The sequence below is a fragment of the Mobula birostris genome, chromosome 1, assembly GCF_030028105.1.
Source record: "Mobula birostris isolate sMobBir1 chromosome 1, sMobBir1.hap1, whole genome shotgun sequence".
NCBI lineage: Eukaryota > Metazoa > Chordata > Chondrichthyes > Myliobatiformes > Myliobatidae > Mobula > Mobula birostris.
In genome coordinates, this window is record NC_092370.1 from 112,514,283 (window position 1) to 113,584,884 (window position 1,070,602).

Here is a 1,070,602-nt window from a genome sequence, read left to right on the forward strand (position 1 = left end):
ATAGGCTACTCTTTTTACAATTTTTTTTACCATGCTTAGAGGTACAGCACGGTAACTGTCCCATTAACACCTATGTCACTGATTAACCTACTAGCGTGTACATCTTTGGAATGTGGGAGAACACCAGTACAGGATGTTTCTTTGTTTAAAAAAGGATATATTTGCCAAGAGACTCATTAGCCTAATTACTGGAATGAAAGGATGTTTCTATCACGAGCTGATTCACGTTATTTTGGACATTGGGAAAAGTGAGGGGTGATCTTATTGTAAGATCTTAGCATAGATGTTGAGATATTTCCACTAGTGGAAGAATCTCAAACTCATACTTGCAAGATTAGGTGGTGGTCATTTGGAACACAGTGTCAAATCCCCGGAATTCTTTGTTCAGAGGGTTGTGAAGGCAAGGTCATTGAAGAGAAAGTAGATAATTTTTTGAGGGCTTTGTAGTACTGGCACAGAAGGTCTGGGACTGATCAGCCATGAAAGGGAGAGCAGACTTGAGGGGGCCAAGTGCTCCTATGCTCTTATGTAACATCTTCACAGCATTCTTCTAATGAGATGTGACGCCTCTGTACTGACATATTAATTGTTTTCCTTTAAAAATCTGTGTGATACATTTACTACGTTCAAAGATAAACTGGTCAGAAGGTTGAAGCTTTGGAAAACAATCAGTACCTTCTTGGTGAAATAAAATGAAGAGGGGAATTCTGAGATATTCATTCACTCAGGTCTCTCGTACGCTTTCACCCTTCGAAACCTGTCAATATAAATATACTAGACAACGGGGTGATCCGTTGGGGCACCCTTTGAGAGAAGGGTAGTGCAGTCTGATGTGACCAGAATAAACATTAAATTTTCCTGAATGCTATTAGTATTGCTTTGCTTTGGAAACTGAAGTAGAAAACCAAAGTTTATTAAAGAAGATGCATAGCAAAGCAAATATAGCTGTTCCTCATTTAACGAAGGACACTTTTAATGGCATCATTGCTGGTTTATCTGCCACCCTTGTTGCTCTTGTTATCATTCTGGAGACATGCGGTCCTTTCATCCCCCATCACTTCATCTCTTCTGCTGTTTGTTCTTTGTCTCTGATCCTGGAGTCGTGCATTTCTCAGCTCCTTTGTCTCTTCCTCTCTCCTCCTCCTGTGCCTGTTTTTGTCATTCTGGAGACATGCAGTCCTTTCATCCCCCATCACTTTATCTCTTCTGCTGTTTGTCTCTGATCCTGGAGATATGAATGCCTCTCCTCCTCTGTCTCTTTTCTCTCATCTTTTTTTGTCCTGACTCTTTGATTCTGGAGTCATGCAGCCCTGACCTCATCTGATTCTTGTCCTTTCCCTCTCCTTGCCACTTCCTGATGACATTTGGTGTCATCTCTTGACCATAATGTCCCCCTTCCCTTTCCAGGCGGCATAATTAGGCTGACCTTTTTTTTATCCTAATGCTGGATAGAAGATACGAAGCAGTAACACCAAAGGATGCTGATTATTCTTGATGATGTGGTTGGCGCTTTCCTAAATGGGCGTGATATAGTCACCGCTGTCCTTTGACTGCAGCAAAGGGTTTTATGGGTGTCACGACGTACGTCATTACCATAAGATTTGATTATCTCTTATTGATGGGTGGCAGTTTGATCTGTCCCAATCCTGCACATGCTGATGATGATTAGCAGAATGTGACCCCTCGAAATAGAGCTGCCCTGCCCTTTTGCTGCGGTAGGTGTCACTGCTGAGGCTGGCCATGCGCATGCATCGGGCTGTCTCGTCCCGCTTTCCACGATGGCAGATCGGCTCTTGGGTTAAAAGGGAGCCTGCTGATTTTTGCGAATGGACAATTTTATACACATATATAACCCTGAACTTTGCCTGCATTTTGTAAGCTAGCACATTTTAATTTGATGTAGCCAAAAAAAGTGCTGCTGTAATGCACTGTTTGCACTAACTGGAGGTGACAAACAGACAAACAGAGCATGAGAGTTTTAGTAGTATATAGATTCCATACACAGCAACTATCAATGCCAGTCGTGTGGGTGCAGTCTTTCACCTTTGACCTCTGCAAATCTGAACTAGTTGAAGTTCTTTTTACCCTGAGTATCACATTCTCCTTCAATCACTTTGATCGCAATTAAAAACATCTTTCCTTCTCTGCTAATGCTGAATGGGGACAAGCAGAGCAGCAGCACTTGCAGGAAACCTCAGCAGGAAAGAACTAAATTAAGGGGCTACTTTACATTCATTACAGACACCAGCAACCCAGTTGTCCTACTTGAGACCAACAGATTCTGATACTCCTTAATGAATGAATTATCATGGACAGAAGGCCACAGTCCATCCATACTTGAACTGGCTTTATGAAAACTCATCAACTCCAATGAGTCTGGCAACTGGGAAGAGGAATGTTTGTGTTTGCAGAATAAGGAAATAATTGGAACATCACATTACTGAACATCTTAGGGTACCACAAGACAATGACGAGAGAAGATGGGATATGATTTTTTTTTCAAATGTTTATTTGCCATAATGTAAAATTGATTATTTAGGATATGAATTTATTCATAAGACACTGACAGTTACAGTACAATATCAAATTGAGACGATTTGAAACAAGAGCCAAAAAGCCCACTGTTCATTTCTTTATTGTACAAGTTCCATTAAAAAAGTGAGTTAAAAGCTTCCTTCTCCAAGGCTGTGCTTTTTCTACCTATGTCCAGTATTTAATATTAAAAATATAAACAATACAAATAATGCTAACAAATTGCCTCAAAAAATGACAAATAATTAGTAAATACTTCATTATTGGGCATTAGCTGCCATTTTATTCAATACAACAACTGTTTTAATTAATAAGGGATCATTTTGATAGATCTGACTTTATTTGGATTGATTGAACAGTGTATGAATCTAGGTGAAGGTTTCAATACTCAGCACGCTGTAGTTTGTGAAAGGACAAAAGGGACAGCATTAGCAATGATTAGGCTGAGCAAAGTTACAATCCCCTCTGAAATTATCTTTAGTGCAGGCATGCCTCCCCATAATCTCCAATGGGCTGAGCATTAACCACAGATCCACCATTGATCAAGCTACATTTGGGGTTTCACACACAGTTGTCTTTGGGAATCAGGCAACATTTACCAGATTCTCTTGGAAACTTCTGCATTTGTGTGTTCTGTTTTACACGTCATCCCAATTGATTAAATCTACGTTCCTTCCATTGGGAACTAGATTCCGAGATAGATTTGAACTCATTTCACATGGACTCTGAAAACTTGCATCTGTTTACAATATGAGATTTCATTTTGAACTCTGAAGTGAACTCTATGCAAAGGTGGGTTTCGGCCAAATAAGTTGGATTTTTAAGAATAACACATTAATCCATTTCTCATGATACTGCTGCCTGTTTTCTCTAGGAACATTTTCTCACACAGAGCAACTCTCCCCACTCCTCCACTTCTCTCTCAAACTGCCTTTCATGACTTAGAGCATCTTATGGGATTACAATGTAGGGGTGACAACTAGTAATACCCTCTCTCAAATTACTCAGGCTTTAGATTGACTCACATGACTGAAAAATAAAAAACTACTGTGCTGCAGAAAACTAGGTTGGCATTTTCTGGGTGCCTTGGTCCACATCAAGAAATTCATCTCATTTCTCATTGAAGTTTTGATTCTTCTCCCTAGCATTTCTTAGCTGGCTAAAACTCCACCAAATGACAAAAATGGTAGGGCAGCACATTCATCTGCAGTGTGATTTCCAACCTAGCATGTCTAATCTATCCACAGATCAGCCAGATTTTGTTTTACTAGAGGAGGGGTCTTAACCAGAAACATGAGCTGTCCATTTCTATTCAGCTGCCTACTCACCAGTTCCGCAGCGGTTTGTGTTTTGCTTTGTTTTTCTAATCCCATTTCCACTAAAATGATATTTAAAAGGGGTAAAGACTGCAAGATATTTGACCTTATACAACCCCATGCCCATGATATTTAGAGTCACAGTCATTCTCAGCTTCCCAGGATCATTCCTAGCTTCTATTCGTGAAGATATCTGCCACATCGCTGCTCATTACTAAATTAGAACACTCAAATTCCAAACTGAGTAAGACTTGATCTACATTTCCTGTAGCTCACCAGAGCAGACAGACTGGGCACAGGCTCCCCTCAGAAGTTCCAGCATTCAGAGACTGCAAAAAATTGCACATGCTGGCTACTTGCAACAACTGCAAGAACTTTTTGCACGTTAACAGAGAATGTTGTGCTGATACTATCATTTTTAGTGCAGCTTTATACATCTAGCAAAAAACTTGTGGAACCTCATATCTGAAGTCTGCACTATGTAACTTCCACAAACAGTGCTCGGTTAAACCCCTCCCTCCTCCCCCACCCAAAAATCCCCGGGTCAAGAAAATGCTACAAAACAGTTTCTAAGCCTCTCTACCCAATTAATGCATACTCTAATAGTTCACCAGACAGTCCACAGTGAAGATCATCTCCAACTCCATTTTCCCCTTCCTTAACCTTAGTGGGTTAATGCACCGGTGTTGACTTCCATTTGAAGGAAACCATTTTGTGGGGAGTCACAGAAGGTTGTTGTCATTTTGAGTGTCTAACTCTTGTTCCATACAATGTGATTTATGAATATGGAATACCACCATCAAGGAGAATGGTCCTAAACTCATCCTTTGACAAGTTGGGTATTACCTGCAGAATCCAGAGAACCATATTAACTTGTTAGATTTAATTTAATGTGGAGGAATCCCAAACCTGAATAGTGTACTGTGATTCAGCTTCTTCCTCCCTTTCCCTCAGCTGACAGGAAGTCTGTCCCACCTTGTCAGATCAGGAGCAGAGAAGACTGGCTTGGCCATGTTGCCTCTCCAAAAAGTTCCCAAAACTTGCTGCTCCAGACAAGTGAAGGCACTTTCATGAGGCTTTGGAGGGTGAGAGTTCAAGGAATCTACAAATGGGAATTGGTACAAGAGGAGGAATTGAGCAGATATTTAAAAAACTCCAAATGAGGCTGAGCAGGGCACACAGCCTGAGGAACAGAGTGCAGGATGCATGATGCTCAAAATCAACAGAAATGAAATTTCCCCACAAATTTCATGCTAAGTTGTCAGGTATAAGCAAATGGCTACTGATAAGATTTCCAGTTTATACAATTAATGGATTGCCTCACGTCCAAGCTACAACCAGGGGGTTTACTTTTAAATAAATTTGCAAGAACAAGGTGGACTTTTGAATTAGGGTGACCCACTCAGTCTCTAACAATGGGTAGTGGCTTCTCCTTCACACTACAGAAGTCACAGCTGGCTCTGATTTTAGGCGTTCTATGATGTCGTTCCTGTCCATCCTTCCCAGAGCCTTACAAAGCACATCCAAGTTGGCATCAGCCCTCATTGACCAATCAGACAGCAGCGTGTGAGCCGGATCCTCCCCTCGGCCAATAGTGGACACACGTTCCTCATCGTAGCCTAGGAGATGTGCCAGGTTGCGCCAGTCAGCTCGGTTGGCTCCCGGGCCATCAAGTAGTTGCTCAATCTCCTCCCGTTTCTGCGGTGGAAGCTTACTGTAAAGGGCTGGGTCTGCATGAACAACTGAAGAAAAGAGAGAGCTGTCAACACCGGAACAAATGGCAGAAATTATCAAGAGAATGGATACCCTGGAATGAGCCAGAGGATCAAGGGGCTCAGGTGCTGACCGGTGAGAACAACCTATATTGCACAATGTATAATGGATGAAGGGCTTGCAGACCTGAGGTATCATGAGGATTTAACCATGGATCTGAAGTGTGATATGCCAAAGGTAGGAAGGAGATTACGTCACCAGTAAATGAAGATAATCTTCCCCAACAACTTAAAGTTTAGTTAGCAACATTATCGTGCCTGCTAGTAGTGTCTCCACCACTGAATGGCATTCAGACTAATCAAGTCAATACCCAATGCATTCCCATGCACCTATTGTTGGAACCCGTGAAACAACTGCTGGTTCCTGCCAATGCCGGCATACCTTTGCTGAGTTGTGGTTCATAGAGACTGTGTGTGTCAACAAACACTCCACTGTCACTGTGCAGCTTCTCACCTTCACCTCCTCCATCGAGCTCACCAGCCCGTGCCTTGGCCAGCTGCTGCTTCTGCTTGCACGTGTTCCAGCTGCAGGGAGCAAGGAGGAAAAATATTAAATGCAAGGACAACGAGGGAGGGGTAACAAGAGTGCAGTACATTTTCCAAATGTGGAGTAGCCTATTATTGTGGAGAGAGGGGATGTAGTTAATGACGGGAGGGCATCTGGGGCAGCAGGGAACAAGGTGAACACCAACAATTAGACTAATCAGTCTGCCAAAACAAATCCAAGGTCATCAAACAGCATTCAGTTAAAAACTTTTCCTCCATCATCCCCTTCTGCTTCCTGCCTCCCCCACCTTTGTTCTTCCCCTTATTACTTTTTCTTTTCTCATTCTTCACACTCCTTTATTTTCTTTTCCTTTCCACTTTTCCCTTAATTACTTTTCTCCCATGCCATCCCTCTCCACCCCTCCCCTTTTCCTCTCTCTCACTCCTTACCCCTTCTCATTCCTGTTTTCCCCCCTCCCACCCAAAGGGGTGAAACTAGACAACCCCAGGTCCCAGCAGTCAAACCTGCTGTACTTCACCTTTCTGCTATTTTCACGCTGGTGTCTTTATATTAACAGGTAAACTGTTTAAGCTTCATGCAAACAGGTATACACGACAATCTCATGGTATACATGGTCTAATCTCATCTAACTTGGGGCTTTCTGACTATTTGACATTTGTACATTTTGCCTCTTGCTGGGAGAAGGCAGAAATAAAACAATAGCCAAATGCAAAGAGCACAGTTTTTTTGAAAATTCTTCACTTGAAGTTCCTGGGAATGTGATATTCACCATTTCACGGTAACATAGATGACAAGTCCCACAATAACCGCTGCAAGAATGGAGCAGTAAACTGGTATGATGTCCCTCCCTGTGTCATAGGCAGTGAAGTTGACAGGCCCCATTATGGTGGTGGGCATTGGCTCAGCAGTTATCAGGAACTTGAGATCATCCTTCACGAGTCCAATCCTTGGTTTCCTCAACAGCGTCGAGTTTTTGTCTATAGTAGGCAAGAGGAAATGAAAGCAACAATTTAGTTCCATTGACTAATCCAATAAAAATCGGTAGAACAGAAGGAGAAAGTTTTCATTTACCTAATGAGGCTAATAGTGTGGCGCGATGCCAAGTGGTTAGGGCGTTGGGCTCACAATCTGAAGGTCGTGGGTTTGAGTCTCAGTCAAGGCAGCATGTTGTGTCTTTGAGCAAGACAGTTAACCACACACTACTCCAGTCCACCCAGCTAAAAATGGGTACCAGCAACTGCTGGAGGTTAACCTCGCGATAGACTGGCAACCTATCCGGGGGGGGGGGGGGGGGGGGGGTGGTCTCGTACTCTCAGTCACTTCACACCACAGAAACCGGCATAAGCACCAGCCTGATGGGCTACAAGGCTCGGGACAGACTTTAACTTTAAAAAATGAGGCTAATAAGACAGAAAATGTTGTTTTATAGGGAACTGAACACAAGCTAAGAGTGTAGGAATAAGACTAAACTAGATTATTTCCAGTTTAGCCAAATTACCATCAGGGAACAGAATGGTATCTGGATTGAGGATTAAATGAGGACAAGCTGAAGAAATGCATGTTTTATTTTCTTCAGCAGAGAAGGCTGAATGAGGTGTTTAACATTCTATATATTAAAAAAAATCAAGACTATAGAGGCAGAGGAAGTATTGTTCTAATCCAGAACAAGCAGGACATTAGAAGTGGGTCACTGGAGAGAGCAGTAGATGGGGAATATAATTATGAAAAGTAAAATTGTGATCTCCTTGGCTTAAAAATATCCCAGAAAAACAATACTCCTCATGACATGGGGTGGGGTGGCTGGTGTGAAAGAGAAAGTAGTTGTGGTAAGGGAGAGGATCACAGGGATAAATAATATTCAAAGCAACTGCCTCCAGGAGTTCTTCAGTGTTACATGTCCTGAATCAGGGCAAGTTCATCTTCCCAAAGCTGGAGAAGAACTCAAGAGTGGGAAGGAAAGAATCGAGCTGTTGAAAAGAAGCAATGATCGTAGCAAGAAGTTGCAATGAAGTTTGCCAAGACAATGTAGACAATTGACTGAATGCTGGTAAATGGGGTTAGTATTAAAAAAAGGGTACTTAATGGTTTTCATAGAGATGGTAGAGCAAAAGGTTTTAATTTACCACAGTCTAAATTAAAATGTAAATTTACATTAATGTGGAGACTGGCAGACAAAATTTTTCTGTCGTTGAAAGAGAATGCAGTATGTACAGTGAAAGCTGGTTTTCTCGCTTTAGCTAGATAGCACTGTAGGCCAGAGCATAATGCAAAGAGACCTTCGGCGATATGGACACACCAAGTAATTAAATACAAAGTGGACAAACAAGAGATTATTCATTTTGCAGAATAAATACAAAGGTGAGAGAATGAAAAGCTATGCTATTGAAAGGATCTGGATGTCATTCTACACAATCAAAGTAAACATGTGAACACTGTAGCAATAAAAAGGCAAACAGTATGTTGGCTTTATTGCAGGAGGATTGAAGAGTAAATAGCCTTTTACAGTAATCATGTAGGACATTGGTGTGACATCTGGAATAATGTGTTCATCCCATTTAAAGAACATCGCAATAGAGCAGGGTTTCCCAACCTTTTTCATGCTATGGACCCCTACCATTAACCTAGGTCCATGGACCCCAGGTTGGGTACACCTGCAATAGAGGAAGTGTATTAAAGATGCAACAATTACCAGAGAGATTGATCTATGAAGACAGATTAAGCAGACTACTGTTGTTAACATTAAATTTAGCAGAATACTCTCATTGAAGGATACAAATTTCTTCCAGAGTGAAGACAGGGGTGATACTAAACCAGGAGTCAGTCTCAAAGTTAAGAGCTAGATTTAGTAGATTGGGATGAGAAAGAATATCTTCAATAAGAAAGTGAAAATGCTTGTAATACTCGTAAGAGGGCCACCCAATAGTCAACGAGACTTGGAAGAGCAAATCTGCAGAGAGATAGCAGGCAACTGCAGGAAACATAAAGTTGTGGTGGTAGGGGATTTTAATTTTCCATACATTGATTGGGACTCCCATACTGTTAGGGGTCTAGATGGTTTAGAGTTTGTAAAATGTGTTCAGGAAAGTTTTCTAAATCAATATATAGAGGGACCAACTAGAGGGGATGCAATATTGGATCTCCTGTTAGGAAACGAATTAGGGCAAGTGACAGAAGTCTGTGTAGGGGAGCACTTTGGTTCCAGTGATCATAACACCATTAGTTTCAATTTGATCATGGACAAGGATAGATCTGGTCCTAGGATTGAGGTTCTTAACTGGAAGAAGCCCAAATTTGAAGAAATGAGAAAGAATCTAAAAAGCGTGGATTGGGACAGGTTGTTCTCTGGCAAAGATGTGATTGGTAGGTGGGAAGCCTTCAAAGGGGAAATTTTGAGAGTGCAGAGTTTGTATGTTCCTGTCAGGATTAAAGGCAAATTGAATAGGAATAAGGAACCTTGGTTCTCAAGGGATAATGCAACTCTGATAAAGAAGAAGAGGGAGTTGTATGAAATGTATAGGAAACAGGGGGTAAATCAGGTGCTTGAGGAGTATAAGAAGTGCAAGAAAATACTTAAGAAAGAAATCAGGAGGGCTAAAAGAAGACATGAGGTTGCCTTGGCCGTCAAAGTGAAGGATAATCCAAAGAGCTTTTACAAGTATATTAAGAGCAAAAGGATTGTAAGGGATAAAATTGGTCCTCTTGAAGATCAGAGTGGTCGGCTTTGTGCGGAACCAAAGGAAATGGGGGAGATCTTAAATAGGTTTTTTGCGTCTGTATTTACTAAGGAAGCTGGCATGAAATCTATGGAATTGAGGGAATCAAGTAGTGAGACCATGGAAACTGTACAGATCGAAAAGGAAGAGGTGCTTGCTGTCTTGAGGAAAATTAAAGTGGATAAATCCCCGGGACCTGACAGGATGTTCCCTTGGACCTTGAAGGAGACTAGTGTTGAAATTGCGGGGGCCCTGGCAGAAATACTTAAAATGTCGCTGTCTACAGGTGAAGTGCCAGAGGATTGGAGAGTGGCTCACGTTGTTCCGTTGTTTAAAAAAGGATCGAAAAGTAATCCGGGAAATTATAGGCCGGTGAGTTTAACGTCAGTAGTAGGTAAATTATTGGAGAGAGTACTAAGAGACAGAATCTACAAGCATTTGGATAGACAGGGGCTTATTAGGGAGAGTCAACATGGCTTTGTGCGTGGTAGGTATGTTTGACCATCTGTTGGAGTTTTTCGAGGAGGTTACCAGGAAAGTGGATGAAGGGAAGGCAGTGGATATTGTCTACATGGACTTCAGTAAGGCATTTGACAAGGTTCCGCATGGGAGGTTAGTTAGGAAAATTCAGTCGCTAGGTATACATGGAGAGGTGGTAAATTGGATTAGACATTGGCTCGATGGAAGAAGCCAGAGAGTGGTGGTAGAGAATTGCTTCTCTGAGTGGAGGCCTGTGACTAGTGGTGTGCCACAGGGATCAGTGCTGGGTCCATTGTTATTTGTCATCTATATCAATGATCTGGATGATAATGTGGTAAATTGGATCAGCAAGTTTGCTGATGATACAAAGATTGGAGGTGTAGTAGACAGTGAGGAAGGTTTTCAGAGCCTGCAGAGGGACTTGGACCAGCTGGAAAAATGGCAGATGGAGTTTAATACTGACAAGTGTGAGGTATTGCACGTTGGAAGGACAAACCAACGTAGAACATACAGGGTTAATGATAAGGCACTGAGGAGTGCAGTGGAACAGAGGGATCTGGGAATACAGATATAAAATTCCCTAAAAGTGTCATCACAGGTAGATAGGGTCATAAAGAGAGCTTTTGGTACATTGGCCTTTATTAATCGAAGTATTGAGTATAAGAGCTGGAATGTTATGATGAGGTTGTATAAGGCATTGGTGAGGCCGATTCTGGAGTATTGTGTTCAGTTTTGGTCACCAAATTACAGGAAGAATATAAATAAGGTTGAAAGAGTGCAGAGAAGGTTTACAAGGATGTTGCCGGGACTTGAGAAACTCAGTTACAGAGAAGGGTTGAATAGGTTAGGACTTTATTCCCTGGAGCGTAGAAGAATGAGGGGAGATTTGATAGAGGTATATAAAATTATGATGGGTATAGATACAGTGAATGCAAGCAGGCTTTTTCCACTGAGGCAAGGGGAGAAAAAAACCAGAGGACATGGGTTAAGGGTGAGGGGGGAAAAGTTTAAAGGGAACATTAGGGGGGGGGCTTCTTCACACAGAGAGTGGTGGGAGTATGGAATGAGCTGCCAGACGAGGTGGTAAATGGGGGTTCTTTTTTAACATTTAAGAATAAATTGGACAGATACATGGATGGGAGGTGTATGGAGGGATATGGTCCGTGTGCAGGTCAGTGGGACTAGGCAGAAAATGGTTCGGCACAGCCAAGAAGGGCCAAAGGGCCTGTTTCTGTGCTGTAGTTTCTATGGTTCTATGGTTAAGTCCTGGTTTTTGATTATATTCACTGCATTGTTGGATATTAAGTAAAGCAAGGGATATGATATTGATAGAGGAAAGTAGAACTAAGGGAAGAAATCAGACATTGTCAACAAAGGGACAAAGCACTGAATGCCCTACAGCAGCTTCTGTTGCTTGTTTTTTAAAAAAACCAATAGCTATGGACTGGTTTCTTCTAAACAGTAAAATTCTGCACTAACTCCAGGTACTGATATGGTTTGATTAAGTGGCTACCATTATCTTCTAAAGAGTGAAAGTGATGGATAAAAATGGCAGCCATTGCAGTAACACACACATCCATGTACAAAACAAAATTCCTTTGTTCATTCTAACATGTCTAGGACACTGTGGGTATGCAACTCATGTGAAGCTGCCTCAGATCCTTAGTGCTATTTACAGCCTTAAATTCCATGTGTCAATATCCTTACTCTGAAAAACCCACAGTGAACACAATGGGAAGAAGGAATTTAACAGCTGCTGGGGCCCATTCTGTCTGATCTTCATTTCCAACACTGAGAATTATATTGAGGTTTCTGATCCTGAAAGTTTTCCCCCCAGGGTCCCTCTGCCTGCCACTTCACAATTTAACCATACTTCACAAGACAAAAGGGGAAGATATAGCATTATATGTGGTGTACTTCATTAAGTGGTACATCTTAATAATTCATTGTTTAGTAATTCTGTGGCAGGAACCATTACAGCACAGCTTCACACACAAAATACTGCAGGAACTCAGCAAGTCAGGCTACATCTAAGGAGGCAAATACACAGTCGACAGCTCTGAAACTTGTAGACAGCCGAGCTTCATCTTCTGATTGAGGGTAGTAGCACTTGGCTCAAAATACCTGACCTCCATCCTTTCTCAATTCACGAATTGAGTTAACAGATTCAGATCCATAGAACATAGAATAGTACAGCACAGTACAGGCCCTTCGGCCCACAACGTTGTGCCGACCCTCAAACCCTGCCTCCCATATAAGCCCCCACCTTAGATTCCTCCATATACCTGTCTAGTAGTCTCTTAAACTGATCCTAGTAGTCTAGTCTGTCTAGTAGTCTCTTAAACTAATCCTTCGACTGATCTTCACTTTTCCAGAGGCACTAAGACCCAATACACCAAACCAAACATCATTATGATCCCTCACTTATATGACAGGGAGACATTGCTCAGTCTATCACAGGGAAAGATTAATGAAGAGTTGGATTTCAGTGCTATTCTACAGTCTACAGCATTTTACATTGGGCTGAATGACTTAATCTGTTCCTATGCCTCATGATCTTCCACCCTTCCTATGTCACTCTGGACCTGTGAATGTGGCCTTATGTGCAGTCTTTATCAGCTTACTGCTCCCCCTTTCTTTCTCACTGGGACAGTGCATTTTCCCTTGAACCAAGGCCAACACAAAATAATGGGAAAACAAATGACGGCAACGGGCGTGCTCCTCAGCAAAGCTTTTGGAAGGAGAGAACATATGTACAAGTCCTTGGCCAAAGCCACACACAAACAAAATGAATCAAAGTCCACAAAGAGAAAGGGTAGTGAAGCTTCACTGTAAATAGTTAAGATTCCTTAATCCCACACAATAGGAGTGAAGAGGCAATTAAGGAGGAAATGAGTTCAGATAAAATCTTTGCAGATGATGCATCTGTGGCAGAGCCTGGAGATTAATGTGTGCCTGACAGAAAATGACAAACATCCTCTCTCCATGATTAAGCAGGATCTTTTTTTCTTAAGAGGAAAATTAAACTCAACTTGAGGTCCTGAATGCAGACAACCAGTGCATTCCACAATGAGCTCCTGCAGACTTTCTTTCAAAAACAGTTCTCCTTCTTTCTGCCCCTCTCTCCCCCACTGCCTCTAAAATGAGGTGGGCTGCAAAGTTAAAAGCAGATTGGCTTGATAATCAAGCCTCAAGTAGTTTTGCACGAAGCATGCATGGCATCTTGCCTGTAAACTACAATTGCTTGAAGAACAAGAGTACTGTGTAGTCTCAACACTGGATTATTTGCCTATTCTAGTGACAATAACAACTTTATTAAACCAGTATATCACTGGAGACAATGGACCAAATAACCTCTTTCTGTCCCAATGGTTACTTGAAAACCATTGGGACAGAACCAACCTGTATTACGGTTGGTTTCCCTTGGTATTCACACTGAGATAGTAGTATCTTAAACTGACATTTTTTAAGGTGCTGGTCTTCATTGAAATACAGCAGCCACACACCAAATATCTATCTAAATTTACCGTGCTTCCTGCCACCAATTTACACTGTTGCTGATAGTGATGAATCGGTGTTCCAACTCCTTTTTCTCTAGCATCATAAACTTTCTTAATTTTGGGGTCAAGGCTGTGCTCTGGCAACAAGGGATAGAAAGGAGAGAGGCAATGAAAGTCAGCATATTTATAGCAACGCCAGACCACCAGGCAAAGCTGGCTCCCCAGCACAGCAATCCAACAGGCAGGCCCGTGCTTGTTTATTTGTACCCATTTAACAATTCCTCCTCTCATGTGACAATTTGATTCTTTTTAACATTACCCTTGGAGTAGGTTAATTTACAGTAGCAAATTCAGTTACTAGCAAGTCACTAGGTTGTGGGGGGAGAACCAGAGCAAGCCGATTTGTTCAGAGACAACATGCAGTGACAGCATTGGAGGTCAGGACTGAGCCAGGCCCCTGGAGCTGCAAGCAAGCAGCACTAACTGCTGCTCCAGTGTGCCACTGTATCTGGGTGCAACCAAATAGCAGCAGTACAGGAAAGAATTTGCAGAAGACCCAAATCAAGTTTTCTGCCATGTCTTTCCATTAGTGCTGCAATTTACTTGCAACCATGTGGGAAATCTGTTTTCCTGCATCATCTCACTCCTACAGTCATAGAATATACAGAGCAGTGCAGATAACAACTAATTTGCAGTTCTTCACCCGTCAGTCCCCTTCCAGTTAATTTAAACATCCAAACATTATCCAAGTCTTCTCCAACAAAATCTGGCCATTACTGGCCATCAACATCCAACTGTAAAATACGAAAAATTACAGTAGAAAATTCAACCACTCAAGCCTATCATGCCATTTAATCTGATTCCCATCGCTGTTTGTAGGGAGTTTGTACGCTCGTCCCACATTCCAAAGACTGTGGTTAGGATTAATAAATTGTGGACATGCTGTTTGCACGAGAAGCGTGGATCTTAGCATAATCATTGTTGATTTAATCTGACACAAATGACACATTTCACTGATGTTCATGTGACAAATAAAACCTATCTTTTTGTGGCTCAGCACTAACCTTACTCTGGTAAAACTTGGGACACTTGTGCGCGTTGAAGTAATGAAATAAATGAATGAAAGTAACCATTGAAGTGTGATTTCCAGCCTTGAGAATTGATACAGCAATTGATGGAGGGTGATAGGTGGTAATCAGCTGGATGATTCCTTGGCTCTGCTTGGCCTGATGGGATGAGATTACTTGGGGTATGGAAGTAATATTGAAGGCAGGCCACAGCTCTCAACTACGGTAAGACTTGCCCCAGTGGGCTCATCTTGTTGGTGTGATAGAGTATACCCAGGGAACTTGGAGAAGGCTGGGACATTAGATGACAGCTTTAATTCAATGAGTGGGGTCATTGCTTATCAAGTATGCAGGTCAGCTCTCCCAGTTTAAGCACAACATAATCATGACTTGCAACCAACCAAAAACAGTACTGAGAGTGAAGCTTACTTGCCTGTTGAGTTTTACTATACAAAGTTGTAATGCAGATAATTGTTACAATTGAATGTGTCGTGTTAAATTATTGAGCCTTTACAGAAGACCATTAAAAGATGACAGGCTAAATTCTGTAGTCTGTCATCACAAATAGCCCGGGCAAGGCAAGGATGTCCAATTTCTTTTGGCTTTAGCTGAATCAAACTGGTAGTTCTGGTCATTGTTACTGATTGGACTTTTTTTGTAAATTCTAAAACTAATCTAAGTAACCAAATTTACCCTGCTGCCCTGTTGTGGTAGCAGTGGAGAACTGATTTCTCCAGAGCCCCATATTTATTGCTCATGAATTTTGAGATTACGCTCTTCAGATTGATTTTTGTATCAGTAGGAATAATTTAGCTGTATCCAAGACTGTCATTTTAATTCTCTTAATTAGATCACATTTCAGATATTTAAACAAGTTTATGCCCTCTACCTTCATTGTACATGACCAAGGGTAATGGCAACTGAATAATCACTTGCTTACTTTCCTATCCCTACCCTCTGAAGCGATGAGCTACCTTTTAGAAACATAGAAAACCTACAGCACAATACAGGCCCTTCGGCCCACAAAGCTGTGCTAAACATGTACTTACTTTAGAAATTACTTAGGGTTACCCATAGCCCTCCATTTTTCTATGCTCCATGTTCCTATCCAAGAGTCTCTTAAAAGACCCTATCATATCCGCCTTCACCACCATCGTCGGCAGCCCATTCCACGCACTCACCACTCTCTGCATTTTTAAAAAAACTTACCTGTAACATCTCCTCTGTACCTACTTCCAAGCTCCTTAAACCTGTGCCCTCTCATGTTAGTCATTTCAGCCCTGGGAAAAAGCCTCCGAATATCCACATGATCAATGCCTCTCATCACCTTATACACCTCTGTCAGGTCACCTCTCATCCTCCACCGCTCCAAGGAGAAAAGGCCAAGTTCACTCAACCTATTCTCATAAAGCATGCTCCCCAATCCAGGCAACGTCCTCATAAATCTCCTCTGCACCCTTTCTATAGATTCCACATCCTTCCTGTAGTGAGGTGACCAGAACTGAGCACAGTACTCCAAGTGGGGTCTGACCAGGGTCCTATATAGCAGTAACATTACCTCTCAGCTCTTGAACTCAATTCCATGGTTGATGAAAGTCAATAAACCGTACGCCTTCTTAACCACAGAGTCAGCATGCGCAGCTGCTTTGTGCATCCTATGGACTTGGACCCCAAGATCCCTCTGATCCTCCACACTGCCAAGAGTCTTACCATTATTACTATATTCTGCCATCATACTTGACCTACCACTTCACACTTATCTGGGTTGAACTCCATCTGCCACTTCTCAGCCCAGTTCTGCATCCTATTGATTATCTCGCTGTAACCTCTGACAGCCCTCCACACTATCCACAACACCCCCAACCTTTGTGTCATCAGCAAATTTACTAACCTATCCACTTCCTCATCCAGGTCACTTATAAAAATCACGAAAAGGGGTGCCAGAACAGATCCCTGAGGCACACCACTGGTCACCGAGCTCCATGCTGAATTATGGAGCATCTACAACTGCTCTCTGCCTTCTGTGGGCAAGCCAGTTCTGGATCCACAAAGCAAGGTCCCCTTGGATCCCATGCCTCCTTACTTTCTCAATAAGCCATGCAAGGAATACCTTATCAAATGCCTTGCTGAAATCCATGTACACTACATTTACTGCTCTACCCTCAATGTATTTAGTCACATCCTTAAAAAAAATTCAATCAGGCTCATAAGGCACGACCTGCCTTTGACAAAGCCATGCTGACTATTCCTAATCATGTTATGCCTCTCCAAATGTTTGTAAATCCTGCCTCTCAGGATCTTCACCATCAACTTACCAACCACTGAAGTAAGACTCACTGGTCTATAATTTCCTGGACTATCTCTACTCCCTTTCTTGAATACTTTATTGTTGCCAAACAATTGGTACTAGAACGTACAATCATCACAGCGATATTTGATTCTGCGCTTCACACTCCCTGGATTATAAATATTAAAGATATTAAAAATAGTTAAAATTAGTAAATATTAAAATTTTAAATCATAAATAGAAAATAGAAAAATGGGAAGTAAAGTAGTGCAAAAAAACCAAGAGGCAGGTCCGGATATTTGGAGGGTACGGCCCAGATCCGGGTCAGGATCCATTTAGCAGTCTTATCACAGTTGGAAAGAAGCTGTTCCCAAATCTGGCCATACGAGTCTTCAAGCTCCTGAACCTTCTCCCGGAGGGAAGAGGGACGAAAAGTCTGTTGGCTGGGTGGGTCGTGTCCTTGATTATCCTCTCAGCACTGCTCCAACAGCGTGCGGTGTAAAGTGAGTCCACGGACGGAAGATTGGTTTGTGTGATGTGCTGCACTGTGTTCACGATCTTCTGCAGCTTCTTTCGGTCTTGGACAGGACAACTTCCATACCAGGTTGTGATGCACCCTAGAAGAATGCTTTCTGCGGTGCATCTATAAAAATTAGTGAGGGTTTTAGGGGACAGGCCAAATTTCTTTAGTTTTCTCAGGAAGTAAAGGTGCTGGTGGGCCTTCTTGGCAGTGAACTCTGCTTGGTTGGACCAAGTCAGGTCATTTGTGATATTGACCCCGAGGAAGTTAAAGCTTTTGACCTGTTCCACTTGCGCACCACCGATGTAAATTGGGTCCTGTGGTCCGCTACTCCTTCTGAAGTCAACAACCAATTCCTTTGTCTTGCTGACGTTGAGGGATAGGTTACTGTCTTCGCACCATACCACCAGGTTCTTAATTTTCTCTCTGTACTCAAACTCATCATTACCCGAGAAGCGGCCTACAATTGTTGTGTCATCAGCAAACTTATATATTGAGTTTGATGGAAACTTGGCTACACAATCATGGGTGTACAGTGAGTACAGCAGGGGGCTGAGTACACAGCCTTGTGGGGCACCGGTGCTCAGAGTGATTGTAGAGGAGAGCTTGACCCCTATTTTTACAGCCTGGGTCCTGCCTCTGAGGAAATTGAAGATCCAGCTGCAGATCTGAGTGCTAAGGCCCAGGTTGGAATGTAGGAATAAGGGAACAATATCTGCAACCCTCCAATCCTCCGGAACCTCTCCCGTTCCCATTGATGATGCAAAGATCATCGCCACAGGCTCGACAATCTCCTCCCTCGCCTCCCACAGTAGCCTGGGGTACATCTCATCCAGTACCAGAGACTTACCCAACTTGATGCTTTCCAAAAGCTTCAGCACATCCTTGTTCTTGATGTCTATATACTCAAGCTTTTCAATCTGCTGTAAGTCATCCCTACAATCACCAAGATGCTCTTCCATAGTGAATACTGAAGTAACGTGTTCATTAAGTACCTCCGCTTCCTCCTCCGGTTCCATACAAACTTTTCCACTGTCACAGTTGATTGGTCCTATTCTCTCACATCTTATCCTCTTGCTCTTCATGTACTTGTAGAATGCCTTGGGGTTTTCCTTAATCCTGTTCACCAAGGCCTTCTCATGGCCCCTTCTGGCTCTCCCAATTTCATTCTTAAGCTCCATCCTGCTAGCCTTATAATCTTCTAGATCTCTACCATTAACTAGTTTTTTGAACCTTTAGTAAACTTTTCTTCTTGCCTAGATTTTCAACAGCCTTTGTACACACCATGGTTCCTGTACCCTACCATCCTCTCCCTGTCTCATTGGAACGTACCTATGCAGAACGCCACACAAATATCCCCTGAACATTTGCCACATTTCTAACGTACATTTCCCTGAGAACATCTGTTCCCAATTAATGCTTCCAAGCTCCTGCCCGATAGCCTCCTATTTCCCCTTACTCCAATTAAACACTTTCCTAACTTGTCTGTTCCTATCCCTCTCCAATGCTATGGTAAAGGAGATAGAATTGTGATCACTATCTCCAAAATGTTCTCCCACTGGGAGACCTGACACCTGACCAGGTTCATTTCCCAATACCAGATCAAGTACAGCCTCTCCTCTTGTAGGCTTATCCACATATTGTGTCAGGAAACCTTCCTGAACACACTTAATGAATCACATACATGAAGACCCAAATTCCTGAGCTCCTAATTCCCTAGGATTGCTGAGATCACTAAAATAAGCCCACAAACCCATCATAAAATGGGGAAATCAGCGTAGCAATTAGCATGACGTTATCACAGCTCAGGGCTTTCCGAAATTCAGAGTTCAATTCCGGTACCATTCTGTAAGGAGTCTCTGTACATTCTCCCTGTGGAATTCTTGGGTTTTCCCTGGGTGCTCTGGTTTCCTCTCAGTCCAAAGACATACCAGGTAGGTTAACGGGCCATTGTAAATTGTCCCGTGAATAGGCTGGATTTGACAAGGGATGCAGGGACAGCATAACTTGAAGAGACAGAAAGGCTATGCCAGGCTGTATCGCTAAAATAAATTGTTACAAAAATTAAAAACCATCTGATCTGGCAGGGTGACTTTACTGGGGTCAACTGTCACCTGCATGTCAAGGTATATTTAGATATGCCACACCATAGGAAGCATCACTTGATTACTTCTCCTAACAAGGAGGTAGTTGCCACCTTACTGTTAAGTCATTAATTAGCATAACATTGACTGTAGTCTTTCTCTTACCCGTGGGAAATGTTTTCTGCACCACGGTGGTTCAATGTTATGAAACCAGCCCTCTCAAACGTGATGTGTGTTTCCAGTGTGACTTTGAGATTGATGTTGGATGAGAAAACAATTGGTATTCTGTAGTCAGTCGTGTGTATTCAGTATGTGGTCACCCACATAATGAGGGAAGTACCCGAGAGGATGCAGCGCCTGCAAAGTTCCAGTAGCGAAAGTCAACATGCCAGCTGGAGGCAAGGAAAGAAAATTAAATTGTATAATTTGAGATGATAGAAACAGAAACAAAAGTACTCTTGAAGCTAAATGCTTGGAAAGGAAAAAAAATTCCTGGACTAAAATTTATAATGTTAGAGCAGAGGAGAGGGGCTATTTGGACAAACTCTTTCAAACAGATGTTACAAGCACCAAGGCCTAAATGGCCTCATTTATACTGCAGATTTCGCCGAATACACAGGAAGCTAAACTTCAGACATGGGTCCGAAGTTTAAATGAAGTTAACAATGAAACTATGAAGTGGTTTGAATTTGATTTAATCGTGAAATAACAGTCACTTGAACAGCAACAAAGCTCTTGTCAGAGGTTTTTCAGCTAAAAAGAGCACAAGCAATCATCTCAGAGGGCTATAAATAATAATAATGGGTCAGGGGGATCCAGAATTCTATTTCCAATTATACTGTGGAAGTAGAACAAATGGAAAATTGAAATGAATAATAGTTAAGAACACAAGCAGGAATAAGCCCCTGGATCCGACTGCCACCACCCACCCCACCAAGCTTGCTCTGCTGTTCAATTCAACCAAGGTTGATCTTCCCCACTACTTCCCCACAGTACTTCTTCCTTGAAGATTCAAAAATTTAAAAGCTAAAAAATGTTATGACAAGTATTATTTCATTGTTTGGAATAAACTTGTAAAGCAATAGAAAAAACCCAATTCATTTGATAATCTATTGTATACTATGAGAGAGAGCGCAAGATCTCTTCAAATGATGGGTTAACTTTTGAAGGAGATACAGACGCACACTACACAAGTTCAAACACTTCGAGCCAAATGGAAGACAGTCGGAGTCTCAGCAGCGTAGTTTCACAGACATTGACATGCAGCTGACAGCTGACCCTGGTCAAGTCAACTTGGCTAGATCTAAAGTCAATGAGCATCAAGGTCGAGCATTCCAATGTCTTGCACAAATAAAAGGTGGTTACTGATGGTTGCAAGTTGATTACCTCAACCCCAAGAAAAAAATTCAGAGAGCACTTGGTCAGTGACAAGTAACATTTGCACCACAAAGGGCCAGATAATGACAAGTTCCAAACAGAGGCAAGTAATGAACAATGCAACTCCAGATGCTCTAAATACTTCCAAGAATCTACAAGGCAGAAGTCAGGATGATGAAATGTGCTTCAATTGTTTGGATGAGTCTAACAATACTCATAGCTCAACAGTGTCCAGAACAAAACAGCTGATTGGCTGACACTCCATCCCTATTTTAGATATTTATTCTGTGTACCGTGGCTGCACTGCACTTACTCACCTACGCTAATCCAGCTGTAAATCTACCACCAAGAACAAGGGCAGCGGAGATCAACAGCATCTGCAGAGTTCTTCCAAGACGTTTACCATCTTAACACGACCTGGCTATTTTATTAATTCAAATATCTAATCAGCCAATCACATGACAGCAACTCAATGCACAAAAGCATGCAGATATGGTCAAGTTGTTCAGACCAGAAAACATAATGGGGAAGACATGTGATCCAAGTGACTTTGACTGTGGAATGATTGTTGGTGCCAGATGGGATGAACTGAGTATCTTAGAAACTGCTTATTTCCTGGGATTTTCATGCACAGCAGTCTCAAGAGTTTACAGAGAATGCTGCAGAAACCCAAAAAAAGTGAGCTGCAGTTCTCTTAGCGAAGATGCCTTGCCAATGAGAAAGGTCAGAGGGGTGTGGCCAGACTGATTCAAGCTGACAAGGATGAGACAGTAACTCAAATAACCACACGTCCCAACAGTATTGTGCAGAAAAGCATCCCCGAGTACCTAATAAAGTGGCCACTGAGTGTACACTGCTAGTGCTTCAGTGTGTTTAAATACTGGAGCTCCACTACCCGTGGCATTGTCAGAGACCTTCACCAGAAACACTGCTGCAGTTCAAGCTGGTGATTCACCTGTACCTTCTTAAGGTCAACTGCAATTCAAAGCTGGCTATGTTAATGATGCTACAAACTACAAAAAATATGTTTTTAATTGCTTAATCAAAATTGCAAATCCAGAGAATAGTTCCAGACTAGCTGGCGCATTAATAAGAGTGATTAAAGGGCTACATTCCAACTACTAATTAGAAGCAAGCTCGGATTGGCTGGGAAATTAAAAGGCCAACATTCTAAAGCTCAGTCCTAGACTGGTTCTAACCCACTTTGTTTGAACGGTGGCAAAGAGATTGAGAAGCTCAAGTAGATAACAGATCTACTCCCAGGACCTGGGTTGGCAGCTTACATATTAAAATGTTATTTGAGGACATTTGGCTTGTCACCTAAAACACTCAAACTTCTATGGATGTACTGCGGCGAGCATCCTGACAAACTGCATCACTGTCTGGTGATGCTGCACAGGACCATAAGAAGCTTCAGAAAGTTGTAAAAACGAGTCAGTTCCATCACGGGTTCTAGCTTCCATAGTATCCAAGATATCTTCAAGGAATGGTGCCTCAGAAAGGTGGCATCCAAAGTTTAGGGCCCCCCATCACCTGGAACATACCCTCTTCTCCTTGTTACTGTCAGGAAGGAGGTACAAAGCCTAAGAGGCATTGATTGTGTGGATAGTCAAGAGACTTCTTCTCAGGGCTGAAATGGCTAGCACAAGACAGCACAGGTTTAAGGTGCTTGGAAGTATGTACAGAGGCGATTTCAGGGGTAAGTTGTTTTTTAAATGCATTGAGTGGTGAGTGCGTGGAATGGGGTGACAGTGGTGGAGGTGGATACGTTAGGGTCCTTTAAGAGACTCCTGGACAGGTACATGGAGCTCAGACAAATAGAGGGCTATGGGTAACCCTAGGTAATTCCTAAGGTAAGGACATGTTCAGTACAGCATTGTGGGCCAAAGGGCCTGTATCGTGCTGTAGGTTTTCTATGTTTCAACGATTCAGAAACAGCTTCTTCCCCTCTGCCATACAATTCCTAAATGGACACTGAACCCATGAACACTACCTCTCTTTCTTTTCTGTTTTTGCACTATTTTTAATTTAACTAATATATACACACACACACTTACTGTTAATGTATTGCATTGTACTGCTGTCACTAAGTTAACAAATTTCACAACCTACGTTGGTGATATTAAACCTGATTCTGATTTTGTGCATCTGATAATTAATCATCATGTCACTAACACAGCCACTCAAGTTTTCTGGGTATTGAAAAATCTAACTGCTAAAGAATAGAGAGCAGTGCTGGAATTATAAGTAAAGGATTTTCAAATGACCCGCTGAATTCTGCTTACCTGCTTCAACACCTCCACATACAGCCGAGACGACTTGACTGGTCTAACAATAAGCACAACTGCAATAGAGCTACTAGGACTTGATGTTTCAATCCCTATGGTAAGTCGGCACTCTCGATGTTGGCAGTGGGCTTGGAGTGGTGACAAGGAGGGAGGGTAGGTACGTCATCAGGGTCATCAGCTGGGCACCCTCCTTCTTTGACGGTTTGTTGATAAGCTCACGACGTCTCCAGAGGGCTCAACGGTGCTACCTGGCATCCCAGATACACCCCCCTCAGTTCCATACCCTCCATCTTGCAACCCAGTGGTTGTCTTTCCTTTTAATCCAAATCCAGTCACTGCTTTCTTCTGCTGCATTTGACAAGGCCTTGATTGTTTGTTGGAGGGAGTGACCCCTCACCTCCATCTTCTTCAATAGACTGGTCGTAGATGCAGCAACGAATCCCCTGCATCCCACTTCTACATGGGAAATCTTGGTCTTCCAGCCATTCTGGGCAGCTTCAGTTGCCAGTTCAGAGTACTTGGTCTTTTTCCTCTCATAGAAATCAGTTGTTCAACAGAAAGACCCACCATAACTTCCTTAAGGGCAACTGTGAAGGGGCATTGAATGCAGGCCTTTTTATTGAAAGCCATGTCCTGGGATTAATTATCTCACCAGGAGGGGAGTTCCAATTGTTTATACAGAAACTGATGTAACTCTTTACTGGCTCTCTGCTTTGAAATACAAAGCAAAAAAACTTGTTGGCATTAAAGTTCTGGGTCTAAAGTTGGCTTCAGGTGTGTCGCTGAGGAAAAATGACGCCCATTTCTTTTCTCAGCATGTCGGGCGTTAAAACTGCTTTTTAATTCAGACTTGTCTAATAGGCAACTGTTCCATCTGATATGGTACTGAGCCAAGCCAAGCAAAAAAAAACTCCAAGGTTTGACATTGCAATCTGATTTTAGTTAGCTGAACACAGGCAGGACATCAATGAAATTGCAACTGCTGGTGTCTGCGCCCTCAGGCTCGTAGGGGGATGGGAAAGAGCCGAAAGGTCAGGCAAGGCCTGCACATGTTCTGTATCCAGCAAATTCATCGGAAAAATGTAACTAAGCCCCAGAACACAGAAACGGGTTGGAATCCAAATTAGAAAAGGAACACGTTGCATTTTGTTCATATACATTTGTACTGAAGTGGGAATTTAATAATTGGTTTTCTTTTTTTGTTTCTACTTAGGGTGTGGATGCTTTTGATAGCTTTTAAATCACCATCCTCAATTTGCCCGAGAGGCAACAGTGAAGTCGCTTGTTAAACCGCGACAGTCACAGTGAAAGTGCTCCAACAATGATTTTGGGTTGGGACTTCAACAATTTTGACAATGAAGTAACAAAGATAATCTTGAAGCCAACATGGAGCACAGCTTGGAGGGAAACTTGCAGCTGCTGCTGATCTCGAATTGTTTACTGTCATTGCCAGACTTCAAGGATAAAGGAGAACAAGATAATTCTTACCCTGGATCCACTACAGCACAAAGAAAACATAATAAGATAGAGAGATACAAATATAAATACACAAGATAGCTTATAGGCTTAGACTGATTGTACGTACATAAAGTGGTGCTAGGCACAGGAGTGTCCGTACACAAGGTGATTTTGACAGGACATGATGAGTGGTGGTGTGGGGTGATCGTGGAGAGCTGGGTTAATTGGATGGAGGTGTTGGTCAGCCTCTTTGCTTGGGGAAACTAACTGTTTTAGAGTCTAGTGGTCCTGTTGTGGATCCTACGTAGCCTCCTTCCTGATGTGAGCGGGACAAACAATCCACAAACAGGGCGAGTGGGATCCTTCATGTTACTGGCCCTTTTCTGGCACCTTTCTACATAATGGCAGGTAGGCTGATGCTGGTGACATGTTGGGCAGTTTTGACTACCCGTTGTAGAGACTTGCAGTGCAGTTTTTGTACCATGCAGTGATACGGCAGGTTATGATACTCTCTGCTATGCATCTGTTGAAGGACACGAGTATAAATGCACATAGGCCTGCCCTCTTCAGCTTCCTCAGAAAGTACAGGCATTTGGTGAGCTTTCCTGATTGTGTAGGATGTGTTCTGGGGCCAGGAGAGATTGTGCAAGATGTGCACTCCTAGGAGTTTGGAAATGCTCGGAGTTTCCACTGCTGTGCCATTGATGTAAAGTGGGTTGTGAGTTGTCCTGAAATCGATAACCATCTTGTTTGTCTTGTTAACACTGAGGAAGGGGTTATTTGCCTGGCACCAGACCTCAAGTTCTTCCACCTCCTCTGTATCGGCCATCTCATTGTTATTGGTGACGAGCCCCATCACCGCCGTGTCATTGGCAAACTTAACGAAGTGATTACTCAAGTGTCTGGCCGTGCACTCGTGTGTGAGCAGAGTGTACAGCAATGGGCTCAGCACACATACCTGGGGAGACACGAACTGAGGACAGTGAGAAGGGAGGATCAGTTGTGCATCCCGAGTACCTGAGATCTGTTGGTTAGGAAGTCCAACCCCCAGTTGCACAGTGGAGTATTGAGACCGAGGAGTAAGAGTTTGATCACCAACATTTGTGGGACAACAGTGTTGAATGCCGAACTGAAATCCAGAAACAGCATTTTGACATCAGTGTCCTTGTTTTCTAGGTGTGTCAGAGTCAAGTGCACAACAGATATTATGGCATCTGTCATAGAGTGGTTCTGTTGGTAAGCATATTGGTGAGTGTCCAATGTGGCCGGAATGGAGTCTTTAATATGCACAAGGTACTTCATAATGATTGGTGTCATTGCCACCACACAGAGGTCGTTTAGCTCTGAGGAGGTTGAGTTCTTTGGTACCGGGATGACGGTTGCTGATGTGAAGCATGTGGGGACAGGAACCTGAATGAGGGAAGTGTTGAAGAAGATGTCTGTGAAGACATCAGTGGGCTGGTGTGCACAAACCCCGAGTACTCAGCATAGGGTGGGGTGTTGTCTGGCCCAGCTGCCTTACAGGGGTTGACTCTCTGCAGAGTCCTTCTAACATCTGCTACTGTTACAGAGAATGGCTACTCACCGGGGTGGGGAGAGTTGTGCTGCATGCCTTAAAGCATGCACAAAAGTTGTTAGAACATCAGGGAAGTAGGCATCACTAATACAGTTGACCATTTTTCCTTGCATAGTCAGTAATGCCCTTGATGCCTAGCCACATATGCTTTGGTTTGTTGGACAGGTGTTCCTGGCTGTTTTGTGTGCAGAGGTCTTTGCCATTTCTCCTGACTGCTCGAAGAACTCTTTGTCACCTTGTTGTCCAAAAGGTACAAAACTTCCTCAGATGCACTCTGGAAGAAGGTTGACTAGAAGGTCTTTTCTAGCAACTTCGACAGTCCACCCCACCCCAAGTGATGAGGAATGAGGCAAACCGGATGAATGACTGATTTTCATGGAGCAAAGTGACAAGAATTTAACAATCATATCATAAATCATACCAAGAATAAACTACAAAAGCCTCTCAAACCCCTCCATTCAATAAGATCATGACAAATTTGACTTTGCCCTCCACTTTCCTGCATGGTCCTCATAATTCTTCAATTCCCCATTTGCTCCAAATATCCATTCAGACATTTAATTAATTGAACTTAAATTCCCCAATTGCTATTCGAACTTATGCCCCGTATTATTAATCAGAATTTTGAAGATTAGTAATCTGCCCTTTTAACCAAAATACCACCATTCCTCCAGTAACGAGTGGCCTCTGATAGAGCATAAATTATTTGCAATTCAGCAGACAGCCGTCATCTTAAACACTCTTACCACCTCACACAGAGCTTATTTCACAGAACTAAAGAAACCAATTTCACAATGTTCCTTAATCCAGTTCATTGCACTTAAAATGTTTCTTTCTCCAGAGTTGCTCTGATTTAGGATTTTCACAATAATTGGTTTTATATAGACAAAATACCATAATCACCCAACACAACCTTAGGGCACCCATACAGTATCTGAATGTGTGGTTACTCCTGAGGAAAGGTAGCAACTGAATTGCACACAGTAAGATTCCACAACCTGACATAAATGGCTACCTAATCTATTCTACTAACGTTGATCTAATCTTAGGAAAGTAATTGCTACCTTTTATTGAACAGTCGCATGCAATCTTTTACATCATAGTTTTAATGCCTCTGCTGAAAAATTAACAACTCCAAAAGTGCTGCCTTCCTTCAACTTTGCACTGAACTGTCAGCCTAACCATGGCACTGAACCTCTAAAATAGGGACCGAACTCTCAGATTTAGCTATACACTGAGATCTCATAAGACCGAAAAGCAGAATTAGGCTATTCAGCCTATTGGCTCTGCTCTGCCATTTCATTATGGCTGATTTATTATCCATCTCAACCCCATTCTCCTGCCTTCTCCCCGTAACCTTTGACACCCTGACTAATCAAGAATTAGCTCTGCTTTAAATATATCCAATGACTTTGCCTCCACATCCGTCTGTGGCAATGAATTCCACACATTCAGTACCCTCTGGTTACAGAAATTCCTCTTCATCTGTTCTAAATGGACATTCCTCTATTCTGTGCCTTGGTCCTAGACTACCCCACTATCAGAAATATCTTCTCCACATCCACTCTGTCTAGGCCTTTCAATATTTAACTCCCCCCCCCCCCCCCCCCCCCCATTCTTGCAAACTCCAGCAAGTACAGGTCCACAGCCATCAAACGTTCCTCATACATTAATCCTTTCATTCTTGGAAAGATTCTCATGACATCCAATAGACCCTCTCCACCTTTTCTTAGTTTGGGCCCCTTATCTGCTCATAATATTCCAAATGCGGTCTGACCAATGTCTTATACAGCCTCAACATTTCATCCTTATTTTCATATTCTAGTCCTTGTGAAATGAATGCTAACATTGCATGATTCAACCTGCAACAGAAGTCATACTTTGATCTAGGTTTGCACATCAAAGAATTAGGCTGAGCTCTAGCTGGCTTCAATGATTAAATACTTGAGATGGGAGACTCCCATCTTTAATCATGATCAGGGGCCTCTGCTCTAGAGTCGGATGTAAGTGTTCAGTAAGAATTAGTACTGTACAAAGACTCCATGATACATGCTGTTGAATTGGCTGTTTGGACTCTACAAGAGGACTGCTACGACCTGGTATCAAGCAACTTTCATTTTATAATATGTTCATGACATCTGAAAGCAAGTTTCAGCCAAAGTAATTTTGAAGTTTGGACATTATAGTAAAGCAAAAAATGACAAGATAATTTATTTCTGTGGAACTGTTTGCAAAGCAGCTATTGGACAGGACACTAAGGGTAACTCCCTTGCTTCTTACATCCTACTGCTAGAGCAGGGGGGACCTTGGTTTAAAACCTAATTCCTGGCCACCACCTCCAACTGTCCACCACTCCTTCAGCACCACAGAACAGCAACAGATTTGGAGCAGGTCTTGAACTCATTGCTTAGTAACTCAGGTAACTTGTGCTCCTAGCAAAGCCACGTCTGATTATAAAAGTTAACTTAATTAATAATAGGTCCTGTAGAAGATCTGTGGGGTTAGGGACTTGGCATTGGTTTATTATTTGTACATAAAGCAAAATACCGTGAAAAGCTTTAGTGTGCCTTGCAGACAGATCATTACAGTGAGGTAGTGAAAAGCAAACGGTGCAGAATATAGTGTTGCAGTGCAGGTAGACAAATAAAGTCCAAGGCTCATGACGAGATCAAATGGGAGATCAATAATTCATCTTTATCATGAGGGTCCACTCAGTACTCTGATAAGAGTGTGATAGAAGCTACTCTCGAGTCTGGTCATTTGTGCTCTCAGAATTTTACATCTTCTGCCAGACAGAAGAGAGAATGACTGGGTGTGAGGGGTCACTGATTATGTTAGTGGCTTTTATAAGGCAGCAGGAAGTAGACAGAGTCAGTGGAGGTTGATTTGTGTAATGGACCAGGCTGCATTCATAACTCACAGCAAGTTCTTGTGGACTTGGGCAGAGCTGTTGTCATATTAAGGCTGTAATGCATCCAGACATGATGTTTTCTATGGTTCATCTATAAAATAAATGCATTGTAGTGTTGAGAATATTACACTCTTGCTCTGCAGAATTTAACAGTATCATCCAAAGAAGTCAAATTGGAATGATTATAACTTTATAAATAACCAGTGCAAAATGAATCGCAGATTTCAAACAAGCTCAAGCAAACCACAAAAGGAGTCATGACCTGAAGGACTTCTCAATATGCCTTCCTACCTCCCAACAACTGTTAAATTTGTCCACTGACACTGTTAACATTTGTTGAGTTACATTCCCACAAACTCTCCTTTTACCCTTCCTAAATGTGACCTGTCAATGCCACCCGAGACATTGTCACAGAACAGACTGACCCTGAACACAGACTTGCACACAGGGAATGAGTCGTGAGCAGAGAATAGCAACCAACGGTTCGAATGTACCCAAACTAAATGCAGTATTTAGACAAATATTCCAGTCACAGAACTCGGAGAATTCAAACTAGTTCCACATGAATGAGCTCAACTCATGATTCACCTCCAAAGTAACAGACCTAAAACTCAGCTGTATCTAAATGTCTTGAGAAGTGGATCAAAAAGTTCACTTTCTCAGGAGAACAAGTTATAGAGAGAATGAATTGAAAGCCATTATTGCTACCAACAAAACCAGGAAAATTTGGGATCTTGCTGGTAATTGGAACTCAAACTGAGTACCAGCATTCATTCAAATTTGTCCAATATGGTGGAGGGTATCTGGTGAAAGACCCCAGGAAGAGGACTCAGTTCTTTGTACTCTACAGCTCCGTGATCAGTTTTCTACAATTCACTCTCTGCAATGTGGCCCAGCGTCATTATTTTCATGCTTACAGTGGGATTTTGCTGGACAAGCAATTGTCTGCCAAACTGACCCCACAAAGACTATACTTCATTAACCCAAAGCAACTGCAACTCTGGAGTTGGTAAAAGACACCAAACATGTAGTTCTTTAAAAATTATTTTTGGACATACTGACTTTGAAATCTTATAAGAGATATTATAACAAGACAGGTGGCCTCTGCTGACCAGAGTGCTCCACTTACCAGGGAAAAAAGGGGTTGCATTCTGCCCCTGATCAGCCTCCAGCTCTGAATCAATTAAATTCATGTTCCGGTGCTCTGCGCAGATTGGTTCAGCTCAGTATGCAGGTTTGGTTAGCTGTGGCTTGGATTTCAGGTCTGGTTTAGTTTAGGGTGTCCTCCAGTTGTGGTTTGATTGAGGTCCTTTGTGGTACTGATGTCAGAGTTGTACTACTCTGAGGAGAGAGTCCAGGACATAACCCAAGTGTTGCAAAAGCAATGAAGAACTGGAAGGCAGAAGCAACAGGAAATCATGAAGAGTTTTATGAAGTTAGGTACCATGGTAATCTCTTTTTGTCCTGGTATCAGACGATTCTGCTCCTAGACCTGGAGCCAGTGTTAGCAGTATGGCAACTTCACAAGGTGGCAAATGAGGGTGCACACAATATATAAAGCAGGAACAAGCCCTTCCACGCACGATGTTTGTACCCACCCTGACGCCAATTTAAACTACACATATGCTTGTAATCTATATTCCTCAATTCTCTGCATGCTTATCTGCTGATTCAAATGCCTCTGCTTCCCACCTCCTCTCCTGGTAGTGGGTTCCAGTTACCTACCATTAACAGATAGACAAGAGAGAGCTATCTACCGAGCCCAAGAGAGACTAGAACTCACTCTTGAGACAGATAGAAGACACCACAAAGGAAACTCCAAACCTCGCACTGAACAGATCGTCAAACCGCCACCAGGCAAACCATAAATGCCAGCCAGGCGAACACCAAATCTCGCACAGGGAGACCATAAAGTCCACACCAGGGACAGATTAATCACGGTCCTAAATGCCAAACCAGACCAACAGAAATACCCGCGCCAGATAAACTCACCCCCTTGTCGGACAAACGTTATAGCTACAAGAAGGAAAAAAGAACCACCTCGCCCCACAGATATTATACCCCAGGTAAATTAACTCCGCACTGGAAAACATTATGCCGCTGACCAGGCAGACTGTCCCTACACTGAACAAACTCTACACTACACAGCAAACTAATGCACCCAAAACTAGACAAACATTCAATCTCACACAAGGGAAACATTACACGCGCACCGGATAAACTCTAAAAGCGCACAAGGAAAGATGAAACTGCACTGGAGAGTCAGAAACCTCCCCCAGCAGAAACCTCCAGTCTCACACTAGGCAAAAAAAAGTCTTCGGTCTCACAGTACATCAAGCGATCCTTCACTTCGCACAAGGCAAACCTTAATAACCCCTCCCCCCACTCCACACACAAGAGCAGACAGATCTTAAATCACAAACTGGACAAGTCCGAAACCTTAGAGTGAATAAACTTCTCTTACTCACGTGTGTACTGTTTCCCTCTGGTTTTCAGCCCCACTCTCTTATGATTCCCGTCTCTTTTTACCCCTCTCTCGTTCTCGTCTTTCAATGACTCAATCACTTCGTCACTTTTCAATATCTTCAACAAAAAAAAGGGAGGGAGTTAAACCTCCACCCCACGTGGTACTAATGTAGGGAGGGGAAAAGGTAGGGGGAACATACTTTCATGGTGATTGGCTGGGAGCTGCAGTATTATAACTCCCCGGGAGATAATAATCCCATTCCCGAGCGTGGTCTCTTAAAGCTGCACCACACACGCTTGCGATTTTAAGTTGTCTAACTATTAAACATCAAATTAAACTGATTTGTTGGATTGTTTTACTAAAGGAAAACCTCAAAGAGAATAAGAACTGATTTTTATAGAGAAACTCTCATAATTTGACAGCAAATTATTTTTATACTAACGTGGTAGTTACAATTATATAAAAGAAATCGATTTATGTTTGCCAATATCCCACACATATCGATGAAGATGAATGTTGTGTACTTGATATTGTTGAGAGAGGTGTAAATTCAGTTTGTCAGCAAACTATTGCAACATCTCAAGACTTAAACACAAAAGATTCTGCAGATGCTGGAAATCCGGAATAACGCACAAAATGCTGGAGGAAACAGTCAGCTGTTTATTTGCCTCCATAGACAGTACCTGAGCTGCTGAGTTCCTCCAGGATTGTGTATCTCAGTACAATGCTATGTGATCCTTTATACCCATTTACCAGTGCAGATGGAGTGCCAATGTAACATTTCATACATGACACAATCAGCCATGCAGCTCACACACAGTGAAGTTCTAAAGTGTTGCATTAGATGATGTGCTTATGACTGTGGAGTGAGGCTCAAGATTGCACCCTTTAACTCCATGACAAAGATTCTGACTGAGCTAAACACAATTTAACACAACAGAATACGCCCCCTTTCTCGTGAATAGAACAGTTTATACTTTTCCGATCTTATATTCATCTTACCAATTCTTTTCACTACTTCTGTCCAGAAATGTTACTTTCTGAAGGCAAAGTTCCACTGGTATTCAATTAGTTTCAAAGTGCCAGATATCGCAAGCAAGAATGGGATTTGGCAAGCATGCCATAGTTTCTGAAGGAGGAAGGAATTAAAGCAGAGGTTGATAGGTTCTTGATTAGTCAGGGTGTCAAAAGTAATGGGAGAAAGGCAGGAGAATGGCATTGAGAGAGATACTAAATCAGCTATGATGGAATGATGGAGCAGACTCGATGGGCTGAATAGCCTAATTCTGCTCCTAAATCTTATGGTATTATGATCTTCTTGAAACACGCAAGTCCCTGTAGCCATGGTGCTTACACAATAGTCTCAGGTGGGTTAGATACTCCTGTGTAAGATCAAGCATTTGGTTAGACTATACACAACAATCTTCTCCTCACTCAGTTTGGCCAAATGTTCCAAGTGGAGGTTGCAGAAAAGACAAAATCATCTCATTCAGGAACCAGCACAAGAGAGCATGTTCTTAAAATTAGCTCGATTATGAAGAATTAAGGTTAAAAAGCCACTTTCACACAAAAGGAACAGAAATCTTGAAATCCATCCTTCAAAAGGCTAAGTTCTTCAAGACTAGGGGAATGCCAGGCAATGGAACCAGGGTATCAGGAACAATGAGGCTTACATACAGCTGGAGTTCAGGTCAGCCCTGATGTGGTTGAATGGTGACACAGACAACAGGCTGAATTGCCTGCTAGTGCTCTATGACACAGGATAGCGATCAGAAGTGAGATCCTAGGTTAGCTAATTCACTCCTAACTCAGTCGTAAATTGTGCAGCACAAACACAAGACTGTCATTGTGCAGAATTTAATTTTATCAGTTAGTGTCCTCACTACTGTGTTAGGCAAAGGAAAGCTGATTATTACTTGGGTTGCCTAGAGCTATACATTCCCCAAATGTTAACCTGGCAGATTTGTTCAGTACTCTCAGTTTGAACTGTCAATCTTGTTTTTTTTCTATTGCTGTTTTTAGATTCAAACTATGACTTGGGTGAACTTAACTTAAAATAACACCAAACACATCACTTCCTTTGGAAATGTTTGAAGTCCAGAAGGCAAGGCAACAATTCAAAGCATGAGCTCTCCTCTCTTTTTAACCATACCCTCCCACACTTTCTCTAATTGTACTGTTACTCCTTCATTCATTTTGTTTATTGATTTATTTATTTGCTTAGCGATACTGCGCAGAGTAGACTCTTCTATTCCTTTGAGCCACTCTGCCCCAGCTACACCTGACAAACCTGATTAACCCTAACTTCATCGTGGGACAATTTACAATTACCAATTAACCTACCCGGTACATCTTTGGACTCTAGGAGAAAACTGGAGGGAGGATCTGGAGAAAATTCATGCATTCAACCAGAAGGATATACCGAGACTCCTTACAGAATGGTGCCAGAATTGAACTCCAGACTCCAGGACACCATGAGCCAGCAATAATAGTGTCGCACTAACCTCTTGCTGTACCTCACCGTACCTCACTCAAATCAAGAGTGGCTGCTTAGGGTCTGTACCTTGCTGGGGTAAAGACCCTAAGCAGCCACCCTTGATATGAGTGAGGTGAGACGGTGATTTACAGCAGATTATCTCGCCTGGATTTAGTTAGTAGCCCTGTGACTCAGAAGATGGTGAGCTCAAGTCCTACTCCAGAGCCTTCAGCACAAAAACCCTAGGCTGACACATCAATGCAGAGCCGAGGACAAGTCTCTGCTGTGGTGCTGTCATTCTTAATGGAGCCTGGTTAAGGAATGCCTTGATGTTAATTCTCTTGATTGCCTTGCCCCACACTATCTTTGTAATCTCCTTCTGGTCTTTATCCCTCCAAAATATCTACAGTCCTCGCCCCCCCCCAACCCCCACCCTGGCTCATCCCTGAATTTTATTACTCCAACACAGGCAGCTGTGCCTTCAGATCCTGAGGCATTAAACTCTGAAATTTCCCTAAAGCATTCCATTACCTCCCTTCCTCTTTTATGAGATCCCATAAAGACAAACTCCATAGAACTAACATTTGTCCATCTTTATTTATATATCCTTATGTGGCTAGGCTTTCAATGTTGCTTGATAATTTTAATGCATTTTAGGGTATTTTTGCAATACTGAAGAGGCTATATACATATGTAGTAAGTTGGTGTCATTTTGGGAGAGATGTCTGATTACATTCTTTAGTGAACTTACAAGGTCTCACAGCACTATTTTGGAAAAAAATAGGCAAACTATCTGCAGTGTTTTAGTTCATATTCATCCTTTAATCAAAACCATAAGTGAAAAGATTAGTGTTTGTGAGAACTTACCGTTCATGAATTAGCTGCCGCATTTCCAACAGAAAAGTACTTCCTTGCCTGCAAACTGCTTTAGGGTGAATCCGGAGTAAAAGAAGGCTATATAAACAGAAGCATTTATTTTTTCTTTGGCCACACCAGATACATCACAACATGCTCTTGCCTGCTATCATGTAGACAGACAGTCCAGTTAGGCTCGTTTGCCATCAGTCTGGAATGTGAATCTCTGATTTGCAAGGGATTCTGAGCTAAAGATAGAACCTATTTCTTTATCTATCATACTACCCAACTCAATAAAGACAATTAACTGAAAACCTCACCTACCTTGTCTCATATGACTTTGCTTTCTTAGCTTCAGTGAACTGCATGACTGGAAGTTCTCTACAACGATCAAGAATATTTCAGTGTTATTGAACTGAACTGAGGAGTGACCCAACTTGTAGCTTTTTGACTTTGGTCACACTTGACTCAGTTGATAATACATTAGTCTTCGGGCTAGAAATTCGAGGTTCCACCCAAGACAGTTGAGCAATGAATTAGTGTTAATAGTGTTGTACTTAGCCAAGACGGTACTACACTACTGAGTTTTGGTCGCCTTTAGTGGGTTACCTGATGATTATCATCTGCTGGTTGTGCATTTTGGCATATGCAAATTATTTCACTGGGTTGAATAGTGATGATGTTGTAGAAGATCTTTACTAGTGGTAAAGCTCTTTGGGGTGTCCTGATGTTGCAAAGGTATATAAATGGACATATCCTTTGTTTGACTTTTCAACACACATAGAATTTTGAAAGAGACATAACTTTTATAAGTAGAAACATCTCAGGCATGAATTCAAATGTGGATATCCTTAGTTTCTTGTGTTCTTGCATTATATTCAACATACTAGGCATCTGACACTGCAACATACACTGTATTTAATATGCGGGAATGCCAATCTAAATTATGTTGAAGAGACTTGACAGAAGACTACTCAATTTTCAAATGATTGAGCAATTTCATGCACTATGGGGAGGGGGGAAGGGGGGAATAGGTATTCTATGCCAGATTCTACCCTCTACTCCTATTCTAGTAGGGATTACATAGCGATAGGCAGCCCCTGTAACTTCTCCTCGTTGTAATTTTTTTACAGGTGCCGAAGACTTTTGGATCTTGGAATCATCCATCCAGATCTGCTCTTCTACATATCTGACTTTGGCATAAAATATAAATTCTCACCCAGCTATGAGACTACACTGAGAACAATGTGTTCATCTCCCAGCACAGCAATTTAAAAAATTGAGTTCAGTTAAAAAAATTGAAACTCAAAAGTTGGAATGATTTAAAAACAAAGGCTTTAACCACCTTGACTTCTAGTCCCACATGAACATGTTATCTGGGCTGTGAAGTGATCTGGTAAGGGGAGTGTACTCCCTCTCAGTGGTGGCCAAGAACTTGGCCATCAGGTGCAAAGTGCTCTCAGTGCTGCTGTTGATGATGCAGGTATGGCACATATCCTACACTCCTCCAGCATGACAGGCACCTGAGCTGCCATCTTCTCTTTCATTTGAGGATCCAATATGGAGCACGATGCACAAGTGTCCAGAGAAATGGGTGGGAGAGCACGCTCATCATTGCCCTTGCCCTGATGGGCACATTTGTGGGTGATTACTTCAAACTGTATGTTGAACTGAAGTACACTAGAACCAAGTGTCACTCTGAGCTGAGGTTCCACTGTCTCTGGTGTCGTGAAGGATGAGCCTGACCTTTCTGCCATGCCATGTTCTTTTGAGTTGAACATTGCTGCGCTGCCTGTCCTTTGTCGAAACGTTCTCTCGGGAAAAAACATTTTCATCCGCAAGTCCATCAGGCAGTGGTCAGCATGGGAGAAGAACATGATGGATCCTGTGGGATGGTTGCCTGAGAAGACTACCAGTACTATTTGGCGGAACACCTCATCAGCAGAATTTGCCATTGGGCAACGAAGACCTCACATGGCTGGCAGTGAAAATGACCCCTTCCCCTTCAGATCTCTCGTACACAGTTAACATCTCACCATAATAATGGTGCTTTTAAAATTGCTGTGATGAAGTTGAGATCACCCCTTTGGGACTGTGAATAATGCAAAGAAGGTCAATAAAAGGATGCAAGGGTGTTAGTCAAAGTTCATCCCAAACAACTGTGTTCCATTATGATATAAGGGCTGTTCCTAAGGACACATACTGAGACAAGCATCAAGTGTGCTGGAAAATCATCAACTCTGAAAAGTTCACTTTGGTCTGCATGAAATGGGTTGCGCTTCCAGTACAAGATGTCTATAGGGGATTGCTGGGGCTTGGCACTTTCCAGGTGCAGGAATACATATTAACGAACACACTGAAGCATAGTGCAGCCAACACAAAGGCTTTGTGGGGAAAGACTGCAGGCTAAGGTTCTGTCACCACTGAATGGAGTGATTGGCTGGCTTCTGTGGAAAAGCTTCTCAATCTACCAATGTGTGTATTCTTCAAAATGCCTCATGGAGTGTAATGCAGCGTGGACATAGAATATACCAGTGCTATAAATGTATGACATAGCATTATGTGAGTATATAAACTATACAATGCTATGAAAGTAAAGAAATCCATACAACACATACAAATTGCTCCATGAACTCAGCAGGCCAGGCAGTTTCTATGGAAAACTGTGAACAGTCGACGTTTCAGGCTGAAACCCTTCCACAGGACTGGTCCCGAAATGTCGACTATACTTTTTTCTATAGACGCTGCCTGGCCTGCTGAGTTCCTCCAGCACTTTGTGTGTGTTCCTCAGATTTCCAGCATCTGCAGATATTCTCTTGTTTGTGAAAGAAATCCATGCACTGCTTTTTGTACTTCTTGTTCATGTATTTCATGAAAGAAGTCTATTTTGGAAACTTTATAAGTCCCTCAGTTGTATCAAATTTGGGTAACTAGAAATAGCCAGTAAGAGCAGCTGTGTATTAATGCTTACAGCTATACCTCAAGAATAATTATAACATAAAAGACTCCAGTTTTATATTATATTATTCAATAAATCAAATCTACTCTAATATTTTACATAAAAATGATCAAATGTATGAGGAGTACATTTTTTTAAAGTCTCTCACATGATTTGTTTTACTAGAGCTGCTTCATATTAAATTTATGGAGAGAAGTGTTGCTTTAAAGGGGTGGGTTTTGTTTAGAGGCCTGGAGGCTAGGTTTCCTGTACTTAAGCCTGGTTTGGTTTTCGGTGCCTTTGAAGCATTCTGAGTTCCAGCACAGGAAATACAGAGTAAGCTTTATAAAAACATGCTGGATGGAAAAGGGTAGACTATACAACTCGTCTATCAAACCCAGCGTTGGCCCTGCCCCTCGCCAACCCTCTTTACATATTCACACGTGAACCTTCTCCTTGTCTGCTCCAGCCATATAAACTGTGGCCAATTAAGAGGTAATTTTACAGCACTGCAATGCAAGCAGGGGAAGGGACTAACACAACATTAACAACTTGTGTTTATATAGCGTTTCTAGTGCAGCAAAACATTCGGAGAGACTTCATCAGAGCATTGTCAAACTAAGAGAGACCCAGAAGAGTGTAAGAGGGAGATTCCAGCCGTTCGAGCCTAGGCAGCTGACAGCTCAGTGGCTAATGACAACGATTAAATCTAGTTATGAACAAGGGAGGACTGGAAGGATGCTGAGATAACCAAGGGTGTAAAACTGAAGGAGATTACTTAAACGTGAAAAAAGTTTCCATTTAGTTTCAGATAGTTGCTGGGGGGGGGGGGGGGGGGAGGAAACAGTAACCAGGTAACAATACAGTGGGAACTGAAAACCATAGCTACATTCTTCCAAGTACTCTGTACTTCATTAAAATAAACTAGTGCACATCAAGGACTTAATGGCAATTTAGAGGGGTAGATCATAGGAGTGCTGATGAGGTAGAACTGGTTCCTCAGATTAAATGTGGAAAATACTGTATCTTTGTTATCCGCAGGCCACAGGCCTGTCCACCTCGATCAAAATCACACAAAAATAGCAACAACAAAAAAGTTCAGTTATTATCCTATTGTTGTATCATAATAATCATACATTCATCCCACTTTATGTTCTCTCTACGTTCTCAACACATCCCCCAGACTCCATCACTCATCTACACACCCAACCAACGTGGTGCTGGGAAGTTCTCACAGTCATATCGGAGCTCATTTGTGTCTTTAATGAGGGTCATTTTGCTACTATGGTACAGCAAAAATTCTGATTGGAGGCACTCGAACAAGAAGTCCTTGGAAAGATGGGCATGAATGTGATGACTACAACATTGTACAAAAGCAAAACTTCCGCAGGAACTCAGCAGACCAAACAGCATCTGTGGAGGAAGGGGGGAGAAATGTAAATGTCAACAGCAATTTCCCATGTTCCCCCCCCCGCCCCCATAGAGACTGCTCATTCCTCCAGAAGTCTGTTCTTGGCTCCAGATTCCAGCATATGTTTGTGCAAACATGTACAGGTTTTGGAGTGGAAGCAATGGTTGGATGTTGGATTTGTTTCTGAGGACTGAGGTAAAAACAGCAGAAAAGATAGGAAAGAAGATAAATATGTTAATTCATGCAATCTCCATGCATGACTGACCTGGAATTACCTGTGATGAATCATGATACTGTTAAAGAAACACAAAACAGATTCATTTGAAGCCTCAAGCCATCTCAAAGTATCTTACTGCCAATTTTGAAGTCCTGATGAAGGGCCTCGGACTGTTTACTTCCCTTCCATAGACACTGCCTAACCTGTTGAGTTCCTCCAGCATCTTGTGTGTGTTGCTAAGAAACCTCATGGAAAGAGTTCGAATAGCCATTACCTCTTTTTCCTTTGTGGGATCCTACCATTTGCAAGTTGTCTGCTACATCTTTACATTATGAAGTATAAAGTATAAAAGATCATTTCTAATTCCTCCATGTTGTGTGTACGTATGTTATCTTGTCATGATCTCTTGGATGAATAATCTAGAACAATACCTTTCCTCATTTACTGTTTGGCTCATTCCTGTTGATCAACTGAATGTCAACTCAGACAAGGAGGCGGCCTGGGATCTTGCTGATCTATGCATCTGCACACCAGGTCTGGTGGTTCATTAACTAACTGAACCGTCAGAGTTGTCGAAGTAAATTTATTATCAAAGTACATCTATGTCACTGTATACTATCTTGGGATTCATTTTCTTGCAGGGGTTTACAGGAAGATAAAGAAATAGAATAGAATTTATGAAAACTATACATAAGCAAAGACTGACAAGCAACCAATGTGCAAAAGAGGACAAATTATGCAAATTAACAAATGAATAATACTGAGAACATGAGATGTACAGTCGTTGAAAGCTGATGTGTAGATTAAGGAATTGAGTTGAGTTGGGTGAAGTTATCCATGCTGGTTCAGGAGCCTGATGAATCTAAATGAAGAAGGTTCCAATCTGTAAATGAGTTGGTTCTGGATCTTCTTATCATTCGTCTATACTCTTTTTTAAACTCCAAATGATCATGTACTAGTCTTAAAATCTGCTTTTCCTTCCGTGCCCATCCCCTAACACTTTCCTCTCCTGGTCATTCAACAAACAGTGGTTTACTGCAGCTGCTTGTAATCTATTGAAGTTCCCCTCACCCCCTGGAGGGAGCTCTTGTCTGAAGTGACAGATGGAAGCTTCCTGCCCCAACATCAAAGCAGTGTACTGATGTCCGGAGGTGTATGTGTGCACTACAGGACTAGACCCTCCTCCTGGGGCGGAGTGGGAAGATTTACAGCAGTAGAGAAACCAAAACTGGACAGTGATAAAAACATCTTGCTCAAAAGTTTTCCTGCCTCAGTTTAGCCTAAGTAATTGCTTTGTAATACAGTTTTTATTTTAGTCAGAATTCAGTGAGTAACACGTAAGGTAAAGCAATGTATAAAACCTAAAGCCATTTTGTTTAAAAATTCTGTTGATTGTCAAGATTAGGGGCTGACAGGGATGTGGGAGGGGGACATGACTGTTGTTATAGAGGCATTGGTAAGGCGAATTCAGGGAGGATTTTGCAAGGTAGGCAATGGGAATTAATATTTTGCAGTACGCGTATGTATAAACTGTTGAGAAAAAGGCACCAAGAAGTATTTCCACTTATAAGCTTATTTCAAGGTTTAAAGATATCGTATAGTATATACATTCAATGAGAAGCTTTGAAGTCTAGTTGTTGTGGTAATCTTCTTAACCAGTTCAGAGAAAGTTACCAGAAACAATACAATAATGAGAAGATTAATTTCAGTAATGTTGGTTGCAGCATAATAATAGGATCATGAGTACCAGCCAGTGCCCACTAACCTTCCACTCCTCACCATGGGATCTTTTACAGGCACGTGAGAAGGAAAACTATACCTCAGTTTAACATCTTGTCCAAATGAGCACACATTTGAAAGTGCAGCAGTACTACACTGGATCAGTGTACCCACGTCTCTGGAATGGTGCTTAAATCCACAATTTTCTTTTATAGAGGCCGAAGTGCTACTACTGAGGTATGGCCAATATTCAAAATGAATGGAGTGGAAATCTACAGAGAGACTTAGACAGATTAGGAGAATGGGCAAAGAAGTGGCAGATGGAATATAGCATAGGGAAGGGTACGATCATGCACTTTGGTAGAAGGAATAAAGGCATAGACAATTTTCTAAATAGGGAGAAAATTCAGTAATTAGAAAAGCAAAGGGACTTGGGAGTCCTCGTGCAGGATTCCCTAAAAGTTAACTTGCAGGTTGAGTCAGTGGCAAGGAAGGCAAATCCAATGTTTGCATTCATTTTTAGAGGACTAGAGTATTAAAGCAAATATGTAATGCTGAGTCTTTATAAGACTTTGGTCAGACCACACTTGGAGTATTATGAGCAGTTTTGGGCCCCTTCTCTAAGAAAAGTTGTGCTGGCACTGGAGAGGGTCCAGAGGGGGTTCAGGAGAATGATCCTGGGAATGAAAAGTTTAACGTATGAGGAAGGTTTGATGGCTCTGGATCTGTACTCGCTGGAGTTTAGAAGAATGGAGGGGGGAATGTTCTCATTGAACCCATCAAATAGTGAAATGCCTAGAAAGAGTCAGGTTCATTAAGGTTGTCAGAGCTGAGGGGTGGGCTGGTGGGGATAAGCTCCTACTAATGCTCCCAATGTGGCCAAGTGGTTAAGGCGTTCGTATAGTGATTTGAAGGTCGCTAGTTCGAGCCTTGGCTGAGGCAGCGTGTTGTGTCCTTGAGTAAGGCACTTAACCACACATTGCTCTGTGATGACACTGGTGTGAAGCTGTATGGGTCCTAATGCCCTTCCCTTGGACAACATCAGTGGTGTGGAGAGGGGAGACTTGCAGCATGGGCAACTGCTGGTCTTCCATACAACCTTGCCCAGACCTGCACCCCGGAAACCTTCCAAGGCACAAATCCATGGTCTCATGAGACTAACGGATGCCTATATAAAAAATGCTCCCAATGGCATGCGTCTCAAATAGTCTCTTACAACGATGTCTAGCTACCGACCTTCATATGTAGATTAGCTACTAAGCCCAGCAGAACTGTTTTCACTGACAGGAGAAGGGGCAAAGGCAGATTACTGGCACCTTAAAACCAGCCGCTTCAGGCAGATGGGCCTCGTTAGCTGTAGTTGGCAGCTCATCCAAGAGAAGGAAAACTCTGATTTCTAACCTCCGCTGCCTTGCAGCTATACCCACTCATAGGGAAGGCTTTGGGAGTAAACCCAGAGGGGAAAATCCGAAGCTGGAGTCACAAAGGCTGTCCTACATTGAGGTCAACGCTGGCTGGCAACTCCTGCAATGCTGCTGGTGCCAAATAGTAGTGGTCTCTGTTGTATGGGCAACAGCATGCTCCCCATACTGTACAGCCCTGGCTTGCGTACCAACAGCTATGATAGAACATCCACGGTTGACCTTGACCAATGGAGGGCCTTAGAAAGAGTGCACATGGTTTCTATAGTGGGGGAGTCTAGAACCAGAGGGCACAGCCTCAGAAGAGAAGAATGGCCCTTTAGAACAGAGATGAGGAGGAATTTCTTCAGCCAGTGCATAGTGAATCAGTGGAATTCATTGCCATAAGCAGCTGTGAAGGCCAAGTCACTGGGTATATTTAAAGCAGAGGCTGATATTTCTTGATTAGACAGGATGGCAAAAATTAAGGGGAGAAGGCAGGTGAATGGGATTGAGAGGGATAATAAATTAGCCATGATGGAATTGGGGAGTAGACACTGGGCCAAATAGCCTAATTCTGCTCCTATATCATATGGGCTTATGGGCTTATGGAATAACATCAAGGTGAGCAGGAGGATGAGAATTGTAAATTTTGCAGTCAGAATAAAAAATCAGAGTATCAATCATCACAGGACCAACACATAAAACTAAAACTCTGTGAGGGGTATACCAGAAAAAGATGGCAAGTTTCCTTGTGTGCCATTCAGAGTCTGAGAGGCAGAAAATATATACCCAGCTATGGAAATATAAAGTGCCTATAAAAAGTATTCACCCCGTATGGAAGTTATCATGATTTATTGTTTTACAACATTGAATCACAGTGGATTTAATTCGGCTTTTTTGACACTGATCGTGTCAAAAGACTGTTTTGTGTCAAAGTGAACAGTCCTTTTCAAGTTCAGCCACAAATTCTCAATTGGATTGAGGTCTGTACTCTAACTTGGCCAATCCAGGACATTAAATTTGTTGTTTTTAAACCATTCCTATGTAGCTTTGGCTTTATGCTTGGGGTCATTGCCTTGCTGGAAAACAACTCTTCTCCCAAGCCACAGTTCTCTTGCAGACTGCATCAAGTTTTCCTCCAGGATTTCCCTGAACTTTGCTACATTCATTTTACCCTCTACCTTCACAAGCCTTCCAGGGCCTGCTGCAGTGAAGCATCCCCACAGCATGATGCAGCCACCACCATGCTTCACGGCGCGTGTTTTTGATGATGGGCTTGCACTAAATATAGTGTTTTGTCTGATGGCCAAAGAGCTCAATTTTGGTTTCATCAGACCTTATAACCTTCTTCCAGCTGACTTCAGAGTCTCCCACATGCTTTTGGCAAACTCTAGCTGAGATTTCATGTGAGTTTTTTTCAACAGTGGCTTTTTCTTTTTAACTCTCCCACAAAACTGCGACCAGTAAAGTACCTGGACAACAGTTGTTGTATGCACAGTCTCTCCCAGCTCAGCCACTGAAGCTTGTAACTCCTCCACAGTTGTCATAGGTCTCTTGGTGGCCTCCCTCAGTAGTCCCCTTCTTGTGCAGTTTCTGAGGATCGCTCGCTCTAGGCAGATTTCCAACTGTGCTATATTCTTTCCATTTCTTGATGATTGACTTAACTGTACTCCAAGGGATAGTCAGCGACTTGGAAATTTTCTTGTATCCATCTCCTGACTTGTGCTTTTCAATAACCTTTTTCTGGAGTTGCTTAGTGTTCTTTCATCTTCATGCTGTAGTCTTTGCCAAGATAGTGACACACCAGAAGTTGGATACAAGTATATTTTTACTACAATTGAAACACCTTGACTCTGCACAGGTGTGCAAAAAACAGATCTCCATTTAAACTAATTATGTGTCTTTTAAAACCCACTGGCTGCATTAGTGATGATTTGGTGTGTGATACTAAAGGGGGGGGGGGTGAATATTTATGCAATCAATTGTTTTGTGTTTTATATTTGTAATTAATTTAGATCACTTTGTAGAGATCTGTTTTCACTTTGACATGGAAGAATCTTTTTCTGCTGATCAGTGTGAAAAAAAGCCAAATTAAATCCACTGTGATTCAATGTTGTAAAACAATAAAACATGAACTTCTGGGGGGGGGGCAAGTGAATACTTTTTATAGGGACTGTAATTTGTCTTGAAAAGGTTTGAACTGACTGGCTGAGGAAAAAGGAAGATTTTGAGAAAGAAATCTCAACATTTGACTTAAATCGTTATTTTAATTCATTCTCAGGAGGTCACTGGCACGACTGTCATTTATCATTCTGAGAAGATAGTGATACAACTGAGTGCATCACAGTGCAATTTAATGAATAGTTAGAATCAACCATGTGTTTGTAAAACTGGCATTGAAAATGATCCAAACTGGTTCAGGGCATTTATGTTTCCTTTTCTAAAGAACTTAAGGGAACCTGTAAGGGTATTAAAGAAAATCTAACAGCTAGCATCACTTATGCAGATTATTACTGTTACATAGAGATCATGAATTAATATCTTCTACATCAGTGGTTCTCAACCTTTTCCTGCTTGTGGCCCACATGACTTTCATTTACCTCAGTGGCCCTCATCTTCTATAGTATCCATTAGTTGCTATATTTTTTTTGGTCAACTGTACTAATTATTCTAATATACAGTCAATAGTTATGCTTTCACAGGTTTAGATATTATATGTTAATAGAATGTTTTATATATGGGTGTAGATGAAAAATAAAACTATTTCAAAGCTCTGAATAGGATACTTTATTGAGCCTACCCATTCATGTTTGATTTATTATTCCTCTCAACCCCATTCCCCTGCCTTTTCCCCAAAACCTTTGACAACATGTCTAATCAAGACCCTATCAACCTCCACTTTAAATATACACAATGAGGTGACCTCTACAGCCATTTGTGGCAATGAATTCCACAGATTCACTACCCTCTGGGTAAGTAAATTCCTTGTCACCTCTGTTCTAAAGGGAGGCCCTTCTATTCTGAGGCTGGTTCTAGACGCACCCACTGTACGAAACATCCTCTCCACATCTACTCTATCTAGGTCTTTCAATATTCGATAGGTTTCAACGAGATCCCACCTCATTCTTCTGAACTCCAACGAGAACAGGCCCAAAGCCGTCAAACAGTTCTCATATGTTAACCCTTTCATTCCCAGAAATCATTCTCATCAACCTCTTCTGGGCGCTCTCCAATGTCAGCACATCTTTCCCTAGATAAGAGTCTCAAAACTGCTCACAGTACTCTAAGTGCCTCATACTTCGTATTTAAGCTTGCCAATGACACCACAGCCATTGGCCAAATCAAGAGTGGTGACGAATCAGCATATAGGAGGAAGATTGAAAACTCTAGCTGACTGGTGTCACTCATTGCAGCAAGACAAGGAGATGATTATTGGCTTCAGGAGGAGGATATCAGAGGTATATAAGTTAGTCCTCATTGGGGGATTGGAGGTGGAGAGTGTCAACAAATTTAAATTCCTTGGTGTTATCAATTCAGAGGATCTGTCCTGGGTGCAGCACATAAGTGCCTCTATTTTTCTTAGAAGTTTGCAAAGAGTCAGCATGTCATCTAAAACTATGACAAACTTCTATGGATGTGTGGTGGAGAGTATATTGACTGGTTGCATCATGGCCAGGTATGGAAATATCAATGGTATGGAAAAGCCAATAAAAAGTAGTGGATATAGCCCAGCCTATATGCTTATAGTCATAGTCATACTTTATTGATCCCGGGGGAAATTGGTTTTCATTGCAGTTGCACCATAAATAGTTAAATAGTAATATGTAAATTATGCCAGGAACTAAGTCCAGGACCAGCCTATTGGCTCAGGGTGTCTGACCCTCCAAGGGAGGAGTTGTAAAGTTTGATGGCCACAGGCAGGAATGACTTCCTATGATGCTCTGTGTTGCATCTCATTGGAATGAGTCTCTGGCTGAATGTACTCCTGTGCCCAACCAGTACATTATGTAGTGGATGGGAGACATTGTCCAAGATGGCATGCAACTTGGACAGCAACCTCTTTTCAGACACCACCATCAGAGAGTCCAGTTCCATCCCCACAACATCACTGGCCTTACGAATGAGTTTGTTGATTCTGTTGATATCTGCTACCCTCAGCCTGCTGCCCCAGCACACAACAGCAAACATGATCGCACTGGCCACCACAGACTCGTAGAACATCCTCAGCATCGTCCGGCAGATGTTAAAGGACCTCAGTCTCCTCAGGAAATAGAGACGGCTCTGACCCTTCTTGTAGACAGCCTCAGTGTTCTTTGACCAGTCCAGTTTATTGTCAACTCGTATCCCCAGGTATTTATAATCCTCCACCATGTCCACACTGACCCCCTGGATGGAAACAGGGGTCACCAGTACCTTAGCTCTCCTCAGGTCTACCACCAGCTCCTTAGTCTTTTTCACATTAAGTTGCAGATAATTCTGTTCACACCATGTGACAAAGTTTCCTACCGTAGCTCTGTACTCAGCCTCATCTCCCTTGCTGATGCATCCAACTATGGCAGAGTCATCAGAAAACTTCTGAAGATGACAAGACTGTGCTGTAGTTGAAGTCTGAGGTGTAAATGGTGAAGAGAAAGGGAGACAAGACAGTCCCCTGTGGCGCCTCAGTGCTGCTGATCACTCTGTTGGACACACAGTGTTGCAAGCACATGTACTGTGGTCTGCCAGTCAGGGAATAAAGAATCCATGACACCAGGGAAGCATCCACCTGCATCGCTGTCAGCTTCTCCCCCAGCAGAGCAGGGCGGATGGTGTTGAACGCACTGGAGAAGTCAAAAAACATGACCCTCACAGTGCTCACTGGCTTGTCCAGGTGGGCATAGACACGGTTCAGCAGGTAGACGATGGCATTCTCAACTCCTAGTCGGGGCTGGTAGACGAACTGGAGGGGATCTAAGTGTGGCCTGACCATAGGCCAGAGCAGCCCCAGAACAAGTCTCTCCAGGGTCTTCATGATGTGGGAGGTCAATGCCACCAGTCTGTAGTCATTGAGGCCGCTGGGGCGCGGCGTCTTCGGCACAGGGATGAGGCAGGACGTCTTCCATGGTACAGGAACCCTCCAGAGCCTCAGGCTCAGGTTGAATACATGGCGAAGTACTCCACATAGCTGAGGGGCACAGGCTTTGAGCACCCTGGTACTGACATCATCATTTGTCACCACCCTTGATTTGCCTCTCCACACCATCAGGCACATCTACACAGAGCACTGTCGCAGGAAAGCAGTATCCATCATCAAAGACCCGCACCATCCAGGTCATGTTCTCTCCTCGCTGCTGCCATCAGGAAGAAGGTCTGGACCGACATCACCATTACCCCTCAACCATCAAGTTCTTGAGTCAGAGGAGATAACTTCATTTGCCCAATCACTGTACTATTCCCACAGAACTGGACTCACTTTCAAGACTCTTCATCTCAAATTCTCGATATTTATTTATTATTATTCCTTTTTTTTTTGCTTTCTTTTTGTATTTGCACAATTTGTTTTATTTTTTATTTTACACTTACCAGGGCCCATTCAGAAACTCCTGTGTTCCCCTGTTTCTTGTTTTTACTTGTGGCCCTCTGGAGAGCCATATGGACCACATTGAGAACCACTGCTCTAATTTACCAGTCCAGTAACACAGCCACAATGGTAAATTGTACCTAACTTGCTACTAAAATAAAACAAGTTAAAATGGTTCCAAATCACCATCCAGAACTGACAACTCTCCTCTGCAATCTATAACAACCCACAAAAAGCGTCTAAGAAAGTAAAACCGAATGTTTCAAATGTATTTTTATTTGATTTTCTTTTCACGGAACATGTTTCTGTACAACTGATGAGTGTTCCTGTTCTAGTGGGGAGGAACCATCTTGATTCACTAGAGCATTTTCACCTGCTCACACTCATAGGTGATACAATACAGCAGTCAAGAATAATCAATAACTAACATGAATTGAATATACCTAATGAAACAAATACAATGCTTTTGTGTTCCCTCAAAACTGCAATCGTTCTCAGAGGTTCTTTTGCTTGAACAAGACTCCTCCAGTATGTCACTCAATTATTCCAGGATGGGCAAACTCTCCAAATGTGCTAGGCATGGCACTGCAGGTGGAATTGATTTATGCTTCATCTGCCTTTCATGTTTCCAGAAGGCACCATCTTCTATGAACCACGCATAGGAAAGTTGGTTGATACTCATCCAAGTTATTTGTAATTTAACTTCTCCCAGATTTGGTGGATGCCGAAACATGCACCCCGTGTGCAAGTACATCAGCACAACCTGCGGATTGAACAAGGAATTTCTCCCATCTGTAATAACTATTTTCCTTTTGGGTACTGTCACCGAGTAACGATTTTTGAGATTTTTTAAGACAGTTTCTCTGTGATAATGTTGGAGTTCAGGTGAAGTATCAGAGAAACGTAGGAACTGTCAGATGAAAGTCTATCTAATACATCTTCCATGTGGCATTCACATAGCAAAATTATCTTTTCCCTCAGCACCAATTTCCTGCACTAAGCCATCTTCCCTGCTTTCCTTAATATCCAAAAATCTATCAACATCTTGACTTTGCCTCCACAGCCATTTACGAAGAGAATTCAATTATATACTCCTTTCTTGATGAGGAGTTTTTCCGACCCATTACATTGACACAGTTATCCCTAGTTCTAGATGACCTAACCATGAGGAACATCATCTCTGCATTCACTCTGTTAAGACCCATAAGAATTTTATACATTTTATTGAGGTCACTTCTCATTTCTTGCAAATTCTAGAGAGTACATTCAATAACCTCTTGCATGGTGCCTTATCAGAGACTTCCAAAAGTCCAAATACACATGGACACTAGTTCTCCCTCATTTGTTTTGCTAGTTACTAGTTACAAATCATTTTTAAACCTTAAAGTATATTGAAAAAGGGATCTCTGGAGGTATGGTTAACATGAGGGTGAATGGAAAAAGAATAAGAAAAGTGTAAACAGAGCAAAACACAATCTTCAACAAAGTAAAATTCCATGAAATGAAAAGGAAATTTACCCAGAGGTCGTAGGCTGTTGACACGGTAAGCTTTATTTCAGTATTTCATCTTAGGGGTCCAGAGCTTATCATCTTTTTTAGCAGTCAAGATTTAACTGATGTGTATCTGTAAGACTTCAGACCTAAAATGTCCCTACACTTGGCCCAAGAAACAGACATAAACTGTATCAATGTACCATTGACCAAATTTACATCTTTTCATTTGATTCCACGCTAATCGTCAATAAGGATATTAAACATGAGCTCCTAGCATTGTTCCTCTCTCAATAAAGTCACACAAATGATACTAACACAGGTTGAGTACCCCTTATCCAAAATGCTTGGGGCTGGAAGTATTTCAGATTCCAGATTTTTTAAGATTTTGGAATATATGATGAGAAAGCTCGGGATTGCTATCATTTCTGACTGAATTTATGTGCAACTGTTAAGCAGTGTTTGTCTTTCACTTGTTCATCATACATACGTACTAATGCAGCCGATCAACATGTTAGATTTTCATCGGCAACAATCATGGTAAACTAATTAATGAATTTCTCTGCAGCTTCGTGATCAGCAGACACGTCATCACCACAAATCTTTAAAAATTTAATGCCATGCCTCTTCTTAGAATTTCTGCAACCACCTTGCTAAATATTTACAAGTACCTTCAAATTTTATGTTGTCATGATAGATTTTTGCTTGTTTTATGATCAGTATATCGTTAAGTGGCATATGTCCACTCCGACACTGATGAATCCACTCTTACAATATATAATTAAGATCTTCATTCGCCATTTTAAGCAATGTTTTTTTTCTATTTTTCATTAAACTCTGTTCGTCATATATGTGAGGTCACTTCTCAGAACTGTCTGTGGTGCTCAATGACCTGCATGTCACCTGGGAACCTTCCAGCACCTTGTAGAATTTTCCATTTCTGACATCACATCAGTGCTCAAAAAAAGTTTGGATTTCAGAATTTTTCAGATTTTGTTATTTCAGATAAGAGGTACTCAACTGCAATAGTACAACATCCAAAATTCGATTCAGGTGAGATTTTCAACTACATTTGTGAGAATCACAACCAGCGATGTTCTCTCATAAAGGCATGGCATTTTAATAATACTGATGGTTAAGTTTCAATGTTATTTAAGGGTCAGGCACTTCTATAGACAGTGAGCTACAAAACTCTGCAAACTCACCTCAAGGTGTCTGGAAAGGCATGAAGATATATAAATATCTATACTTTTTATTTCTTTGCAGTGCAGCCAAATGGTCCTTCCAGGTATCAGTCTAATAATGGTGTTTATCAAAACTGAAGTTTCCTCACTTTGTCAGTAGAGCTTTCCATTGAACACAGAGAACACAAAATAGAACCCCTGCACCACCTTGGAAATAATACCTATGAGAGTTTTTGAAAACAGCAATAGGGACATTGTAACTGTTTGACCTAAAAAAAAACAATGATGAACTTCTAAGCCTAAATTTGTATGCTTTCTCTCCTGTTTGCCAAGCAATCGGTAAAATGTTCTTCAACATCTCTACCAGCCTCGTGTTGGTCTCCATTCAGCTATAATTTTCTCTTCCGAATGCACGTAGTAGACGGGATGCATTGCTGCAGTTGTACAGGCCTGTCAGGAGGGAAAAAAAAAGAAACAGGAAGATAGAAGGAGAGATTGTAAGAGAAAATGAGGAAGGGGGGGAGAGAGAGAGAGAGATGAATCAAATAGACAGAAAGTGTATGAAAGAAAGTCATCACAAATGGGGAAAAACATAAAGAAACAGAGAGAATTCAGATAGAACAGAAAGGAGAGCAACGAATTTAAGAGGGAAATACAGTACAGCAGGAAAGATTAAAAGGTTATGGAGGGAGGAGAACAGATGTTGGAACAATGGGATGAAAATGAAGAGATTGTATAAAGGAGTCAGAGAAGAGACAAAAGGGGAAGGGGAAACAAATGGACAAATGTGAGATTACTTCATGATTTGTACAAAACACAACAAGCATTTATTCAGAAATACTCATCCATTTCTACATTCTCAGAATCTGCAGGAGAATGGAAGGTGAGGCAGAAAATGTCAAATTTAGTGTATGAAGGGAATTTAAAGGGAGAGGAAGAGTTCAAGGACATGGGCAGAGCAAACAAGTGGTGTGGGTGAGACAAGCAAATGGTGTAGTGCCATGAAATGGTAACGGTGAGGTACCAAAGTCACCAGATTTACTCAGCTGCTGATGAGGCCTCAGACATGAGAAGACTATAAGATCATAAGGGATTGGAGCAGAATTAGGCCATTTGGCCCATCTAGTCTGTTCTGCCATTCCATCATGGCTGATTTATTATCCCCCTCAACCTCATTCTTCTTCCTTCTTCCTGTAACCATTGATGCCCTGATTAATCAAGAGCCTATCAACCTCCACCAATGACACCCTACACAGCCATAGTGGTAATGAATTCCACAGATTCCACCACCTACTGGTTAAAGAATTTTTTCCTTATCTCTGTTCTAAATGGACATCCTTCTATTCTGAGACTATGCCCTCTGATCTTAGACTCCTCCACTAAAGGAAACATCCTCTCCACATCCACTCTACCTTGGCCTTTCAATAGTCAATAGGTTTCAATGAGATTCCCCCTCCGCCTTCATTCTTTTAAACTCCAGCAAGTATAGGCCAGAGCCATCAAGTGCTCCATATATTTTATTCCTTTCATTTTTGGGATCATTTTCGTGAACCTCCTCAGGACCCTCTCTAAGGCCAGTACATCTTTTCTTAGATAAGGAGCCCAAAACTGCTCACAATATTTCACATGTGATCTAATGAATGTCTTATAAAGCCACAGTATTACATCCTTGTGTTTGTATTCCAGTCCTCTCAAAATAAATGGCAAAATTACATCTGCTTTCCTTACCACCGACTCAACCTGCAAGTTAACCTTTAGGGAATCCTGCATGAGGACTCCCAAGTCCTTTGCACCTCTCACTTTTGAATTTTCTCCCCATTTAGAAAATAGCTCACATTTTATTCCTTCTACCAAAGTGCATGAACATGCACTTCCCTACACTAAATTTCTTCTGCTGCTTTTTTGTCCATTCTCCCAATCTGTCAGAGTCCTTCTACAGATACCCTGCCTCCTCAACACTACGTGCCCCTCCATCTACCTTCATATCGTCCGCAAACTTGGCACAAAGCCAGCAATTCCTTCATCCAAATCATGTACATATAATGGGAAAAGAAACAGGCCCAACACGGACCCTTGGCATACCGCTAGACACCGCCAGCCAACCAGAGAAGGCCCCCTGTATTCTCACTCTTTGCCTCTTGCTGGTCTGCCAATCTTCTATCCATGCTAGTATCTTCCCTGTAATACCACATGTTCTTACCTTGTTAAGCAGCTTCATGTGTGGAACCTTGTCAAAACCCTTCTGAAAATTCAAGTACACAACATCCAGTGACTCTCCTCTCTCTATCCTGCCTGCTATTTCCTCAAAGAATTCTAATAGATTTGTCAGGCAAGATTCCCCCTGAAGGAAACCATGCTGACTCTGGCCTAGTTTGTCATGCGCCTCCAAGTACTCTGAAGCCTCATCCTTATTAATAGACCAACACCTTTTCAACCACTGAAATCGGCCTATGATTTCCTTTATTCTGCCTCCCTCCTTTCTTAAAGAGTGGAGTGACATTTGCAATATTCCAGTCCTCTGGAACCATTCCAGAATCTAATGATTCTTAAAAGATCATTATTAATGCCTCCACAATCTCTGCCACCATCTTTTTCACAACCCTGGGGTGAGGTCCATCCGGTACGGGTGACTTATCTACCTTCAGACCTTTCAGCTTCCCAAACACCTTCTGCTTAGGAATAGCAACTGCACTCACTTCTGCATCCTGACACTCCTGCATTTCTGGCATCCTATTAGTGTCTTCCTCAGTGAAAGCTGACACAAAATACCTATTAAGTTCGAAAGCCATGATGACTAATCTCATGCAACACACATCAAAGTTGCTGGTGAATGCAGCAGGCCAGGCACCATCTCTAGGAAGAGGTACAGTCGACGTTTCAGGCCGAGATCCTTCGTCAGGACTAACTGAAGGAAGAGTTAGTAAGAGATTTGAAAGTGGGAGGGGGAGATTTGAAAGTGGGAGGGGGAGGCAGAACGCTCTGTCCTCAGTAAGGGCCTCACCTTTGTCCCCATTCGCCCACCCATCAGCGAGTTCCGTGTTTGCCATGATGCGGAACTCTTCTTCCGCTGCCTCCGTCTCCGAGCCTACTTCTTTGGCAAGGGCTCTTCCACCCCCACCGATGACCCCTTCTCCCGTCTTCAACCCTCCTCTTCTTCATGGGCACCCCGCTCTGGTCTTCTGCCTGCTCTGGATCTCTTTATTGCTAACTGCCGACGGGACATCAACCGTCTCGACTTCACTGCACCTTGTTCCCATTCCAACCTCACTCCTTTGGAACGCTCTGCTCTCCACTCCCTCCGCACTAATCCTAACCTTACTATTAAACCCGCCAATAAGGGGGGTGCTGTTGTAGTCTGGCGTACTGACCTCTACCTTGCCGAGGCACAGCGACAACTCGCGGATACCTCCTCTTATTTACCCTTCGATTGTGACCCCACTAAGGAGCACCAGGCCATTGTCTCCCACACCATCACCAAATTTAACCGCTCAGGGGATCTCCCATCCACTGCTACCAACCTTATAGTTCCCACACCTCGCACTTCCCGTTTCTACCTCCTACCCAAGATCCACAAATCTGCCTGTCCTGGCAGACCTATTGTCTCAGCTTGCTCCTGCCCCACCGAACTTGTTTCTGCATACCTTGACACGGTTTTATCCCCCCCTTGTTCAATCCTTTCCTACCTATGTTCATGACACTTCTCACGCTCTTAAGCTTTTCGATGATTTTAAGTTCCCTGGCCCCCACCACTTTATTTTCACTATGGATGTCCAGTCCCTATATACTTCCATCCCCCATCAGGAAGGTCTCAAAGCTCTCCGCTTCTTTTTGGATTCCAGACCTAATTAGTTCCCCTCTACCACTCTGCTCCGTCTAGCAGAATTAGTCCTTACTCTTAATAATTTCTCCTTTGGCTCCTCCCACTTCCTCCAAACTAAAGGTGTAGCTATGGGCACCCATATGGGTCCTAGCTATGCCTACCTTTTTGTTGGCTTTGTGGAACAATCTATGTTCCGTGCCTATTCTGGTATCTGTCCCCCACTTTTCCTTTGCTACATCAACGACTGCATTGGCGCTGCTTCCTGCATGCATGCTGAGCTCGTTTACTTTAACTTTGCCTCCAACTTTCACCCTGCCCTCAAGTTTACCTGGTTCATTTCCGACACCTCCCTTCCCTTTCTAGATCTTTCTGTCTCTGTCTCTCGAGACAGCTTATCCACTGATGTCTACTATAAGCCTACTGACTCTCACAGCTATCTGGACTATTCCTCTTCTCACCCTGTCTCTTGCAAAAACGCCATCCCCTTCTCGCAATTCCTCCGTCTCCGCTGCATCTGCTCTCAGGATGAGGCTTTTCATTCTAGGACGAGGGAGATGTCCTCCTTTTTTAAAGAAAGGGGCTTCTCTTCTTCCACTATCAACTCTGCTCTCAAACATATCTCCCCCATTTCACGCACATCTGCTCTCACTTCATCCTCCCACCACCCCACTAGGAATAGGGTTCCCCTGGTCCTCACCTACCACCCCACCAGCTTCCGGATCCAACACATTATTCTCCGTAACTTCCGCCACCTCCAACAGGATCCCACCACTAAGCCATCTTTCCCTTCCCCCCCCCCCCCCGCTTTCCGCAGGGATCACTCCCTACGCGACTCCCTTGTCCATTCGTTCCCCCCATCCCTCTCCACTGATCTCCCTCCTGGCACTTATCCTTGTAAGCCGAACAAGTGCTACACATGCCCTTACACTTCCTCCCTTACCACCATTCAGGGCCCCAGACAGTCCTTCCAGGTGAGGCGACACTTCACCTGTGAGTCGGCTGGGGTGATATACTGCATCCGGTGCTCCCGATGTGGCCTTCTATATATTGGCGAGACCCGACGCTGACTGGGAGACCGCTTTACTGAACACCTACGCTCTGTCCGCCAGAGAAAGCAGGATCTCCCAGTGGCCACACATTTTAATTCCACATCCCATTCCCATTCTGACATGTCTATCCACGGCCTCCTCTACTGTAAAGATGAAGCCACACTCAGGTTGGAGGAACAACACCTTATATTCCATCTGGGTAGCCTCCAACCTGATGGCATGAACTTGGACTTCTCTAACTTCCGCTAATGCCCCGCCCCCCCCTCGTACCCCATCCGTTATTTATTTTTATACACACATTCTTTCTCTCACTCTCCTTTTTCTCCCTCTGTCCCTCTGACTATAGCCCTTGCCCAACCTCTGGGTTCCCCCCCCCTTGTCTTTCTCCCCGGACCTCCTGTCCCATGATCCTCTCATATCCCTTTTGCCAATCACCTGTCCGGCTCTTGGCTCTATCCCTCCCCCTCCTGTCTTCTCCTATCATTTTGGATCTCCCCTTCCCCCTCCCAATTTCAAATCCCTTACTCACTCTTCCTTCAGTTAGTCCTGACGAAGAGTCTCGGCCTGAAACGTCGACTGTACCTCTTCCTAGAGATGCTGCCTGGCCTGCTGCGTTCACCAGCAACTTTGATGTGTGTTGCTTGAATTTCCAGCATCTGCAGAACTCCTGTTGTTTATGACTAATCTCATGCACAACATGGTTCTCTGCCAGGCACCAACTAATGAGCTTCTTGTGTTAATTTGTGGTTTCCAGCAAGTCTTTCAATTCAGTACTCACCTCTTCTAATTGTTACACTTTGGTTAGTCTGAATGAGACTAATTTAGATTATTCACTTTAACTATGTTATTTCTTGATTCCAACCCCAATGATTGATTGAAGACACTGTCTTTCTCTGGTGTACACATGCATCAAAATGCAGTATCTTGTGTTAAGATGTCGGCATTGTTGCCAAGGCCAGCATTACTCTAAACCTTTTTTTTGAGGAAGTGGTGAGGAGCAGTCTCCTGGAACCAGTGCAGTCTTTGTGGAGGTACTCCCACAAAACTGTTCGAAAAAAACGGATTTAGACCCAGTGAGAATGGAGGACAGGTGATATAACTTCAGTTTATGATGGCGTGTGGTTTGCTGCCCTGATAGAGTCATAGAACACTACAGCACAGAAACATGTCCTTCAGCCCATCTTTGTCATACTGAACTCTGAATATATCCCATCAACCAGCACCCAGTCCATAGCTCTCCATACCCCTCCCATCCAAAATTTCCCTTAAACTTTGAAGTCAAACCAGAATCTACCCCTTCCACTGACAGCTCATTTCATACTCTCACCACCCTCTGAGTAGAGACGTTCATCCTCATGTTCCCCTTAAACATATCACCTTTCAACCTTAACACATGACCTTTAGTTCTAGGCTCATCCAATCTCAGTGGAAAAAGCATGCTTGCATTGACGCTATCTATACCCCTCATAATTTTGCATCCCTCCATCAAATCTCTCCTCATTATCCTACACTCTCGGAAACAAAGTCCTACCCTATTCAACCTTTCCCTATAATTCAAATCCTGAAGTCCCGGCAACATCCTTGTAAATTTTTCTGCACTCTTTCAATCTTATTGACATCTTTCCTGCAGGTAGGTGACCAGAACTGCACACAGTACTCCAAATTAGACCTCGCCAACATTTTAAACAACTTCAACATAACATCCCAACTCTCTCCCTTACATGTCTCTCTGTCAATCTGTGCATAATTTTTCCCTGCAGCACTAAGTGAACGTAATGCAAAAGCTACAGGGCATTCACTTCCATCGTGCGACATTGACCGTACCTATAACCATAAGACAAGGCATCACAGGCAAGCTTGACTGGATAATGGGGATCATAGCATGTGAGTTAAGTGTCTGATGCCACCATTTCCTTTGTCTTTTGGAAAGTTACCTCACACTGCTTTCAAGCAACACACATCAAAGTTGCTGGTGAACGCAGCAGGCCAGGCAGCATCTCTAGGAAGAGGTACAGTCGACGTTTCCGGCCGAGACTCTTCATCAGGACTAACTGAAAGAAGAGCTAGTAAGAGATTTGAAAGTGTGAGGGGGAGGGAGAGATCTGAAATGATAGGAGAAGACAGGAGGGGGAGGGATGGAGCCAAGAGCTGGACAGTTGATTGGCAAAAAGGATATGAGAGGATCATGGGACAGGAGGCCTAGGGAGAAAGAAAAGCGGGAGGGGGGAAACCCAGAGGATGGGCAAGGGGTATAGTGAGAGGGACTGAGGGAGAAAAAGGAGAGAGAGAAAAAGAATGTGTGTATATAAATAAATAACAGATGGGGTACCAGGGGGAGGTGGGGCATTAGGGGAAGTTTAAGAAGTCAATGTTCATGCCATTAGGTTGGAGGCTACCCAGCCGGAATATAAGGTGTTGTTCCTCCAACCTGAGTGTGGCTTCATCTTTACAGTAGAGGAAGCCGTGGACAGACATATCAGAATGGGAATGGGACGTGGAATTAAAATGTGTGGCCACTGGGAGATCCTGCTTTCTCTGGCAGACAGAGCGTAGTTGTTCAGCGAAATGATCTCCTAGTCTGCGTCGGGTCTCGCCAATATATAGAAGTCCACATCGGGAGCACTGGACACAGTATATCACCCCAGCCGACTCACAGGTGAAGTGTCGCCTCACCTGGAAGGACTGTCTGGGGCCCTGAGTGGTGGTAAGGGAGGAAGTGTAAGAGCATGTGTAGCACTTGTTCCGCTTACAAGGATAAGTGCCAGGAGGGAGATCAGTGGGGAGGGATGGGGGGACGAATGGACAAGGGAGTTGTGTACGGAGCGATCCCTGCGGAATGCAGAGAGAGGGGGGGAGGGAAAAATGTGCTTAGTGGTGGGATCCCGTTGGAGGTGGCGGAAGTTACGGAGAATTACATGTTGGACCCGGAGGCTGGTGGGGTGGTAGGTAGGGACAAGGGGAACCCTATTCCTAGTGGGGTGGCGGGAGGATGGAGTGAGAGCAGATGTGCGTGAAATGGGGGAGATGCATTTGAGAGCAGAGTTGATGGTGGACACTGCTTTGTCCATTGCCATTCTTAGTGATCTGTAGTAATGAGTTCAAGAGGTGGAGCACAGTAGCCAGGTTTGGCAGGAACCTGTTATATTAGTTGACAAAACCTAAAAAGGACTGCAACTATGACACATCCTTTGGCCTCGGTGCATCCACTATTGCTTGAATTTTCTCAGTACACTTGTGTAAGTCTTGTGCATCAATGATGTGACCACAGTAAAGTGATGCTTGATTTAACAAATTAACATCTGTTATGTCATAATCTTCTAATCTTCTGTCCTGAGATTTTGGAAATGTTTCTTGTCATCCACACTGTTAACAATGATATCATCCATGTGACACAGGGCCTGGGCAGCCTTGCAGCTTCTGGTCCATAACTTTCTGCCAGAATGCGAGTGCAGGCGTCACTCCAACAATTAGCCTATTATAGCAATAAAGCCCTTTGTGAGTGTTTATGGTGAAAAAAACTTTGGACTCTTCTTTCATCTCCATCTACAGGTGGGCCTCAGCTATGTTCACTTTGCTGAAGTGTTTCCCTCCAGAAAGGTTTGCAAAGATATCCTTGATCCTGGGTAGAGGGCTTTGACCTACTTTCAATACTGGTTTGATGGTGACTTTAAAATCACCACAGATCCTGACAGACCCATCTTTTTTTGCTACTGGGACCACTGATGTTCCCTTGGGCTCCTCTCAACCTTGGAAAGAATTCCTTCTGCCTCCATGCAATGTAGCTCACTGGCTACTTTATCATGGATGGTATAAGAAACTGGGCTGGCTTTGTAAAACATGGGTGTGGCATTTTTATGTAGCACTATTTTACCCTTAATATGTTTGAGCTTTCCAATGCCATCCTCGAACACTGCTGTGGCATCATCCAGTACCGTTCTTAATTCACTTTCAGGTGATTCTGTTGCAGGGGATGTGGCATACAGATGGTGGATGGATCCCCAGTCAGGCTGTAGTTGTCTCAGCCAATCACATCCCCACAATGCTGGCCCTCCTGTTTTTACCACATACACACCCAATGTGGCTTGCTGGTTTTTGTCTTTCACTGTTATGAATGTCAGTCCCACAGGAGTTCTCTTTTCTCCAGTATATGTTCTTAGTTGGGTATTTTTTAGGCTTCAGTTCATTACCTTTGAAATGCTGTTCAGACTCAATTTGTGGAATGACTGACACAGCCGAACCAGTGTCTATTTCCATTTTAATTAATTTGCCGTTCACTTCTGGTGTGAGCCATATTGCTTGTCTCTTGTTAGTTTCCACATTGAAAATCTCAAAGCTATGCAGTCCTGTGTCACTGTCATCATTATCAGATTTTTCATCAACCGCATGCAGATTAGTGCTTATTTTGAAACGGTAACTTGATTTTTAAAAATCCTGTTCCCTTCCCTGTGCAATCCATTTATTTTAGTTTGCCCAACATACTCTTTGTATGTGAACTACTTCACTGCATTTTCCATGTTTCGCCCTTAAACCTGCATTGATCTGGTGTATGTGAGCCCCGCCACAATGGTAACACAACTGGAATGTTATGTTGAAGTTGTATATGACATTGGTGAGGCCTAATTTGGTGTGCAGTTTGGTCACCTACCTACAGGAAAGATGTAGATAACGTTGAAAGAGTACAGAGAAAGTTTATAAAGATGTTGCCTGGACTGGAGGGTGTTAGTTATACGGAAAGATTGAATAGGTTAGGATTTTATTCCTTGGAACCTAGAAGACTGACAGGAGATTTGATAGAGGTATACAAAATTATGAGGGGTATAAATCGGGTAAATGCAAGCAGGCTTTTTCCACTGAGGTTGAGTGGGACTATAATAGAGGTCATGGGTTAAGGGTGATAGGTGAAGAATTTAAGAGGAACATGAGGAGAAACTTCTTCACTCAAATGGTTGTTAGGTTGTGGAATGAGCTGCCAGCACAAGTGGTGCATGTGAACTCAATTTCTACATTTAAGAGAAGTTTGGATAGGTACATGGATATGAAGTGCTATGAAGGGCAAGTCGATGGCAGTAGGCGGTTTAAATGGTTCGGCATGGAATAAATGGGCCAAAGGGCCTGCTACTGTGCTGTACTTTTCTTTGATTCTAGGGTTCTAATTTGCTTGGCCAGGCAAGTTTCTGTTTAGGTTGCAATTTTGTTCATCTTTTACTTTCATTCCTGACTGGAGCTCAATTGTTGTCTCTGGCTGCTGTTTCCATTGATACAGTAATTTCAACTGCTCTTTTGCTTCAGTTAGAAGCCACTTATGATGCTTTCTTGTAAGATTCCACAAACTAAACAATCTCTCAGTGCATTATTAAGCCTACCAATGTGCTGACAATTGTAAACACAAAATAATCTGCAGATGCTGGGGTCAAAGCAACACTCACAACATGCTGGTGGAACTCAGCAGGTTGGGCAGCATCCATGGAAATGATCAGTCAACGTTTCGGGCCAGAACCCTTCATCAGGACTGAAGGGGGAAGGGGCAGAGGCCCTATAAAGAAGGTGGGGGGAGGGTGGGAAGGAGAAGGCTGGTAGGTTCCAGGTGAAAAACCAGTAAGGGGAAAGATAAAGGGGTGGGGGAGGGGAAGTAGGGAGGTGATAGGCAGGAAAGGTGAAGAAGGAATAGGGGAAAACACATTGGGTAGTAGAAGGAGGCTGAACCATGACTGAGGTGATAGGCAGCTGGGGGAGGGGGCAGAGATCCTCTACTGCCACGATGAGGCTAAACTCAGGTTGGAGGAGCAACACCTCATATACCGTCTAGGTAGTCTCCAGCCCCTTGGTATAAACATTGAATTATCCAACTTCCGCTAATTCCCTCCCTCTCCCTTCCTCTATCCCTATTTCACTCTGCCCCCTCCCCCAGCTGCCTATCACCTCCCTCATGGTTCTGCCTCCTTCTACTATCCATTGTGTTTTTCCCTATTCCTTCTTCACCTTTCCTGCCTATCACCTCCCTGCTTCCCCTCCCCCACACCTTTATCTTTCCCCTTACTGGTTTTTCTCCTGGAACCTACCGGCCTTCTCCTACCCACCCTCCCCCCACCTTCTTTATAGTGCCTCTGCCCCTTCCTTCTTCAGTCCCGATGAAGGGTTCTGGCCCGAAACGTTGACTGATCGTTTCCACGGATGCTGCCCGACCTGCTGAGTTCCTCCAGTGTGTTGCTAATGTGCTGACAATGCCTAAGGAATTACTTCTATTCAGCCACATAAGGTGAAATAGACTCCCCTTCTTTTAGATTCCACTTATGAAACCTAAGCGTTCTGCAGTCAACAATGGTTTTGATTCCAAATGTTCCTGCATTACATTCACGATATCAGCAAAGCCCATTTCTTCTGGTTTGGTTAGAGTACTTAAACTTCTAAGCAAACTGTATGCCTTTCCACCCATGGCACTCAGCTGCACTGCAGTTTTTATCAGCTATTTCATTTGCTTCAAAATATTGCTCAATTCATGCAGTATACATCATCCAGTTATCTTTTGTGCAATCAAACATGTCTATTTTTCCTATGCAGCCAGCCATGTCTGCTTTTGATTGATTTATTTCTTATGTTCCGGTATACACTGTTTATGAACCCATGCCTGTACTTGTTGCTTGCTAATTTCATTCGTCTTTTGGTCTTCTGCCTTTTTTCAAAACTTGAACATTGCTCTCCCCTTCTGAAGGAAAACATGCTGTGCTTCAACTGGTAGGTAGCAGTCTTGGGTTTATTTCAAAACTTCCTCATCACCTCTGTTATGTTTTTTAACTCCAGAAATGAATCAAAAGAAAAACTAAGTAGACCAGTACCTTGGCTCCTATGGTTTTCTTTCAATTAACTTCTGAAGTTACAAAACATAATAGAGTAGATTATTCCTGCTTCTATTTCATATACACTAGGGATAACTTCAAAAGATGTGTGAGAAGCAAAGGCCAAGTAAGATTAAAGAAGCATTTGGTTTAAGCAAAAAATCTGGGAATTCTATAAGTCCCCTCAGGATGAGTAAGACAGCAAGTAATCTAACAGCAGAATCAGAATTATCACTGACATAAGACATGAAGTGTTCATGGGTTTAGGGACCATTCAGAAGTCAGATGCTGGATGGAGGAAAAACTGTTCCTAAGCCATTGAGTATGGATGTTCAGACTCCTGTACCTCTTCCCTGATGGTAGTAACAAGAAGAGGGCATGTGCCAGATGGTGATGATCCCTAATGATCGATACAGTCTTCTTGGGAGATGGTAGATAACAATAGTACATTACTGCTTTAAGAACATTCTTTCTGTTATTGGGTTAAATTAATATATTGAGGCATAGCAGGGCAACTCACTCCTCTGGAATGCATATCCTGTGCCATGTGGGAACTCCAAATCATTTCCATGTCCTGAACATCAACAAATGTGGGAATTGTTGTCAGCTGGAGGAGCTCAAACTCTGGGCTTTGGCGTATGATATCACTGCACCCGTACATGGGAATGCATGTATTGTGATTAGAACAATTCAGGAGGAGGTTACCCTGCAGCTCAAAAGAGTGGGAAAGGATCATAGCTAACTTTTGCTTAAAATGTTTCCTGACTTTCACTCCCAAAACACCCATCTCACTAAGTTTATATTGCGCCCTTTTTTCTGGATGCCCCTTCGAAGGAAATAGTTTTAGCTGTACACTCCATTAATCCCTCATTCATCCCTCATTCATCAGATAACTCACAAGGAAACCCAAATCATGATTTACCATACTGTCTTCATGCTTTAATGCATTTTGGTCTGGTTATAATTTTGATAAATCTGCATTTCATCACCTTCCAAAATAAACACTTACCCTGAAATCTGAATGCAGTATCTTGATGTGATCTTAACAGGGGAGTTGATAGTGCATCATTTATGAATAAAACTAAAGGTGGTGGGTCACACATTGTCCATGAATGTCTGGTGCTTAGACAACTCTACTGCTTCCTGCAGCTTTCAATCACAGGTTGAAAATGAAATGAAATCTGCTGTCAGAGGCCGCCAAAATCGGGGGAAAAACATCTGTAATTTGTTTCTCCTATTATACTAGAAAGAATCTTTAAAGAATCTCCTATTATATTAGAAAGAACCTTTCTCAAGAGAGAAAGCATGTCAACACTAAAGAATTCAATAAAGAGGAGTGAGAGACACATTCATCAAGCTCTTTCCTCTCTTATTTTGATATGTGATGTGTCTTTGTGAGAGAGGATATCTATTAGTGACCAAAGACTTGATCATTCCTCGCACGGTCTACTTATAGGAATGGTCAATCAATTACCACAACTTAATTGGAAAAATTCAAGGTAATTGATAATGAAAACTGAATGTCACCTGAGACTGGTCTTCCTAGGAGAAGCCCTGGAACAAGCCAATAACTTTTTAACCCAAGGTGGCTAAAATGTTGCAGAGTATGTAGGAAGTGATACAGAAAGGAGTTAATGACAAAATATTCATCTATGGAGACTTACAGTTGTATTGGTTGAAACTGTACAATACAGGTCAGTAATGAATTGTACACTATTATTCCCTATGTAGCGTCTACAGCACAAGTACAGGAATAATTGAAGAAAATAAAAATGTTTTAGTGTAGATTGGTGGTTAGCATGGACTCAGTGGGCTGAATGGCCTGTTTCTATACAATATCTCTCTATGACTATAACTCCACAAGGAACTGCCCAGATATTATATTACCCAGAAGTAATTATTCCATTTTAATGCATGTCTGTATAAACTGACATGTTGAAGTTTGGACCTGTTTCTATGTTATACCTCTGTGACTATGACTTCATGGGGTAATAGAATAGTACAGCACAGTACAGGCCCTTCGGCCCACAATGTTGTGCCGACCCTCAAACCCTGCCTCCCATATAAGCCCCCACCTTAGATTCCTCCATATACCTGTCTAGTAGTCTTTTAAACTTCACTAGTGTATCTGCCTCCACCACTGACTCAGGCAGTGCATTCCACACACCAACCACTCTCTGAGTAAAAAACCTTCCTCTAATATCCCCCTTGAACTTCCCACCCCTTACCTTAAAGCCATGTCCTCTTGTATTGAGCAGTGGTGCCCTGGGGAAGAGGCACTGGCTATCCACTCTATCTATTCCTCTTATTATCTTGTACACCTCTATCATGTCTCCTCTCATCCTTCTTCTCTCCAAAGAGTAAAGCCCTAGCTTCCTTAATCTCTGATCATAATGCATACTTTCTAAACCAGGCAGCATCCTGGTAAATCTCCTCTGTACCCTTTCCAATGCTTCCACATCCTTCCTATAGTGAGGTGACCAGAACTGGACACAGTACTCCGAGTGTGGCCTAACCAGAGTTTTATAGAGCTGCATCATTACATCGCAACTCTTAAACTCTATCCCTCGACTTATGAAAGCTAACACCCCATAAGCTTTCTTAACTACCCTATCCACCTGTGAGGCAACTTTCAGGGATCTGTGGACATGTACCCGAGATCCCTCTGCTCCTCCACACTACCAAGTATCCTGCCATTTACTTCGCACTCTGCCTTGGAGTTTGTCCTTCCAAAGTGTACCACCTCACACTTCTCCGGGTTGAACTCCATCTGCCACTTCTCAGCCCACTTCTGCATCCTATCAATGTCTCTCTGCAATCTTTGACAATCCTCTACACTATCTACAACACCACCAAACTTTGTGTCGTCTGCAAACTTGCCAACCCACCCTTCTACCCCCACATCCAGGTCGGTAATAAAAATCACAAAAAGTAGAGGTCCCAGAACAGATCCTTGTGGGACACCACTAGTCACAATCCTCCAATCTGAATGTACTCCCTCCACCACCACCCTCTGCCTTCTGCAGGCAAGCCAATTCTGAATCCACCTGGCCAAACTTCCCTGGATCCCATGCCCTCTAACTTTCTGAATAAGCCTACCGTGTGGAACCTTGTCAAATGCCTTACTAAAATCCATATCGATCACATCCACTGCACTACCCTCATCTATATGCCTGGTCACCTCCTCAAAGAACTTTATCAGGCTTGTTAGACACGATCTGCCCTTCACAAAGCCATGCTGACTGTCCCTGATCAGACCATGATTCTCTAAATGCCTATAGATCCTATCTCTAAGAATCTTTTCCAACAGCTTTCCCACCACAGACGTAAGGCTCACTGGTCTATAATTACCCGGACTATCCCTACTACCTTTTTTGAACAAGGGAACAACATTCGCCTCCCTCCAATCCTCCGGTACCATTTCCGTGGACAACAAGGACATAAAGATCCTAGCCAGAGGCTCAGCAATCTCTTCTCTCGCCTCATGGAGCAGCCTGGGGAATATTCCGTCAGGCCCCGGGGACTTATCTGTCCTAATGTATTTTAACAACTCCATGCTGCGATATTACATCATCCAGAAGTAATTGTTCCACCTTACATAACTTGTACTGCATGTATGTATACACTGATGTATTGGCTCTACTGTATCAGGCATGACTGCTTAAAATCTTGACTCAGTTGCAGACTTGCACACGCTGTTAGCAACAAAGATACCTTCAAATGCATACAAACTTAACATGAAAGTTTGACAAGATGCTCACATTTCCTCTCCTGAGCCAGGATTAGCAATGTCTAATCACACTACCTCCTCAACCACAATCAGCCAATTAAGAGAAGATGGAAGGGCTATCTGTTTCTAATGGCTCAGTACTGAATTTATTGAGTCAATGTCCTATTGGATATTTCCAGATCCGCATTCAAAGAGCACTTCAACCAGTGATGAGACACAAGGGACAGTGGAAACTGGAATCTGGGGTAACAACAGTCCTGATGCAGGGCTCTGACCTGGAATGGCAACATTTCTTCCCCTTCCCCACCCACATCCCTGTCCCCCAGAAATGCTGCTCAACCCACAGAATTCTTCTAGCATAGGGGTTCCCAACCTGGGATTCACAGACCCCTCAGTTAATGGTAGGAATCCATGGCATAAAAAAGGTTGGAAACCCCTGCTCTAGCATATTGCTTGTTGCTACAGTGAGTACTGACAGCAATATAATTAGGACAGGATCTGGACAACAGGTTAATTGGATCAGTTGATATTTTCTCTGGTTTCTGAGGATGACCATATCATCTGTTTAGCAGTCAACACTTAATCATCGCCACTTATTCTCCCATCCGTTTATGACGAGTGCATAGCTGGAACTTAGGCAGAGATAGTGATGTCAGTGCTAAAGTAGACTCTTGGGAAAAATTGGGCAGATTATAATTACCAATTGGAAAGTGAAGAAGGAGCAGCTGATCTGCAAGCTGGTTAAGGGTTCAGAGCCTGTGGTACCGCAGGTCTAGGATTTGTTCGGTGGAGCACTTCCTCTTGACTTGTACTTTAGGGGATGGTGTTTATCAGTTACTCTCAACCTTCCTAGCCTTATGTGACAGGAGTCTGCAACTGTGATATGATTCTTACAATCAAGTAGTTTCTCACTGCATCCTTTCCCCAACAGCACTAGCACTAAACCGGAGGACTGGCAAGAAATGGGCTGTGCCATCTTAAATGTTCCCTGCTCATTTCCCAACAATCAAGAAGATTCCCTTTAAACATTCAAACCATACTGATCCAATTGTTGCTCTACTCCTCACTTGGTTTTCTTTCTATTAAGGTTGATAGAAAGTCAACTTGTTTGGAATTTTAAAGGTGTAACTGATCAGAGCCCTCCAGACTCCCACTGGGCAGGCTAGATTGAAACTATGCCCTCCTCTCACCAACATTACTTTGTAGAAGTGTTGCTCACTCTTACTTTAAGGTAAGAATGAAGTACTAGGTTTGTTCTTTGTGTAGCAGAAGCAACTCAACCAGTTTAAGCTATGAAGAACCTAAGTTCTCTCCAAGGCCTTGTGCTTCAACCCGCAGAAACACACAAAGATTTTGGAGGAATGCAGCAGGTCAGGCAGCATCTGTGGAGGGAAGTGGATAGTTAACATCTTGGGTCAAGACCCTTCAACTGGACTATTCATATGAAGTCCAGATGAACGGTCTTAACCCGAAACTCTGACTAGATTCCTCCAGTGCTTTGTGTGTTGCTCCATAGAAGCATACAAACATAGAAAACCTACAGCTCAATACAGGCCCTCCGGCCCACAGAGCTGTGCCAAACATGTCCTTACCTTAGAAGTTACTTAGGGTTACCCATAGCCATAGCTCCATATTATAGTGTCTGCGACCTTCTCTGTCTTTGTGCTTCTACCTGTTTCATTGAGTTAGTCAGAAATTATGTAGGGGAAATATTTTCACTCTGGGTTGTTTGGACTGAAATTGTAACACATTGCTTTTATACTTTTAAATTTCACTATAGTTTGTGTCTATATAGTTGATGCAGGTTCTAAGTGTGTACTACTGTAAGAACCGAGATGTACCGAGTGTCCATGGAGGGGTAGGGGTTTCGCGTGTCCATTCTGGGGCAACTCACTGATCTTCGATCCCTACCAGACACTCAGCTCTCACCAGCAGCTCCACACAGCTGTTTGCATGTGACAGTGGCCACGCCCCGGTTCACTGCTTCAACAGGCGAGGGCGGGGGTAGCCGGTGGCTTCATACTCCGCTGAGATAGGGACCATAAGACCATAAGACAAAGGAGCAGAAGTTGGCCATTTGGCCCATCGAGTCTGCTCCGCCATTTTATCATGAGCTGATCCATTCTCGTATTAAGTCCTACTCCCCGGCCTTCTCACTGTAACCTTTGATGTCCTGGCTACTCAGATACCTATCAATCTCTGCCTTAAATACACCCAATGACTTGGCCTCCACTGCCGCCTGTGGCAACAAATTCCATAGATTCACCACCCTCTGGCTAAAAAAATTTCTTCGCATCTCTGTTCTAAATGGGCGCCCTTCAATCCTTAAGTCATGCCCTCTCGTACTAGAAACAACTTTGCAACATCCACTCTGTCCATGCCTTTCAACATTCGAAATGTTTCTATGAGGTCTCCCCTCATTCTTCTAAACTCCAAGGAATACACACAAACCAATCTTCCATCCATGGACTCACTTTACACCACATGCTGTCGGAGCAGTGCTGCCAGGGTAATCAAGGACACGACCCACCCAGCCAACAGACTTTTCATCCCTCTTCCCTCTGGGAGAAGGTTCAGGAGCTTGAAGACTCGTACGGCCAGATTTGGGAACAGCTTCTTTCCAACTGTGATGAGACTGCTGAATGGATCTTGACCCAGATCTGGGCCGTACCCTCCAAATATCCAGACCTGCCTCTCAGCTTTTTTGCACTACCTTACTTTCCATTTTTCTATTTTCTATTTATGATTTATAATTTAAATTTTAAATATTTACTAATTTAAGCTATTTTTAATATCTTTAATATTTAATATTTGTAATCCAGGGAGTGTGAAGTGCAGAACCAAATATCGCTGTGATGATTGTACGTTCTAGTACCAATTGTTTGGCGATAATAAAGTATAAAGTATACAGTCCAAGAGCGGACAAATGTTCCTCATATGTTAACCCTATCATTCCCAGAATCATTCTAGTGAATCTTCTCTGTACCCTCTCCAATGTCAGGGACATGCCTGTCCTACCACGCGAAACCAGCTCCAGTGGATTGGGCGGATTAGATCTATGGTGAGATCCAATGGCCAGGAAGGTGACAGAGCATGGATAGTCCATGGAGCACAAAGAGCATGCCAAAGCACAGAAGACGTCATGGTCACCCACTGCAACCAAGGAAGACCCCAGTATGAGGTGCTTGCTCACACCACTGGATCCAGACTTCTGAGGTTGAGAGAGTGGAACCGTCCCTGTGCAATGGCTTTTGCACTTTAAAAACCTTCCCGCACAAGTTTCCCGTCATTGTCAGACATGACGGGCAACCACTACTGCAAGAACCTCTAAGATATTCTTAGCTTCACATACACAAGTCTGCACACCAGCAAACTAAGAAATTTATGATAGCAAAGCAGGATACGTACATGATAAGGGATGAGTGAGATGAGACTCCCAAGTGGGAACTTATCAAAATCCAGCTTTCCTGAGATTGATTCGATCCTCCCATGTTCTTGTGTCATTCCCACCAGCCTGTAATGAAAAATACAAATTAAAACTAAAGTAGTAAAAGGTGTCAGCCCTAGTAGACAAAACTGAAGATCCAGAAATGTGGGGGTTAAATCAATAGTTAAGTATCCATAGTATTTAGTTAAATGGGGCATTTATGAGACCACAATGGAATATGTTGTAGAGTAGCAATCTCCCTATTTATAGAAGAATGGTACTATATTGGAAACAGTTCAGAGAAGGTTTATTAGACTAGTGCCTGGAATGGGCGTTGACCTATGAGGACAGGTTAGACTGGTATCCATCTGAATTTTAAAAATTGAGCAAGGACTTCTGAGCATAGAATTTTGAGCAAGCTTGGCAGGGTGGATGAGGGCAGGATACTTCCTCATTTAGAATAATCTAGAACTAAAGGTCAATGTTTAAAAGTAAAGGTATGCCCATTTTAGACAATGATGAGATTTTCCCTTTGGACCTGAGTCCCTGGAATTCTTTTCCTCAAAGGGCAGAGGAGGAAAGCCTTTGAATGTTCTAAAGCGGAATACTGTAGAATTGCTGAGAGGTAAAGGGGTGAAAGGTTACCAGAGTAGACAGAAATCAAGAGTTATGGTTACAATCAGATCAGCCATGATCATTTTGAGTCAGAGAACAGGCTCAAGAGGTGGAATGACATAATCCTGTTCTTCATGTTTAAAGGTAATCCAAAGAGGGAGCAGTTGCTAGTTGAGGTCGTGCAAGAGTGCAAGGTACAATGTTTTACAGTGCCAGAGAGCACAGATTGGGGCTTGATTCCCTCCACTGTCTGTAAGGAGTTTGTACATTCTCCCTGTGATCACATGGTGTTCTGGTTTCCTCACACATTGCAAAGGCATACGTCCAGGATTAAGGTTAGTGAGTTGTGGGTATGCCCTGCTGATGCCAGATGCATGGTGACACTTATGTCCCAATCCAATCCTCGGATTGTGTTGGCTGTTTCAATATTTCAAAGTACATGTGACAAGTAAAGCTAATCTTTGATCTTTAAGTCCTATCCTCCAGCCTGTCTCTAGTGTGTATATTAAAGCTAGAGGGACAAAGAAAATATCTTTCTCTACCTTTGGCTTGAACCTCAATTATATTGCACCAGAAGTGATATACTATATTACCCGAACTGAGCAAAGACTTGGAATGAAACATTAATCCAATACTCTGTTTGCCCTCTCAGATGGCACAGATGATCCCACAACAACAGAATGAAGAAAAGCTTAGGAATTCTTCCTTATTATGAGGAATAATTATTCTTCATTTGCATCATTATCTCATTAAAGTACATATAATTTTATCCACAATTTGTCTGCTGTTACCGTCCTCCAAACTTTCTCATCAACAAACTTCCTGCAGGCATTGAACTAATAATTATAGCAAAAATTCTTAATAATTATATAGTAATTTTAGGTCTTTGCATTGTACAACTGCTGCTAAACATCAAATTTCACTTCATATGCAGCAGCAATAGTAAACTTGGTTCTGATCTAATGGGAAACTCTTCAAACCTTGATGGATACACTTCAGAACCAAAGTCACTCCAACCTCAGTAAGAAACTACTTGATTATAAAAATCATATCACAGTCTTATTTTGGGAGGCATCTCTCAGACATTGAGGATAAAATTTACTATTGCCTTCGGTGTGCCAGGACAGCTTTTGGTCAACTATGTTTGAAGATTCAGACCCCACAACAGGGACTAAGAGGCCTGGATGACCTACAGTAAGCACCTCAAGGCACTGGAATGGCACCATCAATGCTGTCATGTAAACTCTTCAAAAAAAAATGGAAGGACAAGCAAACTAATGTCAGGGTCTCCTCCCGGGACAGCATCCCCAGCATTGAGGCCTCAAGTAGCCTCAGTTGGGCAAATTTATTTAATGCCTGACAACAAACCCAAGAACAGACATTCTATGTCAAGGGGGTTGCTAGACAGATGAGGGAAAGATTCAAGGATGTGCTCAAAGCCTCCCTGAAAAAAATACAACATACCCAATAAACCTTATGAATTCCAAGTCCACAAACACTCAAAATGGACAAGGAGCATTCAGGATGGTATTGAGCACATTGACTTAACACGTCAGGAATACAAAGAGTCACCACCATATAATCTAATGATCCCCCCATTCTTTTGGGAATCTCCTGTCCCCTTTAAGGTTCCCAAAGTGGCCTCATCAATCACCTCAAAAACTCACAGAAGCAGAATGGAAGCAAGTCATTCTTATCTTGAAGGATTGCTTAAAAAGATCAAGCTGTGCTTTTCCATTTTCATAGTGACTGCAAAAGATGCTTCAATGAATTTTAAGTATATGGAATGTACTGAGTCCACTAGAAACATTTTATATATGTATATATATGTATGCAAAACATCCTTTTGTTGCCTGGGAAGAGTTTATCCTCCATCAAGTCTGGGAACTTGTGGTCAGGGAAATTCTGATCTGTTTGGATCCAACCAACCTATCCAGAGATATAATGTACTTAATCCAACCTTGTGAATGTCAGTAGGTAGAAAAGCCTGATCATCCTGGGTTTTGCATAGGACGTGCACTAGCAATCGTGGCCTTGCCGTTGAAATGAATTCTCTCTGCGGATAAAAAACACAAATACCACGGGCTACTTCAATCTGCTTCCTTGTGCTGATTGATGAGCATCCTGTTGAGTGATGAACTTGAAGCCAATAGCTGCCCAGGTAGAAGTAACTCAGCCAGAATTAAAACTATTAGGGAGAACACGGAGAGGACTCAGAAATCAATCTTGTTCATATTTTCTTACTTCAGCTCAGGGTGCCCCTCAATGATTGCATAACCAGTAGGCAGTTTTCCTAGACTATGCAGGCTCAATCCTGTCCAGCCACAGTTGACTAGTAGTTGGTTGCGATGAGGATAATGACCTATGACTCTTGTCAACACACGCACAGCGATATCATCCATCTGGCAGGAGCCAATCATTAGCTGCTGGACATCTGGGAGAAAATAAATTTGAAAAATGTTTGATTTTTACTAACATAATAGAAAATAGAACATAGAACATAGAAATCTACAGCACATGACAGGCCCTTCGGCCCACAATGTTGTGCCGACCATGTAACTTAGTCTAGAAACTGTCTAGAATCACCCTACCGCATAGCCCTCTATTTTTCTAAGCTCCATGTACCAAAGAGTCTCTTAAAAGACCCTGTTGCATCTGCCTCTACCATCATCGCTGGCAGTGTATTCCACACACCCAACAAACTTACCCCTGACATCCCCTCTGTATGTCACATAAAGATAGAGATCTCCTTTCCTTTCTTTTTGGCATGTGCCTGCGTGCAAGTCTGTGCGTGTGTGTACGTGCGTCCGTGATGATGTCTTTTTCATGGCTTCCACAAGGCGCAGAGCGAGAGAGAGACCGTGTGGCGCGCCACTCCTCACACAGACACCTTCGCAGTATTTTTCCCTTTATTTTATGAGGTCGAGTTGCGATCTTGACACTCAACCGGCCTTGGATGGAAAGCGTACTCGAGAGCAGACCCGACTGGTTTTGAACCCGGGAACCTCCACTTCTGGGTCCGGCGCCAATGTCGTTGCGCCACCAGACTGCCCAAAGATAGAGGTTTTCAATTGAGAGGTTCACCAAACTTTCAGGTTACCCTGTGCAATGCCATACTAAACTTAACACTGTTATTCCCACCATATGTTCTCTGTCATTTAAAGCATTTTTTATTCACTCAGATAGACATTATTGCCAATGCCAATATTATTGCCAATTCCTAATGTCCTAAAGAGTCAACAGCAGTGATGCATATGAGTCACCTATACTGTTGACAAGGCTAGTAAACAGCAGAACGTTTGTTTCTCCAGGACATTTGTTCACCAAATGTTTTATAAAAAATCCAATATTGTCACGGTTAATATCACTAACACTATTTTTTATTCCAAATTTAAATAATTACTTTAATTCTTCAGCAGCCATGGTGGGGTTTGATCCAACTCTCTATATCAACAGTACAAAATTCCTGCTACTAGCCCAGTAACTTTACTTCATTATACTGCTCTTCCCAGTCTGTTAACTGGGATCTCTACAGTGAGTTTTAAAAGGGACCTGCTGTACAACAATAAAAGTAATATTCCTCATGCTACAAGGGATTGTTGCTATCAAACAAATGAACACTGGAACTGTGTTCACAGGAACTTGGATAAGCTGGTGTAAAAGAGTGCCCACAGGAGCCAAACTTTTTGTTTATAGGGTTCCTAGAGATCTCCAAGGCCAGAGTCAGGCTCTACTGCAGGGAATTTTTAGGGAGGTGTAGTCAGTGAATGCCAATTTGGTGAAGCCAATTTTTAAATTTAGAAAGATAAACTTCATTCATAAAAATACTTACAATACAGTAAACATTGCAAGGTTTTCTTCATAGTGCCACTTACGTTAGTAGTGTTAGCACTTCATGTGTACAGAGCACGGTTGAGACTCCTAGCCTCCTTGGATCAAGTAATTGAGAAGGTTTTACACAGGGCTTAGCTCCTCAGTGTCTAGTGGCAGAAGGTCCTTAGACTGTAGTCCTTCCATACAAAGACACTGCACTGGCTGCACCAAGCTGTAGTGCATCGTCTAACACATACTCCTGCAGCTTGTAAGCGGTGTTCCCTTGTAGACATCTTGTCTGGAAGACCAATAGGTTTTGATCAGGGTGCAAAGTGCACCTTTCAGTGCCTTGATGTTTTCCTTAGTTGGGTGCCCCTGGGAACAGACTGTAGATCAGAGAGTCCTCTGTGTTTGCAGCTACTCAGCAAGAACCCCTGCAATCCTTTCCAGCCCTTCCATTGCCCAAGTCTGCCTCCTCTGCTTCTGTGGGCAGAAGGATAAGTACATGAAATTTCCTCTCCTTCTGTGTGGAGTTTTGAAGACACCCTTAATGGCCATAAGAAACAAACTGTGACATCAAAGTTCAAAGTTCAAAATACATTTGTTATCAAAGTACATACATGTCACCACATACAATGCTGAGATTCATTTTCTTAAGTAGCTCAGATCAGCAGCATGTGCTTGGAATGTTACTGAGGCTAGAAAGCTGAGGGACTGTAACCTTGACCTTCATGGACAATGCACTCCAGGTATGCAGGCGAGGCTGTATTTGAAGATGACAGAGATGACGGATCTCAGTGAGGACGAAGTGTTAGGAGCTGCAGAGGAGGCTTGATCCAAAAGCAGAATGACGGAGATGATTCAGCAATGGACAATAACTTTAATGAAAGACTATGAAAATAACAAGCCACAGGGGCCACTAAGCGACGGACAGCAGATACTAAGTACCACAGGAAATAGGGTAACTGAAGCTGAGAAGCATCTGATTGAGGCTGGCTGGTTCAATGGGTGGATAAGGACGGAGAATGAGAACTGGCTTAAATAGGCTACAGGTGATTAGTTGGAGACTCCTGCTAGTCGGGCAGATGTGGGGAGACTGACAGGACCCACCACCTATGGCTGGCACCTGATGGCCCAGGATGATCTCGATGAGTCAGGTGGAACTACTCGATGACCAATGCTTCCACAATGAAACTGGACAGCATCCATGACCTCTCTTCTGGCCATACCCTTCCTAGACAACCAGGTATTGCACGCCATGCCCACGACAACGTGAATCCATCAACTGGTGAACCGGGTACACTGGATCACCTAGGTTCTGGAGACGCAGGCTCAGGTGGGTTGAGCAGTCCATGGACAACAGGCTTGACGTACAACATGTGTAAGGTAGATGTGATCCTGAGGGTTGGTCGCACTTGGAGAAGGTAAGTGACTGGATTGAGGAAATGGGCAATCTTGAAGGAACCAATGAACTGGAGCGAGAGCTCATGAAGGGGCGAGTCTTGGGTGGACAGTCCCTCAGCCGGAGTAGTCTGGTAGGGCATGGATGGTGGTTAGCCAGGTGGCAGTAGGTGCGGTTGCCAGCTAGGATGGCTCTCCATGCCATCTTCCAAGCATTCCGGCAGTGGTGAACTGGGCCCTGGTAGGCAGGACCTCCACTGTTGGCTCCTCTGTGGGGGTTGGAAGCCATGAAGCAGCTCAAAAGGTGACGTACCTGTGGCAGAGGAGGTGATACTTCTGCCATGTGGAAGGGATAGAGATGGCAAAGCATCATAGAAGCTTCTCCACTTGCTGGTTAGCTCTTTTGGAGTGACCAGAATGGTCTGTGGATGATAGCCAGAGGACAAACCCATTGAGATGTGGAAGAGGGAGCATAAGGCTCACAAGAAGCAGGAGATGAATTGTGGGCCCCAGTCCAACACAATGTCCTGAGGGAAACCATGGAGGCGAACAATATGTTGGGGAACCTGGTCCACCGTCTCAGCAGCTGAAGGAATATCAGGGAGGGTAATGAAGTGAACCACCCTGGAGAAATAGTCCACTATTTTCATGATCACCGGAACCCTAAAAGAATGTTTCAAACCCATGGCGATCGGGAAACACAGGAATTAGGAGACCAGTAGGGGCCTCAGGAGCTCAGAGGACCACTGGCCGGAGGAATTAGACTGGGCAGATTGAAGGCAGGCAGCGTCGAACTTACGTACATTTGCGATTACAGTGGGTCACCAGAATCGGCACAGCAGAAAATCCAGAGTCCGTTGTGCCCCTGGATGACCGGAGAGGGGTGAGGAGTGGGGCCACTGGAATCCCTCAGAGGGCATGGCCACCAGCACGTACAGTCGGATGCCAAGCGTGTCACCCGCAGCAGTCTCGTGCCTTAGGGCTTGGCAGATCTGATTCTCAAGGTCCCAACCAATCGGGGCGAGGATGGAATGATGGGCAGAGAGTCACTCTCTGCTTCAGCTGCATCAAACTGTCATAACAGGGCATCAACGTTAGTTTTCTTGGAGCTGGATTGATAGGACATGGTGAGGTTAAAGCTTAAAGCAGATGGGTACCTCAGACTACTGAAGTGAGAGGTTAAAGATCTTAGTGGACACTCCAGTCAGTTTATCAGCAGAGGTTTTCTGTACTTGGCCATGTACCCCATCTACCAGATGCTTCCTGTGAGTTCACCCTCTGGAAGGGTGCTCACACATTGGCCTCAGAGACTGAAATCACAGGGTCATGGAGGACTGTGGGGGTTCATAATGTGAAGAGCTTCTCTCCATCTACACTGTAAGGATGTGTGTGTGTATTTGAATTTTACAAGCTTATGGAAAGGCAAGGATGCATGTCTTTGTTATGATGGACAAAGTTATGTACTCTTGCACACCATCCACCTAGCCCATATCCCTGATTCTCTGCATTGGCTCTGCAGTATTTTGACACTTCACTTCCTGACGTTCCATCATAAAATGTTGGACTCTTAACTATTATCCAAATGGCTTCAGGTGATCTCAACCAAATCCGGATAAGGTTCAGCAACAAAGTGATGTGAATCTCACCATAGAAGATGTAGTTTCCAGGGTGGAGTTCACTGAGACGTCCCATGTCTGTTACGAGGTGACTGCAGGAAGGTGTTGATCCAATGCTACTGCGAGGACACCTCACACCTGCCTTCTCCAACCTGCAAAGTTAACGATAATTTAAACACGTTCACAGGTTCCAGCACAGCAACTGATGGTAGGCAAATATTATCTTATTGGCCAATAAGACCAAAAAAACATGAAAATGGATCAATTGTTTGGATGGAGATCCTTTTCAAATTCCTTCTCTGTTTCAATAGATGTGCTCTGTACTCCCAGAATGCTCTCTGTTTAGTTAGAATTTCCAGTGGTTATATTTTCACCATCACTTTAAAATTTGGTAGATAGGAACATCACTGGTTGATGTTCTGGTCATTCCACGGTAGGAAGGTGATATGCAGAAAAGATTTACAAGGATGCTACTGAGACTGGAGGGATTGAGTTACGAGGAGAAGCTGGACAGGCTGGGACATTTTCCCTGGAGTGTAGGAAGCTGAGGGTTGACTTTAAAGAGGAGTATGAAATCGTAACCAAAATGAGATGAGAGTGTTGAGCAAACCACATCTCCAAGATGGCTTGGAGAGGAAGAGGAAGACCAGTAAGCTACACCCTTTCATCCAGCCAACCCCCAAACAGACCAGACAGCAGGTCACTGCCAATACAGTAAATTGAGGAAATTATAAGTAGTTGGTCATGGTAAGGACACCTAAAACTAGAGGACATAGATTTTAAGTGAGAGAAGAAAGACTTAAAAGTGATTTGAGGGGCATATTTTAATGAGGAGCACGTTTGCTGCCCATGCCACCACAGACTCTCAGATTAACATTGACTTACTTACCAACTCTGTCCTTGAGCACATCAACAAGTGTGTAGATAGAGTGACATCACAAAAACAAATAAAAGTTTTCCCCAATCAGAAATCATGGATGAACAGAGAAGTTCGCCTCCTGCTCAAAGCCAGAGATTCAGCTTTCGGATCTGGAGACCAGGAGGCTTACAGCTCAGTCAGGGCCAACCTGAGGAGGAGAATCTCTCAGGCTAAACACATATACAAACAGAGAATCGAGGAGCATTTCAACTCCTCGGACCCCCGGCACGTGGCATGGTATACAGGTCATTATAGACTTCAAACCACTAGTACTGTGCCCCCTTCCAGCTCTGCTTCCCTCCCTGATGAGCTCAATTACTTCTACGCTCGCTTTGACCGAGAGAACAAGGTCACCCTCAAAGCGGATCTCCCACCTGATGAACTGCCTCTCTCACTTTCCACCTCCGATGTTTGCACCACCCTGAGCGGGGTGAATGTACGGAAGGCAGCTGGTCCGGATGGAATTCCTGGCCATGTGCTCAGAGTCTGTGCAGAGCAGTTGGCCGGGGTCTCCACGGACATTTTCAATCTGTCCCTGGCCCAGGCAGTTGTCCCCACAAGCTTCAAGATTGTCACCATCGCGCCACTGCCGAAGCATTCCACTGCCATGGGCCTGAATGACTTCCGCCCAGTTGCACTCACCCCCTTCATTGCAAGGTGCTTTGAGAGACTGGTTCTATCACATCTGAAATCCTGTCTGCCCACTACCCTGGACCCCCATCAATTTGCCTATCGCATCAACGGGTCAACAGAGGACGCCATCTCCACGGCACTTCACTCTGCCCTGACCCACCTGGACAGCTTCAACTCTTACGTCAGAATGCTGTTCATCGACTTTAGTTCGGCATTCAATACTGTGATCCCCTCCAAGCTGATCGCCAAACTTCGCCAGCTTGGTATCAGCTCATCCCTCTGCAATTGGACCTTGGACTTTCTGACTAACAGACCCCAATCAGTTAAGTTAGACAACCTCTCCTCCTCCACTCTCACCTTGAACACCAGTGTGCCTCAAGGCTGTGTGCTGAGCCCTCTTCTGTACTCCCTTTTCACCTATGACTGTGTTCCTGTACACAGTTCTATCTCCATAATCAAGTTCGCAGACGACACCACAGTGGTTGGCCTGATCAGAGGGGATGATGAGACAGCCTACAGGGACAAGGTCCAGCACCTGGCTGAGTGGTGTGCCGACAACAACCTGGCCCTTAACACCCAGGAGACCAAGGAGATTATTGTGGACTTCAGGCATGCTAGTAGCCACACTCACGTCCCCATCTGCATCAACGAAGCTGCATTGAATATGTATCAAGCTCCATATTCCTTGGTGTTCACACTTCCGAGGATCTCACCTGGTCCCTGGACTCCACCATCCTGATCAAAAAGGTGCAACAGCGCCTTTATTTCCTGTGAAGCATCAAGAAAGCTCACCTCTGTCCCAGGATACTGACGGACTTTTACCACTGTACCACTGAGAGCATACTCACCAACTACACCTCAGTGTGGTATGGCAATTGTTCCGTATCGGGCCGCAAAGCACTCCAGCGAGTGGTGAAAACTGCCCAGAGGGTTATCGGCTCTCAATTGCCCACAATTGAGAACATCTACCATAAATGCTGCCTGGGCAGGGCGAGAAACATTATCAAGGATGCATCTCACCCTAACTATGGACTTTTTACTCTCCTCCCATCTGGTAGGCGCTACAGGAGCCTCCGCTCCCGCACCAGCAGGCTCAGGAAGTGCTTCTTCTCTTAGGCTGTGACCCTGCTGAACCTCACATCACAGTGCTAAGCAGTATTGTACCCATATTGTACTGTCCCAGTACTTTTATATTTGTGTGCTGTAGCACTTACTTTTTATTCGCAGTTATTTTGTAAGTAACACTATTCTTTGCATTTCTGGTCAGATGCTAACTGCATTTCATTGGCTTTGTGTCTGTACTCGGCACAATGACAATAAAGTTGAATCTAATCTAATCTAATATTTTACACACAGAGAATGGTGGATATATGGAGCAAGTTGGTAGAGGAACCTGTAAATATTGGTACAATTACAATGTTTAAACATTTGGACAGTTTCAGGGGCAGAAAGTGTTGAGAGGGATATGGGCCAAGCACAAGCAAATGGAACCAGCTCGGACAAATCTCCTGGTCAGTATGGATGAGTTGGGCCAAGGAGCCTGTCCCCATATTGTATAAGTCTATGACTCTCATACTTAAGAATATCCACCATTCCTAGGACAGGTGTAGACACTGTTAAATTGTGATAAGTTTAAATTTCTGCTGTTACCTGATGTCTAGTGGAAGTCAGCTACAATTGATTTCAACATCCTCTGGATTGAGATGGGAAAAATGATCCCTGGAACCCCTTCAAGGTCACTTATCATTTTCTGACTAGGAAATGCATGTATTTTTTGCAGGTTTTTAAGCGGGTCTGTCAACATACATAATTGTATGTGCAAGAATGTCTGTTTGAGCATGAGGTAAGTGTATGGAGGAAAGTGTCCATCTGTACATACTTAAGTGTACATGTGTGCATGCGTGTGGGTAAATACGCATATTTAAATGTGAATGTGCTTGTGAATGTGAATACTTCATTGACTGTATTTGATTGCATAGGTAAATGTCCACAAATACATGTGTTGGTCTATATGTTCATGAAGTCCTGTGTGTCAGTGTATATGTGAATTCCTGAGCAGAGGTGAATATTCAGTATGTGGGAGAAGAGTTAATAGTTCTGTGTATTCATGTTTAAAAAAATGGGAAGGATAACAACATTCTTGTTTATGGTGCCCTGACTATACAAAGTAGCCAAGATGAAATGTCAGTGTTAAGCAACTTGCTTCTCCAAGCCATTCTGGAGAGGAAGAGGACAAAGAAAACCACTAACCATTAACCATCTAGCTTAATGCAAGATGACGCTGGTGAACCACCGCGAAGTTTTGCAGGCTATGTACAATACTTCTGAATATACCTCATTTGAGTTATTCTCACTGCAGTCTGCAGCATGTAATTTCCCTTTAAGCAATGTACTTTTAAATTGACTTAATGATCTACAGATTTCACAGTCTTATGAAGGACTCAGCGGACTTAACTCTCAAGCAAGCAGGCCATGTCCTCTTCGTGCTGCTGCCATCAGGAAGAAGGTACAGGAGCATCAGGACTCGCACGTCGGCTTCAGGAACAGTTATTACCCCTCAACCATCAGGCTCTTCAACTAAAAGGTATAACTTCACTCAACTTCACTTGCCCCATCATTAAAATGTTCCCACAACCTAAGGGCTCACTTTCAAGGACTCTTCATCTCACATTCTCAATATTTATTGCTTGCTTGCTTATTTATCTATCTATTTCTACTATTTCTTTCTTTTTGTATTTGCACATTTTGCTGTCTTTTGCACACTGGTTGAATGCCCACATTGATACGGCCTTTCATTGATTCTATTATTGCTATTATTCTACTGGGGATTTATTGAGTATGCCCACAAGAAAATGAATCTTAGGGTTGTATATGGTGACATCTATGTACTTGGACAATGTACTTACTCTATTTCTAAGCAGTGATGTTGCAACCCTCTTTTATCTTCGTAGCTAACCCTCCCCCATTCTACTGAACAGACCAGACAGCATCTATAAAACAGATCACTGCCAACACAGCAAATTGAGGAAAAAAAGCATGTCTCATTCCTGGAACTAACAAAATGGAACTGTGCTATATGATTCCTAAAATAAGTGATAGACCTGGATGTGATGGCCAACATATTGTGGACAGGGGAAATTTCGTTGGAAGTATTTGTACAGTGACTCTTTTAATGAGTAAATTAACGACGACACCAGGGTGGGAGAAAAGTTCTTGACCTTAAATGTATTTTCAGTTTCTCACGCAGGATTGCGACATAGTCACCCACATTCTCATTGGTGAAATGACGGATGCTTGAAGGATTTATGTCTTTCCCCGCATTTCCTAGTGAACACTTACAGGCCTCAGTGCCAAACTGCAATTAAATTGAACCTGGGTAACACGTTGGTTGCAGCATAATATAAGAAATAGCTATTTGGTAGCTCAGTTTACATCCACCTGATTTCCCTTTCAAAAGAACTAAAGTACAAAAATAGGCAGTGTAAAAGTCTCCTATTTCACTGCTGCACAAGATAAGTTTACCTATCAATTGTGTTTCTTTAAATTTAGTGACAATGCAACCCTATGCATCTTTACAAATCCTTTGAGTAGAACCCAGGATGCTTCAGAACTAAGACGAAGGTTTACGGAATCTTTTTAAGGAAGGAAACATATGTTTTTTTAAATTCCAATTTTGGGATCATTGTGGTTATTGCTCATCACTAGTTATCCTTGAGAAGCCGGTGATGAGTCACTTTCTTGAACTGCTGTAGTCCAGTGTCATTAATGGGATAGTTTCAATTCAGCAACAAAGGAGGAAGAGTGATAGATTTCCAAGTCAGTGTAGTGTACAACTTGGAGGGAGGCCTGTGAGTGGTGATAGGTGAAAAGTTTAAGGTGAAAATGAGGGGAAATGTCTTCATTCAGAGGGTCGTGAGAGTGTGGAAAGAGCTGCCAGCACAAGGGGTGCATGTGAGCTTGATTTCAACACGTAAGAGAAGTTTGGATAGGTACATGGATGATAGGGGTATGGAGAGCTACGGTCCTGGTGCAGGTCAGTGGGAATAAGCAGTTTAAATGGCTTGGCACAAAGGTGGGCCAAAGGGCCTGTTTCTGTGCTGTACTTTTCAATGACTCTATGGTAGTGTTCCCCTGTGATGCAGCCTTTGTACTTTCTTGGAGATAGAATTTATGTAAGTGCTGTTGTGAAGACCTGTGAAGCATTGGGTAGGCCACTGTGCACCAGTGGGGGAGGGAATGAATGAATGGGGTGTCAATCAAGTGGACTAATTTGTTCTCAACAGTGTTGGGTTTCTTGATGCTTTTCAAGCTTTACTCTTCCAGGCAGTTCAGAGACATTCCATCATTCTTCTGACTTGCACTTTATGGATGGCAGCAAAGCCTTAAGGTGTGAGAAGGTGGGATATTCTTGGAGTCTCCTCCTCTCATCAGCTGTACAATTCTCCACAACATTCAGGAATAGATATGGTAGGGCATCAGAGCTTTGATCTTATCCATTAGTCTCTTACCTCTGTCTACTGCATTTTGTTTTTACTGCTTAATATCCATGTGGTCCTGTGTTGCAGCTTCATCATGTTGACAGTTTCAGATACATCTGTATTGGCTTCTGCTGTCCTAAATGAAGCAGGGTTCATTGCAAAGGTAGAGCAACGAATTGTACTGAAGCAGAATGCAAAGATTACCTAAATCTTTTAAGCTAAACTCTGGCCCAGAAGGATGCATGGGGTGCTGGAAAATATTACTATAAGGATAGTTAGTGATTATATTAAATATAAATATGTTTTCTTTTCATTTTAGCTTGAGAAGATCCACAGTAATACACACAAAATGCTGATGGAACTCAGCAGGTCAGGCAGCATTAACAGAGAGGAAGAAACACTCAACATTTCAGGCCGAGCCCCTTCATCAGGGCTGGAAAAGAAGGGGGAGAAATTATGGGATTGAGAAAGGAGGAGGGCAATATTCTGGTGTCAAGAGCACAGATGGAAGCAAGAAGCCTAAATAATGAAGAATAGGGCCATTATATTTCTTTATAATGAAGCTTACTTTGCAGTCAAAGAGAAATTTAAGCTCATGCTGCCCAATTCAACCTGATAATAGGAATGGCAGTGAATTGTTGAGGTTACAGAGTTTTTGACGAGAACTTTGGTCATTTCCATTCTTAACCATTTGAAATGGGTGTTGAATAATCAGTCTAAAAGCATAAAGGTAATAATGAAATTCAGCCAGATGTTAGAGAAGATGTTGATAACATACGTGACACACATCTGTCAATGAGTTCTTACTTGACACAAGGAGACCACTTGGCCACTCAGGCTCATGCTGCATCCAGCAGAGAAATCCCATCAGTCCCAATACTCTCTTCTTATTTCTCTGTCATCCTTTCTCGCAACTACCTACACCAAGGGGTAATATACAGCAGCCAATTAATCTATCTTTGATATGCGATAGGAAACAAGAGCACTCATTGGAAACACAAAATTAGATTAGATAAGATTAGATTCAATTTTATTGTCATTGTGCTGAGTACAGATACAAAGCCAAAGAAATGCAATTAGCATCTGACCAGAAGTGCAAAAAAAAGTATTATTTACAAAATAACTGTGAATAAAAAGTAAGTGCTACAGCACACAAATATAAAAGTACTGAGACAGTACAATATGGGTGCAATACTGCTTAGCGCTGTGATGTGAGGTTCAGCAGGGTCACAGCCTCAGGGAAGAACCTCTTCCTGTGCTTGCTGGTGCGGGAGCGGAGGCTCCTGTAGCACCTACCGGATGGCAGGAGAGTAAAAAGTCCATAGTTAGGGTGAGATGCATCCTTGATAATGCTTTTTGCCCTGCCCAGGCAGCACTTATGGTAGATGTTCTCAATTGTGGGCAATTGAGTGCCGATAATCCTCTGGGCAGTTTTCAACACCCACTGGAGTACTTTGCGGTCTGATACAGGACAATTGCCATACCACACTGAGATGCAGTTGGTGAGTATGCTCTCAATGGTACAGCAGTAAAAGTCCATTAGTATCCTGGGACGGAGGTGAGCTTTCTTGATGCTCTGCAATAAATAAAGGTGCTGTTGCACCTTTTTGATCAGGATGGAGGAGTTCAGGGACCAGGTGAGATCATCGGAAATGTGAACACCAAGGAATTTTAAGCTTGATACACGCTCCACTACAGCTCCATTGATGTAGATGGGGACATGAGTGTGGCTCCTAGCATGTCTGAAGTCCACAATAATCTCCTCGGTCTTCTGGGTGTTAAGGGCCAGGTTGTTGTCGGCACACCACATGGCCAGGTGCTGGACCTCGGCCTGCAGGCCATCTCGTCATCCCCTCTGATCAGGCCAACCACCGTGGTGTCGTCTGTGAACTTGATTATGGAGTTAGAACCATGTACAGGAACGCAGACATAGGTGAAAAAGGGAGTACAGGAGAGGGCTCAGCACACAGCCTTGGGACACGCCGGTGTTCAGGTTGAGAGTGGAGGAGGAGAGGTTGTCTAACTTAACTGATTAGGGTCTGTTAGTCAAAAAGTCCAAGGTCCAATTGCAGAGGGATGAGCTGATACCAAGCTGGCGAAGTTTGGCGATCAGCTTGGAGGGGATGACGGTATTGAATGCCGAACTAAAGTCAATGAACAGCATTCTGACGTAAGAGTTGGGGCTGTCCAGGTGGGTCAGGGCAGACTGAAGTGCCGTGGAGATGGCGTCCTCTGTTGACCTGTTGGTGCAATAGACAAATTGATGGGGGTCCAGGGTAGTGGGCAGACAGGATTTCAGATGAGATAGAACCAGTCTCTCAAAGCACTTTGCAATGATGGGGGTGAGTGCAACTAGACAGAAGTTATTCAGGAACAACAGGAATTCTGCAGATGCTGGAAATTCAAGCAACACACATCAAAGTTGCTGGTGAACGCAGCAGGCCAGGCAGCATCTCTAGGAAGAGGTACAGTCAATGTTTCAGGCCGAGACCTCTTCAGTACCTCTTCCTAGAGATGTTGCCTGGCCTGCTGTGTTCACTGAGAAGTTATTCAGGCCCGTGGCAGTGGAATGCTTCGGCACTGGCACGTTGGTGGCAATCTTGAAGCTTGTGGGGACAACTGCCTGGGCCAGGGACAGATTGAAAATGTCCGTGAAGACCCCGGCCAACTGCCCTGCACAGACTCTGAGCACATGGCCAGGTATTCCATCCGGACCAGCTGCCTTCCATACATTCACCCTGCTCAGGGTGGCGCAAACATCAGAGGTGGAAAATGACAGAGGCCGTTCACAAGGTCACAAAATCATGGGTGGGACACAGACAGTCCACAAGGTCAGGATCAATCCCTAGCGCTGTGAAGTAGCAACACTGACTGCTATGCCGGTGTGGTCAAGAAGGATTAAGAATAAAAGCTAAAAGTAAATCCACAGAAAATTCCCAAGAAGGCATTGCAAAATGGAATGAGATACAATCCCTGGAACAACTATAGGTATGTTGCATTTCTTTCAGGAAGCTTTGAGCACATTCTTGAATTTTTTTCTCTGACCACCTGATTATCTCCTCCAATTCAGGGCTTGGAATGGAGTGTCTATTTCAGGAGTCTCTTGTTGGGCATGCCAGCAGAATGTATTGAGGGCCTCAGCATTGGCAGTGTTATTCTGTGAGATTATACTGACTCTCTTATCCATCTAGAGAATTTGATGGATTTTACAGAGGCAGCATTGGAACAGTCCGCTTTTGATAACCCAGTATATGGGAGAACAGGATCACTGCTGCCTGGTAGACCACAGGTTTTGGAGCACATCAGGGTATTAATCATCAGATATATTTTGTATATTTTGCTTCCATCAACTAATGTCCTTGCTGGTTCTTTGAAGGCAGTGAATTTCATCATCAACTCTACCCAAAGGGTTCAAAGTTCAAACTAATTTTATTAGCAAAGTGCATATATATCACCATATGTTACCTTGAGGTTGATTTTCTTGCTGGAATTCAGAATAAAACAAAGAGATACAATAGAATACACAGACAAAGGCAGACAAATAACCATTGTGGTGGCTCCCAAACTTTGGGGAGTGGTTCGTGCTTTCCCTCATGAATCTTTCTTGACGGAGGACAGTATGGTACAACAGAGGAAGGTTGGTTTGTCACCTTGATTGCGCAGGTATTGAGCATAAGGCTTATCCTCTTGCGTGCTTTGATGAATGAGTCAACAATGTCTTGTTCAGGCTTTTGTATGATTGAAGTAATGAAGTATGCTAAATGTTGTTTATTTCACATGTTAGCAAGTTTTAGAAGGTTTTGAGGCAATACTTGGAATCATGTATGTTTTATCCGTGGCCCTGGAAAAAATTTATGATTAATGTTCTGGAAACAAAATGTCAGGGAGTTCATTTGAAAATGAGAAATACAGGAAATTAAGTGAATGGAAAACGTGTATGTAGAAAACGGTGAATGTATATCAATGCTGGAAACAACTGCATATTCATTAAATGCATTTTTAGGATAAGCAGTAAGAAATTCTTCTTTATGTAGAATAACAGAGATAAGATTGGGTTGTCCAAACGTACTGGAGGCAAGAATCCATCTAAGGGACATAATCCAATGGGAATGGGAACGAGAAGAATTTCTCTGTGAAACTGAATTATGTCCCCTCACAAGCAAAATTATTTCATGATCTTGTGATTTAAAATGATCTAAAATAGTCTTGCTGGCCTGTGCTCTTTGTTAAGGTGTTCTTTACAAAGGCATATTTTCTGATTTCCCCGAATCTTCTGCTGCCAATACAGAGTTAATAAAATTTCAAACAATGACAGCTCATAGCAGTGTTGAGTCATGACTGTGCCTCCTGCTTGAAGCCTGTAGTAACTGAATTTTCAACATCAAAAGCAGAATAATTAAAGGTTCTAGTATCTGCAAGCAATTATAAAAAAGATTACATGTCAGAGCCCTGAAGGCAGGGGTGGGAGAAGGGGCAAAAGGAAAGTGTCACAAAAAGCTGTTAAACACTTGACAATTCATGTTATGGAAGCAGCCATTATCTACCAGGGTTGCTACAAGCCTTTTTTACTCGTCTTCATCATCCCTTAATAACCTTTCCACTCCCCTACTTCCCTACTGTTTGATAGGGTTGAGTTCAAAGGATGTGTTATTACCAGAAGCTTTTCTTAAAATCTCTCAAATGTCTCCATGGCACAAAGCTGGAGCTCTAACCTTCAGGCTGGGTCAGTGAAGGGAGACGTTAACTAAATTGCATCTAAAGAGTTCCCACAGAAGAAAAGCCTCTAGCTCTTTATATCCCTTACCTTCAATTTCAACTCTTATCCTAATAGCAAAGTTCAAAAATCTGTGTTTGTGGACATTGAACAAGAACAAAACAAGAATTCAAGTTGTTATTATTTATGGTGCCAAATAGCCCTCCAGGCATCCACTGTCTAGATTTCCACACTAAAGAATGACCACTTAAACGAGGAGTTAAAAATCTGCCAGTGCCACGTGATGGCCCTAATTCCCACAGTTCTAAAAGGAGTACTGTAGAAAAAGCTGTCAATGCAAGACCATCTGAAGAACCAAGAGGAGATCTATAACCAAGATCCTTGAAAATCTGTCCTAATTTTGCATATTTCTGATTTTATAGTTTGTCCTACTCAAACTTAATATCCTTCCTTGGAGATTTGGAAACGACTTTTGTCACAATGGTAGATAGAGTCTTTTATCAGCACATCAAGACGAAAATCATGGCACAAGGCCTTTAACTGGCTCTGAACCTGATCCTTTGTGTGTGACATTGATAGGGATTCTTTCAAACTCCACAATGCCCCAAAACACTTTTCGTCCAATGATGTACTTCTGAAATGCAGTTACCGCTAGAAAGTAGCAAATATAGTATTTCTTTTGTGCAATGTGATGATGGGGAAATTAATTTATTATTGTTGTAGTTTATTGATAGATCAATATTCACCAGCACCCCAGGTTAATACTCCCTATCTTCTTCAAAATGGTGTCAAAGGATCATGTTAGTTCAGGGAGGAGCCTACCATTTCATACAACAATTCAGCATTCCCTCATTATATCATGAGTCTATCAGCCTAAATATCATGCTTGTCTCTGCAGTAATATTAAACCCACAATCGTTTGAATAGGAGGAGAGAATGCAGCCAATTAGCTATTGATAACCTCTTGGATAAATGGATGCATTCTCTTTTGCTTTTCTTCCTCCAAAATCACCAGAACGCAAGGCAAATTATTATATAAAGCAAATACTCATACTTTTCCACAAACTTCAGAGTGGCGCTTGTGGTTTCCTGTGCCACAGCCTGGATCTCCTCAACTCCAGTCGCTTCATAAGAATTCCCACAATGTGCGTACACACCAGCCAGCTCCATCCCCTCACTGTCTGCTATAGATTTCGCCAGTAACAACGCCTTTGAGTCCTCAGGCTGCACTCCAGCTGGGTAGGAAAAAAACATTAAGAACATAAGGAATAGAATGTGGAGTAGGCTATTGTCATGTGACTTTGTAAATATACAGTATTACTGATGTTAACATAAGTGCAGATATCAATAAAATAACAGGATTAAAATTACTTAACAGCTGGGCACTGTAAAGGCCTGAGCCATTTTAGAAGGCATATTGTTTTACCTCTCCTGTGGCTGTTTTCTATACTGGAGAGGGTGCGGGAGAGATTTATCAGATAATGGGCAGTACAGGAGGACTTCAAAGTTCAAGGTATATTTATTATCAAAGTACGTGTACATCATACAACCTTGAGATTCGTCTCCTTCCAGACAGCAACAAAACAAGACACCCAAAATAACCCACTTAAAAATAGACCATCAAACAACCAAAAAGAAACGAAAATACAAATCATACAAGCAATAAGAGCAAGCTACAGCATTAAGGATGAAGGTGAGTTGGTAGACATGAGGCCCGGAGCAGCCTCAGCCTTAGTTCATCACACAGTGGAGCCAAACATCCTGGAGCTTGCAGACACGAGGCCCGGAGGCCACCGCCTCAGTCTCGGTGTCACAAAGAGCCGAGCAAATATTGCAGAGCAGCAAGCGGAACCAACCTGAGCCTCGCCTCCAGGCCCAACACCCTGCCTTTTCAATCCAATCCATCTGGCCCAGCATTTAAATCGCACATACATTGGATCCTTCCTCGATCTAAGACCCAGGCCCTGTCGCATCGATATGCTCTGGGCCTGGACCCTGCCACCATGTTGCAGCCCGCACCCGACCTTTCCAGATCGGTCTGGCGCTAGATCAATCAAACCTCACTCTCAGTTAAGGTGGACAAGATCTGAAACTCCTCCGCTCCAACTCTTCTCTGCTTTTTCACCTCGACCATGTCTCAACCTCACTCCAACCACTTCTCCTCCAAACCACATGCCTTGACCCTCTAGTCAGCCTCACCTTTGCTCTCCTCTTCATTGTTTGCAGTGATCATCTACTATAATTTCATACAGAAAAAGTGTTATTAATAAAGTATTTAGTTGTATTTCCTGCTTTGGGAACTGCCCATGAGTTGTCACTGTTCTTCAGTAGTGCCACCTTAAACGGATTTAGTTATGAAGTAAAATGGACGACAGGCTAGGATGCTGAAAAAGGTAGCTGAAGTGCACTGTTCCCTATAAGCTGCATGGGTGTGCAGCCACACAGTACAGTAACAGAAATGTTCCTACACACATTGCCTTTGTTGCTGTGCAGCTGGAACTTTCTTTTCTATAATGTTTTATTACAGTGCCACACGGCTTTCAAGCTGCTCAGGGCAATGGTTGGTCTGCATAGCTGTAAAGAACTTAGAGAGAACATCACTAAATCCATTGTAAAGCATGAGTAATGCTCTTTCATGAATCACTAGAGTCAGGAACGGTTCCAGAGGTTCAACACCTCATATTCCGTCTGAGCAGCCTCTGACCGGATGGCATGAATATCGATTTCCCCTTCTGGTAAAATAATTTTTCCCTTGCCCTCCCCTCTTCTTCTATTCCTGACTCTGGCCCCTTAACTCTTCCACCTGCCTATCACATTTCCCTAGTGCCCCTCCTCCATCCCTTTCTCCACTTTCCTCTTCTATCAGATTCCTTCATCTCCAGCCTTTCTAATCTCTAACCTTTCCCACCCACCTGGTTTCTTCCCCTCCCCCCACCCTTTTATTCTGGTGTTTTTGCCCTTCCTTTCCCGTCCTAAGGAAGTGTCTCAACCCAAAACATCAACTGCTTGTTCACTTCCATCGATGTTGCCTGACCTGCCGAGTTCCTCCAGCATTTTGTGTGTGTTGCTATGGTTCCAGTGGTGTTGAATATCACAAAAGTGACTCTACTTTTTAAGAAGGAAAGGAGGCAAGAGACAGGAAATTATAAGCTAGCTAGCTGGACTTTAGTACTTGTTTATTAAGATTTCAGCAACAATTTTTATTAAGGATGTTTCGGGGTACTTGATGAAATAGGCAGAGGTCAGGGGTGTTTTCTTAACAGGCAGGATAGACAAAGGAGTGTCAGTGGATGTTGTTTAATTGGATTTTCAGAAGGCCTTTGACAAGTTGCCACACATGAGGCAAATAAGATAGGAGTTCATGGTATTGCAGGAAAGGTTGGCTGACTGGCAGAAAGCGAAGAGTGAGAACAAAAGGGTCTTTTCTAGATGGTTGCCGGTAACCAGTGGTGTTCCCACGGGTCAGTGTTGGCCTGTAAGGAGACGAACCTCAGTGCTGGATCAAGTTTCCTCATCGTGTATTAGTGATCTGGATGATGGATTGACAGCTTTGTGGCCAAGTTTGCAGACGATCAAAGTAGGTGGAGGGGCAAATAGGGCTGAAGAAGCAGGGAGTCGGCAGAACGACTTGGACTGGTTAGAAAAATTGGCAAAGTGGCAGATGGAATACAGCGTAGGGAAGTGTACGGCCACGCACTCTGGTAGAAGGAATAAAGGTGCAGACTTGTTTTCCAAATGGGGAGAGAATTCAGAATTTGGAGGTGAAAAGTTTTTGGAGTCCTGGTGCAGGATTCCCTAAAGGTTAACTTGCAAGCTGAGTTAGTAATAAGACAGGCAAATGCAATGTAATCATACATTTCAAGAAGGCTCAAATATAAAAACAAGGATATGGTGCTGAGATTTTATGTTGTGAGCAGTTTTGGGCCCCATATCTAAGGAAAGACGTGCTTCATTGGAGATTCCCGAGGAAGATTCCAAGGATGAAAGGGTTAACGTATGAGGAGCATTTCAGGGCCAATACTCAATGGAGTTCAGAGGATGAAGAGGAATCTCACTGGGTAGGAGATGAGTAGGAATTTCTGTAAATCTGTGGGTGGAATTAATTATCAGATAGCTGTGGAGGCCAAGTCATTGGGTATATTTAAAGAGGCTCTTGATTACTAAGCGTGTCAAAGACAGGAAAATGACGTTGAGGGAAAAATAAATCAGCCATGATGGAATGGCAGAGCAGACTCAATGGGCCAAATGGCTTGGTTCTGCTCCTGTCTTTTATGGTCTTATGGATAGAATGGCAATCTTTTTTTTGAAACAGATGAGGCTATGGCAAGACTAAATTGTGATGCCTTAAAAGGTAAAGATAGATTAAATAAGAAGGACTCTTGTTTCCCTTGGCAGAGGATTGAGAAACTAGGATGAATAAATTTAAACTAATTAGTAAAAAGATTGGAGGGAAGAAGAAGTAAAATTATTTTACCTGGAGGGTGGTGCAGGTCTGGAACTCCTTGCGTGAAAGGCAGGAAATATAGAAACCCTCACCAAATTTGAAACATGTCAGGATGTATACATCACAAACAAAAGAAAATCTGCAGATGCTGGAAATCAAAATAATACACTCAAAACGCTGGAAAACTCAGTAGGCCAGGCAGCACCTATGGAAAAGTGTAAACAATAGTAAGCATAATGTATACATGAAAAGTTGCAGAATTATAGGTCAAAAGCTGGAAAATGGGATTAAGCTGGGTAGCTCCTCGTGTGATAGGAGAAACACAATGGGAGAAATGGCCTCCTGCATTGCAAACTTTCTGTGAACCCGTGAGGTGGAAATCTGAATATGTATTCAGTGGTGTGGAAGTCTTATTTAATGCCGAATGATATTCAAACCACAGACTGTAGTGCCACCTGGTGGCCGTACGGTGGTAAAGATCCGGTGACATTATTTCACAGTGAAGATCATGGCTGCTTGTGCCTTGAGCCACAGGACAGAGGTGGATGAGGAGGGCTCCCCCACAGCCAGGGCCGGATTAAACTAGTGAGGGGCCTGTAGCATATGTTATAAAGGGGCCCTAAGTTTTTAAAATGCACATAAGTATTAAAACATAAATTTTTTACTTGCATAGTAAAGTAATTCAATTTTTTCATTTGCTATACAGCCAGATAATATGACAGATGTCTGACATTTCAGTAATAGTATTACTTACATGTAGGTATCAATTTCAAATGTAACAAAACTACAATTTAAAAGTTAGATTTTCTAGATTTAGCATGAGCAAATTTGTTGATGATACTGGAAATGTCTATTACATGCAGAAGTTCATGTTCAATGCTCATTAGAGTGAGATTGTTCAATCTGTTTTGACCCATGGTGCTCCTTGGTTCATTTTTAATCCTTTTCAGTTTTGAAAATGAGTGTTCTCCACTGCAGTTGGTAACCATGAGTGACAAATAGATGCACAAGGCATTTTCTACATTTGGAAAACATGACTGCAAAGAATTTATAGTTATCAAACGGTACAACTGTAACTCTACAAGGTCTTGTTTGGCGCCAATATGAGAAGCAAGATCAGTTTTCAACAGTTCAGTAAACTGCACAAATTCTTCATTAAGACTTTCTTCCAAATCTTCCGGATATGATTTACCAAGATTTGATGACCTCTTTACGATCTCTTCAGGTGTAAACGACTGTAACGGATGAAGGAATCCAAAAACACCATTCACCTTTAGATAAGCTTTCTGCCTTTTTACAGGGCAGAAAGCAAGCTGTCAATAGTGGCAAGAAGTGTTCGGCTTTCAAACTTCTGAGAAGGTGTCTGAGATTCAACAAGTGGATCAAGAGTGCTGGAATCACTGAAATCATCATACGTGCAATTTTGCTTGTGTTTTCTTCGAGTTTGCTGTTGATAATCTTCACACTTAGTCAGATCCTTGGCTTTTTGCTCAATGTCTGAAAAAGTAGCTTGAATATATCCATACAAGGGTTCATAGAGTGCACAAGCTGTGTTCAAGTCTTGGCCAGAAGGTTGCAAAGAAGCACTGATCATTTGAAAAGACTGTAATGCTTGATCTCACAATATGACCATTATTCCTGTTTCTAACTTCATCATGGTTGAAAGTAGTCCACGAGCCTGTTGTCAACACTCTGCCTTCTGATCATTGTTATTTGAAATGTCATCCAAGACTTGTTTTATTGCAGAAAACCTGTGTAAAAGTGCTTTAGTTGCATCTGCACAAGCTGACCACCTGGTAACTGGCGTTCTTTTCACAATGGGCAAATGAGCACCACCATCAGATAATGCAGCAGAAAGGAGATCCCACCGATAAGTAGAAGCAGAAAAAAATGTGTACAGGCTTTCTACAAATTGAAAGAAAATTAATGCTTCTTGACAACATTAAGCAGCACATTCTCCAACCAAATTTAGTGTAATGGAATGTAATCTGCAAACTCATTCAGCTCTTTAATTCGTGTTTATAAGCCACTATACTTGCCACTCGTGTTGCTGGCATTGTCATAACTTTGACCATGGCAGTCTTTTATATCAATGTCATTTTCCTTTAAAAAGTCAAGTAAACTTTGAGTGAGCTATTCAGCACTATGACCTTCCATATCCTAAAACATCACAAATCTTTCAACTGGTTCAGACGGCAAAATATAGCACACAGTCAAAATCAGCTGGTCCACATTAGATATATCTGGAGTAGAATCCAATGAAACAGAACAATACTTGTATTTCTTCACTTCACTGATAATGTGATCCACTATGCTGGATCCAATCAGATTGATGAATTCCTCACATGTTGTTTTAGATAGGTATGATTTATGTCCCCTTCCTTGGTTTGCATGAGCATTTATACCACGACACAGCAAGGAGCCAACACACGCCTGCACACACATACTGTACCATGCAGCATGCAGCTCCCCCAACATGAAAACAACAGCGTTGTCAGATCGTTGTTGTTGTGGCGTGGATGAAATCACAGGGCATTGTGTTAACCGGAGGTACAAGGTAGTTTCTTTATTTGACAAAACAAGGTTACAGCAGGCAGAGACCCCTGGCAGAACAGGTCTAACCGCCTTGTGCTTGAGGCTCAATATTTATTTGCTAAACACAAAGGACAGTTCATAGTTACAAGTATAGACAATTCTTTGAAGTTTTCATATCTTTTGATTAAATTCATTCTACCCGTGCCAGTATGCCTAAACTGGCATTCATGGCCTTTAGGAATGCAAGTTAAGGTCCATGATGCATTATTTGTTATGTTACATGCTAACACAGAGGACAATACATATTCAAAAAAGCATAGATATGGTGTCTTCGCAACTACCTGTAAACTTAGCATTCCTGTCTCAGAGGCACCAGAGATGCATTGTTACAAATGAAACTGGGTTCACAGCTTTTAGGAAATGCATTGTTATGCACTCAATCCACAGTACTTTGTCAAAGAACAGAAGACTGATGGCTGAAGTCATTTATTTAAGTGTAAATGAATCGTCTACCCAAAACTCACTCTAACAGACGTGAGAATACGGTGAGATGCTGATTTCATCAGACTGCAGTTTACAAGCATTTAGTGCGGGCGAGGTCCTCGAAAATGCAGGGCCTGTAGCATATCCTACTTTTGATACTAGGTTAATCCAGCCCTGCCCACAGCAGGCAGCAAGGAAGCCCCATTTTAGATTTGTCCATCTCTTGAAGATCATCACAATTGCAGCATCATTATGGTCTCCTGATGTATCCCCCACTTTCCAGCTATGAGTAATAAAGTCATGGATTTCTGGCTGATGTTCCCCAACATGGCAGCAAGAGAAATACAGCACCTGCCATAGATGGCCATTTTCAATCTTGCTAAAGAGACATAGAGTCACCGAGTTTTACAGCATGTAAACGTGCCTTTCTGCTCAACTCATCCAAGCTGACTGTATTGCCCTACAAGCTGGTCCATCTGTCTGCGTTTGGCCCATAGACCTCTAAACATCTCCTATCCATGTACTTATCTAAATGGCTTTTAAATATTGCTATTTCGGGCAGCTCAAATAACCATCACCCTTTAACATGAGGAAGCTGCCCTAATGTCCCTTTGAATCTCTCACTTCTGAATTTAAAGCTATGTCCTCTTGCTTTTAGCACCCATTTTCCACAAAAAGGTTAAATACGTTCACCCTGTCTATGCCCCTTGTGATTTCATATATCACGTCACCCCCTTTTCCCCTTCCCCTGCTTTCCAGGGAATACACTCCTGCTCTACACAACCCCTCCTTGTAACTCAGGCCCCCTAGTCCAGGCAACATCCTGGTTAATCTTTTCTGCACTCTTTCTACTGTGATAATGTCTTTCCTATAACAAGACAACCTAAACTGCACACAAAAGTCCATGTGCGGCCTCGCCAATGTCTTATATAACTGTAATGCATGGGTTCCAAATCTGGGGTCCGTGGACCCCTTGGTTAATGGTAGGGGTCCACGTTTGTGAACACCTGTTGTAATATAACTTCCTAACTAGCAGCACTCTCTTCATATCTGCTCCTCCGACTCCCACTGAATACTGGGGTGGGAGGGCTATAATAGATCAGAGTGACCATCCCCTTCTTGTTTCTAACTTCTACACATATGATCCCCCATGAATATCTTTCCTAAGGGCTGCTATGCCTTCTTTCATTCTCCTTTTCCTACCTACACCTTTATCATGGCTGTCACATCTGTACACTGGAACACTGAGCTGGCTGCCTCACCCTTCCTCAGCCAGGTTTCTGTTACAGCTCTAATATTTCTGTCCTCGGAGCTGTCCATGCAGAGCTCAAAATCCTTGACTGTCAAGCCTCCTGCATTGTACTAAATGCAGTTCAAACAAAGGGTCTTTACTCTTCCTTTATTGTGATCCTGTTTGTGCTGATGGCTAAATTCGGCCCTCATCAGCCACTCTATTGGACAGGCCCCCCCCAACCCCCACAACTCTGATTTAAAAGCTCCTGACTAGCACTGGCAAATTTCCCAAACAGGATATTTGTCCACCTCCATTGGGTGCAGCCCATCCCTTTCGTACACGTTGCCACAGTAGCGTAGCGGCTAGCATGACGCCATTACAGCTCGAGGCAGCTTCGATTTCCTCCCACAGTCCAAAGACATAGCAGGTAGACTAATAGGTCATTGTAAATTATCCTGAGATTAGGTTAGGTTTAATCAGGGTTGCTGGGACGTCATGGGCCAACTCCGCGGTATATTGCTAAATAAATAAAATATAAATAGGTCACCTCATTTCCAGACCTACCAATGCTCACCACTAAAATCAAGGCGAGGAGACTGCAACTAGTGGGGCACTGTCTACGCCACCCCGAGCTACCTGCCAGCCTAGTCATCATATGGGAGCCCAAGCACGGGAGGATGAACCCTGGGCGCCCTCCCAAGACTATGGCCAACACGTTCCTAGAAGACAGTGGCGCGGCTAATGTAGATGAACTGAACACACTGATGAGGGAGAGGGAGAAGTGGAGAGTCCGTCATCGTGCCCGACGCCGGCCCCCTACTCACTCACCAGGACGTGGCACGAGGAATAATCCAGAAATTGCTGCCCTGGAAGTCCTACTGTATAGGTTCTCTCCTAACTTGCTATATTCACTGCAGAGGATCTCTTCCCCTCTTTCACTCCCTCGCAGACCTAGTAACGATCCAGACAGAAGCAGGGAGCTCAGCCAAGCACACATGCACCATCGGCACAATGTATCAATGCTGAAGTGAATGAATAATACAGTGAAAGGTAAAGGTCGTTGAAATATTCTACCTCGCTCGCCCTGGATGGTTCGGGGATTTTTTAACTGTTGCTGAAGCTATAGGCAACCTTATTAACATATCCCATCAAGTTCCTGCCTTGAACCCTGGGTGCCAGGGGATGAGTCATACCAAAGACTTGCCACCTTTTGACCTTCCTCATCTTCTTCACTCCAATGAAAAGTGCAGTTAAAGCAGCTCTCAATCTCCCTTTTCCATTGAAAAATTTGCAAGTTACAAACAAAATTCAATAGAAAGACAATTACATTTTTTAAAAATGCAGCCGCTGCAAATCTGAAGTAAAATTTCATGGTAGCAATTTTTCATGGCTGCTTTGTTAGGTACCTCCTATACCTAATAAAGTGACCATTGAGTCTACGTTTATGGTCTTCTGCTGCTGTAGCCCATCCACTTCAAAGTTCGGTGTGTTGTGCTTTCAGAGATGTTCTCTGCACACACCACTGTTGTGGTTATTTGAGTTACTTTTTCAGCTTGAGCCAGTCTGGCCTCTCTCATTAACAAGGCATTTTCACCTACAGAACTGCCGCTCACTGGATTTTTTTTTGTTTTTCACACCATTCTCTGTGAACTCAAGAGACTGTTGGGCATGAAAATCCCAGGAGATCAACAGATTCTGAAATACTCAAACCACCCCATCTGACAATTATTCCATGGTCAAAGTCACTTAGGTCACATTTCTTCCCCGTTCTGATGTTTGGCCTGAACAACAACAGAACCTCTTGACCATATCTGCATGCTTTTACGCGTTGAGTTGCTGCCACATGATTAGCTGATTAGATATTTGCGTTAACGAGCGGGTTTACATGTGTACCTAATAAAGTCGCCACTAAGTGAGTATCATGCTCTCAGAGTAAGAAAGTGAGTTTAATAGAATAATTGAAAAAAAAATGTTCTCTAACTAATATTTCTCCTTTGACCTACATTACCGGAAACAAACAAACTTCATCATCTTTCTTACTGTGGTCTGTGGGAATTTTGCTACAGACAAATTGACTGCTGTGCTTATCTAATAAAAGGTAATGTGCTGAATCTGAATATGAACTCATAATTAATTTCTGCGTGACAGAAAGCCGAAGCATCATATAGACTTGGCTAAGAAATGGCAAGAAATGCTACAAGTGTACAACAATGAAAATTTCCAGCCAGAAATTGTTATTCAGCTCCAGCTGATAACTAATGGCATCAGCATCCTAGATCACTGCAATCAGAAAAGTAACTGGACCACCCCAGAAAAACTTGTAGCAGGCCAGGAGCTAGAATATTTTCGAGTGAATGATTATCCTCCCAGCTCCCCAAAGGCTTTGTACCATCTACAAAGCACAAGTCACAAAAGTGACGGAGTACTTGCAAACTGGTTGAAAAAGTGCTGCTCCAATACCTTCGAGGACCTCGACATTGTTTAAGATAAAGCAACACACCCGAATGCCACCCTATCCAGCACCAAAAACTCATTCCCCTCAGCACCAGCTCAGTCTGGCTGCAGTGCGTTCATCTGCATGATATATTGTAGCAAATTCTTAAGATTTCCTTGCCAGAGTCTCCCAAATCCGCAGCTTCTACCTGCAAAGGGATAAGGAAAGCAGATGCAATGGAAGGCCATTGATCGCAAGACAGGAAAAACATCCTGTCTCAGAAACGTATTAGCCATTCTGTCATCAGCACTGGATCATAATCGTGGAACTCTTTAGCCAAGGAGATTCACTTGATAGACTGCAGAGGCTAGAAACAGCAGTGTGCAAGCCTGAGGACAGGAAGGGTTTTACAACGACCACAGAATTGGCAACAAATGGAAAGATACAGTGACAGCAAGCTGGCAGGAAACAGGAAAATGGACTGTAAGAGCTTCTACAGGATTTCAGACAAATGTCAGTCCCTGCCAGACAGTGGCAGAAGAATTTGTAACGAGGAAGAAGCAAGTGGCAGAGAAATTAAACCCATACTTTAGTGGCTCCCTTCACAAAACAAAACCTGCCAGAGAACCAGGGATCAAACAAGCAGGAGGGACCTAATATTGATTAAAGAAACATACAAGGGACTGATGAGACTGAAAGGTGACAAATTCCAAAGGCTTGATGTTATACAATCCAGATTTTGTATTTATTTACTTAGAGACATAATAGACCCTTCCAGCCCAGCAACCCACAACGATATAAAGTGGAATAAATAAAGAAATAAAGTAGATGAGCTTGAGGCTCAGTTGGAAATTGGCAAGTACGATGTTGTGGGAATAACAGAGACATGGCTGCAAGAGGACCAGGGCTGGGAAATGAATATTATCCCATCGAAAGGACAACAGGTTGGCAGAGGGGGTGGGGTGGCTCTGATGGTGAGGAATGAAATTCAGTCACTTGCGAGGGGGGACATAGAATCAGGAGATGTAGCGTCAGTATGGATAGAACTGAGAAACCGTAAGGGCAAAAATACACTAATGGGAATTATCTACAGGCCCCCAAACAGTAGCCTGGATATAGGGTGCAAGTTAAATCAAGAGTTAAAATTGGCATGTCGCAAAGGTAACGCTACAGTTGTTATGGGGGATTTCAACATGCAGGTAGACTGGGAAAATCAGGCTGGTACAAGACCCCAAGAAAGGGAGTTTGTGGAATGCCTCAGGGATGGATTCTTAGAACAACTTGTATTAGAGCCTACCAGGGAGAAGGCAATTCTGGATTTAGTGTTGTGTAATGAGCCAGATTTGATAATGGAACTCGAAGTAAAGGAGCCATTAGGAGGTAGTGACCATAATATGGTAAGTTTTAATCTACAATTTGAGGGGGAGAAGGGAAAATCAGAAGTGTCAGTATTACAGTTGAACAAAGGGGACTATGGACCCATGAGGGAAGAGCTGGCCAAAGTTGACTGGAAAGATGCCCTAGCAGGGATGACAGTGGAACAACAATGGCAGGTATTTCTGGGAATAATACAGAAGGTGCAGGATCAGCTCATTCCAAAGAGGAAGAAAGATTCTAAGGGGAGTAAGGGGCGACCGTGGATGATATCATAAGTGAAGTCAAGGACAGTATAAAAATAAAAGAGAGGAAGTATAACATAGCAAGGATGAGCGGGAAGCCAAAGGATTGGGAGACTTTTCAGGAGCAACAGAAGATAACTAAAAAGGCAATACGGGGGGGGGGGGGGAAGATGAGGTACAAAGGTAAGCTAGCCAAGAATATAAAGGAGGATAGTAAAAGCTTCTTTAGGTATGTGAAGAGGAAAAAATTAGTTAAGACCAAAGTTGGGCACTTGAAGACAGAAACGGGTGTAATTATTATGGGGAACAAGGAAATAGCAGACAAGCTGAACAGATACTTTGGATCTGTCTTCACTAGGGAAGACACAAACAATCTTCCAGATGTAATAGTGAGCCAGAGGAGCTAGGGTAACAGAAGAACTGAAGGAAATTCGCAGTAGGCAGAAAATGGTGTTGGGTAAACTGATGGGACTGAAGGCTGATAAATCCCCAGGGCCTGATGGTCTGCATCCCAGGGTACTTAAGGAGGTGGCTCTAGAAATCGTGGACGCATTGGTAACTATTTTCCAACGTTTTATAGATTCAGGATCAGTTCCTGCTGATTGGAGGGTAGCTAATGTTATCCCACTTTTTAAGAAAGGAGGGAGAGAGAAAACAGGCAATTGTAGACCAGTTAGTCAGATATCAGTGGTGGGGAAGATGCTGGAATCAATTATAAAAGATAAATTAGCCGCATATTTGGATAGCAGTAGCAGGATAGGTCTGAGTCAGCATAGATTTACGAAAGGGAAATCATGCTTGACTAATCTTCTGGAATTTTTTGAGGATGTAACTATGAAAATGGACATGGGAAAGCCAGTGGATGTAGTGTACCTGGACTTTCAGAAAGCCTTTGATAAGGTCCCACATAGGAGGTTAGTGGGCAAAATTAGAGCACATGGTATTAGGGGTAGGGTACTGACATGGATTGAAAATTGGCTGGCAGACAGGAAACAAAGAGTAGGGATTAACGGGTCCTTTTCAGAATGGCAGGCAGTAACTAGTGGGATACCGCAAGGCTCCGTTCTGGGACCGCAGCTATTCACAATATACATTAATGATTTGGATGAAGGGATTAAAAGTAACATTAGCAAGTTTGCAGATGACACAAAGCTCGGTGACAGGGTGAAATGTGAGGAGGATGTTATGAGAATGCAGGGTGACTTGGACAGGTTAGGTGAGTGGGCAGATGCATGGCAGATGCAGTTTAATGTGGATAAATGTGAGGTTATCCACTTTGGTGGCAAGAACCAGAAGGCAGATTACTATCTGAATGGTGTCAGGTTAGAAAAAGGGGAAGTACAACGAGATCTAGGTGGCCTTGTTCATCAGTCACTGAAAGTAAGCATACAGGTACAGCAGGCAGTGAAGAAAGCTAATGGCATGTTGGCCTTCATAACAAGGGGAGTTGAGTATAGGAGCAAAGAGGTCCTTCTGTAGTTGTACAAGGCCCTGGTGAGACCCCCCTGGAGTATTGTGTGCAGTCTTGGTCTCCAAATTTGAGGAAGGACATTCTAGCTATTGAGGGAGTGCAGGGAAGGCTCATTGGGTTAATTCCAGGGATGGCAGGACTGTCATATGTTGAAAGATTGGAGCGACTGGGCTTGTATACACTGGAATTTAGAAGGATGAGAGGGGATCTGATTGAAACATATAAGATTATTAAGGGATTGGACATGCTGGAGGCAGGAAACATGTTCCTGATGTTGGGGGAGTCCAGAACCAGAGGCCGCAGTTTAAGAATAAGGGGTAGACCATTTAGAACGGAGTTGAGGAAAAACTTTTTCACACAGAGGGTTGTGGATCTGTGGAATACTCTGTCTCAGAAGGCAGTGGAGGCTAATTCTCTGGATTCTTTCAAGAAAGAGTTACATAGAGCTCTTAAAGATAGCGGAGTCAAGGGATATGGGGAGAAGGCAGAAACAGGGTACTGATTGTGGATGATCAGCCATGATCACAGTGAATGGCGGTGCTGGCACCAAGGGCCGAATGGCCTACTCCTGCACCTATTGTCTATTGACATCGATTTAACCTTAACCTAATCACGGGTCGATTTACAATGACCAATTAACCCACCCACTTCATCTTTAGACTGTGGGAGGAAACCAGGGGGCCTGGAGAAAACCCACGTATTCCAGCGGGAGAATGTACGGAGACTCCTGACAGAGGTGGGGGGGGGGGAACTGAACTCCAAACTACAATGCCCTGAGCTGCAATAGCGTTGCAATAAACACTCCACTACCTTGATACCCACTTCTGGAAAAAGTGGCTATTGAATAGTGAACACTCTGGTCACTTGAAATTCCATAGGTTCCGGATTTGAAGAGAGCAAAGTGTGACTCCACTATTTAAAAAGGCAGAAAATGAGAAAAGAGAGCTGTTAGCCTAACATCAGAGTAAGGAAATCTATAAAGAATATTGTAACAGAATACCTGCAAAAGGACTGAACACAGCCGGCATGGAACTATAAAAGGAAAATTAAGTTTGCCAGATCGATTTGGAGTTCTTTGAGATCAGTGGAATAGAGAAAGGGGAACAGAAAATACTCTATATCCAGTTGATATGGAGTATTTGTTTTTACATTTGGGTTTCAGTAAGGCTTCACACAGGTGGTTGGACAAGATTTGATCATATGGCATACACTAGCCTGGATTCAGAATTTGTTGATGGATAGAAAGCAAAGATTGGGAATAAACAGATCTTTTTCCAGGTTGCAGATTATGACTAGTGGGATACCAAAACAATCAGCTGTTCACTTTCTTTGTCAAAATTTGGCTAAGGGGACCAAATGTCATTTTACCAAAAGTAAGTGGGATGATGAAAAGGGAAATCTTCAAGGGAATACAGACAAATTAAGGGAGCGGGTGAAAAAAAAACAGAGTAAACTTTGTCTAGTTGGTAAATTCTGTCCTAAAGGACTTTGGTGTGTGTAATTCACTGAAAGGTAACATGCAGGTGCACCAAACAGTCAGGAAGATAAATCACAAGTTGGTCTTAATAACGGGAGGATTTGAGTGCAGGGATGAAGGTGTCTACATGCAATTATATAGGGCTCCAGTGAGACCCCACTATGGGTATTGTCTATGGTTTTGGTCTCCTTACTTTAAAAAGGATGTATTGGGCATAGTGAAATGCAATAAAGTTTTGCCATATGAGGAATGATTGAGCAGACTGAAACAGTATTCTCCTGTTTTGAAGAATGAGGAATCTCATAGAAACTTTCAAAATGCTTCCACGATGCATTAAGTGGATGCAGGGAAGGTGCTTCCCTGAATAAGGAATCAAAGACAGGGGCCACAACTTCAAAGGGTAGCGCAGGGAAAACGATGTCCATCTGCAATGATCCTGCAGAAAAGTGCAGCAGGTTCAAAGGTGCAAATGGCCTATGCCTGCTCCCATTTCTGAGTGATGGACCAAACTTAGCCTACTTCTGCTCATTGTTCATAAAGATTAAAGATTACCTTTATTTGTCACATGTATATTGAAACATTAAAACACACAGTGAAATGCATCGTTTTGCATCAACAACCAACACAGTCCGAGGATGTGCTGGGGGCAGCCATGATTGTCACCATGCTCTTAACCCCAATGCAGCATGCCTACAACTTAATGACCCTTGTTAACATGTATGGTTGGAAATATGGGAGGAGACTAGACAGGAGTACTTGAAAGAAACCTACATGGTCATGGGGAGAATGAACAATCTACTTACTAACCCACATTTCTTTGAAATGTGGGAGGAAACTAAAGCATCTGGCAGAAACTCACACAGTCAGGGAGAGAATGTATAAATTCCCTAGAGACAGTGGCATGAATTGAACCCCAACCACTGGCACTGTAAAGAGTTACCACCATGCCGCCTTAGGTTTATACACACCATAGTGTTCCTATCAAAATGAATTCATCTAGTAACTAATTGTCCCATCAAAGCACAATGTTTTAACAAAATAAAGAACTTGCATGTACATACAGAAAATCTCAGTTTTTCATAACCACTAGAAATATAAACATTGTGGGAATGTAAGGAAATGTCGGCCAGTATTATGTCCCACAAATAACATGATGTCGGTGGGATACTTGTAGAAATGCTGGTTGAGGGAAAATTGATTAATGCAACTTCCTTCCTCTTCTGTCAGTCATGTCATGGGATCTTACAGTCTCAAAATAGGGCAGAAATTGGCAATCTAAAGCAAAAGGGGAAAACTGTGGAAACTCTCAGCATCTATGGAGAGAGAATTGTTAATATTTCAAATTGATGTACTTACATCAGAACTAGGGAAGTACAGAAATAAATATGTTTTAGGGTAAATAAATGGGAAGAGTGAATAGAAAGCAAAAGTTCAGGTTTGAGATAGCTGGAAGACAGAAGAGATAACATGTGAAGACAAAAGATGTTACATGGTAATAGAATTTTACATCCATCCAAGTGGAATGACAGGATCTGACTTTAATGCCTCTACTGACTTAAGGGATTTTTCCTGGAGTGGCACTGAAGTATAAGGCTGAATTACAAATATAAGTCAATACACCAGTCAGTCGAGTTTATTGTCATATGCACAAGTACGGCATGCACAGCTACAATGAAAAACTTACCTGCAGCAGCATCACTGCCACACAGATAGACAACACTCACAAAAATAACATAAATTAACATTGTAAATAAGGAAGGACACAATTAGAATAAAAACAGGTCATTGTAGTGAACCTCAAATACAGGGTTTCAATACATTTCTTCTGACATCAAGATTAAGATAACACCAGTGATCTAAGACAGAGTATCACAATACTCTAACTTTCCCATTACCCTTTGTACCATGGACCCTCCCAAGTATTCTCCACTGTACCCCGGCCAACATTTAATCCTTCACCCATCATCAGATTTTACAGTCATCACTACATGGTGGATCCCTACTATGTCTCCTGCATTGAATGGTTTGATAATGAATAGACCTTTCATCTTTCTTTCCTTTCCTAGTCCATACATCACACCAAGCCACTTCACCTCTTCCATTGTTGCAGTCCAACTTTAACCACACCAGCCATGACTTCTCATCTCGCAGGCGTCTCCTCTCGAGCTCCAGCACTGCCAGCTGGTTGTCAACCAGCACGTGGAACATCTCCAGTCTTTCTGCTAGCTCTGCACAGGTTTCCACCTTGTCAATAGGAAGTGGGTAGGCATATAGGATATCATCAAAGCCATTGTCAGCATAGAAACGGGCTTCAGCCAACGTAGAAACTGCAATGCAGCGTCGAGAGCCTCCAGTCATTATATCTGCACACTCCCTGAAATTAGAAAAGCAGAAGCCACAAGCTTCATGTGGATATTTGAAACTAATCAGATCACCTTCCCGCTCTCATACATATCAAACAGTTTGTCACATGGTTATCTACAAGAGTGCAAACTTCAATATTGCTGATAACTTATTGTGTGAAACATTATCTGATGTCCTCTACAAACCTATATAGAAATAATTTTAAAATATTGTTCCATCCATGCCATTAATGAACTCAAAACATCCACCTAGGTTTGTCAAGAATTGCTTCATAATATCTGGAACAAATTTTAACAACAGCTCTAACTATTTACTGCAGCTTATTTTTCACTTGGTGCAGGCACTTTCATCTGAGTGGGATGAAAATCCACATGGCATGGTCACGCTGAAGCCTGAGCCATCTCCACCCCAAGCCAGAGGGAACACTGTTCTACAGTAAGACCTGAAGTGGGACAGATTCCCATGGAGATTTGAACCCAGTGCTTTCCAAGTACATGGGGTCAGTGGTTGGAATGTAATACTGAGTCAGGTTCTTTCTCTCTATTAGCACTGCGTAATCAATTGGACACTTCCTTTAGCACTGCATGTAACAGCTTTGGTTTGTGTTCCCCCTCTAAATACTCTCATTAATTTACAAACCAGTTGACTTCATCAGCAATTTATCACCATGGTAACTCTGGCGTCAGATATAGGCCCTTCCCCCGTTCCTTCTGCAATTTTCAACTTACTTGTTTTCTGCCTTTCATAGTTCTGACAAGAAGTGTTTGACCTTAAATATCAACTTTGTTTCCCCATCCATGGACACAGCACAATCTGCTAAGCCTCCCCATTACCACTATCAGGCATTCCTCTTGGATACTGCCTGATCTGCATGATCACTTGGATCACTGCCTGATCTACTTTGTCACACTGTGTGAGCAGAATTATCTGCAGCTTAATGTGAAAAAGACTAAGGAGCTGGTGGTGGACCTGAGGAGGGCTGAGGCACTGGTGACCCCTGTTTCCATCCAGGGGGTCAGTGTGGACATGGTGGAGGATTACAAATACCTGGGGATACGAATTGACAATAAACTGGACTGGTCAAAGAACACTGAGGCTGTCTACAAGAAGGGTCAGAGCCGTCTCTATTTCCTGAGAAGACTGAGGTCTGTCGGACGATGCTGAGGATGTTCTACGAGTCTGTGGTGGCCAGTGTGATCATGTTTGCTGTTGTGTGCTGGGGCAGCAGGCTGAGGGTAGCAGACACCAACAGAATCAACAAACTTATTCATAAGGCCAGTGATGTTGTGGGGATGGAACTGGACTCTCTGACAGTGGTGTCTGAAAAGAGAATGCTGTCCAAGTTGCATGCCACTACATAATGGACTGGTTGGGCACGGGAGTACATTCAGCCAGAGACTCATTCCACCGAGGTGCAACACAGAGCGTCATAGGAAGTCATTCCTGCCTGTGGCCATCAAACTTTACAACTCCTCCCTTGGAGGGTCAGACACCCTGAGCCAATAGGCTGGTCCTGGACTTATTTCCTGGCATAATTTACATATTACTATTTAATTATTTATGGTTTTATATTGCTATATTTATACTCTATTCTTGGTTGGGGCAACTGTAATGAAAATCAGTTTCCCTCGGGATCAATAAAGTATGACTATGACTATGACTGCGAAGACCCCTCCCCCACTACCATTCCCAGGTCAAAGCTAAATGCAGATTCGAGGAATAGCACCTATGCCTGGGCAGTCTCCAAGTTGGCAGCATAAACAATGAATTCTCAAACTAACCACTCCCTCTCTGTCCCTTCCTCTCTTTTTTTTTCTCCTCCCTCTCCACCTGATCTAACTGGCCACATCACCCTATATTTCCTTGCTCTTCCACACCCGCCCATCAGCCACACACACTCCTCCCACAGTCACGTTCCATGCTCTGCTGTCCCTTCCAATCAGATTCCATCTTCTTCAGCCCTTTGTCACTTCCACCTATCACCTCCAAGCTTCTGACATCATTCCCACTCTTTCCCCAAGCGCATCTGCTAATCAACTCCAGATTGTTAACTGAGCCAAGTGCAAATTGGCACTGAGTTAGTGAAATCAGAGAGCTAAATGTGTGGCTCAAAGATTGGTGTGGGGGGAAGTGGGTTTGAACTTGTGGGAGGGACACTGCAGTATTGGGGAAGGAGGGAGCTGTTCTGATGGGATTGGCTCAACCTGAAGCATGCTGGGACCAAAATCCTGGCAAATAACAAAACTAGGGCTATGAATAGGGCTTTAAGCTGAATATTAGGGGGCATTGTCAACAACTTGGAAAAGGGAAAGAGAGTGCCAAAGGTAAAAAAAAAGACAAAATATTTAAAAAGAGATAAGCATTTAACCTCAGGTAACATGGAGACAAAATTGAACAGGACGATGACTGCAAGTGTAAAATCTAAATGCACACAGTATATGTAACAAGATAGATGAATTTGTAGCGCAATTTGAAATTGGCATATATGACACTGTAGACATCACAGCGTTGTGGCTGAAAGAAGATCACAGCTGGGAGCTTAACATCCAAGGATGCACATCATTATCGAAAGGACAGACTGGTGGTTAGATGGTGTGGGGTGGTTTTGTTAGTAAAATCAAAACCTTAGAAAGAAGTGATATAGCACAAGAATATGTAAGATCCTTCTGGGTAGAGATAAGAAACGTCAAAGGTAAAAGACCCTTACAGGAGTTAGATACAGATGTCCAAAGAGTAGCTAGAATATAGGGTATAAATTACAATGGGAGATAGAAAAGGCATGTAAAAAGGGCAATGTTACAATGGTTACAGTGGATTTCAATATGCAGGTAGATTGGGATCCCAAGAGAGAGGATTTGTAGAATGCCTAGGGGATGGCTTTTTAGAGCAGCTTGTGTTCAAGCCCACTAGGGAAATGGCAATTCTGGATTGGGTGTTGTGTAATGAACCAGATTTGAACAGAGAGCTTAAGGTAAAGGAATCCTTAGGAGATGAGTGATCATAATATGATAGAATTCACCCTGTACCCTATATCAGTATTACAGGGAACTACAGAGACATGAGAGAGGAGCTGGCCAAAGTTAATTGGAAGGAGACACTAGCAGAGATGATGGTAGAGCTGCAATGGCTGGAGTTTCTGAGAGCAATTCGGAAGATGCAGGATGGATGCATCCCAAAGATGAAGAAACGTTCTAAAGGGAGCAGGCTGACAAGGGACGTCAAAGACAGCAAAAAAGCAAAAGAGAGGGCACACAATACAGCAAAAATTAGTGGAAAGCTAGAGGATGGGGAAACTTTTGAGAATCTGTAGAAGGCAGCTAAAAAAAAGCAATTGAGAGAGAAAAAGATGAAATATGAAGGTAAGTTAGTCAATAATATAAATGGAGATACCGGATTTTTTCTCAGACATACAAAGAAGAGTAAAAGAGAGACAAGAGTGGATACTGGACTGCTGGAAAGTGATGCTGGAGAGGTAGTAATTGGGGAAAAAGAAATGTTGGACGAACTAAAAATAAAGACAACATAAGTATTCCAGAAATTTGAGACTGTTAGAGAGCAGAAATGAGTATAGTTGCTATTGCAAGAAGGTGCTTGGGAAGCTGAAAAGGAGTCCTGCAGAAGGGCCTAGGCCTGAAACATTGACTGTACTCTTTTCCATAGATGCTTCCTGGCCTGCTGAGTTCCTCCAGTTGTTTGTGGGTGTTGCCTGGATTTCCAGCATCTGCAGATTTTCTCTTGTCTGTGATTTCATTTTGAAAGGACTGGAATATAAAAGTAAGGCTGAAGTTTTATAAGGCATTGGTCAGACTTCATTTGGAGTGTTATGAACAGCTTTGGGCCCAATATCTAAGAAAAATGTGCTGGCATTGGAGAGGATCCAGAGGAGATTCATGAGAACGATTCCAGCGATGTTCATGTATGGGGAGAATTTGATGGCCGTGGGCTTGTACTCACTGGAATTTAAAAAAACGAGGAGGGGAGATCTCATTGAAACCTACCAAATATTGAAAAGTCTCAATAGAGAGATGTGGAAAGGATGTTTTCAGTAGTGAGAAAGTCTAGGACCAGAGGGCACAGCCTCAGAATATAGGGACTTCTCTTTACAACAGAGATGAGGAGGAATTTCTTTAGCCATAGGGTAGTGAATCTGTGGAATTCATTGCCACAGATGGCTCTGGAGACTAAGTCATTGGGTATATTTAAGGTGGAGGCTGATAGGTTCTTGATTTGTAAGGGTGTCAAAGGTAGAAGGTGGAATAATGTGGTCTGAGAGGGAAAGCAAATGATGGAATGTCAGGCAGACTGAATGGCCTAATTCTATTCCCATGTCTTACGGATTTATGGTAATTCCCTGCACCTGCATCTACCTATCAACTGCCAGATTTTGCTTCACCTCTTTCCACCACCTTTTCATACTGGCTGTTCTCCCTCTTTCTTTCTAGTCCAGAGGATGGGTAAAAATCTCAACTGTCCTTTTCCATCCATAGATGCTGCAAGACCCACTGAATTCCTCTGCCGTTTGTGCACTGCTTCAGATTTCAGCATACGCAGTCTCCTGAGTCTCCAATACTGTGTACGAAAGTTATCCGGTTTCTTGGGACTTTGGAGTGAGCCCTGGCTGAAAAGCCCACACCCCCAGTGTCATGGTTTACATATTCAACATTTCCCAATCGGAGGTAACTAGATATTTGATAAGCAAGGGTATGCAGTATTACCATATTAAATAGGGAATGCAGATCTGAGATCACAGTCTTGATTATCTATCAGTATGTTTATTCTGGAAACTGTTGACACTGTCAACCTCTTACAGATTCCTCTTTGGTTAACTGTTCTAGTTCTCAGCCTGATAATTTCTTAACTGCGAAAGATTCTGTGCTTCTTCTGCCCTCCCGCACACTAACAAGTATCCCTTAATCTACTGATTCTCAGTGTTACAAGGTTTGGAGTAAACTATCCCAAAAATCCTTCTCCTCGATTGTCTTGGCACCTTAATAATAATGATTGGACACCTTAATAATAATGATATAAAGCCTCTATATCTGAAACTGCATTGTCCCAAACAAGGTTCTATTTGCACCAACATTTTCACGGGTGCCTAATCATCTGTAATTCATTCCTGAAGATCCACGGGTTAATCCTAACTCCTGTCCACCCTGACTCCCTTTGTGATCTTCCTCCGTTCTCCCTTCATATTCTTTATGCTTTAAACTCTACTTCTTCTGCCTTGATTTTGTGACTCTCTGTGTCCCTCCCTGATTGGGCTTGGACTCATTTCTCCCCTCCCCCTTGCCTCATCATTCAGAGTTCCATCCATTGCTTCTTACCTCAGAATCCCCCTCATTTACCTCATACCTTACTCTGCTGCCAATGCCCTGTGGCTCAGACCCTGCACAGTCTTTCCCAACAAAGAATTGAGGTTGATGTTGTAACGTCACAGAAGTTCGAAACATTTTTTTGATTAATGATTTCCACTGACCTTCTTCCCATATATTTAAAATGCTCTAAGATCTTTTCTGTACCAATGTTTCAGCTTTTGCAGAATACCGTGGAATAAAAATAATAATAATTTAACCACATGCAGTTCTAAAACAGATTTCACCATAACATGTTCTCTCCTCCAGGCCTAGGACCCTGAACTATTTCCCCACCAGCTTCCTGAATTTCCAGATTTTTCATGTTTGCTATTTCATCAGCCAGGTACTTACAGAGTCTTGTGAGTTTTCATATGTGGCCTGAGCTGAACTCCCAGAGTCTGACATCGCTCAGTCATTTTCCTGGCATTACTCTTAACCTTCTGGATGTCCACAGTGAACGCTGGGGTGAAAAGTTGCTGGATTGATGCAACAGAAAGCATGGCTTCTTTTGATCCCTAGAGTAAAAGCACAAACTCTGATCAATGACTTTGTCAGGTAGTGCATTTTCTTTAGGTCAATGACATTGATTTGTTATGAAAACCTGCCACTCTAGTTGCCTGACACATCCATCTACACAGCAACTACTCCATGGGAGGTAGAAAGATTTCTTGTTACCTGATTGGAGGATTCTTGACCATCATGAAACAGTCTTCCTCCTACCACTCTATTGCCCCATTATTTTTTCCCTCCTAAGTTGCTCACAATAGTGTCCTCAAGGTTAATATTTAACTTTAGGAAGCTGCAGAACATCCTATCCCCACCACAAAGCTAATACACCAACACTGAACAGCAATGATAAGTTTGGAAGTTTTATGGCATTAATTTCAAGCCCATGCACTGGGAGCACGCAAAGCGCATATGATATAAACAGCAAGAGGAGAACACCACCTCACAAATTACCACCCACTCTGTCAACCATTTATGGTTTTGTGGCAAAATCTGGTTTTCACCACCTTAGAAGTAACCCAGAACCCACAAAACCAGAGTGAAAGCAAATCATCCTAGATCTCGAGGATCTCCCTCAGAAGGAAAATGGTTTAATGTTAACAAAGTTAAAGGCATCTGGACATATTGATGAGGCCATCAATAAATGGTACTGGATCTAATAAACAGCGACATGGTGTACAAATCAAAGGAGGAGTCAATTTGCCAAGCTACATCAGGCTCCCCTGAACTTCCTCTGAGAGGTATACAAAAATATTGCTGCCCCTCCCAACAAATTAAAACTTCACATTCATCCCAAAGGCTTCTCCTGTATGTGGGTTTATTAAGATTAAAATTATGCAAGGCAAGTCAGCGTTTATAAATTGGATGAAGGCAGAATCTGGTACCTGTTATGCATTACAATTAGTGGTGAAAATAAAGTCTTACACATCCAAACTAAAAGCATAGCTACATTTAAATGCAAGGAATAGGCTTTACAATCATTCTGTTTCATACTGTTTTACCTTTTCACTGTCTGTCCCTTTCAGGATAATTCACTTCAAAGCTCATGTTAGACACAAAGATTTAATGTTGCAGTGAGTCAAGGGACTGTCCCTAAATTGATTTTCAAAAGAAACATACACAACTGAATTTAAGAAGACAAAGATAAAAAGCGCAAAGTATCGTCAATAGCAAATATATGGCCACATGATATGTTTTTCTGGTGTTGCAAGTGATTTAAGTTTTGATTCATCACCATCATCATCAGGTGTTGTGTCAAATGATGTCGTCTATCCATTACCATGATTGCTCTTCGAAAATTTTACTACTGAAGTGGTTTGGCATTGCCTTCTTCTGGGCAGCGTCTTTCAAGACGGGTAACCCCAGCCATTATCAATACCCTTCAGAGTTTTGATTAGGACATCAGAAAACTTGAAATACTACAGTACTTGTCAGGAATTACCCTGGGAATGCATCCACACTTTAGTCCTATGAAACAACTCACTATTCATGAGTGACACACAACATGGGCAAGGCATCACCTACAGAGAAAAGTGTTTCATGCAGGACCTGTTACCATATCAGCAGGAAGTCTGCACATACATGCCTCAAATCCAAGCTGTAGTGTATGTCCCACCACCTGTAGTTTGGGTGTGGAGATCAGAGTAATTCTGGCTTTATTCTTCTACAGCAACACACACAAAACGCTGGAGGAACCTAGCAGGTTGGGCAGCATGTATGGAAATGAATAAACTGTCGAAGCTTGGGCTGAGACTCTTCTTCAGGACTCAAAAGTAAATAAATTGACACAAACTTATGTTCAGAATCAGAATCAGGTTTTACTATCACCGGCATATTAGAGTCACAGAGTCACAGAGCCCAGCAGCACTGAAACAGGCCCTTCGACCCTTCTAGTCAATGCTGACCTGTTTATGTTTTTATTGCCTAGTTCCAACTACGTGCACCATAGCCTCCATACACCTCCCATCCATCTCATCACCCAAATTTCTGTTTAGTGTCTAAATCAAACCCACATCCACAACTTCCGCTGGCAGCTCATTCCACACTCCCACCAACCTCTGGGTGAAGAATTCCCCTTCAGACTCCCCTCAAAGAATTCACTTTCACCCTGAACTTATGTCCAATGTGGGGGTGAGAGGGAAGACGGGGTGGAGAGGGAAGACAGTAAGGGGACAGTAATGTTTCCTCCTTACAACAAAACTAACCCTCTCACTGTGTCAGAATCAATGATTAAATCTGGTACCAACCACTGTGTTTTCATCTCTGCACGTTGTAACCTGAACCATCTCACTGAGGGTCTGATGGAGACACAACCCCTGCCCTCTGCACATGTGATCACATCTCCCCTGCTTCTGACATTTCAAATACCCTCAGAATGGTTTTCTGATTCAGTCTGAAGGTTATGGTACATTCAGCTCGTCGTCAGACCTGACAAACCATGTCTTCCCACAGCTGATTCCACCTGTTGGTGTGTCCTCTTTCCTCCACCTCCAGGGAAGCTGCATCTCCACACAAACTCCTCACTTGAGACGACTGCCTGTATCTATGTTAACTTAGCAGCAGCAGTACAATGCAATGCATGATGAATCTAGAAAATAAATAAATCAATTACAGGAGATAGAGATATATATATATATATATATAATAGTTAATTTAAATATTGTGCAAAAGCTGAAATAATAAAAAAGTGAGGTAGTATTCATGGGTTCAAAGTCAATTTAGAAGTTGGATGGCAGAAGGGAAGAAGCTGTTCTCAACTTCCTTTTCTTGACTCATGAACAGATGACCCAGCTTTGCATTCTGGAAAATCATGCTATGATGTATATTCTAGGAACATAACACCCCTGCAATATAGCTGTCACCAAAGGGACAAAATTATTCTTCTACATGTTTATGTGGGGGGAAAAAAGTTGCGGGCCTGACACCAGAAAGCCAGCAATGAGCTGAGAGAAATGGCTGTGAACATAACAAGGAAAATCTCCGGTGTTGAACACTAACAACCACCCAGAGACATTTCAGTGAACACTTGGCCACTCAAACTTGGGTCTGACTGAGCACTCCTGAACTTATTTGTATTAGGCTGCAGGCTGTAATCAGAGCATCTGTACTGGTCACTGGAGAACTGTGTCGGCACTACCCATAGTCTGAAAGGCTCAGGATCAACTGGAAGCAGAATGGTGAGTTGCAGAATCATGGAAAGTCTGCAATATTAGAGAGGCTGTTTGGCCCATTTTATCTGTGCTGGTCAAACCAAAGCTGCACACCCTAAATCCATGACCAGGCACCAGATCCAAAATCCCTCATCTCTTCAGATACATACCTAGATACACTTTAAGTACAATGAGAGCTTCTGCAGTTTCTCCAGAATCTTAGTATCATCTGGTGAAAAACATTTTCCTCATTTCCCCTCTAAATCTTCTAACAGTTACTCTAAGCCTATATCCCTGGGTTTTGTCCCTTTGGTGACACCTATTTTGCAGGGGAGTTACATTCCTAGAATATACACCACAGCACAATTTTCCATAATGCAAAGCTGGGTCATCTGCTCATGTGTTGAGAAAAGCAAGTTGAAAATCAATTTGTGTCAATTTATTTACTTTTTTTCACTTTCATAAGGGCAAATCTTATTCCGTATATTGATTTTTGGGTAAACCATGCAAAGGTAAACAAGATTAGTGTTACATAGTGTCACCTGTAATTTCTTTCTATTTATCCCAGCCAAGCCCGTCAAGATTTTGTATATTTCATTTCAGTCTCCCCTACCAGCAGAAGCAATTTACTCTACCCTAGCTTTCCTCTCAACTCCACCTCCTTCAACCCTGTTTTCTCTGAGGACTCTATTTCATTCTCCCAGTTTCTTTTGTTACATAAACATGATTTCTGATGCCAACACATTCCACGTCAGTGCTTCCAACATGATTTTGTTTTTTTTTCCTTCACCGTGGCTTTCTCTCGACCATCGTTGACTGCATCTGATCCATTCTCCAGCCCTATTGCTCTCACCTAAGAAAGGCAGAATAAGCTTTTCCCTGTTGTCGTCTTTCATCCACCAATCACCACGTTCCTGCTCCATAATTTCTGCCCCCTGTAACACAATGCCACCACCAGGCAAGTCTTCCTTTTCTCTCGGCTTTCAGGGACCATTTTCCTCCATGACTCCATAGAACACGGTATGGTGCAGCGCAGCACAGGATGAGGCTTCGGCCCATGATGCCAGTCGAGCTAATCCCACCTGGCTGCACACATTTTACATTCTCTCTATTCTCTTGTCCAAGGTCCTCTCAAACAGCACCATTGCACTTGCTTACACTGCTTCCCTGGTAATGCGTTCCAGGTACCTATCACTCTCTGTGTAAAAGATCTGCCCAGGAGATCTCTTTTAAACATTTCCCTTCTCACCTTAAAGCTAAACTCTTGAATATTTTATATCTCTACCCTGCAAAAACGTCTATCTATGGCTGTCAGAATTTTATATACTTCTACTGTATTAGGTTGCCCCTCAGCCTCCGACACTCCAGAGAAAACAATTCAGTTTTGTCCACTCCAACAACAATCACGTGACACCTTCTCATGCTCCCGCCAAGAACTGCAAGGCTCGCCTTTTACCCTGTTTCCTTTCCAAGAAACCCAGAGGAAGCAGCAATTCATTTGCACTTCTTCCAGTTTAGATTCTGTATTCAATGCTCATAATATGCTCTCTGCAGAAACCAAGTATTCTTCCTGGATGTATAACAGCTTGGTATGGTAACTGGTCTGAACATGACTGCAGGAAACTGCAGAGAATTATGAACACAGCTCAGCACATCACAACCTCTTCTACGATAAGATGGACTCTTGGCCTCACAATCTACCATGTTATCATCTTGCACTTTATTGTTTACCTGCATTGCAATTTTTTAGTATCTTTTACACTTTATTCTGCATTGTTATTGTTTTATATTATTTTAGCTCAATGCACTGTGTAATGATTTTAACAGTATAAACAAGCTTTTCACAGTATCTTTGTACATGTGACAATAATAAACCAACATCAATACCGAAAAAGAGAGCATGATCACTCTGCAGAACATCCTCTTTCAGTCCTGTTGCAATTCCCCTATCACAGATCTTCTAGATGTTCGCTTCAGTATATGCCTTCTCAGCATTTTAAAATACGTTTGAGTTCTAATTTAACTTTTCCCAACTCTAATCCAGAACCGTTAGCACTGCTTTTCTCTTCACAGATACACGTGACTTACTGATTATTTTCAGCCTTTCCTATTTTTATTTCAGTTTTAATGCATTTGCATTTTTAACTTGACCAGTCCTTCCAGTGCAATCACATCCTTCCTATAACAATCATCATCCATCTTTGCATGATCTACGAAATCAAAGAATTAGGACAAGAAAATCAGGGAGAAAAATAGATTGCCTAAGGACTTTAGATGCAGTGATGAAAAAAAACGAGACACCATTGTTTGCAAAAGCAAACGATTGATTCTTGGGATGGCAGGACTTGCATACCAAGGGATTCGGACTATTGAGTTTACTAAGACATAGAGAGAGTTAGGTCACTCAGCCCATGAGCCTGTCCTGCTCTGCTCTGCCATTCCATCATGGCTGATTCATTATCTCTCTCAACCTTATTCTCCTGCCTTCTCCCTGTAACCTTCGACACCCTGAATAATTAAGAACCTGTCAACCTTCACTTTAAATATACTCAATGACTTGGCCTCCACAGCTGTCCATGGCAATGAATTCCACAGATTCACCACCCTCTGGCTAAAGAAACTCCAGCTCATCTAAATGAATATCCTTCTATTCTGAGCCTGTGCCCTCTGGTCCTAAGCTCACCCTCTATAGGAAACATCCTCTCCACGTCCACTCTGTCTAGGCCTTTCAACATTCAATAGGTTTCAATGAGACCCCCCTTATTCTTCAAAGCTCCAGCGAGTATGGGCCCGGAGCGTTCAAATGCTCCTCACACTTTACCCTTTCAATCCCAGAATCATTCCTGTGAACGTCCTCTGTACCCTCCCCAATGCCAGCACATCTTTTCTTCAATAAGGGGCCCAAAACTGATCATAATACTCAATTGCGGTCCGACCAATGCCTTTTAAAGCCTCAGAGTTACATCCTTGCTCTTATATTTTAGTTCTCTCAAAATGAATGCTAACATTGCATTTGCCTTCTTTACCACTGACTCAACCTGCAAATTAACACAAGTTCTTATCTTGTTAAGCCACCTCATATGCAGCACCTTGTCAAATGCCTTCTGAAAATCCAAGTGAACAACCTCTACTGACTCTCCTTTGTCCATCTTACCAGTTATTTTCTCAAAGAATTTTAACTGATTTGTCAGGCAATTTTTTCCCTTAAGGAACCATGCTGTCTTTGGCCTATTTTACCATGTGCCTCCAAGTAGCCCAAAACCTCACCCTTAGTAATGAACTCTTCCTAACCACTGGAGTCAGGCTAACTGGCCTATAATTTCCTTTCTTCTGCATCCCTCCCTTCTTAAAAAGTGAAGTAACATATGCAATTTTCCAGTGCTCCAGAACCATTCCAGAATCTAGTGATTCTTGAAAGATCATTACTACTACCTCCACAATCTCTTCAGCTACCTGTTTCAGAACCCTAGTGTGTAGTCCGTCTGGTCAAGGTCACTTACCTCCCTTCAGACTGTTCAGTTTCCCAAGTACCTTCTCCCTAGTAATAGCAAATTACACTCACCTCTCCCACATGCTCAAATTTCTGGCATACTGCTGGCTGGAGTCTTCCATGCTGAAGGCCAACTAGACGGTCAGAAAATACCTATTAAGTTTGTTTACCATTTCTTTGTCCCCCATTACCACCTCTCCAGCTTTATTTTCCACTGTTACCACCTCTCTGTTACTCTTTATATAACTGAAAAAAACTTTTGGTATCCTATTTTATATTTTTAGCTCAGCTTACCTTCATATTTCATCTTTTCTTTCATTTTCATTGTCTTCTGTTGGTTTATAAAAGCATCCTAATTCTTTAACTTCCTGCTAATTTTTGCTATATGCCAACAACAGGAATTCTGCAGATGCTGACGAAGGGTGTCGGCCTGGAATGTCGACTGCACCTCTTCCTATAGATGCTGCCTGGCCTGCTGCATTCACCAGCAACTTTGATGTGTGTTGTTTGTTATATGCCATCGCTTTTCCTTTAATGCAGTCTTTGACTTGTCTTGTCCGTCACATTTGCCTCATCCTAAAGTTTACAAGGAAGGGGGCCACATTGAGACATAGAAAATCCCAACGTTCTGAATAGACATCTGTGGGAAAACAAGTTCTTGATGATGGAAAAGTACAGAATTAGATACTATAGGAGAATCTAATTTTTTTTTTAATTTTATTTTTATTTGGATAAGGAATTCACAAATATCATGTACTTTTTTCACACATATAACCTTTTCCATTTTTTATATGTATAAAACTACAATTATTTATACATTCTTAAGTACACATTGAGATGATATAAAAGGAAAATAAACATTTAAATAGATAATTATGTACTGTGGTAAATCTAACCTATTAGGCTAAGTAATGGAATTAGTTGTTAAGAAAAATGGTAATAATAGTTTCCATATAAACCCTTCTGGACCATTTCCACTGGTCCAAAATGTTGTATATAAGCCTATGTATCAACCATTGTAGGTGTTTATATCCTAATTTGTTCATGCTTGCTCCTGCCCGCAGACATAATTATCCAATCCCTATGTACTTATTTACTTAATTTTTTCATTTTTTATCCCTTTCCCAAATCTTTCCCTTTACTTGTGTTAATTCTCTATTTTCCAAAAGAAAACAAAAAAAACACAAACATTTAGACTAGGGGTGCTTACATTAGCAATATTACTGTGTTGATGAGAAGAGCAGTATAAATCATTAGGAATCTAATTTAAACAAACATAGAAACATAGAAAACCTGCAGCACAATACAGGCTCTTCCGCCCACAAGGCTTACCCTTAGCCCTCTATTTTTCTAAGCTCCAGGTACCTACCCAGGAGACTCTAAAGACCCTATTGCTTCTGCCTCCACCACCACCACCGTCGGCAGCCCATTCAACGCACTCACCACTCTCTGCGTAAAAAAAACTTACCCCTGACAGAGTTGGCCAGGGCTAGAGTGGTTGGACTGGAAGCTGGTTGTGTTTTGCTTGATGCGTGAGTGTGTTTTGGAACCTGTTGAGGGAAAGAGAGTGGGGAAGGAACGGAAATTGCTGGGAGGGGGTCGTGTGGGTCCGGTAATGGCGGACAAGATAAGAGGCGGGGTTGAGGGAAAGAAAGTGGAGAAGGAGAGGGATAGAGACTTGGGACCAGAGGTAGGCAGCTGGGGAGAGGTGGATTATTGTGAAGGGAGAAATAAAGGGAATGAGGAGGTAGTGAGGGGTCGGATGAATAAAAACCAAGACAAAGGGAATAAAAGAATAAGAAATGATAGTGGAGAAAGCTCTGAAAGTGAGGAAGCTGAACAAGCTCAGAGAGGAGATAATTGTCATAATTAGGTTTAATGAGAAGGCTCAGGGACATATGAAGAAAATTAACCCGTTTGTGCTAACAACAACTCTGACAAATAAGGTAGGGGAAATAGTATTTGCAAAAGTCCTTAACGATGGCAACTTATTGGTAAGATGTGCGAATGAGGAACAACTTGAGAAAGCACTCAAGCTAAAAGAGATAGGAAAATGCAAGGTGGAATACACTGGGAGGGTGGGAGCACAAAACAGTGGTTGTAAAGGAGTGATCACGGGGATACCAATGAGTATAAATATGGAGGAGATAAAGAGGAATATCAAAGGAGGGAAAGTAATGAATGTTCAAAGACTGAAAACAACAAAGGAGGGAGCGAAAAAGGAAAGTGAATCAGTATTGATTGAATTTGAAGAAGAAAGAGTGCCAAGGAAGGTGTTCCTGGGTTTCATGAGTTACCCAGTAAGGGTGTATGTGCCAAAGCCACTGAGGTGCTATAATTGTCAAAGGTTTGGACACGTGGCTAAAAACTGTAAAAGGCAGAGGAGATGTGCTAGATGTGGGGGTGATCATGAATATGGAAAGTGCGGAACAGGAGTTCAACCAAAATGCTGCAATTGTGGAGGAGCTCATAATGTTGCATATAGTGGGTCTGCGGTTGTGAGACGGGAGACTAAAATTCAAGAAATAAGAGTGAAAAGAAAGATCACTTATGCAGAAGCTGTAAGAATGTCAAGAGAACAGAATAATGTTCCTAATGAACAGGGAGCAATAGGGATACGAGAGATGCAACAAACAACAAATGACAGGATTTATGTAGACAAAAAGGCTCTAGTAACATTCATTGCAGGAGTGATTAATAGTACTGCTGAGGTAAAGCCAAAAAGTGACAAAATTCAGCTGGTGGTAAAAGCAGCAGTAAACCATTTAGGGTTAGTAGGACTGACATGGGAGGAAGTGAGGGAGAACCTCAGTAATCAGTCAAGCCAGGAAGTGTCATGTGTTGGTTAATACTAATTATGGTGATTCTTTTACAATGGAATGCAAGGAGCTTACTGGCCAATAGGCAGGAATTCAAGCACTTTATTAAAGAAATGGTTGTAAAACCGGATGTAGTGTGTATTCAGGAAACTTGGTTGAAACCAACTTTAGACTTTGTGGTATATGGGTATACAATGATAAGGAAAGATAGAAATCTAGGGGGAGGAGGGGGTTGTGCTATGTTAATCAAGCAAGGTATACCATATAGGGTACTGGAAAAAGGAGATGATCAGGAATACATAGTGGTGGAAGTGTGGGAGAGAGGGGAGGGAGTGGTTATAATTAACTACTACAATCTATGTAAAAGGTTGGATTTGGACAGCCTATTAAAGATACAAGGACAAAACAGACATAAAGTAGTGTGGTGTGCAGATTTCAATGCTCATAGCACAATATGGGGGGATCAGATTACAGATCCAAATGGAAAGGTAATTGAAGATTTGATGGAAGAAAGGGATTTGGTGTGTATGACTGATAGTAGCGGCACAAGGAAAGATATAACAACAGGAACTGAGTCAGTGTTAGATATTACGTTAGTGTCTAATACCTTGGCTGGCATTAGTAACTGGGGAGTTTGGACTGCTTCAACAGTAGGCAGTGATCACTACCCAGTTTTATGTTCAGTGGGTGAAAGAGTTGAAGTAAGACCAGGTGGCGGAACCCCAAAGTGGGTGTTTGAAAAAGCTGATTGGGGTAAGTTCCAGAAGTTGAGTGAAGAAGGGTTGACAAAGATTGATATTTCTGGAAATGTAGATGAATTAAACAGTCAGGTGACTTCAGCAATTATCATGGCAGCAGAAGGATCTATACCTAGGAGTAAAAATAGGATGAATAGAAAACTGGTACCATGGTGGACAGAGGAATGTTGTCAGGCTGTAAAAAACAGAAATAGAGCATTCAGGCTAGTTAAAAGAACCCATAATATGCAGCATTTGGTTCAATATAAGAAAGCACAGGCAGTGGTGAGAAGAACTATACGTCAAGCTAAAAGGGCAAATTGGAGGAGTTTTTGCGACAAGGTAGGAAGAACAACACCTGTGGGAGAGATATGGGGAATGATTAAGAGGATGGGAGGAGATAGAAGGGAATGGGAATATCCAGTAATGATATCTGAGGAGGAAACTGCAGTCTCCAGTAGGGATAAGGCTGAGATCATGGCGAAGTCATTCGTACTGATACACAGTTCAGAAAATTTGTCTGAAGAAGGGAGAAGAAGAAGGGAAAGAATAATGAACCAACACCCAGGTGTGTTAAGCAGGAGGGAAGGAACAGATGATATAATTGATGATCCATTTACATTAGCAGAAATGGTGAGAGCAATAAAGAGATCAAGACCAACCTCCTCAGGGAAAGATCTGATATGCTCTGTGATGCTAAAAAATCTAGAAGGAGCGCTCTTGAAGTTGCTGCATTTTTATAACAGAGTGTGGGAGGAGGGAAGATTACCAAGTGCATGGAAAGAAGCAGTAGTAATTCCAATAAGGAAGCCTGGCAAGGATCTGTCAAAACCCACTAGCTACAGACCAATTGCATTAACATCAAGTATATGTAAGATAATGGAAAGGATGGTAACAGAAAGGTTATCATATGAACTTGAGAAAAGGGGAATGCTGGCAAGTTATCAGAGTGGTTTTAGAAAGGGAAGGAATTCCATGGACTCAGTGATTATGTTAGAGACTGAAATAAGGAAGGCCCAGGCAAATAGAGAGTCAGTAGTGGCAGTGTTCTTTGACATTGAAAAAGCCTATGATATGATGTGGAAGGAAGGATTATTAATTAAACTGCACAAGATGGGGGTTGGTGGGAGAGTTTTTAATTGGATTAAAGATTTTTTGTTTGGTAGAAAAATTCAAGTTCGGATTGGATCAGAATTATCAAAACAGTACATAGTGGAAAATGGCACACCTCAAGGTAGTGTGATTAGCCCATTACTTTTCATGATTATGATCAATGATGTCTTCACAAAGGTACCAGTGAATATAGGTAGGTCACTGTTTGCGGATGATGGGGCCTTGTGGAAAAGAGGCAGGAACATGGACCATATAATCAGGAAACTACAAGAAGCAATTGATGAAGTGGTGGAGTGGGGTTATGATTGGGGATGTAGATTTTCAGTAGACAAAACTCAATCTGTATTTTTTACCAGGAAAAGGGTTGAGGTAGGGAAGAAGTTAAGGATGTATGGGGTTGAATTAGAAAGGGTTGCATCATTTAAATTTCTGGGAGTTATATTTGATTCACGATTAACATGGGCAGACCATATCGGGAAAGTTGAGGAGAAATGTAAAAAAGTAATAAATGTGATGAGATGTTTGACTGGTAGGGAATGGGGAGCAAGTTGTTCAGCTTTGAAGAGAATGTATGTGGCTTTAGTAAGATCTGTATTGGATTATGGAAATATAGTATATGGATCAGCAGCTAGGTCTCTTATAAGGAAACTGGTTGTGATTCAGGCTCAGGCCTTGAGAGTGTGCACTGGGGCTTTTAAAACGTCACCAGTGTCAGCCCTACAGGTAGAAATGGGAATAATGCCTTTGGAACTAAGAAGGATGCAACTGATGGCAAACTACTGGGCTAACTTGCAGGGGCACAATGATTCTCACCCTACTAAAGGAGTGTTGCAGGAGTGCTGGGAAAATGGGAGGTTTCAGAGGGATACCTTTAGTCGGGTAGGGAATGATATCGCGAAAGAATGTGGAGTATTTGATCTGAGGATAAGTCCTTCAGTAGTTTATCCGGTTGTAGCTCCATGGAAGCTTGTATGGCCTGACATAGACTGGTATTTGTTAGAGGTAAAAAGGAAAGAAAGATATAAAACAGATTTGGTAAATGCATTTAACTGTCATGTGATGGAAAAGTATAGTGATTATACTCACATTTATACGGATGGTGCGAAGGAACCTGCAACAGGAGTGACAGGGTTTGGGGTGGTCATACCAGCAAAAGAAATTGGAATCAGCAGAAGAACATCTAATAAGTTAGGAGTGTTTACAGTGGAGATGCTGGCAGTGTTGGTTGCGTTGCAATGGGTGCAGAAAGCCAGACAAGTCAAAGCATTGATATGTTCAGATTCATTCTCCGTTCTAGCAAGTTTAAGGTCTTTTCACACAAACAGTCGGCAAGATGTACTTTATGAAGTCCTTCAGTTAGTTACAAGGATTGCAAATCAGGGAGGTCAGGTAAAATTTCTATGGGTTCCAGCACATGTAGGGGTGAAGGGGAATGAGAGGGTGGATGAGTTGGCAAAGAGGGCGTTAAAGAAAAAAAATGTGGAAATGCACATTAGTATCAGTAAAGCAGAGGTTAAGTGTGTAATCTGGGAAAAAGTCAACCGAATGTGCCAAGAAAGATGGGACAGGGAGGGGAAAGAGAGGCATTTATATCAAATACAAAAGAGTGTTGCAGTTACTAGGGTAGGTAATGGAAACAGAAGAGAGGAAATTGTGTGGACTAGGTTAAGGCTGGGGCATTGTGCATTAAACAAAACATTGAAAATGATAGGGAAACACCAGACAGGATTGTGTGAGGAATGTCAGGAAGAGGAGTCAGTAGAACATGTAGTTCTGAGTTGCAGGAAGTATGGGATAGAGAGAGAGATGATGAGAAATAAATTAAGGGAGTTGGGGATGCAGGAATTCACATTAAAAGGGTTGCTGGGCATGGGTGAGAGAGCACAAGTCCGGGTATTTTTAGCATTTTTAAGGGGTACAGGGGTTTTTTATAGAATATGACGAATAAACAGGAATAGGATACTAGGATGGTCAAAGATGGGAGGGTGAAGTGTAGGGGTGTGTGTGTGTGTGTGTGTGTGTGATTGGGTGAAGGGATTTAGAATGTATGTCTAGTGCACATTCTGGAGCAGAGGGTGGCGGTAATGCACCATTAAGCTGGATGCCAACCGCCGTAAAACAAGATACAGACAGACAGACAGACTTACCCCTGACGTCTCCTCTGTACCTACTTCCAAGCACCTTAAAACTATACCCTCTCATGCCAGCCATTTCAGCCCTGGGAAAAAGTCTCTGACTACCTGAGGTTTAGAGGAATACCTTCAATAAGGAAGATAAAAACAAATTATTATATTTATTTAAGGAGTCAGCTGAAACTTAAGGGTGAAAGAGATCAAAGGGTATCACAGGAATAGGGAAGTGGATTTGGATGATAAATCAGGATTGTAGCAGGTTTGAATCGTCGTATAGCCTATCCCTGCTCCTATTTTCGAAGGCGGAGGCTTGACCCTGGCAGATTTAGAAGTGTGGGGCAGTGTTGTGCATAAGAAATAACACTAGTGAATTTGGAAAGCTATTTGGGTTGTCAGCAGTCAGCACGTCTTCATCAATAACTTCATCTGCCTGCTCTTTCGGTTTTCTCCAAAGCAGAGGATTTGACGACGTTCCCTCCATGCTCAAAGAGCGGCGAAGCGAAATGGAAGCGAAGGCAAACCGGAAGTTAAACCACCTGTCGGCCGGCACAGGTCACGTGGTAGTTAATCTGTGCCGGACGTGACGTTTGGTTCAGGGAAGATGGCAGACGCGGACGAGGATCTGATGCTCTTCAGTGTCAGCGATTTGCCGGTGCGCGGTTACGGCTTGATGGAGGAGATCCGGCGGCAGGGAAAACTGTGCGACGTGACCCTGCGGGTAAGGGCCCGGTAGCGGGAGTTAGGGGCATCTCAACCGTCTGCTGATTGCTCCCCTTGATGGGGAAGCTGTCGGGACGTCTGGTTGGTGGCAAATGTATGGGGTGGTTGGGTTTGGGCTCTTCCTGCTTCACTAATATCTCGTGAATTAACGGCCTTTCTTTATAGATTGGTGATCACAAGTATAGTGCCCATCGCATTGTGCTGGCTGCATCCATTCCCTACTTTCATGCCATGTTCACTAACGATATGATCGAATGCAAGCAGGACGAGATCGTCATGCAAGGAATGGACCCTAGGTTAGTCATGGACTCTTTTTCTTATCTCTGTACTCCCATATCGTTAAAATTTGTTTGTTCCTCGCCATTATCTTGCTGCAGTGCAATGCTGTTTGCCAGCTGTTTTGACGAATGTAATATAACGTTAAGTGACCTTGGATAATTGGCAGGATAGATACAGAGCTGGTGTTTCCCTCGTCTGGTTGTCTAACACCAGAGATCACAGTTTCAAAATAAGGTTAGATAAGAAGAGGAAGAAGGGTCTCGGCTTGAAATGTCAACTGTTTATCCCTTTCCATAGCTGCTGCCTGACCTGCTGAGTTCCTTCAGCATTTTATGTGTTACCCTTCACTTTCAGGGTAATAGATCTTTGCAGTTCTCCAGTCAAGAGGGTTGTCTGTGAGGGTTTCTCACTGAGTATGTTCAAAGTGGAGATTGGTAGGAATTTAAGTATAAAGGAATGGCGGGGGGGGGGGTTAGGGCAGGAAAATGGTGCTGAGATTAAATAAGAGCTTTTATCTTAATTGACTGGCATAACAGGATCTATGATCAGGGGTACCTCCTCCTTTTACTTCTAATTATATTTACATAGTAGTGTGTATATGCCCTAACAGAGAAGGGGACAACACTAGACCTGTTGGGAGATCAGGCTGTGTATATGTCCTAACAGAGAAGGGGACAACACTAGACCTGTTGGGAGATCAGGCTGTGCAAGCAGCTGAAGCAGCTTGGGACCAGACACCATAATTTTAAACACAAGAGATCCTTCAGATGCTGGAAATCCAGAGCAACACACAAAATGCTGGAAGAACCCAGGAGATCAGGCAGCATCTATGAAAATGAATAAACAATCAAAGTTTCGGCCAAGACCCTGCTTCAGGACTGGAAAGAAAGGGGGCAGTTGCCAGAATAAAAAGGTGGGGAGAGGGGAAGGAGGACCAGCTAGAAGGGATAGGCGAAGCCAGGTGGGTGGAAAAGGTAAAGGGCTGGAGAAGAAGAAATCTGATGGGAAAGGAGAGTGGACCATGGGAGAAAGGGAAGAAGGAGGGGCACTAGGGCAGGTGAGGAGGAGATAAGAGGCCAGAGTGAGGAATAGAAGAGGAGAGCTCTTGTGCCTTGAAGAGGCCACTCTTAGGGTGGAGGAACAACATCTCTTATTCTGTCTAGGCATCCTCCAACCTGATGGCATGAACATTGATTTCTCCTTTTGGTTTTAAAAAAAACCTTCCTCTTCCCTTTCCTATTATGTTGGAAATCAAGACATTGTATGAGACCTGGTTCTGACTACACAAATTGGCTGATGTGAAGCTGCTTAAAATTTCTACTACCTGCCTAGTTGTTAACTGCAAACAATTGACTGAAAATACCCATGCAGCAGGAACTGAACATAGCTTTTGATCACTTGATAAGTAGTTGTTGTTATAATAATAATAATAATAATAATAGTGGTTAGCTCAACATGAACAGGTGTCTTCAGGGGAGATGGAGAGAGACTGGATTATAAAGTATATATGGAAAATGCCTTGGACATGAGTGATTGTTAATTTTTTTGACATTTGTATGATAGGATTATGACTGAAGTCTAAGGTGAATTTGTCTGTCTTGTAGTGCCCTGGAAGCACTTATTAACTTTGCCTACAATGGTCGACTGGCGATAGACCAACAGAATGTGCAGTCATTGTTGATCGGTGCCAGTTTCCTGCAACTACAGAACGTAAAAGATGCATGCTGTACCTTCCTCAGAGAAAGGTAAGTGTGGAGAGTAGGAGAGATTGCAGTCATGTATAAGCATTGTCGCCATTTTGCTTTGGGCTCAGCACGTCCGGGCTGACTTCACAGAAACGTACAGTTCTTGAGTTAGACAGAGGAATAATTAAATCAGAATTCTGGTTCTTGATTACTTTTTTTCAGATTTCTGCTTGAAAGTTTGCGTGAATGTTGGAGCAGGGCAAATTGTGTTCGGCTGCATTACCTCTCGTGTTCAAATGGCTAGCTGATGATTAAGTTGCTTGAAGCTGAAATGTGTATGGACTTGCTAATGCTTGGCTACTGGACAAGCTATTACAGGGATAAATGTAATCTATGGAGTTCCACCCCAGCCACGTAATTCAGTAAAAATCAGGAATGGGAGTATGAATGTGAATATGGGCAGGTTTACTAGAGCTGTTGAGAGTGGTTTAATCTAATATGGCAGGGAATGGGAACCAGTATGATAGAGCTGAGGATGAACCAGCAGGTTTACAAGTAGATGATGGGTGTAACATGAATGTAAGGAAGGACAAGCCAATGACTGGGTACAAAAGCAGACAGAGCAAAGAGTTAAATTGTACCACAGGGGAAGAACTCAAAAGGACAAAGAATGCTGAACTGAAGGTGTTGTATTTAAATGTACGCAGCATTCGGAATAAGGTGGATGAACTCGTGGCGCAATTAGAGATTGGGGGGTATGGCGTTGTAGGCATCACAGAGTTGTGGTTGAAAGAAGGCCATAGTAGGGAGCTTAACATCAAAGGATATACTTTGTATGAAAAGGACAGGCAGGAAGGCATATGTGGTGGTGTGGCTCTGTTGGTAAAAGATGGAATTACATCTTTAGAAAGAGGTGACATAGGGTCAGAAAATGTTGAATCCTTGTGGGTGGAGTTCAGAAACTGCAAGGGTAAAGAAACCATTAAGGGAATCATATATTGGCCTCCAAACAGTAGCCGAGATGAGGGGTTGAAATTGCAATGTGAGCTGGAAAAGGCAAGTAATAAGGGTAATGTCACAATTGTAGTGGGGGACTTCAATATGCAAGGGGTTTGGGAAAATCATGTTGGTGTCGGATCGCAAGAGAGAGAATTCGTTGATTGCCTACAAGATGGCTTTTTAGAGCAGCTTGTGCTTGAGCCTACTAGGGAAAAGGCTATCTTAGATTGGGTGTTACGTAATAGCCCAGATCTTATGAGGGAACTTAATGTAAAGGAACGCTTAGGAGGCAGTGATTATAATACAATTGTATTCATACTGCACTTTGAGAAGGAGAAGTATAACTCACATGTATCGATATCGCAATGGAATAAAGGGAATTAACAGAGGCATGAGAGAGGAGCTTGCCCAGGAGGATACTGATGAGGATGGTGGCAGAGCAGGAGTAGCTGAACTTCCTAGGAATAGTTCACAAGGGCTGGATAGGTGAGTCCCACAGAAGAAGAAATTCTCAGATGGCAGGGGTAGACAACCATGGCTGACGGGAAGGACTGCATAAAAGCCGAGGAAAGGGCATATAAGGTAGCAAAAGTGAGTGGGAAGTTGGATGCTTGGGAAGCTTTCAAAATCCAACAGAAGGCAACTAAAAAAGAAGGGAAAAGGTGAAATATGAGGGCAAACTAGATAATAATATAAAGCAGGATACTGAAAGTTTTTTTAGTTATATAAAGAGTTAAAAGGGAGGTGAGAGTTTATATTGGACAACTGGAAAATGATGCTGGTGAGGTAGTGGTGGGGGACAAAGCAGTGGCAGATGAACATAATGCTACTTTGCATCATAACTGTGGAAGACAGCAGTAGTGTGCCAGAGGTCTGTGAGTGTCAAAGAGAAGGAGTGAGTGCCATTGCTATTATAAAGGAAAAAGTGCTGGGTAAACTCAAAGGTCTTAAGGTGGATGAGTCACCTGGTCCAGAGGGACTACAGCCCAGAGTCCTGAGGGAGGTTGCTGAAGAGATAACAGATGCATTGGTTATAATCTTTCAAGAATCACTTGAATCTGGCATGGTCCTAGAGGACTAGATGATTGCAAATGTCACTCCACTTTTTAAGAAGGGAGTATGTCAATGATTTGGACTATGGAATTAATGGATTTGTGGCTAAATTTGCCGATGATACAAAGATAGGCAGAGGAGCGGGTAGTGTTGAGGAAACAGAGAACCTGCAGAGAAACTTAGATAGTTTAGGGGAATGGGCAAAGAAGTGGCAAATGAAATACAATGGTGGAAAGAGTATGGTCCTGCACTTCGGTGGAAGAAATAAATGGGCAGACTATTATTTAGATGGGGAGAGAATTCCAAATGCATTGGGAATCCTTGTGCAGGATACCCTAAAAGTTAACCTCCAGGTTGAGTCGGTGGTGAAGAAGGGGAATACAATGTTGGCATTCATTTCTAGAGGTATAGAATATAAGAGCAGGGGTGTGATGTTGAGGCTCTATACGGCACTCGTGAGACCACACTTGGAGTATTGTGTGCAGTTTTGGGCTCTTAATTTTAGAAAGGATTTACTGACATTGGAAAGGGTTCAGAGAAGATTCACGAGAATGATTCCAGGAATGAAAGGTTACCGTATGAGGAACATATGGCAGCTCTTCGGCTGTATTTCCTGGAGTTCAGGAGAATGAGGGGGCATCTCGTAGAAACATTCCGAATGTTAAAAGGCCTGAACAGATTAGATATGGCATAGTTATTTCCCATGGTAGGGGAGTCTAGGACAAGAAGACACGACTTCAGGATTGAAGGCCGTCCATTTAGAACAAAGATGTGGAAAAATTAATTTAGTCAGAGGGTGGTAAATTTGTGGAATTTGTTGCCATGAGCGGCCATAGAAGCCAAGTCATTGGGTGCATTTAAGGCAGAGATAGATAGGTTCTTGATTAGCCAGGGCATCAAAGGGTATGGGGAGAAGGCAGAGGAGTAGGGGTGACTGGAAGAATTGGATCAGCCCATGATTGAATGGTGGAGCAGACTTCTGCTCCTATATCTTATGGTCTTCTGGAAATTATAGGTCTTAGCCTAACCCTAGTGGTTGGGAAAGTGTTGGAGTCTATTATTAAGGATGAGGTTTTGAGGTACTTGGAGACTAATGATAAGTCAAAGTCAGCATGGTTTCTGAAAAGGGAAATTTTGCTTGACAAATCTGTTAAAGTTCTTTGGGGAAGTAACAAGCAGGGTGGACAAAGGAGAGGCAGTGGATGCCATTTACTTGGATTTTCAGAAGGCATTTGATAAGGTGCCACACGTGAGGCTGCTTAACAAGATAAAATCCCATGACGTTACAGGAAAGATACTGACGATGATAGTGGAATGGCTGACAGACAGGTGGCAGCAAGTAGGAATAAAGGGGGCCTTTTCTGGTTGGCTGCCAGTGACTAGTGGGTTCCTCAGGGGTCAGTACTGGGACCGCTACTTCTCACATTGTTTGTCAATAATTTGGACAATGGAATTGATGGCTTTGTGGCAAGATAGGTGGCCACATACCAACAGAAGATAGGTGGAGGGGTAGGTAGTGCTGAGGAAACAATGCGATTGCAGCAGGACTTAGACCAATTGGAAGAATGGGCAAAAAAATGACATGGAATACAGTGTTTGGAAATGCATTTCCATTTAATGCATCATAATGCATTTTGATAAAAGGAACAATAGTGCAGACTATTATCTAAATGGGGAGAAGGTTCAAACATCACATGTGCCGAGGGACTTGGGGGTTCTTGTGCAAAACTCCCGGAAGGTTAATTTACAGGCTGAGTCTGTGATAAAGAAGGCAAGTGCATTGTTGGTATTTATTTCAAGGGGAATAGAATATAAAAGCAAGAAGATAATGCTGAGCCTTTAACAGACACTAGTCAGGCTGCACTTAGAGTATTGTCAACAGCTTTGGGCCCCATAGCTCAGAAAGGATGTGATGTCATTGGACAGAGTCCAAAGGAGGTGCAGGAGGATGATTATGGGAATGAAGGGGTTAACATATGAGGACGATTTGGCAGCTTTGGGCCTGTACTCACTGGCATTTAGAAGAATGCGGGGTGATCTCATTGAAATCTACTGAATGTTGAAAGGACTAGGTAGGGTGGATGTGGAGAAGATGTTGCCAATTGTGGGGTATCCAGAACTAGAGGGCACTGCCTCAAATTGAGGGGCGACCTTTTAGAACAGAGGTAAGGAGGATTTTTTTTTTTAGCGAGAGTAGTGAATCTGTGGAATGCTCTGCCAGACTGTGGTGGAGGCCAAGTCCGTGGGTATATTTAAGTTGATAGTTTACTGATCAGTCAGGGTATCAAAGGATATGGCGAGAAGACAGGTATATGGGGTTGAGTGGGATCCTGAATCAGCCATGATGGAATGGCCTAATTCTGTTCCTATGTTTTATGGTGTTATCATGCAGCTTCTTCTCCACTTAATAAGATCTTAGCAGATCTAAGCCTGGTCTTTGCACCAGTTTCCTACTCCATGATTTTCCTCCTTTGTACATTAAAAATTAAACTCTGCCCTGAATAATCTCACCTCCTCAGTCCTCATTGGTAGAGAATTCTAAAGATTCATACTACCCCCAAAAAAGAATAAATTTATTCTCTTTTCTGTTTTAAATGAGCATGTTGTCTGCAAGTCTGCTGGCGGGCTGTCCTGTTTTTTAAATTTTAGAGCTGTAACTTGGAATGGGCCCATCCAGTCCTTCGAGCTGCACTGCACAGCGATCCCCGAATAACCCCCCGACTTAACTCTAGCCTGGCCTAGGGTTGGAGGACTGTCTGTGAGGGTGGCAGTGAGGAAAGGGTTTCGTCTTGCTGCTGTTCTGTTGCTTGCTGTGTTCTCTGTTGTTCTGCTGAACACTTTGGGCATTCTGTGTTGCAGCCAGAAGGTGTGGTGACATTTGCAGGCTGTCCCCACCACATCCTTAGGTTGTATTGTTGATGCAAACAACACATTTCATGATACTGTTTCAATTTACACATGATAAGTAAATTAATCTGAATCTAGGTGACCCTTATTCTGAAGCCATGTAGTTACTATGGAGTGTACATCTCTCAAATATATGAGTCCAGAGCTTATTGAGAGAGTCTTTATTGCTGATATACGGATGGTATTGCAACATTGAGAGTCCACTGGATATCTAGTTCCAAGGATGTGGGTGCTGAATTTCAGCTGATTAGATCTGGCACACGTTTATAATTCCATTTCATTTCACTTGGCAGGAACTCCAAAGGAGAAACAAATTCAGACAATTGAATTAATTTCAAGATATCTAGTCGATTACCTTCCATTTTTTAACATGCTATTCCTCGGTTGCCCTTGAGTCCTGCAGCAGCATTGCTGAATGCCAAAGTATATTTCAACACTGGTTTGAAGTACTGATTACATCATTTAGATTTGAATTTATAATTCACTCTAGTGCTAATGGGTTATGCTAATCCCTCTCAACACCAAAGGCTGGGTATCATTTTCCAGTAACAACTGTTGCCTTCATCTTTCAGACTGCATCCTAAAAACTGCCTGGGCGTGCGTCAGTTTGCAGAGACAATGATGTGCACTGTCCTTTATGACTCTGCCAACAGTTTCATTCATCAGCACTTTGTGGAGGTGTCCATGTCTGAGGAGTTCTTGGCATTATCCTTTGAGGAAGTATTGGAACTTGTTGCTCGAGATGAGCTCAATGTGAAATCCGAAGAACAGGTATGGGGATTTATAGTATTTGAGCAACTTGGTGGGAAAGCAGGTTTACGAAAAGAAAGCTAAGTGACGAGGGTGGATGATGATTGCAGGAAAAGCACAGGGAAAGGTGAAGGGTTTCATTTTAAATAATAAAATACCTTGGATTATTCCTGACTTCCTGAAAACCATGACTGCTGATTTATATCTCTTAAGTGATTAACACATATGTGGCCATTTAGAAATGTATATAATATCTCTTTTAAATCCTAAAAATGTCAACATAACTTCTATATGTTCATTCTATTAGCAAACAATCGATAACATGAGACTTGAGAGCACCAGGAATTTGGAGAAGAGTAGGCAGGGCTAGAGTAGTTTTGGTATTTTGTTTAATGATTTGCCATTCCTTCTGTCCTGCAGGTGTTTGAGGCAGTTCTTGCTTGGGTACGATTTAATCATGAAAATCGAGAGAGCTATCTGCCTCAGCTGCTAACCAAAGTACGCCTCCCCCTCTGCCGACCACAGTTCCTAACTGACAGAGTCCAACAGGATGACTTGGTTCGGTGCTGTCACAAGTGCAGGTAAGGTCACGTAGTAATTCCTCTAGCAATGCTCAGAAAAGAGGTATAAGTTACACTTTGTCAGAGACAACTTTCTTTTTCATTGTCATAATTACAGATGAGCTAGATTGACCTCTCTACCTGGGTAGATCAGCCATGATCACATTGAATGGTTGGACGAGCTTAGTCAGAGATCGAAGAATTCAGTCCATCAAATATTATTTGTAGTCCTAGCATTGCTTGGCAAGGAAAAGTATTTTGTTGGTGGAAGGAGTGGGTGAGTCTCTAATTGTCTTCTAGTGAAATCTCTTGGGGAGTGCTCTTAAATAATTATGGAGCAATACAGCACCGATATTTGCCTTTCAGCCCAATGTGTCCATACTGACCCCAGTGCCCACCCAGCTCCCAATTTCTTGTGTTCAGCCCATATCCCTCTTACCCCTGCCCCTTCACATGACGTTGGCAAGGACCTGAGTGGTTATATGTAAAAATTGCACTCTTTGGGATGTTTCAGTAGCTTGCTAGCACTTCCAGGACCACATGGGCAGATGAATTCTAGATTTTGGTTGTGTGGGATGATAGTTCATTTTATTGTAAATCTGTGTAGCTCAAGACTGACTTTTTGTTTTGCAGGGACCTTGTTGATGAGGCAAAGGATTACCATCTGATGCCGGAGCGCCGACCACACCTGCCATCTTTCAAAACACGGCCAAGATGCTGCACTTCTATTGCTGGCTTGATCTATGCCGTGGGAGGTCTCAATTCTGCTGGTTTGTATTAACTCAGGATGTTCAAAAATTCTGGCTCCTTTGAAGGACATTTTGTGTTTCTCATTGAGCAGCTTTTGTGTTTTATTCATCAACGAACAGCAGAGATGTTAGCAATTTTTTCTCTTGGCTGGAGGCTTGTAGTAAGTTAGCAATAAGCTGCATTGTCTGAAATTTGATAAAAATTATTAAAGATCCACCTGCAGCAAGTATCATTCAAGGAATTTGGAAAATCTGTGTCCGTTGCCATCACCCTAGGTTTCTGCTTCTGGATGACAGTCAAAGTCTTTGTATCTGTGTATATTTTTCATACAATTGTATCTCTGAATTGGACAAATTACAGAACACGTTACCCTAGTAATGGCATGCAGATTGTATGATTTATATTTACTTACTAAGATACAGCACAGGATAGGCCCTTCAAGCTGCGCCACCCAGCAATCTCCTGATTCAATCCCAGCCTAATCATGGGACAATTTACAATGACCTATTAACCTACCAACTGGTACACCTTTGGACTGTGGGAGGAACCCAGAACACCCAGAGGAAACCCATGCGGTAACGGGGAGAATGTAAAAAATTCCTTACAGGCAGCGGCAGGAATTGAACCCACTACGCCAACATGCCGCCCCAATATAAGAATATTGAAATTGGCTCAAAAATGGAGGCAGCAGGGTTGTAATTGCTGAGGTAGACCATGCATTGATATTTATATTCATTGATATAAATGTATTAGCCACTCACCCCCAGTTGGTGTGTTTGTATTTCTGGGAATGCTTTGGAAGAAGGGAAAGGATAACTGGCCAAATAGAATTTTTAAATGCATGCTATGGACTTGCGGAAAGTACTGATTGGATGCTGTTGTCGTGAAGCATTTCAAATGTGGAAAGGCTGTGCGCCCTTGTGTGGGACCATTGAAAGAAGTGGTCCATCTGTTGGCCCTCACAAGAGTACAATGCTAGCCAGCAATTTTGTTCACTTTTGTACATATTATTTAACTGTTGTAAGCAAAGTATTCTGTGGAACTAACTGGATAGCTAGATGCTAGATTGCCTTGGTATAATGGGAATGTATTGTAGATTCTACCCCTTGCTCATCTAACAGCTTCTCTGCTGCATGTTTGACTTTGCAGGTGACTCTTTGAACGTGGCAGAGGTGTTTGACCCCATTGCCAACCGATGGGAGCGGTGTCAGGAGATGATGACCTCCCGGAGCCGTGTGGGTGTGGCCATGGTAAACGGGCTCTTGTATGCAATAGGTGGGTTTGATGGGCAGTCGAGGTTGAGCACAGTGGAAGTTTACAATCCAGAGACGGACAAATGGACCAAAGTGGCCAGCATGAACAGTAAGCGCAGGTAGGAACAAATGGGCATGACCAGCCACACTGTGGACTATCCTGTGTATGCTGGACCTAGCAGCATCCCAAAGCAGCCCATGTGGGCGCAGCAAGTTACCACAAACAGTGATGTGATAATAACTAGATAGTGTGTGGTAATGATGTTTACTCCAGGCTAATGTTGGCCAGGACTGTATGATAAATCTGCTGTCCTTCAAAATTTTGTCACCTGTTCACTTTGTGTTTGCCTGAGAGCTGACACCAACTCATTTGAGTTGGAGCCTGGCGTGAATCCTTCCCCTTCATGTCACTGGAGGGCAGGAACCGGCCGAAGATTCAAACTCTGCTGACACTACTGCACAGTCATCGGCATCATTATGTGCAGTGTCGTATGACAGAGGTGATTATGGTCTTGTCCATGACCGTGATTGTACTTGGCAAATTTTTCTACAGAAGTGGTATGCCATTACCTTCTTCTGGCAGTGTCTTTACAAGACAGGTGACCCCAGCCATTATCTATACCTTTCAGAGATTGTCTGCCTGGTGTCAGTGCTCACATAACCAGGCCTTGTGTTATGCATAGGCCGCTCATGCAACCATCAGTCACCTGCTCCCATGGCCTCACATGACCCTGATCAGGGGTTGCAAGGTCAGAGCTCAGCAATCAAGCAGAGAGAGAGGGAGGAAGAGAGCAGCTTAGTCACATTTAACTGGAGGTGATGAGAGAGTTAGTGGGATTTGGACAATTACATGTGGAGCAGCTGCTGCCAGTCCACAGCAATGACTTGTGCTCACCAGGCCATTCAGGATACGATATCATGTAGCCACAGCCCTTGCAGGCATTTGTTGCATGTTGCCTTGGTGGTTCACTCGACACAGACCAGGCAATGATGAGATTACCATTTCATTGCCGTGGGATGATCTGTGAAGGACAGTGGTTTGTAGAAATTCCCAGCACAGCAGGAAGTATCCCAAATAGATGACCTTTTGAAAATACAAGAGTGGGCACATTTGGATTATATGATTATAAAATACTGCAACAAATCAGTGTTATGAGAGGTATTAATAAATGAGTTAGCAGTGTATCTGCTACTAAATGTGAGAGGTTTTGGGGAGAAGAGAGGAAAAATTGAAGAATGGGAAAAAGGTCACTAAATTTGGTGCTTTAATGACTTAACAAGGGATTGCCTGCATAAATTAATAGCTGACTGTATTGTGTTGTATTGGTCCACTTATATCGTGTTGATTCCAATGTCATGCTATTTTAACAATTGAAGTCTAGTTGCAAGAAGGAGATTGGTATCCTTGGATCAGAGCACAGCACGTGTCAGAAAGAAGGGGAGAAGGGGCCATCTTTTACAGCAGCAATCCCTTACCCATTTGATTATCTTAATTTTTCTCTGTTTTATAGGCACTAGAATTCATTCTATATTCGGGGTCCCCAACCTTTTTTGTACCACAGACCGGTTTAATATTGACAATATTCTTGCGGACTGGCCGAAGGCGGGGAGGGTGTTAATCACAACCGGAATATAGGTGATAAGTCAACTATAAGTCACTTGTAAGTGGCTAATACACTGAATTTTGTTTCTAAAAGGGTTTATCTAACAAATTTAATATTAAACACACAGCGCATATTTTCCTCGCATGAATATAATGTTAAGTCAATTATAAATCGCAGCAAAATGATGTTGGAAATGGAAGCAACATTTTCAGTGCTTTCTTGGCTATCTCAGGATATTCAGCCTTGATTTTGATCCAGAATGCCGGCAGAGATGTTATGTCAAACATACTTTTCAGCCCGCCGTCATTTGCAAGCTCGAGGAGTTGATCTTCCCGCACTGACGTGGATGATTCACCGGGGACATTCACGGACCCATTCCTTTGCACATCTTGGGTCATTTGCGGTTGGGAAGTAACGCTTGAATTCTGTCGACAGCGAAGATAGGTGATCGCCCACCAGCTATGAGAAGGACGGTGCAGCCTCAGTCTCTCCCAAAATCCCAGCTAATGTTGGGAACATGTCAAATATGCCCCTGTCCACTCGCAGTTCCAGTTCGGCTGTGAAAGCAGACACTTTATCTGCCAACTTGAAGACAGTTGTCATACTCCCCTGAGGTGACAAATTGAGTTCATTGAGCAGGTTGAAGATGTCACACAGATAAGTGAGTTTTGCTATCCACTCCTCGTCACTGAAGGGTGCTGCCAGTGGTGACTTCTTTCCTGAGAAATCTCTGTAGCTGCTCTCTTAACTCAAAAACCCTACCAGGGCTCTCTCCCTTGATAGCCACCTGACTTCAGTGTGTAAGAGAAGGCGTCTGCTCAAACAGATGTGTGTTAAGGGCTTTTGCTTTGATGTGATTGTGACTTCAACAACATCACTCAATATGCTGTTAAGATCAGGTGACATTTTTCAGCTAGCCAGCATTTCCCTGTGTATGATACAGTGTGTAGACTGGCATTCAGGAGCAACCTCTTTGACTCGGGTAGTGAAACCAGACAGCCACCCAGTCATAGCTGCAGCCCCATCTGTGCATGTTCCAACACAGAATGACCAGTCCAGTTTGCCTGACATGTAGTCATTCAAAGACTTGAATACTTCTGCCCCAGTTGTGTTAGTTGGCAGCGGCAGTGCACACAAAATATCCTCGTGCACATCGTCTTAAAATATATATCGCACATAAACCAGCAGTATTGCCTTGTTGACATCGGTAGACTCGTCGACCCGGATAGCATACCATGGTGACTCGTTAAGCCATTCCAACAGCTGTGCTTCGATGCCCTCCGCTATGTCATCGATTCTCCTTGAAACTGTGGTAGCTGAAAGAGGAACCTGTGCCGTCTTGTTAGCTGCAGCTTCTCCCAACAGTTCAGGGCACATGTCCTTGGCAGCAGGCAGAATCAATTCTTCACCAACAGTGAAAGGCTTCTTAGCCTTAGCAATACGGCTAACCACTAAGTACGACGCTCTCAGAGCAGCAGCATTTGTGGAGGTGGTGGCTCTCAGCACTTGCTTCTGTCCCGCTTGCTCACGTTTCTTCCGCTCCAAAAACTCAACGGGTTTGCCTTTAAGTGCAGGGTGCTTGGACTCAAGGTGCCGAAGCAGTTTTGAGGGCTTCATTGCCTCATTAGACAGCTTGTCTCCACATGTCACACACAGGGGGCTTGGAGCGTGCGAGTCACCGGTCGCAGTAAAGCCATATTTTATGTAAGACTCGTCATATTTTCTGTTGGAGGAAGCTTTCTTTTTTCTTTTTGCAGTCTCGGCCTCATCATCATTAGGCCTTTTATGTTCCCTACCACCTCTTCCAAAGAAACTCTCAAGCGACGTTTGTTTCTTACTCATCGAGTAGTTGTAGGTTAATGACCGACTGATGACTTCGCATGGGTAATGACCTCGCATGCGTTCAAGTTCGACAGTGGGTGTGACAGGGAATGAGGAAAGGTGCAGCTGACTCATATCGTTTCCTCGCGGCCCGGTAGCACATGCTTTGTGGCCCGGTGGTTGGGGACCACTGTTATACAGTGGCATGCAAAAGTTTGGGCATCCCTGGTCAAAATTTCTGTTACTGTGAATAGCTAAGCGAATAAAAGACGAACTGATTTCTAAAAGGCATAAAGTTAAAGATGACACATTTCTTTAATGTTTTAAGCAAGAAAACTTCTTTATTTCCATCTTTTACAGTTTCAAAATAACAAAAAAAGGCAAAGTGCCCGAAGCAAAAGTTTGGGCACCCTGCATGGCAGTACTTAGTAACACCCCCTTTGGCAAGTATCACAGCTTGTAAACGCTTTTTGTAGCCAGCTAAGAGTCTTTCAATTCTTGTTTGGGGGATTTCTGCCCATTCTTTCTTGCAAAATGCTTCTAGTTCTGTGAGATTCTTGGGCCGTCTTGCATGCACTGCGCTTTTGAGGTCTATCCACAGATTTTTGATGATGTTTAGGTCGGGGGCTGTGAGGGCCATGGCAAAACCTTCAGCTTGTGCCTCTTGAGGTAGTCCATTGAGGATTTTGTTTAGGATCATTATCCTGTTGTAGAAGCCATCCTCTTTCCATCTTCGGCTTTTTTACAGACAGTGTGATGTTTGCTTCCAGAATTTGCTGGTATTTAATCGAATTCATTCTACCCTCTACCAATGAAATGTTCCCCGTGCCGCTGGCTGCAACACAAGCCCAAAGCATGATCGATTCACCCCTGTGCTTAGCATTTGGAGAGGTGTTCTTTTCATGAAATTCTGCACCCTTTTTTCTCCAAACATACCTTTGCTTATTGCGGCCAAAAAGTTCTATTCTGAACACCTAAACAAGCCTGATGCATTTTGGAAACAAGTCCTGTGGACTGATGAAGTTAAATAGAACTTTTTGGTGTAATACATACACTTTGAACTTTGGGGAAAAAAATAAGTTGGGACCCACAGTGTCCAGAAATGAGTTCAATACTTGTGAGGGTACATGCCAAATTGAGCCTTAACTTGGGTATTTGTATGTAGAGAAAGTGCAGCAGAGAGCCACCAGATTTCCCTGGTGTCAGGTAATTGAATTATACGGAACAGTTGGGGATTCTGGACTTTTTGGCCTGGAAGTAAGTTGCCTGTAGGGTAATTGCTCAGAGGGATATAATCAATTAAATCAAATCAAATCAAGTTTAAATATCATTCAAACCTTACATAGATACAGCTGAACAAGACAGCATTCCTCTGGGGCCAAAGTGCAAATTCAAAATAGCAAGCAAGCATTTAAAAATAGCAAGAAACATAATTCAAAATATTGAGCAAAGAAGCATATTCACTCAAAAAAAAAATATAGTCCTAGACCCTGAGTGACAATATCCAACAATCGATGGTACAGTCTAACGGCAGTGTACAGATGCATGCATTCTAGCCTGTCATTCCACTGCTTGACCATGGGAGGGCAGCACCAGTGGGAGAGCTCAGGCCCAGCCGACCTCAATCACACTATAGCACTTCAGCGTCTCTCACCTGGTCTGCAGTAGCAGACAAGCCCAAGGCTTGAGGCCTAATTCTCGCTACAACTGAGGCTACACAGTTTTCATGTCAACTGTCCCTCCACCAGACAAGGGTAACAGGCCTGTGGCAATTTACATTATCATTGTGCAACAGAGTCTTGCGATCGGAAGTAAAATGTCTTGAGACAATCTCCCACGATTATGCTGCACCAACTTCAATGCTTCCGAGTGGCATTGAGTAAGGAAGTAACTGATAAGAAAAAGCTTGATTAGAATCATTACTTCAGTTGTGACAAGAACTTTGAGTCAAATCAAACTTGCGAAGAATGACACGCACATCATTTTGTACTTTTCTAAGTAGATAGATTTGACCTAATTCGTGCACACTCAGAAAAGTTATTTCTGTCTATGATATAATTGGATCCCTGGGTTTCGGGAGCAAATAACTAGTATCTCAGTGTATTTCTGTTCTTTGTTCTAGTGCAATGGGGACAGCTGTAATGGATGGACATATCTACGTTTGTGGTGGGTACGATGGGATCTCCTCCCTCAATTCAGTGGAATGTTATGCTCCAGAAACTGACAAGTAAGATATTTTCATGGTCCATTTTTAACCGTGAAAGATAAATGGTTAACTGAGAAAGATGTGTGAGATTCCGTGATGAATGAAGGAATTATGAAAATACAACGTTCAAAGTAAATTTATTATCCAAGTGCCTGTGTGTAGCCACATACTACCCTGAGATTGATTTTCTTGCTGACATTCATAAAGGAACATAAAAATACAATCAATGGAAAAACGACACACACTGACAAACAGTGTGCAAAAGAAGACAAACTGTGCAAATATAAAAAAAATAAACAAGCAAATAAATAATATTGAGAAACTGATTTGTAGAGTTCTTGAAATTAAGTCCACAGGTTGTGGAATCAGTTTAGAATTGATATGAGTGAAGTTATCCACACTGGTCAGGAGTCTGATAGTTAAGGGGTAATAACTGTTCCTGAACCTGGTGATATAAGGACCTTATGCTCCTGCACCTCCTTCCCAATAGCAATAGCGTGAAGAGAGCAATACACATAAAAGTTGCTGGTGAATGCAGCAGGCCAGGCAGCATCTCTAGGAAGAGGTACAGTCGATGTTTTGGGCCAAGACCCTTCGTCAGGACTAACTGAAGGAAGAGCTAGTAAGAGATTTGAAAGTGGGAGGGAGAGGGGGAGATCCAAAATGATAGGAGAAGACAGGATGGGGAGGGATGGAGCCAATCAACTGTCCAGCTCTTGGCTGCATCCCTCCCCCTGCTGTCTTCTATCATTTCGGGTCTCCCCCTCCCCCTCCCACTCCCACTTTCAAATCTCTTATTAGCTCTTCTTTCAGTTAGTCCTGATGAAGGGTCTCGGCCCAAAATGTCAACTGTACCTCTTCCTAGAGATGCCACCTGGTCCGCTGCATTCACCAGCAACTTTTATGTGTGTTGTTTGAAATTCCAGCAACTGCAGATTTCCTCGTGTTAGCGAAAAGAGAGCATGGTTTGATGATGGATGCTGCTTGTGTTTATGTTGAGGTTTGTGTTGGCAAACTAAATGCAGTTCAAATTATGTATGTAGACTTTTTAAAAGAAGTGCTCAGTAATATTTGATACTGTGTATGATATGGAAAATATAAAATGGAAGGGATGCTGGTTAAGGGTAAGAACATGGTATTTTTCATGAACATATTCACTTATGGTGAGATAGAAAGCACTGCTGCCTCTAATTTGGGATGTTGTATTCAAGGTCCACTACAAAGACTGGATAACCAACTTCAGGAATGACTAGTAAACCAGGGCTTCGTCTATGAACTTTGGAATCCAGTATGATAATTATAGTCAATATTTATTATTTAACTAACATTACTATATTCTCTGATCATTATCTATTTGTGGAAGCTTGCTGCGACAGTGTCCTTTATTATAACAGATAGCAATGCCTATATTTTGCAAGTACTCCATTTGATTCAAAACACTGAAATATCCAAAATGTAAAGGCTGCTGTGTAAATGCAAAGATTGTTATTAATGTAAATAGTATTGGCACCCATCTCTAAGGATATATACTATGACAATAAGATTATTTTGTGAAAATTGTAATGTAGCATTAAAAAGGAATACACAGGACTTTTGGTTAAACAGATTGTTTTATTTGCCATCTATGAGAAGAACTTTGAGATGATCAAATTTACAAGTCAGGGAAAAAAGTAGGATAGGTGGCAATCTGGAAAATAAACATAAAGGTTCACTTATTCCATTTATTAAATGGAATATCAAATACAGGATCAAAACCTGAGCAAATTAGCATTTGGGCCTCCTATCAACTTTCTTCGGACAAAAATATAGTAATTTATTAGTTTTTCATGACTCAGGAAGTAACCAAGTATTTTACAGCAAGTAAATTATTCTTTGAACATAGTGACTCTGGTGCTGTAGGAAATTAGTTAATTTGCTTACAAGCTCCACTATACAGAAACAGCAAAATATTCACCTTGGTACTTCCATTCAGAGATGCATGCTAGGGAAGCGTTTAGGAGTCATACTTTTTAATTGCAGTTAAAACATCTTTTATGCTCATCTGAAGGAAGAAAAGGTCTGGGAAGCTAGAGTCTCCTATAGTCCAGTGTATCTCCAGTAATGTAGTCATCAAGCTAGATCTTATATTCAGATCTTTAGCATGGCAAACCCACATCTTCTGACTTGGGCAAGATTTCTACTAATTGGGCCACAGCCGTCACCAATAAAGAATCAGTTAGCTGATACCAACAGCATTTTTTTATAACATTAATCTCACACTTTTTCTTAAGATTAACAGCCAAGCCACTCCTGTACAGTGTAAAGGGAGAATAGACTCCCAAACTAGAGATTAGAAGGAGTGATGAAAAAACTGATCTAGGAGGTGGAACACACATGAAATGCTGGAGGAACTCAGCAAACCAAGCAGCACCTAAAGAAAAGAGTACAGTCGACGTTTCAGGCTGAGACCCTTCATCAAGATTGGAGAAAAAAAGATGCGACAGAGTAAGAAGGTAGTGGGAGGGGAGGAAGAAACATAAGGTGATAGTTGAAACCAGGAGGAGGGTGGTGGAGGGGTGAATTAAGGAGTGGGAAGTTGATTACTGAAAGAGACCACCAATCAACTTCCCAGCTCTTTACTTCACCCCATTCCAGCCCACCCCCCCCCGGCCCCAGTTTCACCTATCACTTTTTGTCTTCCTCCCCTTCCCTCACCTTCTTACTCTGACTGCATCTTTTTTTATCCAGTCCTGATGAAGGGTCTCGGCCCAAAACATCGATTGTACTCTTTTCCATAGATGCTGCCTGGCCTGCAGAGTTCCTCCAGCATTTCGTGTGTGTTGCTTGGATTTCCAGCATCTGCAGATTTCCTCTTGTTTGTGATCTAGGAAGTGAGTTTTTAAGGTTATGAAAGTTCTTATAAAATAAAGAGGATAACATTAATTGTACTGATATGCCTAAATTTAGGTTTATCAGCAAAAGGTAATTGATCTTTGCTCTGGTTTCCAACAGATGGGTGGCAGTGACGGCGATGAATGCATGTCGCAGTGCAGCAGGAGTCACTGTGTTTGAAGGAAGGATCTATGTTTCAGGAGGCCATGATGGATTGCAGATATTTAACACGGTATGTTCTGACAGCCAAGTTCAAGTGAGGAAGAGAGGCAGTAATGGGGTACTTGAAGTGTGTAGTAGAAAATTTCAAATGGAACAAATGAGAAAACACTGGGTGAAAAACAGTTAACCAAAGTTCAAAGTAAATTTATTGTCAAAGGACATATATGTCATCATACACAACCTTGGAATTTCCTTTTCTTGTGAGCATGCATGGTAAATCCATAAAACAGTAGAGTCGATGAAAGACTGCATCCCATAGGAGAGACAACAGCTAATGTGCAAGAGTGCACAATGTGCCAGGCTACAAGGATAATAGAAATGGATCAAATATATGTACTCCCTCATAATTGCATCAAATATATGTACTCCCTCATAATTGCAACACAACTGGGCCAGTAATGCATTCCTCCTCTACAAATGCATCAGAGCAGTAGTGTGCACCACCTACATATAGTAGGAACTACAGCAATTTGCCAATTCAAGAGTTTCACTGTCTAGAAAATTAAGAATAGGCTGTCACGATTTGAATGTGCTCCCCAAGATTTTCAAGTTAAAATCTCGAACTTTCTACTCAATAGAGAAAGAGTATCTTCACGTAAAAGATTTTGGCTGGTTCATGTTATGGCCCGTAAACAGCACCACTTTTGGTGCAGAAGGGAAAAGGTGATCAATGTCACTTTGTCATTAATTCCAGGGGTAAATGTGAAAACCGTACCTTGAACTTCATTCATTTGAAGTCCTTTGCAGAGAGGGGCTTCTGGACAGTGATGAAAACAAAAGTTTTGAAAAGCTGAAAAATATATTAGTTAAGGTTTTGGGAGATTTCTAGGTTAATCTGAATGAGCAAGCTGAATTAAATTTCTTTTTCTAAGTCCTGTTTTAAATATTTTCTTTTTTTACATATATGTAAAACAGGTTGAATGTTACAATCATCACACCACTACCTGGTACCCTGCACCAAGTATGCTCAACAAACGCTGTCGCCATGGGGCAGCTACCCTGGGTAGCCAGATGTATGTCTGTGGCGGTTATGACGGCTCAGGCTTCCTGAGTATTGTGGAGGTTTACAACTCTTCTTCAGACCAGTGGTATCCTCTTGTTCCCATGAACACTCGTCGAAGTCGAGTGTCCCTTGTATCAAACTGTGGCCGCTTGTATGCCATTGGTGGTTATGATGGACAATATAATTTGAACTCTATGGAAATGTACGACGCTGAGATGAATAGCTGGACGTTCATGGCGCCCATGGTGTGCCACGAAGGTGGAGTTGGTGTAGGATGCATACCACTTCTCAGTGCATAGGGCAGTCAACGTTCTCTATATCGGGGAGTCTAGTACTTGGTACCTGTGTCAAAACAATGATACATTTGTGGGGTGAAAATTAGACACCATTTTTGATGGCTCATTGGTGGTGTCCAATGACTATTACAATCTCTTAACAAAGACTGGCAACGGTTGCTAGTACTTCCTAGTCATCAATGTTCAGTCTGCTGGTGTTTTAAAGGCATCCATTTAGTAAAATAATAAATCACTTATAAATGTCTATTAAAAAACCAAATTAACTTATTAATCATTTGTATCTGTAATTATGCAGAAAATTGTACAATTAAAGGAGTCCCTCAAACTAGTTTTGTCATGGATTAGGTGCTTTCTATCAGCATCAGGATCTGTGTGGGAAGTACTAAATTAGCATTCCAAAGGGAGTTCTTCTACAGTTTTGCTAGGGGTGCTCCATGTCTTCCTTGTGTCCGTGGCTAATGGGCAACCTACCATTTCAGAAAGGTTGATTGTTTGATGCATATATGTTTGTCTAGTTACTGATACAAGTTGTAAAGATAATAGAATTTTATGCCCTGTTAATATTGTTAGAAAACTCTAATTTTGTATGAATGTGTTAGTGTTCAAATGTGGAAGAGTCTGTTTTACATTTCTAGGATGATTTTTAATGCGGTCTGCTACTGTTCCTAAACCAGATGAAATTTGCACATATATGATAATTCAGTTTTCTGATTCTAACCTTTGTCTCACTCCTCTTCTAATTCAACCTTAATTCATGTGCTATTTGTCCTTTGGAAATTCCATCAAGATTTTCAATGTTTACAACAATCTTGATATTTAACATAGGTCTTCACTTTTCTTGTTTGTTAGAGTAATGTCAAGAATGAATAACTGATTAGAATTAATCATTGGTCATGAACTCCCTTTGAAGGGCGTGTGTATGATTTTATGTGTAAATGTTTGAGCCAGATAATTGTACAGTGGTGGCTGAATATAACACTACAATACATTCTTAATGTTTGTGGGTCAGCTATTGAAATGTCATGTGTTGATGACCGTAATCAAACATAGGAGAAGTTCTTATTTTCTGTTTGTGACATTTACCCACGTCTACTGTAGCTTGTGTGGGTGCAGTTCAAAAATGACCATAACCCATGCAGAAAATCAAAATTCTGCAACAGGTCTTTCACCAAGATGTTTGTTAGTGATCTCCATTTGGATTTCTAAGATCTCTCTGGTTGAAATTGCCATGTTGGATTAAGCAATGGAATATAAAAGCTTGACTTGCACAAGTTCAAAGATGTTGAGGGACACAGGTGAGATCCTGGTACAGAGGGAGATTGTTCCTCAGTTTGCTGAATTTTATGGAAAGTGGCAGCATAAAACATAGGAGAAGAATTAGGGTATTTGGCCCATCGAGTCTGCTCCGCAATTTAATCAGACTGATTCACTTCCCTCTCAATCCCATTTTCCTGCCTTCTCCCTGAAACCTTTGACGCCCTGACTAACCAAGTCCTAGCAACCTCTGTTTTAAATATACTCAATAACTTGGTCTCCACAGCCATCTGTGGCAATGAATTCCACAGATTCACCATCCTCTGGCTAAAGAAATTCCTTCTCTCTGTTCTAAATGGTTGTCCCTCTATTCTGAGGTGTGCCCTCTAATCCCAGACTCTCCCAAAAGAGAAAATATCCTCTCCACATCCACCCTTTCCAGGCCGTTCAATGTTCAATATGTTTCAGAGACATCCCCCCTCCTCATTCTTCTAAATTCCAGTGAGTACAGTGAAAGCCAACAAATGCTCCTCGTAAGTTAACCCTTTCAATCCTGGGACCATTCTTGGGACCCCAATCAATGCCAGCTCATCTTTTCTTAAATAAGAGGCCCAAAACTTCATACAATACTCCAAATGCCATCTGGCTAATGCCTTATAAAACCTCAGCATGACACTTTTTATATTCTAATTCTCATGGAATGAATGCTAACATTGCATTTGCTTTCCTTATCACCAACTCAGCCTGCTAGTTAACCTTTAGGGGACCCTTCACAAGGACTCCCAAGTCCCTTGCACCACTGATATTTGAATTTTCTCCCTATTTCTAAAATAGTTTACACCATTATTCCTTCTACCAAGGTGCATGACCGTACACTTCCCTACATTATATTCCATCTACCACTTTGCCCATTCTCCCAAGCTGTCCAAATTCTTCTGCAGACTCCCTGCTTCCTCAACCCTACCTGCTCTTCCACCTATGTCTGTATCGCCTGCAAACTTGTCCACAGAACTATCAGTTCCATCAGCCAAATCGTTGTCGTGCTGTATAGTATGAAAAGAAACGGTCCTAATACCGGCCCCTGCAGAACACCATTTGGCAGCCAACCAGAATAGGCCTCCTTTGTTCCGACTCTTTGCCTCCTGCCATTCAGCCAATCTTCTATCCATGCTAGTATCTTTCCTGTAATACCATGAGCCCTTATCTTGTTCAGGGGCCTGTATATAACTCCCATCAGGGCCTTTTTCACCCTTGCAACTTCTTAACTTTACCCAGAAGGATTCTACACCTTATGACCTTATGTCACCACTCTAAGGATTTGATTTCATTTTTTACCAACGGAGCCACCCCACCTGCTCTGCCTACCCACCAGTCCTTTCGATACAAGGTGCATCCTTGGATGTTAAGCTCCCAACTATGATCTTCTTTCAACCCCGTCTCAGCGATGCCCACACTATCATATGTGCTAATCTCTAAATGCACTACAATAACTACATTTCAATAGCTGGGTGGATGGGAGTGGGGTGTAGTTAAGTTTTCCAGATGTTAGAATGGATGTGATGTGTATATAAACCACCTGCAATATTTTGTTAAACAAAAAACCACTGGCTGTATGATTATAGATACTGTCTTTGCAAGTATGAGGGTATCTAAAGAAGTTGTTTTAAGCAGGAAGATAACATTTAGCTTAATTTTGCTGCTGTGGGATACTTTTCCTCCTGGAGGTATATTACATAATTAATTTTTTTGTCTTAATTGCATTCTATTCTTAATATTGTACTGTTAACTACTATGTACTAATGAAATATTTGGAGTAAAAATTTGAAGTGCTTGGATAGTTAATTTGTAGAACAGGTATTCAGTAGTGAATTCCACTCAAATCTAATTAAGGGGTTCTTCCAGCATTTTGTGTTGATTAAGGGATTGAATTCATTTATTTATTGAATGTAATTGATTGTCAGAGTGATGAGATTGCAATCGAGGTTCAGATAATATTACAGTCTCTAGATAATATTGTCACACCAAAATTACTTTCTAGCATTTTGTTTTGTTTTCATCTACTTCAGTAGATGTCAGTCCTCACTTTACACAGTTTAATGGTAAGTGTCTGTGTTTTGCTGCCACTATATAGTTATCCTTAATATATGCTAACAGTAAACCTTAGCTCATGAATAAAAATGGAAGTGATTTCTGTCATTCTCTTCCCTGCACATGGGGGGAGTTTTGGATATCTGTTACCCCTGTCTTTGTTCTGTTTGTAAATAACTTTCGGGTCTTGTTGATATCATGGTTGCATTCAACAGCTGGAAATGGTTAATTCACATCACAAAGTGTGCCTGTTGTTGCACATTGGTCTCTACCACAACTAGTTAGATCTGATAAAATACACCAGAGAAACTATATCTCATTGAAATACAGTTCATTTCAGATCAAAAAAAACTTCAGCTCAAAAAGTAAATGACTACTCTGCCCATCATGACTGTGCAGGTACTTAATTCATTTGATCCTATTCTCCTGCTTTTTCCCTACAATCCAGAATGTTTCCTTTTTAAATATATTCTCATATAAAGTGTTGGTATTACAAATTCTTCTCATTCATTCTGCATTTCATATGTTGCTTCAAATTTTTAATTATTAGACTTGAAAATGTGACTGGGAGAGACTTCTATCAAATGGATTGCAGTGTGGAATAACTATTAAAGTTTTTGTTACAAAAAAAACTTTATAATCTCCACGCAGTTATCTCTGGAACACATTTTTTTTTGCACTGCTTGGGACCTATGTTCAATGTAATTTCTTTTAAATGTAAGGTTCCCAGAATGATAGTTCAAATCTAATTAAGGGTACACAAGTACTTTTCTGTGTTTATGTTATAGAATGTTTAGTTCTATCAGACTTGAGAGTCTGTGTATGAGTTTTCTAGTCATTATTCTACTAACCTTACACTTGTATCTTTTTGTCATTTAATGTGGTTGATAAAGATTAACTGAACAATGCACTTTCCACAGGACACCTGAACTGAGTCCTTAGCTAGTGACCTTTACTGGACTGTAGTGGGAGCTTGTGGGAAGCAATGTTACTGAACAACTTGTTCATTCGTAATACACTCCTTTAATGACTTTTCTGATTTTTGACACTGCAGTTCAAGGTGTGATCTTTCTTGAGTCCATGGATATTTTACTACATTAAAGGTGCAATAGAAAGGTGAAATGTGAGGATAATTTGATCCCTGTGCTTCCATATTCCTCCTCATATCCAGCGTGAGGACATTTCTCTGACTTGGAAAGATTAAGATGGAAATATAAGTTTGTCACCATCAGAAAGTGGCTAATGGAGATCTCTTGCATGGAATGTGGACAACATGGAAACATATTTCTATTTGTAGTATGTTTATGACAACCCCCTAGCAAATGATAGGTCACACTTCAGTTCATGAATGAAATATATATCCTTTCTCGGAGGTGTAAACAGTATCTTGATTACCAGATTATTTTGAAATACATGAATGTTTTCAATGTAAAAACTAATAAATTATGTGCATCCGTACTGAGCCAAATCATATGAATCTGTGTTTTATTTATTATTAGCAGGATGTTACCAGTTCTTTGGACTAAAGCTCAAAGTTTGATTGCATAATCACCCATGGTGTGTAACCTTCTAGTATATCAAAGTTTGATTGCATAATCACCCATGGTGTGTAACCTTCTAGTATATACAAATTGGTGTCTAGTAAGCAGCATTCTTAGTTCAAATTGTTGGCCAACAGTGGGAAGTGTTGGAAAACCATGCAATTAGGAGTATTCTATTCCTTGTATGCACAGATCCTCATTGTCTTTGTCTCTTAATAAGATGGCTCAAGTAAACTACAGTCATCTATTACTTCTTCCTTCTAACCTGCTTCCAATCTATGGTGTCTGCTCTGTGGTAATTAGTATATTTATTTATGAAATAGTAGGAGCACTGTCTGCATTACCTAATTTTTACATGTTTTTCTTCACTTTTAAATCCAAATGCCATCTTGTCATTGGTCAGTTGATTTTTTTCAGACTGTAGAAGCACTGTTTCCCTTTTCATAAATCTCCTAGATTCAATCATTTAGTAAAGAGTTCCATAAAATCTATCACATACAAAGCAGCCACTGAGCTCAGCTGGTCTGTGCTGACAGTGCGCTCTTATGCTTCTAACCCCTTTTTCCACCTTTCCTTGGATGCAGAAATTCCATGTTTTACTAAGTTCCATGATCTTATACCTGTGCAAGCAAGATTAACACTTAATCCGCTGTTCAGTATTTTTATGTTAGATAATTTTGCCAATTCTTTCACTCTAACTCCATATCCTTCTATTTGCTTAATACCCAAAAATCTGCATGCCAACATTTTCATCTTTAAAATCCTGCTTAAATCCTGCAGGTTTACAATGCATTATGTCTACACCAGTAAGTTGTGGCTCAGCATCAATTTTTGATATTGCTCAACTGAAGTGTTTTGAAAAGTTTGTAAGTGGAAGTAGTTGTGCTATAGCTGGAACGAGTGACCAGATGGATCTCGGACTCAATGAAAACTTCCGTATGTGGCAATCTTTGTGCTTCCATGATAGTGCTGCAGGTTATTACTCTAGGGTTTAACCTAAGGAGGGCTGATATCACAGAGATGGTGGTGTTGGGCTTCATGAACGACATAAGTCACTAAGAGTTGATGGGATCAATCTCAGTTTTTATCAAAAATGTAGATGATACTGTAGGATGTACATCAGAATTTGAATTTAATTAGAATTTACTTATCGAAAAGCCTCTATCCATCCTACAATGCGAGGGAGTAAAAATCAGTTGGAAATACAGATGGAAAATGGAATTTAAGCCTACAAGTATGTAAGATGTTGCATTGTTGGGAGTCAAGTGTAAGAGCAAAGTATACAGTAAATGGCAGGACCCTATGAGCACTGGTGTACATTGTAATCTTGCGGTAGTAGTCCTTAGGCGCTGGAAATAGCAACACAAGTGTATAGGGTGGCAAAGGAGGGTCATGGTGCCCTAACCTTCAGTCAGGGAGTTGGGTGTAAATATACGGAAGTCATGTTGCAACTGTATAAAATTTTGGTTAGGCTGCATTTTGATTATTGTTTGCTGTTGGGTCATTTTACAAGAAGAATGTGGAGGGTTTGGAAAGGGTGCAGAAGGAACTGTCTGGGATGTTGCCTGGATTTGAAAGTATACCTATACGAAGAGGATGGACAAACTTGGGTTATTTTCTCTTAAGTATCAGAGGCTGAGGGGCCTCTTATAAAGTATACTAAATTATGAGAAGCATAGGTAGCCATTTTCGCAGGGTGGAAATGTCAAACACCAGAGGGTATAACTTTTAAGTTGAGAGGGGAAAACCTTAAAGGAGGTTTAGAAGGCAAGATTATTCCAGAGTTATATAGTCAAGAGTTGTACAGCTCAGAAACAAGACCTTTGGCCCAACTGCTCCATGCTGACCACAGCACTTTACTGGCTGGCTCCAGTTGTTCATGTTTGTTCCATAACCCTCCTAGCCTTTCCCCTCCATCAACCCATCCAAGTGCCTCTTTAGTGTTGTGATTGTACCTGCCCTGACCATTTCCTCTGGCAACTCATTTAAGGTACTCACTATCCTCTGTGTAAAGAAGTTACTTCTCAGGTTCCATAAGTCTCTCCCCTCTTATTTTGCATCTGTGCCATCTAGTTTTGGACTCCCCAGTCCTGGGGGAAAAGGCTATTGCTTTATCTACACCCCTCATGATATTATGAATCTATGAGCTCACCCCTTTTTCTCCTGCACTCCAGGGAATAAGGTCCAATATGACTACCCTCTCTCACCTATAACTTGGGCCCTGTAGTCTTTCTGCACCCTCTCCAGCTTGACAATGTCTTTTCTCTAATAGTGTCACCAAAACTGTACACAATACTTCAACTGCGGCCTCACCAGTATTTTGTATAACTGCAATAAATGTCCTTACTCATAAACTTGGTGCCATAACTGATGAAGACCAGCATGCTGAGCACTTTCTTCACCACTCTGCCGAAGGGTTTCGGCCTGAAACGTTGACTGTACTCTTCCTAGTTGCTGCCTGGCCTGCCGAGTTCCTCCAGCATTTTGTGTGTGTTGCTTCTTCACCACCCTGTCTATTTGTAAGGCTGCTTTCAGCAAACACTGCACATGCATGTGGGTCCCCCTGTCCGGAATACTCATCACTCATTCACTGTATGAGAGTGGTAAGTACCTGGAATGTACTGCCAGGGAAGGTAGTGGAAGCACATGCAACAGTAATGCTTAAGAGTCATTTAGACAGGCTCATGAATATGGAAGGCTTGGAAATGGCTTATCATCGTATGTACTGAGATATAGTGAAAAGTTTGTCTTCCATACTGTTCGCACAGATGAAATCATTACATAGTGGATTGAGGTAGAATAAGGTAAAATAATATCAGTTCAGTTTAAAGTCAAACAGCTACAGAGAATGTGCAATGCAGGTAGATAACAAAGTGCAAGATCGTTATAAGGTGAATCGCGCGGTCGAAAGCCCCTCACACCAGGGAGCCATTTAATAATCTTACACAGTTGTGCAGGATGTAGGCCCTGTGCAGGCAGCTGGGGTGAGTTTAATTTGGCATTGTGTTTGGCATAGACATCGTGGGCTGAAGAGCTGTAGCTGTGCTGCACTGTTTTATGTTTTAGGACCAGCACTAGTGTGGCTGGGATTGTGGCTTCCGTGCTTCTGAGTTTCATCACACTAACAGAAAAGGAGTTTAAGTAGCCTGCGGTATGTTTAGCAAATTTACTCTGCTACTTACTGAAAATTTGGTGCATTCTTGAAATTTTTCATTTTCATCCTCTCTGGTCTACATCATATATGGCAGGCTATCTAATAAGGTCGTGGCCAAGTGGTTAAGGCATTTGACTAGTGATCTGAAGGTCGCTAGTTTGAGCCCCAGCCAAGGCAGCGTGTTGTGTCCTTGAGCAAGGCACTTAACCACACAGTGCACTGCGACGACACTGGTGCCAAGCTGTATCGGCCCTTGCCCTTCCCTTGGACAACATTGGTGGCGTGGAGAGGGGAGACTTGCAGCATGGGCAACTGTCGGTCTTCCATACAACCTTGCCCAGGCCTGCGCCCTGGAGAGTGAAGACTTTCCAGGCACAGATCCATGGTCTCGCAAGACTAATGGATGCCTTTAAATTTAATCCAATAAGCAGATTAAATTAAAGCATTGGGTTACAGTGTCAACTGATTTTTCCAAGATACATCTGTCTGTTGGAAAAAATATGCTCACATTAATCCCATAATTTTAAAACTGAAGCAACAGTTCTGGGGGGGGGGGAATGAGGAAATCGAAGAGCAGCAGGTCCACTTAAAATGAAAGCTGAAATAAATTAGTGATACTAAAAGAATGGTATTGGAGAAATTAACAAGACTAAGAGTAACATCCAGTTAATCCTCCCCAGGTTACAGAAAGGTTCCATTCCTGAGAACTGTACCTAATCTGACCAGGTCACAAGTTAGAAATGTCGCAACAAACCAAGTTCTCACAGCAGAAGATGCCTACTGAGGTGGGTTGTCCCGTAGGAATAGGTAATCTGAAGAAGCATTTTAATTCTGGTTTTGCTCTTAATGGCAAAGCTGATATTAACAATTTATCCTAAGCCTGTCTCTGGCTAACTATGATATTCTTTTAAAAGATTTTTGTTGTAGACAGGGGCCTGAATGACACATCTCTTATAGGGTTTGCAAAACAGGTATCAACATGTCAATTAGAAAGTATTTTTCTTGGGTGCAATGTGGTGACTTCCAGCCAGTGTTAAGAACCATCACCTGCCAACTCCCCAGCAGCCAGCACTTTTAGCCAGCAGTGTTCCAAATGCTTGTTCAGATGTACAGGCTATGCATAAGGGAGGAGTTTATAAACTGGGAAGAATCTGTGTCCTGATTTCGAAGTATATTACCTTTCCTTTATGTTGCTGAAGCAAAATTCTGGAAATCCAAACCAACATCATCAGAAGCACTGCAATGGTTATCAAGGACAATTTGGGATGAACAAAAGTACTAACTTTATCAGTGATATCTATTTCACATAAACAAATGCTTAAAAATAACTCCTTATTTGCTTATTTAATGATTGGTGCCTGGCTGGGATAAGCCATCCTGTGACCTCAATAGATAATGAGGCTTTCATTTTTCCTTTGTACTTCATATATCTACAAGATGTAAGAAATGGTGATATATGGCATATCTGTGAGCCAATGTGATGGGATTTTTGACAGTGCAGTTTAACATTGGAAAGATAAACTTAGAGCTGTGAGTATACCAGGATCAGGGACTCTAAAGGTAAACTTTACTGATACATTTGGATGAACTAATTTCACATAATAATCATGGAAGAATGTAGGAACTTTGCTCTAAAGTCATTGAGTTCAGACGCAAAGTGATTCTGTACTAGATCTTCCTCAATATCTCTGATTTTTTTTCTTTAATTTTCCAGCTGGAAATTCAGTACATCATGTTCTGCATAACTGTTTCACAAAACATCTCACAGCATGTGTTAGATACAAGATACTAGTTAGTCCTGACGAAGGGTCTCGGCCTGAAACGTCGACTGCACCTCTTCCTGGAGATGCTGCCTGGCCTGCTGCGTTCACCAGCAACTTTTATGTGTGTTGCTTGAATTTCCAGCATCTGCAGAATTCCTGTTGTTTGCAAGAATAAAGTTTTGATGCTTCAGGCTGAGACCTGAAACGTTCCAAGCTGATGCCGATGAACCACGGTAATGTGTTGCGGACTACTTACAAAACTTTTAAATATACCTCTTTTGAATTATTCTCACTGCAACCTGTAGCCTATAATTTCCCCTCAAGCGCTACTGATTCAGAGAAGGCAAAAAGTGGTGGTGTCTGTGTTTCATAATAAGTTTTGTCGTGCTTAGATGGAGTGGTCTTGTTGCACTCTTGTTCCCTGACCTGGAACACCTAATGATTAAGTGCCAACCGTTCAACTTTCCAAGAGAGTTCTCCTCTGTAATCCTGACCGTAGTTTACATACCAGCAAAAGCCAACATTAATCAGGCACTCAAAATATCGAATGCTATCAAATGTTATCAGCAAACAAAAAAGAGCATACTCCAACACATTTCAAACCATATTTGGGGACTTCAATCAGGCTTGTTTGAAGAAATCTCTGCCCAGTTACCATCAACATATCTGCAGCACCAGCGGTCCCAACACACCTGACCACCGCTATACAACATATAGCAATGGGTAGACTGTACTTTGGGAAGTCTGATCATTTGGCAGATCTTCTACCTGCATACAAGGAGAGACTAAAGAGCAAAGCTCCAGAGATAAGGACATCAAAGAGGTGGTTGTGGGAGGCAGAGGAGTGGTTATGGGATTGCTTTGAATCAGTGGATTGGGCCGTGTTCAAGGAAGCTTCTGAAGATCTGAATGAGTACACCATGGTTGTCACGGACTTTATAAAAACGATTATAGATGAGTGTACCCCTACAAAATCATTCAGAGTCTTCCCCAGCCAAAAACCCTGAAGAATCATGATTTCAGCAATCTGTTGAGGGCTAGATCAATGGCATTCAGGTCTGGCAACCAAGTAAGATACAAGAAGTCCATGTACAATCCACAGAAGACCACCTCATGTGCGGTGGCAATTCCAGATCAAACCTGAATAACTGAAGGATGCTCGATAGCTATTCCAAGGCTTGAATGCTATCACCTCTGACAAAGTGAAATCAAATGACATGGGTGACAATAAGGCTTCACTGCCAGATGAGCTCAATGCCTTCTATGTTCACTTTAACCATCAAAACATGGAGGAACCTTCATGAAATCCCACAGCCCCCAATGACCCCATGATTTCAGAACCCGAGGTCAACATGAGAGCATCCTTCAGGAGGGTGAACCCATGGAAAGCATCTGGCTGACCACTAAAGACCTGTGCTGATCAACTAACTGGAATGTTCATTGATATCTTTGGCCTCTTGCATCACCAGTTGGAGGCACTCACCAGCTTCAGGCAGGCTTCAATTATACCAATGCCTAAGAAACACGTGGTAACCTGCCTCAACAATTGTCATCCACAATCTCCATCAGCACAGGTGCACCACAAGTTTGTATGTTTATCCCTCTGCTCTACCCACTTTATATTTATGACTGTGAGGCTTAGCACAGATCCAATGCCTCATTTATGTTTGCGCCTGACATCACTGTCGCTGGCTGAATCAAAGGTGGGGATGTTTCAGCATATACTGCAGGAGGGAGATTCAAAATTTGGCTGAGTGGTGCCACAACAGCAACCTCTCACTCAATGTCGGCAAGACCAAGGAGCTGATTATTGACTACAGGATGTGGAAACTGGAGGCCCATGAGCCAGTTCTTATCAGGAATCAGAGGTGGTGAGGGTCAGCCACTTTAAGTTCCTTGGTGTTATCATTTCAGAGGATCTGTCCTGGACCCAGTATGTACAGTAAGTGCTTTTATGAAGAAACGAAGGACAAAGCCTCTTCATCCTTAGAAGTTTGCGGAGATTCAGCATGACATCTAAAACTGTGGCCAACTTCTACAGATGTGTGGTGGAGTGTATATTAACCGGTAACATCACAGCCTAGTATGGAAACACCAATGCCCTTGAATTAAAATCCTACAAAAATTAGTGGATGCAGCCCAGTCCATCAAGGGTAAAACCCTCCCCACCATTGAGCACATCTACTCAGAGCACTGTTGCAGTAAAGCAGCATCCATTATCAGCGACCACCCACCACCCAGGCCATGCTCTCTTCTTGCTGCTGCAATCAGGAAGAAATACAGGAGCCTCAGGACCCACAGGACCCACACCACCAGCTTCAGGTTAAAGGTTATTACCCTTCAACCATCATGCTCTTGAACCAGAGGGGATAACTTCACTCACCCCATCACTGAGCTGTCACACAACCTATGGACTCACTTTTAAGGACTTTTCATCTCATGTTCTTGATACTTATTGCTTGCTTGCTTGTTTGTTTGTTTGTTTATTTATTTATGCATTTGCAGTTTGTTGTCTTTTGCACAGTGGTTGAATGCCCAAGTTGGCGCTGTCTTTCCCTTATTGTGTATTTATTGAGTATGCCCACAATAAAATGAATCTGAGGATAGTGACATATACTGTCTGTACTTCAATAATAAATTTACTTTGAACTTTTGAACTGTACCTCCCTCCTAATGGCAGCAGTGAGAAGAGGGCATGGCCTGGATGGTGGGGTCTTTGATGATGGATGCTGCTTTCGCGTGGCAGTGCTCCCTGCAGGTTTGCAAAATTTATTATTGTTACTGGTCGTTGCTTATTGGTTGTTCTGTTTAATGTGATGCTACTTTGTTGGCTCCCAAAATGAAGTTAACTCAAAGGGAAGGTGATACAAGGCACACACCAGCTTTTAGAACTTATCATCTGAATCTTGGGGAAAATAATAAAATTCCATTTGGTTTTAAAATCCTGCAAATGATACAATAAAATGAAAACTGAGGCAAGAGTTTCACAGCACAGATAATGGAAAAGAGTAAGTCATGTTCCTTACAGTGATTCCAGACAGTAAAATGTGTAGCTGTAAATTTCCATCTGGAGTTGCACTGAACGGAGGCATGGCTTGGAGAATGTTCTGGCCTGGACTCTCACCCATGTCACTATCATAATGACATTTTCCATTGGGTTCAATGTGAGATAGCAACAATAATCTGACTTTGCAGAATAACAAAAATTTGTGGAAAGTGAGGGCAATGTGATCAAGAAATATAAAAAATTGGGAAGAATGTCGGAATTTTGAATGCTTTGCTACCCTTTTATTCAGTACATTAGACAAAGCATAGAATCTGCCAGAAGCTTCCAGAATATTTTACTAAAAATAAAAGATCATTTGCTGTGGGGCCGGGTAGTAACTACTGTTGTCATCAATCTGGATGTCTTTGAGAGGACAAATGTCAGGTGCCTCCCAGGGGAAAGTCCAGAATTGGACTGAAGATGTGGAGCAGGCTATTTAAACAGCTTTCATCAGGCATGTCACAGGCTCCAAGGGAAGGGAAGGGGAGAGGAGGAGCATTTTGTGCCAGCATTTTGATAATTCCAGCAGCATTGGATGACTTTGGTGTGACATCATTTTGAGCCGAAAGAGACTTGACACAGTTTAGGTTTCCTGCTGTGAAACATTAACTGTTGTCGGAATGAAAGTTCAAACACTGAGGTATATTGTTCATCTACGTTTTCCCATTTTTTTAATATTAATATAGCATTTACTAAAAACTAGTCCTTCAGTAGACAAGTTTTAGAGGGTGGATGACACCTGGATTCAATTCTCTTTTCTAAAGTAATTATTTTGTCAGCTCTTGTGATCCTCAAAATATTTTCTTAATGATCATTCTCCCTGTGTGAACCTAGACAATGTTGTCTGGCTGTTCAGCCAATGGATGATATTAGAGCTGACATTCTCTCACCTTCTTGAGGTCAAGACACGAGAATGACTCACTCGTGATTAGGAATAAGAACTATATTGGGATTTTCACCATCTTTGGCCAGGCACATTGAGCTTAATGACAGAATTCTAATCACTGAAAGAGTTAACTTGCAAAGAGCAAAGAGCTCATGGACTGAACAGATTAGAATATTTGCGTATCACCTCTCTGGGGAGCCATTTACAAAAGGTTCTTTCTTATTTTCTCTTGCAAGACATCATTGATTTCCTGTCAAGCTGAATATTTAGTCAAAAATAACAATAAATCATTTGCAATAATCACATGAGAGAATTGCTCTACAATTTAAAGTCTGTACTTCTTTTCTTTACAGAGTACTTTGATCTTATATATATATGAAAATTGTTACTGGATTTAAACATATCTTTCAAAGGGTTAAATGTCATTAAACAGGAAGATGGAAAGTAACTATTAGATCTCAGATGGGAAATCTGATCCAGAAACCAATTTCCCCCGGGATCAATAAAGTATGACTATGACTAACTGGAGACAAGATTAGATAACTTTATCTTGCAGTAACTGTGCACATTCATTGTTGCTCCTGTTCCTATTCTTTTAATTTCAGTAGCAATCATTTCCAAGTTAAGGCCAATGGACGCTCCAGTGAAGGAGAGTAAAAGGTAGGTGGCAGAAGGGTAAAAGATAAATTTGATTAATAGGTAACATCAATTCCAGGCTTCTGGTAATACAGAGAAAAAAGACACAAGAAAACACACAATAACATTAAAAAAAATTAGAGTAGCAGGAGGTTAACTTGTCCCTCAAACCTGCCCTGGTGTTCAGCATGGTTTTTGTCTGATCTAATCCAGACCTCACCTCTTCCTTTCTGCCAGATCCCCATACTCTCAATTCTCCAATCTTTCAAAAGTGTATCTACCTCCACTTTAGACTATGAAATAGAGCAGAATTTGGCCATTCAGCCTGTCAAGTCTACACCGCCATTCGATCATGTCTGAGGAAAGTGGGAAGAGCCAAAAGAGAAGTTATTAAGTGTGAGAACCAGTTCCGTCAACTGGTTCTTCAGACTAAGGGTGTAGCTATGGGAACTCACATGGGCCCCAGCTATGCCTGCCTCTTCGTTGGTTATGTGGAACAGTCTGTGCTCCAAATCTATTCTGGCACTGCTCCCCAAATTTTCCTTTGGTACATTGACGACTACATTGGTGCTGCTTCCTGCACCCATGCTGAGCTCGTCAATTTCATCGACTTTACTTCAAACTTCCACTCAGCTCTCAATTTCACTTGGTCTATCTCAGACACTTCTCTCCCCTTTCTAGGTCGCTCAGTCTCCATCTCTGGAGACAGACTGTCCACTGACATCTTCTACAAGTGCACTGACTCTCATAACTACCTCGACTATACCTCTTCCCACCCTGCCACATGCAAAAATGCCATTCCCTATTCCCAGTTCCTCCGTCTCCACTGCATCTGCTCCCAGGATGAGGTTTTCCGTTCCAGGACATCTCAAATGTCCTCTTTCTTTAAGGATCATGATTTCCCTTCTACCGTCATCAATGATGCCCTCACCCGCATCTCCTCCATTTCCTGCACTTTGGCCCTCACCCCATCCTCCCGCCACCACAACAGGGACAGAGTTCCCCTTGCCCTCACCTACCACCCCACCAGCCTCCAGATCCAGCACATTATCCTCCGCAAATTCTGCCACCTTCAACAGGACCCCACCACTAAGCACATCTTTCCCTCTCCACCCCTCTCCACTTTACGCAGGGATGGGTCCCTCCGCGACTCCCTTATCCACACATCCCTCCCCACGGATCTCCCACCCGACACTTATCCCTGTAAGCGTAAGTGCTACACCTCCTCCCTTGCCACCATTCAGGGCCCCAAACAGTCCTTCCAAGTGAGGCAACACTTCACTTGTGAGTCTGTTGGGGTCATCTATCGCATCCGGTGCTCCCGGTGTGGCCTCCTCTACATCAGTGAAACCCGACGCAGATTGGGGGACCGCTTCATCGAGTACCTCCACTCTGTCTGCCACAACAGACAGGATCTCCCGGTAGCCACCCACTTCAACTCTGCTTCCCACTCCCATTCAGATATGTCCATACATGGCCTCCTCTACTGCCATGATGAGGCTAAACTCAGGTTGGAGGAGCAACACCTCATATACCGTCTAGGTAGTCTCCAGCCCCTTGGTATGAACATAGAATTCTCCAACTTCCGGTAATTCCCTCCCCCTCTGCCCCCTCCCCCAGCTGCCTATCATCTCCCTCATGGTTCTGCCTCCTTCTACTACCCATTGTGTTTTCCCCTATTCCTTCTTCACCTTTCCTGCCTATCCCCTCCCCCACCTCTTTATCTTTCCCCTTACTGGTTTTTCTCCTGGAACCTACCAGCCTTCTCCTTCCCACCCTCCCCCCACCTTCTTTATAGGGCCTCTGCCCCTTCCCCCTACAGTCCTGACGAAGGGTTCCGGCCCGAAATGTCAACTCATCGTTTCCACGGATGCTGCCCGACCTGCTGAGTTCCTCCAGCATGTTGTGAGTGTTGCTTTGATCCCAGCATCTGCAGAGTATTTTGTGTCTCCATTATTATTGTTTTCTAGTTATTTGCACGATGTGGACGCTGAAACAGATGCACCATGACCTTTTCCTTTTACTGTAAAACCAAGTAACTTTCAGTTCAAATCAAATTTTAACCGTATCTCCTTTTCCTTCAATCCACCATTAATTTTTGAATAAATACACTTGCAAAACCTTCAAATTTCCAAATAAAATAACAAGGAGGTATTTCTGCCACCCCCCCCGAAGCGTGCTTTTCACCAAGTATACAGTGCAAGTAGACTCCGACAACAATTGTGCTAAAGGAGCACCTAATGCCACAGAACTAGGGAAGGCATTTATAGAACTAAAGATGTAACAGTTTTGTGTAAAAGCAGCAGCAGTTCACACACGTGCAGAGCCTATAAATTAAAATAAATTGAACTGCAGTTTTTCCAGTATAATTTATAGAAGAAATATTGGTCAGTGCATTTGCGGAACTTCTCTAGTCTCCAAAACTGCCTTGGAACCTTCAGTCAGAAAGAAGTACGAGAATAAGAAACAAGTTTGAGTTGCACCGCTGAACTGAATGGTATGCTCCATTCTTGGACTGGGTCTTCAATCTTTTATTCAGAGGGTTTAAATAAATCATCACACTAACACTCACTCTCTAAACTCATTTGCAAAGAACATGAGGAGAGAATAGGACAACGTGGGGAAAATAAAACAGGAATGCAGGGAGGATAAAATGGAAAATGCATAGGATTAATGTAAATGGGTGCTTAATATTCAGTATGAACATGGTGGGCTGAATTACACCATGACACTAAAAACCAGAATAAAATAAACAATTCATATAAAACTACATTTTGTAGAAAACTGCTGATAAAAGTTTTGAAGTTGTTGCTGCTGTGACAGAGAATCTAGACAGTGACTTTGTCACCTTTGTGATTTGTCGACTCAGAATCTCTTCTACCTAAGACTGGTTGGTAACAATAGTAAGTTCAGCTGCTCTTAAATAGCAACAGATGCTTCTTCCATTTATAGTGAAGATTGTATTGCCAGGCCTGGAATGCAAGGGGAAATGGTGCTGTGGCATGTTTGAGAGAGCTGACAAGAGATAAAAGGCCTCTGTCCCAGACTTCGTGTCCCCATTCTCTGCTCAGCCTCTGTCCTTTCCCTTTGTTGTCCTGACGTTTCTTTCTGACACCTAAACATGGCACCCAAGAAACCCGAGCCCAAAAAAGAGGAGCCAAAGAAGGAAGTGAAGCGTCCTGAGCCAGAGGTTCCCAAGGAGCCTGAATTCGACCCCAAGTCAGTAACTGTGAGTACATCTCCCCCATCAGCAAGGGGCATCTAATCTCTTCCTTTCAGTGTGTGGTTCTAAATTAATTCTGAAAATAAAAGAAACTTTGGCATGGGAAATGCTCTACAAAATGGAAGAGTTCACCATGTTGAGCATCTGAAGTTATAAAAGTTTTACTTAGAGGTTGTTGAGGGGGAGAGTGAGCAGAGGCTTGTCAATGAGTACATAGGTTTCGATGTCAGAGTCAGGAGCAGTAAGTGAACAGAGCTTCGAGTAGAACAGGTTGTAGACAACAGAGATTTGGCATTTTGTAGTTTGTACCTTCTAGTGGTTATGGTGCACTTCAAGAAAACTGGAAGCTCAGATGCTGGCAAAGTGTGTAATTGTGTTCAATAAGCCTGGCAAGTTTGTGTCATATGGTTGCTAGGGTAGATAGTAAAAGGTGAATTGGAACTTGGACTCTCCTCATTTAGAAAAACATATATTGTTAAAGATTAGCTTTATTTGTCACATATACATTGAAGCATACAGTGAAATGAGTTGTTTGTGCCAAATAAAGTCAATGAGGATTGTGCTGGGCAGCCTATAAATGTCGCCATGCTACTTGCACCAGCATAGTGTGACCACAACTCACTAACTCTAACCGTACATCTCTTGAATGTGGGAGGAAACTGAAGCACTCAGAAAAATAATTATAAAAGCTCTTGGATTGCTGTGAAAGGAGAGTTACTTTATTAGTGTAAGGAAGATATTTTGCCACTTCAGCTCATTTTGGCCACTTTGAGAATATTTTGCTGAACCTTGGTTCTAACTGACCTCGATTCAGTCCTGCCGAAGTGTTTCAGCCCGATACGTCGACTGTACTTTTTTCCGTAGACGCTGCCTGGCCCTCCAGCATTTTGTGTGTGTTGCTCAGATTTCCAGCATCTGCAGATTTTCTCTCTTTTGTCTTCCAACTGACCTGCCCTTTTAGCCACCCATTTGCAAAAACTAATGCTACCATCTGAAAGGAAAGCCCAGTTTAACTTTCTCAAGGAATAAATATGACTTCATTGTGTTCACCTGATAACTAGGAAGAAACTTATGCAAATTATAATCAAGCTAGAAACAAAAATAGAGAATATTGGGTGCCTGTGCTTCATGATGGGAGGTATCAATATGTCATTCAGCTGCAAGATGGATAAAGAAATTGCTGATATGAAAATAGTGAATCTGATGGTTCAAATATGAGGTTTGAGTTGAGGCTAAGTTCATCTTGGAACAAGACATTCAAAAGAAATAATGCTGAAGCATCTTTACTTGGGTAGTTGGTGACGCTGAGGTAGCTTGCCTCACTCTTGGAGGTGATTAATGAGGTGGTTGGGTAATTTTGGAGGTGGTGCAGTCCTTTCACAATGTTTGCTGGGCTGTGCACTCCCTATAAATAGTCACAAGGTCTTGGTACCTTCCTGGATGTTCCTTCTCCATTTTGATCAATCACTGACCACAAAACTCCCCGTCAGTGAAGATGATCAAAGAGTGGGGGTCGGGTTAATTCTACACTTATTGCATGTTTTACTGTCTCTGGCACTTTGATGTTCGCACTATGTATCTGAAGTGGATAAATAACAAGTTCAGTCTTCTGCTTGCAAAGCATGGAATCACTAAAACTGAGAGATCTGGTTTTATTTTATCCATGAGGTTTAAACTTGTGTACAAGAATAACATCTCCAATTCCTGCAGAGAATGAAAGAGTCACATTTGTCCAATTCTTGTAAATAGCACCTTTTATGTAGCTGTACAGCCAAATTCACTTCCAAGGAACATTATCAAACAATCCTTTTTATTAAGCCACAATAAAAGATATTCGTGCAAGTCATAGAGTCATACAGACCAACTTGTCCATACTGACCAAGATTCCCATCTAAGCTTGTCTCATTTACCTGTGTTTGGATGCCATCTCTCTAAATCCTTTCCTATCCACCAATGTACCTGCCTCCACTAATTCCTCTGGCAGCTTATTCCATATACTGACCACCCTCCATGTGAAAATTTTGCTCCTCAAGTTACTATTAAATATCTCCCCCTCACCTTATCTCTATGCCTTCTAGCTTTTGATTTCCTGAACCACAGGGAAAAGACTGTGGATTGACTCTATCTATGCCCTTCATGATTCTATAAGCCTCTCATCCTCCTATGCTCCAATAAAAAAAGCTCCAAACTGCTCACCTTCTTTCCGTAACTCAGTCCCTCAAATCCTGGCAACACCTTGTAGGTTTCCTCTGCGCTCTTTCAAGCTTAATGGTATCTTTCCTAGAGAAGGGTGGCCAAAACAGAACACAATATCCCAAAAGCAGACTCGTCAACATCTTGTACACTGCAATAACATCCCAGCTTCCATACTCAGTGCCCAGACTAATGAAGACCAGCATGCTAAAAGCCTTCTTCATCAACCTGTCTACCTGTGGTGCAACTTTCAGGGAACCATGTACTTGTACTTCTACATCCCTCTGTTCTACAACGTTCCCCAGGGCTCTACCTTTCACTGTGAATATCCTATTCACATTTGCCTTTCCAAAATGCAGCTTCTCACAAGTATCTGAATGAAACTTCGTTTCTCATTCCTTAGCCCACTTACTCAGCTGTTTAAGATCCGTCTGTACATCCTGATATTAACAATGGCACCATCTATTTTACTGCCATCTGCAAGTGACAAAACATTTGGCAAAAGTACTTGTTTTATGGCTTTCTGAGAGGAAGGCAAAAGACAGAACACCAGAGAGGATTAAAGAGTTGATTGCAGATCTAAGGATCTGCTCAGCTGAATAACTTCCCTAATTACAAGTGCATCTGTTCTGCCAGAGCCACTTTCCATATCAATTGTTCTGATACATAATCTTTTCTCTACAACTACAAATTCCTTCTGCTGTAATTTACAAAGCTTCCTGCTAGCTCCAATAGATTTCCTTACTTGTACCTTCATGGCTCCCCTCTTTCTGAGAACCATGACAGGATTCCTCCTGTCTTCCACCCTACCAGCCTAAACACTCAAAACCCTTAAATCACAGTGCCTTCCCTTGCAACCGCAAGAAATGCAACACCTGAATCTTCTCTTTCCCTCCCCTACAGCAAGGGTATCGGACAGTTCCTCCAGTTCAATGTAATATACTGTTCTCACAGCTCACAATATAGGGCCTGAAAACACAAATTGACAATTTTTTGTAATGCTTAATTTCAACCAGTGCACTTGACCCAGTCATCTCTAACTATAGATTTTCACCCCCCCCCCCTTCTCCTCTTTCCCTCCACCCACCCCCACTCTGAGCTCTCTGTTCTGGATTACCAACATGACTCCAATAAGGCCTTTGTAAACTTTAGGAACAGTATCTCATCTGCTAGATACCTGATGTTTTCTGAACTAACTCAACAATTTCAGATAGTAATTCTAATATCCTCATTCACATCACATTTAAAGAATTTGAAAAGTTATTGATCTTACACATTAACGACATCAATGTCCAGAGGTAATCTGATCTGTTGAGTATTTCCAGTAATATATTTTTTTCTTCTGATTTCCAGTAATGTTTGTCCTGTTTTGTTCTTTTGCTTGTTTCATTTACATATGTTTTCATCTTGCACAGACATAGTTTTTTCTCATCTGATTTCTCCTCCTTTACCTTTGCATTTTCCTCCCTGCCCTCTTTTCATGCTTTTATATTTTTTAATCTGTTGAAAAATCACTGACCTGAAATGTTCCTGCATTTTTCTCTCTACACAGCTGCTGCCTGATCTATTAATATTACCTACATTTAATGTTTTATTTCAAATTTACAGCATCACGATATTTAAATTTTACAAAGCTGACAGAAAGGAATGACGTTGAAGTTATTATTAAAACTGATTTCACATCCTGATAGCGAAAGAACAACCAATCACTTCCCTCAATGAAGAACAGTCCTGCAGTTAAATACAAATGAAACAACCATTCTGCACACAGGAAAGAAACAGACACATTCTAGACACTGAGAATTCTTTCTGTGAAGAAGCATTTCTTGGTGCGTCCTGAATAACCTATTATAAATTTGAATTGATGACTCCTTTCTTACTCTCAGAATTTAAAATGGAAAAGCAACCAATTTGTTTGACTATTTCTCATACGTACTTCTATAGTAAAGCCTTCATTCCAGGCTGCAAAGGCAAGTTTGTACTGTTTTTCTTTGCTACTCTAACCCTGACACTAGGTGTCACCTTTGTAGGTTCTCTATGTGCTGTTTGATTGTGACTCTGTTTCTTGTTAAATCTGCATTCATAAAGCACAAAAGATCAATAAAGCATAGAGCAAAATAATACATAACAAATTGTGAAGAATGAGTCATATATACAGAGGATATTCACTATTTTCTTATTTTCTCTGTACACAGCTGGGAGGCCATTCGGCCCATCAAGTGTGTGCTAGTTTTCAGAGCAATCCTATCAATTCCATTCCCTCCTTCTCTCATGTGCCCATCAGTACCACCCCAATTCTCCTACCACCCATCCACTCTAGGGTGATTGAAAGTAGATAAATAACATATCAACCTGCACATCTTTGGGATGTGGAAGGAAATCGGAGCCCCAGGCAAAAATACGTGTATTCATAGAGCAAACTTGTAAATTCCACTATGATAGCACCAGAGGTCAGGACTGAACCACAGTTGCTGAAGCTGTGATGCAGCAGCATGATCGACTCTGCCATCGTGATGTCTGAGTGTCAGACTGCTAAAATGTAATCAGAAAGGCAAAAGGGGATTATGCCACAAATTTGGCAAAGAAGAAGGGGGCTTTTACCATGTACTAGTAAATGTCTATTCCTTAACCATCACCATAAATGGTTTGCTCAGTTAGTTACTGGTTCTTGGGAAGCTACACATAATGGTTACTGTACTTTCCAATCTTACAATATGAAACTTTTATAAGACTTTTGGCTGTATAGGAAATCTTGATGTTTCACAAGTTGTTTCTTAATAATTTTAGTCTTTCTAGTATCAGTGACTCTTGTCTTTTAGCTACCAAAGTCTGAACCTCTCCCTTCCTACATTTTCCTGTCTTTCCCCTTTTATGATGCTCCCCCCAAAAAGAAGCTATCTCTCTGAATAAACTTTTCATCTGTTCTTATCACCCTCTATATCACTGTACGACAAATATTGTTTGATGCTGCTCCTGTAATGTCCCTTGAGATACCTTATTTCATTTGAAGCACCATATAAATTAATTATTTCCAATAAGAGGCACAAATGATTCTGTACGATTGTGTATTTTTAATCATATTTAAAATAAATAATTCTTGTAACTTTTTTAAAAAGTTAAATCCTTTGCCTAACACAAGTATTCCTTCCTTTCCAGCTTGAATTCACTGCTGATCAGATTGAAGGTGAGTGCGCCAGCACCATGGACATTGTGTGAGCTCAGTATCGTTAGAGGAGGGAGGTTAATAAAAAGCTGTTCATGTCATCAGAGAATATTACAGCAAATATCGATCTCATTGACCCATCAAACCTGTGCCACCTATTTGAAAAAGTTTTCCAATTGTTTCCATTCACTTCCTCTTTATCAACACTCACCGTAGTCTCCACAACAATAACATATTGAAAATTACTATTGAATGTACGTCTCAGTACCCTCTCAGGTGGCGCATTCCAATCAAAACTACCATTCATACTTAAATATGCTTTGCAAAGTTATTTCTGAATGAATTGATAGTCACATATCTGTTGACAGATTTAGAGGCAATATAATAAAAGAAGTTTTAACATATAATATGAGTACAGCACAAACCCAGGCTCTTCATCCCAGCAAGTCTGGTGCTAATCTAAACTAATCTTAATTGCCTACACATGGCCTGTATCTTTCTGTTTCACACCTGGTCATGTATCAGTTTAAATGTCTCTTAAATGTTTCTATCGCATCTGCATCCACGATTTCTCCTGGCAGTGTGTTCCAGGCACTATCACTCACTGTGTTTAAAAAAAACCTTGTGCCTCATACATCTTTAAACTTTCTTCCTCTCACCTTAAAGACATGTCCTTTAATTTTTGAAATTTCCACCATGACAAAAAGTCTCTCACTATGAACCCTTTCTGTGCCTCTTATAATTTTGTATACTTCCATCAGGTCACCCCTTAGCCTTCAGCTCTCCAGAGAAAACAATCCAAGTTTGCCTGACTTCTTCAGTATCCTCTCCAAAGCCTCCTATTACTGTGGAAACAAGACTTCACACAATACTCTAAATGTGCCAAACTGAAGTCTTATACAGCAGCAAAATGACTTCCCAGCTTTTATAATCAATGTTCCAACAATGAGGGCAAGAACATCGATGCTTTCTTGCCACCCTATCCTATTGCTTTACCATTTTCAGGGAGCAATGAACTTTCACCCCAAGACCACTCTGTACATCAGAAGCCCAAAGGGTTCTGCTATTTTCTGCATATTTTCCTTTTGTATTTGATCTTCCAAAATGCAACACCTCACATTTATCCAGCTTAAATTCCCTCTGCCATGATCTCTAATTGATCTACATCCGGCTGTTCCTTTTGCATTTTTCCTTGCTGTCCACAGCTCCACCAATTTTTGTGTTTTTGCAAAGTTACTACTTCGAACACTTATATTTTCAACCAGATAACTTACACATATATCACACACAGTACAGGTCCCAGTGCTGATTCTTTAGAATGCTCCTGGGTCACGGACCTCAAGTCAGAGAAATATCCCTTCCACCACTACCTTCTCTGTCTTGTATGGCCAAGCCAATTTTGCATCCAATTTACCAAGACCTATGGACCAGCCTACCATGAGGAATTTTTATGGTGGGGTGTGTATGACTCCAGCTGCAACTTTCAGGTACAAATGCACATCTCCTTTCGGCGCTGGTAATCATCTGGAATTATGAAATTACAGCACGGAGGCCACATTACCTCTGGTCCCTTTACCAATGTTTCAAATTGTCCCACTGAGATTAATGATACAGTATGCAGACCCAGACACACAGCTGAGGTCTGTCTACTGATATATCTGCAGTGAGATTCACTCACTTTGTATTTAATACTTTTCCATATATTATTCCTGAAATTACACTCTGAAACAAGTAAATTCATAATTAAAATGGTTCACTAGAATGTGTCAGTCAACAAGAAGCTGATAATTGGGAAAGGGTACACTTTAGACACTGATATGTTATATAATCACTGTAAAGAGGGTAAAAAGAACCTGGAATCGGCAGTATTCCATATCAGCCTAATTATGGCATGGAAAAAACTCCAATTATTCTCTTTGCTCCTTCTCAGACTGTTTCCTTCTTTCAGATTTCAAGGAAGCATTCACTCTGTTTGACAGAACGCCCAACTTAGAGATGAAGATTACTTATGCCCAGTGTGGTGATGTCATGCGCGCCCTGGGTCAGAACCCCACCAATTCAGAGGTCATGAAGGTCTTAGGAAGACCAAAACAAGAAGGTAAGTGTTTGAAGATACAAAAAAAATGAAAAGATTAAATTAGTGAGGAGACCATCAGGCGCTGTTCCTCAGGCCCTTCTTAAATTAAAAAAAAACATTCCTATGTCTGTTACAAGGTTAGTATTTAATGTCTATCTCTTGTTGGAGATGTCAGTGGTGGATCTGTTTCTTGAATTAATGTATAATAAAAGGAGTTTCCACAAAGCTGTTCAGAGACCTGTTTTCAGAAAATGCTTTATCCCCCTCAAAGTTATAAAATCCTTTATTGCATTAAATCCCATGAACTCAATCCTAATTTAGAGATGAGTGAGCAAGTATGAGAAACCACAGACATGTCATAAAGGTATATTTATAGATATTCCTCTGGTGATTAAACGTCAGTGTTCTTAGCATGAGCCAGGTTCCTTAGTTCATGTTATAGTATGAGCATTTATAGAAACTCTTCTATATCAGTTAAATGTCAGTGATATAATCTAAGCAATTATAGATATCATGGTTGCTCAATTAAATACCAGTCATATAGAATGAGCATTTATAGACATACTTCTACATCAGTTAAATGTCAGTGATACAATCTGAGTATTTATAGACATCCTGTTTCTTCAGTTCAATGTCAATAGGATACTGCGAGTGTTTATAGATATCCTGCTTCCTCAGTTCAATGTCATTGATATACATAAGTGATGTTTTCCTTTATTAGCCAAGGAGGAGAATATAAAAGTGCAGAGGTTAATCTAGAACTATATACATTAGTTATTCCGCAGTCAGAGCAAGTACAATTCTGGTCACGGGAAGGATATGATTACACTGGAGACAGTCCAAAGGAGATCTGAAAAGGTGTGGTGAGGACAGGAAAATTGTGGACATGGAGACAGGTTTGATAGGCTGGTGTTGTTTTCTTTGTAACAGGAGATGCTGAAGGGAGAGGTGTACAAGATTGTGAGGGCCTAGATTGAGTAAAAGTAACAAAACCTTTTTTTTGGCAGAGGGGCTTAAAAGCAAGAAGCATCAGCATAAAGCAATTGGTAGGAAGGGTTAAAGGGGAGCCATAGGAATTTTTTTTCCATGGTGGATATAGGCAGAGACCGTGTTCACTTAATATGTACTTGGGGAGAGAGAGAGAGCGAGAGAGAGAGAGAGATAAAGGTGGCCAAATGACATAACTCCAGAGAATTCAGTAGGAAGGGAACTGTCTCAGTGAAGAACACATGGAAACATATGAGATTAAAAGATGGCAGGGGATGCACTTGGATAGATCCCAGAGGCAGGGAAATACTGTTAGGGATCAAAGAGGCAGAGACTGGAGGTGAAATGTCGTAGAGTGGCACAGATGATGGATGGGAAATCAGATTTGGGGCTGAATATGCAAGTTATTTTCTCTTCAGTTACCACATTTCCCTTGTGACATGATCATCTAAAATTTAAATACAATAATAACCAACCACCTTTTCAAAAATGAACCACTAAATCAACCACAAACTCACAAGGGTTAAAAATAAAGGTTCAAAGTACAAATATCAAAGTATGTATGCAGTATACAACCCTGAGATTCACCTTCCAACAGACAGCCATGAAATTAAGAAAACGAAGGAACCCGCTCAAAGAAAAACATCAAACCCCAACCCCCACGCACAAAAAAAAACAAATCACAAAAAAAGCGGCAAAAAACAAGTGAAAAACACAAAAATATAAAACACAAAATCGAAAGAGTCCAGGCATCATAAGGTGAACTGCAGAGTCCAATCCATAAACCATGTCGATTGAACCTTGCCGAGTTCCAGGACTCTCGCACAATCCTCCGGCAACATGGAGCTTGAGGGAGACCATCACACGTGGTTACCTTCCCCCAGCAGCAGTCAGCAAGAAGCTAGTAGACAGCGCTGAACACCCTCTCGCATTCTGTTCTCACGTCAATTATTTCAATCTTCCTCGACGTTCCAGTTGGCAGGAAACATAGTTGATCATGGACTCATGCCCATGCCCACCCCCACCCCCGTCTTCAGACTTCTTGGCACCAAGGCCGCACACTTCTTCATCAAACCCCCTCGAAGACAGCAAAGCGCCAGATCGCTCAATTGGCCCGAAAACACACCACAAGAAGAGTAGACAAATGTGAATTCCAATGTGCCACACATTAATTCAAGATTAATTTCAACCTCTAAATCTGTCACCTGCCTTGGGAGGTGGTGAGAAATTAATCACATGGAGTACCTGTGCCACAGAGAAATTATCACTACTTTCTCAAACAATTTCAGAATTTAAGGTGAGGATGTGAACCTCAATATAAAGAATGCATAAATTATCACTCAGAGCCAAAGGACAGCCTGTATTTAGCTTTCAGAAACTCCTCTACATTGGCTGTCAGCTGCCAGCATAATCAGGTCATTTCCCATGGAAACTGGAGCAGGTCCCAACAGAGGAAATTTATTTGATGACTATAAATATGATGAATAATCTTTTTGCTGAGATGCATGGTAATTAATATTTTTAATTTATAACATTTTACACAAGCCTATTGTATATTGATCAGAATTTTTTATTAAATCTAAAATGTAATTTAGTTTGATCTGAAGTTAGGATCTTAAATCCACACAGACAAGGCAATACATGAAGGTATGAGTTATGTGTTGGCCATGGTAGATTAAAAGGTTTCACGGTAGGCAAACAACATCAAACATCAAAAATTCATCAATAGTTTGAAAGTAATATTTAAGGCAAAAACTGCAATGGTAGCAGAGAACAGATTTAGAGAGAGAGTACCAGCTTAAAAAAATGGAGAAATTAATAGGCCTTAAAGCAATAAATCCACTGGATCAGCAAATTTGTAGATGACACCAAGATTGAGGGTGTAGTGAACAACAAGCAAGACTGTTGTGGCTTGCAGGGGGATCTGCATCAGCTGGAAAAATGGGCTGAAAAATCGCAGATGGAACTTAATGCAGACAAGTGTGAGGTTTTGTACTTCAGTAGGACCAACCAGGGTAGGTCTTACGCAGTGAACGGTAGGGCACTTGATTCCAGAGGACTGGAAGATTGCAGATGTCACTCCACTCTTTAAGAAGGGAGGAAGGCAAAAGAAAGGAAATTATAGGCTGGTTAGCCTAACCTCAGTGGTTGGGCAAATGTTGGAGTCCATTATTAAGAATGAGGTTTCGAGGTACTTGGAGACTAATGATAAAATAAGTCAAAGTCAGCATGGTTTCTGTGAAGGGAAGTCTTGCTGACAAATCTGTTAAGAGTTCTTCGAGGAAGTAACAAGCAGGGTGAACAAATGAGAGGCAGTGGATGTCATTTACTTGGATTTTCAGAAGGCTTTTAATAAAGAATGGGCAAAAAAGTGGCAGATAGAATACGGTGTTGGAAATTGTATGATAATGCATTTTGGTAAAAGGAACAATAGTGCAGACTATTATCTAAATGGGGAGAATGTTCAAACATCAGAGGTGCAGAGGGACATCGGAGTCCTCATGCAAGACTCCCAGAAGGTTAATTTACAGCTTGAGTCTGTGGTAAAGAAGGCAAATGCAATATTGGCATTTATTTCAAGGAGAATAGAATATAAAAGCAAAGGGATAAAAAAGACACTAGTCAGACCGCACTTAGAGTATTGTCAACAGTTTTGGGTCCCATATCTCAGAAAGGATGTATTGTCATTGAAGAGAGTCCAGTGGAGGTTCATGAGGATGATTCTGGCATTGAGGGAGTTATCATATGAGCAACGTTTGGCAGTTTTGGGCCTGTACTCACTGGGAATTTAGAAGAATGCGGGGAGATCTCATTGAAAGCTACCGAATGTTGAAAGGACTAGATATGGTTGATGTGGAGAGGATGTTTCCTATGGTGAGAGTATTCAGAACTAAAGGGCACAGCCTCAAAATTGAGGGATGACCTTTTAGAACAGAGGTAAAGAGGAATTTTTTTTAGCCAGAGAGTAGTCAATCTGTGGAATGCTTTGCCACAGACTGCAGTGGAGGCCAAATCCATGGGTATATTTAAGGTGGAAGTTGATTGTTTTCTGATCGGTCAGGGCATCAAAGGATATGGCAAGAAGGCAGGTTATGGGGTTGAGTGGAATCCGGGATCAGCCATGATGGAATGGTGGAGCAGACTCGATGGGCTGAATGGCCTAATTCTGTTCCTATTTCTTCTGGTCTTATGTAGTGTGGTAGAACAAAGGGATCTAGGAATACAGGTTCATAATTTGTTGAAAGTAGCGTCACAGATAGATAGGGTCATAAAGACAGCTTTTGGCACATTGGCCTTCATAAATCAAAGTACTGAGTACAGGAGCTGGGATGTTATGTTGTATGAGACGTTGGTTAGGCCTAATTTGGAGTATTGTGTACAGTTTTGGTCACCTACCTCCAGGAAAGATGTAAACAAGGTTGAAAGAGTATGGAGAAAATTTACAAGAATATTGCTGGGACTGGAGGAGCTGAGTTATAAGGAAAGATTGAAGAGATTAGGACTGTATTCTTTAGAACGTAGAAGACTGAGGGGAGATTGATAGAGGTACACACAATTGTAAGGGGTATAGATGGGGTAAATGCAAGCAGGCTTTTTCTCATTGTGGTTGGGTGGAACTACAAGCAGAGGTCATGGCTTAAGTGTGAAAGGTGAGAAGTTTAAGGTGAACATGAGGGGAAATTTCTTCACTCAGAGGGTCATGAGAATGTGGAATGAGCTGCCAGTACAAGTGGTCCATGCAAGCTCAATTCCAACACTTAAGAGAAGTTTGGATAGGTACGTGGATGGTAGGGCTATGAAGGGCTGTGGTCCCAGTGCAGGTTGTTGGGAGTAAGCGGTTTGAATGGTTTTAGCATGGGATAGATTGGCTGAAGGGCCTATTTCTGTCCTGTACTTCTCATCTCTGACTCTAGGATCTAATGACTATATCCCAAGATTTTGAAAGAGTTAAATACAGAGATGGTGGATACAAAATACCATTGATTTTTAAAAAATAGTTTCCACAGAGTGAAGGTTAACAAATATAATCCCATTCCATTTATAAAAGAGGGGAGAAGACTATAAAATGCAGAACATCCACAGTAGTAAAAAAGCGTAAGTAATTATTATGGTAACAGAATACTTAGAAAGTAATAACAGGGCTGGGCAGAGTCAATGTGGATTTACGAAAGGTTATTCATGTTTGATAAACGGATGGTGCAATCCGGGGTATATTACCATCGAGGAACGTGTTTGCAGACTGAGTATTGAACTTTTTACTATTGGACTTCGGCCACATTCCACCGTGATACAACACTTGGCGGCACGGGAGGTCGTTCCTGCCTGTGGCCATCGAACGTGCAGCTCCTCCCATGGAGGGTTAGACACCCTGAGCCAATAGACTGGTCCTGGACTTATTTTCCATCTGGCATAGTTTTGCATTTTGTTGTTTGATTGTTGGGGGTTTTTGTATTGCTATATTTACACTCTATTCTTGGTTGGTGCGGCTGTAACGAAACCAAATTTCCCTTGGGATTAATAAAGTATATCTACCTATCTATAAACAGCAACACACTAAATGCTGGAGGAACTCAGCAGGTTCGGCAGCATCTATGGAAATGACTAAACAGTAAACATTTTGGGCCGAGACTCTTCATCAGGACTAGAAAGAAAGGAGGAAGATGCCAGAATAAGAAGATGGGGGAGGGGGAAGACCAGCTAAAAGGTGGTTGGTGAAGCCATGTGGGTGGGGGAGTGGGGTGATGTAAGATGCTGTGGGGTGATAGGTGAAATGGTCAAACGGCTGTAGACGAAGAATCTGATCATGATTTGTCTCATCATGGCAGAAGAGCAGGCCATAAACCGACATGTCGGAACAGGAATGGGGATAGGAACTTAAACGGTTAGCTATCCGGAAATTCCATTTTTTGCAGTTGGAGCAGAGGTGCTCGACAAAAACCAATTTATGTCAGATATCATCAGAGTAGAGGAGGCTGTGTCGGGAGCACTGATACAGTAGATGAATCCAAGAAATTTGCAGGTGACTTGTTGCCTCAACTGGAAGGAACTGAATGGAAGTGAGGGAGGAGGTGAATGGGCAGGTGTAACATTTCTGCCGCTTGCTGGGATGCATGCCAGGAGGGAGATATGTGGGGAGGAATGAATGGACAAGGGAATCACAGAGGGAGCGATCCTTATGAAAGGTGGGGAGTGAGGGGGAGATAAAGATGTGCTTGGTGATAGGGTCCTGTTGAAGATGGTGGAAGTTGTGAAGAATGATGTGTTGGATGCGGAGGCTCATGGAGTGATAGGTGAGGACAGGAGTAACTCTATCCCTGTTAATGAAGATTAGTTGAGTGCAAACATCCAGGAAATGGAGGAGATACGAGTGAGGGCAGCTTCAATGGTGGAGGAAGGGAAACCTCAATCTTTGAAGAAGGAGGATATTTCTGATGTCCTGGAGAGGAAAGCCTCATCCTGGGAACAGGTGCAGTGGAAACAAAGGAACTGAGAAAAGGGAATAGTATTTTTGACAAAGGAACTGAGAAAGGACATCAGAAAGTGGAATTTCCTGGTGGACAACCATTTAAATTCCTATCCTCATTCCTGTTCCCATTTCAACATGTGGCCTCCTATTCCACCACGATGAGGCTACAGTCAGGTTGGAGGAGCAATACCTCATATTCTGTCTAGGTAGCCTCCAACCTGATGGCAAGAATATCAATTTCTCTAGTAATTTCTTTTCTTCCCTCCCCCATCCATCTTCTTCTGTTCCCCTCTCTGGCCTCTTACCTCTTCTCCTCACTTACCTATTGCTACCCCCGGTACCCCTCTTCATTCCCCTTCTCCTATGGTTCACTCGCCTCTCTTATCAGATTCCTTTTCTCCAGTCCTTTGCCATTTTCACCAATCACCTCACAGATTCCTACTTCATCCCCCCTCTCCCCCCAGTGGCTTAATCTATCACCGTCTAGCTGATCTTCCATCCCCTCACCTTCTGCCAGTCCAGTCCACGTCAATATTCCTAATCTGGCATCTTACCCTTCTTTTCCAGTCTTGATGAGGGATCTCAGCTAAAAGGTAGACTGTTTATTCTTTCCCATAGATGCTGCCTGACCTGCTGAGTTCCTCCAGTGTTTTGTGTGTATTGAAAAAAATTCATTCACTTTAGTAGAAACAAAAGCATAAAAACAGAGACATTTTTAAATGATAAAGAGATTGAAAGGTGTTAGTTTAAATAAAACTAGATGTCCGTGTTACTAAATTGCTGAAATTTAACATACAGGTATAGCAGTTAGGGAGGTAAAAGGTATTTTGGTCTTTATTGTAACAGGATGCAAGTACAAGACTGAAGTGTTCTTACTGCAAGCATGTAGCCCCTGAGAAATCACAGCTGAATATTGTGTGCAGTTTGGGTTTCCAGACCTAAGGACATATGCAATTGTAATGAATTCATTCTTGGAAGAGGGGATTGTCCATTGAGGAGGTATTACTAGAAAGGGCCTACATGTTCTAAATTGCAGAGAAGGAGAGGAATGGGGAAACCAAAGTGATAAATGTGGGAGGGTGAAGACCAAGAGAAAATGGATGACTTAGAATAGCATTGATTTAAAGGATGGTGGTGAGGATGTTCATGCTAATCTCTCTGAAGGAAATATAAATAGAGGGAGAATAGAGGAATGAGAAACAAAACAAACATCTGCTACAATAGGTAATTGACCTCATTCTGTATCTAGACATACTGTCTGACCTATTAAGTATTTCCAGTATCTTCTGTTTTAGTTACAGTGGAAGACATTGTCCACTGTGCAAGTATTGAAATCTAAAAATGCTTTATGCAATGTTGTGCATAATGTGGATGTCATTTGTAAGGTAATCTTGTCTTCATTTATTTTACAGAGATGAACAACAAGCTGTTGGACTTTGACACCTTTCTGCCAATGCATCAACATATCTGCAAAGTTAAGGATCAAGGAACATTTGAAGACTTTGTTGAAGGTCTGAGAGTATTTGATAAGGAAGGAAATGGCACAGTAATGGGAGCTGAACTTCGCCATGTCTTAGCTACATTGGGTATGTAATTTTAGGATTAAGTGATAAAAGATGCAAAATGCATAATTTCAAAGGTCAGTATGGTACAGAGAAGCATGGAATTGATTCCTCCTGACAGTTCATGCATGGACTACACTCCCCATATAGATCCCTTGACCAGGTCTTACCACTGGATATTTTGGAGTCTTAGCCTAAGCCTCTAGATCTCCTATTACCATATTAACATCCAGCCCTTCTGCCTACCATTGAGGCTCTGTATGCTATTAGAGATGTCACAGTGTGAACCTGTGGTTTCTTATCTCACTACAACCACGTAGCCACTTCCAACTCTGGTTCTGAGAAAAATGAGCTAACTTCCAATTTATCACTACTGCTGGATAAAGCTGAGAGAACGTTATAATGCTCTTCATCTCATTGGATTAATTCAACCTGAGAAAAACACTTACTTGTCCAGTTATGCCATAAAAATTAAGATCTTCATTTCTGACAGCATCTGTTAAGTCTTTAGCAACAATCCTGAAATGTGATGCTCAGAAATGAACACATTGCTGCGACTGAGGCCTAATTAATGTTCAATAGATTAGATTTATAGACTCATTTTGTGCTTGAAGTCTTTTAATGAAGCCAGTTGACATCCTTGTTCAAACATGGTCAAAGGTTTGTATTGATCTTTGTTCCTGCATTTCCTTTAAAATTGTACTGTGTAATGTATTTTGCTGCTCCTCATTCATTCTACCTCTGCACTAAATTTCATCTGCCATCTGTTGGCCCATGTCAATACTCTTTATATCTTCCTTAAGTTTCTTATTCTTCACAGAACATACTTTATTTTCAAGCTGTTTTCACGTGCAGACTTGAAATAATGCCACATATTAAAGCCCAGTTTATGAATGTATATAAGTATGAACAGCAGTCCTAATTGATGGGAACACCACTGCATATTTTCTTTAAGTTGGAAAATCAACTCCTTTTGTCCTTTATATCAGCGGTCCCCAACCACCGGGCCACAAAGCATATGCTACCGGGCCGCGAGGAAACGATATGATTTGGCAATATGAGTCAGCTGCACCTTTCCTCATTCCCTGTCACGCACTGTTGAGCCACTATGCATGCAAGGTCTTTACCCGCGCGTCATGCGTGTCAGCGCGGGAAGGAGATGAACTCCTCAAGTTTGCAAGTGATGGCGGGCTGAAAAGTATGTTTGACACAACATCTCTGCCGGCATTCCGGATCAAAGTCAAGGCTAAATATCCTGAGATAGCCACGAAAGCACTGAAAATGTTGCTTCCATTTTCAACATATCTTTGCGAAATGGAGTTTTCTGTAATGAATGCAACGAAAACTAAATTGCGGAATAGACTGGACATAAGGAACCCCCTTCGAGTATCGCTGTCTCCCATCACCCCTCGATAGGACCGTCTTGTTTCAGGAAAACAAGCCCAGGGCTCCCACTGATTCAGCGATATTGGTGTGTTTCAATGATTTTATATATTCATATGGGGAAAATATGTGCTGTGTGTTTAATATCCAAATGTTACTTAAAATGTTATGATGTTATTGACTTACTTATATAACCATATAACAATTACAGCATGGAAACAGGCCAACTCTGCCCTTCTAGTCCGTGCCGAACGCTACTCTCACCTAGTCCCACCGACCTGCACTCAGCCCATAACCCTCCATTCCTTTCCTGTCCATATAGCTATCTATTTTTTCTTTAAATGATAATATCGAAACTGCTTCTGCCACTTCTACTGGAAGTTCGTTCAACACTTACTTCAAGCTCCCCTGATAATTGACTTATCACTATATTCATGCAAGGAAAATATGCGCTGTGTATTTAATATTAAATTCGTTAGATGAACCCTTTTAGAAATGAAATTGAGTGTATTAGCCACTTATCACCTACATTCCGGTCGTGATTAACACTACCCCCCCCCCAACCCTGAACAGAATCTCCAAAAAGGAGTTGTGGGGGGGGGGGATCGGTACGTCACGATGCGCATGCGCACTGGTGCCCGCGCAAGGCTTCATAGTCATTGTAGTCTTAATGGGTAAACACAACGTATTTGACCGCTACTCTTGTCCGTTGGCAATCCTACCGCCCCCGCCACCCCCCCCCCCCCACCCCCGCGGATCGGCCGGTCCACAAGAATATTGTCAATATTAAACCTGTCTGCAGTGCAAAAAAGGTTGGGGACCCCTGCTTTATATCAACTGTACCATTGCCCTTATAATCCCATGGTCTTTATTTTTCTTAAAATTCTATCATGTGATACTTTTGGGAACTACATTTAAGTTCAAACTTCAAAAGACAAAACAAAGAAATACCATAGAACCCCGTTAAGGAAAAACCCCACACAACAAGACCATCAACAGTGCAAAAATAAAAAATGAACAAATAACTCGTGTTCCACACACTGCAGAATCCCGAAAAGTGCGTGCACAACCACGAGCCACCGAGGTGAGTGAAGCCGGTTCAGGAACTGGTGGCCGTGGCCACAGCCACAGCCACAGAGTCAGTCAGTTTGGCACTGTGTCAATGGCTGCAGGCCACAGCCGCAGATCCAGTTCCACGATGAAGTGCCTTGATCAAATCATGCAAATAGTAAAGTATATTCAGTGCTGAGGACATTAAACATCAATCCGCAGCCGAAAGTGAGTCCACATCCATGAGTTGCCGAGGTGATCAAATCTTGCAAATGGAACCCAAGACTCCTGTTGCTTCAGCTGGCAGCAGCGAGGGGAAGACTGGTCAAACGCAGGTGGATGGCACTGAACACCTGTTTGTTTTATGTTCTCATCCTCATTCATTTCAATCTTGCTCGACGCTTCGAATGACGCGGCGTAATGGAGCTGACCAAGGGATTGTGGTCCACCATTAGGAATCGACACAGCCACACCCAGGGACGACCATTCTTGTAATTCATGCCAAGTCCCTCAGGAGATAGCAGAAGCACCAGATTGCTCAGCTAGTCAAAAAAAAATACAGTCTTAAAAGGGAAACTGCAGGCTGCAATCAATCGCAGTTCAGAAGAAGAAGTGGCATCTGGAAGGTATTCAATAGTTTTGTAAGCTGTCTGCAAGACATCACAGTTGGTCAGAGATGCATCATGCTGACATTTAAAATTCCAATAACTGTATCTTCATCAATACCAGTCCTTTGCTTCAACAAAACCCTAGTGAAGATGGTCAGACTTAATCTGTCTTTAGCAAGTTCATGCCAACTTGCATCCATTTTCCCATAATTTTTCACAGGCAAACCCATTATTTTCTTAATTATTTGTTCCAAAACATTATCACTGCCCACCTTCGCATCTTTGGAAGGAGCTTACAATTTGCAAACCTAAAGAGCCACAAAAGTTACAGTAATCTAGTCAGCTCACTTCACTGGTGCCAGTACTGAATCCATTTTAGCTTTTCCCTACATCCTTTATTTTGCTCCTTTTAAAATCATTATTGAATTCCTTTCCAAATAAGCCAAGCACCTTGACTATTAGCTGTTAATTTCCACTTGAGAATTATTTAAGAAAGCTGGAAGAATTTGCAATCAATAAGAATGGTGTCCAGAAACAAAATTAAGTCTGTGAAAGTATGCTACGTACCTCCTTGCCTGTGTGGGTTAAAACTGGCCATGTTTGTCTATGTGCTATTCATTACTCTGAATGCCATTGTAAAAGAACACAGGTGGAATATAAATTTAGAACAGACACTGAAAGATTTCTGCATGGCAAGGCTGAACAAATGTTTTGAATATCTTGGCAAGAAAGGTAATGAAATGAACACTATACGGTACTCAAAGGAAGATAATTGACATGGTTGTAATGGACCTCAATATACTCAATTGCTTTTCTTATCCTTGGTCTTCCTTGTAAAAGAGATCCCACTGAGATTATAGTAAGGATTTAGCACAGTGGTAGAGCCAGGCTTTGCCATAATGAGAGATTAACCCAAACGGGGCTCTGTTCCAAGCTTACAAGGATATGTCCATTCCTCATTGATCCTGAGAATTTAACTCATTCAGAAAGTTCCCCAATATGGAAGAAGGACATTACTGAAACGACATGCCCTTGAATGGATTAGAAGGGCTGTCCTTTTACTTGCACCTGCTTGAGACATCTGCCAATTTAATGCTAGAGGGGGTGGGAGGGGGGGCAATAGCCGTTTCGGGTATTAAGTCAGAGTATCTAAAATGGAATTACGTCACAGCAGACATGAGGACAAGATGTCGTCCAACATTATTGACAGTGACCTAAAGCTATACAGTATTAATGACTGACTTAATCTTGGTAAATATATAATAAATAGCAAAAGCCTAGTTACCAGAAACAGTTACTATAATTATTATTCCTTTTCACATCTATCTTGCAATATTATTAGTTTATGAGAGTGTTAATACTTACAGTAATAAAGAAATGCCATTAGGTTCAATTGTTCACTCTCAATGAACAATGTAGAACATGATAGTCTGCTTTCTTCTTGAACTGCTACAGTCTATGTTGTGAGGGTGTCATAGTGCTGACAAACATGGAACTTCCCAGACTTGAACCCAGTGGAAATGCCTAAGTTTAAGTCAGGATAGCTGAGACTTGGAGGTGATGGTGTCTCCTTTCACTGAAAAAAAGTCAGAAGTAATGTCAAAGGATTGTCGCCTAATGCTTAGCAGGGAAATCCTCATGCATTTGAAGTTTTGTTTTTGCATTTGTGAGCCATTGCAACTAAAAAGGGAAGTAATAATTTAGTAGAAACACAAGGACATGCAAGTATCTCTTTCAAAGCGGCAATCACTTTTAACTTTAGATTTGCAGATCCTGAAATGTTAATAAATGACCATAGGATGAGACAACACACTATATAAAATAAAAATTGAAAGAGAATTTTAGCTTGGTCTGTCTTTCTACAATCAGTTCAGTGAAATGGCATATTTGGACCCTCTATGCATGTTTAAAGAAGGAACACTTAGCTTTAGGGAGATCTTCGTTTTGCCCGCTTAAGAAAGTAGGTTCCAAAAAAAAGGAGAAATTAGAATCATGAATAGCTGAGTCACCCAGTTTTAATTGTACAATTGCCCCTTGAGCTTCAGCTTCCAATTGCACCACAGAGGACATCAAAGTAGGATCTAGTCCTCTCATTAATTTGATACCCACAGGTACCTGCACATTCTTATTAGAGGGTAACCAGGACTGAGATATAAGCTAACATTTCTATCCCCATCAAAAAAGCTGCAGAAAGTTACAGCAACCAATCAACCATAGAGAAACTGCTGGCTCAGCAGACAGCATTCTCTGCAAACACTTGAAATGTTCAGAAGATTAATAGAGTATATTAACATCATGGGAGCAAATATATTGGCACTCCAGCCTCACTGTCAGTAATATTAATCTGCTGATGGGTCAGACGTCAGCTCATATAGCCAGTACAAATAAAATACAATAAACCCATTAAAACTGTAATACTACCAATAGCCTAGAAAAAAAAGTGAGCTGCTAAGTTGTGTTTAAATTATTTTTTTCATCTCTCATACCCTTCAGTCAGGTAATGAGATATAGTCACAGCTGTAACACAGCAATCAATTTGTGCACAGAAATGTCTCTCAAACAGAAAATGAAAGAATGACTTGTTAGTCTGTGTCATCTTATTTTGTAGTTGTGGGAAGAATATTAGTAAAGGCACAAGTGAACTCCCGGTTGTATTTTGAAGACTGCATACAGTATTTTTAATTTTAGCTGAAAAGGCAAATGGTACCGTCAAAATGACAGTATATTTGAATGTCCCTCCCTTTTGTACAATGTGTCATCCGAGAATGTGTATTCATTTCCATACAATCCTTTTAGTAAGTAACTTTAGCTTCAGTCTGCTTGCCAGAAGAAAATAAATAAACAAGTCTTTGGTTATATTTCAGCTGTAGCTGGCGGGACAGGAGGAATGCAATTAAATATTTGGACAAACATTCGCCACCAAACACCCTGAAACAGGAAGGGAGCTGAATGAACTGGGTTCTGTCAATTTTGAGTTATTTGGTATGCCACGAAAGGAGCTTGCCTTCTGCAAGATTAATGATATCAGGTGACACTCCCAGAATTCCGTACACTTAGAGTCAGTGGGTTCCCCATCAAGAATGGGGGGAGGGGCAGTTGGTGCTCTTTGGAAGAAGGTGACAGGTGATTAGTGTTAGTTGAAGGGGAAGGAGGGAGCTTATCTGGATTACATAAATTAATACCAAATATCAATAAATTCTACTGATGGAGTATTTTCTTATTGATTCCATAAATTTTGTAGAAATGCATCAATTAAGGTGCAATTCTTGTGATTGGGACTTGATGACTTTAGAGCTATTAAGTAGGAACCCTAGTAAAGATCCCACCTTCCTTTCTTTGCCTTATCTTGCTAACCGAATTCAACTCAATTCAAACATTTGTCACTCTGCTCTCAGATTCTCTCTGAAGAATAATGGGTTTTCTACCATTTTTAAAGACTAATTCTTGTGATGTGGATAAACTTTGAATTAATTTCCCATTTCAGATTGCCCAGAGTAATTTTGCTAACCCACCTTAAAGAGTGGCTGAGATTCAATCACTGGAATCACATGCAGCCGAACCAAATCCTTCAACCCTTGTTGCACCCTCCATGAGATACACCTGCATGATATTTGCCACTTTCTCTGCCACAGCATCTTCATCTTCAACATGGAGTAGGCATGTGTGAGGGGATAAAATGAGAGAAGAGTAAAAGTAATCATAATGGATTTGGACTCTGTGGTTATTACTCCCAGTGAGAGCCTATCCTTGTGCTGACATCTCCCTTCAAATTTCACCAACAGGTGAGAAGTTGACAGAGGATGAAGTGGAGCAACTGTTGGCTGGTCAAGAGGATGCAAATGGATGCATCAACTATGAAGGCAAGTCATTAACAACAGTGTCAAGAGCAGGGCTCTATAGGACAAAGAGAATGGGCTTTGTCGTACTAAGCTATAATGGTCTTGTAAATCCCCAGCAGACTCAAATGTGGTTTGTATTGGTTCTACTCCACATGGCCCCATCATTTCAAAATGAAGTGGCTTTTAGATAAGCACATAAATACACAGGGAATGGAGAATATATATATCGTGGGCAGGCAGAAGGGATTAGTTGAATTTGGCATCATGCTTGGCACAGACATTGTGGGCTAAAGGACCTGTTCTATTTCTGTGCCATTCTAAATACATGTTCTGTGATTAAGTGATAAATGTCTCCAGGTTTCCTGTCCTGTTTGGCATCCTGTTATTCCCTTTGGAAAGTATGTGTGTTCCTGTGGTCGTAAGATTTTGTTGTAATATCCTTTCACAGCTGAATATCTAGCTGACAGTGACACTGTTCCCTTCTCACCCCCACCCTGCTAACCTCTCCCACTGTGCTGGTTCACATTAGAAACAATAGCCCCTTGGTTGAGTATGTGGTCAGAGAAGGTTAGAGCACCAAATTAATTACAAGAGGAAAATTTTGTTAATAATTAGGTGGAAAATGTTATGTTGACAAAGGCAACACAGGATCAGGTTTCAATATACCATATCTCCTCTGACTTTGAAGTAGTGCCACTGCATGCCTTCTTTGTGATTGTATCTTACATGATGTGAGATGTGTGTTTTGTGGCAGCAGTACAGTGCAAAGACTATAAATTACAAAATAAATAGTGTAAAAAAAAGGAATAATGAGGTAATGTTGAGGACCATTCAGAAACCTGATGGCATAGGGGAAAAAGCTGTTCCTAAATTATTTAGTATGCATCTTTAGGGTCCTGTACTTCCTCCCTGATGGTAGTAACAAGAAGAGGCCATATTCTGAATGGTGAGGGTCCATAATGATGGATGACACTTCTTGAGACATCACCTCTTGAAAATGTTCTTGCTGGTGGGGAGAGTAATGCCCATGATGGAGTTTGTTGAGTCTGCAGCTCTTGCGGCCTCTTTCAGTCCTGTGCGTTGGAGGTTCCTTACCAGACTGTGATGCAACAGCTCAGAATGCCCTCCACCATACTTCTATTGAAATTCACAATAGTCTAGGTGATATACCAAATCTCCTCAAACTTCTGTTGAAATAGAGCCATGCATGTCTTTGTGATTGCATCAGTATGTTGGGCCCAGGAGCTTAAAGCTACTCACTCATTTCACTACTGATCCCTTAATGAGAACTCTCTCCCAACTTCCACTTCCTGAAGCTTATAATCAATTCCTTTGTCTCGTTGACATTGAGTGCAATATTGTTGTGGCACCACTCAACCAGCCAAGCTATCTCACTCCTGCCCGCCGCCTCATCGCCACCTGAGATTTTACCAACAATAGGGTTTCATATGTTAATTTATGTATGGCACTTGAGCCGTGCTTATTTATATAATCATGAGAGTAGAGCAGTGAGTTAAGCACAGTAACAGTTTGCTTCAATTGGCAGTATTAAACTAACTATAGTTACACACAAATCTTCGGAGACATGTTCCACTTTCATTTATGTTTGGAGTTTAGTTGACACAAAGCTGAGCCTGTGTTTTAATCCATCTGCATTTGATGAGAGGTAAGCCTTTTTTTGACAGCTGTCTATAATGCTGCTTTGTGAACTGAATGTTCTCAGATCCAGGTGAACGAGATACATCTCCAGGCAACAGTTATTATTCATTCCTGGTCGGAGATGAACTGTGTGAAAACGATCAGTCCTTTCAGATTGATTATGTCCTATTTCATAATGGTTGAGACAGAATTAATGGATACTACACTTATTCTGTGTTATTCTTGACCCAGAGCAATAGTTAATCACCAGTATTACACATTTTGGGCCAAATTGCATCAGCTGACTAATAAAACTAGAGTCCAGTTCAAAATAAACTTAGTAGCTTTAAAGCCTCCCTGATACAATGAACAGAAAGTTTGCTCAATGTGATAATCTGATAGTTACATTGTTTAAAAGGTCAACAGGACAACACTATGAATCTTTTGTATCCATGACCAGAGTACTGCAGAGTATTCCTTTGGTTTCAGTTCAATAGTATCCAACAATTACTTTAATTCCTTGGGTTTGTACAGAATTCAATGCCAGCTTTATTGGACATCAGGATTGTTCCAGAGACCAGTATATGACTAATAAATCCAATGCCTTGCCAGTGATTTAAAATCCACAGCTTAATTGCAACTCTTCATCAAAATGAATAACGGTGGGGATAAGTTAGATAATGACTAGTTAATGAATGCTGTTATCTGAACTCTTCCATATTTAACATTTTCAAATGAATCTTTCTCTGTGGTTTTCTTTTCATAGCCTTTGTAAAACACATCATGGCTGGCTGAAAACTAGGAGCTGCAAAAGAGCATTTTCTTTGGTGAGAAGACTGGCTTATTATAATCTGTTTTCCATTGACATTGTTTGTTAATCTAATTGGCATTCAGTATTGTTAAGGCCTGGTATCTTGATGGATTTCTCCATGACCTGATAGGAGTTGATTGCTTCTAACAACTCTAAAGAAGCCACTGCTGCAAGAAGTAGTTGGGCTGGGTGGATGGACCATATTGATTCCTCAAAAAAGCCAGTCTTCAGGAAATACATTATAGCAGGAGAATGGCAGAGAGAACTAAAAACAGTAAGAAAAATGGAACTAGAAAAGTCTTGGCTGTTAAGCTGAAGATGTACCATAACTAGTTAACTGCTCTAATCAAACAGTACCAACACAGGTACAAAATTGATATCTAACCAATAATGTGGTCAATATTTTTAGTATTTTTTTAAATGCAGTTAGATGAGATACAGGTGCTCTATTGATTAACTATCAACCAGTAGCAAAGTAATTGAAAATGCCCTTGACAAGGTACTTATCAAATGGCATATAACTCCCAAGATTTTGCCCAGCAGTATTCAGTTTGAGTTTAACCAGGATCACTCAGGTCCAGATCTTATTGAAACCTTGGTCTAAAAATGGGCAAAAGAGCTGAATTCCAGAGATAAGGTGAGTATTGCCTAACACATGATAGCAAGGCAACATTTGACTAAATGGCAATGTGCAACCTTAGCAAAATTAAAGTCTATGGGAATTAAAGGAAGCACTACCCACTGGTTGGACTCGTACCATGCACAAAGAAAGTTGATTATGGTTGTTAGAAGCCAATATTCTCTGGCCCAGTGTATGACTGCAAGATATAGTTCCCAATCCTCTACTACAAAATTAGGAGACAAGTAGTGCATTGGTTTGTTTTGAACAAGATAGGTTGTGAGAAGGGATTATTTTGTCTCACCAGTAGTCTTGATGAGATAAAGTAACCTAGAAGTACTCGTGTATGTTTTTCTTGCCTACTTACTTTATTGCTCTGTAACTCCAGCTTTTGTTTTTTTCTCCCCAAGACTTCTCCAGCCTTGCCCTCTCTTTCGACCGACAAGACATTCATCATTACAGCTCTTAATGATCTCAGCAACCCTAAAATTCCATTGAATATTTGTATCTGTGAAATGTCCTGTGAACTGAAGCCTTCATCCAAATAACACCAAGAATTTCCTTGTATTTCCCAAAAGTGTAATTGTTTTTCTGTAAAATAAATTTACCCTTTCAAATTATTAAAGGAATTACTGTGTTATACTGATTTATAGCTTCCCTAACATCTCTCCTGAGATCATAGAGGTAAGGGATGATTTGACCCTTCATAATTCTTTCAAATGGCATTCAATTTTTCCTTAAATTTTTCCTTAATCATTCTAGTGAGGGCAAGAATAGTAGGATCAGGCAGATGAATGCGTGGCTGAGAGACTGGAGCAGGGGGCAGGGCTTCAGATTCTTGGATTATTGGGATCTCTTCTGGGTATGACCTGTTCAAAATGGACAGGTTACACCTGAACCCGAAGGGGACCAATATCCTGGTGGAAGGCTTAATAGAGCTATGGGAGGATTTAAACTAATTTGGCAGGGGGATTGGAACCAGAATGATAGGGGGGAGGAAGGGGAAAACAGAAATAAATCTAAGATAGTGAGCAGTAAAGATGTAGGGAAAGACAGACAGGTGATGGGGCAAATTTGTAACCATTGGGATGAGTTGCAGTTCAATAAAGTTGCAGTGCAATCAAAGTGAAAAGTACCAAATACTGGTCTTAAGGTGTTATACTTAAATGCACGCAGCATAAGGAATAAGGTGGATGATCTTGTTGTACAGCTACAGATTGGCAGGTATGATATTGTGGCCATCACAGATATGGCTAAAGGATGCATATCTCTGGGAGCTGAACATCCAAGGATACACGGTGTATCGGAAGGATAGGAAGGTAGGCAGAGGGGGTGGCGTGGCTTTATTGGTAAGTGATATCAAATCATTAGAAAGAGGTGACATAGGATCAGAAGGTGCAGAATCTTTATGGGTGAGCTAAGAAATCACAGGGGTAAAAGGACCCTGATGGCAGTTATATACAGGCTTCCAAACAGCTGCAATGATGTGGACTACAAATTACAACAGGAAATGGAAAAGGCTTGTCAGAAGGGCAGTGTTATGATAATTGTGGGGGATTTTAACATGCGAGTGGATTGGGAAAATCGGGTCGGCACTGGATCTCGAGAGAGAATTTGTAGAATGTCTGCGAGATGGCTTTTTAGAACAGCTTGTTGTTGAGCCCACTAGGGGATCGGCTGTACTGGAGTGGGTATTGTATAATGAACTGGAGGTGATTAGAGAGATTGAGGTGAAGGAACCCTTAGGAGACAGTGATCATAACATGATTGAGTTCACTGTGAAATTTGAAAAAGAGAAGCCAAAATCCGATGTGTCGGTATTTCAGTGGAGTAAAGGAAATTACAGTGGCATGAGAGAGGAACTGGCCAAAGTTGACTGGAAAGGAACACTGGTAGGAAGGACAGCAGAGCAGCAGTGGCTGGAGTTTATGCGAGAAGTGAGGAAGGTGCAAGACAGGTATATTCCAAAAAAGAAGAAATTTTCGAATGGAAAAAGGATGCAACCATGGCTGACAAGAGAAGTGAAAGCCAAAGTTAAAGCAAAGGAGAGGGCATACAAGGAAGCAAAAATTAGTGGGAAGACAGAGGATTGGGAAGTTTTTAAAACCTTACAAAAGGAAACAGAAGGTCATTAAGAGGGAAAAGATTAACTATGAAAGGAAGCTAGCAAATAATATCAAAGAGGATACTAAAAGCTTTTTCAAGTATATGAAGAGTAAAGGACAGGTGAGAGTAGATATAGGACCGATAGAAAATGATGCTGGAGAAATTGTAATGGGAGTTAAGGAGATGGCAGAGGAACTGAATGAGTATTTTGCATCAGTCTTCACTGAGGAAGATATCAGCAGTATACCAGACACTCAAGGATGGTAGGTAAAAGAAGTGTGTGCAGTCACAATTACGACAGAGAAAGTACTCAGGAAGCTGAATAGTCTAAAGGTAGATAAATCTCCCAGACCAGATGGAATGCACCCTCGTGTTCTGAAGGAAGTAGCTGTGGAGATTGTGGAGGCATTAGCGATGATCTTTCAAAAGCTGATTGATTCTGGCATGGTTCTGGAGGACTGGAAGATTGGACTTTGCTATTTAAGGGGGCAAGGAAGCAAAAAGGAAATTATAGACCTGTTAGCTTGACATCGGTGGTTGGGAAGTTGTTGGAGTCGATTGTCAAGGATGAGGTTACGGAGTACCTGAAGGCATATGACAAGATAGGCAGAACTCAGCATGGTTTCCTTAAAGGAAAATCCTGCCTGACAAACCTATTACAATTTTTTGAGGAAACTACAAGTAGGCTAGACAAGGGAAATGCAGTGGATGTTGTATATTTGGATTTTCAGAAGGCCTTTGACAAGGTGCCACACATGAGGCTGCTTAACAAGATAAGAGCCTATGGAATTACGGGAAAGTTACATACGTGGATAGGGCGTTGACTGATTGGCGGGAAGCAGAGAGTGGGAATAAAGGGATCTTATTCTGGTTGGCTGCCGATTACCAGTGGTGTTCCACGGGTCCGTGTTGGGGCTGCTTCTTTTTACGTTATACATCAACGATTTGGATTATGGAATAGATGGCTTTGTGGTTAAGTTTGCTGATGATACGAAGATAAGTGGAGGGGCCAGTAGTGCCGAGGAAACAGAGTCTGCAGAGAGACTTGAATAGATTGGAAGAATGGGCAACGAAGTGGTAAATGAAATACAATGTTGGAAAGTGTATGGTTATGCACTTTGGTAGAAGAAAAAAATGGGCAGACTATTATATAAATAGGGAGAGAATTCAAAGTTCTGAGATGCAACAGGACTTGGGAGTCCTCATGCAGGATACCCTTAAGGTTAACCTCCAGGTTGAGTCAGTAGTGGAGAAGGCGAATGCAATGTTGGCATTCATTTCTAGAGGAATAGCGTATAGGAGCAGGGATGTGATGTTGAAGCTCTATAAGGCGCTGGTGAGACCTCACTTGGAGTACTGTCGGCAGTTTTGGTCTCCTTATTTAAGAAAGGATGTGCTGACGTTGGAGAGGGTACAGAGAAGATTCACTAGAATGATTCCAGGAATGAGAGGGTTAACATATGAGAAACGTTTGTCCACTCTTGGACTGTATTCCTTGGAGTTTAGAAGAATGAGGGGAGACCACATAGAAACATTTTGAATGTTGAAAGGCATGGCCAGCGTGGATGTGGCAAAGTTGTTTCCCATGATGGGGGAGTCTAGTACGAGAGGGCATGACTTAAGGATTGAAGGGTGCCCATTCAGAACAGAAATGTGAAGAAATTTTTTTAGTCAGAGGGTGGTGAATCTATGGAATTTGTTGCCACGGGCGGCAGTGGAGGACAAGTCATTGGGTGTATTTAAGGCAGAGATTGATAGGTATCTGAGTAGCCAGGGCATCAAAGGTTATGGTGAGAAGGCGAGGGGGTGGGACTAAATGGGAGAATGGATCAGCTCATGATACAATGGCGGAGCAGACTCAATGGGCCGAATGGCCGACTTCAGCTCCTTTGTCTTATGGTCTATATATATTTTTTGCACTCTCTGGAAAGGTTTATTTACACCATTACGGATTCACACACCGAAGATCTAAGCTTGCACCTACAGTCAGTTATTCATTGGCTTACTTTTAATGTGAATTTTACTCTTTGTTTTTCTAATGTACTCTCACAAATTCAATTCCATTTGGAGAGGAAATCATATTTCTTTTCCTGTTTGCTCTCTGGCTAGTCGGATAGATTCATTTTCTCATTGTCTGAAGCAAGCACAGGAAGGGACCATGAAGGGCATAGGCTCCACCAATAAACCACACAGAGGACATGCATGCCTATAACATGAAGCTTGTTTAATGTGCCACTCCAAATGCCCTTGTCACTGCCATTTTTGGAACTTTTAGAAGGTATAGGTACCCTAACTGCCAAGTATCCCCACGTTACAACATTCACTAAATTAAGGAGCACTTGATTGACTGTAAACTATTTTGATGTCATGCAGATGGGGAGGAAAAACTATAAATGCATTTCCTTCTTTAATCTAATGTATCTAACTGAATAAATAAGGAAAGTCTCAACATGTTTCCACAAAGCTTGCAAAAGATCACCAGCAGCATTGTAGTCATTTTATCTCGTGGTTGGGAAAGAAATTTACTGCTTTAGTGATCAAGACACTGGAAAAATATGTGGGCATCTAAATGACAGGGTCAAATTTTAATATGTTAAATACATCTTACTCAATAATCTAGGACAAAATATCCAGATAGCACTTTAAAATTATGCTGCTTTTTATGGAGATCAATGGTTGAAACTGGTAAATTAATACCAGTTGAACATCCTACAATTTGTTAAATCCTGTGCAGTAAAATCAATGCTACGTGATATCATTTAAAATTCAATAGAAATGCTGTAAACAGTAGCACTCTTGGCTCTGAAACAGAAGCATTTGTGGTCATAAGAACACAAGAAATAGAAACGGGAGTAAGTCGCAGTTTGCCAATATGGAAATAACCCACTTAAACCTTTCTCTCAGCTAATATATTGGTCTTAATACAACGAGCATTTATTGCGTTGAGTAAAATTTTAAGTGGCTATTCAAAGTCTTTTCAAAATCTAATTACACTTTGTTACTTGGAAGATCTGGATCTAGATAGCAGAGGAGAGAAGCACTTTGAAGTAAAAATGCACAAATCACTAAACATTGTACAAAAAGCAAAAAAAAACTTCAGATACTGGAAATGTGAAATAAAAGCCAAAAGTGTTAGTTCAACACGTCAGGCAGCATCTATGGAAAAACAGTTAATGAAGCAGATTGTTGACCATAGATTAGCAAAGCCTTTAAGGGAGTGAGCCAAGCACTGGTGTCTAAGCAGAGTCTTGACCCAGAATGTTAGGAATCCTTTTGCCTCCAAAAATGCTGCTTGACACACTGAGTTCCTACAGCAATTTATTTTTTGAGCCAAGCACTGGACAGAAGTAGAGAAGATGTGTTAAATGTATCTTGAATTTGCTTATCACATTAATCTTATTGTGCAGAGTTATGGTGTCATATTGTTAAAATGACATGGAAGCAATGGAGAGCATGTTGAGAAAGAATTAAAAGAATGGAAGCAAACAATGCAAGGATTTTAGGAAAGGTTCAATAGACCAGATCTCTTCAACTGAAGAAAAAGGTTCTAAGGATGACTTAATACAGGGCCTTCAAAATTGTAAAAGTTCTTGACAGACGGGCTACATAGAGAATATTTCCATATGGAAAGAAGAACATATCTAGAAAGTTAATATATGATATTTCCCAAGAGTAGTGAGCATGTAAAACTCACTGGCACAGTTGAGTTAATGGGGTTAATGCATTACTGGGATGCTGGATAAGCACATGAAGGAGAAAGGAGTAATGTGTTATGCCAATAGATTGAGTTGAAGAAAGATCAGTGGCGTAACAACCCTGACACAGACTGTTTGGGTTGGATGTCCAAACTCTGCCACATATGCAATGCAACTACAGGCAACCCTTGTATTATATAGTGGTTGCATCCCTAGAAAAACATTCTGAATCTAAGTCCTCTTTTACGTTAATTCCAATTTTATATGTGAGGATGCATGCCTACAGAATGTTTTTCTTTTGGCAGTAATGATAGTAATGCAGATGCTGGTTCATGGCAGGTGCCACTTAGGAGATTGCCTTGTTAGTTTTCTAAGCAAATCTCTTTAAGATATTTTTGGGGACAGAAATGGCAGCAGATGCTATAATTCCACTTGTCACCTTCCAACATCTGCAGCCTTTTGTGTCTCCACCTTTCAACTTCCAGTCTTCAGTTTGAATTTATAACTTGCACTTAAACTTGCTAACACTGTTTCAAATATCTTGTGAAAAACAGTATTGAAAATGCTTGGATAAAAAAAGCTGCTAGACAGCAAAATTAATTTTGTTTGTTATATGCTGTGTTATATGACGTGGGTGATCATGGTCTTTCCATGACCATGACCGTTCATGACAATTTTTTTCTACAGAAGTAGTTTGCCATTGCCTTCTTCTGGGCAGTGTCTTCGCCAGGAGGCTGGCCCCAGCCATTGTCAATACTCTTCAGAGATTGTTTGCCTAGCGTCAGTGGTCGCAAAACCAGGACTTGTGATATGCACCAGCTGCCTATACGACCACCCACCACCTGCTCCCATAGCTTCACGGTGGGGGGGGGGGGAGGCTAAACAAGGGTGACCTCAGGCTAGTGGAGGGAAGGAATGCCTTACACCTTGGCCATCTCCACCCTGCCATCCAAAATTAAAATGAATTCACCATGCTAAAAAAAAGAAATCTAAATTGAAAACCTGGACTAAATTTATTGTATTTTTCACAGTTTGTCTTCATTTATTTAATTTTCTCCCACAGAAAAGTATTAAGAATGAATTTTATTCTGGTTCTCTGAATATTGGGTGTTTATTTTTGACTTCCAAAAAGGCACATTTCTCTAATCCAAATGGCCATAACATGGAGATTAACTGTACATGTTAAATAACCATAGGTTCCTTTTATCCTCCCTAATAAACACTCTCAAAGAGTACAGATCAGATCAGATTAGTTCAGATTCATTTATTTGTCACATGTATATTGAAACATAGTGAAATGCATTGTTTACATTAACAACCAACACAATCTAAGGATGCATTCTGTAAGTGTCACAATGTTCAACAGAACAATACAAGTGATAACAACAGCGAACCAAGCCCCTTTTCCCCTCCCACACACTCATACTCACACTCACACAGATAGGTCTCTGGGCCCAGGATGGGCTGCCTCTGAGCCTCCATCCTCCAGTGGAATCATGGTCTTGCAGGACATCAGGCCTTTAATTGCTATAGAGCACTCTCAGACTTGCAGACTTCAGCCTTCAGTTTCCAGATATGCCAACCCAGGGCATCGACAATCAGGCTTGACTTCCAGACTCACCGACTTGGGGCTTTGATCTTCAGTATTGACTCTTGGACTCACGAATGACAGGTCCCTGAACTTCAGGCTCTGAGCTCAGACTCGCACAGACCTCTTACACAGGACTCGCTGAGCTGGGGCGTCAACTGGCCTCATGCCTCCTACCTGCATAGACCTCTGTGACCCTCTGCTACCTGGAAGGACTCAACAGTCTCGAGGGGCGTGTGCGGGTTAACCTTGTCCATGGGGCCCAACCGACCTTGGTCACTGACCATGGGGATGCTGGTCTTCATCCACAGTGCTTGCTAACCTTACATCTACAATGCCGATTTAAAAAATATTCACCCCGCCTTTGAATGTTTTCATGTTTTATTGTTTTACAGCATTGAATCATAGTAGATTCAATTTGGCTTTTTTGACACTGATCAAAGAAAAAGACTTTTTGGTGTCAAAGTGAAAACAGATCTCTACGAAGTGATCTAAATTAATTACAAACATAAAACACAATAATTGATTGCATAAGTATTCACTCTTCTCTCCCCCCCCCCCTTAATATGACACATCAAATCACATCTGGTGCACCCAATTGGTTTAGAAGTCACATAATTAGTTGAGTGGAGATCTGTTTTGGAGACCTGTGTGCAGTCAAGGTGTTTCAATTGATTGTAAACATACACCTGTATCTGAAAGGTCCAACTGCTGATGAGTCAGTATCCTGGTTAAAACTACACCATAAAGACAAAAGAACACTCCAAGCAACTCTGAAAAGGTTGTTGAAAAGCACAAGTCAGGAGATGGATACAAGAAAATTTGCAACTCACTGACTATCTCGTGGAGTACAGTTAAGTCAATCATCAAGAAATGGAAATATGGCACAGCTGTAAATCTGCCTAGAGCAGGATGTCCTCAAAAGCTGAGTGACCCTGCAAGAAGGTCATCAGTGAGGGAGGCCACCAAGAGAATTATGACAACTCTGGAGGAGTTAGAAGCTTCAGTGGCTGAGATGGGAGAGACTGCACATACAACAACTGTTGGCTGGGTGCTTCACCAGTCGCAGCTTTATGGGAGAGTGGCAAAGAGAAAGTCATGGCTGAATAAAACTCGCATGAAATCTCAGCTAAAGTTTGCCAGAAGGCATGTGGGAGACTCTGAAGTCAGCTGGAAGAAGGTTCTGTGGTCTGATGAAACCAAAATTCAGCTTTTTGGCCATCCGACTAAACACTATGTTTAGCAAAAGACAAACACCGCACATCATCAAAAACACACCATCTCTGATGGTGGCTGCATCATGCTGTGAGGAGCCTTCACTGCAGCAGGCCCTACAAGGCAATGTGAAGGTAGAGGGTAAACTGAATATAGCAAAATACTGGGAAATCCTGGAGGAAACCCTGATGCAGTGTACAAGAGAACTGTGAATTGGGAGAAGATTTGTTTTCTAGCAAAACAATGACCCCAAGCATAAAGCCAAAGCTACACAGGAATGGCTTAAAAACAACAAAGTTAATGTCCTGGAGTGGCCTAGTCAGAGTCCAGACCTCAATCCAATCGAGAATTTGTGGCTGGACTTGAAAATTGCTGTTCACTCACGATCCCCATACAATCTGACAGAGCTTGAGCAGTTTTGTAAAGAAGAATGGGGAAAAATTGCAGGGTCCAGATGCGCAAAGCTGATAGACCTATCCACACAGACTCAAGGCTATAATTGCTGCCAAACTTCATCTAAATATTGACTTGAAGGGGGTGAATACTTATGCAATCTATTGTTTTGTGTTTTATATTTGTAATTAATATTTTAATACTTTTCATAGGCACTGTATCACTGGGTTTGCTGGCCTTCAACTGCTGAGATGTTTCTAGAGTCTGGGAAACATTGAGTGAATTCAGGCTCTGTTCCAGAGACACGAGTACATTAACTACGCCAAGTTGTACAACTTTTTTGACTGAGATGTCAAAACCCTCTCACTTGGAAGTAATCAAACTATTTTGGGGGAAAAATGCATGGAATTCACATGAACTTATGAACAGTAATAACCATGCAATTTTTAACACCAGTAAAATATTCAGCTTATTGTATCTGTACAGTTGCTTGCTGTACTGGTAAATTAACATGGGAAACTAAAGATTAGGAAATGTTGAAGTGAGGACAACAGATGGAGGAGTGTACAGGTATACCAATTAATCTTACACATATATTTAATATGCTTAAATATTAATGGGGTTGGGAGGGTGGGGGAAGTTGATGCTTCCCACTCCTATATATGACTTTGGGTAAGTAAGTGGTTGAACAAAATAATAGTTAGAAATTATGGCAAAAGAATCTGAGATGTGGTCAATATGTGCAAGGCCTGGTGATCCAATAATACGCGTACTTTGTGTGGCTTTGAACAACTAATTGTAAATCATTATGCACCTAATTCCTTTGGTTCCTGCCTGTGATTCACCAACCGCTGACTGTATAATTTTTCTCCTGAAACATTCGTTCACTTATAACCAAGCCCCATAGCTTCAGAAGTTTCTAGTTTTGAATGAAATTTGCCCCTTATGTGGTGACTCTTCATGATGTGTGTTCTTTGAAATGTAATCACTATTTCAATGCAGGAACTAGGTGGCTAATTCTCACAGGAAACCCCACACCCAACAACAATGAGCTAATGGCTTTATAATCTACTTTAATGATGTTGGTTGGCCCCAAAAGTATAGTTTGATAACCAAGTGTTATGTTGCTTTGCTGGAGGGCTGAATTTCAGATGAGATTTTAAGCTGATACGCTACCTATTCCTTCAAGTGATCATAACTATGATTGGTGCTCTTTTGAAGCAGTTGAAATCCTTCCAGAGTCCTAACCAATTCAGGTGTACCTGTGTTATAGCCTCTCAGGTAATGGAAATTTGCCCTTACAACATTCTCTAATCACTACCCAAAATTTTGAGATGTACAATAAAATTTACTTTCTGAGAAGTTACATGAAAAGAAAAATATATAAATAAACATAATTTATTTTGTGTTCAGTGTTTCTTGAGGCAGATGCATGTGGTATGCTGCATAACAGAAAATCACAATACAGATCATTTTCTAGGAAAGCAACCTCCAACCCATAATGTGGGGGTTACCCACACTTATCCCTCAATCAATTTTGCCAAAAACTAAACATATTGGGTGATCATTATCATGTTGCAGTTTGGGGATTGCAAATAAATGTTCTGCTTCCCACACTAAAAGTGACTGTACTTGAATAAAAGTTATTTATTGGCTGTAAAGCATTTTAGGTGGTCTGAAAGGGAAGTCAACATGCCACACAGTATAAGTGCAATGCAGCATTGCTGTAACATTGCAAAGGGTCGTTGACTCAGCCAGCTCCATCATGGGCAGAAGCTTTCACACCATCAAGGACATCTTCAAAAGGCAGTGCCTCAAGAAGGTGGTATCCATTATTAAGGGCTCTCACCACCCATGACATGCCCTCTGCTCATTGCTATCATCACGGAGGAGGTACAGGACCCCAAAGACCCACACTCATTGTTTCAGGAAGAGCTTCTCCTGTCTGCCATCAGATTTTCTGAACAGTTCATGAACCCATGAAACACTACTGCACTGTTCCTCTTTTGCAGTATTTATTTATTATTGTAACTTCTAGCCATTTTTATTTTCTGCACTGTATTGCTACCACTAAACAGCAAATTTCATGATATAAACCTGATTCTGAAAAGAATAGAGCCATGGGATTCCCCCACCTGAGAGGATAAATGCTTTACAATACCAAATTCAGATAAATTATTTTAATGCATTCTTGCATATGTTAATGTATAAATACAATAAATTATGTTAATATTCTTGCAATGCTAGGATTTTAGAATAATGAATTTTCAGTGTAGACATCTCCAGTACTGAATTCATAATTTTCTGGCCTGAAGAGCTAGTAGCAGTTCTTTGAGGATATTTACAACTATCTCCAGATGCACAGTTGGTTTACAACATTTCTCCACAATCCTTCAATTTGTCTGTATCTTTACTCTCATTGATATCTTTATTTTCAAATCCCTTGTGGTCTTGTCCTTCTCTACCTCTGAAAATTCCTCTGGCCCTATAAATTTTATCTCCTGAATTTCTTAGTTCCTTCAACTCCACTTTCTTTCACTCTCCATCAGAGCCCTTCTCTCCTCATTAGTAACCATCATATAATTTGTTGTTCAATCCCTTATCAGCATACAAATAATTGTTGATAAATGCACTTAATTGGCTGAAGTCTGTGGGAACAGTACAAAGCCCATTTTAAAGTATAATGAATAGGCCCTGGATGCTAATCTCCACAAATAGGTGTTTTTAGCTAATTTGATGATGCTTGTGGGTATTGCAACTCAACACAATGTCTACTTGTGCACCAATAAAAGGATGAAATCCATTTTCTAGGCACAGCTGTCTTATATAATCTTTTTAACTGAATGGCATCTGTGACCTGTGGAAAAGCACTAATTAAAAGTTGTTTTTGCAGGATGTTTCTTACAGCTGTTATACCTCATGTAAACATTTCCCAATACACCACAATGTCATACAGTATTAGCTCTAAGCTTACATTTGGAAGTTTTAGTAACTAACAGAAAGGTGGATATTAGCAGTGGAAATTGCATGTTGTTCAAATTATGGCTCTATGAAAGTATACAAAAAGTTTTAAGAACACCAATTCAGAATGCACTGCCTCCCAGGACCTTTTATCAATTCTGAAAGGATGTTGAACAAGGAAGAGGCAGCTCTAAATTGAAGGGAAAGGTTTCAGATAACTCTTTCAGTTCTACATCAATGTTGTGGGTTAAAGACCTACTCCAAAGACTTGAGCACACAATCTAGACTGACCTCATCAGTGCTGACAGAATGCAGCACTACTTTACATCCTGCCTTTTGAAGATGTGAAGTCAATGACTCAGCTCCACTTGTTGTGAAAGAAAAATATTCCGTGACATTATTTCAACAAAGAACAGTGCCTGCCTTGTTTGTCATACCTCAGTCAAACTCATATTTGTCTGGCTATTTACTTCAATAGACCCTTGATTAATCAACATTACAATTAAAAAAATGTTCTTGTATTCAAATGCTTTCATGTCTTCCCTGCTTCTTCTTCCTGCAATTTTCCTTAGCTTTTTTTTCCCCACTCCTAAAACTCTGTGGAGTGTTATTGGTGGGTACACCTTTAAGGATTGAAGCATGTCAATAACATTGGTACAATTGTTTTAGTGGTGACTTGGTCTGCCATTGTGGAAGTCACAACAGGAACGCTGTCATTCACTGTAAGCTTTCTTTGTTTAACGGGGTGTCTTTGTATCATGACAACAGTATTCTGATCACGCAAACAAAGCAATAACAATAGCTACATTACAGCAGTTTTAGCACTTACTGCTGTAAGCAAAGGCATTTTCATTTCTGCTATCATGCAGTCGCTAGATGAACAATGACAAAGCAATTGTGATGTCTCTTAAAGGAACCTTTTCTTTTCAACTACTCCCACATTCCCTCCTAATGTGGATAAAGCAAGCATATAGTTTTTAAGTAAACTTAAATGCTACAAATTAGCATTTAACCAATATTGCTTTATTTATAAACAAACCATCACGTAATTTTTTCACTTGTTCTAACTAATACAATTCAGTTTGTGTTGAAACATTGTCAGAAGATTTCACATCTCTTTTCAAGCTGTGTCCACCTGCACTACATAAATTTCAGTGAAAGGTGAGGAAACGTGAGTTAGAAAATCCTCATTTATTTCAAAGTGATCACAAAGTCCTCAACCATACTGTCTTGCTTCATGGCAAAGTATGTGGGCCTGTGCTGTTGCAATAGCCAAGGTGAGTAACTGCCGTACAATTTGAAGATTCTATACTCTGTAGACATGGTGAGCCAGTGATAGAGGGAATGAATGCTGATCATGCTGGAGGAACCTTCATTGTTCTAGACGACGTTAGTTTTCTGTTTGTTGATGTAGTATAGGATGTTCCATCATGGTCTTGTCCAATATGCTGTTGATAGAGGAATGGCTCTGGGGTGACAGGAGGTAAGTCACTTGCCACAGGTGCCTACTGGCTACTTCTTGTAACAAAATATTTAGTATATCACTGGTCTTGTTGGGTTTTTGGACAATAATGGTTTATAGTGATAATGGAGGAATTAGCAATGGTAATAGCATTGACCCTTAAAGGGAGGTGATTAAAACTCACTCTTGTTGGCAATGTCTTTCAGGGCTCAGCCAATTTGATCAGTAGTGATGCTCTGCAATCTCTTGTACTATGCCTGACATGGTGTTCAGTGATGGTCAAAGTGCAGATGGAGAGACACTGAAGCGGATTGAACAGTTCTTTGAATTTTAATAAGAACTGTGTAGAAAAAAGGGAAAAATAATAAACACTAGGCCAACAGGGCCATTAACAAAAATTCTCAACTAAAGCTAATGCCAACACTGCAGTTTCAAAGCAGTAACTTAATGCTAAATAATTCTGCTCATTTACTCCATCAATTTAAACTGTAGTCTCCTTTCCCACATGCGGACTAACGTAAGCAGGGAGAATAGACGTTGCTGTGCTTTGGTCAAGACTCAATAAGACTGAAGTTAAAGGGAGTAACAATACAACCACCATTGAGACCATGTTCAACTGGCCACCCTGCTAGGGCGCCCAGACTCTGCGGCAGAGTCTGTGGTTGGGATAGGGTTCCCCTCCCTAGGTGCAGCTCCTGACATGCTAGAGACTTGTGCCTGCTGGAAGTCTGGGATGAAAGACGTGCCTAGAATGTCATGAGCCAGAACCCAAGAATGTTCCTCAGGGCCATATCTCTCCCAATCCACGAGGTACTGGACCCTGTCCTGCACTTGCAAAGGTGCCAGGTGGTACCACACTGAATAGACAAGGAAGCCATCTACCAAGCGGGGAGGAGGGGTAAGGGGGGTTGAATGGAGAAAGGGAAGGAGGAAGTCATCAGCTTGAGCTGAGAAACATTGAACACTGGTTGAATCTTCATTGATGATGGTAAGCACAGTCTATAGGACGCGTGGTCGATAGCCTCCTCCACTATGAATGGTCATGGCGTGGGGCCAATTTGCAGCTCTCAATTTTCAAAGGAAGGTCTCAAAGTGCGGGTCAGACTTTCTCCCCTGGCTTGAGAAGCCTCACCTGTCGGTGGAGCTGATTAGCCTGCTGGGCATATTGTTTCTGAGTGCACAGCAGAGAACCCCTGGCACTTCTCCTAGTGCACTTGCAACATTGTACCAACTGTTCAGCAGCAGGAACTCCCATGTCAATCACGGTCTGGGAAAAGTGGTGGCTGGAATCTCTTTTGGCATTCAAAGGGCGACATGCCAGTGAAGGATAACTGGAGGTCATTGTCAGCAATCTCTGCCCAAACGAGTTGGGAGCTCCAGGTCATGGGGTTGAATGAGACAAGGCAGTGCAGGGTTGTCTCCAGCTCTGGATTCACTCTCTCAGTCTGGCTGTTAGATTGGGGGTGGAAACCTGATGAGAGGCTGGCTGTGGCTCTCTAAAGAGAACAGAAAACCTTCTAAAAGTGGGACATGAACTGTGGTCCTCAGTCAGACACTGTCCTGAGGGAAATCATGCAGCCTGAACACAGGCTGAACCAAGAAAGTGGCAGTTTCATGAGCCGATGGGAGCTTGGGGAGAGCAATGAAATGAGCTGCTTTAGAGAACCAGGATGGTAGTGTTCCCATCTGACGGACACAGACCAGCGATGAAATCCACTGAGAGGTGGGAGCTGGGGCAGAGAGGCACAGGCAGTGGATGGAGCAAACCAGCAGGGAGCTGATGTGACGTCTTGTTCTGGGCACAAATGGGACAGGCACAGACAAAGTCGTGGACAGCTTGGGACATAGACAGCCACCAAAATCATCTCTTTGTAACTTCCAGGGTCTGTTGAATTCCCAGATGGCCAACCAGATGGGAAGAGTGACCTCTCTCCAATACTCTGGGGTGCACAGTGGCAGCCCACTTGGACCTGGATCCAACTGTTGGGCAGTTCTAACCTCTGCTTCTATGTCTCAAATCACTGGAGCAGCTATGCACAAGCAAGGAAGGATGGGATCTGGAGGGTGCTGTCCTCAGAGATGTCAAACTGGCGGGAGAGAGCATCAGCTTTAGTATTCCTGCTGCCAGGATGGCAGTGAGAGTGAAATTAAATCAGGTGAGGCAGGAGTTGTGTCTCTTGGTGTCAGGGATGGATGAGAGATTCTTGTGATCCATCTGCAGCAGAAAAGGATGTTCTGCCCCCTCCAGCCAGTGTCGCCAAGCCTCCACAGCCTCCTTGATAGCCAAAAGTTCTCAGTTCCCAGTTCCCAAAAACTTGTTACACTGTGTAGGAGTCAAGCAGCAGGAAAGAAAAGCACAGGGGCTGTAGCCGATTATCTACAGAAGAGCATTGAAAGAGTACAACTTCAATGCCGACACTTGATGCATTGAAGCTCGATGACAAATGGGTGGGATGGGTCTGAAGGTTGCAGCACTGGGGCAGTGGTGAAGTTCTGAGAATGCTTGGATAGGATGCAGGTGAGATCTTCTTGATGAGTGTATTTATGAGGGCTGCAATGGAACCAAAGTTTCTGATGAAACAGCAATAAAAGTGCAAACCCCATGAAACTCATCACCTATTTGACCCTCAATGATCTAAGCCATTCTGTGACTGCTTGAACTTTACATGGGTCCATGTGAACTCTGGATGCGGTGAGGACGTAGCCCGAGAATGACACCTGCTTTTGTGGAGCTTACACTTCCCTGTCTTGGCATGAAGACCGTTCTCCAGGAGTCATCTGAGAACCCTCTGGATCTGATGGATGTGTTCCTGGCAAGAGTGGGAATAGATGAGAATGCCATCCAATACACAAAAACAAACTGATCCAACATGTCCCGGAGCATATCATTGACCAGGGTCTGAACAACAGCTGTGGGCCTTGGCCTGACCAAATGGCATCACGAGGTATTCATAGTGGCCAGTGGAGGTGTTGAATGCTGTCTTCCACTCGTCCTCTTCTTGAATGCAAAAGAAGTTGTAAGTATTGTGCTGATCTATCTTGGAAATATGGTTGCTCCTTGGAGATGTTCAAATGAAGAGGAGAAAGGAAGTGGTTCTTCACCATGATGTTGTTGAGGGGCCAATAATCAATTCAGAGGTGGAGCTGCCATTCTTCTTGTTCACAAAAAAGAAGCCCACACCTACTGGCGAGGTTGATGGATGAATAAATCCTAAGGCCAATGCCTCCTTGATGTATTCTTCCATGGCCACTCTTATGATGAGAGGGGGGGAAAGACCCCATATTGGAAGATCAAACACTCTTGAACTCAACTACAAATCACTAGAAAGACTGGGCTGCAGAAGAACCCTGTTCCCATAGAGAACTGAACAGGCTGAGTGGAGGCCTAGCTAAGAGATTCACCATGTGAGCCAGTTTGCGTGCATCATCACCAAACTGACCTGGTTGAGCTTGGAAAGTCAGTTCACTCTGGGCAGTAAAGATTCCGTAGCCATTGGGGTCACTGGAGTATCTACCTGATGGAGGAATACTCAGTTCAGGTCCAGGAAAAGCCATGGAAACCAGGGCATTAGTGGGCGAGGGTTATGAGAATGCTACAGAAGAGGATATGGTAGGTCCTGGTGCTGGGATTGGGTCTCTCCTGGCAGAAGGCTGCTGAATAGCATCAGTGAGAGCAGTAATGGGTGCCATCTGATTCTGGCTGTCTGTTATGAGCAGCTGAGTGGCAGCAGTGAGAGCATTAAAAACTACCACCAGATTCTGGCAGCCTGTGTTGAGTTTCTGTACTGTTGCTACAAGTGCTGACACTTGTTCTTCCTTCTTGGATTGGGCTTGCCACTCTGAGAGTGGTTCTCGCATTGCATGGGCCACCTTTGCCAATCCAGTCTTCACTGACTTTAATTTCTCTCCCAGCTGACCAATGAATGTCAGAGCCAAGGTCAGCTATTCTCTCTCCTCTGGGTCCATTTTGGTGGTCAAGTCTTGCTGACATGATGTTTGGTGACGGCCCAGGTGCAGAGGGAGAGACACTGAAGCAGACTGAACAATTCACTGAATTTTGTGTGAAACGAAAGGAAAAATAATAAACACTAGGACAACAGGACAATTAAATAAAACTCTCAGAGCTAATGCCAATACTGCAGCTTGGAAGCAGTAATTTAATACTAAATGAATTCCCATCCTTACAGTGTCAATCTAAGTTGTAGCCTTCTTTCCCAGAATGAGGATTAAAGTAAGTGGGGAATGTGGGAATGTTACTGTGCTTTGGTCAAGATTAAAACAAAAGAAAGAGAGTTGAATACCACCACAATGAACACTAATTAGCTGGAACGTCCATATCACGAGCATGATGGCAACCTCATTCAGCAACTTGCCTGCGAGGTGGCCAGTCTCCATAGCAGAGTCTGTGGGTTGTGACAATGCCATTTGCTGTGCTTCCCAATATAGTTCACACCGCTTGATTTCTTGAGGTTGCTGTGTATTGCTTTACTTTCTTACAAACTGTGGACAAACATTACAGCAACAGACTGTGTGTATCTGCATTCACTCTTGTCAGCTCTCAGCATAATTATATCTGTCCTTCATTTAGCTCATCTCTTTTCTGAATATGCTATAAAGCCAGGCCCCAATTTGCTTCTCTCTCTCCAAATCCCCTTTCAGCTATTCTTTAAAACCACCAACTTTTGACTAATCTTTCTGTCATCTGAACTAATATCTCAAGTTCATGGCTATACACTTTTCTGAACCTTTCTGTGAAACAATTTAGCACATATGACTCTGATTCTTTTAGGTGTGTGACATAACTGCAAGTTCTGTTTCATCATCTTAAATAGCTAGTCTTTAGTTCTGCTCCATACTTTCAGACATCAATTTGCAAACCATAAAACAAAAGTACTGTATATATTTATCAAGCTAACAATATTGTAATGACATAACTATTGAGGGTTGAGAGAAGCACAATAATTAAAATGTTATTAATTTGCAAAGGTACATCTTAGTCTGAAAGAGATCCAGAACTGATCAATAAAATGGAAGCTTAAAAAAATGTATACAAACATGTAGTATATGAGTCTGCCTGGTTTGTTATCTATTATTGCAAAAGGTTCTATGAGGGAAAGGGGGCTGGGGTTGGCAGCGGCAATTTTAAAGTAATTTTAGCCATTTCTATAAGTTATTACCAGAACTAGTTATAAACTTAAATATCCTGTCAAAATCAAATAATAACCTTTGGCTTCACTGCTGCCTTTGTTTATAAGTCATGAGAGGTACCCTGCATCAATAAATTCAATTATTTTCTTTTATTTTCCAGAACAACTACAAAGGGGTGACTAGGTGGTATTAATTAGGTTGGAAATTGCCTTTTCAGCACAGGGTTCTGGCTGTGAATCTCAAGTCATTACAGAACAGAAGGCCAATTAAGTCCTTTGGTTCTTCGTCCTGATTAACACTATTTCATCTTCCTCTTAGATGAGTGAATTATTTGCTATTGTTGCTTAAAAAGAAATTTACTTTCCGCCTTTGCCAATCACAGTAAATCTATCATTTTTTGGTCCTTGAACCATATATCAATGGGAACAGGATCTCATTATTCACCCTCCTTTAATTTACCATATACTGTACACCTTGATCAAATCTTTTCTTAATCTTCTTCTATCCAGAGGAGCAACCAGCTTCTTTAAAAGTTACATGGTAGCTGAAATCCCTTTCTCTGGAATATTCTCATACATTTTATTCTTCCCCTCTTTTAGGACCTTCACATAATTCCTGAAGTACAGTGACCAAAATTGGATGCAATTCTCCAGATGCAGGCAAAACAATGCTTTATAAAGATCTGACATGACCTTCTATCAAACCTCTGTGAGGATAAGAAGCAAACATGGTACGATTAGGAAACCTTGGTTGATGAAGGGTAGTGGATCATAAGATATAGGAGCAGAATTAGGCCATTCGGCCCATCGAGTCCGCTCCACCATTTCATCATGGCTGTTCCATTCTCCCTCTCAGCCTCAATCTCCTGACTTCTCCTCATATCTCCCTTCATGCCCTGACCAATCAAGAACCTATCAATCTCTGCCTTAAATATACATAAGGACTTGGCCTCCACAGCTACCTATGGCAACAAATTCCACAGATTCACTACCCACTGGCTGAAGAAATTCCTCCTCATCTCTGTTTTAAAGAGACACCCCTCTATTCTGAAGCTGTGTCTTGGACTCTCCCACCACAGGAAACATCCTCTCCACATCAACTCTATCAAGGCCTTTCACCATTTGATAGGTTTCAATGAGGTCACCCCTCATTCTTCTGAATTCTAATGCTCTTCATATGACAAGCCATTCAATCCTGGAATCATTTTCATGAACCTCCCTTGAACCTTCTCCAGTTTCGGCACATCCTTTCCAAGATAAGGGGCCCAAAACTGCTCACAATACTCCAAGAGAGGCCTCACCAGTGCTTTATAAAGTATCAACATTGCATCCTTGCTTTTATAGTCCAGAAATGAATGCTAACATCACATTTGCCTTCCTCACCACAGACTCAACCTACACAAGGACTCCCAAGTCCCTTTGCATCTCAGTTTTTTGTATTTTCTCTCCACTTATAAAATAGTCTACCCATTCTTTTCTTCTACCAAAGTGCATGACCATACAATTTTCCAACACTATATTCCATCTGCCTCTTCTTTGCCCATTCTTCTAATCTGTCTAAGTTCTTCTGTAGCCTCTTTACTTGCTCAAAAATACCTGCCCCTACACCTATCTTCGTATTGTCTGCAAAATTTGCAACAAAGCCATCAATTCCATCATTCAAATTATTAACATATAACGTAAAAAGAAGTAATCCCAACACAGACCCCAGTGGAACATCACATATCACCAGCAGCCAAACAGAAAAGGCTCCCTTTATTCCCACTCTTTGTCTTCCGCCAATCAACCACTGCTTTATCCATGCTAAAATCTTTCATGTAATACCATGGGCTTGTAGTTTGATAAGCAGCCTCATGTGTAGCACTTGTCAAAGGCCTTCTGAAGATCCAAATACGCAACATTAACTAATTCTCCTTTGTCTATCCTGCTTGTTATTTCTTCAAATAATTCCAACAGATTTGTCAGGCAAGACTTTCCCTTGAGGAAACTTTGCTGACTATGTCCTATTTTATCATGTACCTCAAAGTATCCCAAAACTACATCCTTAACAATTGACTCCAACATCTTCCCAACCACTGGGTTAGATTAACTGGCCTATAATTTCCTTTCTTTTAACCCTCTCCCTTCTTGAAGACTGGAGTGCCGTTTGCAATTTTCCAGTCTTCTAGAATCCAGTGATTCTTGAAAGATCATTACTAATACCTCCACAATCTTTTCAGCCACCTCTTTCAGAACTCTGGGTGTACACCATCTGGTCCAGGTGACGTATCTACCTTCAGACCTTTCTGTTTCCCATGAACCTTCTCTCTACTTATACTAACTTTACACTCTTCATGACCCCTGATACCTGGAACTTCCAGCGCACTGATAGTGACTTCCAAGGTAAAGACTGATGCAAAATACTTATTCAGTTCATCCGCCATTTCCTTGCCCTCCATTACTACCTCCCAGCTTCATTTTCCAGCAGTCCAATATCCATTCTCACCTCTCTTTTACACTTTATACTGTATATATGAAGAAACTTCTGGTATCCTCTTCAATATTATCAGCTAGCTTACTTTTGTATTCCATCTTTACCTTCTTAACAACTTTTTGGTTGCCTTGTGTTTGTTTTTAGAAGCTTCCCAAACCTCTAACTTCCTACTAATTTTTGCTCCATTGTATCAGAATAAGAATCAGATTTATTATCACTGGCAGGTTTTGTGAAATTTGTTAATTTCGCAGAAGCCGTTCAATGCAATACATGATAATATAGAAAGAAAAAAGAAGTATGTATATGTATGTTGAATAGATTAAAATTAGTGCAAAAACTGAAATAATATATATTAAAGAAGTGAGGTAGTATTTATAGGTTCAATGAACATTTAGGAATCAGATGGCAGGGGGAAGAAGCTGTTCCTGAATTGCTGAGCATACACCTTTAGGGTTCTGTACCTTCTCCCTGATGGTAACAATGAGAAAAGCCTGGGTGATGAGGGTCCTTAATAATGGACGTCGCCTTTCTGAAGCACTGCTCCTTAAAGATGTCTCGGGTACTACAGACTAATTTTACAATTTTCTGTAGCTTCTTTTGGTCCTGTGTAGTAGCGCCTCCCACCCCCCATATCAGACAGTGATGCAGCCTGTCAGAATGCTCTCCACAGTACACCTATAGAAGTTTTTGAGTGATTTAGTTGACAAACCAAATGCCTTCAAACTCCTAATAGCTGCTGTCTTGCCTTCTTTATGCATCAATATGTTGAGACCAAGTTAGATCCTCAGAGATTTTGATTCCCAGGAACTTGGAATTGCTCAATCATTCCACTTCTGATTTCTCTGAGGATTGGTTCATGTTCCCTTGTCTTACCTTTCCTGAAGTTCATAATCAGCTCTTTTGACTCTTTGACTTTTATGTTGGCTTTGACTTCCCTTGTTAGGCATGGTTATATCATCTTGCCTTTAGAATACTTTTTCCTCCTTGGGATGTATATATCCTGTGCCTTCCAAATTGCTTCCTGAAATAACCAGCCATTGCTGCTTTGCTGTCATCCCTGCCAGCATTCTTTTCCAATCGGATTGGGCAACTACTCTCTCGTGCTTCTGTAATTCCCTTTACTCCACTGTAATACTGATACATATGATTTTAGCTCCTCCTCAAATTTCAGGGTGAATTTGATCATATCATGATCACTTGGCCCAAGGGTTCTTTTACCTTAAGCTCTCTAATCAATTCTGGTTCATTGTGCAACATCCAATCCAGAATAGCTGATCCCCTAGTGGGCTCAATCACGAGCTGCTCTAAAAAGTCATCTTGTAGGCATTCTAGAACATCCCTATCTACGAATACAGCAGCAACCTGATTTTCCCAATCTACCTGCATATTGAAATCCCCCATGACTATTGTAACATTGCCCTTTTGGCATGTTTTTTTTTATCTCTCGTTGTAATTTGTAGACCACATCCTTACTACTGTTTGGAGGTCTGTATACAACTCCCGTCAGTGTCTCTTTACCCTTGCAGTTCCTTAGCTCTATACAGAATGATTCAACACCTTCTGACCCTATGTCACCTCTTTCTAAGGATTTAATTTCATTTTTTACCAATAGCCATGCCACCCCCTCTGTCTTCCTGCCTGTTCTTTTGAAACAATGTATATCTTTGGGCATTGAGCTCCCAGCTATAATTTTCTTTCAGCCATGATTCGGTGATGCCTACATCATACATGCCAAACTGTAACTGCGCTATAACTTATTCCATATACTAGGCGCATTCAAATATAACACCTTCAGTCCTGTATTACATTGCAGCTGATTCTGTTGACTGTAATTTTGCGCTATCAGCAGCCTTTCCCTGCTCGGAGTCTCACTACACATCGCCTTTGTAAACCAACTACCCCATCCTCAGCACTATCACTCCAGTTCCCATCCCCCTGCCAAGTTAGTTTAAACCCACCCGAACAACTCTAGCCAACCACCTATTGAACCCCCTTGGATTCAGGTGTAACCCATCCCTTTTGTAGAGGTCATACCTTCCCCAGAAGAGACCTCAATGATCCATAAATCTGAACCCCTGCTTCCTGCACCAGTTCCTCATCAAAATATTGAAGGTTTGATCAGGGAAATTAAAGAAGCATATGTCAGGTATATGTAATTGATATCAAGTTAGTCCCCTGGTTTATAGGGGGTTTATGAAAATAGTTATGAAAGAAATTAGGATGGCATAAAGGTGATGTGAAATGATCTTGGCAAGGAGGATTAAGAAGAACCCTAATTTTTAAAATAAATATTAAAAGCCAGAAAGGTTTTAAGAAAGGTAGGTCTTCTTGGGGACTACAGAGGTAATGTTTGTGTGGAGGCAGGGGATATGAGTGAATTCCTGAATGAGTTTATCTCATTAATTGTCAACAGGAAAAAGAATGTAGAGGCTGGAAAGTGAAAAGAGTGGTGCACTGATGTTCTGGAGCAAAGCATATATTAGTAAAAAAGTCAAACAGTACATCAATAAAAAACAAAGCCATTAAATTGAATTTCTAAAAGGTAAAGTTTTGTGCAGATGCAGCAAAAACTTCAGAAGGTAAAATGGAAGGAACTGCTTGACATTGAGTCAGTTTAGGAACAATAGGGTAATTTAAAGAGGTAATACATGCAGTGCAGGAAATGTTCATACCCAAGGTCGGGAAAAGCAATAAAAACAATACATCAACTGCATGGATGAATAAAGATATACATTAACATTTTTGAAGAAAAGGCAGCTATATATGGAATACTGAAAAAACAGTAATGATGTTAACCGTAGGGCATATGAAAATATGAGAGCTATAGTCAAGAGGGAAATTCAGATTGCCTAAAGGCAGGCTGTGAAGGATATTGGTGATAATGCTAAGATTAACCCTGAGAGATTTTTTTCAATACTTTAGTAGTAAAAGAAAAGTCAAGGAAGAAGTGTATTAGGAATAATAGTGGGGTGTTAAATTATGCAGAGAAGGACATAACAGATACTCTTAACTCATATTTTGCTGAAGTATTCCCCTGTGAAGATGTTAGCAGTAAGTGTAGAGAAAAATAAAGTTGTCTTAAGTGACTTGGAGATCTTGGAAAGTGAAGTTCTGCTGAAAAGGCTGAAAGTTAATAAATCTCCAGGGCCAGACAACATATCCAATGGTACTTAAAGAGGACTGTGATTATATATACAGAACTCTAACATGAATTTTTCAAAAGTCATTGAAGACTGGTGAAATCCTTAAGGACTGTAAATGGGCTAACATTGGCCCAGTATATAAGAAGGGTGACTGCACTGACCTTGGTAACTATAGACCAGGAAGCTTAACATGCATCACAGGCAAGATTAGATTATGAAGACATGCAGTCCTCTTTTATTGTCATTTAGTAATGCATGCATTAAGAAATGATACAATATTTCCTCCGGTGTGATAGCATAAAACACAGGTCAGACCAAGACTGAAAAAAACTAACAAAACCACATAATTATAACATATAGTTACAACAGTGCAACAATACCATAACTCAATGAAGAAGTCCATGAGCACACTAAAAGTTCAAAGTCTCTCAAATGTCGCACATCTCACGCAGACCGGAGAAGGAAGAAAAACTCTCCCTGCCATACCCGACCAAGGTCCGACTCTGAGTCATCCGAAAACTTTGAGCTCTGATCAGCTCTCCGGCACCGAGTACTGAGCGCCATCTCTATCCGAGCGATCCTCTATCTCGGTCGCCAACAGCAGGCAAAGCCAGGGATTTTGAGGCCTTCCCTCCGAAAGATTCCTGACCACGCAGTAACGACAGCAGCGAACGAATGTTTCAGAAATTTTTCCAGATGTTCCTCTGTGCTTTCACGTCCATCTCCATCAAATCAGAATTGTCCACAGCCCCTATTTAACGGATACAATATCATTTTTCACCAGAGGGCTGCGCACACGCGGCACGCTGCTTTCTCTCCTCCCGCCGACTTTTAATAATAAAGAATGAGATGGAAAAGCAGCTGATAAGAACAGGCATGTTAGCAGAAAGCCAATATGGGTTTAGAAAGGGGAAATCGTGTTTTACTCATATGCTGGAGTTCTATGAAGAGACAATTAAAATTTAGGACAACAATAGAGCAGTCGATATAATTTATTCGAACTCTAGAAGACCTTTGGGAATGTACCCCATGAAAAATTAATAATAAAATTACAGGAGATAGGGATTCTGGGTAGGGTGTTCAAATGCATGAAAATTTGGCTCAAAAACAGAAAACGAGTTATGGTGAGAGGATTATTTTCACACCTAGAAGTTGTTAAAAGTGGAGTTCTGCAGGGATCAGTTTTGGGGCTGCTGTTTTTAATTGACATTAATGATTTGGATAAGAATATAACAAATAAACTAGTAAAGTTTTGCCAATGACACAAAATTAGGGGGATGAGCTGATAACATTCGGGCAGCAGAATCAATACAGTTTGGTCTAACCAAAATCCAGATGTGGGCAGATAAATGGCAGAGTTAATGTAGAGTATTACATATAGGAAGTAGAAATTTTAGGCGGGGGGGTGCGGTCTTGAGTTAGAAAGTACACTGTATGAGAAGGATTTGGGTTTCCTGGTAGACTCATCAGTGTCAACATAGAAACCATAGAAAAACTACAGCACAGAAACAGGTCTTTTGGCCCTTCTTGGCTGTGCTGAACCATTTTCTGCTTAGTCCCACTGACCTGCACACGGACCATATCCCTCCATACACCTCCCATCCATGTATCTGTCCAATTTATTCTTAAATGTTAAAAAAGAACCCACATTTACCACCTCGTCTGGCAGCTCATTCCATACTCCCACCACTCTCTGTGTGAAGAAGCCCCCCTAATGTTCCCTTTAAACTTTTCCCCCCTCACCCTTAACCCATGCCCTCTGGTTTTTTTCTCCCCTTGCCTCAGTGGAAAAAGCCTGCTTGCATTCACTCTATCTATACCCATCATAATTTTATATACCTCTATCAAATCTTCCCTCATTCTTCTACGCTCCAGGGAATAAAGTCCTAACCTATTCAACCTTTCTCTGTAACTGAGTTTCTCAAGTCCTGGCAACATCCTTGTAAACCTTCTCTGCACTCTTTCAACCTTATTAATATCCTTCCTGTAATTTGGTGACCAAAACTGAACACAATACTCCAGATTCGGCCTCACCAATGCCTTATACAACCTCATCATAACATTCCAGCTCTTATACTCAATACTTTGATTAATAAAGGCCAATGTACCAAAAGCTCTCTTTACAACCCTATCTACCTGTGACGCCACTTTTAAGGAATTTTGTATCTGTATTCCCAGATCCCTCTGTTCTACTGCACTCCTCAGTGCCTTACCATTAACCCTGTATGTTCTACCTGGGTTTGTCCTTCCAAAGTGTAATACCTCACACTTGTCTGTGTTAAACTCCATCTGCCATTTTTCAGCCCATTTTTCCAGCTGGTCCAAGTCCCTCTGCAGACTCTGAAAACCTTCCTCACTGTCTACTACACTTTGTATCTTTGTATAATCTTTGTATCATCAGCAAATTTGCTGATCCAATTTACCACATTATCATCCAGGTCATTGATATAGATGACAAATAACAATGCACACAGCACTGATCCCTGTGGCACACCACTAGTCACAGGCCTCCACTCTGAGAAGCAATTCTCTATTACCACTCTTTGGCTTCTTCCATTGAGCCAATGTCTAATCCAAACTACCACCTCTCCATGTATACCTAGTGACTGAATTTTCCTAACTAACCTCCCATGCGGGACCTTGCCAAAGGCCTTACTGAAGTCCATGTAGACAACATCCACTGCCTTCCCTTCATCCACTTTCCTGGTAACCTCCTTGAAAGACTCCAATAGATTGGTCAAACATGACCTACCACGCACAAAGCCATGTTGACTCTCCCTAATAAGTCCCTGTCTATCCAAATGCTTCTCGATTCTGTCTCTTAGTACTCCCTTCCATAACTTACTCACTACCGACATCAAACTTACCGGCCTATAATTTCCCGGATTACTTTTTGATCCTTTTTTAAACAACAGAACAACACGAGCCACTCTCCAATCCTCCGGCACCTCACCTGTAGACACCGACATTTTAAATATTTCTGCCAGGGCCCCTGCAATTTCAACACTAGTCTCCTTCAAGACCCGAGGGAACACCCTGTCAGGTCCTGGGGATTTATCCACTTTAATTTTCCTCAAGATAGCAAGCACCTCCTCCTTTTCAATCTGTACAGTTTCCATGATCTCACTACTTGTTTCCCTTAATTCCATAGACTTCATGCCAGTTTCCTTAGTAAATACAGACACAAAAAACCCATTTAAGATCTCCCCCATTTCTTTTGGTTCCGCACATAGCCGACCACTCTGATCTTCAAGAGGACCAATTTTATCCCTTACAATCCTTTTACTCTTAATATACCTGTAAAAGCTCTTTGGATTATCCTTCACCAACATCTAGACAATTCACAGAAATGATTAGGAAGACTAATAGAATGTTGGGCTATAGTGCACTCAGTGGAGTTCAAGTCAAGAGACATTCTCGTTAAATTGTTTCAGGCACTTGTGAGGCCACACTTTGAATACTGTCTCCATTTTGGTCTCCATATTGTGTGACGGATGTGAATGCTCTGCAGGCAAGGAAGGGCGACTAGACTCATTCCAAGTCTGCAGGGTATGATCTATGAAGAAAGATTGAAAGAATTAAACCTTTTCAGCCTATGCTGACATAGACTGAGAGGAGACATTATAGAAGTGTTCAAAACATTAAGGGTATAAGTGAAGTGAAGCCAGCTGCTACTTCAGAGTAATTCCATCATCAAGGACACAGGGCCATAGGTGGAGAATGGTTAAGGGGAGATTTCAGACTAAAAACAGGAAGCGTTTTTTACACAGCAAGCTGTGGGCACACGGAACAAACTACCAGGTTTGGTTGAGAGCAGTACCTTAGAGACTTTCAAATCTAAACTTGACAGTTATTTCAACACACTAAGTGAATAGGAATTTGGCAAGCTTTAATGAGCCAAATGGCCTGTTCTTGTCAAAAACTTTCCAATATTCTAATGTTCTAATCTATAGCTGAAAGAAGGAAGTGTTAGAAATGCTGGAGCACATTAGCACGGATAAATGTTCAGGGCCTGACCAGCATGCTAAAGGAAGTCAGGGAGATTAGTAGGGATCTGGCAGAGATTTCTGCATCTTTATTAGATGTGGGTGAGCTGCCAGAAGACTGGGTGGCAGCTAATGTAGATGCCAGTTAGAAAGGGCAGTAGGGATAATCCTGGAAACTTGAAGCTAATGAACCTTATGTCAGTAGCAGGGAAGTTATTGGAGAAAATTCAGAAAAAAACAGGATATTTATGTTTATTTGGAAAAGCAAGACTAGGAGGAGTCAGCATGCTTTCGTGCAGGGATGATCATAACTCACAAATCTGTTTTCTGTTTTTTGTGGTGGTAAAAAGAAAATTAATGAAGGTAGCATAGTGGTGAATGGTTATTTCTTTCTGTAACAAGTGGTGTACTGCACGGATTGGCATGGGGATCTTTGTTGTTTGGAGTAACAAACGGGTTCCATTTTTACAGATGTCCAAAAGTCAGCTTTGTTCATAAGTTGAAAAGTACACAAAAATAATCACAAGATATGGTAACCATACCCTCACAATATTGTAGTGAATGACATCATAAGCACTGAGAGCATTGGACTTTGGATTCAACTGGATCGCTAGATTTGTGAGGCAGCAATTCTATTGGCAATATCACTGTTACCTCATTAATCTAGAGGTATACATTTAAATCCCACCCTAGCAACCAGGGAATTTAAATTTAAGTAATTAAACAAATCTGGGATTTAAATTTAAAGGCTGGTCTCAATAATGGTAACTGTAAAACTAGTAAACCATGTTTTACAATACCTTTTAAGAAGTAAATCTACTATCCTTATCTGCTCTGGCCTATATGGTACTACTTGCCTCCAATATGGTTGATTCTTAATTGTCTCTTCAACCCTTGGGTAATTGGGAATGAATGTCTGCCAGCAACGTCAACATCTCATGAACAAATAAATAAATATATTGTTACAGCTTCCACCATCTTCTAAATTAAGGATTTCCATTAATTCACATTTTATGCACTGAAATAATACTTCTACATTCATTTAATAAACTTCTTTTACAGACTATCTCCTTCATCAGTTGAAAATGATGGAACCAAAGTACAGACCTTTTATTTGGACACTTCCTTTCTTCAAATAATGCCATTGGACTTTTGTTTAACATCATTTCAAGGTGACAGTGTTGTGTATTTAATATTTGAGTAATATAGTAAATATATTGTTTGTATTCTTTGTTGTTTACATAATCCATTACAGTTTATATGTAAAAGTATGTGAATGGCATATGTCATTATGCCACCATGTCATAAGTATGTGCCTCACTAAAGTAAAAACAAACGTAGACAAGTTATACTTGGCTTCATGCTTTCCTTTCAATTAATTTTTATGTTTTGGAGTTACAAATCATAACAGTGGTGACTAGTCAGTTCTAAAACAAATCCAAGAAGACTACCTAACCGTTCTTTCGAAGGAGAGAGAGAGTAGTTCAGTTTAAAAAAGAATAGTGGCAGATTATTTTTCTTCCAAAGTGGAGAAGACAGTTAAGTTTTAAGGAAAGGGGAGAAGACGGTCGAGTTAAAAAAAAAAGCGCAGCATGTGTCGTGTCAAAAAAGGAGAGATATAGTCGAGTTTAAAAAATAGGTAGAAAATTGACAAAATTTAGAGGTTCATGAACAGTGAGTATTGGGTGACCATAAAAATTTTTTAAAAAGGCAGAAATGCCTTACATTGGAAAGATAGACAGATTTGACTGTACAACAGATAACTAGAAATTGTATACTGAATGAATTGAGCAGAACTTTGAAGCAAATGAAATAGCCAATGCAAAACATGTGCCAGTTTTGCTGACTGCAATAGGTTAAAATGCTTAGAAATTTGACTGCTTCAACTAAACCCGATGAAATGAGCTTTGCAAATATCATAAAAGTAATGCAGGAACATTTAGAACCGAGACTATTGATGATTGCAGAACATTTTGTATTTCATAAGCAAATCAAAAGGAAGGGGGGTCCATTTCATCATTTGTGGCTGAATTGAAAAAATTGAGCATTATCAGTTCAGTGATGGGCTTGATGATGCACTGGGGAGGTCACTTCGTTTGCATTCAAAAATGGCTCCTAACTGAAGCACAACTCACATTTAAAAGTGCTGTTGAGATTGCTGTATCAATGGAAACCGCAGCCAGAAATGCAATCCAGTTGCAGTTAGGAAAGCAAGTGAGTGTGAACAGAATTGCAATGTCTAAACAGAAACCTGTCTGGCCGAGCAAATTAGACCACAAGACTATCAGACATAGGAGCAGAATTAGGCCATTCAGATCATCAAGTCTGCTCCACCATTTTATCATGGCTAATCCCAGATCTCACTCAACACCATACACTGCCGTCTCACCATATCCCTTGATGCCCTGACCAATCAGGAATCTATCAAATTCCGGTTTAAATATACCACGGACTTGGCCTCCACCGCAGTCTGTGGCAGACCATTCTGCAGATTCACAGCTCTTTGGCTAAAAAAACTCCTCTTTAGTTCTGTTCTAAAAAGTCACTCCTCAATTTTGAGGCTGTGTCATCTAGTTCTGGATACTCCTACCAGAGGGAACATCCTCTCTACATCCACCTTATCTAGTCCTTTCAACACTCAGTAGGTTTCAATGAGATCCCCATGCATTCTTCTAAATTCCAGTGAGCATAGACCCAAAGCTGCCAAATGCTCCTCATATGTTAACCCTTTCATGCCTGGAATTATCCTCCTGAGCTTCCTCTGGACTCTCTCCAATGACAATACATCTTTTCTGAGATAAGGGGCCCAAAACTGTTGACAATACTCCAAGTGTGGCCTGACTAGTGTCTTATACAGCATCAGCATTACTTCCTTGTTTTTATATTCTATTCCCCTTGAAATAAATGCCAACATTGCATTTGCCTTCTTTACCACACACTTGACCTGTAAATTAACCTTCTGGGAGTCTTGCATGAGGATTCCTAAGTCCCTTTGCACCTTTGATGTTTGAAATTTCTCCCCATTTAGATAATAGACTGCACTATTTTTCCTTTTACCAAAATGCATTATCATACATTTCCCAACACTATATTCCATCTGCCACTTCTTTGCCCATTTTTACGATTTGTCTAAGTCCTGCTGCAATTGCATTGCTTCCTCAGCACTTCCTACCCCTCCAGCTATCTTTGTATCATCGTCAAACTTTGCCACAAAGCCATCAATTCCACTATCTAAATCCTTGACAAACAATGTGAAAAGTAGCGGTCCCAATACTGACCCGAGGAACAGCACTAGTCATTGGCAGCCAACCAGAACAGGCCCACTCACTGCCTTCTGTCTGCCAGCAATTCCTCTATCTATGCCAGTATATTTCCTATAAAACCATAGGATTTTATCTTGTTAAGCAGCCTCATGTGGGGCACCTTATCAAATGCCTTCTGAAATTCTAAGTAAATGACATCCACTGCCTCTCCTTTGTCCATCCCACTTGTTACTTCCTCGAAGAACTCGAACAGATTTGTCAGGCAAGATTTCCCTTTACAGAAACAATGCTGACTTTGACATATTTCAGATATCCCACCCTGCAAAAACTCATTTCAGGGAGGTAGCACCATCACTTTGCGGGAGACTTCCAGGAGAGGTTGGATGTCTGCAATAGAGTAGCTCCTAGTTCAAATAATGTTAGCTATGCTAATGAATGAATGACACCTGTTAAACTCACCTCAACATGTCTTTTACAGTCCTAACCCACCATGGGCAATAGAAAAGTCACTGTTGCAAACAGTGCAGCGAGCAACACTGTCATTATTTTTGACCCCTATTAGGCAGGGGTACACCTTAGTGTAGTCTGGGGTGACGTACGTTTTATATTTTCTTTTTTTTTTGGAACACTCTCCCATGGCACGCACTCTTTCTCTCACTGAGGTTAGGCTAACTGGCCTATTATTTCCTTTCTTTTGTTTTCCTCCCTTCTTAAAGAATGGAGTGACATTTGCAGTTTTCCAATCCTCCACGACCATGCCAGAATCAAGTGATGCTTGAAAGATCATGACCTTTGTCGCAGGTGCTCAAATTCACCAGACCAATGCAGGTTTAAAAGCGAAACATGCAGAAAAATGCAACAAAGTAGGATACATACAAAAAGCATATTAGGCACACAAGAATAAATGGACTGCACAGGGAAAAGATGAAGTTTGATGTTATTGTTGCCTTTTCTCCTGTGTGGGCGATATGTCAGTTTTTGTGCAAGGAAAGGGGTTGGGGGTTTGGTTTTGTGAGTTTTTGTTTCTTCATCTTTTTTGTGGAGAGGGAGGTGATGTCTTTCAATGACTTCCATGATTTTACTGTTTCCTGGCTATCTGCAGAACACAACTCTGTATACATACTTTGATAATAAAATGAACCTCTGAATCTGCTGTTTCAAAAACAGCACTAATTTGTATGCTATTGATGAAAAATCTGATAATGATAAGAGTGACATGGGACTGCATAGCCTTGAGATCTACATTGTAAAAAGTAACAGGAGACACGCAATATAGCTTACACCAGAAGTGAATGGCAAATTAATTAAAATGGAATTGGACACTGGCTTGGCTGTTTCAGTCATTCCACAAAATGATTTTAAACTGCATTTCAAAGATACTGAACTGAACCCTGCAGATATTCAACTAAGAACTTATACAGTAGAAAATATAATTCCTGTAGGAATGACATTTGTAATAGTGAAATATAACAACCAACAAACTACATTGAGCTTGTACGTGGTAAAAACATAAGGGCCAACAGTGGCTGACAACTACAACGTGATTGGAAATCTATCCACCATTTACATGCCATATCCTCTGCAACAGAGTCAATTGAAATCAAATTAAGAAAGGTACTGGATGAGGCCTCAGCAGTATTCAAGGATGGCATTGGAAAACTCAAATTTATCAAGGGCAAAATAGTGTTAAATTAAAATGCCACACCTAAGTGTCACAAAACCTATCTGGTTCCTTTTACCATCTGTGATAAAGTAGCCAGTGAGCTAGATCACATGGAGGCTGAAGGCATTCTTTCCAAGGTTGAGTGGAGCCCATGGGCAACACCAGTGGCCTCAGTACCTGAGAAGAATGGGTCTGCCAGGACCTGTGGTGATTTTAATATCACCATCAACTCAGTAGAAAGCAGCTACCCGCTGCCCAGAATAGAGGATATTTATGCAAACCTTTCTGGAGAGAAACATTTCAGCAAGGTGGACTTAGCTGATGCCTACCTATGATGGAAATGGAAGAAGAATCTAAAGTGTTTCTCACCATAAATAGTCCAAGCTATAAAAGGCTTGTTTTTGGAGTAGCATCTGCAGCTGCACTCTGGCAGAAAGCCATGGACCAGGTGCTGCAAGGCTGGACAAGCACTCAGTGTTACCTAGATGACGTTATTGCTACTAGTAAGGACGACAAGAAACATCTCCTAAATCTCAAAACAGTGTTAAAAATGATTAGACGATTATGAGCTCAGAGTACGATGCAACATGTGTGAATTATTTAAACCAAACATCACTTATTGTTGTCACACCATTGATGCACAAGATTTACATAAGTGTGCTGAGAAAATTCAAGCAGTGGTGGGTGCCCCAAAGCCAAAGGATGTGTCACAGCTGAAGTCAGTTAGGATTTGTCAATTACTATAACAGGTTCCTACCAAACCTGTCTACTGTGCTCCACCTATTGAACTCATTACTACAGAGTGGGAAGAAATGGCAATGGACAAAGCAGTGTGAGGTAGCTTTCCAAAAGACATAGGAAATAGTGACGTCAGACACTGCACTCACACGTTATGATCCACACCATCCATTAAAGCTTGTCTGTGATACCTCTCCTTATGATTATAGGTGCAGTCATGTCGCATGTTATGAGTGATGGAAGTGAATGCCCCAGAGCTTTTGCGTCACATTCACTTACTGCTGCAGAGAAAAATTATGCACAGATGGACAGAGAGACCTTGAGTCTGATTTGGGGTGCAAAATATTTCAACCAGTACTTGTATGGGAGAGAGTTTACCCTCATTACTGATCATCAAACACTAGTGTCCATTTTCAATTCACAGAGGGGCGTCCCATGAACAGCAGCAGCACGAATGCAGAGATGGGCTCTGTTTCTTGGAGTATGCAACTACAAGATTGAACTCAAGAGGGTGACTAATCATGAAAACGCTGATTGATTGTTTCATTTACCCTTGGAAAAGGAAATACCTGAAAAATTTACAAGAGGACTTTTCCCTTATTGTATTCTCCCTAATACAAATCAAAAGACTCCCTATTATGGCAGAGATGATCTAAAGGGAAACCAGAAAATGCCCTGCAATGTCTCAGTTCTACATGGCTAACCAAGATGACAGGAATGTGCAGTAGTAATCCTAGCTCCCCAAGTTCTACTAGCACCAGGATGAACTTGGCTTTGATGGGGGTTGACGTGGTCAAAATAAAATTGTTGGCTCAAAGCTTTGTCTGGTGACTTGGGATAGGTCAGCAGAACGAGCAGCTTGCATTCCACTGTTCGGTTTGCTAACACATCCAGAATTGGTCTCTGCCATTCCTTTGGGTTCATCAGATGTGTGGAGAGGGGGAGCTGGCTCCACAGGTAACAGCTTGCTCACCATATTGTACTGCCCAGGCTGCGTATCTAGACAGCCAGGATGCAACATCCATGGTCAACACTGACCAATGGAGGCCTCAACTCAATATGTACATAGGTTGAGATACATTCTATATTGAGTTGGAGCTTATAGCTAAGCAGGGTAGAGTGTTGTGTATTTAATATTTCAGTAATATTTGAATACTATTATAAATATATGGTTTGATTTTTTTATTTAAATAATTCAGTATGGGTTCTATGTAAAAGTATGTGAATGGCATTAATCATTATGTCACCACATCATAAGTATGCGCCTTACTGAAGTAAAAACAAAATGTAGACAGGTTATCCTGACTCCATGTTTTTCTTTCAATTAGTTTTATGTTTTGGCATTACAAAACACAACAGGCAGGTTAGGCTCTTGTTTAATATCTTTATCTAATACAGCAACCTTCCCTCAGTACTTCACCTTTGTCAAACTGAATTGAATAGTACAATTTTAAACTGACCTTTTGACCTTTCTAATTTAAAGGCAAGAGAGCTCACTGAGACAAGCTGACGTTCTTAATGGTTGAGTGAAGATGAGAATCTAGCCAGTGCTTTGGTTTAATAAGTTAAACCCCTGCAGTGCTTTAGATCTATCTTTACTTATTTAAGTCATGTGTGACCTGAAGCAGCATTGTAGCCTGGAGACTAGTAAGGATATTTATCTCTTCCTTACACCCCAGACACCCAGCTGACTTACAAGAACCTCTTAAATTAATTGAATGAAGCTTTTGACATTACATTTTGGAAAGTACCAAAACAAATTAAAACTTGACCCCTGGGTGCATCAACAATTCTGTTATACTTACATTCTTATAATAAAAAATGATTATGTTTTCTTTACTATGCCAAGGAGAAGTACTTTCTACATGAAACAAGGAGGGATAATAATATAGGTGACAGGTAGATTGAATTTTTGCCATGGAGATAATAGCGATTATGCTGGATAAAAGCTGAAAATAATTAATCCATGCTTGGTAGTTACCAGTGCAACAGATTAAATTAATGCTTGCTGCTTACTTTCATGTCAGAGGTAGTCAATGTTACCTGATTTATTATCTATAAACAAAGGCCTGAAACATACACTGAAAGAAGTTGTCATCTCTAAAGTAGCAGTGTAAGGTTGCTACCAGAAGTTGATAGACATGATATTGTTTTGAAGTGGGTCAGCCTAAAAGAGAGTGTGCGCCAAGGTTTTCTTTATGGGCTTTGGTGTAGAGCATGTAGAAGAGAAATGGTCTGTTCTCTCAGAAGGCAAGAAGACAGGTAAGGTTAAAGAAAATCCCAAGAGGTTCTATAGCTATATTAGGAATATAAGGGTGGCCAGGGAGAGAGTAGGTTGCCGTAGAGATCAGCAGTGCCATCTATACCTTCAGCTGCAGGAGGTAGGTAGGATTTTTAACAAATAGTTCTTGGTGTTTACCAAAGGAAAAATCATCGCTGCTGAAGAGATTAGGAAAATAAATGGAGATGTTTTGAAGGGCATTCATATTAACAGGGTGGAGGTATTTGCAGCCTTACAGGCCAGACTGAGTACATCCTTGGAGTTTATAGGAGACTAGAGAAGAAATTGCAGAGATATTTGCTTCATTGTTAGCCACAGAGAGGTGGCTAACGTCATTCCATTGTTTAAAAAAGGTAGCAACAGTCAGAACTAAAAGCTTTGATTAAAGCCTGTAAGTTGGCTGAAGAAAGAGCAGCTAATATCTATACTGATTCTTGATATGCTTTTGGAGTCATTCATGACTTTGGAAACTTACTGAGACAGAGAAGGTTTCTTATGGCTGGAGGCCCTCCATCAAGTATGGATTTATACAACTAGGGTAATGAATGTAGAAACCACTCCAAAATAATTACAATGGAAAACCATGGAAATGTATTCATCAATGCCATTACTCAAAGGGCAGCACCGGAAGAAATGAAAGAAATAAAAGACGTAAAGGTGGTACCAAGAAGTGAACCTGATGACCAGAATTATGGAAATGAAGTTGAACTCTGTACCACAGATGAATATACAAAATTATCTGGCATTGCAGATTCACTCCATAGAACATATTGGAGTGCAAAAGATGATTGAAAGATTCTCCCAATGGTGGTGGAATTCAAAGTTTAAGGCATAAGCTCGACAAACGTTTGAAAGATACATGACATGCCAGGAAACGAATCCTGGAGCAGCAGAAAATCTATCACAATTACCTGCTACTGCTTCAGCTAGTCCATTTTTACACTTACAAGTGGACTACATTACTTTGCTAAAGTGTCAAGGATACTAAGATGTACTGGCAATTATGGATGTTTTCAAGATGGGTGGAAGCTATTCCACCAAGGAAAGTCACTGCCACACACACACAGCAAAAACTCTGATCAAAGACTATATTCCTACATGGAGATTGCAATGTCACATCGACTCTGACCAAGGAACACATTTCACTGGGAGTGTTTCTCAGGAATTATGTTGACTGATGAACATTAAATAGGTTTTTCATTGTCCACATCACCTAGAGTCATCAAGACAAGTTGAACGAATGAATGGAAAGTAGAAGGTAAATGTACAGTAAGTGGATACAAGCCAGCCACTGCAAGCGAGCGGCAGTGATACCCTGCTAGGACAACAAGTGCTGTGGTTAATGTGCCAGTGACCTCTGACCCAGTGCCTACACTGCTGGACTACCATGAGGAAGTCACTAACTGGTGAGAGGACTTTAAGCAGAGTCGACAATTATTGGATGTTATGAAGTTTATTCTAATATTGTTACATTTTTGTCAATTTTCTCTATTTATAATGAATATTATTATAATAATATGCTTTATTATAATTTGCATCTTTTTTACTTGCTCAAAGGTGATCATTAATATAATAGCTCAAATGTGTGGAAGTGTGCCTACTCATCTGCTAACCTATGAATACTTTTAAGAATATACAATATACCCTTTGATATTTCATAACATAAGCAATTTTTCGTTATTTCATACTTAACATAGATACCACAAGTTTTTCTGCCTCTGAATTTCAGACCTAATGATTCTAAAGGTGATTTCGAATCCGGGGGGGGCGGGGAATTGTTGGATTCGGCTGTTTAATTCTTAGATTAGATTATTTAATTGTTTTATTTTCTTTGATGCTTAAGAGTTAATTTCTGCTTGTATTTTATATCATTACTTATATACAAATACTATAACTGCTTACTATGTCTCCTGGTGGTCACAATATCTATAAGATAGCTCAATGTGTTCGCTATGGGTATAATTCTGGAAGCTTCTCTTGGTACTGCATTATTTGAATTATTTCTCATTGTTTGACTCCTATCTATGAATTTAATGGAATTTTCCTCATCTTTGGGTATGAAAATAGCAGGGTACCATCTTAGTTTTTTTGTTTCCTTCTTTGCTTAGCAGACCTCTATCACTGTCCATTTCAATTAAACTTTGTTCTATCAACACTTAATAAATTGTGAAGCAACAAGATTTGTGCCTTTTTCCTGACTTCTAAAAGAACCTTGGATCAAAATATCAAAATTCAACAGGCTAGGTACACAACATGGTCTGTGTCAATAATGTATTGCTCTATGACTAAACTTTTAAGACATGTTTTCACACAGTTGTAAGATATAATGGCAGAGGCCAGTACAGTATTGCAGTGGAGAAAAACAAAAATACAACACACATCAGGGGAGCAAGTTCTATTGTCAGGCGCATCTACTTCTACTAAATGCATCTCTGGTCTCATTTCACTGCTCAGTTCACTATACTCACATCAACGCCTTACTAACAGTTTCAATAATTAGAACTCAGCCCTTCAATATAAATTACATGCATTACATGTAGGATTGCGCAAGCCCTGCAGATGTAACTCCCAGCTTATGCACCAATCTTCAATAATAATAGCTATGTTACTCAAAAATCCCATGAGATACACACTGAGAAATTTTGATGACCCTTCTTGAAAGATTACGCAATGCACTATAGGAGGCGATAGCAAGGGTAACATCAGGGTGGCAAAGTGGGAGCAGGAATGTTGTTATCCTAAAGAAGGTAGTAAGAGGAAGTGTGGGCCATAGTGAAAAGTGGTATTGCTGAAACCATAGCCCATGGTTGTGTTGGAGAGAGCGATCATGAGGCTACATGATCTTCATTTTCCTTTTCTACTTTCCCCCATCTTCAAATTTCTTCTGATTTGCAAGATGAAATGAGTTCTTGTACCCGTTTTCCCAACACAACTCAAATTTTCCACTTCAAATACCCATAAAATGGAGCTATCCAGTTAGGGGTAGAAAGCAGTGAAGCTAATGAGGGAGTATCGATTAACCTGCTTCCTGTTACTGTGTGGATTTCTTCTATGTACTCCGGTTTCCTCCCACATCCTAAAGATGTGCAGGTTGGAAGGTTAAATAGCCATAAATGTGGATCTTAGTGTAGGCATCCAGAAGGATTGTGAGTAGAATAAATAATAAAGAAAATTAATGGTGGAATAGGATTGCTCTGTGAGCTGCCATAGATTAGATGGGCTGAGTGCCATCCTTCTATGCTTTTAGGAAATAGAGAAATATGATCCAGGGGTCTGGCAGCTATTCTGGTGAGTTAAATACTACTAGTTCATTAAAATGTAAATAGGAATACTTTTTTTGCAAATACTGTGCTTTTTTTCCCCTCCATAAAGTATTCAATAAATTGCAGCATGTTATGTAGCAAGTCAAGCGTGAGTGGATAAAGCAGGGTAATTTAGACATTGTTCCTGACTCTACCACTGGGTCACCTTTGTGTGCACGCGCCATGATCTAATTAATAGGCTTATTATTATTTTTGATCAATAACTATTATTGCTTTTAAAGTCAAACTGGATATTGTTCACAAGGGCATCGGGTAGTTCTTCAGCTGGGCATTGCATCAATAAGGTGAGAATGGAAAAACTCTGTCAGATATCCTGTTTTTGATTCCTATCTGGTGACTTTGTTGGAACACTGTCCTTTAAATTGGGCCACTGAATATTTATAGTTATAGAAGTGTCTCTGTTGAATGATCTCCCACTTGAAACATTGAAAATGTTTCTTTTTTTTTCTTCTATGTGATATATTGCATCGAACTGCTGCTACTAAGTTAACAAATTTCACAACACATGCTGGTGATAATAAACCTGATTCTGATTCTGACACTGTGTGTAAAGAAGTTGTGGGGAATAGTCCCAGTTCATTGATGATAACCTCATATGGACTTGTTCAGGAACGTAATAGATTCTCAGATGCTGGAAATTTTGACCATTCTACACAAAACCTATGAAGGGTCTCATTCTGAAACATTTTCTTCCATAGATACTGTCCAACCTGCTGAGTTCCTCCAGCATTGTGTGTGTGTTGAACTTACTCAGGCTTCCAGATGGCATTTTAGATGAGACAATGGAGTGCTATTGCAGTCTGTGGAAACATACTCTACCAAAAAAAAACACATAGAGGGGAGGCAAAGAAAAACATAGAGGAAATAAAAAATATTTTCAATGTTTCAAGTCAGAGATTATTCAACAGAGACACTTCTATAGCTATAAATATTCAGTGGCCTATTTTAAAGGACAGATGAATTAATTCTCTGGCCCCTCATTGATCGATCAAACAGATGATTTCATCAACAGCTTATCATCACATCAAGGATGGTCTTGCTATGGTTATAAGCTGTTGATGAAGCCATCTGATTGATAGGTTAACAAGGGTCCTACCAAGATATTTGCTACATTGATAGATCTCACCCTACAAAGGTATTTGCTTTGCCTTACCCTACCTTACCACACAACCCCTGTACAAATTACAATTAACTTCTGCTTCCCAGATCTTAACAATGAGCTTCTGGTTTGAAACATTAGCTCTGTTTCTTTTTTTTTATTTTATAGTTGCTGTGTCCAACATTTTCTGTTTTATTTCATATTTCCAGCATCTACAGTTTTTCTTATTTTCGTTAAAATATTTTGTATATTTTATAGAAAACCACCAGGAAAATTTCAAGAGGGCACTGCAAATTCTCCAGTCAGCAAAGAGTGAACTTGTTTATTCCCAGTAGTCACTTTCTTTTAGATTTAGTCATCTTGATGAGGATATTTTTAGTCTGAGCACAATATGCGACTGACATGTTTTCACATTGCAAACAATGGCTAATGTTAAAATGCGACAGAGGATTGTGTTTTAGCTGAGTTTAATCTGCTATCACTAGGAATCTATACAGTATCTTATAACTCGGTATTCTACCATAATAATAATAAAATAAAATTTTGAATATTTATTATTATTTGACAATTTTAATGTAAATATACCCAGTCACAAATAGGAAGATTGCCCTATTAAAGAAGGACCTTTCATTTGCTTCTGCACCACAAGCTTGATGCATGAACAATACTGCAGCAACCACAAACATGTATAAATGATAAATAAGCTTCTGTGATGCAACAGTGAGAAAAAATACGGCACATTTCCACCTATACAGAACAGGAAAAAATGATGTCTTCTCCACTACGTTAGCAGTTTAGGCTGGTGCATCATAGAAATCAGCGTCATCAAGTTAATAGGGAGCCTGACAAAATGGTGCATTCTAATTTCTATTCATGACACTTGGTTATGCTATTTTTAGAAAGTACTGTGTTGTGGGTGTATGAGAATATATTGTTGGGGTGGCATGAATAAGATTTCATTTTGATCTCCCATTGTTAAAATTATTTGCATTCGTTATCAAATCGTAAGGTTGTTACTTCAAATCCTAAAACAAAATTACCTTAAATTTAATTAACCTATCTTGCTTTTCACAGCCTATATTGTACTTACAGAGATGGAATCACTGTATTAATACAGTATAAGCTATAAAACAGCACATTTGCAACGAAGAGGTAATTGTTTTTTAGTGATGCTGGATGGCAGATATATAATTTTTGCCTGAGTTATCAGAACAGTAATTAAAAAAACAGTACTCAGATGCTGGAAATCTGAATAAAATAGAAAATGCTGAACATAAGTATATTAGAACCAGTAATGATGGATAGTCAGCAACTTAAAACTTTAATCCTGTTTCTCTGTTCGCATATATTGCCTGACCTGTTGAGGATTTCCAGCATTATAGTTCACTTTTCCACGATCAGAACTCATCTGCCCTTCTTCAGATTGAGCCATATGATACTTAAAGTCTCTTAAGACAGAGTCGGCTTTTAGTGTTCCATACAAAACTCCCTCAATTTGCATTGAAATCTCAACTTAGATTTTGTCAACTCCCAGTAATGGCATTTGAACACACATTTCTGACTCAGAATAAAGTTCTGTCAGTTAAGTCACATCTGACACCCAAACAAGCCTTGTCTAATAAATTGACACTAGACTACTATATTGAATGTTTCAGAAAAGGTATTCAGATGTGTTTTGATTCTGATTCTGATTGCTGTATCACCTTAAACTGAAGTGGAATCTTTAATGTCAACTTAAGGTCTGCAACACAACAGACTGCAGGTGCCAGAATCTGAAGTAAAGAATAAATTGATGGAAGAACTCATGGTCTCGGCCAAAAATGTCAATTATACCTTTGCCTGCGCAGATACTGCTTAACCTACTGAGTTGTTCTATTAGTTTCACACATCAAAGTTGCTGGTGAACGCAGCAGGCCAGGCAGCATCTCTAGGAAGAGGTACAGTCGATGTTTCAGAAGGGTCTCAGCCCGAAACGTCAAATGTACCTCTTCCTAGAGATGCTGCCTGGCCTGCTGCGTTCACCAGCAACTTTGATGTGTGTTGCTTGAATTTCCACCATCTGCAGAATTCCTCGAGTTTGTGTTCTATTAGTTCGTTCTTTTTGCTTTTCAGGTCAATAGTTGCAGTCATTATACCTAACACTGGGTGGCAGTACTAGGCAGAGTCAGGGATACATCTTAGTGGTACAGGCTGGTCACTGCAGTTTTAGCCCAGCTAACCCCTTTTTGTACATGACTGCAGATTATAATAGCACCGACCCAGGGACCGAGTTGTAATGTTTAACTAAATAAAATCCTTTGACCACCAGATGAGGCTGAAGCTGATAGATGCTGTAAAAGTCTCTGCTTTCTACTCTGAACTTAGGAAGAAGCAAGCTTCAATCTCAGCAACACACACAAAATGCTGGAGGAACTCAGCAGGCCAGGCAGCATCTTTGGAAAAGAGTAAAAGGTTTACTTGCCTGGCCTGCTGAGTTCTTCCAGAATTTTGTGTGTTTTGCTTGGACTTCCAGCATCTGCAGATTTTCTCTTGTTTGTGAAGCTTCAGTCTCAGCCCAATTACAATCTATGGGTATGCAGGATAAAACTGTAACATTATAATGTATTTTCATTGTTTGTCTTTATGAAGGCATGTTTGGTAATGACCATAATATGCAATAAATAAATCACAACAACAACAGCTAAATGATTCCTGTTGACTGCATCCAAGTCTTTCTCTATTGCTTAAAACAATCAAAGTTCGTGTTCAAAGTATGTTTATTATCTAAGTATGTATACTATATACAACTTTGAGATTCATCTCCTTATAGGCAGCCACAAAACAAAGAAACATAATAGAACCCATTGAAAAAGACCATCAAACACCTAATGTGCAGAGAAGCAAACGAATCATGCAAACAATAAGAGAAAGCAAAAAACATTCAGAAAGAAGTTCACGAAAGTAAGTCCACAGCCACAAAGCAAGTCATCACTGGAGCTGATCCAGGAGTCCTTTAGTTGCAAGCCACAGCTTCAACTAAGGGCAGAGATGAGTAAACCTTGCAGAGCAGTAAGCTGAACAACAGCTCATTCTCTTCTCCAGCCCCGACACCCTGACCTTTTCAATCTGGCCTGGCACTTAAACCGGCCAAACCTCGGGTCGTTCCTCACTCTTAGACCCAGACCCTAGCACTTTGATATGCTCTTGGGCCCAGGACCCGCCACCTCAATTTGGCCCGTACCCAACCTTTCCATATAGCCCAGATATTATATCAATCATACAGCAGGTCATTCCTTGCTCTCGGGCCCAGCCGCTGCCACCTTGATTCTGCCTTGCTTCATTTCTGCTGCATTGAATTCCCTCCAGATCTACTTCAGCAATGGCCAGAAAGTTGGCTCATTCCCCACTCTTGGGCCCATGTCCTGCCATCTCAATTCAGCCCGTACCTGCCAAGCTGCAACTATCCTGTACCTTTGAGACTTTAGTTCAACGGCAATAATGCCAGGTTGTCCAGGCAGTTCAAAAGCTCAACTCTGAAAAGGAAGTTACAGGCTATTGATTGCAGTGATTGTTTACTAGAAAAAGCGTGGTTCATGAAGTAGTTAACAGTTTTGTTTGCTACCAGCAAGTCATTGCTGTGCTTCACCAGCATCATCTTAAACCAGAATCTCGTTGGAATATAAATAGTTAGTAAAAAATATATCATCAAGGTTCCACATAAATTGCAGGATAAACTGTTGCACGTTGGACAAAGTACTAAAAATGTATTTGATTTTTCACGAACAATAACAATTTACAAAAGTCACAACACCTATTTATTTCCGAGGGTTGATCAACTTTAAGAAACATATTCCATCTGCTAATAATAGTGTTGTCTTCCGTTAAAATGCAGTTCATTCTCAAACTATAAGCTATCTTTCTGCAGTGAGGATAGAGACCGAGTTGAGTAGCCCATTGTAAGTGAGTAGCCTTGGTAACTGATGGACCAGAGATGAGGGTGGGAGAGCAATTTTCCTCCCTCTCATAGTTTTGTTTTATTCTCCAGAATTAATTTCAACTAACTCTAGAGACTTTGTGACTATATGAACTACTACTGGTATGAGTATTATCAGAAACTGTTCTTAAATTTTGAAGGCTCACCCTCTTGCATGTAAACGTAACTTTACTGGATCAAATAACGACAGCACAAAAAGATCGTTACTTATCTTTTCACCCATTTATTTCTTTGAGCTCAGCCGGCGAGTGAACTTAGACCCGACATCAGGGAGAGACCCTTTCTCATCTCCGTGGCGGTTCTACAAGTTTACTGCCTGATGTCAGAATTGTCAGAAGTCATAAGGCCACCGATACAAAAGAACAATCAGTTTGATAACCATTCTAGTCAAGTCAATGGACTATTGATACAGAGAGCAATCAGTTTTATAACTATTCCAGCCAAATCAATGGGCTATTGATACAAAAGTACAATCAATTTGTTAGACATTCCAGGCACCTTAATTAAAGAAAAGAATGTCCTACTTGGTTTGCTGGAGCCACAACTTAATTACAAAGATACTTTATATTTTATACTTTATACTTTATTGTCGCCAAACAATTGGTACTAGAAGGTACAATCATCACAACGATATTTGATGCTGCGCTTCACACTCCCTGGATTACAAATATTAAATATTAAAAATAGTTACAATTAGTAAATATTAAAAATTTAAATTATAAATAATAAATAGAAAATAGAAAAATGGGAAGTAAGGTGGTGCAAAAAAACCGAAAGGCAGGTTCAGATATTTGGAGGGTACGGCCCAGATCCGGGTCAAGATCCATTCAGCAATCTTATCACAGTTGGAAAGAAGCTGTTCCCAAATCTGGCCGTACGAGTCTTCAAGCTCCTGAACCTTCTCCCGGAGGGAAGAGGGCCGAGAAGTGTTTTGTCTGGGTGGGTCGTGTCCTTGATTATACTGGCAGCACTGCTCCAACAGTGTGCAGTGCAAATGAGTCCAAGGACAGAAGATTGGTTTGTGTGATGTGCTGCGCCGTGCTCACGATCTTCTGCAGCTTCTTTCGGTCTTGGACAGGACAACTTCCATACTAGGTTGTGATGCACCCTAGAAGAATGCTTTCTATGGTGCATCTATAAAAATTAGTGAGGGTTTTAGGGGACAGGCCAAACTTCTTTAATTTTCTCAGGACCTAAAGGTGCTGGTGGGCCTTCTTGGCAGTGAACTCTGCTTGGTTGGACCAAGTCAGGTCATTTGTGATATTGACCCCAAGGAACTTAAAGCTTTTGACCTGTTCCACTTGCGCACCACCGATGTAAATTGGGTCGTGCGGTCCGCTACTCCTTCTGAATTCAACAACAAATTCCATTGTCTTGCTGACGTTGAGGGATAGGTTATTGTCTTCGCACCATGCCACCAGGTTCTTAATTTCCTCTCTGTACTCAAACTCATCATTACCCGAGATATGGCCTACAATTGTTGTGTCATCAGCAAACTTATATATTGAGTTTGATGGAAACTTGGCTGCACAATCATGGGTGTACAGCGAGTATAGCGGGGGGCTGAGTACACAGCCTTGTGGGGCACTGGTGCTCAGGTGATTGTAGAGGAGAGCTTGTCCCCTATTTTTACAGCCTGGGTCATGTCTGTGAGGAAGTTGAAGATCATTTGTCAAATTTATGTTTTAATTAAGAAAGGAATGTTCTGTCTAATTTCCATCAGGTACTGCTTTTTGTCAAAATCAAAAGGTGTGAAAAGCCCAGAGGCATCTGACGTGGATCTGGGCAAACTTTAATTATCTTGCTCCAAAGAAGGCAGCTGTGAGGCATTATTCAAACACACTGCAGTCACAGACATAGTCAGTACTGAATCCATTGTTTACAGGAATTTTGAGAATCCCCCATTCCCTTAAACTTTATCAGCAGCATGGTCTCTGTTCCTCGTGCTATGTCATGTTCTCTCTTTGACTGTATAGCTTTGTCTTTCTTTGCTCATTTATCTTCAATGCCAATCTAATAGTCACTAGTGCTATTTTAGCCCCGGCCAGTATTAGCCTTGCTCCTTCTTTTGAAGATTGAGCTATTCTTTATCATCCTGAATTGTTCTCTTATTGACTGAGTTACACATTAAGTGGGACATTCACACTTCTTGTGCAGCATTTTATGATTTTCTTTGGTAATATGACCTTTTAACTGTTGCATTCTCTCTGTTCTCTCTACCTCTTAGTGTTCTGCCCCAGTTTATAGTTTTGAAATAGGTATTAACATGTTTCTGACAACTTCAATATATGTGTCTGTCTCAGGATATCTATTTCAATCATCAAAACAAAGTCTAATTTATTGCCCTGACTTCATTTTCTGCAAGATTCTGCAACCAAGCAGAGTCCACTGCCAAGAAGGCCCACTAGCGCCTTTACTTCCTGAGAAAGCTAAAGAAATTTGGCCTGGCCCCTAAAACCCTCACTAATTTTTATAGATGCACCGTAGAAAGCACTCTTCTAGGGTGCATCACAACCTGGTATGGAAGTTGTCCTGTCCAAGACTGGAAGAAGCTGCAGAAGATCATGAACACAGTGCAGCACATCACACAATCCAATCTTCCGTCCTTGGACTCACTTTGCATCGCATACTGTTGGAGTACTGCTGCCAGGATAATCAAGGACACGACCCACCCAGCCAACATACTTTTCGTCCCTCTTCCCTCCGGGAGAAGGCTCAGGAGCTTGAAGATTCATATGGCCAGATTTGGGAACAGCTTCTTTCCAACTGTGATAAGACTGCTGAACGGATCCTGACGCGGATCTGGGCTGTGCCCTCCAAATATCCGGACCTGCCTCTTGGTTTTTTTGCACTACCTTACTTTCCCTTTTCTATTTTCTATTTGTGATCTATAATGTAAATTTTTAATGTTTACTGTCGATTTGTACTCCAGGGAGCGTGAAGCGCAGAATCAAATATCACTGTGATGATTGTACGTTCTAGTATCAGTTGCTTGGCGACACTAAAGTATAAAGATTTAAACACAATTCAGTTTCTGTAATTGATCATCATGCTTTGATACAAAATTAATATAAGTATTTTGCTCTCTGCTTCTCCCTTGACAAAAGACTCACCCAGTTCCCCTCCACCACCATCCTCCCCCATCTGGTAGAACTGGTCCTCATCCTCACCAATTTCTACTTCAGCTCTTTCCACTTTCTCCAGACTCGAGTGGTAGCCATGGACACCCACATGGGCCCCAGCTATGCCTTCCTTTTTGCTGGCTATGTAGAACCGTCCATGTTCCAAGCCTCCCCAACTCATTCTGCGCTACATTGACAATTGCTTTGGTGCTGCTTCATGCCCCAAGCTGAATTTGTCAATTTCATCAACTTTGCCTCCAACTTCCACTCTGCCCTTAAATTTGTTTGGTCTGTTTCTGACACCTCTCTCACCTTTCTTGATCTCTCTACCTCCTTCTCTGGAGACAAGCTGTTTACCAACATCTTTTACAAACCTACTGATTCCCATTGTTTTCTTGACTATACCTCTTCCCACCCAGTCTCCTGTAAAAATGCTATTCCCTTTCTTAGTTCCTTTGTCTCCACCACATCTGTTCCCAGGATGAAGCTTTCCTTTCCCTAACATCAGAGATGTCCTCCTTCTTCAAAGGACAGTGTTTCCCTTCCTCCTCCATTGATGCTGCCCTTACCCATATCTCCTTCATTTCATTGACATCCGTGCTCACCTCATCTTCCCGCCACCTTAACAGGGATAGAGTTCCTCTTGTCCTTGCCTACCATTCCATGAGCCACTGCATCGAACACATCTCAATGGGATTCTACTACCAAATACATGTTTACTTTACTCCACCCCACCCCCACTCTCCGCAGGGTCTTGGCTCAAAATATCCACTGTTCATTCATTTTCATCAATGCCAACTGATCTGCTGAGTTCATCCAGCATTTTGTGTGTGTTGCTCTGGATTTCCAGCATCTGCAGAATCTCTTGTGTTTAATATAGTTTGCATTTGCTTAATAATCTATACATTGCTGTTCGATTATAGCAATAGTATTAAAATGCTGAGACTTTTAAGAAACCCATTAAAATGGATATATATTTAAAACATTGCACGATTTGCTTAAGCTTTCTCCTGTAACACCAAGACTGGGAAGGCATGGTTTCAACACTCAGCCCAGTCCAGCTTACTATAGGCAGGTCATACAGGCAGTCTATTACACCCACCAGTTTTCCTATTCTCTGTCAATTGCTGATCTCTGACAGAGCCACACACATCTCTTCCTGGCTATCCAGATCAGAGAAAACCTATGTGCAAGGAAGATGCAGAGCCAACAAAGGGTGAAGTATCTTCTACTGATAGCAAAGGTCAAATAAATTTCAATAGATGCCTAAAATTTCAGAACCTATGAGTTCCCACAAATCTCAATTTTGGTAGGACTTTAGTCACCATTAATAAGAGTGCAAATGGTATTGTCTTCCTGTTCCACTAGACTAGATGGGTGTGACAGATTCCACAGTTCAACATAGTATTAAAGATTCTAGAATGTCAATGTTATGTGTTCGGATAGCTGGAATGAGATTTGAAGTCTTCTGAGGCAAAAAGGGAGTTCGATCAGCTAACCCACAAATAATTGTGAAAGAGTTGAGTAAACAGAAGCAAATAAAGAAAGTGAGAGAAAGAAAGAGAAATAAATAAGAATCATAAAAAACTACAGTGCTGGATCAATCCTAGAAATAACAATAATTAAACCATAGATTTGAAAGAAATTACCTGAAAATGTCCATTGATGTGATCCAATCACATCTTTAGAGAAAAGGTAAAGCAATATATTTGAGTGTGTATGTATTTGCAGGTATATCCTAAACATTCACCTATATTTTGCTTTCCAGCTGCAGTTGTGTAATTCTAGTATTTCCCATCTTTAATCAGAGGCTTGGAATTTATTGTTGATCGTTTTATGAACTTGAAATTTAATGAAGATCTTTCAGCATGTATGTATCATGAATGTTGAATCAGACTCAAATCCTAATATTCAGTAATAGGTGTTACTACCCAATGTCAGCATTCAGCACTCTAAGGTCATATGTAGAAAAGGCAGCAACTCTCCAAGATTGTCATCTAAATGCCAAAACAATCATATGCTTTAGCCAAATGACAACTTCAGGCTCTCTAAGAAACAGGGATCCCCTTTTGAAGCAGATAGAGAAAATTTGATCATTATGCCCATAAGCAAACTACCAGTGCATCAATCCAATAAATGATCTTAATTGTTTCGAGAAGATATGCATCTTGGGTTTAGATTGCTGGGTTGGTCAAATACAAAGATGAGTTCCATCTGGAAATACATCAAGGATGTTGTCCCCTAGAAATCAGTCAGGGTCTATCCAAACCAGAAGCCCCGGATCAACAATTCCGTGTGAGCAGCACTTCTGCATGACACAGAGCTTACGCTCAGGACTTCCTTCATTATGTTAGTAGCTTCTTCTCAGTTTTCACTACTGTCAGTCATGCAAGACCTGGGTGGAGACTCAGGAATACTGTTGCACTCAGATGTAGAAGGATTCTTCATTGTGGTTTCCATAACAATTTTGTTTTACTAGTCAGGGTTGTTAGCCCTGAGCTGAATGCCCAAACCTAGAGGACCAGTGGAGCACTCTTAGTCTGTTCTCTACCCTTTGACCTGTTTGGCATGGTGACCCCACCAACAGCCAAAGCATAAAGCCCTGACTCCAGCCAACATGGCTCTCCAGGTCATTGAGGCACGCAAGCCTCCAACCCGCTACAAGGTTGTGGTCCTCTTGGAGGATTTATTTTTCTTACTGCTGGTAATTTCTCTCTCCTTCCCCACCTCACTTTCTCCATTCCCCATTCTGACTCCCCTCTTACCCCTTCTCTTCTCCTCACCTGCCTTTCACTTCCTTCTGTGCCCCTCATCCTTCCCTTTCTCCCATGGTCCACTCACCTCTATGAGATTCCTTTTTTTTGGTCCTTTACCTTTTCCACCTATCATCTCCCAGTTTCTTACTTCATTTCCCCCCCTCCTCACTTACCTGGTTTCACCTATCATCTTCTAGCTTGCACTCCTTCCCCTACCCCCATCTTCTTATAATCTGTCTTCTTCCCCCTCCCTTTCCAGTCCTTTTAAAGAGTCTCAGCCCGCAATGTCAGCTCTTAATTCCTCTCCACAGATACTACCTGACCTGCTGATCTCCTCCGGCATTTTGTGTACATTACTACCCACTTCCTCTGCCTCCAATTGATGGAATAGCAGAGCAGACTCGATGGGCTGAATAAGTTAATTCTGCTGCTATGTCTTATGGTCTCTGGTTACTGTTTTGGCCCTTAATAGGTCATTGGTTATCCTCTTGCTCTTTATATAGTTAGAATGCACCTTCCTTAATTTCCTCACTTGCAGACCCTGTCAGTTCAGATTGGCAACAACATTTCCTCCATGATCACCATCAGCTCAGGTGCATCAGCAGGCTTTGTCTTTATCCCCCTCTTCTACTCACTTCGTACTCATGACTGTGAGATTAAACACAGCTCCAATGCCATTTTTAAGTTAGTTGACGACACCAATGTCGGCCAAGTAAAAGATGGTGATGAATCAGCACATAGGAGGGAGATTGAGCTACAACAACCTCTCACTGAATGTCAGCAAAACTAAGGAGCAGATTATTGACTACGGGAGAAGGAAACCGGAGGTTCAGGAGACAGTCCTCATCAGGGGATCAGAGGTGGAGATGGTGAGTAATTTTAATTTCCTCTACATTATCATTTCAGAGGATCTGTCCTGGATCCAGCATGGAAGTGCCATTACAAAGAAGGCTCAGCAGTGCCTCTACTAACTTGCGAAGATTCAGCAATGTCATCTAAAATCCCATCATTACTATCTTTTTGCTTCTGCCAAAATTTGCCTAATTTGTTTCTTTCTCCTTTGGTATATGTGGAACTCCAAAGTACACTCCCAATGATGTGGCAATCCCATTTCCTTTCTTAGTTCAACCTGAATAGTCTCATTTGAAGACTTCGACGCTTCTCATAGCTTTGATTTGCTGTTTATAAATATTACTATTTAATACAATGTAGGTGGCCACATGGCCCATTGTCTCTGTGCTGGCTCACAACAGAACAATCCCACCAGTCCTATTTCAACTCTCCTATTTCTCTGTAATCATTCAAAGTATTTTCTCTACCAGGCTCATTAACATTCCTTTCAACACACTCAAAATGCTGGAAGAACTCAGCTGGTCAGGCAGCATCTCTGGAAACGGCTAATAGGTCGATATTTTGGGCTAAGGCCTTTCTACAGGACTGAGATGGAAGGGGGGAGATGTCTGAATAAAAAGGTAGGGGTTGGGGAAAGAGGCTAGCTGGGAGGTGATAGGTGAAGCCAGGTGGGAGGGAAAGGTCAAGGGCTGGAGAAGAAAGGATCTGGTAGGAGAGGAGAGTGGATAATAAGAGAAAGGGAAAGAAGGGACCCAGGGGAAAGTAATGGGCAGGTGAGAAGAAATAAAAGGCCAGAGTGGGGTATAGAGGAATGGGGGGGGGGACGATATTTGTTCACTGGAAAGAGAAATCGATATTCGTACCATCAGGTTGGAGAGTACCCAGATGGAATATAAAGTGTTGCTCCTGAGAGTGGCCTCATCTTGGCATAAGGTGGCAAGGAGGGTAACATCCCTTTGATTCTTTTAGCACTTCCCTGCACTAAAAGGGTGATCTGTAGTTGATCATTAACCAACTAATCTTTAAGATGTGGCAGGTGTGACAAAAGACCAAGTTATCAGAAGATTGATGCCGATAAGAGAGACAATGGGGAAACATTCAAAATGCTAATATGAGAGACAAGAGAGATTAACGAAAAGAGACACAGTTCCGAGTATTGTCAGACCGGTTGCTTTGAACCTGAACTGTTTGAAGTTTGATGGACAGGCGATACCCCAGCAGGGGGATAAAAGGAACAGGTTTGCTAAGGCAAGGGACACACCACGAGATAACGAGACCCTGGAAGTGCGTTGTGCCCCCCCCCCCCCACAAATTGGTGGGAGTTTTGGAGGTCTGGTCACGGGACCGACCATAGACACACAGGGTGGAAAGGTATGATCGGCAGGAACCTGGTGTGTGTGTCCGCCCTTGCCTGGGTGCCAGGTTCACCGCAGAAGAACGATCGTATCCGGAATGGAGGGGTCACAGTTGGTAACCTCAGAAGACATTACAAAGGGCTTGCCCGAAAGCTAACTGCGAGGAATATCAAAGGTCTGTTTGAAACCGATTTGAATATCATCATTCGCTCTTTCTCTCTCTCTCCCCAATGGCACAACAGTGATTACTGCGAACTGAACTAAGTTGAACTGAACTCTGCGTCACTTGGGACTGATCATTTTACCCCTAGACTGCGATAGAGCTTGATTGATCCTATTATCCTAGTTCTGTGTACATGTGTGTTTTATCATTGCTGACCTGTTGCATTTATATCCTTACTATTAGGGTACTGTGTTACTTATTTCTTTAATAAAACTTTCTTAGTTCCAGTAATCCAGACTCCAACTAAGTGGTCCATTTCTGCTGGTTTGGCAACCCAGTTACGGGGCACGTAACATAAGTGGGGGCTCATCCACGATTTTGAACGCTAAATTTGGGACGGGGTAAATTGATTGGGTTAAAATTCCCGAAAGAAAGAAAAGGCAAACATCAGAAATGGAGATTGAGGAATTTCTAAAGGCGCCGACCTTGGAGGCATTAGAAGATGCCAGGAAAGCAGAATTGACAGCTGTGGCCAAACGGTTGAATCTTTTGAAGGGGAAGTCGACCATGAGGAGAGAGGAGATGCGCAGGGCTATCATAGGCTATCATAGAGCATTATGTGTCTAAAGGTGTGTTTCCCCAAGGGGAGCTGGACGTGATATCTATTGGAAAACCTGGTGGAGAAGCAGTACAGGTGCAGATTGAAAAATTGAGACTCGAGCACGAGTTCCGGGTAAGGCAGCTAGAACACGAACAGAAACAGTTAGAACGGCAAGACAGAGAGAAACAGTTAGAATGGCAAGAGAGAGAGAAGCAGTTAGAACAGCAGGAGAGAGAGAGAGAGAGAGAGAGGCAGTTGGAGCGAGAAGAGAGGCAGTTGGAGAAACAGAGGGAAAGGGAATTTGAGCTGGAGAGGTTAAAGATAATGGCAGCGCAGGGGCCCATGCCGAACCAAGGTGGAGGGTTCAGGGCGACCCAGGAGGTTAGGCTGGTTTCCCCATTTGACGAGACCAATATTGATCGGTACTTTCTCCATTTTGAAAAAGTTGCTGCAAGTCAGGACTGGCCGAGGGATAAGTGGGCTGTTTTGCTTCAGAGTGTACTTAAAGGAAAAGCCCAACAAGCTTACTCGGCTTTGTCTGCAGAAGATGCCCAGAGATATGAGGTGGTGAAAGAGGCCATACTCAGGATTTATGAGTTGGTCCCAGAGGCATACCGGCAGAGGTTCCAGAATGCGAGGAAGCAGTGGGGCCGCACGTATTTAGAGTTTGCCCGTGAGCTGCAGACATATTGTGAGCGTTGGTGCGCCTCGAAAGGGGTCAATGGGGATTATGACAGACTGCTACAGCTCATCCTGATTGAGCAGTTTAAAGGTTGTGTCCCTGAAGGTATGAGACTCTACCTAGATGAGAAAGAGGCAGACACTTTAACCGCAACTGCTAAGTTAGCGGATGAGTATGCGTTGACACATAAAACGAAGTTTGCCCCAGTAAAGGCTACCAGAAGGGTAGTCAGGACGGCGGGGACAGTCCACCAGAAAAGTCAGTAAGTAAGCCGGGGACTAGTGAGAAGGATAAGGTAGACCAGGAGCAGTTTGGTAGGAAGTCCCCTGGGGTCGTATGCTATAATTGTGGGAAAATTGGACACTTTGTGTCCAGGTGCTTTGCCCCAAAGAAGGAGACGGGGAAAGGAAAAACGGTAGTTCCAACTGGCTGTATTGAGCTGGTAAGCAAACCGCAAGGAGAGAAGAGGTCTGATAAAGTTCAGGAAGGGTGCGAGAGGTTTATCTCGGCCAGATTGGTGTTGGTGAAGGAGGGGTTAAACCCAGTTCCAGTACGGATCTGGAGAGACACTGGAGCTTGTCAGTCATTGATATTAAAGAGTGTATTAGACTTTAGTTCAGAGACCCAGACTGGGGAGGTCAGGGTCATAAAAGGCATTAGGAAAGGGACTGAAGCGGTACCTTTGCACCAGATACACCTAAAAAGCGACTTGGTCTCTGGACCGGTCACGATCGGGGTGAGGCTTGAACTACCGATGAAAGACGTGGAGGTCTTACTCGGTAATGACCTCGCCAGCGGAGAGGTGTACCCAGCAGTAAGATTGACAAGCCAGCCTGCCAGGATTGAGGCCCCGCCCATGGACTCACAGGTTTATCCCGTTTGCGCAGTGACTCGGGGCATGTCTAGAAAGGCTGCCAAAGTAAATATAGAATTGGCTGAGACGTTTTTACCAGCCTTGTATCAGAAGGGGTTAGAAAGTGAAAAGAAGGAGCGTAGTGAAACAGGAGGAAGTGAGGGAGTTGAGGTAGACTTAGCATTAGCAAGGAAGGACCTTATACAGGCACAGGAGCGAGATGAGGAGCTGATGGTTTTGGCGGAGACAGCTCTCTCTGAAGCAGAATTAAAAAGGGAGCCAGTGGGCTATTGTGTGGAGGAGGGAGTGCTAAGGAAGAAATGGAGACCAAGTACCGTGCCCGCAGATGAGGAATGGGGGGTGGTGCCAAAAATTTATGGGGATGAGATTCTTAACCTGGCCCACAAGATACCCCTCGGTGGACATTTTGGGGGGAGGAAAACAGTCGGTAGAATCATGAAAGAGTTTTATGGGCCACACAGGAGGAAGGATGTTATTGACTATTGTAGACATGAGTTAACACAGTTAGAGGCTTTTGATATGCTAACAGCTTGCCACGATAGGCGAACAAACCTAGTCGGTGTTATCACGAAAATTAATGAGGCTAGTGTGCCACCTGATAAGGGGAAAACCCATTTCGAAAAGATAAGTATGGTGCTGACCAGAAGGGATAAGTCTATTGTTTTGGCCAGCTTTGCTGATAAAGTCTCTAACTTAATCCCTGAACAAAGCGACCCGCTAAGAGAGCTAATTAAACGGCACGCACACGTATCTCCGGATGTCCCGAGGCGATGCAAAGAGCCGGGACGTGGTGTTGTCGTCACATCAGGTCAGCCTAGTGAGCAACACACCTATAGGATGATTAATTCAGTGACAAAAGGGCTAAAGAATGCAGAAGCGTATATTGGCGATGTAGTGGTCTGGAGTGACACGTGGGAGGAGCACAGTGTGGCACTGTTTAAACGGCTGTTTGAAGCCAGCCTGACAGTGAACCTCGCAAAAAGTGAATTCGGCCACGCGAAGGTCACTTATATGGGATTTGTGGTAGGACAGGGCCAGCTGGCTCCGATGCAAGCTAAGGTGCGGGCTATCTCTGAAGTCCCCACCCCGACAGACAAGACAGCCCTGAGAAGGTTCTTGGAGATGGTGGGATACTATTGGAAGTTTTGCAAAAAAAAAACTTTGCGTATGTTACCCACCCTCTTACTAAGCCCTTGCCAAAGAATTCTAAATTGGTGTGGGATTACCCTTGTTATCTTTGTCCAGGACGAAAACCACTGAGAAGTTACACTGATCACAACTCATTAGTGTTTTTGGCCACTATGAAGTTTGCTAAATTGGAGCCTGGTCTTAGAGGATTATTAAAATAACACATATAAAAGGAATGGAAAATGTGATTGCTGACTGTCTGTCAAGGTGTTGACAACTTAAAATTCTCTGTATTAGCCAAATAGCTGATGAACATGTATATTTGTGTGTATCTAATAATGTATTCATGCCTATAATTTTTACCCCGGTAAAAATCCTTTGAAGGGTAGGGGTGTGACAAAAGACCAAGTTATCAGAAGATTGATGCCGATAAGAGAGACAATGGGGAAACATTCAAAATGCTAATATGAGGGACGAGAGAGATTAACGAAAAGAGATACAGTTCCACGTATTGTCAGACCGGTTGCTTTGAACCTGAACTGTTTGAAGTTTGATGGACAGGCGATACCCCAGCAGTGGGATAAAAAGAACAGGTTCGCTAAGGCAAGGGACACACCATGACACCACGAGATAACGAGACCCTGGAAGTGCGTTGTGCCTCCCCCCCCCCCCCCCACAAGTTGGTGGGAGTTTTGGAGGTCTGGTCACGGGACCGACCATAGACGCACAGGGTGGAAAGGTATGATCGGCAGGAACCTGGTGTGTGTGTCTGCCCTTGCCTGGATGCTGGGTTCACCGCAGAAGAACGATCGTATCCGGAATGGAGGGGTCACAGTCGGTGACCTCAGAAGACATTACAAAGGGCTCGGCCGAAAGCTAACTGCGAGGAATATCAAAGGTCTGTTTGAATCCGATTTGAATATCATCATTCGCTCTTTCTCTCTCTCTCCCCAACGGCACAACAGCGATTACTGCGAACTGAACTAAACTGAACTGAACTCTGCGTCACTTGAGACTGATCATTTTACCCCTAGACTGCGATAGAGCTTGATTGATCCTATTATCCTAGTTCTGTGTACATGTGTGTTTTATCATTGCTAACCTGTTGCATTTATATCCTTACTATTAGAGTACTGTTACTTATTTCTTTAATAAAACTTTCTTAGTTCCAGTAATCCAGACTCCAACTAAGTGGTCCATTTCTGCTGGTTTGGCAACCCAGTTATGGGGTACGTAACACAGGAAACTGGAGTATCTAGCATAAGTTCTCAGAGCAGAGGTCAGAATTGAAAATGAGTTCCTGGAGTTGTGATGCAATTATACTAATGGCTGCAGCATCAAGCCAACACTGATTAAATATAGGTTGCTAAAAATATTTGCCACTGCACCTTTTTATTCCTATTTCATCTGAAAATTTTCATTTATGTTGAACTTCTCATTCCATCATCATCCGCTGGCTGCTAGAATAATGGAGTGAATATATTTTCATGGAGCATAACAAAGGAGCTAGGTGATGCCATTCAGTTCGGAGGATGCATCAAGGCAAACATGCTTAGCAAACTATATTTTAATTGTTGCACATTCAACACACACTACGAATGTAAAGAAAGTGCACATATCATTATTGTGGCTATGTGACTGTATTGTTGAAGTACATTTGAAAATTATATTTAAGTAATTTGAGACCTGCTGGCATCATTAGCATGCAGCACTGCACTCTTTAAGGGGTAAACCTATGGGACACAGTGTGCAATTCGAGTTGGTGACAGACCAATGCTACAGGTTGCACAGGCCTTTTAGTTACGTGTGGTACTGAAATATCAGGTATGCATTTGAGGTGTATTGGGATAGTTGGGAGGTGCTATGAGAATTGGGACAATATTTGAAGCTAGTATGTGTTGAAGAACATATAATTCGCAGTGACATTGTTTACTTGTGACTCAGCAGCTTTTCTAGGAACCGATGCCAAAATAAAGCAATATATGGTCACCATTCAGTTAGTACTCTCATAATGTCTTTCATACAGTACAATGTCTCAGTGAATTTCTACCCTACGAAACCGAAGGCTTATTTTTTGGCACTGGCTGAAGCTTTCACTGAAAGGATCTGCAAGTGACTTACTAAAAGGTCAAACACGAGGAAATCTGCAGATGCTGGAATTTCAAGCAACATACATAAAAGTTGCTGGTGAATGCAGCAGGCCAGGCAGCATCTAGAGGAAGAGGTACAGTCAACATTTCGGGCCGAGACGCTTCGTCAGGACTAACTGAAAGAAGAGCTAGTAAGAGATTTGAAAGTGGGAGGGGGAGGGGAGATCCAAAATGATAGGAGAAGACAGGAGGGGGAGGGATGGAGCCAAGAGCTGGACAGTTGATTCACAAAAGGGATATGAGAGGATCATGGGACAGGAGGCCCAGGGAGAAAGAAAGGGGGAGGAGGGAAGCCCAGAGGATGGGCAAGGAGTATAGTGAGAGGGACAGAGGGAGAAAAAGAATATATATATATAAAAATAATAAAAAATAAATAAATAAGTAAATAATGGATGGGGTACGAGGGGGAGGTGGGGCATTAACGGAAGTTAGAGAAGTCAATGTTCATGCCATCAGGTTGGGGGCTACTCAGACGGAATATAAGGTGTTGTTCCTCCAACCTGAGTGTGGCTTCATCTTTACAGTAGAGGAGGCCGTGGATAGACATATCAGAATGGGAATGGGACGTGGAATTAACATGTGCGGGCACTGGGAGATCCTGCTTTCTCTGGTGGACAGAGCGTAGGTGTTCAGCGAAATGGTCTCCCAGTCTGCGTCCGGTCTTGCCAATATATAGAAGGCTGCATCGGGAGCACCGGTCGCCCCAGCTGACTCACAGGTACAGTATCACCTCACCTGTAAGGACTGTCTGGGGCCCTGAATGGTAGTGAGGGAGAAAGTGTAAGGGCGTGTGTAGCACTTGTTCCGCTTATAAGGATAAGTGCCAGGAGGGAGATTGGTGGGGAGGGATGGGGGGGACAAATGGACAAGGGAGTTGCGTAGGGAACAATCCCTGTGGAAAGTGGGGGTGGGGAGGGAAAGATGTGCTTAGTGGTGGGATCCTGTTGGAGGTGGTGGAAGTTACAGAGATTTATATGTTGGACCCGGAGGCTGGTGGGGTGGTAGGTGATGGCAAGGGGAACCTTATGCCTAGTGGGGTGGTGGGAGGATGGGGTGAGAGCAGATGTGCATGAAATGGGAGAGATGTGTTTGAGAGCAGAGTCGATGGTGGAGGAAGGGAAACCCCTTTCTTTAAAAAAGGAGGGCATCTCCTTCGTCCTGGAATGACAAGCCTCATCCTGAGAACAGATGCGGCAGAGACAGAGGAATTGCGAAAAGGGGATGACATTTTTGCAAGAGACGGGGTGAGAAGAGGAATAGTCCAGATAGCTGTGAGAGTCTGTAGGCTTATAGTAGACATCAGTAGATAAACTGTCTCCAGAGATCGAGACAGAAAGATCTAGAAAGGGGAGGGAGATGTCGGAAATAGACCAGGTAAACTTGAGGGCAGGGTGAAAATTGGAAGGAAAGTTAATAGAGTCAACGAGCTCAGCATGCGTGCAGGAAGCAGCGCCAATGCAATCGTCAATGTAGCGAAGGAAAAGTGGGGGACTGATACCAGTATAGGTTTGGAACATGGATTGTTCCACAAAGCCAACAGAAAGGCTGGCATAGCTGGGACTCATACGGGTGCCCATGGCTACACCTTTATTTTGGAGGAAGTGGAGCCAAAGGAGAAATTATTAAGAGTAAGGACTAATTCCGCTAGACGGAGCAGAGTGGTGGTAGAGGGGAACTGGTTAGGTCTGGAATCCAAAAAGAAGCGGAGAGCTTTGAGACCTCCCTGGTGGAGGACGGAAGTATATAGGGACTGGACATCCATGGCGAAAATAAAGCGGTGGGGGCCAGGGAACTTAAAATCATCAAAAAGTTTAAGAGCGTGAGAAGTGTCACAAACATAGGTAGGAAGGGATTGAACAAGGAGGGATAAAACAGTGTCGAGGTATGCAGAAATGAGTTCGGTGGGGCAGGAGCAAGCTGAGACAATAGGTCTACCTGGACAGGCAGGTTTGTGGATCTTGGGTAGGAGGTAGAAACAGGAAGTGCGGGGTGTGGGAACTATAACGTTGGTAGCAGTGGATGGGAGATCCCCTGAGCGGATAAAGCTGGTGAATACTATAAGGTCTGCCGCATCTGCTCTCAGGATGAGGCTTTTCGTTCCAGGACGAAGGAGATGTCCTCCTTTTTTAAAGAAAGGGGCTTCCCTTCCTCCACCATCAACTCTGCTCTCAAATGCATCTCTCCCATTTCACGCACATCTGCTCTCACCCCATCCTCCTGCCACCCCACTAGGAATAGGGTTCCCCTTATCCTCACCTACCAACCCACCAGCCTCTGGGTCCAATATATAATTCTCCATAACTTCCGCCACCTCCAACAGGATCCCACCACTAAGCACATCTTTCTCCCCCCCCCATCTCTGCTTTCCGCAGGGATCGCACCCTACGCGACTCCCTTGTCCATCTGTTCCCCCCCCATCCCTCCTGGCACTTATCCTTGTAAGCAGAACAAGTGCTACACATGCCCTTACACTTCCTCCCTTACCACCATTCAGGGCCCCAGACAGTCCTTCCAGGTGAGGCGACACTTCACCTGTGAGTCGGCTGGGGTGATATACTGCGTCTGGTGTTCCTGATGTGGCCTTCGATATTGGTGAGACCCGACGCAGACTGGGAGATTGTTTCACTGAACACCTACGCTCTGTCTGCCAGAGAAAGCAGGATCTCCCAGTGCCCGCACATGTTAATTCCACATCCCATTCCCATTCTGATATGTCTATCCACGGCCTCCTCTACTGTAAAGATGAAGCCACACTCAGGTTGGAGGAACAACACCTTATATTCCGTCTGGGTAGCCTCCAACCTGATGGCATGAACATTGACTTCTCTAACTTCTGTTAATGCCCCACCTCCCCCTCGTACCCCATCCATTATTTATTTATTATTATATATATTCTTTTTCTCCTTCTGTCCCTCTCACTATACTCTTTGCCCATCTCCTGGGCTTCCCCCCTCCCCCTTTCTTTCTCCCTGGGCCTCCTGTCCAATGATCCTCTCATATCCCTTTTGCCAATCAACTGTCCAGCTCTTGGCTCTATCCCTCCCCTTCCTGTCTTCTCCTGTCATTTTGGATCTCCCCCTCCCCCTCCAACTTTCAAATCTCTTACTAGCTCTTCCTTCAGTTAGTCCTGACAAAGGGTCTCCGCCCGAAATGTTGTCTGTACCGCTTCCTTTAGATGCTGCCTGGCCTGCTGCGTTCACCAGCAACTTTTATGTGTGTTAATAAAAGGTCAAGGGTTCTTTTCACAATTGGAGACCTATGAGGGGCAGGGATTGGTGCTGGGAACCTTGCTTTTTGTTATATACATTAATAATGAGGAATTTGATTGTAGCAGGTATGATTATTAAGCTTGAACATAACAGAAATTGGTAATGTTGATGACAATAGTCCTTGTCTACAGAAACATGTTGATGATCTGATAAAATGAACAGATTAATAGCCAATACATTTGGGAGGATTAATAAGGCGACAACATACACTTAGATATTTAAAGCAAGAGGTTGATAGGTTCTTGATTAGAAAAGGTGTGAAAGGTTACAGGGAGAAGGCAGTTGAAAGGGGTTGAGAGGTATAATAAATGAGCCACTCATAGATGAGGTAATTTAGGAAGGCATATGAGATACTTGCCTTCATTAGCAGGGAAATTTAATATAAAGCAGAGAAGTTATGGTGCAAGTAATAAAAACACATTATTTGGGCTGTAGCCAGAATATTGAGTGCGGCTCTGATTGTTTCATTGTGAGGACAATGTGATTAGAATGGGGAGTGTAGGAGAGACTGATTAGAATGTTGCCTGCGATGAAGCATTTCAAGCAACGAGGAGAAATCAGACAGGATTGATTTGTTTTCTTCGAAGATGAGATGGTTGAGGGAATACACGATTGAGATATAATATTAATTAAGATTGACGAGTATTTTTTTCTGCTTAGCAGTTATGTCCTTAACCAGAGGGTGTAAGTTTACGATAATAGGGGATTTGAGGAATAATTTTCGTACCTTGGAAAGCTATGCCTGAGGACCCCTCGGTGTTAATTAAGTATTATATCGGTAGTATTAAGAAGTATTTGCATGAGTATTTGAAATGTCATCAAGTCGAAAGATATGGGCCAAGTACTAGAAAATAAGATTCGCAAAAACAGGTACCTAGACTGAAGACGGTGAGCCGGAGAGCTTATTTCTGTGCCGTATAACTGCCTCTAGCAAACCAGTAGTTTCAGGACTATTGTTGCTGACGCCACTGTCTTTCTCAGCTTTAACTTAAATTTAATAACAAAAGCGTAGAATTTGGGCTCGCGTTTAGCTTACTGCTCAATAAAATAGGCACAATCGAAAATGAAACTGTGGAGATGAGGCACCGAAAAGAAATGTTCTTCGTTTTTTTAAGGGAGGGAAAACGTTAACCACCATGCCCGATTTCCCGCTAATGCAGGCTGCGTGTACAGTACTGGCGGAGGTTCGCGCACCAGTTCGACGGGCTCCAGCACTGATCCCGCCTATCCCCCCGAGCAGACACAAACCTCTCGAGGCAATTGGCTATGCCGCATCACAATACGGAGGCATGAAAGCCTGACGCAGCAGGCAATTGGTCAGCGACCGTGGCAATCACGTCTTGCGCGACCATATTAGGTTGAGGCAAGGATTTTTAGCGGTCGCCAGTCTGACTTCAAGCTTGGAAAGCCATTAATCAATCAGAAGTTGGGAAGCAAAAATTTAAAGTTAGTAGGATGAAAAATATAAAAATTACCGTAGAAAAATTTCCAATCGGGGAAAACGTAAGTTAGCTTTTATACTAATACCGATACTAAAATACACAGAAAAATTCCGCTACTTTAAGAAGAGCAGGGGGAGTTGGGATGGGGAAAAGAAAAATTCCCTAATCAGACATTCAGGGCGGCGTCTTTCATGTCAACGCAACTTGTTACCGGAAGTCCTGTCTGGAACATATTGGCGCAACATTTTGACGACGATTGGATGGGAAACTCGCGCCGGGCGCCGTTTCTAGTTTTGATTGGTTGCATTGCATGCCTATCAGACGTGGAGGCGATGGATGAACGCGTGAGCGTGCTGCGACGGTTTATCATGTTAGGTTGTGCCAGCCCCGCCCACTTCTAGGAGGCTGACTAACTTTGCAGCACTGACTTAACAGTTTTTACCCTTTTCTGTTTAAGGAGTGATCTTTGTAGCCCAATACACGAATAGAGGCCTCAACTTCTGAGGAGCGACTTAGCACAATAATACAGAAACTTGTATTACGTAAAGGTAAAATAACAAGTTAAAAATTGTTACTAGTTTAAAATTTATTGCCTGGGGCATTGCATTATGAGGGCGTGTTCTGTTGTGATGGAGTGAACCTGTCAAAATGTAGTTTATTTAATTTTTAATTTTATTTGTATTCAAATGAATGTATGTTGATAGTGTCTGGGGTAATGAAAATTTTTAAAAACATACTTAATATATAGTATTCGTACTTGGAGGTACTTGTTAATAGTTTTAATTCCATTGTGTTATATTGTTTATTCTGTTGTGTCTTTTGGAGGTGTGGGAATGCAGTTGTGTTAGAATGGGTGTGGCAATACATGAAGCAAAGGATTATGTCATCCTTTACAGATTGTCTAACTGAGTGCATAGATTTAATGGGTTGTATTAAATGTCGAGGAGAAAAAAATTCTAATTGACTGTAAAATAATTTTTTTAAAAGATCATGGCCTGTGAGTTAAGGGATCATGACAATGCAGAGGTTAAAATTCCATTTGTATATAATCATCTCTCGTATACTTTAGTTTTATCCAGTGGAAAATATCGTTAGTCTAATTCCACAGTTGTTTCCTGTTTTCTTTTTAGTTTGCAAGTTGAACAGATTTGCCTCTTAAACTAAAATCTGTGTTCATCTGTTGGGAAATGGGGCATTAGAAGGTGTGAATTTGCCCTTTGAGTTTTGGGTAACTTGTGTAATTTTCTGATTTCAGTGGAATGAATCCTAGATGAGTTGACTGGGCAGGCTAACCTGGCAGGCTGTGATTAGTCTGTGGGGTTATCTATAGCACCTGGGTCTGATGAATGGTTTGTATCATTTGGTTGAGCAGTAATGCAGGCCTCTTTTCATAAGGGTGCATTAAATGTACAGTGTAAGAAGAAGCAAGAGCCTTAATATTAATAGATTGTGAAGACTGGATAAATGTATAGTTCATATCCATTCATAACACATTACATTTTAATCCCATCATCTTAAATCAATAATATCTCCAGGGTTGCAGATCACACAAAAGCTGGAGGAAGGTGAGCTGTGAGGAGGATACAAGGAGCTTCCATTTGTGATTTGGATAAGTTGAATGCAGTACTATGTGGATAAGTGAGTTTATCCACTTGGATGTATCAGGAATTGGGGAGGGGTGCAAAAGGACTTTGATGTCTTTGTATGCCAGTTGATGAAAGTAAGCACGCACATGCCTCAAGTGGTTAAGGTGGTAAGTGGAACGTTGGCCGTCAGAGCAGATGGAATTGAGTCCAGAAGCAGGCATTGCTTCCTGAGGTTGTAACAGTGCATTGCTAAGGCCATACATTGAATATTATATGCAATTTTGGTCTCTTTTTCTGAAGAACGATTTCTTGCTATGGAGAGAATGTAATGAACTTTTCCCAGATTCATTCCTGGCAATGGTCTGATTGGGAAGTCCAGAAATAGGGAAGACAGTGTATGGATATGATGTAAACCTTTTTAGGAGTGAGATGAAAAAAATCTTCAATCAAAAGTGGAAAACTGAAGGCAGTTGAGACCAAGTTATTAAATACATTCAATAAAGAGTTAGGTATAACTGAGGTCTACAGTCATTGACACAGTGCTAAACTGAACTGACCTGGTGGCTGTCACTCAAAGATTTCAAAGTACATTTATTATCATAGAAAATACATATTATATAACCTTGAGATCTGTTTGCTTACAGACAACCACAAAGCAAGAAACCCAAAAGTACCCAATTAAAAATAAAATAGAGGCCAACACCTGATGAGCAGAGAAGTGGGTGGGGGGGGGGGGGGAGGAAGAAACACAGTCATGTAAACGATAGAATTGAGCATCAACATTCCAAACCAAAATGAGTTCTTGGATCCAAACCTGGAGCAGCTTGGAATAGGCCCAAGCCTCAGTATCAGTCCATCATATTGGTGGGCATGGAGTACAGCAGCCGAGGGCAGTCTTCATAGCGCCATAGAGAGAGGAGAGTGAACATTGCCAGAGAGCGAGCAAGCGAAATCAGTTCTCTATTCCAATCCTGACACCCTGTCTTTCCAGTATATCATTTATATTGTCCAAACAGCGTATGGTACCTTCCACTAGGACTCCTGAACCATTTCGGGGACGTTGTGGTTCAATGTTTAATGTTCTGTGTGTTATTTGCTCGCTTTTTGCCATATGTGCAGTTTGTTTTGTAGCGTGTTTGATGTTTTCTTTAAATGGTTCCATGGTGTTTTTTGTTTTGTGGCTGCCTGTGGGAGGAAGAATCTCAGGGTTATTTACTGTACGTTCTTTAATTTAAAAAAAGGTACTTTGAAACTTTGATAGTTCTAATGCTAAAAAGTTCAGGGGATATGTGGAGAAAGCAAAAAAAAAAGTGTTAAATTTGGATGATTAGGTGTTATGAAACGGGTTGGAACGACTGAAAGGCTTACTCTTAGTTTCAATGTTTGTATAATGTCTATGTAACTATTCAGCTTTTTTAAAAAAAAAGAATTAACTGGTAGTGCTACTAGTAGTAATTCAATCTGTAATGTAACTAAGCTGAGTTAAACTGGCACTTGTTAGTTGCATTGGTCAGGAAGGTATTCTTCTCAAAGATGTCTTTATCTTTGATTACAGAAGAGTAGTATCAACAATATAAATAACAGAAGTAGATCAAACTTTTATGGTGCCAGTGTTTTGTCCCAAGTTGGATTACCATATGTTGCAAAGATTTTCCTGACATTGAATGATCAATTTAAGTATTTATTTATAATTTGATTAATACTGGTAAACTGAATTTCTATAAAAGCGGCCAGTGTTTAGGGATTGGAGTGCACTGACATAAGCAATTGTGGAAGTGGATTAAGTGCATAGTTCAAAGGTGTTAGGTAAGTATTTGAAAAGAAAATGGAATGTGGGATTATGTGTAGAGGACAGGGGAGTTGGACCAGCTGGATTGCTCTTGTATAGGGTTAGTCTAGACTCAATACGATGAATGACCTCTCTTTGGCCCAATGACCTCTATGATTCTGTAAATGTATTTTATTTGTTTTAACCATCTACAGTAATGTGAAGAGGTTTATCCTGCAGCATTTTTTGGTCGGTTTAGCGAGCAGAGCGGCGGACGCCCCTGCTGAAATCTGGAGGAAAACACACAGAGGATGCAGAGGGGGATCACAAAGTCAAGGAAGGAGGACCGGGTCGAGACAACAGAGACTTATGGAGAAGAGGAGTTTGGGTAATAAAATGGACGAGTTCACGGCGCTAGCCAGGTGTCAGAGAACATTTCAGGAGTGCAGTGTTATGTGTTTCACTGGAACGGGGCTGCACGAGGACATACCCGATGAAAACTTCTCCATGGACGGCTTCCAGACTGTTCGGGCTGACCGGAAGTGCACTGAGAGCAGTAAGCGTAAAGGAGTTGGGTGCTTACTGTTCTGGTTAACAACAGATGGTGCAATCTGGGTCATATTACGATTGACGAATGTGTTTGCAGACTGGATATTGAACTTTTTACTGTTGGTCTTCGGCCATATTCCACTGAGATACAATACTGGGCGGCACGGGAGGTTGTTCCTGCCTGTGGCCATCGAACTTGCAGCTCCTCCCGTGGAGGGTCACCCTGAGCCAATAGACTGGTCCTGGACTTATTTTCCATCTGACATAGTTTGCATTTTGTTATTTGATTGTTTGTGGTTTTTGTGTTGCTATATTTATGCTCTATTCTTGGTTGGTGCGGCTGTAACGAAACCCAGTTTCCCTCGGGATCAATAAAGTATATCTGTCTGTCTTTTTGATTTATATTAGAGATGCAAAGATGTGCAATTCTCCTCTTATTCCCCCCCCCCCCCCACCACTGTAATTTGCATTAAGGTTCCACTGATATTAGTTACCTGTTGGATTCTGCCCAAGTGGTTACTGCTCACTGAAGTGTAAATGTGTAGAATCACATCTGAACCTTCACGTGTCTATAGTTCACAAGTGAATTTGATTGATAACAATCAAAGTCAGGAGACTTTTTAAAAAAATTGTCACCCTTGTGGAGGGCCTTGGCAATTTCCAATCTTTATTGATTACTTAGATAAGCAAAAAAAGGAATGAGTATATCAATATTTGCAACTAGAAAGGATTTTTGAATTGTGTAAACAGTCACATAACATTGTTAAGACTTTGGGCAGAATAGAAAATGATTTTGATGCAGCTAATTGTGGCATACGTGTTGGTTTTTGAGAATGACACTAGTTTTGAGGTGATTTAGGAGGCCAACGTTGGATCCACAGACTCTGCTGCAGATGGGTCAGGCAGTGCTAGGAAGGTGGGTGGGCAGTTTATTAGGTTTTGCAGTCCTTTTGCTATTTGTGTTGGCTCCTCTGCTCTGCCACTGAATGAACTTGACGTTCTTGATGCTATCCGAATACTGCAATGCATTTTGGATGTATAGAAGGGAGTGGAGATATTATACATTTTCTTGGGGGGTTTGAGAATGTCCTTGAATTATTTTCCATGTTTCCAGGAAATCTTTTGATGTTACTGTTCAGAATTTTGTTGAAGTAATTTGCTGTCAGGTAATGAATGATGTGGCCTTTACATCAGGATCAGTTGAATGCTGGGAATATTGCTTTGTGAGGGGTTACTGACATTGTTTCTCTTATTCTGCGGAGGAGTTTGTGTCTCTGTTGCCCTGGACCATAAAGGTTCCTAATAGGACACTGGGAAATGTGGACTATATTCCATGTCTTCTGGCAAAATTCATCGTTATCTTTACAGCACCAGCAAGGCTTTGGTTGTCTAAGGAAATATGCGTGAATGTCAAGATCTCAGATCCAGCAAAAAGCTTATGGCCTACAAGACAATACTTTCCTGTGCACTTCAGAGATCTAAGAATTAAATCCTGTAACTCCATTTCATTTCACCACCACCCCCAATCTAATGATTTTTGCCTGCTAAGCAGTTCTTTGTATTGGGTAGTATATTTGACGACTTAATCTTTGGCAATTTCTCAATCAAGGAAACAAAGATTCTGACAATGTATAAAATCATAAAAGTTTTCAGTATTCTGTTTTCTGTTCATCTTGTCACTTGTTACAAATCTCTGAAATACTTTGAGCCATCTATCATTGGTTTAAAGGCTTTTGGAGTTATTGATCATCTCTGGCATTGTGCTTTACTAAACAATTACCTACATGTATCCTTCAGATAATGCTATGTTTAAGAATATCTTGTTTTCTTTTTCAAGTCAGTGATGATGCTTTGCTAGTTTATCCCATGACTCCTTTCAAACTACTGTCCATCTATTCTGAGCCTTCTGTGTATGTTGTGTTGTCTTTACATCATGTTCTTAGTTATGCCAGATTAAATTTATTAATAATTATGATCTACACTGTATGTAAAAGTATAAAGAAATACTTTTCCATATGTTCATCCTAATTTCTCCTGCTTTAACTTGTTTTGTTTTCCCTTTCCTCAAAACTGTATTTGAGATTCCAGCTTGAAGCTACTCTAATCTGGTTTAATGGTTTACGTTGTGTCCTCGGCATTGAACCTTGGTGGTGTCTGAATTTTGACATTAGTTCATTTTTTTTTATTTCTCAATTCTTTTGAGTGAACCACTGAGCTTCCTTCAGTAGGTTCCTTGTTTTTCTTTTTGCTTTCTCTCTAGTAGGCAAGTGCTTTTGTCTCATATATCATGAGTTCTGACAATAAATGTCAGCCGGCATAGTAAATTGTAACATGTAAATATCTCTGATTTTCAGCAGGGAGATGATAGATCAGTTTATGACTAAGATCCCTTTTGTATAGTATTATAAATTATAAGTACCATTATAAATTTTAACACTGCTCTACCAAATTATTCTAATTCATTTGATTTTATTGTCAACCAAGTGATATCCATAAAAGCTATTTATAAATAGATACAGGATAAGTTATATAGGTGTGGCCCATATACTGTTTTGATCAGTAAGTGTGGTTCACATTTGCAAAATATTGCACGATTTGTACTTGTGTATTCTGGAATTGAGTGAAGAACCTTTATTGCCAAAGTAAGACTAGTTGTATGTCAGGAAGATCAGTTCAGTTTAGCTTGCTGATATTGTATGGCATTGTACAAACCAGCAACATGTTCAAGTTTGGTTTATTGTCATTCAACTGTACACTGCCAAACAAACAATGTTCTTCCAGATGAGGGTGCACAACAGGGACGTACAACTTGCACACAATACACGTACAGTAATATCACTGCTGGTAAATTAACAAATATTAAGATGCATTTATGACATAAGTTTAAAAAGTAAACAGTATAATGCTAGTCATGCTTAATACTTGAAAAAACCTGGGTGGTGACAGAGTGTTCAGTAGCCTTAAGGCCTGAGGGAAGAAGCTGTTTCCAAATCTAACAAATGAGAAAATCTGTAGATGCTGCAAATCCAAGCAACGCACACACAATGCTGGAGAAGCTCAACGAAACCAAGGGTTTCGGCTTGAAACATCGACTGTACTTTTTTTCCATAGATGCTGCCCAGCCTGCTGGGTTCCTCCAGCAATTAATGTGTGTTGCTCCTATTCTAACAGTTCTTGTCCTAATGCTATGGTACTTACTGCCTGATGGTAGGGTGTCAGCGATTGTTATATGAATGGGAGGGATCATTGACAATGCTAAGGGTCCTGCATATGTACTACTCCTGATAAATATCTCTACGTGCTGATCCTCTCAGCAGTCTTCTCAATCCTTTGAGGACTTGTGCTAGATGCTTTGCTATTCCCGTACCAGATGGTGATGCAGTTGGTGATCCTGTTTTTTAAATAAAAAGGTTAGAATGTCCGGGGGGGGGGGGGTTGTTGGGGGACCCTCACTCGCTTCAATCTCCTCAGGAAATGGAGACACTGCTGTGGTGTTGAGGGGTCAGGTGAGATTATCTGTTATGTGTTCTTCTAGAAACTTGGTGGTCATAATTCTCTCCATGAAGGAACCAAATAGGTGCAGTGAGAAGTGGGTCAACCGGGATCTTCCTAAAGTGCACAGTCATCTCTTTGCTTTTGAGACTCAAGTCGTACTTGCACCATTCTATCAGTCTCACTGTTGATGAGGCCAACCACTGGGGACATCAGTGAACTTGATGCTTTGGGTTTAATTGAATCTAGCAGTGTGAACAACAGTGGGCTGAGCATGCAGCCTTGAAGGGCACAGTGCTCAGTGTGATGAAGCTAGAGATGTTTCTGTCAACATGGACTGACTGTGACCTTTCTGTCAAGAAATTCAGGGTCCAGTTACAGGAAAAAAAAGGTGTTGAGACCCAACATGGGCAGTTTACCCACCAGCTTCTGAGGGATGATAGTATTAAGTGCCATTCTGGTCAGAAAACAGCATCCTGGCCTTTGAGGCACCATTTTCTAGTCGGGACAGGATGAAATGGAGTGCAGAGGCTCTGGTGTTATCAATGGACAAAGTTCAGCAATTAAGTGAACTGGAAAGGATCCATAACCAGCCACTGAAAGCATTTCATTATCATTGAGGCCAGTGCCATCTGGATAGTAGTCGTTGAGGCAGATTACTGTTATCTTCTGTGGCACTGGGATGATGGTGGCTACCTTGAAGCTTGAAGGGTGAGTGGACTGTTTTTAGATTATGAGGACACTCAGTCCTCGTTTATTGTCATTTAGAAATGCACGCATTAAGAAATGATATAATGTTCCTCCAGTATGATATCACAGAAACATAGGACAGACCAAGACTAAAACTGACCACATAATTATAACATATAGTTACAACAGTGTAAAGCAATACCGTAATTTGATAAAGAGCAGACCATGGGCATGGTAAACACAAAGTCTCAAAGTCCCAACAACCCATCATCTCACGCAGACGGTAGAAGAGAGAAACTCTCCCTGCCATGAACCTCCAGTGCCGCAAACTTGCCGATGCAGCACCCTGGAAGCACCAGACCACAGCCGACCTTGAGTCCGTCCGAAAACTTTGAGCCTCCGACACCGAGCACCATCTCTGCCGAGCGCTTTGACTCCGCCCCAGCCGCCGAGCAACAAGCAAAGCTGAGGACTCGGGGTCTTCCCCTCCCGAGATTCAGGACCACACAGTAGCGGCAGTGAAACAAGCATTTCAGAAGTTTCACCAGATGTTCCTCCGCACTCTCATGTCTGTCTCCATCGAATCAGGATTGTGCACAGCACCCTACTTGACAGATACCATCTTCTCCTCCTCAACTGTTCCAGAGAGTTGTTGAATATGTCTGTTAGAACCTTTGTTAACTGGGCTGCACAGTTCCTCCGTATCTGACCGGGAACATTATCATGCCCCACAGTGAAATGTGGGTTGAAGCTGCTGAGGGTCAGTGGTGACCGGACAGTGTGCCTGTTCCTTGAGGGGGAGGGGGCGAGAAAGGCCTTCCTCGCTGGCACATCATTCTGTGCATCAAACTGGGCACAAAAGGCATTCAGCCTGAGGAAGAGAAGTGTCACTGATGTACAGGATGGACTTGTAGTCCATTTTGGTCTGAATGCCCTGTCTCATGTGCTTCATGAATCTAGTGTCACAGAAATGGCTGTATATTCTCTGTGAATAATTCTGTTCTGCCTTTCTGATGGTGCAGAAATGCAGCTCTTGCTGACTCAAGAGCTGTCTTATCCTTTGATCTGAAGGAAGCATCCTAATCTCTCAGCTGTGCCTTGACCTTTGGTATCGGTGTGTTCTTGCCTCTAGTAGCAAAGGCAACGTGCTGATAGAATTTAGCCAGGGCTGTTTTTAAATTAACATGGTTGAATGATGGTAATGTAAAACAGCCTATTCAGTTCATATGTATAATTTGTTAAATATATGTACAGAAACTATTGCATGAATTTTCTGATTGGTAAATGTGGAATTTCCTCATGACCTCATACATAACCATTGTGTGCAAGGGTGGTGGTAGCTAGAACTTTATAGAAGATATTTGTCATTTTCTGGAAAAGGACCAGTTAGTGTTTTGGGTGGGATTCTTTGTTAGGTTCCTGAAAGGTCTCTGCTTGAAATGTTAACCTGGCACTTTCATATGTTGAGTACTTGAAGAATTTTCCTGTATTTTCGATTACCTCAAATTTTAATTTTACTCTACCTTTTTAATTCTCTATAGGAGTGTACATTATTTATTGGCAGTCATTATAATAATCATTCTCTGGACCATTTTATCTGACCAACCCTGCCAAAGTGTAAAAATACTTTCTTGAACAACTGTTGTTCATTATGAAACCAGAAAGAATTTGACTGCAAATGCCAAGCAAATTTTAATGTGCTTTCAAACACTACAGAAATAATCTGTTTTATTAACAGATATAATGTATATTAAGTTTATGTAGTCTTTTTTGCAATTTATAAAAGTGTTATCAAACTAATTATTTTGAAGTATATGGAATTAGTAAGCAATGAGTGCACAGGAGGTTGCACCATCAATAACCATCCAGTGAAATGTCGGTCTGTGGTATTTGAAGAAGGAATGTTGGACAACAGTTGGCACTAGGAGAATTCTTGATGTTTGAACTGGGCTGTAGATTAATTTGCTAAAGAGGCAGAATTGATGCCAGCCCCAGACTGGACATTAAACAGACACGTTTTTTTGATTCTTAAGGGATTGAGGGAGGAGATCCTAGAAGGCCCTCAAATGATACTGTAGGTAGAATTTGAACCTAAATGGGTGTCATCACTTTGCTGGGTATGAATTACAGATCTCAGTAGCCAACAGGAGATGAAGGGTAGATTTGAGAGATGTAATAGAATTAGGGTTATTCTTTACGGGAATTTCAATTTTCTAAACATTAGCTGGGATTGCCTCAGTATTAAAGCCTCGGGGAAGTGGATTTCTGAAGTGTGCCGGGGGAGCATTTTAATGTAGTGTCGTCACCATTATGTTGGATCATGTGGTGATCATGGTCTTTATGGCCATGATTGTTCTTGGCAAATGTTTCTACAGAAGTAGTTTGCTATTGCCGCCTTCTGGGCAGTGTCTTTACAAGACAGGTGACCCCAGCCATTATCAATACTCTTCAGAGATTGTCGGCTTGGCATCAGTAGTCACATAACCAGGACTTGTGATATGCACCAACTGCTCCATCACCTTAGCTTCATGTGACCCTGATCGGTGTGGGGGTGCTAAACAGGCACTACACCTTGCCCAAAAGTGACTTGAAGGCTAGTGGAGAAAAGGAGTGCCTTACCCCTCCTTTGGTAGAGACATATCTCCACCTCACCAGGCAAAGTACAGTAAGTAGATAGACCAATGTGGGGCAGAAAGCATTACTGGACCTTATTTAGGGGAATCTAGTTTGTTGAGAAGAGGGAATATCAGTGATGTATCGTTTGGGAGATGGGGGATCATTTTATGTATTTTATTGTAGTTATGGACAGGAGTGGATTAATAATGAAAGTGTTAAATTGAGGGAGGGCCACTTTATTAACATAGGGAAGGAACAGTGAAGGGTAGGTTGGGAGTATATACTTTCAGGCAAAAGTACACTGCCTGGTAGGAAGCATTTAAATGGGTTTAAATGGGAAATAGCTTGAGTTCCTGTTAGGGTAAAAGATAGGGGTAACAAGTATAAGGAACCCTGGATGTCAAGCAATATTAAAGACTAGATAAAAAGTAAGGAGGAAGCATGTGACTTCAAATGATCTAATGATAGTGAATGCCTGTCAAAAGTGTTTTAAAAAAAATTCTTGTGAGGCACTTAGAAAGAAAATTAAGAAGGTTCAGAGGGGTTATCAGGAATCACTGACAGGAAGGGCATGCCTGAAGATGTTTAATAAGTATATTGAAAATAAAAAGAAAAGTAAGTAGGTAAAGTAGGGCTAATCAAGGAGAATGGGCAATCTGGAGCTAAAAAATATAGGCAAGGTCCTAAATGAATACTTCCATTGATGTTCATAAAGAAAACATACTTTGTAGTTGGAGAATTCAGTTTGGGGTAGGTGAAAGTAAAGGTTAGACCTCCATAAAATAAAGAGGAAAACTTAAAGTGGATGAATTTCCAGGACCAGATTTATTGAGGGCTGATAATATAAGGTAAGGGTAGATTGTTGGCTGAGATTTGCAGATCTTTGCTGCATACCTGAAATACCAGATGATTTGGGAAAACCAGTTTCGTTCCCATTTTCAAGGAAGAGCCTGGTAAATGTAGACCTGTGAGCTTAACATCAGTGAGGGGGTAGATACTGAGAGAAAAAAAAATGAGGGAAAGGATCATTTGGAACAGCAGAGACTAATGAGGCACGGTCAATGTGATTTTGTCAAAGGAAGATCCTGTTTGACCAGTTTGATTGAATAGTGTATTGACGAGGGTAGCGCACTAAATGATTTGTATGGACTTGCCTTTCATAAGCTCTGTGGGAAGCTGAGTCAAGGGATCTGGGGCAAGTTGGCAGACTGGATCCAAAATTGGCTTGGCAAGAGGAAGCAGAAGATAGTTTCTGTGATTATATTTCTGATTATATGACTAGTGATGTCACACAGATTTCAGCTGGGACCCTTGTTGATAATATACATGAATGACTTGGTTGTGGATATGGGAGGCAAGGTTTGTGGATGACACAAAGATTGGCAGAGATGTTGATTGTGTGAATGGTAGTTCTGGCTAGTTCTGACAAAATGATATGTTGGTGAAGTGGGCTTGGAAATGGTAGATGAAGTTTAATCCAGTCGTATGTGAGTTATGCATTTTGGGAGTATTTAAAGAGGGTAGGGCGTACACCATGAATGCAGGTCCTAAGGCGTTAAAGACAAACGAGGATCTTGGAATAAAAGTCCACAGATCCTTGAAGGTGGGAATACAGGTAGATAATGTGGTTATGAAAACACGGGATTCATTAGTTGGGACATTGAAACAGAAGTAGGAAGATTGTGCTCCAATTTACTAAAACCTTGCCAGATGTCAACTGGAGTACTGTCTGCAGTTGTCACTAAGGTAGAGAATGGATTTGATAGTGTTGGAGAGGTTGCTAAGAGGATTGACCAGGATATTGCCTGGAATGGAGCAGCTCATTTATCAGGAGAGACTGGAGAAGCTTGGACTGTTCTCCTTGGAGTAGGGGAAATTAAGAGGAGAGATGATTGAGGTATATAAAATTGAGGGGTATGGATAGACTGTAGGAAACATTCCCCCCTGCCCCCCCATATCAGAAGTAGGCAAAACTAGAAGACATAAACTTGGTGTACTGGGGAAGAGATTTAGAGAGGATATAAAGGGGAACACTTTCACCTTGTTGTTCAGTTGTTTAGTTGAGTCCGACTCTTCAAGACCTCATGGACCATAGGGTTTTCATAGCAAGAGACAGAAGTAGATTGCCAGGCATTTCTTCCACGCAGATATTGCTGCTACCCAGGCTGGGACCTGGCTGGGTTTGAACTCGGGACCATCTGCCTTGAAGTCCAGTGCTGAAGCTGTTGCACCACCAGCTCTCTTTCATCTATAGAGAGCTAAAGGCCTGGAATTCACTACCTGCGAGAGTTGAAGCTGAATTGCTGTCAGCATTGGTGCCTAGCTGAGCACTGGAACTGCTTTGGCATAAAGAACTATGAACCAAGTAATGTTGAATTGGGAGTGGTATGGAAAGGTACCCACTAGTCAGCATGGATGAGTTGGGCCAAATAACCTCTTTCTGTGCTGTGTGATTCTGTGACCACTTGTGCCAGAAAACTCTGATATTCTCTTTCCCCCTTTGCACCATTGAATTTATTTTTCCTCTACAGTTTGCTGAAATGTGTGAGTCACTATGTCGTATAGGACTAGTATATGTGAAGGTTAGACCACATAGAGATGGAGTGTTCTCTGGAAAAGATTTAATGAACCAGATTGGGTTTTTAAAACCATCTGGCACCTTTGTGTTTTCTTGCTGATCCCTGCTTATATCTTATCAGAAATTACTCTTTGCAAACTTATATTTTGGTAATATTTATCTTGGCTATATGTTTAGTCTACAAGGTATAAAATGGCATCATGCCCTGAGCATCATTTCCAACTAATGAATAGTGAACATCTGCTCCTAATCTTGTAGTATAACTTGGATGTCTGTTACATTACTTGCATGAACTCTTATAAATTTTTTGTAATCAAGAGAAATGTTGCTTACTGAATTCCTCTGTGCTTTTGATGACTCATCCTTCACTACAAGCCCTAAATTGAAAACTGTTATGCTGGGAGTTGCATCTGTTTGCTACAGAGTTCGATAATGCAAATACCAGGTCTCATGATACCATGTTGTATTAAGATTATGTAGTTTGTGTATTTGTCCTGGAATTCAATTGTAAGTGAAAGAAAACTTCGATAGGATTTATAAAGCTGCTCAATTTTGAGGACTAAAGCCTATGGGACAAAATATTGTCCTTTATTTCAGTATTTATATTATAGTGATTTTTAAAATTGTAAAAACACCATAGTTGCAAAATGCTATTTGAATTTTTGCATTTGATTGAACCAGCAAGCTTCAAAGTATTTAAACACATGTAAAATCTAGTGCAACAAGTGAAATAATTTGACGTTCCTTCAACTGAAGTACTCACCTTCGCCCACATTTGGACCACACTGTTTTAACCAGTGTGGTCCTTAATGCAGTCTTTGTCTGGGAAGCCGGCATAGTGCAGGGCTTCTCTGTGTACAAGCCAGATGTGCTGTCATAATGGCTTTGACAGTTGATGCGGTTTACCCTGAGGCTCATCGGCTGTCAAAGCTTTGTTGATTAAATATTTATAACATTAAATATTGAAAAATTCTCAAAACATTTGAAGATATTAAAATACATTTAAACTAGTAAAATTAAATTAATTTATAAATTGATGTACTACTATTCTCACAGCCATTTCATACCATTCATTTAGAAGGCAGCCCACTTTTTTTTAAAAAGGTGAAATCTGAGGAAGTCTGCGCTATCTTGAAGTGTTTACGAGCAAAGTGCAGGTGTTCTGAGGTCAGCACTTAGGCTCTGCTCTGGAGTTTTGAGTTTCCATCCAATTAATAAAAATAATTGGCATCAATGAGTAGAAGAAAAATTGGATCAACAGAGGAAAAATAAGAGACAATACTTTATCTAAAAAACTCAAATACAAAAATGAGACTGCACACAGAAATCTAGAGAGCAACTGTTAGCAGTAGCATTGGACAGCAAATATTTTCAAAGGTTTTGCTTCCTCAGAATGTTTCTGTGGTTATGATAGAGCACTTGAAGCTGAACACAAATATAATTTCAGACTACTTGTATGACGTAGGAATTTGGAAAAACAAGAAATTAACTTTTATTGAATATATTGCATAATGGTGCTGAATGCCTACGTGCTATCTATGCCCTCACTTTGGGAAGTCTGATCACCTGGCTGAACTTCTACTGCCCAAGTATGGGCAGAGACTGAAGACTGCAGCACCTGTAGTGGGGACCAAGAAGGTATGGACACAGGATGCCTTTGAATCAGTGGACTGGACTGTATTCAGGGATTCATCTTTGAACCTGGATGAGTATGTTGCAGTTGTTACCAACTTCATTAAAATCTGTGTGGATGAGTGTGTGCCTACAAAGACTTACTGTACATTCCCAAACCAAAAGCCGTGGATGAACCAGGAGGTACGTCATCTGCTGAAGGCTAGATCTGTGGCATTCGAACCTGGTGACCCAGGCCTGTACCAGAAAACCGGGTATGATTTGCAGAGGGCTGCTTCAAGGGCAAAGAGACAAATTCAAATGAGGTTGGACGTGACATTGGATGTACGACAACTCTTGACAGGGTTTGCAAGACACTAGTTCCTACAAAGTGAAACCAAAGCATAAATTGCCCTGATACTTAACTACCAGATGAACTCAACACTTTCTATGCCTGCTTTGAAAGGGAGAATATAACTACAGCTGTGAAGAACCCTGCTGCACCTGATGACCCTGTGATCTCTGTCTCAGAGGCTGATGTTAGGCTGTCTTTAAAGAGAGTGAGCCCTCAAGGTGGAAGGTCCTGATGGAGTACCTGGTAAGGCTCTGAAAACCTGTGCCAGTGAACTGGCGGGAGTATTCAAGGACGTTTTCAACCTCTCAATGCTATGGGCGGAAGTTCCCACTTGCTTCAAAAAGGCAACAGTTATACCAGTGGCTAAGAAGAAGAAGAATGTGAGCTGCATTAATGACTATCACCTAGTAGCACTCACATCTACAGTGATGAAATGTTTTGAGAGGTTGGTTATGACTAGATTGAACTCCTGCCTCAGCAAGCACCTGGACCCATTGTAATTTGCCAATCGCCACAGTAGGTCAATGGTAGATGCAAACTGAATAGCTTTTCACATGGCTTTAGACCACCTGGACAACACACAGACCTGTAATCAGGATGCTGTTCATCGACATTAGCTCAGCATTTAATACCATCATTCCCACAATCCTGACCGAGAATTTGCAGAACCTGGGCCTCTGTACCTCCCTCTGCAATTGGATCCTCAACTTACTAACCAGAAGACCACAATCTGTATGGATTGGTGATAACATCTCCTCCTCGCTGATGATCAACACTGGCACACCTCAGGGGTGTGTGCTTAGCCCACTGCTCTACTTTCTATATACACATGACTGTGTGGTTAGGCGTAGCTGAAATACCATTTATAAAGTTGCTGATGATACAACCATTGTTGGTAGAACCTGAGGTGGTGATGAGAGGGCGTACAGGAGTGAGATATGCCAATTAGTGGAGTGGTGTCGCAGCACCAACCTGGCACTCAACATTAGTAAGACGAAAGAGCTGATTGTGGACTTCAGGAAGGGTAAGACAAAGGAACACATACCAATCCTCATAGAGGGATCAGAAGTGGAAAGAGCGAGCAGTTTCAAGTTCCTGGGTGTCAAGATCTCTGAGGATCTAATGTGGTCCCAACGTATCAATGCAGTTATAAAGAAGGCAAGACAGTGGCTATACTTCATTAGGAGTTTGAAGAGATTCAGTATGTCAACAAATACACTCAAACTTCTATAGATGTACCTTGGAGAGAGTATTCTGACAGGCTACATCACCGTCTGGTAGGGGGGGTGGGGGGCTACTGCACAGGACTGAAAGAAGCTGCAGCAGGTCGGCTCCATCTTGGGTACTAGCCCACAAAGTACCCAGGAGCAGTATCAGAAAGGCAGCGCCCATTATTAAGAATCTCTAGCACCCAGGGCATGCTCTTTTCTCACTGTTGCCATCGGGTAGGAGGTACAGAAGCCTGAAGGCACACACTCAGCAATTCAGGAACATCTTCTTCCCATATATTTCTGTTTTTTGCAAGATTTTTAATCTATTCAATATATACTGTAATTGATTATTATATTTTTTGTTCTATATTATGTATTGCATTGAACTGCTGCTGCTAAGTTAACAAATTTCAAGATGATGATAAACCTAATTCTGATTTCCCCATGACTGTAATGTCCTGGTGAAGCCTTTCACTGTGCTCGTCACTGACGGCATCATGATTCGCAGGAAAGATGTCAAATTGGAATGCAGAAAATGAATCTTTAGTGACATGTTGCACTTCATGGTTTTGTATGCCTGAAGCATGTTGTTAGCTATCTGCATGTAGTTTTGTGCTCTGTTGTTGTCAAAAGGAAATCTTCAGCATCATCGTTGAATGTATTCCATGTGACTTTTGCAGGTTCCACTAGAAGTTCTTTGAATTGCCTGTCATTAATGAGCTGTTTGATTTGTGGACCAACAAAAATGCCTGCCTTAATCTTGGTTACTCTGGGAAACCTCTGTCTCAAGTATTGAAATTCTTTACCTTCCTTGTTTATTGCTTTGAAAGAAATGTTTCCTAAGTCCCAGTTTTATATGAAGAGGAGGCAAAGATATCTTCATTGGGTCTACAAGTGGCTTGTGTGCCACATTTCACTGCTGTGGAACCAATTGCTTATGGGATGGCCAATCCTTATTATTGTAATGAGTTTCTTTAGCATGGCTGTCCCATTCGTAAACAAAACAACAGGATTTGGGGTATCAGAGCTGCATTCACTTTCAGATCACCACAGATGCTCATTTGTAGTTGCTACACTGCATGTGTTTCAACAAGACTTCCAAATTTTGGTAGTTTTGTTTCATGTGTACTGCATGGCTGATTGGTACTGAAGGGTGGACATTGCCATTGTGTAGCAGCACAGCTTTCAGGATTAACACTGAAGAATCAGTAAAAAGATGTTATTGTTGTGGGTCATGCTGGCAACCCATAACATGCCCAGGCATTCCTGGATAAGATGGAAAACTTTTCAACATGCATTGTGGCCAACATTTCAATTGACTTCAGTAATGAATTGAAGTAACTAATCTAGGCAATTCCAATACAAAGGTGCATGATGGGGAAATTTCATGGTGATTTTCATGATTGGCAGCCTAAAATCCATAAGATACACCCAAGAGTATTCAGGAAACAAAATCTTGGTTGTCCAGTGGAATTAACACACCATTAAAAATATTTATGGAATTATTGAAACACAACACAGAAAAGACCCATTCAGCTCATCTTATCTGGTCTACTGCTGCTCTTCACTTTTTCGTTCTTGTGCTGACTGGTGTCTGTCGAAGCTAATTCTATTTGCCTGCATTAGGTCTGTGTCTCTCTACACCTTCCTTATCCACATACCTGTTGGAATGTGCCCCTCCTCCATCTGTAGCAGCTCTCACTGGATATTCACCTATATTCATATATTCATCTCCCAATCTCCCACTGGATGGACAAACTACCCCCCCCCCCCCATCAGTCCTGACGAAGGGTCTTGGCCCAAAATGTCGACTGCACCTCTTCCTATAGATGCTGTCTGGTCTGCTGCATTCCACCAGCATTTTGTGTGTGTTGCTTGAAAGTTGTTTCAAGTCATTTTTTTTAAAAAAAAGCGCTATCTTCAAAATCAACAGACTTGACTGCAGGCCACCTGGGGGCTGAGTGAGTAGCAAGAAGCTTAGGAATGTCTCCATTGTCTCAGGAAACATGGTTGCTAAGCAGGGCTGCAGATACAACTGAAATGCAGGGCCCTAAGGCTCCTCCTCTGTACTATTGTCCTGGTTAATGCACAATCTTTGGAAAATAAATTTGAAGACCTCCAAGTAAGATTGCAATACCAGAGGGCACTGGAGACTACTGTGTATTCTGCTTCATAGAGATGAGGCTTGCCCCTAGCCCTCTGGACACAGCACTCCAGACTGAAGGCTTTAACTTCCACCACGTGTACTGGACATCAATATCGAGTGAAGGCAGAGGCAGCAGCGTTTGCTTCATGGTTGATTCAATGTAGTGCACAGATGTTTCAATTGTCTTAATCCTGCTCCCCCAACCTTGAATACCTTGCAATCAAGTGTGGTCCATTTTACCTGCCAAGGAAGTTCTCTGCTATCATCCTCACTGCAGTGTACTTGCCACCCCTGCAAACATGAAGCTGACAATAGAGGAGCTGAGCACTGTGATCGGCTGTCACACGACAGCACACCCTAATGCTTTCCTGATCATTGTGGGGGCTTAAACTATGCCAGTGTAAAGAAGTCTCAAAGCAACTACCACCAACATGATGCCCATGGTACCAGAGGAGCCAGTGCATGATCACTGTTACACCACCATCAAGAATCCTTACTGTGCCATTCCACACCTGCACTTTGGCAAGTCTGATCACCTGGCTGTACTTCTATTCCTAGTATATAGGTAGAGACTGACAACTGCAACAGCTGTGGTGGGGACCATAAAGGTATGGTCGATGGAAGCAGCAGAGCACTTGCAAGACTGCATAGAATTGGTGTGCTGGACTATATTCGGGCATTCAACCTCTGTTCTGAATGAATAAGTCACAGTAGTCACAGACTTTATCAAGACCTGCAAGGATAAATGTGTGCCTTCAAGAACATGCACAAACCAGAAGCTGTGGATGAGCCAGGAGATTCATAGCCTGCTGAGGGCCGTATGGCATTTAATACTGGTGATATAGAACCCTACACGAAGTCAGGTACGATCTACAGAAGGCATTGTGAGAGTGAAAAAACATTCCTAGTGAAGGTGGAGTCACAATCAGATGAAAAACAGCTGTGGCAGGGTTGCATGCCCTTACTTCCTATAAGGAAACACCAAATAGCATAAATGTCTGTGATGCTTTACTTTCTGAGCTCAATGCCTTTTATGCTCACTTTGAAAGGGAGAATAAAACTACACCTGGGTGAATCTGCAGAGCATCTGATGACTGTATGATCTGTCTTGTAGGCTGACATTACAGCATCCTTCAAAGGGTGAACCCTTGCAAGATATTGGGATCAAATTGTGTACCTGACAGGATACTGAAAAATTGTGTCAACCAACTGGCTGGAATGTTCGAGGACATCTTCAACCTCTTGAACCTGAAGTCGGAGGTTCCCACCTGCTCCAAAAGACCATCAATCATACCAATGCTAAAGAAGAGCAGGATGAGTTGCATCAATGACTGTAGCTCAGTAGTACTCAGATCTATTGTGATGAAGTGCTTTCAGACATTGGTCTTGGCTATAATTAACTCCTACCTGATCAGGGACCTGTACCTGCTGAAATGTGCAAGAATAACTCTACAGCAGATGCTATCTGGCTGACTCTCCACTTGGAAAATGACTCTCTTATTTCTTCCGTAATCAGTCGTCAATCCCTTGTATTATAAGACTACAAGACATTGCATCAGAATTAGACCATTCGGCCCATCAAGTCTATTCTGCCATTCATTCATTGTTGACTTATTATCTCTCTCAATACATTCTCCTGCCTTCTCTCTATAACCTTTGATGCCTTTACTAATCAAGAACCCATCAATCTCTGCTTGGTCTCCACAGCAGTCTATGGCAATGAATTTCACAGATTCACCCCCCCTCCCCCCCCAAAAGAAATTTTTCCTCGTCTCTGTTCTAAAGAGACATCCCTCTATTCTGAGGCTGTGCTGTCTGGTTCTAGACTCGCCCATTATAGGAAACATCCTCTCCACATTCATTCTATCTAGGTCTTTCAATATTTGTGAAGTTTCAATGAGATCCTCCCTCATTCTTCTAAATTCCAGCAAGGACAGGCCCAGAGCCATCAAATGCTCCTCATGTTATCCCTTTCATTCCTGGCATAATTTTTGTGAACATCCTCAGGACTCTCTCCAATGTCTTTCAAAGCACATCTATTCTTTGATAAGGGGCCCAATACTCTTAAGTGCTGTCTGATCAATGCCTTAAAAAGCCTCAGCATCATATCCTTGCTTTTATCTTGTAGGTCTTGGAAAATGAATGCTAGCATTGACTTAACCTGCAGGTTACATTTTAGGGAGCCCTTCATGGGGGCTCCCAAGTCTCTTTGCACCTTTTGATTTCTGAATTTTCTTCCCATTTAGAAAATAGTCTTTGCTTTTATTCCATCTACCAAAGTGCATGACCATATACTTCCCTATACTATATTCTATCTGCCTCTTCGTCCATTCTCTTAACTGAAAACTCCCTGCTTCCTCCATTTATCTTTGTTGTCCACAAAATTGACCATAACCCTTCAATTCTGTCAACCATATCAATGATGAATAACATGAAACCAAGTGGTCTTAACACCAATCCCTGCAGAATACCAGTTGTCACTTGGAAAGGTGTCCTTTATTCCGCCCTTTTGTGCATAGTATCTTTCCTGTAACACCATGGGTTCTTGTTTATCATCCTCATGTGCAGCCTTGTCAAAGGCCTTCTGAAAATCCAAGTGTACAATATTCACTGACTGCTTTACCTGTCTTACCTGTTATTTCCTCAATGAATTCCAACAGATTTGTCGGGCAAGATTTCCCCTTAAGGAAACCATGCTGACTTTAGCCTATTGTATCATGTGCTTTTAGGTACCCTGAAACTTCATCCTTAATAATGGACTCCAACATCTTCCCATCCACTGAAGTCAGGCTAACTGGCTTGTAATTTCCTGTTATTCTCAATGCTGTAAAATCTAGCTTGGTTTGATAAGTCCTCATGTGTTAAAGGCATTCTGAAAGTTGAATGTAACTTTATTAAATCAACTCTCATTTTTTAATCTGTTACAACCTTAAAGAACGGTAATAATTTTGTTAAGTGATTTTCCCATTCAATAGTCTATGTTGACTTTGCATAATCCTATTTTCATTTTCTGAGTGAGTCAGTCATTGCTATATCCAGAATATTTTTTCCTACTAAATGAGGAAATATTAGGGATGAAAACATTTGATTGCTAATTACTTTAAATCTTTTCCTAGTTTGGTTGGTTTTAAAAGTATAACCTGGAAGATGTTGAACAACCTGCTGAGTATTTCTAGCATTCTCTATTTTTTCCTGCCTTTAAGTTTTCATCTTTCTATACTTGGAAGTATTTATGTGTATATGTTTTTAAAAAGAATGACACTAAGCTACAGTGATGATTGCAGCAGCTGGTGTAGAATGTCACATTCCAAATACTTGGTGGTTCTGTATTTCACTCCGTTAAATGTCCTATTAACAGGCCCAGAGATGGGAAAAGAGCCTACAGTTTAATTGATGTATGTATGTCTGATGTGTGTTTGATTTGAATAATTAAACTGTTATATTCCATGGTAATTGAAATATTGTGCAATTTTAAGTCATTCTACACTGCATGTACTATAAACCAGCTCACTATGATTGAAGGCCAGTCAGAGCCAGGATGGTGAGACGTTAGTGTTTCTAACCAATGACTGATATCCTATATTTAGCTAAAAGGACAAATGTCAGTATTCAAGCTGATGGCTTGTACCAGAGTATGAAATGGCCACTGTGTCTTTATTGGAAGTGCTTCTAATTTAGCCTGATCACCACTACAGTTTGGCCTATGCCTTTGAAGCAGGAAACCAGGCACAGAGTTATAGTCCGTGAGCCAGGACCTCAAATTTGGGCCACTGGTACCATCTGGGGGGAATAATTCTTATAGTGATTTTTGGCAAGGTATACTCCCCAAGTGCTAGAAAATATGTGATAGCATTGCAGCAGTGGTAGCTTTCTGTGTTGAACTCTATCAAGAATAGTGAAAGATCTCTGCGGGGTGAAGAGACTGGTCAAGATTTGCAGGGTATCACAGGCACACAGCTGGTGAGGCAGTGGAGGAGCTTCCTGACCAAAGTCAGTAACAAAAATAGACTCATTAGCTTCATACTCCATGAATGGAGGAAGGCGGAGTATAGAGCAAAGCTACAGGAGAAGATTCTGTATGCGACTGTGAATGACAGATGTTACAGAATCACATCTCAAGACAGTGAGGAGGTGTCAGCTCTTCAGTGTCAACAAGAAGCAGATGGCTGCCTACTTCTCCATGCTGCCCATGCCACAAGAGAGGGGTACCGATCTGTAGTGATCTGCTCAGAAGACACAGATGCCTTTATCACATCTTTAGCATTTTGTGACAAGATTGAGGCTCCATTGTTCCAGAAGTGTGGCACTAGAACCCGTACAAGGCGTGTAGACACCAGAAAGCTTGCTGCCACTGTTGTCATAGAGGTTTGTAGGGCTCTCATTGGGTTGCACGCATATACAAGATGTGACACTGTAAGCGCTTTTGCAGGCAAAGGGAGGACAAGTGCCCTAAAACCTGTGACCAGCGACAGGAAAACTCAGGACACATTCATAGAGTTGGGTCAGGCATGGGACCTCTCCCCAGAACTCATGGACAAACTGGAGGCATTTAAACGTCTCCTGTATGTCCCAAAAGCATCGACCACCAAGGTCAGTGAGCTCAGGTATCACCTTTTCTGTGCTAAAAAAAGGTGAAATTGAAAGTCATCAACTCCCACCATGCAAGGACTGCTTAACAGAACATGCACAACAAGCCAACTACCAGGCTGGTGTTTGGAGAAGGACCCACAAGTGCCAAGCCCTGTTGCCAGAGGATGGAAGATGTGGAGAGAAGAGGAAGCTGAACAGTTGGTGGTGCACTGGATGGAAGGCCAGCCAGCACCTGATGCCGTCCTGGATCTACTGGCCTGTAACTGTCCAAAAAAATGTTCACTCCCAAGATGTATGTGTGTTGCAAATGGCTTCAGGTGTACTGACATGTGTAGACTGGCAGACTGTGAGAACCAGGCATCCACCTCAGAGTGTGTGGAAGGTTCAGATGAAGATGTGGAAGACTTTGAAAATTATTATGATTATTAATAATTTATGAAAGTATGGAAAACAGTCTTTGATTAAATCTATTCATTTCACTTCCAAATGGGGTCTAGGCTATGGCCGTGTGGAACCCCACATTTGAATTATTGTACTGTAATTCTGTATGCTATGACAAAAGCTTAAGATTGTTTTGATTTGATAAAATAATATGGGAAATAATCATGACATTGATAAAACTCCAGAAATCTCTCCAAATGAGGTTTCTTACCTTTTGGGGGGTGGGGTAACATTTTCTGCTGTACTGATGTTAATATGGAATATATACAAAAAGTGATTACTTATTTGAAGTAATAAAGCTACCACTGGTGCAATGCTATCACATTTTCTAACTCTAGAGACGCATACCTTGCCAAAAATCACTGAGCATTATTAGACTGCAGATGTTGGAGTATCCCGCAAGAAATGAGCTGCTGGAGCAGCATCTGAGGGTGGGTGGGAGAATTGTTGACATTGTGGGTCAAGGTGCTGCATCAGGACTTTTCACTACATCCCAATGCAGGATCTTGACCTGAAACATTAACAATTTCTTTTCCGGCCCACAAATTCAGATTGAGTTTAGAGACTGTATTGAATGTACGTCAGCTCTGGTAGAGTTTGAGGCCATTAATCCCTACAAAGCGAAACATAACATGAATGCCTAAGGTGCTTCACTCTGAAATGAGCTCAGTGCCTTTTTGTGCATGCTTTGAACAAAGCAATCCCTGCAACATCTGGTGACCCTATGATCTCTGTCTTGTATGCTGACATTAGTGCATCCTTGCAAGGCATCAGGTCCTGATGGTGGAGCTGGGTGTACCTCTGAAAACCTGTGCCAACCAACTGGCAGGAGGATATCTTCAATCTCTTACTGTTCAATTGAAGGTTACCACCTGCTTCAGAAGGCCAACAATCATGCCAGTGCCCAAGAAGATCAGGGTGAGTTGCCTCAATGAATATCACCCAGTGATACTCTCATCTACATTGATGAGGTGCTTTAAGAGGTTGGTCATAGCTAGAATCAACTCCTGCCTAAGCAAGGACCTGGACCTGCTGCAATTTGCCTGTCATTACAATAGGTTTACAATAGATGCAATCTCACAGGCTCTCTACTAGGCCTTGAATCACCTGGACAATAATAATACCTATGTTGCTGTGCTGTTTATTGACAACAGTTTGGCATTTAACACAATTATATCTTCACTTCTAATCAACAAGCTCCAAAACATGGGTCTCGGTACCTCCCTCTGCAACTGGATCCTTGACTTCCTCAGCTGGAAACTACAATCTGTGCAGATCGAAAATAACATTCCCTTCTTGCTGACAGCCAATACTGGTGCATTTCAAGGATGCATGCTTAGCCCACTGCTCTACTCTCTCCACACCCATGACTGTGTGGCTAGGCACAGCTCAAACACAGTCTATAAATTTGCAGGTGACACACCTATTTTTGGCAGGATTTCAGGTGGTGATGAGGAGGCATACAGGAGTGAGATAGATCAGCTGGTTGAGTGGTGTAGCAGCTACAACCTTGCACCAAACATCAATAAGACCAATGAATTGATTGTGGACTTCAGGAAAAGGAAGTCAGGGGAATACACCAGTCCTCATTGAGGGATCAGAAGGTGGAAAGGGTGAACATTTTCAAGTTTCTGGGTGTTATCATCTCTTAGGATCTATCCTAAGTTCAACATATTGATGCAATTACAGAGAGGGCTTGGCAGCAGCTATATTTCATCAGGAGTTTGAGGAGAATTTGCGTATCACTGAAGATGCTTGCAAATTTCTACAGATTTACAGTGGAGAGCATTCTAAGTGGTTGCACCACCTTCTGGCATGGAGGGGACCACTGAATAGGATTGGGGGAAAAAGCTGCAGAAACTTGTAGACTTAGCCAGCTCCACGGGCACTAGCCTCCCTAGCATCGAGGACACTGTCAAAAGGCTGTGCCTCAAAAAGATGGCATCCATCATTAAGGACCCAGCACATGTCCTTCTCTCATTGCTGCTATCAAGGAGGAGGTGCAGGAGCCAGAAGACACACACTCAACATTTTAGGAACAACTTCTTCCCCTCTGCTGTTAGATATTTGAATGGACAAAGAGCCCATGAGCACTACTTCAGGCAGTATTTTTCCATCTCCTTCCACCAATTATTTAATTATATATGTGTTTTAAATTAATATTTTGCAATGTCCTGCACTGCTGCTGCAAAACAACAAATTTCATGATGTGCTAAAGATATTAAATCTGATTCTGAGATGTTCAATCTGCTGAGTTTCTTCAGTTTGATTTGTGTCACTGGCTACTAATATAGCACAAAGGTATCTTCAATCTTTCCCTCTTTATTTCTCCTTGACCCCCCCCCCCCCCCAAAATCTTGGCCACCATGTCTTTTGTGTGAGAGTACATACTTGGGAGGGTAGAGTGAGCTAGATGGTGTAAGAGAACGGGAGCATTGAGTGCCATGATTCAGTTAGTAACAAGCATTTCAGATGTTAAGATATTAGAATTCCATTTTCTCCTTTGGTATATAGTTCATAACATAAATGGGTCGCAGTTTAGTACCTTTTATAAAATTTATTTTGTAATCAGTTACTCATTTGTACAAGATTTGAAAGATTGAAATGCACTAACCTAACCTAACCTAAGTTCTGAGTTTAATGATTAACCTGCTGTCTTTTCAAAATCCATTCCAACTGATGTAATATAAATGTTGCAATTCAAAATCAGAATCGGGTTTATTATCACTGGCATATGATGTGAAATTTGTTAACTTAGCAGCAGCAGTTCAATGCAATACATAATCTAGCAGAGAGAAAAAAATGATAAATAAAATAAAACAAATAAGTAAATCAATATATAATAGATTAGATTTTAAAAATGTGCAAAAACAGAAATATTGTATACTTTTTTTAAGAAAAAGTGAAGTAGTGTCCAAAGCTTCAATGTCCATTTAGGAATTGGATGACAGAGGGGAAGAAGCTGTTCCTGAATCACTCAGTGTGTGCCTTCAGGCTTCTGTACCTCCTACCTGATGGTAACAGTGAGAAAAGGGTATGCCCTGGGTGCTGGAGGTCCTTAATAATGGACGCTGCCTTTCTGAGACACTGCTCTCTGGGTACTTTGTAGGCTAGTGCCCAAGATGGAGTTGACTAGATTTATGACCTTCTGCAGCTTTTGGTCCTGTGCCGTAGCCGCTCCATATCAGACAGTGATGCAGCCTGTCAGAATGCTCTCCACTGTACAACTATAGAAGTTTTTGAATGTATTTGTTGACATGCCAAATCTCTTCAAACTCCTCATAAACTATAGCCGCTGTCTTACCTTCTTTATAACTACATCGATGTGTTGGGACCAGGTTAGATCCTCAGAGATCTTGACACCCAGGCACTTGAAGCTGCTCACTCTCTCCACTTCTGATCCCTCCGAGGATTGGTATGTGTTCCTTCGTCTTACCCTTCCTGAAGTCCACAATTAGCTCTTTCAACTTACTGACGTTGAGTGCCAGGTTGGTGCTGCGGCACCATTCCACTAGTTGGCACATCTCACTCCTGTACGCCCTCTCGACACCACCTGAGTTTCTACCAACAATGGTTGTATTGTCAGCAAATTTATAGAGGGTATTTGAGTTATGCCTAGCCACACAGTCATATGTATACAGAGAGTAGAGCAGTGGGCTAAGCACACACCCCTGAGGTGCACCAGTGTTGATTATTAGTGAGGAGAATATGTTATCACCAATCCGCATAGACTCTGGTCTTCCAGTTAGGAAGTCGAGGATCCAATTTCAGAGGGAAGTGCAGAGGCCCAGGTTCTGTAACTTTTCAATCAGGATTGTGGGAATGATGGTACTAAATACTGAGATATAGCTGATGAGCGGTATCCTGACGTAGGTGCTTGTATTGTCTAGGTGGCCTAAAGCAGTGTGGAGAGCCATTGAGATTGTGTCTGTAGTCGACCTATTGTGGCGATAGGCAAATTGCAATGGGTCCAGGTCCTTGCTGAGGCAGGAGTTCAGTTTACTCATGACCAACCTCTCAAAGCATTTAATCACTGTCGATATGAGTGCTACCGGTCTCTTGGTATATCAGTAAAACTGCAAAAAGAAAATCTGAAGTATTGCAACATCTATAGGAAAAAGTGACATATCAATCAGACCTTCGGACTAAGGTATACTTTTTTCCCTTCTATTCCAACTCAAGGTTATAGTTTCTTTTATAAAGCTTCCCTGTAAAGGTATATAAATTTCGATTTAATGTTTTTTTTCCATTTTTGATGTATTTACCACCTGATTTAATAAATACTAGACTTTGGGTGAAAAAACAAAAGATTGCTTGGGCTTGATGGTGTATCCACAAAGAAATTGTGAAACTGAGAGAGCTTTGTACTTTCTGTTCATATTTTTTTTTGCTGCAAAGAAATTAGCTGACACTGGAAACAATGGTTGCCAATATGATATAGCAATTACTGTTAAAATGTGCCTTTCTGTGTGGATTAGCTTATGTAATATCTGTCAGATTTATTACAATTACCACATTCTCCTTGAGCTTGAAATCATTGAGAAAACCTTCCTCCCATATTTTAGTGTTGAGCTTAACTGCTTGAGGGCTAGTGTTGAAGATGATGTCATGACTGTAGTGTCTAGTGCAAAGCTTGCTTCAGCATGAGTTGAATTTGAACTTGTGACCATCCTGATGGGATTCTACAAATGGTGTTGCAAAACAAAGAAGATGGATGTTGAGCAGTCAGTCTTGGCAGATCTCAAGCTAGGTGGTGTTTACTTGGGTTCCGATGGCTATTCTATGTTTTATTTATTGTATAAAGAGGAAACTTAAACTGAACAAACTTGTTGCTTTTTATTGAGCTAGCTTATTCCCAGCCACTCAGCAACAAAAACAAATCTATACATGAAGGCTGGTAAAATCAATTGGGATCCTTTTAATATCTGTTAGGAATAAGTCCACATGAGCATTGATAATGATGATGATCTTGACACAAAATGTTTGTATTGTAGATCTTAAAGGAATAAATGGTTGCTTTGGAAAATCAACATAGAAAAGTACAGGTCAGAGTAAATTTATTATCAAAGTCCATTAAATATATAATGTACTTGAGATTTATTTTCCTGCAGGCATTTATAGGAAAAAGAAATGCAATAGAATTTATGAAAAACTGTACATAAATGAATGACAAACAATCGATGTGCAAAAGAAGACAAATTCCGAGGTTCAGAGTTTCAAAGGTACATTTAATGTCAGAAATGCATACAATATACATTCTGAAATACTTTTTCTTCACAACCATCCAAGGAAACAGGAGTGCCCTGAAAGAATGAATGACAGTTAAATGTTAGAACCCCACAGCCCTCCCCAGCTCCCCCCCCCCAACACGTAAGCAACAGCAAAGCAATGATCTCCCCCACCAGCAAAAGAAAACATCGGCACCCACCATTGAGCACTCAAGCGTGCAGCAACAAAGACACAGACTTGCAATACCCCCCCCCCAAAGACTACACGTTCACCCAGTATTCGACATACTACAGGCTCGCTCTCCCTAATGTGAGAAAGAGGTGTTTGTGTTTCCGTTTCACAGCAAGAGAGGAGACCTAACAAACAACTCACTGATTATGCCGTTAAAAATCTGTTGTGTTGCTTTTTCCGAGCTCTGTGCCCAAAGATCTCGGATCTCTGGGCACACAGCCAGAGGTCTCCTGTCTCTCATGACAAACTGATTTCCTGCTGGGACACCTACCTTTGGTCTGCCCGTCTCCAGAGCCACGAGATCCCGGAACTCCGAAGGCGAGCTAATCTCTTAAATTGCATCCATGGCATAGTGAATAATTTCGCAATTAAATAATGTGTGACATGCAATATATAGAATCCTTGAAAATGAATTTGTAGGTTGTGGAATCAGCTGCTTTCTTGTGCTAGTGCTCTGTGTAAACTTACTCAATGGTGAGGAGGGTTTTGTCTGTGAGGGACTGGGCTGTATCCACCACTTTCTGTAGACTTTTCCATTCCTGGGCATTGGTATTTCCAGACCAGGCTGTGGTGCAACCAGTTAGGATGCTCTCCACTGTACATACTCCACTCCGCTGTGGAAGTTCGTCAAAGTTTCATGTGACATGCCACATCTACACAAACTTGTAAGAAAGTAGAGGCACTTTTGTGCTTTCTTTGTGATGGCTCTTGTGCGCTGTTTCCACGACAGATCATCTGATAAGCATACCAGAAATTTTTGCTTGTGGATTGAGTTATGTGTGTTTTTTTTTTAAATTGTATTTCCTATTGATTGAGTTAGCTCATCTCAGGAGTCCTCTGGGGGCACTTCATCAAGGAAATTATTCTTAAGGTTAAGGAGGAAGGAAGAGTTGAGGATTTCCCTTAATGATGCAGGATGACCCTTGCTAAAAATGTAGGAGGAATAGGTTATTGTAGAGCTACAAGTCTCCCATTCCCTAAACCACTTAACACAGAATTTTGAGCACACATCTGAAGGTGTTGCAGTTATGGCAGTTTTAAATTAGTATCTTGAGAAGAGGAAGGGAAAATAGAATAATGCTGTGCTTAGCTGCAGTTTCATTCATAACAACTAACTATGCCCCATAATTTAAATGCAGTTGACTAGTGATAATAGTTCTCAACTCTTCCCTCCTGCACCGCGACCCCCCCCATCCCAAACCAACATTAATAATGTTTGGCAAGATGTAGGTGATATGTTGCCATTGTTTAGAAACTAATTGTTCGGGGGGGGGGGCATGGCAGCATAGCAGTTAGTGTAACACCTTACAGCACCAGATATAAGATCAGGATTCAATTTGCACCGCTGTCTGTAAGGAGTTAGTAAGTTCTCCATGTGACTGTGTAAGTTTCCTCTCTCATTCCTAAGAACGGTTAGGGTTAGTAAGATGTGGGCGTGCCATGTTGGCACCAAAATCATGACGCTTGCCAGCACAGTTGCTGATTTGAACCAAATGACACATTTCACCGTACGTTTTGATGTAGCTGTGCACTAAATGTTTTAATTACATTAAGGCCATAAGAAATATGAGCAGAATTATGAGCAGAAATGTTTTAATTACATTAAGGCCATAAGAAATATGAGCAGAAATTTGGCCCATTGAGTCTGCTCCACCATTCCATCATGGCTGATTTATTATTCCTCTCGATCCATTCTCTTGCCTTCACCCTAAAACCTTTATCATCCTGACTAATCAAGGATCTGTCTATCTGTTTTAAATATACTCAATGACTTGGCTTCCATAGTCAACTATGGCAACAAATTCCACAGATTCACCAATCTCTGGCTAAAGAAATTGCTCTTCATCTCTCTTCTATTGAGGCTGTACCCTCTGGTCCTGGACTTCCCCAAAATACAAAACATCCTCTCTGCATCCACTTTATCTAGGCCTTTCAATATTTAATAAGTTTCAACGAGATTTCTCTCTTACTCCCCCCCCAATTCCTCTGAAGTCCAGTGAGTACAGGCCCAGAGATATCAAATGTTCCTCATATGTTAACCCTTTTATTCCCGTGATTATTTTTGTGAGCCTCTGCATTTTACAAAAAGAGCAAACTGTAGAGAAGCTTGAGTATTAATGATTCCCCCCTTTCCCCCCCCCCCCATACTTCTAGTTTTATAAATTGAAATACTCCTTTTGAATTTTCTGTTACTGCTCAATGGAGTATAAAACTTTGTAGGTATATTTTCAGTTTTTGCAGAAAGCAGATGCATAGAGTCAATTTTGATGCAGTTTGCATTGCATTATATTGTATTTAATCTATTACCGGTTTGTTCACTTGTATAAATTGGTAGGAAATGACAGACTGATTTAGATTTTGAATAGCCATGTGCTGGGAATATTAACAAACAAAATGAAGGGTGGGCATTGTGTATATGTGTATGCTGGAAAAAGTCACTAAACAATTATCATCAGCAAACCACTTGTGGTACCAGAGGAAACGACACACTGGATCACTGTTACACTAAGATCACGAGTGCTTGCTGTGCTATTCCACATGCATACTTGTGGAAAGTCTGATCACCTGGCTGTACTACTTCTCCCTGAGTATTGGCGGAGAACGAAGACTGCAGCACCAGTAGTGAGGACGAAGAAGTATAGGAGCACCTACAGGACTGCTTTGAATTGGTGGACTGGAATGTATTCAGGGATTCATCTTCAAACCTGGATGAGTATGCCACAGTTGTTATCGACTTCATTAAATCCTGTGTAGATGAGTGTGTGCATTCGAAAACTTCCTGCACATTCCCAAACCAAAAACCATGGGTGAACCAGGAGGTTTGTTGTTTGCTTGAGAATTAGATCTGTGGCATTTAAGTCTGGTGATCCAGGCCTGTACAAGAAAATCGGGCGTGACTTGCGGAGGGCTATTTCAAGAGCAAAGAAACAATACGAAGCAAGGTTGGAGGCAACGTTGGATGTGCATCAACCCAGCAGGGTTTGTAGGACATTACTTCCTACAAAGCAAAACCCAATAGCATGAATGGCAGTGATGCTTCACTACCAGACGAGCTCAACAACTTTTATGCCTGCTTTGAAAGGATGAATATGACTACAACTGTGAGGATCCTTGCTGCTGTAAACGTAACTTTGCTGGATCAAATAACGACACCACAAAAAGATCGTTACTTATCACCCGTTTATTTCTTCGCGCTCAGCCGGTGAGTGAACTTGGACCTGACATCAGGGAAGAGACCCTTTCTCATCTCCCTGGCGGTTCTACAAGTTCACTGCTTGACGTCAGAATTGTCAGAAGCTATAAGGCCACCGATACAAAAGAACAATCAACTTGATAGCCATTCCAGCTAAGTCAATGGACTATTGATACAAAGAACAATCAATTTGTTAGATACTCCAGCCACCTTAATTAAAGAAAGGAATGCCCTACCTGGTTTGCTGGAGCCACAACTTAATACAAAGATAAGAACATCTGTCAAATTTATGCTTTAATTAAGAAAGGAATGTTCTGTCTAATTTCCATCAGGTACTGCTTTTTGTCAAAATCAAAAGGTGTGAAAAGCCCAGAGACATCTATGTGGATCTGGGCGAACTTTAGTCATCTTGCTCCAAAGAAGGCAGCTGTGAGATATTATTCAAACACGCTGCAGTCACAGACATAGTCAGTACTTACTTCATTGTTTACAGGAATCTTGAGAATCCCCTCCCCATTCCTTTAAACTTTATCACTGCACCCAGTGACCCTGTAATCTCTGTCTTTGAGGCTGATGTTGGGCTGTTTTTCAGGAGGGTGAACCCTCGCATGGTGGCAGGCCCCAATGAAGTACATGGTCAGGTTCTGAAAACCTGTGCCAACCAACTGGCGGGTGTATTCAAGGACATTTTCAACCTCTCATTGCTATGGTTGGAAGATCCACCTGCTTCAAAAGGGCAATAATTATACTGGTGCCCAAGAAAAGCAGTATGAGCTGCTTTAACGACTATTATCCAGTAGCACTCACATCTATATGCTTTGAGAGGTTGTCATGGCCAGAATCAATTCCTGCCTCAGCAAGATCTCAACCCACTGTAATCTGCCTATCGCCATAATAAGTCTACAGCAGATACAATCTCGTGGTTTTTCACATGGCCTTGGATCAACTGGACAATACAAACACCTATGTCAGGATGCAGTTCATTGACTATAGCTCATTGTTTAACACCATCAATACTACAGTCTTGATTACTAAGCTATGGATCCTGGGCCTCTACCTCTCTGTGCAATTAGATCCTCAAATTCTTAACCAGAAGACCACCACCTCACTGATGATCAACACTGGTGCACTTCAAGGATGTGTGCCCACTGCACTACTCTCTATCCCCATGACTGTGTGGCTAGGCATAGCTCAAATGCCTTCTATAAATTTGCTGAAGTTACAACCGTTGTTGGCAGGATCTCAGATAGGGATAAGAAGGCATATAGGAGCGAGATATACTAGCTAGTGCAGCAACAGTCTTGCATTCAACGTTAGTAAGACTCATAGAGTTGATTGTGGACTTTAGGAAGGGTAGGATGAGAAAATATGAACAAATCCTCATAGAGGGATTAGAAATGGAGAGAGTGAGCAGTTTCAAGTTCCTGGGTGTCAAGATTTCTGAGGATCTAATCTGGTCTCAACATAGTGATGCAGTTATAAAGAAGGCAAGACAACAATTATATTTCATAAGAATTTGAGGAGATGTAGTTTGTCAACTAAGACGCTTAAACTTCTACAGGTGTACCGTGGAGAGCATTCTGACAGGCTGCAACACTGCCTGGTATGGGGAGGGGTGTGGTTGCTACCGCACAGGATCGATAGAAGCTACGAAACATTGAAAAATTTGTCAGCTCGTCTTGGGTACTAGCCTCTGTAGTATAAAGACATCTTCATGGAGCAGTGCCTCAGAAAGGTGGTGTCCATCACCCAGAATATGCCCACTTCTCGTTGTTGCTGTCAGGAAGCAGCTACAGAAGCTTGAAGGTACACACTCAGTGATTCAGGAACGGTTTCTTGCACGATGCCATCCGACAATGTTTATTGTTCCTATGAACACTACCTCACTTTTATTATTTCTGTTGCTGCACTATTTTTAATTTTAACTATTTAATATACTTATGTACTTATTATTTTCTATATTATCATGTATTGTGTTGTATTGCTGCAGCTAAGTTAACAAATTTCATGACATATGCCCGTGATAGTAAATCGGAATCTGGAGTATTCATTACTTTGATTATCTAGCACCGTATACAGCAGCTATATTTTTTCTGTTGCAATCCCAGACTGCTGTTCATTCATCGAGTTTCCAAAATCTCTTTTTTTTTTTTTTAAAAACTGGGTGAGGCTGTGGAGTCAACACAGTGAAGTTGGTTTTTAGCTTTCTGATTCTTAATTTCTAAACCACATTCTCCTGTTGTATACCTCTGATGTCAAAAAAGTGGCAATTGGTTAATTTTTTTTATAGCTCTCATATGATGGTCAAATTTTCAGTTGGCAAGAACAGTCACAGTTGATTCTCCTCAGTTGATTTGATTTGCCGCAGCACATGCAATCTTTAAGGTGTTAGACCATGCTCTCTTTTAAAACTCCTTTAAGTACAGTGGTCTTTTGGAATGCTTGGCCTGTACTACTTCACATAGGAAGCTGTACATTAACTGCAATCACTCATTGTGTTGATTGATTCTGCTTATTTCTCCTTATAGGATGTGCAAATGGCAGTTGCTTTACTTGACACATCATAAGCACTTGTAGGAATAGCACTATATTTTGATAAACTTAGGGGTACTGGGTTGTGGGTTTATCAGATGTGTAGTGAGGTGCCTTCCATTAATTTTCTTTGCTCTCCAGGAGTTTCTAACTGCTGCTGCAATGGGCACATGCCAATCTTTATACGTAGTATGAGTTCATCAACAAAACTTTTGATCTGAGAAAGTTCCATAGTGCTTAAGCTTTTGTGAGTGAAACTCTTGGATCTGCATTCTGCTGCAAATTAGCTAATAAACTAAAAATTTTGGCGGAAGACAGAGGAAATGCTGTTCGAGATGCACATTTTGAGATGAAAATTTAACACAAGGTCCTGTGTATCAATGAAAGTAGATGTAAAATGTCCCTTGGCACTATTTCAAAAGCCAGCTTCTGGAATTTTAATAAACATAAGTTGCATGTCCTTTTTGCTTTTGATTTTATTATGATTAACTTTAGTGAATTAAGTGACAATGAAATAATTTTGAAGATATATCTTTCCATTTATTCCATATTACCTTGCTGTTAGATGAGATAGATCTTAAAGGACCATTTCCTCACTTTTCTGACCACTACACTGTCACCTAAGAATGAAGTTGCTATATAGAGCAGGCAAGAAGTATGAAGTGATATATATTATTAGAAAAATGTGCTGTTAGTTGTTTTCTCTTGCACCTATTCTCAGAATTTCTGTCTGGTTGGAGTAAAATTAATCAAGACTTGGTTGTACACCACAAATAAATAGACCTGAACAGGAACTGCAAATAACACACTATATCACAAAAAACTAGTGAAGGTAATACATGTTCAACATATTTTGCTCCAATATAACTTCTGCACTCTAATAACATTGTAGTTTTTAAACCCCTGAATGTAATTTTAGTTTGTGTGTACTTAGCTCCGATTGTTATTCACTCTGAGGATCACTGGAGGCAGCCCCTGTCCACCTGTACAGGAAATCACCCTTGTCCCTGTTCCCTTGCACACTCCCTTCTAATATTATTCACACATTTTTAACTAGTGAAGATGTACATGGGATTTGAACATGTCTGAACCTCCTTGCTAGTTGTCAGTTTGTTCTGAACACTTATTCTATAATGCAGAAATTACAATTGTCTATTAATTGTAACATAATTTTTTAAGTACAGGTGCACATTCTTTTATCTGAAATTCTGAAGTCCAAAAAGCTCCGAAAGCCGATGTCTTTTCCGCCAACAGCTGATGCCACTCAGGTGTGACGTGGCAGCACTAGCAGAGGCCGCCAGAAGTCAGTTGTGGCTCAGCGCTCGTACTGGTTACACGTGCATTTGCTGTTTACTGATATGTTGTGTTCACTGTTGACTTTGTGTTTAATTTCACTGTGAAAATGTCAAAAAGAGCTGCAGATACCCCTACGGGTAAGAAAGAGAAAAAGAGAAAGGAGCATCTATCATTATCAATAACACAAAGTGAAGTTATTGCAGAAGCTTGATCGTGGTTTGTCTGTGCGGTGTCTGACTGAGGAAAATAGTGTCGGTACTACCACTGTATATGATTTAAATAAGCAGAAAGACAAGTTACTGAAGTTCTATAGTGACAGTGAGGTTCTGCATTTATTCCAATAAGTCATTTACCATGTGTTTGATTCGGTTTGTTTGAAGCTGTATATTTATGTTTTATTGAATGTTTTTGTTGGAAATAAAATTTCTTTTTGTCATTATTCCCTAAACAATACAGTATAACAATTATTTACATAGCATTTACATCGTATTAGGTATTATAAGTAATCTAGAGATGGTTTAAAGTATATGGGAGGATGTGTGTAGGTTTGGTGCGCTGCTGGGTCTTAAAATCCACCACACTGAGACAGTTTAAATAAGGGACTTGAGCATACGTGTTTTTTGGTATGGGGGGGGGGGTGTGAAATCCAAAAAATTCTGAATTCCGAAATGCAACTGGCCCCAAGGATTTCGGGTAAGGGATTGTGGACCTGTACATTAATTGACTTGATGAAAGTTTATTGTAGAGTATAAAAGCAGATGATAAGAGCTTGTATAGAAATCTGAATTTGTTAATAAAGTAGGTGGTGAGTCTTTTGCAATTTTCTGCCTTAGAGGACTATAGATAACACTTTCTGAATTTATGTATAATAGAGATCTGTTTTGATTCTGAAATATTACTGGAATTTGGGGATTATTTGGATAGTGCTGGAAATCAAAATAGGCTTGAAAGGCCTTAAGTGCTCCTACTTTCATATGTTCTGGTTGTACTTTAGAATTGTAAATTTCTGGCAAAAGGAGCATTACAGATGATGTAAAATTGTCCTGTTGGCAAGAACAATAAAGTATATTATCTAAATCGTGAGAGATGTGTAGAGTCAGAAGTTCTTGATTCCCAGAAGGTTAATTGGTAAGTTGGTTTAACCTAAGAAATAGGAGTAGGCCATCTGTCCCATCGAGCCTGCCCCGCCATTCAATAAGATCATGGCTGATCTGTCTGCGAACTCTGCTCCATCTACCTGCCTTTTCCCCATAACCCTTAATTCCCCTACTATGTAAAAATCTATCTAACTGTATCTTAAATATATTTAGTGAAGAAGCCTCAACTGCTTCCCTGGGCAGAGAATTCCACAGATTAACCACTCTCTGGGGAAAAATAGTTTCTCCTCATCTCCATCCTAAATCTTTCCCCCTGAATCTTGAGGCAATGTCTTCTAGTTCTGGTCTCACCTGCCAATGGAAACAACTTTCCTACTTCTATCTTATCTATCCCTTTCAAAATGTATATTTTTATAAGATCCCCTCTCATTCTTCTGAATTCCAGAGGGTATAGTCCCAGGCGACTCAATCTCTCCTCACAGGTTAACCCCTTCATCTCTGGAATCAACCTGGTGAATCTCCTCTGCACTGCCTCCAAAGCCAGTATACCCTTCCTCAAGTATGGAGACCAGAACTGCACACAGTACTCTAGGTGTGGCCTCACCAGTACCCTGTATAGTTGCAGCATGACTTCCCTGCTCTTGAATTCAATCCCTCTAGCAATGAAGGCCGACATTCTGTTTGCCGCCTTAATAACTGTTTTACCTGCAAGCCAACTTTTTATGATTCATGCACCGAGTCCCTCTGCACAACAGCATGCTGCAGTCTTTCACCAATTAAATAATAATCTGCTCTTCTATTATCCCTTCCAAAGTGGATGATCATTGTCACATGTACTGAGGTACAGTGGGAAAAACTTGTCTTGGACACTCCATACAGATCAATTCATCACAACAGTCCATTGAGCACAAGGTAAAATAGTACCAAATAAAGTGTTACAGTTAGAGAAAATGGAGGGAGGTCGAGAGTCCATCTTACATTAGTGTCTGCTTAGTTATCTGAGAACAGGAAGATAGAAGCTGTCCTTGAGCTAGTTGATGTGTGCTTTCGGATATTTTGTATTGTCTGCCTGATGAGAGAAGGGTGAAGAAAAAATGCCTGGGAAGGAAGAGGTCTTTGGTTATGCTGGCTGCAGTCAGAACTATAGGCAGAGTCCGTGGTGGGGAGGTTGGTTTTCAGTATTGCTGCTCTGTGTATATACAACTCTCTGCAGTTTCTGGCAGAGCTGTTGCCATAGCAAACTGTGATACAACCAGATGGTTGCACAATAGAAAGCATCCACTAAAAATTGGTGAGGTTCAATAGGGATGTGCTGAAATTCGATAACCTCCTGAGGAAGTAGAGATGCTAGTGCACTTTCATTTTGGCCATAGATTCTACATGGTTGAACCAGGACAGGCTTTTGGTAATGATTACTCATGGGAAGTTGAAATTCTCAACTTCAACAGTGTTCATGCAAACAGGAGCATGTGTACCACTTGTCTCATTCTTGAAGTTGATGACCAGTTCTTTTGTTTTGCTAACGATGAGGAAAAAGTTTTTGTTACAACATAATGCCTCTGGGTGCTCTTTCCTGTACCCCAACTCATTATTTGTCATACAGCCCACTGTGGTATCATCTGCAAATTTGTAAATGGAGTTGGTGCGAAATTTGGCCACAGCCATGAGTGTATGCAGTAGGGGGCTGACATTGTGCCCTTTTTAGAACATAGAATAGTACAGCACAGTACAGGCCCTTCGGCCCACATTGTTGTGCCAACCCTTAAATCCTGCCTCCCATATAACCCCCCCACCTTAAATTCCTCCATATACCTGCCTAGTAGCCTCTTAAACTTCACTAGTGTATCTGCCTCCACCACTGACTCAGGCAGTTCATTCCACGCGCCAACCACTCTCTGAGTAAAAAACCTTCCTCTAATATCCTCCTTGAACTTCCCACCCCTTACCTTAAAGCTATGTCCCCTTGTATTGAGCAGTGGTGCCCTGGGGAAGAGGTGCTGGCTATCCACTCTCTATTCCTCTTAATGTCTTGTATACCTCTATCATGTCTCCTCTCATCATCCTCTTTTCCAAAGAGTAAAGCCCTAGCTCCCTTAATCTCTGATCATAATCCATTCTCTCTAAATCAGGCAGCATCCTGGTAAATCTCCTCTGTACCTTTTCCAATGCTTCCACATCCTTCCTATAGTGAGGCGACCAGAACTGGACACAGTACTCCAAGTGTGGCCCAACCAGAGTTTTATAGAGCTGCATCATTACATCGCGACTCTGAAACTCTATCCCTCTACTTATGAAAGCTGACACCCCATAAGCTTTCTTAACTACCCTATCTACCTGTGAGGCAACTTTCGGTGATCTGTGGACATGTACCCCCGATCCCTCTGCTCCTTCTGAATTAATTAAAGGCATTCGTTAGTCTTGCGAGACCATGGATCTGCGCCTGGAAAGTCTTCACTCTCCAGGGTGCAGGCCTGGGCAAGGTTGTATGGAGTTGTATGGAAGACCAGCAGTTGCCCATGCTGTAAGTCTTCCCTCGCCACGACACCAATGTTGCCCAAGGGAAGGGCATTAGGACCCATACAGCTTGACACCAATGTTGTCGCAGAGCAATGTGTGATTACGTGCCTTGCTCAAGGACACAACACGTTCCCTCGGCTGGGGCTGGAACTCACGACCTTCAGGTCACTAGTCCAATGCCTTAACCACTTGGCCACGTGCCCACACTACCAAGTATCCTGCCATTTTGGGATGCTAGTGTTGAGTATTGTTTTGGAGGTGTTCTACCTGTCCTTACTGATTGAGTTTGTTGGTCAGGAGGTTGAGGATCCATTTGCAAGGGAAGGTGTTGAGTCCCAGGTTTAGGAGTGTGGAGGTGAGTTTCCTTGGAATTATAATATTAAAAAGTATACTGCAGTCAATAAACTATAGTGTAACATAGGTGTCTTGTACTGTCCAGATGCTTCAGAGATGAACATAGGGCCAGGGAGATATATCTGTTTCAGTAGTAGGCAAATTGCAGTGGGTCAAAGTTATCTGAGAGGCTGGAGTTGATGTGTGTCATGACCAGAGTCTTTAAGTACTTTGTGATGTTAGATGTAAGAGCTATTCGGCAGAGGTCTTTATGGTACGTTGCATGTTTTTCTTGGGTACAGGGATGATGGTGGTCATCCTAAAGTAAAAGCCTCAGACTGAAGGCAGGGAGTGATTTAAAAAAGAAAAAAAAAATGTCTGCAAATACCCCCAAGCAGATAATTTGCTCTGGATCTAAGGACATAGTCAGGGGCTCCATCTGGTCTAGACTTGATGAGCTGAATGGCCTCTTATAACGTATAAGTTTGTATGCTTAGCTGCTTCAGTTCATAATCTGCTTTTTAAATTATATAGACCTCTTGGTTCCTCAAGGCATGCTGGAATTGAAATCTTGGTCAATTTGCAGTTTTAAATTTTATTCGGTTAATTTTGCTCAGTGTGAATTGTTCATTTTGCTATATATTGGCTGTAGAGGGAAAAACTATACATTTAAGAGATTCTAAAAGATCTATGAGAAGAGTGGAACTTGGGTGTATATGGCATAAATTTTTGAAAAACATAGTAAATATAAGGGAATCTGAGCTTCAGAAACAGTTGTGCTGAACCTTGTCAAAATAGTTAATTGAGCCATAACTTGAAAATTGCATAGAGTTCTGATGATGGCATTCTGGTTGCCTCCTCTTTAGAAGGAAGTAAAAGTTCTAGAATAGAGAGGTACCAAAGCAAGAGATTTGTGGTAGAAAGTTAAATTGCAGAGGTTATAACGTTAGACAGCATGGAAAAAGGGCCTTCAACCCAATTCGTCCATGTGGACCAAGATATCTATCAGAGCTGGTCCCATTTCTCTGAGCTTGACCCATGTCTCTCCATAACAGGGGTTCCCAACCTGGGGTTCACAGATGCCTTACTTTAATGGTATTGGTCCATGGCATAGTAAAGATTGGGAACTCCTGCTCTATAGGCATTTTCTGTCCACATACCCATCCAAATGTCTTTTAAACATTATAATTGTACTTTCCACTATAGCTTCCAACAGAATCAGCTAATTGTACCTTCCACTATAGTTTCTAACAACTAATCACCCTCTGCACGAAAAAGTTGTACCTCTAGTATTTTTAATATCTGTCCACTCTCACCACTGCTCTTTATCCTGGGAAAGCAACTGTAATCATCCACCTTACCTACAGCTCTGATGATTTGATATACCTCTATGAGATCACCCACCCCTCAACCTCCTATGCTGCAGGGGGATTAAAGTCCCATCCTCACCTTTCAACTTGGTCATAACATCCTTATGAATCTTTTCCACACTCTTTCCAGTTTAATGACATCCTTCCTATATCTGGGTTACTAGAACTGATGTAATACATCAAGTGCAATCTCACTGATATTGCACCTCCTGTTCTCGAAGCACTGACTGATGAAAGCATGTATGCCATAACTGTGTCACTTTAGGGAGCTGCACCTGTTCCCTTGGGTGTTTTTCACAGCCCTCACCAGGGCTCTACCATTTACATGCAAGTCCTTTCCTGATTTAACTAACCAAAATTCAATACCTCGCGCTTCTCGGAGTTAAATTTCATCAGCTAAGCTATTCCTTGGCCCACTTCTATAGTTCATGTAATCTTGAATAACTTTCTTCACTGTCTACTACATTGTAAGTTTACATGCTGTGTTAAGGACTTGGTTGACAATGTTGTTAATATAGTTGATAAACAACAGTACCAATCTCTGCAGCATACCACAGGTCACAGGCCTCCAATCTGAAAAAGCAGACTTCCATTAATCACCCTCTGACTTTTTCTAAGCCAACTTTGTATACAGTTGGCTAGATCACTCTGTATTTCATGTGACCTAACTGTCTAGATCATAAGACCATAAAGCATAGGAGCAGAATTAGGCCATTCAGCCCATTGAGTCTACTTTGCCGTATTCCATCATGGCTGATTTATTATCTCTACCTTCTCCCAGAAACATTTAATGCTCTAACTAATCAAGAACCTATCAACCTCCACTTTAAATATACCCACTGATTTGGCCTCCACAGTGACTGTGGCAATGAATTCCACAGATTTACTACCCTTTGGCTAAAGAAATTCCTCACCAACTCTGTTCTAAATGTATATCCCTCTATTCTGAATCTGGGCTCTCTGGTTCTAGACTTTACGCTATAGGAAACATCTCCACCTCTACTCTATCTAGGCCTTTCAATATTCTATAGCTTTCAATGAGATCCCCCTTCATTCTTCTAATACTCCATAACACTCCAAGTGTGGTCTGACCAATGTCTTATAAAGCTTCAGCATTACATCCTTGCTTTTATATTCTTGTCCTTTCTGAACAATATCTGTGGTTCTTCTGATGCTTTCTGCCACCTAAGTTTCCTAACTTTCGTCCTATGCAATTTATTTGTTTTAAAACTATGGATCACTAAATCCCTCCACATCTGAAGTTTTGATCAGGACAGCCTTTGCTTCTTCTTTGAAGGGAGACCAATCCAGTCTCTATCCATTACCACCACTCTGTTCTGAAAAAGCAACTTCTTCCTGAATCCTTAAATGTTTCTTTTCCACAGGTGGGGTCTGAACCGATTAGACTACCATGCACGACCTCATCAAAGGCCTTGCTAAAGTTCATATAGACAATGTCTACTGCTCTGACTTCAGTCATAGTCACCTTTTCAAACTACTCAAATTTGTGAGACATGATTTACCATGCATAAAGCCATGCCTATTCCTAACCAGTCCTTGTCTTTCTAAATGCAGGTAGATCCTGTTCCTTAGAATCCCCTTCTGTAAATTTTCTACCACAGATGTTTGGCTCACTGGCCCTTGGTTCCCTGACTTGTTCTTGCAGCCTTCCTTAAATAAAGATACAACATTAGTATTACTTTATTCCAGTACCTTTCTCGTTTCTAAAGGTGATACGAACATCCTTGCCAGGACACCAATATTTTCTTAAGACCATAAGATACAGGAGCAGAAGTAGGCCATTCGGCCCATTGAGTCTGCTCTGCCATTCAATCATGGGTTGATCCAATTCTTCCAGTCATCCCCACTCCCTTGCCTTCACCCCTTACCCTTTGATGCCCTGGCTATCTTTCATAGCTTTCTACAGTGTCCCAGATTAGGGTTCACTGGTGGAATCAAAGAAGGCTTAGAAGAGATTGCATAGAGATTGGGCAAAAGATCTGGGAGGAAAGTTTTTATTTATATATATATATATATATATATATATATATATATATATATATATATATATATATACACACACACTAATTATTCAATGGTCCTTTCTCTGCTGTCCTTTACCAAAATAACTGGTTAGTACAGGCATTCATTTTTTTTGGCTGGACCTTGTAGACCCAGAATTGAGGTCTGTAATTTAAGTACTACCACCTAATATCTCACTTGAGTGCCCAATCTTTATGTGAGACGAGATGGGGGAGTATTATCCAATTTGAATGGCAGGTCAATCCAACTGAAATTGGTCGAAGTGGTTACTGGCTTGGGGAATAATTTGAGGAGATAAGACATCTTTAAGTTGCCTAGTGTTGCATTGGTCAGCATATTATTATAAATCAAGGAAGGTAGTGCACCTGTGGCTCACAAGGGAAATTGGAGATAGTATCAATTCCAAAGAAGAAGCATACAAATTAGCCAGAAAAAGTGGCTCACCTGAGGACTGGGAGAAATTCAGAATTCAGCAGAGGAGGACAAAGGGCTTAATTAGGAAGGGGGAAAAAGAGATTATGAGAGAAAACTGGCAGGGAACATAAAAACTGACTGTAAAAGCTTTTACAGATATGTGAAAAGAAAAAGATTGGTTAAGACAAATGTAGGTCCCCTACAGACAGAAACAGGTGAATTGATTATGGGGAGCAAGGACATGGCAGACCAATTGAATAACTACTTTGGTTCTGTCTTCACTAAGGAGGACATAAATAATCTTCCGAAAATAATAGGGGACAGAGGGTCCAGTGAGATGGAGGAACTGAGGGAAATACATGTTAGTAGGGAAGTGGTGTAGGTAAATCGAAGGGATTAAAGGCAGATAAATTCCCAGGGCCAGATGGTCTGCATCCCAGAGTGCTTAAGGAAGTAGCCCAAGAAATAGTGGATGCATTAGTGAAAATTTTTCCAAACTCTTTAGATTCTGGACTAGTTCCTGAGGATTGGAGGGTGGCTAATGTAACCCCACCTTTTAAAAAAGGAGGGAGAGAGAAACCAGGGAATTATAGACTGGTTAGCCTAACATCGGTGGTGGGGAAACTGCTAGAGTCAGTTATCAAAGATGTGATAACAGCACATTTGGAAAGCGGTGAAATCATCGGACAAAGTCAGCATGGATTTGTGAAAGGAAAATCATGTCTGACGAATCTCACAGAATTTTTTGAGGATGTAACTAGTAGAGTGAATAGGGGAGAACCAGTGGATGTGGTATATTTGGATTTTCAAAAGGCTTTTGACAAGGTCCCACACAGGAGATTAGTGTGCAAACTTAAAGCACATGGTATTGGGGGTATGGTATTGATGTGGATAGAGAATTGGTTAGCAGACAGGAAGCAAAGAGTGGGAATAAACAGGACCTTTTCAGAATGGCAGGCAGTGACTAGTGGGATACCGCAAGGCTCAGTGCTGGGACCCCAGTTGTTTACAATATATATTAATGACTTGGGTGAGGGAATTAAATGCAGCATCTCCAAGTTTACGGATGACACAAAGCTGGGCGGCAGTGTTAGCTGTGAGGAGGATGCTAAGAGGGTGCAGAGTGACTTGGATAGGTTAGGTGAGTGGGCAAATTCATGGCAGATGCAATTTAGTGTGGATAAATGTGAAGTTATCCACTTTGGCGGTAAAAACAGGAAAACAGATTATTACCTGAATGGTGGCCAATTAGGAAAAGGGGAGGTGCAACGAACCTGGGTGTCATTATACACCAGTCATTGAAAGTGGGCATGCAGGTACAGCAAGCGGTGAAAAAGGCGAATGGTATGCTGGCATTTATAGCAAGAGGATTCAAGTACAGGAGCAGGGAGATACTACTGGAGTTGTACAAGGCCTTGGTGAGACCACACCTGGAGTATTGTGTGCAGTTTTGGTCCCCTAATCTGAGGAAAGACATCCTTGCCATAGAGGGAGTACAAAGAAGGTTCACCAGATTGATTCCTGGGATGGCAGGACTTTCATATGATGAAAGACTGGATGAACTAGGCTTATACTCACTGGAATTTAGAAGATTGAGGGGGGATCTGATTGAAACGTATAAAATCCTAAAGGGATTGGACAGGCTAGATGCAGGAAGATTGTTCCCGATGTTGAGGAAGTCCAGAACAAGGAGTCACAGTTTGAGGATAAAGGGGAAGCCTTTTAGGACCGACATTAGGAAAAACTTCACACAGAGAGTGGTGAATCTGTGGAATTTTCTGCCACAGGAAACAGTTGAGGCCAGTTCATTGGCTATATTTAAGAGGGAGTTAGATATGGCCCTTGTGGCTAAAGAGATTGGGGCTATGGAGGGAAGGCTGGTGCAGGGTTCTGAGTTGGATGATCAGCCATGATCATACTGAATGGTGGTGCAGGCTCAAAGGGCCGAATGGCCTACTCCTGCACCTATTTTCTATGTTTCTATCAAATAGGTTTTGAGACTATTGACATGTATATAAGCTTGTCAATGCCATTGAATCTTTGCAGGGAGGAGGAGGAGGAGGGTTGGCCTGATGTGCTGACTTTTTGAGGGTCCCTTCTGCTTGGTTGTGTCTGCAGATGCCTCATCCTTTTTATGTGCTATTCTCCCTGCCTTTTCTTTTAAAGAACAAAACCATCCCCTTTTAAAAAAAAATTATAATCCATTACCTCAAAATTTAAAAAACTCTCCCAAAGTATATTTGTTTCTCCATATTGATCTAAATCTGCCACTTTAATAACCTTGGCATTGTTTTGTGATGTCTACACACCCTGTTGCTATTTACTGTCCTGCTAAGCTATGTATATGCCGCAAACTGTATAATGTTGCTACTATAAACTTTGTTCTTGCTAAACGCCAATTGGAGTACCTGCCATTTTAAAAAAAAAGTCTTCATCTGCAAATGCACCCCTCTCTGTCACTGCCTTTTGACTTCTATATTTGTGATGAGCCCTTCAGAATGCCCTCTGAAAGTCCACTTCTTGTTGCCCTGCCTTGGTCAAACTTAGAAACCAAAGAATTCAATAAAATGAGATTTTTGCTTTCACACAACTATGGTGCCAGTTCTTAAGTATTCTGTGCCTGATTGTGTTTTTTATTTGCTATTTTTAAAAAAATATGGAATAATGTTTGTTTACTTTTTTTTGGAAAATGGCTAATTGTTCATTTTTTTTTAAACATGAGACTGGTGCCATATCTCTGGCGCCTACAATTTTGTGTGGGAAGAGGTTTGCAATTTTAGAAATGCTTGGAGATGTTAGGCAATATTTCCCCACCAAATTTTGCCAATAATATTTTTGTATTTTTTTCCTGTAAAAATATTGGTTGGTGATATCTTTTGTTGAACAGAGTTTAATACTCTCTAGCAGAAGGATATTTGTTCCATTTTAAGTGTTCTTTTTCGTATGTGCTACACATTGGAGCAGATCATTTGGGTAACTGAGTTAATTTTTGAGATGGAAGTTGTGGTTTTGCAGTTTCAGTGTTCTGGGCATATACTTATGGGAAGAAAAGTTATCAGCATAAACAATGTTTCTCAAAATTATCAGAGCTTAGTTAAGACGGCTGTTTTCTGGAATCATGTGGCTGGTGGCCAGAATTTATTCTGAAGAATCCTCCCTTCTGTTAAGTTGCTTGTAAGCTCTTGAAGCTCAAACACCCCCAATTCTTTGAGTGGAAGTGGGTGGGACTTTCCTGAGGTTTTTCCCTAGATACCAATGGCAAGGTTTTTAGCTGGGACTCGGTAAAAGTAAGAGGTCAGCATTTATATATAGTAGTAAATGCTGGTCTCTTAAAAGGTCTGGTCCCACTTGAGGTGCATAAAGAGTGGCAATCAATATTTACAAATTAACTTAAGTAAAGCTTCAATAATGACAAGATGGTATCTTGTTTTTGCTGGTGGAAAGATGATAAATATTGCCTGGGGCTTTGGGCAAAACCCTCATTACACCTTGAACAGAGTCAAAAGATCTTTTATAACATTACTGGATCAATGTGCTCTTGGTTTATCATCTTATTATTGTACAACGTGTTGTACTACTTTGGTCAGTCTGGATCCAATACTCATGCAAAGAAAAGCAAGATTGATCCTTAATTGTTACGTGATTTAACTGCTGTACATACTTGATGGCTAATGATCCATCTAAATTCTTTTATAGTTTTCAAAATTTACTGGTGATTCTTGCATTCATTTGTAACTACACGATTTCAAACAGGGTAGGATTATGTTTGTCACAGTATTGAGGAAGATTAGAAGTCAGTGATTCTCTAGTAAACTGGAATTTAAAATTTCAAAAGTATGATAATTTTGCCCCCTCTTCCCTTTGTAATTACATCATAACATTATCTATCCCTCTCTGTCTGAGTGAATGCTGTGTCATTGTGATGTTACCCATCTCTTTTTCTGACCCATAGCATGAGCAACTCATTGTTCGCTGACGCCAAGATGACTAAGGGTGACGTTCTGCAGACAATACACAACACTACTTTTTTTACTACTTTCAAATATGATTCTTCTGAGCTGCATGTCATTGGAACCTATGAGTTACATTTTGATAGTGTGTTTTGGGCGATTGAGTGATCAGGTGCTTTGCTATCTCTGAGAGAGTTTGGTGAGGTATGGAGTGGTGTGTGTAGCCTGGAGATGGGATTGTCACATGCCTGTGATAATAAACCTGGTTCTGATTCTGAGTGACTCCATTGCTTCTCTCTGAGGTACCGAGCAAAGTTGAAGTCAACGAGGATGAGAGTGGAGGACAGCCGGGTGTATGGCATGTGTGCATTTGACCGGTCTTCCTCTCCCTCTCGCTAGCTGCTGTTGGAGGAACGTGCAGGAGCCTTCTGCTCCATGCTGCAAGGATTGATCAACAAGGCTGTGGAGTCATTTTGGGGGACTTTAAGGTTCATGATGCATGTATTTCTGGAGTCTTGTTACTCTTCACTATTTTTGAGCGATTTGATCGGGGCGATCAATGTGGACGTAGGGTGCTTCAGTGGAGAATGGCTCTGTGTGCAGCCTGCGGTGGGCTAGTGGCATGGCGCTGAACTGAACTGAATACTACTGGACTCCTGATTTGGTGTTTGATCCTTTGTATTTGCTTGCTTTTTGCCGTTTGCGCAATTTGTTCTTTTTTTGTGTATTGGATGGTTGACGTTTTCTTGAACAGGTTCTGTGGTGATTCTTTGTTTCGTGGCTGCTGGTGGGAGGACAAATCTCGGTTGTATTCTGTGTACATACTTTGATAATAAATGTACTTTGAATCTTCGAGCACAAATTGTCATTGTATTTTACTCATCTGAGCTTCTAGCTGTACTGAATTTGATGCACATTCTATAGCTTCTGAAAGCGCTGAAGCCCGAGAGTATTGCCATTAGGTTGTTAATCTTTTAATTTCATTGAGTACACTTTCCCATCTCACTTTATACAGTGGCTTAAAGAAGCTGAATGGATTTGGGCTGTCTGCCCTTCTGTTAGGGTCACAATCCTACTGCATGGAAATGGGCCCTTCTGCCCAGCCGGTCCATACCAACCAACTTTTCCTATCTAAGCTTGATTCAGTTGCCCTTGTTTGACCCATATCCCTCGAATCTTTTATATCCACATACCTGTCTAGATAGCTTTTGAAATGTTGATGTATTTTCCTCAACCAGTTCTGGTAGTCTATCCTATATACTAACCATACTCTGGTTGCAAAGTTGCCCCTCAGTTTCTATTAAATTTTTTCACTTTCACCTTAAACCAATGACATCCTAGTTCTTGATTCCCCAACCTTGTGAAAAAGGCTGCAAGTAAACTCATAAGATTTGGGAGCAGAATTAGACCATTCAGCTCATTGAGTCTGCTCCATCATTCTATCAAGGCTGATTTATTATCTCTCTCTACCTCATTCTGCTGCCTTCTTCCCATAACCTTTGATGCCCTGACTAATCAAGAACCTATCAAGCTCCACTTTAAATATACCTAATGACTTGGCCTTCACGGCCATCTGTAGCAATGCATTTAGCAGATTCCCTACCCTCTGGCTAAAGAAATGTATCCTAATCTCTGTTTCAAATGCCCTTCAATTCTGAGGCTGTGCCCTCTGGTTCTTGACTTACCCCATTCTAGGAAACATCCTCACCACATCCAGTCTATCTGGGCCTTTCAGTGTTCGATTGGTTTCAGTGAGATGTCTTTCTTCTCTCCCCCGCCCCCCCCCCCCGCCAATTCTTATAAACTCCAGTGAGTACAGGTCCAGAGACATCAAATGCTCCTCATATGCTAACTCCTTGATTCTATCTATATTCCATCTGCCACTTATTTACCCATTCTCCCAATGGGTATGTCTACCACCCTGCTCTCATTGACCCTGGTTACTCAAAGTCAGAAATATAGTACCCAATTGGGCCGTGTAGCTCACCAACAATCACCCATTACACATCAATCCAATACCAATCCCATTTTGTTCTACCCACATTCCTACCAACCCCCTCACCCCCCTCTGCAGACCTTTGGTACGTGAGAGAGGCTGTGCAGACTACGTGCACATCCCTATCAGCTGTACTGCCCCAAATTGTCACTGAAGTATATATGACTCTTGGTATAGGATCAATACTTTGTTAGTTTTAATCTGGATTTGTTCTTGGTCCCTGTCAATGTCGTGTATATAGTTTACATAGCTTTAATATTTTCCCACAAATGAACTGAAGGGAGTTGTTAATTGAATGCTGTAAATTATCCTCTAACATTCAAGTAAATTTATAATCAAAGTACATACTGTATGTTACCGTATATTACATTGAGATGTGTTTTCTTGCTGGCTTTTACAGGAACAAAAAAACAATTATTTCTTCTTCACCTTCAAGTTTCTCTTGGCCTGTATTTGAAAGCTGCATATTTTGATTTGGAGATGCTTTCTTCAGTGGCAGCTTTCAGATGTACCTAACGAGATGAACCAGATTTTCTATTGTGCATTAAAAGATGTGGAGATTAGAATCTTGTACCCTGGCAGAAGATTAAAGGTGCTATGTGGAATTGCTTGGCTTTTTAAAACAGGTGATACAGCAGTTGAGTTACCTGCTCTTAGAAAAGCTACAGATAAAGTGGCATGAGTGGAATTAACTCAAACCAAATTTTCAGATTGATTTTTTTTGTATCATTGGAGAAGGGGAACTACAAGTTTTGACATTATGATCCTACCCTACCAAATAAGGCCCAGCTTTGTTCACCCAATGAAGTAAGCCTCCAAAATTGGTTCTATTATTTTTTGATATCTTCCTGTTTTGAGTAATTGTGCTGGAATCTTAAAAGCAAAGTGAAATGCCTACTATTTTGAGGAAGTCTCAAAATGAAGTAGCTCTTTTGTTGCTAACTAGAGGAAAATCTTTCACCAGTTTTCTGATGGATTTGCTTTAATACAAGTCTGCTAATTTGATGTACTGTTTATTGATGAATGATAATTAAATAAGAATTAAAATAACTTGTAAATGACTTTACCAAAAAGCCATCTCATTTTGAGACTTTGCAAAATGGCAGATAGTTTATTGTCCTTTTGGGTTCCAACTTAATTATTCAAAACTGAAAGATATCCAGATGTAACAACTAATACTGGAGGCTGCCTTGATTATGTGAAAAGACTGGGGCCTTAATTGGTGAGCACGTTCATAACAAAAACTTGTAGCTTTCTTACTTTACTGCAGAATCACAATCAGAGAACTTGGTTTGAAAACACTTGGTGGACCCAAGGATATTGTTAACATTCATCCATTTCTTTGTTCCCAGGCTGGATTTATTGGTGAAATGCTCTGCTCAGTTGGAAGTGTGCCTGTACTAGAAGGCTGTTGACTCATTTGGAATTCTATACTCCAAAGGGCTCTGGATTCTCAGTTGTTGAGTTTATCCATTTCAAATGTATTGGTTTCTGCTCACTAAGGGAATTGATGGATATGGGAATAGTACTGGAAAATGGTACCAAAAAAGTAGGATTAGCCATGATCTTGATAAGTGACAGAACATGCTTTCAGAGTTGGATTACCTTCTCCAGCTCCCATATCTTGTGTCCATTGTAAGCAAGGAGAAATACTTGTTAGCAGAATATTTGGGAGCTGAGCCCAGATTTGAAAGACTTTATTTAAAAAAAATGCACTGTTTGAAATATTGATAGAGGTGCAATTAGCGATATTAAAAGGAAATTAGTTATAATCTTCCAAAAGTGAATATCAAATCAGAGCTGTAATGAAAGTTCTTTGTGATGTCATTTGGATTGCCCTTTTTAAACACTGGAGCAAGATTATGGAACGAGGTGAGGATGGTTTGGAATTTAAGGTCCTTAATTTAGGAAAGAATTCAATATTATGACAGGGTTGGCATATGTAGATTAGAGAAACTAATTTTATTGAGATACAAGAGACTACAGATGCTGAAGACTGGATCAACAAAATGCTGAAGAAACTTAGTTTGTTAGGCAGCATCTGTGGAGGGAAGTGGGCAGATAATACTTAAGGTTGAAATCTTTTATCTGAATTGGAATAATAGAGGAGACATGACCTGTATAATGATAAAGCGCTGGTAAGTGATAGATGGATCCAGGTGAGGAGGGGTGATAGATCTGTGGAGGAAGGAGAAGTAGAAATATTAATAGGCTGGAAGGTGATAGGTGGAAAATATAAAGGACTGCAGAAGGTGGGATATGATAGGAAACAAAGGTGGAGCAGTGAATGAAATAAGGGAGGTGGGTTGGGCAGATGTGAATAGTGTGAGAGACTCTTGGGGGGCTGCATATGGGAAATGGGCAGATGGAGTGAATGGAGGACGGGAAAGAAACAGTGATGGAGGATGTAGTGGAACTAGGATCACCAGGAAGAAAGTTAAAAGGGATAGAGGAGCTTACCTGAAACTGTAAAAATGAATATCTTGCCATCGGGCAGAATCTCCTTTCCCATCAGTTTCTGCAGGAATCACTAACTCCACGACTACCTGGTTCACTCAACCATACCCTGCCTGGCAGTTTCCTCTGCAATGGCTGAAGGTGTAACACCTTTTCTACTCTCGCCACCATTCAGGGCCCTAAACAGCCGTTCCAGCTGATGCTGAGATTTACATGCATCTCCTCCAATCTTATTGCATTTGGTGGCTCTTGATGGGGTTGCTTCTATATCAGTGAGGCTAAGCATGGACTAAGTAACCACTTTTCAGAGCACCTGCATTCCATCTGTCTGGGTCTTCTGCAGCTCTAGTTAGTAGACACTTCTATTCCCTCCCCATTCTTTCACCAACCTCTCTGTCTCTGCATTCTCCACTGTGAGGGCTAAACATAAACTAATGGAACAGCGTTCCTATTCTGCCTCAGTACTCCACAACCCAATGATATGAACAGTGAATTCTTCAGTTTCAGGTAAACTAATCTGTCTTTCTTTCTCCTCTTGAACTACCCGTTTCCTCATCCACCGACCCCTCTCACCCACTCCCATACTCAACAGCTTTCCCCTCCTCTATCCATTCAATCTGCCAGTCACGCATGGACTCTTCCCACTGGATCTCCTCCTCCTGCTGTTGCCATCTGCCCACTGTACTTCCCTTGATTCACTGTTACGCCTTTTCTATCTGATTCTGTTTTCTGCAGTCATTATCATCTTGCAGCTTCTCGCTATTTCCACTTTTTCCTCCATCTGCTTATCACCCTCCTCACTTGGATCTATGTATTGCTTGCCAAGTTTTGCTTCACCCTTAACCCCTTCACCACTTACTGGCCATCTCCTATCTGTCTTTCAGTCCAGATGAAGGGTCTTGACCTGAAACAATATTGATTGTCCATTTCTGTCCACAGCTATTGACTGATCTGCCAAGCTTGTGCAGTATTTTTTTTGTTGGAGCTGGATTTAGATAGGTCTAAATATGAGAGTCAATTAGAAATAAAAAGATGAGAGTCCAGATCCAAAGTGTTTCCATTAGGAGCAAATCCAAGGAATCCTGGGCATCAAGGGATGTTGATAGTTGAATTTAAAAAAAAAAGGCAAAGAGACATAGAAGGCCAGAAAAGATGAAGGCACTTCAGATGTAAAGAAAGTGGGGGTGGATGTACTTATACATATGTGTTCAATTTCCTTAATTTTGCTTGCCAGGTATTTTGTACCTGTATATTGAAGGTAAGTGAGTAACCAGGGGCAGAGTAGAATTCCCCCTCTCACTGTAAATGCACATACTCTTGTATTAACATTTCTAACCTGGGAAACAGATTTTGACTGTCTTCTGTATTTATGCCTTTTATTTTGTCCCTGGATGTTGTGGGTGGGCATTGTTGAGGCCCACCAAGGAATTAATAAGACTTAGGACTTGCAGTCTTTGTTAATTAAGGCATAGAGAATGGAACTATGGTTCAGGCCTTCTAAAACATTGGTTAGGCCACAATTGGAAACCTCAGGCAGTTATTAGTTGCTGCCACAATATAGGTAGGACATGATTGCACCGTTGAGGGGGCAGAGGAGATGATCAGAATGTTGTCCGGTATGGAGTGCTTCAACACTGAAGGGAGACAGACTAAGATGGCTTTTATAGCTGGTGAGATATTGACCACTGTTAATCATCTTTGATATTCACAAACATTCATAGAGCATATGAATTTACCCACTAAGGTAAAGGAACCCTTAGGGGACAGTGATCTTAATGTGATAGAATTCACCTTGCAATTTGAGAGGGAGAAGCTAAAGTCAAATGTATCAGTATTATAGTAGAGTAAAGGAAATTACAGAGGCATGAGAGAGTATCTGGTCAAAGTTGATTGGAAGGGGACAGTAACAGGGTTGACGGCAGAGCAGTAATGGCTGGAATTTCTGGGAGTAATTCGGAAGGTGCAGGATAGATGCATCCCAAAGAAGTAGTATTCTAAGGGCAGGATGATGCAAATGTGGCTGTCAAGGAAAGTCAAAGTCAACATAAAGGCAAAGAGGGAAAAATAGTAGAGTAAAAGTTAGTGGGAAGTTAGAGGATTAGGAAGCTTTAAAAACCAACAGAAGGCAACAAAAAAAACTTGGAGGGAAAGATGGAATATGAAGGTAAGATAACTAATAATATTAAGAGGACACAAAGTTTCTTCAGGTATATAAAGAATAAAAGAATCGAGAATAGATATGAGACCACTGGAGAGATAGTAATGGTGGACGAGCTGAATGCTGTTTTGCATCTGTCTTCATTGTGGAAGACACTAGCAGTATGTCAGAAGTTCAAGAGTGACAGGGACCAGAAATGAGTGAAGTTGCCATTGCTAGGGAGAAGGTGCTCGGGAAACTGGTAGTTCTGAAGGTGGATAAATCACCTGGACCAGATGGTCTACACCCCAGGCTTCTGAAGGAGGTAGCTGAAGAGATTGTAGAGGCATTAGTAATGATCTTTCATGAATCAGTAGATTCTGGCATGGTTTCAGAGGACTGGAAAACTGCAAATGTCACTCCATTCTTCATAGAAGGAGAGAGGCAGAAGTAAGGAACTTATAGGCCAGTTAGTCTGACCTCAGTGGTTGGGAAGATGTTGGAGTTGATTGTTAAGAATTTTTCGTGGTACTTGGAGTCACATGATAAAATAGGTTGAAGTCAGCGTGGTTTCCTTGTGGGAGCGTCTTATCTCACAAATCTGTTGGAATTCTTTGAAGAAATAACAAGGATGGACAAAGGAGAACTGGTGGATGTTGCCATACTTGGATTTTCAGAAGGCCTTTAGCAAGGTGCCACTTATGAGGCTGCCTAACAGGTTAAGAGCCCATGGTTTTACAGGATGTATTACTAGCATGAATAGAGCATTGGCTGATTGGCAAGAGGCGAAGAGTGGGAAATAAAGTGAGCCCTTCCTGGTTGGCTCCCTGTGATTAGTGGTGTTCCACTGTGTTGGGACTACTTTTTCTGTTATTTATCAACTATTTGTATGGTGGAATTTATAACTTTGTAGCCAAGTTTGTAGATGATATAAAGATGGGCAGAGGGGCTGGTAATGTTGAGGAAACAGGGAGGCTACAGAAGAACTGAGACCAATTAGGAGAATGGGCAAGGAAATGGCAGATAGAGTACAATGTTGGGAAGTGTATGGTTGTGCATTTTGGTAGAAGAAATAAAAGTGTAGGCTATTTTCTAAATGGAGAAAAAATTCAAAAATCTGAAGTACAAAAGGACTTGAGAGGCAGCTTGTAGCAGGGTTCCCAGAAGGTTAATTTGGTGGATGTGAGTGGGTGATAAGGAAGCCAAATGCAATGTTAGCATTCATTTTGAGAGGACTAGAATATAAAAGCAAAGATGTAACGTTGAGGCTTTATAAGGCACTAGTGAGCATGAGACAACGGAGCAGAATTAAACCATTTGGCCCACCATTCTGCTCCACCATTCAATCATGGCTGATTTATTATTCCTCTCAAACCCATTCTCTTGCAGGCCTCACTTGGAATATTGTCAACAGTTTTGGATCCCTTGTCTAAGAGGATGTGCCAACAATGGAGAGAGTTCAGAAGTTTGCAAGAATGATTCTGGGAATGAAAGGGTTACCATACAAGGACCAGTTGATAGCTCTGGCCTGTAATCAGTGGAATTGAGAAGAATCGGGGGAGGGGTGAAGAGAAATCTCATTGAAACCTATCAAATGTAGAAAGGCCTTGAAAGAGTGGATGTGGAGAGGATATTTCCTATAGTGAGGGAGTCTGAAACCAGGGAGCACAGGCTCACAATAAAGTGATGTCCATCTAGAATAGGGATGAGGAGGAATTTCTTTAGCCAGAGAGTGGTGAATCTGTGGAATTTGTTGCCACAGGTAGTAGTGTAGACCAAGTTATTGGGTATAATTTAGACAGAGGTTAATAGGTTCTTGATTAGTCAAGGCATGAAGGGTTATGGGGAGAAGGTAGGAGATTGGGGCTGGGAGGGAAATAGATCAGCCATGATATAATGGTGGAACAAACTCAATGGGCCAAATGGCCTAATTCTTTTTCTATAGCTTGTGGTTTTGTGGTCTAATATACAAATGACAGAGCAGGATTATGCCACCCAGCTTTGAGTCTGCTCCACCATTTAGTAAGTCATATATGATTTGCAATCTTAAGTCTGCATAACTAGACTACCCACATTAATGCTTCACCCACTTAGAGTAGATTAGATTCAACTTTATTGTCATTGTGCCGAGTACAGATACAAAGCAAATGGAATGTAGTTAGCATCTGACCAGAAATGCAAAGAATAGTTATTTTGTAAAAAACACTGCGAATAAAAAGGAAGTGCTACAGCACACAAATATAAAAGTACTGGGACAGTACAATATGGGTGCAATACTGCTTGGCGCTGTGATGTGAGGTTCAGCAGAGTCACAGCCTCAGGGAAGAACCTCTTCCTGTGCCTGCTGGTGTGGGAGCGGAGGCTCCTGTAGCGCCTACCAGATGGGAGGAGAGTAAAAAGTCCATAGTTAGGGTGAGATGCATCCTTGATAATGTTTCTCGCCCTGCCCAGGCAGCATTTATGGTAGATGTTCTGAATGGTGGGCCATTGGGTGCTGATAATCCGCTGGGCAGTTTTCAACACCCGCTGGAGTGCTTTGCGGTCCAATACGGGACAATTGCCATACCACACTGAGATGCAGTTGGTGAGTATACTCTCAATAGTACAGCGTAAAAGTCCATCAGTATCCTGGGACAGAGGTGAGCTTTCTTGATGTTCTGCAGGAAATAAAGGTGCTGTTGCGCCTTTTTGATCAGGATGGAGAAGTCCAGGGACCAGGTGAGATCCTTGGAAATGTGGACACCAAGGAATTTGAAGCTTGATACACGCTCCACTACAGCTCCATTGATGTAGATGTGGATGTGAGTGTGGCTCCTAGCATGCCTGAAGTCCACAATGATCTCCTTGGTCTTCTGGGTGTTAAGGGCTAAGTTGTCGACACACCGCACGGCCAGGAGCTGGACCTTGTCCCTGTAGGCCGTCTCGTCATCCCCTCTGATCTGGCCAATCACTGTGGTGTCGTCTGAGAACTTGATTATGGAGTTAGAACCATGTACAGGAATGCAGTCATAGATGAAAAGGGAGTACAGAAGAGGGCTCAGAACACAGCCTTGAGGCATGCTGATGTTCAGGGTGAGAGTGGAGGAGGAGAAGTTGTCTAACTTAACTGATTGGAGTCTGTTAGTCAGAAAGTCCAAGGTCCAATTGCATCACAAATCCATCTACCCCTGCCTTAAATATTCAAATCACTAATTTGCGATCCTCAAAAGAAATTTTGCCTATTATAATTGGGAAATCCCATATTTTAAATTTGTCTGCATAGTTATAAGTTCTACAATATAGAAAACTTTCTCAATCACATTGTGAAGACCACCAGAATCCTATATATAATTCAAGACCATCCCCCAACCTCATTCTCAATTCCAATAGATACAGACCTAGCCTGTCTGGCCTTTCTACATAAGATATTGCCCATTCTATTTACTCGTAAATTTTCTCAAAACTAACGAATTCATTAACTCCTTTGTTAAGGAGTATAATGCTAGGCACAATAGTCATCCCAACATTGCTTCAATTATATCTTAACCTCTTATTTAGTTGCTGTAGCAAAAAAAGTGATTACATTCCATTATCTTTCTTATATACTTATTGTACAATCCTTGTATACTCCAGGAAATTAAGTCTCTGCATCTGAAAGACTTGCAAACTGAATAAAGAAGTTGTATCTTTTTTTCCCCAATTTGATTGATTCTGAAGAGGATTCTAGAGAATTTTAGAAAATATAAAACCTACACCTCAATTATCTCACGAGTTACTATTTTTAACATTCTAGGATGATGTCCTTAAGGCCCTACGCTCCAACAATTTGTTCATTCCACTTCCCTCCTTTGCATTTATGAATTTGCGGCTAATTGTGGACTGATACAAAATCCCTGTTTAATTTACACGCACAAAAAGTGCTGGAGAACGCAACAGACCAGGCAGCATCTATAGGAAGACGTACTGCTGTGTTCACCAGCATTTTTGTGTGTGTGTTGCTTGAATTTCCAGCATCTGCAGATTTCTTCATTTGCACTGTTTAACTATTTTGTTTCCATTGTGTTAATTCCTTGGACCCCCTTACCTTGAGATCATTGCTCACTTAGTAATATATCTAATTTTTAAAAATATCTGCAAAAACTTGTACCATCCTCATTTTTGATTAACTTTATAATGCATACCTTTCAGCTGGACTGATGAAATTGGAGTCTCTACCAAAATGTCAACTGTCCATTTCTCTCTACTTTGGACTGTTTTGTTCCTTCAGTAGTTTGTATTTTGTTCCAATTGTCTCCAGTTTTTCTCTCTGGTCTCTTTCAAACACATTGTAATTGGTGCTGTCGTCACAATGAAATCAATATCTAATTCCACCTCATTACACAATATCAAGTCAAGTTTAACTTGCTCTCTGATTAGCTCAAGAAAACACAACTGCCTCTGATAATGCACTAAATTCTTCATCTAGTTTATCTTTGCCCATGTAATTTATTTTCATAAAACAAAGTGATTTCCCCAAGACTACAGGTGCACTATTCTGATAAGCTTCTGTTATTTTTTAAAAAAAATTCTTTTTATACTGTTTTACCATGTCAAGGATCAAGAATCATCTTTATTCACCGTATACATTTACATGTATTAGGAATTTGCTGTGGTGTTTTGGTCAGTGTATGCCATGCAACAGGAAACAACACAATTCAACAATTAGATAAAATAAAAATTATATAAGGAGAAATTTTATTAAAAACAGAATTATACATTATTAAGAAAGTGCGCGAGTACACCTCTCCAACAAGAGACTACATGCCTTTATTTTTTTTTAATCTTCACCCAAGCCATTTCTGTGTCCTTGGATTTTGTGAATTTTGATAATCTTACACCATTAATTACAAAACTATTCCATTTTTTTTTTTAGCTTTCTGTTCTTGCCTAATGGCATGTACTCTTTAGTATTTGTGTTCCAATCCATGTCATCCTGCAATCATATTTTTGTAGCTGTGGTTTCCTATTTATTTATCCTCTATTCATCTACTTGCATTCACATACAGGTTTCCCCCGCCACCTGAAGGTAGAGTGTTCCGATGAAACGATTCGTAAGCCGGAAGGTCGTAAAGTGAAGACGCAATTACCATTTATTCATATGGGAAAAATTTGTAAGCGTTCGCGGACCCAAAAATAACTTACCAAATCATGCCAAATAACACATAAAACCTAAAATAACAGTAACATATAGTAAAAGCAGGAATGATATGATAAATACACAGCATATATAAAGTAGAAATACTTTTCCGCAATCATTACTGCACTGTTCTCTGTAGCGAAAATCTCACGCAAGCACCGTCGGCAGAACATCTCACGCAAGTGCTGTTGGTAAAAACACGGCGCAAGCACTCTCCAGTAACCTTTAAGCTATGAAGCTGCCAAATCATACCAAATAACATGTAAAAATAGCCTATATAAAGTAGAAATAATGTATGTACAGTGTAGTATCACGGGAATCAGGAAGACATCAAGCACACTGATGATAGTGTGTTAGGCTGAGTCGTCGGAGGTTGGGGTGGTGCAGTGGCCCCCACCCTCTGGGCAGCGACCTGATACCGATCCGCGAAGCATGCAGGGGTCCAGTGGTGGCCGGATCGCACCCAGCATATCTTTAAGAAAAAAGCTGAAATAAACAAGCTAATTAATTAGGTGCCGCTCCGGCACGTAAATGTCAGCCCAGATCAGACGCGACGCAATCGGCTCTGTTCTGGGCCGACAATTGTGTGCCGGGCAGCACCTAATTAATTAGCTTGTTTATTTAGGCTTTTTCTTAAAGAGGTGTTGGGTGCCTCCCAGCTACCGTTGCATTCTTCGTGACCCGGCTACCGCTGTATTCTCCGTGAATTGGTATCTGTCCACGGCCCGGGGATTGGGGTCGTGGGACACTGGGGTGTCATCTCATCGTCGATCAGGGCAGGCAGGTCATCTTCTTCTATGTCTGCCTGCCTCGATGTCGAAGGTCGAGGTTCGTCGTCTGCTGTGGCTGATGTGGAAGGCTTGCTTGACTGCTAGCCTCGCGCATTTTTCTACCATACAGTTCTTTGTACACACTCAAATCATCTTGCAAATTTGCCCTAAACCGACGTATCCTTTCAAAATTAGTCGTACTTTATCACTGCAGCGAAAATCTCACACAGTTGCTTCAAGTTCAATTCCTGGACGACTTCACTTTCGGTCCGTTCGCTACTGCATTCGGTTTCAATTGTTATCCTTTCCTCTTCCAATTGCTTCAGCTCTTCATCTATCAGTTCTTGATCATGGGATGCCAAAACCTCTTCAACATCATCTTCGTCAGCTTCCACAAGCCAAACTCACTTTGTCCTTACTTCATTCACCATGATCGAAACGCTTAATTATATCTAGTTTTATGCTAAGTGTAACACCCTTATGAGCTCTTTCAGGCTTTCGATACCTTAGAACTTATCTTGCAAATGGCTGCTCACAGGCATGTGTTTAAGCAGTGCCGGCAAGAATGCAGTTCCGAATCCAGGGGAGAGCGGCTGCTCGGGACGCACGCTGCTTTTTCCGCGCACTGCCTTTTTTCATAACAGTGAAAACATCTTCTGTTAGCGAAAACGGAACTAATGTAGGTCTTTTGTAACAGTAAGGTTTCGTAAAGCAAACATTCGAAAAGTGGGGGACACCTGTACAGGCCTTCGATTATCTTTGTAACTTTCTAATCTAATCCACTGATTTGCTTTTTGTACTCTATTGTTGTATATCCCAGTCTGTTTATCATTTCCCTATTACTACCTTTCCTTCAGGTCTTTTTTCCCCTCTCTGCCATAAATGTTTGTACATTTGATCTCTTACTTCATTAGATAGCTTAAAGTTGTGTCTATCTCCTTGTCATTTGGTCATACAGCGTCTATGCCGGCACAGTTCAAGTGAAGGCTTAAAACAACACAGTTCCCAATTTTCCTGGTTTTGTACTAATATACTAGGAGGCAGAATCCACTGCTAAGATGGTCTTTATTTTGCCCTCTGCACTTATTTCTTTAATCATTATCCTTTGGATTTTCTGAATCATACACCAAGTACAAGGTAAATTTATTATCAAAGTACATATATGGCACCATATACAACCCTGACATTTGTTTTCTTTCAGGCATACACAATAAATCAAAGAAACACTATAACATCTATAGAAGACTGCCCCCAGTAGAATGGATTGGACAACAAACTGCAAATATGAAAGACAGAAAAAAGATAATAAATAAGCAATAAATAATGAGAACATGAGATAAGTATCCTTGAAAGTGAGTCCATAGGCAGTGGGAACATTTCTGTGATTGGGCAAGTGAAATTGAGTGAAGCTATCCCCTTTGGTTCAAGAGCATGATGGTTGAGAATAATAACTGTTCTGAACCCGGTGGTGTGGGCCCTGAGACTCCTGATGGCAGCAGTGAGAAGAGAGATGGCCAGGATGATTGGGATACTTGATGGATGCTGCGTTCCTGTGACAGCACTCTGTGTAGATGTGCTGAATGGCTTTACCCATGATGGACTTAACTATATCCACTTCTTTTTGTAGGATTTTCTATGCAAGGGCATGGATGTTTCCATACCAGGCCATGATGCAACCAAAGTACTCTCCTCCACACATCTATAGAAATTTGTCAGAGTTTTAGTTTGTGAAGCGTCAGCATGGTATCTTCTAAGTAAGTAGAGGTGCTGCCATATTTTCTTCATAATTGCGTTTACATGCTAACCCAGGACTGTTCCTCTGAAATGATAAAACTGAGGAATTTAAAGTTGCTGACTCTCTCCACCTCTGATTCCCCCAATGAGGGCTGTCTTACAAACCACTGGTTTTCTCCTCCTGAAGTCAATAATCAGCTCCTTGGTCTTTTGACATCGAGGGAGAGGTTGTTGTTGTTGTGGTACCACTCATTCAGATTTCCAATCTCCCTCCTATGCGCAGATTCATTATCACCTTTGATTCGGGCAATGATGGTGGTGTTGTCAGCAAACTTAAATATGGCATTGGGGCTGTGCGTAGTCTCACAGTCATAAGTATAAAGCGAGTACAACAGGAGGCTAAGCACACTGCCTTGTGGTGGAGAATGTGGAGGAGATGTTCTCAATCCGATCTGACTGGGGTCTAGAAGTGATGCAATCAAGGATCTAATTCCACAAGGAGGTATTGAGGCCAAGGCCTTGAAGGTTATTGATTAGTGTTGAGGGGATGATAGTGTTGAATGCTGAGCTGTAGTTGTTAAAGGTACTAATGTACGCACCTTTGCTGTCTAGATGTTTCAGGGTTGAGTGAAGAGCCAATGAAATGGCATCTGTTGTGGACCTGTTGTGCTTTAGGCAAATTGGAGTGAATCCAAGTCACTTCAGACAGGTGTTGATATGTTTCATCACCGCCTCTCAAAGCACTTATTCACAGTGGATGTAAATACCACTAGATGACGGTCCTTGAGGCAGGTTACCATGTTCTTCATTGGCACGGTATAATTGAAGCCTGCTTGATGCAGATGGGTACCTCAGACTGCTGATGCAGTCGGCCAGATGTATCAGTGAACATTCCAGTCAGTTGATCAGCACAGGGGTTCAGTACTCAGACAGGTACCCCATCTGGGCCAGATGCTTTCCTTGTGTTCACCCTCCTGAAGGATGCTCTCACCTTGGCCTCAGAAACTGAAATCATAGGGTCATCGGGGGCTGTGGGAATTTGTGAAGGTTTCTCCATGTTCTGATAGTTAAAGCAAACATAGAAAGCATAGAGTTCATCTGGGAGCGAAGCCTTGTTTGTCACCTGTTTCGCTTGGTTTCACTTTGTAAGAGGTAATAGCATTCAAGTCCTGCCAGTACAATTGTATCAGTGTGAATTAATCAGTCTGATGGCCTGGTGGAAGAAGCTGTCCTGGAACCTGTTGGTCCTGGCTTTAATGCTGTGGTTCTGTTTCCTGCATGGCAGCAGCTGGAACAGTTTGTAGTTGGGTTGACTTGGGTCCCTAATGATCCTTCGGGCCTTTCTCATGCACCTGTTTCTGTAAATGTCCTGAATAGTCTGAAGTTCACATCTACAGATTCACTGGGCTGTCCGCACCACTTGCTGCAGAGTCCTGCGATTGAGGGAAGTGAAGTTCCCATACCAGGCAGTGTTAAGCCAGTCGGGATGCTCTCAATTATGCCCTTATAGAAATTCCCAAGGATTTGAGGACTCAAGTCAAACTAATTCAATCGTCTGAGGTGAAAGAGGTGCTGTTGTGCTTTTTTTCACCACACAGCTGATATGTACAGACCATATGAGATCCTTGGTGATGTGTGTGCTGAGGAACTTAACCTGTTCACCCTCTCAAACCTAGATCCATTGATGTCAATAGGGGTTAGCCTGCCTTCATTCCTGCTGTAGTCTACATCCAGCTCCTTTGTTTTATGCAACATTGAGGGAGAATCAGAATCAGAATCCTTTATTATCGCCAAGTAAGTGGACACATACAGGGAATTTGATGCCGGTTTCCCTGAGCTCTCGTTGTACAGAATCAAAAAGCAAACAAAACAATAGGGCAAATAATCGTGAACTATATACAATGAGGTATGCCTATGTATTTACAAGTGGACTTGGTTCACAATAGACTAAAATTCAAGTGTTCATAAGACTGATGGCATATGGAAAGAAACTGTTCTTGTACCTATTTGTCCTGGCATGCAGTGATCTAAAGCGCCTACCAGAAGGAAGGAGTTGAAACAGGTGATGTCCAGGGTGTGATGGGCCTACAGTGATGCTGCTTGCTTGCTTCCTGACTCTAGGTGCATATAAGTCCTGGATCGAGGTTGTTTTCTTGACACTACTGTCTCAAGGTGATGACTTCTTCTCTGTAGGCTTCCTCGTTTTTATTTAAGATAAGGCCAATCAATGTAGTATTGTCAGCAAATTTAATTAGATTGGAGCTGTGGGTGGCAACACAGTCATAGAAAAACATAGAAAACATAGAAAGTAGGTGCAGGAGTAGGCCATTCGGCCCTTCGAGCCTGCACCGCCATTCAGTATGATCATGGCTGATCATCCAACTCAGAACCCTGTACCTGCCTTCCCCACCCCCCGCCATACCCTCTGATCTCTTTAGCCACAAGGGCCATATCTAACTCTCTCTTAAGTATAGCCAATGAACTGGCCTCAACTGTTTTCTGTGGCAGAGAATTCCACAGATTCACCACTGTCTGTGTGAAGAAGTTTTTCCTAATCTCGGTCCTAAAAGGCTTCCCCTTTATCCTCAAACTGTGACCCCTCGTTCTGGACTTCCTCAACATTGAGAACAATCTTCCTGCATCTAGCCTGTCCAATCTCTTTAGGATTTTATATGTTTCAATAAGATCCCCACTCAATCTTCTAAATTCCAACGAATATAAGCCTAGTCAATCCAGTCTTTCATCATATGAAAGTCCTGCCATCCCAGGAATCAATCTGGTGAACCTTCTTTGTACTCCCAGTCATGGGTATACAGAGAATAAAGGAGGGGGTGTCATTGTTCCAGTGACGTCATTGTTCAGAATGGCAGCTTAAATCAACAGCTCCTCTGGAAAAATGCATATTTTGCCCCGTTAATCTATTAAATATAAGATCTTTCGAAAATATCTGAATTGATAAGGGGGGGGGGCAAGAATGGGGAGAAAGATTGGAGATTAAAAAACGCACCACTGCGGAACCTATGGAAGAGAGAGATACAACGCGCAGCTCTCCTACACGTGCGCGTGGCGGCAAGGCTGACGCTGGGCCTCGTGCAGGCGAAGCGGCAAATATGATAAGAATGTTGGAAGAGATAAGGGATGTCCAAAAAGATATAAAGCAGCAGCTCAATGTTATAAAGTCAGAGCTCATCAACGTCAATCAGAAAATAGTGGTGGCAGAGACTCGAATTGAGAAGATTGGATGGGTTGCACCTGAACTCGAGGGGGAGCAATATCCTTGCAGGTAGGTTTGCTAGCATGGTTCGGTAGAGTTTAAACTAATTTGCAAGGGGGATGGGACCCAGAGCGATAGAACAGTGAAAGAAGTGCATGGAATAAACCCAGATCTAACATATAGAGAGGCTTTGAGGAAAGAGAAGCAGAATAAACCGTGTAAAGACAGTAAGGGTTGAAGTGGGTGTACCTCAATACAAGAAGCATCAGGAACAAAGCTGATAAACTGAGAGCTTGGATACATACATGGAATTATGATGTAGTGGCCATTACAGAGACTTGGCTGGCACCAGGGCAGGAATGGATTCTCAATATTCCTGGATTTCAGTGCTTTAAAAGGGATAGGGAGGGCGGAAAAAGGGGTGGAGGGGTGGCATTACTGGTCAGGGATACTATTACAGCTACAGAAAGGGTGGGTAATGTAGCAGGATCCTCTTTTCAGTCAATATGGGTGGAAGTCAGGAACAGGAAGGGAGCAGTTACTCTACTGGGGGTTTTCTATAGGCCCCCTGGTAGCAGCAGAGATACAGAGGAGCAGGTTGGGAGGCAGATTTTGGAAAGGTGCAAAAATAACAGGGTTGTTATCATGGGTGACTTTAACTTCCCTAATATTGATTGACACCTGATTAGTTCCAAGGGTTTAGATGGGGCAGAGTTTAAGTGTGTCCAGGACGGATTCCTGTCACAGTATGTGGACAGGCCGAACAGGGGGAATGCCATACTAGATCTAGTACTAGGTAATGAACCGGGTCAGGTCACAGATCTCTCAGTGAGTGAGCATCTGGGGGACAGTGACCACCACTCCCTGGCCTTTAGCATTATCATGGAAAAGGATAGAATCAGAGAGGACAGGAAAATTTTTAATTGGAGAAGGGCAAATTATGAGGCTATAAGGCTGGAACTTGCGGGTGTGAATTGGGATGATGTTTTTGCAGGGAAATGTACTATGGACATGTGGTCGATGTTTAGAGATCTCTTGCAGGATGTTAGGGATAAATTTGTCCCGGCGAGGAAGATAAAGAATGGTAGGGTGAAGGAACCATGGGTGACAAGTGAGGTGGAAAATCTAGTCAGATGGAAGAAGGCAGCATACATGAGTAAGGATCAGATGGGTCTATTGAGGAATATAGGGATGCAAGAAAGGAGCTTAAGAAGGGGCTGAGAAGAGCAAGAAGGGGGCATGAGAAGGCCTTGGCGAGTAGGGTAAAGGAAAACCCCAAGGCATTCTTCAATTATGTGAAGAAAAAAAGATGACAGGAGTGAAGGTAGGACCGATTAGAGATAAAGGTAGGAAGATGTGCCTGGAGGCTGTGGAAGTGAGTGAGGTCCTCAATGAATACTTCTCTTCGGTATTGACCAATGAGAGGGAACTTGATGGTGAGGATAATACGAGTGAGGTTGATGTTCTGGAGCATGTTGATATTAAGAGAGAGGAGGTGTTGGAGTTGTTAAAGTACAATAGGACGGATAAGTCCCCGGGGCCTGACGGAATATTCCCCAGGCTGCTCCACGAGGTGAGGGAAGAGATTGCTGAGCCTCTGGCTAGGATCTTTATGTCCTTGTCCACAGGAATGGTACCGGAGGATTGAGGGGAGGCGAATGTTGTCCCCTTGTTTAAAAAAGGTAGTAGGGATAGTCCGGGTAATTATAGACCAGTGAGCCTTACGTCTGTGGTGGGAAAGCTGTTGGAAAAGATTCTTAGAGATCGGATCTGTGGGCATTTAGAGAATCATGGTCTGATCAGGGACAGTCAGCATGGCTTTGTGAAGGGCAGATTGTGTCTAACAAGCCTGATAGAGTTCTTTGAGGAGGTGACCAGGCATATAGATGAGGGTAGTGCAGTGGATGTGATCTATATGGATTTTAGTAAGGCATTTGACAAGGTTCCACATGATAGGCTTATTCAGAAAGTCAGAAGGCGTGGGATCCAGGGAAGTTTGGCCAGGTGGATTCAAAATTGGCTTGTCTGCAGAAGGCAGCGGGTCGTGGTGGAGGGATTACATTCGGATTGGAGGATTGTGACTAGTGGTGTCCCACAAGGATCTGTTCTGGGACCTCTACTTTTCGTGATTTTTATTAACCACCTGGATGTGGCGGTAGAAGGGTGGGTTGGCGAGTTTGCAGATGATACAAAGGTTGGTGGTGTTATAGATAGTGTAGAGGATTGTCAAAAGATTACAGGGAGACATTGATAGGATGCAGAAGTGGGCTGAGAAGTGGCAGATGGAGTTCAACCCGGAGAAGTGTGAGGTGGTACACTTTGGAAGGACAAACTCCAAGGCAGAGTACAAAGTAAATGGCAGGATACTTGGTAGTGTGGAGGAGCAGAGGGATCTGGGGGTACATGTCCACAGATCCCTGAAAGTTGCCTCACAGGTGGATAGGGTAGTTAAGAAAGCTTATGGTGTGTTAACTTTCATAAGTCAAGGGATAGAGTTTAAGAGTCGCGATATAATGATGCAGCTCTATAAAACTCTGGTTAGACCACACTTGGAGTACTGTGTCCAGTTCTGGTCGCCTCACTATAGGAAGGATGTGGAAGCATTGGAAAGGGTACAGGGGAGATTTACCAGAATGCTGCCTGGTTTAGAGAGTATGGATTATGATCAGAGATTAAGGGAGCTAGGGCGTTCCTCTTTGGAGAGAAGGAGGATGAGAGGAGACATGATAGAGGTGTACAAGATAATAAAAGGAACAGAGTGGATAGCCAGCGCCTCTTCCCCAGGGCACCACTGCTCAATACAAGAGGACATGGCTTTAAGGTAAGGGGTGGGAAGTTCAAGGGGGATATTAGAGGAAGGTTTTTTATTCAGAGAGTGGTTGGTGCGTGGAATGCACTGCCTGAGTCAGTGGTAGAGCAGCAAGAGACTACTAGACAGGTATATGGAGGAATTTAAGGTGGGGGGGTTATATGGGAGGGAGGGTTTGAGGGTCGGCATAACATTGTGGGCGGAAGGGCCTGCACTGCGCCGTACTATTCTATGTTCTATGTAAAATCGCGTGCAAAACGTGGAACAGGTACTAAGTAAGACGATAAAAATATTAAATCAACAGGAAAGTAAATTGCTTGACCAGGAGGGAAGATCACGACGGAAAAATATCAGGATTTATAATGTTCCCGAAGGAGCGGAGGGATTGTCGATGATGGACTTTGTAGACAAGCTGCTGCGGAAGGCGCTGGAGATTCCTCAGACTACAGAGATTGGAATTGAAAGGGCGCACCGTTCGCTTGTCTATCGGCCTCCCGGAGACAGAGAAGATAAACTGCGCTCAATTGTGCTTAAATTCCTTCAATTCAAGAGCAAGGCGGAGATTCTACGAAGGGCCTGGGGTAAGAAGAGGGTGTTTTGGAATGGGAAGTTAATATACTTCGATCATGATTACCCCCCCTAGTGGTCCTACAGAAATGGAAGGAACATTCCGAAACGAATATTAAAGCAAGAAAAGATTAAATTCCAAACCCTGTACCCTGCTAAACTGAGGGTATTTTACCAAGAAGGGATGCGACTGTACCAGACAGTGGAGGAGGCCACTACAGACATGAGCAACAGAGGACTGCCCATTCGCGTGGCCAAACCAAGGGAAAGTCTGGCTGAGCAGTTGTCCCGAACTGCTTGGAAAATAGTAAGAGAACCTAGAAAACAGGGGATGGGAACAGGACGAGAGAAGGATTTTTAGGAAGAGACGGTCAGTTCTCCGAGGGCAGCCCTCACCTCCTCCAAAAGAGCCATAAGGTTTGGCTACCTTTAAAAGTGCTGATAAACTAAACGGAAGCAAAAATAGACGGTGATATACCTATCTCGAGAAATATGTGTTATAATGTGGATTTTATATTACTCAATTTTTAAATTCATTTATTCATTCCTTTTTCCCCATTTAAATGAGAATATATACATGGGAGGAATACACAGGGAAATTATTTCTGTGTAATGGACATAGTTTTTTTTTTAAACTTACTTTTATAGGCACTGCAGTGGGGGCCCTCCACCCACAGGTAGGAGGGGCTATCCCCCATGGTTAGACTTTTCTTCTAGCCCAACCCAGGGTCATCTAGAGACCCCAGCCTTGGAACCACACTTTCATTACCTTTTTTTTAATTATTCACTTTTCTTGGTTCTTATTTGTTTGGGGAGTAGATCGATTAAGTTATATTCTGCAAATTTCAATGATATACTAGCAGATAAATACACTTAGAGTAAGACCATATATTTTGGGTATATACCTTAAGAATGGTTGAAAAGAGATAAATATAAATATTTAATGAATGTACTGCTGGTGGCTGGTAAAAAGATCCTTAACAGGAAATGGTTATCTCAGGAGAGCCCAACTTTAAATGTATGGATGGAAATTACAATGGACATTTACAAAATGGAGAAGATAACAGCATCTGTAAGTTGGAACAATTTTATTCATACTGGAAAAAATGGTTTAACCACATAACACCTCATAGGCCTGATTTTATTCTCACAAGTCGTAAAAAAAATCACTCCCTACTCTGTACATAGTTTTCTTCTTTCGACTGTTCTGTCTTTCCTCTTCTTTCTATAAGTGTATACCTCAAATAAATATTATGTGATTTGTGACAAATATGATTATATGATATATATACAGTATCTGAAATACATCTTATGGAAATGTTTGATGATGAAACTCAATAAAAAATAAATTACAAAAAAAAAGGAGGGGGCTTGGGACACAGCCCTGAGGGGGCTCCTGTGATGAGGGTCAGGAGCAGAGGTGAGGGAGCCCACTCTTGCCACCTGCCAACGAACTGACAGGAAGTCCAGGATCCAGCCGCACATGGCAGGGTGAAGGCCAAGGTCTCTGAGCTTCTCAGCAGGCCAGGCAGTATCTACAAAAAAAAGTACAGTCGAAATTTTTGGTCGAGACCCTTCAGCAGCACTGGAGAAATTTAAAAAAAGCTGAGGAGTAGATTTAAAAGTTGGGGGGAGGGGAGAGAGAAACGGAAGGTGATAGGTGAAACCGAGAGGGAGAGGGATGAAGTAAAGAGCTAGCTGGGAAGTTGATTAGTGAAAGAGACAGAAGACCATGGAAGAAAGAATAGGGGGGAGAAGCACCAGAGGGAGTGATGGGCAGGCAAGGGCGTCAGGTGAGAGAAGGAAAGGGGGATGGGAAAGGTGAAGGGGGGGTGGGGGCTATTACCAGGAGTTTGGGAAGTTGATATTCATTCCAGATGGCATATAAAGTGGAGGCTGAGGAGGCCATGGATTGACATATCAGAATGGGAAGTAGAATTAAAATGGATGCCCACTGGGAGATCCCGCTTTTTCTGGCAGGCAGAGCGTAGGTGCTTGGGGAAGTAGTCTCCCAGTCTACATCAGGTCTCACTGATATATAGGAAGCTGCACCGGACACAGTGTATGAACCCAACAGACTCACAGGTGAAGTATCGCCGCACCTGGAAGGACTGTTTAGGGCCCTGAATGGTAGTAAGGGAAGAGGTGTAGAGGCAGGTGTAGCACTTGTTCTGCTTGCAATGGTAAGTGCCAGGAGGGATATCAGTGGGGAGGGATGAATAGACAAGGGAGTTGTGTAGGGAGTGATCCCTGTGGAAAGCAGAAAATGGTGGGGGGAGAAGAGGGAAAGGTGTGCTTGGTGGTGAGATCCTGTTGGAGATGGTGGAAGTTTCAGAGAATTATGTGCTGGAAACCAATTTTAACTCCACTTCCCATTCCCATTCTGATATGTCTGTCCATGGCCTTCTCTACTATCATGATGAGCCCCCCCCCCCCCCAACTTCCCATCCCTTTTTCCCTTTCTCACCCTATCTCCATGCTTTCCCATTGCCTCCTTCTGGTGCTCCTCCTTCCTTTTCTGTCTTCCATGGCCTTGTGTCTTTCACCAATCAACTTCCCAGCTCTTTACTTCATTCTTCTCCCTTCAGGTTTCACCCATCACCTTGTGTTTCTCTCTACCCCCTCCCCCCACCACCAGCTTTTAAACCTACCCAATTTTTCCTCCTTCATTCCTGCCGAAGGGTCTTGGCCTGAAACATCAACTGTACTCTTTTCCATAGATGCTACATTGCCTGCTGAGGTTCTCTAGCATTTTGCTTGGATTTCTAGCATCTGCAGGTTTTCTCTTGTTTTTGATTGTATAACCAATTACAAGCCCACCCTGTGTGTTAACGATAACACCTTCCTTCCTGATAAGCTGAATGCCTTCTGTACATGATTTGAATCATTGAAAGATGTGATATCAAGGAAAGCCCCCTCTCTCCTGGGGAACAGGCACCCTGTCTGGCCCCAACCGAGGTGTTGAGGATCCTAGCCAGGGTAAACCCATGCAAGGCCAGACAACATGCCTAGTCAGGTGCTGAGGGATTGACCATTACCCTAGTCGATCCAAATTGGCAGCAACGTCTCAAGCTCCATCACACTGAGCACTGGTGCCCTGGGTTGTGAGCACTGGGCTGTGCACTCAGCCAGCTGCTGACTCTCAACTGCACTGCCAGATCCAGTTAAAACTGCATCATCAAGTTCGCTGATGATGCTATAGTGGTTGGTCTCAGCAACAATGATGAGCCTGTATACAGGGAGCAGATAGAGAGGCTTGCCATATGATTCAAGAACAATCAAAGTCTCACTGTGGACAAGTCAGAAGAGATGATTATGAACTTCGGAAGGTGTAGGTTGACCACTTCCCTTGCACATCAATGGCTCTGCCATAGAGAGAGCGAGGAGCACAAAGTTCCTTGGTGTGTACATAATAGATAATATATCCTGGATCCACCACTTCATTAGTCAAGAAGGCATAGCAACTTATACACTTTGAGGAAATTGAGGCTTGTAAGGCTCCCCACCCCCATTTTTAACAACTTTCACAGGAACACCATCGAGAATATCCTGTCTGGTTGCATCACTGTGTGGTATGGAAGCTGTAAGGCATTGGACTGCAAGACCCTACAGGGGATATTAAAAACTGCTGAGAGGATCACTGGGATCTCCCTCTTCTGCCCGCCCCCCCCACTCCCCCATTTGTGACATCTACTGGGACTGTTATAGACAGAGTCCTTGGCATTGTTGGGAATCCCTACCTCCATTCTGCAATCTCTTTGACTGTTACCATCAGGAAGGAGGTACAGAAACATTAGGACTAGGACTGTCATTTTCTTCCCTCAGTCTGTGAGACCAGTGAATAAATACCCTGCCACCTCTGAGATCTTGTCACTAGGACAGCGAGCTGTTTGCCTGTGCTGTGCACTACAATTCAAAATGCATGTATTCACTTACTTTTATGTTGATAATTTGGATTGTGTGCTATGTGTAATATATTTTGTGGGTACACTGTGGTCTTGGAGGAGCATTGTTGTATCTATGTATAGTCAAATAACAATAAACTTGAGTGCCAAAGTCACTGACATTCCAGGAGCAAATATAAAGGTTATAAAAGTATTTTTGGAACATAAGCATGCATTTAGGAACATGTATATGGCAATGGCTGTTGCAAATCTGGAGCAAAATAGGAAAAGATAAATTGGGATGAGAATGGAGAGACCATTGGGGTGGGGGCTCTGCATTAGATATAATCTTTGGAAATAAGGTGATGAAGTGCCAAAGAAATGGGAAAATGTGTGGGAGAAAGTAAGGGCAGAAATGTGAGCTATACTTTGCTGATATTCTTTAGTTATTCATATTCTTGGGAAATTAATTTGAACTTGGAGAATTAAAAGAAATCCTATTTCCTGCTCTGAAAGGAGGAGCCAGTACTGATGAAATGTACCTTGATGTTTTTATTCTGTTCTTTAATTTCAAAATCAGCAAATTTGGGAAACAGATGCTTAAGAGGCGTATATCAAGTGAAGTAAAACAATATTCATGCCAAAATCATGCGAAGGGTGGCTGGTGAGCTTGCAACAATTTAATCAGATTGAAGTTCTGTCACCCTAAAACATTAACCCTGAATGGCACTGGATCATAGCTAGCTACTGGGAGAGCATGGTTTCAGGTATATCCCCATCACCAATGAGAGTGAGGTTTAGCATTGAAGAGAAAAAACAAGCACTACATGAATATTCTATTTCAAATTACTGCTAAGATCCCCCCATTACAGAAGACTGTCTTTAAGCCAATTCATTTCTTTACACGTTATACCAGGAAACACGCGAGAATATTGATAATATTGATGGCACCAGCGAACAACAGGACTAATGGTGAGATCTTGCAGACAGCTGATGAAACTATCTCTTCACTTTCTTTTAAATATACTTCTAATCCTAATCACTATGCGATTGGAGACTGTAATTTACATTTTGATGTGTTTTTGGGCCAGCTGAGCGATTTGGTGCTTTTGTTGTCTCAGAAGGGAAAGCGAGGATGGGAACGAAGTATGCGGCCTAATGGTGCAGTGCAAACCTATGATTGGCTCCAATTCTCAACCAACTTGCCGATTAAAGCATTGAGAAAGATTGAAATCAATGTGGACAAGAGGAAAAGGCAAATTGGTGTTTGGTGCTGTCTGCCTGCATTTGACCCGTCTCCCTCACCCTGTAGGAAGGTGTAGGTGTCTTAAGTCTTGGGCAAGGTTGATCAGAGTTTGTGGATTGATTTCTTTTATTAAGAGGTCTCTGCTGTTCATGTGTGTTTCTGGTTACTCCTTTCTAAAATTGCTATTCTGCGTGATTTTGATCGTTGCAGACTGGCTGTATGGTCTGCAGTTAATGAACGTTGCAGTGCTAAATTGATGAACTAAACAATGTTCCTAGACTGCTGCAAGGACAACACTGCGGTTGGGTGTTTAACATTCTGTATGTTATTCGCTTGTTTTTGCAGTTTGCATGATTTGTTTTTTTTTGCACGTTGTGTGTTTGATCTTTTTGAATAGATTCCATAGTGTTTTTTTTCATGGCTGCAGGAAAGTGAAACTCAGGGTTGTATAAAGCATACTTAATTTGATAAGAAATGTACTTTGAACTTTGAATCTTTGAACTCTATGCAGTAGTTGATATGCAACCCGATAGCATTCTTCATTACTTAAGGCTTGCTCTCAAGAACTAGATGTGCCTGTCTGACCAGGCATTTAATGTTTACAAGACCAGCATCAAAACAGCATAAAAGCATCCAAACTATGGCACAGAAAACAAAATTAATCTGATCTAATACAGCTAAATCTCAATCCATAATGGAACATTAAGTGATAGTGCAATCAAGTGGCATGCACTCGGCACTTACATTCACCAATACCCAATTTGCTGAGTGTGTGCTGCTTGAATGGTCTATTCTTAGCAGTAGTGGTAGCAGAGGACAGACATGTTGGTGTGGGAAGGGGGAGGAAGATGCACACTAGAGGATAGCATTCCACCTGGGTAGTGTTTAACGTGACCGTATGAACATTGAATTCTCCACGTTCAGGTCTCTTGCTCCCTTTGTGTTTGTTTCTGTCTTTTTCGGATCTGCCCAGTTCTTCTCACGTGGCCTCTTATTGCTCAGTTTCTTTCTCCTGCTGCAATTACTCCATCTGCCCATCATAAAAAATGCTGGCCACCAAGTCTCCCTCCCCTCCTCTGTTCCCATTTGCCCCATTACCTACCTTATTTGGTTCTAAGCTCCACCCTCCTTTGTTTTCATATTTTATCATCTTTGTTACCTCCACCTATCACCTGCCAGTCTGTTTCCACCCTTCCCTCTCTCCTTCATCTCATTCCCATCTGCCAATCAATCCATGTATAGATTGAGGTAGTTTTTTCCCCACCTCTCCCATCACCTTTTTATACTGGCTCTCTCTCCTCACTCTAAGTCCAGACGGAGGGTGTTGACTCAAAAATATAAATTATCCATTTCCTTGTATGAATGCTGCCTGCACTGTTGCGTTTGTCCAGCAGCTAATTTTTTTTCCACTCCAACTTCCAGCATTTGCTGTTCCTTCTGTTTCCAACAAGTCTAATGCTGTGCTGTTGGCCTTCAATATCAATACCATTACTAAGTCTGCTGTACATCTTGTTTAGAAATTTGACATGTACTGTGTCTATGAGAACAGGCCAGATACTGGATACTGTATGGCAAATTACTTGCCTCCTGATACAGAGCTTTTCTACTTACTACCTACCAGGCACAGATTAGGATTATGATACTCTTCACTTGCCTGGATGAACGCAGCTTCATCAATTGTCATCTAGGGCAAGGGCTCCCAACCTGGCATCCACGGACTTCTTGGTTAATGGCAGGGGTACATGGCATAAAAAAGATTAGGAATCCATAATCTAGGGAAGGAGCTTTCTCCTTTTACTCCACCCATCACCCTAAATGTTGTCTATCACTGGTTGATTCCAGCTGTGCCAAGTACCATCTATAAAATACGTGGCAGTTAATTGCTTAGGTTATTTTTTTTTTACCTTCCAGATATGAGGCATTTACCATTAAGTAGAAAATTTTGGGCATGGGAAACTTCACCGTCTGCACTTTGCCTCCTTTCTATGGCTTGGAAATATATTGCCATTCTGTCATTATTGCTGGGTCTAAATCCTGCATCTTGCTCCTGTAGTGCTACTGGGGAGGAACTTAATGTTAGTAACATGAAAAAAAATATAGGGACTTGCTTTATAGAGGAAGCAATTCAAAATTGAGGAAATAATCCAAGCTAGGACAAGTTTGTAAAATCCATGTCGTGAACAAGTTTATTAGAATCTCTTTAACATATGATGCTTTTCAATATTTTGACTTTTGGCTACTATATGTAGAAGTGGTGTTAAATGAGTTGAGACTTGGGGAAAAGTGTTAGGCAACATAGAAATTTATATTTTTAATAATGCTATGAGATTTGCTACATTTAAAAAAAAATCACACTTGGTTTCAATTTCACAGTTTCAATTTTAATTTCACGGTTTCAATTTCAATTTCAGGGGTGAAGCCTTTAATTAAAAAATGTGCTTTTCAGTTCATATAACATTTCAGTGTTTGGTTTGGAATCTATGGTGAGTTGATCATTGTATGTTAAATACCATTTCTTTCAAGAAATTGGTATTTGCCAGAAAAGATGCACATGTAAATAGTTAAAAATCACCAGGTTTGCCAATAGTGAAAATAAATACTGCCGTAGATGCAGCTTTGCTATAATGTATATTGAGTTGCTGCAATGCAGAGCTATCTGTGGTACCTATTTAAGGATTAGAGCTATGTTGGAATGAATCTTTTATCATGTTTTATCATGTTATTGGCATGGCATAATGGTAACTTCGTCTGATTATGACTAAAGGCAGTAAGGGTGAATTATCCTGTAATTAAAAGGCAGGATGTTCTGTAACATTATAACTTGGTGCTCAATGCTGTCAAGACAGTGGAAATGAGGATTGACTTCTGTTGACAATCCCCTATCTGCCCCTTCTTGGAAATTATTGGTCAGGCTGCATCTGTGGTCGCGTCATTGAAATTCCTGAGGGTCTACCATTGCCAGTACATTGACGTGGGACAAGCACGTTACACTCATCACTAGGAAAGCCCAGCAGAGATTTTTCTTCCTACACCAAGTTTAGGAAATTTAACATCTCAGGATGTATCCTGATGAATTTTTACTCTGCCATCATTGAGAGTGTTGTAACCACCTTTATCAGCATGTGGTTTCCCGCTGCCTCCTACCTCCCCCAAGTCCAGGTTGCAGTGAGTATTTCACTCAGCAGAGAAGGTCCAGTGTTGGCTCTAAGCTACTGATATTAAAAGACCTGTTCATCGTCAGAGTGAAGAAAAGAGCTGGAAAAATTACTGCTGACTCCACCCACCCTAGCAGTCATCTATTTACCAAATTGCCTTCGGGGAGACACTGCGAGTCTATCACCACCAGGACTACACATCATCACTAAAGCTTCTTCCCTGTAGATATCTAACTTCTCAATAAAACTTGGGTGTAATACTGTAACTGTCCCTGCACGGCATTCGTTAAATGGTCTTTCCTGCCCTTGTTCTGTGATAATTATTTATTCTGTTCACATGTTCACATTTAAGTTGGGCTGTTGATGTTTACGCTAGCTGTTGATTGCTCTTGCCTGTTTGCATCTATTGTTTTGTAAATTGTTGGTTGCTTTTGTGTTGTCTGTTGTGTTATTGTCCTGTGTTTTATCTTTGGCACTGAACCACACAAAATTCTGGTATGTTTTGCATACTGGCAATAAAGTGATTCTGTTTTGATTCTTACAGCTGAAGGTTATTTACGTTGTGATCCAATATTCCTTGTTCTTCTTGCATTGATGGTGGCTGGGGATCAATACATTTTTGGGCTCTGTAAGAAGTTAAAGCTGTGTATGGATATGTGTATGTAATATTTCATCTGGATGCAACTTATTAAAAATCTCAGGTTTTTTTTTAACCAAATGACATCTCGTTTTGGTGAATTTTGCTTGTGTTGTACACCAGGGTGCTCTCTTCAGTTACCTGATGAGATAACTGTTGCTTTTAGACAGGAGCAGATGTTGTTAGGTGGTGCCCAACCTTCCTAGGGTGTTTTGAGCCTTAACCACTACAGTCTCCAGTTGACAGGTCAGCAGTGGTGGCCAAGTCACTGCCTATCTGCTTCTGACTTCCAGCTCAATTCCTCTCGCCTGCTCCATATCCAGCAAGAGGCTCTTTCTGCTCGCTCCCCCATCCTGCGAGCTGTTTGGTTCATGCTCTTTTTATCAAGGCAGCAGCCTCCATACCGACCTTGCCAGGAACCCTCTACAGCCAATCTCCATGGGGAATAGTGCAAGAGTGCAGGGACAAAGGATGGCAGATGTGACTACAGACTGGTGCTTCAGGACCTTCCTCTTGTGAGCCTCCTCGCATCCTTTCTCCCATGGTACTGTGTGCTCCACCAGGGTGATTTTCTTGTCTTCAGTGGACCACAGTACAATATCTGATGAAAATATGGTTTGTAGCACCTCCGGGAACTGCAGCTTCCTCCCCACATAAACCCTTATCTCCCATGATTTAGCAGATTGGATTTGGGCTTCTTTGATATGACTGGTGTAGCCCTTTCCTTGATGAAAATTACTGCCCTGTTTGCCCTCTGGCAGCTGGAATCTTTTTACACCTCTTCTGCTCCAGTGTATTGGCGAGGGACAATAGAACCTTGTGGCACCACCTATACTTTCCTTGTGTTAAAACTGTTTTGCAACCTGAGAGTATGTGTTCCATTGAACCCATTGATCGCAAAAAGTAGTTAGCGTCCTCTCTCAGGCCCCATGTGTGCAACTGTGATGGTGTAGGAGAGTGTCGTACATGGACCGCAGGAGGAAAGAAATGCGAATGGGCTCCAGTCTGCAGAACTCTGTCCAAGTAATCTTGCGCTAGGGAAGATCCTATTTTGTCCTGGAGCCCTGTGACCCCAGCTCCACTACCTTCGACACCCGCCTTTTGTCCTTGTGGTTCTATACCTCTGCCTGGTCCATGTCATGCCTACCCCTTGCACTTGCACTTCCCTGTCGTTGGAAGTGTGCAGAGCTGCGGCCTTGCTGTCCCATGCATGGGTTGCCAATAATGTCTCTCAATTGCAGGGAACTCGCTGCCTGATCTGTGGCTGAATTGGCAGCCCTTTTTCGTCCCAATCTTGTTGTCACTCCTTGGTTTATTAGCTTGTCATCGGAACCTCTGAGTTAACACAGTTCTACACTTTGCCACCTTTAACTCCTCCACCACTGATGACAATGGCAGCTGTAGCTGGCCTGATCTTATCTAGAGCCCCACTGAAGAAAAACTTGAGGGGATCCCCAGCCACCTTCGCAGGTGCTTGTTGACTTTCCTCTGTCTTCTACAGTGGTCATGGGGAACTTGTACACTGTGAAAAGCCAGAGCAGCCTTGGTAGAACACCATGTTGGAACAGCCATGCCTTAAATTTACCAGGGAGTCCAGTTTTGTCATTCTTCTTCAGCCATTCTTCAGTATGCTTTACAGCGTCAGTGATGTTGGCACTGTCCATCACTGGACATTAAACTACTTTCCAAGACACTTTACTGAGTTGTCCTCTGTGGATGGAATGACTTCTCCCTGTATTTAGAGATTGAACTTGCTAGTAACCTTGACCTTTTTGATCACCATGCATCTGGATAACTTGATCTTGAAGGTTATCTGAGCCCAGGTATCTACATTGTCCAGGTTTTCCAATACCCATCTTGCTTGGACATGGATGACATCACAGTAACCACTGTAACCCATGAACACCAGTATTGCAGGTTGCTGGATGCTGGGTTCCAACACTGGGCCTCTGATTACGTCTGCTGCTGCTGATATGAGGAGGTTCATACCCATGACAAGCAAGATGGTACAGCCAGTTAGAATCCCTTTTTGGAGGCCTTGCCACCTGGTTGTAAAGTGGGCTGAAGTGAAGCATCGCTGGTGACCATGTCTTGCGATACTGGCAGGATATTGTAGTTGACCAGGCCAACCTGGATGAGGACATGTGGAACTGATCTGTAGGCATTGGCTAGGTCTAATCATACAACTGTTAGGTTGCCTTTCTTCTGCCTAGCCTCGTGGAACAATTGCTGATTATTGAGGTGTGTTCAAGACACTCAGAAAAATCTGATGCCACCTTTCTGGATGGATGTGTTGATGTAGTGATTCTTCATTAAGTAAGAACTCAGCCGTCTTGTAAGCACCAAGGAGAATATCTTGTACTCCATGCTAAGGAGAGAGATTGTCCTAAACTGGATGATTGTGGAGGAATCATCTTCCTTGGGAACAAATTATCCTTCAGCCATTTTCCAGCTTGGTGGGATGGAGCCTTTGGTCCAAATCTTCCTCGTTATCTTCCACATCTCAAGAGTATTGTGGAAAAGATGAGCAAATCCTGGCAGGTTTGTGGAAACACATATTCAGAAGGAGGAGATCCTTCATGTGGTAGATGATGTGCCAAATCATCTAAGCATCCACTAGAGAACTTCCGTGCTCGAGGTTGGGGTCAGAGACTTTCCAAACTGGGCAGTGGGAAAGATATACCATCACCTTTACATTCTTCTACAAATAATGATTTGTTGTGAGTTGCTGTGTCATCTTTTCACGAGATTATAAATCCCAAATCTTTGGTGTGCACAGGATTTATAGACCAAGTCAACAGGTGTTTTAAGATTATGACCAAAACTTTAGAAGCTTTGAATAATATTTTTAATAAAGGTGATGACATTTTCATCATATTATACCAGAGTAATTAAGTGTCTGAATCTCTAGAATGAGGTGTGTACCTGATGGTCTTCTGATTTGGGACTTTTGGGTGAGGTACAGAAGAATGGCCTGTGAAAGCGCACCAAAACAGTATTTTGCAACTTTGAAATAAAAGAATTAGTAACATAGAGGAAGAATTGGTGAAGTATAGAATTATGTGCAAGGCGTTGAGCTACGTATGGATGAATCCAAGTAAATACTGACTAGGTACAGACAGACGATGCAGAAAATTGGCTGCTGTTCACATTTTAAAGATGGTTAGGTTTATTATCACTGTATTGTGACAACAGACGAGTGCAAGATATATTAAAAATGTTGCAGTAATAAATAAATAGTACAAAAAAGAATAGTGATGTAGTGTTCATCGGTTGGTAGAGGGAAAGAAGCTGTTCTGTGTCTTCAGGCTCCTGTACCACCTCCATGATTGTAGTAATGAGAAGAGGGTGGGTCCTTGATGGTGATTGTTTCTAAATAATGGATGCAGCCTTCTTGAAACACTGCCTTTTGAAGATGCTTTCAGTGGTGGGGATGTTAGTGCCCATGATAGAGCCGGCAAGGTCCACAATGCTCTTTCAATCCAGTGCATTGGAGCCTTCATGTCAGGCAATGATGCAACCAGTCAGAATGCTCTCCACAGTATAACTGTAGAAATTTGTTAGTCTTTGGTGACATACCAAATATCCTCAAACTCCTAATGAAGTGTTGCTGCTGAAGCGCCTTCTTTGTGATTCAAATTTCACATGGCGAATTGGAGCCATTGTAGAATGGATAAACTTTGCTAGTTTTGAAACAAGCTGTCATACAGGACACTATATTTAGTCTACCATTAGTATTTTTTAATCTTTTATTTATATATTCTTGGACAGTTCAAATCAACAAACAAGAAACTTTCATTCCCATTCCGATACGTCAATCCATGGCCACCTCTATTGTTGCGATAAGGCCACACTTAGGGTGGAGGAACAACACCTTGTATTCCGTTTGAGTAGCCTCCAACCTGATGGCATGAACATTGATTTCTCGAACTTCTGATAATGCCCTCTCCTCTCTCTCTCTTCCCCCTCACCCCCCCAAAAAAATTCCCTGTCCCCTTTTTCCTCTGTCACTTTATCTCCTTGCCTGCCTATCACCTCCCTCTAGTGCTCCTCTTCCCCCCTTTCTTTCTTCCTTGAACTTCTGTCCTCTCCTATTAGATTCCCTATTCTCCAGCCCCATATCTTTTTCACCAATCAACTTCCCAGCTCTTTACTTCATCCCTTCCGCTCCAGGTTTTACCTATCATCTTGTGTTTTTCCCTCTCCTCTCCCCAACTTTTAAATCTACTGCTCATCTTTTTTTCAGTCCTGCTGAAGGGTCTCAGCCGAAACATTGATTTGCTAGCTGGCTTACTGAGTTCCTCTAGAATTTGGTGTGTGTTGCTTACAATTCAAATCAAATCAGGTTTTCCACTCTTTTTTTCCCTCTGACTTGAGAGAATGATAGAGAAAAGTGCAATCAGAAATGAGAGCAGCTTGTTCAGTATTATCTCTGCTTTGTAACTTGTTGAGGAAAGTCCAGTAAGAAAGAAACATAAATGTAAAAGGAAATATTTGACTAAAAGCTGCATATGGTAAGAGCAATGTCCAGCCAGAGTGGATCTGATTGATTAATTCTATTGTTAGTCAAGGTTTTGTGTATGTGATTCATATGTAACTGTCCACAGTTTTTTTTAAAAAAAGTTGTTTTCTTCAGTAAAGTGATTTGGTCTACAGTATAACAATCCTATTTCGTTGCAAGTCAAATACCCTGGCTCAATGCTAGCTCATTGGTTGATGCAGCACTGTCAATATCCATTATTTATGTATGGATAGGAGTACCACTGTTGGATTTGTAAAACCACATATATTGTTGCAACCCTTGCATGCTTGCTAAGTAGATACATTGCCAAATGTTTAAATAGTGATAATTTCTTTGAGAAAGCAATTTCCATAATATATCATTTGATAAAATATTAAGCTTTCTTTTTGTCTTCTTTCAGGACACAGTTGTACTTAAGATGGCTGACCTCGATCTGGTTGATGCACTACATGAAAGTACACCCAGTGTTGAATTGGAAGTTAAAAGAGATTTCATTTCTTCTCTGGAGGCAGAGAAATATGATGATGTTGTTGGAGAAAGCGTGACAAAAGAAAGTTATGTTCCATTGCTGGATGATGAGACAAAATTGTCCCCTTCAGAGGCTGAAGGGAAAGCAGTGGGAAATTTGTGTGACGACACTGTACCCGAACGAGAAGCTGGCGGACAATTGGCAGAACGTGAGTGTGAGGATGATATAAGCCTTGGGTTTGACTATGTATTGAAGCCTAACTGTAGCACTTGTTTATTGAATCTTGTAATTTGATTGCTTATGAACATCTTTATGCAGCAGGCTGTCTTGTAATAGACACTAAAAAGTAGTACAATTGCATGATTTCACTTGCGCTCCACATCTTGTACCTACACTGACACAGTCACTGTCCTATTTCCATATGCCCTGCTGCTACCTAGAAGATTTCCTCTTACCAAGAATCACTGTCACTTTATCATTTCCTGTCAGTACCTTATGTACAGATACTCCTGCATCTAGCGTCATTTTATGTACATACAATCAATATATATAAGCTAATCTTTGTATATATGGATATATTCAAACTTGTACATTGTTTTATGGGATAGCTTTTATATTTGTAAATATTGTGTTTTTATTTTTATTGAGCTCTTTATGCTTATTTTGTTATGCTGCATCAGATTTGCAGTAACAATCATTTCACTTTACACGTTTTGAAGAATGACAATAAACAAATTTGAATCTTGAATGATTATCTGAAGGCATAGATGGAAATGAAAAACGGCTGTTCAATGTACATCTGTTACTCTTGTCAATCATTTACAGTTCATTTAACTGTACAAGGTTCTGAATACAGATTTAAATTCCAAGTATGAAAATAAGAAAACAATACTCACTTTCATAGTTCTGATGAAGAGTCCCTGATCCCAAAATGTTGGCAGTTTCTCTTTCCACTGATGCTGCTTGACCTGCTGAGTGCTTCTAATATTACCTTTGTTTTGGATTTCCATCAGTTTTTTTCCAACCAGCTTAGCCCTTTGACATTCAGTTGAATCATGCTGTTTGTTTCACATCCCACAATATCATTATTTAATAAAAACCCTATTCGTCAAATGTCAGCTGTTACAGCATCAGCAGTATTTTGAGAGAGAATATTAATGGTTCTATGTGTTGTTGTCCTCATAAGTATTCACTTGGTTTGAAAATGATTTGTACCAACCACATTGTAGGTACTGAAATGACTCAAATCTTGGATCCACAGACTTGGCCAAAGAAAGTGTAGACATTTCTTTGCAGGTCAGCTGCCTGTTGGTAGTGGTTCTGTTATTTGCTTCATTCTCCCTTTTTAGCTTTGAGAGCTTCCCTTTGAAGTGACTCACTGGCTGTGGGTCATTTGGCACAAATGAGAGCAAATGAAGACTGGCTTTTCCTAGTTAATGATGCTTTCATTGGTTTTCATGAGAATAGCTCCTCACTGGGATCTCTGATCATGGGTGAGCTTGAGAACAGAGATTTGTGTAGAGAAATAATAACAAAATTTGACAGCAGCATGCAATACCTGTTATAGCAGTGTTAGTGCACAAGGATGATTGCATTCGTGCAGCATTCTTTCCATAGTTTATTCATGGTTTAATTGCAGAGCCATTGGACATTTTGCAGCTGTCTTCCCATCATTGACCATGAAATACTTTTAATGCACATTTGCCATTGCCTTGTCTTGGCTGAGATTATCTAAGCCAGATCCATTGCTTTGTTAGCAGGTCACTAGATATGATGGATCTAAACCTTGGAATTGTTTTGTCACTCCTTAGCTCAACTGCACAGAAGCCATTATAGCGCTTCAACTGAAATTATCTTAATACTGTTGTATATGTATTCCTAGCTTTGGTGATTTCAGCCTGACTGAATTTACTTTGCTGTTTGGGTTTAACTTGCTGAGCCCTCATCTAATGACCAATTTTTCTTGATAAAGTGATCTCTTGCACTTCAAGTGCACTCAGAAAGTCATTACCAGACTGAACCAAGCAACCCATTTGGAGAGGTGAGGTATGAATAGTATTGGTAGAGGGACGAGAAGAATATGTTTTGGAGAAGGAGCTGTGGCCCTCAAGATTTGATGTTGTCACTTCTAGTGGAGGATTATTTATTTAGAGATATTGCATGGTAACAGGCCCTTCCAGTTTAGTCTATGGCTGACTAATTACATCTATGTGACCAATTAATCTATGAACCTGTAAGACTTTGGAATGTAGGAAGGATTTGGAGCACCTGGAAGAAATTTGCAGAGTTATGGAGAGAACGTACATTTGCAAGAAAAAGTTTGTGAACCCTTTGCATTTATCTGATTTTCTGCATTAATTGTTGATAAAATGTGGTCTGATCTTCATCTAAGTCACAATAATAAACAAATATGATCTGCCTAAACTAATAACAGACAAACAATTGTACTATTTGTCAAGACTGAGCACACCATTTAAACAATCATCACAGTCTAGGTTCAAAAATTATGTGGACCCTCCTATTATCTGTGGAATTCTCTGCCACAGACAGCAGTGGAGGCCAAGTCCATGGGTATATTTAAGGCAGAAGTTGATATATTTAAGGCAAAAGTTGATAGTTTCCTATCAGTCAGGGCATCAAAGGATATGGCGGGAAGGCAGGCGTATGGGGTTGAGTGGGATCCAGGATCAGCCGTGATGGAATGGTGGAGCAGACTCAATGGGCCGAATGGCTTAATTCTGCTCCTATGTTTTATGGTATTTAATACCTGGTAGAGCCTTCACTATTTTAAGGACTATATTGAGCATGCGCTGTGCCATGCTATTCATGTTTTGCAGTAACTGATAATTGTATGTGAAATTTTACAGGTTCTGCAGCAAGTGAGCAAGGACCAGGTGAGCTGCCCAATGGGGAACATGGTGAAACAGGTAGCACAGGTATGTTTGAACGGGAAACTTCCATATCCACAGGAATCCATGTGGGAAATCCTCGCTAACAATCTTGGACCTGTTGTTCCTTGTCTTGGGAAAGAGATTTTGTGAAAAAGAAAACTATACTCTATCAGTTTTCTTCTGATTCTTATTAGAGTAAGATTCAAAACATGCCTTTAACCTCTTCTAGTTGATCATTATGAATGTGGAAACAATGAATGACCCAATTATTTTGCCCTCTGGGCCTTGAGGTAGGATGTTTGCCTGTCTTGGCCTGTGAGTGCATGGTTCAATTTCATTGAAGGACACTGAAAATCAGTAGATCCAAAAGCACTTAGCATATTTTCCCCTTTAAACCCAGGATCTTCTGAAGCTGCTGGCTATGCTCCTACAGCTGCATTAGTGAGTTCTTACAAAACGAGTTAGTTTGCTCTTCTAACTAATGAGTACTCTTTAATCAGTTGAGCCATTGACATGTATTCTGTTTTTTTTTGTGTTTTTGAAAGAGCAGTGTTACAGATTTTAAACATTTTCAAAGCTGAGCAATGCACTAATTTGAACTCCACAACAATATTTTTCTGTATAGTGCTTTAATTATATTAGAGATTTTTATATTTTAAAAAAGGGTGCTATTTAACAGGGATTACAGTGGTTATGGATGAATAAAATGGAAGACAGTGCCTTGAAAAAGCTATTTTCACATCTTACTGTCTTATTTTCTACATTTAAAATGTATTGAAGTAGGATTTTTTGAGCTAACCTACAAAACATTGTGCATCATGTCAAATCAAAAGAAAAATTCCACCAAAAATTTACTAAAAATTAAAAAAAAAAAACACAAAATTGTGAGGGTGAAAAAGTATTCATCCTTTTTGTGATTGCTGCGCTAACTTTTGGGTGGGTACCTTACCCACTTACCCAATTTGTTGATGTAGAAAATTGGAGTATCACTTGTTTTTCAATGAATTCATAAGGGGGGAAAAAACACTCCCTCTGTCTAAGGCCCAGTAGTATGGTGGAAGAGGTTTGAAGAGATTTGGTGTTTCATCTAAAACACTCAAGCTTCTATAAATGCACCATGGAGAGCATTCAGGCTGCGTCACTGTCTGGTACCGTTCGGGGTGGGGGGTGTCACTGCACAGGACTGAAAGAAGCTACAGAAAGTCGTTACATTAGTCAGCTCCATCTTGGGTACTAGTCTCTGTAGTACTCAAGACATCTTCAAGGAGCGGTGCCTCAGAAAGGCGACATCCATTATTCAGGACCCCCATCACCCAGGGCATGCCCTCTTCTCATTGCTACCATCAGGAGGGAGGTACACATGCAACAATTCATGAACAGCTTTTACCCCTTTGCTATACGATTCCTAAATGGATATTGAACCCATGAACGCTATCTCACTTTTTTAATAGACATTATTTCTTCAAGGTACGTTCAGTGCCGTTAAGATGAACTTGTACCCTTTCCCAGATTTGTGCTTCTCTATTATCGTTTCCCTGCCTTGTCATGAATGCTCTTTTGTCTTCATTTTGGTTTGCTTTGTTGAATATCGCAGAATCAAATTTATTAATGTTGACTTTTTTAATGTTGAATTGGCTTTATTTCTTACATCCTTCACATACATGAGTAAAAGTCTTTACGTCTCCATTTAAATGTGCAATCATAGTAATTTATAATAAATAGAACAATCAATGTAATATAGAGTACATTCAAATTAGCTTGAGTTCATCAGTCTGATGACCTGGTGCAAGAAGCTGCCCCGGAGCCTGTTGGTCCTGGCTTTTATGCTGCGGTACCGCTTCCTAGATGGTAGCAGCTGGATTAGATTGTGGTTGGGACAGTTTGGTTCCCCAATGATCCTACACACCTGTCCTTGTAAATGTTCTGAATCATGGGAAGTTCCCATCTAGAGATGCACTGGATTGTCCATACCACTCTCTGCAGAGTCCTGCGATGAAGGGAGGTACAATTCCCACACCAGGCCGTGATGCAGTCAGTCAGGATGCTCTCAATTGTGCCCCTGTAGAAAGTTCTTAGGATTTGGGAGCCTATACCAAACTTCCTCAACTGTCTGAGGTGAAAGAGGTGCTGTTGTGCCTTTTTCACCACACAGCTGGTGTGTACAGACTACGTGAGGTCCTGGGTGATGTGGATGCTGAGGAACTTGAAGCTGTTTACCCTCTCAACCCCAGATCCATTGGCGTCAGTAGGGGTTAGCCCGCCTCCATTCCTTCTGTAATCCACAACCAGCTCCTTTGTTTTCGCGACATTGAGGAAGAGGTTGTTATTATTACCAGCATGTGTAATGAAATTTGCTAACTTAGCAGTTCAGTGCAATACATGATATTATAGAAATAAAAAATAAATTTACATATAAAAATTTGTTTATTTCTATGTTACCATGTATTGAACTGCTGCTTAACAAATTACATGGCACATACTGGTGATAGTAAATCTAATTCTGCGATATTCAACAGACTAAACCAAAATGAAGTGAAAAGAGCATTCATGACAAGGCAGGGAAATAATAGAGAAGCACAAATTAAGGAAGGGTACACTTCAAAGGCACTGAACATACCTCGGAGCTCAGTATAGTCTATTATTAGGGGGAGGGGGGAATATGAAACCACAGCCACGAGGAAATCTGCAGGTGCTGGAAATTCAAGCAACACACATCAAAGTTGCTGGTGAACGCAGCAGGCCAGGCAACATCTATTGGAAGAGGAACAGTCGACGTTTTGGGTCGAGACCCTTCGTCAGGACTAACTGAAAGAAGAGCTAGTTAGAGATTTGAGAGGGGGAGGGGGAGATCTGAAATGATACGAGAAGTCAGGAGGGGGAGGGATGGAGCCAAGAGCTGGACAGTTGATTGGCAAGAGGGATATGAGAGGATCATGGGACAGGAGGCCTAGGGAGAAAGACAAGGGGAGGGGAACCCAATGGATGGGCAAGGGGTATAAGTGAGAGGGCCAGAGAGAGAAAAAGAATGTGTATATAAATGATTAACGGATGGGGTACGAGGGGGAGGTGGGGCATTAGCAGAAGTTTGAGAAGTCAGTGTTCATGCCATCAGGTTAGAGCCTACCCAGACAGAAAATATAAGGTGGTGTTCCTCCAACCTGAGTCTGGCTTCATCTTGACAGTAGAGGAGGCCGAGGATAGACATATCAGAATGGGAATGGGACGTGGAATTAAAATGTGTGGCCATTGGGAGATCCTGCTTTCTCTGGCAGATAGAGCGTAGGTGTTCAGCAAAACGATCTCCCAGTCTGTGTCGGGTCTTGCCCATTTCACGCACATTTGCTCTCACTCCAGCCTCCCACCACCCCATTAGGAATAGGGTTCCCCACGTCCTCACCTACCACCCCACCAGCCTTGGGTCCAACATATTATTCTCTGTAACTTCCGCCACCTCCAACGGGATCCCACCACTAAGCACATCTTTCCCTCCCCCCCCCCCCCCCCCCGCTTTCCATAGGGATCACTCCCTCTTCGACTCCCTTGTCGATTCGTCCCCCCCATCCCTCCCCACCGATCTCCCTCCTGGCATTTATCCTTGCAAGCGGAACAATTGCTACACATGCCCTTACACTTCCTCCCTTACCACCATTCAGGGCCCCAGACAGTCCTTCCAGGTGAGGCGAGGCTTCACCTGTGAGTTGGCTAGGGTGATATACTGCGTCCGGTGCTCCCGATGTGGCCTTCTATATATTGGCGAGACCCGACGCAGACTGGGAGATCGTTTTGCTGAACACCTACGCTCTGTCCATCAGAGAAAGCAGGATCTCCCAGTGGCCACACATTTTAATTCCACATCCCATTCACATTCTGACATGTCTATCCACGGCCTCCTCTACTGTAAAGATAAAGCCGCACTCAGGTTGGGGGAACAACATCTTATATTCCGTCTGGGTAGCCTCCAACCTGATGGCATGAACATTGACTTCTCTAACTTCCGCTAATGCCCTACCTCCCCCTCGTACCCCATCCATTATGCATTTATATACACACATTCTTTTTCTCTCTCTCCTTTTTCTCCCTCTGTCCCTCTCACTTATACCCCTTGCCCATCCTCTGGGTTTTCCCCCCCTCCCCCTTTCTCCCTAGGCCTCCTGTCCCATGATCCTCTCATATCCCTTTTGCTAATCAACTGTCCAGTTCTTGGCTCCATCCCTCCCCCTCCTGTCTTCTCCTATCATTTCGGATCTCCCCCTTCCCCTCCCACTTTCAAATCTCTTACTAGCTCTTCTTTCAATTAGTCCTGACGAAGGGTCTTGGCCCGAAACGTCGACTGTACCTCTTCCAATAGATGCTGCCTGGCCTGCTGGGTTCGCCAGCAACTTTGATGTGTGCCACAGCCACACCGCCTAGGTCAGGCCACCCCTCTAAAAAATAGCTGCTGGAGAAGAATGGCACTTGAAAGAGAGGCTACTGTGATGTCAACAGTCACTCTGAGCTGTAGAAGTCGGTGGTTGCAACTGGAGATGATGTTCATGGCTCCACCATCTTTACGGCCTTGTACAAAAAGTGTATTTATGGATGAATAGCAAAGAGGAAGCCCTGGCTTTAAAAAAAGAGGTATGTCCTTGCCTATAAAGACTTCGCAAAGTTTCACTTAGAAGTTACTGTAAAGATATGGAAGAAAGTCATGTCAGATGAGACTAAAGTGGAACTTTTTGGCCTCAAAATTAAGTGTTATTGTGTAAATCTAAACAGCATCTCTACTGTAAAATATGGTGGAGGTAGCAGCAGGGACTGGAAATCTGGTCAGGATTGATGGGAAGATGAATGCTGCTAAATACGGAAATCCTGGATAAAAACCTGCTAGCTTGTGCCAGAAAGCTTAAAATGGGAAGTAAGTTTGTCTTTCAGCTGGACAATGACCTAAAACACACTGCCAGATCAAACATGAACTGGTTTCAAATAAAGAAAATTTGTCCTTGAGTGGCCCAGTCAGAATCCTAACACCTTATCGACCTCAAGATTGCTGTCTACTGCTGCTCCCCAATGAACCTGGCATAGCTTGAGCAATTTTGGAGGGAGGAATTGGTAAAACTTGCCAAGCTAATAGAGACTTATCCATAAAGACTACCTGCAGTATTAGCTGTGAAAGAGGTGGTTCAACTAAGTGCTGAGCCAAGGGGGATGAATATTTTTGAACTGCTGACATTTCGGTTTTTGAATTTTTCGTTTTTCCTGCTTTTTGGGCTCTACAGTGAAAAAAGGAGCATATGATTCAAAATAAAATTTCTCAGTTAAATTGATCAAAATCACAAGTTGTTTTACTCATTTATGTGAACAAAGGGTTGGGTGTTGAATACTTTTACAAAGCACTGTAAGTTATTACTTGGGCACCTTTTGGGTGACAAATTTATAGAAAGTGAATTGTGAAAAACAGTCTAGGCGCATAGCCATAGTCAAATGATATAGTTATGCTTACAACCACAGTCAGTTTCATCCACTGCAGTGTTTTTTTTCCCCCCCCAAATTCCTTCTGACCTCAATTTCACTATGCTGCTTGTTGTCATTTAATGATTCCTTTTGCATCACATTTGCCATGCCTCTAGAATTCTAGATGGGGAAACAATTGATCAGATTAGATTTGCTGCTTTTTGTTTTGCTGACACAATCTACCTCACACTTTTCTACATGGTTAGATAAGATGCTGGTTCACCAACTTTAATGGAACAGTTTGATTAAAGAATCGGCTAATTTAAGGAGTGTATTTGCAGTGCTATAGTTGGAAATTCTTAGTGCCTTTTGGTGTATCCAATGCAGTCAGCTGTTTCTTGATGCCTAGGTGAATTTAATTTCACTACAATGCTGAAGAGAATGATGGGAGGAAACCAAGATGGGATCATCCTTTGACTACTGTTTATAGTGATGCATGGTGCCATTGAACATGGGAATATTAAGCCTCCGTCTTCTGTCACTCATTGGCTGGCCAGTACTATTCAAAACTAGTTGGGATTTCTGAATTTTTACTAGCAGTATTTAGTTGGCGTGTACTGTTTTACCTGCACTGTATCGATACCTCATTTTTGAGTATACCTAATGCTGATCTAGGAATTCTCTGCAATATTTTTCTTTGAATTAGGTTTGGTTCCCTGGCTTTATGGTATGATGAAAGTAAAATCAGACCATGAAGCAAACGTGCTGAGGTACTTCTGCTGGCTTTCAATATATTATGGATGTGTAGTTTTGAGCTGCCTGATCTTTTCTGAATTTGTCCCATTTTAACATAGTTATGATTCATCCAGCAAACAGGTGGATGATTGATGATTAATTGTTTCATTATTCATCCTCTTGCTGCTGGAGAATGATGTCCCCCATTTCAAGTACATTCCGTGACCTTTTAACTTGGATTGCTTCAAATGATTTTGAGCTGTTGGAATGTGTTTCCATGGATTTGCATTAAATAGCACTCAGCAAGAAGTTTATTTCCTATATTTGACCTGATGTCTTGAGACAGGTAGTCACCACTTTTTTTAAATGTGATGAATTCTCCTGGTAAGGTCTAAACATTACCAACCATTGTAATGAAGAAATCTAGGATGTAGACTGAACATGAGACGTAAAAGTCATAGAATCATGCTTAGTCTGGGACAGTTCTAATGTACAAGTTCCTAGATATTTGAGAATGTGTTTCTGGATTGCCAATTAAGACCTATGCTGCCGCCAGGTAGTCTCCTGTTTTTGTTTCCTCTAATATTTTGTTGTGATTAGTTGCAGCTGAATAAGTTGAACCATTTTTCCCAGGAGATTCCAGGATTGAATGGCTTGTCATATGAAGAGCATTTGATGGCTTTGGGCCTGTATTCATTAGAATTCAGAAGAATGAGGGGGTGACCTACTTGAAATCTATTGAATGGTGAAAGGCTTTCATAGAGTGCATATGGAGAGGATGTTTCTTATGGTGGGAGAGTCTAAGACCAGACACAGCCTCTGAATAGAGGGACATTCTTTTAGAATAGAGATGAGGAGGAATTTCTTTAGCTAGAGAGTAGTGAATCAGTGGAATTCTTTGCCACAGGCAGCTGTGGAGGCCAAGTCTTTGTACCTAAGGAAGAGATCAGGGCATGAAGGGATCTGGGTGGTGGGGGGAAGGCAGGGGATTGGGGCTGAAAGGAAAATTGTATCAGCAGTGATGAAATGGTGGAACAGACTTGATGGGCCAAATGGCCAAATTCTGCTTCTATATCTTATGGTTGTTTTCAGAGGGCGATTAAGAACTGATTGTAATACATTAAAACTGTCTTAATCCATCATCCCTATTTCCCCTCACCCATCCTCTCCCTGTCCTTTTGCCAATTACCCACATACTCCTCCCAGTGGTTACCCTCCCCACCTCTCTCCTTTTTATTTGAAACTCCACTGTCTTCTCTAGTCATATTACATCATCATCAGCCTTTCATCTCTTCCACCTCTCGGCTTCTGACATTTTTGCCATTATTTCATTTTTTGCCCCCCCCCCCCACCTGGCTGCCCCTAGCAATTGCTAACTCTAGGTCCACACCATGCTTTCCTTCCACTTTTCTTCTAATGGCTACATCCCCTTTCTTTCCATTCCAGCTGAAGAGTCTTGACCCAAAACATTGTCCATTTCCCAGACCCACTGAGTTTCTCCATGCTTCTCGCATTGCCTCAGATTCCAGCTTCTGCAGTCTGTAAATTCTGATGGTTTGTTATCTGGCTTACCTGGTTTTGTTTACTGTGTTCACTTTAAACTTATCTGAGCCCCATTCCCACACTTTTAAACTTATTGCAGTTTTCCCCCATGCTCTTTTGAAACTAATCTGGTTCACTGCAAAATATATTATACTGTGGTACATCTTTTAAAAAAAATATATGTTGGTGTCCTAATAGGAGTTCACTGGAAAATATACTAGTCCACCATCACATATCCTAGGGGTGCTGAATTATGGAGTTTTACTGTCCTGCAATTTGTGATGCTACATATTAGGTGGGTTGGATAAGAATGTTATTTCCTTCTGTAGAATTATCAGTGAACTGCATTGATTTTTAACATAATCCATTTGATTCATAATCACTGCTGCTGATGCTAGTTTTTAATTCTAGATTACTAAATTGAGTTTAAATTATCTACATTTAAGTACAATTTTATAATACAATTTTTCTAAATCACTGGATCATTAATTTGGCAATTTAACTGGGTTACATTTCCCTTTTTTTTTAACCTGAATTCATCTGTGTTCCACCTTCGCAACTTTTGTAAGTTAATAAACTTCACATGACGAAACAACAACTAGCACATATTTTAACCGAGCTCAAATCCTTCCTTATTTTATTCTTGGTTTTGGTATTCTACCGGACTTATAACTCTGAGTTACCCAAGCTTCTGATCTCTTACTCATTTCAAAGTTTATTTGATGCCCTTCATTGGCCCTGTATTTAGTTGCCACTTCTGAAGCCTTTCTACCCCTCTTTTCAATGTTTAAAATCTTTTTTAGAAACTACTTTGACTAAGCTTTAGTTATCTATTCTGATATTTTATGTGGCATGATATATTTGATAATGTCTTACAAAATTATTATGTAATTGCTTGTTTTTGTTTTAAAACCTCAATTTTACAACTGAAGGATTGGCTCAGATTTGGGGAAGAATTTCTGTGGTTTTGCTAATGAATATTCATATGCTGTATTCTTGTCATTTCCAAGTTAAGTGATTTGAAGTTGGTAGGAGGCTTGTTGCAATTGGGCTCTGTGTTTAACTTAGAGGGTGGTAGGAAATGTAGGGCAATTTGACACAAGGTCAGACTAGTAAAAAGTAATTAAGTTTTGTATCAGAAAATTCTTGCTTGCCGTGAATTAAATGTATTTGGCACTAACTTGGATGGTTTGTGGAAACCGTTTAATATTATGTCACCCTTTAAACCAGCAGTGGATGATGAGTCATAGCCAGTCTTTACACTTGTGTGTAATAACTTGTGTTAAACAAAGCTTCTACATGGTTATGTGGGCACCTGGCCAAATTAAGAGGAGTGGAATGACATGTTTAAAAAGGCAGCAACACACATCAAAGTTGCTGGTGAACGCAGCAGGCCAGGCAGCATCTGTAGGAAGAGGTACAGTCAACGTTCCAGGCCGAGACCCTTCGTCAGGACTAACTGAAGGAAGAGTGAGTAAGGGATTTGAAAGTTGGAGGGGCAGGGGAAGATCCAAAATGATAGGAGAAGACAGGAGGGGGAGCGATGGAGCCAAGAGCTGGACAGGTGATTGGCAAAAGGGGATACGAGAGGATCATGGGACAGGAGGTCCGGGAAGAAAGACAAGGGGGGGGGACCCAGAGGATGGGCAAGGGGTATATTCAGAGGGACAGAGGGAGAAAAAGGAGAGTGAGAGAAAGAATGTGTGCATAAAAATAAGTAACAGATGGGGTACGAGGGGGAGGTGGGGCCTAGCGGAAGTTAGAGAAGTCGATGTTCATGCCATCAGGTTGGAGGCTACCCAGACGGATTATAAGGTGTTGTTCCTCCAACCTGAGTGTGGCTTCATCTTTACAGTAGAGGAGGCCGTGGATAGACATGTCAGAATGGGAATGGGATGTGGAATTAAAATGTGTGGCCACTGGGAGATCTTGCTTTCTCTGGCGGACAGAGCGTAGATGTTCAGCAAAGCGGTCTCCCAGTCTGCGTTGGGTCTCGCCAATATATAAAAGGCCACATCGGGAGCACCGGACGCAGTATATCACCCCAGTCGACTCACAGGTGAAGTGTTGCCTCACCTGGAAGGACTGTTTGGGGCCCTGAAAAGGCAGCATTTTTTTTTCTTGGGATCAAGGAAGACAATATGTACATTGGTGAAATGTGAGTTGATTTTCTGCATTGATGTAATGTACTAGCACCAGAAATAAATATTTTAATCTTTATTTAGATAGCTAAGCTTATTCGGATATTTAACACTGGACAGGACTGTGTTGAGAATTGCATCATGCAGAAACATAATTAAGATCACAAGGATTTGTACCCAGTATATGTTGAGATAATGATGCAGAAGCCACTCTTGGCCATTGCCTTAACAGCTCAGAAAATGGAAAAAATGGGCTCGTTTCTTTGTTTATCATTAGCTGGAAATGTGTAAATGTTAGATTAAACTTGACTATGATCTCCATATTGAGTTGCCTTCTGATAAAGCTGAGGCTCATAACTGAAAAAGGGCAATTAGGTGAAATACCAAATGGCAGCTGCTGACTGTATAATTGAACTGAAGACTTCAGATGGATGGGAGAAGATTGGAGAGTACTTTGTGAGCTTCAGCTGGTTTGTGATCTAATGTTTCTGTGGATTTTTGTCTGTTTAAAATAATCTTTTGTCAATCTCTTTACACTAACTTCCTGTGCTCTTTTTTTGTTTCCTTTCTCCTTTCCCCATTTTTCTCTACCCTTATCTGATTATCTGTATCTGGCAGCTTAACTTGGAGCTTTTTATCACTCAGCCCACTTCTCAACACATGAGAGCAACTCCAGTGATTAAATGTTTGTACAACAAGCCTCTACAGCTCTGAAAGGGTCATCTTGAAAAGGTTTTTACCAATTATTTCCAGTTCCACTTTTGGTGAGCATTAAAGGATCAAAGAGCATCTTTTTTTTCACTTGACCACTGGACTTCTACTTTGTTTTTACAGTATTTTGGAATCTACTCTGCATTGAATTGTGGGTCTGGAATTTGTGAAGTTCAGCAAAACTAATAGTTGATTTAGTACAAAAATAATTCATTGGATTTATACCCAACTGTTCCAAGTCTGCTTAGATTTTCATTAATAGGGTTATATCTTTGTATCTAGAAAAAAGGAAGAATGGTTGGATGTTTGGGCAAGATTCTGATTGGTATAGAAAACAAATTTTTGATCTTCTAGACTGCATAACGATGCTGACTGCAATGGTGACTGAACAGTGGAGTTAGAGAAACAACAGTAGTGAAACTTCTAACCACATTTTAGTTGATTCATCAGAGCAGTCAAAGTGCCAAAAGTTTATCTTGTTAACAATACTCATTTGAAATACTGCCAGTATCGTGATTGCTGGATTTCACTATTCTTCAACACTATTATTACATGGGATTCCAAACTTTTTATTTTGGGGATAGTGTTTATAATTTATGCCTGAGTTTTACATTTCCTCACAGCTGGTTGTCCAGATTTTGTTCAGTAGCTACAGCAGTTTATTTATATTATTTACAGATTTAAATCTTGTATCATGAGCCAAGACATGGAAAGGGAAAGCATAACAATTTCTATTAACCAGTGTACATTCTGATGATTTGCCTTTTTTATTTGCACTTAAATTTTTTATGCAGTTGTCTTTCTGGACAGTAAACCATTGTGATTCATTTCCCAATGATATAAAATTGGTCTCTCCCTCTTCTAAATTGTCTTGGTGCACCAGGTTTGTGCTGGGAAAGTGCAGTGTACTTTTAATTTGTTCTGTGATGCATTGCTTGACTGTGTGTTACTATTGTGTCAGGGTATATGGAATGGCTTTTAAAAAAGTGTTTTATTTCATAAATGTGTGTGAAGTACCAGAGAGCTGCTGGTACCTAGGGAAAAGGGAAGATGCAGTATTTAGCAAAACGAAAACAGAATAACCCATCAAGCATATAAATCTACAGAATAATATATAATAATTTTTAATGTGTGCAGAGCAACTAACACTGACTTAAAGATGACATCCCCAGTCTAACCCAAGAAGTTTACATCAAAATCATACTTTACTATTGCAAATGGAAATCTTATCCTTATTTTTAATTTGGAATCTCATGTACTATTGAAGAGTTGTTTCTATTCTTGGGAATGAATTATTATTGGTGATTTAAAAAAATGATAAAAGCTGTTGTCTTGCTATCTGTACAATATTTTCTGGCATTTCAAAACTCCATTCCTCTTGTGTCAATCCACTATTAATCCTGTAAATCATCCTTGTATATTGATGCACAATGAAGGAAGAACAATGAGAGAAGGTAGCTTTCTTATGCCTCGTTAATTAATCAAGAAAGTAAGCGGTTTAGTTGTTTTTAAATTATTGGTCTTTTATCCATCTGTTGTGACATGTATACAAGAAACTATATGTAATAATATCATGTTAGTGAATGAACATCAATACCTGGCACTGTGTTAATGGTTAAAGATTTAATTGAAATACATAATTTCTGCCATGTTTGCTGTCTTTCCCCACATTCCATATTTTGAGTACTTTGACCAGAAATATGACTGTACTGTGAGCTTTTGTCCAAATCCCATGACAGCATTTAATTGGTGGTAGTAGAGTTTCAGATGTAATATAAGCATGCAACCATGATTGTGATTGCATTAAATTACAAATTACAGTAAAGCTCAATCTAGTGCCCTTCTGAGACAAGCACTCAGATCCTAGTTCCAGCCACACCCAGCCCACAACTTGGGCCCTAGTCCCACTTACACTCTTGATCTCCATATCATAGCCACACTTGCATTCTGGCCATCACTCCTGACTAATTGAAATCCCAAAAGAAACTACCTAGTATGTGTAGAGAAATGCCTTTAAACTTCGGGGAAGTGCAGATTATTAGAAACCATCCTTATTCATTTGTTAATAGTTTGTTCATTATTAGTTCCAAAGGATCTGAGCCAAATGTGAGGTACATGCATTTCCTGATGCCATTTTTATTTTTAAAGCACTTTTTAAAAATGTATCTTAAAGTGAAAATCTTGGCATGAACCTGCTTTTAACTTGATGTAGCATTCAGGCCTTTTTGTGTGTGAGTAATTTTAATTCTTGTCAAATATTTATTCATTAAAGTTTGCAAGATGTGCTTTTGTTGGTCCATAGTGTACTAACAACACTAATAAATATGATTTACTAACGAGTTGAACAACTGGCACCTGTCTTTCATTCCTTGTGTCTCTGTAATTGAACCATAAACTTAAATTAATATTATCCAATAGTGGTTGCTGAATATTCACATGTGACTACAGTGTCACCAACTTAGCCCATGCACTTATTTAAGAACTGATAATGCAGTTAAATGTACTTACAAATATCTACAATTCAGTAATCAAGGAAGAAGAGCACTTGTAACTGACTCCATTAATATAAAAAAAAATCACAACTACATTTTCTTGTGTTTTAACTGTTTGTTAGTATGACAAAATGAATTAATCTCCATGTGAAAATGAGAATTGAAATCACATACTTGTGAATATTACTACCTGTTTCTGGTTAAAAATTTGGATTCACATTTAGCTACATGTGATAATGTATTGCCCAATGCTCACTTCAATGCAGCATAGGAGGATGACATTCAAGCCATGCTGCAATAAGGTGTACTGTCATCATTGTTATTTATATATTCTATTGTGTTTTAGCAGAGAGAATTGTGACTAAGCATCAGAGAATGTATTTGAGAGAGTGAGATTCTAAAAATGAACATTTAATAAAGCTTTTGAATGCAAATGATGATATTGAGAGGAGTTCTGAAGGAAGTTCTACATGGATCTAGATAGCTTCACTTCATATGGTGGTGAAAGGTGAATGACAGGAAAACTGAATTGAAGGCCCAAAGATCATAGACTTGAACTTGAGTAGATGGAGGTGGTACAAGTAAGGATGGGGGAAATAATAAAAAATACATTGGTTAAAGAGTTAATGAAAGTTGAGAAAGCTACTGTTGAGTGAATGAATCACCAGAGCTGAGTGCTGGAGCTCAGACTTCACATGAAGGAACAGAATTTTATATACAAGCTGCATAGAAGGAAGAAGTTCCTTATGAGGGAATATATGTCAAATGAGACAAATCCTTACAAATTAAATTCAATGCGAGGCTATCCATGAAAAGCAGTTTTCCTAATTGTGAAAGATTGAATTGTGAAGAATCAAAATTATTTAGGCATCCTGGTGTATTTCAATAAAAGTTATTGCATATGCTTTACATTTAATCTTGAGCACTCAATTTGAGTAAGGGCATATTAGCCTTGATTTAAATATGTCATAGGTGATTTATTTTACTTAAGTGGTACATTCCTGCACTAACCCATGTCTCCTGAATTACTTAACTATCTAAAATTCTGTTAGTCTGTCTTGAATATACTTGATGACTGAGCCTTGAAACCTTTTAGATTAGTTCATTCCAATGCTTTCTTTGACTGAGAAAGATTTTTTTTGTCCTATCCTTATTGGCTACCCTTAAACGATTGTGACCCTTGGCTCTGGTTGCCAATAAGAAATCCAGGGGAAACATGAATTGTACATTTATCCTGCGTTTTCTTAAGGAGCTTGATGTTTTAAGTGAGATTACCTTTTATTCTATTAAATTTAAGACTACAAGGCAGCAAAGACTTATTCTAATAATCTGCTTTTACTGTTAATTAACCTTTGTATGGGAGAAGATGAGGGCTGTTGAATTTCTGGCAAGTTCACTTCAGGAAATTTATACCTTTTAAGATCCAGGTAAGTGGAAAGTATGTCATCAGTCTTGACTTCAGTGGATGGAGTTCTTTGGAGTGTCAGGTGGTAAATCTATTCCCATCGATATTCAGTTTTGACATCTTACGTAGCTGCTGGCTAGTCCAGTTGAGTTCAATGACTTCCAGGATGGTGATGGGGCACTTGGAAATGGAGATACCATTGCATATCAAGGGGAAGTGATTAGATGACTTGGGAATTGAGGAAAAATCAAGTAAAGAGATGATAAGTATGGATATATATTTCACTAGTAATGGATTGTAGAATTGTTTTGCTGGAATATTTTTTGCTCTGATGGTCCCACATTAGGAAGTTGTTTCCCTGCTCTATTGCTACCTTGCCCATAATCATCTGTCAATTCAAACCCATTCCTATACCTGCATCCAATTTTAATACATTTTGATCATCTTTCAATATGAATAGCACTCTTTGTCAGATTTTCTTTTAGTACAGTATCATTCATCTTTCATTGTCATTAAACCTAGCAAAACAAATTTTGAATCCTGGTATCCAAAGGTAGATCCAGTATCTCAACGGCTGCCTTTTAAATGGCTTGTATAAATTACATGCTGCCTATCTTTCTGCTTTGTGTTTTCCGCTGGTCACACTGCTTCTAAAAATTTGTATATTCTTTCTGCCATATATACTGTATATGATCCATCTATCCATTATACTAACTATTGTGTGTCAACTAGAAATTATCTTGTTGAATGACCTGTTAACTATTATGTGCTTTTTGGAAAATACATTTTTAAGATTGTCATTTTATAGAAATTTTTAGTTCAGTGTTACTGAAGGAACAGATTAAAAAAAAAAGTAGTGAAACTTTGACACTAGCTAGACAGTAAGGTTAATATTGTAATAGTTCTAGCAAATAAAGGATCTGAATGATCAGAGAATAAGAGGATATAAAATCACTTGATGCTTGGACAGACAGCTGGAAAAGTAATTAGTTAAATGCTGACAATTTTGATTGAGTATGAAGAGATTCCATTTGAGGGAGCAGTTCTATATATTATTTTCATGGATCAAAGTAGATTGAAATGTAAGATGCTTTTAGTACTGCAAAGAGTGCAATTTGTGGCTTTTAACATTAAAAGTGCTGTTTAACATTTATAAGGGAATTGACCTGAAGAGACTGGGGAAAAATGAATTGTTTGACATACGATCTTTCACAATCAAAACTGAGTTATTTTGGAGTCACTTGGAGACCATGACTGGGGGAAAAAAGTGTTTCTTGTATTCATGGCTGGCAAAGCTGTATAAACAGCTGTAGATCTTTTAATCTAACATCAATAAATAAAAAGTTAGCAATGCTTAAGAAAGTGGGAAGTAATCAGTGTAACTGATTTGCATTTTTTTAAAGGAGACATTTCAGAGTACACTGAAATGTCTTCTCTTTAAAAGATTTTAATAAAATATAACATTGAAGTCATTTATAAGAACATTTTTTGCATCATCAAGATGCAACATGCAGGTAAATGGAAGAAAATGAAAGCTAATCAAAGGCGGCTGAGTACTGCTGATTAAAGTTGTAAGGAATGTAGCAGTAAAAGGAAAATTATTCTTTCATTCTTGGAATCAATTTATGTAAGAATGGATCTTAAAATTTTCAATTCTAGTTTCTCCTATGTAGGAATGTTAACAGGAAAGTGAAACAGGATGAAATTTATTGAGGAGATGAGAATAGAACAAGATAAAGTAAAGCTGGAAGATGTGTGAAATATTTCTCCTGGTATCTTTTAAAAAAAATAGTGCTGGAAAAATTCATTCTGCTTTAAACCATTCACACTGACTTAATGATGGGGGATGAATGTTAAAATAAACTCACAATCTGAAGCTAAAGCATTAGCCAAATTCAAGTTAACTAGATGAAGCAGAGGATGATTAAGTAGAAGATGAAAAGTTTCTGAAAAAGTTTTTTTAAAAAAAAGACAAATATAAAAAATAATGTTGGCTATGATCTCTCAGATGTATGGATTGATGAGAATATGAAATGAAACGGCAGAGTGTTTTTACAATATTTCACATCTATCAGACATAGTGTTAGAGGTCAAAGAATATCAAGATCTCTTGGACTGATCATGAATAAATCAGCAGATTGAGAGTAAAATCCAGGTGATAACAGTCAAAAAGGGAGGTCAACTCATTCCTTAATGGTGGTCAGGGGGAAGATATAAAAATCATCAATCAAAATATTTAGAAACCAGAAGTAGAGCAATTAGAATTAAATTTCAAAGGAAATGTCTTGATTACTCTATTTCAAATGCTAAGCTATGTTGATAAGTAGTATAATGTACGTGGACATATCTTTTTGATAAGGTCCCACATAGTAGGCTGGAAATTTAGAAAACAAAAGTAAAACACTTTCACTGATAAGTGGGTCTGAAATACCATGGGTTCATTGCTGGGATTAGTGTTTGTAGTCAATAAATGATTTGGACATGGAATTGGAAATGCAGTGAAAAATGGTTGGTCTTAATATATTGGAGTATAGAGAGACATCTTTCTGTCTGCACAAGTGCACCACAAGGCTATGTTGCTTAGCTTCCTTCTCTACTCGCTTTACACTTATGACTGTGTGGCTGAGCACAGCTCGACTGCCATATTTAAGTTTGCTGAGGACACCACTGGTGTGAGCTGAATCAAAGCTGGTGATGAATCAGCATATAGGCGGGAGATTGAAAATCTGGCTGAGTGGTGCCTCAATATCAGCAAGACCAAGGAGCTGATTATTGACTGCAGGATGAGGAAATCAGAGGTCCATGAGCCAGTCCTCATTTGGGGAACAAAGGTGGAGAGGGTCAGCAACTTTAAATTCCTCAGCGTTATTACAGTGCACGTGTCCTGGGCCCAACATGCAAGTGCAATTATGAAGAAAGCATGGAAGCTCCTCTACTGCTTTAGGAGTTTGCAAAGATCTGGCATGGCAAACTTCTATAGATGTGTGGTGGAAAGTATATTGACTGGCTGCATCATGGACTGGTAGGGAAACGCTAATGCCCTTGAATGGCAAATCCTACAAAAAGTAGTGGATACCGTTCTGTCTTTCATGGGTAAAGCCCTTCCCACCGTTGAGCACCGCTACATGGAGTGCTGTTGCATGAAAGCAACATGATCATCAGCTGCCCCCACCACTCAGGTCATGCTCTCTTTTAGCTTCTGCCATCGGGAAGAAGGTATAGGAGCATCAGGACTCTCACCACTAGTTCAGGAACAGTTATTACTCCTCAACAATCAGGCTCTTGAACCAAAGGGGTAACTTCAGTCAACTTCACTTGCCCCATCACTGAAATGTTCCAGCAATGTATGGAGTTGCTTTCAAGGACTCTTCATCTCATGTTCTCTATATTTATTGATTATTATTACTATCATTTTTTTTTGTATTTGCACATTTTGCTTTTGGACATTGGTTGAATGCCTGGTTGGTGTTGTCTCTCACTGATTCCTTTATGGTTATTCTATTATGGCTTTATTGAGTATGCCTTTTAGAAAATAAATCTCAGGGTTGTATATGGTGACATATGTACTTTGATAGTTTACTTTGATCTTTATGATAAAGGCACTTAAATTACTGTATATTTGAATGGATGAAATTAGTTTTAAAAATAATATAGCTACATATGCATACACTTATGTTCAGCATAAAAGGCTGCAGAGTGCCCATATGAAAAATAATTGTTTCTGAAACTCATTTGAAGCAGTGTAGGGATATGTCTTTAACAATGTGTTAATGCAGGAGGTGGCCATTAATGCCTTTACTGATCTCAACCTAGTGGTTACAATGAAGCCAATTAATACGAGCATTTATTTGTCTGCCATTGCCTCATTACTATGGTACAAGAATCAAGATGTCCTATGCTCAGTAGCTGGCTTAAGTGGCCTTGAAGTATAAGTGGATGTTACATTGTTTAATACAGTATTATTGCACAAGTCTTGGTTATTAGTTGGCTAGTTTCAAATTCAAAGTTAATTTATTATTGAAGTATGTATACTCTCTACAGCCTTGAGATTTTCTTCTTACAAACCCTGACAAAACAAATAAACCCCACAGAACCCATTTACATAAAATATCCATCAAACATCCACTATGCGGGGGAAAAAACAAACCGTGCAAACAATAAAAGTAAACAAATAATATTCAGAAGTAAAGTTAATGAACGTGAGTCCACAGCCATAAAGCCAGTCATCACTGCAGCTGATTCAGGAGCCTATTAGTTGCAGGCCACAGCCTCAGTTCAGTGCAGAGTTGGGTAAACTTTGCGGAGCAGTGAGCTGTACTGGCCTGTTTCTTCCCTCTAGCCCCAACACCTTGACGGTTTCAATCTGACCCGGTGCTTAAATAGTCCAAACAAATGTGAGTCTGTTCATGTGCATAGGTGTCCATAAGTAAGACATTTGTAATAAAAGTAGTGGACACTACCCTGTCTATCACGGGTAAAGCCCTTCCCACCATTGAGCACATCTACATGGAGTGCTGTTGCAGGAAAGCAGTATGATCCATCAGATCAATGGATCCAGTACAGTTCTGAAATGCTGGACCTATTTTGAATCCACCCATTGAGCATGATATTAATACAACATTGCATGATGGGGTGAAGAGGAGAGTTTGGCTCTACAAGGATGATGATCTGTCAGCCCAACCAGTATTGTCTTGAGCAGGTGCATTAGTGTCAAGATAGCTGGTGAGAAAGTGATCAGAGTTTTTAAACCTTCCCCCTCCTGCACCCCCCCCCCCCAGTAGTTCTCTTACCACATACCATGGGTCCAACGTAGCAGGCACTGTGCCTTAAGGCAGACAGCTTTGCTGGCAGTGGTGCTGCTAAGTATTCCTGGATATTGAAATTCATTATTCAGAGTCTACTGTACATTGTGCTGTAGCTCAAGTTTACCTGACTGTACGTATTTACAACCAAATGAAACAATGTGCTCCCAGACCACGGTGCACCCATAATACATGTATCTTACACAAAACAAAATATTATTAGAAATACTTTAATAAAATAAAGTTCAAAATGCAAGTGAATGCGCAGGGCAGGTAAACAGTTAACAGCTCGCTGTCCTAGAGCCAAGACCTTGGTGGTGGCAGGGTATTCATTAATCTCACAGCCTGGGGGAAGAAGTTGTTACCCAGTCTGGTAGTCCTAGTCCTGATGCTCCTGTACCTCCTTCCTGATGGTAGTGGGTCAAATAGAAATTGTGGAATGGATGGTAGGGATCCTCAACAATACTTAGAGCCTTTCGTATACAGTGCTTTTGGTAAATGTCACAAATATGGTGGGGGGGGGTTCTGATGATTCCCTTGGCACTTTTACTATACTCTGTAGGGTGTTTTAGCTTTTGTACCACACAATAATGCAGCCAGACAAGATATTCTTGATGGTGCTCCTGTAGAAAGTTGTTAGAATGGAGACAGGGAGTCTTGCATGCCTCGTCCCTTCAGAAAGTGTAGATGCTGCTGTGTCATCTTGACTATTGAGGATATATTGTGGGTCCAAGTTAGGTTGCCCATTATGTGCACGTCTAGGAACCATTAATCTTTGCTCAAAGTGGTGTTAAATGTGACGAGGAATCGGGAGTTTACCATGGCCATGTTTGACCACAAGATCGTGTAGCTTGGAGTCAATTGTGAAGATCCCAGAGCTACTCCTCCCCTCTTTCACCAAATTGCCCACCCTTACTCATTTTATGTTAAATAGCGCTCAGTTTTGCAGATGATCTGAGGGGGACTTTGTAGAAATGACTGGACAATGAGTACTTTTATTGTATTGAACAATATATTGAGATGTGAGAACAAGTGTTGGGATGTCATGTTACAGCTGTATAAGGCATTAGTGTGACTGCACCTGGCAAATTGTGTGCAACTCTAGTTGCCCTGCCTTTAGAAAGGGTGTGATTTAGCTAGAGAGGGTGCAGAAAATATTCACAAGGATGTTGCTGGGATTGAAGGGTTGAAATAAAAAGAGAGACTAGGACTGAGAAGGAGAGGTAGTCTAAGACTGTTTCCCTGGAGCAAAGGAGCTTGATGGGTGCCCTTAGAGGTTAATAAAAGCATGAGGGGCATAGATAAGATGGACTTTCAATCTTTATCCCAGGGTAGTGGGGTCTAAAGCTAGAGATCATTAGTTTATGCTGAGAGGGAAAGTTTTTTTGTAATTTATTTTTTATTGAATTTCATCATCAAACAAACATTTCCATAAGATGTATTTCAGATACTGTACATATATATCATATAATTATATTTGTCACAAATCTCCACATAATATTTATCTGAGGTATACACTTCTAGAAAGAAGAGGAAAGAAAGAACAGTCGAAAGAAGAAAACTGTACAGAGTAGGGAGTGATTTTTTTTTACAACATATTCATTGACTCGTGAGAATAAAATCAGGCCTATGAGGTATTATGTAGTTAAACCATTTTTTCCAGTATGAATAAAATTGTTCTAACTTACAGATGCTGTTATCTTCTCCATTTTGTAAATGTCCATTGTAATTTCCATCCATACATTTAAAGTTGGGCTCTCCTGAGATAACCATTTCCTGGTAGGGGTCTTTTTACCAGCCACCAGCAGTACCTTCATTAAATATTTATCTCTTTTCAACCATTCTTGAGGTATATAACCAAAATATATGGTCTAAGTCTCTAAGGGTATTTCACATTTAAAGATGTCTTGTAGGGCATTATGTATCCCACTCCAATAGTCTTTGATAATGGGGCATTTTGCATGGTTTGCATTTTGATTTGAGAGAGCAAGATTTAAAGGAGGCCCAAAAGGCAAATTTTCACACTTTGGGTGGTGGGTATATGGAATATACTGCCTGAGAAAGTAGTACAGCCAGATAAAGTTGCAATGTGTAAAATATTTATGCATAGAAAAGATTTAGATGGACATTGTCAAATACAGGCAATGGGGCTAGCTTGAAAGATATCTTGGTGAGTTTGGAAGAACCATTTTCTGTGCTGTATAACTCCTGACATTGCTGTTGTAGACTGGGAACAGATATCTGGCAGCTACATATAGGGCATTTGTGAGACATGAATGAGCAGCAGCAGAGCAGTAGTCTGCCACAATCTCAACCCTAATGGCCTTGCGTTATCACTCATTTTACTTAAAATGAATGTGTAAAGCCTCTACGTAGGACTGCATATTTTGCTAAATAGTAAAGCAGCATGAAATGGAACAGTGCAATCCCACAAAAAAGGACCTGATCAAAGCTCTATAGGCTACACATTCAGGGATGAACAGTGGTGGATAATTAAATTCCAATAGGAGGACGTGGATTCAAGAATGTCTCCATTACATGAAAATGGAAAGCAAAACTTGAAGCGTGTGCGGCCATATTCAGAAGTGCCAAGTGGATGATCTATCTCAACTCCATTTCTCAGTAGGCCTCCTCATTGCTTTGATCTAAGAAATGGCCAAAGTGCTAAGTTCCAGAAATTTGGTAAGCGTGATATTAGAAAGTCCTGGTAAAATTGCACTCATTCAGGTCAAGGGAAATACATTCCACAGGTTGGAATTGCATCTTTCATGAAGGAAGATGTATATTGGTTGTTAGAGAAACACACACAAAAATGCTGGAGTGACTCAGCAAGTTAGACAGCATCCGTGGAATTCCTCCAGTATTTTACACGAGTTGCTCAAGATTTTTAGCATCTACAGTATTTTTTGTGTTTACGGTTTTTAGAGGCCATACCCCTCAGTTCTAGGAATTCTACAAGTCACTGTCCCAGGTCTAATCATCTGCAGCTGTTTTATCAATGAAAGTGGTGATGTTCAAACAGCGGACAGTGTCAAAAAACAATGTTCAATCCCATTCGCAAATCTCAATATAGAGATTTGCTATATTCTAAGAAGTGACTCATCTCCAGACTTCCCAAAGTTCCACCATTTGTAAGGTGTATCAAAAGTGTGGTAGAATGTTCTCAACTTGCCTGGATGAGGTCGTTTTTTTAGGCAGTTCCTCAGAACTGAGAAGGACTTGCTGCTACTGTTTGTGGATTCAGATGTGACTAATAAGGCCATTGTGGATCTATAGGCTAATTAAGGTGGATGTTTGGTAGTTCGTGAGATGATCAATTCCTAATGTTTTCGCAGGGTTTATTTGTATTTTGGATGCTTATCTCAGTTCACAGTAGCTTTAAGTGTATGTTATCATTTAGTTGCACTGCAGTTGCTCATCTAGGCTAGCCCATCAGCACATATCCAAATTCAAAACCTCTGTCAGTAATAGGAATAAGGAAAGCAGGCAATCACAAGGAGGTTCCCCTTTAACTTAGAATACATTAAGTTGAAAAGATTTTGTTGTTCATTTATTGCCACTGAATTCTAAGTTGTCAACTGATTCTCCTTTAACACTGAGCCTGCCTTGCCTTCACAAAAAGGCAGCTGGCCACCATAGAGCACTACAGCACAGAAACAGACCCTTCAGCTCATCTATTCCATGCCAAGCTATTATTCTGCCTAGTCCCATCAACCTGCACCTGGACCATAGCCCTCCATACTCCACCCATTATGTGCTTATCCAAATTTCTGTTAAATGCTGAAATCGAACCCACATTCACCACTTCTGCTGGCAGCTTGTTCCACACTCTCACTACCCTCTTAGTGAAGAAGTACCCCCTCATTTTCCCCTTAAACATTTCATCTTTCATCCTTAACCCATGACCTCTAAGTTCTAACCTCAACCAACCTGTGGAAGCCTGTTTTTATTTGCCCTATCTGTACCCCTCATAATTTTGCATTTATCTATCAAATGTCATTCTCCTGCACTCCAGGGAATAAAATCCTAACCTATTAAACCTTTCCCTATTTCTCAGGTCCTCAAGATCCAGTGACATAAATTTTCTGTCCACTTTTTCAATCTTATATCTTCCTGTATGTAAGTGACCAGAGCTGCACATAATACTCCAAATTAGGTCTCAACAATATCTTGTATAACTTCAACATAGCATCCCAACTCTTTAACTTAATACTTTGATTTATGAAGGCCGATGTGCCATTAGCTCTCTTTATGACCCTATCTACCCTTGATACCACTTTCAAGCAATTATGGATCTGTATTCCCAGATGCCTTTTCCTCTTGTACCCCTCTGGGGAAAATGTTGCCTCTCAATTCCTTTTAAATCTCTTCCCTCTCACCTTAAATCCATGACCTGTAGTTTTTTATTCCCCAGCTCTGTGCACATTTATCTTGTCCCTCTATCTATCTCGCCATCCTATAGGCTAAGAGAGAAGAATGAACTGAAGTAACTAAGATTTTGATGACCTTTCTATGATTGACAATGGTAGTGGAGAGTCAAATGTTAGCTTGGACCCCCCCTTACAGAATTGTATACATTAAGGAATATCACTGGTAACGGGCAGTTCCTCAGTATTTGAGAGCTCAGTGTGTGTCGTCGTCTTTCAAGGGAAAATCTTCATAATGTAGCCCCCAGACAGCAATTTATTCTTGGACAATTGTGAATTATGTGGAAGGATTCAGAATTCCTTTGCAGAAAAACAGTGCTGTTGCATAGAAGTATGAAGGCACAACATATAATAGTTTTTCATAGTGTAGCATTTTGCTGTACTTCCACTGATATAGCCGATGCAATGGGAAGAGAAAAGAGATTGTGTCCACAAGCTGAACTTCTACTTGGATGCCTGAATAATTCTAAAACTAGCCGTCAAATAAAGGCTCATTGCTTTGCATTTGGCTTTTTATTCCCACCTTTTATCTCCCCTCTAACCTGAATCACAGATCAATCAAAATAGATTGTAAGCTGGAAAGAGTTTGGGAAGTATTTACTAGGATGATATTGAGACTGGAGTCTTGAATTGTCAGAAGAGGCAGAGGTTCTAAGCAAATTTTTATTAATTCCTTTTTTCTTTCTTTGTCAGTTGGGTCCAGAGTTAGTGGTATGTTTGTGTGAGAAGTGGGATCTCATGGAGACCTCCAGTCTCTATGATAAATACATCTACATGAAGTGCATCAAGTTGCAACTCCTGATACGCTGAGTTAAGGAACTAGAGCAGCAGCTTGATGACCTTCGAGTCATACAGGAGAATGAGGTAATAGATTGGAACTACAGGGAGATAGTTACCCCTAAGTTGCAGGAGGCAAGTATCTGGGTGACTGTCAAAAGAAGGAAAGGGAATAGAAAGCCAGTGCAGAGTACCCCTGTGGCAATTCCCCTGGCTCTGTGGCTCAGGAGAGAAGTAGGGAGAAGAAGAGTGCAGTATTGATTGGGGATTCCATAGTTAGAGGAGCAGACAGGAGATTCTGTGGATGTGGAAAAAGAAACCCAGATAGCATTTTTGCCTCCCAGGTGCCAGGGTTAGGGATATCTTAGATCAAACCCATAGCATTCTAAAGGGGGAGGGTGAGAAGCTAGAAGTTGTGGTGCATATTGGTACCAACAACATGGGTAGAGAAAGAGAGAAGACCCTGAAGAGAGCTTCTGTTAGTAAAAAGTGAAATAAAATCCTTAGGAAGAGGTGACATGGTATTGGAATATGTAGAATTCTAGTGGGTAGAGTTAAGAAACTGCAAGCATAAGAAGACCCTAAAGGGAGTTATATACAGGCCTCTGAATAGCAACCGTAATGTGGGATGCAAATTACAATGCAAAATAGAAAAGGCTTTTCAAAAAGGCAATATTACGTTAGTTATGGGGAATTTCAATATGCAGGTAGATTGTGGAAAATCAAGTTGCTGCTGGATCCTAAGAGAAGGAATTTGTAGAATGCATTTTAGAGCAGCTAAAAAGCAGTTGAGCCCACTCGGAGAAAAAATATACCTATATCTGGAAGGCCCAACTGTTGGCAGTCAGTATCCTGGCAAAAACTACACCATGGAGACAAAAGAACACTCCAAGCAACTCAGCGTAAAGCTTATTGAAAAGCACAAGTCAGGAGATGGATACAAGAAAACTTGCAAGTCATTGAATATCCCTTGGAGTACAGTTCAGTCAGTCATCAAAAAATAGAAATAATATGGCAGAGCTGTAAATCTGCCTAGAGTGGGCTGTTCTCAAAAACTGAGTGACCATGCAAGAAGGGGACCAAGAGACAACACAGGAGGAGCTACAAGCTTCAGTGGCTGAAATGAGAGATGCTGTGCATACAACAACCATTGCCCAGGTGCTTCACCTGTCACAGCTTATGAGAAAGTGGCAAAGAGAGGCTAGAGTTTACTCGAAGGCATGTGGGCAACACTGAAGTCAGCTGGAAGGAATGTTCTATGGTATGATGAAACCAAAAGTGAGCTTCTTGGCAATCAGACTAAACACTATGCTTGGAGTAAGCCAAACACTGCACATCATCAAAAGCACACCACCCCTACCGTGAAACACAGTGGTGGCTGCATCATGCTGTGAGGATGCTTCATTGCAGTGGGCCCTGGAAGGCTTGTGAAGGTAGAGGGTAAAATTAATGCAGCAAAATACTGTTTTGTTTTCTAGCAAGATTTGTTCTTTAGCAAGACAATGACCCCAAGCATAAAGGAATGGCTTAAAAACAACACATTTCTTGGAGTCCTGGAGTGGCCAAGCCAGGGTCCAGCCCTCAATCCAATTGAGAATTTGTGTCTGGACTTGAAAAGGGCTGTTTACTCATGATCCCCATGCAATCTGACAGAGCTTGAGCAGATTTGTAAAGAAGAATGGGGAAAGATTGCAGTGTCTAAATGTGTAGAGCTGATAGAGACTTTTCCACACACTCAAGGCTTTAATTGCTGCCAAAGGTGCATCTGCTAAATACTGATTTGAAGGGGGTGAATACTTATGCTATCAATTATTTTGTATTTTATATTTGTAATTAATTGATATCACTTTGGAGAGATCTGTTTTCACTTTTGCATCAGTCTTTTTCTGTTGACCAGTGTCAAAAAAGCCAAATTAAACCCACTGTGATTCAATGTAATAAAATATGGACACCTCCTGGGGTTGGGGGGCGGAGGGTGGTTAGATACTTTTTCTAGGCACTGTCTAAAGAGTATCGAGCTGCTGGAAAATGATGCTGGGAAGGTAGTAATGGCAGACAAATTAACAAGTATTTAGTTTCAGTCTTCACTGTGGAAGGCACTATCAGTATGCCAAAAATTCAAGAGTACGTATCAGTGGCCAGAAGTAAGTATAATTGCTATTACTGTGGCGAAGGTGCTTGGGAAGCTGAAAAGTCTGTAGATAGGTAAGTAGGCTGAACCAGATGGTTTGCACCCCAGGGTTTTGAAAGGGTAGCTGAAGGGATTGTGGAGTAATTAGTAATGATCTTTCAAGAATCACTAGATTCTAGAATGGTTCCGGAGGACTGGAAAGTTGCAAATATCACTCCACTGTATCACAAGGTAGGAAGGCAGAAGAAAGGAAATTGTAGGCCAGTTAACCTGACTTCAGTGGTTAGGAGGATGTTGTTGGCACATGACAAAATAGGCCAAAGTCGGCATGGTTTCATTAAGGAGTAATTATGCCTGACAAATCTGCTGAAATTCTTTGAACTAGCAAGATAGCGTTCACAGACTCTCTTTTGTCTGTTTACAGAATGCCTTTGACAAGGTGCCGCACTTGATGCTGCTGAACAAGATAAGAGCCCGTGGTATTAGATGAAAGTTACTAGCATGGATAGAAGACTTATTGACTGGCAGGAGGCAAAGATTGGCAATAACTTGCGTTTGTTGCTGGTGTTTAGGGCAGCAATGAAGATCCTCCATCTGTCTGTCTGGCGGTGTTCATTGTAACTTCCTCTTAGTTTTCACTACTATTAGTCATGCAAGTCCCAGGTAGAGGTGCACGATTACTGTTGCACATAGATGTAGAAGGATTCTTCTTTTCTATGGCTGCTGCCTGATCTGAGTTCTTCCACCGTTTTGTAGGTGTTGCTTAGGATTCTTCATTGATGTTGGTGTAGCAGTTTTGTTTGACCAGTCAGAGTTGTTAGCCCTGAGATGAATTCCTGAATCTGTGGACCACTGTCCGTCTGGACTCTACCTTTGAATCTGTTTGGCATGGATGACCCTACCAAACGCCAAAGAATAAAGTATTGATTCCAGCCAACATAGCTCTCCAGGTCATTGAGACATGCAAGACTGTCTTTTGATCGCTGGTGGGATCACTCTGCTGCGGAGATAGGAGACTGCCTTTTGCTGGTAGGATTGCTCTACTGCCAGAGAGGAGAGAGGCTGCTGCTGTGCTTGGAGAATGTTACCCAGGATTTTTGCATTTTGGATATGGACTTGGACTATGGAGTTTTTTTAAAAAACAAAGTCTTATAGTTTTTTATATTCTATGTTTATTGCCCAATCTTTCTCAATTATTTTTGTGTGCGAGGGAGGGAAATTTGGGGGTTGATGTACCTGTTCTAGTTTAGTTGAGTTTTTGTGGCGAGGGGCGCGATTTAGGGGTTGATGATCGTGCTGCTATTCTTGGTTTTCTGGCTATCTGGAGAGAAGAATTTCAGAGTTGTATGAACCTTTGAAGGCTCCAAGCTACAGCAAGGTTATGGTCCTCCTGGAAGAATGGCAATAAAGGAGAGGTTTTCTGGTTGGCTGCCATTGACTAGTGGTGTTGTGCAGGGGTCACTATTGAGACTGCTTCTTTTCATGTTAATGATTTGAATGATGGAATTGATGGCTTTGTGGCCAGGTTTGCGGATGATACGAAGGTAAGCGGAGGGGTAGGTGGTGTTGAGGAAGCAGGATGTCTGCAGGGAGTTTATTTATTTATAGGATGCAGGTGCCACTGGGATTTTCATTCCAACTGCATTCAAAAATGAATGCAGGTTAAGTGATGCACCACATTGATGAGGGTCCGAGGTTATAAAGATGAGATGAGAATAGATAGTTTTGACAATTTTGTAGCTCCATGGTGGTCATTGCTGATAGCTGGTTTTCTTTTCATTCTTGTGAGTAGATAATACTACCATGATGGGATTCAAGCTTGCATTTCCAAATCAAAACTGGTCCAGTAGCTGGAAATGCAAAGTTGATGTTAGTCAGAATGGCCATGATCTTATTAGATCTTGCACAACAGTGCCTTTATTTCCTGCGGAGCACCAAGAAAGCTCACCTCTGTCCCAGGATACTGACAGACTTTTACTGCTGTACCATTGAGAGCATACTCACCAACTGCATCTCAGTGTGGTATGGCAATTATGCCGTATCGGACCGCAAAGCACTCCAACATTTGGTAAAAACTGCCCAGCGGATTATCGGCACCCAATTGCCCACCATTGAGAACATCTACCATAAACTTTGCCTGGGCAGAACGAAAAGCATTATCAAGGATGCATCTCACCCTAACCATGGACTTTTTTTACCTCCTCCCATCCGGTAGGCGCTACAGGAGCCTCCGCTCCCGCACCAGTAGGCACAGGAAGAGCTTCTTCCCTGAGGCTGTGACCCTGCTGAACCTCACATCACAGCGCTAAGCAGTATTGCAGCCATATTGTACCGTCTTAGTACTTTTATATTTGTGTGCTGTAGCACTTTTTATTTGGAGTTATTTTGTAAATAATACTATTCTTTGCATTTCTGGTCAGATGCTAACTGCATTTCTTTGGCTTTGTATCTGTACTCAGAACAATGACAATAAAGTTGAATCTAAAGATGACAGAAGGCTTAGGAAGTTGAGTGGACTACTACTCTTAATTTTTTATGCTTACATTTCCTACACCTGAATGTTAAGAAGCTGATGCTGGGAAGAACTTTTCCTAGATAAGGTAATCCAGGACAGTTCAGCTGTGATCTTGGGTAAGAACACTAAAGCTGTACATAGCATTGCTGATGTAGTCTCAGAAAAGCCCTATAAAATTGCAGAAAGACTTTCCTTACTTTCATAATTCACCTCTTACAATGTGTCAAATTAGCTTTTACCAACCTACTTAAGTCCCTTTTCAGCATCTATCTGGTTTTTTTACAAACTTACTTGTGCCACCTGGTTTTGCCCAACTGATAAATTTGGAGGCATTAAACCTAGACGCCTTAAAAGTCATGATTAAACAAAGCCAGTTTAAGAACTTGCCTTGTCAACGTCAAGGTAAAATTTATTATCGAAGTACATATACGTCATTGCATGCAACCCTGAGATTTTTTTTTCCTGCTGGCATACTCAGCAAATCTATAGAATAGTAACTAAACAGGATCAATGAAAGAGGAAGAGCACAGAAGACAACAAACTGTGCAAATGTAAATATAAATAAATTGCAATAAATACCAAGAAATAACAAGATGGAGTTCTTAAAGTGAGATCATTGGTTGTGGGAACTTTTTAATAGATGAGTGTAGTTATCCTGGTTTGCTCAAGAGCCTAATGGTTGAGGGGTAGTACTCTTGAATCTGATGGTGCGAGTCCTAAGGTACCTGTACCTTCTACCTGACAGCAGCAGTATGAAAAGTGGCTTGGGTGGTGAGGATCTTTGATGATGGATGCTGCTTTCCTTTGACAGCATTTCATGTAGGTGTGCTTAATGTTTGCGAGGGCTTTAGCCCGTGATGTACTGGGCTGATTCCACTACCTTTTGTAGGATTTTCTACTGAGAGGCATTGGTGTTCTGTACCAGGCTGTAATGTAGCCAGCCAATACACTTTCCACTACACATCTATAGAAGCTTTTTTAATATCATGCCAAATCTCTGCAGACTCCTAAGAAAGCAGAGACACTGTTGTGCTTTCTTTGCAATTACATTTATGTGATGGGTGCAGGACAGGTCCTCTGAGATGGTGACACCCAGGAATTTAAAGTTACTGACACTCTCCACCTCTGATCCTCCAAAGAGTACTTGGCTTATGGATCTCTGGTTTCCCTTTCCTGAAGTCTACCATCAGTTCCCTGGCCTTGCTGAGATTGAGTGAGAGATTGTTCTTATGACACCACTCAGCCAAATTTTCAATCTCCCTCCTGTATGCTGATTTATCACCACCTTTGATACAGCCCACAACAGTGGTGTCAGCAGCAAACATGAATCTGGTGTTAGAGCTGTACGTAGCCACACAGTCATAGGTGTAAACCACATAGAGCAGGGGCCTAAGCGCACATGTGCTGATGGAGATTGTGGAGGAGATGTTGTTGCCAATCTGAACTGACTGGTGTCTGCAAATGAGGAAATCCAGGATCCAATTGCACAAGGGGATAATGAGGCTCAGGTCTTGGAGTTCACTGATTAGTTTTTTGTTTTTTTTTCGGGGGGGATGATGGTATTAAATGGTGAGCTGTAATTGATAAAGAACATCCTGATATTTTTGCTGTCTAGATGTTCCAGGGTTGTGTGAAGAGCCAATGAGATGGCATCTGCTGTAGACCTGTTGCTCTAGTAGGCAAATTAGACTGGATCCAAGATGCCACTCAGATAGGAGCTGATATGTTTCAACACCAGTCTCTCAAAACACTAACACTGTGGATGTAAATACCACTGGGTGATAGTCATTGAGGCAGGGTACCATGCTTTCCTTGTATGATTGAAGCAGGGTGGGTACCACACACTGCCAAAGTGGGAGGTTGAACATATTTTTGAACACACCAGCCAGTTGGTTCCACAGGTCTTCAGTACTTGACCAGGTATTCCATCCAGACTTGGATGCTTTCCTAGGATTCATCCTCTTAAGTAAGCCTGTACATCATCTTCAGATGCTGAGACCAAAGGATCATTGGGGGGCGTGGGGGTTTGCGATGGTTCCTCCCTGTTCTGGTGGTAGAAGCGAGCTTAGGCGGCATTGAGCTCATTTGGAAGTGAAGCTCTGCTGATCCCATGTCACTAGATTTAACTTTGTCGGAGGTTATGACATTCAAATCCTGCCACAGCTATTGAGCATCCCTTGTTGATTTCAATCTAGTCCGGAATTTTCACTTCACCCATGAGATAACTTTCCGGAGATCATACCTGTACCTCCTTGTAGCATTCTTGATTTCCAGACTTGAATTTCCTCTGGTCTGGCCCCTCGGCAAATTCTGGATTTCATGGTTCATCCAGGGCTTCTAATTGGGCTAGCCCCTGATGCTTTTGTTGGGACACTCATCTATAGTTGTTTTAATAAAGTCTGTTACAACCATGGTGTAGTCATTCAGATCCTCAGATGAGTGCTTGAACACAGCCCAGTCCACTGACTCAAGGCAATCCTGTAACTGTTCTTCTGTCTGTTACGACAACCTCTTAATTGTCTTCATCTCTGGAGCCTTGCTTTTTAGGCTCTGTCTGTATGCAGGTAATAGGAGTAGAGCCAAATGGTCTGATTTGTTAAAATGTGGTCTAAAAAGGGAACAATAAGCATTCCTATCGTAGTGTAGCAGTAGTCTAGTGTTTTCAGACCTCTGGTACAACAGATTACTTACTGATGGTAATTGGGCAGGGCTTTCTTCAAGCAGGCCTGGTTGAAATCACCAGTGTGTTGGGATGGGCCTGCAGATGACATTGTGCAGTGTTGTGAGTGCTTTCTTGTAGTCGGCCACTGGTGGGATATAAACTGTAGCCAGGATATGTATGAGAACACTCGAGACAAATAGAACACTCTACTTTTGATTGTTGGGTGTTCTACGTCAGGGTACATGGTTGCCATAATCCCCATGTCCGAACACCAAAGAGCACCTGCTTCTACCTTTTTCCTGACCAGAGTTTGCGGTTCGATCTTTTCTGAGAATTGTAAAGCCTTCTGGTCTGACTGCTGCATTTGTTGTGTCTACTGATAGCCAAGTCTCAGTGTAGCAAACAATTAAGATCTGCCTCAACTGCTGCTCATACAGCAGCCTTGTTCTGAGACCATCAATCTTATTTTCCAGCGAATTGCCAACAAGATAGTGGGCAGAGCAGGCCTTGTCCCTCTGTGCTTCAGCCAGGTTTGAATTTTGCCCCTCCTGCCAAATTTCCAGCCATAGTGATGACCCTTAAAGGTGCCACTGGAACTCATGGCTTCTGCTCTGCATTTAATCATTGATTGTGAGATTTGAAGATCATTGATGTAATTTTGAAGTCCATTGTTAAGAGGAAGTTTACATGCTGCAGATTGCAGCCAAAATAATTCGAAAGAGGTGTATTTAAGAGGAAAACTGGAACAATTTTCTGTAGCCTCAGAGTTGCAAATGAACACTGTACAAGTTATCAAGTAATTTCCATTATTGTTCCTATTTCTGATATCAGGCCAACTAGCCTTCATTTTACCCCCACATTCGTTTGAAACTGTCAAATAAGATTGCTACATTCTAATTTACATTAAAAATTTTAAAAATTCTAATAGCAAAAACCAAAAAATTCACTACTTACACTGGAATTCAAGTTATTAGGCCCAGGAATTTGTCAGATTTTGGACCACTAATTGCTTCAATGCTTTTTTAAAATATTCATTGCATAGTTCTTCAAAAATGTTAGCTCATTGGAAATGTTGCTGCCCCATTATTTATCATGTTTATTTTAGTCCTGTAAGAAAACAAGCATGATAATTTATTTGGATTTAAATTTCCTTATTCCACGCGATGATTACCAAGATTTGACTGTGGTATTCAAGCAAAGCTTGATTGACCCTCTTTACCATCCAATTCCTATTTACAGTTGCTACAGGAACAATCTTCTGAAGGTATAAAATGGCATTGTTCACTGATTTCACTGTTTAGCTTCATTTTTCAAATAAGAAACATGATCCTATTTACAGTGAAGTCTGAGGCTTATTCAAGCTTTAGCACAGTGGTAGTTAACATTTGAGCCACATGTTCAAATGAATGATGATCACTAATAAGAATATCCCCATTTCAAGCAATGACGTAACCAGTGCCAAAATGAGAGCTCACCCATTTAACTGCAACAGAGACAAAGTGCTGAGGCTATTGTTCTGAGAAATGTTTGTTTCCAACTTGTGGAAAGCATTTCCACCATACTTGTTGATTCTCCCAGCAAGAATTAAGGAAAGGCAATGTCTTTCCAAGTCAGGAAGGTGTAATGTGCGGAACTGGAAGTGTGAAGTCACCACCTCCAATATATTGGTGATGCAGAGCACCTGCCCTATGTCATAAATATACTGATGCTACAATGTATATTTTTAGAGAACATGCCTTGCTGTCAGTTGCTTCAGAATATTATCCCAACATATCAGTTTTTCTTCACTGCTGGATCAAAATTTTGGAATTGCCTCATGGTATCCATTGCAATGAATTTTAACATACATTTCACGAAAAAAGAACCTATTGCACCAGCTCCATGACAGCAACAGATAAAGATGGTTCTGACTCACTTTCAGAACAATCAGGTTTTATTAACCATGTCATCTTCTTGCTCATTAATCAGTAAGGCAGATCAAAAGATAAAATGGAGAGAAAGTAAAAAAACAAAAAAGTCAATAGGTCTAAATCTAGTTCAGCTGCGGTTTGATTTAAGTCCTATTCACTAATCTAGTTGGAAAGCATTTGCGATTTTATCATACATTTTGTGAACTAAGCTCAAAAATGCCACAAGTTTTCTAAAAGAACACAATTATGTTCACAATTTGGTAGTATCCAACATAAATGCATTCATCATTCATGTTTTAAGTTGAGAAATCAACTTAATCTTAATTATCTGTACAAGGAGAGGATCATAAAACTTGGGAATTCTCTAGTCTAGTTTTTGAGATTAGGAAGATTGTTTTGGGAACTAAGTGGACTGAGGAATATGGAGAAAGAAAGGAACGGTGGAATTTTTAAGGAAGTTCTATTTGATAGGTGTATGTTCACAGCTTTTAAGACTCAGCAGTCAAATAATCTTCTGTCTTCATTGGAATTAGAAATTGTGATAGTTATTCCATTTTCTGAATATAGCTTTTTGCTGGAACTTTTTTTTGGAATAATGAATTAGATTTGTGTAGATAGGTGGAGATTATTTTGTTTAGGTCAGTGTAGTCTAAGAATCAATTGATAAAGTAATTAACCCTAATGATTTTATTTAGACAAGATAAATATCTTCAGCTAAAATCATTGGTTTTATTGGCGAAAGAAGCAATGGTGACAAGATGAAACTAATTATAATTTGGATTGTACTTTGGAAATTGTTACGTAACAGAAGCATTCAAAAGACAATTGATTAAGTACTTGAAGGGCAACACATACAATGCTGGAGCAACTCGGCACACCAGGCAGCATCTATAGAAAAGAGTAAACAGTCGACATTTCGGTCTGAATTTATTTTAATTTTCAGAGTGCTAGGCAGCTGCTTAGAAGAGCCCATGGCTGCTGATTGTTGGCACAAGGTTTGAGGAGTCAGGGTATTTATAAAGCTTTGAAATTTGCATCACCTGGCCTTCCTAATGATGGTTGTGAACAAGTCATAGCCTTAACAAGCTAATTAAGGTCTGAGACCTTGGTAAAAGTTATCTGAGAGCTCAAATCTCTTGGGGTGCCCAAACTTTTGCATGGTGCTCCTTTCCTTTTTCTCACTCTAAAATTGTACAAAACAAAAATAATACACTAATCTTGCTTAAAATGTTGAAAAGAATGTTTCATCTTTAACTTTACGACTTTTGGAGATCAGTTCATCTTCTACTCACTTAACTATTCACAGTAACAAAAAATTTTGACCAGGGGTGCCCAAACTTTTACATGCCACTGTACATTTATGTAATGCATTGAGATCTTCCAAATTGTCTTAAACACAAAATACTCTGAAGATGCTGGGGTCAAAGCAACACTCACAACATGCTGGAGGAACTCAACAGGTCAGGCAGCATCTGTGGAAAAGATCAGTCAATGTTTCGGGCTGGAACCCTTCATCAGGACTGAAGAGGGAAGGGGCAGAGGCCCTATAAAGAAGGTTGGGGGAGGGTGGGAAGGAGAATGCAACACAGAGCGTCATAGGAAGTCATTCCTGCCTGTGGCCATCAAACTTTTCAACTCCTCCCTTGGAGGGTCAGACACCCTGAGCCAATAGGCTGGTCCTGGACTTATTTCCTGGCATAATTTACATATTACTATTTAACTATTTATGGTTTTATTACTATTATTTATGGTGCAACTGTAACGAAAACCAATTTCCCCCGGGATCAAGAAAGTATGACTATGACTAGAAGGCTGGTAGGTTCCAGGTGGAAAAACCAGTAAGGAGAAAGATAAAGGGGTGGGGGAGGGGAAGCAGGGAGGTGATAGGCAGGAAAGGTGAAGAAGGAATAGGGGAAAACACAATGGGTAGTAGAAGGAGGCGGAACCATGAGGGAGGTGATAGGCAGCTGGGGGAGGGGGCAGAGTGAAATAGAGATAGGGGAAGGGAGGGGGAGGGAATTACCGGAAGTTGGAGAATTCTATGTTCATACCAAGGGGCTGGAGACTACCTGGACGGTATATGAGGTGTTGCTCCTCCAACCTGAGTTTAGCCTCATCATGGCAGTAGAGGAGGCCATGTATGGACATATCTGAATGGGAATGGGAAGCAGAGTTGAAGTGGGTGGCAACCGGGAGATCCTGTCTGTTCCAGATTGTCCTGATGCATGAATTCAGTTGACCTTTGCATCTTCTAAGGCAACTATGAATGAGTAATAAAATTGTCATTATTTTTGTTACTTAAATTTGAGAACAAACTGGGGGAGGGGCAGAATTGTTTTATATAAATTTCTTTCTGTAAAGTATTTGGTTTGTGTATTTTCTATTTATGCTTTCCTAAAGAGAGCCGAAGAGAAATTACCAAAGAACTGATATTTTGAAACTGAAAAATGATGCAGCACCTCAAGAGTTGAAGAATTTTAGCAAGCAACATTAGATTTTTCTGTGCAGTTTTTTTGATAATGGAAGTTTTCAGGTTGTGGCTGCACTGCAGTTGCTATTTTTGGAATGCAATTTTCTCACTGTCTGTCATGTTTCCCCACTGAGTACTTTGTACTAAGCCAAAGCTTCTCTGCTATCATTGAGCTTGCTTAACTGTTCGTGTGCTGAGAACCTGGAATGGCTGTCCATGTTTTTTTCCTCAACCTTAGACAGTGTTAAGGATTAACAATATTCAAAATAAGTATATTGTTTCAAGTGAATATATGAAATGTACTTTTTAAAAATTACAGATTTTCAGCCTTCAGATTTAAGTTGTCTGTAGAGAATATTTTGAATGTTATGTAGAGTTGGAATACCAGTGGTTACAGGACTTGTTGCCAGATTTGTTTGTCGCTGGTGTATACTGGGTGGGTGAATTTTGAGATCATCACCTAAGATTATGATGTATGGTATGTACCGATACATATTTAAATATGTATTTAAATATAAAGATAACTCCTAATATTAGTGAGAATTTGCTAAATATAGCCTCTGAGCTTCATGATTTTTTGATAAATTCATTTGTTTATATAAATGTGTATTAATAGGAGATCTGCAAATGAACTGGATTGTTCTATGTTGACATTCAGTATTGTGGGAATTCTCCCCAGAGTATTCAGGATTCTGCCGTGTGTTAGCTTATAACAAAGATATAGAATGCACTCAAACAAGAGAAAATCTGCAGATGCTGGAAATTCAAGCAACACACGCAAAATGCTGGGGGAACACAGCAGGCCAGGCAGCATCTATGGAAAAAAATACAGTCGATGTTTTGGGCCGGGACCCTTTGGCAGAAAAGGAAATTGCCTTTTAAACTCACAAGACAGCATAGGCCATCAACTTTTTGCTGTTGATGTTTCTGTAGCAGGCAACTTCTTTATTACAAGGTCGAGTTGCTAGCTCGACGCTCAACCCAGCATGGATGGAAAGCGTGCCTGGGGAGCTGGCTGGGTTCGAACTTGGGAGCCTTTGCTCTGAAGTCCGGCGCTGTTGCCACTACGCCACCAGCCGGCCACCCATCAGCAGAACTGGAGGGAAAAAAGATGAGTAGATTAAAAGGTGGGGAAGGGGAGAGAGAAACACAAGGTGATAAGTGAAACCGGGGGGAGGGGGGGGGCGATGATGTAAATAGCTGGGATGTTGATTGGTGAAAGAAATACAAGGCTGAAGAAGGGGGAGTTTGATAGGTGAGAGTAGAAGGCCATGGAGGAAGGAAAAGTGGGGAGGAGCACCAGAGGGAGATGATGGGCAGGCAAAGAGTTAAGGTGAGAGAGGGAAATGGGGATGGGGAATGGTGAGGGGGGGAAGGAGGGCATTACCAGAAGTTCGAGAAATCGATGTTCATGCCATGAGGTTGAAGACTACCCTGATGGAATATAAGGTGCTGTTATTCCAATCTAAGTGTGGCCTTATTGCGACAGTAGAGGAGGCCATGGATTGACATATTGCAGAGCACCTATGCTCCATCCCCAGAAGAAGCGGAATCTCCCAGTGGCCACCCATTTTAATTTCATTTCCCATTCCCATTCTGATATGTCAATTCATTTTCTTTCCCCTTTTTCTTCCACGACCTTCTACCCTCGCCTATCAGACTCCTCCTCCTCCAGTTCTGTATTTCTTTCACCAATCAACCTCCCAGCTATCTGCTTCATTCCTTACCCTTTAGGTTTCACCTATCACCTTGTGCTTCTCTCCCCCCTCCCCACCTTTTAATCAACTTCTCATCTTTTTTTCTCCGGTCTTGCCGAAGAGTCTCAGCCCAAAGCATCGACTACTTTTTTTCCATGGATGTTGCCTGGCCTGCTGAGTTCCTCCAGCATTTTGTGTGTGTGTGTGTGTGTGTGTGTGTGTGTGTGTGTGTTATATAAAATACACTCTCTGCTTTGTGATTTAATTTGACGATTTTCATTCGGATGATGTGGGCTTTTCATATTATCTGAATAATTTTCAAATCTTTTTTTTGTGTGCTGGTGTAGAATACAGTTTATGTATGCAAAATGTGGATCAGCTATGGTTGGGTGCCACTTTTTAAGTTTTTAGATTAAAAAAAATGCCATTTAAGATTTTTATCAATTTATACTTGATTTGACCTGTAAAGAAAAGGTTAATCTGGTTCTGGTTCTCTGATATACTGTTGATTTAAAGGCACAGTTTTAACATGTAAAATGATGTAATTTTAACCTTGTCAATTAAATAATGAATTACATCAAGTAAAACTGGTCTGTTGGGCGACTGACAACAACAAATCAATCATTGATAGTCATGTTCAAGAAAATAGAGACTTCATGTACTGGTATTTTTATTATTTATTTTTATTTTATTAAGATACAGTGTGGAATAGATCTTTTGGGCCCTTCGAGCCACGCCACCCAGCAATCCCCTGATTTAATCTTAGGCTAATCATGGGACAATTTACAATGAACATTAAACTTACCAACCTGTATGTCTTTGGACTCTGGGAGGAAATTAGAGTATCTGGAAGAAATCCATACAGTGACGAGAGCATGCAAACTCCTTACAGGCAGTGGCGGGAGTTGAACTAAGGTCATCTGTGCTGTAAAGTGTTGTGCTAACCAGTATGCTATTTTGCTTTTCCAGAGAGCCCAGAAAAATCTCTGGGTTTTTATTGTCCACTTTTTTAATATGTCAATGATAGTTTGTTTCACCTGGTAAAACAGTAATGTTGTAAGGTGGTCAGTAATTTAACAAAGTTTCTCATTAATATTAATAATTACTATCCTTGATGTTCATTTAGTATTTGTGTGCATTTGTAATACAAAAATGTGTGAATTGTCTTGTGTAAGTGAAATGGTAGAATGCGTGAGCATGACACATAGAACAATACAGCACAGTACAGGCCCTTTGGCCCATGATGTTGTAGAATGCCTACAATTCCTTCCCTTCGGATGAAGCACAAACCTGATTTTCCCACATCATTATCTTGTGGTCCTTGAACTTCTTCCCCTGATGAATGAAGACCAACACATCGTACACCACTTTAACCACCGTATCAACTTGTGCTTTAACTTTGAGAGCTCTATGGAGGTGAATCCCAAGATTTCTCTGTTCTTCCAAACTGTTATTAACCCTGTATTCTGCCTTCAAGTTTGACCTTCCAAAGTGATTCACTTCACACTTCTCTGGTTGTACTTTTCAGACCAGCTCATCATCCTATTAAAGTCCTATTGTAGCGTATGGCAACCTTCTACACTCTCCACAACACCTCCAACTTCGGTGTCATCTGCAAACTTTATACCCTTCCACTGTCTCATCCAAGTCATTTATAAAAATCACAAAGATCAGGGTCCCAGAACAGATCTCTGCAGAACACCTCTGGTCACTGATCTGCAGGCAGAATATGTTCAATTTACTATTGTCCTGTCTTCTGAGCGCAAGCCAATTCTGAATCCACTCAGCCAAGTTTCACAGGATCCCATGACTTCTGACTTTCTGAATGAGCTTACCATGGGGAAGCTGGTAGCTTTACTAAAATACACATGTACCACATCCACTGCTCTGCCTTCATTGATATGTTTGGCCAATTCCTCAAAGGATGCAATCAAGCCTATGAGGCATGACCTGACCCTCACAAAGCCACATTGACTATTCCTAATCAGACTGTGCTTTTCCAAATGCTCATAAATCCTAACCTATAGTCCTCTCAAATAGTTTGCCCACCACTGACATAAACTCAGTGGTCTATAATTTCCAGAGTTATCCCTATTATCTTTAACATTTGCCACCTCCAATATTTTTGTACCACAATGATCAGTAAGGAAGCAAGATCATCGCCAAAGGCACAGCAATCTCTTCCCTTGCTTTCTGTAGTAACCTGGGGTATATCCAGCCCAACTCTGGGGACTGATCCATTCTAATGTTTTCAAAAGTTCCAATACATCCTCTTTCTTAGTGTCAACATTGTTCCTGCATATCAGCTTGTTCAACGCTGACCTCTCATTTGTCAAAGTCTCTCTCATTGGTCCCTTGTTCCTGATTCTTCTCTGATTAAAATAATTATGTTTTAACCCATCCAACTGAATGCAATTATGCCCTTTCCACTGCCTATCCTTCCTCACAGATCTGTATAGGCTGCACCTACCTTTACACCAACTGTCCATCCTCTAACTTCTCGCTCTGGTTCCTATTCCCCAGCCAAACTAGTTAAAAAAAAAAACCTAGCAAACCTGCTCACAAGAATATTGATCCCCCTCAAGTTCAAGTATAACCCATACCTTTTGTACAAGTCCTACCTTCCCCAGAGGGCATTCCAATTGTCCACAATTCTGAATGTCTGTCCCCTAAACTAATTCTTCTGCAGTATCATTTTATTTTTGCCCTCACTTCTGTGTGGCACAGACAGTAATCCAGAAATTACCACCCTTGAGGTCCTGCTTTTCAACTTCCTGTCTAGCTTCCTATATTCTCTTTTGAGGACCTCATCCTTTTTACTAGCCAAGTCATTGGTACCAATATGTACCATTTCCCCTTAAGAATACTATGGACAAAATCTGAGACATTCCTGATCCTGGTACCTGATAGGCAACATACTGTCCATTGAAGTTAGTAAAAATCTTGTTGTTTGTAATGTATTTGCCTTTACAAAGACCTGAAATTTGGTTGAGGTTGTAGGTACTGCCTTTTTGAGTATTTCACTACTACTGCACATACTTTATGCTTAATAAACTTGTGACACCTGACTTGAGAAAGTTACTGAAAATCTTGTACTAAATATGAACTCTTAATCATTTTGCTTGTTATGGTAGTCTGTAGTATGCTAATTGACTATTGTGTTTCTTTTTGGATTACTATGTCCAAATATAGTCATTTAAGTATAAATTATTTTGACACATCTGAGGATATGAAGGGCAAAATATATTACCCTTCACTATCTATTGCGAGCTGTAAAGCATTTGGTGATATGCTGAATTAATGATGGAAGTTAATCTAGAAATATGCGCATGGTTTAATTTCTAAATGGACACAATGGAAGAGCAGAGAATTTATCTCAAAGCTCTATAAACCTGGATGGACTACCACATGCAGGTCAGGTCCCCATTTATAAAAATATTATCAAGATAATTTTCCGTTAATCAGGATTTCTAAAAACAGATGGTATAGCTACTGCTAGACATAAACAAGAGTTTTTGCAGATGCTGGAATTCTTGTATCATGTCAGCTTGGGTCAACCATTCTATCCAATGCTCCTAGTGTGGCCTCCTATACATTGGTAAGACCCAATGTAGAGCGGGGGACACCTTTGTCAATCAACTCTGCTCTGTCCTCTGCATCAGGCAGGATCTCCTAGTGACCACCCATTTTAATTCATCTTCTCATTCCCATTCTGATGTCTGTCCATGACTACCCCTACTGCCATGAAGAGGCCAAACTGAATTTGGAGGAGCAACATTTCATATTCTATCTGGATGGTATCCAATTTAATAGCATGAATATCAATTTCTCTAACTGCTGGAAATTTATCTCCCCTTCATCAGTCTTTTTCCAGACCCCAGTCTGTTTACCTTCCAACCTCTTCTCATCTTCAAATTCAAACCTCTTCAAATCTGTATTCCCTTGATAACCTTTCACCCCCTTGGCTTATCAAGAATCTCACTACTTCTGTCATAAAAATATTAAGAGACAGTTGCTTCTGCAAAGAGTTCTTAAGAGTTATGAACCTCAGAGGGGTAAAGGTTGTCTTGTCTTGGGCATTAATAGACGTCTCTTAGTTCTAGTTCTTTCATGAAGCGAATACAAGACGCCTTGGAATCTTGTTCCAATCAGTATCCCTCTTGCTCCTCTAAACTCTTAATAGATAAACGCCTGACCTGACCAACCTCTTGTCAACTATCTCTGAACTGTCTGTCTAGGTACCATATCCGATGCGGACTTTGGTGACCATGGTTTTCCAGATCGATCTATCCTTCGTTTTTTGGATGACTTCCATTTCCTCGATGTGTAGCCACCTGGCTATGCTTTTGATGTACATAAGCTGAGATCTTCCTCTAGGTTTACTTCCCTCAATCTTTCCAGAGAGTATGAGTTTTTCTAGATCATCTTTCCGCATGATGTGTCCTAGGAATCTGAGTTGTCTCTCTCTTATTGTTGGTATGAGCGATCAAACTGCTTGGGCTCTTCTGAGAACTTCTTCATTTGATGTGTGTGTGGTCCATGATATTTTTAACTTTCTCCTGTAGAACCATAATTCAGCTGCTTCTAATCTCTTTTCCATTGCTGGAGAAATGGTCCAGCGTTCACTGCCAAGATATTTGAATTTGTTGACTTGTTTAATGTTTGTATTTCCGATCTTGATCACACATTGTGGGATGTTTGTTTTTCTGGAGATGACCATGCTTTCTGTCTTCTTGGTGTTGATTGAGAGGCCTCTGTGATTACTTTCTGCTGCCACCATACTGAGTAGTTCTTGAAGTTTTGTTTCTGAGTCAGCTATTAGTACGATGTCATCAGTATATCTGATGTTATTTATATTATGGCCTCCAATTGTGAATCCTTTGATGTCTTTGATACTTCTCAAGATATTTTTACTATACAGGTTGAATAAGTATGGCGAAAAGACACAACTTTGCCTGACTCCTCTCATGATATTCACATACTCACTCACTTCTCCTTCTATTCTGCTGGATGCTGTCTGGTCCCAGTATAGGTTTCTTAAGGAACGTATATCTTTCCCATCTATGTCAAGATCTTGCAGCATTTCCAGAAGATCTTGCTTTCTGACAGTGTCAAAAGATTTTGTATAGTCAATGAAACATAGGTAGATGTCTTTTTGTACCTGGATGGCTCGTTCACAGATCATCTGTAGCATGAAAATTGCATTTCTGGTTCCAGTGTTTTCCACAAAACTGCATTGTTCTTTACTTATTTCTGGTTTTATACAGTGTCTTGCTCTCATCATGATTACTCTGAGAATAATTCTCTGAACTACTTCCAATAATTTTTTAGGCTTTCTTAAATAGGAAACCAATATTATATACTGTACTCTAGAAGTAGTCTCACCAGTACTTTGCATAAATAAAAAAAATAATTTTCCTATTTGGATCAAGAAACAGCAAATGATGAAATTCTTAGGCTCAGTGCATTCTGCTTCTGCTGTCAGACAACATTTGAAGGAAGAAATATATCTCACTGACCTACAATGTCAACTTTCATCAGAACTGGAGAATTGAGGAAATAAGCACATTTTATGGTGCAGAAAGAAGGAAGTCTGGAGAAAAAGAGATTACACGTGATAGAATATAGGCTATTTTTTAAAACTATGTATTTAAGTACCGGAAGTAGGTGACAGAAGAGAGAAGGAACAAGGTGAAACTGAAATATCCAGAAAATAAGATCAGTAACCTGGAACAGTCAAATTCAGTACAGAGGCTCCAAGTTAGTTGACTTACGGAAAATCTAATACATTCTCATATTTTTAAAAGTATTTTTCAAGGTATAATAAAATATTTTCATGGTATTCATTAATGACTGGATACAGTATGTATTCCATTAGCTGAATTAGGGTGATCATTCAATGAAATGGAAAAATAGTAACAAGTCTAATTAGATATTGGTTACTTTAGGAAAGGGAAGTTTGGATTTATGGAGAAATTGTCTTACAGATAGTTCTCAGGAAACGAACATTTGTATAACTTTGGAGACTACCTCTGATGTACCCTAAGGGTTGCAAGATGCCCAGGTGAAAAATATGCAGTTCCGTGAGTTTAGGTCTTGAGCTGTCCTCTGTTTTGCTCCACTCAGACCTCCATCTTTGACACTCTTCATCATTTCAAAGATGCTGAAGGAACAGCACCTTATGTCTGGGCACAATGCCGCCCTTGGAACGCTATACTGAATTCGGTAATTTCAGGTAACCAGTCTTCTATTGTGCAGCATATATTGGTTTCAATTTGCCTTAACAGCTCACTTTCCCCAATATAGGTTCAAGTGCCCAATGAATTGAAACCCGTCTCAGAACTTATTGACCCAATGCCAATTTGCACGAAGCACCAGTAATCAATAAGAGAGTTCTGGATTTTATAATTGGACCACAGTTACTCATGCTCCTTTAGCACCACCTCATCAGTTTTCCTTTCATTTTCAAAAGACAATGATAACTGGATCTCTCTTCCCACTCAACATTTCTTTGACTTAGCAGATCCCTTTAATTAGGCATTGGGCAAACAAAAAAGCTTGTTGAATTCATGCTTCTGGTTGCAGGGAGTAATATTTATCCTCCAATATTGCTGACTACCATTTCTACTACATTAGTTTTCATTTAATTAATTGAGCTTAAATTTTGAACTGACCCCTGACTTTGGCCTGTCCCACTCCTATTCCTGCCCTCTGTACCATATTACTATGGTCTCTTGCTCATCTTCCCTGCAAAACCTTTGCTCACATCCACACAAGCTGCAAGTATGTTGTATCTCTCAGACCACTGATGAGGGCTGTGGTTTTTGCAGCACTACCTCCTTGATTGTGGTTTTTTTTATCCCTGCCTCCACTTACTGTCCCTCTTTAATGAGTATTTGTATAGTACTTAATCCAAAGGCTCCTGTTGGAGCAACGTGTTCAAATAACATTACCTTCTCTGATGCATAGTGGCATCTGAATCTCTGACTCCAGCTCATCAGCTCTGAACCAAAGTTCCTTGAGCTGCAGACATTGTAGATGAGTTCACAATAGTTTCCATCACCTCCCTTGTATCACAGCAGCAATTCATCACCTGCCCTTCTATTCTTAAATAAATGAACTAATTATTATTTTGGAGCAAAGTTACAGAGTTTTAATTACTTCACTGAAGTTCATACTATAAATACTGTACTCTGGGCACTGTGAACTGTGCTAAAATAAATTTCTTTTGTATAAACCTACAGACAATTCCTGGAAGAAACCATATTTAAACTTAGAAGTGTTCAGTAATGCTTCTATTCTGTGACAATGAGTTGTGATACTGATAGCTCCCTATAAAGGAGTGGGTTGTGATTCCACTTCCACTTGGCTGGTGACAATGAATTCAGTAGATGCCACCAGAGGAATGTTTATAAAAGCTGCTAATTTGTTGTGAAGCCCTACTGATTTTCTAATGCCTTTCAAGAAAAAGAATCTGCCATTTTTATTCTGACCTATGTGATTTAAACCTACTGTAATTGGTAGCATCTTAATGCCCTCTTCTTTTGTGTCTTTCTTAAGGCAAGCTCTGTCTACAGAAAAATAAGCAGATATCTGCAAAATCCATTTTTTAAAAACTGGACTAAAATTAATTCCTGATCAATTTGGAGACACAAGCGACTTCAGATGCTAGAATTTGGTGTAACTTACAGTCTACTGGTCAAGCAGCGTTTCTTTGGGGGGAGGACAAGGATAGAAATTGTTGCTGTTTTGGGTTGAGACTCTGCATCAGAACTGTGAGTGAAGGGAACAGTGTGACAGTTTCAAGAGCGGGGGGATGAGACAGTTACTTGATTTGGTTTTCATTGTAATTAATGAAATTATCTCCATCACTGAAACTCTTTAAAATAGATGGCTTGGTCCCGGAAGCTTTAATGCAAACGTTTTATTAGACTCCAGTTATTCTCTTGTAAACTCCTTTTCGTGTAATATAACATGAGGAATGGGAAGGAAGATATTTTAAAAATTGAGTTACTACTTGCAAGAATAAGTTACAGACATCTTTGTAAAGAAATCAATTTGAAATAACTTTATTTTGTCTATTGAGAATTCCAGATCTGCTGAAATAATTCCAGTATTTTGTTACTAGTTCAGAATTCCAACATCTGGGGTACTTTGCTTTTGATAATTTATTTTAATGGTGTTGAAAAGTAAACTTCACTATTTAAGTCAGATTCTTTTACAAGGGAAAATTTGTGGATTGTCATTGATAACCCTTCTCTATTTCTCAAACTAGGAATAGAAATGCACTAGGAGAAGCTTTGGAGCAAGTTATTTGCTGATGGGCAGTGGAATTGCTTTACCCAACAGTGGATAAAATTGCAAGGTGTCTTTTTTTAGGGAAAAATATTTTAAAATAATGCTAGTGAAAAAAGTTATCTTTGTATTTCATTGTCATTTGGAATCTGAAAGCTGCAGAAATCGCAAATACTATTGACTTCTCCGTTATAGCCATTAGGTTATGGAAAATCACACTTGCAGAATTCATAAACTATTGTCTGAAATAAACACCACAACTCCCTCTTACTGAATTTATATAGGGAAAATTTTAATAAGAATTGAAGAAAAAGTTACATATTGCAAAAGAGTCAAATTTTGTTTTTTTTTCCAACTCTCATCCATGCACAGATAAGTGGCATTTATTTAGCATAGTACGTTCATTTTACTGTCTGCCAGCTTTTTTTTAAAATTGCTGTTTTTTCATATTACTTACCCTCAGTATATATGAAACAAACCCGACAAGATTAAATGCAAGTTGTAAATCTAAATGACTGCATAGAGGAATTCCACTAGGTGCAAAAGTTGATACTTTACAAAAGTTTAACACTAGAGAAAAACGCAAAAGCTAAAACTACCGCGTCTGCATTCACTTGGGTTTCCAAATGCATCTGCTGGCTATTTAAGAAATTTGCTTTTGAAACTGATAAGCCAATCTCTTAAATTCCTCTTCCACACCCTCCCCCCCACCTTCCCATGACTGTGAAGCAGCAGCTGCTATCAGTGCATCTCCAATTATAACATAGGATTCATTGGGAAATGGGATTTCACCATGTGAATAATTGTGTTATGGATACTTTTCTAGGAATGCAACCCCTCCATAACATGGGGTTTGCTTTTACTTGAATAAAGTGTGAGTTTAGTTCTCCTAACTTTTTGTCCCCCATGGACAGACTGACATTGACTTCAAGGGCCAACTAGCCACCCCATATGCATAATAATTCTCCGAGGCGAAAAGTTATTATAGCTTACATCTTCTTTGTAAAGCATTTGAAATTCTTACTAAGGGTAATAAATAGAGTTTAGGAGCTTTCTTTATGCATAGGTCTTTGAATCCTGGAATGCTTTGTTGTGTGTTCCAGTTGAAACAAAGATGATTGAATTTTTTAAAGAAAATATTAGATAAATATTTGAAACTAAGAAAAACATCAGGCCATAGGTTGAAAACACTGCAATTATTTTTTGATTGTAAGAGTAAGCATAAATATAATGTGCCAAATGGTAGCCTCCTTTAGTGGACAAAATAGCATTCTTATTCTGAAATGAACTGTTTTTAATATGTGCTATTGTATATTGAGTTGTAGCTATAACTGAAGCAGCACACACAAAATGCTGGAGGAACTCAACAGGCCAGGCAGTATCTATGGAAAGAAATATAGTCAACGTTTCAGGCCAAGACCCTTCGGCAGGACTTTTGCTTATATGAGTTCTACTGAAGGGTCCCGGCCTGAGACATCGACTGTACTTTTTTCCATAAGTGCTGCATTTTGTGTGTGTTGCTTTGATTTCCAGCATCTGCAGACTTTCTCTTGTTTGTGAGGCAATAACTAAATAGCTTTTTTTGTTCAGGCAAAATATAGGATGTTATTACTAACTGCAGAACATAACTACAAATATTGAGCACTTTTGAATTAAAGAGCAGTCTTCTGCAGTATTGCGCATCCTTTTGGGGAAAAAAAATTTTTACATGGCTTGGATGAATGAAAAGCACAAGGGAATTAAAGTTTGGGAAGAGTGACATTGACTTATTATTGCAGTTTCATTCCTGTTCTAGTTTGCAAAAGTAGGTCAAGACCACTTTTAAATTAATGCACCTTGCTGTCTTAAAAAGTTTTGAATTACACTGTTTTCTTTGAAACTAGCATTGGGCTTTTAATTAAATGGTTAGATGACCATGTTGTCTGCTTCCCTCCTACTGCTGGGGTTACTTTGCTAAAGGGTAAAAATGCATCCCTGCAGTTAAAGTTAGTATATGTATTAATTTACTTTAAGCACCATACACATCTAATCAGTAAATTCCAGTAGAAAATTTAGTGATAATATTGTGACCTACATCTCCATAGCATATATGCTGTGCTGGTAAAGTCTTGAATTTAGGAACTGGGTGTTTAATTAACAATGTATTCAGATTTCTGCATGTACTAATTTTTCAGATGAGGTGGTTAGATACTTGCAACCATTCAGTTCAGTTAAGCAAAACAACATGTTGACAAATGCAAACAAGTCCAATGAATAGATTTCATTTGGTATTGGGATCTGTGTTGGGATGGTCATGGCAGGAATAGTTTCAGAAGCTTGTCATTAAAAATGATTGTCATCCCTGAAAAATATACTATGAACTGTTTCCCAGTGTGGGTAGAGGGTACATCAGGAAATAATATGATTGGCAGTCCTCTTTGTGTAAGTTAGACTACCTTCTTATATTGACATTAACTTTCAATAGATTAAGTTAAAAGTTCTAATTAAATTTATTGTCAAAGTACATGTATGTCACCATATATACCTCTGAGATTCATGTTCTAGTGTGCATACTTAATAAATCCATAATAGAATAATTACCATAATAGAATCAACAGAAGACCAATAGCCAGTGGCTGTCTTACCGTGGTGAGATGGGGACACACCTGTCCTGGCATGCAAAGTCAGTTCCAGCAGACTGGGTGGGTAGAGATCTACAGTGAGATCCAATAGCCAGGAAAGTAGTTCAACAATGCTATGTGGAGAGCAAAGCATGTGATGAGGCACGGAAGAAGTAATGGTCATCCACTGCAACCAGGGAAGACCTCAGTTGTGATGTTCACTTGTCCCGCTGGACCCGGACTTCCAAGGTCAAGAGGGTGGAACTACCCCAAAGGAATGGCTTTTCCCACTTTAAAACTCTCCCGCACAGATTTCTTGTCAATATCGGATATGACGGACAACCGGCAGTGGTGTTGGTAGTGTTCTAATTGCTTCTGTATTTCACTTGAATACATAGTTTGTTATGCAGTGAAACATTTTTCTACCCTTTAAAATATATCCATCAAACTTCAACCAATTGGGCAGCCACTTAATTGGGCCAAAATGTACTTGTTCCAATGTGTCCCAATTAACTGGAATCCATCGTCTATCTATCTCACAAACATCAGAGGTCTCAACATTGATCCTTTCAGAGCACCACTGATCACAGGCATCTAGTCAGGGCAACGTACCTCCTTCACTATCCTCTATCTTCTATGACTACTTCAATTTTGTCTCTCTGAATCCATGCGACTTAATCTTCTGGACCATCCTACCATGAGAGCCCTTGTTAAATGCTTTGCTAAAGTCCATATAGACACCATCCATTGCCTTACTGCATCAGTCATCTTCGTCACTTTCTCAAAAAAACATCAATCAAGACCACTGCCATGCCAACTTTCCCTAATAAGTTCATGCTTTTCCACCACCAATGTATGCATTATTAGCCTATAACTTTTTGGTATGTACTTGTTACCCCCACCCCACCTTAAACAAAAGAACAATATTGGCTATTCTCTACTTTTCTAGCACCCAGTCTGCTGCTAAAGAAGATACAACAATCTCTTTAAGGGGCAAACATTTGCCTCCCTCATGTCCTTCAGTTTCCTGGAATAGATTCCATCAGGCTGTGGTGACTTGTCCACCTAAGTATTTTTTTTAGAGACCCAATACCACCTCAATATAAACATGACCTAAGCTATCAATGTACCCATCTCAGATCCTGAATTATCCCATTCCTTCTCCTTCGTGAAACATGCAAAGTCCTCATTTAGAGCCTCACCCTCTGGTGTCGAGGCACAGATTCCCTTCTTTGTCTTTGATTTGACCTACCCTTACCTACATTCTTACTGAATTGCCTGTATTACAACTCGAGATTCTCTTTAATCTTTCTTGCCAAGGACATTTAATTGTTCCTTTGTAGTTCTTTTATTTCCTTATTTGGGTTATTTTCTGCTCTCTGGATATACTTTGACCTATTTCAGCATCTTAAATCTTACATATGCAGGTTTATTTATTGTTTTGACTGAACTTACATTGTCCCTTGTCAGCCAAGGTTCCTGAACCTTGTTGTCCTTACTTTCATCCTCAGAAGAAATGTGATGTTTCTGAACTCTAATCAACTGGCCTTTGAAGTTCTTCCATAAGTCATATATGGATTTAACCTAAAGCAGCTCTTCTAATCTGTTCTTCCCAATTGCTGCCTGATACTGCTGTAATTAACCTTACCTTGGTATAGCATTTTCACCCAAAGATTAGCCATATCCTTTTCATAACTCGCTATCCATAACTAACTTAAAACTGATGGAATTGTGATTACTGCCCCCAAGATGCACCTCCACTGAAACTTGATTATCTGGCCTGGCTCATTTCCCAGTATTTGGTATATGGCTCTTTCCTAGTTGAACTACATTTGTATTGTTTCAAGAAACTTCCCTGGATACACCTAACAAATACTTCCTGTATTAGCCCTTGCCACTAAAGAAGTCCCAGTCTATCATGTGAAGTTACATCACCCACTACAATTACCCTGTTGCTTTGTTTTTACATTTTTGATACTTGATATGCCTGCATATCTGTTCCTCTAAGTCCCACTGACTGTTGAGAGGTCTTGTGCTGTAATTCCATCATAGTGATTGCTCCACTCTTATTCCTGAATTATATCTATATAGCCTTACTGGACGAGCAGTCTTAAGGTGTTCTCTATGTATGTGAACCTGTGACTTTCTCCCTGATTATTAGTGCAATTCCTTCAAATTATGCCTTGCTAGATTGAGTAAACAAAGTGAGCAAATAGATTTCAGTGCAGGGATGTGTGAAATCATCCAATTTGAAGGAAGGCAAAGGATATATCAAGATCATTTAAGTGATGAATAGCTAAAATTTTGGGAAGATTTAAGAGAGATCCTCTCCATTGGAGATGAGTAAAGCAAACCATGAAGCGTACTGCACAGTTAATAAATGTATTAAGAACAAGAGTGTATCAAGTCAGTAGATAGTTTAGATACAGCCAGGATGTATTTGAATAGACTGAAGGATTTTTTTTTTGATCCAACTGTGTTCATAGATTCCTAGGTTGTGTGCGATTCTTCAAAATTTGAGGTACACAGCAATAAATGCAAGTGTTTTCCTCAATGTTCAGTTTAATTTTCTTAACTCTGAATAGATGCTTTGCAGCTAGCATTAGTTATGCGCCAGATCGTCAGTACAATTGATATGCAGATTGAGCATTCCTTGTCCGAAATGCTTGGGGCTGGAGCATCTCTGATTTTAGATGTTTTTCCAGATTTTGGAATATTTGCATCTATATAATGAGGTGACTCTGTGAGGGGACCCAAGACTAACCACGAAATCCATTTACGTTACATGTACAGTTTATGTTCAGCTGCTGTGAAGCTCACAGAGTGAACAGTACACAGTTGGAGCACTGTCTGACGTGATGGAGCTGTGTCCTCCACAGACTGTCGGAGTTGAATGATCATCCCCAACCTCGTCTATTAATGGGTTCTATTATTGGCTTCATATCCCTCATCAATTTAAAACAGCTGTCTATTCCACAGCAACTATGGGGGGGGGGTAGTTTTATATATTTTTAATAATTTTGTGCATGAAACTTTTAATTTTCAGTTCATCATGATAGATCTTTGCTTGTTTCATGGTAAACATACTGTTAAGCATCATATGTTCACTCTGGTGATGAATCCACTCTTTCAATACATGATCGATCTTCATTTTTTGCTTTATACGGTGTTTTTCTGTTTTTCATTAACTTATTGTGTAAATGAGGTCATTTCTCAAATGTCTGTGGTGCGCAGAGATGTGCATTGTCGAATTTTCTATTTGTGACGTCATGTCAATCTTCAAAAAAACTTTTGGATTTGGAGGTTTCGGAATTTCAGATGAAGTGCATTTAACCTGTACTATACATAATGTGGCTGCAAGAGCAGTCTGAAAAATCTGATCAATATGTACTGTTGATTTGGCAGAAAATACTCAAATACATCTGTAAATCAGTTACTGGTCAATAGATAGTAGAGGAATTCATTGAAAGTATTGACACAGAATGCCGGCGGGTGATAGCTGGATTTTTTCTTGTTAGATATCATCATTGTCTAGCACTTATTTGACACAAATGTTACTTGCCAAAGCAGACCTGGATACTGGCCACGACTTGCTGTCTTTGAATCAAGTACTACAGGACTAGCCTTTCAGTGATTTGCTTGATAGTGATGGAGCCAGACCTAGTGTACTGTTGTTGCGTTGTCAGCTGGACTTGTGAACCTTTGGATGGTATGCAGTTCAAATAAAAAGTGCAAGTGATTACCTTGGACCTTTTTATTGTGATTGCAAGAAAGACCCTGTTGGACTTCTGTAACATACAACACTGCAAGATTGGTTCATTGGAGAGTTTGATGGTGGGGGAGCTGCATTGCCTTGGTTGTGGCAAGGCCTAAAGCTGCAAGGTCGCCGTTTGCAATTATCCAGAGGAGGAGACGCCGAGGCAGGGTAGGAGAGGCCCAGTGAGCGTGCTGAAATCCGTTCTGAGTTGGAGCTGCCCTGTCCTGTCGCTACTGTTGTAGTGGGTTTTTTTTTTTTGAGCACATGGTCGAAGGGTTAGAGGGCAGCAGAGATCACAGTGAAAGAGGGTTTCACTGAACTCCCATTGAAGGGAAGATTTGAACTTCTTCACGGGAGACATCCCTGGAAGAGACTTCACAGTGTAGTAGTAGCAGCACAGATACGAGAAACTTGGCTTACTGTTCCTCCAGCATTTTGTGTGTGTTGCTTGGATCTTCAGCATCTGCAGATTTTCTTGTCTTATAGGACGATGAGTCTGATGTCAGTAGTGGGTAAATTATTGGAAGGCATTCTAAGGGATACGGCAAACAACAAAGTTTGTTTAGTTATTTATTTGGATAAACAGGGCCTGATAAAGGATAGTCAATGTGGTTTTGTGCATGACAGGTCATGTGTAACCAATCTTGAAAAACCTCTTTTTCAAGGAGGTTACCAAAAATGTTGAAGTAATGGACGTTATCCACATGGACTTTAGTAAGGTCTTTGATAAAGTCCTGCATGGGAGGCTGGTCCAGAAGATCAAGTCTTTTGGCATTCAGGTTGAAGCAGTCAATTGGATTTGATATTGGCTTAGTCCTGTGGGATGTTTCCATGCAGCTGAGAGAACAGAGGGGATCATATATTACTTATCAAAAAAACTATTTGCTGTTGCTATGCTTTGGATGATAATGTGCACAAATGGGAATAAAGACTTTTCATTTGCAAGCTGTCAAACCCTATTTTTATGCAAAAAGTAGGTCATCTTCACCCTTCTGTTGCAAAACACAGACAATAGCTTACAATTTTTACTGCAGTGTTATTTTGTTGTAGGGATTTCATGATGTTTCTCGTGTATATTTCTGAGATGCCTGCAATATGTTTTGTTTGATTCAATTGTTTTATATAAGAGAAATTATAGTTGTGACACTGTTGCCTGGTTTCTCATTGATCTTCTGAAGCAAATGAATGCAGGTTCATTTACAGGCCAGTGAATTTGTCCTTTGTCATAGGGGTGATTTTTCAGAATAAAGATGGCCAGTTAAGGTTTAGATTTAAGCTTAGTAAAAATAGTTCTGATGATACTGGAGAAAATCTGGAGTAGTTCTGAAATAGTGTTTGTTTGGTAAATCTGTAACTCATTGCAGATTATGTTGCATGCCTCCTTTGAAAAGATGGTGATTCACAGGGGAATGGCAAGGCAGAAGTAAAGTGGGACAAAAACAAATGTAAGAAGAACTCAGCCAGTCAAGCAGCATCTGTGGAAATAGAAATCTGTCAACGTTTGAGGTCCGAGACCATTTGGTATGCGGCACAGATTTGAACCCCAAAGTATATTAATCCACATCCTTCATAATGTACTCATTAAATATCTCTGCTTTTTAAGTGGAGCTTTTCCTTGGTGCAACATAGAGTTTGATTTTGTTTTCTAGTATAATAAATTGTTTGCAGCATCCATACATGTGTTTCCATCTACTCCAAAGTTCAAAGTAAATTTATGTCACCATAAACAACCCTAAGATTCGTTTTCTTGTGGGCATATTGAATAATTCCATAGAATAATAACCATAACTGAATCAATGACAGACCACACGAACTTGGGCATTCAACCACTGTGCAACAGGCTACAAACTGTGCATATACAAAAAGAAATAAAGAATAATAATAAATAAGCCTGATGGTGAGGGGTAATAATAACTGTTACTGAACCTGGTGATGTGAGTCCTAAGGCTCCTGTACCACCTTCCTGATGGCAGCAATGAAGAGAGAGCATGGCCAGGCTTCTGGCAATCTCTCAAGATGGATGCTGCTTTCCTGCGACTCTGCTCTGTGTGGATGTGCTAAATGGTGGGGAGGACTTTATCCATGATGGACTGGACTGCACCCTCTGCTTTTTGTAAGATTTTCTGTTCAAGGGCAACGGTGTTTCCATACCAGGCTGTGATACAACCAGTCAATATACTCTCCACTACACATCTATAGAAGTTGGTCAAAGTTTTAGATATCATGCCAAATCTTTTTAAGCTTCTAAGGAAGCAGAGCTGTTGCTGTGCTTTCTTCCTAATTGCACTTATGTACTGGGCCCAGGACAGGTCCTCTGAAATAATAACATATAGTCGGCCCACCTTATCTGCGGGTTCCGCATGCGCAGATTCAACTGACCGCGGATTGGGAAAACCCAGAAGTTCTCTCTCCAGCATTCGTTGTTTGAGCATGTACAGACTTTTTTCTTGTCATTATTCCCTAAACACTAACAGTATAACGACTATTTACATAGCATTTACATTGTATTAGGTATTATCAGTAATCTAGAGATGATTTAAAAGTACAGGCAGTCCCCAGGTCATGAACGAGTTCCATTCCTGAGTCAGTCTTTAAGTCAGATTTGAAGTCAGAACAGGTACATCAGTATTATTTAGCGTCAGTTAGTCAAACTATTTTACTTTTCTATGCATATAAAACACTTAAGAAACATATGTATTTCAATAATTAAACCACTGCATTGCTTAGTAATAATTGTAGCTTTCTTCGGGGCAGGGCCTTTCACATGCTCCATTAAAGTTGTTCTGATTGTTGACTGACGGCAGCCTAACGCTTTTCCAGTGACTGATGGAGTTTCACCTCTTTCCGATCGCTTTATTACTTCCACTTTATTTTCAATCATGATTATTTCCATGAACAGAAACACTGCGGATTCAGAGGTGCACCGGGTCCTAAAGTCCACCGCACTGAGACAGGTTAAATAAGGTCCGGGGTTCAGTTGGGTCCTGAAGACCACCGCACTGGACAGGTTAAATAAGGGACTTGAGCGTCGGTGTTTTTTGGTATCCGCGGGGGGTCCTGGAACCAATCCCCCACGGATAAGGAGGGCTGACTGCACAGGACCCTAAAGTTGGTGACGCTTTCCACCTCTGATTCTCCGATGAGGACTGGTTCATGGACATGGTTTCCTTCTCCTGAAATCTATAATCAGCTCCTTGATCTTGCTGGCATAGAGTAAGAGGTGTTGTTGTGCACCAGTTTTTCTCCTATATGCTGATTCGTCGCCACCTGACTCAGCCTACGACAGTGGTATTGTCAGCAAACTTGAATATGGCATTGGACCTTTGCTTAGCCATACAGTTATTAGTGTAGAGCGAGTACAACAGAGGGCTAAGCACACAGCCTTGTGGTGTACGTGTGCTGATGGTGATTGTGGAGGAGATGTTGTTGCCAATCTGAACTGACTGGAGTCTGCAAGAGAAGAAGTTGAGGATCCAATTGCACGAGGGGGTATTGAGGCCAAGGTTCTGGAGCTTATTGATGTTGAGGTGCAGTCGATAATAAGCATCCTGATGTTTGCATATTGCTGTCCAGGTGTTCCATGGTTGAGTGAAGAGCCATGTTGACTCAACCATGGGATACCTGGACAGCAGTAGGCAAATTGGAGTGAATCCAAGTTGCCTCTCGACAGGAGCTGATATGTTTCATTGCCTATCTCTGAAAAACACTTCATCACTGTGGATGTAAATGCTTCTGGACAATAGTTATTAAGGCAGGTCACCACATTCCTCTTAGGCACTTGTATAATTGAAGCCTGCTTGAAGCAAGTGGGCACCTCAAAATGTTGAAGCAAGGGGTTAAATATCTCAGTGAGCACTTCTGACAGTTGATCTGCACAGGCCTTTAGTACTTGGCCAGATGATTATTGTGAGTTCATCCTCCTGAAAGCTGTTTGCACGTTGGCCTCAGAGACTGAAATCACAGGATCATCTGAGGCTGCAGGAGTTTGTGATGGTTCCTCCAAGTGAGTATAAAGGGCATTGAGCCCTTCTGGAAGTGAAGCCCTGCTATTGCCTATGTCGCTTGATTTAACTTTATAAGAGATAATGGTATTCAAGCCTTACCACAACTATCAAGCATCCTTCGTTGATTCAACTTTAGTCTAGAATTGCCACTTCGTCCGTGAGATGACTTTCCAAAGATCGTACTGGACCTCTTGCTATTCTTTTGATCACTAGATTTAGAATGCCTCTGATCTGGTCCTCAGAGGATTGTGGATCTCATAGTTCATCCAGGGATTCTGATTGGGGAATACCCTGAATGATTTTGTGGGGACACACTCATCTATAACTGTTTTAATAAAGTTGTGACAACCATGTTGTATTCATTCAGAACCACAGATGAGTCCTTGAACGTGACCTAGTCCAATGACTTGAAACAATCCTGCAGCACTCCTCTACCTCCTGCAACCTCCTCTATGTTGTCCCTATCTCTGGCGTTTTGCCCTCTGGCCTCTGCCTGTATGCAGGTAGAAGGGCAGCCAAGAGATTCAATTAACAAAATGTGGTCTGAGCATGAGATGATAGCCATTCCTTATCTTAGTATAACAGTGGTCTAGTGTATTGGGACCTCTGGTGCTACTGGCAATGTGGTAATGGTAATTGGGCAGGGTTTTCTTCAAGCCTTGGTCAAAGCCTGGTCAAAGTATACAACTATGATTTGAAATGCATCTGGATGTATTGTTTCTTGTTTGGTGACGTCATCATGTAGTATCTCAAGTGCTTGAATGTAGTCGGCTGCTGATGGTATGTAAACTACGGTTAGAATTATGGAGGAGAACTCCCTTGGTAAAAGGAATGGGCAGCATTTGATCGTCAGGGGTTCCAGGTCGGGGGAACAGAAGTTTGACAAAACCTCCACACTGAAGCACCACAAGGAATTTATCATGAAACACACGCCTCCACCTTTTGCCTTTTCCCAAATCAGCAGTTTGGTCCTTATGGAAAATTAAGAAGCCTTTCAGTTTGATAACTATATCTGGTGTACCAGAGATAGCCACGTCTTGTTCAGCAATCCCTCATTTCTCTCCGAATCAGCAATCTTCCCCTCAGGCCCCAAATTTTGTTCTCCAGCGACTACACAATTGCTAACAAGATGCTGGGTAGAGAGGTCTTCATCCCTCTGTGCTTCAGCCTGGGCTGGAGTTCCCCCTTCCTGCCTTGTTTCTGGCCATGGTAATGAGCCTTCGTCTGCTCAAAGGTGCCATTCCTGCTTGGTCCGCCGAGTCCTTCAGAACATTGTGAAATCTGTAGATCATTAAGTTGATTTAAAAGTACATTACTTAAAGGGAAGTTATATGATGTAGATTACAGTGAGAGTAATTTTAAAGAAATATATTTAGAAGTAACACACAAAGTGCTGGAGAGACTCAGCAGGGCAAGCAACATCTGTCGAAAAGAGTAAACAGTTGACGTTTTGGGACAAGACCATTTATCAGGACTGGAAAGAAGAGATAAGTCAAAGGAAGGGAGTCGGGGGAGGGGAGGAAGAAGTACAGGGTAGTGGATGATAGGTGAAACTGGGGGAGGGGTGAAGTAAAGAGCTAAGATGTTGATTGGTAAAAGAGATTAAAGGGCTGGAGAAGGGGGAATCTGATGGGGGAGGACAGAAGGCCATGGAAGAAAGGAAAGGGGGAGGAGCTCCAGAGGGAGGTGATGGGCAGGTAAGGAGATGAGGTGAGAGAGGGAAATGGGAGTGGTGAAGGGGGGAGGGCAATTATCAGAAGCATGAGAAATTGATGTTCACCCCGTCAGGTTGGAAGCTACCCAGATGGAATATAAGGTGCTGCTCCTCCAACCTGAGCATGGCCTCATTGTGTCAGTAGAGGAGGCCATGGACTGGCATGTTGGAATGGGAAATAGAATTAAAATGGGTGGCCGCCAGGAGATCCCACTTTTTCTGGCAGATGGAACATAGGTGCTTGGCGAAGTGGTCTCTCAATCTACTTCGGGTCTCATCAATATATGGGAGGCCACACCGGGAGCACTGGATACAGTAAATAACAGATTCAGAGGTAAAGTGTTGCCTCTCCTGGAGGGACTGTTTGGGGCCCTGAATGTTAGCGAGGGAGGAGGTGAAAGGGCAAATGTGGCCCATTCCACTTGCAAAGATAAGTACCAGGAGGGAGATCAGCAGGGAGGGATAAATGAACAAGGAAGTTGCATAGGAAGTGGAAAGTGGGGGGTGGGGGGGGGAAACGGGGAGAGGGAAAGATGTGCTTGGTGGTGGGATCCCATTGGAGATGGCAGAAATTATGCAGAACTGTGTGCTGGACACAGGTAGTTGAGGACAAGAGGTACCTTATCTTTGGCAGGTGGATGGGGTGAGGGCAGATGTGCGTGAAGTGGAAGAGGTGCAGGCGAAGGCAGCTTTGATGGTGGAGGAAGGAAAGTCCTTCTTTGAAGAAGGAGGGCATCTCATTAGTTCTGGAATGGAAAAACTTCATGCTGAGAGCAGATGTGGTAGAGGCAGAGGAATTGAGAGAAGAGGATGGCATTTTTACAAGTGATAGGGTGGGAACAGGTGTAGTCCAGGGAGCTGTGAGAGTCAGTGGGTTTATAAAAAATATCAGTGGATAAACTGTCTCGTGAGATAGAGACAGAGAGATCGAGAAAGAGGAGGGAGGTGTCAGAAATGGATCAGGTAAATTTGAGTGCAGGGTGAAAGTTGGAGGCAAAGTTGATGAAGTCAACAAGCTTGGCATGTGTGCAAGAAGCAACCTCCGCGTCCAGCACTTATTCTTTGTAATCTCTCCTCACCAACAGGATCCCACCACCAAGCACATCTTTTCTTTCCGCCCCACTTTCCGCAGGGATCGCTTCCTACGTGACTCCGTTGTCCATTCGTCCCTCTGCACCGATCTCTCTCCTGGTACTTTCGCTTGCAGTGGAACAAGTGCCACAACTGCCCCTACACCACCAACCTCACTAACATTCAGGGCCCCAGACAGTTCTTCCAGGTGAGGCAACATTTCATCTGCGAGTCTGTTGCGGTCATCTACTGTATCTGGTGCTCCTGGTGTGGCCTCCTGTATATTGGCGAGATCAGACGTAGATTGGGAGACAGCTTCACTAAGCATCTACACTCCATTTGCCAGAAAAAGTGGGATCTCCCAGTAGCCATCCATTTCAATTCTACTTCCTATTTCCATTCTGACATGTCAGTCCATGGCCTCCAACACAGCTGTGATAAGGACACACAGATTGGAGGAGCAACACCTTGCGGTAATTTCTCTATTCTCCTGTTCTCTCCTTTTTCATTCCCCATTCTAGCTCCTCTTTTACCTCTTCTTTTCTCGTCTCTGCCTATCACCTCCCTCTGGTGCTCTTCCCTTTTTCCCATGGTCCACTCTCCTCGTCGATTGGATTCGTACTTCTTCAGGCCTCCCAGCTTCTCACTTCAGTCTCACACTCTGCTCCCACCTACCTGACCCCACATGGCTTCACCTTTCATCTTCTAGCTTGTACTCTATTCCACACACCCCCCCCCCACTTTATTTCGACTTCTTCCCCATTTCCAGTCCTGATGAAGGGTCTCAGCCCAAACCATCAACTCTTAACTTGAAACTTTGACTGTTTCTCTCCCTGTGCTTCTTTCCCTTCTCCACATATATTGCCTGATCTTCTGGGTGTTTTTGAAAACATGTTCTTTCAGAATCCTGCCATCTGTGGTGTTTTACTTTTGCAGCGGGATAGGATTGGTAAACTTTGGATAAGTAGCAGAGATGGACCATCTGCAGCATTGACTTAGAAAAATAGGCTCCCCATGACAGTACTTTTAAATAAAGCTCCTTTTGGTACAAAGTGCTGAAATCTAGGAGAGATATTTATAAATGTAGAGCATGAGCTCAGCTCACTGGCTGGTATCTGTCACGAGCTCATTGTTCCAGCAAAATGCAAGTTGCATTTGCCTAGTCCTAAGCTGCATCTATTTTATATGCAATAATATAAAAGCAATACTTGATTAAAGTGTCCTGATCAACAGAATGAAGTCTGTTTACTTTGATATGAACAATTCTGAAGACCGGGGCAGAAAATAGTTATTTTATAAAATACTGCAATTGTTCTGCTTTTCAACTTCAGATAGTCTCTCTAAAGTTTTAATAATTAATAATTGTGATCTGCTTAATGTTAAAGATAACTTGCCAGCTTTGCCTTGTACCCATTAATGGAAAGATGTGACTGGTAGTTGTACGTAAGAAACCTATTTGTGACTATCTTTCTGTGTTAAATAAATGAACTGCAATATCTTGTTGCTAAACATAACCTGAAGTAGTAATGCGAGATGCTCATTGTTACAAAAGGTTTCATTTTTAGTATGAAAAATAATTTTTAAAAATGGGGAGTTCTCACTTCTCCAAAGCACTGGCCCAGAGTTTACCGGTACATGCCAAAGTTAATCCTGGGATTTACCCAGATTTGTTGGTGACCATTACTGTTTCCTCTGACCCTGACAGCAGAACCTCTCTGCTGCTTTTGGCTGTGACTGCTTCTACGCTGCATTGGTGGACTTCTCATTGGAGTTCAACATGGCAGGGAAGACTTCTACAGTCATCCCACCTCTCAGGCTTGAATGTCCATGCTGGGTTAAACTGTGCTTGAGCAGTACTTCCCAATCAAGTAACTGAAAGGGATTGGCCAAAGGGATGAAAAGGAAAGAAATTCAGAAGTTCAAATGGGATAATGAATGGAAATAAACATGGGAGCAGTGAGTTAATGAAGCCAAGAGTTGGGGTGTGTTAGTTAAGCCAAGCTAGAGTCAAATAATCATAATCGTAGAGCTAAACAGTATGGTAACAGGCCCTTTGATCCAACTTGTCTACCTGAGTTAGTCCTATTTGCCTGCATTTAGCCCATATCCACCTTCTCCTATCCATGTAATTATACAACTACCTTTTAATTATGACTGACAACATAATTGTACCCACCTTTACCACTTACTGTGGTTAGTGAGGTAATCTTGCTACTTTATAAAATCAGTGAAAACCTACTTTGAATACAGAGTACATATTTAATCAGAATATAAAAAGAATCTTGTGGCTTTGCAAAGAATATAGACTAAAGCTAAAATATTTGGAGTGAACAACAGGAATTCTACAGATGCTGGAAATTCAAGCAACACACATCAAAGTTGCTGGTGAACACAGCAGGCCAAGCAGCATCTGTAGGAAGAGGTGCAGTCGAAGACCTGACAAAGGGTCTCGGCCTGAAACGTCGACTGCATCTCTTCCTACAGATGCTGCTTGGCCTGCTGCGTTTACCAGCAACTTTGATATTTGGAGTGAATTGAATTACAAGGCATTATGTAAATTAGCAATGTTCTCTTGATAAAGAGAATATTGAAAACTTGTTTAGGATTTTAAAGGAAATGAATTATATGGACTATATTGAGTTATCCAAAGTAATTGAATCAGAGGACAACGGCCTGTGATTGAAGAAAATAAACATAAAAATCATTATTGGAACAATCTTCATGGGGCTCGTGATTATGGAATAGACTGACAAGGGCAATAGGAAAAGTGGTATTAATCCAGATGCAGTTTAGATTTCTTGAGAAAATAGCTCTGGGATCGGTTATGCAAGTAACTTGAGAAGTGGCTGCAAGTATGGTGTACTTGTGAGGCCCAAGGGACAATAGATCTAATTTCTTCATGATGGTTTCTTCAACTCCCACCTGGAGCTTTTGAGGAAGTAATGCAGTGATCTTTTTTTTGATTAGGCACAGCTGTTATTGTATCTTGTGACAAATAGATTAAATGGCCATTGTTTTCTCCTTTTAATAAAAAGAAAAATTCTGGTAATGCTCCATAGGTCAAGATGCAGCTATGGGAAGAGAAATAGAATTAATGTTTTGGGTTGAAGATTTTTTTAAAAAAAACCCATTAAGCTTTATTTCTCCTTCATGATTCTGCTAAAGCATCTTCAACCTGAAAAACAAACTCAATTTCTCATTTAATTGTCTGATTTGCTCAGTGTTTCTAGCACTTTTGTTTGAATTTTAAATTAAATGAGCTGTCTGATACTTGTTTGATACTTGGAAAAAAAAAGTATCAAAAAGAGATGTAAAGGCAACTCCAGTTCTCAGATTGCTACAACTGGCTTCCTGTGCATCAGAGGACTGACTTTAAAATATTACTCCCGGTTTATAAAGCACTGAATGGTCTTGGGCCAAAATACACCTCTGATCTCCTGCTGCATTATGAACCTTCTGGAGCTTTCAGGTTGTCTGGAGTGGGTCTGCTTACTGTCCCCAGGCTCAAAACTAAACATGGTGAAGCAGCTTTTAGTTACTGTGCTCCACATATCTGGAATAACCTTCCAGAGGATCTAAAGTTTGCCCAGACTTTAAGCTTCTTTAAATAGAGGCTTAAAACTTCTGCTGTAGCTTTTAATTAGGATCTCCTGCACTGTAACATGTTTATCGTATCTATTTTTGTGTGATTTTATTCTCTTATTGTTTGAAATTTAATGTTTGATTTTTGTATCCTGTTGTATGTAAAGCACTTTGAATTGCCTTGTGTTTGAAAAGTGCTATACAAATAAATTTGCTTACTTATTTCTAATGCAATTGTACTTAAATTCATCCGTTCTAGTTCACTTGCCATGAATACTATTCTATTTCTTAATACTTTAGTTTTCAGTCTTGGTAAAGACTTATGAAAAGTTTCAATATAATAGTGTGTATGCTCAAAGTAAGGTTGTTCTCCAAACCAGAAATAGTCCATCCCGACGCATTTCAAATCATAGTCAGGGATTTCATTATGGCTTGTTTGAAGAAAACCCTGCCCAATTAACATGCAGCACTAGAAGTCCTAACAAACAAGACCACTGTAAGATAAGGAATGCCTACCATTTCACGCCCAGACTGCATTTTGGAAAATCGGATCACTTGGCTGTCTTTCTACTGCATAAAGGCAGAGGCTAAAGAGCAAAACTCCTGAGATGAGGACAAAAAAGAGGTGGTTACAGGAAGCGAAGGAGTGGCTACAGATTTCTTCGAATCTGTAGACTGGGCTGTGTTCAAAGACTCATCTGTGGATCTGAATGAATACACACATCATGGTTGTCACGGACTTTATTAAAACAGGTGTAGATGAGTGTGTCCACACAATATCATTTGGAGTCTTCTCCACCCAGAAGCTCTGGATGAACCATAAGATCAGCAATCTGCTTAGGGTCAGATCATAAGATACAGGAGCAGAACTAGGCCATTTGACCTATTGAGCCTGCTCTGCCATTTCATCATAGCCGATCCAGTTTTCCTCTCAGCCCATCCCCCCATGCCCTGACCAATCAAGAATCTATCAACCTCTGCCTTAAATATACATAAAGACTTGGCCTGCAGAGCTGCCTGTAGCGAAGAATTCCATAGATTCACCACTCTCTGGCTAAAGAAATTACTCATCTCCATTCTAAAAGGAAGCCCCTCTATTTTGAGACTCTGTCCTCTGGTCTTGGACTCTCCCACCATAGAAAACATCCTCTCCATATCCACTTTATCAAGACCTTTCACCATTCGATAGGTTTCAATGAGGTCACCTCTCAATCTTCTGAATTCTAGTGAATACAGGACCAGAGCCATCAAAAGCTCTTCATATGTCAAGCCATTCAATCTGGAATTGTTTTCATGAGCTTCCTTTGAACCCTTTCCAGTTTCGGCACATCCTTTCTAAGATAAGTGGCCCAAAACTGCTCACAATACCCCAGCTGAGGCCTCACCAGTGCTTTATAAAGTCTAAGCACTACACAGACCTCTGTGGAACACCACTAGTCACGGGCAGCCAACCAGGAAAAGCTCCCTTTATTCCCATTCTTTGTCTCCTGCCAACCAGCCACTGCTTTATCCATGCTAGAATCTTCCCTGTAGTACCATGGGGTCGTAGCTTGTTAAGCAGCCTCATATACCTGATGATGGGAACTCATTGCAGCTAAAAGAACTAGGATGCAGATGTTACTGCTGCTACACAGCTGCTGGACCTCAATTTGATCCTGACCTTTGTGTGGAGTCTGCATGTTCTTTCAGTGACCGTGTTGATTTTCCCCAGATGTTCCAGGCTCTTGTTTCCTCCCACATGTGGTAGGTTTGTTGCATAAGGTGAATTATCCATTAGTGTAAGTTAATGACAAAAGAAATTAAAGGGAAGCTCAAGCATGTGTGACAGAGTAAGTTGCAAGGCTATAGGCAATAAGAAGAAAAGGACTGTGGATGAGGTTGCTTGCCTTCTGTGATATTGTAAATATAATGTGAGGAAATTGTGAAGGATAATCTGTTGAATGCAATTCTAGAGTTGTGGAAATTTAAGACTAAGGGATCTTTGTTCTTCCTTTGGCCAGAAGTGATCATGCAAATGTGCAGAAAAGAGTTGAAGGGTGAGAACAATCTGCTGGAGTATTAGAATTAGAAAGCTTTTGAAGTTAGTAATCTTTGACATTTCAAAAGAAGAAAAAGGGTCTTCTGATGCAGCACCAAAATGTGGCAGACATGAAAGTGGAACTGTGGTCCAGGACAGCTTAGAGTGAGTCTGAATTGCTCCATTGAGGGCTCAAAAGCAAGCATGACTTTAAATGTTGATATGTTTTCTCTGTTGAGGACTTATGACTTCAGTTTTATCAAGGCACCTTTTGCAATACTTTATTAAATACTGCTTTGATGTCATTCTTTTCTCACCTTTGTGTTCTTCAGCCAAAATTTGGACCAAAGTGCTGTAAAGCATGGAGTCAAGTGTCCTGAGGAAGCCCCATCTTGGCATTGTTGAGCAGGTTATTAGTAAGCAAATGGAATTTGATGGCTTCGCCAAACACCTGTGCTCTATCCACCAGAAAAAGCGGGATCTCCCAGTGGTCACCCATTTTAATTCCACTTTCTATTCCCATTCCAATATATTATCTGTGGTCTCCTCCACTGTCGCAATGAGGCCACACTCAGGTTGGAGGAACAACACTTTATATTCTGCTTGGGTAGCCTCCAACCTGATGGCATGAACATTGATTTCTCCAACTTCTGGTAATGCACCCCTTCACCATTTCCCATCCCCTTTTCCCTCTTTCACCTTATCCCCTTGCCTGCTCATTACCTCCTTCTTGTGCACTCCCCCCCTTTTTCTTTCTTCCACGGCCTTCTGTCCTCTCCTATTAGGTTCCCTCTTCTCCAGCCCTTTCACCAATGAACTTCCAAACACTTTACTACATCCCTCTCCCTCCTGGTTTCACCTATCACCTTATGTTTCTCCCTCCCCTCCCCCACCTTTTAACTCTACTCCTCATCTTTTTCTTTTCTCCAGTCCTGCTGAAGGATCTTGGCCTAAAACATCAACTGTAGATGCTGCCTGGCTTGCTGAGTTCCTCCAGCATTTTGTGTGTGTTGTTTGGATTTCCAGCATCTGCAGAGTTTCTCTTGTTTGTGCTGTTAATGATGTCTTCTATCAATTTTCTGGCAATTGAGTCAGGCCTAACTGGGTAGTTATTGGCCCATTTGCACTATATTTTTGTGATCAGGATATAGTTGGGCAATGTTCCACGTTGTTTGATAGGTGCCAGCATTATAACTGTACTGGAACATCTTGGCTCAAGTCACAACTAATTCTGAAGTTCAGGTCTTCAGCATTACGACTGCAGTATATGAGTCCAGACTCTTTATGGGATGCAGTGCTCTTGGCCTTGATGTCACTTCGAGTGAGTTGACTAACGATTGATTTCTGTAACAGTGAGGATCTCAGAATGAAACCAAAATGGAATATCTATTCATTGCTTCTGGCTGAACTTGTCTCTTAACATTTGTATGCTGGGCCCTACGTTATTAGGGATGAGGGGATATTCTGGGAATCTTCCTGTTGTTGTAAACGTAACTTTGCTAGATCAAATAACAACAGCACAAAAAGATCGTTACTTATCTTTTCACTCGTTTATTTCTTTGAGCTCAGCCGGCAAGTGAACTTGGACCCGACATCAGGGAGAGACCCTTTCTCATCTCCCTGGCGGTTCTACAAGTTCACTGCTTGACGTCAGAATTGTCAGAAGTTATAAGGCCACCGATACAAAAGAACGATCAGTTTGATAGCCATTCCGGCCAAGTCAATGGACTATTGATACAAAGAACAATCAATTTATTAGACACTCCAGCCACCTTAATTAAAGAAAAGAATGCTTTACCTGGTTTGCTGGAGCCACAACTTAATTACAAAGATAAGAACATCCGTCAAATTTGTGCTTTAATTAAGAAAGGAATGTTCTGTCTAATTTCCATCAGGTACTGCTTTTTGTCAAAATCAAAAGGTGTGAAAAGCCCAGAGACATCTTATGTGGATCAGGGCGAACTTTAACCTTTATCTTGCTCCAGAGAAAACAGCTGTGAGACATTATTCAAACACACTACAGTCACAGACATAGTCAGTACTGAATCCATTGTTTACAGGGATCTGAGAATCCCCCATTCCCTTAAACTTTATCACTGTTAGCTGTATGTTTGTCTGACATCACCACTAAATATGGTAGTTCACAAAGCTTTGATCTAATCCATTTATTGAGAGATCCTTGCATCCTGTTTATAGGTATGCCCGGAGCTGGTCCTGGCCAACACTTCTGAATATCTTGTTGAGCTAGGATTGATTGTCTAGCTTGATAGTAAAGATAGAGCAAGGGGTATGTTAGGCCAAGATATTACAAGTGCAAGATTGGAATTGTGTAGATTTCTGCTGGTGATGCACTTCTCATCAGAAAACACAAAACAGCAAATGATGGCAGTCAGTTCCAAACTATGGTGGAAGAAGTAGTTAACATTAACATTTAGAGATGACTGATTCAGCTAAGTTAAATTTTTTTTTCATTGGAGGACAGGTGTGGGCAGTAATTTAAAATATGGAATAAAGATACAAAGGATATCTGAAGATTTTATCTTGTTTTAAGGAACTAGGTCGCAAATAAATTTCGGCTTGCTTTCAAGAGGGAATTGGTTATGCACTTGAGGGTAAATAGTTTGTTAGGGTAAAAGAAATGATCGGGGAAGTTAGAATGAGTAGATTGTTTTACGGTGAGTTAACAACACAGTACCCCTGCCTCAGTACAGTTCCATATCATGTGTTTTTTTTTTCCCCCTTTACCTACTTCCATCCAAGAAAATTGAGATATTTAGATTTCAATTGAACTGTGAATGATTAACAGTTTTAGCTTCTCAAGTTGCTTTGTGCAGCACAGGGTAAAGTCTTTTCAAAATATCTCTTGTTACAGAGTAGTAGTTACAGACGAATGTTTTTCTATAATTATCTTGTCTCTTATTGACTTCTATGCAAGTACATTTTTCGAAATGACTTCTGCAGAGTTTTATAACATATTAGATGCGCGAAAGCCAACAAAGGCTTTCTATTTAAGTTCTGTTTGTTACTACTGATGTTTCTCTGCTTGTTTCTTGTTACTGACCAAAGGAATTTTACTCAATTCTGATCATTAAGCTTTGATTCTGGTGTGGTTTAATTATCAAACTTAACAAAATAACCTTGTCAGAGGTGGAATCTCGAGGTCTGGGTAAGTCCCATGAGCTTTGAAAAAGGTAATATAACTACTTTTGATCAAAATAAATTGATTATAAAGCATGAAATACAGGCTAGTTAGCATTTGCTAAATATTACATGCTTAGCCCATTGCTCTGTCCTCTGTATTCACATAATTGTGTAGCTAGGCACAGCTCAAAGGTCATCTATAAATTTGTCCACAATACAACTATTGTTAGCAGAGTTTCAGGTGTGTGGTGTGACGAGGAGGCGTGCAGGAGCAAGCTAGATCAGTTGATTGGAGTCTCAGCAACAACCTTGCATTCAACGTCAGTAAGACCAAGGACTTGATTGTTTTCTTCAGGAAAGGGAGTCAGTCCTCATTAAGGAATCAGAAGTGGAAAGAATGAACAGTTTCAAGTTCCTGGGTATCAATGTCTAAAGATCTATCCTGGGCTCAACAAATTGATGCAATTACAAAGAAGGGGTGACATTAGCTATATTTCATCAGGGATTTGAGGAGAATTGGTATGTCACCAAAGACACCAGAGGTTGTCCACTTGGCTTTGGAGTACCTTGATTACAGGAATACAAATATCAGTCTGCTGATTATTGCTGACAGCTCGGTGTTCATCAGCGTCATCCCTCAGTACTAATCCAAAGCTTCAAAACCTGGGCCTCTGTACCTCCCTCTGCAACTGGTTCATTGACTTTCCTAACAGGAGACCACAGTCAGTGCAGATCCGAATAACATCTCCTCCTCGCTGACAATCAACACAAGCTGCATGCTTAGCCTACTGCTCTACACTGTCCACACTCATGACTGTATGGCTAGGCATAAGCGCAAATGCCATCTATAAATTCACTGATGGCACTTCTGTTGTTGGAAGAATTTCAGATGGCAAGGAGTGGAATAGATTGGATGGTTGAGTGGTCAACAACCTCTCACTCTATGTCAGTAAGACCAAGGAATTGATTGTGGATTTCAGGAAGGGGAAATTGGAAGAGCACACTAGTCCTTATTGAGGGGTTAGTGGTGAAAAGGATGAGCAACTTCAAATTCCTGGGTGTTAATATCTCAAGAGAAATCTATCCTGGGCCCACCATATTGATGCAATCATAAAGACAGCATACCAGTGGCTATACTTCATTAGAACCTTGAGGAGAGTTGTTATGTCACCTGTTGCGTACCCCGTAACTGGGTTGCCAAACCAGCAGAAATGGACCACTTAGTTGGAGTCTGGATTACTGGAACTGAGAAAGGTTTATTAAAGAAATAAGTAACACAGTACTCTAATCGTAAGGATATGAATGCAACAGATTAGCAATGATAAAACACACATGTACACAGAACTAGGGTAATAGGAATCAGACAAGCTCTATCGCAGTCTAGGGGTAAAATGATCAGTCTCAAGTGACGCAGAGTTCAGTTCAGCTTAGTACAGTTTGCAGTAATCACTGTTGTGCCGTTGGAAAGAGAGAGAGAAGATGATATGCAAATCTGATTCAGACAGACCTTGATGTTCTTCGCAGTTAGCTTTCGGGTGAACCCTTTTATGTCTTCTGTGGTCACCGACTGTGACCCCTCCGTTCCGGATACGACTGTTCTTCCGCGGTGAACCCGGCACCCAGGCAAGGGCGGACACACCCACCAGGTTCCTGCCGATCGTACCTTTTCACCCTGTGCGTCTATGGTCGGTTCCCGTGACCAGACCTCCAAAACTCCCACCAACTTGTGGGGGCACACCGCTTTTCCAGGGTCTCATTATTTCGTGATCTCGTGGTGTGTGTCTTGCCTTAGCGAACCTATTCTTTTTATCCCCCTGCTGGGGTATCGCCTGTCCATCAAACTTCAAACAGTTCAGGTTCAAAGCAATCGGTCTGTCAATACTCGGACTGGTGTCTCTTTCCGTTATCTCTCTCTCCTCTCTCATTAACATTTTGAATGTTTCTCCATTGTCTCACTTATCTCTCTCATTAGTATCAATCTTCTGATAACTTGGTTTTTTGTCACACCCCTATCCTTCAAAGGATTTTTACTGGGGTAAAAATTATAGGCACGAATACATTATTAGATACACACTAATATACAGGGTCATCCGCTATTCGGCTAATACAGAGAACTTTAAGTTGTCAACACCTTGACAGACAGTAAGCAATCACCTTTCCGTTCCTTTTATATGTGTTATTTTAATAATCCTCTAAGACCAGGCTCCAACTTAGCAAACTTCATAATGGCCAAAAACACTAATGGATTGTGATCAGTGTAAATTCTCAGTGGTTTCCGTCCCGGACAAAGATAACAAGGGTTGTCCCACACAAACTTAGCATTCTTTGGCAAGAGCTTAGTAAGAGGGAGGGTAATATTTGCAAAGTTTTTGCAAAACTTCCGATAGTACCCCACCATCCCCAAGAACCTTCTCAGGGCTGTCTTGTCTGTCGGGGTGGGGACTTCAGAGATAGCCCGCACCTTAGCCTGCATCGGGGCAGTGCCAGCTGCCCCTGTCTTATCACAAATCCCAGATAAGTGATCTTTCCGTGGCCGAATTCACTTTTTGCGAGGTTCACTGTCAGGCTGGCTTCAAACAGCTTTTTAAACAGCTCCTCCCACGTGTCACTCCAGACCACTAAATCGCCAATATACGCTTCTGCGTTCTTTAGCCCTTTTGTCACTGAATTAATCATCCTATAGGTGTGTTGCTCACTAGGCTGACCTGATGTGACAACAACACCATGCCCCGGCTCTTTGCATTGCCTCGGGACATCCGGACATACGTGTGCGTGCCGGTTAATTAGCTTTCTTAGCGGCTCGCTCTGTTCGGGGGTTAAGTGAGAGAACTCATCAACAAAGTTGGCCAAAACAATAGAGTTCTGTCATCTGGTTGGCACCATACTTATCATTTCAAAATGGGTTTTCCCCTTATCAGGTGGCACACTAGCCTCATTAATTTTCGTGATAACGCCGACTAGGTCTGATCACCTATCGTGGCAAGCTGTTAGCATATCAATAGCCTGTAATTGTGTTAGCTCACGTCTACAATAGTCAATAGCATCCTTCCTCCTGTGTGGCCCGTAAAACTCTTTCATGATTCTATCGATTGTCTTCCTCACCCCAAAATGTCCACCGAGGGGTATCTTGTGGGCCAGGTTAAGAATCTCATCCCCATAAATTTTCGGCACCACCCCCCATTCCTCATCTGCGGGCACGGTACTTGGTCTCCATTTCCTCCTTAGTACTTCCTCCTTCACATAATAGCCCACTGGCTCCCTTGTTAATTCTGCTTCGGAGAGAGCTGTCTCCATCAAAACCATCAGCTCCTCCTCTCGCTCCTGTGCCTGTATAAATTCCTTCCTTGCTAATGATAAGTCTACCTCAACTCCCTTACTTCCTTCTGTTTTACTATGCTGCTTCTCACTTTCTAACCCCACCCCCGGTACAAGGCTGGTAAAAGCGTCTCAGCTAACTCTGTATTCACTTCGGCAGCCTTTCTGGGCATGCGCTGAGTCACTGCGCAAACGGGATAAATCTGTGAGTCCATAGGCGGGGCCTCAATCCTGGCAGGTTGGCTTGTCAATCTTACTGCTGGGTACACCTCTCCGCTGGCGAGGTCATTACCGAGTAAGACCTCCATGTCTTCCATCGGTAGTTCGGGCCTCACCCTGATCGTGACCGGTCCGGAGACCAAGTCGCTTTTTAGGTGTATCTGGTGCAAAGGTACTGCTTCAGTCCCTTTCCCAATGCCTTTTATCACCCTGACCTCCCCAGTCTGGGTCTCTGAACTAAAGTCTAGTACACTCTTTAATATCAATGACTGATAAGCTCCAGTGTCTGTCCAGATCCGTACTGAAACCGGGTGTGACCCCTCCTTCATCGACACCAATCCGGCCGAGATAAACCTCTCGTGCCCTTCCTGAACTTTATCAGACCTCTTCTCCCCTAGCGGTTTGTTTGCCAGCTCAATACAGCCAGTTGGAACCGTCGTTTTTCCTTTCCCCATCTCTTTCTTTGGGGCAAAGCACCTGGATGCAAAGTGACCGGCTTTCCCACAATTATAGCATACGACCTCAGGAGAATTCCTACCAAACTGCTCCCGGTCTTCCTTATCCTTCTCACTAGTCCCCGGCTTACTTTCTGACTTTTCTGGTGGACTCTCCCCGCCCTCTTGACTGCCCTTCTGGTAGCCTTTACTTGGGGTAAACTTCGCTTTGTGCATTAACGCGTATTCATCCGCTAACTTAGCAGTTGCGGCTAAGGTGTCTGCCTCTATCTCATCTAGGTAGGGTCTCATACCTTCAGGGACACAACTTTTAAAGTGCTCAATCAGTATTAGCTGTAGCAGTCTGTCATAATGCCCACTGACCCCTTTCGAGGTGCACCAATGCTCACAATACATCTGCATCTCACGGGCAAACTCTAAATACGTGGGGCCCCACTGCTTCCTCGCATTCCGGAACCTCTGCCGGTATGCCTCCGGGACCAACTCATAAATCCTGAGTATGGCCTCTTTCACCACATCATACCTCTGGGCATCTTCTGTGGACAAGGCCGTGTAAGCTTGTTGGACTTTCCCTTTTAGTACACTCTGAAGCAAAACAGCCCACTTATCCCTTGGCCAGTCCTGACTTGCAGCAACTTTTTCAAAATGGGGAAAGTACCGATCTACATCGGCCTCCTCAAATGGGGGAACCAGCCTAACCTCCTGCGTCGCCCTGAACCCTCCACCTTGGTTCGGCATGGGCCCCTGCGCTAGCGTCATCCTTAACTTCTCAAGCTCAAACTCCCTTTCCTTCTCTTTCTCTTCCCGTTCTAACTGCCTCTGCCTCTCTTCTTGTTCCAGCTGTTTTATTCTCTCTTTGCGTTCTAACTGCCTGTCCCTCTCTTCTTGCTCCAGCTGTGGAACTCGTGCTCAAGTCTCAATTTTTCCATCTGCAGCTGTACTGCTTCTCCATCAGGTTTGCCCATAGATACCACCTCCAGCTCCCCTTGGGGAAACACACCTTTAGATACATAGCGCTCTGTGATAGCTCTGTGCATCTCCGCTCTCCTCATTGTCGACTTCCCCTTAAAAAGATTCAACCATTTGGCAACAGTTGCCAACTCTGATTTCCTGGCATGCTGTAATGCCTCCAAGGTTGGCACCTTTAGAAATTCCTCAATCTCCATTTCTGCTATTTGCCCTTTCTTTCTTTCGGGAATTTTAACCCAATCAATTTACTCAGTCCCAAATTTGGTGTTCAAAATCGTGTACGGGATCCCCACTTATGTTACGTACCCCGTAACTGGGTTGCCAAACCAGCAGAAATGGACCACTTAGTTGGAGTCTGGATTACTGGAACTAAGAAAGTTTTATTAAAGAAATAAGTAACACAGTACTCCAATCGTAAGGATATAAATGCAACAGATTAGCAATGATAAAACACACATGTACACAGAACTAGGGTAATAGGAATCAAACAAGCTCTATCGCAGTCTAGGGGTAAAATGAGCAGTCTCAAGTGACGCAGAGTTCAGTTCAGCTTAGTACAGTTCGCAATAATCGCTGTTGTGCCGTTGGAGAGAGAGAGAGAGAGAGAGAGAATGATATGCAAATCTGATTCAGACAGACCTTGATGTTCTTCGTAGTTAGCTTTCGGGTGAACCCTCTTATGTCTTCTGTGGTCACCGACTGTGACCCCTCCGTTCTTGATATGACCGTTCTTCTGCGGTGAACCTGGCACCCAGGCAAGGGCGGACACACCCACCAGGTTCCCACCGATTGTACCTTTTCACCCTGTGCGTCTATGGTCAGTTCCCGTGACAGACCTCCAAAACTCCCACCAACTTGTGGGGGCACACCACTCTTCCAGGGTCTCGTTATCTCGTGGTGTGTGTCTTGCCTTAGCGAACCTATTCTTTTTATCCCCCTGCTGGGGTATCGCCTGTCCATCAAACTTCAAACAGTCCAGGTTCAAAGCAATCGGTCTGTCAATACTCAGACTGGTGTCTCTTTCCGTTATCTCTCTCTCCTCTCTCATTAACATTTTGAATGTTTCTCCATTGTCTCACTTATCTCTCTCATTAGCATCTATCTTCTGATAACTTGGTTTTTCGTCACACATCAAAGACTCTAGCAAATTTCTACAGATTCACCATGAGGAGCATTCTGATTGGATGCATTGCAATCTGGTATGCAGGCTCCAATGCATAAGATAGAAGGAGCCTGCAAAGAGTTGCAGGTGTAGCCAGTTCCATCATGGGCACAGCCCTTTCCTTAAACAACATCTTCAAAAAGGCAACATTTATCATTAAGGACCTCCATCACCCAAGGCATGCTCTTGTAAGGGAGTATTCTTGAGTTATATGAAAGTAGCCAGATATTAATTCAAGCATGAACCAGTCTTCAGTTTTTACTGTTTAAAAAAAAATTGCAGGCAGTAACTTGAAGTTAAAAGCACACAGACTAAGCGATTGCATATGCATCAGCTAAATATTAAGACATAGGGTTGTGTTAATTACCCTGCAGCAATCTAGGCAACTATGGTTTTTAAGTAATTTGCAACATTGTAAGTAAGTTCAGAGAAGTTTGCGATTAGCAGAGGTAGTTTGAACGTTCGGAAGTGTTTCCACTGTAGACAGCGATTTAAAGGAAGCATTGTTAACTTAAATATTGAAGTAAACAATGACATCGTAACGATTGAAATTGTGTTATATCAGCTACTGTACCTTTGAACTTAAGGGTATAAAAATGTGATGTATATTTGGGTTTGTGAGACTCTCCTCAGTGTCTCCTGAATGATGCCCACCTGTTGTGAGGAATAAAAACTTCTATATTGCAAGCTTCAGTGTCTCTCTGGTAACTTTGATCACAGTCACAACATTTGGCGGCTTGTTCAGGATGCATTCATGACCTACTATGTGACCAGTGGCTTAGGTGCTTTTAAGAGTAGCACCCATGTTTGGATCTGGTCAGGTCAACAGGCACAGGATCACGAAGTATCAAAGAACCTGGCAGAGAGCTGAACTGCTAGATATAAAAGTGAGTGTGTGCACGTGCAAGTGTGTTTGTGTAAGTGACAGTATTCGGTAGCACGGTGAGGCAGGGCCACCAGTTCAGAGGTGGCCACTGACCATTCAAGACACTAGAGGAGTGTGTGTATGCTCATTCAGGATACTCTATAGCAGTGTACTTATTTGTAGTGTGTTAGTGTTTTTAAGAATAAGTTTTAAACTTTACGGTATAGACTTTTATATGAAAGGGAATACTACCAGCATCATGAGTTCGGTGGCACAGAAGTGGAAGATTGCAGAATACGTACTCCGTGGTTTTAAGTATGTACTGTTTAATTTTTATCCATCCCTAATATTTTGCGTAGTGTGGGAATTAATGTAAAAATATGTAAGGAGAGGTTATACCCAGGTATATCTGCTGAGATGGCACCTGTTGAGGTCAGGCAATGGCAGGTTGAGAATCGCAGTGACTCCAGCCAGCCATAAACATCGATTCCCAATGTTCACATACCCTTCATTCCCCAATGAGAAGCAGAACATTCTTCAGAGCTGCCCTCACTTGAGATTGCTATGGGATTTCAAAATTCTGTCACGAGCTTGAAGAAATTATTGAAATTCACCAAATGCACCCAAAAGTTATACAAACGTTTGTACATGAGTTGGTAAAAGCGAAATGCCTGAGGAACATGTAGGATGGTATGGCCTAGGGAGTGCAGGATGGTACATGGGCAACCACTGGGAATGCCAATAATGATGAAAGATTTTGCTTCTTTAAGGGGAAAGTGAGTGTAACTTGGGAATGATAATGTCAGTGGTTCAGAGAGCTGATGAATCTGCCATGGATTATGCAGAGTGTAAATATCGAGCAGATGAAGAATACTCAGGGTTGGTCAATCCATGGAGGGCTGATCCTGTCTTCCTGAAAATGCTGAAGGAAGGCCTGAGCTCATCCGACTAGGAAGTTTTATATCTGGGAGTAACAGTGGGATTGACCTACCCGCAATAGTATCATGGGCTGGGGAGATAGATCAAAGGAGGAGGAAAAGAAGTCATAAAGTGGCTGTAGTGAATGTGGCTACTGTGAAGATGCAGAGTATGTGGTTTCTGAGCCAGCGACCAGGACACCTAATAAGGGAGTGCCGGAGTAGCCATTGAAGGGTAAATTAGATGATATGATAAAGCTGTGGCCCCTAGGCTATAGTTGGAGACTTTATCCTTAAAAGAGAGAAAGGTTTGAGAGTCACTCACCAAAACAGGCAGACACCAGAGCAGCACTCTCTCCATTCGATTTGACTGATGATCAGGTTATAGAGCTGGTGAGAACGGTATCCAGTTCAAACAAACAGCTGGCTGCAGCATTCATTGTCAGTACTGGTCACCCATGGATGTGCACAAAGGATTTATTAGGAGGCTGGCAAAGTGAAATGTTAGTGGACATAGGGTTGTCAGTATCGATAATTGATCTACCTTTGCCTATGACTGGAGAGCTGATTTAATTATCAGTGCAGGAGGTGGAACAATGAGGAGAAAGAAGAGTAAGCCTCAGGTACTTGAAATTAAGGGAGTGCATCTTCTTGCGGATTTTTGAGTGTGCCCAAACAATGAGGGTACTGTCCTAGGATTAGACACACAATGGCAGGTGATATCATAGATTTAGGAAAGGGAAAAATAACATGGAGAAGACGGGAACAACAAAACTGTATGACAACATGGCCCGCAAAGAGATGATAGCTCCAAGCAGATACAGGAGACAGGATGATGGTCATGAATCTGTAGTTCGGTCGCTGATCTTGTTGAAAAGCGTTGCAGACTTGAGCGACCAAATGGCCTAATTCTGTACTTAATGTAGAAATTTAAATTAATCATTGAATCTTACAGATCTTCAAGGTGTGCATTTTGTCAGTTGGACTTGTGCAAGAGCTTTAACAGAGCTGCTCAATTTATTCTAGCGCCTCTACATCTTTCTCAGAATTCTTCCAAATTTATCAAGTTAAGAGGAAAAATGACTTCAGAAATTCTTTTCAGTCGGTGTGTAATGCATTCTAACACCATTCTGCATGAAAGTAATTCTTTAGTTCTTCTGCCAATTATTTTAAATCAATGGCATCTGGTTGCTGAGTTCTTTTCTGGAGGAGATTATTTCTCACTAGTTAGTGTGTCAGAGCTCTTCATTATTTTGAACAAGCTTATTGAATTTCTCTTTAAATATTCTGAGGACTTCCGGTAGAGCTCATGGAGTGAAGTCGTGTTCTTGACTCGCTCCATTACCTCTGAGTTTTTCTTCTTATGATCAGCTATATTTTAATTAACCATTAAGGCATTGACTTTTACAATATCTTGAAATAATTTAGTCTCTTTGATAATCGGATGCTTTTAAGGTCTGCTATGTCTAAGAATGGAAAAAACGGGAAGGACGGCAAACCTCCGGTTAGACCGAAAGGTACCGATTTTCCTCCGACTGAACCACCGGTGACTTTGAAAGCTATATCGGGTCTAATTCAAAGGGAAATTTCAACCTCTATTACGGAGCTGATTCGTGTGGAAATTTCAATTAATTTCCAGAAAATTGCCGATTCAATCGATAAGATACAAATATCTATTACGGAACATCAGTTGGCTATATCTGATCTTCAAAAATCCACGCAACAAAATGAACTCAAGATGGAGAAAATCGAAGAAATGATTAATGTAATGAAGAAGAAACTTGACTTTCTGACCTTTAAAAACTCTGACTTAGAATCCAGAATGCGACGGCAGAATCTTCGAATGATCGGGGTGCGTGAAGCTGTTGAATCTGATAACCCTATGAAGTATTTTTCTCAACTTTTAAAAGATGCATTTTCTACTGTATTTCCTGACCAACCACTGTTACTGGACCGTGTTCACAGAGTTCCATCATACTCGTCTAAGTCAGATAAAGCTCGACATGTCATCTTACGTTTTCATTACTTTCAAGACAAGGAGAAACTGTTTCGTTTTGTTCGATCTAAAGGTTACATTGATTTTTTGGATCTTAAGTTCCGATTCGTGGAGGATTTCAGCAAACCAATTCACGATCAGTGGGTTCGTTACAGATCTGTGATGTTGGAACTCTACAAGATGGATTTAAAACCAGCGCTGCTTTACCCAGCATGTCTAAGGATTAGTACGTTGGATGGAGCCCTCCGTTTTTTTTGAATCTCCATTGGATGCCCAGAGTTATCTGGATCAACTTTCACCTTCAACATCTTAATCGTAATTTTTAACTATCTCCGTTTGATCGGAGGTTGTGAATTTGTCGGCCTTAATTTTTTTTGCCTTATATGGGCAGAAAAGTTTACTTTTGATTAATTAATATGGTTGCTAAACTTTCTATCTGCGTCATTCCTTTCTTTTTCCCAGGGGATTCTGGGTGGTTATTCCCTCAACGTCATTCTACGTATTTCCTTTGAGGCCTTAAATTTTGTAGTTTTTAAATCTTTTTTTTGTAGGTTTTCATAACTAGTTTATGTTAATAATTTCATTTCTTTTTTTGTTTATTCATAGGTTCTGGGGTTTGTTGCGGTTTTTATATTTTCTGGCTTTTTCTCTGTTATATTAAGTGTTTGTTTTAATTGATTTACTTTTTTTATTTTACTGTTTTATAACTAGCTGATCTTTTTTATATTTACACTTTTTAGGGAGCGTCTATCGGAAGTCATGGGGGTAGTTTTAGTGCTTGCTTCTTTCTGGCTGGTCTGTGTTAGATTTAGCCTTGGGGTCATGGGGTGGGGGGTGGTGGGAGGGGCTTCACGTTTTAGTTTTTTTCTTCTTGGGCTATGTATACTATTGAAGTATTGGTTGCGTTCTCCTTCCCGGTATCTCTTATTTGTTCTGTTCCCTTTCCGGGTTTGTGGGTCGAGCCTATCGTCAATCCTCCTTGTTGCGGGTTGACTTTAGGGTTTATGGAGTCTATTATTAATTTTGTCTCCTGGAATACTAATGGTCTTAACCATCCTATTAAAAGGAAAAAAGTTTTTAAAGTGTTCCGGAGACTTAAAGCACAAATTTTATTTTTACAAGAGACCCATGTGCGGAGGGGGGGACAGATTACGTTTTTTTAAATTCTGGAAGAAATAACAGTTTCATTCGAACTCTAACGCTAAGATTCGAGGTGTCTCTATTTTTATAGACTCCTCAGTTACTTTTATACAACATGATATTATCTCTGATCCGAATGATAGATTTCTACTGGTTAGTGGTCTACTATTTAATAAAAAGGTAGTTTTGGTTAATGTTTATGCTCCCAATATGGACTGTCCGGAATTTTATAAATCATTATTCAATCAGTTCCTGAATTTGAATGAGTTTTCATTGATCTGGGGCGGAGATCTTAATACCTGTTTATCTCCAGCTTTGGACTGTTCGGCTCCTCTACGGACCTTACCTAATAAATCTGCAACTTTGATTAATTTATTTCTCTCTGATTCTGGGTCGACGGACATTTGGCGTTTTTTGCATCCTCAGGAAAAAGATTTTTCTTTTTTTTTCACATGTTCATCATTCCTATTCAAGAATTGATTATTTCTTTATTGAGTCTCGTCTTATTTCTTCAGAGATTAAATGTGATAATGACTATAACCATTTTGGATCATGCTCCACTTAAGCTTTCTATTAAAATTCAGGCCAATACACAAAATAATAGACAATGGCGTTTTAATTCGCTGTTGCTTCAGGACTCGGACTTTGTTAACTTTATGAATGAACAGATTAATCTTTTTTTTACAATTAACTATACAGAGGATATTTCTGTGAGCGTTCTTTGGGATACTTTTAAAGCTTATATTCGTGGTCAGATTATTTCGTATTCTGCTGCTTTGAGGAAGAATCTGAAGCAGGAGGAGTTGGTAATTGTGGACAAGATTAAGGAAATTGATAAGAAATATGTTACAGCTCCCTCTGAGGAGTTATATAAACAGAGAACTGAACTTCAAATGGAACACAGTTTATTACTTTCGTCCTCGATTGTAAACCAATTAAAGGAGAAGTGAATTTTATGTACACAGTGACAAAATTGGCAAACTGTTGGCTAACCAATTGAAGTCTAGTTATGCTAAATCTCAAATTAATCAGATTTATAATCAAAATGACCGACTGATACTTGATCATGCGGGGATTAATCAAACTTCCTTTGATTTTTATTCTTCCTTATATCAATCAGAGTCTTCTCGAGACTCTAAATATATGAATGATTTTTTAGATAACCTAGACTTCCCTGAGATTTCACAGGATATGTCTTCTATGCTAGATACTCCCATTACCACTGATGAGATTAAGAATGTTATTTCCTGTATGAACTTGGGGAAACCTCCTGGCCCTGATGGGTTTACCATAGAATTTTATAAATGTTTTGCACCTTCATTAATCCCTTGGTTCTGTAGGGTTTTCGAGGCTTCATTAAAACTTGGTAAACTTCCCGAATCTTTCAATAGAGCGTCAATCTCTCTAATATTGAAGAAGGATAAAGATCCTGCTCAATGTGCATCTTATAGACCAATATCTTTATTAAATGTTGATTCTAAAATTTTTTCTAAGTTACCAGCAAACAGATTAGAAAAAGTACTTCCTTTTATTATTTCCGAAGACCAAACAGGTTTTATTAAAGGTCGTTACTCCTTTTATAACATTCGCACACTGTTAAATATTGTTTATACCCCCTCACAAAATGTTCCTGAGTGTGTTATCTCTTTAGATGCTGAGAAAGTTTTTGATAGAGTAGAATGGCCTTACTTATTTAAGGTGCTTGAAATGTTTAATTTTAGCTCGAAATTTATATCCTGGATCAAACTGTTATATCATTCTCCTGTGGCCTCGGTCCGTACTAACTCTCTAAGCGCACCTTTTTTTCCTCTTTTTCGAGGTACTCGACAAGGTTGTCCTCTTAGTCCTTTATTATTTGATATTGCATTAGAACCTCTTGCAATTGCCATTTGAGAATCTCCAAATATTATTGGGATAACTCGGGGCTTAAAGTCCCATAAAATATCAGTCTATGCTGATGACTTACTTTTATATATTTCTTTTTTTTAATTTTATTTTTATTTGGATAAGGAATTCACAAATATCATGTACTTTTTTCACACATATAACCTTTTCCATTTTTTTTATATGTATAAAACTACAATTATTTATACATTCTTAAGTACACATTGAGATGATATAAAAGGAAAATAAACACTTAAATAGATAATTATGTACTGTGGTAAATCTAACCTATCAGGCTAAGTAATGGAATTAGTTGTTAAGAAAAATGGTAATAATAGTTTCCATATAACCCTTCTGGACCATTTCCACTGGTCCAAAATGTTGTATATAAGCCTATGTACCAACCATTGTAGGTGTTTATATCCTAATTTGTTCATGCTTGCTCCTGCCCGCAGACATAATTATCCAATCCCTATGTACTTATTTACTTAATTTTTTCATTTTTTTTTATCCCTTTCCCAAATCTTTCCCTTTACTTGTGTTAATTCTCTATTTTCCAAAAGAAAACAAAAAAAAAAAACAGACATTTAGACTAGGGGTGCTTACGTTAGCAATATTACTGTGTTGATGAGAAGAGCAGTATAAATCATTAGGAGAGTCATCTAAAGTCTTCTCAGATTGGGGTTATATATTCAATCCATTTATTCCAGATTTGATAAAATTTTTCTTTTTGAATTCTCAGGGAGTAAGTCAACTTTTCCATTTTAAATATTTCCAAGATAATTTCATACCAATCTTCTAATGTAGATGGTATTGGATTTAGCCATTTTCTAGTGATTGATTTCTTATTTGCCGCTAAGGGGGCCTGCAGCAACTTTATATTTTCCTTCTGTTCAAGAAACAATACATGCCCCAAATAGAGCGTCTCAAAGTTCAGAGGTATCTGGGACCTAAGTACCTTAACTAATGTTCTATGAATACCTTCCCAAAATAGACTTAATTTAGGGCAATCCCAGAAAATATGAAAATGATTTGCCTCCTTGGAGCCGCACCTTCTCCAACACATCACATTTGTATCTTTATATTTTTCCTGATATGGGGTCTTGAAGTATCTTATAATGTTTTTCCAACAATGTTCTCTCCAAGTCAAAGAATTAGTCGAGGACCATTGAAAGCTGCAGATTTTCCCCCAAGCCTCCTCTGAAAGTACCAACCCTGCTTCTTTCTCCCACTTCTCTTTAATATACAGTGTATTTACATTTTTAGCATGGAAGAGTGCATTATATAATCGAGAAATTGATTTACTAGGTATTGAACTGCAAGCCGAATTCAGAATCTTGAAAAATTCTAATTCTACTGTTGATAGGTCTGTATATCTACAACTCTGGTTAACATAGTTTTGTACTTGAAGGTACCTAAAAAAGTCATTATGTTCTAGGCCATGTTTGTCCTGCAGGATTTGGAAACTTTGTAATACTCTTTTATCTATAAATGAGAGGTAAGTTGTAAGACCTTTCTTTATCCATAGCTCAAATCTTTTATCTCCTCTGTTGGGAAGGAATTCGGTATCATATGCACACCATCTAAAGAGTTTTAACATGTTATTAATTCCACATGAATTAACCACCTTCTGCCATACTTTTAATGTAAGATTTATCCAACCGTTTTTAAATTTTTCCAACTGGGCCATCAATCCTTTGTCAGCTATTGAGGCCTGTAGAGGAAAACTGTCAACTAATCCAAATTCTATTTCCTTCCATCTAGCCTTATATTCCCTATTACACCAATATAATAGAGGGGTTATCTGTGAGTCATAAAAATAATTTCTCAGGCAAGGAAGAACCATACCTCCTCCTTCCTTCCCTAACTGTAAGGTGTTATATCGAATTCTAGGTTTCTTTCCTTGCCAAATGAAGCGGGAAATCCATTTGTCCCATTCCCTGAATTGATTATCATCCACCTCCACCGGTAAAGTATGGAAAAGATACAATAACTGAGGAAGAATATTCATTTTTATAGTATTTATCCTTGAATTTAAATTTAAAAAGGGGATAAGATTCCATCTATGCATATCTGCTTTTATCTCTGAGATTAATGGCCCCTAATTTACCTGTGACAGTGTTGAAAGATCCTTCGGCAGGGTTATTCCTAAATATTTTAATGATTTAGCTTCCCACTTAAAATCGTATGTATCCTGCAATTTTTTTGGATGGTGTATAATTTAGGGACATAACCTGCGTTTTCTTTACATTTATTTTATAACCTGATATTTTCCCAAAGTCATCTAACAGTGTAAACAATCCTATAAATGATTTTTCTGGTTCACTCAGATAGACCAAAACATCATCTGCGAATAGCGCCACTTTCTGTTCAGTCCCTGCCACCTTGATACCTTTTACGATTTCGCTCTGTCTTATTAGTTGGGCAAGCAGTTCAATATATAGCGCAAAAAGGAGAGGAGAAATTGGGCATCCCTGTCTAGTGCCTCTCTCTAAGATGAAGGAGTCAGAGAGGTCCCCATTTATCTTAATTCGGGCTGTAGGGCTGTCATATAGAGTCTGAATTACTTTAATAAACTTTTCTTGAAAGCCGAATCTTCCTAACACTCTGTATAGGAATGCCCAACTAACCGAATCAAAAGCTTTCTCAGCGTCCAATCCTACTACCATTGTCTCTGTCTCGTTCTTATTAACCTGTTCTAATATGTGCAGAGTTCTCCGTATGTTGTCCTGTGTTTGTCTTTGTTGAATAAATCCAGTATGGTCTAAGTGGATTAGGCCAGGTAAAAGCTTTTCCAATCTGCGCGCTAATATAGATGTAAATAGTTTGTAATCTAAATTAAGAACACTAATTGGCCGATAATTGACACATTCTAGTTTATCTTTACATTCTTTAGGAATAACTGAAATAATCGCTTCTCTCCAGGAAGGTGGAGTTTCTCCTCTCTGCAAGATCCAATTAAAGGTGTTAAGTAGTAATGGGGCTAACTGTGTCTTCAGGGACTTGTACCACTCTGAGGTAAACCCATCAGAACCCGGGGACTTTCCAGCCTTTAACCTAGAGATGGCCACGTTCAGTTCTTTGACAGTTACTGGTTCTAATAAACTTTCATTTTGTAAATCTGTAAGTTTAGGTAGATCTAAAAAATTCAATACACTGTCTATATAGGGCTCATTGGGGGCCCGGGGTTGGGAGTACAGCTCTCAATAATATGTTTCAAAACTCTCTTGAATTTTCCCTATTGTACTCTCTACAAGCTTCGTCTTTGGATTCTTTATTTTATGAATTGTATTGTCTGCTTGTTGTTTTCGTAATTTATATGCTAATAATCTAGCTGATTTACCTACTACTTCATAATTCTTTTGTCTCAGGTAAGGAAAATTTCTTTGAGTTTCCAACGTATAAATATCGTCAATTTCACTTTGCAATTTCCTAATTTCCTGTTTTCGATTTGAATTACTTTTGTTGCTATCTACAACTTGAAGTTGTTTTAATTTTCCTTGAAGGTCTGCTAATTTTTGTGCATTGATTTTTTTCATGTGAGTGGTAATGGAAATAATTTTCCCTCTCAGTACAGCTTTCAATGTATCCCATAAGATCACTGGTGATGTTTCTCCCATGTCATTAAGGTCTAGATATTCTTTGATTTCTCCCCTTAATCTCTCCATTACTTTTGGGTTATTGAGTATATGTGAGTTTAGCCTCCATAGTGTTTTCCTCATTTTCCTTTCCAGGATTAGAGACATAGAAACTGGGCTATGATCCGACAGATCAATTGTTGCAATATTACAGTTTTTTATTCTGAGTCTATCTGTATTAAAGATAAAGAAATAGTCTATCCTTGAATAGGCTGAATGAGGGAAAGAGTAATATGTATAATCTTTACTAGTAGGGTGTAATTCCCTCCAGACATCTATAATTCCCAACTCCTCCATCAATGAATTCACTTTCCGAGTCAGAGGTTTATTCTGAGTAACTATTCTTGAAGAATCTAATATAGGATTTAATCTAATATTAAAATCCCCTCCACAAATTACTACCCCTTGAGAACTGACTATTAGGTCAAAAATGTATCTATAAAATGACCATTCACAACCTGGAGGAGCATAAACATTCAGCAATGTTATTTCTGTACCTTCTATTCTTCCTGTGATTTTTACGAACCGTCCTTCTTTGTCTCTAGTCTCTGAAATATGTTCATAATTAAGAGTACTTGATATTAAAGTAGCTACCCCTCTTTCGTGACTCAATTTATATGATGAATAAAATACATGCCTAAAGCCCATTCTTTTTAATTTTCCATGTTCAGATTGGCTCAGATGTGTTTCCTGAAGGAAAGCTATTTGTGCCCTCTCTTTTTTCAATTTAGACATAATCTTATTTCTTTTAATTGGATTCAAAACCCCATTAACATTATAGGAAATTGTTTTTACCAATTCAGTTTGCATTTTTCTCTAGTAGAAAAAAAACACTCTCCACTTTTATATATTTCTAATCCTCAAAAATCCATCCCTGCTGTTTTAGAGTTATTAGCACAATTTAGTCTCTTTTCAGGTTATAAATTAAATCTTAGTAAGAGTGAACTTTTCCCGATTAATAAACAACTTCCCTTATATCATAACTTTCCGTTTAAATTGATTAATAATTATTTTTCATATCTTGGGATTAAAATTACTTGTAAATACAAAGATTTATTTAAGATTATCTTTTTACCCTTAATTGACCATATTATTCAACTTTCATCTAAATGGTTTCCTTTATATTTAACTTTGATTGGTCATATTAATGCAGTTAAGATGTTTTTTTCTGCCAAAATTTCTATATATATTTCAGGCATTGGTATTTCAGGAGATGGTATTAAACAGGAAATTAGAAATGTGTGCAATAAAGGAACAGCAGTTATAATGGGTGACTTCAATCTACATGTAGATTGGGTGAACCAAATTGGTAAAGGTGCTGAGGAAGAGGATTTCTTGGAGGATGCGGGATGGTTTTTTGAACCAACATGTTGAGGAACCAACTAGAAAGCAGGCTATTCTGGACTGGGTTTTGAGCAATGAGGAAGGGTTAATTAGCAATCTTGTCGTGAGAGGCCCCTTGGGTAAGAGTGACCATAATATGGTGGAATTCTTCATTAAGATGGAGAGTGACATAGTTAATTCAGAAACAAAGGTTCTGAACTCAAAGAGGGGTAACTTTGAAGTTATGAGACGTGAATTAGCTAAGATAGACTGGCAAATGACACTTAAAGGATTGACGGTGGATATGCAATGGCAAGCATTTAAAGGTTGCATGGATGAACTGCAACAAATGTTCATCCCAGTTTGGCAAAAGAATAAATCAAGGAAGGTAGTGCACCCGTGGCTGACAAGAGAAATTAGAGATAGTATCAATTCCAAAGAAGAAGCATACAAATTAGCCAGAGAAAGTGGCTCACCTGAGGACTGGGAGAAATTCAGAGTTCAGCAGAGGAGGACAAAGGGCTTAATTAGGAAGGGGAAAAAAGATTATGAGAGAAAACTGGCAGGCAACATAAAAACGGACTGTAAAAGCTTTTATAGATATGTAAAAAGGAAAAGACTGGTAAAAACAAATGTAGGTCCCCTGCAGACAGAAACAGGTGAATTGATTATGGGGAGCAAGGACATGGCAAACCAATTGAATAATTACTTTGGTTCTGTCTTCACTAAGGAGGACATAAATAATCTTCCAGAAATAGTAGGGGACAGAGGGTCCAGTGAGATAGAGGAACTGAGCGAAATACATGTTAGTAGGGAAGTTGTGTTAGGTAAATTGAAGGGATTGAAGGCAGATAAATCCCCAGGGCCAGATGGTCTGCATCCCAGGGTGCTTAAGGAAGTAGCCCAAGAAATAGTGGATGCATTAGTGATAATTTTTCAAAGCTCGTTAGATTCTGGACTAGTTCCTGAGGATTGGAGGGTGGCTAATGTAACTCCACTTTTTAAAAAAGGAGGGAGAGAGAAACCGGGGAATTATAGATCGGTTAGCCTAACGTCGGTGGTGGGGAAACTGCTGGAGTCAGTTATCAAAGATGTGATAACAGCACATTTGGAAAGCGGTGAAATGATCGGACAAAGTCAGCATGGATTTGTGAAAGGAAAATCATGTCTGACGAATCTCATAGAATTTTTTGAGGATGTAACTAGTAGAGTGGATAGGGGAGAACCAGTGGATGTGGTATATTTGGATTTTCAGAAGGCTTTTGACAAGGTCCCACACAGGAGATTAGTGTGCAAACTTAAAGCACATGGTATTGGGGGTAAGGTATTGGTGTGGGTGGAGAGTTGGTTAGCAGACAGGAAGCAAAGAGTGGGAATAAACGGGACCTTTTCAGAATGGCAGGCGGTGACTAGTGGGGTACCGCAAGGCTCAGTGCTGGGACCCCAGTTGTTTACAATATATATTAATGACTTGGATGAGGGAATTAAATGCAGCATCTCCAAGTTTGCGGATGACACGAAGCTGGGTGGCAGTGTTAGCTGTGAGGAGGATGCTAAGAGGATGCAGGGTGACTTGGATAGGTTGGGTGAGTGGGCAAATTCATGGCAGATGCAATTTAATGTGGATAAATGTGAAGTTATCCACTTTGGTGGCAAAAATAGGAAAACAGATGATTATCTGAATGGTGGCCGATTAGGAAAAGGGGAGGTGCAACGAGACCTGGGTGTCATTATACACCAGTCATTGAAAGTGGGCATGCAGGTACAGCAGGCGGTGAAAAAGGCGAATGGTATGCTGGCATTTATAGCGAGAGGATTCGAGTACAGGAGCAGGGAGGTACTACTGCAGTTGTACAAGGCCTTGGTGAGACCACACCTGGAGTATTGTGTGCAGTTTTGGTCCCCTAATCTGAGGAAAGACATCCTTGCCATAGAGGGAGTACAGAGAAGGTTCACCAGATTGATTCCTGGGATGGCAGGACTTTCATATGAAGAAAGACTGGATGAACTGGGCTTGTACTCGTTGGAATTTAGAAGATTGAGGGGGGATCTGATTGAAACGTATAAAATCCTAAAGGGATTGGACAGGCTAGATGCAGGAAGATTGTTCCCGATGTTGGGGAAGTCCAGAACGAGGGGTCACAGTTTGAGGATAGAGGGGAAGCCTTTTAGGACCGAGATTAGGAAAAACTTCTTCACACAGAGAGTGGTGAATCTGTGGAATTCTCTGCCACAGGAAACAGTTGAGGCCAGTTCATTGGCTATATTTAAGAGGGAGTTAGATATGGCCCTTGTGGCTACGGGGGTCAGGGAGTATGGAGGGAAGGCTGGGGCGGAGTTCTGAGTTGGATGATCAGCCATGATCATAATAAATGGCGGTGCAGGCTCGAAGGGCCGAATGGCCTACTCCTGCACCTATTTTCTATGTTTCTATGTTTCTATTACCAATTTTTGTTCCAAAATCTTTTTTTGATAAAGTTGACTCAAAAATTTCTTCATTTATTTGGCAAAATAAAAACTCGAGACTGGGTAAAGTACATTTACAGAAAGCTAAGAGAGGTGGAGGTTTAGCATTACCTAACTTTAGATTCTATTATTGGGCAATTAATATTTGACATATGAAATTTTGGTTACTTGACCAGGATATACTATCCATTCCTAAATGGGTTGCATTGGAATTACAATCTGTTCAGGGCTATACACTTGGCTCTATTTTAGGTTCCTCTCTTCCTTTTGATTTGAAACGCCTCAAACAGGTATCTAACCCGATAGTTAAATATACCTTACGTATTTGGTTTCAATTCAGAAAATTTTTTGATCTTAACCAATTTGGGCTAGTGATTCCTATTTTAGGTAACATATTTTTTCCTCCCTCTTTTACGGATCATGCTTTTCAAATTTGGAAGACTAAGGGTATTTCACGGTTTTTGGATTTATTTTTAGATGGTTCCCTTATGTCTTTTGAACAATTATCTAATAAATATAATTTATCAAGAATACATTTTTTTAGATATCTACAAGTTAGAAATTTCCTAAGTACTATACTTTCTTCTTTTCCAATGCTTCCTCCTACATACATTTTAGATGCTATAATTAACCTTAATGCATGTCAGAAAGGTGCATTGGCTATGATTTATAATATTATTATGAAACTTAGGAAAGCTCCATTTGATAAGATTAGGGTAGATTGGGAACAGGAATTGGGGTCTATCATTTCTGTGGATGATTGGGGGCAGATTTTACAATTAGTCAATACTTCCTCTATCTGTGCTAAACATTCCCTAATTCAATTTAAAGTTGTTCATAGAGCACATATGTCCAAAGATAAATTAGCTCGCTTTTATTCTCATATTAATCCTTTTTGTGATAGATGTCCGGGGCAGATAGCCTCTTTAACTCATATGTTTTGGTCTTGTCCTACTCTGGAATCTGTTTGGAGAGACATTTTTAATATTATCTCAAAGGTATTGAATATAGATATCTCTCCTCATCCTATTACTGCTATCTTTGACTACCTAAAATTTCCTGTAATCTTTCTCCTTCAGCCTGTAGAATGATTGCATTTCTTACTTTAATGGCGAAAAGATGTATCTTACAACATTGGAAAGAGCTTTAATGCTCCAACCACCTTCTTTTGGTTTTCTCAGACGATATTATGCTCGAATTTGGAGAAAATTAGAAGCAATCTCTATGATTCCTCACTTAAATTTGAACAGACCTGGAGATCTTTTATTCAATATTTTCATTTAATGTAATTTTTTTTCTTCTCTTTTTTGCTCCATATTTATATACCCTTGTTTTTTTTTTACTGTTTTTAATGGAGGTCGGGTTTGAGGACGTGATTTTAAGTTCTTTAACTTTACTTGGTTCCAAGTTAGCCCATTGCTTTGCTTTGCTTTTAGTTAGTTGCACGGTGGGTTTTTTTTGGGTTTTTTTTTCTTTTTCTCTATTGAGATATATATATATTAGTATACTATTATGTTACCTTAGTATGTTATGTTTAAATTACATTGTATCACTTTTTTTTCTGTATTAATATTTCCTGTAATTTTATTGTATTCTAACAGTGTACTAGTGCCTATATGGCTTACCTTTTTGTATACTTATTCAATAAAAAGATTTAAAAAGAAAAAAAGTAAATATTCTGCAGGGAAATATGCTCCAGGAAAAAAACTCCAGCTCTTCAACATGTATATACATATCAAAATGCACTTTGTCCTGTTATCACACATGAGAGCTAAGATAGGGGTTCCAAGACAATTAAAAGAACGCTGAAAATAGCAAATTAGGGAAAATTGTTGGGGGGGAAAATTGCCTCTTTTAGATTGAAGATTTTTCATCAGAAGTACAAAGATTTAGAAATCAGATATGCTTATATATCTTAGAGAAGACAGCAGAAGAAATTTGTGTGAGAGGATGAGAGATTGAATGATAATAGTTGTGCCAGCTGGCAGGGATCTCTGGTTTGTTGATTGCAGCTGATGTCTCTGGAGGAGAAACTGTAAGTGGAAGGAGATGAATGAGGCCAGGAGTGAGAGGAAAAGCCAATGCTGGAAGTGTGAGATTACATTGCCTTGTCTAAAGTCTGAAAATAGAGAACATCGGGGAAAAACTCAGAAGATCACGGCAATAAGCACACGGTATTGGGGGTTTGTATTGATGTGGCTAGAGAATTGGTTGGCAGACAGGAAGCAAAAAGTGGGAATAAACGGGACCTTTTCAGAATGGCAGGCAGTGACTAGTGGGATACCGCAAGGCTCAGTGCTGGGACCCCAGTTGTTTAGATGAGGGAATTAAATGCAGCACCTCCAAGTTTGCGGATGACACGAAGCTAGGTGGCAGTGTTAGCTGTGAGGAGGATGCTAAGAGGATGCAGGGTGACTTGGATAGGTTAGGTGAGTGGGCAAATTCATGGCAGATGCAATTTAATGTGGATAAATGTGAGGTTATCCACTTTGGTGGCAAGAACAGGAAAACAGATTATTATCTGAATGGTGGCCAATTAGGAAAATGGGAGGTGCAACGAGACCTGGGTGTCATTATACACCAGTCATTGAAAGTGGGCATGCAGGTACAGCAGGCAGTGAAAAAGGCGTATGGTATGCTGGCATTCACAGCAAGAGGATTCGAGTACAGGAGCAGGGAGGTACTACAGCAGTTGTACAAGGCCTTGGTGAGACCACACCTGGAGTATTGTGTGCAGTTTTGGTCCCCTAATCTGAGGAAAGACATTCTTGCCATAGAGAGAGTACAAAGAAGGTTCGCCAGATTGATTCCAGGGATGACAGGACTTTCATATGATGAAAGACTGGATCGACTAGGCTCGCTGGAATTTAGAAGATTGAGGGGGGATCTTATTGAAACTTATAAAATTCTAAAGGGATTGGAGAGGCTAGATGCAGGAAGATTGTTCCCGATGTTGGGGAAGTCCAGAACGAGAGGTCACAGTTTAAGGATAAAGGGGAAGCCTTTTAGGACCAAGATGAGGAAAATCTTCTTCACACAGAGAGTGGTGAATCTGTGGAATTCTCTGCCACAGGAAACAGTTGAGGCCAGTTCATTGGCTATATTTAAGAGGGAATTAGATATGGCCCTTGTGGCTAAAGGGATCGGGGGGTATGGAGAGAAGGCAGCTACAGGGTTATGAGTTGGATGATCAACCATGATCGTACTGAATGGTGATGCAGGCTCGAAGGGCTGAATGGCCTACTCCTGCACCTATTTTCTATGTTTCTATGTCTGGCAGCATCCGTGAAGAGGATAAATGAAAAGTACATCACAGATGACTATGCACTTTTTGGCACTGTCTTTGAATTTTGTCCTCATTGCAGCTGAACTGTAAACTATACTATATTGTTTATATTCTCCTGAAAAAGAAGAAACAATTTGCATTTATATACATATTCAACTTCTTTAGAAACACTCCAAGCTTTAAACCCATTGATTTTTGAAGCACAGTTAGGACTTATCACAGCAATGTTCAAAGTTCAAAGTAAATTTATTATCAAGATACATATATGTCACCATACATAACCCTGAGGGCATACTCGGTAAAACAACAATAGAATAATAACCATAATAGACGGAAAGACCAACCAACCCGGGCATTCAACCAGTGTGCAAAAGACAAACTGTGTAAATACAAAAAATAAAGAAATAATAATCATTAATAAGTAAGCAATAAGTATCAAGGGCTTGTGATGACGAGTCCTTGAAATTGAGTGCATAGTGTTACGTACCCCGTAACTGGGTTGCCAAACCAGCAGAAATGGACCACTCAGTTGGAGTCTGGATTACTGGAACTAAGAAAGTTTTATTAAAGAAATAAGCAACACAGTACTCTAATAGTAAGGATATAAATGCAACAGGTTAGCAATGAATAAACACACGTACACAGAACTAGGATAATAGGGTCAATCAAGCTGTATCGCAGTCTAGGGGTAAAATGATCAATCACAAGTGACAGAGTTCAGTTTAATTTAGTTCGCAGTAGTCGCCGTCGTGTCATTGGAGAGAGAGAGAGAGCAAATGCTGATATTCAAATCGGATTCAACAGACCTTTGATATTCCTCGCAGTTAGCTTTCGGGCGAGCCCTTTGTAATGTCTTCTGAGGTCACCGACTGTGACCCCTCCGTTCCAGATACGATTGTTCTTCTGCGGTGAACCCAGCACCCAGGCAAGGGCAGACACACACACCAGGTTCCCGCCGATCCGTACCTTTCCACCCTGTGCGTCTATGGCTGGTCCCGCGACCAGACCTCCAACAACTCCCACCCACTGGGGGGGGGGGGGGCACACCGCTTTCAGGGTCTCGTTACCTCGTGGAGTCGTGTGTGTCGTGTCTTAGTGAACCTGCCCCTTTTTATCTCCCTGCTGGGGTATTGCCTGTCCATCACACTTCAAACAGTTCAGGTTCAAAAGGAGCCGGTCTTGACAATACTCAGACCGGTGTCTCCTTCCGTTTAACTCTCTCGTCTCTTCATTGACATTTCCAAATGCTACTCCATTGTCTTACTTATCTCTCTCTCTCCTGAAGACAGGTGGCAGATCAACTGATGATCCCACTGGTGCTAGCACAGGACAGTTAACATCTTAGTCTATGTGTACTTTTGTAACCCTTTTTCGTCACAATAGGTTGTGGTAAAATTTCAATGATCGGGGCAAGTGAAGTTATTCCCTTTGGTTCAAGAGTCTGATGGTTGAGGTACCCCTGTTCCTGAACCTGGTGGTGTGAGTCCTGAGGCTCCTGTACCACCTTCCTGACAGCAGCAGTGAGAAGAGAGTGTCAACTGCATGGTAGTATCCCTGATGATGGATGCTACATGCCTGCAACAATGCTTCGTGTAGATGTGCTTAATGATGGGATGGGTTTTTCTTGTGAGAACTTGGCTATATCCAGCACTTTTTGTAGGATTTTCCATTCAAGAGTAATGGTGTTTTCATACAGCATTGTGATGTATGTTGACTGTGATGCAGCCAGTCAATATACTTATCACTGCACATCTATGGAAGTTGGTCAGAGTTTCAGATGTCATGCCAAACCTTCACAAACTTTTAAGGAAATAGAGGTGCTGCTGTGCTCTTTCTATAATTGCACTTGTTTGCTGGGCCAACGACAGGTCCTCTGAAATGATAACACTGAAATGATAATACTGAAAAATTTAAAGTTGCTGACCCTCTCCACCTCTGATCCTCCGATGAGGACTGGCTGATTGACCTCTGGTTTCCTCTTCCTGAAATCAGTAATTAGCTCCTTGGTTTTGCTGACATTGTGTAAGAGATTGTTATGACACCACTCAGTCAGATTTTCAATCTCCCTCCTGTATACTGATTCATTACCATCTTTGATCTGGCCTGCGACAGTGTTGTTTTCAATAAACTTGAAAGCGGCATTAGCTGCACAGTTATAAGTGTAAAGCGAGTAGAGCGGGGGCTGAACATACAGCCTTGTGGTGCACTTATGCTGATGGAAATTGTGGAGGAGATGTTGTCATTCTGAGCTGACTGGTGTCTGCAAGTGAAGAAATTGAGGATCCAATTGAACAAGGTGGTATTGAGACTTAGGACTTGAAGCTTTCTGATTATTTTAGAGGCAATGATAGTATTGAATGCCAAGCTCTAGTCAATAAAGAACATTATGATGTATGCATATTTGCTGTTCAGATGTTCCAGGGTTGAGTGAAGAGCTATTGAGATGGCATCTGCTGTAGACCCGTGGTGCCAGTTGGCAAATTGGAGTGGATTCAAGTTACTTCTCAGGGAGACATTGATATGTTTCATCACCAGCCTCTGAAAGCACTTCATCACGATGGATGTAAGTGCTTCTGGATGATAGTCATTGAGGCAGGCTACCACGTTCTTCTTAGACATTGATATGTGAAGCCTTCTTAAATCTGGTGGGTATTTCACATTTCCGAACCAAGAGATTAAAGTTCTCAGTGGACACTCGAGCCAGTTGATCAGCACTGGACTTTAGTACTTGGCCAGTTATTCTGTCTGGGTTGGATACTTTTCGGCCTATATTCAGAAACAACTTCACACGTACGAATGGCAAGATCCTACAGATTGTATTGTAGTATGAAATAGTTAACTTTTAATTCTAGTGTAAATGTTGGCCTGATCTTTGAGATAGATTTCTGAGAAGTGTGGAAACAGACCAATCTGGTTCATATCTGGTCGGAGTTGTAATTTTAGATTTTTAAAAAATGTTAGGAAATTCTCAGTAGGTCATATAGCATCTTTAGACAAAGAAAGTTAGATTTGCATCTTGAAATATTTTCATTGAAATTTGCTTTGTATTGGAGTTGTTGCAAATCCATACCCAAGTGAAATTACATTAGTTACTTATTTACATGATGCACACCAGCTGTACTGGTATATGATAAATAAGAGCTTAGTTTAGTGATGCATCAATTAAACAAAAATCAATTTTGAGCCACATGTCTAGCTAACAGTGGGTTTGTGATGCTGCTTGCAGACTCTTGATCTGTGTTTTAAAAAAAAATCCACATCTTCATGGCTGAGTATTTTTAGTGACTGTTTTGTGGTCAGATGATTTTACATGGTTCCAGATGGTTATCATTATACATAGCATAGGCTGGGTAGAACCACTTCGTCTTTTGGATTTTATTCTGACTTAAAAATTGAGTAGGCCTTAATAAAGCATTTTGGGTTGTCCGGTTGAGTGTATTCTGTTTCTGATCATTGCCTGTGGTGGTGTGGGTGTCTGTGGTTATGAAAGAGCTCTCCCTATTTGATTAATGTGCATTCAGCAGAGATTAATAGCTGTAGACTTACAATGACATTTGCACATCTGGAATGGAGATTGTTTATGATCTGAGCATTTTCTGAACTATTGTAATTATAATCTGCTGGCGAGCTTCTCAGCCTGCTTAAAGCACATAAATGTGACTTTGATTGTAAAATATCTTGTTTTTCTTAAAATCTGAAGTAAATCAGAGGTTCCGACTTGTATTTCATGATTGATGAGAGGGATTGCATAATTGGGTTGTCTGTAAATGGAGGTATAACCAGGATCTAATCAACATTTTTTTTCTACATGGGTTGTAAATGGAACCTGTGAAAAAAAATATACAAACCATTTCCTCATTGATAAGTAAAGAAATATTTATTTAAAATAGCACAGAAATTGTAACACATTGACCTAATCAGTCTGGATTACATCCTGTTCTTCATCACAGATCGCAGGTGTTTCTATATCTTTCAAGCCAGTGACATGATATTAGCAGACTCTGTGGCTTTGTTTCATTGTCCTTCTGCCTTTGTGCCTCTTGAGAACTTGCAGTATGTTTGGAAGCTGGGGGAAGGGTGGAAGGATAATGTTTTTGTGAGCTGGATGATGCGAAAAGACTTAGTTCTAAACTACAGAAGGGAATAAATAGAACTTAGTACTATGAATTTATGAAGGGAAAAGTGTGTCTTAGTGGTAGAGTGGACCATTAAATTGGAAGTAAATCTACTGGACCTCATGCCTGAATAATAAGCATTTGAATAGTGTACAGCAGGCATACAGATCAAAAAGGAAAAAAAAGCATAAACATAAGCTCTGGCTATTGACATTGTTACTTGTGCATGTTGACTTTAATGCAGCTTTGGGTAAGAGAATATACAGGTTTCCCCCGCCATCCGAAGGTAGAGCGTTCCTGTAAAACGGTTCCTAAGCTGGAATGTCGTAAAGTGAAGAAGCAATTACCATTTATTTATATGGGAAAAATCTGTGAGCGTTCGCAGACCCAAAAAATAACCTGCCAAATAACACACAAAACCTAAAATAACAGTAACATATAGTAAAAGCAGGAATGATATGATAAATACACAGCCTATATAAAGTAGAAATACTTTTCTACAATCATTGCCGCACTGTTCTTGGTTGCGAAAATCTTGCGAAAGCGCTCTCCGCAGATACACTCTCTCCAGTAACCTTTAAGCTATGAAGCTGCACCAAATCATACCAAATAACACATAAAAATACACAACCTATATAAAGTAGAAATAATGTATCTACAGTGTAGTATCACTTATGGGAATCGGGAAGACAGCGCCGAGCACACTGATGATGGTGTGTTAGGCTGAGTCGTTGGAGGTTGGGGTGGTGCAGTGGTCCCCACCCTCTGGGCCACCGACTGATACCGATCCGTGAAGAATGCAGCGGTCCAGCGGTGGCCGGGACGCACCCAACATATCTTTAAGAAAAAGGCCGAAATAAACAAGCTAATTAATTAGGTGCTGCCTGGCACATAAACGTCGGCCCAGATCAGAGGCAACACAATCGGCAATTGCCTCTGATCTGGGCTGACATTTACGTGCCAGGCAGCACCTAATTAATTAGTTTATTTATTTTGTCTTTTTTCTTAATGATGTGTTGGGTGCGTCCCGGCTACTGCTGCATTCTCAGCAGCAGTGTATCGGTCCGCGGCCTGGGGGCTGGGGTCGTGGGACACTTGGGGTGTCATCAGGGCAGGCAGGTCACCTTCTTCTATGTCTGCCTGCCTCGATGTCGAAGGTCAGGGTTCGTCATCTGTTGTGGCTGATGTGGAAGGCTTGAAAAACGACAGTATGCTTATCTGCTAGCCTCGTGCATTTTTCTATCATCTCATGCATTTGCTTCACGTTCAATTCCTGGACGACTTCACTTTCAGTCCGTTCGCTACTGCATTCAGTTTTGATTGTTATCCTTTCCTCTTCCAGTTGCATCAGCTCTTCATCTATCAGTTCTTGGTCATGGGATGCCAAAACCTCTTCACATCATCTTCATCAGCTTCCACAAGCCAAACTCACTTTGTCCTTACTTTGTTCACTACGATCGAAATGCTTAAGTTATGTCTAGTTTTACGCTAAGTGTAACACCCTTAAGAGCTCCTTTAGGCTTTTCCAATACCTTAGAACTCATCTTGCAAACGGATGCTCAGAGGCATGTGTTTAAGCAGTGCCAGCTAGAATGCAGTTCCGGGGGAAGAGGTTGGCTGCTTTTCCCGTGCGCTGCCTTTTTTCATAACAGTGAAAACACCTTCTGTTAGCAAAAGCAGGTAACTAATGTAGGTCTTTTGTAACAGCGAGATGTCGTAAAGCAAACGTTCGAAAAGCGGGGGACACTTGTAATCAGGCAGCAGATACATCTCCTGTCTACTGTGACATTAGAGTTAGTCATCTTTAATTCTGAAAATTTATATAGAGATCATTTAGTTTGGAAATAGAAAAGTGTCCTCTATTAAAATATTTCTTTACCTTGATTTGGGTGAGTAGTTTGGTAACTTTAATTTATCCACTTTGGCTTTGAACAAGCTTAGTGCATCTCTACAATGGAGTTCAGGTCATTTTACAGAGGCATATGAGGAAAGCTGAAGAAAGTCTATAAAGCTTGACTATAAGTGGATATGTGCAATTGCAGAATAATACAGTATAGTACCTGGAGCTATATTTTGGACACTTGCATTAGCAGTAGAGTTGCTGGTGTTTTCTGTGGAGAATGTAAGAACATGAGAGCTTATAATTTTAATCATCTTTCATAAGGAGATTCTTTTTACACAGAGAAATACATTCAAAATGCAGTGTTGGTAATTCCTCGGTAGGAGTACCAATATATGTAAAAGTTCTTTGTTTTTGTGATGCTTGACGGAGAAATCCTTGTCAGATACCAAAACAAAACCTTGCTTTTAAGTTATAGACATGGCATACAAACACCTAAGGTGAAGTGCACCTTAGTTGCACCTTCAGATCCATGTTGCCCACCCCCTATTTATCTCCTCCCCCCCATTTACATCTTAAAAAGCAGCTTTCATAAGCAGATTAGTACTCTGATACCTGAATTTGACACATCTGTAATCTTAGTTTTATTTGTAATATTATGAATTAGAAGTTTGCAGGCTCACTAGAACATTAATTTTTCAGGTTAATGGGGGGGGGGGGACAGAAGTTGAGGAATGGTACAGTAGAAGGTGTAAAATAGGTTTTGCCTAGTTTGCTGCTTAGAGTTTAACTTACTCCATAACTAATCACTGAATAAAGAACATTTACTCAAAATGATGAAAACATTTTATTTAGTTGTAATAAAAGATGAAATTTTAGGAAAGGTGATGAATTTGGAAGGATTTGTAAAAGGAGTGAGAAGAGATGTGAATGAATTTTGGAGCATAAGTATAGGGAAAAAATTACTGAAGATGGGAGATGGAGACAAAGTAGTGATGTTAAGATAGGAAAATGTAGGTGAAGTTGATCCTTGCGAGAATGGTGATTAAACATCTGGATGTGATAATGCGTTTGAGGTTCTCAGCTGAATATGAGCTAAGTTGGGTGTTAAGAGTGCAATTTTACGGAGATGGAAGTAGTGATATTTTTGCTTGAAAGGGTATTGTCAAAATTCAGCTCTGCTAAAAAGGATATATGGGTTACAAATAGACTTACTAAGTCTGAGGTATTGACTAGAATGGAGGAATTGATGGTGAGGGTGAAATTCATGATAGTTACTGTAGACAAGTCCTCCCTATATTCAACAGAAGGAAGTTCATCACTAAACATACCCATCTAGAAACAGTGACACAAGGAAATCTGCAGATGCTGGAATTTCAAGGAACACACACAAAAAATGCTGGTGAACGCAGCAGGCCAGGCAGCATCTATAGGAAGAGGTACAGTTGATGTTTCGGGCTGGGACCCTTCGACAGGAGTAACTGAAAGAAGAGATTGTAAGAGATTTGAAAGTGGGAAGAGGAGGGGGAGATCTGAAATGATAAGAGAAGACAGGAGGGGAGGGGTGGATCTAAGAGCTGAAAAGTTGATACCAGGCTGGAGAAAGGAGAGGATCATGGGACGGGAAGTCTGGGGAGAAAGAGAATGGAGGAGGGTGGAGAGCAGGCAAGGAGTTATAGTGAGAGGGACAGAAGGAGAAAAAAACATGTAGAAACAGTGCTGTTTTTCAAGCATAACATTGGAATAATGTAGGAGCCCAAGCAAGAAAGTTCTAAACAACTTGACTATCTGTCATCATTTTGATTTCAATGAGGATAGTAGGGTTTCAGATGAAAAGGTTAAGTCAAAAGTAATATGTTTGCAATAATTTTGCTTTTGTTTAATATTTCTGATATTTAGAAACTTGTTCTATTATTTCACTGTTTCTTTTGTATTTTTCTAAATGTAATAGTTAACTGTCATTTAGAACTGTTTCAGAAGCAGGGCTGCTTCTTTACCTTGTACGAGCCCCTTTCCTGCCTAAACTATAGGCTGTAGGAATCTTGAATGTTTTGGGCCAGTGAGCTTCTCCATGAGCATCCAGATTGATGAAGCGTAGGTGTTAAGAGACAAAGGGAATGACACCAAGTATGAGATCCAGTTCAGTAAAATCTGGCCCCGTAGTTTTTGAGAACAATTCTGTGTTTCTGTTCCAGTACTCTCAATGAAACTTTTCTAATGATTTGTGTAAGGAAGGGGAAAGAAGCATAGAGTACATATTACTGACAACAAATTCATTTATATTGTACATTGGTGCATTTGCTTTGGTTGTATTTGTTCTTCATTACAGTATTGAATGTCTTTTACTTCACACTTCAGTTCTGTGCCATGTTTGTGAGATTGACCAACTTGTATTAAGTTTTTCACCAAAGCCGCATCATTAGAAAAGTGACAATGTTTTGCTCATCAAATCTACAGTGTTCAATAACCCTTTAGGGGTCAGAAGGCATTGACCAGTTCTTAGTCCATGGTGGTGTAGGAGACCATTTCAGCTGATGGTTAAGTTATTGAACTGATGTTTCAGGATTCCCACCATGATAGCTAGGGATTTAAATTCAATTGAAGAAATGAAGAGCTACAATAATATATAATGGATTATTGTAAAACCCCAGGTAATTCACTCATTTCTCCATTTGTGATTCCTGATCCAGAGCAATCTGATTGATTTTGAACTACCATTAGAAATGGAAAACTACCCAATCAAAAGGCCAATTAGGAAGAAATGCTAACTGCTCATTTTGGCTGTGATACCTCTATCTTGTGGATTCTTTTAAAATCATTGTCTTTTCCCAATTTTTATTTTTGTTCTAAGTTGACAAGCACTGTTAACTTGTTTCTTGTCATTTTTAATATGTGAGCTTGCTAATCAGTGAACTACTCAACTTTGGAAAGTTTGCCAGGTAAACTCAATTAGGCCATTACTGCAATGAAATTGCTAACAGATCATAGAGCAACATCATGACTCTTCTGGTGGGAGAAATAGTTGAAATTTATTATTAATTATTTTACTAACAATGGTTTTGAAAATCAGGATATTTGTAAACTTTGAACTCTTGTATACTTTTATAGAAATGCCCAATGTTCCAGTTGGTGACGAGCTGTTGCATTTTGGTAATAAATGTCATGACGAAGAGGAGGTGGCAATGAATTTGATGTCACAGTCAGCACAGATGAGCACAGAATCTCCCTTCAGACTTTCTGGTAAGGATGCATCTCAAATTTTAAGATCATAGATTTTTTTATTTGGCTGGTAGTGGATGCTTGAGAAGAAAAATATGAAAGAAACTATTTCAACTATTTCTTTCTCACTGCCTTGTAACGTCACATTCCTCAATTGACTGAGCTCCTGAAATGTAAATATATTAAATAATTCTCTGGTTCTCTTGCAGTTTGTTACTCTGCAGTCCTCGTTTTCCCCCTCACCTGTCCTAGACCCCTTCATTAAGACCTCCTATGTATTTTCTGTTGTGAGCTGAAGAAAGGGAAGAAAGAGCTGTCTTTTTTAAAAATACCAACTTTTTCTAAGACAAAAACTTGAATTTTTGCAGAGCATTCACCATCATATATATATCCTAAGGCATTATCAAATGAAAATGAAAACTGCAGATGCTGGAAATCTGAAATAAAAATAGACCATCCTGGAAACACACACTAGCAGAGGACATCTGTAGAAAGTTTCTGGTCAAAACAGTCTTCATTTGAATTGGGAAAGAGGAAAAAGACATTAGTTTTAAGTGAGAGAAGATGGGAGAAGGATGGCTAGGACGAAGGAAGTAACTGATGGGCGAAGTCACAGTTGCAATGGGGATAAGTTGCAGAGATCCTCTGGTCAGATAGAGTAATGGAGGCAGTTATATGATGAAACCAACAAAAGCATAATGTAAATTGTAAACATGAGAAAATCTATAGATGCTGGAAATCCAAAGCAACATGCACAAAATTCTGAAGGAACTCAACAGGTCAGGCAGTATCTATGGAGAGGAGTAAACAGTTGACGTTTTGGGTTGAGACCCTACTTCAGGACCAAGAGGGAAGGGAGGAGATGCCTGAATTTAAAGTTGGGCAAGGAGAAAGAGGCTAGCTGGCATTGAGGGGTCACAGTGACAGAGGGTTTCACTGAACTCTAGTCAAAGGGAAGATTTAAACTACTTCAGGGTAGACATCCCTGAAAGAGACTACCCAGTAGAGTAGTAAATCATAAACATGAGAAAATCTGCAGATGCTGGAAATCCAAAGCAACACACAATGTGTTGCAAAAGATAGGGTTATGGTATGTGCTGTGCAGGTAAGGCTATAGTAATACAGAAACAATGACTGAGTCAGTGTTACAGATGAATGACTTGTATTAGAAATGGGCAGTTCTCGTGCAGAAGAGACAGTGAGTTATCTGAAGTTGTGTAATTAGGTGGTCTATGAGGCTTCATTGTACCAAAACAGGGAATAGGTTATTCCTTAAGTGTACTTTGGGTCTCCTTTTCATCCTATAGTGCAATAGGCTAGTAAAGTAATTCTGTTTCTCTATCTACAGATGTTGCCTGAATCTTTTCAGCATTTTCTGTTTCCATTTCATTATCATTCGTGATTTAGTTAAAAACCACATGATAAATATTAAAGCAGATGATCTAATCTTGAATGAAAAGGCAAACCCTAAGGAACAATTTAAAGGAAGAAGGTGAGATAGAAATGTACAAACCTTGAACTATAATTTCAGTGTTTTAGGACTTCACTGCCAGTCTGGTGAAGTTAATAAAATCAGGTTATGCTGGAGTCCCAAGTTGGAGGACCATAATAACTGGGGTTATAGGACTAATGGTAACACTGAGAAAGGTAAAATCACTCAGAATTTCGAAGTTGAATTATTTCTTATTCAGGAGCTGGTGTAGGTGACTGAGCACAGGATGATGAAGAATGGGATTTGGTGCAATTGAGGATGCAAATAGCAGTTTATAAAGGATACAGAATGTTGGGTGTGTATGACCTATACACAATGGGAATCTATTCCCTCAATTGCAGTATTTGCGTCTTGGTGATGTTCAGTTTAAAAAAAAGGCTTTAATTTAAAATGCCTGATAACATTTCTGATAAACCTTCAGAGTACTTTGCATATGATTTACCATGTCAAATTGTAGTGCCATTTGCTCTTTGAAGATGATGGAAGTTTCAGTGTAATGTATGGTCTAGTGGGATGGAAGACGAATACATGCTTTAGGTGTGAGAATGGGACAGAGTTTAGCAATTACAGTGGAGGGAATGTCACGAGTTGAGGATTTGGATGAATGTAGTAAGGAGATGAGCATGCCTGCCTAATTGTTTATTAAGATCATGCTCATCTATATCACTGCCACTTTCCTGCACTCACCCCATATCCTTTGACTAATATTCAAAATCTTGATTTCTCACCTTCCAGGGAACCAAGAATAATGTAGTCAAGTTTACCAATAATACAAACCAGGGTGACGGTGAGCATTGTGAGGAGGATGCAGAGAGACATAAAAGAGATATAGACAAGATAAAGAAGTGGGTGAGGATGTGGCATTTAGAGTACAATGTGGAAAATCATGATGTCATCCACTTCAACAGAATAAATAAAGGTGCAGAGTTGTGGCTTAATTGGTGAGAATTGATGTCAGAACTGAAGTTGCAGAAAGCTATTCTGAAAGTAAGTCTCTGTTGTCCTTTATTGGAAGTGGATTTGATTGCAGAAGCAAATATTTTTTATTGTAGTGAAAGAGGGGCCTGGTGAGACTACACTTGAAACATTATACACAGGTGTGATTTCCCATCTAATAAAGGATACATTAACTGTATAAAATGAAGGTTTGCCAGATTGATTCTTGGTAGATTGTGCTACGATGACTAATTAAGCAGCTATGCTGACTTGATTATGCAAACTGATCCCATATTCTCTTGTTCTTTTTAAAGGAAAGCTGATCTTGCTAACAGCATAGGTGCAATGATGTCATTTTCCCTGATGGGGTTTTCTGAACAGGCTCAAAATTTTAAAATAAAAGGGTAACCAATTCAGGAAGGAGTTGAGAAAAAAAATACTTCACCCAGAGGACAAGGAATTTTTAGACATTCTATCTAGAGGGTATTAGAGGCTCAAAGTTTGAGTTTATTCAAGAGAGGAGATATTTTGGGCCTTATGAGAGTGAAAGGAAATGGAAACGGTATAGGAAAGTGGTGATGGTGCAGAAGATTAGAGTTAAGTTATTAACATAATAACAAAATGTTAATTATGCATGAACGTTTCAGTAAAAATTAGCTTGGGGCAGGTATAGTGCTGGCAGTGCTCTCAAGTTGGAATTAAGTAAATGATCCTCCTGAAGAAGATCAGACTTCAAGCAAGGTGAAATGGTATGTCCAGTTTACAGGATTCAGACTCTTTCAGAGCAGAATATGATGTGTGTTTTTATGAAGACCCAGTAGAGGCCAATTAACTTATTAACTTGCATATCATTGGAATATGGGAAGAAAGCAGAGCACGTGGAGAAAATTGAGGCAGTCACAGAAGAACATACAGACTCCACACAGGGAGGGGGATGGATTTTAAGATCAAAGCAAAGTTGGTGATTGAAGATATCTGCAAGAGAAGACAGATAAAATGTGAAAGTTTTGAGGAGATGGATGATTAAGGCTGATTTGAAGTGCAGAAGAATGGGGACAATGAAACGTTTGCAATAACTGTGTGCATATTAGCTGGTTACAGAAAACAATGAGAATCTTAATGGAAAATTGAAAAAGCATCAGTAAAGCATGTAGTGATTCTGCTTGATGTTAATGCCAGAAATTCATTAATATTTAAACTTAAGCCAATCAGTTTAAAGATATACTGACCTCTACCTTGGCAAGGCACAGCATACTGCCCTCTACCTTGCTGAGGCACAGCGACAACTCGCGGATACCTCCTCTTATTCACCCTTTGATCATGACCCCACTAAGAAGCACCAGGCCATTGTCTCCAACACCATCACCAACTTTATCAGCTCAGGGGATCTCCCATCCACTGCTACCAACCTTTATAGTTTCCACACTCTGCACTTCCTGTTTCTACCTCCTACCCAAGATCCACAAACCTGCCTGTTCAGATAGACCCATTGTCTCAGCTTGCTCCTGCCCCACCGAACTCATTTCTGCAAACCTCGACACTGTTTTATCCCCCCTTGTTCAATCCCTTCCCACCTATGTCCATGACACTTTTCACACTCTGAATTATTTCAATGATTTTAAGTTCCCTGGCCCCCACCGCTTTATTTTCATCATGGATGTCCAGTCCCTATATACCTCCATTCCCCACTCTCCGCTTCTTTTTGGATTCCAGGCCTAACCAGTTCCCTTCTACCACCACTCTCCTCCGTCTAGCAGAATTAGTCCTTACACTTAATAATTTCTCCTTTGGCTCCTCCCACTTCCACCAAACTAAAGGTGTAGCCATGGGCACCCGTATGGGTCCTAGCTATGCCTGCCTTATTTATTATTAATATATATTTTTTCTTTTCTCCTTTTTTCTATCTTTTCTCCCTGTCCCTCTCACTATAACCCCTTGCCATCCTCTGGTTTTCCCCCCTCCTCCCCCTTTCTTTCTCGCTAGGCCTCCCATCCCATGATCCTCTCCCTTCTCCAGCCTCGTATCCCTTTTGCCAATCAACTTTCCAGCTCTTGGCTCCATCCCTCCCCCTCCTGTCTTCTATCATTTTGGATCTCCCCCTCCCCCTCCCACTTTCAAATCTCTTACTATCTCTTCTTTCAGTTAGTCCTGACGAAGGGTCTCGGCCCAAAACGTCGACTGTACCTCTTCCTATAGATGCTGCCTGGCCTGCTGCGTTCGCCAGCATTTTTGATGTGTTTTACTCCAATCAGTTTAAAATCCTGATATTGTTATGCAGTATGAAACCAAAGGCACAGCCCAAATTGAGATTATTTGAAGACCACTTGTGTCTGAGAAAATAGAGTTGCTAAGTGTGTCTTTCTGGTGTGTGTAGTAAATTTTTGCTGAATCTTACAGGTACTATAGAAGAACATGGTGCAGAGGAGTTATTGAACTTTGAACCTATGCAGTCTCCTGCACACGAAATTAAAGGCTCAGCAACATCTTGTGCGGAGCTAATACTTCCAAACTCTCCGACTGAGGTTACAGGTATGTATTGTGACAAGAATGTAGATTCATCTTGAATTGCCTTGGTTCCTACCTGCATAAAGCCGAAGATTATTTTCAAATATCGATAGTGGTTTTCAGTCAATTCTAATATAGACCTATAGGAAGAAGATTGAAAATCTGACTGAATGGTGCCACAGAAACTCTCACTCAGTGTCAGCAAAACCAAAGAGCAGAATATTGACTACAGGAGGAGGAAATGGAGGTTCATGAGGCAGCGTTGATCAAGGACAGTAGCTTTATATTCCTTAGCATTATCATATCAGAGGATCTGCCCTGGGACCAGCATGTATGTAGGTGCTATTACAAAAAAGGCATGACAGGACCTCTACTTTCTTGGAAGTTTGCACAGATTCGGCATGTCATCTAAAACTTTGACAAACTTCTATTGATGCATAGTGGAGAGTATCCTGTCTGGTTGCATCATGGCCTGGTATGGAACCACCAATGGCCAAGAACAGAAGAGCCTACAAAAAGTAGCAATATAGCCTCGTCTATCACAGAAAAAGCCTTCCTCATCATTAAGCACAACTATTAGAAACAATGCCACATGAAAGCAGCATCCATCATCAGGATCCCCATATCCGTGCCATGATCTCTACTCAATGCTGCCATCGGGAAGGAATTGCTGGAGCCTTAAGTGCCGCTCCACGAGGTTCGGGAACAGTCATTACCCTTTAACCATCAGACTTCTGAACCAGCATAGATAACTTCACTTAACTCAACACTGAACTGATCCTACAACCAATGGGCCCACTTTCAAGAAATCTACAACTCGTGTTCTCCATGTTGTTTATTATTTATTTATATTGCACTGTTTGCAGCCTTTTACACGTTGGTTGTTTCTCTTTTTTTTCATTGATACAGTTCTGTTTCTTTGTACTGTGAATGTTCATAAGAAAATGAATCTCAGTAGTATACGGTAATATACTGCATACATACTTGATAATAAATTTACTTTGACTAATTGGGTAGTCAGAGATAACCTGCACTTCTGAAAATTACATAATATTTGCTATACACTATTTTAAGTGGGACAGGCCATTGAAGAAGCAGTGGTAACAACTTTGCTCAGAAAGCAAAGCAAATATTTGCCTTTATATCCAAGCTCAAAATATAGAGTTCTTTTAGAACGTTAGTCAGATATGACTGACACACAAAATTAATTGGAATTTGAACTGACATGTCATCAATGTGGAGGAATTGATTGATTTTACTGCATTTGTAAATCAACTAATTCCAGAACGCATTTATAAGTTGCTTCATCAGACAGTATTGCCAAATACAATACTGCTGGAACTTGCATGTTAGCGCAGATTGAAGATTAGCTGGTTAACGGCAAGTCGAAGAAACAGGAGCAAGGCCCATTTGGCCTTATGAACCTGCTCTGCAATTCAGAGATTTTTCAAGAGATTATCTTTATTTGCCACATGTACATCGAAACTTACAGTGAAATGTGTCATTTTGCATCAACAACCGAAACAATCTGAGGTTATGTTGGGATGGCCCATGAGTCTAACCATGTTTCCAATGTCAATATAGCATGTCCACAACTTACTAATCCTAACAGTATGTCTTTGGGATGTGGGAGGAAACTGGAGCACCTAAAGGAAACGTGTATGGTCATGGGAGAACTTGCAAACTCCATAAGGACAGTAGTGGGAATCCAACATCAATTAGTGGCATTGTAAAGCAATTGTGCTAACTGCTATGCCACCATGCTGCCTATGGTTTATCAAGGCTGTGCCAGATCTTCTTGTTCAGTGCCATTTTCCTGCATTATGGACATTTCCCTTGAATCCCTTAGTTTGTAATAATATATATTCACTGAGTGTATGTTCATGATTTTTTTGAGTTGGACAGTCCACATCAGGGGTGTGTAAAAAGGGCTACTTTTTAACCAAGATGGCAATCAAGATCTTTAAAGGCAGAGTTTCTCAGCAGTTACTTTGAGTTGAGAAGCGACCAATCAGCAAGAGCGATTCATTAGAAAGGATCAATAAAAGTAACTCAAATGCAAATGGAGCAGCCATTCTTGGAGTGGCCATTGTTTTGGAGAGTACCAGTCTTTTGTCTCATCAGGATTGGGTGAGGTAAAGTATCTTGTAAATTACTCTCTCACTCTGTTCTTATTTCTTTATTCTTTATCTGTTGAGGTTACAGTCATTTAGTGAGAATGGCTCCGGGGCAGTGTTTTGTACTGTGTGTGAGATGTGGGAAGTTTCCCAGATAAACACATTTGCACCAGTGCACCAAGTTGCAGCTCCTGAGAGAATATACTGTATTAAAGAGCTGGAACTGCAGCTAAATGACCTTCAACTCGAATGGGAGAATGATCATGGAGGTGATAGACAGGAGCTTACAGGGAGGTAGTTACCATGAGGTTGAAGGATTCAGGTAACTGGGAGACTGCTAGGAGAAGGAGGGAAAATGCACAGCCAGTGCGGAGTACACCTGTGATCATTCCTCTCAATAATAAGTAGACAACTTCAGTGTCATGGAGGGGAACGACCTACCGGGGGAAGCCACAATGACTAGGTCTCTGGCACTGAGTTGCAGTGTTGATAGGAAATCATTTAGTCAGTGGGACAGAGACAAAGTTCTTTGGATGCAATAGACACCCAGATGGTATGCTGCTTCCATGGTGCTAGGATCAAAGATGTTTCAGATCTGGTTCATGACATTCTCAAGGGTGAGGGTGCGCAGCCAGAAGTCTTGGTACCGATTGGCACCAGTGACATAGATAGACAAGGTGAGGAGGTCCTGAAGAGAGATTTTAGAGAGTTAGGTAGAAAGCTGAGAAACTCCAGGGTAGTAATCTCTAAATTGTTGCCTGTGCCTTGTGCCTTTGAGAGTAAGAGTAGGAATGTGTGGGTGAGGAACTAGGGCAGGGGGCAGGGGTTCAGATTTATGGATCATTAGGATCTCTTCTGGGGGAGGCATGACCTGTACAAAAGGGATGAATTACAGCTGAACCCGAGGGGGGAACCAGTATCCTTGTGGGCGGGTTTGCTAGAGTTGGTCAGATGGATCTAAATTAATTTGGCAAGGGGATGGGAACTGGAGTAATCGTGCTGAAGATGAGGTAGTTGGTTTACAGGGGCAAAATGTGGTGAGAGTCCTAGCAAGGAGAGGCTGATGATAGGGCAAAATTGCAATCAGTAGGATGAATTCCAGTGTAAAAGGTGGACAAAGTTGAAAAGTGTGAGTACAGGACTAAAGGTTTTATATTTGAATGCGCACAGCATATGGAATAAAGTTGATGAACTTGTAGCACAATTACAGATTGGCAATAATGATGAGGTAGGCATCACTGAATCATGGCTGAAAGAAGATTATAGATGGGCACTTAATGTCCAAGGATACACATTGTATCAAAATGTATCGGACATGGAAACCATAGAAAGAGTGCAGAGGAGATTTACAAGGATGTTGCCTGGATTGGGGAGCATGCCTTATGAGAATAGGTTGAGTGAACTTGGCCTTTTCTCCTTGGAGCGACAGAGGATGAGAGGTGACCTGATAGAGGTGTACAAGATGATGAGAGAGGCATTGATTGTATGGATAGTCAGAGGCTTTTCCCTAGGGCTGAATTGGCTAGTGTGAGAGGGCATAGTTTTAAGGTGCTTGGAAGTAGGTACAGAGGAGATGTTACGGGTGAGTTTTTTACGTAGAGAGTGGTGAGTGCGTGGAATGGGCTGCCGGCGGCAGAGGCGGAAATGATAGGGTCTTTTAAGGGACTCCTGGATAGCTACATGGAGCTTGGAAAAATAGAGGGCTATGGGTAAAGCCTAGGTCATTCTAAGGTAGGGACATGTTCGACACAGCTGTATCTTGTTGACCTGCACTATGCAAATAGTGCTTCTGTTTGAAGCTGAGCTCCCACATTTTGCCAAATCATTTACTGAAATATAAGAGGATGGGTCTTTTATTCAATGTCTGTAAGGCATAGGTTCTTTATCAACCTACTTTATCTAGCTGTGAGGCCTCAGGAAGCATTGACCATTTCCCGTATTGGTGACACAGTAATGCAACTGGAAAAGTTGACACCTCACAGCTCCAAGCCCATGTTTGATCCCATTCCCAGTGTTGACTGTATGGAGTTTGCACCTTCTTCCTTGTCACTGTCTGTGTTTCTTCTAGGTGTTCCAGTTCTTCACACATACCAAAGTATGGTGAATTGGTGAGTTAATTGAATATTATAAATTGCCCCTAGTGTGTATTTAAGTGCAGTAGTAGAATTTGGGAGAAATTTCTGTGCCATATGAGAGTATGATTCTGTCTTGGGAGCCAACTTTGGGGAAAGGCAAATATCGATGATGAGATTCCCCATCGCTTTCAGTGTATCATTGCAGCCTTGTTCAGTTGAGGAACAGATATTTGAAGGTCAAGACCTTTGGCCTGTCATAAAACTCATGGTCAACTAGGCAGCAGTTATCTCTGCTTCCCATTTACTTTGAACAGGTGTATCAATGCAGTGCCTCTCCCAGGCTACAGCCCCAGTATTGAGGTGCTGGTTCATTTCTGTTGACTGCTACATTCATGTACCTGATACTAGACTGCCAAAATAGACACTCTATTCCAAGCCTTGTCATGGTGGAGATTACCAAGCAGATCAAGGAAAAGAATCAGGGATATGTTCATAGCATCTTGGATGAGCAACACCTGAGATCTCTGGCTCCAACTATTTAAATTGCAAGAGCATAATTCAGCATGTTATCATGAACTTTGGGTCCATTCACAATGAACACAGAATCCCTGTATGAGTGATGAAAGAAGTGCTAAGCCATTCCAACATCTTTGCATGTTCTTCTGCTATTCCCAGCTAATGATAAACAAATAGATGCATAATAATGGCAACAGCACTGAATGGAATAATTTGACCATTCTGAGTTTGTCCTGATTCTCTGCAAAAGCAATACAGCAATAATGATGTTTCATTACCCTAGATGCTACTCGTTCTTGTACTTTTTTCAAATTGCTCAAATGTCATCTATAGGTTTGCAGATGACACTACTGTTGGCAGAATTTCAAATGGCGACAAGGGCGCATTCTGGAGAGAGATCAGCTGGTTGAGTGGTGTCACAACAGCAGCTTCTTCCTCAACGTCAGCAAGGCTAAGGAATTGATTGCGGACCAGGAAGAGGAAGTCAGGAGAACACACACCAGTCTACTTTGAGGGTCAGCAACAAAAATGGTGAACAGCTTCGAGTTCCTGGGCATCTACATCTAGCTGTATCTATTTTCGATCTAACACTGATGCAATCATGAAAAAGGCACGCCAACAGTTATACTCCATTAAGAGTTTAAGGAGATCTGATATGCCACTAAAGACTCTAGCATATTTCTGCAGATATATGATGGAGAGCATTCCAACTTTTTGCATCACTGCCTGGTATGGTGGCTCTAATGCAGAAGATTGAAAGAGGCTGCAGAGAGTTGTAGACTCAGCCGGCTCCATCGTAGGCACATCTTTAAAGGATGGTGTCTTAAAGAAGGTGGCATCCATCACTAAGGATCCTCACTATCCAGGAATGCCCCTCTCACAATCAGATTTCTGAAAGTCCATGAACACCATCTCCCTACTCCTCTTTTGCACTATCTACCTATTCATTTGTTCATTTTAACTTACAGTAATTTTTTTATCTTTTGCAATGTACTGCTACCACAAAACAACAAAGTGTATGACATACTATATGTCAGTAATAATAAATGTGAACACTTTCTGCTGTCTGATTGGTGTAGATCTCATATTATTTGGAGTTTCATTATTGTAGCTGTCCATGACTTTCTCTATTCTAAGGCAAATTATCTTTGCTTTTCCAGCCTTCTAATAGGAAATCTGTACAGTACTCCCTCCAAGACCTTTATGTTGGGTTGGAATTGCTTGATCCAACCCCTCCTGCTAACCTTACCACATAATTCCCATGGCAACACTAGCCTTTTGTGACCTTGCAAGTTAAATTGAGCTTGAGATTTCAGTGCTGTGATTGTCTCATGAAGCAGAATGATATATACCAAGTGGCACCTAAGCCTCTCATGGTGGATCCGGCTCTATTTCTGGATCATACTAATGACCTCTTGATAGATTATGCTGCAAAAGGCTTTTTTAACATTTTTAAATGGCTCTGGTATGTCAATTGTGCGTGCTTAAAAATAGGTGAAACACTTAAAAAAAAATAATTTAAAAATTGGAAAATTTTACTTAAAATGCATTCAGAAACAACTACCTGAAATTACTACTTCAGAAAAGGGTGATGATACCGTTCAAATTAATGAGGTCACTCTGTATATGTTAACCTTGTACCGGTCTAAAGACTATTATTCTTTGGCTCACCACAATTGAGCTCCCCGGACTTGGAAGTGAATCCAACAACAGAACAAGAAGTCAGTTGTCTTATGTCTTATATCTGACATCTGGCACAGTCCTAGTTTGTCTGTTGTAATGCATAGATACAGATGTTGGGTCTATACTGATCAGCTGTTGTGGCAAGTTGACAGTTCTGTGCAAATGATCAGCACAGTCTGATTCATACTTTCTAAGATGTGACTGAGCTAGCATTTTCTACAGTTCTCCAGCCCCTTGGTATGAACATAGAATGCTCCAACTTATGGTAATTCCCTCCCCCTCCCTTCCCCTATCCCTATTACACTCTGCCCCCTCCCCCAGCTGCGTATCACCTCCCTCATGGTTCTGTCTCCTGTGTTTTCCCCTATTCCTTCTTCACCTTTCCTGCCTATCACCTCCCTGCTTCCCTTCTCCCACCCCTTATCTTTCCCCTTACTGGTTTTTCACCTGGAACCTACCAGCCTTCTCCTTCCCACCCTCCCCCCACCTTCTTTATAGGGCCTCTGCCCCTTCCCTCTTCAGTCCTGATGAAGGGTTCCGGCCTGAAATGTTGACTGATCTTTTCCATGGATGCAGCTCGACCTGCTGAGTTCCTCCAGCATGTTGTGAAGTGTTGCTTCTACACAGTTCATTGTGTCTTCCTCACCTTGGTGTCCTACATCTGTGTTGAGTTAAAAAAATAAAATGCTAGGGCTGTATTATAAAAGTATCTCACTCTGAGGTGAAGATCAATTTTACATAAATAAGCTGTCTCACTTAAATAATAATACTGTGACCGAAGTTTTAATGAAGCATATTTCTTCCCCCTCAACATCTTGTAGAAGAACCAACATTTGAAGAAAAGGGAAACCAAGAATCAGTTCAACTTTCCATTGAGGAAATAGCTTCTCAGGAAGAAGAACTTCTTGATTCTACTCTTAAAACCAGAGGTATAAATAGGAAAAAGTTGAAATATACTCAACATTTGATGGCTTATGATAGAACTTTGTATACGGCTTACTTGGATGTTTCTCACCTTTCTACCTTGGATCAAGTTAGATTCTTCATTTCTCCCTCTCCAACAGTCTATCGCAACCTTGAACTGCTTCTCCTTGAATCTTTTTCCTGTCTTGATTTTTGTCGTCTGAGTACCTTGTCATGCTTTAAATGGAGCACACATCTCATTGTTATTTTAAGCCACCTCTGTTCTCTTTTTCCTGCTGCAAGTTTTTATTATTGAGTTTTTCTGTAAACCCAAGCCTTTTAACCTTAATTGCCACTGTATCTGACATTTTCTTTTAACAACTGTCTTTGACATTCATATAATACTTATAGGGAGGAAAAATTGCCTTCTCTTTTACTTTTCCTACAGCCATCCTGCAAGCTATACCCTGCTCCTATTGAAACCTTGCTTGTCTTCCTCTTTTGAGTATTGAAAAATACAGTGCTTCTTGCTTTCCTTTTAGTTTCATATATTTTTGTGAGATCACAAAAAAGGCATGAACCTATTTCCCATGTCTGCTTCAGATATTTTCCATAGAATCTTACTCCACAGAAACTTATTCCACAACTTTATTATCCTTCAGATGAAAGTTTTCCACCTGCTTACTTCCAATGTTTCTTTTATTCTTTGGCATTGTGTACTGTGGACTGTCCATTTTGAATTTTCCAGTAGATTAGACAGGGAGGGCAGGAAGAATCTGAGAATTAGACTTTGATTTGCTTTCAGTCTTGCTTGAAGATGATAAACCTGAATCTGACTTCAGTGTTGGGCATCTCAGCACCGCTCTTCCTAGTGGTTGTTCTCACTAAAAGTTCGGTCAAGTCAGTGGATCCTATGCCATATCACAGCCTGTCTCTCATTTATGCATATATAATCATTATTATTATGTGCAACGTTATATGATGTGGGCGATCATGGTCTTAACCATGATTGTTCTTTGCAGTTTTTACTGCAGAATTGATTTTCCATTGCTGCCTTCTGTGCAGTATCTTTCCAAGAAGAGTGAACCCATCCGTTATCAATAATCTGTAGAGATTGTTTACCTGGCATCATTAGTTGCATAACCAGCACTTGTGATATGCACCAGCTGCTCAATCGACCAACCACCACCTGCTCCTGTGGCTTCACGTGACCCTGATCGGGGGAGGCAAAGGGGTGCTACACCTTTCCCAAGGGTATATACACAGAAATATTCCTACAAGTTTGTTAGACAGTGGTTTAAGTGGGGATGGTGATGAAAAGGCCTTTTGGGAATATGGAGGTTTGGCTATATTAAATTAGATCTACTTAAGCCAGATTGAACTCAGGACTTCTGGTCTGTACTGCTAGGTGCTTTTTGATGCCATTCAAGAGTGTGTTCTTGTACAATCACATTTTTCTTTTTCTTTGGCTTACAGTTCTCTGTTGTGCTTGTGCAGATTTCATGCCTGCACTAATCAGGAGGAAGTTACAAATAGCAGCATGGCACTTTCACCAGCAGAGGTGGAATCCAGTACATAGAATGACAATGCAGCAACCCTACACATATTGCTGACATCTTTTTGAAGCAATAATTGTTTTAGGTGAAGACCTTTAGAAGGTTTTTAAACAGCTTGAGTTTCCAAATGATTGTGAGCCATATTCGAAAGCCAAATGGTCAGGTGTTGAGTATTAGAGCAAGAAAGTCTTGCTGTGGCTTTATAAAACCTTAGTCAGACCACATTTGGAATATTGCATGCAGTTCTGGCCCCCTTTAGGAAAGATGTGGAATTGGTGCAGAAGAGATTTACCAGGATTCTGCCTGGATTAGAGGGTATGAGCTGCAAGGAAAGGTTGGAAAACTTAGGTTGTTCTCCTTTGAGTATCAGAGGCTGAAAGGAGGCCTTTAAAATTGAGAGACATAGATTGGGTTGATGGTCAGAATCTTCTCGGAATAGAAATGCCAAACACCATTAAACAAACTTTTAAATTTCAAGTTGGGGGTGGGGTGGAATATTTAAAAGCAAGGTCAAGGGCACCTGCTACACAGAATGGGCTACCAGGAATAGTTGTGAAATCAGACAGTTTAAGATGTTTTTAGATGATTACATGAATATAGAAGGACTGGAAAACTATGTACTATACATAGGAAGAGGTCGTTTGGTATAAATTGGCATCAAGGTCTACATAACATCAGGAACTGAATGGCTTGCCACTGCTGTAATAATCGATGTTCTAAGTTCAGTGGACTATATGGTAATGAGTTTCATGGAGCTGGGATTTCTGATGGGGTAAAACAAAATGGATGAAGTAATCTCAGCGCCTCTTGATGAAAGATGGCCAGGATTCATGACGCTGCCCTTTTAAGTTATTTCTAAATAGAAATGGCAAACATTCACTGATGTGGCTTTCAATTTTAAATTCAATACATTATTTGAGAATGGTTATTTTATCATGAAGGCCATTGAGGTAGAGACTGTTGTATTATTATGATAATAGTAGATAAGTATTTAAAGTAAAAGGAGATGTAGACTTGGGCAGTCACTATGCTTGATACTGTTCCATACTGTGAATATTTATACTTTTAAGTGCTAACATTAAATTACCAACACTAAATCACCAACTGTTTTTTTCATCTCTATGTGTAACCATGTGAACAAAAATGGTAAATCACTATGTTGTTTGTAGTTACAGAACTTGAAGGAAATCTAGTTGCAGAAGTAAGGCCATTGGAAGAAGACTTGGAAAAGACTGAATTGCCAATGATGCCAACTCTGACGTCCATGGAATCGGCACAGACAGTAGAAGGTAGAGAATAAAATTTAACATTTGATATTACTTAAATGTTTGGTTAAGAACATCTGCCCATTATGATTCTGAGTCATACATATCAGGATGGCTTTGGTTCAATCCCATGTCAACACTGAGTTGAGTGTAACCAGCTTGGATAGCAGTTAAAGTTTCAGTTGATCTCTGCTTCCCTGTGGAAGAATGTAGGGGCGGGGGAGGGATGGCTGGGTGGAGAGGAATTATCAATCATGTCCTTGCTGTGATGATTAACCTTAAAATGCATTCTGGACTTTGGGGTGATTGCAATATTTGATTTTATCCAAGGTTTCTATTTGCTTTCATTATGAGTGCATTAAATCCCCTAGAATCTAGCAAGGAATATTTGCCTTCAAAAATAAAGGTTGACATTTGGAAGAAATTGAGATATAATAAGATATTAGCCTGCTTGCTCCTGAGCCCAAAGTTGTGTAGGGGTGCTGCACAAAGATTAGGGAAAATTGTCTGTGGGGGGCATTAAAACAGTGCATTTCAGTTTTACTTACTTTGTTCTTTTTTCCTAATTTTGCTTTTGGGAATTACTTTTGCTATTATGTTTTGATATATTAATTGCCATGACAGTAATTCAATAACACAGGATACAGATTCAAATCCCACCAAGACAAATTGTAACACTAAAGCTTGGGTCTGGTTTATCATCAAAAATTGACTACCGAAGCTGTCGGATTTTTGTGACAATTCAATGCCTTTGCTGGTTTCCATTAAGCTTTCCACCTTGTCTGTCTCGTCTTAATGCAATTCCATATGTGCAAAAGGTGACTATTTCCTTCAGTTTCTTCAGGGAATTACGTGGCCTTACTGGCATTCCTTCTCTGAACATTACTGTTCATGTTGCTGTACAGCTCATCAAGAGTTGCCTTGACACTTTCCCTTTGGCTTTTAAAAAAAATAAAACTGCAGCAGAATTAAGGGTTGACCTGAATTTGAGTTTAAAAGTGCCTTGCAGTCATAAAATAGAAGGTTATTTTTCCAGAGTATATTCAAAATTAGTTCAGTTGACAAATGTGCCATATGGTACAGTATTAAGCTATGCAGATGGGGTTGTTCCTCTGTATTTCCTGAGCTAGTTAGTTTCAAGGCCAGGGAGGCGTGTTTCCTTGCCAGGGAAGGGAGTCAAACAAGCTACTTCAGCTATGGTGCAAGTATGAGCATCTGATGAGAACAGGTAGAGCATTGGGATAATGTGCGTAGGTTAGGTATAAGAAAACATGGCTGCATACAGAGGGAACTGGAAAGTTGCTTGTATGTAGGATGACCTTCATCAGAACTTTCCCTTTCAGACAATAATGAGAACATACTAGAGAGTGCAAGGAGGGTGCAGTGAGCTGGTGTAACATACTCTAAGAATGATAGTGGAAGGATAGAAGTTTACACAATACAAGCTTAACTGGATGAAGAGTAGTTTCAGAACATTAATTCAGTTATGGTGCATCACTGTAAGGGAGTAAAAGTCACTGAGCAATATCATGTGCACTTTGTAGCCATTGGCGAGAATGCATTTGGTGAGCGTAGGAGTGACTCTCATTCATTTTCAATTTCATATGTGACCTACTTAAATGATTGCCCCACTGTTTGAAAGTATTTTTAAAAAGCTCAAAACCTTAATCTTAATATGATTTGTATTACATCCTACTTTATTAGTTTTGTATTAACAGAATACTGAGGAAAGGAGAACATAGAACTATAACAGTACAACACAGGAACGGGCTCTTCAGCCCACAATGCTGTACCGAACCAGTTAATAGCCAATTAAACTGATTCCTTCTGCCTGCACAATGTCCGTATCCCTTCATTTTCCTTACATTCATGACACTATCTAAACATCTCTTAAAAGTCCCATATGTATCTGCCTCTACCAGCACCCTAGGCACCACATTCCAGGTACTCATCATTCTTGTGTTTTAAAAAAAAATCTTAACCCCACTCACCTTATTTCCATGCCCTCTGATATTAGACTTCTCAACTCTGTGGAAAAGAGACTGTCTCTCTATCTATGCCTCTCATAGTCCTATAAACCTCTATCACATCTCCCCCCAGCCATGAGAGTCTGTTCAAACTCTCATTATAGTACATGCCCTCTAATCCAGGCAATATCTTGGTAACACACATCAAAATTGCTGGTGAACACAGCAGGCCAGGCAGCATCTCTAGGAAGAGGTACAGTCGACATTTCGAGCCGAGACCCTTCGTCAGGACTAAGTGAAGGAAGAGCTAGTAAGAGATTTGAAAGTGGGAGGGGGAGATCCAAAATGATAGGAGAAGACAGGAGGGGGAGGGATGGAGCCTAGAGCTGGACGGGTGATTGGCAAAAGGGATATGAGAGGATCATGGGACAGGAGGCCCAGGGAGAAAGAAAAGGGGGAGAGGGGGAAAAACCCAGAAGATGGGCAAAGGGTACAGTGAGAGGGACAGAGGGAGAAAAAGGAGAGAGAGAGAAAGAATGTATATAAATAAATAATGGATGGGGTACGAGGGGGAGGTGGGGCATTAGCGGAAGTTTGAGAAGTCAATGTTCATGCCATCAGGTTGGAGGCTACCCAGACGGAATATAAGGTGTTGTTCCTCCAACCTGAGTGTGGCTTCATCTTTACATTAGAGGAGGCCATGGATAGACATATCAGAATGGGAATGGGACGTGGAATTAAAATGTGTGGCCACTGGGAGATCCTACTTTCGCTGGCAGACAGAGCGTAGGTGTTCAGCGAAACGATCTCCCAGTCTGCGTCGGGTCTCGCCAATATATAGAAGGCCACATCGGGAGCACTGGACGCAGTATATCACCCCAGCCGACTCACAGGTGAAGTGTCGCCTCACCTGGAAGGACGGTCTGGGGCACTGAATGGTGGTAAGGGAGGAAGTTTAAGGGCATGTGTAGAACTTGTTCCGCTTACAAGGATAAGTGCCAGGTGGGAGATCGGTGGGGAGGGATGGGGGGGACGAATGGACAAGGGAGTCGCGTAGGGAGCGATCCCTGTGGAAAGCAGAGGGGGGGGGGAGGGAAAGATGTGCTTAGTGGTGGGATCCCGTTGGAGGTGGCGGAAGTTACAGAGAACAATATGTTGGACCTGGAGACTGGTGGGGTGGTAGGTGAGGACAAGGGGAACCCTATTCCTAGTGGGGTGGTGGGAGGATGGAGTGAGAGCAGATGTGTGAAATGGGGGAGATGCGTTTGAGAGCAGAGTTGATGGTGGAGGAAGGGAAGCCCCTTTCTTTAAAAAAAGGAGGACATCTCCCTCCTCCTGGAATGAAAAGCCTCATCCTGAGAGCAGATGCGGCGGAGATGGAGGAATTGCGAGAAGGGGATGGTATTTTTGCAAGAGACAGGGTGAGAAGAGGAATAGTCCAGATAGCTGTGAGAGTCAGTAGGCTTATAGTAGACATCAGTAGATAAACTGTCTCCAGAGATAGAGACAGAATGATCTAGAAAGGGGAGGGAAGTGTCGGAAATGGACCAGGTAAACTTGAGGGCAGGGTGAAAGTTGGAGGCAAAGTTATTGAAGTCAACGAACTCAGCATGTTGTTCAGGAAGCAGTGCCAATGCAGTCGTCAATGTAGCGAAGGGAAAGTGGGGGACAGATACCAGAATAGGCTTGGAACAATATCTTGGTAAACCTCTTTTGCGTCCTCTCCAAAGCTTTGAAATCCTTCCTATAATGGGGCAACCAGAACTGTATGTAATACTCCAAATGCGGCCTAACTACAGTTTTATAAAGCTGGAACATAACTTACTGACTTTTGAATTCATTGCCTCAGCTAATAAAGGCGAGCTTAACCACCCTATCAAACTGTGTCGCCACCTTCAGTGAATTATGAACTTGGACACAAAGGTGCCTCTGTCCATCAACACTGTTAAGAGTCTTGCTGTCTCTCTCTCTTACACCTTGGTAGGTCAAACATTTCACATTTGGCCAGGTTAAATTCCATTTGCCAGTCATCTATGCTGTCCACAACACCACCTGTCTTCGTACCATCTGCAAACTTACTAACCCACCCATCTACATTTTTACCCATACCATTTAAATTCATCGCAAACAGCAGATGTCTCAGTACGGATAACAGACAAAACACCATATACGATTAATTGATTACAATTTATAGATATTACTGTAACTATATAATTAATAGAGATAAAATATAAAAGAAAATCAAAGGTGCCAAACTTATCAAAGTTCAATCTCTTTGTGCATAAACAGTTGGAGATCTAGTAATGATCCTCTCTTCACCATTCGATCCCCTCTGACCACTTCGACCTGCCACCTGGGACCAACCACGGTGGTCGACCAGACGCTCCACATGAGTCTGTCTCCATCTCCTGTCCTCGCTGAAGACCCTGGACCTCAGGGTCCGACCCCGTTAGCCAGCTCACAGCACCGCATCACTCTCTCTCTCTCCCCATCACGCCTTCTGTCCCTAAAAACCCACTCATCACAATAGCTTACAGACACACAAGAAAGAATAACATCTATCCCAACTGGTTCGTTTGCTCTCTTATCAATAATATAACCCAAACAAGCTGCTAGCGAGAGAACTTTCTCAGCAGTTAACATAACAAAGAAGCCATTTTAATTATAACATAATAAAGAAGCCATTTTAATTATAACATAACAAAGAAGCCATTTTAATTAGCCTATGCAGTAACATAAAAGAAGAAACCCCTTACACATGTTTGTCCAGCCTCTCCTTACAGCAAATGTCCTCTGATCTAGGCAGCATATTGGTAACCCTTGTCTGTGCCCCCTCCAAAGCCTCTAGATGTGACCTAACTGGAGTTGTATAAAGGTGCAGCACTAACTTCCCAACTCTTGAACTCAGTCCTTGATTAATAAAGGCAAGCATGCCATATGCTTCCATTACCACCCTATCCAACCCATTTAGCCACTTTTAGGGAGCTGTGGACTATTTGTTGGCTCCTTTACTTCATATATTTGTTTAATTTCTGAGTAACTCACTATCTAATGATAAATTTACTTTATGCTTTCTATTTTCATTCACTGACTGCGGGTGGGCATCATTCTTTTTTATGTCCTTGAACTGATTGATTTGCCACAACATTTTAGAGGGGACTTAATTTGGAATTGCATATAGGTCAGACAAGCTAATAACTCAGATCTGTCCCCACAAGTCATCAGAAGCAATCTGACAATTTCATTACAAGCACCTTTTTTTTTGTTAATTTTATGTTTAATTAATTGTCATTTATTTCAGGGTTTAAATTTACCTATCTGTTTTGGTGGGATTTGAGCTTATCTTTAAGTTAGTGGTTCACATGTCTCTGAAAATCGAGACACATAATTACACAGTTGAGCACAGGACTGAGCAGAGTTATAAGAAATGGCAAAAGTAATAAAGACGCTGGTTATTTGTCCATGCCCTTGATTTTCTATTGCAGACAGGTTCTTCTGCTTCAGGAATAGAAGGCATTTACTTTGTTCAAATAAAAATCCATTGGATTGTGCTGTGTGAAGGCAGTGATATCTGAATGAGTGTTGTACCAATTTTGCTAATATAATAGCTAGAATACAACACAAATTGCAGATTCTAATTGGGTCAGCTAGAGCAGTTTGTGTCATAATTGAGATCCTAACCAATGTGTTTAGATTTATTGTTGCTTTTATATACAAGTTACGTTGGGAGAGGGGAAGGAGATTATTCAACCCTGGGCAAACTAGACACATTTGTCTTTGTCCATTCATCCGACAAAAATATTGCTGTTGCGTTACATCTTAAGTAAAAGTACTTTTCATCATTGAAAGTCATAGAGAAATACTGCATTTAAAGGTGAGGAGCTATTACAGTAGTACACAACTCTATCTTTTGCAGGAATCCAGAGATTAGCTGCACAAACACTAGTTTACCAAAATCTCAGCTCACAATTGAGCTTAATAATTGGGCCATAAAGCCATCATGATGAAATTATTAATTGATTATATGGTATTGATTGAACTTGGGCCTTTCTGGCATGGTTTAATGCTGTTGCAATCTGTGATTCTTCCTTCTGTGCTTTTAAATGATTATACCAGGTGTTGCTTTTTTAACACCGATGTCATAAATATGGAGGTATGCGGAATAGGAGAGCAAAAGAACCGTTGAATACATCTGTATTTTGAGTTGATGATGATAATGTTATATTTAGCTGCTATTTTTCCCTTGTGTAGAAGAATTGGGTGTACCATTCACCAGCCTGACTCAAGTTGAAACATCTTTCCACCCTGTAGACTGCAGTGACCCATCTTTGAGCAGTGCTGTCATAATGGATGATCACTTAGTTTCAAATGTGATGAAGACAGAGGTCACAGTTAATGCTGAACTGCAAGCACCAATAAACAACTCACTGCAACAGGAGAACTTGGGCCATGGCACTGAAGCTTCTGTGTTCACAGAACCATTGCCACCCTCCTCCAGAAATACTGGCTTTGCGATGGACACTATGGTACTTACCAGCAACACCACGAGCACTGTTGCCCCAGTTACAGAAGTTTTACCTTTGAAACGTGCCCCTGAGAAAGATAAACTTGTAAATGAAGTAAGAGAAATTGCACAAGCTAAAGAACCCCAAGTAGCAAAAGTACCTGTGGAGAAGAAAAAGAAAAAGAAAAAGCGTTCGCATCCAAAGGCATCTCAACCTGTAGTAGATGTTCCTCCTAAAGCTAAAGATGTACATAAAATTATTTCTGATCAGCGGCTAGCAGAGCTGTCTGCTGGAGTGATACAAGAACATAAAGAAATTGTTTCAAACACTCAGAGGTCATTTAAAGAAGTAACAGGAATGAAGGAAAAAGCAAAACAGGTAGATAATACATCAAGCCAAGGCAGTGCTTGGGCAACAGGAAGTGCAGGGGATAAAATGGCAACTGCTCCGATGCAAAATATTAAAGCTGCTTCAGAGGGTCATAAAACAGCTATGGTAGGGAGCCAGAGAGGAGAGTTAACACTTTCAGAGAGTTCATCACAGGTAGAATCAATTTCTGAAGTGGAATTGACTGAGCACCCTTTGGATTCCTGGAACAGGGAGGTGACCTCCCCTGAATCTCTCCAAGCAGGTGAGGTCGAAAAAGTAATACAGCCACCTTTAGAACAGTGGAGTGGTGAAAATGCTTCTTGCAAATCACAGAAAGAGTCTCAGGAAAGCAAGTTAGCAATGCCTTCTCTGGAACTTAGGGACAGAGATAATGCTCCCTCTGAATCAATGGAAATGCCTGAAATTAAGGAGATTGAAGGATCTTATCTTGAACATGTGGATCAAACAACTATTCACTCTGGATCAAAGCAGACACCGAAAGTGGAAGAAATAGTAGAGACACCTCTAGAAAATAGTAGGGAAATTACTGCTCCTGTGTCACAGGAATTCTCTAAAGTGGGAGAAGTACAGACCCTACTGAAACTTGGAGGTGAAGAAAATGCTTCCCCTAAGATGGATCTGCCATCTGAGGTAATAGAAATGGCAGAGCCCCTAACTGAGAATCTAGGTAGAGAAATGTCTTCCTTTGAGTGGAAGGAAGTACCTGAGATAAGCACTTGTGTAGAACATGTTGCTAGTCAAAATATTCCTACTCACTCAGAGCACCTGCCTGCAGAGGGGATGGTAGAGAACTCTCAACTTGTTAGTAAAAGAGCTGCTCCCCCTGAAATGAACAAGGAAGCAGAGATCCGTCTAGATCATATGAGTAAAGAAATGGATAGTCTTAATTCTCAACAAATGCCTTTGGTAAAGGAGATAGCAGAGATGCTTATAGACGACGTAGATATTCCTCTTGAATCAAATAAATTGCCCGAGGTGAAGGAGGTGATTGGGCATTCTTTGGAGCAAGTTGGTAGACAATCTATTCCCCAACACTCAGAGGAGACATCAGGAGTGACAAAGTTAGCAGAAAGCCCTTTGACCTGTATGTACGTAGAGGCGGGTGTCCTTGAACCAGAGCAAGTATCAGAGTTGAAGGAGATGGTAGAGAGTTCTCAGCAACATCTGAGTGAAGAATTGGGCTCCCTTGAGTTAATGCAAACAAATGAGGTGAAGGAGATGGTGGAACCTTCTCTGACAAGAGAATCAGTTGTCGTTGAGTCACAGCATGCATCAGAGGTAATGGGCGTGATAGAGACACCTCTTGAACATGCAAATACCGAAGTGACTCCCCTTGATTTACAGCACACTGCTGAAGGGACATGGGTAGTGAATGCTTCTTCAGAGCATTGTGGTACTGAACTTACATCCACTGAATCGCAACAGAAATCTGAGATAAAAGAGCATGAGAGTCCTCTGCATTGTTGGGATAGTGAATCTGCTTCCCCTGAATTGCAGCAAAGTTCTGAGATGAATGAGATGCCAGAGAGTCCTCTAGAGTGTCATACTGAAGTCAAACTCTCTGAGTGCACTGATCAAGTTGCATCCCTATCACTGAAGCAGGAAGCATCAAAAGCACCAGATAATAATGAGGGGAAAAGTCCAAAGTCACCATTGAAAAAGGGAGGTGCAAAACTCCTCCAAAAGCAAGGGTTCATGAAAGGTATTTCACAGAAGGAATCTGGTGCAAGAGTGTCTCCTGAACAGCACAGGGCCTTGAAGACCTCAATGCAACCAAAAGTCACAAAGGTTTTGAACCAACGACGAGGAGATAATGTGCCTGTAGAACCAAAGGACTCTGGAGATGTTAATGCACAGTCTAACCAGGGGCATCTGGATGAAGGAACTCGTCAAGATGAAGGTGTGTTTCAAGAGCACTTTTCCCCTCTATCTTCCTCTTACCCCATTCCTCTCCCCAGCTTCAACTTACAATATCTTGTCATCGGGATTTCAGCTGACTGTTAATGGCACAGCATGATACCTTACATTGGTTTACTAAAGCACCCATTATTTTGCATGCTCTACTTTCCTTGAATTTGTAATTAATCCATGGCTTACTAACCGCAAGGATTATATTGGATGAAATTAGCAACCTGTGTATAGTGGGTATCTTTACGGCACGGCATTTGAATGGTTTAAAGGTGATTTTGAGAGCAGTTGCTTACTTTTTGATGTTAAGTTCACATTTACAGATGTGAAGAATAAAAACGGTAAGTGTCTAGCTGTATAACTGGATGTCATATGCTTGTATTTGAAAATTAGAATATGTTTCACTTTCCCAAAAGGAAATTTATTCAGAAATATTTATTTGTGAATAATCTTGGCTTGTCTACAATAATAGTAAATTCTACTTTTTGTATTTTCATAAATTACCAAAGTTGTACATATTAATACTGCATTGCCTTGAACTTAGAAGCTACAGGGGGGAGAAGACAATACAATTTAAGTCAAGACTTTAAAAGATAACATAGAAAATGTCTTGTAAAGGTTGTCTTGTGAAAGTAGTGACAGTCAGTTAGGAAGCATGATGAGGGATTACTAAGGCTTTAAGTGAAGTGAGTGAAGTGTATTGTCATTAATCTACATGTATATGTGTGTGTGTGTGTGTGTGTGTGTGTATATATATATATATATATAGTATAGAACCATGTAATGTATATGGAAATGAGACAATGTCTCTTCGAACCAGCTGTAAAGCACAGTAGTACACGTAACACACAATAATTTATGAAGGTAAGGATAAAATCTATAGATCAATCACACATATGTAACAAACTAAAGTGCATTAATATTAAGTATTGTAACATACGGAACAGATTAACCAGTGACACCTCGAATACAATGCGGCTGGGGGTTCGGAAGCCTAATGGCCTGGGGAAAGAAACTGTTTCACATCCTGACTGTTCTTGTTTTTTTTTTGCATCATGGTCTCCTGCCTCATGGTAGAAAGTCAAACAACTTGCTGGATGGATGGGTGGGATCTTTTACAATACTAAGGGCCCTGCATATGCAGCACTCCTGCAAAATGTCCCCGATAGATAGTAGGGAGATCCCCAAGATCCTCTGAACTGTTCTCACAGTTCTTTCTAGGAATTTATGGTCTGATGCTTGACTGATCCGATACCAGATGGAGATGTAACTTTTCAGGACGCTCTCGCTCATGCTCCTGTAAAACACAGTCAAGATGGGGGATGGAAACCTTGCTTGCCTTAAACTTCTTAAGAAGTGGAGGCAATGCTGTGCCTTCTTGTTCAGGGAGGCGATATTAAGAGACCAGATGAGGTCATCTGTGATGTGAACTCCCAGGAACTTGGTACTCTTAACTCTCTCTATGGAGGAGATGAAGAATGGTTTGTCTGCACCGTCCTGAAGTCCTCAATTATTTCCTTTGTCTTCTCCACATTCAAGCTTAGGTTGATGCATGTTTTGTATTCTCCATTCAAAGTACTTACTCTTTTATTCAAGATCAGTATAAAGTTTAGATTAGCTGGATTAGTTCACTAATTTTTTCCTATTTGCTATATGAAGCAGTCACTGAAGAGTTAGCAAAAATTGTCTATCAATTTAAATTTGACATATTGGTGGGAAAGATCAAAAGAAATTCAGTCTTTTTAATGTTGAGATTCTTTTTTAGCAAATAGGATGAAGTGTTTGAATCAGGCAAAGATACAGGATCAAGACGGCAGAAAGGGGTATGGATTTGATTTTAGAATGGTCATGAGTATGACAATTCAAAAATAGCCTGGTGCATTTCATCTAAATCATACCACATCATCGGGACAAATCAAGAAGTTGTCTTACAATATTGACAACGTATATATGTCAATCATCTTTGATAAGTGAAAAGTAAAATCGTTCAATTTGTACGGATTAAAGCAACTTTGACTAATTTATTTGTTTTAAAAAAATACTTTTGACATTCATCAAGCTATAGCAATCTTTCAGTATTTAAGTCAAGTCGTTTATTGTCATTTCAACCACAAGCTGCTAGTACAGTACACAGTAAAAATGAAACAATGTTCCTCCAGGACCCTGGTGCGACATGAAACAACTCAAAATTACACTAGACTATGTGAGACAGCACAAGGCTACACTAGACTATGTAAAACAACATAAAAACTGCACTGGACTACAGACCTGCACGGGACTACATAAAGTGCACAAAACCGTGCAGGGCAGTACAATAATTAATAAACAAGACAATAGGCACAGTAGAGGACAAATTATAATATAATAATAAATGATGTAGATGTCAGTGTAGACTCTTGAGTATTGAGGAGTCTGATGGCTTGGGGGAAGAAACTGTTGCACAGTCTGGTCGTGAGAGCCCAAATGCTTCGGTACCTTTTGCCAGAAGAGTTTGTGTGAGGGGTGCGTGGGGTCCTTCACAATACTGTTAGCTTTGCGGGTGCAGTGTGTGGTATAAATGTCTGTAATTGCAGGAAGAGAGACCCCGATGATCTTCTCAGCTGACCTTACGATCCGCTGCAGGGCCTTGTGATCTGAGACGGTGCAATTCCTGAACCAGGCAGTGATGCAGCTGCTCAGGATGCTCTCGATACATCCTCTGTAGAATGTGGTGAGGATGGGGGGGTGGGGGAGGGGGGAAGTAGATGGACTTTTCTCAGCCTTCTCAGAAATTAGAGATGCTGCTGGGCTTTCTTGGCTATGGAGCTGGTGTTGAGGGACCAGGTGAGATTCTCTGCCGGGTGAACACCAAGAAATTTGGTGCTCTTAACGATCTCTACGGAGGAGCCGTCAGTGTTCAGTGGAGAGTGGTCGCTCCATGCTCTCCTGAAGTCATCAACCATCTCTTTTGTTTTGTTCACATTCAGAGACAGGTTGTTGGCTCTGCACCAGTCTGTTAGCTGCTGCACCTCCTCTCTGTATGCTGACTCATCGTCCGTGCTGAGGAGACCCACCACGGTTGTGTCATTTGCAAACTTGATGATGTGGTTTGAGCTGTGTGTTGAAGCACAGTCGTGGGTCAGCAGAGTGAACAGCTGTGGACTGAGCACACAGCCCTGAGGGGCCCCTGTGCTCAGTGTGATGGTGTTGGAGATGCTGCTCCCGATCCTGACTGACTGAGGTTTCCCAGTCAGGAAGTCTAGGATCCAATTGCAGAGGGAGGTGTTCAGGCCCAGCAGTTTCAGCTTTCCAATCAGGTGCTGAGGAATGATTATGTTGAATGCTGAACTGAAGTCTATGAACAGCATTCAAATGTATGTGTCCTTTTCGTCCAGGTGGGTGAGGGCCAGCTGGAGGGTGATGGCAATGGCGTCGCCTGTTGAGCGGTTGGGACGATACGCGAACTGCAGGGGGTCCAGTGAGGGGACAGCAGGGTCTTTACGTGCCTCATGACGAGCCTCTCGAAACATTTCATGATGATGGATGTGAGAGCAACGGGACAGTAGTTAAAAAACAATCTGTGAGGATATCTATTGTTAAATACTTTCCGCATTGGCGTAAAACTTGACAAGCATTTGGTAGATTCAGTCACGTTCACCTCTTCAGGATAAGATGTATTTCTGTGCAATGTAAGCTGAATTTGATTCTCCAGATTAATAATGAGTCTTGCGTCATGATTTGTGCATTGGAATGTGTTATTTGTTATATCAATTTTAGTATGCTAGGTTAAGAGTTTAATTTTTTTTATTAGTTAGTGATACAGTGCTAAGTAGGCCCTTCTGGCCCTTCAAGCTGTGCCGTGCAATCCCCAACAGACGTGATTAATCCTAACCTAATCATGGGACAATTTACAATGACTAATTAACCTACCCAGTCTTTGGTCTGTGGGAGAAAACCAGAGCACCTGGGAAAATCCCTGAATTCCACGGGGAGGACATACAGACTCCTTACAGAATGGTCTTGGAATTGAACTCCAAACTCCGGAATGCCCTGAGCCATAATAACATTGCACTAACTGCTGTGCTGCCATGGCTCCCAATAGATCTTGCAGATGAAATATTTTCTGCATATTTCTACTTTTCCCTGTGTCATTTTAAAGGCTCTGCATTTGAGAATAAAATTATATATAGATATTGTATGTGTTGCCTGAATAATACTGGGGGGAATAGGCTGCATGGCTTTTTCTTGCTTTTGTCTCTCTCTTGTCTTGAAATTTAGCAAAGTAAAGGCTGAGGCCTGTTCTTTTGATATTCACAAAGTCTACAGCTCATTTGTTGATGAGCTTTATTCAAAAAGAGCATGGTTTAGCATAGATGCATTGGAATATAAGATTGTATCGTAAAAGTAATGGGCTTCCTGTCATTTTGTAATTTGATTTTGTGATTCTGCTTTTTACTGTTGGTTGCTGGGCTTTCTCTCTTGAAAGGTAGGGGTTCAGTGAAATGGTATGAAACAGCAAATTTAAACTTGCATGTATTTGGAGATCTCTGAAAATATTGATACCTCTGAGATACTCCTTGTACTTAAGTACTTCAAAATAATGCTAAGCATTATTCCAGTACCAATTTTTAAAAAAGAATCATCCATGTATTTCTGCTCCCCGGTCTTTCTAATGAAGCCGGCAAGTTCTTCCTACTTATTTACATTATGTATTTTCCTACAGAAAGTATCATTGAACTTCTGTTCCCCTTAAAAGGCAGGTATTTCCAGATCATAATAATTTGTATTAGGGACAAAAATCTCTTCATACTTTCATACCCTGTTGCCAATTCTTTTGACAATTATCTTAAATTTATGTCCTCTTGCTAAGTGGTCTTAAGTAAAAAGGCATATATTTCCCCTTGTTATTCCCTTAGAACTCTGAATTTTAGACTTTATTTTAACTGGGATGCAGTGCTGATTTACCTGAATGATACTCAAAATGTGGAGAAACAAGAGAAGCTGAAATTATTTTGTTAAGAAGAATAAATTTCAACTGCTTTTATGTCTGTTAACTTCACCAGTTAATGCCCTTCTGAAATTTGTTTCTTCACTGTTAACATTTCCAAATTTGTAAACTTTACATAATAAATCCGTGGTCATCTTTGCTCTAAATCCCCTCTACCTATTGTACTCTTAATGTTTTCTTGCTGACATCTACCAGTGGTCTTATATATCCTACAAATTTCTCCTTTACTATTAGGAATTGTAATTATTAACATCCAAAATTCAGCTCAAGTCTTACAAAGAAAATGCTGGAAGAATAAGAAGTTCTACTAAGTTATTAAATACATTAAAAAAATTAAAAGAAATACAGGTTTCCCTCGCCATCTGAAGGTAGAGCATTCCTATGAAATGGTTCGTAAGCCAGAATGTCGTAAAGCGAAGAAGTAATTACCATTTATTTATATGGGAAAATTTTGAGCATTCGCAGACCCAAAAATAATCTACCAAATCATGCCAAATAACACATAAAACCTAAAATAACAGTAACATATAGTAAAAGCAGGAATGATATGATAAATACACAGCCTATATAAAGTAGAAATACTTCTCTATAATCATTGCCGCACTGTTCTCCGTAGCGAAAATCTCACGCAAGCGCCGTCAGCAAAAACACGGCGCAAGCACTCTCCAGTAACCTTTAAGCTGTGAAGCTGCCAGATCATACCAAATAACACGTAAAAATACACAGCCGATATAAAGTAGAAATAATGTATGTACAGTGTAGTATCACTTACCGGAATTGGGAAAGCGTGGAGCACACTGATGGTGGTGTGTTAGACTGAGTTGTCGGAGTTTGGGTGGTGCAGTGGCCCCCACCCTCCGGGCAGCAAACCGATACCGATCTGCGAAGCATACCCATAGCCCTCTATTTTTCTAAGCTCCATGTAGCCATGCAGGAGTATCTTAAAAGACCCTATCGTTTCTGCCTCCACCACTGCCGCCGGCAGCCCATTTCATGCACTTACCACTTTCTGCGTAAAAAAACTTACCCCTGACATCTCTGTACCTACGTCCAAGCACGTTAAAACTATGCCCTCTTATGCTAGCCATTTCAGCTCTGGGAAAAAGCCTCTGACTATCCACATGATCAATGCCTCTCATCACCTTATATACCTCTATCAGGTTACCTCTCATCCTCCATCGCTCCAAGGAAAAAAGGCGGAGTTCATTCAACCTATTCTCATAAGGCATGCTCCCCAATCCAGGCAACAACCTTATAAATCTCCTCTGCACCCTTTCTATGACTTCCACGTCCTTCCTGCAGTGAGGCGACCAGAAATGAGCACAGTACTCCCAAGTGGGGTCTGACCAGGGTCCTATATAGCTGCAACATTACCGCTCGGCTCTTAAACTCAATCCCACGATTGATGAAGGCGAATGCACAGAGTCAACCTGCGTAGCAGCTTTGTGTGTCCTCTAGACTCGGACTCGAAGATCCTTCTGATCCGCCACACTGCGAAGAGTCTTACCGTTGATACTATATTCTGCCATCATATTTGACCTAACAAAATGAACCATCTCACACTTTTTGGGTTGAACTCCATTTGCCACTTCTCAGCCCAGTTTTCCACCCTATCAATGTCCCCATTGTAACCTCTGACAGCCCTCCATACTATCCTCAATACCCCCAACCTTTGTGTCATCAGCAAATTTACTGACCCATCCCTCCACTTCCTCATCCAGGTCAGTTATAAAAATCACAAAGAGTAGGGATTCCAGAACAGATCGCTGAGGCACACCGCTGGTCACCGGCCACAATGCAGAATATGACCCATCTACAACCATGACCTGTCTACAACTGGTTGTAGATGGTTGTAGAGATACAAGGAGTTGATTTGCTGAATGTTGCTTTCTTTGCATAATTATATTCTTATTTTTTGTTTTTCTTTCCTGCAAAGTTAAATAAAGTAGATTTTTTTTATTTACTGCATTTTGTGTCATGCACAATGTTCTGAATGTTAAGTGGCCCTGTTTACATTACAAGTAAGCAGATGGATCACTGTGTTTGCTGATCACGGACAGCCTTTCATTGCTTGTCTGTAATTTTGCTGACAGAATTTTACATGGGTTTTATATTTTGATGTAAATAAACTATTTTTACTTACTACCAAAGCTGAATTCTGAATACAGGGAACAGGTTATGGAATAGAGTTACATTTTTTAAAATGAGCATTGATACTTTTCATAATTTTATATAATTTTGCTATTACCCAAATGTTTTGGTCTACTTTTGTTCTGAAATATTAAGAGAAGTTGACTGGTAGCTAAGGCACAACATTATAAATTTATTGACAATAAATTAAGTAGGGCTACTGCCAGAATAATGAAGGTATGGTAAGTGTCTCCTGTACCTAATCAAGTGCCAACTGAATGTACTATATGATTGTGGTCTGTTGTTACAGGCCATCCACTTCAAGGTTCAAATATATTATACATTCTAAGAGGCTGTTCAGCACACCATTGTTGTAAAACTGAGTTACTGTTGCCTTCCTGTCAGCTTGAACCAGTCTAGCCATTCTCTTCTGACCTCTCTCATTAACAAAATATTTTTGCTCACAGAAGTGCTGCTCACTAGATTTTTTTTGTTTTTAAACTCTGGAGAGTGTTGTGTGTGAGAATCCCAGGAGATCAGTTTCTGAGATATTCAAAGCCACCCTGTCTGGGACCAACAATCATTCCATGGCCAAAAAAACTTAGATCACATTTCTTCCCCATTCTAATGTTCAGACTGAATAACAACTGAATCTCTTGAGCATGATTGTATGCACTAGGTTGTTAGTGCATGATTGGTTGGTTAGATATTTGCATTAGTGAGCAGGTGTACCTAATAAAGTGGCCACTGAGTGTTTTTGCAGACAGAATAGAACAGCATTTGGAATGACAATAGTCCCATGCACCTTCTAGGCAGTTGAGGTTGTAGGTTTGGCAGCTGTGGTTGAAACCTTGGCATGTTGCAGTTATGCCCATGATGAATGGAGTGAATATTTTGGATGGAGAACATGGTGCTTGACAAACAACCTTATTTGTTAAGTATGGGTTTAGGATGCATGGATCAACTTTTTTTGGTTGTAAAAGAATGAATGAGATATTTAATTTACTTGATGTTTAAAAGGAATTGTCAGGAAGGTTGTTGCTAACCTCACAACCTCTAGTGAAGTTACTTAATTATGGGGGTTGTGTCTCTCGGAGTACAGAGCTGTGTTGCACTGAGGCAAATGAATACCATCACTATGGCAACATTTCATCACACAAGAGTGAATTCAGATTTTTTTTTAAAGAAAAAGCATTTGAAGTAGATGAGTAATGGTTTGGGGCTTTGTCTGATAAAAGTAACAGTTCTGTATATCAGCTAAAATTACAGCCCTTCGGCATATTATTTGAGGGAAGAAGATACAGTTTGTATATAAATTAGTTCAACTTGTCATATTTGCCTCTCTAGAACTTATGGAATTGCAATTTGGATATTTATTACAAATTTCCAATAATACAGAAAATTGCTTGACCTATCTTTAATAAAATTAAAAAATAAAATTCATCATTTTAGCTGAGCTTTAGGTTCTTCTTTTCATAATGGACGCACATAGGGTCTAAGTTTGTTCATTCTGTAGATCAATGAGGGAAAGACGGTCTGTGTTCCCTTTCTATTTTTGTTCATTTTTAAAAACAAACCAATTTATAATATGGAAAGTCAGCTGGACTTAATGAACTGGATCTTGCGGTACCTGTCTGCATTCAATCCAGATGTGGTGGGCCAATCTTGCAGCAAGCCATGCTGCATGGTCTCAACAGGATCAAGTGGATCTTGGATGATGGTGCAATGGCAAGGTTACTAGACTAGAAACCCAGCAGTCTCAATCAACAACCAGCGACCCAAGTTCAAATTGAACTTGGCAGTTGAATTTAATTTCAATCTAGAATTTACAAACACCTCCAGTCTGTGTAAAGACCACAAATAACCTGATTATCATTAGAAGTCCATCTGATTCATGAGTGTCCTCCTCCAGGGAGGAAATTTGCCATCTGTATCAGGTTTGGCGGCATATGATTCCAAATGTACTTGTCTCTGAAATGGTCAGGCAAGCTATTCTGTTCAGAGTCTGTTAGGTATGGATCTTGAATCTTCAAAGATTCTTGAAATTTGTTCAAATAGTGTTGATGGGTTCATGGACTGTTGAGAAATTTGCTGGCAATGGGGAAGAAGCTGTTCCTAAATAGTTCACTTTGGGTCTTCAGGCTTCTGTACCATCTCCCTGATGGTAGTAATGAGAAGAAGGCATGTCCCAGATGATGACGGTCCTTAGTGAAGGATGATGTCATTTTGCAGCACTGTCTCTTGAAGATGCCCTCAATGGTGGGAAGGATTGTGCCCGTGATGGAGTTGGCTGAATATGCAGCCCTCTGCTGCCTCTTCTGATCCTGTGCATTGGAGCTTCTACACCTGGCAGATGTGATGCAACCAGTTGGGATTTGTCCATGGTACATCTATAGGAATTTGCAAGAGTGGTGACATACTAATTCTCAAGCAACAAATTAGAGCAACTGGCATGTAATTCCAACAGTGCATTGGACCCAGGATAGAACCTCCGAGCTGTTAATGCCTAGGAACTTGAAGCTGCTCACCATTTCCATTACTAACCTCTCATTAAGGACCAGTATGTCTTCTCCCCACTTCCCCTTCCTGAAGTCCACGGTCAATTCTTTGGCCTTGTTGATGTTGACTGCGAGGTTGTTGTTACAACACCACTCAACCAGCCGGATTTTCTCACTCCTGTATACCTCTTCGTCGCAAGCTGAGATTTTACTGGCAATAATGGTGTCATCTGTGAATTTATAGAATGCATTTGAGCTGTGCTTACCCACACAGTCACAAGTGTAGAGAGTAGAGCAGTATTTTCTACTGATGTGCCCATATATTCTGTCATTCATACTATCACTCCTCTGTCCAGCAGCATTGTAATACAAGATAGCTGGTGACGTGTTAATTCATGTCTTTTCATCCCCAATTGATTCAGTATAAATTATCAGTGAAGTTTCTACATTTTGTCATCTCTTTGCATTAGTTTTTACTTTGTCATCCAAAAACTCGACTTCACTTAGCTCCTAGCAGCAAGAAGCTTACACTCAAGGCATTCAGCAGGCCAATAATTTAATTAAAGGTAAAGCTTTTCAGAGGATTTAAAATATGGGAGAAGAACAGAGATGGAGTTAAGTTCAAGGAGTACCAGTGGATTAGATGTAGCTGTTTGGACTAGTGATGGAGCAAAGAGAGAGTGGCATATGCAGAAAAGCAGATTTTGAGAATTAAAGAAAGCAGAATTAGGATTTGGACAAGTGATTTGAAGACGAGTGGAGTGGGAAAGAGAGGAAGTAGTGGCCACTTTATTAGGTATATCTACATTAAGTAGATGTACAGATATCTAATGAGGCAATCGTGACAGCAACTCAATGCATAAAAGCCCATATAGGCATGGTCAATAGGTTCAGTTGTTGTTCAGATCAAAGATCTGAATGGGGAAGAAATGTGACTTTGACCATGGAATGATTGGTGCCAGACTGGGTGGCTTGAGTATTTCAAACTGCAGATCTCCTGGGATTTTCACACACACCAGTTTCTGGAGTTTATAGAGGATGATGTGAAAAACAAAAAAAAAATCCAGTAAGCGGCAGTTCCGTGGGCGAAAATGCCTTGTTAATGAGAGGGGTCAGAGGAGAATGGCCAAATGGGTTCAACCTGACAGGAAAGCCACAGTAACTCAAATAGTGACACATTGCAATAGTGGAGTGCAGAAGAGCATCTTTGAACACACAACACATTGAACCTTGAAGTGGATTGGGTACAACAGCAGAAGACCACGGTGGGTTCTACTCCTTTATCTAATAAAGTGGCCATTAAGTATATAATCTCAATGTGTTTAGCAGAAGCTGAGCATGTGTATAGCTCAGCATTGTGGGAAATCACACAGTTAATTAACATTTTATGGGATCTGTCCATAGTCAAAGTATGCCTCCACCCTGTTGTCTAGTTAAAGAGAGTTGATCTTGTTTGCTACTACACCCTCAAGGCAGACAGTGCAATCTCAGTGGTGGTTAGGATTCTGGTGATATAATGCCAAGTTCGCACAACTGGAATGTCCCAGAAAAATACTGATAGCAAATTTGAGAGCAGAACTTTGGCTTTTGACAAAGCTGCTTGAAATTTTAATAGTTTTAAATATCTCCAGTGTTCAAAAACAATTAAAAATTGAAGTACATAATTGAAGAAAATGAAAACTATTTACATTATCAAGAAGTCATTTACCTTTCCCTTTGTAAGTCTAGAATCCCCACTGAAATAAGAAGTGTCCTGTTCATGTGTCAGGTTTAATTTGGCAAAAGGTTTGAGGGTGACATCCCAAAAAGACTGAGCTCTTTTGGCCTCCATATGAAGTCTAGCGATGGGATGAAATATAATGAAGATGCAATACCATCTGTAAGTTGTTAAGGTATGGATTTTCTATTTAGTTGTGCAGGAGATCTACTGAAATTTCAGCTACTCAGAGTTGTTAATGCTATTCAGAACCATTGAAATCTAATCTAGCAATTTTCACTCCAAGTGTGTTCATGATATAAGATCTCATTTGAGGGTATACTGTATTGTTCTTCAGATAAGATGTTAAACTGAGATTCTTTTCAGATAGTTACCAATACAAAATTACAATTTAAAAATGAGAAATCTATTTTGCTAATTTGGAATATATTCTATGCTGGATAATTATGGATGAGACAAACTCCTTGTTCTTTTTTAACAGCTATTTTGAGAGATTCATATTCTTACCTCCTGGTGCATTGTAAAATACAATTGTTTTGCTTAAATTATCCAAAGAGTAGTCTGTTCTTATCTAAAAGTTTATTCTACATGTTGATCTTATTTTCTAACATCAATACAGTCTTTTAATAATTGGACCTCTGCTCCTTAGTTCTATTCCTGCAGTGTAATTTGAATTGAAATGCTTAATTGTTTTTCTGCATCCATTGCTACTTTGTTTCTCTTACCAAGTTTACTTTCCTTTCTTCTACACTAAAAAGCCTAAGCCTTTCTAGCCACTCTTCATAACTTAAAAGACTACATTCCTGACTTACTCTGGAGCATCCAATGAGGTTGCCACTGAGGAATTGCTGCACAGTAGGAGACCAAAGTGAAATAAACTTGTAGGGTAGAGACCCTTAGGAATTCTACAACCTTGGGAGCTAAGCCATTGTTTCTTTCAAATCAAGAGATTTCTGGATATTTTCGAAATCAAGGGATATGACGATGATGCTGGAAAATGACATGACTGATCTGCCTGTGATCTTAATGAATAACAGAAGTCTTGAAGGGCCAGATATCCTAGTTTTGCTCCTTTTCTTTGCTTTCTTATACATTGGTGTTCTTGTTAATACTTTCAGAAATGGATACATCAAATAAATTGTCATGAATTTTTTTTTCTTCAGCTTTTAATTGCTTCTAAATACCTTTGAATGCTAGAGGCATTTAAAAATGATCAGAATGTCAGAAGCTAATGCTTTGCTCTCAGCTTTGCAATCAACATTTTTCTGGGACGTTCCTGTGGCTTGGACTCAGCACCATCACCAGAGGTCTACCCACCATCAAAAACTTGCTGCCTGACTTCATGGTGTGGAAAGCCAGTGAGATCAGTTCTCTTTAGCTAGACCAGATGGGTGAAGACTTACCTTGACCATCAGACAGCTTATGTTCTCCAATAGATTTATATTTTTAATGAGATTGCTGGTATATTTTGAATGAGCAAACTCTGTATTAATTGCAGAATTTCTATGTAAAGTGCGAGGGGTGAGTGAAAGGTTTACTTTGTTAGATAGATTTAAAGAGCAAGCAAGGGCTGGACACCAAAATTAAAGGAGTGACAAAGATGACAATATGATCCATGACAGTGACATGACTTTACTTGGAACCGCTTAATTGCAAGATGGAACTAAAATTTGAAGATTAAAAAAGTAGAGTTGCAAAATAAAGAGTGGGCGTAAATCAAAATAGACATGGAATGTGGAGCTACATAGTGATCTCATTTACTGGAGTCATTATTTTAATAATACAAAAATATACTGGAATGGTTAATTGCTTTGCTTGTCATGGGCTCTATGTTACTTAATTTGCTGGACTGATAAATTCTTCCTATTGTGGGTGGTGAAATGAATTATAAGATCTTGATTGAATGGCTCAAAGTTGTAGATTAAATCAGATAAGAGATTTGATTTAAAAGCAAATCTTTATATTTTCAAGGGGTTCTTTGGAGTTGCTGCAAGCATTAACAAATAAACGGGTGCTGATATTCTTTCTTTATTCAAGGTAATGTTCAACTCAGCTGAATTGCCTGGTACAATATATCAAGGTTCATACTATGTGATAGCAACACTGCTTCCTCTTTCAAAAAGTAAATCATGTGAATTTAAGTAATTTGCTTTAAATGTGAATTCATAACGAGTTGAATTTATAACATACAGTTGTAAATGAATTTATTTAATCTCTTTATTAAATTCAAGTTTATTATAAATGTATACTGCCAAACGATGCAACATCCCCCGGTACATAACACAGTACACATAACTCACACACAACACTTAAAATAATGTTACCACAAAAAAATTAACAAAAATAAGGTAACCACGAGGAATTCTGCAGATGCTGAAAATTCAAGCAACACACATCAAAGTTGCTAGTGAACGCAACAGGCCAGGCAGCATCTCTAGGAAGAGGTACAGTTGACGTTACGGGCTGAGATAGTAAGGTGCTCGTCTGACACAACTTGGTGTTTCATAGGTGATCAGACCTGGATGGTAGCAGGTTGTCTCATGGCCCATGGGAAGAAGCTGTTTTCCATTCGAACAGTCCTTCTCCTAATGCTACAGTACCTGCTGTTTGAAGGTGGGAGTCAGAGTGATTGTTGGACAGATGGGAGGGATCATTCACAATGCTAAGTGCCCTGTGTATATAGCACTCCTGGTAAATATCTTGGATGGGAGACCCCAATGATCCTCTCAGCAGTCCTCTCAATTGTTTGTAGGATCTTGTGGTCAGATGACTTGCAATTTCCATACCTGACAGTGATGCAGTTGGTTAGAATAGGAGAGGTGGGGGGAGGGAGGCTCACTCGCTTCGTTCTCTTCAGGAAGAGGAGGCACTGCTCTTGACTTAAGAGGTGGTGTTGAGGGATCAGGTGAGATTGTCCATTATGTGCACTCCCAGAAACTTGGTGCTCCTAACTCTCTCCACAGAGGAGCGGTTTATATGCAGTGAAAAGTAGTTGGTATACATCTTCCTAAAGTCCACAATCTTCTTTAGTCTTGTCCACACTGAGACTCAAGTTGTTGTACTTGCACCATTCTGCCAATTACCCTAACTCATCTCTGTAAAAATTCAAATTTCAAAGTAATATAATCACAAACAAGAAAATCTGCGGATGCTGGAAATGTGAGTAACACACAAAGTGCTGGAGGATCTCAGCAGGCCAGGCAGCATCTATGAAAAAGAGTATAGTCAATGTTTCGGGCTGAAACTCTTCGGTAGGACTCGAGAAAAAAAGCTGATGAGTAGATTTAAAAGGTGGAGGAGTGGAGAAAGAAACAGAAGGTGGTAGATGAAACCTGAAGGGGGAGGGATGAAGTAAAGAGCTGGGAAGTTGATTGGTGAAAGAGACAGAAGACAATGGAAGAAAGAAGAGAGGGGAGGAGCAAGGGGGGCAAAGAGATAAGGTGAGGGGGGAAAAAGAGAATAGGAAATGATGAAGGAGGGGGGAGGGGAATTACCAGAAGTTTGAGAAATCAATGTTCATGCCATCAGTCTGGAGGCTACCCGAACAGAATACAAGGTGTTGTTCCTCCAACCTAAGTGTGGCCTCATCACGACATTGGAGGAGACCATGGATGGACATATCGGAATGGGAAGTGGAATTAAAATGGATGGCCACTGGGAGATCCCGCTTTTTCTGTCGGGTGGAGTGTAGGTGCTTGGCAAAGTGGTCTCCCAATCTACGTCGGTTCTCACCGATATACCGGTGGGTCATATCAGGAGCCCACACCAGGAGCACTGGATGCAATATATGACCTCAACAGACTCACAGGTGAAGTGTCACCTCACCTGGAAGGACCGTTTAGGGCCCTGAGGGAGGAGGTGTAGGGGCAGGTGTAGTACATGTTCTGCTTGCAAGGATAAGTGCCAGGAGGAAAATCAGTGGGGAGGGATGAATGGACAAAGGAGTCGTGTAGGGAATGATCCCTGCGGAAAACAGAAAGGTGGGGGGGGGGGATGTGCTTGGTGATGGGATCCCATCCTGTTGGAGATGGTTGGAGACTTCAAAGTAAATTTATTGTGGACGTACGGTATATGCCACCATGAGATTCATTTTCTTAGATTAGATTATGAAGCCACTCAGTCCTCGTTTATTGTCATTTAGAAAAGCTTGCATTAAAAAATGATACGATGTTCCTCAAGAATGATATCACAAGAAACACAGGACAAACCAAGACTAAAACTGACAAAGCCATATAATTATAACGTATTGTTACAACAGTGCAAAGCAATACCGTAATTTGATAAAGAGCAGACCATGGGCACGGTTAAAAAAAAAGTCTGAAAGTCCCGATAGCCTCATCATCTCATGCAGATGGTAGAAGGGAGAAACTCTCCCTGCCATGAACCTCCAAGCGCCGCAAACTTGCCAATGCAGCACCATTAGAAGCACCTGACCGCAGCGGACTCTGAGTCTGTCTGAAAACTTCAAGCCTCCGACCAGCCCTTCGACACAGCCTCTCCGAGCACCATTCTTTGCCGAGCGCTTCGACCCTGCCCTGGCCACCAAGCAACAAGCAAAGCTGAGGACTCGTGGCCTTCCCCTCAGGAGATTTCGGACCATACAGTAGCAGCAGCAGCGAAGCAGGCATTTCTTGTGGACACTCAGTGAAAATACAAACAAACAGAATAGAATCAATGGGAAAAAACACTCACACAAGACAGACACACAACCAATGTACAAAAGACAAACTGCAAATACAAACATTAAAATTAAAGAAACAGATAAATAAATAAGCAAGAAACAGATATTGAGAATATGAGATGGAGTTGAAAGAGAGTCCATAGGTTAAAGTCATAGAAATATGCAGCCATCGAGCCTATTCCAAACCATTTAAAATGCCTACTCCTATTGAACTGCACCCAGGCCATAGACCTCCTTCCCCTACCATCCATGTACCTATCCAAACTTCTCTTGAACGTTGAAATTGAGCTTGCATGCACCACTTATGCCAGCAGCTCGTTCCACACTCTCACGACCCTCTAAGTGAAGAAGTTTCCCCTCAGCTTTCCCTTAAACTTTTCACCTTTCACCCTTAACCCATGACCTCTGGTTGTAGTCCCACCCAATCTCAGTGGAAAAGGCCTGCTTGCATTTACCCTATCTATATTGCTCATAATTTTGTATACCTCTATCAAATCTCTTTGCAGTCCTTTATGTTCCAAAAGATAAAGTCTTAACCTATTTAATTTTTCCTTGTAACTCAGGTCTTCTAGTTCTGGCAACATCCTGTAATCAAAAAAAGCCAAATTAAATCCACTGTGAATAAATCTTGTAAAACAATTATACATGAAAACTCCCAAGGAGGATGAATACTTTTTATGGGCACTGTATGTATGTTTCGTAAAGATTGGAGGAAGCAGATTAGCTCATGTGAGAAAGATAGCTTATGATGTTTGAAAAGGAGAAATACATTTAAATTTAGGGGTCATTGACTTCTGTGTCAAAGGACAATTCAGAAATTTGGTAAATTAAGCAAATTTGTTGATGGACAGTGGTAATTTTGCTGAATAAACAGAAATCTGTGGGAGGTATCTAAAAATGATTTAATTTAATCTGAATCTGTTTTGTATGCCAAACTATCCAAACAAAAAAACTACGTAGAACATTAAAAAAAATTAAATAAAAAACACCAACAGTCTAGAAATTTCTGTAGACCCAGCAACCGCAGGAAATACAAAGAACAATTTTAAAATGATTACATAGGTAATAATATATATAAGAGATGGTATGAGAAGAGCATTTCAAAGAATCTCAAAATTATTTTAATGTTTAAATTATACTTGAGGAAAAAGATAGTGGGACATTAATAATATCAATAACAGGGTGTATAATGATAATCGCAGGTGTTTAATAATTTGGGAAAGAAGAAAAAAGGAGTGACTTGATGAAGTTAACATAAACAAGATACAGTACTTACCAAAGTCCTATATTCTGAAGAACTTGCGTAGGAGCATAATCATGATGATAATCTTCCAAATTCACTTTGTAATGGTGCTATTTTTAAAATATTTTTCATATCGCTTTGCCATTTAAGAAACAGATATAACCAAGGAATTACGGTCAGTTTAGCTTATCAGTGTTGGGAAATTAAGAGTTTTCAGTTTGAAGATGTAGTAACAATAAATGAAGTTGACCAGAAAAACTTATGGCATGTGAAGAATAGACATGCCTGATAAACCTGAATGACCTTACTGAAGGGGATGGTGCAAGTGGTTGAAAGGGAACTGCAGAGTGATGCATTTCATATGGGCTCCATGTTAATGTTGGAGCTCATAGGGTAGCAGGGAAATGAGAAACATGAGAAACTCTGCACATGCTGGAAATCCAAAACGACACACAGAAAATGCTAGAGGAACTCAGAAGGTCAAAAAGTATCAATGGAAAAGAATAAACAGTTGATGTTTCAGACTGAGACCCTTCTTCTGGACTGAGAAGGAAGGGGAAAGATGCCAGAATAAAAAGGCTTGGGGGGGTGGAGTGTGAGGGGAAGTGGAAATTACCAACCTGGCTTAAAAAAAATGGCTGAGGGGAAGAAGACAACAGGGATAGAAACATAGTAAATCTACAGCACAATACAGGCCCTTTGGCCCAAAATGCTGTGCCGAACATGTACTTACTTTAGAAATTACCCATGGTTACCCATAGCCCTCTATTTTTCTAAGGTCCATGTACCTATCCAGGAGTCTCTTAAAAGACCGTATTGTATCCGCCTCCATCACCATTGCTGGCAGCCCATTCCACGCACTCACCACTCTGTGCGTAAAAAAAAAAACTTACCCGTGATATCTCCTCTGTTCCTACTTCCAAGCACCTTAAAACTGTGCCCTCTGTGATGGGATCATGTACATTACCCACAATGGAGAATGTACAGATCTATCAAATTATTAGGATGTGACTGGCTGTGCCTCTCAAGTTTGTGTTGGGACTGCAGTTATTCACAGTACTTATTTATAAGTGACTTAGTTGCTGGGATAGATCAGTTTACCAATGGTTCAAAGATGGGCATTATGAGCATATTATCTAAACATTAGAAATTCAGTTTTTGACAAAAATTGCCAAATTGGGCTTGCATATGGACTCATAGGATATTATTCAAACTGGATTTAAAAAGAACAGTACTTTTTGAATGATGAAAATGTCAAAGCTACTCATCCAAGAAGGCATGGAGTAACGAACAAGATCATTGAAATATCGTGGCCAATCGTCGAAAATAACTATTAAAAAAGCTGAAAACCTACTCTTATATTTGTGGATTAGAAGAGGTCACCGTTATTCTATTGCTATAGAGAAGTCTAATTGGACTACACCAGGAGTAGTGTGAAAAGTTCTGATACAGCATTTAGATTTTGTGTACTAACCTTGGGAATGAGTATAGATAGATTTACCACAATGATATCTAAACACCAATGGTTAAGTTATGAGGAATTTTACCTCTCTTGGGTTGTATTTGCTGGAGGGAATGTTTGAGGGGTAGTTTGATTAATGTTTTCAAGATATTAAGTGAAGTTAATGAGCTAGGTATAGATAGTCACAGAGTAATACTACACCGGAGCAGGCCCTTTGGCTCAACCAGTTCATGCTGACCACAACATCCTCCCTGCTAGTCACAGTTGTTGGTGTTCAGCTTATAACCCTCTAAGTCCTTCTCCTCCATGTACCTATGCAAGATAAACTATTTTCTCTGCTTGCTGAGTCTAGGTCTAGGTGACCCAAATTAAGTTAGAATCAAGCTTTTCAGGAATGAAGTTAGAAAGCATTGCTGCAGATGTTGAGTGGTAGAAGATTGTTTCTTTTATAAATATCACTTGATGCTAGATATGTAGCTAGTTTTAAATTTGAGAAATTTTTAAGATCATAAAGACTACAGGAAAAGAGATGGTAATTGAATGATGGAGTATGTTTGAGGAAATAGTTTATTCTTTCTTTCATATTTAGTACCTCCTTAATATCCCTTCAGTTATCTCCAGTTTATATGGTTGTCCTGCATTTTCTTGGTAGAAAAGCCAAGAGCTCATTCACAGGTAACAATTATGGTGAACCAAACCAATTTGTACCCAGTACTGACTTTGAATCTCTCTTGGCTTGAATTCAACAGATTGTCTGTGAAGTGCTTTTTAAAAAGATCCTCCTTCAGTGTCCATGAGAGTTCAGATACTGATTGCCCTGTGGCAGCATTTCTGCTGATACTGATGTTTTGTGCCAGTTTGATAGAGATAGCAGCAGCAAACAGTGCTATCTGAAATGCTCCTCTTTCATTTTCAATTATGGTACAGGTTTCCCCCACCATCCAAAGGTAGAGCGTTCCTATGAAACGGTTCGTAAGCCGAAATGTCGTAAAGCAAAGAAGCAATTACCATTTATTTATATGGGAAAATTTTGTCAGCGTTCGCAGACCCAAAAATAACCTAGCAAATCATGCCAAATAACACATAAAACCTAAAATAACAGTAACATATAGTAAAAGCAGGAATGATATGCTAAATACACAGCCTATATAAAGTAGAAAAACTTTTTCACAATCATTACTGCACTGTTCTCCGTAGCGAAAATCTCACGCAAGCGCCGTCGGCAAAAAATCTCACGCAAGCGCTGTTGGCAAAAACACGGTGCAAGTGCTCTCCAGTAACCTTTAAGCTATGAAGCTGCCAAATCATACCAAATAACACGTAAAAATACACAGCCTATATAAAGTAGAAATAATGTATGTACAGTGTAGTATCACTTACTGGAATTGGTTCAGCGCCAAGCACACTACACTGATGGTGTGTTAGGCTGAGTCGTCACAGGCTGGGGTGGTGTAGTGGCCCCCGCCCTCCAGGCCGCCGATTGATACATTGCCGCAAAGCATGCAGGGGTCCAGCAGTAGCCGGGAGGCACACAGGACATCTTTTAAGAAAAAAGCTGAAATAAACATGCTAATTAATTAGGTGCCACCGGGCACGTAGTTGTCGGCCCAGATCAGTGCCGATTGCGTCGTCTCTGATTTGGGCCGACAATTATGTGTCAGGTGGCGCCTAACTAATTAGCATGTTTATTTCAGCTTTTTTCTTAAAGATGTGCTGTGTGCCTCCCGGCTACCGCTGCATTCTCCGCGAATCGTTATCTGTCGTGGCCTGGGGGTTGGGGTGGTGGGACACTGGGGTGTCATCTCGTCATCGTCTGTTTCCATTAGGGTAGGCAGCTCATCTTCTATCTTTGCCCGCCTCAATGTCGAAGGTCGAGGTTCGTAGTCTGCTGTGGCTGATGTGGAAGGCTTGCTTGTCTGCTGAGCCTCGCGCGTTTTTCTATCGCACAGTTCTTTGTAAGGACTCAAACCATCCTGCAAATATCCCCTAAACCAATGTACCCTTTCAAAATTAAAGTTGTACTTTATCATTACTCATTCGGTTTCAATTGTTATCCTTTTTTCTTCCAATTGCATCAGCTCTTCATCTATCAGATCTTGGTCATGGGATGCCAAAACCTCTTCAACATCATGTTCGTCAGCTTCCACAAGCTACACACTTTGTCCTTACTTTGTTCACCATGATCGAAACACTTAATTATGTCTAGTTTTACGCTAAGTGTAACACCCTTACGAGCTCTTTTAGGCTTTTCCGATACCATAGAACTCATCTTGCTAATGGCTGCTCACAGGCATGTATTTAAGCAATGCCGCTCCGAATCCTGGGGGAGAGCGGCTGCTCGGGGCGCGCGCTGCCTTTTATCATGCGCTGATTTTTTTACGCGCTGATTTTTTATCACGCGCTGCTTTTTATCGTAACAGTGAAAACACCTTCTGAAAGCGAAAACAAGGTACTAATGTGGGTCTTTCGTAACAGTGAGGTTTCGTAAAGTGAACGTTCGAAAAGCGGACACCTGTACAAGGATTGAAAATCAAATATCTGCTGAAATGATGAGGAATCTCAACAGATCAAGCTGCATCTGTGGGAACAAAACAGAGTCAATGTTTCAGGTTCCTGAGCTGAAATAATAACCTTGTTTCTCCTTCCTTTAAATGAAGTGATGGTGTATAACAAGAGCAGGTTGGTAGATCTTTGTTTTTTGTGCATGTTAAATGTAAGGCCCATTGTTTCATATGCCTCCTTGATTGGGTTGACAGTGACTAGGAGATTGATCTTTGAATGTGGACATACACAAGCATAGCCTTTGTACTGCGTCTGTATGATTGATGTTGGAATAACCTTGATTCTATTGTTAAAGAGTTTCCAAGAGGGAACTGGGGTGGAACAGTACAGTGAGAAAGACTGAGGAAATTGTTGTCATATTGATGTGCCTTGCTTGATACTATTGATACTAGCCTGAACTGAAATTGCAAGGCTTTGGAACAATGGCAGAATAAATCAGTGCTGAAGAGAAGCTGTGCTTGTAAAGCACATCCATTGATCGTGTGGATAGTCAGAGGCTTTTTCCCAGGGCTGAAACGGCTAACACGAGAGGGCACAGTTTTTAAGTTGCTTGGAAGTAGATTCAGAGGAGATGTCAGGGGTAAGTTTTTTAGGCAGAGAGTGGTGAGGACATGGAATGCACTGCCTGCAACGGTGGTGGAGGCAGATACAGTAGGATCTTTAAAGACACTCCTGGGTAGGTACATGGAGCTTAGAAAAATAGAGGGCTCTGGGTAACCCTAGGTAATTTCTGAAGTAGGTACATGTGCGGCACAGCATTGTGGGTTGAAGTGCCTGTGTTGTGTTGTAGGTTTTCTATGTTTCTATGCTGGTTTTTTAAATATAATTCTGTGATATCACACTAGAGGAACATTGTATTATTTCTTAATGCATGCATTACTAAATGACAATAAAAGAGGACTGCGTGTCCTCATAATCTAATCTAATAATTCTATAGTTTCTCTTAAAATATGTGTCCATAACAGGCCTTGTTTCTAGGCACTGTGCAAAGAAATCCCTACATAAAGAAGATGGGGGAAGGGAGAGTATTTTGCAATGAGGAAAGACTAAATAATACCTATTTTGAGAAAGGCTTATTGAGAAGTGTTCCATCTGCGAATGCTGTTATTTATTAAGGGTACTGCCACTAATGCCTTGTATTAGAGTATGTTCAAGGATTTTTAATAGCTGGTATATTGAGCTCAGCACTCAGAGGGTTAAGTGGAGTTCAGCTGGTATGTCACATCATTGGCCATCTTCTTGAAAATAAATGAGGCTGATGTTGAGGTGAAGAGCATGAAATTAGTGAGGTCCTCCCATATCTTATGTGTTGTACATAACGACAATTTAAATATCCAAATCTGTATCTTGCTGTCATGTGCTTTTCTGAAAGCTTTTCTGATAATAGAACTTCCAGAGGTTGAAAACAGAGGCACTGATTGGGGTGGGGGGGAGGAGGGAGGGATGCAGAGAGTGAGCGGTACAGTGAAATGCAGCAGCTGGATTAATTTGGCGGAGGGATACATTGTATTAAATGCAAAAAAAAATAGTTTTGTTGTAGGAATACAGGATGTGCTGTGATGTCACAGCTTCTCAGACATAATCAGTCAGGCAAACACACAGACTGCATTGCTTGTGCTGTGTAAAGAAAAGCCTGCTGAGATGTCTGTCAGTAACCAGCCGCCTGCGCCTTGCACCGATTACACTGATCTCTGCAAACCTAAGCCTGCTGATTGTTTCTCTGACAAACATCCGTGCACACAGCCTCAAAAGAACTGGAGCCAATCTGAATGGGAATGGCACAGAACAGAGGAGCAGTGCAGCAGCAATCTGAAAGTTGAGTCGAGCTCAGCAGCATCAGCTCCAGTTAAAGATGGTCTCATTAAGCATGTTGCTCTCACAGATGAAGACAAACTAGGCTTCTTTGGAATGACAGCAGGAGGCATAGAACAGAAAAGCGTGGCTGGTGAGGTTCAGACTAAGGAATTATTCGGAAGCTGGGCTACTTCCTCTGCTAATCTCGTCTCAGAAGAAAGCATAAAGAAAATGAATCCAGTCAGAAATGAAGGGAGCCAAACTGCTATTAGCACGCAGGTGAGTGCTATGGATAAGGAGACAGGTAAGAACATTGCAGAAGAGAGAACTGACAAGGAAGGGGAGCTGGCAAGTTATCCCTCAGATGCCAAAACGACAAATCCATCCCGTGTATTTGGTAATCTTACACAAAATATAAAGAAAGATGAATTTAGTGTGTGGAACCCTAATTTTGTGCCAGACAATATGGACTTAAACTGCAAGCAAATGGCAGAATCTAAAGATGATATGTCCATGACGAATGAAACGGACGTCCAATCTAAAAATGTCCCCTCGTGTACATTAACAATACAGAAGTCGGAAACCCCAACTATGGTGGATTGTGAGCAAGATCTATCCAATATCAATCCTTTGAATGAGTCACTTGAACTCAATGAAGGTATAAAGATTGATTTAGTAAATGATGATACAGCTAACAAGGCTACCCAACAGAGAAAGATGATGCGGCGTGCAATGTCGGAATGCTCACACTTGTCGGTTCCCTCAAGTTTCGGCATCACTGAGAAATATCCAGAACCCTTGCTAACAGAATCTCCAGACAATTCAATGGACCAGTCAGCAATTTCTCCCAGCACCCAGCTTGCAGCTACTGCCAGCCGGAAGTGTCCAATATCACAGGTTAAGCGATCGATGACTGTGGCAGAGGAGCAAATCCCAGTTTACAGCTTTGGCAGTGATCAACCTGCAGCAGAATTACAGTTTGGCCAGCTTGCTGATGAAGGACATGGGAAAGAGAGAAATAAGGGACTTGATGTTACTCCAGATACAAAAGATGGTATTACTGCTCCATTTTGCCATGGGAAACTGGAAAAAATCCCCGAGTTCAGCAGCAATAAGATTACAGAAGAAATGTTTCATAGCAAAAAAGAACAGAACAGTCTCTGCACTAACCTTCAGAAGAACACCTCAATGGGCTCAGACCAAGTTCTTTCACTGGGGAAAGAAACAAATGAAGTCAATAATTACAAGACATTTCCTCTTTCCCAAGAAAATCCACATGACCCCATGTTCAAAAATTCTTCCTTTACTGGAACCATCTGTAATGCCAGTGAAACATCTCAGAAAATTGAAATGACACATTACAAGCCTGAACAGGCAGCACAAATGCCGCAAGAACTAGCACAGATGAGTATTCGGCAAGAAACTGGGTGTACAAAAAGTGATGCCGGCTCTTCAGGGCAACAGCAGCCCTTGGTATCCAGTTCTCCCCATAGCTCTGCTGAAAGCTCAAAAGCAGAAATAGGGAGGAATGCAGAGCTAAGTGAGACCACAGGTTCAAAGGATTCAAGCCTCAGTTCTATTATGGCCACTAACCACAAACCGGATAATATTCCAGGTGAGGAGAAATGTGATCAGAAACTATAAAAGATTATGTAGCAGAATAAGGAGTCTAAATTCTTAAAGAAAACTGCTTTCAATATTTTGTGTTTGAATTGCATTTTTTCTGAGGTATAGTTGGGACAAAGGAAAGGAAGAGTAGCCATGGCTCATATGCAGCTGTGTCTGTGAGAAGATACAGACTTTTCTCTGACAGTGTGTACTTTACACTGTCTCCTGTCGATGACATGTTGAAAAACGGGTTGTATGGAAGAGTACTGTGAGATGCTTAGCAATCTCTACAACCAGATACCAAAATGTGACGCGTCATAGAAATGTAATTCTGTGTGTTGCTTCTAAATGAAGGCTTGTGCATTCAGTTTACACTCATAATTTTGCATTGTAATTTACTATTGTTTCCAATTCGAGAATTGCTGCCATTAGCTTTGTAATATGAATGAGCTGTTTTATTATTTCTTTACGCTATGGTTGCACATATTTCTGAGTGTACTGATGATGACTGTTGAAGTATTTTGACCTTAATGCATTAGCTAAAAGCCATAACTCAGATGGCATTAGATTGTGTGGACTCAGAATTGAAATGATGTGACAAGAGCTCCTTCATTTATTTGCTTGCGGCATCAAACTGTGAAGAACATTAAAAATCACATGAATTAAGAGAGCTACTGATCATTCTTTCTATTTTGAGTTAACCAATACCAGCCGTACGTGTGCTTGAAAGTCTTCAGTAAATCATAGCTAAAGAGAGAGAAACTATGTGATTTCTATTTGTGTTTTTTGCTTAAGGTATGTGGTTAAGTACAGATGGCTTTGTGCTTGATATGCTTACTCACTTGGTCTTTGTCTTTAATTTTGTCCTGTGAGAACATGCACTAGTGCAAGGCTCTGATGTGACCAATAGGAGTTGAAGTGAAGAATTGAAAAATCAAAATATTTCTAATAGACTATTGAGAAATGCTGTCAAGGATGAATCACTTTTAAGGAAAATATATCAGAACTTAAATCAGTACTTTACTAGTCCAAAGAGCTTAATTACAGAATATATAAGTTACCAACCCATTTTTTAAAAGCTGTATGAATGGATATTGTTTGCATGTATATCTTGTTCCACTTTAAAGCTAAAACTTCCCTGTTAATATTTACTGCACTGCTAACTAATGTGTGAGGGCTCTAACCATGTGGAATAATCTTATAGTTGATGAAGAGACAAGTGCTAATCAGTCAATTCTTCATGGTGCTCAAAGTGAACAATGCTACAGATCAGCTGCAGTGAAGGGCTTAACCCATTAAGAGTGTGGGAGATTTTTGTTGTGCTTTGTGATATCTTTGAATGTAGCAGTGAGTGTATACAGCACCCAAAAAAGGCCATTCCTGCATATTCAAATAAATGGTTTACAGGAATCCTGTAGAGAAATGGGTGCTATTCCATTTGTGTTTAAATAGTTGAAGCTGCTTGATAATTCAAAGATTTATCAAGCTTTATAAAGGTGCAAGACAAATAAATACCATTCTCAGTTATCCTTCTTTAAAAATACTGTTGTAATCCCAGGGATCTCCCTCCCTACCATTTCAAATCCTAATGCTATCCTATAAACCCTTCAGATTTCACCCTCCCCTCAGCGCTTTCCTCAGGTGCTGAAATTGTTGCAAATGACGTTGTTTTCCCAGTGACTTCACTCCTTATGCGTGTAGATAGATGTTATTCATGAAGCTTCTCATTCCCCCTTGCCCCTAGAATTCCCATAAAGATTGAAGCTTATGATTATGCATTGTAAAGAGATCCCAACCTCTTTCCACAATATTTCCTTTACTTTCAGATTTGAATGCTCACTTGGAGGATCCGTATAGTCACTGACCTAATCTCAGGGAAATGTTCCCCTTTTGGACTTGTTACTGTAGTTCCAACTAAAATTATGTTTCTTAAAAACATTTTTGGCTACTGAAAGGAAATCGGTTCCATTAGCACAGAACATGCTTTGCAGTGCAATAGAAATAGCCAATTAAATGATAAGGTAATAAAATCACAAAACTTTGTGATGCATGGCTGAGAAATTGTTGCAGTAGACAGGGTTTCATATTTCTGGAACATTAGAATCTCTTCTGGGGAAGGTATGACCTGTACAAAAAGGACAGGTTATCCCTTAACCCAAGGGGCACCAATATCCTTGTGGCAAGTTTGCTAGAACTGTTAGGGAGGGTTTAAACTAATTTGGCAGAGGGATGGGAACTGGACTGATAGGGCTGAGGATGGGGTAGTTGGTATACAACTAGATGCAGTGTGTAGTGAGACTGAAGGAGGACAGGCAGATGACAGAGAAAAATTGCAGTCAGTGGGATGAGTTGAAGTGTAATATGGGGCAAAATTGAAAAGCTTGATGCAAACAGGACTGAAGGTGTTTGAATGTACGGAGTAATATGGAATAAGGTAGATGATCTTGTAGCACATTTAGAGATCAGCAGGTACGACGTTGCGCGCATCACTGAATTGTGGCTGAAAGAAAGTCATAGTTGGGAGCTTAACATCCAAGGATGTACGTTGTATCAGAAGGACAGGCAGAGGGGGTGGGATGGCTCTGTTGGTTTTAAAAAAAAAATGAAATCAAATCCTTACCAGTAAGTGACATAGGGTTGGAAGATATAGGATCCTTGTAAGCAGAGTTACTAAACTGCAAGGGTGAAAAACCGTGAGGGGAGTTATATACAGGCCTCCGATCAGTAGCCAGGATGTGGTATACAAATTACAAGGGAAGATAGAAAAGGTATTAAAAAGAGCAATGTTACGATAGTCATGGGGGATTTCAATATACAGATAGATTGGGAAAATAAGGTTGGTTCTGGATGCTAAGAGAGGGAATTTGTAGAATGCTTACGAGCTGACTTTCTAGAGGACTTTATGGTTGAGCCCACTAAGGGATAGGCAATTCTGTATTGGGTGCTGCGTAATGAACCAGATTTGATTAGGGAGCTTAAGGTAAAGGAAACCTTAAAAGCCAGTGATCATATTTTAATAGAATTGTCCCTGCATTTTGAGAGAGAGAAGATAAAGACAGATGTATTAGTATTATAGTGGAGTGAAGAGAATTATAGAGGGTTGAAAGAGGAGCTAGCCAAATTTCATTGGAAGAGGACACTAGCAGGGTTGACAGCAGAAGAGCAATGGCTGGAGCTTCTGGGGGAAATTAGAAAAGCGCAGAATAGGTACATCCCAAAGATGAAGAAGTATTCTAAAGGGAGGATGTGGCAACTGTGATTGACAAGGGAAGTTAAAGACAACATAAAAGGAAAAGAGAGGGCATATAATATTAGAAAAATTAGTGGGAAATTAGAGGATTAGGAAACTTTAAAACCACCAGAAGGTAACTAAAAACTACATAAGGAGAGAAAAGATGAAATATGAAGGAAAGCTATCCAATAATATAAAAGAGGATACCAGAAGTTTTTTTCAGATTTATAAAGAGTAATAGGGAGGCAAGATTGGATAATGGACTGCTAGAAAATGATGCACGAGAGGTTGTAATTGGAGGGCAACAAAATGGCGGATGACAGAATTGATAGTTTTGTGGCCAAGTGTGTATACAGTACCAGGATAGGTAGAGGAGCAGGTCAAGTTGAGGAAACGGAGTCTGCAGAAGGACTAGACAGATGCGGAAAATGGGAATAGAAGTGGCAGATGGAATATCGTGTAGGGAAATGTATGATCATGCACTTTGGTAGAAGGAATAAAAACGTAGGCTCAATGGTGAGAAAATTCAGTAATTTGATGTGTAAAGGGACTAGTGCAGGTTTCCTTAAAGGTTAACTTGCAGATTGAGTCAATGGTAAGGAAGGCAAATGCAATGTTAGCATTTATTTCTAGAGGACTGGAATGTAAGAGCAAGAATGTGATGCTGTAGCTATATAAGGCATTCGTCAGACTGCAGTATATGCTGGCATTGAAGGTGGTTCAGAGGAGGTTCACAAGAATGATTCCAGAAATGAATGGGTTAACGTATGAGGAATGTTTGATGGCTCTGGGTCTGTACTCGCTGGAGTTAAGACGAATGTGGGGCCGATCTCATTGAAACCTAACAAATATTGAAAGGCCTATGTAGTGGATGTGGAATTGATGTTTCCTTTTGTGGGTGAGTCTAGGACCAGAGGGCACAGCCTGAGAACAGAGGGATGTCCATTCAGAACAGGGCTGAGAAAGAATTTCTTTAGCCAGAGGGTGGTGAATCTGTGGAACTGATTTCCACAGACTGCTGCGGAGGACAAGTCATAGAATATACTTAAAACGGAGATGGATAGGTTTCTGATTAGTCAGGGGTTTCAAAGGTTACATGGAGAAGGCGAGAGAATGGGATTGGGAAAGAGTATGGATATGATGGAGTCAAAAGAGCTGAATATGGAATGCTGCAAGTCTGGTTCACTGGTTTATTAGGAAATGGCAGGGGAACTGAATGACCTTAGTTGTAGTGAGGACTAGACCTTAAGCCATGCTGTTGCCTGTTTGCAGCGTCCCAAGAGTTGGTGCCAGAGAACGTGTGACACGGTGTCCAGGCTAGGGTCAGTGCTGCCCTCCAGTTGTCGTTAGGTGGAAGACAGGTTGGATTTTTCTCAACTGCAGACTGCTGCAACATTCATGGACTCAAGGAACATGACTTTATTTTTTGTGTGACTGCCTGTTTACTGCTGTCTGGTACAGTTGAAAGAAAAAGTTTGTGAGCCCTTTGCAATTACTTGGCTTTCTACATTAATTACTCATAAAATGTGGTCTGATCTTCATCTAAATCACAATAATAGACAAATACAATCTGACTAAACTAATGACACACAAACAATTGTACTTTCATGTATTTATTTAACATTGTTTTTCCAGGCTGTAAAAGTATGTGAACCCTTGTATTTAATGACTGGTAGAACCATCTTTAGCAGTAATAACCTCCACAAAATATTTCCTGTAGCTGCTAATCAGACTTGCACAATGGTGAGGAGGAATTTTAGACCATTTTTCCATTCAAAACTGTTTCAGTTCATCAGTATTTCTGGGATACCTTGCATGGACAGCCTTCTTGATGTCATGCCCAGCATCTCGATTGGGTTAAGGTCTGGACTCGGTGACTTGGCCATTACAAAACATGCATTTCCTTTTATTTATGCCATTCTGTTGATTTACTGTTCTGCTTTGGATTATTGTCTTGTTGCATCATCCAGCTTCTATTAAGCTTCAGGTGACAGACTGCTACGCTGACATTCTCCTGCAAAATATCATGATACAACTTGGAATTCATTGTTCCGTCAATGATTGCAAGCTGTCCAGGCCCTGAGGCAACAAAACAGTCCCAAACCATGATGCTCCTTCCACCATGCTTCACAGTTGGGATGAGGTTTTGGTGTTGGTGTGCAGTGCCTTTTTTCCTCCAAACATAGCAGTGTGCATTTCTGCCAAAAAGTTCTTTCTTTTCAAATCTTTTTATTGCATTATAATCAGTTAAATGAACATATCAATAATAACAATACCAAGAGAACAGGATTACAATAGTAGCAATAATATGTACAAACATAAGTTCCAAATATCATATCCAGACAAGTCCACCCAATCTCTTGATAATTGAAACAGGAAAAAGTTCAGAAAATTTTTTCAAGAAAAAAAACCAAAAAAACACAAAAATCCCCTAAATTAAACAGAAAACAAAACAAAAAACTGGGCTGCCATAATTTGTCAATTATAATTATTCTGTCCTTGACTCCATTCCTCTTTCCATAAACGATTAAATATTAGGAAAAAGGATTTTAAAAAATCAACTTAAGTCATATGTATGGAAATATTGAATAAAAGACTCCCAAGTTTCCTTGAACTTAATCGAGGAATTAACCATGCCACTCCTAATTTTTTCTAGGTTTAAACAAGCTGTAGTTTGAGAAAACCATTGAGGTGTAGTAGGGGGATCAAAATCTTTCCATTTAAATAAAATGGATCTTCTGCGTAACAAATGCTATCAAATGGCAGGCTGAAGATGTTAAATAACTAGAATCAATCATTGGTAATCCAAAAATTGCAGTAATAGGATGGAGTTGTAAATCAATATGTAAAACTGCTGAAACAATATCAAAGATGTCTTTCCAATATTTTTTCAAATGAGGGCAGGACCAGAACATATGGGTTAAAGAAGCAACCTCAGAGTTACATCTGTCACACATAGGGTTTATATGGGAATAAAAACGGGCTAGTTTGTCTTTTGACATATATGCTCTATGAATCACCTTAAGTTGTATTGAAGTATGTCTAGCACACATTGAAGAAGTATGAACTAATTTAAGAATCTTTTCCCATTCTTCTATGGATATATTTACTTGAAGTTCTCGTTCCCATTCATTCTTTATTTTATCATGTATACCTGAAGGGATTTTCATGATCAAGTCGTAGATAGTTGCTATTACACTCTTTTGTAAGGGATTTAAACTTAAAATTTTTTCCGTAATTTCAGCTTGATGTGACATCAGAAAGGTAGGCAAAATAACATTCAAAAAGTTTCTAATCTGTGGATATCTAAAAAAAAGCGCAATCTAGGCAAATTGTATTTATTAGATAACGGTTCAAATGACATAAAACAGTTATCCGTAAATAAATCACGAAAACAGTTTATTCCTTTCATTTTCCAAAAAAGAAAGACTTGATCAATTCTGGATAGTTGAAAAGAAATTAAGTAAAATAGGGCTGGAAAGGATAAATTTATTCAAATCAAAAAGTTTACGAAATTGGAACCATATTCGTATTGTATATTTAATTATTGGGTTAGTAATTTGTTTGTTCAATTTAGTAAATGCAAAGGGGAGCGAAGCCCCTAAAATAGACGCCAATGAAAATCCTTGCACAGACTCGCGTTCAAGATTCAACCACCTTGGACTTTGGGTTTTATCTAGCCCTTGGGTCCAAAAGGTTGAATTTCAGATATGAATTGCCCAATAGTAAAATCTAAAGTTCGGCATCGCCAAACCACCATCCTTTTTGGATTTCTGTAAATATTTCATACTCAACCTGGGATTTTTACTCTGCCATATATATGAAGAAATTTTGGAATCAATAATATCAAAGAAGGATTTAGGAATAAAAATTGGTACTACCTGAAAAAAATAAAGAAATTGAGGTAGAACTATCATCTTAATAGCATTGATTCGGCTGACTAATGATAAGGACATCGGAGACCATTTAGTTAATAATTGTTTAATATGATCAATTAAAGGTAAGAAATTAGCCTTGAATAGGTCCTGATGTTTCTTCGTAATTTTAACCCCTAAATACATAAAGTATTCTGTAGCCAATCTAAATGGAACACTTCTGTAAATTAAAGTTTGCGTATTTAATGGGAATAACTCACTCTTATCAAAATTTAATTTATAACCAGAAAAGCTGCTAAATTGAGCAAGTAATAATATTACTGAAGGAATGGATTTCTCTGGATTAGAAATATATAATAACAAGTCATCTGCATATGGTGATACTTTATGTGTTTCATTGCCCCGAATAATGCCAAATATATTTGGTGAATCTTGAAAAGCAATTGCCAAGGGTTCTAAAGCAATGTCAAATAGTAAACGATTTAAAGGACAGCCCTGCCTAGTACTATGAAAAAGCCTAAAAAAGGGAGATCTCTGACTATTTGTAACTACAGAGGCCAAAGGTGTATGATATATCAATTTAATCCAGGATATAAACTTTGGACTAAAATTAAATTTCTCAAGTGTATTAAACAAATATTTCCATTCAATTCTGTCAAATGCCTTCTCAGCATCCAATGAAATAATACATTCTGGAATTTTAGGCGAGGAAGTGTATATAATATTCAATAATCTCCTAACATTAAAGTATGAGTAACGATTTTTTTATAAATCATGTCTGATCTTCTGAAACAATTTTGGGCAACACGTTTTCCAATCAAATTGCCATTATTTTAGAAAGAATTTTAAAATCTACATTCAACAAAGATATTGGTCTGTATGAAGCACATTCAGTAGGGTCTTTATCTCTTTTAAGAATTAAGGAAATGGATGCTTCATAAAAGGACTCTGGTAGTTTACCTATCAATGAGGCATCTTTAAAAGTTCGACTTAACCAAGGAGAGAGTAAATCAGAAAAACATTTTTAAAAATTCTACTGTAAATCCATTCATATCAGGGGCTTTACCGGAGTTCATTAAAGAAATTGCTTTCTGCATTTCTTCCTCCGTAATCAGTGTATCTTTAGTAAACATTCATCAGATGATAGTTTGGGGAAATTCAATTTCCCTAAGAATTCATGCATTGTAGTAGTATCATCAGGGAATTCTGACTGATATAAAGAGGTATAGAATTCTTGAAAGGATTTATTAATCTCATCGTGGTCAACCGTAAAATTGCCATCCTGTTTACGAACTTTAACCGAAACAGTTTTCAATTGATTGGCCAATAATTTCCACGATTTATAACCATGTATATAAAATTGAGATTTAGTTTTAAGTAACTGGTTTTCAATAGGAGATGTTAATAACAAACTATGTTGCATCTGAAGTTCGACTCTCTTTTTATAAATCTCCAAATTGGGAGTAACTGAATATTCTTTATCAATTTCTTTAATCTTATCAACCAATATACACATTTCATTATCGGTTTGCTTTTTTAATCCTGCAGAGTATGAAATAATTTGTCCACGAATATATGCTTTAAAAGTTTCCCATAATGTCCCACTGGAAATTCCTTCAGTAGAGTTAGTTGAAAAGAAAAAAGCAATCTGTTCTTTAATGAAACTAACAAACTTTGTCTTGAAGTAAGATGGAATTGAACCGCCATTGTCTAGTTCTAAAACTTACATCAGCTAATTTAATTGATAATTTCAAAGGTGCATGATCAGAAATAGCAATTGCATCATAGTCACAAGCAATGACAGATGGTACTAATCGGGAGTCAATAAAAAAGTAATCAATTCTAGAATAATTGTGATAAATATGAGAGGAAAAAAGAGAACTCTTTACCATTAGGGTGTAAAAGCCACCAGATGTTTGATATTCCAGAGTCCACTAAAAAAGAATTAATAAAAAATGCAGATTTATTTGGTAGGATTTGTTTAACTAAAGACCTATCCATCAAAGGATTCAAACAGCAATTAAAGTCTCCACCTATTATCAATTTATATTCATTTAAGTTAGGGAATAATGCAAATAGTTGCTTTAAAAATTCAGGATAATCAACATTTGGAGCATAAATATTAACCATAACAACTTTTTGATTATAAAATAAACCGGTAATAAACAAAAATCTACCAGTTGGGTCTGAAATTGTCTCATAATGAACAAATGAAATCAAAGAATCAATAAATATAGGAACACCATTTACCTTTGCAGATGAATTAGAATGAAACTGCATGCCCCTCCAAAACCTAAAAAAAACATTGATTGTCCTCCTTTCTCACATGAGTCTCCTGTGCAAAAATAATCTGAGCTTTCAGTCTATGAAATATTTTTTTAAAAAAATTTCCGTTTAATCGGATGGTTCAAACCATTAGTATTCCATGAAACAAAATTAATAGTCTTATCCATTTTCAATGAGAATCATATAGTGTGTAAAGGGTTAATCCTACTGCAGGGAAATCATGTTCTCAATAAAAGGAAAACAGGTCAAAAGAGGAACTGGAAGTCATGACAGTCAGACTCTGCTAAAAAGTTCAACTTTTGTCTCATCTGTCCACAGAACATTGTCCCAGAAGCATTGTGGAACATCCAGGTGGTTTTTTACAAACTGGAGCTATGCAGTAATTTTTTTTTTGGAGAGCAGTGTTTTCCTCCATGGTGTTCTTCCATGAAGACCATTCTTGTTCAGTGATTTTCTTATAGTGGACACATGAACAGAGACAACACACATCAAAGTTGCTGGTGAATGCAGCAGGCCAGGCAGCATCTGTAGGAAGAGGTGCAGTCGACGTTTCAGGCTGAGACCCTTCGTCAGGACTAACTGAAGGAAGAGTGAGTAAGGGATTTGAAAGTTGGACATGAACAGAGGCTTTAGTATGTTCTAGAGACATCTGCAGGTCTTTCAATCTTACCCTTGGGTTCTTTTTCAACTCCTTCAGCATTGCATATTGTGCTCTTGGTGTGATCTTTGCAGGATACCCACTTCTAGGGAGAGTAGCAACAGTACTGACTTTCCTCTATTTGTAAATAATTTCTCTTACTGTGGACTGATGAACACTCTAGTCTTTAGAAATGCTTTTGTAGCCTTTTCCAGCTTCATGCATCTCTACAATTTTTCTTCTAACGTCCTTTGAAAATTGTTTTGATCGAGGCATGGTACACATAAACAGATCTTTCTTGAGAAGAGCAGGCTTAGTCAGTAACCTGACTTGGTGTTGTCTTTTTTTCTAGGGCAAGGCACCTCTACAACCTACACTTCCAATTTCATTGATTGGTTGGAATACCTGAATCCAAATAGCTTTTGAAGAAGGCATTAGCCCAGAGATTCACTTACTTTTTTGGACCTAGTCTGTGACTGTTTAAATGGTGTGTTCGGTATTGAGTAGTACAATTGTTTGTGTATTATGAGTTCAAGCAGATTGTTGTGACTTAGATGAAGATCAGACTACGTTTTGAGTAATTAGTGCAGAAAACCAGGTAATTGCCAAGGGTTCACAAACTCTCTCTGACAATTGTATGTGCTATACGTACCTTGTGTTGTGTATGACTGTTGGTACTTACTGTTTTGCATCTTGCCCCGGAGTAATGCTGTTTCGTTTGGCTGTATTCATGGGTATTCGTGTATGGTTGAATGGCAATTAAACTTGAATTTGAAACCTTGAGAGTGTTTTGCATATTACTTGTTACTTTAAATTGTAATAACTATATGCAAGCTGATGTGGCAGCCATTTTCACAGCAACTATTTATAATTATATATTGCTTTTAATGATTAAAGTCTACTGCTTATGTGGAAGAATAAGTCCAATGCAGGCTGATTGGGTTGTTTCAGTATTGTGATTTCTATTTCTTTCTTCACAGCATACCAGCTGCTTCATAGAGTACAGGGCCATAGAGTCCAACTGTGTCTTTGTTATTAGTTAACTATTACCAAACAGAATGTGGATTTAACCTCAGAGAATGCACATTGGCTTCACCAGAGGAGCTGGTGGATGCAATGTTGGTGACCGTATTTAATGACCATCACATTCTATACATCCAGTAGACAACAGACAACCAGTGGGAAACAGCTCTGTACATTGCATTATGTGTTTTTTTTATTGAATCTTTGCATAATGACATGGTTACACAGAACAGTGTGTACTGATCAGTCCTATAAGGCCCTTGAGAAGATGGTAGTGAGTGACCTTCATGAATGACAGCATTTCATGTGCTGAAGGCACTGAGCTAATGGGAAAATCCAGGAATTTGAGGCCGCATCTAGAAAGCAATAGCAATATGTCTCAGTCAAGAGAGAGCATGTGAAAAAAAAAAATAATTTTATGAGTTGATAGACTTACTATCAGCAAATATTTTATCAAAGAGAAATAGTGTAATAGGGATTACCAAGATATAGCTAATAGCAGGAAAGGATTTTATAAATGTACTGTACAAGTTGATTTTTGGAAAGCATTTTATCAATTGCCTTACAAAAGAGCATTGTTCAAAATAAACTTTCTGAATTTGGGGTAATATATGTTTGTATGGAAGAGGATTGAAGGGAAGTGACAGTAGAATGTTTGGGTCATTTGCAGATTGTGGTCCTCATGCACTTAATCTGTGCTGGGTCTTCGGTCTATATTAATATCAAATGAAAGTTCAGATTTGTAATATGCCCACTTATATTAATGGTACAATACATGGGTGGAAGGTGATATGCAAGAAGGATGCAAAGTGTCTGCAAAAGGTTTGGATTGGTTAAATGTCCAAAGTGGCAGGATGTCAATTTATGCAAAACTGTAAGATTATTCATATATGTTCCAAAGAAGAACAGTGAAACTGATATTAAATGAGAAGAAAGTAAATATTGGTTTAGAGGAATGTAGAACGTCACATGTGAAATGCAGTTATAAGCTATTAATTACTAATCAGAGGTGATACCAAAGATACATATTTTCTTTGTCTCTGTAAGGATTCTATGGATATTGCATGTCTTTGTTTAAGCTAGTCTCTAAATTTTCTCACCTGAAGCAGTATGGATTTGCAGCAAGAGATAAAACATTTGTCCTTGAAATTTCACTGATTGCATTGTTCGTTTTTTTTTTAAAAAACATCTGCAGCCAAACCAGAGGAAACAACAGCAGAGAATGTGACCAAAAAAGAGACAGCTGCAGTCTCCAAAGAGCACCCAGTAACCCCTGATGCAAAAGGAAAGGTAGGTACACATTCTGGTTGAAAAACAATCTTCCTGTGCTTTATATATTTATTTGCTACAACCATATTTCTGTTAATTTTTCTTCATGAGTGCAACCTAAAGTCTGTGTTTTTGAGGCAAATAGGTTTTGGTCTGTATATTTTGACTTTGTCAGACAAATAGTAAAATGCACTTGACAAGTTTTATATAAACTGACCTCTTGCTGTCTACTGATATCTTCTGTATATCTTGAAACTCAGGACCCCACAAAATATAGCCAAATTTGGTCCATTTGTGTACACCTTGATGTTATCACTTTATTTTTAGAAAAATAGTTAAGCAGTTGTTAAAGAGCTAGAACTTGACCTTCACCCACGGGCTTATAAACAAAGTAATGAGTGATGAACTCTCACCCTGCCTACTAATATTTCCTACCGTTTCCTCCACATCCCTTGCTTTGCATCTCCCCTGTTCACCTGCCCCCTCCCCTTCCCTCAGCTCTTTCTTCCACTCTTCCCTCCCCATCCAGCCTTCTTACCTTTCTGACCTCCCAACCCTCCTATGTTCCCTTTTTTAATCTGGAAAATTTTTTTAGCATTCTTTTAATTGTCTAAATTTTTAATTCCCCGACCTTTGTCCGTGGCTTGTGTTTGCATCTGGCCCTCTTTATGGCTGGAACTTCTCTGGAATTTTGGAAGAGATAGTGTCATTAATCTGAACTGAAATCTGTGCTTCACTTGTGCCACCTCCTGGGCTTTCAGAGCATTAGAACCATGGTAAATGTCTCTTTTCCTTTCTCCCTCTCTTTCTTCCCTTATTCTTTGTGTATTTCTGCTGCACTGTTTTCTGTCCTTTCCCTCCCACTTTCCTTCTTTCCCCTGGCTCTTTTGACTCTGATCTCCCCTTCAGCTCTTGTCCCCTCCTGACCTGTATTCTGTTTAGTGGGACAACAGGTGTTTCAGGGAACCTAGAAAATTATGACATCTAGCTTTGTACAATTCGAATTTGTCTCGGATTCACAGAGTTTATTTACTTGGCATAAAATTACCATTGGCTATTTTTTCTTTGTATTTTGTTTGCTTTTAATTCCATGTTTCCTTTGGCATCGTCGACCTTTGTGTTATTCCCTTTCGCTGTATGTAAAAGGTGGGCACACTGACTACAAAGATCTCACCAACCAAAACTAAACCACAGCCATCAGCTTCCCTTAAGCGACCTGCGGCAGCTGTTCCAAGCCCCAATAAAAAAATCAATACAACCACTATGACGGCAGCTACCACTTCCAAGAGACTACCTTCTAGTCCGGTGCGGTCTTTTTCTGCGACCACCAAAGATGTGAAACCAAAGGTAAGGGTGGAGGGAGCGGGTGTCATTGTTTTCTTTTTCCTAAATTTAATTAATTATTCCCCCTTCCTTTATTGGATTTGTATGGATTACAATTCAACTCTGCTTCTGAGATGGTAATTGGGGTAAAGGCTAAACATGTGCCTCCCACCTATTGTGTGTTCCAATGGACTTTGATTTGGGTAGATGTTCATATTTACCAGCAAATGAGTAATCTGCTTTCACTCTTGTGTAAATTGGGTGAATGAGGATGAATTAGTGGTGAGGGCGACAGCTAGTCTGTAAATGTGATTGTACGGCTGCACTTCTCTGAGAGTCTTAAGGGAGAGGAAGTGTGTTGGTTTGGTATAGGTCATATGTGTTCAGGGGAGGATGCTGAGTGCAACTGAGAATTGGGTGTATGATGGGACTGAAGCATTTGAAGGTTGAGATATGGGGAGGTAGGTATTGTGTCCATGTTTGTGAGTGCATGCAAGAGAACAGATTTTCAGTGCCTGTAGCAAGAGAAATTTTCTATGGCACAAGTAAAGGATGATATAGTTAGGGGATCAAAGCATTATATGATTAGAATTAAATAAAAATAGCTGTCTTAAAAATTGGCAGGGATGTATTTCTTCAGCCTTCACTGAAAAATGGTTCCTGAGATGTGGAATATAGCAACATTTTCCAGTGTCATACAATGAACCTTTTTGACAGGGAGCAATGTCATAGAGCAGCTGCAAATTGTTAACAGATTTGAAGCTTGTTCACTGTAACTCATTTCCTCATATTTGTCAGTAAAAGAGTCGAAGATTCAAAGACGATATGGAGCTTGGCCATCAGATGTCTGATGTCACAAGTGTTGTTTTATACTTAGCTTGACTGCTGAGTTCAGAATCATTCTTGTTCTGGAAATAACCTGAGTTCCCTGTTAGCCTTGTAGTTTGCTTTCACTCATGCTGGAGATGAGGTGCAAATTTGCAGTAAGAAAGATCACAAAATGACTCAGGGCAGTGATGCAGGCTTGTTTAAAACCAGGCTGCACTGTGGTTGGTTTTGTGCTTCTTTCAGTTATCACCTACCCAGTATTATGAAGCAGCCATAAAGTGAAAATGAATTTCTTTGCTTGCTCAATTTGAGGAGTGCACTTCATAGTCCCACTTGATGGATGAAGTCAAAAGGTTTTAATGAAGCATAGGAACATAGAAAATAGTGGAGTAGGCCATTCGGCCCTTCGAGCCTGCACCGCAATTCACTATGATCACGGCTGATCATCCAACTCAAAACCCTGTACCTGCCTTCTCTCCATACCCCCAATCCCTTGAGCCACAAGGGCCATATCTAACTCCCTCTTAAATATAGCCAATGAACTGGCCTCTACTGTTTCCTGTGGCAGAGAATTCCACAGATTCACCACTCTCTGTGTGAAGAAGTTTTTCCTCATCTCAGTCCTGAAAGGCTTCCCCTTTATCCTCAAACTGTGACCCCTCATTCTGGACTTCCCCAACATCGGGAACAATCTTCCTACATCTAGCCTGTCCAATCCCTTCAGAATTTTATATGTTTCAATAAGATTCCCCCTCAATCTTCTAAATTCCAGAGACTATAAGCCTAGTCGATCCAGTCTTTCATCATATGAAAGTCCTGCCATCCCAGGAACCAATCTGGTGAACCTTCTTTGTACTCCCTCTATGGCAAGAATGTCTTTCCTCAGATTAGGGGACCAAAACTGCACACAATACTCCAGGTGTGGTCTCAGCAAGGCCTTGTACAACTGCAGTAGTACCTCCCTGCTCCTGTACTCGAATCCTCTTGCAATGAATGCCAGCATACCATTCACCTTTTTCACCGCCTGCTGTACCTGCATGCCCACTTTCAATGACTGGTGTATAATGACACCCAGGTCTCGTTGCACCTCCCCTTTTCCTAATCGGCCACCTTTCAGATAATAATCTGTTTTCCTGTTTTTGCCACCAAAGTGGATAACCTCACATTTATCCACATTAAATTGCATCTGCCATGAATTTGCCCATTCACCTAACCAATCCAAGTCACTCTGCATCCTCTTAGCATCCTCCTCACAGCTAACACTGCCACCCAGCTTCGTGTCATCCGCAAACTTGGAGATGCTGTATTTAATTCCCTCGTCTAAGTCATTAATATATATTGTAAACAACTGGGGTCCCAGCACTGAGCCTTGCGGTACCCCACTAGTCACTGCCTGCCGTTCTGAAAAGGTCCCGTTTATTCCCACTCTTTGCTTCCTGTCTGCCAACCAATTCTCTATCCACATCAATACCATACCCCCAATACCGTGTGCTTTCAGTTTGCACACTAATCTCCTGTGTGGGACCTTGTCAAAAGCCTTTTGAAAATCCAAATATACCACATCCACTGGTTCTCCCCTATCCACATTACTAGTTACATCCTCAAAAAATTCTATGAGATTCGTCAGACATGATTTTTCTTTCACAAATCCATGCTGACTTTGTCCGATCATTTCACCGCTTTCCAAATGTGCTGTTATCACATCTTTGATAACTAACTCTAGCATTTTCCCCACCACCGATGTCAGGCTTACCGGTCTATAATTCCCCGGTTTCTCTCTCCCTCCTTTTTTAAAAAGTGGGGTTACATTAGCCACCCTCCAATCCTCAGGAACTAGTCCAGAATCTAAAGAGTTTTGAAAAATTATCACTAATGCATCCACTATTTCTTGAGCTACTTCCTTAAGCACTCTGGGATGCGGACCATCTGGCCCTGGGGATTTATCTGCCTTTAATCCCTTCAGTTTACCTAACACTACTTCCCTACTAACGTGTATTTCCCTCAGTTCCTCCATCTCACTAGACCCTCGGTCCCCTACTATTTGCGGGAGATTATTTATGTCCTCCTTAGTGAAGACAGAACCAAAGTAGTTATTCAATTGGTCTGCCATGTCCTTGTTCCCCATGATCAATTCACCTGTTTCTGACTGTAAGGGACCTGCATTTGTCTTAACCAATCTTTTTCTTTTCACATATCTATAAAAGCTTTCATAGTCAGTTTTTATGTTCCCTGCCAGCTTTCTCTCATAATCTTTTTTCCCTTTCCTAATTAAGCCCTTTGTCCTCCTCTGCTGGACTCTGAATTTCTCCCAGTCCTCAGGTGTGCCGCTTTTTCTGGCTAATTTGTATGTTTCTTCTTTGGGATTGATACTATCCCTAATTTCCCTTGTCAGCCACGGGTGCACTACCTTTCCTGGTTTATTCTTTTGCCAAACTGGGATGAACAATTGTTGTAGTTCATCCATGCGATCTTTAAATGCTTGCCATTGCATATCCACCGTCAACCCTTTAAGTATCATTTGCCAGTCTATCTTAGCTAATTCACGTATCATACCATCAAAGTTACCCTTCTTATAAGTTCAGAACCTTTGTTACTGAATTAACTATATCACTCTCCATCTTAATGAAGAATTCCACCAGATTATGGTCACTCTTACCCAAGTGGCCTGGCACGACAAGATTGATAACCAACCCTTCCTCATTGCTCAATACCCAGTCTAGAATGGCCTGCTCTCTAGTTGGTTCCTCGGCACGTTGGTTCAGAAAACTATCCCACATACATTCCAAGAAATCCTCTTACTCAGCACCCTTGGTTCACCCAATCTGTATGTAGATTGAAGCAGTATAAGGTTGCATTAAGAAGTTGTTGCTGTTGTTTGCATTTGTTTGGAGTTCTTGAGTAGTGAAAGTAATGTCTACTATATCCCTAAATCAACAAATCTTCACAGCTCTTAACGCACTGAGAGGTGGTGGTTGAATGACTTTCCCTGTAATAGACAATTGTGAGATCCCCCTGCTTATAACCACCATTTGATTTGTCTGTGTTCTTGAAGATAGTCACATCCCTGGAATATCTTCCTCTTTCCAGATAGTTTGGAGATTTGTGATTGGAAGATCCTCATCACAGAAAACTAAAATTCTGTAACGACACTGTCGGCTCCCAAAGCTTGCTTGTTAATATTTAGTTAACATTTGACTTTGTGTTAGTTATCAGTGACAGCAAGCATGGACTAAGTAAGTTGCTGCACTGTGGAGTTCATGTCGCTCAGATCAAAGATTCTCATATACAGAGAATACTCAAAGAAACTGCTTGCCTACTTTTGAGAAATTCATTTCCAGCCTTGGCTCCCAATTCGATGCAACCTTGTGTGTTTAGTTCCTAGGTGGCTTTCACCAAAGAACTTGTGCCCTTCATGATTGTCAGAGTGTTGTTGGGCCTTCTTCACTCATTGCACAATCCTTTTGCTCTTTACACCATGAGTTTTGTCTTGAGTCACAGCCTTCATGTGCTTGAAGAGCTGCTTCTTTTCCCTTGAGGAATAGTAGAGCTTTCAGCCAGGCAGGTCGTGTTGTTTGCACTGCTGACACCAAGCTTACAGAGTGGTCTATTCCAAGCACTGCCACCGGAAAAAGTCGTTGACTCAAGGTTGTTCCCGAAGCCACGGAGAGGTAAAAAATGAAACTTCCCCATTTCCTCCTGAGAATCTATGACCAGTGATTTGTTAAGGTGGAAATGGAGTATTTGGATTAGCACTAAGCCACGCACTGGGACCACATGGAACCCCAGAATAAACAGCAGAAGGAATTTACCACTTTGCATGGTATCTTTTAGCCCACCCTTTTGGACACCACTTATCCTCTCTGTGGGGGTCCTACATTGACTTCATCAGCTATCTTATAAAACTGGAGTGGCAGTAAATTATCCTGAGGAACTCCCTGAAAAGAATAAAAACATCTGTTTTATCTCAGTAACAGCTCTTGATTTAATGCATTTGTCTTTTGTTATTTTGTTTACCGCAATAGCCATTCTCATTGTGCAATAGTAGATATCTAAGAAAGAGTAAATGAAAATCAGAAGTGCATATGCAAGAAATCTGAAGAACAGAAAATACTGAAAACACTCAGGACTGTCGGCATCTTTAGATGTTTCCATTGGCAGTAGGGTTAAGAATTAGCAACCATAGGGTGAAGGTAATGGGCAAAAGAACCTAAAATGACACATGGGAAAACATTTTTTTATATACTCAATAAATAGCGTTGATGGGGAAGTGGGTGGTTATGGGATTAGCAAAGACAGATTCAGTTTTGACATTGGAAAGGGAAAAGTACAAGTGGTTAAAAGAGAACAAATTGAAGGGTTGTAGAGGATGAACAGGAGAATTAATTTTTCTGTTATTAGTTAGGACTGGAGTAAGCCCTTTATAGACCAAATGAGAAATCAATATGTAGATCTGTACAATGTGGAGAAGTAAGTGGAGGAAAGTGGGTTCAGGCAGGGATGATCTGGTGCAGATAAATGTTCAGAATGAGGAGATTGAGGATGTTATGGGCAACCCCCTAGGCTGGATGAGAACTATTCCAGTTTGTGCTGGGAAGCACTAGAGCCAAATGAGTGTACGTGTTTTTGTTAGACACAGATGAGGTTCCAGAAGACGAGTTTTAAAGTTAGTGTTCCTTTACTTAAGGGCAGCAGGATTGAGCCTGGTGACTACATGTTGGTGAGCCTTGTGCTACTAATGGAGAAGATCCCGAGAGTTAGGGTTTACTGTATGTACCTTTGGAAAGGTGAGAGCTGATCAGGGAAAATCTGTATGGTCTTATTGGGGAATTACTGCCACATTAATTAGATTAAATACTTTGAGCAGGTAATTAAGATTGAAAACAGGATGATAGGTATCATCTGTGTAGACTAAAATAAGGCATAAGGCCATGCTCAGTAGGCTGGTCCAGAAGCTTAAGGTCCATGGTATCCCAAGATGAGTTGGCTCTTGCAGAGACCCAGCATGGACCATGTGGCTTTCTTCCATCCTGTAACTTTCTCTGATTTTAAATTGCCATGACATTAAAAAAAACAGTTATGAAGTTTCTGGCTGTTTAGCTTTGTGTGTTTGATTAAGTTCTTCGCTGATATGCAGCCATTAGGGCAGTTTGAAGAAAAGGGAGGAAACATTATCCTTGAAATATTTAGATATGGAAGATAGAAGAAAATGGCTTTGTGAAAAGTTTAATGGAAGGGAAATATTTGGAAAGAATACTAGGTTTAGAGGGGAAATACAGTACTAGAAAGTAAACATTTCTTGTGGTGGAGAGCATGCTTTCTTAAGCTCAGGTCTGGGTACATAGCCTCAGTCTAAGTCAGGAAAGGATGGGCTAGAGAAGATGTTAAACACTGAACATGGTGAGTTAGGAGAATAGTGAGGGTTGGAGTGTCTGTGTACTGGGCTTCATGCAGGAAAAATAAAAGAATTATAAGCTTAACTCATGTAAAATAGTATTTTTGTGTTGCTGATAGGAAATGTTTTGCAAATATCAGACTTGGAAAAGACCAGGTCTTGGATGACACAAACTTATGTAGAAAGCATTTTCGCTCATAGGAAGGTCATGTCCTTGTCCAGTTGATAGAGCTGATTGAATTTTCGTTTTGAACACAGCAAGAGTGCTTCTGTTTGAAACAGCAACTATGAATAATTGTATTCAATCATGCTTAAGTCACAACTAAATTCTCAAAATCAGTGAACAGAACCAAGAACTCCAGCAATATGTAGATAGCCCTACTAGAAGGGCCTGACACTCAACCTCTTTAGAAATGACGCAGGGCGAGTTGCTGATGTGTCAGTGGGGGTGCGCTTTGGGACCAGTGACCATAATTCTATAGGTTTTAAATAGATAAAACTAGGTAAATTAAAATCCTACATTGGAGCTTGGCTAATTTTGAAGGCATTAGACAGGAACTTGAAAAGGTTGATTGATAGGGGGTGTTAGCAGGTAGAAGGGGATGGGGTGGCAAATGGGAGGCTTTAAAAATCATATAAGGATAATTCAGTGCCAACATGTTCCTTCTGGAGTAAAGTGCAGGACTGTCAGGATAAGGGAACCCTGGTTGACAAGGAATCTTGAGGCTCCAGTCAGGAAAAAGGAGGAGGTATGTATTGGGTATAAGCAGATGGAATCCTAGTAGGAGTGCATTTAAGAAGGAAATTGGGAGGACAGTAAGAGAATTTGAGACATCCTTGGCAGATAAAGTAAAGGAGAATCCTAAAAGATCCCATATAAAGAGCAAAAAGGTAACAAGGGAAAGAGTAGGTCCCAGTAGGGATCAGTGTGATTATCTGTGTGTGAGGCCACAAGAGAATGGGAAGGTCTAAAATGAATACTTCTCAGTTGTAACACACAAATTGCTGGAGGAACCCAGCAGGCCAAATCTTTACAAGCTTATTCCTCTAGCATTTTATGTGTGTTGCTTGGAGTTGCAGTAGCTACAGATTTTCTCTTGTTTGTGATTTCTCAGCTATACTTTGGAGAAGGATATGGAAGTTACAGAGTTCAAGAAAAATAACAGTGATGTCCTGAAACATATCAACTTTTTGAAAGAGGATGTGATGGCAGTATTGAGGTGCATAAAAGTTGATAAATCCTCAGGACCTGGCCAGGTCCATCGTAGGATATTGTGGGAGGCAAGGAAATAAATTGCTGAAGTCCTGGGTGTGATTTTTTTAATCTTCATTAGCCAGGTGATGTAGCGTAAGATTGGAGGGTGGTTAATGCTGTACCTTAAAGAAGGGCTGTAAGGACAAGCTGAGGTAAGGTTTGTGATGACACCAAAATAGATGGTGTGGTGGTTTAGTGAAGAATGTTATCTAAAGTTACAACAGGATCCAGATCTGTTGGGAAAATGGGCAAAGGCATGGCTCTTGGAATTCAGTTCAGGCAAATGTGAAGTAATACATTTAGGGAAATTAACTTGGGGTAGGGCATACACAGTGAATGGTAAGGCCCTGTAGATCCACAACAGAGTTTCCTGAAAGTGGTGACATAATTAGACAGTAAGCTGAAGAAGGCAAATTGAACATGCCTTCATCGATCAGGGCACTAAATACAAGAGTAGGAATGTCATATTATGGTAGTACAAGACATTGATGAGACCACACTTGGAGTATCATGTGCAGATCTGGACATATTAAAGGAAGGTGTGATTAAGCTAGAGAGGATGTAGAGAAGATTCACAAAAATGTTGCCGGGACTCGGGGATTGAGTTATTAGGAGAGATTGGATGGGCTGAGACCACTTTCTTTGAAGCATTGAAGGATGAGCTTATAAAGATTTATGTTATCATGAGAGGCATAGATAAAGTGGATGGTCACAGATTTTTTCTTAGGATAGGTAAGTCAGAACTAGAGGGTGTAGGTTTAAAGTGAGTGGGGAAAGATTTAAAGATGACCCAAACGGCAAGTTTTTCACACAAACTGTTAGTAGACAAATCTCAAGATTGTACATCGTATATATACTTTGATAGTAAATGTACTTATGAACTTTACGCTACCAGAAGAAGTGGTGGAGGCAGGAACATTCACAATGTTTAAAAGACATTTAGAACGGTACAGGGAGAGGAAAAGTTTAGAGGGAAGTGGGCCAAACACAAGTTGAAAAGGTCTAGCTCAATTAGGCACTTTGGTTGGCACAGATAAGGTTGAAGGGTCATTTTCCACTGTATGACTTTGTCACCAGCAGGTTGCTCTTCTTCTGCAGCTCATAAGCCAGCCGTAATGCGTCAGCTATAATTAGCATCACTGGAATTGAAAATTAATCTATAATATTGTGCTTTGTGTAACTTGCCAGTATACCAAATTGGCTCAGTTGGAAACCCAGTTAGTTTTTTAAGAACAGTCGAATTGGCAGCTCAATATTTTGGATACAGGGTTTTAGATAAAAAGGAAATGGGAAAGAAAGCTGACATAGCAATATTGGTTTACCAAACTATTACAACTATGAGAAGGAATTATATTATTTAGATCAAGAAATGAAGATATTAACATTCAACTGAACCAAACAAGGGCAAGCATGCTGCTGAGGTATATTAGGGGAAGGTAAAAGGGCAAATATGTGTGCACATTTCTGACTAGTACAGAAATTAATCAATAATAAAGGGAGGTTTTAACCATCTTAGAGTTAATCCTGTAAAATTATAGTCATTTAAAATCTGCATGCAGCTTGATCAGACAGTTCTGGACTTGGTCTAAGGGAAGAGCCATCAATGGGAAAAATACTAATAAGAATTTAGGCATTGTTCTGAAAAAGAGTAAAGATTGAACTTCAGTAAGATTGTTAATTTAATTAACCCAATTTCCTAATTTATGTAAATATATATGGTGAATAAAGTTGATCCTTGACTCGGCTGGAAACTGCAGTGGGAAGTATTCAAAAAATAGTTAAGCATGGCTCCTCACTGTCATAAATCCTGCCAGTAATAGCCAAGGAGTTTTGAAGGTGTGTCAGGAATATGGGCTTTTTGACAAATGTAATTTAAATAGATGACAGTGTAATATAAATCAGTGTAATATAATTGAGATTTCCATTTTAAGAAGGTAAGAGATGCTATAGTGCATTAATATTTGTGCAGCTATCTTTCAAGTCATTCTTAAGTCAATGTTCTCCTTCCTGAGCTAGGGTTTGCATGGATGTTAATATTCAAGAAAGATTAACAGGTTTCTTGTTCATTAATCCTTCAAATAGCATCACCATAGAATCCTGGCCTTTGCACCCATTAAATCTTTGTTGATTTCTAATACAGAGATTCCATAATTTTCACTTCCTCTGTAGAGTCTTAAGAGCAAAAAGAAGTGTAACTTGCTGTCTCATTGGTTTGTTGGTTCCTAATGTATGCAAATTGACTGCAACATTTATTTTAAATTGTCCATTATTCTTGAAAGTGTTTAATAGTTAATGAACTATTTTTATGTGCTTGAGAGATGTATTGAGATTCTGTACACGTTGAATACATCTGTTTTGTCATCAGAGTTGGCGCTATTTCCTTGCATTCTGATGCTACGTAACAGTTGCCATACATCTTGTTTTCTTTATTTTTACAGGCAACTGAGTCAAAGAGTCCAACAAAGCCCCCTTCATCTAGACCACCATCTGCAGGTGTGACAAAAACACCCAGTAACATTACTGTTAAGAGCAGTACAACATCAGTACAAAAGGTAGCAGCTACTGCTGGGTCAACTCCAAGAAATACCACAGCCTCTACCCCTAGAAGACCAACATGTACGTTACAATATTTTCATGTAAGGGGTATTGGAAGGGATAGTACACTATGTTAGTTAGCTAATGACTTTATAACCTTGTATGTTGTGGGTTCTTACTTGCCATTGTGTGAGGATAGATGATAATTTCCTCCTCCTATGATTTTTTTTGTTTAATTAGTTGTGCTAACTGAAATATATCTAAATAAAATATAAACCCCATTTCCAGAAAAGTTGGGATATTTTCCAAAATGCAATAAAAACAAAAGTCTGTGATATGTTAATTCACATGAACCTTTATTTAACTGACAAAAGTACAAAGAAAAAATTTTCAATAGTTTTACTGACCAACTTAATTGTATTTTGTAAACATACACAAATTTAGAATTTGATGGCTGCAACACACTCAACAAAAGTTGGGACAGAGTTAAAATAAGATTGAAAAGTGCACAGAATATTCAAGTAACACCGGTTTGGAAGACTCCACATTAAGCAGGCTAATTGGTAGCAGGTGAGGTATCATGACTGGGTATAAAAGTAGCATCCATCAAAGGCTCAGTCTTTGCAAGCAAGGATGGGTCGTGGCTCACCCCTTTGTGCCAAAATTCGTGAGAGAATTGTTAGTCAGTTCAAAGGGAACATTTCTCAATGCAAGATTGCAGAGAATTTAGGTCTTTCAACATCTACAGTACATAATATTGTGAAAAGATTCAGGGAATTCAGAGACATCTCAGTGCGTAAAGGACAAGGTTGGAAACCACTGTTGAATGCGCGTGATCTTCGAGCTCTCAGGCGGCACTGCCTAAGAAACCGTCATGCTACTGTGACAATTATAGCCACCTGGGCTGGGGAGTACTTTGGAAAACCATTGTCACTCAACACAGTCCGTCGCTGCATCCAGAAATGCAACCTGAAACTGTATTACGCAAGGAGGAAGCCATACATCAACTCTATGCAGAAATGCCGGCGAGTTCTGTGGGCCCAAGCTCATCGCAGATGGACCGAAAGACTGTGGAACCGTGTGCTGTGGTCAGATGAGTCCACATTTCAGCTAGTTTTCGGAAAATACGGGTGTCGAGTTCCAAAGATGAAAACGGCCATCCAGATTGTTATCAGTGAAAGGTGCAAAAGCCAGCATCTGTGATGGTATGGGGGTGCATCAGTGCCCATGGCATGGGTGAGTTGCATGTATGTGAAGGTACCATTGACTCTGAGGCATATTAGGATTTTAGAGAGACATATGTTGCCATCAAGATGACGTCTCTTCCCGGGACGTCCATGCTTATTTCAGCAGGACAATGCCAGACCACATTCTGCACAGGCTACAACAGCGTGGCTTTGTAGACACAGAGTGCGTGTGCTTGACTGGCCTGCTGCCAGTCCAGATCTATCTCCTATTGAAAATGTATGGCGCATCATGAAGAGGAGAATCAGACAACAGAGACCACGGACCGTTGAGCAGCTGAAATCTTATATCAAGCAAGAATGGTCAAAAGTTCCAATTGCAAATCTACTGCAATTAGTATCCTCAGTTCCAAAATGATTAAGAAGTGTTATTAAAAGGAAAGATGATGTAACACAATGGTAAACATGCCTCTGTCCCAACTTTTGTTGAGTGTGTTGCAGCCATCAAATTCTAAATTTGTGTATGTTTACAAAATACAATTAAGTTGGTCAGTAAAACTATTGAAAATCTTTTCTTTGTACTTTTGCCAGTTAAATAAAGGTTCACGTGAATTAACATATCACAGATTTTTGTTTTTATTGCATTTTGGAAAATATCCCAACTTTTCTGGAAATGGGGTTTGTATACACACTTTTAAATCCTTAATAGCATGAGCATTTCTAAATATTTGAGAAGACAGAGCTTCTTGCTGACTTCTTGGTTCTTCTGAAACTTGACCTTAAATGTATTGGGTGTTTGAGTTGAGCATAGTTCCATGCTGAATATCAATAGCCCTCACCTAATGAGTTCAAAACTTAATTTTTTTTCCCTGATTACATTTTGAAATAATAAATTACTTCCAGTTGTGAGCCTGTCTCAAACCATTTGTTTCCTCACTCAAACTGATCAGTGTGGATTAGCTATTTTATATCAAAATACAAATATGAAATCTTTTAGGCTGGCTCAGCCCATCCTTCAGAAAGACCAGAATTATGGCTCAAGAATGCTGATATGTGACGAGCTCTTTGTGGAATTCTTTGGCCTTGGGTCGTGCAGTTATAGCATGTAACAAATGGGGTAAGGCCTAGTCTCTGAGCAATTTTAAGCAAGGATCATTTAACCAAATCTATAAAGGTTTTGTTTTTCCTGCCAAAGGAAAAAGATGTTTAAAAAGTTGTAAGGTTATTAGAGTGGGGAGAGGCTGTTTAGAGCTAGCACCTTAAATTGGTAAAATTATTATAACTCTTTAAACATTTTATTTTCAGCTATCAAAACTGAACCAAAATCTACAGAAGTCAGGAAGCCCCTGTCTGCAAAGTCTCCCTTGGGTAATGAGTGTTTGTTTTATTTCTCCTTGTATTATTGTGCATTTCACTTTCTTTGCAATACTCCTCCTCTCCCCATCCCCAACTTCATCGGGCCATCACTGACAGCAATGGTTTTGCATTAGCTCATAATTATCTATCTTTCCACACTCCTGAATTTTCTCGCTTGGGATGTAGTTACATGTGCACCAGTTGTCTTCTAGTACTTCATTTATATTGGCAGTCCTCGTGTGTGATTAGAGGATGCATTTTGGAAGACATAAACACGAGATTTGGTGGATGCTGAAAATCCAGAGCAACATACAGGAGACGCTGGAGCAACTCAGCAAGTCAATGAACAGTTGACTGGAAAGGAAGGTGAAGAAGCCTGAATAAGAAAGTGGGGGATGGGAAGGAGCGTATGCTGGCAAATGATAGGAGAAACAAGGTGAGGGGGGAAGATAGGTGGGTAAAGAGGGAGTGATGGTGAGAAGCTGGGTGGTGATAGTCGGAAGAAGTAAAGATCAAAAGAAGAAGAAGGAATCTGATAGGAGAAAAGAGTGGACAGTAGGATAAAGGGAAGGAGAGGACACTAGAGACAGGTGATGGGCAAGTGAGGAGAAGAGAAAGGGGCAAGAAGGGTACCAGATTGGGGAATGGAAAAAGAGAGAAGGAAGGTGAAATTACAGAAAGTTAGCAAAAGAAATGCTCATTCCATCAGGTTGGAGGGTACCCAGACTGAATATGAGGTGTTGCTCCTCCAATCTGAGTAAAGTACTTGACAAAGCAGTCCACCAATCTACATTGGGTCTCACCAATGTAGAGGAGGCCACAACGGGAGCAGTGGATACAATAGATGACCCTGTCAAACTTGCAGGTGAAGGGTCACATCATCTGGAATGACTGTTTGTGGCCCTGAATAGTGTTGAGGGAAGAGGTGTAGGGTCTAGGTGTAGCACTTGTCCCACTTAACAGCGGTAAGTTCCCGGAGGGAGTTCAGTGGGGAGGGATGAGTGTGTTGTTGCTGTGGCCTCAACCAACAAGTGCACTTGAACATTCTATCATTGTTCCGGTTTTGTGATCATGAGTTGGTTTTCTGCTCTCTTTCCCATGAGTCAGCAATGCTAAAGCTAATTACATTTTTCCTGTCTTTGGACTAAACTTCCATCTACATCATTTGAATGGTAAGGACTGGGGATAATTGTGAGCTCTGATCTGTTGATTCATTCACCCACAGATAAACTCACATAGTCAAGTTTTAATCTGATATGGATATATGTCAATGCCATTCAGATCACTTGGCAGTCAAGGCTACATTGAACAGTTGACCACAAATTTGGTGCTTTTATTTTGGACATTTGCTTTTGATGCAAGTAAAGCTTCCTTGTAAGTAAACACCAATAACAAATGAAAAACCTGATTTCCAGTGGGGGGATCCTCAGTTTGAGAACTGTGGTATAACCTAAACTGCTCATGGAGTCAGTTCAAGAGACAGATAGATGTTTATTTGTGAAAAGATGTTTGAGGAGTAGGAAAGAGCAGTGTATTATTTTATACTTTTAGGCATCTAGCTAATTTAGATGTCATGCATTGTTCATTACTGTAAAATAATGTCATTGTTCAACACATAACTAGATCAACCTAATCTAGAAACAATTTATTTTTATCAAGATTATAGCTTTCTTCTTGTTTTGATCTTAGGTGAGACGGGTCGCCCAAAGACTACTTCTACAGCCTCTATTAAGAGTGCTGGCACTACCCCAAGTACGCCAAGCACACCTCTTGGTGTGAGTAGTCCTGGAACACCATCATCTAACACTTCTCGGGCACCCAGAACACTGGCTCTGAAGACAACAGCTGCTTCTGAGGCAAAAAGAGTGACACCCATTTCCCGTACAGCTTCAAAACCCACTGTAGCAGCAGGTCCAAAGCAACCACGACCAACTAGTGCCCCAGCTCCAGACCTAAAAAATGTTAAATCAAAAATCGGATCCACAGATAATATCAAACACCAACCTGGAGGAGGAAAAGTAAGTGGTTTCCTATTTGAAGATAAATGAATGTCAGTCATTTTATTCAAGCACACTTTGATAAATTAAGTGAGAAGTAAGCACTGGAAAATTGAAATGAGAAAAATAGTAGGGGAGAATGAAGCTTCCTTTGTTGATCAAAGTTCAACCATGTAACATACTAATACTCCTTATTTTAAAAAAATGACTTGAGTTGAAGTATTGCCTTCTGTTTACTCAGAATATTCAAACAATGCAGAACAGTCACGTAATCCAAGAAATTTTTGAAAGTGCAGTCCTATTTTTAAAAAATGCTAATATACTGTATGTAACTTTCTACTTGTTCTAAATATTCATTACTCTTAATAATTTCCTCATTAATGTTTGGACTGTTCCTATTACCCTCGTTGAACTTATTTATCTTTCTGATTTAATATTCTATGCACCTTGTATCTTTTGAATATTCATTTGTCTTCTGTTTCACTCCTTGTTCAGCTCATCCATTAATTATGGGGCAATATTGAAAATTATAAAAGTATTCCAAGAAATATCAAACACTTAGTTTGAAGATGTGTATTATTTCTGGAAGGTTGTATTCTTCCGAAAGAAAATTATCAGATAACATTTGAAAGAGTAAATATAATTGTGAGGTTTGACCTGAAATTGTAACTCTATGAAGTTTACGGCCCAAGATTCACTCCCCATTCAGTTACTGAATAACCTTCATTTTGTTTCCAACACATCTGGCTTTTAACTCTAATTTGACTATTGTAAGAATAATATAGAATTTTATGGCATAGTTCCAACTGTGCTTGTAACCCAGTGAAGCATGTTTACCATTTTTGTTAACTCGCCTCTGCAAATTTTTAAATTATGTTATAAATTGTGTAATGTGGCCCCTAAAATCTAATCAAAATTAAAGTCTATAATACTAAGTTTAATGTTAGGAGTACAGGAGAAAACTATATAGGGTTAATTCCAATATTAGGACTGCTGCATTGGAAGTTTCATAGTCATAGTTTATTGATCCCAGGGGAAAATGGTTTTCGTTACAGTTGCACCATAAATAATAAATAGTAATAGAAATAGTAATAGTAATATTACTATTAGTAAATAGTAATAGTCATAGAAATAATAAGTAGTAATAGAATAGTAATAGAAAATAGTAATAAATAGTTAAATAGTAATATGTAAATTATGCCAGTAAATTATGAAATAAGTCCAGGACCAGCCTATCGGCTCAGGGTGTCTGACCCTCCAAGGGAGGAGTTGTAAAGTTTGATGGCCACAGGCAGGAATGACTTCCTATGACGCTCTGTGCTGCATCTCGGAGGAATGAGTCTCTGGCTGAATGTACTCCTGTGCCCAACCACTCCATTATGTAGTGGATGGGAGACATTGACCAAGATGGCATGCAACTTAGCATCCTCTTTTCAGACACCACCGTGAGAGAGTCCATCCCCACAACATCAATTTTAGTTAGTAATCTTATAGCAAAGAATCCCCTTGCATTATAATAGGGAAGAATTTTTTATTCAATTTGATAGCAATGTGATAAATTTGAAACAGTTATAAAAATAAGTGAAGTCGTAAAGTTTTTATGGCAAGGTGGCCTAGGTAGCAAATTACTGGAAAAACAGTGATAGAATTATTGAAAATATTTGATTCAAAAAAGGCCATTCTTGTCTGTGTCTGTATGAAAAGAGCTACACAGTTTAATACCACCATTCAGTGCAAACTCCAATTTTTCATGTATAGCCCTATAAGTTTTAAATGTGATGAAGTATTTACTATCCTTTCAGACAGCAAGTTCCAGTCTTTATCAACCTCCGGTGATTTTTTTTTCACTTATTAAATCTACTTTCCAAAGTTTTTGATCTCTCTATTATAGGAAATAGCTCTTTCCTGTTTTATCTGTATATACCTTAATTACATTTCTTCTCACCCACCTGTTCCAAAAAAAGATCGTGGCTGCCCAATCTTTCCTCATAGCTAGTCTTCTAGTCCTGGCAATATTCTTTGAAATTTAGAGACAGAGGCTACAGATGCTGAAATCTGGAACAAAAAAAAAAAAAAATTGCTGGCAGAAGTCAGTCAGGCAGCATCTGTAGAGGGAAATGGCCAGCTGATTCTTCGAGTCAAGGCTGTTGATCCAGAATGAAAGAGCAGAGGGAAAATGGCCAGCATAAAGAGGTGAGAGAAAGGGGAGGGAAAAAGCTGGCAAGCAGTAGATAGGTCCAGATGAGAGGAAATAATTGGTGATGGAGGAGGGAAGAGTGGAAATAATGACAGGCTAGGGCAAGAAAGGGGTGTTGATAATGGAATCCATGCACCATCTTCTGTTTCTATCAGATTCCATCATCTGTAATCCTTTGTTGCCTCCACCTATCACCTACTAGCCTCTGTCATTATTTTTCACTTTCCCTTCTCCATATGGATTGTGCAAGATTCTACTCATCCCTACTGTAATCCTAACTATCACTGAAGTGCCTGTCAACAAACACAAGAAAATCTGCAAAAGCTGGAGATACAAAGCAACACACACAAATTGCTGGAGGAACTCAGCAGGCCAGGCAGCATCTACGGAAAAGAATGAGCAGTTATCATTTCAGGCCGAGACCCTTCATCAGACCCTGATGATGGGTCTCAGCCCAAAACATCGACTGCTTACTCTTTTCCATACATACTGCCTGGCTTGCTGAATATCTGTTAACAAATCTCTTTGATTCCTATATGGAGCCAATTTTAGTGCTGATCTCACTAGTAATTTTGCTTCATTGACTAGACTGCTTTATGGGACCTTTTCAGACCATGCTACTACAAATCAATCCACGCTTATTGTTTTCGACTTTGTTGTCATAAATAAAGATTTATACTGTTACTCAGCATTCTAATAAATTGCCCATTACTGATGTTAAACTGTCTGTCCTTTGTCTAAACAATCCTCCAATTCCTGGCCCACTCCTGGAGACATAGAACACTGCAGAACAGCATCAGACCCAATGGCTCACCTTTCCACTGATGTGCACCTCGACTGTAGATCTCTATACCCCTCAAGTCCATATTCCTGTAATTGTGAATGTTGAAATTGAACCCACGTGCACCATTGGCAGCTCATTCCATGCTGCCACCACCCTATGAGTGAAGAAGATTCCCCTCATGTTCCCCTTAAACTTTCCCCCTTATCACCATTAACCCATGACCTCTAGTTCTAGTCTCACCCAAGCTAAGTGGAAAAAGCCTGTTTGCTTTTGCCCTATCTATATCCCTTGTAATTTTGTATATGTCTATCACATCCGCCCCCCCCCGGCCCCCCCGGCGATTCTCCTGTACTCTCGGGAATAACGTCCTCGCCTATTCAGCTTTTCCCTGTAATTCATGTCCTCAAGACCTGGCAACATCCTTGTAAATTTTTATCTGATCTCTCAATCTTACTGGCATCTTTATTATACATGACAAAACTGCATCCAGTACCCTAAATTTGGCGTCACCAACGTCTTATGCAACTCTTACCATAATATCCCAATTCCTGTACTCAATGCCTTGATTTATGAAGGCAAATGTTTTGAAAGATCTCTTTATGATCTTATCTGTCTACTTTCAAGGAATGATGGATCATTTTTCCCTGGTTGCTTTATTCCATGGCACACCTCAGACCCCTACCACTTTGTGTGTAATACTTTACTCTGGTTTGTCCTCCCAATGTGCAACATCTCACACTTCTCTGCATTAAATTCCTTCTGCCATCTTTCAGCCCTTTTTCCCAGCTGGTCATGATCACACTGCAAGGTTTAATAGCTTTCCTCACTGTCCACTGTGTCCCCTTTCTTGATGTCATTTGCAAATTTGCTGATCCAGTTCATCACATTATCATCTAAATCATTAATATAGGTAAACAACCACAGACTCAGCACGGATTCCTGATGCAAACGATTAGTCACAAGCTTCAAGTCGGAGAAACAGCCATTTGCCACTACTCACTGGCCTCTCCCACTAGGCCAATGTTGAATCTAGTGGACTACTTCATCTCAAATGCCAAGCAACTTAACCTTCTAGAGCAGCCTCCCATACAGTTCTTGTCAAGGGCTTTGCTAAAATCCATGTAAACAACATTCATGACTTTTGAACATGAGTATTGTTTCATCAGCCTTCTTGGTTACCTCCTCAAAACTATAAGATTGGTTAGACATGACCTACTTTCCCAAATCAGGCCTTCTGTATCTGAATACATATACAGTATATTCTGTCCCTTAGAAAACACTTTTAATAATTTAGCCACGACTGACTTCAGGCTCACTGACCTATAATGTCGTGGTTTTTAGGAGAGTGGGGGTTGGGTGGGGTATGATGTGGAAACCAAGCAGAAAGTAACTTAGTTGTTTCCAATCTGAAGATATTTTGGAATATAAATACATAAATAACTCAGAATGAATTCAAATATATTGGAAGTAAGAAGTGTGCTATATTTTTAAAACATTGCTCTATTGTGTTTTGTTAATATGTATTTTAAATGACTAAACTGGGTTAATCATTTGTTTCTTTTAAATTTCAGAACATTCTCTCTTGAGTTTCTCCCTCATTACATTTGCCTGTGTACTTGTTTATTTTTCCATCCCTTTTTGGTTGTTTATTTAGGCTAAATCAGTAGAGAAAAAACCCGATCCAGTAAGATTGAACCGAAAAGTTGAACCCAGCACTGTGACTCGAGTAGCTAAAACCACAGCTACGAAAGATAGCCAAAAACAAACCAATGGCAAAGTGAGTGGATGACAGTATATATGAATATTTTTTCATTATGTTCATTTTTAAGTTGATACATATGTAAGCATTTCAATTTCATTCATTTTTCGAGCATTTCTGCAGATTGTTTATATCACTGAATGGTGCAATCAATTACCGCGCTAAGCTTTTACTTCTAGGAGCTTCGGATCCAGTCAAGCCTAACAACTTGCACTTTTACTTCTGATTTTCAAGAAAACATTGCTTTCCTTCTTTTCCTTCATTCTTCCCTTGGTTGCAGTATGTTATTACCCCTAGCCACTCTCCTACATCCACTGCTGCCATCTTTCTTGTCCCTAATGCCTGTAGATGTCTTTTTAATCCTTATTCTCAGAAGGAATCCACCCAGACCATTGATACTTGTTTCTACTCTTTGATTAGTTGTATTATCTATTTTCAGTTTATCCTTCGAACTTTGCAAATTTCTTTCGAATAGTAAATAGCTTTATTTCAGATGTCTTCAGAACCTTTGTGAAAGCTTTGGCAGAGTGTGCTTCTATCACCTTTCAATTACTGCATTCTAGGTCACAGGGTGGTTAGGGTCTCTATTTTGTCATTTATTTTAAATTCATTATCTTGGCTTACTAACCCATTTGCTTAAGAAATGCTTTCTTCTAATGTGCTTTATCAAAGGCAGTAATTTTTTTTATTACAGGTCCATTCAATTTTGCCTACTGTAAAGAGTAAAATTCAAACTTCACAGACCTTCCTTGTAATAAGGCCCCATCCTTGGTATGATTCTGTTAATACAGCTCAATACTGTCTTCAAGGACATGAACTGTCAATTCTGTTTCAGTCAAAGTATTATCACTTATTTCTAATAGTTCTGTGTGATTTTTTCTTTATTGTCTCATTCATTTGTTTCTACTCTTTGATTTAGTTGTTATTTTTGTCATCAGCTTTTCTTCATAACCTTGCAAATTTCTTTCTAATAGTACTGTAATAGTTTTATTTTAGATTTCTTCGTAAGCTCTATGAAAGCTTTTCCAGAGTCTACTTCCATCACCTTTCAATTTGCAGCCTTCATCAGAACACTTGTTATTACATCAAAGAACTCAGTCTAGTTGGTCAGGCACTACTTAGTTTTAAAAAAAGTGTTGAATGTTACTTTTTAACCCATCTTTCCCTGGTGAAAAATTCATTTTGTCTTTGAAAATGGTTCTTTGTAATTTTACCACCATAGGTAAATTGGTTACCAAGTCCATCTATTTCCTTATCTGAATAGCTTACAAAATTTGCAGTCCTCCGATCTTGTGACTCCATTCCCGTAATCAAGTAGGATTCAAAGATTCTGCTCAGGGCTTCTCTCATGATATATCCTCTCTGGACTATGTACCTTGATAATTTTGCCATGTTTTTTCATAAGAGAAATACAAAGTGTCGGTTTTCCCTGTCTCCATATGAAGATTTCTGATTTCAAAACGTGAATAACTGCAGATACTACAATCTGAAATAAAACAGAAAATATGGGATATACTCACAGGATCTGTGGAAATCGAAACAGAATTGAAATTCATTTCAGAGACTTTTTATTCAACAAGATTTCAACTAAAACATTGAGATTTCTGTTTTGTATTAATTCCTTCTGTTGATTTGAGAGGCCTGGTGGTACAGCAGTTAGCACTTCTGTGTTGAGGACCTGGGTTTGATGTTGACGACAGATATTGTTTATATGGAATTTGCACTTTTTCCTGCAAATGTTCTCTGAGTTCCTCCCACATTCAAAGATGTACTGTTAGGTTAATTGGTCACTGTTAATAACCCCTTCATTTGAGTAAGTGAAGAAAAATGGCAGCACTGCAGGGAAATGAGGAGAGGGGTATAGAACCGATGGATTGAACCTGTTGGGAGCAGTGTCAGTGTCACCTATGATATATTGGATAATCCTCATGCAAAATTCAGTACTGAGTCATGCAGAATTGGAAACTCGCTGGTTTGAGTTCGAGTCTATTCTGAATGAATCCATCTCGTCACATAGTCACAGAGAAGTTGCAGTACAATATGCTATTTTCCCCTTTGTGTCTATACTGGCTCAGAATGATAAAGCTCAGAAACAGGTCTCTTAGCACATCATGTGTAAGCCAACCATCAAAGACCTGTCTGTATTGGCTCATGTATCACCGTTTGGTCTGTAGTCTATGTTTACTGCTCATCACTCTGAAAAGGTAAGGATCAGATGCTTAATGGTTCTGAGGGTAGTTTATTCAGGAAGGGTGAGTAAGAAAGATGATGTAGTAGTTGTCATTAAGACAAATATATTACTAGAAAAACTGTCTGAGATTGTATAAAAGGAACAATAAAGGAACTGTAATGCTACTGAGCATATTTTGTGGACTGGATCAAATTGCAAAAGGAAATAAGAGACTGGGTGTTTGTTAATTTCTGTTTTCAAGGTACAATCAGTTAGTCCTATCACCCCAACTCTTTCCTGAAGTCATTGTTGAATTTGTATCTCTATTGGTGTATTCCAAATCCCAACCACGACTGCACCAATGTTTTCCTGTGTGTAGGTTGCTATCTTGTGCAGGTCACCTTTAATCTGCCATTATCAGTTCTTTTGGTGGTTGAAAGAGTTTTTCTTTATTTACTCAGCTCAAGTAGTCCATGAAATTTTCAGATCTCCTGGCCTTCCCTGCTGTAAGGAGAACAGCCACAGCTTCTCCAATCTGCCTGTAACATTTTAATCCTTAACACCTGCAAGCATTTGAGAAAACCTACTGCTTCCCCAAAGCCTTTACATTCTTCTGAAGCATGGTGACCAAAACTGAAAATAGCAATGCTGAGCCAAATTGAGCATTTATTTATGCTTAGTATAACCTCCTCACTTTATTACTTTTTTTTGTGAAATCTCAAAATTGTTCTGTTAATTTGATGTGTCATAATAAAGTACTTTTGCAGAGATCCCTCTATTTCAAACTGTGGGTTGATTGACTTCTTGTGCTTTACCATTCTATAAATTCTGTTCCTTACATCATGTCCCTTGTACAAAATTGTACATAGAACAGTGTAGCAAAAAAGTAGCCCATATTGTTGTGCTAAACTAATGAAATCAGTAATCAAATGCCCACTAAACTTATCCCTCTTCCTACACAAAGTCTATAACCTTTCATTTTATGCAAATTAATGTGCCTTCCTAATAGCCTCTTAAATTTATTTATTTAATAAAAATATTTAACTATTTATGGTTCTATTGCTATTTATTATTTATGGTGCAACTGTAACGAAAACCAATTTCTCCCAGGATCAATAAAGTATGACTATGACTGAATTCCCCTATCCTTTTGCCTCCACCACCATCCCAGGCAGGCAGTGCATCTCAGGCACCCAACACTGTGTGTGTGTGTGTGTGTGTGTGTGTGTGTATGTGTGTGTGTGTATATATATATATATATATATAGTAAAAAAAAACACTTGGCTCACACATCTCCTTTGAACTTCTTAGTGGTAAATGCATGTCCTCTGATAGTACACATTTTTAACTGTGGGATAAGATACTGGATGTCTACTGTATCTCTGCCTCTCATAATCATATAATCCTCTGTCAGATCTCCTCTCAACCTCCACCATTCCAGAGGAAGAAACCCAATCTCTCCCTACAGTGTGCTAATTGCACTGATTAATTGTCACTAATCAGAGGATTTGCCATCTACTTTTTGATGGTCATGACCTCTGATCCAGTTGCTGCAGTCCTTTATCTGAAAGCATAAATTGGGCTGAGCTAAAACAAAGGTGACAGAGGCTGAATTTTGTGATTTGATTCTTTACCAATAATTATTCTTTTAAGCAATGCAACAAGTGGTAAGGAAACAAAATCCTCCCTGTAAGGCTCTAAAAATACCATTTCTTGCTAAATGTTTTTGAATCATATAGTTAACATGTTATACTAATAGGGTTGGGTCTATTGTATATCAGTGGTCATGTATTAGAATGACTAAAGATGGCAGACCTGCCATACTCTTGCTTGCTCTTATTTCATCTCTGTTTAGCACAGATTCATCTGATTTGACAACAATGCGTATATGTAGGTGGCAGAGGGAGGGGTTGGTAGGAGAAAGGAGAGAGAACATCCAGATGGTGCCTCAGAAGCAGTCTTATCTTTCAGAGGCTGAATTAGTGATGAAATCTGCTCCCATAGTAATTGATTCATATAACATTCAGCTCTGAATTTATAATCGTCTGCTGCACTGCAGCCTTCTACTGTAAAGATCTTCTCACTGAACTGACTGCCATCTATATTTGGCACAGATGAGATATTTTTAGGGTAAAGGTGGCATCATGCCAGGAGTGATCTCTCACGATAATCCAAGCTTTGAAGTGAAAATATCAAGAATATGTTTTCCTATTCTGTTGTAAAAGAGCAGCTCACAGTTCACTTTTTTAAACAAAGTCATCAATTACATTTCTCCAGTTAACATTATAAAATTTTTTAGTCCTTTCCCTGTAGTTTCTGCAGCAACTTTATTCCCCATAGTTAAAAAAGTTGCAGCTGATTCTTCCCTGATAACTGCTACAATCCTAATTGTCAACCTAAAACTTGATATTGCTAAAACCTTTTCAGCTAGTTTTGGTCTGTGTCATTTCTATAAACGTGTCCCCTGCCTTGTTCAGAAGACTTTGGATTAATCCATATTGATCAGACATTCGCCTGAAATAACTCAGTTCAAGTCTTAAGTTTTCTTTCCCCCCAATTTCTTGGTCTTACTGAAGAACTGATTTAAAGTTAAGCCTGTTTCCCTTAGCAGCTGCCTCCAAGCATTTGTTTAATAAGCCAGTCTATTGCAAGACCAACAGACCAACGCCATGTCTTATGTGCGGTCTTTACCCATGCAACTTAGAACTGATCTCAGCAGTTAGATGAAGCATTCATCTGTCACTTTTACAGATGGGTTGAAAAGATCTTGAAGAGAAGCAGTGGGTTATCTCCAGTGTTGTTGTCAATACTTATTCTCTTTCCAATAGCTTTCAAATTATCCAGTCAATAATGCTTGCCATTTTTAAGAGTTTGCTATCCCCACTCTCCGATGCTGGAGAGGTAGAAATGGTGGATGAGCTGAATAAGTATTTTTCATCAGTTTTTACTGTGGAAGACACTAGCAGTGTGTTGGAAGTTCCAGGTGTCAAGAGTCATGAAGTGCCTGAAGTTACCATTACCAGGGAGAAGATTCTTGGTAAACTGAAAGGTCTGAAGGTGGAAAAGTCATCTGGACCAGATGATATACACCCCAAGGTTCTGAAAGAGGTGGCTGAAGAGTTTGTGGAGGCAATAAGCAATATAATATTTTGATCTTCCAAGAATCACTAGATTCTGGATGACCAGAACATTGCAAATATCACTCCACTCTTCAAGAAGGGAAAGAGGCAAAGGAAAGGAAATTATAGGCCTGTTAGTCTGATCTCAGTGGTTGGAGTCGATTGTTAAGTATGTGGTTTCGGGGTACTTGGAGGCACATGATAAAGTAGGTTGTAGTCAGCATGGTTTCCTCAAGGGAAAGTCTTGCCTGACAAATCTGTTGGAATTCTTTGAAGAAATAACAAGCAGGATAGACAAAGGAGATCAGTGTATGTTGTGTGTTTGGATTTCCAGAAGGTCTTTGACAAGGTGCCACACATGAGGCTGCTTAACAAGCACTGGTATTACAGGGAATATTCTAGCATGGATAAAGCAGTGGGTGATTGGCAGGAGGCAAAGAGTAGGAATAAAGGGAGCCTTTTTTGGCTAGCTGACAGTGACGAGTGATATTCCACAGGGGTCTGTGTTGAGACAGATTCTTTTTACGTTATATGTCAATTATTTGGATGATTGAATTGAAGGCTTTGTTGCAAACTTTGCAGACAATATGAAGCCAGGTGGGGTGGCAGGTAGATTTGTGGAAGTAGAGTGGCTACAGAAGGACTTAGATTAGGAGAATGGGCAAAAAAAGTGGCAGGTGGAATACAGTGTCGGGAAGTGTTTGGTCATGCACTTTGGTAAAAGAAATGAAAGGGTTGACTATTTTCTAAGTGGAGAGAAAATGAAAAAATCTGAAGCGCATTGGGACTTGGGAGTCCTTGTGCAGGATTCCCTAAAGGTTAAGTTGCAGGTTGAGTCTGTGGGAGGACATCAATTGTGATGTTAGCACTAATTTCAAGAGGACTAGAATATAAAAGCAAGGAGGTAACTTTGAGCTCTCACTTAGAGTGTTGCGAGCAGTTTTGGGCCCCTCAGCATAGAAAGAATGTGCTGAAACTGGAGACGGTTCAACGGAGGTTCACAAATGATTCCAGGATTAAATGACTGGTCATATGAAGAGCATTTGATAGCTCTGGGCCTGTATTCACTGGAATTCAAAAGAATGAGAGGTGACTTAATTGGTGCCTATCGAATGGTGAAAGACCTTGATAGAGTGGATGTGGAGAGGATGTTTCCTATAGAGTGTCTAAGACCAGAGGACAGAGCCTCAGATGAGAGGGGCATCCTTTTAGAATGGAGATGAGGAAGAATTTCTTTAACAAGAGAGTGGTGAATCTGTAGAATCTGTACCACAGGCAACTGTGGAAGCCAAGTCTTTATGTATGTTTAAGGCAGAGGTTGATAGATTCATGATTGGCGAGGGCATGAAGGGATATGGGGAGAAGGCAGGAGATTGGGGCTGAGAGGAAAAACAGATCAGCCATGATGAAATGGTGGTATAGACTCAATTGGACAAATGGCCTAATTCTACTTCCATATCTATGGTCTAATGATTAGGCTGTAAGTTGTATCAGAACAGGGCTGTTCTGTGATTACCTTTCATCTGAATCTGTCATCAGTTCCGATGAAAAGTTATTAATCAGACAAAAGTTGTTCATCCTAAAACTATCTTCATAGATGCGGAGTTTTTCTCCTAAAGTTCTGTTTTGATCTAAAGTTGCCAATTCCTCCAAAACAGTGACCAAATTCAAGAAAAGTGAAATCAGAAAATGTTGAAGACATTCAGCATGCTAGACAGTATACGGTGCCTATAAAAAATATTCACTGCCCTTGGAAGTTTTCATGTTTTAATGTTTTACAATATTGAATCACAGTGGATTTAATTGTTTTTTTTTGACACTGATGAACAGAAAAGACTCTTTTGTGTCAAAGTGAAAGCAAATTTCTACAAATTGGTCTCAATTTATTACAATTATTAAATACAAAATAATTGATTGGATAAATATTCACTCATGTCAAGTCAGTATTTACTAGATGCAACTTTGATGGCAATTACAGCCTTGAGTCTGTGTGGGTAGGTTTCTATCAGCTTTGCAGTTTTTCCCCATTCTTTACAAAACTGCTCGGGCTTTGTCAGATTGCATGGGGATCGTGAGTGAACAGCTCTTATCAAGTCCAGCCACAAATTCTCAATTGGATTGAGGTCTGGACACTGATTTGGGCATTCAAGGACATTACTTTGTTGTTTTTAAGCCATTCCCGTGTAGCTTTGGGTTTATGATGCAGCCACTACCATGCTTCATGGTAAGGATGGTATACTTTTGATGATGTGCTGTGTTTGGCATACGCCAAACATAACGTTTAACCTGATGGACAGAAAGCTCAATTTTGGTTTCATCAGACCATAGGATCTTCTTCCAGGTGACCTCAGGGTCTCCCACGTACCTTCTGGCAAACTCTAGCCGAGATTTCATGTGAGTTTTTTTTTCAACAGTACCTTTCTCTCTGCCACTCTCCCATAAAGCAGTGACTGGTGAAGCACCCAGGCAACCATTATTGTATGCACAGTCTCTCCTATCTCAGCCACTGAAGCTTGTAACTCCTCCAGAGTTGTCATAGGTTTCTTGGTGACCTCCCTCACTAGTCCCCTTTTTGCACGGTTATTCAGTTTTTGAGGACTGCCTGCTCTAAACAGTTTTAAAGCTGTGCAATTTGAAACCTTTCCATTTCTTGATTATTGACTTAACTGTACTCCAAGGGATGTTCAGTGACTTGGAAATTTTTTAGTATCCATCTCCTGACTTGTGTATTTCAATAACCTTTTTGCCGAGTTGCTTAGAGTGTTCTTTTGTCTTCATGGTATAGTTTTTGTCAGGATACTGACTCATAAGCAGTTGGACTTTCCAGATACAGGTGTATTTTTACTACAATTAGTTGAAACACCTTGACTCTCTACCTGGAGATGTGGAGGTGATCTTCATTTAACTAATCACGGGACTTCTAATACTAGTTGGCTGCACCAGTGATGATTTGGTGTGTCATGTTAAAGGGTGTGAAAACTTAAGCAGTCAATTATTTTGTGTTTTATATTTGTAATTGATTTTAGATCACTTTGTAGAGATCTGTTTTCACTTTGACAAGGAAGAGTCCTTTTCTGTTCATCAGTATCAACAAAAAAAAATTAAATCCACTGTGATTCAATATTGGGAAACAATAAAACATGAAAACTTCCAAGGGGGTGAATACTTTCTATAGGCATTGTATGTAGGAATCAAAACAGTTATGGTTTTGGATTGACAATCCTTCCATTGGAACTGGGGATATGAGAAATGAATATTGTGTTACATAGAACATTGGGGGAGTGATGAGATAAATAATATTTATCTGGTAGGGTGCGACTGGGGTTACTGAACTGAATCCATACTTATGTCTTGTTAATAGATTTATGAGGATAATTAGAGAAAGAAAATAAATTAAAGGAATGTGCAGATCAAAACTGTTATTGAACCTAAAACCAAAAAACTAGAAAGACCAATATATCAGCCAGTGTCTCTGGAGAGGTAGGTTCCACAACACCAGGTTCAGGAACAGTTACTACCCAGAGCCATCAGGGTCCTGAACCAGTGTGAATAACTTCAATCACCACTACTTTGAACTGATTCTACAACCTACCAACTCGCTTTCAAAACTTCTTTACAACTCATTTTCTCAGTATTATTTTTTCATTTGTATAGTTTGTGTTTTGAACATTGGTTATTTGTCAGTCTTAGTTTTTGTATAGTTTTTCATAAATTCTATTGCATTTTTTTCCTGTAAATGTCTCCAAGAAAATAAATCTCAAGGTAGCACATGGAAATATATATGATTTTGATAACAAATTTACTTTGGATTTGATCCTAATCAAGGATCCCATGACATTCTTGATCTATCAAAGTAGGTAAATGAACATAAACATGAGAAAATCTGCAGATGCTGGAAGTTCAAGCAACACACACAAAATGCTGGTGGAATGCAGCAGGCCAGGCAGCATCTATAGGAAGAAGTACAGTTGACGTGTGGCCACTGGGAGATCCCACTTCCTCTGGCGGACAGACGTGGAATTAAAATGTGTGGCCACACATTTTAATTCCACGTCCCATTCCCATTCCGATATGTCAATCCATGGCCTCCTCTGCTGTTGAGATGAAGCCCACTTAGGTTGGAGGAACAACACCTTATATTCCATCTGGGTAGCCTCCAACCTGATGGCATGAACATTGATTTCTCTAACTTCCGTTAACCCCTCTCCTTCCCTTCTTACCCCATCCCTAATTTACTATTTATTATTATTATTTTTTTCTCTCCTTCCCTCTCACAATAACTCTTTGCCTGTTCTCCATCTTCCTCTGGTGCTCCCCTCCCCCTTTCTTTCTTCCAAGGCCTTCCGTCCCATGATACTCCCCCTTCTCCAGCCTTGTATCCCTTTTGCCAATCAACTTACCAGCTCTTGGCTTCATCCCTCTCCCTCCTGTCTTCTCCTATCATTTCGGGTCTCCCCCTCCCCCTCCCACTTTCAAATCCCTTACTATCTCTTTTTTCCGTTAGTCCTGACGAAGGGTCTCAACCCAAAAAGTTGACTGTACTACTTCCTATAGATGCTGCCTGGCCAGATAAATGAACATGTATTTTTCTTCACCAAAATTGAGGCATCTCCATCATTGCTGTGTTCTCCAAAAGGACAAGGGAATGCTTATAGTTGTTTGACACTCCTTTGTTTTTCTATTCACAGGGTCTTTGTCCCTATCTTGACTCTGTTTGGGCTCTTTTCTCAGTGAGATTTTTTTTGCTATTTCACAATATATAGGGTTACCCTTTTGCTGAACAGAATTAGAAATTGGGTATCTAACTTCAATCCTGACACTTACTTTGGGCTAACAAAAGTATGCAAATTACCTTAACCAGATCTTTTACTCTAAAAACACCATAGTTAAAAGACATGAGAATTTCTTCACAAAAACAATACTATGTTCATATTGCCTTTCAACAGTTTTCATATCTTTTTGCTCTGAATCTTGTCAAGAAAAGGAGGAGTCCACATCACAACACAGCCAGAAAAGGCAGTCCTAAACCTAGACCATTGAAAGGGAATCTTAAATGTGAGCTAGGGAGAGCATCTGTAAACCTAAACCTGGAGGGTGATGGCAAACAAGGGATTACATATTGAAGAAACTAATGGTGCAGTAATGTACAGTTATTTCCATTTAGCTCTTTCCTTTATGTTAGATGTTTTTCCCCAAATGTGTTTGTCATTGTGCAATACATCGTGAATGCGGTTGATCTACTACTTAATTGATTTTTTTTCTTCTCTTGATGATATTAATCTTGAACTCTTTGTGAGATGTACTGAATAGCAGGAAAGGCACAGCAGTGCCTTGAAATTATTTACTAAAACAGGAAATGATCTAGAATTGATTTGTCCAATGTGTCTTAGGTTCAGATTGTGAACAAAAAAGTTGATTACAGTCATGTGCAGTCCAAGTGTGGTTCCAAGGATAACATTAAGCATGTTCCTGGCGGTGGCAATGTGAGTATTGGCTTTTGGATTCTCTTTACATTAATTTTTTGTGCATTGCTAGCATGAAGCTTATTTAATCTACTTGTAATGTGAGAATTTGTGGTACTTACAAGAAGCATACCAAATAATGTGTAGCAATTTATGTGCCATTACAGTCACTCCCAGTGATGGATTTGAGACCTCCAGTTCCTCGTCTTAATATTTGTACAAATCCAATTGCACCTTTTTGATGGTTTGCATATTTGAAACGCAAGGGGTGTTATTCCACAATTCTGATGGGCACAGTATAAAAATCTGACTTTTTGTACAAACTGTGAATCCCAGCCATGGCCTAATTGCCACGTACGTGCCTTGAACCTAGTGAATAAACTCACAAAACTTGCTATTTCTTATTTGTTTATTTAATGGCCTGGAAGGTAGACAAGAATTGTTCGTTTTGTTGTAGCTTCATTGGCGAGTCGTTTTCAGGAATGTAAGAATAGTATAGGTGAATGGATTAAGTGGTTTACTCTTTCAGGGAGCCACCATAGATAGACTGGATTGAGTCATCTCATTGTAAGATTCTATGAAAAGATATTTCATCAGGAATTTAAGGAGATTTGGTTTGTCATTTAAAACATTCAAACTTTTATAAATGTACCATGGAGAGTATTCTGACAGGCTGTATTGCTGACTGGTATGGGAGAGGGGTGTGGTGGGGGGGGGGTGCTACTGCACAGTTTCGAAAGATGCTACAGAACATTGTAAAATTAATCATCTCCGTTATGGGTACTAGTCTCAATGCCTCAGAAAGGCAGCGTCCATTATTAAGGACTCTCATCACAAGGACATGCCCTCTTCTTATTGTGACCATCCAGAAGGAGGTACAGAAGCCTGAAGGTGCACACTCTGCAATTCAAGAACGGTTTCTTCCCCTCCACCATCTGCTTTCTAAATGGACATTGAACCCATGAACACTACCTCAATCTTTTTCTGTTTTTGCACTATTTTTAATTTAACTATTTAATATACATATATACTTACAGTGGTTTATTTATTTATTTTTCAATATTTATCATATATTGCATAGTACTGCTGCAGCTAAATTAACAAATTTCACAGCATATGTTCGTGATATTAATTCTGACTCTGATAAATTAAGGAGAAATAGATTTACATTCATAGAGGCCACTGGTGGTCCACAATAGACAGGTCAAAATATCCCAGTAGGACAATGATTTGGATTCTACTTTAATACTAGTGACAGAAAATTTCTTGTTTAGGCTGCTACACGTGGTGGTGCAGAAGAAAGTAATGTATGGCTGCTGGGAATATACTCTCTTAAATCTTACAGCTGTCTTTTAATGTGTTCACTACGAATAATTTAATTTACTCTTGGTGCACTGCTTTGCATGTGGTTCATGTTGTATTTCCAACAGGACAGCACCATATTTAAAAACAAATACCGAGCAGTGTCTCTGATTTGATGCCTCATTTGTGTTGTGAAGAGTTGTGAAGACTGATCTTAGGTTATCAATATTGAGCACAACTTTTCACTACATTTCCAGTGCTACTCACTGCCCAATCAACTCTTGCTGAGAGCGTGTGTACAAGTGGATTGGACTGGCATTAACTAAGATCCCTCATAGCAAAAAATGATGCTTATTGTAGTTCATTCTGTGAATAGTGTGATATTGAAAAGTATCTTGCATTATGGTTGCCAACTCCTTTGTTTGTCAGTCTTCAGGAGAGGGAAGAGGAAATATCTGGGCAAACAGAGAAATTAGTTTAATGAAATGGTTCTATTGCCTGGATTATAATGGTGTAGTGGCTTTGGTGGAAGTTCTGGCACCCTAGGGGTCAAGTTTAAGCAATGTGAAATTGAATTGCATGCTAGTTATTTGCAACCTATCAATATCCATGAGGAAAGGGAATCTGCCAACTTTTTCCCTTATTGTGAATATCTTTTGAAGTGCCAGTCAATTGAACAGACTGAAGCAGTGCATTGCAGTGGAATACTGCACAATAAAAACGAATATGCCCACGTCATGACCAGTCATTGTTGAAATACGCTCAATTAATTAGATATCCTGATTGTGAAACTGAATATCCTGGGTTCCTTTCTATCTAGTCACATATTTCAAATTGCACTTGGTAAGTCTGTGTAGCTAGTGTAATTACTTTTAATTCTATTCAAGGGTCAGATCAGAAAGTAGATTATTTAGGCAAACACTGAATTTTCTAAAATATATTATAACTATACTATATAAAAGCTGAACATACTCCTGAGTAGAGAGTCAACGAGGCTTTGTGCATGGCAGGTCATGTCTAATCAGTCTTACAGATTACCAAAACTGTTATCAACTAGAAGAGGTTATAAAGAAGGTTGCTGAAGGAAAGGTTCTGGATTGGCATTGTTGACGTGGGCTTTCGCAGAGTCCCGCATGAGAGCCTGCTCCAGAAGCTTAAGACATTTGGCATTCAGGATCATAGTAATCAATTAGATTCAACATTGGCTTAATGGGAGAAGTCAGAGAGTTGTTAGGAGATGGTTTTCTCTCTGACTGGAGGCCAGTGACTAGTGGTGTGCCCCAGGGATTGGTGCTGGGTCCGTTATTGTTTATCATTTATGCTAATGATTTAGATGATAATATAGTGAACTAGATCAGCAAATTTCTGGATGCCAGCTATTGGGCATCAAGAAAGCCCATCAAAGCTTGCAAGGTTATCTGCACCAGCTGGGAAATTGGGTCGAAAATGGCAGATTGAATTTAAAGCGGAAAAGTCTGAAGTATTGCACTTTGGGATTACAAATCAGGGTAAGACTTACTCACAACACGCTGGAGGAACTCAGCAGGTCAGGCAGCATCCGTGGAAATGATCAGTCAACGTTTCAGGCCAAAACCCTTCCAAAACATTGACTATCGTTTCCACGGATGCTGCCCAACCTGCTGAGTTCCTCCAGCGTGTTGTGAGTGTTGCTTTGACCCCAGCATCTGCAGAGTATTTTGTGTTTAGGGTAAGACTTACACTGTCAAGAGAAAATCTACAGATGCTAGAAATCCGAGCAACACATACAAAGTGCTGGAGGAACTCAGCAGGCCAGGCAGCATCTAGGAAAAGAATACAGTCGACATTTTGGGTAGGTGGTAGGGCACAGAGGTATGCTGTGTAGACCAAGGGATCTGGTAATACAAATCCATCACTCCATGAAAGTGGCAACACAGGTAGATGAGGTTGGTAGGGAGAGCTTGTGACACATTGGCCTTCATAGATTAGGTTATGGAGTATGGAGCTGGAATGTTATGTTAAAGTTGGAGAAGGCACTGAGGCCGAATTTGGGGTATTGTGTGCAGTTCTGGTCACCTACTTACATTATATCAATAAGCTTGAAAGAATACAAAGAAAATTTACAAGGATGTTGCTAGGATGATATCCTTAAGGGAAGGTTTGCTAGTGCTGCTTGGGGGCAGAGTTTAAACTAAAGTGGCAAGGGGATGGGAGCCAGAGAGCTGGAGCAGATAGAGGAGTCATTCTAGAGAAGGATGCTGTTAAGCTGATAGACAAAGTCAGGAATCAAAAGATTGAGCATGTTGGGTCTAATGTTCTGACTTGGGTATATTTCAATCCAAAGAGTATTGTAAGAAAGGTGGATGAGCTAAGGACAGGGAACAGAACATGGAATTATGACATTGTACCCATTGGTGAGACTTGGTTGCAGGATGGGCGGGAATGACAGCTCAGTGTTCTGGGGTCCCGTTGTCTTAGCTGTGATATATTGAGAGGGATTAAAGGGGAAGGAGTGGCATTGCTAATCAGGAAAATAGTCATGACAGACCTCAGGCAGGGCAAACTGGGGAGCTTGTCTACTAAGGCTATATGTGTGGAACTGAGGAATAAGAAAGGGATGACCATGCTAATGGGATTATATTATTGATGACTCAGTAGTCAGCAGGAATTACAGGAACACATTTGTAGAAAGATTGCAGACTCTGCAAGAAGCATAAGGTTGTGATAGCAGGTGATATGTGTCAAATTTGTTCATTAAAGATTCCTTAATCGATATATAGAGGTCCCAAAAGCGAGATTGGGATACTGTATCTCATTTTAGGCAATGAGGGCAGGTGACAGAAGTTTATGTAGGGGAACACTTTGCATCTGATGATCATAATGCCGTTATTTTCAATTTAATTATGTAGAAGGATAGGTTTTGTTCTTGGGTTGAAATTTTAAACTGGAGAAAGGCCAATTTTGATGGTATCAGAAAAGATCTGGCAAATGTGAATTGGGACAGTCTGTTTTCTGGCAAAAGTGTATGTGGTAAGTGGGAAGCCTTAAAAAGTGAAATTTTGAGAGGACCAAATTTGTATGTTCCTGTCAGAGTAAGAAAATAAGGACAACAGGTTTAGTTAGGGAACCTTGGTTTTCAAGAGATATTGAGAAACTGGTTAAGAAGAAGGAAGTACAGAGCAGGTGAGAACAAATGAGGTACTTGAGTATAAGAAATTCAAGAGAACACGAAAGAAGGAAATCAGGAGGGCTGAAAGGAGGCATGAGGTTACTCTTGCAGACAAGGTGAAGGAGAATCCCAAGGGCTTTTGCAGATATGTTAAGAACAAAAGGATAGTGAGGTATAAAGTTGGTCCTCTGGAAGACCAGAGTGGACATCTAAGCTTGGGGCTGAAAGAGATGGGGGACATTTAAAATTTTTTTTTGCATATGTATTTACTCAGGAGAAAGACACAGTCTATAGAAGTGAGGCAAAGTAGCACTGAGGTCATGGACTGCATATGGATTATAGAGGAGGAGGTGTCTGCTGTCTTAAGACAAATTAGGGTGGATAAATACCCAAACCCTGACAAGGTCTTTCCTTATACCTTATGGGAGACTATTGCAGAAATTGCAGCAGCCCTAGTAGAGATAATTAAAACATCCTTCTTGGTAACAGGTGAGGAGCCAGAGGATTGGAGGATAGCTAATGTTCCATTGTTCCGAACGGCTCTAAAATTAAGCTAGGAAATGATAGGCCAGAGAGCCTGACATTAGTAGTAAGCAGGTTATTGGAAGGGCTAGATTTATAAGTATTTGGATAGACAGGGACTGATTAAGGATAGTTAACATGGCTTTGTGCAGAACTTTTCAAGGAAGTTACCAGGAAAATTAATGAACGCAGGGCAGTGGATGTTGTTTACATGGAATTTAGAAAGGCCTTTGACAAGGTCCCTTATGGGAGCATGATCAAGAAGGTTCAATTGCTTGACATTCAGGATGAGGTAATAAACTGGATTAAACATTGGCTTTGTGAAGAAGCCAGAGGCTTTGTAGATGGTTCCATCACTGACTGGAAGCCAGTCACTCATGGTGTGCAGCAGGGATTGGTACTGGGCCTGTTGTTGTTTGTTAACTATATCAACGATCTGGATGATGATGTAGTAAACTGGATCAGCAAGATTGGGGGCAGAGTTAACAGCAAGAAAGGCTATCAAAGCTTCCAGCGGGATCTGAACCAGCTGGAAAAATGGGCTGAAAAACGGCAGATGGAATTTCATGCAGACACGCGTGAAGAGTTGCACTTTGGAAGAATAAGCCAGGGTAGGACTTATGCTGTGAACAGTAGAGCACTGAGGAGTCCAGTAGAAAAAAGGGATCTAGGAATACAGGTCCATAATTCCTTGAACATGGTGACATAAGTAGATGGGGGTCATAAATAGAGCTTATGCATATTTGTCATCATAAATTAAGGTATTGCATATGCGATTGGGATGTTATGTTGAAGTTGTATAAGATGTTGGTAAGGATTAATTTTGGTGTATTGTGTGTGCTTAACACTTCGCCCATCCCTCGCTCTTATTCATTCTCGGGGTGTGTTCCTGAGGCAAGTTCCACATTTATTACCTGTCCCTAGTTTTCTTGACATGGCACTTGACATTTTTCCTGTCTGATGCAACTAAATAGTATACTTGCCCCGGGAGTAATTCAGTCAACTGCATTGGTCTGATTCTGTTCCAAATGGTGAAATTTAAATCAAGACTTAATAGGCCATTGGTCCAGTAACATCATCACTAGACTATTGTGCTTGTTAATGAATGTCAGTCTGTTATACTTACTGCATATCCGCACTTTAACCTCTAACTTACTTTTATATATTTCTTTATTCTTTAGACCTGTGGAATGTTTTTGTTGCATGTCACACCAACACATCACAGCAAATTCCAATACACATAAAAGTATATGATGAATAAACTTAATCCTTGATCCTTTATCTTCTCTTTATTAAGTTTTGAATAACTTACAATTATGTGAGTATGTATATAATATATAACATTTATGCTCCTCATGGGTCTCATCGTACATGGGCCTCTTAAACCTAATTAACTGGTCTAATTAGAAATCTGGATTTTCATTTTAAGCAATATAATATTTTGTATACCTTAATAAAGCGCGTGTTGTGGATACGTTTGCAAGGTACCCCATGCGAAGCTTATTAAGAAAGTAGGGAGGCATGGGATCCAAGGGGACCTTGCTTTGTGGATCCAGAACGGGCTTGCCCACAGAAGGCAAAGAATGGTTGTAGACAGTCATATTCTGCATGGAGGTCGGTGTGCCTCAGGGATCTGCTCTGGGACCCCTTCTCTTCATGATTTTTATAAGTGACCTGGATGAGGAAGTGGAGGGATGGGTTAGTAAATTTGCTGATGACACAAAGGTTGGGGGTGTTGAGGATAGTGTGGAGGGCTGTCAGAGGTTACAGCAAGACATTGATAGGATGCAAAACCGGGCTGAGAAGTGGCAGATGGAGTTCAACCCAGATAAGTGTGAGGTGGTTCATTTTGGTAGGTCAAATATGGCAGAATCTAGTATTAACGGTAAGACTCTTGGCAGTGTGGAGGATCAGAGGGATCTTGGGGTCCGAATCCATAGGGCACTCAAAGCTGCTGCGCAGGTTGGCTCTGTGGTTAAGAAGGCATATGGTGCATTGGCCTTTATCAGCTGTGGGATTGAGTTTAAGAACTGAGAGGTAATGTTACAGCTATATAGGACCCTGGTCAGACCCCACTTGGAGTACCTGTGCTCAGTTCTGGTCACCTCACTCCAGGAAGGATTTGGAAACTATAGAAAGGGTACAGAGAGATTTACAAGGATGTTGCCTGGATTGGGGAGCATGTCTTACGAGAATAGGTTGAGTGAACTTGGCCTTTTCTCCTTGGAGCGACGGAGGATGAGAGGTGACCTGATAGAGGTGTGTAAGATGATGAGAGGCATTGATCGTGTGGATAGTCAGAGGCTTTTTCCCAGGGCTGAAATGGTTATCATGAGAGGGCATAGTTTTAAGGTGCTCGGAAGTAGGTACAGAGGAGATGTCAGAGCTAAGTTTCTTACGCAGAGAGTGGTGAGTGTGTGGAATGGGCTGCTGGCGACGGTGGTGGAGGCGAATACGATAGGATCTTTTAAGAGACTCCTGGATAGGTACATGGAGCTTAGAAAAATGGAGGGCTATGGTAATTTCTAAAGTAAGTACATGTTCAGCACAACATTTTGGGCCAAAGGGCCTGTTTTGTGCTGTAGGGTTTCTATGTTTCTTATTTCTTCTTTACCTTAAAGGTACTGAAACAATGAAATCTTTTTTTTTTCAACTTTTAAAATTGCAGGTACAAATTCCAAAAGCAAAAGTTGATGTGAGCCGTGTCTCATCAAAGTGTGGATCCAAGACCAATCTGAAACATAAAGCAGGTACTACTGGTAAAGTCAAAATAACCTAAACTTAAATGTTGAAAATTAAAGCTTGTGTTAGCTTTAGTCATAAGAAAATAATATTATCTTCTTATAAATCATAAGAAAATTACATTGTACTGTGATAATGAGGTTTTTTGATATGCTGTTGTGAGTACAGCTGTGGAAGGAATGCTGGTCAAAGCAATGAACTCTCTGGTCATCTTTGAAAAGCTGTAGGATCTTTAACAGGAACAGGGTTTTTACATCCCAAGGAGGAAGAACTATTCTGAAGGAAAGATGACACAACCGTGGCTACCAAGAGAAGTCAGAGCCAATATAAAAGCCAAAGAGAGGGCATATAATAGAGCAAAAATTAGTGAGAAGTTAAGGGATTAAGAAGCTTTTAAGTACCAACAGAAGACACTTAAACAAACTCATTGAGAAGGTAAAGATGGAGTACAAAAGTAAGCTAGCTAGTAATATTGAAGAGGATACCAAAAATTTCTTGAGATATATAAAGTGTAAAAGGTGAGAGTGGATATCAGACTGCTGGAAAATGATGCTGGAGAGGTAGTAATGGGGGACAAGGAAATGGCGGTTGAAATGAATAAGTATCTTGCATCAGTCTTCACTGTGGAAGACATAAGCAGTATGATGGAAGTTCCAGGTGTCAGGCACATGAAGTGTGTGAAGTTATGATTACTAGGGAGAAGGTCCTTGGGAAACTGAATGGTGTGAAGGTAGAAAAGTTACCTGGACCAGATGGTGTGCACCCCAGGGTTCTGAAAGAGGTGGCTGAAGAGATTATGGAGGCATTAGTAATGATGCTTCAAGATTCACTAGATTCTGGAATGGTTCTGGAAGACTGGAAAATTGCAAATGTCACTCCACTCTTCAAGAAGGGAGAGAGGCAGAAGAAAGAAAACTCATAGGCCGGTTAGTCTGACCTCAGTGGTTGGGAAGATGTTGGAGTCGATTGTTAAGGATGTGATTTCGGGGTACTTGGAGGTACATGATAAAATAGACCCTAGTCAGCATGGTTTCCACAGGGGAAAACCTTTCCTGAAAAATCTGTTAGTATTTTTGGAAGAAATAACAAGCAGGATAGACAAAGGAGAATCAGTTTATGTTGTGTATTTGAATTTTCAGAAGGCCTTTGACAAGGTGCCACACATGAGGCTTCGTGACAAGGTACGAGCTCATGGTATTACGGGAAAGATTCTAGCATGGATAAACCAGAGGCTGATTGGCAGGATGCAAAGAGTGGGAATAAAGGGAGCCTTTTTTAGTTGGCTGCCAGTGACTACTGGTGTTTCACAGGTGTCTGTGTTGGGTCCAATTCTTTCTACCTTATATGTCACTGATTTGGACGACGGAATTAATGGCTTTGTTGCAAGGTTTGCAGACAATATGAAGATCTGTGGAGGGGCCTGTAGTTTTTAGGAAGTAGAGAGGCTACAGAAGGACTTAGACAGATTAGGAGAAAGGGCGAAAAAAAAGTGGCAGGTGGAATACAGTGTCGGGAAGTATATGGTCATGCACTTAGAAGAAATGAAAAGGTTGGCTATTTCCTAATTGGAGAGAGAATAAAAAATCTGAAGTGCAAAGGTACTTCAGGGAGTTCTTGTGCAGGATCCTCTACAGGTTTATTTGCAGGTTGAGTCTTTGATGATGGAAGTAAATGCAATGTTAGCATTCATTTCAAGAGAACTAAAATATAAAAGCAAGGATATAATGTTGAGACTTTATAAAGCACTGGTGAGGCCTTGCTTGTAATATTGTGAGCAGTTTTGGGCCCCTGATCTTAGAAAGGCTGAAATTGGAGAGGGTTTAAATGAGGTTCATAAAAATGATTCTGGGTTTGAATGGCTTGTCATGTGAAGAGCATTTGATGGCTTTGGACTTGTATTCACTGGAATTCATAAGAATGAGGTATGACCTCATTGAAACATGGTGAATGGCTTTGATAGAATGGATGTGGAGAGGATGTTTCCTATGGTGGGAGAGTCCAAGACCAGAGGATACAGCCTCAGAAAAGAAGGACGTCCTTTTAGAATGGAGATGAGAAATTTCTTTAGCAAGAGTGGTGAATCTGTGGAATTCGTTGCTACAGGCAGCTGTGGAGGCCATATCTATATGTATATTTAAGGCAGAGGTTGCTAGATTCTTGAGTGGTCAGGGCATGAAGGTATATGAGGAGGAGATTGGGGCTGAGAGGGAAAAATGGATCAGCTATGATGAAATGGTGGAGCAGACTCGATGGGCCAAATGGCCTAATTCTGCTCCAATGTCTTGTGGTCTTAACATATACCTGAGCCACTGAAATAAATGGCCCATGCTTAATGTCTGTTTCCTTGAGTTTACAATTTTGTTCTGCTTCATCAGGGTCTTCCAGTGTCTCATGGCAAGTGAGACCAACATCAGCCTGATATTTGTCTGTGGTATATAATACATTATGATATTCATGCCCACTTGCCTGCATGTTGATTAGCTCCCAGGCACAGAATTCCTAATTACCTCTCTTCTGTGATCCCTGGTCCATTGTAACTAAGAATAATAGGTGTACCAGCTCATTCCTGTAATGGTTGGCAAAAAAAAAAACGAGAACGCAATAGAAAATTGGAACTGCTTATATTTTGTGAAGAATTAATTATTTATCTGCATCAGTTGGCATCTTGGATGCAAATTGTAGGTTCACATCTATTCCAGGTTTTGAGACATGAAGAATGTGAATATTAACTGAAGTGCATTTCCTCAGAATCATGGTATCATATCACCTTATTTTGATGTCCTGGCCAATATACCTTCCTCAACCAGTAGCAATAAAACAGATAACTCATGGTTTTGTTACTATGTGATGTTGCAGATAATGGTTGCTTTGCTTTTAGTCTAAGTGCCACTGGTAGTGCTCGGTATTTTCACCTATACCTGATAGCTCTTGAAAAGATGATGAGGAGCCACCTCTTTGAATTGCTGTAATTCTTTTGATTAAGGTACAACCAGGTAGCAATTTTCAGACCCAGCAACAAGGTTAGACTTCTTGGCATTTCCAGGTGACACAGTGCAGCTTGTAGTGGAGCCAGCAGATGGCGGTGTCCTTTGTGGCTGTTGCCCATGATGGAGAATGTGGGTTTGAGGAGTGCTGTCTGAGCAGCAAGTATCTGCATTGAAGTATTTAGTTGGTACCCGTTACAGAGGGTCCTAGGTGACTCTTAGCTCCTTGAATGTTGAGATCGTTGCGGCAAGTATTTCATAATGCTCCTGACTAATGAGGCTTGGAGCCATTCACCCAAGGAAATCTAGTTTCAGATGTGTTCTTAAGGCACAGTTTTGAGATTTTGTTCAATTGTGACCCCTTATTATTGACACATGGGACACAATAGACACTGATGTCAAGGGTAGATGATGGGTAAGTTCTCGATCATTGGAGGTGGTTGTTGCCTGGCATTCTTGTGATGTGACCGTCAGCTGCCCATTATTGGTCCATTCACAGAGTTGTTGTATACTACAGTACAAAAATAAGCCCTTTGACCCATATAGTTAATGTCGAACCATTAATCAGCCTAGTCCCATCGTCCTGCACCCAGAGCATAGCCCTCCATACCCTTCCCATCCATGGTACTTACCCAAATATCTCTGGAATGTTAAAATCAAACCTGCATCCACCACTTCAGTTGGCAGCTTGTTCTACACTTCCACCACCCTCTTGAGTGAACAAGTTCCCCTTAAACATTTCACAGTTCACCCTAAACCCATGACTTATAATTCTAATCTCACACAACCACAATGGAAAAAATCTACCTGCATTTACCCCATCTATACCCCTCATAATTTTACATACCTCTATCAAATCTGCCCTCATTTACCTGAGCTCTATAGAATAAAGTCCTAACCTATTCAACTTTTCCCTAAACTTAGGCCCTCAAGTTCTGGCAGCATCCTTGTAAATTTTCTCTTCACTCTTTCACTCTTACTTGCATCTTTCCTATAGCTAGGAGACCAAAACCGCATAATACTCCAAATTAGGCCTCACCAAGTTTTATATGACTTAAACATAACATCCCAACTCCTGTATTTAACCACTTAAATTTATGAAGGCTGATCTGCAGAAGCTTTCTTTACGACCCTTTCCAGTTGTGACACCACTTTTAAGGATTTATGGATCTGTATTCCCAGATCCCTCTGTTCTACCACACTGCTCAGTGCCCTATCATTCACCACGCAAGTACTAACCTGGTTTATCCTCCCAAAATGCAATACCTCACATTTGTCTGCATTAAATTCTGTCTGTTATTTTCCAGCTGGTCCAGATCCTGCAGCAAGTTTTGATAGTCTTCCTTGCTATCCACTGCACCCCCAGTCTGCATATTTGCTGATCCAGTTTACTATATGATATCAAGATCATTGATAAAGATGACAAATAACGGACCCAACATCAATTCCTGTGGCACACCACCATCCACAGGCTTCTGGTCATAAAGGCAACCATCTACTACCACTCTGGCTTCTCCCACAAAGCCAAGGACTAATCTAATTTACTACCTTATCTTCAGTGCTGTGTGACTGAATCTTCTTGACCAGCTGCCCATGCAGGACCTTGACAAAGGTCTTGCTAAAGTCCATTTAGACAACCTCCACTGCCTCACTTTCAATAACTTTCTTGGTAACTTCTTCAAAAAGTTCTATAAGATTGATTGGACACGACCTAGCACACAGAAAGCCTTGTTGACAATCCCTAATCAGTGCCTGTCCATCCAATTACTTGTATAAATGGTCCCTTAGAATACCTTCCAATACCTTAACTGCTACTGATGTCTGGTTCACTGGCCTATAATTTTCTGGCTTATTCTAAGAGTCTTACTTAAACAACAGAACAACATTAGTTGTCCTCAAATCCTGCAGCACCTCATCCATGGCTAAGATGTTTCAAATATCTCTACTTGGGTCCCAAAATTGCTGCATTAGTCTCCCACAAGGTCTGAGAGAACACCTTGTCAGGCCCTGGGGATATACCTACCCAAACTTGTCTCAAAACAGCTAGCACCACCTCCTCTGTAATCTGTATAAGGTCCATTACCTTACAGCTATATTGCCTCACTTCTGTAGACTCTGTGAGTGTCTCTCAAGTAAATATACATGGAAAAAAATCTATTTAAAATCTACCCCATCTCTTTTGGCTCCATGCATGGATGACTATGCTGATCTTCCAGAGGACCAACTTTGTTCGTTGCAACCCTCTTGTTCTTAATATCACTGTAGAAGTCATTGGGGGTTCTCCTTTACTTTGCATACTCCTCTCACACCTGATTTGTTCCTTCTTGCCTATAGCTGCTATGCACTCCTTCTTAACCAGGGCCTCAACATCTTTCGAAAACCAAGGTTCTCGAAACCTATTATCCTTGCATTTTGTTCTGACAGAAACATACAAACTGTGTACTCTCAAAATTTCATTTTTGAAGCCCTCCCACTTACACCTTTGCCAGAAAATCCATACTTGCCGCGTCCTTTCTGATACCATCAACACTGGCCTTTCTCCAATTTAGGATCTCAACTGGAGGAACCAGACCCATCCTTTTCCATAATTACCTTTAAACTAATAGCATTATGATCCCTGGATGCAAAGTGTTCTCCGACACAAACTTCTATCACCTGCCCTGTCTCATTCCCTTATGGGAGATCTAGTATCACTCTCTCTAGTTGGGACTTCTATGTACTGATTAAGGAAAATTTCCAGAACACATTTGGCAAATTCTTTCCTATTCAGCCCTTTTACCGTATTGGAGTCCTAGTCAATATGTGAGAGTTAAAATCACCTACTATCACAACCTTATGTTTCTTGTAACAGTCTGCGATACCTCTACAAATTTGCTCCTTGAATCGCGTGGACTGTTGGGTGGTCTATTGTATTATCCCATTAACGTCGTCATATATTTCTTATACCTTAGTTCTACCCATGAAGCCTTACCAGATGAGCTTTCCAGTCTATCCTGTCTGAGCTCTGCTGTGACACTTTTCCTCAATAGTAATGCCACCCCTCCCACTCAATCTCGTCCAAAATAGCAGAACCTCGAATCATTGAGCTGCTAGTGCTGCCCCTCCTGCAGCCGTCTCACTATTGGCTACAATGTCATAATTCCATGTGCTGATCCCTGTCATAAACTCATCTGCCTTTCCTACAATACTCCTTGCGTTGAAATATACACAATTCAGAACATTAGTCCCATCATGCTCAACCTTTTGATTCCTAACTTTGTATCTAGGCTTACCAACATCTTTCCCCACAACCACTCCACTGTCTGCTCTGGTGCTCTGGTTTCAACCCCCGCATCTATAGTTTAAACTGCCCCTGTGCAACATTAGCAAACCTTCTTGCAAAGATATTAGTTCCTCTGCCCTCCCTGGAAGAGAGCTAAATAATCAAAAAATCTCAAGTCCTCCCTCCTGCACCATCTCCTTAGTCATGTGTTAAGTTGCGTGATCTTCGTATTTCTGGCCTCACTAGCACATGGCATAGGTGACAGTCCTGAGATCACAGCCCTGGAGGATCTGTCCTTTAACTTAGTACCTAGCTTCCTGAACTCAGTGTGCAAGACCTTGTCAACCTTCCTACATGTCATTGGTACTGATGTGTACTACAGCCTCCGGCTGCTCACTCTCCCACTTGATCTGAGATGTCCCTGACCTTGGCACCTGGGAGGCAACATACGATCCAGGAATCTTGTTTTCGTCCACAGAACTTCCTGTCTTTTCCCCTAACCTTTGAATCCCCGATCACTATAATTCGCCTCTTCTCCCCCCTTCCTTTCTAAGCTACACGGCCAAGCTCAGTGCCAGAGACCTGACTGCTGTGGCTTTCCTTCCCTAGGACATTCCTCCATCATTATCCAAAGCAGCACACCTGCTGTTGAGGGGCTTGGCCACAGGAGTACTCTGCACTGACTGCCTATCCCCTTCCCCTTCCTGATGATCACCCAGTTACCTGTGTCCTGCATCTGGGGTGTAACTACATCCCTGAATTGCCTGTACCTTCAGAATGGCCCCGGGTTCATACAGCTCCAATTCCTCAACACGGTCTGTAAGTAGTGCAACTGGATGCACTTCCTGAAGGAAGGCTCCTGCTTTCCCTCATTGCACAAAAGGAGTATTCCACTATCTTGCCTGGCTGTAACTGTGCAATAAGAAAAAAAGGAAGAAAAAATTAAAAGAAAAAATCTTCCTACAGCTTATACCGCTCTGCCAGAGCTTCTATGAGCCATGGACTGAACTCCCCAGTGGAGCACTGGGTCACACACGATGGCTGCTCTGCTTAAACCTAACTTCTTTTTACTGGGCCTTGCCAAGTGCCTAATTAGGCATAATTCAACATCTCCAAGGGAACTGTGGTGCACAGAATGTCCTGACTGCCCCCACTCGCTTCTTTTAAAATCTCTCTCCTGCAAAGCAATCCAGTGTCTCCAAGGGAACTGTGACACACAGAGTTCTTGAATACATTGCAGCATTCAGGCAACTTCATTTACTGAGATTTGCAAATAGAATTTTATTTCATGCAAGCGTCAGCAAATATTCAATTTCTGACTTCATGAAGGCAGTAAGGTAGTTTAAAGCAGATAAAAATGTTTGGGTCTCAGACCCTGCCTTGAGAAGCACATGCAGTGGTCAGGAGGCTGAGTTGATTGATGTGTAACTGTCTTCCTGTCCGCAAGGAATGACACCATATTCTAGTATATTTTCTCTTTGCAAATTAACGTATTTTACCAGGGCTACTTGATGTTATGCTTGTGTAAGTATTGCAGTTATTTTGAGGGCAGTCAACTGAACCTTCCCTTTGGAATTCAGCTCTTTGATCAATGTTTGGGTAGTGTCTTTCATGCAGCTTGGCTTAACTAGTCTTGGCAAGACCCAAAATGGGTGAACAGTTATTTCGATAGCCGTTGCTCCACATGTTATTGATTTTACAAAGAGCCAAAGATTATGTAAATAAAAAATTCCATTCAGATGAATGATGTATAAATTATGCTAATCTGTACTCATTTATCTTTTTCTTTTAAAATATGAAATCCTCTGCACTCACTGTTCCCGCCAACTTAATGTACACAATGGAAAATAACTTTTTTAATCACACCCCGTCTGGACTTGGAGGTAAATCACCAATACTTTAAATATCATTGGGTCAGAATCCTAGAACTGCTTCCTTCCCAAAAGCCTTGGGAATACTTTATAGAAGGAATGCAACAGTTCAGTACAGTAATTCATTACCACCTTCTCTAGGATGTAGGGACGGCCAATAGCCTTGCCAGTGGCATCTACATTTTGTAAATTAAAAGTTTAAGCTGCAGGTTGGTTCTGTATCCATCCTTCTAAGGCTGAATGCAGTTTCTGACTGTTTCACTTGTGTTATATTAGTGTACCAATCTTGCACTATAGTGTTTACTTTGTTGCTTATTTTGCACACTTGTAAATTATGTACACATTCACTTTTCTCCACATCTTGTAATATACTGAGCTGCTGCAACAGCAAAACACTAATTTTGGCATTGATACCCTGAGTATTCAAGCCTCTAACAACAATAAAGTGAACTATTTTTAAAATTCGTTCTGAATTTGCTATCGTATTAGGAAGCAAGTAATTTGTGTAAATAGTATGCTTACTTTACAAATAATTTTAGGCGGTGGGGATGTGAAGATTGAGACCAGCAAGACCAATTTCAAAAACAAAGCTGAATCAAAAATTGGATCCTTGGACAACCTAAACCATACCCCAGGAGGCGGCAATGTGAAGGTAAGTTAGATGCAGTGGCCAAATCAGTCACTAAGGAAGTAACAAGTGAATGCATCCACTTTGGGGAAAAATACTATAAAAAAGTTTTCTGTCCTTCTGATTTGTATTGACCTTTGTTTCTCAGCCCCTCTGGATTTGCCATTCTTGCTCCTTGTCACTTTCCAGCTGTTGACCAGTTCTCCAAGCCATGCACCACAGTTCAGCTCTTCTTTCTCTGAGAACTCTGTAGATGTTGGATGAAGATAGAATTGATTTTTTAAAACTACAATTCAGTTGATTACAGTTATTCCTAATCAATGGTCAAAATTCCAACTTGAGTACTATGTAGGAAGGTGACCTGGATTATGAAGCTGTAGATCAGCAAGACTTGGTGTCTTTAGGAGAACAGATATAATTTTCTAATCAGGAATGGCGCAGCGTGGTAACTTTTTCTATGATGTTTAAATACATTCCCCAACACCATATTTACTTACAAATGTGCAGTTCCTTAATTTATTTGACCCATCCACCTTTGTTTTCCATTTCCCACTTCTGAAATAAAGCTGCAAAGTGTGGGACGTTGTACCTTCTAACCACATTCTCTGTTGTTTGTCCAGATTCCTTCACCTTTCAGATGGGTATCTCTGACGTCATTGTCATCTGGTCCCCATAGTTTCCCATTGTCTTCTATACTGTGAATGTGTCATATCTTATAGATTATGGGGGCTGTTGAGTGATTCAAAGATTCATGATTTCATCAAGAACTAAGCTGCCAAATGACTACTTATCTCATCCTTGTCTAATTTGAATTTATGGATTGATGTCTGGAAAAAAATTTAATTGTTTCGCTTTTATCATTAAGGTGTTAAAGTGTAACATCTGACCTGACCTTCAAGATTGAATCATTAGAGAGAAATGAGTTCTTCTGTCCCCTTTCTCCTTTTGTTAATTGGGCAAACATATTTCCTGTAACTGTACAAAAACTGGAATGATAAACTTACAGGTGAATTCACATTCCTTGTATATTGCTATTGCCTTAGGTCAGAAGAGTTTCCAGTTTAAGTCAAGTCAAGTCACTTTTTATTGTCATTTCAACCGTAACTGCTGGTATAGTACACAGTAAAACGAGACAGCGTTTTTCAGGACCATGGTGCTGCATGAAACAATACAAAAACTACACTGAACTATGTAAAACAACACAAAAACTACACTAGACTACAGACCTACCCAGGACTGCACAAAGTGCACAAAACGGTGCAGGCATTACAATAAATAATAAACAATACAATAGGCACAGTAGAGAGCAGTAGGTTAGAGTCAGTCCAGGCTCTGGGTATTGAGGAGTCTGGTCGTGAGACCCCCAATGCTTCGGTGCCTTTTGCCAGATGGCAGGAGGGAGAAGAGTTTATATGAGGAGTGCATGGGGTCCTTCATAATGCTGTTTGCTTTACGGATGCAGTGTGTGGTGTAAAATATCTGTAATGGCGGGAAGAGAGACCCCAGTGATCTTCTCAGCTGACCTCACTATCCGCTGCAGGGTCTTGCAATCCGAGATGGTGCAGTTTCTGAACCAGGTAGTGATGCAGCTGCTCAGGATGCTCTCAATACAACCTCTGTAGAATGTGGTGAGGATGGGGGTTGGGAGATGGACTTTTCTCAGCCTTCACAGAAAGTAGAGACGCTGCTGGGCTTTCTTTGCTATGGAGCTGGTGTTGAGGGACCAAGTGAGATTCTCTGCCAGGTGAACACCAAGAAATTTGGTGCTCTTAACGAACTCAATGGAGGAGTTGTCGATGTTCAGTGGAGAGTGGTCGTTCCGTGTCCTCCTGAAGTCAACAACCATCTCTTTTGTTTTGTTCACATTCAGAGACAGGTTGTTGGCTGTGCACCAGTCCGTTAGCCGCTGCACCTCCTCTCTATATGTTGACTCAACGTTCTTGCTGATGAGACCCACCACAGTCGTATCATCGGCGAACTTGATGATGTGGTTCGAGCTGTGTATTGCTGCACAATCGTGGGTCAGCAGAGTGAACAGCTGTGGACTGAGCACACAGCCCTGGGGGGGACCCTGTGCTCAGTGTGATGGTGTTGGAGATGCTGCTCCCAATCCGGACTGACTGAGGTCTCCCAGTCAGGAAGTCTAGGATCCAGTTGCAGAGGGAGGTGTTCAAGCCCAGTAGGCTCAGCTTTCAAGTCAGTTTCTGAGGAATGATTGTGTTGAATGCTGAACTGAAGTCTATGAACAGCATTCGAACGTATGTGTCTTTTTTGCCCAGGTGGGTGAGGGCCAGCTGGAGGGTGATGGCAATGGCGTCATCTGTTGATCAGTTGGGACAGTATGCGAACTGCAGGGGGTCCAGTGAGGGGGGAAGCAGGATCTTGATGTGCCCAGTGACGAGCCTCTCAAAACACTTCATGATGATGGATGTGAGTGCGACCGGATGGTAGTCGTTGAGGCAGGACACTGAAGACGACTTCGGCACGGGGACGATGGTGGCCGCCTTGAAGCACATAGGAACAACGGCGCTGCTCAGAAAGATGTCAGTGAGAATCTCTGCTAGCTGGTCTGCACATCCTCTAAACACTCTGCGCCAGGAATATTGTCTGGTCCAGTAGCCTTCTGTGGGTTGACCCTGCACAGGGTTCTCCTTGCATCAGCCATGGTAAGACACAGCACCTGGTCATTTGGAAGAAGGGTGGTCTTCCTCACCGCCACGTCATTTTCCGCCTCAAAACGAGTGTAAAAGTTGTTCAACACATCTGGGAGGGAGGCATCACCAGCACAGGCAGGTGGTGCTGTCTTGTAGTTGATGTCCTGAATGCCCTTCCACATGCGCTGCGTGTCGCTGCTGTCCTGGAAGTGGCTGTGGATTCGCTGGGCGTGTGCATGCTTTGCTTCTCTTTTGGCCTGGGACAGTTTCGCTGTTGTTAGGGCTGCCTTGTCGCCTGCTCTGAAGGCGGAATCACGGGTCCTCAGCAGCGCACACTTCTCCGCGGTCATCCATGGCTTCTGGTTAGAGTGTGTAGTGATGGTCTTCGCCACAGTGACGTCATCGAAGCTAGTCACTGATGCCGTGTACTCCTCTAAGTTGGTAGAGTTGCCATCGGTTGCAGCCTCCGTGAACATGTGTCTGTCAGTGTGCTCAAAGCAGTTTTGAAGAGCAAGATGACCCCTGCTGGCCAGGTTTTCACCTGCTTCTGAACTGGTCTGGAGCGCCTGACGAGCGGTCTGTATGCTGGGATTAGCATAACAGAGATGTGGTCTGAGTAGCCGAGGTGGGGGGGCGGGGCTCTGCCCGGTACGCGTCGGGAATGTTTGTGTAAACAAGGTCCAATGCTTTCTCCCCTCTTGTTGCAAAGTGCACGTTCTGATGGAATCTGGGGAGCATTGACTTAAGGTTCGCATGGTTAAAATTTCCGGCGTCAATAAACAGACAATCGGTGTAAAATGGTGATGGTGAGACACAGCGATGACTTGCTGACAGCAACCAAAGCTGCTAACTACTGTATTAATCACACTTTTTCTGGTAAATGATCACTGCAATCAATCGCCTGTATCTTCCCTTTCAGAGTTGAGCTTTTGATCCTGCCACTTTTGCACTGTGAGTTGAACTCTCAAAGGTGCACGACGGTTGTAGCGTGGTGAATATGTGCTGAATCAAGGCAGTGGGGCCCAGGCCCGAGAGTGAGGAAAGAACTGATGTGTGGCCATTTTTGAGTGGGCTTAGAGCCGATTTGAAGCAGTAGAACGAGGCAAAGCGGAATCAAGGAGGTGGGTCCAAGCCTGAGAGTGAGGAACAAGCTGATGTTTGGCCAATTTAAGTGCCAGGCCAAACTGGGAAGATTGAATACGAGCTGAATCAAGATGGTAGGTCTCAGGCCCGAGAACATTTTTAAGCGGCAGGGCCTGGGTCCGACAGTGAGGAGCAACCCACTGCTTGGACGATTTCAGTGTTAGGCCAGAGGAGAGTGATGGACTGATGTTCAGTTTGCTGGTCACTAGATTTACTTGTCTCTTCACTGAACTGAGGCTGTGGCCTTCAACTAACAAGCTCCTAGATCGGCCGTGACTGGCTTCATGGCTGTGGACTCATTTTCATGAACATCAGTTCTAAATGTTGTTTGCTTACTTTTATTGTTTGCTCAATTTGATTTTTTTTCTGCACATTGGGTTTTTGATGGTCTTGTTTTAATGGGTTTTATTGGATTTCTTTGTTTTGTGGCTGACTGTAAGGAGATGAATCTTAAAGTTACATATAGATATGTACTTTGTTCAAAGTTCAAAATACATTTATTGTCAGTCGGAAACCCTGGTTTAGTATGGAGAATAAATGCCACCATTCCTGCAAACTGATCATCCCAAATGGACTTGGGTGGCTAATAATCAATTAAATTTTGGTAGTGAAACCCTCACAGCCAACTAGCTGCAGATATTTATAAATAATGGATTCTTAATTAAGACACCTTAAGGACACTAAATAAAAGTAAGGAGCCAAACCCAAGTAAGAAAGTCATCTCAACAGAAAACAAATAAAAAGAATCAAGAAGTTAGTATATGTATAATAGTTTCTCAGTATAAATTTCATTCAAGAAAATTGTGTTTATGTATCAAAGTGTTTTTTTTAATTGCAGTCAATGTGTCAACGTTGTATATTTTTACACAGAATATGTGCACGTAATTTCACTTCAGGAATTATTGTACAGATTGTGTCTTCAATTGTGATCTTATTTGTCATGACTTTTTTGTCCAGTTTTTCTGATCTTTTTACAACATTAAGATGAAGGTGGGAAAAGAAAATGCACTGGAGGACTGAAGATGAGAGACTGAACCCATTCAGTTATAGGTCCTGTGCTGATATTTGGTCCTTAAATCAGTTTTAGTATTCCTGACAAGTTTACTTTGTTGTCAGAAAATAGATTCCAACCTTTTTTTCACTTTCACAAATGTCTTGTGTTCTCTATACCAATGGGCATTGATTTTATTTGATATCATTTGCTTCATTTCTTTTCATAAAACTTACAAGCTACTACATCTTGTCATCCTAAAATCTGAACAACTAGCTTTCCTTAGTGACAATACTACTTACTTCCCTGTCCCTCTTCTCCTTACAATGTTTACACTGTCCTTCATGACTCCAGGCCCACAAATCCAGACCATAGGACATAGAAACAGCATTAGTTCATTCAGCCCATCAAGTCTGCCTTGCCATTCATTCATGACTGATTTATTATTTCCTCTCTCCTGCCTTCTTCCAATTTCCCTTGACAGCATTATTAATCAAGAACCTATCAACCCTCTGCTTTAAATTTACCCAGCAGCTTAGCCTCCACAGCCATCCCTCTGGTTAAAGTTATTTCTACAGGGATGTTCTTTTAATTGGAGTCTGTATCCTGTTGTCCTAAACTCGCCCACGACTGGAAACCTCCTCTCCATGTCTATTCTATTCAGTCCTTTCAAGATTCGGTAGATTTGTCTTAATCAAACCTTACATTATCCACACTGAGCACATTAGCCAAATTGAGAATCCAAGCAGTGCTGAGGTACAGTTATTTATTTAGGTGTTAATCTTTGAAACATTCCATGCTTTTTTTAAATAATGTAGGAAATTCTGTAGCATTCTTGGCTAGCATTAATCCAAAGTCTTTTATAAATGCAGCTGACTATTTGTCCTATTCTCATAGGCTTTCTGTGCACAAACTAGCATCAAAATTCTGCTGTACTAGAGCAGTGACAATCAAACCATGGTGAAGCTCAGTGGGACTTCCTGAGATCATAAGGTGCTTTATGAATTCACTCTTCCTCCCCACTTCAACCAGTCAGTCCCAATATTTTTGGAAATAGGTGGGTGCAGTGGACCACGTTTCAGCAGCTAGGGACAATCCATTTAGCCTCAGTTCCCCTGAATGGCCCTGGAAGAATAATTCCCAGCTTTGATTTCAGTCCACCAGTGCATTTGATTTTTTTTATCATGATGTGTTAGGTTTTTTAAAGAAAATCTTGTATGTATTTTGCATTTCATTTCATGCCCTCCTATAATAATACACCATTGTACCCCCACCCCATGATTGTATTTTTAGAATGAGGGTGAAGAAGAATCAGAAACAGCAACAATCAGTCAGACTCCAGAAAATAGGGATCTGACAGGAGAAGCTGAGAGTGAGACACAGCAAAATGGAGTAGGGGTGGACCCAGCTGCCGGGTCTGACGAAACTCACAACCAAGAGTTACAAATACAAGAGACATGTAAGTGAAAGTTTGGCCTGCAAGGGCTGTGTAGTGTTGTGAAAGAATGATGAACAGTTGGGAACTAGGTGTTAGTGTAAACTTGCTCTTTGCCTTTCGTTCTGGAATTGTATTCAAGTCATATCCCAAAAAAATAGGATATGAAATGTTTGTCTGTACTTTGGATGCTCTGTCAACTTCTCAATGGATATAGACCCATAAAACAATATTGCCCCTGTTATAATGGTAAAATTATAGGCTCTTCATGAAGTGTATGAAGATATAATGGGAATTGGAACTGTAGAAAGTTGTTAGGACTCTGCAGAGAAAGTTCTTTATCAATGCATCAAACCAAATAAAACCACGTGAACTTTCATTATTTCTAATCTGTGGTGTACCTGACCCAAAGCTCAGTTGAACAGTGTAAAAAGAGCTGTGCTATGTGCATAATCTTTTGTGTTCACATTCTGAAGTGTGTGATTGCTTGAATAGTACAAAGGGAACTTCATTTTGTTTCTAACCTTTTGTACGTCTCTGCAGGAGTGTACCATTGAATGGTGCAAATGGGCTTTAGTCAGTATCTAATCCATGCTGTAATAGTCCTGGAAGTGTTTAATGCAGTGTGGAGGAGGTTTTACTCAATAACTAACTCAGGATTTACCCATCATTGAATAAAAGGAAAGGAACCTTTATTGAATCTAACCCATGCCATTCCTATCCAATGGGACATTAATAAATAGCATCAAGTGACATAAAATAGACATCAGGTAACTTAGAAATGAGGAACTGTTATTTGAATGAAGGTTAATTAGAAGTATCTAATTATATTGTACCATTTGATACAGATAATATAAATTACCTCTTTGACGTGTGCACTCAAACACTATCATAAACCTCCATTCTTATCTCGAAGACATGCTTAGTGCCAAAACACCCACTCACTTTTAGAATATTTAGCAGTCTGGTTTTATGCATCCTATTTTTCACATTAAAATCTGGTTATGTGCAGAGCTGCTTGTTACCTGATATTGTGAGTACAAGAATCTGAATGACCTAGAACTGTATGAACCAAGAACTGACATTTTTCAATGTGTGGTGTGCTGAGGGACACGGCCCACTGCCCCCTCTCTTCAATGCCCCATCTCTCCAAAAGCTAGAATTTGAGGAAGACATCCTCCTGCTATTTTATGGTGCTGGACAATGTATATTTACTGTCATTGTGCAGGAGAACATTAATCTCAGGTATGAAAGTTAAATAATCTGGGTGATCATTGGCATTTGAAGAATCACTTGAATGAAAGTGAGTCTTGGCAGCAGGTTTCAGTCGCCAATTTGATTGCCGATGACATCAGAGTAAATCCTGATCTTGTTGATACCTATATTCATAAACTTTCCAGCTGAGTTTACTGAGTAATTGCTCTTTTCTTTCCCCTACCCATTCATGCACACTGCTTTATGTTCCAACCCATGTGTACAGAATGTGTACTCTGTAACAGCTAATGTATTATTCAAGAAAGGCACAACACAGGAATTTCCTTGTGTATATTTTCTGTATTGGGGTTTACAATGTATTTACAAAGCCACCAGGATGAGAGTGCTATGGACTCTGTTTGTAGAGAAAATTTTATTTTGTTTTCCTCTTCTGCAGATTGAGTCTCATAAGCTGAAGTTCCGTGAGAACGCCAAGGCCAGGACAGACCACGGAGCAGACATTGTGTACAAATCCCCAGTTTCAGACAACACCTCTCCTCTCTGCAGCACGTCACTGACTGAAAGCCTCAGCTCCCTTGGATCTCCTCAGCTTGCTATTCCTGCTGGATATGTGTCTGCCACTCTAGCACAGCAGAGCTTGTGAATTTATACTTTCTCTATGTTTGTTTCCAACTACATTTAACAAAGAGGTTTAGCATCATTAACAGGATTTGTGCTTTAAAAAGGACTTGTTCCTCGAGTTATTTTAGGACTGGGGAGCCATTTTGCATCTTTATTATCTTTAAAAAAATCCATATACAAATTCTTGTTACCTCTGCCACTTACATTCTTACTGACTTCCACTCTTCTGGATTAAGGTGGGCTTGAAATTTGAATGGAACAACCACTCTAGCAATACTGTATTGTAAACTGGTTGGAAGAGTATATTGGATTATCTGATCACGAAGTTTGACAGATAAGATGGATATAAGCGATTTAAAAGCACCGTATAATAGCATACGCTAGGGGAAGGTGAATCTTGCCCCAACATTCTCAGATAGCACAAGTAATTGAAGGGAATATTTCATATTTAAAAAATTATTTTCCTCAACTTTTAGTCTTTCCCATTTTTCTCCTTAATTCTCCAACATCCTTGAACCACAACCTGCCCTTGCACTGATGACGACTATAATAATTTTTTAAAGGGATTTTACTCTTCTCCTTGAGTCTAATTGCTTGGGAAACTCTGAACAGCATATTTCTGCTAAAGATTACCATGATGGTGTATTCTTTCATTATTTGCCTCTTTTTTTTCCTGTAAATATATCAATGTCAAAAAATATTGATAAAACAAATTGAATTTGCACATTTGGAATGGATAACTGGGGGAAATGAGTTAAAAGAGGAACATAAAAATAAGATTATTTTAAAGTACAGTATAATGTTTTTTGATGAATGGTGGTGAGCAAACTTCAAACCTTAAAAGGTTTGTTGCCCAAAATACTTTATAAAGAGTCACTTATCTTCCCTGAGAGAATTTTTAATAGCTTTTTTTTTTCCTGTCCATTTCAGTTAATACACTCTGATGCAACTTAGCCTGGAGTTCACAGAGTTATAGAAGAAAGCTGTTTGTCCCAGTGCTGACTCTTAGAAAGAGCTATATAATTAGGCTCATTTCTTTCTCTTTACCCATCTGCCTTTAATTATTGCCTCCAGTTCAAGTAATTGTTTCAGCGTTGAGGCTGGAATTTTGGTGGAGATTAGTTATTGAACTGGATACTATATCTGAAATGAAAAGCCAGTAGGATTAAACTAGATGAACTACTTCTGAGAGCTGTGTGGAAGTACGGATGTTGTCAGTAGCTAGTTGGATGCTAGGAGGCCAAATGGAAATATTTTTAAAAGGATGCGCCTGGACACTCGTTATTAGTCTAAAGGAAGGCAAATAGGGTTAACCTCAATTTGTCAAATCTTTCCCTTCCACTATGCACCCTTCAGAGAGATCGCTTTCAGTCCAGGAGCGAGATCTAGACATTCTGGCTGAATTGCTGCAAGTTCACCAAGGTCTCTCGGTATTGATGCATCTTTCCCTATTCTGCATTTTGCCTCTTCTAAAGTGAAACAGCAACTTAAATTCGGTGAAACAAAAAGTGAACTACAAATTTCTGGAAAAATTCTCTTCCCCAAAGAAAGATGACCCCTTCTCATCCTTCATTTGAATGCCACATATACAAGAAACATTACAGTCTTTAAATCTTCCAAAAAGAAATCTTAACTCATATACAGAGGAACAAGGGTCCTTAGTTGTGTAAAGTAGAAATGTTTCTTTTTGATATTTTGCGTGAATGCATGGCTGAAGTGTCTGTGTTCCAGATAAATAAAAATCATACAGTGTGGAACCGCATCCTTCACCCACCCCACCATATCCATACCAGCCATCAAGCATTTACCGATTTGAGTCCACTTTGTCAGCACTCATCTAAATACTATTTGAATGCTAATTGAGTGTCTGTCTTCACCACCCCCTCAGGCAGATTAATAGTAATATTTCAAATACCACATTCCTCTTTCAAAATGTGTAAATTTATTCCTCAATCCGAGCAGCTATTGTTGAAATGGATGTTTGTTGTTTTGTTGTAAGCACCTTTTATAAGATGTTCACAAGTCTTATTTTTGAATTGACCTAGAGCAGCTCATTATTAGAGTCATGTAAGACATGCCAGGCCCTTAAGCATACCATATCCATGTTGACCATCAAGTACCCATCTGTACTAATCCCATTTTTCAGCATTTGCCATGGCCTCTATGCATTGGAGATTCAAATGCTTGTTTTAGATGTTATAAGTCTCTGCCTTCATCCCTGAACTCCAAGAAAAACAAGTCCAATTTATCTATTCTCTCATCATTGATATGCACCTGCCCAGACAACATCCTAGTGAATCTCCTCTGAACCTTACCTTCTCCAATGCAATCATGTCCTTCCTATAGCGTGAGAACCAGATCAGCACATAGTACTCTAGCTATAGCCAATCACTTTTACAAAGTTGTACCATAATCTCCATGCTCTTGTTTACCGTGCCCCGACTAATAAACACGTGTCCCATATGCTTCTTTAATGATCGTAACTCCTGTGCTGCCATTTTGAGGGATTCATTGAACCTGCACACCAAGGTTTAGCTCTATATATTAATACCTCTATAAATTCACTGTGCTGACCCTTATTAGTCCTTACAAAATACATCACCTCACATTTATCAGAGTAAGACATGGCTGTTCTCATGTTCCTAATTGATCAATATCATCCTGTAGCCCAAGACCGCCTTCCTCATAATGAACAGCAGCATCATCTTCAAACTTAAAATTTGTACCTCCTACATTCACATCCAGAATGTTGCTATAGATAACAAACAGTAAGGGTCCTGGCATTGATTCCTACAGTACATTAATGTTAAGAAAATTATGCCCTCCTGACCTCCCCCCCTCCCCCCCCCCCCCCCCCCCCACACACACACACACACATATACACACCCAGTAATTCAACTAAAGTCCTCTTTGGAACAAGAGCGCAATCATCTCTACGAAACTTGGCAGTTGCTTGTATCCAGTTTGAAGGAGAACTTGGATGGGAAGGGAATGGTCACATTTGGACATGGCACATAGCCATTGTCTATATGTTTTTTGCATTAAGAACAAGTCCTGTTAGTGAATAAACCAGACATATATCCTACAATCTTTGCAGCTTCTGTTTCTGCCTCAGTGTTTGTTTGATTTTAAAAAGAACTGTAAATTGTTTAACTTATAGAATTCTTCAAGTTTAATCTTTGGTGATGAAGTACTGACAATTGTATAATGAATAGTGATTTAAAAACAATACTATTAACACTTTTCTAAGCAATATAATCTTAAAGGTTGTGTCATATGGAGCACAGCCTTAAAAGTTGTTCTACGAGGGATGAAGGACAGAGTTTGAGTCAGCTAGGATTTGTAAAATTGTTTTTAGTGGTTGGTAAGCAGGATAGCAGCTGTATGTAGAAGTGATGTTTGTGCAGAGTTTTATGAAGGGGCAAGGATAGAAAAGCAGTTAGACTTGATGCACCATTGTGTAGGAAAGAGCAAGCTAGTATGAGACCTTTATAGTTGTTCTGTCAAGACAAGATATGTGAGTAGAGCCTGTGCCTATGTTGATTCTGTGTGGTTTTTAAATCTAAATACTAAAATGGTAAGTCTTGCACATGCTCTAACTGTATGGTGCAATCATGTACATGTGTACTACAGTATAATTGGTAAGTTTGGTAATTGGTCTCCAATAGGACAGCTGAGATTCAAGTTAAATTGTTGAGGTTGGTTTCATTATTGTAGGGTAGGGCTGTAGTTTTGTGCAGAGAATCAAGTAAAAGGGTTAGTCCGAAGAGGCTGGGTTCTGGGACAACTCCAGAGTTGTCTGTATGTAACGTTGTTCATTTCTGAGGAATCTTTAAATTGTTTACATGATCACTGAGTGTTTTCCTTAACTGTGGAGAGCCACTTAGAGGAGGGAATGTATTTAGTTTACTCCAACTCTAATAAATATGGAGTGAGGCTTAGATGTGTGTAGAAGCATGGCATTCACCTTTTCCCTCCTTTCCGTGTACTGCCTGTAGTATGAGGTGCACAGATGGATGTCTTATCTTTGGAAATTCCAGGGGTAAGAGGGTAAAGAGGAATTGTAGAGATGCATCTGGATTTCACATACCAATAGATTGTTCAGTGATAAACTAATGTATCTTATCGATCAAAATTTGACATTGTTTTAAAGTTGCTCAGAAAAGAACAAGTTCAACCCTCATTGTTCATTATCCCTCATCTAAATTTTCAAAGGGATTTACTGCCTCTCTACCAGTTTGCCTGGTATCACAATTGCCTCTTGTTAGCTTATGATTGCAATTGCATTCAAACCCGTACTTAATGGTTCAAACACTATTTAGAATCACTCAAGCATATTAAAATATATAGCATTCTATTGCTCTTCATACATAATTCAGAGTAGTTCTAGATGACTGGTTATAATATCATTGTTTAAATATCTGCACTAATACCCAGATGTAAGTGAAATTGGATTTGAAACTGAAAGGTATTAATGACATTTATAGAGTTTTGTTGACTTCTTGAAGTGACTTTATTTTAATTGGTCTGATCTGCTCGCTTTTCCCTTCAACCTTCCTACCAGAGAAAAAAATACGTTTACATGTGGAAGTATGTTTGATTAATTTCAGTACAAAAAATTACATTTGCACAGAACTGATCTGTTGATTTCAGTAAAACGCTTGGGATTGCTCTGGTCCCAACAGTCCCAGAGACATTTCTTCAAGTTTACAATTGTATTGAAAGAACACTCTTAAAATGTTATGCATCCATTTGTAAAGTATTGTACACCCTCCTAGGTGCAACAGTTTCAGGTGTTTATGTGCATGTGTATTTGGACAGATTTTTGATGTTTGTGCTGCTGTGATTGTTTCCTTACCTTTGTATGGTTTAATGTGAATTGGTCTTTGTCAGGAGTTGGGAATTCTACCCTTGACATCATCTGAATCTCAGTTGCTTTTAAAATCTGTTATTAATACTGGTTAGAACTGCCTGGAGAGGAATAAAGAACGATTGGAATGGGGATTGTGGATTTGGTTTTGGGTCTGCACAATGAAGGCAGTCGGGGCAGCACTAGGGACTGCACAATTGGTCTTGGCTCTTCTAAGTTCATGGTGAGGTGTGGGTGGATTAGTGAAACTAGTCTTGGATTCTATTCAACCTCAGCCTTGAGTATACCTAATGCATGTTTAATGAAGGAAGTTTAAGGCTTTACCTTCTACAGTTGAAGGCTGGTCTTGACAAACAGAAAATTAATCTTCATAGAGTATTGGATAGATATCTAGAGGGACAGGAGCTGATGTGTTTGTTGGTCGGGGTAACTGCAAACAGAATTCAAAAAGGATGTGACCTTTAAATGTATTGATAATCAATTAAGTGCTCATTACTGTATAGCTGTTTATGGCAAATTGATATAGCAGCCATTTGGGTATAATTCCCACAACAGTGATGACTTTGTCTTGATTGTAAATCATTTCGGAAACTTTTGAAAGGGAAATAGAGGCACTATAACTGCAAGTCTTTTTTTTTGAGGTTCAGTTATCATTGTACATGCATCTGGTTCCAAAAGTGATGCTTAATGTGATCCATAACATCCTCATCTCACCCTTCCCACTCCAAAAAATATTCTTGTTACTGACCAGTGTGATTTTTGTCTCACCAGGAATTGGTACTCTCCAAAATGAACTTACTTGTGTATTGATCCTTTTAAATATTGAAATACTAAAATTTTAAAACCTGCATGTACTATTTAGATTAAAAAGTAATCCTGTATGGAATTATAGCTGACAACCTTTGGAGGGAAAAAAGCAATAACTTATTGAATCAACTGATGGTTTGCACTGTGCACCAAGTCCGTCTGGGGTTGTGGAACCAATGTGACCAGCGTCTGATTCCAGAGAGGCTGTGTGTTTGACAGACAGTGTGCTTGATGTATAATGATGTAGATTCTGTTGTATAAAAAAAACACTGTAGTCCATACCAGGACCAACATATCCTCCACCACAGTTGTTCCCTTTCCTCATCCCCAGAATGAAAGAAAATGTTCGTGCCTGCAGTGAGACTGGGTGACTTACAGCTTTACTGAAGTAACAGAAGGGGGAAAATCTGTATTTTTGACCTTCAGCCTCCAGTCAAAAGCTGATTCTACTATTTTAAGGGGGAGTCTCACCTCATGACCTCCACTATAGAATGACTTTTGTTGAAGCAGTGGTTTAAATAAATTATTGCCTGTGGCACAGGAGTATAAAGATTAGTGTTTTCTCACTTTTAATTCTGCATTTGCCAATAGATATGTGTCCGCCTAAGTTTCAGCCTTGCACTTACGCAGTGGTAGTGCTTTGCCTCCAACCAGTGATACAAAAGTGAATTTGGCAGAGATTAGCACTTTTTAGAAATAAAAGGCGAGAAAGATTCAGAGGATAGTGTAGGGGAATTACAACCCAAATATTCCCTACCTCCTCTTTCACTGTCCCTTCCACTTTTATCTTCTCATTCTCTTTTCCTCCTTTTTGCTTTTCTCTTGCTTCCCAAAATTTTCCTCTCCTCTGAGGTGCATTTAGAACCAGCAGTCAGTAGGCAAACTTGTCTAGCAGTTTATGCTAATCACCTTTATTCTTTAAAGAAGTCTTTCATAAATTTTCTCTACCAATTTTTTTTTTTAAGTGGGGAAGGCTTTAACGGCCTTGAAATTACAGTTCATTTTGCTAGAACACTTTCAAAATTCATTGGGGCTATTTTTCATTAAATTATCATCTTTCTTTGAAATAGTTTGAAGCTTTAAGTATCCGTCCACTAAAGTCACAGAACATAAGTTTGAGGCACAATTCTCCCCCCCCCCCCCCCCAAAAAAAATTGTCATTTTTACATTTTCAGATGAGAAGTGAGACTTTTAGGAAAAAGTAAGCTGTTACTGAATACAAGTTGATTTTTGTGGCTTTTTTGGAATCTATAAATGGATTGTAAAAACAGTAACTGGCTGCAGCAGTGAGTACCTGGGACAAAATGGTACAGAATTTCCACTGCTGCTATCGTCCTTGCACACATTTAATATTCTGGAAACTTTCTTCTCGCTTTGCTGTTTGGCCGCTAATAAGCAACATCATTGTGGCAAAATTCAATTCCCATTGTTTGGTCCTTATTGTACAAGTAAAGGTTTGAAATAAAGCTTAAATGTTGATGTTAGCTTTGTATGCATTTTGTGTTTTCACAATTTTGGAGTGCATTTGCCCCATGGGCTTGGTATGGTGGTGATTTCCCTTAATGCTCAAGGGAAAAACGATTACATTTGGCAGTATGAGAAAATTGGCTAACGTGTCAGAATAATGACAGAACTTATAACAATGAATGGATTTCAACAAAAAAGTTGACTTTCTGCCATGACAAGGAGTATTTCCTGTTGAAATGAAGGAGAGGTTGGCTGCTAGTTTATAGGGTTGTTTGCAGAGCCTGCCGGTTAGGTCGCAAACAGGTCATCACCAGTCGAGGTGAAATAATCAGTCTGCAAAAGAGTGTTGTTTCTGCCAAATACTCACGTTTCTATTGGTCCAACTCATTGTTCTGAGTGGTTTGCTATCAAGCCGGCTGCTGGTCTCCGCTGCATCCCGACAAACAAGCATTCAGTGTTTCAAGATTTCCAGTCTGGGTTGTGCAATAGTTAGTGCTCTTGTATCTCAGCTTCAGGGATCTGGATGCTATCTGCACAGCTTACATGTTCTCCCCATGAGCATATCGATTTTCCCCCAGCATCTCAGATTTGCTGTTAGAGCTAATTTACAGTAGACATTTTAAGTGCAGGTTATTGGCTGAAAGAATCAAGAGAAATTTATGTGCATTTGTGTGAGGAAACAGTTGCAGTGATACAGAGACAAAAGGAAAAGGGGAACAGGGCTATTGGGAATGCTGCTATGGGACATTAATGAGTCTAAGGGCCTTCGTGAGATTAACAGTATTTTGCCTTTGAATAAATGTTTGCACCATATGTTCACCTGGGTTATTAGCATGAAAAGAGGTGTTGAAGTTAACTTCATTCTTGTTTCCACCCTTGATCTTTTATTCATTACTTAATTTCCTCATCTTGGCAGTGGTAAATTTTCTTTTAGACCATCTGCTGACCTAGCCTAAAAATCCCCTGGCTGTCTCCAAATACAATGTTCTATAAAACTTTTGGTATCCAATCCTAATACCAGATTCTTGACTTAGTCTCTACAGAAGCATAACTGTGCATAAATAAAGTATCATATTGCCTTTTAATATTGTAAAGTTTTTTTTCAGTTCAGCATGTTCTTGTCTTGGGAGAAGGTGAAATGGAAGGATTGGATTTTAAGAAAATATTTCAATACGCAAAAAAATTGTCTAGATCCATTTCTCTTCTGGTGCACGTAAAAAGAATGATGCATAAATAAGATGGGATTGAGCCAGAAAGATGGAAACTACTGGGGAAAATATTAACTTGTATTCAAATTGATGAGTAAATGAAGATAATCAACATGGTTTTAGGAAAGGAAAGTGATATTTGACTTGGTCATTGGAGCTGTACATAAAAGGTGGATCCACTAAGGCATTTTCTAAGATGCTGTATCAAAGGTTAATGTGGAAAATAAAAGTTTTCCCTTTCATAGGTAACATACTGCTATGGGAAGAATATTGGCTGGATAAATGGAAAAGTGGAGTAGGATTCTCTAGTTGGTGTGATGTGTCCCAATGAGTGATGCTGGGTCCTCAGTTTTTAATTCATAAACCTTTGCCTTCAGATCAATTCTGGTTGTTAAATTTGTTGATGAAAAAGATCAACTAATTGTGAAGAGATCAAGAAGCTACAAACTTAGAAATAAAGGTGGAGCAGAGCAAAAATAATGACAAGTACAAAAGTTGACTACATAAAATTTAAATAAATGGTAATCAGGCACTACTGCCTGTACAAAAACATTCTCCAAATTTTCATGATTCTTGAGAAAATTTTCTGATTAGTTTTATGTATAATTTATTCTGTACAACAGCTATAAATTATGAAATCACTGACTGTTCAGTCCATTACTTCAAAGAAATGTTGAAGAGGTGAGTGCATTTGAGCTCCCACAAATATTAAACACATCAGCTATTTTTGTACAATGCACGAAGCAATTCTGATACAGAATAATACATATGCTCAGATGCCTGTCAACCTCCCATTTTCCAAGTGAACCATTCATTCTGATGGCCAGCAGTTCAAGAGCTCTACGAGTAATGACAACACCGCATCATGCTCTATACGCAAGTTGGAAGGAAGTTCTGGCAGTTCGTGGCACAAGCAGGTTTCTATCATGTTGTGTACTGCTGTGCGGAATCTGTAGAGCAGATGTGCAGTATCAGAGTCCAGTTCAAGCCGGAGGAGACTGGAGTCAGCCAGGGTGAGCAGCATGGAGTTACCATCCTCTGAAAAAGGATTAAAGATAAATTTAAGAGATGCTGAGTCTGAGGCCTTTACTTAGTAAATACTTAAGAGTTTCGTTATCCAAACCTGAGCTGCTTTTGCCAATAATCTCTTAAAATGTGTGTTCAGCAAATTTAGTCCCTCTATCAAACCAAGATCAGTAACTCGGAGGCATTTTTATCATACAACTGAAATGTAGCAGATGCAGTTTGTAACTGTTTAAAAGATCCCAGATTTCTGTTTCCACTGTGCTGTTCACTCCACTTCATAAGCTCTTTCAGCATTTTCATCCAAATTATTTGCAAGAAAAAGATCAGACCACATTTTATGAGTAATTAATGCAAAAAACCAGATAATTGAAACTGGTTCACAAACTTCTTGCAACTGTATATGATTTTTGTATCTATCTAGCTACCTCACCCCAGATCCTATCTATTCTAAGCTTCTGGACCAATCTATCATGTAGGACTTTTTCAAAAATATCAATCAAATCTGAGACCTGAATTCCCACACAGAAAACCATACTGACAAGTACCCAGAAGCAGGTCCTTCAGCCCATCTAGTCTGTGCCAAGCTATTAATCTACCTAGTCCCATTGACCCACACCCAGATGATAGCCCTCCATACCCCTCCCATCCATGTACCTACCCAAATTTCTCTTAAATGTTGAAATCAACCCCTTATCCACCACTTGCCCTAGTAGCCACACTCTCCACCCTGTGAGGAAGTTCCCCTCATGTTCCCCTTGACCCATAACTTCCGTGTTGTAGTTTCAGCTATTGACCCTATATATACCGCTCATAATTTTGTATACCTCCATATAATCTCCCTTCAATTTTCTACATTCCAGGGAATAAAGTCTCTAACTATTCAATATTTTCCTATATAATACAGTTCCTCAAATCCCAGCACTATCCTTGTAAATTTTCTCTGCACTCTTACAATCTTACTTACACTTTTCCTACAAGTATCTGACCCAAAGCTGGGCACAATACTCCAAATTAGGTTTTAACAATGTCTTACACAATTTCAACATAACATCCCATCTCCTGTACTCAATACTTTGATTTACGAAGGCCAATAAGCCCCATCTACTAGTGACACCACTTTCTAGGAATTATGGATCTGTATTCCCAGATCCTTCTCTCCTAGCACCCTCTCAGTGCCCTACCTTCAGTGTGTAAGACCTACCCTGGTTGGTCCTTCCAAACTGCAACACCTCACACTTATCTGCATTAAATTCCATTTGCCATTTTTCTAGCTGGTTTATATCCCACTGCAAGCTTTGATGGTCTTCCTTGCTGTCCCCTATACCCCCCAAATCTGGTGTCATCCACAAATTTGCTGATCCAGTTTACCACATTTTCATTCAGATCATTGATATGGATGACAAACATCAACTACCACTCTCTAGCTTCTCCCACAAACTGTCTAATCCAATTTACCACCTTATCTTGAATGCCAAATGACAACCTCTGGGCCAATCTCCCATGAAAGACCTTGTCAAAGACTTTGCTAAGGTCCATATAGACAACAGCTGCTGCCTTGCCTTCATCAGCTTTCCTGGTAAATTGGTTGAAAAAGTCTAAGATTGGTTGTACACGACTTAGCATGTTGACTGTCCCTAATCAGTCCCTGCGATCCAAATACTTATATAAATAGTCCCTTTGAATACCACTACTGATGTCATGCAAACACGAGGAATTCTGCAGATGCTGGAAATTCAAGCAACACACATCAAAGTTGCAGGTGAACGCAGCAGGCCAGGCAGCATCTCTAGGAGGAGGTACAGTCGATGTTTCAGGCCGAGACTACTGATGTCATGTTCACTGGCTTATTCTTAGAGCTCTTCTTAAACAACTGAACAACAGTAGCTATCCTCCAATCGTCTGACACTTCACCTGTGGCTAAGATTGTTTTAAATATATCTGTTAAGGCCCTTGCAATTTCTGCACTATTTTCCCACAGGGTCTGACAGAAAATATTGGCAGGCACTAAGGAGTTATCCACCCTCATTTGTCTCGAGACAGCAAACACCTCCTCCTCTGTAATCTGTATTTGGTCCATAACCTCACTGCTGTATTGCCTCATATCTATAGACTATGTGTCCATCTCTGAATAAATACAGATGTAAAACATCCATTTGACCTTTTGATTCCTGACTTTGTATGGAGGTTTAACAACATCTTTCTTCACAACTGCTCTACTGTTTTTCCAGGCCCTCTGGTTCCCATCCCCTTGCAACTCCAGTTTTAACCCCCCCCCCCACCCCCCATACAGTACTAGCAAACCTTCCCACTAGGATATTAGTACCCCTCAAGTTCAGGTGCAAACTGTTCCTTCTATACAGGTCTCACATTCCCTAGAAGAGCCCAGTGATCCAAAAATCTAAAGCCCCAGCTCTCCGCACGATCGCCTTAGCCACATGTATGATCTTACTGTTTCTGGTCTCACTAGCACATGGCGTGGGTAGCAATCCTGAGATCACAACCCTGGATATCCTGTCCTTTAACTTAGCACTTAACTCTATGTACTCCCTTTGCAGGAACTCATCACCGCTCCTACCCACGTCATTGGAAACGACATGGACCGCGACCTCTGCCTACTCATTCTCCCACTTAAGATCGCTGGGGACTTAATGTGAGATGTCTCTGATTCTGGCACTTGAGAGGCAACATATTATCTGGGAGTCTTGTTCCCAGAGCTTCCTTTCAGTTCTCCCAACCAAATGAATCCTCTATCACAACTTGCCTCTTGTTCCCCCTTACACTGAGCCATACATCCAGAATCAGTGCCAGAGACCTTTCTATTGTGGTTTTTCTTTGCAAGTTCATTCTTCTCCTCCCCCCCCCCCAACCAAACAGTATCCAAAGCAGTATGTCTGATGTTGAGGGGAAAAGCCACAGGGGTTCTCTGCACTGGCTACCTATCCCCTTTCCCCCTGACAGTCACCTTGGTTGTAACTACCTCCCTGTATGTCGTGTTTATCAACTCAGGTTCCCAAATGATTTGGAGTTCATCCAGATCCAGCTCCAACTCCTTAACACGGTCTGTTAGAAGCTGAAGCTGGAGCACTTCTTTCACTTGTAGTTATGTGTCACTGGGGGTCTGCCTGCCTTCCCACATCCCATAAGAGGAGCATTCCACTATCCTGCCTAGCAGCCCCACTGCTCTATATGTGCAATAAGAAATAAAGAATAAATAACGAAAAAGAAATCTACCTATGGTCTACGTCTCCACTCGCAAAAGCCTTGACCAGCCAAAGCCTCAACTCTCCACTATGCTTAAACCTAATTTCTTTTTATCGGCCCTTGCCAAATGTCTGCACTGACTTCTTCTAAAATATAAATAAATAAATATCTCTCTCTGTCTGTCTGAAATCTGATGGCTCCTCGGGAACCATGGTGCATAAAATGGTCGACTGCCCCACTCACTTATTTTAAACTCTCTCTCTCCCTCTAAACAACCTGATTTCCTTACAAAATGTAAATAAATCTTGTCCTCACAATCCTTTCATAAAACAGTGGGACTCTATTCAAATGCACTGAGAGTGGAGCAAAACTTTAGTGATTCAGGTCAGCAGATCAATTCCATCTACTTGTGAACTGTTAGAATAGACAATATATATTGATCATGCTCGGTACGTATCCATGTTGCAAAATAAAAGTAGAGCCATTCCAAACCCAAAATCAGTTAATACATCTAAAATATGAACAGTCATTGTGTCTTCACAGTATAGAGCATGCTACATCTTTGCTCCAGGCCAGACAGTAGGTCTACAATATAGAAAGCTCTTATCAAAGAACACAAGATCAGTATCAGCCTGTTCTGCCATTCACTGTGATTAGGGCAGATCTGCACCAAGCCTCAAATCCTTTTGTGCCAGTCCCACCATAGCTCTATCTCTTTTAAATACCTCCAGTGATATACCCGCTACAACCCTCCATGTGTAGAGAATTTGAGATTCACTATCTTATGCGAAAAAGAATCTTCTCACCTGAGTTTTAAATGACTGCCCTTTTATCTTAATTATGTTTCCCCATTTGAGATACCTACACTAGAAGATACGTCTCAATATCCCTCTTACAATGGCTCATTAGGATCTTAAAGCTTAATAACATCACTACTCATTGCTCCAAACTCCAAGGAATGTAGATCCAGCTTTTCTTAGCTATTTGTGATAGCTCTCTACCCTGGAATTAATCTAGTGTATCTCTTCGGGAATGCCTCTATATCTTTTCTTAAATTTGGGGACTAAAATTGTACCAAATTCCAGGAATGACCTCGTCAACTGTAACTATAACAGTACATCTCTATTTTTAAGCTCCCAAACCACAGCAATAAAGACCAATACGACATTTGCCTTCTTAATTATTTTTGCAGATACCCACTAACTCTGTTTCATGTACAAGAACATCTAGACCAGTTATTCTTCACTTAACTGCAGTCTGCCTTTTGATTCCTCCGACCAAAAGTACATCACTTCATACTTTCCTACATTATACTCAATCGCCAAGATTTTTTTCCATTCATGCAGCTAACCTATATCCTGATGCAGCATCCAAATATCCTCGTATAGCATACTTGTCACCTATTTTTCTGCCATCAGTAAGCCTATGTTCCACCCTCTCAACCAAGTTATCGACTTCAGGAGAACTTGCACCACTCACACATCAACAGCATAGCAGGGGGAACTGCAAGCAGTTTCAAACTGCTGGGCATGCACATCACACACAACCACTCATGGTCCTAGAACACATCCTACAAAATCAAAAAAGCACATCTATGCCACTACTTTCTGAGGAGGCTGAAAAGAGCTGGAATTTGCACATCCACATTCAAGTCATTATACAGATGCGCAGTAGAGAGCACCTTAACAAGGTTCATCAGTGCTTGGTACGGAAATGCACTGCAGCAGACAGGAAGGCTCCACAATGGATCGTCAGAACTTAACCCCCCCCCACATTAACTGACACCAGCCTACCCACCATCAAGGACATATATACAGAAAGGTTCTGGAAAAGGGACCAGGAATATCATGAAGGATCCAACCCACCCTGCTCATGGACTGTTTATCCCACTCCCATCAGGGCGAAGGCCAAGTAGCATCCACCCCAGGACCACCAGACTCAAAAACAGTTGCTTTCCCCAAGCAGCAAGACTGATCAACACCCCAGCCACTAACCCACCACAAGTTTATTGTTTCCCATTAGTCACCTTGAGTATAGCTTTACTTTATGGACATACAATCAACTGTATATAAGCTAGCTTTTGTATTTATATTTACTGTTTTTTTAAAATTATTATTGTATTCTTTATCTTGTGTAGTTTTTGTGCTGTATCATATCTGGAGTAACAATTATTTTTTTCTCCTTAATATAGTAAATGATCTATGGGGCATTCGCCTGGTCATATCTTTCTGGTCTGAAGAAAAACATTCACTCCAACCTTCTCTGTGTAACAGTTCATGTTAATACCCTTTCCCCAATATCATGAACTCCTGTGCACTAGCCATTTTTGTGCACATTATCAAAAGCCTTCTGAAAGTCTAAATATGCTGCTCTACTTGTTACATCCTCAAAGGACTTCAGCAAACATGATATCCCTTTGATTCGGTTTGATTATGTTAAACTTCCCTAAATGACTAGCAATTTCTTCCTTGAGAATACTCAGTATATTCCCAGTGACAGATATTAAAGCTGAATGGCCTGTTAGCTTCTATTCTTTGTCTCTCAGTTCCCAGTCCACACTTCTTGAAAATGGAAGTCACATTTGCAGTTTTCCAATCTTCTAGCACCTCCCCATAGCTCTACTATATCTGCAGATACAGTGTGAACGTTATTTTGGTTTATAACCTCTTAGCTTCTCAGTGAATAACCAGTTCACCCATCAGCAAGAAGTTTGAGTGCGATATCCATTTTCAGGGCCTTCCCACGTGCTATATTATGTAATGCAAAAGGCTCTCCACAACACTTACCCTTGACACTGATATCACAATCTGGGAGTAAGAGCAAAGCGACTGGATGGATCATGGAGGAGTCACGAACAAAGACACTTCCATTGGATTTCACAGCTGTGAAGTAGGTCATCCAGCGGCTCTTAAATGATTCCTCATTCCTGAAAATGCATTGCAAACAGCCTTAGCAGAGAGAGATGAATACAGTTTCCAACTGATTCTGGACGGTATGCGGGATCTATAAAAATGCTGAGTAAGACCCTTTCCCGTTCTGGATTACAACACTACCTTTAATATTTTTTCCCCAGGAAAAGGACCTTAGTTTAACGCTTTAACCACACAAAGAAAATTCTCAATAGATGACACTCTCATCCTTCATTGCCCTTTACAAGATGCTGAATAATTTTGTAACAATCTGTACAAATAGCAGTTTGCCATGTCCAGCAGAGGTACTTAAAGGTTTACTGTTCATAGGCCCGTTTGAAACAAGGCATGTCCTTCCCTACTATGTGTGGACCAATTTAACAATTTCACACTTTTAATGATAAAATCCTTTATTTCAAGAACAGTGATTCAAGAGCACAATCTACAAAGGGAGGGGAGAATCTAATCTCATCTTTAGTGGGTTACATTAGCTGGTAACACCTTTATTCTATTCTATTTTGTTTCTATACCAAAAACAGCATTACCTAAACTAGATTTATTTCTCATATCGGTCTCTTTTAGCAATTCAGTCCTTGCCCGTGTACAAGGAGTGACAGCAAACAACCATGGACACCAGTGCCAACTCCACAGCTCAGCAGAGTTCAGTTTGAGAAACCTAATGGAAATTAGTTACCATCAAATGATTCAACATCAATACTGTCCAATTCCACAAAAGATCACCTTTCTTTCCTAAAGCCATGCCCATACAGCGACTTACTTGTTGACAGAGGATCTGTGCAGTAATACCTGGCCAGTCTTAGTCCGGCAGACCACGCTGTTGGGTTTGAATTTCCCCTCTCTGGTGACTTTCCCATGCCTCAGCTACAAAGCAAACATGAGAAAGAGGAGCTGTAACGTTAACCCGGGTGGACAACCTGGCATCCAAACCAACAATACAAAATGCTAATGAGGTCCAATCAATGGGAAATAGAGCCAACATTTCAGATTGGAGACCCATGATTATGATGCTGTCTGACCTACCTGCCAAATATTTCCAGCATTTTCTGTTTTTAGGTTCAGATTTCCAGCATCTGTAGCTTTTTTTTTAAAAATCATCACAGAAAGAATTGACCAGTATCTGTACCTCTTCTGATGTTAAGTCTTTGTTTTATATCCCATGAGAGCCCCATCTATCAAAAACTTATTAAGCTAATCTTGAGAATCTTAACTGACTCAGCATGTTTGGAGAGAATTTCTGATTCCTTCCATATTTATAAGAGATTCCTTATTTCACTGGTAAATGACATCTCTCTAATTTTAACTCTGTTTGTCTGCATTCTCAGTTATTTTACCAGAGGAAACAGCTAAATCATTTCAAATACTTCATTGGGGCCACTCCTCAATGTTAGAAGCTCATGGAATACCAACAGTCTGTGCAACCTGTTTCTGGTATCATAATGCTAATTCTGCCTTCACATGATATATACCTAAATTCAGTAAAGTTTTCGTGTCAAATCAGGAATCACATTCAAGTCTGAATCTGAGCTCAATCAAATATAATTGGAAAGGGATCAGTGACAAATTTCCTTTTTCCACAGCCAGTGCAACTCTATATGGAATTTAACTCCTTGGTCCATACTCCAACATCACTTGTGAAGTAGCAGACTTCCTACTCTGATCATTCTACTGTCTATTACTACTCCAAAGAAGAATGAATGTGATCCATTACAGACAAGGGTCTTGGTGATTATTAAACAAGAGGTTGATGGGATTATACTTCATAGTTTCCAATGCATTAGCCTCGCAGTGATAAATGTACAGGATTTGCCCAACAGATCCTGTCCTTGGCATTTTCAAGAGGTGATTATGTAGATCTTCAAAGATGTCAGTAACTTTGTTTACTAATATGACATCAGGGTTCAGCAAGCAGTCAGACATAAATTCATTTGAGCTGGATATTTCATATTACTTGGCACAGGAATTCATGATTTAACCCCATCTATAAACTCCGCTCTTTGCCAGACGCTTCATCCTTAACTCACCGTGACCTGATGGTTCACAGTCTACAGAGTTCGGAATGGTACATCCTCTCACATCCCTCCTAGTGTCTAATCCACTTGTGAACCAGTTATACTTCCTTCATTTAAGGACTGAACAAAAGCCAAGGAAAGGGCATATGAGGTAGCAAAAGTGAGTGAGAAGTTGGATGATGGGGAAGATTTTAAACTCCAACCAATGGTAACTAAAAAAGCTATAAGGGAAAAAATTAAATACAAGGACAAACCAGCCAATAACAAAAAGCAGGATACTAAAAGGGTTTTCAGTTACATAAAAAGTAAAAGGGAGATGAGAGTTGATAGTGGACCTCTGGAAAATGATGTTGGTGAGGTAGTAATGGGGGACAAAAAATGCCAGATGAATTTAATGAGTACTTTGCTTCAGTCTTCACTGTGGAAGACACTAGCAGTGTGCCAGATGTCCTTGAGTGTCAGGGAGCAGGAGTGAGTGCCATTGCTATTACAAAAGGAAAAAATGCTAGGCAAACTCAAAGGTCTTAAGGTGGATAAGTCATCTAGACCAGATGGACTACATCCCAGAATCCTGACAGAGGTTGCTGAAGAGAATGGATGCATTGATCATGATCTTTCAGGAATCAGTTGATCCTGGCATGGTCCTGGAGGACTGGAAAATTGCAAATGTCATTCTAAGAGGGAGGAAGGCAGAAGAAAGGAAATTATAGACCAGATAGCCTACTTTCAGAGGTTGGGAAAGTGTTGGGAGTCTATTATTAAAGGATGAGGTTTCAGGATACTTAAAGTCTAATGATACAATAAGTCAAAGTCAGCATGGTTTCTGTGAAGGGAAATCTTGCCTGACAGATCTGTCAAGAGTTCGAGGAAGTAACAAACAGGATTGACAAAGGAGAGGCAATGGATGTCATTTACTTAGATTTTCAGTAGGCCATTGATAAGGTGCCCCACATGAGGCTGCTTAACAAGATAAAATCCTATGGCATTACAGGAAAGGTACTGGCATGGATAGAGGAATGGCTGACAGGCAGGAGGCAGCAAGTGGGAATAAAGGGGGCCTTTTCTGGTTGGCCGCCGGTGACTAGTGGTGTTCCTCAGGGGTCAGTATTGGGTCCGCTACTTTTCATGTTGTTTGTCAATAATTTAACCCCTTCATGGAATTGATGGTTTTGTGGCAAAGTTTGTGGATGATACAAAGACAGGTGGAGGGGTAGGCAGTGCTGAGGAATCAATGTATTTGCAGCAGGACCTAGACAAATTGGAAGAATGGGCAAAAGAGTGGCAGATGGAATACAATGTTGGGAAATGTGTGATAATGCATTTTGGTAAAAGGTACAATAGTGCAGACCATTATCTAAACGGGGAGAAAATTCAAACAACAGAGGTGCAGAGGGACTTAGGAGTCCTCATGCAAGACTCCCAGAAGGTTAATTTACAGGTTGTGTCTGTGGTAAAGAAGGCAAATGCAATGTTGGCATTCATTTCAAGAGGAATAGAATACAAAAGCAAGGAGATAATGTTGAAGCTTTATAAAACACTAATTAGGCTACACTTGGAGAATTGTCAACAGCTTTGGGCCCCATATCTCAGAAAAGGATGTATTGTCATTGGAGAGAGTCCAGAGGAGGTTCACGAGGATGATTCTGGGAATGAAGGGGTTAACACATGAAGAATGTTTGGCAGCTTTGGACCCGTACTCACCGGAATTTAGAAGAATGTGGGGGGGGGGGGGGCGGAAAATCTCATTGAAACGTACGGAATTTTGAAAGGACTAGATAGGGTGGATGTGTGGAGAGGATGTTTCTTATGGTGGGAGTATCCAGAACTAGAGGGCACAGCCTCAGAATTAAGGGGTGACCTTCTAGAACAGACATAAGGAAGACTTTTTTTAGCCAGAAAGTAGTGAATCTGTGGAATGTTCTGCCACAGACTGCAGTGTAGGACAAGTCCATGGGTATATTTAAAGTGGAAGTTGATAGATTCCTGATTGGTCAGGATATCAAAGGATATGGCAAGAAGGCAGGTGTATGGATTGAGTGGGATCCGGGTTCAGCCATGATGAAATGGCGGATCAGACTTAGAATCTTATGGAAATGCCAATGCCCTTGAATGTAAAAGCCGACAAAAAGTAGTGGACACTGTCCAGTCTATCACGATAAAACCCTCCCCATCATTGAGAAAATCAACATGAAATGCTGTCACAGGAAAGCAGCATCCATCACCCAGGACATTCTCTCTTCACACTGTTGCCAGTGCGAAGAAGGTACAATGGCCTCAGGAGCCCAGCACCAGTTTCAGGAACTGTTGTTAATCTTCAACCATCAAGCTCTTGAACCAAAGAGGATATCTTCACTCAACTTCACTTGCTTCATCTCTGAACTGTTCCCAAACCTATTGACTCACTTGCAAGGACCCTTCATCTCAGGTTTGCGATATTTATAGCTTATGAACTTTTTCTCTTGTTTCCTATTTGCAGTTTGTTGTCCTTTGCACACTGGTTGTTTGTCTCTCCTGTTGGGTGAGGTCTTTCACTGATTCTCCTGTATTTATTGTGATCATCTGTAATACAAATCTCAGGGTTGTACTGTATATGGTGACATATGTATTTTGATAATAAATTTACTTTTGAACTCTGCTACATTCCAAAAGTTTGTTGTACCTGTCCTGCTCACTCACACCCCATCTGATTATAAATTCTTGAATCACAAGTCCATTCATTGCTTCATCCTTCCCTCTCCCTCAACTCCTTCTGCCTCTACCCCTACATTCCGAAAATGAATTCCCACTTTTGAAAATACTTTGTTTTTCAGGTAGGACTTAGAACTGTCTCCTCAAACTTCACCCTTTCTTGTAAGTGTTCCATAAAACCCATACGTATGGATTTTAGTCATCATCTCAACAATTGCCTCTCCCCCCCCTCCACCCCTGGATGAGCATCTATTTCCTAAAGGAACTATGATATTTAATTAATGCAATTAATTATCTAAAGACATCAAGATCAGTTAAACTCAAAGAGATTATTTGTCACCTGGATGAGGTTGGGGTACAGACCAGCCAACAGCACCCCCTTAATTAGCTCTTCCTCCTCACTGTACTGGTTACACAAGGAGGAGGAACGTGTGCAGACTGATGGATCAGACACCAGGAAAGCATCGTAAACATTTTCAGAGAATTGTAGCATCAATCCTGGACAAAAAGAATGCAAACTGTTAGTCAACAAAAAGAAGAGAAAAATAAAGTACTATTTAAATTACAGAATAAAACTTTGTTCAATGACCCAAAAGTGACAGCAACTGAAACTACAATGAAAATAAAAACTCTATCATAAGTATTCCAAACATAGGACAATCAGCCATTTGGTCCAGCTTTTTCAACACACTCTTTAATATCCTTCTTCCAACTTCATCTCTTTATTCTGTACTTGCACAACTTTTCTTTAAATCAGTTTGCCTCAAGTTTCAATACTTTGCCTCAAATGCCATACATTCCACATCTATCCAGTCCAATTGCTGTTATTATTTCCCTTGGCTACCAGTCAACGGAAGCTCTTTTCTGGTGAAATACAACTAAACTCAGTACTCTAAATAAATGATGACCAGCACACACAGGTCAGTTTTCAAAGTTTGGAAGATCTCAGAAATTGAAACTGATGAATACATGCCAGCTGTGATTTGAAACGAAGTTCATTACAGGAAATGTTATAACATTTCCTACAATAATAAACTGTCTTTAACCACAGTCAGGACGAGGGAACTTCTGAAATTTCCCAAAAGAGCAAATAAAAAAGAAAGATTTTTATTAAGTAGTCAGCTGAAGCCTGCAGTCCAGCAGTCTTGATGCCTCTATTGCTAAACTTGTTCTTCTGATCACCCAACCTACCGTGAATGAACCGAAGACTGGGAGCATACAGCATATTCTCTTCCAGATACTCTTTTCTGGAATCTGCATCCCGTTCTTGCAATACTTTCTTCCAGCCTTCAATGGCTTTAATAAATGCCATGTGATCACTTCGGCTCTCCCCACTTAGACATGCTTTAGCCTAAAGGACAAATCAAAACCTGAGGTCACACAGGATCGAGGTGGATCGGAAAATCTAGGACTGTTCTTTTCAAAGCAGAGGAGATTTAGGACAGCATTAACAGCTGTTTAACTTGACAGGTATTTATAAGGTCAATAAGGAGATATCATTTACTTCCACAGGAGGATTTCATAATATTTAGTTTAAAAAGTGTTGAGTAAGTAGAATTCTTTTGACGGAAGTCACAGTAATCTGAAATGCAGTACTCTGTAAAACAACCAGACCATTCCAAGCAGTAGTCTGGTAAAGTTTACCTGAATTACTTCAGACATTAATACCTTTCGTTAAATAAGGAGCTGCAGTACAGCATATAGGAGCTCACCTCTGTTCTATAAAACCAACAAAAACCTCTCTACTTTTGAGGCCGTTTGCAACATGTCCAGAGTGCTGCCTCGCTTGCTTCTCATGAAGTGTGCTCAGCTTTTGGACTTAAATATAGGGACTACGCTTTGCAAATCTGTTGATAAAACCAAAACTCGCTGTGTGCATAATAGTAAGGAGAAAGTTTGAGGCTGCCATAAGCTATCAATAAGTTTGTCAGGCAAGTAAGTACAAAAGTGGCAATGAAATTCTGTCTGGTGTTGTGAAGTAATGTATTTAGGAAGAGCAACGAAGGCAAGGAATTACATGATTAATGACAGGATGTCCAAAACACAAAGGAACAAAATAACTTTGGACTGCACATCCATATATCTGTGAATGTTGTAGAATAGCATGATAAATTGGTTAAAATGGCAAATGAAATATTTTATCATCCATGGTACTGAGGGAGAGAAGTAAGGTTAAGTTAGAACTGTGCAAATGCAAGCTAGTCACATCTAAACGTACAGTTCTGATTATCACATTACAGGAAGGTTGTGTCACATTAAACTTTTACAAAGATTTGAAAAGTCACCCAAACTTGTGTATTGAAATGGACAGGAAGTCCAGAGGGAATAGTTCTCTTTAAACAGCCCAAACCACCCCCCCGAGCAAGACTCAGATCCAAGCTCAGCTCCCACCATGAAAAGCAAACATAATTAAGAAAACTCATTCACAATTCACCTGGTATCTCTCCCTACCTTCATAACCTCAGCCCTGTTCAGCAAGCTGTTCACAAAGGGATCCCGAGTCAGACAAGCAACAACCATCAGAACAGGGGAAAGACAACGGAATATGCAGGCCATGACAATGGCTTTTGCCAAGCGTGGGTCAGTGGAGATGTGGGCCAGACGCTGGCCAAGTAAGGTAAGAGACTCATTTTCATCCAGCACTCCTGTAATGGAAGGGGAGATACTTTAGAGAATTCAACTCACGCATCTATTTGACAGTGCAGAACTGTGTGGGTTCTGATGAGCTTTTTCATTTTTAGCAACAGAAGAAAAATTCCATCCCAAGCTTTCTCCTCTCTTCCATGGAAGAAACATGAAACCAGAGCTGGTTTCCCATTTGTAGCCAACCCTCATGAGACTTGACAGAGAACTTTATATCCAATCGTGTGCTCAACTGGCATCTGTCCCTCCTGAAGAGCTGTGTTTTCATTTCACCATCACAGAGTGCAGGAAGCCAGTCTGGCATCAATTAATAAACTATACATTGATGATTGAACGTCAGTCTTTTGAGTTAGTTTAGTTCAGGAACACTGCAGCATTTATAAATCATTTCAATAAAAACATTTTATCTTGTATAAAATTTACCTGGAGGCAAGCAGCATATTGCAAACTGAGTTCTCCCATGATAACCGTAGCTACCAACACAAAGAAGACAGCAGGCCATCAATGTGGGACTATGACTTCAGGTGGCCTCCCCTCCCCTCACCTTTCAAATCTACTCCTCAGCTTTTTTTCTCCAATCCTGCCAAAGGGTTTCAGCCTGAAGTGTCAACTCTACTTGTTTTCACAGATGCTGCCTGGCCTGCTGAGCTCCTCCAACATTATTTGTGTGTTGCCATGACTTCAAGATCTGTTTTACTTTGCAGACCTGCTGAGGCTTATAAGGACCCACATTGCAGGAACTCACTGTGAAGAGTTGGCAATAGAGTTTCTAAATTTAAATTCTTGAAAACAGCACTTCAGGTTGATGTCTGATTTTACAAGAACGGCAATTCAAATGGCATTGAGATTTAAATGTAGTACCATTGAATTCTGTTGCTTCAACAAATATGCATAATTTTGAACTTATTCTCTATCAGTAATGACTCTATAGCTATAAAGATTGGGATAAAATATAGACACAGGAAACTGCAGGCACTGGGATCTCCGCAAATACAAAAACAAGTGCTCAAAAATCTCAGCAGGTCAGGCAGCATCTGTAGAGTCAAAGGATTAGTTCTGATGCAGGATATTAACCCAAAACATAGAATATCCCTTTGCCTACACAGAAGCTTCCTGATCCACCGAGTTCGTCCAGCAGCAATTTTGTAGGTTAAAAAAGAAATCACAGCCAACACTCATCTGGGCAAACTCATTTGCACATCCATACACCCAGGAAGAAAAAAGGGCTATTAATGGGAGCTTGATCCATTTTACCATTGAAGCCAGTTTAGAAAAGAACTCAAGTGTTGGAACATCCTGATCTATACAGCATTTAATAGCTCACCAAATAATCTAATTGACGCATTGAATCGCATTGTAAATGGTTCCCTATCCAAGTTCTTCCAAAATGTTATCGAAACGTTTGTAGCATCCTCCTTCAGTAACAAATTTACTTATCAGCAACACTCACCTATCTCCTGTAATATTTGCACAGCCTCATTCACTGCCTTAGGGTTTGGACTGTCCATTGCTTTTGAAAGAAAATCTGAAGCCTGAAAAATAAAGGGAAGAGGTATTGGAGTGACATTAAAGGCACTGATCTCTGCACTAGTGAATGCTAGCAATCCAGGCCCTGGAGAGTCATTGAACTATCTGAAATACACAATCTCTATTCCCACTGAATCACTGGCCAATGTTAAATTATATTTTTTCATTATCCCATGTTAAAATATACTGTTAATGGCTCTCTCTCTTTCTACAGAACTGTCTTTATCAAATCTGCTGCATTACCTTTCTCATCAACAAATCATGTCACTGCTCATTATTTTTCCATGTCCTTTATAAAATCCTTAAATCTGTAGTTTTGGCTTCAGAACTGTTTCTGTGCTTCCCACCACTAAGGAAGAGGGACAGCTAGGCAAACACTAAAATACCAACACGCACTGTAATGTCAGGAATATGGATCTTGGACTGGACCACAATGTTCTCCAGAGGTGTGCGCAGGATTTCTGGGATCTGGAAATCAACCATTTTCTCCAACCTCTCCCTGCTGAACAAGTGGTAGGAGTTACCCGGCTGACAGCGGCCAGCCCGTCCGCGTCGTTGCTTCACATTCGACTTGGAAATCCAAACAGTGTTCAGACATGAAACCTGTAACAGAGGGGAGAGAAAGATAGAAATATCCTCCACTGGTATTGCACACTAGCCTGTTAAAACTGGATTAAACATTCTGCTTCATAGCAATTTCCATTATCCTCAGCACAAGGCATCTATCACATATAGATTCAGGCCTCAGTTGTTATTTTTACTCACTCTGCTAAAATGGATGCTGCTTATGGCAATCAAGAAATAAAACTGTCTCTGCAAAATCCGTCAACTTCACTGGGAATATACCAGGTCAACATCCCAGTATTTCTCATTTTGAACGGTTGGCCACATAGAGTAGGATACATTGCTCATACGTCCAACACCTGACTTCCAAAACAAGCTCTCTATTCCAAGCTCTATCAAAGGAAGAAATAATCAGGTAGACCTCAAGACCATGCATCAAGAGCACACCAAAGCCTTGTATAAGTAGTAGAGGAACAATAAGAAATTATTTTTACTCATGATACTAAACTGGATGGAATTATGTGTATGCAGAAAGATGTAGAGAAGCTTCAAGTTAAATGGATGATAATATAGCAGATGTAATACAACATTGGAAAAATGGGAGGTAATCCACCCTGGAGCAGGTAATAGTTATTGTTAAATATTGAATCATTAAGTAACATACATATTCAAAGGGTCCTAGGTATACACAAGTCGCTGCAGACCAACATGCAGGTGTAGACCAACAAGCAATTCTTCTAAAAAGATCTTTCCTCTGAAGAACCTCATTGATATTCTACCTTGAACTGAAGGGGTAACACACAATGCTTTGCAAGCTATTAAGAGGGTATACTGTAAAAGGAATAGATGGGGTAGAGTTAGTCAAATGTGTTCAGGAAGGTTTCCTTAATCAGTAGGTATAAGTCCCAATGAGAGAGTGTGTGATACTGGATCTGCTATTAGGGAATGAGACAGAGCAGGCGACAGGTTTGTGTAGGGGAACACTGCATCTAGTAATCATAATGCCATTAGTTTCAAATTAATTCTGACGAACGATAGGTCTGGTCTGCGGGTTGAGATACTAAACTGGGGAAAGGCCAATTTTGATGGCATCAGAAAGGATCTGGTAAGTGTGGATGGGGCAGGCTGTTTTCTGGCAAAGGTGTACTTGGTAAGTGGGAGGCCTTCTGAAGTGAAATTTTGAGAGTACAAACCTTGTATGTGCCTGTCAGAATAAAAGATAAAGATAACAGGTTTAGGGAACCTTGATTTTCAAGAGATATTGAAGCCCTGGTTAAGAATTAAAAAGGTGTATAGCAGATATAGGCAGGTAAGAACAAATGAGGTACTGCAGAGTATAAGAAATGCAAGAGAACACTTAAATCAGGAGGGATAAATGATTTTAGGTTGCCCAAGCAGTCAAGGTGAATGAGAATCCTAAGGGATTCTACAGATATGGTAAAAGCAAAAGGATTGCAAGGGACAAAATTGGTCCTCTGGAAGACCAGAATGGTAATCTATGTGTGGAGTCAGAAGAGATGGGGGTGACTATTAAATGGAATTTTTGCATCTGAATTTACTCAGGAGATGGACACAAGAGTCTATAGAAGTGGGACAAAGCAGCATTGACTTCATGGACCCTATAAATATTATAGAGGAGGTGGTTGCTGTCTTGAGGCAAATTAGGGTGGATAAGTCCCTATGGCTTGACAAGGTGTTCCCTATGACAGGCAAGTGCAGAACTTGCAGGGGCTCTAGCAGAGATACTTAAATTATCCTTAGTGACAGGTGAGGTACCGGCGGATTGGAGGACAGCAAATGTCGTTCCACTGCTTAAGAAGGGCTCTAAAAATAAATCCAGGTGGTCTTTTGCAAATCTGAGATGTGCAGCAATGTTTGTTTATGGAGAGCAGTGGTTTCCTCCATGGTGTCCTTCTATGAACACCATTCTTGTTCAGTGTTTTTCTTATAGTGGACACATGAACAGGGACTTTAGCAAGTTCTAGAGATTTCTGCAGCTCCTTTGCTGTTATCCTTGGGTTCTTTTTCACCTCGTTCAGTATTGCACATTGTGCTCTTGGTGTGATCTTTGCAAGATGCCCACTCCTAGGGAGAGTAGCAACAATACTGAATTTCTTCTATTTGTAAACAATTTCTCTTGCTATGGACTGATAAACACTCACGTCTTCAGAAATGCTTTTGTAGCCTTTTCCAGCTTCATGTATCTCTACAATTCTTCTTCTAAGTTCCTCAGAAAGTTGTTTAGTTTAAGGCATGGTGCACATAAACAGATCTTTCTTGAGAAGAGCAGTCTCTGTCAGTAACCCACCTTTGTGTATCTTTTTTTTATCTGGCAGGGCACCTCTACAACCCACACCTCCAATCTCATTTCATTGACTGGAACACTTGACTCCAAATACCTTTTGTAGAAGGCATTACCCCAGAGGTTCACATACTTTTTTGAATCTAGACTGTGACTGTTTAAATGGCGTACTCAGTGAAGTACAATTGTTTGTGTGTTATTAGTTTAGGCAGATAGTGTTTGTGTGTTATTGTGACTTAGATGAAGATCAGATCACATCTTATGAGTAACTAATGCAGAAAACCAGGTAATTGCAAAGGGTTCACAAACTTTTTCATGCAATTGTAGATGTGCTCAGTGATGGACTGGGCTGTATCCACTACATTTTATAGGCTTCTCCGTTCAGGGGCATTGGTATTTCCATACCAGGTTGTGCTGCAACCAGTCAATATATGTTCCACCACATATCTATAGAAGTTTGTCTACATTTTAGGTGACATGTGGAATCTTCGCAAATTTCTAAGCAAGCAGAGGCGCTGACATGCTTTCACTGTAATAGCATTTGTATGCTGGAGCAAGGACAGATCCTCTGTAATTATAACACAAGGAATTTAAAGTTGCTGACCCTCTCCACTTTCGATTCTCCAATAAGGACTGGCTCACAGACCTCTGGTTTTCTTCTCCTGTGGTCAATAACAGCTCCTTACTCTTGCTGTCATTGAGTGAGACGTTGTTATGACACCACTCTACTAGATTTTCAATCACCTTCCTATATGCTGATTTGTCACCACCTTTAATTTGGCCATTGACAGTGGCGTCACCAGCAGTAACACTGGAGCTGTGCTTCACCTCACAGTAAATGTAAAGCAGGTAGATCGGGGGCTAAGCACGTAGCCTTGGAATGCACCTATTCTGATGGTGATTGTGAAGGAGATGTTGCCAATCCAAAATGACTGGGGTCTGCAAGTGAAAAAAAAATCCAGGATCCAGTTGCACAAGGAGGTATTGAGGCCTAGGTGTTGCAGCTAGTGTTCACCAGTCAAAAGATTCATCAGTCAGATATTTGGCTTATATCATTCCCTACATAGCAATTACATTTAAAATTACTTAGCAGGGTCTAAGGGGCTTTGACATTCCATGATATATGTGTAGATCCTCTCCTTTTCCCTTATTTCCCCTCGCGTCACCTTGCAAGGTCTTAAAGACTGTATCATATTCTACATCTGAGATGGAATTTAAGATTGCAAAAACAAGAGCTTTTTTTTTACTATTTCTGTGATGTATTCCAAGGATTTCCCAATCCCCTGAATCATACAGTCTACCAGAAGCTTGACCTAGTTTTCAAGTGCCCTCTGTTGTTCGACTCAGGAATTGTCAGCAAGCTAATTCAAATTAAGGTTTAAGCAGTTCATTTTGACTAAGTGGCTCTAATAATGCTGTTTCTGCAAATCTTAAGATGTGAGGAAGAGCCAGGTCTGTTAACAAAACTCATGGGAAGGTGGACTGGCAACTCTACTAGTAGTTTACTCCACTCTATAAAATTATAGGAAAAAGCAAGCAGTTACCATCACCCAAACCCCTTTCCCTAAAAATGTAATGGATAAGGAAGATCATTCATGCTACCTTAATTCAACTTTTGAGAAACCACCTCTATTGTAGTAATTGGTTCTCACCAAGCTATCAAACTGATTTACTTTGAAGTAAAAGCTAAACTACAGTGAAAAATAATTCAATTAAGAATCTACTATGTAATTAAATAAGAAAAATAGGCATTAATAAAGTTACCTTTGTCCTCAAATCATAGCGTTGCTCTTTGTGACATCCTGTGTCAATGACATGTACAATATCATCAATAGTTATTGAGGTTTCTGCAATGTTTGTTGCCAACAATATTTTCCTCATCATTGGAGGTGGTTGCTGGAAAATCTCTTGCTGATCCATTACAGGAATGTTGGAGTGAACTGTGAGAAAAAATGACAAGTATTCAAGCCACTCAGCCTTTTTCTTGAAAACATCTTAAAGTGCTTTGGGTATAATGGTTCTCTAATGTGCAGTGAGTGGTGCCTGGCCAAGTGGTTAAGGCATTGGTCTAGTGACCTGAAGTTCGCGAGTTCGAGCCTCAGCTGAGGCAGCGTGTTGTGTCCTTGAGCAAGGCACCTAACCACACATTGCTCTGCGATGACACCGGTGCCAAACTGTATGGGTCCTAATGCCCTTCCCTTGAACAAAATCAGGGGCGTGGAGAGGGGGGTCTTGCAGCATGATCAACTGCCGGTCCTCCATACAACCAGGCCTCAGACAACATTGAAAATCGATGGACAGCCGAAGAAGAGAAGAGAAGAATGTGTGTATTTTGCACACTATCACTGAGTAAACCACAGTAAGGAAGAAGGCCAACAAACTTAGCTTTTCTTTTTTGGAAGGTCCATGGGGAATGTGGTAAAATGTTTCAAATCGAGAACACTTTGGATAAACTGAATCCAGTTTCGTCCTGTACAAAATTCTGCTCCAAACTCCAGCTTAAAGACAAGCGCAAATAAGTCGCGAGGGTCTTGCTTGTCTAAGAGTGGCAAATATCAGGAGTTATGGAAGCAATGAGGGTTGTCAAAGGACACAGCAGGATATAAATCAAATGGAAATTTGGGCCCAGAAATGGCAGATGGAGCTTAATCTGGATAAGAGCAGAGTATTGCATTTTGGGAGGTCAAGTGGCAGGACCCTTAGGAACACTAATGGAAAGATCCTGAGTGAAAGTGGCAACATGCGCAGACAGAATGATAAAGGTGTGCGGCATGTTTGCCTTAATCACTGACCTTAAGCATAAGGAAGTCCTGTTGCAGATGCATATAACATTGGTTAGGCTGCATTTGGATTGTTGTGTATGGTTCAGATCACTATAGTGAGCAGGTGGAGGCTAACTAAGATGTTGCCTAGATTGGAGTGTATTAGCTCGAAAGAATCATTGGAAAAACTTAGACTGGCTTCATGAAGTGTTAGAGGCTGAGAGACAACCTGTTTGAAGTGTTCGAACTCAAAAAGCTCATTCGGAAAGTAATGAAGCATGGGATCCAAGGAGACCCTGCTTTGTGGATCCAGAATTGGCTTGCCCACAGAAGGCAAAGAGTGGTTGTAGATGTTTCTTATTCTGCATGGAGAACGGTGACCATTAATGTTCTGCAGGGATCTGTTCTGGGACCCCTCCTCTTTGTGATTTTTATAAATGACGTGGTTGAAGGAGTAGAAGGGTGGGTTAGTAACTCTGCTGATGACACAAAGGTTGGGTGTGTTGTGGATAGTCTGGACAGTTGTCAGAGGTCACAGTGGGACATCGATAGGATGCAGAACTTGACTGAGAAGTGGCAGATAGAGTTCAACCCAGATAACTGTAAAATGTTCATTTTGGTAGGTCAAATTTGAAGACAGAATATAACATTAATGATAAAACTCTTGGCAGTGTGGAGGATCAGGGAGATCTTGGAGTCCATGTCCACAGGACATTCAAAGTTGCTGTGCAGGTTGACAGTGTTGTTAAGGAGGCGTATGGTATGATGGCCTTCTTCAACCATGGGATTAAGTTCAAGAGTCATGAGGTAATGTTAAAGCTATGTAAGGCCTTAGTTAGACCCGTTGGCCAGAAAAAACTACAGTCTAATCAAGAACAGGGGAAGCAGTCAAACCAGTTGTCTTTGTTTTACCCCATTTTGTGGGTTCTGAACTGATTCTGGCTCTGAGATAATCTAATCAGAGCAATTGAATGTGGACACAAGAAGCTTCAGGAAATGACCTGCTAAACCTGAGACCATTCTCAGACAAGCAGCTGTTTGTTATGTAAAGGGCAGGGACTCTGAACTGGTTCTTGCTCTGGGATAATCTAATCAGAGCAATTGAATGTCAACACAAGGAACTCCAGGTAATGACCTGCTAAATCTAAGACCATGCTCAGACGAGTAGCTACTTATTATGTAAAATGCCAGACCTACCAAAGGAGCAATCTGCGATCTCGTTAGACTCTGTCTGGGTTGCCTCATTTAACTAGTTTGGACCAGTCAGAATTGAAAGACACAAATACACAATGCTGGGGTGGGCAGAACCAGGGAACAATGTTGGTTGTAGTCCTGTACAAGGACAAACCAGAGACCAACTATTGCGGAAAAGGTGAACTCCACGGACACATGGAAATCAGGATCATGAGGAACCCCCGGCCAGCATAGACTCCTTTCCTGGGTAATACCTTTTCTCTTCATTGACTGTTCATAGAGGGTCAGGGATTCTAGTTGGTGCGCACAGGTGTGTGAACCCACGTGCTTTTTAGTTGAAACATTAAGTTACTTGTTGGTAATTACAGATTCTCTGTGCCTCGCTGATCATTATTGCAAGGGGTGATTCTTGTAACAGACCCCACTTGGAGTACTGTGTTTAGTTCTGGTCACCTCATTACAGGAAGGATGTGGATACTGTAGAGACAGTGCAGAGGAAATTTACAAAGATGTTGCCTGGAATGAGAGCACGCCTTATGAGCATAGGTTGAGTGAACGTGGCCTTTTCTCCTTGGAGTGATGGAGGATGAGAGGTGACCTGATAGAGGTGTACAAGTTGATGAGAGGCATTGATTGTGTGGATAGCTAATGTCTGGACCCTAATGAAACAAAAGTGTATCAGATAATGAGAGGCATAAATAGGGTTTATGGTGGGGTTTTCTTTCTGGGGTGAAACTGTAAAATACTAGAGGACATAGGTTTACGACAAGAGGGGCAAATGTAAAGTAAATTTGTAAAGTTAAGATTTTCCTTTCTTCATACAGAGAATGGAAGGTGCCTGGAAGATACTGCCAAGAGAGGTGGTAGAAGCAAATATAATAACAGCATTTAAGAGGTATTTAGGCAGTTAAGTGAACAGGCAGGGAACAGAGGATTATGGACCATGTCAGGCAGATGAATGCAGTTTAATTTGATTGGTGTAAACATGGTAGGCTGAAATGCCTGTTCCAATGTTGTACTTTTTTACGTGCGAGAGATTGCCCACATAAGTACAACACAAAACAAATTCATGTTGAGATAACCAAAATCACACCTGCATTATTACTGATAAGAGGAAACAAATTTAACTTGCTCCACTACATATGAAATTTTAATATGCAAATCTGACATACTCATTTGGTTTCACAAAGGAAGAGTGTGGCCTGATGAATTTAGGTCATCAATTCAAGCAACAATTCCTGCCTTTCCCCAGGAGTTCTCCATGCAGGAGAACAGATTCATGAATGCCACCCATCTCTCACTATTTTGCACAAGTCATGATTCTTCTTTTGAGGCTGCTCACAAAATGCTGGCAATTCATTTAATTGTACAGTCCATCACTACGTTCACCTTATAACAGAGGGTATGCAAACACACAATAAGATTCGCTGTTTTGTCACAATTAGGTAGTGTGGCACAGACATTACCCTGATTACTGCAAATGCTTGCTTATATCATATTTAAAGAGTAAAACTGTGATATTCACTCGTTCCGTCACTTGTTGTGCTGTGGTTCATATCATGAGGATTAACCAAATCCAAAAATAACATGTTAACTAATTAATTGAGGTAAACCATGGGACATTCACATGCCTTCCAGATACATTCTAAGTTTGTGAAAACACTCACCAGGTAAAATGATGCAGTTTTCTTTTCTGGTGGAAAGATGTTCTTCAAGTCGCTGTTGGACCCCTCTGATCTCCTGCCAGCCTGGCAAGAAACACAAAATTCCCCCTAAAATAAAAACACACAAGTTAGTTAAAAGCTGATTTAAAGTCTTGTTTCCATCACTACACTCTTTGATCAATTTAATTGCCTCCTCTCCATTAAGGATAACAGCTATTTCTGTCCTATACTCAAGTGGTGGTTCTTTGATAGCATGAGCACAATACCCTTGATATTAAATAAATTTCTCTCATCCCAATTAACAGTAATTTGCAGCCTAAATCTTTCTCAGGATGCAGCCTACGGTGCAATATTGCATGATAGAGCCCCTTTGCAGTGTGTGTAGGCTTGGTATGAATAGTTCACACACTTGCCAAATATATTCTAGGTGTCAATGCCGGCAGGACGACATAAAACCTCATGCCAACCTTCAAAATGATTCTGTACAAGGAATTTATAGAAACTGGAGTGAGTAATTCTGACAAACTAGATGACAGTGGGATGGGGGGAGAAAGGGAGTAAATGCTATTCCACTGATTAACTTGAAAAATCATTGCAAACTTTATGCAATTTTACTTTTTACAATTAGACTAAAAAGACCATTCAGCCAACTGCTCGTTTCAGACTCAAGTTAGATTCTGCTGCAGGTTGTTAACATGGAGAGGGCGAGGGAGAGGGAGAGAGAAAATAAAAGGCAGGATTTTCTGCACAGAAAACACCATGGTGTCATCATTTCTCTTCATTTTCCTGGTCATTCCATGGTGTACTGCAAATGGAACTAATAATGATAGAAATCAATTAGGCCACAATAGAATGAGGAATAAGTTATGGAAAAATCTAGCAGTGGAAACATTTCGAAATCATTGGTGCTAAATTATTTCGAGCATTCTCCATTTATCAGGAACTTGATCTTACACCAGGATGATTGTTGTTTAATCTAACACTGTCTTCTCCAGATATTTATCATCTCTTGACTAATTGTTACAGCTATATAGGATCCTGGTCAGACCCCACTTGGAGTACTGTGCTCAGCTCTGGTCACCTCACTACAGGAAGGATGTGGTATCTATAGAAAGGGTGCAGAGGAGACTTACAAGGATGTTGCCCGAATTGGGGAGCATGCCTTATGAGAATAGGTTGAGAGAACTCGACCTTTTCTCCTTGGAGCAGCGGAGGATGAGAGGTGACCTGATAGAGGTGTATAAGATGATGAGAGGCATTGATCGTGTGGATAATCAGAGGCTTTTTCCCAGGGCTGAAATGGCTAACACGAGAGGGCACAGTTTTAAGGTGTTCGGAAGAAGGTACAGAGAAGATGTCAGGGGCAAGTTTCCTTTAAAACGCAGAGAGTGGTCAGTGCGTGGAATAGGCTGCCAGCGATGGTGATGGAGGTGGATACGATAGGGTCTTTTAAGAGACTCCTGGATAGGTACATGGAGCTTAGAAAAATAGAGGGCTCTGGGTAACCCTAGGTAAGTTCTAAAGTAAGTACAGGTTTGGCACAGCATCGTGGGCCGAGGGGCCTGTAGATTTTCTATGTTTCTAATTCATCACATCTCATTAGTGCACAAGAAGCTGAATTAAACTTGTCCCGTCACTTTGGCCAAGCCAGTAATCAAATCGGAGGGGGGGGCGGGGGGAGATAAAGTGGCCTTCATCTATACATTCAGAATCAAACACCAGAGATAATCAACAGATATTTCTTACCAGGTTCACCATGCTTGTCAATATGCAGAATTGTGTCGGTGACCAAGTCAAGATCAGGAACAGGATCTTCTTCATCCTGTTAAATATTATCAAAGAGGTGATATAGCTATGAAAACGAGCATGACACAAATGTGACACAAGAAAATATTGTGATCGTAAGAACTGAGCAATTCATAGAGCCAAAGAGAAGAACAAGTATCGTGGTATGATAGAGCCTGGGAAAATCTGCAATCAAGTGAACCCCGAGTACTGTCTGGGGCTGCTTGTTAAACATTCGTTATCACATAGTACTCTGTTTGTTGCCAGGCACCCTTGATAAATGGTTACACAAAGCAGCTTTCACATGCAACAAGCACTCCTTTTTTAATTAGTTATCCTCCAACATTATTCTCACAAGTCAGTCCAGTCTTATCCCTTTTAATTCTGCATATAATTCCTCAACTACAAGAAAATATTGTGAATGTAAGAACTGATAGTGCCAAAGAGAAGAACAGGTACCATGGCATGATACATGGTGACCATAGTAAGATGTTTACCCAAGGAATTCAAGTTGCAAAGTTATAAGCGATGCCAGAATTAAATTTTACTTAATCTAGTAATCCATGATGCCTCAGGGTTACCAGTTTTGAATTGTCCATTCTGAAATTATGCCATTTGGCAAGTTGAGTGTCCTACAAAACGTGACGATACCTTGAGTAAAAAAATAACTTCATCTCCATAAAGGCTATGTGATGGTCACATACTCCCACTAAGTACTCTCATAGCAGATGCACCTTCAGCCCAGAGACATGTGATGAAAGGTTCAATTTGACTTTCCCCTCGTTGATTCTTTTACCATCTCAAGCAGCTATGTACTTTGGACTCAGCTAACTCATTAATGATATTACAAGGCCAGCATCCCTCAAAATTCTCTGCCCTTGCTACTCTCAGCACTATTTTCAAGCAAACTTCAACACAAGTATTAATACATCAGCTGAGGAAGGTCAGTACATGGCAACCATCAGAAAATTCCTTACCCATTTTTGACATGATGCCTTAACAGTGTATTGAATCCAGTCATTTTGCAGACTCCCAGAGTCACTGATTTATGACATACAACTCTGTTACCCCTATTAAGTTGCCCTGCTGACTGGAAAAACTATCATCATCATCATCATGTGCCATGCCCAGTCTGAGCTTTGACTGCCATGGTCCACACACTCCTGTTTCGGGTCAAGTGGATCAATTCATTGGTATTCATTTCCAGTTCTCTGGCTGCTGTCTCCATCATCATTTGTCTTTGTCTTCCTCTTGCTTTCATCCCTTCAATCTTTCCCATAATTACCGTGCATTCTAACTCCTCTTTCCTGATCACATGTCCAATGAAGTTACGTTGCCTTTTCATGATCTCATACATTATTTCCCTTTTTGTGTTTGCTCTGTTCATGACATCCTCATTAGATATTCGTTTCGTCCATGATATTCTTTCCATCCTCCTCAAAAACCACATCTCTGCTGCTTCAATTCATTTCCTCATGTTACTAGATATTGTCCAACATTCTGAGCCATATAACATAACTGGATACACGTAACAATTCAGTACTCTGAGGTGGGTTGTCATGCCTAGTTTAGTATTGGTCAGTATACTCTTCATTCTCATAAAGGTGTCTTTTGCCATCCCTTTTCTTCTTTTGATGTCCAAGTCGCACCTGCCATCTGATGTCACCCAGCTTCCTAAGTAGCAAAAGTTCTGTACTTGTTTTATGTCTTCCCCATTTATTCTCAACCTGCAGATAGGATTCTCCTTCTTTTTGGATACCACCATACATTCTGTCTTTTTGCAATTTTCACTTTCTTCAACAACTATATCAATTAAGTTTTGTAGATGAAGATTAATTAATATAAAATTAAAATTAATTAATTAATATTCTGGCTAGGAGGTATAGTCTGTGAATATCTCTTTATCAGGGCTAGTGTATGATTGATCTCCTTATATTCGAATGTTAATTAGGGAAGATTCTCACTAAGTATATCTTTTTGTGTCTAAATCCAGTACCAGTTAGTTACCACTTGATTTTATTTTTATTGAGCTTTTCTGTAGTGATTTGAGTGACCACCAGGACTTTACAGGCAAATTACAGAGCACACAAAATTATTGCTGTGGTTCTGGAGACAAACATTTGCTGTACATGCAAAGGCAGATCATTTGTTTCCCTGAAATACAAGTTATGTTTATTGACAATTTGATAACCTCATGCTATTGTTGATACCAGACTTATATTTCAGGATTATTCACAATTCTTTCTTTGTCATTAAGTTCCAAGTGCCAATATGATTTAGTCAAAAGCCATCTCATCACTGGATTAGAAGGAATTCCCAGTTCTTGGAATGAAGCACCTTTATACACTCAGTGACCACTTTATTAGGGACCTCCTGTACTTAAAGTGGCCACTGACAGTATATCTGTGGTCTTCTGCTGCTGTAGCCCATCCACCTCAAGGTTCGATATGTTGTGTGTTCAGAAATGCTCTTCTGCACACCACTGTTGTAACACATGGCTATTTGAGTTACTGATGCATTCCAAACAACTTGAAGAAATCTTGCTATTCTCCTTTGACCTCTCTCACTAACAAGGTGTTTTTGCCCACAGAACTGCTGCTCACTGGATGTTGTTTTCCGCACCATTCTCTTTAAAACCCACAGACTGTTGTATGTGAAAACCCCAGGAGATCAGCAGTTTCTAAGGTACTCAAACCACCACTTCTGGCATCAACAATCATTCCACAATCAAAGTTTCTTCTCCATTATAATGTTTCACCTGAACAACAATGGAAACTCTTGCAACATACACATAATGCTGGATGAACTCAGCAGGCCAGGAAGCATCTATGAAATTGTATAAATAGTCAATGTTTTGGGACAAGCCCTTTTATCTGCACTGGAAAGGAAGGGGGAAGATGCTAAAACAAAAAGGTGTTGGGGGGGTGGAGAAGTAGGACAAGCTAGAGAGCAACAGATGAAGCCAGGTCAGTGGGGGAGAGGGGATGTGGTAAGAAGCTGGAAAGTGGAAAAGGCAAAGAGCAGAAAAAGAAGGAATGATAGAAGAGGAGAGTGGACCTTGGGAGAAAGGGACGGAGGAGGGGCACTGGGGGAGGTGATGGGCAGGTGAGGAGAAGAGGTAAGAGGCCAGAGGAGGGAACAGAAGAAGGGGGGGGGGGGAATTACTAGAAGGAAAAATTGATGCTCATGCCATCAGGTTGAAAGCTACCTAGACAGAACTAGGCAGAATATGAGGTGTTCCTCCTCCACCCTGAGAATGGCCTCATCGTGGCAGAAGAGGAGGTCAAGGACCAACTTGTCAGAATGGGAATGGGGATAGGAATTAAAATGGTTGGCCATCGGGAAGTTCTGCTCCAGTTGTGGCCTGCTCTACATTGCTGAGACCCAATGTACCCGGTCCTCTCTATATTGCTGAGACCCAACGTATCTGGTCCTCTCTATATTGCTAAGACCCAACGTATCTGGTCCTCTCTACACTGGTGAGACACAACGTATCTGGTCCTCTCTACACTGGTGAGACACAACGTATCTGGTCCTCTCTATATTGGTGAGACACAACGTATCTGGTCCTCTCTACATTGGCGAGACACAACGTATCTGGTCCTCTCTACATTGGCGAGACACAACGTATCCAGTCCTCTCTACATTGGTGAGACCCAACGTGTCTGGTCCTCTCTACATTGGTGAGACACAACCTGTCCGGTCCTCTCTACATTGGTGAGGCACAACGTATCTGGTCCTCTCTACATTGGTGAGACACAACGTATCCGGTCCTCTCTACATTGGTGAGACACAACGTATCTGGTCCTCTCTACATTGGTGAGACACAACGTATCCGGTCCTCTCTATACTGGTGAGACACAACGTATCTGGTCCTCTCTACACTGGTGAGACACAACGTATCCGGTCCTCTCTACATTGGTGAGACCCAACGTATCTGGTCCTCTCTATATTGGTGAGACACAACGTATCTGGTCCTCTCTACATTGGTGAGACACAACGTATCCGGTCCTCTCTACATTGGTGAGACACAACGTATCCGGTCCTCTCTACATTGGTGAGACACAACGTATCCGGTCCTCTCTACATTGGTGAGACACAACGTATCCGGTCCTCTCTACACTGGTGAGACACAACGTATCTGGTCCTCTCTACATTGGTGAGACACAACGTATCTGGTCCTCTCTACATTGGTGAGACACAACGTATCCGGGTCCTCTCTACACTGGTGTGACACAACGTATCCGGTCCTCTCTACATTGGTGAGACACAACGTATCCGGGTCCTCTCTACACTGGTGTGACACAACGTATCCAGTCCTCTCTACATTGGTGAGACACAACGTATCCGGTCCTCTCTACATTGGTGAGACACAACGTATCCGGGTCCTCTCTACACTGGTGAGACACAACGTATCCGGTCCTCTCTACACTGGTGAGACACAACGTATCCGGTCCTCTCTACACTGGTGTGACACAACGTGTCTGGTCCTCTCTACATTGGTGAGACACAACACAAATTGGGGAACCACATTCTTGAGCACCACCACATCATTTGCAAAAAGCATGATTTCCCAGTGGCCAACCGTTTTAATTCCTATCCTCGTTTTTTCTCATGTTCTGGCCCGCTATTCTCCTTAAATCAACAGTACCCAAAAAACATATTTACTGAATATTTCCGTCACTTCTACAAATAAACAGGTCACTTCGCTTCCATTAACAATAACGTGTTTGGGGAAAAAGGAACCAAGCTGCATCAATGCAATTTTTTAAAAACTTAACCACTTACTTGACTGAGTTGAATTGTTTCCTTTTGTCCAAGCATTGGTAGGATATCTTCTAGATAATAATCCTTCACAGGGTACATGAACCCTGGCACAGTCACTACAGGGCAATTCCCATAGTAATCTGATATCCGCTCAATGTCACTGGTGGCACTCATCAGGATGACCTTCAGCTTGGGGTTAGCATCCATTACATTCTTCAGCAAGATGAGCAGGAAATCGGTGTTGACATCACGCTCATGGACTTCATCCACAATGACGTGACTAATACCTTCTAGTGAGGGATTCCCTTGCAGCTTCTTCAAGAGAATACCAACAGTACAGAACAGCAATGCCCCTCCTCGTGGAGGCAACATGCTCTCCAACCGTACCTGGTAGCCCACGTTTTTCTTGAGGGCTGGTCCCATTTCATAGGCTACCCTTTGCCCCACTGACACAGCACTGATCCTCCGGGGCTGGGTTACCAGAATGTTACAGTGGGCTCCTCGGTTATCAGTTATGAATTTCTCCAGTATGAACTGTGGGATCCTGGTGGTCTTTCCACATCCGGTTGCTCCAGCTATGACCACAATGCGGTTTTCCTCAATGGCAGAGATGATTGCTTCCTTGTGAGAGTCAACAGGAAGTGGCTTAACCTTCCCCGGCTTGGATCTCTGCCATAGCCTGAGCAATCTCTGATTGATGCGTTCCATCTCTTCAGGTAACATTGGAACGTAGGCATTTCCTGTGATGGCATCACTAATCAAACCAAACTTTGATGTTGGATCCATAATTTCTGGGTCAGGGTTGATAAGTTTGGGCTCACTGAAGTCAGGTGGAGTCTCCACTGTGTACTGAGGGAGAAACACGGGAAGAAGAAAAATGTTAGCTGTATTCCTGTGATTGATAAGCACATACTAAAGATGTCACAAAAAAGTATAATTAACTGACTTTAAAAATAAATTTTGTATTCATTCCCTTCAGAAGGCCAACGTTTGATTCAAAGTAATAGGTGGAATCGTGTGTGTCTGAATAGCACAACACAATTCAATATAAATTCATGGATTTTTGTTCCCACATTCTCAATTAGTCATTCTTAATGTACAGGTTCAGGCAGAGATTAACAGAATTGTATAGTACAGGCACATGTGTAGCCCACTGTGTTTGTGGTGGCTCTTTTTAAATAAACAGGCCCTGTTAATTCCATTTCAATTTCTATTCCCCAAAGCCCTCAATATCAAAGTTTTTTGTTTGTTAAGATGTGACATTGGCAAGGGTTGCATTATTTTCTATATCTCGTAATTCTGAAGAACTGATAATAAACATTCTGATAAATTCTTTGCACAATAGAACAGCTCCCTAAAATAACAGAAACATAATATGGAACTACAAAGTAGTTTATGATTGCAATCACCTACACTATGGATCATACTGAAATGGGATATCTGGATATTAATACCAATTCAGTACCTTTCATGGTGTTTCTAACTTTAAGACTAAAAGAAAAGCTTATTTAAAATTGTCTTGAGTTCTTCACATTCTATTAATAGCAATTATTCGCTTTATGCCTGTTGAATGGACTTTTATGATTGAAAATGCTATAGTCAGTTCTGTTTTATTTGGAAAAGTATGTTTTTAAATCAGTGTTTCTTTGTGAACAATGGGAATTAAACATTTTGCCAAGGAGTCATTAAATAACTTTTGGTGGATTCAGCATTGGACAAGGTTCCTTTGTTTGTACAAGGCTTGACATAGTTGTTAAGAATCCTCCCAGGGCTTCAGTCATTAATTTGTGAAGGTGTAATTCCAAACTGACCTTTCACATAGGATGTAAAGCTTTCTAGGCACCAACTCCCTCACAAATGCCTTAACAAAAAACTGACAAGTGTTAATAATGCCTGCAGAAGGCCTTTGATCAGTCTAATGATTTGATTGACAGTTCAATAAAGATAAAACTACATCAAAACTAAGAATTTTAATTGCTAAAATTGAAGACGATAAGGGTCATAATGAAATAAGTACATGTTGCTGTAAAGAATGCAAGTTGCCATACACTAGCTGTGAGAAAGAGACACAAAAATTGATACCACCAATGTCTGATCAACCTATAAAACTCCTGGATTTCCAACTAATGTTTTTGGATTCTGGGATAAGTTTGCAGTCCTGCAGTAAGGTAGCTGTTAGAGGTATATTGAACCGCTGAGTAACCATTGCTCTACATATCAAATAAAAAAAATAGCAAATACTATTTTTCACAATATTTAAGGACATCGTTTCTCTAATAACACAAGCACAACTGCAAGTACCTCACATCACTACATTTCATCCACAGTATCTGTGCAGTTTATTTGAAAAGGCAATCTAATAATCCTCTTACCCAGCTACAGCCTTGGATTCTTTATCCAGTGGTCATAGATACTTAATTCCTTCTGAAACAAGGGACTCTGCTTCCACCATTCTTGTCTAACAGTAGTACAGCATACACTCCAAACAAAATACATTTCTCCTCACTTCTGAATTTTGCCAGTTAGCTTAAATCCTCTCATCATCAATCCTTTAACCAGCAGAAACAGTTACTTCATCTCCATTCTTTCAAAACCATTCCTTTTTTTTCAGTGCGTCGCACCAGACAGTCAGCCATTCTTGTCTGGCGCGTGGTGTCAGGATTGGTCTCCTTTCGGATTAACCGGGTCACGATATGAACGTTCCTGACTCGACCCTTTTTTTTACAAGGTCGAGTGGCTAGCTCGACAATCAACCCGGCACGGATGGAAAGCGTGCTCAGGGGATGGCCCGACTTGGATTGGAACTCGGGAGCCTTCGCTCCAGTGTCCGGCGCTGATGCCATTGCGCCACCAGCCGGCCTAAATTTTAAACAGGTCTAACTAAAGTGTTCCTGTAACCTTCAATGCAGCAAGCTTTTTCAAATCTCAGCAGTGTAAAAAAATTGCTACAGTTTTAAAATATGACAGAAATAGTTTGCTCGGAAACATTTTTAATGTCAGGCTAGTTTATCAGTTGCTTATATAAAGACTAGGAATTTACTGACTTGGTCCAAATGTTGTTGGATTCGTTGTTGGAGATCCTTGGGGATTTCTAGCCTGGTTGGTCTCCGTTCCTTTTCACTCAATTCTTTTATTGCCGCCAGGTTGTACATGGCATGGGTCAGTGGATGGTTTTTTTGGTTAAGCAAGCCCAAATCCTGCCATGAAGACAAAGGTACACAAGTTTACCTCCAGTGTCCGAGAACATTCTCTTAAGTTTAATTTTGTGAAAAAACAGCATAACAGACAAATAAATGGATAACAAACTCACAACTGTCTTGTACAGAACTGTGAATTAAAAGCCCCTTTCCCATCTTTGGGATCTATAATTAAATCCAATTCAAACTCAAGAAATATATCTCTTCTTTCACTTCACTCTCAGTAAAGGTCTATTTCAATTCCTGAAGGCTCTACGAATTTCACAAATCCAAAATCCATTTCCTGTTCAACCAATCTTACTTATGGAAGCCACAGGACTCCTGGGCGATAAAAAATGTAACCTGTTTCTGTTGCCGTAAGAGACTAAAGTGCATGGCTGGAGCCCTGGTATGCAACTGATGCACGCTGGACTTTTGCTCGAAGTGTTTGATATCACAACACAGAGATTGGAAGCCTGTTTCTAACCACTGCTGCAAAATTCCTGAGTGTGTTTAATGGAGAGTAGAGAGATTCACGCAATCTAATCCATGGAATATTTCAAAGTACAGCTAATAAACTCTGTAAATGGTTAGGCCTGTTTGATGGCAGAGTGGAGAGAGATATTTATACAGTATGGATTATTTACTCCCTGTTCTGCAAAGCAGCCAGAATTTTTCCAGCTTGGCCCTCCCTTCAATGCTCTGATATGATGACCTTGAGCCATTCCCACCCATAGTAACCAGTACTGTAGTGGTGCATTTACATTCATAACATCCCTAAACAATAGCTAACTGATAGCTCCAAATTTGCAGATAAGACTTGCTCCACACAAAATCAAAACAGCAGAAAATGCTAGAAACACTCAATAGAGCCTGAGAGAATCTGTGTAAAAAAAAACAGAATTAACAGGATCAGATGAATTGAGAAAGAGAGAAAACATGTCAATTTGAAGTTGCAGAGAGGGCTGGGAGGGATGGATGGAAAAAAGAGAATTGTACCATACCCTCTCTATATCTTAAAATTTATCTTCCCTCTTTACCAGTTCTGATTTAAGAACGTGGACCTGAAACAAATTGTTTCTCTTTCACAAGTGCTACCCAGCTCACTACAGTATTTCCTTTCTAAGTCTATGTTGTCCTGGACTACATACGGTATTGCATTTGCACATTCAAGTATCATCAAACATTTGTTGATAAGAATGAAAACAAACTACAAATACTGAAAGTCCAAAATTAAAATTAAAATTGCTGGAAACCTCAGTGGGTCAGGCAGTATCCATGGAAAGAGAATCAGAGTTTATATTACAGGCTAAAGACGTTTGTCAGAACTTGATTTCTGTGTTCTGAGGAAAGACAACAATTTAGAGAAAGGACTCAATCTGAAACACTGGCTCTCCATTTCCCTCTACAAATGCTGCCTGACATCCAGTTCATCCAGCAGTTCAATTTTTGCACCAGATTCTAGATCTTATATTTTTGTCTGCATCAATTTATCGACAGGGTCAGTTGGCGAATTTGAAATTCAGCTGGCATGCCACAAAGAAGACATTTCTAATATCATCAGGCACAAGACCCTGCTCAACAAGTTGCAATCACCTTCAGCTTCTTACAGGCTAGAGCTGCTGCTCTTCTTTCCGCCTCAGTTTTCCGCCGACCACTTGCGACGAAGGTCATTGGGCTTGGCCACTGCACCTCAAGTCGACAGACCTTCAGTGAATTACCTTCTGTGGAATATTTCAGATAATCCTGAGGGAATACATTTATGTTAATCACCATTACTCTTACTTACTGGATCAGATTAGCAATGATACCACATGGCCAAGCAAACACAAAAACTGATGGAAGCTCACATCTCCTCTCCTATTTCTTCCCTTCTTGTGTGTACATGTGTATGTATCTGTATGTATGATATATGTCACATAGAAAGGTGATGTAGTATGACTGGAGAGGATTTAAACTCAACTCATGTAGCAGTGGAAAAGTTGGATAGGATACAAAAAGGAAACGAATGTGTAGATAGTATTTGAGTAGGAAATAATATAAAATTAGACTGGAGAAATAAATAAGATGGTGAATTAGTAAGAAAGCCAAAGACCACTTTTGTTAGATCTAGAGATGATGTTGTCCAGAAGATTCTTTGGAAGTCCAGAATAAATTACAGATCCTAAGATTACTGCTTTTTATTAGATATACGTCATAATACAGGTCAGACAGTCAGCTTGTCAGCAACCCAGGCAAGTAAAAAGTAGTACAAACTTGACCACATGCTCTTTCTTTATAACGTAAACTGATCTAAACCAGTTCAATGAGGAAACCTATTGGGAGGTACTGTCTGGGCAGCACTTAAGCTTTTCAGACCAAAAAAAAGCTACAGAAATACAGAACAAAATATACTACAAGTTACTGAAAGTTTACAACAGATGATTATAAAAATATACAAGTGTAAAGAAGGCTAAATCTACAAGAAAAAAATAAAACAATGATCTGGATCCTATTTCAATATTTTAGAGTGCATGGCATGTGTGTGAGAGCACAGACCATGGTGAACAAAACGTGCACACAATACTGGGAGCAATAGGCTACAAGAGGATGTAGGCAGGCTGGCAGAATGAGCAGATGAGTGGTAGATTGAATTTATTAAAGAAATGGAAAGTGAAATGTTTTGGCAGAAGGAACAATGGAAAATACTCTGATAATCTGATTATTCTTAAATCCCAATGTTTCAGTATCTATTTCCCATGCTCCTTGTAGATTTCCCTGGGCCCCATTTCCCAAGCTCTCTTTAAACTCACCAAGACCTCTGTTTAAAATCAGTATGACCCTACTCCCCACACCCCCTTTAAACTCACAGTGTTGCTTTTCACATTTTGTTCAAATCACAGGGCCCCATTTCCCAGCCTCTCTTTTAACTCACTGGGATCCCATTTCCAGTGTCCTTTACAAACTCACAGAGTTTACTGGAAAACTTGTTATACTACTGTATAACATGAGACAAAAAGCAGATTAAAAGTGAGTTGAGGTATTAAAAGTTGCAAAATCCAATCTCTAGAAAATTTGACAGTCCCAAAGCTGCCTGATTATCAGAGCTTCACTGTGCCAGCAGTAATGTTCTAAGTACATACAGGAACAAAGATATTTGAACAAAGACAACTGCACTGGTGCTGCTTCACACACCCATGCTGAGGGTGTCAATTTCATCAACTTTGCCTCCAACTTCCAACCTGCCCTTAACTCCACTTGGTCCATATCTGACATCTCTCTCTCCTTTCTCAATTTCTCTGTCTCCATTTCTGGAGACAAACTATCTACCAACATCTTTTATAAACCTACCGATTCCCATGGCTATTTTGTTATACCTCTTCCCACCCTGTCTCCTGTGAAAAATGCTCTTCCCTTTTCTCAGTTCCTTAGTATTATTTAATTACAGGGGCTGGTAATTAAACAATAGTTTGCATTTATGCTGTAGAGTTTCTTGTAACTCTAACTATTCTCTTTTATCAGTTCCTTCATCTTCATCGCATCAGTTCCCAGGATAGGTTTTCCTTTCCAGGACATCAGAGATGTCCTCTTCCTCCTCCTCCAAAGAATGGGGTTTCCCTTCCTCTACCACTGATGTTGCCCTCACCCACATTTCCCTGCCAACCTTGCTCACCTCTTCTTCCTGCCACTTTAACAGGTAGAAAGTTCCTCTTGTCCTCACCTACCACCCCTTGAGCCGCTGCATCCAACACACCATTCTCCACAACGTCCACCATCTTCAATGACACCAATCACATCTTTACTTCACCCCACTCTCACCTTTCCACAGGGATTGCTTCCTTTGTGATTTTCTTCTCTATTCATCCCTCCCCACTAATCCTTCTCCTTGTACATCTCCCTGCAAGCAAGATAATTGCTACACCTGCCCATTTACGTCCTCGCTCATGTCCATTCTGGGCCCCAAACAGCCCTCCTTTGTGAGGCAACACCTCACTTGCGAAACAGTCTGTTATAGCTGCAGCTCCCAAAGCAGCCTTCTCTGCATTGGTGAGAGACTTCACATAAATTGGGGGACCGCTTTGTCGAGCACCTCCGTTCCATCTGCCAAAAGCAGTACTTCCTGGTGGCCAACCTTGTTAATTCCTATCCCCTTCCAGTTTGGACGTGTCGGACCATGGCCTCCTCTTCTGCCACAACGAAGCCATTTTCAAGGTGGCGGAGCAACACCTCCAGGTAGGCTCTAACCTGATGTCATGAACATCAATTTCTCCTTCCTGTAAAAAAAAATGATTTCCCTCCCCTTTCTCTCTTCTTCTATTTCACACTGTGGCAGGAAACAGTGGATATTCAAGGACTGGGGGATACACAATTAAAACGAAGAGCGTAAATCAGAGGGTGTGGGGCCCATTTCATTAGAATAAACATGATGTCATTATGATTTAATACACGTTGCCATTAAGGACACTGAAAACAAGAACAAGCAAGCTTTCAAAAGGAAACTGGATAAACACACATGGGAAAATAATTTTCCAAACTACAGGAAAAAACCAAGGATTAGAGTGAAACGATTATTTATTCCATGAGCAGCTGCCAGAATTTAGTGAATCAAAGGCCACATTCTATGTGGATTATCTCGTGAAGCCATAGTTTTGTCACACATTCCAAAAGCAGTGTAGTTGGCAAGTTAACTGGCTGTCATAAATTGCCTCTAATGCAGAGGTGAGTGATAGAACCTGGGAGTTAATGGGAATGTGTGGAGAATAAAACAAATGGGATCAATGTAGAATTAGTTTAAATTGGTGAAAGGCACAGACTTGATTGACTCAAGGGTATGTTTCTGTGCTATTTGTCTCTTGACTCAAATACATGCTTACTCTGGCAACATCACAAATGGAAAAAAGGGCTTCATTGTTGAATCTTACTGTATAATTCTCTTAAAAACACATACAGGAGCTATGATATGATGAACACACTATACAAAAGCAAATTATTACTGTAAGATTAAATGCATTATATTTATATATGAGATAGAAGTCTATGCAGACAATATCAGTTTTTGCAGCATGTCTGACAGTTGAGTAAGAAGCGGTTAAATAACATACAATAGTGCTAGAAAGTTTGTGAACCCTACAAAATTTTCTCTATTTCTGTATACATATGACCCAAAATGTGATCAGATCTTTACACAAGGAATAAAACTAGATAAAGAGAATCCAATTAAATAAATAACACAAAAACATTATACCTGTTCATTTATTTATTAAGAAAAATGATCCAATATTACATGTATTTGTTGGAAAAAGTATGTGAGCTTCTGGGGTAATGCCTTCTACAAAAGCTATTTGGAGTCACCTGTTCCAATCAATGAGATGAGATTGGAGGTGTGGGCTGGAAAGGTGCCCTGCCCTGTTAAAAAAAGACACACAAAGGCAGGTTACTCACAGAGCTGCCATTCTCAAGAAAGATTTGTTTACGAGCACCATGCTTCAAACAATCTTAGAAGAAAAATTGTAGAGATGCATGAAGCTGGAAAAGGCAACAAAAGCATTTCTAAAGACCGGAAGGTTCATCAGTCCACAGTAAGAGGCATTATCTACAAATGGAGGAAACTCAGTACTGTTGCTACCCTCCCTAGGAGTGGGTATCCTGCAAAGATCACACCAAGAGCACAATGTGCAATGCTAAAGGAGATGAAAAAGAACCCAAGGGTAACAACAAAACACCTGCAGAAATCTCTAGAACTTGCTAAGGTCTCTGTTTATGTGCCCACTATAATAAAAACACTGAACAAGAATGGTGTTCATGGAAGGACACCACGGAGGAAACCACTGCTCTCCAAAAAAACCCAATCGCTGCACATCTCAGGTTTGCAAAAGACCACCTGGATGTTCCACAACGCTTCTGAGACAATGTTTTGTGAACAGATGAGACAAAATTTGAACTTTTTGCAGAACTGCACACAATGCTATGTTTGGAGGGAAAAGGGCACTGCAGACCAACACCAAAACCTCATCTCAACTGTGAAGCATGATGGAAGGAGCATCATGGTTTGGGGCTGCTTTGCTGCCTCAGGGCCTGGACAGCTTGCAATTGTTGAGGGAACAATAAATTCAAAATTGTATCAAGACATTTTACAGAAGAATGGCAGGGTAGCAGTGCGACACCTGAAGCTTAAGAGAAATTGAATAATGCAAAAAGACAATGATCTGAAAGACAAGAGTAAATCAACAATAGAATGGTTTAAAAAAAACAGAAAATTCGTGCTTTGCACTGGCCGAGTCAAAGTCCTGATCTTAATCCTTATGGAAGGACCTGATGCAATCAATTCATGCAAGGAAGCCCGGCAACATTCCAGAGTTGAAGCAATTTTGTAAGAAGGAATGGCCTCAAATTTCTCCAAGCTGAGTGCAGGGCTGATCAACAGTTAACAGAAATGTTTGGTTGAAGTTATTGCTGTACAAGGGGGTCACACCAGTTACTGAAAGCAAAGGTTCACATACCTTTTCCAAACAATACAAGTAATATTGGATCATTTTTCTCAACAATAAATGAATAAGTATAATGTTTTTTGTGTTATTTATTTAACTGGGTTCTCTTTATCTAGTTTTAGGACAAGTGAAGATCTAATCACATTTTAGGTAATATTTATTCAGAAATAGAGAAAATTCTACAGGATTCACAAACTTTCTAGCACCACTATAGTAGGAATAGAACTGTCTTTATGGTTTAACACTAAATGTAATTTTTCCTTTTTTCTGGTCTTTCATCTCAAAACTAAGAACTGAGATAGACTAAATAACAGTATGTTAAGGTTCAATGGAATGGCAACAAATAAAATAAATAAACAGAGCATCATATAAATGTATTCTTTTATATATCAGCAATGAAACCAAACATAAAGCAACATATCGCCTCATATAGGGTTTAATATCTGCTGGGTAAGTGGGCTGGTGAGCTGCTTACTATCGCTGCAAAGTGGCCATTCCCCAAATGGGAGACTAAACTGTGTATTATGTGAAGTTCTTCATGGGAATTCAATCCTTATCAATTGTTAATGACCTCTCCTCCTGATATAGAAGAGGTAATGCCCATTTCAAAGTCCTGAATACTGTCTCCATCGTTGCAGTTTAATACCAGAATAACTGGCACCAACACAGGAGGAATATTGCCCTAACAATGAAGAGGGATTTCTTTGAAATAAATAACTAGACTTTGTAACAGTTGGATTGGAAGTAGCAAAACTGAAACCCCAGTCAAGAGAGTCGAGTCTTTAGAAATGTGTTTCAGGAAGGGTAATGGGGGAAGAGGAATTTTTTCACAAAAAGAGCTCCAAAAACTCGGACAAGTTTCCAAGCAACAGTGGGATAAAGGAAGAGGAAAGATGTAAATCGATAGCCATATGAACACTTAGCTGGAGAATCAGATCACATTGGTATTCTTGAAGATAAGGAGTGTCTGTGTAACTAGAATTCAGTGGAGAACAGTAGCAGGTAGCTGGCAATCAAAGATCTGTGCATTTCTCCATTAAAGATACACCCCAACCACTTAATCCTCTTCTACAGATGATGAGATATCTACCCTTCATTGAAATCTGTGCAACTATGTAGTCTGTTTACTAAATCCTGACCCATTACCAACAACATTAAAATCCAACATATGGGCAGCACACTAGCATTGCAGTTAGCGAATACTATTACATCGCTAGTGATCAGCAAGTGGGGTTCAACTCTCACTGTAAGGAGTTTGTACGTTCTCCCCATGAACATGCATGCTTCCTCCCACATTCCAAAGATGCATAGGTTATGGATAATAAGTTTTGGGCATATTATATTGGCACTGGAAGCATGGAGACACTTGCAGGCTACCCCAGCACATATTCAGATTGTGTTGGCCATTGAAGCAAATGAAATATTTCACTATGTTTTGATATACATGTGATAAACAAAGTAATCTTTAAATCTGTAATCTCTTCTGCTTTACACAACCCCTTGAGATATGAACAGACTTAACATACTTTATACCCTCTTTTTTTCAATAAGACAAGGTTCAAACTATCTCCATGATTTTCTATCTTACTTACTGTGACAGACGAGGAGGTAGTTGCTATCTGTATAACTTTGGACAAGAGGTTCTTTGGCTCAGGGAACTGGGTGAGAGCTGTCATTGCACTGGAGTGATCAGTCATGGTACCCTGTAATGCTCTGTCAAAATATGAAGTACAAAATCAGTTTCAACCCTGACCCACATAAATGGCATGCACCAGGGAAGAAGCACACGATCACATGCCACTTCTGCAGTGCTATGAATAGCTTACGTATACAATTCATTCAAACATTCATTGTATTCTAGAGCAAAACCGTACAATGATGGCAAAATGTTTACTTTTCGAAATCATGAAGACTCCACCTACTGCCCAATGGAGTGACACACATTTTGTGTGGCTGCGATTAATTCTTCCTTTTCCCCAGTTTAAACTTTGAATTTTTAACTTCTATTTGTCGGTCTTAGAGGGGAATAGTTGTTATTATGTCACAAGCTTTAAGAAGCGGAAAGCAGCTTCTTGAATCCAGCAATGGAAAGGGGAAAACTTTGAAAGGAAAATCAGAGGATATGCCTATTTGGGCTGAGCGTTTAGGACATTCACTGATGGTTCTCGACGGGAAAATAGACAACAACACGGTAAAACTTGATGCTACCTCTTCTGAGATGAAGTTGTTACGAGAGAGTTTTCAATTTGTTCAGGAAAATATTATTTCCTTGAATTCTGATCTTAAAGAGATGAAGCGTCAGATAGCGGATACTTCAGCCCGCTTAGAAAATTCTTAACGTAAGATTATCGATTTGGAAGCAAGATCTCTTCGGAATAATATTCGAATTGTTGGACTGAGGGAAGGATCTGAGAGTGGAGATTTATTGGACTATTTTGCTAATTTGTTTCAATCTCTGTTTCCGGATATTTTACCTCAACCTCCCGATATTGAAAGAGCGCATAGAATTTTCACTTCGAAATCTCAGGATCCGAATAAACCAAGGTCAGTTTTGGTCTGCTTTCTTCGTTTCAAAGTTAAAGACCAAATCATGAAATATGCAAGGAAACACAGAGTTTTTAAATTCAAGGGTTCGAAGATTCGTTTTTATGAAGATTATCCACGGGAAGTTATGGACCTGCGGTTTAAATTTGCTCCAACCATGAAGATAGCCTATGATAAGGGATTATTCCCATCACTTAGCTATCCAGCCCGATTAAAATTATTAAAAGTCTCGACTCCACGTGTTTTTCTGGACCCAAAGTGGCATTGGACTATGGTAACTCTATTTCAGTTGCAGCCAAGGTTTGAATGGTTTTAGGTCTGCTGAATAATTGTTATTTCGGAAAGAAAACAAGCTTTGAAGATTTTTGATTTGCTTAAGATGTCCTCTGATCATTTAAAGAAGATGTGAACTTTTTGATGTGACTGATGAATGATTTTTCTAATATCTGTTTGGTTTACTGAGCAAATCAATACAGTGGACAGATTGTTAACCGGTTTGATTATTTGTTTCTATCCTCCTTTTTTTTCATTAATTAATAGTTTTCATAGTTCATAAGGACTTTTTCTTATATATACATATTTGGGAGTGCTTAGTAGATAGATGTTTAGTTTTTTTTCCCTAAAAAGTTTTTCATTGGGCGTGCAAGTTAAGTGGAAAACGGCGCTGATTTTTCTTTGTTAGAGGTTACATAAGCATTCTTCTCTTTGTTTAATTTTATTGTTTTGGTGTTTTTGGAGATTGTTTCTGCATTCCCCATCTCATTTTTAAGGATTAAGAATAAACCATTTTTTTTCCTCTGTAGGGCTTTCCTATTTTAGGGCCGTCTATTTTTTTTTGTTACTGGGGGGAGGAATCAAGGAAAGCTTTTAAAATCATCATTATAAAATGGGCAGCTCGCAGAGTCTCTCTTTTTTTTTACTTCTGTGGGAACACATTTCAGCTTTTTTCTTTTGCCGAATTTCGGGTCTTTCGGGGTGGTGGGAGGACTCGGGTTAGTTTTGAGTTATAAGATTAATTATAGTTTTCTTTATTGTATTTTTTCCCATTACGGAGTTCCGGAGCATGCGTGTTTTCTATATGGTTATACTTATCACCGCTAGTTTTATTTAGCCTGCGCTGGTATGCGTGTATTTATGTGTTAAATAAAATAAAATTTTTTTATGGTAGCTAAACAGATGAACGTTATAAATTGGAATGTATGCGGTTGGAATCATCCTATTAGGCGAAAGAAGACTTTTAAAATCATTAATCAATTCCAACCCGATATAATTTTTTTCAAGAAACGCATATCAAAACAGGCAATCAAAATAGACTTTTTAAAATGTGGAAGGGCCTTCAATTTCACGCTATTTGTCAAAATAAAACAAAGGGAGTATCTATTTTAATGAAACCTAATATTTTATTTATCCAAGAAGATATTATGTCAGATATTAATGGTAGATTTTTAATTGTTAAAGGAACAATTTGTAATAGAAAAATTGTCCTGGTTAATTTATATGGACCTAATGTAGATGATCTTTCTTTTTTAAAAATGTATTTGCTTTATTGCCGGATTTAAATGAATATATGTTGTTAATGGGTAGTGATTTCAACTGTTGTTTAAATCCTTTGACTGACAAGAGTTCAACCAATCAGCAGCTTCCGAGTTGTTCTGCATCATTTATTAACTCTTTTTTAAATTGATTATGACCTGGTTGAAGTTTGGAGACATTTACATCCTAATGACAGAGATCATTCTTTTTTTTCCCACATGTACACAAAAAATATTCGAGAATCAATTATTTTATAGCCGATCTCCGACCTCTGTCCAAAGTCCAGAAATGTGAATACGATGCTATCGTTTTCTCAGATCATGCACCTTTAAGCTTAGCATTGGAATTGAACGATGTCGTTTTTGCAAATTTGCCTTGACGTTTCCAGAAAATTTATTACAAAGTTCGGACTTTGTCAAATTTATTGAGACTCAGATAAAAATTTTTTTTCTTTTTAATAATGTGGGAGATGTGTCAAAAGTGATTATATGGGATACATTTAAAGCATATTTGCATGGTCAGATAATCTGCTATTTAGCTAAGCTTAAGAAACAGACAAAAACAGAGTTAGATAAGATTTCAAAACAAATTAACTTGGATAATATTTAGGCAATCTCTCCTAATATTGATTTATTCAAACAAAGGGTTGAACTCCAATCACAATATAAATTATTATTAACTTATCCTATTGAAAGAATTTTGCTTAAATTGAAACGTCAATTTCATGTGTTTGGAGATAAAAATAATAAGCTATTAGCATCTCAATGAAAAGAAGCTAGAGCCAAAAGACAAATTTTAAAAATTCATAAGGCAGACGGTAGTACAGCATGTAATTTTGAAGACATTAATAAAATTTTTCAAGACTTTTACATTGAACTTTATAAATCTCAGTTTCCAGTTGATTCTTCTAAAATGAATGCCTTTTTACAAAAGATCGATTTTTCTCGAATTTCTGTTGAAGATCAACAAACTTTTGATGCTCCTATTACTGAAAATGAAATTCAGTAAGTTATTTTTTCAATGCAGTCTGGTAAAGCCCCTGGACTAGATGGTTATTCTGTAGGATTTTATAAAAAATTTGAAAAATTGCTTTCTCCATATATGTTGGAAATGCTTAAAGATTCTTTAACTGACTACTGACTGTGCTTCATGTAGACCTATTTCATTATTAAATGTGGATGCAAAAATTCTTTCAAAAATAATGGCTTTTTCTAATCTGTTTACTAATAATTTAGAAAAAATTTTAGAGTCAACATTTAATAAGGATATTGGTCTATAAGATGCACATTGAGCAGGGTCTTTATCCTTCTTTAATATTAAAGAGATCGGTGCTCAATAAAAGGATTCGGGAAGTTTACCAAGTTTTAATGAGGCCTCCAGAACCCCGAATAACCAAGGGATTAATGAGGATGCAAAAAATTTATAAAATTCCGTGGTAAACCCATCAGGACCAGGAGCTTTCCCAGGGTTCATAGAAAAAATAACATTCTTAATCTCATCAGTGGTAAATGAAGTGTCTAACATAGAAGACATATCGTGTGAAATCTTAGGGAAATCTAGGTTATCTAAAAAGTCGTACATATGTTTAGAGTCTCGTGAAAACTCTGATTGATATAAGGAGGAATAAAAGTCAAAAAGGGATTGATTAATCTCAGCTTGATCAAATATCAGTTGATCTTTTTGATTATAAATCTGATTAATTTGAAATATAGTATAGTTAGTCTTCAACTGGTTAGCCAACAGTTTACCAACTTTATCACTATGTATATAAAATTCGCTTCGTTTTCATTAATTGATTTGCAATAGAGGACGAAAGTAATAAACTGTGTTCCATTTGAAGTTCAGTTCTTTGTTTATACAGCTTCTCAGAGGGAGCTGTAGCATATTTCTTATCAATTTCCTTAATCTTGACCACAATAACCAGCTCCTCCTCCAACCTTTTCCTCAAAGCAGCAGAATAGGAGATGATCTGACCACGAATATAAGCTTTAAAAGTATCCCAAAGGGTGTTAATGGATATATCCTCTGTACAGTTGATTGTAAAAAAGAGATAAATCTGTTAATTTATAAAGTTAACAAAATCGGAGTCCTGAAGCAACAGCGAGTTAAAACACCATTGTCTATTATTTTGTGTATTGGCCAATATTTTAATAGAAAGCTTAGGTGGAGCATGATCCGAAATGGTTATAGAGTTATATTCACATTTAACCACTGAAGAAATAAGACGAGAGTCAATAAGAAAATAATCAATTCTTGAATAGGAATGATGAACATGTGAAAAAAAAAGAAAAATCTTTTTCCTGAGGATGCAAAAAACGCCAAATGTCCGTTGACCCGGAATCTGAGAGAAATGAATTAATCAAGGTTGCAGATTTATTGGGTAGAATCCGTAAAGGAGACGAACGGTCCAATAATGGGGATAAACAAGTATTAAGATCTCCGCCCCAGATTAGTGAAAACTCATTCAAATTCGGGAACAAATTAAATAATGATTTATAAAATTCTGGACAGTCCAGGTTAGGAGCATAGACGTTAACCAAAACTACCTTTTTATTAAAGAGTAAACCACTAACCAATAGAAATCTACCATTCGGATCAGAAATAATATCGTGTTGTACAAAAGTGATTGAGGGATCTATAAAAATAGAAACTCCTCGAATTTTGGCGTTGGAATTCGAATGGAAGTGTTGATCCTTCCAGAACTTAAAAAAACGTAATCTGTCCCCCCTCCGCACATGGGTCTCTTGTAAAAATAGAATATGTGCTTTAAGTCTCCGGAATACTTTAAAGTTTTTTTTCTTTTTATTGGATGATTAAGACCGTTAGTATTCCAAGAGACAAAATTAATAGTAGACTCCATAATTCCTAAAGTCAACCCTCAAATAAAGGAGGATTGACAATAGGTTCGACCCATGAACCCAGAAAGGGAACAGAAAAAACAAAAGATAACGGGAAAGAGAATGCGACCAATACTTCGGTAATATAAGTAGCCCAAGAAGAAAGAAAAACTAAAAAGTGAAGCCCCCCCACCCCCCACCCCGTAACCCCAAAGCTAAATCTAAGATAGACCAGCCAGAAAGAAGCGGGCACTAGAACTACCCCCATGACTTCCGATAGATGCTCACTAAAAAAAAAGTGTATATATAAAAAGATCAGTTAAAGTTATAAAACAGTAAAGGAATAAAAAAAGTACACCGATTAAAACGAAAACGATATAATACAAAGAAAAAAACAGGTACATATAAAGAAAACCGTTAACCTACAACAGACCATATAATTAAACAAGAAAATGAAATATTAGCATAGATTAGCCAAGAAAACTACAAAAATTACGTTTGAAAACTACAAAGTTTAAGGCCTCCAGGGATGTACGTAAAATGATGCTGTGGGAATGGCCACCCAGAATCCCCAGGGAAGAAGAAAGGAATGACGCAGTTAAAACAAAAGTTTGGCAAAACTTTTCTGCCCTCATATAAAGCAAAAAAAAAATTAAACCCAACAGATTAACTGCCTCAGATCAAACAAAGATGATTTAATAGTGCGATTAAGATGTTGAAGGCAAGAGTTGATCCAGGTAACTCTGGGCATCCAATGGAGAGTCAAAAAAACAGGAAGACCCATCAGACAATCGAATCCTCAAACGTGCAGGATAAAGCAACACTGGTTTTAAATCCATCTTGTAGAATTCCGACATCACAGATCTGTAACGGACACATTGATCACGAACCTGTTTACTAAAATCTTCCACCAATCGAAAGCAAAGATCCGAGAAATTAATGTAACCTTTAGGTCGAGCAAAGTGAAGCAGCTTCTCCTTGTCTTGAAAATAATGAAATCGTAAAATAACATGCCGAGGTTTATCTGACTTAGGGGAATATAATGGGACTCTGTGAGCCCGATCCAATAGTGGTGGTTGATCAGGAAATAAGGTGGGAAATGAATCTTTTAAAAGTTGAGAGAAAAACTTTATAGGGTCATCAGATTCAGCAGCTTCACGAATACCAATAATTCAAATGTTCTGTCGTCGCATTCTGCATTCTAAGTCAGAATTTTTAAAGGTTAGAAAGTCAAGTTTTTTCTTCATTACAGTAATAGTTTCTTCAATTTTCCCCATCTTGAGTTCACTTTGTTGCGTGGATACTTGGAGATTAGATATAGCAGTCTGATGTTCCGTGATAGATGTTTTCATTTTATCAATTTCATCGATAATTTTCTGCAGTTTAGTTGAAATTTCTGCACGAATCAGATCCAACACAGCTTGCATAGTTACCACTGGTTCAATCGGAGGGGGGTCGGTAACTTTCGGTCTAACCAGAGGTTTGCCGTCTTTCTCGTTCTTAGACATAGCGGACCTTAAAAACATCCAAATATATAATAGCAATCCGCTGCAAGGTATTGTAAAAATCGGTGCCTTAAAAGTTAGCTTAAATGTAGCTGATCATAGGACAAAGCTCAGAGGTAATAGAGCGAGTCAAGAACACGACTTCACTCCATGAGCTCTACTGGAAGTCTCTTCCAGTAGAGCACTTCCTTATATTATCTCGGAAGACCAAACGGGTTTTATTAAAAGTCGTTACTCTTTTTATAATATTCGTACACTGTTTAACATTGTCTATACCCCGTCACAAAATGATCCTGAATGCATCATTTCCCTAGACGCTGAAAAAACCTTCGACAGAGTCGAATGGCCTTACTTATCTAAGGTGCTTGAAATGTTTAACTTCAGCCCGAAATTTATATCCTGGATCAAATTGTTATATCATTCTCCTATGGCCTCAGTTCGTACTAACTCTTTAAATTCACCTTTTTCCCCTCTTTTTCGAGGTACCAGACAAGGTTGTCCTCTTAGTCCTTTATTATTTGATATTGCATTAGAACCTCTTACAATTGCTATTCGAGAATCTCCAAATATTATTGGTATAACTCGTGGTTTGAAGTCTCATAAGGTATCACTTTATGCTGATGACTTACTTTTATATATTTCTAATCCTCAAAAATCTATTCCTGCAGCTTTAGATTTATTAGCACAATTTAGTCTTTTTTCAGGTTATAAATTAAATCTCAGTAACAGTGAACTTTTCCCGATTAATAAACAAGTTCCCTTATATCAGAACCTCCCGTTTGAATTGGTTAATAATCATTTTTCATATCTTGGGATTAAAATTACCTGTAAACATAAGGATTTATTTAAGACTAACTTCCTACCCTTAATTGATCACATTACACAACTTTCATTTAAATGGTCTCCACTTTATTTAACTTTGATTGGTCGTATTAATGCTGTTAAGATGTTTATTCTGCCAAAATTTTTATATGTATTTCAGGCATTACCGATTTTTGTTCCAAAATCCTTTTTTGACAAAGTTGACTCTAAAATTTCTTCATTTATTTGGCAAAATAAAAACCCGAGACTGGGTAGAATACATCTACAGAAAGCTAAACGAGATGGAGGTTTGGCATTAACTAATTTTAGATTCTATTATTGGGCAATTAATATTCGACACATGAAATTTTGGTTACTTGACCAAGATACATTATCCATTCCTAAATGGGTAGTATTGGAATTACAATCTGCTCAAGGTTATGCACTTGGCTCCATCTTAGGTTCTTCTCTTCCTTTCGATTTGAAACGCCATAAACAGGTATGTAACCCGATAGTAAAATATACCTTACGTATTTGGTTTCAATTCCGAAAATTTTTCGATCTTAACCAATTTGGGTTTGCGATTCCTATTTTAGGTAACATATTCTTTCCCCCCTCTTCTACGGACCGTGCCTTTCAAATTTGGAAGACTAAGGGTATATCACGGTTCTTGGATTTATTTTCAGATGGCTCCCTTATGTCTTTTGAACAATTATCTAACAAATATAACTACCCAAGAATACATTTTTTTAGATACCTCCAAATTAGAAATTTCCTAAGTACTATACTCTCTTCCTTTCTGACGTTACCTCCTACATATATTTTAGATACTATAATTAACCTTAACCCATGTCAGAAAGGTGTAACGGCTATTATTTATAATACTATCATGAAACTTAGGAAAGCTCCATTCAATAAGATTAGGTCAGATTGGGAAAAGGAATTGGGCTTTACTATTTCGGCGGATGACTGGGCGCATATTTTACAATTAGTCAATACTTCCTCTATCTGTTCCAAACATTCCCTAATTCAATTTAAAGTTGTTCATAGAGCACATATGTCCAAAGATAAATTAGTTCGTTTTTATTCTCATATTAACCCTCTTTGTGACAGATGTCATGGGGAGATAGCTTCCTTAACTCATATGTTTTGGTCCTGTCCTACTCTGGAAACTTTTTGGAAAGACACTTTTAATATTATCTCAAAGGTATTGAATACAGATATTTCTCCCCATCCTATTACTGCTATCTTTGGACTACCTAAAATTTCCAGTAATCTTTCCCCTTCAGCCCGTAGAATGATTGCATTTCTTACTTTAATGGCGAAAAGATGTATTTTACAACATTGGAAAGAGCCTAATGCTCCAACTACGTTCTTTTGGTTTTCTCATGTTTAAATTTGGAGAAAATCAGAAGTAATCTTTATGATACTTCAGTTAAATTTGAACATACCTGGAGATCTTTTATTCAACATTTTCATTTAATGTAATTTAATTATTTTTTTTTCTCTTTGCCCATATTTACATTCCCTTCTTGCTTTTTAACTGTTTTTAATGGAGGTCGGGTTTGAGGACGTGATTGTTTTAAGTTGTTTAAGTCTACTTGATACCTAGTTAGCCCATTGCTTTGCTTTGTTTTTCAGATTAGTTGCACGGTGGGTTTTTTTGGGGGTTTTTTTTTGGGTTTTTTCTTCTCTTTATCGATATGTATGGAAAATTAGTATACTATTATATTACCTTGTTATTTTATAACTAAACTGCACTGTTTGTACCATTTTTTGTGTATTAATATCTCTTGTAAATTTATATCGCAGCAGCGTATTAGTTTCTACATGGTTTACCTTTTGTGTACTAATTCAATAAAAAGATTTAAAAAGAAAGAAAAATAATGGCTAATTGGCTGGAGAATATTCTAGCTAAAATTATCTTTCAGGACCAAACAGGTTTTATAAAGGGCCGTCATTCCTTCTCTAATGTTCAGAGACTGTTAAATGTTATATATTCATCCTTTTCTAAGACTCCCCAATGTGTTGTCTCTTTTGATGCTGAGAAGGCATTTGACAGAGTTGAATGGAAATACTTATTTAACGTTTTAGAGAAATTTGGCTTTGGTATTAATTTTAATAAGTGGATCAGAATGATATATAAAAGCCCTATTGCTACTGTTATTACCAATAATTGCAGATCTCCTTTTTCTCGGCTTTTGCGGGGTACAAGACAAGGATGTCCGTGAAGTCCCTTGTTATTTAATTTGGTGCTGGAACCCTTGGCCATTGCACTTCGTGAAGCTGAAGATATCCATGGAATTTCCATAAATGGGACTATTCATAAGATCTCCCTTTATGCTGATGATCCTTCAGTTTATATTTTGAATCCTGAAGAATCCATTCCTAGTTTATTGAAACTATTAAACGAGTTCAGTAAGTTTTCGGGATATAAATTAAACCTTTTTAGAGTTATGGACTCTTTTAAATATTTGGGTATTATTATTACTAAAAATCATAAAGACCTTTATCAAGCTAATTTGGTTCCTTCAGTAGATTTTATGAAGCAATTATTTTGTAGATGGAATCCGCTTACACTTTCGTTAGCCAGCCGAATTCGTGCAGTTAAAATGATGATTCTACCAAAATTTTTATACGTATTTCAAAATATCCTTTTTTTAAAACTAAGAAGTGTTTTGATCAGGTTGACTCTATTATTTCATCTTTTGTTTGGAATAATAAAAGACCAAGAATTAGTAAATATCCTTTACAAAAATTAAATGAAGATGGAGGTCTTGCTCTGCCTAATTTAAGAATGTATTATTGGGCTGTTAATATATGTTATATGTGTTTTTGGTTATATTGGGCTGATAAAAATGAACGACCACCTTGGGCTGATTTGGAATTGAAAGCTGTGAAACAGTTTCACTTAACCTTGTTATTAAGAGCTTCTCTACCTGTACAACTGGCCAAAATTGCTAATTTAAATTTATATCCTGTAATTAAGCAGTCATTATGAATTTGGTTCCAGTTTCATAATTTTTTTAATCTTAAAAAATTTAAACTTTTTAGTTTAATTTATTGAAATTATTTATTTAAACCTACATTAAGTGATCTTACCTTTCTTCTTTGGAGGAATAAAGGAGTTTATTCCGTCATGAATCTGTTCCAAGATGGCTGATTGATGTCTTTTGAAAAATTAGTAACTAAGTACTCTCTCTCGTATTCACATTTCCTGCAATATCTTCAGATCAGACACTTCTAACAAGAATATTTAAGTAATTTTCCATATACACAGGATTCTGACCAGTTAATTATTTTAAAAATGAACCCTTTAGTGGAAGGTTTTATTGGGAAAATTTATAATTTATTGTTACAACAGCACAATTACCCTTCACTTAAGATTAAGCAAGAATGGGAGAGAGAGCATAACATGACCTTGATAACAGAGGATCGGTTGCGGATTTTGAAGTTGGTTAATTCTTCTTCGATCTGTGCCAGTCACTCTTTGATTCAATTTTAAAATGTACGTTGTTATTATTTGACAAAGGAGCAACTGTCTAAAATGTTTCCTAATGTTGATAGTCAGTGTGATAGATGTAAAACTGAGACAGCTACATTAACACATATGTTTTGGTCGTGTTCTGTATTGAAACATTTTTGGAAATCTGTTTTTTCTACAATTTCTCAAGTTTTAAAAATTAATTTACAACCTAATAAATTGACAGTTTTAGCAACACACATAAAAGTCGCTGGTGAACACAGCAGCAGGCAGCATCTCTAGGAAGAGGTGCAGTCGACGTTTCAGGACGAAGGGTCTCGGCCTGAAACGTCGACTGTACCTCTTCCTAGAGATGCTGCCTGGCCTGCTGCGTTCACCAGCGACTTTTATGCGTGTTGCTTGAATGTCCAGCATCTGCAAATTCCTGTTGTTTGCGTTTTTAAATTGACAGTTTTGTTTGGTATAATCCCTCAATATATTCATGGTATTTCTCTATCAAACCAACATGTAATTGCATTTGTTACATTTATTGGCCAGAAGGGCTATTTTGTTGAAATGGAAAGATGCTTCTGCTCCTACTTTGATACAATGGTTCTCTCAGGTGACGCTATGTCTTAGTTTGGAGAAAATCAGAAGTCAAAATTTTGATCCTCCATTTGATTTCGAGAAAAGGTGGGGTTCATTTGCCCGCTATTATCATCTGATTTGAGTTAATCAATATGGCTTCCTTCCGATTTTTGTTTAAATGGATTTGAGTTGGCAGATTGATGTTTTTCTCTTATGGAAGCTTGTATGGCGTATAGCTCCGGGGTTGTGCTCCCAATGGGTTTTTTTTTCAGTTTTCTTTAGTTAGTGGGTTTTTTTCCTTAGTTAGTAGGGGTTCTTTTTTTCCTTTCAAAAAAATTCTTAACACTATTTTTTCTTATTATTATTGATATATTGCTTAGCTTTGTTAATCAGTTATTTGCTAATTTAATTCTTTATTGTACATATTGACATATTGACTTGATTATCTTAATGTATTTTTGTTGATTTCTAATGATTAATAAAAAAGATTTTAAAATGAAAATGAAATCATGGCAGCAGCTCTGATGACACAATCATATTGTTACGGCAGCTCATTCAACACTCTCACGACTCTGACTGAAAAAGTTTCCCCTTATGTTCCCCTTAAACTTTTTACCTTTCATCCTTAACCCATGACCTCAATTTGCAGACCTGCCCAACCTCAGTGGAAAACGCCTGTTTGCATTTGCCCTATCTACACTCCTCATAATTTTGTACATCCCTATCAAATCTGCTCTCAATCTCTATGTTCCAAGGAATGAAGTCTAACCTATTCAATCTTTCCTTATAACTCAGGTTCTCCAGTCCAGGCAACATCCTTGTAAGTTTTCTCTGTACTCTTTCAACCATCTTTCCATCTTTTACATCTTTCCCGTAGGAAGGTGACCAAAACTGCACACAATACTCCAAATTAGTCATCATTAACTTCAATATAACATCCCGTCTCCCGTACCCCAATGTGCCAAAAGTTTTCTTTACGACTCTACCTACCTGTGACTCTACTTTCAACAAATTATGGACCTGAATTCCCAGATCCCTTTGCTCTACAACATTCCTCAGTGTCCTGTGTAAGACCTACCCTGGTTAGTCCCACCAAAGTGCAACACCTCGCACTTGTCTACATTAAATTCCATCTGCCATTTTTCCAGCTGGTCCAGACCTAATAGACTGCCTCGCTGTCCACTACACCCCAGGTCTCGGTGTCATCCATAAATTTGCTGGTTGAAGTTGAAGGTAGAATACAAGATTAATTGCAGGATTCTTAGCAATGTGGAGTACATGTGTGCAATTGATACGGTTGTTAAGAAGGTTGCTATGTTGGCCTTCATTAGTCAGGGGATTGAGTTCAAGAGCCAAGTGGTAATGTTGCAGCTCTATAAAACCCTGATTAGACCACACTTAGAATATTGATTTTGGCTCCGGTGTCCTCAATATAGGAAGAACGCTGAAGCTTTAGAGAGGGTGCAGAGGAGATTTACAGAATGCTGACTGGACTAGAATGCATATCTTATGAAGGTAGATTGAGCAAGCTAGGGCTTTTCTCTTTGGAGCAAAGAAGGAAGAGAGGTTACTTGATAGAGGTATACAAGCACAAGTTTAAATGTCATTTAACATACACATGAATACAGCCAAACTAAACAGCTTTCCTCCAGAGCCAAGCTGCAAAACACAGTCCCAAGTCACACACAGCACAAGGCGCATATCATTACCATAGCAGTAAAACATACAGTCACAATAAATAAATAATATAGCCCAAGTCTGAGTATCACAGCCTAAAGATTGATGGTGCATGGGGTGTTGTCCTGGAGCCACGTTACTGCATGAACAAGCACTCAGTAGTTCTTCATCACGCACTAGTGCGGCAGCAAACATAATTCAGCTTGTCTTCTACTGAGCGAACTCTGGAGGGCAGCAGTGATGGGAGGGGCCAGTTCCCAACCCAGCCGCGCCGCACCGCCTCGGGCATCTCCTTCCTCAGGCAGCTGCAACATCCAAACTCACGGCATAAAGGCCTGGTCCACAGAATGACTGTGTGGACCACGCAGCTCCCCCACTGTCAAGTCACTGTGAACCCATGAACTAGACTTTCAGGATTCGACATTACCAATGTCCAACAGGGTCTTGCTGAGGAATTATATACAGATAAAAAGGGTTAAAACCTGACTGACTTGTTTGCCGCTTGACTAGTCGCACTGTGAGAATAATGCTGCAAGATAACCAAGGGACAAAGGTGTGCTTGTTGCTTAAGACAGCTGCTTTGTGTAACCACTAATCAAGGATTAGTATGCCAAGCTGTATGGGTCCTAATGCCCTTCCCTTGGACAACATTGGTGTCATGGAGAGGGGAGACTTGCAGCATGGGCAACTGCTGGTCTTCCATACAACCTTGCCCAGGCTTGCGCCCTGGAGAGTGAAGACTTTCTAGGCGCAGATCCATGGTCTCGCAAGACTAACGGATGCCTTCAATCAAGGATGTCTGGCAATGATCAGAGTACTATGTGATAATGAATGTTTCACAAGCAGTGCTCAGGGCTCACTCTGAACATCAATTGAACGACGCAAGCTTGCTAATAAACAGTTTGTAATTTTAAGTAAACTGTGTTTGACAATTATTCCCTTGGTCTGAACCTAAAGTCCCCTGGTAGAGAGGCAGATCAACACTGCAATCGCAAGAAAAACACCCAAGACAATTACTTGCACAGTTTATTGGAGCATGCATCGCCTCTGGCGTCTCCCTCTTTGGGTGGATATAGTCGGCAACACAGTACGCAACAAGTCCAGCTCTATCACTATCAAGCAAATCATTAATGGGCAATACCTGCAGCACTTGATGCTCTTAATATCCAGCAGTGTCTTGCAATCATAAAAAAGACATAAAGGATGAAAAATTACACATTTATTTGGACCCAGAGAGGCCTCTGTGACCAAGCATGCCACCATCTTACCAGATGTTAAAACAGAGTGGTAAGTTCATGAAGCAACCTGCCAGGGTGGTGATAGAGGTACGTACATTAAGGGCATTTAAGATGCTCTTTGGTGGGCACATAAATGACAGAAAAATAGAGGGCCATATAAGAGGGAATGGTGAAATTGATCTCAAGAATATGTTAAAAGGTTGGCACAACATCATGGGCCAAGTGGGTTGTACTGTGTTGTATGTAAAAAATGCTTACAACTCCTCCCTTGGAGGGTCAGACACCCTGAGCCAATAGGCTGGTCCTGGACTTATTTCCTGGCATAATTTACATATTACTATTTAATTATTTATGGTTTTATTACTATTTAATTATCTATGGTGCAACTATAACGAAAACCAATTTCCCTCGGTATCAGTAAAGTATGACTATGACTACTATGATTTCAAAGTCAGATTTACTATCCACAAAGAGGAAGGATAGGAGGTAGTATGTATGATGAATAGCACACCAGTCCATGGTTTATATCTGCTGCTTCAGATAAATATGCAATTTCAGACCAAGCTTGAAAAGTTTTTCAATATTCCCATCCCAAATAGAGAGGGGAAAAAAGTCACATCGCCATAACATGGAAGATTCAGGCCACTCAAAATCAACTTCCATGGCCATCTTAAAATATTTTTTCCAGCTCTAATGCTCTGCAATGCCTTAGACCCTAATTGTGGTAATTGTGAACTAAGCTGAGAAAAGTAGCTCCACAGCTAGCTCTAAATGACTGGTTTGAATGGTGTTCCACAGACCTCAAAGCTCCTCTCTCAGGGTCTCGTCCAGCCTCCCTTGGGCAGAAAGAAAGTCTTTGAATAATGTAACCAGGTCTGGGTCAGAAGCAGGAAGTTTTGAGGAAGGGTCACCTCTTCTGATGCTGGTCTTGGGTTGCTCCTGCTTCGATGCCTCCGATGATGCATCCTCTTCCTCTCTTGCCCCCAGTTTACTACCCCGAGACTGAAGGCCAGTCCTCTTGCGCAAAAAAAAAGGAATGCAACTTCCTGTGGCTGGTCACCCACTGCTGCCACCAAATGTATTAATTGACATTCTTTGCATTTCAAGTTACTACTGTGACAAGATCTGAAGGATTATTAAATATGGACTGTTCCTTTAAAAAGGGAGAGAGAGCGGAGAGCGTGTGTGAGTGAGAGAGCAACAGAAAGCCTGTGAGTTGCCTTGGAAATGGCGAGTCAAAGCTATATGATGGACAGCTGGTGTTCAGTTGTGGAATATATACAAGGTCAGCTGGCTTTGTAATCAGACACACCAGAGACACAGAAGACATTGACACTGGTTGAGCTTTGTGTGCCCATGACAAAGGTGGGGTTTTTGCTCACAGTGTGGACAAAGGAGTGACCGGTGGAAAGCTATCGATGTGTTTAACTCTCGCCTGGGTTGATAGCTTTACCACGTGAAAACAACATTCTCTTTTGTGTGGTCACAGTCGGTAACTTTAATAAGTTTTGGGAAGCAGGAGGACGACGTGGAAGATTCGACGGCATCGGCACTGGGAGGAAAAACATCTCTCTCTCCCCACTCTACTCAATATCCAGAACTGAACTGATTTCATACCTATACCATTGTAAGACTGTATCATTTATCACCTGAGCTGGGAGAAGTTTGGGAAACAACAGGAAATCTACAGATGCTGGAAATTCAAGCAAAACACATCAAAGTTGCTGGTGAACGCAGCAGGCCAGGCAGCATCTCTAGGAAGAGGTACAGTCGACGTTTCAGGCCGAGACTCTTCGTCAGGACTAACTGAAGGAAGAGCTAGTAAGAGATTTGAAAGTGGGAGGGGGAGGGGGAGATCCAAAATGATAGGAGAAGACAGGATGGGGAGGGATGGAGCCAAGAGCTGGACAGGTGATTGGCAAAGGGGATATGAGAGGATCATGGGACAGGAGGCCCAAGGAGAAGGAAAAGGCAGTGGGGGGGGGAACCCCAGACAATGGGCAAGGGGTATAGTCAGAGGGACAGAGGGAGAAGGAGGAGAGTGAGAGAAAGAATGTGTGTATAAAAATAAATCACGGATGGGGTACGAGGGGGAGGTGGGGCATTAGCAGAAGTTAGAGAAGTCGATGTTCGCGCCATCAGGTTGGAGGCTACCCAGATGGAATATAAGGTGTTGTTCCTCCAACCCGAGTGTGGCTTCATCTTTAGAGGAGGCCATGGATAAACACGTCAGAATGGGAATGGGATGTGGAATTAAAACGTGTGGCCACTGTTTGGGAACTTTATTTACTCACATATATGCATATACTGTGCTCTGCTAACCTGTTTGCCTTATCTTGTTTTATATTACTTTATCTCGTAGTTACTGATAAAATAGTGTTTATAACTGAAGACTCAGACTGCAGGTGTGTCCATTTCTGCTGGTCCTTTTCAACCCATTACAGGCTACGTAACACTGCATTCTATAAAATAACTGCTGTGTACTAAAGTCAAGAAAGGACTGAAATAAAAGTGTGATCTTACTTCTATTATTGTACTTGGCTGTTTTTCTTTTAATTCATTCTTTATCACGTAGCAAGACCAACAATTGTTGCTTACCCACAACTTCCCTCAAAAAGGTGTTACTGAGCTCAATGCTTGAACCACTACTGTCCTTCTAGTTAAGGTATTTGCCAGCAGTGCTATTGAATAGTGTGCTGCAGGATTTAGATCCAGCAACAATGAGAAATGCCAACATACTTTCTCGTTAGGATGGCATGCTTCTTTGGCAGGAACCTACAGGTGATGGTCTTCCGTTAAGTTGTCCTTCTTGGTGACAGGGAACATGAGCACTGTTGTAAAAAACTAAGAAAGTAACCGCAGGACATTTTACAGCTGGCACACACTGCAGCCATTGTATGTCAGTGTAGATAAAATATCTAGTGTGGTTGATGGGGTGCTAAGCAAGACACCCATTTTGTCCCAATGATATGGATCTACACTCATCCAGACAAGTTGTCAGTTCTCAATAACACTCACGACATGTACCTTGCAAGCAGTGGTGAGGCTTTGGGATGCAAAGAACTGAGTAACTCACTGCAGGCCACCCAGCCCTCCATTCACTCTTTGAGCCACACTATTTATGTGGCTGTTCCAGCTGAGTTCTTGGTCAATAGTGGACCCCCACCCCCAGGAGGTTGACAGTGTAGGACGCAGCACTGCAAATCCTATAGAATACCAAGGCTGTGTTGTTAGATTCCTCTCAATAGAGAGGTCATTGCCCATCACTTTTGTGGTAATTTTACCTATATATATCAACTAATATATTAGTTTACATATCCTTGTACCTTTTCTGTCTAGATCAGGGGTCCCCAACCTTTTTTGCACTGCGGACCGGTTAATATTGATGATATTCTTGCGGACCGGCCGACTGGGGTGGGGGTGGGGGGGGGGGTAGGGTTGCCAACAGACAAGAGTAGCAGTCAAATACGTTGTGTTTACCCAGAGAAAGACTACAATGACCATGAAGCCTTGCGCGGGCCCCAGTGCGCATGCATGTACCTGCCAATTTTTTTCCCTGCTAATCGTTTTTGGCGATTCTGTTCGGGGGGGGGGGGGGGGAGGGTGGAATTAATCACGACCGGAATATCGGTGATAAGTGGCTAATATGCTCAACTTTGTTTCTAAAAGGGTTCATCTAACAAATTTAATATTAAGCACACAGCGCATATTTTCCTCGCATGAATACAGTGATAAGTCAATTATCAGGGGAGCTTGAAGTAAGTGTTGAATGAACTTCCACTAGAAGTGATAGGGGCAGGTTCGATATTATCATTTAAAGAAAAATTGGATAGGTATATGGACAGGAGAGGAATGGAGGGTTATGGGCTGAGTGCAGGTCGCTGGGACTAGGTGAGAGTAGCGTTCGGCACGGACTAGAAGGGCAGAGATCGCCTGTTTCCATGCTGTAATTGTTATATGGTTATATAAGTCAATAGCATCATAACATTTTAAGTAACGTTTGGATATTAAAAACACAGCACATATTTTCCCCGTATGAACATATAAAATCATTGCAACAACCAATATCGCTGAAGACGGTCCCATTGAGGGGTGATGGGAGACATCGATACTCGAAGGGGGTTCCTTATGTTCAGTCTATTCCACAGTTTAGTTTTCGTTGCATTCATTGCAGATAACTCCGCTTCGCAGAAAAATGTTGGAAATGGAAGCCACGTTTTCAGTGCTTTCGTGACTATCTCAGGATATTTAGCCTTGACTTTGATCCAGAATGCCAGCAGAGATGTTATGTCAAACATACTTTTCAGCCTGCTGTCATTTGAAAGCTCGAGGGGTTGATCTTCTTTCTGCGCTGACATGGATGACGCGCGGGTAATGACCTCCCGTGCGTAATGGCTCAACAGTGGCCATGACAGGGAATGAGGAAAGGTGCAGCTGACTCATATTGTTTCATATCGCCAATCATATCGTTTCCTCGCAGCCCGGTAGCACATGTTTTGCGGCCCGGTACCAGTCCACAGCCCGGTGGTTGTGGACCGCTGGTCTAGATTATATCCTCAAGTCTACAGAATTCATAACAGTCCAACTCAAAGGAAAGGGCATTACCGATAAACCAATTCTGTCAAAGATGACTTTCATTCCTCTGAGTAATTTCAGCAGCTGGATAAATCAAGGCCATTGTTAATACCAATTGTCACTTTTGTGGATTCTTCCTCCTGACTAGTTCAACTACTGAAAGATAAGCATCTAAATAAGGCAGCAAATTCTGTTGAGGAGTATGGAATCAGAGAACCTATTATAAATTGATCATCCACATCATTTTTAAAACATCAATCACAATCTTGCTAGAGGCTGTTCAGCAAGGTAACCACCTTAATACAAAAACAGATTAAAAGAAGCATTTTTATTACCTTGGAAAAGGCTTGTCCAAAGATGCTTTATCTGTGATTGAGAGGAAATCTGTACAGTCTATTATCTCTTCTTCCACAAACTCATCCATCTCTTCATTTTCCTCCACCAGACCCATCCGTGGTTGCCCATCAGCAAACTTTGCAGCCAACTGCTGGTACTCCTGAGCTTGAAAGAGCTGGTTTTTCGGCCCAAGAAGGCCCCATTGCTGACAAACACAACCAACAAGTATATAGTCTGAAAAACGTTGTCAACCTCTCTCCAAATCAGACAGTGGTGAACTGGTAAGAGTGGGATATCTTAGGACACCAGATTTATTCCATCCACATTACCAGTGCTTCCTTGCTTGAGAACAGCTTTTTGGCACTGGTAAGGCTAATGTGCAAAGGTCAACCACAAGTGAAAAAAGCACAAATAACATCAGAGATATGTAAGAATGTTTAAGACTTTGACTTTTGCCTTTTTATTGTTAAAGCTATAAATAAACAGAAAATCACAGTGCTCTTACCCTTTATTAAAGGGCCATATTGCACTTAGTTCTTACTATCATAGAGATAAAATTGCAGCATGTTCTCAGAAGCTGCATCAAAACATCTCATTTTAACTGATAAGGAAACTTGCTCAACTCCTGAGGCTTGTCAGCTGAGATACCCACAGGTCCCAGGAAAACAAACTGATGTATTACATCTCTCAGCCCTAACTGTGAATTAATTGCATTCAATAAACAATTCAATCATACCTTGAATATTCCACAAGCTACTGCTGCAGCATGTTTCTCTGCATCAATCTTCTTAGCACCGAAACCCTCTACCACCAGTTTTCTTGGCCAATATACATAGAGGAGAGTTTTCTTTGTAAAGAAAGAGAAAGCCATAAACTTAATAAATAAAAAACATATCATTTAGCTTACAAAAGATGACAACTACTTGCCTAGCAAAATATTATAAAATAGGACCAGGTCAATATTAAGAACAAACACAGGCCCTGTCCTTATTCAACGGACGGAGGCCAAACTACAATGTGTGAGAACTTGATAATGACTGGCTCAACAATACACTATATCAATCTACTCCTGCCTGTATACCATCGTGCCATCTCATCTGCTGGGTCTGTCCTGCCAGTGAAATGTACTTTTAAGTGATGTAGGCATGCAGACATGATTGGCATGTTTTTTCAATTCCAAACTGTCTCTCAACTTAAGAGGCAATCATACCATTATATCTGGAGTCCCATAATGGACTGACTGGCTAAGGTCGGCAGATTTCCTTCCAAGGACACCTGCCAATTGGGTAGGTTTTTATGACAATCTGGGCACACGAGAGTGGCAGACGCAGAAATCTGGAGAAACACTTAAAAAGCTGAATGAACTCAGCAGGCCAGGTAGTACCTATAGGGGGAAATGGGTAGTCAACATTTTAAGTCAACCCCTTCATCTGGACTGTCTAGATGAAGGATCTGGTTATTGACAATCCAGTAGTTTAATGGCTAACATGTCTGAAATTATTTTTTTTTCCATTTTAATTCAATAATTTATTTAAGTAGCTTAAGTTTAATTCCACAGATAATTTATCTGCCTTATACTAAAATTCTTTTAATACTTGTCAAAGATTTTAGGAAGCTACGTAGAAAGCTGAAGGAAGCTTAGATCATCACTGAGTCCAGAAGCCCCAATAGTTGTGACCAGGATGAAGAATGTGTGTGGACTATAGGACTCTGAACATGCGTACTGTTCCCGACCAGTATACGGTCCCAAGGATCGAAGACGAGCTGGCCGGTCTGAGTGGTGTGAAGTGGTTCAGAGTGCTGGACTTGAGGAGTGGGTGTTACCAGATCCCCATGAGTGAGGCTGACAAACAGAAGACGGCATTTATATGTCCCCTGGGATAACTGCCTCTCTCACTTTCCACCTCCGACGTTTGCGCCACCCTGAGCAGGGTGAATGTACGGAAGGCAGTTGGTCCGGATGGAATACCTGGCCGTGTGCTCAGAGTCTGTGCAGGGCAATTGGCTGGGGTCTTCACGGACATTTTTAATCTGTCCCTGGCCACAAGCTTCAAGATCGCCACCATCGTGCCAGTGCCGAAGTATTCCACTGCCACGGGCCTGAATGACTTCTGCCCAGTTGCACTCACCCCCATCATTGCAAAGTGCTTTGAGAGACTGGTTCTATCACATCTGAAATCCTGTCTGCCCACTACCCTGGACCCCCATCAATTTGCCTACTGCACCAACAGGTCAACAGAGGACACCATCTCCACGGCACTTCACTCTGCCCTGACCCACCTGGACAGCCCTAACTCTTACGTCAGAATGCTGTTCTTGACTTTGGTTCAGCATTCAATACTGTGATCCCCTCCAAGCTGATCGCCAAACTTCGCCAGCTTGGTATCAGCTCATCCCTCTGCAATTGGACCTTGGACTTTCTGACTAACAGACCCTAATGAGTTCAGTTAGACAACCTCTCCTCCTCCACTCTCACCCTGAACACTGGCGTGCCTCAAGGCTGTGTTCTGAGCCCTCTTCTGTACTCCCTTTTCACCTATGACTGTGTTCCTGTACATGGTTCTAACTCCATAATCAAGTTCGCAGACGACACCACGGTGGTTGGCCTGATCAGAGGGGATGACGAGACGGCCTACAGGGACAAGGTCCAGCACCTGGCCATGTGGTGTGCCGACAACAACCTGGCGCTTAACACCCAGACCAAGGAGATCATTGTGGACTTCAAGCATGCTAGGAACCACACCCTCCTCCCCATCTACATCAACGGAACTGTAGTGGAGTGCGTATCAAGCTTCAAATTCCTTGAGTCCACATCTCACCTGGTCCCTGAACTCCTCCATCCTGATCAAAAAGGCGCAACAGCGCCTTTATTTCCTGCAGGGCATCAAGAAAGCTCACTTCTGTCCTAGGATACTGTCGGACTTTTACCGCTGTACCATTGAGAGCATACTCACCAACTGCATCTCAGTGTGGTATGGCAATTGTCCCATATCAGACCGCAAAGTACTCCAGCGTGTGGTGAAAACTGCCTAGCGGACTATCGGCACCCAATTGCGCACCATTGAGAACATCTACCATAAACGCTGCCTGGGCAGGGATGCATCTCACTCTAACCATGGACTTTTTACTCTCCTCCCATGTGGTAGGTGCTACAGGAGCCTCCGCTCCCACACCAGCAGGCACGGGAAGAGCTTCTTCTCTGAGGCTGTGACCCTGCTGAACCTCACATCACAGCACTAAGCAGTATTGCACCCATATTGTACTGTCTCAGTACTTTTATATCTGTGTGCTGTAGCACTTACTTTTTATTCACAGTTATTTTGTAAATAATACTATTCTTTGCATTTCTGGTCAGATGCTAACTGCATTTCCTTGGCTTTGTATCTGTACTCAGCAACAATGACAATAAAGTTGAATCTAATCTAATCTAATTCTTCCAGTTCGAAAGGATGTCCCATGGCATATCGGAAGCCCCTGCAACTGTGCAGCATGTCATGGAGAACACGGTGGGGGATAGGAACCTGTTTGAGATATTGGTGTATCTGGATGACCTCATCGTGTTTGGGTCCACCTTGGAGGAACATGAAGCAAGGCTACTGAAGGTGCTGGGCTGCCTGAAAGCTGAAGGGTTAAAACTTTCCCTGGACAAGTGCCAGTTCTGCAAGATGTCAGTCAACTATGTTGGGCATAGAGTCTCACGGGATGGAGTAGTTATAGATCCGTCTAAGTTAGAGGCGGTGACCATACGGCCAAGGCCCCAGACCGTGAGCACTTTGCACTTGTTCCTTGGGTTCTGCAGTTACTGAGAGGTTCAGGAAGGGCTATGCGAAAGTGAGTCACCCTTTAAATCAGCTTCTGTGTGGTTACCCTCCCTTGGGGAAGAAAGGGAGGAGGACAAAAGAAAAGGAGGGCAAAGATTATCTTCGCCCTTCGGAGCCTTTTGGAGCGAAATGGGATGCGAAATGTAAAGAGGCCTTTCAGTAGCTGAAGGAGCTCTGACACAAGTACCTGTGCTGGCTTTTGCAGACTCCCGATTGCCATATGTACTGCATACAGATGCCAGCAGAGAGGGCTTAGAGGATGTCCTGTATCAGGACACAGGGTTGAGACCTGTTGTGTTAGTCAGTCGGAGTCTGTCACCCTCTGAGAAAAACTAACTCACGCATAAGTTTGAGTTCCTGGCATTGAAATGGGCAATGGTGGATAAGTTGAGTGACTATCTCTATGGTGCCAAGTTTGTGGTGAGGACAGACAACAATCCCCTAACTTATATCCTGACCTTGGCAAAATTAGATGCCACAGGCCATCGGTGGTTGGCGGCACTGTCTGCCTATGACTTCAGCCTAAAGTACCGGCAGGGAAGTAGGAACATTGACGCCGAAGCTTTGTCCCAACGTGCGCGTGAAGGGCTGAACAGGGACAAGGAGTGGGAGAGCGTTCCTGCTCCAGGAGTGAAAGCCATGTGCCAGTTTGCCATCACGGTGAAGGCAAGGGCAGGATTGAGCGGTAGATCAACTGAGAGTTTCTGATGGCCTAATTTCACAAGCTTACTGTAATCTGACTGCTCTGAAGATAAATCAGTTGCCAGAATTGAGTCCTAGGGAAGTGGCACCTGCTCAGCAAGATGACACAGGCATCCATACCATTTGATCAATGGTCGAAAAGGGAGACATGGTTCAAACCGAGAGGATGAAACACGCTGCGGTGTCTCAGTTTCTGAGAGAAAGGCCTAAATTGGAATTGATGTACCAGATCCTATACCGGGTCACCTCGCCTCCGGACCGGCCTCAAGTGTTCCTAGCTGGTTCTGTCTGAGAAGGATCGGAGGATTATGTTGAAGTCACTTTACGATGATTCTGGCCATTTGGGGGTTGAAAAGACCTATGGATTACTCAGACATCGGTTCTACTGGCCCCGAATAAAGCTGGAGGTCGAAGAGTCCTGCAAGTTGTGCATTCAATGAATACAGGGGAAATGCTGCCTATGAGGACCGCTCCATTGTCCCACTTGCAGAGTGCGAGGCTCCTTGACCTGGTGTGTATGGATTTCCTGTCAATAGAGGCAAAAGCCAGTAACATGGCAAATGTCTTGGTCATTACGGATCACTACACCAGATATGTGCAATCTTTCCCTACCAACAACCAGAGGGCATCCACGGTGGCTAAAGTGTTATGGGAGAAGTATTTCATTTATTATGGCCTCTCCACGTGGATAAATAGTGATCAGGGACGAGATTTCAAGAGTAGGCTCATACACGAGTTACTGAGTATGCTTGAAGGCAAGAAGTCGAAGACCACACCTTATCACCTGCAGGGTGATCACCAGCCCGAGAGGTTTAATCAGACCTTGCTGGACATGCTCGGAACCTTGGAGATCAGCAAAAAGAATAAGTGGAGTCAACATATTGGACATCTGGTCCACTGCTACAACTGTATATGAAATGAAGCTACCGGGTACTTGCCATATTATCTGATGTTTGGGTGCTGGGCGAGGTTGCCCATCAACTTTTGTTTTGGGACGGGTGAGGAAGATCTACCACTGAAGACTTATTTGAAGTATGTGACTGATATGAGAAGGGAGCTGAAAAAGGCTTATGAATTAGCTGAGGTTGCAGCTGCCAAGCAGAATCAAGGAAATAAGAGGAGGTATGATCAAAAGGTTAGGTTCTTCCAACTCATGTCGGGAGACCACGTCATAAAGAATTTGGGGCTACCTGGGAAGCATAAGTTGTCTGACCTTGGGCAGCTATGCCCTATCTAGTGGAGAGTCAGATGCCAAATGTACCAGTTTTCTGGGTGAAACCAGAGGATGGGAATGGGCCTGTCAAGATTCTCCATCAGAACCACCTTCTACCTCTGGGACAAGGGGTGCATGTTGACCCAGACCCTGACCTGGAGCCTACAGCGAGTAAGAGGACTCTGCAACAACACGGAGAGACTGAAGGACCAGCAGCAGGAAAGATTAGACCGGTCCCCACCCCTGAATGGGTTACAGACTCGGAGGATGAGGAAATGGGGGTGTGATATATGCTGCCTTTTGCTAACTCCCCACTGATTGAGGAAGAGATACCCAAATTTTCCCAGGCCGAGGCAGATGAAATTGGGGGTACAATCTGTGGACAGGCTGGGTTTCAGTGGGACTGTGAAGGGGATGAAGCAGAGCTCAGCCAAGTGGCAGAGAGATCCGAGTTGCAGGAGGGCACGGGTGGTAGACCGGGAGAGGCCTCACCATATAGGCCAGAAGTGTCCCAAGGATTGTCTGAAACTGAAGGAATAGATGATGAGGTCTCAAAGAATCAGGAGACCCCCCAGATAGGCTGGCCTATGTAGCACTGGGGGAACAGAGTGCTACGGCCATCTCTGCTTAAGTACCCGGGGGCTCACTCTCCGAGGGGTTTCCCAACGTTCACACTCCCGCCTGAAGTGTCCCTCTTCACCACAGTTATAACCGACAATACCAGCTGCTCCCCATCTCACGGGACCCCAGCCACTAGCAGCCATCTGCATAGTCCGTCCCCTCAGGGGGTTCACCTCCCTATCAGCTCCATCGTACGGGGGGAGTGGGGGGGGGGGGGAGACCTGCTGATAACAACTGGACATCTCAGTTCTCAACTCGGCTATGATCTCCTTTACCACTCCTTGGTGTGGGCTATCCGTGGTCATTTCAATCTAGGGGGCTACTACAGAGATCTGCACCCTGCTGACCAAGGCCCCCCCCCCCCCCGCCGTGCCTCCTCTCATACCTCTCTGATCAGCTCAAAAACGAGGGAGGGGGGCATCTTACGAGACAGTTGTAGACCCCAAGTGATCAGGTCTGGGAACTAGGTACCTTTTGCTATTTGGTCTGTTCTTAACTGATCCACCTCAGCTCTCTGAATGGCCCCTCTATGCCGCAAGCAATTTAGCTGCCTCTCTAGCCGAAAAATGTAGGCAAAAAGCTTCTCCCCTTCTCCTGACACGTTCTGAAACCCCATCATGAGCTCCATTTGGCTTCCCGTTACACAAGCAGCTTTTCTAGCACTTGCATATAGGCTGCAGAGGTGACAAAGGGGTTCTGGGTCTTTACGGCACTCACTATGTCAGCAGCCCAGCCACAAACTCTCAACCAATCGCTGTCTTTTCACATCATCAGAGCACTGCCACTCATCTAACAACTGAGAGGTCTGCTCCACCCAAGTGTCATACTCCTCTTCCCCCTTAAGGGTGGGCTTCACTCCAGGGAATATTCTCAGCTTTCGATAGATAGGACCCTCTGCTTGGGCACTGGCCCATTTATTCGCCAGGAAGGTAAGGGCTGATACCAACTCAGAAGTCCCACCCTTCACTGGAGGACTCATTAGACATCCCAAATCAGACCACTCCTTTCCCTCGCGCTGCAGAAATGAGAGTAACCTGTCTTTGAAGTCTCCGCCCCCAGCTACGGGAGATCCGGCTTGCGATTCGTCCCACTCTCCTACACTCTCCTCTTCCCGGAAAGTACGGACCGCCCACTCAACACACACACATTTGTTACCAGTAACCCTATGGATTCGCACCACCGCTCAACCCCTGCAGCATCCATAACTATGTATCATAATCACTTTACCAGATAATAGCTTAGCAGAAACTTAAACACACAACCCACTGGATCAATGCTCAGGGCAATCACGTGGCATCCAACTAACTCGACCCTGGACAATACTCCCACAATTAAACACTCTGGTTTCTTCGGCTGTGTAACTCTAAGGCAGACAATCTCTGGCCCATCAAACGTGTCAGGTTGAGGCGCGAGCCCACCCCAAACTCCTGGTTTGTGTGGATGCTGTGTGATTTGTTACCCTGTTACAAATGAGTGCCATGAAACAACAGACAGCACACTGTATACAATTAAAAGATTTAGCTTTATAATTCTTAATTTGATTAAAGGGTTAATAAAGAAAGAACAAAAAAAGGGCCCATTTTAATGAAACAGTCTAACATGCACAAGTTAGAGCTCGCGGTTTCCCATTGCTGATCGTCCATCAATCTCCCTGCTCCGGGTCAAATCTTACGACCTCTTCTCTCTGGCATTTTCCCTCTTCATCTCCCACTCACAAAAACCTCAAGCCTAACCTTTGTGTCCCTCACCAGAGAAACCTCCTCTTAATCCCACCATCCTAATTGGATGGCATACAATTCACCTACCTCTCATTGGAACCACAGAACCATAGAAAACTACAGCACAGAAACAGGCCTTTTGGCCCTTCTTGGCTGTGCCGAACCATTTTCTGCCTAGTCCCACTGACCTGCCTTTAATCCTGACAGGAACATACAAATTCTGCACTCTCAAAATTTCTCCTTTTAAGGCTTCCCACCTACTGATCACATCCTTGCCAGAGAACAACCTGTCCCAATCCACGCTTTTTAGATCCTTTCTCATTTCTTCAAATTTGGCCTTCTTCCAGTTAAGAACCTCAACCCCAGGACCAGATCTACCCTTGTCCACGATCAAGTTGAAACTAATGGTGTTATGATCACTGGAACCAAAGACTTCCGTCACTTGTCCTAACTCGTTTCCTAACAGGAGATCCAATATTCATCTTCAACAATAACCCAAACATAAGCAGAAAACAAGCAGCTCCCACTGAACAGCACAAAATGAAATCCAGAACAGCATAACAGTGAAAAATACGAATCAGGTCATTACACCTACAACATGGCTTTTCAGAGCTGTTCGTGGTTGAGCCCACTAGGGGATCAGCTATTCTGGATTGAGCGTTGTGCAATGAACTGGAATTGATTAGAGTTTAAGGTAAAGGAACCCTTAGGGGCAGTGATTATAATATGATAGAATTCACCTTGCCATTTGAGAAGATGAAGCTAAAGTCGGATTACAGTGGAGAAAAGGGAATTATAGAGGCATGAGAGAGGAGCTAGCTTAAACTGATGGCAATAAGAACACTGCAGGGATGACGACAGAAATAGCACCGGCTGGAATTTCTGGGAGCAATTCGGAAGGCACAGGATATATACATCCCAAGGAGGAAGTAGTAATCTAAAGGCAAGATGACACAGCCATGCCTAACAAGAGAAGTCAAAGCCAACATAAAAGCCAAAGAGAGGGCATATAATACAGCAAAAATAAGTGGGAAGTTAGAGGGTGGGAAGCTTTTAAAAAAAGGTCATTAAGAAGGTCAAGATGGAATACGAAAGTAAGCGAGCCAATATATTAACGGGGATACGAAAAGTTTCTTCAGATACATAAAATGTAAAAGAGAGGTGAGAGTAGATATCAGACCACTGGAAAATGATGCTGGACTGGTGGTAGTAGCCTCATTCAATTATTTATCTTCATTGCTGGAGACTTTTACTGGCAATGTTCCACGGTTGACATGAGAAGCACTCCAAATGACTGTTCATCATGTGCAAGCCAAAAGAGTCATGTGGGGTAAGTCTCATGTCATCAACCGTGGAACATTGCCAGTAAAAGTCTCCAGCAATGGAGATAAGTAACTGGCAGTCATTGCTATTCTACTTTAATGCATTACTTACAGTTGCAAGATAAAGTTTATGAACCCTTTGCAATTTTCTGGTTTTCTGCATTAATTACTCATAATATATGTCTGATCTTCATCTGTCACAATAATAAACAAACTCAATCTGCCTTAACTAATGACACACAAACAATTGTACTTTCCATGTCTTTATTGAACATATTGTTTAATCATTTCAGTCCAGGCTAGAAAAAGTGTATGAACCCTTGTATTTAATAACTGGTAGAACCTCCTTTAGCAGGAATAACCTCCACCAAACAGTCCCCGCAGCTACTGATCAGACTTGCACAATGGCAAAGAGGAATTTTAGACCATTTCTCCATACAAAACCACTTCAGTTCATCAATATTTCTGGGATACCTTGCATGAACAGCACTTTTCAGGGCATGCCACAGCATCTCAGTTGTGTCAAGATCAGGACTCTGACTTGGCCATTCCAAAACACAAATTTTCTTCTTTTTCAACCATTCTGTTGTTGATTTACTCTTGTGCTGTGGATCATTGTCTTGTTGCACCATCTAACTTCTATTAAGCTTCAGGTGATAGACCACCACACTGACGTTCTCCTATAAAATATCTTGATACAATTTTGAATTCATTGTTTCCTCAACGATTGCAAGCTGTCCAGGCCCTGAGGCGGCAAAGCATCCCCACACCATGATGCTCCTTCCACCATGCTTCGCAGTTGGGATGAGGTTTTGGTGTTGGTGTGCAGTGTCCTTTTCCCTCCAAACGTAGCAGTGTGCATTTCTACCAAAAAGTTCAACTTTTGCCTCATGTCCACAGAACACAGTCTCAAAAGCAACATGGAACTTCCAGGTGGTCTTTAGCAAATCTGAGACTTGCAGCAATGTTTTCTTTGGAGAGTAGTGGTTTCCTCCATAGTGTCCTTCCATAAACACCATTCTTGTCCAGGGTTTTTCCTTATAGTGGACAAATGAACAGAGACTTTAGCCAGTTCTAGAGATTTCTGCAGGTCTTTTGCTGTTACCTTTGGGTTCTTTTCCATCTCCTTCAGCATTGCATGTTGTGCCCTTAATGAGATCTTTGCAGGATGCCCACTCCTAGGGAGAGTAGCAACAGTACCAAATTTCTTCCATTTGTAAATGTTTTCTCTTGCTGCGGACTGATAAACACTCAAGTGTTTAGAAATGCTTTTGTAGCCTTTTCTAGCTTCATGCATCTCTACAATTCTTCTTTTAAGATCCACTGAAAGTTGTTTTAATCAGGGCATGGCGCACACATACAGATCGTTCTTGAGAAGAACAGTCTCTGTCAGTAACCTGCCTTTGTGTGTCTTTTTTATAGAGCACGGCACCTCAACGACCCCCACCTCCAATCTCATTTCATTGATTGGAACGCCTGACTCCAAATAGCTTTTGCAGAAGGCACTACCCAAGAGGGTCACATACTCTTTTGAACCTAAACTGTGATTGTTTAAATGGAGTACTCAGTGTTGTCAAGAAGAAATACACTTATTTGTGTGTTATAAATTTAGGCAGATTGCGTTTGTCTATTATTGTGACCTAGATGAAGGACAGACCACATTTTATGAATAATTACTGCAGAAAACTAGGTAATTGCAAAGGGTTCACAAACATTTTTTCTTGCAACTGTATGTATTACATGTCCAGTAACTTATCTGTAGATTGCCTGAATGCAGAGCAGGGAGTGTGAAATCAGGGAGCTTCCCAAGGTCCTTCACAGAAGTGCCTTGTCCAGAGAGACAGAAATATTATTTAACCAAAACTGTACTGTGAATATAGATGGAAGAAATCCTTACTTTAATAGGTCCATTGAATGATTTGTAGACAATGTGATCCTTCACATCAGAAACTTTTAGAGCTCGCTGCATAACCTGAGCCAGAAGGCCTTTTGGCTGTGGAAACTCTTGTAGTAGAGTCTGCAAATCTAAACAACAAATATCACCAGTCAGCAAGTCCAAACAATAAAACCTGGAGGATGGGAAGCAGAAACTGGGGAGGAACGGAGGGGTTGGTGAAAAGGTCAACTTTCTCCCTTCACGATATGATAACCATCAGAGATACAAGTTATTAACCCAGAAGCCATAATGCATACTCTGACCATAGACAGTGAGCAATTGCAAGGTCATTTGTGAATTAGAAATTCAATTCAGCTTCATTTTACATCTACGAAAAATACACTTGTCAAATGGGATCATTGGATATTTACTGTAATGGGAATACTAGCCAATTCTTTCTCTTTCCACATCGTTAGATAGGTTAGGATAGCAACAATGAAACAGGAACAGAAAGGATTTGAGAGATGAGTCCAAGAGAATGTGCTCTTTCCCATGTGGAAAGAGACATCATTTCCCAGAACAAATCCAGCAAAATTTATCATTTAGAGCTACCAGTGGGAGAACTTTTGGGATACAATAATAGTCTCACGTTGGGTTAACAATGAAAAAGAACTAAGAATAACCTGGATTAAAAGCACTAAATTAGAGGGCCAATTTTGATAGGCAGTAAACAGACCTAACTTGGGTAAACAAGAAACAGTAATTGGCAGGCAGCATCATAATCAAATAATTAAAAAAAAGACAATTCAGATCCACTCAACATCAGGCCATCAAATCCAGAGAGATCAAACAGAAAAATGGATGAAAACAAATGTTGGTTGATAGTAGACATTTTGAAGCTCGATGAAATACAGGTCCACAATCCCTTATCTGAAATCCTTGGGGCCAGTTGCATTTCGGAATTCAGAATTTTTCGGATTTCAGACCATGCCCCCCTCCCCCCCTGCCGGATACCAAAAAACATGTATGCTCAAGTCCCTTATTTAACCTGTTTCAGTGCGGTGAACTTTAGGACCCGGCGGCGCACCAAACCTATGCACATCCTCCTGTATACTTTAAATCATCTCTAGATTACTTATAATACCTCATGCAATGTAAATGCTATGTAAATAGTTGTTATATTGTATTGTTTAGGGAACAATGACAAAAAAATTTATTTTCAGCAAAAACATTCAATAAAACATAAAAATACACAGCTTGAAACAAACCGAATCAAACACATGGTAAATGACTTATTGGAATAAATGTAGAACATCACTGTCACTATCACTATAAAACTTCAGTAACTTGGCCTTCTGTTTATTTAAATCATATACAGTGGTAGTTCTGACACTATTTTCTTCAGTCACGCTGCACAGCCACATCACGATCAAGCTTCTGCAATAACTCCACCTTCTGCGTTATTGATAATGATAACTGCTTCCTTCTCTTTTTCTCTTTGTTACCCATAGGGGTATCTGCAGTTCTTTCTGACATTTTCACAGTGAAATTAAACACAAAGTCAACAGTGAACACAAAATATCAGCGAACTGCAAATGCACGTGTAACCAGTATGAGCGCTGAGCCACAACTGACGTCTGGCGGCCTCTGCTAGCGCTGCCACGTCACACCTGAGTGACATCAGCTGTTGGCAAAAAAAAACTTCGGTTTTCGGAGCTGTTTGGAGTTCAGAATTTCGGATAAAGGAATGTGCACCTGTATTTCATTTTGAAGTGAAATGCACAAAATGAGACAATATGGTAAAGGAATTCAATGGAACGAGTATCCAATTTAAAGTATCAAATCTAGTTCGAACTTTGAGTGGAATGTAAGAACTGTTTATAGAGTCCAGAACACTATGCTCAAATGGGAACATGAGCAAATTACAAATTCTGCAAAAGATCATAAGATACAGGAGCAGAATTAGGCCATTTGGCCTATTGAGTCTGTCTGCTATTCAATCATGGCTGTTATTTTATTAATCCAATTATCTAGTCTTCCCCATATAATACTTACCCTCTTTACCAATCAAGAACGAATCAATATCGGCCTTAAATACACATAGTGACTTGGCCTTCTGTAGCAACAAAGTCACACCCTCATCTCTGTTTTAAAGAGACATCTTTTTATTTTGAGGCTGTACCCTTGGATCCTCAACTAACAGAAACATCCACTCCATGTCCAGTCTGCCCAGGCCTTTCAGTAACTAAGTAGGTTTTCATTAAACACTGCTCACATGTCAAGATAAAACAAAAATGCTTCCTCATCTAGATTGTTTGGCAGGCAATTTAAATGCTTTCTCCAGTTACTGATTCTTTGTCAGTATATTTTTTACTTACTCTACCAGAAACCCTCAAGATTTAGCCACCTATAAAATGTCATCGAAGAGAAATAATAGAGCGTATTTTATTTTTCCAAACTGTTAGCATTCTAGATGAGCCTTCACTCCATACCCTCCAAGGTCTTGACATCCTTCCCAAAACTGTTGCCCAGTTTCACAACAGACAATAGGTACAGGAGTAGGCCATTTGGCCCTTTGTGCCAGCACCGCCATTCACCGTGATCATGGCTGATCATCCACAATCAGTATCCAGTTCCTGCCTTATCCTCATAACCTTTGATTCCGCTATCTTTAAGAGCTCTATCCATCTCTTTCTTGAAAGCATCCGGAGACTTGGCCTCCACAGCCTTCTGGGACAGAGTATTCCACATATCCACCACTCTCTGGATGAAAAAGTTTTTCCTCAACTCCGTTCTAAATGGCCTACCCTTTATTCTTAAACTGTGGCCTCTGGTTCTGGACTCACCCATCAGCGGGAACATGCTTCCTGCCTCCAGCGTGTCCAATCCCTTAATAATCTTATATGTTTCAATAAGATCCTCTCTCAGCCTTCTAAGTTCCAGAGTATACAAGCCCAGTCGCTCCAATCTTTCGACATATGACAGTCCTGCCATCCCGGTAATTAACCTTGTGAACCTGCGCTGCACTCCCTCAATAGCAAGAATGTCCTTCCTCAAATTTGGAGACCAAAACTGCACACAGTACTCCAGGTGTGGTCTCACCAGGGCCCTGTACAGCTGCAGAAGGACCTCTTTGCTCTTATACTCAATTCCCCTTGTTATGAAGGCCAGCATGCCATTAGCTTTCTTCACAGCCTGTCCAAGTCACCTTGCATTCTCATAACATCCTCCTCACATTTCACACTGCCATCCAGCTTTGTGTCATCGGCAAATTTGCTAATGTTACTTATAATTCTCTCATCTAAGTCATTAATATATATTGTAAACAGCTGCGGTCCCAGCACTGAACCCTGCGGTACCCCACTGGTCACCGCCTGCCATTCCGAAAGGGACCCATTAATCGCTACTCTTTGTTTTCTGTCAGCCAGCCAATTTTCAATCCATGTCAGTACTCTGCCCCCAATACCATGTGCCCTAATGTTGCCCACTAATCTCCCATGTGGGACTTTATCAAAGGCTTTCTGAAAGTCCAGGTACACAACATCCACTGGCTCTCCCTTGTCCATTTTCATAGTTACATCCTCAAAAAATTCCAGAAGATTAGTCAAGCACTATTTCCCCTTCGTAGATTCATGCTGACTCCGACCGATCCTGTTACTGCTATCCAGATATGTCGTAATTTCATCTTTTATAATTGACTCCAGCATCTTTCCCACCACCTACATCAGGCTAACCGGTCTATAATTCCCTGTTTTCTCTCTTCCTCCCTTCTTGAAGAGAGGGACAACATTAGCCACCCTCCAATCCACAGGAACTGATCCTGAATCTATAGAACATTGGAAAATGATTACCAATGCGTCCACGATTTCTAAAGCCACCTCCTTAAGTACCCTAGGATGCAGACCATCAGGTCCTGGAGACTTAACAGCCTTCAGATCCAACAGTCTGTCCAACACCATTTCCTGCCTAATATAAATTTCCTTCAGTTCATCCATTACCTTAGGTCCTTTGGCCACTATTATATCTGGGAGATTGTTTGTGTCTTCCCTAGTGAAGACAGATCCAAAGTACCTGTTCAACTCGTCTGCCATTTCCTTGTTCCCCATAATAAATTCACCCGTTTCTGTCTTCAAGGGCCCAATTTTGGTCTTAACTGTTTTTTTCCTTTTCACATACCTAAAGAAGGTTTTACTATCCTCCTTTATATTCTTTGCTAGTTTACCTTCATACCTCATTTTTTCTCTGCGTATTACCTTCTGTTGCTCTTTAAAAGCTTCCCACTCGTCTTTGCTATGTTATACTTCTTCTCTTTTATTTTTATACTGTCCATTACTTCCCTTGTCAGCCACGGCCTCCCCTTACTCCCCTTAGGATCTTTCTTCCTCTCTGGAACCAACTGATCCTGCACTTTTCACATTATTCCCAGAAACACTTGCCATTGCTGTTCCCCTGTCATCCCTGCTAGGGTATTGTTCCATTGAACTTTGGCCAGCTCCTCCCTCATAGCACCATAGTTCCCTTTGTTCAACTATAATACTGACACTTCTGAGTTTCCCTTCTCCCTCTCAAATTGTAGATTAAAACTTATCATATTATGGTCACTACCTCCTAATGGCTTCTTTACCTCGAGGTCCCTGATCAAATCTGGTTCATTGCACAACACTAAATCTAGAATTGTGTTCTCTCTGGTAGGCTCCAGTACAAGCTGATCTAAGAATCCATCTCGGAGGGACTCCACAAACTCCCTTTCTTGGGCTCCAGTACCAACCTGATTCCTCCAGTCTACCTGCATGTTGAAATCCCCCATAAGAACTGTAGCATTACCTTTGCAACATGCCAGTTTTAACTCTTGATTCAACTTACACCCTACATCCAGACTATTGTTTGGGGGCCTGTAGATAACTCCCATTAGGGTCTTTCTACCCTTAGAATTTCTCAGTTCTATCCATACTGACTCTACATCTCCTGATTCTATGTCCCCCCTTGCAAGGGACTGAATATCATTCCTCACCAACACAGCCACCCCATCCCCTCTGCCCATCAGTCTGTCATTTCGATAGGACGTATATCCTTGAATATTCATTTCCCAGGCCCTGTCCACTTGAAGCCATGTCTCTGTTATTCCCACATCATACTTACCAATTTCCAACTGTGCCTCAAGCTCATCCACTTTATTTCTTATACTCCGTGCATTCATATATAATACTTTTAATTCATTACTCCCCTCACCTCCCACATCAATTCCTATTTCACTTGAAAGCATAATTGGCTCAACTTCGTTTTTTTTTTGCAAACTCGTACTTTGGGTTATAAAGGCAAGGATCCCTGAACCGTTTTAAAATACTGAAACCAATCCTGCCTACTCACCTCCAAGTACTGCTGTTTCCAACACTTTTTAAAAGTACATCTTCATCATTTCAAATCGAATCTTTATTTAGTTTAGATCTTAAGATGCTTTATCACAATTTCCCTCCCAAAATACACCATAGTCCATTGAATCTAATGAATATATATTGACTTAAGTGAAGTTGACCTACAGACTGCAATTTTAAACATAATTAACTACATCGCGAATAGAAAGCTTCAGTTAATACGTAATGACAGTACTGCAGTGCTTCATATAGTACGTTTTTGATCATATTTCAACATCGCCGGACAAATGATTACACACACTATATATATATATGGTATATCAGACTTGTCCCTGAGTCCCACCTTGCTACCTACCCGGCCCTACTCCTGATGACCGCTCCAGCTCTTGCTCCTCTCCCTCGGTGTCACGCTGCTGCTGCGTCCGCAGGTTCGCAGTGCACTTCAACCGGTGCATTGCTCGAGTCTGGCCACAGTCCCATTTCGTATGCCAAACCAAAGCTGCGGTCCGTCCCCATGGCCCGGTGCCGGGATGCCTGAGCGGGCAGAGCTTCCTCATGAAGAGCCGCAGCAAACCCGAAAACCGCACCGCTGCTGCCATATTGGAAGTAAACATCACCCGGAACCGGCTCCAAAAACTTCGCGGAGAAACGAGGAGCTGCGTGCGGACAAGATGGTCCTGACATGATCAAATATGACAATGAGCTCATGGAGCCCCTAGTGGCAGGAAGCAGGAGACTCAATCCAGCCTTTGGTGCAGGTGTTGAGACAAATTACCAGTACCGCTGGTGAGTGGAGATCAGGTCAATAACTCTGCAAGCCATAAAGGAAAATAGTTAAGGCTTTTCAGAGCATCAATTTACTGCTCCACATAATATAAAGCTCACTGAAAATGATTGTTGTAACAAAAAGAATATTAATAATTCTCTGTCGTTGCATTATGTTGTATAAAACTGACAAATATATGACAATCCTCATGATTATCACTCACGACTTTTAATAGTTGCAACCATAGCAATCTACTTGAAGGTGTCCAGATGCCGTGCAATAATAATCTACGGGAACTCAGTAATATCTAGCGAAAGGATTGCCGTGAGATGGAGGAAAACTTGAGAATGGTCTTCGATCGAGATCTCCCGTGCCGTGTGGAGTTTCCACATTCTCTCCGTGACCGCGTGTTTCCCCATGAGAGACATTTTCCTCCTAAATTCCAAATTTCCACTTATTTTGCTGTAACATACAGTTTCTCACATGTCTAGGGCAGTGCTAATAGGCACGAGACATTGTGCGTTATGAGAAATAAGTGGAGGAACAAAACTAATGAGATTATTCCGAGCGGGGCAGACTCAGCACGCCCAATAGCCTCATATGTAGTAAAGATAAAGAAAATGGGCACTTTCCTCCCCTTCTACACATACTGCTGACTCTTTCAGCATTTTTTGTATTCAATTACAAAATACGATTTGCTAGTTAATCCATCTTTGAAAGTGGTATCATATTAATTTCTACAAATCAGAATTGTTTTAGTTTGAAAGAATTATATGATACTGGCATACAAGTGTAGCATGATACTACATTCTCCGTCTTGTTTTATGGCCGTTAGCACCCAGCTTAATGGTGCATTACATACTACATTAAAATAGGTGCCAACTGCCATAAAATAAGACAGATACTACATTGCAAAAGACTTAATCTTTGATACTAAATGTCAACTATGTGGAATATGCCACAAGTGTATGGTCCTCATAACACTTTGGCTTCACTGAAGCAATTTAGAATAGTCCTGATGATGGGTATCCACCTGATACGTCAACTTACACTTTTCAATAGATGCTGCTTGGCCTGCTGAGTTCCTCCAGCATTGTGGGTGTGTTGCTTGGATTTCCTGCATTTGCAGATGTTCTGTCGTTGTGATTAGAATGGTTAAGTTTTCTTTTCTTATGATCAGAAACTTAACTGGACCATGACACTAATACTGTGGAGGAAAAGGCAGACATATTCTGTAATACCTCACCTCCTGAATCACTTCAGCTCTCCATACACCTGAGTGTAGTCTCAAGAACATTCAAGAGGTTCCACATCATCCAAAGAAAAGCAGTTGACCTGTTTGGTATCCTATCACATTGGTACATTGTAAGGCAGTGCTGCCAATTACTACATGATCCACTGCAGCAACACATCCAACCTTTTTCCATTACTTTCCAAAAATGAACTCCTCCATCCAGTTCCTTTGTTGGGCTGTTTTCCTGCCAAGTCATGCCATCCAGACTTGGATGTTTACACCCTCCTTTATTGTCACAGACACAAAGAGACATTATGGAACTCCTTACCTGTCAACACCATGGGGAACAATACCATCACAGAAACTAAGGAAGGTCATTTATCCAAAACCATTCATTTTTCTGTGCTGTTTTCTCACTCCACAGATACAGATTACAGAAGAGGTTTTGCTGCCTCGAGGAAAATTAGTCAATAAGTTTATAGGGCAGGGGTTCCCAACCTCTTTTATGGCTTGGACCCATACCATTAAGGAAGGGATCCATGCACCCCAAGTTGGGAACCCTTGCTACCCTAGGACTTGACAAGGAGACCCCTCATACCTTGCAGGGCACTAGTATGGGTATTTAAAACATCTTTAGTCCCAGGTGAGGTGCTGAAGGACTGTAGGATAGATAGTGTTGATCCATTGTTCAAGAAAGGTTCCAAGAAATTATAGGTTGATGAATCTGATATCAGTAGTGGATAAATTATTGGAAGGTATTGTAAGGGACTGGTAAAAAAAAATAGTTGTATAGACAGTGCCTGAACAAGTATATTCAACATAGTTTTCTGCCTGGTAGATCGTGTCTAACCAATCTTATAAGAGTTTTTCGAAGATGTTACTAGGAAAGTTGAAGGAAAAGTAATACTAGATGTTGTCTACATGGACTTCAGCAAGGTCTTTGACAAGGTTCCACTTGTAAGGCTGGTTAGGAAGGTTCAAACACTTGGCATTCAGGATGAGTTAGTAAATTGGATTTGAAGTTGGTTTTGCAGGACAAGCTAGAGTGATAGTAGATAGTTGTCTCTCTGATTGGAGGCTTGTGGCTAGTGGTGCATCATAGGAATAGATGCAGGGTCAATTATCTAAATCAGGGGTTCCCAACCTTTCTTATGCCATGGACCAATACCATTAAGCAAGGCATCCATCCACCCCAAGTTGGGAACCCCTGATCTAAATGATAATGAGGTTAGCCAATTTGCAGATGAGACCAAGATTGGGGGTGTAGTGGATAGCAAGGAAAGGTATCAAAGCTTGTAAGATTATCTGGACCAGCTAGAAAAATGGGCTGAAAATGACAGATGGAATTTAATGCTGACAAGTGTGAGATTCTTCACTTTGGGAGGACAACCAGGGTAGGATTTACAGAATGAATAGTAAGGTACTGAGGACTGCACTATAACAGAGGGATCTGAGAGTACAGTTCCACAATTCTTAGACAGTGTAATAGAGGGCACTTGGCACATAGGCCTTCATAAATCTAAGTATTGAGTACAGGAGTTGTAATACTATGTTGAAATTATACAAGATGCTGGTAAAACCATATTTGGACTATTGTGTGCAGTTCTAGGCACCTACCTACAGGAAAGATATCAAGAAAAATGAAAGAGTGCAGGGAAAATTTACAAAGATGTTGCTAGGATGGAGCTAAGAGCCCATGGTATTACAGGAAAGATACTAGCATGGATAGACCAATGGCTGATAGGCAGGAGGCAAAGAGTGAGTGTTAAAGGGGCCTTTCCTGGTTGGCTGCAGGTGACCAGTGGTGTTCCACAGGAGTCTGTGTTGGGACCACTTCTTTTTACGTTATATGTCAATGATGTATGGATGGCAAATCTGAAGTACAAGTAGGATCTCACACAAACTTAGCAAATGCTGATAGGGCTCAATGGAGTGGATGTGCAGAGGGTTTTTCTTATGCTGGGGGAGTAAGAGCAGAGGACAGAACCTCAGAATAAATGGATGTCCATTTGAAACACCTGAGGATGAATTTTAGCCAGGGAATGGTGAATCTGTGGAATTCATTACCACATATGACTGTGGAAGCCAGGTCATTAGGTATATTTAAGGCAGAGGTTAATAGATTCCTGATTAGTCAGGGCATGAAGGGTTATGGGTTGAACACAGTAAATTGGAGATGAGGAAAATGGATCACCATGATGAAATGATAGAGCAGACTCTAGGGGCGAGATGACCTAATTTTGCTCATATATCTTATGGAAAGTTTGAATAGATTAGGACTTTATTCCCTGGAACAAAGAAAATGAAGAGAAATTTGAGAGGTACACAAAATTGAGTATAGCTAGGGTTAATGCAAGCAGGCTTTTCCAACAGTTTGGGTGAAACTAGAATTAAAGGTCATAGGTTAAGGGTGAAAGATTCAAGGGGAACCCAAGTGAACTTGCATCATCTTTTAAGAGGACGTGTGTGAAAAGAACTGCCATTGGAAATGGGTTTGATTTCAACATTTAAAAGAAGTTTGGATAAGTACATGGACATAAGGAAGTCTAGGTGCAGGGTCGATGAGACTAGGCTGAGTAACAGACAAACTAGAAGGGCCAAGGAGCCTGTACAGTAATGTTCAATGACTCTATGCTACACGATAGCTTCTACCACCAGGATTTTCTATTTTTGTGCTTACATTAAAGAGGCATTCTATGTGACTCTGTAGAATACAGCATAAGAAAGAGATGCAGTAATTAGATCTGTAGATAGCCTTTATCCTTAAAGTTCTTTTATTTCTGCAATAACAAGTGAGTTTTTAAAGACTTTTCTTCCTGTCATAATTTATTAATTTCCAAACTTTGTCAGATTAAGGTACAAGACACTGGAGCAACAATCTGGTGGAGGAATTCAGGTCAAGCACCATCTGTGTGGGGAAGGAGTTGTGAATTCTGTCAAACTTTCAACAGGGCAGAGTGAAGAGGAAAGACAGCAAGTACAAATACTAAAAGGATGAGATAGGAGCTAGTAGATGATTAGTACACAGAGGAAGGGTGAAGAATTATGAGCAGATGAGGCCACATAGGGGAGGAGAATGGGGGAGAGGTGGAGTTAGAAAATAGAGGCAGATGGACAATAGGTGGGAGCAAAGGGGGAAAAAAGCAATACCATTATCCCTAGATTCCCAGTACATTTTGATTGCTTGCTAACTGCAATGAATCAGTACTTAGTCCATCAGCTTTTAGTTACTCCACAGATTCAGAACAGATTAGTGAGCATCTGCAGTGTGTCTAACTAAATAGTTTAAGGTTGCTTAACTTTTCCTCAGAATCGAAAAGTGTTAATGATAAATTTGTTCCAGGATGCACAGAAAGTAACAACTTATTGCTCGCAATTTATTAACCCACATTTCTGAATTGACAACTTTGTTGCGGATTTTTGTATTATAGTTTCCCTGCCACCAATGATAGGCTGACAGTTCTTCTGTTCCCTTATTACTTTTTGATGTGCATTTAAATCCTAATCCTATGACACCATTCAATATTTAATGAAAACTTTATGATTGTGGTGAAAAGGCCCTAATATCTCCACTTTGATAGTAAATTTGGGGTATTTCATTTAGGTGATATTAGATGTGACTGGTATTAGTTTAATTTTCAACCCTTCCAATTCATCTACTAGCACCTCTTTACACTGTAGACCGCATGCATTGTTTTACTGAAGAATGATGCAGGAAGACCCAGTTAGGGTCACTGTACTGCCTTCGCCCTCCACATTTTCAATTCATTTTTAATCCAAATTTAGCCCGACACTAATTTTGAAAGCCCATTTATTATTTGTCAAGTAAATGTCTTTTTGATTCTCTTTCATATTACCTGCTCATATATGAAAAAAATCAATGAAGCAAACTACTGAGCAGCCTTGTATGAAAGGCCATGACTTAGAGAGTTACAGCAGAAACACAAATGGTAAACAAGAACTGTAGTAATTTAATATAGGGCAAATACAGTCAGTCAACCACTCCTCGGGCATGCTATACAACAGCACAAGTATTCTAGAATTCAGCAGTGTTAATGAAGACAAGCCCAAGGATTTACTGCAACAGGAGAAACTATTTCTACTCTTTCCAGGGAGGAATCCTGTCCCCGTCCCGCTCCCATTTTTTTTGTTTTAAATAGCTTTGTTTTCAATCTCTAAAACTCTCTCTTCCTGATTAATTGGCACAGACTGACATCACTCTAACATACAGGACCTTGTATTCTTTACATTTGTGACCATTTCCCATGGTCATATCCCACCCCCACCCCCCAACCCATGGTACAATTTACAGTACATCAATTTGAAAAGAAATGGAAAAAAGCCCACTGAAAAGAAGTTATATATGCATTCTCTCAAAAATAGATGTTTGAATATCAAACATTAAAAACAAAATAACAGTTGTTTCTCTCTCTCTATATATATGTATATATACCATATATCACATATGCATATATACTATATATATTTTATATATACATTATATATCATATACGTATATGTATATACACTATATGTGTGTGCATGTGTGCACGCGCGCATCTGTGTACAGATGTATTTTATATATATTTATATATAGATACAGCATGTATATACAAGATCTGTCAGCTACATACACCTAGTTGCTAATTTACTGGTGCACCATCTTCACCTAGCAATACTTTGATCATTTTCTATTGCCAGAGTCAATTTCAAGTCAGTACTATCGTCATCTTGTAAAAATGGGGGAGCACTTGGAGTTGCTGTCAACGAAGAGACACATTCAGCAGCTTCAGTCCTCACACCCGACTTGTTAGCTGACAACCAGTGTAGGTCTCTTGATCGTTCACAGCGGTTTTCTCTCTGGGAACTGCAATGTCCTTTCAGCGCCTCCAAGTCCTCAGCTGATAAGGGAAATATTCTTGGCTCCCATGGTTGCACCATCTACAAGAATTTAAAATAAATGCAATATTGAAACAAAAATGTGCAAAAACTTGCCATACCATCTTAGTTTACTCCAATATAAAAGGGACACCATAGGAGATTTACTAATACAAACCATCACAGCTAATGAGTTCAAATCCTACACAGCAAATTAATAAAATTAGTTGAATAAATCTGATAGTTTTGTGGGCTGGGAGAAGAAAATAACTGAAAATTTACAGATTCCACAAAAAGATTCAAGCATGCATGTACATTGTAAGTATTTGATACCAATTGCCCACAACTTTTCATTTACCAGAAATGTATTGAATTATGAAATCTCGCTTGGTTAAAAAGGCCAATCATTGATATCTTGGGTAACATAGAACTGGGTAGATTCCCTCAGAACTGCTAACATGAAGTTATGACAGACTATGAAAATCCAAGATTCTGAATTCAATACAGATTATTCAAACATACCTGTACTTCTTCATCTGTGACCTCAGGTGTTGAGGATCGTGTATCCTCACTGAAGGACAAAACTCTTGTACGATCTTTTGAGGAAAAGGAACTGACTGATGAGCAAGCTTCAGGACTGACAGGGCCAGTAAATGAGGCCTCATTTAGGAGGTGATATCCACTGTCAGGTGATGCAGGCTGTGTGTTTGTCTGCTGCGGTTGTGGGGTGGATCTGCCATCAGCTTTATTTGAAGATCTGGAAAACAGAAGAATAAAAAGACACGTCTGCTGACTTTAGGATACTGATCATTCTTTGGTGATTACCCTCAAACCCTTCACCACTATACAGATTCACATTCTCTCCACTTATTCCAGAAATTTGAGCAGTAGCTGTTTGCCACAATCTCATTCCTAGAACACAGAACAGTTCAGTACAGGCTCAGGCTCTTTGGTCCACAATATTGTGCCAAACTAAATTCGAAATCAAGTGTATAACTTAATTCCTTCTGCCTACACAATGCAGAACATTCATTTTCTGCACATTCACATGCCTATCTAGGAACTTATTTGATGCTTCTACCACCACCCTTGGCAGTGCATACCAGACAACCACCAACGTTGTGTAACAAAAAAGCTTGCCCTACACATCTCTTTTGAACTTAACCCCTCTCTTCTTCAATGATGCCTTCAACCAGGAAGAAACATACTGCCTCTCTAAGCCTCTCAATCGTATAAACCTCAATCAGATTTCCTCCTAGTCACTCTATCGAAAACACCCCAAATATGGTTAAGAGTCTTGTCATTAATAATATATTGTCCCTTTACATTTGATCTCCCAAATTGCAACACTTCACATTTGGCTGGATTATGTTCCATCTGTCATTTCTCTACCTGTATCTGCAACTGTTTTATATCCTGTTGTATCCTTTAGCAGTCTTCTACACCATCCATAACATCAATGTTAGTATAATTTCCAAACTTACTAACTAGCTAATTTACTAACTGGATTTTCATCCAGGTCATTTAGATATAACCATAAATGGTAGAAGTACATATCCCTGTTGAGAACCACTAGTCAAGACCTCTGGCCAGAATAAGTGCTACTGACCACTCTCTCTTCTATGGCTATGTCAATTCTGAATCTGAACAGCCAGTTCATCATGGATCCCAAGAATCTTAATCATCTGGATGAGACTCCTTGTCAAACATCATACTAAAATCTATGTAGGCATCATCTACAGCTGTACCTTCTTCACCTCCTGAAAAAAATTATCAAGTTATAAGGCATAACTTGCCTCACACAAAGCCATGCTGGTTGCCCTAATTACACTGTAATTGCTCATAAATTGTATCTCTCAGAATATCTCAAGTAACTTTCCTACCACTGACATGATTCTCACCAGTCTCCAGGATTATCTCAGTTTCTCTTGTTGAATAAAGGAACCACATCAGCTACTTGCCAGTCCTCCAGGACCTTGCCTGTGGCTTAACAGGATCCCTTGCTTTCCTCAATAACCTGGTATATATCCCATCAGGCTAAGAGGATTTATCCACTTTATTCTTCTTTAGGGAACCCAAAACCACAGTATCTCCTTATCTCAAAATGTACACTCCTTCCTTATCTCCCTATATTCCATGTCCATTTCCTAGGTAAATACTAATGCAAAATGCTCATTTAGGACCTCATCCATATCCTTGGCCTCCAACCATATCTCTATATCCTGAAAACAGTATTCATCATCAAGGACCTCCAGTATACATGCTCTTTTCTCGCCTCTGTCATCAGGAAGGAGATACAGGAGTCTCAGGCCCACAACAGCAGGCTCAGGAACATTTATTACCCCTCAACCAGAGAAGATAACATCACTCACCCCAAAACTGAACTGGTACCACAACCTACAGACTCTTTTTTAAAGGATTCTACAAACTCATGTTTTTGATATTTATTGCTTAATTGTTAATATTATTTTGGGATTTTTTTTTGAGTTTGCAGTTTGTCTTTTGCACATTGGCAGTGGTCCATCTTTGTTGTGTACAGTTTTCCATTTATTCTATAATGTTTGTATTTACTGTGAAAGCTTGCAAGAAAATGAATCTCAGGGTAGTAAATAGTGACATGCATGTACTTTGATAGTAAATTTACTTTGAACTTTGATTTATAGGTAAACCAGAAGAGTGAGGGTTCAATCAGTTGTCTCATATCAAGTATGGCCTCTGCATGCATTCTCTTCCCAGTAGTCACCAAAATGTGTTCAAGAATCATTGCAAGACTAATTGTAGAGGTCCCAATTCTGTTATAAATTGTTTGCAGATTGGTCATTCACTCAGTCCACAAACTAATAAAGAAATATATCTAAATGTTGAGAGATGGCAGAGTTCTAGCAGCAGTGGGATCTGGGCATCTTAGGGCACAATTTGTTAGAGGCCAGGATGTAAGTAAGTAATTAAAGTTAACAGAATGTAATTGTTTACTGCAAGGAGAATTGATTGAAAGTCTCAACCAGAGCCCAAGCAGTCCCTTCCCCTGCCTCCCACAGAAGCCTGAGATGCATCCCATCTGGTCTAGGGGGATTTATCCACATGTAAGCTTGCCAAGGCATAGTGCACCACTTCTACTTATCAAGATCTGCACCTCATCCCTTCGTTGAATTCTCCAATGACAACAATACTAATTAGATGAATCCATTGAGGACTTAACCTACATTTTCTGGCTCAATGCACAGATTGTTCACCGTCTCTATTGAGCCTTACTTTTTCCCCATCGTTATTCCTTTGCTTTTAATGTACAATTAGAATTCCTTCAGATTTATCTTAATCCTGTCAGCTAAAGATTTCCTAAGACCCCTTTTAGCCCTATCAATGTCTTTTTTAAGCACCTCCCTACACTTTTTATATTCTTGATGCTACCCACTCACCTGCCACTACCTTCCAATACCAATCATTTGTTTCTTTTAAACCAACTTTCAACATCATTCAGTGCGCAAGATTCACTATACTTGTTGTTCTTAGCTTTTACATGTTCAGGAACAGGTTAGTCTTGAATTCTTGCTATTTCTTGTTTGCATGCTGTCCACAAAGTGCAAGTCTGCAGTGCAGATGTGGACTTACTTGCAAATAGATAGTTCAAACATACCCGAGCCAGGTCAGGCCCTCATTATGCTACTGAAATTGTTCTTAAATTCAGGGATGCCTTTATTACTGACCCATCCCATCCTTTTCTATATTCACTTTAAAATATAAAGAGTGGCTATACTTTATTAGGAGTTTGAAGAGATTTGGCATGTCATCAAATACACTCAAAAACTTCTACAGATGTACCATGGAGAGCATTCTGATAGGCTGCATCACTGTCTGGTATGGAGGGGCTACTGCAAAAGGACTGAAAGAAGCTGCAGAAGGTTGTAAATCTAGTCAGCTACATCTTGGGCACAAGCCTACAAAGTACCCAGGACATCTTTAGGGAGCGGTGTCTCAGAAAGGCAGCGTCTATTATTAAGGACGTCCAGGGAATGCCCTTTTCTCACTGTTACCATCAGGTAGGAGATACAGAAGCCTGAAGGAACACACTCAGTGATTCAGGAATAGCTTCTTCCCCTCTGCCATCCGATTTCCAAATGGGCATTGAAGCTTCGGACACTAACTCACTTTTTAAAAAAATATACAGTATTTCTGCTTTTGCACATTTTTAAAAATCTATTCAATACACGTAACTGATTTACTTGTTTATTTATTGTTTTATTTTATTCATTATTTTTCTCTCTCTCTCTGCTAGATTATGTATTACATTGAACTGCTGCTGCTAGGTTAACAAATTTCACATCACATGCTGGTGATAATAAACCTGATTCTGATTATGATTATGATCACTACCTCCAAAATGATCCCCCAATTGACATTCCTATCGCTTGACCAACTACATTTCCCAAACGATTAGTAATGCTTTTTCCTTTCATTGGTCAATCTAGAAGAAGAAAGCCCTTAACTCCGAGTGGAGTCATCGGGACGCCGTTTTTTTTTTTAAGCAGGCTTTCTTATTTTTACGAGGCCGAGTTGCTAGTTCGACGCTCAACCCAGCATGGATGAAAAGCGTGCAAGGGAGCCGGCTCGATTCGAACTCGGGAGCCTTCGCTCCGAAGTCCGGCGCTGATGCCACTATGCCACCAGCCGGCCATTGGTCAATCTAAATGCATGTAATTCTGCTATAAAATAACAATTGCACTCATAAGAAACTTTACATTACAGATCACATTATAAAATTATGTCAATTGGAAAATGGGGGTCTGGGTCCTGCAGTATTTAAAAAATATATACTTTTAATAGTTATAATTTATTCTGTTATTGCAAATTAAGAATACTAAAGCCTGTATGTTAATTGTTCAAAAAAGTATCCTTACACTAGTATTAACAGAAGTGATTGTTTGTCAATTTTCACTTATGAAACTAACGTCTTTGCTCTTAAGAGACAAGTCTGAGGTTACATGTAAAGGACCTCCCCCACCCCCAGAATATTTTTCAAATCAGCTTTCCACACCCCCCCAACCCCCACTAGTCAATTTCCAAAGTGGCTCTTTAGTTTTCTGATTTCCAATCAAAATGGCGTTATAACCAAATAGGCTAGCATAATTCAAATATTGTTCTAATTCATTAATTGCACTACATCCAATTTGTACAAAACATGCATTATAGCAGAACTACCTACCTGTACCGTGTCATAGGCTTTTCTGGATACACCTTAACAATTCCACCCCCTTAAGCCTTTAACATTACAACAATCTCCATATGGAAAGCTAAAATTCCCTCATGACAATAATGCTGTTTTTATTGCACGCCTCTGATATTTGCCTCAACATGCTTTTCTTTCTCCTTTTGATTCTTCGATAGACAGTAATGCACCCCAAGCAAAGACTCAATGCATTTCCCTCATTAATCCCCTCTGTTATTTCATTAAAAAATAAACTGCAGCCAGGCATATTTGAGTTGCCCTTGAAAATAAAAATCCATGTTGTTTTTCTCCAATCAATCCAAACTTACCTAAGTGACTGCTTTTTTTCTCCCTGGTCAAGAGATGATGATGAAGTTGACACTGCTGCTTCCAACTCCAGGCAAATTGGCAAGTAAATTACCAGCTGGTTACAAACCATTCAGGGGAATTGAGAGCAAATAAGTTTTGGGCCATAAGGGAAATAAGGAAGAGGAAATACTAGCAACACACATCAAAGTTGCTGGTGAACGCAGCAGGCCAGGCAGCATCTGTAGGAAGAGGTGCAGTCGACGTTTCAGGCCGAGACCCTTCGTTAGTCCTGACGAAGGGTCTCGGCCTGAAACGTCGACTGCACCTCTTCCTACAGATGCTGCCTGGCCTGCTGCGTTCACCAGCAACTTTGATGTGTGTTGCTTGAATTTCCAGTATCTGCAGAATTCCTGTTGAAGAGGAAATACTGATGGAATTACACTGTCGGAACCTGGCATTCATCTGAATGGGCTAAATGCTTTCCTAATGTATATTTAAAGAAAAGACCTAGAAATTTCCCCATCACTAGGGTTAAGTTGGTCTTTAATGACTTGTTTTTTGATCAAGGGTATAGCAATTACAATTTGCTCTTAGCAGATATGAAACTTAAGGATATTCAGATAATTATAGCCTATTTCTTTCCCTTACTTCCCCCAGAAACTTAGTATGCATCCTATCAGACAACTTATCCACTTTCACTTGCTAGCCTTTATGAATCTCAGAGTAGTATTTGGTGACATACAGTGGCATGCAAAAGTTTGGGCACCCCTGGTCAAAATTTCTGTTACTGTGAATAACTAAGCAAGTAAAGGATGAACTGATTTCCAAAAGGCATAAAGTTAAAGATGACACATTTCTTTAATGTCTTAAGCAAGATTACTTTTTTATTTCCATCTTTTACAGTTTCAAAATAACAAAAAAGGAAAAGGGCCTGAAGCAGAAGTTTGGGCACTCTGCATGGTCAGTACTCAGTAAAACCCCCTTTGGCAAGTATCACAGCTTGTAAACACTTTCTGTAGCCAGCTAAGAGGTTTTCAATTCTTGTTTTCACCCATTCTTCCTTGCAAAAGGCTTCTAGTTCTGTGAGATTCTTGGGCCATCTTGCATGCACTGCTCTCGAGGTCTATCCCCAGATTTTCAATGATGTTTAGGACGGGGGACTGTGAGGGCCATGGCAAAACCTTCAGCTTGCGCCTCTTGAAGTAGTCCATTGTGGACTTTGAGGTGTCTTTAGGTTCATTATCCTGTTGTAGAAGCCACCCTCTTTTCACCTTCAGCGCTTTTTTTTTTTTACAGACGGTGTGATGTTTGCTTCCAGAATTTGCTGGTATTTAATTGAATTCATTTTTCCCTCTACCAGTGAAATGTTCCCCATGCCACTGGCTGCAACACAAGCCCAAAGCATGATCGATCCACCCCTGTGCTTAACAGCTGTTGAGGTGTTCTTTTCACGAAATTCTGCACCCTTTTTTCTCCAAACATACCTTTGCTCATTGCGGCCAAAATGTTCTATTTTAACTTCATCAGTTCACAGGACTTGTTACCAAAATGCAACAGGCTTGCTTAAATGTTCCTTTGCAAACTTCTGACGCTGTACTTTGTAGTGAAGATGCAGGAAAGCTTTTCTTCTGATGACTCTTCCATGAAGGTCAGATTTGTGCAGGTGTTGCTGCACAGTAGAACAGTGCACCACCACTCCAGGGTCTGCTAAATCTTCCTGAAGGTCTTTTCCATCAAACGGGGGTTTTGATTTGCCTTTCTAGCAATCCTATGAGCAGTTCTCTGGGAAAGTTTTCTTGGTCTTCCAGACCTCAACTTGACCTTCACTGTTCCTGTTAACTGCCATTTCTTAATTACATTACGAACTGAGGAAACGGCTACCTGAAAACGCTTTGTTATCTTCTTATAGCCTTCTCCTACTTTGTGGGCATCATTTATTTTAATTCTCAGAGTGCTAGGCAGCTGCTTAGAGGAGCCCATGGCTGCTGATTGTTGGGACAAGGTTTGAGGAGTCAGGGCATTTATAAAGCTTTGAAATTTGCATCACCTGGCCTTTCCTAATGATGATTGTGAACAAGCCATAGCCCTAACAAGCTAATTAAGGTCTGAGACCTTGGTACCGTAAAAGTTATCTGAGAGCTCAAATCTCTTGGGGTGCCCAAACTTTTGCATGGTGCTCCTTTCCTTTCTCCCCCCGCCCCCCCAAAATTGTACAAAACAAAAATAATACACTAATCTTGCTTAAAATGTTGAAAAGAATGTCTCATTTTTAACTTTATGACTTTTGGAGATCAGTTCATCTTCTACTCACTTAACTATTCACAGTAACAGAAATTTTGACCAGGGGTGCCCAAACTTTTGCATGCCACTGTACATGTACTTCAATATGCTAGCCAGTGTTGTAATGGCATCTGTACCGCACTTTGAGATGAGTGGTCCTGGGTTTGAATTGGACCAGCTCCTTGCACACTTACCATCCATGCTGGGGTGAGCGTCAAGCTAGCAACTCAGCCTCGTAAAAAGACAGGCAAAATGCTAACAAATCAGCAAGGTTGCCACCCGATGTGCCACAAGGTGTGGAAAGGAACAAAGTACTTCAATAATAAATTTTACTTTGAACTTTATATTACTCCCCACCACTGGTCAATGTTCACCCTGTCAGAATTACAAATACATATTATTTTGCCTCTTCCACTTGAAGACTAATGTACAGTATTCATTCAGTGCCTCAGTTGTGCCCAAATTCCAGTCAAACCACAGAAAAGAACCCATATGTAGACGTGGGATGAACAGGGAGATACCATCACAATGATCCTGGTACACAAACAATGGCAAAATGCTGGATCATCCACAATCATACTGAGTGGCTTGGGAGGCTTAATGACCTACTCTTACCTCTATTTTATTTGTGTGTTCTTCTGTTAGATTGATTAAATGACATTGAAGCTCAACAGTTACAAGGTTTAACAATAATGGAAGGAAATTGCCAAAACGTAATCAACAGTTATAAGATACTATGTGATTTGGAAATTGGCTATGTTAAAAAAAAAATCAGGATTCTGAATCACTAAATTAAAAGAGAAACTTGATAAACTAATTACAAAGGAACTTGAATAAAGGTGGTGGCCTGGTGAATCATTATGATCATTTAGAATCATTGAAATTCAAAACATTAACCATATATAACCATATAAAAATAAACCAAATATTCTATACAAGCCAAAAATATAGATTCTGTACCTTTTTTTTTTAAAAAAGGAAGGTTGCAAACCATATAGTTTGATGGTATACAGGTAGTTTAGATTTGTCTACTGGTGAATGTAGTGACGTGGATTGTGCACAGAGGCAGAAACCATGGGAATTTTGACAAAGAAGCAGTTAGATAGTTGAGAGAGTAGAAAAATGATAGGCAGCTTTACCGAGGAGCAATTTTAAAAAAATTTTCCCCACTTCTTATTGGGCATTTATCATGCAACCCAAATTTAATATGATTAATAAATAAAATTAACGTAACTTCTGACATCAAGGTTACCTGCTTCCTCGCCTCACAGAGCTTGATGATGACCACAGGCACCACCTAGAACGTTCCATTTCTTCGCATTTGGAATGACGACTAAGAAAGGCCTCATCAGACATCTCCTCATACTGTATATAACAGAAGAGTTTAAATAAAAAAGTTTACAGCAAAATAAAATAAAATCAGAAATACAAGGATTTATGAAAATTTCAAATACCTGGTCATCCTCCAACATGCAACTTTGCTGCTTGGACTGTTTGATATCTGCAATTCGCCAACTGCCCAAAACAGGAAATGATCACAATGTAGTCATTTAAAGCAATACCTTACAAATCCAATGATTTAGTACAAAGTACTGTGCCCTCCGTGCAATTTCTTACCTTTCCTGAAATAAGCAAAGGGCAGAGACTTATTAAAGAAAGCAGAAGAAATTGCATTGAGTCAAACACATGTAATGTTGCAGAACCAGAAAATAATCATGATCCTCAAATTACTCATTTCTATTCCCCTGCCATTGCTTCCTTTCATTATTTCTCATTCTACAAAAAAGTTATCTAATTCCTATTGAAACAGTTGGACTTCACTGAGAGGTACTTGAAAGGAGAAGCTTCAGAAAATTACCAAATCAGCATAATATCCTATCACAAACTGCTTAATTCAGAAAGAACTTGGAGATTAATGTTCTGACAGTTGTACATGGCACAGAAGCTCATCTTCAAATAAAAAACCACTTGGCACCAGTAAATGATGCCATCAGACATGTCAAATCCAGGCTTCAGCGTTAATTCTATGAAGACACCTCAGCTTCGTTTGAAGCACTGTCATTACAAAGGGATGTTAAAGTTAGAATCTATTGAGAGAATTCACTGTCTGTCCAAGTGAGTGTTTATAAAAATTGGGGAAGTTTTTTTAAGAGGATCCTCATCCAACATTCCTCATATAATTGTCTTCTATGATTTGAAATAGAAAATACTGTAAAGACAGTCAGTCTGGTGGCAACTGTAGGGACAAAAGCACTGCTAACATTTCAGGTTGATAACCTTTCATCGAAACAAGAAAAAATTAGAAATAAGTCTTCAAAATACATTTACTATCAAAGAATATATTAATTATACAATCTTGAGATTTGAGAATCTTAAGATACAAAGGAAGAGTGGAGAAATAAATGGAAGGTCTACAAAAGGGAAATTTATGAAAGCGCAAAAGGCAGTAGCAATAAATGACAGAGGATATAATGCAAGATGAGAGGCAGCAAAATCACATGAGAGAATGAAACAGAAATCAATAACAGAAAAAATAATTTTTGAAGTACTTAAAAATTACCAAAGATGCAAGGGATAGGGTTAGAGTGGAATTCCAACAGAACATGAAGAGACAATGAAAGACTAATGGATTTGCTGACACCCAACATTCATTTAGATTAATTTAGTCGCAATTACATCATGATCAACAAATTCACCGTCAAAGGACAGGTAATCACTGCTTTTCGTGGAAAGTGTTTTGAAACCTTGGATTGTGGAAGAGTACAATTTCAGGACACGCACTACTGGGATTGCACAGAAAGTTGCTGAAGATGAAAGAGTGAACTTGGAGGAAATGGTCCCTTCTGAATACTGACAGGCATAAATACCAGGTAGAAGCATTGCACTGGAGTTACTGAAAATTGTAAAGGATTATGAATACGTAACTGGAAGGGTGGAAAGTGACGAGAAGAACTCTTTCTTGGCTCTGGGAAGAATGGGAAATGGGAAATGTGTTTCACCATACATTTATTTTTCCATTTTATCAATATCACAATGGCAGTAGACTGGGTTACCTTGGTGTTAGGATCTCTTTATACTGAAGTTTTTCCACTCGAGCTGCTGCAGCCATTGACATGGGAATAACAATGTTGTTTATGTCAAATGAACTTTCACCTCTTCTCCGTCGTGCATACTATAAGAAAAGCAAGGATACAAAGTAAAGACATCAACTTTAAGCTTCCGAGCAAGTAAATCATTTCAATACTGGTTATAAATAAACATGCTTTTTTGTCAAATTTGTCCACCAGATGGAGCTCTGGAGGTTCAAACAACAAGCACAGCACATTGATTGTAAGCAGCCAATATCAATGCATTCAGGACAATTGTTAAAAAAAAATCAGGGTTCTTTTGAATATTTATGGCTTCCATTAAAAGTTATTGTGTGTGCGCATGTATGTATCTGAGGCCTCCATTGGTCAGAATTGTCCATGAATATTGTGTCCTAGCTACTTAGGCAAGCCTGCGGAGTATGATATGGAGAACAAGCTGTTGACCATGTAGCAAGCACCCCCTCTCCATGCATCTGATGAACCCAAAGGAATGGCAGAGACTAATGATAGTTTGATACCAGCAGTGTCACAGAAATTGCCAGTCGGCATTGAATTCAATGTAGGACTGCCTTAGGGACAATCTTCATAAATCATTGTGGAGGGGAAAGGGGTATACACAAACATTCCTATAATGTTTTATGAAGATTGTTCCAGCATTTAGACTCAATAGCAACAAAGGAAGATTTAGAGCCTATCCCAATCCCAAACATGTGGTATTACAGAATCAAGGGTCACATTCTCAGAATAAGGGGCCAGCCATTTAAGACGGCAATAGATAAATTTCAATGGATGGTGAATCCTTGGAATTCTCTACCCCAGAGGGCTATGAAGGCTCAGTTGTTGAATTCATTCAAAACATAAGTGAACAGATGATCAAATGAAGCTCAACCATGCTAAGATGGACTCCAAACATTTAATCCTTGAGGAAACTATATTATTTATGTACTAGCTATCATATTTATCTATATATGAAGGCATGTGACACCCTGAAATAAAAAGCACACAACTTCCAATTCCGTATTTGCTTAAAAAAAAGTTCTTCAGGATTAACTATTCACACTCAGGTTGAATCAACAGCAAACACTTCTACTTCATGATTTTACTGTAAAGCAGTCCAATTGTGACTGTGCCTCAGTTCCAACATCAACTATTCCAATTGGAAACTAATCAAGACCATTTCCTGGGACCATAAGAACTAGAATATTGCAATACAATACAAACCAATCAAAATAAAAGTTATTTATTGTGCAGAAAATGGCATTTTAGAACTGAGAAAACAGTGTAGTAATGTAATTCTATTCCTGCTTCATGAAGCTTCCAACCCCTCATTACTTCAAGGAAATAAGGGCCCATCAAAACTTGGTAATATGGGATGGATTTGAGACGATAAAAGAAAAACATTGACAGAAACCTTTTAAACTTGTGTATCTGTGCTGGCCTTTTGAATGAACTATCCACTTAAAAAACATTTCTTCTTTATTTTCTCCCTGGTCCTTTATCAATTATCTGAAATCCAGCCAATGACCTTGCTGTCAAATTGATGCTCCTCAATTACTCTTACTAAACCTGTATCAATTCCATTAAATCACCCTAAACTCAAATGCAAGAAGAAGAATCCCATTTTATCTAATCTTTCCATTTTAACTGTGATCCCCTGCAAATACATTGCAAATCAACCTTTGATATAACTTACTGGCGTAGAAGTACTGGACGCTGCAGGCTGGTTGTGTACAGCTGAAAGTGATGGTGTATCTGTATACGAAGGCAACTGGTGTACCACTGAACTTGGTTTTGGAGTCTGGGGGTTCAGCAATGGAGGATATGAACCCGAAGCCGGTTTGTGTCGCTTACTGAAGGCTATATGGAAGTAAAGTAGTAAGAGGTTAACAACGCTCAATATCTTATTTATTCCATTCATTACCTTGGGAGATGAGGGGAAAGGGATTATAAAACTCTCAGTATGTTAACTTACATCAAAAGGAGCTGCCATAAAAATTTGCCATTGCCATTTCCTTTCTTTCCAATACTGTAATTAACTTTGTACACATGCATGAATGCACAAACTCACAAGTAAGGATCGTAGAAAGATATAAAATCGATTCTTCAGTGGAATTTACTTCCCTTTCTAGATAATCTAATGACCACAGTAGAAAGAAAAGTCAAAATGCCACTGAAAAATAATTGATTTTCTTACTGAATTCTTGCCTCCGTAGGATTTGACCTCACAATGTCAAGGTTATTTCACTCACTTGGATTTGAGAACTGGTAAATAAGAGAGCTTTTTATTTCCTCCTGAATTTTCCCTTGCTCTTTTAACTCCTAACTCCTCTTTCTTCAGCTCAATCCTCCGAATGAGAGAGGGGAACATGGAATGCAAGGATGAAGGAATGAAAGAGGGAAATGAAATGAGTATGAGAAAGAAACTGAAAAGCTAAGTCAATGAGAGGGTTATTGTCAGAGTGTTAGAATCGGAAAGGAATATACGTTAACATGTGGAAGCTAATATCCAGAAAGACAAGTAGCACACTTCCCTTAATTAAACTGTTCCAACTTTCCCTTCTCATAATCTTTCTCTTCACTGTTTCCCCTCCCTGTGCCTTATTAAAAGTGTCTGCAACAGGTTTAAATGGACAAGGAGGTGATTACAGCTTCCCCTCAGATCTAACTGATGTTCATATTCCATAATGAATCAGATTTATCATCATTGTTCTTTCATGATGTGAAATTTGTTATCTTGAAGCAGTACAGTGTGAAGACATAAAATTACTATATATATTACAAAATATACAAGTAATGCAAAAAAAAAACAAGTGAGGTAGTGCGCATGGGTTCATGAACTGTCCAGAAATCTGATGTTTCAAAGGAATCAGTGGGCGTGGATCTTCAGGCTCCTGTACTCCTCCCTGATTGTAGAACAAAGAACAGGACATGCCCTAGATGGTGAGAGTCCCTGCTGATGGATGCTGCCTTCTTGAAGATGGCCTCAATCATAGAGGTTTTACCCGTGATGGAGCTGGCTGAGTCCGCATCCTTTTATGATCCTGTTCATCGCAGTCTTCATCCAAGCTATGATGCAACCAGTCAGAATGCTCATCACTGTACATCTATAGGAATTTGCAAGCATCTTTGGAGACATTCCTAATCACCTCAAACTCTTAATGAAGAGTCATTGACATGCCTTCTTCGTGATTGCATCAAGGTGTTAAACACAGGATAAATCCTTGGAGATGCCTTCAGGCAGATAGGGCTGCAAACAGCAAACTTGCAACTGGCAGGTTGAAATTTTATATCTTATAGAACCTAATTTCACATTAGGAGGTGTACTAATGTACAATCTCACATCCGTAACAAAATGATTAGACTCTAGTGAAACACTTCCATCATTCCATGCCCCCCAACCCCCACTATTACCACCTTTAGTACTGTTCTTAGTTAGGAAATAAGGGAGTTCAAAAGGGGAATAAGGTTAATAAAGAACATGCAAGTCTTTAAAAAAAATTCTCAGAATCAAGGTTCATATAACTAGCATATATTGAGAAAGTTGTTTTGCAGCAGCAGTACATTGTAATGCATAATGCTCTCAGATATACTTTATGTAATTGAGAATGTTTTGTATTAAAAATCAAAATTGCTCAGTGTGCAAGACTAAGGGATACAAGTAGAGCAAGCAGAAAATCTCAGGCCTAGTTGGAAAACTACCTTCTAGTCATTTGACATAGCATTTGGTACGGTAACAGAGTTTAGTTCAATTACACATATGGTTTTAGTACTCTTCTTCGAAAAAACAGTAAACTGCTATTATCAAATGTAAAAGATGATTTGAGAAAAAGTTTGCAATAGTAAACTATTGCCTAATCAGTGACAGCCATCAAAACCCTAGCAAGAACAACACAAGATTGGGCATTTCTGAATTATTGTTACCTAAATGTACAGGTGCTCTCTGCTTCTTTATCTGTGTGCTGAGTTTTTCCGTGAAAGGATCAACATCTGATTTTGAAGATGGCTGCCAGTGATCTGGTCGCCTTTTGAAGATCTTTTCTGGTGAATTTCCACTTTGTACGTATTCTGAAGGTGAAAAAATAAGTCTCTTATATAACAAGCGATCCATCCAGCTCACCCTTTTGTAAAAATCCATAACTTTTCCAGTCACATGAAGACTAAACTTATCACAAGATTTTCCTCGGTTTCCAGAAAATGTATCCATAGAATTTGCAGTGTTGATTTTTAAAAAAAAGTCATTTTCTTTCCCTTTCTTCAATTAATAACTTGTGCTTACATAGCACCTTTAATATAAAATATGTTTCTCAGTACTTCAAAAATACAAGAAAAACAACTCGTAATGGAAAATTAGGGAGGGTGACTGAAAGCTTGGCTGAAGAAGTGTTGTTAAGGATTAAGTAAAAATTAGATGAATATATTAAGAGACAATTCCAGACAGCAGGACACAAGCAACTGAATGTTCTGATAAGACCGGTGCAGTGATTACATGGAGAGATGTACAGAAAATTAATTGAAAGAACAGTGTTTTACAGCAAAATCAGTATACTCAGCACAAACTAGGATTCAAATTTTCTGAACTGAAGGTCTCACATCTACTTACATAGAAAGTCAAGCATAGTATGTCTTGAGTATTTCACTGAAGCATTATCAGATACAGATCAAGACTAAGCTAAAGGATGAAAGATAGGTCGTTAAAAGATAGGGTAATTTTAGAGATGGAAGGCAAGAAAAGCCCCAGCACTCCTGCAAATGGTTGGGATAAAGGAAGTGGATAAATAAAATTCAGGCCTGGCAAATGTTCTTTTCCTTAATTATTCAGCTCCAATTAACAATTTTACTATTTAAATTCAGACCAAGCAGCAAATCAAAAGCCTTAGAATACAAGGTAGAAGTGGAAGTTCTTTATCCAGAGGGTGTTAAACCTGTGGAATTCAATGCCACAGGCAGCTTAAGGCCAAGTCATCCAGTATATTTAAAGCAAAGGTTGATAGGTTCTTGATTAGTAAGGGTGAATAAGGTTACAGGGAGAATGCAGGAGAATGGGGTTGAGAGGGAAAATGAATCAACCATGATCAGAGCTGAATTGCCGGGCCAAAGGGCCTAAATCCGCTCTTATGTCTGTGGTCTTAAGTAGAGGGTTGTGTTTTTTTTAAGATCAGAGGCCTGTGACCAGTGCTGTGCCACAGAGATGATGCTGGGTCTCCTGTGTTTGCCACATATCCCAATGATTTGGATGAGAGTGTAGAGGATTGATTAACAGCTCCATATATGACACCAAAATTGAAGGCGGCTAAGGTTACAACAGGTATAGACTAACTGGGAAAATGTGCAAAGTAATGGCAGATGAAATTTAACTCAGACTTGTGCAGAATATCTTGGGAAGTTAAACTAGGGCAGGACTGTGAATGTCAGGGCTCTGGGAGATGTTGAACGGAGATACCAGAGGGTATAAGTACATGGTTCCCCAAAAGTGGTAACATAGGTAAACAGGGTGGTGAAGACAGCATATGGCAAGCTTGCCTTCATTGGATGAGGTTAACTACAAAATGTTAGTACAAGACAATGGTGAGACTTCACTTGGATTACCGTGAGCAGTTTGGGAGAGGGTGCAGAAAAGGTATGCAAGGGTATTGCCAAGACTGCTTTCTATGGGTAAAAAAGGAAGCTGTGTGGTAATTTCATGGAGATTTATAAAATCATAAGGGGTAAAGATATATATAAAAATACAAATATAAACCTATGTACGTGGAGGGGTTACTTTGTTGGATTAAGGCAAGCCTCAAAAGGCAAACAAATCTCAAATCATATTGAGTATTGCTCAACATTGGTTAATGTGAAATGCTCAATTACAAATTCTAACTCTTAACCTTGATGTCTACGACAGAAAATATTCTTAGAAATCCATAAACATGAGGAAATCTGCAGATGCTGGAAATTCAAACAACACACACAAAATGCTGGTGGAACACAGCAGGCCAGGCAGCATCCATAGGAAGAAGCACAGTCGATGTTTTGGGCCGAGACCCTTCGTCAGGACTAACTGAAAGAAGATAGTAAGAGATTTGAAAGTGGGAGGGGGAGGGGGAGATCTGAAATGATGGGAGAAGACAGGAGGGGGAAGGATAGAGCTAAGAGCTGGAAAGTTGATTAGCAAAGGGGATACAAAGCTAGAGAAGGGAGAGGATCATGGGACGGGAGGCCTAGGGAGAAAGAAGGGGGGAGGGGAGAGCCAGAGGAAGATGGAGAGCAGGCAAAGAGTGATTGTGAGAGGGACAGAGAGAGAAAAAAAGAGAAGGAAAAAAAGGGGGAAATAATAAATAAATAAGGGATGGGGTAAGAACAGGAGGGGGGGGGGGCATTAACGGAAGTTAGAGAAGTCCTCCTCCTCTACTGTCAAGATGAAACGCCAGAGAAAGCAGGATCTCCCAGTGGCCACATATTTTAATTCCACATCCAATTACCATATTAATGTGTCAATCCACGGCCTCCTCTACTGTCAAGATGAAGCCACACTCAGGTTGGAGGAACAACACCTTATATTCAGTCTGGGTAGCCTCCAACCTGATGGCATGAACACTGACTTCTCAAACTTCCGCTAATGCCCCTCCTCCTGTTCTTACCCCAACCTTTATTTATTTATTCCCCCCCCCCTTTTTTCTCTCTCTGTCCCACTCACAATAACTCCTTGCCTGCTCTCCATCTTCCTCTGGCTCTCCCCTCCCCCTTTCTTTCTCCCTAGGCCTCCCATCCCATGATCCTCTCCCTTCTCCAGCCTTGTATCCTTTTGCCAATCAACTTTCCAGCTCTTAGCTCTATCCCTCCCCCTCCTGTCATCATTCTGGATCTCTCCCTCCCCCTCTCAAATCTCTTACTAGCTCTTCTTTCAGTTAGTCCAGACGAAGGGTCCCAGCCCAAAACATCGACTGTGCTTCTTCCTATGGATGCTGTCTGGCCTGCTGTGTTCCACCAACATCTTGGGTGTGTTGCTTAGAAATCCATGTTCAGATTACTTATTTTCTAACACAGCCCAGCAAGTCATATTTAAATCACTACTCAAAGACTGGTGAATGGACTTAGGTTCTCCCTAAGCACTAAGATGAATAGAATATCAAAACTGATTGTATAATTATTTGCCACCATCAACATTCCATTAATTCTCTTTCTCCGTAAAGAAACTTATTTAGCTGCCAAAGAAGTGATACGACTTTTCGACTCATGTTAGCTATCCACTATTGTTTACACTCCTGCCTTAAGCAGTTGTGGGGTCAAATCCATTACAGGCTACAAATGCATAATCCAAAATAGTGCTCGAATACTGGAAGAGTGCTGCACTGTCAGAAATGAGTCTTCCAAGAGACATTAAATTGTGGCCCTACATTTCTTCAGTTAGATACAAACTACCAATACTTTTTCAAAGAGAAGAAAAAGATGTTTTAATATTTAAATTTATAACATGCTCCAAATCAACATATCAAAAACTGATTATCAGCTCATATTTACTTGCATTTTGTAGGACTTTGTGTGCCAACAGAAGTAGTCACAAAACAAGTATTTTGAAAACTGAAAAGACCATAACACAAGAGTGCATGCTCTTACTTTCTAACCTTGATGGTGGCTTCACTTTGCCCCTGACCTACATGTGTTAATTAAAACTACAGGCATGAAACTCACTGGCTGATGAGAGAAGGGATGAGGCAAGCTTTTGACAGACTTTCTTTGCAGAATCTTGGGGTCTCTGCTTCACATGTGACAACAACCTCAAAGGCTTGAATTTCTGTGGACATTTTTGATGTTCTTCCTGCTTGAGTAAACCTTCAAAGTGCATATGAAGAGGTGTGTCTAAAAACAAAGCAATAATCAAGTTCATTGACATACTTACTCTTTATGTAGATCACTGAGAAATAAACTTTTACACTTAACATACAATAAGAGTCATTAGCCACATGGCCAAGGTACTGGTTTGCAACCCAAGACCGCATTCAACAAGGTCATGGTGGTGAAAATAAACTCCAAAAATGTAATTATTTGTATGTTGGCTGACGGAAAGTTGCCAAAATAGACCCAAGTAGTTTACAAATATTGTTCATTGCAGGGAAACTTCTGCACAAAACACCAAACCTATATTATGTGGCCACTTGTTAGTATCTTTAAGACAACCAGGGGTGAGCAAAAAATACCACGCTGTAACCAGGGATGAGCAACAAATACCACGCTGTCAGTGATGTCCTCATTACTAACAAATGAGTAATGAACGCAAAAAAACAGGAAGCATCAGTGAAAACAAAAGGCTACTTTTGTTATTTATAACTTCACATTATTTGACATGGCTTAATAAAATTTGCAACTACAGTTTGTCCCGTGGGGTATTAGTCAATCATTCTTTAGATGGGAGATTCCTCTAACAGATTACTCGTCAAATATGAACCAAGACTAAGGTTGCTGCAGAATGTTTGACAGAAACCGAGTTAGGTAAGGGCATATAAAGGCTACCCAGTTCATCTGGCCAATTCAACCAAAACATAAGAACAGTAAATGCAGTTGCTCAGGCAGCATTTGTGGAGTGAGATATATAGTTACATTTCAGGCCAATTACTATTCATTAGAACTGGAAAAGTTAAAGAAGTTTCAGCTTGGAAAAGTTAAAATACAGCAAATACTACTGATGACAGTTTGATGATATTAATTACAAGGGGCATCATAGTGCAGCAGGTAATGCTGCAGAACTCTAGCGATCCAGCTTTGATCCTGACCTGCAGTGCAGTCCACATGAAGCTTACATTTTTCTCTATGATTCGATGGCCATCCCTCAGGTACTCCAGTTTCTTCCATATCCCAAAATATGCTGGTAGTAATTCAAATGGTCACCACAAATTACCTCCATATAGGCTGGAGATTTGGGGCGTGTGGGGCAGGCACTACCAATCAATGTGAAAGACAGTAGGTTACAGGGAAATAAATACACATATCCTCGTTATATGCGTCTTGGCAGACTATGCGTATTCACAGTTATGCGAGGAACCTATTTCTACTAAGGTCTCGTTATATGCGTCCAAAATTCACAGTTATGCGAGGAGCACTGCCTTCCCGCCAATACAAGTCATGTGCGCACGCCTCACAATCTCTCTCCCGCCACTCTCGCACTGATTTTGGCAAGGTGTGGATGCGCGATCTTAAACTTTTGTTGGTTTTACCTATGGTGCAGTGATTTTGTGCTTGAAATATTTAATTATGCCTTGTAAGCATCCGATGTCATGTCTTGGGCCATCAGCTAAGCGGCAGAGAACCACCTTAACACTTGAAAAAAAATTGGAAATTATGAACAGTGCGGCATCTATTGCTGGGAACAGAATCTTGCCTTTACAGTTCTTTCGTTGCTTGACAATGCGCCAGCCCATCCTAAACATTTGGACAGCATTCATCCTAACATACAGTGCGTTTCCTGCCGCCTAACATAACATCGCTGATTCAACCACTCGGCCGGTGTAATCCACGTTCAAGACGCAAGTATTTTTTTTTACGGCGACCTATTTCTCAGATGCTGCAAGCAACAGACGATTTTGAAAATCCTGGGAGTTTACTAACAGTGAGGGAAAGGTGGCAGTCAGAACACAAATGGCGATGGACATGGACCCAAGTTTAGAACAGAGTCAACATTTCAGTCGTTCCCTGCCGCCAACCCTTCTTTCCTGCAAGCAAATTTATGCTGAAAAACAAAATGCTGCTGAGCAAACAACCGTCACCACTTTATGCAAATCGCTGTAATCTTTCTGCTTCCGGCAGTTCTAAGAATTCTGTGAGTCTTCTTTCACCCCTTGCTGTGCTTGATATTATCCTGACGACCACAACCATCCACCTTATCTATGTAAAGCTGCCCGACACCACAACAACCACTCATCTCCCGGAGCGAACACACCTGCCACTGTTGGTGAATACTGTACACCAGAGGATGTTAACTTTCTATGATTTATTACATTGAATATTACTTTGAATTGATTGAATATAATACAAATGTTGTCTTGTAGTTCTGATTTTGTGTCATATTGTTATAAAAATGTGAATAAGTTACAGATAAAACATATTTAGGAAGCCCTCTGGAACGCATCCCTATTTTCTCCATTTAAGTAATTATTCATATTATGCGATTTCACATTATGCGTCAACTTCGAGGAACGTATCCGTCGCATATAACGAGGATAGGGTGTAGTGGAATAGAATGGATAGAAATGTTCTGGAACCAGCACTGACACCATGAGTCAAACGGTCTCCTCCTGACTCTTAAAAACAAAATGAAATCACAGCAAGAGTGGCTGAAGCCATGTAAATAGAAATGGACAGATTAAGGAAATTCGAGGGAAAAAAAGTCAAACTGGAACTGTGGGATAAAGTGTACAGCAGTTGCTAGAAATCTGGAACAAGAGAATTCTGTAAATAATAAATAACATATTACAAATATGTAATAGGTAGTACATATGAAGAAAGAAAAACTGAGTAGATGTTATGGATGAGTGACCTTACATCAAAACTGGTCAATTCTGACATCAACTGTACAAAGCTGGTTGTCTGAAACTGTTCAATTTAGCATTGAGTTCAAAGGTCTCCAACATACCTGAACAGAAGATGAAATGCTGTATTCAGGCTTTTGTTAGGCTCTGCCGGAGCCACAGAGAAAAGCAATGATCTGGAGAGGACACATGGAGCCCTATTCCTTGCTTTCGCCGAGAGGAGAAAGGGTGAGAGCAGGAAGTAGAGTAAACAAAAAAAAAGGAAGACTATCTCCAATGCATTAAAATGCATTAATGTAGAAACATATAAAGAAGCCAGAAAACTTGGGAGAACACAATGGAAGTTTTATAGGAAACAGTGTGGTTACAAAACAAAAGTACAATCCATCCACTTAAAGGATAAGAGAAATAGAGATAACAGGTTGTCCAAAACTTTCCAATATAGGGGTGTTACAAGCCGAAATCTAAAGCTGCTTTTAAAGTTGCATGTGACACAGAATCACACTCACCTTGTGGAAGTGACAATATGGAGTGGTAGCAGGGTTCTATTATCGCCACACGTTCCTGCGGAGGCATACTGGTCTGATCCATAGTCTGCATCAAGGGTTTAGAACCACATAAAATACATGTGGTAGGCCAGTCACAGCTACATTTAATACTGAGGGGGCGTTGGGCCTGTAAAATATTCATTAGAAATATTGTTATAGATTGAAACTGCATGATACAAAGAACACATTAATTAGTAATATCAAATAAAATAAAATTTCTGCAACATTACGTCTTGCGGGCTGCACTTCTTGCACTCTCCCTTTCTTTCCTAGTGTCTGTTTTCATAGCCAACAGTTATTGACAAGACAGCTCCTCTTCAGATGCAAGTGTAGAACCTGAAGCTATTTTGAAAATTTAAGATCTCAGCTCAAACTTTGTGTTGCACTCATCTATTTGCCGATTCCTGCAGGAAATGGTACATACATAGCATTCAGGCATGAGCCGCACTTAAAATTTGGCAGCGTTTGCAGGGAAGAATGCCATGTCTGAATATAGAGTTAAATTGTGCACAGGTGCCCAAAACCATATTAGGTTATTAGAGAAGCCTGTGTCACCACCTATACAGAATGGTCTGGCATGATGAATCCACATTCAAGTCAGTATTTAGTAGATACACCTTTGGCGGCAATTACAGCTTCGTCTGGGTAGATCGGTCTTCATCAGCTTTGCACACATCTGGACAATGCAATCTTTCCCCATTCTCCTTTGTAAAACTGCTCAAGTTTTGTCAGATTCCAAGGGGATTGTGAGCGAACAGCGCTTTTCAAGTCCAGCCACAAATTCTCAATTAGATTGAGACCATAAGACAAAGCAGAAGTCGGCCATTCGGCCCATCGAGTCTGCTCCGCCATTTTATCATGAGCTGATCCATTCTCCCATTTAGTCCCACTCCCCGCCTTCTCATCATAACCTTTGATGCCCTGGCTACTCAGACACCTATCAATCTCTGCCTTAAATACACACAATGACTCGGCCTCCACTGCTGCCCGTGGCAACAAATTCCATAGATTCACCACCCTCTGACTAAAAAAATTTCTTCACATTTCTGTTCTGAATGGGCGCCCTTCAATCCTTATGTCATGCCCTCTCGTACTAGACTCCCCCATCATGGGAAACAACTTTGCCACTTCCACTCTGTCCATGCCTTTCAACATCAAGATTGAGGTCTGGATCCTGACTTGGCCACTACAGGACATTAACTTTGTTGTTCTTAAGCCATTCCTGTGTAGCTTTGGCTTTATGCTTGGGGTCCTTTCCTGGTCTTGCTGGAAAACAAATCTTCTCCAAAGTTGCAGTTCTCTTGCAGATTGCATTAGGTTTTCCTCCAAGATTACCCTGTATTTTGCCGCATTCATTTTACCTTCCACTTTCATAAACCTTCCAGGGTCTACAACAGTGAAACATCCCCACAGCCGCTACCTCCATGCTTCACAGTAACGATGCCGCTACCACCATGATTCACAGTAACAATGCCGTGTTTCTGATGATGTGTGGTGCTTAGCTTACGCCAAGTATAGCATTTAGTCTGATGCTATGAAGCTCAATTTTGGTTTCATCACAGTATGGCTTCTTTCAGCTGACTTCAGAGTCTCTTTGCCACTCTCCCATAAAGCTGCAACTGGTGAAGCACCCGGGCAACATTTGTATGTGCAGTCTCTCCCGTCTCAGCCACTGAAGCTTGCAACTCCTCCAGAGTTGTCATAGGTCTCTTGGTGGCTTGCCTCACTAGTCCCCTTCATGTACGGTCACTCAGTTTTTGATAACGGCCTGCTCTAGGCAGATTTACAGCCGTACCTTATTCTTTCCATTTCTTGATGATTGACTTAACTGTACTCAAAGGGATATTCAGTGACTTGGAAATTTTCTTGTATCTATCTCCTGACTTGTGCTTTTCAAAGACTTATTTGTGGAGTTGCTTGGAGTGTTCTTTTGTCTTCATGGTTTAGTTTTTAACCAGGATACTGACTCACCAGCAGTTGGACCTTTCAGATATAGGTGTATTTTTACAATCAATTGAAACATCTTGACTGAACACAGGTGATCTCCATTTAACTAATTATGTGACTTAAAACCAATTGGTCACACCAGTGATGATTTGAAGGGGGGGGGCACTGCATGAATACTTTTGCAATCAATTATTTTGTGTTTTATATTTGTAATTAATTTAGACCATTTTGTAGAGATCAGTTTTCTCTTTGACACGAAAGGGTCTTTTTCTGTTGATCGGTGTCAAAAGCGCCAAATTAAATCCACTGCGATTCAATGTTGTAAAACAATAAAACATGAAAACTTCCAGGGGTGTGGGGGGTGAATACTTCTTATAGGCACTGCAATAGCAAGTTAACAAAACAATGTGAACATTCATAATCTCACTCAATGAGTGGATTGGATGGAAGCCAACATTAGACTGATCTTTCCATTGTTGCTTTTCTGCAGCCAAGTTTATTCTGAATAGGCCGGTCATTTTTGCAACCAATTAACTTACCACATATATTCTTAAGTTTTACTCTTGATTGGGGTAAAGGAGAGGATAGCTGAAATGTGCCTGAGAACTACTCTGGACAATTTAGAAGAACAAACTTCTTTATTTCAATGCCTGTGACCATCCTTCAAGTATGAGTCTATCATTGCAACCCTTGATCACTACTGGGGAAAAGCAACTATGGTCAAAAAGATAAATCCAGTTTGCACGCCGCTTACAGTAGAAGTTACCAGAATGCACACAAAAATAATATTTTCAGCTGCCTTTACTATTCTTTGGCCTTGGAGTGCTACAGCCAAGTGCAAAGCTTCCATACCTCTCTGCTAATACCACATGAGCAGGCACCTTCACTGAAATATCATGTAATGCAGGCATTCATGCATTAGTTCAAGAGAACTTTATGGTGCCCACCTTTGAAAAACTTTGTAAGTAAAATAAATCTTGCATACCTTTCTGCCAAGATAACATGCTATATTAGATCGGACCAGCCTCCGCTTCCTATACCTCCGGACAGGTCGAACTCTGGCAGCAACACAGCTGTTGTCTGGTGGTGATGGAGGGATATTGAGTCCATCAAGCCGTTGCTTTTTACTCAGAATCTCCTCAGTATCTGAACTGTCGAGTGAGCTGCTATCCAAAGGACTAGAATGCAAACTGTTATACATGGAGCAGATAAAAGAAAGTTAGTGAATCAAATGATGAAATTACTACAAATCCTTTTTTCAACCTTGCGTTATTTATGTAATTGTATTGATGACAAATCTTAAATGCTAAATGAAACAACTTTGCAACATATATTTTTAGAAACATTTATGACCTAGCTGGCAAAAACTGACCTAAAGAGTTGTGGGTCTAAAAACACAACCACAAACATTGAATGTGGCAATCCAGTCAAAGCTTTCGGGTATGCCCCCTTTCACGTGAAATATTTCAGTGGAGTGTAAGAGGCTTTTGCACTAATTCCAGGAAGTGTCGTGAGGTCATTGCAAATGACCAAATTAGTATTTAGCTCTCAAACAATACTGGGACATTACCTCATCATTACCACAGTGCTGTGTGTAAGAACTCATTTCCTACACTGCAAAACCAACTAGACTTCAAAAGTTAATAAAAAATCTGTAGAATTCAAAAGGGCTGCACCATACAAATCAAATAAGGTTCTTATTTGTTATTCTTTTACCTTAAATATGAGGGAATGCATACATAAAATAACTCACCTATTCAACAGCCCGTTGAGTTGCCTTGGTGGTGTACACACTTTAGGCAATAGTGAAGAGTTTGAAGGGGAACTACAAGAAGGGCTGGAAGGGCAAATAAGGTTTCCCAAAGACTGTGTAAGGCGAGAACTCTGAAGAAGAAAACAAATTATAAGAAAACAAATAATAAGCTCCCAAAAGCAGCTGATTTTTAAATATAAAGTTACAAAATAATGAGAAAGGGTACTCAAGTATCACTTCATTTTTTTCCACCACTAAGTCTGAGAATTTAACCATAAATAAAGAAAATTTTCAACTCACACAGAGTCTGGGATTTAGCTTACTATGAGATTAACTATTGAAAGAAGTAGAATTACAGCAGTCCAAGATGATGCATGAGAAGTAGGTCTAGAATTTGGAACAGTTTCCTTCTCATGTCTATTACGTTGTAATATAATAGTGAATGCATCATTTCAGCACTTGTACATAAAAGGAACTGCACTTTCTTTTGTCCCTACAAAGAACATCTTTGAATATTTGATGTCAGTATAATAAAGACCAATTAAATAAATGCTAGCCACATACTTCCCCAATCTTTTCTCAATGTCTTTCCTCAATGGGAGGTGAAGTGTCAGTTGGGGTATGGATTCTTATTATCAGAACAATTTGTCAAATTCTGCCAATCATTCTGTAACATACATTCCTAAGAATCTCCAAAGTGTTTGTTGTTGTTTTAAGGGAAATGTCAAGCATTTGCACACCATAACTGAATTTGCTCTGGGTTGGCAATTTGCTAGATACATCTCCACCTATCTACTGTAAGATAAACAATGAATCAACAAGGCTCCCTATTACCCTCTTAGATCATTTAGGTACAAATAAAAGAGGCTGCTGAGCTTAGACAGCACTTAACAGTATGTCTCATGAAAACCACATCAGCAGAAATACAGTGATGCAAAAAGTTCCTTCGCATTATCCTCATATTCCAAATCTCATCACAAATCCTCTACTCTTCCACCATGCACTACACTATTTCTCTCTCCTAGCCTTAGGAAGAAACTTCAACCATACATGTCCTCTCAAGATATTTTCTCTAACTCCATTTTGTTGCTGTCTGCTCTTATGAAAGTCAATTTAAACAGTATTCTTTCAAATATACATTTGGACATGTGTTGTAATAATCTAACTAAATTCAGGTTCTTCTACTGTTTTACAGTCTATGAAGTATTAAACTACTATACTACTGTACCTTGCACTGGCCAATAAAGTTCACAGAAATTGGACAGACATTAGCAATACAACCAATTATGTGAAACGCAGTGTTATACACCGTTTCTTTTTAAAACTGTAGCAAAAGTTTAGACTAATGACACTTCAGACTAATAACTACACACCTGTTTATCAATGTTCCTCAAGAGAAGAGATGGGCTGCACGGTGAGAGGTCACATTTGTTATTCATAATAGAGAGCTTTGAATCGGCTGTTGAGTTGGAGTGCATCTCTAGGCCCTGCAAGCCTGCAGCTGAGGATGGCGTTACTAACCGGCACTGGTGCTTCAGCAGATCTTCTGGCAACTGAGCATCACCAAGGACAACAGGACCCTGATAAAAAATTGAAAATTAAACAAATATTTCAAAAAATCCTCTGTAGAGAGCACTTTACATCTGGTGCGACACAGCAGAATAAACAATAAAACAAACATTTTGACCCTTGTGAAAATTATACCCCCACTCCCAGCTTTTCAAGATATCCATGTAAAACTATTAATTATCCCCTAATCTATATTCTTTTAAATTAGTTCATGGAACATCAGCAGATAAAAAGAACCTGACCATACAAAATGCATCAGCAACTCCCATATTTTGAAGCATAGAAATAAAGAAAGCTTGAGATGAAAATTAGAAACAATTAATTAACAAACATTTAAAGTGCAATGACTCAACTGATGTCATGAGTGGCAATTGAAAACCTTCACTTAATTTTTCCCTTACTTTTCTAATATTTATAAACAAACTCAATAATTCCCTTTTTAATGGAATCAGAGTCAATGATAGAATTGAGAGTTTTTCTTCTATCAAACAGTGCATGAAGGTAAGGGCAAGGCTGTATGCTCAGTTTGAAATTTGCTTTTCTCATTCACTTAGTGCAGTAGTTGCACTGACATATTAATGGAAAACACCAGTGATTTTTAAAAATGGTATTGGCATAGAATAACACAAATGCTTATGGAGAAGTGGAAAAGTTTAAAAATAAATCCCATAAGCACCAACATAAGAAACTGTAGCAAAGTAGTTATGTTGCAAGTAATCCAGAGGCTTTGGCCAATGATCTGAAAAATGTTACACTGGATCTTTAATAGCAGGTGGGGCATTTAATTTTACTTCTCACTGAAATGGCCTACTGAATCCTAATAAACTTCAGACAGATCATCTGAAAGCAATCAAGCTATCATATTCAGACTTGTCAAATATCATTCTTGCAAAGTCCTCCTCAAACATAAGGAAGCCTGCCCAAATTGGGAGAATTGGCACGAAGTATGGTTTCTGCCAACATGCTTAACTGATCCAATTCTACCAAATAATACTACGTAACTAGAAGCACAATAACTCAGCTACAGCACTGGATGTAAGAACATCTGTGGTCTGATTAGTAAATTTCTTAATGATAAGAAGATTAGCGCAGTTGTAGAAAGCAAGGATGGTTGCCTGAAGATACAGAAGGATACATCAGCTAGAAAATCATAGAGAGTGATTTTCATGAAATTAATGCCAACATTGCACTTGCCTTCCTTACCAGACTCAACCTGCAAGTTAACCTTTAGGGAATCCTGCACGACTTATCTACCTTTTGATCTTTCAGCTTCCAAGCACCTTCTCCTTTGCAATAGTGACTACACTCAATTCTGCCGCAAGACACTCAAATTTCAGGTACACTGCTTGTGTCATCCACAGTGAAAACTGGCAAAATATTTCATGAAGTTGTCCACCATTTATTTGCCCTCATGTCTCCTGCATTATTTCCCAGCAGTGCAATATCCACTCTTGCCTTTTACTATTTATATATCTGGGAAAAAAAACTTTTGATATCCTATTTTACACTATTGGCTTCATATGTCACCTTTTTTCCCCCTTGTGTTTTAGTTGCTTTTTGTTGGTTTTTAAAAGCATCCCAATCCTCTGGCTTTGTACTAATTTTTACTCTATTGTGTGCCCTCTTGTTTGCTTTAATGCTGTCTTTGACTTCCCTTGTCAGCCATGGTTGCCTCATCATCCATTCAGGATGCCAGCTCCTCTCCCATGCCTCTGTAGTTCCACTTCCTCTACTGTAACACTGATACATTTGATTTTAGCTTCTCTCTCCCTCTCAAACTGCAGGGTGCATTCTATTGTATTAAGGGTTCTTTTACCATCTTTGCCTCCTAAAGTTTCCTTAGTTAACTCCCTAATCAAATCTGGTTCAATACACAACACCAAATCCAGAATTACCCTTCTCTCTGGTGAGCTTGACCACCAGCTGCTCTAAAAAAAACATCTCATAAGCATTCTTCAAATTCCTTGTCTTGAGATCCACTTGTGTCTGTGCTGGCCTGAGAGTAAAGCTGAATGTGTTGCCTTTTGGTTTTTTAAACCCGTGTTCTTGGTAATTAACCTACTGTGAGTGGAAAGAATTTTCTTTACTGAATTAAATCCAAACACAATTTTGAACATTTTGAGAAAATTTCATCTTAGCTTTCTGTCCCTCAAAGAGAATCCCAGTTCAGTCTTGACCATAGGTTATCTATGCGGAGTTTGAATTTTCTTCCAGTGACTACAGTGCATCGCAAAGATTTGCAGGTTGCTACATTAATTGGCCACTGCAAATCGTCACTCGTATTAGGTATCACCTGTACCTAATAAAGTGGCCACTGAGCGTGCATGTTTGTGGTCTTCTGCTGCTATAGCCCATCCACTTCAAGGTTCAATGTACTGTGTACTCAGAGATGCTCTTCTGTGCACCACTGTAGCAACATGTGGTTATTTGAGTTACTGTAACCTCCCTGTCCATTTGAACCAATTTGACTATTCTCCTCTGACCCCTTTTACTAACAAGGTGTTTTTGCCTACAGAACCACTGCTCACTGGATTCTTTTTTGTTTCTCACATCATTCTCTGTAAACTTTAAAAGACTGTTTCACATGAAAACCCCAGATCAGCAGCTTCTGAGGTACTCAAACCACCCCATCTGGGACTAATCATTCTATGGTCAAAGTCACTTAGATCACATTTCTTCCCCAATCTGATGCTTGGTCTGAACAAAAACAGAACTTTTTGACCATGTCTGCATGCTTTTATTCATTCAGTTGCTGACATGATTCGCTGATTAGATACTTGTATTAATCAAACAAATGTACAGGTGTACCTTATGAAATGGCCATGTAACAAGTAATGTCCTTGCAAAGGCAATACACACCCCTCCCCAACCACCCCCACAGACTGGCCAACAAGCATCAGGCCAAATTTAGATTAAATGCATTTATCACATGTACATCAAAACAAAGTGAAATACATCATTTGCATTATCAACCAACAAATTTAAGTAAGTGCTGGGGATCTCTCTTTAAGTATTGCCATGTATTCTGATGCCAATAAGGCTTGCCCACACTGCTCGGCAGAACAACACAAAACAGGATATAACAAGCACCAAAATAAGCCCCACTCCTCCCACTGACCCACACATGGACATTGCTCCAACCCCAGGATTGGTCATCTCCAGTAGATGTGGATTCACAGACAATGGGCTTCAACTGTCCCAGTGGGTTTGCAGACTCAGAGCTCCAGCCATCAAGCTTCAACTTACAGACTCAGACCAACGTTCGAGCTTACATCTTTGATATCAACCTCAGGCCTCTCCGAAATGATGAATGAGGACCCAAACTCCAGTCCTTGAACGCTGGACACACCGATTCTCAAACTTAGCAGGTCACCATCTCTCATGCCTCCTGCCAACCACAGAACTCCAATCCCAGAACTTGCCAATGACTCACTGGGATGGAGAGAGGGGCCACCAGCCCTCACCCTCAGTGATCTGCAGACCAACATCCCACCACGGTCCTTCTGTCACACATCCACGTTGCTGGCCTTTAAGTGCAGAGAGGAGGCCTAGACTTCAGTTTGACCTCTGACTCCAGTACATTTCTGTCTTCAAATATAGTCCCCTAACTCTCCTGTTCCCAACACTATCCCTACAGGCCAAAAGCAACTAAAACATACTTTTGTACACTTCGTGATACTATCCATGGAGACACTTAATAGGCATGATCTACACTGCACAGCAACTTCATGAAGGCGGCACAGAGCAGCACCAACCATTACGAGGCCCTTTTGTTCGCAAAGCCCTTGACTTTAAATAGAATTGACTGCACCTTCAAATTCATTGCCTTATGAAATATGGCTCCACCTTATGTTTGCTTCATAATGGTATACAAGCCCAGATCTAAGTAAACATAACTGCAAAGCCATTTCAGTGAAGATTAGTGCAAAAAATAATAAATTATTGTCCTGACAAATTTTTCCAAACTTTCTTGCTGGGATGCTACACCTTGCCTCCAATAAACTTCCAATTAAGACTGGAAATAATTTAAAGTAAAAACAGAAAACATGATCATATTGCCTAAGGTTTAGCATCAAGGCCATCCCAACTTCAATAATTAGTGCAGCATGCAGGTATTGCACTTTGGGAGGATTGATGTACAGAGTGATCTTAGAGTGCAAATCTTTAGCTCCCTGAAAAAGCAATAACACAAGTATACAGCATGATACAGATGATGTTCAGAATATTTGTCTTCATCAGTGGATGCATTAAAGTATAAAAGTAGGAAAATCGAGTTGCAGCTATATATAACTTTTGTTAGACCACACTTGGGAGAATTGCAAACATGAGAAAATCTGCAGATGCTGGAAATTCAAGTAACACACACAAAATGCTGGTGGAACGCAGCAGGCCAGGCAGCATCTGTAGGAAGAAGCACAGTCGACGTTTCGGGTCGAGACCCTTCGTCAGGATTCACGGAAAAAAGAGACAGCAAGAGATTTGAAAATGGGAGGGGGGGGGGACCCAAAATGATAGGAGAAGACAGGAGGGGGAGGGATGAAGCCAAGAGCTGGGAAGAGCTGGCAAAAGGGATACAAGGCTGGAGAAGGGGGAGTATCATGGGACAGAAGGCCTTGGAAGAAAGAAAGAGGGAGGGGAGCACCAGAGGAAGATGGAGAACAGGCAAGGAGTTATTGTGAGAGGGAGAGAGAGAAAAAAATAGGGATGAGATATGAAGGGGAGGAGGGGCATTAATGGAAGTTAGAGAAATCAATGTTTATGCTATCAGGTTGGAGGCTACCCAGATGGAATACAAGGTGTTGTTCCTCCAGCCTGAGTGTGGCTTCATCTTGACAGTAGAGGAGGCCATGGATTGACATATCAGAATGGGAATGGGACGTGGAATTAAAATGTGTGGCCATTGGGAGATCCTGCTTCCTCTGGCAGACAGAGCATAAGCGTTCAGCGAAGCGGTCTCCCAATATGCCGTCCACCGATCTCCCTCTTGGCACTTATCCTTGTAAGCAGAACAAGTGCTACACCTGCCCTTATACTTACTCCCTCACCATCATTCAGGGCCCCAGACAGTCCTTCCAGGTGAGGCGACACTTCACCTGTGAGTCTGCTGGAGTGATATATTGTGTCCAGTGCTCCCGGTGTGGCCTTCTATATATTGGTGAGACTTCTCCCCCCCCCCCACCCTCCACTTTCTGCTTTCCGCAGGGATCGCTCCCTATGCGACTCCCTTGTCTATTCGTCCCCCCCCCATCCCTAACTACCGATCTCCCTCCTGGCACTTATCCTTGTAAGCGGGAACAAGTGCTACACCTGCCCTTATACTTCCTCGCTCACCACCATTCAGAGCCCCAGACAGTCCTTCCAGGTGAGGCGACACTTCACCTGTGAGTCTGCTGGTGTGATATACTGTGCCCAGTGCTCCTAGTGTGGCTTTCTATATATTGGTGAGACCTGACGCAGATTGAGACCGCTTTGCTGAACACCTATGCTCTGTCCACCAGAGGAAGCAGGATCTCCCAGTGGCCACACATTTTAATTCCACGTCCCATTCCCATTCCGCTATGTCAATCCATGGCCTCCTCTACTGTCAATATGAAGCCACACTCAGGTTGGAGGAATAACACCTTATAGTCCATCTGGGTAGCCTCCAAACTGATGGCATGAACATTGACTTCTGTAACTTCCGTTAATGCCCCACCTCCTCTTCTTCCCCCACCCCTAATTTTTTTTTCTCTCTTTCCCTCTCACAATAACTCCTTGCCTGTTCTCCATCTTCCTTTGGTGTTCCCCTCCCTCTTTCTTTCTTCCAAGGCCTTCTGTCCCATGATACTCCCCCTTCTCTAGCCTTGTATCCCTTTTGCCAATCAATTTCCCAGCTCTTCGCTTCATTCCTCCCCCTTCCACTTTCAAATCTCTATTTCTTTTTTCCGTGAGTCTTGACGAAGGGACTCAACCCGAAACATCAACTGTACTTCTTCCTATAGATGCTGCCTGGCCTGCTGCATTCCACCAGCATTTTGTGTGTGTTGCTTGGGAGAATTGTATACTTTTGGTTGGTGCATTACAGGGAGAATGAGGAAAGAGGTTAACCAGGATATGCTTGGATTGGAGTGTAGCTACAAGAACACATTGGAATAGTACAGAGGCAATTACTTAAAGTTGGAGTAATTCTGATTCTGATGTTGCAAAGGTTGACAATTTTCAGACTCAAAATGCAAATTAACAGCCTTGACAGGGAACCATATTAGAGCCAACATGCAAGAATGCACAATAAAGATCAAGAGGGAAGGTGCAATAGCAGAGAACTTGATTGACCCCAGTCTGCACAGGGATTTAGTCAAAGAACTAATCCATGATTATCGCAATTTTCATGTCAACATTTAGGAAGGTCTTCACAATCATTCCGTATTGAGGACTGTAAATGCCCTGCAGCCACTCTGAGATATCCCTGACCCTTGTATTTGGGAGTCAACACATCAATGCAGGAGTCCCATTTGTGACTATAGAAGCTCCTGTCCATTTCCCTCACCATGGAATATTTCTCTATTGCTACCTTCCTTGATAAGCCATCACCCCAACAGTATTCAAAGCAGTAAATCTGTTTCAAAGCAAGATGATCACAAGGATCTCCTAACAGTATCTTCTTGCTACTGCTCTGCCTGTTGGGTCGCCCTTTCTTTCCCTAAAACTGTAGTGTGACCACCTCACTAAATGTAATATCTACAATATTCTGAATTGCAGATGCTCCAAACTGAATCTATACGCAGCTCTAAGGCCATCATGTGATCTATAAGGAGCCTCTCTGACAGCATCCCCGCAATTCCACATTGCAAAGGAGCATACCATCAGTGAACTCACCTGTCATTGCCTAAAAGCGCTTTGAGAAAAAAAGGAGACCCTTCCCTTAACTAGTGTTGTTTCCCCTTTACACCAAAGTCCGCACTTTGACAATCTGCAGCATTTTGACTAGAAAACAACCCCTCTCAAGATGGCCACTCCACTTGCCCCAGCTTCTTCTTACCGGCTGCTAATATTTAGCAAATTAGCCAATCACCTATTAACTAAAAGCTAGCTGACTTTACTCTAAGTTCCTGTAAGTGAAATTCACCTCTTTTCAGTTCTCCTATCTTTGGTCCAAGTCCCGATTCATGCAAGTGAAACTCTCAAACAATGATAGAGAGAAGGAAGCATACCCAAAATGCATCTTTGCTTCCACTCCAACAATGACCACTCCACTTAAGCCTAACTTCTTTTTATTGGCCCCAGTGAAACTCATTAACAAGACTTGCTCTTTTCAAAATTTCCAGTTCTCACACAGAACCCGCTCTAACTCTCAATCTTTCACAGTGACACTTACACGCAACGAGACTTGCTCTATTCACTGCCTCCCGTTCATACTCACAACCCTCCAAAGTGAAATTCTCAATTCCCTACTTAAATGATAATCCCTTTAGATTCTGACCTCTTCCCTTTCCCTCCTTCTGGCAGTTCACTGACAGCCAGCCAAACAACACCCCTAACAAGATGAGCTATCCATATTTGAGACTGCTGACAGCTGCTACTGCAGCTCAACAGTACTGCAAATACTTCCCTTGAATGTTTGTTGCTGTGGGTTGGGGTTGAGCCTCACTTTGATAATTCTCCATCTATTTCCACATTCCCACTGGGAGAACTACTACAAACTAAGTTTATTTTGTAGTCTTTCCATGACTGCTAAATCCAGGCTAAGGACTCAGCCTCTGTCAAATGGCTAACAGCATCATAAAGGATGATTGTCCTGTACTAGTCTTACACTGAGAAAGCCTATTTTTTTTTAAATGGGAAGAAGGGACTTTTGGAAACACCAACAGGACTGATTACTTGCATTCCAAACAAAATATCAAAACAGCTAGAGCAAAGAATGCAGAGAAGAAAAAGAAACCGAAGGCTAGACATAAGAGTAGGAATATTATTCAATATGTAGATCCCTGAAAATGGTGCATTCAAGTCATCAAACCTTTGCTAACTTGCTGTAAGTATGGTTTAATTCTCTTTCATTTTATCAATCTGTATATTTGCTTTTAAATGTTTTTCAACCATCTGGATGAAGAAATAATCTTGCCTCATTTCTCCAGGATTACATTGTGTAAACACTGTTCAACTTTTCAATATTTTCCACCTTCACAAATTCATATTTTCTATTACATTCATTCAAAGTGCTGGTTTCTGGCTGCTGTCTTTTATATTTCATTGCTAAATGAAACAACATATTTACAAGATTACTCAGATATTACTGAAATATTAAATGCACAACAGATGTCACTGAGCCTGTACTCGTCAGAATGTAGAAGAATGAAGGGAGGAGTGGATTCATTGAAACCAATCGAATGTTGAAAGGCCTAGATAGAGCGGATATGGAGAGGATGTTTCCTATACTGAGGGAGTCTAGCACCAGAGAGAACAACCTCAGAATACAGGACATCCATTTAGATGAGGAGGAATTTCTTTAGCCAGAGGGTGATGAATCCGCAAAATTTGTTGCCATGGGTGGCTGTGAAGGTATATTTAAGGCTAAGGTTGATAGGTGTGAAAGGTTATGGGGAGAGCAAAAATAACGGGGCACAGAGGAGAGCATGGAGTAAAGCCAGATCTCACATATAAAGAGGCTTTGAGGAAAGAGAAACAGAATAAAGGGTGTAAAGCTAGAAAGGCAAAAGTGCATTATTTCAATGCAAGAAGCATCAGGAACAAAGGTGATGAACTGAGAGCTTGGATACATACATGGAATTATGATGCAGAGACTTGGCTGGCATCAGGGCAGGAATGGATTCTCAATATTCCTGGATTTCAGTGCTTTAAAAGAGATGGAGGGAGGGGGGAAGGGGTAGCATTACTGGTCAGGGATACTATTACAGCTACAGAAAGGGTGGGTAATGTAGCAGGATCCTCTTTTGAGTCAGTATGGGTAGAAGTCAGGAACAGGAAGGGAGCAGTTACTCTGTTGGGAGTATTCTATAGGCCCCCTGCTAGCAGCAGAGATACAGAGGGGAAGATTGGGAGGCAGATTTTGGAAAGGTGCAAAAATAACAGGGTTGTTATCATGGGTGACTTTAACTTCCCTAATATTGATTGGCACCTGATTAGTTCCAATGGTTTAGACGAGGCAGAGTTTGTTAAGTTTCTGATCGATTGCATGACATTCTGAAGTGGGAGGGTGACCAGCCAGATGTCGTGGTGCACATCGGTACCAATGACATAGCAAGGAAGAGTGAAGAGGTCCTGGACAGTGAGTATAGAGAGCTTGGTAGGAAGTTGAAAAGCAGGACCTCAAGGGTGGTAATGTCAGGATTGCTACCTGTGCTAGGTGCCAGTGAGGGTAGGAATAGGATGCTCTGGAGGAGGAACAAGTGGCTGAGGAACTGGTGTAGGGGGCAGGGTTTCAGATTTCAGGATCATTGGGCAGGTGGGACCTGTACAAGAGAGATGGGTGACACTTGAACCACAGGGGAACCAATATCCTTTCAGGGAGGTTTGTTAGTGCTATTGGGGAGGCTTTAAACTAGATTTGCAGGGAGGTGGGAACCAGAGTGCCAGAGCTGACAGTGTGGCTGGGGTGAAAATAAATGATGTTGAAAGTTTAAGCAAATCCGCTGATAGAAAGGTTGTGAGTGGTGGTAAAAATCTTCTGAGGTGTATATATTTCAATGCTAGGAGTATTGCGGGGAAGGCGGATGAGTTGAGGGCGTGGATTGACACGTGGAATTATGATGTTGTAGCAATTAGTGAAACTTGGCTATAGGAGGGGCAGGACTAGCAGCTTAATATTCCAGGGTTCCGATGTTTCAGATGTGATCGAGGGAGAGGAATGAAAGGTGGGGGAGTAGCATTGCTTGCTAGGGAAAATATTACAGCAGTGCTCAGGCAGGACAGCTTAGAGGGCTTGTCTACTGAGTCCTTATGGGTGGAGCTGAGAAACAGGAAAGGTAGGCCACATTAGTGGGATTGTATTACAGACCACCCAATAGTCAACGAGACTTGGAAGAGCAAATCTGCAGAGAGATAGCAGGCAACTGCAGGAAACATAAAGTTATGGTGGTAGGGGATCTTAATTTTCCATACATTGATTGGGACTCCCATACTGTTAGGGGTCAAGATGGTTTAGAGTTTGTAAAATGTGTTCAGGAAGGTTTTCTAAATCAATATATAGAGGGACCAACTAGAGGGGATGCAATATTGGATCTCTTGTTAGGTAACGAATTAGGGTAAGTGACAGAAGTCTGTGTAGGGGAGCACTTTGGTTCCAGTGATCATAACACCATTAGTTTCAATTTGATCATGGACAAGGATAGATCTGGTCGTAGGGTTGAGGTTCTGAACTGGAAGGCGGCCAAATTTGAAGAAATGAGAAAGGATCTAAAAAGCGTGGATTGGGACAGGTTGTTCTCTGGCAAAGATGTGATTGGTAGGTGGGAAGCCTTCAAAGGGGAAATTTTGAGAGTGCAGAGTTTGTATGTTCCTGTCAGGATTAAAGGCAAATTGAATAGGAATACGGAACCTTGGTTCTCAAGGGATATTGCAACTCTGATAAAGAAGAAGAGGGAGTTGTATGAAATATATAGGAAACGGGGTAAATCAGGTGCTTGAGGAGTATAAGAAGTGCAAGAAAATACTTAAGAAAGAAATCAGGAGGGCTAAAAGAAGACATGAGGTTGCCTTGGCAGTCAAAGTGAAGGATAATCCAAAGAGCTTTTACAAGTATATTAAGAGCGAAAGGATTGTAAGGGATAAAATTGGTCCTCTTGAAGATCAGAGTGGTCGGCTTTGTGCGGAACCAAAGGAAATGGGGGAGATCTTAAATAGGTTTTTTGCGTCTGTATTTACTAAGGAAGCTGGCATGAAATCTATGGAGTTGAGGGAATCAAGTAGTGAGACCATGGAAACTGTACAGATTGAAAAGGAGGAGGTGCTTGCTGTCTTGAGGAAAATTAAAGTGGATAAATCCCCGGGACCTGACAGAGTGTTCCCTCGGACCTTGAAGGAGACTAGTGTTGAAATTGCGGGGGCCCTGGCAGAAATATTTAAAATGTCGCTGTCTGCGGATGAAGTGCCGGAGGATTGGAAAGTGGCTCATGTTGTTCCGTTGTTTAAAAAAGGATCGAAAAGTAATCCGGGAAATTATAGGCTGGTGAATTTAACGTCAGTAGTAGGTAAGTTATTGGAGGGAGTACTAAGAGACAGAATCTACAAGCATTTGGATAGACAGGGGCTTATTAGAGAGAGTCAACATGGCTTTGTGCGTGGTAGGTCATGTTTGACCAATCTGTTGGAGTTTTTCGAGGAGGTTACCAGGAAAGTGGATGAAGGGAAGGCAGTGGATATTGTCTACATGGACTTCAGTAAGGCCTTTGATAAGGTCCCGCATGGGAGGTTAGTTAGGAAAATTCAGTCGCTAGGTATACATGGAGAGGTGGTAAATTGGATTAGACATTGGCTCGATGGAAGAAGCCAGAGAGTGGTGGTAGAGGATTGCTTCTCTGAGTGGAGGCCTGTGACTAGTGGTGTGCCACAGGGATCAGTGCTGGGTCCATTGTTATTTGTCATCTATATCAATGATCTGGATGATAATGTGGTAAATTGGATCAGCAAGTTTGCTGATGATACAAAAATTGGAGGTGTAGTAGACAGTGAGGAAGGTTTTCAGAGCCTGCAGAGGGACTTGGACCAGCTGGAAAAATGGGCTGAAAAATGGCAGATGGAGTTTATTACTGATAAGTGTGAGGTATTGCACGTTGGAAGGACAAACCAACGTCGAACATACAGGGTTAATGGTAAGGCACTGAGGAGTGCAGTGGAACAGAGAGATCTGGGAATACAGATACAAAATTCCCTAAAAGTGTCATCACAAGTAGATAGGGTCGTAAAGAGAGCTTTTGGTACATTGGCCTTTATTAATCAAAGTATTGAGTATAAGAGCTGGAATGTTATGATGAGGTTGTATAAGGCATTGGTGAGGCCGAATCTGGAGTATTGTGTTCAGTTTTGGTCACCAAATTACAGGAAGGATATAAATAAGGTTGAAAGAGTGCAGAGAAGGTTTACAAGGATGTTGCCGGGACTTGAGAAACTCAGTTACAGGGAAAGGTTGAATAGGTTAGGACTTCATTCCCCGGAGCGTAGAAGAATGAGGGGAGATTTGATAGAGGCATATAAAATTATGATGGGTATAGATAGAGTGAATGCAAGCAGGCTTTTTCCACTGAGGCAAGGGGAGAAAAAAACCAGAGGACATGGGTTAAGGGCGAGGGGGGAAAAATTTAAAGGGAACATTAGGGGGGGCTTCTTCACACAGAGAGTGGTGGGAGTATGGAATGAGCTGCCAGACGAGGTGGTAAATGCGGGTTCTTTTTTAACATTTAAGAATAAATTGGACAGATACATGGATGGGAGTTGTATGGAGGGATATGGTCCGTGGCAGGTCAGTGGGACTAGGCAGAAAATGGTTCGGCACAGCCAAGAAGGGCCAAAAGGCCTGTTTCTGTGCTGTAGTTTCTATGGTTCTAAGTGTGTCCAGGACGGATTCCTGTCACAGTATGTTGTCAGGCTGACTAGGGGGAGTACCATACTAGATCTAGTATTAGGTAACGAACCGGGTCAGGTCACAGATCTCTCAGTGGGTGAGCATCTGGGGGACAGTGACCAACGCTCCCTGGGCTTTAACATTATCATGGAAAAGGATAGAATCAGAGAGGACACGAAAATTTTTAATTGGGGAAGGGCAAATTATGAGGCTAAAAGACTAGAACTTGCGGGTGTGAATTGGGATGATGCTTTTGCAGGGATCTGTATACTACTAAAACTCTCATGCTCTGTCTGTCTGTGACCACCAATCAGCACAAACGCTGCATTACAGCGGCACTTATTTTTGGCTACATCTAATTAAAATGCGCTAACTTACAGAATGCAGGCAAAGTTCAGGGTTATATATTCGTATAAAATTGCTCATTCGCCAAAAATCAACAGGCTGGCTTTCACCCAAGACCCGATCGGCCATCATGGAAATCGAGACGCCACAGCCCGACACATGTGTATGGCCAGCCTCAGCAGCAACACCTACCGGAGCAAAAAGGCAGGGCAGCTCTATTTCGAGGAGTCACATTCTGCTAATCATCATCAGCATGTACAGGATTGGAACAGATCAAACTGCCACCCATCAATAAGAGATAATTAAATCTTATTGTAATGACATACTTCGAGACACCCATAAAGCCCTTTGCTGCAGTCAAAGGACAGCGGTGACTATTATCACGTCCATTTAGGACAGCGCCAACCACATCATCAAGAATAATCAGCATCCTTTTTGCTGTTACTGCTTTGTATCTTCTATCTAGCACTAGGGATAAAAAAAAATAGTCAGCCTAATTATGCCCCATGGAAAGGGAAGGGGGACATTATGGTCACGAGATGATGCCAAACGTCATCGGGAAGCAGCAAGGACAGGGAGAGGACAAGAATCGGATGAGGCCAGGGCTGCACAACTCCAGGATCAAAGAGTCAGGACAAAAAAAGATGAGAGAAGAAGAGACAGAGGAGGAGAAGCATGCACATCTCCAGGATCAGAGGCAAACAAACAGAAGAGATGGGAAATGAAAGGGCTGCACGTCTCCAGAATGACAAAAACAAGCACAGAAGGAGGAGAGAGGAAGAGACAAAGAGGCTGAGAAATACACACCTCCAGAATCAGAGAAAAAGAACAAACAGCAGAAGAGATGAAGAGACGGGGGATGAAAGGACTGCACGTCTCCAGAAAGACAACGAGAGGCACAAGCGTGACAGTGAAACCAGAAATGATGCCATCAAAAGTGTCCTTCGTTAAAAGAGGAGGAGCGATATTTGCTTTGCTACGCGTCATTCTCCTTTAATAAACTGAGGTTTTCTACACAGTTTCCAAAGCAAAGCAATACCAATAGCATTCTGGAAAATTTAATGTTCATTCTGGTCACATCAGACTGCACTACCCTTCTCTCAAAGGGTGCCCCAACAGGTCACCCTGTTTTCTAGTAATCATTAAAAAAAGAACTGAAATGGCTGGCTATGTTGAAACATTAGTCATGTTTGAACCCTCAACTGCGGTAACTGGCTCATGTATACTGAGCTAATTGAACAGTATTTTGAAGCAAATGAAATAGCCAATGAGAAATGAGTACCAATTTTGTCAAGTGTATTGGGTTTAAAGGCAGATAATTTGCTTCAAAGTTTAACTGCTCTAACCAAACCAGCTGAAACGAGCTTTGCTGATATAGTAAAAGTAATGCAGGAACATCTAGAACTGAATCCATTGTTGATTGCAAAATACTTCAGGTGTCATAAGTGGAACCAAAAGGAAGAGGAGTCAATCTCAGCATACGTGGCTAAATTGAAGAAGTCTGAGTATTGGCAGCTTGGTAACGAGCACCAAGAGATCACACAAACATGAGGAAATCTGCAGATGCTGGAATTTCAAGCAACACACATAAAAGTTGCTGGTGAACTCAGCAGGTCAGGCAGCATCTCTAGGAAGAGGTACAGTCAACGTTTTGGGCCGAGACCCTTCGTCAGGACTAACTGAAAGAAAACCTAGTAAGAGATTTGAAAGTGGGAGGGGGAGGGACAGATCCTAAATGATAGGAGAAGACAGGAGGGGGAGTGATGGAGCCAAGAGCTGGACAGTTGATTGGCAAAAGGGATATGAGAGGATCATGGGACAGGAGGCCTAGGGAGAAAGAAAGAAGGGGAAGAGGGAAGCCCAGAGGATGGGCAAGGTGTATAGTGAGAGGGACAGAAGGAGAAAAAGAGGAGAGAGAAAAAGAATGTGTGTATATAAATAAATAAATAACGGATGGGGTACAAGGGGGAGGTGAGGCATTAACGGAAGTTTGAGAAGTTAATGTTCATGCCATCAGGTTGGAGGCTACCCAGACAGAATATAAGGTGTTGTTCCTCCAACCTGAGTGTGGCTTCATCTTGACAGTAAAGGAGGCCGTGGATAGACGTATCAGAATGGGAATGGGACGTGGAATTAAAATGTGTGGCCACTGGGAGATCCTGCTTTCTCTGGCAGACAGAGCGTAGGTGTTCAGCGAAACGATCTCCCAGTCTGCATCGGGTCTCACCAGTATATAGAAGGCCGCAACGGGAGCACTGGACGCAGTATATCGCTCCAGCTGACTCACAGGTGAAGTGTCACCTCACCTGGAAGGACAATCAGGGGGCCCTGAAAGGTATTGAGGGAGGAAGTGTAAGGGCATGTGTAGCACTTGTACCGCTTACAAGGATAAGTGCCAGGAGGGAGATCGGTGGGGAGGGATGGGGGGGGAACGAATAGACAAGGGAGTCGTGTAGGGAGCGATCCCTGTGGAAAGCAGAGAGAGAGGGTGAGACACCGAGAGATCATTTTTTTTTTATATAAAGAACCTTACAAGAAAGCATCAAAAGTGGCTCCTAACTGAAACACATCTCATATTTAAAACAGCAGTTGAAATTGCTGTTTCAATGGAAACAGAGGGACGCATTGAATTGCAGTCGGGAATGAAAGTGTGTGTGAACAAATCTGCAGCAACTAGACGGAGGCCTGCTTGGCTGAACAAATTGCATTACCGTTGTTGCAGGGGCTCACATACAGCTGACCAACGCAGGTTTAAAGGCGAATCTAGCAGAAAATACAAAAAAGTAGGACACATACAAAGAGCATGTTGGACAGACAAAAATAAATAGACTGCCCAGGGAAAAGTAAAATATAAAAAGTCAAGTTGCAGTTTCAAAAAGAGCACTAATCTGCATGCCGTTACTGGAAAATCTGATAATGATGAATGTGGCACAGGAAAGGGCAGCCTTGAGATTAACATACAATGTGAAAACTAACAGGAGACAAGCACTACGGCTTACAGCAAAAATTAACAGCAAATGAATTAAAATGGAATTGGACACTGACTCAGCTATTATGGTCATTCCACAAGACAAGTTTGAACAGTATTTCAAAAATACTAAACTAAAGCCTTAGGGCTAGATATCTAACAAAGAACATATACTGAGGAAAAGATAACTTTGGGAGTGACATTCGTAATAATGAATTACAGCAACCAACAAGCCACGTTGGGCTTGTATGTGGGAAAAACAGGAGGATCAGTATTATGGGGCCCTGATTGGCTGAAACAATTACAACTTGATTGGATATCCATTGACAATTTGCATGCCACATCCCCTACAATAGAGTCAACTAAAGGTAAATTAAGGTACTGGATGATGCCACAACCGTCTCCATGCTGTACACCATGCACTGTTCCCTAAAGGGCAAACAGATGTGTGTCAACCGCTGCACTTCCGGTTAGAAAGCATATTGGACCGAAGGAGGACCATGGTGTGCTCAGAGGAATCATGAAACTCGTGAAAGCAATGATCCGACCACAACAGTTTTTGTGAGCAACATATCTGAGAAAGCTTCTGATATGTTAATCAGGCAGTTGTTTGTGAAATGTGGCTTGGTTTTAAGCTGGAAGAGTTCAAAGCTTCAGAAAAGTTGCATGCGTTCAGCTTTTGTGAGTATAAATAAACACAATCTACTCTGCGTGCATTAAGGTTATTGCATGAATTTCAAGTGGGAGACAAAGAGCTGCTTGCAAAAATAGATGCAAAGACCAAGCCTTGCAGGATGAATGCAAGGCCAAAAAGGAAACAATTGAGAAATGAAAACAGAGAATGCTATAGATGAAGAAACCAAGGGAGATCAGATAGAAAGGGAGCAATGGAAGGATTACTAAGAATACACCAGTGAACTAAGTGGACCTTCTCAAGATCAAGATGCACAAACTCAAAGAAAAGGGAGAAGAAAGATAAAGAACGTGAGCTGGAAAGAGAAAGGTGTGAAAGAAAAGGAATGAGAGAAAAAGAAAGGGAACAAAGTAAACCCAGAGAGAGAAAAACTGAGAAAATGAGAAGAAAGGTTTCCAGAGCTGTTAGAACCACTTCCTGTGGTCTCAGAGTCAACTCCAACAACCATCAGAGAAGGCCCAGGGATTGAGATTGTATTCACAGCCACAAGTCTCACCTGCCAAGCACAGTGACCTCCCTCATCAGAAAATGCATTATCCCATGGGTATAAGGCATCTTTTACAGTAATTAAATCTTTAGGCATGAATGGGACAATTTAAAATTTACTATGCTGTGGAAGTCTATATAATAGTTGTATCATATTGTCTATTATGTATGTGAGCTGAGATGCATTCTACATTGAGTTGGAGTCTATAGCTAAGCAGGGATGGTGTGTATTTAATATTTAAGTAACATTTGAGTAATCTTGTAAATATATTGTTTCATAAAGCATTCTTTGTTTATATAATTCATTATGGTTATATGTAAAAATAAGTGAATTGCATATGTGATGATGGTGATAGGTACGCACCTCATTTAAAGTAAAAAAAAGTGCAAGACCCATCTCCCAACTCTTGGTTTCCTTTCAATTAGTTTAACGTTTTGAAGTTAGAAAACATAACATCATTAAATGTTCCTCATATGACAAGTTTTTCATTCCTGGAATCATTTTCATTAACCTGCTTTGAACCCTCTCCAATGTCAGCATATCCTTTCTTAAATAGGGACCAAAATTTACTCACAATACTTCAAATGAGGCCTCACCAGTGCCTTATAAAGCCTCATTACATCCTTATTTTTATATTCTAGTCCCCTCAAAACAAATGCTAACATTGCATTTATGTTTCTCATCACCGACTCAACCCGCAAGTTAACCTTTAGGGAATCCTGCACGGGGACTCCCAAGTCCCACTGCACCTCAGATTTTTGAATTTTCTCTCCATTTAGAAAATAGTATACGCTTCTATTTCTTCTACTAAAGTGCATGACCGTATACTTCCCAACAGTGTATTCCACCTGCCACTTCTTTGCCCATTCTTCTAGTCTGTCCAAGACCTTCTGCAGCTTCCCCTTTTTTCTCAGCACTACCTGCCCCTCCACCCATCTTGGTATTGTCCATAAGCTTGGCCACAAAGCCATCAATTCTGCCATCCAAATCACTGACATGCAAGGTAAAAAGAAACCATCCCAACACCGACCCATATGGGACACTTGTCACCAGCAGCAAATAAGAAAAAGGCTCTCTTTATTTCCACTGTTTGTCTTCTGCCAGTCAGCTAATGCTTTAGAGGTTTAGTCATGAGGCAAAACTCCAGAGCAAACAGGACCCAAGGCATTCCTGTAGGACAAGGCCTTTTCTTTGTATTAAAGCTATAAACAATAATTTCAGCTCTGGTGTGAAAAGTCGGACAGGAGAAAATGAAACAAGCGAGTGCTGTGACAACATGCCAAGATCCAAGTGACAGAAGTAGCAGCTAGGCATATGCTGCATGTTTTTCTCCTATCAAATCCCCATGTCCACAATAAGAACACACTAGGCACAGAAGTCTATCATAGTCTTCGTGGAATTCTTAAAACTCCAATTCCCTTCAAAACATTATTTTGTAATAAAGTTAAATCACATTACCTCTGCAGTAGTTGAAAAATTCTAGGCCATTATTTAGGTAATCATGTAAGCATTATGCATATCTAAATCCTTTTTTTAATTAGAAAGCTAAAGAGTTAATATGAAAAGACAAACACATTTGTCGACAGGGTACTAAACAGAGATGAGAAGATACTTTGTCACACAGAAAGTGGTTCTTGCTTGGAATGCATCATCAGGAATAAAAATTGAGGGAGATTCAACAATATATTCAAAAGGTAGCTGGCTAAATACATGAAAATTGACAAAAATAGTAACTTAAGGTTTACAGACTTATTGGCCAGTTTGAAAGGATCATGTAAACAGAGATTAAATGTAACTGCAACATTATACAATATACATCAAGCACAAACAAATTTAGTTATGGGAAATTATTTAAATATGGAAAAATCTTGGTATCATGGGTACTAAGGCTGAATGATTGCTCTTGAAACAAAAATATTTTAATTCTAACAGACTAAATTATTACAAGGCTCTTTTTTAAAGCAATTTTGTCAAAATTAAGGTCATAATATATCAAGGCAGCTATACACACCTTGATCAAGATGGTATATTTAAGAATGCCTTAACAGAGGAAAAAGTCACTGTGAAAAGGAATTTATAAACAGAATTCTAATGTTACAGACCTTCACAACGGCAAATAAGTTCAATTCCAAAACAGCAGAACTAGAGAAGGAACACATTCAATAATAAAGCATGACTATGACTAATAAGTTGGAGGAATGATATAGGACTAGGCCAAGGAAATATTTGAGAATACAGTCAAGAAGAAGTAAAACCAAAAGTTAGTGAAGGTCAGCAATTTAATGAATGTTATGTAAGCAGAAATAAGTGATTTTTAAATTTTGTTTTACATTGGGAGGCATTTGATAAGGCAGTTCTGAAACTTAAAACTTCAGTTTGAAAAGATGTTATTCTACAAGTACCAAAGATTTAATATCAAGCCAAATTGCATTAACGTAGAAAACTGAGATGGGGATTAAAATCATTGGAGAAATTCGCCCTAATGTTTGTAATTCATTCCAGTTATCTCCACTTTAGCAATCAAAATGCAAACTTGGCACTGAAAAAGGCTAAGATCATTTTGATACCCGAGGAAGTTACTATGATGCAATAACTGAAAACACTTCACAGCATATGGCTTTCTTTTTATAGTTCTGAACTTTCATTTGTTACTCAATCTGAATACTTTCTCTGGTAGACACAAAATTCACTAAGTTGAATGTAATTGGAGGTGTTCAATATTTAAAGTAATGTAATAATGTATTACTATCCCTCCCGTGCAAAAATATTAGTGTCATCAAAAAACAAAATAAACGTCCCAGTTGGAAAACGTTGCTAAAATAACAACACATCCCCTTGATCTACAACATTTCTAAATTTTGAATTAATAGTGCATGATGTGTAAATAGATGACATTGTCCTACACTTAAGCAGAAAAACACCTTCTGGCCCCGTGTCAATCTCTGCACTTACCTTGTTTGCACGGATCTGTCTGTATATGTCTGTCTGCTGCCGTATTCGGTATTCTAGGTCGGACACCTGAGCTTGCAACCATGTCCAGCGGTTGACAATTGCTGCCCTTTCCACAGCCCATTTCCACTCCAAGCGACGGTGTCTGTGAACAAATACTAATATGAGGATTTCTGGAGAATGAATCGATTGCCTATTTTAACCTCTGTTTAAAATAGATTAAAAATATATATTTATTATAAAGGCCCACTGCAGCAAGATATTGAACTGCATTATCCAGGTACTATAAAAAAAATTGCTTGTGTCACCTCAATTAGCTCAAATCTTATTAATTGCAGTTTGGAAGATTCATTCATCTACTCCAATAATGGAACTGACTGCAGTTCCCATACCTGAGACACGCATACGCTGGGAGATTCTGCATACTTTTAAACAATTAATGTATGAGGAACAAGGAAATAATGCACATTTGCACAGGGAACTAGAACTATGCAAATAGATATCTAGTTTTACATCATTTCCCAAATAAAGCAACAAACTTAAATAATTTCAGCTTTTCAAGTGAAAGGAAAAGATTGTACGAACTGTCCAAGTCCAGTTCACTGATTTGATTCACTGGATAGCTTATCAAGTGGCAATTCTGCATTTACATGGTCCAAACAACATGAAGTACAATCTCACCCTACTCTCTCACATTCCAGTGGCAAAGCCTTTGGGTTTAATAAATAACAGAACAAAAAAGGAACGGATGTCAGACACCTAACCTTTCAAGATTCCCCTGGAAAATGGCTGATAGGCCCCACTTCTAAATTCCTCCTTTCTGCCCATTACACAAAGCCCTCAATTCTTCATTATTTGAATCATTAATTAATCTACCTCCTCATAAATACCTCCAATGATCTAATCGTCACAATCTTAAGTGGTAGGGAATTGCAGAAACTCCCCACCCTAGAATTGTACAGCATGGAAATAGGTCCCACAGCTTACTGTGCCTATGTCAACCAGCATGTCTCGCAATACTAATTTCACTTGCTTGCATTAAGTCGATAATCTCTCCATGCCTTGGTCATCCAAGTACCCATCAAGGTGCCTTGTAAACCTTATTATTGTTCCTGCCTTCACTATCTCCTCTGGCAGCACATTACAAATACCAGATACGGTGTGAAAAATTTACCCCTCAGATCCCCTTTAAAACTCTTCATTCTCATTTTAAATCTGTGCCCTCTCACTTTAGACAACCCTACCACTGGCTATCTACCCAAGCTAGGCTTTTCATAACTTTTTAGATATCTATCATGTCAGCTCTCAGCATTCTTTACTCTGGGGCAAAAGAACCTTGCCTATCCAACCTGTACTTACAAATCATGCCTTCTGAGCCAAGCAGCTCTCCCTCTCTAGCTTCATCACATCCTTCCATAGAGAGGCGAGCAGAACTGCACACAATACTTCAAGTGCAGCCCGTTTTGTACCACTGTAACATGAATAGTTATAGTCATACAGTATGGAAATAAGCCCTTCAAAATACTGCTCCACACCAACGAAAATTCCTATCAAGTTAATCCAATTTGCCCACATTTGGCCAATATCCCTCTAAACCTGGGGTTACCAAGCTTTTTTATGCCATGATCCCCTACCATTCACCAAGGAGTCTGTGGACCCCACATTTGGAACCCCTGCTCTATACTTTTTCTATCCATGTACTTGTTTGAGTGCCTTTTAAATGTTGTTAATGCACCTGCCTTAACCACTTCCTCTGTAAACTCATTCCATATGCTGACTACCCTCAGGATTTAAAAAGTTGCCCCTCAGTTTCTTATTAAATCTACGCCCTTTCACCTTAAACTTATGCCCTCTATTACTTGATTCTCCAACCCTGGGAAAAAGACATTGCATGTTAACCCTATCTATGCCAATCACAATTTTATAAACCTTCTACAAAATCACCTTCATTCCACGATGCTCCATTAAAACAAGTCCAAACCTGCTCAACCTTTCTCCGTAACAGAATCCTGGCAACATCTCATAAATCTCCTTCATACTCTTTCCAGTGTAATTCCCAATGCTATGTAATATTTAATGCTTCAGCTGATGAAAGCAAGCATACCATATGGCTTTCAAAGCCATCATGTCTACCTTTTCTCCAGTTTAAAGAAAAATAATGTACTTTTTACCCCAGGGCCTTTCTGTTTTAACACTCCCCAGGGTTCTGCATTCACTGTACTTGTCCTTGTCTGGTCTACCTTCTCAAAATGCAACTCTTTGCACTGACCCAAGCTAAATTCCACCTGGCTGTTTTCTCAGCTGGTCTGTATCCTGTTGTACCATTTGACAACTTTCTTCACTGTTCACTATACCACGAATTTCAGGGTCATTTGCAAATTTACCAGAGAGAAGACATTACTCTAAGCTTTAATTTAAAATGACCACTTCCTTCTCTCAAAACTATGTCCTCTCAACAGCTAATAAATCAACATCTAACTATCATACCCCTAAGCAAATAAAGTTGCTCACTGGGTTACTCTGACAGGAAACATTTTACCAATTGAGGACAACGGTAGCAAAAACCACCACTGATAAATTCATATTCAGATAGTAGCATCTGGAAATATAGCACTATTCTTTATCACTGAAGTAGAACTTGGAAGTTGCTAACCAACACTGATGGAGGACCAGCATCAGAAAAACCGCAGTGATTCAGGGAGGTGGCTCTTCACATTGAGTTTGTTGCCATATGCTGAACTTGCCATCAAAACTCATATCCCATAAACAAATAAAAAAATTCCATCATGTCTTTCAAAAGGCCTAATAGCTGTATAAATTCACTGATCCAAATTTTGAAACCTGAATATTTTGTTTCCCAAGGAAAACGCTCAAAAATTAAATACCGGGGAATGCAATAAGCCAAGTAAAATGAAAGCTTAAGTGTACAATTTCATAACTCTTAAATCATAACACGAGACAAAAAAAGTTACAACTATCAACAATACCCATTAACATAAACAAACCACAAAGCATGCAATTAAACTGTACAGACCATAGAGTACCAGTCCTATACTCTATCAACCCTCAGCACGATTAAATCTTTTAAAGTAGTGAGTCATGAAAAATTGACCACCTTTTTCCAGAGAGAAAACTCAACTGTACTTCCCAAAGATAGTGAGTGAGGCACAATGACACAAATAAGGCCAACAGTTATACTGACATACAGTCATTACAGATCAGAAGTAATGTCTCCTCCTCGCTGACAATCAACACAGGCTCAACAATGCACTGCTCTACCCCTTCTAAACTGATGACTGCGTGGCTAGGCACAACACCATCTATAAATTCACCACTGACATAACTGTTGTTGGCAGAATCTCAGATGGTGACAAGGAGGTGAATAGGAGTGAAATGGATAGGATGGTTAAGCAATATTACACACAACATCAGTAAGAGCAAGGATTGATTATGAAAGAGGAAATTGGGAAGACACACACCAATCATCAAGGGGTCAGGAGTGGAAAGGGTGAACAGTTTCAAGTTCCAAGGATTCAATATCTCAGATGATCTATCCTGGACCCAACATAGTGATACAGTCACAAAGATGGCATAGAAGCAGCTATACTTTATTAGGAATTCAGGAGATTTGGTATGTCATCAAAGACTCCAGCAAATTTCTACAGATATACGGTGAAAAGCATTCTGACTGGTTACATAACGACCTGGTATTGAGGCTCCAATGCACAGGATCAAAAAAAAAACTGCCAAGGTTTGTTGACTTAGCTAGCTCTTGGGCACTAGCCTCCCACCATTGAGCACATCTTCAAAAGGTGGTGCCTCAGGAAGACAATATCAATCATTAAGAACCCTCAACATCCAGACCTGCCCTATGTTCATTACTACCATCAGGGAGGAGATACAAGAGCCTGAAAACACACACTCAATGTTTTTTAGGAACAGTTTTTCTCCCTCCGCCATCAATTTCTGCATGATCCATGAATACTGTCACAATTTTGCTCTCATTTGCACCATTTTTTTTATATATTTCTTACTGTCAATAAATTTCATGATATATGCCACTGATAATAAACCAGATTCTGATGTAAACAGCAGCAGAGACTTGCTTCAAATATCTGAAGTGGCTGATTTGATTGATTTTATTCCCCATCATCTGAATTCATTTGTAGAATATTACTAGGATTTTGAATTTTAAGATTAGACATCAAACATACAACAAAACTCCAGTAATACATGATCTGATTACTTCAAGATCCCTATGGTTCAGCATCTGGCTTACCAGGTCACGGTTCCCATGCTATCCCCAAGACTCATCAGGGTACTAATCCCTGTGCTCACCTGATATTCATTGTGTCCAATTCAACATACTCCTCTAGAACTCACAAGTGACCCAGTTCATGTGCAATTTTAACCTTACTCAGTTGACTGGAAAATTTATTATAAAACTATGTACTGTACATGTTTAAAAAAATCACAAGTGTGCTGCTTTATTAATACGAATTACATCCAATAATTCCAAAAAAATTTGCCAGTTGGCACGAAAACTTTGAGCATGCAAGGTATTTGGAGTTTCGCTGTCTACAACAATGTCAGTGCATTCTATATTCTACAATGCATGAATAATCCTATCAAAAACTAAAACAACAGTTAAGATAAGTAACATTGTGCCATGCAGCAGAAAAATCCAATTCCATATTGAGTTAACAGTGAAGTGAAAGTGTGCATCATTTTGTTTAACAAATGAAAATGCCAAGTAAAAGGGCAAAAGAAAAAAAAAAATCTGCCAGACTTAAATGATAAAACTACAACATTAAACCGTATTGGTCCACAGATATCATAGAGATATTTACTCCCACCCTGTCTCCTATAAAGACCAATCCATTCACCCAGTTCCTTTTTGTCTGTCATTTTTGTTTCAATGACCAGACTTTCCTCTGAAATGTCTTCCTCCTTCCTGAACCACAGCTGCCCTTCTAACACCGTGGGTGGATTGCATCTCATGTATTTCACAACTATGCACTTAACTCCTCTTCTCCCAGTGAGAGGTCCTTTGCTTCTCATCTTTGAACACATTCAAGGAATAAACAATTGCTGCCAGATCCAACACGTTCTACCAAATCTTCCTTTTTGGACATTCCCAAACCACTCCCTTTATGACTCCAGCTTTTAATTGCTTTCTTTCTCCAATCGCAACTCCTTTCATAAAAACGTAGAAAACTTGCAGCACAATACAGGCCCTTTGGCCCACAAAGCTATGCCAATAATGTCCTTAGTTGAGAACTACCTAGGCTTACCCACACCCCTCTATTTTTCTAAGCTCCATGCACCTATCCAGGAGTTTCTAAAAAGACCCCATCGCTTCCGCCTCCACCACCACCAGCAGCCCATTCCACGCACTAACCACTCTCTGCGTAAAAACACTTACCCCTGACATCTCCTCTGTAGCTACTTCAAGCACCTTAAAACTATGCCCTCTCGTGCTAGCCATTACAGTATATTCCCATGCAATTCCAAAAGAAGATGCCACATCAGCTTATTTATCTCTTTCTTCCCACCATTTACGGTCCCACAAATTTTTCCAGATGAAGTTACAATTCACTTGCATTTCTTTCTATTCAGTGTATTCTCAGTATTGTCCGTAGTAAGCTGGAGAAACCAAAATTTAGATGAAGTAGCTCCTTTGCAGAGCACCTATGCTCAGTACGAAGAAGGGAGCATGAGCTTTGTATTGCCTATCATTTTAATCTTCCATCCCAATTTGCGACAAAATAAACTGCTAAAATCAGGGAAACACAAGCAATACCTCATTTTGACCAGACATGCTGCAGCAATCTGGATTCAATATCACATTCTTCAAATCAGTATACTCTCATTCAATGCCTGTAACAGTATTAGCAGTTCTGTTGCAGTCATCCATCTTGCTGAATTATTCCCTTTCCATTAATACAGCCTGATCTACTGGATGCATCACATAGTCCAGCTACCATCAAATCACAGAAACATAAAAAACCTACAGCACAATACAGGTCCTTCGGCCCATAATGTTGTGCTGAACATGTACTTATTTAGAAATTACCTAAGGTTACCCACAGCCCTCCATTTTTCTAAGCTCCATGTACCTATCCAGGAGTCTCTTAAAAGAGCCTATCGTATCTGCTGCCACCACTGTTGCCGGCAGCCCATTCCACACACTCACCACTCTGCGTAAAAAAACTTACCCGACATCTCCTCTATACCTACTTCCAAGCACCTTAAAATTGTGCCCTCTGTGTTAAGATCCTTAACTTCCAGCTGAGTGGACATCCCTAAAAACTTATCCTGAGCGATGCTGTTCTCAGTTTAGCATAGATATTCACTTTATCCTATCTATCTCTCCTGTCAGCTTCTCTGCAACTCACAATCTTATTTTAAAAATCTCCCCCCCAAGAGTCTACTGCCAAAAATAATACATTTCTTTTTCTATAGATGTTGCCTAACCTGCTGAATACTTAAAAAGAATTTTCTGTTTCCATTACCAGATTTCCAACAGTTTTTTTTTATCATTTTCATTTTGATCAACAAGATACAGAGCAGGAATATTATATGAATAAAGCAGTATAAAGTCTGCTTTATACTACATTAAAGCCTGCACTAAAAATTAAGACAATTTGTTGTCAATAATGAACTTGAATAAAACATTGATTAATACAACCAATGTTGCATTGATACAGCAGGACATTTTATCACTAGAAATGGACTTTGCACCAGATAAAGGACATCTCTAGAACTGCAACAAAAAAATACTTACTTTGAGTGGATTTCTAAGGAAGCTTAGAATTCTTAGAGAATAAAAGTTAGTTCTGAACATGGGTTGTCAAAAGCGTCTCTGAAATTGTAAACATACAGCTACTGAAATTATCTAAATTGTTAATTTGCTTTAATACGAAAATAATCTTTGTTAGAGTGATTTTTGGGTTTAAGTCATCTACATTTAGCAAATGGCTTTGGCTACCAGTCTTCTGTTCCTCAATAAAATATTGAGGATTCGGTTTGGGACAATGCATTGCTAAAAGCTGTGGATCCTACTCCAGACGCTGCTGGCATCTGTGGGATGGATGCGAATCAGAAGGTATGAAGTTTATATGTAGCTTCAAAAGAAAGCATTGTTTATACTTTGTAAATATGGAATTGTCCTTTGTGTCTTAGCAAATAAATATCGACCCCCATGTTGGGCCTGCAGACCTTTCCACCGAAAGCCTCTCCATATGATGCCTGCTGTACCTTGTTTTGTCGAATAAAGAAGCTGCTTTGTATCTACCAGTAATTCTCTCCAGCAATTCATTCACATCACAACATTTGGTGTCAGAAGTGGGATACCCTCGTGACCCATTGTGTGGCCAGTGATTTTCAGTCTAAGTGGTGAGTATTTTCTAAAATAGCACTCACGCTTGGATCTGTTCAGGTCGGTGGTACACGGGAACATGAGGTATCACAAATGCAGAGAGCTATACTGGTAGATATAAAAGTAGTGTGTGTGCGTGTATGTGTTTATGTAAAAAAAGGAAACGTGTTAATTGGGTGAGACGAAGCCACCAGTTGCAAAGGGTGCTTACCGTAAACACGGCTCGGGACGCCAGAGTGGGGGCATGTATACTCATTCGGGGAGCTGCATTTTAGTATATACATTTTGCAAGTGTGATGCAAAGGAATACCGCAGGCATCATGAGTTCAGGTGCTCAAAAGTGGCAGATTGCGGAGTACATACTCTGCGGTTTTAAGTATGTGCTGTTTAACTGGTATTTTGCGTAGTGTGGGAATTAATGTGGAGGTATTTCAGGGAGAGGTTTTACCCAGATATATCTGTCAGGATGGCACCTATTGAGATCAAGAAACGTCAGGCTGAGCACCCTGATGATCCAAGCCAGCCCTTGACAATGATTCCAACTATTCTTAAGCCCTTCGCCCCCGGGAAGAAACAGAGCATTTTGTCAGAGTTGCCCTCACTTAAAGTCGCATGTGGTAACTCAGAATTCTGGCGTAAGCTTGAAAAAATGGTTGAAATTCACCAGATGCACCCTAAAGATATACATGTGCCCGAGGAATATGTGGGACAGGATGGCCCAAGGGGCGCGGAATGGTACCTGGGCAACTACCGGGAAAGCCAGCAATGAAGAAAGATATTGCTTTTTTAAAGGGGAAGTGAAGCAGCGATGGGGGTGGGGGGGGGGGAGAGACGAGAGTAACTGGGTAGTGATTCAAAAAGCTAATGAGACAGCTATGGATTATGCAGAACATAAATAGAGTGTATGAAGAGTCTTCCAGGTTGGATAATCCAGGGAGGGATGACCAAGTCTTCCTAAAAATGCTTAAGGAAGGTCTGAGCTCAGCCCACCAGGAAGTTTTAGATTTAGGCATAACAGTGGGGTCGAACTACTCTTCGATAGTTTCGTGGGCCAGTGAGGTAGACCAAAGAAAGTACAAGAGAGATCACAATGTGGCTATAGTGGATGCAGCAGCTGTGATGTCCCAGACAGTTCGTTTTGTTTGCCGGCGACCACGGCTCGAAGCAAGAAACTGCTGAAATAGACGTGGGAGGGTCAAGGAGTTGATATGCTACAGGTGCGTCCTATTGGGACATGGTTGGAGGCAATGTCCAAAAAAAAAAGAGGAAAGAAAAACAGGTGAACATCACAGCAGACACACAATCTCCCACCCCACCGGTGCCCAGTCTGAACAATCTGGCTGCCGATCAGATTATAGAGCTAGTAAATATGGCTCCTAGGACAGGAAAACGATGTGGCGGCAAGCCCCACTGCCAGCGCTGGTGACCCACGGATGTACACAACAGCATTGTTGGGGGGGGCGGGCAATGCAGTATGTTAGTGGACACAGGGGCATCGGTATCAATAGCAGACCTACCCTTGCCAATAACCAGACAGGCCATTTTTATTAGGGGTGTAGGAGGAAAAAGTGAAAAGCAGAAAGAAGCAAGTCGCAAATACTCGAAATTGGGGGAGTGCAGCTTCCAGTGTATTTCTGGGTATTTCCAAATAATGAGGGCACCGTCCTTGGAATTGATATCCTAAGGGAAGCAGGGGCCATAATCGATTTGGGAAAGGGAGAAATAACATGGACAGTCAGGGGCAGCGAACGGGTACAACCAACAGAATACACAACCTGACTAGCATAGTCGCAGCTGCCCCAATCACCAAGATTGTGGTGGAACCAGCAGTTCCCAGTTGTGTGGGCTAGACACAAGCAATATTGTAGTGAAGTAAACATAAACACAATTAAAATAAATGGGGACCTACATAAACTCCATAAGCAGTAGCCTATAAAATCTGACACACTGACAGCTGTCCAGGGTATAGTGAAGGAACAAAAACATCAGGGGATACTCAGAGAGACTGCAGCCACTGCTAACTCGCCTATATAGCCAATTAAGCCCAGTGGATCATATCCATTAACAACAGGCTATACCGCCCTTAAGACCATGCTGAGACTGCATCCCACAGTGGTGGGCCCTACAACAATCCTGAATGGCTTGTCTCCAGAACATAAAGTTTTTCCAGTCCTTCCGAGGGCAGACATTACTGCAAATAAGGCAGCAGAGGAACAAGAGGCAATTGAAATTGCAAGTGCGCAGGAAGAAACAACAGAAACCAGTTTAGTAAAATTATATGAAGAGGTGGAGGCAGAAGAAAAGGAGAGGTGGCGGAGAAAGGGAGCAAAGGAAGGACTAGGTGGGAGCTGGGCACACAGGGGTGAAAAGAGTTGCAGTGGCCCACCATGTATTAGGCAGATTAGATTATGAAGACACACAGTCCTCTTTTATTGTCACTTAGTAATGCATGCATTAAGAAATGATACAATATTTCCTCCAGTGTTATATCACAAAACACAGGACAGACCAAGACTGAAAAAACTAACAAAACCACATAATTATAACATATAGTTAGTTACAACAGTGCAACAATACCACAACTTGATGAAGAACAGTCCATGAGCACAGTAAAAAGTTCGAAGTCCCTCAAATGTCCCACATCTCATGCAGACGGGAGAAGGAAGAAAAACTCCCCCTGCCTGACCACAATCCAACTCTGAGTCATCCAAAAACTTCGAGCCTCTGATCAGCCCTCCGGCACCGAGTACTGAGCGCCATCTCTATCCGAACAATTCAACCTCAATCTCGGTCGCCAACAGCAGGCAAAGCCTTCCCTCCGGAAGATTCCCGATCACACAGTAACAACAGCAGCGAACTGGTGTTTCAGAAATTGCTCCAGGTGTTCCTCTGTGCTTTCACGTCTGTCTCCATCAAATCAGAATTGTCCACGGCCCCTATTTAATGGATACAATATCACTTTTCACTGGAGGGCTATGCATGTGCAGCGCGCTGCTCTCCCTCCTCTCGCCCAGAACATACTACTGTAATTATATCATGGGGTAATTACGATTTGCAGGGACCCTGGGGCTTATAGGGATAGAACAACGCAGTATGTGAAAGACCTTTATAATCAACTTAAAGTGTTGAAGGATCTAGTGAAACAACAGCAGTGAATCGCAGATCAGAGACAGCCAGAGGGAAAGATAGCCCTTCCACAGCCCGGCAACCAGGTCATGGTGAGGGTGCTGCTGGAAAGGCCAGGGTTTGCCCCTAGGTGGATAGGACCACAGATGGTACTCTTAACCAATGATACTTGTGACTGCGTACAGACTCAGCGAGGCAGCCAGTGGAAACACTGGACTTGGCTTAAAGCATATGACTCACCTTCTTGTTGCTCCCGCAGTCAGAGCGGGGGATCAAGTGTACCCAATACCATGTAATTACAGAGAACCTAAGAGAGAAACACCAGCCGGCCATACCAGACCTGACCATAGCTGATGATAACATACCTGGAGGAAACGCAAAACAAGAGCGTGGCAGAAGACACAGAGAGCGGGACAGAAAATGCTAAAATGTGATGATGATGGTACTCTGTAATGAAGGCTGGTTGCTGAAGGTAGATGATTAGTTTAATAGCATAGAATAGGAAAGATATTGAAAAATAGATGGGGAGGGATTCTGAAGTTAAAGCAGTCACCCCCAGTCTGAATGAGGAACTGGGGCCTTTTCAGCAGTTGGCCCAGTGATTGACTGGTCAGTTCGGAAGGGGGTGCCACCGGGGAAAGATCCTTGTAGATACTTACAAAGAGACCACCCCAACCCCTTCCTGTACATCGATGAGAGGGCCTGTGGGTGCTCCTGGAAGGAGAGTTTCAGTGACCAGAGAATGAAGGGGTCAAGACAAGGAATGTGATTACGCTGCAATCAGCCTGCAGAGAAAGAGCCAACAGGCACACAAAAGCAGCAGCATTTCTAAAGACTTGTTCAAATTTCTGGAACAACCTCTCTGCTTAATATTTGGTAGGTAGTGATTAGGGAATGCTAGGGTAGATATCAAGGCACACAAAATTGGGGGGAATTTCAAGGCAGGGCATTTTTGCTGCCCTATTAGAGTAGATCCTCCTAGATTGTACTTTCCTGGAACAAATTTATTTTTGTCCAGGAGGGCCAAGAGGAGGGACTGTTACAGTGATTTTTGGGTTTAGGTAATTTACATTTAGCAAATGGCTTTGGCTACCAGTCTTCTGTTCCTTGATAATGTAGTGGATTCAGTTTGGGACAATGCAGTGCTAAAAGCTATGGATCCCAGTCCAGACGCTGCTGGCATCTGTGGGATGGATGCGAATCAGAAGGTGTGAAGTTTGTATGAAGCTTCAAAAGAAAGCATTGTCTATACTTCGTAAACATGGAATTGTCCTTTGTGTTTAGCAAATAAATATCGAGCCCCATGTTGAGCCTGCAGACCTTTCCACCGAAAGTGTTTCCATATAATGCCTGCTGTACCTTGTTTAGTTGAAGAAAGAAACTGCTTTGTATCTACCATTAATTCTCTCATGTTGTTCATTCATGCAACAATATTGAATCATTTTTATAGTGGAGTTTCCTTACAACAAAAATTTAGGTATTCAAAATCATCGAAGCAATCAATACACAATCAAAATGGCATCACAGCTCTGAAACAGAGCCACAAATGGACTTGGAATAAAATTCCATAGTGTCAAAATATATTTCATTATTGTCTAAGAGTTTCAAAATAGATGATCCATGGAGACAATGAAAGCTGCTAACACAAAAAAATAGGCACACCAGAGAAGATAACACTTGCCCCCATATTTACTGAATGCAAGTTGCTCTGGCAATGCCATGTTTAACCTATCCAATGACGCACACTAGAGAAAAAAGTTATTTTACAAAATCAGGCAGATATCAAATTTAGTCCCATAAGGATTCAACAATAACTATAACAAAGTGCATACATTATTACTGCAGAAAAAGTTATTACATCTTTAATAAACAAATAATCTAATGATAACCATATTCTGGCAGTCCTATGAAGAGAAACAGAATTCCTTCTGGATTCCAATTAAGGCTGAAATCACAAACTTTTGACAGGGAAATGTAGATAAATATACGAAATGATGTCTTAGCTGAGAGGTGATGGGTAAAAGCGACAAAAGGCTAATGATAATGGAATGTGATAGCAGAGGAAGACACAGCATAGAATAAAGGGAGAGAAGTGCTCCCAGCTTCTGACGTTATTCCCATTCTCTGCGCCTCCAGCTGCCTATCAACCACCTCACCTGAATCTACTATCACCAACCAACTCTAACTCCACCCCCTTAACTACATCTTTTTATACTGGCCCCTTTCTTTCAGTCCAGTTGACGGGTCTCGGCACAGCACATTTCTTCTGTAGATCTGCCGAGTTCCTCCAGCTTTTAGTGTGCTGCTCCAGCATCTGCAATCACTTGAGTCACAGATTTAAACTTGTGATATGGGCAGAACAAAGCAGCAATAGGTTTGATTCTGTGATCCTTCACTCCAGAACCTGGGCCTTAGCACTCAGATCTGCAGCTGGATCTTCAACTTCCTCACAGACAGGACCCAGGCTGTAAAAATAGGGGATGAGCCCTCCTCTACAATCACTCTGAGCACCGGTGCCCCACAAGGCTGTGTACTCAGCCCCCTGCTGTACTCACTGTACACCCACAATTGTGCAGCCAAGTTTCCATCAAACTCAATATATAGGTTTCCTGATAACACAACAATTGTAGGCCGTATCTTGGGTTATGATGAGTTTGAGTACAGAGAGGAAATTAAGAACCTGGTGGCATGGTGCGAAGATAATAACCTATCCCTCAACATCAGCAAGACGAAGGAATTGGTTGTTGACTTCAGAAGGAGAAGTGGACCACACGACCCAATTTACATCGGTGGTGTGCAAGTGGAACAGGTCAAAAGCTTTAAGTTCCTCGGGGTCAATATCACAAATGATCTGACTTGGTCCAACCAAGCAGAATCCACTGCCAAGAAGGTCCACCAATGCCTTTACTTTCTGAGAAAACTAAAGAAATTTGGCCTGTCGCCTAAAACCCTCACTAATTTTTATAGGTGCACCATAGAAAGCATTCTTCTAGGGTGCATCATAACCTGGTATGGAAGTTCCTGTCCAAGACCAGAAGAAGCTGCAGAAAATCGGGAACACGGCGCAGCACATCACACAAACCAATCTTCCACCCTTGGACTCACTTTACACCACACGCTGTCACAGCAGTGCTGCCAGGATAATCAAGGACACGACCCACCCAGCCAACACACTTTTCGTCCCTCTTCCCTCTGGGAGAAGGCTCAGGAGCTTGAAGACTCATACGGCCAGATTTGGGAACAGCTTCTTTCCAACTGTGATAAGACTGCTGAACGGATCCTGACCCAGATATGGGCTGTACCCTCCAAATATCCGGATCTGCCTCTCAGCTTTTTTGCACTACCTTACTTTCCATTTTTCTATTTATGATTTATAATTTAAATTTTTAATATTTACTATCGATTTGTAATCTAGGGAGCAGGAAGCACAAAATCAAATATCGCTGTGATGATCGTACGTTCTAGTATCAATTGTTTGGCGACAATAAAGTATAAAGTATTCAGGGATATATGAAAAAAAACTAGTCAATGCTGTTACTTCATTTCTCTGTGGTATTTATGGGGGTTATTCAAAACCGGAACACAGAGTTCAGGGCCAACATGTTCTTGTGTGAGCTAAAAAAGCCAAGGACAGCAAAACCAAGAAAATATGGATGTCAAGGGACACCAAAGGTTTGTAAAGATAACCACTCATTCAAAGTCAGCAAAACAAAAAGCTAATTATCAACTATAGGAGGAAGAAGCCAGAGAGCTGGAGGTCTATGAGTCAATCCTCATTAGAAGACAGGAGGTACAGATAGAAACAAGACATTTTAGTCATTTCCTGGAAAACAGCAAGTTTTTTTTAGCCAAAAAAGATGAATAAATAATTTATTTGTTGCACACTCTGGCCAGGATTGAGATCTAAGCATGTAAAGAGTTCCAGAGTCACTTAGATTTGTAGATTGCTGAGTGCCAAGGCAGACGAAATACAGGGATACACTGACAGAAACGACTTGAAACAATTCTATGAAGCCCTTAACACTCTCTACGGACCTCAGTCCCTCGGGAGCTCCCCCCTCCTGAGTATAGATAGTACAGCTTTCATTACAGAGAAGGCTCAGAACCTGCAGAGGTGGACTGAACACTTTGAAGCCATCCCCAACAAACCGTCATCTATTAATGATGAGGTGATAGACAGGATTCCCCAGGCTGACACCAACAGCGCCATGGATGACCCACCGGTAGTAGCCAAAGTCACAAAAGCTGTCAGCCAGCTATCCAGTGGCAAAGCCCCAGGGACAGATACCATACCTGCAGAGACCTACAAAGCCGGTGGTCCTGGACTTAGAGAGAAGTTCACCGAGTTGTTCCAGTCTTTTTGGAAGCAAGGATCCATTCCTCAGAAACTTAAAGATGCATCCATTGTACACCTCTACAAGAGGAAGGGAAATCGACAAGTATGCGACAACCACCGAGGAACCTCGTTGCTCTGTATCGCAGGAAAAACCCTTGCAATAGTCCTGCTAAATCGTCTGGTCACTCATCTGGAGCTGGGCCTGCTGCCAGAGTCACAGTGTGGCTTTTGCAAAGGTCGTGGGTCCATTGACATGATTTTTGCCGCGCGCCAACTTCAGGAGAAGTGCCAGGAGCAGAATCGCGAACTCTACACAACTTTTGTTGACCTCACGAAAGCTTTCGACACTGTCTGCCAACAAGGCCTGTGTCAAAGTTCGGCTGCCCCGCCAAATTCATTCAGATGGTACGCCAGTTCCATGATGGCATGATGGCCAGAGTGCTGGACAGCAGAGAATCCTTTACAGCGTTCCCAGTCACCAATGGTGTCAAACAGGGCTGTGTGCTTGCACCCACACTGTTCAGCATGATGTTTTCTGCCATGCTGGATAATGTCTTCCAGGACAGTGATGCTGGAATCAGCCTCAAGTACAGAGTGGATGGGAAGCTCTTCAACCTGAGGAGACTTCAAGCTATTAGGTCATGTACCAGCCTGCCCCTCATGCACTGCACACAGAATCGAAAATGACAATCAAAGGACAGAAACTACAGGCAGTTGACCAGTTTACTTACCTTAATAGCACCCTCTCCCGAACAGTGACTATTGATACAGAAGTTAACTGCAGAATAGCAAAGGCAAGTTCTGCTTTCGGTAGACTGCGCCCCACTGTATAGGAACGCTGATGAATCAGTCCAGCAACAAAACTGAAGGTCTACAGAGCCATGGTACTCACTACCCTCCTGTACGACTGTGAAACGTGGACTGTGTATCGAAGGCATGCAGGACAGCTCAACCATTTCCACATGACTTGTCTTCACAGAATATTAGGCAGCAGATGGCAAGACAAAGTACCAGACACTGAAGTTCTCTCTAGAGCAAGTCGACCATCAGTCCACACACTGCTGATGAGAGCACAGACCCGGTGGGCAGGTCATATCATCCGCATGCCGGACGAGCGCATACCCAAGCAGCTCCTTTTGGGGCTCTCTCTGTTGGAAGACGCTCGCATGGAGGGCAGAAGAAACGTTACAAAGACACACTAAAGGCTTCCCTGAAGTCACTTGACATAGACACGACCATCTGGGAAACGCTGGCACAAAACTCCACCACCTGGCGTGGCCTTATCCACAAGAGCTGTCAACCTTATGAAGCAAGGTGCATTGTTGAAGCATAACATAAGTGTGAGCTGTGCAAGTCCAGAGCCACCAGCGCAACAACTGTAGTGCCTACACGTCTGCCCAACATGTGCCAGGACATTTCGTGCTCAAATTGGCCTGACCAGTCACCTTCGGACACATCGCATCCAGTCTCAAAGTGACTAATGGTGTCGAGGTCTTCATCAACGACGATGATGGATGAACAACAAGAAGATTCAAGCAACACACGCAAAATGCTGGAGGAACTCAGCAGGCCAGGCATCACCTCCCTCAGGAGCTCCTCTGACGTTTTCTTTCCCCCAGGGCCTTCTGTCCTCTTCTCTCAGGCTCAACCTTCTTCCCCTGTATCTCTTTCACCAATCAACTTCCCAGGTCTTTATTTCATCCTTCCTCCTTCAGGTTTCACCTATCACCTTGTGCTTCTCTCTTCTCCTCCACCCCACCTTTTAAAATCTACTCAGCATTTTTCCCTCCAGTCCTGCCGAAGGGTCTCAGCCCAAAATGTCCACTGTACTCTTTTCCATAGATGCTGCTTGGCCTGTTGAGTTCCTCCAGCATTTTCTGTGTTGCTTGGATTTCCATAATCTGCAGATTTTCTCTTGTTTGTGATTGGGTATGTAGATCTACATATTTTTCAGTTCTTTCAACTTGATTTCACATGGTGCCCTGACTAAAGGTCAACATGCTGAAAATATTTTTTTCACCACACTGTCTATCTGTAATGCAGTTTTCAACTAACTATGCACTTGTAACTAAGTACCTCTGTTCCATTACACTCCCTAGTGCCTATTCATAGTACAAGTTCATAGTACTAGTTTTGACTTTCCAAAGTGCATTACTTCACACTTATCTATATTGAAATTAATTTGCCACTCAGCCCAGTTCCTTAACTGATCAAGATCTCTTTGTAATCTACAATGACTTTCTTCATTAACAACATCTACTAAATTCAAGTCATCTGCAAACTTGATCAAGCCTTCTGCATTCACATCCAAGTCACTTATATAAATAAAAAAAATACATGGGTCCCAACGCCAACCCCACACAGAATACCACTAGTCATCACACTCCATTCCAAGAAACAATTATCACACCGTTTCCTACCTCAGAGCAAATTTTGAATCCACCTAATTAGGATTCCAGGGGACCTAACCTTACAAACCAGCCTTCCACATGGGACCTCGTCAAAGGCCTTACTAAAGTTCAAATAGACAACATCCAATGCCCTTACCCTCTTCTATCTTTTTGGTTACTTCTTCAAAAAAAAAACTACAAACAATTTCCATTCAGCACAAAGCCACCTTAACTCCTCTGAAACAGACTATCTGGTAGATCCTGATTCTCAAAATAGTCTCCAGTAACTTTCCCAGTACTGACATAAGGCTGACCAGCCTATAGTTCCCTCTACTGTCCTTGCAACACTTAAGAAACTGGAATGACATTAGCCACCTTCCAGCCTTCAAGAACTCCATTGGTGGCATTTACTTATTTAGGGATAAAGCACGGAATAGGCCCTTCCAGCCACTCAAGCCACACTGACAAGCAACCCTGATTTAATGCTAACCTAATCACAGAACAATTTACTGTTAACCTACCCAGTATGTCTTTGGACTGTGGTGGGGGACCAGAGGACCCAGAGAAAACACACATATTTCACAGGGAGGACGTACAGAGATTACTTACAAAGGATGCCAGGATTGAACTCCGAACTCCAACGTCCACAGTTGTAATAGTGTCGCACTAACCACTATACTACCATAGCTATAGATGAAGTAACTACCTCCATAATGGCAGCATGGCAGTCAGTTAGGGTGATGCTGTTACAGCTTGGGGCATTCCAGAGTTCAATTCCAGTACCGCCTGCAAGGGGTTTGCACATTTTCCATGTGACAGCTTGGGTTTCCTCTGGGTGCTCTGGTTTCCTCCCAAAGTCCAAAGACATACCGATTAGAAAGTTAATTGGTCATTGTAAATTGTCCAGTGTTAAGTAGGTGGGGTGCTGGATGGGTGCAGCCTGCTGGGTAAGAAGGGCCGGTTCCATTCTGTATCTCTAATTAAATATATAACAAACAAGAGCTCTGCAATCGACTCTCTATAAATTCCCACAAAGTTCAAAGATGCACTTGGTCAAGATTTGTCCACTTTAATGTGCTGTAAGGTTGTAAATACCTGCACCCCAGTAATAGAAACCATAGAAACTACGGCACAGAAATAGGCCTTTTGGCCCTTCTTGGCTGTGCCGAACCATTTTCTGCTTAGTCCCACTGACCTGCACACGGACCATATCCCTCCATACACCTCCCATCCATGTATCTGTCCAATTTATTCTTAAATGTTAAAAAAGAACCCGCATTTACCACCTCATCTGGCAGCTCATTCCATACTCCCACCACTCTCTCAGCACCCCCTAATGTTCCCTTTAAAGTTTTCCCCCCTCACCCTAAACCCATGTCCTCTGGTTTTTTTCTCCCTTGCCTCAGTGGAAAAAGCCTGCTTGCATTCACTCTATCTATACCTATCATAATTTTATACACCTCTATCAAATCTCCCCTCATTCTTCTACGCTCCAGGGAATAAAGTCCCAACCTATTCAACCTATTCAACCTTTCTCTGTAACTGAGTTCCTCAAGTCCCGGCAACATCCTTGTAAACTTTCTCTGCACTCTTTCAACCTTGTTTATATCCTTCCTGTAATTTAAGACCTCCCCCATTTAAGATCTCCCCCATTTCCTTTGGTTCCGCACATAGCCGACCACTCTGATCTTCAAGAGGACCAATTTTATCCCTTACAATCCTTTTGCTCTTAATATACCTGTCAAAGCTCTTTGGATTATCCTTCACTTTGACTGCCAAGGCAACCTCATGTCTTCTTTTAGCCCTCCTGATTTCTTTCTTAAGTATTTTCTTGCACTTCTTATACTCCTCAAGCACCTTATTTACTCCCTGCTTCCTATACACATCATAAAACTCCCTCTTCTTCTTTATCAGAGTTGCAATATCCCTTGAGTACCAAGGTTCCTTATTCCTATTCACCTTGCCTTTAATCCTGATGGGAACATACAAATTCTGCACTCTCAAAATTTCTGCTTTGAAGGCTTCCCACCTACCGATCACATCCTTGTCAGAGAACAACCTGTCCCAATTCATGCTTTTTAGATCCTTTCTCATTTCTTCAAATTTGGCCTTCTTCCAGTTAAGAACCTCAACCCTAGGACCAGATCTATCCTTGTCCATGATCAAGTTGAAACTAATGGTGTTATGATCACAGGAACCAAACTGCTCCCCTACACAGACTTCTGTCACTTGTCCTAACTTGTTTCCTAACAAGAGATCCAATATTGCATCCCCTCTAGTTGGTCCCTCTATATATTGATTTAGAAAACTTTCCTGAACACATTTTACAAACTCTAAACCATCTAGACCTATACTAATGTCCTCCAAAACATCTCCACTTCTTTCTTTCATCTCTTGAGCAATGATTTTCTTCTCAGTAAACAAGGAGAAATATTAAAAATCCTACCCATCTCCAGCAACTCTAGACCTAGATTAAGGATTATGATTCAAGATTTGCCTTCTGTAATAAGTACTTCAAAACATACAGTGAAATATGTTGTTCAGTCAAATCAAATCAGCACAACCAAAAGATCATGTTAGGGACAGCCCACCAAGTCTCACCTTGCTTCCAACATCACCATAGCATATCCACAACTCACTAAACCTAACCTATACATCAGTGGAACACGGGAAGAAAACAGAGCATCGGAGGAAACCCATGCTGCAAAGGGAAAACATACAAACTCTTTACAGTCAGCAGCGGGAATAGAATCCTGATCAGTGATCACTGGCGCTGTAAAGCAACTGTGCTAATGGCTGTGCTGGCATGGTGCCCATACTTAGCTAGAAGAGGATTTATTCTCCCCTAACAACCTTTTAATAGAGCTACAGGACCTCTTGGGATTTTCCTTAACCTTACCTACCAGATCCGTCTCATACCCTCTTTTTGTCCTCCTATTTTCCAACTCTTTTTAGTCATCAAGGGATTCACTCACTAGAACAATGTTTTTACTTCTTTTTCTTGGCAAGTGCCTCAATATCTTGTCAGCCAGGGTCTGCTAAACTTGCCAGATTACACTGACATAATTTTTTTTTTTGAAAATCAATGAATTGAGCAGTATAGGGAACTAAGAGGCAGAGGCTGGGGCAGATGAGTCATGATTACATTGAATGGGAAGGTAGGCAGGCAGGCTTGAGGGACCAGGTGCCCTAATTATCTTCCTATTTTTTTATATAATGTTCTTATGAAATCCATTGCCTTTTAATTAATTTTTATTATATGAGTTGCCAGTAAGTGCTTCATAACAAACAGAAAACAATGATAAATAGATCCTCACGGTCTGAACACTGTTACTTGAGGGATTTCGTGAGATTTAGTCCTGGATTTGCAGCTTTTAATAAACTACTGAAAGTCCCAGCGGAAAATGCAGGATGCAAGGTATACAAATCCACTGATAGCAAGGAAAGATACAGATGATGGAAATGTGTAAAATTAAAAAGAAATTGAAGCATAAATTAAATTTAATCAGCCCGTGTCCAGGAGGAAGAATGAAGTCCCAATCTATTCAATCCATCCTTATAACTCTGATCATTCAGACCCGGCAACATCCTCAAATTTTCTCTGCACTCTTTCAACCCTGTTTACATCTTTTCTGTAGGTAGGTGACCAAAACTGCACACAATAATCCAAATTTAGCCTTACCAACACCTTATACAACTTTAACATAAAATCCCATCTCTTAGTATTCAATACATTGTTTTATGAAGGCCAGTGTGCCAAACACTTTCCTTATGACCCTATCTACCTGTGACACTGTAATATAATGTTAAGAAGTTAGCATCTCGCAGGCCTCTTGTGACCTTGGCTATTTTGTAAGGATCATAGCGGCTAAGACTTTGACAAAAAGCATAGAAGCACAAGTGTTTCTCACAAAATAAACTGAGCAGGTGATATTATTCTTGGTATGCGACCCGTGTAACTTCAGTCCTTGTTTAAGAACAACCTGTACCATTGTTTGATTAACTGCTGTAAGAAGCATAGCGCTTGCTAGATAAGCATTATAAGGAATGCCTGTTTCAAGGGTGGGAAGCTCTGAGGGGTAAGTTTATGTCTGGCTGTTCCCAGACATAAGGGTAGTTAAGCTGTTACACGAACAATTTATGGCTGGTTAAGTTAAACAATACTCATCTGTACAGAAACTAAGGGGGTGAACCCACCAGTATCTATGTACGTGACTGCATATGTATAAAAAGCACTGTATTTGCTTCAGAAGCCAGAGATGCCCGGAGCAGCCCAAAAGATTGCTTAAGGAGGGTTCTGTCTGGTAACTTGCTAATAAAGAGTTAAAGTTATATTCACCGTAGCACGTGGTGTCTTTGCATCGGGTAGATCGAAAGAAGTTTACGACAACACCACTTTCAAAGAATTATGTACCTGTAATCCCAGACCTCTTTATTTTACTTCTCAATGCTCGACTGTTCACTGTGCAAGACCTACCCTGGTTGGTCCAAAATTAAAAAGATTAAAGTCTATCACAAGCCTTCTGGCCCATCGGGCCGATGCTTATGCCAGTTTCCGTGGTGTGGAGCGACTGAGAGTACGAAACTCTCCCCCCCCCCCCCCAAAATAGGACGCCAGTTAACCCCCAGCATTTTTGCCGATACTCATTCTCAGCTGGATAGACTGGAGCATTGTGTGGTTAAGTGCCTTGCTCAAGGAGACACACGCTGCCTTGGCTGAAGCTCGAATCCACGACATTCAGATCGCTAGTCCAAAGCCCTGATCACTTGGCCAAGCGCCACACCTGGTTGGTCCTACCGAAGTTCAAAACCTCACTGTTGTCTGCATTAAGTTCTTCCTGGTGATCTAGATCCCTCTGCAAACCATGATAGCCTTCCTCAATGTCCTTTACACCCCCAATCTTGGTAACATCTGCAAATTTGTTGATCCAGTTAACTATATTAGCATCCAGATCATTGATATAGATGACAAACAACAAAAGGACCGGAGGAATTATATATAGAATTAAAAAGGTTAAAACCTGACTGACTGGTTTGCATCTTGACTAGTTGCGCTGTGAGAATAATGTTGCAAGATAACTAATCGTGCCTTACTGAACTGCTAACCGTAGGGTTACTTGAAAGGCAGATGCAAGGAACAAAGTGCTTGTTGCATGAGACAGCTGCTTTGTGTAACCACTAATCAAAGATGTCTGGCAATGCTCAGAGTACTATGTGATAACGTATATTTAACAAGCAGCCCCGGACAGTGCTCAGGGCTCACTGGGTTACAGATATCTAGGTTCCATGAATGGGACTCTGTACATCAATTACATGATGCAAGTTTGTAAATAAACAGTATGTAATTTTAAGTAAACTGTCTTTGACTTTTATCCCTTGGTCTGAACCTAAAGTTCTCTGGTAGAGAGGCAGATCAACTTCTTGGTGCAGTGAGCAGGGTCCCAATAAGTGGTAGCCCCTCACCAAAACTGAAGAAGTGGACGGACAGAACGTTGGGGTAAGCTTTAACCTTGGTTCCTCTCTACTCTCTGACGACTCTGGGTCCCATCAGTGGATTTCCCCTGTCAAAATGAGGGAACAAACAAAGGGAAGAGGAGGTGGGTGGTTCGTGGCCCCCAGAATAATTGAGAAATTTGAGTCTTCTAGTAAGTCAATACCATGGGTGTGCACTTAGACAAGGGAGGTGGGGGAGTAGTCCGTTACAGAAAATAATAGACAAATATCTAGACAATGAAAAGAAACTGGGACAAATGTTGTTCCAATTGTCTAAACATTTGAGAAAAGACAATTGGCCTGCAGGAGGTACACTTGATTTAAATTTAATTCGGCAGGCAGAACAGGAAGAGAGTATAGCCACCTGATTGACAAGAGGCAGAAATAAAAGAACAAAGACATAAATTAAATTGTTGGACCGATAACGCCAAGCGAAGAGGGATAGACGTATGTGACAAAAAGAGGCAATCCTAAGAGTTGGCAAGAGTTAAGAATGATTAGTGAAGATTGGGATAAGGGACAGAAACAGACGAAGACGTGGAAGAAATTGTATCAGTGACAAAACATACTGACCATGGAAGAATGAATAAAGGAAAAAGGGAAACAGAAAATAAAAATAATTCTGGGGTACCCCGCCTCTATCTAGACATATCGACCAATTTCCCAAACGATACCGATGATGATTGGGAATGGGTAAGGTGACCTAATAATCCTGCTGTACTACCCACAACTGTGTCAGCACTTGTTTTACCATGTTGTGGTTCCCCACCCCCATATGATTCTCACCCTGGTGCCTCAGTTGCCAACTCAACAGTCTTTGCATTGCCACTGACCGATGTAATTCTTCCGGAACAGTTGGGAAGCCCAATACCTGTTTCTGCCTGCACATGCAGTCAGATTGGACCTCTCCTTGTCTGGAGACCCAAACAAGGGCCATTGGTCTTACTAGAACCAATACAGACTCAATATGCCACCCCTGACAAAAAAGGTCGATCCCCAGGGATTTTGTAATTATTTAAGAACTGTCTTAACTATTTATTCCGTTAATTCCAGAGATTTGTTTCCTCTGGCTATAGCCACCCTTACTCCTACTGATCAGACACGATTCACCATTTAGCTCAGATATGGCAACTATGACCAATCAACTGCAACCAGACAAACCAAGCCACAGATGCTTGATCTTAAACACTTGTATTGTAGCTCCCAAGTCAAACGCCTTCCCGTCACTGCTATGGTTATGCTGGGAAAACTAACTCACCTGCCTGCTGGGTGTGTGCAGCGATTCCTCCCCATGGGGAAAAGGGGGTTCCCCTAATAGCAAATCCTCTGAACAGCAGTGAACAACGGTCAGTCTTGGCCTTTTTTTTTAATGACAATCAGACCAGTGACGCAGCTGGAGAGTGTGGATGCCACTGCTTTGATGATTGGTACATTCGTTCACTTCCCCCCCCCCACCCCAGAAAAAATCCATGAAATGGGAGGGTCAGACATCATGGCCCTCCATCATTGTCAGATCTGACCAACCAGCAAATACTATCTCCTACTGTAATTTCGGAGGCAAGAGGACTTACTTGTGCTATTTATACAACAGCTGAACCACCGCACCCCCTGAACGGAACTCAGTGGGTTTGCGGGGAAAGGGCCTACTCATGGCTCCCAGGAGAGACAGCTAACCAACCAATAATCAGCGCATACTACAATTTTGAACTGAAAGCAAAGCTGGAAGAGTCAGCAATTCAGGCAGCACTAGAAACAGAAAGTAAAGCCAACATTTGTTTTAAGTACACTACTTTAACAACTTTGGAAGACACCCTATTACAAACATGGCCTTTATTCTCTCACCTCCCTTTTTGTTTGCAATTTCACGTGCTCATCCTTTCACTTTTTCAGTTACAAAGCGTCCATAACCTGAACTGTCAACTTGTTCTCTTCACAGAGCTACCCAATCTGCTGAATAGTTCCGGTCTCTATTTTTGTTCAAGTAAAATTAGCCTTGCAAAACAGACATTTCATAAAGCTCATAAATTAGTTGTACTTATCTGAGCTTTGTAACATAGTAGATAATTAGTGAGGAAAGTAAATGGCGAAAATATTGTGACGTTCTGGGTGAGGGCATGGTCAACAGCCTGTCTCTGCATTTCTAATGACCAGTGGGAAGTTCCAGTTCATTTATTGTTACATTTTAGTTTGAGTTATACAGTTATTTGCTTGTGTATTTGTGGGTCACCCTAACTGTAACTGAGGTGTGTGATGGTTACCTTCCCCGTCGGTGTGAGACTGGTTGGGTTCACTCTCCGGGTCATGGTGCCTGGTCTATTTGTGTCTATCACAATAAAACTGTTGCTGAGTTAAAGAGCTTCCTCGTCTGTCATTATGGACCAAATGCTCACCACAATATATTACTTTCGGACTATTACCAATTCATTTTGTGTGACCTGTACATTTCTGCCAAGATCAGCATTTATTGCCCATACTACTTCCACCACTGGAGACTGGTGCTTGAAGATAGCCCCACAGTACTGATGGGTAAGGGACCCAGAGTTCCAGGATTTAGGGTTGGCAATATATCTTCAAATCAAGATGGAGAGAAAAACGGAAGGTTGCGTGATGGTAATGACATTTTCATACAGCTCATCTTCTAGCCTCCTGGATGGTCACAGTGGAGGCCTGTGACCAAGTTAATATTGACCATTTTGTAGATGAAACATATTGCAACATCTGTGCTGTAGTGACAGGATAAATTAAACAAGTACTTGCATTAAACAAGTACCTGCTCCTAACCTTTTTTCTCCAGTCCTGCCGACTGTCAACTGTACTCCTTTCCATAGATGCTGCCTGGCCTGCTCAGTTCCTCCAGCATTTTGTGTGTGTTGCGTGGATTTCCAGCATCTGCAGATTTTCTCTTGTTTGTAAACAAGTACTTATTTCGTTTTAATTGTAATCAGTTTTGCCACAGTTGTTTCAGCAGCAATTCTCCAGGCAAGTGGAGAACACTCCATCACATTCCTAACTTGTACTTTATAGGTGTTGTAAAGTTTTGGGGTATCAGGGGACATGTCATCAGCTGGAGGACACTGAGGTACTGACTACTATTGTAGTCATGGTGTTTCTGTGGACAGTTCAATTTCTGGTCAACAGTGATCTCTAGGACGTGTAATGGGAAGGCCATTGAATGCCAGGGATAGTTGGGTAGATTAGCTTAAATTTTATGAGTTGATTGATTAGTTATTGTCCAGTATTTTTGCACGCATGCTGGTTGCCACCCCACAGCCTTTAAAAGTTGCCTAGATCTTAGAACTTATACAATGATGCCATAGGCCTACAACGAATGACCTCCAACAACCGCAACAATCTTCCTCTGTGCAATGGTATTATGTCCACAAATGAAGGGGTTTCTTTTGGATACCCATTGACAAGATTTCTTGAGGGCACACCTAGTCAAAAGCTATCTTGATGTAAAATACTTATCACTCTTAACTCAGCTCTGAAATTCAACTCTGGTTCATGTTTGAATGAAGACTGTCATGAGGCCTGCTTATATGATCATTGTGAAAGCCAAACTGGGCGTCAGTAAAGAGGATAAGTAACACTTTTCATTACTTTGCTACTGAATGAGAACACATTTGCTGGCAACAGTTAGCCAAACTGGATTTTTTGTAAACATGGCAGAAATGGGGAATTTTCCAGGCAGAAAAACTGCAGAAGCTGGAATCTGATGCAAACTGCTGGAGGAACTCTGACTGCCCTTTTCCCTCCAGATATATTGCCTTTTCCCTCCACATATATTGCCTGATGCAATGTTTCAGGTCAAGATCCAAATGTAAAAGATAGTGAGATGCCAAAGGATACAGTGAGATTATAGATCAGTTGCAGATATGGATAGAGAAACGGCAGATGGAGTTTAATCCTGTCAAATGTGAGGTGTTGAATTTTGGGAGATCAAAGGGAAATACAAAGTTAATGACAAGACCCTTAACAGCATTGCTATAGAGGAATCATAGCTCTTTGAAAGTGGCTTCACAAGCTGATAGGTTGGTGAAGGTGGCATATGGCATGCTTGCCTTTATTAGTTGATGCTTCAACTCAGGAGTCAAGAAATTATGTTGCAGTTGTATAAAAAAATCTGTTTAGGCTGCAACTGGTACACTGCATTCAATTCCAGTCACCCTGTTATAGGAAAGATGCAAAATCTTTGGAGAAGACACAGAAGAGGTTCATCTGGATGCTGTTGAGATTAGAGAGCATGTACTTTGCGAGGTTGGACAAAACTTGGGAACTTTTCCTCTGGCGTGGTAGAGATGGAGGAGAAACCTGATAGGACTTTATAAACCTATAAAAGACATAGATGAGTAGTCAGTGGGTATTATCCCCCCTGCTTGCCCCCATCCACCCAACCGGAGATAAAATGTCCAATACTAGACAGCATGCATTCAAGGCGAGAAGGGACAAGTGCCAAGGAGATGTATGGAACAAGATCTTTTTTTGTGTGTGGCTGCCTGCGATGTACTTCTGGAGAGGTAGTTATACAATAGTAGTTATAAAAAGTATGTCTTAAATACAGTAGTTATTTAAGACATGCTTTTTCAGCACACAAACATGCAGAGAGTAGAAGACTGCTGACTTTGTGTAGGCAGAACGGATAAATTTAATTAGGTGTTTAATTAGTTTGCCACAACATCATAGGCTGTAAAGCCCATTCCTGTGCTGTTCTCTATGTTCGAGTGGAGTACACAGGAATCAGAGCAGGGATGTTTAATTTCAGGAAATGGGAGATATGATAAAAAATCAAATCAGACATAAAATCAACTAGCTAGCAATCTTTAGCGAAGTACAATGTGCTGAGGTTTCAGTATTGTCCATTAAGCAAAGTTATCTGGAAATAGTCAACTTTTAGTCAACCCCTTAAACACAAAATTGAAGTACTATTGAAATATACAAATGAAATATATACACACATATATAACACACACAAATATATTTCATTGAGTATACTGGGACTGTAACAGAATATGTTGTCACAATGACTTCCCTGGTTATCACAAAAATATTTGTTTCACCCTTCCATTTCTTTCACCACTAATGGCTGATGAGTAAATCTGCCTCTGAGCTCACAGAAACCAAACAACTTAAAATTCCGTTTTTATGAAAGTGGTCTGCTAAGTGGAGGTAGAGATGAAGTAATTTAGTTACTGAAGCTTGTTCCTTCCACCAGTTTATTTAATGATTATTGATGTGCGGTCTTGAAACAATGAGGTTATAAAGAACAACAAGCGGGGTGGGCAAAGGAAATTGTACTTTGTGCGTGCACACCTTATGATCAATATGGAAATCCACCTTAGATATTTCAAAGGCTCAAATGCTTTGAAGGCTACAAACGCTGTCGGTAATAACTGCAGCATCCCGCACAGAAAACCAATTTCAGAAAAGAACAAGGAATTCACCAGAACAGTTAAAAGTGGTTCTTCTGAACAACTAAGATGAATATCTATCCTTTAAAACAATTTTGTCAGAACCTGATTATGTACTATCTCAATGTACTGTTATCAACTGGTGATTGGCAGAGCCACAATATGCCAAAACCTGGACTGCATGATCTTGAGACCAATGCTCTGATGGGATATCAAAAAAACCTTCCAACCTTACTAAATTAATTTGTAGCAGTCTACACTTGAATGATGCAAGAACTGAAACCAGAACACTGAATTTAAATGTTCAGATATTCCACTTTCTTTATTTGATCGCTTTAACAGCATTTTGTGACAGACTAAGGCAAGTTTCATCGAACTTCTTGCTTCACTTCCATTTAATACCACAACCATAAATACACAACTTGATGTAATCTCAGCATATTTATTACAGTATCAGGCACAATGATTTATAATCCATAACTGAGTATTCATTTCAATGAAAAATCAGACCAAATTGAGTTATCCATGCAAAATCCTAGTTTATAGTCGATTCTCATCTTCAAAATCTGAAAGCATTACATATTTACAGTTTAGTACAAGACACAATAGAGGTTGTCAATTTAAAAAAAAACAAAAAAATCTGGGAAAAATCAATTCAATGCCTAACAGCTTTACAGATCGATGGGGAAATCAGCTTCACAACTTTTAGTCTTGCTCCTTTAGAATTGGTAAACCACACATTTTTTAAAGATCATTTTGATGGATGACTAACTATATCAATCTTGCTTTAGAGGAATTGCAGTCACATACAAACATAGCTTGTTTGCACAAAACCAGTTGAAATTGCATACATCTGACAGAGTTCGACTTGAAATCAAATTCAAGCGTTTAAAACTGTCAAGATCAAATGAAATGTTTATCCAGGCCACCAAAATAACACAGTTATGGTGATTACTGTGAGCAGGAGCACAAGAAAGAAGCAGCAATTTTACATAGGTCCGTGATTGATGATTAAAAAGGCAGCACTTTGCAGTAGTTTTTGAAGCTGAACTGCACCCAGTGAACAAGATTCTCAGGAAGAACGAATAAAAATAAGGCAGAGGCAAAGAGTGGCCAAGTGTTGGGAGTGGTTTTTGTTTGTCAGGCTTGGGCGAGGCAAGTATCTGGAAAGTTCCTTCATCCTCTTTATTTTTCATTCTTCATCTGTTAAATCAAAATTAGCACAGTGGGAATAGCTCCAAGAACAATTTTGTTTTCTTTGTGTGAGATGTGGGAATTCTGGGAGATCTCCAGCCTCCCGGATAACCACATCTGAAACAGGTGCAGCAAAAGGCAACTCCCCAGAGAATGTGTTCTATGACCTTCAGCTCATGTGAGAGATCGAGGAAGTGATAGATAGGAGCTAAAGGAGGCAGCAGGTAACTTGGGTGACTGTCATGAGAAAGATGGAAATGGGCAACCAATGCAGAGTACCCCCATGGCCATTCCCCTCAGTAATAAATATACCACTTTGGATACTGTTGTGCAGTACAACCTACAAGGGGGATTTAGAAAGCTGAATCTCTCTGGAGAGATTCCAGGGAGCCAATTAGAAAGCTGAAAAGAACTCCAGAGGAATAATCAGGGTAGTAGCCATATGCCATTGTGGATAAGAATACAGTGATATTTGGCAATTGAATGTGTGGCTGAGGAACTAGTGCAGGAGACAGGGGTTCAGTTTCTGGAACACTGGAAACTCTCCTGGGCAAGGTACAAAAAGGACAGTTTCAACTGAACCCGAGGGAGACCAATATCCTTGTGGGCAGGTTTGCGAGAGCTGTTCAGGAGGGTTTAAACTAATTTGGCAGGGGGATGGAAACCGACTGATAGGCCTGAGGTTGGGGTAATTGGTTTACAAACAGAGGCAGTGTGCAGTGAGACTGCTAGCAAAGAGAGGGCAAAACTGCACTCAACAGTCAAAGCCAACATAAAAGCCAATGAGAGAGCATATAATAGAGCAAAAATTGGTGGACATTAGACAATTGGGAAGCTTTTAAAAGCCACCAGAATGCAACTAAAAATTCATAAAGGAAAAGATGGAATACCAAAGTAAGCTAGCCAATAATATTAAAGAGGATACTAAAAGGTTCTTCAAAGATAGTAAGTGTAAAAGAGAGGGGAGAGTAAGTATCAAACCACTGGAAAACGATGCTGGAGAGGTAGTAACAGGGGGCAAAGATATGCCAGACAAACTGAATAAGTATATTGCATCAGTCTTCACTGTGAAAGACACTAGCTCTATGCCAAAAGTTCAAGTGTGTAAGGGGGCAAAAATGAATGAAGTTACCATTACTAGAAGAAAGTGCTTGGGAAACTGAAAAAGCCTGAAGGTAGATTCATCATCATCAGATGGTCTATGCCCAGCTGTTCTAATAGAGGTGGCTGAAGAGATTGTGGAGGCATTAGAAATTATCATTCAAGAATTAATAGATTCTGCCATGGTTCCAGAGGAATGGAAATTTGTAAATGCCACTTCACTCTTCAAGAAAGAAGACAGGGAGAAGAAAGGAAGTTATAGGCCAGTTAGTCTGACCTTAGTAGTTGAGATGAAGTTGCAGTCAATTGTTAAGGATGTGTTTTTGGGTACTTGGAGGCATATGATAAAATAGGCCAATCAGCATAGTTTCCTTGAGGGAAATTCTTGCCTGGCAAATCTTTTGGAATTCTTTGAAAAAATAACAAGCAGGATAGACAAAGGAGAATCGGTTGATGTTGTGTACTTGGATTTTCAGAAGGCCTTTGACAAGGTGCCATACATGAAACTGGTTAACAAGTTAGGAGTCCATGATACAGGAGGAAAGATACTAGCATGGATAAAGCAGTGGCTGACTGGCAGGGAGAAAAGAGTGGGAATAAAGGGAGCCTTTACTGGTTGACTGCCAGTCACTTGTTATCCACAATGGTCTGTGTTGAGACCACTTCTTCTCATGTTACATTTCAATGATTTGGACAACAGAATTGATGGCTTTGTGGCCAAATTTGTGGATGATACAAAGACAGGTGGAGGGGCAAGTAGTTCTGAGGAAGTACAGAGGCTACAGAAGGACTAAGACAGATTCGAAGAATGGGCAAAGAAGTGGCAGATGGAATACAGTGTTGGGAAGTGTATGGGCATATACTTTGACAGAAGAAATAAAAGTGTAGGCCATTTCCTAAATGGAGAGAAAATTCAAAAACTAAGGTGCCAAGGGACTTGGGAGTCCTCATGCAGGATTCCCCAAATGTTGATTTGCAAGTAGTTGATGGTGAGGAAGACAAATCAATGTTAGCATTCATTTTAAGAAGACTAGAATACAAAAACAAGGATGTAATGTTGAGGCTTTATAAGGCACTGATGGGGCCTCACTTGGAGCGTATTATGAATAGTTTTGAGCCCCTTTTCTTTTTAAGAAAGGGTGTTCACAAACATGATTCCCAGATTGAAAGGATTATAAGGAAAGTGTTTAATGGCTCTGGGCCTCTACTCATTGGAATTTTGGAATTCAGAAGAATGGGGGGGGGAACGGGGAGAGATCTCACTGAAACCTGTTAAATGTTGAAAGGCTTTGACAGAGTGGATGTGGAGAGGATTCCATACACATGTATATTGCAGAAGCACCAAAAGAAAAAAAATCAAAATGCAGAATATAGCATTCCAGTTACAGAGACTGTACAGTGCAGGTAGACAAATAAAGTGCAAGGGCGATAACAAGCTAAATTGGGAGGACAAGAGTTTAGCTGTATTGTGTAAGAGGTCCATTCAAGAGTCTTGTAACAGCGGGACATATGTTCTTGACCTTGGTGGTACATTTCCTCAAGCTTTTGTACTTTCTGTTCAGTGGCAGAGCAGCAACAGCAGATGGTGATAGGCAGGTGAGGAGAGGAGGTAAGAGGCCAGAGTGGGGAATAGAAGAGAGAAAGGGGAGGGATTTTTTTAAAGAAAAAAACCAGGAGAAATCAATGTTTATGCCATTGGGTTGGAGGGTACTTAGCCAGAATACGAGATGTTGCTCCTCCACCGCGAAAGCAGCCTCATCATGGCAGAAGAGGAGGCCATGGACCAACATATTGGAATGGAACTGGAGATAGGAATTTAAAATCGTTGGGCACCTCAAAATTCCACTTTTGGTAGATGGAGCAGAGGTGATTGACAAAGCAGTTCCCCAATTTATGTCAGGTCTCACCAATGTAGGTGAGGCCATATCAGGTGCACTGGATACATTGGATGACCCCAACAGATTCAAAAGCAAAGTGTTGCCTCATGTGGAAGGACTGCTTGAACCCTGAATGATGGTGAGGAAGGAAGTGAATGACCAGGTGTAGCATTTCACTCCATCAGTGGGGAGGGACAAATGGACAAGGGAATCATGGAGGGGATCAATCCCAGTGGAAAACAGAGGTGTGGGGGGGGGGGGGGTAAAGTAAAGCGGTGTTTAGTGGTAGAACCCCTTTGAAGATGGCAGAAGCTGCGTAGGATGGTGTGAGCACGGCTGTCCGGGAAATTGAGGGCACAATTCTCTGCAATTTTTTGTGGACTTAGAAGAACTACTACCATACCTAACTGGGTGTTATATATTTATATATTTGATATATATATCAAATGAAGTAGGAAGAAATTCAGTTTTGTTGGTCTTTTAGCCTTCATAGATGCATGGATATGTATGTGTGTGTGTGTGTGTGTGTGTATGTGTGTGTGAGATGTGTGTGATATGTGTGTGTGAGTGTGTGTAAGTGTGAGTATATATATATAAAAATCCGTGCATCTATGAAGGCTAAAAGACCAACAAAACTGAATTTCTTCCTACTTCATTTGACAACCTCCTCTACCCCTAAAATCACTTCCCATAAGGATTCAGCTCTCTAACCATCCTTTTTGCTTAATAAAGCAAAATTCATTGATGTTTATGACCATTTTCCCTACATTTCCTTCTGGAACTAAATCTATTTTTCTACATTTTTTTCTGAAAGGTGTAGATAATTTTCCAAGCTGAAGATGCAATGTGGAAAATATTTTACCTTTACTTACATGCTTCCTGCAGAATAAAAAAAAGATCTGCTGGAAAGAAATAAAAAAATACAGCAAATAATCAAATTCATAAAGCATTGTGGGAGGGGTGAGTGAGTTTACTTCTCAGATGTATGACATATCACTAGATCTTGAAAAGCAAGCACAATGGCAAGAAAGGTAAAGAGGGTTAGGTGGATGTGGAGGGACAGATGTATCTAGGACTTGCATTTTAACAATCTATAACTATGAATTTCTTTCTTTTATGCCCTTCCTCTCATTGACACTTAAGGTCAGTGCAGACACCATGTGCCATAGGGATTGTTTCCACAATGTACAATTCTATAACAACATAAATTCACCAACAATTTTGATTTGTGTTTAAGGATATTTTGGATGTGGAGTTTGGTAAACAGAAACAAACTGGTCAATTATTATAAAAGTTAGTTCCAAGATATCACTGGAACAAAATGGATAATCCTAAATTCCCCCTTAATGAGCCTCATTAGGAAGTATCTTTTTTTAAAAACATGGCTAATTATTCTTCTTTCCGTCTAATAGAAGTGCAGCCAATTTATGTTCTATTTCAATAGTTGTCTTTTAACTAATTACAATATTGTCTTCCAATCTTTCCATTGATTTACCCTGGCCAGATTACGTAACACTAATAAAATTAGTATTTGTCCATGAACTTACATTGAATAGCCATTTTATTAGGTAACTCGTGTAGAGTGGCCAAAGTGTATGATCGTGCTCTTCTGTTGCCATAGCCCATCCACTTCAAGATTCAACGGGTTGTGCATTCAGAAATACACTTCCATACGCCACTATTGCAACCCATTGTTATTTTGAGTTACTGTGGCCTTTCTGTCAGTTTGAACTGCCATTGCCAATAATAAATTAACTAAAGTAACTGGGCCCAAGACACACACACACTCTTATTGCTCAGGCATTCCTTTTATTTTATTTGTGTACAAGGAGAACAGCATGGCCCCTGTCACCCACACTGTTCTGAAGACAGGATTGAAAACTTTGCTGTTTTTATACAGAATTGGCTTATCAGTTATCAATAGTGACCATCTGGTAAATTATACATGTTGAATTCCTTGCTTACAGGATCAACTGCCATTCACAATATACAATCAAAACTGAAAGCAGTGGATGATATTTTACTTAGCCAGATGATGATATCAGTTGCCTTAGTTGTCGAGTATGTTTCACATCCTTCTGTTATCCTCAACTCATCTATCTCCGCCACCCCTATTACCTAAAGGGACACTACGTTTTACTAAGACCTTTCTGGAAAAGTCTCACTGCAGAGGCCTCACTCGCCTGGCTTCAATACAGACTGCTACAGTCACCCCAGCCTAACTCATCTGTAGTAAACAGAGGTATCTCCAGAGCTCTCCTTTGAAAGGTCTGAACATGACAACAACTGCCCTAGAATATACACTGTCATTAGCCTTTGCCTTATAGCAACCTCCACAGAACCTGTCTGTCATTCTCCCCCAACCCCTCTCATTAACAGTATGTTTTCGTTCACACAGCTGGTGCTCACTGGATATCTTTAGGGTGGTTTTTTTTTTGCACCATTCTTTATAAACTCTAGAGATAGCCGTGTGTGAAAACCCTAGGAAGTCAGCAGTTTCTGAGATACTCAAATCTCCCCATCTACCAGCAACAATCATTCCACGGTTAAAGTCAATAAGATCATATTTCCTCCCCATTCTGATGTTTTGGTCTGAACTACTTTGCGTTAATGAGCAGGTGTACCTAATAAAATGGCCACTCTGTGCAATTTATCCTTTAAATTCCTTGACTAGATTAACTAACCTATTTCCCAAAACACCTCCACAATGCTTGTTCCATTTGAAAGTCATTGTATCAATTAATCCAGGATTTAGCAATGCTTCCATCTTTACAGCACAAAAGTATATGTTGATACTTTTAGAAAAATAGAAAAATTTTCATAAATACAATTCATAAATCCTTCCCTTTGCCCTTTAAGCTATTCCTGCTACAAGATGTATTTGGACAGTTGAAGTTCTTTCTTTTTCATGACCACCATACTTCTCCATTCTTTATGCCCAACTTGTATACTGCAACCATCAAATTCTTAAGGGCTATTTGCAACCCTTGAGAAAACAATCAAATTCAAAGAATATTTTAAAAATCTTAGAACTTGCAATGACATGAAAACAATGCAAAAAGTTAAATGACTTAAATTAAATTAAATCTACAAAAGAAAGATGTGTTCAATTCACAAAAAGCATTTCAATATCCTTATGTGGGTTCTTGTTCTTCTTAGGAAAAAAATACAATAATACTCTCCGCCGGGCAGAGTGGCATCAGAGGTGGCGTCGTGAAAGGGCCCGAAAACATGCTGCCTTTATCGCCAACCCCTTCAAGTTCACGGAGGAGCTGCTGGGGGAGAAGTGCAGTGGGAAACTGGCCTGTTCGCATGAAGACATAGACCAACATCTGAAGAAGATACATAATGATCCTGAAAGAGAGCAGGAGTTGGGAAAGTGCGACATCCTAATAGACCCACCTGAACCGGATGTGCAGTTCGACATGTCAGTGCTGCAACTAGAGGAAGTCAGAGAGGTCGTCTGCAAAGCAAGGGCAAGCTGGGCTCCAGGATCAAGCAACACCTCGTACAAAGTGTACAAAAATTGCCCCAAACTCCTGCTACGTTTGTGGAAGATCCTGAGAACCTTTTGGAGAAGGGGGAAAATCCCAGAACAGTGGAGAGTGGCTGAAGGGGTGTGGATCCCGAAGGAGGAAAATGCCACCCAGATAGATCAGTTTCGCATCACCTCCCTGCTGTGTCGAGGCGAAGATCTTCTTCAGTGCAGTTTCTAACCGGCTGTGCACCTACCTAGCAAAGAACACCTATATTGATACATTAGTCCAGAAGGGTGGCATTTCAGGGATGCCGGGCTGTCTGGAGCACATCAGTGTGGTGACACAGCTCATCAGGGAGGCCAGAGAGAACAAGGGCAACCTTCAGTGTTGTGGCTCGACCTGGCAAATGCATATGGCTCCATACCACACAAGCTGGTGCAGCTCACACTGACCAAATATCACGTCCCCAGCAGAATCAGAGACTTTATTGCTGATTATTACAGCAACTTCAGGATGAGGGTCTCTTCAGGAGCAATTACATCAACCTGGCACAAGGTGGAGATCGGCATCATCACAGGGTGCACTATCTCAGTGACACTGTTCTCCCTAGCCATGAACATGCTCACTAAGTCTGCTGAACCAGAGTGCAGAGGGCCCATAAAGAATTCCGCTCAACGGCAACCACCTATCAGGGCATTCATGGATGACCTCACAGTCACCACAGGATCAGTCCCAGGCTGCCGGAGGATTCTGCAAGGGCTCAAAAAGCTGGTGGAGTGGGCCTGGATGCGTTTCAAACCTGCCAAATCAAGATCAATGGTGCTGAGGAAAGAGAAGGTGGAGCACAAGTTCCAGTTCAGCATCGCAGGCACAGCCATCCCAACCATCACAGAAAAGCCAGTCAAGAGCTTAGGCAAAGTTTTTGACAGCTCTTTAAGGGACACAACATCCATTCAGGCAAACTGCACCGAGTTGGATGGCTGGCTGAAATCTGTGGACAAGTCTGGCCTACCTGGGAAGTTTAAAGCCTGGGTGTATCAGCATGGCATTCTTCCCAGAATCCTGTGGCCCCGCCTCGTCTATGCAGTTCCGATCTCGACAGTCGAAACCTTAGAGAGGAGGATTAGCAACCACCTCAGGAGATGGCTGGGGCTGCCGAAGAGCCTGAGCAGTATCGCACTCTATGGACACCACAACAAACTGCAACTGCCCTTCAAATCCTTGGAGGAAGAATTCAAGGTAACAAGAGCCAGAGAAGTGCTATAGTACAGGGACTCAAGTGACCTGAAGGTGGCCAGAGCAGGGATCCAAGTAAGTACTGGCAGGAAGTGGAGGGCAGAGGAAGCTGTTCAGGAGGCAGAGGCAAGACTGCGTCACAGGAGGCTGGTGGGAGTGGTCACACGAGGCCGAGCTGGGCTAGGATCCTTTCCAACTCCCCAAATGGACACCAGAGGGAAGGAAAGGCGTCATCTAGTTCAGGAGGAGGTGAGAGCAGTAGTGGAGGAGATGAGAGCCTGCAAGGCGGTGGGAATGAAGCAACAGAAAGCTTGGACAAGATGGGAGAATGCGGTTGAGAGGAAAGTGACCTGGGCTGATCTTTGGAAAGCCGAACCACACCGCATCCAATTTCTCATCCAGGCAGTGTACGATGTGCTTCCAAGCCCATCAAACCTGCACACATGGGGCAAGGCACAGTCATCTGCATGCCCACTGTGCTCCAAGCGAGGAACCCTGGAGCACATCCTCAGCGGCTGTGCAAGGGCACTTGGTGAGGGACGGTACAGGTGGAGGCATGATCAGGTCCTGAAGACCATCGCTGAAGCCGTCAGCGCAGGAGTTGAGTGGGCGAAGCGGTCCCGACTCTCCAAGCAGACCATTGCCTTTGCCAGAGCTGGGGAGCAGCCAATACCTGCCAAAAGAACATCTGCAGGTATTCTGACCTCTGCAAGGGACTGGCAGCTGTTGGTGGACCTCGAAGGGCAGCTGAAGTTCCCCAACCATATCGCAGCCACCATCCTGCGATCAGACATTGTCCTAGTGTCTGAGTCGACTAAGCAAGTGGTGCTGCTGGAGCTGACAATCCCATGGGAAGATAGCTTGGAAGAGGCCTTTGAAAGGAAGCTCTCCAAGTACACAGGACTGGTCAGCAACTGTCAGCAGGCTGGATGGAGAGCGAGGTGTCTCCCAGTGGAGGTTGGTTGTAGGGGATTTGTAGCCCATTCTTTACTTAGAGCCTTCAGCATTTTGGGCATCGAGGGAAAGAGGAAGAGGAGAGCCACCTGCAGTACCACCGATGCAGCAGAGAGGGCCTCAAGATGGCTGTGGCTGAAAAGAGGGGAGCCATGGAGTCATAAGTAGCTAGCCATCTGGACACAAGCTGGGGTCTGATCAGCCCCGGCTGGGTCACCTGGAGGAGGTTGTATGATGTTGAAAAACCCAAAACATCCGATGATTCCAGGAACATCACTGAAGATGTGTCCAGAAGCATCAATAGATGTATGTACGCAGCTGCCTACTTCTCTCAACATTTCAGTCTAGTTTAACTTTTAAAATATACATCAACTCCAAAGAAACCCTTTCCTATGTATGATCTTCATTCTCAAATTTACAATCAAACACCATTTTCAATTCTGATGTGTACTATGTATTCGTCAAGGTTCTGTTTTCAGAGGGCAACATACCAGCACAAAATGAATTGCATCAGAAAAGTAAATTAGCAAAAGAGATATGCCAAGTACAAGGCTGCCCACCAGTAGTACCCTATATATATATATATATATATATATATATATATATACATATATACACACACATATACACACACACACACACACACAGATCTAAAAAAGATCATAATTATCTGAAAAGGAATTTATTTCAAATCATTCTCTACAATATTCTGGAAAATATTACAATTTATTTTGCCTCCAGTAATTACCTTTACACACAGTACATTCTTGTTTCTACATCCATCAGAAAGCTTAAAACATCTCGATTAAAATTAGCCAGAAAATTAAAACACCAGTGAACTACCAGCTATGTATTTGATAACATCATCACTGAATGAATAAATACTGCAGTCACATACTGAATTTTTGTAAGACCATGACATAGGAACAGAATTAAGCCATTCAGACCACCAAGTCTGCTCCGCCATTCCATCATGGTTGATTTTGGATCCTACTCAACCCTATACACCTGCCTTCTTGCCATATCCGTTGATGCCCTGACCAATCAGGAAACTATCAACATCCGCCTTAAGATATACCCATGGACTCTGCCTCCACCGCAGACTGTGGTAGAGCACTCCACAGATTCACTACTCTCTGGCTAAAAAAAAAATCCTCCTTATCTCCGTTCTAAAAGGCCTCTCCTCCACCACAGGAAATATCCTCTCCATATTCACCTTATCTAGTCCTTTTAACATTCGGTAGGGTTCAATGAGATATCCATGCATTCTTCTAAATTCCGGTGAGTACAGGCCCAAAGCAGCCAAACACTCCCCATTTGTTAACCTCTTCATCCTCGTTAACCTCCTCTGGACCCTCTCCAATGACACATCCTTTCTGAGCTATGGGGCCCAAAACTGTTGACAATACTCCAAGTGCAGTCTGACTAATGTCTTCTAAAGGCTCAGCATTATCTCCTTGCTTTTATATGCTATTCCCCTTGAAATAAATGCCAACACTGCATTTGCCTTCTTTAACACAGACTCAATCTGTAAATTAACCTTCTGGGAGTCTTGCACGAGGACTCCCAAGTCCCCCTGCACCTCTGATGTTTGACCCTTCTGCCCATTTAGATAATAGTCTGCACTATTGTTCCTTTACCAAAATGTATTATCATACATTTCCCAACATTGTATTCCATCTGCCACTTCTGTGCCCATTCATACAATTTGTCGAAGTCCTGCTACAATTGCATTATTTCCTCAGCACTACTACCCCTCCACTATCTACACATTATCCTCAAATTTTGCCACAAAACCATCAATTCCATTATCCAAATCACCGACAAATAATGTGAAATATTGACCCTGAGGAACACCACTGGTCACCAGCAGCCAACCAGAAAAAGCCCCTTTTATTCCCACTCGCTGCCTCTTGCCTGTCAGCTATTCCTCTATCCATGCCAGTATCTCTCCTGTGACACCATAGGATTTTATCTTGTTAAGCAGTCTCATATGTGGCACCTTATCAAACGCCTTCTGAAAATCCAAGTAAAAAACAGGAATTCTGTAGATGCTGGAAATTCAAGCAACACACATCAAAGTTGCTGGTGAACGCAGCAGGCCAGGCAGCATCTGTAGGAAGAGGTCTCGGCCGAGGCCCCTGGTCTCGGCCTGAAACGTCGACTGCACCTCTTCCTACAGATGCTGCCTGACCTGCTGCGTTCACCAGCAACTTTGATGTGTGTTGCCTGAAAATCCAAGTAATTGACATCCACCGCCTCCCTCTCCTTTATCCACCCTGCTTGTTACTTCCTTGAAGAATGCTAACAGATTTGTCAAGCAAGATTTCCCTTCACAGAAACAAAGCTGACTTTGACTTACTTTATCATTAGTCTCCAAGTACCTCAAAACTTCATCCTTAAACCTTATCCTCCAACACTTCCCAACCAGAGGTTAGGCTAATTGGCCTATAATTTCTTTTTTTTTTTCCTTCCTTCTTAAAGAATGGAGTGACATTTGCAATCTTCCAGTCCTCTTGAAAGATCCAGCTGACTTATCTACCTTAAGACCTTTGAATTTGCCTAGCACTTTTTCCTATGGCACTCACTCCTGCTCCGTAACACTAACAGACCTAAGACACATTGCTAGTGTCTTCCACACTGAAGATAGATGCATAGTACAGGTTCCATTCCACATTCAAAAACACATACGAATTAGGGTTAGTTAGTTGTTTGCATGCTATATTGGTGCCAGAAGCATAGCAACATAGAAACATAGCACAGTCCTCGGATTGGTTTGGTCATTGACACAAGAAAGATGCATTTCACTGTATGCGTTGATGTGACAAAAAAAACTAATCTTAATCTTGCATATGGTTCAGTACTTCCATAGTGTCCTTGTCTGTAAAGCTGAAGTGTGAATCAGTCACTACTCATAGGCTTATCTAGAACCATTCCGACCAGTTTTGCAGCATAAAATTGAAGTCTGTGTTCAGATTCATGTTACTTTTCTGCCTTGCTTGCTGATTCAAGTTAACATCAAATAAAACCGCATTAACCATAACATATGCACCTTGTTCTTGACCTCTGAAGAATCTTTTGGATAATGACATCTCCAGATCTAACAGCATCATTGATGCTGCCCTCACCTGCATCTCCTCCATTTCCTGAACATTCACGCTCACCCCATCTTCCCACCGCCTTCCCGCCTAAACAGTGATAAGAGTTCCTCTTGTCCTTATCTACCACTCCATGAGCCTCCACATCCAACACATCATTCTCCACAACTTTCACCATCTCCAAAGGGACCCTTCCACCAAACACATCTTTACCTCCCCTCCCTCTCTCCTCAGGAATTGCTCCCTCTGTTATTCCCCTGCCCATTCGCCCCTCCCCATTAATCTTCCTCCCAGCACTCATTCCTGAAAGGGGCCAAAGTGCCACACCTGCCCATTCAGCTCCTCCCTTACCTCCGTTCAGGACCCCAAACAGTCCTTTCAGGGTAGGCAACACTTCACCTGCGAATCTGCTGTGGTCATCTATTGTGTCTGGTGCTCCCGATGCAGTCTCCTGTACACTGGTAAGAGTAGTCATAAACTGAGAGGCCACTTCTCTGCTCCATCCCCCAAAAGTGGAGTTTCTTGGTAGCCAAACACTTTAATTCTAATTCCCATTCTTGTTCTGACATGTTGGTCCATGGTCTCTTCTTAAGCCATGATGTGGACACCCTTAGGATGGAGGAGCAACACATATTCCATCTGGGTAGCTTCTAACTGGATAGCATATTATCAATTTCTTCCTCTGGTAAAAACACTTTTCCTCCCACTCCCCTCTTCTTCTATTCCCCACTCTGGCCTTTAACTTCTCACCTGTCAATCACCTCCCCTTGGGTCCCCTCCTTCTTCCCTTTCTCCTTTGGTCTACTCTACTCTATCAGATTCCTTCCTCACCAGCCCTTTACCTTTCCTACCCACCTGGCTCCACCTTCCAGCTATCCTCCTTTCCCCTCTTCCCACCTTTTTACTCTGGCATCTTCCCCCCTTCCCTTCTGGTCCTGAAGAAGGGTCTCTGCCCAAAAAACAACTGCTTATTAATTTCCATAGATGCTGTCTGACCTGTTGAGTTCCTCCAACACTTTTTTGTGTGTTGCTTTAGATTTTCAGCATCTGCAAAATTTCTCATGCTTCTAACACTGTCGTTTAATGCATATATTAACAATTTGGATGAGTACATAGCTAGCATGATTAGTAAGTTTGCAGATGACAACAGAGGCATGTTTAGGGCTCAAAGTTCCAAGTTCAAAGTGAATTTATTATCAAAGTATGTATATGTCACCATATACTACTTTGAGATTCATTTTCTTGCAGGCATTCACAGTAGAAAAAAAATAATAATCAATGACAAATGACCAATGTGCAAAAGACAAACTGCAAATAAGTAATAGATGGATAGATAAAGAAACAATGTTGTGAATATGAGTTGTACACTCCTTGAAAGTTAGTCTATAGCTCATGAAATCAGTTCAGATGATTCAGGAACCCGACAATTGAAGTATAATAACTGTTCCTGAACCTTGTGGCATGGGACCTAAAGCTCCTGTCTTTCCTTCCCAATGGCAGCAGCAAGAAGAGACCATGGTCTGGATGGTAGGAGTCTTTAAGAAATGGATGCTCCTTTCTTGTAGCAGCATTCCTTGTAGTTGTGCTCATTAGTGGGGCATGCTTTGCTTGTGATGGACTATGATGTATCCACCACTTTTTGAGGGCTTTTCTGTTCTTGGGCACTGGGGTTTCCATACCAGACCGTGATGCAACCAGTCAGCCATTGTGCATCTATAGAAGTTTGCCGAAGTTTTAGACATATCACATCTGCACAAATTTCTAAGAAAGTAGAAGCGCTGTTGTTGTTACTGTGTGGTGTTGTTCAGACTTGTGGTTTTTATATTGTGTTTTTTTTTAAATTGCTCATTCCTTTCTTGCTTTGTTGTGCGAGGGGAGGGTGTTTGTGGATTGATGTTCTGTTAGCTTTTTGGTGGGGGAGGGTTTGTTTTTTCAGGGGTCAATATTCCTATTCCATGATGATCAGGATGCCACTCTTTTGTGTGTGTGGGGTGGGGTGGGTGTTTCTCTCTGAATAACTTTCATGTTCTTTCTTTGTTTCATGGCTATCTGGAGAAGACAAATTTCAGAATACTGTAGTGTCGCCAGCACTGAACTTCTGAGGTGGATGGCCCCGGGTTCCAATCCAGGTGGATCGCAACTGGCACTATCTATCAGAAGAAAGGCCTGGCAATTTACTTCCATATCTTGCCACGAAAACCGTACGGGCAGCTACACTAGCCATAGGGTCACCATGAGTTGGTGATGACTCAACAGTGCTCAGATGTTTCCAGCATTTTGTTTTCTTTCAAATTTTGAGCAATTGTGGTTTTGTTTATAAATTTTCATTTATTATGTTGTTGGAATGACAAATAGCACAAACTGGCAGTTGATATTGCTGTTTATCAGTGTAAAGGTAAAAGACCCCCAGTCTCAATTACCCTCTAATCCAGTGGTACCCAACCTTTTTCATGGCATAGAACCCTACAATTAACAGGGGACCTGTGGAGCCCACTTTGGGAACCCCTGCTCTAACCTAATGGAACGCACAGATCGTTGACTTCCTTTCCCTCTGCTAACAAAAAACCCAGCTGGCTAACCTTTGGGTGCTTGAAATCATGTTTCTTAAATTAACAATTTTCACTGGTACAAACTATCACTTTTCCCTTCAATAAAAGTAACCTCCGTTTACACAAATGAGAAACTTTGCAACATATGGTGTGAATAGGTCAGATGGCATTTACAGCTATTTTCAGAATCAAACAATTCATACCAATTTACAACGGACAGGGATAAAAATTTAAAAGCAAGTTGACCACTCGTCAACTTTCAAAATCCTACTCCTCTTCAACACAATCGCTAGAGCTGAAACTAACCAAAACCTTGATTCAATTAAGCAGGTAAGCACAGTGAATGCAGAAGCAGGACAGAGACTGGACACTCTGGGACAACTAGATCACATCAAAATTCTGCTGCAAAAGTTGAAAGAAAAAAAGATTCATAAACATTGAAGCTAGGTGTAATGCATAACAGTAAGAATAGAAAAAGAAATGCAGGTCAGATAGCACCTACGGGAAGGAATTTAGACAGTCAATATTTTCGGCCAAGACCAGTAATCTGGATTGGAAAGGATGGGGGAAGAAAGAAACCAGATTAAGGTGGTGGGGGAAGGGAAGGAAAATAAACTAGAAGATGCCAGCTGGAAAAGGAAAAGGGCTAAAGGAGGAGGAATCTGATAAGAGAGCAAGTGGGTAGAGAACAAAGATGTAGGTCCCCCTCCCTCTTCTTCCATTCCGCAACTTGACTCCACTCTTACCTCTTCTCCATACCTGCCTATCACCTCCCTGTGGGGGGCCCTCCTCCTTCCCTTTTTCCCATGGTCCACTTTCCTCTTCTATTAGATTCTTTTTCAGTCCTTTATCTTTTCCACCCATCACTTCCCAGCTTCTCACTTCATCCTCTCTCTCCCACTCACCTGTCACCTTTCACTTATTTAATGAGATACAGCACAGAGTAGGCCCTTTGAGCTGCACTGCCCAGCAATTCCCCAATTTAATCCAAGCCTAACCATGGGACAATTTACAATGAGCAATTAATCTACCACCCATTATGTCTTTGGGATGTGGGAGAAAACTGGAGCACCCGGAGGAAATCCACACAGAAAACACACAAACTCCTTACTGGCAGCTGTGGAGATTGAATCTGGGTCACTGGTACTGTAAAGCATTGTGCTAACCACTATGCTACTGTACCGCCCAAGCTTGGCTGGCACAGGAAGCTTGTACTCCTTCCACCAACACCACCCCACTCCCATTTTCTTATTCTGGCTTCTCTCCTTCCTTTCTCGTCCCGATAAAGGATCTCAGCCCAAAATCTCAAATGCTTATTCCTTTCCATAGATGCTGCCTAACCTGATGATTTCCTCCAGCATTTTGTATGTTATTCTGGATTTCCAGCATCTTCAGAATCTCTTACAAGCATACAGTGGCATGCAAAAGTTTGGGCACCCCTGGTCAAAATTTCTGTTACTGTGAATAGCTAAGTGAGTAAAAGATGAACTGATTTCCAAAAGGCATAACGTTAAAGATGACACACTTCTTTAATATTTTAAGCAAGATTACTTTTTTTATTTCCATCTTTTACAGTTTCAAAATAACAAAAAAGGAAAAGGCCCAAAGCAAAAGTTTGGGCACCCTGCATGGCAGTACTTAGTAACACCCCCTTTGGCAAGTATCACAGCTTGTAAACACTTTCTGTAGCCAGCTAAGAGTCTTTCAATTCTTGTTTGGGGGGGGTTTTCACCCATTCTTCCTGGCAAAAGGCTTCTAGTTCTGTGAGATTCTTGGGCCGTCTTGCATACACTGCTCTTCTGAGGTCTACCCACAGATTTTTGATGATGTTTGGGTTGGGAGACTGTGAGGGCCATGGCAAAACCTCAGCTTGCGCCTCTTGAGGTAGTCCATTATGGATTTTGAGGTGTGTGTAGGATCATTATCCTGTTGTAGAAGCCATCCTCTTTTCATCTTCAGCTTTTTTTTTTAAACAGACGGTGTGATGTTTGCTTCCAGAATTTGCTGGTATTTAATTGAATTCATTCTTTCCTCTACCAGTGAAATGTTCCCCATGCCACTGACTGCAACACAAGCCTAAAGCATGATCGATCCACCCCTGTGCTTAACAGTTGGAGAGGTGTTCTTTTCATGAAATTCTGCACTCTTTTTTTCTCCAAACGTACCTTTGCTCATTGTGGCCAAAAAGTTCTATTTCAATTTCATCAGTCCACAGGACTTGTTTCCAAAATGCATCAGGCTTGTTTAGATGTTCCTCTGCAAACTTCTGACACTGAATTTTGTGGTAAGGACGCAGGAAAGGTTTTCTTCTAATCACTCTTCCATGAAGGTCATATTTGTGCAGGTGTCACTGCACAGTAGAACAGTGCACTACCACTCCAAAGTCTGCTAAATTTTCCTGAAGGTCTTTTGCAGTCAAATGGGGGTTTTGATTTGCCTTTCTAGCAATCCTACGAGCAGTTCTCTCAAAGTTTTCTTGGTCTTCCAGACCTCAACTTGACCTCCACCGTTCCTGTTAACTGCCATTTCTTAATTACATTACGAACTGAGGAAACAGCTACCTGAAACCGCTTTGCTATCTTCTTATAGCCTTCTCCTGCTTTGTAGGCATCATTTATTTTAATTTTCAGAGTGCTAGGCAGCTGCTTAGAGGAACCCATGGCTGCTGATTGTTGGCACAAGGTTTGAGGAGTCAGAGTATTTATAAAGCTTTGAAATTTGCATCACCTGGCCTTTCCTAACAATGACTGTGATCAAGCCATAGCCCTAACAAGCTAATTAAGGTCTGAGACCTTAGTAAAAGTTATCTGAGAGCTCAAATCTCTTGGGGTGCCCAAACTTTTGCATGGTGCTCCTTTCCTTTTTTCACTCTAAAATTATACAAAACAAAAATAATACACAAATCTTGCTTAAAATGTTGAAAAGAATGTTTCACTTTTAACTTTATGACCTTTGGAGATCAATTCATCTTCTGCTCACTTAACTATTCACAGTAGCAGAAATTTTGACTGGGGTGCCCAAACTTTTGCATGCTACTGTACATAGTTAGCCAAAGATGTTCACTGTCAAAAAAATACTTGCATTGTCAATATATTACTCTACCACGTTTGAATCTGAAAATTAACTGGACAACTTGAAACAGGCAATGATTTAAGTCCTTGCCAATGTGTTTCAGATATGTTCTTATCTTCCTTAAAACTGTTTATTTTCAGATCTGTAACATTGTCAATTCCTTCAATTCAAACTTTGCTGGCAGGGAAGTATAGTAACACAGCTGGTAATACACCAGTCTCAGAGTGCCAGAGCCAGATTAAATCCTAATCTCAAGTGCTAAATGTATTATTCCTCTATCCTCATGGGTTTCCTCCTATCAAGCAGTTCAGATTTGCCCACTGCAAGTTTCCCCTAGTGAGCAGGTGAATGGTAGAACGTGGTGTAATTTGATGAGAACGTAGAGAGCAAAAAAAGGTTAACGTAGGATTAGCATAAATAAATGACTGATGACTGACAGCCTCAGTGGGCCAAAGTGTGCTAAAGAGCATAAGCTTATTTCTCTTTTGAACTGTGAATCTTGAGCACAAGTATTTAGATTCCATGTAACCTCTGCCAGTATACTAAATAAGCAGAAGAAAGTAATAAATTAGAAGTGTCTGGGTCCAAAATTCTTAAGTGGAATCACAAAATTTAAAAACCAAATCATCTTTCTCCATCTCATTTTCCTGCAATACTGTCCTTAAGCGTCAGCCTCAATTTTCGAGTTTATCATCTTCTGATAAAATTATGTCTACCAACTGAACATCAGCTAAAGTTGTATAGATGCAGTGGAGAACAATGGGATTTCTTCGTCTGCTGTTGGTTGCAGAGGATAGGTCAAAAATTCGTTGGTTGAGGGGGGAGGGCGATACAGTAAAGCTGCAATGTTAAAATAGGGTCAATTATAAAAATAATTGGCAAGGCATTAGATGAGTGCCAGAAGTCCCACAGTTCTGATGCTGAGAGAAAGATAAAGGATTATTACAAGGCAGATCAGGTTGCCAGTACAGGAGTTCCTTCTGGTGCATCATGATCTGCAACTGGTTCTCACTGCTGAATATTGGAGAAGCTGGCTTTTAATAATGAATACTGGAAAAAATGGCTTTTCATGAATTAAAACCTGAGATTTGCTTGGGCAACTCAGGAAGGTTTAAACCAGTCTGGCAGAAGGATAGGAGCCAAATCAGTAGCATGGTAGATGAGAAAACTGAATAAGTTGTTGTTGTTAAATTAAAGCAAGCACGAGGCAGGACAGAGAGCAAACCACATCTGAGCAAGAAGCAGACTGATATGACAGATGAGCTCAAGGTATAGATAGGTACATGGGATGGTGATATTATAGCTATTACAGAATCAATAGCAGGATAGGCAGCTCAGTGTTCTGGGATACAGATTCTATATGTGTAAGAGGTGGAGGTAAAGTACGAGAGAAGGCAGAGTTGCACTATTAATTAGGTAGGACCTAAAACAGAATACTCCTGTGGAGCACTTTGAACCTAGTGATAATAAATTGTGTGTTGTTCCTTTTTGTTGAAAGGATGGTAACCTTGCAGTTTCTTTAGTATTTTTCTCTTTTTTAAAAAAAAACAAGGCTGAGATGCTAGCTCAATGTTCAACCCAGCATGAATGGAAAGCATGCAAGGAGCTGGCAGGATTCAAACCCGGGACCACTCATCTCGAAGTCCAGAGCAGATGCCACATCACCACTGGCTGGCTTAATAATAAATAGAATCAAAGCTAATTTTGGTAACAGCCTTCTCAATAAACCTTCAAGTTAGTAGTTAAAGGGATGTCTGGCAAGTATGAGAAATTTTAAAAATAAGATAGCGAGAAGTTCAGGGCAAATACATTTCTGTTAAGTGTTATGGAACCCTGGAACCTGGAACCCTGGCTCCAGGGATATTGAGACTCTGATCAGGCAAAAAAACATGGCTGGTAGAGGAAACTGAGTATAATGGATGTAGGAGTACAAGTAAGAATGAAATCAGGAAGACAGGACATATCCTTGACAAAGAGGATTGGGAACCCCAGGAGATTTTACAAGTACATAATAGAGCAAAAAGGCAACCAGACAAGAGAATCCCCTTATGCATGGATCTATGTATGAAACAACAGGAGATAGGCAAGGTCTTAGACGAAATTGCTGAGGTTCTTCTTTAGCCACAGTTGACATACTAGAAGATTGGAGATAGCTGAAGTTGTGCCTTTATTTAAGGAAAGTCGCAAGACATGCCAGGAAACAACAGGCTGGTGAGTCCAACAGTAAAGTCATGGAAACAGGTAGAGTCAGAATCAGAATTATGATCACTGACATGTCATGAAATTTGTTTTATAGAGGCAGCGCATTGCAAGACATGAAGATCACATGGCTAGGCAGACGGATGGATTCATGAACAGTTACTGTAAAATAAGAACAGCAAGGTAGTACTTCTAATATGTATCTTCAAATATTTGTATATCTGTATATCTCTGCACCTGTGATGCTACTGTGTCACTAATTTCCTTTGAGAACAATAAAGTATCTATCTACTCAAGGACCATTCAGAAATCTGATAGCAGAGGGGAAGAAGTTATTCCTAAAATGTGGAGTGTGTGTCTTCAAGCTCCTGTACTTCCTTCCCCAATGGTAGCACTGAGAAGAGGGCGTCCCAAGAAATGGCGAGGGTCCACAATAATAGAGGTTGTCTTCTTAAGGCACTACCTTTTGAAGACGTCAATGGTAGGGGGTTCTGCTCATGATTAAGCTGGCTGACAATACAACCTGCATTAGCCTCTTTTGATCCTACACACTGAAGCCTCCGTATCACAAGCCTGTAAGGCATTAGAGCACAATTAGGTCATTTGGCCCATCTAGTTTGCTCCACCATTCCATTGTGGCTACTTTATTAACCCTATTATCCTGCATTCTTCCCATAACTTTTAATGCCTCTACTACTAATCAGGAACCTATCAACACCCACTTTAAATATATCTAATGGCTTGGCATCCACAGCCATCTGTTGCAACAAGTTCGACAAATTCACCATCCTCTGGCTAAAGAAGTTCCTCATCTGTTCTAAAGAAACATCCCTCTATTCTAAGGCTATGCCCTCTCGTCCTAGACTTACCCACTACAGAAAACGTTCTCTCCATATCCACTCTATCCAAACCTTTCAACATTCGATAAGTTTCAATGAGATCCCCCTTCATTCTTCTAAACTCCATCGAGCACAGGTCCAAACTCCTAATGAACTATTGCCACTGGCATGCCTTTTTCATGATTACATCAATCAACCCTGTCACAGCTGCTGTACATCTGACTGTAACTTCACCGGGAATAGCCTTTTTGGTCTCACAGTCACACCCTGACTTCCAGTAGGGTTCTGGATCGCCAGCCTTGAATGCCACAGATCTCACCCTCAGCAGACTACAAATCTCCTGGTTTATCCATGGCTTATTTGGGTATGTCGGTATATTCCATCCAGGCAGGTTCTGATGAAATTGGTGACAATGGTGGCATATTCATTCAAATCTGAAAATGAATCCCTGAATAATGCCGTCCACTGATTCAAAGGAATCCTGTAAACATTCCTCTGCCTCTGTTGACAATTATCTTCACAGACCTCATCACTAGTGCTGCAGTCTTCAGTATGGGAACAAGCCCTTCAGCCCAATTCATCCATACCAAATGTGTTTTCCAACAAGCTGATCCAATCTGACTGTGTTTAGCCCACAGCTCTCCAAAATCTGTCCAATCCATGCACTATCTAAATAGCTCTAGATGTTGCCAATGTGCCCTCCTCAACCACCATCTCTGGCAGTGCATTCCAAATACGCACCACTCAAATGAAACAGCAACCCTGATGTCCCTTTTAAATCTCTCACCTCTGATCCCAGTATCTTATATGCTTCTATCAGGTCACCTCTCAATCTCCTACAATCCAGGGTATAAAGTACTAGTCTATGCAACCTCTCCTGGTAACTCAGGCACACTCCCCATCCCCAATTTTATGCAACATCCTGGTAAATATTTTCTGCACTCTTTCTAGTTTACTACCATATTTTATATACAGGTGACCAAAATTGCACATTATACTCTCACCAGTACCTTATATAACTGCAACACAACTTCCAAATTCCTGCACTCAATGCCCTGACTAGTGAAACCCTGTATGCCGGACACCCTAATTATCTGCCTATCTATTTGTAATGCTGCCTACAGCAAATTACACACCTGCAATTCCAGGTTCCTCTGTTCCATAATGTTCTCCAAGCTCATACCATTTACTGTATAGATCCTAACCTGATGCGATCTCCCAAAATGCAATACCTCACATTTATGCGAATTGAAAGCCATTTAGCAATCCTCAGCCCATATGCCAAATGATCAAGATTCATAACCTTTTACACTGTAGACACCACCACCTATCACCTGCCACCTTGTACTACTTCTTCTACTCCCCCCACCACCTTATTCTCACTGCTTTCCCCTTCCTTTCCAGTTCTGGTGAAGGGACTTGGCCCAAAACATCAACTGTTTGCTTCCCCCCCCCCACCCCCCGCCAATAAATGTTACCTGCTGAGTTCCTCCAACATTTTGTGTGCTTTACTTTGGATTTCCAGCATCTGCAGATTTTCTCGCATTTGTGATTTATCAGCCATTTTAGTATCAAACATCTCTTGTAAATTCACCATCCAAATAATTTATATAAATTACAAACAACAAAGTTGGCAGCACCAAACCCTGGGGCACACCATTTAAACGCAGGCCTTCAGCCAAGAAACAATCATTGACCATCATCTTCTGCTTCCTACCCTATCACTGAGTCAATTATAAATCCAATCTGCTATCAAACCTCTGGATCCCATGTGATCTAAAGATCCAGATTACTTTGCCATGAAGGAGCTTGTCAAAGACTTTGCTGAAGTCCATGCAAACAACATCTCTCATCTATCCTCTTCGTCACCTCCTAGAATTCCAAGTTTGTCAGACACAACTCTCCATGCTGACTGTCCTGAATCAGATCCTCTATAAATGTTGACAGATCATACCCTTCAGAATCCTCTCCAGCAATTTACCCACCAATGTCAGACTGACTGACGACCCATCTTGTTTTTGATTATTTTTAAACAGTACATGGACTACTGTCCGGAATCTCACCAGTGGCCATAGATGATGCAAGCTTCTCTGCATGGGTGTGGAGAGAGTGAGCAATTTCAAGTTCCTGAGTGTCAATATCGCTGAGGGCTTAACCTTGACCCAACATATCGATGTAGCAATAAAAGAGGCAAGACAGTGGTGGTATTTCAATAGGAGCTTGAGGATATTTGGTATGTCACCAAAAACACACACAAATTTCTACAGGTGTACCATGGACAGCAATTTCTTCTCTAACCTTCCCACAAGGTCTGAGAAAGCCCTGGAGATTTATCCACCTTAATGGACTTTTATTGCCCCCAATTCTTCCTCCCTGTTAATTCATGGGGTCCAAGACATCACCACTTATTTCCCACATTTCCTTAGCTTCATTTTTTTTCCCAAACTGAAGAAATACTGTAAAGATCTCTCCTGTTTCCTGGTTCAACAGATACTCATCCATGCTGATCTTTAATGGGAACTACTCACACTCTAGCTACCCTTTCACTCAATAATCTCTTGGAATTTTACATAATCCTCTCAATTCCTCATTTTAAACCCTGCCCATCCAGCCCACAACTTTTTTTCTCAGGTCCACTCCTGAACTTCTTGTCATCAAGAGTTTCACTAGTTCCCAACTTTTAAAGTACAGCATATGACTCCTTTAAGTGAACCTCAGTATTTTCCAAAACCTACCAGCTTTGCTATTCTCCCTAACAAAATCATGCAGGTCTTGAACTTTTGACATCACATTTTTAAATGCCTCCCATTTGCAGGGACATTACCTTCTGCCAGATATCACTTAATGGTCCTAAAATTTGCTCTGCCTCATTTCAGGATTTTAATTTGTGAACCAGCTGTATCCTCCATAACTATTTTAACATTAATAGAATTAAGGTCACTGAACCCAACAGATAATTTTGCCACTTGTCCTATCTCATTCCCCAGAAGGAGGTCTAGTAGTGGGAAGAAAGGTATTAGAGAGATTGTCAGATAGGATCAATCCAAAATGGCAAAGAATGATAAGAATATTCACTTTGGCTTTGTGGAACCCAAATCACTTTTAATGAATTTTATTATGTGTGTTTTTTAAAAAGAGGATTGGCAAAGGCAGGGCAGCAGCCTTTTGAGTAGATACCACATGGTAAGCTGGCCCAGAAGGGGAGAAACATCAGATCCGTAGTAAACCGGTCAACTAATACAAAATTGGCTTGGTGGAAGGAGTCAGAGGATGGTAGTGAAGGATTGTTTTTCCAAATTAGAGGCCTGCGATCAGGGCCCTGTTTCCCAAGCTCCCTTCAAATTCTCTGCAGCCTCCAATTTCTGCATTCTCTTTATGGTGGAAATTTTTACTATTGTGTAATACCTTAAAGAAACAAGAGTGAATATAATTTGCATTGGTTATTGATAGGAATATCAAAAAATTTGGAAAATCTGCCGTTTCAGCACGTGATACTAGATTACTAGAATTATGCAGTAAATTGAACACCCATCTGCAGTGAGATGCAGTACCTGGCAAGGCAATGAAAACCTATGCCAACCAACTGGTGGGGCTGATATTTTCTACTTCTCATTGCTACAGTTGGAAGTTTCCACCTGCTTTAAAAGGGCAACAATTGTACCAATGCCCAAGAAGAGCAGAATTCACTGCCTTAACGACCATCATCCAACTCCTGCTTCAGCAACGACCTGGACCCACTGCCTATCACAACAGGTCCACAGCACACATGATCTCATTGGCTCTCCACGCAGCCGTGGATCACCTGAACAATGCAAATACCTATGTCAGGATGCTTTTTATTGACTACAACTCAGTGCTTAACACCATCATTCTTGCAGTTCTGATCAGAAAGCTCCAGAACCTGGGTCTCTGTATCTCCCTCTGCAACTAGACCCTTAAGTTCCTAACTAGGAGACCACAGCCTGTGCTGATTGGAAATAACATCTCCACCTCGCTGACAGTCCACACTAGTGTAACGCTCAGGACTATCAGCTCGTGTTTATCTAGGGGAAACCCCACCCGTCCGCCAAACCGTGTCTCACATTTGCGTAGTTGCTGTATAATGCACCCTGGTTCAAACTCACACATCAAATATCAGACAGCACACAAAGTACGATTTACAGATTACACTTTACAGATCTTACTGGAACTATGTAATTAATAGAGATACAATATAAAAGGAAAGTAAAAGGTGCCAAAGTTATCAGAGTTCAACCACTTCGTGCACAACCGTTGAAGCTCAATTAACAGGGTCTTCTTTCCACCATTCAATCTTCTCCGACCCCCTCAACCCGCTGCCTGGGACCAACTACAGTGGTCGACTAGAGCGCCTCCAGCACGTCCTTCCTCTTTGGTTCTCCTCCCGAAAAACCCGTGCACTCACCCAGGTTCCCACACGTACAGATAGAATAACATGGACACTCATTGGTTCGTTCCCTCCCTTATCAATAATATAACCCAAACAAGCAGGGAGAGAGAACTCCTTACATCGCAGTTATTATTACAGGAAAACCATTTTATATAACATACAAAGAAGCCATTTTAGACACCTCAGCAGCCAGTGTAACCAAGACCCAGGTACACTAGCATATCTCAGGGATGAGTGCTTAGCCCACTGCACTACTCTTTCTACACCCATGACTGTGTGGCTAGGCACAGCTCAAATGCTGACAATCCAACCACTGCTGGCAGAATTTCAGATGGTGATGAGAGTGTCCACAGGAGCGAGATATACTAGCTAGCTGAATGCTGTCGCAGTAATAAAGGCAAGACAGCATCTATATTTCATTAGGAGTTTGTATATCATCAAAAACAACTTGCAAACTTCTACAGACATATCATGGAGAGCATTCTAACTGGCTGCGTCACCGCCCAGTATGCAAAGGCACTGCACAGGATTGAAGTAAGGTGCAGAGTGTTGTAAAATTAGTCAGCTCCATCATGCACATTAGCCTCCATTGTATCCACGACATATTCAAGGAGTGATGCCTCAAAAAGGTGATATCCAAAATTAAGGACCTCCCAATGGTTCTTTCCAGCTATATGTAAGAGATATTACTATCAGCAGTACTCTGCAGGAAAACTGGTGCAAGTTCACCATGGTTCTTAACTGCTGAGCACATTGACACTGAGCTGAAGAGAGATATGCAACTTAACAGAAGCTCCCATCAGATCAAACAGATAATGATAAAAGCCACAAGATTTGGACAACCTGTCAACACAGAGCAGCCATTACCAATCCCAAGCAATGCTTCAAAGCTCAGTGCACCTCCGGTCCAAGTTTCACATCTTGGTAGTGGGCAACTATACCATTCAATCCTGCTTATCCAACAGCAACCCTCTTAAGGGTTGGTTTAAACTAATATGGCAGGGGAATGCAAACCAGTATGATAGAGCTGACGATGAGCCAGCAGGTTTATAAGTAGATGATGGGTGCAACATGAAAGTAAGGAACGACCATCAATGATCGGGTACAAATGTAGCCAGAGCAAAGAGTTAAATTGTACCACAGAGGCAAAATTTAAAAGGGCAAAGGAATGCAGGACTGAAGATGTGTATTTAAATGTGTGTAGCTTTCGGAATAAGATAGACAAACTTGTGGCACAATTAGAAATTGGTCGGTATGACGTTGTGGGCATATCTCAGTCGTTGCTGAAAGACGGCCATAGTTGGAAGCTTAACATCAAAAGACATATTTTATATCGAAAGGACAGGCAGGAAGGCATAGGCAGTGGTGTGGCTCTCTTGATAAGAGGTGGAATTACATCTTTAGAAAGAGGCAACATAGGGTCAGCTAATGTTGAATATCTGTGGATGGAGTTAAGAAACTGCAAGGGTCAAAAAAAAATATGGGAATCATATATAGGCCTCCAAATATTTGTAAAGACATGGGTTTGAGATTGCAAAGGGAACTGGAAAAGGCATATAATTAGGGTAATGACCCATTTGTAATGGGGAACTTCAATATGCAAGAGGATTGGAAAGATCATATTGGCATCGGATCACAAGAGAGGGAATTTGTTGAATGCGTATGAGATGGCTTTTTAGAGCAGCTGGTGCTTGAGTCTACTCGAGGAAGGCCATCTTAGATTGGGTATTGTGTAATAACCCAGATTTTATTAGGGAGCTTAAGATAAAAGAACCCTTAGGAGGCAGTGATCATAATATGATTGAATTCATACAACAATTTGAGAGGGAGAAACACAAGTGACACGTATCAGCATCACAATGGAACAAAGGGAATTACAGAGGCATGAGAGAGGAGCTTGCCCAGGTGGATCGGAGGAGGATATTGGGGGGGATGATGGCAGAGCAGAGATGGCTGAAGATTCTGGGGATAGTTCACAAGGTGCAGAATAGATATGTACCACAGAAGTCGTTGTTCTCAAATGGCAAGGGGAGGGGTAGGCAACCAAGGCTGACAAGGGAAGTTTAGGACTGCATAAAAGCCAAGGAAAGGGCATACAAGGTAGCAAAAGTGAATGGGAAGCATTTAAAATCCAATAAAAGGCAACTGAAAAAGCTATAAGGGAAAAGATGAAATATGGAGGGCAGACTAGCCAATAATATAAAGCAGGATACTAAAAGTTTTTTTCCAGTTATATACAGAGTAAAAGGGAGGTAAATTGATATTGAACAATTGGAAAATGATGCTGGTGAGGTAGTACTGGGGGACAAAAAATGGCAGATGAACTTATGGGTGCTTTGCATCTGTCTACACTGTGGAAGACAGCAGCAGCGTGCCAGAGATCCATGAGTGTCAGGGAGCAGGAGTGAGTGCCATTGCTATTACAAAGGAAAAACTGCTAGGCAAACTCAAAGGTCTTCAGGTGGATAAGTCACTTGGACCAGATGGACTACATTCCAGAGTCCTGAGAGAGGTTGCTGAATGGATAATGGATGCAGTGGTCATGATCTTTCAAAAATCACTCGATTCTGGCATGGTCCTGGAGGACTGGAAGATCGTAAATGTCACTCCACTCTTTAAGAAGGGAGGAAAGCAAAAGAAACGGAATTGTAGGCCAGAGTAATTGGGATAGTGTTGGAGTCTATCATTAAGGATGAGGTTTCAAGGTATTTGGAGATTAACGATGTAGTAAGTCAAAGTCACCTTAGGAAATCTTGTCTAACAAATCTGTTAAGAGTTCTTCAAGGAAGTAACAGGCAGGTTGGGAAAAAGAGAGGCAATGGATGTCATTTACTTGGATTTTCAGAAGGCGTTTGATAAGGTGCCACACATGAGACTGCTTAACAAGATAAAATCCTATGGTATCACAGGAGAGATATTGGCATGGATAGAGGAATGGCTAACAGGCAGGAGGCAGCAAGTGGGAATATAAGGGGCCTTTACTGCTTGGCTGACGGTGACCAGTGGCGTTCCTCAAAAGTCAGTACTGGGACTGCAATATTTAACATTATTTGTCAATGATTTGGATAATGGAATTGATGGCTTTGTGATAAAGTTTGCAGATGCAATGAAAATGGATGGAGGGGTAGGTAGTGCTGAACAAACAATGTGATTGCAACAGGACTTAGACAATTTGGAAGAATGGGCACAAAAGTGGCAGATGAAATACAGTGTTGGGAAATGTATGGTAATACATTTTGGTAAAAGAACAATAATGCAGACTATTATCTAAATGGGGAGAAGGTTCAAACATCAGAGTTGCAGAGGGATTTGGAGTCCTCATGCAAGACTCCCAGAAGGTTAATTTACAGGTTGAGTCTGTGTTAAAAACAAATGCAATGTTGACATTTATTTCAAGGGGAATAGAATAGAAAAGCAAGGAGATAATGCTGAGCCTTTAAGAAGACACTGGTTAGACTGCACTTGGAGTACTGTCAACAGTTTTGGGCCCCATATCTCAGAAAGGATGTATCATTGGAGTGTCTGGACGAGGTTAACAAGGATGAAGGGGTTAACACGAGAAGTGCTTGGCTGCTTTGGGCCTGTACTCACCGGAATTTAGAAGGCAGCATGGAGATCTCATATCTCCTACCAAATATTGAAAGGACTAGAGGGCACAGCCTCAAAATTGAGGAGTAATCCTTTAGAATAGAGGAAAGAAGGATTTTTTTTTAGCCAGAGAGCTGTAAATCCTTGGAATGCTCTGGCACAGACTGCAGTGGAGGCCATGTTCCTGTATAAATTTAAGGCAGAAGTTGATCACTCCAGATTGGTCAGAGCATCAAAGGATATGTTGAAAAGACAGGTGTATGAGGTTGAGAGGGATCCAGATCAGCCATGATGGAATGGTAAAGTGGACTTGATGGGCTGAATGGCCTAATTCTACTCCTATGTTTTACTGTCTTAAGACAGGCTTGCCACACTGCACCAAGGCAGGTTGGGACCATGGGATCCTGGTTAAGTTGGGAAAACAGATCCAAAATAGGTTTGACAAAATGAGACAGAGGGTGATGGTAAAGGGTTGTTTTGTCACGAGGTATCTGTTACTAATGATGCCCCATAGGAATTGTTGTTGGGACTCTTGTTGTTTGCAATATACATGCATGATGTCGATGTGGGAGGCAAGATCAGCAAGTTCATGGATAACACAAAGGTTGGCTGAGCTGAGACAGTGTGAAGGTACTAAGTAATGCTGATGTCTTGGTGAAATGGGTTGAAAAATGGGAGACAACTTAATCCAGGCAAATATAAGGTGATGCATTTTGGGTGTAACAATATGGCAAAGTTAAACACTATGAATAATAAGGTCTTAGAATAGTGAGGAACAGAAGTTTCTTGGAGTACAAGTCTACAGATCCTTGACGTGGCATAGCAGGTAGTAATATGGGATATTAGCTTTCATTGTTCAAAGCATAGAATACAGAATTAGGGATGTTATGCTTCAACCTTAGAACATTTTAGACACATCTCAGTTGGATATTGCACACATTCTGGTCAACCAAAGTAGAGGAAGGATGTGATAGCATCAGAGACAGTGCAGGGTTGGCTCACCAGGATGTTGCCTGGGATAAGCAGCTCAATTCTGAGAAGAGATCTGAGAAGCTAGTTCTGTGCTCCCTGGAGTAGAGGATATAAAAAGGAGATATGATTGAAATATACTAAATTATGAAGGGTATTGAGAGGTTAGACTGCAGGAAACCTTTCCCCTTAAGAGGAAGATAAAACAAGAGAACAATACTTTAGGGCAAGAGGAAAAAGGAGATGAGACATACTTTCTTTGTCCAGAAAATGGTAAGAGATAGTGGTTGAAACTAGGTCGCCAATAATACTTAAGGAGTGTCTGGATGAATACTTGAATTTCTTAGACATACATAGAGAGCTAGGGTCCGTGTTTTGGATAATGGGGTTAATATGGAAGGGTGCTCACTGATCAATGTGAATTGAGCAGAATGACCATCTCCATGCCATATATTTCTGTGATTCTCTGACTTGTAATCTTAATATAACAAGGGAATTGGATGTCCTATACAACAGTCTCTCAAAGCAAACATTCTGGTATGCGTAAGCAATTAAGAGGCAAAATGGTATTTTATCGCCACAGATTTTGAATGCAGCATGTGTAGGAATGCTACACCACAATTATACATTGGTGAGACAACCTCTTGAATATCATGTGCAGATTTGGCCCCTTCGCTCAATAAAAATGATAAACATCAAGGAGAGAGCAATCAGTTTCTGAGATGGAGAGTTGGTTTACTAGAACAGATATCAACTCACCCACTATTCAGTAAGTTTTGATAAACGTGAAGCAAATAGATCAAAAAGACACAGTTCTGTCAGGGCTCAATAGCCTGGATGCAGAGAGGACAGGCTGGGAACTCCAGGACACGTTGCAATGCATTCAGGTCAGAGATGAGCTGATACTCCTTAAAAATAAATTTGTGGAATTGTCACAAGGCTATGAAGGAAAGGTTGCTGAATTTAATCAAGGAGACAGATTAATTTCTACATGCAAGGTGTATCAATAGTATGAGGAGAAAGCAGAAATACAATTTTTTGATAAAGGATCAGCCACAAATGGTGGACCAAGCTCACGAGGCTGAACACTGATCCCAGTTTGCTTAGGGCTCAGACACAGATGCCCTGTCCACTGTAAGATCCCTTTGTCTCTTCCTACCTTCCATCTTCCACTTGATCCTTTCACAAGTCGAGAGAACAAAGGAAGGCACATGAACGTGTTTACTGGAGAGAGCTATCTGGGCAGAGAGAAAAAGTCTGCAGAAGGGGAAAATCAGTGCGCACCGCAGTCAAGAATGCAGGGGCCAAATGTAAGAGATACCAGCAGTACAAATATAAGAATTGGAGAGGGGGTGGTCCAATGGACAATGGCAAGAAGTTTAGACCTGGGAAACACTGAGGAACACAGATTCACGGAAAGAAACAATCAATATTGACACTATCAGAAGTAATAAAAGTAAAAAATTCACAAAGATCACAAGCAAATTAACCACCAAGGAAAAGAACGTGAAAAAAAATAGGAGCAGGAGTAGGCCATCCGGCCTGTCGAGCCTACTTCACCATTTAATAAGTTCATTACTGATCTTATCCCATCTATGACTAAAGCAATTCTAAGATGCTGAATGATCTATGCTCCTCAAATTTTAATGAATCTTTATAGTGGTTCTGAGATTTATGAATAAGGTTTATTTGCCACACATACATTGAACATAGTGAAATGTGTCACACATTTCATCACCAAAATAGCAGAGTCACAATGCTCAGCTGAAAAACAAGAGAGCAATAAGCAACAAAACAAGCACCTTTCCTCTCTCCCACCCTTGCATAAACAATACTTTAACCCCAGGACAGGCCTCCAGGACACTGACCTAGGCCTCCCTCAACCTCCTAAGCAGTCTTGCAGAGGTGTGCAGACTCTGCTCCAGCCAATGGGCCTCAACTTCCAATTCATCCCTAGGGCCTCGATCCTCAGCATCAACTCCAGGACACATTGATCACTAAACACTAGGCCTCCCCGATGATGGACCTACAAACACTGGGCCTCGAACTCTGATCTTACCAATTCACAAATTTATTCAGTGTAAAAACATGAAAATCTCAACAATCCCCATGATAAACCACTTGTTAGATCCTTCTTTCTTATCAAATCTTTTTATTATTATATTATACAAAAGAAATAACACGAGTACATTGAAGTAACAACACATACAATGTCTCAAAAAAGACATTATTTTAAAGATTGAAAAAAAATTTGTGATAACAAAAAACCCTACAAAGCAGAAAAAGTGAGAGAAAAAAAAAGAACCATTAGGTGTACAACCCCGGAGCCATGCGTCATACAAAAAGCTTCTGAAAATAAACATCAAACCGCCAGCAAGAAAATATACCAAAAAATTTACAGTTAGATTGTGGAAAAAATCTATCAATTAGCTCAAATGATAATAACAAGCAAATGAGCCCCATCTTTTCTCAAAATCAAATAAAGGTTCAACTTCTAATTTTCTCCAAACTAAGACATCACTTGAGAACCATTGTGACAAAGTGGGAGCTGATGTATCCTTCCACTTCAACAAAATGCCCCTCCTAGCTATCAATGTAACAAATGCAATAACATCTTGGTCAGACACAGAAATACCATGAATATTTTGAGGAATTATTCCAAAAAGCACAGTTAATTTATTAGGTTGTAGATTAATTTTAAGTGCTTTAGAAATTGTTGAAAAAAGAGACTTCCAGAACTGTTCCAATATAGAACAAGACCAAAACGTGTCAGTGTAGCTATCTCAGTTTTACATCTATCATAATGACTATCAACATTAGAAAAGATTTTAGAAAGTCCCTCCTTTGTCAAATGATGACGATGCACAATTTTAAATTGAATCAATGAATGGCTAGCACAAATTGAAGAGTTAACCAACTTCAAAATCCGCATCCAATCCTCTGTCATAAAAGTCAAATTGAGTTCCTTTTCCCAATCCTGTTTAATCTTAGATAAAGGACGCTTATCCCATTGTAATAATAAATTATAAGTTCTTCCAATAGAACCCTTGATCAAAGGATTCGTACTCATAATAGTATCTAACAGGTCAGCCTCCAATATGTAAGGAAAATTACTTAAATATTTCATTACTGAATGTCGATGCTAAGATTCTGTCAAAGATAATGGCCAATCGGTTGGAGAATATTTTGGGTAAAATTATTTTCAAAGATCAAACAGGATTTATAAAGGGTTGCTATTCTTTTTCAAACGTTCGGAGACCATTTAACATTATATATTCGTCCTCTTTTAAAACTCCACATGTGTTGTATCTTTGGATGCTGAAAAAGCATTCGATCGAGTTGAATGGAAATATTTATTTAATGTTTTAGAGAAATTTGGCTTTGGTGCTAATTTTAATAACTGGATTTAAATGATATATAAAGCCCCTATTGCTACTGTTGTCACTAACAATTGTAGGTCTCCTTTTTTTCAGCTTTCACAGGGGACAAGGAAAGGCTGTCCATTAAATCCTTTGTTGTTTAATTTAATATTAGAACCCCTTGCTATTGTTCTTCGCGAGGCTAAAAATATCCATGGGATTTTTGTGAATAAGACCATGCATAAGATCTCTCTTTACGCTGATGATTTACTGGTTTATATATCTAATCCTGACAAATCTATTCCTGCCTTGCCAAAATTATTTAATGAATTTGGAGGCTTTTCAGGATATAAAATGAATTTCAGTAAAAGTGAATTGTTTCCTTTAAATGATTCTGTCTCTATATATGGTAATACTCCTATTAAAGTCACGGACTCTTTTAGATATTTGGGTATTATAATTACTAAAAAATATAAGGATCTTTATAAAGCCAATTTTGTTCCTTTAGTAGACTCTATGAAGTATTTATTTAGTAGATGGAGTCCACTTACATTTTCACTTGCTGGTCATATTCATATAGTTAAAATGATGATTTTATCAAAATTTTGATATTTATTTCAGAATATTCCTTTTTTTTGACTAGGAAGTTTTTTGATCCCATTGATTTTATTATTTTATCTTTTATTTGGAATAATAAAAGACCAAGAATTGTCAGATCCTTCTAACCGGTTGGGGGAGGGGGGGGGCGGAATCTTTTTTTAAAATGGTAAACTGTCAGGCAATTGTCTGTCCACTGCAACACGTCATCTCCTGTTCATTTCCTACGATCATTTTTGATGCAGCTCCTTACTGAATGGCTTCTGAAAATTGCAGTACTTTGACTGGTTCTCCTTTATCTACAATTTACTGCTTCTAAAAACTGCTAAATGGGTTAAAATTAATTCCCTTGCACAAGTCAAGATTCAGAATCAGGTTTATTATTACCGGCATGTGTCATGAAATTTGTTAACTTAGCAGCAGCAGTTCAATGCATACATAATATAGAAGAACAAAAAAAATAAATAAAATAATAATTAAGTAAATCAATTACAAGATACGTATATTGAATAGTTTAAAAATAGTACAAAAAAAACAAATAATATATTTAAAAAGTGAGGTAGTGTTCAAGGGTTCAATGTCCATTTAGGAATCGAATGGCAGAGGGGAAGCAGCTGCTCCTGAATTGCTGAGTGTGTGCCTTCAAGGCTTTTGTACCTCCTACCTAGTGCTGGAGGTCCTTAATAATGGACACCGCTTTTCTGATACACTGCTCCTTGAAGATGTCCTGTGTACTTTGCTCGTGCCCAAGATGGAGCTGACTAAATTTACAACCCTCTGCAGCTTTTTCCGGTCCTGTGCAGTAAGCCCCTATACCAGACGCTGATGCAGCCTGTCAAAATGCTCTCCAGGGTACATCTGTATAAATTTTTTGAGTGTATTTGTTGACATACCAAATGTCTTCAAACTCTTTAATGAAGTATAGCTGCTGTCTTGCCTTCTTTATAACTGCATCGATGTGTTGGGACCAGGTTAGATCTTCAGAGATCTTAACACCCAAGAATTTGAAACTGCTCACTCTTTCCACTTCTGATCCCTCTATGAGGATTGGTATGTGCTCCTTTGTCTTACCCTTCCTTAAGTCCACAATCAGCTCTTTCATCTTACTGACGTTGAGTGCCAGGTTGTTGCTGCAACACCACATATATCTCGCTCCTGTATGTTCTCTCGTCACCATCTGAGATTTTACCAACAATGGTTGTATCATCAGCAAATTTATGATTATGACACGCAGTACCCTTTTATTGTCATTTAGTAATGCATGCATTAAGAAATGATAAAAATGTTTTTCCAGAATGCTATCACGAAAACACCTGACAAACTGACTTTAAAACTAACAAAAACCACATAATTATAACATAGTTACAACAGTGCAAAGCAATACCGTAATTTGATAAGAACAGATCATGGCACAGTAAAAGTCTCAGCATCTCTCGAAAGTCCCATCATCTCACGCGGACGGTGAACCTCCAGCGCCGCCAACTTGCAGATGCAGCATCCCGGAAGCATCCAAACACAGTCCGACTCCAAGACCATCCGAAAAACTCCAAGCCTCCGATCACCTATTCGACACCGAGCACCATCTCTTCGGAGCGTTTCGGCCCCGGCCCCAGCCACAGGCGATACGCAAAGCCGAGGATTTGAGGCCTTCATCTCTGGAGATTCTCGATTGCACAGTAGCAGCGGCAGTGAAGCAGGCATTTCAGAAGTTACTCCAGATGTTCCTCTGCGCTTCTCACAGCTGTCCCCATCAAATCTGGATTGTGCAAGGCCCCCTAGTTACACATATCGATATTCATTCGGAACGGCCGCACGCACTGCGTCGCGTCGCCATCTTCTCCTCCTTCCTTATTTATAAGGAGATTTATAGATGGTTTTTGAGCCATATCCAGTCACACAGTCATGGATATAGAGAAAGTAGAGCAGTGGGCTAAGCACACACCCTCGAGGTGCATCAGTGCTGATAGTCAGCGAGGAGATGTTATCACCAAACTGTGGTCTTCCTGTTAGGAAGTCAAGGATCCAATTGCAGAGGGAGGTACAGAGGCCCAGGTTCTGTAACTTCTCAATCAGGATTGTGGGAATGATGGTATTAAGTGCCGAGCTATAGTCGATGAACAGCATCCTAACATAGGTGTTTGTGTTGTCCAGGTGGTCTAAAGCCGTGTGAACAGCCATTGAGATCGCATCTGCCGTTGACCTATTGTGGTGATAAGCAAATTGCAATGGCTCCAGGTCCTTGCTGATGCAGGAGTTCAGTTTACTCATGACCAACCTCTCAAAACATTTTATCACTGTAGATGTGAATGCTACTGAGCAATAGTGCCAATTCATTTTGCCAATTACTCTGGATTTTGCTTTAATGACATGGTTTAACTTCTTTCCCATTGGCAAATGTTCAGTTAACTGACCTCTGGTTTTCTGCCTTTGTCTCCCTTCACTTTGAAAATCACAACTTACTGCTGCTCTTTCACACTCTAATTAAGGTTTCCCTGATGGTTGTGAACTGAGAATTAAAAATACTTCCCATTCCCATCTTCATTACAGTAACAAAATGTTTCATAATTGTATAAATGGTTGAAACTGAAAGCACTTGGGGCATAGGAAATAGCAAAACAATTAAAACATTTCAAGATGAGAAAACTCTCCAAATATGCTACTACAAGTCTACCATTCCACAAAAAGGATGCAAGGTAGCTGTGGGACCTATGGCTGCAATTAAAGCTGGAAACAGCAGATATGCAGTCAAATCATAGGAGAAGAAATGTAGAAACAGTTCGCAGTGGGGTGATTTTAATTTTCCCAGCATTAACTGAGACTGCTTTCATGCCAGATGGAGGCTTTAGATGGGGTGGGGGTGGGGAGAAAGAGTCCCACATTGTTTCAGGAATCCCTCCTGGATGCACTTGATAAAACTCAATGGTTAAGATGGAAGAGTGCTCATTGGTCATAGTGAATTAAGCAGGATGGCCTATTTCCATACCATATGATTCCATGGTTTTAAGATGCAGAGAAAACCAAGGAAGATTTGAACCAGGAAATGGGCTGGTTTAGATAAGGATAGAAGGTAATAAAAATTAATTACAATAAGAGGTTCTAAGTGAAAATGGGTAATAGTGGGACACAAAGTACAGAGGATTCAAGAGTTCAAAGTAAGAGAAGCAGAAGCCTTACCTGAAACAGATAAAGAAAAGCACCCTTGATGGTGAAAATGTGAAAATGCCAGAAAAAAAAATTTAAAATCCTATCTAAAACCCAGAACTTAAATGTCAAAACAAGAAGCATTTTGTTTTATTATTGTTTCTCATTACCAAACCAATGCAGCAACATTTACCATAAGACCATAAGACACAGGAGCCAAATTAGGCCATCTGGCCCATCAAGTCTGTGCCCTCTTGTCCCAGACCCTCTCACCATAGGAAACATCCTTTCCACATCTACTCTGTCTAGGCCTTTCAACTTTCGAAAAGGTTTCAATGAGATCTCCCCCCTCCCCCATCCTTCTGAATTCCAGTGAGTACAGACCTACAGCCGTCAAACGTTCCTCATATGATAACGCTTTCATTCCTGGAATCATCTTTGTGAACCTCCACTGGACCCTCTCCAATGTCAGCACATCTTTTCTAAGAAGAGGTGACCAAAACTGTTCACAGTACTCAAGGTGAGGCCTCACCAGAGTATCACATCCTTGATTCTTGTATTCTAGACTTCTTGATATAAATGCTAACATGGCATTTGCCTTCCTCACCACTGACTCAACCTGCAAGTTAACCTTTAGGCTGTTCTGCACAAGAACTCCCAAGTCCCTTTGCATCTCAGATTTTTGGATCTTCTCCCCATTCAGAAAATAGCCCGCACATTTATTTCTACCAAAGTGCATGACCATGCATTTTCCAACATTGCATTTGATTTGCCGCTTTCTTGCCCAGTCTCCTAATCTGAGTCCTTCTGCACCCTACCTGTTTCCTCAACACTACTTGCACCTCCACCAATCTTTGTATCATCTGCAAACGTGGCAGAGAAAGCCATCTATTCCATCATCTAAATCATTTAGATACAGCATAAAAAGAAGTGGTCCCAACACTGATCCCTGCAGAACACCACTAGTCACTGGCAGCCAGCCAGAAAAGGATCCTTTCATTTCCGCTCACTGCCTCCTACGAATCAGCCAAAGCTCTAACCATGTTAGTAACTTTCATTTAATGCCATGGGTTCTTAACTTGGTAAGCAGCCTCATGTGTGGCACCTTGTCAAAGGCCTTCTGGAAGTCCAAATATACAACATCCACTGCATCCCCTTTATCTATCCTACTTGTAATCTCCTCAAAGAATTCCAACAGGTCCATCAGACAGGATTTTCCCTGAAGGAAACCATGCTGACTTTGTACTATCTTGTCCTGTGTCACCAAGTACTCCATCAGCTCATCCTTAACAAATGACTCTCAAATCTTCCCAACCCCTGAGGTCAGGCTAACTGGTCTACAATTTCCTTTCTGCTGCCTTCCTCCTTTGTTAAAGACTGGATTGACATTTGTAATTTTCCAGTCCTCTGGCACCATGCCAGAGTCCAATGATTTTTGAAAGATCATTTCTAATACCACCACAATCTCTAACACTACCTCTTTCCGAACACTAGGGTGCAGTTCATCTGGTCCGGGTGACTTGGATACCTTTAGGTCTTTTAGCTTTTTGAGCACTTTCTCTCTTGCAATAGTTAACTACATCCACTTCTCTTCCTTCACACATGAGAACATTAAGCATACCGCTAGTGTCTTTCACAGTGAAGACTGGTGCAAAATACTCATTTAGTTCATCAGCCATCTCCTTGTCCCCCAGTATTATTTCTCCTGCTCTATTTTCCAGCAGTCCTATATCCACTCTCATTTATCTTTTATTTTTAAGATACTTGGAAAAAAAACTTTTACTATCCGCTTTGATATTATTTGCTAGCTTGCTATCATTTTTCATCTTTTCCCTTCTAATGATTTTTTAGTTGCTCTCTGCAGGTTTTTAAGAAATTCCCAATCCTCTATCTTCCCACTAATTTTTGCTTTATTGTATGCCCTTCCTTTTGCTTTTTACAATAGATTTGACTTTGCTTGTCAGCCATGGTTGTACCATCTTACCATTTGAGTATTTCTTCATTTTTGGAATACACACGTCCTGCACCTTCCTCATTTTCCCAGAAATGCACACCATTGCTGCAACGCTGACATCCCTGCCAGCAGCTCCTTCCAATTTACTTCCAACTCCTCTCTCATATCACAGTAATTTCCCTTACTCCACTGAAATACTGCTACATAAGACTTAACTTTCTCTTTATCAAATTTCAAGTTGAACACAATCATATTGTGATCACTGGTTCCCAAGGGTTCTTTTACCTTAAGCTCCCTAATTGCCTGCGGTTCACGACGTAACACCCAATCCAGTATAGCTGATCCCCTAGTAGGCTCAATGACAAACTGCTCTAAAAAGCCATCACTTAGGCATCTAACAAACTCACTCTCGTGAGATCCATTACCAACTTAATCTTACCAAATCAATCTGCATGTTAAAATCTCCCATGACATTGCCCTTTTGACTCACCTTTTCTATTTCCTGTTGTAACCTGCAGTCCACCTCCCAGCCACTGCTGGGAGTCTGATCTGCCAGTATATAACTGCCATCAACTTTCTTTTACCCTTGCAGTTTCTTAAACTCAACCCACAAGGATTCAACATCTTTCGATCCTATGTTGCATCTTTCTACTGATTCGATGCCATTCTTCATCAGCAGAGCCACACCATCCCCTCTGCCTACCTTCCTATCCTTCCGATATAACGTGTAACCTTGGACATTCAGCTCCCAACTACAACCATCCTTCGGCCATGATTCAGTGATGGCTACAACATTGTATCTGCCAATCTGTAATACTGCAACAAGATCTTCCACCTTATTTCTTATACTACACACATTTAGATACCACACCTTGAGTACCGTATTTACTATCATTTCTGATTCTGCATACCTAATGATTTGATACTCAGTCCGGTGGCTGCACAGTCCCATCACCTGCCTGCCCTTCCTGACAATCTGACTACACGATATCTTTACTTTTTTACCATCTGTCCTATCCTGAGACCCTTCACTCTGGTTCCCAGCACCCCCCCCCCACCAAATTAGTTTAAACCCTCCCCAACAGCTCTAACAAACTTACCCGCGAGAATATAGGTCCCCTTCGGGTTTAGGTGCAACCCGTCACTTTTGAACAGGTAACACCTCCTCCAGCAGATCCAAGAACCTGAAGCCCTGCCCCCTGCACCAGTTTCTCAGCCATACATTTATCTGCCATCCTGTTTCTACCCTCATTGGCGCATGGCACAGGCAGCAATCCAGAAATTACTACCCAGGAGGTCCTGCTTCTCAGCTTTCTATTTAGTTCTCTAAATTCTCTTTTCAGGACCTCATTTTTTTCCTTCCTATGTCATTGGTACCAATATGTACCAAGACATCTGGCTACTCCCCCTCCCTCTCCAAAATGTTGTGGACGTGATCTGAGACATTCCTGACCCTAGCACCTAAGAGGCAACATACCATCCCAGGTGTCCCAATTTCCAGTCAGTCTTCACCAATGAATTTTGTCACAAGCTTCACATCAACAACATCATCTATGGGCTGGTCTGTATCACAAATAGAATCAAGAACCATGGTTGTCAATCCAAATGTTCAAGTCCCTCAACCCTTCAGGGAAGACACTGAAAATGACAATGTCCATGAGGCCCATGAAGTACCCAAGTTAAAAAAAAAATTATCCCCCCCTTCCTCTATTCCCCACTCTGACCTTTTACCTCTTCTCACCTGCCTATTACTTCCCCCTGGATCCTCTCCTCCTTCCCTTTCTCTTCTGGCCTACCAACTTCTCCTATCAGATTCATTCTTTTCCAGCCCCTGACCTTTCTCACCCACCTGGCTTCACTGATCATCTTCCAGCTAGCCTCCTACCCCTCCCTAAACTTTTTATTCTAGTATGTTCTGCCTTCCTTTTTGGCTCAAGATGTCAACTATCTATCCATTTCCATAGATGCTGACCAACTTGCTGAGTTCCTCCAGCATTTTGTGTGTTGCTTTTTGCTGTATTCATTTTCTCATTCAGAAATGCAACACAGGACAGGCCCTTCACCCTGAAGAGCCACTCCACCCAGCAAACCACCTATTTAACACTTGCCTAATCGCAGGACAATTTAGACAGCGAGAGGAAACCGGGGCACCCAGAAGGAAACCACATGGTGACAGACAGAACATGCAAACTCCTTACAGACAGTACTAGAACTGAATTCCAACACCCAGAGCTGTAATAGCACAAGGTGAACTGCTTCGCTACCATTTCACACAAAAAGCACTCCTTATCCTGAAGCTGCAATACATCCCTGGGAATTTATCTCATCCAAAAGGATCAAGCCTGTACAGAAACTTAATTTAGAGAAATGCACATAATTCACAACCACCGACACTGAGTTGGGGTTTTGCTTTAAGAGGTTGGTCTGACATGATGTCATTATTAAGGTTCTTAGTGTATTTTTCTTGGGTAGGTTTTGGAGTTCAAGAAAACGTTAGGGATTTCCTTAAACATAAAATGCCTCATTTCATTTTATTTGCGAAAATCTACATTGGTGACCACGATGCTCTAAGATTCCACAGTGATTGAATATGTCAGCCAATACAGTTGCTTTGAAACTGACAGAGTCTTGGGAGCAAACTGCCATCGCTGAAGGCCCAGTTTTTCCCTGCAAGAAATCTCCACTGACAACATCAAATATTTCTATGTGGTAGCATTGCTCAGCAATCCCATAGCAGCAAGAGTGGCGAGTCTGCTTGAACACCTACCTGCACATGATAAATACCGATCACTGCAAACTCACCATTTACAGATTTTTGCACTAAGTCTGAGTGCACCAAACAGTTGCTCTCCTTACCCAGTCTGAGCAATAGTAAGCAGTTGGAGCAAATAGACTACATGCTGTCTCTCCAAGGAAATCATCATCCTTGTTTTATTTTTGTAAAGAACTCTTCCTGCAGGAACTGTCTGATCCAGTCCGCATAGCCTTTGCTAAAGCATCTCTAGGGTGCGTGCTAAAATGGCCGATTGTCTACACTAGGCTCAGTAATGGTTCATCATTCCTTGTCCTTTCTCTATCTCACTAAGCCCATGGCTGCGAAACAGATGACACCAGGCCTGTGCTTTTATCGTGCTTGCTTTGGTAGGAACACTAGGAAGCGTCAACCGCCTTGCAGCTTCAACATTGCCAGCACACTGAGACATCAGAGGTCGGAAAACACCATGGGTTCCAGCTGCCAAGGTCGTCTACCATTCATCATAGGCATCCTTTCAAGGTGATGTTTCCTGTGTGACATGGGTGTTCAAATGTGTCTGCCGGCATCATCTATTGATGGGAAGGCAAAGAGCAACGAAACCTCACTAACAGGACATGACAGATGACACTCTGCTTCAGTGGGTGACGTTACACATGGGACTTTGTCCTGGCTAAAGCGGCTACACCTCTGCTCAGTACAGTTTTCCTGTATGCCCAAGGACTTTGGGTCATTACTCAGCTCCCTCAGTAACTTCCCCACAACAACTCTCAAGGGCATGCACCACATGTGAGTTTACTCAACTGCTAGGCAAATTCCCAGGCCTCTCCAAGCCCTCATTATCCACTACAGTCACAAAACATGGGGTCAATCTCTGCATTCCCACAACTGGCCTGCTCGTCCACGCCCATGCATGTAGACTGGACATAGAAAAGCCAAAGTTTCTATCACCACCTCATTCCACAAGCTGCTGAACTTATGCTCCCCTGGATAGTGCACTAAAAGGCAATAACCCTAATCAAGTGCATGACTAGTCAACGGACAAGATCAGGGCATTTGATGATCCCAGATGAGCTCTTTCTAATGCAACCCTACTGGCACAACTGCTCTTCAATGTGCCCATTACCATTACAACCGATGCCTCAGACTATACTGTAGGTGTCGTGCACTAACAGCTGGTCAAAGGCATGTGCTAACCGCTTGCGTTCTTCTGTCCGCAGCTCCATCCCCCCCCGAAAGGAAGTACAGCACATTTGATCGTGGGCTTCTCAGTCCGTTATCTCGCTGTCCGCCATTTTCATTTTCTTCTCGTGGGTTGCCATTTCACAGCGTTCAGTGACCACAAACCCCTCGTGCACATGATGGCCAAAATATCAGACCCTTGGTCTGTACAGCAGCAACCCCATTGGGCCTACATATCCGAGTTCACAATGGATATACAACATATCAAGGGGAAAAATAACACTGTGGCCAATTGCCTTTAACAGCCAGACACTGAGACCATACACATCAGGGTTGCTTACATCAGCATAGCAGTTAACCAATTCACTGACCTAGAGGTCCAGGCTTACCGAACAGCATTAATGGGCATGCAGTTGGCTGACAAAGTTCGGGGAAGCGGTCATTTCTCTCCTGTGCAATGTCTTAAGTGGTCTCCTTCGCCCCGCCATGCCCACAAACCGGAGATGGGTTGTTTTCAACTCCATATGTGGTCTCTTGCATTCATAAGACCATAAGACATAGGAGCAGAATTAGGCTGTTCAGCCAATCAAGTCTGCACCACCATTTCATCACGGCTGTTCCCGAATCCCACCCAACCCCATACACCTGCCTTTTCGCCACATGTTTTGATGCCCTGACCGATCAGGAAAAAAATCAACTATCAGCTATACAGACTGATTTGGCCTCCACCACAGTCTGTAGCAGAGCATTCCACAGACGTACTCTAAAACATTTCCTCCTTACCTCTGTTCCGAAGGGTCACCCGTCAATTTTGAGGCTGTCCTCTCTAGTTCTGGATATCCTCACCACAGGAAACATCCTCTCCACATCCAGCTTATCAAGTCCTTTCAACATTCAGTAGGTTTCAATGAGGTCCCCACTCATTCTTCTAAATTCCAGACAGTACAGGCCCAAAACTGCTGTACACTGATGTTAATTCCTTCACTTCTGGAATCACCCTCATGAGCCTCCTCTGGACTCACTCTAATGACAACACATCCTTTCTGAGATACAAGATCCAAAACTGCCGACAATACTCCAAGTGCAGTCTGACTAGTGTCTTCTAAAAGCTCAGCATTATCTCCTTGCTTTAAAGCCAACATTCCATTTGCCTTCTTTACCAGACTCAATCTGTAAATTAACCTTGAGAGTCTTGCACGAGGACATCTGATGTTTGACCTTCTCCCCATTTAGATAATAGTCTGCGCTGTTGTTCTTTCACCAAAATGCATCATCTTACATTTCCCAACACTGTACTCCATCTGCCACTTTTTTTGCCCATTCTTACAATTTGCAATCGCATTGCTTCCTCAGCACTAGCTACCCCTCCACCTATCTTTGTATCATCTGCAAACTTTGGCACAAAGCTATCAATTCCATTACCTATTATCCAAATCACTGACAATGTGAAAACCAACAGTCCAATACTGACTTCTGAGGAACACCACTAGTCACCAGCAGCCAAAGGCCTCTTTCATTCCCACTCGCTGCCTCCTGCCCATCAGCCATTCCTCTATCCATGCCAGTATCTCTCCTGTGACGCCATAGGATTTTATCGTGTTAAGCAGTCTCATGTGTGGCACCTTATCAAAGGCCTTCTGAAAATCCAAGTACAGGTTTCCCCCGCCATCCGAAGGTAGAGCGTTCCTATGAAACAGTTCATAAGCTGGAATGTTGTAAAGTGAAGAAGCAATTACCATGTATTTATATGTGAAAAATTTGTGAGCGTTCGCAGACCCAAAAAATAACCTACCAAATCAAGCCAAATAACATACAAAACCTAAAATAACAGTAACATATAATAAAAGCAGGAATGATATGATAAATACACAGCGTGTGTAAAGTAGAAATTCTTTTCTGCAATCATTGCACTGTCCACCGTAGCGAAAATCTCATGCAAGCGCTCTCGGCAGAAATGCTCTCTCCAGTAACCTTTAAGCTATGAAGCTGCCAAACCATACCAAATAACACAAAAATACACAGCCTATATAAAGTAGAAATAATGTACGTACAGTGTAGTATCACTTACTGGAATCGGGAAGACAACGAGCACACTGATGATAGTGTGTTAGGCTGAGTCGTCGGAGGTTGGGATGGTGGGACACTGGGGTGTCATCTCATCATCATCTGTTTCCATCAGGACAGGCAGGTCATCTTCCTCTATGTCTGCCTGCCTCGATGTCGAAGGTCAAGGTTCGTCGTCTGCTGTGGCTGATGTGAAAGGCTTGAAAAACGACAGTATGCTTGACTGCTTGGCCTCGCGCATTTTTCTACCATACAGTTCTTTGTAAGCACACAAACCATCCTGCAAATATGCCTTAAACCTACGTACTCTTTCAAAATTTAAGTCATACTTTTCAGCATTGTTGTCAATTGCAGTGAAAATCTCACGCAGTTGCTTCACGTTCAGTTCTTGGACAACTTCACTTTTGGTCCGTTCACTACTTCATTAGGTTTCAATTGTTATCCTTTCCTCTTCCAATTGCATCAGCTCTTCATCTATCAGTTCTTGGTCATGGGATGCCAAAACCTCTTCAACATCACCTTCGTCAACTTCCACAAGCCAAAGTCATTTTGTTCTTACTTTGTTCACCATGATCAAAACGCTTAATTATGTCTAGTTTTGCGCTAAGTGTAACACCCTTATGAGTTCTTTTAGGCTTTTCTGATACCTTAGAACTCATCTTGCTAACGGATGCTCAAAATAAATCGACATAAAGCACAGGTGCTCACAGGCACGTGTTTAAGCAATGCTGGCTAGAATGCAGTTCCGGGGGAGGAGCTTGGCTGCTCGGGGCGCACACTGCCTTTTCTCGTAACAGTGAAAACACTTTCTGTTAGCGAAAACAGGTAACTAATGTAGGTCTTTCATAACAGCGAGGTGTCGTAAAGCTAACATTCAAAAAGCAGGGGACACCTGTAAATGACATCCACTGCCTCTCCTTTGCCCACCCTGCCTGTTACCTTTCTCAAAGAACTCTAACAGATTTGTCAGGCGAGATCTCCCTTTACAGAAACAAAGGTGACTTTGACTTATTATATCATTAGTCTCCAAGTACCTTGAAACCTCATCCTTAATGATAGACTCCAACATTTTCCCAACTACTCTGGCCTACAATTTCTTTTCTTTTGCCTTCCTCCCTTCTTAAAGAGTGGAGTGACATTTGCAATCTTCCAGTCCTTCAGGACCATGCCAGAATCGAGTGATTCTTGAAAGATCATGACCAATGCTTCTATTATCCATTCAGCAACCTCTCTCAGGACTCTGGAATGTAGTCCATCTGGTCCAAGTGACTTATCCACCTGAAGACCTTTTGAGTTTGCCTAGCAGTTTTTCCTTTGTCATAGCAATGGCACTCACTCCTGCTCCCTGACACTCATGGATCTCTGGCACGCTGCTGGTGTCTTCCACAGTGTAGACAGATGCAAAGTACCCATTAAGTTCCTGCGATGCCATAGGATTTTATCTTCTTAAGCAGCCTCATGTGTGGCACCTTATCAAAAAGCCTTCTGAAAATCAAAGCAAATTACATCAACTGCCTCTCTTTTACCCACCCTGCTTGTTACTTCCTCGAACTCTTAAAAGATTTGTCAGGCAAGGTTTCCCTTCACAGAAACCATGACTTTGACTTACTTTATCATTAGTCTCCAAATACCTCGAAACCTCATCCTTAATATTGGACTCCAACACCTTCCCAACCACTGAGGTTAGGTCAGCTAGCCTATATTTCCTTTCTTTTGCCTTCCTCCCTTCTTAAAGAACGGAGTGACATTTGAAGTCTTCCAGTCCTCCATGCCAGAATCAAGTGATTCTTGAAAGATCACAACCAATGCATCCACTGTACATGGCCTATCGGCAGCATCAACAGAGCTCTACCAAGAGGTATTTCTTGCAGGTCGGCAGTGGTTATTTAAAAAGGGAGCTTCGAGGGCGTTTGTCCATTGTACGTGGCCTATCAGCGGCATCAACAGAGCTCTACGAACTAAATAAAAGTACAGATGGGATAAGTGGAGCAGCCATTCTCGGGATAATTGGGATCTTTGCTGGGGGAGGTATGACCTGTTCAAAAGTGATGGGTCGCACCCGAACCTGAGGGGGACCAATATGCTTGCAGGCAGGTTTGTTAGAGATGTTGGGGAGGGTTTAAACTAACTTGACAGGGGGTGGGAACCAGAGTGAAGGGACTCAGGATAGGGCAGATGATTAAAAAAAAAATAAAGATAGCATGCAGTCAGATTGTCAGGAAGGGCAGGCAGGTGATGGGACTTAGTTGCAGCCAGCAGGCTGAGTATCAAATCATTAAGGATACCGAATCAGAAAGGATAACAAATACGGTACTCAAGGTGTACAGTATAAGAAAAAAGGTGGATGATTCTGTTGCAATATTACAGATTGGCAGGTATGATGTTGTGGCCATCACTGAATCGTAGCTGAAGGACAGTTGTAGTTGGGAGCTGAATGTCCAAGCTTACATGTTATATCAGAGGGATAGGGGGTGGTGTGGCTCTTCTGGTAAAGAACGGCATCGAATCAGTAGAAGTGACATAGGTTCCAAAGATGTTGAATCCTTGTTGGTTCAGTTACGAAACTGCAAGGGTAAAAGGATGTTGATGGCAGTTAGATATAGGCCTCCCAACAGTGGCTAGGAGGTAGACCGCAGATTACAACAGGAAATAGAAAAGGCGAGTCAAAAGAGCAATGTTATGGTAGTCAAGTGAGATTTTAATATGCATATGCAGGTTACTGCAAAGAGGTAGCGTTAGAGGTTGTGGTGGTATTAGAAATGATCTTTCAAAAATCACTGGACTCTGGCATGGTGCCAGAGGACTGGAAAATTGCAAATGTTACTCCACTTTTTAAGAAAGGAGGAAGACAGCAGAAAGGAAATTGTAGACAAGTTAGCCTGACCTCGGCGGTTGGGAAGATGTGAGAGTCAATTGTTAAAGATGAGCTGAAGGAGTACTTGGTGACACAGGACAAGATAGTACAAAGTCAGCATGGTTTCCTTCAGGTTCCTGATGAACCTGTTGGAATTCTCTGAGGAGATTACAAGTAGGATAGATAAGGGGATGAAGTGGATGTTGTATACTTGGACTTTCAGAAGGCCTTTGACAAGGTGCCACACATGAGGGTGCTTACCAAATTAAGAGCCCATGGTATTACAGGAAAGTTACTAACATGGTTAGAGCTTTGGCTGATTGGTAGGAGGCAGCGAGTGGGAATAAAAGGATCCTTTTCTGGCTGGCTGCCAGTGACTAGTGGGGTTCCGCAGGAATCGGTGTTGGGACCACTTCTTTTAATGCTGTATCTAAATGATTTAGATAATGGAATAGTTGGTTTTGCTGCCAAATTTGCAGATGATACAAAGATTGGTGGAGGTGCAAGTAGTGTTGAGGAAACAGGTAGGGTGCAGAAGGACTTAGACAGATTAGGAGAATGGGCAAATGGCAAATGAAATACAATGTTGAAATGCATGATCATGCACTTCGATAGAAATAAATGTGCGGGCTATTTTCTAAACGGGGAGAAAATCTGAGATGCAAAGGAACTTGGAAGTCCTTTTGCAGAACACCCTAAACTTGCAGGTTGAGTCAGTGGTGACAAAAGCAAATACCATGACACCATTCATTTCAAGAGGTCTAGAACACAAGAGCAAAGATGTGATGCTGAGGCTTTAAGGCACTGATGAGGTCTCACCTTGAGTGTTGTGAAAAGATGTGCTGGCATTAGAGAGGGTCCAGAGGAGGTTCACAAGGATGATTCCAGGTATGGAAGGGTTATCATATGAGGAACGTTTGATGGCACTGTGTCTGTACTTGCTGGAATTCAGAAGCATGGGGGGGGGGGGGCAATCTCAATGAAACCTTTCAAATGTTGAAAGGCCTAGACTGAGTAGATGGGGAAAGGATGTTTCCCATGGTAGGAGAGTCTAGGACAAGAGGGCACAGCCTCAGGATAGAAGGGCGCCCGTTCAAAACAGAGATGTGGAGAAATTTCTTTAGTGGTGAATTTGTGTAATTTGTTGCCACATGCAGCTGTGGAGGCCAGGTTGTTGGGTGTATGTAAGGCAGAGATTGAGAGGTTCTTGATTGGACATAGCATGAAAGGTTACAGGGAGAAGGCCAGAAACTGTGGCTGGGAGGAGGAAAAAAAGGATCAGCCATTGTTGAACAGCAGTGCAGACTCGATGGGCCAGATGGCCTAATTCTGCTCCCATATCTTATAGTCTTTATATAACTGAAAACAACTTTTGGTATCTTGCTTTATATTATTGGCTAGTCTGTCCTCATATTTCATCTTTTCCCTTCTTACAGCTTTTGTAGTTGCCTTTTGTTGGGTTTTAAAAGCTTTCCACTCACTTTTGCTTCCTTATATGCCGTTTCCTTGGCTTCTATGCAGTCCTTAACTTCCTTTATCAGCCATGGTTGCCTACCCCCACCACTGGAGAACTTCTTCCTCTGTGGGACATATTTATCCTGCACCTTATGAAGTGTTCCCAGAAACTTCAGCCATCTCTGCTCTGCCATCATCCCTGCCAGTATCCTCCACCGATCCACCTGGGCAAGCTCCTCTCTCATGCCTCTGTAATTCCGTTCATTCCATTGCGATACTGATACATGTGACATGCTTCTCCCTCTCAAATTACTGTACGAATTCAATCATATTATGATCACTGCCTCCTAAGGGTTCCTTCACATTAAGCTCCCAAATATGATCTGGGTTATTACACAACACCCAATCTACAATAGCCCCCCCCCCCCACTACAATTGCACCATTACCCTTATTACATGCCTTTTCCAGCTCCCTTTGCAATTTCAACCCCATAGCTTGTTTACTATATGGAGGCCTAAATACAATTCCCATAATGGTCTTTTTACCCTTGCAGCTTAACTCCACCCACAAAGATTCAACCTTCTCTGACCCTATGTCACCTCTTTTCTAAAGCTGTAATTCCATCTCTTACCAATAGAGCCACACCACTGCCTATGCCTCCCTGCCTGTCCTTTCAATACAATCCTTTGATATTAAGCTTTCAACTATGGCCTTCTTTCAGCCACGGCTCAGTGATGCCCACAATGTCATATTGACCAATCTCTAATCATGCCAGAAGGCCTCACAAAACTGGTTGCACTAAAGTTTGTTTGGCATGGCCTCAGAAAGGATTGAACTACAGCTTTGGTGGAGTGTCAGTGGGCAGAAATTAACTGTCATGTTCAGGCATCATTGGCACCTTTTGAGGTCCCTGTGTGACCGTTTGACCATGGCAATGTGGATATCGTTGGTCCTCTTCCTCCTCCTCCCCCCATTCTGTGGTTTCACTCACTTTCTTACCATGGTGGACTGTACCACTAGGTGGGCAGAGGTCATCCCTCCAGCATCAACAATGGCCGCCGACGTGACTCCGGCATTCGTATGCATCTGGGTTGCTCGGTTTGGCACCCCAGCTGACATCTCCTCTGATCCCAGCCCCAATTCATTTCAGACCTCTGGGCTACAATGGCTCAGAACCTCAATGTTAGGATACATCACGGCATATCACCCACAGTCCAATGGCCTATGCAAGCAGTTTCATTAAAAGGTGCTCTGAGGACTTCCCGGACCGATGCGTGGTGGTGTGATTGGAGCCCATGGGTCCTGCTGGGGCTCCAAACTGCTTCAAAGGAGGACCAGGTGTCTGCAGTTGAGTTGGTACGATTGCCAGGTCATTGCATACCTAACACCGCAACCGCCTGGTCGGCCTCTCAACAGCGTTCCACCCTCCTCAGTAAATTCAATTCCTTTTCATCTATTCGTACCTTTTGTTATGGCACACAGAACTCTTGGGTACCTACTGATCTACATTCCTTTTTTTTAAATCTTTTTATTAATTTTTCAAAATTATAAACTCAATAACAAAGTTGGTACAAAGAGATTGGAAAAATGTTCATCAGCATATATAAAATGAATTTTAAGTAACATAGAAATAAAAGACTTCCAAACTCATAATGAGATTAAACATTAACAAAATAAAAAGAAAAATAATATATAAACAAAAAAAAACCCAGAAGAAAAAGAGAAAAGAAACAAAAAAAGGCAAAACAGGGCTAGACCAACAACTTGTATCAGACATGATCCATAATGTCGCTAACTCCGTTCCTCTCATCATATAATTTTAGAAAAAAGATTCAGAAAGGTCAGATTACATCATATGAAAATGTTGCATAAAAGGTTTCCAGGTATCTTCAAATTTAATCGAAGGGTCAAAAATATCACCTCTAATTTTTTCTAAATTTAAACTTAATATGGTTTGAGAAAACCATTGGAATGTAGTTGGAGGATTAATTTCCTTCCAGTTCAACAAAATAGATCTTCTTGCCATTAAAGTAACAAAAGCTATCATTCGAGAGGCTGAAGGAGATAAAGATCTATGTTCTACCATTGGCAATCCAAAGATTGCTGTAATAGGATGGGGTTTTAAATCAAAGCATAGAACTGTTGAAATAATATCAAAAATGTCTTTCCAATATTTTTCCAAAAGAGGACAGGACCAAAACATATGAGTTAAAGAAGCCACTTCAGAGTGACATCTATCACAAGTAGGGTTTATATGGGAATAAAAATGAGCTAGTTTATCTTTGGACATATGAGCTCTGTGTACTACTTTAAATTGTATTAAAGTATGCTTAGTACATATGGAAGAAGTACTAACTAATTGAAAAATTTTATCCCATTTCTCTGTGGGTAGGGAAAGTTGAAGTTCCCTTTCCCATTCATTTTTAATTTTATCAGATATATCTGGCTGTAATTTCATAATTATATCATAAATTATTGCTATTAATCCCTTCTGCAAAGGATTAAAACCTAAAATTTATCAAAAATGCCAGAAGGATTTGAAGTTGGAAAGGTAGGCAATGTAGTATTTAAAAAATGTCTTATTTGTAAGTATCTAAAAAAATGGGATCTAGGCAAATCAAATTTCTCAGATAACTGCTCAAAAGACATAAAGCAGTTATCCAGAAATAGATCATGAAAGCATATTATGCCTTTCATTTTCCATATCAAAAAGGCTTGGTCCATTACTGAGGGGTGGAAAAAGAAATTAGATATAATAGGACTTGATAACATGAATTCATTCAGGCCAAAAAATTTACGAAATTGAAACCATATTCACAATGTATGTTTAACTATAGGGTTGAAAATTTGTTTATTCAATTTAGATAGTGCAAAAGGCAGTGAAGTTCCTAAAATGGAGGCTAAAGAAAACCCTTGTACAGAATGGCCTTCAAGGTTTACCCAATGTGGGTAAGGAGTTATATTCCAATCTTGTGTCCAAAATATTAAGTATCAGATATTAATTGCCCAGTAGTAAAATCTTAGGACAGGCAATGCCAAACCACCCTCTTTCTTAGATTTCTGTAAGTATTTTTTTACTTAATCTGGGATTTCTATTTTGCCATATATAAGAGGAAATTTTAGAGTCAATAGTACCAAAAAAAGATTTAGGAATAAAAATCGGTATCGCTTGAAATAAATATAAAAATTCAGGTAAATTAATCATTTTAAAAGCATTAATACAGCCAATCAACGATAGAGACAAAGGGGACCATTCAGTAATCAGTTGTTTTAACCTGATTAACTAATAGTAAAAGGTTGAAATTGAAGAGATCCTTATGTCTCTTAGTAATTTTAACTCCCAAATAAGTAAAATAATCAGTAATCAGTCTAAATGGAGAGTTTCTATAAATAGGAACCCGCATATTTAACGGAAAGAGTTCACTCTTACTTAGGTTCAGTTTATAACCAGAAAAGCTACTAAACTGAGCAAGCAAAGATAATACTGCCGGAATAGATTTTCCTGGGTTAGAAATATATAATAGTAGATCATCTGCATATAGTGATAATTTATGAGTCTCATTTCCACGGGTAATACCAAATATATTAGGGGAGTCACGAATGGCAATAGCTAGCGGTTCCAAGGCAATATCAAATAGTAATAGACTACGAGGGCAACCCTGCCTAGTACCACGGAATAAATGAAAAAAGGGGGATCTTTGGTTGTTAGTAAATACCGAGGCCATTGATCTACATTCCACCTTGTCTGTTTTCATCTGCCAGGATGTACGCCAACATCCACTCAGGCCCCTTACGATGGTCCGTTCCACATTTTGGAAAGGGGAGTAAAAACTTTAATCATAGATAAGAGAGGCAAACATGACCACTAAGCACATCTTTCCCTCCCCCTCTCTCTCTCTGCTTTACGCAGGGATCGCTCCCTATGCGACTCCCTTGTCCATTCATCTCCCCCATCCCTCCCCACTGATCTCCCTCCTGGCACTTATCCTTGTAAGCGGAACAAGTGCTACACACGCCCTTACACTTCCTCCCTTACCACCATTCAGTGCCCCAGACAGTCCTTCCAGGTGAGGCGACACTTCACCTGTGAGTCGGCTGGGGTGATATATTGCGTCCGGTGCTCCCGATGTGGCCTTCTATATATTGGTGAAACCTGACGCAGACTGGGAGATCATTTCGCTGAACACTTACGCTCTGTCCGCCAGAGAAAACAGGATCTCCCAGTGGTCACACATTTTAATTCCACATCCCATTCCAATCTGATATGTCTATCCACGGCCTCCTCTACTGTAAAGATGAAGCCACACTCAGGTTGGAGGAACAACACCTTATATTCCATCTGGGTAGCCTCCAACCTGATGGCATGAACACTGACTTCGCTAACTTCCGCTAATGCCCCACTTCCCCCTCGTACCCCATCCGTTATTTATTTATTGATACACACACATCCTTTCTCTCCCTCTCTCCTTTTTCTCCCTCTGTCCCTCTCACTATACCCCTTGCCTATCCTCTGGGGTCTTCCCCCCCTCCCCCTTTTCCTTCTCTCTGGGCCTCCTGTCCCATGACCCTCTCATATCACCTGTCCAGCTCTTGGCTCCATCCCTCCCCCTCCTGTCTTCTCCTATCATTTTGGATCTCCCCCTCCCCCTCTCAAATCTCTTATTAGCTCGTACTTCAGTTCGTCCTGACGAAGGGTCTCGGCCCGAAACGTCAACTGTACCTCTTCCTAGAGATGCTGCCTGGCCTGCTGCGTTCACCAGCAACTTTGATGTGTGTTGCATGAACATATTTTGGTAGACTACCTTAAACCAGCCTACCAAGACTTGGAGTATTAAGCTGTCCTGCCCCTGGCGTCACAACATGACCATGAGCATATCAAGGCACCTCTGGACAAGCCAGAAACACCTGCAGTTCCTCCACCCATGGAACACAGGACCTGAGTCAGGAGGCTCGTTCGAGCTCCAGACAGGCTCACGATGCCAGTTAATGAATTCTGGGGGCGGGGGGAACTGTGCATGGTAGCGTAATTGGGAGAAATGAACATATTTCACAACCGACATAGGTTTTGCTTTAAGGGGTTGGTCTGACATGAGGACGTTATTACATAAAAAGTTTGAAGCTCGCTTTTGTTGTGTAGGTTTTGGAGTTCAACAAAATGTGTTACAGGTTTTGTTAAACATAAAACACCTCATTTTGGATTATTTGTGGAATCTACAAGCCTCCCCAAAAGAAGTGAGCCCCTCCAAAAGGAACGTCATCATGCAAATGAGTGGTTATATTTTACCAATTGTGAACAAAGGGCCTTAACAGCTCCAGAAACAGTTAAAGGCATAGTATGTTTAATCCAGGCAGGCAAGCTTAAGGGTCCATGTCAAAGGAGGAGTCAGGGTGCCAGTTTTCCATCACAGGGCATCATTATCAGTCCAAAATGCCCAACGACCATTGAGATGACTACAGTGACTTAACTGGATGATGAGGTGTTGCAGTTCCTCAAATTTACATTGATTTCACTGGAGCAATTCATGAAACAACAGAACAAATTCAGAGTGGGTATGGAACATAGGAGCTCAGGGTCATGTTTGAAAATTTAATGAAAACTTTGCAAACCAGTCAGGCTTATTTTAGTCTCTCCTATTATGTGTGATCGTAAGATACCTGCCATCCTGTATTCATCTGAAACTTGGCAACTTACACACAACATACACATTATTCCAACTATCAAGGGAACATATTAGCTTGTCTTATCACCTTATCAAGTGAACAGAGGAAAAGAGGAGGATGAGGAGGAGGACAAGGAGGAGGACGAAGAACCTTAACTCCGAGTGGAGTCATCGGGACGCTGTCTTGACGACTTTTTTTTAAAAAGCAGGCTTTCTTATTTTTATGAGGTCGAGTTGCTAGCGCAACACTCAACCCAGCACGGATGGAAAGCGTGCAAGGGAGCCAGCTGGATTCGAACTCCGGAGCCTTTGCTCCAAAGTCCGGTGCTGATGCTACTACGCCACCAGCCGGCCACCTTGTCAAAACCCCCTTGATAAAGTACAACATCCCAAGACTACTAGGAATCTAACATAACTACCTATCAAAATGGAGAAAAGAACGTTTATTTAAATTGTCACTGATGAATTTCAACCCATGTGGTGCAGCTTGCAAGCCAACAATCATCTCAGCAGTCCCCTCAGAAGGTACAAAACTGAAGCAGAAATCATAAACTACGGGGCTATCAAATTATAGCATACATCACTAGCACATGTACAGTTAGCCATTTTCAATCAAAGTAATATAACTGCCCACCAGCATGTCTACACATGGAACAATGCAACACTAGCAACCTCTTTATTACATATATATTCTTTTTAATAGTTGTGTGAAACCATGGGCATATATCTATACCTCTACCACATGTACCACAATTCAATTTATTTCTGAAGCTTGCTCACTCAGCTCCAAATGTATATCTTTTTAAACCCCATCATTCTGGCTAAGTTTTTGATCACAGTTAAATATTGCTTCTCTTGGCATTCATTTCTTACTTGGACTTATTTCTTTACTTGGACATGGAAAAAGTTCAGCAACAGATGTCAATGGTAGGGAGCAGACCAAGTTATGAATTAATGCAATCTGCATTATGTTGTTATAAATGAAATAATACTTTATAAAAAATAATAGCATTACAGTTTGTTTTGGAATACTTTTTCAGTGTTTGTAGATGAGACTTTTACTGACATTCAAAAAGACTACTGACAGCCAATAACCTTACTAACAATGCAATTTTTTTTTGGAGGGCATTTGCAACCAAACCCTGCTTCAGTTGCAGGCACTTTATACACTTAGTTTGTTATTAATCAATCAAAGACTAAAGTAATATTACATTATCTCCTAAAACCATTTAAAGACTTGTTTCTAGTCAGCATTGAACACAAATATGGCATCCCTGCTTCCTTTTATTCTTTCAATTGCTTCAACTAAACAAATGGGACTGAAGGCACAGCAACTATCTGACAAAGAAAACTTGATTAAAAGCTGCCTATAACAGAAGATAATGTTCTAAAATGAAGTAGGTTCTCAATGAAAAACAAGTTATAGCTTAGATATCTTCACACTGAAAAAAAAAATGAAAACCATAAGAAAAATCTTCAACTGAAAAGAAAAACTTTCAAAACAGCCGATGAAAGACAAGCAGGTTTAATATGATCATTGAATGTCACCAATATTTGAACTTCAATAGAAGCAGAAAACAGCTGCCCAAAGTCAGTCTGAACAGCTAATTGCTGCCACCAAGACCAACAGATAACTTGCTCATAGGACTGTCAAATGGAAAAAAATGTTTATTTACTGTAAATTAGAAGACAATTTCTTTATTCAATACTAGTTTCTGAAAATAATTATAAATTTCTCAAATAATTTCATGTGCAGGTGCTGCATTTTAGTCTTAAGTACAGGGAGCTCCAACTGCTTTATTAAATGCATAACCATTTCCTTTGTCCTCTTCAACAACAGTTCAGAATACCCCCCACTCCAGAAACTATGGAATTTTTAAACAGTCTGTTTCAATTCAGAAAATGTTTTGATCTCAACCAATTTGGGCTAGCGATCCCTATTTTAGGTAACACATTTTTTCTTCCCTCTTTCACAGATCGTGCGTTTCAAATTTGGAAGACTAAGGATATTTCACAGTTTTTGGATTTATTTTTAGATGGTTCCCTTATGTCTTTTGAACAATTACTAATAAATATAGTTTACCAAGAATACATTTTTTTTTAGATATCTTCAAGTTAGAAATTTCCTAAGTACTATACTTTCTTCCTTTCCAATGCTCCCTCCTACATATATTTTAGATATTATAATTAACCTTAATCCATGTCAGAAAGGTGCAACGGCTATTATTTATAATATTATTATGAAACTTAGGAAAGCTCCATTTGATAAGATTAGGTCAGATTGGGAACAAGAATTGGGTAGATTATTTCCGTGCATGACTGGGGGCAGATTTTACAATTAGTCAATACTTCCTCTATCTGTGCTAAACATTCCCTAATTCAATTTAAAGTTGTTCGTAGAGCTCATATGTCCAAAGATAAATTAGCTCGGTTTTATTCTCATATTAATCCTTTTTGTGATAGATGTCCGGGGCAGATAGCCTCTTTAACTCATATGTTTTGGTCTTGTCCTACTCTGGAAACATTTTGGAGAGACATTTTTAATATTATCTCAAAGGTATTGAATATAGATATCTCTCCTCATCCTATTACTGCTATCTTTGGACTACCTAAAATTTCCAGTAATCTTTCCCCTTCAGCCCGTAGAATGATTGCATTTCTTACTTTAATGGCGAAAAGATGTATCTTACAACATTGGAAAGAGCCTAATGCTCCAACTACCTTTTTTTGGTTTTGCCAGATGATATTATGCTTAAATTTGGAGAAAATTAGGAGTAATCTTTATGATTCCTCACTTAAATTTGAACAGACCTGGAGATCTTTTATTCAATATTTTCATTTAATGTAATTTTTTTTTTCTCTTTTGTTCCATATTTATATTCCCTTCTTGCCTTTTTTTTAAAACTGTTTTCAATGGAGGTCGGGTTTGAGGACGTGATTTTAAGTTCTTTACCTATTTCCAAGTTAGCCCATTGCTTTGCTTTGCTTTTAGTTTAGCTGCACGGTGGGTTTTTTTGGGGGGTCTTTTTTTGGGGGGTTTTTCCTTTTCTCTACTGATATATAAAAATTAGTATACTATTATTTTACCATATTATTTTATGTTTAAATTGCCCTGTTTGTATCAATTTTTTCTTCTGTATTAATATCTTCTGTAATTTCTAACAGTGTATTAGTGCCTTTATGGTTTACCCTTTGCATACTTATCCAATAAAAAGATTTAAAAAGAAAGAATTTTTAAACAGTCTGATGACAAAAGTAATCAAAATAAACAACTTTTTGCCAAAAAAACCACTGTACTGCCTATTTGCAAGCAAGCATTGTTCAGTGCATCTCTGTATTAAGGTCAAGTAGTACAACTGTTTCAAAACAAATGCATTTAATAACTTTGTAAATTAACTTCTACTTCTTCTTACAGTTTAAAATGTGAAAGTTTGAACATATTGGACACATTTCCCTTCCTTGTTCTGTTTCAAATGTGGTAAAGAAACAAAGCTTGTGTCAAAACTAAATTAGTTGAAAACCAGCAACACACATCAAAGTTGCTGGTGAACGCAGCAGGCCAGGCAGCATCTGTAGGAAGAGGTGCAGTCGACGTTTCCATCCTCTGGGTCCCCCCCCCCTTGTCTTTCTCCCTGGGCCTCCGTCCCATGATCCTCTCGTATCCCCCTTTGCCAATCACCTGTCCAGCTCTTGGCTACATCCCTCCCCCTCCTGTCTTCTCCTATCATTTTGGATCTCCCCCTCCCCCTCCAACTTTCAAATCTCTTACTCACTCTTCCTTCAGTTAGCCCTGACGAAGGGTCTCGGCCTGAAACGTCGACTGCACCTCTTCCTACAGATGCTGCCTGGCCTGCTGCGTTCACCAGCAACTTTGATGTGTGTTGCTTGAATTTCCAGCATCTGCAGAATTCCTGTTGTTTTAGTTGAAAACCAGTCAATGTTTCTGATGAGAATTTCTCAAATTTGGCCAAAATAATAGTAAAAGGGAAAGCATGCAAATTTTTCATAAGTATCTATAGTCAAACTGCACATGTAAAACCTTCATCTGTGAAGGCTGGGGCAGACAACGCAGAGAATAGAAAATGTGTAATAATTATAAATTTATTGAACACCAGAGGCAAGGAATGCACACCTTTTTGTGGGATACATCAAATCAATCAACTGAGGGTCATTTGTACAAACACTGCACTCCAGAACCCAAAGCCATTGTCATCTGGACCGCTGCAAAATTTCAGCGCTTGACCCACATCAATTTTAACCAGCCTGCAGCAGCTTCGATTCCATTCACTGCAATTTTTTTCCAAACCTAGTTAAAATGCATCTTAACTTCAATACATGGGAATATATTTTATAATCATCTGGATAAATTTCACTTAATGTCTATATATATATCAAATTTGACAGTATTCAACTCTGTACGCTTTACATACTATCAAATTAAATTTGAAAGGAGTTGTTGAATTTTTGGTAGAAAGGTTCTTTGCTCCATTGTACCTCATGAATCAAGAACCAGCTTCAGATGCTTAGTTGAGGCCACAGCCAAATGCACATTGACACAAATGGCATGCAGCTCATGGAAGTCTAAAGCCATGCATCTCAGGAGGAAACAAAGGGCAGTCTATTATCTAAAAGGGAGATTACAATTAAGTGCAGATGTATCTGGATGGTGTTTCTATATCATCATCATGTGCCATGCCCAGTTTGAGCTTTGACTGCCATGGCCCACACACTCCTGTTTCAGGTCAGGTGGATCAATTCATTGGTATTCATTTCCAGTTCTCTGGTTGCTGTCTCCATGTCTCAACACCTCTGTATTTAGTAAAAGCCTTGGTCATTGGCTGGGTCACAATGACATGATGCAGGTGAAAAGGAATCATCATCATCATCATCATCATCAGGTGCCATGCCCAGTTTGAGCTTTGACTGCTATGGCCCACACACTCCCGTTTCGGGTCAAGTGGATCAATTCATTGATATTCATTTCCAATTCTCTGGCTGCTGTCTCCATCATCATTTGTCTTTGTCTTCCTCTTGCTTTCTTCCCTTCAATCTTACCCATAATTACCATGCATTCTAACTCCTCTTTCCTAATCACATGTCCAATAAAGTTACATTGCCTTTTCATGATCCCATACATTATTTCTCTTCTTTGTATTTGCTCTGTTCATGACATCAATGTTTCTATATAAGACACACAAATTACCATGCAGATGCAGCAAATATTTAGGAAGACACATGGGACATTGGCTTTTCTTACAAGTAATTTTGTTTACAATTAAGGAAATTATAAAACAATTCTAGAGGATGTTGGTGAGGTTGTACCTGGAGTAACTGTATATAGTTGCAAAAAGGAGTTTGTGAACTCTTTACAATTAACTGGTTTTCTGCATTAATTACTCAAAGTGTGGTCCGATCTTCATCTAAGTCACAACAATGGACAAATACAATCTGCCTAAACTAATAACACAAATAATTGTACTTCTCATTAATACAGAGTACACCATTTAAACAATCATAGTTTAGGTTCAAAAAAGTACGTTAACTTCTGGGGTAATGCCTTCTACAAAAGCTATTTGGAATCAGGTGCCCCAATCAATGAAATGAGATTGGAGGTGTGGGTTGCAGAGATGCCCTACCCTATCTACGAAAAAGACACACAGTTTAGGTTACTGACAGAGCCTGCTCTTCTCAAGAAAGATCTGTTCATGTGTGCCATGCCTGATCAAAACAACATTCAGAGGACCTTAGAATTGTAGAGATGCATGAAGCTGCAAAAAGCTTCAAAAGCATTTTAAGGACCTGAACGTTCATCAGTCCACAGCAAGAGAAACAAATGGAGGAAATTCAGTACTGTTGCTACTCTCTCTAGCAGTGGGTGTCCTGCAAAGATCACACCGAAAGCACAATGCTGAAGGAGATGAAAAAGAACCAAAGGGAAACAGCAAAAGACCTGCAGAAATCTCTCAAAATTGCTGAAGTCTCTGTTCATGCATCCATTATAAAGAAAACATTGAACAAAAATGGTGTTCATGGAAGGACACCACAGAGGATACTATTGTTCTTCAAAAAAAAAACACATTGCTGCACATTTCAAATTTGCAAAAGACTACCTGGATGCTCCACAATGCTTCTGGGACAATGTTATGTGGACAGATGAGACAAAAGAAAGAACTTTCTGGCAGAAATGCACACTGCTTTGTTTGGAGGAAAAAGGGCACTGCACACCAACACCAAAACCTCATCCCACCTGTGAAACATGGTGAAAGGAACATCATGGCTTAGGGCTGCTTTGCTGCCTCAGTGCCCTGACAGCTTGCAACCATTGAGGGAACAATGAATTCCAAATTGTATCACGACATTTTACAAGACAATCATCTGAAGCTTAATAGAAGTTGGATGATGCAACAAGACAATAATCTGAAGCAAGAGTAAACCAACAACAGAATAGTTTAAAAAGAAGAAAATTTGTGTTTTGGAATGGCCAAGTCAGAGTCCTGACCTTAACCCAATTGAGATGCTGTGGCATAACCTGAAGAGGAGTGGTCATGCAAGGAATCCCAGAAATATTGATGAACTGAAATAGCTTTATATGGTGGAATGGTCTAAAGTTCCTCCTTGCTACTGTGCAAGTCTGATCAGCAGCCACAGGAAACATTTGATGGAGGTTATTGCTGCTAAAGGAGGTTCTACCAGTTATTAAATACAAGGTTTCACATACTTTTTCCAGCCTGGACTGTGAATGATCAAACAATGTGTTCAAAAAAACATGAAAAGTCTTTACGTTATTAGTTTAGGCAGATTACGTTTTTCTATTATTGTGCCTTAGATGAAGATCAGACCACATTTTATGAGTAATTAATGCAGAAAACTACATAACTGCAAAGGGTTCACAAACTTTTTCTTGCAGCTGTAGTTTTGGTCCTCTTCAAGATTAAGTAGCGTAGGAAGCTATCCATAAGGTTTAATAATTTAACTGCTGGAAAGGTATAGCTGTCCGGCCATGAACACGAACAGATGAACAAGTTTGACATGCACTCTTAGGAGTTTGGAAAAATGAGGGGTGATCTTAATAAAACACAAACTCACAAGGGCACATGAGAGTGTAGATATTAAAATATTTCAACTAATGGGAGACGGACACAAGGGAAGATTTATTTAAAACTAAGTTACAGAGGTAGTGTTATAACTTGGTGTTTTAAAGCAAATACCTAATGTTCTGTAGGCAAACAAGACTGTTGAAGGCTCTTCAATTGCATGAAGGGCCAAAAGCCTACCTGACCAACTGTGATTTCCTCAAAAAATAAATTAACCTATAGCTTACAGCATTACTGACTTTCTTGCGCACAAAATAATTCATTAGGAGTTTGAGAAGATTTGCTATGGCATTAAAAACTCACAATTTCTACAGAGGTACAAGGGAGAACATTCTAACCAGTTGCATCAAATCACAAACAAGAGAAAATCTGCAGATGCTGGAAATTCAAGCAAATCACACACAAAATGCTGGAGGAACTCATCAGGGTGGGCAGCTTCCATGCAAAAGAGTAAACAGTCGACGTTTCGAGCTGGGAACTTCAGCAGCTCCATCCTAAAGGGTCTAGGTCCAAAATGTCGACTATACTCTTCCATAGATGCTGCCTGACCTACTGAGTTCCTCCAGCATTTTGTGTCTAATTTGTGTGTCACCATCTGGTATAGAAGGGTCACTGCAAAGGATTGGAAAAAGCTGCAGAAAGTTGTAAACTCAGCCATCTTCATCATGGGCAGTAGCCTCCAACAGCATCAAAGACACCTTAAAATGGCAAAGCTTCAAAAAAAAAAGACAGCATCCATCATTAAGGGCCCCCATCATCCAACACAATGCCTTCTTTTCACTGCTACCATCAAGGTGGCGGTACAGGAGCATGTATGTATACAGTGGTGCTAGAAAGTTCCCTTTAGAATTTTCTCTATTTCTGCATAAATATGGCTCAAAAGGGGATCAGATCTTCATGCAAGTTCTAAAACTAGATAAAGAGAACCCAATTAAATAGCACAATAAAACATTATGTTTGTTCTTCATTTATTGAGAAAAATGACTCAATATTACATGTATTTGCTGGAAAAAGTATGTGAACCTCTGGGATTATCAGTTCATTTAAAGGGGAAATTAGAGTCAAGTGTTTCAATTGATGGGATGACAATCAGGTGAGAGTGTGGGAGACCCTGCCCTATTTGAAGAACATAAATCTGGGTCTTCACTATCAAAGTCTGATCTTCCCAACACGTTTTTGGAAGTGTGCCATGCCTCAATCAAAGGAGATTTCTGAGGACCGCAGATATAAAAGTTGTTGATACTTACCAGGCTGGAAAAAGACACAAAACCATTTCTAAAGAGTTTCGGTTCCACCAGTCCACAGTCAGGCAAATAGTGTCAAATAGAGGAAATTCAACACCACTGTTACTCTCTCCAGAAGTGGTTGGCCAACAAAAAAAAAAATCACTCCAAAAACATGGCGCGTAATATTCCAGGAGGTCACAAAGAACCCCAGGGTAACATCTAAGGAGCTATAGGCCTCTCTTGCATTGGCTAATGTCAGTGTTCATGAGTCTACCATCAGGCAAACACTGAACAATGGTGTGCATGGCAGGAATGCAAGGAGAAAGCCACTACACTGCAAGAAGAACATTGCTGCCCGTCTGAAGTTTGCTTAAGGACCACATGGATAAGCCAGAAGAATACTGGAACAATATTCTGTAGACAGACGAGTCCCTCTAAAGAACATTAGCTTAAATGAGAAGCAGTATGTTTGGTGTAAAGTAAACACTGCATTCCAGCACAAGCACCTCATCCCATCTGTGAAACATGGTGGAGGCAGTGTCATGGTTTGAGCCTGCTTTGCTGCCCTGGGACCAAAGCAGTTCGCCATCATTGATGGAACTATGAATTCTGAATACCAGCAAATTCTACAGGAAAATTTCAGGGTATTCGTCCGTGAACTGAAGCTCAAGAGAAAGTGGGTCATATAGCAAGCCAACAACCCTAAACACACAAGTCAGTTTAGAAAAAAATGGTTAAAGCAGAAGAAATTTCACATCTTGGAATGCCTGAGTCAAAGTCCTGACCTCAATCCTCTAGAAATGTCATACAAAGACCTGAAGCAAGCAGTTCATGCAAGGAAGCCCACGAACATCCCAAATTGAAGCAGTTTTGTAGGGAGGAATGGCCTAAAATTCCTCCAAGCCAATGCGCAGGTCTGATCAACAGTTACCAGAAATATTTGGTTAAAGTTATTGCTGTACAAGGGGATAACACCAGTTACTGAAAGCAAAGGTTCAAATACTTTTTCCAACAACGACAATATTCTATCACTTTTCTCAATAAATAAATGAAAAAGTATAATGTTTGTGTTATTTATTTAATTAGGTTCTTTATCTCGTTTTAAGACACGTGAAATCTGATCATATTTTAGGTCATATTTATGCAGAAATAGAGAAAATTCTAAAGGGTTCACAAGAGAGAATGTGTATGTGTGTGTACAAACATACACTTAATGTAATTTATAGTTGTTTATTACCATGTACTACAATGTATTGCTGTCACAAAACAACAAATTTTACATATGCCAGTGATAATAAACCCGATTCTGATTCATGTGCATTTAATGACACTGCAATGTTGCAAACCTGGCTTCAGTGTGCAATTTACAGTGAAGTAATTTTCATAATTGTGAGGAACCGAATAAGCTACTTGCAGCAGACACAAAATGCTGGAGGAACTCAACAGGCACGCTCTTGTCTAAGGTACTTGCAGACAAGTTTTCTGGTAATTAAAGAACAATCTTATTTGTCCACTGAGCAGACCTTACAATCCAGATAAATCTAACAGTACCAGACCACACTAAACCTTATAAAACAACGTTAACAATGAAAAGTGGTATTCAGTAAACAGAAATTGGGAGGAGGGGGGGAATAAAAACTTCAAATTTGAAAAAAATTCACTGCTTGTGCCATACACTTTTCTCAATTCACTGGAGGGACTGTATGGTGTCCTCCAGAAAAGTGAGAGGTGGATCAAATCCTGGTAGTGCTCACATACAACAGTCCTGATGAGTTCCTGCTCACCAGACTTGGGTTATCTAACAGTGAAGTGTCACTGATACCACATGCCACAGGAATTCACTAGCTTGTGGCGACCCACTTTCTATGCAGGCGAACAGGCTCACAAAATAACGCGCGGGAAGGGACTTTTGTAATGGAACCCCGTAAAAGCCAGTGCTGCGGAGTTTGAATAAACTATTCTCGGGTGCAACTTACAGACTGCATGTCGTTATTTCTAGCTCAGCTTGTAGCACATCGCTACAAGCTATCAGTTGCCTACATCCCACAAGTGTATATGAAGGCTGCACTGAGTGAGCTATACTCTGTGATCCACAGCTTTAAATAATACATCCTGTGGCGCTATTCATCATAGCCAACCAACTTCAGAAGTGTGCTCCACATTTCCCATCCCACCAGAGATCCAAAAAGCACTAACCATTGTTACACAACTAAAGATGCCCCCGATCCATCCCTGCCCTCACTTTGCTAGATCAGATCATCAGGTTGTACTGCTTTGCCCTCCATACAAACAGAAAAATAAATAAAACACAAAGAACCAGTACAGAAAGTATTTGACATTCAAACATAATGAGGTATCACAGTTCAGTAAGGGTGTAGAGGACTGTAAATAGGTCAATCCAGGTATTCCCCAACAGGAAACCACAAACGAAACAAGAAACCCATGCCCTACTGAAGTTCAGGCCTACAACGTTCAAACTGTGTTAGCCTAACTTTTCCAGGTGTCGTAAACTTCTTTCGATCTACCCGATGCAAAGACACCACCTACTACAGTGAATGCAACTTTAACTCTTTACAGGTGTCCCCCGCTTTTCGAATGTTCACTTTACGAAACCTCACTGTTATGAAAGACCTACATTAGTACCCTGTTTTCGCTTTCAGAAGGTGTTTTCACTGTTACGAAAAAAAATCAGCGCGCGATAAAAAGCAGCATGCGCCCCGAACAGCCGCTCCTCCCCCAGATTCAGAACGGCATTGCTTAAATACATGCCTGTGAGCAGTCGTTTGCAAGATGAGTTCTCTAGTGTTGGAAAAGCCTAAAACAGCTTGTAAAGGTGTTACACTTAGCGTAAACCTAGACATAGTTAAGCATAGTGGAACAATCTATGTTCCGTGCCTATTCTGGTATCTGTCCCCCACTTTTCCTTCGCTACATCGACAACTGCATTGGCGCTGCTTCCTGCACGCATGCAGAGCTCGTTGACTTTATTAACTTTGCCTCCAACTTTGACCCTGCACTCAAGTTTACCTGGTCCATTTCCAACACCTCCCTCCCCTTTCTAGATCTTTCTGTCTCTGTCTCTGGAGACAGCTTATCCACTGATGTCTACTATAAGCCTACTGACTCTCATAGCTATCTGGACTATTCCTCTTCTCACCCTGTCTCTTGCAAAAACGCCATCCCCTTCTCGCAATCCCTCCGTCTCCGCCGCATCTGCTCTCAGGATGAGGCTTTTCATTCTAGGACGAGGGAGATGTTCTCCTTTTTTAAAGAAAGGGGCTTCCCTTCCTCCACTATCAACTCTGCTCTTAAACACATCTCCCCCATTTCACATACATCTGTTCTCACTCCATCCTCCCGCCACCCCACTAGTAATAGGGTTCCCCTGGTCCTCACCTACCACCCCACCAGCCTCCGGGTCCAACATATTATTCTCCGTAACTTCCGCCACCTCCAACGGGATCCCACCACTAAGCACATCTTTCCCTCCCCCACTCTCTCTGCTTTCCGCAGGGATCACTCCCTACGCGACTCCCTTGTCCATTCGTCCCCCCCATCCCTCCTCACTGAACTCCCTCCTGGCACTTATCCGTGTAAGCGGAACAAGTGCTACACATGCCCTTACACTTCCTCCATTACCCACCATACAGGGCCCCAAACAGTCCTTCCAGGTGAGGCAACACTTCACCTGTGAGTCGGCTGGGGTGATATACTGCGTCTGGTGCTCCCGATGTGGCCTTTTATATATTGGCGAGACCCGACGCAGACAGAGACCGCTTTGCTGAACACCTACGCTCTGTCCGCCAGAGAAAGCAGGATCTCCCAGTGGCCACACATTTTAATTCCACATCCCATTCTGATATATCTATCCACGGCCTCCTCTACTGTAAAGATGAAGCCACACTCAGGTTGGAGGAACAACACCTTATATTCCGTCTGGGTAGCCTCCAACCTGATGACATGAACATCAACTTCTCTAACTTCCGCTAATGCCCCACCTCCCCCTTGTACCCCATCTGTTACTTATTTTTATACGCATTCTTTCTCTCACTCTCCTTTTTGTCCCTCTGAATATACCCCTTGCCCATCCTCTGGGTTCCCCCACCCCTTGTCTTTCTTCCCGGACCTCCTGTCCCATGATCCTCTCGTATCCCTTTTGCCAATCACCTGTCCAGCTCTTGGCTTCATCCCTCCCCCTCCTGTCTTCTCCTATCATTTTGGATCTCCCTCTCCCCTTCCAACTTTCAAATCTCATACTCACTCTTCCTTCAGTTAGTCCTGATGAAGGGTCTCGGCCTGAAATGTCGACTGCACCTCTTCCTAGAGATGCTGCCTGGCCTGCTGCGTTCACCAGCAACCTTGATGTGTGTTACATAGTTAAGCATTTCGATCGTGGTGGACGAAGCAAGGACAAAGTGAGTTGGCTTGTGGAAGTTGACGAAGATGATGTTGAAGAGGTTTTGGCATCCCATGACCAAGAACTGATAGATGAAGCGCTGATGCAATTGGAAGAAGAAAGGATAACAATTGAAACCAAATTCATTAGCGAAATGAACGTGAAGCAACTGCGTGAGATCTTCGCTGCAATAATAAAGTACAACTTTAATTTTGAAAGGGTATGTAGGTTTAGGGGTTATTTGCAAGATGGGTTGAGTCCTTACAAAGAACTGTATGACAGAAAAATGCGCGAGGCTCAGCAGTCAAGCAAGCCTTCTACATCAGCCACAGCAGAAGATGAGCTGACTGCTCTAATGGAAACAGACGACGAGATGACACCCCAGTGTCCCACCACCCCAACACCCAGGCCGCGGACAGATACTGTACCGATTCGCGGAGAATGCAGCAGTAGCCGGGAGGCACACAGCACATCTTCAAGAAAAAAGCCGAAATAAACATGCTAATTAATTAGGTGCCGCCCGACACGTAATTGTCGGCCCAGATCACAGACGACGCAATCGGAAATCGGCACTGATCTGGGCCGACAATTATGTGTCGGGCAGCACCTAATTAATTAGTATGTTTATTTCGGCTTTTTTCTTAAGGATGTGCTGTGTGCCTCCTGGCTGCCACTGGACCCCTGGGTGCTTCGTGGATCGGTATCAGTCGGTGCCTGGAGGGTGGGGGCCACTGCACCGCCCAAAGTCCGACTCAGTCTAACACACCACCAGTGTGCTCTGCGCTGTCTTCCCAATTCCAGTAAGTGATACTACACTGTACATACATTATTTCTACTTTATATAGGCTGCATATTTTTATGTGTTATTTGGTATGATTTGGCAGCTTCATAGCTCAAAGGTTACTGGAGAGGGTTTGCGCCGTGTTTTTGCCAACAGCGCTTGCGTGAGATTTTCGCTACGGAGAACAGTTCAGTAATGATTGTGGAAAAGTATTTCTACTTTATATAGGCTGGGTATTTATCATATCATTCCTGCTTTTACTATATGTTACTGTTATTTTAGGTTTTATGTGTTATTGACATGATTTGGTAGGTTATTTCTGGGTCTGTGAATGCTCACAAAATTTTCCCATATAAATAAATGGTAATTGCTTCTTCACTTTACGACATTTCGGCTTAAAAAACCATTTCACAGGAACGCTCTACCTTCGGATGGCGGGGGAAACCTGTATTAGCAAGTTACCAGACAGAACCCTCCTTAAGCAATCTCTTGGGCTGCTCCGGGGGTCTCTGGCTTCTGAAGCAAATACAGTGCTTTTTATACATAAGCAGTCACGCACATAGATACAGGTGGATTCACCCCCTTAGTTTCTGTACAGATGAGTATTGTTTAACTTATCAGCCATAAATTATTCGCTTAACAGCTTAACTACCCTATGTCTGTGAACAGCCAGACATAAGTTTACCCCTCAGAGCTTCCCACCCTTGAACCAGGCATTCCTTATAATACTTATCTAGCAAGCACTATGTTTCTTACAGCAGTTAATCAAACAATAGTACAAGTTGTTCTTAAGCAAGGACTGAAGTTACACGGGTCGCATATGAAGAATAATATTACCCACTCAGCTTATCTTGTGAGAAACGCTTGTGCTTCTATGCTTTTTGTCAAAGTCTTAGCCGCTAAGACCCTTACAAAATAGCCAGGGTCACAAGAGACCTGCGAGATGCTAACTTAACATTATATTACGTAGGAAATTAAGCTATCAAGGATGCCAAGAGACAATACCAACTCCAGATCAGCCTTCAGCTGTGGCAAGGAATGCATGCTACAAAGGGCTGAAAAACAAAGTTGCACAGCATCGCTGACAACACACACCCGACAATGAGCTCAACGTGTTTAGTGAAACCCACAAAATGCAGATCAGGTGGCATCAACACAGAGGCCAAGGCGCTTATCAGTCCTAGCGCAATGGGCAATAAAATTACACCACCCACCCTGATAGCCACCAACACCCTTACACCCAGTCATCATTGTAGACATCAGATCAGTCTTCCTGAGAGTGAATTTGTGGAAGGTGCCTAGACCAGATGCAGTCCCACCCACGATCTGAGTATATGACTGGGATCAGTTGGTGGGTGTATTTCCAGACATTTTTAACCTGTCCCTGAAGGGTTTCAGCCTGAAACATCAAATGTACTGTTTTCCTAGATGCTGCGTTCCTCCAGCATTTTGTATGTGCTGTTCAGATTTCCAGCATCTGCAGATTTTCTCTTGCTTGAAAATGCCCTGTTACCTTTGTTCTTTAGCATATTAAGATGTGCTGTAATGTTGGGTTGGAGAGTCTCTGCCTCTCCTCTCTCTACCCCACCTACCCGCCCCCCCCAACTCCAAAAGGCTGTCAAGCTTATTTGTGAATATGTGCATCGAATATATAGACTAATTTATATCTACCAGCTGTGTCTCCCCAGTGACTTCGTTCACCTTACAACAGACACCCACAAGCTTGTATTAATTGACTATAGCTCCTAGAATACATTAATTCCAAATTGCTAGACCTGCTCGAACTCCATCTACAAGCTTGTAAAAGTCACTACCACAGTAAGTAGAATCTCAAATAAATGACAATTTAGAGCAGAGGAAGGAGATAAGAAAACTGGGGGCATGGTGACAAGGCAATAACTTCTCCTCGCAAATTCAGCAAAACTACAGTGCTGATCAATAACTTTAGGAATTGGGGCAGAATTCAAGATTTTTTAGTGATTTCCTGCATACAAGTATAAAGGAATACGAAATAATTGTTACTCCAGATCCAATGCAAGAACACAATAATACCAATAAAAAAAAACACAAACATAAAATGGCTTGTATATACGACTGATTGTATATTTATGAAGTGGTGCTTTATACTTTATTGTCGCCAAACAATTGATACTAGAATGTACAATCATCACAGCGATATTTGATTCTGCACTTCCCACTCCCTGGAGCACAAATCGATAGTAAATATTAAAATTTTAAATTATAAATCATAAATAGAAAACAGAAAATGGAAAGTAAGGTAGTGCAAAAAAACCAAGAGGCAGGTCCGGATATTTGGAGGGCACAGCCCAGATCCAGGTCAGGATCTGTTCAGCAGTCTCATCACAGTTGGAAAGAAGCTGTTCCCAAATCTGGCCATTAGAGTCTTCAAGCTCCTGAGCCTTCTCCCAGAGCGAAGAGGGACGAAAAGTGTGTTGGCTGGGTGGGTCATGTCCTTGATTATCCTCGCAGTACTGCTCCAATAGCCTGCAGTGTAAAGTGAGTCCAAGGATGGAAGATTAGTTTGTGTGATGTGCTGGGCTGTGTTTATGATCTTCTGCAACTTCTTCCGGTCTTGGACAGGACAACTTCCATACCAGGTTGTGATACACCCTAGAAGAATGCTTTCTACGGTGCATCTATAAAAATTAGTGAGGGTTTTAGGGGACAGGCCAAATTTCTCTAACTTTCTCAGGAAGTAAAGGTGCTGGTGGGCCTTCTTGGCAGTGGACTCTGCCTGTTTGGACCAAGTCAGGTCATTTGTGATACTGACCCCGAGGAACTTAAAGCTTTTGACCTGTTCCACTTGCGCACCACTGACGTAAATGGGGTCGTGCGGTCCGCTACTCCTTCTGAAGTCAATAACCAATTCCTTCGTCTTGCTGACGTTGAGGGATAGGTTATTGTCTTCGCACCATGCCACCAGGTTCTTAATTTCCTCTCTGTACTCAAATTCATCATTACCCGAGATACTAGGCAGAGGAATGTTTGTACACAGGGTTACTGACAGGAAATGATAAAGTAATGGTGGTTAGGGGCGTGTACACAATCCTGTATGACGAATGGTATTGAGGTGGATGAGTGAATGCTTCAAGTTCCTCTGTGCAAACATCACCAATAGCTTGCCCTGGTCCAACGATGAAGGTAATAATGGCCAAGAAAGCACACCACACTTCTACCTTCTCAGAAAGCCAATGAAATTTGACATGACCCTGATGAACTTCATTAATTTTTTTTATAGACACACCATAAAAGGCAACCTAAGCTGATACATCACAGCTTGGTATGGCAATTTTTCAACCCAAGACAGCAAATATTTTGACATCAGAATCAGGTTTAATATCACCATAGGCTGTGAAATCTGTGAACTTAGTAGCAACTTAATGCAGTACATGATAACATAAGGTTAAAAGTAAACATATTACAGTAAATATATGGGTATTAAACAGTTAAATTAAAAATAGTGCAAAAACATAATAAAAGTGAGGTAGTGTTCATGGGTTCAATGTCCATATAGAAAGAAGATGGCAGAGGGGAAGGAGCTGTTCCTGAATCACTGAGTATGTTCCTTCAGGCTTCTGTACCTCCTTCCTGGCAGTAACAATGCGAAGAGAGCATGTCCTGGGTGATGAGGGTCCTTAATAATGGACGCCGCTATTCTGGATACTACAGAGGCCAGTACCCAAGATGGAGCTGACTAACTTTACAACTTTCTGTAGCTTATTTCGGTCCCGTGCAGTAGCAGAATGCTCTCCACAGTACATCTACAGAAGTTTGAGTCTTTTAGGTGACAAACCAAATCTCTTCAAACTCCTAAGGAAATACAGCCACAGTCTTTCCTTCTTTATAGCTGCATCATTAGGTTGGAACCAGGTTAAATCCTCAGAGATCTTGACACCCAGGAACTTGAAAATGCTCACTCTCTCCACTTCTGATCTATGAAGATTGGTTCGTGTTCCCACGTCTTAAGGCTGATTTATACTTCTGCGTCGTAGCCTATGCAAGTGGCCTACGCCGTTGTGGGCATTTATACTTGTGCGTTGGTGTGTCTGCATCGCTCTGCAATTCACCGCCAAAACGCTAGTTGGCGGTGGGGTTTCTATGCCACTGTGTTGAGTTTCTTCGTGTTGAAACTTAACACGAAGAAACTCAAACTTCAAACAACGGCGACTGAAACTGAAGCAGGGTGAACTTTCTGTGCTTGTCCAGCCACTGAGAGATATGGACGAGGAAATGCATTGCAACTATTTTCGGATGTCAGCAGGTAGATTTGACGATTTGGTTCATCGTCTCCAACCATTTACTTCACATCAGTGTACACACAGTATACTCAGAGACTGGCAATCACCATTCCAGTTTTAGCTTCAGGTGGAAGTCAACAGGTTGTAGCAACTAGCTACAAACTGGCGTCAAGCACAGGGTCCTCCATAGCTTCGGCGGTCTGTAAAGCTTTATGGAAAGCATTGCAGTCAGAGTTCCTTCCTTGCCCTTCAGGCGCCCAATGGGAAGCTATTGCAGCATAGGAGGAAATGTAATGCTACCAAGCGGACCAATCACAGTTGTTGCGGTCTGCGTCGGCACAGCGTGTGGTTACATTTTTGGGGAGGTGCGCGTCCGGCCACGACGTAGGGTATGCGGCTACACCGTACCTACAGCGTAGATTTGACGCAGAAGTATAAATTAGCCTTTTCTCTTCCTGAAGTCCACAATCAACTCTTTCATCTTACTGACGTTGAGTGCAAGGTTGTTGCTACAACACCACTGAACCAGCCGGTATATCAGCAAATCTACAGATGACATTTGAGCTATACATAGCCACATAGTACTACTTATCATGACCTTCTCATGTCCTCTTCTAGCTCTCCCAAGTCCCTTTCTAAGCTCCTTCCGAGGTACTGTACAACTCTCCAGAGCCTTATTTGAACCTTGCTTCCTGAACTTTAAGTATGCTTTCTTGACAAGATGTTATACTATTCTGTCAACCATAGTTCCTTCATTCGACCCTGTCCCTGCTTCAATAGGACAAACCCATCCAGAACACCATGCAAGTACTCCCTAAACAACCTCTACATTTCTTTGCACTTGCAAGTTCCTGCCTAATAGCATCATAATTCTCCCCTGCCAATTAAATACTTTCCCATATTGTCTGCTCCTATCTCTGTCAAAGATCAGGAACTGTGATCACTGTCTCCCAGCTAAAGTTGCAGTCATTCACCTGGAGATTTGCTACCTGAACAGGTTCATTGAGCTTTACCGCCAAAATCTTCACATTAAAATATCTACTTGCCAGAACTTTGCCCATACCTTAGCCAATATGCATAGCTCCGTAGTTTCCTTATGGTATCTTCTCAAAATTACTTTCCAATCAATCTTTACATCAACAGCAAATCTTCAGTGCATTCATTCGAGCCATTTAGAGAGACAACAGCATTAATCTATCATATCTTTCATCTTACTAACCGAAGAAAAATACTTGCGCTTCATCTTGGTTTTATGTAAGCTATTCCATTTTCTAACCATGATTCCATGATAGTTAAAATAAAAATATCAACTTCCTGATCACCTTGAATTTTGTCCTAGTATCCCACTAATATTTTTAATAATCGTTTCCAATATTTCTCTAAAGGTATTTCCATAATACCCTCGCTCCTTTCCAACCCTAAGATTGATATCTCACATGCAGGACTTTATCAAAAATAGCCTCTGTGTCAGGTTCTTCCTCTGGTCTGCTTGAACAGAATTGAATCTCTCTGCTCATCACACGCTGACAGAATTGGAAACTCCAGAATTCTGGGAGAAATGCACTTAACTATTATATACCACACTGCTCAAAATTAAGAGAAAATGCTGACTTACCTTAAATTACTTACCCTTTCAATCCAACATCCTTCATTCCATTGAATAGCTGACCTATTCTGGATGTAGAACTTAGAAGCCAGGTATACAAACATCACATACATGCAACCATCCTGTACATGATTCCACAGGCGAGCATTAAACAAGCGAGTCTAAATTCACTGCCGAATCTAGCATATATTGTATTAGGACTAACTGACATCAGAGAGGATTATATACACTTGCTAGATTTTATGTTAACCCTAGGATAATTTTGCTTGACAGAGCAAGGTCAAGGAAGTATCTGGTTGACTGAGAACAGGTAAGAGAATCAAAGATTACAAATGACAGTTATATCCAATTCAGTAAACCAAATATCTCATGGCATGATGTATCCTATGCCGCACTACTGCTTTTTGTTTCCTTCCTTCTACAGCACTCTTCAATTCTCCTGAAACTGTGATTGAATTGACCTCCAAACTAGCAGAACACTGATTCATTCACCAATTTCTGAACAGATTAAAATTTGTCTTCTAACGACCAAAGGTAAAATCTTATTTTAAAAAAGTGACCATAACAAAAATCTGTACTTCACACCTTTAACAATTGAGATTTTCAATACCTATTTAAGATCACTTCAATAACTGAACCAAGGATTTTCTTTGATGCATCAGCTACCAAGTGCCACTGTCATTAAAAACCTTTCATTAGAGTCAACTTTACCATTGTTAGAACTGACAAAACAAAAGCTTACACAGCAACTTGAGGCCTTAAACAACCTTCACATCAATATTCTTCAAGCATCGTCACAATAAAAATTATTTGACTGCACCATTTCTCCCCACATAAAATACAATCTTTATCATGTCAACAGTGAGATATCAGAAACTATTATCACTGTCTTAAAAGACATGAAATTTGTCATTTTGTGGCAGCAGTACTTTGGAAAGACAAAACTACTATAAAGTACAAAATAAATAAATAGCGCAAATATATGGAATAACAAGATAGTGTTCATGGATGGTTCAGATATCTGATGACAGAGCAAAAGAATGGCTTTACAGGCTTCTGTGCCTCCTTCAACACAAAATGCTGGAGGAACTCAGCGGGCCAGGCAGCATCTATGGAAATGAAAACTGCGCTCTTTCCAGGCCAAGACCTTTCAGCAGGACTAAAGAAAAAAATGTTTTTGCAGCCTTGATGTCTTGGATGATAGTGGCATTTGGTACCTGACACATCAAACAAAATCCTTGGTTCAGTTATGGAAATTATCTTAAATAAGTAATGAAGGTCTTAATTGTTATAGGTGTGAAATACAGGTTTGTTTGTTATAGTCACTTTTTTTTAAAAAGATTTTATTTTTGGTCATTTGGTATTTTTTTTCTCCAATCCCGCTGAAGGGTCTTGGCCCGAAATGTCAACTGTACTCTTTTCTATAAATGCTGTCTGACCTACTGAGTTCCTCCAGCATTGTGTGTGGGTGGGAAATCATAAGGGGGGGGGGGGGAAGAGGAGGCATTACTGTAAGTTTGAGAAATCTATGTTCATGCCATCAGGTTGGAGATTGTGTGTGTTGCTTGGATTTCCAGCATCAGCAGATTTTCTCTTGTTTCTTTGCCTCCTTCCTTGATTGTAGCAACAAGAGGTCACACCATAGATGGCGAGGGTCCTTCACCTTGAGAAACTCCTTCTTGAAGTGTTGAAGATTTATTTGATGGTAGGGAGGGTTGTGTCCAAGATGGAGATAACTGAGTCCATAACCCTCTGCAGTATCTGGTAATACTGTGCATTAGAGTCTCCATACCAGTCTGGGATGCAATCAGAAATACCTCCATGCATCTTTAGAAATTTGCAAACAAAACACATCAAATCACTTCAAACTCTCAACAAGCCACTGTTGTACTTTCTTTATGATTGCACAAATGTGTTGGTCTCAGGATAGATCCTGTGTTGATACCCAGGAACTTCAAGCTGTTCACCCTTTCCACCGCTGACCCCAAAAGCGAAACGTGTCCTCCGTAATTTCGGAGGTCTGTAAAGCTTTATGGAAAGCATTGCAGCCAGAGTTCCTTCCCTGCCCTTCAGTCGTTCAATGGGAAGCTATTGCAGCGTAGGAGGAAATGCGATGTTACCAAGCAGACCAATCACAGTTGCTGTGGTCTGTACTGCCGCGACGCGTAGTTACATTTTGGGAGAGGTGCACTTCAGGCTACGGTGTAGGGATCTGCGTAGGGACTGCGTAGGGTTCGCGGCTACACCGTACCTACGCCGTCGATTTTACGCAGAAGTATAAATCAGCCTTTAGGGTGGACAACCAGCGCCCTTTTCCTAGGGTGGAAATGGCTAAAATACAAGAGGGCATATTTTAAGCTGAATGGAGGAAAATACAGGGAGGGATGTCAGAGGTAGGTTTTACACAGAGAGTGATGGATGTGTGGAAAACACAGCCCAGGTAGTGGTAGAGGCAGACACATTAGGGACATTTAAGAGACTACCTAGATAAGGCACATGGATGAAAGAAAAATGAAGTGCTATGTGGCACTAGATTGAACTTGGAGTAGGTTAAAAAGTCGGTACAACATCATGGGCTAAAAGACCTGTACTGTACTATTCTATGTTCTATGAACCTGCTCCTTCTCACCTTAAATACATGCCCTGTAGTATTAGGCATGTGAGAAAATGACATTTAAGATCATCCCTTTGATGATCTTATAAACCTCAGATCTCCCATCAACCTCCAATGACCCACAGAAAACAACCCAAGTTTGTCCAACCTCTCCTTAGACACATGTACTTTAATCCATGCAGCACCTTCTCCATAGCCTCCAAATTCTTTCTGTAATGGGGCATTCAGAACTGACAGAAATACTCCAGATACAGTCTAACCAGAGTTTAATCAACCTGCAACCTATCTTCCTGGATCTTGAACTCAATGCCTCAACTAAGAAAGGCAAGCAAGCCATATGCCTTTTTCACTACCCTATCAACCTGTGCAGGGACTCTCAGGGAGCTTGGACCCCAAGATCCCTTTGTACACAGACACTGTCTAGCTACTAACAGTGCACTGTCCCTTTCATTACACCATTTTTTACAGTGTCTCAACTACTTTGGAATTGTCTGTCTTCCTATCAAAATAATTGACAATTAGTGTAAAGGAGGTCAAGGGCAGTGGGTGCAGAGAAACATTACCAGTTGCATATTCCCTTCCAACTGGAACACCATTTCAGAATTACATTTAGTGGCAACTTCATTAGGTACACCAGTACACCTGCTTATTAATGCAAATATCTAATCAGCCAATCCTGTGGCAGCAACTCAATGCATAAAAGCACGCAGACATGGTCAAGAGGTTCAATTGTTGTTTAGATCAAATATCAGAATGGGGAAGAAATGTGATATTTGTAACCTCAACCGTGGAATGATTATTGGTGCCAGAGGGGATGGTTTGAGCATCTCAGAAGCTGATCTCCTTGGGTTTTCACTCACAAGAGCCTCTGGAATTTACAGAGAATGGTGTGAAAAACAAGCACTATCTAGTGAGCAGTTCTGTGGGTAAAAATGCCTTATTAATGAAAGAGGTCAGAGAATGGTCAGTCTCTGACTCTGATCAGTCTCCAAAGCCAACAGAAGAGCATTCTTCAGGAGGGTGAACTATTAGAAAGACAGGTACCTGGCCGAGTTACTAAAGATCTGCGCTGATCAACTGGCTGGAGTATTCACCGATATATTTAACCTCTTACTTCAGCAGTCTGAGGTACCCACCTGCTTCAAGCAGGCTTCAATTATACCTGTGCCTAAAAAGCTATGATAACCTGCCTCTAGGACTACCATCTAGTAGCACTTACATCCATTGTGATGAAGTGCTTTGAGAGGTTGGTTATGAAACATATCATCTTCTGCTTGAGAAGTGACTGGGATCTTCTCCAATTTGCCTACTGTCACAAGATCAACAGCAGAGACCATTACATTGGCTCTTCACTCAACTCTAGAAGATCTGGACAGTGAAGTTACTTACATCAGGATGCTCTTTATTGAAAGGTCATGTCTAACTACTCTTAGAGAGTTTTTCAAGGAAGTTACCAGGAAAGTTGATGAGGACAAGGTAGTGGATGTTGCCTACACGGACTTTAGCAAGGTATTTGACATGGTCTTGCATGGAAAGCTGGTCCAGAGGTTCAGTCATTCAGCTTTTAAGATGAGGTAATATACTGGATTAGACATTAGCTTTGTGAAAGAAGCCAGAGAGTGATAGTAGATGGTTGCCTCTCTGACAGGAGGCCTGGGATTAGTGAAGTGTCGCAGGGATCAATGCTGAGTCTGTTGTTGTTTGTCATCTATATCAACGATCTGCATGATAATGTGGTTAACTGGATCAGCAAATCTGCGGAAGACACCAAGATTGGAGGTGCAGTGGACTGCAAGGGAGGCTATCAGGGCTTGCAGTGGGATCTGGACCAGCTGGAAAAATGGGCTGAAGATGGCAGATGAAATTTAATGCAGTTAAGTGTGAGGAGTTGCACTTCAGTAAGACCAACCAGAGTAGGTCTTACACAGTGTACGCTAGGACACTAAGGAGTACTTTAGAACTAAGGGATCTGGTAATACAAGCCCATAATTCATTGAATGTGGCTTCATAGGCTGATAGGGTTGTTAAAGCTTTGACACATTGGCACTCATAAATCACAGTTTTGAGTACAGGAGATGGGATGTGATGTTGAAGTTGTATAAGACATTGGTGAGGCCTAATTTGAAGTATTGTGTGCAGTTTTAGTCAACTACCTACAGGAAAGATGTAAATAAGTTTAGAAGAGTGCACAGAAATTTACAAGGATGTTGCCAGGTCTGGAGGACCCAAGTTGTTAAGGAAATATTATATAGGTATGGACTTTATTCCTTGGAATGTAGAAGATTGAGAGGAGATTTGATAGAGGTATACAAAATTATGAGTAGAGATTAGGCAAATGCAAGTACACTTTTTCCACTGTGATTGAGTGGGACTACAACTGGAGGTCATGGGTTAAGGGTGAAAGGTGAAAAGTTTAAGGGGAACATGGGGGAGAAACTTCTACACTCAGAGGGTCATGAGAATGTGGAATGTGCTGCCAGCACAAGTGTTGCATGCAAACTTGATTTCACTATTTAAGAGAAGTTCTGATAGATACATGGATGTTAGGGGTATGGTGGGTTATGATCCCGGTGCAGGTTGATGGGAGTAGGCAGTTTAAATGATTTGCACAGACTAGATGGGCTAGTCTTGTTGCTCTACTTCCCTATGACCACAGCTTGACATTCAATACTATCATCCCATCAAAACTAATCAAGAAGCTTCAAGACCCGGGCATCAATACCTCTGTGCAACTGAATCCTTGATTTCCTCACATGCAGACCCCAGTCAGTTTGGATTGGCAACATCTTCTCTACAATCTCCATCAGCACAGGTGCACCACAGGGCTGTGTGCTTAGCCCCCACTTTACTCGCTTTAAGCACAGATCCAACACATTTAAATTTGCTGATGACACCACTGTCGTTGGCCAAATCAAAGATGGTGACGAATCAACATACAAGAGGGAGACTGAAAATCTGGCTGAGTGGTGCCACAACAACCACCTCTCATTCAATTTTAACAAGACCAAGGTATTGATTATTAACTAAAGGAGGAGGAAACCAGAGGTCCATGAGCCAGTCCTCATCAGGGGTTTAGAGGTGAAGAGGGTCAGCAACTTTAAATTCCTCCATGTTATTATTTCAGAGGATCCATCCTGCATCCAACACATAAGTGCCATGCATTACAAAGTACAGCAGCGCCTCCACATTCTTAGAAATTTGCGAAGATTCAGCATGTCATCTAAAACTTTAACAAACCTCTATAGATGTGTGGTGGAGAGTATGGCGACTGGTTGCATCATGGCCTGATATGGAACCACCAATGCCCTTGAATGGAAAAGTCTACTAAAAGTAGTGGGTACAGCCCAGTACATCAGGGTAAAGCCCCACACACCACTGAGCACATCCACATGTAGCACTGTCACAGAAAAGCAGTATCCATCATCCAGCATACAGGTCACACTTTCACCTCGCTACAGCCATCAGAAAAGAGGTAAAGGAGCCTCAGCACCCAAACTGCTAGATTTAGGAAACTTTATTACCATTCAACCAACAGGCTATTGAACCAAATGTGATAACTTCACTCACCCCATCACTGAACTGTTCCCACAACCAATACACTTACTTTCAAGGACTCTTCAACTCATTTTCTCGATATTTATTATTATCATCTTTTTTCTTTCTTTTTGTATTTGTAGTTGTCTTTGCACATTGGCTGTTAATCCATTCTATGTCTTCATTGATTCTATTGTATTTCTTGTACTTACAGTGAATGTCTGCAAGAAAATGAATCTCAGGATTGTATATGGTGACATACGTACATCGATAATAAATTTACTTAGAACTTTGGACTGGTTCAGCTGACAGGGAGGCAAGAGCAACTCAAATAACCACGTGTCACAACAGAAGAGCATCTCTGAATGCTCAACAGGTCAAACCTTGAAGTGGATGGGCTACAGCACAAGAACACACCGGGTTCCACTCCTGTCAGTTAAGAACAGGAAACTGAGGTTACAGTGGGCACAGGCTCACCAAAACTGGACAGTTGAAGATTGGAAAAGCATCACTTGGTCTGATAAATCTCAATTTCTCTGCAACGTGCAGCTGGTAGCCAGTATTTGGCATAAACAACATAAATGCATGGATCAATCCTGCCTTGTGTCAAAGGTTCAGGGTGGTGGTAGCGGTGTAATGGTGTGGGGAATGGTTTCTTGGAATACATTAGGTCCCTTAATACAAATTCGCATTGTTTAAACGCAACAGCCTACCTGAGTATTGTTGCTGACCATGTACATCAGTACTTCTGGAATATTTTCATGAGGACTGTACTGGTTCATGGTGGCAACTTGCATCTCAACAATAATTAGGGATTAGCAATGACCGCTGGCCTTGCCAAGGGTGCCCTGATAGCAAAGAAAACAATTGTTTTTAAAAAATGGCTGGGAAGTAGTTTAGAATCTCCAACAGACATAACATTATTTCCTTTGATAAAACATAGCAAAAACGTATTCCATAAAATTATCATAGAATTATCATGCTCCGAGATGATTTACAAGGTTCAAGAAATTATTACATTGATGCTTCTGATAATCTTTTCTGTAAGTGATGTAAATCAACACCTTTACCAACTCTGGCAATCTTACTAGATTACCAGCTTCCTAAAGATGGATGGCATTCTCTGAGGATGATTAAGAATGAAATTCTCCTGGATGCTAGATTTAAGGACTGGACAGCTAAAGGAATAACAGCTATTTGCAATATAATGAAAGAACGAACACTGTTCAGTTTTGAAATGCTCAAAGAGAAACACTTATTAGAAAATCAAGAAATACACATAAAAGTTGCTGGTGAATGCAGCAGGCCAGGCAGCATCTCTAGGACGTTTCGGGTCGAGACCCTTCATCAGGACTAACTGAAAGAAGAGATAGTAAGAGATTTGAAAGTGGGAGGGGGAGGGGGAGATCCAAAATGATAGTAGAAGACAGGAGAGGGAGGGATGGAGCCAAGAGTTGGACAGTTGATTGGCAAAAGGGACATAAGAGGATCATGGGATGGGAGGCCTAGGGTGAAAGAAAGGGGGAGGGGGAAGCCCAGAGGATGGGCAAGGAGTATAGTGAGAGAGACAGAGGGAGAAAAAAGAGAGAGAGAAAAAGAATGTGTGTATATAAATAACGGATGGGGTACAAGGGGGAGGTGGGGCATTAGCAGAAGTTTGAGAAGTCAATGTTCATGCCAACAGGTTGGAGGTTACCCAGACGGAATATAAGGTGTTGTTCCTCCAACCTGAGTGTGGCTTCGTCTTGACAGTAGAGGAGGCCGTAGATAGACATATCAGAATGGGAATGGGATGTGGAATTAAAATGTGTGGCCACTGGGAGATCCTGCTTTCTCTGTTGGACAGAGCGTAAATATTTAGCAAAACGATCTCCCAGTCTGCACCGGGTCTCACCAATATATAGAAGGCCACATCGGGAGCACCGGACCGCAGTATATCACCCTAGCCAACTCACAGGTGAAGTGTTGCCTCACGTGGAAGGGCTGTCTGGGGCCCTGAATGGTAGTGAGGGAGGAAGTGTAAGGGCATGTGTAGCACTTGTTCTACTTACAAGGATAAGTGCCAGGACGGAGATCGGTGGGAGGGATGGGGGGACGAATGGACAAGGGAGTCGTGTAGGGAGCGATTCCTGCGGAAAGCGCGAGGGGGGGGGGAGAGATGTATTTAGTGGTGGGATCCCGTTGGAGGTGGCGGAAGTTATGGAGAATGATATGCTGGGCCCGGAGGCTGGTGGGGTGGCAGGTGAGGACAAGGGGAACCCTATTCCTAGTGGGGTGGCGGGAGGATGGAGTGAGAGGAGATGTGCGTGAAATGGGGGAGATGCGTTTGAGAGCAGAGTTGTGGTGGAAGAAGGGAAGCCCCTTGCTTTAAAAAAGGAGGACATCCTCTTCCTCCTTTTACCGGTATTTACAGATGCAACTGTATGTTAACAGGATGGTTAAAAATGTAACAAAGGCAAGTAAGTACATGTGTGATAGAGCTATTTAGAAAAGCATATAATTCAGACAACAGTAGTAGAATAATTTCAAGTGTGTATAAGGGTTTGTCAAATCTTAAAACACATTCAACTTCATACATTAAAACAAAATGGGAGAAGGAAGGAGGGCTAATAATGTGAGGAAGACTGGATAATAATATGGAGGTATCAATGGAAGTGTACCAGTTCACAGAAATGGAGGAGGTTCGGGTGGAAAAACTTGGTAAGATATTTTATTACAACCTCTCAGAAATCCCATTATGATAGTAACCCCCCAGTTTGCTGGAGAAATTGTGGAAATCAAAATGCAAACCATCAACATATTTTCTGGGAATGCCCGGTTATCAAAGAGTATTGGAGTGAGATACATAAAGCCCTACAAGACATCTTTAAATGTGAAATACCCTTAGAGAGTAAGACCATATATTTTGGGTATATACCTCAAGAATGGTTGAAAAGAGATAAATATTTAATGAATGTACTGCTGGTGGCTGGTAAAAAGACCCTTACCAGGAAATGGTTATCACAAAAGAGCCCAACTTTAAATGTATGGATGGAAACTACAATGGACATTTACAAACTGGAGAAGATAACAGCATCTGTTAATCATCAGGTGGAACAATTTTATTCATACTGGAAAAAAATGGATTAACTACATAACACCTCATAGGCCTGATTTTATTCTCACAAGTCAATGAATATGTTGTAAAAAAAAAATCACTCTCCACTCTGTACATAGTTTTCTTCTTTCCATTGTTCTTCCTTTCTTCTCCTTTCTATAAGTGTATCTATCTGTCTAGGTACCATATCTGATGCTGACGTTGGTGACCATGGTTTTCCATATAGATCTACCCTTCATTTTTTGGATGACTTCCATTTCCTTGATGTGTAGCCACCTGGCCAGGCTTTTGATGTACATAAGCTGAGATCTTCCTCTAGGTTTGCTCCCCTCAATCTTTCCAGAGAGAATGAGTTTTTCTAGTTCATCTTCCCGCATGATGTGCCCTAGGAATCTGAGTTGTCTTTCTCTTATTGTTGTATGAGTGATCAAACTGCTTGGGCTCTTCTGAGAACTTCATTTGATGTGTGTGTGGTCCATGATATTTTTAACGTTCTCCAGTAGAACCATAATTCAACTGCTTCTAGACTCTTTTCCATTGCTGGAGAAATGGTCCAGCATTCACTTCCATAAGTCAGGATAGCATAAATGTAGCACTGCAGTATTCTGTTTTTAATGTACATGCTCATCTTTCTGTCTGTTAATATGGTCTTCATTTTTGGAAAGCTTCTTTCGCCATTACTATTCTGTATTTGACATCTGTGTCGCACCTGCCATTACTTGTTATTAGGCTGCCAAGATATTTGAATTTGTTGACTTGTTTGATGTTTGTATTTCCAATCTTGATCACACATTGTGGGATGTTTGTCGTTCTGGAGATGACCATGTTATGTCTTCTTGGTGTTGATTGAGAGGCCTCTGCGATTACTTTCTGCTGCCACTATAGTGAGTAGTTCTTGAAGTTTTGTTTCCGAGTCAGCTATTAGTACGATGTCATCAGTATATCTGATGTTATTTATATTATGGCCTCCAATTGTGAATTCTTTGATGTCTTTGATACTTCTCAAGATATTTTCACTATACAGGTTGAATAAGTCTGGCGAAAAGACACAATCTTGCCTGACTCCTCTCATGATATTCACATACTCACTCACTTCTCCTTCTATTGTGATGGATGCTGTCTGGTCCCAGTACAAGTTTCTTAAGAACGTATATCTTTCCCATCTATGTCAAGATCTTGAAGCATTTCCAGAAGATCTTGCTGTCTGACAACAAGACAAAATGAAGAATACAAACAACTTGATAAGACAATAAAAAGAAAATGCAGAGAAGCTAAAGCATGATACAAACCTGTAACCCTGGAACAAAGTTGATGCACAATAAGATTAAAGAACTAACGGGGAAATTACCTTGCTCAGCAAGTGGATGCATCAAGGCAAAAGATGGCAGCTTAATTATGAACAAAAAGGAAATCCTAAACAGATGGACAGAATACATAAAAGAACTTTTTGAAGACCAAAGAGGAGAAAAATTGAACATAAAGAATCTTGAAGGACCTAGCATTCTAAAATCAGAAATTCAAGCAGCCGTAAATAAAACAAAACATAACAGAGCAACTGGTCCAGACAACATCGATGTTGAAATGATACTGGCCTTAGAAGATTTTGGAATAGAGAAAATAACAGAAAAAGCAAATGAAATCTATGATCATGGGGAGATACCTGATGATTTAAGTAAATCAGTGTTCATCACACTTCCAAAGAAAGAGGGAGCAAACAGAATGCGAGTTACATCGTACAATAAGCCTGATGAGCCACGTGGCAAAAATTATTCTCAGAGTAATCATGATGAGAGAAAGACGCTGTATAAAACCAGAAATCAGTAAAGAACAATGCGGCTTTGTGGAAAACATTGGAACTAGAAATGCAATTTTCATGCTACGAATGATCTGTGAACAAGCCATCCAGGTGCAAAAAGACATCTACCGATGTTTCATTGACTACAAGTGTATACCTCAGATAAATATTATGTGGAGATTTGTGACAAATATGATTATATGATATGTATGTACAGTATCTGAAATACATCTTTTGTTTGATGAAATTCAGTAACAGAATTTTTTTTAAAGTATGTAATTTTCTCAGCAAATTCACAACTTCTGTGAAACAGATTTCCTACTCCAACTCTTCAATCTCCAAAACACTACCATTAAAAAGCTCATTGTTCAAGAACTAACACCCACATGATCCATCCAAGCACTTAAGAAAAAGCAATTCATGTAATTATACATAGAAATAATAGCATTATTACTTTAACTGTCAAAACTTATTTAAGTTCAAGCACTGACCAAAACTGACAAACCAAAGGACAGCATTAAACACGATTCCCCCTGACAGGAAGCTTAATTCCTAGAGTTTAAGGATTTGGCAAGAACATTATGGAGTAGTGTAATTTTACCAAGTTCTCGCCATCGTGGAAGTGATTTTGTTTTTTTTTAAAAAGAGGATGTAGATAAATTTCTGCAAAAATCAGGAAATCCATAGTTACAGGGAACTGATAGTGAAAAGATAGAACCTCAGATAAGCTATGATCACATTAAATGATGGGACAAGCTTGAAAGGCCAAATATCCTACTCCTGCTCCTATTTTAAGTTCTTAAGTTTCTTTAGAAAACAGAAGTTACATCATCATATATCAAACCGATTGGGGGGGGAGGGGGGAGAGGGCGGGGAAATAGAGAAATTAGATCGGTTGACCTGCCAGAGTGATAAAAACTATAACAGAAGTCTGTTATTCAGGATAATGTATGTAGATTGTAAGTTCTAATAAGTAACAAAAGACAATATACATTCTGAAAGGGTAGTTCATACCAGAAAAACATGACTGCACATTTCGTGGTAACCATACACAGGAAACATCAAGCACCCATTTATACTAATCGCATTTTATTCTCTCCACAATGCTATCAACTACTCAACCAACCCCCCCCCCGCCACCACCACCACCACCCCCATTAGCTTGGTAAATTTCAAGTCATTATGGGAAGGAATGTAGATAGTACAGAAATCAATTGTCTAAATTGCAGGAAGACCGGTTTCGATAACATTAGACAGAACCCAGCAATCATAAACATGGAGCAGCTACTTGCAGATTAGCAGGACCACTTTAAAAAAAATCAAATGGTGAGAGCATTCAGGGTCACACAAGGTTCATGGAATCTTGGATGTCAAGGGATAGCAAGGTGTTGATAAATGAAAAAAGGAAGCAATAACAGGCATTGAGCACTGAAACCAAGAGAAGCATTTCAGGAGTGTAGGAGTGCTCAAAGAAACTAGGATGAAAGGGACCAACAAAATGTCACTGCCATGTAAAACAATGAAAAGTGCAAGAACATGGCAATGGAAAGAGTGGGACCCATTAGAGGACTAAATAGCAATCTGTACATGGAACCAATGCACATGAGTAAGTTTTTAAATGAATCTGTAGTTGCTTCAGATATAGTATATGAAGCCTTCAGTTGGGAAAAGTGAAAGTCTGGAACAAAAAAATATAAAATCAGAGGAAGTATTAGAAGTCACAGCAGCCATAAAAGGCTGATAAATCCCCAGGGCCTGACAAGATAAATTCCAATATTCTATAGAGGCAACGAAAAAGTCAGCCAAGACTCTGTTTGAAATACTCGAATCTTCACTGGGTACAGATGCCAGATGAGCATAAAGTAGCAAATGTGGAACCGTGAGGAATGATGTTTCATTTAGCTGTGTATCTAATTATGGTTGAAATATAATAAACCTGAACTTGAACTTTATTCAGTAAGGACAGAAGAATAAGACAGGTAATTATAGGCGAATTAGGTTAACGTCAATAGTGAAGTTACTGGAACAATATTGGAAAGAATTAATCAAAACAGATAAAGATTAGGACTGAACAGGGATAGTCAGTGCAGTTTTGTTGGTGAGAAATCCATTTGACTAACTTAATTGAATTTTATGAAGAGGAAACTATACTGATGAGAGTTATGCATTTGATGTGGTCTCCAAAAAAGGCCTATGAAAAGGTCCCATAAAAAGGCTGATCCAAAAGGTTAGAATCCAAGGAATAAAAGGTAGGTTGGATAGCTGCATCAAAAATTGGTTTAGTATAAGGAAAGGGAGAGTGAGAGTAAAAGCTTACTATTGTGATTGGAAGCTGATGACCAGTGGTGTACAATAGCAATTAGGTCCTGGGACCCTGATAATTTATTTTATGATAGTGTATTCTGTTTAATTGGGCCTTTGGTTAATTGGGGCAGCTGCTTATTTAGGACAATTCTTAAAAAACAAAACCTCAACGAGAAAATATCCAGGATTCCGTGTTTATTTAGGACACCGTGCCACTTAATTGAGGCAAGAGACTGTTGCCTCTCTACTAGACTGACCTTTCTACTAGTGTCAGTCGCGTGCATGTAATGTAACAGTTAGTACACCACACTATCTCCTTGCCCAACCAGCTCTTTACTTCATCCCTTCCCCTTCAGGTTTCACCTACCACCTTGTGTTTTTTTTCTCCCCTCCCCTGCACCTTTTAAATCTACTCCTCAGCTGTTTTTGTCAAGTCCTGCTGAAGGGTTTCAGCCCAAAACATCAACTGTACCCTTTTCCTAGATGCTGCCTGGCCTGCTGAGTTTCTCCAGCATCTTGTGTATGTTGCTTGCATATCAAATACCATGTTACACATTTTTATGGTGTTATTGGTTGGCAAAGGATGCTATTGTTGACAAAAACATACATCACCAATGTGGTCGAGAAACAGAGACCCATGCAGCACAGAAACAGGCCATTTGGCCTACTCAGTCTATGTTGACCAATCAAATACTGATCTAAATATTCCTTAAGTGATGTAAACCAAAGCACCTTTGTACCTCAATACTTTAATACCTTACCGCTCATTGTCATATCTTTATTAGTCCTCCCAAAGTCCTCACCTCACACTTATCAGAATTCTGACTGCCTTTCCCCTGACAATATTACCATCCAGTCAACAGCACGCTGCAGTTTATGATTATTCTCAACACCATTAAAACCATTAATCTATAGACTTACTAATTATGCCAATATTAGTACAGCCATAAGAAACTATTTTGCCTTCATTCGTTCATTCTGATACCCAGTACAGGGTTCCTTCAGAGTCCTATTTCAGAATCAGATTTAGTATCATTGACATATCAGGAAATTTGTTGTTTTGTAGCAGTACATTTCAACAGCTAGTAATAAAAATTATAAATTACAATAAAAAGTATATATAAAAAATAAAGTAGCACAAAAAGAGGAGAAAAAAATGAGGTAGTGTAAATGGGTTCATTGAACATTCAGAAATCTGATGGCAGAGGGGAAGTTCTTCCTGAAACAATGAGTGTGTCTTCGTGGCAGCAATGAGAAGAGGGCATGTCCTTGATGAATGGGGTCCTTAATGATGGATGCCACTTTTTTGAGGCATCAGCTTTTGAAGGTGTCCTGGATGCTGGGAGGCCAGGGCTCATGATGGAGCTGGCAATTTTCTGCAGCTTTATCCAATCCTGTGCAGTGGCCCCTCCATTCCAGACGGTGATGCAATCATTTATAATACTCTCCACGCTAGATATACAGTAATTTGCAAGTGTCCTCTGACATACCAATTCTCCTAAAACTCCTAATGAAATATAGCAGCTGTCATGTCTTCTTTGTAATCTTTCTTTCCTTATTTCACTGTAATACTCAATTCTGGGATGGGTTACTGGGTTCGGGTTGCTTAGAAATGGCTTTGATTAGATCAAGATAATCAGAAAAGAGCTGAACTTAAACAAGGTGAAAAAATGAATTCCTTAAGTTTAATTAAATAATTTATCTTCATATGTACATTTCTAGTTTTGAGGAAAAAGTACCAAATTGCAGCTAATATATTTGAAGGTCCTTCAAGTTGACTCTTGGGTCAGGAATCACTTGATTGCATTCATAGCATTGGTCCTCTGCCATCTTCATTTTCCAGGTGGAAAAAGGGTTCTAACAACTGCTTTGCTATGCAAAATCAAAGCTCAGCTCTACTCAACATGCTCAAGTTCCCCAAAAGAGTCAATGCATTGTGATCAGCAGAACCACAATGGAAACAGACCACGTTCCTGCAAAATTAATAATGACAATGTCTCTACATGGCAATAGAGTACAATTAGCTAAAACATGCAAATGGATTTTACCTTGGTTATATTTATCAGAAAATTTTTGACCAAAAATAAGTTTTCATTTATCTTAGCAAGATAAACTTGGGGGAATAAATTAGTGTTTGAAATTATGAAGTTACAAGAAAAAAATGCCAGCTTTCAATAAATCATTGGAATAAAGACAGTTTACATAAGCAAAACAATTCTCAAAATGATCATCTTGAAACTTTAATGTCATTTGCTGCATCATATCATCTAGTAAGCACATGCTGATTCCCATGATTCCATGAGGAAAGCCATACACATGCATTCCAAACAGGAACACTCCCTCATCAACCTTACAAGACAACAGCTGTAACTGCATTAGGACAAGATCTTAACTTTTATATTTCAATATTGCTCTTCAGTAGCTAAACAGTCTATAGAGCATGATGAAAGAGTGGGACTCAAGATTGTCTTCTGCATTGCTTTATGAATCCTTTACACAATGATCTATTATTTACAGATTAAAATCAAAAATCAATGAAAAATTTGGACTCACAGAACTCCAATGAGGACTTTAAACATTTAGTTATTTGCACTAATAGTTTTAGCTTCAAGTGACTGAGGAAATATTATTATGTGACGTTAAAGATCAATGTCAACTGTTTTGGACAATATTGAGGGAATGCAGCACTGCCAGTGGGCAGCTTCTTGCAAATGATATCTATCTATATCTCTCCCTCTCACTCTTTCGTGAATGCTGAAGACCACACTGATATTTATACAACAGGAAAATATGAAACTCCAAAATTTATCCCTCATTTATGTTTCTAAAACCAATTTATCAACACATCAGTATTAATGGGAGCTTGTTATATTATGACTAGCTGTCATATTTCCCAAAATACTGAAGTACTCTTTGTAAGATCAATCATGTTTTAAAAGAACATTTTGAAATGTAATAAAGTGAGGTGAAAAGCACTATACAGACCCAATTCACTGTCTTTTTATACCAACTCAGCTGTAATATATTTAATTGGTGCATGATGCACACTTCAAGAATCTTTCACTTCTACTTCCCATAGCACAGTTGGGCCACACTTCAATGTCGTTGGTGGTTGAACATCAAATTTCAATTATCCTCTGATTCAGTGAGCATCTTAATGGAAGATCTGCCACCAAAATTACATTACAATGAAGGAGAAAGAATTATTCAAATTAATATTTCTCAGCTGATCTGCAGACCTGGCCATCGATTGGCAAATGATATGAAGATATCATGCAAACTTTCTAATTAAAATTCAAACTAACTCAAAATAAGTGAATAAAACTCTTTAAATAAAAAGGATAAAAGGTGTACCTTGAAAATGAAGGATCATTATTTATTTTAATCTTGCAACAATTAAATCCTAATGTGTATAATCAAAGGAATGAAGAAACACTTAACAAGAAATTGGTCACTACACTTCATTCACAGAACACACCTGGCAGTCTTGCTAAAAAGCACACCGTTTTCAAAATGCAAAGCACTATGATCATTATCCCAAAAAAATTGCAAATATAACTTTTCTCAAAATAGCGCAGCAGAATAAATTAAATCAGGGCATAATTGATAACTCAACCAGGCAGATGTCAACCTGTGCTAAATAAATTTGTAAACAGAAGCCAAAAATGAATCAATTCTGGTAAATTAAGGAAACATAATTTAGGGACTATTTTACACAAGCAAGACCAAAGACTGTTGAACATACAGGCAAACAAGATACCACTCAGTAAACAAGACAAAATTCAAGTTCTGAGTGTCAAAAATCAGAAGATTGGAGTCTAGCCCAAGGTAAACTCAAAGGTTATCAGGTCTGCCTATTGCCAAACAGGAATAAAACGAGATTTTAATTCACCACTTTCAGCTTCTTCAATGGTTGAATTTAATTATCATTGTACCTCTTTAGACTTACAATACAATTTTAAAGTCAGGAAAACGAGATGATTAATACTGACAGAAAAACAAAAATGTCAAAACAAGCATTTAACACGCCTAAACGATTAATACCCTGCTACTCTATTGGCACTGGTATTATAAACTTCAAAACATATTGCTGCACTGTGGAAGGCTTATACAACACAATCCATTGATTAATCCTGTGACTGGTGGACATGATTCAGAGCATCCTGTTACTTCAGCAACATTAAAAGCAACAGACTAAAGCAGACCTTCCAACTCAAGTCAATGGGGATGCACACAGAGCTTCTGCTCAAGATAGATTCCTATCCAAGTCTGAAGTCCAGATCTCATCTACTGGTGTCTTTGACAAATTAATAGCAAGAATAAAACATTTTTAATTTTACAAACTCTAAGATATTGTCCATTTTAAAGACATGATTGCTTCTTTAGTCTTAAATTGAAATGGGAAAGTACATTCACAAAACCAAATGATAAAAACAGCCCATTATACAAGTCAATACCTCTTTACTTACAGAATTGCATGCCGATACTCCAATTTTGCATCATTTGTACCATCCTCTTCCAAATCAGTCTCACCCCCTGAGCTGCTTTCTGTGGCATCAGAATCAAATGCTCGCTCAGAAGTTCTGAGTTTTGCAGTCACACTGGACACCAATTTCAGTAGATCCTCAGAGATAGCTCGATCTTTCACAAAACCAGAGAAAGTATCCCCATTCAGTGAAGATAGTAAACATTTATTGCTCTCCCCAAATCCGAGGGAGGAACTAGAACAGGAATGAACACCATCAGCATCTACTTCTGGATCCGTCCTTGGAAAAGTACTCCTCAGCAGTAAAGATCCAACCTGCAGGTTGCCACTCCCATGCAAAGTGCTTGCATATTTATTATTAGTGCTACTACAGTTATTAATAAGACTTTTGGTGAAAGTGGAAGAAAATTGCTTTAGACTATGTCCCACCAAACCTGCTAGCTGCTGCTGGGCATGGCGCTCCACCTGCTTAGCTTGCACAACTTGCAAACGCTTGCAGAGTCGATGAGCCCTGGTCCTGATCTCAGCTTGTTTACTTGCAACTACTAAACTCTGAGCACTCACCTCATCCTGGCTAACATTAAAATTATTCTGACTGCTAGCAATGCTGAGACTGTTATGGTGGTTAGTCGTGTTTGTGCTGATGCTCTCAGGAGAATGTTTTTTTGTGTTTTGGGTCTCAGTCCCCAGACAATTTAGATTTATTTCGCCGCAGTGTGGTTTGAACGAAACTCCCACCGGTTTGGAGCCATGAAGATCCGCTCGACATCCATACTCGAGGTTGGGGATTTTGCCGCTGCCTTTCGTCAGTAGGCCGAAATCAGTTGCAGAAGTGTTAGTACTTCTTTGCAGCCTGTGCCAGCGTCTTTTATCCGAGTTTCCCTTTCCAGGCGAGGCCGAATTTAGCGAGATGGCGCCGTTGCTCCGCTGGACGCCACAGCCGCCCACCGCTTTGTTACTGCCATTCACCAGGCCAGAGTCACAGCTGAGACAAGGCGTTTCTTTCATCAAGCCATTGCCGCTGGTGCTCGAATCCGTAACTTTACCCATCTCTTTCTCGTCGCCCGTGGCACAGAAAACTCCATCAGAATTCATTCTGTCCTGACGCTTGCTGTAAATCTGCGAGTCCCCCCTATTTAGGCCGAGGCCGGGGGCTTCCGTACAACTCACCCGCCTCTGTTGCAACTCGCCGGCCTGGTGGTGGCGATGGTGCCGCCGGTGAGGAGAATGGTGGCGGTGGTTGTGATGGTTGTGGTGATTATAAGTTTTTGTCTCAGGCTCTTTCGCTCCTCCCTGAACGGCCACAGCGCAACTCTCGCCGTGGTAAAAAGGCTCGGTCTCCGGGCGCCGCCGCACTCTAGTCGGCCGGGCCAAGAACAGAGAGTCCATACGGCCGACGGAAAAATATAAAGGGTCGGCGAGTTTTTTATTTTTATTATTTTCCTCCCCTGCGTCTTCGTCTAAAGTGCCATTAGAGGCCGCAGATGAAAGCGGCGAAGACGAGGGCAACGAGAACGCTGGTGAAGAAGACGACGACGATAGCGGCGGCAGTGATGATGACGACACCGCCAAGTTGAGTCCGTGGTGCTGCTGCCGCGCTTCGCTAGTGCTTTCACTCACAGCCGGTGAAGCTATTCGCTTCAAGCGACCGGCGGCCATCTTGTTTCCTAGCTCTCCCTTCCCCCACCCTCCCCTGCTCCCCTCCCCCACCACAAAATGGCGGACTTGTTGGGTCACGGGGAAAAAGCGCGCGCGCCCACAACACCAACGGATGATCGTAGTGAAATTAAGGAAAATACTGTGTAAAAGGCTTTTATGCCAGGTCTTCATCATTCGTTTAGTCGTTTATTATTCTATCCCCTTAACGTAATACTCAAAACTCCAATGTAAAATTATTCTAAAGGTGGGTTGTTTAACCCGCTTGCGCTATTACTAAAAAGAGTGGAATTTAATTTAAAATACTTCGTATTTAAATAGTAATCACGTTCAAATTTTCACGTGTACGAATTAATAAAAACACTTCAAGTATAGCTAAGCTATATATAGTACGGGCTTGCCCCAAAAGTTATAACTGCCGTGTAATGCGGGTTTTCTCGATATTGCTTCCGTCCTTGTTCACAAAATGAGCACAGCTGTGGTGATTCTCAAGCTTCTGGATCACGTCACTACGAAATGTTTTAAACAATACATAAAATCTCCCCCCCCCCCCCCACATCAATGTGCTCAGGATTATCAAAGGTACACCAAGGTATACGTCAGTGCAAAGGACGGACATTTAACCACAATAACCAACCATTCCTGAACCACGATCATTTTAACTGCAAACGATACAAAGCTGTGAATAGCTCTTAAAAAAAAGTACGAATAAACTGGTATACAATTTCCATTTTCTGACAGATGAAAAGGAACTCAGAATAGTAAATCTTATTTCTAATAGATATTCATATGGTATAGCAACAACAGTGAGTCATTCGGATGGTCAAACCTGTTCTGCAATACACAATGGAGAAATACGGGTGTAAAACATGCATCTCAAAGAAAATTAATACTTTGATATGAGCAAAATTAACCAGCAAAGCAAAATAGAAGACACTGAGGCATAGCAAATCCCCTTACTAGATGTTCCTGTAGACTACACAGGAAATCAAATATTGCAGGTGTCCCAAATAAAATTAGATAAAGTTGATTTGATACCTACTCAAAAATTCTGTATTTAACCACACTATGTTGACCAGTTGCGTATTAGTAGTCAGATTGTAAAGTAGTAATGAAGGTACAGTACTCTAATTTGGGATAGCCTAGATAAAAACCCAGAAGATTTTGTAATCAAAGGGAGAAGCAACAAAAGTCTAATGGAGACAAACATTACATTTATATGCATAGTTGACTAATGTATTGGATGGGGGTAAACTATGAATGATAATTATAGATATAAAAGGCAAGTGATAGTTCTTTCCAAATATATTTACAGCATTCAGACATTGTTAGGGCTATTGATTTTGGTGCCTCTAGTCTTGTTTATTCACGTTCTTAAGCAATCGGGCAAGGAGTTTCAGAATTCAGAAATGGTAATTCCAGTTTAGGATAGTCCAATTTGGACAAAAAACTGCAGATACTAGAGTTACTTCTTGATGCTAGCTGTCTTTGTTCTTCTTGACAGTAGATGTTGTAGGTCTGGGAGATTCTATTAGAATGGTTTGACAAGTAACAACATTGCAGTTTATTAGTGAGACCTTGCAGCTGATGTAAATTAATCATGACAGTTGTGACTGTTTAGACCTGTAAAAAGTGAAATGCTTTAGACCTCAAGACACAGGAGCACACTTAGGCCACTCAGCCCATCAAGTCCGTTCCAGCAATTCCATCATGGTTGATTAATTATCCTTCACAGCCGCATTCTCCTGCCTTCTCCCCATAACCTTTGACGCCCTAACCAAAAACCTATCACTCTCAGCTTTCTATATACTCGATGACTTAGCCTCCACAGCCATCCATGTCAATGAATTCCTCAGATTCACAACCCACTGGCTAAAGAAATTTCTTCTCATCTCTGTTCGACATGGACACCCCTCTATTCTAAGGCTGTACCCCCTAATCCTAGACTCACCCACAAAAGGAAACATCCTCTCCACATCCACTTTAACTCGGCCTTTCAATATTAGATAGATTTCAATGAAATTCCCCCTCACTATTCTAAACTCCAGCAAGTAAAGGCCATCATATAGTCATCATATGTTAATGCTTTCATTCCTGGAATCATTCTTGTGAATTTTGCGAGGGAGGGCTTCAGATTTATAGATAATTGGGCAGTTTACCAAGAAAGGTGGGACCTGTTCCGGCAGGACGGTTTACATCTGAACTGGAGGGGGACAAATATTCTTGCAGGTAGGTTTGCTGGAGAGGCTCCAGTGAATTTAAACTAGATACAAGGAGTGAGGGGAACAAGAGTGTAGGAACAGATGTAGGGGAGAAGGAAGAAAAAGAAGATAGTAAAGTTGTTTGCACCGTTAGTGATAAACAGAGAGTAAGAGGTGAAGAATTTCGTAAATGCATTTATTTTAATCCTGGGAGCTTTGTAAGAAAGGTGGATGAGCTTAGAGCATGGATTGATACCTGGAAATATGATGTTGTAGCTATTAGTGAAACATGGTTAGAGGCGGGATGAGATTGGCAACGAAATATTCCTGCATTTAATTGCTTCAGTTGTGATAGAATCAGAGGGACAAGGGGGGGAGGTGTTGCAATGCTTGTCAGAGAAAATATTTTAGCGGTGCTCTGGCAGGATAGATTAGCGGGCTCATCTAGGGAGGCTATTTGGGTGGAATTGAGGAATGGGAAAGGTGTAGTAACATTAATAGGGGTATATTATAGACCATCTAATGGGGAGCGAGAATTGGAGGAGCAAACTTGTAAGGAGATAGCAGATGTTGGTAGTAAGCACAAGGTTGTGATTGTAGGAGATTTTAATTTTCCACACATAGACTGGGAAGCCCATACTGTAAAAAGGCTGGATGGTTTGGAGTTTGTAAAATGTGTGCAGGACAGTTTTTTGCAGCAATACATAGAGGTACCAACTAGAAAAGGGGCAGTGTTGGATCTCCTGTTCGGGAATGAGATAGGTCAGGTGACGGAGGTTTGTGTTGGGGAGCACTTCGGGTCCAGTGATCACAATGCTATTAGTTTTAATATAATGGAGAAGGATAGGTCTGGACCCAGGGTTGAGATTTTTGATTGGAGAAAGGCTAACTTTGAGGAGATGTGAAAGGATTTAGAAGGAATGGATTGGGACAATTTGTTTTATGGGAAGAATGTAATAGGGAAATGGAGGTAATTTAAAGGTGAAATTTTGAGGGTACAGAATCTTTATGTTCCTGTTAGGTTGAAAGGAAAGGTTAAAAGTTTGAGAGCCATGGTTTTCAAGGGATATTGGAAACTTGATTCGGAAAAAGAGAGATATCTACAATAAATATAGGCAGCATGGAGTAAGTGAGGTGCAAGGAATATAAAGAATGTAGGAAGAATCTTAAGAAAGAAGTTAGAAAAGCTGAAAGAAGATACGAGGCTGCTTTGGCAAGTAAGGTGAAAATAAATCCAAAGGGTTTCTACAGTTATATTAATAGCAAAAGGATAGTGAGAGATAAAATTGGTCCCTTAGAGGATCAGAGTGTACAGCTATGTGTGGAGACAAAAAGAGATGGGGGAGATTTTGAACAATTTCTTTTCTTCGGTATTCACTAAGGAGAAGGATATTAAATTGTGTAAGGCAAGGGAAACAAGTAGGGAAGTTATGGAGACTATGATGATTAAAGAAGAGAAAGTACTGGCGCTTTTAAGGAATATACAAGTGAATAAGTCTCCAGGTCCTGACAGGATAATCCCTAGGACCTTGAGGGAAATTAGTGTGGAAATAGCAGGTGCTCTATATTTCAAATGTCATTAGAGACGGGGATGGTGCCGGAGGATTGGCATTTTGCTCATGTGGTTCCATTGTTTTAAAAGGGTTCTAAGAGTAAACCTAGCAATTATTGGCCTGTAAGTTTGACGTCGATATTGTCATTTAAAGAAAAATTGGATAGGTATATGGACAGGAAAGGAATGGAGGATTACAGGCTGAATGCAGTTCGGTGGGACTAGGTGAGAGTAAGCACTCAGCACGGACTAGAAGGGCCGAGATGGCCTGTTTCTGTGCTGTAATTATTATATGGTTATATGGTTGTAATTTCTCTCCAATGCCAGCACATCTCTTCACAAATCAGTGACCCAAAACTGCTCACACTACTCCGTGTGGTTTGACCAATGCCTTATAAAGCCTCAGAATTACATCCTTGCTTTTATATTCTAGTCCTCTCGAAATTAATGCTAACATTGCATTTGCCTTCCTTACCACTGACTCAACTTACACCTTTGTGGAGTGCTGCATGATGACTCCCAAGACCCTTTGCACCTCTGATTTCTGAATTTTCACTTTGTTTAGAAAATAGTTTTGGCCTTTATTCCTTCTACCAAAGTGCATGACCATACACTTCCCTACACTATATTCCATCAGCAACTTCTTTGTCCATTCTCCCAATCTGTCCTAAGTCCTCCTGCAGATTCACTGCTTCCTCAACGCTACCTGCCCCTCCACCTATCTTTGTATTGTCTGAAAACCTGACCACAAATCCATCAATTCCATCATCCAAATCATTGACATACAACTTGAAAATAAGCAATCCCAAAACCAACCTTTGAGGAACACCATGAGACACCAGCAGCCACTAGAATAGGCTCCTTTATTCTGACTCTTTGCCTCCTGCCGATCTTCTATCCATGGTTCTGTCTTTCCTATAATACCATGGGATCTTGTTAAGAAGCCTCACATGTGACACCTTGTTAAAGGCCTTCTGAAAATCCGAGTAAACAACATCCACTGACTCTCCTGCCTGTTACTTCCTCAAATAATTCCAACAAATTTGTCAGGCAAGATTCCCCTTAAGTAAATCATGCTGAATTTGGCCAACTTTATCATGTACCTCCAAGTACCCCAAAACCTCATCCTTAATAATGGACTCCAACATCTTCCTAACTATCAAAGTCAGGCTAACTGGCCTAAATTCCCTTTCTTTTGCCTCCCCCCTTCTTAAAGAATGGATTTACATTTGCAATTTTCCAGTCCTCCAGAACCATTCCAGAATTTAGTGATTCTTGAAAGATCAATACTATTGCCTTCACAATCTCTTTTGCTACCTCTTTCAGAACCCTGGGTGTCGTCAATCTGGTGATTCATCTATCTTCAGACCTTTCAGCTTCCCAAGCACTTTCTCCTTAGTAATAGCAACTATTCTTGCCCCTAATTTCTGGCATACTCCTCGTGTCTTCCAGTGAAGACTGGCACAAAATATTTAGCAAGTTCATCCGCCATTACTACTCCTTCAGCGTCATTTTCCTGCAGTCCAATACCCACTCTTGCCTGTTCTGCTTTTTATTATAGTTGAAAAAACTCCTGAAATTCTCTTTGGTATAATTGGCCCGCTTACCTTCATATTTCAATTTTTCTCTCATTTTTTTTAAGTCACCTTCTGTTGGTTTTTTAAAAAGCTTACCAATCTTCTAAACTTCCCACTAAATTTTAACTATTATTAGATGCTCTCTCTTTACCTTTTGTGCTGTCTTTGACTTCCCTTGACAGCCACAGTTGCTTCATGCTCCCTTTAAAATACTTCATCTTTGGCATGTATCTATCCTACCCCTTCCGAATTGCCCCCAAAAACTCCAGCCATAGCTGTTCTGCCATTATTCCTGTTAGTGTTCAACTCTGGCCAGCTCCACTCTTTTGCCTCCAATTCCCTTTACTTCACTCAAATACTGATACATCTGACTTAATCTTCTCCCTCTCAAACTGATTACTGTTTGTTTAATATTACGTTGGCTTCTCAAGTGTGGTTGGAGCAAGTGGGGATGATTCTACACCATTCTTAATCTACCTTGCAGGCAGCCAAATTGTGGCTAAGACAGGGTTTCGCAACATTGGGTCCACACACCCCTTGGTTAATGGTACAGGTCCATGGCATATAAAAGAAAATGGTTGGGAACTCATGAATTAAGAGATAGTTGATGAAATTGAAAGTCGTGGAATTAAATAAAAATAGTATTTGTCAGCATACTAAATTATTTCAATAAAAGTTTTGAAATCATGTTCAAACACTCACAATTTGAGTTAGTTTGGCCTGCTTGGTGGGACTGAATACAACGTAACCAAGTTCAGTAATTAGATTAGATTCAACTTTATTGTCATTGTGCCGAGTACAGATACAAAGCCAATGAAATGCATTTAGCATCTGACCAGAAATGCAAAGAATAGTGTTATTTACAAAATAACTGTGAATAAAAAAAGTGCTGCAGCACACAAATACAAAAGTACTGCGACAGTACAACATGGATGCAATACTGCTTAGTGCTGTGATGAGAGGTTCAGCAGGGTCACAGCCTCAGGGAAGAAACTCCTCCTGTGCCTGCTGGTGCACCTACCGGATGGGAGGAGAGTAAAAAGTCCATGGTTAGGGTGAGATGCATCCTTGATAATGCTTTTCGCCCTGCCCAGGCAGCATTTATGGTAGATGTTCTCAATGGTGGGCAATTGGGTGCCGATAATCCGCTGGGCAGTAATAACACAAATATAGGAATTACAAGTTACAGAACAAAGTAATACTGCCAGTTTTAACCATATTAGGAGTAGGCTCTTGGGAATTCTCAAACCTGAGCAAGGGATGCTTAGTCATATTGTAGTAAATGAAAGAAATTGCTGAACCACAAGGAAATCAAAGTGTATGGCAAATAGACAGTAAAGAGTTGCGATCAAAACTCAGCCGCCATTTCATACTATCAGTAAAGGATGAAAACTCAACTGTGATAGAACTATTGTATAAACTCCAAAACTGCTAATTTTATAATGATCAATAGCACCAGAAAAAAAATTGGAAAATAAATTCTCACTATACAATGCTCAAAGAAACACTCCAGCCTCATCCATATCCTGCCTCCCTCCATTTTTGAAGTTAAATCACCTTGTTTAATCCTACCAGCAAGGTAGTTGCTCCTGGCTTAAATATAAAATATTTAAAATATAAATAACAAAAAACTCCAGCATCTCTTTTGAAAATAACACTTGATAAAAACACATAGGCTAAATCAACGGTCCCCAACCACCGAGCTGCGGACCGGTACCAGGCCACAAAGCATGTGCTACCGGGCCGTGAGGAAACGATATGAGTCAGCTGCACCTTTTCCTCATTCCCTGTCACGCACTGTTGAACTTGAACATAGGGTTGCCAACTGTCCCGTATTTGCCGGGACATCCTGTATATTGAGCTAGTTTGTCACCTACGGGACCACCCTTGTCCCATATTTCCCCCGCTAAGATAGAGCGTTCCTATGAAACCTTTTGTGCCGAATGGCATGAAGCAAAGAAGCAATTATCATTAATATATATGGGAAAAATTTTTGAGTGTTCCCAGACCCAAAAAATAACCTAACAAATCATAACAAATAACACATAAAACCGAAAATAAATAACACTAACATACAGTAAAAGCAGGAATGATATGATAAATACATAGCCTATATAAAGTAGAAATAATGTATGTACAGTATAGTCGGGAAGATGAAGGCAAAACCGATTTGTGGGGAAAAATCGGCACATATGCACATGCACACATCATATGCTCACGTCATGCATGCGCACACAGGTGCCCGCACAAGGCTTCATGGTCTTTGTAGTCTTTCCTGGGGTAAAGTGTCCCGGGATTTGACTGCTACTTTTGTCCCTTATTTGGGAGTGAGAAAGTTGGTGACCCTAACTGTAAAAGACATGCTGAGGTGAGTTTAACCCTACTTGAACACCCTCCACCCCCGCTCCCCAGATCGGCCGGTCCGCAAGAATATTGTCAATATTAGACCGGTCTGCGGTGCAAGAAAGGTTGGGGACCCCAGGACTAAATCACTATAAGCATTTCAAACCAAAATTAGCCAAATAGCCATAAAAAGTCAGGCTATAATTCAATAATTTCCTCATATTACATGGATTAGTGGTTGGAGTGTGCAACAGTATCTCTACATCTCTAGCTAGAGAAGTTTTCCCAAAATTAACAGGTTCCTTTTCCAGATCAGTAGACAATCATCTTTAATTCAGTAAAAAAACATGGAAAGACCCTCACAAAGTTAACTTAAATTTTATGTTTTTTACTAATGACTGAAGGATCAAATGTTTAGAACCCAAGTAGATCCCAAAGCTCTTGAAAGGTACAATACCCTAGTGACTACATTTCAAAATGTGTCAAGTCACCAATTTCTGCAAAGAACATTCCTACAAGCAGGAAAATAATAATGATGACTAGATTATTTGTCTTAGTAACATTGATTTTCACAGCAAATGCCAGTATGTTAAAAGTAATTCTTTACTGTACCTGTACTGTATTGCTCTATGATTCCACTCTTCAAAATATTCCTACAGCATCCTTTAGTATTCTTAATTTTAGGTCTCTTCAGTGATGGCATCTCCCATTAATGCATGACTGATAGAGCCCTGCACTCAACTATCAGCCTTCATTTTTGTACTAGCCTTCCAAACAAGTCCAAAAATTAAGGTCTGGGACTTTTAAAGCAATGAATTTCTATGGAACAAAATGAGCAATATTCATGAATATTTATAAATAGATATAATTATCTACGCTTTAGTGATTAGTGCAATGACTTTACAATGCCAGCGATCACCAATTCCTGCCATTGTCCGTAGGAACTTGTACCATCTCCCCATAGCTGCGTGGATTTCCTCCAACATTCCAAAGAATTAGTGAGTTATAGGCATGCTATGTGGGCGCCAGGACTGTGACAACACTTGTGGGCTGCCCCCAGCACAATCCTTGGACAGTATTGGTCGTTGATGCAAAACAACGCATTTCACTTTATATTTCAATGCACATGACAAATAAAGCTAATATTTACCTTTAAACAAGGCTGACTGTTTGAATAACAGCCTGAATAATTAATCACCCATTACCCCTTTTTCTGCAGTTATCTTCTTAGTTCCAGTTAACATCTGATACATCCTTTATACTTTATAGTCGCCAAACAATTGATACTAGAACGTAAATCATCACAGCGATATTTGATTCTGCGCTTCCCGCTCCCTAGATTACAAATATTAAAAATAATATTAAAAATCTAAATTATAAATCATAAATAGAAAATAGAAAAATGGAAAGTAAGGTAGTGCAAAAAAACCGAGAGGCAGGTCCGGATATTTGGAGGGTACAGCCCAGATCCAGGTCAGGATCTGTTCAGCAGTCTTATCACAGTTGGAAAGAAGCTGTTCCCAAATCTGGCCATACGAGTCTTCAAGCTCCTGAGCCTTCTCCCGGAGGGAAGAGGGACGAAAAGTGTGTTGGCTGGGTGGGTCGTGTCCTTGATTATCCTGGCAGCCTGCTCCGACAGCGTGCAGTGTAAAGTGAATCCAAGAACGGAAGATTGGTTTGTGTGATGTGCTGCGCCGTGTTCACGATCTTCTGCAGCTTCTTTCGGTCTTGGACAGGACAACTTCCATACCAGGTTGTGATGCACCCTAGAAGAGTGCTTTCTACGGTGCATCTATAAAAATTAGTGCAGGTTTTAGGGGACAGGCCAAATATCTTTAGTTTTCTCAGGAAGTAAAGGTGCTGGTGGGCCTTCTTGGCAGTGAACTCTGCTTGGTTGGACCAAGTCAGGTCATTTGTGATATTGACCCCGAGGAACTTAAAGCTTTTGACCTGTTCCACTTGCACACCACCGATGTAAATTGGGTCGTGTGGTCTGCTACTCCTTCTGAAGTCAACAACCAATTCCTTCGTCTTGCTGACATTGAGGGATAGGTTATTGTCTTCACACCATGCCACCAGGTTCTTAATTTCCTCTCTGTACTCAAACTCATCATTACTCGAGATACGGCCTACAATTGTTGTGTCATCAGCAAACTTATATATTGAGTTTGATGGAAACTTGGCTAGACAATCATGGGTGTACAGTGAGTACAGCAGGGGGCTAGTACACAGCCTTGTGGGGCACCAGTGCTCAGAGTGATTGTAGAGGAGAGCTTGTCCCCCATTTTTACAGCCTGGGTCCTGTCTGTGAGGAAGTTGAAGATTCAGCTGTAGATCTGAGTGCTAAGGCCCAGGTTCCGGAGCTTAGGAATCAGTTTATTTGAAATGATGGTATTAAAGGTTACATCAAGGTAACATTTTATTTTGCATGAATGAGAAGTATTTTAATGATAATTTGAGACTTGAGGAGGGAAAGGAATTTATTTGTTTCTTTAAAAAGGCTGGATCTCTAGCAGAATTTTTTTTTTTTTTTAAGATCAAAAGTGTTGAGCTTGAGGTCCAAGTACAGAGGCTTTGACAGGTCAGCTTTCAACAAGGAGGCTGAGTGGTAACAAGCCATGCTAAATCAAACTAACGTCTTTCCTTCTTCTCTAGTCCAATATTTAGAAATGGCAGTTAGTGGATTGGTGATTCTCCTATGAATGTGAATACTCTTCACTGATTACAGCTCAGTATTTAACACCATCATTCCCTAAGAAATAATCAGTAAATTACAAGACCTGAGCCTCAATATCCCCTGTGGAATTGGAACCCAGATTTCCTCACTTGTAAACCCCAGTCAGTTCAGATTGGCAAAAACATCTCCACAATCTCCATCAGCACAGGAGTGCCACAGGGATGTGTACTTAGTTCCCCGCTCTACTCACTTTACACCTACAACTGTGTGGCTAAGTAGAGCTCCAGCACCATATACAAGTTTGTTGATGACACCACTGTTGTGGGCTGTATCAAAGATGGTGATGAATCAGCATTCAGGAGGGAGATTGAAAACTTGACCAATTGGAGTACTGAATTGAATTGACTTTATTTTTTACATCCTTCACATACATGAGGAGTAAAAATCTTTATGTTACGTCTCTGTCTAACTGTGCAATGTGCAATCATAGTAATTTATAATAAATAGAACAGTCAATGTAACATAGAAATACACTCAAATCAGCGTGAGTTAATCAGTCTGGTGGCCTGGCAGAAGAAGCTGTCCTGGAGCCTGAGGGTCTTGGCTTTTATGCTGCGGTACCATTTCCCGGATGGTAGCAGTTGGAATAGATTATGATTGAGGTGACTCGGGTCCACAATGATCCTGCGGGCCCTTTTTCACAACTGTTTTTGTAAATGTCCTGAATCAAGGGAAGTTCACAACTAGAGATGTGCTAGGCTGTCCACACCACTCTCTGCAGAGTCCTGCAATTAAGGGAGGTACAGTTCCCATATCAGGCAGTGATGCAGCCAGTCAGGATGCTCTCAATCGTGGCCCTGTAGAAAGTTCTTAGGATTTGGGGGCCCATACCAAACTTCCTCAACCGTCTGAGGTGAAAGAAGCACTGTTGTGCCTTTTTCCACCACACAACTGGTGTGTACAGTCCACATGAGGTCCTCGGTGATGTGGATGCCGAGGAACTTAAAGCTGTTTATCCTCTCAACCCCAGATCCATTGATGTCAATAGAGGTTAGCCCATCCCCATTCCTCCTTTAATCCACAAACAACTCCTCTGTTTTTGTGACATTTAGGGAGAGGTTTTCTTGACACCACTGTGTCAGAGAGATGACTTCTTCCCTATAGGCCATCTCGTTATTGTTTGAGATAAAGCCAATCAATGTAGTGTCACCGGCAAATTTAATTAGCAGATTAGAGCTGTGGGTGGTGACACAGTCATGGGTATACAGGGAGTAAAAGAAGCAACTTAGTACACAGCCCTGAGGGGCATTTGTGTTGAGAGCCAGAGGGGTGGATGTGAGGGAGCCCATTCTTACCACCTGCTGGCAATTTGACAAGAAATCCAGGTTCCAGCTGCACAACGTAGGGCCAAGGCCGAGGTCTCTGAGCTTCTTGTGGATCCTGGAGGGAATTATGGTGTTGAATGGTGAACTGTAGTCCAAGAACAGCATTCTCACATAAACATCCTTCTTCTCCAGATTTGTAAGGACAGTATGTACAGCAGTGGCTATTACGTTGTCTGTCAATCAGTTATGTCAGTAGGCAAATTGTAGGGGATCCAGTTTGGGTGGCAGCATGCTGCAGATGTAGTCCTTGACCAGTCTCAAAGCATTTGCTTATTATTGAGTTGAGCGCGACAGGACGCCAGTCATTCAGGCATGTTACCTTGGTCTTTTTCGGTACAGGAACAATGGTGGATAATGACAACCTCTCACTCAGTATCAGTGAGACCAAGGAACTGATTGTAGACTTCAGGAGAAGGAAACCAGAGGTCCATGAGCCAGTAATCATCAGATGATCAGAGGTGGAGAGGGTCAGTAACTTTGAATTCCTGGGTATCACCATCTCAGAGGATCTGTCCTGGACCCATCATATAAATATAATTGCAAAGAAAACATGACAACGCCTCTACTTCCTCATGAGTCAGAGGAGATTCAGCATGTCATCAAAAACGTTAGCAAACTTCTATAGATGTGTGGTGAAAAGAGTGCTGACTGGCTGCACTATGGCCTGACTTGGGAACACCAATGCCTTTGAACAGAAAATCCTACAAGAGATAGTGGTTTCAGCCCAGTACATCACAGGCAAAGCCCTCTCAACCACTGAGCACATCTATACGAAAAGTTGTCATAGAAAAGCAGCATCCATCATCAAAGATCCCCACCACCCAGCCCATGCTCCTTTTGCACTGCTGCCATCAGATAGGAGGTACAGATGCCTCAAGACTCGCACCACCATTCAGGAGCAGTTACTACCCCTCAACCATCAGGCTCTTGAACAAAAGGGGGTAACAACCCTCATTTAAGGACACTTGTATTGTTATTTCATGCTCATTATTTATTGTTATTTATTTATCTGCATTTGCAGTTTATTTATAGTTCCTGATGTTTAACAGTTTACAGATCCTGTTTTTTGGCTACTATTCCTTAGATTTGCTGAGTAGGCCCACAGAAAAAGAATCTCAGGGTTGTATGTGGTGACAACCACATGGTAAGTTTAACTGCATTTACAAGGAGTCTTGCAGCAAAGAAAAAGAACAAACCAGGCCCTTCAGCCCAATTCCTTTAGGCTGACTGTTGCCCAGTGAGTTAGTCCCAAATGCCCACATTTGGCCCAGAGCCATCTACCCCTTTCAGATCTCTGCAGTTTTTTAGATGGCTTTTTATTGTTGCTAATGTGTCCAGCTTAACCACTATTTCTGGTGGATCATTCCAAATCCACATCACCCTTTGTGTAACAAAGCTGCTCTAATGGCTCTTAAGTCTCTCACCTTGGGTGACTTTTTGTTTCTAGCAACCCCTCCCTGGGAAAAAGACAATATACTTCCACTTCATCTATAACTCTATGAGATCACTCCTCACTTTCCTACATTCCAGGGAATACAGTCCTAGTCTATGCAGCCTCTCCTTGTAACTCAGCACCCCACAAGTCAAGGAAACATCCTAGTAAATCTTTCCTGTATACTTTCTAGTTTAATAACACCTTTTATATAAAAGGGTGAGCAAAATGGCACACAATACTCCAAAAGTGGCCTTATCAACATCTTGTGTAACTGCAGCATAACTTCTGTACGGGGTTTCTTCTTTATATGTTAAATTTAAAATGGCTTCTTTGTTATGTTAATCTTTTAAACTGCTGCATATGTGGATTAAAATGGCTTCTATGTTATGTTAAATGCTGAGAAAGCCTCTAGCTAGACATTTGCTTGGGTTAATACAGACAGCAGGGTGCTATTAGCCAATGGGTGTCCATGTTATTATCTCTTGGGGTGATAATGCTGTCTCATATGACTGGGAACGGGGGTCGGACGAGAGACGGGGAGGACGATGGACACGTGGGAAGGCTCCGGTCGATCACTCTGGGTGGTACGGAGCAACGTGTCGACGGGGTCCGGGTGGCCCCGAGCCGCGCATCGACGGGGTCCGGGTGGTCCTGAAGAACTTCCTGAGCTCCAACTTGTGCACGAAGAACTTGAACTTTGATAAGTCTGGCGCCTTTTTATATTCCTTCTTTTTCTGTATCGAACTTATATTAATTTCATAGACTTAGTAATATCTATAAAGTGTACTTGGTAAAACGTACTGTATGTGCTGGCTGATGATTGCTGTTTGGGATTGATTTGGGTGGCAATGGTGCAGCAACCAATCTAACTGGAGGTGTCCAGGCGGGCGCCAGGCAGGATTTCCCCCAGATATATACGAGCCAATATAGCTGAGCGTTACACTTCCAAACTCTTATACTCAAATGTCCTGACTAAAGGCAACTGTGTCAAACACCTTCAATACCCTATCTACCTGTGATGCTGCTTTAAGTGAACTCTACACTTGGACTCTTGGGTCCCTTTTTACCATAACACTAAAAGATGGCAGACAGAATTTAATACAGAGAAGTGTAAGGTGTTGCACTTTGGGAGGACCAACCAGGGTAGGTCTTACACAGTGAGTGGTAGGGCACTGAGGAGTGTGGTGGAACAAAGGGATCTGGGAATAGAGATCCACAATTCACTGAAAGTGGCATCACAGGTAGATAGGGTCATAAAGAAAGCTTTTGGCACATTGATCTTCATAGATCAAAGTATTGAGTACAGGTGTGGGGATATTACGTTTAAGTTGTATAAGACATTGGTGAGGTCTAATTTGGAGTATCGTGTGGAGTTTTGGTCATCTTCCTAGAGGAAAGATGTAAATAAGATTGAAAACACACAGAGGATGCAGAGAGGGATCACAAAGGCAAGGAAAGAGGACCGGGTCGAGACAACAGAGACTTACGGAGAAGGGGAGCTCGGTGGGTGAAAAGATGGACGAGTTCACGGCGCTAGCCAGGCATCAGAGAACATCTCGGGAGTGCAGTGTTATGTGCTTTACTGGAACAGGGCTACACGAGGACATACCCGATCAAATCTTTTCCATGGACGGCTTCCAGACCATTCGGCTGACCGGAAGTGGACTGAGAGCGGTAAGCGTAGAGGAGTTGGGTTCTTACTGTTCTGGTTAACAACGGATGGTGCAATCCGGGTCATATTACGACCAAGGAACGTGTTTGTAGACCAGATATTGAACTTTTTGCTGATTTACCCCGGCCATATTCCACCAAGATACAACACTAGGTGTCACGGGAGGTTGTTCCTGCCTGTGTCCATCGAACTTTGCAGCTCCTCCCGTGGAGGGTCAGACACCCTGAGCCAATAGGCTGGTCCTGGATTTATTTCCATCTGGCATAGTTTGCATTTTGTTGTTTGATTGTTTGTGGTTTTTGTATTGCTATATTTATGCTCTATTCTTGGTTGGTGCAGCTGTAACGAAACCCAATTTCCCTCGGGATCAATAAAGTATATCTATCTATCTATCGAAAGGGTACAGAGAAAATTTACGAGAATGATACCTGGATTGGAGTACCTGAGTTACAAGGAAAGATTGAAAAGATTAGGACTTTATTTCACAGAATGTAGAAGATAAAGGAGAGATTTGATAGAGATATACAAAATTATGAGGGGTACAGATAGGGTAAATGCAAGCAGGCTTTTTCCACTGAGGTTGGGTGAGACTACAACTAGAGGTCATGGGTTAATGGTGAAAGGTGAAATGTGCAATGGGAACAGGAGGGGAATCTTCTTCACTCAGAGTTTGTGAGAGTGTGGAACAAGCTGCCAGTGCAAGTGGTCGATGTGATTTCAATTTCAAAGTTTAAGAGAAGTTTGGATAGCTACATGGATAGGAGGGACATGGAGGGCTATTGTCCAGGTGCAGGTTGATGGGAACAGGCAGTTTAAATGGTTAGGCATGGACTAGATGAGCCAAAGGCCTTGTTTCTGTGCTGTAGTTTTCCATGACTCCCGTTATTCACTGTCCTACTCTGGTTTGATCTACCAAATTGCAGAATATGACATATCTGGATTGAAAGCCTCAACTCATATACCTAGCTGATCAAAGTAAATTTATTATCAAAGTATGCATAGTGTATGACACCATATACTACATTGAGTTTAATTTTTTCAAGCATTTATAGGAAAAAAATACAGTAAAATTTATGAAAAAGTAACAAAAAGACTGACAATGTACAAAAGATGCCAAATCATGTAAATAATAAATAAATAAATAAATAAATAATGTTGAGTTTTAGAGTCGTTCAAAGTGAGTCTATAGGTTGTGGAGTCAGTTCAGTGTAGAGGTTTGTTAAGTTATTCATTCTGGTTCAGGAACCCGATGGTTGTAGGGTAATAGCTGTTCCTGAACCTGGTGTGGGACCCAAGACTCTTGTACCTCTTGCCCAATGGCAGTAGGAAGAAGACCCCCTGTAATTTCTCATAACACACAAAAAATGCTGGTGAACGCAGCAGGCCAGGCAGCATCTATAGGAAGAGGTACAGTTGGCATTTTGGGTCTCCGCTGGGCTGGCCTGCTGCGTTCACCAACTTTTTTTTTTATGTGTGTTGCTTGAATTTCCAGCATCTGCAGATTTCCTCATGTTTACCCTATCTAAAAATCACTTATCTTAGTATCAACACTGCCTTTTTAGCTGAAGTGTATGCCAACATATGGGTTTATGATATCACGGCAAATACAAAAGCATGCCGGAGCAAAGGGCAGGTATGGCAGTTCAATGTTTAGTTGTGACAGGGGTGGGGTTATCAACAATGGAGGAGGTGCTGCATTGCTGATCAGAAAGAGCATGAGTATTCAGGAAGGATATTCTGGAGAATCAGCAAATTTATGGGTACAACTAAGGTATAAGGAATGGGTGATCACTTTCATGGGATTATACTGTAGGCCTCCAAAGTTTAGAAGAACAAATACATGGACAAAAATCAGTTGCAAATAAAAACAACAGGGCTGAAATAGTAGGTGATTTTAACTGCCCCACTATTTGCTGGGATGCCTTAGCATAGGTCTTAATGGGGCAGAATGTGTGAAATGTCCCCAGAAAGGAGTTTCAAAAACACCATGCGGAGAGGCCTATAGAGCTGTACACAAACATTTTTTAGGAAATGAAAATGAGCAAATGGTGAAAGTGCCAGTGGAGCAACCCTTAGTGAACTGTGACCACAATTCCATAAGTTTTAAAAGTAGTCACAGAAAAGGCTAAGCTTGAACCTGGAGTTAAGGTCTTAAACTGGAGATAGCTGACTTCAATAGTACTGCTAGATCCAGTTCAAATTGAGTCAAGTTTGCTGATGACAACAGCGGTTGACATCAACAACAAAGATGAGATGGAATACAGAAAGAAGGTAGAATGGCTAGTAGAATGGTGCAAACACAACTTGAGTCAATGTGGACAAGACTAAAGAGATGATTGTAGACTTTAGGAAGGTGCAGGCTGACCACTCCTCACCTCACCTCACATACACGACTCCTCCATGGAGCGAATTGGCAGTATTATAACTTGCCTCGGGAATGAGAGTTATAGGAAGAAAAGGAGGATATTGCTGGGGTTCTGATGAAGATCTTGTTTTCATCTTTAGCCTTGGGTGGGGTACCAGAAGACTGGAGAGCAAGTAATGTTGTTCCCTTATTCAAAAAGGGCAATTTCCATACATTAGTAGCATGAAAACTACACAAAAAAAAAATTCTTAGGGACTCAATTTAAAAACAGAATAGTACAGCACAGGAACAGACTCTTTACCCCAAGATATCTATTCCTAACCATGATGGCAACGTAAATAGCACATCTGCCTACACATGGTCTATATCAGTCATGTGCAGTTCACAACAGTACACGCCTTTATTCCTTCTACCAAAGTGCATGACCATACACTTCCATCTGCCACTTCTTTGCACATTCTCCTAATCTGCCCACATCCTTCACAGGCTCTGTTTCTTCAACACTACCTTCCCCTCCACCTATCCTTCATATCATTTGCAAACATGACTTACAAAGCCATTCTGTCATCCAGACCAGCGGTCCCCAACCACCGGGCCGCAAAGCTTGCGCTACCGGGCCACGAGGAAACGATATGATTTGGTGATGAGTCAGCTGCACCTTTCCTCATTCCCTGTCACGGCCACTGTTGATTTTGAACACAGGCGCGGTCATTACCCGCGCGTCATCCATGTCAGCACGGGAAGAAGATCAACTCCTCGAGCTTGCAAATGACAGCGGGCTGAAAAGTATGTTTTGACATAACATCTCTGCCGGCATTCTGGATCAAAGTCAAGGCTAAATATCGTGAGGTAGCCACGAAGGCACTGAAAACGTTGCTTCCATTTCCAACATTTTGCTGCGAAGCGGAGTTTTCTGCAATGAATGCAACGAAAACTAAATTGCAGAATAGACTGGACATAAGGAACCCCCTTCAAGTATCGCTGTTTCCCACCAACCTTCGATAGGACCGTCTCGTTGCAGGGAAACAAGCCCAGGGCTCCCACTAATTCAACGATATTAGTGTGTTGCAATGATTTTATTTGTTCATACGAGGAAAATATGTGCTGTGTGTTTAATATCCAAACATTACTTAAAATGTTATGATGCTATAGATTATAAGTGACTTATATAACCATATAGCAATTACAGTACGGAAACGGGCCATCTCTGCCCTGCTAGTCCATGCAGAACGTTTCTCTCACCTAGTCCCACCAACCTGCACTCAGCCCATAACCCTCCATTCCTTTCCTGTCCATATACCTATCCAAATTTTCTTTAAATAATAATATCGAACCAGCCTCTACCACTTCTGCTGGAAGTTCGTTCAACACTTACTTCAAGCCCCTGTCCTCCCCTGATAATTGATTTATCAGTATATTCATGTGAGGAAAATATGCGCTGTGTTTAGTATTAAATTCATTGGAAAAAACCCTTTTAGAAACGAAATTGATTGCATTAGACACTTATCACCTATATTCCGTTCGTGATTAACAGCCCCCCCCCCCCCGAAACAGAATCGCTAAAAACAATTTTTAGACAAAAATTGTCAGGTACACGCATGCGCCAGTTGCGCATGTGTACACAGGTGCCCACGCAAGGCTTCATGCTCATTGTAGTCTTTCTGGGGTAAAGACAACGTATATGACTGCTACTCTTGTCCGTTGGCAACCCTACCACCCCCCCCACCCCCCGGGTCGGCCGGTCCGCAAGAATATTGTCAGTATTAAACCGGTCCGCAGTGCAAAAAAGGTTGGGGACCCCTGATCTAGACAATTAACATAATGTTAAAAATAATGGACCTAGCATCAACACCTGAGGAACATCACTAATCACAGCAACCACCCAGAAAAGGCCCCCTTTATTCCCATAATTTGCCGTCTGCCAGTCATCCAAATTTCCTGTCCATGCTAGTATCTTTCCAGTAATACGGTGTGTTCCCAACTTGTTTGGCAGCCTCATGTGCAGCATATTTTCAAAGGACTTCTGAAAATCCAAGTATACAGCATCCACTGACTCCTCTTTGTCTATCCTGCCTGTTATTTCCTCAATGTAATCCAACAGATTTGTTGGAACAGCACATTCTGAATTGAGGAAAAAAAATAGTCCTACTGTCCTGAGATAAGGTTAACCCTCCTGAGACATTCAATGGGACTGGTGGTTGCTCTTAGCCATAGGCCTTTTAGGTCCACATCAATTAATTCTACATAAGCAATGTTAATATTTGAAAAAGCAAAAATGACAGGCTCATTTTCCTTTCTTCCCCACTCCCACCTCTATCAGTACCATTTGCCGGAAGATGCTCGAGGCTCTAGTCAATGACTGTCCATTTGAAACCAGACAGCATCCAAACAATGTACTTTAAAAAATATCTATGCAGCATAAATATGGATGTCAACCTTTTCACCATTTCATATGCCCAAGAATCAGTATAACATAATCTCCCAGAAATAGTAGGGGACAGAGGGTCCAGTGAGATGGAGGAACTGAGCGGAATACATGTTAGTAGGGAAGTGGTGTTAGGTAAATTGAAGGGATTGAAGGCAGATAAATCCCCAGGGCCAGATGGTCTGCATCCTACAGTGCTTAAGGAAGTAGCCCAAGAAATAGTGGATGCATTAGTGATAATTTTTCAAAACTCGTTAGATTCTGGACTAGTTCCTGAGGATTGGAGGGTGGCTAATGTAACTCCACTTTTTAAAAAAGGAGGGAGAGAGAAACCGGGGAATTATAGACTGGTTAGCCTAATGTCGGTGGTGGGGAAACTGCTGGAGTCAGTTATCGAGGATGTGATAATAGCACATTTGGAAAGCGGTGAAATGATCGGACAAAGTCAGCATGGATTTGTGAAAGGAAAATCATGTCTGACGAATCTCATAGAATTTTTTGAGGATGTAACTAGTAGAGTGGATAGGGGAGAACCAGTGGATGTGGTATATTTGGATTTTCAAAAGGCTTTTGACAAGGTCCCACACAGGAGATTAGTGTGCAAACTTAAAGCACACGGTATTGGGGGTAAGGTATTGGTGTGGGTGGAGAATTGGTTAGCAGACAGGAAGCAAAGAGTGGGAATAAACGGGACCTTTTCAGAATGGCAGGCGGTGACTAGTGGGGTACCGCAAGGCTCAGTGCTGGGACCCCAGTTGTTTACAATATATATTAATGACTTGGATGAGGGAATTAAATGCAGTATCTCCAAGTTTGCGGATGACATGAAGCTGGGGGGCAGTGTTAGCTGTGAGGAGGATGCTAAGAGGATGCAAGGTGACTTGGATAGGTTGGGTAAGTGGGCAAATTCATGGCAGATGCAATTTAATGTGGATAAATGTGAAGTTATCCACCTTGGTGGCAAAAATAGGAAAACAGATTATTATCTGAATGGTGGCCAATTAGGAAAAGGGGAGGTGCAATGAGACCTGGGTGTCATTATACACTAGTCATTGAAAGTGGGCATGCAGGTACAGCAGGCGTTGAAAAAGGCGAATGGTATGCTGGCATTTATAGCGAGAGGATTCGAGTACAGGAGCAGGGAGGTACTACTACAGTTGTACAAGGCCTTGGTGAGACCACACCTGGAGTATTGTGTGCAGTTTTGGTCCCCTAATCTGAGGAAAGACATCCTTGCCATAGAGGGAGTACAAAGAAGGTTCACCAGATTGATTCCTGGGATGGCAGGACTTTCATATGAAGAAAGACTGGATGAACTGGGCTTGTACTCGTTGGAATTTAGAAGATTGAGGGGGGATCTGATTGAAACGTATAAGATCCTAAAGGGATTGGACAGGCTAGATGCAGGAAGATTTTTCCCGATGTTGGGGAAGTCCAGAACGAGGGGCCACAGTTTGAGGATAGAGGGGAAGCCTTTTAGGACTGAGATTAGGAAAAACTTCTTCACACAGAGAGTGGTGAATCTGTGGAATTCTCTGCCACAGGAAACAGTTGAGGCCAGTTCATTGGCTATATTTAAGAGGGAGTTAGATATGGCCCTTGTGGCTACGGGGGTCAAGGGGTATGGAGGGAAGGCTGGGGCGGGGTTCTGAGTTGGATGATCAGCCATGATCATAATAAATGGCGGTGCAGGCTCGAAGGGCCGAATGGCCTACTCCTGCACCTATTTTCTATGTTTCTATGTTTCCATAATCTCAAATCAGGTAAAGCATAAACAAATGCCATACAAAACACCTTTCCATTCCATCAATCGTGTTTTTTATTTTGGCAACAGTGAGATTTCACCCCACTATTCAGATAATTCATTCCTCACCTGAACTCCATATTTTTAATCACCCACCACATTCTCCTATACATCCTTTGAGGTTGAACCTTAATCAGACATTAAAATTGTGTTTGTTCATAAATTGAGCCTCCAACCCCAATTTTCCTGACACAAGAAAAACATTCAGAATTTCAGCCACTTCCTTCAGTCTGATTGCTTCAAACAAGATTTAATCACCATCAAATTCAACATTGCCCCTCCTACACCAACTCCAGATCACTCATTGTTCAAATGTAATAGCTCCAAGAAAGTTCAAATTTTAAGAGTCCATCTTCAAAATCCTTTTTTCATTATCTCTCCTCCCCTCCTCCTGGCATCTTTAACAGGTCTGCAATTCTGAGAACTTTCTCACTATTTTTCTTCTTTAATCCCAGCACTGGATGACTTTTGATTCTTTCATTGAACATATATACCTCAATTTCCTTTCTGTCCAATAGTTTCACTCAAACTTTTGGTCAAACTTCCCACTACCTTGGTCTCGGAGTTTTAATGAGGAAACATGGTCAGTATTCCAAGACATAAATTGAAGGTCTTAACAGAATCATCGTCTTATATGAAATGAAATTGTTGTTTTGCAGCAGCTCATGCAGGACAATGGTGGGGATACTAAAATTACAGTCAGAAATGCAAAGGCTTTAATCAGACTTGACAAAGTTAGGAAGGTGGTATCTTAAATATGAAAGTGAACATGGATTTTGATATAAGCAGATCTCATCCCCAAACAATTAAAGCAGGGGAGTAGGCCAGGCTGCTTTGGTAAATGAAAATAAAAACTCCAAAATACTGTAAGTCTCAAACAAAACCTGAAAATGCCTGAGACACTCAAGCGACATGTGGAAAGAAAAAGTATTAACATTTCAGGTCAAAGACTCTTTTGCCAAAAGGTCTTCAACCCAAACCAATTTCCAATTTCTCTCTCCACTAATAATACCTGAGCTATTTAATGCTTGTAGCACCTTGTTTTTGATTAAAAATATTTGTGGAGTTCAAAGCGGAACTTAAGGAGCACTGAGGAGGAGGGTGCTTATATTTGAAACCATGAATGACTATTTTCAAAATACAAGCAGTATCAGTTTATTAATTGCTTCACTGACTGACTTTCCACAAATCTAAAAAGGTAATAAAGGACAAAACCCAACTTGGAGAATTATGCTCACTTTCATATAAACACAATGTGAGTTACGTAAAAAAAACTGATGAAGGACAAGTAATAAATATGGCTATTAAGAATAAATATTAGAAATGAACATTTATAATCAGCATCTCCTACATTATAGAAATCACTCCTCTCTAAAACTGAGATGATTTTCAAAGTACAGCAAGTCAAAGGAGCAGAGACAGGCTCTGCTGTTTCCAGTGACTGGGTATTGAACGTTTTCAGTCTCTACTACAGTTCCTGTTTATGTTGTAAGCCTTATCACGCCACCATGACCTTGCAAAAAAAAATGACACCCTCAATCATGTGAATGCACAACAGGCCAAAAAGGATTGGCTCAAATTAAAGCAGGAGCTCCAGAAAACAATTCTCATTCACTTGCACTTACTTTGAGAGATGCAGAAAAATGTTAGATTTTCCTTATTAGGACATGGAATTGCTCTTCATGCAATAGATAAATGGAATACAAACAAGGTTTCTTTTGCTGTGTGGCACAGTTTATCCAAACGAATAAGCCTGACCGATATATCCAGAATCCAATTACAGGTGTTACTTCATGAAAAAAATACACACAAGGACTTGTAGCTGAGGAGAATGACTGGGGTGGGGGGGGGGGGGGGGGGGAGGGGATTGGGTGAGGACAGGCATTTTTAAACATAGCACCTAGTGAATTGAACTCTTGACAGGAAATGGCACATCAAGTGAAAAACTGCAGATGCTGGGAGCCTGAAACAGAAACAGCAAATGCCAGAAGATTTAGCAGATGATACATCAGTGAGGAAAGAAACATTTTTCAGGTCAATGACTCTTCATCAGAATAGGAAAAGCCATGTCTGCAGTGCCCTTACTCTCAAAAGAAAAAGCAGAAATAAATCAGAAACAATATACGTACATGAATAAAATAACGAGAATGTCACAATCATGTGTGGAAGATTTGTCAGTATCTAACAAAATAATTCACACAGCTCCAGGTACATATAAGACTATTCTAACACAATTTTACAAATGAGACCTACATTTTCTGCACCACATACACTTAGTGTTTCTAAAAGTCAAATTCATTTTCCAGACATACATTTTTGTGCCTGTCTGCAATGATACTTAATGGACAGCATCTTCAAGTGGTTTAAAGATTTGACAATGAATATGCAAGAAAAATTTCACAATCCATTGCCACTGATACTTGAGATTCAAATTTCCAGCATCTGCATTTTTTTCCACTTTTATTAGCACAGTGAGTGGGATGGATAGAAAAATATTTCTTATTCAACCCAACGAGGCATGAGAAATTAACTAAGTACATAAATCACACATGGCAAAACCAGGACTCCCACCATGATATTTGCCAGATGAATCCACATTTTCTAGAAACTGATCTCATGCAATATCTGCAAGATAACACCCATGGTTATTGCAACATACCAGCTGCAATAGTGACAAGTCCACAGTTGACAACACAATTAAACATGTTGTTAAGTTGTTTATTTGGAAATACAAAGACAGCCTCCAAGAGTCATAAAACAGCTAACAGCAAGATAAACAGAGGCAGTTTGAATAGAAACCCTATGTAATGTATCAAATTGCTTTCACATTTCAGTGTCATTAAAATTACTCCGTCAACCTGCTTTTTCATTATTATATAAAACAACAATCCTAGTATTAAGCAATGCAATACACCACTAGAAGTCTGTTACCAATCAGAAACACACCCTTCAACTTCTAATCTCTGCATCTGAATCACCAAACCAGTTTGGATCCAGTTTGCCAACACACCTTGATCCCATGTGCTCTAACTTTCAGGGTCAGCCTAATTTGACAGAGGAGCAGAATTAGGTCACTTGGCCCATAAAGACTACCCTGCCATTCCATCAGGACTGATTTTTATCCCTCTCAAGACCATTCTCCTGCCTTCTCCCCGTAAACTTTGATGCCCGTACTAATGAAGAACCTATCAACCTCTGCTTTAAGTATACTGAATGACTTGGCCTCGATGGCCATCCGTGGTAATGAATTCCAAAGATTCACTACCATCTGCTACTAAAATTCCTCCCCATTTGTTATAAATGGATGTCCCTCTATTCCAGAGGTTCCCAACCTTTTTTATGCCATGGACCCCTACCAATAACCACAGTGTCCATGGACCCCAGGTTGGGAACCCCTGTTCTATTGTAAGGCTGTGCCATCTGGTCCTAGACTCACCAACTACAGGAAGCATCTTCACCACATCCACTCGATCTGTCTTTAAAAATTCAATAGGTTTCAAGGAGATTCCATCCCTCCCTTACCCCCCCACCCACAACACATTCTTCTAAACTCCACTGAGTACAAGCCCAGAGCCATCAATGTTCTTCATACATTCACCTTTTCATTCCTGGAATCATTTTCATGAATCTCCTCTTGACCCCCTCTAATCGCAGCACATCTTTTCTTAGATAATAGTATTAGATAATAGTATTCTTAGATAATAGTATTCAGAACAAAAAAAGAGTCCATAGACATGGCTGGAGCAGGCCACAGCCTCAGCTCAGAGCATTCCATCAACCAAATGTTGACATGTAACATGAAAAGAAGTAGTTCCACTTGTTACTGGCAGCCAACCAGAATAGGTCCTCTTTATTCTAACTCTCTTGCCTCCTGCCAGTCAGCCAATCATCTATCTATGCTTGTATCTTTCCTGTAATACCATGGGATCTTATTTTGTTAAGCAAACTGACGTACAGCACCTTGTCAAAGGCCTTCTCAAAATCCAAGTAAACAACATCCACTAACTCTCCTTTGTCAATCCTGCCAGTTATTTCCTCAATGAATTCCAACAGATTTGTCAGGCTTAATTTCTCCTTAAAGAAAAGACTTTGGCCTACTTTATCATGTGCCTGTAGGTAACCCAAAACCTCAACCTTAATAATGGACTGCAACATCTTCACAACCATTGAAGTCAGGCTAACTGGCTATAATTTCCTTTCTTCTGCCTCTCTTGACGAGTGGAGTGACATTTGCAATTTTACAGTTCTCCAGTCCTAATAATTCTTGAAAGATCATCACTAATACCTCCACAATTTCTTCAGCTTTCAGAACCCTGGGATGTAGTCCATCTGGTCCTGGTGATTTAGCTACCTTCAGACCTTTCAGCCTTCTAAGCACCTTCTCCCTAGTAACCGTAACTACATTCAACTCTGCCCCAAGACACTCCTGAATTCCTGGCCTTCTGTGCGTGTCTTCCAAAGTGAAGATTGTTGCAAAATACTTATTAAATTTGTCTGACATTTCTTTGCCCCCCCCCCCCCATTGCTACCTCTCCAGCATCACTTTCCTGGGGTCCAAAAGTCACTCTTGCCTCTCTTACTCCTTAGCTGTCTGGAAAAAATCTTTGGTGTCATCATTTATATTATTGGCGAGTTTACCATCATTTTTCATCTTTTTTTCCTCATTTTTTAGTTCCTTTCTGTTGATTTTTAAAAGCTCCCCGATACTGTAACTTCCTACTTATTACCTTTTATGATTTTTTTGACTTCCCTTGTCAGCCACAGTTACCTCATCCTCCCATATAACCATATAACAATTACAGCACAGAAACAGGCCATCTCAGCCCTTCTAATCCGTGCCAAACTCTTACTCTCACCTAGTCCCACCAACCTGCACTCAGCCCATAACCCTCCATTCCTTTCCTGTCCATATAGCTATCCAATTTAACTTTAAACGACAACATCAAACCTGCCTCAACCACTTCTGCTGAAAGCTCGTTCCACACAGCTACCGCTCTCTGAGTAAAGAAGTTCCCCCTCATGTTACCCCAAAACTTCCGTCCTTTAACTCTCAACTCATGTCTTCTTGTTTGAATCTACCCCACTCTCAATGGGAAAAGCTTATCCACGTCAACTCTATCAATCCCCCTCATAATTTTAAATACCTCTATCAAGTCCCCCTCAACCTTCTACACTCCTAAGAATAAAGACCCAACTTGTTCAACCTTTCTCTGTAACTTAGGTGATGAAACTTCTAGTAAATCTTCTCTGTACTCTCTCTATTTTGTTGACATCTTTCCTATGATTTGGTGATCAAAATTGTACACAATACTCCAAATTTGGCCTCACCAATGCCTTGTACAATTTCAACATTACGTCACAACTCCTATTCTCAATGCTCTGATTTATAAAGGCCAGCATACCAAAAGCTTTCTTCACCACCCTATCCACATGAGATTCCACCTTCAGGGAACTATGCACCATTATTCCTAGATCCCTTTGTTCTACTGCATTCTTCAATGCCCTTCCACTTACCATGTCTGTCCTATTTTGATTAGTCCTACCAAAATGTAGCACCTCACATTTATCAGCATTAAACTCCATCTGCCATCTTTCAGCCCACTCTTCTAACTGGCCTAAATCTCTCTGCAAGCTTTGAAAACCTACTTCATTATCCATAACTCCATCTATCTTAGTAGCATCTGCATACTTTCTCATCTAATTTAACACTCCATCATCCAGATCATTAATGTATATGACAAACAACATTGGACCCAGTACAGATCCCTGAGGCACACCACTAGTCACCGGCCTCCAATCTGACAAACAGTTATCCACCACTACTCTCTGGCATCTCCCATCCAGTCACTGCTGAATCCATTTTACTACTTCAATATTAATACCTAACGATTGAACCTCCCCAACTAACCTTCTGTGTGGAACCTTGTCAAAGGCCTTTCTGAAGTCCATACAGACAACATACACCGCTTTAACCTAGTCAACTTTCCTAGTAACCTCTTCAAAAAAAATTCAATAAGATTTGTCAAACATGACCTTCCATGTTGACTGTTTCTAATTAGACCCTGTCTATCCAGATAATTGTATATACCATCTTTAAGAATACTTTCCATCAATTTACCCACCACCGACGTCAAACTCACAGGCCGATAATTGCTAGGTTTACTCTTAGAACCCTTTTTAAACAATGGAACAACATGAGCAATACACCAATCTTCCGGCACCATCCCCGTTTCTAATGACATTTGAAATATTTCTGTCAGAGCCCCTGCTATTTCTACACTAACTTCCCTCAAGGTCCTTGGGAATATCCTGTCAGGACCTGGAGACTTATCCACTTTTATATTCCTTAAAAGCGCCAGTACTTCCTCTTCTTTAATCATCATAGTTTCCCTAACTTCCCTAGCTGTTTCCCTTACCTTACACAATTCAATATCCTTCTCTTTATTGAATACCGAAGAAAAGAAATTGTTCAGAATCTCCCCATCTCTTTTGGCTCCATACATAGCTGTCCACTCTGATTCTCTAAGGGACCAATTTTATCCCTCACTATCCTTTTGCTATTAATATAACAGTAGAAACCCTTTGGATTTATTTTCACCTTACTTGCCAAAGCAACCTCATATCTTCTTTTAGCTTTTCTAATTTCTTTAAGATTCTTTTTACATTCCTCGAGCACCTCATTTACTCCATGCTGCCTATATTTATTGTAGATATCTCTCCTTTTCTGAACCAAGTTTCCAATATCCCTTGAAAACCATGGCTCTGTCAAACTTTTAACCTTTCCTTTCAACCTAACAGGAACATGAAGATTCTGTACCCTCAAAATTTCACCTTTAAATGACCTCCATTTCCCTATTACATTCTTCCCATAAAACAAATTGTACCAATCCACTCCTTCTAAATCCTTAAGCATCTCCTCAAAGTTAGCCTTTCTCCAATCAAAACTCTCAACCCTGGGTCCAGACCTATCCTGCTCCATTATATTGAAACTAATAGCATTGTGATCACTGGACCCGAAGTGCTCTCCAACACAAACCGCCGTCACCTGACCTATCTCATTCCCTAACAGGAGATCCAATACTGTCCCTCCTCTAGTTGGTACCTCTATGTATTGCTGCAAAAAAACTATCCTGCACACATTTTACAAACTCCAAACCATCCAGCCCTTTTACAGTATGGGCTTCCCAGTCTATGTGTGGAAAATTAAAATCTCCTACAATCACATCCTTGTGCTTATTACAAACATCTGCTATCTCCTTACAAATTTGCTCCTCCAATTCTCGCTCCCCATTAAGTGTTACTACACCTTTCCCATTCCTCAGTTCCACCCAAATAGCCTCCCTAGACAAGCCCTCTAATCTATCCTGCCAGAGCACCGCTGTAATATTTCCTCTGACAAGCAATGCAACACCTCCCCCCTTGTCCCTCCGATTCTATCACACCTGAAGCAATTAAATCCAGGAATATTTCGTTGCCAATCTCACCCCTCCTGTAAACTAATAGCTACCACATCAACTTACAGGTATCAATCCATGCTTTAAGTCCATCCACTTTTCTTATAATACTCCTGGCATTAAAATAAATGTATTTAAGAAATTTTCCACCTCTTACTCTGTTCATCACTAACAGTGCAAACAACTTTATTATTTTCTTTTTCTTCCTTCTCCCTTACATCTGTTCCTACACTCTGGTTCCCCTCCCCCCTTGTATCTAGTTTAAATCCACCGGAGCCTCTCTAGCAAACCTACCTGCAAGAATATTTGTCCCCCTCCAGTTCAGATGTAACCCATCCCGCTGGAACAGGTCCCACCTCCCCTGGAAAACTGCCCAATTATCTATAAATCTGAAGCCCTCCTTCCTGCACCATGCCTTCAGCCACGTGTTGATTTGCGCTATGTTACTATTTCTAAATACTATTTCCCAATAAAATACCTCTTCATATTTGGCGTGTATCTATCCTGCACCTTCCGAATTGCTCCCAGAAACTCCAAATATTGCTGTTCTGCCACCATCCCTGCTAGCGTCCCCTTCAAATCAACTTTGGCCAGCTCCCCTCTCCCTGTACTCCACTGAAATACTGATATGTTTGGCGTTTGGCTTTTATCTTCTCCCCCTCAAGTGAATTTTATCATATTATGATCACTGCCTCTTAAGGGTTCTTTTACCTTAGCTCCCTAATCTAAATCTGGACATTACACAACACCTAATCCAGAACTGCATTTCCTCTAATGAGCTCAACCACAAGCTGCTCTAAATAGCCATCTCATAGACATTCTATAAATTCCCCCTCTTGGGATCCAGCAGCAACCTGTTTCTTCCCCCAATCTACTTGCATATTGAAATCCCCCATAACTATTGTAACATTGCCCTTTTTTTACATGCCTTTTCTAGTTCCCATTGATATTCACATCCTACATCCTGGCTACCATACAGCAGCCTGTACATAACTCCCAACAGGGTCTCTTTACCCTTGCAGTGGGATGTTGTCAAAAGCCTAGACAAACTACAAAAAATTGGCCTGCCTTCATAATTTTCGCCCTTCCTCAATTTGAAACCTCAACTCCAAGACCAACCTTGTCTACATCCATGACTACACTGAAACTACCGAATGTTCCTCCAGACATTTCCACTACTTGTACATCCTCATTCGCTATGGTTGAGTTCAGCCCTTTCCTCAGAACTCCCGACATAATGTTTTAAAATCCCTTTTGGATGCATTTCATAAATTCCAATCATCCAAACCCCAATTTCTTAAAAGATTCCAACAGATTACTGTATATGTCCAGCATTTTCAGTTTATATTTCATACTTACAGCATCAGTGGTTTACACATAAAATCCACTGTTTGTTCAAAATACATTAATAGCAATTCTCACAAAACAGTAACTTAAAAAAAAATCTGGATATGTTAGTTTAGATCAAAGGTCACAGATGGAAATGTTAGCAGTTTCTATAAACATGCTTTTGTTACCCAAGTATCCACAATATTTTCTCTTTAATGAAATGGGAACATTATATTCTTTCGTAATATAAGAAATATCATCCTGTGCATTCATCTTTAGGGCTTCAGTCTCAACATTTCATTTGAAAACAACACTTACAACAGTTCAACACTCTCCCATTTGTGTGTTGCCAGGTCAAATTAAGGGGGTTGTGTCTCCTCATGACTCTTAACCCAAGTCAAAATACTACCAAATTAACAAATGAGGCAAGACTGACATTGAAGCAATACATGGTCTTGCTCACCACCTAGTGGAGGGACACCGCATTTATCTTTTATTGATTCCAACATGCATCTAGGGGCTAGATAAAAACATCACTCGTGCAATCAACTAAATGTGAACTGAAGCTGGCTTTTCAAGGAAAAGATCAACCAGAGCTAACATTTGGAATTCCCATTCATTACAAATACATAAATCAGTCATCTAATTACCTTTTCATCATGAACTGTCCTAATTTGATAAAGGTGTGAGTCTGAATCAGAGCCCAAGCCAAATTGCAAGTTAGTTTAATTGACTAATAATGTGAACTTTTATGGCAATTTCTACAGACAACCGCTAACCATAATATTGTATATTCTCTTTCTTCAGGTAAAAGTCCAGAAAGATTACCAATACATTACCACATAGCTATAATGGGTGCCATCAATTTATGTACAATGGCCATACTTGATAAAAAGCAACATAAATCTGGATTCTCATAGAAGCAATGAGCTGTTGGACCATGATCAACAACCACTTCCTGGAAATTCAGCAAATGCCATTCCTCAATCAGAGAAACTAAAATCATTTGTTCACTGACTCTACCTAGAATCAGGACCAACTGATACAGGCAATATTTCAATGGATTTGTTCATAAATCCCACTTCTGCCAAAACAAACAACAAAGCTCATTTTAAATCTGATAAAATTAGCTACATTGACAGAAAACGTCAGGGAGCACATCCTGTCATGCAACCTGGATCACACTTGATTCCATCTCTCTGAACTTCTCAACTGTTTTCCAAAAATAAGCAATTTCATCTTAATAAATTTCCATGCCAAGAAAAATGGATTTCCCAAGCAATTTTTAAAATTGAACATGCAACCTTCTTCACCCTCCACTGTGGTGTTTGCATAGAAATTATGACACAAACATTCCAACTTGACCCAAAAACCTTCAATTTGGTCAATTTTTTTTCTCATTCCAGATCCTTTTGTGAACCCAGTTTGGATTGGCCCTACTTGAACCAAATCTACTATCTCACTTTGACAGGGTAGAAATGACATGTACTAGTATTCTGTCTGATAAAGGTTGCAACAGATTAAATACATAATCTAAGGTCTAATCTAAAAAGTGGCTCTAATTAGATGAAAATCTCACTGATCCAAAAGGCAGACAAAGTATTGAAACCACCCCACCACCCCCACCAAATTTTTTTTCCTCCACAATCATTGATTGACAAAGACAAACTGTCTGATTATGGGTTATGGCACAATATAATTGCATAATGGTTAAATTACAAGACCATCAGCAAGGGAAAAAAATGAACTTTTTTGATCATTCAAACGTTACTGGATTTGCAAGAGTCCTTCATGAAACCCAACTCCAATCTTACATCAATCTGGCCTGGTTTCAACTCTCTCTGAAGCATCCTATCAAGCCAAATCATTTATACAAACTCACAATCAGGTGCTGTTCTATTCCACAGTTTCAAAATAATCTAAGAGGCAAAACATACAATTATAAACACAAGTACAATTTAAACAGAAGCTTTGCCATTTATGTTCCATCAGACACACAGTACTCATCTAGCAGACCATCAATATCAGACAAACATTTCTTCCAAAGCCACCAAGGAGTCTGTACTACCCATGGAACACACAGAAACAAATTACTAAGGCTTTTCCAGCATCAGTTCACAAATCACAATTTTTCACCTAAATTAATGAAAGCAATATGTACATGGAACACCAGCTCTTAACAAACCAAAGTGTCACACCACCTCAATGTGGACATAGATTACCATTCTGCTAAATGTTGGAATGAAATCCTGGGGGACAATCCTAGAACCATTGCCTTGTGATTGACATGGAGGGAAAAGCTTTAAACTTCAGAAAAGTGGGGATGATCTGTTCACTTGAGCCAGGAAATTGTAAATAGAACTTAATCTAGTTAAGTGCAAGCTGATGCATTTGGGGAATTACAATTCAAGGACAGAGAACATTTAATTAAAATGTGTCAACTTTTGAGGGGCTATGTAAACAGAAAGGATCCATTTATTTTATAAAAGGAGTCAAAAGCTGGGGGCATACATTTTAAGTATTTGTTCTGCAATGTTTTTCTCTCTGGAAGATGGTAAAGGTTAAGACTCTTTTTGAAAGGCTAGTTGGGGCAGAATCTCTCACCACATGCGAATCATAGTTGGTTGTACTTAGAGGTCAATGAACCTTGTACTGCAAAGTGAAACTAGGCACAATGTCCTCCTTGGGTCAATTTTCCATGACTCCAGGAACAGTGGAACAAGAATGCGATATAATCCTCAAAATACTCATTTTTAAAAATTGCAGGATTTGAATAAAGAGGCAAGGATGTAATACTGAAGCTTTTTGGTGCATTGGTCAGAACACATTTGGACCCCATATCTAAGAAAGGATGTGGTGACATTGGAACAGTTTAAAAAGAGTTTGGTGAGAATAATTCTGGGAATGAAAGAGGAAAGTTTGATGGCTCTGGATCTGTACTCACTGGAGTTTAGAAGAATGGGGGGGGGTGGAGATCTTATTTAAACCTAGCGAATATTGAAACACCTGGAGAGGATGTTTCCAATAATGCAAGAGGCTAGGACCAGATAGCGCGGCCACAGAATAAAAAAGGAATTTCCTTAGCCAGAAAGTGGTGAATCTGTGGAATTCATTGCCACAGATGGCTGTGGAGGCCAAGTCATTGGGTATTCTTAAAATTGAGATAGATGTTTTTGATTAGCAAGGGCATCAAAGGTTACAGGGAAAATGCAGGAGTGGAATTGAGAGGGATAATAAATCAGCCATGGTCGAATTGTAGAGCAGACTGGATGGGCCTAATAAATCCAATTCTGCTTCTAGGTGTTATTAAGACTATTACTGGTGTTACAATGGAAATTATTAAATGCCAGTATTACCCACAACTGAAAAACAATGTCACTTCAACTAAAAGTAAATCTGCCTCATTTTCAATCAGAACAAGATTTCCTTCACAATACATTTTTTCAACTCTTCCATACAACCTTAAAATGCTTAATGTAAATTCTTTTTTTAAAAAAAATAGCTTACCTTCTCCATGTGCTATTAAATTAAGCAGCTGTTGCGAAGTTGTTTTGTTTAACCAGAACCCGATCTGCATGCTGCTATCCCACAGGCATATAATATTTAAAAGCCATATAGGAAGGCAACATTTTCTGGGAATACATGTCCTCACCAAATACTGCCCATATTTCGTTCTATGAGAGAAAAGAAAACAGATTTCAGAACAAAGGACACATTCTGTATCATTTATTTTTCTAAAATGCCATTTTCCAAAAAGAGAAACCATGTTCATTTTTATCTCATCCAAAGCCAAGGTCTCTTGGCTCACCATGCTCAATTATCTCATTGTCTGCGAGGCAAGGATCCTCACTGATTTGTATTAAACCCCTGACTGGCAGGTTGTGAGATGAACATCACATTCTACTACTGTAGTGCAATGGCTTTTGTATAAATATTCCTATAGAAATCTTGAAATGCCAAGCAAATTAACTTCCAACAAATGCCCGGACACTGAAGTACTTCTAATCTCTTCCTATTCAGAATCAATGCATACTTCCACCTATTTCATGACCTAACCTGGTTCTAACCTCTTTTTTCTTTCTCCCACCAATTTACTCAACCTAACTATCTTCACCGTTTCACATAAATCTTAAATTATTCACTGAATTAACATCACTAACCTTCATATTGAATACAAAAAAATACAAGCACACTCTCCACTAACATCTGACAATGCTTGCAATCCTGTATTCCGTCATTTCTTCTGCTCTAAAATTTTTTGAGGGAACTCTCCCCTCCACTCATGTCCTTCAATCTGTATAGAATAAACTGGACCTCAGTGCATCTACACAAGTAGTCTTAGTATCCAGTAAAAAGGGAGCAAAGGAAATATTAAATTTGTTGCCTGTTAATGCTATCCAACAACCTTAGTTTGTACATGTAATAATGACAACACTGCCATGTCTATTGAAAATATCAAACAGATAATGGAAATTTGAAACAAAAGAGAAATGCTGAAAATATTCATCATATCAGTCAGTATTCAGAGAAAGAAAAATATAGTTAACATTTTAAGGGCCTTAATGTCTCCTGCCGAATAGATCAGTCAAAAGAACATAAATAGCAATAGGCAATCAGCCCCCAATGACTGCTTTGCCATTCAAGATCATGCTTCCTTGCTTAGTGCCACTTTCTCACACAATTTAATCTCTGAATTTCCTAAAAAGGAAAAATACCTACCAAACTCAGTCTTGAAAATACAAAGTCACTGAGCCTCCACAGCTTTCTTGTGAATAGATTCCCAAAATTCATCACCTTTAAAGTAAAGAATTGCTCATTTCAATTTTCAATAGGTGGTGGTGTTGAGTGCCATCGAGTCGTTGTCGGCTCATGGCAACCCTATGGATAGTGTATCGTCCATAGAGTTTTCGTGGCAAGGTGTACCCTTGTTTAAATAGCCTAGTTCTGAACATACCAGTCCATTTATTCTGTTAAGCCCTGTCAGATCATTTGTATGATCTTCTGGAGATCGTATCTGGACCTTTTGTATCTTACTAGATTGCAAGACCTGAATGCCACTCATCTGGCTTACAGATCTTATGGTTCATCCAGGGTCTCTATTCCCTTTAAGCTATGTGGATGTATGGCCATGCAGCAACTCAAGTGCTCCATGCACATAGCCTTTGTTACCATGCAGTTGAAATTTTCTTAAGGTTTAAACATTTAAAATGCCGCATAGCGTTCAGGCTGTGTAAAAATGTCCTGCTCAGAGCAATGGTTGATGTGTACAGCAGTAAAAAAGAGTGAACACTGTCCAAGGCTTCTCGTTGGGGAAGACAAAATGATTTTGAGACTTCAAAACACTAAACTAATTCAAAGGAAAACAAGAGTCAAGAAGTCTTTCCATCTATTTTTATAAGTAGCTTTTTGTCTCGCACTTGATGTTCATGCAATAACCTTAATGCATGCAAAACAGATTCTGATTCTTTATGCTCATTTGGAACTTTCCTGAAGCTCCTTGAACTCTCTTCCAGCCTAAAACCAAGCCACATTTTGCAAGTAACTTGTCTGATTAACATATCAGAAGCCTTCTCAGATATGTTGCCTACAAAAACTTTAGTTAGACCACTGTTTTTGTCACTTAAATGATTCCTCTGAGCAGCATGGTCCTCACTTGGTCCAATATGCTTTCCAACCAGAGGCACAGAGACTGGCACCAACACCTATTTGTCCACAATTACGAAACGGTTCATGGTGTACAGCATGGAGTTGTGGCATCATCCAGTACCTTTCTTAATTCACTTTCAGTTGAGTTAATTGCAGGGGATGTGGCATGCAAATGATGGATGAATCTCCAATCAAGTTGTAAACTGTCTCAGCCAATCACAACCTCACAATGCTGGTCCTCCTGTTTCTACCATATACAAGCTCAAAGTGGCCTGCTGATTGTTGTATTTCACTTACAAATGACATTCCCACAAGAATTATCTTTTCTCCAGTACAAGTCCTTAGTTGCATATCTACAGGCTTCAATTCAGTACTTTTGAAATGCCGTTCAAACTCATTTTGTGGAATGACAGAAACAGCCGAACCAGAGACCAATTCCATTTTAATTAACTTGCTACTCACTTCTGCTATAAGCTTTCTGCCTTGCCTATCGCTAATTTTCACATTGTAAATTTCAAAGCTATGCAGTCCTGTGTCACACTCAGATTTTTCATCAACAGCATGTAGATTTGAAAATGCAACTTGGCTTTTTATCCTTTACTCTTCACTGTGCAGTCCATTTATTTTGTCTGGCCAACATGCTCTTTCTGCATCATACTTTGTTGCATTTTCTGCAAGTTTTGCCTTTAAATCAGCATTGGTTAGGTATATGTGAGCCCCTGCCACAACAGTAACACCATTTGTTCAACCAGGCTGGCTCTATTTAGACGTTGCAATTTTGTTCATTCTCACTTTCAATCCTGACTGCAACTCAATTGTGTCTATCTGCTGTTTCTATTGATACAGCAATTTCAAACAATATTTTAAATGTTAGTTGTGCTTCCATTGCAAGCCATTTTTGAATACTTTTCTTGGAAAATTCCACACACTAATGATCTCTCAGTGCATCATTATCTGACAATGCTCAGATACTCCCTTCAATTCAACCACATACACTTAAACAGACTCCTCCTTTTGATTCCTCTTGTGAAACAAAGCGTTCTGCAATCAACAATGGTTTCATTTCTAGATGTTCTTGCACACTATCAACAAAACTAATTTGTGCTGCTTTGGTTGCAGCAGTCAAACTTTGAAGCAAACCGATGGTCTTTAAACCCAATGCAAAATTGGTACTCATTTCTCATTGACTGTTTTATTTGCTTCAAAATACTGTTCAATTAGCTTAGTACACGAGCCAGTTGCCCGTTGAGCAATCGAATGCATCTATTTTTCCAAAACAGCCAGCCATTTCACCGATTATCACCTTGTACTTACTGTTTATGAACCCTGAATTCTTCCGTTTTCTGCCGTTTTTTTTAAAAAAAACTTGATTGTCTCTGCATGTGCTGTGCTATTTTTCTACTAACTGCTCCTCGCTATGCTTCTTTTTTTTACTCGAACGTCTTGTTGCGCTTCAACAGGTAGGTAGCAGTATCAGATTGGTTTAAAAAATACTTCATCACCACTATTATGTTTTATATCTTCAAAACATTCAACTAATTCTATCACATCTGAAATTCTGTCTGCCCTCTACCCTGGACCCCCATCAATTTGCCTATCGCACCAACAGGTCAACAGAGGACACCATCTCCACAGCACTTCACTCTGCCCTGACCCACCTGGACAGCCCCAACTCTTACGTCAGAATGCTGTTCATTGACTTTAGTTCGGCATTCAATACCGTGATCCCCTCCAAGCTGATCAGCAAACTTTGCCAGCTTGGTATCAGCTCATCCCTCTGCAATTGGACCTTGGACTTTCTGACTAACAGACCCCGATCTGTTAAGTTAGACAACCTCTCCTCCTCCACTCTCACCCTGAACACCAGCGTGCCTCGAGGCTGTGTGCTGAGCCCTCTTCTGTACTCCCTTTTCACCTATGACTGCATTCCTGTACATGGTTCTAACTCCATAATCAAGTTTGCAGACGACACCATGGTGGTTGGTCTGATCAGAGGGGATGACGAGACGGTCTACAGGGACGAGGTCCAGCACCATGGCTGTGTGGTGTGCCGATAACAACCTGGCCCTTAACACCCAGAAGACCAAGGAGATCATTGTGGACTTCAGACATGCTAGGAGCCACACTCACATCCCCATCTACATCAACAGAACTGTAGTGGAGCATGTATCAAGCTTCAAATTCCTTGGTGTCCACATTTCCAAGGATCTCACCTGGTCCCTGAACTCCTCCATCCTGATCAAAAAGGCGCAACAGCGCCTTTATTTCCTGCAGAGCATGAAGAAAGCTCACCTCTGTCCCAGGATACCGACGGACTTTTACCGCTGTACCGTTAAGAGCATACTCACCAACTGCATCTCAGTGTGGTAGGGCAATTGTCCTGTATCCGGCCGCAAAGCACTCCAGCGTGTGGTGAAAACTGCCCAGGGGATTATCGGCACCCAATTCCCCACCATTGAGAACATCTACCATAAACGCTGCCTGAGCAGGGTGAAAAGCATTATCAGTGATGCATCTCACTCTAACCAAAGAGTTTTTAAACTCTCCTCCTATCCAGTAACAGGAAGAGCTTCTTCCCTGAAGCTGTGACACTGCTGAACCTCTCATCACAGCGCTAAGCAGTATTGCATACTTATTGTACTGTCTCAGTACTTTTATATTTGGGTGCTGTAGCACTTTCTTTTATTCGCAGTTATTTGTAAATAACACTATTCTTTGCACTTCTAGTCAGATGTTAAATACATATCATTGGCTTTGTATCTGTACTCGGCACAATGACAATAAAGTTGAATCTAATCTAATCTACGTAATTCTAAGAAAGTAAGAGTCAGGAGGAAAATGGAGTACTTTATTTTAAAACTTTAAGTGAGGCGCACATGTATCACGTGGTAGCGTAATGACATATGCAATTTGTGTATATAGGTATATATAACCCATAATGAATTACTTAAACAAGAATGCTTAATCAATGTATATATAAAATATTACTGAAATACTTAACACACAAGAACACACTCGCCCACGACTGTTTTAATAAAAGCCGTGACAATCGTGGTGTATTCATTCAGATCTACAGATTAATCCTTTGAACACAGTGTAGTCCACTGACTTGAAGCAATCCTGTAGCTGCAACGTTGCCTCCACAGCCACCTCTTTGTTGTCCTTATCTTAATGCCTTGCTCTTTAGCCTCTGCCAAGTGACCCAGAATGCAGTCTAGGCATGGAAGAGTAGGCATTGCTAATCGTAGTATAGCAGTGGCCAAGTGTGTTTGGATCACTTGTACTACAGGTTAGATGCTGATGATAGTTGGGCAGAGATTTCTTCAAATAAGCCTGATTGAAGTCCCTATTATTTGAAATGCATTGGGGTGGGCAGTTTCTTGTTTGGTGATGGCAGCATTCAGTATCTTGAATGCCTGGTTAACCTCAGCATTTGGTAGTAAATAGACTGTTGTCAGGATCATGGAGGAGAATTCTCTTATTGAGTAGAAATACGTGCCAGATCTTCACCTATTTAATGTACTTGTTTCTCTCCGTATCCTTCTCACAACCCACAGTACCAATCTATGTACCAGCTGCGTTCTTGGATCTATGGCGTTTGACTCCCTCATCCAAGTCCTTCATAAATATGGTGAATATACCTGGAACATCCCACTAGTAAAAGCATTCTAATAACACAGAAATGATTTAATTGTTCATACTGTTTTCTAACCAATCTTCAGTCCAAACCAGTGTTTTATCTCCATTCCAATCTGCTTTCCTTCAATTTAACAATCTCTTGTGGCATTCTGTCAACAATGTTCAAAGATACTGGAGCAACCGGTTTATCTTGATCAATTATTGTAGTTATAACCTCCAAACAAATCGTCTGGTATTTTTAATAAATCTATTTTGTTTGCCCATTTAATGATTATTTTCACATGATCTACTACGACTTCAAAGTCCTTACTAAATTTTAGAATTTTCCCTACTGCTGCTATCAAATTCACCGGTCTTTCATTCATAGTTTTCTCTTCCCTCCTTTCTTAAATCCTGTGATTACATGTGTTACCATTCAGAACCACATCATGTTTATTAATTTACATTAGTATTCAAAGATGACAACTAATGTATCCACTATCTTAACAGTTACTCAACTCAAAAATCATGGGATCCAAATACTCAAATCCTCAGGACCTTGAATTATTTTCCCAATGCTATTTCCTATTTTTTCCACATGCCCTCTAGACCAATTCTTCAGCATTTACAGGATTTTTTTACATCGTCTTCCTTTATGACAAAGCATTAACTCTCTCCCATTTTTGTGATCCACAAAGTATCTTCTGCCTTAGGATCCAAGACCAGTACATTTAAAAAGACAATGTTTCTATTAAATACAAGTTTTGCTGATTTGATTTTTTCTGTTCATTTAATTATATTTTTGTATTCCATTTTTCATCCCCATAACAATTTTTAACTTCTCCTTGCTGAAGTTTCCCTAAGCCCACTAAGGCAACTGATAAGTTGATCCAGAAACTAAGACAACAGTAGAGAACACAATGGCCAATCAATCTAGGAGTTATTTTCACTCCTCTACCTGTCAGATTGACTGAAGGAAGAAAATGATGCAAGGCCCTTTGCAACAGCATTATAAAATCATATGGTTTAGATGTCTCAAGAAACATTTTGGAAAAAAAATGTACCAGACAAAGGTGGTAATAGTTGCATCTAATATGAGACACTGTCATCAGGATTCTAACCTTGAAATGTTCAATTATTAAGTTGCTCATGAAGCTGAATACCCATTGTTAAGCTGAATCTCCTTAAATTCCATCTAGCCACTTCTGGAAATCCATGCTGAAGAAACAAAAACCTGTTTATATCAATTGAACTTCCAAATAGTTTAAAATATTTCACTTAAATCTTTTTTTTAATTAAATCACCCTTAAATACAGCAAGATGATAAAGAGCCTTAGCGTGATGATCATGGATCATTAGCCTTAGCCTAAGTGGGACTGGGACTATAATGGACCCTTGGTTAGAAACCTAACACGAATATCATAATGCAATTGAAGTAAGATGATAATGAATTTCTGAGTACAGCCAATTTTTATAAAATCTCCACAATCCCTCTCAGCTGCCAGTCAGTTATTTGTGCAAAATCAAAAGTGGTCACATACACTGGCTGGCAGTTCACCCACAATTGTTCTTGCCTTTGTCAAGTAAGAAGCGCACCCTAACTCTGGACGGATGAATCCATATGAAGATATTGCAGAATTAAGCCATTTGAGCTTGCAAACTTGCTCCTCCATTCATCAAGATCATGACTGATCTTCTGTCTCAGTGTCGTTTTGAAGCACCATCGCAATTATTCCTTAATATCCAGAAATCCATCATTCTCCATTTTGAAGAAAAATGGCAAATCCCCATAATCATCTTTGATATGGAATTCCAAATATTTACCACTCTTTACATGAACTAATTTATTCCCCTTTCAGTCCAAAAAGGCTTATTTCAAGACCGTTAGTTGAAGTTTTTTGCCCCAGGTAAGTACCCTCCCAGCATTCAGCCTGTTCAGTCCTAATGTAGGGTCTCAGCCCAAAACACCAACACTACATTCCTTTCTATAGATGCTGTGTGACACGCTGCGTGACATGCTGCAGCATTTTATGTGTGTTATTCAACCTGTTTAACTACCTTAGCTACATACTATTTTGTATGTTTCAATAAGATCACCTATAAGCCCAGAGAAATGCAGATGAGCTTAGAGCGTGGATCAGTATTTCTAGATATGATGTGGTGGCCATTACAGAGACTTGGATGGCTCAGGGACAGGAAATGGTTACTTCAAGTGCCGGGTTTTAGATGTTTCAGAAAGGACAGGGAGGGAGGCAAAAGAGGTGGGGGTGTGGCATTGTTGATCAGAGATAGTGTCACGGCTGCAGAAAAGGTGGACGCCATGGAGGGATTGTCTACGGAGTCTCTATGGGTGGAGGTTAGGAACAGGAAGCGGTCAATAACCTTACTGAGTGTTTTTTATAGGCCGCCCAATAGTGACAAGCATATCAAGGAGCAGATAGGGAAACAGATCCTGGAAAGGTGTTATAATAACAGGGTTGTCGTGATGGGAGATTTTAATTTCTCAAATATCCATTGGCATCTCCCTAGATCAAGGGGTTTAGATGGGGTGTAGTTAGTTAGGTGTGTTCAGGAAGGTTTCTTGACACAATATGTAGATAAGCCTACAAGAGAAGAGGCTGTACTTGATTTGGTTTTGGGAAATGAACCTTGATCAGGTGTCAGATATCTCAGTAGGAGAGCATTTTGGAGATAGTGATTATAATTCTATCTCCTTTACAATAGCATTGGAGAGAGAGATAGGAACAGACAAGTTAGAAAAGCGTTTAATTGGAGTAAGGGGAGTTATGAGGCTATCAGGCAGGAAATTGGAGGCTTAAATTGGAAACAGAAGTTCTCAGGGAAAAGTACAGAAGAAATGTGGCAAATATTCAGGGGATATTTGTGTGGCGTTCTGCATAGGTACGTTCCAATGAGACAGGGAAGTTATGGTAGGGTACAGGAACCGTGGTGTACAAAGGCTATAATAAATCTAGTCAAGAAGAAAAGCTTAAAAAAGGTTCAGAGAGCTAGGTAATGTTAGAGATCTAGAAGATTATGAGGCTAACAGGAAGAAGCTTAAGGAGAAAATTAGGAGAGCCAGAAGGAGCCATGAGAAGGCCTTGGTGGGCAGGATTAAGGAAAACCCCAAGGCATTCTACAAGTATGTGAAGAGCAAGAGGATAAGATGTGAAAGAATAGGACCTATCAAGTGTGACAGTGAGAAAGTACGTATGGAACAGGAGGAAATAGCAGAGGTACTTAATGAATACTTTGCTTCAGTATTCACGATGGACAAGGATCTTGGTGATTGTAGTGATGACTTGCAGCAGAATGAAAAGCTTGAGCATGTAGCTATTAACAAAGAGGATGTGCTGGAGCTTTTGGAAAGCATCAAGTTGGATCGGTCGCCAGGACTAGATGAGATGTACCCCAGGCTACTGTGGAAGGCGAGGAAGGAGATTGCTCAGCCTCTGGCGATGATCTTTGCATCATCAATGGGGACGGGAGAGGTTCCGGAGGATTGAAGGGTTACGGATGTTGTTCCTTTATTCAAGAAAGGGAGTAGGGATAGCCCAGGAAATTATAGACTAGTGAGTCTTACCTCAGTGGTTGGTAAGTTATTGGAGAAGATCCTGAGAGGCAGGATTTATGAACATTTGGAGAGGTATAATATGATTAGGAGTAGTCAGCATGGCTTTGTCAAGGGCAGGTCATGCCTTACAAACCTGACTGAATTTTTTTTTTTTTTTTTTTTTTTTTTAGGATGTGACTAAACACATTTATGAAGGAAGAGCAGTAGATGCAGTACATATGGATTTTAGCAAGGCATTTGATAAGGTACCCCATGCAAGGCTTATTGAGAAAGTAAGGAGGCATGGGATTCAAGGGAACATTGCTTTGTGGATCCAGAACTGGCGTGCCCACAGAAGGCAAAGAGTGGTTGTAGATGGGTCATATTCTGCATGGAGGACAGTGACCAGTGGTGTGCCTCAGGGATCTGTTCTGGGACCATTACTCTTCATGAATTTTATAAATGACCTGGATGAGGAAATGGATTAGATTAGATTAGATTATGAGGACACGCAGTCCTCTTTTATTGTCATTTAGTAATGCATGCATTAAGAAATGATACAATATTCCTCCAGTGTGATATCACAGAAATACAGGACAGACCAAGACTGAAAAACTGACAAAAACCACACAATTATAACATATAGTTACAACAGTGCAAGCAATACCATAACTTGATGAAGAACAGGCCATGGGTATGGTAAAAAACTTCAAAGTCTCTCGAAAGTCCCACATCTCACACAGACAGGAGAAGGAAGAAAACTCTCCCTGCTATGCCCGACCACAGTCCGACTCTGAGTCCAAAAACTTCGAGCCTCGACCAGCCCTCCGACACCGAGCACCATCTCTGCCGAGTGCTTCGACCCCAGCCCTGGCTGCCAGCAGCAGACAAAGCCAAGGATCTTGGGGTCTTCCCTCCGGAGATTCTCGATCGCACAGTAGCAGCAAACCGGGCATTTCAGAAGTTTCTCCAGATGTTCCTCCGTGCTTCTCACGTCTGTCTCCATCAAATCAGAATTGTGCACGGCATCCTACTTACAAATATGATATCATTTCACAGGAGAGCTGCGCGCGCTGCGTCGATAAGTTTGCTGATGACACAAAGGTTGGAGGTGTTGTGGATAGTGCAGAGGGCTGTCAGAAGTTACAGCGGGACATTGATAGGATACAAAACTGGGCTGAGAAGTGGCAGATGGAGTTCAACCCAGATAAGTGTGAAGTGGTTCATTTTGGTAGGTCAAATATGACGACGGAATGTAGTATTAATGGTAAGACTCTTAACAGTGCTGAGGATCAGAGGGATCTTGGGGTCCAAGTCCATAGGACACTCAAAGCAGCTGCACAGGTTGATTCTGGTTAAAAAGGCGTACGGTGTATTGGCCTTCATCAATCGTGGAATTGAATTTAGGAGCTGAGAGGTAATGTTGCTGCTATATAGGACCCTGGTCAGACCACACTTGGAGTACTGTGCTCAGTTCTGGTCACCTCACTACACCAAGGATGTGGGAGCCATAGAAAGGGTGCAGAGGAGATTTACAAGGATGTTGCCTGGATTGGAGAGTATGGCTTATGAGAATAGGTTGAGTGAACTCCGCCTTTTCTCCTCGGAGTGATGGAGGATGAGAGGTGACCTGATAGAGGTGTATAAGATGATGAGAGTCATTGATCATGTGGATAGTCAGAGCCTTTTTCCCAGGGCTGAAATGGTTGCCGCAAGAGGACACAGATTTAAGGTGCTGGGGAGTGGGTACAGAGGATTTGTCAGGGGTAAGTTTTTTTACTCAGAGAATGGCGAGTGCGTGGAATGAGCTGCTGGCAATGGTGGTGGAGGCAGATACGATATGGTCTTTTAAGAGACTTTTAGATAGGTACATGGAGCTTAGTAAAATAGAGGGTTATAGGTAAGACGAGTAATTTGTAAGGTAGGGACATGTTCGGCACAACTCTGTGGGCCGAAGGGCCTGTATTGTGCTGTAGGTTTTCTATGTTTCTAAATCAGCCCCTGCCAACTAAACCTTGATCTTCACGGAAAACAAGCCAATCTCATAAAGCATTTGTGTTCCCAAAGTAGAAAATGCATCTTTTCCAGAGGCAAGGAGATCAAAACAACTCTCCAGATACTATCTCAGTAAGACCTTACACAACTGCAGTTGGCCATTTTTACTCCTGTCAAATCCCCTCATTCAATGCAACATATCATTTTCCTTCCTATTCCCTTTCTGTGCTAGCAAATTGGTTTTCAGTGATGGGTGTTCATGGATTCATAGGCATGTTAGAACATCAAGACTACTCAAACATTCAACATTTTAAACACTAATTTTCTGTTTTGAGCACCCAAATGAGTCACTTCCCTTTTCCCTCATTATATTCCTTCTGCCATATTCTTGCTCAGTAATTCAGCTCATCTGCATTCACAAGGTCTAATAACTCCAGTTCGTTAAATGTCATGAGCAAACTTAGAAATATGATATTTGCACCTCTAAGCCAAATAAATACAAGTTACGTGAACCTCTGCAGCCCAGAATCCCTGCAGTTCCCCAATAGTTTAGGCCTGCCAACATTAAGATTATCTATTTTAATAGTTCCACTTAATATCAGAGAATGTATACAATATACAACCTGAAATTCTTGTTCTTCACAGACATCCACAAAAACAGAAATAAGCCCCAAAAAGAATGAGTGACAGCAAAAATGTTGGAACACTAAAGGCTCCTACTCCCCCTTCCGTGCACAAGCAGCAAAACACTGACCCTCCTCCTCCTGATTTCAGCAAAAAAAGTATCAGCACCCTCCACTCACCAGGTAAACGATAACAAGGCCCCGAGAAAGACTATGATCTGCTGTACAACAAAAACTAATCATTCATCGGACAATTCGACATATCACAGGCTCTCACTTTCCCTAATAAAGTGAAAGTGACAAGAGAGGTGTCATACAGCAAGAGGGGAGACTAAAAAGACAAAAAAAAAAGCACTCGCTGATTTACGGTGTTAAAGTCTGCCACATCGCTTCCTCCCCCCAAGTTCTCCAACTTGAGAACCAGCAACAAACGAGCGAGAGAGAGCGCGCGCGCACACACACAGTCTGTTGAGTACAGAGCCCTTCGACAGCTGATCTGCTGTTCAGTTTTCTCATGTTACGCTTCAATCAGCAGCACCGCCATAGAACCCTCTCATTCCCCATGGTCGCAAAGCCTCGGAAACCTGAAGGCGCACTTGTCTTCTAGGCTATGTCCTTGGGATATCTCAAAAACGGCCACTCAGTGAGTCCTAGGAGCAGGTCCCATCACCGCAAAGAACCAGTGTGTGTGTAGCTCTAGATCAGGGTCTTTGACAGAACCCCACTTACCTTGAAAAGGAAAAAGATTACCTTTCTATCCAATAACTAATTTTGAGTCTATATCAGTGGATTATTCCTGATTCTGTTCATTATTGTACATTATTGCCTTTTTAATCAATCTCTTTCAACCAGCCTGGCTGAAAATCCAAATATACCACATCCATCTGTCCCTCACTTTACTTGCAACATGCTCTTAAAACTTCAATAAATTAGTCAAATGTTTTCCTTTCACAAGTTCATGTTGATTCTACACAACGCTATTCCTTTTTAAAGGTGTTCTATTATTACTTATGATTCTCAACTGAATCTAGCACATTTTCCACTATTGACTAGCAGGTCACCAGTACCCATTGTCTCTCCTTCCTCTTTATTCAATGGGTAATATTTGCTGCCCTCCAATCTTACTGAAATAATTCTATGAATTACAAAAATCCTCAAGCTAGCACAAGAACCTCAACTCTAATTGTCAGTTCTTGTTTTTCCTCCTAGTCAAATACCCTTCTTAGGCATCCAAAAATGCAAAACGTTCCTCAACACTGCCGTTCTTATGTTCTCATTCATGACTTACATATATGTATATCCTATTAGTCTAGACTTGCCCACCACTACAGCCAGCTGTCTCTAGTCTCTCAAATAAATTTCTGACCCATCCCCAATTTTGAAGCCTTGTCCTTTCTTCTTTTTTTTAAAGGAACAAAATTCATTGCTCATTCCTGCAAACTCTTAATTTTAATAACAAAATTGAGCATCTATTCTGTGCATCAAAGCAACCAGAACTACACCCAATATTCCAAGTGTGCTCCTGCTAGGTCCAAAATGCTTAAAGATTAGCTTTATTTGTCACATGCACATGGAAACATACAGTGAAATGTGCATTTGCATCAACAATCACAGTTTGAAGATGTGCTGGGGGCAGCCTGCAACTCTTGCCACGTTCCAGCACTAAGATGGAATGCTCACAATTAACATAATGTCCTAGTTTTCACTGGTATACCTCTATAAATGACATCAACCTAATTAGTTTGCATAATTTTTCAGCCACATTTGCACTGATTTCTTTTTTTTTATTAAGTTTTTCTTTTGCCTCTCGGGTTTTAACTTCCATTAAAGCTGTCATCTGGAATATGGGCTGCGGAAAGATTACTCCGTATTAAATACATATGAACCTGCTCATTGAAAAGAAGTGTGTAACATGGACCAGAGTTCTAGAATTTTTTTTTACAATTTTCTTTTGCATATATTTACAATTTTCAACATGACTCTGAAGATAAATAGCAAAACCAATAAAAACTGAACACATTAAAAAAGGAAATTAACATTTATGTAGTGATGAAGAAAGAGTTTAATAATTCTTGACAATCACTATTAGCAATAAGAAATTGCCATCTCCACTCAGGTTGTTACCTTGCTGAGTATATCCAGGAACTTCACAATGTTTTTAAAACAGTACTTGGCATAACTCAAGGACTTTTCAAATCCAAACTAATTACCTTTTTAATATGGAAGGAAAAATGTTAAAATGTGAGGAAACATGGCTTTAAAAAAAATTACATCAACTAACTACAAATTTTGAGATGTTCATTAAGGGACAAATCTTAGGAAGTCTGAGGAAGCTGGGAGAAGCCTTGAGCTTTTCTACAAAGTACCTTGCAATTTTCTGCAACCATCTGAAGAAGTGCAATTTAACTTTTACACATGTTGCAGAAAGCATCTTTCTCCATGTGCTACATTGGAAAACTTACCTGGAAGATTACTCAAACCCAGAACGTGATTCAAATTCAAAAATTTCAATAGTGGCGAAACAAATCATAGAAAGATGGAAAAGTAAGAGTACAGCCAACCTCATAAAATTTCAAGCCTGTTCCACCATTTAATACAATTAGGCTGATTCTCCATTGAATAACTATTTTCCATTCTCCAATACCCTGTGATGTCTTTTCTGTTTGGAAACTGTTCTCCATCAAATCTCAATTAAGCCAATTTCTTCATACCTCCAACTAAGTCATAAATTTCATTACTTAACATTCAAAAATACTGTACCCCTTCCTCATTCAATTCAATAGCAGCGAAGCTGAACTCCAGATCAAATTCCAACACTTCAAATCTTAATTCAAATGAATCAAGAAAAAATGTAAATCTGGTTCCCCATCTGAACGCATAAATAATTATTTAAATAACATACCATGAATATTAAAACAAAAAGCCAAAGTCCTGCAGAATCTCTTTTGGAGGCGAGGCAAAGAAACTGTCACAGTTGGATGCAAAGTATACATACACAAAACAACACAAAAACCTTAGATTTCACATCAATAAAAAGTGGGGAATAATTCAATCGATAAACCTTTAGATTTTAACATGGGTAATCGACCTTTCATTAAGACATTCATTTATATAATTTCATTTTACAAATACGAAATATACACACAAGATGCACTCACCATTAGCAGCATTTCCCCTACTTAGCTCTCATTCCTGTGAATAACAGAATAATATTAATACAAGCTATAGTCAAAAGACACCAGGTCAATCTCTAGATTGCTGCTGATATGCAAAGGCTAATTCCTCTTTTTTTTTGATGCTATTATCTCACAAATAATTAAACACAACTGTGCAAAACTGCACACTGCAGCTTCACATCCCGGATGTACCGCCCTCTATTACCTTCATCCTTGCCTCCTTTTGGTTCGAACAGTCGGTTACCTTAACTCTCTTGATATCCGATTGGATAACTCTGATATCAGTTAACTAACCTCCGGACGCAACATCCGTTATCAAAGCGACAAATAGCGTAAGTTTTGCGAGCCATGCTGGGAATTGTAGTTTTCTTTCAGTTACCAACATGGGAGTTGGCCCGATATTTATGGTTTCTTTGCCTGGATTGGGCAATGCCGTGGCTCACTTAATCCCCACGGTACTAAAAGCAATGGATGTAAAGCCGCTAACTTCATGGAGGTGATTGATGGAAATTGTTGCAAGATTCCGATCACAAATACGACTCTCCCAAAAGCCTTTAATTACACTGCACAGTTCAAAGCCTGACCACCAAATAAATTAGTAACCAAGTAAATTTTGCACAAAGTCTCAGCAATAAACCACCGGCAGTTACTGTGTCTTTCTTTACCATAACCAACCAGGCTAATTACTTTTTCTTGTTCCTGTATAAATACAGTTAAATTCCAGAGCAATACCCACACACAAGCTGGAAGAACTCAGCAGGTCAGGCACCATCTATGGAAATGAATGAACAGTCGACGTCTCTGGCTGAGACAAATCTTCAGGACTGGAAAGGAAGGGGTGGGTGGGGGGAGTTACCAGAATAAAAAGGGGGAGGGGAGGGAAAGGAGGACTAGCTAGAAGGAACACACATAAAAGTTGCTGGTGAATGCAGCAGGCCAGGCAGCATCTCGAGGAAGAAGCACAGTTGACGTTTCGGGCCGAGACCTTTCGATCGTGAAATATACTTAACATGCCAACAAGGCAGAGAGTGTCAATCTTTTGTGTGCAGTTTAAATTTCTTTGTGCACTAGTAGCAAAAGATGTGTGCGCGTACACACATTTTAGAGAGAAATTGCTCTGGGCAACAAGAAAATTGTCTCCAACACCATCACCAACCTCATCAACTCTGGCGAACCCCCATCCACTGACACTTTCCCTTTCTCCCATGGTCCACTCTCCTCTCCTATCAGGTTCCTTCTTCTCCAGCCCTTCATCTTTTCAGCTCTCCTGGCTTCACCCATCTCCTTCTAGCTAGCACGAGGAAATCTGCAGATGCTGGAATTTCAAGCAACACACATGAAAGTTGCTGGTGAACGCAGTAGGCCAGGCAGCATCTCTAGGAAGAAGTACAGTTGACGTTTCGGGCCGAGACCCTTCGTCAGGCTTTTTCCTAGAGATGCTGCCTGGCCTGCTGCATTCACCAGCAACTTTTATGTGTGTTGCCTGAAATTCCAGCATCTGCAGATTTCCTTGTGCTAGCTAGAAGGAGATGGGTGAAGCCAGGAGAGCTGAAAAGGTAAAGGGCTGGAGAAGAAGGAACCTGATAGGAGAGGAGAGTGGACCATGGGAGAAAGAGAAAGTGTCAGTGGATGGGGGTTCTCCAGAGTTGATGAGGTTACTGATGGTGTTGGAGACAATTTTCTTGTTGCCCAGAGCAATTTCTCTCTAAGGTGCATGTACGCGCATACGTCTTTTGCTACTAGTGCACAAAGAAATTTAAATTGCACGCAAAAGCTTGACACTCTCTGCCTTGTTGACATGTTAGGTATATTTCACAATCGTACACAACCACATTTCCTTTTCCGGTTTCTGATGCGATGGTGTTGACAATGTGGAGTTTGTGATGATTTGTCTGCAGATTTTAGAACTGGCTTATCTATACTGTTTTTATTGAAGAAATTATTCAGTGCGCACATGTTATTGTCACTGGGTAAAAAATTGCACAAGATTTTTGCGCACACTGATCATTACAAATTAGAGGGAGCATTGTTTGAGATTGGAGTCCATTTCAAGGAGTAAGAAAGAGGAGGTGTCTGAGAGTTGCCCATGGCCCCGTCAAGGTAGAGGTCAGTCCACCACACTACAACAGCACTCCCTTTGTCTGGTAAGGTTGGAAATGGTGCAGAGAGAGTGGAGGGGAGTGAATTCAGAGGGTGTAAGGTTCAAAGAGGAGAGGGGAGTGTCAAATTCTTCTTTCTCCACTGGTGTTCCATATCATTTAATATTCCATCTAGTTTAATCATACATTCCTTCTAACTCCATACGTGTTTGATATCCCACTAAATTCAATTTTCATTCATAAAAGATGTTTAGTGAAAGGTCCATATTTTCTTACACTTAAGTAAAAATGTCAGAGATGACCTTGAGACATAAGATACTGCAGATGCTGAAATCTGAAACAACACACAAAACAATGGAGGAACTCAGCAGGCCAGATATTTATGGAGGGAGATGGACAGTTGACATTTTTGGTCCAGACAATTCATTTAGACTAAAAAATGAAGACACAATCTGATCAACCTATCTTCAGACATCAATTTCTTTATTCCAGTAATCACCTTAGTGAATCTTCTCTTTACAATCTCCAATACAAGTTGATCTTTAAGCTGTACAGTTATTGATTTCACTCCAGCCTATATAGCAGACGTAGAATGATATTGGACTTCTTATGGACAAGCAAATTTGAGATTGTCCATATTCCTCTTTTAACAGAGTCAAAAGTTTTATTGGCATCATAAATCCATGGTGATTTTAAAATGGTGATTTTGCTTAATATGTTGTTCTTTTAATTCTCAGGTAGGAATGCCCATTGTACCTCTGGAGGAATACTAGAGGAGCTCTTCAGCCAGTGAAGGTGATAGTTTGAGGAGGATACTTATAATGGCTTTGCCCATGGCAGATAGGAGGGCACCATTCTGTAATTCCCACATTCAGAGTTTTCTCCTTTCTCCAAGATGATCACGATGTGGGTATGGCAGAGAGCTGGTTGCTTTATCTTCAAAAAAGATGAGGATGAAGATAGGAATTTATGCTAGAAATACTTTTCTATTACTGAATACTTTTTTATTACTGAACAGGCTATATTTTAAAGCTGAATTGGGAATGGCACTGAGATTTTCCAGGGTTAGAGTAATGGATAACTCAATGTTCAGATTAAATTGATTATCAAAGTATATACATGTTACCATATACAATTTTCTTGTATGTATTTACAGGAAAGAAATACAATAGAATTTCATGAAAAGGTAAACAAAAACTACAAACATGCAAAATAAGACAAACTGTACAAATAAAAATTTACTAGGAACAAGAGTTGAAAAGAGTCCTTGAAAGCCAGTTTGTAGATTATAGAGTCAGTTGAGAGTAGAGGTGATTGATCTTATCCATAATGGTTCAGGAGCCTGATGGTTCTGAACCTGGTTGTGTGGGATCTAAGGCTTCTGTACCTCCTGACTGGTTGCAATAGTAAAAAGAGGGTATGTTCTGGACGGTAGGTTGCTGTTTTCTTGTGTCATTTCTCCATGTAAGTATACTCAATGGTGGGGAGGGCTTTTCCTGTGATAAGCTGGGCTATATCCACCACTTCTTGTAGACTTTTCCATTTCTAGGCATTGGTATTTCCATACCAGCCATGATGCAACCATTTAGAATACTCTCCACCGTGCATCTATAGAAGTTGGTCAAAGTATGTGGTGACATGCCAAAGCTGTGCAAACTTATGAGAGAGTAGAAGTGGTGTCATTCCTTCCCTTGTGGTGACACCTATGTACAGTGCTGGTCTCAGGAAATGATCCTCTGACATTGTGATGCCAAGGAATTTAAATCTACTGACCCCCTCCATCTCCATTTCCCTAAAGAGCACTGTCTCATGGTTCTCCATTTTTTCTCTCCTATAGATAATAATCAACTCTTTGGTTTTGCTCACATTGAATGAGAGGATGTTGTTTTGGTACCACTCAACCAGATCTTTAATCTCTCTCCTATTGGCCAATTCATCACCAACTTGGATTCATCTCCATCTATGATGGCCCTGTAAATCCTCAAAGTGCTCCTGCCAGCAGGCGCTGATTACCCCTCTGTCATTGATTAGCTCTCCTCTCTGCAGGAATGGTTTCCTGGTGTTAGGATGATGCATAATTTTGGCAGAGTTGATGAATCCAGGCATATCAATGTAATATATTAATTACTGGCTTCCCTGCAGCCTTTCCAATTGCCATCTGTTCTTTAGATTGCAAGGTTTTATCTGGACTTTCTCCTAACTAGAGGTGTTTTTTAATCCCCTTAATTCAATGCTGTTTCCAATCTAAAACCCTTTTTATTTACAAACAACTAGTTCCTGAATTAATTGGACATTAAAGGAGATAACAAAGCCTCGGTATCTGATTTCGGCAGCAGATGTGCTGACTCAGAAGCAGAACTGTGGTGACTGCATGAATATGAGGACCAAACCTCAACTCAGGTCAAATTTGATACTAAAGTTGTGATTTTGGGATATCACAGCTGATCTGTTTTTTTTTACCAATTTCTATACTATTTTCCATGATGTTGTTATCAAATACAAATATGTTGTCTTGAATCTTCTAACTGACTCAGCATACATAACTGTCTGATACAGTGAATTACAGATTTTCCTCCAAGTGGCATTGTTCTAAGTTAAAGTTTATATCTCTTCATTCTTGATTCCCAATCAGCTGAAATAATTTCCCTGCATCTGCTCTGCTGCATCTACTTTAATATTAATTTTTAACCTTTTGCATACATGGGAATTTATTGATTCACTCCTCATTGTTTAACCTTCTCACCCCATTCTGAGAAATCAAGGTTGCATGCATCCAAGACCGAAATATATATATATATATATATATAGTGAAGTGTTCAGAACTGAACACAACACAAGAGAGATGGGTTTGCATCACAATTTTTGTTGTGAATTAGTAATGAAATCTGCATGTAACTTGTTCCTCAAATTTGATAAATTACTGGAATTTTTGGGGACAATGAATTATCTTTGAGTTCTCATTCAAAGTGCTCCCAATGTACATTGTAACAGGGCTAGGATAAATAGACTTGTTAGAGAAACTCACCAATGCTGTAATGAAAGATTTTCTTTGTGTACACTTCCAATCTGAGCCATAATTAAGAGTGTGAACGCACCCCACATTAAACACCGATTCAGAGTGCAGATTTAACATACAAATTCCACCAACAATATTCCATAATGATTTCAGTTTCTTATCATTCATAAAATAGTCAATTCATCTTTCTTAGAACTACAATTTAAACCATTTCAGCTATCATGGTTTTAATAACTGAGTAAAGTAATGGAATTGTTACCAATCAGGAGGCTACTCCACCATTGAATTTATGCCAGCTTCCAGTAGAAAAATATGAGATACTTAATCCACTGTATTGCCCATATGAGGTGGTTAGAAATTATCCCTCAACTGTCTGTCCAATTCCCTTCTGAAATCCATGATTTATTCTATTTTCATTCCCCAAAAGAAAGTTGTATTTTAATTTCAAAATTCCCTCTCATTCTTTGTATCATTGGCCAATATTTTAAATTTATGTTGCCTGGTCCTTCACCAGAATACTAAGGGAAACAGTTTCCTTTATTTACACCCATTGTGATCTTTTACACATCTATCAAATATTCCCTCAATCTTCTTTCTCTATGGTTAGCAAACACATTTCCCTGGTGCAGTTTTAATCGACGCTCAGTGGCCACTTTATTAGGGATCTCCTTCACCTAATAAGGTGGCTACTGAATAACTGTTCGTGGTCTTCTGCCCATTCACTTTGTTTCAATGTGTTGTGCATTCAGAGATGCTCTTCTGCACACCACTGTTGTAACCTGTGGCTATTTGATTTATTGCTGCCTTCCTGTCAGCTTGAACCAGTCTGGCCACTCTCCTCTGACCTCTCTCATTAACAAGGCATTTTCATCCCCAGAACTGGATTTTTTTTGTTGTTTTTCACACCATTCTCTGTAAACATTAGGGAGTGTTGTGTGTGAAAATCCCAGAAGATCAGAAGTTTCAAACTGTCCTGCCTGCACTTACAACTATTCCACGGTCAAAGTCACTTGGACCACAACTCTTCTCCATTCCAATATTTGTTTTGAACAACAACTGAAACTCTTGACCAAGCTTTCATGATTTTATGCATTGTGTTGCTGCCAACGGATTGGCTGATTAGATATTTCTAATAACAAACAGGTGTACAGGTGTTCCTAATATAATTATCACTGAGTGTTCATTATGTATGCTTCATCTTGATGATTGTTACAACTGTACTTCTCACTCGCCCCTCAATTCCTTACTAATTTGGTGTCATCTTCAAACAACACTTTTTTTTTGCTTTACTCTGTATTCCTTCATCCATATAATTAATAAATAATGTGAAAGGAGGAAGCAGTTAAGATCCCTGAGAATATCACATCCTGGTGATCAAATTATATACACTTTATCTTCCTCTGTCTTTTATCCTGCAACCTGTGACCAAAGCTAGTTGCAAATCCATAAATCTGCAATTTTCTTAATACATTTCAGTGTGGAGTTTAGCAAATGCCATATGTCACTCCATTTTGATAACAGCAAAAATGATTCCTTTAATTTGATCAACTGGGTTTGAAATATTACTAAATTGTGACATGAACAAGAAAATTTGAAAGGTTTTAGTTTCCAGAGATGCTACCAGGCCTAATGCTTCTTCAGTTTTTTCCTATTTATATTCTAGGTTACCAAACATGCATTTTCCTATATGGATTAGTCCAATATTATTTATTTTTGATAAAGTCACATCAGCAGTCTCATATTTGTTTTACAGTTCAAGCATTTTGTTTCAACGGCTGATTCTAGGCATTTTTCAGAAGCCGATATTGGCAGCCTGTTTTCTCTCCTCTGCTTAAGCAACCAGGTGACATTAGCGATTGTTCAGTATAGGATTCAAAAGCCAAGTTTTATTTTACAGTTTTGAGTACAGGAAGTTCCCATGTTTCTATTTTCTTGGGATTATTTTCTTTCATTGGTACTGTATCTTCTTCCCCTCAGTGAAAAAGACATTCAGCAAATTTATCATTATTTTGTCAGGTAAGACCAATTCTCACTGGATAATCCTCTTACTCTTAATGTATTTATGAATTTATTTATTTGTCTTGTGCCCTTTGCCCACCTAGTCCACTTTGACCTGTTCTATCTAGACTCATCTACCTGCACCCAGACCATATCTCTTCAAACTCCTCTCAACCATGAACTTCTGTTCAATGTTACTATTGTGCACTGTTTTATGCTTGACCCCAACTTCTCCGGTTAAAAATTCCCATTCTTGGCAAAAACTCCCTTTTTGTCTCCCCAATAATCTGGAGCCCTCCAAACTGTAGAGATCCTTGCAATTCTCCAGTTTCGTCCACTTGCACATTGGTATTTTCATGACCCACCATATGTAGCCACACTTTTAGTTGTCCTGAAATAAACCCCTCCTTAAATCCTTCATTATCCTCCTCCTTTAATTTACTGTTTCAACCCTAGTGGACCAACATCCCAGTATCTTGTGTTGTGCACAGTTTTAAACTTTGTCTGAGAGCTCCAAAGAAAAAAAAACAAGACATCCTATGACACTGCAGGTGTTATAAAAATCATCCATTTGGTTAAATTTGTTCTTTCAATAGATTCAGATTTATTTATCACATGTACATCGAAACATACAATGAAAAGTCTTGTTTGTGTTAACAACCAGCACACCCAATAATGTGCTGGGGGCAGCCTGTAAGTGTTGCTACACATTCCAGCATCAATATAGTATGCCCACAACATTCCACAGAACAATACAAGCAGCAGCAGCAGCAACAACAGCAAATCAAGTCCCTTTCCCACCTCTCACACCCACCAGCTCGCTTACACACCCACACAAACCTCCAGCTCTGAAGTTCTGAATGAGTCTACCATGTGAACTTGTTAAATGGTTTACTAAAATCCATATACGTCGCATCCACTGCTGGCCCTTATCGATATGTTTCATTACTTCCACAAAAAATCAATGAGGCTGCTCATAAGATATGACTAGTCCTCCTAAATCACGTGGACTATCCCTAATCAGATTATGCTTCAAATGCTTGTAAATCCTGCCTCAAAGAATTCGAACAAGAGAAAGTCTGCAAATGCTGGAAATCCAAGCAACATACACAAAATGCTGGAGGAACTCAGCAGGCCAGGCAGCATCTATGGAAAAAAAAGTACAGTCTATGTTACGGGCCGAGATGTTGACTACTTTTTTCCATAGATGCTGCCTGGCCTGCTGAGTTCCTCCATCATTTTATGTACGTTGCTTGGATTTCCAGCATCTGCATATTTTCTCTTGTTTGTGATTGAATTACTACACTGTAAAGTCTCTTCCAGGGACCCTGAAGAAGTTTAAATCTTCCCATCGACGGGAGTTCAGTGAAACCCTCTCACTGCTCCTCTGTGATCTCTGCTTCTCTCCGACTCTTTGACCATGTGCTTATCCAGACCCACTACTGCAGCCATGTATCCTTCCTGGGAACTTGTCTTCACCACCAGTTTGTAACACATGGCTTCCAGACTCATTTTCAAGCTTCTCAATTTGGACCCTCTGAGGACCCGAGATACTCACATTCAATTGATTGTTTCTCCTGCTGCCTCTCCCTCCAGGTTCTATGTGCCACGCTTTCTGCGTGCCCTGCCTAAGGGTTTCGACCCGAAATGTCGACTGTACTTTTTTTTTCCATAGATGCTGCCTGGCCTTCTGAGTTCCTCCAGCATTTTGTGTGTGTTGTCTTAGAATTCATATGAATTTTTTTCAACAGTGGATTTTTCTTTGCCACTCTCCCATAAAGCAGCAATTGTTTAAGCACCTGGACAACAGTTGTTGTATGCACAGTCTCTTTCATCTCAGCCACTGAAGCTTGTAATTCCTCCAGAGTTGTCATAGGTCTCTTGGTGGCCTCCCTCACAGGTCCCCTTCTTGCAGGGTCATTCATTTTTAGAGGACATCCTGCTCTAGGCAGATTCACAGCTTTGCCATAATCTTTCCATTTCTTGATGATGACTTAACTGTACTCCAATGATATTCAGTGATTTGGAAATTTTCTTGTATCCATCTCTTGACTTGTGCTATTCAATAACCTTTTCACGGAGTTACTTGAAGTGTTCTTTTGTCTTCATGGTGTAGTTTTTGCAAGGATACTGACTCACCAGCTGTTGGACCTTCCAGATGCGGGTGTATTTTTACTACATTCAATTGAAACACCTTGACTGCACACAAGTTTATATATAGCTAGGACACCTTAACTATGTGACTTCTAGAACCAATTGGCTGCACTAGTGATGATTTGGTGTGCCATGTTAAAGGGGGTGAATACCTATGCAATCAATTAATGTGTGTTTTGTATTTGTACTTCTAAGGGGGGGGGGGAAGATGAATACTTTTTATAGGTATTGTAGCTTCTGCCCATCATCCCTCACCACATCCTGATTTTCTCAGAGGACGAAAGAAATTTGGCATGCTCCCAATGACCCTTACCAATTTTTATTGATGAATCATAGAAAGCATCCTATCTGGCTGCATAATGGTTTGGTATATTAACTGTTCTGCACATGACAGGAAATTGCAGAGGACTGTGGACACATCAGCCACATCGCAGAAACTGGTCTCTATAGACTGCTGTCTATAATTCTTGCTTCCTCAATAAAACATCTAATATAATCGAAAACCTCAACCCCCTGATCATTCCCTTCTCCCCACTTCTATTGGGTAGAAGGCACAGAAGCCAGAAAAAAAGTATCACCAAGCTCCAGGACAGCTTCTACACCCCTCCTCCCCCCGCGTTATAAGACCATCAAATAGTTCCCTGGTACTATAAGATTGGCTCTTAACCTCACAATCTACCTTGCACCTTATTGCGGGCATGCTGTATTGTCGCCAGAAACATGGTGACAGTTGCGGGCTGCCCCTTGCTGGTCTTTTACGCAAACGACGCTTTTCACTGTATGTTTTAATGTATGAGTGACAAATGCAGTTGATCTTTTATCATTAGTGTTTACCTGCACTTTCTTTATAACTGTCAAACTTTTTTCCACCCTACTGCACAGTGCCGCCCCTCCCCCGAAGCATTAGACTACTTCACAACCCTGCCCCACGATCCACTCCTCCCCGCCGCCCCGCGCGTGCGCCCTCCCCCACCACGCCGCCTCGCGCTCCCCTTCGGCGTTACCGTGGCCCAACCGCTCGGCACGAGCCGGGCCCGGGCCTTAACGGATCGTTCGTTACCGTCCAAAAGAGACTTCGACATCGCACTGCAAGTATTAACCCAGATCACGCCCGATAGCACTCATTAGCCTAGGAAACTTTGTATTGCAAGCAGGTACGAACCCAGTGGCAGTGTGAACCCACACAATATTTTGCAGCAGCATAATGTAGAGAAGCTGTTGACCATGACGCACTATCACACAGCTGGGTGGGGGTAACACATTATCACAGCAACTAGTGATGTGACACAATTTTGTATAGTAGATACGGATGTATGTGACTGGATCTAGCGAACACAAAATGATACCACTGTTATAGACCAATTAAAATAGACTGCAAAATCAGGACCTTAGTACAAAAATGTCACCTCTTTGAGTTAATGCTTCCTGTCAATGGTGAGGAGGGGTGTACCTGTGTTCGACAAGGCTGTGTCCGTAACCTTCTGCAGCCTCTTGCATTCAACTGGTATACCAGCCTGTGATGCAACCAGTCGGAATACTTTCAAGCAGCGCAATTGGTTAGAACATTTTGTGATATGTCCCATCTTAGAGACAGGCTAAGTGAATAGACAGGCTTTGGCAGATGGAATATGATGTGGAAACATGAGAGGTAGAGAAAATAGGAAGATTCAGCATATTTTACAAGACAAGAGATTGCAAGTGTTGACGTTCAGAGGCACGAGTGTTCTTGTACACAAATTACTATAAAGTTATTGGGAAGTACAGTGAACGATTATGGGGACAAACAATATACTGATCTTTATTGTATCATCATCAGGTGCCATGCCCAGTTTGAGCTTTGACTGCCATTGTCCACACAATCCTGTTTAGGGTCAAGTGGATCAATTCATTGGTATTCATTTCCAATTCTCTGGCTGCTGTCTCCATCATCATTTGTCTTTGTCTTCCTCTTGCTTTCTTCCCTTCAATCTTTCCCATAATTACTGTGCATTCTAACTCCTCTTTTCTAATCACATGTCCAATAAAGTTGCGTTGCCTTGTCATGATCTCATACATGATTTCTCTTTTTGTGTTTGTTCTGTTCATGACATCCTCGTTAGATATTCATTTTGTCCATGATATTCTTTGCATCCTCCTCAAAATCTACATCTCTGCTGCTACAATTCGTTTCCTCATGTTACTAGATATTGTCCAACATTCTGAGCCATATAACATAACTGGATAAACGTAACATTTCGGTACTCTGAGGTGGGTTGTCATTTCTAGTTTAGTATTGGTCAGTATACTCTTCATTCTCATAAAGGTGTCTTTTGCCATCCCTATTCTTCTTTTGATGTCCAAGTCACACCTGCCATCTGATCTCACCCGGCTTCCTAAGTAGCAAAAGTTCTTTACTTGTTTTATGTCTTCCCCATTTATTCTCAGCCTGCAGATAGGATTCTCCTTCATTTTGGATATCACCATACATTCTGTCTTTTTGCATTTGATAGATAGACCCATTTTTGCACTTTCTTCAACAATTATATCAATTAAGTTTTGTAGTTCTTCCTCTGTACTTGCAATTAACACAGTTTCATCTGCATATCTGAAATTATTGATGTTTTCACGGCCAACTTTGATTCCCAAGATGTCTCTTATTTTTTGTAATATTGTTTCACTGTACACATTAAATAAATTTGGGGAGAAAACACACCCTTGTCTAATGCTTCTCTTGATTTTCGTAAACTGACTCACTTCTCCATCTATTCTTACAGCGGCAGTTTGTTCCCAGTACAGATTTCTGATTAGGCAGAGGTCTTTCGAATCTAGATCTAGAGTTTTCTGTAATATTTCAAATAACTTATTGTGCTTCACTTTATCAAATGCTTTTGTGTAGTCGATAAAACAAATAAATCTTTTTGCACTTGAATAGCTCGTTCTGATAGTATCAATAACATCAATAATTGTGTTTCTTGTACCTTTGTCTTTCACAAAACCACATTGTTCTTTGCCTATTTCAGCTTGTGTCTTACTTTTAGCTCTTGTCATCAAAATTCTTAGAAGTATCTTGTTGATATGACTCATTAAACTTATGGTCCTATGTAATTCACATTCTATTGCTCCAGCTTTCTTAGGAAGAGTGATAAATACTGATTTTTTCATCTCTTCTGGTATTATTCCAGTCTCATAAATGTCATTGATTAAATCAGTAAGTTTTTCAATTCCATAATCTTCAAGGGCAATAATTTGTTCTATTACTAATTCATCAGGACCTGCTGCCTTTCCTTTCTTCATCTTATTTATTGCAAGGGGTTTTGAATACAAAAATAAAGTTAACCATTGCAATATAATACAGAGCTCTGGTGAGACCACATCTGAAAAACTCTGTGCAGATCTGACATGACTACCTTAGGATGAATATAGTTATGTTGGAAGGAGTGGAGCGAAATTTCACCGGACTGATTCCTGGGATGGCAAGTCCGCCATATGAGGAAAGATTAATCAGATTCAGCCTGTACTCTCTTCAGCTTAAAAGAATGAGAAATTCATAAGGGGCTTGAGAGGGTAAATACAAATATGATACCTCACTCAGAGGTGTCTGCAGCTAAGGATCACAATGTCCAATTGAAGAATTGTCTCTCAGGGCATAGAGGGTGGAGAACCTTTGAGGTTGATTAGTCTGCTTCTGGTTCTGTTTCTTGTTTTCATGCAGTATTGACCTGGCGCAATATCATAGAACTAGTATTGAACCAGACAACATTGGTTAGTGACTTTTTTATAGCAACTATTAATCTACACAGTATCACATAATCCATACTGATTCTGACACGATATCATACAACAAGCATTGAATTCCCTCATGCAGTCAGAATTGACCTAGACAATATCATTCAGCAGGTCTTTATTCACATCATATTGGCGCGACACAAAATCACACACAGACTATTGGTATAATCATATTATGCAGTAGGTGCTGATCCAATAGAATGTCATATAACTACCACAAAGTTTTGTGGTAAATTTAAGAAAAAATTATTGAGATAGTGCGGAACAGGCCCTTCCAGCCTTTCAAGCCGCGCCGCCCAGCAACCCTTGATTTGACCCTAGCCTAATCATGGGTCAATTTACAATGACCAATTAACCTATCAACCAGTATGTTTTTGGAATGTGGGAGGAAACCAGCACAGTGGAGGAAGCCCACACACCACAGGGAGAATGTACAAACTCCTTACAGACAGCGGTGGGATTATTGAAGTGACACAATATAGCAGGAACTAACCAATACAATATTGGACAGCAGGCATTGATCTGGCACAATATCATATACACAGTGTTCTCCCATACTATATTGTTCAACAGTTACTAAAGCAATATAACTTATACAGCAAGTATTGCCCTGACACAATAATGATTCATCAAACATCATGCAACAGATACTGGCTGACACATTATTGGACAACAGATATTGATCTGAAGCAATATTGCACAGTAAGAAATGATCCATACAAAGATGTTCTACAGACATTAACCTGTCACAACATTGTACAACATACATTGATCTGCACAATACCGTATTACCACGTCACAGTATTGTTTAGCTGCTGCCCCAACATAATGTAATATAGTAGATATTGAGCTATCACAGTATCATATAGATGCTATATGATTTAGCAGTTATTAAATTTGATAGAATTGATATAACTGATATTAACCTGATACAATGCCTTGTTGACTCACTCATCGTGCAACACATATAATCTCTGGCACAATAGTAATCTGCAAGCAATGACCCAACACAGTATCATATAGCAGTAATGTCATATGACAGATACTGGCACAACACGTATTCATAGAGTAACTATGAACACAAAACAATGTTGTACAGCAAATGTTGGTTCAATCTGACATCATACAGCAAGTAAGATTCCACACAACATCCTGTTAAAGAATTTTCTCTCAGGGCATAGAAGGTGGAGAACCTTTGAGGTTGATAGTCTACCTCTGGTTCTGTTTCTTGTTTTCATGCAGTATTGACCTGGCGCAATATCATTGAACCAGACAACATTGGTTAGTAACTTGTTCTACGGATATTGATTTGACCTCACTGTGATCTAGTGTATCTATGAAGCTGTGGATAACATCTTTCAGAAGGTTGTCATTTCATAGTTTGAGAAAATTCAGGAAATAGGTGACTGACGAAAGAAAAGAGCTGGCAAGTAGTTCAGGAGACCCCGAAGGGCATCTTGCTCTCTAACCATATTCATTTCTGATTACTCATTGAAAGAGTAATACCCCTAGGGAGTATAGTCTGAGCCAACGCTGTACAGAGGGAGAGGAGAAATACCAAGAGAGCAGACCATCGTTGGGAAAACAGACAAGCATTTCAGAATGGTGTATTTTCCCCTGATGCCAGGATTAAGTATGCCATTGAGCAACTGCAGAAAGTCAGAAATGGATGGTGTGTAGTGGTGAATCTGTGGAATTCATTGCCACAGGTGACTGTGGAGGCCAGGTCATTGGGTATATTTAAGGTAGAGGTTAATAGATTCTTGATCAGATGGGGCATACGGAGAGAAGGAAGGATATTGGGGCTGAGAGGGAAATAAATCAGTCATAATGAAATGGCGGAGCAAACTCAGTGAGGCAAAAATCCTAATTCTGTTTCTCTCTCTTATGGTCTTATGGTATAATGGCAGGGAGAGAAAGGAATGATATCCAGCAGGCAGGTGTAAGGAATTATGAAACAGTGAATGAAGCAGGATTTTTAGAGTGGTAATCAGCTTACTCCCCATGCTATCTGCCAGTTCTTGAAGAAATATGAGAACAGTATAAATAATTGAGTGGCTGAAGAGCAGTTGCAGGAGAAAGGGGTTGAGAATTCTCGGGTATTTGGGCCAGTGCAGGGAGAGTTGCTACTTGTTCAATTGGACAGAACGGGACAATTTTCAATGTCAATTAATTAATACGGTATGTCTTTAGACTGTGGGAGGAAACTGAAGAACCTGGAGAAAATCTGCAAATTCCATTGGAGGGACATACAGAGACTCCTCACAGAACAGCACCAGAATTGAACTCCAAACTCCGGAATGCCCCAAGTTGCAATAGCGCCATGCAATTTGCCTATCGCTGCAATAGGTCAACGGCAGACGTAATCTTAATGGCTCTCCACATGGCTTTAGACCACCTGGACAACACAAACATCTATGTCAAGATGCTGTTCATCGACTATAACTCAGCATTTAATACCATCATTCCCACAGTCCTGACTGAGAATTTACAGAACCTGGGCCTCTGTGCCTTCCTCTGCAATTGGATCCTCGACTTCCTAGCCAGAAGACCACAATCTGTGCTGATTGGTGATAACATGTCCTCCTCGCTGATGATCAACAGTGGCGCACCTCAGGGGTGTGTGCTTAGCCCACTGCTCTACTCTGTGTATACACATGGCTGTGTGGATAGGTATAGCTCAAATACCATCTAGAAATTTGCTGACGATACAACCATTGTTGGTAGTATCTCAGTTGGTGATGAGAGGGTGTACAGGAGTGAGATATGCCAAGTTGTGGAATGTTGCCCCAGCAACAACCTGGCACTTGACGTCAGTAGGACGAAAGAGCTGATTATGGACTTCAGGAAGGGTGAGACGAGGGAACACATACCAATCCTCATAGAGGGATCAGAAGTGGAGAGAGTGAGCAGCTTCAAGTTCCTGGGTGTCAAGATCTCTGAGGATCTAACCTGGTCCCAACATATCAATGTAATTATAAAGAAGGTAAGACAGTGGCTATACTTTATTAGGAGTCAACAAGTACACTCAAAACCTTCTATAATTGTACTGTGGAGAGTATTCTGACAGGCTGCATCACTGTCTGGTATGGAGGGGCTAATGCACAGTACCGAAATAGGGCACGTTGTCTCAGAAAGGCAGCGTCCATTATTAAGGACCTCTAGCACCCAGGGGCATGCCCTTTTCTCACTGTTACCGTCATGTAGGAGGTACAGAAGCCTGAAGGCACACACTCAGCAATTCAGGAACAACTTCTTCCCCTCTGCCAACCAATTCCTAAATGGTCATTGAATCTTTGGACACTACCTCACTTTTTTTTAATATACAGTATTTCTGTTTTTGCGCATTATTTAAATCTCTTCAATATATGTAATTGATTTACTTGTTTATTATAATTTTTTAAAATGTTATTTATTATTTTTTTTCTCTGCTAGATTATGCATTGCCTTGAACTGCTGCTGCTAAGTTAACAAATTTCATGTCACATGCCAGTGATAATAAACCTGATTCTGATTTTGATTCTGATTCTGAAATGTTCCCAAGCAGGATTGAATACCACCAAAATATTCAACAGTAGATAATTTTTCCCTTTCACTTTTCCACAGAAGATACCTGATACAGTATGCCCAAATATTATTGACTACCAAAATTTACAAAGCACATACAGTAGATGCAATTATAAGAAATCAACCATTCTTAGAAGGTTAAAGAGGTTCAACTTGTCAATAACACAAGAGATTCTGCAGATACTGGAAGTGTAGAGTAACACATAGAAAATGCTGGATGAACTCAGCAGATCAGACTGCATCTATGGAAAGATATTAGTAGTCAACAATTCAGACCGAGACCCTTCATCAGGTCCTTATGAAGGGTCTCGACCCGAAATATTGACTTTTTATTCCTTTTCATCAATGCTGCCTGACCTGCTGAGGTTATTCAGCATTTGATATGTGTTACTATTGGCTTGTCAACACAAACCTCTGCAGATGTATAGTTGAAAATGTCATGACTAGTTGTATCATGGTCTGGTGTAGCAATTCAAATGCACTGGAATGTAAGAAGCTGCAGACTGTAATCAATACTTCATGAGCACATTTCTCTCCCTATTGGCAGTATCTATAGGAAGCACTGCCTCAAGAAGGCAACATCTATAATCAAAGATCCCCACCATCTGGGCCATACCATCTTTTCATAGCTACAATCAGGTAAGTGGTACAGAAGCTTGAATTCCCAAACCACCAAGTTCAAGAACAGCTACTTCCCTTCAACCATTTGGTTCTTGAACCAACCAAAAAAAAACTAATCACTGCAGTTTAGCAACACCATAACCACTTGGATCACTTTGCACTAAAATGGACCTTTTTTCAGTTGTGTTCTTTTTTGTAAAAATGTGTATAATTTATGTTTCAAAAAATTTAAGTTTTGCTTGTGAATGCTGCTTCTATGATGCTATATACTGCTGCAAAAAAGGTTTTCATTACACCTATGCATACATATTTTTGTGCATTTAATAATAAACTCAATTTTGACTTCATAACATCAAGTTCTATACCCACTACAATATGTCACATAGTCTCTCTACACTCAAAACAGAACTTGCAACTCTAATTTGTTCAATGTTCCTTCCTAATCATTACCACAGACATTAATAATTTATTTCAAGATCATAAAAAATAGAAAAAATTCTTCTTCTTCTTCATGTGCCTTGTGTATTACACACTTGGGCGATCATGACTCTCCACATCGAACGATCCCTCGCACCATCAATGATATCTCACACACTTAGACCTGTTCGTCCTTTCACAGTGTCCATATATTTTCTTCTTTGCCTTCCTCTTCCGTGTTACTCAGGCATACGGCCTTGTAACAAGGCATTCTATTTCTCCCTTTCTGATGACATGGCCCAGGAATTTAAGTTTCCTCTCATTTAATGTTTTCATTGAAGATCTTTTTGTATGGGCACAGTGGAGTACTGTCCCATTAGTTACCCTAGTTACCCTGTCTCTATATGATATTTTCAGCATTCTTCTAAAAAAACACATTTCCGTTGCGTCTAAGTTTCTTTGGAGTTCTGGTGTTATAGTCCATCTTTCGGAAGCATACAGCAAGATTGACCAGATGTAACATTTTAGTAGCCTAAGCCTTGTTGTCATAGAAATGTGTCTGTTGATAAAAATGGGTTTCATTGTTTGGAAGTTGGTTTTGGCAGTGGCAATTATTTTTATTTCTACTTTACTTCTAGCATCTTGTGATATAAAGCTACCAAGGTAATTAAAGCTGGCCTTTTGTTCAATCTCTTGGTTACCGATGTACAATTGGCAGTTGGGAGTACCCTGCTGTTTTGATATTACCATACATTTTGTTTTTTTACAGTTGATGGTTAGACCAAAATCTGCACTTGTTTGTACTACTTTATCTAGGAGGATTTGTAGGTCTTCTGCAGCACTTGCTATTAGGGTGGTATCGTCTGCATATCTTATATTGTTGATGTTAACACCTTCAATTTTTATCTCATTTAGGTCTTCTATTTCTCTGAGAATCATTTCACCATAGATATTAAATAATTCCAGTGGGGCAATGCATCCCTGTCTAACTCCTCTTTGAAGTTTAGTCCAACTGCTTATATTATCATCAATTTTTACCTCCGTCGTTTGATTCCAATATAAATTTTGAAGCAGTTGTTGGTCCCTTCCGTCAATGTTTAGTTTAGCGAGAATTTGAAATAATTTTTCATGTTGCACTTTGTTGAGTGCTTTAGTGAAATCAGTAAAACATAAAAAGGCATCATTTTGATATCCAATTGCCCTTTCTGAAATCATTCGTCGTATGAAAATTGCATTCCTAGTTCCTCTATCTTCAGTAAACCCATATTGCAGTTTAGAAGTTTCTGGCCTTGGTTTTAATTCGACTCAGAACAATTCTCAACAAAATTTTTATTATGTGACTCATAAGGTTGATTGTTCTATAATTTTCGCGGTCAATAGTTCAGGAATTTTTGGCAGAGTTATAAATACTGATTTCAAGAGATCGTCAGGCAATACACCAGACTCATATATGCCATTAAATAGTTCAAAAAGAATATCTATGCCCAGGTCTTCTAGGGCTTGTATCATTTCCACTGAAATTTCATCAGGTCCAGTGGCTTTACCATGTTTCATGCTTTTCATTGCTTTAGTTATTTCTTTTTTGGTAATAGGTGTGCTAGAATTAGGGTGTTTAATATCGGGGGGTTCCCCTCTATTATCTTCAAAAAGCTGCTCTATGTACTGAATCCACCTTTCACATACTTTATCTGGATCTGTTAGTATGGATCCATCTGCTGATATGCATCCTGTAGAGGAGGTTTTCTTAATTCCAGTAATTTCCTTAGTTTTCTTGTGCATTCCTTTGCTGTTGTTAATATGGCCTTCTACTTCATTGCATTTTTGAGTCAGCCATTCTTCCTTTGCAATATTGCACAATTGTCTGATCTGTTTTTCCAGCTCTCTGTATTTCACTTCATTATTCTTCACTAACCTATTTTGTTCCATCAGATCTAGAATTTCTTTGGTTATCCACCCCTTGTTGGTGTGTTGGATTCTTGCACTGGGATTATCTCCTCTGCTGATTGCCTTATGGCATATTTAAATCTGTCCCAAATAGGTGTTGTTTCATTTTTGTTGAGGTGTTCTTCTACAGCTGTTTTGAATTGTTGCTTAAGTATGCTATCTTTTTTAAGTTCTCCCAACATATACTTCTTTCTCTTTTTTCCACGTTTCAGTTTCTTTAATTTTGTTTTGATGGTAGCTATTACTGGATGGTGACCTGAACCACAGTCTGCTACTGGGTAGGCTTTAGAATTTGTGGTATTATTTCGAAAGCATTCATTGATGGTAATGAAATCTATTTGATTCCTTGTTCTATCTCCAGGCTAATCCAAGTACGCAATCTACGTGGATGGTTTTTATTCCAAGTATTGGTGATCACTTGATTGTTTCTGACATACCAATCAGTAAACTTTTCCCCATTTTCATTTTTCTCCCCTAATCCAAAAGGTCCTATGATGTTATCAACCCTTTTCTGTCCAACTTTGGAGTTAAAATCTCCCTAAACTAGTTTTATATCCTGACATTTACATTGCTCATAAGCGCTGTCGAGATCTTCATAAAACTTGTTGATATTCTCTTCATCCGCATCATTTGTTGGTGCATAGGCTTGGATTATGCTAATGTTAAAAGGGTTACCCCTTAATTTAACTAAAAGCAGCCAGTTGGATATTGCCCAAAATCCCATAAGACGTCTTGAGACTTGTTTGTTTAAAATAATTGCAACTCCATACGTATGGTGTTGACCTCCAGAATACATTATCAGAGAACTATTCTTTGTGAATTTGCCACTGTCAGTCCATCTAATTTCTGACAGGTCTAAGATATCAACTTCCAACCTTTTCATTTCATTTAGTGTGTTGTCCAACATTCCTTTCTGGTAAAGTGTACGGATGTTCCATGTTGCTATCCCTAGCCTTTCCCTATTGCTTACAGTCTCTGGATGACGGTCTGGTGTCACCTGCAGCACTTGACTACCCCTACCGAGTGAGGTGTTGTTCTGTTGATTAGAATCGACCCCACTCACGCTGTTGTCTGGTTTCCTTCTTTTGTTTCTTTCCATGATTGACTAGGCAGAAATTTCAACAGTGGTTTGCAGTTGCCTTCTGTTGCCGCAGTGCTCATCTAACTAGAGCATTTGACCTCTACTGGTGTTCCCAATTGGGAATCATACACTAGATGTCGCCCAACCTTTGCAGTTGTTGTACAAAGACATTCCTGCACCAAAGCTTGGAATCCATCTCCCTGCTGCCAGAGACTTCAGTAATTTTAGGTGACACCACCACCATTGGTCTGGTTATTTTTCTGGTGCCAAACACTCACCATAGACAGAGCTCCTTCAGCAAGACAGGGTGCACCCGGACCTAAGTCCTACGTGAAGGCGGAGTTGTCTTGGGTGGGAGAAGCTATATAATCGCTATTGGCATTTCCTGATATTTAGTCAGGACCAATCACCCCATACACCCCAGAAAAAAATAAAGCTCAGAAAAATAGTTGTCTTAATCCAGCTTTGAAATGATAATAAAATAAGGTCTAGGAGAGGAGGTCTAACATTTATTAAGATTATGACTGATATTCTACCTCAACCCCTATGATTTCAAAAGTTGCTAATTGTCCAGTAACATCATTATTTTAGATTTTTTTTCAGCTGCGATGGCCGGTAGGAAAAAGGAGATTCAAATTGAGGTATGAACAGATTCTTTTAATTTAAATGGTAATTTGAAATCTTGATAAACTTTAAGCATTGGTATTTTTCCCTGCCAGTTTCCAATACACAATGAAGCAGAATGGGATGAAATGTTTGAAGCAAAAGGCTTATCAGGTTTGATCACTTTTTCATTTTTCTTTTGAACAATAGCTGGCTTTCCAGATGCTAACAATTTATGATTTTCTTCATATTGTTATGGAAATAACATTTTACCTCTAGTGTGTATGATGATGTAACTCCATTAGCATAAATATGCAAAAATAAGACTTACATCTGTGTCTCTTTGCAGAGTCTTCCATAGTTTGGGCATACACTTACGACTCTCATCACATGTTAGCAGGGATTTCACTGGCTTTTACACCTGATCTCATTGATGAGAGACAATACCTGAATCACAACAGTTAGATTCATAGATTTCTACAGCATGGAAATAGGTCCTACAGCCCTACTCATCCATGCCAACCAATATCTTAACCCTGCAGTAATCTCCACTCCATAATTAATTGAACCAAGCTGTTCCAGCGTGATTATCTCAGTTACACCTAACCAACAGTATGGAAAATTGTAGAGGCATTGCCCGTTCACAAGAATGACAGGGTAAATCTTATCTGACTAATTGCTGCCCAATCAGTCTACTCGCAATTGTGTGCAAAGTGATTTGCAAAATTATGGGAGGCTTCACCGACAGTGCTACAAACAGGACTTACAATAAATATCTCTAGGAAGAGGTACAGTCGACGTTTCAGGCCGAGACCCTTAGTCAGGACTAACTGAAAGAAGAGCTAGTAAGAGATTTGAAAGTGGGAGGGGGAGGGGGAGATCCAAAATGACAGGAGAAGACAGGAGGGGGAGGGATGGAGCCAAGAGCTAGACAGTTGATTGACAAAAGGGATATGAGAGGATCATGGGACAGGAGGCCCAGGGAGAAAGAAAAGGGGGGGGGGAACCCAGAAGATGGGCAAGGGGTATAGTGAGAGGGACAGAGGGAGAAAAAGGAGAGAGAGAGAAAGAAGGTGTGTGTATAAATAAATAACGGATGGGGTACAAGGGGGAGGTGGGGCATTAGCAGAAGTTTGAGAAGTCAGTGTTCATGCCATCAGGTTGGAGGCTACCCAGATGGAATATAAGTTATTCTTCCTCCAACCTGAGTGTGGCTTCATCTTTACAGTAGAGGAGGCCGTGGATAGACATATTGGAATGGGAATGGGACGTGGAATTAAAATGTGTGGCCACTGGAAGATCCTGCTTTCTCTGGCAGACAGAGCGTAGGTGTTCAGTGAAACGATCTCCCAGTCTGCGTTGGGTCTCGCCTGCCTTTTTGTTGGCTTTGTGGAACAATCTATGTTCCAAACCTATCTGGTATCTGTCCCCCACTTTTCCTTCGCTACATTGACGACTGCATTGGCGCTGCTTCCTGCACGCATGCTGAGCTCTTGACTTCATTAACTTTGCCTCCAACTTTCACCCTGCCCTCAAGTTTACCTGGTCCATTTCCAACACCTCCCTCCACTTTCTAGATCTTTCTGTCTCTATCTCTGGAGACAGCTTATCTACTGATGTCCAGTATAAGCCTACTGACTCTCACAGCTATCTGGACTATTCCTCTTCTCACCCTGTCTCTTGCAAAAATGCCATCCCTTTCTTGCAATTCCTCCGTTTCCGCCACATCTGCTCTCAGGATGAGGCTTTTCATTCCAGGACGAGGGAGATGTCCTTTTTTAAAGAAAGGAGCTTCCTTTCCTCCACCATCAACTCTGCTCTCAAACGCATCTCCCCCATTTCACGCACATCTGCTGTCACTCCATCCTCCCACCACCCCACTAGGAATAGGGTTCCCCTTGTCCTTACCTACCACCCCACCAGCCTCCGGATCCAACATATTATTCTCCGTAACTTCCGCCACTTCCAACGGGATCCCACCACTAAGCACATCTTTCCCTCTCCCCCTCTCTTTGCTTTCCACAGGGATTGCTCCCTATGCGACTCCCTTGTCCATTCGTCCCCCCCATCCCTCCCCACCGATCTCCCTCCTGGCACTTATCCTTGTAAGCGGAACAAGTGCTACGCATGCCCTTACACTTCCTCCCTTACCACCGCTCAGGACCCCAAACAGGCCTTCCAGGTGACACTTCACCTGTGAGTCGGCTGGGGTGATATACTGCGTTCGGTGCTCCCGATGTGGCCTTCTATATATTGACGAGACCTGACACAGACTGGGAGATCGTTTTGCTGAACACCTATGCTCTGTCCGCCAGAGAAAGCAGGATCTCCCAGTGGCCACACATTTTAATTCCACGTCCCATTCCCATTCCAATATGTCTATCCACGGCCTCCTTTACTATAAAGATGAAGCCACACTCAGGTTGGAAGAAGAATACCTTATATTCCATCTGGGTAGCCTCCAACCTGATGGCATGAACATTGACTCCTCAAACTTCCGCTAAAGCCCCACCTCCCCCTCGTACCCCATCCGTTATTTATTTATATACACACATTCTTTCTCTCACTCTCCTTTTTCTCCCTCTGTCCCTCTCGCTATACCCCTTGCCTATCCTCTGGGTTCCCCCCACCTCCACTTTTTTTTCTCCCTGGGCTTCCTGTCCCATGATCCTCTCATATCCCTTTTGCCAATCAACTGTCCAGCTCTTGGCTCCATCCCTCCCCCTCCTGTCTTCTCCTGTCATTTTGGATCTCCCCCTCCCCCTCTCACTTTCAAATCTCTTACTAGCTCTTCCTTCAGTTAGTCCTGACGAAGGGTCTCAGCCTGAAACGTCGACTGTACCTCTTCCTAGAGATGCTGCCTGGCCTGCTGTGTTCACCAGCAACTTTGATGTTTGTTGCTTGAATTTCCAGCATCTGCAGAATTCCTGGTGTTTACAATCACTATGATCTCTTGTCTCCAGCTTTGATCTAAAAATGGACTTACAAGCTGAATTCCAGAGTTGGAATGAGAATAACTTCCCTTGACACCAGCAGAACTTTGGATTGAGTGTAGCATCATAAAGGCAAAAATAAATTAAGGTCACTTCATTTATTTCAAGAGTACATTCAGAAAAATCTTCAAAGATGCAATACATGAACCAGAATACTCTTGTAATGTAATAGTTGCTTTTGATTTATCATAACCATTTTACATTGTGCACTACATATTATTATAATAGAATCATAATCAGATTTATTATCATTGTCTTGTATGACATGAAATTCGTTGTTTTATGGCAGCAATACAGTGCAATGATATAAAATTACTATAAATTTTAAAACAGTACAAAGAAAGGATTTTTTTTCTTTCAGTTAGTCCTGACGAAGGGTCTCGGCCCGAAACGTGGACTGTACCTCTTCCTATAGATGCTGCCTGGCCTGCTGCGTTCACCAGCAATTTTTATGTGTGTTGCTTGAAATTCCAGCATCTGCAGATTTCCTCGTATTTGCGACAAAAAAAGGAATAATGACATAGCATTCATAGGTTCATGGACCATTCAGAAATCTGATGGTAGCTGGGTAAAATCATTTCCTGAATCACTGAGTTTGGGTCTTGAGGTTCCTGTACCTCCTTCTCAATGGTAGTAACTGGCAAGAATTGCATCCAGCTGCAGCTTCTATCAAACCATGCTAAGGATGAACTCTGGATCATTCAGGAGACTGAAGGAGTGATAGATAGGACATATAGAGAGGTAGTTACACTAGGACATAGGAAACTGGGTAACAGTCAGGAAACAGAAAGGGGTTAAGGAGCCAGTGCAGAGTGCCCCTGTGGCCATCCCCCTCAACAACAGGTATATCACTTTTGATACTGTTGGGGGTGGGGGGGGGTGAATGACCTAGCAGAAGAAAGTCACAGTGGTCAGGTCTCTGGCACTAAGTTTGCCTCTGTAGCTCAGACAGGAAGGGGGAAGAAGAGGCATGCTGTGGTGATAGGGGATTCATTAGTTAGGAGAACGCACAGGAGGTTCAGTGGGCCAGAATGAGATTCCCAGATGGTCTGTTGCCTCCCAGGTGCCAGGCTCTGGGATATCTCGGATTGAGTCCTCAGTGGGAGGGTGAACAGCCAGAAGTTGTGGTCCGTGTAGGTACCAATGATATAGGTAGGATGAGTGATGAGGTTCTGCATAGGGATTTCAGGGAATTAGGTGCTAATTTAGAGGGAAGGACCTCCAGGGTTGTGATCTCAGGATTGCTACCCATGCCTTGTGCTAGTAAGGCCAGAACTAGGAAGATTATACAGTTTAATATGTGACTAAGGAGTTGGTCTCTCTTCCAAGGAAGGTGGGATGTGTACAGAAGGGATAGTTTGTACCTAAACTGGGAGGGGACTAACTTTACTTGGAGGCATATGATAAAATAGGCCATAGTCAGCATGGTTTCCTCAAGGGAAAATCTTGCCTGACAAATCTGTTGGAATTCTTTGAAGATGTAACAAGCAGGATAGACAAAGGAGAATGGATTGATGTTGTGTACTTGGATTTTCAGAAGGCCTTTGACAAGGTGTCATACATGAGGCTGCTTAACAAGCTACAAGCCCATGGTATTACGGGAAAAATTCTACAATGGATAAAGCAGTGGCTGATTGACAGGAAGCAAGAGTAGGGATAAAGGGAGACTTTCCTGAATGGATGTTGGTGACTAGTGGTGTTCCACAGGGGCCCTGTGTTGGGCCCGATACTTACAGTTGTCCCCCGCTTTCCGAATGTTCGTTTTACGAAACCTCACTGTTACGAAAGACCTACATTAGTACCCTGTTTTCGCTTTCAGAAGGTGTTTTCATTGTTATGAAAAAAAAGCGCGCGATAAAAAAATCAGCGCACGATAAAAGGCTGCGTGCGCCCTGAGCAGCCGCTCTCCCCCGGATTCGGAACTGCATTCCCGCCGGCATTGCTTAAACACGTGCCCGTGAGCAGCTGTTTGCAAGATGAGTTCATGATGTCGGAAAGGCCTAAAAGAGCTCGTAAGGGTGTAACACTTAGCGTAGCACTAGACATAATTAAGCATTTTGATCGTGGTGAACGAAATAAGGACAAAGTGAGTTTGGCTTGTGGAAACTGACCAACATGATGTTGAAGAAGCTTTGGCATCCCATGACCAAGAACTGACGGATGAAGAGCTGATGCAATTGGAAGAGGAAAGGATAACAGTCGAAACCAAATGCAGTAGCGAAATGAACGTGAAGCAACTATGTGAGATTTTTGCTGCAATGATAAAATACGACTTTAATTTTGAAAGGGTACATAGGTTTAGGGGATATTTGCAAGATAGTTTGAGTCCTTATAGAGAACTGTATGATAGAAAAATGCGCGAGGCTCAGCAGTCAAGCAAGCCTTCCACATCAGCCACAGCAGACGACGAACCTCGACCTTCGACATCGAGGCGGGCAGTCACAGGAGAAGATGAGCTGCCTGCTCTAATAGAAACAGATGACGAGATGACACCCCAGTGTCCCACCACCCCAACACCCAGGCCCCGGACAGGTACTGTACCGATTCGCAGAGAATGCAGCAGTAGCCGTGAGGCACATAGCACATCTTTAAGAAAAAAGCTGAAATAAACATGCTAATTAATTAGGTGCCGCCCCACACGTAAATGTCAGCTCAGATCAAAGGTGATGCAATCGGCAGTCGGCACTGATCTGGGCCGACAATTACGTGCTGGGCAGCACCTAATTAATTAGCATGTTTATTTCGGCTTTTTTCTTAAAGATGTGCTGTGTGCCTCCTGGCTACCGCTGGACCCCTGCATGCCTCGTGACAATGTATCACTCGGCGGCCTGGAGGGTGGGTGCCACTGCACCACCCCAGCCTGCGACGACTCAGCCTAACACACTATCATCAGTGTGCTTGGCAAGCTGTCTTCCTGATTCCGGTAAGTGATACTACACTGTACATACATTATTTCTACTTTATATCGGCTGTGTATTTCTACGTATGATTTGGCAGCTTCATAGCTTAAAGCTTACTGGAGAGCACTTGCGCCGTGTTTTTGCCAACAGCGCTTGCGTGAGATTTTCTGCCGACGGCGCTTGCGTGAGATTTTCGCTACAGAGAACAGTTCAGTAATGATTGTGGAAAAGTATTTCTACTTTATATAGGCTGTGTATTTATCATATCATTCCTGCTTTTACTATATGTTACTCTTATTTTAGGCTTTATGTGTTATTTGGCATGATTTGGTAGGTTAGTTTTGGGTCTGCGAACGCTCACAAAATTTTCCCATATAAATAAATGGTAATTACTTCTTTGCTTTACGAAATTTCGGCTTACGAACCGTTTCATAGGAACGCTCTACCTTCGGATGACGGGGGAAACCTGTATTAGGTTATATGTCAATGATTTGGATGATGGAATTGATGGCTTTGTTGCAAAGTTTGCAGACATTATGAAGGTAAGTGGAGGGGCAGGTAGTTTTGAGGAAGTAGAGAGGCTACAGTAGGACTTAGGAGAAAGGGCAAAGAAATGGCAGATAGAATACAGTGTTGGGAAGTGCATGGTCATGCACTGAAGTAGAAGAAATGAAAGAGTTGCCTATTTTCTAAATGGAGAGAAAATACAAAAAAACTGAGATGCAAAGGGACTTGGGAGTCCTTGTGCAGGATTCCCTAAGGGTTAATTTGCAGGTTGAGTCTGTGGTGAGGAAGGCAAATGCAGTGTTAGCATTCATTTCAAGAAGACTAGAATATAAAAGCAAAGATGTAATGCTGAAACTTTATAAAGCACTGGTAAGGCCTCACTTAGAATATTGTGAACAAGTTTGGTCTCCTTATCTTTGAAAGGATGTGCTGAAACTGGAGAGGGTTCAAAGGAGATACACAAAAATGATTTCAGGATTGAATGGCTTGTCATGTGAAGAGTGTCTGATGGCTCTGGGCCTGTATTCACTGGAATTCAGAAGAATGAAGAATGAGGGGTGACCTCATTGAAACCTATTGAATGTTGAAAGGTCTTGATAGAGTGGATGTGGAGAGGATGTTTCCTGTTGTGAGAGAGGCTAAGACCAGAGGACACAGCCTCAGAATAGAGGGCATCCTTTTGGAATTGAGATGAGGGGGAATTTCTTTAGCCAGGGGGCGGTGAATCTGTGGAATTCTTTGCCACAGGCAGCTGTGGAGGCCAAGTCTTTATGTATATTTAAGGCAGAGTTTGATAGATTCTTGATTGCTCAGGGCACGAAGGGATATGTGGAGAAAGCGAGAGATTGGGGCTGAGACGAAAATTGGATCAGCCATGATGGAATGGCAGAGCAGATTCGACGAGTCAAATGGCCTAATTCTGCTCCTATATCTTACAGTTTAATGAGAAGAGGGTATGTCCAGTTTGTTAAGACCTTTAGTATTTTCTTGAGGTACTGCCTCTTGAAGATGGTGGAAAAGATTATACAAGCTTTGTAGATTAAATAGACTTAATAGTTTAAAATACATTATAAAGATCATTCATCTTCAATTCACTGTATATCTTAATATTCTCACTTCCATAATAAATGAGTATGTAGTTATGTAAATTAACAGCTGAATCTACTATACAATATTTCAGTAGTGGATGTTCATCAAGGCTGGTGTGGACCATGTAAAGCAATCTTAAGTACGTTCAGGAGATTGAAAATGGAATTTGGGGAAGAGCTGTTACATTTTCACACAGTAAGTATTTGTAAAGTATGAAAAGAATTCTAGAAAATGCTCCATTCAAAGCAGAAATTAATCGTTACAATTTTACTTCCAAGGTTCAAGCTAGCCTCATTCCATTGCTACAAGGATTTGATGGAAAATGTGAACCTGCCTTCTTGTTTATCGTGGTGAGTAAAAATATTAATGTTTACTGAAAACTATTATAGACATGAAATTTTTAATGAGGAAGACAAAATGAATGTTTATAAAACACAGGTTCAGCCATAAATGGAATATTGTGTCTAGCTATGGGTGCTCTATTTAGGAAATATATGATGGTTCTAAAGAAGGTAGAGAGGAAATTTCCTCAAAAGCTTCAAAGGATGAGAGACTTAAGTTATGTTAATAGACTAGCCAAGTCTTGATTGTTTGCCTTGGAACCGAAGAACATGCAAGGGGATCTGAAAGATTATTTATAATATAAATGGTATAAATAGAACAGAGAAAGAAAAGCTGTTCCTATCAGTGAAAGGATCAAGGGCTGAGACAAACATTGAAAATAATAGGTTAAAAAAGAGTACTATAAAGAAAAACATCTTACACAACAAATAAGTCAACTGGAATACACATAGATGGCAGTAAATGAAGATTCAGAGGAAAGGATTTGCAAGGCTCTGGTAAGGGGAGGGAGTGGAACTGGCTGCAGTGCTCTTTCATAGAGCTGGTGCAGACATGAAAAGTTGAATAGTTTCCATCTGCACTAAGAGTTCTGTGAAATTTTCTTCTTTATTAGGCTGGTAAGATCGTGGATTATGTAAAAGGTGTCAATGCACCAGTTATTACTAGAAAGATTATTGAGTATTTGGAGATGGAAACTGAATACTACGAGAAAGGAATAGAACGTCAAGATGTAAGTACCATTAATTATAAACGGGTATCTTCTCCAAAGTACTTTCAGTTGAATGTATACATTCTGATATCAGGTTTCTGATACTGACTTGCATTAAAAAAGTTCTTCTTATTGCAGCATACATTTATTTTGAAAAGTCAATGTTGCACTTATAGCGTTCATAACTTTATGTATACTGAGGGGTCTCTGCCTGAAACATCAACTGTACTGTTTTCCATAGATGCTGCCTGGCCTGCCAGTTCCTTCAGCATTTTGGTGTGTTGCTTGGATTTTTGGCGTCTGCAGATTTTCTCTTGTCTATGAATTGGATTTCATAACGTTATACTTAGTTTCAGCAACAATTTAAATAGCTAAGTCCTGAAGAAGGGTCTCAGCCAGAAATGTCGACTGTTTATTCATTTCCATAAATGCTGCCTGATCTGCTGAGTTCCTCTAGCATTTTGTTTTTGTCGCTGTGGATTTCTAGCATCTTCAGAATCTCTTGTGTTTATGAGTTGCTTAGTACTCACATAGGAGTAGAAATTTAATTACATAATGTATACACTCAGTGACAACTTTATTAGGTACACCTGCTCAATAATGTAAGTATCTAATTCAAACCAAACATTAGAATGGGGAAGAAATGTGATCTTTGTGACTTTGACCATTAGTGCCAGATGGGGTGGTTTGAGTATCTCAGAAACTGCTGATCTCCTGGGATTTTCATGCACATCAGTCTCTTGAGTTTACAGAGAATGGTGTGAGAAAAAAAACATCAAATGAGCGACAGTTTTTTGGACGAAAACACCTTCTTAGTGAGAGAAGTCAGAGGAGAATGGCCAGACTGGTTTAAACTTACAGAAACTCGACAATAACTTCCAGTAACCATGTGCTACATCATAAGTGTGCACAGAAGAGCATCGCTCAGTGCACAACATGTCAAACCTTAAAGTGGATGGGCTGCTGCAAAACTATGAACATACATTCATTCAACACACATCAAAGTTGCTGGTGAACGCAGCAGGCCAGGCAGCATCTCTAGGAAGAGGTACAGTCGATGTTTCAGGCCGAGACCCTTCATCAGGACTAACTGAAAGAAGAGTTAGTAAGAGATTTGAAAGTGGGAGGGGGAGGGGAAGATCCAAAATGATAGGAGAAGACAGGAGGGGGAGGGATGGAGCTGTTTGTTGTTAACATACATTCATTGGCTATTTTATTAGATACAGGAGGGACTGAGTGTATTTCATTTCATGTTATGTCAGAATTTCATAACATTAATATATCTTACAATTACAAAATTGAAAATTATGAATTCTGACAAACTGCCTTTTCCAGATAAATCCCATCAGTCTACTTATTTAACTTCATCCCCAGTATCCCCAAGTTACATACCAGTATGCACATGATGATTTTTTTACATATAGCAATCCTTTGGAAATATTACATGGGGAGTGAACCACCTTGTTGTGGGAGTGTCTGTTCTTGGTCTCTTCTGGAACAATATTATCTTATTGGTAAGCCAAGCTTTGGACCTCCTGACTGTGATCTTGCACCTGCTGCCATCCTGCTTTCTGGCTCTGGTATTGTCCCAAGTCTCAAGGACCAAATACTGATCTGTCAACCTAGTTTAGTAAAGAAGGTGTTTGGCATGCTGGTCTTCATCAGTCAGGGCATTAAGTGTAGGAGTCATAGGGAGAACAAAGGTTCAAGATGAGTGGGGAAAGATTTAATAGGGATGTCAGAGGCAACTTCTTCATGTAGAGGGTGGTGCACATATAGAATGAGCTTTCCAGAGGAGTGGTCGAGGAAAGAATAACAACAGCATTTGGAAGATGCTTGGATAGGTACATAGGGAAGATTTAGAGAGATATGGGTCAAATGTAGATTAAAGAGACTAGCTAAGATGGGCATAATGGTTGTCATAGATGCTGTGACTATGAATGAAGTCACCAGGAGATACTGAAACTGGTGACGTAGAAGTCTTTATTCCGGACGTCAAGCAGGCATCATACTGGAGACACTCTCAGTGGTTGATCCCATTGCTATCCCCAAATCTAAAACTTCCTGGTGGGCTGAGCTCAGGCCTTCTTTAAGCATTTTCAAGAAGACTGGGTAATTTCTCCCTGCATTATCTAATCCTGAATACTCATACAATTGATATATACGTTCTGCAGAATCGATGACAGGCTCATCACCTTTCTGAACCACTCACTTATTGTTCCTTTCTTTTTAAATCTTTTTATTGAATAAGTATACAAAAAGGTAAGCCATATAGGCACTAATACACTGTTAGAATATAATAAAATTACAGAAGATATTAATACAAAAAAAATGATACAATGTAATTTAAACATAACGTACCAAGGTAACATAATAGTATACTAATTTTTATATATATATCAATAGAGAAAAGGAAAAAAAACCCCACTGTGCAACTAACTAAAAGCAAAGAAAAACAATGGGCTAACTTGAAACCAAACAGAGTTAAAAAAACTTAAAATCATGTTCTCAATCCCGACCTCCATTAAAAACAGTAAAAAAAAAACAAGAAGGGTATATATTACATTAAATGAAAATATTGAATAAAAAATCTCCAGGTCTGTTCAAATTTAAATGAGGAGTCATAAAGATTGCTTCTAATTTTCTCCAAATTCAAGCATAATATCATCTGAGAAAACCAAAAAAAAGGTAATTGGAGCATTAAGCTCTTTCCAATGTTGTAAGATACATCTTTTCGCCATTAAAGTAAGAAATGCAATCATTCTACGGGCTGAAGGAGAAAGATTACTGGAAATTTTAGGTAGTCCAAAGATAGCAGTAATAGGGTGAGGAGAGATATCTATTTTCAATACTTTGGAGATAATATTAAAAATGTCTCTCCAAAATGTTTCCAGAGTAGGGCAAGACCAAAACATATGAGTTAAAGAGGCTATCTGCCCTGGACATCTATCACAAAAAGGATTCATATGAGAATAAAAGCGAGCTAATTTATCTTTGGACATATGTGCTCTATGAACAACTTTAAATTGAATTAGGGAATGTTTAGCACAGATAGAGGAAGTATTGACTAATTGTAAAATCTGCCCCCAGTCATCCACGGAAATGATAAACCCCAATTCCTGTTCCCAATCTACCCTAATCTTATCAAATGGAGCTTTCCTAAGTTTCATAATAATATTATAAATCATAGCCGATGCACCTTTCTGACATGGATTAAGGTTAATTATAGTATCTAAAATGTATGTAGGAGGAAGCATTGGAAAGGAAGAACGTATAGTACTTAGGAAATTTCTAACTTGTAGATATCTAAAAAAATGTATTCTTGATAAATTATATTTATTAGATAATTGTTCAAAAGACATAAGGAACCCATCTAAAAATAAATCCAAAAACCATGAAATACCCTTAGTCTTCCAAATTTGAAAAGCACGATCCGTAAAAGAGGGAGGAAAAAATATGTTACCTAAAATAGGAATCGCTAACCCAAATTGATTAAGATCAAAACATTTTCTGAATTGAAACCAAATACGTAAGGTATATTTAACTATCGGGTTAGAGACCTGTTTGAGACGTTTCAAATCAAAAGGAAGAGAGGAACCTAAAATAGAGCCAAGTGTATAGTCCTGAACAGATTGTAATTCCATTGCTACCCATTTAGGAATGGATAGTATATCCTGGTCAAGTAACCAAAATTTCATATGTCGAATATTAATTGCCCAATAATAGAATCTAAAGTTAGGTAATGCTAAACCTCCACCTCTCTTAGCTTTCTGTAAATGTATTTTACCCAGTCTCGGGTTTTTATTTTGCCAAATAAATGAAGAAATTTTGGAGTCAACTTTATCAAAAAAAGATTTTGGAACAAAGATTGGTAATGCCTGAAATATATATAAAAATTTTGGCAAAAAAAACATCTTAACTGCATTAATACGACCAATCAAAGTTAAATATAAAGGAAACCATTTAGATGAAAGTTGAATAATATGGTCAATTAATGGTAAAAAGTTAATCTTAAATAAATCTTTGTATTTACAAGTAATTTTAATCCCAAGATATGAAAAATAATTATGAATCAATTTAAATGGAAAGTTATGATATAAGGGAAGTTGTTTATTAATTGGGAAAAGTTCACTCTTACTAAGATTTAATTTATAACCTGAAAAAAGACCAAATTGTGCTAATAGCTCTAAAACAGCCGGGATGGATTTTTGGGGATTAGAAATATATAAAAGTAAGTCATCAGCCTAGAGTGATATTTTATGGGACTTTAAGCCCCGAGTTATCCCAGTAATATTTGGAGATTCTCGAATGGCAATTGCAAGAGGTTCTAGTGCAATATCAAATAATAAAGGACTAAGAGGACAACCTTGTCGAGTACCTCGAAAAAGAGGGAAAAAAGGTGAACTTAAAGAGTTAGTACGGACCGAGGCCACAGGAGAATGATATAACAGTTTAATCCAGGATATAAATTTCGAGCTAAAATTAAACATTTCAAGCACCTTAAATAAATAAGGCCATTCTACTCTATCAAAAGCTTTCTCAGCATCTAAAGAGATAACACACTCAGGAACATTTTGTGAGGGAGTATAAACAATATTTAACAGTGTGCGAATATTATAAAAAGAGTAACGACTTTTAATAAAACCCGTTTGGTCTTCCGAAATAATAGAAGGAAGTACTTTTTCTAATCTATTTGCTAATAACTTAGAAAAAACTTTAGAATCAACATTTAATAAAGATATTGGTCTATAAGATGCACATTGAGCAGGATCTTTATCCTTCTTTAATATTAGAGAGATTGACGCTCTATTGAAAGATTCAGGAAGTTTACCAAGTTTTAATGAAGCCTCAAAAACCCTACAGAACCAAGGGATTAATGAAGGTGCGAAACATTTATAAAATTCTACGGTAAACCCATCAGGGCCAGGAGCTTTCCCCAAATTCATAGAGAAAATAATATTCTTAATCTCATCTGTGGTAATGGGAGTATCTAACATAGAAGACATATCCTGTGAAATCTCAGGGAAGTCTAGATTATCTAAAAAATCATTCATATATTTAGAATCTCGAGGAGACTCTGATTGCTATAAGGAAGAATAAAAATCACAGAAGGTTTGATTAATCCCCACATGATCAAGTATCAGTCGGTCATTTTGGTTATAAATCTGATTAATCTGAGATTTAGCATAATTAGACTTCAGTTGATTAGCCAACAGTTTGCCAATTTTGTCACTGTGTACATAAAATTCGCTTCTTGTTTTCTTTAATTGGTTTACAATCGAGGACGAAAGTAATAAACTGTGTTCCATTTGAAGTTCAGTTCTTTGTTTATATAATTCCTCAGAAGGAGCTATAACATATTTCTTATCAATTTCCTTAATCTTGTCCACAATTACCAACTCCTCCTGCTTCAGCTTCTTCCTCAAAGCAGCAGAATACGAGATAATCTGACCACGAATATAAGCTTTAAAAGTATCCCAAAGAATGTTCACAGAAATATCCTCTGTATAGTTAATTGTAAAAAAAAGATCAATCTGTTCATTCATAAATTTAACAAAGTCCGAGTCCTGAAGCTACAGTGAATTAAAACGCCATTGTCTATTATTTTGTATATTGGCCAGAATTTTAATAGAAAGCTTAAGTGGAGCATGATTCGAAATGGTTATAGAGTCATAATCACATTTAATCACTGAAGAAATAAGACGAGACTCAATAAAGAAATAATCAATTCTTGAATAGGAATGGTGAACATGTGAAAAAAAAGAAAAATCTTTTTCCTGAGGATGCAAAAAACGCCAAATGTCCGTCGACCCAGAATCAGAAAGGAATGAATTAATCAAAGTTGCAGATTTATTAGGTAAGGTCCGTAGAGGAGCCGAACGGTCCAAAGCTGGAGACAAACAGGTATTAAGATCTCCGCCCCAGATCAATGAAAACTCATTCAAATTCAGGAACTGATTGAATAATGATTTATAAAATTCTGGACAGTCCATATTAGGAGCATAAACATTAACCAAAACTACCTTTTTATTAAATAGTAGACCACTAACCAATAGAAATCTACCATTCGGATCAGAAATAATATCATGTTGTATAAAAGTAACTGAGGAGTCTATAAAAATAGAGACGCCTCGAATCTTAGCATTGGAGTTCGAATGAAACTGTTGTTCCTTCCAGAATTTGAAAAAACGTAGTCTGTCCCCCCTCCGCACATGGGTCTCTTGTAAAAATAAAATTTGTGCTTTAAGTCTCCGGAACACTTTAAAAACTTTTTTCCTTTTAATAGGATGATTAAGACCATTAGTATTCCAGGAGACAAAATTAATAATAGACTCCGTAAACCCTAAAGTCAACCCGCAACAAGGAGGATTGACGATAGGCTCGACCCACAAACCCGGAAAGGGAACAGAACATACAAGAGATACCGGGAAGAAGAACGCAACCAATACTTCAATAATGTACATAGCCCAAGAAGAAAGAAACTAAAACGTGAAGCCCCTCCCACCACCCCCCACCCCATGACCCCAAGGCTAAATCTAACGCAGACCAGCCCGAAAGAAGCAAGCACTAAAACTACCCCCATGACTTCCGGTATACGCTCCCTAAAAAAAGTGTAAATATAAAAAAGATCAGCTAATTATAAAACAGTAAAAGAATAAAAAAAAGATAACTCAATCCCAGTTACTCTCAACCCCCCTCCCCCACAGTTGCTGCTTCACTTCCCTTTTAAAGAAGCAATACCTCTCTTCATTGTTGGCGTTCCTGGTAGTTGCCCATGTACCATCCTGCACTACCTGGGCCGTACTGTCCCTCATATTCCTCGGGTACTTTGCTTTCACCAACACATGTATATCTTTGGGGTGCATCTGGTGAACTTCAATCATTTCCTTGAGCTTGCGCTAGAATTCTGCATTCCCACAGGCAACTTTAAGTGAGGACACCTCTGACAAAATGTTCTGCTTTTCCCCGGGGTGAAGAGCTTATGGATTGTTGTAATCAAGGTCAATGACTGGTCAGGGTTCTCGATCTGATGTTGCCTGACCTCAAAAGGTACCATCCCAATGGATATTTCTAGGTATAACCTCTCTCTCAAATATCTCCACACTAATTCTCACACTATACAAAATATAAATGGTGGATAAAAATTAAACATTAGCTGCTTAAAACGACAGAGTACATACACTGCTATCTTCCACTTATGTGGATCCGAACTCATAATGTGCGTTGTATTCCTTTCCATTTAAAACTGTTATACCAAGGTGTCATGCTTATTCTTAAAACACATAAAACACACTCGCAAATGAGTCTGCTACTATGCAGTTCCCCGAAGAAATATACATACACCCCACTGGTGTCCTGGACGGTCAGCAACCACCTTTTGCAAATGGTGACCTTGTGTCATCAAATTACACAAAAATGTCTGGACTCTTACATAAACACATATGCATGCACACACACTCCACACTACTTTTTATATCTACCAGTCCTCTGCCGTGTTCATGATATTTCGTGATCCTGTGACATTGACTTGAACAGACCTAAGTGTGAGTACTAATCTTAAAAAAAAACTCAACACACACAAAATGCTGGTGGAACACAGCAGGCCAGGCAGCATCCATAGGAAGAAGCACAGTCGACTTTTCAGGCCGAGACCCTTCGTCAACCCTAATGCTTGAATTTCCAGCATCTGCAGATTTCCTCATGTTTGCGTTTTTAAAAAAGTACTCACCTACTTAGACTGCTGAGATCGCCGGCCAAACAATGGGATACAAACATATCCCAGAAGAGCCCCCAAATGTTGTGACTGTGAATGAAGTTACCAGGATACACTAAAGCTGGTGATACAGAAGTGTTTATTCCGGACAACAACAGGCATCTTAATGGAGGACCCTTGAAAGAAGAGGCCTCCTGACCCAATATTACATTACATTTTATACATAAAAGAACAAAGGTAACAATTTACAATGCATTCATAATGTTTCCTTTCAGTTGCACAAAATTTCAAACATGTAGATCTTCGCAGCAACGCACCCAAAATGAGTGTTAATCACCTCTGTCTCTCGTTGCACCATATATAACTAGGCATCTCAGGTGAGTGGGTGTTTCCTGTTTTGCAATCAACCCCAGTCTGCAGCTCCAAGAAGACCAATGTTCTGAGGTGCATTTTAAATTCAATCTGCAATCCACATTCAAATTTGAAGACTGGTTGCTGTTGAAATTAATATTTGCTATATACCCTAACTCAAGAATACACCCTAACAATAGACCTTAAGGTCTTGTTTCTGTGCTGCATTATTCTATGACTCTATGAATACCATTCCTCTCCCCAATTGCAACTGTTGATTCTATCAGTCCCTGATATCTCACTGCTCACCTAAGCCCTTTCACCCCAGCCCTTGAAAACAAAATGGTCCAGAGGTTAAAATCAGGGCCAGTTACGGAGGCGTTAGGCAGGACATTAGACTACAAGACCATAAGTTCAAAGTTAATTTATTATCAAAGTACATATATGTCACCATGTACAACCCTGAGATTCATTTTTTTGCAGGCATACACAGTAAATACAAAGAAACACAATAGAATCATTAGACGTAGGAGCAGATCTGGCTGTTCGGCCCATCGAGTCTGTACTGCCATTCCATCATAGCTGATTTATTATCCCTCTCAACCCCATTCTCCTCCCTTCTCCCGGTAACCTTTGATGGTCTTACTAATCAAGAACCTTTCAGCGTCCGCTTCAAATATACCCGGTGACTTGGACTCCACAGTCACCTGTGGTAATAAATTTCACAGATCAACCACCCCCGGCTAAAGAAATTCCTCCTTATCTCTGTTCTAAATTCTGTTCCCTCTTTTCTGAGTCTGTGCCCTCTGGTTCTAGACATTCCCACTATAGGAAATATTTTCTCCACATCCACTCTCTCTAAGTTTTTAAATATTCAATAGGTTTCAATGAGATCACCCCTCATTCTTCTAAACTCCAGTGAATATAGATTCAGAGCCATCAAGCACTCCATGTACAAAATTATGAGAGGTATAGATAGGGTAAATGCAAGCAGGCTTTTCCCTCTGAAGTTGGGTGGGACTACAACCAGGGGTCATGGGTTAAGGGTGAAAGGTAAAAAGTTTAAGGTGAACAGGAGGGGAAACTTCTTCACTCAGAGAGTCGTGAGAGTGTGGAATGAGCTGCCAGCACAAGTGGTGCATGAAAGCTAGATTTCAACATCTAAGTGAAGTTTGGATAGGTGCATGGACAGTATGATATGGAGGACTGTAGTCCTGGTGAAACTCGATGAGAGTAGGCATTTTAAATGGTTTCAGCATGGACTAGCAGGCCAAAGGGTCTGTTTCTTTGCTGTACTTTTCTGTGACTCTATTAAGCCTTTCATAACTGGAATTATTTCTCATGAACCTCCTCTGGGCCCTCTCCAACGCCATCACATATCTTCTTAGATAGGGACCCAAAACTGCTCATAATACTCTAAGTGTGATCTGACCGATGCTTTATTAAGCCTTTATCATTACAGCCTTGCTTTTATATTCTAATCTTCTTGAAATGAATGGTAACATTGCAAACATGAGAAAATCTGCTGTTGCTGATTGAAGGGTCTCAGCCCAAGATGTCGACTATTTACTCTTTTCCATAGATGCTGCCTGGCCTACTGAGTTCCTCTAGCATTTTGTGTGCGTTGCTAACATTGCATCTGCCTTCCTTACCACTGAATCAACCTGCAAATTAACCTTTAGGGAATCTTGCTTAAGGACTCAAGTCCTTTTGCACATGTGATTTCTGAATTTTCTCCCCATTTAGAAATAGTCTATGCCTGTATTCCTTCTACCAAAGCGGATGACCATACATTTCCCTTAATTAAATTCTATCTGCCACTTCTTTGCCCACTCTCCTAATCCGTCCTTCTACAGACTCCCTGCTCCCTGTTCCTCCTCCACCTACCTTCATGTTGTCCGCAAGGAGAAGATATTGCTGGGGTCAATTGGCTGAGACTGTTTGCTGGTAAAGGGACAACTGGCAAATAGGAGGCTTTTAAAGGTATGATATCAAGACTTCTGGGGCAACATGTTTCTGCTAGAGTGATTGGTAATGCTGTCAAGTTTAAGGAACCCTTGTTGATGAGAGATATTGAGGCTCTGGTCAGGAAAAAAAAAGGCATAATTGGTTTTAGGCAAGTGGGAACAAGCAAATCCTTCCCAAGAAGTGTAGGGAAATCAGAAGAGCAACCACAGTGTAACTAGAATTTTAATTTTAATAGGGATTTTAGTTTTCCACATATTGATTGGGACTCCCATACTGTTAGGGGTATAGATGGGTTAGAGTATGTAAAATGTGTTCAAGAAAGTTTTCTAAATCAATATATAGAGGTACCAACTAGACGGGATGCAATATTAGATCTCCTATTAGGAAACGAGTTAGGACAAATGACTGAAGTGTGTGTAGGGGAGCACTTTGGTTCCAGTGATCATTACACCATTAGTTTCAACTTGATCATGGATAAAGATAAATCTGGTCCTAGGGTTGAAGCTCTAAACTGGAAGAAGGCCAAATTTGAAGAAATGAGAAAGGATCTAAAAAGCGTGGATTGGGACAGGTTGTTCTCTGGCAAGAATGTGATCGGTAAGTGGGAAGCCTTCAAAGGAGAAATTTTGAGAGTGCAGAGCTTGTCAGGATTAAAGGCAAAGTGAATAGGAATAAGGAACCTTGGTTCTCAAGGGATATTGCAACTCTGATAAAGAAGAAGAGAGAGTTGTATGACATGTATAGGAAACGGAGTAAATAAGGTGCTTGAGGAGTATAAAAAGTGCAAGAAAATACTTAAGAAGGAAATCAGGAGGGCTAAAAGAAGTGTGACAAAAGAACCAGTTATCAGAAGATTGATGCCAATAAGAGGACAATGGGGGAACATGCAAGGTGCTAATAAGAGAGAGACGAGAGAGATTACCGAAAGGAGACACGGTTCCGAGTATTGTCAGAGACCGGTGGCTTTGAAACCTGAACTGTTTGAAGTTTGATGGACAGGCAATACCCCAGCAGGGGGATAAAAAGGGACAGATTCGCTAAGGCAGCAGACACACGACGCCACGAGGTAACGAGACCCTGGAAGCGGTGTGCCCCCACAAGTTGGTGAAGTTTTTTTGGAGGTCTAGTCGCGGGACCAGCCATAGACGCACAGGGTGGAAAGATACGGTCGGGCGGGAACCTGGTGTGTGCTTTCGCCCTTGCCTGGGTGCCGGGTTCACCGCAGAAGAACGATCGTATCTGGAACGGAGGGGTCACAGTCAGTGACCTCAGAAGGCATTACAAAGGGCTCGCCCGAAAGCTAACTGCGAGGAATATCGAAGGTCTGTTTGGAATCCAATTTGCATATTCATTTGTTCTCTCTCTTCTCCCCACCCTAACGGCACAACAGTGATTACTGCGAACTGAACTGAACTAAATTGAACTGAACTTTGCGTCACTTCAAACTGATCATTTACCCCTAGACTGCGATAGAGCTTGATTTATCCTATTATCATAGTTCCGTGTACATGTGTGTTTATTCATTGCTAACCTGTTGCATTTATATCCTTACTATTAGAGTATTGTGTTGCTTATTTCTTTAATAAAACTTTCTTAGTTCCAGTAATCCAGACTCCAACTAAGTAGTCCATTTCTGCTGGTTTGGCAACCCAGTTACAGGGTACGTAACATAAGACATGAGGTTGCCTTGGCAGTCAAAGTGAAGGATAGTCCAAAGAGCTTTTACGGGTATATTAAGAGTAAAAGGATTGTAAGGGATAAAATTGGTCCTCCTGAAGATCAGAGTGGTCGGCTATGTGCAGAACCAAAAGAAATGGGGGAGATCTTAAATGGGTTTTTTGCGTCTGTATTTACTAAGGAAACTGGCATGAAGTCTATGGAATTAAGGGAAACAAGTAGTGAGATCATGGAAACTGTACAGATTGAAAAGGAGGAGATGCTTGCTATCTTGAGGCAAATTAAAGTGGATAAATCCCCAAGACCTGACAGGGTATTCCCTCGGACCTTGAAGGAGACTAGTGTTGAAATTGCAGGGGCCCTGGCAGATATATTTAAAATTTCGCTGTCTACGGGTGAGGTGCCGGAGGATTGGAGAATGGCTCATGTTGTTCCGTTGTTTAAAAAAGGATCAAAAAGTAATCTGGGAAATTATAGGTCAGTAAGTTTGACATCGGTAGTGGGTAAGTTATTGGAGGGAGTACTAAGAGACAGAATCTACAAGCATTTGGATAGACAGGGACTTATTAGGGAGAGTCAACATGGCTTTGTGCGTGGTAGGTCATGTTTGACCAATCTATTGGAGTTTTTCGAGGAGGTTACCAGGAAAATGGATGAAGGGAAGGCAGTGGATATTGTCTACATGGACTTCAGTAAGGCCTTTGACAAGGTCCCGCTTGGGAGGTTAGTTAGGAAAATTCAGTCACTAGGTATACATGGAGAGGTAGTAAATTGGATTAGACATTGGCTCAATGGAAGAAGCCAGAGAGTGGTGGTAGAGAACTGCTTCTCCGAGTGGAGGCCTGTGACTAGTGGTGTGCCACAGGGATCAGTGCTGGGTCCATTGTTATTTGTCATCTATATCAATGATCTGGATGATAATGTGGTAAATTGGATCAGCAAGTTTGCTGATGATACAAAGATTGGAGGTGTAGTAGAGAGTGAGGAAGGTTTTCAGAGCCTGCAGAGGGACTTGGACCAGCTGGAAAAATGGGCTGAAAAATGGCAGATGGAGTTTAATACAGACAAGTGTGAGGTATTGCATGTTGGAAGGACAAACCAAGGTAGAACATACAGGGTTAATGGTAAGGCACTGAGGAGTGCAGTGGAACAGAGGGATCTGGGAATACAGATACAAAATTCCCTAAAAGTGGCGTCACAGGTAGATAGGGTCGTAAAGAGAGCTTTTGGTGCATTGGCCTTTATTAATCAAAGTATTGAGTATAAGAGGTGGAATGTTATGATGAGGTTGTATAAGGCATTGGTAAGGCCAAATCTGGAGTATTGTGTTCAGTTTTGGTCACCAAATTACAGGAAGGATATAAATAAGGTTGAAAGAGGGCAGAGAAGGTTTACAAAGATGTTGCCGGGACTTGAGAAACTCAGTTACAGAGAAAGGTTGAATAGGTTAGGACTTTATTCCCTGGAGCGTAGAAGAATTAGGGGAGATTTGATAGAGGTATATAAAATTATGATGGGTATAGATAGAGTGAATGCAAGCAGGCTTTTTCCACTGAGGCAAGGGGAGAGAAAAACCAGAGGACATGGGTTAAGGGTGAGGGGGGAAAAGTTTAAAGGGAACATTAGGGGGGGCTTCTTCACACAGAGAGTGGTGGGAGTATGGAATGAGCTGCCAGACGAGGTGGTAAATGCGGGTTCTTTTTTAACATGTAAGAATAAGTTGGACAGATACAAGGATGGGAGGTGTATGAAGGGATATGGTCCATGTGCAGGTCAGTGAGACTAAGCAGAAAATGGTTCGGCACAACCAAGAAGGGCCAAAAGGCCTGTTTCTGTGCTGTAGTTTCTATGGTTTCTATGGTTAAGCTCTTCTTTTCTTCTTGACTAGATTTACAATAGTCTTTGTACATCACGGTTCTTGTACCCTACCATCCTTTCCTGTCTCATTGGAACGTATCTATGCAGAGCCCCACACAAATATCCCCTGAACATTTGCCACATTACCTCTGTAGGTTTCCCTGAGAACATCTGTTTCCAATTTATCCTTCCAAGTTCATGCCTGTTAGCCCCATATTTCCCCTTACTCCAATTAAATGTTTCCCTAACTTGTGTGTTCCTTTCCCTCTTCAATGCTATGGTAAAGGAGATAGAATTGTGATCACTATCTTCAAAATGCTCTCCCACTGAGAGACTTGATACCTGACTAGGTTCATTTCCCAATGCCAGATCAAGTAGAGCCTCTCCTCTTGTTGGCTTATCAACATATTGTGTCAAGACATCTTCCTGAACACACCTATCAACCTCCGCCCCATCTAAACCTCCTATTGGGAGATGCCAATCAATATTTGGGAAATTAAAATTTCTCACCACAACAACCCTGTTATTATTACACCTTTGCAGAATCTGTGTCCCTATCTGCTCCTCTATGTCCCTGTTACTATTGGATGGCAAATGAAAAACACCCAGTAGAGTTATTGATCCCTTCCTATTCCTAACTTCCACTTACAGAGACTCCATAGACAACCCCTCCATGACTTCTTCCTTTTCTGCAGCCATGACACCATCCCTGATCAGCAGTGCCATACCTCCACCTCTTTTGCCTCACTCCCTGTCCTTTCTGAAACATCTAAAGCCTGGCACTTGAAGTAGCCATTCCTGCCCCTGCACCATCCAAGGCTCTGTAATGGCCACAACATCATAGCTCTAAGTGCTGATCCACACTCTAAGCTCATCCGCTTTGTTCATAATACTCCTCGAATTGAAATAGACACATCTCAAACCATCGATCTGAGCGCTTCCATTCTCTATATCACCTGCCTATCCTCCCTTTCACAGTTTCCAAGCTTTCTCAATTTGTGAGCCAATCTCGCTTTCCTCCGTCACATCAGTTCGGTTCCCACCCCCCACCAATTCTAGTTAAAACTCTCCCCAGCAGCCTTAGCAAACCTCCCCACCAGGATATTGGTCCCCCGGGATTCAAGTGCAACCCATCCTTTTTGTACAGGTCACACCTGCCCCAAAAGAGGTCCCAATGCTCTAGAAATCTGAATCCCTGTACCCTGCTCCAATCCCTCAGCCACACATTTATTCTCCACCTCACCCTATTCCTATACTCACTGTTACGTGGCACATGTAGTAATCCTGAGATGACTACCTTTGTGATCCTGCTTCTCAGCTTCCTTCCTAACTCCCTGTTGTCTGCTTTCAAGACCTTCTCCCTTTTCCTGCCTAAGTCATTGGTACCAATATGTACCACGACCTCTGGCTGTTCTCCTTCCCACTTCCAGATATTGTGGACTCGATCAGAAACATCCGGACCCTGGAACCTGGAAGGAAAACTACCATCCACGTTTCCTTCCTGCTTCCACAGAATTGCTTGTCTGACCCCCTAACAATAGAGTCCCCTATCACTGCTGCCATTCTCTTCCTTTCCCTACCCTTCTGAGCTACAGGGCCAGACTCTGTGCCAGAGGCGTGACCATTGTTGCTTCCCCCCAGGTAGGCCGCCTCCCCCAACAATACTCAAACAGGAGTACTTATTGTCATAGGGGTGCTGTCTAGCCTCTGACTCCTGCCCTTCCCTCTCCTGACTTTGACCTTTACCCACTTTTCTGTCTCCCCAGACCCCGGTGTGACCACCTGCCTATAGCTCCTCTCTATCACCTCCTCACTTGCCCTGACCAGACGAAGGTCACCGAGCTGCATCTCCAGTTCCCTAACGCGGTCCTTAAGGAGCTGCAGCTGGACACACCTGGTGCAGATGTGGCTGTCTGGGAGGCTGGGAGTCTACTGGAACTCCCACATCTGACACCGAGCACAGAAAACCAGCCTAACACACATACGTTCTGTCTGTATTCTACACAGATAACCTACCTCGCCTCGACCCTTTATCGCCCAAGCCCCATTGAGCCAAAGCCTTCCTACTTAGTCTCCCTCTACTCTGTTGCCTGCTTCTCCAATGCCTGCTGTTTAAATCTTTCTTTTTAAACTCTTCTTGCTGTTCTCAGTGGCTGATGTCCACGCGCTTGCGCAGTCGTGCCCTGTTCAAACCACTGAAGGCATTTGGCATACTGCTCTCTATCAATCAAAGCTTTGAGTATACAAGTTGGGCTGTTGTGTTGCAGTTGTGCAAGACATTGGAGAAAACATGCTTGAACCATAGTGTACAGTTTTTGTCACCCTGTTAGAGTAAAAGTGTTATTAAACTGGAAAGAGTAGCAAGAAGATTTACAAAGATTTTGCCAGAGTTCAAGGGCCTGAGTTATAATGAGAGGATGGGCAGGTTAGGATTTTATTCATTGCAATTCAGGAATTAAATGTGCTGTTATAGAGGTGTATAAAATCATGAGGGGTATAGATATGATGAATACACATTGTCATAACCCAGGGGTAGGCAACCTATGGCTCGCAAAGGTATTTTGACCGGCCTGCAAGCAAATATTGGGATACTATGCTTATCCGGCCAGTGAGTGATTTTTCCTTATTCTGAATGTTTCACGCGACCACACTGGTGGACATGCATGGCGTCTTCTTAGACCGGCTCCAGCTTCTGTTTTGTTCCAAACCAAACACTGGTATATATGAATGACGGGAAGGCAGACTACCTTATTAATATGTATTAGATACTCTCCGTGCATGCGCAGGTTTTCAGATGGGATCATTCAAATTTGTAAATAGGAACAGCATCACTGTGTTTTAACAAGAAATCCACGCTAAATATCCAGATATTTACATGTGCTATGATACTTGTTGAACAACTCGCGTTTCAAAATAAAATCAAAAAAAAATTCCAATGGCAATGAATGCAAAACGCAGGAAGGTATACACTGAGTGCCGAAATTTCCAAGACACTTGGACACTAGATTAATTCTTCATCGAGCAAGCCGGGAAACCAGTTTGTCTCATTTGCCTAGAAAATGTTGCTGTGAAGAAGGTGGCAAATATCAGGCGACATTACGAGACCCGCCATAGTGGAAATTTTAACAAGTTTACTGGCAAGTAAGGAAAGATGAAGTTGAACGAATGAAGGCTAGTTTTGGAAAACAAACATAATTTTTTGCCAAGAAAAGCAGTGAAAATGAAGGAAATACCCATGGAAACTACGAAGTCTCAAAACGTATTGCAGATAAGATGAAGCCTTTTACAGATGGAGAGTTTGTCAAAGAATATTTACTGGCAGTGGTGGATATTGTTTGTCCTGAAAAGAAATCTTTATTTGCATCTATCAACCTGTCAGCAAGAACAATCACACGGCGAGTTTACGAAATGTCAGCGGATGTTAAAAATTGTTTAAGCAATGCCTGCAACGAATTGCAATTTTTTTTCAATTGCGCTTGATGAGAGCACAGACTTGAGAGACACTGCTCAATTTGCAGTGTTTGTGCGAGGAGTGACCTCAACTTTTCAAATTTTTGAAGAGTTTATTCAATTAATTCCTATGAAGGACACGGTTACTGGAGCAGACGTTTTTGAAGCTTTGTTGAAAATGATGTCAGAAATGAAACTTAATGTGTCAAAGCTAACTGGCATCACAACTGATGGGGCACCAGCAATGGTGGGACAGAAAAAAGGCATCATCGCATTGCTGCAAGGACAAATGGAAAAACTTGGAATCGTACAGAAACTGGTTAAACTTCATTGCATTATCCATCAAGAGGCATTATGTGCCAAGACTTTGAAATTAAAGGATGTTATGGACATCGTTGTGAAGGCAATGAATCTGATCCTAACTCGTGGATTGAATCATCGCCAGTTTAAGCAGTTTTTGTTGGATACAGAGGCAGAATATGGGGACCTGGCTTATTTCTGAAATGTACGCTGGCATAGCCGAGGGTCAATGCTGGAAAGAGTATTTGCATTGCATGAAGAAGTGGCAATATTCCTTGAAAGCAAAAATGAGGATGCTCCACATTTTATTATACTTAATTTACCACCATTCAATACATCGTTTTTTTTTTTGGTTAAGCACAAATGATTTTCTAGCATGTGTTATTCATTAATCTGAGGCAAAACATAACTAGATGTATTTAAATGGATAATTCCCATATTTCAAGTTTTTTATGGCATTTATCTGGCCCACCATTCGCTCACTAATACGTGATCCGGCCCACAGAGGCAAAAAGGTTGCCGACCCCTGTTATAGCCTCGAGAGTTTTGCATACAGTTTGTTTTGTACGTTTATCATTTCCGGTACATAAACTGTTTCTTTAATATCATTTCCTGCGTGGGTTAATTCGGATTTTGACTTGAAGCACACGGTGTAGAAAGACAACAATCTCCATCCCCTCATTATTTGCCCAATATCTTTTAACAAGTAAGATCTCATTAAATTCCAAAGAAAGCTTGAGGTTGGGTGATTTTGGGAAGCTTTTAAAAGCTTACAAGAGGAAACTAAGAAGTTCATTAAGAGGGAAAAGAACTATGAAAGGAAGTTAGCAAATAATATCAAAGAGGATACTAAAAGCTTTTTCAAGTATATAAAGAGTAAAAGACAGGTAAGAATAGATATAGGACCAATAGAAAATGATGCTGGAGAAATTGTAATGGGAGATAAGGAGATGGCGGAGGAACTGAACGAGTATTTTGCATCAGTCTTCACTGAGGAAGACATCAGCAGTATACCAGACACTCCGGGGTGGTAGGGAAGAGAAGTGTGCACAGTCACAATTACGACAGAGAAAGTACTCAGGAAGCTGAATAGTCTAAAGGTAGATAAATCTCCCGGACCAGATGGAATGCATCCTCATGTTCTGAAGGAAGTAGCTGTAGAGATTGCAGAGGCATTCGCGATGATCTTTCAAAACTCAATAGATTCTGGCATGGTTCCGGAGGACTGAAAAATTGCAAATGTCACTCCGCTATTTAAGAAGGGGGCAAGGAAGCAAAAAGGAAATTATAGACCTGTTAGCTTGACATCGGTGGTTGGGAAGTTGTTGGAGTGGATTGTCAAGGATGAGATTACGGAGTACCTGGAGGCATATGACAAGATAGGCAGAACTCAGCATGGTTTCCTGAAAGGAAAATCCTGCCTGACAAACCTATTACAATTTTTTGAGGAAATTACAAGTAGGCTAGACAAGAGAGATGCAGTGGATGTTGTATATTTGGATTTTCAGAAGGCCTTTGACAAGGTGCCACACATGAGGCTACTTAACAAGATACGAGCCCATGGAATTACAGGAAAGTTACATATGTGGATAGAGCGTTGGCTGATTGGCTGGAAACGGAGAGTGGGAATAAAGGGATCCTATTCTGGTTGGCTGCCGGTTGCCAGTGGTGTTCCACAGGGGTCCGTGTTGGGGCCGCTTCTTTTTATGTTGTACATCAACGATTTGGATTATGGAATAAATGGCTTTGTGGCTAAGTTTGCTGATGATATGAAGATAGGTGGAGGGGCCGATAGTTCTGATGAAACTGAGAGTCTCCAGAGAGACTTGGATAGATTGGAAGAATGGGCAAAGAAGTGGCAAATGAAATACAATGTTGGAAAGTGTATGGTTATGCACTTTGGCAGAAGAGGTGAACGGGCAGACTATTGTTTAAATGGGGAGACAATTCAAAGTTCTGAGATACAATGGGACTTGGGAGTCCTCGTGCAGGATACCCTTCAGGTTAACCTCCAGGTTGAGTCGGTGGTGAAAAAGACGAATGCAATGTTGGCATTCATTTCTAGAGGAATAGAGTATAGGAGCAGAGATGTGATGTTGAGGCTCTATGAGGCGCTGTTGAGACCTTACTTGGAGTACTGTGGGCAGTTTTGGTCTCCTTATTTAAGAAAGGATGTGCTGATGTCGGAGAGGGTACAGAGAAGATTCACTAGAATGATTCCAGGAATGAGAGGGTTAACATATGAGGAACGTTTGTCTGCTCTTGGACTCTATTCCTTGGAGTTTAGAAGAATGAGGGGGGACCTTATAGAAACATTTTGAATGTTGAAAGGCATGGACAGAGTGGATGTGGCAAAGTTGTTTCCCATGATGGGGGAGTCTAGTACGAGAGGGCATGACTTAAGGACTGAAGGACGCCCATTCAGAACAGAGATGCGAAGAAATTTTTTTAGCCAGAGGGTGGTGAGTCTATGGAATTTGTTGCCATGGGCGGCAGTGGAGACCAAGTCATTGGGTGTATTTAAGGCAGAGATTGATAGGTATCTGAGTAGCCAAGGCATCAAAGGTTGGGGTGAGAAGGCGGGGTGTGGGACTAAATGGGAGAATGGATCAGCTCATGATAAAATGGCGGAGCAGACTCGGTAGGCCAAATGGCCGACTTCTGCTCCTTTGTCTTTTGGTCTAAGAAGATCCAGTATATTTGTACTGGAGCCAGTAGGAAGGGAACTCTGCTTAGCCTTGTCAGCCTTCATGGAGTGTGAGTGTGACCATGTTTCCAATAACAGGGATGAAATTCCAACTTCTGAAGCTGCATCTGGTCATTTATACAGGTTCATCACCCAGTTGTCATTCTGGGTGAGTACCGTGTCACCGCTTTGCTCATCAGACTTTATCATGAGCAAGCATGTCATCAAGGCTGACATATTTGAAGTGAGAACGGTTAAAGAATTTTTTCAAGACCAGTCTCTAAGACTATCCTTTTTATCTTTTGCCAAAGACCGAATGAAATGATCATTTGACTTATAGTTTCAGTAGTTAAATTTGACATTTCAAGGATGCCAGGCAGGCAGTGTTCTGGCCTCTGGAGGTGCAGTACATCACTTCCTGTATGTAAGCTGTTAATTTACTGCATATAATTTCCTGTGCAGGTTAATTTGGATTTCAATTTGAAGCACATGGTGTAGAAAGACATCCACCTCCATCTCCTCTTTATTTACTCTTAAAACAGCAATATCTCATTAAAAATCCTGAAGAAAGCATCTGGCTTGAGTGATTTTTGAGAAGGTGTTTAACTCCCTGCCTTGCTTTGTACACGTACACTGTGAGGGCAGAAGGACGTTGTCCTCTTCCAAGAAGAGGGGAAGTAAAACTAAAACTTTGAGGGCTTATATTGAAGGTGAGACATGATTTAAAAGAGATCTGAAGAAGGACTTCAGCCCTGAACACAGTGCAGGGGTGCCAAAAAGATCAATGGTTCTCTCTCTCTCCCCCCCACCCCCGCTCTCTCCCTCCCTCTCTCTCTCCCTCCGGTATTTGTAGAATGCATAGTTTCATCAGCAGGATAACATGAATAAAATATCTGTAATGAAGCTGATGATTAGTATCCTGTTTTATATTTAACCAGATCCAAGCAGTTCAGTTATATGATGTGGAAGATGAAATAGAAGAATTTATGCAGGTAGCAACATCCAGACAAGTTGGTGAGTGATCCTGATGTAATAAAATATACCTTTTAGAATAAATGGTAGAAAAGCCATAGAAAGATACAGCCGAAACAGACTCTTTAGTCCATTAAGTCCATGGTAACTGTCTGGTACCAGTTTTTACTCAATGTCCACACACTAACCCACTTTATTCTCCCCGAATTCCCATCAACTGCTCTTGACTCTACCACTCATCTACACACAAGGGATAATCTATAGTAGCCAATTACCTTATGTGGTAGGAAACCACATGTTTCTAGATTAAAGTGTAAACTCTACACAGAGAACACTTAATTGGTGACTGTAAAAATTGATCCTAAATTGAGTAGTTTCTAGGAGTTGATGGGAGAGAATAGGAAATAAACAGGAAGACTGGAATTGATGAGATTTCCCTAAGAGTTGACATGGACTGGATCGGCTGAATGGCTTTCTTTTCTGTTATTAAACATAGTGCAGTGCAGCACAGGCACAGTACAGCTTTACTAGCTATGCTACTGTGCAGCCCTATCTCAAAATCTTTTAAAAGTTTCAGTCCTGTTTTGGCAGGTCTATAACACAAATTTATTTTCCCGTCATCTGCCATATTCCCTGATCCCCTTGTCCATCAAGAATGTTAATTAGTCAATTTTGCCCATTCCAGGTATTAGTCAAGTAAACCTTAACTGAACTTGCTTACTCATTCAGATAGGATTTCCTCAGCAAAGAAGTTGGGTTCAGTTTCTCATCTACCCCATTAAATCATTCTGAGTGTGAAAGCAGATCAAAGTCAAACGAAAAAGAGAACTCACTCTTTTACAAAGAGCAGTGTATAACTGTAACGTAAAGGGCTGTCTCACAGCTTCTTTGATTGAGAATTGTTTCTAACTTCTGGTGCTATCTGTATGGAGTTTCTAAGTTCTTATTATGACCACATGGATTTCCCCAGCACCTCATTTTCCTCCCATATCTAAACAGGAGCTCATTGGTAGGTTAATTGGAATTGTAAAAATTGACCCTGGAGTGGATGGTTGGTAGAAGAAGTGGTAGGAGTTGATGGGAGAGAATGGGAAACAAAAGGTGGAATGGCATTGATGAGATTGCCCTGAGAGCAAGCATAGATGGATAGGCCAAATGGTTTCCTTCTGTGTCATAGAACACAGCACAGGAACAGACCCTTCAGCCATCATACTGTGCCAAACCAATTAAACTAGTAATTAAATGCCTAAATAAACTAACTGTTTCTACCTATACAATGCCCATATCCCTCCATCTATATTCACGTGTCTATCAAAGAGCCCACTAATCTCCCCTTTCATAATTGACTCCTTTCCTCTTTTGGCAGCACATTCCAGGCACCCAACACTCTGTGTAAAAAAAAAACTTGCTTTGACATCTCCTTTGATCTCCCTTCCACCTTAAATGCAAGCTCTCTAGTTATAGACATTTTTAGATTGCCCAGCAATCTCATCAGTTACCTTTCTCAGTAACCTGGGGTATATCCCATTAGACTCTGGGGACTTATCCACTTTAATGTTTTTAAAGAGAATTAACTTTATCTTAACATTTTCTAGCATATTAGCACACTCCTCCGTGTTCTTCTCTTTGGTAAACACTCATTTCGAGCACATATTTCCTCCTGTATCCTTCCATCTCTTTAGTTATCCTCTTGATATTTGTTTAGAATGCCTTGGAATTCTTTTTAATCCTACTTGCCAAGGACTTTTCATGGCTCTTTCTGGCTGTCTTCCCTCTTGAGTTCTTTCCTAGCTTCTTTATAATTCTCAAGTCAAGTCAAGTTTATTGTCATTTTGACCATAAGCAGCTGGTACAGTACACAGTAAAAATGAAACAACGTTCTTCCAGGACCCTGTTCTCAAGTTCTCTGTTTGATTCTATTTTCCTAAATCTTACATATACTTCCTTTTTCTTCTTGGCTAAATTCACCACCTCCCTTGACATCCAAGGTTCTCTTACATACCCATCCTCATACTTCCTTCTTACATAACTCTGCAGTTGATTTTTAAACATCCTTCTCGTGTCAGATGTGGACTTGCACAGAAACAACTGTCCCAATTAACTGCCTAATACTCTCATAATTTACACTGCTTCAATTCAATACTTTCCCACAAGGGCCATAATTATCCTTACCTAAAGCTAACTTAAAACTTAAGGAGTTTGATCACTGACCTTTCAGTGGGAGAATATTGAGGGAACAGTCACCTGTGCTGGCTCATTTCCCAACACGAGGTCCAGTATGGTCCCTCCACTTGTTGGACTATCTACATACTGATTTAAGAAACTTTCCTGGATGCATCCAACAAGTTCTACCCCATCTAAACTATTTGCACTAAAGGGATCCCAGTCTATACTGGGGAAGTTGAGGTTGAAGTTGAACTTGCTAAAGGACTATACTCAGTCTCTTCCTAGGGAAAGAGGTTGATGTGTTTATAGACACTTTGGGACCAGTGACCATAATTTTAGTGATTTCAAGATAGTTATAGGGACAAACCCATGTGATGATACCCTTCTTATAAAGTTCATGATTTTATAAACCTCTAAAAGGTTTCCCATCAGCCTTGTTTACTCCAAAGAAAACAATTCCAGCCATCTAATCTCTTGAGATAATTCAATCCTTCCAGTCAGGTAACATTCCTGTGAATCTTTTCTGTATTCTCTCCACCTTAATCACATCCTTCTAATAGCATGGTCGTCCTTATCCTTCCAGTCCAATAAATCTATGTCACATCCTTAATGGCATATCAATCCTTTGTTGGTCAAGAAGACCAAAACTTAGTGCTTCATGTCTGGTCCCACCCAGGCCCCCTAAACTACAGCAAGGCATCTCTATTCCTATACTCAATTCCTCTCATCAATGTGAACAAAGTTTATAAAGTCATAGTTGAATTTATTGACATATGCATAAGTATATGTATGCACAAAATGCAATGAAAAACTCACTTGTACTGGGAGTATGCTTGTGGTATATAAACGCGGTAGTGCTGTCCCAGTCCTGTTCACCCGAACTGGAACATTTTATCTGTCGCGGGAGTTTTCAGCCATCATCTTGGTAATGGTGCCATCCCACCTCAGGCGAGTGTCAGACAGGCTCTAGATGAACTGAGCAATGTAATCAACAGGCAAGAAACAGGCCTTTCCCATCATTTTGGGGGATTTGAACCAGGCCAGCTTGAAAAAGTCGCAAAACAATTATTAGCAACGTATCACATGTAGAACCAGAGGAGCTAACAACACTGGACCACTGTTAGACTACCATCAAGAGTGCTTACTGTGCCATCTCATAACCACACTTTAGAAAGTCTGATCACCTGGCTGTCCTTCTACTCCCTAAGTATGGGCAGAGGCTGGACTGTATTCTGGGATTCATCTTCAAGTCTGAATAGGTATGCCACAGTTGTCACTGACTTCATTAAAACCTGTGTGGATGAATATTTGCCTACAAGAACATGCTGTACATACCCAAATCAAAAACTGTGGATGAACCAGGAGGTTTGAAATTTGCTGCAGGTTAGATCTGTGGCATTTAAGTCTGGTGATTCAGGACTATACAAGAAGGCCAGGTATGACTTATGAACGGTTACTTCAAGTACGTAGGAACGGTTCCAAGTGAAGTTAGAGGTGGAATCAGATGCACATCAGCTCAGGCAGACTTTGCAGGCCATTACCTACAACAGAGCGAAACCTAACATCATGAATGGCAGAGTTGCTTCGCTCCCAGATGAGCTCAATGCCTTTCATGCATGCTTTGAAAGAAAGAATATAGGCATCCGTTAGTCTCATGAGTCCATGGATTTGTGCCTTGGAAGGTTTCCAGGGCGCAGGTCTGGCAAGGTTGTATAGAAGACTGGCAGTTGCCCATGCTGCAAATCTCCCTTCCATGCCACCGATGTTGTCCAAGGGAAGGGTATTAGGACTTACACAGCTTGGCACCGATATCATCGCAGAGTGTGGTTAAGTGCCTTGCTCAAGGACACAACACGCTGCCTCAGCCAAGGCTTGAACTAGCGATCTTCAGATCACTAGACAAATACCTTAACCACTTGGCCACACTATGGGAATCCCTGCAGCACCCGGTGATCCAGCAATCTCTGTCTTGAAGGCAGACATCAGATTGTTTTTTTTTAAATCTTTTTAAATCTTTTTATTGAATAAGTATACAAAAAGGTAAGCCATATAGGCACTAATACACAGTTAGAATATAATAAAATTACAGGATATATTAATACAGATAAAAAAAATGATACAAACAATGTAATTTAAACATTACATAATAAGGTAACATAATAGTATACTAATTTTTATATATATATATCAATAGAGAAAAGGAAAAAAAAACCCCAAAAAACCCCCCCAAAAAAAACCCACCGTGCAACTAAACTAAAAGCAAAGCAAAGCAATGGGCTAACTTGGAACCAAGTAGAGTTAAAGAACTTAAAATCACGTCCTCAAACCCAACCTCCATTAAAAACAGTAAGAAAAAACAAGAAGGGAATATAAATATGGAGCAAAAAAGAGAAGAAAAAAAAATTACATTAAATGAAAATATTGAATAAAAGATCTTCAGGTCTGTTCAAATTTAGGTGAGGAATCATAGAGATTGCTTCTAATTTTCTCCAAATTCAAGCATAATATCATCTGAGAAAACCAAAAAAAGGTAGTTGGAGCATTAAGCTCTTTCCAATGTTGTAAGATACATCTTTTCGCCATTAAAGTAAGAAATGCAATCATTCTACGGGCTGAAGGAGAAAGATTACTGGAAATCGTAGGTAATCCAAAGATAGCAGTAATAGGGTGAGGAGAGATATCTATATTCAATACCTTTGAGATAATATTAAAAATGTCTCTCCAAAAAGTTTCCAGAGTAGGACAAGACCAAAACATTTGAGTTAAAGAGGCTATCTGCCCCGGACATCTATCACAAAAAGGATTAATATGAGAATAAAAATGAGCTAATTTATTTTTGGACATATGTGCTCTATGAACAACTTTAAATTGAATTAGGGAATGTTTAGCACAGATAGGGGAAGTATTGACTAATTGTAAAATCTGCCCCCAGTCATCCATGGAAATGATAGAACCCAATTCCTGTTCCCAATCTACCCTAATCTTATCAAATGGAGCTTTCCTAAGTTTCATAATAATATTATAAATCATAGCCAATGCACCTTTCTGACATGGATTAAGGTTAATTATAGTATCTAAAATATATGTAGGAGGAAGCATTGGAAAGGAAGAAAGTATAGTACTTAGGAAATTTCTAACTTGTAGATATCTAAAAAATGTATTCTTGATAAATTATATTTATTAGATAATTGTTCAAAAAACATAAGGGAACCATCTAAAAATAAATCCAAAAACTGTGAAATACCCTTAGTCTTCCAAATTTGAAAAGCACGATCTGTGAAAGAGGGAGGAAAAAATATGTTACCTAAAATAGGAATCGCTAGCCCAAATTGGTTAAGATCAAAAAATTTTCTGAATTGAAACCAAATACGTAAGGTATATTTAACTATCGGGTTAGAGACCTGTTTGAGGCGTTTCAAATCAAAAGGAAGAGAGGAACCTAAAATAGAGCCAAGTGTATAGTCCTGAACAGATTGTAATTCCATTGCTACCCATTTAGGAATGGATAGTATATCCTGGTCAAGTAACCAAAATTTCATATGTCGAATATTAATTGCCCAATAATAGAATCTAAAGTTAGGTAATGCTAAACCTCCATCTCTCTTAGCTTTCTGTAAATGTATTTTACCCAGTCTCGGGTTTTTATTTTGCCAAATAAATGAAGAAATTTTTGAGTCAACTTTATCAAAAAAAGATTTTAGAACAAAAATTGGTAATGCCTGAAATATATATAAAAATTTTGGCAGAAAAAACATCTTAACTGCATCAATACGACCAATCAAAGTTAAATATAATGGAAACCATTTAGATGAAAGTTGAATAATATGGTCAATTAATGGTAAAAAATTAATCTTAAACAAATCTTTGTGTTTACAAGTAATTTTAATCCCAAGATATGAAAAATAATTATTAATCAATTTAAACAGAAAGTTATGATATAAAGGAAGTTGTTTATTAATTGGGAAAAGTTCACTTTTACTAAGATTTAATTTATAACCTGAAAAAAGACTAAATTGTGCTAATAAATCTAAAACAGCAGGGATGGATTTTTGAGGATTAGAAATATATAAAAGTAAGTCATCAGCATAGAGTGATATTTTATGGGACTTTAAGCCCCAAGTTATCCCAGTAATATTTGGAGATTCTCGAATGGCAATTGCAAGAGGTTCTAATGCAATATCAAATAATAAAGGACTAAGAGGACAACCTTGTCGAGTACCTCGAAAAAGAGGGAAAAAAAGGTGAGTTTAAAGAGTTAGTACGGACCGAGGCCACAGGAGAATGATATAACAATTTGATCCAGGATATAAATTTCGAGCTAAAATTAAACATTTCAAGCACCTTAAATAAGTAAGGCCATTCTACTTTATCAAAAGCGCTCTCAGCATCTAAAGAGATAACACACTCAAGAACATTTTGTGAGGGGGTATAAACAATATTTAACAGTGTGCGAATGTTATAAAAAGAGTAACGACCTTTAATAAAACCCGTTTGGTCTTCCGAAATAATAAAAGGAAGTACTTTTTCTAATCTGTTTGCTAATAATTTAGAAAAAATTTTAGAATCAACATTTAATAAAGATATTGGTCTATAAGATGCACATTGAGCAGGATCTTTATCCTTCTTTAATATTAGAGAGATTGACGCTCTATTGAAAGATTCGGGAAGTTTACCAAGTTTTAATGAAGCCTCGAAAACCCTACAGAACCAAGGGATTAATGAAGGTGCAAAACATTTATTAAATTCTGCTGTAAACCCATCAGGGCCAGGAGCTTTCCCCAGGTTCATAGAGGAAATAACATTCTTAATCTCATCAGTGGTAATGGGAGTATCAGATTGGTTTTCAAGAGGGTGAACCCTTGCAAGGTGACAGGCCCCGATGGTGTACTTGGTAGAGCTCTGAAAAACCTGTGCCAACTGGCGGATGTGTTCAAAGCATTTTCAGTCTTCTCATTGATACAGTGAGAAGTTCCCACCTGCTTCAAAAGGACAACATCATACCAGTGCCCAAGTAGAACAGTGTGAGCTGTCTTAATGACTGTCATCCTGTAGCTCTCTCCTCTTTGATGATAAGAGATTGGTTATGGCTAGATTCAACTCCTCTCTCAACAAGGATCTGCACCCACTGCAGTTTGCTTATCATCACAATAGGTCTACAGCAATGCAACTTCATTGGCTCTTCTTGTGGCCCTAATAATACTTATGTCAGGATGCTGTTTAACAGCTCAGTGTTTAACACAATCATTCCTGCAGTTCTGATTGAAAAGCTCTAAAATCTGGGTCTCTGACCCTCCCTCTGCAACTAGATCCTTGACTTCCTCTTTGGAAGGCTACAGTCTGCATACTGGAAATAACATCTCCATCTCACTGATTATCAACATCTCACGAATGTATGTTTACCCCACTGCACTGCTCTCTCTACACCCATGACTGTGTGGCTAGGCACAGCTCAAATGCCACTCTATAAATTTGCTGATGACACAATTACTGTTGACTGAATTTCAGATGGTGACGAGAAGGTGTACAGGAGCGAGATATACTCAGCTAGTTGAGTGGTGTCACAGAAAATATCTTGCACACAACATCAGTAAGACCAAAGAACTGATTGTGGACTTCAGAAAGGGTAAGCTGAGGGAACACACTAGCCCTCATAGAGGGATCAGAAATGGAAAGAGTGAGCAATTTCAAGTTCCTGGGTGTCAACATCTCTGAGGAGCTATACTGGGCCCAACATATCAATGCAGTTATGACGAAGGCCTGACAGCGGCTATATTTCATTAGAAGTTTGAGGAGAGTTGGTATAACACCATCTATACTCGCAAATTTCTGCAGATGTATTGTGGAGAGCATTTTAACTAGCTGCATCACCGTCTGGGATTGTGGGGGAGGGGGGAGGGTGGGGTGGGTGCTTCTGCACAGGATTGAAAGAAGCTGCAGTTGTCATTTGGTCCACAAAGATTATTCTGAGCTTCCAGTTATTTTCACCTTCATTTTCCATTCTACTCTTATTATGGTCTCTCTGTATTTAAATTCCTACATTATTTCGACAAAGTGCAACGTTAGCTGAATGACCAGTCTTTCACCATCGACACACTGCAGCCCTCTACCCCATAACCATTTCAGGTCAAGTCAAGTCAAATTTATTGTCATTTAACTATATACAGTACATGTATACCATCAGGTGAGACAAAGTTTCTCTGGACCCGGATGTAAAGAATAGTATTACACAAAACACACAATAACTTAGGAAAGTAAGGATAAAATCTACTGATGAATTATGCATAAATAAACAAAGTAAAGTGATAAATTAAATATTGCCAGGTACAGACAGATTAACCAGTGACACTTTGAACGTGATGTAGGAGGGAGTTCAGAAGCCTAATGGCCCGAGGGAAGAAACGGATCCTCCTAACCGTTGTTGTTTTTATGCGTTGGAATCTCCTGGTAGAAAGTAAAAGAGGATTCTGGATATTTGAGTGGGATCCTTGATAATACCAAGGGCTCATTTATTTGGAGTGCTGTGCACACATTGTCCCCGGTGAATAGTAAAGAAACCCCTATGATCCTCTCAGCCGTTCTCACAGTCCAATGTTGGGACTTCCAGTCCACTGCTCAGCTGCTCCCATACCAGATGGAGATGCAGCTTGTCAGGATGTTCTCAATGGTGTTCCTGTAAAATTCAGTCAAGATGGGAGGGAGGGGTGAGGGGGGTGAAGCCTCGCTTGCCTCGATCTCCTTAGGAAGTGGAGGTGCTGCTATGTCTTCTTGTTCAGAGAGGTGATATTGAGGGACCAGGTGAGGTCTTATGTGATGTGAAGTCTCAGGAACTTGGTGCACTTAACTCTCTCTACAGAGGAGCCATGTGTTCACAGAAGGAGATGGTTTATCTGATCCTTCTTGAAGTCTACAATGACTTCCTTGGCCTTCTCCATTTTTAGACTTAGTTTGTTCTTTTCACACTAGTACACTTCCTCCCTGTATTCCGACTCATCACTGTTGTTGATGAGACCAGCCACTGTTGTGTCATCCATAAACTTGATGACACAGTTTGAGCTGAATGCTGCAACACAGTTATGTGTCAGCAGTGTGAACAGCTGCGGGCTGAGCACAGAGCCTCGGGTGGCACCAGTGCTCAGTGTAATGGAACTATAGACATTGCTGCCCACACGGACTGACTGTGGCCTTTGTTAAGAAGTCCAGGATCCAGTTACAGAGGGAGCTGTTTAGACCCAATGAGGACAGTTTCCCCACCAGTTTCTGGGGTATGATGGTGGTAAACACTGAGCTGAAGTCTGACTGTGTGTGACTATTTGTGATAGTAATTCAAGCACCCAGAAGCAGAGGGTCTTTAAATACAGGGTCTGTGTGCATTTGAATACAGGATCTTAAGCTTTTTAATTTTTTTTTATATTGTTTTTGCCTGTATTTATTTCTGTTGCTTATCCATTTTGCATGCTTCACTTCTACCTTCCACTTTCAGCTTCCTTTCTTCTTACTTGACTCTCCTCTCAGATTCCCATCCTCTGTCCTTCCCAAAAATGTTAGCGTAATGCCCCTGCCATGGTCTCCTGAAAACTGTTACTTTTTTTTCATATTTTACAGGGATCTCCTTAAACCAAAACACTTGAGGAAATAATGCTATTTATTTAGGAGACAAAGAAATCCTAAAACTTAGAATCAGCTACATATCTTCTTATTCATAGACATCTAAGATACAGTAGCTATAAAAAGTATCCCCCCCCCACCCCTGGAGGTTTTCATGTTTTATTGCTTTACAACATTGAATCACAGTGGATTTAATTTGGCTTCTTTTGACACTCTTTACCAGAAGAAGACTCTTTTGTGTCAAGGTGAAAACAGATCTTTACAAACTGATCTAAATTAATTACAAATATAAAACACAAAATAATTGATTGCATAAGTATTCATCCCTTCAAGTCAGTATTTAGTAGATGCACCTTTGGCACCGTTTACAGCCTTGAGTGTGTGTGGATAGTTTTCTATCAGCTTTGCACATCTGGACACTGCAGTTTTTCCCCAAACTCTGTCAGAATGCACAGGGATTGTGAATGAATAGCCCTTTTCAAGTCCAGCCACAAATTCTCAATAGGATTGAGGTCTGGAATCTGACTTGACCACTCCAGGACATTAACTTTGTTGTTTTTAAGCCATTTCTGTGTAGTTTTGGCTTTATGCTTGGGGTCATTGTCTTGCTGGAAAACAAATCTTCTTCCAAGTTTCAGTTCTCTTACAGACTGCATCAGGTTTTCCTCCAGGATTTCCTTATATTTTTCTGCATTCATTTTACCCTTTACCTTCAGAAGCCTTCCAGAGCCTGTTGCAGTGAATTATCCCCACAGCATGATGCAGCCAGCACCAGCCTTCATGGTAGGGATGGTGTGTTTTGATGATGTGCAGTGTCTGGCTTATGCCAAGTTTAGTCTGTTTAGTCTGATGGCCAAAAAGCTCAATTTTGGTCTCATCAGACCATAGAACCTTCTTTCATCTGACTCCAGAGTCTCCCACATGCCTTCTGGCAAACTGCAGCCGAGATTTCATGTGAGTTTTTTTCAACAGTGGCTTTCTCTTTGCTACTCTCCCATGAAGCTGCAACTGGTGAAGCACCCAGGCAAGTTGTTGAATGCACAGTCTCTCCCATCTCAGCCACTGAAGCTTGTAATTCCTCCAGAGTCGTAGGTCGCTTAGTGGCCTCCCTCACTAGTCTCCTTGCATGGTCACTCAGTTTTTGAGGATTGTCTGCTCTAGTCAGAGTTATAGCTGTAAATCTTTCCATTTCTTGACGATTGACTTAACTGTACTCCAAGTGATTTTCAGTGATTTGGAAATTTTCATGTATCCATCTCCTGACTTGTGCTTTTCAATAACCTTTTCATGGAGTTGCTTGGAGTGTTCTTTTGACTTCATGGCGTAGTTTTTGCCAGGATACTGACTCACCAGCAGTTGGACCTTTCAGAACTACACCTTGACTGAACATGGTGATCTCTATTTAACTAATTATGTGACTTCTAAAACCAATTGGCTACATCAATGATGATTTACTGTGCCATACTAAAAGAGATGAATACTTACGCAATCAATTATTTTGAATTTTATATTTCTAATTAATTTAGTTATCTTTTTAGAGATCTGTTTTCACTTTGACACGAAAGAGTCTTTTTCTATTGATCAGTGTCAAAAAAGCCAAATCCACTGAGATTCAAAGTTGTAAAACAATAAAACATGATAACTTCCAAGGGGAGATGAATACTTTGTCTAGGTACTGAATACTATTGGTGGCATGGCCACCATTCATTCCATTCTATTTTCTCTACAAAAGTCTGTGGAGCAGCAGAGATTGCCTAGGGATATTATCATAATATGGTTGCTGGGATTGCTGGCATAGACTCTTCTGGAATTGTCATCAAACCAAAAGAAAGGTTTTACTTACTCTAAGGACTATAGTATGTATGTTTTGGCAAGATTACAAGAAGTTTTAATTTCTTTTCAGACAAAATTTTTACAGTGGTGGTAATCAAACCAAATGCAGTCATTACTGGAATTGATAATAACATCAAAGAAAAGGTAAGTGATATAGGAACATACTAAATGCCAATGAAAAATAAGAATAGGCCACTCAGCTCCTCAGGTCTGTCCTGTCAATTCACAAGATCTTGGCTGACCTAACTGTAACCTCACTCTTCATTGGTAGCCTTAACCCCTTTACTTATAAATTATCTTTCTCTCCCTTAAAAGTATTTAAAAAGCTGATTCCAATTTTTAAATAGTAACTCCTACTTCTAAATTCTCCGCAAGATAAATATCCTTTCCCTATCCACCCTTAGGGTCATAAGTTCTGAAGAGAATACGACAACAAAAAAGAATATAGAAATACCCAATAGATTTGGAACTTGTATGTTTCATTGAAGTTACCTCTCACATTTTGAAACTCCAGCAGGTACAGACCCAGCCTGTCAACCTTTTCTCATAAGACTATTTGCCTTTTTCAGAAATGAGTGTAGTAAACCTCTGAACTGCTTCTGACATGTTAACATCCATTCTTTTTATAAGGAAACTGATACTGCACACACTACTAACGATGTAATTTCAATAATGCTCTTCTGGTTTAAGATGCCACTACTGAAGTTGGGTGACAGCTTACTAGTAATTCATAAGGCAAGAACTACAACTAAATACTTCATTAATAACACTTTTTCTATGGTAAATTGTGGTAAACTATCAACACAAACAATGAAGAGGCGAGGCTGAGTTGAGGATTCAACTGTGTGGGTGCGATGCAAAGTCGGAGTGTTTGAGGAGAAGTGGTTGGAGCAAGGTTGAGGCATGTTCAAGACAGAGTTGGAGGTAACGAATCGGAGAGGAGTTGGAGTGGAGGAGTTCCAGAGCCCATCCACTGAAACCAGGAGTGAGGTTGGATCGGTCTAAGTGCCGGGCTGATTTGGAAAGGTTGAGTATGGGCAGGCCCAGAAGCTACTGCCGCATTGGGCCGGGGTCCTAATGTGAGGGACAATCTGGTGTTTGGACGATTTAAGTGCTGGCCCAGATAGACTGAAAAGGCAGGGTGTCAGGAATGGAGGCGAAGATTAGGTCAATTCTGCTCACTCTTCTGTGACGTTTTCTCCTCTCTCCATAGCACTAAGGCTGTGAGACTGCTCCAGTTTCTCCAGGGCTCGGATCTGCAAGCTTTGCGGTGATTTGCCCCACTGTCTGATGAACTGAAACTGGGGCTATGGGCCTACTCTGGCTGCTCTGGGTTCTGCGTCTATGGACTCAATTTGGTTCTTAATGCTATCGCTTACTTTTATTGTTTGTATGATTTGTGTTTTTTTTCTCTCTCTCTGCACATTGGGTGTTGGTCTTTTTTTAAAATTGGGTTCTTTCAGATTTCTTGCTTTGTGGCTGTCTATAAGGAGAAGAATCTCTAGGTTGTATAATTTATACATACTTAGATAATAAATGTACTTTGAACTTTAATAACCTTGTTATTTTTGTATTCAGTTTCTCTTCCATTAAGTATTAACATTCTGTTAGCTTTCCTATTTGGTACCTGCATGCTAGATTTTTTTGAGAATCACATGTTAGGATACCCAGATCCTATGGTACCTCAAACTTCTGACTATTTTGATAAATGTTTTTTGCAGATATTTTTTTCCTACCAAGTGAGCATTTTCACATTTTCCAACATTATACTGAATTAGCCAGATCTTTACCCACAAATTAACCGACTTATATCCCTTTGCAGCCTGATTAACTCTTGTTCCTCTTGCTTTCTCTGTACAACATAATCCAGTTATCCTGTAATTCTACTGCTTATTAATAAACAATTATTTGTTTTTTTTTCTCTGCAAAGATTAGTGAGACAGGATTACAAATTATGGCAGAAGAAACAGCACAATTAACTGAGGAAGAAGCCAAGGAATTGTATGAGTATAAAAAGCACCAGGTAATCACTTATCTAGAAAGACAATAGAAGATTATCTGATAAGGTTACATGGCATTTAAACATCAAATTATGTTGTAAAATTATTTCTGTATATTAGAAGTTTAAGAAGGGTATACTGAAATAAGCATACTGTAAATTCACACAGTGATTATATCCTTATTATTAGTGGGAAAAGAAACAATGCATACTGTATATTTTGTAATTATTGCATTTAAAAATTGTGTCCTATTGTTAATAGTTATAGGATATAAGTGATTAAGTTAAGTGACTTCAATCTATAGGCCTGAATTCAGATCTTACCATAGTAGTTGTTGAATTTGTAGTCAGTGAATAATGTTGAATTTGGAATAGCAGCAACCACTAGTTTTAGTAACAATAACCAAAAAAAACTACTGAATTATTGTAAAGTCCCATCTGGTTCATTAAAGTTCTTCAGAGGAGAAAATCTGCAATCCTTATCTGGTTTGTCTCATAAGCAACTGAAGTCTCAACATTGTGATTGATTCTTAAAATGCCTTCTGAATTGGTCTAACAAACCTACTAGTTGTCAAAGTTTAACTCGGGATGGGCAATAAATGCTAACCACAACAATCCTCTCCCGATCCAGTTAAATTAATATTCCTATGATAGAATATTTTAACAAGCATTAAGCTGTTGTCTTACTTTATATTAAAATACACTCTATCTACTGCTGGATATAGCTAGACAATAACACTTTCACTGGAAAAGTTACGAAAGGAAAAGCTTCCTACAGTGGGGAATCAAGGATTAGAGGGCACAGTCTCAGAATAGAATGATGCCCTCTTATAACAAATGAGGAGGAATTTCCTCTGCCAGAGAGTGGTGAATTTGTGGAATTTATTTCTACAAATAGCTGTGGAGGCCAAGTCATTGGGTATATTTAAAGTGGAAGTTGGTTGATTCCTAGTTAGTAAAAGTGTTAAAGGTTACAGGGAGAAAGCAGGGAAATGGGGTTGAGAGGGATAATAAATCCGCTGCGATGAAATGATGGATTCTGGTCCTATGTCTTATGGTCTAAGCCCATCCATACGTTCATCCAGGTCATCGATATAGAGTATGTCACAAACAGCAGAGAACTCAGTACAGATCTCTTCAGAGGACAGTCTGCCATGAACCTCCAGCTCGAATAAGAACCATTGCCCACTAACCTCTGTCTTCTAGGGCAAGCCAATTTTAAATCCAAATGGCCAAGACACCAGGGATCCTATGCATCTTATTCTTCTGACTGAGCCAACCACAAGGGACCTTGTTGAATGCCTTACTAAAATCTATGTTGACAACATCCACTGCTCTACTGTAATCCCCCCTTCCTTTAACCACTGGGAATTCAAGGAGCAAATATGACAGAGATTGCAGATAAATGCAGGGATAATAGGGTTGTAATGGTAGGAGATTTTTTATTGACCATAATACTGATTGTGTAATCTATGGATCTATTTCTTTTAGAGCAATAGCCCCCCTTATCACTACGTATTGATCTGTTGTCTGTGCATGTGCATTGCTCTGTCGTCTATGCATGCACATTGCTTCCTCTCTCTCTCTCTTGCTGTAATGTGAATACATCAGTTGAAACCATCTCCAGTGTGTGTGTTTTTATTTAATCAATATGTAGTTGCGCAGACACAAAAAACTGGTGACAAGAGTGAACCTGAATGTCAGAAAATATTATGAACTGCACCGACAGTTACGGGACAAAACAGCGAGAGGAAAAAGTTAAACAATATGGAAGCCGTCACGGACAGTAACAAAGGGCTGCATAAGTACAGCATAGTACACAATGAAAGGCGTGCAACTTGCAAAATTTAAAGTGAAAATAACATGGCAATGGCTTTGGCCAGGAAAGTTGATGAATTTGATAGCACTAACGAAGGCTGGGAGTCATATATCAAGAGGGTGGAACTATATTATAATGCGAACAACATGGAGGAACAAAAGAAATGCCCCACGCTTCTTAGCTTAATGAGTACTAGGATTAGTCTCTTACGCAACCTGGTAACCTCTGAAAAGCCAGCAAGCAGGACATTTGTCAAAATTGTTACAATTTTACAAAATCACTTGAGCCCTAAACTGCTGGTAATAGCTGAGAGATTTAGATTTTACAAAAGGAACCAGTCAAACATAAAGCATTTCTGAATATACTGTAGAACTACCCAAACTTTTCCAGTATTGTGACTTAAGAGATGGAACTTCTGATGCATTAAGGGACAGGCTTGTATGTGGCATGCATAGCCAAAGCACCCAAAAGAGGCTATTTTCAGAAAGAGACCTAACCTTAGAACAGGCATTGACCATTGCAATATCGTTAGAGACTGCAACAAAGAATACAACAGAATTACAGAAGAGGAGGTTAGAACGTGAAGTGCTCAAAATATCCTCGAATGCTGCAAAAAGCCAAAAATGTCTTCAATGTGGTAAATCATCCCATGATGCAAATGACTGTTGGTTCAAAGAAAGAGTATGAGAAAGTGTCACAGACAAGGTCACATAGAGAGAGAGTGTGCAAGGCAGACAAAAAGTGCAACCAAGTGAAAAGTCTCAAACACAAAACTAAGCAGATGCATAAAGTGACCGAAAGTAAATGTGACAACACAGAGTCTGGCAAAGGGGAGCTGTCATGCCTAGAGCTGCATAGTATTACCGAAGCAGATCACAATATTATATGGATCACCATAGATTTGTGTGGTGCAAAACTAAAAATAGAGCTGGATACAGGGTTAGCTTTGTCCATAATTCCAGAGGCTGACTACAATAGAATGTTTTCTAAGATGCTATTAGAGAAGACCTTCAGTGATACTAAAGCCTACACAGGCGAAAAAGTGTCCCCAAAGGCAAATAGGTGAATGTGACGCATGGAGGCCAAACACCGCAGTTAGAGCTTGATGTATTGAAAAATGGACGGCCAATACTTTTCAGACATGAATGGTTGAGAAAAATCCAACTAAACTGGCACTCAGTCAAAGCTCTCATGGTGGCATCAACAAGTAACGGCAACCCAAATGGTAGTACTAACTAGAGACTGTTAGAGCTGCTTAATGCTAATGAGAAGGATAATCCAAAGAGCTTTTACAAGTATATTAAGAGCAAAAGGATTGTAAGGGATAAAATTGGTCCTCTTGAAGATCAGAGTGGTCGGCTTTGTGCGGAACCAAAGGAAATGGGGGAGATCTTAAATAGGATTTTTGCGTCTGTATTTACTAAGGAAGCTGGCATGAAATCTATGGAATTGAGGGAATCAAGTAGTGAGACCATGGAAACTGTACAGATTGAAAAGGAGGAGGTGCTTGCTGTCTTGAGGAAAATTAAAGTGGATAAATCCCCGGGACCTGACAGGGTGTTCCCTCGGACCTTGAAGGAGACTAGTGTTGAAATTGCGGAGGCCCTGCCAGAAGTATTTAAAATGTTGCTGTCTACGGGTGAAGTGCCGGAGGATTGGAGAGTGGCTCATGTTGTTCCGTTGTTTAAAAAAGGATCGAAAAGTAATCCGGGAAATTATAAGCCGGTGAGTTTAACGTCAGTAGTAGGTAAGTTATTGGAGGGAGTACTAAGGGACAGAACCTACAAGCATTTGGATAGACAGGGGCTTATTAGGGAGAGTCAACATGGCTTTGTGCGTGGTAGGTCATGTTTGACCAATCTGTTGGAGTTTTTCAAGGAGGTTACCAGGAAAGTGGATGAAGGGAAGGCAGTGGATATTGACTACATGGACTTCAGTAAGGCCTTTGACAAGATCCCGCATGGGAGGTTAGTTAGGAAAATTCAGTTGCTAGGTATACGTGGAGAGGTGGTAAATTGGATTAGACATTGGCTCGATGGAAGAAGCCAGAGAGTGGTGGTAGAGAATTGCTTCTCTGAGTGGAGGCCTGTGACTAGTGGTGTGCCACAGGGATCAGTGCTGGGTCCATTGTTATTTGTCATCTATATCAATGATCTGGATGATAATGTGGTAAATTGGATCAGCAAGTTTGCTGATGATACAAAAATTAGAGATGTAGTAGACAGTGAGGAAGGTTTTCAGAGCCTGCAGAGGGACTTGGACCAGCTGGAAAAATGGGCTGAAAAATGTCAGATGGAGTTTAATACTGACAAGTGTGAGGTATTGCACGTTGGAAGGACAAACCAACGTAGAACATACAGGGTTAATGGTAAGGCACTGAGGAATGCAGTGGAACAGAGGGATCTGGGAATACAGATACAAAATTCCCTAAAAGTGTCATCAGAGGTAGATAGGGTCATAAAGAGAGCTTTTGGTACATTGGCCTTTATTAATCAAAGTATTGAGTATAAGAGGTGGAATGTTATGATGAGGTTGTATAAGGCATTGGTGAGGCCGAATCTGGAGTATTGTGTTCAGTTTTGGTCACCAAATTATAGGAAGGATATAAATAAGGTTGAAAGAGTGCAGAGAAGGTTTACAAGGATGTTGCCGGGACTTGAGAAACTCAGTTACAGAGAAAGGTTGAATAGGTTAGGACTTTATTCCCTGGAGCGTAGAAGAATGAGGGGAGATATAAAATTATGATGGGTATAGATAGAGTGAATGCAAGCAGGCTTTTTCCACTGAGGCAAGGGGAGAAAAAAACCAGAGGACATGGGTTAAGGGTGAGGGGGGAAAAGTTTAAAGGGAACATTAAGGGGGGGCTTCTTCACACAGAGAGTGGTGGGAGTATGGAATGAGCTGCCAGACGAGGTGGTAAATGCGGGTTCTTTTTTAACATTTAAGAATAAATTGGACAGATACATGGATGGGAGGTGTATGGAGGGATATGGTCCGTGTGCAGGTCAGTGGGACTAGGCAGAAAATGGTTCGGCACAGCCAAGAAGGGCCAAAGGGCCTGTTTCTGTTCTGTAGTTTCTATGGTTCTATGGTTCTATGGAGAAGGTGTTTGAGAAGGGGATTGGAAAACTCAAAGGTATGAAGGCCAGAATTGAATTGAATGAGGCAGCAACCCCAAGATTCCATAAAGCGTGTCCAGTGCCTTACAAGCTACATCATAAAGTGATGCTGAGCTTGGAGGCTTCTGGAATTTTCTCCAAGGTTGAGTGGAGAGATTGGACCATGCCAATTGTCCCAGTCATCAACAAAGGGAAGACCAGAGTTGTTCACATATGTGGGGATTTCAAAGTGAGTGTCAACCCGGTGTTGCATACTGTGCAGTATACCCTGCCACAAATAGAAGACATTTTTGCATCTTTGGCAGGCGGGGACAGGTTTTCAAAGATTGACTTGTCACAAGCCTATCTGCAAATAGAGATTGAGGAATCAAGCAGGAGGTTCCTCACCATCAAAACTCATATATTCCAATATAATCATCTTGTCTTTGGTGTCACGTCAGCTCCAGCAATTTGGCAAAGAGTAATGGACCAAATGCTCCAAGATATCCCAGGAACACGATGTTACCTTGATGACATGATCGTGACTGGCAAGAATGATGAAGAGCACCTCCAGAACCTTGGTAAAGTGCTTAACAGGCTGACTGAGTATGGTCTGCATGCAAAGAGAGAGAAATGTGAGTTTTTCAAGAATGAAATTTCATATTGTGGACATGTCATTGACAAGCATGGCTTACGTAAGTCACAAGAGAAGACTGAAGCAGTGCTACAGGCACCCAAACCGGAAACTGTCACAACTCAGGTTATACTTAGTTAAAGTCTGTCCTGAGCCTTATAGGCTCATCAGGCCAGTGCTTATGCCAGTTTCCGTGGCGCGAAGCGACTGAGAGTACGAGACTCCCCCCCCCCCCACCCCAGGATGGGACGCCAGTCTATCGCGAGGTTAACCCCCAGCATTTTGGCAGTACCTATTTTCAGCTGGGTGGACTGGAGCAGTGTATGGTTAAGTGCCTTGCTCAAGGTCACAACACACTGCCTCGTCTGGGGCTCGAACTCACGACCTTCAGATCGCTAGTCCAACGCCTTAACCACTTGGCCACACGCCACAGATCATACTTGGGCCTTGTAAATTACTATCACTGGTTTCTCCCAAATATTGCTACAGTGCTGCACCTATTCAATGCACTTTTGCAGACAGGAGCAAAGTGGGAATGGTCAGAAAGATGTGGAAGAGCATTTAGCATGTTACCATGGCTAGAACACTGCCCAACTTCACACAGTATGTGAGCTGTACAACCAGAGGGGAGAGGACTCTGGATTTGATGTACGCTAACGTTAAGGATGCATACAGCTCCTCTCCCCTCCCCCCACTGGGAAGGTCAGATCACAACCTGGTGCATCTAAAACCCTGCTATGTGCCTCTGGTGAAGAGTAAACCTGCAACCTTGAGGACAGTGAGAAAATGGTCGGAGGAGGCTTATGAGGCACTCGGGTTGTTTTGAGGTGACAGACTGGCAGGCACTCTGTGAGCCACATGGAGAGGATATTGATGGGCTCACAGAGTGCATCACTGATTACATCAACTTCTGTGTGGACTGCAATGTTCCGACAAGAACTGTCCTTTGTTATTCAAATAACAAGCCATGGGTAACAAAGGACATTAAGGACATACTGAACGCTAAAAAGAGGGCGTTTAGAGATGGAAATAGGGAAGAGCTGAGGGCAGTACAGAGGGACCTGAAAGCCAGGATCAGGGAGGCTAAAAACAGGTACAGGAGGAAGCTTGAGTGGAACCTCCAGCAGAACAACATGAGGGAGGTCTGGAGGGGGATGAGGACCATCACTGGGTTCCGGCAAACTAGCAACAGAGGAGCTGAAGGCAGTGTGGACAGGGCCAACGAACTTAACCTGTTCTTTAACAGAATTGACATTATGGCCCCTGCCCATCCCCCACATGAGTCATCTGTTGTCGGCCCCCAACCAACACATATTCCATTCTCCCCTCCTACCCCTCCTCACAGTCCCCCACCCTGCTCTCATGACTATACCCCTTCTCCACACGAAACCACCACGGTGGGCTTCACAGCTGAATAGGTGAGAAGACAGCTGAAACGTCTCAACCCAAGCAAGGCTGCAGGACCGGATGGTGTCAGTACCAGGGTGCTCAAAGCCTGTGCCCCTCAGCTATGTGGAGTACTTCGCCATGTATTCAACCTGAGCCTGAGGCTCCTGAGGGTTCCTGTGCTGTGGAAGACGTCCTGCCTTGTCCCTGTGCCGAAGACGCCGCGCCCCAGCGGCCTCAATGACTACAGACCGGTGGCATTGACCTCCCACATCATGAAGACCCTGGAGAGACTTGTTCTGGAGCTGCTCCGGCCTATGGTCAGGCCACACTTAGATCCCCTCCAGTCCGCCTACCAGCCCCGACTAGGAGTTGAGGATGCCATCGTCTACCTGCTGAGCCATGTCTACGCCCACCTGGACAAGCCAGCGAGCACTGCGAGGGTCATGTTTTTTGACTTCTCCAGTGCGTTCAACACCATCCGCCCTACTCTGCTGGGGGAGAAGCTGACAGCGATGCAGGTGGATGCTTTCCTGGTGTCATGGATTCTTGATTACCTGACTGGCAGACCACAGTACATGTGCTTGCAACACTGTGTGTCCGACAGAGTGATCAACAGCACTGGGGCTCCACAGGGGACTGTCTTGTCTCCCTTTCTCTTCACCATTTACACCTTGGACTTCCACTACTGCACAGGGTCTTGTCAACTTAAGAAGTTTTCTGATGGCTCTGCCATAGTTGGGTGCATCAGCAAGGGAGATGAGGCTGAGTACAGGGCTATGGTAGGAAACTTTGTCACATGGTGTGAGCAGAATTATCTGCAGCTTAATGTGAAAAAGACTAAGGAGCTGGTGGTAGACCTGAGGAGAGCTAAGGTACTGGTGACCCCTGTTTCCATCCATGGTGGAGGATTACAAATACCTAGGGATACAGGTTGACAATAAACTGGACTGGTTAAAGAACACTGAGGGTGTCTACAAGAAGGGTCAGAGCCGTCTCTATTTCCTGAGGAGACTAAGGTCCTTTAACATCTGCTGGACGATGCTGAGGATGTTCTACGAGTCTGTGGTGGCCAGTGCTATCATGTTTGCTGTTGTGTACTGGGGCAGCAGGCTGAGGGTAGCAGACACCAACAGAATCAACAAACTCATTCGTAAGGCCAGTGATGTTGTGGGGATGGACTGGACTCTCTGACGGTGGTGTCTGAAAAGAGGATGCTGTCCAAGTTGCATGCCATCTTGGACAATGTCTCCCATCCACTACATGTACCGGTTGGGCACAGGAGTACATTCAGCCAGAGACTCATTCCACCGAGATGCAACACAGAGCACCATAGGAAGTCATTCCTGGCTGTGGCCATCAAACTTTACAACTCCTCTCTTGGAGGGTCAGACACCCTGAGCAAATAGACTGGTCCTGGACTTATTCCCTGGCATAATTTACATATTACTATTTAACTATTTATGGTTTTATTACTATTTATTATTTATGGTGCAACTGTAACGAAAACCAATTTCCCCCAGGATCAATAAAGTATGACTATGACTATGACTATTAAGGAAACAGAGATGAATAACATCAGATGAACTGTTCACCCATTATGACCCATCACTGCCCATCAGACTGGCATGTGATGTGTCCCCTTGTGGCATTGGGGCCGTTTGTCACACATTATGAAAGATAGATCTAAAAGTCTGATTGCATTTGCTTCAAGATCACTGACAAGCACAGAATGCAACTACACACAGATTGACTGAGAGGCCCTTAGTCTAGTCTGTGGAATAAAGAGGTTCCATCACTACCTCTACAGACAAAATTTTACACTAGTGACAGATCACCAGCCCCTTTTGTCTATTTTCAGTCCCAGACGGGGAACTCCAATGTTGGGCATTGTTCCCAGGAGCCCACTCTTACGACACAGAGTTCAAGGGTACCAAACAACACAGCAACTGTGACCCAGCAGAAGTGTTCCACACTGTATTTATGGACCAGTTGCCAGTAACAAATTCTGAGATATAAAGGGAAACAAGGAATGACCAGACATTGTCAGAAGTGTATGAAATCACCATGCAAGGATGGCCAGTTAACGGTAACCCTATGTTTTCAAAGTTCTCAGTGAGATGAGACGAACTGTTGGTATGTCAAAGAACGCTGATGTGTGGATCTCGTGTTGTGGTTCCCTCTAAACTACATATCAGAGTGTTGGAGATTGTGCATGAAGGACACCTGGGTACAATCAAGATGAAGAGACTCACCGGAGCAATGTGTGGTGGCAGGGAATAGATAAACAGATTGAAGACTTGGTCAAAAGCTGTTTGGGATGCCAAGAAGTTCAAAGTGCATCCCCACAGGCACCATAACATTATAGGAGTGTCCATTGTCACCATGGCAAAGACTACATATTATCTTTGCTGAGTTATTCATGGACTCCATGTTTCTGATTGCTGTGGATGCTCATTCGAAGTGGCCGGAGGTTATATCAATGAAGTCAACCACTTCAGCAAAGACTGTCTCTGCCCTGAGCACTATCTTCACCAGAAATGGCTTACCAGAACAAATTGGGAGTGACAACAGACCACAACACACATCAGAATAATTCTGAATGTTAATGAAGAAAAATAGCATCAGGCATTTCAAGTCAGCTCCTCACCACCCAGCAATGAAAGGGTTAGCTGAAAGGTTTATCCAAACATGCAAGAAGTCCATTAAAGCAAGGGACAAGGAGGACATTTCTCTACAGCACAAGGTGGACAGCTTCCTTTTTGTGTATCGGAACTCTGATCATGTGATGACAAATGCCTTCAATGCTGTTCATGAGCAGGAATCTGAGATCTCGCATAGACTTTCTGAAAACAGACCTACAGAGGGAAGTGCAGATTAAATAGTTCAACCAGTTGCCAAGTGAATCAGCAAGGAGCTTTGAGATTGGACAGGAAGTTCTAGTGCGTGATTACCAAGGAGATAAGGGGACACCCAAGAACTAGACAACTGATGTACACAGTGGATGTTGGAGATCGTGCACGGAGATGTCATGTGGACGAGATACTGGATACTCAACCAAAGAATACACCTGAGTTGATTGCATCCGACAAGGCGGACACATTACAGCCATGGTCATGTCACTAACAGCAATGTGACACCAGCAACCGAGAACACTGTCTTAGACAAAGCACCTACCAAACCTGTTTCCACTCCACAGGTCCAGAGGCGGTACGAGAATGTTATAAGACCATAAGATAGAGAAGCAGAAGTAGGCCATTCGGCCCGTTGAATCTTCTCTGCCATTCAATCATGGGCTGATCCAATTCTTCCAGTCATCCCCACTCCCCTGCTTTCACCCCATACCCTTTGATGCCCTGGCTAATCAAAAAACTATCTATCTCTGCCTTAAATACACTCAATAACTTGGCCTCCACAGCTGCTCGTGGCAACAATTCCACAGATTTACCACCCTCTGACTAAAGTAATTTCTCCCCATCTCAGTTCTGAAAGGGATGTCCTTCAATCCTGAAGTCGTGCCCTCTTGGCCTAGAATCCCCTCCCATGGGAATGGTTGGCAAGACACCTACCAAGCCTGTTGCCAATCCATGGGTCCAGAGGCACTATCCCGAAAGAAACAGAGTACCACCCAAAAGACTGAATCTTTACTATAGTGAAGTTAGTTATGGACCATTATTGTGAAAGCATGTTTGTTTGGAAAATGGTTTATGAAAGGGAAATTGAACGTTTTGTACATATACTGTTTTACGTTGCATTAATCTAAAGAGGGAAGATGTGTAATATATGGATCTATTTCTTTTAAAGCAGTGACCCCCCCCCCTTAGCACTACGTGTTTATCTGTTGAATGCGCATTGATCTGTTGTCTACACATGTGCATTGCTCCCTCGCTCTCTCTGTCACTGCAATGTGTGCTTTTATTTCATTGATATGTAGTTGCACAGACACGACAGATTGGGTCTGTTGTTAAGGGATAAGATGGGGCAGAAAATTTGTTTAGTGTGCCTAAGAAAGTTTTCTAAAACAATCATTGATGGGTCTACTAGACACAGAGCAATACTCGACACTTCTCTAGGAAAATGAAGCTGGGCAAGAGGTTAATGTGGCAGTTGGAGAATACATTGGGACCAGCGATTCTATTAGTTTTTAATTAGTTATGGAGAAAGATAGGACTGGTTCACAAATTGCCCTAAATTGAGAAGATCAAATTCTGAAGGCATTAGACAAAAACTTGGAATAGTTGATAAGCAGATGATGTTTGCAAGTAAAGAGTTGTCTGGCAGATGGGAGGATTTTAAAAGTGAGATAGGGACTGTTCAAGGACAACATATTCCTTCTAGAGTGAAGGACAAGGCTGGCAAGATTATGGAAAGCTGGCTGATGAGGGATATTGAGGCTCGGGTGAGGGAAAAGGATATATATGTCAGATTCAGGCAACTGGGATCCAGTGAACGCTATCCATACCCTGGGTTCGTCAACCTTACCTGCCATGCTTCTTTTGTTAAAATAAAGGCAGTTTTAGCCTTTCATGCTTTCTTCACTCCTGTCCTGTCCTGCCGATTGGACTTGCTCACTTTAACATAGAACATAGAATAGTACAGCACAGTACAGGCCTTCGCCCACATTGTTGTACTGACCCTCAAACCCTGCCTCCATATTAAATCTTAAATTCTCACCTTAAATTCCTCCATATACCTGTCTAGTAGTCTCTTAAATTTCACTAGTGTATCTGCCTCCACCACTGACTCAGGCAGTGTATTCCACGCACCAACCACTCTCTGAGTAAAAAACCTTCCTCCAATATCCCCCTTGAACTTCCCACCCCTTACCTTAAAGGCATGTCCCCTTGTATTGAGCAGTGGTGCCCTGGGGAAGAGGCGCTGGCTATCCACTCTATCTATTCCTCTTAATATCTTGTATACCTTTATCATGTTTCCTCTCATCACCCCTCTCTCCAAAGAGTAAAGCCCTAGCTCCCTTAATCTCTGATCATAATCCATACTCTCTAAACCAGGCAGCATCCTGGTAAAGCTCCTCTGTACCCTTTCCAATCCTGCCTCATCCTTCCTATAATGAGGTGACCAGAGCTGTACACAGTACTCCAAGTGTGGCCTAACCAGAGTTTTATAGAGTTGCATCATTACATCGCGGCTCTTAAACTGTATCCCTCGACTTATGAAAGCTAACACCCCATAAGCTTTCTTAACTACCCTATCTACCTGTGAGGCAACTTTCAGGGATCTGTGGACATCTACCCCCAGATCCCTCTGCTCCTCCACACTACCAAGTATCCTGCCATTTACTTTGTACTCTGCCTTGGAGTTTGTCCTACCAAAGTGTACTACTTCACACTTCTCTGGGTTGAACTCCATCTGCCACTTCTCAGCCCACTTCTGCAACCTATCAATGTCTCCCTGCAATCTTCAACAATCCTCTACACTATCTACAACACCGCCAACCTTTGTGTCGTCTGCAAACTTGCCAACACACCCTTCTACCCCCACATCCAGGTCATTAATAAAAATCACGAAAAGTAGAGGTCCCAGAACCGATCCTTGTGGAACACCACTAGTCACAACTCTCCAATCCGAATGTACTCCCTCCGCCATGACCCTCTGCCTTCTGCAGGCAAATCAATTCTGAATCCACCTGGCCAAACTTCCCTGGATCCCATGCCTTCTGACTTTCTGAATAAGCCCACCGTGTGGAACATCTATATTTGCCTCCATCTTCTCATCTGTCAAACTAGTCTAAAGCTTTCTGAGTAACTCTAGCAAATCTCTCTGCCTGGATATTGGTCACCCTTATACAGGTCAGCTTTTCCCCAGAGGAAATCCCAATTGTTCAAGAACCTGAATGCCCCCCTGCTGCACCAGCCTCTCAGCAATACAATATCCTGCCCTCATATTTCTACCCTCACAACCATGTGGCACTGGGAGTAATCCACAGATTACAACACATTAGTTCTTGGTTTTTAACCTTCTTCCTAACTCCCTATATTGACTCTACAGAATCTCTTCCCTTTTTCTACCAATGTCATTGGTACCCATGTTTACAATGACCCTTGACTAACCATAAGAACATAAGACATAGGAGCAAAATTTGACCATTCGGCCTATTGAGTCTGCTCTGCCTTTCTATCATGATTTATTTTCCTTCTTGGTCGCATTCTCCTTCCTTCTCCCCATAACCTTTGATGCCTTTACTAATGAAGAACCTATCAATCTCTGCTGTAAATATACCCACCAACCTAACCTCCAAAGCTGTTTGTTGCAATGAGTTCCACAGATTCAACACCCTCTGGCTTAAGAAATTCTTCCTTATCTCTGTTCTAAAGGGACGTCCTTGTTTCCTGAGTCTCTGCTTCTGGTCCTAGACTCTCATTACTGGAAACATCCTTTCCTGATCTATTCTGTCTAGGCCTTTCAATGAGATCCTTCTTGTTCTTTTAAACTCCAGTGGGTACGGGCCTAGAGTCATCAAACGCTCCTCATACATTAATACTTTCATTCCTGGGATTATTCTTGGGAACATCCTCTTGACTGTCTCCAATATTAGCATATCCTGTCTTAGATATGAGGTCCCAATCTGCTCAAAATACTCCAAATGTGGTCTGACCAATGCCTTATAAAGTCTCCGTATTTGTTCTTGCTTTTATATTCTAGTCCTCTCAAAACGAATGCACCAGGATTCCTAAGTCCCTTTGCACTTTGATTCTGCTCCCCCTTTAAAAAATAGTCTATGTCTTTATTCATTCTACCAAAGTGCATGACCATACACTTCCCTTTATTATATTCCATCTGCCACTTCCTTTCCCTTTCTTCTAATCTGCCCAAGTCCTTCTGCAGACTCCCTGATTTATTAACACTACCTGCCTCTCCACCGACCTATGTATCATTCGCAAACTTGGCTATAAAGTCATCAATTCATCATCCAGATCATTGACATATAACATGAAATGTAGACCCGGCACTGACCCTTGTGGTACACTGCTAGTCACTGGCAGCCAACAAGAAAAGGCTCCCTTTATTCCCACTCTGTTTTCTGTCAGTCAGCCAATCTTCTATCCATGCTAATACCTTTCCTGTAATATCTTGGGTTCTTAACTTGTTTTACAGCTTCATGTACAGCACCTTCTCAAAGGCCTTCTGAAAATCAAAATAAACAATATCCACAGATTCTACTTTGTCTTTCCTGCCTGTTATTTCCTCAAAGAATTTCAACAGATTTGTCAAACAGGATTTCCTCTTAAGGAAACCAAGCTGACTTCATCCTTTTTTAATACTGTATGTGCTTCCAAATAGCCTGAAACCTCATCTTTAATAATAGACTCTTAACATGTAGCCAACCACTGAAATCAAGCTAATTGGTGTATAATATCCTGTCTTTTGTCTCTCTCCCTTCTTAAAGAGTAGAGTGATGTTTGAAAGTTCAGTAGTTCAATAGTCCCATTTAATATCAGAGAAATGCATACAATATACATCCTGAAATTCTTGTTCTTCACAGACATCCATGAAAACAGAAGAGTGTCCCAAAGAATGAGTGACAGTTAAAAATGTTAGAACCCCAAAGCCCCCCACTCCTCCTCGCTCCCATGCACAGGCAGCAAAAAAGCAATAACCCTCCCCCACCCCCACCCAGCTGCAAAAAAAACATCACCCTCCACCCACCAAGCATGAAATATTAAAGCCTCCAGTAAAGACCATGATCTGCAGTACAACCAAAACTAATTGTTCGCATGACAATTCGACATACCACAGGCTCTCTTTCTCCCCTATAAAGGGAAAAAGAGGTGTCCCCTTTCACAGTGAGAGGGTTGACATAACAAAAGAACTTGCTGATTTATGGGGTTAAAAGTCTGTCACGTTAATTTTTTTTCTAAGTTCTCTGCTCAGAGAATCAGCAACAATCTTTTCCCCACCAACGAGAGAGAGAGAGAGCACGATTCGCCAAGTATAGAGCCTCTGACACTGATCCAATGTTCCCAGTGTTCCATTTTTTCCCGCGATGCTTCAGTCGGTGGCACCAGCTTAGAATCAGACTATCCACAGGGCTGCAAAACTTCGGAATCCCAAAGGTGTGCTCGTCTTCTAGGGCATGGCCTTGGGATATTGAAAAGTGGTTGGATGTAAGCCCCTGGAAACGGGTCCCACCACCGCAAAGTACCGAAGTCTGAGTGTAACTCCAGGTTAGGGTCTGCGACAGAACCCCATCCACCCTGGAAAGGAAAAAGAGAGACATCAAAGGTAGAAACTAAGCTATTTTCATAGATGAACATGAAGGAGTCGCCATTGATTCCAACTCTGAGTTTTCCAGACTTCTTGAACCATTCCAGAATCTGTTAGGGAAACCTGGGATGAAGTCCATCTGGTCCACTTGACTTCTTCTTAGTGATAGCAACTAAACTCACTTATGCCCCCTGGTACTCTTGAATTTCTGGTGTCCTGCTGGTATCTTCTACAGTGAAAAGCAACATAAATACTTATTCAGTTCATCTACCATTTCTTCGTTCCCAATACTACCTCCCAGGCATTATTTTCCAATGGTCTAACGTCCACTCTTTCATCTCTTTTATGCTTTATATGCCTTTTATATTAATAGCTAGATGACCTTCATATTTCATGTTATCTCCTTATTGCCAATCTTTTGTTGCTTTTTAAAGTCTTTCCAGTCCTCCAGGTTCTCTCTAATTTTTGCTATATGGTATGCCATCCTTTTGCTTTTATGCTGTCTTTGACTTTCCCTGTCAGCAAAAGCTGCCTCATCCTCCCTTTAGTATGCTTCTTCTTCTTCTTTGGAATGAAGTGACCCTGCGTCTTCTAAATTATTCCCAGAAATTCCTGCCATTGCTGCTCTACCATTATGACCGCTGATATCCCCTTCCAATTATCTTTAACCAGCCTCTCTCTCATGCCTCTGTAGTTCCCTTTATTCTGCTGTAATCTTGATACATCTGATTTTAGCTTCTCCCTGTCAAATGCAGGGTGAATTCAGTCATACTATGATCACTGCCTGCTTGGGGTTCCTTTACCTTAATCTTCCTAATCAAATCTGGTTCATTGTACAACATCCTTTTCCCTAATGGGCTTGACTGCAAGCTGCTCCAAAAAGCCATCTTGTAGGCATTCTACAAACTTTGTCTTCTCAGTTCAGCACTAACCTGATTTTCTTAATCTACCTGCATATTGATGTCCCCTATGGCCCTTGTAACATTCCCCTTTTTAATTTCTCATTTTAAAATTTTTACCTCACATCATGGCTACTGTTTGGAATCCTGTATATAACTCCCATCAGGAGCTTCTTAACTCTACCCACAGGATTCTACATCATCTGATCCTATGCCACTTCTTTCTAAGGATTTGATTTCATTTTTAACTAACAAAACTAGCCCACTCCCTCTGCTCACCTGCCTGTCCTTTCAATACAATGTATATCCTTGCTGTGATCTTCTTTCAACTATGACCAAGTGATGCTCACAATGTCATACCCATCAATTTGTAACTACACTACAAGATCATCTACCTTATTTCATATACCACATGCATTCAAATATAACACCTACAGTCGTCTATTCACCAGTGTTGTTTCCATGTTGTCTGAATTTAAATTCTTATCCTTTTCTAATATGCACATGACTCAGGTAACAATCCAGGGGTTATGCAGTGGATGTTGTATATTTGGACTTTTAGAAGGCCTTTGAAAAGGTGTCACACATGAGGCTGTTTACCAAGTTAAGAGCCCATGGTGTTACAGGAAAGTTACTAACATGGTTAGAGTATTGGCTGATTGATAGGAGGCAACAAGTGGGAATAAAAGGATCCTTTTTTGGTTGGCTGCCAGTGACTAGTGGTGTTCCGCATGGGTCGGTGTTGGGACCACTTCTTTTTATGCTGTATATAAATGATTTAGATGATGGAGTAGATGGCTTTGTTGCCAAGTTTGCAGATGATACCAGGATTGGTGGAGGGGCAAGTCGTGTTGAGGAAGCAGGTAGGATGCATAAGGACTTAGACAGATTCGGAGAATGGGCAAGAAAGTGGCAACTGAAATACAATATTGGAAAATGCATGGTCGTGCACTTTGGTAGTAGAAATAAATGTTCAGACTATTTCTAAACAGGGAGAAAATCCAAAAATTTGAGATGCAAAGGGACTTGGGAGTTCTTATGCAGAACACCCTAAAGGTTAACTTGCAGGTTGAGTCCGTGGTGAGGAAGGCAAATGCCATGTTAGCATTTATATCATGAAGTCTAGAATACAAGAGCAAGGATGTGATACTGAGGCTTTATAAGGCACTGGTGAGGCCTCACCTTGAGTACTGTGAACAGTTTTGGGCACCTCATCTTAGAAAAGATGTGCTGGCATTGGAGAGGGTCCAGAGGAGGTTCGCAAGGATAATTTCAGGCATGAAAGGGTTATCATACGAGGAACGTTTGATGGCTCTAGGTCTGTACTCGCTGGAATTCAGAAGGATGAGGGGGGATCTCATTAAAACCTTTCAAATGTTGAAAAACCTAGACAGAGTAGATGTGGAAAGGATGTTTCCCATGATGGGAGAGTCTAGGACAAGAAGGCACAGACTCAGGATAGAGGGGCACCCTTTCAAAACAGAGATTCAGAAAAGATTCTTCAGCCAAAGGGTTGAATTTGTGAAATTTATTGCCACATGCAGCTGTGGAGGCCAAGTTGTTAGGTGTACTTAAGGCAGAGATTGATAGGTTCTTGATTGGATGTGGCATCAAAGGTTACGTGGAGAAGGCTGGGAATTGTGGTTGAGGAGGAGGAAAAAAGGATCAGCCATGATTGAATGGCGGAGCAGATTCGCTGGGCTAAATGGCCTAATTCTGCTCCTATATCTTACGGTCTAATGGTTTTATTAGTTCTGTGTTTTAGTTTAGTCCTACCTGCTCAAATTTCCTCAGCAGACCTTTCTTCCATGTTATTCCTCCGTCATTGGTACCCACATGGACCATGACAACTGGATCTTTCTCCTCCCACTCCAAATTCCTCTGCAGGTTAGATGACATAACCCAAATCCAGGCACCATCCAGACAACACAACATTGTAACTCTTAATCCTCATGACAGAGAATTGTGTCTATTCCCCTAAATATACTCTTTCCAACTACAACTACATTGCTCTTCTCTCCACTTGTTGTATGGTTTCCTGAACAACGGTGCCACAGTTCATTTGATTATCCTACCTCATCCTCACATGAAGCAACAAGGAGGACTCCTACCTTTCTCTTTGAGAATGTTCTATAAGATAGAAATGGATGTGTAAGCGATAAAAGTTAATAAGGATACAGGTGTCAGGAGAACAAAATAAGTAAAATGTAGTTCTGAATTTAGTACAGAGTCAAGTAAGTAAACTGAAAAGTGAGAAAATTTGAGAAGTAGCTGAACACTTTCAGTAAGGCAATTACCTGAGAAGTTGGTAAGATGAAGTTGAGAAATGAGAAATCTGTGAGATAGAATGTCAGTCCTTCACCTTCCTTGTCAATGATTTGTAGCTAGGCTACCCCAAAAATGTTCCCCACTTTGCAGAAATCTTGGCATCTGAGAACTAATGTGAATTCTACATTAAGGATTTTGAAGGGGAGGCTGGAGAGCTAGTAGACATTGAAGTCCTCGTGCAATAAAATTTATAATACAGTATATTTAAAATATGTGAAGGTGATGGTAGCATAATGTCTTCCTGATTCTTATGATAAATCATTCTTTTGAGCAGCGAAACTATGAAGAAATTATGCAAACAATGTCAAGTGGTGTTTGTGATGTACTGTTATTATCAGATGAAATGAAAGATTTTGAATTTGATGTGGATGAAGCTGAAATTGCCAAAACAAATGATGATGACAGGTATGAACTGTATAATTGTAATGAACAACAGTAACTGAATTAGTTTAATGTGTAATATTGAAGAACACTTACACATTCCAGTAAACTTTGTAATTAGAACATGGAATAGGTGTAGTGCAGAAACAGTGCAGCCCATGATGTCTGCACTGTGCATTATGCTATTGAAACTAATCCCATCACTTTGCACATGGTATACGCTCAGTGGCCACTTAATTAGGTATTTTCTGTGCCTAATAATGTGGCCATTGAGTGTACGTATATTCCTCCATTCCCTGATTGTTCATATGCCCGTCTAAATGTCTCTTAAGCATTGCTTTTATATCTGCTTACATCCCTTACCCTGGCAGTGTATTCCAGGTACTTACCATTCTCTTTGTGAAAAAAAGAGCCTTAAAAATCTCCTTTAAAGTTTATCTCTGTCACTTTAAAGCTATGCCTGCTAGTATTTCACATTTCTACCTGGGGTGGGGGAGGGAGGATTAATATCTTTTCTCTCTATGCCTTTCATAATTTTATAAATGTATATCAGATTGCTCCTCAACTTCTGATGCTCCAGAAAAAGTATTAGTAAATCGGTTTATTATTGCCACATATACTGAGGTACAGTGAAAAACTTTGTTTTAATTACATGTAATTTCATCATGTCAGTGCAGAATAAAGTGTTACAGTTATAGAGACCGAAACAATCCAAGTTTGTCCAATGTTCCCTTATAGTTAATACTCTCTAATCCAGGCAACATTCTGGTATCTCTTCTGTATCCTCTACTGTATGAAGGATGTAAGTAATAGATTCAATTCGATTTCAAAGCCTCCACATTCTTCTTGCCTTTCAGTGACCAGAATAGAGCAAAATTCCGAATGTGACCTAATCAAAATTTTATGAAGTTGTAACATGAATTTCCAACTTCTAACTCTACACACAGATTGGTGAAGGCAAATATGTGGTATGCCTTCTTTACCACCCTATCACATGTGTGTTGCCAATTTCATCAAGTCTAGAGCAAAACAGAATGAAAACGGGCCCTTTAGCCCAACCTGTCCATGAAAAACAAAATGGACTTCTAAATTAGTCCCATTTGTTTGCGTTTGGCCCATATCCCTCTAAACTAGGGGTTCCCAACCTTTTTTATGCCATGGACCAATACCATTAAACAAGGAGTTCATGAACCCCAGGTTGGGAACCCCTGCACTAAACCTTTTCTATCCATGTACTTATCCTACTGTCCATTAAATTTTATTATTGTACTTGCCTAAACCACTCAGCTCATTCCAAATATACACCACATTATGCATGAAGAACTTGCCCTTCAGGTCCCTTTAAAATCTTTACCCTCTGACCTTGTACCTCTGCCCTTCAGTTTTTGATTTCTGTCCCTGGGAAAGATACTGTGTGCATTCACCCTATTTATACCTCTAACAATTTTATACACCCCTGTAAGGTCAACCCTCTGTCTTCTCCAATCCAATGTATAAAGATCATATAGGTTGGATTTTACTAACCCCTCCCTATAGAGTCCTTGAACTTCGGCAACATTCTCATAAATCTTCTTTGTACTCTTTCCAGATTTATGGAAAGAGTTTATATCCTAATCTTATGCAAATGCAAGATAGTTCAGGGAGCTATGGACTTGCAACCCATACTGCCTCTGTAAGTAGATACTTTGAGAGTTCTACTATTTACTGTATATCTTCCTCTTACATTTGACCACCCAAAGTGCAACATATCACGGTTACCTGAATTAAGTTCCATCAGCTATTTCTCTGCCCACATTTTCAATTATATCTTGCTTCTAAATTTTATATATATATATATACACACATATAAAAGAGGTCCTTGTACTGATCCCTGTGAACATCACACTGACCTCTGGTCAGAATAACATATAGTCAGAATAAGGTGACATTAGTGATAATTATGACAAACTAAAAATAACACACCGGTTATAAATGAGTTGACATCATTTATTTTGTGATATGATTTTATTTTCGGGGTAGCTTGTAGTCTATGCTCTACATGAGGAGCACCACCATTAAGATAAGAATGGACACAGTTACACAGGAAAATCATGTCATTTAGAAAGGCCATAAAGCTTCCAGTGAGAAATCTGTGGGATAGAATTTCAGTCCTTCATATTCCTTGTCAATGTTTTGTAGGTAGGCTACCCGAAAAATGCTTCCCATTTTGCAGAAATCTTGCCATCTGAGAACTGATGGGGGTTCTACAAAAACTTGAAAAGGCTTCTGGATTTCATCACTGATATAATCATTTTATCCAACAAGTCACTCCAATCTCTGTTTTGGACAGAGGCTAGTTATTATTTTTAAACCATTTTATTCCCTCATCACGCCTTCTGATTTTTTATTTCATTTATTAATTTTTCAGGATCTGGTCATCTTGGCAAGGTCAGCATTTATTGTCCACCCCTGTTTACCACAGAGAAAGAGATGATAAGTCTCCTGAATTGCTGTGGTTCTTCAACAGACACAGTAGTTCATTTGGGTGGGGTAATTCATAATTTAGACCCTTAATGATGGGGGACCAGCACTCTTATTTCCAACTAATATAATATGTGACTTGGAGGGGAACCTGCAGCTTGGAGTGTTTCAATAAATGTACTGTCCTTGTAGTTTTTGATGGAAGAGGTCGTAGGCTTGGTAGGTATTATCGAAGTAACCTAAGTGAATGACTGAAGTGAATTTCACTGATGGCTCAAACAGCAGTCCTTGCACCAGTGGTATAGTGAACGAATATTTAGAATGATGGATGGGCTACCACTCAAATGTTGTCCTTAATGGTGTTGAGATTTTTGAGAGATATTTATTTTATTTATTTATTCAGAGATAGCACGGAATAGGCTCTTCCTGCCCAGCAAACCCCTATTTAACCGTGGGACAATTTACAATGACTAATTAACCTACCAACCAGTACGTCTTTGGACTGTGGGAAGAAACCAGAGCACCAGGAGGAAACTCACACAGTCACGGAATGTACAAACCGTGGCGGGAATTGAACCTGAGTCACTGGTACCGTAAAGTGTTGTGCTAGTTGTTACTGTTACAATGATCCAGGCAAATGGAGAATATTCTATCACATTCTTGACTTTGGCTTGTAATTGTGGATAGATTTTGGAGCATTTGGAAGTAAGTCACTAATCACAATATATCCAGCCTCTCACTGTAATTTGTTATTACAGTCTCTAATGGCTAATCCAGAATCAGAATCAGGTTTATTATCACTGGCATGTGACGTGAAATTTGTTAACTTAGCAGCAGCAGTTCAATGCAATACATAATCTCGCAGAGAGAGAGAAAAAATAACAAATAAAATAAATCATAATAATAAATAAGCAAGTAAATCAATTACGTATATTGAATAGGTTATTAAAAAATGTGCACAAACAGAAATGCTGTAGTGAGGTAGTATCCAAAGCTTCAAAGTCCATTCAGGAATCGAATGGCAGAGGGGAAGAAGCTGTCCCTGAATCACTGAGTGTGTGCCTTCAGGCTTCTGTATCTCCTACCTGATGGTAACAGTGAGAAAAGGGCATGCCCTGGGTGCTGGAGGTCCTTAATAATGGATGCTGCCTTTCTGAGACACTGCTCCCTAAAGATATCCTGGGTACCTTGTAGGCTAGTGCCCAAAATGGAGCTGACTAGATTTACAACCTTTTGCAGCTTCTTTCAGTCCTGTGCAGTAGCCGCTCCATACCAGACAGTGATGCAGCCTGTCAGAATGCTCTCCACGGTACAGCTATAGAAGCTTTTGAGTGTATTTGCTGACATGCCAAATCGCTTCAAACTCCTAATAAAGTGTAGCTGCTGTCTTGCCTTCTTTATGACTACATCAATGTGTTGGAACCAGGTTAGATCCTCAGAGATTGTTATGGTCCAGTCCGTGAAGTCCGTGTTCCGGTTCACGGTCCAGTCCATGGTTCCTTGTTTCAGAGTTTCTGGTTTTCCCCAGTTTCTGTTGTGCGCACATGATTCTCGTTTTGGGACTGAGACATAAATACCTCTGCAAACCAGGGATTCCCTGCTGGACTGTTCTGTTCCCCTCCTTGTCTTTTCCCCCCTCGCCTGACTGTCTGCCTGGATACCTCGCCTGCACCACTGTCAAGTTCAATCGCCAATGCAGAGATGGAACTGTCTGTCATTCTTCGGTGTTTATCTCTTCTTGTCCTTGCCTCCGTAGGGTAGATCAGGCTGTTCTGCCGTTGCCCTGCGAGGGTATCTGTCTTGTCCTCGCCTCTGTGGGGTAAGTCAGGCCGTTCTGCCGTTGCCCTGCAGGGGGATCTGTCTTGTCCTCACCTCCGTGGGGTAAGTCAGGCCGTTCTGCCATTGCCCTGTGGGGGGACCTGTCTTGTGTTGTCTTGTCTTTGCCTCTGTTGGATAAGTCCAGCGGTTCTGCTGTTACCCGACGGGTGGGCCTGTCCCACCTTGGTGTGGAGATGAAGTTGAGTCCCGGCTTGTCTAAGTATAAGTCCCAGCTCTATGTCTATGCACTGTCCTGTCACATGTTGGTGTCGTGTTGAAGATGAGTCCCAGCTTTTCGAAGGGTAAGTCCCGGCTCCATGTTGATGTTCAGTTCCCAGTCTGTCTCCGAGCTCCAGCCTCTGAGTTATCACCCTCCGCATTCCAAGCCTCAAGACCCCAAGCCTCAAGCCTCACGACCCCAAGCCTGTCTCCAAGCCTCAAGCCTCAAGATACCAAGCCTGTCTCCAAGCCTCAAGCCTCAAGACACCAAGCCTGTCTCCAAGCCTCAACCGTGAAGACCCTAAGCCTGTCTCCAAGCCTCAAGCCTCAAGTCCCCAATCCTGTCTCCAAGCCTCAAGCCTTAAGTCCCCAAGCCTGTCTCCAAGCCTCAAGCCTCGTCCCCAAGCCTGTCTCCAAGCCTCAAGCCTCAAGTCCCCAAGCCTCAAGCCTCAAGTCCCCAAGCCTGTCTCCAAGCCTCAAGCCTCGTCCCCAAGCTTGTCTCCAAGCCTCAAGCCTCAAGTCCCCAAGCCTGTCTCCAAGCCTCAAGGCCACAAGCTTCAAGCCTCAAGACCCCAGCCTGCAGTCCTGCAGTCATATCATGTCCATGCCTGATTCTGGGGCCCAAGCCCGAGGCAAGACCCAGGTTCTGGGTCCTTGTCCAGTCTCTGGCTCGGGTTCCAAACCCAAGTCTGCGTTCTTGTCCCTGCTCCTTGTCTGTATCCTGTCACGTCCCTACTCTAGTCAGGTCCTGTTCCTTGTACTTCAGTGTCTGTGTCTTGCATTTGGGTCTGTTGTGACAGAGATCTTGACACCCGGGAACTTGAAGCTGCTCACTCTCTCCACTTCTGATCTCTCTTTGAGGATTGGTATATGTTCCTTCGTCTTACTCTTCCTGAAGTCCACAATCAGCTCTTTCGTCTTATTGACGTTGAGTACCAGGTTGTTGTTGCGGCACCATTCCACTGGTTGGCATATCTCACTCCTGTATGCCCTCTTGTCACCACCTGAGATTCTACCAACAATGGTTGTACCATCAGAAAATTTGTAGATGGTATTTGAGCTATACTTATCCACACAGTCATATGTATACAGAGAGTAGAGCAGTGAGCACACACCCCTGAGGTGTGACAGAGTTGATCGTCAACGAAGAAGATATGTTATCACCAATCCACACAGTCTGTGGTCTTTCGGCTAGGAAGTCGAGATTCCAGTTACAGAGGAAGGTACAGAGGCCCATTCAACTTCTCATTCAGGATTGTGGGAATGATGGTATTAAATGCTGAGCTATAGTCGATGAACAGCATCCTGACTTAGGTGCTTGTGTTGTCTAGGTGGTTTAAAGCTGTGTGAAGAGCCATGGAGATTGCATCTGCTGTTGACCTATTGTAACGATAGGCATATTGCAATGGATCCAGGTCCTTGCTGAAGCAGGAGCTCAGTCTAGTCATAACCAACCTCTCAAAGTATTTCATCACTGTTGATGTGAGTGATACTGGGCGATAGTCATTAAGGCAGCCCACATTATTCTTCTTTGGCACTGGTATAATTGTTGCCTTTTTGAAGCAAGTGGGAACTTCTGCCTGTAGCAGTGAGGCCTTGCAAGGGTTCACTGTCTTTAAAGACAATCTAACATCGGCCTCTGAGACAGAGATCACAGGGTCATCAAGTGCAGCAGGGATCTTCACAGCTGCAGTTGTGTTCCTCCTTTCAAAGCGTGCATAGAAGGTGTTGAGTTCATCTGGTAGTGAAGCATCGCTGCCATTCATACTATTGGGTTTCACTTTGTAGGAAGTAATGTCTTGCAGTCCCTGCAAGAGTTGCCGTGCATCTGATATCGTCTCCAACCTCGTTTGAAATTGTCTCTTCGCCCTTGAAATAGTCCTCCGCAAATCATACTTGGGTTTCGGATACAGGCCTGGGTTGCCAGACTTGCATGCCACAGATCTAGCCTTCAGCAGACGACGTACCTCCTGGTTCATCCACGGCTTCTGGTTTGGGAATGTACAGTAAGTCTTTGTAGGCACACACTCATCCACACAGGTTTTAATGAAGTCGGTAACAACTGCAGCATACTCAAAGATAAATCCCTGAATACAGTACAGTCCACCGATTCAAAGCAGTCCTGTTGGTGCTCCTGTGCTTCCCTTGTCCAAACCTGCTTGGCCCTCATTACTGGTGCTGCAGTCTTCAGTCTTTGTCTATACTCAGGGAGTAGAAGTACAGCTAGGTGATCTGACTTCCCAAAGTGGGGGCGTGGAATAACACGGTAGGCATTCTTGATGGCGGTGTAACAATGGTCCAGTGTGTTGTTTCCTCTGGTATTGTAAGTTACCTGTTGATGGTAATTGCTTAGTGATTTTTTCAGACTGGCCTTTGTTAAAATCTCCCAAAATGATGGTGAAGGTGTTAGGGTGCGCTGTTTCGTGCATGTTGATCCCATTGCTCAGATCATCTAAAGCCTGCTTGACATTGGCCTGAGGTGGAATGTAAACTGCTACCAGAAAGACCCCAGAGAACTCCTGTGGTAAGTAAAATGAACGACACTTTACTGCTAGATCTTCCAGGTCTGGTGAGCAGAATTTGGACAGCACTGATATATTCATGCACCAAGGAGAGTTGATCATGAGGCATACTCTTCCACCTCTGCTTGAATATGTGATCAGTGCTCACTCCCAGGATGTGAATAGTGGGGAAAATAAAATATCAAGGATAAGTTAACACACTCTCTTCTGTTATAAATATTTATAACTTTGCTGTGCAAATGTTTCTCGGCCCTTATGAGCCCATACCTGAATGTCCTGTAGATCTTGCTGATTTATTTGCTGAAGAGTTGCTGATGGAATTGGGTATTGTGCAGTCATCAAGGAACATCCCCTATACGACTTTACGAATTGGAAATATGTCACTAATCCTTCATTATCATTGAGTCTAAAACCCAGAAGTCCCTACTAAACTTCACAAGAAGAATTGGAACACTTAAGAAGACAGCTCACCTTCAATTTCCCAGAGGCAATTATGGACAATAAATGCTGGCCTTGCTGAGAAACACCCAGATTCTGAAAATGATTATAAAAAGAAAGATGCCTCAGGTCGAGTGGTCCTGGTGAAGCCCAAACTAGGGATTGGTGATCAAGTTATTGATGAATATGTGTTGCTTATGTGGCTATGCTTTGCAACTTCACTAGATGGTACCTACCATCACCCTGCTGATATTTCAGACTGGCTTATTGGGCAAATTAGTCAGATTGGAGTTGTCCTGTTATTTTGAAAATAAGGCTTACCTTGGCAATTTTCCACACGTCACTTTGGTGCCAATACAGTAACTAAGCTGGAACAGCTGAGCTACTTGTACAGCTAGTTCTGTATTACAAGCCTTCAACATTACAATGGAAATGTTGTATAGCCCAATAATAATAGCAGTATCCAGTGCCTTAAATCATTTCTTAATGCCATGGAGACATGAATGGGCTGGTTAAAGACTGGTTTCCATCATGGCAGAGGTCTCAGTGCTTCAGCCAATTGTTTGCAATATAAAGGAGTACTCTTTCATCAGTGGAGGAGACTAGGTGGTAATCACGAGGAGTCAGAGCATCATAGTGCAATGAAGCATGGATACAGACCCTTTGGCCAAATCAGTCCAATCTGACTACCTGTCTGGTCACAATTTCCTGCATTCAGCCGGCATCCCTCTAAGCCTTGCCCCGCAATGAGGCTATCCAAGAGCTTCTTAAATGATTAAACTATTGTACCCATCTCAGCTATTCCTCTGGTAACTCATTCCAAATACTCAACAACCTCTGCATGAAAAAGCTGCCCTTCAGGTCCCTTTTAATTCTTTCTTCTATCACCCTAAACATATGCCCCCAAGCAACACACACAAAATGCTGGAGGAATTCAGCAGGTCAGGCAGCATCTATGAAAATGAAAAGGCAATCGGTGTTTTAGGCCGAGACCCTTCTTCAGGACTGAAAAGGAAAGGGGAAGATGCCAGAATAAAAAGATGGGGGAGGGGAAGGAAGCTAGAGGGAAAGTGATAGGTGAAGCCAGGTGGGATGGAAAAGTCAAGGGCTGGAGAAGAAGGAATCTGATAGGAGAGGGGAGTGGATCATAGGAAAAAGAGAAGGAGGAGATGACCCAGGGGGAAGTAATTGGCAGGTGAAAAGAGGTGAAAGGTCATAATGAGGAATACAGAAAGGGAGGGGAGAGAAATTTATTTATCAGAAGGTAGAATATGCCCCTTAGTTTTGGATTCCCCTACCCTAGGGAAAAGACTGTTACTGTCCACCTCATCCATGCCTCTCATAATTTTAATCTTTTCTATAAGTTCACCACTCATTCTCCTATGTTTCAAGGAACAAAGACGTAACTTGGCCTCCCTCTCCTTGTACCTCAGGCCCTCTAGTCCATGCAATGTCCTTATAAATCTTTTTTTGCACCTTTTCCAGTTTAAGCACATCATAAACTGGATATGCTAAAATTGTGACCAAAACTGTACGCTGTACTCCAAGTTCAGCATCACAAATGACTTAAGCAACTGCAACAACTGCAAGAGTTTGTACATTCTCCCGTGTCTGCATGGGTTTCCTCTGAATACAGTACTCCGGTTTCCTCCCACATTCGAAAGACGTATTAGTTGGTCAGTTAATCGATCATTGTAAATTGTCATGTGAATAGGTTAGGATTAAATTGGAGTTGCTGGGCAACATGTCTCGAAGGGCCAGAAGAGCCTGTTCTGCACTGTATCTCAATAAATAAATAAACAAACAAATACACAATGCCCTGACTCTTTTACTCAATGCCTGACTGATGTGTGCTGCCTTTTTCACCAGCCTGTCTATCTGTGACAATGCTTTCAATGAACATGCACTTTTACTCCTTGCATCCCTCTTTTCCATTGCACTCCCTGATTTCCTGCCTTGTAAATCCTATGCTTTCCAAAGTGCATCACTTCATAGTTCTATTGAAATACATTTGCCACTCCTCACTCCATTTCCTTAACTGATCAAGGTAAGCTCCTTCACTATTAACAACAATTTCCAATTTTGTGTCGTTGCAAACTTAACAATCAAGCCTTGTGGATTTGTATTCAATTAATTCATATACAGTGCCTAAAAATGTATTCACCCTCGGAAGTTTTCATGTTTTATTGTTTTACAACTTTGAATCATGGTGGATTTAATTTGGCTTTTTTTAACACTGATCTACAGAAAAAGACTCATTCGTGTCAAAGTGAAAACAAATCTCTACAAAGTGATATTAATTATAAATAAAAAACACAATATAATTGATTGCATATGTATTCACCCCCTTGAAATCAGTATTTAGTGTAGGCACCATTGGGAGCGATTACAACTTGTGTGGATAGGTCTCTATCAGCTTTGCACATCTGGACTCTGCAATTTTTCCCCATTCTTCTTTACAAAACTGCTCAAGCTTTGTCAGATTGCCTGGGATAGTGAGTGAACAGCCCTTTTCAGGTCCAGTCACAAATTCCCAATTGGATTGAGGTTCAGACTCTGACTTGGCCACTCCAGGACATTAACTTTGTTGTTTTTTAGCCATTCTCATGTAGCTTTGGCTTTGTGCTTGAGGTTATTGTCTTTTTGGAAAATAAATCTTCATCCAAATCACAGTTCTCTTACATACTGCATTAGGTTTTCCTCCAGGATTTCCCTGTATATTGCTGCATTCATTTTAGTATCTACCTTCACAAGCCTTCCAGGGCTGCTGCAGTGAAGCATCCCCACAGCATAATGCAGCCAGTACCATGCTTCATGGTAGGGATGGTGAGTTTTTGATGATGTGTAACGTTTAGTCTGATGGCCAAAAAAAACCGTAAGACCATCAGACCATAGGACATAAGAGCAGAATTAGGCTATTCAGCCCATCGAGTCTGCTCCACCATTTTGTCATGACTGATCCCAGATTCCATTCAACCCACACACCTGCCCTCTCACCATATCCCTTGATGCCCCGATCAATCAGGAATCTATTAACTTCTGCTTTGAATATACCCACGGACTTGGCCTCCACCACAGTCTGTGGCAGGGCATTCCACGGATTCACCACTCTTTGGCTAAAAAAAATTCCTCCTTACTTCTGTTTTAAAAGGCCACCCCTCAAATTTGAGGCTGTGCCCTCTAGTTCTGGATACCCCAACCACAGGAAATATCCTTTCCATATCCACCTTATCTAGTCCTTTCAACATTCAGTAGGTTCCAATGAAATCCCCACACATTCTTCTAAATTCCAGTGAGTACAGGCCCAAAGCTGCCAATAGCTCCTCGTGTGTTAACCCTTCATTCCCAGAATCATCTTTGGGAGAACCTCCTTTGGATTCTCTCCAAGGACTATACTGTACATCCTTTCTGACATAAGGGGCCCAAAACTGTTGACAATACTCCAAATGCAGCCTGGCTGATATAAAGCTTTAGCATTATCTCCTATTTTTTTATACTTTATTCCCCTAGAAATAAATGCCAAAATTACATTTGCCTTTACCACAGACTCAAGCTCTGAATTAACCTTTGGGAAGTCTTGCATGAGGACTCCTAGGTCCCTTTGCACCTCTGGTGTTTGAATTTTCTCCCCATTTAGCTAATAGTCTGCGCTATTGTTCCTTTTACCAAAACACGTTATCATACATTTCCTAACACTGTATTCCATCAGCCACATTTTGCCCATTCTTCCAATTTGTCTAAGTCCTGCCGCAATTTCATTGCTTCCTCAGCACTACCTACCCCTCCGCCTACCTTCATATCATCCGCAAACTTTGCCACAAAGCCATCAATTTCACTATCTAAATCATTGACAAACAATGTGAAAAGTAGCAATCCCAATACTGACCCCAAGAAACACCACTATTCACTAGCAGCCAACCAGAAAAGGCCCCCTTTATTCCCTCTTGCTGCTCCTGCCTGTCAGCCATTCCTCTATCTATGACAGTATATTTCCTGTAACACCATATGATTTTATCTTGTTAAGCAGCCTCATGAGCGGCACCTTAATCAAATGCCTTCTGAAAATCTAAGTAAAGGACATCCACTGCGTCTCTTTTGTTCACCCTGCTTGTCACTTCCTCGAAGATTTCTAACAGATTTATCAGGCAAGATTTCCCTTTACAGAAACCATGCTGACTTTGACTTATCTTATCGTTAGTCTCCAAGTACCCCAAAGCCTCGTCCTTAATAATGGACTCCCAACACTTGCTCAACCACTGAGGTTAGGCTAACTGGCCTATAATTTCCTCTCTTTTCTCCAAAGAGCTCAATTTTGGTTTCAGCAGAGCTTAGAATCTTCTTCCAGCTGATTTTAGAGTCTCTCACATGCCTTCTGGCAAACTCTAGCCGAGAGTTCATGTGAATTTTTTTTCAACAGTGACTTTCTCATTTTTCCATTCTCCCATAAAGCTGCGACTGGTGAAGCACCCAAGCAACAGTTGTTGTATACACAGTCTCTCTCATCTCAACCACTGAAGCTTGTAACTCCTCCAGAGTTGTCATAGGTCTCTTGGTTGCCTCACTCACTAGTCCCCTTCTTGCATGGTCACTGAGTTTTTGAGGACGCCCTGCTCTCAGCAGATTTACAGCTATGCCATATTCTTTCCATTTCTTGAGGATTGACTTAACTGTACTCCAAGGAATATTCAGTGACTTGGAAATTTTCTTGTGCTTTTCGATAATCTTTTCGCGGAGTTGCTTGGAGTGTTCTTTTGGCTTCATTGTGTAGTTTTTGCCAGGATACGGACTCACCAATAGTTGGACTTTCCAGATACAGGTGTATTTTTACTATAAACAATTGAAGCACCTTGACTGCATACAGGTCTCCAAAATCAGATCTCTATTTAACGAATTATGTGACTTTTAAAACCAATTGGCTGCACCAGTGATGAATTGATGTGCCATATTAAAGGGGGTGGTGGTGAATACTTATGCAATCAATTATTTTGTGCTTTATATTTGTAATTAATTTAGATCACTTTGTGGAGATCTGTTTTCACTTTGACAGGAAGAAGTCTTGTTCTGTTGATCAGTGTCAAAAAAGCCAAATTAAATCCACTGAGATTCAGTGTTGTAAAACAATGAAGGATGAAAGTTTCTAAAGGGGGTGAATACTTTTATAGGTATTGTAGATAATGAGTAGCAAGGGTCTCAATTCTGACCACTGTGGCATATCACCATCCTGGAAAACAACCTTTCACCATTACCCTCTGATCCCTAGCTCTGAGCCAATTTTGGATCCAATTAGCTTGCTCTGGGATCCTTGGGAACTAACCTTCCAGACCAGTTTACCATCAAGGATGTTGTCAAAAGACTTGTTAAAATTGTGTTGGGCACATGGCCAAGTGGTTAAAGCATTCATCTAGTGATTTGAAGGTCGCTAGTTCGAGCCTCAGTTGTGGCAGCGTGTTTGTGTCCTTGAGCAAAGCACTTAATCACACATTACTGTAGTGTCTGTGCGAGGAGTGGCGCCCCACACAGACTTCCAATCTACACCTTGTAAGGCATGAAAATGCCTGACGCAGGCCTCTCATGGTTTGAGTCGACGTCCCCTCCCCTCCCTTGTTAAAATTAAAAAAGACGTTTTGAAAAGCATTATTCTCATCTGCCCTTTATTAGGTAACCTGTTCAAAAATATCGAAAAGATCCTTCAAACATGACTTTGGACGCACAAAGCATGCTGTTTCCTCCTATCCAAACGCTGGTAGATCTTGTCCCTCAAAATTTTCCCCTGTAACTTCCCCACTAGTGGTGGCAGGCTGAATGGTCTGCAGTTCTCTGGCTTATCTTAGCTACCCTTCTTAAAATAAGTTCTGCCTATTGTCTTATTCTTAAATTCTGCTAAAATGGCCTCAATAGCGCATCCCTCCATCTAAACTGGACTTGCTTGATTTATTCTTTACATTTTTCTGTCCCACCCACTTCACTGCTAACATAGAAACATAGAAAACCTACAGCACAATACAGGCCCTTCAGCCCACAAAGCTGTGCTGAACATGCCCTTAACTTAGAACTACATAGGCTTACCCATAGCCCTCTATTTTTCTAAGTTCCATGTATCCATCCAGGAACCTCTTAAAAGACCCTATAGTTTCTGCCTCTACCACCGCTGCCGACAGCCCATTCCACACACTCACCACTCTCTGCGTAAAAAAAACTTACCCCTGACATCTCCTCTGCACCTCGTTCCAAGCACCTTAAAAATATGCCCTTTAGTGTTAGCCATTTCAGCCCTGGGAAAAAGCCTCTGACTATCCACACAATCAATGCCTCTTGTCATCTTGTACACCTCTATCAGGTCACCTCTAATCCTCCGTTGCTCCAAGGAGAAAAGGCCAAGTTCACTCAACCTATTCTCATAAGGCATGCTCCCCAATCCAGGCAATGTCCTTGTAAATCTCCTCTGCACCCTTTCTATGGTTTCCACGTCCTTCCTGTAGTGAGGCGACCAGAATTGAGCACAGTACCCCAAGTGGGGTCTGACCAGGGTCCTGTATAGCTGCAACATTACCTCTCAGCTCTTAAACTCAGTTCCACGACTGATGAATGCCAATGCACTGTATGCCTTCTTAACCACAGAGTCAACCTGCGTAGCAACTTTGAATGCCCTATGAACTCAGACCCCAAATCCCTCTGATCCTCCACACTGCCAAGAGTCTTACCGTTAATACTATATTCTGCCACCATATTTGACCTACCAAAATGAACCAACTCACACTGATCTGGGTTGAACTCCATCTGGCACTTCTCAGCACATTTTTACATCCTATCAATGTCCCGCTGCAACCTCTGACAGCCCTCCACACTATCCACAACACCCCCAACCTTTGCGTCAACAGGAACTTTACTAACCCATCCCTCCACTTCCTCATCCAGGTCATTTATAAAAATCACAAAGAGTAGGGTTCCCAGAACAGATCCCTGAGGCGCACCACTGGTCACCGACCACCATGCAGAATATGACCTGTCTACAACCACTCTTTGCCTTCTGTGGGCATGCCAGTTCTGGATTCACAAAGCAATGTTCCCTTGGATCCCATGCTTCCTTACTTCTCAATAAGCCTTGCATGGGGTACCTTATCAAATGCCTTACTGAAATCCATATACACTACATTTACTGCTCTACCTTCATCAGTGTGTTTAGTCACATCCTCAAAAAATTCAATCAGGCTCATAAGGCATGACCTGCCTTTGACAAAGCCATAGTGACTATTCCTAATCATATTATGTCTCTCCAAATGTTCATAAATCCTGCCTCTCAGGATCTTCTCCATCAACTTACCAACCACTGAAGTAAGACTCACTGGTCTATAATTTCCTGGGCTAATCCTACTCCCTTTCTTGATAACAGGAACAACATCTGCAACCCTCCAATCCTCTGGAACCTCTCCTGTCCTCATTGACGATACAAAGATCATCACCAGAGGCTCAGCAATCTCCTCCCTCCCCTCCCACAGTAGCCTGGGGTACATCCCGTCCGGTCCCGGTGACTTATCCAGCTTGATGCTTTCCAAAAGCTCCAGCACATCCTCTTTCTTAATATCTACATGCTCAAGCTTTTTAGTCCGCTGCAAGTCATCCCTACAATCGCCAAGATCTTTTTCTGTAGTGAATACTGAAGCAAAGTATTCAGTAAGTACCTCTGCTATCCCCTCCGGTTTCATACATACTTTTCCACTGATTGGTCCTATTCTCTCACATCTTATCCTCTTGCTCTTCACATTCTTGTAGAATGCCTTGGGGTTTTCCTTAATCCTGTCCACCAAAGCCTTCTCATGGCCCCTTCTGGCTCTCCTAATTTCATTCTTAAGCTCCTTAGATCTCTATCATTACTTAGTTTTTTGAACCTTTCGTAAGCTCTTCTTTTCTTCTTGACTAGATTCACAACAGCCTTTGTACACCATGATTCCTGTACCTACCATTCTTTCCCTGTCTCATTGGAATGTATCTATGCATGTTTCCTGCCTGCTTGTTAATTTAAAACCTCTTGAAGAGTGCAAAGATATTGGTCCTCTTTCAGTTCGGGTACAACCCATTGTTTTTGTACAGATGTTACCTGCGCTCAGAGGCGTCCTAATGATCCAAGTGCCTATGGTCCTCCCTCCTGTTTCAGTTCTTTAGTCACATGTTCAACTATACCATTCTCCTCTTTCTACTCATTAACATGTCGTGCAGACTGTAATTCTGAGATTACTATGCTCAAACTTTTTTTAACCATCTGCTTAACTCACCTTGCAGGACTTCATCCCTCTTTATCTATGTTATTAGTATCAATGTGTACCTCAGCATCTGGTTGATGAGTCTGCACAGTGTAATTATACCCATATGATCAATTAACCTACTAATCTATATCTCTTTGAAATTTGGAAGGAAACTGGAGCACCTGGAGGAAACACACACACAGTCACAGGGGGAATGTACAAACTCCTTACAGTCAGTGGCGGGAATTGAACCTGGGTCACTTCAGCTGTAATAGCGTACAATAATGGCTACACTATCGTGCTGTCCAATATTTTATACCAATTCCCAGTCATCTCTGACCTTGGCATCAAAGAACCAAAAAAAATAAGTTGCCATAAGAACCCGATGGCTCAGGCAGTACCTGTGAAGACAAAGTGATAGTCAATATTTCAGACCAAGGTCTTGCATCAGGACTAAGTGTGTAAGGAATGTTAGCCAGTATAAAAATAATGAGGAGGAGGCGTGAGACAGGAATTGGCAGTGATAGTTTATTCCAAGTGAGGAGGAGTTGAAGAGCATAAGGCTGGGAGAATAAAGAAACTGAGAAATAGGCTTTAGGGTGGGGGTAACGGGTTGGTAAGAAGGGGATATATGGGAGGAGAGAAAGAAAGGAACAGTGTGGGTGCAAATGACTTGAAATTGGAGTAGTCAATGCTCATACCATTTGATTGTTTATGACACAGGATGAATATGAAGTGCTCTTCCTCTTGCTTGCCTTTGCCTCACCCCAGCAGTGGAGGACACCAAGGACAGACATGTTTGTGCAAGAATGGGGAGAGGAGTTGAAGCTGGGGGTTTGAGATGGTCTTTTGAGACAGAGAGCAAGTTGTTGACAAAGAGGTTACCCTGTCTGTGCTTGTCTCACATTGGCAACACCAACTGCAATTGACAAGGTTGGAAGATGTGTATGTGAATCTCTACCTCACCTGGGAGAATTGTTTAAGTTTCAATATTGGTGAGAGAAGAGGTGTAGTGACAGTTTTCCCTACGATTACAAGGAAAAAATGCCTGGGGATTGGGGGAGGTGTTAAGTGTGGAGGAATGAATGAATTAGGGAGTCATTGAGAGAGTGGACCTTGCAGAAAGCTAAAAGGAGTGGGGAGAGAAAGATATGTCAAATGTTGGGATGGTGATTCAGCTGGCAGAAATTATGAAAAGTGATATGCTGGGTGCTGAGGCTGGTGGGGGTGGAGTGGGGTGAAACATAGAAACCAAGGGAAATTTAGGGTGAGAACAGAAGCACAGGAAATAGAGAGATATGGCTGAGGACTATCAGCCACAGTAGAGGCAAAATTATTTTTTCTGAAAGATAACATTTCATATGTCCTGGAACAGAAAGCATCATCTTGAGAACAGATGTAGAAACAATGGAGAAACTAAAAGAGATGACGTCTTTACAAGAGACAAAGTAGGAGGAGGTGTTGTCTGGTTAGCAATGGAGTCAGTGGGCTTATAGTAAATGTCAGTGATTAGTTTGACTCCTAAGATGGAGGCAAAGAGATCCATAAGAAGAGCGAAGTATCAGAAATACTACAAGTAAATTTGAGGATGGGTAGAAGTTAGCAGCAAAGCCGATGACATTGATGGGTTCTGCATAGTTACAGGTTACAGAACTAATGTAGTCATTGACTTAGCTGAAGAAGAGTTGGGGAGTGGTGTTAGAGTAGATTTTGAACAAGAACAGCTCGATGTAGCCAACAAAAAGGAGGACCCATGTGAGTGCCCATGGCTGCACTTCTGATTTGTAGAAAGTGAGCAGAATCAAAGGAGATGTTCAGGGTAAGAACAAGTTCAGCCACCCAGAAGAGAGTGTTAGTAGAGACTGTTTGGATCTGTGTTCTGGAAAGAAATGGAGAGCCCTGAGGTCTTTCTGAGGAAATGGAGGTATATAGAGATTGGATGATTGTGAAGATTATGCTCTGGGGGAGGGGCAGTGGTGGAGAACATGCTAGGTATCCTGGATGTAAGTGGAAAGGGAATGGACAAGGGGGTACAAGATAGAATCAAGGTGTGAAGAGGTGAGTTCTGTTGCTCACCATAACTTTTTCTTTTCCTGCTATGCATCAGAGCCAACTATGGTGCCATAAACTTTGCTACTGTTGCCACTTTCTTTTGAGAGCCCATTCTCCCTCCTTCCCCACCCTCCTGCTTCATCCCCCAACAGTTTTGAATACAGATGATATATCTGCTTGAGAAGGGAATGGCCACAGGTAACTCCTACATTATCTATGCACACTATCTGCCCTTTCTGCTGGTCACCCATCTCCTTTCTTTCTAATTTCTTTCTTCCATTGCTTTATGCTGAAACTTCCATAGTTTTGCAAATTTAATACTTGTGTTTACAATTATGAATTACAGTATGTTTCTTCACCACTAACCTCACTCAATCCAAAAGAATATTTCAGTTCCTCTTTATCAGAAGAATATTGGCTCAGAATTGAGATCTGTAATCCTGACAAAGTTCTTTAGGTCAAAAACAGCTGTGAAGGGAGAGTGAACAGCTGCAGGAATAGTGGCTCCCATTTGACATCATAGACTCAGTGAGTGAGCAATTGATTCTGCTCTGCACCTCCAGCCCTTCCCGGCTCCATCAGACCCCTGATTTTTGTGGCTCAGGGTATTGGGGGGAAGGAAGGGGATAGAAGGCAGTCAAAAATACTCTATTCACAGCTGGTAGAAGGTGCCTGCAGCTACACAGCAGCTAGGAAATCCATTCCCATGCATCCTGCAGTTTTCCAAAATATGGACACAAGGCAGGTGCCCTATCACCTGGTTTCTGTCTCTATCCCCGCAGACACCAACCATTATGAAGTACCAGAGAAGCAGTTTATCACTCCTAAAAAGAGAGCCACAGTTACTGTATATTATGTTGAAAATAAGTGGTGAAATTCTCTTTGAACTTTTCCTCATAATACTAAGTTTCAAATAAATTGCGGTTTGAATTCTCCCCAGATGAATGCCACTTGAAATTGTCACTTGATTGGAAGAGTCCAATTTCCCTGCTGTGGAATTTGCTTGAGCTGAAATGTAGGATTGAAATACCATACTGAGATATTATTTCAATGATTGTCTTCTGCACAATCTGCCTGTAGCAACAGATAACTACATGGATATTTTACTTTTTCTGCCTTACTTAAGAATTTCAAAAGTAGATTTATTTTAGTTGCTTAAGATTTGTAAGCAACTCTGAAGGAAATAAGCTGTTTTATTTATTTTCTCTAGTGACATTAGGGACCTAGCCCACAAGCTATTCAGTTTCTTCTTTCCCACGATTTATGAAAAGTACAAAAAAGTTGAAAGAACCTTAGCAATCATCAGACCACAACTTCTTGAATTACAAAAAGGTATGGTACTGTACAAGGCTCCTAGAATGATTGTATACTTTTCATTAATGAAAGTAACTCAGAAATTAATCTAAGGGTATTATTATTCTGCTTAGATCATATTTTAAGTGGGGTCTTACATGTATTTATTATCTATATCTTAGTTTTTATAGTCCTCCCAAATGTATCAAATCACATTTTACAAAAATTATTTTATCAGCTGTTCATCTACTCATCTTACCGACTCATTAATATTGTTCTGTAGCTGAACACTATTCTCCTCTCTATTAGTTGTCATTCCAATTATACTTCCTACATTCAAATACATATCATAAATGGTTATAACAAAAAACAACGGTTCTTATACCAATCCTTTTAGTATGGTATTCATCACTTGCTTCTAATCACAAAGTAACCCTCAACAATCAGCCCCTGCCTCCCATCAGCAAGCTAATTTTGAATCCAATTTGCCAAATTGTCCTGGATCCCTAGGCCTTGAACCTTTTGAACCAATCTTCAAAGGCTTTACTGAAATCCATGTTGGCTGTGTGGATTTAGAATTGGCTTGTCCACTGAAGACAGAGTGTCATAGTAGATGGACATATTCTGCCTGGAGGTCAGTAGCAGTGGTGTTCTGCAGGAATCTGTTCTGGAACCCCTGTTCTTTGTGACTTATATAAATGATTTAAATGAATAAATAGAAGGGTAGGTTAGTAAGTTTGCAGATGATGCAAAGGTCAGTGGTGTGGATAGTGTAGAAGGTTGTCATAGATTACAGCTGAATATTGATAGGATGCAGAGCTGAACTGAGAAGTCGCAGGTGGAATTCAACTCAGAAATTGTGAAGTGATTCACTTTGGAGGGTTGAATTTTAAGGCAGAATACAGAATTAATGGCAGTGAGGAGCCATGTATCTATTTTCTGTCTGTGTGGTATTTTGTGGCATGTTTATTATGGTAATCTGCCATGTAGGTTGGGATATGGTAGAAGCAAGTGAGTATAGTTACGTATTTTCGCTTTGTCTTAGTTGTTTAGTTTAGTCTGGTGGAGAGTGGTTGAGTCATGGAGAATGATATTTTTTTGTTGACTGCTAATGGGCCATTATTGGTATGCTAACTAAATTGCTAATTTCGCTTAAATACATATAGAACACAAATTCTGATATCGCTAATTAGAATGCTTATCTAAACTGATTTGAATGCTAAGATCACTAACTCGCTAATTTAGTTTTGTTATTTTTTTACCACTATATTATCATTCATCTTTGCTGGTTTCATAATAAAGGATCGCAGGTACCTTTCTTGACTGTGGAACTTTGAGATTCGGAGGCAATACAGTTGATCTCCTGGCTTAGTCTCTGAGCGGTTTTGGTTTGTTTTAAAATGACTGCTATATTTTGTCAACAAACAGATAATTATACGAAATGAACACTAGTCTATGGCAAAGGATTACCTCAGACCCATTGGTGAAATTAGAATTGCATTTCTGAGGACAATATGCCAGAAACAGGAACATTTTACAGTAAGATTATCTGCAATCTTTTGTTGATTCATGCTATGCATTTGTGCTTTGAGCACAGTTTCAATGATCAGTGCTGTCTATCCATTGGGGGACCACTGCTTAATTATGTGGTGTTTCCCTAAGGGTTTGTCACCTTGTTTTATTGAAGTGATGAAATATTCCGGTTGCCAGTATTTGAATTGAAGGCTGTTTGTTCGGCCTGGTTTAAGTGCAGTGGATACATGGACATTTTGTTTATTGACTACATTTATTGAATCGAATACTGCCGGAGTTGTGGGTGAACAAAGAGTTAATTGCAAGTTGCTTAACTAGAGGAAGTAACATGAGTGTATTGAAGCATGGAATTGGTCCCAAACACCCTGCAGTTTGGGCTTGCAAAAGAGAAACTAAAGCTAAACGAAGGCTAATCTAATTGAAAGTTTTCGAAAAGAGCATGAAACAAATGTGAACAAAATTATAGGTTTAATACAATTAATTAATGATGTTATGAAAATTAAAGAACACATCTTACAAGTGCAATCTTATCTCGTGGATTTGACTAATCTCTGTGAGGCTATAGCAAAGCAACATCACATGTTAATCTCATTTCTTTGCAAGCTTAAACAAGAATAACAAAATGGATGTTTTTCAGACATTGATAGCTATTGTAAGGCATTCATTGGGGATGTGAAACAATGGTTGAACCAAACGTTCCATTGAAGGTCATGTTGCTGCAACAAGTGAATATGTGTCTCACCTTCCATTAGACAATGTTTCTCAAATTCCAAGGCATATTTTGACTTTTCATTCAGCAGGTGACCCACAGGATGACAAGAAACCAAACAACAGAGTGTCTAATGTCAGTGCTTGAAGCTCTGTTGCAGGAAGAATATCTTCTGTATCTACTACCTCCTCTGCATGCGTTATATTAAAACAGAGGCTGATTTAGCTGCAATAATCACATGATGATTAAAGAACACACATGCACTGGAAGAGCAAAAGGAGCAGCTACGGAAAAGGAAGGAGCAGCTTAAGTTGGAAGAGAATTGCCACACATCTGGCTAAAGTTAATGTGCTAAGGGCTTGGTATGGCAAGTACTCAAAATGCTCCAGCAGGACAATCCTACTGTGTGAGTTCCTATTTTGAAAAGGTACAAGGAAAACAGAAACACCCAATGTCAATGCTGATTTATCCACTCCCCAAGTGTCTGGGAAACATGAATAAGACCCCCAAGAAGTAGTTCAGGGTGTTTACTCAAATCCCACACTAATGAGGCACTCTGAACCTATATCATAACCAGCAGTTCAAAGTGCTCATGGGGACATTAACTTATAGCATGGAAACTCGCTTGTTTTAGATGATAGAAGTCAAAATAGTACTGTTGATATTATGAGGAAGAAAAATGAAATGACAGCCTTATAGGTACAAATGTAATACGTTTCATCTTTGCCTAAAAGAGAGGTTCAAATCTTTGATGGTAGCTTTAATGACTGCTTCTATTTCTTTGAACAGTACACTAGAGGTTGCCCTTTAGAATTTGTTATAAGTTGCCAGCAGGTTGACCCTAGGCTAGGATATCTAAAAGCTAAGGCTTTACTACAGGAACATTTTATCTTGAACAGAAAATTGTATCCACCTAAATACAAAAGGCTCTTTCTTGAGTATCTATCAAATTTGAAGAATTGAGAGCTCTTCAAGACTACAGTTGTTCTCTTAGAGGCTGTTGTAATGCCATGGCATGCCTGCTAATATGTTGATTGTTGTAAAACAATTTCCCTATATGCTTAGGAATAAGCAGAGAATGGTGGTCTCTAAACTGTAAGAAAGGCACAAATGTAAGATTGCCTTCACTGATATTGCTGATTTTATAGAAAGGCAAGTAAAGATTGCTACACACTCAGTATGTACGAATACACAGGAGGCTATATCATCGTCAATAAGCAGTGATATAGCATTGTTCTAAGGCTAAAGGAACTACTTTGCCACTACTGTGGCCACTGTGAGAGGTAAAACTAAAACTGAACCTGGAACTAATGGAAGGGTTTCATCAGCCATAAGGGTTTGTCTGTTCTATGAGGTTGAACATGAATTGGATTCATGCCCTCTGCTGGAGAAATGGGCTCATTGGAGAAGATTGCCTTCCTAAAAGAAAATGGTGTCTGCTTTGGCTGTTTGTGTACAGGAGACATCAGCAAGGACTGCAGGAAGCGTCTTTCATGCAAAGTATGCAATGGCAAACATCCCAGCATATTCACTCTAATGAAAAGGGAGGAGAACCAAAACAATCTTTGATAGAAGCACACACAGTAGTGAGTAGTGCACTGGTACCTAATGGCCCTACAGGGGCTGGTGATCATGATTGTGAACTTCCCATAGTTCCAGTACAGGTGTAGTCTGAGAAGGGTAACAGGACAGTGGTTACTTATGCCTTCCTAGATCAAGAAAGTACAGTGGTATTCTGCACAACGAGCCTCATGAACAAGCTTAACCTCATAGGAAAAAGGACATGCTTTCTCTTACACACCATGGGTCAAGAGAGGATCTTGAGTAGCTACATTGTTTCAGGGTTGGAAGTGGCTGGCTTAGATGGTGAAATCTATTGTGAACTACCTCATATTTATATGCAGGAAAGTATACCTGCCAACAAAGCGAACATTCGATGATAGAGGGGTCTACAAGGATGGTCTCACTAGAAACATGTCCAACTGCCAGAGATAGATTCAGAAATTGACCTGCTAATATGGACAAATGTACCTAGAGCATTGCAGCCATTGCCGGTGATTCCCAGTGTTAATAATGGACATTATGGAATTAGAACAATGTTGGGTTGGACTGTGAATGGACCACTTAAAGGAGACCATGGTGATGGAAGGGACTGCACAGCCAGAGCTGACAGATAACAGGATCTCAGTTTTGAACTTGGATGAACTTTAGCAGTGGTAGTTCAAGGCAGACTTCCCTGAATGCATTCTGGATGAATAACCTGGTTTGTCAAGAGAAGATCACAAGTTCATGGAGATGGTTATGAATTCTGCAAAACTGGTTGATGGCCACTATCAGATTAGTTTACCTTTGAGAAAGAAAGAGGTTAACTTGCCTAATAATAGGAAGATTGCTGAACAGTATGCTCTAAATCTAAAAGTGAGGTTTAAGAAGGATTTGTTATTTTGACTACACAGCTTCCATGAAGAATGTAATTTCCAAAGGTTATTGTCACAATCACGGATTCGGCAGCACAGTAGATATGGGAATTACGCTTGTGAATTTGCACGTGTCAGGTAATTATTATTTAATTGTGATAGTATTTAACTCCATTCTTGTCATCGTAGTGCTTGTCGAGACTTGGACAGAGCAAAGGAACGCTTTGCTGCTGTCTTGCATTCGGCCTTCCCTAAGCTACTGGACTTTCAAATCAACTGACCCTGAAGACTAGCAGTATTCGTTTAACGTTTAGATGTTCTTTTCAGCCGCAGTATAGGCTTCATTTTCCTTTTGAGAGTTTTAGTTAACAACCCTGTTTGGCCTAGCGTTTATTGTTTTATTTTCCCTTTAACACTGTTCGTATTAAAGTCTGCCTCAGTGTCTCTCACTCGCACTTGCGCCATATCTGAACACAGTAACAGCAAGTCTAAAAAAACAAAGATGGACCCAGCAGAGAGAGAGCAGCTTAACTTGGCTGTGAGGTTCATTGGTCAGGTAGGAGACAAGCCACAGGCAATGGAATCTGTTCTCAGTGAAGTTACGGAGGCAATGAGGCAGATAACCTCGTGCCAATAAACCCATCTCACTTGGAGGAACAGGTATCGTCCATAGCCACAGCTGTTCAACAGCTCACCACAGACAATCGGACTTAGGTGTTTGCGATTTCTGCACTCACGGCCACCGTCCACGTACTTACTCACTGTGAACAGCCAGCATCAGCTGACAGTCATTAACGTTCTTGCCAGCTCAATTCAGCAGCGTCAGGCCACTTCAGTCCCACTCCCAGCATCTCACAGGTTCTCCTTTCCTGCTGCCCCGACAATCTCTGCTACTAATGCTCCCGCTCCTGCACCTGGACCAGATCCAACTCCCACGACTGTTCAGGAACCGAATATTCCACCACCAGGCAGATATTCTCATGATCCTGATGTTTGCAGGAATTTTATTACCCAATGCGAGCTGACATTCCAAGCCCAGCCTGGTCATTTTGGTGATGATGCGAGAAAATTGGCGTACATGGTCAATTTTCTTGACGGACCTCCACTCAGCCTGTTCAACGCTTTACGGGAACAAGGATACCCTGCAGCCCAGTTGTTCTGACATTTTGTGGTGGAGTTAAGGAGGGTTTTCGATCTTCCGGTACAGGGTCAGGAGGCTTCCCGCCAACTCTTGGATCTGCACCAAGGCAGAGGAACGGTGAATCTATGCAGTCAAATTCTATTCCCTTGCAGTAGAGACAGTATGGAATGAGAGATCTCTCATCACTGCCTTCCGGCGTGGACTGAATATAGGGGTCCAGCATGAGATCGCTGTCTGGGATGAGCAGGATAGTCTGGATGATCTGATTGATCTGGCTATTCGAGTTGACGACTGGGTAATTGAGTGGCGCATTGAAAGAATGTTTCAAATTTCCTATGCGCCGCCAGATCACCATCTTTCCTCGCCCTCTCCTCTCTCACCACCCAACACCCAGCCCATGGAGGAGCTTATGCAAGTGGGGCCCATGCGCCTGTCTCAGGACGAATGAAAGCGGCATCGGAGAATGGGTTCCTGCCCTTACTGTGGTGATTCAGGTCACTTCTGGGTGGCATGTTCCAAGCGTCCAGTAAAAGAGAATACCCGTCAGCAGGGAGGGGCATCCTGACGGGTCAGTTCTCTCTTCAGTCAGCTTCCCCTAATTCTGTAATGCTCGCAGCTTCCTCGTCATGGAGGTCTCAGACCTATGAACTTAAGGCGTTTATTGACTCCGGTGCAGCCGGGAATCTTATGGACATCTCTCTTGCTCAAAGATGGGGAGTTCCAACTCAGGGATTAAGAGAAAAGATCAATGTCAAGGCGCCGGATGGTTGACCTCTGGGATCCGGCCAGATCCACCTTTCCACCCAACCCCTCCAACTGGTGCTCGAAGGCAACCATCATGAAGAAATATCTTTCTATCTGGTTAATTCACCTGAACTGCCACTGGTATTTAGTCTCCCCTGGTATCCCGACATAACCCATGGGTCGATTGGTCTCTGAAGGTACTCCAAGTGTGGGGCCCGGCATGCCTGTCTACGTCCAATTCAAGCTCTGTTCTATGAATCCCCTCCTGTGTCAGCTAAGGATGTGGACCTGTCTGGGATTTCGGCTGAATATGCGGATCTCCTTGATGTTTTCAGTAAAAGAAGAGCCACCACCCTGCCCCCAGACCGGCCATGTGACTGTGCCATAGACCTCCTACCTGGCACTAGTCCTCCCCAGGGCCAGCTCTTTTAGCTCTCTCGTCCCGAAATGGTGGCCATGGAGGAGTGCATTAAGGAGGAACTGAGCATAGAGTTTATCCATCCGTCAACCTTGCAGGCAGGAGCAGGCTTCTTCTTTGTGAGCAAGAAAGATGGCAAGCTCCATCCCTGCATCAATTATCAGACCCTGAACAGCACTGTGAAGAACTGCTACCCTCTTCCCTTGCTGGCATCTGCATTTGAACATCTCCAGGGAGCAACAATATTTTCTAAAATTGATCTGCGCAATGCTTACAATCTGATTCGCATAGGAGAAGGGGATGAGTGGAAAACGGCTTTCAGCACCTCTAATAGCCACTATGAATACCTGGTGATGCCTTTTGGTTTGGCTGTATTCCAGGCCTTGGTTAATGATGTGCTCAGGGACATGTTGAACCCGTTTGTGTATTTAGATGACATCCTTATCTATTCCGGCTCTCATCAGGAGCATGTCCAAAGAGTACTCAGATGCCTTCTTGAAAATAACTGGTATGCCAAGCCTGAAAAATGTGTACAGGTGTCCCTCGCTTTTCGAACGTACGCTTTACGAAACCTCACTGTTACGAAAGACCTACATTAGTACCCTGTTTTTGCTTTCAGAAGGTGTTTTCACTGTTACGAAGAAAGGCAGCGCGTGCCTCGAGCAGCTGCTCTCCCTCGGATTCGGAACGGCATTGCCTTAACACGTTGCATTGAGCAGCCATTAGCAAGATGAGTTCTAAGGTGTCGGAAAAGCCTGGAAGAGTAAGGGTGTTACACTTAGCGTAAAACTAGACATAATTAAGCGTTTCGATCATGGTGAACGAAGCAAGGACAAAGTGAGTTTGGCTTGTGGAAGTTCACGAGGATGATGTTGAAGAGGTTTTGGCATCCCATGACCAAGAACTGATAGATGAGGAACTGATGCAATTGGAAGAGGAAAGGATAACACTCGAAACCGAATGCAGAAAGTGAAGCAACTGCGTGAGGTTTTCGCTGCAATGATAAAGTACGACTTTAATTTTGAAAGGGTACGTAGGTTTAGGGGATATTTGCAGGATGGTTTGAGTGCTTGCAAACAACTGTATGATAGAAAAATGCGTGAGGCTCAGCAGTCAAGCAGGCCTTCCACATCAGCCACAGCAGATGATGAACCTCGACCTTCGACATCGAGGCGGGCAGTCATAGGAGAAGATGAGCTGCCTGCCCTGATTGACGATGAGATGACACCCCCCGTGTCCCACCACCCCAACACCCAGGCCCCGGACAGATACTGTACCGATTCGCGAAGAACACAGCAGTAGCCGGGAGGCACACAGCACATCTTTAAGAAAAAAGCTGAAATAAACATGCTAATTAATTAGATGATGCCTAGCACGTAATTGTCAGCCCAGATCAGAGGCGATGCAATCGACAATCGCCTCTGATCTGCGCCGACATTTACATGCCGGGCAGCACCTAATTAATTACCATGTTTATTTAGGCTTTTTTCTTAACGATGTGCTGTGTGCCTCCTGGCTACCACTGCGTTCTTCACGGCAATGTGTCGGGTTGGCAGCCCGGAGGGTGGGGGCTACTGCACCACCCAGCCTGCGACGACTCAGTCTAACACACCATCATCAGTGTGCTCGGTGCTGTTTTCCCAATTCCGGTAAGTGATACTACACTGTACATATATTATTTCTACTTTATATAGGCTGTGTATTTTTACGTGTTATTTGGTAGATTTGGCTGCTTCATAGTTTAAAGGTTACTGGACAGCGCGTTTATGCCAACAACGCTTGTGTGAGATTTTCTGCCGAGAGCGCTTGCATGAGATTTTTGCTACGGAGATCTGTGCAGGCAATCGTTGTAGAGAAGTATTTCTATTTTATATAGGCTGTGTATTTATCACATCATTTCTGCTTTTACTATATGTTTAGGTTTTATGTGTTACTTGGCACGATTTGGTAGGTTATTTTTGCGTCTGCGAACGCTCACAAAATTTTCCCATATAAATAAATGGTAATTGCTTCTTTGCTTTACGACATTTCGGCTTACGAACCGTTTCACAGGAACGCTCTACCTTCGGATGGCGGGGGAAACCTGTATTCCATAAAGACCAGGTGTTTTTATGGGCTATATACTTACCCCACCCAGTGTTCAAATAGACCCTACTAAAGTTCAGGCAGTCGCAGAGTGGCCCCTTTATAAATTCGTAATGTACCAGCAGCAAGAGATGACAAATTGAGTTGGGTTTTAATATTAAAACCACTATATTTATTTACATCTACTCAAAAATTTAGAAAATTAAATAAACTACTTTCTTAAACAGAAATTAACAGTGTTATGCGTCTATAGCTCCCTTACACAAACTTACAACGTGTTCTTAACAAACTTACAACGTGTTCTTAACAAACCTTACTCAAGCACAGTCTTAAAGTAGCAGTTCAGAGAGTCCCAATAATTCACGAAATAGGTGAGAGGAGAGACTTGTGGATTCACAATGCAGCGACAAGGCGATCACGATGAATTCCAAAGATTCCACGGCTAACGAACGAAGAGACGGTTACCGAAGATCCCAGCCGAGTAATACTGTTCCGAAGCCCATGAAGAGCGATTTCACAAAGTGACTGTCATGAAATCCACGCCCATGGATCATACGAAGGACAGACACGTCTCCACAATGCACAGTGTGCCGCTGATTAACCCAATCCTTTGGGTTTGGGTAAGCATTAGACTTTACCCTTCTCGATCGTGAGGTAACTCGAAGCCTGTGATCTTCACTCTCTCTCTCTTTCCTTCGACTCCTCAGCACCATCCACCTTTCTTTTATACCGTCGGCATACGTCATAAGGTAACGCTCACAGAAACGAAACTGTGAACTCCCAGTAACGAAACTGGGGACACGTGACGCCCACAGTAAACAAAACTATGGACTCCCAGGAAAACGAAACTGTGGACATGTAACACCCCAAACCATCTACAGACTAACAGGTACGGCGCTTCATGGGGTTTGTGAACTTTTATTGCTGCTTCTTCTGGAATTTTGGCTTTATCATGGCTCCAATTAATGCATTCACCAAGGAGACCTTGTCAGGATTCCATTAGATGGACGAAGCCGACCAAGCATTTTCCAAGCTAAAGCGACATTTCACCACTGCCCCACTGCTGTAACACCCAGACCCATCTCAGCCATTCATTGTCGAGGTGGATGCATCCGATGTAGGCATTGGAGCTGCCCTCTCTCGGCGCTCATCTGCAGATAGCCAGCTGCACCCTTGTGCCTTTCTTTCCCATTGCTTGACTCCGGCCGAGAATTACGACTTTGGGAACTGGGAGCTTCTGGCTGTCAAGGAGGCCCTGGAAGAATGACGACACTGGCTGGAGGGAACAGAGCATCCATTCTTGGTCTGGACAAATCACAAGAACCTCTCTTAAATCCAGGATGCTAAGAGACTCAACTCTCGTCAAGCCCAGTGGGCTCTCTTCTTCACACAGTTCATTTTCGTCCTCACTTATCATCCTCCCGGCAGTTCGACGGATCTGAGGACAATACTGATCCAGAGTCCATTCTTCCTCACTCATGTATCGCTGCTCAGGTGATCTGGGGAATAGAGGCAGAGGTGAGGGCCACCCAACAACCAGATCCAGGCCCGGATGGGGTTCCTCCCAACCGGCTGTTTATCCCTGCTGCGGTGCGTTCAAAGTGTTGGAATGGGGTCACTCCTCTCGTCTGGCTGAGTATCTGGGAATTCATTGGATTCAGGAGTTTATAAAGAGACAATTTTAGTGGCCAACTATGTCCCAGGATGTTCACAACTTTGTATCCGCCTGTCCCACCCGCGCTCGGAACACGATATCACGCCAGTGTCCTGCAGGACTGTTATGTCCACTGCCTCTGCCCCACCGCCTCGTGCCCCACCTCTCAGCAGATTTCATCACTGGTCTGCACCTGTCTAATAGAAACACCACCATTTTGGTCATTGTGCATCGATTTTCCAAGGCTTCCCACTTCATTGCCCTCCCCAAGCTCCCATTGGCTTGTGAGACTGCCACACTCATAGTTCAACATGTGTTCAGGCTCCATGGCTTTCCTCAAGACATAGTGTCTGATGGTGGACCACAGTTCACTTCCCACTTTTGGAAGGCTTTCTGCTCTCTCGTAGGGGCCACGGCCAACCTCTCTTCTGGCTTCCACCTCCAATCAAGTTGCCAGACTAAGAGAGTGAACCAGGAGTTGGAGACAACCCTGCGCTGTCTTGCCTCTTCCAACCCCACGTCCTAGAGCTCCCAATTGGTTTGGGCAGTGATCGCCCACAATAACCTCCAGTCGTCTTCCACCGGAATGTCTCCCTTTGAATACCAGAAGGGATTCCAGCCCCTGCTCTTCCCTGATCAGGAGATCAATGTAGGAGTTCCTGCTGCTGAATAGCTGATCCAGCGCTACAAGTGCAACTGGAGACGAGCCAGGGCTTCTCCGCTGCATGTCCAGAAACAGCATTCCCGGCAGGCTGATCGGCTCCGTCAACAGGTAAGGCCATTCAAGCCAGAAGAGGAGGTCTGGGTGGCATCAAGGGATCTTCCCCTGAAAGTCAAGAACCGGAAATTGGCACCGTGCTACGTAGGATCGTTTGTAGTGGAAAAGGCTGTCAACAAGGTGTCCTATAGATTGCGTCTGCCAGCATCGCTGAAAATCCACCCAGTATTCCATGTTTCCCAGCTTAAGCTGGTTACTACCTCTCCACTGGACCCAGTCACCAAACCTCCCCCTCCTCCCTGCTTGGTAAATGGTTCCCTTGTCTATACTGTGAGGCACCTCCTGGCATCTTGCCGGGTACATGGTAAGGTCCAGTACCTTGTGGACTGGGAAGGGTATGGCCCAGAAGAATGTACTTGGATCCCAGCGAAGGACATCTTGGACAAGTCGATGATCCGGGACTTCCAGCGGACAGAGGTCTGTGGCGCCTCAGGGGCTGAGCCTAGAGACGGGGGCCCTGTCACAACCACGGATTCGGCAGCACAGTAGATACGGCAATTGTGCTTGTGAATTTGCACGTCTCAGGTAATTATTATTTAATCGTGATAATATTTAACTCCATTCTTGTCGCAATGCTTGTCGAGACTTGGACAGATCATAATAACACTTTGCTGCTGTCTTGCATTCGGCCTTCCCTGAGCTATTGGAAACCATAGAAACCATAGAAAAACTACAGCACAAAAACAGGTCTTTTGGCCCTTCTTGGCTGTGCCGAACCATTTTCTGCCTAGTCCCACTGACCTGCACACAGACCATATCCCTCCATACACCTCCCAGCCATGTATCTGTCCAATTTATTCTTAAATGTTAAAAAAGAACCCGCATTTACCGCCTTGTCTGCCAGCTCATTCCGTACTCCCACCACTCTCTCAGCCCCCTCTAATGTTCCCTTTAAACTTTTCCCCCCTCGCCCTTAACCCATGTCCTCTGGTTTTTTTCTCCCCTTGCCTCAGTGGAAAAAGCCTGCTTGCATTCACTCTATCTATACCCATCATAATTTTATATACCTCTATCAAATCTCCCCTCATTCTTCTATGCTCCAGGGAATAAAGTCCTAACCTATTCAACCTTTCTCTGTAACTGAGTTTCTCAAGACCCAGCAACATCCTTGTAAACCTTCTCTGCACTCTTTCAACCTTATTTATATCCTTCCTGTAATTTGGTAACCAAAACTGAACACAATACTCCAGATTCGGCCTCACCAATGCCTTATACAACCTCATCATAACATTCCAGCTCTTATACTCAATACTTTGATTAATAAAGGCCAATGTACCAAAGGCTCTCTTTACGACCCTATCTACCTGTGACGCCACTTTTAGGGAATTTTGTATCTGTATTCCCAGATCCCTCTGTTCTACTGTACTCCTCAGTGCCTTACCATTAACCCTGTATGTTCTACCTTGGTTTGTCCTTCCAACATGCAATACCTCACACTTGTCTGTATTAAACTCCATTTGCCATTTTTCAGCCCATTTTTCCAGCTGGTCCAAGTCCCTCTGCAGGCTCTGAAAACCTTCCTCACTGTCTACTACACCTCCAATCTTTGTATCATCAGCAAATTTGCTGATCCAATTTACCACATTATCATCCAGATCATTGATATAGATGACAAATAACAATGGACCCAGCACTGATCCCTGTGGCACACCACTAGTCACAGGCTTCCACTCGGAGAAGCAATTCTCTATTACCACTCTTTGGCTTCTTCCATCGAGCCAATGTCTAATCCAATTTACCACCTCTCCATGTATACCTAGCGACTAAATTTTCCTAACTAACCTCCCATGCGGGACCTTGTCAAAGGCCTTACTGAAGTCCATGTAAACAATATCCACTGCCTTCCCTTCATCCACTTTCCTGGTAACCTCCTTGAAAAACTCCAATAGATTGGTCAAATATGACCTACCACGCACAAAGCCATGTTGACTCTCCCTAATAAGCCCCTGTCTATCCAAATGCTTGTAGATTCCTTTTCTTAGTACTCCCTCCAATAACTTACCTACTACCAATGTTAAATTTACCGGCCTATAATTTCCCGGATTACTTTTCAATCCTTTTTTAAACAATGGAACAACATGAGCCACTCTCCAATCCTCCGGCACCTCACCTGTAGACAGTGACATTTTAAATATCTCTGCCAGGGCCCCCGCAATTTCAACACTAGTCTCCTTCAAGGTCCGAGGGAACACCCTGTCAGGTCCCGGGGATTTATCCACTTTAATTTTCCTCAAGACAGCAAGCACCTCCTCCTTTTCAATCTGTACAGTTTCCATGATCTCACTACTTGTTTCCCTTAATTCCATAGACTTCATGCCAGTTTCCTTAGTAAATACAGACGCAAAAAACCTATTTAAGATCTCCCCCATTTCCTTTGGTTCCGCACGTAGCCGACCACTCTGATCTCCAAGAGGACCAATTTTATCCCTTACAATCTTTTTGCTCTTAATATACCTGTCAAAGCTCTTTGGATTATCCTTCACTTTGACTGCCAAGGCAACCTCATGTCTTCTTTTAGCCCTCCTGATTTCTTTCTTAAGTATTTTCTTGCACTTCTTATACTCCTCAAGCACCTTATTTACTCCCTGTTTCCTATACATGTCATACAACTCCCTCTTCTTCTTTATCAGAGTTGCAATATCCTTTGAGAACCAAGGTTCCTTATTCCTATTAACTTTGCCTTTAATCCTGACAGGAACATACAAACTCTGCACTCTCAAGATTTCTCCTTTGAAGGCTTCCCACCTACTGATCACATCTTTGCCAGAGAACAACCTGTCCCAATCCATGCTTTTTAGATCCTTTCTCATTTCTTCAAATTTGGCCTTCTTCCAGTTCAGAACCTCAACCCTAGGACTAGATCTATCTTTGTCCATGATCAAGTTGAAACTAATGGTGTTATGATCACTAGAACCAAAGTGCTGCCCTACACAGACTTCCGTCACTTGTCCTAACTCGTTTCCCAACAGGAGATCCAATATTGCATCCCCTCTAGTTGGTCCCTCTATATATTGATTTAGAAAACTTCCTGGAACACATTTTACAAACTCTAAACCATCTGGACCCCTAACAGTATGGGAGTCCCAATCAATATATGGAAAATTAAAATCCCCTACCACCACAACTTTATGTTTCCTGCAGTTGCCTGCTATCTCTCTGCAGATTTGCTCTTCCAATTCTTGTTGACTATTGGGTGGTCTGTAATACAATCCCACTAATGTGGCCATACCTTTCCTGTTTCTCAGCTCCACCTATAAGAACTCAGTAGACAAGCCCTCTAATCTGTCCTGCCTGAGTACTGCTGTAATGTTTCCCCTAACAAGCAATGCTACTCACCCACCTTTCATTCCTCTGCCTCGATCACATCTGAAACATCGGAACCCTGGAATATTAAGCTGTCAGTCCTGCCCCTCCTGTAGCCAAGTTTCACTAATTGCTATAACGTCATAATTCCACGTGTCAATCCACGCCCTCAACTCATCCGCCTTCCCCGCAATACTCCTAGCATTGAAATATATACACCTCAGAAGATTTTTACCACCACTCACAACCTTTCTATTAGCAGATTTGCTTGAACTTTTAACATCATTTATTTTCCCACCTGCCACACTGTCAGCTCTGGCACTCTGGTTCCCATCTCCCTGCAAATCTAGTTTAAAGCCTCCCCAATAGCACTAACAAACCTCCCTGAAAGGATATTGGTCCCCCTGTGGTTCAAGTGTAACCCGTCTCTCTTGTACAGGTCCCACCTGCCCCAGAAGAGGTCCCAATGATGCTGAAATCTGAAACCCTGCCCCCTACACCAGTTCCTCAGCCACTTGTTCATCCTCCAGAGCATCCTATTCTTACCCTCACTGGCATGTAGCACAGGTAGCAATCCTGAGATTACCACCCTTGAGGTCCTGCTTTTCAACTTCCTACCAAGCTCTCTATACTCACTCTCCAGGACCTCCTCACTCTTCCTTGCTATATCATTGGTACCGATGTGCACCACGACATCTGGCTGGTCACCCTCCCACTTCAGAATGTCATGCAAGCAATCAGAGTCATCTTTGACCCTGGCACCCGGGAGGCAACGAACCATCCTGGATTCTCTGTCACGACCACAGAACCTCCTATCTGCACCTCTAACTATCGAGTCCCCTATCACTACAAATCAACTGGCTCTGAAGACTGGCGGTATTCATTTAATGTTTAGATGTTCTTTTCAGCTGCAGTGTAGCCTTCGTTTTTCTTTTGAGAGTTTTAGTTAACAGCCTTGTTTGGCCTAGCGTTTATTGCTTTATTTTCCCTTTAACACTGTTCATATTAAAGTCTGTGAATTATCGACCTGCTTCAGTGTCTCTCACTCTGCACTTGGGCCATATCCGAACACGGTAACATTTATGCCAAAAGAATGCCAACCGAGGATCTGGAACACAGTGATGGGAATGTCTGGTATATTCCACATCATGGTGTTTATCACCCCAGAAAAGGGAAAGTTAGTGCAACACACATCAAAGTTGCTGGTAAACGCAGCAGGCCAGGCAGCATCTATTGGAAGAGTTTCAGTCGACGTTTCAGGCCGAGACCCTTCGTCAGGGTCTCGGCCTGAAATGTCGACTGAAACTCTTCCAATAGATGCTGCCTGGCCTGCTGCGTTTACCAGCAACTTTGATGTGTGTTGCTTGAATTTCCAGCATCTGCAGAATTCCTGTTGTTAGGGAAAGTTAGTGTTGTGTTTGACTATGGAGTGACTTTTCAGGGAATTATCACTTAATGCTCAATTTTTATAGGGTCTAGATCTTACTAGCTCACTGATTGGATTCATAACCAGATTCAGAAAAGAACCAGTAATGATTATGGCAGATATTGAATCAATGTTTCATCATTAAAGTATCAGCTGAAGATGCAGATCTTCTGGGGTTTCTCTGGTGGACTGATGGTGACCTCAGCCAAGATATGATGGATTTTAGAATGGTGGTACATCTCTTTGGAGCAACTTCATCACCAAAGCTGTGCCAGCTTCACTCTTAGAAAATGCACAGAAGATAATGAAGAACAGTTCAGCAGCAAAACGGTGGATAAGGTTTTACATTACTTCTGCATTGATGACTACCTTGTGTCAATGCCCCTTGAGAAAGAAACAGTGTCTCTCTATCATGACCTTGTATCCATTGTGCTAGAGGTGGCTTCCTGTAAAGGTTAACTTGCAGGTCGAGTCAGTGGTGAGGATGGCAAATGCCATGTTAGCATTCATTTCAAGAGGTCTAGAATACAAGAACAAGGGTGTGATGCTGAGGCTTTATAAGGCACTGGTGAGGCCTCACCTTGAGTATTGTGAACAGTTTTGGGCCTCTCATCTTAGAAGAGGTGTGTTGGCATTGGGGAGGATCCAGTGGAGGTTCACAAGGATGATTCCAAGAATGAAGGGGTTATCATTACAAAGAACGTTTGATGGCTCTGGGTCTGTAATTGCTGGAGTTCAGAAGAATGAGGGGGGATCTCATTGAAACCTTTTGAATGTTGAACAGCCTAGAGAAAGTAGATGTGGAAAGGATGTTTCCCATGGTGGGAGAGTCTAGGACAAGAGGGTACAGCCTCAGGATAGAGGTGCACCCTTCCAAAACAGAGATGCAGAGAAATTTCTTTAGCCAAAGGGTGGTGAATTTATGGAATTTGTTGCCACATGCAGCTGTGGAGGCCAGGTTGTTGGGTGTATTTAAGGCAGAGATTGAGAGGTTCTTGATTGGATATGGCATCAAAGGTTACGGGAAGAAGGCCAGGAACTGGGGTTGAGGAGGAGAAAAAAAGGATCAGCCATGATTGATTGGTGGAGCAGACTCGATGGGCCAAATGGCCTAATTCTGCTCCTGTGTCTTATGGCAGACATCCCACCTCTCCCGGAAGTTCCGGGAGTCTCCCGCATATTAATAGTGGCTCCCTGATGCCCGCAAATTATATACGATATCATGGAAATCAATTTTTTTGAGAGCGAGCGAGAGAAAGTAAGAGAGAGCACGACAGCGACCATGAGAGAGAGCACGCGACAGAGAGAGAGCAAGAGCAAGCAAGCGAGCGAGAGCGAAAGTAAGCGAGAGCGCGCGAGCGAGAGAGAAAGCAAGCGAGAGCGCTCAAGCGACCACGAGAGAGAGAGAGAGAGCGCGAGCAAAAGCGCACCATGGCAGAATGTTCCAAAAAAAATATAAAATGTACGTCACCCCAGACTACACTAAAGTGTACCCCTGACTAATAGGGGTCAAAACTAATGACAGTGTTGCTCGCTGCACTGTTTGCAACAGTGCCTTTTCTATTGCCCATGGTGGGTTACGACTGTAAAAGACGTGTTGGGGTGAGTTTAACAGGGGCCATTCGTTCATTAGCATAGCTAACGTTATTTAAACTAGCTGGCTAGCTGCTGAGGAGCTTCTCTATTGCAGACATCCCACTTCTCCCGGGAGTCTCCCGCAAATTGATGGTGCAACCTCCCTGAAATTAGTTTTTGCAGGGTGGGATGTCTGTTATGAACTTCCAACTCACAAAGTGGGTAAGCAACAGAGTGTGCTAGCTGGGATACCAGAGGAACAAAGAACGAAAGACATAAAGGATTTGGATTTGGCTCAAGATATAGTTTCAGTAAAGAGAGGATTGGGTGTGCATTCAGTCTGATACTTACAAGTTTAAGATTATGATCCAAGATAGACCACTCATCAGAAGGGGGATCCTCTCCATAGTTAGTTTTATCTATGATCCTTTAGGAATCTTGAGTCCAGCGGTGCTATCTGCTTTCTAAGATCTATGTAAGAATGGGCTTGGCTGGGATGACACTATACCAACATCAGTTGCTCATGAGTGGACCAGCGAGCTGGAAGAGCTCTGCCAGTTGTAAGAGTTGTTTGAAACCTTTGGATTTTGGAGAAGTTTCTGATGCACAGTTACAACACTACAGATGCAAGCAAAGATGGCTATGGACCTATTGTTGCACAACATGTGCTCTCAGGTGCACAGTGCTTTTATCATGGAAAAATCTAGGTTAGCTCTGTTGAAGTCAGTTTCCATTTCCCATATGGAGCTCACTGCTGTCAAGATGGCAAGCTGTATAGAATCCTTGTGGAGGAAGGAGTTGCACATTCAGCTTCAGGACTCAGTGTTTTGGATTGATAGCACTTTTGTGCTGAAGTACAGTATATGTACTTATCAGTACAGGGACTTATTAGGGAGAGTCAACATGGCTTTGTGTGTGGTAGGTCATGTTTGACCAAACTATTGGAGTTTTTCGAGGAGGTTACCAGGAAAGTGGATGAAGGTAAGGCAGTGGATATTGTCTACATGGACTTCAGTAAGGCCTTTGACAAGGTCCTGCATGGGAGGTTAGTTAGGAAAATTCAGTCGCTAGGTATACATGGAGAGGTGGTAAATTGGATTAGACATTGGCTCGATGGAAGAAGCCAGAGAGTGGTAATAGAGAATTGCTTCTCCGAGTGGAGGCCTGTGATTAGTGGTGTGCCACAGGGATCAGTGCTGGGTCCATTGTTATTTGTCACCTATATCAATGATCTGGATGATAATGTGGTAAATTGGATCAGCAAATTTGCTGATGATACGAAGATTGGAGGTGTGGTAGACAGTGAGGAAGGTTTTCAGAGCCTGCAGAGGGACTTGGACCAGCTAGAAAAATGAGCTGAAAAATGGCAGATGGAGTTTAATACAGACAAGTGTGAGGTATTGCATGTTGGAAGGACAAACCAAGGTAGAACATACAGGGTTAATGGTAAGGCACTGAGGAGTACAGTAGAACAGAGGGGTCTGGGAATACAGATACAAAATTCCCTAAAAGTGGCGTCACAGGTAGATAGGGTCATAAAGAGAGCCTTTGGTACATTGGCCTTTATTAATCAAAGTATTGAGTATAAGAGGTGGAATGTTATGATGAGGTTGTATAAGGCATTGGTGAGGCCGAACCTGGAGTGTTGTGTTCAGTTTTGGTCACCAAATTACAGGAAGGATATAAATAAGGTTGAAAGAGTGCAGAGAAGGTTTACAAGGATGTTGCCGGGACTTGAGAAGCTCAGTTACAGAGAAAGGTTGAATAGGTTAGGACTTTATTCCCTGGAGCATAGAAGAATGAGGGGAGATTTGATAGAGGTATATAAAATTATGATGGGTATAGATAGAGTGAATGCAAGCAGGCTTTTTCCACTGAGGCAAGGGGAGAAAAAAACCAGAGGACACGGGTTAAGGGTGAGGGGGGAAAAGTTTAAAGGGAACATTAAGGGGGGCTTCTTCACACGGAGAGTGGTGGGAGTATGGAATGTGCTGCCAGGTGAGGTGGTAAATGCGGGTTCTTTTTTAACATTTAAGAATAAATTGGACAGATACATGGATGGGAGGTGTATGGAGGGATATGGTCCGTGTGCAGGTCAGTGGGACTAAGCAGAAAATGGTTCGGCACAGCCAAGAAGGGCCAAAAGGCCTGTTTCTGTGCTGTAGTTTCTATGGTTTCTATGAAAAATGAAACTTTCAGATTTCAAAGCTTTGTCGCAAACAGAGTTTCAGAATTTTTTAAGGTCACACAAGCTTCTCAGTGGAGGTATGTATATGCTTCAGGCAAGCCAGGAGATGTAGCGTCTAGAGGGTGGAAGGTGAAGGCATTCCTGATGAATGAGACATGGGTGTCAGGGCCTCAGTATCTCCTTCAGCCTCAAACAAATGGTCAGTGAATCCCAATTGTTCTGGAGAACTCTTCCTAGATGATCTGGAAGTCAAGAGGTGTGTTACAATGAATGCCAAGTAGATTGAAGAGCAGGTGGACACAATAACATGTATAATCCATCTCTTCTCATCTGGAACCCTTTTGAGGGAGAGAATGGCCTGGATTCTTAGATTTATGAACTTGCTCTTGTTTATTAGTTGGAAGAGGAAGCATTTGAACATTGCTCTTGCTCGGTCTGACTTGGATAAAGAACAAGAATGATATACTTTGAAGAGAGAGATTGGGAAGAGCAAATGTCAGATCAGCCAAGATTGTCTCACAGCGGAGGAGCTCAGAAAGGCAGAAATGGATATCATTGGGTTTTAATTATTGCTGTGTAATAATTAAGGGGCTGGGATGAAGGAACCATGTATCTATTTTCTGTTTGTATTGTATTTTGTGGCGCGTTTATTAGGGTAATCTGTCAAATGGTTTGGGGTGTGAATGAAGCAAGTGAGTTTAGTTACATATTCTCGTTTTTTCTTAGTTGTTTAGTTTAGTCTAGTGAGGAGGGGTTGAGCCAAGGAGAATGATTTTGTTTTGTTGACCATTAATTGGGATGTTATTGGAATGCTAACTAGATCACTCACTCCACTTAAATATGTATAGAATGCTAATCCTGATATGACTAATTAGAATGCTTGGTTATGCTGATTTGAATGCTAAGATCATTATATCGCTAATTTAGTTTTATTATTTTTTAATCGCTTTTATATCGTTCACCTTTGCAGGGTTTGTAATAAATGATCAAAAGTACCCTTTTTGATTTTGGAACTTCGTGGTTTGGAGGCATGTAATACAGTGTTGAATTCCTGACTTAGTCTATCAACAGTTTTGGTTTGTTTTAAAATCACCTCTACAGGCAGGATTCTTAATAGTGTGGAGGAACAGAAGGATTTTGGGGTCCATGAAAATAGATCTCTCAAAGTTGCCGCACAAATTGATAGGATGGTTAAGAAGGTCTACTGTATGGTGTGTTGTCTTTCATTAGTTGGGGGTTGAATTCAAGACACACAAAATACTAGAGGAACTCAGTAGGTCAGGTAGGTCTTTGGAGAGGAATAAACAGTCAAGATTTTGGGCTGAGACTCTTCATCCAGAATTAATGATATCTATATCAATTACAGATGGAGTGGACAGCCAGAGAATATACCATATTTCCTGTCCTTCAGATATCTGGCAAGCATGGAGGAGTAGCCAGATACCTGAAGGACAGCAATTGTGGTACCCTTAACAAGGGAGGGCAGCAGTGATAAGCGGCATATTTATAGTCCAGTGAGTCTAATATCAGTAGCTGGAAGCTGGAGGTTCATGAGCAAGTCCTCATTTGGGGATCAGAAGACAGTAGGGTCAACAACTTTAAATGTTATTATTTCAGAGGATCTGTCCTGGTCCTGCACATAAGTGTTATTACAAAGTAGGCGCAGCAGTACCTCTACTCTCATTGAAGTTTGCTAAGATTCAGCATGTCATCTAAAACTTTGACAAACTTCCATAGGTGTGTCATGGAGAGTGTAATGACTGGTTGCATCATGGCCTGTTATGGAAACACCAATACCCTTGAATGGAAAAGTAGTGGATGCAGCCCAGACTATCATGCTTAAAGCCTTCCCCACCATTGAGTACATTTACATGGAGTGCTGTCGCAAGAAAGCAGCATCCATCTTCAAAGAACCCCCACCATCCAGGCTATGCTTTCTTCCCGCTCTGTGATCAGGAAGAAAGTACAGGAGCCTTATGACCCAAAATACCAGGTTCAGGAATAGTTATTACCCCTCAGCCGTCAGGCTGTTGAACCACAGGGGATAACTTCACTCAATTTCACTCACCCCAACACTAAACTGTCCCCATAACCAATGGACTTACTTTTAAGGACTCTTCATCTCATGTTTCAATATTTATTGCTTATTTATTATTATTATTATTTGTTTCTTTGTATTTACTGTGAATGCTCATAAGAAAATGAATTTCTGGGTTGTATATTGTGACGTATACAGTACATACTTTGATAATAAATTTACTGTGAACTTTGAACCCTAGTTAGACAACACTTGGAATATTGTATTCCATTCTACTCACATCATTATGGGAAGGATGCAGAAGCTTTAGAGAGGGTGCAGAAGAGTTTTATCAAGGATTCTACCTGAATTAGAGAGCATGTCTTATGAAGACAGGTTGAGCAAGCTATGTCAGGGCATGAAGGGATATGGGGAAAAGGCGGGAGATTGGGGCTGAGAAGAAAAATGGATCAGCCATGATAAAATGGTGGAGCAGACTCAATGGGCCAAATGACCTAATTCTGCTCCTATATCCTATGGTCTGATGGTCTTTTCTTTTTGTAGTGAAAGAGGATGAGAGGTGACTTGATAGAGGTGTACAAGATGATAAAAGGCATAGATTAGGTGGATAACCAGAGACCATTACCAGGTAAAAATAGCTAGCACAAGGGGCATAATTTTAAGGTGATTGCAGGAACATATAGGGGGATGTCAAAGGTAATTTTTTTTGCAGAGTGGTGGATGCGTGGAAATTCCTGCCAGGAGTGGTAGTAGAGGCAGATACATTAGGGACGTTTAAGAAGTTCTTAGATAGGCACATGGATGATAGAAAAATATAGGCAGGAAGAATTAGATTGATTTTAGAGTTATCTATAAGGCTGGCACAACATCATGGTCTGAAAAGATGGTATTGTGCTGTCGTGTTCAGTATTCTATGTTCTATGTTAATTAGTAAAATTTCGGAACACTTAACCTTATACAGGAGAATAGTCTTTTTCACTTCTAAATTTGGTATCGACATGTTGTTGATAACAAAATGACAATGCTTAAGAAATCCAAAACTTTGGGACTCTGACGTCATCATAACATAGATTATCTTGATGTATTAAATTGTACAATTGAGTGGTCCTAGTTTGAGCATGTTTAATATGGCATTATGATTGGCACAGACGTTGTGGGTCAAAATGCCTCTTCCTGCCCTCTACTGTTCTATGGTCCATGTTCTGGAAAACCTTCAGAGAGAAGCCAAGGTTATACAGTACATGGAAACCCAGCTATCAATTGTGTTAGTAAATATAGTTAATAAACAAATTCAAAGTAGATCATGTAATAATACCCCTGAAACTACCATTAAATCTTAGAGAGATACAGCGTGAAAACAGGCTGTTTGGCCAGCCGAGTCTGCACCAACGATCAAGTATCCATTTATACTAATTCCAGTTAATCCCATTTTTTGTACTGCCCATCAATGCCCCCAGATTCTACCTCCCATCTACTAACTAGAGGAAATTTGCACTGGTCAATTGATCTACCAACTACACATCTTTTGAATGTGGATGGAACATGGAACACATGAGGAAACCCATATTATCACAAGGAGAACATGCAAACTCCACTCGGGCAGCACCTGAGGTCAGGATTAAACCTGAGTCTTTGGTCCTGAGCCAGTGGCTCTACAAATGTAACAATATGTCACCAAATTATCTTAAAAATCCAATCCAGTTTACCAATTAACTAAACTATGTTAAAATCTGACTGTTTCACTAACTTGAAATTATTTTTGAGCAGAAAATAGTGGAAATACTCAGCAGGTCAGGCAGCATATATTCATTTTCTGACATGGACAAAAAAGATTCATGGACATTTTGTAAAAATGCAACCCTTTTGTTATCTGAGGACGTCCTGTATTTAATGACTTATGCAATATTTCCTTTAGCTGAGATATTGGAGGAGATCGCAAATGCTAGGTTTACTGTTGGACGGCAAAAAGAAATTACTCTCAATGAGCGGCAAGTGACAGCATTTTACAGCTTGAGTGAGAAAAGTGACTTGCCTGCAGAATTTGTGGAATATATGATAAGGTAATTTCTTGTCATAAAGTACAGGGGATGAAATTAGACATCAAAGATATTCAAAACATGGTCCGGAAACCTGTGACATGCCTGGCTGAGTCGGAATACAAGAGCCTACCTACACTGAGTCATCCAAGAATTGATCCATATGCCTATGATCCAACATTGATTCAGTACAAATGAATAAGTTAACCTATACTGTAACCTATAAAAAATGTGAAGAAAAATGTTACATGTTGTGAGAGTATCCGCCTTCACTTCAGGTAGTATAACCATAAGACCATAAGATATAGGAGCAGAATTAGGCCATTTGGCCCATCAAGTCTGCTCTGCCATTTCATCATGACTGATCCAATTTTCCTCTCAGCCCCAAATCTCCTGCTATGTCCCCTTATCCTTACATGGCCTGACCAATCAAGGATCTATCAATCTCTGCCTTAAATATACATAAAGACTTAGCCTCCACAGCTGCCTGTGGCAAAGAAGATCACAGATTCACCACTCTCTTGCTACAGAAATACCTCCTCATCTCCATTCTGAAAGGAACTCTATCAAGGCCTTTCACCATTCAGTAGGTTTCAATTAGGTCACCCCTCATTCTTCTGAATTCTAGTTAATACAGGGCTGTCAAATTTTCTTCATGTGACAAGGCATTCAATCCTGAAATCATTTTTGTGAACCTCCTTTGAACCCTCTCCTGTTTCAGCACATCCTTTCTAAGTTAAGGAGTCCAGTATGTTCTAGATTCCAACCACCCTCTGGGTGATCCCCTTAATTCCTCTCTGAAACTCTAATTTTCGACATCTCTACTATAAGGAGTACTTTCCTTCTAGCTATCCCATCTCTGCTCCTCATAATTTTGTACACAAGACAAGAAAGCACTGCAGGTGCAGGAATAGGACAACTGGCCCCTTAAGACTGTTCCCCTATTTAAAATGGCCATGGCTGATTTAAGTTAGATCTCAATTCCTCTTTTGTGGCACTTCTCCATAACCCTAATTTCCCATTGTCTAAAAAATTAATCTAGACCCACTTTAAGCACTTCTAATGATCTAATCACCACAACTCCCTGGGGTGAAAATTTTCAGAGAATCAAGTTCAAATCGAAGTTTATTGTTTAAATGCCACGAAAACGAACCTTTTTTTTTGTAGCAGCATCACAGTACGTTAAAGACAAGGGTAAACATAAGTTAAAATAAACTTACGTTGACATTGATCATACATAATTTACAGATTTGCAAAACTTAACAAAATAAACATAATGACATTAGTGCAAGATTAAAAGAGAGACTCCCCTTTGTGAGAATAAATTTATGTGCATCTCAGTTTTAATTAGCCATTTTCTTGAACCTATAATCTCTCAACTGAGACTGTCCCACTAATGAAAATATCTAAATGCCTATTCTATCATACTGCATGACGTTCACTTATTCCAGCAATTCGCCTGGCAAATCTTCGTTAAATTACGTCCATTGCTGTTATTTCCTTTGTTAAGTAAGAGCAGCATATTTTGAACAGTATTTCTTATATGGAGTCTTTGCATCTCATCTACTTATAATCTGCCTAGTCCCATTGAGCTGCATCTGGACCATTTCCCTCCATGCCCCTGCTATTCATGTTCTTATCCAATTCTCTCTTAAGTGTTTAAATTGGATCCACATCCACCACTTCCACTGGCAGCTTCTCCACACTCTTAACATCCCCCTCATATTCCCTTCATCTTTCATCACATTTCACCTTTCATCCTTCACCCTTAACCCATAACCTCTAGTTCTCGTCTCACCCCAACCTCAGTGGAAAAAGACTGTTTGCATTTGCCTTATCTATACTCCTCATAATTTTATGTATCTCCGTCAAATATTCCATCATTCTCCTATGCCCTAGGGAATAAAGTCCTAACCTCTTAACCTTTCCCCTTAACTTAGGTCCTGGCAACATCCTTGTGAACTATCTTCACTCTTTCAATCTGATTGATATCTTTCCTGCAGGTAGATGACTAGAACTGCGCCCAATACTCCAGATTAGGCCTCACTAATGTTTTATACAACTTCAACATAATATCCAACTCCTATACTAAATGCTTTGATTTATGAAGGCCAATGTGCCAAGAGCTCTCTTTATGACCCTAACTACCTGAGGCACCACTTTCAAGGAATTGGGGATCTTTATGCCCGGATCCCTCTGTTCTACCACACTCCTTGATGCCCTACTATTTGTCCACCCAAAGTGCAAAACCTCAAATTTTTATGCAGTTATTTCCATTTGCCATTTTCAGCTCATTTTCCAGCTGGTCCAGATCCGTTGCAAGCTTTGAAAGCCTTACATGCTCTCCACTACCCCCTTAATCTTGGCACCATCCAGAAATTTGCTGATCCAGTTAACCACATTAATATCCAGATCATAGGTATAAATGACAAACAATAATGGACCCATCACCAATCCCTGCTGCACACCATGGGCCTACAGTCAGAGAGGCAATCATCTACTACTGCTCTCGGGCTTCTCCCATGAAGCCAAAGTCTAATCCAATTTACTGACTCATCCTGAATGCCAAGTGATTGAACCTTCTTGACCAACCTCCCATGTGGGATCTTGTCAAAGGCCTTGCTAAAGTTCATGTAGACCATATCCACTGCCTTGCCTTCATCAACTTTCCTGGTAACTTCCTCGAAAATTCTGTAAAATTGGTTACACACAACCTACTATGCACAAAACCACATTGACTATCCTTAATCAGTCTCCGTTCATCTAGGTACTTATATATTCGGTACCTTAGAATACTTTCCAATAACTTACACACTACTAATGTAAGGCTCGCTAGCCTATGCTTCCCCAGCTTATTCTTAGAGCCTTTCTTAAACAAAGGGTCAACATTAGCTACCTTCCAATCGTCTGGCACCTCACCCATTGCTAAGGACATTTTAAAGATCTCAGCAAGGGCTCTTTCAATTTCTGCACCAGCCTACCACAAGGACCGAAGGATCACCTGGTCAGGCCCTGGGGATTTATCCACCCTAATTTGCCTCAAGATAGCAAACACTACTCTGTTATCTGGTCCATGCCACCAGTATCTCCTGAAAACAAAGGTTCTATAAACCTGTTAATCTTGCTTTTCTTTCAGACAAGAACATACAAACTCTGTACTCTCAAAATTTCACTTTTGAAGGCCTCCCACTTACCAAGCACACCTTTGTAAGAAAGCAACCTGCCCCAATCAAAGAGAAAGAAAGAAATTGTTGTCAGAGTCTTTTCCCTTTTCTTTTTTCACATCAGGAATATTTTTTCATTTCGGAATGTCATTTTATCTTTAATACTTTTAATACTTCTTTTCAATATGTTTATCCCTATATTATTTCACACTCACTTATCTTAATTAGAACTTTTGTAATTACACTTAAGGCCAGTTAGAAATGCACAATAAATGTTAGGTCTTCAAATATCCTTAAAAAATAATTTTAAAAAATCAGTACTTTACCTACCTTCCGAAGACTGTCACAAAATACTAATTTAGAACTTTACACAAATTCCTCTGACTCTGTACATTTTGCTCTTTGTGTATTTTTACAACTGCTCTGGAGTATCATTGGTCTTACTTATCAATATGTCTGCTCTTATGTCTACTCTTTGCTTTCCTGCTTCCCTTTTATTTTCACTTTTATACTTTTGATTCACTCATCAGATAAAACTGAAAATGCAGGCTAAGAAATATTTTTAACAGAAGTTATGTAGTTTAATTAGAAATCAATATATGGCACAGATAAAAAGAACTTGCCTACCAAATAAAGCAGCCATGGGAAACAAGAGGGTTGAGATATAATGCATGAATTATAAAACATCAAGACTGAAATGGATTTAAAGAACAAAAAAATGCATTGAAGATACCGTACATCAAGTGAATATAAAAATAAACATATGAGAAATATCAAGATTAACATCAAACATTTTTATGATTGTTGTATTACTGCACTCCAGGCAATTAAAACAAAAATATAAAATGCTAGAAGCCCTATGTGTGTCAGGAAGAAAGCAAGTACAACCCACCTCCTTGTCAATTAACTGCCCATTTAGTATCCCATAGCAACTGCAGCAAAATTGAATTTCTTGACCCATATATTTGAGGATACTGGGCAAAAATTAGCTCTGAAAATGTCAAAAAGGAGAAAAGGTACTAAATTAAACACGTATACTCACCTAGCTACATATAAATTGAATATGTGTTGTTCGCCACCTCGCTGAACTCTAATTTTTCCATGCCTTATACTGATGCCACAATCTGCCTATTCTACAGACATCCAGCATGCAAAAGCATCACATCACTAACTTTTTTCAGCCCCTCTTTCCATATGACTCTCACTATTCCTACTGCAAATGTGCATGTACTAAATAATACAGCCATATTTAAAGTCAATTATTTAGTTATTATTACATTGTTTTCTTTGCATACATGAGCTAATTGCAATTTAACAGCTGCATTCTTTATATTATCCAGTAACTGTTTTTCAAAAGCACATAATTTTTTGTAAGTGCTTTGGAAAGTCCTAATGACGTGGAAAACTAAAATCAATGCAATTTTTCCTTTTCCTTGTTTAAACTGCCCATATAAAGTAACTTTTCATTCTTGGTAACTGCGTCATGAATATAAAGGTCTAATGTTGATGATTTATTTAAAGCTCATAAAATCATGTATAATTTGTCTAAATTACAGCGGTCCAATATTGGTATTAGCATTGTTTAGAGACAATGCAATAAAACACTGGCGAAATTTACTGGGACCTGATGATGTTGAACAAGCAAAGCAGGATTACCCATCAAGGTAGAGCACTTTATCTGATATAACACTTTATAGATTTTGTTAGTAATGAAGAGATTCGAATTTCCTATACTTTTCTAATTAGGAGACGAAATACTTCTGAACTTGTACAGTTGCATTATTTGTCTGCTGGCTCCATTTCTGATCAGATCTATATACTCATCAGCTATGTAGTAGTAAAAATCAAGGTTCAGGGATGAGGATAATGTTAAACTCAGTTTGTTTTCCAATATGAAATCAGTGTGTCAAAACATCAAAATATGCTTTGGTTCATTTCATAGTTAAATATCATCTCTAAAAGAAACAAGATAATTTAAAGAATAATCTCAGTTCCCTTGCATAGACTGTAATAATGAGATAAACATGGAATGTTCCCATTCCTACAGTTTTGTAATTTTAACAGTGTTGATATATTATTTGGCAAGGGAAGACTTTCTTTTCAGACTGTAATGGGAACCTCCAAAGTGAATACAAATTGCAGTTCTTCAACATTAGCGGATTTGCTTGAACTTTTAACATCATTTATTTTCACCCCAGCCACACTGTCAGCTCTGGCACTCTGGTTCCCATCCCCCTGCAAATCTAGTTTAAAGGCGAGAACAGGCAGAGGCCAGGGTAGGTTCTGGTAAGTTTTTTATTCAGATTGTCTAGCGTAGAGAGAATGCCAGGCAGGATGTTGGAATGCTCCTCTTGCAGGATGTGGGAAGTCAGGGAGCCCTCTGGTGTCCCTGACAATGACACCTGCAAGAAGTGCATCCAGCTGCAGCTCCTAAGAAACCGCGTTAGGGAACTGGAGCAGGAGCTGGATGACCTGCAGATCATTCGGGAGAATGAGGAGATTATAGATAGTAGCTACAGGGAGGTAGTTACGCCAAAGGAGCAGAGGACAGGAAATTGGGTCACTGTCAGGCGAGGGAAGAGGAAAGGGCAGGCAGAGCAGAGTTCCCCTGTGGCCATTCCCCTCAACAACAAGTATACCGCATATACTGCATTGGATACTGTTGGGGGGGGATGACTTACCTGGGACAAGCTGCAGTAGCCGGATCTCTGGCACTGAGTCTGGCTCTGCAGTGCAGAAGGAAGAGGGGAAAAGAGGAGAGCGGTAGTGATAGGGGACTCGATAGTTAGAGGTGCAGATAGGAGGTTCTGTGGTCGTGACAGAGAATCCAGGATGGTTTGTTGCCTCCCGGATGCCAGGGTCAAGGATGTCTCTGATCGATTGCATGACATTCTGAAGTGGGAGGGTGATCAGCCAGATGTCATGGTGCACATTGGTACCAATGACATAGCAAGGAAGAGTGAGGAGGTCCTGGAGAGTGAGTATAGAGAGCTTGGTAGGAAGTTGAAAAGCAGGACCTCGAGGGTGGTAATCTCAGGATTGCTACCTGTGCTACATGCCAGTGAGGGTAGGAATAGGATGCACTGGAGGATGAACAAGTGGCTGAGGAACTGGTGTAGGGAGCAAGGTTTCAGATTTCAGGATCATTGGGACCTCTTCTGGCGCAGGTGGGACCTGTACAAGAGAGACGGGTTACACTTGAACTACAGGGGGACCAATATCGTTTCAGGGAGGTTTGTTAATGCTATTGGGGAGGCTTTAAACTAGATTTGCAGGGGGATGGGAACCAGAGTGCCAGAGCTGACAGTGTGGCTGGGGTGAAAATAAATGATGTTAAAAGTTCAAGCAAATCCGCTAATAGAAAGGCTGTGAGTGGTGGTAAAAATCTTCTGAGGTGTATATATTTCAATGCTAGGAGTATGGCGGGGAAGGCAGATGAGTTGAGGGCGTGGATTGACACGTGGAATTATGACGTTATAGCAATTAGTGAAACTTGGCTACAGGAGGGGCAGGACTGGCAGCTTAATATTCCAGGGTTCCGATGTTTCAGATGTGATCGAGGCAGAGGAATGAAAGGTGAGGGAGTAGCATTGCTTGTTAGGGAAAATATTACAGCAGTGCTCAGGCCGGACAGATTAGAGGGCTTGACTACTGAGTCCTTATGGGTGGAGCTGAGAAACAGGAAAGGTATGGCCACATTAGTGGGATTGTATTACAGACCACCCAATAGTCAACGAGAATTGGAAGAGCAAATCTGCAGAGAGATAGCAGACAACTGCAGGAAACATAAAGTTGTGGTGGTAGGGGATTTTAATTTTCCATATATTGATTGGATCTCCCATACTGTTAGGAGTCCAGATGGTTTAGAGTTTGTAAAATGTGTCCGGGAAGTTTTCTAAATCAATATATAGAGGGACCAAATAGAGGGGATGCAATATTGGATCTCCTGTTAGGAAACAAGTTAGGACAAGTGACAGAAGTCTGTGTAGGGGAGCACTTTGGTTCCAGTGATCATAACACCATTAGTTTCAACTTGATCATGGACAAGGATAGATCTGGTCCTAGGGTTGAGGTTCTTAACTGGAAGAAGCCCAAATTTGAAGAAATGAGAAAGGATCTAAAAAGCGTGGATTGGGACAGGTTGTTCTCTGGCAAGGATGTGGTCGGTAGGTGGGAAGCCTTCAAAGGAGAAATTTTGAGAGTGCAGAATTTGTATGTTCCTGTCATGATTAAAGGCAAAGTGAATAGGAATAAGGAACCTTGGTTCTCAAGGGATATTGCAACTCTGATAAAGAAGAAGAGGGAGTTGTATGACATGTATAGGAAGCAGGGAGTAAGTAAGGTGCTTGAGGGGTATAAGAAGTGCAAGAAAATACTTAAGAAAGAAATCAGGAGGGCTAAAAGAAGACATGAGGTTGCCTTGGCAGTCAAAGTGAAGGATAATCCAAAGAGCTTTGACAGGTATATTAAGAGCAAAAGGATTGTGAGGGATAAAGTTGGTCCTCTTGGAGATCAGAGTGGTCGGCTGTGTGCGGAACCAAAGGAAATGGGGGAGATCTTAAATGGGTTTTTTGCGTCTGTATTTACTAAGGAAACTGGCATGAAGTCTATGGAATTAAGGGAAACAAGTAGTGAGATCATGGAAACTGTACAGATCGAAAAGGAGGAGGTCCTTGCTGTCTTGAGGAAAATTGAAGTGGATAAATCCCCAGGACCCGACAGGGTGTTCCCTCGGACCTTGAAGGAGACTAGTTTTGAAATTGCGGGGGCCCTGGCAGAAATATTTAAAATGTCGCTGTCTATAGGTGAGGTGCCGGAGGATTGGAGAGTGGCTCATGTTGTTCCGTTGTTTAAAAAAGGATTGAAAAGTAATCCGGGAAATTATAGGCCGGTAAGTTTAACATCGGTAGTAGGTAAGTTATTGGAGGGAGTACTGAGAGACAGAATCTACAAGCATTTGGATAGACAGGGACTTATTAGGGAGAGTCAACATGGCTTTGTGCGTGGTAGGTCATGTTTGACCAATCTGTTGGAGTTTTTCGAGGAGGTTACCAGGAAAGTGGATGAAGGGAAGGCAGTGGATATTGTCTACATGGACTTCAGTAAGGCCTTTGACAAGGTCCCGCATGGGAGGTTAGTTAGGAAAATTCAGTCACTAGGTATACATGGAGAGGTGGTAAATTGGGTTAGACATTGGCTCAATGGAAGAAGCCAAAGAGTGGTAGTAGAGAATTGCTTCTCTGAGTGGAGGCCTGTGACTAGTGGCGTGCCACAGGGATCAGTGCTGGGTCCATTGTTATATGTCATCTATATCAATGATCTGGATGACAATGTGGTAAATTGGATCAGCAAGTTTGCTGATGATACAAAGATTGGAGGTGTAGTAGACAGTGAGGAAGGTTTTCAGAGCCTGCAGAGGGACTTGGACCAGCTGGAAAAATGGGCTGAAAAATGGCAGATGGAGTTTAATACAGACAAGTGTGAGGTATTGCATGTTGGAAGGACAAACCAAGGTAGAACATACAGGGTTAATGGTAAGGCACTGAGGAGTGCAGTGGAACAGAGGGATCTGGGAATACAGATACAAAATTCCCTAAAAGTGGCGTCACAGGTAGATAGGGTCGTAAAGAGAGCTTTTGGTGCATTGGCCTTTATTAATCAAAGTATTGAGTATAAGAGGTGGAATGTTATGATGAGGTTGTATAAGGCACTGGTGAGGCCAAATCTGGAGTATTGTGTTCAGTTTTGGTCACCAAATTACAGGATGGATATAAATAAGGTTGAAAGAGTGCAGAGAAGGTTTACAAGGATGTTGCTAGGACTTGAGAAGCTCAGTTACAGAGAAAGGTTGAATAGGTTAGGACTTTATTCCCTGGAGCGTAGAAGAATGAGGGGAGATTTGATAGAGGTATATAAAATTATGATGGATATTGATAGAGTGAATGCAAGCAGGCTTTTTCCACTGAGGTAAAGGGAGAAAAAAACCAGAGGACATGGGTTAAGAGTGAGGGGGGAAAAGTTTAAAGGGAACATTAGGAGGGGGGCTTCTTCACACAGAGAGTGGTTGGAGTATGGAATGAGCTGCCAGATGAGGTGGTAAATGCGGGTTCTTTTTTAACATTTAAGAATAAATTGGACAGATATATGGCTGGGAGGTGTATGGAGGGATATGGTCCATGTGCAGGTCTGTGGGACTAGGCAGAAAATGGTTCGGCACAGCCAAGAAGGGCCAAAAGGCCTGTTTCTGTGCTGTAGTTTCTACGGTTCTATGGTTCTAACATATATTGGACCACAAAGAAATTTTTATTTGCTTAAAAAGAGCAAAAATAAATATGATCACTCCAGTTAATGAATATGTGGAGTATGTAAACATTCACTCACAAACTTCAGATGATCTGCAAAACTCTAAAAAAGATGCATCCTCTATTCTTTTTATTGCCAGTCTTTGAGCATGAAGCACCTGCAACATTCTGGATGCACCCAGATTTCATTTCTCTAAATTAATCCAGATTTTGAAATGTTTCAAGATAAAACTAGATCTGTGTCTGTCTTACTGCCCCCATCATATGACCATCAAGCAATTTTTATTTTCCTTGGCAGATTCTCTGCTTTGGCATTCATAATTGGATGGTTGAGCACTCTCTTCCAATGCCCCTTTTCAAATTTTCTTCTCAACAAAACTGCCTTTCCTTTTTCTCCTCTTATTTATCCAGTTGTGAATATACCTTGCAACACGCTGGAGGAACTCAGCAGGTTGGGCAGTATCCGTGGAAAAGACCGGCCTGAAACGTCGACCAATCTTTTCCACGGATGCTGCCCGACCTGCTGAGTTCTTCCAGCGTGTTGTGAGTGTTGCTTTGACCCCAGCACCTGCAGATTATTTTGTGCTTGTAAATATACCTTGGACTGGTAAATATTCATAGTGGCATTGTGCCACTTTCTTGACCTATTGTAATCCTTTTGATGAAATTGCTCTTTGAAGGGGAAGCATCCTGGCAGAGAACATGCTTAAAACATGTGCTTCTTGTGGTAGATATCTTGAGCTTTGTAGGAGCTGTTACATCCTGACAACATAAATATATTCTGGAGTACAATTTCTAGAGGGGTCACATTACAAACACTTTGTCCTAGGGTTGGTGGGACTGAATGCTTGGGGTGGCAGATGGGGTGCTGATCAAGTGAGCTGCTTTGTCCTGTCTGGTATCAATCTTTTTGAGAGCTGTTGGAATTACCCTCATCCAGGTAAGCATACAGTGTTCCATTATATTTTTGATTGCTGGATTGTAGATTGTGGGAAGGCTTTATTGTAGTAGGAATTGAGCTTCCTGAAGATATCTGGCTCTTTGATGTACTCTCATATTCACAGTATTAATATGGCTAATCCTGTTGAGGTTTAGTCAATGGTTACTCTCCAGGATGTTGATGTGATAATTCCATTAAGTAGTTATACTCAATTTTATTGGAGATGGTCAATGCTTGGCTTTTTTGCCACTTTTTTATCACTCATAAGTTTTGGGTTGAATGTGCTCTAACTAACTACGTGGATTTGTTCATTTGCTGAGGTGTAAATGAAATTGAATATCATCTATACGTCAACAAACTTCTGATTCTATATTGGAAGGAAGATGACTGATGGTTGGGCCTAGTAACAAACTTCTACATTGCTGTACTTTCATGCAAAATGGAACTCCAACTATTGGAATATTATGTTGTTAGTGGCATTGACTTCAAATTTACTGGAACTATTTGATGTCACATGAAGTAAAAGACTACCTTGATGTCAAGGCCAGTCACTCTCACTTCACCTCTGGAATTGAGCTTTTTGGTCCATGTTCTAACTTTCCTTCCACTAAACCACCAATTTTGGTGTCATCTGCATATTTACTAATCACGCCACCTACATTCACATCCAAGTTATTGATATATATGACAAACAAAAGACTGTGACCCTTATACTATGGCAAAAATCTTCACTGCATCCAATCTGTCTAGTCCTGTCAAATTTTATACATTTCAATAATAATCCTCTTATTCTTCTAAATTCTGGAGAATATAGGCTAAATTGATATAGTCTCTCTTCAAATAACAGTCCTGCCATTGCCAGGAGTCAGTCTGGTGAAACTCTGCTGCTCTCCCTCTTTGGCAAGGATATCCTTTCTTAGTAAGGAGAACAAAGTTGAACAATACTCCAGATGCCATCTCACCAGGTCTTGTATATTTGCAGCAAAACATGCTGTTCATACTCTCATGCAAAAAAAGCCAACATACCATTTGGCAGATGCAATTTAATGTGGATAAATGTGAAGTTATCCACTTTGGTGGCAAAAATAGGAAAACAGATTATTATCTGAATGGTGGCCGATTAGGAAAAGGGGAGGTGCAACGAGACCTGGGTGTCATTATACACCAGTCATTGAAAGTGGGCATGCAGGTACAGCAGGCGGTGAAAAAGGCGAATGGTATGCTGGCATTTATAGCGAGAGGATTTGAGTACAGGAGTAGGGAGGTACTACTGCAGTTGTACAAGGCCTTGGTGAGACCACACCTGGAGTATTGTGTGCAGTTTTGGTCCCCTGCTCTGAGGAAAAACATCCTTGCCATAGAGGGAATACAAAGAAGGTTCAGCAGATTGATTCCTGGGATGGCAGGACTTTCATATGAAGAAAGACTGGATGAACTGGGCTTGTACTCATTGGAATTTAGAAGATTGAAGGGGGATCTGATTGAAACGTATAAAATCCTAAAGGGATTGGACAGGCTAGATGCAGGAAGATTGTTCCCGATGTTGAGGAAGTCCAGAACAAGGGGTCACAGTTTGAGGATAAAGGGGAAGCCTTTTAGGACCGAGATTAGGAAAAACTTCTTCACTCAGAGAGTGGTGAATCTGTGGAATTCTCTGCCACAGGAAGCAGTTGAGGCCAGTACATTGGCTATATTTAAGAGGGAGTTAAATATGGCCTTGTGGCTACAGGGATCAGGGGGTATGGAGGGAAGGCTGGGGCGGGGTTCTGAGTTGGATGATCAGCCATGATCATAATAAATGGCGGTGCAGGCTCAAAGGGCCGAATGGCCTACTCCTGCACCTATTTTCTATGTTTCTATAACTGCTTGCTATTCCTGCATATTTGTTTTCAGTGACTTGTGTTTAAAAACATCAGGCCCCTTGGACAATCAATATTTTTCTCGTCCACCACCATTTGAATTAAAACAAAATGACAGATATTATGAATCTGAATTAAATAACTATCCTTAAATTCATTTGTAAGCCATGATTAGGTCACTTTTCTTATTAGCTCCAGAAAGAAATATATAACTGTTGCAGTCCCTACATTCTTCCCTTTAGTCTTGTATTTCCCTTACTCTATCATTACTATAAATTCAGAGATCAACTCTGGTTCAATGGCCAGTGTAAAGGGATATGCTGGGAACAGCATCAGGCATTATAAAGATAAAATGTGCAACTAACGAAGCTGTAACAAAGAATTACCTAAAGGCAAAATAGCATACTGATAGAAACAGCTAAATTATATCATAACAGATGGATATAATCAAAGTTCTGCAGTCGAATCATATCAAATCATGTGCAGAGGTGGTGGACAATTGCACAGCTGGCTAGAAGCCTGATGGCAGGACCAACTCATGAGTACTCAACAAGATAAAATTGAAGCTTTAACTTGTAAAGATCCCCATTATTAGTTTTAAGCCATTTGATTCATGAGTTCAAGACTGCTGACTAATGCCGAGATTGAGTTTTGCCAGCATCACTTACCTTCAGGCCTCTTCACTTAGGTTTCTCTATTGAACACTTTTGATACTAGCTTTCATTCTCAACTGCCCTAAAGTTCCCCAAGAATTATGATTTTCTTCTTCCTTATTTATTGCTTTGCAATTTTAACTTTTGCTCTTTCCTTACATCCATTCAGTTAGGTGGTTGTTTAGTATAAATATAAAATGCTAGAAATATTCTGCTGGTTAGCAAGTATCTGTAGAAAGAAAAGCATAGTTAGTATTTCTGGTTGATGATCTTTTTCTGGAAATATAAAAGGTTAAAGATAAAATAATTTTTAAGATGTCAAGGCAGTGAGGAAATGATGAAAGAACAAACTGGATAGTCATTGAAACTTAGAGTCATACAACACAGAAACAGGCCCTTTAACCCACTGTGTCCATCTCTACTAATCTCATTTGCCATTACTTGGTCCACAGCCTTCAGTGACAATTCAAGTCCTCATCCAGATACTGCTTAAATATTGTGAGATATTTAAAACTTGCTTTAACTACACTCCCAAACTGCATCTAACAGATTATAACTGCCATCTGGGTGAAAAAGAAGTTTCCTCAGACTCCCTAGCCTATTACAATTCACTTTAAACCTATGCCCTGTGGTTTAAATGCTTTCATTATAAGGAAAGCATTTTCACTATTCACCTTATCTATGCCCCTCATAATTTTGTATACTTCCGTAAGGTCTCCCAAGCCTCCTTTCTTACAGGGAAAATAAACCCAGACTATTCAGTCTGATTTCATAACTGAAACCTTCCATTCCAGGCAACATTCTGGTAAGATCCTTTGCATCCTCTTGAGTGCAATTATATTGTTCATATAATGTTGTGATCAGAAACACACACAATAGTCCAGCTGTGGCCTAACCAAAGATTTATAAAGGCATACTATATCATCTAAGCTCTTATATTCTATGTCCAGGCTAATGAAGGCCAGTATGATATATATCTTCCTCATCATCTTAGCTACCTGTGCTGCTCCCTTAGGGATCCATGAATATGTACACCAATATTTCCAAAATGAATGTTGCATGTGACAGAATGAGAAGTAAAGGAATTATGATGGGTCTACAGCAGTGTGTTTCCAGACCTTTTTTAGCCCAACACCTCCCTAAAACACTTCCATACTTGTCAACAACCCCAGAAAGCACCTTCATAGTTGTCAACACCCATCTTAGGCACAGTATGCTTTCCAGCGCCCCCATAGTGTAAAAACATGTCGACCATATGCTAACATGATAAAAAATGATTCTGCTTTAAATTTTTATTGGTCTTTAAACCTAGCCTATGCAACACCTGTGAGCTGTACAGCAGCTTCAATATCAATGTGATCCTTGAGCTTGATGGTTTTTAGCAAGAGTTGAAATATCTGGTTCAAGTTGTGATAGCAAAAACCATAAATCCCCACGCGTAACAATGTCCAAGTGCTTTCTGTTTTTTGTGAGTATGTGGTTCACTGTACTGAAGCCTCTTTCAATAAGGTAGGAGGATGAAAATGCATTGAAGAGCAGTTTATCTCTTCTCCAAGGACCAGGAAACTTCGAATGACAGTGTAGCTACATATAGGGGTCCCCTGCTTTTTGAACGTTCACTTTACGAAACCTCGCTGTTACGAAAGACCTACATTAGTTACCTGTTTTTGCGAACAGAAGGTGTTTTCACTGTTATGAGAAAAGGCAGCCTCACCCCGAGCAGTCAAGCTCCTCCCCTGGAACTGTATCCTAACCGGCATTGCTTAAACACGTGCCTGTGAGCATCCGTTAGCAAGATGAGTTCTAAGGTATCGGAAAAGCCTAGAAGAGCTCATAAGCGTGTTACACTTAGCGTAAAACTAGACATAATTAAGCGTGTCGATCGTGGTGAACGAAGTAAGGACAAAGTGAGTTTGGCTTGTGGACGTTGACGAAGATGATGTTGAAGAGGTTTTGGCATCCCATGACCAAGAACTGATAGATGAAGGGCTGATGCAATTGAAAGAGGAAAGGATAACAATCGAAACCGAATGCAGTAGTGAACAGACTGAAAGTGAAGTCATCCAGGAACTGAACGTAAAGCAACTGCGTGAGATTTTCACTGCAATTATTGCAGAAAAGTACGACTTTAATTTTGAAAGGGTACGTCGATTTAGGGCATACTTGCAAGATGGTTTGAGTGCTTACAAAGAACTGTATGATAGAAAAGTGTGTGAGGCTAAGCAGTCAAGCATACTGTCATTTTTCAAACTTTCCATATCAGCCACAGCAGACGATGAACCTCAACCTTCGACATCGAGGCGGGCAGACATAGAAGATGATGACCTGCTTGCCCTGATGGAAACAAACGATGATGAAATGACACCCCAGTGTCCCACCACCCCCAGGTGGCGGACGGATACATTTCCGCGGAGAATGCAGTGGTAGCCGGGACGCACCACAAGAAGAAAGCTGAAATAAACAAGCTAATTAATTACGTGCCGGGTGGCATCTAATTGGTTCACTGCCTGGAGGTTGGGGACCACTGTACCACCCCAGCCTTCGACGACTCAGCCTAACACACCATCATCAGTGTGCTTGGCACTGACTTCTCGATTCCGGAAAATGATTCTGTACTGTACATACATCATTTCTACTTTATATAGGCTGTTTATTTTTATGTGTTATTTGGTATGATTTGGCAGCTTCATAGCTTAAAGGTTACGGGAGAGAGTGTTTCTGCCATGTTTCTGCCGAGAGTGCTTGCGTGAAATTTTCGCTACGGAGAACAGTGTGGCAATGATTGTAGAAAAGTATTTCTACTTTATAAAGGCTGTGTATTTATCATATCATTCCTGCTTTTACTATATGTTACTGTTATTTTAGGTTTTGTGTGTTATTTGGCATGATTCGGTAGGTTTTCTTTGGGTCTGCGAACGCTCACAGATTTTTCCCATACTTGAACCACAGGGGGACCAATATCCTTTCAGGGAGGTTTGTTAGTGCTATTGGGGAGGCTTTAAACTAGATTTGCAGGGGGATGGGAACCAGCGTGCCAGAGCTGACAGTGTGGCTGGGGTGAAAATAAATGATGTTGAAAGTTTAAGCAAATCCGCTGATAGAAAGTTTGTGAGTGGTGGTAACAATCTTCTGAGGTGTATATATTTCAATGCTAGGAGTATTGCGGGGAAGGCGGATGAGTTGAGGGCGTGGATTGACACGTGGAATTATGATGTTGTAGCAATTAGTGAAACTTGGCTAAAGGAGAGGCAGGACTGGCAGCTTAATATTCCAGGGTTCTGATGTTTCAGATGTGATCGAGGCAGAGGAATGAAAGGTGGGGGAGTAGCATTGCTTGTTAGGGAAAATATTACAGCAGTGCTCAGGCAGGAAGATTAGAGAGCTTGTCTACTGAGTCCTTATGGGTGGAGCTGAGAAACAGGAAAGGTATGGCCACATTTGTAGGATTGTATTACAGACCACCCAATAGTCAACGAGACTTGGAAGAGCAAATCTATAGAGAGATAGCAGGCAACTGCAGGAAACATAAAGTTGTGGTGGTAGGGGATTTTAATTTTCCATACATTGATTGGGACTCCCGTACTGTTAGGGGTCTAGATGGTTTAGAGTTTGTAAAATGTGTTCAGGAAAGTTTTCTAAATCAATATATAGAGGGACCAAATAGAGGGGATGCAATATTGGATCTCCTGTTAGGAAACGAGTTAGGACAAGTGACAGAAGTCTGTGTAGGGGAGCACTTTGGTTCCAGTGATCATAACACCATTAGTTTCAATTTGATCATGGACAAGGATAGATCTGGTCCTAGGGTTGAGGTTCTGAACTGGAAGAAGCCCAAATTTGAGGAAATGAGAAAGGATCTAAAAAGCGTGGATTGGGACAGGTTGTTCTCTGGCAAAGATGTGATCGGTAGGTGGGAAGCCTTCAAAGGGGAAATTTTGAGAGTGCAGAATTTGTATGTTCCTGTCATGATTAAAGGCAAAGTGAATAGGAATAAGGAACCTTGGTTCTCAAGGGATATTGCAACTCTGATAAAGAAGAAGAGGGAGTTGTATGACATGTATAGGAAGCAGGGAATAAGTAAGGTGCTTGAGGAGTATAAGAAGTGCAAGAAAATACTTAAGAAAGAAATTGGGAGGGCTAAAAGAAGACATGAGGTTGCCTTGGCAGTCAAAGTGAAGGATAATCCAAAGAGCTTTTACAAGTATATTAAGAGCAAAAGGATTGTAAGGGATAAAATTGGTCCTCTTGAAGATCAAAGTGGTCGGCTTTGTGCGGAACCAAAGGAAACGGGGGAGATCTTAAATAGGTTTTTTTGCGTCTGTATTTACTAAGGAAGCTGGCATGAAATCTATGGAATTGAGGGAATCAAGTAGTGAGACCATGGAAACTGTACAGATTGAAAAGGAGGAGGTGCTTGCTGTCTTGAGGACAATAAAAGTGGATAAATCCCCGGGACCTGACAGAGTGTTCCCTCGGACCTTGAAGGAGACTAGTGTTGAAATTGCGGGGGCCCTGGCAGAAATATTTAAAATGTTGCTGTCTACAGGTGAAATGCCAGAGGATTGGAGAGTGGCTCATGTTGTTCCGTTGTTTAAAAAAGGATCGAAAAGTAATTCGGGAAATTATAGGCCGGTGAGTTTAACGTCAGTAGTAGGTAAGTTATTGGAGGGAGTACTAAGAGACAGAATCTACAAGCATTTGGATAGACAGGGACTGATGAGGGAGAGTCAACATGGCTTTGTGCGTGGTAGGTCATGTTTGACCAATCTGTTGGAGTTTTTCGAGGAGGTTACCAGGAAAGTGGATGAAGGGAAGGCAGTGGATATTGTCTACCTGGACTTCAGTAAGGCCTTTGACAAGGTCCTGCATGGGAGGTTAGTTAGGAAAATTCAGTCGCTAGGTATACATGGAGAGGTGGTAAATTGGATTAGACATTGGCTCGATGGAAGAAGCCAGAGAGTGGTAGTAGAGAATTGCTTCTCTGAGTGGAGGCCTGTGACTAGTGGTGTGCCACAGGGATCAGTGCTGGGTCCATTGTTATTTGTCATCTATATCAGTGATCTGGATGATAATGTGGTAAATTGGATCAGCAAGTTTGCTGATGATACAAAGATTGGAGGTGTAGTAGAGAGTGAGGAAGGTTTTCAGAGCCTGCAGAGGGACTTGGACCAGCTGGAAAAATGGGCTGAAAAATGGCAGATGGAGTTTAATACTGACAAGTGTGAGGTATTGCACGTTGGAAGGACAAACCAACGTAGAACATACAGGGTTAATGGTAAGGCACTGAGGAGTGCAGTGGAACAGAGGGATCTGGGAATACAGATACAATATTCCCTAAAAGTGTCGTCAGAGGTAGATAGGGTCGTAAAGAGAGCTTTTGGTACATTGGCCTTTATTAATCAAAGTATTGAGTATAAGAGCTGGAATGTTATGATGAGGTTGTATAAGGCATTGGTGAGGTCGAATCTGGAGTATTGTGTTCAGTTCTGGTCACCAAATTACAGGAAGGATATAAATAAGGTTGCAAGAGTGCAGAGAAGGTTTACAAGGATTTTGCCGGGACTTGAGAAACTCAGTTACAGAGAAAGGTTGAATAGGTTAGGACTTTATTCCCTGGAGCATAGAAGAATGAGGGGAGATTTGATAGAGGTATATAAAATTATGATGGGTATAGATAGAGTGAATGCAAGCAGGCTTTTTCCACTGAGGCAAGGGGAGAAAAAAACCAGAGGACATGGGTTAAGGGTGAGGGGGGAAAAGTTTAAAGGGAACATTAGAGGGGGCTGAGAGAGTGGTTGGAGTATGGAATGAGCTGCCAGACGAGGTGGTAAATGTGGGTTCTTTTTTAACATTTAAGAATAAATTGGACAGATACATGGATGGGGGTGTATGGAGGGATATGGTCCATGTGCAGGTCAGTGAGACTAGGCAGAAAATGGTTTGGCACAGCCAAGAAGGGCCAAAGGGCCTGTTTCTGTGCTGTAGTTTCTATGGTTCTATTTCTACAAATAAATGGTAATTGCTTCTTCACTTTACGTCATTCCAGCTTATGAACCATTTCATAGGAATGCTCTACCTTCGGATGGCAGGGGAAACTTGTACCACAAAAGCCAACATTTTCGAAAACCATTGTTGCTTCTTCATCATTCTGAATTTTGATAATTTCTTCTTAAAAGCTATATTCCTGTTCTTCCACCTTGCAAAGAAATTATCCAGTCTGGAATTTGCAGATCATTCAAATCCTTAAATTGTTTCTGAAAATCCTTCTTCAGTGACTGCAGGTTGTTGTGAAAAAAAATACTACTTCTACTTACAACGATGCTTAGTTAGGCACAGAGAGATCCGTATTTACTGACAGGTACCTTTATTGTTCAAACTAACAAATACGTGAATTCATACACTAAATACCTTGTGTGCACACCCACTAAGTATCCCTGACTCTCCTGAACAGTCAAAGAATAGCAGAGGTATTACCCAGGCAAAGGAGTTTACGCTGGCCAGGCGTTCCTCGTTGTCCCGGTTCACTGGCCACGTGTTTCACACAGGGTTGCTTACACTTGTATCTGCAATGGTTACTCTTCAAAGTTACCGCTACCAGCACGCACAAAGCATCCACTGTTATATCACAAGACAAAGGAGCAGAAGTAGGCCATTTGGCCCATTGAGTCTGCTCCGCCACTCCACCATGAGCTAAACTATTCTCCCATCTAGTTCCAATTTTCAGCTTTTTCCCCATATCCCTTGATACCCTGACTAATTAGATACCTATCAATCTCCTCCTTAAACACCCTCAATGATCGGGCCTCCACAGCTGTATGTGGCAACGAATTCCATAAATCCACGACCCTCTGGCTAAAAAAAATGTCCCCTCATCTCTGTTTTAAATGGGTACCCTCTAATTCTAAGACTGTGGCCTCTTGTCCTGAACTCGCCCGCCAAGGGAAGCAGCCTTTCCACATCTACGCTATCCATTCCTTTCAACATTCGAAATGTTTCTATGAGATCCCCTCTCATTCTTCTATACTCGAATGAATACAGTCCAAGAGCTGACAAACGCTCCTCATATGTTAGCCCCTGCATTCCAGGAATCATCCTCGTAAATCTTCTCTGAACTCTCTCCAACATCAGTACATCCCTTCTAAGATAGGGTGGCCCAAAACTGCACACAGTATTCCAAATGAGGTCTCACCAGTGTTCCATAGAGCCTCATCAACACCTCCTTACTCGTATACACTATTCTTCTTGAAATGAATGCCAACATAGCATTCATTTTCCTTACTGCCGATCCAACCTGGTGGTTAATCTTTAAGGTATCCTGCACGAGGACCCCCAAGTCCCTTTGCACTTACGATTTTTGAATTTTCTCCCCATCTAAATAATAATCTGCTGGATTATTTCTTCTTTCAAAATGTACAACCGTACATTTCTCAACATTATATCTCATCTGCCATTTCTTTGCCCACTTTCCCAAACTGACCAAGTCTCTCTGCAACCTTTCCGTTTCTTCAACACTTCCTGCTCCTCCACCTATCTTGGTGTCATCCGCAAATTTAGCCATAAAACCATTTAATCCATAATCTAAATCATTGATATACATTGTAAAAAGAAGCGGCCCCAACACCGACCCTTGCAGAACACCACTAGTAACGGCAACCAATCAGAATAGGATCCCTTTATTCCCACCCTTTGCTTTCTGCCTATCAGCCAATGCTCCACCCATTCCAATATCTTTCCTGTAATTCCATGGGCTCTCATCTTATTAAGCAGCCTCGTGTGTGTACCTTATCGAAGGCCTTTTGAAAATCCAAATACACAACATCCACAGCCTCCCCATTGTCAATCTGATTTGAGATTACCTCAAAAAATTCCAGTAGGTTGGTGAGTCAGGATCTTCCCTTCACGAAACCATGCTGGCTTGGGCCTATCTTGTCATGCACCTTGAGGTATTTCTTAACCTCGTCCTGGAGGGTTGAATCCAATAACTTTCCAACTACTGATGCCAGACAAATAGGTCTGTAATTTTCTTTTGCTGCCTCCCTCCTTTCTTAAACAGCGGAACTACATTTGCGACCTTCCTCCAGTACCATGCCAGAGTCTATTGATTCCTGGAAGATCATTTCCAAAGCCTTCACAATCTTCAAAGCCACCTCCTTCAGAACCTGTGGGTGCACCTCATCCGGTCCGGGAGACTTATCTATTCTTAGTCCATTTAGCTTCCCAAGCACTTTCTCTCTAGTAATCTTGACTGTAGCTAATTTTATTCCCTGAGACCTCTGGCTGTCAGGTATGTTGCTGATGTCTTCCACTGTGAAGACTGATGAAAAATACTCATTTAGTTCCTCTGCCATCTCTTTGTTACCCATTATAATTTCTCCAGCATCATTTTCAATCGGTTCTATATCTACCCGTGTCAATCTTTTACTCTTCATATATTTAAAAAAACTCTTTAGTATCCTTTTTTATGTTAATTGCCAACTTCCTTTCATAATTCATCTTTTCTTTCCTAATGGCTTTCTTAGTTTCCTTCTGTAAGTTTTTAAAAGTCGTCCAGTCCTCAGTTTTCCCACTAATTTTTGCGTCCTTGTTTGCCGTCTCTTTTGCTTATATTTTAGCCTTAACCTCTCTTGTGGTGCTCCCGTCTCGCTGCCCATTCCTCAATGCAGTGTGCTCCCTCCTCGACCCCCACCCACCCCGTCCCGCAGCTCGGCACTCCCTCCTCATTACCCTTCCTGTAGGTCTTCCTCCTTGCCGCCCCTCCTGCAGCACGGGGCTCCCACATTTGTGCCATTTTTCCATTCATGATTTTCTTTTTTCTTGAAATATATTTTTCCTGCACTTTCTTTATTTCTTGTAGGAATTTCATCCAATTCTGCTCTACCATCTCTCCATCTAGCTTACTTTCCTAATCGACTTGGGCCAGTTCCTCTCTCATAACACTAATTTCCTTTGCTCCACTGAAATATCGATACGCCTGATGCCAGCTTCTCCTTTTCAGATCTGAAACTGAACTCAATCATATTATGATCACTACTTCCAAGGGGTTCCATTACCTCCAGCTCCCTAATCGGCTCAGGTTCATTACACAGCACCCAGTCCAAAACAGGCGATCCCCTGGTGGGCTTATGGACAAGCTGCTCCAAAAAGCCATCCCATAGGCATTCTACAAACTCCCTCTCCTGAGATCCAGTACATTCCTGACTTTCCCAATCCACTTTCATATTAAAATCCCCCATAATTATCTTGACACTTTCCTTCTGACATGCTTTTTCTATTTCCAGCTGTAACTTGTAGTCCACATCCCAGCTGCTGTTTGGAGGCCTGTATATAACTGCTATTAGTGTCTTTTTATCCTTGCCATTTCTAGCTCGACTCATAATTATCCTACCTCTTCTGATCCTCTGTCCCTTCTTTCTAGTGACTTGATATCATTGCTTACATCAGGGCCACGCCACCCCCTTTACCTACCTTCCTATTTTTCCTATACACTGTGTATCCTTGCACATTCAGCTCCCAATCACATCCATCTTTTAGCCATGACTCGGTGATGGCCACAATGTCATATCTTTTAACCTGTAGCTGTACAACAGGGTCATCCACTTTATCTCTAATGCGTGCATTTAAGTACAGTACATTTAGATCAGTATCTGATACCAATTTTGCTATATTTCTATTGCACAGCAAATTATCCTGTCTATTCACCTGTCTGTCCTTCTTGCCATCTTTGCTGCACAGTATCTTTGACTTATTTCTATTTTCCTCTTCCTCGACCCTAACACCCTGGTTTCCTTCCCCCTGCTAACATAGATTAAACCCTCCCTAACAGCTATATTAAACAATCCCGCCAGGATATTAGTACCCTTTGAGTTCAGGTGGAACCCATCGTTTTCCATTCCTTATCAATTCAAATATCCCATTCCAGTGTCATTGGCCACAGGACATGTGTCTGTCCTTTAACACCTTGTTATTGGCTCTGCTCCAAGCCAACATCAATTTATTACCCTCTTCCCTTCAAGTGACAGTGGATAATTTATGGCTCTTTGTTCTCAATCAGCAATGAGCTTGAATCACTTCAGGCAGGCATCAACCCCAACATTCACAAACCTGCATGTTATAGCCAACCAAAGAACACCTCACAAATAACTTCTTATTTGGAAATGATCTCCAGTCCAGTAGATTACTTGAAGAATCATTGTGTCTTCTTTAAAACATTGATCAAGCCCAGCATGTCAAGCTCACAAAATGAAGAATAGAGAGTCTTCACAAAATGGCAGCCTCCATCCCCAAGCATGCGGCAAGAACAAAGACTGCTTCCACTGTCCTTGATTCATTTGAATTCACTGATTTGTAGATTGTCATTCTTTCTGGTTAACATCTCCCTCCTCTTGATCCAAAGATATTTAGCTTAGGATCACTATCCTCCTGTATTCTGTGTACCATCAATTGGATTGCCATGGATCTCCAGTAGGTGTGCTGCACTTACATTATAACATTTACTTACTAAATTCATACACTTTTTATACTGGCCATTGTTTTTTCAGTATTGCAAAATCATTCTCCTCTACCTTTTGCATAATTTCAGCCTTTCATCTTCTAAGTTGATACACATTAAATAAAACAATCATTAGTGTTCAAAAAAATTAATATTACAGCAGCATGTGAGATTATCCTCACCCATGGATGTATTTGAACATTTGATCCCCAATTCCAAAATTTATCCCAAAAGTCTGAGTCACTCAGTATTTCATTTGCCTTCTCAGCATGTGTCTTAATAACTTTTGTATGTTCAGTCCACTGATGAATTATCTCCTTTGCCTCCTCCACCACTCGTGTCCAGCCTGCAGTCAAATAAGGAATCGGTGGCAACTCTGTTAAAACATAGTCCCACAAATATCGATCTGTATCAGTTCATTCGATTGCAAGACTTTCCTCCACCACCTTCTCCACTGCTGGTTGAGGCAAAGTTTGTCCTCCAATAGTCAAATTTAAAGTCACATCCCCAAATGCAACATTGTAACTTTCCAAAGGACACTCTTTCCATCCCTTGGTATAACTCGTGGCTGATGTTGCTATATAATACAGTATGTTCATCCCACCAGCACATACTGCAGAAAAGAATCATTATTCACAGGCAAAATAGACAATGAACAATTCTCATAAGTATTGAAACCAGAATCCACAAGTTTTTGTCTCGTCATCTCTTCTGGACAAGCCCAGTGGTTTCCCCCTCGATGACATTTCGATAAATCTATCCCTTTTCCAATACTGTACCATTCATAACAATAGCATGTTTTGGTGGGTTGCTTAAGAATATCCAAGTATTCTCATGATATTTACCTACATTGTGAACCCTTTTCAAGCAGTAAGTGAAATTATTTCCATGATGGGGAATGTGGACTACTGCACCCACATAAAACCTCCCTTTACTATCATCACAAGTAGCCAGTACTCTATTGGTTAATGTAAGACTTCTAATATGACATCAGGGAACCTCTTCTCCAACCCATTCTATCAATTTCTCATCTGATATCCAATTTGGTACTTGATATGCATCAAGTTGTAATAAATTTGTACCAACCATGGCGAGCTTCCAACTAGTATATGTAGCACAGATCTCTGCTTTACGTGTTCCTTTAGATAGGAGGTCTATGTGGTCAGTTATCAAATTTGTTGTATCCTGAAGTGGTTTCAAAAATTTAAGTGAATCCAGCATTACATGTGATGCACTCCGACCAATTTGACTAGTTTGCATCTGATCCTGATAATTCTCCTCCGTAATGTCCTGCATTTTTAGCTGAAGAGACTGTATCTGATTTTCCAATTCTGCTATATCTAAGGTATTAAACTGTTGTTACCCCTGATGCATAACCTGCTCCCACTGATTCCAATAGTCCTCTCTTCTTTCTATTTTTGACTGACCTAAATTCACTCCTGTTTAGTTGTCTCCCCAGAAGGTGAGTAAATAATTGTTTCGTTGTAGAAGAGCACCATTCAGGCACCATTATTTCAGTTAAATTAAAAATTACCTGCACATGCTGGTACCCTGGTACCAAAGTGACAAATTCCCCTGTCTAACACTAATCCTACCCCATTTGTATTACGTTGAGTCTCACTACATTTAGGCTCTGGTGTGTAGTTTCAGTTAATTGGGGTTGTGGAGTAGTCAATTTCCTATTAGTTTTGAAAACCCTGAAAGGACCTTGTCCCTTAGTGTCCTTTCCATTCTACTCTCCCCGTGTACTACATCCTCCTGTGGACAGTTTATAACAAAAGAAACAATCTTTGAGAAATGCTTGATGTGGCCACACCAATCGATATATCTCTTGTGTAGATCACTCAATATTCACTTGAGAGTGATCCCACAGAACTGTAATCTTACTGTGGCCATCATCACCTGAAGGTTGCTCAATAATTGGGCCTAAAAACTGACTAATAATTATCCCCTCTGGGTTACTAAACAACGTAACTTTTAAAATTTTATTACATAGGAATTGTACCTTTGTACCCTCTGGAATATTTAATGTTTTATCCACGCACATCAAACCATCTACCCCAGCATAATACAAATTCGAGTCTTCCATTTCTTCCACATGTGCCGGTATTACCCATGTCCGTTGAGAAAAATTGCTTTTGATCACCGAATAATCTTCGTATAATGAAGTTGTTGTTGATAAGTTCATCCGCAGTAATGTTTCTGAAGCACAACCAATCATGAATCCAGTCATGGTCAATTTTTTTAGATTATGAAGACACGTAGTCCTCTTTTATTGTTATTTAGTACTGCATGCATTAAGAAATGATACATTATTTCCTCCAGTGTGATATCACAAAACACAGGGCAGACCAAGACTGAAAAAACTGACAAAACCACATAATTATAACATATAGTTACAACAGTGCAACAATACCATAACTTGATGAAGAAGTCCATGAGCACAGTAAAGTTCAAAGTTTCTCAAATGTCCCACATCTCACGCAGACGGGAGAAGGAAGAAAAACTCTCCCTGCCATGCCGACCACAATCCAACTCTGAGTCATCCGAAAACTTCGAGCTCTGATCAGCTCTCCGACACCGAGTACTGAGCGCCATCTCTGTCCAAACGATTCGACCTCCTTCTCGATCGCCAAAAGCAGGCAAGGCCGGGGATTTTGAGGCCTACCCTCTGAAAGATTCCTGACCACACAGTAACAACAGCAGCGAACGGGTGTTTCAGAAATTTCTCCAGATGTTCCTCGGTGCTTTCACTTCCATTCTTCATCAAATCAGAATTGTCCATGGCCCCATTTGACAGATACAATATCATTTTTCACCGGAGGGCTGTGCACATGCAGGCGCGCCGCCATCTTCTTCACCATAAAATACATTATTGGCTTCATATTGAATTAAACCAGTAAATACACAAGGGTAATATCTGCTCTTATTTCCAGTTCCAATCTTAAATTACTTTTCTATCTGATTTTCCAACCCATGCAATCTGGGCTCCCCATTGTCTTTGGACTCAAGTCGTACGTCTTTTCTCACCCAATTTCGTTTCAGGATAGGGGAGGCAGGAACCAATGTAGTTCTTCTCTTCATTTTCTTTACAAACCTCCCCTGTTTTTCAGACTGAGAAAATGGAAAAACTCCTCCTTGGTCAGATCTGTTGCCATCTTCTTGGAATAACTGTTCCAAACTCAGATCTTCCAAATCAGAACTATCACATACATCAATTGTCCAGTCTCCAAAATTAGGACTATCATGTGCATCAATTGTTATGTGCTGATGATGATAATTTTCCTGTTTCTCCCCCACCAATTTCAACTTGTTGATGTGATATTATCCACTTTTATCTGGCGAAGTTAGTACCCTGTGTACTGATGGACTTGCTTTGTCTATGATTTCATAGGGCCCTGAAAACCTTGGATTTAAAAATGAAGTGGGTTGGTATATTCTAATCATCACTCTTTGTCCTGGGCTTAATTTTATGGGACTGACCTTTGAGTCAAAGTAGGCTTTACTCTATTGCTTCTTCTTTCCTATTTGATGGGCTGCCACATAATTGGCCTCTTTCAGTATCTCTACCAACTGTTGTACCCACTTTTCTGACTCAATTCCATCTATTTCAGGTTCTGACAAATCTAATCCTAACAACCCCTCTAACCCTCTCATGTTTCTTCCAGTCATGAGTTTCTAAGGGTTGTAACCTTTTGAAGATGCCACTGTATTCCTTATTATTATCAATGCATAAGGCAAAACTACTTGCCATGTTGTTCGATGTTGTTGCACCATTTTGGCCATCATATTTTTTAAAGTCTGGTTCTTCCTTTCCACAATTCCACTAGACTGTGGTCTGTAGGGTATATGAAATCTCTGCTTAATCCCTAAAAGTGCCATGGCATCTTGCATTATCTGAGCTGTAAAATGTGTGCCTCTATTTGACTCTATACTCCAAGGTAATCCCCAGTGAGTAAAAACCCTTTCCAGTAAAATTTTTGCGGTGGCTTTGGTCGTGTTACTCTTCATTGGGAAAGCTTCCACCCATTTGGTGAAAGTACCTACTACTACAAGGATATATTTGTACCCTCCTGTGGTGGGTGGCAAGAGTCCAACGTAATCTATCTGCAAATTAGTCCAAGGTCCTTCCACTGGTCTGTTATGTCAGAGGGCTCCTTTCTTTACATTTCCGTCAGGATTATATTGTGCACAAATCAAACAATTCTTGACATAGTGTTCCACATGGTCCTTCATCCTCGGCCACCAACACACCTCCTTTATCTTTTCCAGGGTGCTTTCAGATCCCTGGTGTCCCCATAAATAATGGTACCAGTGGATCATCTGATTCCTTCCTCCCTCTGGGACCACAAACTTTCCTTCACATAGGACTACTCTATCCTTAACATGTACACCCTTGTGCTCTTCATACATTTCTGACCCTACTCCTTCTATTTTTAAAAAAATTCTTCATTCTTCTTCTGCTCCTCGGTTAAATCAATAACCTTAATCTGTTGTTCCTTCTGCCTTCCCATCTCCCCAATCTGTGACTCCCATTCCTGCCCATTTAAAGCACCTTGCTTTGCTAACTCATCAGCCTTCCTATTCCCTCTAGGGGATGATTTAGAGTGGGCTTTCACCTTTACAATTCCATATTCTTTCCCCTTTGCTTCTTCAAATATATATTGCAACAGAGCAGCAGATGGGAGGGGCTTTCTGTCAGCTGAAACAAACCCTCTTGCTTCCCACAGAGGCAAATGTTCTGTAAGGCTGTTACAAACATACATACTATTGGCGTGTATGACTGATCCAGGTGGAAAACATTCTGGGTGGCTAACCACATATGCTACAGCTGCCAATTCTGCTGCCTATGCACTCATGGTTTTGGGTAGCTTTAATGCTATACTATACCTTTCCTGTCCATGTTCATCCTCTACATATATGCCACACCCAGTTCTCCTCTCATCACCATCCTGTACTGATGAGGAGCCATCTACAAAAATTTTTAAATAGGGTTTTCCCTTCTCTTTTGTGTCTTTGGTCTCAGGCACTACTTTGTCTGATTTGCCTCTACCCCCTTCTTTTTGTTTTGATACAAGTGGTCCCTTGGGATCATTTGCTATCATAACCTGACACTCATGTTCACCACCTTGGTACACCAGACATAGTGGTGGTACTTGCTTGTTTTACAGTTATATTTCTCCCTTACAACAGCAATGTCCATCTAGCAATTCTGTTTTGGCTTACTGAACCATCTTTAACCCTTCCATCTAACAGTAATTGTATGGGGGTATGTTCTGTCAATATTGTAAGTGGATTAAATCCCACTATGTAGGTGAAATGTTGTACTGCCTAGAAAATCGCTAACAAGTGTTTTTCACATACAGTATACTCCTGTTCTACTGGTGAGAGCATGCGTGATGCATACGCTACTGGTCTTAACTTCCCATGTGTCTCCTGTAATAGGACTGCTGAGAGGGTGGTATCAGTTGTAGCCATCTCCAATGAGAATGGTTCATTCAGATTTGGGGTTTTTAAAGCAGGCGCCGTGGCCAGTGCTTGCTTCAGGTCTGTGATGGCCTGGGTGTGTTCTGATTTCCATTCTCGTGCCACATTCTTTTTCAGTAACTCCATTAAAGGAGCTGCCTTAGTGGAAAATCCATCAATGTGATCCCTACAGTAGCCTATCAGCCCCAGAAAGGACCTCAGCCTTTTCACATCTTGGGGAATAGGCAGTTTCATAACCGATTCTACTCTTCATTTTTCAATTTCTCTTTCTCCCAGTGTCAAGGTCATTCCTAAATAACTAACTTTTTGTTTCATCACCTGTGCTTTTTTAGGATTTACCCTTAGTCCCAATGCATGCAATAATTGCAGTAGTTCTGTCAATAGCTGATAATGTTCCTGATTAGATCCAGTCTGCAGGAGTAGATCATCTACGTATTGGACCAAGCATTCAGGCTTTGAGAACCGCTTTAACCCTTCCCCTAAATGTTAGTGAAATATAGATGGGGAATTATGGAACCCCTGTGGTAAGGCAGTCCATGTATATTGCTGTCCCTGAAAGGTAAATGCAAACTTGTATTGACACTCTCTTTCTCGTGGGATAGACGAAAATCCATTATTTATGTCTAAAACTGTAAACCATTGTGCTCTTTCATTCTGTTTGACTACTGTTTCTGGGTTAGTTGCTACAGTCGGAGTTGTTAAAGGGGTTACTTTGTTCAGCTCTCGATCATCTATTGTCAATCTCACTGGCCATATGGGTGAGTTATTAGTTGAGGCTACTGGCCTCAGTACCCCTTGTTGTACCAAACTCTGTATTACCTTACTCACATCTTCCTCAGCTTCTTTGGGAAACCCATATTGCTTCTGTGCTTTGGGGTCTGGACCTTGTGTGCACACACTGCCAGCCATCTTTCTGCAGTCATACTTGTACTGTGCAAATGCCCTGAGTCTGTGCAATGATTTGCTGTACCATGTGAGCATTGCTCATCTCCTCTGGTTTTATCCACATTTCACCCATGGTGCATATTCTATCCTGATATTCACCTACTGGAATCTGTCTGTGGCATATGAGATTCATACCAGTTGGCACTCACCAAATCATACAGTTAACTGGATCAAAACAAAGCCCCGCTTTGGCCATGTAATCACTCCCCAGTACAAGTTCCTGCTCCCGAGGTAATTCAACTAGCACTATGAAATGTTCTAATGCTATGTCTCCTATTCTAACTTCTAAGGGTGCACTCACATGTCCCACTTGTGAATGTCCTGTAAATCCACTAAAGATAATCTTACCTTGTATTTCCCAGTTTGCGTTAGTTACATTAGTGGTGTTGACGGTGGTTCGGGATCCTCCAGTATCCCATGAGAAGGTTAACAGGATAGCCTCTTTTTCTTTTTTAATATTTTTATTGATTTCTTACATAAAAGAATACACAGTACAGGAGGATATATATTATATATCAATTACGATATATTTAAATCACACTTATAGTCTCATTACCCCATATTCATGTAAATTAAATTGAATCATAATATTGAAAAGTAATAATTTTATTATACAAAAAAAATCTAAACCCACTAACAAGAAAAGCTGTTTGGTAAAGAAAGAAAAAAGAAAAAATCCTTATCATATAGTAAAACATATTATTAGCCAACATCTGTACATAATAACAAATCAAAGATTTTGAAAATAATTCAAAAATGGTCCCCACAATGTTAGAAAGTTTTTTCTAGATTCAGAGATTAAACAACGAATCTTCTCTAAATTTAAGCATGACATAACATCGCTTAACTATTGAGCATGAGTAGGCGGAGCAACATCCTCCCACTTAAGCAACAACGCCCTCCTAGCTATAAGAGAAATAAGAGCCAAAATGTGCAAATCAGGTGTCTCTAAGATAATATATTTTCCTCCAACAATACCGAATAAGGCAGTCAAAGGGTTAGGTTTAAAATTTACTCTGAGAGGTACAGAAAAAGTTTGGAATACTTCTTTCCAATATTTTTCAAGACTCGGGCATGTCTAGAACATATGAGTTAATGAAGCTTCTCCATTGTTACATCTGTCGCAATAGGGAGATATATCCGAATAAAAACAAGACAGCTTATCTTTAGTCATGTGGGCCCTATGGACCACTTTAAATTGTAGGAGGGAATGACGGACACATAACAATGAGGTATTAACCAATTTAAAAATTTCATTCCAAGTTTCCTCAGAAATTGAAGTCTCTAAGTCTTGTTCCCAGAGATTTATAATTTTGTTTAAAGGAACATTTCTCATTCCCAACAACATACCATAAAATATTAGATATTGATCCATTATGAAAAGGTTTCAAATTAAAAATTATATCTAATAAATTCTTATCGGGACTTTTGGGAAATGTATGTAATTGAGATTGCAGAAAGTCTCTAATTTGTAAATATCGAAAAAAGTGGGTTTTTGGTAAGCTATATTTAGCTGACAACTGCTCAAATGAAAAGGAACTTCCTCCAACAAACAAATCCTGGAAGCACTTAATACCCAATCTATCCCAATCTTTGAAAACTACATCAGTCATAGAAGGTTTAAAAAAATAGTTAGAAAAAATGAGACTTGAAAGAGAGAATCTCAATAAACCAAAATATTTTCTAAATTGTAGCCAAATCCTCAAAGTATGTTTAACTGCAAAACTATCAGTTTACTTAAAAATAAAGGAATTGAGGATCCGAGAAGAGAGGTGATAGAAAATTTATTAACAGAGTTAGCTTCTAAAGAAACCCAAACTGGACAGTCCTCTCGGTTAATATAATATGATCAAAACGTGACGTTCCATATATTGACTGCCCAGTAATAAAACCTAAAATTTGGTAACGCTAAACCTCCATTCTTTGTAGCTTTTTGAAGATGAACTTTATTTAGTCGAGAAAGTTTATTTTTCCATATATATGAAGATATGATAGAATCAAGAGAATCAAAAAAGGATTTAGGAATAAAAACGGGTAAGGCCTGAAAAAGGTATAAAAACTTAGGCAAGATATTCATTTTAATAGAATTAATTTGGCCAATCAACGATAATGAAAGGGGCAACCATTTTGATAATGCCCTTTTTACATAATTCAGTAGGGTAAAAAAAATTGTTTTAAATAAGTATTTATAATTCTTAGTAATTGTTACACCCAAATAAGTAACTTGATTTCTTAGAATTTTAAAAGAAAGGTTAGTATTAATTGATACCAAATTATTCAAAGGAAAAAGTTCACTATTATGACAATTTAGATTATATCCTGAAAACTGACCAAAACAGGAGAGTAAGGAAAGTACGGAAGGTAATGAAGTCTCAACATTAGAAATATAAAGTAATAGGTCATCGGCATAAAGCGAAACTTTGTGAATAGTACCTGTCCTTAAAATACCACTGATATCATTAGATTCTCGAAAAGCAATAACTAAGGGTTCTAAGGCCAGATCAAAAAGCAAAGGGCTCAAAGGACAACCTTGTCTAGTTCCATGTTGAAGTTTAAATGGTTTGGAATTCTGAGAGTTAGTAAGAACCCGAGCAGAGGGAGATAAGTAAAGTAATTTAATCCATTGAATAGAATCAGACCCAAAATTAAATTTTTCTAGAGTTTTAAATAAATAATTCTATTCAACCCAATCGAAAACTTTCTCAGCATCTAAGGATATCACACATTCCAATATCTCTTTAGAAGGATAATAAATAACATTTAATAAACAATGAATATTAAAGTGGGAATATTGACTTTTAATAAATCCAGTCTGATTGTCAGAAATGATAGATGGTAAAATATTTTCAATCCTATGAGCCAAAACTTTGGATAGGATTTTAGTGTCAACATTAAGTAAGGAGATTGGTCTATATGAAGAGCATTCAGTTGGGTTCTTATTCTTTTTAAGAGTAAGTGAAATAGAAGCTTCATAAAAAGATTGTGGCAACCTACCCAACTTAAAGGAGACCGAGAGGACTGAATATAAGTGAGGTATAAGCAATGAGGGAAAAGCCTTATAAGATTCTCCAGAAAATCCATCAGGACCCTGAGCCTTCCCTGAGTGCAATGAACATACAGCCTCGGCAATTTCCTCATAAGAAATAGGTTGATCCAACTGCTTTTGGTTGTCATCGGAAAGTGTAGGGATGTTTAATTGGTCTAAGAAATTATTCATTACAGTATTATCTTTAGGAGGGTCAGAACTATAAAGTTAGAATAAAATTCTCTGAAGGTATCACCTATTTCTAAATGATCAGTTGTCCTATCACCATTAGCTTTACAAATTTCTTTAATTTGCTGTTTAGTTATAAAGGTTTTTAATTGGTTAGCCAATAATTGACCTGTTTTGTCTCCATGAATATAAAATTAACTTTTATCTTTTAGGAGTTGAGTTTCAATTGGATATGTTAAAAGAAGATCATATTTGGTTTTAAATTCAACATGCCTTTTAGGTTCTGGAGCCAAGGCATATTTGTGATCTAATTGTTTCAACTGATTAGCTAATTCAATTCTCTCTTTATTAGCTTTTTCCTTAACATTTGCAGTATAAGAAATAATTTGTCCTCCAATATAAGCCTTAAAGGTATCCCATATAATAAGACTAGAAGTCTCTTCCCGTGTATTTTCTTCAAAAAAAAGAGTAATTTGTCTGTCCAAAAATTTTTAAAAATCCTTATCTGATAGCAAAGTTGGATTAAAGTGCCAAAATCTGTTTATTTGAGGGAGACCAGAGATATTTAAAGATAAAAACACAGGTGCATGATCTGAGACAGCAATCTGTTTATATTCACAGGATCAAACTAATGGAATCATTTGGCTATCAGTAAAAAAATAATCAATCCTGGAATATGTATGATGGACATGGGAAAAAAATGAGTACTCCTTTTCTATTGGATGTAAGAAACAATATCACATTTCATTAGAAAAGATTAAATAAACAAGGCTGATTTACTAAGTGTCACTGGTTTAGAAGATGATCGACCTAAAACTGGGTCTAACCAGCAGTTAAAATCTCCGCCCAAGACCAGTAAGTAAAGACTTAAATCTGGCAAAAGTGAAAAAAAAACGCTCAAAAAACCCTGGATCATCTATATTCAGGGCATACAAATTAGCAAATACCATTAATTTATTATCTAATTTTCCTGATACTGTAGTAAAATGGCCATTGGTATCAGACATTACTTTATGTTGAACAAAAGAAACTCTATTATCTATAAAAATCGAAACTACCCTAGACTTATCCTGAAAGGAGGAATGAAATTGAAGTCCTTTCCAATGACTAAAGAGGTGTACATTGTCACATTTACGAATGTGAGTTTCTTGTAAAAAAGATAATTGGGACCTTAAATTTTTTAATGTAGGTAAATATCTTATTCTGTTTCACAGGGTGGTTTAGTCCTTTCACATTAAAACTAAGTAAATTAATAGTATGATCCATTCTTAATACTACTTAAAAGAAAGGTTAAAATAGTAACCACTGGAATGTATATTAAATCCAAACAGTGAACTTTGAGATAGGGTACCCAGGCAACGTGTGGCTAAGAGACCAAAACAGCTTACAGAAAAGAAAACACCCAACCCCCCACCCAAAATCAAAAAACCAACCAATAGATAGTCGACAGCTGAACCTAATGACATTGCTATCCCAAAAAAAACCTGCTGGCATAGCTCTAAATAAATTTCCAAGGTTAACTGCATTCCAACCTAGACAAAACATGAGATAAAGCAAACTAAACCTTATTGAAAGAAAAAACTCAAAAAAATAAGTATAATATATAATATTTTAAAAAACCTATCAAAGTTCAAAACATATTAACACGCAAGGTATTATCTCATTAAAACCTTATTTTCTAAGTAAAGCATTAAAGAGTTCAAAAAGAGAGTTAGCTGCAAAGGTACACCAAAAGTAAAAGAAGCAATTATTCATGTAGGAAGATATTAAACAGTTAGTCTCCTGATTCTAAAAATTCTTGAGCTTCTTGTATCGAACAGAGCCAGTTCTGAGAACCATTTCTCAAAATAATTCTGAGCTGAGCAGGATAACGGAGAGACAGCTTGAAATCTTTGTTATACAGTTCTGACAGAACCTTTTTAAACTTGAAGTGCTCATTCATCACCTCCGGTGAAAAATCCTCGACAATTCTGATCTTCTGACCGTTGTAATCAATCATACCTCTTTGACAGGATTCACGAATTAAAAGTTCTTCTGTTTGAAAATCATGAAAACAGATTATCACTCATCAGGGTCTCTCTCCCACGGCAGGTCTGGGCATGGGCGATCTATGGGCTCGATCAAATTTTAAAATTTTTGGAAATAATTTTGCCAAGAAGTTTGCAAAGAATTCTGTAGGCTGATTACCTTCCATTAACTCTTCAAGACCCAGAATTTGTAGATTATTTCTTCTGCTTCTGCTTTCTAAGTCAATAATCTTCTGTCTTAATTTTTCATTAGACTTTGACTGTTTTTCATAAAGCTGTTGCAGGTCTTCAATTTTCGCATCTAAAATTGTCAGAGTATCTTCATTCTCCTGTAATCGTTTATCATGTTCAATTAAAGTTTTTTGAATCGAGTCCAATTTTACATCAAATTATTTAATTTCAGTACTGAGTTGCTGGAACTCAGAAAATTCTTTTTTATGTTTCCGAAGCGTCTCGGTAATAGATTCCAAAGTTGCAGGAGGATCCTCTTCTTTTTTACCTTTGGCACCCCTCATAATAAAACAATGTTACATTTAAAAGTAAGATTTCAAAACAGGTTGGAAACAGCAAAGTAAGTAATATAGGAGCAGCTACAAAAAGCTGTTACTCCATCAACAACCAGTAGGCATCTCAGGGTGGCCTCTGACCTTACCATTTACTAGAGGTCTTCCAGTCTTGTCCCACCTTGTGTCACACACCCATGTTAGTGAGGCCGGACACCATCATTGAAGTTCGGGGTACAATCCCCTAGATGGCAGTGTGTCCACCACATTGTTTTGTGGGCTTGTTCTGTCTGGCCCCTCCAAGGTCAAATCTCCTTGCTCTACTCTCCCACTTCTCAGGTTTGGACATTCTCTCTTGATGTGTCCCTCTTGACCACAGTTATAGCATTTAAATACTCCACCTCCAAGTCTCCCTGTTCTCGACACTGTTTCATTTCCTCTGGTTTTCCTGGTCATTTGACAGTGTGGTGGGGTGATGTTTGGGGTGGGTCGCCTACCCTCATTTCTCCAGGTAGTTGCCTTACCTCCAACAGGCAGCAGTTTCCCATTAGCAGGTTTATTTGGCCTTTGTGTCTCCTTTTCCCATGCTCTACTCATTTTCCTCAGTATCCATGCCTCTTTATGTGTAGGTTCAGTGGGATCAAATATCTCTAATACCTTTTTGGATTCATCGGTGGAGTGAGACACCAATGTACTTAACCATCTATTTAAGCGTTCTGGTCCTAAATGGTCTCAATCTAATGCTGTTCCATATACCGTCCATAAATGGGATGCAAACACAGTGGGATGTTCACTTCTCCTCTAGTAACATTTGGCTAGTGCCTCTACCAGGTTCCTTCTGTTAATACCCATAACAGTCAATATTGCCGTCTTTAATTCCTCATTTATGCCCCCACCTTGTTGTTGTGTAGCTGAGTGTATATTTGGATGTAAACACATTATAATCAATTTTACTTTCCTCGGCATCATCTAAGCTGTGTATTATTCTCTGATGATTAGTTGCTTGAAACAGTTCTGGAGGGTCATCTGCGAACCCACAATCCTGATATCTTTGACAATATCCCTGAGCTGCCGTACTCCACACGGAGTAGTGTATGTTACATTCTGGTTTTGATTTCGTGCCCCAGCTCCTCCCTCTCTGATAGTAACTAGAGGGGCTAGTGGTGCCATTGGCACCGATGATTCCTTAGCATTGTATGTGGGCAGGGGATCCTCAGCAAAAAGCACTTCGTCATTATCACAACCATATCTAGTCGCATCATCTGCTAAACCGTTCCAACCTATATCTGCATATTCATTCTCCTCCCCTCTTTCAGATCCAAAAGCACATATATTCCTCTCTGTACAGCAAGTTGGTCCTGCAGCTTTTGTATCTGCTTTAAACACTTTGTATGATCATTAGTATTACTTCTCTTTTCAGAAACTGATTTCTGTATCACATTTATAGCTGCTTTTAAATCACTGCACTGTTTCTTTAATTCCTCTGCCTGGCTCTTGGCTAAATTAGTTTCTTTCTCGTTTACTTTGTTCATTAACCAGTTTCTCGCATTTCCACTGAAATTGATTCATATGCTCCAAATCCATACTTCTTTGTCCCTGTACATCTGTAAAATTTCCCTTGAGGATTTCTAACTCCTTTCAGAGCATTCTGTTTTCATCTTCTAACATCTATCTGATTCTTTTTTATTCGTCTTCTAACTCCTTTCGGACTCTTGTTTTCGTCTTCGAACTTAACTCGCTCAGCGTTGCCGTTTTGCCTATTTCCTATTAATTCCTCAATGAGGCAAGTGACTGCTACTGGCTTCAGTAGTCGCTTAAATTCTTTATCCGACAATTTCCCTTTGGCAATTCTAAAAAAATTTTTACCACCTTCACGCTGGTGTGTCCAGCATACTTCCCCGTATTGTGGCCATTTCCCCAATACGTACTTCTGGAGGAATCCCCTCCAATCAAAACAATCTAAGTCCTTCAGACTTGCAGATTTCCCTAAATTCTTCATCCTGCGTCAGTACCAATTAGCTACCCAGCCCCCCCCCCCCCCCCCGTTGTCTCTGTTTCTCACCCACGTGGCCTGGCTCGAGTCTCTTGCTGACTCAACAGGAGATTTAACCTTGAGCCCACAACAGGGACGCCAATTCTTTTGTGAAAAAAAATACTACTTCTACTTACAACGATGCTTAGTGAGGCACAGAGAGATCTGTATTTACTGACAAGTACCTTTATTGTTCAAACTAACAAATACGTGAATTCATACACTAAATACCTTGTGTGCACACCCACTAAGTATCCCTGACTCTCCTGAACAGTCAAAGAATAGCAAAGGTATTACCCAGGCAAAGGAGTTTACGCTGGCCAGGCGTTCCTCGTTGTCCAGATTCACTGGTCACAAATTTCACACAGGGTTGCTTACACTTGTATCTGCGATGGTTATTCTCCGAAGTTACCGCTACCAGCACACACAAAGCATCCATTTTTATATCCATTCCTTATCAATTCAAATATCGCATTCCAGTGTCATTGGCCACAGGACATGTGTCTGTCTTTTAACACCTTGTTATTTGCTCTGCTCCAAGCCAGCATCAATTTATTGCCCTCTTCCTTTCAAGTGACAGTGGATAATTTATGGCTCTTTGTTCTCAATCAGCAATGAGCTCGAATCACTTCAGGCGGGTATCAACCCTAACATTCACAAACCTGCATGTTATAGCCAACCAAAGAACATCTCACAAATAACTTCTTATTTGGAAGTGATCTCCAGTCCAGCAGATTACTTGAAGAATCATTGTGTCTTCTTTAAAACATTGATCAAGCCCAGCATGTCAAGCTCACAAAATAGAGAATAGTGTCTTCACAAAATAGCAGCCTCCATCCCCAAGCATGCGGCAAGAACAAAGACTGTTTCCACTGTCCTTGATTCATTTGAATTCATTGATTTGTAGATTATCATTCTTTCTGGCCAATAAGGTGTCAGCAGTACTCCTGTAAATCACTATCTGTGAAAGAGAATGCCATATTTCCCATGCAGGGAAACTGTGAGAACATTCTTCACGCAATAGTTTGCTTATATATTTCCAATCTTCTGATAAAAGTGGACACTGCACTTTTTGCCTGGATTAAATTGAAATTTTCACCCTGTAATTTCATATTTAGAATGTTAATTTTGTCATACAAATTGGCTAGGTATACCATATCTCCACATAGAAGTTCAATCTTGTTTCCCAAGCTCTTGTCACCTTTGAGCATAAATTCAACCACAGTGTCAAAAAGATCAAAGAAATGTTTTATGCAGCAGCCTTTTGATAGCCGATGCTCTTCAGTGTCAAGTAGCAAACATTCAAACTCTTCATTCTTATCTTGGCATAACTGGCAAAATATTCTGCTGTTTAATGGATGAGCTTTAATTTTGTTGATACCAGATATTACAAGAGTCATGCTTGAAAAAAACCGCTGGCTGAGGTTTTTGGCTGCAAGATATTGACGATGAATTACGTAATGGATTGCAAACAGATTTGGAATTTCCTTTCTCATAAATGCCACTAAACCAGCGTGACAACCTAAACAACAGGAATTCTGCAGATGCTGGAAATTCAAGCAACACACATCAAAGTTGCTGGTGAACGCAGCAGGCCAGGCAGCATCTCTAGGAAGAGGTACAGTCGACGTTTCAGGCCGAGACCCTTCGTCAGGACTAACTGAAGGAAGAGTTAGTAAGAGATTTGAAAGTTGGAGGGGGAGGGGGAGATCACAACCTGTCATATACGGTGTTCATCTGTTGCACAAGAGATCATGTTCCTAAGTGGAATACTTTTATCCTCAATATGTATTTTGAGCTCATTGTGAACTGGTTCTCCATTGATATTTGTTTTTAACTTACTACAAAAGAGGATCTCTTCATAAACTTTACGATTTTGGATAAATCATAACACATGCCATTAGCAATGCCTCATTGTCTTGCACAGTTGACTCATCCAGTTGTATCCCAAATTCTGTTTTTGTAGCTGTGCATAGTTGATTTTCAGTGTCTTCACTCATTTTGTCAATACAATGAGCTGCAGAGTTATTACTCAGAGCAATTGATTTTAAAACACTGGTATCCATTTTGAGAACAGTGGCAAGCAGTTCTGATACAGCAAACATTATTAATCTTTCACCGATTCTATGAGATTTTCCACACTTTGCCATAATTTCGGAAATCTTATAAGCAGCAATGAGTCCACTCTTAAGGTCATTTTTAGCTTTCTTTGCAAATGACTTGCACGTTCAGTGCTTTTCAAATGCTTCTTTCACCTTCTGGAACTGAGTAATACCATAAGCAGCCTTTTCAGGGTGTCTTTTACAGAAGTGTTCCTGTAATTTTGATAATTTCATGGCTTCATTAGACAATACAGTATTACAAATTAGACATAGTGGGTGTCACTGATCTGATGGGAACTGAATAAAACCGTATTCCAGGTATGTAACATTGTATTGATGCACTTTCTATAGTTTCTGTCTCTTGGTAGGATTAGAGTTCAAGGCTTCACTGTCGTACATATTTATCCATGATTAACGGGGCTAAAGTAAAATAAAAAACTAACACAAACTGGGAATGCCTATTGGATTTTGACGATGGCAGCGAGTTGACATGGATGGAACAATGGTAGCAGCATGCAAAGGAACAGCGAGGCGAAGATGAAGGTGATCACATCAGCAAAAATTATGTTGACAAGGATTTAGATTGGAATCTGAATGTTAGTCGGGATAGAGCTGGTATTCGGCAAGCTACCTTTATACTATTAGCATGATTGACTAATCACGTAAGGTTTCATAATCTCCAAAGATGGTTCCTCACCGCACATATAAAATTGAGGTTGCTTTGAGCACCTCAAGAGGAATCCTTGGGGTCACTGATTGTCTCTATTTCACCATTTGGTTTTGACCGGCACTGTATCATTGCGTGACCTGTTTTCTATAGATCTGGAGAGAAAGTTGAAAGGGTGTACTTGACTTACCAACTGTTAAATTGCATGAATGCATTGCATGCTGCGAGTCAAGGGGAACTGTTGGGCACCCTGGTTGCTAATTTACGCATGCCCTATAATGTCTGGTTGGTAAGGTCAAATGAGATTGCTGAGTTTCAGATGTGTTGTAATGACGAGTGCTTACTGCCTGCAGAGCTATGGTTCTTCCTATATTCCAGTGCCTCATCCTTTTTTTTTGGAAGTGCCTGCTCTACTAATGGTCGGTCTGGTCTCATGCCTTAAGTTAGGATGCCGCTTATTGACCCCCCCCACAAGAATCTTGAACGCCCCCTGACAACTTCTATTTCCCCTAAAACCCCACTTAGGACACGTAACCACCTCCATTGGGAATCACTGGTCCAGAGGAAGTAGAAATGTGAATAGCAGAGACTGTAATGCATGTTGTCCAAAGATGAGGTTGCTTTTCCTTGAGCCTACATTATTTGCAATGGAACAACATAGCATATTGAGGTCAGAGAATCTGAACTGCATTACAAAATGGATAATTAAAATAACAAGTGACTGGTAACTTATGGTCATACTTGCTGACTACATAAAGGTATTGTAAAAAACATATAGCGATCAGTCCTGTTGGGATGACTGCACCCAAGATACCAATCTTGTATCTAGTCTTGTGGGATCCCGAAGTTTTCATATGCTGATGAGATTTTCTGGAAATATTAGGATATCGTTCCCTGTTTCATCAAATTCTGAACCAAGTTAATTATTTATATATTCCTTATTCTGTTCTTAGCCTGCGTGCAAGGTTCGCATACAAAGATATTCCATTTAACCAACTACATGGGAGTCAGGACATTGAAACTGCAGTGAAGGAGTTACAGTTTTTCTTTCCTGTTGAGCATACATTGGTGGCAATTAAACCTGATACTGTACGACATAACAAAGGTAAGTGCAAGGTATAGAGTGGGAGAGGGAAAAAAATATAATATTTGCTTCATATTATTTTAGAGGTGCCTTGTAAATACACATAGGAGAAAATATTGGGGGGTATATTGGTGTTGTATGTGAAAAGGTGGGAGGTAGGTTTGTAATCTTGAATCAACTGGGACAACTGACCTGTTTCTGTACTATAAACATGATTTCATTTTATGTAAATGAAATGCTGCATTAGCGATGGACCAATCAATTCGAAGTGAGAGATAGCTTTGCACAGGTCAGGGAGAAGAGTTTAAAAGAGGAGCGTTTTGTGTGTCTCAGCCAATTAGCGGCGGACCAATCAATTCGAAGAGAGAGAGAGAGAGAGCTTCGCACAGGTCGGTGAGAAGAGTTTAAAAAAGGAGTGTTTTGTGGGGCTTGGCGCATTAGCAGTGGACCAATTGATTTGAAGAGAGAGAGCTTCGCACAGGTCGGGGAGAAGAGTTTAGAAAAGAAGCATTTCACAGGCCTTGGTGCATTAATAGCAGACCAAATGATTCATGGTTCACTAGCAGGAGCAACTAAAAGTAAAGCATGGTCATAGTAGAGCGGCCATTGTGTGAGTGGATCAGTGTAGGAGTGGAAACTTGAGGCTTTGGCAAGGAGGCACAGGTGAGCAGCAGGTAAAGCTTTTGTAGTGGTTGAATAAAAAGTCACTAAAGTATAGTTAAGTAAAGAAAGTAGAGATGATGCAGGATCAGGTAATGTGCTGTAGCTGCATGATGTGGGAGCTGGTGGACCCTATTGTGGTTCCCGTTGACCACATTTGCAGCAAGTGATAGCTGCTCGAGGAACCAGGGCTCAAAGTTGATGACCTGGAATCTGAGCATCAAACACTGTGGCACATCAGGGAGAGGGAGAGTTACCTGAATTCTCTGTTTCAGGAGGTAGTCACACCCATTAGATTAGCTGCCTCAAATTCGATCTGTGGTCAGGAACAAGAGGGTGGGATTACAAGTGAGGCGGGTAGTGGGATCCAAGAGACAGTACTGGAGGAGCCTCAGCCCTTGAGCTTTTCCAACAGGTCTGAGATTCTTGCTCCCTGTGTGGATGAGGGTGGGGGCTGTAGGAAGGATGAGCAACTTAACTGTGGCTCCGTAGTTCAGGGAGCCATTCAAGAGGGGGGAAGAAGAGAAATATAGTGGTAATTGGGATAGTATAGTCAGGGGAATAGACAGAGTTCTCTATCGTGAGGATAGAGCGTCCTGAAGGCTGTGGTGCCTGCCTGGTGCCCGGGTTCAGGACATCTTATCTGACCTGCAGGGGAATTTGCAGTGGGAGGGGAAAGATCCAGTTTTTGTGATCCATATGGGTACCAACAACATAGGTAGAATGAGGAAAGAGGCTCTGCTGAGGAAATTTGAGCAACTAGGGACGAAACTAAAAGGCAGAACCAAAATGGTAGTAATCTCTGGATTAGTACTTGAGCCACATGCAAATTGGCATAGGATCAAGAAGATGAGAGAGTTAAATACGTGGCTCAAGGATTGCTTAAGAAGAAGTGGATTTGAATTCATGGGAAATTGGCACCTGTATTGGGGAAGGAGGGAGCTGTACCAATAGGACTGTCTCCACCTGAACCGTGATGGAACCTGGATCCTAGCGAATCGTATAACTAGAGCTGTGGATAAGGCTTTAAATTGAATAGTGGTGGGGGTGGGTTCAACAGATTGGAGAAGTATGGATAAAGTAAAAAAAGAAAAGTGTGGATAAAGATAAAGAAAAAGCAAAAGATGTAAGAGAGAAAAGTAAGAATGGAGTGAAGAAAAGTCAAGAGTAAAAGATTACAAGATTTTAAAAGCACAATGAGTGTAAGGCCACTTTATTTGAATGCCCGTCGTATTCGAAATAAGTTCAGTGAACTTGTGGCACATGTCAATGCAAAGAGGTATGACTTAGTGGCCATTACAGAAACATGTTTGCAGGGTGGAGAGGATTGGGAATTAAATATCCAAGGATATCAGGTAATATGGAAGGATAGGCAGGAAGGTAAGATAGCGCTCTTAATTAAAGATGAAATCAGGGCGATGGTGAGAGATGATGTAAGATCTGAGGAGCAGAATGTTGAATCCATTTGAGTAGAGATTAGGAATAGTAAAGGGAAAAAAATCACTGGTGGGAGTTGTCTATCGGCCACCGAATAATAACATTGCAGTGGCACAGACAATAAACAGAGAAATATCTGAGGCATGTAAGAATGGAACAGCAGGTATCATGGGGGACTTTTAACTTGCACATAGATTGGGTGAGTCAGGTTAGTCGAGGCAGTCTTGAGGAGGACTTCATAGAATGCATCCATGATGGCTTTCTTGAACAACACATTACTGAACCTACAAGGGAATATGCTGTCTTAGATCTGGTCCTGTGCAATGAGACAGGTAAAATTAGTGATCTTGTAGTTAGGGATCCTCATGGAAAGAGTGATCACAGTATGATTGAGTTTCTCATACAAATGGAGGATGCAATAGTGTCATCTAAAACCAGTGTATTATGCCTAAGGCAATGGAGACTACAGTGGGATAAGGGAGGATTTGGCTAGTGTAGCCTGGGAACACAGGCTATATGATGGGACAGTTGAGGAACAGTGGAAGACTTTCAAAGAGATTTTTCACGGTGCTTAACAAAAATATATTCCAGTTAAAAGCAAGGGTAAGGGTGGGGTGAGCCAGCCTTGGATAACTAAGGAAATAAAAGAAGGCATCAAACTAAAAGCTCATGCATATAAAGTCACCAAGAGCAGTGGGAAACTGGAAGATTGGGAAAACCTTAAAAAGCAACAAAGAACCACTAAGTGAGCAATAAAGAAAGGGAAGCTCGATTATGAAAATAAACTAGCACAAAATGGATAGTAAAAGTTTTTTTTAATTATATAAAGTGGAAAAGGCTGGCTAAAGTGAATGTAGATCCCTTGGAGGGCGAGAAGGGGGAATTTGATATTTGGTAATGAGGAAATGGCCGAGGTTTTTAATGACTATTTTGAGTCGGTCGTCACTTGAAGGACACATCTAACATGCCAAAGAGAGATGTTACGGATGCATTGGTAGGTGAGGACCTCGATACAATAGCTATCACTAAAGGGGTAGTACTGAGCAAACTTGTGGGCCTGAAGTCAGGTAAGTCCCCTTGTCCTGATGGAATGCATCCCAGGGTACTGAGAGAAATGGCAGAAGTTGTAGAGGCTTTGGTGATAATTTACCAAAATTCTCTGGACTCTGGGCAGGTCCCTATGGATTGGAAGACAGTGAATGTCATGCCACTGTTCAAAAAAGGATATAGGCATAAGGCAGGTATCTATAGGCCAGTTATTTTAATATCTGTAGTTGGGAAAATGCTTAAAGCTACCAATAAAGAAGAAATAGCGAGGCATCTGGAATGAAATAAATCCATTGGACAGACACAGCATGAATTCAGCAAAGGCAGGTCCTGTTTGACAAACTTACTGGAGTTCTTTGAGGATAGAACGAGCGCAGTGTATAGAGGGGAACAGATGAACATTATTTACTTGGATTTCCAGAAGGTGTTTGATAAGGTGCCACATAAAAGACTTATCCATAAGGTAAGGATGCGTAGAGTTGGGATTGATATATTAGCATAAATAGAGAATTAGTTAACTAATAGAAAGCAGAGAGTTGGGATACATGGGTGTTACTCTGGTTGGCAATCAGTGGTGAGCGGAGTGCCACAGGGGTTGGTGCTGGGCCTGCTTCTATTCATGATATACATGAATGATCTGGAAGAGGAGACCGAGTATAGTGTTTGCTGATGATACTAAATTGAGCGGAAAAGCAAATTGTGCAGAAGATACAGAGATTCTGCAGAGAGATATAGATAGACTTAAGTGAGTGGGTAAGGGTCTGGCAGATGGAATACAATGTTGGTAAATGCAAGGTCATCCACTTTGATAAGAAAGACAAACGAGCAGATTATTATTTAAATGGTAAAAAATTGCAGCATGCTGCTGTGCAGGGGGACTTGGGAGTGCTTGTGCATGAATCACAAAAAGTTGGTTTGCGGGTGCAGCAGGCTGTCAAGAAGGCAAATGGAATGTTGGTTTCATAGCTAGAGGGATTGAATTTAAGAGCAGGGAAGTTTTGCTACGATTGTACAGGGGTACTGGTGAGGCCGTACCTAGAGTACTGTGTGCAGTTCTGGTCTCCTTACTTGAGGAAGGATATACTGGCTTTGGAGGTGGTGCTGAGAAGGTTCACCAGGTTGATTCCAGAGATGAGGGGGTTAGACTATGAGAAGGGATTGAGTTGCCTGGGACTGTGCTCGCTGGAATTCAAACAATGAGAGAAGATCTTATAGAAGCATATAAAATTATGAAAGGGATAGATAAGATAGAAGCAGGGTTCTCCTTCGTCTATCCTGCTTGTTATTTCCTCAAAGAATTCGAACAATTGTCAGACAAGATTTTCCATTAAGGAAGTAATCTAGATTCCATTGTAATCTTATAACAACCCTCATCACTATTCTCTATACCACCAATTTTAGTATCATCTGCAAACTTAGTAATCATACCAGCTACATTTTCATCCATATGGTTAATATATGATAAGTAACAATGAGCCTAGTCCTGTCAGCCTTGCCCTTCACGCTATAAGGAACATGCAGTCTATGAACTCTCCTTATCTCACTCTTAAAATTCTCCCATTTGCCAGATGTCCCTTTACCTGCAAACAGCCTCTCCCAACCTTGCCCAAACCTTCAAAATCTGCCTTCCCCCAACATAGGACATTAACTTGTGGACCAGTCCTATCGTTTTCCATAGCTATCTTAAAACTAATAGAACTATGGTCATTGCTCCTAAAGTGCTCACCCACTGACATTTCAGTCATTTGGGCTGCCTCAATTCTCAATAGGAGGTCTAGTTTTGCTCCTCTCTAGTAGGGCAATTGGACATATTGAATTAATTCCACCCCATGCAAACCATTTGTATTCTGGCAGTCTAAAGCAAAGTTGAAATCATCCATTATTAAAACCTGAATAGAGCCATTGGTGATCTTACTGCATATTTGCTGTTCCCATTCCTGTGGATTAATTGGAGGGGCCTATAGTACAATCCCATCAAAGTGATTATCCCCCCCCAAGAAAATCTTCCGTAAGTATTGCCAACAAAGTGGAGAGAGACTGCAAATGATTGAAGTTCACAGCGCTCTAGGTTTTCTAGTGCAGACAGATCTAAAATGTAGTTAAGAAGGCACAAGATTTGTTAGCCTTTATTTTAAAGGGTTGGAGTTTAGAGATAGGGATGTTTTGTTACTGTTGTATAGAATGTTGGTGACCTGGAATTTTCCATGTACTTTTGGTCCCATTACCTAAAACCAAAGTATATAGTGGCATTGGAGGCAATCCAAAGGAGATTCATCAGACTAATTCTTGGGTTGAGAGGGTTGGCCTCTCAAGAGAAGTTAGAAGGTTTGAGTTTGTATTTCTTGATTTTGGAAGAATGAGGGGTAACCTTATACAAACATATTGAATCCTATGGGGACTTCATAACGTGACGATTGAGATGTTTCCACTAGTAGCTACAAAGTAAAGGCTGGTCATTTAAAACTGAGAAGAAGAAATTTCGTCTCTGGAACTTTCTGACCCCAAGGCGATGGAGACCAGATAATTAAATAAATTTAAGACATAGATAAATACTTGAAAGATCAAGGAAATGATGGTTATGGGAACAGGCACAGAAGTGCATTGAGGCCCTTGTAGATCATCCATGAAGGAGGTTTGAATGATCTATTTCTAACGTTTATATATCAGAATTTTACTAATGGTAATTTCTTTGAGTACCTCACTTACTTACGGACTATTGTTCTTTGTTATCTCCAAGAAGTTTTCTGTGTCTTCCTACATAAAGACCAGAGGAGGTTATGGAAGCTAAGGTTCAGGAAAGAGAACAGTCATATACTAAAAATATACACAGTAAGATGTGGTGGTGATCTTGAGGCACATAAAATTGCCTAAATCCCTGGGGCCTGACCAAGTGTATCCCAGAACATTGTATGAATTAAGGGAAGAAATTGCTAGGGTCCTGCCAGAGTTTTTTTTAAATCTTCCTGAGCCATAGGTGAGCTACTGGAAGACAGGAGGGTGACAAATGTAGTGGCTGCAAGTCAAGCCTGGGAAATACAGTTGGTGAACCTAACGTCAGTGGTGAGGTAGTTACTGGAGTAGCTTATGAGTGACAGGATCTATCTGCATTTGGAAATGGAAGGACTGATACGAGATAGTCAACATGGCTTTATTCAGGTAAATAGTGAATTTGGTTGAGTTTTTTGAAGACATAACCAAGAGGATTGACAAGGGCAGAGCAGTGGATGTTGCATACATCGACTATAGCAAGGCCTTTCGTAAGGTCCCACATGATAGGTTGTTCTACAAGTCTAAATCATATGAGATCCAGGTTGAGCTAGGCAATTAGGTGCAAAATTGGCTTAGTGGTAGTTATAAGAGAGTGGTCATGGAAGGTTGTTTTTTATACTATGTGTATGCAGGCATCGAAAGAGCAGGCGACAGAGAAGAAGGAGTCAGAGTAGGAGAATTTTGGCTCAACGGGACTCGGCGATAACACATTGAGGCAAAGTAAGTTACTTGTGAAGGATAGGAACAGGAAGTATGTGAGGCCGGTGTTCTGTACTAGGTGTCAGATGTGAGATGTCCAGGAGACTCCCAGCCTCCCGGACAGCCACATCTGTGCCAGCCGCAGCTCCTTAGGGTCCAGGTGAGATGCAGCTCGATGACCTTCATCTGGTTAGAGAAAGTGAGGAGGTGATAGAGAAGACCTACAGGCAAGTAGTCATACCGAAGCCTTGGGAGATAGATAAGTGGGTAACAGTCAGGATAGGGAAGGGCAAGAGTCAGATACTAGAGAATACCCCTGTGGCTGTCCCCCTTAACAGTAAGTATCCTGTTTGAGTACTTCTGGGTGGGGGGGAACGGCCTACCTGGGGGAAGCAACAGTGGCCGCGCCTCTGGCACAGAGTCTAGCCCTGTGGCTCAGAAGGGTAGGGAAAGGAAGAAGGCAGCAGTAATAGCGGACTCTATAGTTAGGGGATCAGACAGGCGATTCTGTGGATACAGGAAAGAAACGTGGATGGTAGTTTGCCTCCCATGTGCCAGGATGTTTCTGATTGCATCCACGATATTCAGAAGTGGGAAGGTGAGCAGTTAGAGGTCGTGGTACATATTGGTACCAACGACATAGGTAGGAAAAGGGAGGAGGTCCTGAAAACAGACTACAGGGAGTTAGGAAGGAAGTTGAGAAGCAGGACCTCAAAGGTAGAAACCTCGAGATAATTGCCTGTGCCATGCAACAGTGAGTATAGGAATAGAGTGAGGTAGAGGATAAATGTGTGGCTGAGGGATTGGAGCAGGGAGTAGGGATCCAGATTTCCGGATCATTGGGACCTCTTCTGGGGCAGGAGTGACCTGTACAAAAAGGACAGGTTGCACTTGAATCCAAGGGGGACCAATATCCTGGCAGGGAGGTTTGCTAAGGCTATTGGGGAGAGTTTAAACTAGAATTGCTGGAGCGAGGGAACCGAACTGAAGAGACGGAGGAAGGGGCATTGGCTCACAAATCAAGAAAGCTTGCAGACAGTGTGAGAGGGAGGATAGGCAGATGATAGAGAAGGGATATGCTCAGATTGATGGTTTGAGATGTGTCTATTTTAATGCAAGGAGTATCATGAACAAAGCGGATGAACTTAGAGTGTGGATCGGCACTTGGAGTTACGATATTGTGGTCATTACAGAGACTTGGATGGCTCAGGGGCAGGAATAGTTACTTAGAGAGCCAGGCTTTAGATGTTTCAGAAAGGACAGGGAGGGAGGCAAAAGAGGTGGGGGTGTGGCACTGCTGATCAGAGATAGTATCACGGCAGCAGAAAAGGAGGAAGTAATGGAGGAATTGTCTACTGAGTCTCTGTGGGTGGAAGTTAGGAACAGCAAGGGGTCAATAACTCTACTGGATGTTTTTATAGACCACCCGATAGTAACAGGGACATCGAGGACCAGATAAGGAGACAGATTCTGGAAAGATGTAATAATAACAGGGTTGTCGTGGTGGGAGATTTTAATTTCCCCAATATTGATTAGCATCTCCCTAGAGCAAGGGGTTTAGATGGGGTGGAGTTTGTTAGGTGTGTTCAGGAAGGTTTCCTGACACAATAAGTAGATAAGCCTACAAGAGGAGATGCTGTACTTGATCTGGTATTGGGAAGTGAACCTGGTCAGGTGTCAGGTCTCTCAGTGGGAGAACATTTTGGAGATAGTGATCACAATTCTATCTCCTTTACCATTGCATTGGAGATGGATAGGAACAGATAAGTTAGGAAAGCATTTAACTGGAGTAAGGGGAAATATGAAGCTATCAGGCAGGAACTTGGAAGCATAAATTGGGAACAGATGTTCTCAGGGAAATGTGTGGCACAAATGTGGCAAATATTCAGGGGATATATGTGTGGTGTTCTGCATAGGTACATTCCAATGAGACAGGGAAAGGGTGATAGGGTACAGGAACCATGGGTCCCCCCTGCCCCTTTTGTCGCAAGAATGCAGGGGAAGCTAGTGGACTTCTGGGGAAACAGGAAGCACTGGGTCTCTGCAGCGGTTCTGAGTCTCCCAGAAGGAGAGGGCGGACAGTCGCTGGTGTGTGTACGCACACGACTGGCGGCTCTCCGCCTCAGGACTCTGCAGAGATTCCTGTACGCCGAGCACCCTCCCAGGTGGCACGTGTTGGCGACTTTCTTCCTCCGGAGGGGCTGCTGTCTTGCCGAAGATATGCAGCTACCACTGGCGGGCGTCAGCCGTGCTGCTTTGCAGAGGCTGCCCGGCTTCTATCAGGACCTACTGAGAGTCTGGAACATGGTTGCCTCAGGTCGGGAATCCCCTCCTCTGGCAGAGGGCGGGGTCCTGGCCGACCCTTGCCCTGTCTCAACGGATGTCAGTGCGGCTCAGGTGTGTGGAACGACTCGGGCTGAGCTGCTCGTCGGGCCCAGGCCCCGCAGCCTTACCCGAGAGACGAATCCATACAACTTGAGCCGTCTTTCATCGACACCCACAATCCCATTCAGGGATGCAGGCAGGAGGTACCCTTATGGGCTGCTGCTCCACACCCTCCACTTCCTAGCATTTGTCCACCGTCCCGACACGCCATGGCGGTCGGTCTTTCCACCTGGAGGTGAGGGGGGTCCCCAGTGGAAGTCCCTTTACAAGGGAGTCCTTCCCATGCACCTTGGGGATCTCGGCTGGAGGGTGCTGCATAAAGCGGTGCCCTGCAATAAGTTCTTTAGTTTGTACACGGATCTCCCAGCCGCGTGTCACTTCTGCGGGCTGGAGGAGACCGTGTACCATATGTAAGTGGAGTGTGTGAGGCTGCAGCCCCTTTTCGCGTATTTGCGTGGGCTGCTTCTCGCCTTCTAGTTGCATTTCAGTCCCACCCTATTCATATATGGTCATCCAGTAAGGAGGGGGGCACAGAGGGATGAGGATATCCTTGTCAACTTGCTCCTGGGGCTGGCGAAAATTGCCATCCGTGGCTCCTGGAAAAGGGTGGCAGGAGGTTCTCCCCGGGCGGACTGCCTGGCTATGTTTAGGGGGTATGTTCGTGCCCGGGTGAATATTGAAAAGGAATACGCACAGTCCACGGCGACCGTAGAGATGTTCCGGGACCGTTGGGCTCCGCGGGGTGTAAATGCCATCATTGATGAGAATGGCAATATATTGGTTTAACATGTATTGTCTGTTAGTAGTGTAGTAAATGTGTTAGTCACTGGTTTTGTAAATATTGTATAGCACCGACATTTGTAATAAAGAATTTTGTATAAAATAAAAAAAAAGGAACCATGGTGTACAAAGGCTGTTGCAAATCTAGTCACAAAAAGAAAAGCTTATGAAAGGTTCAAAAAAACTGGGTAATGATAGAGATCTAGAAAATTATAAGGCGAGCAAGAAAGGGCTTAAGAATGGAATCAGGAGAGCCAGAAGGGGCCATGAGAAGGCCTTGGTGAGCAGGATTAAGGAAAACCCCAAGGCATTCTGCAAGTATGTGAAGAGCAAGAGGATAAGACTTAAAAGAATAGGACTAATCAAGTGTGACGGTGGAAAAGTGTATATGGAACCGGAGGAGATAGTGGAGGCACTTAATGAATATTTTATTTCAGTTTACTCCATGCCCCCACCTCTTTTGCCTCCCTCCCTGTCCTGTCTGAAACATCGAAAACCCAGCACTTGAAGTAACCATTCCTGTCCCTGAGCCATCCAAGTCTCTGTAATGGCCACCACATTATATGTCCAAGTACGGATCCACGCTCTAAGCTCATCCAGTTTGTTCACAACACTCCTTGCGTTGAAATAGACGCATCTCAAACCTTCGGTCTGAGCGTGTCCCTTCCCCATCACCTACATATCCTCCCTCTCGCACTGTCTACAAGTTTTCTCTATTTGTGAGCCAACCTCCTCTTCCCCAGTCTCTTCAGTTCGGTTCCCACCCTCCAACAATTCTAGTTTAAACTCTCCCCAGTAGCCTTAGCAAAACTCCCCGCCAGGATATTGGTCCCCCTCGGATTCAAGTACAACCCAACCTTTTTGTACAGGTCACACCTGCCCCAAAAGAGGTCCCAATGATCCAGAAATCTGAATCCCTGCCCCCGCTCCAATTCCTCAGCCACGCATTTATCCTCCGCCTCATTCTATTCCTATACTCACGGTCGCATGGCACAGGCAGTAATCCCGAGAATACTACCTTTGCGGTCCTGCTTCTCAACTTCCTTCCTAACTCCCTGTGCTCTTTTTTCAGGACCTCTTCCTTTTTCCTACCTATGTCACTGGTACCAATATGTACCATGACCTCTGGCTGTTCTTCCTCCCACGGCAGGATATCCTGGACGCGATCGGAAACATCCCGGACCCTGGCACCTGGGAGGCAAACTACCATCCGAGTTTCTTTCCTGCATCCACAGAATCGCCTGTTTGACCCCCTAACTATAGAGTCCCCTATCACTACTGCCTTCCTCTTCCTTTCCCTACCCTTCTGAGCCACAGTGCCAGACTCTGTGCCAGAGGCACGGCCACTGTCGCTTTCCCCTGGTAGGCTGTACCCCCCCAACAGTACTCAAACAGGAGTACTTATTGTCAAGGGGTACAGCCACAGGGGTACTCTCTAGTACCTGACTCTTCCCCTTCCCCCTCCTGACTGTGACCCACTTGTCTGTCTCCCATGGCCCCAGTGTGACCACCTGCCTATAACTCCTTCTGATCACCTCCTCCCTCTCCCTGACCAGGCGAAGGTCATCGAGCTGCATCTCCAGTTCCCTAACTCAGTCCCTTAGGAGCTGCAGCTCGACACACCTGGTGCAGATATGGCTGTCTGAGAGGCTGGGAGACTCCAGGACCTCCCACATCTGACACCGAGCACAGAAAACTGGCCTCACACACATACTTCCTCCTTTCCGCAAATAACACCGGTAAACCTACCTCGCCTCGTCCGGTGACTACCTAAGGCTGCTGAGCCAAAGCCCTATCACTCTGCTGCCCGCTGGATATGGCAGTCTTTTTTTAAAATCTTTCGCGCTCTACTGGCTGACGTCACGTGCCTGCGCAGTCTTGCCGCTCTTTTACCCCCAGTGGTAAAAACTGCCTTGGCTCCAAAAATCAGCCGTTGACTTGCAGCCTTCTTGCTCCGATAGTCAGAGTCTTTTTCCCAGGACTGAAATGGCAAACATGAGAGGGCACAGTTTTAAGGTGCTTGGAAGTAGGTACAGAGGAGATGTCAGCGGTAAGTTTTTTACACAGAGAGTGATGAGTGCATGGAATGGTCTGCCAGTGACTGTGGTGGAGATGGATACAGTAGGGTCTTTTAAGAGGCTCCTGGATAGGTACACGGAGCTTAGAAAAATAGAGGGCTGTGGATAACCCTAGGTAATTTCTAAAGTAAGTACATGTTTGGCACAGCATTGTGGGCCGAAAAGCCTGTATTGTGCTGTAGGTTTTCCATGTTTCTATGACTTTGGTGTCCTGCTGTTTGTAATGTAGATTAGATTGGATTATGAGGACACGCAGTCTTCCTTTATTGTCATTTAGTAATGTATGCATTAAGAAACGATACAATGTTTTTCCAGAATGATATCACAGAAACACATGACAAACCGACTGAAAAACTGACAAAAAACACATAATTATAACATATAGTTAAAACAGTGCAAAGCAATACCGTAATTTGATAAGAACAGACCATGGGTACGGTAAAAAATCTCAAAGTCTCTCGAAAGTCCCATCATCTCATGCAGACAGTGAACCTCCAGCGCTGCAAACTTGCCGATGCAGCATCCTGGAAGCATCTGACCGCAGATGGACTCTGAGTCCGTCCAAAAGCTCCGAGCCTCCGACCAGCTCTCCGACACCGAGCACTGAGCGCCATCTCCGCCGAGCGCTTTGACCCCGGCCCCGGCAACAGGCAGTAGGCAAAGCCGAGGATTTGGGGCCTTCCCCTCCGGAGATTCTCGATCGCGCAGTATCAGTGGCAGCGAAGCGGGCATTTCAGAAGTTTCTCCAGATGTTCCTCTGTGCTTCTCAGGGCTGTCTCCATCAAATCAGGATTGTGCACAGCCCCCTAGTTAACACATATTGATACCACTCGGAACGGCCGCGCATGCTGCGTCGCGCCACCATCTTCTCCTCCTCCTTAACAATATGAATGAGAATGTAGGTGGCATGATTAATAAGCTTGTGAATAACAAGCTTACTAATCATATCACCTACATTCTCAAATTGGTGGAGTTGTGGACTGTGAAGAAGGCTGTCTAAGTTTGCAACAGGATCTATATCAATTAGGAAAGTGGACAAAGGAACTGCAGATGAATTTTAAATCACACAAGTATCAAGTGATATATTTTGGGAACTTAAACTACTGTTTGACATACACAGTGAATGGTGGGGCCCTGGGGAGTGTTGTGGAACAGAAAGTCTAGCGCTGCAAGTACATAGTTTCCTAAAAATGACAACACAGTTAGACATCATAAGGAAGAGGCATATGGAATGCTTGTCTTCATTAGTTAAGACATCAAGTACAAGAGATGGGGCATCATGTTATCACTTACAGGACAACATCTTGAGCGATGTATGCATGTCATGAAATTTGTTGTTTTGCAGCAGCAGTGCACTGTAATACATAATAATAAAAATAATTTACAATAAGAAGTATATATTAAAAAAAGAAACTTAAACTCAATAAGTAGTGCAAAAAGAGAGAAAAATGCTGAAGTAGTGTTCATGGGTTCATTGCCCATTCAAAAACCTGATGGCAGAAGGGAAGAAGCTGTTCCTGAAACACTGAGTGTATGTCTTCAAGTTCCTGTACCTCGTCCTTGATGGTAGCAATGAGAAGAAGGCATGTGCCAAGTGATGAGGTTCCTTAATGATGGATGCCAGATTTTTGAGGCTTTGCCTTTTGAAGATGTTCCAGATGCTGGGGAGACTAGAGCCCATGATGGAACTGGCAGAGTTTACAACTTTCTGCAACTTTTTTCTATCCTGTACAGTAGCCCCTCCATTCCAGATGGTGATGCAACTGGTTAGAATGCTCTCCATGGTAATCTGTAGAAATTTGCATGTTGTCTTTTGGTGACATGCAAAATTCTCCTGAAACTCCAATGAAATATAGTCTGTCTTCTTTGTAATTTCATCAATATGTTGTGCCCCAGATTAATCCTCAGAGATGTTGACACCCAGGGACTTGGAACTACTCACCCTTCCCACTTCTGATCCCTCAAAGAGGACTGGTGTGTGTTCCCTCGATCTCCCCTTCCTGAAGTCCACAGTAAATTCCTTGGTCTTACTGACACTGAGTGCAAGTTTACTGCTGTAACACCACTCAACTAGTTGATCTATCTCGCTCCTGTACTCTTCCCCATTACCATTTGAAATTCTGCCAACAATAGTTGTGTCATTGGCAAATTTATAGATGTTTGTAGATAGTTTGAGCTGTGCCTAGCTGTACAATTCTGAAAGTAGAGAGAGTAGAGCAATGGGCTAACCACGCATCCTTGAGGTGCACCGGTGTTACTTTTCAGTGAGGAGCAGATGTTATTCCAAACCACGCAGACTGTAGTCTCCTGGCTAGCAAGTCAAGGTTCTAGTTGCAGAGGGAGGTACAGAGGCCAAGGTTTTGGACCTTGTTGATTAGAACTGAGGGTATGATTGTGTTGAACTGTAGTCAGTAAATAGTAGCCTGACATAAGTTTTGCTATTGTCCAGGTGATTTGAAGTTGTGGAAGAGCCAGTGAGATTGTTACAACTGTAGACTATTGTGGTGATAGGCAAGTTGCAGCGGTCCAGGTCCTTGCTTCAGCAGGAGTTGATTCCAGCTATGACCAACCTTTTAAAGCACTTCATCACAGTAGTTGTGAATGCCACTGGGCAATAGTCATTTAAACAGCTCTCCCTGCTCTTGGGCATTGGTATGATTGTCACCCTTTTAAAGCAGGTGGAAACCTCTGACTGCAGCAGTGAGAAAGTGAAGGTATCATTGTACATTCCTGGCAGTTGGTTAGCACAGAGCCCCACCAGGTACACCATCAGGGCCTGATGCCTTGCGAGGGTTTACGCTCTTGAAAGATATTCTGACTTCGGCCTTTGAGACAGAATTCACCAGGCCACCTGATGCTGGAGGGACTTGCACAGGTGTAGTGTTATTCTCCCTTTCAAAGCACACATGAAAGGCACTGAGCTCAGCTGAGAGTAAAGCATCACAGACATTTTAGATTATTAGATTAGATTATATGGACACTCAGTCCTCGTTTATTGTCATTTAGAAATGCATGCATTAAGAAATGATACAATGTTCCTCCAGAGTAATATCACAAAAAAAGAACAAACCAAAGACTAACACTGACAAGACCACATAATTATAACATATAGTTACAGCAGTGCAAAGCAATACCGTAATTTGATAAAGAGCAGACCATGGGCACGGTAAAAAAAAGTCTCAAAGTTCCGATTGACTCCCGATAGTCCCGATAGCAGGCTGCAAAAGGGAGAAACTCTCCCTGCCATAAACCTCCGGGCACCGACAACTGCATTGGAAGCACCCGACCACAGCCGACTCTGAGTCTGTCCAAAAACTTCGAGCCTCCAGCACCGAGCACCATCTCTGCCGAGCTCTTCGACCCTACCGCGGCCACCAAGCAACAAGCAAAGCCGAGGACTCAGGGCCTTCTCCTCCGGAGATTCTGGATCACACAGTAGTAGCGGCAGCGAAGAAGGCATTTCAGAAGTTTCTCCAGATGTTCCTCCATGCTCTCACATCTGTCTCCATCAAATCAGGATTGTGCACGGCACCCTACTTGAGAGGTAACAGATATCATTCACCGTAGTGGCTGCTGTGCGCTCCATCGTGCTGTCATCTTCTCCTCCTCTTTATGATGATAAGTTTCACTTTATAGGAAGCAATGGCCTGCAAACCCAGCCATAGCTGACATGCATCCAATTCCATCCATGTGAAGGAAGGTTGTGACCATAGAACATAGAAATCTATATCATATTTCAGGCCCTTCGCCCACAACATTGTGCTGAACACGTAACCTACTCTAGAAACTGCCTAGAATTTCCCTACTGCATAGCCCTCTATTTTTCTAAGCTCTATATACCTATCTAAGAGTCTCTTAAAAGACCCTATTGCATTCGCCTCTACCACTGTTGCTGGCAGTGCATTGCACGCACCCACCACTCGCTGTGTGAAAAATTTACCTCTGGCGTCCCCCCTGTACCTATTTCCAAGCATCTTAAAACTATGCCCCCTTGTGTTAGCCATTTCAACTCTGGGAAAAAGCCTCTGGCTATCCGCATGGTCAATGTCCCTCATCATCTTATATACCTCTATCATGTCATCTCTCTCCTCCATTGCTCCAAGGAAAAAAGGCCAAGATTATTCACCTTATTCTCATAAGGCATGCTCTTCAATCCAGGCAACAGCCTTGTAAATCTCCTCTGCACTTTCTCTATAGTATCCACATCCTTCCTTTAGTGAGGTGACCAGAACAGAACACAGTACTCCAAGTGGGGTCTAACCTCCACGTGAGGTCCTGAAGTGTGAGTTTCGGAAACTAGGCAGAAGGCTGAAGAACAGGACCTCAAGGGTGGCGTTCTCAGGATTGCTGGCACTGCTACGTGACAGTGATGGTAAGAATTGGAGGGGATGGCAGTTGAATGCGTGGCTGAGGAGTTGGTGCAGGGAGCAGGGTTTTAGATTTTTGGATCATTGGGATCTCTTCTGGGGAAGGTGGGACCTGTACAGATTGGATGGGTTGCACCTGAACTCGAGGGGGAGCAACATCCTTGCAGGTAGGTTTGCTAGCATGGTTCGGGAGGGTTTAAACTAATTTGCAAGGGGGATGGGACCCGGAGCGATAGAGCAGTGAAAGAAGTGCATGGAGTAAAGCCAGATCTAACATATAGAGAGACTTTGAGGAAAGAGAAGCAGAATAAACGGTGTAAAGGTAGGAAGGTAGAAGGGCTGAAGTGTGTGTACCTCAATGCAAGAAGCATCAGGAACAAAGGTGATGAACTGAGAGCTTGGATACATACATGGAATTATGATGTAGTGGCTATTACAGAGACTTGGCTGGCACCAGGGCAGTAATGGCTTCTCAATATTCCTGAATTTCAGTGCTTTAAAAGGGATGGGGGGGGGAGGGGAGGAGGGGGTGGCACTACTGGTCATGGATACTATTACAGCTACAGAAAGGGTGGGTAATGTAGCAGGATCCTCTTTTGAGTCAGTATGGGTGCAAGTCAGGAACAGGAAGGGAGCAGTTACTCTATCGGGAGTATTCTGTAGGCCCCCTGGTAGCAGCAGAGATACAGAGGAGCAGATTGGGAGGCAGATTTTGGAAAGGTTCAAAAATAACAGGGTTGTTATCATGGGTGACTTTAATTTCCTTAATATTGATTGGCACCTAATTAGTTCCAAGGGTTTAGATGGGGCAGAGTTTGTTAAGTGTGTCCAGGACGAATTCCTGTCACAGTATGTGGACAAGCCGACTAGGGGGAATGCCATACTAGATCTAGTACTAGGTAATGAACCGGGTCAGGTCACAGATCTCTCAGTGGGTGAGCATCTGGGGGACAGTGACCACCACTCCCTGGCCTTTAGCATTATCATGGAAAAGGATAGAATCAGAGAGGACAGGAAAATTTTTAATTGGGGAAGGGCAAATTATGAGGCTATAAGGCTAGAACTTGTGGGTGTGAATTGGGATGATGTTTTTGCAGGAAATGTACTATGGACATGTGGTCGATGTTTAGAGATCTCTTGCAGGATGTTAGAGATAAATTTGTCCCAGCGAGGAAGATTAAGAATGGTAGGGTGAAGGAACCATGGGTGACAAGTGAGGTGGAAAATCTAGTCAGCTGGAAGAAGGCAGCATACATGAGGCTTAGGAAGCAAGGATCAGATGGGTCTATTGAGGAATATAGAGAAGCAAGAAAGGAGCTTAAGAAGGGGCTGAGAAGAGCAAGAAGGGGGCGTGAGAAGGCCTTGGCGAATAGGGTAAAGGAAAACCCCAAGGCATTCTTTAATTATGTGAAGAAAAAAAGGATAGGAGTGAAGGTAGGACCAATTAGAGATAAAGGTGGGAAGATATGCCTGGAGGCTGTGGAAGTGAGCGAGGTCCTCAATGAATATTTCTCTTCAGTATTCACCAATGAGAGGGAACTTGATGATGGTGAGGACAATATGAGTGAGATTGATGTTCTGGAGCATGTTGATATTAAGGGAGAGGAGGTGTTGGAGTTGTTAAAATACATTAGGACGGATAAGTCCCCGGGGCCTGACGGAATATTCCCCAGACTGCTCCACAAGGTGAGGGAAGAGATTGCTGAGCCTCTGACTAGGATCTTTATGTCCTCGTTGTCCACGGGAATGGTACTGGAGGATTGGAGGGAGGCGATTGTTGTCCCCTTGTTCAAAAAAGGTAGTGGGGATAGTCTGGGTAATTATAGACCAATGAGCCTTACGTCTGTGGTGGGAAAGCTGTTGGAAAAGATTCTTAGAGATAGGACCTATGGGCGTTTAGAGAATCATGGTCTGATCAGGAACAGTCGGCATGGCTTTGTGAAGGGCAGATCATGTCTAACAAGCCTGATAGAGTTCTTTGAGGAGGTGACCAGGCATATAGATGAGGGTAGTGCAGTGGATATGATCTATATGGATTTTAGTAAGACATTTGACAAGGTTCCACATGGTAGGCATTTTCAGAAAGTCAGAAGGCATGGGATCCAGGGAGGTTTGGCCAGGTGGATTCAGAATTGGCTTGCCTGCAGAAGGCAGAGGGTCGTGGTGGAGGGAGTACATTCAGATTGGAGGATTGTGACTAGTGGTGTCCCACAAGGATCTGTTCTGGGACCTTTACTTTTCGTGATTTTTATTAACGACCTGGATGTGGGGGGTGGAAGGGTGGGTTGGCAAGTTTGCAGATGACGCAAAGGTTGGTGGTGTTGTAGATAGTGTAGAGGACCGTCGAAGATAGCAGAGAGACATTGATAGATTGCAGAAGTGGGCTGAGAAGTGGCAGGTGGAGTTCAACCTGGAGAAGTGTGAGGTGGTACACTTTGGAAGGACAAACTCCAAGGCAGAGTACAAAGTAAATGGCAGGATACTTGGTAGTGTGGAGGAGCAGAGGGATCTGGGGGTACATGTCCACAGATCCCTGAAAGTTGCCTCACAGGTAGATAGGGTAGTTAAGAAAGCTTATGGGGTGTTAGCTTTCATAAGTCGAGGGATAGAGTTTAAGAGTTGCGTTGTAATGATGCAGCTCTATAGAACTCTGGTTAGGCCACACTTGGAGTACTGTGTTCATTTTTGGTCGCCTCACTATAGGAAGGATGTGGAAGCATTGGAAAGGGTACAGAGGAGGTTTACCAGGATGCTGCCTGGTTTAGAGAGTATGGATTATGATCAGAGAATAAGGCTTTACTCTTTGGAGAGAAGGAGGATGAGAGGAGACATGATAGAGGTGTACAAGATAATAGAGGAATAGATAGAATGGATAGCCAGCGCCTCTTCCCCAGGGCACCACTGCTCAATGCAAGAGGACATGGCTTTAAGGTAAGGGTTTGGAAGTTCGAGGGGGATATTAGAGGAAGGTTTTCTACTCAGAGAGTGGTTGGTGTGTGGAATGCACTGCCTGAGTCAGTGGTGGAGGCAGATACACTCGTGAAGTTTAAGAGACTGCTACACAGGTATATGGTGGAATTTAAGGTGGGGGGTTATATGGGAGGCAGGGTTTGAGGGTTGACACAACATTGTGGGCCGAAGGTCCTGTAATGTACTGTACTATTCTATGTTCTATGTTCTAACTAAGGTCTTAAATAGCTGTAACATTAGCTCACGGCTCTTGAGCTCAATCCCACGGTGGATGAAGGCCAACATACCATACACTTTCTTAAGATCTCACTGATCCTCTACACTGCCATGAGTCTTACCATTAATATTATATTCTGCTTTAAATTTGACCTACCGAGATGAACCACTTCACACTTATCTGGCTTGAACTCTATCTGCCACTTCTCAGCTCAGTTCTACATCCTTTCGACGTCCTACTGTAACCTCTGACAACCCTCCAGATTATCCACACCACCCCCAACTTTTGTGTCATCAGTAAACTTACTAGCCCACTCATCTACTTCCTCATCCAGGTCATTTATAAAAATCAAAAAGAGGAGGGTTCCCAGAACAGATCCCTGTGGAATACCACTGGTTACCAACCTCCATGCAGAATACGAACCATCTACAACCACCCTTTGCCTTCTGTGGGCAAACCAATTCTAGATCCACAAAGCAAGGTCTCCTTGGATCCCATGTCTCTTTACTTTCTGAATGAGCCTTGCATGGGGAATCTTATCAAATGCCTTACTGAAATCCATATACTCTACATCTACCTTCATCAGTGTGGTTTTTTACATCCTCAAAGAATTCTGTCTGGCTCATAAGGAATGACCTGCCCTTGACAAAGCCATGTTGACTATCCCAAATGCTCGTAAATCCTGCCTCTCAGGATCTTCTCCAACAACTCTTCCACTACTGAAGTAAGACTCACTGGTCTATAATTTCCTGGGTTATATCTACTCCCTTTCTCAAACAAGGGAACAACACTTAGAACCCTCCAGTCCTCTGGTCAATACTCATGTCCTTACTGATGATGCAAAGATCATCACCAAAGGCTCAGCAGTCTCCTCTCTTGCTTCCCACAGTAGCCTGGGGTGTATCTCATCTGGACCCAGTGACTGATCTAACTTAATGCTTTTCAAAAGCTCCAGCATATCTTCTTTCTTAATATCTATATGCTCAAGTGTCTCAATCCACTGTAAGTCATCTCCACAATTGCCAAGATCCTTTTCCAGAGTGAATACTGAAGCCAAGTATTCATTAAGTACCTCCACTACTTCCTCCGACTCCATGCACATGTTTCCACTATCGCATCTGATTGGTCCTATTCTCATGTGGCTCATCCTTTGCTCTTCACGTATTTGTAGAATGCCTTGGGGTTTTCCTTAATCCTGCTCACCAAGGCCTTCTCATGGAACCTTTTAGCTCTCCTAATTTCATTCTTAAGCTCTTTCCTGGCAACCTGGTAACATTTGCTACATTTCTGCTGTGCATTTCCCTGAGAACTTCTGCTCACAAGTTTCTGCCTAATAGCATCATATTTCTCCCTACCCCAATTAAATGGTTTCCCAAATTGTCTGCTGCTATCCCTCTCCAGCGCTATGGTAAAGGAGATAAAGTTGTGATCAGTATCTCCAAAATGCTCTCCCACTGAGAGGTCTGATACTTGACCAGGTTCATTTCCCAATACCAGATGAAGTACAAGCTCTGCTCTAGTTGGCTTATCTATATATTGCATCAGGATACCTTCCTGAACATGCCTAATAAACTCCACCCATCAAACCCCTTGCTCTAAAGAGATACTAGTTAATATTAGGCAAGTTAAAATCACCCATCACAACAACCCTATTATTATTGCACTGTTCCAGAATCTGCCTCCCTATCTGCTCCTAGATGTCTCTGTTACTGTTGCAGGGGGGGTCTATAAAAAACATTCAGTAGAGTTACTGCCCCCTTCCTGTTTTTGACTTCCACCTACACTGACTCTGTAGAAATCCCTCCATGACTTCCTCCTTTTCTGCAGCCGCGATACTATCCCTGTTTATCAATGCCACGGCCCCATCTTTTTTGCCTCCCTCCCTGTCCTTTTTGAAATATCTAAAGTTCGGAACACTCCTGCCCGAGACATCCAAGACTCTGTAGTGGCCACAGTATTATATTCCCACTATTGATCCACGCTCTCCAAGTTTGTCCACCTTGCTTATGATACTCCTTGCATTAAAATCAACACATCTCAAACCATCAGGCTGAGTGCATCTTTGCTCTATCATTTGCTTATCCTTCCTCACAAACTCCCACCAAGCTGTCTTTATCTGTGCGCCAACTGCTCCATCCTCTGCCTCTTCACTACGGTTCCCACCACCCTGCAAATTAATTTTAAACCTTAATTAAACCCATACAAAGGTTTCTAAAGTTATGAGGATCGTAGATTACATGGATGGTCACAGCCTTTTTTTCCAGGGTAGTGGAGTCTACAGTTGGAGGGTAAAGCTTTAAGGTGAAAGGAGAGCAGGGCTGTTGGGCAAGTGGTAGAGGTAAGTACAGTTACAATGTTTAAAAGCCATTTGGACAGGTTCGTGGATAGAAAAGGTTTAGAAGCATATGGTGAAACTCAGGTAAATGCAATTAGCTCAGGTAGTCACTATGGTCAGCATGGTTGAGAAGAAGGGCCTGTTTCCATGCTGTATAATTCTTTATCTCTACAAGAAATACATAAACTATTTCAGAAATACATAAACAAAGACACCGCGCCCCAGCGGCCTCAATGACTACAGACCGGTGGCATTGACCTCCTACATCATGAAGACCCTGGAGAGACTTGTTCTGGAGCTGCTCCGGCCTATGGTCAGGCCACACTTAGATCCCCTCCAGTTCGCCTACCATCCCCGACTAGGAGCTGAGGATGCCATTGTCTACCACTGAGCCATGTCTACATCCACCTGGACAAGCCAGCGAGCACTGTGAGGGTCATGTTTTTTGACTTCTCCAGTGCGTTCAACACCATCCGCCTTGCTCTGCTGGGGGAGAAGCTGACGGCGATGCAGGTGGATGCTTTCCTGGTGTCATGGATTCTTGATTACCTGACTGGCAGACCACAGTACGTGTGCTTGCAACACTGTGTGTCCAACAGAGTGATTAGCAGCACTGGGGCTCCACAGAGGACTGTCTTGCCTCCCTTTCTCTTCACCATTTACACCTCGGACTTCAACTACTGCACAGAGTCTTGTCATCTTCAGAAGTTTTCTGATGACTCTGCCATAGCTGGATGCATCAGCAAGGGAGATGAGGCTAAGTACAGGGCTACGGTAGGAAACTTTGTCACATGGTGTGAGCAGAATTATCTGCAGTTTAAGGTGAAAAAGACTAAGGAGCTGGTGGTAGACCTGAGGAGAGCTAAGGTACCGGTGACCCCTGTTTCCATCCAGGGGGTCAGTGTGGACATGGTGGAGGATTACAAATACCTGGGGATACGAATTGACAATAAGCTGGACTGGTCAAAGAACACTGAGGCTGTCTACAAGAAGGGTCAGAGCCGTCTCTATTTCCTGAGGAGACTGAGGTCCTTTAACATCTGCCGGACGATGCTGAAGATGTTCTACGAGTCTGTGGTGGCCAGTGCTATCATGTTTGCTGTTGTGTGCTGGGGCAGCAGGCTGAGGGTAGCAGACACCAACAGAATCAACAAACTCATTCATAAGGCCAGTGATGTTGTGGAGATGGAACTGGACTCTCTGATGATAGTGTCTGAAAAGAGGATGCTGTCCAAGTTGCATGCCATCTTGGACAATGTCTCCCATCCATTAGATAATGTACTGGTTGGGCACAGGAGTACATTCAGCCAGAGACTCACTCCACCGAGATGCAACACAGAGCGTCATAAGAAGTCATTCCTGCCTGTGGCCATCAAACTGTACAACTCCTCCCTTGGAGGGTCAGACACCCTGAGCCAATAGGCTGGTCCTGGACTTATTTCCTGGCATAATTTACATATTACTATTTAACTATTTATGGTTTTATTACTATTTAGTTATTTATGGTGCAACTGTAACGGAAACCAATTTCCCTCGGGATCAATAAAGTATGACTATGACTATAATTTCTCTGTCATTTCTTTACTTCACAAAAAAATTATACTGCTTTAGTCTGTAAAGGACCCATAATAACATGCTAATCCTTTACTGTTTTTATCTGTAGAAATTCTTAGTCTGTTTTCATGTTTGTTGTTAGCACCTTCTCATATTCTACCTTCCTTTTCTTTATCAATAGCTTGTTCTGCTTTGCTCAATTCTGTAACTTTCCCAATCTTGAAGCTTACTGCTTATATATGCTCAGAAATCATGCATCACATATACAAGTCATTTATTCCACCTTACCCATGCTGATCATCAAGAACATATTTCTTCTCATTCCTTTTAACAGTGCTTGGTACATAGCCTTCTTCACTTTGACAATTTAACTGCTCATTTACACTATTTATCTGTTGATATGGACTGCTCATCTGTTTACAGTTAAGGGATTAACTGCCTCCACCTTTTTCATTCCAGCCCAGGGTGAAAAAATTCTTCCTCTGATCCCCTCTAAAAATAGGCCTTCTCAGTTTTGATACGTCTACTTTGGGTATATGTTTCCTGCTAGCTACCTCTCTATGCCACTCACAATATTGTATAATTCTGTGAGGTTCCCCCCCCCCACCTCAACCTCCTCTGTTCCAAGGAAAACAGCTTATGCAATTTCTCCTCCAGACTAAAATGCTTGTGCATCCAAACTTACACCAAGTTCTTGATTAGGTTACTTCTCAATTTTAAAAATGTCTTTTCATTCAGATGTCTCCATGGTCTCTGTAGTTTCCCTCAGTTCCACACTTTGCTGAGATCTCTGCAATCCTGCAATTTTATCCATCTTCATATCCCCTGTATTATTTGCTGCGCTTTTGATGACATCCCTTCAATTTCCTTGGCTCTAAACACTAATATCCTATCCCTAAATATCTCACCTCCTTTAAAGACATGACATAAATGTAACTTCATGATCTAGATTTTTGTGAACTGGCTTAATATCTCTTTTTTGGCTTGGTGTCAAATGTTTGATGTAATATTTGTGGAACATTTTTTTCTGTATTCCATGCACTATATAAATAGAGGTTTCTCTTATATTTATCAAAAAGTAGCAAGCAGTAGCAAGCTTAAAGTAGCAAGTGGTGGAAAAGCTGATGATTATACTGATGATTTTTGTTGTTCATGAAGGTATCATTTGAAACAGATGGGAGAATAAGGAAATGGTAAAAGGATTTAAAAATATATATACTGTTAAGGAATAAGACAAAAAGTTACTTTCAGAAAAAATTGAGAAGCAGGAGTCCAGTGAAAGTGAGGAAAGAAAATTGCTAAATTTTAATTTAAAAAAATGTAATGAAGTTGATGAGGCTGTTTATTGATAATTCCTAAGGACATGATGATCTATATCACAGTTTTGAAATAGTGGTGTATGGTAAATGTGTGTGTCTTCACTTTCTAAGAAATGAAGAAAAGACAATAAAATATTAACATGTTTTGATTACATCAATACTGGCAATAGTTTTGAAATCAGTAATCAAAAATGTGATCTAACATCAAGAAAACAATCTTGTAATTGAGTCAACATGGATTTATGAAAGGGAAATTACATTTATCTAATCTATTATGAGGATGTCTTTGAGTGGCTGCAGAACATTCTAAAGGGGAGTTTGACCAGCCAGAAGTTGCTGTGCATGTTGGCACAAGTAACAAAGGTAGAAATAGGATGAGGTTCTCCAGAATGAATATAGGGAGTTAAGGACAAAGTTAAGAAGCAGAACCTCAAGGGTAGTAATGTCTAGATTGTTACCATGGGATAGTGAAGGGAAGAATAGTAGGCTATGGCAGTCTGAAAAATTGATGCATGGGTGGAGATTCAGATTTTTGGACCAATGGGATCTCTTCTGGGGCAGGGGTGACCTGTTCAGGAGGGACAGGTTACACCCAAACTGGAAAGGAGTCAATATCCTTGCAGGCAGATATGTTAGCGCTTTGTGGGAGGATTTAAATTAAATGGGTAGGGGGTAGGGAACCTAAGCAGAAGTTAGGCAATTAAAATTTTTTAAAAGGTACGATAGTGATGGAGAAGACAGTGAAAGCAAATCAAACGGGAAGAAGCACAGCATAGTGCAAGGAAAATCGTTTGAATTAAATTATATTTATTTCAATTCAAGAGGTCCGGCAGGTATGGCAGATGAATTTAGGGCATGGATAGGCCTATGGGATTGGGTTATTATAGAAATTATGACAATATAGCTAAGTGAAGATCAGGGGTGGCAACTTAATGTTCTGTGATACAAGTGCTTTTAGTGAGATAAGGGGGAGGGAAGAGAGAAGAAAGAGTTGCTCTAATAGAGCTTTCACCAGCAGTCAATCTGGACAAAAGTTTGGAGAGGATGAGACTTCAATCAGGTCCACTGTCTGAGGATAAAAGACAGGAGCGGGTCTTGGTAGTGTAATAGAACTTTGACCACCGGCCAATCTGGACATCGGAAGTTTGGAGAGGAGGGTGCTTTAATCAGGTCCACTGCCTGAGCATAAAAGGCAGGAGCAGGTCATGGCAGCATAATAGAAATTTGACCAGCAACCAGTCAGTGTTTGGGATTGATTAGTAAGAGTAAATTAAAGGAAGGCAGGGGCAAGTACAGCAGCCATTGTCTCAATGGAGTTAATCAGAGTGGTGATCTTAAGGCATTAATTCTTTGAGGGTTCTGCGAAAAGAGGCTTCACTCAGAGAAAACAAAGGAAAGAAAAGCTCAAGTTTTTTCCTTCTTTATATCTGCTTAGCTAGGACAGTAGGGATGACAGGCAGGATAGCAAAATGCTCTTCTTGCGAGATGTGGGAAGACAGGGAGATCTCCAGTGACCCTGACGACTACAACTGCGAGAAGTGCATCCATTTGCAGCTTCAATGAAGTTGGAGTCAGAACTGGATGAACTCCAGATCATTTGGGAGGCTGAAGGGGGTGATAGATAGGACATATAGAGAGGTAGTTACACCCAAGGTGCAGGATGCAGGAAACTGGGTGACAGGAAGGGGAAAGGGGTTAAGAAGCCAATGCAGAGCACCCATGTGGCCAATCCCTTCAACAACAGATATATCACTTTGGATACTGAGGGGATGACTTAACAGAGGACAGTCACAATCTCTGGCATTGAGCCTGCCTCTGTGACTGAGAAGAGAAGGGGGAAGAAAAGGCACACTGTGGTGATAGGGGATTCATTAGATAGGGAAATGGACAGGAAATTCTGTGGGTGGGAATGAGATTCCTGGATAGTATGTTGCTTCTTGGGTGCCAGAGTCTGGGATAGCTCGGATTGAGTCCTTAGCATTCTTAAATGGGAGGGTGAATAGGCAGAAATTGTGGTCTTTGTAGGTAGGATGAGTGACGAGGTTCTGCAAAGGGAATTTAGAGAGTTAGGTGCTAAGTTAAAGGGCAGGACCTCCAGGGTTGTGATCTCAGGATTGCTATCTATGCCATGTGCTAGTGAGGCCATAACTAGGAAGACTAAACAGTTTAATACGTGGCTAAGGAGTTGATCTCTCTTCCAAGGAAGGTGGGAACTGTGCAGAAGGGATAGTTTACACCTGATTGGAGGAGTCTAATATCCAGGTAAGAAGGTTTTTTAATGCTGCATACTGGAGTTTAAACTAGAGTTGCAGGGGTATAGGAACCAGAGTGTCAGGACGGTTGTGGAGGCAGATGTTGGTAAGACTTCAGACAAAGGAATCAAAAGGTTGAGCATGGTGCAACAGGTGTCCTAAGCTGCCCATATTTAAATGCAAAAAGTATTGTAGGAAAGGCAGATAATAGTGCTGAAGAGGAGGTAGCTGGTTTACAAACAGAGGCAATGTGTAGTGAGGAGAGGCTATTGATAGGGCAAAATTGCAGTCAACAGGATAAGTTGCAATGTAAAAGGCAGACAATATCGAAAAGGGTGAATACAGGACCGAAGGTGTTGTATCTGAATGTGCGCAGTATACAAAGTAAGGTAGCTGAGCTTGCAGCACAGTTGCAGATTGGCAAGTATGATGTTGTAGGTATCACTGAATCATGGCGGAAAGATTATATCCTTAATGTCAAGGATACATATTGCATTGAAAGGATAGGCAGGAAGCTAGAGAGGGTTGTGTTGCCCTTTTGGTAAAAAAGGAAATTAACTAATTAAAAAGAGATGACATAGAGTCAGAAGGTATTGAATCATTGTGGATAGAGCTGCAAGGCAAAAAGACCCTGATGGGAGTTATATACAGATCCTCAAACAGTAGTAAGGATGTTGCCTACAAAATACAGTGAGAGATAGAAAATGCATGCCAAATGGGCAATGTTACAATAGTCATGGGGGACTTCAATATGCAGGTAGAATGGGAAAATCACGTTGGTGCTGGATTACAGGAGGGGGGATTTCTGGAGTACCTATGAGATAGCTTTTTAGAGCAGCTAGTGGTTGTGCCCACTAGGGGATCAGCTATTCTGGATTGGGTGTTGCACAATGAACCAAAATTGATTTAGAGAGCTTAAGGTATAAGAACCTTTAGGGGAATGTGATTATAATATGATCAAATTCACCCTGAAATTGGAGAAAGAAAAGCTAAAGTCAGATGTATCAGTATTACATGGAGTAAAGGGAATTACAGAGCCATGAGAGAGAAGATGGCTAGAATTAATTGGGAAAGAACACTGGCAGGGATGATGGCAGAGCAGCAATGGCTGGAATTTCTGGAAGCAATTCAGAAGGTTCAGGATATATACATCCCAAAGAGGAAGACATATTATCAAGGAAAGAAGACACAACTGTGGCTAACAAGAGAAGTCAAAACCAACATAAAAGCCAAAGAGAAAGCAGATAATAGAGCAAAAATTAGTGGGAGGTTAGAGGATTGGGAAGCTTTTAAAAACCAACAGAAGGCAACTAAAAAGTTATTAAGAAGGTAAAGATGGAATATGAAAGTAATATTAAAGAGGATACCAAAAGGTTCTTCAGATACATAAAGTGTAAAAGAGAAGCAAGCATGGATATCAGACTGCTGAAAAATGATGCTGGAGAGGTGTTAATGGGGGGCAACATAATAGCGGATGAACTGAATAAGTATTTTGCATCAGTCTCCACTGTAGAAGACACTAGCATTATGGTGAAAGTTCCAGCTGTCAGGGGGCTTGAAGTGTGTCAAGTTACCATAACTAGAGAGAAGGTTCTTGGGAAACTGAAAGGTCTGAAGGTAGATAAGTCACCTGCACCAGATGGTGTACACCCAGAGTTCTGAAAGAGGTGACTAGTGTTGCTCCACAGGGGTCTGTGGTGGGACCAATTCTTTTTATGTCAATGATTTGGATGATGGAATTTATGGCTTTGTTGCAAAGTTTGCAGACGATATGAAGATAGGTGATGGGCAGGTAGTTCTGGGGAAGTAGAGAGGCTACAGAGGGACATCGACAGATTAGGAGAATGGGCAAAGAAATGGCAGTTGGAATACAGTGTTAAGAAGTGTATGGTCATGCACTTTGATAGAAGAAATGAAAGAGTTGTCTATTTTCTAAATGGAGAGAAAATACAAAAAACTGAGGTGCAAAGGGCTGAGGGAGTCCTTGTGCAGGATTTCCTAAAGGTTAATTTGCAGGTTGAGTCTGTGGTGAGGAAGGAAAATGCAATGCTAGCATTCATTTCAAGAGGACTAGAATATAAAAGCAAGGATATAATGTTGAAACTTTATAAAGCACTGGCAAGGCCACATTTGGAGTATTGTGAGCAGGTTTGGGTCCGTTATCTTTGTAAGGATGTGCTAAAACTGAAGAAGGTTCAAAGGAGGTTCATGAAAATCATTCCAGGATTGAAAGGCTTGTCATATGAAGAGTGTTGATGGCTCGCAACCTGTATTCACTAGAATTCAGAAGAATGAGGGGTGACTTCATTGAAACCAATTGACTGGTGAAAGGCCTTGATAGGGTGGATGTGGAGAGAATGTTTCCTATTGTGGAAGAATCTAAGACCAGAGAACAGAGCTTCAGAATAGAGGGGCATCCTTTTATAACAGAGATGAGGAGGAATTTCTTTAGCCAGAGAGTAGAGAATCTGTGGAACTCTTTGCCACAGGCAGCAGTAAAAACCAAGTCTTTATGCATATTTAAGTCAAAGTTTGATGGATTCTTGATTGGTCAGGGTATGAAGGGATGTGGGGAGAAAGCAGAAGATTAGGTCTGAGAGGAAAATTGGATCAGCCATGATGAAATGTTGGATAGACTGGATGGGTCAAATGGCCTATTCTGCTGCTATATCTTATGGTCTTATAGTCTTTATGATTAAGAGGAACATCATAGCAGAAGTTAGAGATGACACTATTGAAAGATCATCTGATGAGGCTTTATGTGTGGAACGGATAAATAGGAAAGGGATGATTACCTTTGTGAGGTAATCATACTTTTTGGTGGAATAAAAGGAAGAAATTCACTGGGCAAAGGGAAGATTGTAAAAATGGTAGGGCTGTCTTTGTTGGAGATTTTACCTTTCCTAACATTGGCTGCCATAGTGTTAAAGATCTATAATAGGTGTAATTTATTCAGTGTATTAAGTAAAGTTGTCACAATGGCGGGGGCATTGGGAGCAAGGGTGGACCCAAATGCAAGACACATCTTGTGAGGTTAATTAAATTTAGTTTATTGTTCGATATCAGGAGAGCTAGGCAGGAGCAGGAGTAGCGAACTGGACAAGGACTGAGGACTACAACTAGGCTGGAACCAAGGGTCTGGGCTAGGACTCAGAATCGGCTCCCAGAACTAGAGGCATGAAGAGGCTAAGGTATGGACTCCGAGCCCGAGACTGGGCAAGGACCCAGTATCTGGGTCTTGCCTCAGGCTCGGACCCCAGAACCAGGCATGGACATGACATGGGCTAGGGAGAGGAGGAACATGGGAACACAGAGCCTCGATCTTGGGAGAGCAGGTACATGGAACCATGGACACATACACAGAACACAGAGTTGGGACCCCTCCTTGGGTACAGGACATAGGGCCGGGACTCACACACAGAACAGAGAGCCGGGACCCCTCCTTGGGTACAGGACATAGGGCCGGGACTCATGACCCTCCACGGGGCAACGGCAAGACGGCCTGACTTACCCCACGGAGGCGAGGATAGCACAAGACATGACTCCCCGCGGGGCAACAGCAAGACTGCCTGACTTACCCCACGGAGGCCAGGACAGGACAAGACATGACTCCCCGCGGGGCAATGGCAAGACGACCAGACTTACCCCCATGAAGGCAAGGACCAGACAAGACAACACATGACCCCCTGCGGAGTAACAGCAAGACGGCCAGACTTACCCCCACAGAGGCGAGGACCAGACAAGACAAGACATGACCCCCCACGGAGCAACGGCAAGACGGCCTGACTTACCCCACGGAGGCCAGGACAAGACAAGACAAGACCAACACGAATGAACACCAGACAGTACCTATCTAGCTCCAGCGATGGAACTAGACTGAAGTGCAGGCGGGGGCTGCAGACGAGGGCTAGAGGCAAAAGGGGCAGAGAAGGGATTCAGACAAGGGGGTAGGACAGGAATCACAGACCGCCAGGGCCAGGACTTGACTCAGAACTGGGAAGCCACCAGGGCCAGGACTTGACTTGGTGCTTGAATGCCGCCAGGACCGGGACTTGACTTGGTGCTTGAATGCCACCAGGGAAAGGACTTGAATTGGTGCTAGAATGCCGCCAGGGCGTGGACTTGACTTGGTGTTAAAATGCCGCCGGAGCCAGGACTTGACTTGGAGCCTCCGGGTAATGGCGAGCTCTCGCCTCGGCCCGGGAACGGTAGACAGCGGTCCTTGATTCCCTCCAGCAGATTAACTGACGGACCCACCTCGGTGAGGAAACTTTGCAGGCTCGCTTTAGCAGGGTAACTTGACAGGGTTGCTCCAGTAAGGAAAGGCGAATTACCGGCACTCGCTTGGGGCGGAGACTAGGCTTGCTCCAGTCAGATGACATCGGCATGGCGTACCTTGGTGACTTTGCAGATGCTCTCGCGCCAAACAGCTGAAAGCCGGAGACTATAAACTACCGGTTCTGCCGAGTGTTAATTGCCTCTAATCACCAAAGTCGAGGGACACGGGAAAACAGGGAATCAACGGTCTGGATTGTAATATAAACAAGGTAAACTTAAAGGGACCCCGATCCGGACCGTGACAAAAGTTTTCTCAAGCCATTACAAAAGACCCTACCAGAGAAGGGGACAAAATTTGATATAATCCTGGGAAATAAGGAAGGGGAAGTTGACTGATGACGTGGTAGGGGAGCACTTTGGGACCAGTGACTATTGTTACATTAGTTTTAAAATAGCTCTGTAAGGGGGCAGAACTGGTCTGCAGGTTTGAGTTAGGTATTGGAGCAAGTCAATCTTGACAGTGTTAGACAGTTGCTTGCAAAGGTTGATAAGGCTTGGTTGGTTGTGGGTAAAAGGGCCTATGGCAAGTGGAATTTTTTTAAGGTGAGATAGCAAGAGTTAAAGGTCTACATATTCCTGTTAAAATAAAAGTCAAAGCTGCTGTGAGTTAGAAATACTGGAATCCAAGCAATATTGTAACTGGTCAAGAAAAAGAAGGAGGCTTGGGCCAGGTACAGCTAGCTGGGATCAATTGAACCACTGGAGGTATATAGAGGACTCTGAAGTATACTTGTGAAAGAAGGGCATGAAAAAGCTTTGGCAGAGAAAATAAAGAAGAATTCTAAGAAATATTATAAGGCGAAAAATGACTAGGGAGAGAATAGAGCCCCTTAAACACCAAGACGGAAACATATGTGTGGGATGCTGGAGATGAATAGAGTTCTCAATGATTATTTCTTCTCTGTTTTTACTACAGAGAAAGATATGAAGACCTGGGAATCTGGTAAAGTTAATAGAGATGTTTTGGGAGCAGTCCACATGATAGTAAAAGAGGTGTTGCATTTGATTAGATGTATGAATATAGACAAATCTCCAAGTCCCAGTGAGGCATATCTAAGAACAGTCTGGGAAGCTAGAGAAGAAATTGTGGGAACTCTTGTTGAGATATTTGCATCAGCGTCTTCTAGTGGAGTTCTGGAAGACTGCTGGATCACAAATGTGCCTTTACTTAAGAAGGACTATAAAGATAGACCAATTAATGATAGAACCATTAGCCTGCATCCATGGGGGTAAGGTTTTGGAAAGCATTCTGAGAGATAAGATATATTAACATTTAGAAAGACAGGGTTTGATTAGTCTGGCTTTATACATAGGAGATCTTGTCTTACAAATTTGTTTGAGTATTTTGATGAAATGACAAGGAAAACTAATGAGGAGAGGGCAGTAGATATAGCATATATAGATTGTAGTAAGGCTTTTGATAAGGTTCCTCATAATGGGCTGCTTTGAAAGGTTACATCACATGGCATCCAAGGAAAGCTAGAAAACTGGATACAAAACTAGCTGGATGATAGGAAGCAGTGGATGATGGTGAAAGGATATTTCTTAACTGGACGTCTTTGACTTGTGGTGTGCCCCAGGGATCAGTGCAGGGCCCGTTGCTATTTGTCATCTATATTAATGATTTGTATGAGGCTATACGAGAAATACTTAGAAAGTTTGTTGATAACACTAAAATAGGTAGTGTTGCAGACAATGAAGAGGAGTATCAAGAATTGCAGTGGGATCTCGATTATCTTTATACTTCACAGATAACCTGTCTGTTATATTGGTGTAATGGGGAATACAAGGCTAGATGGAAGGAACTAGAATTTGGATTGATTGACAGTTTTCCTCTACAGGCCTCAATTGCAGACAAAGGATTGATGGCCCAATTGGAAAAGATTAAAAACAGTTGGATAAATCTCACACTAAAAGTATGGCAGAAAGTGGCTAATTCATGTGGAACCTACAACATGTTAAAACTTTTCAGATGGTGTGCTTATGATACTGAATTCCTTCCCAGCAGAGGAGATAAAAGATTTGAACTATGGATAAAGAAAGGTCTTACAATCTACCTTTCATTCACACATAAAAATGCATTACAAAGTTTTCAATCCCTGCAAGATAAGCATGGCCTGGAACACAATGATTTTTTTTAGGTATCTTCAAATACGACACTAATTTAACCAGAGTTGTAGATATACAGACTTATCAACAGCAGAATTAGAATTTTTCAAGATTCTGAAATCAGCTTACAGCTCAATACCAAGTAAATCAATTTCTCGATTATGAAATGCCCTCTCTCATGCCAAAAATGAGAACACATTGTATATTAAAGAGAAGTGGGAAAAAGAAGCGAGGTTGGTACCTTCAGAGGAGGCTTGGGGGAAAATATGCAGATTTCAGTGGTCTTCAACTAACTCTTTGGTTTGGAGAGAACATTGCTGGAAAAATATTATAAGATACATCAAGACTCCATACCAGGAAAAATACAAAGACACAAACGTGGCATGTTGGAGAAGGTGTGGCTCCAAGGAGGCAAACCATTTCCATATTTTTTGGGATTGCCTTAAATTAAGTTTATATTGGAAAGGTATTCACAGAACGTTAGTTAAGGTATTTAAGACTAAGATACCTCTGAACTTGGAGACTCTCTATTTGGGGCATGTATTGTTTTTGGAACCGAAGAAAGATATAAAGCTTCTGCAGGCCCTTTTAGCGGCAAGTAAGAAATCAATCACCAGAAAGTGGCTAAATCCAACATCACCTACATTAGAAGATTGGCATGAAGTTATTTTGGAAATATTTAAAATGAAAAAGATGACTTACTGTCTGAGAATTCAAAAAAAAAAGTTTTATCAAACTTGGAATAAATGGATTGAATTTATAACCCCAATGCAAGCAGACTTTAGATGACTCTCCTAAAGGTTCATGCTGCTTTCCTCATCAACATAGTAATAGCGTTAACGTAAGCTCCCTTGGTTCGAATATTCACTGTTTTATTTCTGGAAAACGTGGAATTAATACAAGTAAAGAAAAAGATTTGGGAAAAATGATAAAATGAAGTAAATAAGTACACAGAGATTGCATAAGTATGTCTGTGGGTAGGAGCAAACATGAATGTGTACTTGTGAATGTATAACTATATAGATTTATACATGTATAAAAAATGGAGAAGGTTTTATATGTAAAAAGTTTGGGTAATACTTGCGAATACCTTATCCAAATAAAAATAAAATTTTAAAAAAAGAGAATGTGGAATAGTGTGGTGGTGTTGGATTTTTAAAAATATGTTAATAGAATCCCACAGAAGAAATTAGTGAATGAAATTAGAGCATGTAAAATGGATGTAGTATACTGGTGTGGATAATGAGTTGGTTAACAGATATAAAGAAGTTGGTTTAAATAGGTCCTTCACAGGGTGTGACTACTGGGATACTGCAAGCCATTAATAATCTGTATCACTGATGTGGTTGTGACAAATGTGACAAGCTTTCTGATGATACAAAGCCAAGTAGAACTGTGAGTAGTAGTGGGATGTAAAGAAGGCTAAAGGGGATAGGGATATAGATAAGCTAAATGAGTGGGTAACAGCGTGGCAGATGACGTACAATGCTGAAAAATTGTGAGGTTATGCATGGCTGTAAAAACAGAAGTGCTGTTTAAAAATGGCAAGAAATTGGAAAATATTGATGTCCTCACACAAAGAAAGCTAACAGCAGATGCAACAAGCAACTAAGGAAACGAATGGTTTGTTGGCTTTCATTGCAAGACAATTAAGTACAACAGTAAAGATGTCTTATAAATATAAAGGCCCCAGGTGAGGGTACACCAAAGGTGTTGTGTATAATCTTGTTCTTAGTAAAATAATGAAGTAAGTGCAGCAAAGATCAACTGACAGGTGGTTCTGTCATATGAGGTGAGATTGATTGAGCTGTGCCTCTGTTCTCTATATTTGAGAAGAATAAGTGATTACCTTACTGAAACTAACAAAATTATTAGAGGACCTGTAAGGATAGGTGCAGGGT

The 1,070,602-nt window shown here is 41.1% G+C and overlaps 8 protein-coding genes across 18 annotated transcripts; 4 read left to right on the forward strand and 4 right to left on the reverse strand.

The window, feature by feature from the left end:
• Positions 1-2,517: 2,517 nt before the first annotated feature.
• Positions 2,518-32,000, reverse strand: LOC140203427 (tumor necrosis factor receptor superfamily member 16-like). 4 transcript variants are annotated; one of them, XM_072269699.1, is made up of 6 exons: positions 31,858-32,000; positions 30,519-30,781; positions 29,399-29,480; positions 6,898-7,105; positions 6,075-6,145; positions 2,518-5,590 (listed from the first exon to the last, which is right to left on the reverse strand). In XM_072269699.1, exons 2-6 carry the CDS (start codon positions 30,537-30,539, stop codon positions 5,283-5,285), a joined length of 690 nt encoding a protein of 229 aa, XP_072125800.1. In that variant the 5' UTR covers positions 30,540-30,781; positions 31,858-32,000; the 3' UTR covers positions 2,518-5,282. The 4 variants fall into 4 exon arrangements, with proteins under 4 accessions (XP_072125800.1, XP_072125620.1, XP_072125694.1 ...); XM_072269519.1 differs by having other exon boundaries at positions 6,003-6,145; XM_072269593.1 differs by having other exon boundaries at positions 6,003-6,145; positions 31,854-32,000.
• Positions 32,001-51,470: 19,470 nt separating this feature from the next.
• On the reverse strand, positions 51,471-112,073 carry LOC140203714 (D-serine dehydratase). The gene is made up of 7 exons (XM_072269778.1): positions 111,925-112,073; positions 105,949-106,229; positions 89,213-89,393; positions 77,445-77,566; positions 72,829-73,018; positions 69,951-70,056; positions 51,471-51,560 (listed from the first exon to the last, which is right to left on the reverse strand). Exons 1-7 carry the CDS (start codon positions 112,071-112,073, stop codon positions 51,471-51,473), a joined length of 1,119 nt encoding a protein of 372 aa, XP_072125879.1.
• A 14,047-nt stretch (positions 112,074-126,120) lies between these two features.
• klhl18 (kelch-like family member 18) lies at positions 126,121-151,309 on the forward strand. Its single transcript, XM_072260372.1, has 10 exons — positions 126,121-126,238; positions 126,406-126,536; positions 128,124-128,264; positions 133,736-133,934; positions 134,334-134,494; positions 135,107-135,243; positions 136,373-136,595; positions 142,024-142,128; positions 145,099-145,210; positions 146,116-151,309. The coding sequence occupies exons 1-10, from the start codon at positions 126,122-126,124 to the stop codon at positions 146,500-146,502; spliced, it is 1,713 nt and encodes a 570-aa protein (XP_072116473.1). The 5' UTR covers position 126,121; the 3' UTR covers positions 146,503-151,309.
• Positions 151,310-163,909: 12,600 nt separating this feature from the next.
• On the forward strand, positions 163,910-190,112 carry LOC140199007 (myosin light polypeptide 6-like). Its single transcript, XM_072260385.1, has 7 exons — positions 163,910-164,096; positions 169,440-169,467; positions 171,395-171,544; positions 179,390-179,563; positions 186,363-186,440; positions 188,824-188,884; positions 189,898-190,112. Exons 1-6 carry the CDS (start codon positions 163,989-163,991, stop codon positions 188,850-188,852), a joined length of 567 nt encoding a protein of 188 aa, XP_072116486.1. The 5' UTR covers positions 163,910-163,988; the 3' UTR covers positions 188,853-188,884; positions 189,898-190,112.
• Positions 190,113-252,384: 62,272 nt separating this feature from the next.
• Positions 252,385-562,225, forward strand: LOC140199015 (uncharacterized). Of its 5 annotated transcripts, XM_072260397.1 has the most exons (20): positions 252,385-252,451; positions 252,848-252,938; positions 334,912-335,188; positions 337,848-337,916; positions 438,598-438,729; positions 443,534-443,665; positions 450,854-450,961; positions 453,661-453,780; positions 459,975-462,518; positions 499,457-499,551; positions 500,677-500,877; positions 510,767-510,944; positions 513,353-513,415; positions 515,093-515,421; positions 520,036-520,158; positions 530,820-530,912; positions 538,532-538,613; positions 547,262-547,374; positions 553,432-553,597; positions 555,225-562,225. In XM_072260397.1, the coding sequence occupies exons 3-20, from the start codon at positions 334,930-334,932 to the stop codon at positions 555,227-555,229; spliced, it is 4,812 nt and encodes a 1,603-aa protein (XP_072116498.1). In that variant the 5' UTR covers positions 252,385-252,451; positions 252,848-252,938; positions 334,912-334,929; the 3' UTR covers positions 555,230-562,225. The 5 variants fall into 5 exon arrangements, with proteins under 5 accessions (XP_072116498.1, XP_072116508.1, XP_072116528.1 ...); XM_072260407.1 differs by lacking the exon at positions 252,385-252,451 and having other exon boundaries at positions 252,781-252,938; positions 460,035-462,518; XM_072260427.1 differs by lacking the exons at positions 252,385-252,451; positions 500,677-500,877 and having other exon boundaries at positions 252,781-252,938.
• Positions 562,226-564,266: 2,041 nt separating this feature from the next.
• On the reverse strand, positions 564,267-642,830 carry dhx30 (DEAH (Asp-Glu-Ala-His) box helicase 30). 3 transcript variants are annotated; one of them, XM_072260446.1, is made up of 19 exons: positions 642,564-642,830; positions 636,858-636,985; positions 626,300-626,410; positions 625,563-625,768; positions 606,059-606,179; positions 599,596-599,745; positions 597,868-598,020; positions 594,845-595,672; positions 590,018-590,093; positions 588,275-588,379; positions 584,416-584,591; positions 580,182-580,388; positions 579,709-579,790; positions 578,067-578,260; positions 576,807-576,966; positions 575,956-576,113; positions 571,676-571,779; positions 570,775-570,914; positions 564,267-564,799 (listed from the first exon to the last, which is right to left on the reverse strand). In XM_072260446.1, the coding sequence occupies exons 1-19, from the start codon at positions 642,820-642,822 to the stop codon at positions 564,573-564,575; spliced, it is 3,585 nt and encodes a 1,194-aa protein (XP_072116547.1). In that variant the 5' UTR covers positions 642,823-642,830; the 3' UTR covers positions 564,267-564,572. The 3 variants fall into 3 exon arrangements, 2 of the variants coding, with proteins under 2 accessions (XP_072116547.1, XP_072116562.1); XR_011886317.1 differs by lacking the exons at positions 564,267-564,799; positions 570,775-570,914 and adding an exon at positions 575,331-575,486 and having other exon boundaries at positions 571,702-571,779; XM_072260461.1 differs by lacking the exons at positions 564,267-564,799; positions 571,676-571,779 and having other exon boundaries at positions 570,822-570,914.
• A 5,329-nt stretch (positions 642,831-648,159) lies between these two features.
• LOC140199042 (KAT8 regulatory NSL complex subunit 1-like) lies at positions 648,160-818,867 on the reverse strand. Of its 2 annotated transcripts, XM_072260475.1 has the most exons (14): positions 817,174-818,867; positions 696,286-696,427; positions 676,091-676,297; positions 674,718-674,848; positions 673,950-674,154; positions 670,979-671,144; positions 667,639-667,806; positions 663,889-664,032; positions 661,661-661,824; positions 659,932-660,050; positions 658,333-658,393; positions 658,131-658,243; positions 649,609-649,843; positions 648,160-649,149 (listed from the first exon to the last, which is right to left on the reverse strand). In XM_072260475.1, the coding sequence occupies exons 1-14, from the start codon at positions 818,847-818,849 to the stop codon at positions 648,874-648,876; spliced, it is 3,807 nt and encodes a 1,268-aa protein (XP_072116576.1). In that variant the 5' UTR covers positions 818,850-818,867; the 3' UTR covers positions 648,160-648,873. The 2 variants fall into 2 exon arrangements, with proteins under 2 accessions (XP_072116576.1, XP_072116579.1); XM_072260478.1 differs by lacking the exon at positions 663,889-664,032.
• Positions 818,868-883,610: 64,743 nt separating this feature from the next.
• LOC140190461 (thioredoxin domain-containing protein 6-like) lies at positions 883,611-976,848 on the forward strand. Its single transcript, XM_072247113.1, has 13 exons — positions 883,611-883,694; positions 884,823-884,914; positions 888,930-888,979; positions 889,058-889,115; positions 896,522-896,625; positions 896,709-896,780; positions 897,386-897,502; positions 918,423-918,498; positions 930,131-930,204; positions 931,991-932,083; positions 950,724-950,854; positions 969,790-969,911; positions 976,691-976,848. The coding sequence occupies exons 3-13, from the start codon at positions 888,947-888,949 to the stop codon at positions 976,846-976,848; spliced, it is 1,038 nt and encodes a 345-aa protein (XP_072103214.1). The 5' UTR covers positions 883,611-883,694; positions 884,823-884,914; positions 888,930-888,946.
• Positions 976,849-1,070,602: the final 93,754 nt, after the last annotated feature.

Bases quoted from the DNA above. Each gene is read 5' to 3' on its own strand.
- LOC140203714 (XM_072269778.1), bottom strand. From the start codon at position 112,073: ATGCTTTCTGTTGCATCAATCCAGCAACTTTTCACCCCAGCGTTCACT. The intron at 89,394-105,948 runs GTGAAGTGGCTT...TTTCCTACCCAG, and splicing joins GGACTGCAACAATGGAAGAG to CTGGAGTGCAGCCTGAGGAC. The intron at 51,561-69,950 runs GTACGTATCCTG...CCCTCCTGACAG, and splicing joins TCTCACTCATCCCTTATCAT to GCCTGTACAACTGCAGCAAT.
- LOC140190461 (XM_072247113.1), top strand. From the start codon at position 888,947: ATGGCCGGTAGGAAAAAGGAGATTCAAATTGAG. The intron at 896,781-897,385 runs GTGAGTAAAAAT...CTTCTTTATTAG, and splicing joins CTGCCTTCTTGTTTATCGTG to GCTGGTAAGATCGTGGATTA. The intron at 918,499-930,130 runs GTGAGTGATCCT...ATTTCTTTTCAG, and splicing joins AGCAACATCCAGACAAGTTG to ACAAAATTTTTACAGTGGTG.
- klhl18 (XM_072260372.1), top strand. From the start codon at position 126,122: ATGGCAGACGCGGACGAGGATCTGATGCTCTTCAGTGTCAGCGATTTG. The intron at 136,596-142,023 runs GTAGGAACAAAT...TCTTTGTTCTAG, and splicing joins AGCATGAACAGTAAGCGCAG to TGCAATGGGGACAGCTGTAA. The intron at 142,129-145,098 runs GTAAGATATTTT...GGTTTCCAACAG, and splicing joins TATGCTCCAGAAACTGACAA to ATGGGTGGCAGTGACGGCGA.
- LOC140199015 (XM_072260397.1), top strand. From the start codon at position 334,930: ATGGCTGACCTCGATCTGGTTGATGCACTACATGAAAGTACACCCAGT. The intron at 520,159-530,819 runs GTGAGTGGATGA...AATGTGTCTTAG, and splicing joins AAAAACAAACCAATGGCAAA to GTTCAGATTGTGAACAAAAA. The intron at 547,375-553,431 runs GTAAGTTAGATG...TTGTATTTTTAG, and splicing joins CAGGAGGCGGCAATGTGAAG to AATGAGGGTGAAGAAGAATC.
- LOC140199042 (XM_072260475.1), bottom strand. From the start codon at position 818,849: ATGGCCGCCGGTCGCTTGAAGCGAATAGCTTCACCGGCTGTGAGTGAA. The intron at 671,145-673,949 runs GTATGCAAGATT...AATATTTTACAG, and splicing joins CATGTTATCTTGGCAGAAAG to GCCCAACGCCCCCTCAGTAT. The intron at 649,150-649,608 runs GTATGTTTGAAT...AAATTCTTGTAG, and splicing joins TCACAGATGAAGAAGTACAG to ATGGTGCAACCATGGGAGCC.
- LOC140199007 (XM_072260385.1), top strand. From the start codon at position 163,989: ATGGCACCCAAGAAACCCGAGCCCAAAAAAGAGGAGCCAAAGAAGGAA. The intron at 164,097-169,439 runs GTGAGTACATCT...CTTCCTTTCCAG, and splicing joins TCGACCCCAAGTCAGTAACT to CTTGAATTCACTGCTGATCA. The intron at 179,564-186,362 runs GTATGTAATTTT...TTTCACCAACAG, and splicing joins CCATGTCTTAGCTACATTGG to GTGAGAAGTTGACAGAGGAT.
- LOC140203427 (XM_072269519.1), bottom strand. From the start codon at position 30,539: ATGCAACCCCTTTTTTCCCTG. The intron at 29,481-30,518 runs GTAAGTGGAGCA...TTTATTTTATAG, and splicing joins TGCAACCCCTTTTTTCCCTG to ATGAACCATAGAAAACATCA. The intron at 6,146-6,897 runs GTGAATATCACA...TGCTCCCTGCAG, and splicing joins ATCTATGTTACCGTGAAATG to CTGGAACACGTGCAAGCAGA.
- dhx30 (XM_072260446.1), bottom strand. From the start codon at position 642,822: ATGTTTACTTCCAATATGGCAGCAGCGGTGCGGTTTTCGGGTTTGCTG. The intron at 584,592-588,274 runs GTGAGTGTTTTC...TTTTTCTCACAG, and splicing joins AAACTGCATCATTTTACCTG to TTCACTCCAACATTCCTGTA. The intron at 578,261-579,708 runs GTGAGTGTTGCT...CTTCCATTACAG, and splicing joins GCAAATATTACAGGAGATAG to GAGTGCTGGATGAAAATGAG.